At 40.4% G+C, this 1153433-nt stretch overlaps 1 protein-coding gene across 4 annotated transcripts; it reads right to left on the bottom strand.

The window, feature by feature from the left end:
• Nucleotides 1–242698: 242698 nt before the first annotated feature.
• CADM2 (cell adhesion molecule 2) lies at nt 242699–875412 on the bottom strand. Of its 4 annotated transcripts, XM_054165780.1 has the most exons (11): nt 874881–875412; nt 460781–460807; nt 415173–415322; nt 360922–361074; nt 358005–358142; nt 351882–352052; nt 334391–334481; nt 306143–306321; nt 288815–288934; nt 245657–245782; nt 242699–244124 (listed from the first exon to the last, which is right to left on the bottom strand). In XM_054165780.1, exons 1-11 carry the CDS (start codon nt 874939–874941, stop codon nt 244006–244008), a joined length of 1335 nt encoding a protein of 444 aa, XP_054021755.1. In that variant the 5' UTR covers nt 874942–875412; the 3' UTR covers nt 242699–244005. The 4 variants fall into 4 exon arrangements, with proteins under 4 accessions (XP_054021755.1, XP_054021757.1, XP_054021758.1 ...); XM_054165782.1 differs by lacking the exon at nt 288815–288934; XM_054165783.1 differs by lacking the exon at nt 351882–352052.
• Nucleotides 875413–1153433: the final 278021 nt, after the last annotated feature.

The following is a 1153433-nucleotide window of genomic DNA, read 5'->3' as shown; positions in this document are numbered from 1 at the left end:
GTTTTCTGAAAGTCACTGAGCATACATTTGGGGAGGTAGGAATTTGACTCTGGAACACAGCTCCCTAGGAAGATTCTTGCACAATCTGGCATTGTCAGAGAGCAGAAAGAGTTTTTAGGGGAGGTTTCACACAACTGCTGCATTTCCTTAGTAAAAGAGGCATCCACGAATCAACAAAGCTGTGGCATTTACAAGCACCCTACTGCCTTCTGCGGCGCTGCCAATGCCAGCACAGAAGGCAGGGAGGTGAAGTTAATGAGTTAATGCTCACAGAGTTGGGAAGAAAAGGCTTTGTAACAAACACTCGCAGCCTGTAAGGAACCAAGCAGATACCATTTCCAAAATTACCTCACAGTGGGGGTTTGTTCTTTCCTCTTTTTAATTAACCTTTTTATTGCTCAAGTTAAGTTTTAGGAAGGAATTTAGTAGAGCATTGTGGTATTATGTTTATTAGTGAATTATGACCCCATCAACAGCAGGGCATTTGTTGTTGTTATTATTTTCCTTTCTCTTCATGAACACCCAACACAGTTTCTGGAAAATCAGTGAATGCTGGCACTGCACCACGAGTGAAATATGCATAGGAAAATGTGACTAAGACTCAAATCTATTCACCTCTCTTCCATGTAACACTTCCCTATCATTTGCTTTTCTACTTTATGTGGTAATTTTATTTCCATCCACTGATAATTTAGAATTACTTTCCACTTACCTCATTAAACTCATCCTGAATTATGCAACTGGTATCTGAGATAACTTACATACTGGCTTTACAATTTTGTTGACTCTTCTTACAGCATTAACATATTTCAGAGGAAGGAGTGTAAAATATTTGCTTGTAAATTCACTTGGCATCTTCTAGAAAGGGCAAAAAACAATTAAAAAAGTGAGCATACCACGTAAGAATGTTACCAGGAATATTGCCATAGCTGGACACAAGCAGAGAGGACAGGCTGAAAGCAGTGAAATGCAAGAATTATTACCAGAGTTGGAATTTAGTTTTGAAAATGTTCTTCAGTCTCCTGGTATCAGAAAATAGTTACCAAGCAACACAGTAGATATCAGTAACACAGGCAGATCTAGTCAAAGAGAAACATTCCAGCCATTGTTATCATCGTGGGCGCTGTGTTATTGCCGGATTCATAACGTTTGCTATCTGAGCATTTTCATATTCTACTCCTTGAGCAAAAACCTCATTTTCCTGAAGAAGATGCTCTGCTCTTAATGTTGCTTCTTTTAGGCTAAGCTTACAGGGACATGCCACCATCTGCTGCACTTCCACCTGTACTTTGCTGGCCTGGTACAGTAATGGATGCCAACCACTGAAGGGCAAATAAATGGTGAGTACAAGCAGAGTGCGTGTGAGAAGCAGCAAAGGAAAAGCTTCTTCCTAAGAACATTTTTGCAGTGATTGGCATGGGATCTTTTGTGTTTAATTGTTGTTATTGCTCAGGAAAATAGCAAATAAATAGGTTAAATGCTCAGCTATCTCCCTGTTGCCTGGAATCAGTTTACAGTGTAGAGGAAGCAGACAGCAAGACTGGTAAGAGTTTGTCTTGCAAGTTGGCTGCAGTATGGCAGGGAGTCATGCTGCACAGCCAGGGATTACTATTCCCTGGCCATGTTTCTTCGGGTAGATGAACCTAGGATGCTGTTGCAGACCAGGTCAAAGAGTTGGGAAGAATTGTAGTCCTCCAGGTTGGCTGCAAGAAGTTCTCGAGCTCCTGAATGCAGATGGCCAAATTAAAGGTCATGTCTGACTCCCAGAAAACAGACCTGCTCTGTTTAGTCCTAATGGACTTCCATTTCACAATGCACTGAGCTGAAGCTTGCAGGTGACACACAACCACACACTGCAGCAGACAGTGATGATTTTCCCAGCACAACCTAAATATGTAAGGTAAGTCTAGCCCAAGAAGAGGCCCTGAAAGGCCCTTTCAGAAAGAAAATGTAATTCTGACACCGGTGGAACAAGTGTAGGTTTTTCAGTACCTTGTGAAGAGGTAAAAAGGGAGAATGCCTCTTCTGATGAAGGAGCATAATTATCTACAAGTTATTTGGTGTCCTACTCATGTTGTCCTCCTGGATGAAACATACCAAGACCTTGCATCTTTTGGCTGGCTGCTTGGGCCAGGTGGTGAAATGGCCCTGAGATCTGTGATAGAAGGAAAGTAAAGTGGCAAGAATTCAGAGAAAAAGGTATAATCATTTTAAAAAGCAACTAAAAAAAGGGGGGTGGGGGGTGGGAAAGAGACAGGTGTTTGGTGGGTCCCACTTCCAGCAATAATACCCAATAATATCAACCTGTATTTTGAACAAGATGTTCTAAAGTCTCCCTGAGCTACTCTCGGCACTTCACAGGAGCATTGCTTGTGCTGGGCTTTCTGCTCTATGAAACAGCACAAGGAGGACATGTATTCATAGAGATCTGCAGATCCCATTTCTATCTGGCATCCAACTCTGTAAAACAGTCAGTATCTGAAGCAAATTTACAGACACTTGAGCTTGGGCTGAATCAGTTGGTTGTAGCTCTTAGATTCTGTGTACAGATCTGGGGCCAGCTGTCATGAAAGGCTGGGTAAGACAGGAGTGGGGGTCTGCTTTTGTTGTTAGTGGTTTCCTGATTTAAGCAAAACAACTGAGGCAGCCAGGGCTGCCCTACCCACCTCAGCAGTACAGAGAACAATGACAGCAAGCAAGGAAGGGACATCTGCCTTCTGGCTCTACTGTGAGGGCAGAGGAAGCTGGGTAAGCCAACAACTTCTCTGCTCACGTTTAAATTTGACCTGAAGGAGATGCATCCATTCGCACGAGCAGCTTGGAGAACATCTTCTCAAATGGTAGTGATATGCTTAATGCAAATGCTCCTAAGGGCCATGGTTTAGATCCTCAAGGGATGCATGCTGGGGACAATTAAAAGATTCTGATAAACATAATGGCAATCTTTTATCACAGCCATCTCTTTCCATGGGGAGTGGTAAGAATATGCCTCTTACCAGATGATAAGCACTAAGCTGATTATGACCACTTTTAAAGGCAAACCGTGCGACAGAAACCACAGCGCTGATCTTATCTTGTCCAGATGCTACATGCTGTACCTGTCTGAGCTTCTGTTTATGCCATTTTATAGTATATAGAGAAAATTATTTAGTACAGTAATTGTTTACCCAGTTTAATTTGAGAAACTGGTGAGTAGGGGGAGACAGTGGAAGAGGGGTGGGTCAGAATATTTACAGCTCTTCAAACCAGCATGTGAAGCCTGGCACTGGTACCACACCGAACCGGCCACCATTCACATGCAATGCTTATCCAAACAGGGGACACCCACACTGCGTCCCAGTTATGTGCACTTCTCTGTGGCAGGCGACCCCAATTTCTTTGCAAACAATCTTTATAACAGTTCTTTTCATAAAACCTGGGATGGGTGCTGAGAATGAAAGCTGAGGCCAGAGAGCATTGACTTGTTCTTTCAAAAAAGATGTGTGTGTGTTACATGACCGGGGAGAGGGCTGGAGGAGGAAGATGGGACACCGGCACCTGGGCATTTAAAGCCAGTGGCAGGATAAGTGCAAGATTACCAAAATGAGATTTGGAGATAAGACACCTGTTGTATTCATCACCTGAAGGGTCCATGCCCTGCCTCTGTGTCTTCCTCTTATTGCTCCCATGTGCCCTGTGGCTGCTGTAGGCTGGCCCTGATCTTCACAGCCTGGTGTCATTGATGCTGCTGGGGTCTCAGCAATGGTGATGCTGCTCTGGTGGCTGCTGCATGTGAAGATACATATGGTCTCCAGGCTTGGAGGACTTAGCAGCTCTGGTGCAACAGGGATGCTCGAGCTCACCCCAGCAGCCCACAGCCATGTCCTATGGCTATTCTCCTGAATGCTTTGGCTCCTATCTGGCACATGCATACAGATGCATGGTACATAAATGTCTTGGGGTGTGCCTCCAAAAGAGCTCTACAGCCAGGTCCTTACTGTGGATGGAGCTGTAAGCTATCTACTTTCTACTGTACATCTGTGCCCTTGTTAGATGAATGCACTCAGTTTAGTTTCATGAGTGTGTTCAGAGCAATGTGATAAGAGAATATGACTGGGTTTATATAACATTTATTTTAGTGGTGTTGACATACAAATGGTGCAATGCCACAAAGGGAACCAATGAAATTTCTTGATGACAGCTGGAGGAGACACCAGCTTAAGGATCGCTGGGCTGTCACGAGAAGAGAACTGGGTGACTTCAGGGAAAAAAGTAATAGAAGTGGAATTAAATGCTATAGTACAGAGTGTACATGGGCTTGGGGACTAGTATCATTTGTTAAACATTTATTTACACTGGGAGCTTGTTAGCTAGGGATGAGTGATGCTGAGAAGGATTTGTGTGTATTGGCCATGGGCAGCTGAGAGGCACCAGTGCTGTGAAAAGGCAATGGCAATGCAAAAATGCTTCTGACAGGGTATTTTCAGGAGAGAGGAGGGAGAGTTCATGACATTTTGCAAGGTACTGCTGAGATCTCTTCTGCAATACTGCATCCAGTTTTAATCAGCCATATCTAAGAAAGACAAATTGAAATAGGAACTGTTTGCAGTAACAAGCTAGGAGGTGCCTGAAAATGGAGGAAAAAGGTTTGGAAATCATGATGCTGAAGGAAAATGTCAAACTGACTTGGAATTTTCTCATTTGCTACATCAGCATTTGGGGTTCTGTCATTATTTTGGGTTTCTTTCTTTCTTTCTTTTAGTTTTGGGTTGGTTTTTTTGGTATTGCATTAGTACTGGACATTTAAATAGTAGACAAAATGCAATTTGTTTCACAATGGAGAAATTCTCCTCTGTCAGTTTGTGATTGCAAAGGAGCATGTAGCTTTGTGCTAAAATGAGCAATTGAAATTGGACTCCAAAGTTAAAGTTCAGCCATCAGCTGGAAGTTAGTTGCAACACGGCCTGAATATCCAAAATAATTTCCAGTGGTCCATAGATACTTTCATGGGATTTGGAAGTGTGTAGAGAAATGGCTCCCAAGCCAGCAGAATTTAATGCAAAGAAACAAGAGAAAAGCAGAGTTTATGTGTTTTCATAGCAGTTTTAGTTTGTTGTTATACCTACTAGAACATATACTACCCTCATGCAAGCATGGTTGTACTTCATCATCCTTGTTATGCCATCACACACTTTATGGCTAATTTATCCTCTTTTTCACTGCTTTCCACACTGATGCCATCTGCTAGTACTCTGTGACCTGAAGCTGAAACAGGACATCTTGGTCATAAACTGATGACCAGCAGGAGACAAAGTATCACAGCTGTCTCCTCTCTTGCCCTTTACCCTATGTCTCTTTGGAGGCCTGGAGCTGAAGGGTAGCAGCATGCAGGGGCTCAGCAGCACTTGAATCTCTCTCCATGTGCCCTGTGGTCAGTGTAGGACAAGGGCAGCTCATGGTGGTGCCATCCATCCTCTGCCTGATGGCGCTCAGCTTCTGTAGAGCCAGTCTGGAGGCATGTATCAGTGGGCAACTCACAGCTGAGGTTGTGTTATATCCAGGATGCTGGAGGGAGTAGGGCTGCTGCTGTTGGCTGTGTGCTGTTTCCTGTTGTTTTCAATGGATCAGGTGAAGAAGCAAAGTCTCTGAGGATGGTCTCACCTATTCTCTCCTCTGCAAGTTTGTACAGAAAGACTGAATGCTACTTTTTCCACAGATATCCTGTTCCTAATTCTGAAAGCTGATGCAGTTCCTCATTTTTGTGTTTGGGCCACCTTTTTAGAGTAAGAAAGCTAATGGATGTTGAAGTCAAGTACACTGTGATATTTTCTCCAAAGCTTCTTGGTTTCCCCAGCTTTGTGTCTGCCCTCTCACAAGCCTTAAAGATGAATGACGGTTCTTGTAAGATGCATCACAGTTACTTGTTCTTTTCATTTATTGCCAAAATACTTTGTGATTGAAGGAATTCCAGGGAGTTTTGATGGCAAACCTAAATGAATGAACGGTCTGAGGTGTGGTTTTATTGAATAAACAATGGGAGAGGAAGCAGCTTCCTAAAGTCATCTCAAGGCAGGGAGCAGCTGCAGCCCACATAAGGAACCCTGCGTCCTGCTCTCCTCTGCCCTTTTCCTCTGGAGCCCTCACAGCCTCTCACTTCTCATACAACCTGACAAGCATCTGCTGCTTGCCTAAAATTTGGATATACCAGTTGTGTCACAAGTGAGAGTGTGGTCATGTTTAAAGGTATGCTTCTCACTTGTTCAGATGCCTTACTCAAAATCACTGGATGCAGTTGGGGTGTAGGCATTCTGACCGGCTAGCAGCTGACATGTCCTGTAACAGAGGAATGAAATAGTCACACAACCTTCCCATGCCTTCCTACAGGGTGTGAGCCATATCTCAGTCAAAAGCTTGAACTCCACGGGTCAAATACAACAGCACTGCTGTTTGTTTAAGACAGAAGAAAGTAAGTTTGAAGGCATTGGCTAGGTGAAGCAGGGGAGCATCTGCATTGAGCATCTCTGCACAGTCTAAAACCACCTGCTGCAACGTTTCGTAAAATACGGTTGGAGCCTGAAATGCCAAATGCTATACAGATGTTAATCAGCTAAACCCATCAATATCTGTTTTCTGAGCATGGATCAGAGAACAGTATCTTGGATACAGCACAAACCAACAAAGAATATTATTGTCACGCAGAGAAACTATTGGGTCATACTTTAATTCTTCTCAACTCTCCAGGGAGTTTATTTAATCTCTATCACAAAGGAAGGATTCACAGACATATCTGGCTGAGCAGAAGGGATGTTGTAAAGGCATATTTAATAACATGTTGTTAAGATTTTATCATGCTCACATGTGAGCTTGGAAATGTGGAAGGTGCAACTGTTCTTTTGCTACAGCAAAGAAAACGCTTTTTAGAACATAGTTTGTGATCTCCAATACATGATCTTTACTGCAGATAGCATCCTGAAGATAACAGGTTTTACCTATTTCTTGGTCAATTTGAACTCTTATTTTATAGCCTGTGAAAATACCTGCATGTGTTTTTGTACATGTCAGCCGGAGGTGTTTATAATGTGCAGGGTACTCTCTTTTTTGCCCTGCTGCTTCAGGAGCATCAGGGACCTTTCTGTAATAGATGAGCTTGAAATAGTTCTAGTATGAAGTATCCCAATATAAGCCAGCCCCAGATCATCTCCTGATACATACCTTTCCTCCTAAGAGGTGGCAAGAGCCAATTTGGATTTAGAACATTCAGTTTTCTTCTCTGGCTTTGTGAAGTTCAGACATTATCCTAGAGACAAGCTGCAGCATTTTGCCAGATTCAGCCTCAATATGCAAAACTTGGCTATAAGCTTAAAGAAAAATGCAGGTTCTTTTGGGGGAGAGCACCACCTACTCAGAAGCCAGTCAGTTTTTGCTATCAGGTTTTCTAAAGCTCCTGCAAGTAGGCTACCTCTTCCTTTTCCTTATGAATTTGCTCACAGGGTTCAAAAGGGATGCTCCTTTTGTGTACATCTGCACACTGCAGACGGCTTGGAGGTAGGCTTTTTGTTGTTGCTGTTCTGTGTTATCCTGGTCCATAGTTGAAGATTATGCTCACTAAAACTAAGCTAATAAGAAATAAGAAATAGCCTTTGAAAACCTGCTTCTGCAGTGCTGTGTGCTGGCTCATAAACAGTGGTGTCTGATGTTGCCACTTCCTCAAATACCTTTCAGTTCTACCATGATACTAAAAAGAGGTTGTTGAGTTTCTTTTTGAGCTACAAGCTGCTTCAAATTCTTCTGTTACATCAGGCACAGAGTTTTACGGCCTCCTTCACACTGAAAATAGTGATAATTTGGCAGGAACAAAAGAGTACCAGGGTCTCTGCATTTGAACATCAATCATCCAGGTTGCCAGCAATTTCATTCAGCTATGAGCAGTGTGTGAAACTTGATGTTCAAATGTGTTATAGATCTCCAATGTTTTCCCTTCTGATTAAATGCCAATCACATCCTACCAGAGCTGGACAAATCCAGTGTGTCTTTGTTGTACTGCTTATTGCTCTTCCTACATGTCATCAACTTGGTTAAGTCCAAACTGTGCAGTGTTGCATGTTCCTGCTCTACTGATCCACTTATGTCTTGCAGAAAACCAAACAAAAACCAAGACCAAAACAAAACCCCAAACTTCTGATGACAGCCAACCAGACCAACACCCACTGAGGACAGAGGTGCAATGCCTATCATTTTCCTTTTGGATAAGCTAGACACTGTAGGTATATGCTCTTCTCTGAAAGAATGTGATGTGATAGAATTTGATCTTTCCAGCATCTCTCTGCCTGAGAAAAGGCTTGCATGTGAAAAGTTTAATGGGACAGCTGGACAGAGGCCTTGAAGCGCACGACTAACTTTCATGGGCAGTGACTGCAGTTATTTATCTAAATCCTTTGGGCAGCTATGGACAGAAGGAAAAGAGCAGTACATTGGAAAATTGGGTATTGAGTATGTTTCTGACTAAAGTGACATCTAGTGCCATATGAAACAATAAAGCCCACACAGAACTTCACAGAACCACAGAATGTTAGGGTAATGTGGGCTTCTCACTTTACCACTACCCAAACCATCACAGGGGTAGCAAAATTCACACTTGAAAAGGTGACTAGTCAACATTTTTGTTTCAAAAATTCCAAAGGGCAAACTTTACTAGGTATTTGTTGAACTGCTCTGGGTTTGCATGTTTGTTTAAGCTTTCAGTATATCATTAAAGGTAAGAAGAGCAAGCTGCTCTCAGCTTCTCATCCACATCAGTGCAATGCCACCAAAACCATTTCTTTATTGCGCTAGCATCCCCTTCTATGTCACTTCGGATCACAGAATAATTTTGTTTGGAAAAGATCCTTAAAATTCTAACTCTAGCTAACTCTACCAAGCCTGGTGCCAAACCATGTGCTTAGCACCACATTTTTGTGTCTTTTAAACACCTCCAGGTTTGAGGATTCACCTTCTTGGGGAATCTATTCCAGAGTTTAATAAACCTTCCAGTGAAGATCTTTCTTTTAACATCCAATATAAACCTTCCCTGGTGCAACTTGAGGCTATTTCCTCTCATTCTATCCCTTGGTACCAGGCAGAAGAAACCAACACCCACCTTGCTCCAGCCTATTTTCATGTGGTTGGAGAGAGCAAGGAGGTCTTCCCTCAGCCTCAGTTTCTCCAGATTAAACTTACTTCTCAAATCCTTGTACTTAGGGGAAGGAGAAAGCACAGAGAATGCTGCTGACACTTCTGCTGCATAATTCTGCAAATGCTAGCCCCATATTTCCCCAATCACTTTTGCTTTTTAACATATGATTAGCTATAAATTATCACCCCAGCCATGAGCACTCCCTTCATAAACTCGCTGGAAAGCAAATTAACCTTTTCTCTCCTATTAACATGAAGATCAGTTCAGTCGTTTTTCTCTTGGTTACTTCAGCCTGTTTGCACTTCCTCAGCGTTATATTGACTGGCCAGTTAGTTAAACAGAATTAATTTTAAGAACCAATTAAAACCAGACAAACCCACCCAATAATACAGTAAGTGGTACTCTGGAAAGCTTTTCATTACTTCATCTGTCCTTTCTAATTGTAAAACAGATGTCTAATTATTGCCCTGATTCTTCCATCCTGACTTGTGACCAGATCTATAGGTGGTGAACTGCAGTACAGTTTAATAGCAGTCCATATCACCTTCACACTTTTCAACTGGCTATAGACCAAACCCCTTCCTGGGTCTATATTTGAGATCATTTTCCCAATTAATGTTGTTATCAGGATCAAATTTCCCTTTTCATGTCATAAACATTATTTAGAACCTGTTCTCAGCTGGCATGCATAAAACCTTACTCTTTAGAAATGCATGGCTGTTTTATCACCCAAGGAAAAAGTAATCCAAAAGTCAGAAGCCCACCAAGATCAAAGGAACAAAGTCTACATGCAGTGCAAACCAGCTGCAATAGAATCCAGGTGCTGTGTGGGTACAGGCATACAGGGTAATGGTAAAGGTTATACAGGAATTTCTTTTGTTCTCACTTTCCTGCAGTGGCAGAAGATGATAAGCTGTATTGTCTCTACTTTTCAGGCTTTGTTTCTCTGTACAAATAATTCAATCACCATGCTTTATGCTATCATCTCTGTCATCAACAGGCAAAGATGGTTAGTAGAAAGCCCTTTCTTCTTTCTTTGTTCCCACCTTTTTTCTAGACTATATGTCTCTTTGGTTCTCCTGCCTCCACCACGGCCAATGAATTCCTCTCCTTACAATGCATCTATGCAGACATATGATAGCAGCAACATAATTCAAACTAGGGGAAAACACTGGCTGCTGTGGCACTTCAGCAAAATGTCAGATTCCATGGCAGCACAGTTTTGTCCCTGGGCTTTCAAGAGTGTTGTTTTAGGCTCTTTGATGGCTCAAAGGAAATTGAAGACATATGGTTTTAGTACATTTTCAGACACACATACAAGAAAAAAAAAGGAAAAAAAGAAAGCTGATATTGTGTAGAAAAGACTAAAGGTTCCTGCAGTGAGGAATGCTGGGGATAGCTCTGTGAAACACATTCTGCCTTCTTGCAGGCTCATGGACGGGATTCAAATGCAAAATCACAGCTGCAAGCCTAGAACATCCCCACTGATTAGAGTCCTTATGGTGGAGTTGTCCAGACACCACATGGAATTTTTCATGTTCCTAGTGGTGTATAAAGAACTGCTCTGTTTCTCAATGGATCATAGCAAAGCTCACATCAGTTGGCATCTAAGAACAAAACCATACTCCAAATGAGGTCTGATCTGTAGGGGTTTTGGAGGACATGTAGAGAATACAGAGGCAATAGCTGTTTTCTTTTCACCCATGGCCAAAGGAGAAGGGGCTGCTTTTCACAAAACACCCTTGTTTTTGGGCAGTCACCCAACAGCCAAGAGAATGAGAGGTTCCCAGGTCTGTTTTAGTGGTTTATATACTTTGGAATAAGGTGGCATTGGATAAACATCCCTGGGAGTGGCCCGGTACAGCTTGGGTTGATCTCTGCAGCATGTTCGCTTTGTCTCTGTGACCCAGCAGGTATTTAACCATTTCTTGTAAAGGGAAGCATGAGACCTCTCCTATTTCCCTGAGAAGAATCACCACCCTGCAAACTCTGAGAATCCTCATATGCTTCAAAATACTGTGAGAGCTCTCCCAGTTCCCAGGGGAAAATTGCAGCCCACGATGCACACATGGTGCTCGCACTGGCTGCCGGCACAAGCCTCTGCTGCCAGGCACATGCAGCATACGTGTGGAGAGGCAAGTACCCCTGTAGGTCTGGATCAGTTTCCTTGGTGATTGGTAGAAGGAGAGAGAACCTGGATCAAGAATGGAAAGTTAACAAAGAGGCAGGGGAAGGAAAAGGAAAGGCTCTAACAATTGTAAACCTGCATTCTGCCAGATTTCAGGCACAAATGCTGCTTTAAAATGCATTTTTGTTAGAGTTTTTTCCTGAAAAACACCAGTGCATCAATTCAGTGTGTTGAAAGCAAGCATTACCTTGCTGCCAGTGTGTGCATTTGCCATAGAATCACAGAATTGTTGGGGTTGGAAGGAGCCCCAAGGCTCTTCCAGTTCCCACCCCCCTGCCATGGGCAGGGACACCTCACACTACAGCAGGTTGCTCACAGCCATGTCCAGCCTGGTCTCAAAAACCTCCAGGCAGGAGGTTTCCACCACCTCCCTGGGTATCCTCTGCCAGTGTCTCACCACCCTCATGAGGAACAACTTCTTGCTGACATCCAATTTGAATCTACCCATTTCTATTTTTTTCCCATGCCCTCCAGTCCTATCACTCCCTGACACCCTAAACAGTCCCCCCCCAGCTTTCCTGGGAGGCCTCAGGGTCTCCTTGGAGCCTTCTCCAGACTGCACAGCCCCAACTCTCTCAGTCTGTCCTCATAGGAGAGCAGCTCCAGCCCTCTGATCATCCTCGTGGCCCTTCTCTGGACGCCTTCCAGCACCTCCAGATCCTTCCTGTGATAGGGGCTCCAGAACTGGACACAGTATTCCAGGTGGGGTCTCACCAGAGAGGAGCAGAGGGGGAGAATGAAGGGAAATATAATTTTAGTATCTGTAAATATGTTTCTGGCCTCTTTATCTTCTTGTTCTAGCATCTGTCATGTGCCCCAGGGCCAATGCTGCTCTGATAGCCATAGTGAGTAGTACAAGATGAGCATGAGCTTTGAGGTATCTTTGTGTCTCTTCATTTGCTAAATGTGTACTTTGCTTTTCCTAATGCTGTTATGCTGAATTTCCTAGCTCAAGCAGTTAATATAGGTCAAAATGAGTCTTTCAGGGGTGGGCCAGACTCTGCCTACTATTCCTCTTAGCTGCAGGGTTAAGCTGCTATATTTGTGTCCATGTTTAACTTCTGTGGTGTCCTTGGGCGCTTTCCAGCGTTTTCAACCCCCAGCAATAGCTCTGCTAATATCACCTCTCTATGAGCCTCCCTCTTGATGTGCCACTGCTTAATTCCTAACTTGCTTTTTTTTTTCTTCATGCTGATTCAGACCTATACTATTAAGGAATGCCTACACAATGCCTTTGCCCTCATAAATAGAAGGACTTCCTTAAGGCTTTCAAAGTACTTAGCTGCCCTGCATAGTGTGGTAAAGAGGGTGAAATGGAATATATTATGAAATGTCAAACCCAGTCCAAATTGGATGAGCAATTAGTGAAATAATAATAAGGTTGCAGCACTGCTTCGTCAGAAACCTTTAATTTTGACATCAATAGGCATCATACATATCTCAGTGTGAAATAACTCTATAGCTTTGGTTGATCTTATGATAGCCATGCTTGGAAAACAAAACAAAGGCACCTATGGCACTGTCAATGGAACAATTAAAGTTGCAGATGAAAGTATACAGAAGTCAAGATACCATTAGCTAATTAATTTTGTACTTTTATACTGTCTGCTATGGGAGACTGTTGAAATCCAGGTGTGGATGCACAGGCACTGAATAACTGCAAGCTTGTCACCGCTCATATTCATCTCCCTAGGCTGCCTCTGCAGTCAGTGAAGACAATGAAAACTTGCTTTGCCACTGCTAATTGCCCTGTCTCACTAGGCAAGGGTTAGCTTTCGTGAACTTATCCTTTTGCCTCCCTGCATGTTAGTTTGTTGGTTGAAGCTAACACAACTAGTCCTCCCTGTTTCAATTAGTGATATTTGCAAATGGAAACTGGAAAGCCTTGCTCTGCACTGGCATGGGCTTTTGCAGGTAATTTTCCTTTCTTTAAGCAAAACAAAGGGGGCACTGTCCAAGTCTAGTGGCAGTTCAGCTTTATAGGCCTCAGCACAGCATTCATCATTAAAATTAAGCATGTGCTTAATTGGTTTTCTGAATATGGATGGACTTAAGCACATGCTTATATGCCTTGCTCACTTGAGGCCTTAATAGACCATGCAAACTTAAAAGTTGAAGTCATTGAGATAAATTGAGTGTATAATAATAGACTTATCATAACAGTAGCTACTGCTCACTCTGTATGTATACAGCTCCTTGTAGTATTGTCCTTTCTCCCTGTCTCGGATATCTAGACCATGCCTAGATAAAACAGTAGCAGCAGATAAGAACTTTTATTTCTCAATCAGACCAGTTTCACAGTACAGTATGTGAGGTGATCAGCAAAAGCCAACATGGCTTCACAAAAGGCAAATCCTACCTTAGGAATCTGGTGTCCTTCTACAACAGAGTTACAGCTCTGGTAGCTATGTGAAGAGCAGCTGCCATCATCTACCTTGGTTTGTGCAAGGCATTTGAATACTGGCATGGCATGCTTGTCTCTAAGATGGAGAGACACAGACTTGATGGATGAACCACTCAGTGGATAAGGAACTGGCTTCACAGTCTCACTCACAGACTTGTGATTAGAGGCTTGATGTCCAGGTGGAGCTCAGTGGCAAGCGGAGTTCTTCGGCGGTTTGTCCTGTTTAGTATCTTTCAGTAGCATAGACAGTGGCACTGAGTGCCCCCTCAGCAGGCTTGCTGATGACACCAAGCTGTGTGGTGCAGTGGACTCACTTGAGGGAAGGTGTGCCATCCAGAGGGATCTTGACAGGCTCGAGAAGCAGGCCAGTGCAAGCTACACGAGGTTCAACAAGTCAAAGTGCATCTGGGCTGGGCCAGCCCCAGGCACAAATACAGGCTGGGTTCAGAGTGGGTTGGGAGTAGCTCTGAAGAAAATGCCTTGTGGATGTTGATTGATGAGAAGTTCAACATGAGCTGGCAATGCGCCCATGCAGCCCAGAAGGCAAACCGTATCCTAGACTGCATCAAGAAGACTGTGGCCAGGAGGTGAAGAGAGGTGATTCTTCCCCTTTACTCTGCTCTTGTGAGACCCCACCTCAAATATTCTGCCCGCTTCTGGTGTCCCCATCATAAGAAGGACAGAGAACTGTTGGAGTGAGTTCAGAGGAGACCACAAAGATGATCCAAGGACTGGAACACCTCTGCTATGAGGATAAGCTGAGGAAGCTGGAGTTGTTCATCCTGGGGAAGAGATGACTCTGAGGGGACCTTAGAGCTACCTTCCAATACCTGAAGGGAGTCTGCAGGAAAGCATGAGAGGGACTTTTCATAAGGGTCTCTAGCAACAGGACTATGGGGAATGGTTTTAATCTGAGGGAGAATAGGTATAGACTGGATCCTAGGAAGTTCTTCAGTACAAGGGTGGTGAGGCTCTGGAACAGGTTGTCCAGAGTGGTTGTGGATGCTCCCTCCCTGAAGGTGTTTAAGGCCAGATAGAATGAGGCCCTGGGCAATCCAGTCTAGTTGGGAGGCATTGCTGCCCGTGGCTGGGTGGTAGGAGTAGATATCTGAGGTACCTTCCAACCTAAGCCATCCTATGATTATATGATGTCAATTGTATTAATGATAAATTTTGATGTTTTGGGTTGGGTTTGTTGGGTTTTTTTTCACTGTAGCCAAGATCTTGAACTACTTATTAAAGGTATTTTGAAAATATACAGTTCTTTTACACTAGCAGAAAACAGTGTAATAAAATACAGTGGTCAGCAATTGATGTGGATGAAACAAGGAAATTATGCTTGTTATATGCTACCAGAAGTAATAAATGTGTACCAAAATAAAAAGCAAACTGTGAAAAAGAGGAGAGTGTTCTTAATAAGGAAATGTTAATCAAGAATGTGCATTTCACAGTAGGAGTTTGTTTTGCTTTTGTCATTTTGCCAACAGCAGTCTTCAGGCAAGAGGCAAATATTGTACAGCTGTAGCTCGTGGATATAACCTGCTCTACCTGCTGCATTTCTAGGGCACTGCCATGGCACTGGCTGCTAGCACTTCCCGGCTCCCACAGGCTCTTCAACAGAAGTGGCACTGCTTAGGCTCATGGAGATTTTTCCATTAGGAGAGGGGAGAGGGAGATCATCTACATGCTTCTTCACTCTCACTTGAGCTTAGAAAAAAATGCTGTGTGCTATGTTCGCTGAAAGACCTTGGCTTTTCAGAGCCGGCGAGAGCTGCACACAAAATGAATATCTCACTGCCAAAATGGATCGTACTGTTCGGGGTATTTTAGGCTATGTTTGTACAAAACAGCAAGCAAATGTTCTTTGGAGAGCTGTGGTAAGGCTTTATAAGAACATGGCATGGAAGCAAAGAGGTCACATTAGTTTTTGCTTTCATAATATCCAGACTGTAAGGAAACATATTTTAAATAAGAATTGACATGAGAGACCTCCGTGATAGCAGCTTATGGTGAAGGAAATCATTCTTATACAATATATTTCTCAAGGCTCATAAAAGATAGCAATAACAAACAACATTATGCAGCATCTGGGAAATTCTATTTACTTAAAATGTTTTCTGCTTTTATTATTATCCAGACTGGTTCCTTCAGTGAAAGTTCTGATTGCTGTTTGAGCAGTGGGTATGATCTCATTACAGCAGGGTTGTATTAGAGAATCTGATAGTGATAGCACCAACAATGGCACCTTTCTCTTATGAGCTGTCACTTGACTGCAACAAGAACGGTGCAAATTTCCTGACATCGAATTCTGGCAGGTGGCTGGAAACCAATCTAATATCCCCTGTTGCACTGTGGAAAAAAGCATGTTCAATATCCTGGCTTGAGCTGGTTCAAAGCATAGGCTGCTGCACAGGCAGCACTGGATATTGAACACGTTCACGCTTTGCTGGGGACCATTCAGAGGGGCCACCACGTAGGCTCTGATAAGGATGCACATCAACATGAAGCTTTTGACTGTTCACTCTCAAGTAAGTCACAGGCAGCTTTAAGAGCAGTCATCATTTGATTTCTAGCAACCAGTTCCTTATTTCCTCCTCATTACTTTTCTACTGTATGTTCATGTCCAAGGTCAGCTAGCTTTTACCCTTGGAAGCCCCAAGAGGCTAGGTAGTGCTACTTAGCTCTGAGTGGTCACAAATGCTTCAGGTATATGCTCCCAGATTTTGGTGCTGTGGTGAGAGAAGGAAGAGCTCTCTCTCCTTGTCTCTGTGCAGCTCTCCCGTGATTTTTCAACATTATTCCTCAGCTATCCTCCGCTTTTGTAAGGTTTGTCACTGACTTGTGAGGGAAACCAAACAAACCAAACAAAACCAAGAACCAAACAGAGCCAAATCTCTCACACAGTGAAACAGAATAACCATGTGAGCAGGAACATTTCCTCACACAGAAAGTGAGAAACAAAATGTATGGAAGGCTGAAGAGTCAACATCCCTCTTGAGAAGGATGGGTCCCTTTCTCCAGAATGTCTTTCTAACACATCAACCTTCAGTGATTCTGTAGATGAGAGAAAGTGTCCTCTGCTCGCTTTAAAATCTGTTTCTGGCAAGAGCAGTGCAAAGCCCTGGCTGAAGGGAGCCTGCTGCCACCTGCCTTGTTCCTCTTCTGCCTTTTCCTGATTCCACAAGGTGGGCTTTTTGTTACTGAGCTGTTAATAAGTCTTGGAGGACTCATCATGCTGGCCAGTTTGAATCCCTTTTCTGACAGCCTGGCAGGCTGAAATAAATAAAAACAAAATAATTTGAGAATATTACTTTTTCTTTTTTACATTTTTTTTTCTTTCTGATAGAATAAAGGTATTAGAGCAAAGTTGTCAAAGAAAAGCTGATGCCTTCCCTTTGTTTGGGATGTGCATCTTGATGAAATTCTGTGACTAGTTAGCTGCTAAAAACATTTAACGTTATGAATTAATAAACCCATGAATTTTGTATAAGATGCTTTCTGGAAGGTCTTTCACACTGCTGTTGCCATCTTTCTCAGTGGAATAAATCCTGCCTGGGGTTGTTTCAGTCTTTGGAACTGACATCTCAAAGTAGCTCATTTATTCGGGGAGTAAAACAGATCTAATGAACCGTGGGAAACACATGATTTTTCAGAAGTGACCATAATGAGAATGATCCATAGATAATAACAGGCTATTTACCTGTGCCTGAGTTGCTTCACATTTGTTTCCGTCAGAAAACCTCCTAAGCTTGGTTACAGTAACAATGTGCTAAAGCTATAGGTCCACGAGGAATGTTTTTAATTAAAATGAATGTTCACATGGAGCTGTTGCATAGGCACAGAGTTCTTCCCAAAGAGAGCCTGATCAGCTAACCAAACAAATCCTTGGGTCTGAACAGCTTAAGGGATGAAGGATTTCTCACTTCCCCTTCCTACAACCTTTCTGGAAGTTGTATATATTTGTAGTCAGAATAGCCTTAGGATTACTGACTCTCCTCTGCAAAGTGTAAAGCCTGCTTCTATTGACATCTAGGTGATTGGAGTGATACGCTTACCAAACAGAGTCAGGAACTCTCCTGTGCTCATATGTGAGCTGATCAGATTTACATATGATCTGGAGAAAAGAGGTGGGTTACCAGAGGCAGAATCAACAATAGAGCCTTTCCTACATGCCAAATGATTCCTACCCATGATTTATTGAACTTTGGGAGTGAAGAGAAGGTAGAGAAGCATCCAGTCTTCCCTGTATCAAAATTTAAACTGATGCAGAAGAGGACAGCAGTGTCAGGGTTAATGAGTACACATATGTAAGAAATATAGGTGTGTATATGCATACTATATATATATAACAATACACACACACATATATTTATCTATCTATATTTCTAGGTATCCAAGAAAAACACTGGGAAACAAAATCTATTCAGTGGAGGCAGCTAGATATCCCATGTGGGTTTTCCGTGTGACTTAAACACTTGAATCCAGAAACACAACTCATGAAATAATTGCTTAACTTCCTCAGCATCCGAAGGACTGAGAGTACCTGGATTTTCGGCATACAGTTGCATGGCACAGGCTGTCTTGCATGTGACCCTGCTCAAAAAGGACCAGAAAAGCAGTACCTTTCTCCTGATAGCCCCTTCCAAGGGGCAGTCAAGGCTTTTCCATTTGCTCTTGGCACTGTGTTATAACTTCCCTTAATGTCCACAGATTCAGGGATCTGATTAAAGACTATAAGTATCTGAGGGATGGGTGTCAAGATGAAACACAGGAGGTTCCCCCTCAAAATGAGGACAAACTTCTTTATGGTCAGGGTAATAGAGCACTGGAGTAGGCTGCCCAAAGAAGTTGCAGTCTCCTTCTCTGGAGAATCCCAAAACCTGCCTGGATGTTTTCCTGTGTGGCCTGCCCAAGGTGATCCTGCTTTAGCAGGGGGGTTGGACTGATGATCTCGAGGTCCCTTCCAGCCCCTAATACTCTGATTCTGTGACATGCTCACTGGGCTAAAGGACTGTGTTTCATGGGCTGCCCCTCTGTTGTGCCCCCCAAACATATGCCTTTATTAAAAATTAGAGAGAAATAAGTCCATCCTCAGGTTCAGTATCTAAATCTGAGCACTCAGCACTTGGCTGCTAAGATCCTTCAAGAATGCAAGAGCTGTCTTTGTGCAGGCAGCATTTGGTCTTGGGGATCATACAAGTGAGCTTGAACCTGCTTGGTGCTAATATTTTCATGTATCATAAATGCCAAAGTACATAATGCAGCTGCCACAGACGAGCTTGCATTTCAAAGCAGACTGCCGGATCCATATGATGATTCCATGAATTTTAAACATTTTTAAGAGACAATTTGCCCATTTGTGTAAAGGACAAAGGAAGCAGAGAAAAGAGCTGCAGTGCTGATTTCCAGTGAGGCAAGTCATCCGAATAGCCTTTTTTTTCCTCTCCCCACATCCATCCCACAGTTTTGAAAGGCTACGTACTGCACCCTCTGCGAGTGCTGAGTTCTGAGATGTGCAACATCTCCTGTGCAACAACATATCAGTTTCAGGTTGTGATGAGAAAAAATTGCTTTAGAATATCACAGGTTCAGAAGTGCAGCTGAAATTTTAAAGTATTAGTTTCACATGCTGCTTAATAAAATCTGTGAAAAGAGAAGCCGAGAGGAGACTGGGGAGAAGCATCTATATCTAGCCAGACAGTTGGTGTTATATGTACCTATATAATACTGTGTGCATGACAAATATGCTAACAGGGCATTAAGGATGCATGGTTAGGTAATGGAAATTTTGGAGACAGCCTGGTTAAGGTTGCTCACTGTGCTGCTCTGCTCCCTCACATTGTGAACACTACGCCTTTTTGCAACTGCAATATTTCCCACACACTCTTTCTGAGAAAGGCTAAATATTTCTTTCATATAACATCAGGAAACTTGAAATGTTGTTTATTCCTCTAAACACTTGTGGATTTTCATTATCATAGTGGTGCAGACAGTAACACAGATGCTCAAACTGTTTTTTAGCCTTTTGTACCATTCAGATGGCACAAAAGGGCCATAAGCCAGACAAAACCAACCTACCTCTCCGCCCTCCTCACATATTTCCTTCTGCTGCTATGCATAACAAAAGGGGCAAGGTAGCCTCTTCTGCAAACCTTCATATGATTTACCCTTATCTGCCTCTAAGGCCAGGAAAACGACCCTCCAAGCCTAGGAGATTTAAGTCTAATTTTTGCTTTATACTAGTTATGGTCATGTTTCTGCCCTCTCTCCCTGCTTCCAGAAACACATGGTGCCCATAAATCCTCTGTCCGGAAAGACTGCTGAGGCTTCAGAGAGCAACCTTTCCCCACCTGACTTCTGAGATGGTCTTCTTGGCTCAGTGTTGTCAGTCAACAGCCAAGCTTCCCTGCTGCAGTCAGTTCACCTACATAGAGCTATGAGTCAGTCCACCTCCAAACTCCACTGCCTGATAAATAAGCAATCTTTGACTGCCGCTCTCTGGAGGTTTTCTTGCCATGGAACAGGCTTTCCTCATATGATTCCTTTGACTTTTGTGCTGGTGACTTGCATGGCTTATAACCTCTCATTCCTGAAACAGTGCACAGTACTGCCAATCCTGTACCCACTGAAAAGTGGGCCAGTCTATGTAATTAAAACTACAACATCTATTCAGTCCCTTTGGCACTCATGCAAACCCACAGATATCTATGGTCTCACAACAGAGTTGCCCTGGTGCAAACATGGATAACAACTTCTAAAGACAATCTAGCTCCGAGGGACCAAATAATTGCTGGAGCATATTGTGGAGAGAGATTTGTAACAGATTTGTAACAGATTTTAAGATATCAAGAATGTTCATGTTCTATGGTTTTGGGCAGTCTAGAGGGCAAAATCACAGCTGCATGCATACCTCTTCTCTTTCCAGTTAGGGAGGTGTTCAAGGGGAGATTGGACGTGGGCACTTGGTGCCATGGTCTAGTCGTGAGGTCTGTGCAGACAGGTTGGACTTGATGACCCTTGGGGTCTCTTCCAACCTTAGTTATGCTGTGATACTGTGATACTGTGTGTGGACAAACACCCTGTTTTGAACATGGTTAGTAACTTTACTCGCTCCAGATGATTATCAGCACTCACCTGGTAGAGATCTCTGCCCTCATTTCTGAGACTGCAGAACATGGGTGCTCTTCCATTCGTTTTCATGATAAATCTGCAAGGTTATTTTACATCATTTTCATCCTCAGTTTAAGCTAAGATGGAAGTCTTGGCACTGAGGCAGATGAGGAACAGCTACTGATAGCTTTCTAGGAAGTCCTATGTATGTATGTATTTAATCTGCAGAGGGGAAGCAGGAGCAAACGGGGAGTGAGGCACACACTTGCAAAACAAAGACATTTGTATGCTTCTATTGCATCTGCTGGAAGCTTCTGGTTCCCATATTTGATTTCTCAAAGCTGAGGCTTCAGCATTAGCTTGATTCTTATGTGTTCTCTGTAATGATAATGCAGAGGATTCAAAACCGTTTTACTGCAAGGCTTACTAAGAGACTAAGGTAAAAGGGGAAAAGTAGCTACTGTTATAATGAGGTGGAAGGGAAATGTCTCATATTATCTTTCTAGCTTCTATTTATTTGGGAGGATAGCATAAAAGTCTCATCTGGAATGATGGTTTAAAACTTTAAGGAATGCAACTTGATTCTCTAATCACAGAAATATTTAGGCTGGGATAGACCTCTGAGGTCATCTAGTCCAGTCTATGACCTAACACCACCACACTGACTTGACCACGTCACTAAGCGCCATATCCAATCTTTCCTTAAACACCTCCAGGGACAGCAGCTCCACCACCTCTCTGGGCAGTCCATTTCAGTGCCTAATTACCCTTTCCATGAGGAAGTGCTTCCTAACATCCAACCTAAACCTCCCCTGGGGCAGCTTCAAGCCATGCCCTCTCGTCACAAGTTGCCTGGGAGAAGAGCCCAACCTCCACCTTACTACAACTTTCCTTCAGGTAGTTGTAGAGTGTGATAAGGTCCCCTCTGAGTCTCCTCTTTGCCAGGCTAAACACCCCCAGCTCCCTCAGACTCTCTTCATAAGACTTTTCCCCCACTCCCTTCACCAGTCCTGTCACTCTCCTCTGGACCCAATCCAGCACCTCAGTACCTTTCTTGAAACGAGTGGGCCACAGCTGCACACAGTACTCAAGGTGAGGCCTCACCAGTGCTGAGTACAGGGCAGAATTACATCCCTAGTCCTGCTGGCCACACTGTTCCTGATACAGGCCACTGGCCTTCTTGGCCACCTGGGCACACTGCTGGCTCATGTTCAGCTATTCTCAACCAGCACTCCCAGGTCCCTCTCTGCCAAGCTGCTCTCCAGCCACTCATCCCCCAGTCTGTAGCACTGCATGGGGTTATTGTGGCCAAAGTGTAGGACCCTGCACTTGACCTTGTTAAACCTCATAATACTGGCCTCAGCCCATTGACCCAGCTTGCTCAGGTCTCCCTGAAGTGTCTTCCTGTCTTCCAAATTTGCTAAGAGTCTTCGGTAAAGTTGTTGAATAGAACTGGGATAATCTTCTGTTATAAACCTGAGTTTAGCTTAACAGATTTCTATTCTAAAGTCATGCTACCACAAAGAAGAAACCACGGTGTGTTAAACATTTGGTGCAAGATCAACAGGATGCATGAAACAAGAAGCTAAAAGTTTTAACTGGGAAGGTCAGCAACTCTGCAGCAATTTTATTACAAACAACTCAATTATATTGTATAATTGCTGTGATTGCCAGAGACCTCATTGATTACTCACAATGGCACTGCATTAGAATGCTGCTAAGGAGGTGTTTATTTTAATAACTATTCTCTATGTAGATGTTCTAGTTTGCAGAAGCACTAGGTTAAGGATACTTCAGTGAAGTGAATCCTGAATGAATTTAACACGAGGAGGACAGACAGGCTTTCAACTCTGTAGCAGCAGTAAAGAAAACAAGGCATCACTGGAGCATGGGCCTTGTCATGCTGTTCTTTTTGCAAACACAACGTACTGCCTTTCAGTACATTGGCTACTTCTGCTTATATTCTGTTACATTACATAAAGAACTCAGAATTTGAATCAACAAAGGCTAGAGACTTCTGATGCTTATGTTAAGTGAGTTTACCCCATGTGGGAAAATTTTACATGTTTCCTCAACATCTACTGTGATAAATGGAATTGCACTGGAACAAGGAAAACCTTCATCAACTGTTGCAGATTCAGGCCTAAAATTGTGAGTAAAACAATGGAGTTTGCTTTTTGCCAGAGAAAGAAGATTCTTTCTGCCTGTTCCTGTTTCTCATCTCCATTTTGCAGGCAAATCCTGGTTCCCTTTCCTGCCCCCATAATGCCTCTTCAATGAGCACATTTCAATATGTGAGTTATTGCTCGGTGTAGAGAGCTCTCCTGAGAATCCAGGTGCAAGTCCATTTCTGTTCTCAATGTCATTATCTCGTTCAGGATCCAGAGGCATTCATAACATCTACAAACAATCAGGAAACAACTCGACATGCCATTCCAGCAACTGGAATTTAGAAATCTTTTTCAAACACAGAGGTTCTCTGCTCTGTACAAAAGGAGTGTATTTCACACAACTACTGAATTACTTTGACAATTTAGTCCTTAAAAATCTGTACCAATAACTATATTGCAAAGCACAAAGGCGTCAGCACAGCATGATGCCAGTCTTTGATCTCAAGATAATCTTCAAAAATAAAATGCCCTAGAAAGAAGCCATTTCATTTCTTATCTAGCTGAGGGTTTTGTGTTACACTCTGCAGTTAAGAAAGGCCTGGAGAGGATTTTGTCTGCTACATCTCATTGTCATTTCCGTTGAGCCATTACTTACCTTCATCAAACTTAGCAGAGATTCTGCCCAGCATCTTCCTGTATAGGCAGGACTTCACTGTTGGGAAGATTGAGCAGGATGCTGGGTATGAATTCCAACATTTGGATCAACATATCACACACAACGTATGAAACCTTTTCTAGACAGCTTTCAGAGCCCTAGCTTCAGCCACCCTCCCCCAGCCAGGCTTTGCAAGTGTCTTTTGGAGAGAATGTGCACTGTCCTGTGAGTCTCAATTAGTCTGTGCTGGGGTTTGAGGAAATTCAAGGTTTGCTGCTCTACACTCTGTCAACATCAGTGCTGCTTCGTGGACCCTCTGTTTTCTGTATTTGATGCAGTGGTTTGTGAGTGAACCCAAAGGGCAGCTACCAATGGATGGGTCCATGAGTCTCCATCAGTAGTTAACAGTCTCATTCATCACAGATGGCCTTTAAACAGTACAGCAACCCCAGCACTACTACATACTGAATAGAGGTTTATCATCCAGACATAATATTACTTCCCAGCATCAAAGTGAAACCAATTTTCTACACATACATACAAGGAAAATGCTGGGCAGGGCCACAGAGAGGTATTTCTGAAGTCAAATGCATGCACACATAGATACACACCTCTGTGTGAAGATACAGATGTCTAGAGGAAGCAATTGGAGAACCTGCTTCTGCATGTATACTCTCCTGGCTGACCAATAAGGGAGCTGTCACACGTACACCCATCCTTTTAATAGAGAAGGTGTTATGAGGGGGTTGTGCTGATTATCACAATCTGTCGTGCTTTCACATGAACCAAAATTTGCACCAAATATATAATGAAAATATTTTGGTGGCTACTCAGTCACTTTCAACCAAGTTGTCCATCATGCTTTGCAAATGAAAGCTGTAGCAGAGGGGAAATTTCCCCAGAACAGAAGTATCAAACCAAAGTCTGTGGCAGCTCATTTCCTTGTGCAAAGACCAGACTCTGTCGGCTTCCCTTGTACAATATAATATACACAATGCTCTGTTTTAGTAATTTGAACTAAAATTAATAGTTTCAAATTTGTACCTTCTTATTATGCCAGATAAAAGGATTCACTATATTCTTAATTTTTTTATTACTTTTTTTTACTCTGTGAGATTAAGAATCCCATGGGGGAAAAGGAACTCTTCTCTATCTAATCCTGTACACAGATTTGTCTTTGACCTTACTCAAATCCTTCTCTTGTTTACCAGAACACATTGTAATGACAATTTTCAAAGGCATTCTCTGAAAAATAGGGCCAGTTTTCAGTCAGGTCAGAAGAACAGGGTACCATAATAATAGCTACTCATATGAAAAGACTAATTCTTAACAACAACAACAACAACAAGAGGTATGAGGCCAAATAAAGTTACCACCACCAGAAGATCATATACAAACCAGTGCAGAGAAAGCGTCTGAAGAAAATCCACTACTTTGCTTAATCCTACATGTCTTAATTTGGTTCCTAGCCCTTTGAACACATTTCTACACAAATCTAGGCTGGTTATACATCTCTCTCTACCTTCACTTCGGTTGCTGGATCTCCAGATTCTTTAAGAGTAAAATAGGGACCACAAGTGCCTCTGCTTTACCAACAAATACAATGTGTAATTATCAAGGTACAGAAAAAGACTTTCTACCTTTATGGACAGTAGCAGCTTATTTTTCACAGTCTGTAAACATTTCTTCCCTGATGTTGTTCCTCATCTGAATAAGGCAGTTGGTTCCTTGAATGTTTTCCTTAGCCCTTCTGTACCCTGTCCTCTGCTTACGGTCTTTGCAGACAGCATTTAAACAAACACTTTAGCCCAGGAGGTTCATCCCTCATCCCCACCAATACAGTGAAACAGACAGGTGAATGACATGTGTACTGGCTTCCCATCTCGCTCTCAGTGTACCACAGCGAGTGTGCAACATGGGTGAGTGTGTTCCAGGTAGGGCAGAATGGGAAGGAAAATGGCAACATTAAATGTGTCTTGAAAAACAGGAAAGGTGATGTTTGTTGTTCATGAAATATCAGAAAGCTAAATGCAAATTTATCCTTGAAGAAGGGAATGGAAAGGAGAAGGAGAGTGGAAGGCACACAGGAGAGTGAGTTCAAGTTTTCTTTTAAGTTTCAAGTTTGTCTGAAACAGAGACAGAGTTTGACTCTCAGTGCTGCTGACATTGCATAAAGTGAACCCACTGGTGAGGTTTAGATGAAAACTAGGTAAACAGCAACAGATTTCACGCTGTTCTAATGCAGACCCCTGTGAAAGCACAACTGTTCAGAAAAATATGTAATATGCTTTGAGTATGTGGGCTTACAAACCTCAAGAGGCACCACTGCAATGGTTCCAGCCGAATTACTTCCAATTTGACACTGAAGAGGCAACCTACCAAGTAATGACTATGAAAACTGCACAGGGACAATAATTCAGCTTACTGTAGCTGTGTTTTAAGCACAAGGAGATCTGCTCTATATTAGTGGCAACCTTAACACAAAGCTTACCTTGCTATCAGATGAGTGCTCTGTTTTTAAACGCGTATGATACAAGCAAAACACCAATTATAGAATGTGTAGCAGTGTTTGCACAGACATGTTTGATGTACCACATGAGGTACTGCAAGAAAAAGAGGAACATTTGTAGCAGAAGACCATAAACCCCAAAATAATTCTCCCTCCGAGGTCACTGGCAAAGCACCCATGATTTCACTGCACAGAGCAGGTAGTCTCTCTAGATGTCTCCTCCAAGACAAGGATCATTTCTGAAACCCTGTTCCATTACAAACATAAATCTTCCTTTCTACCTATCATTTTCTGATTCAAAGAACCACTTGAGCAGTAGCTGATCAGCACAATCAGCTCAATGCTATATGCAAGTACTATGTCCATCTTCCAGAGGCACAACGGAGTTCAGCAGGATCATTCCAGGCTGGAACATGAATTAAAACCCATCAGTTCTCATCTGACACTAGTTCCTTCTAGTTCCCATGAATTTAAAAGCAAGTATTAAGGAGAACATTCATTTATTGATACTATTCAGTACTATTATGCATAAGATGCATGCTGAATTTCCAGCCCCTTGCTCTGCAGAGACCACGAGCACTTCAGCCAGAACGTCTCATCGCTTCAGTAATGACATCTCCAGGATGACATCCCTGACATCCCCATCTCTGTGGGGCAGATGGGCTCTGAAATCTGAGCAAGTGACTAATTCTGCCTTTCTTGGTGCAAATGCTCATTCCCTAAATAAGCATGAAAAGCTGGTGCAACATGGGGCAATTAGAATTCTTAAATATTCTTAATGAACACCTGGGTTTGGAGCCCCACGGTTTTGAGAAATCCTTTCATTAGTGTGACACAAAGGTGACAAGATGCAGAAACAGCTTTGCATGCTCTGAATAAATACAGTACACGACACAGAGTGCCGAAAGACAGAGCAGAGGCACAGCAAAACCCATAGATACCTTGCTACATAATCAGGTTCCTAATCCAGCCATCAGTCAGGGCTAATAGAAGCTGCGTGTTTTCATTCTGCAGTGCTTCAAAATCTGGGTCAGCCAAAAACCGCCCCCGGCTGCCTGCGGAGCTCCGCTGTGTGCCCGGCAGAGGGAGGCATTGCCAACTCCGACCGCTCCGAGGAGCCACAAGGCAGCAAAACGCTGCCTAAAGCCCACAAAACCCAACTATCAGAGATGTCCATTTTGTTTGTACCACAATCTCCTTGAGTATCGTGAAACTTCAGAAATGCTTAACACCTTCTGAACGTCAAGCCAGATCATAATTAACACGTTTCAGTAGTAAAATATCTGGCATATCCTGAATACAGGTAGGAAATAATTATGGTGCAAGGACAACGTTAAAAAAAAGGTATTTGAAACACTGGCTAGCTATTTGCAGACTGCAGCGTGAGTACAGGAGTCACAGACTGCTGGGGAGCAGTGCAAGATCAGCATCCTCACCTGGCTGGAGCCCGGGGTACCCACAGATATCACCCTCAGCATTAATTAGTTACCAAAAAACCACCCAGAAAGGTGGGGTGTGCTGCTGCATCTCAGAGCTGAAGGCCAAAGAGATGACAAGAAAGGAGATGAGAGCTAGCAGATCACATTAGTGTTTCAAACAGGAGGTGATGTGTGGGGGTTGGGAGTAGCGAGCAGCTCTGCCACCTCTGTTCCCACCATGTATGCCTGCTGGGCTTGGGCCAGATCTCACCTATGCTGTGGGGCCCTAGATCAGGCAGCCAGACCATCCAGTCTGAGGGCAAAAGCATATACCTATGTATGTACAGTAAATATGTGCCATGTGTGACGCCAAACTAGGAAGGAGCCAGAGGCAGCAATGCCTGCCCTCTCCTCGAAGAAATGAGTAGGAAGAGGGGAGAAGATGTAACTGTGGCATTGCCCAGGGAACCCTTTCAGCAATTCCTGTGTCCAAATCCATGTAGCTGTTGTGGGTTTCTGTGAAACAGCCTTTTGACTGAGGAAGTGCACTCCAGCGCATTTAGAAGACTGTGAGAGATTCCTAGACCTCTGAGATATTTATCTGTGTGCAAAGATTCTACCATGTGCCTGGACCTCCCAGACGTTAGGTGTTGGTCGTGGTCCAGGCATACACTGAGATGCTCAGGGTTTCTGTAGTTGTGCTGTGCAGCAGTGCTCAGGGAGGCTGATGTTTCCAGGAGGTGTTTGCTACAGCTGCTGAGAACGAGTGTGGTGTATGATACATCCCTGAAACATTGCCTTTACTGTTTTTGCACAGAACAAGTGTTTGGCACATAGGCACACACTTCTCTCTGGGAAATCCCTTGCAGCTATAGATGTGTGGAGAGGAGAAAGAAAGCAATGTAGCAGATGTAGCAGGGAAAAGAAGGCTTTAAAGTCATTTGCCCCAGAGGAATGACTCAAGTGCAGCTACTGCCTTATGTTTTCACATAAGCTGTACTTAAAGACATAGGTTGGGCATTAGAGTGCAAACAACTCTCCCACAGACACCTGTGTGTCTTTAGCATTGCATGCTTTCTGTTATGAGTCACAGTAGCACCTTGATTTTGTGGAAGGATTGTGAGTAAATTCTCATACAAAATCAGCCAGTGCTGTGCAGACAGCTTCAGCCCCCTGTGATCAATACTTTATGGATAAATTGATGTGTGCAGGCTGAAGAAAATGAAACTAAATGTACCATGTCAGTTTACATAATCTAAGACCCAATAGCCTCCTTTTCTGGACCACCAAGACAAAGACACAAAGAGATTCAGAGGCTGGAGTTTAATTTCTGAATATTTTGACTCTTTTTTTTTAATTAAAAAAAAAATCTGCAAACCTCCTGAAGTGGAGAAGCAATAGCATTTAGAGGCAGGCTGAAACAAACAGCATCAGCTGGGCAAAGTGCTGCATGAACACCTTTTATTTCCCTCCCCCTCCTGTATGACGCTAGCTGCTTGGCATATGAGATAAACCAGTGAAAGGAAATAGTTTGCAGTTCATAGTATCATAGTACCAGTCAGGGTTGGAAGGGACCACAAGGATCATCTAGTTCCAACCCCCCAGCCATGGGCAGGGACACCCCACACTAGATCAGGCTGGCCAGAGCCTCATCCAGCCTGGGCTTAAACACCTCCAGGGATGGGGCCCCAACCACCTCCCTGGACAACCCATTCCAGGGCTTCACCACTCTCATGGGGAAGAACTTCCTCCTCACCTCCAGCCTGAATCTCCCTACCTCCAGCTTCATTCCATTGCCCCTAGTCCTATCACTACCTGAGATCCTGAGCAGTCCCTCCCCAGCCTTCTTGTAGCCCCCTTCAGATACTGGAAGGCCACAATGAGGTCACCTGGGAGCCTTCTCTTCTCCAGACTGAACAGCCCCAAATCCTTCAGTCTGTCCTCACAGGAGAGGACCTCCAGCCCTCTGATCATCCTCATGGCCCTTCTCTGGACACCTTCCAGCACCTCCAGATCCCTCTTGTAATAGGGGCTCCAGAACAGGAGGCAGTACTCCAGGTGGGGTCTCAGCAGAGCTGAGTAGAAGGGAAGAATCACCTCCCTTGACCTGCTGGCCACACTTCTCTTGCTGCAGCCCAGGGTCTGACATATTTATGCAAGAGAGAGATGTGGCAGCTACATGAAATAATAATTAAAAAAATGTATTATTTTTAACAAATATAATGAAAATGATCATATAAACAAGTGTTAAAAAATAAGCAAAGGCAATCTCATGTCTGCCAAGGTGGCAGTCAGGTGCCTGAATACCCTTACAAATCAGGAACACTGTAGTGCTCTAGCTGGCCTACCTCTCATATCTGCCTTTAATTTCAGGGGGGAAAAAAGCCCCAAACCAGCTAAGGATTGTGAGAAAGGAGGGAACAATTGGTTGCCCTTTATGAAGGTACTCCTGTCTGTACTGGAGTATTTACATACATACCTTTCTGTTTGTAGATTTTTACATTTGCTTTTTGCATTCCTGCACTTTTCTGACAAGATTTGCCAGTTTAAATAAAAGGTTAAAAAGGTACTGATGAAGAAAACACTACAAAATCTCCAAGTTTGGACAATTGATGCATATTATTACAATTTAGTACTTAGGGGCAATATTTATGTTCCACTTAATCAGGTAAGGTCTCAAGAGAACAAGCAGTTGCTGACTAGTACCTTTCTAACCCTGGGCATCAATCAGGTTATCTGAAATCCCACCGCTTTTCTGCAAAGTACTGTTAGGAACCACTTCAAGGGATGGACTTTACTGCCTAGGTGACCTTATGATGAAGGCAGTGGACCTGCTTGAAAAGCACAGTCAAAGTCTGTATGGAAGGTCCACCTTTCAACTCAGTTGAACCAAGGGCTGAGGAAGAAGAGTTTTAGTGTTAATGGAGATGTCAAAACTGACAAGGAAAAGTCAAAACAAAGCTATCCACAGCAATCAACATAGTACCAATTATTCAAGACCAGAATCTGTTGCTAAGCACTGGCCAGGAAGAAAATACATGCACTGTCTTCCCTGTTTTCATCTCCCCTGTCAGCTTGCCCCACTAAGTAATTTCTGTATTACTTTGTCTCCTCACTGTAGTCTTCCTTCTTGTGTTTTATATTACAGTGCTTCCCTAGAGCCTTTTCCTCATCCTGGGCTACTAATCTGTGGGATGATAAACCCAGGGGATGAAGCTTTTTCCTGCTGTTGAAGTAATCTACCTTGGTTTTTTGGTTCTTTTTCTGTCTGTTCTCCCATTCTCACTGATCTCCTCTGATACACACAGGGCAGAGTATAGTATAGAAACACAGAAGGAGGGGAGAAGTATAAGTGAAGTTATTGCCCAATGCAGAAGGACCAAGTTACAACATCTCTAGCTGGAAAAAACTATCAGAAGTGAGGTTTTAGAAGGCGAAATGTCTTCCCTGCTGACAGCACTGTGAGGGATAGCTTCAGGGCAGAATTTAAAAAACAAAGGTTGCCTTGACCTCTTGTCAGCCTTGCATGGTGCTCAGCATGATAGAGCAGGGAAAAGAAATTATCCGAGGTCAGAGACAAAGACACACCACATTGCGGTGGACATTCCATAGCCCCCCTGATTTTTCAGTGGCTCTGGATGGTAAAACTGGAGCACTGCTTTCAGCATGACCACAAGAAAGGTTTGAAAACAGGGGGAAGAAAAAACAAACAACCCACCAACAAAATAATTAAGGGGCTGGAGGGATTTATCTGTGAGGAAGATTAAAAGAACTAAATAAATATGTGTAGTTGGGCTAAGCGATAGCTGAGGAGACACACGTTCACCATCCACAAATATTTGACTGGCATGCACACTAGGGAGGGAAAGGAATTACTTAGCATGAAACAAGCAGGTACCTCAGGAAGTAATGGGATGAAATTAAGAAATGGAAAATTGAGGCAGAATTTAAGGCATATCCTCTTGACAATGAACTCTAATAGTCTGTGGAAAACATGCCAGCATATGTGCAACAGGGAACAGTCTTGAATTGATAGGAAAGGAGACTTAAATTACTTGCTGGGTCTTTCCAATCTCAAATATTTATGATTCTATAATTAAGTATTATTAAATTTAATGACATGTGCCTTTTATTTTCAGCAAATCCTGACTGTTGCCTGAGGTCAAAAGTGTGCAATTAATTTCTGTCTAGAGGTCTTATTTTAACTCGTGAATTGTCCTAAAATTAACTAGGTAGGTTTCCTCTTCTTCCTCTTTTTTAACTGATTTTTCTCTTATTTTCACATACCAACAATCTTCCCCTCCTATCTGCCCCTTCTAGTGACTCAGAAATCTCTCTATGCAAGGCAAGCATGCATACTTGAGGCTTCACTGGTCAGTGCCTGGACCTGGTCAGGCTCAGGCTGAATGCCTGCTGCATTCAAGGGAATCCCTGCTCCAAAGCCCAGATGAGCACAGAGGCTCTTCTTCCTCTGAGGCTGAACTGCATGCAACAAAGAAAAAAGCCCACGTTACACAGCATTGACAACACAATGCTGCTTACAGACCTATGAACCCAGACTGTGTTTGTATGAAGAGCTTCACATCACCACTGAACTCTGTACCAGAGCACCATTCATAAATCACAAACCGGTGTTGATGTGGTTCGTTGCCCAAGCTGCCAGGCAGTAGCACACCTGGTGGAGAGCGAGTTTCCCCCATTTCACATGGATAAGCTCTTTCATGATGGCACATTACACCTACTGCTTCTGACACATACTCCTGAAATGGGCACACATCTAGGAAGTGATCAGAGGATTGCAGTCTCATGTGAGCAATCTTTTTGGGGGACCCAAGTGGTTTGTACTGATCTGTCCCAGATAGCATGTGCTGCCTGAGGTAGCAGCGTTGTAGCTTTTGCAGGTGTTCTACCATAGGAGGATGCAATGTGCACAGCCTTCCAAGAAAGTTTATACATCCTAATTCTTTGTGGATTATGACATTTTGTACAGGTAATAGTGCTTCCTCCCTCCCACTGTGGAAGGGCATTTGTGACACAATGTTTTTGTGGTACTTCCTTTTAGTTTCACGTGCACTGCGGCTGCAGAACAGATAACTTACCAACACTTTAGCAACAACCTCTGACATTTGTATTCGCTTCATTCTTGACTACTTGATTAAAGTTCCTTTTTATTATATGTGCTAGGCATCAGCTTCACCCAAGGCAGTAAATGACAGCATAATTTCATCTGGAATTAGGATGTGGTAACAGTAATGCTTACAACCAGGTGGAATAACTCAGCTATCACGGGCTTGGTCATAAAGGATGAATTGCCTCTCTCTCCAGCACTGACATGTAGTCCTCTTTGTTGCCTGCCACAGGAGTGCCTCTGATCCATGATCCTGGTGCACTTGTCTTCTTGCACGTCCGATAGCTGGTGTCTGAGGAGATTACAGAATGTGAGAGGCTGAGTATTTGTTTCTAGTGAGAGTAATCCCTCATCAAAAGATCCCGGGTGCTAGCATTGCAGTATTCTGAACGCTAATTACCAGAAATCTATTTGCCAAATCTTTGCACTTTTAAGATAACTCTGTAGCAATCAAGCTGAAGTAGGATAATTAAACAAAGCACTCTCTCACCTTCCCCCAGTAAACCTGCAACCCTGTCATTTCCCAGCACTGAAATGCTGAGGCACATAAAGAAAGAGCAGTTTGCTGTGTGCATTTTACAGGAGACATGGCTACAGTATGACTTCCTCGCAAGGAGATAGCCTCAAGCAGCCCCATCTACTCACATGGACAGTCTAGCATGGGACTGTGTTCAGCCAGGAGCAGGTGGAAAAGCTGTAGGCAAAGCAAGGTCAGAAGGAATGGAAAAATCAGCTCTCTTTCCCTTCTTAACAGAAGTTTTGTGAATGCAGTGTTGGCAGCAATACTAAACATCCTTACTGATAATTTGGAGGTGCAAGAACTGGATTACCGCTTGTCAGAACTTTTCTCTTTCTCACTTTCTGTCCAAAGGAGTTAGCAGCTCAGCAATAACCTGATACTGACAGCTCTTCATTAAGGTGTGTCAAGGGTTAGGGCTTGTCTAGACAATAAACAAGTGAAAGACCCTTTCTATTAACCCTCTCCTCTCCCAAAGGGCAAGGGAATAAATGAGACTTATGAACTGGAAAAGAAAGCTATAACAACTTTAATGAAACTTATAATAATTGCACTATATATAAATAAATATATAGAAACCAAATACCAACCACTTGCCCTAAAGGCAGTTAGTCACCATCACCACTGATGCTGTGGTCCCAGACCAGTTAAGGAGCTGGGTTCTAGAACTAGATTACAGTGAATCACACAATGATAGGGGTTGGAAGGTCATCTAGTCCAACCCACTTGCTAGAGCAGGATCACCTAAAGCACATTGCTCAGGAACATGTCCAGGAAGGATTTGCATGCCTCCAGAGATGGTGACTCTACAGCCTCCCTAGGCAGCCTGTTCCAGTGCCCTGCTACCCTCAAAGTGAAGAATTTTGCATGGAACCTCCTGTATTCCAGTTTCTGTCCATTGCCTCTTGTCTTGTCTCTGGACACCACTCAGAAGAGTCTGGTTCTATCCTCCTGACATTCACCCTTTAGAATTAGTTCTTCACTGAGCCTCCTCTTCTCCAGTCTAAACTCATGGATTGGGATTTAAGGCAGAATAGACAGTGTTCTCCTGGGACACCAGCCACTGAAGTGGATAACTTGACCCTAGTGATGCCTCAGCTTTATATTGAATATGATGTAGATAGATTTGAATCCCTCATTGGCCAGTTTATGATCACCTGAACTGTCTGCTCCTCCCTGTGGCTGCTGTGTTTCGCTATGCACCCCTGACATGGTACAGCTGATTTTGCAGTGACCTTGGTCTGCATACCTATCCTTGACACTAACTAGAAGTATTGAGCATTATCACTACCACAAGCAGACACTGTGGAAACATGAGGTTGACTTCAGAAAGTGCAGTTACTTAGAAGAGCTGAAAATTAACACCACTGAACAAGATGTGTACAGTTCTAGCTCCAGGCAGGACAAGGCACATCAAGCTTTAGCCATCCCCCTAGTACACAGTCCTCTCTTTGTCCCTGTGGCTTCTGTTGAAAGGGCTTCTGAGACCCCAATGTGTGACAGCTCTGTTTTTAAACCCTTGAGAAGAGAGATTGTGCTTTTACTCCTAGTTGCTAAATCAAACTTCCTTCTGTAGTTTTGGATTTGTTAGGATCCTATAGCTTTCCCATTATGGCTAGAATTTTGGGGTATGTATTAGACTGAACATCATTTTAACCAGTGTTCCCAAACACCTGGTGTTTACAGGTTGAGAGCACCAAAGGAGACTCGTGGCCTCTGGGTACACATTTTTTTCAGGATTTTGTGTAGAGCCCACCTCAGTTTTGTATGTACTTTCACTGTCAAGAGGTAGGGGTGTGGTTTTTTTTTTTCTTTAAGAGACTTTACCGACACAAAATGCCTTCCACTGGACAGTCCACATTTTTGCCTTCTTCATTTTAGGCCATAGCTGCTTCTTGCATGTGCCCAGCCTTTGGGAAACCAAACCAAACCGAACCAATGCAAAACACCCAACCCTCATACCCTTCATATCATTCCACTTACCACTCATAGAAAACACAAAGAGTTTAACACCTTCCTTGTATTTTGTGTAGGTTATTTGCTTGATTGTTTTCATCAGTTAGATGAACTTTTCCATGGTGACTCTTGCTGCTTGTCTCTTCGGTTTATTGATTATTTCCATAGCGCAGACACTGCTCAGAAAAAATACTAATACGAAATGAAAAGTCTTCTTAGACTTCTGGACTGTGAGTCAGGCACTCTGCATAGTAACCATACAGAGCTGGAGGTAATTGATATGTTTTGTTTCACGCAGAGTTTCTGTTGAGTGGGAAACAAACTGCATACTCTTGGAGACGCACGAAATAAAATAGCAGCTTACTCATGCATAGAAAGCAAATAACTTTTGGGTAGAATAAGAATGCTACAGTCCAGAACTGATGTGGTTTTCATGTTGTCCCAAAGAATGATGCCAAATCTTTCCTCACTGCATTGTTTTTAAACTGAAAATGAGATGTAGCTTTGCACCACTGAGATACTCTTGGATTCAGGACATTTCTGTACTCGACAACACCTTGCAGAGCTCCTGCCTTACTTATGTGAAGGTAATTTCACTGTCACAGCTGCGAGATAGCATCTACAGATTGTTCTGCAAAACGTAACTTTCCATTAGGAGCCGAGGTGAGTATTCCCTAGCAATCAGAGCTCTTTGATAAACATTTATTTTTGTCTTCTTCACCTAGACAAGCCTCTGCCACAGTGTTTGGAACACCTTCCAGGCTGGATCTAGCTATATTTCTTGAAGCTACTGGAAATCTATATAGTGACAGTTGCTAGCAGTGATAACACTGGACAGACAAGCAATGCAATTTTTTTTTAAGTTTCCTGTTTACTATATCCCATCTCACAGTGAAGATCTTGTCTTCTTATCAATCCAGCACTGCTAGGAAAGAGCTGATGAAGGACAAGGGCAGACACTGCAATTGCACTGAGTGCTGTGCTTTTGTGCATGTCAGAGTAATTCCTATTCACCGTAACTTTCTGATCTCTGTGACCTAGTGGTGGTGGTGGGCTGAAATTTCAGCTTGCTTCTACATTAATCCCTCTCCTGTGAGAGGCCAAAGAGCTGGCTTTATCATTTCCCTCAGCTTCCCCTCATCAAACAGCTCACCTTGGTAGGGAAAGGTTCTGGACCAGGTATTTGCAACAACTTCAGGTACAGTGCCACTTGGACAACTCAGGGTCAGTGGAAGAGGAAAACTGCTGTTTATTCCAATGAAGCTGTCACCTGAGCTGAATGCAGTGTTTCTGTCACAACCACCCTAACTCTTCCCCTCTTGCAAGAAAGGAGACACAGTTTCACTGAGCCAGCAGTCAGTCTGGGTTTTTTCATGCTTAACTTGTGCACTTGTTAATCTCCAGATTTACCATGACAGCAATGCATTTCTAAAAACAAATCACATATGGTTGTGGGGTTTCAATTCCATCATTTCCATTCTTTCTCTGCTGTTGGGTTTTTTTGCAGAGCATCTAATTTGCATTCCAGGGAGAGTGTACACAGCAGCCGACTAGTTAACAAGAGGCAGCCATCTGAGAAAGACTGGGGAAGGACTTAGGCTTTCTGTTCTAATAATCACAAGTGCCAGCAACAGGACATGAGGAGACACTCAGACACAAATAAATTAATTAGCAAGGACATTATTTATACACTGGGAATTCCTGGTGTATGTGATGTCTGCTCTAATAACCCGTGGAAAAATTGCCTTCCCTTGCTATAACACCTTAGGGAGAGGGCCAGCAGAGAAAGACATCGGCAAGTTCCCATCTAAAGGCAAAAGGATAAGAAGCAGCTGGCAAATCTGCAGGGAAAGACCCTGAATACACATAAAGAGCAGAGTGATCCATATGGACACCTGCCCCTCACAACAGCTCCTCTGTCTCCAGGCTAGATGTGTCACAGTGTGACCCGTGATTAATGTCGATAGGATTGCGGTGCATGGGGATTTGAACACTCCGAGCTTGCTTTTCCTGATTCAGTGAAACACAGGGGAACATGTGGGGTTTAGGGGAAAAGACAGCCTTTCACAAAGGGCAAGAAAAAACAGAAATCTCTTCCTTGCTTATGTGTCTTTTATGAAAAAAATCTAGCTTTCATGTACCATGTGAAAATGAATGAAAAGGAAACTGTGGTAAGGACTGTTCCTCCTTTCCTATCTAGAGTATTTGGACCCAGTTGCTGATTGCTAAGGGGAACAATGCAGTGTTGGCAGGGGAGCCCAAATGCTTATTTCTGGTCCATAGAGACTGAGGCTTTTTTATTAGGCAGTTTATATACTTCATAAAAGGAGAAGAATGAAAGGAGGAAATGAATGAAAGCATTGAAAGGAGGATCCAGGGAACTATAGGCCTGTCAGCCTGACCTTGTACCAGGGAAGATTACGAAGTTCCTCTCGGGTGCGCTCACATGGCAAGTGTGGGATAATGGAGAGAACAGGTCCAGTCAGCATGGGTTCATGAAAGGTAGGTCCTGTTTGACCAACCCCTTTTCCTCCAATGACCAGGTGACCCACCTAGTGGACGAGAGAAAAGCTGTGGACATTGTCTACCTGGACTTTAGTGAAGCCTTTGACACGTTTCCCATGGCATTCTCCTTGAGAAACTTGTGGCCCACAGCATAGCCAGGTATTCTCTTTGCTGGATTAAAAACTGGCTGGATGGCCAGGCCCAAGGAGCTATAATAAACAGAGTTAAGTCCATCTGGCAGCTGGTCACAAGTGGTGTCCCCCAGGGCTCAGAATTTAGGCCACTTCTGTTTAATATAGTTTTTAATGATTTGGATGAGGAGATCGCGGGCACCATCAGCAAGTTTGCAGACAAGAGTAAACTGAGCAGGAGTGTTGACCTGCTTGAGAGTAGGAAGGCACTGCAGAGAGATCTGGACAGGTTAAACAGATTTGTTGAGGTCGACAGAATGAAGTTTAAGAAGACCAAGTGTCAGGTCCTGCACTTTGGCCACAACAGTGGCCAAGCAATACAACAGGCCTGGGGAAGAGTGGCTGCAAAGAAGCCCAGTGGAAAATGACTTGGGGGTGTAGGTGGATGGCTGGCTGAACATGAGCCAACAGTGTGCTCAGATGGCTGAGGCAGCCAGCAGCATCCTGTATCAAAAACTGTATGTTCAGAAGGAGCAGAGAAGTGATTGTGCCTCTGTAATTTGGCCTGGTGAAGTCAGTTTGAGTACTGTGTTCAGTTCTGGGCCCCACAGTACAGGAAAGACACTGAGGTCCTGGAGCATGTCCAGAGTACAGCTATGAGGCTGAAATGGGTTTTGGAGGGCTTGTCATGCGAGCGGTGGCTGAGGGAGCTGGGGTTGTTTAGTCTGGAGAAGAGAAGGCTAATTGCCTTACACATTGCTCTCTACAGCTACCTGAAAGGAGGTTGTAGCGAGGCTGGTGTTGGTCTCTTCTCCCAAGTAACTGTGGATTGGATGAGAGTAAATGAGTTTAAGTTGTGCCAGGGAAGGTTTAGATTTGACATCAGAAAAAACTTTTTTACTGAGAGAGTGGTGAGATGTTGGAACAAGCTGCCCAGGGAGGTGGTGGAGTGGCCATCCCTGGAGGTGTCCAAGAAGTGTGTAGATGTGGTGCTTCAGGATATAGTTCAGTGGTCATGGTAGCTGGGTTATGGTTGGACTTGATGATCTTAAAGATCTTTTCCAGCCTTAGTGATTCTATGATTCTAGAAACTCTTTGATTGCTTTGCTCTAAGTTCATAAATGGTGGATCATAAGACTCTGACCTTTAGCCCTTGCTTAAGAAAAATAAAAGAATAAGATATCCATTAAGCTGTTGGCTTTTATTGAATCCTTGACTATAAACCACGTGTTCCTCCCCTATTGCTGAGTCACTCTGTTTTTCAGTTCACAATAGCACCTGAGCTTTTCTGGGGAGTGAAATTAATCTGCTATTCCATGAAGAAATAAAAATGCTTCTTAATGCAGATTTTTGTTTTCTCTAATTGGCCTGTGAACATGCAGGAATGGGGTAGTTAGCTACATGATATCATTTTCACATCTATTGCTGCAGTCCTGATAGCCCAGGATGGTATGAAGCCATGGCATTTAAGAGAGAGAAGACTAATGACATTGACAGACACAACACTTTAAAGCTTCTAGAATTTAAAAGAGGCAAGAAAGAAAGAATGAAGTCAAAAAAAAGAGAAAAATTCCCCCAATATTGTTAAAAGAAAAACACAACCCTGTAATTTACAGTACATGGTAATTACCTCCCTGTTTGAGATGCTGACTAGCTTCTCCCATTGTAATTGTGCATACTGGATAATGAGCATCCTCGGCACAGAAACAACAGCAGTGGCTGCGCAGCTAGGGGACAGTTGCTTGATCATTCCACAATAAACCATCTCAGTTCTTCTCAACACATGACTCAACTACAGGTGTGCAGAGGAGTAAACCAGAAAGGCCTGAATATTAAGTTAAAAAAAATACAAAAGAGGCAAGCTACTTTGTCAACCAACCCAGCAGAGCATAGCAAGGTCACGCCGTGTAAAGCTGATAGGAACGTCACTTCACGAGCTGATAGGAGCATGAGCATGGATTTGTGTTTGGGAAAAACCCCCTGCAGATGACCCTCAGGATAGAGCCACTGACTCCACACACAGGTAAAAGCACATTGCTGCTTCTTTCTGAAGGAAACCACGAATCCATGTAGAGTTTCATCCCAAACACTGATTTAAACTAGGAACAATGGCTGATGGTTCAGTGAATGAATACTGCAGTTGTGTTCAAACTCCCTTGCAGGTCTATGGGAATCAAACATTCAGTTTCTGTCCTAATATAAATCACTCAATGGAGGACTATATCATGGAAATTCTAGACTAGGCAGGGAATACCTAGAAATTCAGTTAGTATTGTGGGGTTGGGGTTAGGGGTTTTTGGTTGGTTTGGGGTTTTTTTTGGTGTTTGGTTGTTGGTTGTTTTTTTTTAAAGCATTTGCTAAAGTTAGGGTGTTTTTTTATGTCAGTCTTAAATACCTCTCACCAGACTTTGCACTCAAAGCTGTCAAGCATATTCTTTGAAACAACTGCATTTGTTCAGTACGAAGCATGTTTGCTAACGGCTAAGGCATGCAAGTTTACTGTTTCACTGTGCATCTGTGTGACTGAATTCACACACATGTACTTGATGCAAACGTGGTCAATATTGCCAACACAACTTAACCCCCAGTGTTTCACCAGAGCACAAGTTCACTATGATGGAATGATGGAAGCTAAGGAATGCACAGGGGAAGAAAAAAAAAAAAGTCTATAAATTTTTGAGGGAGAAAGTTTGTGTTTAGAGATCTACATGAAGATCTGAATGGATGCTTCAACTCTTTGACAAAGATGACTTTCACTTTGGTCATTGCAGTGCTGTGCTCTGCTTGGAAAAGGAACAAATGCTTGTCTTGATAGGCATTGTGACTTACCTGCTGCAAAGTGGAAGGGATCCCAAACACCATTACTGGTAGTTAAAAACTACTCCTACAGGCAGTTTTCTGAAGGTAAATATGCAGACTGCTCACAGTAACAGTAACTATGCCTGATCTCAGCTGAACCTGAGAAACAACTCCCTGCGTACAGCCAAGAGGAAACAAATGTTCCCCAAGCCAGACCAGCCAAGAAAGGGTATAAAGCAGTTGCACATATGGTAGATCCAAAGGATATTGTTTAAACACAATGCCACCATGCTGTTTCTACACAAATACAATTTATACAGTTGATCAGACTGTCATGAGGTCTCAAATTTAATACACTGGCAATCAGTTTAAATTTGAATTACAGACTAAGATAGGACCTTATGCCTGAATGGATCCTACAGGAAGCCTGGAGAGGAACTTTTCATAAGGATGTCTATCCACAGGACAAGGGGAAATTGTTTTAAGGTGAAGGAGAGTAGGTTTAGCCTGGATCTTAGGAATCAGTTTTTCAGTACAAGAGTGGTAGGACTCTGGAATAGGTTGCCCAGAAAGGTTGTGGATGCCTCCTCCCTGGGGGTGTTCAAGGCCAGGCTGGATGAGGCCTTGAGCAGTTGAGTCTCGTTGTGAGGCATTCCTGCCATGGCAGGGAGGTTGGAGTAGCTGATCTCTAAGGTCCCCTCCAACCTAAGCCATTCTATGATGATAAAGATAGAACTTTAAAAGAAAAACCCAAATATTCCAGAATCCTCACAGAATTAATACTGCATTTTGCCAAGTTCAAATTACAATCATTCCATCCTCAAGTAAGTCCTCAATTAACCTCATCTGATGTTCCAAGTACAATATTTTAAGGGTTGTGAAGCATGCAAATAGAAGCTTCAATTAAAGACTTTCTTCCTACATTGGGCAGCCTGTGAGAAAAATTATATAACCAGCCCAGTGCCTCAGTAAACATCCATGGAAGATAGAGAGGAGACTGACAAAATTGAGGATCAGCATCCTAATTCCTTTCTCAGGTAGAGCCTAGAAGGATTAAGAACTTATTTACACGGGGGAACGGGGGCTCTCTTCACATTCAAAGCTTGGTTTCTGCACATTCAGATGGCCTGCATGCACAGGGCACAGATCTTATCATGAATTATCTGCAGAGATAAAACACATTCTGTGCTTCTTTTGTAACTGTAGTAGATTCAGAGTGCATTAACTGAAAGCGTGCCAACACTCTTTGGCTGCAGGTGAACCGTGGGCTGTCCTGGAGACCTGCCAGAGGCTCTTGCAGGGGACAGCCCTGCGTGCGCACTCCTGCCCCTGCCTCTCTTCATCAGGTGCTGCTGCCTGGTTACACACTGGCGTGCAGCTGGGGCGAGACCCTTGCTGGTGGTAATCGCAACCTGGAGGTCACGCTGGCAAAATACCCTAAACAATGTAACTGAGCTCTGGCTTAAGAGCATTGTCTGCCTCAAGTGGGACAGACATCCTGGAAGGGAAAAGGTGAGGGTTCATGGCGCTGTGTGAGGACACGTGGCAGCAGGGATATCCCCTCAGGTGGCTGATTTGCTGATGGGTCAGAGCTGGGGTTTCAGCTGTTCTGGACTGAAACGAGGGGCCAGCATGAACCTTTTCATACCCCTGCTGTAAATCTTGTCAGCACTTTCCATGGGCAGCTCGTTAGTACCAAGAAAGCAGTCTGGGCTTCTGATTATTTTTCCCCTTGATTTTTATGGCTTTTACTTTTACTTTTGCCTCCATTACATGCAACCAATATTATATCATTTCAGAAACTTCTAGGACCCATTTTTACCACATACCTGCTGGACACTTGTAGCTGTTAGAATTTTTAACCTCTCCTCATGTGCTGAATGGAGTGACTGTGGCAGAGAAAAATCTGCTCAGACTCACTGCTTGTTGTGTAAATTTCAAATTCCCTGCTCCCAATCCAACTATCAAATAGGTGTTTGTTTGTATTTGCTCAAGCCCTGTTTTGTTTCCTGCCTGCTGATAGCCATTTCCCCTAAATGTTCAGAAGCAAAACTACTTTCTCTGTTGAACCTTTGATATACTGGTTAAGAAAACGTCGTGAGCTGCATCTCAGCTGTCCATTCCTAACTGCCACCTATCCTTTCCCTTCTGCCATCTGACACATTTTCCCCTTCCACTCTTCTTTAGCTCCACCCAGCAGGAAAGCTGCTCTTCCCATATCCCTCTCAAAATGGTGATTGCCACCTCCTGCCTTTCGATGCAAAGCAACCCAGAAAGGCCAACATATGCTCCCACCCCCTGAAAGCCTATTGATTTGTACTTACTGTGCATAGTGCAAACTAAGAGTAGTGTTAAGTATTATAGCCTAATTGCCAGAGTGCAGTAGTGCTTTCATTTTAATCAATTAATTTTGAAGTTCCACCTTGCATAGCATGTAATGAAGCACAGTTCATAGTGCTGTAGCATCACAGAGCTCTGCAGCATACTTTACAGAGATTTTCTCCCCCAATTACAAAGGGCAGAATTTCTGTAGCAGAAACACATTTTGGAGGCTTTTTTTCCCAGGACAAAACTCAGTAATGCAGCTGTAAATCAACTCTGCATAAGAAATGCATAGACTTAGTGAGCAGTGAGGCAGGAAGCTGTGAACATTGTTAACCCCTGATGTTCTGGACAGTTGTTTCAGAACACTGATGCTGCGTCTGTGAGAGTTGTACCTGTACTCAAGAGGTGTGACATGAAGTTTATGGTACAGCTAATCCAAGGTGAGAAGCAGCAGGAAAAGAATTTAGGCACAAGCGTTAAAGGTCTTTAAGTTTCTCCCTCTGGTTTCTTGTATCCCTCAGGGGTTCATATGGGGACCAGTGTTGTTCAATATCATCATCAGTGATACAGACAGTGGAATTGAGTGCACTCTCACCAAGTCTGCAGATGATACCAAGATGAGTGGCGTGCCTGACAAGACTGAGGGATGGGGTGCCAACCAGAGGGACCTAGGCAAGCTAGAGGAGTGTGCTAAAGAGAACCTCATGAAGTTCAGTAAGGCAAAGTGCAAGGTCCTGCACCTGGGTCAGGGCAATCCTCATCAGTACAGTCTGGGGGATGATGAGATTGAGAACAGCCCTGCAGAAAAGGACTTCATGGTACTGGTGGATGAGAAGCTGGACATCAGTCAACAGTGTACTCTTGCAGCTCAGAAGGCCAGTCACGTCCTGGTCTGCATCAAAAGAAGTGTGGCATGCAGATCAAGAGGTTATTCTGCTCTGGTGGCACCTTACCTGGAGTATTGTGTCCAGCTCTGCAGTCCTCTCCACAGAAAACACGTGGAGCTGCTGGAGCAGGGGTGAAACACCTTTCCAGCCTTTTGCCCTGGGCAGCTCATGGCTCAAAGGAGCACAGTACCATACATGCACAGAGAAGAGGAGTCCCTGCAGTCCCTGCAGTCAGGAGTACTGGAGGCACACAGTGGAAATAAGAGCATGGTATGTGAGGGATGTAGGGAAGACAGAGGGATATTGCTGTGATGTGGTGTGTGTGTGAGGGGTAACTGTAGGAGGATGTATGAGTTTATCACAAGGGTGGGAGCTGTGAGGTGAAGGGATGTAAGGCACAAATCTGTGGGAAATCTGGCTTAATGTCTACCCATGGCTATGGAACAACATTTTGGGAGCAACGTGTAATTTTGCACAGTTTCTTGAAGCAGTACTTAAATAGTTACATCTTCTTACTTGCCCTTTTCAAAAATAAAGATTTGCTTTATTCATCTGAGATGTTTTTTATGTGGCTTGTAACACTAGCTGCATAAAAGGAAAGTATAGTCTTATGATTTTTTCACAGCTCACTACTTAGTTTAAAATAAAGTAGAATAACAGTGGGAACTTAACCCCACCACATATCATAATGCACAATGAAAGCAGTGTTTCCTCATTGTTCAATACCCCACATGTGAACTCCTTGAGAAATAATCTGCTGAATGTTCTTGAAATGCACAAGCAAATGTTATTAAAAAATAAGTCATTAGCCCCATAACTCTGAACTTTAAACCACCACTGTTTATGCTCCCTGTAGAACTGTGCAGCCTTCTCTGATGAAAGAAGTGTCCAGGGCAAATGGATTTTGGGGAGGGTGTCTCTCTTAGCTGTACAAATTGTAGAATGCAATGATATGAGATGAACAAGTATTGCCCAGCAGCTAGTAGCCTGCTTACATCGCAGTGACATCTGTCTTCAGTTGCCAAAACCTTCTGCCGTCCCCTAGTATCTCAGGGGATAGTTAAATTGCCCTTTCCTGTGATTGTTATTATTTAGAAACAGGCAGGTGACAGTTAGCAGGGTCTCCCAGGATAAAAATTCTGTCATCTCTATTAATGTGTTCAAGGTGGGAGGAGCTATCTGTTTCAGTCAAGAAAATAGGTATGGCTCACAGGCAAGCAGTGCATCTTCTGCCTTTGCTAATCATGATACAGTGATATTGATAAAGTTGCCATAATAATGCACAAGGCCAAAAGCTGCTCCGACTGAGATCTGACCTACAGAGCTGAGGCCAGAAGACAGGATTAAGCCAAACCCATCCTCCCCACCAAAATGGATACACATATATGAAGACCAGCAATGAAACACTAGGCACTTTGAATTCAAAGCAGTTTGAAGAGGTAGCAGACTGCCAAAGCAGACAGATGTAGGAACAGGTACGTGTGAGTTTGGTCCCTGAATTGCAGGTGCAGAGAGGTAAGGCTCACAGCATACAGAAGAAAGGAAAATTCACAATGCCTATCGCCTCCCCCCCCAAAAAAAAAAACCCCACAACACAACAGAGTGGGCAGAGAGGAGGAAGCAAATTCACTGAGACAGATCCAATGCAGTACTGAGTATGCAGCTGCTAAAGGAGTCATGATTTTGTACAAAGCAAACAGGTCATGCAGGCTGGTCTGGAAGAAGCTATTCCTGCTGATATGCAAAGCCAGCTGTCCATTTCAGAGCATCGTTCCCTTGCTTTTCCTTATACCTGTTTGCACAGCGACTCTTGCCCCCTATTCCATGTTTGTCATTGCTTGCTGTTCTCTATCTCCCACTGACTAGAAATAATGATGCATAGAATACATAGATTTGACACACCAAAAAAGGAACTCTTCAACCTGCCAATTGAAATTAGGTTAGGGTCAAGTGGTCAAGGTAAGCTAGAAGCAAATTAGATGAAAGCCAAGTTTTGCCCAAGAGATTGCCTCTACACACTAGAGAAAGAAGAGTGAACTTGCTTCCCCAAAGGAGGAATCCACTCTTGTGTAGGCTGGGTGGGAGGAGGAAGTTCTTCCCCATGAGAGTGGTGAAGCCCTGGAATGGGTTGTCCAGGGAGGTGGTTGAGGCTCCACCTCTGGAGGTGTTTAAGGCCAGGCTGGATGAGGCTCTGGCCAGCCTGATCTAGTGTGGGGTGTCCCTGCCCATGGCAGGGGGGTTGGAACTAGATGGTCCTTGTAGTCCCTTCCAACCCTGACTGATTCTATACTATGAAAATTTCTTTTTTTCAGGAAAATCCTTACCACATCCCACTGGGCACAGATGTAATCAGAGAAGTTTTAATCTTTTCTTGCAAGTCAGTCCCCTCAGCAGTTCCTAGCATTGCCTGCCTTTGAATCCCCTCCCAGCTGCTCTGCAACGTGACACTAAGAGTTTCTTCAGCCTCATACACTCCCAGGCCAGCTTCCTTCTGTACCGGAGGGGCTTAAGGGCATTCAGTAGGGAACATTAAGCATCTTGCAGGCTCAATCAAGATTTTCAGTTTCAGCACTATCAAGGAGATCAGGATTATTGCTCCTTCCTGAGCAGAGGTGTAAAGGTTTTCCATTGGCAGACTGAAAAGCTAAAAAGTAAACAGAATTCCAGAATGGCTCTTTTGCTGTGGTGTTGCACTGTGGATCTACATCTAATCTCTTGCCATTATTAGCCACTCACTCTCTTTTGACACTGCTGTTTCCACATTTTTCCTCCAACTGAATCTGTGTTTTTGATTAATGTTTTCCCAGATGTCTGAACCTGGGGAAAAACAGCACTTTCAGACTCAGTTTGTTAAGTGCTAGGAATCTCTTTGATGATCCATAACTAATGTTACTGTGCTTGTCACAAAGCAGATGTGTGGCATTAGTCCCCCAAGCATTCTGCATTCAATCATGACAAATTCCAGAGCTCTGCTTTCTTTTTTCCTCTCTTTCTTTTCTTTTCTTTTTTTTTTGGGGTGTGTGTGTGCTTTCTTTTTCATTAGTAATTAACCTTCACATTTTATCACATTCTCTTTCACTGGTTTAATGACCACATTTGACACATGAGTTATGTAATTGCTCAAGCCATATTGTAACCCTCTCCTTTTAGTTTCATCCCTTCCTAGAGTAATATATCAGGATGCAGTTTCAGGAATTTAAGAGGTCTTCATTTTAGCTACTTTGTCTCAAACACTTGGTGCATTAACCCTTCTTACTTTTAATGCATCTGAAATATGTTTGCATTCAAAGGATGGAGTGTCTTTCAGCATTAAGAAGAAAAACTACTAAAATGAAAGACTGCAAATATTTTTTACTTAAAGAGGGTGTAGTCTGTTATCTCTAACTCAGCATCCATAATTTGCAATGCCTTTAAAGACCACCTTTGTTTCAGCCCTCTCTCCTGAAAAGGCAGAAATAGTCTCTGGATTGTCTTTCTGATGAACTCCAGCTATTACAAACCCACAGAGATTCCTGATGCCATTGATTCTGACAATGACAGGAATTCATGGAACTATCCAAAAAGAAACAACCTCTTTGTGCGTGCATAAAATCCCCTATTTAGAATCACAAAGTAGCTGAGGCTAGAAGGCATCTCTAGGAATCACGTAGTCCAAGCCCTCGGCTCGAAACAGTGTCACTTGCAGCAGGTTGCTCTGAGCCATGCCCAGCTGGGGTTTGAATATCTCCAATGGTAGAGAAGAGACTTAGCCTCTCTAGGCAACATGTGCCAGTGTTTGATCACTCTCAGAGTAATAGAAAGGTTTTGTTTATTCCCTTCTGTTTCAAAACAGAGCTGAGCCACTTGGACACCCATAAGTCCATGGGACCGGATGGGATCCATCCTAGGGTGCTGAGAGAGCTGGCAGATGAGCTGGCCAAGCCGCTCTCCATCATTTTCCTCCAGTCCTGGCTCACTGGAGAGGTCCCAGATGACTGGAAACTGGCCAATGTGGTCCCCATCCACAAGAAGGGACGGATGGAGGAACCTGGAAACTACAGACCAGTCAGCCTGACCTCAGTGCCAGGGAAAGTGATGGAGCAGATTATCCTGGCGGCAATAACTGCGCACCTGAAGGATGGCCAAGGGCTCAGGTCCAGCCAGCATGGATTTAGGAAGGGCAGGTCCTGCCTCTCCAACCTGATCTCCTTCTATGATCAGGTGACCCGTCTGGTGGATGTGGGGAGGCCTGTGGATGTAGTCTATCTGGACTTCAGCAAGGCCTTTGACACCGTCCCCCACAGTAAACTGCTGGCTAAGCTGTCAGCTCGTGGTTTGGACCACAACACTCTGTGCTGGGTTAGGAACTGGCTGGAGGGCCGAGCCCAGAGAGTGGTGGTGAATGGTGCCACATCCGGCTGGCGGCCAGTCACCAGTGGCGTCCCCCAGGGATCAGTGCTGGGCCCCATCCTCTTTAACATCTTCATTGATGATCTGGATGAGGGGGTTGAGTCAGTCATCAGCAAGTTTGCAGATGACACCAAGTTGGGAACAGATGTTAGTCAGTTAGAGGGTAGAAAGGCTCTGCAGAGGGACCTTGACCGACTGGACAGATGGGCAGAGTCCAATGGGATGGCATTTAATAAGTCTAAGTGCCGGGTGCTGCACTTTGGCCACGGCAACCCCATGCAGAGCTACAGGCTGGGGTCAGAGTGGCTGGAGAGCTGCCAAACGGAGAGGGACCTGGGGGTGCTGATTGACACCCGCCTAAACATGAGCCAGCAGTGTGCCCAGGTGGCCAGGAAGGCCAATGGCATCCTGGCCTGTATTAGGAATAGTGTGGCCAGCAGGAGCAGGGAGGTCATTGTGCCCCTGTACTCTGCATTGGTTAGGCCACACCTTGAGTACTGTGTCCAGTTCTGGGCCCCTCAGTTTAGGAAGGACATCGAGACACTTGAACGTGTCCAGAGAAGGGCAACAAGGCTGGTGAGAGGCCTTGAGCACAAGCCCTATGAGGAGAGGCTGAGGGAGCTGGGATTGTTTAGCCTGGAGAAGAGAAGGATCAGAGGCGACCTCATTGCCCTCTACAACTACCTGAAGGGTGGTTGTAGCCAGGTGGGGGTTGGTCTCTTCTCCCAGGCAACCAGCACCAGAACAAGGGGACACAGTCTCAAGTTGTGTCAGGGGAGGTTTAGACTCGAGGTGAGGAAAAAGTTCTTCACTGAGCGAGTCATTCGTCATTGGAATGGGCTGCCCAGGGAGGTGGTGGAGTCGCCGTCCCTGGAGGTGTTCAAGGGGAGATTGGACGTGGCGCTTGGTGCTATGATCTAGTTGTGAGGTCTGTTGGAACAGGTTGGACTTGATGATCCTTGGGGTCTCTTCCAACCTTAGTTACTGTGATACTGTGATACTGTGATACTGTGAAAAGAGTTCTTTATACTTCAACTTTTGCCCATTTACTACTTTTTAAAGCTGCATCTCACTACACTGACAAAAGAGGTTTCTTGCCAGGGTATTTTCTGCAGGGAAAATGAAGCCTCTACAAATGTGCATCTGTTTTTCTTCAGAAGTCATCACAGTGCAATTGTACCAGCACCAACCTGGATATTTGTGATCATAGGATCAAAGACCCCTGGGATCATCAAGTCCAACCACTGACCCTACTCTATGAAGTTCACCCCTAAACCATACTCCCGAGCACCATATCTAAACGACCTCGGAACACATCCAGGGATGGTCACTCAGCCACCTCACTGGGCAGCTTATTCCAATGTCTGACCACTCTTCCTGTGCAAAGAGTTTTCCTTATGAAACAGAAATAGTATCAGATTCATTGTAATGCATATGACAAACAGGCTGGATATGTCCACAAGTAAAGGAAGCATTTGCCAGTCAATGCTGGAATGAAAGTCGTAGAATAATTGTTGTCACAGAAATAGCAGTATGCATCAGGACAGAAATTCTAGCACTGTTCTTGTCCCTTCTTCTGAAACTGCAGAATTAGCTTGTTTGGGTTTTACTGTTGTATTCCATTTTAAGGTAAGTGAGAGGTGAGCATCTGCACGTGTACAGTTGCATGCTAACCCGGAGAGTGGAACAGCGTTTCCAGACCTTGGATCTTAGTCATAGACTCCCTATTTGGGTAATCCCACAGCCTTGTGCTCTACACTTTGTAGGAAAGGAGCCAAGGAGTACTGGCTGTGTTACCCCATCTGGATGACAGGGCCAGGAGCTTGGCTTTGAAATATGCTACCATATATACCTGTTACTCATCCCAGGCATGGAAAATAGCTGGAAATGGGAAACTGATGTAATGGATGATTTAATTTTGACAAGTAAAGTTGGTACTTTGGCAGGAACCAAACTATCATCTTCATTCTGGAAGTTTGGCAGGTGTGGGATGAAAGTTCTCTTCCAAACTGGAGAGGCAAATCCACAAAGATGCTTGTGCCTAGGTAAAAGATACTACCTTTGGCTGGGAAGACTTCCATTTTCAGTTTCTCAAATCACAGGTAAATTCTCTGACTTGACCAGGTGTAGCTCTGGTTATCATTATTTCTGCCCCAGTTAACACTCTTTATTCCCCTGACATAAAATAAGATTCTTTGAGGAGAGGAGAAGGAGAAGGAAGGAGAGGGAGAAGGAGGAGAAGGAGGAGAAGGAGGAGAAGGAGGAGAAGGAGAAGGAGAAGGAGAAGGAGAAGGAGAAGGAGAAGGAGAAGGAGAAGGAGAAGGAGAAGGAGAAGGAGAAGGAGAAGGAGAAGGAGAAGGAGAAGGAGAAGGAGAAGGAGAAGGAGAAGGAGAAGGAGAAGGAGAAGGAGAAGGAGAAGGAGAAGGAGAAGGAGAAAACAAAGTGCTGCTTCTTGGATTAGAGCTTCTGTAAGCTTCCAGAAGAGAGGGAATTCAGATGTTTAGCTGGCAGCATTTGGTGGCGAGGGAAGAGCCCTGGCTCTGTTCCCTGTTAGGTACAGGGAGCAGTTTCCCTCCATCTGTTAAGAGCTTCTGATTAGATGAGGTAGGTTAAATCTTTTTTCCCTTCTGCTCCCCCTTCCCAACGGTTGTGAAATCACTTATTTATGTACCTGGGAGCAAAGAGAAGAGAAATTAAACCACAAAGCCAGTGCAGTGCTTTCTGTGCGCTTTGCAGGCTGCAGAGGCTGTAAGGAGATGATTAAAGTGATGGAAAATTGATGGAAATGATAAGATAGGTGAAAAGGTACTGAGAGGAGCAAGGAATGCGGCATTTACTTAAGGGAAAATCTTCAGTTTCTCTGTCAGGCTGCCTTGTTTGCAGCCCGTTTAATACTTGCTCTTACAAAGAGCAATGGTAGCTTATTGTAATTTTTCTAAAGATTGTTTTCTGGAAGGGAAAATTCCTATCCACAAGTGTGTGAACTGGTACAAGGGAAGAGTACTTATTGCATACTTCCCATGTGCCAGTGTATCTTATCTCAACTGCCATGCTGAGGCAAAACCAACAGCATCATGTTACAGCTATTTCTTCTAGCTATAGGTATTTCTTAGTTAACTGCTGGAGTGATCAAACCAAGACTGACTGGGATTGGAAACAGAGCCGGAAGAAGGTCGCTGACACCCAGCTCTGGCAGGTTGTGTAGCAGCAAAATACACACACAATTAGAAAAATAATAATTAACAAATAACTTAAAAGAGGCCCAGGGAAAAGCCTTCCAGCAACTCCAAATATATACACACACAGGCCAAACCTGGAGGTGAAGGGGAAAAAAATTATCAGAAGGAGAGGAGGAAACTTCCTCTTCTGGCCTCTTCTGTCTTCACTCTTCACCTTCTGTGACTAATCTCCTTGGATCTTTACCTTTCCCACTGTGATATTGATCCATCTCCTGTCAGGACATTAAATTGCATAACACACCAATACAACAGGCTGATCTATTTGTGTAGCAGCCCCCTGTTAGTTCTTCAATAGTTGGCTGGCCTGACATAAAATAGTAAAAAAAAGACAGCCCCAAGCATCCCACAGATCAGGGCTGCATCATTCCACTGTGTGTTGCCTCACCCCCTCCCTCTGCTTTGTCAGCCCTGCAGTTTGCATTGCTGGGTCTGTCAGCTTTATCCAGGTGCTGTTAGAGGAGTGGGAATGATAGCAACTTCTTTTCTGTAAGAGGGAAAATGAATTTTGTGAGGTGGACTCTACAACACCTACTAAAGCAGCAGCTTTCCCTTTGGGGGCTGGCCAGAAAATTAGGCTGAAATTACACCAGATCCAGTTAAAGGTGGTCACTTTTCCTAAATTCACATTTTTGAGGTTACTACACAAAGTCAAAAGTTCACTTAATCAGAAATCAAAAAGTGGTTGTGGGGGTTTGTTTGTTTGTTTGTTTGTTTGTTTTCTGACTTAATAGGTGTGAAGAGGCACTTCTGCAAAGCCAAACACTGCCTTCATACAATCACAGAATGACAGAATGGTTTGGTCAGGCACAGACTAAAAATCAACTAGCTCCCACTCTCCTGCCATGGACATGGGCCCCTCCCATTAGACCAGGCTGGTCAAAGCTTCATCCAACCTGGCTTTGAACTCTTACAGGAAGGGGACACCCACAACACAGAATCACAGAATGTTGGAGGTTGGAAGTGACCTCCAGTGACCACCATGCCCAACCCCCCCTGCCAAAGCAGGATCAGCAAGGGTAGTCTGCACAGGAATGCATCCAGGTGGGTTTTGAAAGGAGACTCCACAACCTCCCTGGGCAGCCTGTTCCAGTGCTCCATCACCCTCACTGTAAAGAAGTTTCTCCTCACATTGAGGTGAACTCTTCTATGTTCATGTCCCTTGTTCCTTGGCTTATTACTGTACACCACCAAAAAGAGCTTGGCCCCCTCCACTTGACACCCACCCCTCAGAAGTTTATAGACATTGATCAGATCCCCTCTCAGTCTTCCCTTCTCAGGACTCAACAGCCACAGGTCTCTCAGTCTCCCTTTGTAGGGGAGATGCTCAAGTCCCCTAATCATCCTCTTGGCTCTTTGTTAGGCTCTCTCCAGCAGATCCCTGTCTCTCTTGATCTGGGGAGCCCAACACTGGGCACAGCACTCCAGGTGTGGTCACCCTAGGGCAGAGGGGCAGAAGAACCTCCCTAGACCTGCTGGACACATTTTTCTTGATGTATCTCAGGATACCACTGGCCCTCTTGATCACAAGGACAAATTGCTGTCCCATGGAGAACTTGCTGTCCACCAGGACTCTAAGCTATTTCTCTGTGGAGCTGCTCTCTAGCAGGGCAATGCCTGACCTGTACTGGTGCCTGCTGTTATTCCTCCCCATGTGCAGGACCCTGCACTTGTGCTTACTGAACTTCATGAGGTTTGTCTTCACTCAGCTGTCCAGCTGGTCCATATCTCCTTGGGTGGCAGCACAGCCTGACAGGGTATCAGCTGCATCACCCCCTTCCCAGTTTTGTATCATCAGTGAACTTGATCCCCTCACCCAGGTCATTAACAAAGATACTGAACAAAAGTGGACCCAGGACTGATCCCTGGGGAACACCACTGACCACAGACCTCCAAGCTGACACAACTTCTCTGGGCACTTTGCTCCAGTGTCCCCATCTTCATGGTAAAGAATTTCTTCACAGTATCTGATCTAAAACTACCCTCTTTCAGTTTCATTGCTTTGCCTCTCATCCTATCACTACAGTCCCTGCAAAACCATGCCTCTCTACCTTTCCTGTAGACCCCCTTCAAGTGTGGAGTACCACTATGAATTCTCTTAAGGTTTTCATAGCCAAGAAAGCTCCTAGTGAGCATTTTTCAAGCATGCACATTTATAGCCCACACTAGCTGATTTACATCTCTATTAACATATATCCCACAGTGCTTTATTCAATTGATTAGACATCAGTATATTTTCTTTTCCATCACCTCCACATTAACAGCAGTGGTAGGTCACAGCGACCTTAGCAAATATCTTGTCAAAACCTGTTGTGTCAAAACAGCCCAGCCTCAGAACTGCACTATCAAAACATCCCCATCACCCAGTGTCAAAACAGTTTCATCACAGACTCTAAGCACATTTAGATCCCACAAATTAACATATCAAGGCTTTATTGCTTTAATATCCAAGTGAAAAACAAAAAACCTAATGCCTTCCTTGTGAAAAGCAAATCACTCTTAGTCCCATTTCCCATTGCTAATTAGCCAAGTTCCCATCTCCTGGGGTGTCTCAGGAGTGAGAGTTGGTGTGGGGTTTTTGGTGACAGTGCCACTCCAGTGACTGACATTTTTATTTAGTCAGACTTGCAGAAGTGGCTGGAAGAGGCTTCTGGGGACTTAGCCTCAGTGATGGTCAAGTCAGGAAAATTCCTGGCTAGATATAAGACTCTTCAACAAAGTGAGCAGCATAACAGGAAAAGTGTGTGAACAAACCCAATGCACTGCGTTTCAGTGACCTCATTCAGCTTTCGAGCCAAAGCTGCCCTAGTGCTTGCTCTCACTCCAAGCTGCTAAACGAATGGCGAGATGGGAAGCACAATCTACCTCCTTCTCCTTTTTTTGTGTTTTTTTAGATGTGAATGAAGCAAGAGAGATAATCCCCAAAGATGAAATCTAACTGTTTATAAACCCTGGTCTCAGTGGTTCCCCTGGTCTCCTGCCTATTTGCATACAAGGCAGGAACAATACCTAACTCGTGCATAATCACACAGTTTTACACCAGTGCAACTAAATCCATTTGAATCCCATCATTTGAATTGCAATGCCTCTCCACTTCTGCTTTGAGAGTGGGGTGTTTATAGAGGAGATGTTCAGAGACAGAACCACAGAGCAGCATATTTGAATGTGAACCTGCATGACACCCAAATATAAAGGCAGTCAGGTCAGTGCTGAGTGTGTTCTCCTGTAAGGACACAAATCATCTGCAAACACAATAAAGCAGTAAACTAGAGAGGAATGTCAGCACTGCAAGTATTCATGTTCAGGCAAAACTCTCAATTTGAAGCAATGACAACTTAATAGATAAAGTTTTCAAATGTAGAATGCATAAAGATCAATCAGCCTGGTGCATTCTTGCCACATTTTTTTCAGGGTATTAGCTACCAACCAAAGTAATTACATTCACGAGCAGGAAGGTGGTCACAGGCAATCTGCTCTTAACTGACCTTGTGGCAGAGACTTTGTCTCATGACTGTTTGTACTAGGGTAGGACCTGTTGCATTTTTCACTGTTTCCCACGAGTCATTTCTGTGGCAGCACAGAGTGATACCATGAATTCTTATTGATTATATCAAGGCAGAACAAAGCAGCAGCAGCAGCAGCAGCAGTTGTGGACTGACAGAAATAGACCCGACTGGTGTATGACTGTTAGCCCCAGGAAAAGCAAGAGGGGACATGGCCACATACCTTGATCTTGTGTAAATGTTTTCTGTTTAATTTTTCAGGCTTGATTCACTCTGAAAGTCATTCTTTTAAAATTCATGATGTGTTCTTAAAAGACATACAGAGGCTCCCATGTAATCTCTCTGCTTCAAAATTTCATCCCAGTGTAGGAGACATTCTCTCTTCTAAAGAGGAAGAATGCTGCAGAGTTCATGAAATTCTTGTGACTGATGTGAAGAGAGAGCAAAACAATTCTCTTTGCTGGAATCCTGGCCTTTACTTTAGACTTAACTATGCTTTAACAGATTGTTACACTTATTCATGCTTTTCTTCAGTTTTCTGACAATAAAAATACTGATTTTCAGTCTGTGATCTGAGAACTATCTCAGGATTTCCGTGGCCAGGTTCACAGTAGTAAATTCTCTTAATGTTAGTGCAGATTATTTTCATCTTTGAGTCCTGTGTCCAGTTCTGGGCTCCTCAGTTTAGGAAAGCTGTTGAGATGCTGGAAGGTGTCCAGAGAAGGGCAACAAGGCTGGGGAGGGGTCTGGAGCACAGCCCTGGGAGGAGAGGCTGAGGGAGCTGGGGTTGCTTAGCCTGCAGAAGAGGAGGCTCAGGGGAGACCTTCTTGCTCTCTACAACTCCCTGAAGGGAGGTTGTAGCCAGGTGGGGGTTGGTCACTTCTCCCAGGCAAGCAGCACCAGAACAAGAGGACACAGTCTCAAGCTGTGCCAGGGAAGGTTCAGGCTGGATGTTAGGAAGTTCTTCCCAGAAAGAGAGACTGGCCATTGGAAAGTGCTGCCCAGGGAGGTGTGGATTCACCATCACTGGAGGAGTTTAATTAAGAGGAGATTGGATGAGGCACTTCGTGCCATGGTTTAGCTGATTAGATGGTGCTGGGTGACAGGTTGGACTCCATAACCTCAGAGGTTTTTTCCAACCTGGTTAGTTCTTAAAAACCAAAATAGTGCAGTGGTAGGATGAAGAGTCAGAAGAGAGACATATACATATATACATGAGGGGGAAAAAAGAGCTCATTAAATGGAAAGTAAGGCAAATGTATTCCTACATAACTTGTGATCCCACTTGATTTCTGCTATCCAAAGCAACAAGGATGGCTGAGGGACTTGAGCAGTCTTGACATGAAGAACAGGTGGAGTGGCTGCTGCTGCTGCAGGACTGCATCTGTAGAGGGACTGAAGAGAGCTGAAATGTTTGCTGATGGTGAGATGGCAAAAAGCTGCTATTACACTGTAGGATGTCCCTGAGGAGTACTGAGAGAAAGGCTGCCTCAGCTGGACAAAAGCTCAATTATTATAGATTCAAGGAAGGAAGAATATTAGGGACAGTAAAGGAAGGAACCCACTTAAAATTTAGTTGATCATCTAAGTTATCCCACAATTTACAGTAGGAGTGCTAGAATCCCTCTACAGCTGCAGCCCTTGGGCTTAAGCTTTCAAGAGTCTGTGACAGCTCTGAGATTGCTGTATGTCCCAGGCAACAAACACCATGCAACTGCTTATCACTCTTCCCCACCTCCCATCCCAGGGGGATGGGGCAGAGAATTGAAAACAAGTAGAATTCATACATTGAGATAAGAATAGTTTAATAATCAGAATAAAAATAACAATCAATAGTAATAGTAACAATAATAGTGTGGTAGTAGCAGCAATAATAATAATAGGTGTTAGAAGGAAGATAATAAGAGAATGAAATAAAATGTAAGATGGACAAGGGATATATCACACAACTTTGTTACACCTGCTGACCATCGAGTTTCAAAGCAGCATTCAGAATCTACCAGCTAAGTGGCCCCAGTTTATTTGCTGGCAGTGATTGCTATGGAATATTCCTTTGGGGAGTCTGGGTCAGCTGTCCTGGCTGTGTCCCCTCCCAACTGCCTGTTCCCTCCAGTCTTCTCACTGGAAGAGCATGAGGAGCTGAAAAATCGTTGGCTTACTTAGGAACAGCTAAGACATCAGCGTGTAGTATCATGAGATTATTGTCACAATGAACAAGAAACACAGTGTTGCATCAGCTACTAAAAAGAAAATTAACCCTATCCCAGCTGAAAACTCTATCTACATCAGCGTCACAGCAATGTGCCAGAGCAGTCACCCACTTTCTTGGCAGCAAGAAGTCTGTCAAATTGAAGAGAAACTTCCAGACTCTGGTAATTTGTGGCACAAATGCCTTGCACTAGAGTTTACTCCAGGCAGTTGAGGGGCTCTGTACACAGGCACCTATGTGGTGTGTGGCTGTACATCAATGCTGGCATGAAACACTTCAAGATTCACTTTCCAACTAGAGCTCAGGTGCCTCTGTGGGGCCAAATAATCACCATGGCCTAGAAAGATGGAAATGGTTCTCAGAATAAATGAGCTTTTGAAATCCAGTTTAGATATATCATTGCAGATTACAAATGGTCCTTGATTTGACCATTAGCCTGATAACATAACAGGAGCTTAGTGTCATCCTCCTGACCCACCCTTCTGGGTTGTCAAGAAAATAAAGCAGCAGCCCAAAGCTTCCCAATAATAAAATCCTGTATCAAAGACTTCTCTCCCAAGGAAAATAATTCCAGTGGAACACAAAGATGGTCATTACTTCAGATGACTATCCTTATGTCAGCAAAACACAGTCCTCTTCTTTCAAGGTGTGGGAGTCACACTCTACAATATGCTCCTTGCTGTTGCCACTAGTGAAAATCAGTTTGAAGCAGCAGTAACACTGCATTATTTCCACATGGCAATTCTGAGCAGAGGGAACTGTGCTTATACATGCTACTTTTTGCACCTCCAGCTCTTTACAGAGCCAGATTGTCCCAAAACACTGACAACGAACATTTTGGACTGGAGTAAAACCAAACCAAAACAAACCAAACCAAAACAAACCAGAACAGAACAAAACACCCCAACAAAATCCAAACCCAACAAACACCCCAAACCGAACACAGACCCCCACCCAACCTGAAATACAGAAGATGTTTCAATAACATTCATCCATCACAGCTTTTTTAGTCCAGTGTTTCAGCTCCACCTGCTTAAGTATTCAGAGGCTGCACTGACAAGTAAAAAAATCTAATTACCATGTTTAGTTTGCTCTTTTTAGCACGCTCTACAAGGCTTGGCATCATTTGACTGTGAAAAGAAGTTTGGTTTTATTCCTTTTATCAAGTTCTTGAGGACTATTCCTGTTAAATACTATAGCAGAGGTTCCTTTGATCATTTAATTACGTTAACATTTACATTAATGCTCTTCTCCTTTGAAACTTCTTCCTATAGATTTACTTTTATGTATCTAGTGGAGAACTTTCTTTGGTTGGTTCTGTTTGTTTAGTATCAGACACGAGGAAGGTATACAGCAATGCTTTGTACCTCAGGCTTCACTTGTCATTGTGCTGTGTCAAAAACGGTGACAAAACCTGTTCAGTCATAATCCTATAAAGACATGAAAGTGGAATGTGGCACACTGGCACCGGGGCTGGGTGCACAAATAGGCTTTCTGAAAAAGAGATGAAGTCTCAGTTGATGTCTTCTTTCTTTCTTTAAACACTTTTTGTTTACAGAATCATACACTTGTGAAACACAATCCCTTGCACCACAATAAAGCTGGATAACATTTGCGAGGGACAGAAAAGCATCAACCGTTTCTAGCATGTCCTTGCTTTTAAGCTGATCTCAGTACTAATTGCTTCTCAGTTTTACAAAATGAATGTATTGAGAAATACTGACATTTGCACTGCCAGCAGGCAAAAATCCTCACAGGAAAGATCTCTTACTACAAAAAACCAAACCCAACCCAAACCAAAAAGAAAAAAACAAGAGAAAAGAGAAACGATGCAGAGCTCACCTCACTGCAGATTGCCACAGGTCAAACAGCAGTGTAGTAGGGACCTGCAGCGTGCAAAACATAGGTCCTGAAGAAATGCATGGTAAAGAATGCTGTGAAGGGAAGGAAGAGGAATACCCAAACAACCTAAACTTTTAAAGTGAGATGAGAGAGGTGGGAAACAAGAAGTACTGAAATCACTTTGAGGAAAAAAAAAGGAAACAAAACCAAGTTTTGCACGAAAGCATATTGCAGTAAGCATGTGAAGAAGACAAACACAATGTGAAGCTTCCAGTGGAAGTCAAAGCAGTGAGTAATCAGCATCCATAGCCAAAACGTTGCTGTAAAGTTTCACCAAGTATTTGTGATGAGTTTTCATGGCCTTGTGTGTATTTCTTTTTCTTCTCAAGAGCAGGCAGCTGCTGGGTTTTTCTTTTACTTCAAAACTAGTAGGGATGACTGCAGACAAGGCACCTCCTAGGTCATCTCTGCACCGAGTGGCATGGTTTTTAATCGATTGCTGATGTGGATGTTTGTGCTTGGATTACTTGAATGGTCATCCATTTGCCACCAACAATGCAGAATGAATAAAAAGTGCTAAATTCTCAGAAGGACTCGTGTGGGTGTGCATACACTTGTAGCCTGGCTGAAATCTGATTTGGGAGAATTCAGTTTAAAGCAGCCACTTACCATTTAATGTTTACATTCATATGAGCACAGTCCTGCTCTTTCATCCAAACCTTTTCCCTTGTCATGTAGTAAAGCTGACAGGATGACAAAAAAGACTTTAGTGCTAACCAAAAACATGAACCCCCCCCCCACACACACACTCCCCCACCCCCCCAAAGCAAACAGATGTTTCATTGGGGTGAGCCTGGGCTGTTTACAAACACTTTTACCCCATGAGCTATGCAAACTGTCTCAAGGGAGAGCAAGAAATCATGCTCCAGGGAAACCTTCCACTCTCTTTGAGAAATGGAAAATCAAATGTTAAGGAGACCAAGATATAAAAGCAATAGAAAGAATGCTGCCCAGATCTGTCTCTCTTCTCACTTTCCTGTCTCCCAGTTCGGACACACTTGCACACGTGTGCTCCTGCCATTTAGCTGCTGTGACTGCAGCCCTGCCTTTGGCTCCAGTGATTCCACCACCACAGCCAGAGAGTACTCCTCAGCAGCACCAGGGGCTCTCTGAAAAGGTCTTTCCCTTGGAAAGAATACACAAAAGTCAGGAGGCAGACCAGCACGGAAAGCTGCATGACATTCCTCCCCGCTATGGCTGAGAGCCTGATCCTTTGCAGGTGTTTTAAACTGTCCACATAGATGAAGATGATAAACTGGAGCAGAGGTGATGATCATCATACCAGTTGTGTATTGTATCTGCTGGATAGCTGTGAACTCCATGAAATGCAATGCATCCACCTAAAGCTTTGATGGCAAGCGTCCCTCATATTCACCAAGGAGAACAGGGTGGGGAAAACGTGACTGATAAAACTGCAAAGAGAAATTTTCTTCCCAGCACAAAGTTCTGTGGTAGTGACATATATGAAAGGAATTAATCTCTATTTCATCTCATCACTGAAAACTGGTGGGTGACTTTGTGAGCATTTGCTGTACTCTGCTCAATGTTGTCTAGCTGTGCAGGCAGGGAGTACAAAGGCAGATGGTTTTAAGAGAAGGAAAACACAACATTGTGATGTTACCTGTGATCTTGGGCATTGCTTTCAAATGCAAAGGTTGCTGTCAGGAGCTAATGGATCCAAGTGACTGCCCTTAAAGGGGAATGGAGGATATTTTACCTGCTGGTTCTTTATGTCTGTCTGGCTGAGCAATTTCTCAGGCCCCCTTTTTTCTATGCTCCACAGTATTTGAAAATAGAATATAAATACTGTTTTTTCTGAAGTTAACAAAAGTTTTTGCTGTTGACTTCAGTGGGGCCAAGAATGCACAAATACAGGTTACTTTCCTGTTGACTACAATGTTTTCATTGTTGCTTTCAGCATGGCAACTTCAGCCGATGCTCTCACTCCATAAGAATGAATGACGCTGCACTTTGAGGAGTTGTCCTGGTCCTGCCCAGCTGACAGCCGAGCTCCACAAAGCTGCTCACTAAAGTACCCTCTACCCCCATCCCTGGTTACTCCTTTAGGATAGGAAGGAGAATTAGGAGAAAAAGGTAAAGCCCTGAGGAGTTTTCTAAGGTGAACTGTCTGATGGAGGAAGACATGACTGAGAACATGTTTTATGGCTCAAACTATTTTGTCCTTGACTGGTAAACACAGCACATGCAGAAGTTAGGCATGGCGAAAGTAAGGGTGCTAAAACATCACAATGCACCTTACAAAATTGCCTGCTGGCTTGTCTGAGTGGAGGAGAGATCTACTCTCTGTAGCTGAGTGCTTGTTAATTGTCCTCAGTATCTTGATGAATCCCCATGCCAGCCAGTGCGTATCCTTGAGGCATGTGAGCATCTATTCCAGACACAAAGGGACTGGGAGCTCCTGAAAAGGAGCTGGGGGCCATCTCAAATGCTTTTATTTCTGGGATGTAGATTTACTATTCAGTGAACTGTCATCAGGAGCCCACACACCTTACCTGTGTTGAACAATCTTTAAAAGGACACCTGCCTCCTTGTGACAAAAACATTGGAAAGAGACAGGGAAAAGGTTTTCCCAGATTCTGCTAGAAATACAAGTCCTGTGTCAACAAAAATCATGATTCAGGACCCAGCCTTGGCAGATTGAAAATATGCTCTACAGCAGTGGAAAACTAATTACTGCCTGGGAGAAGCAATCCTATCAACATCTGATCAGCTTCTCTCCAAGCTGTTTGTAGCAGTGGAAATGAAGCCTCTGAAAGACACAGGTAGCAGTGCAATGTTTTCACTGCTTCATTTCCCTCAACTTGCCAGAAGGGATCCTAGGATTTTTTTCACATGCATGGGCATCTGTGTCTCCTTAAGAAAGCTTTCAGAAGACACTGATGCAGTTGCATGAGATCCAATGGCTAAGATGCTTAGAGTCAAGCACAAGGTTCTCCTGTAACTCCTGTTCTTCAAAACGGCTAATCTGTGGGCAGGAGTATCTGGTGTGCATTCACTGTTGTATTGTCCTGAATTACACAGCAGCATTCTGTTCTTTTCCACAAGCTGTTGATGTGTGGGTATTTTCATTACATAAACTACTAAGATCATGACAAAACTGGATATCAACTAAAACTGTTCTTTTTTTTTTAACTAGAGGTTTTCCGTTGCTAATTTTTGCCATTTCTTTCCTCTGGTGCGTTAATTTCCCCAAAAGCCAGTTCTTTGAAAGGGTATTTCGTTGAGGTTACTGGTGTGGGTCTCAGAACAAGAGAACACAGTCTCAAGCTGCGCCAGGAGGAATTTAGGCTGGAGGTGAGGAGAAAGTTCTTCACTGAGAGAGTCATTCCTCATTGGGATGTGCTGCCCAGGGAGGTGGTGGAGTCACCGTCCCTGGAGGTGTTCAAGAGGGGATTGGATGTGGCACTTGGTGCCATGGTCTAGTCATGAGGCCTGTGGTGACAGGTTGGACTTGATGATCTTTGAGGTCTCTTCCAACCTTAGTGATACTGTGATACTGTGATACTAGCAGTGCTAGAGTTAGAGTCCTTGCCATAATGTTTTCCAATCTCACAGCTGTCCAACTCTTTGCCAAAAGCAGTTTCAAAAGCATCATCAGTGGTTTTGTTTGTAGAAGATAGCAATCAAACCATAATATATATATATATCTATGAAAACCTTGTGGCCAGCAGGACTAGGGATGTAATTCTGCCTCTGTACTCAGCACTGGTGAGGACTCACCTCAAGTACTGTGTGCAGTTCTGGCCCACTCACTTCAAGTGAGTGCTGGAGAGGGTCCAAAGGAGTGGTGAGACTGGTGAAAGGATTGGAGGGAAAGAGTTGGAGGGAGCTGGGGTTCTTTAGCTCAGCAAAGAGGACACTCAGGGGGGGTCCTTATCTTGCACTACCACTACCAGAAGGGAAGTTGCAGTAAGGTGGGGGACAGGCTTTTCTCCCAGGCAACTTGTGACAAGATGAGAGGGCATGGCCTGAAGGTTGGATGTTAGGAAGCACTTCCTCACAGAAAGGATAATTTGACACTGGAATGGACTGCTCAGGGAGGTGGTGCAGTCGCTGTCTCTGGAGGACTTTAAGGAAAGATTTGGTGTGACACTAAGTGACATGGTCAAGTCAGTGTGGTGGTGTTAAGTCATAGGCTGGACCTGATGATCTCAGAGGTCTATTCCAGTCTCAGTAATTCTGTGGTTCTGTAATGTGATTTATGTGTAGAACACACACCTTTGCAACTCCTTGCAAGTTCATGCACGATAGCTCTGTGTCCTCTTGGACTAAAATGATCTACAATGAAGTAAAGCAGTTTCTAAGATCATCGCACTAAATTTCTACCTGACTTTGAGTCTCAAGCATGTCTGTGTTGTAACTTTGATAACTCATACCCATGGTTTGACTGTCATGTTTTGATAAAATGTTAGTGCTGCAGTGTCATTACTGCTCTGAGGCAAGAAATCACATGTTGAAGGAGAGAGTGAAATAGCACTGTCAGGAGCTTCTGTCTCAGAGTCTGGTTCAAATTTGTATACAAAGCCATTACGATACCCTGCTCTGACTGATATTGTAATGCTTTACAGTACCATTTTATCTACAGATGTTGCCAGAAGACAATATTCTACTACACTGACTGATGCATTTCTCTGGAAATAACCTTCTGATTGTAGTGGGGCTTGATGCGGCAAAAGATATCATTCAGCCTGAATAAAGGTGTCAAAATATGGCTCAGAGTTCTCATCCATATCCTCTAAACCTCAGAGAAGTAATGAGATACCCTGATTAATGGCTAATGCCCGGGATAGCATTCTTATTCTAACCCAGGCTGTCTGAGGGGTAATAATAATATGTGCATAGCATGTCATCAGACTCCAAGTAGAATCACAATAGTAGGAAGTTTTGTAATGTACACCCATCTTCATTCTCTTTTATTCCCCTTGTGGAATAAAAGTCAGTTCCTTAAAATATTGTTTAATATGATTTTAGAGCTCTAACAAAAATCCTTTGGCCAAGGGAGAGCAAACACCAGTTCACTCTCCAGCTTGTTCTCTGTGGCATAAGCTTGTTTGGGATTCCTTTTTCCATTTTAATCCTGTATTATGAAATATATTCTCAATTATCTTTCAAGCCATCAATCATCTTTTCCCAGTTAATGGGAGGTCCTAACAACAGCACAGTCTATAAAGTATTTTGGGACACCTTGAATATAAAAAACCTTCCATCAATCTGGATTCTGTTTTTATGCTGTACTGTATCATTTTCCATACATCTGAGTTTCTAAGCAAAGTCTAACTGACATATGCAGCAGGTATGGGCATAAAGTAAGAATTACAGAATCAAAGACTCATAGAACGGTTTGGGTTGGAAGGAACCTTTAAATGTCATCTATCTGAAACCCCCTACAGTGAGCAGGGACAACCTCCACTAGATGAGGTTGCTCAGAGCCCTGTCCAACCTGATCGTGAATATTTCCAGGGATAAGACTTCTACCACCTCTCTGGGCACCCTGTTCCAGTATTGAAAGGTCACAATAATGTCTCCTCAGAGCCTCCTCCAGGTTGAACAACCCCAATTCTCTCAGCCCTTTTTCAGAGGAATGTATTTCACTGATTTTGTAAAGTACTTTAGACTATGATCTTCCACTCATATCATGTTTCTAAATGTTTGAATAGAAAAGAGAATGAAATGAGATGTCATTTCTGTGTTAGTTTAGCATCTTTCATCATTGTTTACACAGCAAATCTTCCATTCTTGTACCATGACTTGATGCTACACAAACAAACCTGCTGGAAACGATGGCCATGGCCACAGTTCAGCAGTCTGGACTTCTCATCACATTTCTAGTGAATGTGTACAAATAAAAAGTCAGAGTTTGTATTTATAAAGTCAATTTTGTATTTATAAACCCGGATTAGGTCCAAAATTCTCTTATAGGTGGACAGAAACAAGATGACTTGCAATAAAGTGTGAGATTCGTAACAACTCAAACAGCACACATGTTCAGAAGAGGAATGTGCATTTGAGGGGTTGTCTTTGACTCAGAGCTGTGATCTATATAAGACTGGGATATATAACCAGGATATATATCCAGGAAATGTATTCTTCATTTTAGGCACAAAGGAAGTTTTTGAGGAAGATGACTGGGGTTTAGAATGGTAGGACAAGAAGTAGGCATATCATCTCTACCCCATAATTACGTCAAGATAAATTTACCTGAGTACAATTCTTGACCTTCCTTAGCCAGAAGTAGATTAAGTTCATAGCTGTGACCTTCCTGTATCCACTAGAGTGAGGCAGAGAAACATTTCCTTGCTACTATACTGCAAAACAATGCAGGATTCAGAGGGCCAGCCAATAGAGGGAAATTAAGAAAACAATGATTCTAATAATTCATAAGAAAGTTTACTTGGTAGGAGAGCAATATATGAACTTTCTGATAGGGAAGGAAGCAGGTCTCCCGTTTTCTCAATGGAAGCTTGTGTCACTAACATTCAAAAACTGAAGAATGACATCCTCTCCTCTGGCTGCAGCTTTGATGGAAGTGCCCATCACTGCTGTGATTGCAAAAGCAATTTGCCTAGAGAGCAGACTTCTCTAAGCATAGAAAATGGTCTTAAGGCGTGAAATCATTGTCATTAGCTCAGGCATGATGGCTGTGCTATTGGGGACATACATTACTAGAACATGAACAGCTTTGAAGGTAAAAGTTTAAATCCAAGGAGATGTTATAGATTGAAACAGATATTTTGGGGATTTGTGATTTAGACTGCAGCTTGTGAATGTCCTTCTTATATTGTACTTGAGGACATCCAGCCCCGTCCCAAAAGCAAATACATTTTTGTAAGATTGTGAAGAAATGAAGAGAGAGAAAACCCCACAATTATTTAAGCTTTGAAGAAATGCACATGTTGACATCTTTTCTTCTGCCATAACATCAGCACTGGAGTGTAGCTCATGCAAATGCTCTGCCATGTTTTCTTTACACTGCCATCAGCTTTGGGATAGTTGTGCTCAGAAACAAAACCTCATCCTTCTTTGAACCTGCCAGAACTTGCACAGCGATGCACCAAGGGATACATTGATAAGGATTTGCTTTATCTACATGTGCATAGGTGTGCTTTACTATACTTATATGTATGTGTGCAGGTGCATTTACAGACAGGTAAAATCAAACCACAGTAAGCAAATATGTCTATCTGGTAAGTGGATGTGTTTGCAGTAGAGCTGCAAGCCTCCCAGATAAGTAAGTGTCCTCTACAATTACAAATTGCAAGCAGCTCCATAAAGAGTTTAACTCCTGCTAAGAGAACTTTGAAATGAGATGTGAGTGCAATTTGCTGAATGTTTTTGATGCTGACAATAAACAATTGAAATTGCTCTTCAAATGAACATCACAGTAGAAAAGAACAAATGGTCTTAGGTTGTAGATTTCAGCTGCATTTGATATGATCTATAAAGCTTGAGGTATATTGACAACTCAGTACTCTTTAATTGGGTGGGAAAGTAAGTCGAGGCAGTCCCTATTGACTTTTGCTTTGACACATTAGTCACAGAAGGGAATATTTTGGGAATCTAGGGTTAAGCCTGGTGACTACTCTAGCTAGCTGGGATCACTGGTTTGTTAGAATATATTGCACCTTTGGGGTTTGGATTTTTTGCTTGCTCTATTTGTTTGGTTTGTGTCTTGTTTGTTGGGTTTTTTTAATTGACTGATTGGCAAGATGGACTATTTCATACGCTGGAGGTGCAGAATGAGCTTTTGATGTGCAGAATGTCATCATGAAGTTCTGAAGTCTTGTTTTAAAAGTAATCATTTAGCTTTTCCTTGACTCTGTGAGGGATTATGGAAAAATCATTATAAGGTTTCACATCAGCCAGCATGCTATCTGCCCCTTCTCTTTGATTTAGACTTACACTGCCAAACAAATCAAAGCTAACACTTGGGAGCTGTGTTTTGCTGTGATGGATCTCTGGAGAGGAAGAGAGAAAAATGAAGTTTAAAAAAAGAGGATGAGAAACATGAACAACAAAAAAAAGAAGTTTCAGCAAGTGTTGGCTCTGCTGTCAATCAGATGAAGGAGAAGGGACAATTTGATCCATTGCAGGCTCATAGCTGAAGATGAAGAAGCTGAAGCTCTTCCTGGCAGAAACAAACACACACAATTCTGATTGGCACAATTGTTTAGATTGCATTGGTCTTTTATAAACAACAGCCTTCTTCCTGCTCTAGTGATATGCCAGTGCACCAGCACAGCTTCTTGGTCACATGTATAGCATACTTTCCATGACACTGAATTATGTCCTGAAACTGGTAAGATTGAGAAATCAGAAGAAAATAAGGATATTTTCCATTCTTTCCAAGACATTAATATCTCTAAAGATTTGAGCATTGAGCTTTGAGTGCAACTACCACTAATCAGAAGTCTGCAATACTTGATATGCCTTCAGAGAAAAAAGATTCCATGAATCAGATTATTAAACCTGTGATGCTAGGTCATAGAATCATAGAATCAATAAGGTTGGAAAAGACCTCGGAGATCATCAAGTCCAACCTATCACCCAACACCTCCTGACAACTAAACCATGGCTCCAAGTGCCACGTCCAATCCTTTTTTGAATAGCCCCAGGGATGGTGACTCCACCACCTCCCTGGGCAGCACATCCCAATGGCCAATCTCTCTTGCTGGGAAGAATTTCTTCCTCACCCTCAGCCTAAACCTCTCTTGGCACAGCTTGAGACTGTGTCCTCTTGTTCTGGTGCTGGTTGCCTGGGAGAAGAGACCAACCCCCACCTAGCTACAACCTCCCTTCAGGGAGTTGTAGAGAGCAGTAAGGTCTCTGAGCCTCCTTTACTCCAGGCTAAGCAACCCCAGCTCCCTCAGCGTCTCCTCACAGGGCTGTGCTCCAAACCCCTCCCCAGCTTTGTTGCCCTTCTCTGGACACCTTCCAGCAGCTCAACATCTTTCCTAACCTGAGGGGCCCAGAACTGGACACAGGACTCAAGGTATGGCCTAACCAGTGCTGAGCACAGGGCACAATGACCTCCCTGCTCCTGCTGGCCACACTATTCCTGATGCAGGCCAGGATGCCATTGGCCTTCTTGGCCACCTGGGCACACTGCTGGCTCTTGTTCAGCTGCTGTCAACCAGTACCCCCAGGTCCCTTTCTGCCTCCAGCCACTCTGACCCCAGCCTGTAGCTCTGCATGGGGTTGTTTTGGCCAAAGTCACTATGAACAACAGCCAGCACAGGCAATTTGATTGTGTATGTGGAATGAGAGGTGAAAAGCTGCTATCAAGGCAGTCAGAATAAGCACATTGATTTACTGGAGGCTGTTTATGGCAGTGTCTGCAATGTCCATAGCTGGAAATGGCAAATATGCAATACACCTTGCTGCTCTCATAATCACCTGACTTTCCCTGGTGTAAAGTTTTGTATAGTGGTGGGATGAGCATTACTTCAAGTCAAGTTCTTGAAATTAGATGACTTCATTAAACAAAACTGGTTTTACCTGGGACTGTCCATAACATATCTTGTAAAAGCTTCCCCACAAAGTGTTTTAAATTGGAATGAAAGGGCTGAGGGCGATACATGGGACAGATACACACAGAAGTCATTAAAACAGAGTGCAGACCGAAAGCAATGTTTTCTTCAAGATACCTAAACAACCTCTGCAAGGTCAAAAAATCATAATTAAATTTCCATCCAAGCCCAACAAAAAATAAAAGTGATGCTAAAAAAAGATGTATCAAACTTTGCCCTAATAGAGTTGTGATGTTACAGCATGCCCAGAGCCATGCTGGAAGCGTCTCAATTTGATTTTTAACAGGCTGCCTTCTGAAAATCTGGGTTTAAGTGAGAGAAGTTGTTAAACAGTGCAGCAGAGGAAAGTGCTGAATTGATCTATGAACTTTTGTCCATGATTTCCTGGCCTCAGAATATTACTTGACACTGCATATGGGTGTCAAATACTTGCAGACTTAAGTCTATTGCATATAACTTTCCCTCCCAGCTTGCAGCTATGATGGGCTCACACTTGAATACTATCCTAACTCCTCATGTAGCTTAACCAGACCTTTCTGTGTGCAGTCCCTGTATGCAGGACTAACACTGTGACATCTTTGCAAAAGTGCATGCAAATTTGAATGCATTGTTTGCTTCATTTGAGCAGGTACGGCTTCAAAAGCAGAACACATGCTTTGAAAAGCTCTCTGTGTGTCCAGTGATAAGATACAACAATTCTAGCATTTTGCATGTATGTGGGAGAAAGAGCCCTACATGCATTGTTAGGTAAGCTTACAGTGATTACTGCTGGTTTGATGAGATCCCAGATCTGTATTCGGTGCAGTGGTCCCTAGCAACTGCTTAGTGCAGTAAATGCCTTTTTGTTTGAACCAGACCTGAGTGTTGGATTCACCTCCCCTGACCGAAGCAAGATTGAAACTGATTGCACTGGTATGACCTGCTGCACTTTCAGGGTTTGTTCATTATATGTAAGAGTCCTGAAAAATAATATATGCTCAGAGCAATGTGTCTGGAAGTAAAGCTTTAGCTGTGTGTTCCTCAAACTGGGGCTTTCGCTCCTTTAGGTGAGCCCAGGGATTTGTAAGATTACTGTGCATAATCTGCTCGATCCTCTCCCTACAAAACCCAGGAAGTAGTGAAGGAGAAGCCTGCCAATGCTTATGGGACCTGCACAGCTGCATTCTTGTTCCTCTTGCTCCCTCAGGAAGCCTCGCACCAGCTGTAGTCCCTGAGCAGCAGTGGGACCTCCTGCTGTTGCAGATCCTCTGAGAGGTGCATCAAGCGAATTTTCTTGCAGCTGTTGTTATTGCTGCTCTTGTCATTTCAGAGCTGGGTGTCTACTTTTATTTGACCAAACTTCATTTTCTTGGCCAGGGGAAGTGGTTTTCTCCTTGCAGACTTAAAGAGAAATAAAATTTTAAGCTTCACTTAAGAAATACCAACTTGCAACACTTCCTTATCTACTCTTTTTTTTTTTACCTTAAAGAAGTGAAAATTTCAAAAAGAAATGAAGAATTCAGATGAATGTGCTTTTTTTGGCAGAAGGAAAATCGAGACACTTGAAGGTGTCCAGAGAAGGGCAACGAGGCTGGGGAGAGGCCTTGAGCACAGCCCTGTGAGGAGAGGCTGAGGGAGCTGGAATTGTTTAGCCTGGAGAAGAGGAGGCTCAGGGGAGACCTCATTGCCCTCTACAACTACCTGAAAGGTGGTTGTAGCCTGGAAGGGGTTGGTCTCTTCTCCCAGGCAACCAGCACCAGAACAAGAGGACACAGTCTCAAGCTGCACCAGGGGAAGTTTAGGCTGGAGGTGAGGAGAAAGTTCTTCACTGAGAGAGTTGTTTGCCTTTGGAATGTGCTGCCCAGGGAGGTGGTGGAGTCATCATCCCTGGAGGTGTTCAGGAGGGGACTGGACGTGGCACTTGGTGCCATGGTCTAGTCCTGAGGTCTGTGGTGACAGGTTGGACTCAATGATCCTCGAGGCCTCTTCCAACCTTGGTGATACTGAGATACTGTGAAAATGAAAATCCAACATTTTAGATCTAGCCTGTGTTCCTTCCCTCCTCAGAAGGAGGAGTGTGGATCCATTTCCTTCTGACTTTACATAGAATACATAGAATAAACCAGGTTGGAAGAGACCTTCAAGATCATCGCATCCAACCCATCAACCAATCCAACACCACCCAAACAACTAACCCACGGCACCAAGAGGCCGAAAACAGAGAACTCGCCTCCGAGGGGGCACTTTGTAACGGTTTACAAAACTGCAGTAAGGTTGGTAGGAGGCTTCTAGAAACTTGGTTGGGATCTCCAAAGGCAGTTCTTTTTCAATGGCTGGTGTTTTATTTACATTTTTTAAAAGCAGATGGATAAATGCAATCTCAGGAGTTCCCCTCTCTCTGAAACCATGAAGCCTTGAGTTATATGTGGACTTCACCCTTGACTGGTGCCAACTGTATGCTACCCACGTACGTTCTGGGAATGGTGTTTATTTATACACACGTGCAGCCCTATCTCTTAGAGCAGATTTTTGTGGGAATTATAAACCTTTTGAAGATCTAATTTGCATGCAATACAAAACAATGTAAGATAACAATAAGTAGAGATTCGATTCACATAAGAACTTCCTCTAAAACAGCAGTCAGTTGGGAGCGTTTTATTGGCCCAACATCCCCATGTGGCTTCCCCAACAAGAGAAACGATATTTTTCTAAAGAAATCTGCACTGATTTTAATGATATAAGATCACTATAAAGCAGTTCATTTTCAATAGATACTGACATTCCAATATTCCACAACCTATTGATTCCAAATTGTTGTTTGAGTAATTACAAAGAGAAAAGAAAGTGCAACAGAGGCATGCAACACAGTCTGCTCTGTGGAACAAGGTAAATCACAGCTTCCAAAATAATTTTCCCCTCTAATAGAGTCAAAAATGGTTATTGTGCTTTAAGGTTGCTGCACCTTATCTGCTTTATTCTTCCATTCCCTAACTGCCTAAGCAGGTTTTTTCAAACACCTCTCACGCCATCCTATGCTGCATCTATTTTCTCTATGAGAGAAATGGCCTTGATTTACATAACAAAGTAATACACTTCGTGCTGTTGTGATACCAATACTGCAGCACCCTGAGATATCCACTACTGCTTCCATCTCTGCCTTTTTGTCCAGTAAACTGAGATTTCATCAGCACCATCCTAGAGCAGGGCTGAAGCACTGCTAAGAGTATGTTGCATGTCGACAATGGTGTTCATGTGCTAATAAGTTGTCTGTGCTCTTTGCAGCTTGTGCCACATTCCAGTTTCTTGACAAATCTTTCAGTGAAGGAATGTCTTTTAACATCCAATCTAAACTGCCCCTGGTACAACTTAAGGCCATTTCTTTTTGTCTTAACACTTGTTATTAGAGACCGGAGACCAACATGCACCTTGCTACAACCTCCTTTCGGGTAGCTGTAGAGAGCAATAAGGTCTCACTTCAGCCTCCTTTTCTCTGGATGAAGCAGTTGCAGTTCCCTCAGACACTAGGTTTCTGTGATCACAAAATCACAGAGTCACAAAATGGGGGGTGGGGGTGGCAGGGATCTCCAGAGATCATCTAGTCCAAACCCCTTGCTAAAGCAGATTCACCTAGAGCAGGCTGCACAGGAATGTGTGCAGGCAGGTTTTACATTTCCCGAGAGAAGGAGACTCCACAGCCTCTCTGGGCAGCCTGTTCCAGGGCCTTGGCACCCCCACTGGAAAGAAGATTTTCCTTATGTTTATGTGGAACCTCCTGTGTTCTAGTTTGTGTCCATTGCCCCTTGTCCTGTCACTGGGCACCACTGATGGGCCTGGCCCATCCTCTTGACATCCACCCTTTAGATCTTGATAAGCATTGACAAGATCCCCTCTCGGTCTTCTCTTTTCCAGGCTATAGAGCCTCCCACATGCCTCTCAGCCTCTCCTCACAAAATCAAAGTTTCAGTCCCCTCAGCATCCTCATGGCCCTGTATTGGACTCAGTGATGGCAAATATGTCATAGTTTTCCTGATGTACAATGGCTTCCAGCTCCTAGTGTTTGTTGCCCATGCTGTGTTTGTTAATGTCAATGCACCTCAGCTGAGCTAATGGTCCCATCAGCTGTTTGCTGGGAGAAGTCCTAATTCCTACCTGACTGGGTTTTGGTGTGAATTTTACTTCCTAAAATAGCCATCTCTGTCTCCCTACCCAGACCACTCCTTTGCACACTGTTCACCAGCCAGATATTTTTCCCTTTTTTTACTTCTATTTCTTTCTACTGAAATTTCCAGGCTCCAAAACTTCAGTACCTTCTTAGGAACATCAAGTCACTTGACAAGCTAATTGCTTTTCTGCTAGAAGAAGTTATCAAGTGAATATACTATTTTCTATAGTAATTACAGAATGACCCCAGGGCAGAATGTGTACAACAATATATCTCAGTAAGAAGGCATATCCCTACTACTGTAAATGGGTAAAACTCCTCTGATGTCAATGGGGTCATATCTATTTCTATGGGCAGATAATTTGGCTTACATTAGTTGGCCGTTGGTGGATGCTTCCCTTGTCTTTTTAGGAAGTATTCTTGTATGAACTTCACCTGTCATTGCAGGAAGGCAATTACACCTTTCTTACCTCCGAGGTTCTAATGACCAATTCACTCTTAGAAGCAACAGCAGCAAATGCAATTCAAATCATTCTCTCCCTTGCCAACTCATGAATCAGTCTACTCGCTTTAAGCTTGAAAATATTTCAAACTGCCGTTTGATAAAATCCCCAAATGGGAGAGCATTTTGCCTGCCTTCCTCAGTCCATAAGAAATATAGGCTCCTTTTATGGTGCCCATTAAAAAACACAGGTGCAATCACATTAGAGAAAATTCCATTTTCTGTTCCACATATTCAGTTAAGGATTTAATTTCTCTGCATCTGTTGCTACGAGGACAAGAAATGTAATGCTGCAAGTGATGCATCACTTTGTTGCTTGCTCAGACCTGACTGCTTGCACCAGTGTGAAGCGATAGCCATTATGGTCATGTGAGGTCATGAACATAGAAGGATTAAAACCCAAGCCTGCTGCCCTAATGCAGTTCCTGATTTATATGTTGCATAGCGAACCATAACTGTTGCAAATTTGCAGAAAGCTCAGCAGTTCTGTGAGTTCTTACCTTGCCTTCTCCATTTATTTTCCTTCATCCATTGCCCAATTGAAGTAATATTTAGTTGGGTTTTGTCTGGGGATTTTTGGGGGGGGTGATTTATTGTTTTTAGGAAGATTTTAGAGGAAAGGGGTTTAAATGATTAGCCATGAGATCAGGACCATGCACATAGCTGAAGACAAACAGGAGCATGTCTTTATCAAGCAAGGCCTCAGTTCTCTCATACCTGTTACCTAGTTACATGCCTTGTTTAAAGATGTTTGTTTAATAATTTCATTAATAGCTCCATATTTTTTCCCCCTTGTAGTTATTTTGTCTACAGGAAAAATAATGATGTGTTTTATGATGGCTGCCATTAACTTTCTCAGTTGCCCTGAGAGACAATGGGAACTGCAAGCAGAAAGCCAAAGTCAGAGCTGCTAAGATGACTATGGCAAGGGACTTGATTCGTAAGCCCATCTTCACAGTAAAGAACGAAGGCCACAGTGATAAAGGTGATTGCTAGTGGTCAGAAGCAAGACATCATAGAGGAAAACCTGCAGCCTGTTGAAAATAGAGTTAACCCTGAAACTGCAAAAACATTTTCTTGTCTGGACTGCTCCTATTCTTCAAAATCCTAGAGAAAAGCATTGCCTGCCAAAGGAAATTATGACAGAGCTCAAAGTATATGTCATGCTAAATAATCAAATGAACCTCTCTCTCTCTCTATATATATATGTGTGTGTGTGTATGTGTATAATTTATCTCCAGAAAACATTCCTTAACATTCAAACATTTTTTTTTCCTCTGCCTCAAGTCAGGTTAGTTGGTTTTAGCTGCCTCATATGTGATCTGGTTTGAATACATGACTTCATACTTGGTCTTTGTCTTTATTCTTGTTCTTAGACTGGATTTCTGGTTTTAGGCATCTGAGTTACTGTATGAGTTATTGTGGTGTGTGTCTTGTTATTTTAAAGGTTCCTATGTCATTTCAGGTACTCCAATAGATATTTCCTTCAAAGAAAGATGGCATTTACTTGGAAAGAATTAAGACACTGTAAGCTACCTGGAAAATAAGTATTAGTATGCTGTGACTCTGACTGGACCAGTTTATTAGTTTACACTTCAATTTCTGTCAGTAGTTCTGGATAAATTCACAGTGAAAACACTACATTGGTCATCAGAAACAAAAGGCTATTGAGGAACTCAGCTACCAGTAGCAAACACCAGCAGCAAAAATGTCCACGACTTGACAAAACAAAACAAGACGAAACAAGACACAACAAAACAAAACTAAGCAAAGCAAAGCAATACAAAGCAAGGCAAAACAAAACAAAGCAAGGCAAAGCAAAGCAAAGCAAGGCAAAGCAAAGCAAAGCAAGGCAAAGCAAAGCAAAGCAAGGCAAAGCAAAGCAAAGCAAGGCAAAGCAAAGCAGAGCAGAGCAGAGCAGAGCAAACCAAACCAAACCAAACCAACCACCAAGCAAGAAAAACCAATGAAAAGTGAATTGAGAAGAGATCTTTGGGTTACCCAGACAGTCCAACCCATAGAAGATGAAATTCAGATGAGAAAGTGCTGCAGCTTTCCAAGAGAATGACTGGATTCTTCACTTGAGAAGATAAGGACACATGCCTCAAGAGCCCAGCTACCTGTAGCTGTGAAGTTAAAACTTGAGGAGTTATTTGATCATCAAGACCAAGGTTTACAGCAGCAGAACCAAGCTGGGAAATTGCTCACTGGAAATCCCGCTGAGCCATCTTGGAAAGTGAGGCTTCATCACTTGTGTCTCCATAGCAGCAAAGTTTATAACACCTTGATCAAATGAATCTACATAACATGCACAAAAATTCATTGTTCATTATCCCAAGATCACCTTTTAGTCTTCAACCACTTCCCAGTCCTGGCTATTCTGTAATGACAATGTGTTGAAAGACAGAGAGCAGAGTCCTTGGTATTTCAATTTTGATTTGCTAAGTGAATTCAGTATTAATATTTTCCCCCTCAATGGTATAAATATATGAATATTAACACATATCTCATGTTGAAGGAAGGAAAGATTTCAGTCTTGCTAAAATATTCCAAGCTTTCAAGCATGCTAGGTAGCAGTTTTCTCAGATATTTCACCCCATGGAGTGTGTATCTGCAAACACTATCCACATTTCTAAGCAGATTAGTTTTCTCCAGGGTACTGTGGCTTTGCTTCAGGATAGCAATAAGTCCTTTAATATTCATAAACAAAATAAATAAACAAATAAATCTACATTTTTACTTTCTGCTTACATTAAGCTCCTAAAAGATCTTCTACATTCTATTTTATTCAAGACAGCTTTCATTCTCACTCTTTAGCTCAAATATTCAGATCGATACTAAAAGCTCCAGCAGTGCAGCTGGAGCCCTTCATGGTGAGCACTGAGGCACAGCAGTCACTGAGCACTTCAGCCTTCTCCATATCCCTTGTGACCAAGTCTCCCTTCTCCTTTTGGAGAGGCCCCACACCTTCCCTAGCTTCTTTTTGTCCCTGATGTACTAGCTATGTTGCTAGCCAAGTTTAATTCTGTCTGCACTTTTGCTTTTCTAACCTGATCCCTGGCTGCTCACACAACTTCTTTGTGGTCCTCCCATGTGCCCCATTCTTTCTTCTGTTGCTTATAGACTCTTTGTTCCCAAGTAAGCCCAGGGACACCTTGTTCGTTCAGGCTGGCCTCTTGCCACTCTCGCCTGCCTGCTTCCTGTTTGGGATGAACTGCTCCTGAGTTTGGAGGAGATGGTCCTTGAATATTGATCAGCTTTCTTGGGCCCTGAAGATCTTAAACTCATCATTTTGTGGTCACTGACAGGATGGATTCACTGAATCTGTTGGAGTACTAGGAGGAAACTTGGGTTTTTTACTTATTAAAGTGGTTTATTTGAAGTAATTTCAGCAATCCAGAAACAAAAGTTTACAAAAAGGGCCCAAGGATAATAAAATAATGATGCTTCCAAACACCTGTGTATCACTTGCCTTTTAGTCTCCAAGGATGAAGCTTAAGCTGAGGTGAGCACACATTTATAAAGCAGCTCAGATGCACTTTGCTTACATCTTTGTACTCTCCTCACATGGAAATATTTTTAAATGTCACTGGACACATCTAATTTGCTTTTTAGAGGAGAAACTCTGTTGATGGCTTTTCCTTTCTCAATCATGCTAGCTCTATAAATACTCCTTCTGACAAGACAGATTCCTCAGTAAAACTTGGCAAGCCATTGCTGAGGGTCTCTGCACACCACAAAGTCCCCAAAATTTGTATTTTCTTCAACATTTTGTTTTCTCTACCTGACCACAATTTAATCTCATATTTTCACTCTAGTCTTTCCTTCTCTCCTCAGTTCTTTTCCATTCTTTCACCTCATGTTTCAGTGATAAGGCTCCATTTGCTGCACTTCCCTCCCTGCTCTCTTTCTTTAGTGCTCCCTCTTCCCATTTATTCAAAAGCAGGGTAGGTGCTATGTAACCCCACAGGAGTACATTTCTCACCTTCCTTGAGTATTCTATTAGTTGTTTGTACCAATGCCTTATTTCTGCAGTGAGCTTTTGCTGTGTTAAGACTCCCACTGAGTTAATGCATTCACACACTCAAGAGAAGTTACTAGGAAATGTTTTGAAGCATTTACTGGACAAGAACCTGCAACCAGATCTAGCATTTTTGCAGGAACACTCAGCATGTCTTCCACTCACTGCTCAAAGGCCAGGAGAACACCTCACAACAGGGTTTGCTGCACTGAGGTGTTGTGCAGACCTATTTCTAGCCCCCTCTCTTGACTGAGAAAAAGGACAAGATGAACTGGACCACGCTGAAGTGGAAGTGATAATGACTCAAACATGCTCAGGCAACATTTGTAAAGCCTAATTCAGAAAATTAAAGACTTATTTTATTAAAATTATGAAAACCACAGAAAACTGTGGGATTGCCTGGCATTTTGCAGTTCTGGATGCTTCTGGCACACTGTGTTATGCAAAAAAAGAGAGGGCTGTGTTATTCCCTTGAGAGTAATAATATGATCACAACAAGACCATTTCAGATGCACTGAGTATTTTAAACCATTCACTTTAATGTGTGTTTCATCAGCTTTGGGGTGGGAGTGAACAGAAAGCAGCCTCATGTTGTTTTTCATACTGCTCCACATCATTCCCTGGAGATGGTCCAAAAAGGATTGGACGTGGCACTTGAAGCCATGAGGTGCTGGGTGATAGGTTGGGCTTGATGATCTCTGAGGTCTTTTCCAACCTTGTTGAGTGATTCTATGATTATCAAGCAATGATGCCAAGCACAGAACTGCTGCTAGCAGGCTTGAATAGCTTCTGCCAAGTGTGATTAATGCAGATCAAACAGAGTTTATTCAGCAGAAGAGATGGTCAGATAGTGTTTTTCATCTCTTAAGAAAGCTGGCATTTCCAGACTGAGGTCAGGCTGGTGCTAAACTTACAGGGTGAAGGATATTTGACCAAGTAGTTTGCATATTCTTCAGAAGAAAGTGACACCAGTTTTGATTAGATTTGAAACCTGAAGAGAACCTGATTCACCTGGAAAGCCTCTTCCAGTGGTTAACTTTGTTTTTCGAAGGACAAGCGACATGGATACTCTGATCAGGGACTATAATAACTTTTTTTGCATGAGAAGTCTTGTGTTAGACTGTAAGTCATCTGCTACTACACAGCAGCTTGCTACTGACCACAGCAGCATCTTCTGGCTAGGTGTAGGGTGGGGGCATAACAGCCTGGATTCAATTCCTGGATTTGCTTTGTTACCTTGGGCAATCAGGCCCTCTGGTTTTTGCTCTTTCTGTCTGCTTGACAGTATAAGCTTTCCAGAGGCCTAGGCTCAGAGAAGAGCTGAAACACAAAACAACAACTTGCTGTCTTAGGTGAACATCTTTTTAGATAATGAGAAGATTTTTAATGAGGAAACCCAAAGATCTTTACCTTTCTCAAAAATCATTATCTTCAGGTCAGTTTCCTCAGTGCTGGGCGACACAAAAGCTGTGTTAAGAAACTCATTCAGTTTCTAAGATCTATTGCTTGGCCTTGAGCCCTAACACAAACCTTTGCACAAAGATCTTCTTAGAATAACAGTTCTCCACTTCCTCCTCCTCTTTCCTTGACCCAATGCAGCCCTAATAGCAGTCAACATAATAAAAAGTATCAGGCACATAAAGGCAACTTACTAACTGTAGTCAGCTAATCTCCCAGATACTTTATGTTGTCTCAACTATTCTGAGGCAGCAGAAACCTCATTAGTACCAGACAAATCACATCCCCAGGCTCATCCTGGGCTGGTTATTGCCCACCTAAAGCTGTCTTTGTCTCAAACCCCTTTGCTTCCATCTCATTTTGGCAGAACACTGACATAACCTGTTCTGCCAGGGCATGCATTTTTGTCTGCAACAATAGAAGTCCATTTTTTGTACCACTGTGACCCGAGACCTGTTTTCCACCACTGATTCTCACAGAGATATTCTCTTGAAAGTATCTCAGTTCCCAAGGCTCCAAATTATAAAGTTTGTTTGATTTGTCTTTTTACAGAAAGGATACTTCAGAAAAACAATAATAATAGTCTGGAACAAGCATAGTTGCTCTTCTACCTAGGAAAAGTGAACAGAAAGAGGCCTCTTTTCTTGTTTAACTGTTTAGGTACTTTTTGTGGTTGCAGGTGGTATGATTGGCAGCATTTTCCTCAGGATAGCTGTGGCGGTTTTAGGCTGTGCCTTTAAAATTTAGCTACACATTTTGAGCAGAAAAGTAGAAAACTGTAAATAAATCACTATTGGGTGTGAAAGGGAAAAGAAAAGATTATTCCAAACAAATTCATTGGGTAAATATCGAGAATAAGAGGAGCTGCACCATAACAATTCTTCCCTTTTCTCTTCTGATCTTGGCTGGTTTGCTTCACTCAGGAGAGATAATCTGTGTGCTGTGGCTGACCTTGGCTAAGTCTAACCCACTGCTGCTCTCTCCACTCCTCTTTCTCTCTTGGAAGAGGGGGTAGGGGGTAGGGGCAGTGGAACAGCTTCCCTGGTCTCTGACCAGGGGAGTTTTCAAGCTGTTTGTTAATTGCAAATCTCTGTATCATATTGCACGTGCTGTATATAGTTTGTGCATGTTCATTGCCTTCCATCATAGAGTGGAGATTTTGCTTGTAAATACAGCTTCATTTGCTTCCAACTGAGTTGGTCTGGCAAAGTTAATGCTGGGGGGCGGAATTTCAACCCACCACAATAGCTAAGGCTATGACTTAGATTTTTGATCCCTAAGTGAAAACCTTTTAAAGGTGCCCTTTTATTTATTCTTCTGAAGAAATATTTCTTTGCTGTGGATAACTCACTGTCACATTGGTAACACAAGTTTATACATTTCATTCTCTCTGATACCCTGGGCTGGTCTTAGTTACTTTGCTTGGAATCTCACGCTCAGCAGTAGCTTTGGGAAGGAGGCATCATTTTATCCAAGACCAAACAGCAGTTTAAAAAGAAGCTAACAACAAAACCAGCAGCCCAACACATAGCATCTAACACTGGAGCTTATGCCATGGGTCATCTGGCAGATGTTCTGAAGCACATGCCTCTGACTATTGGAGCTCTGGTTTCTGGTCTCTTCACAAATGATCTTGTGTGCCAGATCCCTCTGGACAATAGCAACATGTTCCACTTAGTTTCAGCCTTCACTAACCCAATATATCTCTTAAAGTAATAGTAATTCAGAGTTACAACCGAAAGGATAATATTACTGTACCAAATTTATCCTTGGGGTTGTTTGTGGACAGCTTAGTTCTGTGCTTAGTGCAGGAGAACCCTAGCTCTGAGGTCTCCTTAACATGCTCCTCCATGTCACACTGGAGGACTTAGAGTCCATGTCCTTTACCTGCCACCAGAACACAGCAACTTAAGGTTGCTGACTCGGGCAACACCACAGTTACCCAGCTAGCATGGTTTCATTCCAGTCAGCATGGGTTCATGAAGGGCAGGTCTTGCCTGACAAACCTCAAGTGACCCACTTAGTGGATGAGGGAAAGGCTCTGGATCTCCTGTATCTGGACATTAGTAAATCTTTTGACACTGTCTCCCAAAGCACCCTGCTGGAGAATCTGGCTGAACATGGCTTGGACAGGTGGATGCTTCACTGGGTTCAAAACTGGCTAGATGGCTGGGCCCAAAGAGTGGTGGTGAATGCAGCTAAATCTAGTTGGTAGCTGGTCACTAGTGGTGTTCCCCAGGTCTAAGTACTGGAGTCAGTTCTCTTTGATATCTTTATCAAGGATCTTGATGACAAGATTGAGTGCACCCTTAGTAAGTTTGCAGATGACATGAAATTGGGGGTGAGTGTTTATCTGCTTCAAGGTAGGAAGGCTCTACAGAGACACCTGGAGAGGCTGGATAAATGGGCCTCCTACAGCTGTGTGAGATTTAACAAGGCTAAGTGCCAGATCCTGCACTTGGCTCTCAACAACCCCCTGGAAAGCTACAGGCTTGGGTGACAGTAGTTGGAAAGCTGCCCAGCAGAAGAGGACCTGAACGTGCTGTTTGACAGTCGTGTGAACATCAGCCAGCAGCGTTCCCAGGTGGCCAAGAAGGCCAACAGCATCCTGGCCTGCATCAGGAATAGTGTGGCCAGTAGGGAGGTGACTGTGCTCCTGTGCTTGGCACTGGTGGGGCCACACCTTGAATACTATGTTCAGTTTGGGGGCCCTCACTACTAGAAGGACATTATGTTGCTTTAGCCTGTTGAGAAGGGCGATAATGCTGGTGAAGAGCTGGTCCAGAGAACAGGTCCTCTGAGGAGGCTCTGAGGGAACTGAGATTGCTTTGTCTGGAGAAGAGGAAGCTGGGGAGAGACCTTCATTGCTCTTTACAACTACGTGAAAGGATGCTGTAGAGAGGTGGGGGTCAGTCTCTTCTCCCTAGTATCAAGAGATAGAAGAAGAAGTAGCTGGAAATCGTGCCAGGGAAGATTTAGATGGGATATTAGGAAAAAAAATAATTACTGAAAGGGTGGACAGGCAGTGGAATCCCCCTCTCTGGAGGTGGTCAAAAATCATGTAGATGTGACACTCCAAGACATGGTTTAATGGCCATGGTGGTGCTAGTTTGACAGTTGGACTTGGTGATCTTAGAGGTATTTTCCAGCAAAAAATGTTCTCTGACTCTGTGATGCTCAGTTGCTGTGCAAAGTTCATTGTTCCATATTTACTTCTTCAGATATCTTCCAGGGGCAAGAGCAGTCTGCCTCAGGAGGTCGGAAGAGAATCCTGCCAGCCTGCTGCAATGCAGCAGCTATTTCTGCCTTTCTTGCAAGCTCCTTTTACAGCTTCCAAATGAAATTTATTCCTCTTCAGCTCCCTGCGACACCACTTTGAGAACTGCTGCAGCTCATCTCTCCACTGGCAAATGTCTACTGCTCCACTGTCCCCCTCTATCATAATCACCTGCAGTAAAGCAGCTATAGGATCTCCTGAGTTACATTTCAAGGTACACTTGGAACCAAGCCAGTTCAAGGCTTTCCATCAGTACAGACACAGTAACTCAGAAGATGGCAGGAGGTTTGGGCAATGAGGGGGAGTTTTCACCCCTGTCATCTCCAGAGGTGAAGGCATGTCTGCTCCTCAGTCATCACCCTCACCAAGCCCACCACACCACTACAGGAGCTGCACTGGGAGCTGCTGGAGCCCCACATTTCTCAAAGGAGGCAGCTGAGACCACAACCATTTACCCCTTCCCTGCACACATCCATCCCAGCAACCTTTCTGGTTTGCCTGTGACTGCAACTCAGCCATGGAATGAAGCACTCACTTTCATCACTAAACCTGCCTTTAGCAAGGAATAGCTGCAGCACCTCCTAATGATGAACCTGCACTGAAACACAACGTGAGCATTCACATTCTCCTATATCAGGTTCTCACACCATTAATGCCACCAGTGCTGTGACCTTTTAGCAAGATATCAGGTACCAGCAGCAGGCTCAGAATTGCAAACTTTAATTAAAACCTGTATTTTACAATCAAACTCCATTTAGATGCCTGGATAAGTGAGCTTCACCCTGTAAAAATTCAGAGTGCTTTACTGAGGAAAAATCACTGCAAGCTTCCTATTAACTCCTGCTGCAGATGGGCTTCAAGGACAATTTTATTAAAAGTGAGTAGAGCCTTATATAATAAACCCTTTGCAGTTGTTATGACCACCTGTGCTACCTCCCACTCTGATCCACAACATGACATAGCACAGCTAATTTTCTCACTTCCAAGCAAGGAAATTGAGCTGCTACAATTTTAGACCATGGGGCTCACAGGTACATATTTTAGACTTCATTATTTTCTGTATGGCAAGGCTGGAGCTGGTAGAGTTTGCATCCAAACATCTTCAGCAGCTCTTTCTCTATGCAGAACTGTGTAAAATTTCAAACATTATTAAAGTTTCTGAATGGACATGAAAGCAAGAAACTAAAGGAAACTAAAACTGGGTTCCTAGTTGAAGAGCAGAGCACAGACTGTACAGAAAAGGTCTCAAAGGAGACAATCTTAATGGATTACTGTTAATAAACATTACAGTTTATTAAACAGTTTATAAAACAAACAACAGGATGGCACTCATCTGAACCTGAACACAACCAGTAGAATTATGACTCTTGAGGATTCCTCACCACAGATAAATTGCTTCCTGCTCTCTCCCCAGCCCTAGGTCTAAGTTTTATGAAGACACTAATTACTCCCCACTGTCATTTTTAACCACCAATGACTCAGTGAAAAAGAAAATGAAACAACAAAGGAAGAAAACAACAGGAAATAACATGCAAAACACAACCAAGCATCCATCAGCTTGAGCAGGTCCCCATAGATCAGCCCTTCTGGGCTGTGTCCATCTCTTTTTAATCTTGTGGGGAAAACCCTCACAAACCAAACCAACAACAGAAAACCCCATCCACAAACAAAGCCAAAAGACCCACAAACAATCAAACCACAAAAGCAGCAACAACAAACCCCAAAGAAACAACCAAATAAAAATAAACCCCAAACCACCACAACCACAGAATCATAGAATTGCTAGGGTTGGGAGGGACCTCAAGGATCATCTGGTTCCAACCCCCCTGCCATGGGCAGGGACACATACACTAGATCAGGCTGGCCAAAGCCACATCCAGCCTGGCCTTAAAAACCTCTAGGGATGAGGCTTTCACCACCCTCATGGGGAAGAACTTCTTCCTAACATCCAATCTGAACTTACCCATTCCTAGTTTTGTTCCATTCCCCCAAGTCCTATCACGCCCTGACACCCTAAAAGGTCCCTTCCCAGCTTTCTTGTAGGCTCCCTTAAGATACTGGAAGGCCACAAAAAGGTGCCCTCAGAGCCCTCTCTTCTCCTTCTCAGCAAGCTGATCCATTGCCCCATGGAAAAAGCAGGACAATTTGGCTGGGGGAGAAACTTGGCAAGCTGAAAAATGAAACACAGGGGAGGAGATTATAATTGATGCATACAAGTAGTTATATGCTGTCTCCTCTCCATGTTGAGAACATAGCAAGCTATCTAATGGGAGCCTGGTTTTGGCAAGCCACAGTGTGCACAGTTAGATTTTGTAGGTTTGGGTCACAGGAGACTCCTAATAGAAATGCAGGGATGAAGAGCACCAACTATTTCCAGTATAACACTCTAGAGCAATGCAAAGAGGTCACAACTTGTGAGAACCCACATGGCATTGCATTAGGCACAGGTGAAGTGTCTGGCCACCTTCCTGACCAAACACACACAACCAGCATAGTCACATCTTATTTCTATACCCAACAACTCTCCTCCTCACTGCTCTCTGACAATTAGGATGAATTGTTGCTGCCTTCAACAGAACTTTTGATTTTGATCTAAAATCCTACCTTGGGTAGTGTCAGTGGATTTGTGTCCAAAAAGGTGCAGTAACACTCTGGCAGGAGAGGGGATGGATGCGTGCCTGGTACTTGTTCAGACCCTTTGCAACACCTCAAAGTGTAAGCTTGAGTACCTGAATGTTTTCAGTTCAATCACTTCGATTTTAAAAAGCTCTTTCAATTTAATTCTCAAGATGCAAACCCTAATGTTAAATTAGCGACAATGCCTACTAGTTTAGCCAAATAAAGTGGATACCTATCCAGTAGATTATGCAGCAAATTACCAGCTTTGTGAGGTGGGTCTTGAAGATGAAAGCCTGGAAGCTCTAAAGTTTCATAGCTGACATTCAGAAGAATTAATTGGTTGAGTGAAGACAACAGAGGCACCCGGCAGGGAAGTGAAAAGACTAGTCATGAGCGTTGACATCATTTGTGTCACTGAGCTTCATGACTGTGCCTGGATGCTCTTGTAGAATGTGGGTACAATATAAGAAGAATTTAAGTAAAACAAAGACTAGGGGGGAAAAACCCAGTTTCTTTTAGCAACATGCAGTTAGCTATCTGGCATTTCAATTGTAACCTGATATTTTGGAGATATGATGCCAGTGACTGCTTTTGAGTGAAGTTAGAAAGTGCAGCTGCTAATGAGGTTTAAGGAGACATCATTCAATGAATATGGTGCACACAGAAGGGCAAAGATACAGCTTCAAACACTGAAATGGAAGTATCTCTGCTCTGAAACTGTTTACTGAAGTCCCAACCTTTATTAAGACAGAATTCAACTATAAATTATTTGGAAAGGCCAGAATCTCCACATTAATTTACTGAGACTTTCATCCTTCTGCACAGCAGGGTTTTTTTAATACTGCTTGAAAGATATCAAGTATCTTCTTTTCAACCTATTCACCAGCTCTAAATGGGATTTGACATTAAGAGGTCAGCTTTGCTTTGCCTCATAGATGACTAACAAATTTGCAGAGACATAAGTTCACTGTTTTCATATGGATCACTGCTCAACAGACTGCCAGCTTTTGGTGGCAAACATTTAACTTTCAGCCATTAAGTAGAAGAGGAAATTCAGGTTGCAACAAATTACCCGGCATCTAAACAACGTTAAAGTTACCCATTAGGAGTGTCTTTAGACAGTGGAATAGCACATTGGTTCCAAATTGCAAAGTTCAGTCGGTGGAGTGATAGAGTTCAGATCTGAAACATTTTACCAAGCTATTGAAAGCTTGCACAGTGAAATGTATTTATAGTGAACAAGAGTGCAATGGAAATCCATTTCTACAGTCAGGAGAAGATTGCAGTCTCCCGTGACCTCTCCTCCCTGCCTTCCCCTGCCAAGGCAAACCACCATTCTGAAATGCTGTGCTGGGTTACACCCATCCTGGGGCAAGGGCTGAGAGAGCCCTGCTCGCCCCAGGGGACAAAAGAAACCTGATCCAGGTGAACAGAGAGGGGCTTAGTTCCCCCCTCCCAGGAGGAGGGGTCCCCTGGGTCAGATGTGGTCTACTCCACTCCCCCTCCCTGTACAGCAAGACTGTAAAGAGGAAGATGCTGAGGCCATTTGCTCTCTTTGCCCCTGCCTCACCTGCTCAAAAGGACCCACAGCCGCTGCTGGCCTCTTGGTCTGCCACGTGGTCAGGCCTGATCTCCCTGCTGCACCCATGCTTCCCTGAAGGGCTGAAATCCACACACATCAAGGGAGATACAAGGCCATTCACATTTGGTTTTGTGTATTTTCCTATTCATCCTTATTCCTCACCCCTGAAAACCCTTCCTGTTACTGCTAGACATATATTTTGTTTAAAACATTGATTTCTCCTACTCCCAAATCTACTCCAAATTATGTTTTGGTAGATTTACCTCCTTCCTTTTTTTCCTTCCCCCTTTTCTTTCCCTTTCCCCTTTTCTTTCCCCTTCTTCCTGAACAAAATGTATTTCCACTATAATGATATTCTACTGTGTTATTCCTACCTGCTATTAATGAGTATTTTCTCCTTTTTAATCATGTTACCTGTATGGCTGTTGACATCACCTCCCCTGTTAGGAGTGTTTTCCATCTCAAATAAAACTGGAAACCTACATAGGGAGAGGAACACGAAGGAGGATCATACAAAGAAAGAGTACAGCCAGCGGTGCTGTTTGGGACAGCAGTATAAAGATGAGATCACTTAACACATTAGGCTTTAGAAAAATGCTGCATTGAAAACATTGTTTGAATACTTGGCAAATATTTCCTGGTTGCTTTTTACTACGTGATGAGCGAGGGGTCACAAAATATCCATATGTTTAGTAAAAGAAAAAGGGTTTGGTTTTGGTTTTGCCAGAACTGATGAGGCAATCTCAAATCCACAAGGGAGAACTGACCTCCAACTAAGACAGAGTTAGGAGGAGAATATATATCCCAAAGATCACACAACTTCATTTCTGTGCATGCAGTCATTATTATTTCACTTTAATTTTGAAATTTAAAGAATATTAAGAGAGCTTTATTCAAATTATGCAGTGCAATTAGGCCCAAACCCATCTGCCCTGCATAAAGCATTTCAGATACTCCAAAATATTGACAGCAAAGCCTGAGAGCACAAAACTGTACTGTGGACCCAAATCAATGATTGCTGCTTTCCTTTACAATATACGAAGTATTTCCCCTCCCCCCTCCTTTTTTTCCCCACGCTGTTGAGGCCCCAAGGCATAAAGTCTTTATATATGTTTATGTTATTATAAGTAGAAAAAACCCATCATGCTACCTAAATTGACAGCTGCTCATTTCTTTTTAGATATGCTTCTACATCAATATCCCTCTGCTTATTCATCACGTGACAATGAATGCCAAGGTCAGGTTAGCACTATGATCCAAGAAACAAAGCAAAACAAGCCCCAAACCTGCATGCATTAGGATATCTTCTATTTTTACTTTACTGTATGCAGTACTGGAGAATCTCAGAGTCACACAGGTTGGAAAAGACCTCGGAGATCATCAAGTCCAACCTATTACCCAACACCTCCTGACAACTAAACCATGGCACCAAGTGCCACATCCAATCGTTTTTTGAACACCTCCAGGGCTGGGGACTCCACCACCTCCCTGGGCAGCACATCCCAATGGCCAATTACTCTTGCTGGGAAGAGCTTTCTCCTCACCTCATATTAATTTATTTCCCAACAAATGTGGGCTTTTACTACTCCCACGTTTTAGCAGGTAGCATGAAAACCACAGAGTGTTTGATGTGAACAGTCATCATTCATTCACAACATTACATACTTTTTCATGTGTGTTACCAGCTCTCTTTTGCTTTCCATCCTGTCTAAGTCATGTTACTGAATGAGCTGTTCAGGACAGCACTGAGGTCTTTCTATTTTCAGCACCTACAGGGGCACAAGAATGCTTTAAAAAGTTCCTGACAATATTAGGATATTTAGCAGAGAACAGAGCAACTTGGCAGGATCTGCAGGACTTCTTTCTCCATGGTTTCACACTTGTCAAGGTTAAGTTTTCAATTTCCCAATTTTCAGTATCTTCTTATTCTTGATGTCTTCAAATTACATTTCTGCCTTCACAATCACATCATGTTAGATAATTACACTGTTCTCTGAAGAAAATACTCCATCAAGGCATGGGAAAGTATCCTGTCTCACTGCTTTGAGGTCTTTCTCCATTTCTCCCTGCTCTGCAAAGAGAATTCCCATTTCTTCTTTCATAGAGGGTGGGAGTAATGAAGTCCTGCACTATGTTTTCCCAGGCGGTACCAGTGATGAGGAATGATGCTAACAGAGTGACATTCTTCCTGTAAACCTTAACAATGGCTGCATAAATTAGAGGCACCTGACAGTGTATTGTGCTGGGACTGTATAGCTGAGAGATGCATACTGGATCAGCTTTCATATGGAGTTGTAATTATAAACCCAGTCTACTGGAAAATGTTGCCCTAGAAGTAGAGAAATCACAAAAATAGAAGCAGTTCCTGTATGCATGCAAAAAAATGAGAGGAAAAAAAGCTATCAGTAGTCAACCAGCACTCAGGTTGGGTTAGAAAAATAGCATATTCTCAATATTTCCTTAAGGGACTCTTATTTTTAGCAAAGGCAAGGATGTCTCACCTCAACACCTGACTCATTTAAAAAGTGTCATCAACTAGGTTCAGAAGGAATAAGTGCTAAACTCACCTCTAGTGACATTGGTATTTCCTTCTTAAGCAGAAAGCTTGTTTCAGATAAGGAATCTGGGTTGCTTGGTTGGTTTCCTTTTTACAAACTTTACTTTCCCAGTAGAATTATTTCAATAAAACTCATTGCAAGTAAAAATGTCCACAACCTGCATACATTTCAGCAAAACATCAAGTGACTTCGCTGGCAAAAGCTAAGGCATAAGCAACTTCATAACAATGGTAAACCCCCAGTCTCTCCATTTCCCCACGAAGAATGCTCCCATGCCAGTTTCTTTGTGAGATTTCTTGTTTGAATCAGTTCAGCAAGCTCTGCACAGTGCAGAACTTCACACAGGACATGAGGATGTGTGGCAGCTGCTACAGCTGTCCAGTGGGAAATGCAGATTTTAAGAAACTTTCTCTGTAGCACATGCTTTTCACACAGCTGTAGGATCAACTGAGTAGTAGTACGGCCTGAAGAATGCAATTCACTGCACAGGGCTGTAGAGGTCAAAATTGAGAATGTTACTAACTGCACTACCAAAGAACCCAGTTGTATGAACTGGGTTTATAGCCAATATCTAGTCATCATGTGTCATCTTGATCGGACAGACGACGCTCCAGACGAGCCTGCCATGCTGCTACCGCTGTTTATAACTCTTGGTTTCTTCACAGATGCATCTTAACATGGGGCATTAAAGCTTTTTCACCTGGCTTTAGAGAAACTCATCTACTACTCAGTGGTGCTGTATCATCTGAGTTAAGGCCATATGGTGTTTCCTTAAGGGCTAATAAGTTGCCTTGTCAGGAAGATAATCGTATGTAGAGTGGTGATACACATTCATCATATGAAGTCTCTTAAAATGTACTTGGATATCAATTTAAACCCACTGGGGTAAAACATCTGTGAGAAATTACAATTGCAATTGACTGACTAGCACAGCACACAGTTGTGATGAAACCCTAATGCTGCTTTCTAGTAGAGTCCTGTTTCTTCAGAGGCAGCAGAATGGTGAAAGGAATGTCACAAAGCTGTCAATGTTATAAAAAAAATCAATCCAGAAACATTTTTAATTCTTGCAGCAGGAATGCGATGAAGTTAAACTTAGGCAATGCCAGGGTATGGTGAGAGCATGTAGAAAAGGAGCACTTGGCATGGGTATCTAACATTTCAAGAGCATGTGTTTGTGTCTATGTGTAGAGATAGCACATAATGTTATTTCTACTCGACATGAATCCAGTTGAACATGTCAGGAAAAAACAGGTATGTAGGTTGCATCTCCCTCTTTAAGCCAAGTGCCTATTCTTCACTGCAAAGTAAGCTGCAGTTTAACATCCATTTCACAGAATAATGCATCTCCAAGTTTGAATTTTTACCACCTTGTGAACAAGTGTTTGAATAAATAACTCCTTAAACTGATTAAGTCTCTTGTCTACAGAACCATGAATGCATGTTCTTCATGCCAACTCCTGTCTCTGTATGAACATATTTCCCAACCTTGAAATGTAATAGGGTAAAACCTTTTTTTTAAAGAAACATGTAGGTGAAATTTCCTGCTTCAACCTTGTGATGGGTTATGCCCACCCTGGAAGCAGGGGGGGAGGGTTTGTGAGAGCATTGCCCTCCCTGCAGGGGGTTTTTCCCCCTGGGAAACTGAGCTAGTCTGTTCCACTCCCCGTCCCTGTGCAGCAAGTCTATAAAAAGGAGGACACGGCAGCCATCAGCTCTCTGGGCCCCTGCCTTTGCCTGGAGGAGGAGTGCTGCTGGCTCCCTGCTTCTCTGCCACATGGTCAGGCCTGATTCTCCTCCCTGCTACATCCACGCCTCGTCAAAGAGACTGGTTTTGTTTTCTTATTGTTAACCCCATCCATTCTTGTTCCTTACCCTTGTGAATCCTGCCTGTTACTGTTATATATATATATATATAGTTTAAAGAAAATCCTTTACCTCTCTATTTCCAAGCCAACTCCAAATTATTTCTTGGATTTGCTCCTTTCCTTTCTTGTCCTCTCTATTGGGAAAGAGGAGGGGGCAGTGGGGGAGGAATTCTCAGCCTTGCCCCCATCTGAGCCCTTAAATCCCAGTTAAGGCTCAAACCACCACAAACCATTAACAAAACAGATACTTTTTCATAAAGTCTCCCACATTTGTAAGAGAACTAGCCCAGGTACATCTTTCTGTGGCTGCTGAAGGAGATGCCTAAGGAATGTGAAATTACATGTCTATAGTAGCCTCTCAGGTTGTCCAATCTTGGGCTCCGCAAGCCCAAAGGCTCCAAACATCAGTGTTTTAAGGGAAAAGCAATAAAGGTTCCCTAACATTGACAAGTTGCAGTTTGACTCAGAAGCAGGTCATGGAACTCATTAACATGTACAATTATAAAGGTAATGGATTAGGAGTCCTATGGTAATATAAAAGATTGAAGTATTTAAGTTCATTTTCCTGTATTACAGGGTTGATGGTTATTTGCATAAGGTCTGCATGCCTGTCATAAATGCTCTTCCTCAGCAAAGAACCCAAAGGGAGATACAAAGAGCCTCAGAATTTGTTTCAGCTCTCTAAGTTTAAAGCAGGAATGACCACCCCATGGCTTGCGTACCACAAGGGATGCCATACACTGTCAGCTGTGACACAACTTAAAGAGAAGGACTTGTAAACCAGTGTGACTCTCAGAAAACAAATCTGTAAAGGAACACAAAAGGCCTTGGGATGAGATAAGGACTTCAATGGAAATTATAAGATGTACAATTGCCTTAACTATTTTGGGGAAAAGCACAGAAACTGCAGCAGTATCAGAGGAATCCAGGCATAAAATGACCCCTTCCACCCCCCAAATCTGCAGCTAGCCCAGTGGAAAAAAACAGCACCCCCAAAACTGAAACCAGAAGCTGCAACTGGAAACAGGAAGCCTCTCAAGTTACAGCCTGAACTTCAAGCCCCATGCTACTTTGCTCCAGGCAAGCCAGCACTTTCATTTTAAAACTGGCATGATGTCAGCATGGTATTGAGTATTCCTCAGCAGATCTCATTGGCTAAACCCATGAGAACTGTAATGCTGAAAAGTATTTGAGGTGTTCAATGATAGATCAACCCAAAATACTTCTTAAACAGATGAATGTAATTAATTTTGACTTGCAAGTCATTGGAGTTGTGATTCTACTTCACTAGGCTGATGGTTTTGCTCAGTATGGGCACAGAAGCTTTGCTGTAATTGAAAAAAGTTCCTTTGGTCACTTTCTTCTAGCAGCACTGCCAAAGTGTTGAACAAATGTCCTAAATGTGTGACAGCTGTTGGAACTAAGAGTTTTAATTAGTGTATGCTCAAATGAATCATATAGTTTGACTCGTAAGAGCAGTTGTGTTGTCTTGCTGGAGCATGCAAGAGGAAAGGTTTGTCTTGCTAAGGCAAGTTTTTTGGATACTGTGATGCCATTGCCCTGAAAGTCTGACATCAGTGGTTCATGTTGAAAATTCTGCTCTCTGCTGAATCAGCTAAGTGTGTGCTTATTAAATCACCACAGCACTCATAACTTGTTCAATGAAGGCATGAGACAATATCTTACTGAAGTGCTGACTAAGAGGTGAAGTCTTCCAGAGGTTTGGAAATGAGGAGGCTAAAGTGTTTGTAAGAGACAAGTGAAGATTTATTCATTAGGACTGCAACCGATTCAAAGAGATGAACTTGTGATCTAGCTTTCCTCACAAACTCACATTTCATCTCAACAGCTTTTCTGCAGTCAGATGTCACCACAAACTCTTGTGAAAATCCTATATTCCATTGCTTTGTCTCTACTGCAAAGTTCACAGGTGAAGAAGCCCTGAATAGTTTTTCCTTTCCATGTTGTTATTTGTCTTTGGAAAAAAAACATTCACACCACTGTTTCTTTTGGAACACGTTGCTTACATGTCTTGGGGTTTTTTTGACATGGTTAAAGACAACAAAACCTCTCAAATGAGTGCAACTTTCCTTCTCTAAGATGAGAGATGCCCAGACATTGTAAAATAAACAAGGAAGATAGGGAAAGCATTTTGGAAGGAATTCTAGACTTGTGTCATGGGCTACCTCTCACCACTACACACAAGTGAATCTGACTGATACTGACTTCAACTCTCAAAGATCTAAGCCACTATCCATGCTCTAAATGACTTTGAACAACTCCTACAGAATTCCTCTTCATTAGTATTTAATTTCAGGCCACCATTTAAATTTTGGTTATTCCTGTTCACCAGATCTTGGACTGGGTCACAAAGAAGCCTCAGGGTTTACAAACTGGTTCCTTTTGGATCGAGCCAAACCAAAGGATACACTTTGGGAGATCTCTCACACTTCAGCCGCAGCTGGCTGTTCAGTCTGTGGGATCAGTCTAGAGCCAGCTCAAAAGAAAACAGAGGAATGCCAACAGCAAGTCTGATGGATCCTCAGGACCACCTGCTTTCCCACACCGAGCCTCTCCTCTGTACAGCATATCCTGCTGAGATATAAACAGCTTTGGGAAGACCTGTGATTTTCTGCTCTGCCTAAATATATGTGGAGAGAAATACAACCAGCTCACATTGGTGCCTTGAACACAACCCAGACTGTAACTACAAAAGAGTTAGTACTAGCTAGAATGGCTTGATGTGAGAAACACCAAAACCAAACAACACAACCACCCCACCCTCCCAAAAAAAACCCAAAACAAACCCCAACACCTGAACCAACAAAAAACTATAGCTTTAATTCAGAAATAATTGATGGATAAAATAAAGAGGGCAAAGTAGAAATCAGTGGAGTTAAAGCTGACTATGCCATCTGTGAACCTGGCTCACAGACTCACTCTATGTGGGAAGTAAAATTGCAATACACTAATTACCTGCTTCTTAGGATCCCCATAAATACACTGAATATGGCAACAATATGCTTAGGCACTTGTTTACTCCACAGATACTATCATGATAAACTATTTTTGTCAGCTCTGACCCGTTATGTGAGTGAAATAGCAGGCAACCCTGACAGCCATGTGACATTAAAAATCCAGCCAAGGGATGTGTATTTTCCTCCCAGAAAGAGTAATTTGCCATTGGGATGTGCTGCCCGGGGAGGTGGTGGAGTCACCATCACTGGAGGTGTTCAAGAGGGGGTTGGCCGTGGCACTTGAAGCCATGGTTTAGTTAGTCATGAGGTGCTGGGTGGTAGGTTGGACTTGATGATCTCTGAGGTCTTTTCCAACTGTATTGATTCTATGATTTTAACAATGCAAAACATTTCTGAATGTGACCTATTTCAGATTCTTACTGCTTCCCATAACCTTTTCAGGTGGCCATGTACTCATGGAAGTTTGGGGTCCCAAATTGTTTTTCTGTGCATCTTTTAATTTGCAAACTCTGTAATTTTAAGTGGCATTTTGATCATATTATACACAGAAAAAAGCATGAGTGAGCTATTTGCAAATCAAAATCATTTAAAAGAATCCAAGCTGGGTAGCTGTGGAGGCACAGAATTTCCTGTCTTTGGTTTTAGTGCTGGTGTAGACAAAAGCAGACTGCAGCTCCCACCACACTCTTTGCAATGCCACTGAGAAGTAATTAGCATTGTTTTAGGATTCATTGAATTTTGGACTCCTAAGGTTACATGAGTTGATTGCATTGAAAATTGGAGATCTTTATGACTAGCCCTGTCCAACTGAAGGGTCTCCTCATCTTGTGCATCTAGCTAGCTCTTGCCTGCCTTCCGTAGGTACTTCAAGACAAAATGCTCACTGCCTTTTTCATTGTTGGATTCTAAACCTTTACTGCATCTCTGATGTTTCAAATGCATAGTTTCCATTCCTGGGGCCAGACCATTTTCTGCCAGGATGAAGGGCCAGGGTAAACACATTTCCTATTTCAAAGCTGTTTGCTTTGATGGTTCTAGGCAGAGAGCATCTGAAGCCGGTACACACTCGTGTTTAAGAAAAGGCTGATTCAGATCAGAATTATTCCCACAGCTCTCAGCTTGCCTGACTTCACCACAGACCTCTCTCCACTTAACTCTTGCTGTATCACTGTTTGAGTGTGAGGGGGAAACTGTTGTCTCAAGAGTCTTTTAAGGAAATTGAGAGGAAACGAGCTTTAAACTCCATAGATTGGTGATAACATGAAGAGTGCCTTAAATCTAAAGGCCATTTGAGAAAGATGGCAGTTGAATGTTACCCTGGCAAACTGAACCGCAGCCACAAAATGCCAAGGAACAGATGTTTTGGTTATAAACGTGCAGTGCCTTGTGTGGTGGGTTAGAGTCACAGAATCAGTCAGGGTTGGAAGGGACCACAGGGACCATCTAATTCCAACCCCCCTGCCCTGGGCAGGGACACCCCACACTAGATCAGGCTGGCCAGAGCCTCGTCCAGCCTGGGCTTAAACACCTCCAGGGATGGGCCCTCAACCACCTCCCTGGACAACCCATTCCAGGGCTTCACCACTCTCACCTCCAGCTTCATTCCATTCCCCCTAGTTGTATCACTACCTGAGATCTTAAGAAGTCCCTCCCCAGCCTTCTTGGAGCCCCCTTCAGATACTGGAAGGCCACAATGAGGTCACCTCAGAGCCTTCTCTTCTCCAGACTGAACAGCCCCAACTTTTTCAGTCTGTCCTCATAGGAGAGGTGCTCCAGCCCTCTGCTCATCCCCAAGACCCTTCTCTGGACACCTTCCAGCACCTCCATATCCCTCTTGTAATAGGGGCTCCAGAACTGGACACAGTACTCCAGGTGGGGTCTCAGCAGAGCTGAGTAGAAGGGGAGAATCACCTCCCTTAACCCTCCCTGGGGTTGAAGTTTTCCTCCCCAACACCCCCCCCCCCCCCCATTAACTTTGACAGACCAACTCAGTTAGAAGCAAATGAAGCTGTATTTACAAGCAAAACCTCCACTGTACAATGGAATGCAATGAATGTGTACAAGATATGCAGCATATACAATGATACAGGTATTTACAATTGATAAACAGCACAAGGATCCCCCTGGCCAAGGACCAGGGGAAGCTACTAGCTTCTCCCCTCCTGCCTCCCCTACCCCCCTGTACAAAAGGGACAAGAGAAAGGAGCAGAGAAGTTAGCCTTAGCCAAAACCAGGTGATAAGCAGGTTATCTTTCCCAGGCAAAGCAAAACAGCCAGAGATCAGAAGAGAGGAGGGAAGGATTGCTATGGTACTGCTCCTCTTATTCTAGAGAAAAGTTTTAGAGTAATCTTTCATTTTCCTTTTTACACCCAATTGTGATTTATTTATATTTTTCCACTTTTCTGCTTGAAATCTCTAACTAAACTTTAAAGGCACAGCCTAAAACCACCACACCTTGTCACAAGGTCTCTGATGCTATTGTTGCCATTATTACCTGTACAAGAGTGGTGCCTAGAAAACTCAGATGAGATCAAATCTCTATCACCGCTGGCATTTTACAAGGGCTCTTGTACTCACTCTCACAGAAATAACAATGAATAGAATTAACCAGGTTGGAAAAGACCTTTGAGGTCATCCAGTCCAACCAATGAAACAATGAATACAGGAAAAATGCAAGGAACTGGGAAACTAGTTACTCTGAGTCAAATAAGACACGTCTCTCCTGCCTTGCATTGGTCCAAGGATGGACTCAGGCCTGCTGTATCTCCTATACCACACACAACACAAAGATCACAGAGTCCTCATAGAATGACATGAATTGGAAAAGGTCTTACAGATCATCTTGTACCAACCCCTTTGCCATGGGCAGTGACACATCCCATTAGACCCGGTTGCTCAAAGCCTCAGCCATCCTGGTCTTGAACACTTCCAGGGATGAGGCCTCCACAACTTCTTCTGGCCCTTCAGGCCGCTATAAGGTGTTGCTGGATACTTCTCAGGCTGATCAGACCCAAGTCCCTCAGCCTGTCCCTGTAGGAGAGGTGATGTAGCACTACGATCACCTTTGTGGCACTCCTCCGTCAATCTTGTGTTGGGCACTCCAGAGCTGGATGCAGTACTCCAGGTGGGGTCTTGCCAGAGCAGCAGGGCAGAGTCACACCCTGCTGGCCACACATCTTTTGATGCAGCCCAGGATACAGCTGGCTTTTTGGGCTACCAGCATGCATTGCTGGCTCACGTCAAGCGCCTCATGAACCAACACCCCTGAGTCCTCCTCTGCAGAGCTCCTCTCAATCCACTCATTACCCCAGTCTGTATTTGTGGTGGGATTGCCCTGACTCAGATCAGAGTCTTGCTGCTAATTCATGTATTCATCTCCTACAACATGACTGAACATCATAGCTGTGTAAAGCAATTCGGTAGGAGATTATTGGGTCCCCCAGTTGGTGGCAATGTTGCAGAGTTCACATAAGCCTTACATTGGGTTTTACTAGTACAGCCCTGTGGGCTGAATTCAGGGGAGCATGCTGGAGGGCATCTTCCTACTTAACTGAACATCAGGAGACTCTTATTTGTGTGCTCTGAGGTTGCTCCATGGTACAAACCAACGCTCATCACAAGTAAGTGAGGATGGCTGGGGTATTTCATTCAAAGCACACTGCTGCCCCAGTCTCCAGTGCTAATGTGCACATACACATAAGTGTTCTGCTACCCTAGGAAGAGCCTTGCATGCTCTGTCAGTCAGCCCCATGGTGTTATGGAATGGGGAGAGGAAGATTCAGCCCAACACATCCTATCTGCACTTCAAGAGATGTCATGCTTTGGGTAACTGGACAAGGCTTCCCTCTCATCAAGTTCTCTGGTCTGCAACTTGGATTTGAGTGTCTTCTGGGTCAATCATCTGTTTCTGGGAGCATAAGCAGAATGAATAAACTCAGATGCCCTCTCAGACCAGTGGCTTACTATCCAGAACTCATTTTTTCCTCAGCTAATACATACTCCACAGAAATGAATGCCATAGTTCAATAACTTTACTATTATGAAGGAATAACTTCTCTCCCCTTCCAGTATTTGTGTGTTGTCATAAGTTCATACAGGCAGTTGTTTTAGAGCTAGCAATATGAAATTTTCAGTGGGACCACTCTCTTTATAAGAGTTATACAACAGAAGGAAATTTCATTCTCCAGGTAATTCACGTGTGACTTACAATTTTTGTTTTCCCTTGGTAATTCTTCTCTCATCAGGAAACTATGTTTCAGGGGTATGTAAGCTATCATGCTTTAAATAACAGATTTAGTGTGTGATAGCCAATATCACATTCATTGTTTTACATAAGGCTGGGGAATCTGGAGCTAGGAAAATAAAACAGCACAAACAGTGCCATATACATCTAATCCATAAAAAGAAAGTTTATTAACCACATAAATATCTAAATCTAAGTCCTCTATTAAAAATCTGGGAAATACTGGTTTCTTGAGATCTAAGTGGAATTGTATTGCTCCTAAATATATCAATAGCCAACCATTTAAAATGGATTTAATGTGTATACACACGTGCTTGTATAGCTAAAGTTACTTAATATGCATATACTTAATATTCCATAGATGCAAAACATGCAAAGCTGAGGCCAAAACGACAAACCATTGCTTACATGTTTTGTTTCAGAGCACATTGTTCTAGGCTGTATTCTCTCTTGCTGATTTCAGAAACACATCATCTTTAATTCATATGGACCAAAGCAGCAGGAGATAAATATATTTTACTTCTACTGAAAACTTTCTGACTCGTGCCATTTCTGCCCTAACCTTGACAACACTTAAGAACCATTTCTAAAGATACTTAAAATACTTCATGGGTGCAGAAATATGGCATCTCCTCAGAGATACAAGAAGGCAATCAGGGAAAACAAAGTGAGAATTAGGCTGTTTACCCCACTTTAAGCCAGGCAAGTTCAGCAGGCAGCCAGAAACAGCAACGTGGCCCATACTGGTGTTCAGCAGCACTACAGTGGAATCTGGTTTCTAGAACATAGCAACAGGGAGAGTAATGAAAAGCAAAACACTCTCAGTGAAGTACTTGCCTATAAAGACATTATAACAGTGCATAAAATTGCAAAAATGCAAATTTGCTCTTGAAAAATATGAACGGAACTCTTTGTAATTGGCGATAGCAAACAGGTATTTAAACAAGGGCTAATGGGGTTTTAAAACATGGAGCAATCTAAAATGACTAATAAGGATACCTGGCCTCCTTTGCATCTGGCTGCAGCACAGCTCTCTTTAGATGGAAAAGGCTGAATTTGGTATATGGAAATCAGAGGCATCTATAGAAGCACACATACCTGCATAATGCAGGTGACTGCATTCAGTACTTGCCTCAAGATATTCAGCTTTTCTGAGTGTATCCAGTTCTGCCAATGCATCTTTGCTGCCACTGAGGAGTCCACCTGTGATCAACTCACACAGCAAAATGTAAGGATCCTGTGCCTGGGAATTCTAACACTCTGATGTCTGAAGTCGATTATCTGGTTTAGATAACAAGTTAGTTGACTCATCCCCGTTACTGGAACACCTCTGCCCCTCATTGTCTTCTAGTGAGGGCATCCATCAAGAACCATAATTTTTGCTTCTAGTTTGTAGCCTATGAACCTCAGAGCAGAGTTGCTCAGGAAACTTTGTAAGCTGCCCCAGAAGTCCTCTCCTACCAAAAAGAGAAGGGGTGGAAAAGACCTTTCCTTCTTAAAGGGGAAAGGCAACTTCCAAAAGTATGTAATGAGTACTGAAGTTGTGGATGAAGGTGGAAGAGTGAGCTCCCTTCCTTTTGGATGAAAGGCATGAGTGTCTCAGCCACCCCCAAAACTCTAGCTTCTAAGCCCATGCTGCAGTTCCAAACCTTTAGATTCTTTTCCACCTACTGCCATCCCTTGCTCACGGGGGTGAAAGCATGCAGCCTGTTGGAAGAGACCGGTGGCTAAGTATGTTTTTTCCACCAACTTCAGCTTGCTGAAGGAGTCACCTAAGTAATGAAAGAGACAGAATTACTCTTCTCCAATATGTGCAAATATGTTAAGACAAGCTGTAAAGATATACTCCTCTTTGATCTCCATTCAGGACTAAGATTCTTGACCACCTTGGGGTTTAGGTGTCTAGGTTTGGTGTTTGTCATAAGGTAGAGGCTGTGGCAATGGCTACTCTGTGTATAATGGTTGCATGTTTAGCTGCCAAAGTCCATTACACAAGCTTGCAGATGCTTCTGCCCTCTTAAGTCCTTGCAACATGCAAAGTCAGGCTTCTGGCATGCCCAGAATAGCTTGCACTTTGAGCTGAACTACCCAAATTTTCCTTAGACTAATTTGTTTTCCCTCTGGCAGAATCTGAGAATCTTGGCCATCTGAACAGGAAGGCTGGATGCCCCAAAGTGCCAGGCAAATGCCACTGTAGATTGAGGGTCAACTTAGAGCAACTGTGCTCCAAGTTCAGTGTGTCTTGGATGCACTGGCTGGCAACCAGTTCAAATCTGGCCCACTTTAGGATTGATGGGCTCAGCAGGGGCAGTCTGCAATCATTTGAAAATGTATAGCTGGGAAGAGGGAGAATGTCCTTGAAGATTATTTGAACTCATATTGCCTGTCTCCTGAGGAAGGTATTCCAGCAGTGAGTGACAGGTATTTGGGAGTGATCAGAGGCTCTTACTTTCACTAGAAATGGTTTAGTTTGTACTGAATAATTAACTAGTAAATGGATCAGAAAAAGGGAGGAAGGAAGACAGTTACTTTCATCTTGGTAGTAAGAGAAAAATTGAAAGTGAAGAGTATGTCTGCCGTGACCAGCCCTCTTTTACCTAAGAAACTGACACAGATTTGCCTTGGCCACAATGGTTTTGTCCATGCAGATGGGACTGCAGAGGAAGCCTCTCTGTGGGTTGCAATACAATTGGTTAGAGCTAAATCCTTATCAGAATTAGATCCTGTGAGGTATACTAACAAATACCTCTTGTTTGAGGACTTTTAATGATAAGCTAAGGAATGGGTTCTTTCAGGAATTTGAATATGGAATGCATATGTCATGGTGATCCCAGCCACTACTTGAAAGTAGAGAAGATTTCTAGAGCAAGGACAGAACTGAACTGGAGTGGCTAGAATGTCAAACTGACCTTTACACAGCAGAACTGAATCAGGGATCACCTTTAGGGTTTTTAGGCAAAGAAATAAAACCCCATCGATAAACATGAACAATGCAGTTTATGTAAAACCACACCCCCAAAACATCAAATCCAAAACCAAACCCAAGACCAATACAGAATCTATGTCAAGTGGCAGCTGACCAAGTGGCTGCTGGCTTATTTTATTACATATTAATGGAATGGGATAACTGTCTGCATTCCCTGCAGATATACTTTGAGCATTCAAAGACAGAAGAAATAAAATTCAAGTTAGATGCTTCTTATGACCTTAGTCTCTGATCCACCGAAACAGCTGCTCCAATCCATGTTTAATAGAAGCATATATTATATTGAATGAAAATATTTTCCTGGACTGAGCCATTGGCTTTCTTGGGACATTTGGAGGCTGGACAAAAATTCCAACTCTATTTGATTGCATACTACTTTTAGATCTTTCAGTTGAATTCAGTGTCAGACAAATTATTGTTTAAGGGATACCAATGGGGAAAAGAAAGGAAAGTCAGAGAAACAAGCTAGGCCAGTTGCAGTTGTTTTCTGCAATCATATAGAAGTTGAGAGGCATATAACTGCTCACAACACTAACAAAAACAGAGGCTCATCAAGCACTAAATCCAAGGGTAGGGAAATTAGAACTGGGGTCTGGAGAAAAGGAAGCAAAGAGGAAAAGAAACTGAGGGTCATTGGTGAAATAACTGGTAAGTGAGAGGAGAAGGAAGCCCAGCTTGGGAATTTCACCTTCATGTTTTGTTGCTTTCCCTTCTTTTCTGCTGCTCTTCACTCATGATCTCAATCCAACCCTATGCCAAACACACACTGGCTGCTTTTGTTTCCTGTGGGCCAGGGAAGCAATAGAAAGCAGAGGCTTCAGGGTAATAAAGCAATATATGCCTTCATACCTTGTGCACGTTACTACAAGCAGAGAGTGAGACCCTAGGAGTACTGACCTACACGTACCCCAACACAGGGAGAGAATCCTTTCCATGCTACAGCCTGCCTCCCTAAAGTGGTGCCTATGTTTCCTATGCAGTATGCTGGCTCTGCTCCCAGGCATAAGCTCCAGCTTCTACAAATAGATCCACTGCAATCAGTGTGACTACTCATGTGAGTAATGGCTCACAGCTGGATGCAGTCATGAGCTCCCTACATTTTTAGGTTTGGAATTTTAGGATTTGTTTCCTTTGAGAAATAGTGTAAGAAAATTGCTCACCTGCAGGTCCCCTGCATTTAGGATCACAATGATCAGAGTAAGACAAATTAAAAGGTATCTTTAAAAACAAAGTTATCCCAGAGTTGCTGTAACTTGTAGGTTTGGGTGCTGTTCCATCTAGCTCTTTTGCTAGTATGTACTTCGAGAGCACTGAATGGCTCTGCTGAGCTTTTGAAGCACCCTCAAGTCTACTAAATCTAACTCAGGTGTTCAAAGTTTATCAGTTCATATGACATCTGTGAGATCACACCTGATATCCCACTGCAGGCAGCATATGAATTGGTGTGTGTAGCACCCGTTCCCAATCACAGTGCCCTTGTCAAAAGCGACTGGAAGGAATTGCTGTCATTTTCTTGGAGATTTTTATTTTAGTAAATATAAATAAAAGCAAAAAAAAAAAGAAAGAGGAAGAAAAAGAGATCTCAGTAGAAGACTTTTTAGGGTGGGGAATGATTTTTGTTTGCTTACAGCTATATTAAGAGACCCTTTTAAAACATATCCAGTGTCCAGCCCTTACTTCTGCAAGAGTGATGTCTGATTTCGAGACTTCAAACAGCATGCCCCCGGCTGCTACTTCAGTGCTGCCTTTAGACATTTCAGGTTCTCTTGATAGCTTGACTGTAAACAGCCTGTACTATCCTTGTACTTATGCCACAAAACCTCCTTCCTCAGAAGGACATTGCAAAGAAAATCCTCACTAATCCTTAAAAAAGCAAACATCTTAATCAATTTGAATTAAAATCTAACTGAAAATGTACCAAAAAAGTATCTTTCTATACAGAGTTTCTTCTTAATTTCTTTATACAGACACACTGCTTCATGATTTACTCCTATGTAATCATCTGTCCTCCTTACCTCTGTCTGAGTTGTATAGCTGATCATTGCCTATTATTCCTACTGCTAAGCTTGTTCTTTCCTTTACAATGACTAAAATTCATCATCCCACTTTCTGTGCTCCTCTCCCTGCCTCCAGAACAATTTCATTTTCCTTTCTTGCTGTAGCTGGGGCAAGGTCACACTGATTTTTTCCATGATCTCCCTCTGACCCCTTTCAGTTCATGCACTCTACCCTCTCATACGTATAAAACTCTTCCTCTGACCAGAACTGACCTCCTCTGTCCTTATCTTTCCACACTTGAAGTTCAGTGAAGAGCAAATACCTCCCCAAAGAGATGAGTTAAGACAGACAAAAGTTGCAGAGGACAGTCCCATACTAATTTTCAACACGATTAAGAAATTTTTGCCAGTGTCTCCTGTGTTAGTGACTCCTTAATTCTGCCCAAAATTCTGTTTGTGCCATTAGACTTCCGTTTGTGTCCTTTTGAGCACTGATACCCCCACGGACAACTTTGTAGTGAAATGCTGTTTGCATCAATAAAGCTATATACCCTGCAAAACAAGGACACTTTTTCCCCCCAGTTCAGTATTCAGTATCACTAAGGTTGGAAGAGACCTCAAAGATCATCAAGTCCAACCTGTCACCACAAAAATAGAAAGAACAAATGCTTCAAACATTGTGAAGACCTTAGGAAATGCATATTCTTTAGCATTAACCCACAATACACCTGCATGATACCTGAAATTTCTTCAAGCAGATATTGAATCACAGAATCACCGAGGTTCAGTATTCGGTAATATGCTCTTACCATGTCTAAGAAAATGTACTTTCTGGGAACACACTTTTAAGCTAGTGACTTTTAGGCCCATAAGAAAGACGACTGCTTCAAGTCTTGTGCCTTATGCACAGGAAACAACTCCAAGGAGAGGTGTGTCTATGCTGCTGGAGCCAGAGGCATGCCTCATGTTTTAAATCTGCATTTACAACACAGCAGTCTTACAACATAATAGGTAAGAGCAGGCAAGACAATATCTCTCTTCTTTCCGAGCTTGTCTGTACAATCAGAACTGTACTTTTGCTGAAGTGGTAAGGAAACACAGGCTGCAAAGATCTGACCACTGCCTCAGCTGAACACAGCTGTTGGGAGCATCTCAAAACTACACTGGGAATATTAAAACACATATAAGCACACCTATTGTACTTGTAAACGTCTGTCATTTCTCTCTAGGCTGTTGTTTCTTCTTCACTTTGTTCAAGCACAGCAAATCAATGTGTCAGCTTTCTGTTCGTTCAGTAACAGAGAGAAACCTCTAGAATCCGATTATCCCAATTCCTATACAGTCTGCAGTTATTTAAAACTGAGTAGTCTGGAGATTTAGCTTTGCTGCAGAAATCAAAGTAATCTTATTGTGCCCCAATAAACATGGCACAAGTCACTCAACTACAACAGTCCCTCTGCATTCCGCTCTTAATTGCCTCCAAATGAAGACAAGCACTAGATGCATCTTACTGGGAGAAAATTAATACTTCTGATCCCTGCTGCTAAATAACGTGGCAGAGAACTCCTCTGAACGCGCAGCAGATCCGTCTGCTAATACGAAAACCGTCCCTGGAATGCACTCTTCAATCATTTCTCATTGCAGCAAGTAGTTATAATTTGTTAAACCCATAGACTAGCTTCACAAACAACAAGTGACTGTTACTTCTTTATCAAGAAGGGTCCCTGTGAGCTCCCAGCCTTTCTTAGCTCTTGACAGAAACTTGATTGCAATAATGAAGCATTATAGCTGCAGCACTGTTAAAAACCACCGCTTTTGTTTTTGAACTAAGTTGACAATTGCCTCCCATTTGAATCAATTTTACACAGGCCTCGCAACAATCTTTCACTCTGATTATTTATTACACGTTATTACCCGAGTGCTGAGTGACTCCCATCACTGTGGAGGACTCGGCCTGCTGAGAGCAATATACAGACTGATGGGCAAACAGCCTTCACTCCAAAGCTTTTGCAATCAAGAATTCAGAGCATGCCAGGATTGATGATGAGAGGAACTCCACCACCTGCCCACACAGCGTTCAAGAGGGACAGCGAAGCCAAAGGATGCAGCACAACTGTGCCAGAGACAAGTGCTCCGGCTTTGGTCCAGAAGAGCACAGAGGCCCAAGTGTTTATGTTGAGCACCAATGTAGCCTATTTGTGCCAGCACCTAATGGTTAGGTAAGGCAAGAAAACCTAACAGGTAACTCCACTGAGAGCAGGATCTCCACCTCCACCCATGCATAAAATCAGAATCAAATGCATAAAGGTTTTCACTTGTTGAAATGATTGCAGGAGGGAGACCTAGATCCTTATGCAAATGCATTTCCTCACTTCAAAGAGCCCTGTTTTTGACAGGTTTTATGGAAAAGACATGTTTGTCTTATATTAATGCAGCCTCCACCTCAGTAAATCAGTGTAGTTTAGGAAACATCTTATTAAAAAGAGCTTCTACTTTTGAATATTTGCAATCCTGCCTAACACACTTCAGCTGTATGCAGTTTCTTGTTTTCTTAGCTTATTCTGCATTATCTAACCCACAAAATGCTTCAGAACAAGCATTTTTGTGCAGGTCCTGCCAACAAAAAATCAATGCATAAGTGGTAGAAAAATAATTTTGACTACAGCCTGCATTATCTCCAACACAGGAAATTTAACCATCAGAGCTTGAATTCAATGGAAAAAAAATAATGAAACAACCAACCACCAAACCCAAACAGCATACATATTAAAAATACCAAGTGCAGAAGCTTCAATTAGATCAGGATTCTCCTACTACCTGGGAAAGTGTGTGGAAAATATTTTATTGCACAGGAGAGTCCAGATGATATTGACCAAGCCCCCCCTTGACTTCCTCTAAAACATTTGTTGTATTAAAAACAGCCCTGAGGAGCAGAGATTCATTTCTGAATTCCCTGGGTGTGCAGGCACACAGAGGTCCTAAATCTGCTGACTAAGATAAATTGCAGGTTGGAATGCATTTAACAAATGATAATGCAAAATGCAGGAAAATATACAGAGAAACAGCAGATAGCAGTGGAAAGGAGTACATGACCTGCCTGAGAAGTTCGCACACAGCGCCAAAGAGCAGATATAACTGCAGACGAATTCCCTCAGCCTTCAATCTGTACAGAAATAAACTATTAAAAGAACACATATTTCTCCCTGTGAGTGAATCTTTCAGCTGCTTAGCAAAGATGACTGCAGATCTGCTGTTGCAGTAGGAGAAACAAACTTCTTTTTGAAGTAGAGGAAAGGTTAGGGGAAAGGAATAGGCTGAAATTAATGAGTTAAGCATCCGAGGCAAGAGCCAGCAGGAAATAACGAAAGCAAGAGGCAGGTGTTCATTGGCAGACATACCTTCTGCAGCTACGGCTGCTGCTGCACAGTGCCTTGTGTCACACTGAGGACTCTAGCCTTGGCCACAATTTGAGCTAGAACACAACACTCCGTGGACCAGTGGTCTAACAGTGCAGTCCATCCTGCTTCTGGTTTGTGTGTTTGATTTTTAAATCCCCTCCTGTTTCTTTCTGCACAGAATGACTGAACAAGTGTCTCATCCAGCTGTCACTGAAGGCCTTTGGCAGACCAGGTCCTACCTTTGGCCAGGGCTCAGCAGCCAACTCGAAAGTACAGTTACAATGGCAGCTCATGGAGCAATGCAGGTGAGAGAAAACAGAACTTGCCACCACCTTGCAGTCACCTGCCTTCAGTCTTCTCAAATCCCCAGCTTCCAAAACCTCAAGAAAGCAGTTAAGCACAGACCTTAGAGTTAATATCAGAGAACTCCAAACTGAAAACTGACAGAGAATAGAGAGGATAGGGGAAGGGGAATCTGTCATTGCCAGACAGGCAGTAAGACAGTTGAATAATTACTTTTATAAGTGTATAAGAGTGGTAATTTAAATCTACTGATCCTTCCTCACAGGCCTCTTGGTGTGGTGTTTGTAGAGCACAACCACAGTGTGGTGCACAAGCACTAGAAATAGAAATAATCCCACAGAGATTATTCCAAAATGAGGAAGACTTCCCACAGACAGATTTCACTATCCTTGTGCTACCAGAATTCTGCTTATGATTTAAATCTCTCTTCCATTTGCTAAGAGTCTTAGCATTTTTCTTCTCTAGAAAGCACTTCTGAACTCTGGATTTCTGTAAAGCAGCAGCCAGTGGGGCAATCAGCTATCTCATGCTGTGAATTTTCCTTCACAGAAGAAGGGACTTCAGTGTTTTCTCCCAGGTGAGTTTTCATCACATAGAATTTTCATCTTTGGGATCTTCTAATCCATCTAAGTCTTGGCTGAATAGGAAAATCTCAGAAGTAAGTGGAAGCAGAACTGAGATAACAGGACCAGATGCTCTTGCTTGCCTGGAAAATCAGGCCCAACTCATGACACGTCTGAGATATAATTATTTAGCCAATAGGAATGCATTGATTTCTTCATGAATTTTTCTAACATTAACAAAATATGTAATCTGGATTTGTTTTTTCTTTTTTTTTTTTTACCTTGGGAAGGTCTTACTCCAACAAGAAAATGCAGATGAGGAGTGGCTTCCAGACAGCTCATCAAGAAAGAAAGAAAAAACCCTACCCTCTGAAACTAGCTGAACGCTGTCACTGACTCAGAGGAAAGTGTTCCATTAACCTTCCTCTTTCATCTTGCAGCAGCTCAGGCAGTGCTTTATTGTGCTAAGGGAACTACCATTTTTAGCTAATTAGAGTTCAGTGAGGTCCCCCTTTAGATAAGTGTCAGATGGGAACGTTCACTCCCACCACATGATTCATATTTGCAAGTCTATTCACCAGTCTGCCCCACTGTTAGCTGTGCAGCACGCTGCAAAACCATGCATCATGATTCTTACCTGTGCTGTAAATGACCTACCACACTGCCAAACAGAATCACAAACATTGTCCTGGTACCCACTGCAGGACAACCCTACCCCTGTGACATCTAAGTATGCAGAAATATCGAAGGGCAAGACTGATGCCTTGGTCCTGCCACAGAGCTGTGTTTAGCAGAGCATTTAGTCACTCAGTCATGCTTATCTTCCAGCATTAAATGCTTTGTGCTATAGACCCTTCACATTGTTCTGCTGAGAATGGGCTCAGTAACAGCACTCATGTCTTGGAAGTCAGCATGGTGTCCCACCAGTGACAGTAAGTTTTGCTTTTCAGAGATATGACTTACAGCAATGTCTACCAACTCTTGCCTGTGCAATTCACAGTGGTGATTCTGTACCCCACCTGCAGCCTCCAAACAGGTTTGTCAGGGTGCCTGATAAATCCAGCAGACACAAGCTGAGGTGTGTGCATAGGCAGAAAGGAAACTTCAAAAAGCTGCAATGTCTGTTCTCAGTGCACAGTAAGTTCTTCCAGGGCAGCCACCTGATAAATCCTTTTGGAGGAGGGTTAAAAATACTGTATTTCAAATGATGCCTCAGGTTTAGAAACAAACAGGTCACTCACTGTTATTCAGGACAACTACAAGCACAGTACACCCTCAGATGCAATATACAGAAAAGGAACTGACCTGCTAGAGATGTGATACAACTGAAGATATCTGTGAATGTGTGGTAGCAAGTTGAAGAAAAGCAACTGCACCACTCTGGAAAATTCTGAGCAGCAATACAAAAAGAATTTGCAGTGAGATTGCTTCTGATTTTTAAATGTATTTTGGTTTAATTGGGCTGTACAGCCAAGCAGTTTCCTCCACTACCCACATCTTGTTTATAGATGAGTCATCTTTGTGCTGCAACTGGTCTCAGCTCCTTCCTTCCCTGTCTGTGGCATTCTTGTCAATATCTGCTGCAAGGCCTGACTAGTCCCAACAACTGCTCAGATTGTGAAAAGTCATCTGTAGCCAAGGGAAGATGCTAAAAGCTTCTTCTGTTTTACTTCTCTCCCTTTTCTTCAGGAACATTAACCCAGCATCTACACCGAAGCTGCCGTATGCAAGAGACCAGATCTTTACTGCCTTTAGCAAAATGCTAAATGAACACCAATTATGTATGGGATATGATGCAGCACTTCCTCCAGTCCTGATCATTCCTGACATTCTTTGATCTCTCCTGACAATGTTTTAAATAATTTTGTTATCTTAAAGGGTTATAATTGGCACACATTTTCCTCTCAAAAAGGCTTTAAAAATACCCCCCAAAACATCATTTATGCTCTTTCTACCTTTAAAAAGTTCAACCAAGTTCTCACTTACCAGACAGTTAAGAAATGTTTGTATTTGTTTTCTTTCCATTCATCAGCCAAGCACTAATGCCTTAGGACGCATTTATTACAGCACTCTCCTGTGAGCTGCTCCTTTCGTTTCTTTGATCCTGAGCCAGCAAAGAGCCTTGGTGTATCAGCTCAGTGTCACTGCAAGTTGTGATGGCAGGGCAGGCTGGCATTCTCCTGGTCTTGTGTGCATTTAGTAACTTATCTTCACTGAAAAAAACCAACTCTTGCAAAGCCTGCTGGCAGATGGGTTGGGGGGCTTGTTTCTTTTTCTCCTGGTTGTCTTTTTCCCCTCATATGCTGCTCTGGGATGTAAGTCTGGGACTATTGGTAATGGCTACCAAATTTTTGTCTGGGAAAGGTTCAATCTAGGCCACAACTCAACACCACAAGAGCACAAAGTGAGTTAACTGTCGGTAGACAAGAGATTGTGAACATCACCAGGAGATTTCAAGCCTAGCTTGTGCCAGCAGATGCTAGTCACTAGGGAATCAGCTCCAGGTCAGAAAAGACATAGATGGAAAGGTGTTCTTCATGTACACGAGGCCACTACCCGCACTTTTCTGTACACAGTCAGGACAGAATCATTTCCTGAAGAGCAGGGATAGAATTCATATCCTAAGGAGACTTATTATTATTTTTCACCTTGACTGCATAAGCTGCAAGTTTCCTTCCTTTCCTCCTGTAAAAACCTCTCTCAAGTGGGAACATTTCACTGAGTATCTCTGCTGGTGTGCAATATATTTACATGGCTGGAATCATAGGTCATTTTCAGAGGATGCAAGCAGGGATCTCTTTTCTTGACCTTGATAAGCTGAGGTCCCTTGAGAAGGTTTCTTTTTCTCTGCAGATTTGGCCTTGCTATTGTCTCACTGTGATGTGAAAGGGATCCTGAGATACCTTGCCTGACACATTTCTTATTCTTCAAACAACTTAGAAAAGACCTTAGGAAGTTTCAAATTGACTTTTTCTTTGCACAGATATCCAAAAATCTGTATTTTCTCCAGGAGATGTGGCTGGTAAGAAGGTAACCTCCCTGTTTAATGGAAGTAGGCAAAAGATCTGCATTCTAACACAGGTTGCTTATAAAAAAGTGTCACACAGGCTTGGGGGGGGGATGGCAAAACAACAAAATACTACATAATTGTTAATGGCTGGATAGTAGTGATACAGATTATTATGGTCTAGAATCATACAAATCTATTAATTATCTTACAGATTTTTGGAGATCATGTACTACCCCTGCTTTCATAGGATCATAGAATGTTTTGGGTTGAAAGGGATCTTAAAGATCATTAAATTCCACCCACCTCTGCCATGGACCTTTCACTAGACCAGGTTGATCAAGGCCATATCCAGCCTGGCCATGAACACTTCCACCAAGGGAAGATCCACAGCTTCCTGGACAACCTGGTCCAGCATCCACCATGCTTACAGTAAAGAAATTCTGTTATCTACCCTCTACCAACTTGGAACCATTCCCTCTTGTCCTGCCATTTTTAGATTCCCTGTGTACTAGAGGTTTATCAGAATTTATTCTTACAAGCTAGGACCTGGGAGTGGATTGCCACTGCTCTTTGTGGAGCATGTCTTGACGTATTCTGTTTGGCTTGAGTTAATTACCTCGATCTGGAGGCTTTTCTTTGTTGCTACCATCTGCATTTTCTGATGTTGCTGCTTTATGACAGCTGAAATTCTACCACTGATATTAAGACACAGTAGATAACTAATGGTTCCAATATTCTCTGTTTTATTGCTAGGTCTTAAAAAGAAAAGGAAAGTTATTTTCAAAATCTATTCTTACCTCTTTTAGCCATGAAATGAACTTTTTTTGAGAGCATTTCTAATCTTTTTTGATTGGGAAACCACCACATGCATTCTCTCTACCCTAATTTCCTTCTTTCCTGGGCTTTTTCAGCCTTACCTTTATTTGATCCTGCTAAATTTCAGAGCATTACAAATTCCTAACAGCCTGGAGTACATCCCATGTACCTCTTCTTCCTGTCCTCTGGTGAAGTTATCTTGTTTTGGTGTGTGACATTAGTGTATTTACAGCTACATCCAAGTGAAAATGTGCTCCTCCTCTGGCACATGTACAGTTGTATGTAACTTGCTGTACATTTGCAAAAGCCCTTGTTCACCTCTTCCTTTCTATACATATTCAGGTAAGAGTTGTCCTCATCTTCTTTCTGGTAGGTCTGCCAGAGATCTCTATCGTGCTGCTACATCTCATGCCTTTTTAGGCCCTTGATTATCATCCCTGCAATGCCTCTCTGGCCTGACCTGTTTTCATTTCTGCCTTATAGAAACATCTGCTCAGCCCCTTAAACCATGCAGGGAACAGGGCCTTATTCAGGTGTTAGAAAGGCAGTATCATTAGAGTACTTCAAATTTGCACATGGGTGCATGCAAGCCTGAAGAGATAAACTGACAGTTTTTGCAGAATAGAGGAGGCAATAGGAATTAGTGCTTGGATCATAATGCTTTCATTGCAGGCAGCCATAGATTTCACTACCAAAAGAAAAGCATTTGATATTGGGTGCCAACTGTGAGTTCAAAATGGAAAAGGCAGCAGGCCTTCTCTTGATGAGTTTAAGCATTCAGGGACACATTCTGTGTCCTTTTGTGCTCACTCTGATTAGTCTCTTACTCCCTTTATATTCCTGCTGTAACTGGGAAGGTTGAATGTGAGCTATACAGTAGGGATATGGATAGTAGAATGTGGTCTGCAATAAGCCACAAAAAATACAATACCAAAAAGGAAACAAAATTACTATTAAGACAGAAAAGAATACTGACACTGTATAATCAAATGGCAGGATATAGGTTAAAACCACCTACAAAAACAAAAAACCAAAACCAAGATGAAATGACTATAATTTATTTGTGCCCCACTATTTGACTGCACTTCCTTGGTATATATTGTATTTCTTATGATTTGTAGTAAAAATGGGGTAACTAATCAGGATTCTATCACTAGAGTTGTGAATACCTCTTTCCTGACATCAGTGGCCCAAACAGCTTCCAAAACTCCTCTCTTCCACTCTTTCCAGTGTATTTTAAATGCTAAAAGTTTGGTTTAAGCAATATTGTCTATTTCATGCGCTATGAGATGAAATATGCCTTAGCTGCTATGAAGAGTTCTCCACAGTTATTTAAGATGAAAGGCCGCTTACCAGACCCTTCCCCAAATCTGTTGTGTAAGTCATTAGACCTAAACAGATGGGTGTGACAGGGATGTGAATATTCAGGTTGTGGGGCGAGTTCCAATAACTTTTAAAGCTCACTCCCAAGTTGTAGGAGCAACCCTATTTAAAAGGGTGTGTAAAACTAGGTTACTCTTATGGTGACTAAAGCCATGAAATACTACAGCCTTTTTAAGCCCCACGGGAGCTGAATGCCAGCATGGTATCCCAAAGAAAGGCAAATGTTTAATGGGAAGATTTGGATAATACATAATTTCCAGCGCCTTAGAGCGATATGGAATGCTGGAAAACCTGAAAGGGCTCGCTGCAAAGTCAGCTGCTGCATATCCTTGAGATGTTCATACAAGGACTCTATGATGTACAATGCCAAAGGAAGGGAGATCTGTGGAGTCTGTTGAGACGAGGTACCTCTGTCAGCGCTAATAAGAAGCGAGGTTATCTCACTGCTACGTTTGGGTCAGAAAAATGCTGAAGTTTCTCAAAAGACACATGGCTAAAGAGATAATGAAGTAAGTGAAGAGCTACCACTTTTCCCCATAATCTTTCCCCAGTATGAGAAGATTAATGATATAATGATAAATGGTCTCTTCATCTACAGGAAGTGAGGGATTCTTTTATTACTTTACCCTTCTCTGTTTTTCTTGCTTAGAATTCAGACAGTATTTAGAAGACTTCAAAGCTTTCTTGATCTCAGAGAGGATGTCATTTCTATGGATATGTGCAGTGTCCACGAACTTTAAAGTAACACACTCAGAAATTCTAAGTAAAGAAGGAACAAACAACTTCATCCCAAAACCTACATGGCTACAGGGATGAACTATAATTTGCTCAGGACTGATTCAGTCAGACTTGTTTAACTCAAGTCTACATAAAAAGCGTATACTAGTGGGGCATGTTTTATGTTTCTACACATCCTCATCTGTTTTGTTTCTCCAGGCTATGGAGTTAGCAGCACGGGACAAAGAACAGCAGCAGATTGCCACATTGGTGATTGGATTACCAACAACTGAATAATAAAGAAGGACCCTTCCCCTCACAAACAAAAGGCAGTAGAACACAGACCTCACAGACAATCATACCTGGTACAAAACAGTCCCTATTCTCTTTCATTCTGTGCTGGGTTTAGCTGGGGTAGAGTTAATTTTCTTCACAGTAGCTGGCATGGGGCTGTTTTGGATTTGTGCTGGAAAGAGCACTAATAACTCAAGAATGTTCGTTGCTGCTGAGCAGTGCTTACAGAGCCATGGCCTTTTTGGCTTCCCGCAGCACTCCAGCAGGGAGTAGGGTGTGGGAGCACAAGCAGCTGTGACTGGACACAGTTGGGACAGCTGACTAACTGAGCAAATCAATATTCCACACCACATGTCATGATCAGCATATAAATCTGAAGGGGAAAAGAAAGAAGAGTAGGATGTTAGTGCTGACAACACTTGTCTACCCCAGCAATCATTAAGCACGACCCTGTTTTCCTGGAGATGGCCAAACCTGTGCCTGACAAGGGGAAGCAATGAATGAATTCTCTGTTCCTCTATCTGGTGCTCCTGGCCCTTCTTTTTCAACTCTCCTCTGTCTAGTCAGCCAAAGAATCACCATTATTTTGTTGTATTATTCAGATCCAGTTTTGCTTTTAAGTAGTTTGTAGTTATCTTGGTGGTGTTGTGTGCTGTGACTGTTTAGTCCAGAGTAAAAAGTGACTTTCCTAAAGGGAGATCTTTCTGCAAAATCCTTTCCATTTTTCAGGGAAAGTAGTCACAATCTTGGGGCAAATTTAGAAGAATTGGGATAACTTCCACAGCTAAATTGGAGGGGGTTTTATTTAAAAAAACTATAAGTCATTCATATGGATTGAAAGAGATTTTCCCCCCCACCAGTTGTAACCTCCTACAGCCTGTGGGGTCTGCCCCACGAACAGTGAGAAGGGATCCACTTTTCCTCTTGCAGAATTTTTTCTGGTTTACAATAAACATTGTGTGCTCCTTCCCCCCCCCTTCCTCCTTTTTCTATGCAATTTCACTTTGGCCTCTGATCTCAGATGATGGTTTCTAGGTATCTAATAATTCCTGTAACTTTTTTTTTAACTAAGTCTCCATTTGATCCAGATCTTTCTCTGAGTGCCCCAAGTCCAATACAGCCCTTTAGCCTTGAGTGCCTTGGATTTTTAACAGAGTTGAGGAGAATGGAAATATTGCCTCAAGTGCCTTGCTGCCTCTGCATGGTATTTGGATTCACCACAGCAGTATGACATTTTTAACTCATGACTCATATGTATTAGCTTGTGGTTCAGTACAGCCCCTGACCCTTTTCTGTGTAACAGCCAGCTGCTCCTCATTCTTTATTTATGCAGTTGATTCAGCTTGCCTACGTGAAGCACCATGCACTTCTACCTATTCCATCTCAGCTCATCTTCCCCATGATGTCAAGATCATTTTTCAATTCCACTCTCATCATCCAGTGCATTTAGTTTCCTCCCTCTACACTTACTAACTTTTTGAGAGTTAATGAACAGCAAGTATAGAGCAGCTCCATAGATCCCTGGTAGTACAGGGAAATACCTTAGGTGTAGAAGTTAGTTTTGCATGTGCATTGGCACGGATCTCTGCCTTTCTTTTGTTCTGAGGATGTGAGTAGTGAAAGGGTCAGACTTGCCAAAGTCAAGACACAGAGGATTCAGTACCTCTTCTCTGACATGCTGTAGAGCTGAAGAACCCCCCACCCCAGGGAAAGGGATAAAAACCACACCAAAACTCCTCCACAAAACTATTCTGGAACTATTTGTCTCAACGTCAACTTTTAAGTGTTCAGAATAGGTGAGGGAGCTTTGGCCTAACAGTTTAAGTGTTGATTATCCAATATCACCATACTGGCCCAGCTCCTTCAATTCCTAGATAGGTATCTTGGCATCCCACATAATAACCACGACCTCTGACAGCCTCACAGTCACCTCACTTCCTTCAGCTGGATTCAGGACTTGGATGTTCAGTGCATATTTACTGAGAGATTCTTGGTGGCATTGACTTACATTGTTTAGGAGAACAGAATAAACAAGTTCCCAAATTAGGACTCTTTCTTATCAGCAATATTAAGAAAAGGTGGGGAAAAAACTACCCATATTCCCTAATGATTTATAATAAGCCCCCTCCATTTTAGCTGTAGAAGTTATCCCAAGCCTTCTAAATTTGCCCCAAGTTCATCACTACTTTCCCTGAAAAATGGAAATCTCCCTTCAGGAAATGAAAAAGAAGTCCTTTTAGTCTAGACTAAACAGTCACAGCACACACACAGCTTCACTGAGCAGGGATGCACAGTACATCACAGACCTCTCAAGACAACTTTGTTAAAAATGTGATTTTTAGTGTTTGAGGATAGCTTATTGGTTAAGCAGATGGGGAAGACAGGAATGTGGAGAGCTTTTGAAGCTATGAGATCATAGAAAGTTTATTCTGATGGTCAAATCAAGGGACTTGCAAGCTGCAAAGTCTTTTTTTTAAACCAACAATCTTTTGTGTCTAGTTAAATTTGTACTTCCTCAGTGTGTTACCCTCACATTGCAGCTGAAAAGCTTGTACAACGCCCAAGGTCACACTGCAGCAGGGCAACTGCCTTGGCTTCTAATGAGCTGAAACAAGAGGACCCTTAAGATATTGCAACTAGACCTGAGATGGTCTTCTCTCTGACAGGTTAAGGAAAAGCAAGTGATCCTATCCAAAAGGATGTGTTTTGATGAAGAGGCACTCAGGATTCACTCTGCTGAAATGCATTAAACATGCCAAAACAAGTATTGTTATTTGTGTCTGCAATCATGATTTATACTCAGTACAGAGCACTAGACACAAGGGAAGAAAAGTGAACTTCAGAAGGTATTCAGAAGCCGTTTTGAATCATTCAGCATGTGGTTACTTTAGGGATTGTGGTATTATGATTTACTCTGGGCTGTCACAGGATCTTGCACCTAAAAAGCCTTTGAAGAGGTCAGCTCTGAGGTCCATGTCTTGGCAGAGGCAAAGTGCCCAGAGCAAGGGGCAGGGACATTGCCACTCGCTCCCAAGATGCTTTGGTTTCAGACCTTTCCCTGGATGGCTGCCAGCCACAAACTAGAGCTCTTACCCTAAAAGAAGTTCTTTCTCCCTCAAAAGCTGCAGTGGGGGATGAATTTGTGTCCACTCAGTCCAAGTATTTCCCTTCCTAGCACAAGGGACATGAGGAAGTTCATCCTACATCTGCATAAATGCTCAACAAAACTTGTGGCCCCTTCCAACCTGACATCCTCTGATATCTCCCTTCTAACATCTAATTCAACAGTTTTGATGTCAGATACTTCACCCCGTTTAAAAAGTCAAGCCTGCAAATTTATTCAGCCTAATATCTCATACATCATCATCAACAGCATCAGACATGTACGTAACCTGAGCATATCTCCCCTCCAAAACCCACAGACACCACTCTTGTTACTGCCCAAGGGCATTCCACCTCTATTAAGCTAATAGTGTTTCCTTTAAAAAAAACCCTCTCTAAAATCTGACTTCCAACCACAGCTTCACTAGGCCACACCAACAGTAGAACAAAAATAGTGATAATGATCAAATCCAGCAATGCATAAAAAGTTGTAGAACAGCACTAGTGGTGCTTTTGCTGATTTTATGGGGCACTAATCTAGTTGCCTTGTAAGGAAGCAGATTATGGTCTCATAAAACAGCACAATGGAGCTATGCTATAGTGACTTCAGAAGGCACAGCAGCAGCATTGCAACACCTCCTCTCTTCACAAACTGTATGATGCAGGATGACAAGTATAAATATAAAATCAATCTAAACTTTATTTGATTGTGATTTCCACCTTATCAGAACAGAAAGATTGCAGGAGAGCATGAAGTAGCAAAGACAAATACAAAATCCCAACCTCCAACAAAAGAGAAGTTAACACTTTCAACTGCCTGTCTGTAGGAATACCTCAGCAGATGCCTGGAGCACGGGAGGTATTTACACAATTCATACTAAGTAACAACTTCAAAAGCAAGTCAGAAAGAAAAAGGCAGAATTAGGTAAATTAAAGTACCCCTTCAGAATCTGCCATTTAAATCACATCGGCTTGTTTCATTTCCCTGCATGGAAGAACATTGAAAACAGACCTTTTGAATGTCTGCATCAAACATTTTATGCCAGCCCAGGAAAAAGGTTAAATAAATATTACTTGATTGTATATTTTTTTGTCTGCTTTGTGATATGACAAAGCTAGAGATGTAATTTTACATGTTCATACAAAATAAATGCTCACAGAGTAGGAGTCAGTATCCCAGTTACCAACAGGAGAATGCCTTTTGGCATCAGCCTCCAGTACAGTCTCATGGCATTATCTCTGAGTTTCGTGTGATTTTGAATGTTGAGATCAGATGAGGGCCTACATGTACTTTAGTGGGTGTGTAGCCTGTAGCAGTGTGAAATCCAGGCTTGCAACTGCAGTGCCTCGGTTCTAAACACCACAGCAGTAAAACCTGAACACTCTCTGGTCATCCATGCTAGGACCATGAAAATTGAAGTTACTCCCAAATGTTTTTTAAAGTGCTCATTGGACTTAAAGTTTTATTTCAGAGGCATTAAAAAGCACTTGGAAAGAATTGTAAGAGTTGTTATTGTTGTGCAGTGCTTCGATAGCATGGCAGGTTTTGACAGACTCAGGGTGTGCGGGCTGTAGGTGTGTGAATCTCCTGCAAAAGCAGCCCTACCTGCTTCCATTTAAATGCTCTTCTGAATTTTGGACTCTCCTGCTGCTTCCAAGAAACCCTTTCCCCTAAACATCTCCCATGATTTTATGGCAGGCCCTCAAAGATTTTTTACCAAGTATACCTCTTCATTCCTCCATGCTACTAAACTGTTATTCGTGGCCTAGGATTAAGATCTTTAGGTGTCAGCAGAACACATTACCATAGCCGATGATACTAAACCAAGTGGTGCAGAACAGAGGGACAGGATGCCCTGCAGAGGAACCTACCCTGGCTAGAGAAGTAGGTTCAGGAGAACCTCATGAGGTTCAAAAAAGCAAAGTGCAAGGTCCCATGCCTGGGTCAGGGCAACCCTCTTTATCAATACAGGCTGGAGGATGACGAGATTGAGAGCAGCCCTGCAGAAAAGGACTTGGGGGTACTAGTGGGTAAGAAGCTGGACATGAGACAGCAGTGTGCACCTGCAGCCCAGAAGTCAAACACCACCCTGGACTGCATCAAAAGTGCAGAGAGCAGATTGAGAGAGGCGATTCTGTCACTCTGCTCTGGTGAGCCTTCACCTGCAGTATTGTGTCTAGCTCCACAGTCCTCAATGCAGGAGCAACATGGACCTGCTGGAGCAGGTCTAGAGGAGAGGCACAAAGATCAGAGAGCTGGAGCACCTCTTCTGTGAGGACAGACAGAGCTGGGGTCACCCAGCCTGGAGAAAGACCTGGGGAGACCTTATAGTGGCAGTTCAATATCTAAAGGGGAGTTTACCTCTGTTGCTGCAGGTTAGAAGCAACGTGCTTCTAAAACTGACAGGCTGCAGTTAGGAGGGGTAACCTTCAAGCTATTTTCAGAGTTGTATACTGAGCAGAGCAATGTTGAGCAGTATTGTGCCTGGTAAGACCGGGAAAAACAAGACTTTTTGTTGAAACTTGTCTCACTAACAGCAGCACATGCAGAAGAACTGTTGGAACAGAACAAAATGTACCAGCAATCCAAGGGCTACACGTGAGGCATGTTAAACTGCATGAACCCACTGGAATTAGAGGTGCAAACAAAGATCTGTTACCAACTAGAAACCCATTTAGTCATAAATGGCTAGAGGAGTACCTAAAGATCTTCGATGTTTAGTTGCTGGATTGTCTCTGCCTCTCATCCCTTCTTTTCAGCTTCCTTCTCTTGTATAGGATCAGAAGTTAGGATACATGGCCTGGGTAGCATGACGTTGCTGTGACTTACAACAACCAGGCAGCTGTCTAGCAACAGGACAAACTGACACAGAAGCAAAGTTTTCTTACTTCTATGTAAATTTCATCTGTGACCTGCATGCAGCTGGCAGTGCCTATTTTATTGTGTTCACTGGGTTTTCATTACACCCCTTGTCATTTGCTGAAAGGTATTTTAACTTCATTTAAATCTCCTTGTGCCTCAGAAATGTCAATAAATGTCATTGTTATCATCAATTTTGTTCTGGGTTGACTTTTCTGAGTTTTCTGTCCTTAGATTTGATTAAAATTGGGAAATAAATAGCGAATAACATATTGATTGCAGACTCAGAAAGGTTGCAGATAATTTATTATCTGGTGGGTATGATACTGAGTTATTTTCTGCCAGAATCTTTAGACTAACAAAATTCATTCTGAGGGGAAAGAGGGGTTTATAACTATTCTTTACTGCAAAGTAGTCTTGCAAGACTTTGTTTGGTCATCTGTAGACCATAAATCAAGTTGAGATCAATGGTAGTTACCCTGTACTGTTAGTTTAGTAGACCTTAAAAGAGAGGCTATTCAAGATTATTAAATCTGAAATCAAGGTGCCCTGCTTAGAGAGGGGGGGGAAAAAGGATCAAGGGACATTGTCCATGAACACTAATCTAAACCATAAGTCATTGTGTTGGCAGTAATTTCATTATATCGGTTTATCCAGCCTTACAGAAGAGTGAATATTTGTATGTCCTCAACTGACATTTTCCCATTCTCCCAATACTCAAGGTAATGGAACATTAACTCACCAGCATAAGCTCCTGCACTTTTCATCATATCAGGGCACTCTTAAGAGCCTTCCTGCTTTCAAATCTTTCCATGACTGGAAAAACCCAAGTATAATGATGCTGATGATTTAGAGGAAGCAAAATGAGTCAAATCCAGGTAAGACACCAGTCAAGAGCTTCAGCCTTTCCTGTTTACCTTTCAAAGAGCCCCTGAGCCAAGGCTCATTTAGTCTAGAGAAGCTCAATTACAACTTCAGTTGTAATGACAGTTAAAAGCTTTGTCCCTAACTGCTGTCAAAAGAGTCACTCTCCTTAAGTCAATCCTACTCTTGTCACTAGGCAGTAAGAATCACCTTCTCATGTCAGTTCTGATGGCTGCAGGGCCATAGTATTTGGTAGGAGAGCTGCCTTCCTCTCGTGACAGCTCAGGCCAATTCCCGATCCACAGGTGCAGACTTCAGGTGTTACTGCAGCCCAAATAGTAATCAGAACACTTATGAATATGTCTGATGGGTTGAAGACTCACCAGCAGCTTTTATTCACCTGCAATGTCAATAATGCTGCTGTTTCCTAAGAGTACAGAACAGCTCAGACAAGCAGCTGTTCTACCACCCAATAAGCAAGCACCAAATGCCAGCAAACCCAAGAGGAGCATAATGAGTAACTGAGCTGCCAGAAGAAGATGGATCCCAACAACAAACCCTCTCCCCACCTTGGTCCTGCCCCAGAATCACAGTAACTGCTCACTGTCTCAAATGTCCTTACAGCCTGGATGCCAGTGCCTGCCATTGATGCTAACCCCCAGTAGGGCAGGAGAAATATGACACTTCTAGAAACATCTGAGCAAGTTACCCATTTCCATGGCTCTCTAATCTGCTCATTCTCACTCTGCCAAAGGTAAGGAACAGTCACAATCCACATCCTCAGGAACAGTAAATGACCCCATATAACGTGAAGTGTTGAGTAGGTTAAAACAGGCTTCATGACTATTGTAGCATCAAATTCAAGCAACCTCCAGGTGTGGCCATACCAGGGAAGAGTGGAGGGGAAGAGCTTCCCTCAGCCTACAGGCCACACTATCCTTAATTCACCCCAGAACACTGTGGACCTCTTTAGTTATGAGCCCATTATTGACTGAGGGTGAACAAGTTGTCCACCTGGACAATTCCTCTCTGTAGAGCTGCTTTCCAGCAGGTCAGCCCCTAACCTGTACAGAGGCACAGGGTTATTCCTCCTCAGGTGCAGGTCTCTAGGGATTAATAATTCAATTTAGGAGACAAAAGTGACCAATACTCTAACAGTAATAGACACCTGTAATATCCATGGGCTACAAGGATGATTAGAGGGCTGGAACACCTCTCCTATGAGGACAGAGAGTGGGGGCTATTCAATCTGGAGAAGAAAAAGCTCCAAGGAGACCCTATATGGACTTCCAGTATCTTAAGAGGGGCTACAAGAAAGCTGTGGAGGGACTCTTTAGGGTGTCAGGGAGTGATAGGACTGGGGGGGGAATGGAAAAAATAGAAATAGGTAGATTCAAATTGGATGTTAAGAAGAAGTTGTTCCCCATGAGGGTGGTGAGACACTGGCACAGGTTGCCCAGGAAGGTGGTGAAAGCCTCATGCCTGGAGGTTTTTAAGGTAAGGCTGAATGTGGCTCAGGGCAACCTGATCTAGTGTGAGGTGTCCATGCTCATGGCAGGGAAGTTGGGAAGTTGGAAGTAGATGATGCTGCTAAGTCAGCACTACCAGGTCTGCACTAAACCCTTGTCCCCCAGCACCACATCTTCTTACCTTTGTAATCCCTCCAGGGAAGGGGAAAAAAGGAGAAGCAACAGCAAAACCTGCTGCTCCACCACCACCCTGCTTCATCTTCCCAAAGCAGCTCCTGCTCCCTCTACCCCATCCTCTACCCTGCCTAAACAGCTCCTGCTCCACTGCTACTACTCCTGCACCCATCCCAGAGCCAGGGGGCAAGACCCTCAACTAGATAACATACCACCCAGAAGAGCTCAGCCCCATCAGGGAACCCCAACCAGCACTGTGAAGGATATTGGGGGAGCTATGAAGCATGTCCCTAACAGCCGGGGGGCCACCAGGCCCCCCGGCCTTTTGTCACCACCACCATCACCCAGTGCGCACCATGGGCACTCACCAGAGACGAGAGGAGGATCCTCAGCCCACAATGGGCTCAGCTTGGGGCTGCTGCCCTTCCTGTGCTGGATTAAATAGGGCAGTGGGTGGGGAGGGCCAAGTGGCCACACCTGGGGTGGGAGGAGACTCACCAGAGCCCAGGTGCTCTGGGTTTGAGGGGAAAATGAGGTGGGTGGAGTGAAAAGGGGCAGATATGGTGGGAAAGGAGAGGTGGTGGTGAAAGAAGAGGATTCTAAAAGAACTTTATCTTCCATAAATCTTCCATAATGCACAACTGCAGCTCCTGGTTTGCTTTGCCTCTGTGCAAGAAGAACAAGCCCACCAATGCTTCATCAAACAAAGCCCAGTGGTGGCTAGTACAATGAAATCTTTCCATCAGTATCATTTTGCTTGGTGGGAAAATCTGTGCTCTGCAGATCAAGATAACAAAAAAAACAATAAAGAAAAAAAAGTTCTGCAGGAGTGGATTTTGTTCCTGGACACCAGCAGACAACACCAGGATGACTGAGGGACTGGAGCACTGTGATCCTTGAGGTCCTTTCCAACTCTAACAATTCTATGATTCTGTGTAACAATACATGGCAGCTCTCCCTGGGTGCTGATCAGATTTGGCAGGCACCTCCACTGTCAGGAAGGCACTCCAAGGTGACACTATTAGCCAAACAATGTGTTAATAGATGATTAGCAGCAATACAATACAATCCTCACCTGGAGAAGAGGAGGCTCAGGGAAGAACTTATTGCTCTCTACAACTACCTGAAGGGAGGTTGTAGCCAGGTGGGAGTTGCTCTCTTCTCCCAGGCAATCAGCACCAGAACAAGAGGACACAGTCTCAAGCTGTGCCAGGGGAGGTTTAGGCTGGATGTTAAGAAGAAATTCTTGCTAGAGAGAGTGATTGCCTATTGGAATGTGCTGCCCAGGGAGGTGGTGGACTCACCATCACTGGAGGTGTTTAGGAAGAGACTGGATGGAGTGCTGGGTGCCATGGTTTAGTTGATTAGGTGGTGTTGGATGATGGGTTGGACTCAATGATCTCAAAGGTCTCTTCCTACCTGGTTTATTCTATTCTAATACAATACAAGCCATTCTAGTTATACTAAAAGGCCTGAATAGCTCTAGAGTGTTTAGAACAAAACCAGCACGTGGTAAAACATGACAGGATTAAAATTAACATTAACTTCTGGGCATTTATAGAGAATAAACTTGCTTTCAGCCACAAACGTTGTGTGCAGCTGAAGAAGAAAGTTACCATTTCTTGTAGGGGAGGAGACTTGCAGCAAGCTAGCTGGAAGAGCTGTCTCAGTGGTAACAGAAATAGAAATGAACAGTCTAGAGATGAGATGCCCTCTTGTAAGGTATTGAGCTACATTAGATTTGTTCTGTGTTTTATTAATCCATAATATAAGGGGGTCATGGTGCATTTACTGGCAGCCCAGATGGTTGCATTACTCTTGAGATATTGCCTTTTCTTTTTTTTTACTAATGTAAAAACAGAAACCTGGAGCATGGAGGAAAAATAGCTCAGATTTTGAGGTGAGAACATGGCAAACAGGGCACAGAATCATCCACATGCTTCCATTTCAAACTGAACCAAGGAATTAGCCTGTGAACCTCAGTTCCCAGCCTCACTGTTTATGTATCCAGATCCTGTCTTCCAGCAGCAGGCTGATAATGGCATTGCTGTTACACAGGAAACATTCTCACGTGAGCTGTGGCCCTTTTGGGACAGAGCTTAAAAAAGTAAATGAAATATGAACCTTACCAAAGTTGTTCTCTTTATTTCCCCCAAATTATTCAGACAGTGCCAATGACCCAAACAACAGAAGATGTGTCAGTTGCAATCAACAGGGAGAGAGAAACTCTGGAGTTACTGAGTACAGAAACATGTCTTAGGTGTTGTCTTCTTACATTTCTGACCGAGATACGAAGGGATTCCCAAGAATCTCTGCAAGATTTTAGCAACAAAATTCCGCTGAAACTAAGGGGACTTTTGCTCATGGTTGCTTTTTCACTCTCCTCATTAAGACACTCTTTTCACTGGGTTTGTACCTAGATTACAAGTGTCTGAAACATTCCCCAGGATAAAATTAGATTTAGTAGCTTCCTTCCCTGCCCAAATATTAATACAATCCAGCAGCTCGGGAGGATTAGGTCCAATTGCTCTGGTTTCATGCCCTGACTACTAAGCTGCCCTCAAGCATTCATACATGGAGGAAGAATATGTCAATGTCTATGAGAATGAAGCTTAACTGATACAGGCAGTACATGTGGCTCATACAAATACAGAACATAATCACTAGAATTTAATTTCCATGGGGTTCACACACGTCTTGGACTGCTAAGAATTAGTGCAAGGCATCTAACTGAAAAGATGAGCAAAGAAAAGTCTTAGAATCAGTGCTTTTTACATCAGTATTATTATTCTGTGTTTCCACTGCAGCTTCTCATTCTTTCCATCATTCTGCCTCAGGCAATGACAAACCCTTTCACCATAAAAATACCAATGGGCTGTTTGAAATGGTATGTGGCAAAGGGGGATGCCTATATATAAAAGCTTTTGCAGTTCCCCATGGTACCCACATAACAATGATTCTGTGACACCCTACCTATGCACTGAGCAACAGCTGTATTTTAATCTGTGACATTATACCGCTGCAAAACCAGAGTATGTTTGCTCCCTAGATTCCTGATTTTCTGCTAATGCTGTCAACATGGGGGCAATGTCCGATCAGCTCACCAAACCAAGTGTTGATGGACCCCAGACATGTTTCTGTGCCCCTGCTGCAATGAGAGGGCAAAAGGAAGAAAAGAAACAGAGTCAATTAGCAACTTGAAGGGGATGCCAAGAGACTAAATACTGTCCTGAGTTTCAGTGGATGTGGAATAAGTCACAGTTCCAGCTGATCCATGGATAAGAGATGCGCAGGCTGCAGAGATAAACAGGGAGGAAGAGCCTGCAGAGGGGAGGTGAGCGAATGATGCTGCGGAGAAGCAGAGTAAGGCTGGGTCAGTTCAAAACTTTAGGTATAACCCCTGTTGAGAAGCATCATGCAGTTGGGTTGTTTCACATGTACACTCTCCTGTGGCCCTAGAAGAATGCAATTTACACTCTTGCAGTCACCTCCTGTGTCCAACATCAGGGATGATCAGGGTGCACAGCCTCCCTGTTACTACTGAGTTTTCTTTTGCCCTTTGCCAGTAGAAATACCCAGAGCGTGGAGGGGTAGCACTTGCCATAGAAGCAGAAGTGGAGTCAGCAGGGCACGAGAGCTGTACCATTAATCTATCTGCTTGGCTGAGTAACACAAAGTCATAATTCAGTCCCTCATGACCATCTGAAGCTTGACTTTCAAGTCAGAAAAGAGATCTGCAAAGCCCCTCATGAGGCAGACTCTCTTGTCAGGTCCAGATGTGGCTGTGAGCAGAGCTACTTTCCTTACACATTATATTACAGTTAAACACCTGGTTCTTAACCCTTCCCTGCTTGCCAGACCCCTGTATCTTTTCATTGTTCATTTCACTCAAGTATATTCATTTTTAGGTAATTTGTAGTTCAGGAAACCCTTAAGGCAACTCTTTGAGTTTGCAGATTTGGCTGAAATTAATCCAACTCATTAATCAAGCAGAGAAGAATGCATCATATCCACACTCTCCTAGTGAACGTCACAGAGTGTATAACATCAGGAACTTTTAATTACACGGACACTAAGGCTTATTCAGACCCCTACCATCCTCCTCATTCCAGTGAAATGGCAATAATCAAGCTATTAAGAAAGCTGATGTTTATAAATCAATTAATACATTGATTACTGCACTGCTTAATGTGCTGCCTAGAGCAGCTGTTATTGGCAGTGCATGTCAGTTAATTGCTTCCTTCCTACCCTACTGGCTCAGAGGGAATATCTCTCTTATGTTCGTTGAGCTGATAATGATCCTGGATTGCTGTTTGTGGGTGGTAGGGTGTGATAACCAGTATGCCTCCCTTTCTCACCGAGGTAAAAACTTCCTCCCTAAAATCCTACCATAAGCAGAGGGTGAAACACACTGCTTTACAACATAAGACACTTAATTAAGGATGTTGCACTTCAGATTCCATCACAGCCCTTTCTCCCCTAGAAGCAGTGTCAAGGCCTGCGGAGGGACTCCATAAAGTCATGGCATCAGACTAACAATGGATGCTGTAGGATGTATCTGACATGTCACAAAGGACCCTACACCTTTCAAAACCTGTTAAATGAGTATTCTGTGAAGCAGCAATGAATAATTGCAACCTGCAAACCCCCAATGCAGCAGCAGCACACCACAAATCAGAAATTAGCCTGAGAGGCTTTGTCGTAGAGGCTACCGAGCAAGCCAATGAGAAGGACTTTAGGGACTCCTGTCCATCACTCTCCTGTTTTAGCCCTGATGTTTTTCCTGAGGTTCACTGACTCCACATGTTGGTGTGTAAAGCACAGCCTCACCAATCACAATCAAGCTTGATTGCTAGTAAAAGTTCATAATACACCTCACAGAAGTCTGTCACTGGTATGAGATGCTGCCTTAATTCTGATAAAAATGCAACAGCAGGGAGCAGTTTTAAGGAAAATCATAGCAAGTTTTGCATGCTAATTTTTTTGCACCACCACTCACTTGATTCCTCAGCATTAGTGCAAGGAGTTAGGTTCATTTCCCTTTCATTGTCTCAGCATTGTTTACCTTCCCAACATGTTTCACAGCATTGTCCCAGAGGACCACAAGCTCTGTGCTGACGCTGGATCCCACTCTAAACAGGACTCGCATCCTCACGGTTGCCTTCACACTATTGTCTCAAGAGGAATCTTTTCTTATCTACAAGACCACAAACCCTGTGCTGATAGCCAGTGGATGCTGGGACTTGCTGAGACAAGTCTTTGTGGACCTTGCCATGGACAGGACTCTCAAAAGGTGACTGACACAGCAGTTTCCCAAGGTGTTTTCACACCATTACACAAGCTCTGTGACAATAGCAGCTGATAACCAGGCAAGGCCACAAGTTCTGCTCTCAGGAACGTTGCTGTGAGACCGGAGCTGGCACAGGTAAGCCACCCATGGGACCAGTGCTGACACCAGTCAGATGTGTTCAACTGAAGGGCACAGTGTGACTGTATATGGGACTGGAAAAGGTATAAAACCCAAGAGGCAACAGGGAAAGTTTGAAGCTTCCACACCGATCAAGCAGCAAGGCGTCATCTGGCTCCAACATCTCAGCCTTTGCTGCTGTAAGCTTCCCCACTACCTTCAGGGATCAGCTGGACACATCAGCTGGATCCACAGTGGCAATTATCTTTTACTTTGCTACCCTTTGCTTATTTCTTCCTCCTTTTCTGTATTTCTAACTTTTTCTCCTGCATATGTAAGCAAAATGAATTCCAGTGTTTTTCCCAAGTCAACTACTTGGTTCCTTCTTGGGGAACCATGAAAGAACCATCCCTTCCTCAAAAAAGAGGACTAAGACAATTAGTAAGGGCAGCTGCCAGTGCTTATTAAGCATAGCCTTGAATAAAAATGGAACAGGAGGTGGATTATCCATTCAGGCCACAGCAGAGGATTTTGGAGGGAAAAGGTTAGGATTTGGCTCTATTGAGGGCTTGAACTAGAACACTGTAAAAAGAAGACTTTAGGATTGTCTTTTGTGGTGTTTTGGGGGTTTTGTGGGGGGCTTGGGGGTTTTGTCCATTTGTTTCTATTTTCCTTGTGATCTGTCCATATAAAACGAAACAGCACTGGATAAAAATAAACTTGTTTATTTCCAAGCTCCATCTTGCTTTCATCTTTCCTTCTGCCTTCCATCCCTGAAGTGTGAAGACACCATCTTCAGTTTCATTATTGCTGAAAAAAGGATAAATAAGAAATTTTCCTGCTATGAGAGGTTATTACAGACCAGCAATCAATTTCTAACTCTACTTAGCTACATAATTGTTCTAGCAAAATTATATTACTTTGAGTGTATGACATATCAATTAATGGGTTTTCTATACAATTAGAGTCCAATAAATCAAAGTAATTTCCTGCTCTGTTACATCCAGCCGCTTATGTGAGGGCTTATCTGAGGGCAGGCACTTATCTTCAACCTGCCACAAAAAGTTTTGTACCTTTGTACACACAAGAGATATGTAACCACCACCTCTCCTTTACCACCATATCTGCCCCTTGTCCACCCCACCCACCTCATTTTCTCCCTTTTTCCCCTCAAACCCAGAGCACCTGGACTCTATTGGAGTCTCCTCCAACCCCAGGCGTAGCCACTTTACCATCCCCACCCACTCCCCTATTTAGTCCCCCCCAGGAAAAGCAGCAGCCCTAAGCTGAGCCCATCTGGGCTGAGGATCCTCCTCTCGTCTCTGGTGAGTGCCCATGGTGCACACTGGGTGATGGTGGTGGTGACAACAAAGGCCGGGGGGCCTGGTGGCCCCCTGGTTGTTAGGACCAGGACTGATGACTTCTCCACTCCCATCCACAGGTGCTGGCTGGGGCTTCTGGCTGGGGCTGAGCTCCTCTGTGTGGTATCTTGGCTGGTTGAGGGTCTTGCCCCTGGCTCATGGGTGCAAAACTGGTGGTGGTGGAGCAGGAGCTGTTTAGGCAGGGTGGAGGATGGGGTAGAGGGAGCAGGAGCTGCTTTGGGAAGATGAGGCGCTGTGGGGGGGAGGAGAGGAGGTGCCTTGGGAAGATGAAGAGGCGGGGAGGGGGAGAGGGAGAGGGAAAGGCAGGGGGGTTAAGCTAGATGACTTTTAGAGGCCATTTCCATCTCTGGTGATTCCATGATTCTATGACTTCATGATCTACTGGACACATGGCAGATGGACACCTTCCCAAATGCTGTGACTAGGCACTTCCAGAGAAAGGACTGAACAACCAAGAGCCACCAATGGCAAATCAGAGCTGAACAGGGAACCTGCCCATCAGTCATGTGGAGATAGCCACCAAGTGTATATGAAGCACTATGTTGCCCTGTGCAGAAGTGGAGGAAAAGAAGGCCACGGATGAAGGTCCTCATCAGAAGAGGAGAATGCCACAGAGTAGCAACTGATGCTTAATATCCCCCACAAACAAATGGGAAAACCTAAGAGGAACCCAAACAGCAAATCTAAAACAGATAGTGAAGTAAACCAAGGCAGTCCAGAAAGGCCTCAGGTGTGGAGAAGCTGACTCCAGCAGATAAGGTATTAACCATGAACAACTTCTTTGAGTAAGGCACTGGAAAAGAGAAACACACAGCACAACGTACTCAAACACAAATGGGAGCACTGATGGTGAGTGTGAATGGGATGATCTTTTCAAAGGCACTCTCTAGGAATTTCAAATGAATGGAAAAGGACTCTCAGCAGCTATGGGAGTTGAGTCAGCTTAGTGCTCAATACCTTTGAAAAGCTCTTTCTTTAGCACACAAACCCCTTGCAAAATCAATCGTAGAGACATGTGCCTTCCACTAGATCAGGCTCCTCAAAGACTGATCCAACCTGGCCTTGAATATTTCCAGGGAGAGGGCAGCCACAACTTCTCTGGGCAACATCTTCCTGTGCCTCACCACCCTCACAATAAAGAATTTCTTCCCTACATCTAATCTAAATCTAGCCTTTTTCAGTTTAAAGCCGTTGCCCCTTGTCCCCCTGTTGCACCAAACCCACCTTACCTACTGGAAGGCTGCAATAAAGTGTCTCTGAAGAAGAGTCTACTCTTCAACAGGCTGAGCAACTCCAGCTCAGTCTGTCTTCATAGGAAAAGTATTATGGGCCTCTGAGCACTCTTGTGGCCTTTCTCTGGACTCATTATACTAGGTCTATGTCTTTCTTGTGTTGTGGGATCCCAGAGCTGAACACAGCACTCCAAGTGGGGCTCATGATAGGAGAGTGGAGTGGAAGAATCGCTTCCTTCAACCTGCTGATTGTTTCTTTTGATGCAGGTCATGGTGTGTTTGACCTTGGGCTGCAAAGGAGTGTTGCTGAGTCACACTGAATGATGACATGAAGCTGCGCTACCCAAAGTCTTGGGTTTCAGTTCTTGAAGCAGCACTACCAAGTAATCCTTTTTGTCTCAAGTTATCCTGTGTGAAACACATAGGGCCTGTGCAATCTCAGCACTGGGAAGAGGGGCAATAGTTCAGCACAGAAGGAGCATGCCCTTCCCCAAGCCAAAATGAAAGTACATGGTCTGAGGAATGATGGGTCAGATTGCAGTAAGAGAATGCAGCTTTTAAAGCCCCAACACCCACTCCCTGTTTGGGAAAATGCATGCTCCAGGGTTTTATCTTCCAGCTGCAAAAACCACAAGGATACTTCAATCTAAAAGGAAACTGTTTCAGAGGAATAGACTGCTTTGAGTTTAGTTGCAGTTTTCAAGAGACTTAAACAAACAAACAAGCCCCTTCTCTGAAATAGGCAAGAGCCTTAAACTCTACCAAAACCATCCCTGTGCAGAAACTTGCCTTAGATGTCTTGATCCTCTGATGAGCTCTAGAAAGAGTGCTTTGCTCTTAAGTCCACTATTCAGCAATGAAACACAATCAGCTGGAGTTTGATAACACACACAAACATAAATATTCTGCTCCTCTGTAAACCTTCCAGTAATGCTCTTCAGAGGAAAGAATTTCCCAGTTTTGGAGATGTGGCTGATACTCAGCTGCATTGAGGGAACATTGGAGGATAGATTTGGCATGAGTCACTGTTTCTCTCTGAGCCAAGACATAAAGGGCACATTGATGAAAGGAAAATTAAACAGTACTGGAAAGCCAGTGCTGAAGAAGAGCTAACAGAGGAGAAAAGGTATCTCCCACATATGATATTTAATCACAGAATTTCAGGGGCTGGAAGGGACCTTGAAAGATCATCTAGTTCAACCCTGCTGCCAGAGCGGGATCACCTGCCCCAGATTACACAGGAACACATCCAGGCAAGTTTTGAATTTCTCCGGAGAGGGAGACTCCACAACCCCTCTGGGCAGCCTGCTCCAGGGCTCTGTCACCCTCACAGGGAAAAAGTTGTTCCTCGTATTTGTGTGAAACTTCCTACGCCTTAACTTCCACCCATTGCCCCTTGTGCTGTCACTGGGCACCGCTGAGCAGAGCCTGGCTCCATCCTCCTGGGGGTCACCCTTTACATACTTATGAACATTGCTGAGGTCCCCTCTCAGTCTCCTCTAAGCTAAAGAGCCCCAGCTGCCTCAGTCTCTCCTCACATGGAAGATGTTCCACTCCCTTAATCATCCTCATGGCTCTGAGCTGGACTCTTTCAAGTACCCACTGTCTTTCTTGAACTGAGGGCCCCAGAACTGGGCTCAATATTCCAGACGCGGCCTCACACGGTGCAGAGTAGAGCGGGAAGAGAACCTCTCTCGACCATTCAGGATGAGAAGCCAGAAGAGGACAGGGAAGAAGTAAAAGATAATTCCAGCAAATGAGGAAAGAGATATCAGTGACTAAGATTAAGGACAGACAGTAATTAAAATCCACAAAGGCAGGCCATGCTGTGGCTCGGCGTAGCTGTTAGCAAGCCTGTAATCAGGAGCAATGTAGGGAACAGTAGCCTACATTTTGCCACTCTGGGGTTAAAATCAGCACACAACATAAATAAAAAGGATTATCTGAACAGATTGTGGTCTTAAAAACACTAGTGAATGCTCACAATTTTATGAATAACGGAGTAGCAAGAGATGGGATCTGCAGTAAAAAAGCAGACTAATTTCTATGCTCCGCTGAGAAAGCCTTTTGCTGCTGAGAAGAAAAGAAAGCACCAGACTGAAAACGGACGTGCCGGTTCTATACAAAAGAGATTTTCAGAGCCATGGACCATTACAGTGCCTCCTATGAGGAGAAGCTGAAGTTAGATTTTCTTATGAAGCAGAAAAGGCACAAGTTGCTGGCTGAACTAATAAATTACTTCTGAATAGCTCCAAATCTATCACAACACTCATACCTAACAGCTCCAAATCCATCACAAGTTACTAGTGAAATGTGAAATGGTGAGAGAAGTTTCTTGCTGGAGACCAGAAGGCAGAAAAAAGAACAAGAGGCTGGACTTCCCAACAGCAAGAAACAGGAGGCATGTCCCTATAGATGACTACTCAGAGAAGAGATCATCAAAAACACTTCTTATAAGATAGATCAAGGTTGCCCATTGAAGGGGTTGCAGTTATGCATGGGAAAAAAAGAACCAAACACTGCCCCCCCTCCCCCAAAAAAAAAACCAACCACAAAATGCCCACCCAAAACAAAGCAAAAAATCCCCCAAATGCACAAAACCCCCAACAACAAAAAAGCAACCAACCAAAAACACCCCAAACCAAACCCACTAACAGAACCAAATACACACCAGCACCATAACTAGCGTGTATTACACTATCCAGGAGAAGTTAAAACCACTGCTAGAAATACAGGTTGATCAGGCTTTAATGCTTTAAGCTTATAAAGCACTATGTAAAAGCTGAGAATAGATGCCTGGCTGCTCTCCCTGCGACACTGCCTTCTCCATGAGTGCAGTTAGGCTTAAACATTCACTGTACAATATAAGGTGTTTTTCTTCCACTCTCTCACTTGAGCAGTTAATTATCAAGACATACTCTTTGAGGGACTCACCACAATCCCTTATTAAACATTAATTTAGTGTATTTAAGCCACTAGACACAATTATTGTCCCTGGGGAAAAAAGACCTATGTTGTGTTGGTTTCATTCTTATTACTTTTATTTCTCTAAGTGCTCCTTCTTGTGGAGAAAGATACAAATAGGAATTTTCTCTGTACTTCTGCTTATCCCCTGTTGTAACAAGTGCTCTGAGCATATTGAAAGCTTTGTTTATGCCTCCTGTCCCTGACCAAGTATATTCACCTGGCAGAATGCACATTGTCTTCTGTGTCTCAGAAGTGGAAAAGTTGTGCTCATACAACTTTCTCTCATTTGTTTAACATCATTTCTGTCCTCTAATGAGTGAGTTATTGAAGGCTTAAGGCCAATGACCATCATATATCTATTTTGTGAAGCTGAAAAGAAGCCCTCAAAGGATCCTTGAACACAGCTCCCTTTGACATCTTAATGCAATCTATACTGCTAAGGTTTCTAGCTGATTTCCTATGCAAGAGATGCAAGATTTTGATGCAGTTCCTAGTTTGTTTCCTACAATACATGAATGACAGCATATCTGGAGTGCTATGTCTGCAGAGTGCAAGCCATAAAGTGTTTTTCAAGTAATCATGAAATCTAAAGTGGGTTGCTTACCATGACTGAGTAATGTATTCCAGAGATAGGAATGCTTTTGTATATTTAGCATTGTGATTTTCTCTTTGATCTCAGCTATCACATTCAGCAGTACCTTAACCTTGGAGTTTTATAGCTCCTTTTGAAAGTTTATCGTGCAAAGCTTTCATGAAACATACACATACACTTGGATATACCATACATTCCTATTCCTTCCTTTGGTAATCATCAGCCTTCTCCTCTCCTTCATGGCATTTTCTGTCAGCTCTCACATCTCTTAACTGTGCTTTAGATAGCCCATTTGAAAAACAGTCACTGTCTTGCTAAACCATTATGAATCTTGCAGCTTATTTAAGGTAACTGGTAAACAGGAATGGGAAGACAGCATCCCCAACTGCATCACCGTTCTTTGCTTAGATGTGTGCTACTTCAGGAAGCAAGATACTTGCAAGTGTTTCAAAATGAAATTGGCTCTGACAAAAGCAGAATGTTATTAATGAAGGTAGAGCATGCCAAAGACACTGAAAATCCAGGGCAGCAGAATCCACATTTCAAACTATCTCCCTATTTATTTTTTTTGAATGATAATGATTTGATTGACATACTCCCCAGAGGGGAAGACTTCTGAATACTGATAACATGATCAGCAGCCAAGCAGGCTCTTTCACTACCTGCTTGAGATTGCTGGAACATGTAGGGTATTCCTTTGCTAGTGCTGGCAGTAATGAATATCTAGTTTTAGCACAGCTTCAACCACATGGGGGAATCACATTTTATGCTCTTCAATTTTTAGCTGGTAATCTCATACATAAAAATTTTTTAATACCCTCTTGATTTGTCCCAGAACACCCACTAATATCTTCCTAAGTGCATGTTTTGGAATCCTTGCACTTGAGGGCTTCACGGGCAGGGGGCAAACTACAAGGATTTGCCTTCTAAAGGTTGATCAGAATTGCTGTTACCCCCCACATGTGTCCCTCTCTGCCCATGCAATATTATAGACCTCGAATTGCAGGATCTATCATCAAGCTTAATTTTCTGGGATCCTTCATGACATCAGATCTTGTCTCTGGAATCCAATACCAGAGTTTCTGTCAAAAAATGAATGCCTTTGTCTCCCCATCAGCACTTTGTGTGTGTGTCCAAAGAAAACCTCAAAATATCTATCTGTGTAGCTAAACCTAGATGTTTAGCCTCTAACATTTTCACTGTTGTTACCAATGATCTACCAATCCAAGGATGATGGAGAGTGGCCTAGCAATGACTTCTGCCAGTTCCTAATGCACCAGTGGGTTCACTACACCAGGACCCATGGATTTACGGAGGTCCATCACCTTTGGTAAGTTGTGGGGAACAGGAGAGGGGTCTGAGGACTGGAGGAAATGTCACACCAGGGCAAGGAGGACCCAGGTAACTATAGAATGGTCAGCCTTACCTCCATCCCTGGGAAGGTGATGAAACAATTCATCCTTGGTGCAATCTTAAGGCATATCAAGGATAAGAGGGTCATTAGGAGCAGTCAGCATGGCTTTACCAGGGGAAAGTCATGCTGACCAGCCCAACAGACTTTTATGAGGACATAACTCCATGGATAGAGTGATCCTGCTCTGGCAGGGGGGTTGAACTAGCTGATTTTTGAGGTCCCCTAATGTTCTGTGATTCTGTAATTCTGTGATCCAGGGTTGCTGTCTTTCAGTGATATATGTGCCATTTGAAGACCGGGATGGATCACTGAAGCTGTAGGTGTGTCTTTGTCACAAAGAACTGTAATGATAGTGTGCATGGGCTCCATGGTCTGGCAGCTCTTGCCAAATCACCTTGAACAAAGTCTTGAGGAAGAGCTTATCTATTTCTCCAGATCTGTTTCTGTGTCAACAATAATATGGCACTATTGGCTGATTGTTGTTCTAAATATCCAGATAACTTGTCACACACTGTTGGAACATCTGTTAATAATTTACATTGGGGAAGAGCCAGCAGGAGCTGCTTCTTTTCACAGCACAGTACTTGCTGTGTGGAAGCCTGGGAAAAATAATGCAAACCCTGCTCACGTGGTGCACAGATAGGCCTCCTTCAGGGGCTGAACTGAGAGCATGTGAGGCACCTGAGAGGACAGTTCTATTTCTTTAACTGAAGTTAAGCTGTTAACTATAGTATCAGTGGTAACTGATGGGTTCTGACAATACTTTTCCAAGCCTTACCAAAACACAACATTAGTCAACAGGAGTGAGGTGGTGATCCTTCTGCTATCAGAATGCTCTGGCTTGTTCAACTGACTCTTTTGCAACACAAAATCTTGATCTATTGCTAGCTGCTTTTTGAAATACTTTGTTATCATCAATCAAGAAAGATACTGTGGCCCTCGAGATTCTGAAAGATTCATCAGAAGCTTCTGATTTCTTTCACCTTGGATTTCTACATAGGCTTACAAAAAACCAAATGGTTTCTCCTGGGAATGCAACACTTGGAATGAATTTTATCTGTCATCGTCCAAATGCTTTCTTTCAACCACTAAACGCAGAAGCAAGCACAATAAAGCATTTGTCTTTTATGTTATGAATATCACTCCATCATTCAGGCCTAAGTTCTGGTACCCTACTTGTCCAAACTACTCAAAAGTTAATTCAATTCTGGGTTCCTGCGTGGTCAACCAACCACAAAACCAAACCAGAGCTGTTGCTAATACTTCATCCCATGTACAGTGGTGTATAGTGCATAGTGCTTAACACTGTGCTGCTTTGGTTCTTTGCTTCTCCTCATCATGTATCGCCCTCCAATGCTACCTCAGCATGCTCTTCATCCTAAAGTGTCTTCCCTGATGTGTTCCAAAGTGTGCAGTGCAGATCTCAGCTTTCATGCTAGAAGAAAATACCTTCTTTTATAGGCTTCTTTATTTCAGACAGTTTGAATTAGGCAAGAAACCACAGACATACAAATAACCTTGTTTAAGGTGCAATGGCAGGGCCCAGGGCTGAGACACCCTTAAAGAGCACGGATACAAATCATTCTGCACCATCTTGTTTAGAGCCAGAAAGAGCTGCTGGGACTGAGGACAGTAGTAACTCAAATATAACCAAACACAGCAATAAATTCTGCAATGTGGCCAAGATGATGGTTTCAGTTTACTTCACACCAGCCTCAGACAAGCTGCCTATATTGATTTGCACCATCTTTTTCCTGCACTAGCTGTCTCCAATCTGCCTTCCAGAGCAATTCCTTGTTTTTCTCTTCAGAGGATCATTATCATAGTGCTGTCTTTAGGACTCATGTTGCAATAGTGAGAATTGTGTATTGTCTCATTACTCTTTGTGCTTTGAATGCTTCCATATGCAGTTATTTCTAAACTAAGGTATTTGCATTCTTGAGACTAAAATGATGCCACGGATCTTTGAACTAGGAAGCAACACCTTTTCCAGTGTTTTTGAAGGTTTTGTGTCATCCAGATCAGCTTTAAATACAACCTGTGCACCTATCAAGCAGTAAAAAGGAAAATGTATCAGCCTGGGCTTATTCCAGGAATCATGGTGAAATCCTTCAGCTTGCTTTAATTATATTTTGTTGTTATTTCAAGCTTTTACTGTGGTGATTTTGATACAAAATACATCGAGCACAAACCCCATCAACAGAAATGGTTTAGAAAATATTATGATTGTAAAGAGCATCTTAAACGGATATCTAAAATTGTTCAGTTGGTGATCCTAGGTGTTTCTGGAGGAAAATTTGTTAGGCAATTTTGCAGGTGACCCATAAAAACCTGGGTGTATTATGAAGTGACCTGATCAAATAAAATCATGTTGGCAGTTACGATCACATGCCTTGCTTTGCCTAAGAATGGATATAGAAGTGCCTGGGAGGGATCAAGGAGTTTTGCATTTATTAAAACAATCCAAATTCTTGTAACAGTCTTGTGGGGGAAGCTGCTATTCACAATCATCTGAGTTGTGCACAAGCTGAGAATTACATTGATTTTCTTCATTCACTGTTAATGTTACGATGGCAAATAAAGGTACTCCTGCAGTGGAAACACAGTTGCTGGGGATTTTTAATGTACTGGGAAGAACCACAGAATCATAGACTCAGCCAGGTTGGAAGAGACCTCCAAGGTCATCCAGTCCAACCTATCACCCAGCCCTATCCAGTCAACTAGACCATGGCACCAAGTGCCTCATCCAGGCTTTTCTTGAACACCTCCAGTGATGGTGACTCCACCACCTCCCTGGGCAGCACATTCCAATGGCCAATTTCTCTTTCTGGGAAGAACTTCTTCCTAACAGCCAGCCTAAACTTCCCCTGGTGCAGTTTGAGACTATGTCCTCTTGTTCTGGTGCTGGCTGCCTGGGGGAAGAGACCAGGCCCTGCCTGTGTACAACCTCCCTTCAGGTAGTTGTAGACAGCCATAAGGTCTCCCCTGAGCCTCCTCTTCTCCAGGCTAAGCAACCCCAGCTTCCTCAGCCTCTCCTCACAGGGCTGTGCTCCAGACCCCTCACCAGTTTTGCCGCTCTTCTCTGGACACCTTCCAGTCTCTCAACATCTTTTTTGAATTGAGGGGCCCAGAACTGGACACAGGACTCCAGGTGTGGCCTGAGCAGTGCTGAGCACAGGGCACAATGACCTCCCTGCTCCTGCTGGCCACATTATTCCTGATACAGGCCAGGATGCCACTGGCCCTCCTGGCCACCTGGGCACACTCCTGGCTCATGTTCAGCCTACTATCTACCAGCACCCCCAGGTCCCTTTCTGCCTGGCTGCTCTCCAGCCTCTCTGTCCCCAGCCTATGGTGCTGCATGGGGTGGTTGTGACTAATGTGTAGAACCCTGCACTTAGCCTTGTTAAATCTCATCCCGTTAGCCTCTGTCCACCCATCCAGCCTATCAAGGTTGCTCTGCAGGGCCCTCCTGCCCTCTAACAGATCAATACCTGCCTCCAACTTGGTGTCATCTGCAAATTTACTGATGATGGACTCAATCCCCTCATCCAGATCATCAATAAAAGTATTGAACAGGATGGGACCCAGCACTGATCCCTGGGGGACACCACTGGTGCCTGGCTGCCAGCTGGATGTGGCACCATTCACCACCACTCTCTGGGCTCAGCCTCCAGCCAGTTCCTAACCCATTTCAGAGTGAATCTCTCCACGCCACAGGCTGCCTGCTTTGCCAAGAGTTTTTTGTGGCAGATGGTGCCAAAGGCTTTGATAGCACTTTGGCTACCTGAGCAGCCACAGAAAAAATGGTCAAATTGAAGGCTGGTACCTAACAGGGATGGTCAAAGATGGGCAAAATAAATAGCTCCTTAGCACTGATAGATTATTTGTTTGCAAAAGAGAAAACAAGGCTATGGGGAGAAAATACAATTTTAACAGAAGGTTAGTTGAGTGTGGTGCAGCAAGGAATTTGAATGAAGTGCAAAATTGTATATTGTCTCACTTGGCTTCCACATGCTTTTCTGCCATGCTAATGAGGAAAATGTCTTTAAAAGAGCAACAGAGAAATATGAGTTTGTACCAGAGAATTAGATTTTGGATGCAAGGTCATAAAATTTAGGTCACACAGTCCAGCGCACAGAGCAGCGCTGATAAATTCTGACTGAGGTGGTAATCAGCTAGGATGAAAGGAAAATAAAGAATTAAGGAAAATAATAGTTTTCACATGGCTGTAGTGCACTAAACAGCTTCTGTACTCAGATGCAATACAAATCGTTTAGAAGAAAAGGCAACCTGCAGTGTGAGCATTCAGCCAAATGTTCTGAAATCTTAAAGGCAAAGCTCAGATCCTTTCTGTCTTAACAAATACCACTGGTATGAAACTCAGGAAGAAGAGGATAACAAACTGAGACTTATATATGCTTAAAACAATTGAGCTCAGATCTAAATTAAGCCACCTTCTTACAGACAGTAGAGTTTTCAGAATTTAGAGCCTGCTGTTTACCAAATCAGACTACCAATACCAAGAAAATACATCAGGATTAAAGCCCTGGACAGACTCCTGTGCAATCTATGTCCTGCTAATGTTTTCCTTCCTTGTATGAGTCCTCCACTGTTTCACAGTCTTATCATTTGGGCCCTACAAGCTTAAACATGATTTGAAATAAGAGATGTGATGCAGTGTTGGCCAAAGCTGCTGAAGTTCTTTTCTGCAAACAAGGATTTTACCAAATAGCGCAGCCTTGACCAAAATAAGTACTAGAAGCATGTCCTTTACAGGATGAAATACACACACATTCAAACCATTCTGCTCTTTGGAGGCAACTCTTTTTCACAAATCCTTAAAAAGAATTGTTTCACCTTGAGTACAAATGTGTGTGTGTGAAATGACTTCATTATTTTTCAGAGTCATCTGATGTAAGAGATTGCAGCGTGCTCAGCACCGGCATGCTGGCAGCGCACGCGAAGAGCTGTGCTGGAGTCAGAGGAGTAGCAGGCCTGCTAAATCCTGATTTAACAAGATCTGAAAACTCAAAACTATGATAGGGCTTAGTGAGAAAGGTAACAAACATTCTCAGCTGGACTACAGCAGCTTGCCCATTTTAGGCCTGGGTAATGCATTTTCTCAGTTTTCCTCCTTGTCAAAAGAAGGTGAGCTGGAAGGCTGCACAAACTCTCTTACAACTTCCCTTTCCAAAGGCTCATCCCTTGTTATTTAAGTATTGGAGTTAGGATGGGATTACACACAGTTTCCAGGATCTACTTTGTTTATACAGAATGCTTTATTTCAAAGTCCACACCATTCTGCCTATTTTCCTGTTTTCATCAGTGTCCAAGTGCCCCTCAAGGGTTCAATAATTTTTGTAGTCTTTACCAATCCTTCAAAATTCCCTTGGAAAATCTTCTAAAATAAATAAATAACCAAACCAAACCAAACACAAAACAACTAAAACAAACCCCCCACAAACCCCACACTATTACAAATGCTTCACCCAGCAAAGAAAAAAGATACTAATAAGTTCTATGTACACTGCTTTGCTTATGGTTCAGTGTGACCGTTCCAAGCCCCACATGAGGTTGGTATCCTCTGTGCATGCTCCACTGTCTAGGACATATGTCTGTTTTATGTGCTGTACCAGGTTAATGCACTGTAATGGGTTAACCTGCTTGTTTCCCCTTGACACAGAAGCAAGAGAAAAGTGACATGCAAAAACTCTGGGTTGAGATAAAAAGTTTAACTGAACAACTCAGATAATGATAGTACAATGCAAATTACCTCAGCCTGTTTGCAGGAAAAGCACAGCAGCAAGCAGCAGAAAGCAGGAAGACAGTGAGTCAAAAAGCCCAGCCAGGGATCTACTTTTCCATCCCTCCCCAGCAAGCTGCCACCCCAGCAGAAGAAAGACAACACCCAAAAACCCCCAGAACCCAAGGGCAGTAACTGGAATGGGAAGCCTCTTGTGTCACACTCTGAACTTCAAGCCTCATAGTATTTTGCTCCTGCCAGCATTTTCATTTTGAAGCTGGCATGAGGCAGGATGGCATGAATAGCAGCAGATTAAAACTCAACCCACGACATGTGCCTATATGGCAGCATCATGAAACACATACTGTTCCCCCAGGCATCTGCATATTGCAGCCTCACTTTCTCTCATAAAACTGTAGCTTGAAGCAGGCTTTCTGGTCCTCAGCTCTCATACTCCTAAAGCAGCCAGGCTGGTTTGCAGCAGTGATTTGTTAAACGTGTCACAGATCGAGCTGCACAAAAAATCCACACCAAAAAGAATGAATGTACCACTGTCCCCATGTAAGGACACCACGAAGGGAGTTAAATACAGTGTATTGTCAGGGCATAGCAACAAGAAATCAGAGGCCAAAGAGTTTAAATCTGTGCTGTAACAAGCAGTCAGTACCGGGCAACGACAGCCAGATTGCATCCTTGTCCCGCCTTGCTCATTGCTCAGGGAGGAATTTTGCTGTGACTTACTGCAGAAGGTGCAATTCATCAAACTCTATGTAGGAGTCTGAGGACCCAGCTTGAATAAAAAGTCTTATTTGCATGTTTAATGTATGATAGTTTATATTTTAAGTTATTAATGAGTATGCTGATTTGAAGAAAGAAATTTGTTAAATATTTAATGTTAAACAAGCTTTAGTTAAACAAAGTGGAACAGAAGAAATTTCTGAAGTTGCAACTGCAGCATTTTTAAGCCACGAGTTTATCAATATTCAAATACAAGTAGGGGATGTTTGGGAATCTGAAACCACATTATGATCTTGCATTTCTGTAACACCCTTAATTCAAAAGGATGTCAAAGTATTTAACAAACTTCAGGCAAGGATCATTTCGCCTGTCATTAAAATGTAGATGTGGTTGCAATGAGTTTCAGAAGTGCTTCAGCAGTGCAGAGGATCACTGCACACCAATATAGGAAAGAGAATGAAGGATGCTGCAGCTTCAGAAACTTGTATCAATAGAGGTTTTATCCTCAAGGTTTAGGAACTCACGCTGGCACGTCTGCTACTTTTTATCCTCACCTAATCAAAGACAATACAGCACATAATAAAATGAGCAGATTGAAAGCAGCTAATCAAACAGGCAGAATGCAGTGGTTAGCCTATGACTGCTTTGAAAAATATGATGTAGTGAGCTCAACATACTTGTATTAAAATACAGCTTTTCCTCTCAGCTGCGAGACAGCATGTCAGTAACAGACATATGCTGTGGTTCTGGTCATAGTGTGAAGTCAGTAATAATCTCCAAATCAATGACATTTATCAAGCAATCAGTGATACTTTATCTTGCTGGCTTCCCACCCATTTATTCATCCCACAAATACCCTTGCTTAGATTATGAGTTGGCATGGAACAATGTCACTGGCATACCAGTGCATAAACGTTGCCATTTTGCAATGGCACCTCTGGCCCTGAAGTGCTGGAGCACAGTCCTTGCAGTCAGCTGGACAATCAGAAACTGAAAGGGCAAAGCAAAGGGAGGAATATTCACAACTCACTAACTGCTCAGAAGCAGTTTTGCTGAATTGCACTAGTTTGGTTCAGTTTCTAATTTGTTTTAACCTCTTGCTGTTTGAGGCATTTTTGATCTTTACTGAATAGCATGACATCTTAAAGAATGTATGGATTCCTGCTTAAAACCATGCAAACAAACCAACAGCAGCAGGGAATAAAAGCACCCACTTCTTCAAGCCTTGCCTCAAGGAAGCCTGACAGGAAACTAAGTGTAAGGCAGTCCATATTGCATCCCTGACTTAGTTTAGATTCTAGTCAGCCTATTTTTACCTCATTCAAAAGACATTTATGCAGAGCTCTCCCTACTTCTTGGACTGCAATCTGATCAGCTTATACATTTCATCTAATAATGTTCAAACTGAAAAATGCCAGTGCAGTCTCTTGAGCACAGAGCACACCCTCAAACACACCTCTGAGGGAGCCTGGTCCTCACTGGATCATAAAACCCTGTTACAGTTCTCTTGATATCTTATTCTAGCACACTAAGTCTTTCACTCTGTGGTGCAATCTGTGCCACCTCCCCCAGGGGTACAAAGTCTGTGCCCCTGTCTCAGCCCAGCTACCTAACAGCATTGCCTTTGCAGCACTCCCAGAGGAGCTATCGAGTGAAAATTCAGCCTCTCGTGGCTGGATTTCCCATTCAAGTGCTCTAACCACAGCATTTTGAATTTCCCATTCAAGTGCTCTAACCAAAATCTTTCTGCATAAAAGGGAAGCCCTAGAAGAAATCTGTCCATATGCACACAGATGGTTATCAAACTCCCATCAGTAAAACGCTGACAACAGGGATGCTCCACATGTGGTGGTTTTAGGCTATGCCTTTAAAATTTAGTTACAGATTTCAGGCAGAAAAGTAGATATTTACCCAATGAATTTGTTTAGAATAATCTTTTGTTTTCCTTTTTGCACCCAATAGGGATTCATTTATATTTTTCTACTTTTCTACTCGAAATCTGTAAGTGAATTTTAAAGGCACAGCCTAAAACCACCACACCACACTACTGAGTTTTGTGAAGGTAACTGTAGTGCAGCATCGAAGCTGCTCGGCCACCACAGTAATGGGAGGATCATGTAGAGGTGTCTGAGAGAAATACAGGGCTGTTCTTTCTTCCTGACTGTTCCTAATCCAACTGGAAAAGCTCAGGAAGTATAAAGCATGAGAAAGACAAAGCAAGTGACTAGCTGAGCTAGAAGCAGGTAGCCCCATCCATGCTCTCAGGTTCACAATTTTTAAAGAAGTGGTCATTCTGAGCAGCCAACCAAAAACCTATGAGTCAGTACTGTCTCTTAAGCATGCCCTCATACAAAGCCAGAGTGAAGTGTCCTCCTTCAGCTTACCTTTCAGAGAAGTTAGATAAGGATGAATCAAACTTTTGCTCAGCCTTGCTGGGAAAGGGGAAAAAAAGTGTCTACACTGCCCAAGTGGCAAATTCCTTCCCAGCTGCAAATGTGACAAATATTGTGGCCTTCATGTGGGAAAGGGGTTCCAGGTTTAAGTGTGTAATGCTGTGGGCTGTTTCCACATGGCAAAAGCCAGGTCCTCCCTTATGCTAAACTTTGTCGAGTGTGTGGGTTCAGGCATATGCACATATGCACATTTCCAGGTGGTAGAACAGTGTTTGTTACGAAAATTGAAGAAGCTTCAAAGGAGAGCATTAAATTAAACAGTCCACTTAGAGAGCTGCTGCTGGAGCTTCACTGCAGGGCTTGTTTGTCATGGAAAGAAGGCTTCTAATGGTGATAGATACTGGCTAGGGTGTTTGAATGTAGAGTATTTACATATTTTAATTAGCTGAGTTGCTTTATGAAGACTATTTTCCATCAGTCATCTTCAGTAATACTACACATTGTGTATTAAAATAAAACAAAATATTAAGTAAAGCAATCAGCATTGAGAACATCAACCCATTTCCAATTGCTACAAATATCAACCCATTTCCAATTGCTACCTTGGCAGACTGCTGGCTGTGGTTTTAGAAATCACTATCTAATATAATTGACAGAGGAGGGGAAAAAAGTCATCTTATAGTTGAAAGTGTGTGACATCAGCTTCAAAAAGTGCTTGCTGATTGCTGGAGCTTGATCTCGAAGCAACGTTTCTTCAGCATGTCACTGATACACTACAATTAGTTCCTCATCAAAAAGAAATGCAGCCTCTCAGAATCACATTTTATTATTGAAAGGGTTTAATGTAACATCCTGCACACCTCAGCACTGCCAGGCAGTCGGGATGGAATGCATTGCATTGAGATCTACTCTTTTTATTAAAAGCACATTATACCTTAAGGGAAGTATGTTTTTCTATAGGGATTGCTCCACAATTTAATTACAGCAGGCTATCCTCTCATTTCATGAGATTCATGGGAGCTCAGGCACCACAGTGTGATTTATATCAGCACATCCTGCCCTGCCAGAGCAGAATGGGGAGCTGCACTGCCTTTGGAAAAATAGTATGGTTGGCAAAAATGCTTTGGCCAAGCTGCAGAAATGACAGAGCACTGTTCCTCCACAAGCTAAAATACATCACCCCACTAACAAACTATTACCCACTAGAAACATCTCAGGAACATGTGCTGGCTGGGGGAATATAGCACCTCACTATATCTTTTTTCTCCTGTGCAAGTTAGGCAACACCACTAAATTTCCAAGGTGGCTTTTTCTTTCTTCTTCTTTCCTTTTTTTCTCTCCTTTTTTTGAGAGTGTATTTTACAGAAGTAAGAGCACTAAAGAAACCCTCAGGGGAGCAAACCATCCTTTTGACACCTTTAAAATGTTTCTTGTTTTTAAAAGTCTTTGAACACTTATAAGTAGTTGCATAGCACATAATGCTCTCATTCTAATGCAGGCACACACACAAGGGGGGTTACATATTGGTGAACAACCTGATCCAGTTGAGGAAGTCTCTGACTATTGCAGCTCTCAACTGGAAAGTTTTAAAAGTGATCCCAAAGAAGGGGCATAATTCTTGAGACAAGATCTCGTGGCTTCTATTCCTACAACAATAGCATCACTTCACTATATTTGTCCATGTGGGCTACCTTCTTCTCCCAGACAACAATCAGCACCAGAACAAGAAGACACAGTCTCAACCTGTGCCAGGGGAAGTTTAGGCTGGATGTTAGGAAGAAATTCTTCATAGAGAGACTGGCCGTTGGAATGTGCTGCTCAGGGAGGTGGTGGTGGAGTCACCATCCCTGGAGGTGTTTAGGAAGAGACTGGATGGGGTGCTTGGTGCCGTGGGTTAGTTGATCAGATGGTGTTGGGTGATAGGTTGGACTTGATGATCTCGAAGGTCTCTTAGAACCTGGTCTATTCTATTCCATTCTATTCCATCCTATCCTATCCTATCCTATCCTATCCTATCCTATCCTATCCTATCCTATCCTATCCTATCCTATCCTATCCTATCCTATCCTATCCTATCTTATCCTATTCTACTCTATTCTATTCTATTTCTACCTGATCTGGAATGTGGTCTCCAAACAATTAAACTGACAGAGGTAAAACTGATTAGGAAAACACACACACAAGAAAAAGGACAAAGCTAGTAGCTGAGCAGCAGCTTTGTCATTACAGGCATTGAGCTCCAGGCTCCTCTCTCTGAGGCCTGTGATGTGGATTTCTCTGGGCAAAGACCATGACACGATTTATTATTTAGTTAAACTTGCATTATTAAAAAGTGAGTCTGTCTCTTTTGGAAGATACTTGTGTCTGTCAGTCATTCTCCTGGTTTTGCAAGGCACTGGCATAGTTGGAGAATAAGCTATTAAAAAGTAATAATTTTTGTTGTTGTAGTTATTGAACTGATGCTATCAAAACAAGTCTATGATTTATAGCACATGTCTCTACGCAGGCTTTAGTCCATATATTTTTGTCTCTGCTCCTGATATATGTTTAAATTTGCCTCTCAGTAAGATTCCATTTCTCTTTCCTTGTGTGAATGCAGATGCTTGGGCTACTCTTTCACCCTGTATCAGTTTAAGATAAATGCAGGGTGTGGTATATTGCTCTTTCCTGTTTGGAATGTTCTTGAATCGTTCCCACAATCAGCACACTGCTGACAATGCTACAACCTGGAAAAAACCCGTGCCTGTTCAACAATCTTTGGTGTTTTCTGAAGCTTTATTAGAAGTATTTGAGCCCTCAGGTCAGTTATTCTGCCTTGTTTTCTTTTGCCATTAAGTGTGAAAAGATCACACAGAGCATAAGGCACACACAGCTCTGCATGCTACGAGCACTACAAGCTCTGCAATCAGAAACTGCAATGCTGGCAGTGCAGCATAGTGAACAGAACAAGTCATCCTAGGAAGAGGAAAAGTTTATTAGTCAGAATGTCTGTCATAGTTGCTTGGGGTTTGGGCTGTGTAATATCTTTACATAGTTGTTACATGATGGCTTCTTAAAGCCAGTTCAGGACATGCAATGCGAGGCTCCTGAGCCACCCAAAGAATCTCAAAGCACAATGAATGTATATGCCTCATGTTCTCAGCCTGTAAGCTAGACATTGAAGGTAATTAACCATTTGCAACCAGACATCAGCCTGACTTGAGAGAACAGCAGGACTTTAAAATTTAGTCAGATCAAGAACTTAAAGGCCTGCTTCAGCTCTTGGAGACCTCCACATTGGTCAATGCATACAAACAAGAGCGGCATTCTTGTCTCGCACAAAGACAGTCAGATAAGGCTCTGAGCAGCTCTGAGCACAGGGAAGCAGACTGCCCAAAGAACCACTGATTAACAGCATTTTGCTCTGTGAGAGGCAGCCCCTCCTGGCTCCCAGTTTCTGATGAGTTCCTGTACCTGGAGAGCTGTTGACTTTCCTAATGAAAGCTTGCATGTGCTCCTGTGCAAGGCTGTGGTTCTCATTAAACAGGTAAATACTACCTCTCCCCTTTCCTCTCTACTGAAAGCACTGATGGCTGCCCACATATCTGCTAATCAAGTGGGAAAACAGAAGAAAAGCTCTCACAGAGACAGCAGTCATAAAACTTGTCGTTTCATGCTCAACTCACACACCTTGCATACAGTATTAGAAACACTGCGGTGTCTTGCAAAGGAAAAAGCATAGGTGCCTAAAAGAGTTAAAAGACTTCCTACCTATTGTTAACAACCCAAACAAACAGATGTATGCCATGAGCAGTGACTACTTCAGAAAGTCAAAGGTGAGAGTCAACATTCAGCTTCGTTTTGTGCAGCCATCCTACCGCTGGACATTATGCTGATTGGGGTTAAGGGTGGGCTGGGATCTCGTGAGCGAGTTCCCAAACCATTTCAGTTGTTGCACTGTATTTTGCACTTTAGATCCTTTAAACTAATTAGTGCAATATCAGGTATGTGACTAAGCCTGATATGTGTGCACACAAGCACAGCTACTTGGCAGCGGATTCAGTACAGGCTACATGGAGACAGAATATTCACAGTCAGTGTAGAGAAGCATTTATTTTTAGGTGTACTGGCTCCTCTGATCCAGTCTCTGCCACTTAGAATGAATCAATACTGACATTTCCCTTCATGATGATAAGTGGAATCTAGGAGACTAGTGCAGATCTAGATATATTGTAGACATCTGAAATTAGATTATTTGAAGCCCTAAACTTTCCCAGCTTCCTACATAGTCCGTGGAGGAAGTTATGCATATTAGAAGGATCTCTAAGATAGGCTCCCACACTGCTAAGCACAGGTAAGTATTTCTATAAGAGGAAATAATCTAGGCTGTGGGGGGAGGGGGAAGTGAAAAGAATCTTTTTGGAAGGAAAAGAAAAAGAAGTGTTACAGAAAGAAATACTGTGAAGCTAACAGAGCCCTGTGCCAGGACTCAGGAGGTTCCTCAGGAAATATTTTCAAAGCTTTTCATGCTTTTGCTGTAGTCCCATATCTCTCCCAAATGCTGCTGACTTAATGACAAGCCCAAGATATTAAAGGGAATAGAAATCTCAGCAGCTATTGTTGCATCAACAATTAACCCTCTACAATTAGTAGCTTCAGATTTTCAAGGTCGTTTATCTCAACTAGCAACAACTGATTCATCTCCAAGATTTGGCTGTTAATTCATTTTATGGCATTGGAAAGGCAGTAGTAGTCTGTGAAGCAGGGACCAAAACCTACAACTCTTTCCTGCCATCAAATTCCTGAACAGTAGTTTGTTGAGTGGTGCTTCTGTCACCCCCTTTGGACTCACAATTCTTAAAGATCTCTCCTGAATATTCACCATGGATGGTGTAAAAAGGGCTGATAGCTTGGCCAGGAGTTTGCTGTGGGGGACAGAGTCAAAGGCCTTGCTGAAGTCCAGGCAGACTACATCCACAGCCTGCCCCACATCCACCAGGCAGTCACCTGATCACAGAAGGAGATCAGGTTGGTCAGGCAGTATCTGCCCTTCCTAAACCCATGCTGGCTGGGCCTGATCCCTTGGCCATCCTGTAAGTGCTGTGTGATTGCACTCAAGATGACCTGTTCCATAACCTTGCCTGGCACTGAGGTCAGGCTGACAGGCCTGGAATTCCCTGGCTCATCCAACCTGCCCTTCTTGTGGATGGGCACCATGTTGGCAGCTTCCAGTCCTCTGGGACCTCTCCAGTGAGCCAGGACTGCTGAAAAATGATGGAGAGTGGCTTGGCCAGCACATCTGCCAGCTCTCTTAGCACCCTAGGATGTATCCCATCCAGTCCCATGGACTTGTGGGGATCCAAGTGGCTCAGCAAGTCTCTCACTGCTTCCTCCTGGATTTCAGGGGAACTATACTGCTCCCTGACCCTATCTACAGGTTCTGGAGGCCAGTTATCCTGAAGCCCTCCTGCCTTACTGTTGAAAATGGAGGCAGCTCCATAGCATAGACAAGAATCTGCATGATGTGCTTGTGCAGCAGGGCTCTGAGTCATGAGAGAAGCTTCTTCACCCAGACAGGTGCTTCCACAGTCCCTAACCCAGCACAGACAAAAAGAAGCTTCTCAATGATGTTGAATTAACAGGTGGGAGACTGAGAATGAGAAACCAAAAAACCACTAGCTTTTGGCTTGGTTGCTGAGAATCAGCTCTCTTATCCACCAAATAAAATGAGCCCTGAGAGCTCTTTTGTCTGTGGGAGTGGGTGAGCACACAAAGAGGCTGAGGTGGGTGGGACAGTGAACGCTGCTGTCTTCCCTGCTGTGCTTTCTTCCCCCCCAGTTCATACTTGAAGGAGTGCTCCCATCAATACACATCTACAGAGGTAATCAGGGGAAGCAAGCAAGATTGCTCCTCAGCAAGAACTGTATTTAACAAAGGAATACCCTTCTCTTGCAACACTTTTGCTTCAGGGTTATTTTAATCTGAATCTTAACAGAATACAGGAGCTGTTCTGGTTAGACAGCCTCAATGTACTGGACATGTGACAAAGAACCTGAGAAACATTTACATCTCTGCATTTCAGCTGCTTGTCTAATTTAACATCCATTTTAGGTAGCAGTAGCTATGCCTGAGCTATCAATAGCTGATGGGTTTGGACTAGGTCTAAAACCTACATTCCTTTTCCTAGTCTAAGGTAACCAAGAATTTGTCCCCAGTACCAATCACTCCGCAGCAACAGCTTCAACATGCTGATATCAAGCTATGATTAACTGAAATCAATAAAATACTAATAGAGCCTATTATGTATTCTCATAAAATCCAGTAAATTGTGCAAAGACAATGTGGAGAAAGGGCTGCCTGGATCACATAAGTTAGTCAGCATGCCTACAACACAGTATTTATGTTATCTGACATTGTAGGACTAGCAAAATGAATCCAACACTGCCCCCATGATCTCCATCAAGTGCATGGGTGTGAATGGGACAAACATCAACTCTCCTGTCCCAAATCATTCTGAAGTTTCACTTTACCCAACTTACAACATCTGCTCAGTATTGTATAAGTGTATTTTCTCCCCTTGACATCCATGAGAGTAGACAGAAGCCACACCATCAGCAATCACCCCCCTGCCCCCATATAATCCATTGTTTCCATCAGTTATTTCTCTGCCTTCACTCACCGTACAAGCATGGCTGAGTGCCAGCTGAAGCACAACAATGCCCAAGACCCAAAGAGATTATGTGGCTAAAGCACATTCTGCAGCTGGGATGGTATACAGGAAGGGGCTGCATCATGCTGAGAGTCGCTTCTGCCCCAGAGCAATTCAGTAGAATAAATAAATATCATTTCACTTGTGCTCTGTATGTGCAACACTTTCACAGGGCATGGGGAGCAGGGGGGGTTGAGGAACATTTTCTGTGGGGGTATGGTGTGGTGCCTTCGCAAAAGACACAAGGAGATCAATGGATTCATTTGAAAGACCTGTCTATGTAATTTCTGGAAATGTCCTTTGAAGCAATCTGAGTATGGTCAGCACAAATCCACACTGCTGTTTCCCACAGAGCACCTTCACAACTTCCTGATTTCCATTGCCTTCTCACACTGCTGCCTTCCACAAGGCATCCGTGCTCTGTTCCACACAGCCCGTTTCTACTGCTGTGAAGTTGTAAGCAGGGAATGGTAAGAGTTAACCTATAGAGCATATACATTGCACCATAGCTAATACATGAAAGCAGAGGTATTCTGAGGACAGCAGATACAAACAGGCTGATACATGGCTTTTCTGAATCCAAGGCAACCTTTCTAGTGACTACAGGTGACTGCTGGCGTTTCTTAGCCAGCAGGCAAGAAGGAAGCTATCTGCAGCACAACAATAGCATCAGAAATCAGCATAAGATGCATCTGGTAGCATTCAGGCTGAAGAAAACACCAAACAGCAAAAGATCTTTACAGTATGACATTCATATAAAAGTGAGACTGCTTTCAGAGTTGGTGTTCACTGAATTCAAATAGAATAAGATATTCTTCTGAAGGAAGATGCTATAAAAACTAGGTATTGATGAAGTGTCTCGGCCTAAGAAAAGGAAGCAGCCCAATTTAACTAAAACTGGCCATTCTTTTGAAGAGAAAATCATGCAAATCAAAGAACTTTAAGAACAGTAAGACAAATACTTCTGAAATGTAGAAAAGATCAAAGTTTATCCATGAAGACTGTCAGTATTGGATGAGGCATGAAGTGCTCAAAAAAGATATCTCCCAATATGTTTTGACAAATATTTGAGGAATTGCTCCTGTGTGATTTCTGTCAATACACTGGGCTGAGGGGACAGCTCACTAGCCACATACTGGTAAAGCACAAACACAGGCAATATTTGAACTAATAATAAGTGGAGATTTTCCTGGGGAGACAACTCCTGTTTCTCAGATCTGTTTTGAAGTTCTCTGTTACACACAGAATTTAACACTGCAAAGAATTAGTATGCTGTACAGGAATATAAGGTTCATGTATTACAATAAGAAATTAAATGACTACACTTTCAGCACAATATTAATTAATACATTAATAGTATCCATGACTTGGCCTGGGACATAAAGATACTCAAATGTGCACAGCACAGAAGTATTAATGGTTCGCAATGAGATGCAGCACGTTATTCAAGGGGGGACTGAAACTCTTGGTTAAGTAATGGCAGTCCATCAGTACATATTTTAAGTCAGACAAAAATTCAGGGTAATACCTAGAGATCTAGGTCGCAGGATGCATATTAGACATTGAGGGTCACAGCCCTGAAAACAAGGAGTCAGGTGAAGATGAGAACAGAGGTTGCCTGTTCATGGAATGTGAACAAAATATTGCTGTTAAAAGGTCTAAAGAAGTCCTTGGAGATACAAATAGATGGGTGGTCCCAGTGTGGCTGAGACAGCTAGTCCAATTTATACACCTGGTCTCTGTTCCTAGTTCTTCATGGCAGATGTAGAAATGCCAGAGGTACCAAAAGGGTGATGTGTGGGCCCTGTGATAATCTTTCACATTAATTGGCTAATTTATATTAAAAAGTATTGCATTCTTACAACTTCTATGAAAACAAAAAGCAAGGGAAGTCCTCCTACCAAAGCTCCTGCTGAAAGGCTGCAGTGTGGGTTCAAGTCAGTGTAGGCTTCCTGTAATTCATATCACAGGACCCTTTGCTTCATGAACTGGTGAAACACTGAAAGTCATGGGGTATGCAGGTGGCCAGAGCATACCCTGAACACTAGAGCTCTAGTGAAGCTGAACAAACAATTATTCCTCTGCTAAATTAATTAACTTTTGAAAAATTTCAAATTTCTACTAATTGAAACATTTTCTGCAGAGTTCAGACATGCCTGACATTTGTAAGGCCAGGCTGGATGTGGCTCTGAGCAACCTGAGGTAATGTGAGGTGTCCCTGCCCATGGCAGGGGGCCTGGAACTGGATGATCCTTGAGGTCCCTTCCAGCCTTAACAATTCTATGGTCCCATGATCTATAACAAGACATTACTTAAAGCTTTTACCTTAGCAATTGCCTTTCTTACATTGAACACACACAATGGTTAGCTACGAGGGAGCTGCTCATTAGTGCTTACATCCTGTCAGTGAGCACTGAAGCATTTGTGGTTTCCCTAAAATAAATAATTGGTGACTGTGCTAAAGATATTTGATATAGGCAAAACAACAAAAAAGAAGAACCAATAAGTTAAGTCTTGAGAAGCTCCTAAGCTGATGGATGACCTCACTGGTAGAACACCATCAATTGCCTTACAATGCATCTCATGCAGGTTGGGGCTTACTTATTTGTCAGTGGTGAGAAGGGGCTCTCTCAGGAGGGAGAAGCCCACGGAAAGTCACGGCAGCATTGGCATATCATCGTTCTGACAGTAATTCTCTTTGTCAGAAATGTGCATGCCCTGTTTCCCAGCTGAGAGGAGTGTCTTTGAATTGCTGGTTTTAAGATTAGCAAAACTTGTTCCTCGGCTTTATTTTCCAGACAAATATTTGAGGTGCAAGTAGAAATCAATGCACTGCTAAAAACTGAACTACTTTCTTTAGATCTCCCAGGCTGAAATGCAATGTCTTTTCTTCAGCTGAATTCCAGACACTCCATCTCCTCTCTGCAACTGATAAGGAACATGGTATTCTCTAATGATATTCTAATCAGCAATTTCCATCCACATCGCAGTTAGAGGAGGCTTAGCAGATTATTACTCCATGGTTGCATGTATAATCCCTATGTTAGAAGGAATGGCAACATTTTGGAGATAATCCAAACTCATTCTATGATTTTCTGCCATTTTAAAGGGGAAGGAAGACAGCAGGTAAATAATCTGGTATACAAAAGCAAAGAGAGAAAATGGAAGTCCTCATCAAGAAGCACAACACCACAGCTTAAAAATGAAAAATAAGGAAGAAAAGAGAACAGAAAGTCAAAGCACTTACAAAATACTTTTTAGTCCTTTATCCAATGGAAATTCAGTATATGGAAACAAGTGAATCCCTCCTTGGGATGGCTTTAGGTTCAAAAATAGCAGTATAGTATTTTATATGCAGCTGTAGTCTCTGAATCAATATAGCAGGTGCACTAAATCTAGTAAGAGTTTATGCAGGAAGGGTCAAACCAAGATAAACAGGTATTTTGATCCAGTCCCACGTGAAAGGGGCGCTTCCTAACTCTGATCTGGTGCTGAAAATGTAAAAATGTATTAACAAAAAAGAAGGAAATGTCAGGTGAAATATGAATTCACAAGGTTCTCATCAGCTCATGCTCCAGAAGACACCAGTGGGGATTCTTGGCCTTGACTGCTCCATAGGCCTATCCTTGGCAGCAATCTCTGTGAAGGTTGCATGAGAATGTCACCAAACATTTCGGTTAGTAGGAACATGCAATTTGTCCCTTTTGCCAGGGAAGTCAGGAAGCAGTTTCCTGTGAAGCCTATCAAGAGACTGGGTAGGAGAACAGCCTCAGAACTTGATGTTTGTAGCTCTAGGTCATCCCAACAGCATGTACATTCTGCCAGGCATGTCAGCAAGAGACCTGAGGCCATGCTTCAGCTGAGCACCCCTTCACCAAAGCAGTGCTGTTTGCTAGGCTGCAGTGCCAACGGAGAGTCCCTTCAGACAAATTGCAGTGCTACCTCTGTGAGCTGCCAAGGCACTGAATTCCTGATTATCTACACATGAAATCCAGTGGGTGCCTAATGCCAGTTTGAACTACAGATCAATGCATTACTAGCAACAGGGTAAGCAAGCACCTCGAATGGATATGAACGTGCCATTATAGGCAGGCCCCTGTTTATGAGTGTGCTGTTGATGAGAGTGTGCTGTTGATTAGAGTGTGCTGTTCTACTTGTGCAATCACCTCCCTTGCACAGAAAGTTGGAATTCCAGAGCAAAATCGGTTTTTAACTAGAAATTGACAGCCTGCCTGCTGCTGCCCCTGCATGTGTGTCACCAGTGGTGCTATTCATCTTCCAGATGGAAACACCTTTTCCCTTGTATTTTAATTCATAGTCTGTGGGAGCTTTTGGGTTGCTGTGTTAGCTGGAATAAATGTCAAATAGCCTCATTCTTTAGCATAACACTGCAAGGAGATGTGCCTTTGAAATGGGACTTGTTCTTGCCCCGCACATAAAGTTCCAATGCACATTGCTCCCCTGATCTCTTTCCCAGCTGCATTTCAGCTCTTACCTCTTGAATACCAGAGGAATGGGGTAGAATTGCTCCCTATGAAATATCTGTATCTCCTCTGTTTGTATATTGTTCATAGATGCTTCCATTAATCATGTCTAAGATAACCATGTTCCTAGATCGACCTGCAAAAATGTAGCTCCCGTGCATGCACAAGGCTTTCCTTCAACAATAAAACAATCAAATGAAATAGAATAACCAAATGCTGCATTTGGTGCCACGTTAGCAGTTAACTAATGGGCACTTCACTGACTAACTGCCTTGAGAGTGATTTTGTTTGTCTCTGCTTCCCTCGCTTCCCTCTGTGTTTTACCTCATTTAAATTTTGCCTCTCTTTCTAAGCAGATTAAGTTTAATCCTCTTCTATTATTTTGCCAGTTTGTGCACAAAAAGAGGCCCATAAACTGTTTTGTTCTGGTATCCACAGTTTTCTCCCTCCTTTTCCTTCACTGACAGCTCTGGGCTTCTTCTTAGGCTTAAATAATAGTACTGAAAATAGCGAAACCTGGGAATAATCTCAGGCACACACACTTCAGGGAGCAGAAAATTCATGACCTTGTGACCTTGCCAAAATAAAAGCCTATCTTTTTTAAGGACTTCTCCAATTCTAATTTCCAAGTTTGATACTAATGCTGCTTAGCTTTTCTTGTGAGAGCAGGAAAATGTTGCCTTAGTAGGAATTAGTTCTTAGGGCCAATTAAAGTCACTGCAGCTACTTGTAGCAGCTACTACACACAGAGGCACAAAAAGACCAACAAAACCAAACTGAAAACCAGGGACAAAAATGAAGCATTGTACCACTTGGCTGTTCAACAGCTGAGAGCTATGTAGAGAGTCTTTAGCCTGTTCCATGTTGCTTCGTAAGCATGATAGTCACTGACAATCAAACTTACTGCATGCCAAAACAATAAGAGAAATACATCCAGTTTTCGAGGTGACATTTTCTTCTGTGCTTAACAGGGCAGATCTGTGAATGCTTGCCTTCCCCACAGAGAAGATTGTTACATGCCTGGGGACTCAGTAGTCAGTATGCCTAAATGAGCAATGATGTCATAGTTTACCCACTAAAGTACTCACTTTTCATTGAGTAAATTCCCTTTTTTCACACTTAGAAAGCATCTTTCCTCTATTTTCTTTAGGAAAGAATCCAAACTAAGTAGACCTCAGGACGTGATTGAGGGAGCATTCATATCTGGATTGAAATCATCTGGATTCCAGCCAGCCATTCAGATTATGTAAACCTCATTTGATTCAGAGTCGAAGGAGTCTTGGACTCCTTTTTTCTGGGAGATGGCTGTAGATAACAGAAGGAACAGGATAACCTCCCCCTCACTTCACTTTCGCTTAACCCATCCGCCCAGTCCAAGAGCCTTCCAGAGCCTTTGCTTCCACAGCCTAATCTCAGAACTGGCTACCTTCTGCACTCAGGTTCTAGACTGCTTCTCAGATTTGGACTACCTCTTTCAATCACTAAACAGAATTTCATTTGCACTCATGAGGAATCTGGAGTAATTTCTGCAACTGGCAACACAATGCAGTATTCCAATTTACCACAGCCCCCCAAAGCAGTGGAAGAGTCTGGCCACACTATACTGCACATCTTAGGAAAAAAAGATACTGTGTGGAGTGGTTAGAACTGTTCAACAGGTTTTCAGTCATGAAAAGATGGGAATTTAACCTTTGCAACATATATTGTCTTTTCATCTTTTTTTAATGTACAGTGAGGTGGGTAAGCAATAGATCAACCCCCTGCACTCTGCTGGATTTGTACAGCGCCTGCATAATGTTCAGGCTTCCATACACTGGCTCCTGTGGGGGATCTAAATCAGAAAAGTCTCCATGGGTCTCCATTGCTGAATAATTTCCATATCCTTTTGCATTTAAAGCTCGGTTGTATACAGGTTCAAATAAACAAGTGTGGTGGGTTGAAGTTTCCCTCCCCAGCATTAACTTTGCCAGGGCAACTCAGTTGAAGCAAATGAAGCTGTATTTACAAGCAAAACCTCCACTCTGTGATGGAATGCAATGAATGTGTACAAACTATACAGCATGTGCAATATGATACAGGTATTTACAGTTAGCAAACAGCACAAGGATCCCCCTGGCCAAGGACCAGGGGAAGCTACTAGCTTCTCCATCCCTACCTCCCTTACCCTCCTGTACAAAAGGGACAAGAAAAAGGAGCAGAGAAGTTATCCTTAGCCAAAGCCAGCCAATGAGCAGGTTATCTCTCCTGGGCAAAGCAAAACAGCCAGAGATCAGAAGAGAAGAGAAAAGGGAAGAATTATTATGGTACAGCTCCTCTTATTCTAGATATTTACCCACTGAATTTGTTTAGAATAATCTTTTGTTTTCCTTTTCACATCCAGTAGTGATTTATTTACATTTTTCTGCATTTCTGCTTGAAGTCTGTAACTAAATTTTAAAGGCATAGCCTAAAACCACCACCACAACAAATCAGCTAATTAGAATTCTAGATACTTTTCACTAGCTCTGCTACAAATGGATTAATAAAATAAACAAACAAAACAATACAAAAAAAACAAGAGAGGGAGAAAAACCCCTACCAAACCCCCCCAGAGAGCACAATGCAGACCCCAGCAGACACAAGCACGATGCAGACACCACAGCTATACTCTGTATATCTGATGGCAAAACCAACTGCTTGTTCAGAATTTGTCAGCAGTTTGCTGGGACAGTCGTGGCACCTGGATTTCAAACAACATGAACAGTCTAAACATCCAGAGCTACCCTCTTAAGAAACACTTCCAAAGGAGCAGGAAGAACCCAGAGTATGTAAACAGTGGGGGTTTGAGTATTGTAAGGCATTCTTCAGACTGAGCCATACTCATGAAAACACACAGACACACACAAAAATCAAAGTGACAGACTCAGTACCAACAGACATCAAAATCTCTCCAGCAGGGCCAAGAAGCCAGCAAAAAGCCTGTATGACCAGGAAACGACCGTGTTACCAAAGTACCCTCGAAGAACGTGCACACACATTAAAAGAAACACATTCATTTTTCACACTGTGGAAAGTACTGTCAGCTCCACTGATGTAATCCTTCTGCCTGGGTGACTTTTCAGAAGATCCATATGAAACTGAAATCATTGCAGAAAAAGTCATGACACTAATGGACAAAATGAACAGTAGGACCTCACCAGGACCAGATGGTCTCCACCAAGGAGCTTCAAGGTATCTTAAGGATGAAGCATACAATAAGGGGGTTATAAATTTCTACTGGGTACCTGAAGATTAAAAACAAACAAACAAACAAAAAGCCCAAGCAAAACCATGTGTTGTCACTTAAAATAAAATGAAACCAGGGAAAAAATGCCAAAGGGGCAAGATGGAAGTCTGAAACCTGCACAGAGCCAGTTAGTAAAAGCCTTAGTAAAAGACAGGATGAATAGAAACTTGGACAAACATGATCTACTTGGGAATAAAGCAGCATGTCTCTTCAAAGGGGGTTCTTAGTGTTGGATTTGAACAGAAATCCAGGCACAGATCATATATAACCTATTTAATCTGCCAAAAAGTTTTCAACATATTCTTTCATTAGAGGCTTTTGAAGATCTGGATGGCTATATGCAAGCCAGGAAAAGACCTGGCTGGATAATTGGCTTAACGATGGAATGAAGAAGATCTAATATGGCCAGGTCTCAAGCAGCGAGAGAAAATGATCAGTGGAGTTTCACTGGGACCCCTGCTGTTCTATATGGCCATAAATATAACCTCCCAAAGTGGGTGAGTGGTGAGCTGACAAAGTTTTCTGATAATGCTGTTATTAAAGCAGGGAGACTCAAGAAAAATTACTGGGAAATCACAGGAGACTAAAAGGCTAAGCAACAAAATATCAGATGCTGTTCCATACAGGCAAAAGAGTGGTTAGTCAGATGGAAGAAAAACAATCTTAACCCCACAGTGAAAGTGAAGGCTGCTGAGCTGTGTGTTACAGCTTCAGAGCATGATCTTTCCCTTCTGACTGGCAATTTCATGGAGACGCTTGCTCAGTGCTCAGGAGAAGTTGAAAAAGACAATTCACATGGCAGAAATGGTTTCAAAATGAAGAGAGTATAAAATGAAGAACTTCATTATGCCATTGTTTGAATCCATAGCATCTGGAATGTTGTCCATTCCTTAGTCTCAGAACAGATAGAGTAACATGAAATGTGTGGAGGACAAATCAGAGAACAGAAGGTGTAGGACAGTTTTTGTACAGGGCACACTAAACCTGATCATCTCTGGCACAGAAATAAAGTGACTGAGGGAGGATGTGAGAAAAAAATTACAAGATCTTGACTGGTATGCAAAAAAAGTGGCTAGGGATGCACCATTTCACTTCCCCTTTAGTATCAGAACAGGGGGTATCACATGAAGATCTCAGGAGTCATTCTTCACTCACAAAAAGGAAACAATCCTATATGAAATACTGGGGACTCCTGCAGTGCTGGGGGATGCAGAATCTGGGTTCAAGGGAAAAGAGAACAGAATAGAAATCCACCGATGGCTACTAAACAGGAGACCATACTTGGCATACAGAGTTACTGAACAACAGAATGTTAGGGGTCAGAGGAGACCTTCCCACGGTCCTGCCAGAGCAGGATCTACTAGAGTAAGTCACAGAGGAACACATCCAGACGGGTTTTGAATGTCTCCAGAGGAGACTCCACAACCTCTCTGGGCAACTGTGTTCTCCCTGCCCAAATCTCCAGCCTGTCCAGGTCTTGCTGAACGGCATCACAGCCTTCAGGTATGTCAGCCACTCCTTCCAGTTTGGTGTCATCAGCAACTTGCTGACAGTGCACTCTGTTCCCTCATCCAGGTCATTGATGAATATATTGAACAGTACCTGTCTCAGTACCTGCCCTGTGAGGGACTCCACTAGACACAGGTCTCCAACTAGACTCTGTCCCATTGACCACAACCCTCTGACTTCTTTCCTGTCTGAAAACAGTTCCATGACTGAAACAGCACTGACTGAAAATGGGTGGAGACCAACAAAAGTACTGAAGGGAAGCATCCTACATCCTTACTCTGCTTTTACTGTTTCCTAAACATACATTTATAGACTACAGAGTCAGAACACAGCCTTTGGTCTGAATCACTGTGATTGTTTTTATGTGTATATAACTTTGAGATATAAGGCAAGTGTCTCCTGTATCATAATAATCTTTTCTTCTGTGGAAATATAAAACTATAATGTGTATGTATAGATATAGGTGTGTGTATATATATAGGCATATAGATATACGTATATGTATACATAGAGAGTATAATAACTTATTACAACCAAGGAATGCAAAGTTATTTGCAACTTCCTCTTGCAGTGTTGGGCCTGGGGTCTGTCTGATATCCAGTGCTCAGCCAGAAGGAGCACTGGGCTCATCCCAGCACCAGAACAAGAGGACACAGTCTCAAGCTGTGCCAGGGGAAGTTTAGGCTGGAGGTGAGGAGAAAGTTCTTCACTGAGAGAGTTGTTAGCCATTGGAATGTGCTGCCCAGGGAGGTGGTGGAGTCACCATCCCTGGAGGTGTTCAAGAGGGGACTGGACGTGGCACTTGGTGCCATGGTTTAGTTAGTCAGGAGGTGTTGGGTGACAGGTTGGACTTGATGATCTCTGAGGTCTTTTCCAACCTTATTGATTATATGATTCCATGATTTGCTAACCTGTTTTCTGTCCCCTATAGCCCAGCAACTTTAATGACAGATCTCATTAGTTTTTACTAGCAGCTGACATTTTTGCTGTTAGTTTTGCATGGAGTGTATCAGAGCATTTCCCACTGTTTTTATCATATAGTGCAATGGCCATTTAGTACACTTGCAAAGCAAGAAAATGCTAGAGATCAGAGCTGAACTAGTTTTCCAAAACACTTGGACAAATAAAATATTTATATTGAATAGATTTCACATTGCAGAGTTTGGAATTTGGCAACAGACACTACTACAAATCAGGAGTAATACAGAGCATACAGAATCCAATCAGCAAAGCTAAAGATGGGAAAGAAAGCACCCTGGTAGATGTAATATGGCTCTCAGCTGCACCATTCCGCAAGAAAATAACAAGTCAATGTTTCTAAAACAATCTGAAATGAGTAAAAGCAGAAGCAACCTAGTTGGAAGGTTATATTTCAAAGTGTAATTAATGTCAGAATGTTTCAGAACTACTAAAAGCAAATAAGCCACTAAGTTCAGTACAAAGGGAACTACATATGACAAAGAAGCAGTTTAGAGAAGGAAACATACTTCATTGTTTTTATTATTTAAATCTAATCATCATCAGATTAATTTAGAGGAAATGAAGTGAAGGTAAAATACTACATCTTCATATTGCCAAATAATTGGTGTCAAAGAAATAGTAATTTGCTGGAAACAATCTCTTCTGTGCAATTAAAGAGAAGGAAAACTATTATGCATGCTGACTAGCAGCTTTCACTGTAAAATACAGCTCTCCAAAGATTAGCCATGGTTTAAAAGCATCCCCACTGGATTGTTTTCTGTCTTCTATCTTCATGGAATTAGGGGTGCCTCTGACACAAAGGCCTGAAAGGGCCTAGGTGAGAGTACCCTCAGCAAGAATATTGCACTGTAGTTCATTTATTGCTTTATGGTAAATAGATCTTTTGGACAAAGCTAGTATTTCTTCGTGTTAAATCCTGAGATGCACTTACAAAAAGCATGCTCCTGCACAGCTGCTGGGGGGACGCTCACTTTCAGTCAGAATCCAAATATTTCCACAGTGTTCCCTCACAGCCACGATGCTGAGCACTGCCCAGATGTCATTTCTGTGACTGAGTAAGAAATGCCACCTCCCTTTGGCTGTGATATGCTAAGTGCCACACCACCAAGCTTTTGCAGACATCTGCGCATGCTGAGAAAACACTGGCAACGGCTCACACGGCCAGCCTCACTGCTCCCAAACTAACTCTGCTCCAGCAACTTCAGACACCTTGAAAAACCTTGCAGGGACAATGATGTTACTAGCAGGTTTTTTTCTTAACTGCTACAGGTTGAATACTCCGAAATAGAGATGGGAAAACATTCAGATATGTGTCTGGATTCAGAGAAAAATGTGTCTTGTCTAGAAACATATCTGGTGATAGGAAAAGAGACTGTGTGTCCTCCTTCCTTTCCAGTCATGCAGGAAACATGCCATCTTTGCACCAGCTTTCAGATGTTTTGCTGCAACCAGAAGCTTCTGACAAATGTTAATGTGAAGGGTGAAAATAAGCTTTATATTGTTTTGCCCTTTCCAAATTCAAACTCAACTTGTGCACAGTCAGACCAGTTGCTGTTTTATGCAAACTAGTTCATCCATCCCTAATCAAGATGCTAGCAACCAGCTGTGTTGATCTCCAATTCAGCACACAGCCTTTCTGCACTCTGCAGGAAAAAAAAAAAAGCAAAAGCAAAAGCAAAAGCAAAATCTTGTTTTAGACTGTGCTCTGTCAAGTGCATTTTTCCATTAGGAATTTACAGGTGCAAGCTCTCTGACTTTGGCTTTGCTCCACACAAAATCTAATTGCATATGCCTTGGATGACCATTTAGACCTTTGCCTCTTAACCTCCACACTGCTGAAAATAAGCATTGTGTTCAGCAGAACAGCACAGGAGCAAACTCACCTAATTACCCCTCCACACTTCCTCCTGTAATGATGTCTTCCAAAGCACTGTTCCCTCCTTGGCGCTCAGCCTGCAGTCTTCCCGCTAACTGCTCCTTCATACCTCCCCAGGGTAACAGAAGTACCTTTTGCCAGCCCAAGGGAGGCATTGCACACTTCTTTCCTAATCACCTGCTTGGCTTTCCTCTGTAATAGAGTACTGGTTCCAGCCCCAAGGCTTCAGTCAAGTTATCTAAAGGAAAGGCATTAGCAGCCAGGAAGAAGAGGATTTAACAGGAGTAGGACTACAGAACCAGTTATGTGATCGTGTGAAGGGGTTCAGCTGAATGGGGCTCGGTACCTACAGAATCAAATACAGTTAACAATTGGAAGGGAGCTCCGGAGATCATCGAGTCCAACTCCGCTGCCAAAGCAGCATCACCTAGGGCATGCCACAAAGGAAGGTGGGTTTTGAAAGTCTCCACAGTCCTGGTGATTTGTCATGTGGGAGAGGACCTGAGCAGAGAACAGTGTGCCTCTCATTTGGTCCAGATACCCGTATTTATCTGGTGTTGTGGTGGGCTGAAGTTTCCCCCAGCATTAACTTTAGCCAGACTAACTCAGTATTTACAAGCAAAATCTACGCTCTGCAATGGAATGCAATGAATGTGTACAAAATATACAGCACGCACAATATCATCTAGAAAGCAGTGTTAGGCTTATCTCAAGGGCAGCCAGAAACAGCATGTTATCTCCCAGGTGAAGCAAAACAGCCAAGATCAGAAGAGAAGCAAAAAGGAATGGGAAGGGAAGTGAAATGTGAAGAATTGTTATGATACAGCTTCTCTTATCCCAGACATTTGTCCAATTAATTTGTTTAGAATAAGCTTTTGTTTTCCTTTTTACAGCCAATAATGATTTGTTTATGTTTTTTCTACTTTTCTGCTCAAAATCTGCAGCTAAATTTTAAAGGCATAGCCTAAAACTACCACAAGTGTTAATCAGGACTTGAAAGGACAATGTACAGAGACTCATGACAATGAAAAGCTCCCTCCCTTTCACCCTTGATTTAACCTTAGCTGAGGATGCAATGGACTACCTAGTTACACCTATGAGTAAAACTTCATTATGGATCCTAGGTCCCTTTGGTGGAGGAATAAGGTTTTGCTCTTGCATGCATGCAGTACTTCTACAGGAAAATACATAGTCTTTAAAGAACCACTAAAAGGCTTCTTTTCTGGCTGGTGTTAGCAGGTACAACAGAGTAAGTGGTGACTGTGCCCTCATCACCCCTTCAACTGAAAAAAAACCCAAAACAGAGGAAAAAGTTCATTCCCCAGGCTCCTGCAGGGAGCCATGGCAGAGAATTGTAATTTCTTTAAAATCTGCTTTGCATAGTTTCATTGCTGCAAAACTTCTCAGAACAAGTGTGCTCTTTAGAACAAGTGTGCTCTTTCTCAGCACCGGTTAACAAAACGTGCCTCAAGAGATGGCAACAAACAAGAGGGAAATGGGGACTTGCCATGAGCGTGTGCATGACCTACCTGTCACAGTGTACACCCATAATGCAGGCCAGACTGCCAAGCAGCACTCAGCTCTTTGGCTTTGCCTAAATAAATACATAAATATTTTTAAAGCCAGCAGATAGTCTTGTCCAGGGAATTCACAGATGGAGGAGCTTCTCACAGCATGATGGGCTTTTTATGAAACCTTATGATAGTCATAGAACCATAGAATCAATAGGGCTGGAAGAGACCTCAAAGATCATCAGGTCCAACCTGTCACCCAACACCTCATGACTACTAAACCATGGCACCAAGTGCCACATCCAATCCCCTCCTGAACACCTCCAGGGATGGTGACTCCACCACCTCCCCGGGCAGTACATCCCAATAGCTAACAACTCTCTCTGTGAAGAACTTTCTCCTCACCTCCAGCCTAAGCTTCCCCTGGTGCAGAACAAGGATGTAGTCTATTTGTATAGTGAAGGTGGAAAGAATGAAAAGCCAGGCACTAATAAGAGCTGTCTTGGGACTGCAAAACCTCTGAAAGAAAAAGGCAATTTAAAAAGAAAAATCAGCAGTCTGGCTGTTCCTACAGTTGTGTCTTATTCACCTGACTTTCAGTTAGATGTCACAAGCCCTACGAGGAGAGGCTGAGGGAGCTGGGGTTGCTGGAGAGGAGACTCAGGGGCAACCTTATTGCTCTCTACAACTACCTGAAGGGAGGTTGTAGACAGGTGGAGCTTGGTCTCTTCTCCCAGGCAGCCAGCACCAGAACAAGAGGACACAGTCTCAGCCTGCGCCAGGGGAGGTTTAGGTTGGATGTCAGGAGGAAGTTCTATACAGAGAGAGTGATTGCCCATTGGAATGGGCTGCCTGGGGAGGTGGTGGGGTCACCATCATTGGAGGTGTTCAGAAGGAGACTTGATGGGGTGCTTGGTGCCAGGGTTTAGTTGTTTAGGTGGGTTGGATTGGTTGATGGGTTGGACACGATGATCTTGGAGGTCTCTTCCAACCTGGTCTGGTCTATTCTATTCTATTCTATTCTATTCTATTCTATTCTATTCTACTCTACTCTACTCTACTCTACTCTACTCTACTCTACTCTATTCCATTCTAAGTATCCTCTGTCCTTGAACAAGGAGCACATCACATGCAGAACTGACAGCTTTCATGGAGGTGTCTGAAGTGCATCTTAAAGCTTGGGCTCCTCCAGCAATTGCACTGTGGTAAGAAATCACAGCTTGTAAACCTCAGCCCCAAGTAGCTGAGCATAGTCCATCTGTGACAGTGTTTGTTTTTCCTGCTGTAATTTTTCAGACAATGTCATACTCTATTTAATCACATTGCTGTAGCTTTGGGAATACTTAATTTTAATTGTTATTGTACTGTTCTAAGGTAATTCTCCACCATTATTCAAGTAGTATCCATGCACAGGGTTTTGTTGCAAATACATAGTCAGATACATCTGCTGTGATATTGACTCCTCTCAAATGTAAGGATGCCCCTGATGCATTTCTGGACAGGAGGGCACGGTACAGCCCCCATCCCGCTGAAAGAAAGCATTCTTTTTATTCTTTCAAGCCATAATTCCCTACAATTGCCATTTAATTAATCACTGAGTGCTTATGCTCTGGGGATATTTTTCCTTTACTGAGTAAGCTCTGCTACCAGTCAGTTTAGCACAATGCCAGTAGGTGGGGTAATGGTAAAGCAAATATGTGCTTCAGCTAGCTGGTTTTTTAACAGCCATTTTAAATATTTTTGGCCAAGATTTGCATAAGGCAGTTGGATATATGTTTGGAAACACCTCTACATATAAATACACATCAGTTACACTCACACACTTGAAAACAGATGAGAAGAACACAGGTAACACCTAAGTGATGAGGCACTTTTTTAACCTTGACTGTAAGATAACACACAGCTTTGTTCAGGTTCTGCATGTCAGGTAATGCAAATTTGGCAGTTTGTGAAAATGGAGCTAGAAGCCAGAGAGCCCCAAAAAGAACAGATCAGTGCCTGAAGGGAGTAAGGACTCACTGCAGGTTCCACTTTGGTGCCGAGGTTAGTTGAGATTTGAGAGACAGCTTTGGTTAATAGTGTCATGCCCCTGCCAACCTGCAGCTGTGTAGCGTGGCCAAAGCCTTTAGTGCAGTGGCTAGGAGCAGCACCAGCGAGACCTCTGTCCTGTGTAGGGTGGAGGATGGCTGTCGTGGATGAATGCACTTACATAAAGAAAAAGTTCCCACGAATGCAGCTGCTATTCTTCCTCCTCCATTTGCAGACATTTCTCCTAGGTGCTCATCTGGGCTTCAGATGTACACCACTGGCAACTCCCAAGTATTCAGACAGGCAAAACCTGGGAGTCTTAGCTAATGCATAGCAGCCCAACGTCCCTGTAGCAGCTTAGTGTCCTAAAGCAGTAATTTTAAGCTCAAATTTGAGTTACTCCTGCATGTGCTATCAAAATACAGACATTTCAGAAACTGAAATAAATATGCATGGAGGAAATCACATTTGGAGTGCGGCCTTTGTTCAGGCAACATTCCTGACTTTGGTAAAGTCAGCTGCATGTTTCCTTTCTCTCTGACGCAAGCCCTTTGGTCACTATAAGAAGGAAAATGACCAAAAAAGTATTCCTGTATCTATCAAACCACTGCACTCAGATAAGCAGTTGTGCAGTACACTGCTGTATAGCTATCTCAGACTGATGTCTGAACCCTAATGAAGGGAATACATTCCCTGATATCACTCTGAATTGTGCAAGCAAGATGGCCGAAACTTAGCCCTGATTGTGTGAGGTTATCATTATCATTCTTTGGCTGTGAGAATTCCAAGACAAAACACAAGTGCAGGAGATTCAGCATGCTCCTGGAGATCAGATTAAATTGCAAATACCAACACAAAGGGGAAAGAAAAGAAAAAGAAGAAGACATGATTTCCTGTGTAAAATTAATACAGGTTTAAAGAACTGTAAATACCAGTCTCGATATCTGCACAGCTGAGTGTAGGGAAGGTTATTTCCCCTATCACCATTTGTTCTCCACAGCTATGTGGAGATTAGTAATATTCAAGGAACTCATTCCCCCATAAGTTTGAGAAAATGCTTTCTCACATTAATTTTAGACTGTGACTCTCTCTACACTGCCTTCCTTAGGCATATTCAAATTCTTAATAATGTTACTAGGATTTTGTTTGTCAATTACTTGGGACTTTTCATCCTTTGTGCTTGTAGTGTCCAGTAACCCAAACCAGCTCTACTTCTTCCCTTGTCAATACAAGCGTTGCCGTGGGAGCATCTTTTTCCACCTCCCTATTTTTTCTCTAGGAGGAACAGGAGGCTGAGCAGGATAACAGATATTTCAAACTAACCACCTATTTTCTGTCAGACAAAATACAGTTATATCCCTGAAAACAAATATAACCTCAACTTGTACCAGAGAAAGCAAGTGAGCAAAAAATGGGTATAAAATATACCACAATCATTCAATCAATTGAAGCTGTAAGATTAAGGGAGTCATGAATTATCATGATCTCAAGAGATCACGCTCCTAATATCTGACATGTTTTGACACACATGGAAAGCAAAAATGAGTTTGAAATCTGAAGAAGAAAGGAACATTTTACAGAGCTATTGCCTCATTAGGGTCGTATTCTTGTAGCTGCTGTGCATCTTCAGCTGCCCCTGCAGCCTCACCAGCAAGAGGAGTCACAACTGGGGTGCAGCCCCACCTCCTCCCCCCAGCCTCCAGCACCAGCCCTGTTTGGCAATTAACAAAGCAGAAGATGAGGGCCCAGGAAAGCTGGGCCAGCACAGGCAGGTGTGAGGATGGGGCCACAGGAGAGGTGGATGTGTTGCACATGGTCAGCATGCCCTTCTTTCCACAGGTAACCTCAGTTCACCCTCTTCACTCACCATCACGCTGGCTAGTACATCAGCTGCTCCTTTCTTTTTGCTTTGATGCAGTAAAAATATGATTGTCTGGAGAGAAGAAAAAAAAATACACCCTTCTTCTGAGCTGTTCAGTTTGTTCAGTTCACATCCAAGCCTTTGGAAAAAGGGGGTTCGAGCTGAGCAAGGCTGTACGTCACACACTAGTGCTCATTCTGCTGCCTCACATGTTATACATCCGGTACAAAAGGACCTACTCTCTGCATCTCAGACCTTTCTTTTCCAAAGGAGACAAAAATGCCTCTCTTCTCCAGTCCTTATTTCTATCTTAATTAAGACCAAAATTGTTTCCTGCAGAGGCCTTTATTCCCATCTCAGGAGGATTTAGACTGAACAGGAATTCTTCCAGTTTTCAAAAGGATTGCTTACTCTTACTTGTTACCTGACTGCAGGTCAAGAGTCAAAGAAACAAATAAAATATTCAGACAAAACCATATTCTCTGCTCCAATTTTCTAAGTATTCAATGTACTTGGCCCTTTTTGCTTTTTTTCCTAAGATGGCACAGTTTGGATTTTCACAGGTTGTTTGGGAGAAGGGTGATGATGCTTTATTCCAGTCTACTTTGTGCTCCCAAGGAATCCCACCCATGGAAACAAAGATAATCTGCCCTTGGGGAAAATATATATATATAAAAATCCTGTAGCATTTATGGCAAGGGCTTCCCCAGTGCTGACTACAGAGATGGAACAGGGCAGCTCTGCTGCCTTCCCCAATCTCAAACAGGTCAGCTCTGCTCCCTTCCCCAATCTCAAACAGGTCAGCTCTGCTCCCTTCCCCAATCTCAAACAGGTCAGCTCTGCTCCCTTCCCCAATCTCAAACAGGTCAGCTCTGCTCCCTTCCCCAATCTGAAACAGGTCAGCTCTGCTCCCTTCCCCAGTCTCAAACAGGTCAGCTCTGCTCCCTTCCCCAGTCTCAAACAGGTCAGCTCTGCTCCCTTCCCCAATCTCAAACAGGTCAGCTCTGCTCCCTTCCCCAATCTGAAACAGGTCAGCTCTGCTCCCTTCCCCAATCTGAAACAGGTCAGCTCTGCTCCCTTCCCCAATCTCAAACAGGTCAGCTCTGCTCCCTTCCCCAGTCTCAAACAGGTCAGCTCTGCTCCCTTCCCCAATCTCAAACAGGTCAGCTCTGCTCCCTTCCCCAGTCTCAAACAGGTCAGCTCTGCTCCCTTCCCCAATCTGAAACAGGTCAGCTCTGCTCCCTTCCCCAATCTCAAACAGGTCAGCTCTGCTCCCTTCCCCAATCTCAAACAGGTCAGCTCTGCTCCCTTCCCCAGTCTCAAACAGGTCAGCTCTGCTCCCTTCCCCAGTCTCAAACAGGTCAGCTCTGCTCCCTTCCCCAATCTGAAACAGGTCAGCTCTGCTCCCTTCCCCAATCTGAAACAGGTCAGCTCTGCTCCCTTCCCCAATCTCAAACAGGTCAGCTCTGCTCCCTTCCCCAATCTCAAACAGGTCAGCTCTGCTCCCTTCCCCAGTCTCAAACAGGTCAGCTCTGCTCCCTTCCCCAGTCTCAAACAGGTCAGCTCTGCTCCCTTCCCCAACCTGCCTGCACAGTTTTCAGATTAAGTGCTAGTTTGTTATTCACAGTTATCCACGTATAAGCTTGGGAAGTTTCACATGAGGGTTTAGGGGATAATTCAGTGTATGGATTTGCCCTTTTGATATGTTTATTGACATTTCCAAGTCTAGACAGTCCTTTGCATGAATCTGAGCTGATACTGGCCAGGAAGGTAAGTATGCAATACAGTCTCTTCTGCTGGTGTTACCTGGTAAAATGGCATCCCACTTCAGTGACTGCTATGTGCTGGGCTTGTGTGTCATTGTTTAGAACCTTTTATACATGACTCCCCAGGCTCAGAGGCATGAAAAACAGTCTAGAAAGCAAAAGAGGAAATGGTCTTAGTCAGATTTTCTATGAAGAGCAGATCAAGGGGAAGTCTGGAAGCTCTGGACAGAAAGCGAGGTGAGAAAATGGTGGCAGAGGGGCAGGAATAAAACCACACCACTTCTAAATATATTTGAATATGCTGCATTTGGAATCAAATATTTGGCTGAAATGTTTTTCTTCTCTAAAAGAACTGATAAAAACTAGCAGAGATCTGGATGCAAATCTCAGACACCGGCTAATTCAGGTTGGAATTGACCTTGGGAGGTCATCTACTCAGATCTCCTGCTCAAAGAATGACCAGAGCTGAATCTGCTCCCACCATGCATTTGTGCACAAGCGTGTAATGAGTATTATATCCCAGTCAAATGTCCTGGATTAAGAAAAACTAAAATCAAATGATTTTCACCTCCTGAAATAGCTTGATGTCTGAAAGGTAAAGATTGCATCCAGCAGTAACTAACACAGGTTTTCATTACACTATCACTCCAAGGCACAGCTTTCACATGCTAGCATCAGCCTTGTTCCAGCTTTGCCTTACCTGCGTTAGAGCTGAATCTCAAGTAACTTGCACAAAGGTGAGCTAGAGTGATGCTTCAGTGGTGGGGGGATCAGAGGGAACCTACAGAAAAATATAAAGGAAGCATCTTCAGAGTCTGTGTAGAACTACAAAACATGCCATAGCAAGAAAAAACATCCCCACAGAGTTCTTGTAAATGAGAGTTCTAAAAATGTGTGCTAGGTACCAGAGGATTTGTTCCTTATTAAACCTGTATTGTGTTTACCTGTGTAGTGCAAGATTGAGGAAGACTTAATTGCATCCCGCATCCTTGCCCTCTGACCTTCCTGTTAATTACATTTTGCTACAGTAAGAATTAGGTGCACCATTTTCTCTTATTTCCCTAGGATGGAGACAGTTATTAATTCCTAATAAGTTTGTTTTTTCCATCTGCAGAAGGCTACATTTTCTTTTCATTGCATGCACACTACTCCCAGCAGCTTTTAATTTGCATCTATTGGAGATCACTTCACACAATTGAGGTTTTCAAAGTAAACTTGCTTGGAGTCACCGTGTGGCTGTGCTCTGACGTTTAATCTTCTCCCAGTCTGTAGTCATAACACACACAGAAATGAGCAAGATGAGGAGGAGGGGGGTATATGTATATGTAAAAAGCTATGTAAAGATATATATATGTAAATACATAAACATGATGAATGTGAGTGTGTATGAGGGACATGGCTGCCTGGTAGCTTCACTGAGGTCCATCTTCTGAAGCGTTAAAAGTAAAGGCTATTCTGAAATGCAGCTCCCACTCTCTCTTCTGTGGAGCTGCTACTGCCATGTTGCATGGCCTAGTTTCCATCACAGACAAGGCTCTTCCCTCAACCAGTGAGGATTCTTTAAAAAATCTTTGAGAATGTTCTTTTTATTTCAGATGAGATGTTAATTGAAATGATATTATACTCTTATTCTCACCTCCTAGCTTAATAGTCATCGCATTGCACAAATTATTTTAATACCTTGAAAAATTCATTAAGTGAACAAAAGATCCTGACATAAGTCATAAGATTTTTTTTTCCCCCTTTCATATGTGAAGTTAATAAAAAGAGACTCTCGAATATTAAGGTCTACTTTTAAGCCACCTTTCTTCCCATTTTAAAGAAGGTCCTTTCTGCCTATTTCCAGCAAATTTAGACACTAAGCTCTAACCAAAGATAATCATTAAACCAGAGGATTTAATGTCTGTGAACTTTCCAGCAAAAAATGAGATTTTTCAGAATGAGATTTGTTTTCTTTGTTAAGGGACTGAGCACAGAAGGCAGCAGTTAAGCCTCTTCTCAAATTTCAAGCAGGGTAAAACCTGCCATTTATAAGAGGACCTCTGTCATCAGAAAAGTCTCCACCATGCAGGCAAATAAGACAGAATGGAGAAGTCCCTCCCCAGCCTTCTTGTAGGCCCCCTTCAGATACTGGAAGGCCACAATAAGGTCACCTTGGAGCCTTCTCTTCTCCAGACTGAACAGCCCCAACTCCTTCAGTCTGTCCTCACAGGAGAGGTGCTCCAGCCCTCTGCTCATCCTTGTGGTCCATGTCCCTCTTGTAACAGATCCGTTTATTCTCCCACAAACACGTTTTCTCCAAGAGTTTCCCAGCACTGACAGCCATTTTAACTTATTTTCCCACTCTCTAGCTAGTGGCACTTCTTGCACTGGAGAGCGTTTGTGGCCAGAGATTGCTCATCACACTGCAGTTTCACGCAGCCAGCACAAGGTCAGCTGGTACCTGGGATTATTTTGTCCACCAGGGAACAACTGGAGCATTCAGGCTGTGCTCTGACATGGCATTCCAGTGCAGCCTTGGAGAAGGCTTTGTGAAAACTAGCTATACCAAACTATACCAAGCTCTCTGTGCCAAGAGAAAGACCTCACTGAAGCCTCCCCTGCCCCCAGCCCCCACCAGGCACATGATATTTCTTGTCTCTGGAACTGCATTTTCACTGGATTTTCGCTAGCCCCCTACTGCACAGATACTGTATCCCTGGCAGGACACCACCCAGGTCTAGGGAGGCATCTGGGGTAGGCTAGGCTGTGATTGACACTGTCACCACCTGTCGCCCAGCGCAGCTCACCTTGCTGGGGACTGCAGGACAGGGCTGGTCAGGGAGAGAGGGAACCACACCACCTCACCCTCAGAATGCTACCAACAGTGCGATGTACCTCTCATGGTCACAGGACTGTGAACTATTCAAACCCATGCTCAAAGTAATGTGTGACATTACTGACATTGAGAATTCAGTCCAGGCCAAAACTTGACAGCTGTGCAACAGCAAAAATAAAACCCATTAATAATAATAACATTAATATTAATAATAAACAACAACAGCCCCCCAAAAGACCCCACACCACCAAAAACAAACAACAGAAAAACCCAAACACCAACAAACATCCAAACCCCAAACCCTGCTTGTCTTTATAGTCAAATCTGGGTTTGCACATGGTGTAGATATCCAAATCTGCATAAGCCTCTGTACATGGTCCTTGTTTTCTACATAGCTGAGCTTTTCAGTGATGGCTACATTGGTCAGAAACCAACAATATCCCCACAGATGGCCAGCAGTCCTTATGTCATACTTTCTAATGACTTTTGATGCTATTTCTCTCAAGTTGTATGAGATTCCCCCAGTCTGCTTTACCGGTGTGTGAAACATCCTTTCCAAGAACAAATGCAATGGAAAACTGCTCATCTTTCCCAAGACAATGTGCTCTCAATATGTGTTTAACTTGAAGCCTCATGGAATTGCACATATGTTTAAGTGCTGGTTTATGTGAACTGATCCCCTTGGTAGCTCTCAAAGTCTCACAGGCATGTACTTGTCTCGCTGTGCAAGGCAGAAGTAGTGGGAAGACTAAATAAGCTAAAACCACCTGAGACTTCTTTTCCTTTGTGCATTTAACTGCAACAAAACCCACTCAGCTTAGTTGTAGCCAAATATTTCACAATCAATCACTAGTTGGCTAATTCTGTCATTGCAGTGAAAGTCCTTTGACAGTGCATTTTAGTAAAGGACCATTTGTATTTGAGGCATTTATCCACTCTTGCTGAGCACCCTGCCTTACCATACATGTTTGATCAGACAAAGCCACGTCTAACATGGTGACATCCCAGACGTGCACTACTGGTCAGCCAACACATAATGCACTGCAGGATACTGTAAAAAGGGTAGGAGAAAGATGGTGCAAAAGTGGAAAACGTTGGCAGTGAAAAGTTTTTAGATGTATAGGAAAAAGTGACACAAAATATAGGAACCTTCCCAGGGCTTTCTACAGAGCTGACTGAATAAAATGGGCTGCAAGAGTGACTAATGCTTTTCCTTCCTTGACAACCCTTTTCCAGAAGCTTTCAAAGCACATAGAGTTCTCCATCGAAAGCTCTGATTTGGAAATAAATAAATAAATGCACATCAGAGAACGGCTTTGTAAAACATATGACAAATTTATAGGGATTTTAAATCCTACTTTTTATGTACATTAACTCCAACTTTTGTATGCTTATTTAATTCTCATTTGTTTTCAGGAGCATCTAGAAATCTACAGTGATAGGATTTTGAAGATGAATTCTCTGGTCTTTGTACTACAGCTTCCAGTTGCTGTCTGAGGCAGTGCTCACATGCTGATATGTCACTGAAGAAATCCACCGTTGTTTTCCACTACAATTTCTGTGTGGTTAATCAGAACAGCTACACTCAAACTGGTTTGTTTAATTTGGCCTGAGGTCCACAAGGCTCTCTGAAAGCTAAGATCCAGGAGATTTGCAATAATCTGTGGCATTTCATGATGGAAAATGAGGGTGAATTTATCAGTTTAAATAAGCACAAATAACATAGTAGGCTAACACAAAGTTTGGCATTTTGAACAGAAGCATAGCAACTAGAACACATGTGAGCATACTACTACCATGGTCATCTATGCCCTCCAATCTCTTTGTTTCTGTTCAAGGTTGTGGGTTTTTTATTTCATTCATGGGTGGCATAAACTTTGCAGCTGGAGGTCTCAGCACCAGGTTAAGAATTGCATCATCCATCCGAAATTGTCTCTATGCCTGGCATTTACTGCACACAGTCTTAAATCCAAACAGGGTTGTTAAAGATTAAAAGCGAAACAAATGGTCTTTTAAAGCCAGATAAGCTAAATTATTACAAATTATACATGTCTCAGTTCAAAATCATTAATGGCTCTCAGAGTAAGAGATTAAAAGACAAAAAAAAACTAATTAGAAAGGATTTACTATGGGGAGTTGAATTATTTGTGCTCAGAGCAAGGCAGGACTGGATCTGAAGCACAAGACACAATGCCCTGGCAGCAATGATGATGATCAGGAATGCTAACTAGTACAGCTCTGCCATAAACCAGTAACAACTCTGTGAATGATCACTGCAAATAATTTGGATACAGTATCTTGGATACAATATCTGAAAACTGAGCACCCTCTGCTTTCTCTGAACAAAAGGAATAGTTAATTACAAGATTTCAGATCCTGCTTTTGCTGTAGCTGTAATATGTAAAGCAGTGACTTTCAACAGGGATTTTAAATGGAAACATGTTTATTTATAAACAACCCATACATCACATGTCATTCAGTATTCCCTTCACAAAGGTAGCTGTACTACTGGAGCTGGATGATTTCTTAGCCATCAGCAGGGAAGCTGCAAAATAATTTTAACTGAGCTGAGCACTCAAGGGTGAATGCAGTTTTCAGTTACCCATGTGTAATGCCAGTGATTTGCATTCAAGAAACTGTGGGTAGAATTTGGCCTTAAGGAAGCAGCTTGTGCAAGTGCCATCACCTTTGTTTCATAGGGACTATAACACTCGGCCCGGAGGAGAAACACACCTTTTTCAAGCTAGGTAAGCAAATGGGCACAAACCTGCTCAAGGGACCACTAACAGACATCAGAAACTAACACTCTGTGAAACAAATATACATGTTTATTCTGATTCTAGTTTTGATTGCAATCCTTGGATGGGTTACCCACATTTGTTTTCTCCATTCAAATTCATTTGTAGTTTACCTATTAGATGCTGGGGGTTGGAATCTAAAGAATTTCTTGCTAAGTTCCCTTAGAGACTAAACGCTTCAGTCACCTGCTTCATCCACACGTGGCTGCAGCCATCCTGCTCCATGCTAGTACCATCAGTGTCTCTGCTTCAGCTAAAAACCAAGTGGTGCCAGGACTTGTCAATGTCCTATGTTTTTCAGCTCCCTGGATGAAAGAGGATAAGTTCCATGTGTATATGTATAGCTACACACATAGAAATCCAGAAGAGTATACCTGAATATCTGTTTGAAAGATGTATCTCCTGAGTGGGTCTTGCTGCACCTCACACCGTAGTGTGGTACCTTGTGTGCCCTTTAGCACTCTGGAGCCCTTCCCACTCCCTTCACCTTAGTTTCAGAAAAAGAAAAGAAACTTTTATGTGCACCAGGGGTAGGCACAGGGTAGTGTATAACCTCCACTTGTTGATCTCAACAGAGTTTCTTATTTTAGATGTACCTGTGTTGTGCACTAAGCTGCTAAAGGAACCCACAGAACAAACATTTTGCTTGATTAGAACAGGGATAACAGGGATTTTATATGACCATCATCATCCTACCAGCCTAAAAATTATTTGAATGTCCTTGCCTAAAAAGTCTTTAACTGTGACATTGTGAAATAGGAAAATCTTGGGGAGTAGATAATCACATCCTTAAGATTAACATATTAAAATATCCATGACAAAAATGTACTTACAAATATGTGTTTAATCCTGGTGCAGTGTAAAACAGCTTATGTTTCTGGCAGTGTTTATGCTTTCACCATTAATATTCTGTTTGGTGTTTTCTTGGGTTCATTGGGTCATTTGAAGCCCAACTCATGCTCACTGCATAACACTATGGTAATGAAAGACTTCAAAGCACGTCTGAAGAAGCTCAGAGTACTCTGCCCCTGCCTGTAGTCAAGTGGCAGAATAACTTGCTGGTCAAAGGACAGCTAAGCTGCATTAAGTCTATTGTGTATTTTTATTACTAGTTCTGGCCAGAAGGCACTGTGTGAAGATGACATCCATTGCCTTATATAAGTGAAGGTCTGTTAGGACTGAGTAAGGAAAATATCCCTGTGGGCACACTTCCCCTTGCTAGCGTGCTGTCTAAAATTCCAACTCAAACTCTAGCTGGTATCGCTGTGTTTATCATGTTACCCACAAGTGAAACACTTGCCTAATTATGCTAGCACTTCCTCTTATTTTCTGGTTAAATCACCTGTAAAAAGGAGTTAAAAACCAATTTGCTAATCATTCTCTGTTTTTCCTCTAACACTGCTAAGCTGTCCAAGCATGCGACTTGACTGCCACAGGACTTTGCGCAGCCTTAAGTGCTGCTATGTGGATTTGACGGTTTTCCCAACTCCTACCTGATTTACAGGTAAGGCTTTAGATACTGACACAAGGAATGTGCTGGTAACCCATTCGAAACACAGGGAGGGGCCTAAAAGTTCTGAAGAGATGTTAATATCCAAACCAGCTTGAAAACAGTGAACATCGATCTACAATTATTGTCAAGTTTTTGGGGTTGGGCAAACCTTTGGGCAGCAAAGAAATGGACACTCTGTCTGAATAGAGCTGAGCAGATGGATAGAAAATGTATTGCTAGCTCTAGACTCACTACTGCATTACAAAACAAAACAACAACAACAACAATAATAAACCAATCAGAACCAAACCGCTCAATACTTCAGTCCTTCTACTACCATGACAGGTAAATAACAAAAGGGTATTTTCAAGTCGCTCTAAGAAAGACCCCAAACAGACTCTGTTACTATAGTTTAAATACTTGTGTCAATATCTTCATGAGTGACTGAACGTAGGACAAACAGAAATGAAGTCTGTGTTCAAAAGTAAAACTGACAAAACAAATTTGGCATAATTTTTCAGCCTTAGAGGCTAAGTAGATGAATGCTTTGCTGATAAGTTTCATTGCCAAGCCAAGGGCATATCTTGCTTTCAAACTTAAATTACAAATACAACATGCTTTAATGAATTCAAATGATAACCATTCAGTCCCTGAGAACTGAGGAAACATCACTTTGTCTTGATTCTATTCTAAGGCCATAATACTCCAGTTTAAAGGAGATGTATCATCTGTGAAGAGATCATCTAGTTGCAGTCTAGTTATCATTCAAGAACATGCGTGCCTTTCCATTTTCACTGTTTCATGATTTCTCACACCAGGAAGAACCCTGTCCTTCTGGAATGGCCATCTGCCCTCCACTAACGGTTTATCTTTGTTCTTTCAGAGGAATACCATTTAGTAGGTTTTTCTCACTTGTAGCTACTGCAATCCCATGTGCTTCACTGCAAAGGCTGTGTAAGACAGTTTCAGCTGAAAAGGGGGTCCAGCTTCCTAGGACAGCACTGATCCCTGGGCAGTCAAGTGTGAATCTGGCTAAAGGAGTTACTTCATGTGCAAGGGGGCAAAAGCCAAAAGCATGCACCCACTTTTTCCAAAGCATTGTGAGTTAACCATTTACTGCTCGCTCCTGCCTTGAGAGCCCAGACTGGGGGTATGTCCATCTGGGGAGCAACCTGGGCAGCTGCTACCTATGACTGCACTGTAGGGACATGGTTCACCACAGCAGCTTCATTGCTCAGCAAGGCAGATTATCACGAACAGAGCTCTGTAAGGTTTTAGGTACAGGAGCTGGCTACTTTAAAGCTCCTAGAGGCACCTTCCCCTTGCATCCCACTCACTTGTCATCTGCAGAACAGAGCTTTTCTGAAGTTGACTGTGTATTTCCAGGTGGCTGTTATTTTCTGCTCTGATACTTACATGATAATTAAGCATGAGACAAATCACTTCAAGACCAAAAAAGAAAGCTGTATATCACTTTTAGCCAATACAATAAATACAATTGAAAGGAACTATTGCTGTCTCTCTTAGTTTTCCCTCGTATATATCAGCTGTCACTCCTTGAGCTTTAAAGTGCTTAAATAATAAACCTGCACAGAATTGAATTACTTCAGTAGCAAGTTGATTAGTTCCCACATCCAATAAAATGTCTGTGGTATCTCATATATTTGACATTTAATGTTGTAATTAATAAGTCTTGATCATGTGCCTCTTACAGCCACAGGTCAGTGACAACAGTGACATTCCCTTTCTCAGCAGGAAATTGAGCCTCCAAGACATTTTCCTAACACACTTTCAATTATGATAAATTGTCAGATTTGCTTCAGTCATTTTGAAAACTACTTCAAGTATACATTCCCAGGTAAAAGCAGTACTAAGATAAAAAGCAGATGGTTTTTTTTCCCTTCCCTTTGTTCACATCACATTTTGGGGAGTTTTACAGACTTTTTAGGGTCATTATCGATTCCCAAGTGAAAGGTATGCTTTGAAATGAACTTATCTCAAGTACATATCTTTCTAACTTAATCTAGCATTTCCAGTAGAGGGCAAGACACCAAATTGCTTCAGATCTGTGTGGGTCCACTGATTTCAATGGATACCTGTTCAATTTATTCTACACAGAGATTTGTCCCTTTAATTTCAAATGCCTACAGGGCACTGCTGCAAAGGCATTTATACCCCTCTGTTTTTAATGATGCATGCAGGAGACTTTATTTCTTTTAACCTTAGTTTATTAAATATCAAGATCTTGTTTGCTCTACTTTTTCGCAGTCAGGTTGCCAATACTCAGGGATGATGATGACAACACTGCTGGACATAAGAGTGTGGAAGGGGTAGAGCAATTTTTATTAGTTACTAGAAGAGTATTTGCTAGTAATTATTTACTATTATTACTAGTAAATTGCTATCATTTACCATTATAACTAGCAGAATTCTTATTTATTACTAGTAAATAAAGTACTATTTACTACTACTTTATTTATTTATTTTATTATAGTTATCACCTAAAACATGAGCTGGAGTCTAGAGAAAAAAAGGGGGGGAAAGGTGGGGAGGGGGTCGGGGGGAAGGCAATGGGAAGAAAGCAAAAAAATAGCAACCCAACATTGCCAAAGCTCCTTCTTTGGTCCCTGCAGCCAAGGTCTGCTGGGGTTTTGCTGTTTGTGAGGGTGCTGAGGTCACCTTGTTTACATAAATGCACTAAAATAAATAAATAAATACATAAATAAAAGCTCCATCATATAAAAACTTTTAAACACTGCAGGTAAATCATCTTCTGGATTGAAGACAAATGGCTGACAACGCTCTAGCTATCAGCCTGGCTGCACATACCCAACATTTGTAGTCCATCCCTGCTGCCCAGGTGTGTCATGCTGCCAAACCTGACATTCACACACCATGGCTTGGTCTCCAAGATATTAATTTGAAGAAGTAGCATAGTTTGAATTGTCTTCATTTCTGTCCTAGGTTTTCTTTTAGTCTTCAGGGGGTGACTTTATCAAGGTTTTCTTTCATTACAGCCACAAGAGCTAGAAACTTATTTTGGTGAAAGCTGAAATTTTTACATGGTCCTATGTCTGCAAGAGCTGGCAGGTTAAGAGAAAAAGGGGTATGAAATGCCATGAGACCTTCTGTTACTGCATTAATCAGTAAGAACTTACAAAACAATGTGATGCAACATTAAATAGTCAATCATTCCTGAAAATACTCCAGCAATCTAGGTTTGACAGACCACAGCATTCTGAGAGAGAGATTAGTGCTTCGACCAGAGTCAGAGTGAAAAAAACCAAACCCAAGTAAAGTACTTGGAACTAAAGGTTCTTTCAGTTTATCATGTGCAGGCTGGGAGCGAAAATGCTTTCCTGAGCTCTCAGCCTCTTGCTTTTGACATGGAGTCAATAATCCCCAAGGATATAATGTCTGTTACTTGTTTCAGGCGATGTCTGTAGGTGCTGGAGATACCAAATGCTGCAAAATGGCAGGTGAGGAAATCCAAAGCTTTGTAGCAGAGGCTGAGTTACTGAACTCCAGCACAGTGTTGAGGCACATTTGTACAGCTCCTCTTTCTCATGTCAACACCAAGCAGCAGGTGGGAAGACCTTTCAGTTAGCTGATATCAGTAACCCCAAACAGCACAAGCCGAGGCTGGACACAGCAGCTCAGATGCAACTGCCCTATTGCCCTAGGCACCGTGCCTACATGAAAAAAACTGCTCTGCTCCTGGACGCTAGCTGGGAGGCAGCAATCTCCACCTCCTTTGACTTTGGAGCTAGGTCATGTAGAGACACTTCTGACATTACAGTCTCATGTCTCAGAGGACATGAACATTTAACACAGAAGCACATGTATTGCAATAAGGGTCTATGCATTTTTGAACAGAACTTATTCTAGATCAAGGAGTGTCAGCAAAATTTCTTTATGTGCTTAGTACACAGAAAACAGACACAAGATGTTGCATCTTCTTCTGGTCTCAGACCCTCCTCTATATTTAAAATACTACACAGTGATGTTTCTTTTGACACTGATCTCTAGTGAAAAAGTTCACCAGTTGTGAGATGCTTAAGATGATCTCTCATGTCCTCTAGATTCTACAGTGTATTTACCATTGCTCCAGAGAGATAGTCATTATAGTTTATAAATGAGAAATGTAATTCATTTAGCAATTTATTAGGGGGGAAAAAAGTTGCTAAGCTGCTGAAACCCTTTTAAAGTAATAATATTTGTATTACACATTAGTGAAAAAGGTTTGGGTAATTTGTAGGAGACTGAAAATAAATATCTACTTGGAAGCAACCAGTAAAGAACGTGGTCACCAACATCAAACAATTCCAAAGACATTTAAACAACAAGAAGAATGTTTAGAAGGACAATTGCTAAAATTATTTAAAAGGAAATGAGATCATTTTCATAGACTAGATACAACAGAGGGAGAGAGCATAAAGAGTGGAAAGAAAGGGAGAGGAGGGAAAGAGAACAGTATCAGAGAAAATATTCACTATAATAGCAGGAAAACCATGGAGCAGCAGCATTGAAATCTCCTTTTCCAGTGTGATTCTTAAAGGCAAACAATGTGAATGCGATGCAAAGATCTCCCCACTCCGGTTTGCAGTTAAAGGAATCCCTGGCCTTTGGCTTTATAACGTGCTGCTCAACCACTATTACGTTTTCTGGAACTGTCACAGCGCCTCATGGGGACAGCACTTTCCTGCTTCCAGAGCTCACTTTCCCCCTGCGGACACCGTTGTTGAACTACAGATACAATTATGCACCCCAGAATCCCCTCTAAACTGTTGCACACACCGTCTGAGTTCTAAGACCACGGTGTCTGATGAAAGATGTTTTTAAGTTCAAATCTGAGCCAAAGAAAACAAAGAGCTGGCTTTCAGCTGTGATGAGGTGCTGGTCTCATCAGAGAGGCACAGTGTAACATCCAGCCTCAACACTTCTCAAAATTCAAGCTTGGTTCTTTTCAGAATTTTCCATTCTAAGAAGTGTTTTATTTTCATCTCAATCCAGAGGAAAATGAAACTTGGAAATCACATGTTTTCAAAATCTTTCACACCAGTTACCATCCAACTTTCATGCCCCTACTGCCATTCACTGTGCTTGTTGACACATCCATCATTTTATGTCCCTTCTGCCTACCCCGAATCCCTCCACTCCTCCCTCCCACCTTTGTGCTCTTCTCAGCAGGGCTTCCAGGGGGTTGAGACAGCCACGGTCAGCAACTGTGGCTGCCCCTTAGCTTGAGTTAGGGCTCTAAGTGAAAACAAAAACAAACAAAAAAGAGTTACAAGTCTTGGTCACAGCCTGCCTGCTGGAAGAGAAGGGAAAACTGTTTGCCTCCACCTCAGATTTCAGAGGAGAATGAAAGAAAGAGAGTATGAGGTAACCCAGTAGAAGTAGCTGTGCCACAGGGAGGCAGGAAACAGACATCCTATGGGCTGAACCTCAGCTGTTTGCAACATGAAGAGAAACCAGCACAAAGAAAAGGCAGGAAGGATGAAGGAATTGCTGATCTTTACAAGCCTTATGTAAAATACCATTCATAATGGTGATGACATTCACTTTCTGCACACAGGCACAAAGATCTTTTTCTTCCATGGCACTCTGACAGTTTAGGCAGGAAGAGAGAGGTGGCTAGTGGAAGCAAATTGTCAGCGATCTGTCACCGAATAGGAGATTGCTTTTCCCCTCCTGAATTTTGCCTCCTGAGTTAAGATTAGTCTCTATTTGAAGCCCAGGGTTCTGCTCATCAGCAGCCAGCACCCACAGGGATCAAATTTCTTTATCAGATCTCTCTAAATAACTAGCTGAAGCTCAAATCATTCTGACCTTAGGAAAAGGCATGGTTGTTGCAAAATACCGGAGAAAAAAGCAAACTCTAAAATAAAGCTCCATAAAGAAAAATCATTAAAGTTATTTTTCTACACACAGGCTGCTGCAGTACAAATTAAGCCCAATGCATTCACAGGGGAATTAAGGCAAATAAAATTATTGTAAATAAATTACTAGTCTAAAGCTCCTTTGATTGGCCTATATTTAGCCACATGCATAATAACAGAAATTAATCCCAGAGTAAAAGATTCAGTTACACATGAACTGCTGCAGGGGACCAGGAGTTTCTGAACACAAGGGAGAGTCTCCTTTGTTTTATTTGACTTTGTTTTGATAATAGCTTTGCTGTTTACCCACCTATAATGTCACCTCCTTTACAGAATACTAAGGTGCATGTGGAAAACAGGAATGTCTGCTAATTATTTCCTTCTAAAAGCAAACAAGAGAATGAAATGTCCTGTATAATTGAATTTGTAAAGTGCCAAGAAAGTTTGTTCTCTCTACAGCCAAAGTTAAAGCAAATTATTTTGGTGAGGCTGAAGGGGGAGGTGGGAGGAATCTGAGTTCCCATTTAGTTTCCAAGTGCACAAACATTTTGTCTTTAGGTGTCAAAAGGCAGCCTTTCTGTAGCAGGCTGCAATACATAGATTTAAAAGCAAAGCAAAGCCTTTGTCACAAGGGCTCTGCCTTTGTTCTGTATTTGTTCAATGGCCAGAACACTGAAGCTCTGGCTTCTAACCCAGATATAAATGAACATGGAAGGAAGTGCAAGAATAACATGGGAGAAATCAAATAGGTGGGTAACTTGAAAGAAGAAATGCAATTGTATTTATGCTGTTTAACCCTTGTTTGTCTAGCTCCTTATGCTGCCTTAGGAAGAAAGCTATTTTATTGCAAGTCAGCAGTATCTGCAATAGCCTTCTTTCCAGCACCTCACAGATAGCATTCATGGAACACTGAACATATATTTATATAGCAATCATGGCCTGTAATGTAATAGCTCCATTTTTGCCCCATGGAGTATGGCCCACTTTCACATAGTGGAGCCCTTGAGAGCCCTGAGTTATATAGGTCAGCATATTGAACTTCTCTAAGTATCGACAAGGAACCTTTTCATTTGTTCTCACCAGGTGGTGTGGCAATCTTTGATATCAGTTTATAGTTTCCAGAAACACAAAATGCTTACTGGATCTTCAGGACAAGAACGTGGGCAAAGTGCCAGCCCACCTGCAGGAGAGGTCCCTGCTGGTGGCCAAGAAGCTGCTGCTCAGGAGCCCTAGCTCCTCAGCTTCTACAAACACTCTGCCTCACTAACTGAACCCTGCAGTGCTGAATCAGATCCTTTTAACACAGCAAAACTGGGATACACCTTTCTCCCCAAAGTTGTTGTTCCTGTACTTTTGAACAGAGCAACAACTACCAAAAAACTCCAATTGCTGCCATATTGCCAAGGATGAGGGCTGATTCAGCCACTAGATAAATGGCAGACACTTTATTGACCCCTGTCCCTTGCAAAAGAGGAAGAGGAAGAGGCAGAGAAACTCATAGACTTGGGAAAGGAAATTAAAATGACCTTAATGAAAATAACAACAATATAACAAAACAAATACAGATGATAAAACTCCATCTCCCCTAGATGGTAATTATGTCACAGTCACTACTGATACTGTGGGCAGGCACAGGGAAGTCCCAGAGTGAATCCAGTGGGAGACAAGAACTGGATTCAGGAACACACAGATTAGGATTGAAGGCAGAGGGGTGGACAGAGTCCTCCTTGGACACTGGTCATTGAAGAGGAGAGCTTGACCCTCATGATCCCTCAGCTTTATACTGAAGATAACATATATGGAATGAAATACCTAGCTGGTCAGTCTAGGGTCACCTGCCCTGACCAATCCTTACGGCAGGTGGAACCATTTACTTCGTAGCACTCAATGTGGTACGTACTTAGCAGTGCCCTTGGTCTGCACAGGGACAACTATAAGCAAGAGCCTTTCTGCATACCTGTCTTTGGTAACTACAAACACTGAGTGTTATCAGCTCCAGAAGCAGAGAGTGTCTGCAGAAACATGCTGTCAGTTTCAGAAAATGCAGTGACTTACAACAGACTGATCTGAAAAGTAAAATCACTGCACAGAGAATGGGTTCTGCTCTTGCCCAAACCAGAACTGGATGACTCCAATGGCAGCAATAGCATTCCCTTGAAAATGATCCACCATCCATGGAAACAAGACTTAACAAGCTTGTCTAGCTGGCACTTCTGCAGAAATACTTGCAAGCTACATAACAACTTGTGGCAATTTGGTGCAATTCTTAAGCACACATCTGTGCAACCGACTCACCAACCACAGTATGTTGTAATGAAGGTGGGGGACAGATATTACAAATATGGTAACCTCATTTGCATTCAAGAGGGAGCACAACCTGAAGTACATCTCTGGGGTCCCAGGACACATGGACCTTGTGGAGCCAGTCCAGAGGAGGGACACACAAATGATCAGAGGGCTGGAGCACCTCTCCTGTAAAGGCAGGCTCAGAGAGTTGGGGTGGTTTAGCCTGGAGAAGAGAAGGTTCCAGAAAGACCTTGTGGCACCTGAAGGTGCTATACAAGAAAGCCGGGGAGGGATTATTTTGCAAAGGCATACAGCAAGAGGACAAGGGGCAATGTTCTTAAACTGCAGCAAATATTGTCTATCCAGCCCAGGGCTTGTCCTACATAGTATGATCACTGGATAGACATGTTAAAAAACATTGTATTTATTGGATTAGTGCTTTTCAGTTGGAGATAATCAAAAGAATTAATGGGATAGCTGTGGTCATCTGCAGTTTCTATAGCAGTATCTTAAGCTGTAGTTTCAAATTTTGCTGTGCTTTAGCTGCTCTGCTAAACAGGTAATATGAAAATATAAACAAAACAAACATATTGGTATTGTGGCTTTAAAATGTTATGTCCCTGACTGAGGAAGGTGTGAAAAAAGTAGAAATATCTGTGATTTCACCAGATGACTGGAAATCTGCAGAAAGGAAAGGTTAAAATGTCACAGTGGCATTTTTTTCCTCTGCAGAGGAACCTGGCAGAGGAGTTTTTTACTATTGGTACAATTGCTAATGAGTTCTGGGGAAAAATGACATGAGGTTCCAATGGAGTTATTCTCAAATCATCCATGTGCAAAGAAAGCATCTGTGTTCTGTTTTCACCAGACCACAGTGCTAGCAAGCTATGTGCCAAAGAAAGGAATAGCTGTAGCATCATCATGTTGCATTGAAGACAACAAGGCCATTTCAGAAGACAGCAAGCCTGGTGTTAGTTCATATTGTAATCAAAACAAATCTAGTATGGACAATTTGGATCACCTAAGCAGGCTTGGTACACATAAGAGGAAAATTTGACGGCATCCGGCGGTAATATGATTCTCATGTGTGCCCTGAATGGCAGCATTTATCATTTATCATTCAGAGGTCCTAGGCTGAAATACTGCAATGTCCTGTGATTGCTGAGTGTTTCTGTAGAAGTAGCCAACAACTTAGCTAAATAAAGTGATGATAATCCAGGAGACTTTCAAGCTACAGTTTGTACTGGACTTCAAGCATTTGGGATTGAAATATCAAAGCGCTTGCAGCCGTCGCACTTGTTCAACAGCAGAGACCAACAAATAATTAATGCTGTCACTTGTAACCACAGAAAAGTCCAACCAAGTGTAATATTAATCAAAAAATATATTGAATTTGTTGTAGAAATTGGAAATAGTCTAAAAAGGTCTGAATTGTGAACTAGCATGGCATGCACAATTAGGTAAACACAGGCACTATATCTTTTACTGGGGGGGGGGGAAAAGACATGCAAAATGTAGGTCCTGTGCCTTGATCCCAGATTAAAGCAAGGAGAACAAGCCAATTATTTTGGCCCTGTGGCTAAAGAGGAGTATAATGAAAATAAAATAATCAGTGCAAGAAAAAGCAATAGAACTATGGAAAGAAATGAAAATAGACACATAAGACATGAGAGAAGAAGATGATAAATGAAATAAAGGGCAAGTCAAAAATTTGCATAGAGATCTTTTATCTTAGCACATTTAATTAATCTCTTTGGGTTTTCTGTAGTCACCAGAACATCACTGAACATGAGACAGAAAGACTTCCAATTGGAGCATGGGAACTGTAGGACAGGACTAAATAATCTGAAGGAAACAGCAGAGGAAGCCAACAAAAATTCACCAAAATACAGAGAGCCCTGATAGGAGCTGTGAGATGGAGCTGAAATCTAGATGCAACGGCTGCAGCACAGAGGCCTTAATCCACATTTATTGATGCAGATCTTAAATTCCAAGTGGTGGAAGCTCAGATCATTTGTCTGGCTCTTTGGAAATTTACAGTGCCAGGCTGTGAGCCTCTGATCACTCAGGGAATGGCATTTTTCCCACTGAATCATTAAACCAATGATCTGATGTGGTGTCAGGGAGGGACTGGTTCTGATGAAAAAGCATTATGTTTGGATTAAGGCACCCAGCAATTTCCCCTCAAAAATAGATACATTAGCCCAAACGTTCTGGCTAAGTGCAAGTACCATTGCATTCTGCCCGCCTCATTTTTCACTGTGGTTTTAACTGGAAGCCATATTGCTTGCTGCCCATCCTAAAATGTTGATGGAGTCTGCCTTGCTTTGTTATACAACTGCTGTTTTATGTCCCAGAAGAGATAAAGTGATGCTTCCCCCCCCAGCTGTTTCACTGGGTTACAGAATGTCTGTCTTTGTGCTTGTAAAGCACTTGGATATCCTTAAATGAAAGGCAGGAACACCACAAAATGCCATCACTGTTAGCTATAAGGGCCACTACAGAGCAAAGGAAAATATTCCATTTCCCTGCCCATCTGGGGCTTTGCACACTGCTTAAGCAGTGTTCCCATCCCCTGCCAACTCAGAGAGTAAGAGATCAAATCTGTGCCTCTGGCATAATAGTGCACAGTGCTAATTACAGAACTACCATAAAACATCTGCTGTAATGCATAACTATAATTCTTTGGCATGCACAAGTACAGCACCTAGATGCTCAGAGCACAGCACTGTAAGAAAATACTAGGAACCAGAGGGTAAGCAGCCCTCAAGTGAGTCTCATCCCAGATGAGCAGAGGAAGAAGAGTATGTTCCTTGGCACCAACCGCTCTTACATAGCCTTCACACAAAGGAGTCACAGATGCAGGCTCTGCACCCAGAAAAATGAAGGAACAAAGCCACTGAAGCTGCCATCTATCTGTTCCCAGAGCAAGGTCAACTATCTAAAGGGAAGGAAGGCTGTACTCAAGAGTATGCAGACATGTACTTCCTCTCATGACCCAGGGTGATCCAGAATTCATTGTGCATGAGACACAGAGCCTTGCCCTGCCATGAAAAGCCTCAGAAAGGGTATGCCTGATAATTAGTCATCCCCAAGACACAATCTCACCAAGAATTCCCACGGTCAGGCACAGCTTCCCACTGCTTCCCCACTACCAAGCTGTTTATAAATAGGGTGTCCTCACTCCAAAACAACCCAAAACCAAGCACTGGCATAGACAAGCAGGACATTAAGAATTAACATAAAGCTTGTATTCATACTCATTTGGAAAGGGTTCCTTCTCACTTACAGTTTAAGTCAGCAGTTGCAGGGATCAACAGTATACAAACACCAATCATTATGCTTTACTTTTTGTAGTGCTGGAGGAATGATTCTTTGATATAAACACTGTCCTTCCAACATGGTGCTCTGCATTAAATGACTTGGAATAGCCTGTCTACAAACTCATTCGATATATTAGGTTTCTAAACCGAATAATGAACTCCATCAGGACAGTTTCAAGGAAAGTCATCAAATGATTTCTCCCTTCCAGCTGATATACATGGACTTAAGAGTGACATAGAATGTGCCTGAGCTCTGCAGCAGAGTCACAGGGAGAAATTATCCGCTAGATACTTCATGTTAGTGTGAAGCTTCTTTATTCTGCAGCCCTGATGTGTCAGAAAATATGTCTTTCAGTGCCTGCAGGAGCTGCATCCCTCTTCACCAAAGAGGAAACACTTGCAGCAATCAGTGCTAGAATTTTTACATTTTAAACATTTTAAGCTCCAACAGTGAAGCAAACCTTTAAAAGGGACCAAATCCAGACCTTGCTTTGCAAGAAAGTAAGGGACTAATAAAGCCATTAATTCCACAATAACAATTTATGTGCTAATGTGACCGGCCCTGAAGACAATCAGGCCAACATGAAAAACATGAAAAAGAAAGAGGAAAATTAAAGGAAAAGGAGAAGCAAAAGAAAGAAAGAAAAATGAAAAAGAAAAAGAAAAAGAAAAAGAAAAAGAAAAAGAAAAAGAAAAAGAAAAAGAAAAAGAAAAAGAAAAAGAAAAAGAAAAAGAAAAAGAAAAAGAAAAAGAAAAAGAGAAAGAAAAAAAGAAAAAGAAAAAGAAAAAAAAAAGAAAAAAGAAAAAGGCAAAAAAGAGAGAAAGAGAGAAAGGGAAAAAGAGAAAGAAAGAAAGAGAAAGAAAGAGAAAGAGAAAGAGAAAGAGAAAGAGAGAGAGAAAAGGAAAAAGAAATGAAAAAAGGAAAAAGAAATAAACCAAACCAAAAAAAAGGAAGAAGAAACCCAGACAAGTTAAAAAGCCGCAGAATATCTTTGCAGCAGTTCTGTGAGCAGGCCCTATGGAAATACAAAAGTGCAGTGAGCTGTCTTGTTAATATATTTACAGCAAAGCTGGAAGTCTAGACACTTCACTTATTCATTCACAATGGTACTAGAGGAAACAGATAAGAAAGACTCTCCAGCCTGAAATGGATAACCAGAGATGAAACGCTGCTTTTGATTCAAGGCTAATCAGAGAAATATGAGGCTTTTGTGCCGGGTTGCTTAGATTTGTTTTGTCTGCACAGAAGCACCTTTAGAAATGCCAATATCAAAATAAGCAGCTTTCACAAGGCACAAATTCAACATCGAGAAAGGCTGGCACATATGTTCTAATCTCTGGGCTGGATGTGTCATATTCAACTGAAAAATCTAACTACAAAAATTCTGCCCACAAAATCTGTGGAGCATACCCAACATGCTAACAGATCCTTAACTGTCTTACACCATCAGTTCATCTGGAGGGGGCACACTGAAGGAAGCACAGGAAAACCTCAGCAGTAAGTTGAAACTTTATTTGCAACTTGATGGATAAACTAAAAACTGTAGTTGTTGTAGAATGCTTAGTCTCACTCATGCCTCAGATCCATTCATTTTCACCTCAGAAATGTTGTTTTCTGTCTGTTTGTGTGAGGCAAAATAATATTCTTAAATAGAACTTAATAAATGAATTTGCGTCTTCAGCCTGTTTCCATTGTCCAAATCAAAAGCATCTATCATAGTATCATAGTATCAGTCAGGGTCAGAAGGGACCACAAGGACCATCTAGTTCCAACCCCCCTGCCATGGGCAGGGACACCCCACACTAGATCAGGCTGGCCAGAGCCTCATCCAGCCTGGGCTTAAACACCTCCAGGGATGGGGACTCAACCACCTTCCTGGATAACCCATTCCAGGGCTTCACCACTCTCATGGGGAAGAAGAAATTAGGCATTATTTAAACAAAGAGAAACAGGACATTAATGAAGAGAATTTGGTAGTGAGTGTAGACAGAAAACAGTACATTATAAATGCATTTTTCTGTTTTCCTGGCAGAGTTGCTGGTGCTTCCTGAACCTTTCTTAGATTATTCTGCTGACATGAGATCCTTCCTTTTTGTTCTTTTAATATTAGATTTGGGGAGATTCATCTGACCACAGCGCTCCATTGTCGGAATCAGTCAACAACACAGAATGAAAGAAGTCAAGAGAAAATATGTTTTAAAAGGTGTCACTTCCACACCAGGCAGAGATGGAGAGATTTATTGCTTCTGTCATCACCACTGACCCCACCTGAGTCTATCAAAGACTGGCTGTGATGACATATACATGTGTACATGAGAAAAGCCACAAAAATAACATTGTCTTGGATAAGTAAATGTAGCAAATGCATTTGGAAGTTTTCAGCTGGAACTGTATAGTTGAGTTGGATCTGCTGCTGCTGTTCAAAGGCTGTGCTGATGTCATGCCGACTTCAAATGAAAGTGCTGGCTGGAACAAAGTCTTATGGGGCATGAAGTTCAGATTGTAACACGAGAGGCTTCCTGTTCCAGTTTCTGACTTCAGGTTTCGGGTTTGGGGTGTTGGTCTTTTCTGGTGTGCTGGCTGCAGATGTCTCTGTATTATTCCTTTTTGAAAGCTCTTCTTTTACTGTTAACATGCTTGTAAAAGCTCTTTTTAGTATCTTTGATGACACTGGCCAGATAGAGTTATAGTTGAACTTTAGCCTCTCTGATTCTTTTCCCTACATATCCTTGGAAGATCCTTGTACTCTACCTAAGCTGCCTGGCCCTACTTCTATAGCCAGCAGACTTTCCTTTTTTTCATTAGTTCTTCCCAGTGCTCTCTGCTTAGCCAGGACAGTCTTCTGCTCTGTTGGCTCATCTTTGGATGCATGGAGCAGCTTTCTTCTGTACCTTGAAGATTTTCCTCTTGAGGAATGCCCAGCCTTCCTGGACTCCTTTGCCCTTCAGGACTATGTCCCAGAGGATGCCATCAATTAGTCTCCTAAACTAGTCAAAGGCCACCCTCCAGAAGTGCAAGGATGTAGTTCTATCATCTCCCATCCTAACTTCACTAAGAATTGAAAACTCCATTATCTCTCGGTCACTTAGTCCAAGATGTCCACCAACCTTTACATCTTGTACTAGTCCTTCTCTGTTTATGAACAGCAGGTCTAGTAGTGAGCTTTCTCTTGCTGACTTATTCATTAGCTGAAGTTATCTTCCATGCACTCCAAGAACCTCCAGGACAGCTTCCTGTCTGCTGCACTGTATTTCCAGCAGATACCTGGTAAATTGAAGTTTGCCACAAGAAGAAGGGCTAGTGACTCTGAGACCTTCCCCAGCCACCTAGAAAACACTTTGTCAACCTCATCGTCTTGGTTGGGTGGTAGCAGACCCCCACCATGACATCTGCCTTGTTGCCCTTTCCCCTTATTCCTACCAGCAAGCATTCAACCCTATCATCACTGTCATCATGGTGCTCAAGACAGCCAATGACCTGAACAACAAAAGTTTCCATGTAATGGTAACCAAATATTTTGTTCAGTCCAAAAGCAATTTGTTATGATGGCACTGTCAGTTATTGAAAAGCTTTGGGGGAAAGCTGAAACAGGTGTGAAAGTACAGAAAAGAAAACTACATGCACCCCTTCACATCTGCAGCTACCAGGGTAATAGTCTGACAATTTGGCAAACCTGCTAGTTTCAAGCAGCTCTCAGGCAAGCAGAGTAGCTGCTTTGCTGCTATACTTATATAAGATTCCTCTGAGACAGTGCTGACAACTGCAAAACTTGCATTTGAGGAAGTGGGCCTGAAAATGGTGCACCTCTACACTTAGAAGAGTTTCCTCTCCTAGACATTAACTGAGCAACTCTTCATCTGGCCATTCCAGACAGGGCAAAAGGACCATCAGGATACAGAGACTGCAACTGCTGCTTGACAACCACCGTAGTAGTACTGCACTGAGTATGGCTCTATCAGAAAGTCAACTCAACTTTTTTGATGTAGCTGTACCTCATTGAATCCCATGGCACATGAAGGTTTCTGGAATGCACAGATATGAAAAACCAGCAGGACAGCGAAGGTGCTGACAATGGGACTGGGATGAGATACCGTGAAAATGTGTGAAAGCTGTGAGTGAGATGTGGTAGAACAACACTGGTAAGTGCTGACAGAAGAATATATTTGCTGAAAGGATATGCTTGCAAGAACGATGAGTGACAGGATTGCCAAGAAGAATTGGATGGCTGGGTCACTGACCAAACAAGGAAAGGCTATAAGATTACACATGACTAATGCTGAGACAGGAATGGAATTTAAAGCTGTTCCTCTTGAGCAAACTCGCAAGAAATTAGAGAAGACGGCAGTGGCACACACCTGCCTCAGTTGCAGGCTCACAAAACATCAACCAACAATTTATTACTTGTTTATATAAAGGATTAAGCCAAATAATAACCCAGAGGCACTTGGATTAAAATCAATTTGTGATGAGCTTCTATTCTCAAGAAACTGTAGAAAAGAAGAAAATGATGAAGATTAATCTGGCTGCCTTAAGAATGTAAAAGTATTGCACAGGAAAGGGAAATCAAGAAATATCAGCCTGAAACTGAAATAGCCTACATCCATCTTTGGTATAAAGCCCTATTAGTTCTGCCAGTGTCAGCACACTGGCTGTGGTGCTCCAGCAGCCCTTCCTGCATTGGGCTCTTCTGCTGGAGGCTTGATGGAAGAGAGAAGCAGAGGTTCTAGTTTAGCTGCACAAATTAGGCATATCAGAGACAGAAAGTATATACAGAACTTGTAATTGCTTTGAGACAAAGGAAATGAGAAAAGCTTTGAGCTGGGGACTCTGCCAGTGCTAGAAGTCGTTTGTTTCATTAATCCCTCAGTGATGGAAATGGTGGGAGACTACAGGGGGCGGGGGCAAAGTTGAAACAGCTCAAGGAAAAGTGACGAGAAGTCAGAATTAAGATGAAATGTGACAGGGAAGATTTTCAGAGAAAGGGAAAAACAGGGAAAGAGAAGATGCAGATAGGAACTGACAGCAAGGAACTGTTTGGGATCATGAATGAGCTCAGTGGAAAGCAGTGTAGCACTCGCTGGGCTGGAACCACTGAATTACAGGATTATGCCCCTGGAACTCAGCAGTGCAGTCTCCTCTCCCAGATATCCAGGCAGCTCTACATTTACCACACTGAACAACTTCCTGCCTTTCCTAGCCTATCCTTATGAAAGCATTGAGGTTAATGCTTAACGGGAAATTAGCCAGCTCTTCTCTTCATTTCTCATAAAATTAGCCACAGAATGTTAATAGTATTTTAACCCTCTCCATCTCTCTCCACCAATGCAGGTGCTAGCAGGAACTATTCAAACTGCAGCACTTTTACTTTCAAATACTGTTGTGACCCATGTCCATAAAACACAAAGGAAGAACTTAAAGGCAATGTGATGCTTATGAAACCATTTCTTCACAGGATTTAGTAACATTCTGTGCTAAGTTTATATGAGGGCAAACCTTTCCTAGAACACAGGTTCAGAAAGTTGAAACAATTAATACATTTATTTTATTAAAGCAACAGATACAACAGGTTGGCAGGGATGAATGTACTAACCAAAAGTGGTAGAGCTTGAGTTAATAAATCCCAGGTAACATACAACAAAGTCAGAGACACATATCTTTGCAACAGCTCTGATGTATAGTGGAAATGCTAATGCTAGCAAAAGTTAAGCTGTGTGTTCAGTGTGTGATTCTTATCAAGAAGGCATCCCTGTCTTGAGTGAAGGAAGAGGAGCACAGCTGAACAGCTGTCCTTGTCTCTGCCAAATCCACAGTCTTTCCCCATAGTAAGATGTTCCTTGTAGTTTTTCATATTCCATCCCTGCCCATCTCTGCCTCAAGGTGACATTTAGCATGATCTGGGACGAGTGTTGAGCAACACAGTCATGCACTCTGTTTGGCTCATTAGTATACTGACAAGTAACTTCAACAATTTCCCAGTGAACTAAAAGGTCTTCATTTGGGCATTATAGCCTTCAACATCAGTTTTATTAGTTTAGCCAAACCAAAACCACTTTATCTTCACAAGACTGCCTCCTTCAGCTGCTCAGCAAGCCAGCTTTGCAGATCTCCATCCCCAGAGATAACATAACCACCTCTTAATCGTAAGCATCTCAACCTTTCTCCTAAAGCTGATCGAATTAACCTGCATTCCTGTGCTGTGGTAAGCTGGGCAGTTATTCCTGATGGTGTGAGACAGGATGCTGGAGTCAGCTGGCTACGTCCATTACCACAGAGGTGAGGTCACACATTCAGACATGTAATTTTAGATCAGGCACTCTCACATCATTTTTTTTGGCTTAAGGAATCTAAGATTTATTCAACGTCCTCGTCCTCAGGACTGAGGTTTGTATGATGCCCTGACTCTCCCTTCTCCTTCCACCAAAGGATGACATGGTAGATGATGTTTCAGAACAGGATTCAAAAAGTCATCCTTCCCAAAGCAAAATTCAGCTCTTAGAAAAACATGCCAGATTTGATTTGTCAGACTGCTCTCTGAGACAGCCACAGGGCAGATATTTCCACAGCAGCGTGGCTTATAGCAGATACAGTATTTTGCTCTGATATTGTCTCTTTTCAGTGTGCAGAGTGCTTGAAGTAGTGTTGTACAGGATATGGTAAATTATACCTTTTATTTCACAGCTTTCCAGTGTGAAGAATGCAGCAGAAGCCTCAGTGTCCCCCAAGTCCCTGCAAACATAGGAGATCCAGATCCACTGCTTCTCTGGAGCAGGTGCCAGGCCTGCCAGGGCAAGGCCTCATGATGGAGCTCATGGCCCCAGGGGAGATGCCTGACCCTCTGCCTTTATGTCCCAAGTCATCACTGTCTCTTGTTATGATCATAAGGAGGTTATTAATATTCAATAGGCAGAATTATTAATAAAAATATTAATAAATTCATTAATTAAAAAAAATTCCACAGACAATATTAATAAAACCTATTTACTGGTTTGAAATTGTGTCGAGCAGGTGAGAGCTGCAGGAACAGAGTTTCACTCTCTGTTGGCTTCTGCAGCTTGTTGCTGTAGCACACACAGGAGTGGCTGAGAGCTGCCAAACAGAGAGGGACCTGTGGGTGCTGATTGACAGCCGCCTAAACACGAGCCAGCAGTGTGCCCAGGTGGCCAAGAAGGCCAATGGCATCCTGGCCTGCATTAGGAATAGTGTGGCCAGCAGGAGCAGGGAGGTCATTGTGCCCTGTGCTCAGCACTGGTTAGGGCACACCTTGAGTCCTGTGTCCAGTTCTGGGCCCCTCAGTTTAAGAAGGACATTGAGACACTTGAAGGTGTCCAGAGAAGGGCAACAAGGCTGGGGAGAGGCCTTGAGCACAGCCCTGTGAGGAGAGGCTGAGGGAGCTGGGGTTGCTTAGCCTGGAGAAGAGGAGGCTCAGGGGTGACCTCATTGCTCTCTACAACTACCTGAAGGGAGGTTGTAGCCAGGTGGGGGTTGGTCTCTTCTCTCTAGCACCCAGCACCAGAACAAGAGGACACAGTCTCAAGCTGCACCAGGGGAGGTTTAGACTCAAGGTGAGGAGAAAGTTCTTCACCGAGCGAGTCGTTCGTCATTGGGATGTGCTGCCCAGGGAGGTGGTGGAGTCACCGTCCCTGGAGGTGTTCAAGAGGAGATTGGACATGGCTCTTGGTGCCATGGTCTAGTCATGAGGTCTGTGGTGACAGGTTGGAGTTGATGATCTGTGAGGTCTCTTCCAACCTTAGTGATACTGTGATACAGGGTTTATCTCTGAAGACTTTGTAGCTGAAAGCTTTGTAGCAATGAGGTTGCTGCTGAAGCTTGCAGGGCTTCTTGGCTCTGTAGCTTTGCCTGTTTGGAGAGGTTCTTCAGCTGGCATCTTTGCAGTGGTGCTTGTTGCTTCTTGCAATAAAAAGAAACTGTCCCAGTGACTCTCAGCTCCTCCTGGGGTTTGTCTCTCAGCCTGGCTCCTGGGCTTTACAATGCTTACAGCGAGGGGTCTTGCAGTCTTGTCTGGGTAAACTGAAGCACAGCTCGGATTCCAAGCAAGGCTTGTGACTTCTCCCAGAGCTTGGACAGGGCATGCTCAGACAAGCTTGGGCAACGTGGGCATTTTCCTGAAAAACCAGAGCTGCTGGCTCCTGCCCCATTGTCTGATTCAGAGCATTTTTGAGGCTTCTTGTCCCTTCAGGACATCTCTGTAAAATACTTCCCTTGGCAAAACACTGTCAGTAACACCCTGGGGTTTGTTAGAATTCAGTCTCTGTACAGCCTACCACAGGGATGTGGTTCTTGGCTCCATCAGGATGCTGAAAGGTTCCACCTTGAAGAGGCTGAATCCTCCTGATACAGCTGTCCAGAATGGAATTTCCCAAGGTGAGCTTGTCACAAATCCCACATCACAGATATTTACACTATCTACCTGTTCTAGGCTTTGGCAGCACTTGCATTCCCTTCAGACTTTTAAAAAAATGCTGTTTATTTTTCGTTCTGCTCCAGATTCCAAAACCTCTTTTAAGTAATCACAAAAGCTCTTGAAGACTGAGGCCCTTGATTGTTCTACAGAATTAGTACAGCACAGGTTGCTTTCCTGTGCAGCAGGAGGCACCCTCTTATAAGTGCAAAAGTATCTCATTCTCCTCAGCCAGCCAGTTCCCAGCCAGGAATCTCACAAAGGGAAATAATTTGTGTGTTTATTTGAAATGTGATCACCCATGTTGCATCACATATTCACACCCCTGTGTGGGACCAGCAGAAGACAAACTCTGACACAGGGGAGTTAGAAACAATTCTCCCCCTCCCCAAAAATTCCACACTAGTTATTATATAAAAGTACATCAAAAGCTGAACATTGTACAGGGAGTCAGGTTGAGGACAGTCCTCTTTCTCCTGATTACACACTTGGAATGGAATGGAATGGAATGGAATGGAATGGAATGGAATGGAATGGAATGGAATGGGATAGAATAGAATAGAATAGAATAGAATAGAATAGAATAGAATAGAATAGAATAGAATTAACAGGGTTGGAAAAGACCTTTGAGAGCACTCCATCCAGTCTCTTCTTCCTTGTGCTTTAGGGGCAAGAATGCCTACTCCCATCTCCTGCTTGCTGCAAAGAAAGCAAAAGAGATATAGGAGTGAAGTCATGGCTGTGGGATGAACCAGGTTATTCTTTCTTCCCAGCTGAGCTACAGAGGGGATGCTACATTTAAGAGTTGGGAGGAAACTGCAGGGACAGTCCTTTGTCAGCAGACCTCTGCTCTCCCTGTACCTCCACCACTGAGCACTCATGCATTGAAACCTGCAAGGAGCAAGAGGCAAAACCTCATGGAAAGAAAATACGAAAAAGAGATGGAAGGCAGGGGAAGGACCAAAAGTGGCAAAAGCATCAACACCTTCAAGATAAAGCAAGCAGAATGTACTGTATGAGAATAAGGGGGAAATGTGGATGAGCACAGGGCTCTTGACAAAGGGTGAGATCTGGAAGAAGATCTGGCAATTATTACAGGAAGAAAACACAACATTTGGGAGAGCACGTGTCTTGGTTTGAGCCAAATCACACATACCCTACGCTATTCTGAGGAGCACTTGCTGCAAGGCAGAAGTGGGCGCTGCTGGGACTTGTGAGGCTGTGTAGTTTGTCAAGTTCCTTGCTCCAGGGTGGGGCCTGGGCTTGCTTTTGCCAGTTCTGATTTTTTGCAGGGGACTGGTGCAAGAAGCTGTACAAATCCAGCCTGGTGTTTTCCTTTCATTTCCCCCCTGTCTCTGTTTGATCTAATCTGATATCCCCACAACAGAGTAGTAAATCATTGTGTATCTCGATTAAACTGTACCTCCCTTCTGTTATTATCCATTAGAGGGGTAGAGAGAGAGATGGGGGAGTGGGGATGAAATGGGGGAAGATTATAGTGAAAAATAAACTTGGAAAGTGCACCAGTAAACCTTATTATTTTTTTGACCTGCTGGCTATGTGCAATACATTCTACTTATTATCTAAAAGCCTTTCAGCCAAAATCACTCCACCGATACCAAGTGGCTTCTGTGATAATAGATGTTATCTGTACTGAGGTCCAACAATACTTTAAGAGCAGTTAGCCAGAGATCTCGTGCAATGGATGGGAATTATGTGATTGAATCAGTGACTTGAAAAATGTTGATCTTTACCCTTATTTCCCTACAGGTCAAGTAGCTGCCTGTAGTTACAGAAGAGGATTTTCTCTGTCACTGTGAAAACACAAAACAAAACAAACAACCCCTCCCCAACAAACAAAGTCACTGGGAAGAAACAATTCACTGTGCATTCCTAGATCTGCTTGGGGTTTGAATAAAGAGGTAATGACATATAGTAAATAATTTCTGTTCTTAAGAACAGGTTTTAGTCAGCCTCAACTCTGTCTCAGGTTGTATGGTCACACAAGGAAACTCATCCTCAAGTACCTGGCTTATCAGCATGCTTAAGAATGAAAACCAGGCTGTGTGCTGACTGTCTCCTTTGCTTCCGCTCTCCAGCTGACTGATGAAAACAACTGACAAACAGGAGCTGGAAAAAAGTTCTCCATTTATTGCAATAGGGTAGCAAGTAAATTCTTTCCCCCTCCAAACAAGAAGGATGAGCAGCGATTCAGAAAATTGTCTGGTTCACAGTGATCCCTGAACCTTCTCAGTCCTACAGCATTGCAGCCTACACTAAAAAATGTAACTCTCCTTTGCTGAACATTTATATCCATTCCATTGACACTCTTTTGGACTGAGATGGACAGACATGTTCTGTGATTTCTTGCACCAAGATACTATTTAATATAAACCCCCCCTATGTACCTTTAAAAACAGTGAGCTTGAGGTCATTGCTGAGCTGCTGGAAGTAACTGAAGATGCCATCAAGTGGGCATGTATCTTTGCCTCATGTTGAAAAGCTGAAGCAATTTTGTTGTGCTTATTTGCACAATAAGTGAAAGTAAATGTGAAATGTAATAAGTCTTGTCTCTTCCTTAAAAGGAATCTTAATTCTTTTTTCCTACTTTTCTTTAGGATTAAAGGTTCCTTATTTGTTTGCAATGACATGAGAAATGATAACAGCTCCTGAAGAACTGATATTGCTTGTCATGTCACAGGGCCATCGAGACTTTCCTCTTTTCTGTGACTTTTAATGCAAAGGGAGACATAAAATTGTATTACATCAAATCTTACAGGCTTAGCTTAAAACTCAGATTCCAAATAGTTGACATAATTCTTGATAAGCCTTTAGATGTGCATGATAAGAAAAAGATCTTGCATTCAGCTTATAAATTACCTCAAGGTACAGTCCCATTTAGAGTACATTGACATTTAACCTTCAAGTAATAAAGACATGAAGGCTTATTATTCAAAATCAGCTTGGAGGGCAAACATGGTAGCTGTCATGTTGTGAGGAAAAAGTGGAAAAATCAGTACATTTAGCATGCAGGAACTTCCATTTCTTCCAGTCTTAATGGGTAAAAAAATATATGCTTAAAATTCTATTCATCTTCACATGCTGGGAAAGAGCACTCCAACACCATTAAAGCTGACAGAAAAGACGAAAGACTAGTAGTGTCTCACCTGAAAGACCTACATGCCACAGCAGTCTGGCATTTTCTTTTGGGTAGGAATATGGCAGTGCAAAAGGAATTGTTAGACTACTGAATTTGAAGCCAGGAGGGCTGAATTCATCTAAACAGAAAGGTTTGTTGATAGAGCTGCAATACACAGTGAACATCATACGAAGAAAACCAGAGAAATGTAAAACTACAAGTTACTAACCCAAATGTAGAACGTTGCCAACCCTGGTTTAAAGGCAAGTTGCTCTGGTTTTCCATCTTTTTCACTGTGTGTTGGTCATTCTTTGCTTTTCTAAACACCCATGACTTAGGGCAAGCATGGAAATGAAGGTCAGTGCTCTTTTGTTCAATTCCAGGAATTGTCTCCTCTGATTGCAAGCCTCAGAATTTGCCCAAAGCACTACCACAGTCCTCACAGACTAACTTTTGGTTAATTAATTATCCAAGCTCTCATCTGAACACTATTTGATTCATTCTACTAGCCTAACTGCAACAACTTGCATGCTCTCACTCAATATCTGCTCCTGGATGCTCCTACAGCATATACACCTCCAGCAAGGAAGATGTACTCTGTTGCAATACCTTGAGAGGGGATTTAGGGAGAGAAGGTGAAGAATAAACCTTGCCCACTGCTGCTTTTGTATTCTTGTCTTCCTGGGAGACTACAAAGCAACAGCTATCAGAAAAGCATTCCTCCAACTCATCTAATGCAAGATCTGCACCAGCAATTACAGGCACACAGTGTAAAAGTTTCACCCACAAGCTATGTACAGATCTAAAGAAATTAGCAAAACATGTGAGCTTTGCCTCATAACTGCAAGCATGCCATTCTCCCACAGATATTCCCATGCATGGAAAATTAAAGTAATTCAAAACATCCCATGTTTGTCCAGACACACACAAATCCAGAGATGTGACAGAGAGCAGCAGCTTGCCAGCTTATGAGTGTTGAGGCCTAGACCTCATAACAGTTTTAGATCTATTGGCGTACAACACTCTGTGAGGAAAGATGCCACTTTCCTGCTTCCATTGAAATGGCTGGTTTGGTCCTACTCTCAGCAGTTCTGTCTTCAGAATGACAAGCAAAATCCAGCTAGGTAGCCAAGTTAATGACAGCAAGGATTTCTCCATCAATTTCTAGGAACAGAGGTTGAGCTAAAAGCACAAACCTATTTCTGTTTTCCACAGAGTCATAACATAGGATCTTTAAAAACAATCTGTATGCCACAGTTGTCTGGCCTCAGCCTGAGACCCCCATCCCTGGCACTTTGCTTGAAGTCAGTGAGACAATGTGTGTGTTGAAAGACCAACCAGGTCTCTAACTGCTTAGAAATAAATTAAAACTAATAATATTTTTAAAGGGTTAAGTGACTCTAAAGAGAGTCACCAAATACCAGATTTTGAATTTTAATTATTTGGATTTTAACAGTGTGAATATTAATAATCAGAATGTCCTCTCTGACCTGGGGGGTGGGGGTGGGGGGGCAGGAACCAAAACCAACACTAAACAAAAACCCAAACACATCAAAAGGAGGAGAGGGTCAAACATGTAACAGGATTATTTGAAGCATTTCCTGCAAAACTTGTTATGCAGTCAGGCATGGAATTCCACAAGAGAATAGAATAGAATAGAATAGAATAGAATAGAATGGAATAGAATAGAATAGAATTGAATAGACCAGGTTGGAAGAGACCTTCAAGATCATCATGTCCAACCCATCAACCAATCCAACCCACCTAAACAACTAACCCATGGCACCAAGCGACTGCACCACCTCCCCAGGCAGCCCATTCCAATGGGCAATCACTCTCTCTGTATAGAACTTCTTCCTAACATCCAACTTAAACCTCCCCTGGCGCAGCCTGAGACTGTGTCCTCTTGTTCTGGCTGCCTGGGAGAAGAGACCAACATCCACCTGTCTACAACCTCCCTTCAGGGAGTTGTAGAGAGCAATGAGGTCACCCCTGAGCCTCCTCCTCTCCAGGCTAAGCAACCCCAGCTCCCTCAGTCTCTCCTCATAGGGAAACCACACACTTCAGCCATACTACTAATGGTCTGAACTATGTCTCAACACAAGCATACATACACCAACCAATGACTAACACAAATGTTCAGTGGAAGGCAGTTTGGAAATAGATTATAGCTAAAACAATATATACTGCAGGGAAAGTGACAGCATTGCACCTGGGTGAAAGCCCCAGCAACAGGAGTCCCTTAAAGCATAATTCCACAAAAATAAAATTCACAAAATATGTTTTTAGATACTACATATTCTGTCAAACACTGTAATGAAAAACAAAACCAACCAAACCTGGCTCCAAACAACCAAGACAAGGTGGAAAAACTCCTTGGTAGCTTGACATTCATTCTCTATTAAGGAGACATTTTGAAGGCTCACTGCTCTTCTTATTGTAGTTAAGGTTGGTAGGCCTAGTTTGTACAAAAACGTCTGTGCCATGAAGTGTATTGTTGTCATTTCTAGGTGTAAAAGACATGCAGTTAAGTCATATTACCTGGAAAAACAGGGGGGGAAAAACCCCAACCAGCCAACCAAACAAATGGCACAAAACCAACAAACAAAATCAGGACCCAAAACCAATCCCACCAACCAAAACCACACACAACACCCCTGCCACCTAAAGCAAAACCCCCCCAAACACAAACCAGAAAACCAAAAGATATCCAGACTTACACTGAATGCTTATTTGATTATTTAGTTAGATAAGTATTACATCACAGTTACATTAATTTTTGCCTCTTAAAAATAATGTTGTACTATCTAGATGAGAATTCTGTAAAACAGAATGAAGAAATGGGGAGGAAAACCCAAGAGGGTTCTGCATATCTGTTTACCACGCTGACCCAAGATAACATTACTTGCCTTTGTTCTCCTTTCCTTGTGGAGAGCTGTTGGGAATAGCCCTAGTTTGTGCCCAAATGTCAATGACCCCTAACAGATGTTTTAGTAGCTGAGAAGAGCAAGAGCACATTAAAAAAGCAACTCAGTCATCTTCCCTGCTGGGGATGCTGATGAATGCTGATATAAAACTACTTTAGTCCCACTTCACCTGAGCAGCACAGAACAGTACTGCATGAATTGCTCTCGCTCTTCTATTTCCTGAGCTCCTGAAGCTGTTGCTGCAAATCCTTATGGTTTTGGTTTGGGGGGTTGTTGGTTGGTTAGTTGTTTTTTCCTATAAAGAGCAGAGATGTAATATCCGCAAAAAAAATCAATCAATCGAGTAATCAAAACCAACCAACCAACCCTCCCCCCACAAACAAACAAACCACACCAAAAAAAAGGGGGAGGGGGCAGGGGGAGGAGGGCATTTGGAACAATAAGAAGGAAAATTAAAATATTACTCATTCACACCCATGAAGGTCAGGAGGAGACTTGAGGAGAAAAATCTTGCTGCAGTTGGTGTTTGATCGCTGTGGTGTTTTGTGTGAGTTTCATACACGGCTGAAAAAGTTCCCTGCACAATCAATAACAGACACCAGTAATAGGACAGAATCCATCTGCTCAAATGTTACCAATCTTTGAACAGTTGTTGGCATAAATGCTCTCCATAGGCTTGCTTTTATACTCAGTTTCCAAGGATCCTTCTGCCACTCTCAGATCATTGCTGACTTCCAAACAATATTCAGGTTGCTGTGCTGAGTTCATCTGCCCACAATGTCTGGCTCTGCTGCTAAGATCTGTGACAGGGTTTGTCCTTTTGTGACAACAGGGCCCTCTTTGAAGAGGGAAGAAGTGCTAGGGAGTGGTAGGATTCCTTTGGCAATGTTGGGCAGGCACATCCTAGATGAATTGGCAAAGCCTGAGGAGTCCATAGGTGAAAAGAAAGCATGGGGAAGCTGGGAGCAGGGAGCCATTAAAAAAGAAGGATTGCCTGTGTGCAAGATTGGACTCAGGGCAGGCAAAGCCTGGCTGGCACTGTAACAGCTGAGAGTTGAGCAGAGCAACAAGAAGGGATTCTGCAGGCACGTAGGTAGCCAAATCAAGATGTAGGAAAATCTGAGCTTGCTGCTGAATGGGAAGTTTTCTTCTGTAAGAAAAACATGGAAAAGGTCAGGGTGATTAGAACTGTGGAATCATAGAGTCATTTAGGTTGGAAAAGGCCCTTATGATCCTTGAATTCAATTGTTGATCTAACATGATCAAGCATACCACATAACCATGGCCCTAAGTGCCACATCCATACATCTTTTAAGTACCTTCAGGAATGGTAACTCCACCACTTCCCTGGGCAGCCTGTTCCAGTGCCTCACAACCCCTTCAGTGAAGAAATTATTCCTAACATCCAGTCTAAGCCTCCTCTGCCACAGCTTGATGCTCTTTCCTCCTGACCTGTGACTTGTTACTTGGGAGAGCAGATCAATAGTCACCAGGGTACAACCTCCTTTCAGGTAGTTGTAGAGAGTGATAGACTCTTCTGAGATTACTTTCTCCAGGTTAAACAACCCTGGTTCCTTCCTCTGCTCCTCATGAGATTTGTTCTCTGGACTGCTCAGCAGCTCTGTTGCCCTTCTTGCAGTGAGGGGCCCAGAGTCCCTTCTTTGCTTCGCTCTATGCTGAAGAAGTATGCTCAGGAGATTCAACTTATGGAATACTTGAGTAAGTCAAGTGTACTCCTGCACATGGAACAGGATGAAGCTTATGAAAGCATGTGAGCCAGTATCACCATGAGGCCACTCTACCATTTGCCAAAGGCTTCACTGACTTGCACGGTCTCCAATGACTTGAAAAAGGCAAATGTTACTGTCAGCTTAAAAGAAATAAATCAGAACAGCAGGTCTAGGATCAAGGGAACTATGAGCCACTAAGGCACCCTTAAGTCCCTGGGAAAATTATTTATTTGGCAAGTCCTCATGAAAACCACTTCTGTTCATGTGAAGGACCGGAAGGTGATTGGGAATAGTCAGCAGAGATTTACAAAATTGCACTTGAGTGGTGTGATTACCTGCTGTAACAAAATGACTGCCCCTGTGGACTGGGAGACAACAGAGACTGCAATTCACCTGCAGATTCTAAAGACTTTCACCAGTGTCACACGGCAGGTAAATTACAGCAACTGGGTATGGATGATCTATGGTCTATGAAGTGCCTGGACTTTTAGGGTCAATTAGATTTCAGAAGCCTAATTGCCAGGCATAAGCTGGTTTTCGCTTCTTTGGGGTGTTTTTTTGGTTGCTTGTTTGTTGGGGTTTTGTTTGGTTGGTTGGTTTATTTTATATGTTTGTGGTTTTTTTAATAACTAGCATAACTTTGGGTAAGGTACTGGAGCTGAAAGGGTTAAATATCAAGCTAGAGGACAGGATGGGACTGACCTTGTATTTTGATGATTTGTTGTTGTTGTTTGTGGTCTTCCAGCACTTCCAAATCAAGTCTCTTTGTATGCTCTCTTTTCATGTTAAGATGCAGTTTGTGGATGGCAGCGAAGTGCAGGGAGACAAGGCCAACAGGAAAACTCAGGTTGTTCTAAAAGGAGAAAAAGAAAGCTCTGCACCTGGGCCAGAATAATCCCAGGCAACAGCAGAGGCTGAGGACTGACAGGCTAGAAAGCAGTTTTGCAGCAGAGGTGACTTAGATTATTTACAGTATAGCAAGTGCCTCTTCTCTCTACTATCAATAAAGCAGACCTATTTCATACGCCAGCTTCAACTTTTCAACAGCCAAAAAGTAAGTTGCAGTAATCTGATAAGGTGCCAGAAGGAAAATGAATATCAGAAGGAAAATCTGTCATGACACAAAATAGAAGCAACTAGCCCAATATATTTCCTGTGTTTTCTTCCTCACAAATTCTGAGGCTGGGCATCGGAACCAGTCAGAAAGGAGGACAAAAAACCCCAAACAACCTAAAAATATAGCAATAACAAAAAAAATCTGATGACCCACGACTACCACAGAGATAGAATGAAACATGTGTCAGGTGTCAGACGGTGGACATGCCAGATACTGATTTGAAAAGAGTATCTCATCCTACTTCATTCTGCTGACACCACCCCCTTTGTAACGTCTCATTTCTGTTAGCCAGAGTACACTTGTCTTTTGCTTTTCATCTGGGAATGTTTAATCAACACTGATATTTAAAGAGGCTGACCCGACCAGTTTGCAGCTCACAGGCTTCGCTAGGTTTAAGTAAGTTTTTATACAAGTTCATGCTGATGTTGCACTGAATTTTGCTAGGCAGGTTGAGTTCATGTTCTGTCTGCTTTCCAAAAGGCAGAAGTAGCATCAAAGTGCCCAGCTTGCTGTTCACTTGGTAGTAGGTTAGCATTTTCAAACACAGTGCCTAATCACAAGTGAAAAAGTTGATGGAGTCAGCCAGCATTGTTCCTGTAAAAGAGCAAATTAGACACTGAGTTTTCTCCTCATTTTGGAAAAGACTACAGTATCAGACTTCTTAGAATCCATCTCTGTGAGGTTTTGTAATGGCCATGCTTGTCTTCACCAATTGCACCTTAACATGAAAAGAGAGTATATACAGAGACTTGATTTGGAAGTGCTGGAAGACCACAAACAACACAAAATCATCAAAATGCAAAGCATAGGGTGTCAGTTCTTGCAATTAAAATGCATTTTTAAGGCTTTTCCACTCTAAGTACCTGTGATTTCCAATTATGTACAAGCCCAGTGATTTGAATCTTGGACACTCTCTACATTTGAATGAGTTCATCTGCCCAGACAAACCACAAGGGCTCCAATAAAGCAAGAGAGCCAAAGGAGTTTAGAGTGACTGGGGACTTTGTCTCCTGCTGTGGCAATCAGAACAAGATGAGTCTTTGCCTCATTATCTTTGGAAGCTTGACCATGCCACTCTTAGGAGTAGTTTTTTCAGAATGTTTTATAATGTAATTTGCTGAAGCAGAGACCACACTGCATCAAAGCCTGCTGACACCCCCAGCTGTCCGTGGGCTTAAGGCCAGTGGGGCTGACAGCAGAGATTTGTCCTGCCCTCCATGACAAAGGCTGGCAGGGCAGGGAGTGAAGTTTGACCATGGACATTCCAAGTGCCAGTGGAAGAGAGCAGGAGGTGATGGCTGCCAGCTTCTGTCAGGTGTGACTGGTCATCCCCTTCCCTCTCTCCCTGCTCTGTGGGCAGTGGACATGTGGAATTCCCCTGTGTGGCATGACAGGGTCATGCTGTGGCATAGTGGTGCGGCTCTGGGAGGCAGAGGTGGGAGAAGAGGGGAAGAGGAAGCTGCCTTTACCCACCTGGGCCTGAAACAATTCCCCCAGGATCTTGGGATTCCCATTTCCAGCTCCCTGCTCCAGCAGGTAGACTCCTGTGTCCCTGACACAAGGGCCACCAAAAGACACACCAGAGTCCTCTGCTGCCACTCCTGAGCCTCTGCACTTCAACTTCCCAGCCTTGTAAGGGCAGTGGTCAACAGGATGCAACCAGCTCAAGTGCTGCCTCCTGCGACTTCAGCTGCTGGGGCTCAAGCTACAGCCATCGGAACACAAGCTGATCTTTCCTAGCATATCAGACACAGAATTGGGTACTTCCCCCAAGTACATTCAGCAGATTTCTTGCTCTTATCCTAGTTTCTCATGAGGTGCTTGTATTTAGCTGGCCCAGAATGTGTTTTTTTTTTCTCTTAGGAACAGCATATATCATCTGAAACTTAAATTCAAACACACACACACATCAATCATTCTCAAGCAGATGTAGGTTTTACAAAGCTTTAGTATGATTCCTAAAGTCAGAAGTTATATGCAGATGAAGACAGGCTTTTCTAGCACAAAGCTGTCCATCCAGTTGATGGAAAGCACTACCGGCTCTCCTCAGAAGTTCCATTGCTTTCATATATATTTGGCCAAGTAACATTATTTTAAGCTTCAATTACTCATGTCAATACTTATTCATGTAGTTGAACAGTCCTTTAACAACAGGGAGGTTTGCAGTCCAGGAAACACCTGAATATTTGACACTAAGCATCAACACAAGTGAAAGCATGCAGTCACTGTGTGTTCAGGACAGGAGTTAATAGAAAAGCAGCTAGAAACACTCCCCAAGCACCACACTTATGAGTGAGCACATAAGGCAGTGGAATGCCAATGCCATCGGGCAGCTGCTGCTGCAGAAGCTCCACCTGTGAAACATGCTGCTCAGATCACAGGAGGTCAAACTTTCACTAAGCAACCACATATTTGGTCAGTGCACATCCTAGCCTTCTGAGACTCAACTTCTAAGGCCCAGGTCTGCACAGTCCAGCTCATGTTTACTGTATGACATCTTGGCCACTCTTGCCTCAGGCCTGTTTATCTCTCTCTTCTTTTCTTGCCTAAGGAGTCTGAGTCAATGCTTTCTCAGTAATGGGACTTTGGAGACCTTTGTTTCAAGCAACTAATAAAATTCAAAACAAGTCTTCCTGATTTGTTTCTATTCGACAGTATTCCCAGTTCAACTCCTGCCAAAGCTCCCTTCCCAAGGCAGGCAAAAGTTGCTTCCCAACTATCTTCCCCCGTCTATTAATAAAGCATGACTTCCAGGTCTGTGTTTAGAGGAGGCTTTCTTTTCGCTGACTGCAGGGTAACTCTGTATAGATTTCTAGTCAAGCTCTGTTGCCAGCTTAATTCCTCTTTTTCTCTTTACTTAGGAGGTCAGATTCACAGAGGTTGCAGCGTACCCTACCACATCACAACACACACAGTACACCAGAGCAGTTTTGCTCAAACTGAAGCAATACTAGCACCTCTAAACAGCAAACCCTTCTATTACCAAGTTGTAGAATTAGCAAACAATGTATCAGTGGAGATTGTTTTTTAATTGGTGTTGGTTTGGGGGGGTCTGGCTCTTGTCACCCCCTAGGTATTGCAATTAATGACACCAGAGGTGCTTTATGTTTGGTTGGTTTGTGAGTATTCTCATAGTCCCTGACGATCAGTGCAGGTAATTCTGCCAGGCTCACATTTTCCAGCTTAGGGGGATCAGTTTCATTCTGAAGTGTTGATTGTTCCTTATCTAACTTTCAACATTAGATTAGATACATTTAAAATTATGTTTCTCATACTGTCCAACCATGTCAATTTATATGGTAATTTACAATCTGATAAGCTATGAGTGGCATAAGACTGTATAATAAAGCAATCACAGTAGTTGACACTTTGGAGAAAGTTAAATTGAGTCTTGCTTCAAAAGCCAGAGACAAAAAAATATGTACCACTACCTGCTGGGCACAAAAGTGCTTGGTGAAACATTTAGGGCTAGAGAGTCATTACTTAACTTACGTGCAGTGCCCTCATTTTCTCTGCACGATCGGACAGGTGCATCCATTATGTGTTATTTCAGGAAGAAGAAGAAAGGAAATAAATGGTCAAATACCAGGAGCTGCCTAGAACAAGACTGACTCACTGAGAGTTTCTGTGATGGGCCTTGGATTACAGGCTTCTCCTAATGCAGTTCTCTTACATGCTTTTGCACAGGCATGGGTGGGAGAATAATGAGGTAGGAGTGACCCCCGTCCAGTGGGTGCAGTTTCCCCCAGAAAAATTCAAATTCTCCTCACAGGTGGGGCAAAGGCATAAACAATCTTTTGACTTCAGCTTTTAAGGCAGCTTCTAAATCAAAGTTGTAAACTGAATTATGCATAAAAACTCTGCACAGAAAAGCCCTTTTGCAGCACATATGAAAGGGAACCGAGGAGTGGAATGGGTGCTTTTAGGGAAGAACGAGCCTCTGGCAACTGTTAGGTGGCACCTGATTTTGGAGGGTGGAAAGCTACAGATTGATTTTCTTCTTAAAAGAAGTCACTGCAGTATATATTCTTACATGCTAACTCAGGCTGTAATGTTGCAGTGAGAAGGCTGTAGGACAAAAAAGACTAAAAGTACATTCTTGCTCACTGAATACATGATCTTGGAGCCTCTTAAGGGAGAGCTCTAAATAGGTCTTGTCAGTCCAGTTACACCAGGCCATCACCACACCCAGACACTCCACCCGGGCACCTTCCTCTCCCAGTGAAGCACACACTCCTCTCCTCCCTAACTGAGGGCTTCAAGTAAAACTGGGTTCATGAATCAGCCTGTGGCATAGCCAATGAATGTCATTGACGAGGGCAGACTGATGGCTGGAGAAGACCACAGTCACAAGATCATGCAGAGTTAGCAAGCAGAGCTCCCACAGGAGCCAAGAAATAAGATTCACCCTTGCTTTTAGAAGATAATTTTATGACATTTCCCAAATCAATTTTCTCTCCTACCATCCTGTGCATGGCTGGAACAATTTGGAAAAGGTCCTGGAAAGTGTTGCTGGATTATGGAGGAATTAATGCTCTCTCCATTTGCTTTAAGTGAAACAAAAATTAACCAAGTATTGTAAATCCACCCAGAGATAAAGAAAGAAAGAAAACCACACACACAAACCCAGAACCCAAACACCAAACAACCCCTCCAAAAGCCCCCAAACTACCCAAAAACCAAACACACAAAAAGTGTCTTTTTGATGTCTGAAATAGTTTCAGTACTTCTGTGCTGCTATCCTCAGCTAACCTGAGCTTAGGTACGAATGACTCTTCACAAAAGCAAGCACAAACACAATGTTTTGTTGGAGTAAATACCAGCTCTAACAGCTCAGGTGTGCCAGTGAGAGACTGGTTTGCAAACAATGTTATTCTTGATTGCTCCTGCACTCTGCATTCTCTTAGTCTGAGTTGTTAGCACGACTGTACTTCTGCCCCCCTCAGCAGTCACTTTGCCTTATTCTGCTGTCTTCCTCTGGCCACCTTTTGCTGTGCCCTCAGTATGATCCATCTCCCTCCAGACAGCCCTGCTATCCTATGAAGTTAAGCATTCCCCCTCCAGAAACCATCCAGGGGACACAAGGCATTGCAACCAGTCAAGAGTTAGCTCCTTCCACACCAGCCTCTTCCCAAACCACACCAAATGAACAAATAAAAGCAGTAGCCTCCCTCATAGTCCCAAATAGGCTGTGAGTAACCCAAATATAAAAGACTTCTGGCAGAAACACCAGAATTAAAAAGTAAATGTTACCCAGCAAAGGATAAGCCTCAACTCTTAAATCACTTAGTGCCTTCCCCAAAGTCATAGATCTACCCTGCACCAGGGAAGTCAAACCTAGACTGTTCCAAGGCATGAAGGCAAGGGAAGCACCACAACCAGGACTCAACTACCTATTGTACTCTTTCCTCTTCAGCAATCCTTGTTTCTCATCTGACACATCTCTGCTAGAGAGTGCAGTGCCTTTAATACCAGAGATTCATGCAGGATTTTTTAGTGTCAAACCCACAGGGATGAAGAGTTCTAAGCATTTCTGAGAAATCTTTTTCTATCCCCCTTCTTCCCTTCAAACTCTCTTAACAGAATCAGCTAAGCAAAGCTGCATAAATGCAACATAAATCGTCTGTTTTGCTGTAATTAGGCTTGGAACTCTTTAATGCTGCTGTGCATTCACACTGCTGTAACTCGGCCAAGCAGCAAGCAGTATCTGCTTTAAAAGCAAAAGTCAACAAAAACCCCCACACAAGTTTTTTTGGTGAGGTGATCATAGAATATTTCTGCATAACCAAGAGCAAAACCAGTTGCTACCCTTCTTTTGGCAAAGGATCAGCGAGGCAAGCAGCACACACTAGCACCACGTGTTCAAGACTATTGATAATCATGCAGCTATCTTTGGCCCATTGACTGAGTTTCCGCAAGTGAACAATTAGTTTCTCCTCTATAAATTTTAATAAGCACAGGACAAGCCATCTATGCTGTAGCTGTTAGCTTGCTCCTCATTATTACAGGAACATCCATTTCGCATTTGTTAGCTTTCTCTGTATATCTTCAGAAGAAAATTGTTCTCGGTGTGCAGCAGCTTCCTTGTTTAATGCATTGCTATAAACAGCAGCATGAATTCATTTCTTCTCAGATTTCTCCGCAGGACTTGAGAAGAGAAAGTTTTGTTTGGCAGTTGTCATGCTTCAGGACATTTTTCATAAGCAACTCACTCACCATTCATTAGCTTTATGTGGATCTACTTAAATAAGGAAGTGCTTGCTCCACTTCTCATTGACACAGAGATGCAATCTCATTATAGGTCCAAGGATAAACAACTCTAGATGCATAAACTCATAACCAATTAGCATTACAGGGAGAGCTGTACTTTGAAAACACAATTTGTGCAAGTAGCTGGGGAAAACTTTACAGTGGTTATTAATTAGAGTGGGAAATTAAGACTATTAATCTTACTGACTTTTTTTTCTCCTAATTCACAGCAATTTACTTGGGTATAAGTAACCATGATTTTCTGGACAATTCTTCCAGCCTTGAAAAAGAAGCTTCTTTTCAGAAGAATAGTTATGCATTCTCTCTATACAGCCAGGACAAACCACAAGTAGCAGAGGGAAACAAAGCCCAGCTCAAGCACATGAATCAAAGACAACTGAAGTAATTTTAATTGCACCTGCAGCAAGTCAGTAGAAACCACTTCACTGCCCTTGCATACATGTCCACTCAGCTGGTCCCAGGACAGAGAAAAACTATGAGTAACGAGGCAGAAAGAGGAATTCCCTGATTTTGTCCAGCTGGGGAGGAAATCTGATGCATGAATACACTATACAACACATTTAAACCTTTAACTGCTGTGCTGGAGTAAGGTTCTTGGTATTATGACAGTGATTGCTAGGGTAGGGCCCCCTGTTGCTAGACTTACAAGCTGCACATCACTGGTTTGTTTTATATGTTAAAAGGACTAGTGCAACATTCAACATGCAAAAGGTGAAATTCTTTTTGCCATCAGCATTTAGCAAAAAAAATTTGAGTCTGATTTGTGATTATTTTTTTCCATACAAGACGTACCTCGGTAATGCTTAGCATCTTTCAGAAGCACACAAAACTATCTGTCACAGCCAGCTGTTTCCTTTCTACACCTTCCCAGGAGAGCACTGAATGGAGATTTTATTAGCTGGCTCAAAATAGGCCAGGTGTGGAGAGAATATGGGAGCAGACACTCACTAATTTAGAGAAACAAGCAAACAAAATTTCTGTGATAATGCAGACTTTTAAAGTTAAGTTTTAGCTGTTAGTGTACAGGCAGGAGGGATAGCCCAGAGAAACATGTAGCTGTAGTTCCAGCCACTAAAAAGGGACCAGGAAGCAAGCAGAGGCTCTGGACTCTTCATCCAGACTGGCTATTCCCTGAGGGATAGTTCCAGCTGTTTTGACTATACCTCTCCATACTGTTCCAGCATTTCACCATCCTTGTTATGAAGAACTTCCTTCTAATATCCAACCTAAATATATTCTGCTGCCATTCAAAACCTTTGTCCTATCACTACAAGCCCTTCTAAACAGTCCCTCCTGAGCCTTCGTGTAGGACCCTTTCAGATACTGAATGCCACTGTAAGGTCTCCCCAGAGCCTTCTCTTCTCCAGGCTAAACAGCCATAACTCTCCCAAGCTGTAGGAGAGGTGCTCCAGCTGTCTGATCATGCCATAGAGCATCGTTGTGAAGGACTAGTCCTTCTTCCTCAGAGATGTTGATGTAGCATGCACGCTCATATGCCATCAGGGTGGGTGGTGATTGCTCACCTGCAGATACACTTGGTGCTTTACAGACACGTGTTAAGCCTGAGCTCCATCTCCATGGGTCTGCACTCTGAAAAGCATTTGAAGTTCTGAAATAGAATCCAAATAACCCTAAGGCTATTTAATTTTCCTTTCAAGGTCTTGTGAACTTACACTTAGGCCTCTTCTTAAAAGACCATTTTTGACCCAATGGCCCATGATGGCTTCTTCAAAGCAAGCTACAGCCTATCAGTCATCTTCTGTTTAGTTCACAGATCATTGATACAATGGAGTTTAAGAGCTGCTCAGAAGCTGTTATAGTCTTTCATGTCAATCTGGTTGTCAAGGGTACACAATAAATGTCAAAAATCTTTGAGAATCATTTTAATTGATATTTGCTGACCATACACACAAAGTAAGCCTTTATGCCTGAGTTTTCTCTTCAAGAGGTAAAGCCAAAGTACCTTACAACCTGGGAATTAAAGCTGCCAGAACAAATTGGTCAACACAGTCAACATCAGATATATTCTTAAGCTGCAAGAGCTTAACAGCATGTTTACTCAATAAATCCCTGCTATTCGTTCCACTCCTCTAAAACTAGCTAAACTTCAAGAAGAAGTTAAAACCAGAATATTTCTTATTAAGACTTCACATCTGGTTTACTACAGGCCTGGGGGGCTGTGGAGGATTTTTGTCTCCTGTTTTTTTCCCCCCTGTTTCTTTTTCCCTTCTGTTTTTCATTGTTGGTCTGTGGTTTTGTTGCTGATTGCTCGGTATTTTCTTTTGGTTGGTTGGTTGGGGTTTTTTTTGTTGTTGTTCTTTAGGTTTTTTGGTTTGTTTTATTTTTACAATAAGCACTGAAAATGCCATGCTGGAAATTATATGAATGCATGAAGTAACAAGAACTAAAACAAAAAAGTTGGGTTATATAGAGGACCAGTCTTTATAAGCAGAGAAGAAAAGAATTGTGAGGTCACATATGCCATTCAAAACATTAAATGCATAAACAAATTAAACATTAAATGCATAAACTAGTTAGTAGGAGAAGGGAAAAGCAACCAAACAAACAACAAACTTGAGTCAAATGAAAATAAAAAGTTGTCCTTGAAGATCTGAAATTGCAGCCCACAGAAATCACCTAAACTGTGCAGGTCTTGGTGTTACATAAATATCACACTTCCTGAACTGCCCAAACTCTAATTATGCACACCAGTTGAAGTGGCCTTGTCAAATGTCTGAGTGAGCTCCTCTTCTTCGAAGTAAGCAATCAGAGCCCCATATGCCCGGATGGCTTCTGCCCCTTTTCCCTCTGCAGATAGCGATAATGATACGGGGAATTTTTTCCCTCCATTCTTTGCCCTGTTTTTTCAGGTCCATCTTGTAAATACAGCTTCATTTGCTTCCAACTGGCAAATTTAATGCTGAGGGGGTGAGATTTTCAACCCACCACACTCGTTTAATGTTGCTTCTATTTTCTGCATTGTTGCTGGTAACACATCTGAGGCTCACTGTAAGCCCAAGTAGGTGCAACTGAAGAGACTTACTAGGTAAGACAGCAAGCAAAGAGCTGCTCAGTGTTCAGATACATGATCATTATTAAAATGTAGTTTTGTCTCTATCTTTTTAGTTAATTTATAGACCCACCCTGAGAGAATTTAAATTTAATGAGTAAAAGAAGCAAATATGGCAATAATACAAAATGTGTATAAAATAATACACATAAGTGGATGAGGAAGATTGTGCCACTGTTGTGCAGTCCTGTGCTTAACCTGTTTGAAAAATACCCACCTAAAATTATTTCCAAGATGCCTTATTCCCCTTATTCCTTTCCTTTCAGAAAAGATAAAATAATGCAAAACTGTTATTTAAACTCCAAATGCATTCAGGGCAATAGCTAATTCTGTAACTAATTAAAGGAAACTCGGGGCAGAGAGTAGGATCTAGAAGCTGCTAACCATGACAAATGCATTGTTAGTTTTCTCTGCAACGCTTCTCAAAAGGATTTTCACATATGTCATTAGGCTCATCATTTTTTAAACACTACAGATATTAGCATCAGCATAATACAGCTTCCTTTTTTTCTGTGTATTCCTTCTCTAAACTTGCTATCCTCTTCAAAGCTATGTTCTCACACTTAAAAATCCTTCTCTTGTCAGCAAAGCACCCTCATTCTCTTCCTTCAAATCCCTCCGTAGAACCTGCATTTCACCAAGACTGACAGTAGTGCTTTACGTGTTGTCAGTATCAAGCCCTGTCTTACAGTTTTACTCTTAGCCTGTGTGTCATATTCTTCTAAAATCAGATTCTAAACTGCTGGGGGTTTAAAATGGCCTCTACTTTCCTGTCTTGACTCATTCAAAGGGCCAAGCACTTCTCACGCTGACCAGTTAATTTGTAGGGACTATGGGACTACTTTAAGGCAGCTAGCAAAACAGCTGAGGTTACACCAAGCATGAACTAGGAAAGCACCTAATACTCCTGCTCCATGTTTTCCAGTCCAGTGGACAAGAGTGGCATGAGATTGGTTAGGTGGCATTTGGAAAGGAGATCAAGGTCAGCATTTGTTGCTCATTTTGAGAAAGCTATCTTGAGAGAGTTGAGAATCTGTGTTAACTTGCCTCCATTTTTGTAAGATAGCACTGCAAAAACAAGCCAGTGACTTCCAGTTATGAATATCACACACAGGACAGTGGCCTTAAAATTATGCAACGAATTTTGAAATAAAAATTGTACTAATGAAATCCCCAAAGCAGAGAATGTAATTGTGGCAAGTGAACTGAGACTGTGGAAAGCAAGATGCTGTGTGATGAATGTGGGGCACATGCTACATTCACAGGAGCAGAGTGTGGCAGGGACTACACATTCAAGGCTGAATATAAAATGGATGTCTTTAGACACACATTACAAAAAGCTCCCAATGTTTAATGCAATAATATGTTAAGCTTTTTAATGAATAAAGGAAAACGTTTCTTTGGTGCTAATTATATGGAACTTCTGCCTGTCAAAATATTTAACAAAACTCACCCCAGGTGTCCTGACTATCTGAAACATACATCTTTCTCGACCGCTTTTGAAGTGTCTGTACATACCAGTGAGCTTTCTAATGGACACTTTTTTTCCCCTTTTTTAATATAGAAAGTCTTCATAAACATAAAATGAGCCAATTTTAAACTTTGATGAGATGAAAAAGCATTTCTGAAACTCAGAAAGCATAGGGTTCTAGGGAAGGTACTCAAATCATTTATGCTTGGTGATTTTCTATTTCAAGGATGGAAAAGACATTTTACAGTGCCTTATTGTTTCCATAAGGCAGGGCATCACAGGGGCCTTGATTTGCTTTTGTAGCAAAATAGCCACAGGAGCCATCACAAGCAGCTTTTAATCACACTGCACTGTTCTTATTCATAGAATCATAGAATCAATGAGTTGGAAAAGACCTCAAAGATCATTGAGTCCAACCTGTCACCCAACACCACATGACTAACTAAACCATGGCTTCAAGTGCCATGTCCAATCCCCTATTGAGCACCTCTAGGGCTGGGGACTCCACCATCTCCCTGGGCAGCACATTCCAATGGCCAATTGCTCTTTCTGGGAAGAACTTTCTGCTCACCTCCAGCCTAAAATTCCCCTGGCATAGCTTGAGACTGTGTCCTCTTGGTCTGGTGTTGGGAGAAGAGACCAACCCCCACCTGGCTGCAACTTCCCTTCAGGTAGTTGTAGACAGCAAGAAGGTCTCCCCTTAGCCTCCTCTTCTCCAGGCTAAGCAACCCCAGCTCCCTCAGCCTCTCCTCCCAGGGCTTGTGCTATTATTACAATATGGAGATGTTTGGGGTTGTTGTAACTGGCAGTAGCCACATGGCTCCTAACATATCCTCGTGGAAGAACTGCAGAGCCCTGTGGTGCATGAGTGAGGCTCCTTTTCCTCTGTCCTGATCATAACTGGGTGCCTAGTGCAGGGATTTGCAAGGAAGAGGGATTCAAGCCCTCATGAGTGCTGCTGGGATTTGGGGGTCTCATGCCAGGGGGACCCCAGGCAGAATAGCTATGAACACAGAATGAACCTGAGGTGGCACATGTAAAGTGGGAGCCAATACCTGATTCATGTTTTTTATAAATAGGGATTCAGAGGAGAGTATTGTTTGGCATTGACAGAAAAACAGAAAGCTAAGTAAAAATTAAAACTAAAGGCTACCTTTTCTTTCAAGTAAAAGGAGAAAACCAGAGCTGTCAGATCTTTCAGGATGTTTTCTGCAGAGCATAAGAGCTCTTGGTCCCCAGGAATAAGAAATAAGGCAAAAAGCTGCATGGATGACTCCAGACCTGCTGATAAAATTAAAGGGTAAGAAAGAAATGTGCAGGCAGTGAGAACAGGGGCAAGTATCCTGGGAAGAGTATAGGGATACTGCCCAATTGTGTAGGAGCAGGGTCAGGCAGGGCAAGACAGACCTGGATCTGAACTTGCCAAGGGATGCAAAGAATAACAAGGGCTTCTACAGGTGTGTCAGACAGAAAATGGAGGTCAGAGAAAGCGTGCAGAGCACACTGGCTTCTCAGAAATGTTGTGAGGGCTCCTTCTCTGGAGAGAGTCAAAACCCACCTGGACACAATCCTCTGCAACCTGCTCCAGGTGAACCTGCTCTATGGCAGGGGCTGGAATAGATGACCTCCAGAGGTCTCTTCCAGCCATTCCCTTGCTGTGATTCTGTCTTATTTGTACACTCTGAATGAGTAATCCTGACAAGCTGGTAACAGCAGATGAGGAGAAGACTGAAGTACTCAGCAACTTTGTTTCCCCACAGCCTTCACTGGCAACCTCTCTTCCCCACAGCTCTTGGGTGGATGGACCACAAGACAGGGAACAAGGGAACAAAGTCCCTCCCACTGTAAGAGATCAGGTTCATGACCACCTCGAACCTGAACAAGTAGAATTCTATGTACAAGATGCATACCAGAGTCCTGAGGGAACTGGTTGATGCAGTTGCAAAGCCAATCTTTCCATGGGAAAGACACAAAGACAATGAAGTGGAAAAGAAAAGAAAGGAAAGGAAAAAAAAGACACAGCAGAGGCAACAAAGGGAGAAAAAAGAAAAGGAGACTTAAATGAGACATGTTATTTGGAGAATAGTTGGAATGCTGTGCATAGCAGCTAGGATGGTCACCTCAAAGCAACAAAGCCCACTGGCAAACAAATAGAACACATACACTCTGATTTCCAGCTGTGTTCACCTCATACTCTCCCTCACAGGAAAAGAGATTTAAAGCCTCAGCCCTCAAGAACTGCAAGTTCTGAATCCCAAATCCATCCACTGCCAAGTTCTAACATAGGTTATCTGCCCTGCTGTGGCTGAGCATGCACCAGTAAACCTCAAGTGCACAGAGACTGGGGGATCTTTGAAGCTGGTCCAAAAGACTTGTTATTATTTTCCTTCAGAACCCAACACCTGTAAGTGACACTTTAAGGGATGTCTAAACCATGGATCAATACTGGAAGCCCACCATGCTCTTGGGATTACCTTGCTTTCCTGTACTCCTCTAACCTCTTTAATCATGTACTCCAAGTCAAGCTTCATTTCTACAACATGGAGGCTCCAGTTCCTCATTGGACTAAGAGTTATAAATCTGCAAAGCAATTTTAATAGCTATACTGTAGCACAGCAGAGCGCTAAGGGAAAAAATGCTAATCAAGACACTGCAGTTGAGATGAAAAGTTACTGATCCTACAAGAGAATGTGAGTCAAGAAAGTTATGGTTTAACATTCTCTTTGATCTGTGTATGACTTTGCCATTTAATTTGCTAAAGCTTGAAAAAGGTGAACAAGGAAGAGAAGGTTTTATGAGGGAAATGGTTTCACAGAGATTCTACTTCATTTGAGACTTCTGAGAAAGCAAGAAGTTACATACTATAAATCTGTCTCTCTTTTAGTCTCCCCCCCCAGTTTAACATAAAATAACAAACCAAAACAAAAGTGTATTTCATGTTCATATGCTCCTTGAAGTGCTTGGATCATCATACTACACACACTCAATAAGGGTGAGAATCTTTTGAATACAATTGCTAATTAAAGTCTTACAACTGTAAAATTTACACTTAAATTGAGCTCTGTGTTTCTGACTTTTGAAACACACAGCTAATGGCTGTGAGGTGGACTGATGCATAGCAACAGCAGTGTGGACTCTTTGAGACATACTGTAAACGTTGTACAATAGGCCTGTGTAGTGCTCAACCAGTCCAGAGGATTCTTCAGTGCCACATCAAGAAAAAGAGCAGACAGTATCTTCACAAATAGCCTGCAGGTCAGAAGGACTTGGACGTCTCTCTGTGAAGGCTCTGGTGTGAACCTGTTTTTCAGCTTGCACACAAGCCTGTGCCACACACCTTCAGGACTGATAGAGGGTCTCCTACAGAATGAGATCAAGATCCTTCCTGCTTGTCCAGCATGCCCCTCTCTTGCACACATATCCTGGCAATGAGCATCTTTCTCACTGCTTCGCCACTCTGACCACTGCTCAGAACCACAGACAAGACTGGTTTTCTGCCCTGGAGATTGAGAAGTCACCATGGGCAGAATGTTTGCTCTTTCTCCTGACCAGTTTCCTTCAATCTGGCTCTCTCAAGGCTGGTGGAAAAAAAAGAGGTGTCAAACAAGAACTGGCCACCATACAGCTGTGGGGTAGTCAACTGTGACACCGTCCCAGCATCATATATACCAAGTGCCCCAGCACACTACTAAAGCAGTAACTAACTCTGCAGGTGGGGTGCTGTGCCTTCTTTGCTATATGTTTTTACAGAGGAAATCACTAACCTGATCTTCTCAACTGTTTCTTCAAATACCCTTCCTGTAGCCCAGTGGCAGCACAAATGTTACTCTCACCATCAGGAAGGTGTAATTTGATCCCCAAAGCCCCTTCATCCCTTTTCTTTCTTTAGCCTTCCAGATAAAGAGTGCATCGTGAGGTGTACTGTGCACAGGTTTTTCAGAGGAGCCAGCAAAAGCTAGTCCATGGTCACATTAAAAGTCCTAAGGTACCTCTTGTTAAAAGAGAACGTTTTTCTTTTGTGTGCTTTCTTCAGCCAAGCACTCTCCTCCCAGGGCAACGTACTAAGTACCTGCCAGCTGCCTTCACCTAGCAGAGGAAGCTGAATGCCTTTTTGTAACGAAGGCCACTATATAGATCTAAGCTATTAATTCAAAGACAAATAGGCACTTCTTTGATGGAAAGATGTGAGTGAGTGAGCTAGAAATGGGTTAATAAATGTGAAAATGAATCTTTTAAGGATAATGTGCCAGTGTCAAGTAGCAAAACAGCTGAAGCACAGTTCTGACATCTCCTCAGGATACACAATATTCTCATAAAATCTAGGCAAGGGAGAAATATTTGATGTCTGGCCCTACCATTTATATTTTTAGAAGGCTACACAACAATACTCTTGACACCCCCTGAGGTATCTAATGGTTCAACAGTCCTGTACAGCTAGGTTCTGCCTCTTTTCTAAGGCACACAAATCCATAAACCTTCACTGACCTGTGGTGTCGGCGTGTTCCTGCCTGCAGCCCTTTCTTTCTGCCGCCTTAGAAAGCCTGATGAGACTGCTTATTGAATTTCTTCCTTTCAACATCAAAGATACTAGCCATGCTCTCCAATTATTTAATAGATTCTGCTAGAGTGGAGATCACCGCTTCATTTTCACTGGAGATACCCAGTCATTGTGAAGAGCAATTACACAGAATAACAGCCTAGCAGTTCCCAGACGTTCTTTTATCAAACACACAGTCCAGTGACTACCGAGATGGGCAATGATCTGATATTGATAATAAAAATTCATGCCTTTAGTGTTACTTTTACCAAAATACCAGTGGCTTTGCTCTGCAGACCCCAGCACTCAAAATGCAGGGGATGTTGGGAATGTTTGCTTTAACTCTTTTATTTATTTCATCCTCATTTTTCTTAAGTCTTGCAAGCGTCTCCAACTCATCCTTTGCCAATTGGCAGTGCTGTCTGGAGGAATGACACAGGGAGATGAAAGAAGGTGACTTCTGAAGCCAGTTTTGTCACCTGGCAGCCTCAGACAAGACTTTTTGTCTCAGTCTTCCCATCTAAAAACTTTTGCTGAACTGTGTACAGGGGCTGGAGATCAATTTGTTAATGGCTTTGCATCACCGCTGTGCACAGCCCTTTGAACGTATAATATGGCCTAAAAATACCAACCCTTTTTGCCCTTATTCACAGTTTACTTTCTAGATCTACAGATTAAAGTATTCTTTTTTAGCAAAATTTTTCCTGAAATAAAAACTTACTTACTGAGCCTTCTCTCTCAGTGGCTTTGAGGTGGCAGGTGCTCTACTTGAAGTAAAAACTTTTCCTAACCTTTTCTTTTACAACTGTGATAAAACTAGAAGCAAAATTAGAAGAGGCTCACAGGGCTCTCCTGGCCTTGAAGCATAAACTGTGAAGAGCAAAACAAGATATTCACCTTATCCACATTGGTTTTGAATCCAAACAGCTGACAAAGACCGAAGTGATGAAGATAGTCACAGTCTTGAGCAGGTTTTATATAACCATCAACAGAAGGCAGCAGTATGTGTACAAGTTTCCTGCTCTAGAAAGATGTTTTGTCCCACAGGCAGTTTTCTGGCATTTAAATAATCCCTAATTCAGTTAGACAACACAGTCCTCCACCTTTTCTAGCCTATTCTTCCTCATCTGTAGCCTACACTAGGTGCATGTTTCCCTTGACATGTTCTCTGTCTTAAAAATCAGATCCAGGCAGACCCTGGCCATTTGTCTACTGTGTAGGTAGGACATGAGCAAGGTTCCTCCTGGAACAGAAATTGCAGTCATTGCAGACCCTGCCATAGCATGCACACAGGCGAATCCCAGGGCTGCTACAAGGTTGATGTGCTTGTGCATGGAACAAATGCACATAGGGCATTTCAAATGCCCAGAGCATGTACTGTTCATTCCCTGGATCTGGGAACTGCTGCCCATCTCTCTTCAGGATTCCCCAGGCAGCAGTCTTCAGGAGACAAGCCGACTGGAAGGCACTAAGCACACTCGAGTACAAGTTAGCAGCATATAAAGAGCAAGAGTTCTCCTGAGAAGAGCTTGTGAGTGAGTCGGTGTGTTTATTTTGACACATTAGTTCAGATCTTGCACTCAAGCCAGAGCCCTACACAGTCTGCATGCTGAGTTCTCTTTCCAGCTGTAGGATTAAGCAGGTCAAGCTTTTCATGAAGCCAGATAACCTGGCCATAGTGTGGGTGTCCTTTCTCACACTATTCTGCCTCTAATGGCAGCAAGTCTACAGGAGGAATTGAAGAACATGATATGTCTCTATAATCTTCCTATAAGATTCAATCCCACAGGCCAAGGATGCTACAAGCATGACTACCAGATACTGTCCTATGGGGGGACACCACACAGGGCCATGGTTAAGGTCCCTGGGAGTTCAGGGACTCCACAGTGTTACCAGATCAAGCTCTGTCACCCCTAGTTTCAGCAAAGTGCGTGCCCTGGTTTACCCGTTACTATCAGCTGCTCCAGCTCCCCTTTTTAATTGGAATTCATATCCCACAAAAGCTAGAGCCTGCAGCTAGCAGATACAGCAAATTATTCAGCATTAACCAGAATAATCTGTGCTGGTTTTCATGGTGTCTGTTTCCCACTCCTCCTCAGTCACGCACAAGCTCTCTCTGTGGGCACAGCAGCGCCACAGCAGCTGTGAGGGTAGCTGGGGGTGGGAAGGAATTTTGCTTGTCCACATGGTCTCTGCTTCATATTCTAACTCCACACCCATTTTTTTCCCCACACCAGTCAGTTGTGAGGCTTTGTTAATACACCACCTGAAATCTGTTTTCATCCCGCATTCAAAACATGGCTGTAAATGGTTTATTGTTGTCATGCTTTTTCTATTACTTTACCTTCAGGAGCACTGCCTTTCTCCTCTTCATTTTGCCTGGCAATACACACTGCTGCTTTTCCCTGCAAGGTAAAAGACGTAGAGACTGCTGGTTGTCAGAGCTTGCAAGTAGCCATTTAAAAGCAGATACTTTTTGTCAGCATTTTTATTTGTGAAGCTTCCATGACAGATTTGGAAATTGAAGCCCTTGATTTATCTCTGGGCTGAAAACTAGACAGAGGCAAGGACACTGTGAGCCTTAGGAATGAAATTACAAACATGTCATTACCTCCTTTAATCTGCTCTTGTTTCTGTGAAATTGCTCCAGACAACCCCCAAAATCCATGCTCTTTTACAACAAAAAAATCATCTTTGCAAGCTATTTCCACCCGTATTGTTTGGGGCCAGTCACTGTTCACTTGTGTAAAAACAAAGGCTAGTAAGTATGCTGCTTTTTAACAGGGACCTAAGCCAGCAGAGCCAACCAACAGAAACAACACTTACACCTTAACTTACACCCCCACTCCCACTCTGTCTGTGTGTCTGTCTGTGTGTGTGTGTGTGTCTGTGTGTGTGTCTCTGTGTGTCTGTGTGTCTGTGTGTGTCTGTCTGTGTCTCTGTGTGTGTGTCTCTGTGTGTCTGTCTGTGTCTGTCTGTGTCTGTGTGTCTGTGTCTGTGTGTGTGTGTGTGTGTGTGTGTCTGTGTGTCTGTGTGAGGTGAGGTGTGTGTGGTGAGGTGTTGGAACAAGCTGCCCATGGGGGTGGTGGAGTTGCCATCCCTGGAGGTGTTTAAGAAGCATGTAGATGTAGTGCTTCAGGATATAGTCCAGTGGTCATGGTAGTTTGGTTAGATTTGATGATCTTAAAAGCCTTTTCCAACCTTAACCCTTCTACAAGTTCTAGTCCCCTACTCAGCTGCAAAGTCTTCTATTTTTTTCCCATACCCTCTCCATCAACTCCCTGTCCTTTAGCTGGGGAGCCCAGAACTGGGCACAGTATTCCAGATGTGGCCTCCTCAGGACAGAGTAGAAGAGGAGGAGAACCTCTCTCAACCTGCTAGCCACATCCCTCCTAATACACACCAGGATGGCATTGGCCTTCTTGGTCACAAGGGCACCTTGCTGGCTCATGGTCATTCTGTTGCCCACCCCTGTTGTCTCTTTCCCCCTAGCTGCCTCTAACAGATCAGCCCCCAACCTGTTCTGCTGCATGGGGTTATTCTTCCACAGATGCAGGACTTTGCACTTGTCCTTACTGAATTTCATTAGATTTTTCCTTGCCCAGCTCTTTAGTCTGTCTAGGTCATGCTGGATGGCAGCACAGCCTTCTGGCATGTCAGCCAATCATCCCAGCTGTATTTCATCACCAAACTTGTGGAGGGTACACCCTGTCCCTTCATCCAGACCATCAGTGAATATATTGAATAGGGCTGGACCCAGTACCCACCACTGGAGAACCAGTGACATCTCTTTTTGTCTGAAAAATCAGATAGAAAGTAGCACCAACAGTGCCTTCCCATCTTACCTAAGCCTAAATGGATAAAGCAGTCATCTTCTGTGCAAGAGATCTCATTGTGCTTCATACCTGGGAGAAGGCCACTGCACTTAGCATAATGCAAGTTCAATTCTTTCAGCACCCATGCAGCTGCTGAACCACACACAGCCAAACCAAAAGCAGTGCTGTGGAGAAGCGTTTTGCCCCTCCTCAGTCAGGTGATTTGTCTGCAGAACAAGGGATTAGGTCTCTAGGTGTTCAACTCAAGAATGATTCCCATCATCATTGAACCAGTAAGGTTGTAAACTTATTCTTCCAGGAGCTGGCAGTGGTGACAAACAACCCCTGGAGCAATCGTGGGTGTCTCTGCAGCCAGACCACTTTCCAGGAGAACACTCATGCCACAATTGTTGACACAGGGATCATACAGCCCCATTGGCTTTCCAGTTTGACCTGATTTCTGGTAAAGGCTCAGGTAAAGTTCCAAGTTTCTACTAGTGAGCCCAAATGAATAGCTAATGTACCATAGGCTCAGCTGATTTGGCAAAGTTCCAGAGAAGAGTGCAAGTTCAGACTTATCCTTTGTGTGAGCATCTCCTACTGTCTAACACTCCATGTCAATATTACATGCATCTGTTTTCCATGGGCTAAGGCTGAGGATCTGTGTCATAGACACCCATATCAACCCACAGAGCTTTAATGCAGAGCTCTGGACTCTGCTCTGACAGGTAGGCACCGAAGGTCAGATATCAAAACACATTACTTTAATCTCTAAAACCCCTTACCAGTCCACCTCTTTGTGTTCAGATTCTTCTCTGTGACATGAAACCACTGCCCACCCTTTATCATCGGCCTCTTGTGAAAATAAGAGCAGTAATCTCCAAAATAATGCAGAGCCTGTGCTGAATGGAGGTTATTTGTACTCATCACCATGCTGCTCAGCCTTCAGATGTGCTATCACAAAGGGCTAGAAATGGGGCAAAAGCCCATTAGTCAAGAAGTCTGAGAGTAAAAAGAAGCTGAAATCAAAACAGAAATACCCAAATCACAAAGATCCAGTAATGATGTAAAAGCAAAAAAGACACAGAATGTCAGGCTCTTCATGTTGCAGAAAGCACTTGAAGAGGAGAGGGTTGTGGGCAGAGGTAAGAAATAAACAACTATTTCTCCTCCCCTTTCCCACTACTTCCACAGCTGCTCTCCTGTAATTGCAAGAGTCAGTGAAAAGGTCAACAGCTGAGGCCAGCTGCCAGGCACCAGGCAAAGGCATAGGTAAAGGCAAAGATTGTCAAAGATGCCAGTCAGCTATCACGGCAAGTGATGAGCAAAGCCTTAATGGAGGGAAGGGAGGACCGAGTGCTCACAGAGAAGAGAAATAATGTCCAAAGTGTAAATTCCTTCTCTTTAAAATGTAACACTGCTATCAGCAGATCAAGCTGCTTTTAGGACTTCAAATCTGTGATGGAATCATCGCTGGGGGGGGGCAGGATTTTGTTGGTCATCAAGGAGTAACAAAAGCCACATTGTCATTAGCCAATGAAGGCATCTTAATCATAGAATCATTCAGGTTGGAAAAGACCTAATGATATTCTCTACTGTTAGCTACTTAGGCTGGAAGTTGCCTCCCCAGATAAGATCTTCCTTTGTGATCAATACATCAATTTGCTTCATAATTTGACCATACCAGTGCAGAATTCTAGCTGTAAATCACTGTTTTAATCTTTCATTTATGTCATAAGTACTCTTCACTGCACAACATGCACAGTGGCATTTTACTCTATGCATATCATGTCACCATTTTTATGATAACACTTGGGAACAGGTATCTTTGAACCACATTCTTACAGAGTCTTCATTTTGGAGGAGATTTTATTTATTTATTTATTTTAGATAAACACATCAGTCTGTAATTTCAGTGCTTGGTGCTAGAAGTAAATCTTCATCCACTTAAAAACATGGGTCATGAGTGCAGTGAGATGAGAACCAAGCCCACAGCATGGAAAGATTACTTAATCTGAGGATTCTTTTGGTGGTTGTTGTTGTTTGTTTGTTTACCTAGAATTTGTGATTGACAGATTATCTTATTACTCTCCCTTCTTTTCTTGACTTTAAGAGTGTCTAACGAAATTAATCATAGCCTGAAGGAGACAGTTTGAAAGGCGTTCAGAATGATGTACGCCGGTGCCAGTTTTGCAAGTCACTTGGACTGGTTTCCTACCGGCAAATGCATCACTGTTATACACCTCTGGAAACCTGGCGCTGACAATCTTCTGAATGAACCATACAAGTTGGAGCAATAGTTTTAAAGTCTGAAAATCTGAGAGAGTTGCTGCAAGGCTTCTAACTCGGTCAAAGCTCCAGTAAAGATGTGTTGTTATATTCCTGAGTCTTCCAGTAATACTCACTGTTTAGTCCCTATCAGAGATACAGATGGGCTGCCCAGGGAGGTGGTGGGGTCAGTGTCCCTGGAGGTGTTTAAGAAAAGACTGGATGAGGCACTCAGTGCCATGGACTAGTGGATTAGTTAGGGTTGGGCAGTTGGTTGGACTTGATGATCTTGGAGGTCTCTTCCAACCAAGGAACAGCTACAGTGGAAAAGCAGAGAAATTGTTCTGTGCAGGAGCTTATACTGTGTGCAACCAGGTTGTACACTAGTACCAGTCAATGTCTTAAAATCATTGTTATTGTCAGTAATTAATCCACACATTAATTTCTCTTTCTTGGCTGGACAGAGAGGGCTGCATTATGCTGTGCTCAGAGCATCCAACCTTTTATAAAAGCAGCAAGAGTTACAGGAAAGTCTCCAGTACTTTTCACCACTTCAATATCTGACACTACTGTCAGTTCCCTGTAAGTTATTGATTTCTATCTGAAACAAATACCAAGAACAATATCTATGCTATTAAAACTCCTGTGCTAAAGAAAAACCTTAATTATAACCTCCTGTTCTCCTGAGTCAAGATATTGACATATCTGACTGTCACACAGCCCATCTGTTTCCACAGTTGTTTTGCTGAAGATGCAGTAGACGTTTCAGCAGGAGACAAGTTGTCCTGTAGAGGACATGCTTCTTCCAGTGTCAAGATTCAGAGATGCTTGATTATTTCCAGACTGGCTACTGCAGTTGCAGGTCTGTCAGACATCTGAATTGGGATTATTAGCAAATTCAGTAGATCCTTCTGAATCGGTTTCTTCCTGTGTTTGTCACAGACATTTGCTTTCCTGGTACCACCTAGAACAAGTGCAAAGCTAATGGGACTTATAGTGGGTGTTACACTACCATAAGAAGCAAAGGCTACTCTGGCTTTTAGATGACAAGCTTTAAAATACTTTTTAAAAGTACCTTAAGCATGACCTCCATTTCATAGATAGAAAACATGGAATGGATATCAGACTTGCTCGGAAGCCCCACAAAACAGTAAACCCTAGGTATCCTGATACTGACTTTACTCTTATCAGTTCAATGGGAAGAAAATACTCCCTAAAGGAACTTCTCCCCACCCAACATATGGCAACAAAAAGTATTTGCACAGAGAGAGGACATTTTCAAAGGTGCCTAGGGATTTGAATAACTATATTTAGCAATATCAGTATATAGCTCTAAAACAGGTTTTGAGATCAGGTCAGATATAGATCTGATTAATTGGTTACATGGGCAGTGGTATTGAGTGCACCCTCAGCAGGTTTGCTGATGCCACCAAGCTGTGTGGTGCAGCAGACATGCTGGAGGGAAGGATCCATCCAGAGGGACTCTGAAAGGCAAGAGAGGTGAGCCTATGCCAACCTCATGAAGTTTAACAAGAGCAAATGCAAGGTCCTACATCTGGGTCAGGGCATTCCCAAGCACTGATATAGGCTGGGCAGGGCCTGGCTTGAGAGCAGCCCTTAAGAAAAGGATTTGGGAGTGCTGGTGGATGAGAAGCTCAACATGGGCCACAAGTGAGCACTTGCAGCCCAGAAAGCCAGTCACATCCTGGGCTACATCAAGAGAAGTGTGGCCAGCAGGTTAGGAGAGGGGATTCATCCCCTCTACACTGCTCCCATGAGAACCCACCTGGAGTGTCCAGATATAGATGTGCTGGAGCATGTTCTGAGATGGGCCACGAGGATGATCAGAGGTCTGGAGCACTTCTATGAGGACAGACAGAGAGTTGGGGTTGTCCAGTTTGGAGAAGAGAAGGCTCTGAAGAGACCTTATTGTGGCCTTCCAGTATCTGAAGGGGGCTTTTTAGGGTGTCAGGTAGTGATAGGACTGGGGGGAATGGATCCAAGCTAGAGGAGGGTAGATTTAGATTGGATGTTAGAAAGAAGTCCTTCACCATGAGGGTGGTGAGACACTGGCACAGGTTCCCCAGGGAGGTGGTGGAAGCCTCATCCCTGGAGGTTTTTAAGGCCATGCTGTACAAGGCTCTGGGCAACACTGGTCTAGTGGAGGGTGCCCCTGCCCATGGCAGGGCTGTTGGACCTGGATGATTGTTGGGGTCCCTTCCAGCCCTAACAACTCTGTGATTGTGTGATAGATTTATATTCTCTAGTCTTACAGCTCTGAGATTTTTCATTAACAAGAGGCAGAGGCACATTAGTAAGTAAGGTAATCCTTGGCCTCATTCATCACAGCTCAAGACCCCTCAGAGATGCTGTTTTGCAATATGCATTTAGTCTATGTGAACAGACTTTCAAACTCTTCACAGTAGAAAGCAACAAGAAATGCAGGTGCTTCCAGCTTGTGTTTAAAACAGAAACAACAGCAGCAACAAAAACCAAAGCAAAACTTGGCATGCCATTTAAGCCACTCTTTCTTATCAGTTTTCTTGGATTTTCAATATCAGGTCTTTCTGCAAGAATGTTGCCTGTTACAAATATATTAGGAAAGAGTAGGGAATATCAAGAAGCTAAGAATGACCACAAGAAGGGGTTTTCTTTAGTGGCAAAAATACTTTTATTGGTATTATTTATCAGTTTATGAGAAAGGGAAAATCTCCTGGTGTGACATGATTTGTTGAAGGAACCTTTTGCAGCAGTATTACAGAGGGACTTTGCTTTCCGTTTAAAGCCTGGTTCTCCAGTGCAGAAATGCTGCCATGATGCTGTACCAGCCAGATCAAGCTGTTAGATCAGCCCCATTGTAAAAGATTTAGTTGGTTCTTGGTGCCAGCTCTGCTCCAGCAAAGGAGTTAGTTTTTCATAGCAACCCGAGCATTAGAGTGGCTGTTTGGCCAGCAAGGAGCGAGGGGCTGTGGGTTAGTCACACTCTACCAGGCTCTGTGCTCTTTAGAAACTAGTCATTTGCATTTACTGGAACTTAGCAGAGCTGCTGCAAGATGCTGTGTCCTGTGAATTTTATGAGGACATTTAATTTCCAGACCTTTCCCTGCAGGCCCACAATTCATTCACATAACCTCTTCTTAGGAATGGTTTTCCTCTGCCATACCTGCCAAACCTTCTTGTAGCCCATCACAAGAAAAAGTGCCTGCTTTCCCATGACTTCCAGCAAATATATAGGCCTTCAGAGAAAAACAACAAGCCAAGCAAATACCCACTCTGTTGTTTTCAGGTTCAGGGCTTTTTTCAGCTGTAATTGCACATTTTCCAACTTGAAATGGACAATTCACAGCCCATATATGACTGTGCCAGCGCTCATCCTTCCCATTACCTTCTTGCTCCCAACTTCTGTACATTAGCTTAGGAACAAGTGCTGGTTTGGGTTTTTTCTGAGACTGGATAAGGTGTGGAGCAAACTTAGCAGGACTGCAACACTTCATGCTCTGTTTTGGTGGGGTTTTGTTTGGTTGGTTTATTAGGTTTGGATATCTCTGATACTGCCTAAAAAGAACTTTGGCATAAAAGACAATTCAAGGGGTGAGGGGAAGAAAAAAGAATGAAAAGACTGAATGAAAGCTTTCTTAATTCTTTGCCCCAGGATGACACCACACCCAGCCCTTTGCAAAGGGGTTTCTATTATACACAGATGAATCAGGAGTAAACTCACATAAGTCTAAGGAGTTAGGAGTCGGACTGACCTAGCTTTAGTATAACTCAGTCTTATTTATGTGTCTCTGATTCATCTTGATTCATACATATGCAGTGTCTGCCAAATCACTCTTGGTTATTAGAAAAACTGAATCAAACCATAAATTAGCTCAGTCGTTAGGGATATAGGGCAGCAAGGGCTTTCCTTTATCTCTGGGTATAATGATCCCAGTTTCCACAGAATGCTTCATTTCCATTTGCAAGAGAACTTCAGGACTAGTACAAAGACATCTGTGGCTCATGAAACTCTGACAATTGTCTTCACTCCTTTCTTTTAGTTAATTGTAACAAATTTCATTGCCCTGTCATAAGGGAGATTATTTCTGGGAAGAAAATTCCTGCCTGAGGTATATAAGAAGGTGAGAGATTTCCAAGGTTTGTCTCTTGAGCGTGCTAATACTGCACCAAGATTGAGCCTCCGAGTAAGGGGGGGTGTAGAGCTCCTTTTAGCTACAAAGGCCTGAGAATGCCTCTGCCATTGTCAGAGAGTAACGGCCTGGTTTTCTGGCAAGCGCCTGAGTAAGTGGGGGGCCGCTGGGGACAAAGGCTGTGGCTGCACTTGCCGTTTTCTTGTGATAGCTGAAGCAGAGCATTGGCCTGAAGCAATTGCGGCCAAGTTCCTTGTGCCTCCTGTGGGGTTAGGGCAGGGAGTTATGCAGATGTAAATACTGTATCAAATATGCTAGTTCCAATTGAAGCTCATAGTATAATTTTACCCCCCCAAAACCAGGGAATGCATTAGACAGTGCCATTATTTCCCATTAGCTGCAGGAAGGGTCTCTTGCGACCTCGAGCAATTGCCTTCTGCTTTGTTTTCTACTACGTTATTTATGCCAAAGGTGCTGCCTGTGGACGACCTGCTCTCTCTCTTAGGCTCCTGAGTTCAGTGTGTGTTTTCAGCAGTGCCCTTTGATCAGTTCAAAAGCTGACTGTGAGTGACAGTGGAAGTCCTTTCTGTCGGGAGCATGATGTGATGTCTCCTCAGTTCCAGCTCTGGGGACTTTAAGGCATATCAGCAGTGCCAAGCATCACTCTGTCAGTCTGCCATCATCTTCTCTCAAAGGCCTTTCTTTTCCTCTCTCTGCCTTTGGTTTGAAATTCCTTTCATTCTCTCCTTGAGTCCTGAATAGCTGCAGCCTTGTTGTGGTCTTACCTGGGTGTTTAGCTATGTTACCTTTCTTTAACTGTGAACCTCATGTTCACGTTTTAATTGTGAGACTCAGAGTGCTGGGCAAGGCATTGCAGCATTTCCTCCTGCCAATATTTTCATTGTACTTCTTGCTCTTCTCTATCTCACTTAGTCTGTATAATTCCCTCCCTCCTATTCCCAGATTCTTATAGGAGCAGTCACTTGCTAGCTTTGTGCATTAAAGGGCCTTGTTGAAGCGCACACAGTTGACCTTAGCCCATCGGTCCAGTCTATCTAGGTCCCTCTGCAGAGTCTCCCTACACTCATGGAGATCAACACTCCCACCTAATTTTTTGTCACCTGCAAACTCACCGAGGGTGCATTTGACCCCCTCATCCCAGTCATTGATAAAGAAATTTAGCAGGACCGGTCCCAGTACTGAACCTTGGGGAACACCACTTGTGACTGGCCACCAGGTGGGTTTAACTCCATTGACCATTATTCCCTGGGCCTGGCCAGCCAGCCAGTGCTTTACCCAGCAGCATGTGTGCCCATCTAAGCCATAAGCAAGCAGTTTTCTTATGAGAATGCCATGAGAAACTGTGTCAAAGGTCTCATAGAAGTCCAGGTAAACAACATCCACAGCTTTTCCCTCATTCACTAGGCAGAGCATCTTGTTGTAGAAGGAGATTTATTTGACAAGGAGGTTTGTCAGACAGGACCTGCCCTTCATAAACCCATGCTGGTTAAGCCTGCTGACCTGGTTGTCCCTGTACATGGTGAGTAATGGCACTCGACGACCTTCTCCATGACCTTTCCTGGCACCGAGGTCAGACTGACAGACCTGTAATTCCCTGGATCCTTTCTTTGGCCTGCCTTATAGATGGGAGTCACATTTGCTACCCTCCAGTCCACTGGAACCTCCCCAGCCAGCCAGGAGTCCTGGTAAATGGTAGAAAGCTGCTTGGTGAGTACATCTGCCAGCTCCTTCAGTACCATTGGGTGCAGCCCATCCAGCCCCAAAGACTTGTGTGTGCAGGTCCCTGACCATCTCCTGTTGCATTGCAGAGGAGAATTGTTAAGATTGGAAAAGACCTCAAAGGTCACCAAGTCCAACCTGTCACCCAAGACCTCTTGACTACTCATTCTGCCCTCCCTCCCTGTCTTCCAGCTCAGAGGGCTGGGTGACTAAGGAACAACTAGTTGTATTGCTAAAACTGAGGCAAAGGTGGCATTAAGTGCCTCATCCTTTGTCACTACAGCACCCCCTGCATCCAGTACTAGATGAAGAGTCTCCCTAATCCTCCTTTTGTCATTAATGTGTTTATAGAAACATTTTCTGTTGTCTTTAACAGCAGTAACTAGGTTGAGTTCCAACTGGGCTTTGGCCCTCCTAATCTTCTTACTGCATAACCTCACCACGTCTTTGCTGTCATGAGGGTCTACCTCTTCTTCCAAAGACCAGCCAAAGGTCCAGCCAAAGCTCTCCATTCAGCCAGGCTGGGCTTATTCCCCAACAACTTGTCTTTTGGCACACGGGCACAGCCTGCTCCTGGGCTGTTAAGATTTCCTTCTTGAAGTATGTCCAGCCTTCCTGGACTCCTTTACCCTTAAGAACTACCTCCCAAGGGACAAGCAGTAACAAGCAAGTTCAGCCTGCTCCCTACAGCCTATTCTGGCTTTGTATAGTTTTTTTGAATTCATTCTTTGATTTTATTTTAAAGAGCAGATTTAAGTGTAGTTGAAAGGCTCCCTAGAGCTCATAAACGCAGACCACCATCAAGAATTTTATTCCTCCATCACACTGAAGGTTTTACAGGGAGAACTGTCTAAAATGGGAGCTTTGAATCTCACAGAAGGAAGAAGGGACTGTTAGAAGCTGTATTGGTTTCTTCTCTAAGTACAAAGTGCTTTCATAATCTAAAGTGTTTACATGAATGTAGGGGAAATATGAAAACAGATAAATACATTTTAACATACTAAATAAATAAACTGTGATGCTTCATTGCACACACATTCCTCCACAGGGAGTGGATGAGGAAATGTATATCACAGCTCTTAAGTCATGTTGCTTACTGATGTTCTGGGGGATAATCTCATACTATGTTAGTGAGTGCAATATAATGATGTGCTTTAACTGGACCACATCATGGTATATGCACTTTTGTCTCTGAAAACATTAGATGCTCCACAGAGACTGAAAATGCACCAGAAAAAAAATGACAGAATTATATGAAGTATATTCTTTGACCTGACTCAGAGCTGCCTAACGCTCTGATGCAGAACTAAAATCCCTTGCAAAAAGTATTTTTTTCCATTTCAAGAACATTTACTTTCCTTCCAACTTCCACCTGTTAAGGTCCAAGGTCTGCTTGTCTCTTCTTTCTTTCTTTGTATCTTATAAATTCCCACCTAAGTGTCATCAACTCCAAGCCCTTGAAATGGGCAGAACTGTGTGTTTGCCAGGTGTTGGCAAAGCAGAGAAAGCTTCTCATTGTACAGTAGCTCTGTGATTCTGCTGGTTGGACCACTTTCTTTTTGCACCCCTTTTAGCTGAAACTCTAGGAGTAAAGACTAAAGAGCAATAGGCTCCCCATTGGTCTTACACCTAGAGATGGACAAATTTGTGTTCCCAGCTCCTGGCACACGTGCAGCTTTGCATCCTCTCTCTGCTCCCTCCCTCTTCGATCCAGCCAGCTGGCACAACTTGAAGGATGTACGCCCCCACAATACACCAAGCAGGGGTGGTTACTATCCTTACCAGTTGACATTAGTGGTAATTTCCTGTAAGCTGCCACAGAATAAAGAAGAGGCCTCTTTCTAAGTCTTTCCGGCTTACTTAAAAACTGCCTCTGTCTTCTTTTCAGCTTGGGGAATCAATAAGGCCCTAGCCTCTTAGCCTGGAGCAGCAGAGAAGCTGTTGCTGTGAACTCAGCAGGAGCGAGAGCTAGGGTAAGTAAGGAGCCCAGAGCTAATCAAAAGTGCCCTCCCATGGCTCAGGATGTTGCCAAGTGCTTCAAGCAGAGCCAGAAGGCAATGTACTATGACTCTTTTGTCAAGCAAGGAATCGTCTTCATTATCCCTGCTTTATTATCTCTGAATTTCACTAATTGCACTTACCTTTACCTTACTCTTGCCAGCAGAGCTTGGCCACGTGTTGGTCTATAACACTACTTTAGAAAAGGTGTGTTTATCTTCCTATTGGCACCTGGTGTCTGTTTAAAAGGGTAAGTAGGCTGTCTTTCACATGGGCCTCTAATGCTGTAACAGTCTGGTACAGACACTCTGTATTCAACAAAAGTATTCTCAGCATTCAATGAAATCTCGAGCAGCCCTTGCAGTTTAAAAGCAATGAGTTTGCTTTGTCTTACAGTATTCCTGTAGCAAAATCCCCAACCTTAAACCAAACCAGTCCAAACCACATTAAACCAAGAACATGGACAGAAAGGACCTACTCTTTTGTTAAAAGAGCAAGTCAGGAGAAGGGCAGGTATTTCATTGGCTGCTGATCAAAGGCATCCCTTATCAAAAATAAAACTAAAGAGGCATCTTGTGAGGGTACCAAGTTAGAGTGATCACTGTAAGAACCTGCTCTCAGACAGGGAAAGACACAGAGCAAAGTGCAGGGAAAATTCTCTCTGATAAAGGAAAATGGGACAGTACTCAGAATTACAGCCTGAATGCAGAAGACTAAATCCAGTTGTGGATTGTGCCATTTGTGCTGGGCTATGTCATTTCCCTTGGGTACACTGTAGATTTCCAGCACACTTCACCCTAAACCACGGACATACGACTTTGAAGAAATCTGCATAGTTGCTGCATTTAAGAAGTATGTTATTACACATTAAAAAACCAAATTGCTTAAGGGGATGTGCTTTGCATTATTGAAAAGAAGTAATAAAACCCCCAAATCTGCTGAATCCAAGGGGGCTGTACGTTTGTCAAACGTGTGCTTAGTTTAGGTCATAGTAATGCTCTGTCATCAGAGATGTGCAGCACCACTGGGATATCCTCTCCACTGTGGTACTAAACTCTATTAGTGTCTCTCTCTACATCTGAGACTTGTTTCTTTTCCATGAACATGAACCCTCTCAGAATTTCTACTTTCCTGCAACACTTGTCTTTCTTCCTTTGAGACCAGTGGCCTTCTTGGCCTTTATAACATCCACTCCCACATGGCAAATGGTATAGAAAACCTTGCCTGGATTCTCTAGCTCCTTCAGGAGGACTAAGCCATCATTTAAATCCCACAGGCTTAAATGCTTTTTCAGCACTTGACCTCTTCATAGGGATTAATTTCTCCTACAGTTAGGACAGCATCCAAAGTCATTACTTTGTCAGTCAGAAGAAACTGTAAAGCAATACACAGTAAGTAGTATATAAACATCAAATAAAATAATAGAATTTCATAATCATCTGCAAAATACCAGTCCCTCACAGATTGCTTTCTGGGATAACTGTTTAAAATCTCAGAGTTAATATCTAGGTAAGTACATGATGATAACAATTTTACTGGGGACAGCAAAATCTGCTCAGTGAACAGTCTGTATGTGCAGCCACTGCTCTAAACCAGTTCCACCGCCAAACTGGCGAGCACCAGGGAATATATTAAATGAATAGACAATTCAGAAATGTCCAACAGATAACTAAAATCAAAATTTTATTTTTTTTTCAATAATATTCATCAGACAATTTTCTGACAAGACTTTTCTGAAAGATGAAGTGCAAATGGGAACCCTGTAAGAATGTTTAGAAGAATCGTACATGACATTTTTTAAGCGCCACTAAGTACACATTGAATACTTTGTAAGTATATAGGCATAGCAACATGCAAGTGTCATGTACCTAACATTACAATATGCATTTTGTCTGGGTAACGTTATTAATGAGGAAATTAAATGAAGTAAACATGTCTCATCATCAGTGCAATATGTTTAATTCCCATGGATTTTGTTCACAGGTTAGTGGTTGTATTTCTAAGCCATCCAACTCTATCCTTCTCAAGGCCATAAACAGTGTAAAAGCAAAGTTCACGACTTCCTAGGAGAAGACACTTAAACTTACTGCGAATAGATGAAGTTGTTATAGTTGTTTCACCAATTATCCCTTAATATTTATTCTAGGAAACTTCCTGCTGAACTGAAGGGGTTTCACTGTTGCAGTCTAATGGTAAAGGATGCACACAGATTGCTTTGCAATTATATTGGGAGAGTTAAATGGCAACCCAAACATGCCTTAAGGACTTGACCTCGTTCTTTTGAAATCAATAGGCATACTGTACCCAGCTTTTATGGAAGCAGGACAGATATTAATCCAGTAATCCACAGATTCACTCTTGGCTCACTAGTTATGCAGAAGCAGATGATTGCAGGTCATATTTGCACATTTCTATGGAAGCCATACACAGGGATATGCAAATCTGCTTCCACTTAAAAAAGGACAACATGTGGAACTGCATATTTACTAACATTAATCAATATGCATAGAAAGGAGAGAAAGAGGACGTGATAAAGAATTCATCTTGATAACATCAACAGCTGATGATTATCATTACCATTTTCTTTACAAGTTATTACTTTAGAACTCCTCCTTTTGAACCTATTTTGGAAAGGCTTCTCTGTTTTCATTACAGAGTGAGACTAAGGAAATGCTTGTGTTTGGAATTAAAGAGCATCAGTGATTTTCAGCACTATGCATAAGGGCAGGGTAAGGCTGTCTGTAGTTTGTGCTGAAATGTGAGATCAGAGCTCACACACTGCTGGCTTGACCCTGAACACAGGGGAAGTGCTGAAGTGTTGACCCCAGCAGGTCTGACTTTGCACGTGAAATCTTAGGCAAAAATAAAGAAGAAATTAAAATCTTTGAAGTTTTCTTTAATGGTGACATAGAGGATAGAAGCAATAGAGACCCTTTTTTTCCCCCCTACCTCCTTTCCAATTAGACCACTGCTTTTAGCCCACTAGATAAAAAAGTGACTTAAGACACAAAACATGGAGGACAGATCTACAGTAAACACAAAAGTTATAAAGACTTTTTCTCTTTTTTTGTCATCTACTGAGAGGCTCTGGAAGGCCCTGTGACTAGAGAGTCATCACATTTGCTCCACAACAGCTTCTGTCTGGTTGTGAGTACATTAAACATTGCTGAAGAACATGAACATGGCTTGGCAACGAGATGATTCCTGTATGTCGGAAGAATTCTCTTAAGAGATGTTGAGAACACACAAAGGTTGAAGCATCCTGAGGATGTGGAGCAATACAGAAGTGTGCTGTTAAACCATGTTTGTACCCTTATTTCCTCCTGAGTTAAAACAAGTGCAGAGTCTGGGTTAGATTCATCGATAGCAAGAAGGAACTGTGCTAGCTTCTGCTAACGCGAAGTAGACAACTCCCAATTGCTTTAGAGGTACTATGTTGACTCTGAAAAAAACATGTAACAAGTTCTACTCTTCACAAGAGTTTCTACTCTGCTCAGTTGACATCAGAGGCTGCTTATCCACTTAATTGTCTCTTATTGTTTCCAATATTCTTTCCCTGTCCCCTACGCATTGAGTGTTTTTAATGTAAACATGCCCTGGCAATATTATGTTTAAATAAGTATGAGACACGTTAGAATATCTCAACAGTGTTTGTATTGCATATTTAATTCAAAAGCTTGCATGTGCTTTTAAAAGTTTCTCTTCACACCTGCATGCCTCAATGGAAAGAATTGCGTTGCAGTTGGATTGCACATCACCATCTAGTGCTGACTAAATATTGGTGTGTTATAGCAGTTTATTCTTAAGCTGTTTGGGAGGAATCCCCAGCCAGTGTAAATTGGCCCACATTTAAGGCAACAGAGTGAAGCTGATTTATACCAGCTGAGGCTGTGTCTGTATGCCCTGTTAAAAGCTCAAACTACCCCAAAACTACTAAAGAACAGGGCAAGAATTACGAACAAAGGTAATAATTAATTTTTTCTATTTTTGACAGGAAAAAACAGCAACAAAACAGCAACAAAACCGAACAAATAAAACCCCAGTGACCTCATTTCAAGACTACACCAAAGATTCAGTAGTATTTAAAATGTATACAAATATCTCATAGCTAGTATTCAGACTAAGAGGTAGATGTCATATTCTACGAGTAGTTACAGTGTGGAAGGATGCTAATGGCAGTTGCTAAATCCATCTATTTGCCTTCCACACAAGACACGAAGCAGAATGATAGCAATGACAACCACAAAAAGGCTTAAAATGCTCTTTTCTTGTTTTGCTACTCTGTGGTATCTGTCTTTCAGCGCATTCCTTCTGGAAGGGTACGGTGAGATGTGATGAGAAGTGAAAAGATCAGTAATACAAAACTTCACGTTCACAAAATGCTGGAGTTCTCATTAAAGGCATCCTCTGTACTTTGATGGAAGCGTTTTGTACTTACAATTTAAGATTACCTGGTGTTTACGAGCAAGTAGTGGAAATTCCAGGTGAGGTGATTCAGCAAAACAGGGGTCAGAAGAATGCAGCTGTCTCTCGCTCTCTTTCTCTGTTGCTCATGCTAAAAATACCAGGGCATATGGCAGCATATTTCAGCATCTTAACATACTAGGCTCCCTTGAGGACACAAAAAAAGAGGAAACTTGTGCTGTTGAGCCAGAAATAGATTACAGAACAGTGTTGCCAGACACAGAGCGCTGGCAGCAAAGCCATTACCACAGTCAGTGTCTTACTTTGCCCTAAAGGTGTTTCAGTGATATTTAACGGGCCTCAAAGAAATGGGAAGCAAAGCTAGTGAGAATGAGGAGTGGTATAAGCATTTTTATCAATCAGTTGCCATTGCAAGTAGAGGAATTACACATATTGCATTAGGATATCCACTGCTTGTATAGGTACCTTCCAGTTTTCTCTTGTGACTGTTAGAGGTCATCCCCCGACTTGAAATAATCAAAATGCATATTATAATTACAAGGTTTTCCAATATCCATACACAGCAAGTACAAGATACTTACATGTAAGTACACTGTATTTACCTATATTTTTGCATAGTTTTTAGTGTGTACTTTGTGCCACTTAACAAAAAGCATTACTCCTTACTCTTGTTGCCGTTGTTTGCTTTTCTCTATTAGACAGCTTATTCAATTAAAGTTGAAGCAGGTGGAGTTTTGGTACGCTCATTACAGATTACCAGTTCCTAGGAGTGCAGAGGTTAGACACTTGGAGGAGGCTGGGTAAGCGGTGGGGGAAGCTGTAGCGCGAACATGGAGTTTTTAAATCACCTCCTTAATTAAGAAATGCATTATCAGATTTATGGTGCCAATTCACTAAACTTACCTTTAATTTTAATCAAATTGCAAAGGTAAGAGCTCTTCTTTTTCTTTTTCTTTTTGGTAACACTTTACAGTAAGTGGCACTAAATTACACTATAACTGCTATGTTACAGGGAATTACATGTAACCACACTGTAACGCTTGAAATAGCTACTGTACATGTGCGTACATGGTAACTTCAGTGCTGTTACAATCATGAATTACATAATTACAGATGAGTCTCTCCTTTCTTTTCACTGAAATAGTTACATATATATATATAATATACTGCAATGAAAATACACAGGATGTTAACTTTCATGTCTTATTTAGAAGAGTTGCTTTTCTTCACGTATTCCTTTAGAGAGGGAGTCTGGAGTGCAAGACAAACCATCCTTAAGCCATGTGGAAGTATTTTAAGTGTTCTAGCTTAAATTATGAGCCTCGAGTTAAACACAAGATTCCTCAAACTGTCTCTTGGTTGGTCAGACGACAGTAAAAGAGTGGGAGGATGCACCCCTTGTCTTCTGATGCACTGCTTTCAAATCATGAGAATGGGCTTGAAGCATTTAAAGAAAAAGACAAATCTACATCGAAAAGTTTTAAAACAATCAGCAATAGACACTGTAAACAGCACACTGGCAGAAACTAGCTACGTGGTCTTGAGAAGACTACTCTGCAAGTGCATGTGGGAAAGGATGTCACACACATTTTAGCAAGGGTTGTTCCCATTCAGATCCTCCACTTTACACGTTCGCTGGATACCTCACGCCGTAATCAAAGCCTTATTTCAGAATGAGGTCTTGGACAAAGGGAACAGACAGCTGGCTTTTAGCCTGCTGAATGTCCTTGGTGTTGAGCCATGGTTCTGCTTACAAAAAAAAAAAAAAAAGAGGGGTTTCTCTTCATACCAATTACAATAATTTAAACCTGTGAGGTCCAGGCAGGCCTGCAAAGTGCAATCCAGGTAGAATGCTTGATTTTTCACACCTGCTTTGCAGGTGCAAGGGACATAACCAGGTGCAAGATAATGGAAGATCAAATGCATTAAAAATTAGGACACACGAGAAGTTGTAATTGAAAGCCAATGAAATAACCTATTTTAACAGTACAATCTATAACTCTTTTTGCCAAGTTTAACTGTTGTTTCTATGCCACTGGAGAAAATGGCTTGAAATGGTTACCCAAGAGCAATCTTGCTTTTGAAGGTCCCACTTGACCTTAGTTGTTCAAGTAACAACCCTATTGTTCAAGCAAGCTGGACTCAGGAAGAATGGAGAAAAGGTGTCAGTACTGTGCTGGTGGGGAATTCCACTTGAGCAAATAAGGCCCTCATCCAGGGAAGCACTTACTTTGGAGTTTGTGAATAGTGCCTTACAGTCCAATGGAACTTCTGATGCTGAGCATGCGCTTAGATGCTTAGTTGAGCTGAAATAAAATCTTGTCCTATGTGGTGCTGTACTGTAGCTAACATAACTCACTGTTGTGACAAAAAATCCACATTTTTTTTTTGGTATTTAACTGAAAGACTTCCTTTGCCAGCCTTTTATATGTGTATGTTTTGAAAGACATGAATATCTTGTAAACCTATACTAGTTTTCAATGTGTCTAGTAGCACCTACCTGGTTCTCTCAAACTACCATATTATATTAACATATTATTGCATTTTTCCACAGATGGGTATGGAGTGAACTGTAAAAACAAGCATGCAATCACATCAATGCAGACTTATTTCTTTAAAATGTCATACTGTATATGATTTATTATGTTAACACTCAACCACATCATATTATTTATGTCTGTATATTTTGAGAAAAAGTGCTGCTTTGATTGACGTCACCCTTCTGTCTCAGAAATTAACAAGAGAAATGCTTCAACAAAAACAATCAAAAGATTAGAATATTGTCCTTAAAAGGTCTGTACTCCTCTGATAAATCATCTGACGCGGCACCTTTGTCGTCCATCTCGCCATACCACATGACGTCACGTTCCGAACTCTCCCTTCCCCGCACAAAAATAAACTCCCAGGAGAAAGTCCTTTACAGCAGACCATCATGCTTTTAGGCTTCACCAGCACAGGAACCAGAGAAATACTCTTTCGTCAAAGGTGCAAAACCTGGGAGCAAGACAAGCTCCAGCTAGACTATCTTGAGTCCTCCAGTGTAGAATCATTTCCAAGAGCTGTTACAGCAACCTTTTTATTTCAGTGGAAGAGGAAATAAGCCGATGGGCTTACAGTGTTTTGTTGTCATCTTTAAGAGCATGTGATTTTTCAGCTGTCAATTACACAAAATAAAAACTTCAGAAATAATCCAGAGACTTTCACTGTGGAGCTAAAAGCATGGCAGGAATTCTCTATCATTCACGGTGACATAAGTTTGTACCTCACAAAATGCATAGACAGGAATTTAATATAAAGAATTAGTCCATTTACTGTATACACAAAACATATATCTTTTGTTGTAACACCTCTAGTTTTTCTTTGCTTTTTTTTTCTTCCTTTTTTTTTTTTCTCTTTTTTTTTCCTTTTTTTTTTTTTCATTTGTTGTTGTTGTTGTTGTTGTTTTTGGCAAACCAACATAGAGAAGCAGCTCTGGAACTGCCAAATTAAAAATCAAGGATTTCAGCAACTCAATAGTAATTTTTAAGGATAGTACTCAAATGTGGTTGTAATTTAAAACCTGAGGCTGTGCACTGGTTGTTAGCTTAAAACTACCTTCCCATATAACATTGTGCTTCCGTTTTATAACAAAGAAAAAAATAACAAGGACTAGAAAAGTCTGCTGCTGAACAGTGCTAGGACATACAGACAAAAAGCACTAAGACGTGTTACCTACTCAGAATATTGGTTTGAGTCATATATAAAGGGATATCATGGACATTAGAAAATGCTGACTTGTACTGACTTAGCTACTGCCAAAAAAGTTAAATATGTATCAAATAATGTTTAATTGAATTTATTATATGCACTATATACAGATACTAAAATGTCTCGCAGCTGTGCCCCATGTACACTTCAAATCTGAGTAGGCAGGTGAGTTCATGTGAAGCAAATAAATTATAAACCCAGGAGTTACTCTGAAAGTTCTCTAATCTTTGCGGTCCCCGAAAGCAGGAAGAGGGCAGGACGGATTTGTTTCAAACAAAGCGCTACTGTCTAACCTTGCGGAACCTGTAGAGCTTGCATCAGCATGGGTTTACCACTGAAACATGGCACTCTTGGCAAGGTACCATGGAAAACGTAACAAAACAAAGCAAAACAAAAACAAAAATCAGTGGACTGATATTATTTTCCCACCAAATCCAAGCATACAAGAAACTATATCCAGCAGATTTCAGTTTGCTTTCTAGGGCATTTTTTTTTTCTCAAAAACAAGATATTTTTGAATTACAGATAGACATTTATAAAACTTTCTTTGTAAACCTCTAATCTTAGACTTAACATTTTATGTAAGTAAATTAGATCCTTACCTAATACTATTTGTTATGAATATTGTTCTATGACACACAAGTAGAGACATGGGAAAAGAAAACTGAGAAAGAAGAAAGCCGCGTCACATTTAAAAATGTAGAAAACTTGGATTAAGAGGATGATGAACATTATTAAGGCTGTATATTCAAGCACTGTATGTTAAGAGAGCAGTGGGTATGACTTTTAGGCAATAAGAAATGTCCTGCTTTACGCATGATACGGTAATTATAGGATGATGATGTCACCAGCTGATTGTTGGCATAAACTGGCTACTTATAGCAGGTATGCGAGTTAATAAAGACAGCAGATGGCAGAAATGAATTCTGAGAAATGATAGCCAGTTTTCTCCAGCAGTCAGCCTGATAAGTAAAACTCCACGATTCTAGCTCTGCATCTAAATGAAATACTCTTTTTTCTCCTCTGCATTGACTTGACTGCCTTCTGCATTGATAATGGCTGTGTCGGCATCAGGTGCATCTTCAGCGCCTTTTGCTTCATTTGTTAAATATGTTCCTAGAGGAATCAGCACAGGGGAAAAAAGAAAAGAAAAGAAAAGAAAAAAATTAGGGTTTTCCAAGCTTTGCACTACTTTACAGAAATTTCATTTCTAGTAATGCTCAAACTGCTTAATGGATGGACAAATATTTTCACACAATCACGGCATACATCACACAGGTATATGCGGCGTTCTGATTTGTCTACGAACTCTTTACGGTACTGGTAGTGATGATGCACATACACAAACTCCAATACATCCACAATAAATGGAGGAAATACATTCATAAACCCCACTTGATCTAATTGCAGTAATTTGCCACACAGTTTGCAATTAAAGAGTAACTGATAAGATCTTGGTTATTTCCTGGAATAAATACCCATAAAAACAAATCAACTTTGAAGATAGAGGCAATCATAAATGGTTTTTTCTTTTGAAGGCCACAGATTGGTTTTGCATTTCTGTTTTTCTCTCGATTGGATGTACAATTTTACTATAGTCACTTCCAAGAGTTAGAAAACTGAGGCAGTGTAGTTAACTGAACTCCCTTGCATTATGAGAAGAATAGGAATTAAAAGAGTTGTGTATAAGAGCCAGCTTTCCCTTTCTGAAAAGCATTCTTTGCCTTGGTGTAAGATGCAGAACTGTTCATTTGGGAAAGTAAAACAAAAAAGACAAACTTTCACTGGCTCATTAAAAAAATCTTGGTTTTCCCCACACAGTCCAACAAATTAAAAATATGTTTTTATCAGCTCATGTCTGCTAGCCATATGTTTATCTTAATTGAAATGAAACTTAATGAGTCCAGACTAAGACTAATCCTCTCTTCATGTTGTTTTTTTTTCCCTCTGGAGGGGGTGGGAATAAACTGAATTTAAACAACAGGTCTGAATTCAGAGATGAAATCACAAGAGATGATTTTTAGATTGACTATGTCTAAAAAGGATCATAAAGAAGCTTTATCAGTGTCACTCTGCCCCTGTAATCTTAAATGCTGGGGGATGGGGACTGAAAACGAAGGCAGTGGAATTCTTAAGGTGAAATCTCTCCAGTAAAACTTGTAAGAGTGAGCCCCTTATTTCAGTGGGATCATTGGTAAAAGAGTCACTGAACCGAAATCTCACCACCTGCTTCTGATATTATCTTTTAATTATATACTTACAGTATTAGCACAATTTATTAAATGAAAAATCTTCTCCGCTCTTTCTATATCTCTATTCTGCTGAATTGATACCTGTTAAAACTATGAGCTCATAGAATCAAGTCTCTAGAGCTAGTGGCCAAGACCAAGAGGCAATCTTACCTCTTAGTCCCTCTAAATCAGTGATTTATGAGGTGACCTGAAGCATGTAACTAGATGTCCATTGCCTCATCCAGTCCATCAGAAACTGGGTAAAACTCACAGGGACTTCACTTGCAACTGGACTGTGAATCGAGCTTTCTTGTCCAAATCATTTAGCAGATGGCTAAGGGGGAAGGGAATAGCAGTCCCAGGTGAAATCATGCCTTGCTTCTAAAAGCCACTGAACATTCACTAAATCTGTCCTACCTTTATGTCTTGCCAGGTATCGACCAAGAAGAATTATAGAACATAGTGTTACAAAGACAACTACAGCCACTATTCCTCCTATAAGAGCATGGTCAGGTCCAGTCTGTCCAGCAAAACCATTTGGATCTAGAGAGAGAAAGAAAAAGCAAAAGTAGTCCTACACAGGCAAAAATGAAACCAAACCAAACCAACCCCAGGAAAATTCACAATACCAAGTTTTACACCAATCATCCTGAAAATAGGGCATTTCCCTCTTTAATATTCAGCATGGTTATTCCCACTTTTACTACCAGTATCTTATCAAGAACACAGTGCTGCTTGTATTCCCAGATTGTTAAAGCCCTGAGGACATCACAGTTATGAAAAATATTACTTTATTCTTCTTTGGCAGAGGTTATTAAATGGGAAAGGTTTCTGGTTTCGTCCTCGTTATTTTACAGCTGAAAACCTGGCCATACCTATTTATAGAAGGAAAAACAAGGAACTGAGTATTTGGGATCAGATAGCATCAGCAGAATAGTGTCTGCATAATACATAATTTATAGAACCGATTCTCAGTGGGGAACCTTTATATATTCTCTTCCTCTCCTTCCTATCCTATTGCACCAGAAATAAAAAGGCAGATAAAGTGCAGTCGTGCTAAGTTCCTCTGCACAAGACTGAGTCTGCATGAATTTGCTCAGATAAAGCTATCAGGCAACCTGAAAAACCATCATTCAGTCTCAAGCCTGGGTTTGTGAATTTACAATGAACACTCGATTAACACCCAACGTGAGCACGCTGTAATACACATAACAATGCACTAACAGCTGCAGCGTGCTGGCAACACTGCCAGGCTTGAGCTTTCTGTGCAGGTCATTTGCCTGTTCTGTTGCCTTCACAGGAGTTGCAAAGAGGTAATCATGGGGAATCGCACTCCTGTGGGGTGAGTAATTCTTTGGAGGTTTTGAACAATAAATGAGAAACTTGTGACTGTTAGCTCACCTGAAATATGCAAAAAAGGGTAAAAATTCAATCTAAGGATCATGGTATGAGTTCTGTTTTAATGACAAATGTCTCAGCTATGAAGCAACAGGAATGCTTTGAAAATACTGCCAGTATGTACCGTCTGTGGCAACCAGTCTGCTCTCCCTGTTTCAAGAGCAGTTCCTTGGTGGAACTTTTTATACTCCACAAATAGCTTGCAAACTACTTCTTTGTTTTGCACAAGGAAAAAGTAGGAAAACCATTTGCACAGAAAAGAGGTTAAGCCTGTAAAGATGATAGTCCGAGCTCTTAGGATTCCAGAGAAGTGTGATTCCATGATGCTATAACATCCTGCTGACCAGGATCATTGTGAGATGTATCGAGATAGCTACATGAACACGGGTGTACCTAAACATGAAGTTATACAGATGAAACAAAAGAATCACGTTTTCCTTTCCTCTTGTAAAGTGTTGTGAAACAACACTTCCAGGTTTGCTGGAACAGGGAGTGGTGTGACCACTTAACAGTCGCTGAGCCCATCAGACATGGCTTTGTTACTTAATGATGACTTCCTGAGCTCCCGCGTCTTTGCTTTCTGGCTGATAAGAGGAATTTAGGCAAGCTGTCCACAGCACTTCTGTGGACGTGACAGCAACCGGTAAGTACTGGCCTCCTCCTTTCGTGGTGCCTGTAGCAGTGTTGCTATAAGCCTCCTCCCTGCAGCAAAGACATAGCGCTCACTTGCACGCATCAACGTCCCCAAGTGCTGTGTGTGACCTGCTCTTCCCCAACAGCAGCCCAGCAGAAGCATGAACACGTTTTCCCACTGAAAGCTAACAGTGGCCAGTATAGTAAAAGCAAAATGAAAGAATGAAAGGAAATATTGTATGGGCTGATATTGTACCTGCTGCACAGTATAATCCAGAGCAAGGTCAGTGGAACACTTTATCTGAAGGCATTTTTTGAAGTGTATTGCAGTGTACAACCTTAGCTCAATACCCAGATTTACAAAGTTATCTCCTCTGTGAGCTTTAATAATTATAGATAAAAATGCACACAATGCACTGAGATGAATATGCTTCTGTGTTTTCAGCTTTATATATATAGTTACTTGCTCCTCTTCTGCCATACCTGATGTGGTTACACAAAGTGACCTAAAGCCAACATAAATATAAGGTTCCCACCTGTTCATGAGATTCTACTGCTGCTATAGCTTGAAATGTTTAACTTTAAATTTAATTAGGTATTCACTGCAATGAAAAGGGAGTGTTGTATTTCTGCTCTAATCCCTTAACCTTGCTATCAAGGCCATTTTATATTCATAAGTATTGCTAGATAGGTTTGACCACGAAAAAGTTTGTAGGTGACCTATTACCATTACAATACCAGTGAACAGTTGTCAAAATAAAAGGAAAGGAGGGTGAGGAAGCAAGAGATGGAAGGGAAGGAAAGAAAGAAAGATCCTGAGAAGTGGCTAATGTTTTCTTGGAGGGGGGGAGGCATTCTTTCACCTCAAAATGAAAATCTGTAAAACATAAACAATATTCAGAATAGGAAGTGCACCTCACAGAAATATCCTCCTCATAGAAAAATAATGTCAGCATGAAATATAAATATGCTCTGCATTATGCATAGAGTAAGGCACTATACTTTTGCCTTTCATGAGATGACCTAAGCCCCATGAGAGAATTACGGACCTGGGGCTATCTCTCATGATATAAATAATTACTGTGCCAAAATGTGCCTGAACAGTATCTGAAAGATAGAAATACAGAGGTTTGAAAGCTATGCCACTTTGTATTTTAGATAGCTATGCAGGGAACATGTGTAATTACTCAAGTGTCCTGGGCATTGGTATCAGCACCTCCCACCAAAGCTCCTGAAAGTATTCGGCACGTATTTGGGTGCCAACCACTCCACAGCTGGCTTTGCAAAATGGAGAGCAGCATTATGTTTAGACTCTCGTTATCAGCTTCGTAGGCTTCACCAGGTGAATCCTCCTCTGCACCACACAAAACTCCAGAAAATGAACTCTTAAGTACGCAGCTGTGCAATAAATACTTAAAGCCATATGCCTCCACCACAACAACTACTCTGCTCTTGTTTTCAGTATAGACCTTCTGTTTACTGCAGGAGCACAGGCAGCTATGGTAGTCATGGCCTGGAAGAGTGAAATCAGAATCTTGTAATCAGATATTCTTCAAAGATCAGATCTTTTTCTTCTTAATTCACCCTTTGATGTGACTAAGGAAATGTTCCACCAAGATAACCACACAAAGCTCTTCTGTTCCTAAATTTAGGAAGCCTCTTCAAGATACTGATTGTGGATACTGTGAAGTTGCATTCATTTTCAGTTTCTGGCATTCACACACTGCTGTTTGTTCACAAGCCTACAGAAATCACACACTTACAATTGCCAAGAGGATGAAATAGATCATCATTTAAGATTTCTAACACGCTGGACAAATCTTACACCTATTAAATATGTAGAGATGTAGTTCTTATGACCTGATGACAAAGTTTCAGTGCAGGACATTGTTGTATGCATTCACACATTACTTCAGCAGAAACATTTTGGAAGGGCTTTTCATGCTTTTGCATGGAGTAGATGTTAATTATTAATCTAATTTCATTTTCTTCCCGCATAAGTTTCCTCCTTATTTCTGTGGAGTTGACTGCACGGAGCAGACTGCAGATCAGAGAACACAGATGAAGGGCCAGATAACCCTTTCCTCAGCAGAGGGAGAGCAAGCACTTTTGTGAATGCTGAAGTAGCATATTTTGAGGGATATATGATCAACTAACCCCATTTATTGTAGATATTTATTAACATGGGGATTTTTTGCCTCAGATGCTGAGGACTTAAAAAATTGCCCAGGTTTGAAGCATCCAACAAATGAATTTGGTTTGGCCATTTCTTCTAAAAGAAAAAAAAAAATGAACTAAAGGTCCTAATTTGCTGTGGACCTTAAACAGAACTCACAAAATGAAGACACAGTAAACAGCTGGCTTATTCCTGAATTACAGTTCCTTAAGAGCTGGAACAGAAAAGTGATGTCCCATGTTTCAGAGAAGTACTGAAGCCACCAGCCTGCAGTTACTTTTACTGATTTCATGAATAATCAGTTGCTGAGGCAGAGCAGAGCCACTCCAGCAAGGCATCCTGGGTCATAGCTCCATTTATGTGGCAGGAAAAGCTCTCCAAGTGACTCCTGTTTCTTTTGCCATATTCAGGGACTTGTTATCACCACCAGTACAACCTGCCAATACGTCAACACTTCTGAAAAAGCAATTATTTGAAGGACATGGCTCAAAATCAGCCCAGTAAAGCAATGTGTCTTTTAGCCTGCGGAAGCCAGAGATTAAATACATTTTTCTGCCATATTTGAAGGGCTGTTCAGTTGTCGCAGATGGGATCAGGGGAAAAATGCATTGGGGGAGCCAGTGAATGTTTCTGGAGAAAATCTAGCAAGGAACCTCAAATCACGAGACATCTAAACCTGCACTACTTTTAAATGCCTTAGATAGAGAGGAGCAAACTGCAAAAAGTATAGGAAGCAAGTAGGTCTGGGGTTTGTCAGGTCCACCAGTGAATGTAAGTGAAGTTAGATACATCACCCATTAACATTTCTCTGCATTTCAGTTCCATTTCCTAAGGAGGGAGAGCTTGTGTGCCCACACTTTTTCACTCTGTCCAAGAGTCAAAAAGCCATGGACCCACTGCAATGAGTTTTAAGAGACAGTAAAGATACCAAGATTGTTGTTTTTTCTATAACTGAACCTGACAGGACAGGTTGCTTCAAGGGCTCAGATCACAATAGGGATTACAGAACCTATAGGAAGGATGCCTTCTGAAAAAGCCTGAACAGAAACAAAAGCTTCAGCCAAAGTCTGTACCCAAGAATCAATGTTTCATTTGAGCATTCTCTCTGCTGTGGTTATGTTGGTGTCCAATATGGCACAGGTCATGCTGGAAGATTTTCACATGGTTAGGTGGCATTTTTAATTTCTGAGCCACTCCCACCTCATCTTTTTTCCCCTCCCCCTAGCAGTCTTTGTACTTGTTTTCCTTCCTGTCTGATAACTGGTCAGCTCACACTGCAGGATTTGTACCATCCAGTTACAAAGGCAGCCAGCCATGAGGCACAACCTCATTGGACATTTATTCCTACAGCTTATGGAATAAAATGCATTTAGACTAATATAATTTGCCAGGTTTAGCTCTAGGGTCTATATAATTGTTAACTGTCCCCAAAATGTAAACTTTGTACAGAAAATAAAACATAAACCAACCAAACCAAACCAACCAACCAAAAATCCAAACAACAAATAAATACAAGCAAATGGAAAACCAATCCAAACCAACCAAAAAAAAACCCAAACCACCCCAACCCAACCAACCAACCAACCAACCAAAAACCCCAGCAAAAAGCAAAACTCAAATGAAAGCAAACCCAAACAACCAGCTTTCAACAAAATAACAAAGAAAGCCAAACCTCAGTGATTTGTCTAACATCAATAGGGACAAAAAAGACTGAAATAGGACTTTACTCCCAGGATGGATAGGAGGTGGGACTGAAGTGACAGTTTTAGGTTGCATGTTAGGAAGGAGTTCTACACAGAAAGAGTGATTGCCCATTGGAATGGGCTGCCTGGGGAGGTGGTGGGGTCACCATCATTGGAGGTGTTCAGGAGGAGACTTGATAGGGTGCTTGGTGCCGTGGATTAGTTGTTTAGGTGGTGTTGGATTGGTTGATGGGTTGGACATGATGATCTTGAAGGTCTCTTCCAACCTGGTTTATTCTACGTATTCTATGTATTCTGCGTTCACAAGGTGTTTGCTTCACAAAAACCAGCAGTAGAGCTGTCTGTGACAAATGCTGGTAAGTAGGATTTATCCATTACAGAATCTTAATTTGGGCACCCTAGAGTCCAGTTTCCCTTGCCTGGCCTGAAGTGATGAAACAGGTACTGTTAATCCCATTTAGTGCTAACCTCTAAAATATGTGTACAGGGAACTTGTGCAAGTATTTTTTAGGAGGAAAGGAAAGTTTCTGCACTTGCATTTAAATTGCAAAGGCTGGCTGCCCAAAGGGGCTGCTTGAGAAACTGGTTGAAAATGTGTTTTGTTATTAACCAAGTCTGAATTTAGAACACCTGGCAAGCTTCTTTTTTCCTTCAGTGCCAGAAACAAAGAACAAAGCAGCACTAATATGCAGCACATATAAACTGTTATTTTAATAGTGACATCATCAACCACAGAGAAGATGGGCAGGAAAAAAGTTTACTTGCAAAACTTCAAGCAAGTTGAGAGCCTTTTCTTCCCATCTTGCTGCACTAGCACACTGGGTCCTGTTTGCTGCCGTGGGTTTTTTCCTTCTCAGTACTGAGTTATATAAACATTCCTATCAAGAAGAGCCCGCAGCCCAGAAGGAGAAAAGTGCCACACTAATGTTTCAGCAGCTGAACCTTTCGATGGGTTCACATTGTTCCTGTGATTCTAGCATTTCTCTTGAGTGGAAAGCAAAACCCAAATACTTTCTGACGCATGTTTGCGAGCAGGCAGCCCCTGTCCCAGGTAAGTAGAGGCATCACTCATAGCTCTTTGCCTTTTTGTTGGTTGGTTTGGGTATTTTTATTCATATTTTTATTTTGCAATGCTGCATGCCTACCATGTTAAGATTAATAGTTTAACAATATTCTTCAGGGTCCTTAGAGCCTTGCTCCAGATTTTGTGTCTTGTGTCATTGGCACAGTTGCTGGGTTTTATTCTACTTTTTTTTTTTCCTTAGTGCTGCCTTAAAAGCTCCAGTTTCCAGAAGGAATCAGTTCCTCTAATTAGAGCAAATAAAGACTTTTCTTACTGACAACATCGTATTTTTGTCTCTCAATAAACTCATTAATTGCTTCAATCTTTGTCTTGGGCAAAAAAACCCCAACCAAACAAAAAGCAAACAAGCAAAAAACCCAAAACAAAACTACACAAATCCACAAATTTTCGCCTTCATTCTGTTTTCTGTCAAGGATAATTAGGTCAGTTGAGGGCCTGAAGAAATACTTTCAGCCTGTCCAGCTGAAAGTGGGTTACTTGTGGCTGCTGAAAAAGGAGTTTGTAGGGACAGAGGCAGCTGGCACAGATCACTGTAGAATTTCACTGCTAACTTCTTCTCACCAAATGAGTTGACTGTAGGGTGCAGCAACAAGAAGGTGAGGTCTGGACTCTGTTTCCAGCACTTTAATTTTTGTCTTTTGTGAAGTGTCCTTCTAATGACTTCTGAAGGACAGAACTGTTGGAGCAAGTCCAGAGGAGCACCAAAAGGATGACTGGAGGGCTGGAGCACCTCTGTTGTGAGGATAGGCTGACAGAGCCAGAGATGTTCAGCCTGGGGAGGAGAAGACTCCTATCACTGCCTTCCAACACCTGAAGGAAGCCTACAGGAAAGCTGGAGAAGGACTTTTCCTAAGGGTGTCTGGAGACAGGACTAGAGGGAATGGTTTTAAGCTGAGGGAAGAGTAGGTTTAGACTAGTTCTTAGGAAGAAGTTCTTCAGTATGAGGGTGATAAGACTCTGGAATAGACTGTCCAGAGTAGTTGTGGATATCCCCTTCTTGGAGGTTTTCAAGGCCAGACTGGAGCCTTGGGCAACCAAGTCTAGTTGAGAGGTGTCCCTGCCCATGGCAGGGGGAGTTGGAGTAGATGATCTCTGAGGTCCCTTCCAACCTAAGCTATTCTATGATTCTATGATTTTCCATCAATAAATCTAGGAGGATCCCTGCTCCTGGTTTTCCTAAGAGGACAGGATAGAGTAGGTGTCTGTGTGTCTACACACTGCTCCTTTTCCTGTCTTTAGAAGTTAATCATCTGTAGAAGTAAAAATAATGTTCTGTAAGCAGCACAGAAAGTGGAGATGCCAATGTACTCTCCTGCTCCATTCCTTGTAGTACTTTATGGCTTTTGGACACTTCCTACTGACTTCAGCTTGCTAGACAGAATACACACATGAACCTGTGGAAAGGGAGCATGCAATGCGTGCTCAGCAGTTTCCAAGTGCAGGCATCTACTGCTGAATGCTGTCTCAGGGGCTGTGGGCAAGCAATCAGATGGTCTCTGGCAGTCTTATCTTTCACATACCTCGAAAAAGCAACATGAACTGTGCTAAGATTGCTAAGAGAACTCATTTAAGAAAGTTGTTCTGCTAACTTTAAGGAATTCCCAAGCCTACTAGAAAGCAGCCTAAGTGTTTCCATAGTGGTTTTCAACACTTTGTTTTGATACTGTTATACAAACTCCCTCACAAATTGCTTCTCAGAAATAATCATTACCACAACATAACTCATAAGAAATACTACCTCAAATGAGCAGTGCAAGAAAGGCATGCTTTCAGTTGAGAAGCTGAATGTTGAGAAAGAAGTGGAGAGGTGCATTGAAGTACAGAGATAGAGACAAAGCTCATTCCAATGGCAGGAGCTAAGCAGGAGAAGGCTTTCTCACTGATAAAGCAAGAGTCACAGGCAAAGTTAGTACAGAACATGTATGGCTGTGAAAGGATCAGAGAGGCATGAACAGATTCACAGCTCCACAAAGCACAGTGTACTAAATATGTTCATGAGAGTTTTAAAATCAGGAAGGGCAGCTTTAATTTAATTGAAGAACAGCTCTAATTAAAACTTACTCTGCGGTGGAAGAAAACCTATTGTTCAAATGAATGTTTTATGGTTGTCATGCTAATTTTCTCTTACCAAATCAGATTAGAATAATTAGAAGCCTATAATGACATTTTTAAAAAAGCCCTGTAAACCAGCCACTTGCAGCCAGGATTTGACACCTTCCTCATGCTGAACAGCAATTGAATCTGTCGTGGGACTCCTCCGAATGGGTAATTGCAAAAGAACTTCCTGTATGGCAGTTAATAGCATATCTTATCTGGCAGTGTACCTCTAGAAGATTAGCTGGGCATACTTGCAGCTAGACTAACTGATCCAAAAGATGCTGGTGACTGACCCAGCTCCTTTCAGAAACAGAGCTGTGAGAAGCATTGGCAGAGACAGTCTGTTGTGATGCACAGAGCAGCAGAAAAGTCACTGGTAGGAAGATGAGCAGCTCTGTTAAGACGTGAGGCACATTTTACAGCTCTCTTATTTGGAGCATAAAATCTCGTTTGCTAAAGATCTCAAGTCTTTGGGAGCATGGCAGTATCCAGTAGTGAAGTTTCCATACAAGCAATAAAAATACCTCCATTTGAATTTTTGCCTGTGCTTTAACTGAATGCTATCCATTCCCCATGCCAACTCTGTACCAACAGAAACAACATTTTCCCTGTTTAACAATGACAGCTGAGAACTGTATAATATTGTGATTGCTATGCCCAAGACAATTCCCACTGTTACATCATCCACCAGTCCTGCTCTGCTCACAAGCCGCAGGTCCAGAAGGACAGCCTCCGTGCTTGGTTCTGCCACCAGCAGTGTCACTCCACACACCCTAGGAACCTCTGTTACTGCTCCTTCTATGCTGTGCTGTATATCCAGCAGACAGCAAGTAAATTGAAGTCCCCCACAAAGACAAGGGCCAGCAATTGTCAGACTTCTGCTGGATGCCAAAAGAATATTTCATCGGTCTTTTCATCCTCGTTGGGTGGTGTATAAAATTGTCTTAAGATGTGTCAATTACCACCCAGCAATTAGTAAGAGACTGCTTGTTCTTAATGACACTGGTTGGTAATGGATTTGCTAACAATAAGGTTGATCTATGCTTTCCTAAAGGCTTTTTATATTCGTTTAAAAAGGGATGCTACGGAGTTTTTGGTTTATGGGCAGCACGCATTCATTTCCAGCAGCACTCATGATGTGTATTGTCAGCACTGCTGGCTGCCATACATCTGCCTTCTGCCAGGGGTCCACATCCACACCAGTTTGCAACTGACAGATTCATTTCCTACCTTCTCTTGAGACAGCAATGAGGACTGAAAAAATCAGAGGTCCAGTGTAATTACTATGTATATTTCAGATTAAATAAATGTGATAAAAGCTTCCATCTGGCTTTTGATCAAACGTGCAGCGGCAGGCTGATTTTCAGTGGCATATTACAATATGTCTCTTGTAACAGTCCCTAATGCCATCAGGTAAATTACTTACATTTGGGATTACTTGACTGCAGCAAACAGAAATATTACTTGATGTTTAAGTGGTGCCTATGGGGAGGATGGGAGACGCAGACTAATCTTGAAGTTGTTAAGCAAGGCATTAAGAAACAACGCAGCCATGTTTATCTTACTAAATGCCAATTGTACTCACACTATTTGAAGGTGGCAAACCCTGTTTAATAGTAGCCTGAGCCTCTTTCTGATGCTGGAAAGCTGTATAAAGCCAAATGCTGGGGAAATCAGTGTAAGGGGTGTGCTGGAACAGTCCTTGAGGAGAACTTTAAAACTCAGAAAAGTCTGGCAAAAATATGTCAGAAGTTTCAAATTATGTTCCATTTGCTGAAAAACTGCAAGCCTTTCTCTGAAGGGAAATCTGGAGATTCAGAGTCTTGCATTACAGAAAAATATGAAACACCTACCCCCTCTCCCCCCACCCCCCACAAAAATAATCCCCCCAAATAAACCCACAGAAAACCAAGAAAAAATTCAAGAGAAAATCAGAAAATGATGCTTCCATCCCTCCATTTACTTTGTAACTTTTCTCAGAGTGGTCATTGCAATATGTGGAGAGTCAAAATCTTTACTGAAGGTCTTCTGAAACTCTTATGATACGAAAGAAAGGCTAGAGAGCAAGGTCTGTAGGATATTCAGAGAGTCTGGTCTTTCTTATGATTCATGGCTGCTGGACGTTTACAACTCACAGATTAACTACAACATTAATTCAGAATTGAAAATGTGTGTGCTTGTTAACCACCACCACAACAACAAAGAGACAAATCTCCTCTCCTAGACAAACTATGGATATTTCTGGTGTATCATATCACATTTCTACTGCTGTTGAACGTGCCTTCTGCCCAGAGGATGCACCAAGACGCTCTGACCCTTCGAATTCCTGTTAATCCCCAGTGGAAAGCCCTTGTTGCTCTACAGCTCTGAAGTGGGCAGCATCTTTATATTGCAGGGGATAACAGTTTTCCTTATAGACGTTGGTCTGGAACAAGTTGTTGGAAGCATTCACCAGCCTAGAAAACATCTCATGGTATTTTTTGCTCTGGAAATATTCTGCTTATCTCCTATTTAATCACTCCAACATCAACTTCCCCTATTCAGTTCTTATTCTGTTTTAACAGCATGAGATTTTCCATATCATACCTTCACTCTAAATTGTCTCATTAGTCTACAGCACTTGGCATTCACTCTTACTTAACTGAAGTGTTTAATTAATGACATTTCCTCTTAAAAGACTCTAAAACCTTAGTCCTCTCTTTAGGAAAACAAGAACACAAAATGTGAAAGCAAAACCAATGTTCCAAATAAATATGGAATTAATATGACTCTTACTAATGTCACTGCTGAGCAACTTGTATCTCTTTCCTTCTTCCCTTCCTTCCTAATAAGTCTGTGCTCTTTATGCTATAGCTTTGTAAGGGACATGATGTTTCTCTCTGAAGTGTTCTCTGTGGTTAAACCACTCCAAAAAGTGGTTCTGACCATTCTGTTTGATGGAGAAGTTTTTGTCAGCAATATTTTAGTTATCACTATCTCACTAACATTTATAACACCACCACTCTCAATGTGAAGCGAGTCAATATGACACAGCTGAAACCAAGAGATCCCTTCTGAAAAGTTCAGTATATGAAGCCACATGTGGATATTTCAAGCTTTCTGATGTTACAGTCCTGCATTCAGTAAAACAAGTAAGCATGCAAAAAATGGGACTTAAACCAAGATTAAGTGTTTCTATTGAGTTGGAACTGGAGTGTTAGATCCAAGCTTCAATTTATGGGACACTGGCTACCAAAGGAGACAGAAAAGGAATTAGGATTCCTTTGGCTGTGAGAAGCAGTATTTTTATGCTTTCCTGCCCTCTGGAAAGCTTTAGCAAGCTGCTCCTGCTCCAGCAGAAGAGAGATTCATGAAATCAAGAGCCCACTGTGACACCTTCTCTCTGACACCAGCATGTCTCTGTCTTGTGCCAGAAACAGCAGCAAGCCCACGGTGCTGGGCAGCGCATAATCAGACAGTCCCCCTTGCTGGTAGCAACCTCTCATCAAAGCACTGCTCTTGTCACTTGGACCAAGGAGGCAGCATGTGGCCTGTGCCTGCAAAATCTAATTCAGCACTTAAGGTGGAAAGGTTTTTTTCCACACCTTGCAGTCCAGTAAAATCACAAAAATGCATATTTGCTCTGCCTAAGCAATGGCTTAGTCTGCTCACAGCAATGCATAAGGCCGAGAGGTTGGCAAGCCGTCCCTCCAGAGCACCATGCTCAAGACATGCCCTGAGAGGAAGGTTAGATTACATCCCCTGGAAAAAAGGTTAGTTATCCTAGGGATAAGCATGCAAAATCAGGTTTAAATCCTTGCTATACCACAAATAGCTGGGTTTGCACTTTGGTGAGGTGTTTATCTGTCCTTTCGTTCTCTCAGATTACATTTGGACTCATTAACAACGAATGATCATGACTGATGGAATGACTAATAGAACAGTGAATCATTAAGAGATACCATGATAGTATGGGTAAGGCTAGTGCTTCACCTGTCCTTGCAAACAATACTTTGTGGAATAGAAGTTAAAAACACTTGACATGGACTTTTCTGGGTTCCATTTTTACTAAGCTTTTGTCGGGCATATTTTGTGTTCTTTGGATAAAAGGAACCAGAACATCTATTATAATGTCTACATACTGGAGAAAGTAACAGCTGTATGCCTTCGTTTCCAAGAGGTGAGTCTGCACAAGACAGCCTTACATGGCTACATTGCTACTGAAAGTCATTCACACCAGGTAATTGATGAAGACAGAAACAAACTGAAATGTGGAAAGAAGGCAGAAAGTCTACTTCCAGAATATGGACACAGAGAAGTATTGAGGATGTTGTCAAACGTTGGCAAACACCAACTTTTTCATTCATAAATAACCTTGACTTTCACAGGAAGAATTGTTCCACTTGAATAATAGAATCATTGAAAACCTGTGGCAGCTGATGCAAGAAGGTAGCAAAGAATTAATGTTTAAAAATGGATCAGCTATGGTCTCCTGGTCTCAGTTTTCTTTTTCATCCCAGTGCCATCTACTTTCTCATAAATGCTAATGATTTATGCATTATAATTAAACTTATACATTTATTATTAAAACTTAGTAAGTTACACTAACTTCCCACAATCTCAGTGGAGCATTTTAAGGTTAGTTCATTATTTATCTGTGTGTTAAACAAATGCAGTAATACAGTTTGGAACTTTAAAATTGCTTGGAGCAAGCTGGATCTAGCTGTCAAGGCTTCAGTGAACAATATTGCAAGGTAAACCTATCGCTTTCTTCACAACCGAACAACAGCAATCACAACAGTCATAATAAAAGACTCATAAAATGTTACTGTATTAAAATAATGCATACACAGGTGCAGTGCTTTCTCTTAATAACTTTAGTTCAAGCACATGAACATGTTAGATATTTCATGGGACATTTGTGCCTTTTATTGCTGCCATGGGGTAAAAGTGGTTAAATCTTTATGGTGCATTACAATAAGTTACTGCAAAAGTTACCATGGCTCTGCAAGTATAAGCCACAATACAATGTATTTCATATATGTTAGGCATCACAAGCCTGGCAAAGGATACACAGAAATACAAGACAGCAGCAAATTCTTGCCCTGCAGGAGTCAGCTAGTTAGTGGCTGCCTGCACCCATAGACACTAATTATCAGTAAGGCAGTTGGGTGTTGGAGCAGGCAACATATGAGAAGATGCTGAAGGAATTACATTTTTTTTTTCAGTCTTGAGAGAATTAAGTGAGAAAACAGTACTGCCATCTTCAGCTGTTGTATGGGAAGGAGAAGAGATGATCCAGCCAGACCCTTGTTAGAGATGCACAGAGATGAGAGGCAAGGGGCACAAGCTGAAACCATGGAGATTCAAACTAGATATTAATAAAACTCATCAACACAAGTATGGCCAAACACTGGGACAAGATGCCCAGAGATGCTGGGGATTTGTCCCTGGATGTGTGTAAAACTCTCCCAAATGAGGCCCAGTGCAACCCCATGTATGGTGACCCTGCTGTAAGATACACTTGGGTTAGAAATCCCTCACAAGTTATGGTTTTGTGCGGTCCCACACAATGGATCACAAACCACCAAAATGAAGCATAAATGGAAAAAATAGATAAAGAGGCTTTCCAGATTTTGGCATCTTAGAATGAACAGATTTAATGATAATAACCATAATCCAGCAGATGGATGCTAAGATCCTACTGTCGCTTCAGGATGTTCTGTCTGTGTTGTCTTACATTGTTGCCATCACTGTTATATCCATACCATTAAGAATTCAACAGTCCCGCCAATTAATTTTCTCCTACCTTCTAGTAATGACCACACTTGAATCAGGGAGCAGGAGTTCACCTAAAACCTTGGAAATGATACTGCATAAAAGCAGCTGTATGTTGGCAGAGGAAAGGTCTAAAGGACCATGTCTTCCTCTAATACTTTATTTTTCCTTGGAAATAAATTGCTTTCTTTATCTCAAACCCAGTCACAACAGCCACTCTGGAAACAAAATATCCATACTAGATTATTGCAGATAGTATTTTACAAAGCATTATACATAATAATAATGTCAAAGCTCAGCAAATTGTTCCAATGGACTTCCCATCAAATTATGTTTACAGTTACTGAGAGGTTAGATTTGAAAAGCAATGAGCTGAAATTTCAGCATTCTGTAACAACTGCAGGCTTGCCAGGCTGAGGCTTTCAGGTTTATGGGCAGCTTGACAAAACTAGTGTAATTCTGTTTTTCTCAGGTACAGCTAGGTTTATTTATAGCAAGGTCAACTCATTTGAAATCTCTTGTATCTCTTTACTCACTAGAGAAATTGTCATGCAAGTAAAACTCTGGATGGTGTTTTTCTCCATAATAGCAGGAGGTAAGAACCAGCGAGCGCAGAAATTGTTTCTCTGCCTGTCAGACTTCGTACTCAATGCACAAAACATTTCATAGATAAAAATATACTGCAGCTTATCTCCATGTAATAACAGTAAGCATGCATCTTTCAAAGTACACTGGAGGTCCCAAACTCAGCAGGAGCTCTGATGGGACCACCAGATGGAAGTCCTCATCTGACAACTATATATATGGCCTGAATCTCCACAAAACCAGGGAGACAAAATTCTGATCTGAAATCTCCTCCCCCCCTCAAACTCCATGGGATAACATTCTGGGGTGCATTCATCATCTCTCTTTTCATCCTTCCCCCTCCAGTCCCTTCCCCTTTGTTAACGTGACTGCAAGGAGAGGAAAATGTCTCAGAAATTCTGCTAATGATATAGTATCCCAAATATATTTAGGAGCACACTTCCACACCTTTTTCTGGTTCTCCTGTCTTCCACCTCTAGCACCATCCCTCTCTGTTCCTTCTTCATTAAAGATGCTCATGCAGCTTCAGCAAAACTGTTACTTGAAATGACTTCCTCACTGCCACAAGCACCTGCACAAATCCTGTTATTGTCTTGCTGCGCTCTTGCCACTTCCTGATGTTGCTTCAGAAGTTACAAAGTCTTCCTTGCTGCAAAAGCAGGTTCCATGAGACCTTTTCTGTTCAGTGTTGCTGTGTACTCGGGATGAGGACCAAATGCATGGTTAAATATCTTTTTAATACATTTCAGGCCAAATTTCAGCAACAAAGTCATGAAGTCCATTAAGCATAACTTAAGCCACTTAAAGGACAGTGAGACAAATGCATCTCTGATGATCCTTGAGTAACTAATATGCTGTGCATGCCTAGAGGCATTACTGTTTTGGCTGAACTGATCATCTGTGTACCTGCCTGCCCCATAAAGTCGTTCTAAATTCACAAGGTAGGTGTCTCTAGCCTGAAGTTGCTTGAGGGCCCAAATTATTTGTTTTACCTCATGAATGTAAAATCCACACTTGAAAACACTGAATTCACACCAAATTGTGCCAGCCATGACCATTTTATTCAAGATGCGACACGAGGAGGAGCAGAATCATTCCGTCTCACTGAGGCTGTGGGCATTAATGGGGAATATTAAAGGAAATACAATTCTGATAATGACTGAAGAAGGGCAAAACTCCCTGAAAATGATAACATCACCACAACAAAATTAAATGCCATAGACGTGATCACCTTCACACAGTGAACCAGAAATCACAGGATCACAGACTGTTAGGGGTTGGAAGGGACCTCAACAGATCACCTAGTCCAAACCCCCTGCCAGAGCAGGATCGCTTAGAGTAGATCACACAGGAACACATACAGGTGGGTTTTGAATATGCCCAGAGAAGGAGACTCCACAATCTCCCATGGCAGCCTGTTCCAGTTGAATGAAGTCTCAGAGGCAAATAGTCAGTTAGCTGAGAGGAAGAGTTTTGTGATTTTCATTCAAGACAACACCACTTTTGAATGGAAGTGGCTTGGAGCACAGGTAGAGTGAAAACATGAGTTATTGTACCCCCCTCTACTCTGCCTTAGTGAGACCACACCTGGAATACTGCATCCTGTTTTGGGCTCCCCAGTTCAAGAGGGGCAGGGATCTGCTGGGAGGAGTCCAATGGAGAGCTGCAAGAATGATTATAGTAGCTAAACCTCTCTCCTATGAAGAAAGACTGAGAAAACTGGGGCTGTTTAGTCTTGAGAAGAGATAGCTGTAAATATCTGAGGGTGCAGCATGACCTATGCTTTGCTTTGGCAGGGGGGGTTGGACTCAATGATCTATGGAGGTCCCTTCCAAGCCCTAACATTCTGTGATTCTGCAAAACATCTTGAAATGCCTAATTCAGCACTGACCTCCTATTCTATAGCTGACTGGATAACCTCATGCACTGAGTACCGGATTGCCTCCTCTTTGGCCTCATTCTCTGATGACTAGGTGTCCCTAGACAGGCAAATTCCTCCTGGGCAAATAACTCAGAAGAGGCACGAAGTGCCACATCTTGTGTCTCATCTCCCTTTCATGCATGAGCAAGTGTGTGCTGACTAGCAATGGTGTGATTCGACCTTGAGCAGGATCAAAGTCTTCCAGCATTTCTAATGTGATATAAACTACTTTCTGCTGGCTAGTTCTTCCATGACACTTCATCTATGAATGAATTGGAGTGCTGTATTGGAATGCATCCTATATACAGGAGATGGTGTCACTAACATGTTTTGCTGCTTTCTGTAATGAGCAGTTTGATTCCTGATTGCATGTTCAATAGAATGCAGACACTCATTTCAAACCTGTTTCTCTACCTCTACATCCTGCACCTCTTCAGAGATGCAGGCTGCTGACACAGCAGCTGATTACACCATAATGTATTTTAAGCATTTAGTTGATAGGGTACATTACTCATTTACATTTATGACTATTTGGTTTAAACAATTCCATTTCGGCATCTTCTGACAGGAATTTACAGTTCATTGGCTCATTTTCTATACTGTGAACATTTTTGTGAGAACTGAGAGGGTTCTTGGAAAGTTGTCTTCTAAGCACTGCTTTTTCATTTATAGACTATTTTCTAGCTGTTCAAAGAAAATGTGTAGAACCTAAGAAGCTCAATTGAATACATATCACACTGTCTAGTGTTGCTGAAATTTGTCCTTTCAAAGATCTGCTTTTTGAGTTGCATTTGCCTGTCTGGTGATAATCAAACAAATTACTGCAAGCCTTTTTTTTTTTTGCCAGAAAAGATGACTGTCATGTCACAGAACAGATGAAGGGAAAAGAAATTGACTTGCCCTTTGCTGAAATATGCTGGAAACTAAACTTGGCCAAATAAAACAAATGCTTCAATTGTCTGTTAAGCCTACGAAGAACTACAACAGTCAACTCTAAATGAATCCTGTCTTGACTGACTCCCTCATTAGAGGCTTAACCATGAGCAGTTTAGCATGCTTGCTTTGCTTCAGTATCTAAGGATGCAGTCCTTCTCTCATATGACTCAATGCACATTCCAGGCATATAAATATTTTAAACTAATTAAAACTACTACTGAGGGTTGCTGGCCGACAGAGACGTTTCTCAGCCAATGCAGACTAGTTTGGGGACTTGCTGTGGGCGTAGGACGGTTGACAATGTGTTTCTTCTTAACACAACTCATTCTGAAAAGCACTGGACAGATATTTATCTCATGTACATGTTTATGTTGTTGGTTCTGCCTGTATCTAAACACAGCATTGTCAGAAGGCTTCTGAACCAAATTTATAATCTTGAATGGAGCTCTGCCATATTGTCTCAGAGGAGAGAACAGACTCATAGAAGTATCTGAGCCCGACAGGGAAGAAGAGCCCTTGTGCTGCTACATCCCCAGAGGCCAAGCAGGACTTCAGGCTTATTTGTCATTTCAAATTGCATATTTTGGCATAGTGCTTTTTATGGACTGGTGATTTTTATTTGTTTCTTTTAAGCTTTGTAGTTGGCTATTTCAGAAATCCCTGCTGAAAATGCTGACGTGGGAAGGCAAAGAGTTTTAAAAATAAATGTGTTTGTGCCAGTGACTCACACACAAAGAAACAAACACTACAGGAAGTGCTGGAGAAAGTCTCTCTCTTTAACTCCTAGTTCTCAGAATCCAACTTTTCCCACATTTACACATGCCAGCAGCATTACTTGAGGAGTGAAATACCACACAGCCTAAAAACTTCAGAGTATTGTCCTGAAGAAGCAACAATGTGTATGGCATCCGTGGCGTATCAAAAGAACCACTTCAGGGGGTTGCTTAAAGAGAACCAACTGAATGAGCTCCAATGCAACACTTTGAAATGTCTCATATGTGCCTTTTGGGGAAACATAAGAAATGATGGCTGTGATTGCTTTTCATAGCTGACACCACCATTTTGGTTCCAGATCTTGCTTTTTGAGGTACAACCTGTGTGAAACAAGCAGCTGGGCTTCAAAACCAAAACATTCTTCCAAAGAGCTACAAGAAAGGCCTACGACATAAAAGGACTGATAATTATAACAGCACACACACATAATGAGCTCTGAGTGTAATTGATGGTGAGCTGAACTCTTCTTTCAAATGAAAAGATCAAACTTCCCTTTAGATATGCTAGGGAGACTTCTTCCAATGTTAACACTTTAATAGTGTTTTTGCACCTAAATTGTACAGGAACCTTTTATTCTGAAACCTGGGTGACTCATTTCACTAGGTTATGCCTCATGAAACATTTTAAACCAGCTTGAAAATCTGTTGTAACAACAGAGATCTCACTCTAGTTGTAGAAATGTCTAAAAAGGAAAGCCATGCTTTTCTTTGCAGCATTATGTGCTCTTTGATACAAGAATCTCAAATATTTCCAGAGATTTTGAAGAGACTGGAAAGACTGGGGGAGGCAGAAAGCAATCTGACGTATGAACACATTACAGTTGTCCATTGATGTTCCTAAACAACGCTGAATCATAAGAGATGCAGCCGTGATGCCTGATTTGTGGTACTTGCTCCATGACAGAATGCTCTACAATTCAGCAGAGTTACTGTGCCTGTGGGTAAAACTAACCAAGACCAAGAAGCACTGCATGCATGTATTCTCTGTTATGTGACAGGGGTGGGGAATGAAAAAGCATGCTTTTAGAGATTTCTTAACAGAAGAAGGAATTCCAATGAGCACCGCCCTTCTCTTAGTTATTGCTGCTGTTAGTAGTAGCAGGCATAGGGATATCAGTTGTTTGGGGTTTTTTACATACACAGTTCTCTCTGACATTCAGGGAAATGAGAATTAGTGTTCTAAACTGGCCTTCTGCTTGCTTCCTCCAGATGTTATCTGTTTACAAACTGTTCAAAAGAGAGTGCACAGCATTCTTTAAATAATGGTAAGGAATAATGTACATCTTTCCCTGGGCTCCACTGCTGATCATTTCTATCCTGATGGCACTGAAAACCAGAAGCATACCGACACAAAAATAAATTACCTGCTTCTATGTCTCTGTATCTTTCATTTTCTGTGTGAACACCACTAAAGGAAAGACTGAGCTTTAGTAAATGCTTCTGTTTCCTTGGTGTGCAAAATGAAGCTCGCTGGTGCACAGAACTGCCGGGTCCCTTCCACGTACTTAAACACCTGCTTCCTCCGAGCAGGGCACCAGTTCTGAACTTTGCCCTGTTCATCAGTCACATCAGCAATGGCACAACCAAGCTCATAGGTTCTGCTTCATAGTTTGAGTGCATTGCTATGTATTTAATGCCACCAAAAAGCAGATGCCGATACATGAAATTACATCCTCTCTTTGAAGAGTGAGGATGGGAATAGCTACAATGGTGAATCACAGCCCCTCTCAAGTCAGCAGGAAAATTCAAGTAGCAGAGCCAGATTTCAAGTGAGAATAGTAGCTAATGCTTTATTCACTGTTGTATAAGGAAAAACCAGATGGGCAAACAATACATATTTTACGATGTTTCTCTCCGCTTTTCCCCTTTCTTTCCCCAATTAGTTGGTTGCTTTTCTGCTGCTAAATTCCTTTTGTTTGCAAAGAATCTCATTTTCTATTCACTGAAGCAAAACTGAAGGAAAAAAGTGAGAAAATGATGGGGCAACTAGGCAGGTAAAATCCTTGCAAATCCTACTCTAAAGTGCTTAATATTCTGAATCCCTCCTTCAGGGAGATGAAAACCCTGTTGGCATACTCTGAGTTGCAGTGATGTCTGAGCAGGAAGAGTTTACTGCAGTTTTGGAAGCTTGATTTGCTAAAAAAAGGAAAAAAAAGGCTTCCTTTATGCTGGGTTTTCCACAGGCCTCATTGATAAGCAGAAATATAAACAAACAGAAATTAGAAGTGGTCACAAACTGCTGAAGGTCTCCATTTAATTAGTATTCAAACTACTAGAGAACCATCTAGCTCATTTTGATTCATTATGAAACATTACTGGAGAAAAAAGAAAAATAACATAATTTCTAATAATTAAGACTGCCATTATGTATATTTGTATAAGCATCAGATTCTTTTCAGGCTGCTGGGACCAAGCCAGGATTCCAATATTTGCCCGAAGCAGGCAAGAGACTCTGCTGAAATGAAACTTAACATTGCTATTGCAAACGAAATCTGTATTTGGAGTATAGGCTCAGTTTGATTTCCTGAACATGTGTACAGGGGCAGTCTTCTCTGCATCCTCCAGTGAAACAGATGAGCTGGTATATATTCAGTATATATTCTCTAACATAGTTCAAGCCTCTTATATATGACTACAGTTGTAGCACTGTAGTAAACTGTGCTTTCTCTTGGTTTTATTCCCTTTAGCAACAGAGGATATAATTAGGACATACTTACTAGATGTGCCTCTCTTCCTTCTTCACCCACTCATCCTAACTCCCTGCAACAATCCAAACTTGAACATTCCCTCATGTATTTAACGTAACATGCACAATATTTCATACATGGAGTAACAAGGTTAGACTCATGGAGTTACTGTTATCAGCCTTCACTGACGTGTAAGTAGCAAGTAGCCTGTTGAGGGTCTGTAAACCATGGTCATTTGGATGAAAATGATGTAGCTTCTGTAAAACACTCACTGCTTTTCCATTTAAACTTTCCATCACTTCTGCAATCCATTTGTGTGAGTCTCATCATTGTCCTGCCCCGGTGGGAGGCAAGGGAGGGTCTGCCTTCAAACTGGGACAACAGTTCATTAACTTTTACCTGTTGATGCCTCTTGAGGATGCTCCCAGTGATCCTTCCCTCATTCACAAATGGGTGAATGTTGACAAACAACAATAAAATCCAGACACTTCTCAATTTTCAGAGCTAAAAGTCACTTTTTCTGATTTATGACTCTGTGGAGTAACTGGGTTTCTCTTGCCGAGGTAGGAAGTGGGGTGGACTGACCAGGATATGCATTCTGTTAGGAGCTAGATCTTCACACCCAGCATTTCAGGAAAAGTGGAAATAGAAAAAGTCACAGAATATCAGCATATTTACATGGTTTGTACATCAGGAAGGTTTTAACAGCAAATTAGTCCAGTAGAAGGCTTAGTTTAATTAAACTGGACTAAGGTAAGGAATTATTAGAGTTGCATCATCTTGTGATTTTTGTGCTCTTTTTTATCTGTGGCTATAAAATCTGAAGTTGTGTTGTTCCTCTACATACCATATGCCAGCTACTTCTACCATTACTGTAACATATGGCCTTTTGGTTTCCCCTACTACTTTGCTTAATTGTAGAACCATTAAGGCTATTACAACTTCAAGCCATGGGTACAATATTTCTTTACACACACAGTACCTGAGACTCGTAGGCTTCTGTGTGTGTGAATCACAGTTACTTCTATAGGCATTCTTACTCCTGAACTTGCACAGAGGCTGGCCATGGAGAAACATTATGCTTTCCCTTACAGCAGTGGGAGTCACATCTGCTGACCATTATCTGTGTTATGCTATCTTTTCTTTTTTTCCTGCTAAATGTTACGAGTAGTATGAGTAGATGCCTTTTTTGTCTATAATTTATACTTGCATTACCAGGAAGGAGGAAAACCCATAAATTGGGTTTTATGATTTTATCATTTCAGTGAAAGTGTGGGATTTGGCAATAAAGAGTCTAAATCTGCAATTCATTTGGTTAAGATGTGTTACATCAACATTATTTATGGCAAATATGGGGAATTAAACTGGGCTTTGAAGCATCTCTGTCTCCTTCATGATCATTAGATTTTTATTTGGCTTTATGTACGTATAAAACCTGATATTTAGGGGAAAAACTTGAAAAATCTATAACAGTGAAAAAAAAAACAAACCACTTTATTCAAAAGCATCATTTAGGAAAGCACGAAATACTTTACTGTTATGAGTATATGCATAACAACTTGCCCATTTACTTTTATGTTTTCAGCGTAGAGGCCTAATTAAGATATTTCATGGAACCTTTAAAAATGATACTTGGTAACAAAAATTCCCTCTATTTTCTGGCTGTCACAAGCCTCCAGGTTTGGCCTTGTGTTTTAAATTCTACACTGATAGAAAAATGTCACTTTGTAAAAATAATCTTTCAAAACATTATATACCTCTTGCTCAATCTACCTTTACTAGTTTACAGTAACATTATATACCTCTTGCTCAATCTACCTTTATTAGTTTACAGAAACATTATGTACCACTTGATCAATCTACCTTTACTAGTTTACAGAAACATTATATACCTCTTGCTCAATCTACCTTTACTAGTTTACAGTAACATTATGTACCACTTGATCAATCTACCTTTACTAGTTTACAGTAACATTATGTACCACTTGATCAATCTACCTTTACTAGTTTACAGAAACATTATGTACCACTTGATCAATCTACCTTTACTAGTTTACAGAAACATTATGTACCACTTGATCAATCTACCTTTACTAGTTTACAGTAACATTATGTACCTCTTGCTCAATCTACCTTTACTAGTTTACAGTAACATTATGTACCACTTGATCAATCTACCTTTACTAGTTTACAGAAACATTATGTACCACTTGATCAATCTACCTTTACTAGTTTACAGTAAGACACACTCCTACCCAAACCGTAGCTACTGTTTTCTCTGAACAGACAATAGGAGAGCATGAGTTCCAAACCAATAGGTGCTTAAACCACAGGAACGTTTTCCAGGTACACATAGAGCTACATTGGGCAGGACAACAGAAATGTCTGCACGATGCATAAAGTAGTTCAGCAGGCTTGGTTTCTCCATGCCAAATGTGACAGGAAGCCTCTTCAAAAATAAGTGTGTCAACACAAATTTCTGATTGGCCAGTTCCTGCGAAATCCAGGGGAAGAGGAGTTGTTGAAAAGGCTGATGTGTGATCACTTCATGTGATTTCTTAAGATTTGTATCAAATTATTTTTACTGAAATTTCCTGTGGCAAGTAAATTCTGGTAGGGAGCAGCACGCCTACACTGCTTGCACCTCAATGAGTTTTTAATGTAGATGATGTTGTTACAAGAATTGGTTTAACCTGGATGAAGGGAGAGGAATATTATGATTATGATGTAGTCATCTTGTGATTTAAACCCTACGAGAAGAGGCTGAGGGAGCTGGGGTTGCTTAGCCTGGAGAAGAGAAGGCTCAGGGGAGACCTTCTTGCTGTCTACAACTACATGACGGGAGGTTGTAGCCAGGAGGGGGTTGGTCTCTTCTCCCAGGCAACCAGCACCAGAACAAGAGGACACAGTCTCAAGCTGTGCCAGGGGAAGTTTAGGCTGAAGGTGAGGAGAAATTTCTTCACAGAGAGATTTGTTAGCCATTGGGATGTGCTGCCCAGGGAAGTGCTGGAGTCACCATCCCTGGAGGCGCTCAAGAGGGGATTGGATGTGGCACTTGGTGCCATGGTTTAGTAGTCATGGGGTGTTGAGTGACAGGCTGGACTTGATGATCTTTGAGGTCTCTTCCAACCTTACAGGTTTCTATGATTCTATGATTTTTCTATTTTTGTCTGAGGTTGTTAAATTAGTACAATCAGTTACTTTTCTTGACATTGCAACAAAAATAGCCTTGTACCTTACCTTAGTCAAGAACCTACCAGTTACAAAGATGCATTTTGATTTATTTTACAGTTTAAAATAACAATTGAAGATATGGTTCGAGCTTGATATGGTTCTATTCATTTAAATGATGATCAGCAGGGGATTTGCATTGTTTTTCCTGTGCAGAAAAATCTTAGACCACTGGAATGGATGTACTAGACTGGAAAATGCCACCTAGTCCAATTTCCTTTACAGCCAGATGAAAAATAGACTATAAAAGTTCCCCTTGTTCACTCACTCATTTTCTGGCTCCAGAGTCTAGAAACTTTCTGCATTGGTGACTGTATTCACATCACTCACTTTTTCATGTTATTTCTAATTTAATTTAACTGCTACCACCTCTCTTTTCAGCTATCTCTTTTCCAAGCTGAAAAGTGCTAGTCTGTTTAATCTCTCTTAGCACAGACACCATTTTCAAACAGCAGCCATCCTTCTCACATTTTTTTCCCTCATTTCTATTATATCTCTTTGATGCTGGATAACCAGAACTTCACACAGTATTTCTGATTCAGAGGTGCAGTATTAAGCACGCAAGGCACACCATAAGGTGCATTATTTAAGGCACACCATTTAAGGTGCAGCATAGATTTATACAATGAAATGGCAATGGTTTCTATTTGGGCTTCTACTCATCTCCTGCCGGTGCCACAATTTTATCTGCCTTTCTGTATCACCACTGAACACCTACTTGTTTTCAAAGAACTGTCTGCCATGTTCCAGCATCCCTTTGCACAGTATTATCAGCAGCTCATTCAGTCTGCACATTCACTCTTCAAGTGTGTGCAGCTGAACTATTATTTTTCTCCCTGGCACCAATACATCAATGTTTCAGCCACGCTACAAAATGCTTAAGTGAGTTAAATGCCACATGCCTGTAACTGCCATGGCCTCTCCCTGCACAGTGTAATCCAGCTCTTCTCCCTCTCCATGGCATCTGTCCTTTCTCTCCCCAGCTAAGAGCAAGAGCAATGTCAATGAGACAGCAGGGCCCCATGACTTGTTTCTTGGTAGTGAAGCAGTTAATATCATTTCAGATGGCAAATGGAAGACTAGTGTAGCATTCACGGTCTCGAAATATCTACAGTTATTTTACAGGAGGTTTGTGAAAATGGCACTGCTGGGCAGGAGGGGTAGAGGAGGATGATCCACTCAGTGTGTGAAAAAAACAATGCATGCTCTCAGGTAGACTTCTAGAAATGTTCTTGCACTGAAAATTATGAATGGTCCATGATTGGATCATTAAAATGATTTCACAGGTCATGTGAGTGGCAAGCTAATCACATGCTTTGGAGGGTCTGTGAAATGGGGATGGGGACTGCTCAGCACGTGAGCACCTGGGTTTAAGTTATTTAAACCATCATAAAAGTCCAGTTGCACTCCTGCTGTCCAGTAGCAGTCATTTCCAGCATTAGCAACTGCAGTAATAGAGATGTTCAGATATGTATTTTGAAAACAAGTGAAAAATGCAAGGCCCATTATTTTTCCTTTCTTTGAAGCAGGTTGTGTGGACACTTCAGACAGAAATTGGGTCTTATCTTAATATTCACACCTTATCAAAGTTGTGAAGTGTTCTATAAAATGAGCAAAGTGAGTAAATGCTTGATAAGTGCCTAACAATCTAAATGCTTTAGCCTTATCACGAAAATTATTTATCTATAATAGAACAGACTGAGTGCCAAGGAAAAGGAAAGTACCAAAGCCCTCATTTTTGCTCTCCTTGTCTCAGTATGTGACAAATACATGAAAAAAAAGCAGCAAATTAATGGAATATTTGGGCATGAATGTTTGGGCATGATTATGTCACAGTGCCTGTTACACAACTTGCCAAACAAACGCTCTAAAACGAAACTGAAATGGTGGGAAATTATCCCTAATGTTAAATGCAGTCCTGATCTCCCAAGGACACACGTGAATGTCACTCAAACAGATGCTGCTTCCCTGATTCCCAGGGGATTTCCATGCCACACAAAGTATGGAGGCAAACTTTTGCAGGACTGGGCTAGTAGCTGCAGTCTGATTAATGGCATTTGTCTAGAAAACAAGAACTGGCAGATCATAGGAAGGTAAGTATCAAACAGCTAATGGTTTTGCAACCTACTGTGTGATTATGTAGTCCCAAACTAATTCAATTAACATGCAATTATAAAGTGTGTTTAATGTCATGTAAAACTGATGAAAACTTCTCAGGATGGCAGTACAGGTCTGACAGAAAAACAGCACCACCTGTAAAGTTCAGACTGAATAACAAACTGCTAGAGTGCAAGTCCCATTCTCTCTAACACTTTTTCCCTACTATGTATGTAAGTAGTGCTTCCAATGCAGCACAGCTCTGCTGCTGATACATCATTTTTGTTTTGATTGCTGAAAGAATAGCTGTGGAATGCAGTCAGGATTGGTTCATATTCCTGTAACTGTAAGTGGTCATCATGCATTTTGTGGAACCTATTGCTGTGGGTTTTTTCCAGTGCTATCTATTTTATTTTATGGTTTTATCTGTATTTATTTTCACTGAGATACAGGCAATGCAAAGACAGTAATTTGTACTTATTAAATATCAGACAAAATGGAGATCTTAAAATATGTTGATGGAAAGAATAAATTGTAATGACAAAGGTCAATTACTTAAAAACTACATAAAGAACAGTTTATTGTTTTGTTGGGGGGGTTTGGTAGAAAAAAATAGCATCCTTTCTCCTGATGATCATCTTGGAAAATTCACACACATTTACTTCATTCACTGATACAAAATATTCAATAGATATTTTGGATGAAGATCTGAGGTTAGAGCAAGGTTTTAGTCAGTGTTCAGGACTACTAAAGCTGATATGTTGAAGTCAAAACTGACCAAGACTAACTCTGAGAACATTTGACTGCCTTTTTCATTTGTTCTGCTTCCAGAAGACTTCTCTTTAAGCATACTCTTAATACTGCAAGATTGCTAAAATAACTCTCTTCTCCAACTGCTCTGTTTCAAATTTGTCCTTGGAGCACAGATTATCATCCCTCAACCCTTAAAAGAGAGTTAAAATAGTTTTAAAAAGCACTAAATAGTCAAATAATGAAAGAATTCACCAACAGATGGAGAAACCTATGGCTGTAATACTTCCCAAAGCCTCTGTGGCTTTTCACAAATTATACTGTATTCTTTCATCAGTTGAATACTTTGATTGCAGTTTGTTTGGAAAGAAAGATGACCCAGATTTTGATATGTAATGTTAAAAGTAAAACTTAGCTCATTTCAGGAACCTATGCCAGCTGGAGGTTTGTGACTTCTAGTGCAACATCAGGAATCTGCTGTGGCTACCATAAATCTTAACAATAAATAGTACAGATTAAAATAGGAGAGGACAGAATAGCCAAGTTGGAAGGGACCTACGATGATCATTTAGTCCAACTGCCTGACAAATAAGGTATGCTATCAAGGACAATGTCCAAAACCCTCCCTAACAGGGTTGGGGCATCACCCACCTTTCTGTCTAGGTAGCCTGTTCTAGTGTAGGACCACTCTCTCAGTAAAGAAGTGTTTCCTTATGTCCAGTTTGAACCTTCCTTGGTGTAGCTTTCAACCATTCCCACATGTCCTGTCACTGGATGCCAAGGAGAAGAGATCAGCATCTCTCTCCCCACTCCTCAGCAAGCTGTGGAGAGCAATGAGGTCACCCTCAGCCTCCTTTCCCTCAGGCTAAACAAGCCCAGAATCTTCAGCCAGTCCTCAATATGATGAACTAATGTTGACTCTAAGACTCTGAATGAATGTATTTAAGTATGGGCATATCCAAAATAGATTGTAAAGTATTCCTTTTTTAAATCAGAGTCAGTATTAAGAGTGGTATAAATAAAAAAATGTGTGATAATAATAAAAACTATGGTAGGGAATAAAAGAATGGAATAGACAACCAGAGAGGACTTGGAAAGGTTGATGTGCACAGAGGATTTCCATGAATACGAAGCTTCTCTTTTCCTTTCATTTCTCTGGCTCTGTTTTCTTACTGCCTTCCTCAAACACGTTTGGTCAGTGACAGGCCCATTCAATTTTAGACACCTGTGATTTTAAACTGTCATTAAAACTTACTCCAGGTTCTCCAAAGAAGTTTGCAAAAGCCAAGGAATTAGCCTCACCATTCTATAGCCATCAAGTGGAAAAAGAGAGAAGGGTTTAAGAGGTGCAGTCCTGCAAACCCATAACAGATGCAGCTCAAGGGAATATTAGAAGACATGTTGTAATATGATCTCTGTTTAAAGCATGTGCTAGCTATTGAGCATGTTTAATTTTCATTTACATTAAGATAGAAATCATAGAATCATAGAAATTTTATGGCTGTAAAAAGACTTCTAAGATATTGAGTCCAACTGTCAACATAACAACACCATGGACATTAAACCATGTCATGAAGTGCCACATCTATGCATCTTCTGAACACTTCCAGGGATGGTGACTTCCTGGCCAACCTATTCCATTGCCTGACTACCCATTCAGGAAAGAAATTTTTCCAAACATCCAATCTAAACCTTCCCTGGTACAATTTCAGGCCATTTCCTCTCATTCTACCACTTCAGAGTATCACAGTATATTAGAGGTTGGAAGGGACCTCAAGAGATCATTGGGTCCATCCCCCAGCCAAAGCAGGAAAGAGTTGATACTAGAGAGAAGAGACTACCACCCTCTTCACTACAAGTTCCTTTCAGGTAGCTGTAGAGAGCAGTAAGTTCTTCCCTCAGCCTCATCTTCTCCACACTAACCAGTATCAGTTCCCTCAGCAGCTTCTCATAAGACTCGTTCTTTGTACCCTACACCAGCTTTGTTGCCTTTCTCTGGACATGCTCCAGCACCTAAATGTCCTTGCTGTAGCGAGGGCTACAGACCCAAACACAGTATTCAAAGTGTGACCTCATCAGTGTTGGGTACAGGGCCGTGATGACTTCCCTGCTCCTGCTGGCCACAATATTCCTGAGGCAGGCCAGGATAGAATAGAATTAGAATAGAATTAACCAGGTTGGAAAAGACCTTTGAGATCATTGAGTCCAGCCCATCACCCAACACCATCTAAGCAACTAAACCATGGCAACAAGTAGATGATCCTTGTGGTCCCTTCCAACCCTGACTGATCCTATGATTCTATATACTATGATACTATAAGTGCTTCATCCAGTTTCTTCTTAAACACTTCCAGTGATGGTGACTCCACCACCTCCCTGGGCAGCACATTCCAGTGGCCAATCTCTCTTGCTGGGAAGAACTTCCTCCTAACATCCAGCCTAAACCTCCCCTGGCACAGCTTGAGACTGTGTCCCCTTGTTCTGGTGCCATTGGCCTTCTTGGCCACCTAGGCACACTGCTGGCTCATGTTCAGATGGACATCAACCAGCACCACCAGCTCCTTTTGTGCTGGGCAACTTTCCAGCCGCTCTGCCCCGTGCCTGCAGTGTTGCATGATTTAGGCTTGAATGCAGAAATGCTCAAATGCTGTGACACATCCACCAGAGAGTCTGAGATTTTTTTTTCCTAACATAGTTTAATATGTTATGATTTTAGAAGTTGTCCAGACAGAAGCTGGGACAGTGTAAACAGGGTTAGCAGAGTGCAACATATGGCAACTCAGATCTATTTTTGAGAATGAAAAAAAAGAGTTTAAAAAAATGAAATCCTGCAGTATTTGAGCAGCACTAACAGCCCCAGGATATGCTCATTGTGTCCTGCCTTCAGAAGAGATTAACAGTTCATCACTTCATATAAAACAGACACATTAGAGAATGCATTTCAGACTGATCCCTGTGTTGGTCATTATTAGTTCTGTTACTATCTACAAGCACATGCAAGTATTGCCTATACAGACAGACAAAAAGGTTTTCTGCTCTTGGATACTCCTGATGCTCTTCATTTCTGCATAACACTCCAAATATACCAAGAGCAAGATATGGTGCTGAAGGAAACCACAAACCAGTGTGAATTTTTCTTGACTACAAATCATTCCTGGACTTGGTTGAGAAGGATTTAGAAATATGTAAAAATCCTCTTCTTCACTTTATAATAAATATAAAGAAGTACATTCTGCATGGGAAACAGAAACTAAAATCCCTGAGTGTCACAATAGCAACTGGCAGTAAATTTCTCCACAGAAATTGTTCAATGAGAGTTAGTGAATACTACTTAAAAGCACCAGGAAGTAAAAGGCAAAAAAAGGACATTTCAATCACAAAACCAATTACCACATGTACCTACAGTCACTGCTATAACACAGGGACTTATGATAACAATGACAACAAAAAAGTCCCATAGGGACTGGGAATCTACAAAACCACTCACAAATTACTTGGCATATGGTCTTGTGGTGGAGGAGAGCCAATGTGATTGTAATAAAAGACTAATTTCTTCTTGGTATTACTAAATCCAGAAACATTGGGAACAGATGCTTCAGAGATGAACTGGAGGGAAAGGGCTCTTGAATTAAGCAGTCTTTAAAACCTTAAATAACCCAGTGTGAGTTTTGTAAAACACACAATATGTCTAGCAAAAACCCCCAACACATGACATATGCACACCCCTGCACAATAGCAACCCAGCATACACACTAACAATACTGCGTTGTAGGGGACAAACAAGCTCAGGAATGGTGCCAGTAATGGTGACATGCAATCTCAAAGTGAGCCCAAGAATGCTATTCAGCTCAGGAACAGAGAGAACTCCTGCAATGGAGACAGTAACTGAGTCAAACTCAAACCTACACATTAGACTAGAATAGAATTAACCAGGTTGGAAAAGACCTTTGAGATCATCGAGTCCAACCTATCACCCAACACCATCTAATCAACTAAACCATGGCACCAATTAAAAAGGTTCCTCTTTGGCCTTCACTGATAAACTGCACACAGAAAAACAAACAAACAAACAAAACCACACACAAAACCCAAAGAAAAAAATTCCATTGTTATTACTTTACATATTAACCTCCTCTCATGCTTCCATTCTCTAACAAAGTCATAAAAGCAAGTTTCTGTCAAGTATGTCCACAGAGCTGGTCCAAAGTCAATGCCAAAAGGGCACTTTGAATTCATTAAAATGAAAGCTGCCTCTTCTCTGCAGGGAGCTGAATGAAGGTCATGACCTGGTGTCTTAATATTAGAGACTTGTTAGCCACTAGAGAAGATGTATATAAAATAAATAGAATTACTTCCTTAAATTGTCTTTCCCCCCCCGCCCCCCCTTTTTTTTTGACTACACATAACCTATTCCCATAAAGATTTCTACTCTGGCATTGTTGCCCAGGATCCTTGTCTCTTATCCTTTATGTTGGAAAAGGAAATTGTATATTAACGTAAATTGCTGCTCCTGATACTTTTCTTCCTTGGCTGATGGCTTTCTATTACAGGCTTGTAAGAATTCAGGCTGGAAAGTAACCCAAGCATCTTGATTGAAAGGATTTGATACATTCCTTTTAAATTCATGCTATCTAAATCGCAGCAGGATGACTTGTAATCAAAGCTTTTCAAAAAGAACATAAATTTGGGGGAAAGGGAAAGGCCATTCAGCCCACTGCAAGTCATCTTGGTTAACACAGCTCCTCCAGCACAGTGTCTCCCTACTTTAATGACCTCAGTGCCTCCAATTCCAAACTTGGCTCAGTCGGCTATTGAGGCATGGTTTTCTCTCTGAGGGAGAAGTACTTCCTTGTGTAGATTCAGAATTTCATTTTTTCCCTTGCTTCCATTTGTGCTTTCCCATTCAGTCTTTTATACTCAGCCAAACAGTGAGTCAAGTGTTATTGAACAGGGCTTTCCACACTGTATTTCTCAGAATAGATGAGTTTGTAATTCTCATTCTCTCAATTCTTATGACCAAAAAAAGAAAGAACCCAGCTGTGATTAGGTACAGCATTTGCAACACTGAGCACAACAAACCAGGCTTCTCGCCCTCTTCTTTCTTCTAAGGTGTGTTTTAAGCTAATCTTTCAAAACACTAGTTCAAATGTTTCACCCTTTTTCATTTCAGCTTTGAGGGCTCTGCTGTTTTTTTGCTGCCAATGTGACAGCCCAACTGCAGCAAACTATTGGTCTTTAAGGATTTTTGGTTTAGAGTCTTAAAATAACACAACTACAGCAATGCTCTCTTTGCATTTGTAGTCCCTCTCCCTCTCAGATGTAATAGGGGAACACATTTTAGCACTACTGTCAGAAGCATGGTGCATTCAAGACATGAACACCCACCACAGCAAGCCCTGCACCTTCAGCATCTTGGCACAGTGTACTGAGATTTGCAAGGCACATGCTCATCATTCTTCTCTAGAAACACAGCTATGCCATGCTGTTACTCAGCTCATTTATCACTGTGCTCTGAGAATAACCCACATAAAGTATGACATCTCCTACAGGGGCTCCAGATGGGTTTGAGAGAAAACCTGGGCAAAGTACTAAGCTGTAGTGATGCTTCTGTTGGCTTCTGAAAGAGCTACTCCTACGAAACGTGCACAGCAGCCAGCCTCTCCAAGCACCACATCCAGTTTTCTCCATGGCATATTCTGGTAAGTCAACAGACACTGCAAATCACTAATGCAGCAAAAAAGAGGGGTTGATAGGCAGTTGATTTCAACACTGAAAAATGCTAAAATACTACCTTAAGAACACCCTTTTTGTATTCAGCATCTGAATAACCTCACACGTGAAAATTAATGGAGTTTAAATCATCCCCAAAATCGCTCTTTGTAGACTTTGCTTTTATTTTATTGTTCTGGGGGAATGCTGCAGCTTCAAGTTTTAGCAAGGTCATCTTTCATCCCAAAATCTCAACATAATTAGCATCAATTCTGTATTTCATGAAGCTGACACTGGAAGTTATTAACTGTGTTTCAAGTGGAGTGCCAGAGAAACCAAGAGAGCAATCTTTTCAGCTTCAAAGGCATAGCTGATGACTATAGTTCACTGGTTAGTGAGAAGGACATGCATTTTGTATTAGCAGTAAATTTTAAACTATAAGCATTTTTGTCTCTTTTCCCTTCCTTTCCTCATCTTTATACCTTGCTGGCACTGTTTCAGTCTTTTTTTTTTCACATGCCATGTGGCACTGAAACAGTTGCTTTAGTTGTTCTTGCTGTTAACTGAAGAAGTTGTTGTTACGCTTCTGCTCTTGACAGTGAACCACATCACCAGCATCCTGACAGCACAGAACTTGCTAAAATCTGCCTTAAGCAGAACATTAGGGGGGGGGAATAATCTTTTTTTGGGTTTTTTTTGGTCAGTACTATCTTTAAATAACACAAATGTCTCTGTAAGTAAAATAAAACTATGTTAGCCTTCTTATTTGATATCAACACATCAGTAACGGAATCTGCTCAACAGGAAGTGTTACCTAAACTTTCTCCTTGTTGTGAGAATGCATTCTATCTCCCTTAAAACTCACCATTGAAGATATGCTTGACAACTCCCTTAAACAAACCAAACCAACCACAAGTCTTAATAAGATCCTAAAGAGCATGGAGTCGATTCTTTCAGATGGGTTCCAACAATAAATTTTGAGGTATATCTGCAATTTACAATAAATACTCACTTTGAAGAAAACACACATGGAATGAAAAGAGTTTTACTGGAGAAAGGTCTGACACAAAGCAGTGTATGGTTTTCAAACTTGGAGAAATTGAACTGAGAAGCAAGGCTCAAGCTTGCAACAATGAGAATAGATAAAGGTCAAGAGAAACCCCAAGAGAAATAGTGGATTCTTCATTTCCTTAGGGCCTAAATTAAGTGTACACATCTTCTGATGGATGCTGTTTAATAAAATGAAGGTTTCTATTCCTCACTATGGGTCTATGAAAGTGGAATCTACACAAGAATTCAGGCTAACGTCCCCAGTGTGTCTCTCTCTGGACTTAGCAGATCACAGACTTTATCTACAAATAACATACCTAACTACAAACAGTTCCACTGAAAATTAATGAGCTTATGTATATGTAAAGTCATCACACAGAAGAAAGGGTATTACAGCCTGTTCTTCTGCAAGGGAAATTCTTCACATAATTACAGGTCATTCTCAAGCTTACGGGGCACTGCAGGCAACACTGATAATACACTAAAAATAGTCTGTGACTCTTAGGACTGGAAAATCCAGATTCATCTAAACCTCAAAACTACCTGTCAGCTACATGAGATAAACTCATTGAACCAATTTGCAAGCTTGCCTGCTTGCAGAGCTGTAAGGACTTGAGCCCCAAAGGCCCTTGGAATCAGTGCCAGTCTGGCTTTTAAAGTAACAGCTGTGATTTATTTTTCATCATTAAGCATGACTGGAGCATGAAGGTAGCACAAACAATACAGGCTTCAAGTCTTGTTTACATCTGAAAGTTGAAATTGATTACACATTAATAAAATGTAGGAAGTGTTATGACTAAGCTCAGCACTCAACTAGAGGTGAGATGAAAATGGTCAGTATGGTTAGATAGATTCTTCAGTACACATTGATTTGTATGTTCTGGTTTCCATACAGGTGGTGATACTGATGACTTCAGTCCTTCCCACGTACTGTTGTTGAAAGGTTTATGTTTCCTTGCCTATTACATGTGGAGGTTCAGAAGGAAAGAGTGCTAAGACCTTACAGTCTGTGGCACCTGAGGCAAAGTGTCAGGATGAATTCAGATCAAAGGACTTTCCTTGCAGGCACTGAGCATGCTTCCAGCAGAAGGGACTCTTAATTTGGAAACTCTCTCACACTGCTAGCTTACAATGGAGACTGTTAGACTGCATAATTCATAAGCAGTTGGAAAAAAAAGCCCAGTGTGATCAGAGCTGAGGTTAGGAATGTTTGAATTCCTGACACACTGCTGAAGCCTCTCTGGAGCTCAGCTATATAATGGAATCTTTATCAGACCATCAACCAATTGTGATACTTATCTGTTCAGCACTGCATTTTGGGTTAAGTGATAATCCATCAAGGCTGGAAATCACTGTGTACTTTTTCAGTTGCATACTTCATTACTGCAAGCTGACAGCTGGATGGATTTGTTAGCACTAGAAATATTTGTTACAGACATAAAAAGAAGGCTCCTAATATATGGTATTATGATATTTCCTTTCTTTCCATGTATTCAGCATGCCTGTGTTGTAATCTGTCTCTCATTTTTGATGCTCATCCACATGGCAAACTGCTCAGAGTATGAAATCTATATTTGCTCCAGAATGCAACAGCTGATTTCATGAACAATATGACCAAATAGCACATAATAATGACGACAGTCTGCGCCTTACATCACAATACCTGCAAAGCACAGGGAATTGCAGTTTTCTACATCACATATTTCTTTGCTTTAGCCTGTATCAAAGTTAAAACTTGCAAAGTTTAAGGACATTCGACAGCAATTGAGGTGAGTGGCACAGTGTGGGAAATGTTGCAAGAATTTTTGTTTCTGGCCAGCCTGCTTTAGTGTTGCCCGTGCTGTCTTGAGAATTATTCTAGGATTGATATTACAACTATAAAGCACCTTTTAAAAGTAATTGAAAGTTAGGAGCTCCACAGAGGAGCTCTTGTTGCTGATGTTGGTCTGCTCACCGTAAAAACATCCAGTTATTTCAGTTTTGTTTAGTATGTAGTGATAATGCAGCTTTACATTTAGGTTCAGACTGCATGAAAAAGTACTTCCTTTCATAAGTGCAATCTGATGCTACTTACTGCCCCATTCTGTTTCCTCTGACTTACAGGAAGATCTCTTCTGTGGATGCAACAATAGTAAAGTTTCCTAGACTTTATTAAAATACATATATATATAGTTTTCATACTATGCTTGCACAGCCTTTTGCTTGGATCCAGCACGTCTATGATCACCACACATGTGAGTGAATATTCTCTGTCATGACCCTGATTCTTTGTGGATATACCTAGAAATCTGCAGGAATCTAGCCGGTAAAGAAGAAAGTTCTTGAGATTAGGATTTGAGGTTTGTTAGCTTTTTGTTTGTTTGTTTGTGTTTGTTCCTTTTGTTGTCTGTTTTCCTGTTGGCTACTACAGGGATGCCTTATACTATGAGAATAAAGTATAAGAGGAACATCTGATTATTTTTTTTAATCAAATCTATCCACATGATCAACTGCATTAATGTTCTTGAAAGTCACTTTCATGAGACTATAAGAAGGCTTCTCCTGGCTGTGTATCTATCAGACCTGAAAAACAAAGAGTTCTTTGAGTTAGAACAGATGCCACAGTCTCCTCTGTTGATCTTAATTTTGTGAGCTTTGAGAATTTGAAGCATTAATTGCACCACCAAGCCTGACTAGTGGGATGAAACCCTAATTAAATGTTGCTTAGGGAATGGAATAAATCCAGTGTTTTCCCTCAAAAGAGCACTGTGGACCACTAAGCCTCTTGAAAATATAGTTGTAGTACTTTAGAAACTCCAAGTGTTGTCGAACACATTAAGAGCCAGAGAAACCACAGACGTACAGGGACTGGGTAGGTACACATCTGAAGAATAACTTTTTGAAGACAAAGACCTAATCATCAACAGTAAAGAGCTTTAGTTCTATTTTCCATCTATTCTAATCCTATTTTTTTTCTCTTCCAGAAGCTCTAACAGAAGTCAAGCAAGTGACACCAAATGGGCTGTGTATACTGAATGAGTCAGAGGACACACTGAGGAATCAATACAGAAACAGACATAACGAAGAGAGTTCACCTTCCTCACTTATCTTAGGCAAAACTGTTCTGGATTCCACAGTGCATGGCACAGTTCTTGGGAATCCCTGAAGTACCACAAGAGAATAAAGAAGCACAAGACTGCCTAATAATTTATTTAACAAAAAACCCCCAAACCTCTGTGTTCTAATTGCCTCATATTTGCATGACCTTTGTGTTGGCATGTCATCACAACAGGTATATCTTGACATAAAAAAGGAAACTGTTATCAAACAACAACTTGCAAAATTCAGCAGGCAGCATTGCATGTCTGCATCTCCTCTGCACTTGGTAGCTAGCAGCAGACCTTGGGAATCTGGGCACTGTTTCTCTTCTTGGTCTCCTCTATTTAGCCCCTGTAAGTGACAAGGTATTGAAGGGTGCTTTCTATTCCTTACCTCATTTGAGTAAACCCAGACACAAATTAGATTTCAGGCTACTACTACAGCTATAAAGTAGTATATAAAACAAACAGCTTTTAGGATGTCATCATAAACCCCCTGCTTTTAACACTAGACAACGCCACTTTCTTTATTATCAGAGTTGAATGCAAGTATACACAACTATATTTAAGCTGTAAGTCTCCCCTTCCCTCCCCTGTCCCTCACATATTCTGTACCTTTTCCTTGCTTTGCTGATTCTTTCTCCATCAATATCTCAAAGTGTCAAGCTATACTAATCAGATTATTTGCAAGGAAAAGGAACTCTAGTACTTAAAATTGCCTGGATACAAAGACCCTGAGGTCTACAAGTACCACCCAAGTAGTTCCTGCCTGTCAACTGTCTATAAGTAAACAGTTCAGCCTTTTTATTTATTATTATTCCTTCATATAGGCTTCAAGGCAAAAATTGGAGACAAAAAAACTAATGCAGGGGTTTTTGTTTGTTTTAGATAGGATGGTTGATATTTCTGTCATTAAATAGAAATATTCTCAAATTAAAATCATGACAGTTTTCAAACCCTTCCTTAGTTCCCTATAAATTCTTCTTCTAAACTTAGCTCCACAGATGTCCTTTCTTTTATACCAGAGCCAAACCCAATAAAATCAAATTGGATGATAATAAACCAGGGACTTTATTCCTATATAAATGTGTCTATCCACTGTGTTTGTGGTCACCCCGACTATTCAATAAACACTTGAACTTCACAGCGCAGTTGCCTGGGAGCAGCATCATGTCTTCACTAAATGCAGTGACTTTTGGAGATGCTTTTAGGCGTTGCTAAATAAAGCCTTGAACATTCTGGCACAGTCATTATACAAGTGAGTCAGCTGAGACTGAATCACCCTGATATGTGCGCTGAACAGAACGGATCTGTCTTTCCAGTTTGGGACGTTCTTGCAATGCTAATTCTGTACCTGTTCGAGGGTGGTGGTGAGATGTCAGTCCTCAATAATAACAGGCCAAATCTCTTTGAATTTTTCTTCTTGACAGAAAGAAAGGGGGGGGGGGGGGGGGGGGGGGGGAAATCTGTGTGTGTGTGACAAACAAAATGCCAGCCCGTGGGCACGTTCATGTACGTTTGTGTGCACAAGCTTTTCTTCTCCGTGAACGCAGAAACACAGAGCTATTCTGCCTTGAGGTGGCTTCTTCCAGACTCAATCACACTCCCTCTCTACCTGCACGACTGAAGGACTGGCACAGAACCATCTGAATTAACTTTATGCTAGGAAAGAATCTTTCTACTGGGGACAAATTCCCAATCCTGTCTTGTCTCTTCTCTTATGAAATGGAACACTAGCATGGGTCTGTGAACAACTTTCACAAAGAACGCTATGTAAGTCTCACAGAAAGGAGAGTACTCATGGAGCATACACCCATTCTTTCTGTAGTCCTCTAGAATTGTTTCTTCACATATAATTTATTCTCATTTTATCATACACTCCTCATTATACCTATTAAGCTTTAAGATAGCATTGACAAATAAACAAAGGGCAATACTCTTCACAGCCATCAAATTGTGTTTAGATTCTTTGAGTTAGTAGGTAATGTACCGGTAAAAGAATAATTAATTCCTGAAGGACTGTGCACAAAAGCAAGCATACATTTGTCTGAGGAAGTGAAAAGTTTGACTAAACAGGATGTTTATGAATTATCACACTATCATCCAACTGGATCAGTAGCTTTTTTTCATGTTGTTTACTAAATGTCATGCAAATGAAGACCAATATGGGTCTCACAGTTCCAGAATTAAGAGATGATGGGTTTGAAACATTTTTTCCCCCATTAATTCAGGCTTTTGGCAATGACAAAGTAGACTCATCATAATGTAAAATGCCTCAGATTTACAGAGTCTCTGGGCTCTTTATACCCTGTATCACATTCCTGTAAAGACATCTGTGCCTGGATGTGGAATAGCGTGCTCTCAAGGTAGACTACATAAAAGTCATGCAAAATAGAGGAATGTCTTGTACAGTTTCCCTGAGGTGAGTCACAAGCATCAGGTCATCATTTTAGAACAGAATTGCTGAGATGAGTCCAGCAAGACCATTATTTCAGCTATTGGAAATCCAGTTCAAAGCTACTATTAATTATTATGTACTACCTTATGATCTGGGACAATCTTCTGTTTCTTTAAGGCATGATCAAACTAGATGAAATAAAGTAAGATACAGAGAAATCTGCTTCCAGCCTACCTTGAGGCCAAAACACAGTGAAAAATTGTTTTGAATGTTGAAAATACATGAAGGGCTTCACAATTTTATGTCTGTATATGCTGCTTTATGTCAATAGTCTTACTGGAACTAAAAGCAGAAGTGTCAAAGGAAAATATGTTTATATGGTACATTTTGCTCAGCCAGCATCAGATACTATTAAAAATCTTATCCTCTGCAAAGTGTCTCTTGCACTGTTCGTACTTCTGATGTGTAGGTGGTATGAAAATCTAGATAAGGCTCAGCTTAGTATTTCAGGATGGCAAATCTGTCTTCACAACAGCTCCTGTAAGTTTGTGAACATTATTTGTTTATGGTTGAAGAAAGGAGAGGAAGGCACCTAAGGAAAGTATATTCCTTCTGCCACAGGAATCAAGTGCTTTTAAAGAAAGCAAGGATGAAGAAGGGTGCAGCACTTTGATAGCTACACTGCGTCACTGACTCCCATGAATTTAGAAGGTTTCCCCACTAAATGCCTTTGCCACTAATTCAGTGGATTAGTTCTCCCCGTTCAACTTGGAGAATAACTTCAGAATCATCATGAATGTACTTTTTTTCCCCCCTAGAGCAAACCAACCAAACTGGTGTCTTTGGCTTTCTTGCAGGGCCTATCTTTAACTTCCTATTCATGGTCTTTGATATGTCTCTATTTCTGGTCATTCAGTGTGACACCCCTATTAGCAGCAGCACTCCAGCTGCCACACACTGCTGGCTGAAACACCAGTTACTTCATAATTTTTCTAACCACTCATGAACAGCATCATTGCATTCTTTACTTCTGTCTTTATTCTAAGGTACTTCTAAATCCTTTTGCTTGGTTAAATTTCTCACACCTTGCTAGTTGCAATTACTTTTGTTTCTGGTTGTGTCAGATTTTATGCCTGATTTCCTTTTCCTTCCAGACTGATACATTCTATGATGTATGCTTACAGTAATCTCTTGCTTTCTCATTTTTGTGGGTGTTGATTTCTTAAATTGTTAGTTAGACAACTTCATTAGTCTATTGCTTGTGTCCTATTCTCCCTTTGCATTGAGACAGATTGTCATTTTCCTTTCCACACAAGCATTTTAAGAAGCAGCCTTCCCACAGTCCTTTGTCTCACATTATCTGCCCAAGAGACCGTACCTATCAGTTCCTTCAGTTCCAGTGGTCTCATCTTCTAAGTCATTTTGTTACATTAACTGCTTTTGCTGGGAAGAGTGAGTGCTCATGTTCCAGAGATTTATCATCTTCAGCCACATCTCCTTCCTTTACTTCCTCTTAAAACATTATACCTTTGTGCGGTAGTTTCAGGCTATGCCTTTAAAATTTTTCACAGATCTTGAGCAGAAAAGTAGTAAAATGTAAATAAATCACTGTTGGGTGTAAAAAGGAGAATAAATCTAATTCTAAACAATTCAGTTGGAGAGTTATCTACCGTATGATTGGTTGCACCAAAACAATTTCTTCTTCACTCTGGAGAGTTACTAACTTACTTCAGCTTGACCTTGGCTGCATTGTTTTGGTTAAGTCTAACAGCAACTTTCTCTGCTCCTTTCTGTCTTTTGTACAGGGGAGTCTGGGTAGGCAGGAAAGGAGACTCTAGTAGCTTCCCCAGGTCCTTGACCAGGGGGGTTCTAGTGCTGTTTGTTGATTGTAAATATCTGTAAATATTGCAAATCCTGTATATTTTGCACATAGTCATTGCATTCCACTGTGGAGTGAAGTTTTGCTTGTAAACACAGCTTTCATCTGCTTCCAACTGAGCTGGTCTGGCAAAGTTACTGTGGGGGGGGGAAATATCAACCCACCACACTTTGTTATTGTAGCATCAAATACCATGCACATGCTAGAGCTTAGAGGAGGGCTCTGCTTTTCCAGTTCTTTCTCTTGATGCCAGGTACATGAAAGGTGGAAATGAACATGTCATAGTAAAGGACAAGGAGGTCCTAAACGAAACTTAGAAGGTAGACACTGCCTTAACAACATCAGCACGATAAATATATAACCACAACGTATTTAGTCATAACAAGGAGAAGAAAACTGCTCATCGAGGACAGTAAGCACCAGCATGGCACATCAAGCTCTGGTCTGTTTTCCACAATCTGTATTCATTTTTCAATAAGGGGAAAGGGTTGCTGCAACACTGGTTTGCACCAAAACAATACTTTTGTTCGTGCTACAAGTAGTATAAAAGCTTAAGAATGTAATTTCAGGTTTGATGTCAGTTTATTAGATGAAGGCCACAATATTAAAATCCCAGTGCCCTATAGAGGAAGAAGATGTGTGATCTGACACCATCACAAATCTTCTATACAATGGGCTTGCACTTAGCTCAGCTTATGCCTGCCAGTTGGGCAGGTTACTACAACTGACTTGTCACAATGCTTCCAGAAAGAAAAAGATTTCATAACTCTGTTTTAATTTTCCTGGGATAATTATAGATCAGCATGTGACTACTTTCAGTGTGGCAAGTGATTATTATCTCCCCTCTCCTTGCACAATGACAGCCTTCAACAGACCACACAGGAACCTCCTGCCACTTCACTCACTTTGAGAGATTACCAGCTGCCCAGGTGATGATAATCTACAAAACCTGACACACACATCTTGGCTATTGAACAGTTATCTGATCAGCCACCCAACACAACAGTACAACTAAGCTTTATATTTTGCTTATAATAAAGCAAAGCATTACGAGAAACTTTGTAAATGCTGTACCAGGCAAAACCCAAGCAGGATGGGGGTGGAGAGAGGAAAGAGACACTTCAGATCATTTGTTCTAGCAAAATAAAGACACCCTTAAGTTAGGAATACCTTAAGCTGCAGAAGGCTAACAAGCAGGATGAAATGTGATGCTACTTTGTTATCAAGCAGCATTGCATCAGCAGCAATTCCAGTGCTGAGACACCTATCTTGTCTTAAATATTAGCACCCAAAATAACCAGTCGTGAAAGGTCACGTTTATTTAAAAATAGCTTGCTTGCATTCTCCATTAAAGTTAATTTACCAGCCTTAAAAAATGAAATGCAAATGTATACAAATAATTTAAGCATCCTGTCAAAGTTCACATACGCACTACTAGAGCAATGGAAATATTCAAGGGCATATGAAATCTTTCTTCACCATGTCCCATCCTGGGGATTATTCTATTAAAAATCAATACTGAACTTCAGCATTTGAATCCTCTCTTCAGAACTTTCTATCCTTCTTAAAAACCAAACCTGTAACTTCCTGATTATAATGTGGTTTTCAGGCCATAACAAAGAAGCATACTGTACCTCTGGTGCTGATGGCTGTTGCCGATGTGGTTGTGCTGGTTGTTAAGGCTACAGTGGTTGGGACTGTTGCAGTGGTAAGGGAGGGGATGACAGTAGTGGGAAGCAAAGTGTTGAAAACATCTGGTGAGTGGAAAAAAAAATATAAAATAAAATCATATCATGCAAACAAAGGAGAACCATAATAGTGGTTTAATTTGTCAATACAAGTATGTAAAAAATGACTAAATTAAAACATGATTAACACAAATTATTACTGGTACAACAGAGTACCTTTAAATTCTTGACATCGTATCACTCTCAATTTTTATAGTCAATACTCAAGCACACAGAATTTAAAACACTGTTAAAATGACCAAGTAACCACAGATCTGGAGAGTGACTGTTTAAGTGACAAGAATCCATTTCTTCACTGAGCCATTTTAAATGCCTCATATAGTAGAAATCATATACAGATGAAACATGCTGTGTCAGAGTGGGAGATGAGAAAAACAACACCATCATGCTAAAATAAACACACACATGTTAACGAGAAATGGCTTGTATGTTAAAACACCCACTTTGAGACAGACTCAATGGAAGGAGAAAGGGGAGAAAATGCTACTAACTATAAGAGCTCCTTTTCCCGGATTGCTTTTCTTCTTGCCACACATTTGTTTAAGACACAGTTGTCTGCTAAGATCCAGAGCAGAGTACATTTCAAAATCTTTACCCTAATGAGCAGTCATAGTTATTTTTAAGCCATCCTTAACACTTGAAATTTATGGTTAATACACACATCAGCATTTCTCTAAACCAGTTTAGGATCCAAAATCAGAAATTCTAACAACATTGCTATTAAAAATGCTGCATATACAAGTGAGAAAAATTGCACCCTGCAAAACTCTTCAGCTTTTGATCAGGTAAATGGAGGTATGCTAGGCTTAAGTGTGGCGCTGTTTCGCTGCAGCGGAATCAACAACGCCTCCTGCAAAACGCTCTACTGCAGAAAAGGACACAACCAGATGCACAGCTAGAAAACACTTTGATTGCACTGCCAAAAGCAATGAAAGCCAGTATCATTTTGCTCATAAGGTGATAGTAGGTTTTAAAGAACAAACAAAAGTCCTGAAGAAAACTAGACAAAAGCACTTCCATGAAGACATAAAAAGCATCTGACATTTTTCAGATTATTTATACTGCAGGTTTAAAAGGAAAGGCCTAGCCTCTCAGCAGTGGATGGTAAATAGCCCATTCCACCCTGATTTCCATGACAATATTTCTGAAAGGTGCTAGTCGATGCAAAAAAAAGAGTGAAAAATCTGCCCCATGATCTGCCTTCCCTTGCCGAGGAAAGAAATGCAATTGGTCTCCGCGTACCAGGAATTCTGACTGAAATCCATGAAAGGTGAAGTAGCTCAGAGCTTAATGGTATTGGGGCAAAGGCATTTCAGACAGGGGGTCCTTAAGTTCAGCCCTGCATAATTACTCTCTTAAGACTCCAAATGAGCATGCTCATCTTACTTTCATACTGGATGACAGAATATTTTGCCACTTTAAATGTCTCCTCATCAGTTACCATCCGAGTCCTCTGCAGTTTTCTGTATTCCTCCGGTTTCAATAACGAGCAGCAGAGTTCTCTCTGGTTTCTGCATTTGTGGGCGTGTTCAAAGCCACAGAAAATAACATGAGATTCCTCTGCCCTCTGTTACACAGTCATAGTTAATCTGCTTCTCAGAGCAAAAGATCCATAAACCAGAAAAATTAAAACTTATTTTAAGAACTAAACAAACAGCCCCGAGTGTAGCCACATTAATCACCAGGGAAAATGGCAACATGACCTGAGTGGGACTGATCAAACAGAGCCAAGTACAACAAACATTAGAAGCAAACTAACATGTTAAAAAGATATGCCACATGTACTGATCTATGCAATTGTTTCTCATACAGGGAAACTCCTTCCCTGATAGGTATCTGCTAAAATCAAACAGAAAACCCTCACCTGCTTCAAAAGGCGAGCAAAGCCTTGTTTATTAGCTTTGTTAAAGCTCTACAAATCAGCCTTGCACATAAACCCTAATTAGTGTGATTTACAGTTCCATTAATTATCTCTTTGAAATATGCCATTTACTTAAGACTATGCAATGGCAAGGTAACTGCAACTGGCACATACAGTTAGAGTTTTAGTAGAGTGCTTTCCATTCTGCAGCCACACTGCCTGTTTTACCACCCAGGCTCTCGAATCGCTGGTGAATTTAGAAGTTCTCTCTTCTCTGGTGTGACATTTTTCCAGTAAGTGGCACACTTCCAATAAGATTTCTTAGTTTAAAAGAAATGCTCCTTAGGCTCGTTAACAAGAACTAAGAGATATCTTTTTGTTTTAGATACAGATGTAACAGATTCAACACTTCTGATCAAATCAATAATAATGAAAGCTTCTGCTGAAATTGGCTTCCTGACCTGATTCACAAACTCTGACGCCAAACATCAAAATGGCAGCCTGTCAGAAGCTGCAAAGGAAAACAGATAGTCTCAAAAGAAAGTCAAATACAAGTAGCAGCATTGGCTTTGTTTCTTTCCTAGCAAAGCGAGGTGAAATTCACTGTGCAAATGACTGCACTTGGTCTGCTTTGCCCACAGCTTTGCAATTGCTTGCTCTGAAAGACTACAGGACAAGATAGCAACCAGGAACCAGCAGTCTAAGGAGTACTGTACTGCCCAAGCAAGGAACTCTAAGTCTGCTCTGGACCCTAGAAATAGCTGGCTCAAACTTGCTTAGGTCTGAGGCTCCACCCAGTAGAAGAGCTTCTTTAATGATACCATAGCATCAGTGATAATGATAAGGGAATGGAATGGAATCAGTGATAATGATACTGTGGGCATTGAGTGCATCCTGAGACAGGTTGCTGACAACACCAAACTGTGTGGTGCAGTAGACTCACTTGAGGGAAGGAATGCCATCCAGAAGGGTCTTGACAGGCTTGAGAAATGGGCCAGTGACAACTGTATGAGGTTCAACAAGTCAAAGTGCAAGGTCCTGCATCCGGGTCAGGCCAATCTCAGGCACAAATACAGGCTGGGTGGGTTGAGAGTAGCTCTAGATAGAGACTTGGGTGTATTGATTGACGAGAAGCTCAAAATGAGCTGGCAGTGCATTCATGCCACCCAGAAAAAACATCATACCCTGGGCTGCATCAAGAGGAGTGCGGCCAGCAGGTGAAAAGAGGTGCTTCATCCCGTTCACTCTGCTCTTGCGAGACCCCACCTCAAATACTGCACACAGTTCTGGTGTCCCCATCATAACAAGGACACAGAGCTGTTGGAGCGAGTCCAGTGGAGGGACACAAAGATAATGCAAGGGCTGGAACACCTCTGCTATGAGGATATGCTGAGGGAGCTGGGATTGTTCAGCCTAGAGAAGAGAAGACTCCGTGAGGATCTTATTGCTGCCTTCCTATACCTGAAGGGATTCTACAGGAAGGTTGGAGAGGAACTTTTCATAAGCGTGTCTAGACAAGAAGGAATGGTTTTAAGCTGAGGAAGAGTAGGTTCAGACTGGATCTTAGGAAGAAACTTTTCAGCACGAGGGTGGTGGGATTCTGGAATAGGCTGTCCAGGGAAGTTGTGGAAGCCTTCTCCCTGGATGGTGTTTAAGGTCAGGTTGACTGAGACCTTGAGCAGCTGAGTCTAGTTGAAAGGCATCCCTGCCCATGTGAGGGAGGCTGGACTAGATTTCTAAGGCACCTTGCAATCTAGGCAACAGGAATGTATGTGTAAGGTAACAGAATAGCTCACAGCTCCCCAGATAACAGGATTTGGAACTCTTTAACCATTTCCTTCCTTAACCCCTGTTTTGGACAGCCCAAAACCAGACCTAGATTAGCATTCTGAAAAGTACTTGAGCCCCACAGTCAAAAAACTTATGTGTATGGGGTCCTGCCCTCCTATTGAGTCTGACAGAAAAGCTCCTGACCAAGATGTATGGATTCTTGCAAAATCTTTATTTGCCTTGAAACAGTTTTTGCATAAGAGAATGGAAAATATGCCCTTGGGGGGGAGGGGAGGGAGGGGGGAAGTAATGTGCAGTCTCCCTTTTATCATGTATTGTAGGTGTAGGAGGTAAGAGCCTTTTGTCATTCCCACAATCAGACTGACTATGAGTATTAACTGATACTCAACAGTGAAGGCTTCTGTTTAAGGCATATGAAGAGGGTGTGCTCTTTCATTTGCATGCCAGAAAAAGGAATTACAATTTGACCTGTTCCTGGTCCTGTAGGACTCTTTGATTACTGTTTTCTCTGAAGGGCACACCTGCCTCGTACTACTGGTGAGGCACACATTACACTAGCCAGAGCTCCTTGTTGGCAGCTGCTCAGAAACATGCTATAAAAGGACTAGATTGGTTCTCTGGAGCTGTCTGTTACGAAGGATCTTAACAGACCAGATGTATAGATTTCTGCCCAAACAACCCACGTTGGAGTGAGACTTAATTCTGTGTCCTGGCCTTGCAATTTCTGAATCTAGTGGTACAAATTTTCCATCTAAAGCCAGCTTTTGTTTGTTTATAACTCTCATATCCTCAAATATCAGGGTTCATTATGACCAAGAGACCTTGTGGAGTGGAAATTTTTAACTCAGGTATCCATACCCAAATCAATGCACCAGATCACCATTTCAATAATACTGAGGGATCACTCCTCAGCCTCCTGTGAAGCAGAAAATAGTTGTATTTTGCAGATGGGGAACCAAAGATGATAGAAAAGCCATGCTCAGAGATCTAGAAGTCAGGCAATAATTATCACCATTAATTTTGAAACCTCACTCACTCCTGGAATGGATGTTTCTTGGCAGACAGATACTCAAAATTTCAGTTGGTATTTGTTTAATCACCTTGCTACCTCTGTAATGCAAACAGTTCACAGGGAATTAATTGGTTTCATTAAAATTGCTGGAAAGAGAAAAAGAGACTTCATGACAAGGAGAATTACTGACTCTAGTCCCACCTCCTCTTCATGTGTGTTCCCACAGGTTATACAAGCAAGACGTGAATTGGATTTTCAGTGAAAGGATAGTATCCAATCCTTCTCTAGTAGCACATCAGGGGTTTGAGCTGAGCTGCAAATGTTCAGCCAAGAACTCTCTTTACAGTGAGGTCCTATGTAATGTCATAGCTCAGCGGATGCAGGGGAAAGTATAGGGAAGGTTATAGATAGCCATTCTTTATGGTCACTGCTGTCTGTCAGCATGTCATCAAGATACATGAGCACTGGTAAGGCAAAGGCAAAGACCAGATAATCTGATTATGAGTGGACAGTGGAAAAAGCAGGAACATGCAACTCTTGGCTTGGTCTGAAAGCTGCTCTTCAGCAAAGACACAGATCTAGTCTGTTTATGAGTGGCAGAATAGCACTGCACAAGTTTGGCTCAAAACACTGTCAAGCCCTGGCTGGTTTTCCTCCCCTTCTTTCTTAAATGGATGTCCCATTCTTCTTACTAAGCCAAAGGCATTCATCCATCTAAGTGCAGGGAGCCTGGACAATTTGCTCTCACTGCTGATTTGGCCCAAAGCATTTTTACTTTCCATTTCCGAAGAACTGAGAAATGGCTCTGTTTGGTTTAGCAGGCCGATGTGAAAGATAGATCTGGCCTATTGAAAATACTTGACTTGTTTGGTAAAAACACAACAGATATTCTGAAATGACCGAGCCACAACTCAGACAGTAGCTGCAGTCGATAAAAATGTAAAGGCTTTTGTTTTAAGCTTGACAAAAGCTGACAGAAAAATTAAAGGACCGAGTGATAATGATGGATGGCTCTTGCTGTATTTTGACTGTGAATGAAAGAAATTGTAAGTGGTAAACTGAACTGAGTGATGACCTACCTGGGAAACAATCTCACTGCTCTGCAAAATTTAATCAGCCTGTGGTATGTAGTATTAAATAATTTAGCAAGGTTTTAAATTCAAAGGGAGCTGCATTTAGCCTTGCTCAGAGCAAAGGAAATGGAACAAAAGGATCATTCAGCTTGAATATCATGTGCCAATAGCTCCTTAGCACTTAGAATGATCCTGAAGCCTCATGGACATGAGGTCAAGGGGTGCTTTGCGCTAATTGATTCAGATTTGTAAAACTCTGAAATGGTAATTATGTGCTTGACATTTTTGCCAGCAAATCAGATTACCTGAAAAAACACACCTATCCAAACACTTTTGACAAAAGCTTCGTGGAGATCTAGATCCCTAGTTAAAAACATTAGAGACCTCTGGTGATGAGATCAGAATGCAAGATATACAATACAGCTGGGCTAAAAGAGCTAGGCGGCCCAGAAAGACAAGAACAGCTCACAGTCCCACACTGCTGAGGTGTTTCACGGGCCTGTAGATCATATGAAATGCTAGAAGATGTGGGACAGCTCAGTAAAAGTTTGGTTAAACATATTTTAGTTTATTGTATATTCAGGTCAAAAGAAAAAAATGGTAAGAGATAGCTGATTTGCTATTCTTAAGTGAAGAACTGGGAAGAACAATAGTTCTCTCTTCCTACAGGAAGTTTAAGAGTTTAGTATCAGCTTTTGGTTTTGTTTGTTTCTATTTTGAAAACAATATTTTTCAGTAGCAAATGAAGAAGGTCAAAGTATTTCAAAATTACAGGGGGAAAAAAAGACAATATCCCCTGTTTTCAAAGAACCAAGCAAAAAATAGGTATCTGCACACCTGTGGCCCAAATTCTCTCTCTAGAGAGTGAAGAATATACCTTCAAAGAGCAAAGTGCATTTCAATAGTGTACTTAAGACTGGCAGTTTGGTGTCATCCCAAACCACTTAACAGTTCATCCCTTACAATGAGGAGCTGAGGTTACATCATGACATGCCCTACAACACATGCTTTGACCAACTTTGCTTATGACAAAATAAAAATGTTGATAAGTATGAAAAAACCAAAGGTGCAGTAGGAAGTGATTGCTGGTTATACCACCTCACTTGACCCTGAAATAGGAGGAAAAAAAAAGTTACATGCTCTAATTGTCTTGAAACAATTCCTCTACTGAATACCACTTATTTTGTGTGCTAGAGCAAGACTCAAAAGGACTATAGCTGTGGAAGGCTGATTTTCCACCAGTAAAGCCAGACTGGGTTTGAGACAGTAGTGTAAGCTGTCAGAAAACAAGGAGCTGTGGCTCTTAGGCAGGAGGCAAAAGAACTGCTTTAATAGAGTAAGAAGGACAAGTTCTCAGGGATAAGTGACCAGCTCTGTCACTTCCCTCCCTATGCCCTAGTGCAGCTGCCCAGGCTCAGGCCATCTTTCATGCAGTGCAGCAGAGCCCTTGTCAAGCAGCCCACCTCTACCACCTTCCATGTGCACTCTAACAAGCAGAGCACACTGAACGGAGGCAACCTCCTGCCTTCCACTTTAACTACTGTCCTTGCACAGAACAGAATTTGGCATTTAGTGGGCACTGGGTCTGTGTGTTTTACAGTGCTCAAGAAGATATGCTAAACTTAAGAGAGTAGCAGTAAACACACACACAGAGAAGTCATTTTTCACAGGAAAGAATCTAACAAGAACATTCAGTTATTGCACTAAAGGCTGATAACTTTCAAAATGTAGGGTTTGACTTCCAAATCCCTCAGTGCTTCCTTCAGGGATCAGTTTGCTCCCCACACCACTCCACTGAATTTGTGATCAGCAAAAGCACTCTGGCTGCAGCTCCCTTGAAACAGAAAGGGAAGTTTGCAATGAATGCAGGAACACGCTCCCATTTCACTGTCCATCAGACTCACTGTTTGTCACCAGTCTAGCCATTTAAAAAGTTCACCACTCTTCCTCTCAGTGAAGGTGAAAGGTGGCACAACGTAGTATCTCACAATGCATTCACTCCCTGCTGTTCAGTTTTGGTGGGGCAGGTTACGTGAATTGCTGTGCTTGCATCGCAATAAACAGAATTGCTAATTGTGCTGATCTCTGTATTACTAAGGCTGGCACTTTAATTTCTCTGAGAAATTCAGACCACATGGCTGAAATTACTTAAACAACTCAAAACTCACTGCAAGCATTTCAAGGTTAACAAGAAGAAATAGCAGAGGATGTGACTTATTGCAAATTACATTATTTCAAACTGTAATCAAAGGGGTTGAAGACTGATCTGAAATGCTGTGTGGATGCCAGTGAAGGAAAAATGAAGGAAATGCATGTCAGTAGAAAGCAGACTGAACAAAAAAGGAAATAAATAAAACCTTTAATTCTTCTCTCTTCAGGCCTTCCACAAAAGGGAAGTAGCCCTGACTGAAATGTGTTTCAACTACTCTTCTCACAAATGACACATCACATTAGCGCCATAACACGAATGCACTCAGTCCTTGCAGATATATGGAGGCCTGTGCACAGATAGCTGCTCAGCAAGATTGTTCAAAAGGAGTTCCAGCTTTCTTAGTGCTAGTGAGGAAACCACAACCTCGTGAAAGAAAAAAGTCAGTGAGTTGTCAGAGACCTTCATATGGCATTGGCCATTCAAACCAACTTTGTCAGCTTTGGTAGACCCATACTCACGCTTGCTAGCAATGGTAACTTGTGAATGGCTTTGAGATTTACCCTTGTTGTCTTCCTGGTTAATTTTTGCTGCCTCTTCCCCTTTCCATGGCAGTCATACAGAGAGATCAATGCAATGAGCTTTCTTAAACACTGTTAAAACCATTCCAAATCAAAGAGAAAATAATTCACAGCAAGGTATAGCAAGACAGAGGAAGATATGACCTAGTAATTTAAAAAGAAGTACAATTTAATTACAAAGCAAACAGAATTTTGCTCTTTTGGGGCAAGCTGTTCTTTTGGGTCAAGAATTCAAGCAGTAAGACCCAGAGAAAAATCACATTGCTTGGGATTCCAGCTTAAAAACTCCCCTTTGGGAGGAGGGGCTAAAGATGCTTGGAGTCTTATCACAAATTTAGACTGACCCTATGCTTCCAAAAAAGATGTTGGGAAGAATTTTAAATGCTGTTCAATGAAAATTGAGATTTCTGTCAGTTTGAGCTGGTTATTGGTTGGAACTGAAAATAAGGTGGGTGGAAACTTATTTGAAGCAAGTAAAATACTAATAGAATACTGGAACAAATCTGTTCTATTCTATTCTATTCTATTCTATTCTATTCTAATTTGTTGAATATATTTCCTTTATACAATATAGAAATGCAGGCTATGAAAAGCTCCAGAAAAAAGTTCAGAAGTCATTATTCATTAAAATCAAAACCAGAGAAAAAAACCAGAATAACCAGAACTAATAATTATTATAATCAAATAATGGATGTAAGAATATTAATGGTTTAAGATGAGCAAATTTCTATGTGTCTATTTCTCTGAGCCTCTACACTCATCTCCACAGGTGATCAGAGAGACCTTAGTCACAGAAACTCTGTCAGAAAGATGCCTAATTTTTACAGAAGCTTTCTCTGCCTCCCACAGACGCAGGGTGCTGTTTGCAATCTTCTCAAAGCACTTACATCTATCTCTGTTTGCACAGAACCAATGATTTGTGCTACCTTCTCAAGGTTTCTAGTCTCAGATGGTAGCAATACATGGCACTGATGCATCCCCAGGCTGGCCTCCACCAGTGGATGTTTTAAGCAGTATCACTCTATATCCTGTAATTTGCCTTTCCTGAATTGTCACAGAACTGAACAGCCTATTCTCAAGGAAAAGGCAAGTTACAGAAGCACCATGTGGGACACAAACAGCTACAATACACATAGCACCTAATGGTGCAGGAAAGTCACTTCAATAATTTCTTAATGGTTTGAATTTTGTGAATAATAAATGAGCTAGATCAGAAGAGCAGATCATTAGCAACTGATAAGCTACAACCTTGTCATCAGTCTCAGGGGAAATTATTCTGCTAACAGTTATACCTTGTTCATGAAGACTGCATGTGCTATTCACAGGCACAGTAATTTTACATACTGACCCCTCAAACAAAAAAACCATGATTGAAGTAAAGTTCAAGAAGGTTAGCAAGATAAGAAATAGCAAAGCTTGGAGGCCAGGAAAACTAAAAAGCAAGCTGCACTGCTACAATAAATTAGTGATAATTAACTCACAGTACAAAAAAGTCACAGCAATGTATGCAGTGTATCTAGTTCAAGAAGTACTTTCTTGTAGGTACTCTACCTATATGCAAGCATCCAAATATGAACTTTATTCAGTTATTGATTATGGGGAAAGAACATCATCAATTCAAAACTAAAATGCAGTCTTTATCATAAATCACATCAGGATTCCCAACCAAGCACTATCATATCCCTGGAGGTGTTCAAGAGGGGATTGGACGTGGCACTTGAAGCCGTGGTTTAGTTAGTCATGAGTGGGTCATGGGTGACAGGTTGGACTTGATGATCTCTGAGGCCTGTTCCAACCTCATTGATTCTCTGATTCTGTGGTTCTGATGCATATGAGCCAATTATATATGTACATAGAAAATTAAATATTTTCAGGTGTTATGTGTTACTAAAGACCTTAGCCAAAATTCTGTATGTGTATAATGCTACCTCTAACAGAGGTGTATAGCGAGTCACTTTCTCAGGCCTGCCACAGTGAGGCGCCATTCCCCCACACCCCAGCTCTTGCAAGGAAGCCATCTAGCAGTTGTGGCTTTCAAAAGACATGAAGGTGAAAAACAAAATCCACAAACAAACCCCATCTCTCCTCCTGGAGAGGCCACTGACCTTTGCTGCTTTGTTTAGGTTTCTTTGGTTTTGGTTTGCTTGTTTCTTGGTTTGTTTGTGTTGTGGTTTATTGTTGCTGTTGTTGGTGGTTTTATTTGTCTGCTTTGTATGTGTGTGTCCGTGTGTCTGTCTGTATCTGCGGCTATAGAATGTACACATCTATGAAAAGTAATTATATGGCAACTAGGAATATTAATAAAAATATTAATAACTTTTTATTAACGTGAAAATATGCCAAAAATGTATGAGGTTCAGTGTAGGGCTGGACCTGCCTGGGTTTGTGCTGGGCCCATTTGGCCCTACCAAGACATATGCATATGCATAGTGGTGAAGGGGATAAGAAGAACAAAAAAGTAAAGAGCAGTTTTTTGTTTATATATTTTCCAACAGAAAGCTTAGGCTCCTCAGCCTGTGAGTCATCTTCTGGATTTTTTAATGTTATTTGTACTTTTCTGAAGATGGGAACAGGAAAGACATTTCAACTCTGTTTTATGGAACCAAAACTGAGGCTTTGCTTTGCTTTTTTTTTTTTTAACTTAGACAGATATAAAAAATTAAATCTCAAAAGAAAACTGCATAGGCATTGACATGGACAGATTTTCAAATGAAGTCCCTAACAGCCTTCTGAGCCTCACAGTTTTGGTACACCTTGATTGCTACAAGGGCAGGGCTTTTTTCTTCACCGAAAGCCCCCTCTGTTGTAGCTGTGCATGTTAGCATTGCTCCACATCCCCACGGGTCTGCTCGGTTCTTTCTGCAAAGCCCAAGCTTTGTTCAGTCTAAGGGTAGGATTTTCCCATAGGAAAAGAAAGTCTTTTTTCTCAGACGCATCTGTAATTTCATTTCAACTCAGGAACCAGAAAGGAGGAAACTTTAGAAACTGTCCAGCTACCTCGGTGTCTAGGGTTTTAACACAAGAGAGGGCAGCCAGATCACCGAGGAGCATGCTGCTCCATGTGGGGGCTGCTCCTTTCTTTCCCACCTCCCTCTTGTCCCTTCAGTGAATAGTTTTTATATGGTTTTTATATATGTTTATGAGGATAAGGTGTCCAAAACCAGTGCCTAATAATTATCAGAGGCATGTAGTGAAAGTGTTTGCAAATCAAGAGATCTATTACCTATCTGATAAGCTCATTAATCAAAGAAGACAAACAAACAGATCTCACCTCCTCTGTTTTATTTCAATTTACCAAAGTAAAACCTGAGTAGAATAGTAGAGTGAGAGATGTGAACCAGTGAGTTACAAATACAAAGGAAGGAGAGGATCACAACAGAAATGAAACATGATAAAAAATGTAGTAATGACCAAATGAACAGGCCAAGATAAAGGAATCTAAATTACTCCTAGATAGAAGCAGAGGAGTCTGTTTCATTTCAGAGGTGGTTTGGGTTCCATACATTTTCTACTAATTTCAGAAGAAACCTGTACAGAACTAAAAATGCAATCCTGGGAATTATGGGTGGCCACGGAACAGGAACCTCCATAAGTACATTTGGATGCAGGAAACAAGGGGTTTGGTGCAAATTTGGCATAGAGCTGTTGGAGACATGGAGAATAGTCAATTACAGAGATTTACTGCTAGAGCAAACAAGAAGAAAAGGGTGAAAAAGAAAGCATGACAGAAGGAGAGAGGATACAAGGGCCAGGAATCCAGGAAATGCAGACTCTAAGATCATAATTCGTGAGAAATTGGGAGCGGGATGGGAATACTCAAAGACTCTACTGAAGTGAAGCAGCAAGAAAACAAAAGTGTTTTTAACTGATTTTAACTGCAGATTTACAGCAAAAGCACTAGAAGGGGCCAAAGAGATTGAAAAAAAGAAGAGATCAAACAGCAGGCTTAAACAAACAAGAGAATGGTTTTCCCTCAAAGCAAATAACTCACCTCAAAAACTTGTTGCCGCAGGTGATTGTGAAACCTGCGATGATAACTGTTTTGAAATGAGCCTGGACAAGCGAGTGGAAGATAAATACAGTCCAAAGGAAAGGTGCAGGGGGACCTTTGGTCTTAGACATTGTAGAATATGTTCTGTTTGAACTATTAACGAGGATGTAACTTGGCTTCCAGTTGCCTTTTATTTGGGGGGAAAGAAAAAGAAATAGCATGCCCAAGAGGGGAAAGGAAAAAAAGGCAACAACATCACTGAGAGGCTGAAGTCAAAGGAACATGCTACACCACTCTGTGTTCTCCAGATACTGAGTTCCCAGCTCAGCTGCTTTCTGCTGTGTGTAACTGCGGCAGTAAGAATTGCCTTGACCATCCACAGCTGCTGATTCATGTTAATGTCCATATTGCTTTGATAGCTAATTAGTATATGACTCTGATAGCTGCATATAGCTCTCATAGCTCTCAGTATTTCAATTACTTGAATGTGTGCCTTTAGCCTGGCAAATCAGGACGTTTCACCAAGGTACTGCATCATAAATAGGGCTGCAAATCATCAACTGTTCCTGTTTCCATGCAGATTGCCCAATGACCTGGATGTCTGTCACACACTCAGGGTAATGCTCAGCTAAGTCTTCACCTGACATCCAGATGTTATGAACTGCTGCTCCTTACAGAAGAGCTGTGACTTCATGTTGATCATGAGCAACCACCTCCTTCCTCAACTCCAGCTAAAGCAGTGCAGTTATTACCTGAGCTTTGCAAGTGGAAGCTGTGCCAGTTTTTCACTTGAGAGCTGCGTGTTTGGCAGTTTATTAGTGACTATCATTTGGACAAAGGTAAATAAAAATTCTTAATAAAGTGGAAGAGACTGAAAATTGCCTGGGGCCCATTACCAAAACAAGGACATTATATATCTAGCCAGAATGTGCACTTCTAAAGCACTAAGCTCACCAATTAGTATACAGAAATGACAACAATTGGAGGCATTAAAGCCTGTGCCTTTGTAATTGCATGAGACAAATATTTGAGCAAACTATGTTTTGCCTTTGTACTGCTGCCTACATAAACCCTCTGTGCCCATCTTCCTGCTTCATGAAGTGTTTCCTTGATGGTACTTCTGGTGGCTTGGCCCTGGGTGGGGGCCAACAAAGCTGCTCTATCACTCCTCTTCTGAGATGGATAGGGGAGAGGAAATATATAACAAGAGGGTCAAAATAGAGGCAGTTTAATAGGGCAAAAATGAAAGCTAACTGCATTGGCACCAGCTAGCACCATGCTGTGCCATGGTCTTTGGGGGGAAGGGGGTGCTCGGAGAGACAGAAACTCAGATGGGGGGGAGCAAGGTGACCCAACGTGACTTGGCCTGTGTCACAAGGGTGCCTGAGAGGGAGTTGTGGCTGGGGGCATTCCTGGAGAAGCTGTGGGAGATTCAAACCCGGTGAAAACAGAAGAGACTCTCGGACTGTGAGCTGCAGGCAGCAGACTTTTTGCTCATTGGAACCCAGGGAGTGGGGCACGAGAGGGCAGGGGCATGGTCGGACAGCTGGCAGCACCTGGCCATTGGTACAGGCAGGCTAACAGGCACAGGAGGAGAAAATTGTGACTGACTGTACCCCAGGGGCTCCTTTTGAGTCAGCTCAGTATGTGGCATGAGCAGGGGAAGGTGACGTTACTGTAGGGGTCTGCTACAGGCCACCTGACTAGCAGAACCAAGCAGATGAGACCCTCCACAGGCAAATAGAATTGGCTTCATGTTCACAGGCCCTGGTACTTGTGGGGGATTTCAACCACCCTGACATCTGCTGAGGGACAACACAGCCAGGTACCAGCATTCCAGGATGTTCCTGGAATGCACAGATGACAACTTCCTCCTCCAGATGGTAGAGGAACCAATGAGAAAAGCCTGTGCTGGACCTTGTTCTCACCAGTAGGGAAGGGCTGGTCACCAATGTGAAGCTCAGGGATAACCTTGGATGCAGTGACCATGAAGCAAGAGAATTTAATATCCAATAGGGCAACTAGAGGATGTATCCCAAGCTTGCAACCCTGGATTTTAGGCACGCAGACTGTGATCACTTCAGGGATCTGCTGGCCAAAGTACCATGGGACAAAGCCCTAGAGGGAATGGGGGCCCAGGACAGCTGATCAGTGTTCAAGGATCACCTTCTCTGTGCCCAGGAGCAAAGTATACCCACAAAGGGGAAAGCAGGAAAGAATGCTAGGAGACCTGCCTGGATGAGCAAGGAGCTCCTGGACACACTGGCACACAAAAAGAAAGTGTACAAGGAGTGGAAGGACAGCTGGAACTGGAGGGATATGAGGAAGCTGTGTGAGCAGCAAGAGACCTGGTTAGAAAAGCTAAAGCTCAGTTAGAATTACATCTAGCCAGGGAGATCAAGGGGAACAGTAAAAACTTCTATGGGTATCTTAATGGTTAAAAGAAGCCTAGGGAAGGTGAGGGTCCCCTGAGAAAGGAAAGAGAGCTGGTGACAAGTGACATGGAGAAGGCTGAGGTTCTCAATGACTTCTTTACCTCAGTCTTCACTGGCAAGGGCTCCAGCCACACTCCCAGAATAACAGAAGATAAGGGCAAGGACTGGAAGAAGGAACTGCCCATGGTGAGTGAAGAACAGGTTCATGACCCTCTGATGAACCTGAGAGTCTTCAAGTCCACAGGACCTGATGGGATACACCCATGGGTGCTGAGGGAACTGGTGGAGGAGGTTGCTAAACTGCTCTCTTATATTCCAAAAGTCGTGGCAGTCCAGGGAGGCCCCCACTGACTGGTAAAGGGGAAACCCAATCCCATTTGTCTCTAGTGAGCTAAAGAAGGGGTAAGACACCACTGAAATGGATCTATTCAACTGATTGTGCTACCCTTGATAAAACAATAGTGCCCTTCTCTTCTATACTTAAAAACTCCGAAATGCAGTAAATTTTTAGTGCTAAACATCACCACACAGTCTGTCACTGCTATCATTGTTTCAGAAACCTCGAAAGCACCTGACATTTACCTTCTCTAGTTCTAACACTGGAATTACAGAACAGCAGTTTGAAAAACTCTGTTACCCATAACAGAAAAGGTCAGCAATGTGCAAGCTCAACCTGATAACATGCCTAATGTGCTGCCAAACATAGCAGAGTGCCTTCCTGATAATGAATGATTTTACAGACTGCCATAAAGTTGTTGCAAGATAATCAGATCAACAGGGGAGATGCCACTATGTGAAACACGCATAGGAGATCGTGAGGCATTGTTTGATAGAGGTGCATTGCAAAGTCACCAGCAAGAGGGAAGTCTGCCACCCCAAAAGGCCACGTTTGCAGAAAGAAACACACAAATAAATTGCTCAAACCCCACAGATGTTTCAATATTTGGCTAGTGCAGAAGCTGCTGCCTCATTGAAAGCAGTGCACTTTGTGCCTGCAGCCAACAACCAGCACAGAAGCACTGCTGGGATGCAAAAGACTTATTTCTCCCCCCCCTCTTTTTGTAGTTATCAATGTAAGTAGAGGTTAGAGGGTTTAGTTCTTCTGCTTGTCTGTAACACAGAAATACTCACGCAGCAGTACAGGCTCTGTGTTCCTCATGCAAAGACCTCCTCTTTATTCTGCCACTAATCCTACACAAACTAACAGTGAACTTTAAGAAAAATGAAAAATAAACTCTGGGGTTCTTTTGGTAAATGACATTTCATCAACAGTGCCAAAAAATAGATCATTACTGAAAGTTAAAAGCAGCACTTATTAGAAGTCTTCTGCCAAATACCTAAAGGCAGGTTAAACCTGCATCAAAAATTGGTTTTGAGACCTTACAAGCACCAAATAAACACATTTATTATATCTGAATTCATCAAGAGCAAATAAAATCTGTCTAGTTTGCATGTCTATTTACATAAGAGAATTTCTATTAGGTTGTTGCATTATTTTGTTACAATTATAGGAAGTCATAGGGGTTTTTTAAACTGGAGCAAAAAGGAATTACACTGCAGCATTTGCCTTTACATTCACTGAGGTTAGAATTCAAATCACAGAACACAGTCTCCCAGGAATTAGCATATAGATATCTGTGGTCAGAAAACATTCTGTTTCCAAACTGCTAGATCCATATTACCAGGCTGTATTGAAGGGAAATGGTAACTTGGCATTACAGTTCCTGCTGTACTTCAGTGATATCAATCTATTCCATGACCAGTGTAAAAGGCAGCTGTTTCTCTCATGTGACATATTGGTGCCTCGTTGAGGAAAACCAACTGTAATTTGACATGAAACTCCTTGTTTTACTAGAAAAAGATTTTATTAGAAGTATCATGACTTTAGGGCATGTCATGCTTTTGAGGATTGACTGATGATAAGCCAGATGATGATCAGCTAATTTGTATGAGATGCATTTTCTCAGCAGCAGGCTACAACTTGTGTTGAAGAAAGTACCTGAACACCATGTGCCCGAGGTAAGGACTTATAAAGCAGCATCAGCATGCTGCAAAACAGTTTTACAGATTCTTCCTTTGCAAATAGTTCACACCATAGGTGACCATGTTTTGCTTAAACTGTGTGCAGAGAGGCATGCCAATAAAAGGAAGCAAGCACATTCCCCACAGCTGGGTGATAGCATCAATAGCAGTGCAATTCCATTTTCTGGGCTTTTTCTTCTTGCTCTTCTTTTGGTAATGATCATAAGCCACTGATTGCATCTTGTTGAAATGCTACATATGCAGAACATGCATGGCAAAGATAAGAAGCACACACTCACCATGTACTATCAGGACATACTCTGTGCTGTTCCGGCCGATAGGATTTTTGGCTTCACACCGGTATGTGCCATTGTCTGTTTTGTTTAGGAAACTGATGCTTAGGACCCTGCCGTTGACAACCATTCTCTCTGGATCTGGCAGCTCTCCACCATCCTTTGTCCACAATACTGGTTCTGGCCTGTTGGATCCAAAGCAATGCCTTTAATCAGATACATGAAGCACATACAACACACGCATCAGAAATGGTAACATCAGAAACTGAGGAACAGCAACCTCCCTGGAAGAATATTCAACGATCACCTGAATTGCAGCATATACTGAACTGTCATTGTTTCCACCTTACAATCCCAGATGGGAAAACTAAAGGAAGTGAAAGAACAAGCAGGGAAAAGGAGACAAACCAAATAGGAATTGGACTGGCAGTGTGACAGACCAAGATCTTTCCTACATTCAGAAACCCCAACCAAACACTTGTTGCGAGGTGTCAGGGCTCACACAGTTTGGTAAGAAGATTGGCAAGCTAAGTGAAAACAGATTTCTAGTTGTGTGATAAGCAATATGGTCGTGAGTGGCTGACATGCATCAGAAACTATGCAAGCAAGCTGAGATAGATGTAGCTGAACTGCAACTGGATTCTAAAACTATGTAGGCCATTCACAAGTGCACTTTATGCACTGAATGTCTTCTCCTGAACTAGGCAAAACTGCCTCAAAGTAGCACATCTTAAAAATCTCCATTTGTTTCTATTGCTGAACTCTGTCGCAGCCCATCCCTTCTCCCACCCTTTCTGCAGCCCTCCCTAAAATGATTGCTCGCTACATATATCACAAGCACTGTAAGATTTGACTGAAAATCCTGGATTTCCTTCTTCTGTGAAGGAAATCCTCATTCCTCTTTGCCTCATGAACACGTATCAAACAGGACAAAGGCAAAGCTCTGACAGCAATAACTGCCCCTAGGCAAGTTAGGGGCACCACAGAGAAGGGAACCAGCTGTCTGGCTGATTCACATATACCTTCCCTCAGGCAAGTGACACCTAACTCTTTCTTAAATAGTCTCAAAGAAGCTTCACAGTCCATGAGATTTGCCTAACAGCAACAGGATGTATTTATTACTGGTGTGAAGTCTTTACTTAAACATAACAAGATCTACTTTCAAATTTACATGGGGGAAATCACCAAAAAGACAGGTGTGTGACTGAGAATGGAAAAGTGGCTCATTCAATCCTATCTCACAGGCACAGCACCTCAGGTCTTCAGACTCTAGTCACTAGAGTAAGATACACACAACCTGGGGAGTCTCTGCTGCGTTGTTTGTACCTGGTAGCTTTGCACACTGCAGCCCAAACAAGAATCCCTTCCTTTTGGGGACACTGTTTAAATAATTCCAGTCAGAGCAGTTCTAGATTTGCACATTTATTTGCTAGCACAATGTTACGTTATATTTTTCTTCTGAACTATGTAGTTGTAAGAGAAAGTAACGATACAAACCACAAAACACTGTTATGAAATCAGCAGATCCCAAATTAGCCCTTAGTCTTACTCAAGGAAATACTTACTTTTGATAATTTAAGTCATCATAATAAGCATTAATAAAAATGAAACCTCAGTACCTAAGGAGAGACATTTTTCCAACACGTGGCCTCACGCACATAGTCCTTCTGGTTGTAGTGACACGATTTTCACTTAGGCAAGACACATAAACAAGTGATTTTTCCTGACATGCATTTACTGCTGTATAATTTACATTCTTTTTTAAGGTGAGAAGATGAGACATTATGTTTCTTTTGGAAGACAACAGAGATTTGTACACATATTAAGTAATACTTGGATGACACCTTGTAAAATTGTTGTTGAAATGATTACCTAGACAAGAGAGTCTCTGAAGTTATGATTCTTTTAAGAAAATCATATACTCAGGGAATCAAGATCCAGATAATTTTAAACCAAGGATTGACATCTCTCAGTGTAACAGGCCTTCTTTATATATTACCCTAAGTATGTCTTAATACTCTTCCTGAGAGCATTTTCAGGCCCTGGGACTGGTATCTAAACACACATGGCACAATACACACACTTCCTTTCTGCTGAATGCTAGCAGGGAATCTAGATGGCCATGCTGGTGCAGAAACATTGCCCTAAGAGTTCACAATATTAAGGTGTGATTTGCCTTGATATGCTAAGGTGAATTTGCAAAATCCTTCTGCATTTACCAGTTTACCTTGGATCTGTAATCCTGGGGTGGAAACTCTGAAACACTGCTGCTGCAACGTGCGCCATTACCTTCATAAATGACATGCTAAAGCAACTTCTGTGCAGTGGTAATTTATGGAACTTCTGTTCTAAATTGAAATTAAATGGCATACCCTAGGGGAAACCCATGGGATAACAAATAAGTATGAAATGGAGCCTTAGATATAAATTATTCAAGAAGCTTTGTCACATTTGTCACATGTAATAGACCATCTCGGGTCTTATACAGAGCTCTTGGCTGTGGCTGCAAAATTATGGTGGCAGAAAAATCACAGCTTGAAAGAGGCAGATCTACATACTCTGGGTGTTGGGGAAGCTGCTAATTAACAGTTAAGCCACCCTGTGCTAGCTTAGTGGCTGCAGCAGAGCAATTCCTGGGCACTCAGCCCATAGCCACCACATCATGTTGGCCGGGCACAGCTCTCACTCCATCTCACAACTCTCAGGGAGATAGGTGCTGAAAGCAGCAATTCTGTCATAGCTACCAAATTAAACTTTGCCTGCACTAATGGGAGGCTTTGAGACACTCTGCTCTGAACAACTCATTAGTTAGGCAGATGTGAGCTAAGAACATGAGACATGCTCATGTACCCAGGCCAGCATGCTGCTCGTGGTCAGTGACAAGGGGAGCAGCTGTTTAAGGAAAACATGAGTGTGGCCACTTTCTGTCATCTGTTCCTGCTGTATTCTCTCAGAATTTACAATCATTCTATAAGGGATGTCGGAGGGCACATCTCTTGTTCTCATTTGTAGCTACTTAGCATCTAGACCTGTTGCCTATGAATGCCTCTAATACCTTTTTGAATCGGCTCGCACTCTCTGTCCACCCAGCCTCCTGTGGCAATGAATACTGGAAGTTCTCTATACACTGTGCTAAAATGTATTTGCTTTTATCTGCAACACTTCTGCATATGATAACCTTGTTAAAAGTGATGATAGCCTTCTACTTAGTAGGCCTCTCCACCTCTTTCTGTTTTGTTTGAATATGATACTTTCTGAGATTATTGGCAGGGAAAAAATATTCAGGAGGAAAAAAAAGTGTTTGAAGGAACAATAAATTTAGACCATATTGGCTATTCCTCAAAAATTGCTTTAGCACCCTTACTGTTCAAAGCACAAATGCAGCTGAGATACAGATGCTTCCTGTCTGTGACATGCAGCACAGAGAAGTATGAATGTCCCTTATATTATCCTGTTGGAACACATTCATGGGTGCAGACCCAGACAGAGGTTCTTTCTCTTACCCAACATTTTGAAAAGGTTCTGGCTCATGTTTGGCATATCCAGGTGAGACACATGGCAAATATGATATGTACACTCCTAACAGTGCACATTTGTCTCCATTTAATAAATCTACAGCCTTGCAGAATTTCAGCTTTTCTTCACATACTACAGAGTGACCTTATTGCTATCTATTACTGTGTAGACTAGAACAAAGAGGGCATCTCTCTGTGCCTTGCATTTGTGCTTACTTCAAGTTGAATCATACTTATCAGATTATTCTTCAAACAGCCTCAGACAATCCTGCAAATGCCTTTCTTGGAGCAAAATTGCTGTAAGATCAGAATGAGCACTGTGGCCCTAGTGCAACTGCATCATTGCACATTTCATGGCACAAACAAGCTCTCTGACCTACTCCGTCCTAATAGGAGCATACAACCTACTGGTTTCAATACAGTCACTCAAAGAACAGGTCTATCCTCTCTTTTTTCCCCCCTAACCTGGACCATAGATGCTTTTCTATATCCCTGGTTTAATCCTTCCCATGTTGTCATGGGTTGTGTTGAGCCTGCCACTGTTTGTACCACGCTCACATCATGCCAGCTTCAAAATGAAAGTGCTGGCTAGAGCAAAGTATTGTGGGGCTTGATGTTCAGAGTGTAGCATGAGAGGCTTCCTGCTCCAGTTTGTGGTGGGTTGAAACTTCCCCCCCCAACATTAAATTTGCCAGACCAGCTCAGTGGGAAGCAAATGAAAGCTGTGTTTAGAAGCAGAACTGCAATCTGCAATGGAATGCAATGGGTATGTACAAAATGTACAGGAGTTACAATATTTGCAGCTTCAGTAACTAGGTTGCAAAAGGGAAATGGTTTTTGGTATAAAGAAATAAAATCAAATACAATGTTTTTAAAAACACAGATTTGATGCAAAAAGAACACTTGGGTACAGACTTCTCCTTTCAACAAATGTTTATGTAATAAGAAAGTTAGCAATAAATATTAAGTCCACACAGGTATATTTTTGATAATCTAGGCTTTTAAAGTTATGCCATAGGATTTTAAAACACTTTTGTTATTTTTCCATGTCCTTCTCATCCTGAACCAGACTAGGATGTTTCAGTGCTTTCCTACAATCCTTCTTTCTAATGATATCTTTATATCCAACCATTATATTTATCTCAACTTAGTCTTCAGGAACAGTGTGGCCAGCAGGTGCAGGGAGGTCATTCTGCCCTGTGCTCAGCACTGGTTAGGCCACACCTTAAGTCCTGTGTCCAGTTCTGGGCTCCCCAGGTTAGGAAAGAGGTTGAGATGCTGGAAGAGTGCCGAGAAAAAGGCAACAAAGCTGGAGAGGGGTCTGAAGCACAGCCCTGTGAGGAGAGGCTGAGGGAGCTGGGGTTGCTTAGCCTGGGGAAGAGGCTCAGGGGAGATCTTATGGCTGTGTACAACTCCCTTAAGGGAGGCTGCAGCCAGGTGGGGGTTGGTCTCCTCTCCCAGGCAACCAACACCAGAACAAGAGGACACAGTCTCAAGCTGTGCCAGGGGAGGGTTAGGCTGGAGGTGAGGAGAAAGTTCTCCCCAGAGAGAGTTGTTAGCCATTGGAATGTGCTGCCCAGAGAGGTGGTGGAGTCACCATCCCTAGAGGTGTTTAAGAGGAGACTTGATGAGGCACTTGGTGCCATGGTTTAGTTGATTAGATAGTGTGGGATGATAGGTTGGACTTGATGATCTCAAAGGTCTTTTCCAACCTGGTTAATTCTATTCTATTCTATTCTATTCTATTCTATTCTATTCTATTCTATTCTATTCTATTCTATTCTATTCCATTCCATTCCATTCCATTCCATTCCATTCCATTCCATTCCATTCCATTCTCTATCTAAAAATCCATATCCACAGTCACTAGCCTTTCACAAAAGGCTTGGAGAGATGAATTTTATATTATGAGATAAGAACTCAGCTGTTTTGTAGTTCTGCAAAACTTGAGTAACCTTCATAGGGTGTCTTTCTCCCCAGAAGGATTAGCCAAGACTATCCTAAGTAACTTTTCATGAAGCTCATCTCAGCAGACATAGCATAGCCTAAAAATATTTATGATGTTCTATACTAATGTTTTCTAAATGGTTAAGACTTAAATTATCTATATATGTTAAGTATATTATATCCAGATTTCCACTTTTCATACTCAAACTGTGACAGGAATTCACAGCTATAAAGACAACAGGAAGAAGAAAGGCTGAGGACTGTTGTGGTGCATTATGCACTTGAAAAAATGAATTAAGTGTTGAAGAGGTGAATATCACAAATGTTGTTGTATTCATCATTTACAGGAGAAAAACAAAGAAATAAAAAAAGCTGAAAAGGGAAGAAAACAAACCAAGCAAAATAAAAATAACAATTCTTTGAGTCCTGGATAGGGATTAAGTCTTCCTTTTGTCCATCACAATTGCACTTGGGTGACAGGCCTCCCTGCCTCTACCTTGCTTTGGATAAATCAGGCACTCCCCTCATTTTCAGACTGGCTTACTGGATTACATCTGAAAACCACGATGATATAATAGACCACATTTGCAGCTGAAAGTCCTTATCCCTCCAGCAGTCTGTGACAGCAACTGATTAAAGTGACTCAAGAAGAGTCTTTTCAAAGCAAAGGTATTTATTCTTTTAACCAAAGATACAAAGTCTAAATTGCTAAGGGGTAAAAGAGTAATCTTTCCTATTCATATTTCCCCTATCTACACTCTAATCTTACCTCACAATCAAATTTAAGGTTCCTTTCAGGTCAGTTAATATCCACCTTTGCCTATAACAACTTGACTGTACTCTTTCCTCCATAATTCTCTTTCCTTCTGTATCTCCCTTTCATCAGGCTAATAACCTTTATATTCTGATGCCTTTAGACTCCAGGATGCTCTTTCACCTAAGGCTTGCAGCCCTTGACACAGCTGTGTAATGTTGGTCTCCTCTGTCCAGATAGCTTTTGTCTAGTTGATCACCAACCCGTTGTAATGTTGACTTCATTGAAAGTATTTACCCACATTTCTTTAACTTTACTTTTTGTGCATTCCTTATGCTCCCCTTCCCCCCCTTAAAGATTTCCTTTATGTTTGGCATTTTCAAGAAGGCAAGGCAGTAGCAAATGAATAACCTGAAAACTGCCTCATCCATATATATATATGTATGCATATATGAACTTTCTTACCTAATTCCAGCATTATTCACAAGCTTTCTAAAGAAGTCTAGAAGAAGCCTGCTGTGAATGACATTTTTGAGATTGGCTTTCTTGTAGTCAAGAGGCAGATCAGCATCAGAACTTATGTGAAATCTGAAGACACATTATCAGTGAATTGCATCAGAAATATCCCTTGTATTTTACTATTGCAAGGGAGGCTAGAGAAGGACAGAAAAAGATTGTTTCAGAAAAGGAACCCAATCTGTGAGGGAGAGGCCACAGAGGTGTAGTCTAGAAATTCATTTATATCAACTTGAAATCCATTGCACACGAAGGTGGATGTGGAGCAGTACCCTGAGGTTGCTCACAAAGTACCATCCTCCCTAAGGAAAGTTTAATATAAGATGAAAAAGAGGACACCTAACTGATGTGCTCACTGCTGTGGGTGATCCACTTTCTTCCCATGATCCACATTAGAAGTGTAAAAAGTAGTTCAGAGCGTGATAATTCATTATCAATAGTCACTGTGTGTGTGGTGCAGCAGCAACGTTTGGTCAGGATCAGTTTGGTTGTGCCAGCCCTGCCAAGCCTTCAGCTTTACAGAAAATGCAAAGTCAGAGAACCCACAGATGTGAAGTAGAACTGATGAGACAAGGTCAGGAAAATATGTGTTGTGATATTGTGCAACATGCCAGAATTGAGGTCAAGTCAGCAGATTGTCTTAACAGAGGAATACAGAGGAACCCAGTACCCAGTACCAGACCATGCAAACAGCCAATTCAGAACACATGCAAAAAACAAACCTTGATCAGTTGGTTGCTAACACCATTTATAACCCCAAGGACCTTTTACTACTCAGAGTCAGAAAAGCACTTACCTAAAAATGCATCTTCTTATAAACTGTTCTTGTTATAAACATTCCTAAGAAAATACTATAATCATACAATCATAGAATGTCTTGGCTGGAAAAGACCTCTAAGATCATCCACCCTAAGACCACCAGGGCCATTAAAACATGCAACACAAGAACTGCAGTGTCCACACATTTCCTGAACGCCTCCAGAGATGCCGACCTCACCGCTTCCCTGGGCAGCATATTCCATTCTCTAACCATTCAGGTTACACATTTGATTTTGGAAGGGAGTTTGAAAGATCATCTGGTCCAACCCCCCCTGCCAGGGCAGGGGCACCTATACGAGGTCATGCAGGAATGTATCCATGCTGGTCATAAATATCTCCAGAGAGGGAGGCTCCAGAACCTCCCTGGGAGCCTGTTCAGTGTTCTGTCACCCTCACAGTGAAACATTTTTTTCTCATGTTTACATGGAACTTCCTCTGCCCCAACTTCCATGCACTGCCCCTTGTTCTGTCGCTGAGCACCACCGATGGTAATTTATTTTACCTTCAGTCTTTGGAGTCAGGGATCTTGGCTAAAGTTCCCCCTTCAAACAATAACAGTGTCTCATTTCATCTTTTTTTGCTCTCTCTGAATCTGACCAACTTCCCAGACAACAGGTTGGGCATTTCTCCTCCTTCATGCTTTCTGAAGTCTTTCAGATGTTTCTGTGCTGGGCATGCTCTTTTTCATGTGTAGTTTTAAGTCAAAACACCTTAAATTAAGAGAGAACACTACAATCTCTACAGCTTAGGAGCAACTTTCATAAAAAGTGCTCTTTACAATCTCCTGTCTCTAGAAAACAATGGTATGTACACCTACACTGCTCACTTTGTGTTGCCAGTTTATAAATAATTTATATTGCCTTTAAAATTTATCTGGGGGAAAAAAAACAGAACACTTTGTCCTCCACAGAAGCATAACCTCCCTTTCAAAATATTCCTGAGGCTAAAAAGGCAGAAGGAAAGGTGTAAGGCAGCACAGCACCAGGAAGGGAAAGGGGGGGGAAAAGTGCATGAAAGAAATCCTGTGTCATCAATCCTGCCTTGCTTTCTGGGGAACAGAAGCCTTGCAGCAGTGAGTGCCACCAGCAGCTCACACTAGCTCAAGGACAATAGCAGGTAATACTTTGCAGGGAAGATCTTCAGGTCAGCCTGGGACTGACCGCAGATTAGATAAGGTGTCTTCCAATTTCTCTAAAGTAGCCTAGATGCTGCTTTGGTATCAGAAGTCTGGTACTGAAATCCTGATATGGACAGATTGCACAACAATGAGCTGTTCAAGTGGATGCACAATGTGTTATCTGCCGTGCAGTCGTTTAACAGCTCTCAGAGGCGGTGGATAAGATATCCCTAATGACACAGCGATAATTAAGGGCCAGTAACAGCCTTGCTCTTAGGAGATTGTGCAAGCAAGGGAAGAGGGAGAGATGCTCCCCATATTGCTCATCTGCCTTACAGCTGCAGGCAGGGGGGGAAGGCAGACCCGGTGAATCTGCCGTGTTTTCTGCAGAGCTGAAAGTCAGCACGGCCCAAGCTTCAGACTGATGGTCAGGTAAACTCGGAGAGGGGAAGAAGTCCATCCAGGGCAACAGCGTCATTATTCCAGACAGAGGAATAGGTAAAAGATAAAGCAGAGAAAGAGTTGCTACCCTAAAAGCTCCTTTTAAATTCCAGACCTGGAATTACTTTGCATCAGTACTGGAGTGCCCTTTCTCTGTTCTGCCTGGGACCACTGCCATATATTGATGTGCAAACAGGAAAGACAAATCCCTTTCCTCTCAGACTCATAAGCTAAGATGTACACCTTCAGATAAGAGCAGGAGGGAAAGAGAGGAGAAACTATATACAGATAAGTGAGTATAAAGAATAATTATCACACCTTGCTTAAATATTTGATTTCTGTTCCAAGGGGCTTTTTCTTTTCTGTGTACAACTGAGGCCATACACAGCATGCAAGAGTTTCACTCACATGAGAAATCATTAAACACAGAATTCTTAATGGCCTAGTCTCACTACAATTCCAGTCCTATAGGTCTCTAATTATGTAGTCTGCATTCAAACTGTTAAATCTTTGGGCTTCTTATACTGCTGTTTACACCTTGCTGATTCCTTCTTAACCTTTAAGAGCTACTGAGAAATTAGTAGATTATTCTTTTTCATCAGCTGTAAGTAAAGCACGACCATAATAAAAAAGGATGACAGAAACTGCAGCGGATTAGATGGACAATGCCTGAAAAAATAATGTATTTCAAAGACATGCAAATGTCAGCAGTAGGAAGATAATACGGTGTTCAAGTGGATACATCAGAATACCTGCTGAAAATTACTGGGATTAAGCAGGAACTATGCTCCTAATGTTAATGAAGTACTGCTGGGAATAAGAAAGCAGCAAAGCAGAACGATAGGATCTGCACACCTTAGTTACTATGCATTTCATAGCACAGAGGAAAATAACATCTTCTCCACTGGCACACCTTCAGATCCGTTTATAACACTGTGCTGCTTCATACAAGTTTACAAGCCCACTGCATCCCCAGCCAAGCAACAAGAGCTGGGGAAAATAATGATTTACCAGGAATAACAGAAGAATAGCACCACCACTTATTTGAAATGGTTTGTATTCTCATATTAAGGGATTTTAAAAAGCACATTTGCTGAAATTAACTTTTCTTACATAGGCTGTGATGAAGTGCCACAGAGAGATAACGGTGGAGACTGTGTGAAAGACAAAACAGGAGGTTGCTGTCACACTGCATTGTCAATTCCCTTTGCTCTTTTTCCTTAACCAACGCTCTATCTGTTGATGATATCCCCACTGCCAGCTCAGGCCCAAAGGGTGTATCAAGGTATCAATAAGCAAAGATTATTATGAGACTTTTTTTTTCTTTGATAAGTCAGGATTTTTGACTGCTTAGATATTTCCGGCTGAGACACTGGTGGCATTCACATGCCTGTCTTGCAGTGTTCCAGGGAGAGCTGTGTCCCAACAGTCATAACACTCTGTCTCTGTTATTACAATAAACTGAGAAATCCCATCTAAGAAACACCAGCTGCATTTTTTGAGCAAAGGTCAAATGCTTGCTGGCACAAGAATGAAAGAGGAAAATCAAGAGAGACTGATTCACTTCCACTTTTCCCATTAAGTAAACAGTTGAAGTCTCATTCAGTTACTTGCTTGTCCAAATATTACTTGCTTAAAATAATTTGCTTCTGATGTAAGGCACAGTCAAGGAAAAGCTTCGTTAAATTGCAATTCCTTCACTCACTTGAAGTGAATCATAGATTCAACAAGATTGGACAAGACCTCAGAGATTATCAAGTCCAACCTATCACCCAACACCATCTAATCAACTAAACCATGGCTTCAAGTGCCATGTCCAATCCTTTTGTGAACACCTCCAGGGATGGTGACTCTACCAACTCCCTGGGCAGCACATCCCAATGGCCAATTACTCTTTCTGGGAAGAACTTTCTCCTCATTTCCAGCCTAAACCTCCCCTGGCACAGCTTGAGACTGTGTCCTCTTGTTCTGGTGCTGGGTGCCTGGGAGAAGAGACCAACCCCCACCTGGCTACAACCTCCTTTCAGGGAGTTGTAGACAGCAATAAGGTCTCTGCTGAGCCTCTCCTCTCCAGGCTAAGCAACCCCAGCTCCCTCAGCCTCTCCTCACAGGGCTGTGCTCCAGACCCCTCCCCAGCCTCGTTGCCCTTCTCTGGACACCTTCAAGTGTCTCAATGTCCTTCTTAAACTGAGGGGCCCAGAACTGGACACAGGACTCAAGGTGTGGCCTAACCAGTGCTGAGTACAGAATGACTTCTGTGCTTCTGCTGGACACACTACTGACAAAAGTACTAATGCTGCAACTTACATGACAAGCAAGGACTATGTAAAGTCTCCAGTACCAACCCTCTTTACCCAAGGTCTACACTCCCTGATTTTCAAGGCATGTAAGAAATTCTTGAAGCTTGTGAGATGCAGCAGAATATCTTTTTTTCAACAGATATCTTTAAAAAGGAGCCATAACAACAATATTTCTAAGATCTTTAGTTGAATCATGAGTTCTTCTCAACAAGTAATCAATTATTTGTTGATATTTATCACAGTTATAGCAAGACCAAATGAGTGGAAGTATGTCATAACGCTGGTGTACCTGAGTTACCTTTTTTCCATCTGTGTCAAAGAAAGCTGAAACACACTGTATTAGGTGATAGCAAACACCAAAACAATTCATGCTTTCAAGATAATATAATGAAATCTTAATTGCAATACACTGGGAACTTAAAATGATTGGTATTTCAGAGTTATGTCCTATCCCATGGTCTATAGCAATTTGTTTGTTCATTTGTTTTGTTGTTTTTTACTACAAAACATAATTTATAAACCAGCAATAGAATAAAGGGAAAAAAGAGAAAAACATTTGCTTACAGGAGCTTGCTTTTCATCTCCCAAATGTATCATTATTTCCAGACAGAGGGGAGTGCTTTAGTTCACACAAACTTCTGTCACACAGAAAATTATTCATTAGTACCTTCATGGTAATCATTTTAGCACTGCAAAGGAGATATTCTCAAGCTCTCAACAGGATCCAGCTTCATTAGCATGTAGTCCTAGCACACAACAGCCTATGGCCAATGTTTAACAACTGAGAAACAGCTGTGCTGGATCAGACCAAAAGTTCAGTCAGTTCAGTGCTTTGTCTCCAACACTGGGGGTAAGCAAATGTTAGGAAATGGGCCAAGCAAAGGTCTTGCCTCCCCAAGCACTCCTCTGCCCTAAAACTACCTCAGGAACTTATGGCGCTAAGTACATTTTAAAAATCTTCTGTAAAGCTTAAGGATTTTTCTTTCTGTAAACTGAAGCAGTTCTCCCGTGAACGGCCAGAGACTTTCAGGGTGTGCCACATCCGCTGACAACAAGCTCCCAGAATATACCAGTCATTGTATGAAAAATCACCTCTTTGCTCTGCGACAGAACTGGTTTTCACCTGCTTAATTCACCCTTAAGTGTTTCTATTTGAAGAGAGAATGACCCAACAGACCCTAACAAAGATCTCTTTGCCATTTACAGTTTCAGAAAGATCTGTAATATTTCCCCTCTATATCAAGTAGGCCACCACAAGGAATTGCCTTTCAAGGAACTCAAACAGGTTTGTAAGATCGGATTTTCCTTCTGGAAAAGCAACTCTTCCCAGAAAGTTTGGGTTGACTCAGATGTCTGCTAATCCTAGTCTCTTTCATAGCTTTTATTATTTGTGAAGCCCAGATGTCAGTTCTACAGCCTTGCACGGTCTGGAATCTCTCCCAAAACTCTGCTGTCCCAGGTTAGCAAGGTGGTTTTAAGCATGAAGTTGACCGTCACTGTTCATAATCAATCTCATCCTTGAATTCCCTTCAAGTGCTGGGGTGAAACCACCTGGGGCTGCTGGTTTGTTGCTGCTAATATTGCCTGTTTGTTCCACAACCTGCTCCTGTGCTCCACTTAGGAAAACCTTGTCGGTGAGCACCTCAGAAAAAAAAGAGAATCAGTCTGTGACCCACCCGTTTGCTTCCACAGTAAACATGGATGTAGCAAATCCATCTGGCTTCCCTTACACCTTGATCCTCAGTTGATCCTAGAAATGTGCTGGCACATTTTCTGATACATGTCAAGAAACATCAACTGTTACTTTGGATTCCTTCTGCTCGTTGTTCCTCAAACTTCTCTTTCCTCTTGGAAAACAACTTCAGCTTTTCAAATTATGGTGTCTCCATTTTTATCCCTTTGCTCTCTGTTCTGTTTAGCCTCACTTCTCAAGTGTTTCTGCCAGGTGCTATACCTTGACCTTGTGGTTCTCAATGCTCTTTGGGTTTTTGTATTATTTTTGTAGCATAGTCCTCGGGCTGCCTGGGAAGATTTAATTCTCTTAGCTGCCTTTTTTAGCTTCTCTTTAACAAGATTCTTAGGTTTTTTTTTAATGTAGCTCCCCTTTTTGATGTTGATTACCATATAATTGTCTAGACTTTGGGTTTTGCCTCTGGGTGGAAACTGCAGGTAAATACATTTTAACGAAGGAGCTGAACAGAGCCAGTGCCAAGAGCTCCCTCAGACTGTCACTCCTCAGGACAAACTGACTCCACTCTGAACATGCTAGAAATTACATGTATGAGGTATGAAGATAGGCTAGTGATACTTAAGAACAATACAAAATCAAAATGTCCCCCAAATCACAACTGAATAGAAATAATCATTAGAAGCACCGATCTGTCTCCAACTTGTCTCTCTCCTACCAGCCTGGGAGGTGCCATACTGCCCCACACCCTGCCGGCTCACCCAGCTGAATCTCCTGCTCCTACCATGGGGGTGTCATGGGCCACTCCACTAGCACGTCTTAATCCTTCTTAAAATACTTATATTTTCATCAAGCAAGTGATGAATATGTGCTTCTGGGCAATAGTGAAACAAGGCAATGTCACCAACAAAACAGGTATGCATCTATGGAAACCTGGCAATGTTTGAAGTGGACCCATACCACCAAGTTCATTACAGAAATCTTTGTGTGCATGTGTGCCTGTGCAGCAGTTCTCAGCAAGGGTCTAGCTGCACATCCCCAAGCTCTCTGAGAGGCTGCACCAGCTGCTGATGCCCAGGTGCTGGTTGTCTTTGTTTCTTACCATCCAACACTATTTCAACTGTCAGTAAATTAATTTTCCCCAAGCTGAGTCTGTGCTGCCGGTGACTGGTGAGCCACCTTCCTGCCCTTACTGTGATACTGTTGAGGAGGGTGAGAGAGAAGGACACCAGGTGGGCATCTGGGTACCAGCCATGGTCAACCTGCCACAGATGGGTATATGCCAGCTCTCATTCTGCTGAAGGAAGAGGATGCACAGGAAAAAGTTACAGGGTTCTTTAGTAAGTAGTAGTAATTTTTAATGTTTTCCAGTGTATAAACACTACTCTTGTTTGCATTATTTTGATAATGAATAACCTTCCTCTGTACAAGACTGTTCCCTCAAGCCTTTTCTGCATAATGCACAAAAATAGGTGTGCATGCAGCTCAGCATATGCATCTGTGATGAAATTTTCTATTCAGAGCCCAACCGACCTAAACCCAGTAGACTAATCACTGTCTCCCAGTTAGAGCATTCCCTGACTGGGTTGCCCATCATGAAGAGCCCCAGCATAGCTGCTCTGCCCCTCAGCTGCTCATAGCAGGTTCTTAAATGTGGGCCAAACTAGACAACCACCTATAGCAGTTTCTTGGCTGTTCTCTGTGTGGTTCTTCATCCTTGTAGGCCACCACTTCTGCTGCCATATGCAAGACCACAAGTCACTTGATTCAGTCTTTCCTCAGGTCTTATGAGTTTTGGAAATGGTGTCCAGTTGTATTTCCAATACTGAAATTTGACTTTGGAAATCTCATTTGAACTAGCCAGAGAAATCAATATTGCAATAGAAAGACAAAAACTGTCTGAACCAAGCAATGAATAATTTGCAATTTATGCTAAAGCTACAAGCACACTGACAAAAGAATCCCAAAGCATACAGAGTCCCTTATAGCACACCCAAAGGCCTCCCAACACTTCCCTTCTCCCCACCTGAGGGTGTACCCAAAACCCCCAGAGCTCACTCTTCCCCCCACCACTAGGCTGCTCTCAGGCTGGCCAGGTCTGAGACTGCCCCTGCCCTTTCTCCCCCTGGCATTAGACCTAGTCAGACCCAAGAGGCCTTGAGATACTCCCCCAGCATTACCTGATAGGCAGCATCTCCTACAGAAGCAGAGAGGGAAGAAAGAGGAAGAGAAAGACTTTGCAGATGGATTTATAGGGAGAAGGATATTATGGGTATGAAATGCACAGCTTCCTGTGTCCACCTACTGGGTTGGACACTCTGGACACCAGAGGTGTAGCTTACGTGTCAGAAACAGGAGGCACCCAGCCTAAACTGCCACACAGAAACACAATCCCACTTACCTTATCATCTGCCTTTGTTCTGAAGCTATGCTTACACACCAAAAAGGTAGAGCTAAGCTTACATTTTCACACTTTATATAGATTTTTGGGGGATATTTTTCCAACCTTAGCCTGCCAGTCCTGAGCAGGTGGCTTGACAGACTGGGCTAATGCCACAAAGCTCTATGTGTGGAAAGACAGACACTTCCAGCTATAAGAACGCCATATAGGACAAAATATGCCACCCATTAGGCACATGTCAGAATAGTATTCTCTCAGAGCAATGCAGAACAACTGTTTCAAGGTATTTTGCTCAGCAATAACTCTAGGGACAGGAAAGCAAAGAGCTTCTTCCAATAGCAATGGAAAAGAAGACTGAAAAATACATGCAGGCAACACTGGGAAGATCAATGGGTTTGTGAGCAGGTCTCGCTCAGCGATGGAGGAAAATCTCTTTGCTGTGCAGTGGAACAACTACATCACCTTCCAAAACAATGACCTTGGATTATCCTGTAGCAAATAGAACCTGCTAACAATAGGGACTGTGAGTCTCAGTTTTGTGAGGCAGGGAGAATTGCTAATATAGCTGTGGAAAACTATGAAGGCAGGCATGGGTGTCTCTGGTGCAGGCAGTATGAGTACCGGTGCAGCAGGAACAGCGCAGGGCCTGCCTTCAGCGCTCGCTTCAAAATGACTGTGCGCTGAGTCTCACATATAAAAAGAGCCATTCTGAAAGGCTGCTGACAGACCAGACTCTATTGTTATCCCCCCATACACACTCCATTCATGCCCTCTTTTGAAATATTCCCACTGACTCAGAATTTGTAACTCTGGGGAAGGATGATTAGGCAGACAGCTACATCTGAGTTTGTCAATTAAGCCTTTTCTTCTGGTGTTCATTTTCTGTACCTCATTTGCACACTAATCATACACGAGTCTGAACTTTGCAGGCCAGTGGCTATACTTCCATAGCAATTCAGTGAGTTTTTTAGCAAGGGTACACTCTGAGCTGGAGGTCAGCACACCGAGAAGTTGAGATCATAGTAAATGTACACAACTGATGTTTAATAGACTAAGTCACAGAAACTTACTCCTTCCTGTTTGGAGTGCTTTAACAATAGGAAAAAAAGAAAGTACACAAGTGTTAATTTGAGAAAATGTATATCAAACCTACTCCCAGAAAGCTAGGGAGGAATGAGAAATAGAAGGAGTTTCTGTATGGAAAATAACGAACTGAGAAAGGTAAAGTAACTGAGGAAAGGAACAATGCAAACTATTCCCAGTAGGGAAAGAAGAGGCAAAATCGGTGTCCAACCTCATGGAGAGAGGTTATGTAATCAGAACAGGAGATGTGAGTTTCTGAATGCAAAGAAGAAAGTAAAACAAAGAAACACAACGTCTCCTAATTTGATTTTAATGTGCCCTTCCTACACTGTTCTTTAAATCCACAGTTCTTTTCCTTTAGAAGGATGGTGTTAATCCTGCTCCCTTACAGCATGTCCATGTTCTCAGGGAACTCTCAGGGCACGTGTAAACATGGGGTTAAAAGGTACAGATGTGCAATGAGCTGGTGTTTTCCGTGACACAGAGAGAATACCATGACCATGATTTGCTCTGCAGGAGTTATACTAACTCATCTTCTTGTGTTCTGCTGCTAATGATTGATTAAAGACTCGTGGAGGTAATCCCATATCCATATAAATGGAACTTCCAAACCAATACTCAACTAGAGTTACCCATGCTGTATTTCAATCTTATATACTACATTTTTTGGACCATTTTCATTCCAGAATGTGTTCCCACCTGAGAGGAAGGAAAATAATTCTTTTCAAAGGCATACACATGCTAAATGGACTTAATGAGCTGGAAATGCTGGGTTCTGAGCTGGTTTTTTGTTGCTGGGTTTTTGTTTATTTTTCCTGCTGTATTTTCTGCACCACTTTGTGTGTAAACACTGCAGAAAAGGGACACGTAGAAAAGAGGAAAAGCAATTATTGAATTGAGGATATTAGGCAATGAGATCATCTTACAGAACAATAAAGAGGAAGTTCTTAAGCATGGCAGGAGGCTTTATTATAAAGTGCAGTTTCCAGACAGGCACTAATGCTCCCACCTGCTTCTATTTGTGTCACGCTTTTTCTAACACCAATATCCCTACTCCAAAATACTGGGGGAAGGAAGCACAGAGGGTCCCAGTTGTGAACAGAAGATACAGCCTCCCAGACAGTTTAACACAAACTGAAATGCAATCTATTAAATATAAACACCATGTCACAGCAAAAATGTTACCTGCTTCTTAATATGTTATCTACTATACATCATAGCATGATCCCACAGTGGAGCTGTTCCACCAATGAAATACTGGTGCAGAAGGTTACAAGGTGAATGTTTACACAGTTCTTTGAAACAAGTGGCTGTACTGTGAGGGGTCTGGAGCACAGCCCTATGAGGAGAGGCTGAGGGAGCTGGGGTTGCTTAGCCTGGAGAAAAGGAGGCTCAGGGGTGACCTTATTGCTCTCTACAGCTACCTGAAGGGAGGTTGTAGACAGGCAGATGTTGGTCTCTTCTCCCAGGCAGCCAGCACCAGAACAAGAGGACACAGTCTCAGTCTGTGCCGGGGAGGTTTAGGCTGGATGTTAGGAAGAAGTTCTATACAGAGAGAGTGATTGCCCATTGGAATGGGCTGCCCAGGGAGGTGGTGGAGTCACCATCATTGATGGTGTTCAGGAGGAGACTTGATGGGGTGCTTGGTGCCACGGGTTAGTTGTTTAGGTGGTGTTGGATTGGTTGATGGGTTGGACGCGATGATCTTGAAGGTCTCTTCCAACCTGGTTTATTCTATGTGTTCTATGTATTCTATTTTTTGCAAAGACATACTGCCCATCTGGAAAGGTTCACTAGGCAGTTTTTTTTCTGCAATTCATCATAGTCTTCATGAGATTTTAGAACATTTTACTGAAAAAATGAGCACTCATCCAGCAGAGCTCCTAACAGATGCCTACTAGATTATGGCAGCAGATAGCATTAACTCCTTCAGCATAAAGATAATTTAGAAACTGTTCTAGTATCCAAAGAAAGTGACTACAGCAACAACAGCAAAGTTCTGGCACATGTTGCCAAGGTTTTCTTCAGCAGAGATTTGGGCTGACATCAGTGACTATTAACTGGAATTATTTAAACAATAAACTGGGAATAGAATTTGGATATTGAAAAGGTTCCCAATTATTGCCAGTTATGTATTTTCCAACCTCCAAAACATCTGTCACGTGTTACAGTCTGTGCTGCACATGAAATATTTTCTCTTTACCCTCCTGACTGAAAGCTCAAAACCTAGTGCTTAATACTGACAAAGCTTTCATATATGTACTGCTGCCTACAGGGGTGAGGAATCTAGCTGCTTAACTTACAAGTATGGTTGGTGACACATTTCTGTGCGGCTGACAATAACTGTGGTGAGGAGATTGAGTGATTAGCATCAGCCAACATGGATTACATCCCATCATTTATATATGTCCCATCAGATCAAGTTAATAGTAGGCTGGTTTTGAGTTAACAACCATTACTCAGATAGAATCAGTTCCTCTTGGAGAACTGGAAATTCACATTACTCCCAATGAGACATAACCCAGTGAAATCCTAATTGATCCTTGTGGTCCCTTCCAACCCTGACTGATTCTATGACGATTCTGTGATGATTCTATGATGATTCTAATTAGGATAAAGATACAAAGATTTAAAACATAAAACAAAATCATTGTTAAAAAAAAAGAAAGAAGTAGCAACATTTCAAGAAACCAGTACAAGGCAGAAGACAGACAGGACAGAGACACCTGCTGTACTGAATTGCTGAACAACCACATCTGAAGACAGACAACGTGGGATGAACAGAAAGTGAGACAAACGACAGGAATAGAAGCGACCAAGCTGTTTGGAGAGCTGCTCCCCAGTGACAAGGAACACAGGGCTGAGAAATGTGAAGGAGAGATCTAATCTTTGTCTAAGTCTACACCCACAGATACAATACTTTGACCTATATGTGTGAGCGTTTATTAAAGAATACATTTACAGAATCTTACCCAAAGTTGTGTGTGACTTGCCCCTGTAAACTGAACTGTAAATCCAGAATGCTCAGAAAACCTAAATCAGATGAAAAATCAGAGGGCCAGCGCTGCTTCTGGGATCAAGGTGAAGGACGCCAGGGAGACTCCCAGTTTGCTAATGCAAAGCAGTTACAACAACATCCAAAGCCACCCACCTTTTAGTTAAGATACAAATTGTCCAGGTCTAAACATAAAGCAGCAGAACCCCAGATTCTAACTTTCCTCCTTTCCTTTCAGCTAGGAGCTCCTTTCCAGAGAAACCTAGAAATAGACTCTTACAATTCAGGACTTCTTATGAACAAATATGCATGAAGCTTAAAGGAGAAACACTTTGATACCACATTCATATTTTGCTAGAATAAGGTTTCATCCTAGAGATGGACAAATTGATCCAATTTTTCAAATCATTAATATTTATTGATAGTGCCTGAGAATCCAGCCTGGGCTATGGATCATTCTGCAGGGCTAAGCACAGAAACAGGCATGCTTTTCCAGATTCATTATGACAATTCATAAAGGCAAAGTTGATACTGGCATTCCTTTCCAGGCTGCTAGTTATTCATGGCACAATCCAGAGAGTATTCTGCAGTGAATAAATGCAGCAAATGAGATGATTCCTTACATGAATTTCCATCCCACCTGCTAGAGAAGCTGGGAAGTGTGTCATGTCTAAGTAGGAAAGAAACAATTGTGCATGGACAAAAAGCTGGCCACCAGACTAATGACTCATAATTTAAACCTGCTATTATGACGTAGTTTCAATGCAATATTGACAAAGTACTTACACCAAAATGTTAACAGCTGAATGTCAAGTGGCTTTCTGCAATTTTCTCCACTAGTTTCTGATTTCAGACTCTTGAGCACGGATTTACAGATGTATGAAGGACTCACTGCAATGATTCAAACCAGTGATGTGATGCTGTCAGGTCACATGCTCTTGGAAAACTGGGACTGTGCTCAATGTTAGACATGAAACATACATGATCTGTTTAACAATTTTGATCTTATAATTGTTGTTCTGCCTCCCAGCTGTAAGTCTGAGGCAAGTGAATATCCTAATTGTCCACAGGTGTGATAAGAAACCCCCACATTTAAATATTTGCCAAGCTCTCAGATATTGGGAGGGTGAAACACCTATGAAGAAATGATTGTAATTCTTTGTTCTGAGGGCATGCATCAAATAAGATCTGTGTTGCACCAATCATTCATAGCCACCATTCATAATCACTATTCCATTGAAGAAGTCAGGAATCCTCTCGAAAGGCTGTATCCAGTCCATAATGCCACAGTTCTACAGAAGCAAAGCATTATGAAGTTTCCCATCACATAATGAAAATCAGTAAATCCAAATGACTTCCTTCCAGCATTTATCAAAATACTCCCCTTCGGTTCAGAGGTCTTTCCACATGGAATTACTTCAAACTAAGTTAACTATTCAGAGGAAGGCAGAGATATTCTGCTGTTTCCTTTGTAATACATTTTATCCTCCAGCTTGTGGGAAAATAAAATGACATAAATGTTTGTATAATTGTCTGACTACCAAATATGTGAAAATTCTGCAGAAGTCACAGGATCTGTAGATGGAGAAGAGAGCATGTGTTGTCTCCCTTGACTTCAGCAAGTCTTCGGTCGCTGTCTTCAGTGGTGCTTTTTGTATCTAGGCTGGCATGTTAAGAGAGACCTTCCTGGTATTGTCCAAGCCTACTAGTCATTTCATCCACCATTTGTCCTTGGCCATCTTTCAAGGCCAGGGCTAAAGATGAGTGAGCAGCTCTGGCTATCTCCCTTGTTCCCACGATGACCTGGATTCATTCTCATCCTTTGCAAGATGAACTGCTTTCCTCGTATGTTTCTTTTCCCATGCAGGGGTGACTGATACTGGCACAGATTGGTTCTCTGATGCAGCTGCCATGCCTGCTGTTGGGGTCTGAGTAGCCACGGTTCCTGCCAGTCTATTTGCAGGTCCAGAGACCTTCTCTTGCCCTTGAGCACACCAAACAGTGATGAGAAGGGTTGGGCCAAGCTCCAACACATCACAGTGATTTCTGCCACCCAGGGCCTTTGGGCTGACAACAGCTGTTTGCCAAATATTTTACCAGTTTGTCAGGATTTGGCACTTGTTCAGGGGTGAATTTCCAAGAAATCAGAGGTGACCACTGTCCTAGGCACTTGCCCATATCCTCCCACACACCCTGCCATTCATAGTCCAGCCTTGGGACATATCTCCAGGTGATATTCTTGGGAAAGACCTGTATGGCTCTGGACAAAACCTGGCCCGTCAATTGGGTGAGATTACATCTGGGGCTGCTTAGTCTTGAGAAGACTGAGAGGGGATCTCACAAATGTGTATAAATGCCTGAGGGATGGGTGTCAAGTGGAGAGGGCCATTCTCTTTTTGGTGGTGCACAATAATAAAAGAAGAGACAATGGGGACAAGCTTGAACATAGAAGGTTTCACCTCAACATGAGGAGAAACTTCTTTACAGTGAGGGTGACAGAGCACTGGAACAGGCTACACAGAGAGGTTGTGGAGTCTCCTTCTCTGGAGACATTCAAAACCCATCTGGATGCATTCCCATGCAGACTACCCTAAGTGATCCTGCTCTGCCAGTGGGGTTGGATCCAATGATCTCTGGATGTCCCTTCCAACCTCTAATGTACTGTGATACCATGATGCTGAGATACACCAAGTGGCTAGTGGAATAACCATACCATAACATGCCAGCCACATGATAGCACTAATCCGTGCCCCTGATGCGATAAGTGCCACCAGAAAAAGCACATCAAATACAAGTGTGTAATGTTTTATGTAACATAACCAGAGCTAGCCCCCAGTACATCAGACCCAGACAGCCCCATAAAGCAAATGCATCAATATGTTGAACATACTATGGGGAAAAAAACCCTGAACACAAAAGTATTTTAACAACCCTTAAGTGAATCTTTGTCTGACTTCTTGTTATCTCAACCCTTGTCATGCCCCACACTGGGCACCAAAATAGACTGTCCTAATTTAAGACAGCCTGCTCTCACAAGCAAGTCCCCACACACCGAGACAGGAGGGACAATAACAGAAAAAACCCCCAGCCCAGGGGTTTAATGAGAAGTTATGATGTAAAATTACCTCAGCCTGCGTTGCAGAAAAGTACAGCAAAAGCAGAAGCAGAAACCAGCAAGAGAAGACTCCCCCACCCCGTGACCAACGGGCAGCCCAGCAGAAAATATCCACACCCCAAACTGGAAACTGGAAGCAGCATTGGAAACAGGAAGCCTCTCATAGTACAATCTGAACTTCAAGCCCCATGAGACTTTGTTCCAGCCAGAACTTTAATGCTGGCATGACACCAGCATGGTATTGAATAGTCACCGGCAGACTCAACTGAACAAACTACATGATTGAACCCTAGTTAGCTCTTGTCACTAAGCTTTCTCTTTTCACTTGGATCCCTGTCAGATCCTTCTCAAATGAAACAGCCACTTGCTAGCATCACTGGCACAACAGTGTTGTATATTTCTCTTTTATCTTTAGGATTCATTCCCATTAGCTTTTGCAAAATGTTTGCCTCACTCAAGGGAGTCTTCTTTAAAGAGATACTAGGGAAAAAAGAGATCTTTCCATGGCACATACATCATTTACAATATCTTTACAGAGCAAGCTTGATTATTTGGTGTGCCATTGTTAATTTTTTTCCTGATTAGAATATTTTACTTTATATTACGAAGTACATATGATATTAGTTTGTTAATGATCATGCTTGTCTCTAGAATTTTTTTTCATGACCTTACAAATGATGTTATTCTCATCAAGGACACAATATGAGCATTCTCCTGGGAAAAAAACCCCAAACTTTCTTATTTATTTGAAACAAGGCCAAATATTCACTTCTTGTTAGTTGAGCAGCTATACTATGATTCCCCTGAGCCTCACAGGATGGAAAGACATTTCTCTAAAGCACACAGGAGACAGCCAACTCTCTCTGTGTTTCCTGTGCCCCAGTTATTCTGTTGCATTTTGACATTCTTCCTGCTGAAATGACACCGACTTAAAAAGAGCTCTCATCTTTCATGCATGTTTTGGTGAGAGTGCTGACTAAGAATATGAAATGAGGAACCTTTCTTCCATTATGGGGTAGTTTTGGAGTTCACTTTTGGGTCAGTTTTGAGGCACTAGATTAAGACACAACAGCATGTGGAAGCTACAGCTTGCAGTAGTAAAACAATGGCTTTTGAAATCTTTTGTAAACACAGACAACTGTAAATGATTATTTAGTTTCCTTACTTTTGAGAGCTGCCTTTTGTTTATTTTAACAGTATCCAAAATGCTGTCAGCCAATGTGACTTCGGAAGAGTCTAGGCATTGCTTAAATATATATCTCTGATTTCTGAAGCTTAATTGCATTTCCTTCTTTGGAAAATAAGTGAAGACTGGGGAAAACTACAGCATGATGAAAAAGATTTAAAAGACACACAGATATGTAAAGAGCAATTCCAACACTATGAGAATCATTCCACCATGTTTCTGTGATGGTAACTAAATCAAAGCTATTGTGCTGCACAGTGGCTTCCAGCTCCTGTTTGTTGCTCATGCTGTGAGCATTGGTGTAGATGCACTTGAGCTAGGCTATGGATTTCACCCTCAGCTCTGGTATGTCATCCCCAGGCTATCCTTTAGTGACCCTGGTTTTATCCTCTCCCCCCTTCAAACTTAGCTTAAAGCCCTCTCAATGAGTCTTGCCAGCTCATGGATGAAAATCCCTTTTCCTGTTTGAAACAGCCAGTGTCCATCTATTGCCAGCAGTCCTGGTGCTGTGTAAACCATGACCAAAGAAACCAAAACCCCACTGATGGCACCAGACTCTGAGGCACATGTGAATCAGGTATGCTTTCCTGTTCCTTTCAGTATTCTCTGCCACTTAAGGGATCACCTACATTTCCATCTTCCTCTCCACCTCCACTTCTAGTCCACAGCTTCTCGTCAAACCCTTACCCCACTTTCAGGATTCCTGTTCCAACACCGGTGTCCTGCACCAAGACCACAAAGGCAAGGTGACATGAGCCCATTCATAGCAGCTACAAACCTCAGAGTCTAGAATAATTCCAGCCCATCTGACACATTATGACAAGCAACACATTCAAGTGTCCAAGGTAATTTTTCTCTTGTCCTAAGTTAACACCATATGATTTGGTCAAGTGAAATCTTACACCTTAAACTATGAAACCTTTATCAAGGCCTTAGTTCTCCAGTTCTAACACATAGTAAACAGTTGTTCCTCATCCCTCTGTTAATATTTCTGGAGGATGCTGCTTCAGCAGGAGATGCAGAGGGCAGCTGATTTCCAAGCAGTGTTGGTCGAAGCAAGGCTTCCCTCCCACTCACTGCTACAGGGCAGCAGGTTAGGCAGGGCTTTTGCTCAGGGCTGTTTTGCAGATCTGAAACACAATATCTGGGTATCTGTGATGCATATGGTCTGAAGAAGGGAATCCTTGCAAGGAGGTGATTGGTGATGAGATGTAAGATGGTAAAAGTACCTTCTAGCTTTAGCCTCATTCTGCTTATCCCTTTTGGGAAAGTCATTGTGCATCAGCTATCAGCATCATGAATATCACCACAGCCACAGCCTGGTTTCATTTTATCTCCATCTTCATCTCAAGTGTCATTTTGAAGCCTGTGAATGCTGCTCCAGGATACAAGAGAAATGTACCTATAAGTGTTCATTTACTGGTCTGATTCACTGCTGCCTACAGGAAACAGGAGAGGCTGTTGTAACTCTGCTATAAAGTTGACAGTGTATAGAAATTAATGCATGGTGTGCAAATGGCTACGAAGGATCGTGGCTGGCTCCAAGCTCTCCATGAAGCCTGCAGTTCATCACTTGTGACACTGACATATTTGGGCTCTGTGGACTCTCCAGTTTTTCTTTCTCTACAAGCCAGAAGGTAATCATAATGTAGGTTGGGAGCATGACATTAGAGTTTCTTATTCTAAGGAATTGCAAACTGCTCCCAGGAGGATGCCTATTTATTACTGGCTGTGCACAGTGAAAGAGTGACCTAATGAAGCAATATCAAGCAGCCCATGTTAGCAGGTCTAGTGGCATGACAATTAGAGGTGCATTTATTGGCAAAATATTTATGCCCTGAAGGCTACCACATACAGGTGTCCTGCCTTGATAATTCTCCGGTGTGGAGGCTTTATTTGGCTGCCCTTTCTAAACTGCATGTAAGGTTTGCATTTGAATCCATCAAGGATGCAGCCAAGTTCTAGTTTTTAAAATAAATAAATAAGTCAATCAGGAAATATTTCAACTGAAGATCCTTTTAAATCATTATGTTTTAACTATGTCATGCTAAGATAAAGCAACACTAGTAAAGGTAACAAACAGAAAGTATTATGCATGCCAAGGTAAAGCACACCACTTTTATAGTTTTCTACTTCCTTCAGAAATGACTAAGAATTTTAGGGGTCTAGAGAAAAATCGAATATGTGAGTGGATTAATGGTCTCTCCTCTTTTTAAACAGAGTCTAACATCTTTGGTACGTGGGGAAAAACCCCTTTTTTGCCCATTTTCAATGAAGATTGTGAAAATGTGGTTATAAGCTGTAAACAGAGACAATTGCATCTGACCAAAGTTGAACATAGATATAAAATTTTATATACATGTTTTTATATATATACATGGTGTTGGTATTTGAAAATATAAAGGTAGCTATCTGACTAAATTAACTGTCTAAACTCCATGTAGTTAGTCAGAAATAGGAGATGTGTGATCACGCTTGGCTCTTTCTTGTACATTGTCTAATGTAGAGCAGACCAGTCATGCCCTAACAGTGCCTAAACCCCTCCACTGAGCTCAAATAGAAGCCCAAGTGATCAGCTCAGATTAAACACCTGCCCAGTAGGCATTTACAAGTCAGTCAGGAACTGAAAAGCACCATGCCTCTTTTTTAACACTCAAGTGGCAGTGGAATCACTGGAAGACCAGAAACCCTATTTGGTATTATACACCCATTCCTCCTCCCTCCTCACATACCAATTAGATGTGTTAAATTATCTAGCTGTCTGTCTCACAAAACTAAAAAGAGCATAAAGAAGAAATAACCTCTAAACTCTCTTATTATTCAAAGATTCCAAATGTGAAGGGTCAAACTGGCTTTGTCAAAAAAGCAACAGGTTATTAAAGATATAAAAATACAGAACTACTGCTTTACTTCTCCTCCTTATCCCTACAGTGAAAATCAAGCATCTAGGTTTGGAACACCTAACGTCTGCATGCCAAACAGAGCACTTAGCTTGTAGCTGTTGCAAAGAAAACACTGAGTCAAGGACAACCCTAAGTAACACTTAGCCAGCAGTGCACTTGGGGCAACCAGGGCTGACCACTTTCCTGAAATTAAGTACTTGGGCATGTTCTGCTGAATTTGACAACAACGGGGAAACAGGCATGTACCTCCTGATCCCTTAGGGCAATGCTCAAAGGCTACGACATAAACTGACAATTCCTACAGAGGCATGTATCTCAGAAACATCTATTGCTTAGAAGTGCACAGGCACACAGAAGACCAACTGCATTGAGCACCATGGAAGACCAATCAGACAGACTCCCAGCGTTCTGGTCTCAAGCACGATGTAGACACCGAGTTGCTCATCCCACTCAGGATTCGGATGGAGGAGAGTTACTCCTGAATGAATGAGGCACGTAACATGGAAAAGAAAAGTGCATGTGGAGTTTAAATGATCTCAGACTGAACTCAGAGGAGCTTTAAAAATAGAAATTTTCAACTTAAATGATTGGCTTGACCTAAATCTGACTTCAGGTGCCTAGATTAAGCAATTCCATACAGTCATGAAAGTAGACCAGGGAGAAATTCAGCCCCGCAGTGATATTAGGTGAGCAATTTTCACCTTTTCTAGAGCCAAAATATTGGTTTTTAACTATCATTTTCAAGACCATTACAAAGCTGTGTATCATCACCACATGTAACACTACAGATTAATCTTTTGAGCAGAAGCCTGACTCATATCTTTGTATTCTTTCTGTGTCTTTATGGGTAAATACATGACATCTCATCTGAGAAATACTGTTTTAAAGAGTGAAGCCTATTTAAACAGCAGCTTCTGTGAAAGAGTTAATCTTTGCAGTGGCTTTATAAAATACTGATGATAGAGATGTTAATTTCCAAGTAAAACAATTTATATTCTTACAGCAGGCTACATCTTTCCAGACTCTGGTAGAAGCAGGCAGCCAACTTGCACATACCATTAAACTTCAAACTCCCTGCAAATGACAGCCAAACTGTCTCCAAAGTTCAATATATTTTCTCTGAGGCTAGCTGATGCAGGAAGATTTCCACAAGACATTTTCTCTTCTATCATCAGTGCAGCGATGTAAGCAGTGACTGATTAAGCCTGCACTCTTTTCAGGTTGATATACATGACTGGAAAAAATAAATAAACATTTCACAGCTGGAATTCCTCCTGAAAGCGAAAATAGATGACTAAGTGAAAGACCAATCCTTTATCGACACTTAATGAAGACAAGCTTCGAGGGGTTTTCTATACCAGGGATTACTTTACACCCCAGGACAAGACAAAGCCAGCAGATTTCTGCAGCTGAAGATTGCAATCACAGCAGAATAAGGAAAATAACAAACACGTATTACTTGGTAAATCACTTACATTGGTTTTCCTTTGGATTCACAAGTCAAAACTATAGATTGTCCTTCTTCAGGCCATGAATTGGAAGAAATGATTTTAACTAAAGGTGTATCTACGAAGAAAAGAAATAGACATCTTGTTGGTATACACAGAAAAGATTTATTATCTAAGAAGATATTCCTCTGTATTTACAAAAGAGGACACCACAGATTTAATTTGCACTTGAAGATGCTTTTATATGAGCCTTGTGCAATTTTCATTGTCTTCGGGAAGGCAATAAAAATGTCCAATAGATGTAAACCAGTAACTTCCTATACCCCAAGGAAACACAGACAAGAAAGCACGCATATACTCAGAGGAAATGGCTTTTCTCTTCCTATATTCAATGCAAATACTCCTACACAGTTATTCCAAAGTCTGATATCTAACAACACAATAAAATACTGAGGATGGATAACACATACTCTGTACAATTGAATCTATTTATAGGTTTGTATGATGGAATGCTACTATTTGAGGAATTAATGCAATAATATACATTTGAGTGAGAACATTTCTATTGCAGAAACTTGAAACTTATAATAAGAAAGCTACAATGGGCTTTCAGATAAAACACTTCGTTACAGGCATTTTACAGGGTGCTATTTCTGAAATGGAATAATGCTGCCTGCAAACCAGAACATTTCTTTGCCTTTTAACCTAAATTGACAAATAGAATGTTTTAAATATCTGGGGGGGAAACACCACCACCACAAAAACCCCAACTGTATGAAAGTCTGTAATCTACACCAAAAATAAACCACAACCCCAAAACAATGTTCTACACATTGGAATTAACTTTACACTTTTAACTGCAACAAGATACACAATGTAACTATGGTGAATTCATGCAGAATAAAATGTTTGCAGTAGATCCTTTACAACAAAACCCCAGAAATGCCAGCTGGCTTGCAAGGACCATCAAGAAAGAAGCAAAACTTCTTTTTCCCTCCTCCTTAGGAAAGGTAAAAAGGGATCCTAGGCACAGCCAGGGAAATGTTCAAACCTCATGTGCAAATGCATCCTCCTGTTTGCTCTGCAGTTTCCTAACCCAGAACACATGTCTTCATCAATGGCACAAAAAAATAATCTAACCTGCAAATCTGGGATAGCTAAGTTGTGTCTCATCCAATTTGCAATCCCTGCTTTCATTAGCAGGGAGGTAGCAGCGACACCACAGATACCCTATTAGCAAGAGCATGACAAAATGACCCTACAAAATCAAATGGGAAAAAATCATCTGCTGCAACAACCTATTTCCTTACTGAGATGCTGACAGCCCTGTTGAACACCAAATGGCATATGAACAATTAAAAATGTCAGAAGCGGTTTTCTAGCTTGGTTTGTTATTTTGGGCATATCATAATGTATCAGCATGGCACAAGACAAGGAAAGGGGAAGGCTTCAGGTAGACTTGTCATAATTCCACTGAAAGCATTGTCAGCACCATTTAGCTTTCAGTACAGCAGCACTAACCCTACACCAGCAGCAAGTCTGTTCTGTGAGTTCATACTTTTAAGGACCCTGCAAACCATTCCGCAGGTGACTAATCCTTTGGAGGTCGTGCTGCTATTTGCTTCATTTTTAGCACATGCTTAAGGCACTGACCTCAAGTGCCTCAATAAATCAGGACATCAAGTACTTCTGTGATTTCAGTGGTGCTACTGAAGATGAATAAATTACTCTCTTGACTATACATTGAACCAGAGGAACAAATTAGTATCAGAGAGGAATACATGAAGAATTTAACCAAGGGAGGGAGATGACTAATGCAATGAGATCAAGGGGTTTCCAGAGAAGTATGAAAAAGAGCTAAACTTTGATAGAAGTAATCATGATAGCCACAGGTGAAGAAAGAAATTGAAGACCCATCTAAGTGGCACTACTGGCTGAAGTATTTAAGAAATGATCAGCACTTTACACATTACTGGAAATGACCCACATAAAACAGAAGAGGGGACTTTAAAACAGGTTTTCATTTGCATGGATCAATGCAGTGCTGTTTCCCCCAACTTGAAGTTTCAGTTCCTACTTTAATTAATGCCCCAAACAGCCCTCTGTTGCCCATGCACTTTTAAATAGTAACATACTAACGTAGCATAAGAAAGGTCTTATGTTTCACTCTCTAATGAACTTGGAGGTAGTGTAGGAAATATATTCCCCTGTGGCTTTGTCCACTAATTGACTTGTATAAGAATAACTTGGTTTGGGGTTTTTTTGAAAACAGAAAACACAGGGATTAACTTAATATCTAGTTTTAAGGGCAGCTTACAACTGACAGCTTTTGTATTGTATTACCTGTCCTTTTTCAAAGCCCAGTTGATACTCCATTTTGGATGCTTCACTCTCAGTGTTAGTGTTTCAAATACATTTTCATTATGTGCTTGATCTCTCTCCAGAATTAAAAGGGGGAGACAGAGAGAGTGATTGCCCACTGGAATGGGCTGCCTGAGGAGGTGGTGGGGTTGCCTTCACTGGGGGTGTTCAGGGCGAGGCTTGACAGGATGCTTGGTTGTATGGTTTAGTTGATTGGGTAGTGTTGGATGATAGGTTGGACATGATGATCTTGAAGGTCTCTTCCAACCTGGTTAATTCTATTCTATTCTAAATGATGACTTTTAAGGGGGAAACTTTTAAGATCTCCACTTTCACATCCACATCAATTTTTAAAATGGAGACAATTCTTTAGAATAACTTCATCAAAGCTAACCTAAATATGTTTTAAAGAAGAAGACAGAACTCTGCTGAGTGACATTTTTCCAGAACACAAAATGCTGTCTTCTGTGAGATAATACCATGAGCTTTAACCTGTCACATATAGAAGCATTAATCACAACAACTGGAACATCACCCAGTCTCCCACATCAGCAAACATCATCACAAAAAGAAAACAAAGTCTAAAACCCAAAAATACGCCAAGAACAGTAATAGAGTAAGAGAGGTTTTCTGGATGGCCATCAGCCTGTTATAAGTGATGTAGGTATGTCCAAAATATCTCCACTTTTACAACCAAAACAAAAGGAGTAGGATGAAGGGTTTTAGCACAGGTCAGACCTTCTGTTTCTCCTCCTCTAATTTACATCAGTTAAACTTCAATAATTTGCACATTTTTTAGGATGTGTTCCACTCATTTCATGACAGTAAACTACTGCAGGTCAGTATCTCCAGCAGAATTCTTGTGACTACTCAAACTCCTGACAAAACCTACACATACACCTCTATCCTGAGTTCTAAAGACACTGTGGAGAAGACAAACATTCCATAAAGGCTAAGCAAAGTGAAAATTAGATTGGAAAAAACCCCAAACAAACACCACCACAGTGGCTTATGTGAGTGTAGGTAATCCAGCAAGCCTGCACGGTAAGACACATGGGGTTTAATACCCAGTGACATTTATTTACATGCCTCTCCAACAGTATGAGAGCTGTTTGGCTTTGCAGCCTTTAGCTTGAGTAATGAGGTACTTATGAGCTGCAATCAATTGCTAGCACCTATCTGAACCAGGAGTTAATCATATATTTAGACTCATAGGAAGACATCTGTCGCCCATGTGCCAAAAATCTGCCTTTTTGCAGGAAATACTAGCTTAGCAGCAGTTCACAGATAGAAAATATGGCCGGGGGGGGTTTATGATGCATCTTTCCCTGTTTCAGCAGACCAAAGGCAAAAGATCCACTGAGTGGTCCTTTTTCATCCAGCTGTCTAGAATTTGAGTCCATCTCATCACACAAGACCAGGAATGCCATTTCAAAGCTTTGGGAGGATTTAACTATTTTTGATAAGTCAACATGACCTTTATTCATCAACATACAAAATAGGGGAGAAATGAAACATTTCCATACATGACTTTTGTGGTACAGCTTAGCAACTAATGGCAATGTTAATACCCCGTGGAAGTGCTTCGCTGATTGATTTAATTTCTTTGAAGGTATTTCAGAAGAAGGGTGGTTGTAAGCATTTAAAAAAGATTCAAAATCACTGAATGTCAGCACAGTGCCGGGAGCAGACATTAGCTATCGCGCTGATATCAGCCTACCTTTAAGAAGACCTTTGCCCAACTTGTGTTGGAGACACATCCAAGTTAGGGCTCTTATGTTTGCACAGTATAATTCCACATGGAATGCAGTGCCTCTTCAAGCCTTTGGGGTTTCTAAAAGTGTTTATTGCATGAAGCCTGTAACACCTCAGACTAAAATGGTCTAAAACCAGTCGGGGACTCTGCAAAGTTTCAGTGACAGTCTCCTGCAGCGTTATCCAAGCATGGTTTCACATGCTGTACAGTGCTTCTGCAAGTTGTTTGGATCTTCTCTTTGTACCTGACTGCCATGTTTTTGTCATGATAGGAACAGCCCAATAAGAAACACAACCTTCTTTTTTCCTTCCTCTGTGTAAGTATGAATCAGTGCATAAAGTATCATTAGTTACACCTTGTAGTTTTGGGGATCTTGGTTCTCATAATCTCACAGAAACGTGTGGTAGTGTCAAGTGGAAATAACATTTCTCTTGGCTTCCACTGCTGTCCCTTCATCAGAGAATGTATTTTTTCTGGACTTTAGAATATTAATAGAGCTGCCACAGAAAACATGTTCCATTTGGTGACAATAGCAATGTATATAAGGTGTATAGAGAAAGACTGATCTCTTGAATTGGTTTGGTTTATGAGTCTTTAGGGTTCAGAAAGTAAAGTCCACTGTTGAGGCTCTTTCCTCTCTGCATCACACATAAATGTCAGAAGTGTGATAGATGCTGTCTCAATCTTTCTCAAAATAAGAATTCTGTGTGCTTTTTTTTTCACAATATCCCACTCAGTCTTCCAAGTTCAAACTGGTACCAAAAGAGCTAGACTTAGTGCAAATGGTAGCAAGGGAGGCACAGCTGTTCAACTGCTTGTCTGTTGCAAATCAAATTTACAACTCTATATAATAATATTACAACAAACATTCCTAACTCTTCAAAACAACGCTCTCCCATTTGATTACTTTCCCTGCAACCAAACTGTTAGGTGTCTATTTCAAAACCAGGGTAAACACAATCATGTCCCTAATCATGTTCCAAATAACTGAAAGCAGCTTATTAACATCATTTGACCCTAGGCCTCCACTGGAACACTTTGATTCTGATGCATGTTTTCTTTGAAGGTGATTCTTTCTCTGTAGTTGATGTTATGAACATATCTCCATCTGCAGGAAGAAGCTGAGTTTGTTGTAATGAAGTCTGTGATCCTCATTGGTCTTACTGTTTGAGTGCAAATTATGTTAACAGTAATAGGAAAGACATCAATACAGAGAGGTTTTGCTTGCTGGGTCTGTTAAAGGAAGCGAGTGATCATAATACATCAGGACGTGATACAAGTGTTATTCAAATCCCTCCTAAAAATTGCCTTGTTACTGCCTTCTTATTTACATTTTTAAGAGGATCATTAGATGGTTTTAATTACCTCTTTTGATTAGAAGTTTTTTTTCATACATGACTATTTTAAAAGCCTTAAAAGTACTGCTAGTAAGAAAAGGCTCTGTTTGACAATGTAATTCTCTATTGGATGCAGTTTATGTGGATTTTGCAATTGGATCCCTTCAGGAAGAGAGCTAAGCTTCTATGAGGGAACAGTTCTTCCCACTGGGAATGAGCTTCTCATGAATGTCAGGTTTTGTCTTCATGGACCCTAAGCAACACAAGGAACACATCTTGTTAACTACTCACCAGTCATCAGAAACACTCAAGCTCACAAATCAGAAGCCCCAGGCCCTACCTGTGGTATTGCATCCATGTCATGGCTGCCAGATCGTTTGGCAGAAGCACTGGATTGAGGTTTCTCTCCTTCTCTAGAGGACATTTTGTTGGGCTTTCTAGGAATATTGTGAGGATTCTCATCTTCTCAGCAAGCATGTTGTGCCTTGTTGCAATACATCAAGCTCTGCTTTGGCTGATTGGTGAGGCCCGCTGCACTAGCCTGTTGCCATACCTGATGTGTTATTTCTAGCAAGGGTTGCAAGAACAACAGATCATAATATTACTGTCCTTCTCAGATGAATACATAGGTTTCTCTCACTGACAATTATTGTTCCAAACTGTCTGCATAGCCAGCAGCTGCCACTAATTTTCCTTTGTCACCAAAATGGTTAGAAGTGTGTTATCTCCCCACCCTCCTGCTGTTGCCAACTGTGCCCAGCCTACTCTGTGGAGCAGCATGTCCTGCCTGGATCTAGAATACATAGGTTTACTGTGCCTTTTAACATTAACTGATTTACCTTGTTGTCAAACTTCTTGCACACTAAACACCCCTTTCTCTTTTATACCTGAGTCCAAATCAGTGTGACTGATTCATGACCATACACTTTCCTTCTCACAGGTTTAGCAAAACTTATGGGGTACCAACAGCATGTCTTTAATTCATAGGGGTTTTTTATGACCACAAACCTTCTGAATATTGAAATGCTTCCATAAATTCCTCTGATATTTTATTGTGGTTGTGAACAACAGCGGGTCTGCTGCTATCATTTTACAAAATGCTATAAAAATCTAACAGTCTGATAATAAAAGATCATTGCTACCTGGTATTCAGTGATTGCAGGTGATAAGATTTCTAAAGTATTTCCAGAGAGACTCATTCATTTATTTTCTCCCTAGTTTTGTCTGCTTTGTTGTGGGCTTTTTTTCCCAAAAATTGTGTTTGTGAAATCTGTTTATGTCACAGCCTTCTGCATTTTTCATCATGCCTTTTCTCCCTTATTTCCTTGGAATCTTTCCATCATTTCCAGATGCAAAGATAAAATAGGCTGATATCTCTGAAAATGACTTTCCAGATTATTGTCTCTGAAGTAAGCACAGGACAGTTGAAGGTATCTTTTCCCCCCCCCCTTTCTTTCACAAAGAAAGCCTGCACTGGTAAATCTTGAACATGTCCAGAGAAGGGCAATGAGTCTGGGGAGAGGCCTCGAGCACAAGCCCCGTGTGGAGAGGCTGAGGGAGCTGGAGGAATTCTTCAGCCTGGAGAAGAGGAGGCTCACAGGAGACCTTATTTCTGTCTACAGCTACCTGAAGGGAGGTTGTAGATAGGAGGGGATTGGTCTCTTCTCCCAGGCAGCCAGCACCAGAATGAGAGGACACAGTCTCAAGCTGCACCAGGGGAAGTTTAGGCTGGAGGTGAGGAGAAAGTTCGTCACAGAGAGAGTTGTTAGGCATTGGAATGTGCTGCCCAGGGAGGTGGTGGAGTCCCCGTCCCTGGAGGCATTCAAGAGGGGATTGGACGTGGCACTTGGTGCCATGGTCTAGTAGCCACAAAGTCTTGGGTGACAGGTTGGACTTGCTGATCTCAAAGGTCTTTTCCAACCTTGTTGATTCTATGATTCTATGAAATTACCCTGGGAGATGCAGTAAGTTTGATGCTCTGCTTCAGAATATAACAAGTGACTCACTGCTCGAATTTAAACAGCTGAGAAAAAACCTCAGCATTATGCAACTGACAGATTATCTTATTACTGGCAATTGTGGTGGAGACAAGCTAGATCAAATGGTTGTGTCATGGCAATGATATTTCATTTCAAAAAATGCATTCACCAGTTTTATAACTGTAAGCTATATATACACACACACACACATACACAGATACCTAGCTTTGATAAAAATCAATAGTCAGTACCATATCCTCGTGGATATTCCTGCATCTTCTTTTTATGCTCCTTTGAAAACTACTTTGCAGTCAAGCAGGTACAGAGAGAGCATATGGTCTCTTTGTTATCTGAGACTCTTTGATGACTATTTTGTCACCCTTTATCTCATCTCTTTTAATTTAGTTTACAATGGTGTTTGTTGAAGACAAAAGTATTAACGGGCTGGACCAAACGAGTGCAGAAACACTCAGCTGAATGCAAAACTTCCAATGGGGGGAAAAAAAAGAGATTGATCAGTGAAATACTCCCTCCTGACACTCATAATTCATGAGTGTCTGAATTCAAGTGCTAACCTTGCAGGAAGCACTTTAGGTTACTAATTTTGTGAATGCTGATTATCTGGTGCTTTGGGTAAAAATATTCATAGTAGCTGTTTCAACATCTCACCTGTCAATCACACCACACCACTTCTCCACAACTGCTAAATGTGAAAAATCATTACATGTGATGGCATGTAATGTGTGGCTTGGAGTTGTGGGAACGTGGGCTACACTACCAAAGCTCTGCAGTTCCACTATGCTCCCTCTGATTTTTTTTTAAGCCTGATCCTACTTTTGTCATGTACTGTGTTAACTGATCACTCTTACCTACTTTGTGTTTAGTATTAAGATTGGCAGGAATCTCAAGCTGCACCAGGGGAGGTTTAGGCTGGATGTTAGGAAGAAGTTCTTCCCAGAAAGAGAGATTGGTCATTGGAATGTGCTGCCCAGGGAGGTGGTGGAGTCCCCATCACTGGAAGTGCTTAAAAAGAGACTGGATGTGGTTTAGCTGATCAGATGGTGTTGGATGATAGGTTTGACTTGATGGCTCAAAGGTCTTTTCCAAGCTGGTTAATTCTGTGTTGTGATATTCTGTAATCTGAAATGTGAGTGTGGTGTTGGATATATAGGCAGACCCCACTGATTTAAGTGATAGACCGTGTGGCACTGTCACCACAGTTCTGAATGTGTGCCACATCATGAAGGTAGCACCAGATAATGCTATTCCCCTTTACATGCTTTTGCAGAATGGGTCACTGGTTTCATAGTTATCCATTAAGTCCCACATACACAGGAATCACAGAATCACAGAATACTAGGGACTGGAAGGCACCTCCAGAGACTGTCAAGTCCAATTCCCCCACCAAAGCAGGATCACATAGAGGACAGGCAACAGAGCAATGCATGTAGGTGGGTTTTGAATATCTCCAGAGAAGGAGACTCTACAGCCTTTCTGGGCAGCCCATTCCAGGGCTCCATCAACCTCACTGTAAAGAATTGCCTCCTTCTGTTGAGGTGGAACCTCTTGTGTCTCAGCTTATACCCACTGCTCCTTGTCCTATCGCTGGGCACCACCAAAAGGAGACCATCACCTTTATCTGGATGCCCACCCCCCAGACATTTATAGACATCGATAAGATCTCCTCTCAGCCTTCCCTTCTCATGACAATATAGACACAGGTGTCTCAGTCTTTCTTCATAGGAGAGATGTTCAAGTCCCACAGTCATACTTCTAGCTCTCTGTTGAACTGAAGAGCCCAAAACTGGACACAGTATTCCAGGTGTGGTCTCACTAGGCTAGAGTAGAGACAATCTCCCTTGATGTGCTGGACACATTTGTTTTTACCCCAGGATGCCATTGGCCCTCTTGGCCACAGGGACACATTGCTGTCCCAGGGATAATTTGCTGTCCACTAGGACTCCAAGGTCTTTCTCCATGAATCTTCTTTCCAACAGGACAACCCCTATTCTGTGCTGATGCCTGGTGTTATTCCTCCCCAGATGCAGCAGTCTGCACTTACCCTTATTGAACCTCGTGAGGTTCACCTTTGGCAGCTCTCCAGCCTGTCCAGATCTCACTGGATGGCAGCACAGCACTCCAGTGTATCAGCAAATCATCCCAGTTTTATATCATCAGTGAACTGATGAGGGAACACGCAATGACTCCAGGTCATTGATGACGATACTGAATAAATGCCTCTGAGTCAGTGCATGACCTTTCCATGTAGCTTTATATTCTGCATCCTCGCTTTCTTTTGCTTAAGGACATCAGTTTTCTATTATATCTGACCTGAATTGCATTGAGCATAGCTACACAAGAGCTCTGGATACTCAGCATACCCTTCAAGCCTTTCTCTGACATTCATGTCAGATATTGGACACTACAGAACTTTAACCTCTGTATAAATAAGTTGCAGTAGTGGATGCATATGTGACTTGTTTCCTCCAAATATATACCATGCTGTCATGAAGTGCAAGCTTGAATTCCTTGGAGGCCCTACTAGCAATCTCTATATATGTTTTCCTTCAAAGTGTCTCACGTGCTTGCTGGTGTTCCATTGTGGTGATAAACAGCTTCCCAAACTGTTCTTCAGGGAAGACCTGGAACAGCTCTGTCCCCCTGTCATTAGACTGACTAGCTGAAGGTGACCACAATTGTAACATGGAGTGTGAGCTATTCAGATTCTGCAATTTTCAGTCTTCTAAGATGATCTCATTTGAAATAACACCAAGTCCAGGCTAAGAAAAAAGATTTAAAAGGTATTTCAAGCATACTTGAATGGAGCTTAATGGATCTCAGTCATGTACCTGAAACAATTCTTGCTCCACTTAGGACCTGATGTGGAACTTGCCAGACACTAGACTGTTAATTATCCACACAGTCTTTACAGTCCTCTTAGTGCAACCCAACATAAAGCAGTTATAACAAGTATGTTTTAAAAGTCTCTTCTATGTTTACTGTAAATGTAATCTTCCCCTACATCTCTAACATAGGGAATTGAATACATTCATAATAATATATACATGCAATATGTATATATGCAATATAGTCATGCAATATATATATGTGCAATATATACATGCAGGCATTTAACAAATAGAATGCAGAGAAGTTATTTTTTAGATTCCTTTTATAGCAACTGATTTTACTTAGACTAGGAGCTGCAAAAATCAGTCAGTCCTGGGGATATGGCTGCTGGGCTGTCTGTACCAGATCACTCTTTCCAGAAGGTACCCCCTTATGGTTTATCATTACAGGAAAACACCTTTTTTACACCATCACATTAGTTTTCTGTTGGTTTTTTTTTGGTTTGTTGTTGGTTTGTTGTTGTTGTTTTTGTTCAGGTAGATGAACTAACTTGTTCTCTTTCTTACATCCACCTAAAAATATCCTCCAGTGGCTTGAGTGACTCACTGTGGGGATTTCAACTCATGACAATGGCACATTGTCAGTTGTGACCAAATGAACTACGTGATCTGAAAAGCCCACAGTGAGCTCGGTAAGGTCCTGCTCCCAGCCTCCTCGCCAGAAAGAAATGTGTTGTTAGCCCACCGGCGCTCATTAGTTTGGAAACATCACCACACCAGCCACAGCTAGCAGCTCCAAAGCACTGTGCAGCCTAAACATGCTTAGAACAGGCCAAGAGGTAACCTGGCTGTGTTCTATTTCCCAGCACAGCCATGCGCTCTGTCTTTCCAGTTCTTTCACCACAGGTGGTCTCTTTCCTAGGCCTAAAGGCTTACTCCTCTGAAATGAAATTATATTTACTTTACATTTATTTCCCAAGCATTAGTATTATTAAACATTCTTTTCCAAATTTCCTCTGAAACCTCCTTGAGCCCTCTGTTAAACACACAACAAGGAAATGCATTAACCTGCCCACACCGTATCTGAAAGTTTCTATGAGGAGCAGACGACTCAGAGGATTTTCCTGCAAAACATTTGAGAGAGAAATAAATTATATGTGATTATATTTCACTAAATAAATCCTATTTGAGCATAAGCCTCCAGATGGGAAATGTCAGGATTGTACATTAACCCTTTGAACTAGCTATCCCCTTTGAAAGATTAAAGTTTGGCATTAAATGGACCTACAAGTTTTTGAATTATTTTGCATTTAAATCATGGATTTCTTATTTTCATCCATCATTAACCTAATTGATCTCATTTAAACATGCAAATTGTGGCGCTGAACTTTCATGTTCCCGAGCATTCTTTACTGTTTACAGTAACAATCTTTTTCCTTTCATTTATTTCAAGCATCCACTATTATGAAAAGCTTAAAGAAGATGATTTTCCTTACACAATGTTTACACCAATTTTGAGCTAAATAATTAAATAGAATAACTTCTTATTTGCTTTTCTTTCAATACCAAAAGTTGTACACATACTGAAGCTGTATTGTTTAATTTGCATTCTGGATCACTTTTACCTACTTTGTGTTTAGTATTAAGACTGGCAGGAATCTCAAGCTGTGCCAGGGGAGGTTCAGGCTGGATGTTAGGAAGAAATTCTTCCCAGAAAGAGAGATTGGCCATTGGGATGTGCTGCCCAGGGAGGTGGTGGAGTCACCATCCCTGGAAGTGTCTAAAAGGAGACTGGATGAGGCACCTGGTGCCATGGTTTAGTTGATTAGATGGTGTTGGGTGATGGGTTGGACTTGCTGATCTCAAAGGTCTTTTCCAACCTGGTTAATTCTGCATTCTGTATTCTTTGATACCATGACTCTGCCTTACACCAGCAGAGATTCTGAACCCATACTGAGAGAAATGTTCATTTGTTAATACATCAGAAATCACAGTAGTACACTGCTGTTAGACACACACACACACGTTCTACATGGCTGCACAAGTGCATTGCTGATTTGCTTATCTGTACTCTGTTGCATTTGAGGCATTTTGTTTACTTAATTCAAAATCAATAAGTTTATTTCCCAGCCAATAATTCCAACATTCTCCTGGAATAGCTGCCTAATTTTAAAGTCAGATTCAGACATTGATTGCTAAAGAATCTCCCCACAAATGAAGAAAGATCCTGTTGCTGGAACAGCCTGCAGCAGCAAGTTAGCTGATGCCTATAGACTCGTCAGCCCGACAATTCACTGCACATCTGTGTCTGCCAATAGAGAATTTGCTCAAAATTGCCTCTCTGGACACTTCTTTACATAACACATATTTAGCTTATTAGTGCTGTCATTTGGGAGTGTGGTCAGCTTTTGAGCTAAATCTCACTGAGTCTGTTAGCATGGATCACATCACAGCTGCCATTTTAGAATCACGATGATTAGGTTTGAAGTTCAAATGATTTGATTTCACTTTTAAGCTTCAAAAGCAGCCTCTAGGGCAGACTTACACAATTAATTTTTACTGAGGTCTGCTGGGTAATCTACTGTAGTCAGAGAATCTGCACTGAGGTAAGGTAATTACCACTGGGTAGTTTTATGGCACTCTGTTCACTGGGAAGCAACATGTTGGCTGGGTTCTGCTCAGATAATACCTGGAAGAAATTGAAGATGCTGCTTCTGGGAAACAACATGTCTGAGACATTGAGGAGGGATGAGCAGAAGCCCCTCATTTCCTAGATGTGGACCAGAAGTTGTATTTGCTCTGAAAATATCTTTTTAGGAGTATGCATGAGAACTTAACAGTGTACCATCTCATAAATATCACACTGAGAAGCTTTAAAAATTGCAGTACTGCACCTGTGATTCTTTAACACAGGAACAAGGAACCCATTCTTAGTTTACTTTGAACCCAGAAGTAAACAATGAAGCAAAATATCCCTTTGAGATTTGTATTTATCACTTACAAGAAGCACATCCTAATAATCAGTGGCAGCTAGGCTGACAAGCAAACTTCAGAGTAAAGCCACAGGGGATACAAGTCTATTTTAGGTTTACTGTTGACAGCAAGGGTCAGAGAGAAAATAAACTCAGCAAGCAGTGTCATGATACCACAAACCTCTGCTGGACAAGCTGAAACTAAATTACAGCCAAACCTTTCAGCAAAGCAGAAAGATGGGCAATTGGGCTGCCCTGAAGTGCACAGAGCATGACATACAAATGAACAGGATTAAGCACATAACAGAAATTAGTGAACAAAATCAAGCTTAGCAGACTGGAGGAGCTAATTATCCCACAGTCTGGGTTGGGGTACAGTGTGCTTAGCCCAAGAACAACCCTGTAATTTTTAGATTTGAAGTCTGCAAAATTAACCTGGAAAGACCTGTGGAAACAAGGACTGATGATCACCTTTTTCAAGATAGCCTTCTTGTGGGGAAGACACAAATAATACAGGTAAAGATCTAATATCAATTGCCTAACACTTCAAAAGAAAAGAGCAGCAAGAAGGGCTCAGACATTGTTTCTACTACATATACATATAGAGACAATCCTGGACTCATAGAATTGTTTTGGTTGGAAAGATCATTGAGTCCCACCTTTGACCTAACACCACCATAGCCATTAAAACAAGTCCCAAAGTTCCACGTCTACACATTTCTTGAACACCTCCAGGGACAGCAACTCCACCACCTCCCTGGGTAACCTATTGCAATGCCTGACCACTCTTTCCATAAAGAAATGTTCCCTATTAGCCAATATCTCTCCAATAAACCATTTTTATCTTAAAAGTTTAGTCCTCATCTTCTTTTCATGTGTTGTAATACTACTGGGGAAAGCTGATTTGCTTGCTCCACAACACTAATAAAACTAAGACTTGTGTCTGTGGAAGCAGAGGGAATGAAGCCTGCTCCGTTTTGGTATCACTGCTGATGGCATTCCTGGCTTTCATTTTAAGTTTACTTCCTATTAAAACTGATGATAAAAGCAGCTGTGTGGATTCATAAGCACCTCTATCTACATCTCTCCATGGGCTCATTATGAATCTCTATTTCATACAGTCTCATCATCTAGGACAGATTTAATTTGATTCTGTCATTCACTGGGCACAAATAAAACCCTCTCATTCCAACTATTGCACTGCTTTCCTTTTGCCCTACCTATTATCCACCAGGTGCAAACACAATCCCCTAATTCCTGCTCTTCTCTTGCTTTCATTTTCTTTGCTTGCTTTGTTTTGATGAAGCCACAAATATTTCGTCCACTGTCAGGGGCTGGGTGCTTGAAATAGAAGATGTTTTACTTTCAAGCATAGTTATACAGGACAGAAATGGCTATTTGTTATTGTCCCTTTCCCCCCCTAACCTGCAGTGATACGCAGACAATCTGTAAGAGGTATCCATGCACCACAGATAAAATCCTTTATGTTTTAGGAAGGTGTTTAAATACCAAGACCAGTTCTAGAGGGTGATGCTTGCTCATTTTGTAGCTGTTCTCTGCCATATTCATGCTCATCTGTTCTGTCTGACCATTTTGAGGAGCATGCTTAACATTCTCCCATAGCTCTCCGTTGATCTGAGATACCCCTGGAACATTCAGAACAAGTGCCCTACAGGATGTCAGATTAACAAATTCTCCTGACTCTTGTCACGGGGTCCCATAATTCACTGGGTTTGGCAGCACTATTTTTGAACTGCTGTCAGGTGGCATTGAGGATATATTGGGTTAGCTCACATCAGGTCCTGTGATCGTGCTCCTTTCACACAAACAGGATGTCTCTTACTTGTTTGAAGTCTTATGGATTGATGGAAAGAAAGCAGCACCTTACAGTGACTGAAGCAGTACCCACAATGATTGTGAACAATACCAGGAGAATAAAATCAAGGGGCCCAGTTCTAGTGCAATGTGCTCCCTTCAAAGCCCTTGGGCTTGCTTCAGTAAATCATCTTTCTCCTCTTTTTGCTTCAAGGCTCTCTGCTGAACCACATCATAAGTTGCTGGAATGTCCTTCTCTTTTAATAAAATTTCCTTTAGAAACTTGCCCTGTGCTAGACTTCTGAGTACATTGACCACAGAGACAAAGGTGGTAAGGAAAAGGGCAATAGAAACCTGTTCTTAGTCTCCTTGTCCCCTATAATAAACCACTGCTTTCTCCATGGGTTTAAGTGGCATTTTCACTCTCTTTTCTAAACTTGAGCTTCTTTTGGTGCACTTCTCACTTTCCACATGTAATGGCTCTACATTAAAGACAGAGAGCGTTAAATTGATTTGTGGAAAATTAATGGAGCAAGCAGGAATGATAGAGCATTGTGGCTTTTGATAAATTGGCAGTCTGAAGGGGTCAATAACATAAAGCACATTAGTAACTGTAAACACTCAGTGCACTTTGTTCTTAAAGAACTTCAGTGAGCCCACAGAAGAGAGAGAACGGACTTGTTCATGAAGAAACAAACACAGGGGAAGATGCACCCCACTGCTATTTAGCAAGGCTGTATCTTGTTCCTTAGGCTGCAAATCAGAAGGAGAAATAATTATTCCAGAAGCTTTATACATGACAGGCCACAGAAAGACTTATATGAGTTACAGTCTTACGATGCCCAAACGAACCAGAATCCTGCCTTTACCTTGAATCCTATTATACTGCATCCTGTGTGACTCAGTTTAAACCTCTTACAACTGTCCTCTTTCTGTATCTCCGATTTCATTCAGTTTGGTTCCCCTCTGTTAGTGCCAGCATCTTAAGCAGAGCACTGAAGGCAGAGCAAGCAATTTGGAAGTGAAGGCATGGGCCAGCTTAGCGGCTGATGGTTGTGGGATTTAGAACTCAAGGAAATACAGATGTTAGGGATTCGTGTCTCTAGTACAGATGCCATTTGAACGTGTTGATGAGACAGGTGTTTAATAGCCGCTCGGTGAAGAAACGCTTTGATCTCCCTCAGCAAATTGATGAGTAGAATGTTTCAGAAAACAGTTATTTTCAGTGCATACTACTTGTGAATGCTAATCCACCTCCTCCTCATTTTCAGGCTTTTGTTTCAGATGTCATTTTATAGAAATGCTGTCAGCTTCTATGCATGGAGTGCTCTTGCCATTACTGTGTTTTACATGTGCTACGAGCCTTAGCTGCTTAGAGAAAGATTCTCAGCTAGGAGCCAGTTATATATGCCAGCAGGCCTTGACGTGGTATTTCGGAGACTAGCTGCAGTTACTGGAAGCTTGTCTGCTTTACAGACCAGCTTGTCCCCCTTACATCAGGCTGATTACACCTACTCCAGAAACAGAGTAATGAAAGGTCTCTCCCCTTCACCTGGTCTGACAACATTTTGAAGATGCCTTTTTGGGCTAGATCAAAAGTACAGGTGTTCTGCAGAAGTCCAGAGAGCTGTACGCTGAAGAGCAGTGGGGCTAGCACAAGTGACCAGCAAAATGTCACACGATGGTGAAAAAGCGTTCTCCTGAGCATCTCTCAGTTTACAAGTGGAAAAGAACTGGCTCAGAGGGCAACATGACTTCAGAACAGGGCACACAGCTACATAGGCAGGTGCACTCAACTTTGATTGTGGAAAACATCAAGTTTCAGAAATCTTGTTTTTAAAAAGCGAGCCAATATATAGAGATACAAACCCCCCTGAAGTTTGCATTGCTTAAAGTAGCCTCCTGCATAGACAAGGCCTATATATAAATTCTAAAGGGCTTTTCCTCTTGGATGTGTGTTATGGACAGCATTACAGCAGTTTCATTAGCAGGATTCAAAGTTATTGAGGAAATATGCTGGAAACTGCTTTTTCAAAGCTTTGTCTCACGTTTCTAGGAAACTTTCAAGGAGAACTGTGAAGCACTATGACCTTGATGTTTAAGAACTCTTCCACGCTGCTACAACGACAAACAAAAAAGACAACTGCTTTTCCTCGCTAACATTTCTCACAGTGAGCTAGGAACTCAGTTCTGTAGTGTCTTCACTAGTAGAGCTCTTGTTAAGCTTTTAATTAGTCCTGTAAAAACAAACAAGCAAACAAAAAACAGCAAAAGAAAACCCCAATAAAATTCCCCCAACCAACTAACCAAATACAAACTACACAAGCTGGCTGAAAGAGAGACGTTGCCCAGCCACAAAATACCAGAGCTTGTTATAATTGTCACACAACAGAAACTCCGAAACAACCCCCAAATATAAAAGCAAGCATATAGAATATGTGTTACTTACAGTGGATTTCTAGAACCTGCATTGCTATCTGAGGTGTAGAGTTTAGGGACTCATGATCTACTCTGCAACTTACAACTGCACCATCATCATTGCGATCTGCTAGGAAATCCAGCGTGCTGCTGACTGTGAATGTTTTACGATTTTCATCTTCTTCTTTCAAATATTTAACATCTGGAAGAAAGAATAAACAGTTTTCTCTCCAACAGTTTTTAGGATCAGTATTCCAGCATTAGACACCTAAAAGAGCTATCACGCTTGTTGAAAAGCCCCACAGCTTTCCTATGGGTATTGATCTCTTTAAAACAAACCTAACTGGCCTGCAGCTTTTTCTCAGTTTACTCCTGTTGCCACAACACTAGGTATATACTGAAAACAAATATGGTTACATGATGCTGCACTCAAACACAAATTCCTTTCATCATTCTCTCTTACATGTTTAGGTTGAAATTTTATACGAGCTTTCTCTGCAGTTCATTCGCAACAATGCATTCTCCTCCTACCCTCCCTTCCCTTACAAATTCACAGTGTCACTAAACATCACATTTTCTAAGTCCATGCTTAGCAACTTTCACAGAAATCCAATACAGGGATATTATTGAAGCCATATGAATGAAATGTTTCATGCATGTAGTCACATTTGTCCCGGGCTTTATTCATGGTTTATTCCGCTGTTTTGCTACAGTTATACTAACTTATGAATTAAGCTCAACCACAGTATAGTTGTCAATGGTGTTCAACAACTTGAGAGGGAGCATCCCATAGTATTTACTGGCATCTATAGACAAGTCTCAAGAATACTGGAAATAAAATTACTTCAAAGAGACCTTCCATTCACTGCTTCATATCATGTTCAATTGACCTACTGCCTTTGTGCAAATTCAGTTTAAAATAGGTTTGAGAGTTTTCAGCCCAGATACTGTGAAGCAGGGGGGCGCCGTCCCTGGAGGTGTTAAAGACCAGGCTGGATGAGGCTCTGGCCAGCCTGATCTAGTGTGGGGTGTCCCTGCCCATGGCAGGGGGGTTGGAACTAGGTGATCCTTGTGGTCCCTTCCAACCCTGACCGATACTATGATACTACTACGATACTACAGCTATGCTTAAGAAGCGTTCAATTCAGCTCAAGGTTAAGGCTAAAGTTCAGAAAGTTTTGTTGTAGGACTTACGTATGAGATGGGAACTGAAGATCCATAATCCTGACCATTTGCTTGAAAAGTTTGAATGCATAAACTGCAGCATGAGATTGCCTTACTCTAGAATGGCTTTCTTTGGGTCCCAACTACTTATAATACTTATTGATTTTAATTTATTTCAGTACAATAGGAAGCTTGTTATAAGGATTTGTTATAATGAAAGCTTTAGAAGGTATTTATAGAGACATAAACATATGCATTAAATTACACTGAGATTGCATACGTTCTCTGTGTCCTAAAAAAAAGTGAGGGGCTCCAGTTTTACAAATGATAGTAAATCCCCTTAGAGAAGAAGATGACCTAAATACAATTTCCATGAAATATCAATTTTAGAAAGCAAATCCTAAATGGCTTAAGCTATATCTTGTTAGATTTAAAATATCTCTGAAATCAGAAGGTGCTCCTTTTCATTGTCTCCAGATAGAAGATTAAACCAGGTAGTTATACACTTTCCATTTTCCCCTAGGAAATAATCATTTCTTGCCTACAGGCTCTTTTCTGCCCCTTGGTTGCTAAGCTTTAAGACATTTTAATTTCTGCCATGGCAATTATTGATATTTAGGGATCAGTAGGCGAGAGAAATATTGACCAGGGCTAAAGCAAAGTTATTATAATCAAACAGCAAACGTCTTCACTAATATTTAAAGCAAACACATGAGATTTTGTTCCCAGAGCTAGGTTTCCAAACTTAATAATAAGTGTTTATACAGATAGCCTTCTGCTTGTAAATAATGTATGCATCCTGCTGCTTACTGACTTCAGGTGGAGGACAGACAGCTCCTGAACACATCAACAACTTGCATTTCAGTGAGAGATTGTGGGTGCTTAATCCTTTAGAAAAGCAAAAGCAGTTAATTTCCTAAACGGTTTTAAAGCCTTTCTCGAGACATCTATTGTTTAGCAGAGTTCAACTCTTAATTACCTCTGTAGAAAGGAGGGTGATGCTATTCTCTAAACCCTTGACATCCTCATCAACAGAAATACTTAGCTTGTCCACATTATCAGCTGTATCTTCTCAGACATTTCTTCACAGCAAAGGGAAGGCATGATTGCAGTGTATGCTAACTGACTGTAAGCCCACCTGGATGTAAGAGCAATGGAGATCAGCTACCAGGTATGTTACTCTCTGCTAGCCTTCAGAATATTCACCTAGGGATTTTAGAGAATTCTAAAATTTGCCTACTGCCACTGCCATGATTTCATTTATTTTCTTGCTACTCCTCTGTCTCTCCTAAATACACCCTTGAAAGAAGGTGGAAAACCCAAAGAGGCATTACAGAGGCACTTTCTCTGGAAAGCACTATAATGAAACAGATTAGGGCATGACTAGATAGCAAGTAGCTTTATAGAGGAGGAAGTTGTGGTCTTGAAGACAGATTGAACATGAGGGAACAGTGTGCCCTTAGAGCACTGAAAGCTGAAAAATTACTTCTCTGCATTAATAGTAGCACACCCAGTAAGTGAAGAGCAGTTATTCTGCTATTTAGCACTTGCATGGCTGTGTCTAGAGTACCATGCACAGTTTTGGGCTTTCTGGTACATGAAAGATACCAACAAATTTCAGTAGGTTCTGCCAGAAGCTGTAAGGACGGTCAGCAGCAAGAACATACAATGTAGCAGGACAGCTTGTACCAGTACCTAACAAAGCTGGGTTTGCTCAGCCTGAGGAAGACTAAAACCAGATCAGACTGCTGCCTTCGAATACCTGTTGCACAGTGATAGAGAAGAAAAAGGCAGACTCCTCTCAGAGGCATACAGCAAAAGCTGAGGGGTAATGAACATAAGCTATATCAAGGCAATTTGAATTATGTGTAATATATAGGTAATATATAATATATACATTTTCATGTCATAATGAAAATTCTCCACCATTAAGAGCCTTCAAATACTGAAACATTGAGCCCAAGGAGGCAATGGAATCTCTGTCCTTGGAGATATTTCACAACTGAACTGGAGAAGAACTTTAGGATTCTGATCTAAGCTTTTAAGAGAGACTGGGTCATTATGAAGTCTAAGGGTCAACTATGGCCCCATGTCCATGGCTCTGTCTGATAGGTGCACATGGGGATATGCTTTTATTAACTAATACTAGTTTCTGTCTCATAAGTGTAGATGTTTCATGGTGAAAAAGTCATAAAAATATTGTTTCTTGTCAGCTATTTATAAAAGCACATACTGGTAACAACTATATAGGAACATTCATCTTACTAATAGATTTGCTGGGGATTACATGGCATCTATTTTTGTTGACATTTAAAATCAAGTTCTGACATGAAATGGCCTTGTAATCTAAAAAAAGACAGAATCCTTTTTGTTTGATAGGTTTTTCAAGACAAAATGTTCAGTGCCTCTCTGAATTCTTGGTGCATACTGAAAGTACATTAACTAAGTCCAAACTTTATAATCTGTTGCAGCAAAGTCAAGGGTTGTGACTTAGTTTTAATGCAAATTTTACTAGGGGAAAACAAAAGAAAATGCAATTAAAAATACTCCTGAAACTGAAAAACTTTACTTAATATTGTTGAAATATGTGTAACAAATTTTGTTGAAGACATACATATATCTATAAATAGATAGATATAGATAATGTTTTTTACACAGAGTACATATTTGTTTCCTCCAATATTTTTGCTTTCAGTCATCCTCCAGAATGCTAAACTGCAGATTGCTTTATTAATTTTGTTAATATGTGAGAGACAGAAGACTAAAAGGAGAAGGATGGTACTCAGTGCTTCACACTCTGCATCTCCCATTACTAGCACTTCATCAAACAGCATTCCTTTACCAGATCATTATTCCTTTTTGGAGCAACAGCAGTGGAGCTACAATTTTAGAATAGCTTTTCCCCCTTTGGTGAAACTCTGAACTCCATGCTTCATTAATATTCTTTTTCACCATGTATGATACACTATAACGCAATTGGATTTACTGGTGCTAGACAGACGAACTCCTAACCTTTAATGTCAGATGCATTAGCATATAATTTCATATCTATTTTCTCAGATTTATCATTTCACCTTTTATAGTGCACAAAGCTAATGTAACTTCTGCTGATGCCACTGCAAACTGGTTAGGTTATTTTATTTCTAACCTTTGTGAAATGGCAATGTGCTCTTCAGAAGACCTAGAAAACTAAACTGAAATGAATGTGCTCAATACTTCCCTCTCATTTCTGTTTGTGTGTTTGTGTTTGGTTTGAGTTGGATTTTTGTTCCTTTTTACACATCTGCTTTCTTCCTTCCCTGCCCTTTTTCCCTAAACATCCCTTTTGGAACTGTTAAGAAGATCAAATTAGTTGAAGAGTCAAATCACCAAACTGCTTGCTTTGCTTCAATTATGTGTCAGCTTAAAGGAAGGCAAAGCTATTATAGCATATTTTAAATGATAATTTAAACCAGAACAACTTCTCAGATGTGTTGCCTTGCTATTAGTCCCACCACAGCAGTGGTTCTCCTAAAGGGCTGACACTCGTTAGAGTAATTTTCAATCTTTACATATTCATCCTGTCATAGGTTCGGGATGGCAGAATCGATGCATCTGCGGTTCTCTGTTTCCTCATTATCTGTCTGTACTACAAGCACTCAAACAACTTTCAGATACTTCCAACATAAAATTCCTCTACCCTTCAACATGATTATGATCTTCATTCAAAATCTAAAAGCTGCTTCTAGAATGGACTGGGTTACTTGGACAACTGACTGCAGTCTCCTTTATTTGCCCATTTTATATGACAGCTCTGGTTGTGTACATTGAACTATGGTAGATAGTAATAAAGGAAGATTAATGGATTCTTCAATTAATGCTGTAACTCTGCTTGAGGCAGATTATTGAACTAATAAATTCACAGTGTCAGACAAATATAAGACAAAGCAGACAAAAGTTGAGGGTTTTCTTAATAATTTTTTGAATCATTTAGTCTTACAGCAGAATGCACAGAGGTGACATGAACACATACAAATACCTGAGCAATTTTTATACATCTGCTCTATGACAAGCTCTTTAAGTGGCCGTGGTAGATGTGACTAAGCCTTCTGTCATAGAATCACTATTACAGAACCATAGAATGTCAGGCTGGAAGGGACCTTAAGAATAAGGCACTATCTCCACCCATCCACCAAAAAGGATTTGAAACTATCCCTGCATTTATGAGAATATGGACTAGAAAAGTAAGTTTTAAATAAAGAACATAGCAAAGTGAAAAAGAAGAGAAAAAACAAATATATAACTTTTAGATGAAACTCTTCCCTATATCACTACATCCTCAAAGGCAAATCCTTGCTTTCAGCTTTGTGTAGAGACACTCACAGTTGTTGCAGTTACAGAACAATTTGTCCAATGCCCCCAAGCCCCTGTGAAGTTCTCTCTGCTTCTCACTGCAGACTCTCATGATCCTTGCCTCGGCTGCGCATTCCCAGTTTCCCTGCTGACATTCCCTCAATTGCTACATCCTGACTCTTCCTCATCAGATCAGAGTCCCTACAGGAAGAGCAATCTCCTGACTCCTCCAGACAGTTCTGCCTCTTCTGGCCACTTCACTTAGAGGTCTGTAACATAAAAGTGGCAACTGACCAAATCAGAGATATATCATCTTGGAGAGGCAAGAAGAAATGGAAATGTAAAATATCTGGCATGAGTGGCATGTCTGCAACAAAAATAATCTGCAAAACATTTCTCTATGAAGCATCACAGCTGAGTTTATTATGCTGAATAGAGGTCAGGGCAATTCAAAATATCAGCTTTTACCATCTGAAGGGAGAAAAATAACTGGCTATATGACCACACCAGTAAGTTACAAACAGCTCCTTATCTACCTGCTATCACCGATTCATTTAACAATTGCATGTCAGAAACTTTACAAAGATGAATTAAACATATATAAATAATGGGTAAGTCTGACAATTGGACCACATTACATCAAAGTCCTTTAAAATACCTTTAACTTCCTTGTCATTCTTGAACCATCTGATATCAGCTGCTGGTTTACTACCAGATGTCTTGCAAGTGAGCTGCATCCTCTCTCCTTCCATAACTGGTGAGGTAAATCCAGTAATTTGTGGCTTCTCAGGAACACCTAAGAAGCAAATAAGAAAAACGTCTCTTGTAGTGCCAGCTGCTGCCATGAATATATGGCCAACTTAAAGTTCACTTCTTCATGAGCTCTGAATTCTCAAAGCAGAATAATTAGTTCCCTGCCTTGTCAGCAAATCCTCTTTCCTATTGCAAACACACTGCCAATCTGAACTGTATTTGATTCTAAAGAACTGAAGAAACCAGAAATTACATGCTGTTCTAAGGGAAGCAGATTGCATTTCTAGAACAATCTTATACAACAATATATTCTGCGTGCAGGTCTTCTCTGACTTGTTATCATAAGGTTTAAACAGGTCTGCAGAGCAAACAGGATGCCAAAGTGTATTTGAAGTACAGCTGTGAGAAAAGAATGTAACTGGGAGCAAGAAGCTGAACTGATTGAACTTCAGAACAGATGTTTAAGCATGGATTATGAAGAATGTAATATAAAATCCATGGAAAAGGGAAGATGAACATCATTACAGGGGTTCCCTTGTCTTCAGAGGGTTCCCTTGTCTTCAGAGTATTCACCATCCAAAAAAAAAAAAAAAATCAATAGCTATATTCAGAATTTCACTGGCTACAAAGAATTTTTCCAGCTGAATCCAAGTTCTTTGGAGGAAGTCATATGACCATTACATACTATAGACATAATATTACATTTCAAATAGTCTCAAATTCTTCACAGAAAGAGTGATTGGCCATTGGAATGTGCTGCCCAGGGAGGTGGTGGAGTCGCCAGCACTGGAGGTGTTTAGGAAGAGACTGGATGGGGTGCTTGGTGCCATGGTTTAGTTGATTAGATGGTGTTGGGTGATAGGTTGGACACAATGATCACAAAGGTATCTTCCAACCTGGTTAATTCTATTCTATTCTATTCTATTCTATTCTATTCTATTCTATTCTATTCTATTCTATTCTATTCTATTCTATTCTATTCTATTCTATTCATTTTTCAATGAACTGTGGAAGACTGAAAAAAAAAGAGAGAGAATTGGTGGGAAACTGATCACTACATATATAAATCCATCTGGCTTCTGAAAACAGAAGACTAACTTGTTTTAAAGTGATGTTGATGACTGCAGTTTTAAAATCTCTGCAAATGTTGTTGTTATAACTTGAATCTGCAGTGCTTTGGCATATTGATATTTGTGGCTAGATAAAGGGATCAGTCACAGTAATTGATCCCATGTCCTGTATTTCACAGTTGGGTTTGTTTACATCTCTTTCCCAAAATGACAGATTATGTACCTAAACCCCAAACAGCAGCGTCTAGCGCAGAGTACATTTCTGTAATAAATCTACCTCTCTCTTTCAGGACAGAAAATGGTGTCTGCTATAATACCTTGACACTTAAATCTTCTAATCCATAACACAGCAGTCAATAAAGAGATTATTAGTACATAAAAGGATAGTTTATCTGATTAAAAGATGTAATACATTTCAACAGAAAATACACTCTTCGCAGATACAAAGAGTTCCAGGAGTTCAAAATGTTACTTTGAGATAGAAAATTACAAATACTAAATGAAATAAGACAGGCATCTGTCTTTGTATCTGCCTTGGAGCTTTCTATCTTGGAATCTACGCAGCTAGGGTTGGGAAAATATCATTAGATCATCCCCAGAAATGAAGGTAAAACTGTGACAGGTCAAGTTACTTTGCTTAATAAATATGGGCTAGGGGTTTTTTGCCATTTTGTTGCTGTTGTATTTGTAACCTCTTACTGCATCTTTCTGCCATTTAAAAGGTTGAAGTGGTCTACTTATCTACTGTTGAGATCATGAGGTGACTCTCTACAGAAAAGAAGATTAACTGCAGGTAGTTGTTATTCCAGAATCTTCTTCTTTGAGGCAGTATTTCCATGTCCTTAATGACAAACTTGTGAGCATTTCTCTATGAGAGTCTCACAGGGACTGAAATGGAGACATATTTCTTATCCTATGCACAAACTTAATTCCCTGTCTGGATTAATGTGAGCATTACTGGTGCAGAGGACATCTTACATTAGTTCTATTAAATTCTGCTGTCTGCTGGTATATGTATAAAAATAAAACAAAAAGGAAAAAAGAATCAAGTTCAGGGACAGTAAAAGGAGAGAATAATGAAAATCAGTCTCTAAAAATCATACAGCCTCTTAGGTAGGCAGGTGTGTTTGCATGAATTATAGCAATTCTGGCTGATTGGGCTGCTGACATTCATAGAATCATATAAAGCTTTGAGCAGAAACTTTATTTCAGGGCATCTCTCAAAATCTATTGCTGCTCTATGTCGATCTGTAACCTTTGGGGGAAACAGCAGAGGATAAAGCATAAAGGAAGCGACAAACTCAGTGAAAATAAGCACTTTGTAGACAAAAAATCTCCGAATGAGACATGAAAATGCACAGCTAAGGACAAATGATAAAGCTCTAAAGCCTGTTTTGATTTCATGCGTTTTGATTTTCTCCCCTTTTCTCCATGCCACACATTGCCAGGAGATGAACGCATGTATCTTCTTTGCCCTTCTGGTATCTGGGATGTAGAGATGATGTCCATTCTAGGGAGCACTCATACCGTGCTGTTTGTGTGCTCCCCAAGCCATTATCATGCCGCAGTGCAAATAATAAGGGGCATGTCATTTTTCAGCACAGCAATATGAAACAATAAACTTCAGGGAAACAAGATCAGACATTTACATGTATCTTCTGCCAAGCTGTAGAAAAGTTCATTCTTACCATAATTTGCCAAAGCCTGAGAAGGTTAACATTTGTTTCTTTACTCTCAGCTATTTATACTCACCGAGAACAGTAAGAAAAGCCTTGGAAGTTTTGACAGGCATAGTAAATAAAGAGCAGGTGTACTGCCCTTCATCCGACAGAGACACATCACTGACACTGATACTCAGTTCATGCCATGAAGCTCGCACCAGCTCAATTCTGTTGTCCCTCAGAGCTGAAAAACAAAAGTTTGTGTTATAAGATAGGAAACAACACATTAACAAAGCATAGTAGGTTATACAGGGTATAGGAGCAGCCTGGCGAAATCACACCCTAGAATCCAGGGATGTGGGCACTTTCGTCTTCATCCATAGCAGCTTCTTGTCTTTGTAGAATACAGTAGAAGAGCTCAGCAAGTTTCCAAACAGTGTACTGAGTGACTTGCAGTGTTTACAAACCTAGAAATGAAGGCACTTGAGTTACCTTTGATCTTCCTTTGAGAAAAACAACATTGACCTTGATTTCTGCCCCTAACAGCTTTGTTCAATGCTAAAAAATAATATAAATGTGAGTAACTGTTGAGAATCTTGCTGCATCTCCTAGCAAAACACAGCTTTTGCTGCGAAGCCTACCATTGCATAGCTTGCCTACAGATTCTGCTCACATCCACTACTGCTCACATCAAACTGGAATACCAGGTTTCTTGCATGCTGCACAGGTGTTTTTTTCTTATGAAGATAGTGAAAGTGATGCACCCACATTCACATACAACACTCTTACAGATTTGAGGAAGTTGATGATATTGGCTTTACTGTTTCAGTTATGACTTAAAAATCTGATCTTCTGTCAAAAAATCCTTTGTGACAAAATGCTGTCTGCATGAAACCACTCAGGGAAAGGGGGCAGGTAGGTTTAATTAAATTAAAAATGTCACTTCAGCTAACATTAAAACAACAACAAAAAAGCCTGTATTTAGATTAACCCACATTTGCTATTGAAAAACATTCCCAAACACTCGAGTTTCCTGCAGTTAAATTGTTTTGGGAATCTACCAATATCAATCAAGTCTTTCCCCATCATAGAAATACTGGTATCATAAGTAAGTAAACAAGGTAATTCTAAGTGAACAATAAAGATTAAAATCTTTGACCTGACAGTATTTGAATCTTCAGGGAGTCTACTTTTATAGCAAGACTCTGACAGTAAAGTGGGACTGTTATAATTATTGGGAGATGGTTTGACACTGAGCAAAAACTTTGATTTGTGAGAAGAAGCAAGATCACAGAATCACAGAATGTTAGGGGCTGGAAGGGACCTTGAAAGATCATCTAGTCCAACCCTCCTGCCAGAGCAGGATCACCTATACCAGATCACACAGGAATGCATCCAGATGAGTCTTGAGTATTGCCAGAGAGGGAGACTCCACACCACCCCCCGGGCAGCCTGTTCCATTGTTCCATCACCCTCACAGTGAAAAAGTTCTTCCTTGTGTTCACATGGAACTTCCTGTGCTTCAGCTTCCACCCATTGCCCCTTGTCCTGTCACTGGGCATCACTGAAAAGAGCCTGGCTCCATCCTCTTGGCACTCATTCTTTACATGTTTATAAACATTCATGAGGTCACCCCTCAGTCTCCTCCTCTCCAAGCTAACTAGCCCCAGCTCTCCGTCACTCCTCGTAAGGAAGATTTTCCACTCCTTTAATCGTTTTTGTGGCTCTGCACTGCACTTGTTCTAGTAGCTCCCTGTCCCTCTTGAACTGAGGGCCCCAGAACTGGACACAATGTTCCAAATGAGGCCTCACCACTGTAGAAGGGAGGAGAACCTCTCTCTACCTACTAACCACACCCTTCTGATACACCCCAGAATGGCGCTGACCTTCTTGGCCACAAGAGCACACTGCTGGCTCATGGTCAACCTTCCATCCACTAGGACCCCCAGGTCAGTTTTGCCTTCATTGCTCTCCAACAGGTCAGTCCCCAGACTATACTTCTCCATGGGGTTGTTCTTTCCCAGGTACAAGACTCTACACTTGTGCTTGCTGAATTTCATTCCATTTCTTTCATTCTAAAGTTCCCAAAGTCTGTTACCATTTGTTTCTCCTAAGTGTATATCTTCCAATGATAAACCCAAAGCTTTGTTACTGAATCTAGATGTTTCTGTCCCGTTTTGCAGGGCTCTCCAAATGTTGTCAATACAGGAAGACTTACATCAAAATAAGCAACTACAACAAAGATTAAGCAAAAATGTCACTTGAATTTGTTTTCTAAGGCTACCATTCAGGTTTCTTTACAGAGCTCTCAGGCTGTATTTACTGGTTATTTAAAGCTGGCCAGCAAAATCTTGACTTATTCTCTGCAGGGTCTGACAACTCAAAGGTGGCAGCTTAGGTAAACCTAACACAAGCATTCCACTAACTGCTCCACTGTACACCGAAGTGACTGGGGTTGTGTGTAATGGCTATATACCAGAGCTAACCCAGATGTCTTCTGGCCAGCCGCAGCAAGAAATAACTAATTATGCAGAATATAACATTAAATGCATATAATGATGGAAAACAGATGTAACATTAAAGCAAACAAGGAAGGAAGAAAAAGCCACAAAATGAGGAGCAACATGTATACCAATATGGTGACATTAGAGCCATGAAAAACAGGCCCAAGAAAACAAAAAGTACATAGAAGCCAACTGCTACCAGCCCAGAATAACAGGCAAAGCTGGTGACCGTGGCTTTTTGAGTTAAAAGTCCTCATAATAGTGAGGGTGCTGCTATCTTTGAGGAAGTAGGTGAAGAGTTTTCTCAGCTTTTTAATTACAGTAAGATGCAAACTGAACAGACATAAAAATGGTAGCTCGCTGCACATCACTGACCTTAAACATAATTAAAAAACATTCAGAATTACTCAGTGCTTCCAAATGTCTTCATTATCACCACACCTCTCTATATATGTGGGGGGCAGCATAGGAAACACACACCAAAAATCCCCAGCACCCTGAAACCCACCAAACCCCCTTGGCATTCCATGATGTGAATGCATACTCCATCATTTGAAAATGGTGATTTTTGTCTCCTTGTAAAGTGAAGTTGCTTTTGAAATAATGCAGTATATTACATTACATCATGTTTTATTTTGCTATCATTATCATTTCCTCCGGTCCCATGATAAAGATTTATGTAGCTGTTGAACTATTTTATTATAGATGGACTGTAGTGAATTCCACTAGAGCACAAATGGTCTAAAGATGATGCCAACAGCACTCCATTGCGATCCCGCTGGTAGAAAAAAGCCACAACTGAACTATAAACCACCTGCACCAGCTACACTCTTACAGTTCCCTTCCCTCATCTCGTCCCCTCCACATCTTTTTAAACCTTTGTACAACACAGAAACCTCACTTCAGGCAGTTTTCTGGAAAGCTGGAAAAACAACCACCGATGAAGAGCTGAGATCAGGTGTTCCATGTTTCATCCTGAAGTTTGCATACTCATTTTTTTGCATGACACAGATATGCTAGGAAAAGTAAATAAGCAGAATATACATTTGACTTCTGGGAAATGCTTCTATGCTGAAACAGTAACAGAGAATACCACCACTGATGTCTCCTTCCTGGACACTTACGTTGCAAACAGGGATAGAAAGCACAAGCTGAAAAGATAAACATAATTGTGTAGTAAATTCCACCACGGCCTAAGTCCATATTTCAGCTTTCTGTAATTTCCAGGCACGTGTGATGCAGTTACTTTGCAAGTCATGAAATAGTTATGCATAAAATATTTGTTCCCAGGCAGACACATTTTACTTACTTTATCTGACATTCCATTTTCCTGTAAAAAAACATTTCCTTTCAGAATGTTTTCTGACACCACAACAAGCAACCTTGGATAATTTGCACAGCATAGGTTCTGATAAGTAAAAATTGCAGCTGCATTGATCAGCAGTGGTTGAAATAAACTGGTCTCCTCGCTAACAACTGCAAAAAATAATGCAATGATCATACACAGTCACGTAGTGAAGCCTTGCAATAGGAGCTATAGCACAGAGAAGAAAGAACACCAGAAATTTACACTGACATGGAAAAAAATGACAAAAATATCCCCATTTCACCGCAGGCAGAAAAGGCAGTTTGCCCTGGGCATGCAGTAGCCAGAGACTAGCATCTCTAGTCCCTTTCCCTAAAATGACTTATTAGTATTTTGAGTCATGTATTTGAATAATGGGGCTGAAGCAAACAACAAGGCTCCCAAATCCTCCAGAGTAATTTGCAGCTGGTTTGAGTGCACTAACTTGACATGTGATGCTATCCTGGGATCACTCAACTAAATTTTCTTCCTCATGGTAGAGCTGTTCCCTCTGCCATGGGAATAATGCAACCATCGGTCGGAACCAGAAAGATTTCTGATACTGTGTCGGTTGGGCTGAACTCCCAGAAATATAATAGTCATGAAACTGGAACCATCACTCAGATTTTCAGATCCTGGCCTGCTGAATGCAGCATCATCATCAAATCTGAAATACAGTTCCAGAGATTTATATTATATTTCTGGATATGCTTGGCTATATTTCAGAGGGGCTATTGCTCTGTTCATAATAACCCCAATATACCAGGATGTCTGCAGGGATGATATACAGCACCTGCTTACAGTTGTGCACCACAATCTGTCAGGCCACAGACCACCACCAGCAGGAAAAGGAAAAAAAAATATATAAAGAAAAAGAGAAAACAGAAAACTATTACAACAACAATAATAATCATTATTATTACTACTACTATTATTATTATTACTATTAGGATTACTGTCTTCTAAACCACAATTCTTCCCCAAATATTTCCATTTCTTTTAAAAATACCATGCATTCATTAGTTTGTTGCCCATTTCCAACTGGTATGTAGGTATTCTACTGATGTCATAGAATCATAGAATCAACAAGGTTGGAAAAAACCTCAAAGATCATCAAGTCCAACCTGTCTCCCAACACCTCATGACTACTAGACCATGGCACCAAGTGCCACATCCAATCCCCTCTTGAACACCTCCAGGGATGGTGACTCCACTACCTCCCTGGGCAGCACATTCCAACGGCTATCAACTCTCTCTGTGAAGAACTTTCTCCTCACCTCGAGCCTAAACCTCCCCTGGCACAGCTTGAGACTGTGTCCTCTTGTCTAATCTGTCTAGCAGGTACTTGCAAACTACCTGAACTCCTAATGCTTTAAAACTTCTCAATTACTTGTGTATAGAAAGAAAACAATCTTTTTCCTTCTTTATTCCCTGCTGGTCATGCACTTTCATGACTTTCATGCCAGCTAGGATCCAAGGATAGGGTGACATCATGAATATTTAGTAACCACATATCTTCTATTTCTACTTCTCTATTTGCTGAGGCCACTTTTACCTCTCACTGGAAATGAGCCCATGAAAATCTCATTTTTGCTCTTCTTAACTAGCTGGTCTTAATTCTAACGGAGTCCAAATCTGTCAGAAAGATAGAAACTCCATCTATCAAAAAGATAGATGACATCTTAATCAATCTAGAGTCAAGACAGACTTCACCACTGAGATAGAAATACTAAAATAGAGTCTACTTTCACAGCTAATGCTAATGTAGAAGGGAAAACATCTGGTAACACATTAGAAGTTGGTATGCAACCTATTAGATTGGCTGAAGTACTTACTATTGGAGTCCTTTCATGGTAACATCATTTTGAAGTAAAATCAGCAGAAATAACAAAAACTAAAGGTCACAATAACATGGACAGATCTTTGGCTAAGTGGCTGTGGAACAGCATTCTGGCCAATTGGCAGATGTCTGATGATGCTTTTCCCCATTAGGGAAGTGATTAGTAACACAGATGAGTTCAAAGCCATATTCCAGCGTACATCTTTCACACTTTTGTGTCATTCAGATGCTGTGGGTACTTCACTGAATTCTCCAACTCATTCATGTACTTAGTGAATAAATTCAAGGCATCACTGAGTTTCATAGAAGGTGCTAAGTGAGGTTTTTGAAAGGCAAGAACAAAATAACAAATCCTTGGAGATTAGTTTGGCTTTCATTCCAGCACATTTCTATTTCTCTTTGAACTGTTCTAAAGTACTTGGCAGTGAAAAGGAAGAAACAGCAGGGTCAATAGGGATCTACTTCTTCTACCTCTAATCATGTGGTCATCTTGTGCTTTATGCTCTGGCTTGCAATCTAGCAGTAAAAGACTAGGTTGTTTTCAGTTGAGAAATACTGCTGAAATAATTGAGTAGCTTAATTAGAGAAAAATGTTCAATGGCAAACTGCTTTGTCCTGTTTATAGTTTTGCAATGTATTGCATGTTGGATAATTAATGTAACAAGTACTCCCTTCATTAGAAGAGGTGCTGACAGTCTCACTAACAGTACAGTATCAGTGTCCATACAACATTACTTATTATTTATGAGGGCAAGCTGTATTTAAAGAACACCCTTAGAGGTCTATGAAGAAAAGCTGGAGAGCAAGGTAATTGTTTTCAGCAAAATGACCATTCTCCATTTCCTGCAGTCTGGATAAAATTAAAGCAGTTTAAGGTGACTCACAACAACTAACTGTCTTGGATACATCTGCTAAGCAAGGTTTCTCCAACTGCTGTCAACTGGCAGAAGAAGGCCATGATGATTATTTGCCTTTCATGACCAGAATAAATACCATAAAGCTTTCCTGCATGCAGATTTTCTGCACGGAGCATTTTCCTCTCACAACCATTTTCTGTGTTCTCCTCAGTTTCTCTCGATTACAGCTGACTCAAGTAACATGGCAATGCGCAACAAGAGAAGACTTCTAGGACACTTCAAGTTCTTGTTTCTGGCACTGAAGAGGCACTGCACTTCCATTCTGCTTGTCGTTTGAGAAACTTGAAGACATTATTATCTAAAAAGCTCTGACGGCTTGTCATGGTAGGGCGAAACGGCCCTAGCACGACCCCAGACAGACCCTCATGTGTCTAGACAGAGTCCCCCTCTCTCCCCTCCTTCCTGCAGAAAGTCAGGGTAACAAGGGAAAAGGAGCAAAGGGGACAGCACCATGGTACACAACCCTGTATCTGGGGTAAGGGCATGTGTACTGACTACTGCTTCTGCCTTTTATGGCCACAGCTTGGCAGAACCCCTTCTCATTGGGTAACTATGTGCTGGATTCAGTTGCCCTATTGGCCCAATCAAATTTTGGGCAAGATTTTTATACAGGCTGATTTCTAGTCGCCTTGTCTTGTTTAAGCCTTGCCTTGCTTGAACATGCTTGGACCTGTTTGGCTTGAAGTTGCCTTGACTTGCATCGCCTCAAGTGCTCAGCCCAGAGCCTGGGATAAAGCCACTACCCTACACACTGCAAGCTACAAGAGAAGCCACGAGCTTAGGAGTCAGAGCCAAACCTGCTTCCTCTTGCAACCAGGATTTTGCAGTTTCCCCAGGACAAAGCAAATGCCCATCTTGAGAAGTGTCATAACCAGCCCGCTGTCCACCAAAGCCAGACCAGCCATCAAAGACTGCATGGCATTCCTGCTGGCAACCAGCCATGCCTGGCACATGTGAGTGCCCCAAAGCCTCAACAGCTATACACAGCAGCAGCACTCTCCACTTGGGTGGAACCAGGTGTGAGTAATTAATTCATTGCCTCCTTGGCTTAACAGTTCTTGTCGAGTCTCCCCCCCGGTGCAGCCAAGCGCTGTTTCGCCCCTGGGGATTGACTCTCTTTCTGATACTCCTACCAGTTTGCCTAAGAGTGTTACAAGTGTTATAGTTGCCTGAATACTGCACATTCCCGCTGTAAATATGTATTCTAACCCTACATCGAGCCTATTTAATATGTTTTGGCAAACTTTCCTATTAATAACAGCTTATTAATATTTTTATGAATGTTTGCCACCTAGTTAATAAATGAAGGAACTCTATTCCTTAACAGGGCTGCCTCACTTTCACATAAGAAATTTCAGTCTCAAATCCTTCCCAAACATACAGTCTTTAAACCATGAAGGTGCTTTGTTGTTTTATGGTGCTGGACTAATGATTAACTGTACTTCAAAAAGAAAAAAAAGGGGGAAAAAAAGAGGGGAAAAGGCACATTAGTCTGGATGAAACATTGCCTTACAGGGGCTGCTCATCTGGGTCCTTCTACAACGGGGAATGGCAAGATTTCCTACGGCACTAATGCGAGTGGACACGTGCCACAGCACGGGAGCCTAGAAGATCTTTACAAATCACACTCCTCAAATATGCAGCTGAGAAAATGAAAATTCCCAAATTACCTGGCAACGTTAGAGACAGACAGGACAAAACCAAATTAGATTCAACAGATAAAAGCAATTGTGAATCTCATATACCGAGCTGGAGAGCGGAATTTTGAAAGCAGTAATACAGGAAAGAAGCCCTGAGGATTACAGGGGAAATTATTTAACTATGTGTTCAAGTGCAGCACCACTCTAAGAATATGAATCTTGTTCTGCATTGTACTGAACCTGGCAATTATGGTGAGAGGAAAAAAGTAATTCTATAATGTTCCAAAACTGAGCACACCATACTGTGCCATCCATTGCAAATTACAAACAGAAACAGGCTCTCAGCTGGGAAGGTAATGTCTGGAGGTCTGCAAATGGAACACTACTGCATAAGTATGAAACTGAAAAAAATACAATGGAGAGCTGCAGTAAGAGTCCACACCTACCTAATAAAATATTAATAGAGCATAGAAAAATAATTTTCTTTGATAATTTTGAGGCTAATACTGAAAACACAAACCTGTATGCTTCCAGCTAAATTGGAGGTCATTGTAAGTGAGAAATATCAGATAATGACATTATTGAAGCAGAAGGGATGAAAAATACAAATCCTCTTGCAAACCAAACCAAAGGTACACAGATTTGCTAGTTTGTTCTTCTGTGAAGACTAGACCAGGCAATTTCTCCTCGTGCTGCTGATGTTGATAGTAATCACTATGCTAACAGTGCTTAAAGGATTGCTAACCAAGGCAGAGTTCAGCTTGTTCAGGTATTAAAAATTGTCTAGCCAAACAGCACAAAGCTCTTCCAAGACAGTCTACATATTTTGAAGACCATCCATTACACTGTACTCACTCTTTCTCTTCAAGGGATTGCCCTTTACAGTTATTGCTCGTGAACCTCCTGCACTGTCTTTAGTCAGCATTGGATGCAAGGAAACCTAAAGCATAAGGAACGCAGAACACCCTGGTGAAATGATGCACTCTTGACACTGCCAGGAATCCAGCTTCTCTTCTAACCTGCTACAGCTGACCATGTCTGGAGAAAGTTGCAGAAGTGCATTATACCTGCATTTCTCTCACCAAGGAAACGGCGGTGTTTCCATTCTGCTCATTCATTGCCCAGATTTAACATTCCCATCACAGTGAAAAATACTTCTGGTGGCATGACTGAGTAATCCTCAAGGTAGAGTTGTGTTTATGGTACTGCTTCACCTATAGATTGCAGTACTGTTGAAATGCTATCACAGCAGAATTTGAAGAGATTTTCTTGCTGATTACTGATCTAAGAGAAGTTTTTCTATAAGGTCTCTGCTATAAGACGCTCGTGTCCTTTTTGCACTTCTTGATCATTCATGCAGGTACATAAATTGACATCATTCGTCTGGTAGAAGATGGCTGCACATGCAGTAGGACATTAATTTGTACATTAAGAAGTCAAACTCCCTAAACTCCTGCTGCAGTCAGTGGAGCAAGCTTCCTCCTGAGGCCAAATAAGAACAGGTCATTACCTTGAAAATATTACAGAACCCGAACACAACAGCAAAGACATCAGCAGCAATTGATGAATGCAACTGCAATCAATCTAGGAATTGATTCTGGTACCAAGATAGAGTCAAATACTAATGTATATGTCAATGCTGAAGACGTTAGTGGTGCTAGTGATGACTTGCAGATCTCAGTACTGAGGGAATTGAAATATGGAGCAAAGAATCAAGAGAGATCCGAGATGAGTCGAGTGCAATTCCAGAGAGGATTCTCAGAAAGCTCTTTAGTGGTTTTAACATCTTTTATGATAGAGCCCTTTAAGTTTTATGATGTCTCTCATTTAGCCTACCAGAAGATAATCCTCTTCTGAACCACAACTACACAGATGCTTCCTCTTTTGTGGGATTTGTCTTAATGAAGGGAATTGCTAGAGAGATACAGTGATGGAAACAGATAATTAAGGGATTGAAGCATCTCTCAGTCAAGGAAAGGTTGAGAGACTTGGGGTTACTTAGCATGAAGAAAAAGAAAATCATGAACTCAATCCAAATTTGAACAAAAAAAATGGGGGCAGAAGTATCTAGGCATCTAATTTTCTGAGGAATCTACTCTAACTGAACACAGAGTAAGAAAGTTGGACTAGGTCATGTCCAGATGACCTTTCTGATGTGAAACATCCCGTGAGCTTGTGATTCTAGATGCTTTCAGGGCAAAGAATCTGTGTTTTTAAAAATGTAGGGATGCAACCAAGCCTGAAAGACCACCAAAGCACCATTTGCTGGATATTCACAAAGAATATATTTATGAAGGATATTAATATTTTGGGTTTTCTAGATGATTTTCTCCCTCATGGATGCTTTGGATTCAAGGGGGAGGGGGAAAGAAAGAAGGGAGCAATAGGACAAAAAAATAGCTTTTCTAAGGTACATCTATTTCATGCAAATACAGTTCTTGTGCAGCTATATGGCAAGAGCATGGTGATTTTATAATTGCAGCAATACAGTATTTGGAGTCCAGAGTGGTGGTCAGACATATTCACCAAGCACCATGAGATATGATTTGGAAAAAGAAATCAAATATTTGATGTGCAATGGCATACTGAGTGCTGATAGCTGCACCAAATGAGAGCTCTGCTGGGATTGCAGAGTGAATGCATTTGTTATCAAACAGTAGGTACTACCAGTAACAGAAGTGAGGAATCATGCTACCTTTGGTAGCATTTATCACCAATACCTGACATTCCTGGGGCCATTCACACACAGCAGATCTACTTGAGTATCACAAAAGAAATTTGTCCGTGCTTAATATATATGTAAAGATAAAAAATAATTGGATGCATTCTGCCTTTTTGAGTTAAACATTTATTATGGGTCTTTTCTTTTTTAAGAGTTGGGGGGAAATATTCCTCTGATTGTTTCTTTCTGCAGTTCAAATAGTAGCAGTAGGCAAGAGATTGAAGAGACTCATTTGGAAAGCAAATACATAAAGTAACTACCATTTCCAACTGCACAGATAGGGAATTGTGTCTTTCATACCTGCAACAGACTATTGAAATTATTGGTTGTCATACTGCACTTAGCTGGTACAGCCTGAAGACTCACTAGGAAAGCACTACAAGTAAGAAACCACCATAACTACCCTCTCTGCAGTTTATTATTTTCGAAGGATAGATTTGTATGTTGTGATTTTCACATGAAAGCAAGCACTGAACATTTAAAAATTACAAGGAGTTGTTCCAATGTTGACTGCTTTTTGTGAACATTTTAAATAGACTGTAAATTACATATTTGGGATATAGCCAAAGAAGAATTTCTCAATGTACTGTGTGCTAGAGAACTCTATATAATGTAACAACAGAACCTTCCAGTACTGCTTCACAAGCTGGGTAAGACATTGCTCAAGCAATGCAGGTATCCAGCCTCCAGGGTAGTGAATGTTGTTGTACTCTTTGGCATCACTGAGAAAGTGCCAGTCAAAGGACCTTAACTGCTCATTTGGATGACAACACGTTCACAACATCACCCATAATGGAAAGTCCTGCAGTAACAACTTCCAAAACCAGATCTGTGAATGGTTTTGGTATCTAAGTTAGAATGTCCCATTTTTAATTATCCAGTGCCCTTGACTATTCCTTATCTTACTTCAGTTCAGAGCTGATGCAGTTAACTCCCTTTTACCTAGCTTCAACTACTTTTGCCACATCTCCAGGCACAGAATTTAAGACCTCTATTTAAAAAGCTATTCAGAAAAATGAGCCTGTTGTCTATAAACCTGAATCTCCTTTGCCATCTTACTCAGTCCTGGTAGACTCAACAGCCCAGGAAAACGTTCACTTCCTCAAGTACACAATAATGTCTTAGCACTGCCACTATCTGATTTCTTCTGTTTTCCATTTTGCTGGCAAACTCTGCAAAGTTTGATACTTTTCTCTTGCCCTTCTTTACTCAGGGTGTTTCCAAAGTGTTCAACCAAAACTTTCTAAATTAAATGTTGCATTTCTTTTCTTTCCCTTATAACAGCCTTCAGTATACTCAATGTATGCTCATCTTCCAATAGATATTATTTGTCCTGCCTCAGTGGTTAGAACAGAAAGAGAGGCTATGGAGAGAGGGAAGCCTGACAGACATTCACAGTGAGCACATGCAGATGAGTTCTCACACGGTCCAGTATCACGTTCTAGCTGGTTGTGATCTGTTCTCAGCTGCTTTTGCTACTTGTTGGATACCACAAGCTTGCAGCTGTGGAAACTGGCAACTTAGGTCCTCAGGGTACTGAAAAGCTCAATATATTACCTCTGTACCTAGGATTAATTTTGTCATTGAGAAAAGGTGTTGCTGATGGCTAAAAATGTAAGATGTTTCCTCTTCAGACCATCAATCCCAGGATTCAGCTTGAGCCAAACAAGTCTATTTAAGACAAACATGTCTATTTAAGAGTTCTGTAATGCAATTATTGAAGATGCAGTTCTGAAGTACTTGAAAAGGATGAGACACTGAATATGCTTTTGTGCCATCTATGTTCAATAGGCAAGAATCATACTGGACTGTGTTTTGCTCCCTGATTCAGGGCCATTGGGTGATGAATAGTGCATGAACCCTATTAGCATATAGCAACAAGGTTCCAGAAATGCAGAGAGCAGAGAATCTCAGAAGTCTGCTCAGAAGTCCTTTCTTATAGCACTGTGGAATCCCTAGCATTGCAGGGTCTCTGAGTGTCCTTAACAAAGTCATGGAAGCCCTTAACAGAAGCAGCAGGCAACAGAAGTCCTGAGCACCCCTAAACCAAAGCCTTTAACAGAGAAAGTGGCTAGCTGACAGGAGCAGAAGTCCCTAGCAGCCCCAAACCCCACAAACTGCCTTATAGCTTGGAGTGGTTGGTTTGTATACTCTTTGTTATCAATCACTTAACCAATAAACCCCAACCACATATGCAAGCTAAATCTTTTCCCAATAAGAGGTGTCAGCATGTCAAGGAGGTGGCTTCTGGAGTATGTTCCAATCAAAGGGTGCCAACGTGAGGCTGTCATTCTTGGCACGTGTGGAATGTTACTGTTTTGCTTTTTGCAGTGTGCAATTAGTCAGCTAAGGAATCACGCACTCTGCACAGGTCCAGCAGCTGTCCTCAGAGGAGTGGCTGCAAGAGGACTGGTTTATTTCCAATAGGTCTGTTCTGAGAGCAGGAAAAAAAGTAATCAAGTCAGACAGCACTTATTAACCCTCAATTATAAATGCTAATTCAAGCCCACAACAATAATTTTATAGCAAAATGTTTAGAACTAATACTTTCTCCCAATTTGACAATACTGCCAGATTTCACTTTATAACCAGATGTAGAGGAGTAATGAAAGCTAAATGGATTAACACTAATTCAGCTGTAGGAGATCACAGGGGAGTCCCTACAGGGACCTGGACAGGCTGGAGAGGTGGGCCCAGGTGAACCTCAGGAGGTTCAACAAGAGCAAGTGCAGGGTTCTACACCTAGGCCAGAAAAATCATTGCTTTCAATAAAGACCAGGAGATGAGGCAACAGAAAGCAGCCTTGCAGAAAAGGACTTGGGGGTACTGATGGACAAGAAGCTGGACATGAGCAGGCAGTGTGAGTTTGCTGCCCAGAAGGCTGATCACATCCTGGACTTCAGCAAAAGATGTGCTGCTAACAGATCCAGTGAGGTGATTCTGCCACTCTGCTATGCTCTGGTGAGACCTCACCTGGAGTACCACGTCCATGTCTGGAGCCCTCAGTACAGGAAGGACATGGACCTGATGGAGTGGGTCCAGAGGAGGGCCACAATAAGGGGTGGTTGGAGCACCTCTGCTATGCAGACAGGCTGAGGGAGCTGGGGTTGTTCAGCCTGGAGAAGAGAAAGCTCTGGGGAGACCTAATAGCAGCCTTCCTGTACCTGAAGGGAGCCTACAAGAAAGATGGAGTGGACTGTTTCCAAAGGCAGTGATAGGATGAGGGGCAGTGGTTTCAAACTAGAGAAGAGTACATTTAGAATGGATGTTAGGAACAAGTTCTTTACTATGAGGGTAGTGCAACACTGGAATAGGTTGCCTAAGGAGGTGGCTGGGGCCCCATCCCTGGACATATTCAACATGAGGCTCAACAGGGCTCCAGACAACCTGATCTAGTTGAGGATGTCCCTGCTTACTGCAGAGGGGGTTGGATTAGAAGAGATGTGCCCCCTGTAGTCTGGAAGTCCCTACCAACCCAGACCATTCTGTGATTCTGTGTAAAATCTAGATCATGAGCTTTATATCAATTAACTAGCAGTGTCTGAAACCACAGTGATCTCCAGGGGACAAAACCAAACCAAAATCCTCATATGCAACTCTGTCTTCCTAATTCTACTAACAGACAGAGAAAAATTAAGTGGATTAAAGCTATAAAGGGGAAAAAAAACCACACCATTTTGTTTCCCCAATAGCACTTTAGAGGATAAAGGTCCTTGGAGACTCCTTAAATTCAAAGAAAAAAGGAAGGTTAGGAAAAGACTGTGGAAATGCTTAGGGATTTGGCCTTGGTGTTTCTATATCTAGATCCAAGGCAGCCATCTGCAGATGAGCCATTACAGACAGTGAGAGACAAAGTAGGAAGGGAATGATGATTACATCACTTTGCAATGTGAATGGCAGGAGCCAAAATGATGTTCTGAATTATTCTATGAATGTAGCTGCTGATCATCCATTTTAAAATTAAAGATACATTGTTCCCTGTGAAAATGAAATCAGAAACTCAACTCTGATCTCCCCCATTATGGAACAAATCAGATAATGCAAATCAAGTGTCCTCTTGTAAGGTGATCTCTACTAGAATAAATATGCCAGCCGAGACAAACATGTCAAAAGTACCCAGGAAACTCACTGGCACTCTGCACTGTTATTTGGTCTTTGATATTTCTGTCAATTTATGAAAGAACAGTGCCTAGCTCTAGTTGGGAGTGAACTTAAAACATGAAACCAGCAAACTTTACAAACATGAATCCCTGTGCCTAAGGAAAGCCTTTGGGCACTGCTGAGACCCTTCAATTATGCAATGACAGGGACCTAGCTGAGTGGCTGGTCTTAGGTCTCTAAGGATGTACAAGTACCTAGAGGAAACTGCCTGAATCCTCCTGGGACACTTAACTGTATGGGGGTGCAGGGGTATATCCTGTGTCTGCAACAGGGCTATTAACAAACAAGATGATCCTCCACTTACTCCCCAGGAGCTCACCCACTGGAAACCTTCAGAATTACTTGCTGGCTCTCCTTTTGCACAAGAGGTGCAGGCACACTGTTCTCCAAAATCTGCCTATGCACTGTCACCTCTAAACCTCTGGTTAGTGAGCCCTGACTACAGGGAGCACATCCCAGAATTTCCACTTCACTTGACCGTCTGCATGCCATCACCACTGGACTTTTGGTCATCTGACATTAAATGTCTCCTTTGATACTGTCCTACTTTTTATGAATACATACTACATACATTGAAATATAATTACACATTAATTGAAGCAAAGCCTTGAACATTGTTTTCCCATATTTCCTACTTGCTAGCTCATCCTTTTTCTGCTCCCTACTGTGAATATTTGCAGTTTCAGCAAGTCAAGGCTTGAGCAAAGCCCACTAAGAAACAGATGATTAAGACATTGCCTAAGGTAAGTAGACCAAAAGTTTTATTAGTAGTTTGTATTAGAAACCTACTGCAGTTAAAAATCCAACTTGCCCCTTCCTTACCCATCCCACTAACAGGAACTGCTCTACGTACTTGGCTACTGGATAGACCAAACAGTCTCTTCTCTGCTCTTCTATCTGTGTGTTTGTTTCAGCATGAGGGTGATCTGACCTGGTTGAAATGCCATCTTTTAAAGAGAGGTAGAGAATCCCAAGAAGCAGTAAGTATGTCCTTCGGGCTGAAATTGCTAGTTCAGTCTCTATCCTCCCTCATTAGGATTTCCTGTGTTTAGCTTGCATATCTTCTGTTTCAGCTTGTTGCCTTTGGAGGACCTCACTCTTAATTAGTCTTGCTCTTTTCAGACATTTCTCAGGGAGCTTGAACATGTAATTTGAGGCAGACACTTCCTATAGGCACATGTGCCTTTCTGTGGAGACAATCCATTGTTTCCCCAGTGAAGAAAACTTGTAGTTTTCATTAAATGATCCCAGAAACACAGAACTGCCTAGACTGAAAAAGTCCTTTAAGATTATTGTGTTCAGTCATTAACCCAAAACTAACAAGTCCTTGATTAAACCATAACCTTAAGCACTGCATCCGCACAACTCTTCAATAACTCCAGGGATGGGGACTGCCCTGGGCAAGCTGTTCCAATGCTTGGTAAGCCTTTCAGTCCAACCTAAACATCCATTGGTGCAACTTGAGGCCATTTCCTCTCATTGTGTCATTTGTTACATGGTTAAACAGACCAACAGCCACCTCTCCACCATCTCCTTTCAGGTATTTGTAGAGAATACAATTCCTTCAGCCACTCCTCACAAGACACATGCTTTAGGCCCTTCACCAGTTTTGTTGCCCTTGTTTGGACACATTCCATAAACTAAATATCCTTCTTGTAGTGATGGGCCCAAAATTGTACACAGTATTCAAGGTGTGGCCTCACACACCCTTACAGGGGTAAAATCACTCTCCTGGTCCCACTAGCCACACTTTTCCTAATGCAGGCCAGGATGCTGCTGGCTTTCACTGTTGGCTCATGTTCAGCCAGCTATCAACCAACACCCCCAGGTCCCTCTCTGCTGAACAGCTTTCCAGGCACTTTTCTGCAGGTCTGCAGCACTGCACAGGGTTGGGAGTTGTTGTGGCCAAAGTTCAGAACCCAGCATTTGGCCTTATTGAAACTCATACAACTGGTCTTGACCCATCAGTGAAGTCTGTGTAGATCCCTCTGCAGAGCCTCCCTACCCTCGAGCAGATCCACATTTCCACCCAGCTTGGTGTTATCTGCAGACTTACTAAGGGCGAACTTGATCCCTCATCCACATGACTGATAAAGATGCTAAACAGGACTGGCCCCAAAACTGAGCCTTGGGGAACACCAGTTGTGATCATGTGTTACAAATGACCATAAAACAAGCACTGACTCTTCCACCACACCTGCTTGACTGTTTTTAGCCAAAGAAAAAGTAAGATTTATTTCAATTTAATCATATAATACATGATATAATTAAAGTTATGCACTGGGCACTAGTTATCAATGCACAGTACCAAAATCTATACAGATTACACAAGAGAGCTATACACCCTCAAAGTTCTCATTACTTGTCACGCTGTTTGATTGCATGAGGTATGAAAAGTTCTGCACAACCCAGAACTGTCTGAGTGAGGAAGATGCTTATTTGTCTAATTTCTGTTTTGGTGAATAGGAGAAAAAGTGACATTTTCATAGCTGAGGCCACAGACATCTCTCATCTGAAAATTTGACTCTGGCAACATGAACCACATACAGCCCATGCAGGGTATGTGCATCAGCTTAGAGGGAGAAATGAGGAAAACAACGGTTAAGACAAACTGCAGACTAAAGTAAACCTGACAGCCTTGAGTGATGACATAATACCCTCTAACTCTGTGATGGTGACACAAAAATGCCAAAGGACACAAAGCTGTCAGTCTTGTTGTTTATCTTCTGTCTAAGACTAATAAAAGGAGGTAGGTGATTGACAGAATGGACATGGGCACAGTCCTAGGCATACAGTTTACACTCTGTTTGAAAAACTTATTGATGGTGTTAGGGGTGGCTTACTGCTTATTGCCTCCTGCATTACTTTGGTACCTTTCACAAACTTTTGATAGAACTTTTTTGAAGCTACCGTTGGGTTTTTGTTTGTTTGTTTTAATGTTTAGCAGTTACAATCACTGACATGTCAATGTCCTAGTAACTTACTAACAGTATCAGCTTCTGGGCAAGCGTCCAACTTAGTTGAAAACAAAACTAAGCTTTATATAACCCTTAGGTACTACCATGGTGAGCAATGGATCTATTATCAAACATTTCTGGGGTTTAGTGCCTCAGAAAGAAAAGCCTAAATGCCTTGTGTTACATCAGCTCCTAACTACTGAAAATGGAAAACTGTACAAGCCTCTCTGGAGCACAACACTGAAGCAGCACTGTTTAATTTTAGCACATACATCATGTAAGGCAGGTAGAACCACAAAGAGGACAGTTTACATTGACAAGGTTTGCTGAAAACAAGTGACTTACTCGGTTGTTTCCCCAATTAATTTGTAAGGAACAGCTGGCAGAAAATGCTCTCAGTGAACCAAGTCTCTTTCAGAGTTGTTTAGAATAACTCAGTTGGGACACCTCTGTTATTAAGAACACAGGAGCTGATAGGATTTTTCACATCTTCCACTAAATAGATGTGTGTGTGTGTGCATGTGAGAATGCAGAGCCAGTAACCCTCAAATTAGTCTTCCTTATTACTCAAGAACCTCATCCAATTACATAGAATAGAATACATAGAATAAACCAGGTTGGAAGAGACCTTCAAGATCATCGCGTCCAACCCATCAACCAATCCAACTCCGCCCAAGCAACTAACCCACAGCACCAAGTACCCCGTCAAGTCTTCTCCTAAAAACCTCCAGTGATGGTGACTCCACCACCTCCCCAGGCAGCCCATTCCAATGTGCAATCACTCTTTCTGTATAGAACTTTTTTCTAACATCCAGCCTGTATCTCCCCTGGCGCAGCCTGAGACTGTGTCCTCTTGTTGAAGAACCACACTATCCTGCAGGTCAGTCCTTCCACTGCAGAGGCTGCACAGGCCTGCACTAGCAAGGTTCATCTTTAAGACCCAGGAGATCTTTTCCTTTCTAAAAGCAAACGCATAGGATAATGTATTTCCTCTCATCCAGAAACTAACACTGAGAGGCACAACACTGAGGAGTCAGAATAGTAAACAACTCTACAGACATCAAGGTCAGTGAAACAGGAGGCAGAGAAGGTGCTCCAGGCACCAGAGCAGATTCCCCTGCAGACCATGGAGAAGACCATGGTGAGGCTATTCCTCTGAAGCTCTGCAGCTCATGAAGGGTAGCGGTGGGGCAGATAGCCACCTGCAGCCCATGGAGGACCACAGCACAGAGGGTGAATGTGCCCAAAGGAAGATGTGACCCCGTGAGAAGCCTGCACTCAAGCAGACTCCTGGCAGGGCATGTGGACCTGAAGAGAGAGGAGCCCACGCTGAAGCAGGCTTGCTGACAGGCTTGTGACCCCGTGGGGCACCCACACTGCGCCCTGTGGAAAGGACCTACAATGAACTGGTTAACAAAGAACTGTATCCTGTGTGAAGGACTCATGTTGGAGGATTTTGTGAAGGACTGTCTCCCATGGGAGCAATCCTACATTGATTTGATTAGTAATGACTTAAGCTAATTTCCTCAACATTAGTTTGTTTTGCCTGTGGTGGTAACTGCTGAGCCATCTCCCTGTTCTTGACTTGACCAATGAGCCCTTGGCTACAATTTCTTTCCACTGTGAAACTGAGTAGGAAGAGTGATAGAGCAGCTTTGGTGGGCACCTGGCATCCAGCCAGGGTCAACCTCCCACACATCCTGTATTTTAAATCAAATCAATTAGCAAGACCAGACCTCAAATAGTAATAATAAAAAATAATAATTATTAGTACTAATTATCATCAATATACTATGTATATCTTATATGCAGTATAATAACCATAACAAAATAAGCAAAACCATACCATTGCATTAATCTAAACCAGCTGTATCTTCCTTTCTCACAGGTCAACATACAGATAGAAGACCAAGTCTATGTCAGCGTATTTTAAGGATTAGCAGGTCTGTACTTTTTCTAACAAACAAAATGGTGATAGTTTCCACAGCTAAGAGTTCCTTGAGGAAAATCTAGACACCCTTATTCCTTTTTTCAGTGGTCTGTGCCCATATATGGGTATATACTGCAAATGGCAAAGATTTGCATGGTTGTTGAACATGAGCAACCAGGCTGCACACAGTGGTGTGCAGTGCTATAGCAGCAACATCTGGGGTACACAGTCACAGAACATGAGTTTATTTCTTTGTTTGGGCACACTTGGCAGCTGAAATCCCCAATATGATGACAAGATGGTGACTCTCAAGGCACATCACCTCAGAAGAAGTTCAATACTGTAGACTTTCTTTGCTCTCTGCCCAAACCATGTACTATCTCATGAACCCCTACACAGATACAAGCAGGTCACCCACAGCAAATGTGGAATGTCACTGAACACAGTTGACAGCTGTTGGATGAAGCTGGATTAAAATGGAAGTTAAACTAAGCTGTACTGAGAAGATGAAACAGGATATAATAAACAATGAAAACATACAAATGTACTTCTTGTTAGTCACTGCTTGAATTAATGACCTTTCAAATAGGCTATAAGCAAAGCACCACAAAGCATGCATTATAACAAGGAATAGCAGTACAGTCACCACAAGAGGTAATTCTGCAGTGGACAATGTGGTACCACAACAGGAATATCAGACCTAGTATGTAACTAATGGTATAGTGCAGAGGTATCTGAAATCAGTCCAGCTGCATTAGCTGGGCTCAGCAGCAGTAATGTAAGCACAGTGATGAGGCTACAACACTCCAGAGACCTATGCTGATATTTTTGCACTGTACTTAGTTTGGCTGTGTGTCTCAGTTGCTGCCTCTGCCTAAGATAAAGATATTTTTCGAGACTTCTTGCTAGGTTTTTGTTTCCCTAACACACAAACAGTGACACTGATTGTGGGACATTTCCAAGTTTTTCCTATCTGCTGAGTTGAACCTGATTTTACTGGCACACTGATTGCTGGGGGGACATAAAAGGGGGGGAAGGTAGGGGAGGGAGAGGCGGGGGGGGAGGAAATAGAGAATTGTTTTATTCTTGTAATTAATAAGGTATAAACTTCACATTAAGGAAACCTATTATCCTTCAGATACTATACTATGCCATTACAAAGTAGGTAATAGTAATTCGTCCAGCAGGGCTAGCAAGAGTGCATCAGAATTCACAGTAATGACTTACAAGACCATTGATTGCCTAAATATTTGATCAGTCTGTATCATTCTTCTATTGCAATATTTATTCTACATTTAAGTAGTTTTCCTATGCTCATTATCTTTGGAAATCATCTTGGGAGCTGTAGTTCTTCAAATAAATGTTTATAATATAGAAATGTAAGTGTCTCTCGACTCTATAGGCAGAAAAATAAACCAGAAGCTGTTTTTTGTGTTCCATTGCAAGGTGGGTTTTGCCAATCAGACTACCAGAATCATTGCAGCATGAAAGATTGTTTGGCACAGAGAATATACATCACAGATAAACTTAATTACTCCTCAAAAGGGGAAGACAACCGTTCTGTGAAAGAGAAGACAGGTCTCATATTGCCCTGATATGAGCAGACAGAGCTGATTACTGCTATTCCATATCTCAGACACGGTAGTCTTTTGCAGAACTTCTGTAAGCTACCTACTGCAACAGGTCCAGAATTAAGGGTGTGTTCACAGATGTCTTTTTACTTTGCACTAGTTGATCTGGTAGAAGAACACTTTTTTTTCTGTTGAGACAGCATCTGTCACTATGATCCACACTGAGAACCATCTCAATCATCAGGAAGACCCGCTGTAATCAATTACAAGGCAATTTGTGCCTTTGGTCCACAGTTTGACTCAGACAGACACGGTTACTAGCTTCCTGCTCCAAACAGGGGAACGTGGTATTTCAGCCACAATATTCTCAAGGACTCATAGAACTTGTTGGTCATATCAGTAACATGGCATGTAGATTTGTGCATGATTTCCCCCTTTCTTATCCAAGGCAGCCTAGCTCACAGAGAAGCAGAGATGGGCCATGTAGCCATTTACTCAGAAATGACTGGGGAGCCTTCGCTTAACTGCCCAGACTGGGTTCTCCTTGAGAGAACAACTGCTATGGCTGCATCATTTTTACTGAGTACAGGATAAGGGAACTGTATTAATGAGTTGCAATTAGGTTACCTGGTGGACAAAGAGAATTTGCAAGATCTGTGTAGTTTGTATTTTAGATACCTGCATGATACAACCTTGCAGGCCCACTGAGGAAGACAGTGTGTGCTTAGGAGAGAAAACTGAGAGTAAAATATGAGCTTATTTTCTAAACACTGATTTATGGTAGACATGCAGTCTCTGAGATGGGTATATAAATGCATAAAAAACTCTCAGGTACCTGTAGGTGTACTTAAACCAACCTGTTTTCTGGAAGGTAGGATAATGACTACCATAGCTCACGTGAAGTATTGGCAACATTAATTTTGCCAAAACTGTTCTTCAGAGCGCCTCTCAGAGGCATAGTAAACTATATTACTTTCATTGAATAGGAAGTTACTGACATAAAATCCTTCATCAATAATCCTACTGTAGCCCTATTCTATTACAATTCAATTTATGCTCCTCAAAAGCTTTCAAGCCACTTTCTCCTTGAATAATGGTGATGCTGCTTTCAGTTTGCTTTCCGTGCCTCGTGCATCATTTCAGATTTGATAAATCAAGCATTAAAAATTTAATGATTACTTCTCTTGTTTCAAGATTCCTTTACACATACTATTTTACTGTCATGTTTTCATCCTCCTCTCTTTACATCACGGTATTTAATAAATGCACTTTATTTTACAGAGTGTTACTAGTCTGGTGTTTATGCTGTCTCTTTATTACATGCTAACTCTCTTACTTATTTTGTTTTGCCTTTATCTTTCTTCATGTTCTTGTATTGTTATCGTGCACAAAGTACACAGTGGAAATGAAGCTACCATGCATTCTAAGGAGGCTGTCTGAATTTAGAGGGGGAAGGAATCAGCCCTAATCTGGGTTCAGTTCCTCTTGTTTTTTGTTTTCCTTTAGTAACAAGGTAATTACTCAGTTGTGCAGCTTCCAGTATCTAATTATATTGAGTATTATTTCATTAGCCTTTTCTTTTAACTGATCATTACAAGGTTTGTAAACTTATCTGTACTGTTGTACCCAAGGCCATGATGTCCATGGCTTGCATACTCTCCTAAATAAATTACAAGTTGCTATTTGAACACACTGGAGTGACAGGCACATGAAGAGATAAGATAACATGAAGGCAGCTAAGTAGAACATTACTCCATATGTTTTCTGAGACACTTGCATTAAATATTAAACATGTTTGAAGAATGCATAGTCTGTCATACCTTAGGTCCCTTTGTCTCTTCTCATGCTTTCCACATGTGTTTTTTCCCCTTTGTTTCAATACTTAAACTGAAAATAGAAGTTAATAGAAGTACTTTCTAACCACTAACCAGCTGGAATTTGAAGTGCATGATTTCAGGTGTTACTCAAATTTCTTCTTGTATCATATAGGAAGGTTATGGAGCAATGGATTCAGAGCCATGCTGCCTGCATGAGATGTTGTCATGGGTTGAGTTGAATGTGCTGATGATGTGTATACAAAACCACACTGCTGTTATGCCAGCTTCAAAAATTAAAGTATTGGCTGGAGCAGTGTCCTGGGGCTTGAAGGTCAGCCTGCAACATGAGGGGCTTCCTGTTTCCAGCTGCTGATTCTGGTTTCAGGGTTGGGGGCATTGGCTTTTTCTCCATGTTTGGGTCAGGACAACTGTCTTATCTGGCTTCTGTTGCTATTTTTGCTTTTATTAAAGTAATTGTATGGCATATGATCTCATTAAACTTATCTCAACCCAGAATGGTTTTTTTTCATTACTTTCCCTCCTGTCTAGTGCGTAGGGCAGGGGGCTTGCTTGTGAGGGCAGGGGGCTTGCTTGTGAGAGCGGGCTGTGTTAACCCAGGACAGATGTGAACGCAGAGATGGGCCCGGTAGGGGAAGGGGACCCAGCTCCTGCTCCCTGGTAAGAATGTGAAACTAGTAGGCCTGTGCTAGTGCTGAGTTTCTTGGTTTAGGAGCTTAAGATACTATTACTTTAAAAGCTTCCTTCCTAAAACCACTTTGTTTTCAGATTTTGCAAAAGCCACCAATTGCATATTTGGCAGCTGGAAGAGGAGAGTATTGTTCTGTGGCAGGTGTTTTAAGGAACCTTTTCTTGCCCCTGTTATGCTCCTTCCTGTTTTTCCCCTCCCCTTCCTTTGCCCTTCAATTCAATTTGTGTTCGAGCTGTCCAATTTGTACACTCACAGCATCTGTGTACATTGACCTGACCTCGTGTAGACCTGTGAAGAAGATAGAGTGGCAAATAATTCAGTCATGCCTGGTTTTGATTTCTTATGTATATATATAAGAAGCAGGGCTTTTGTTCTGCTTTTTTAATGGGATCATCTTAGAGGTACAGTTCTAGAATCCAAATTTAATCTAGCAAATAATGAAACAAATATTGATTAATCAGTTTACAGGAGCATTTGCTTTTATATTTTGACTACATGTTCTCAACTGCTACCTGCTTTTTCTGATAATTGTTTTGGTAATGTAACAAGACGTAACAAAACCACAGTTCCATTACAGTGCAAAATAACTCTGGGAGTTTAAGTCCCAGTTCTCTCCTTAAGTGTTTTTTTTTTCCCCTAAGTCTTTTTTAAGTTACCCCCTCAAATATTAGGAAAATTGACAGGTTTCCTATTTCTGGCAATACTTATTCTAGTAATCTAATTAGTTCCTCTTGTTCTGTGATAGTTATGCAATTATATTATGCCGTGAAAACAGTATGTTCTGTCAAATCATTTTGTTCATGAAGTTTTAGTACATTAGAAACAAGACAAAAAGTATTCTCTGGAACAAAGCCACAAATAACTCCCAGCATTATTTTTTTTTAATATATTTATACAACTCTTATTAAAAAAATGAGACCTTCAATTTACTGGAACATATTTACTGCATGAAAACAAAACCTTGCATCATAACACACTGCCTTTGAAGTGCTCCGCACCAATCATATCAGATTGTTCTCGTTGACTCAATCAGGCACAATTTAATCAGAAATAAATTAGACTTCCTCTATTAGAGTAAAAATAAACACTTGATTCATATTCATTCCCTTAAAATATCTGCTTGTATCCACAGTCATGAAAGGATTAAGAAGCAAAGCAGACCCTCTGGCAAAGCGATGAATTTTCAGCTGATCCTTTGGTGTGCTTTCCGAAGTCCACAAGACACAAGGCATGAGGTGCGAGAATGGATGTTCCTTTGGCTGATGGCACTAAGAGTGTACCAAATGACCAGCTGATAACATTTCTTCCACTGTAACTCTCTCTGCATCTGTATGTCAGTGCTTTGTTTTAGCCAAGCACAGCAAAAATGTGGACCATTGTCTTGGACGAACTACATCTTTAGCATAAGTAAGAATGCAAGCTTTCCTTTAAATAATAAATAATGAATCTGAGTTTCCTAACTGAATAGTCTCTGTACAAAAATGGCAGATGATGCCTTGTGGGTAACTTTCCAAATTAAACTGAAGAAAGTACTAGGAAACTACATGCAAAAAAAGGGATACTCTCAAACCAGAAAGGCAGTAACCTGCAGTGAAGAGAGAGACTCATTATCTTTTATCTGCGTATTAAAAGTTTACATTTGTGTGGGCAAAGACTACATTCTCACCAAGCTTGTATGGTAATATATTTTTGCCTTTGACTGGCCTGAGCTTATGTCACAGTTTGCCTAGCATCACCAAAGACATTAATTCTAGATACTACAGGTATTCTTTGTGCCTAAGGCTCTTAAAGTAGGACATCAGCAGAGTGATGCTATAACCCACGAGAGAAAGATGGGGTTGAGAGTCAAGCCTTGGTCATTCTCACAGATGAAACAAATAGTTGCCTCAGGTGATACAGAACATGGCCACAATAACCTGCATCAGACTCTGGAATGGGCTACTACAAGCATTTACCACACAAATGCAGGAATGAAGGGCAGCCTCAGATGTGATTAAAGAAAACACAGGAATTGTGGAACACAGAATAAACTGCTGTCCTCTAACATCCTTTTGTGAAGAAACAGCCTTGATTCATGCTATGTCAGCAAAAGTTGTCAAATGAATGACACACTTGGGCATCGAGCATTCATGCTTTACCTTGCCAAATGAAAGAAGATGAAAAGGTTCATCTTGATACATTCAACACTTTCCCTAATGGTTTATATAATGCTAAGTATGATGTAGCAAGCAGATGGGAGAACTCAAATAGAGGTGACGTTTGATGCATACGTTTGCCTCTCCTCATTCTCTTGTATGATGTGCTCAATAATGTCTGAAAAGAAAGAATGAATACTTTTTGTTTCCTCTAAATGTAGTTTCTATGCCAGAAATCCCCCTTTCTAAATGAACAGTTTATTTGCTGGGGAAGACCAGAATGTCTGGGATGAAGAGGGTTACAGTTTCATAGCTGCCCTTTAGTAAGCAATTTGTTTGGTCCTTATCTCCAAACCTGTTCCTAAGTGGGGGTCAAGGCCCAGGGATGCATAACACACCAATGATGTGCAATCTTTGGATGACTTGCTGCCATTTTCTCCCACAAGCTGTATAACCACACTGTTTTACTGCACTGAGAATTATGAATTATGGCCATATGGCTTTTAAGTATTTATAAATACCTTGGTTGTTATTTTTGCTATTAACAACTGTGACAAAGAAATACTGTGAGTATATTCACCCATCATTTTCTCCTTAGTGTTTATGACAAATGAAATAACTACTGCAGCTTGGCTTTAAAATAAATAAAAGGCATGTGTGGGGTTTTTTTAATACTGCTTTGTTTCACAGATTAGGGCAGCTGACTAGCTAAGCTATATATCAATTATGATTTCAGATGGCTACCATTTAATGGGTTATTTCTCTGTGGCAATGAGAAGGCAATTTTACACAATACTTTCTATCTCAGGTGCTCCCTCATACAGAGCCCCATTCTCATTCAACATACCTATCAATCAATATATCTTTATTTCCCAGTGGAATATGAGTAGTGTTGGTAGTGGCATTTTACATGCATGGCATTCAGTAAATCCTTAATACCTTGCTTAGTTTAACTACTGCTGTGAAGTGCCTTAGCTGTTCTTTGGAACAGGCCTAAAGGTGTCTCTCCTGTCTTTGTAGCTCCAGGCAGGCAGAACTGAGGTAACTGCTGTACCATCTGAGGAGTACCTGGATAATTTCACAGCAACTGCACCTGCTCATTGAATGAAGGAGGCTAGAAGCCTTTTGTTCTTGAATATTACAGTTCAAAGAGACTGAGGAGGAAGTACATAAAGGCATGCCTATTAATTATTATTGTGCAATGTTGAATGTTTCAGATCTTCTTACTGATGCCAGCTATTCTAAAATTGTGCTTCAAATATTTGAGACACAGATTTTAGTAGCTTAAAGAGGCACTGGTATCATGCTTATTTGGAATCCATTTGAGTTGGTTTATTTACAAAATCCTAATCTAGACTAGCAGAGCACATGCTATGCTGCCTCATACCCCAAGGGAAGAATATGCTGCCAAAACTGCACATACCTGTCCAGGGATCTCCTTGGCTCTTTGCTAATCTTCAGATACAGTTTTGAGCCACACAATTCCAAGCTGCCTGGGGTGCAGACAGCTGATACATGCAAGTTTGGGATAAACAGAAATGCTTGAGCTGGAAACTGCTCAGTGCAGAACAGACAAAAATGAAAGGAAAATGCTTTCCCTACCTGCCTTCTATTTCTGCAGGTGCTCTTACAGTTGACTGAAACTGCTGACTTTCAACAACATGCTTCAGTAGACCTTGTTTGCAAAGTCTGCGGTGCCACATGAGCTGGTGTCACAAATGGGTGACTCGGGGACTGATATTGGGCCCAGTGATATTCAGTGTCTTCAAAAGTGATCTGCATGATGAGATCAAATGCACCCTGGTGAAGTTTGCTGATGATACCAAACTGAGTGGGGAACTGGAGACTTCAGATGGGAGAGCCACCACTACAGGAAGATCTGGATAGGCTGGAAGAGAGGGCTAACAAGAACCTAATGGAATTCAACACAGACCAGTGTCAGTTCTTGCAGCTCATTATTTCACAAGAACAACCAGCCTTTGCAATAATCTCACAGGGGGAGTAGTTGATTCCCAAACATTAGACACTTTTAAGATCCAGCTGGACAGGGTGCTGGGCTGTCACGCCTAGACCACGCTTTTGTCAAGAAAGGCTGGACAGTATGATCCTTCAGGTCCTTTCCAACCTGGTACTCTATGATTTTGGCAGCTATAGGTTGTTTGTAACTTTTCACTTTCCTGTTTATCAGCACTTTGGAGACTTTTAAAAAAGTAGACAAAACGGTTGTGATGATTGCAGAGCTGTGTTTGAAAAGGAGCAAGGGGTGGCTCTTTTTGCACTTGAAACACTGGAGTGTTTGACTATTTGTTAATGAGGCAGAACACCTGAATCTAGGTATAGTCCAACTGGATTGATTTATTGTTTTTTTTACCTGTAACTCTAACTTTGGATCCTCAAACATTAGAAGCACATTTCATTTCCGCAGGAAGGATGAATTTGTACAGGTGCAGCGTGTTAAAAGAAGAGGAGCAAATACAAAATGTGTCTTTGAAATCTGTATTTAGAAGCAAAAATTTCCATTGAGACAATGGCTGCCACTTCTGGGCTGGACGCGATGATCTTGAAGGTCTCTTCCAACCTGGTTTATTCTATGTATTCTATGCATTCTTAAAGTCATACTGAGTAGTGCAGGTTTTAGCAACACATAAATAAAGACGTTTAAAGTCCTTACAAAAACTAAAGTCATTGTTCCTGAGCTCTTCAAGGGATGCTAATTTCAACTGAGGTACCTTAGAGCCAATGGAAAGAACGAAGCCTTGGAAGAGTCTGTGGAATATTCTTCATTTTTACTCTCAGGAAGCAGATGTTTTAACAGCTATTTAATGGTAGAGGGTAAGGTGCGAGTCAGTCTTCCTAGGCACATCAAGCAAACATTTACTCATATGGATGATATCTTGTTACCATCATAAGAACACGAAAATGGGCACATCATTTTGACATATTAAAGTTTTAGAAAACACCTTATCCAAGAGGACAACTGAGCCAAAAATCCCTTCAGCGCCCCAGGGCGATAGTCGTATGTGGTTATAGCGCAGATTTGCCTGCTTTTAGTGCATGTTAATCTTGGAAGTGACAACGGCCACCAGATTTATGACAGAATAACTTCATCAAAATGGAGCAAATTGTAAAGCTGAGCAATACTATGAACAGAAATTCAAATCTGAGTAGCAAAATTCTCAAATACCTGCTGTGATTTATCTTACTTTCTTGTATCTGCTTTAGTAACAAATAAGAAGGAAGTGCATATCATAGGAAAATGAAGTCATGCATATCCGTATGAAGCTTTTTTCCACTTAAAATATTAATGACTCAAAAATACTGCTCAGCTTCTCTGAATTATTGGAATATTACAACAGTGATTCATTTGCTAGACAAGAAAAGCCTTATTATCTCTAAACTGTTGGTACAAAATGTGAATGAATTCAGAAGGAAAGTGCATAAACTTTAGTACAGTCTGTCCTTACTTGAGCTGATAACAGAGAAAACTCAGAATTCAAGACCTGTAATTGAAAATGGACTGGGATTTTATAAGCTAAATTCTCAGGACTAGGTTATACTTATGTAATCTTTGGTGCATATGAGGAGGCACTTTATGGTGAGGATGACAGAGCACATGAACAGGCTGCCCAGAAAGGTTGTGGAGTCTCCTTCTCAGGAGACTTTCGAAACCCACTTGGATGTGTTCCTGTGAGACCTACCCCAGGTGATCCTGCTTTGGCAGAGGGGGTGGATTAGACAGTTTATGGAAGTGCCTTCCAACCCCTAACATGCTATGAATCTGTAAAGTCACATTCTGTGAATGTCACCGTAACTATTTTGAGTACCCACAGGGTCACTTAGAGCTCTTCCTTTTGTACAAACATAAACTCTTAATTTTGTAAAATGCATGAAAAAGCTTGATGTTATTGAAGTTAATGAAATGGATACACTGTGCAATGAATGAATGAAGAGTATAGATTTAAAAATAACACCATTTACAGGTAATATCTAACATGGCCTGTATGGTTCACATGACAGCTGCTGTTGTAAGTCACAGCAATGAAACATGGGGCAATAAGGGGCATTGCATTCAGATAACTGGTCTCCATGGCAGGAGAGGAAAAGGTTGCAATGAAATAGTTTGTGAGCTCTGGGGAAAATTTGCCCTGGGCCCTGCAGTGTGGTGTAAAACTTAAGCAATACTCTGACTTGTCAATTCCAATCAACTTCCAAATTTCAGGCAGTTCATCATCTACCAGGTGAAAGAACAAACTGTTATGTGATATCCTTCTATTATTAAGAAGATTTGGTAGAATGAGAAATGACAGCAAGAAGATCAGTAGAGAAAACAGATTCTGAACACTGCTAGCATGCAGTAGTGTCCACTGCAAGTACAACAATAATGTAGATATTTGCAATGTAGCCCCAGGGACGAATCTACATGAAATTTTCATTATCACACATTTAAAGGCAAAAAAATGTTACTGTCAATCAGCTCAAGAATATTGTAAAGCTGAGTTAAAAAGACAGGTAAGCCTCTCTAAACCACTCAGGAAAGGAACACTTCCCATGATTACCACTTCTAGAGACAGAAACCCTTGTTACTTGCAGCTTTCACGGGTGAAGTTTAACACAGTCTACTTACAGCAGCAGCTGGGAGGACATTTATCCTTTTAACAGTTTCTGATTTAATTATCACTGTTATCAGTAATGGTATTTTTCATTGTGGCAGCACATAAAATAACACACAATGAAACAAATGTAGAAACAGAACAGGACCCACAGATAAGAATGAAATGAGTAGGTTTAGTAGAAGTTCAATAAGCTTTTGTTGTTGTTGTAGTAGAAAATGTTGAGGATTAATTAATGAATGCTGCATTCTAGAACCTCCAGCCATCCCATGACACTCTTCAAGCCAAGACCAAGACCATAATCCTCTTGAAAGACTTGATTCATTTGAATATGTGGCAGGAGAAATTCCTCTAGGCCACACTGACACTTAGGAGGAGGAGCAAATACTGAAACTGTTGGAGAAGAGAACTTTTAGCAGAAGCCTTCTCGCCTTTGGTACTTTTTCAATGAGACTTGGCAAGTTTTTCAGTGACAGAATCTGCTATTGTCATCCACCCTGATGCAGCAAACTTAACTCAGAACGAAACCTGCCCCTTCCTGTTTCTGGCTGCTGTGTGGATAGAAATCTAATTTCTTTTCTCTTATTCAAAGTCCTATTAAAATCTGCAAAATTTCTCATGAGATGAAAAATGAGATGAACCTAAGAAGGGAACAAACAACCTATGTCTGAGCTTACTGAAGTGTCAGTCATATCCTATGGACTGACTTCCTAGAATTCCATGAATGAATCCTACAAAGAGCAGCTGAAAATATCAGGTATTTACGTTGGCCCAGGACCTGATATATTGGAAGACACTGAGGTTCAATCAGTTCCTGACTATGCTACATTAAAACATATCAAATATCCACGAAACCCCACGGAGAATGAGGATTTACCTGTTTACTACACAGTCTGTATCCCTGAGCACAGAGCTTACAGCTACCATAGTTTAGAGGAAGGACACCACTGGAATTTTAGTGTTTTTTTAAAACAGGGAGCTGAAGTGAAGCATTGATGCTTGGTGAAAGTTTAAGAACTACAAGTAAACACAGATTTCATCCCTGGAAATCTAAGCAGGCCTGAGGCTGGCAATTGCTGCTACCACAGTTTTGGCTGAACGAGCTATCATTTGACCCTAAAGTACCTGTCCGGCCAAAGCATATCAAAGAATGGCTGACAACAGCTATTTCAGCAGTGTTTGCAGAGACAGGAACACATCAAGAATCAATAGTGAGAGTAATAAAAAAGGCCAAACTTTCCATTACAAATAAAACACAAGAAAACCTTTCTGATCCTGTTTGTACAAGAAATGTGTGTAATGGCAAAGCTTAGAAGTGGAATCCATGTGTTATGACTGGTCAGAATGAAAACATATGCCACGACAACCCACAGAAAGAGCCTTCAGGAAAATAAGCACAGAGTTGTTTGTGCAAATACTTTTGCCACTGTATTTACAGTTTCCTTGGGTGTTTCTTATCTGGGAAAAAATCTAGAGAACCAACTACTCAGAAGCTCTTTCAAAATCACATTAGAAATTATATAGTAAGCATAACTCACTCTCCACCTGGAACTCCACCTGGGCTCACTGTAAAGCTTCATACAAAAGCCTTTAAACTTAATGTTGGCCAGAATCATCTCTAGAAGCTGCAAGAAGCTAATTGAATTGTATGGTAATATAGGACTTCCATAATAGTGTTGAGTTAGATGTTGAGTCTTAGGAAGTTTTGTTCAGAATAAGGCAGTGATCTGAAACACTGGTAATAATTTTGTATGTCATGTTGCTTAGGGAAAGACTATCATGGAAACTCATAAATAGAGAAGGGAAAAAAAAACACTTGTAAAGTCTCATATGAGGAATAAAAAATGTATCTTTTCTCATTCTAGCTGCAGAAACTGAAAGGACCTTGGTAGGGAAGCAAACCAGTGTTATTAAATTTGCTACAGGTTATCCAATATACTGTACACTTTCAACTTGAATAATGCAAAGCGGCCTCAAAGCCCACTGCTAGGAAAATAACATTTACTACTTGCTTTGGATGTTATACAACTGTCTTAAAGCACATAATTTAGAGGCACTGTACACTAACAAAGAGGAAAACACTCTGCCCTCAAAGGTGTAATCATTATGTAAGACAAAGAAGAGACAGGAGAAGTGAAAACTGAGATGCTTCAGGGCATAGGCAGTGTAGAGAAGCTGAGAAAATTTGACAACCATGTTTCCAAAAATGTTGATTTGCCAGAATGGAAACCTCACCTGCAGACTGTCTCCCTAAACATCCGAGGTGGTAAAGGTTCCTGAAAGTCTGTCTAACTTCCACCAACATGCTGAAAACATAAAAGCTTATGAAAAACTCTGATAATTTATTCTCTCTGGACCACAATTTCATGAGGGACAAATACAAGAGCACTTGTTACTGAAACCAGACAATTCACTTATACTTACAGAAGCGATAAAGCCCTCACAAGCATTTACCTGATGGGCAGTGATCTTATCTGAGAAATCTGAAGTGTATGTGAAGTCTCTTAGACTGACGATGGCAAGGAATATTGAGTCATTGAGGCAGGGTTAGTTATTCACTTTTTTCAATGCTTTGAACAAGGGGAATGTTACAGAAATATGGCTAAATACTGTTATTGCCTCCACTAAAACAAACAACACAGTAAGAGTTGAGACATGAGCATCTCTTGTAAGGATCTTGTTCCTTTATGAAAGAGAAAGAGTGGTTACTCATAAGACTTAAACCTTGCTTTGGGTACTGTTAGGACTCTAGCTGAGGTAGCTCAGGACATGACCAGAAACAGAAATCTAACTATCTTGTGAGCTTTTCAGTAAAACTGGTGTGCCCCTATCCAATTCTAGACTTCCAATGTCTATTCAATGCTGTTTTATGATCTGCCTTAATTATTTCTCTAACATTTAATTAGCTTAGATGTCTCTCCTCGCTCTGCACCCAGGTATTTTTGAAAATGAGACTCCATCTCGCTTACTAAAATTACATGGAATGCCTGTGAGTGAAAGACAAATGAAAAACACGTTTCACAAATCCTAACTCAGTGTCTTCAGCATAAAATTATCTTTCTATAATCACCACTTTCTCCTTAGACAGTTTCTACTCACAGGGTATCTTACTGAGAAATCATTCTGCTACTCAAACCTAAAGTATCTTTTCCTGTCCTGTGGTGTTTAGGTGTTCTTCTGGTATCCTGTGAAGCCATTTCTGTGCCTCTTGCATTCCTCAGTTCTTTTCCCAGGTATGGCTTCTGTCTCCTTTAACTTTTTGAACTATTCACCTTCTTTTACAGAGAGAGGCAGCATGTTGAAGTCCTCTTGATGTTTTCTGAGGGCCTTTCTGACACTCATTACTCAAAATCTTGAATCTTACAGGAAACTTCAGTGAAACCATGCAAAAGTGAAGAGATTAAGAAGGAGTACAGAGACTTCGAGATGATGCCACAAGTAAGATTTAAAAAGATCCCTTTCACCACAAACAGGCTAAATAGAGTTTGGAAAGAACCAAACTTTACCTATGAAGTAGTGAGTCAGGAAAGCTCTCAGAGAATGGCAAGGGTCTAATTCCAAGTCTGTGCTTTTGAAACTACATTATCTAGGACTAGATTAATAGAGTTGGGGTTTGTGCTCTCATAAAGTCTCCGATCACTCCCCACAAAACTTAGCCTTCCAAACCCACCTGATTTTACTTACAAACTAATGGAGTGGGCCTATCACTTGCACAAGCTAGATGAGCAGTTCACTTGCAAGTTACTCTACCGATGTCATTCTGATGACATTGCTTTTATTCTGAGCTGCTTAGACGAAACACTTCAGCTAAAGTTTGTGGCATGTCTTTGTTTAGATCACAACTGAAGAATTCTGCTACTATGCATTGGAAAAATGAAGTGTAACTTGTACCACTATGCAAAACCCATTGGTGATCTTCCTGTCATTCACCACATTGCACTAGTGTACCCTGCTGAGACAGAGACACTCTCACAATTTTGGAGAGAGACAGGTTCAATGATCAGAGGTTCTGTAATCGCCTTTAATCATCAGAATCAGTTACTCAGAGACTGAGGAAGAAGCTGTGGGGGAGCATCTTTAAAAAGAGGAAGCAAAATAGAGTAAGCAAAGCACAAAACTAATTAAACTTGATGCAACAAAAAACTAAAGCATTTTTGGTGCAATTTATCAGGAGAAAAAGCTGTGAAATTAACAGCAATCAAAAACTAATTAAAGTTGATGCAATAGAAACAGCCAAAGAATGCCTGATAACATTTATTGAACCAAAGAAACATGGCTGTCAAGTTAAAAGAAATCAACCAAAGTCTGTTTTTGAATAGCAACGTAAAGATAATTATTCTCTGGGTGACACTTACAGAATAAGATTCAAGTCATTACCTCAAAAAACAAAAGGACTGACATGCTGTGTTAAACTGCCTGTGGAAAAAAAAAGCATCTTAATACAGAAACTTTATAAGTAATTCCTAGGTCTTGCATATGAACAAATATGACTCATCAATCACGAACAATGCACTGCTGTTGTTATATCTGTAACTCCTATAAACTAATATTTGACATTTAAGAGAGCACCTTGTCTAACAGGGTGCTTACAAGCCAGAGACTCCTGGTGTTTTCATCCTGACTTTGAAATTCATTGCCTCAGTGCCTTGGGCAAGTAATGAACATCTAGGATCCCATTTGTTTTAGGATTAGGATGCAAACTCAGTTCCTGGTGTCAAGCACCATTTAAAGTATGGCCAACTGCCAGGAATTCTTTTCTTACTGGGGCAGTTTTAGGCTGTGCCTGGAAATTTTTCCACAGAACTTGAACAGAAAGGGATAGAATGCAAATAAATCACCATTGGATGTAAAAGGGGAAATAATGATGAATTCTAAATAATCCCATTGGACACATATCTAACAGAGTTAGTTTGTATAACCTTTCTCTCCTTCTGACTCCTTTGCTATAGCAGATACTAGCTCTGGCTTCTGTTGGCTTTGCTGACCTTGGCTGCACTGCTTTGTTGTGGCTAAGTACTAACAGCAACTCTCAGCTCTTTCTCTTGTCCCATGTACAGGGGCAGGGAAGGGAGCAGGGAGGTGGGAAGCCATTAGTAGCCCCTGCTATTGTCCAGGGGGGTTCTTGTGCTGCTTATACATTGTGTATTTATGTAAATATTGCCTATTCTGTACATACTCATTACATTCCATATTTTAGATTGTAGTTGTGCTTGTAAATGCAGCTTCATTTGCTTTCCAACTGAGCTGGTCTGCCAATTTTATTTTGGGTGGTAATTTCAACCCACCACACACAGAGAAAATGTTGGTTGTTGTGAAGAGTAAAGGGATCAATCTGCAGTGAGATCTATTTGCCTATGTAGTTGTACATCCTCTATATCAGGGTCTCAGACTTATAAAAGTAACTCAGACTAAACCAGATGTTCACAATGACAATGAGCATAGCAGTACCTATTGTTGAAGACTCTAAAGCACATGAAAAGCTCAATGTTTAACTAAAAATCCATCTCGTAACTCCTGTAGGAAGATCACTGCCAGAGTTGGAGTGAAGTGAATCTCATCCAAAATACTCAACCTCCAGCCCCTTTTTTCTGCAAGCACAGTTTAAATCCACTTTGAGGAATTCTTCCCAGTCTACATTGAGCATTGTTCCATCCCAGTAAACCACCTTCACAAGGCTTCCATTCACGCACAAATAAAAGTTTACCTTATAACAGGTGATGCCATGGTCAAACGTGGCACAGATCCCAAACAATCAGGATATTTATTTCTGCAGTTTTAATCTCACAAAGACAACCTCCTTACCAGAGAAGGAAATTCTCCCATCATTCTTTCTGATCCTTTTATGTTCTGATTCCTGTTCTAATAAAATACCCCACCTGACTCTGGTGCACAGGAAGTCAAAAAATGACTGTTGAAGCCCATTATTCAGTTCCAAAGAGCTGCAATCTGGTGTTACTGACACGCCTAAGAAAGATTTCCATGTCACATTGCTCTATTTTTTCATACTGGCATTGTGTTTAAGCATAAAATATTAAGTTAGTCTGGTTAACAGTGTTGATTTTCTCCTTTAGTGCATTTTCACCCCCAAGGGATTTTTAGCAGGGGGACAGATCCTCATTACTCACTCTTTCAACTCTACTCCTTTTATACAACATGCTCCCCCTTACCTTGTCAGAATGCCCATTTTATTTGCAGAGACTCTTTACATATTTAATGAACCATTTGATCAGAAATAACATTTCTGACTTTTTTTTTTCATCTTAACTGCACCTTCTTTACAGTCAGTTAAGATTTCAATCTCCTTTTTACCTTGGGAATAAGCTCTGACTTACACTGAGCACTTGCTTGTATTCCTGTTGAAAGAGCATTTTCATGTTTCTGTGCTAGAGACTCCTGCAGCCTAGTGTGGAACTTCAGCCTACACCTAGAATTGTGGGGATAAATTAGCTCTTTACATAAGCAAGCTAATGCTGCTGAAGTGGAAAGACATGTATATGCTGGGCTCTGTCATGATTTGGCCTATTGGAAACAAAACACATCAATCAGGCAGCTGTTGATATGTATTTATCCTTAGAATCAAGACTGGAATATGTATGTATCCTTAGGATCAAGACTGGAATTCAACCTAATTTTATTTCTTGAACACACAGAGAGGTTTCATACTGCTAACTAGTTTTTAGTTAGTTGCTCAGGAAAGACCTACTGACAGCTGAACTCCTGAGAAGTTATACTCCTCCTGCTTATACCACAGTAATTAATTTGCCCCTTTTACAAAAATGTTCAGTTTGCTTCTCCATCCTTCCCTGCCAGCTAAGAAACAGATGGGACTTAGCCTCCTTGTCTGGAGCTCTGCACGAGTTGAACAGCTGCCTCATGCTCCTGTATCAGCTGCCTGGTCAGTGTCTGCCTCTTTGAGCGGGGAAGAACAAAATTGTACCTGCCCGTCTTGCAGCAGTAGGATAAATTTAGTTGACACACTTTTTTTCTACTCCTAATACCCACAAATTTACACATATTTGATACTCACCGTTTCTTTCAAATAGTTTGGAAATGGACAACAAAGTCAAACCTTAATGAGGTGGTACTTTGAAGAAAAGAGAGTTAGCTGATGATGCAAGCACACGTGCTGCTGTTCACTGGAAACCATGGCTGGAAATTTTCCTTCCAACATTCCTGACTAAATATGCACTTTCACAAAATTCCAGAACAAGTCAGAAAAAATCACACTGATAATACACATCTTGCAGGAATATGACTTGAAAATACCTGCTCATTTTAAACCACCTCAGAAGGGAAAACCTTTGCAGATTTCTCAGCTCACGCTGTTGCCAGTACCACATAAATTACACCAATTCAATTTCTATTACCCTCTATTCCAGGACTATTAAATCTTTACTAATAGATCTCCTTCATGTCATGCCTGTATAGTGAGATGCAAGGCCCTTTTTATCATAAGTCAAAGGGTGGTAATGGGGGGACATACTGTTCTCAGGCAAGGAGAGTAATTTCCATGTTTCAAAATAAGCAATTATTCCTTATTGCCTCTATTACATCTTGAAGGACTATTCTGATCCACTGTGCCTTGATCAGCTTGACATAAAAACAAATCTGTTTATTATTTAAACTTAAAAGAAGAAAAAGGAACTCACAACAAAATGAGATGGCCTGAATATAGGCTTAGGCTGGATGTTTAGGCTGCATGTTAGGAAGAAGTTCTATACAGAGAGAGTGATTGCCCATTGGAATGGGCTGCCCGGAGAGGTGGTGGAGTCACCATCATTGGAGGTGTTCAGGAGGAGACTTGATGGGGTGCTTGGTGCCATGGGTTAGTTGATTAGGTGGGTAGGATTGGTTGATAGGTTGGACACAATGATCTTGAAGGTCTCTTCCAACCTGGTCTGTTCTGTTCTATTCTATTCTTTAAAATTGTTACAAAGCCCTAAAATGAGTAAGGGCATTTTCACTTCACTGCCCTTGGCTCTTTTCCTTTGTTACTCTCTCCCCATGTCTAAGAACATAAACAGAGATGTAGGCTGTTTGACTGTATTAGGAGAATGGGGAAGATCCTGTCACAGTCTGAAGGAGTTAATCTATATTAATAGGGAAGCGAGTTTTTTCAGTAAAATTGGTTTATTACTGAGCAACGTGAAAACTGTCCTCGCCAGAAGCTGTAATACACTGCTGGGCTGTATACAGACACCTTAACCTACTTCCTTACAAATTGACAACATCATTGCCAGCACATTTTGTTAAACACAGATGAACTGCACCTCTTAAATTCTTCAGCAGAAAGGCTGACACTTTTTGGACAGTAAATCCTCTCATTTCTGAAAAAGAAATGATATACACTTTAGGACACATCGATCTGCAGGATGAGTCCAAGCTCATCCAGGCTTAAAAATCTGGGAAATAGCACAAGCTGACCTGAGCTGCATTAGCTTTTCTGAATTCCTCTCTAGGCTCTCAAAAGAAGTGTTTCAAACATAACGTGATAGGAAAGTGTTTATGACTGCCATCGGGAGCCTCGGCATTGTGTCTCGATGTGACACTGCATCATCTTGTGGTGATGAACTCTGGCTAGAGTAGCAGCGATAGAACAGAAAGAAATATGTTTGGAATGAGCTCTCCTTACATCACCTTAACTGGAATACAGACAGGCAGAGGATAATGTGAGTAATGAAGCAAGGATATAGTTTGCAAGACTGGGTAAAATACATCTTTCTGCTCAGTAACCACCTCGGTAGCTCCAACATTCAAACCATGCTGGGTTTTGGAACTCCACCATTCCTGAAGTGAGCTGTGTTACACAAACTGCAACGGCTTTTACATCAGACTTTTAACTTCCTCTGGACTTAGGAATAGAAGACTTGGATAAAAGAGCAGGACATCAAAACAAAGATACACCTTGGTTTCTTCACTCTCCTGTTTCAGAGCACAGATGTGACCAAGATCCTAATTTTTAATGAGCAAGGAAAGAACGTGTAAACTCTACCTTTTTTTTTTCTTCTTTTATCCCTCCTGGTGCTGCTTTCTCTCTGTTTCCACTAGGAAATTCACCAGGAAATGACCCAAGAGGAATCTGAAATGATCCAACTCCACTATTGTCAGACCTTTTCACAACACAAAGTAATGCTGTTTAGCAACACAGTACCTCGTAATGCTAGCTTCCCACTGTCTGCAGACAGGCTTGCATAGATGACACCTAGCTCTCAACAGATCTGTGACAGAAGGGAGCCAAGCTTGCAGCTCTCAAGCCCCAGCAGCTTCATCTGCCTCTCTGTGGGAACCGAATGTTGCTCTGACAGTAAGATAATGCTTGTGAGGGAGAGACGGTCTTAGACACAGGTCGTTCTGCAGGCGTTTTGCTCTGTGGTGGTAAGGTTGCTGCCTTGCTCCTGTTTCCCAAGGGACCAAAACTCAGAGTTTTAGGTCAACTGTCACACATGAATCTGATCCGTGTCATGGACCTTTCCACCGCTCCAACATACCTATACAACTGTCACAAGTGTGTGAAGCAAGGTTATAAAACCAAACCTTATGTTAAATTTAGTTTTCAATTTGAAGCAAGTGAATAGAAACTTTAAACAAATAAAGAATAAAAATAAAGAAAGGCTGCCTCATTGTAATCTCTGCAGATAGGCTGCTGATAGGCTGCAGGTAGGCTGCAGGTAGGCTGCTATGTCCTAACCGAGCCTAGCAAAAACCACTCTTGACAAACAAAAACTTTCCAATGAAAAATGCATTAATTAACTGATGCACTAGTGCCTCATTTAAAAGAAGAGTTCAAGGATGTGATAAGATGGAAGCTGAGCATCTGCACTTTAGAAGAAGTTTTTCATTTGATATATATTAACCTGAACTGAAATAAACATTTTATTCTTTTTTTTATTTTTTTTTTTTTTTTTTAAATAAAGCCTTTTGTTTGCCAGGCAATTTCTCCAGCTCCAGTAAAGTTCGGTATTCGAAGATTCAATCCTTCAAAATAGCAAACCTAGTTTGCACTCCAGTTAAACTGCGAAGTAGGATAGCTTTAAATGAAATTAAGTTTTCCTTATTAATGCTCAAGAGCTTCATTAAAGAATCCTGCAGCTCATGAATGCACAGCTGTGCTTGAACGGCAAGACGTCTCGATGACTGAAGGTGAGGGTGCATTAGCCCGCTGTTTTTGTTCCCAAACCTTTCCTGTTCCTCATTTTAAGGTGCTCCCTTCTCAGTATTTTACAGATGTTAAACCAAAGTGAAAGCTCCGAAGCGTCATTCACCTCAAGCCTTGATACTGTGTTGTCATAACACAGTTTGTATTACGACCGGTGAGCGACGAGCTTACTTGCAAAGTGCGCAGGGGCGATGCTTGGCAGCTACAAGAAACCAGAACCCATGCGGTTTCTCAAGTGCCTGGCTAAGCAGCCGTGAACAGAGGCTAATAGGAGCCCTCTAACAACAACACCGCAGACTGCGCTCAGCCTCCTGACTGAAAGAACAGCAGGTTGCGTGGTTTCAAGGCTCCTACTTGCCTCCGCTCTATGGTGATCCTTCCAGTTCAGTGCAAGAGCAATTTCAGTATGAAATAAAAATAATGTTTAAATAATTGGCCAGGCAGGATCCAGGTGCTGTGCATCATGAGAGAAACTGGTAAGCAATTAAAAAAAATGTGAATGAGGGCAAACTGAAGCCTTCAACAGGCCTGAAAAAATACCCATTCACAATCCTGGCTTCTCTGCATAGGGAGAAAGCTCTGTACTAGTGAGTCAGTTGCTAAGAAAGCTCTGACTAATGCAGAAGCAAGTCGGACTTTTTAAGCTGACATTTTTTACTTTTCCAGTGGATCAGAACTGTCAGGCAAGTTCCCCAGGCAGGCCGGTTGTGGAGTAAGTGCTTTGACAGAATTAGCAATGGTAGTTTAAGAAACGGCCTTGGACTCCATTTCCAGCAGTAGCAATTACTACTCCCATAACGGAATCAGAACAAAGGAACAGAATCAGAAGGAAAACAGCTGCAAATTTTCCTGTATGGGCAAAGAGCAAATTCCCTTCTGCTACTGCTTTCAAAGTGCCTTTAACTAGCATCTGGCAGCGTGGCAGACAGACAACTGGAGACAGAAGCATTGAAAGAGTTGCTAGTAGACTTGCCAAGACCTTAGCTGTCAGAGTCCTTACATGGTCTTCATGCCTCTTCTGGTTCTCACACAACATGGGACTATGATAATCACTTATTCGACATGACTCAAAAATTATCAGATATGTCTTTTGTACAGCTGTGTTATTCTTTACATCAGCAGAAGATACTCTGCATCTGTAGAATACCAAAATAGAGATTAAATCAAATTTTGCTAGGTATTTGGAGAAAAAAAAGTCTTTGAAGATAGTGTTTGGCATGGGTTAATCACCTCTTTCATTAAAGAAAGGAATACATACTGAGAACATCTTTCTGCCATCTGATTAAGCAATGAGCCAATACAACTGTAAATCTTCCAGAAATTCCCCATGGTTCAGCTCAACAGAGGCAATTCTTCACTTCTCAGACCCTATCCCTCATTTCCAGATAATCATTGCGTTAATTGGTATACAAAAGCTTTCTATCGTGCTGCTAAAAGAAATGGAATGCAACTGTTCTGCGATCCTTCTTAGCAACCTTTGGCAATTAAGGGACTGAATTATTCATGCATTTTTTTAATAGAATCACAATTTTTAAGTTTGCTTACGACTCAATTGCTCAAACAGCCAGCAAAACCAAAACTGTTTGATTCTAGTATAAACAACCAATCTGTTCATTTGCTGCGGCTTTAGCGCCTGATAAAACGAGCGCTGTCTGCAACTAAGTTAAAAAGGATTTAAGGGTACAATTCTGTCCCCACAATCATATGCTATAAATTGGCATGCAGTGCAATTGTTTATTCTTTTAAATAAGGCAGATTTAAGTTGTCAGCACTCAGTATTGTAAGTACTAGGTCCGTGTAATACCCATAACTACATATAGCTTCACACAAGTTCCATTACTTTTGGCATGCTCATTCAACACGGTTCAATTCAGGCAGGGTTTTTTTCTCTGTATTAGTAAGCAGCACAACCATGATATTAAAATAGAAATGATGGGATTTGAAGAGACACATGATAATTTCATTCAAGATGGGGGGGGGGGGGGGAAATGACACCTGCTCTATGTTTAGGCTGCAAAATAGACTAAGAAAAAAATCTGAAGAACTTGAGAAGGGAAAGCATGTCTTGTATGCAGAAACATGAACACACTTCTGGTGAGACTGTACCTTGCAATGCACATCTCATAAATCAAACTTTTGTTCACCAGTGTAAGCTGAACTACAACCAGAAAGTCTGTATGAGACAAATGATCTAGTGAAATGCCATTGCAATTTTCCCCTCTAAATGGTATTTTAGAAACTAGAGAAATTCTGGGGTTTATTTCATTAAACATGCATTTGAGCTGCCAGTGCAGTTAGAATCATAGAATTGTTAGAGTTGGAAGGGATGTCAAGGATCATCCAGTTCCAACCCCCTGCTATGGGCAGGGACACCTCGCACTAGATCAGGTTGCCCAGAGCCACATCCAGCCTGGTCTTAAAAACCTCCAGGGATGAGGCTTCCACCACCTCCCTGGGCAACCTGTGCCAGTGTCTCTCCACCCTCATGGGGAAGAACTTCTTCCTGACATCCAATCTGAATCTACCCATTTCTAATTTCTTTCCATTCTCCCTAGCCCTGTCACTACAGTTGCATGCTGTTATTCTCTTAGGCTGCCACTGGACAATAAAGCTACAAATAGAAACAAAATACTAATAGGTCATGACAGGTTACCTGCAAAATGCTGATCAGATGGATCAGTGGGCCTTTGCTTCAAAAGCTAAGCTGAAGTTCAAAGAAGTGCTGCAGTTGCTCCAGCAGTTTGTCCATATCTCGTCAAAGTGGAAGGCATTTGGGACTCACCCCAGTCTTAACACAGCTGCCACATACAAACAGTGATATTCTTCCTCCTCAAACACCATGATGGAAATTCCCATCTGTCTTTTTCTCTCAAAAACTACTTCTGTTGCAGCCCACACACTTCAACTTGCATCTTGGTGCTATTCTAAATATCAGAAGCTTTATTTTTATTCCCTGTCTTGCAATTATTTTTATAGAATCAATAAGGTTGGAAGAGATCATCAAGCCCAACCTGTCACCCAACACCTCATGACTACTAAATCATGGCACCAAGTGCTGCGGCCAATCCCCTCTTGAACACCTCCAAAACTTATTAATAATTGTCAGTTAATGTAAAGATTAAAATAATTGTCTGTCAGTTGCTGTAGATTAATTATCATAGGTGTGGTTTTTCTAACATCTGTTAGCATGCCTTCAACTCTCTGTGTCCTGCTGGTTTGGATTTTGTGGTGGTTTTTTTGCTGTTGTTGTTTTCTTCTCCATTCACACAATTGCCTTTTCGCTTTTGTTTTCCCTCAAGCTCCTTTCACCCAGCGTACATACCTCTGAAAGTAATCTCATTCAGGCTGATTCAGTTCTCGTTTCTGTTCAATTTAAAGTTATTTTCTTTGGCTCACAGCAGAACATTGCACAGTCTCTCACTGAGTTATTGAGGATTTTCACCCCATATCAGCAGCTCATCAGCAATTACTTTTCTGCACACAGATCCTTAAAGATCCAGGACATGATGATTTGTTACACTTTCTGGGCTGAAACAATCATGAAGGAAGACTCCTTAAACAAGTTGCTACCAGAAAGGGAGTGGAAAGATGAGCACTTCTAATAATGGTAGATAATTCACTTCTACCTCCAAACCTGAAAACAGCCCTATTTTTATGTCCAGGCTCTACAAAACTGCACATTTACTGCCTGTATTTAAATCTCTGGATATATTAAAATCCTCAGCTTGCCTGACCTTAATACTGTGATCCTCCTATAAAGTAACCATCTAGCTTCTAGTTTGGCTTTATGGCATCTGATGTTTTGGCAAAATTTGTGTTTCACTTGTTTCCAAGGCCTAAGTAAATTTAAAGAGGCTATTATATTATTTTTCGTGTGATACAGTAGGATTTAGATTCACATGAGAATGTGTGACCATAATATATGAAAGGTAATAAAAATTTCCATTAGATTTATTATGCCTGTTACACATTTGTTTCTGCCTATATATTAAATACATTTTTAATAGTTTGTTTGGCCTAGTATTTTGTTTTGTCTTTTTCTACAAGCAGCTCTTGATCCAAAACAAAACAAGGATTTCTTATGTCATTCCTCTATACCACGTGGTGCCAGTCAAGAAAGATTAATATTTATTTAAAGATGAATAGTTTAAAAAGCAAAATGGTATTCTGCTTGTCTTATAGCCTTTAAACTGTAAGAAATTCAGCCTTTTACCATTAAGTCTTCCTGTGGTAGACAGAGTGGCTTAAAAGGAGCCTTTAGTAGTATCTTCTTCATTTTTAGGTTAGAGAAACACTACCTGTGACAAAAGGCCCAAGCTGCCTTCAGCCTTGCTAAGTGACAGAACACTCAGTGAAGGAATGCGTGCTGCAAAGACATTCACGCTCACTGTGTGCCAGTTACCTCTAACTCAGACAGAATTTATCTCCCCTGGCCAATAAACTCCTCAGACCTGTGGGAATTTGCCATTTTGGGTCACAGCTTTGAGACTTCTCCAACATACCTCACTAAACAACCTTCTCAAAGAAGCTGTAGCTTCAGAAAGCGGAGGGTGAGATACACAGACACCACCATACTATCAAACCAGCTTCTGGGGCAGCTTTGGAATCCAGTTGTCTCAGCTCTGGTTAGTCCAGACTATGAATTGTGTGTCACGCTGACAGAAGAGGCTTTTCCTATTCCCTTACTGCTCTCCTGCCATAGCAGTCACTGTCCTTCAGTCATACCCTCTGGAGTTGTTTTCCACCCGGTTGGGTAATTCTCTGAAAATATGTTGTTAAATCACTCTTCTGGACTATATTTCTCCTTGACCTGCTGTGGTTTTATTCCTCTAGCATTTACTGAGTGATAGCTAATCTCCGTGTTAAACCTTCTAAAAGCAGCTGGAAAGGCAGTAACTGTACCACCTGCTGTGAGTCTAGGGCTGCTGTGATTATATTGCATTCAATTTCAGTTTCTGTTTCAAACTCAGCTTTCGATTGATTGTTTCCAGTACCACTAGCCGGTGTGCTGCATGACCTTAGGTTTAAAAAGTCTTGTAATACAGCCATGTTTATAATAAAGCATACTAAAAAGGGTTTGGGGTTTGGTTATTTTTTTCAGCTGGCCTAATTTGCTTGGAGAAACTTTGTGGAAGCTCGACAGATCTGGCAGCAACACCTCAGCTAGCTGAAGTGCTAGCTCGCGGCGTTGTGCCGTACAGATACTGTGCTGTTTTCAGGGGTTGCTGCTTTCAGTTTTGTCATTCAGATGCAAAGTCACGATACTGCTACATTCAGTGCATCACACCTTTTGTGTCCTGGGAGTATGGGAATGTTCCATGATTGTCTTTCCCTTGCAAATATGAATATCTTTTATGCTTTTATCCTAAAGCATTTTCAATTTCTTTGTTGTCTGATACACCATTTCTATATATTTTTCACTTCAACTTTTTTCACTTCTGCTTTTTTCCTTTCAGAAGCATAACTTCCACCAGCCCTGAAAATATCTTTCTGTTCTGTTTTCCTGGATCCAAAAAATCACTTATGTAACAAAACATTCAGGTTCATCTGCTAATTCTCTTATCCCTGTGACTCTACTGTACAGGGTACACTATGACACAACAATCAGCTCTCTTGCCTATTACCTAGTTTCTTGGGAAAAATAACCCTTTACTTTCCCTAAGGAACACTATTCACCATGTTCCTGATTAAAATGAAAATGTCTTTTTCTGCCTACCTTTGTGTTCCCTATGACCTACAATCTTGAGCTCTATTGCTCCTGGACCCACTGCCTACAATGGTGAGTATATTCTCCCACTTGCCCTTCTCTGCACTCAAATTGTTCCTTGCTATCATTTGCTCAAAGAGTTGTCTGAAAGAAAACAATGGGTTCAGAATTTAATGTAATAGGTCCATTTTCTTTAGAAACCCCAAGTTTTGCTCATGCACACAAACAGCTATTGTAGAGAGACCAGGTATATGAAATTTCCCTTTCCACCTTCTTTTGAGCCTCCCTTCCAGCCCCTACCCCAAATAATTCTGACTCCTTAGAAGACTTGGTTTTTACATTTAAAAGAAAGAAAGAAACAAACAAAGCTACCAGCCTGAGTATCATGAAACTTCATAACAGAGTAATCTTAGCAGTGTCATCACAATACTGCTTCACTTCATCAGATTACAAGGTATCAGCTTCATTCTCCATTTAGCTCGAGTGCTGGCAAACGTAATTTCTGCATGTACTCACATTTCAGCAGAATATAGTGCAAACTCCTACACTTTCTAACCATCTTTACAATATGCTCATTTGCTCCTTTAATGCTGCTAAGAAATGAAAAATAAATGCTGTAAGTGGGAGTAGTTCTACTAATTTATTGCAATGAAATAATACTCTAATGCATTGTAATACATTTTTAAAATGCAATTTTCATATTCATACAGACAATAACTGTCAAGATATTTTAACAGACTCCTGCTCTCTTTTATCACACCCTCTTTTTTTGAAGATGCATGAACACAAGCATTCTGGCTTTCATGTTGAAACCTTGGTTTCTAACAATCAAGTGAGACACTTCTTGATCTCAAAAGCTCTAAACCAACACTTTGTCCTCCAAGCATTAAGGAAGTGCTATCCAAACTCATTTAAGCTCATTTCCTACCCATGACTCAGAGGATTGGGATGGAATTATGGGTTTTTTTATAGCAGCCTGCATGGTGCTGTGTTGTGGATTCATGATTATAACAGTGTGGATGACGGTGCATTGGCTATTGCTAAGCAATGCTTGCAGTGTCAAGGCCTTAACCCTGATTCTCACTCGGCATGTCCAGAGATTGGGCTGGGAGTGGCCAAGAGGCTGGGCAGGGACACCTTTGAGTCAGCTGAACCCAAGTGATCAAAGGCATATTCCATACAATATGGTTCTGCGCTCAGCAACCAAATCTAGTTGTTTTCTTTAGGCAGTGATTGCTCAGAGACTGGCTGGGCATTGGTCTGCTGGTAGAGTCTCTCCCCCATCCCACTACAGGGGAGTGAATGAGCAAAAGAACCCATTAGCAAGAAAATTGCAGTTGAAAAACTTAACCCAGTTTAGCTATGCAGCATAACTGTGACATTAGCAGATCTGATCAACATAAAAAATGAAACTTAAACTACAGATTTGGAAGAGCTATGCCAAAAGATCTTCATAGGAAGCTCTCTGGGAAAACTAGATCCTACAGTTTTTTATTTACATTCTAGAAACCTCTCATGTGCTACCAGGCATTTACAAATTATTGCTACTCAGCTCAGGGAGGAGTAAAAAAATGAATCTGTCCCTCTGTGTAGCTCCCTTCCAACTTTTCCAGCGGTAAAGTCATACTTCAATATTTTTCTGTCTATTTTTTTGCATTTTCCCCATTTTCATGGTTCCTCACAGTTTTACTACATTGTATTGTCCCATCGAAAGGCCTGTTGAATTCTAAGGAATAGTGAATCTCTATAAGTGCACTCTAGGATGGAGTTAACTTGCTCATCATCTACTGTTTGATACCATCTCCATTCAATTATGCAATAAGAAACAGTGCATGTGAATGTGGAGGGATCAGTCCCTTCATCATCGCTACTCCATTTCACGTGATGTAAGCGCTAACGCTCTCGGTGCTCCCAACAATGCAGCCTCTCTGCCTGCCTCTCTTTCCTACTTACCTTTCCATCCCCAAAAGAAACACTGTTTTCTGAGTTTCATTTCTTACAAGCCTATTCCTTCTGTCTGAGGGCTGTTTGTCTTAAATTAAACTGCTTATAGAATCAGGAAGGGACCTCGTAATCCCCTCCAATCAGAAATAGTCACAAATGATAGTCAAGACTCACAAATGTCTCTGCTTGTTTGTGTAGATTAGGATCTCTGAGGTTGAATCACCACAGAATGGTGGAAGATGGGTTTAGACTTACATTCAGTGTCTGGAGTCTGGCTTGCACAAAACAAGTCAGAGGGTAAATAGAGCTAAATAGCATAGAAAGTAGCTGTATGTCTACAACATTAGGGAGACAGTATTTTCATGCCCCAAAGTGCCAGCCTTTTGCATGATTCTATCACTGTTTAGACAGTGTTACAGTAAGAATCCAAGTTCTCTGTACCAATGGAACCTAAACTGACATGCACGACACTGCAATTAATATACCTTGTGCACTGTGAGATTCAGAGTCTCCCTCTCAATATTTTTACATCTATAAAGAAAAAAGGTTAGGAGTTGTTTTCATAGAGCTGATAGTACAGCAAGGTATGTCAAAAGAGGCAACAATTTGCTTAGAGACTTGTCCTGTCTCTAAACTTACAGGCAAGTTCTAATGTTATAGTGGCACCTCCAAGAGGAAGCAAAGGCAGAAACTTATGGGCAGCTGCTATACACAAAGATGTTTCCCCAAGCTCACCCGAGGCATTGTGCCTACCAGGGGAGCTCTCAGGAGCTTTGCAAGTACAGTGCCCTCTCGTAACCTTTGCTGAGTACACCAGTATCTCTGAAAGCTTTCAAGATGATAGGAAGTTACATAAATGCCAAGTATTCTTACATGCAAAAAATCAAAGGTCATCTAAAGAAACATTCTGTTGCTAAGGGATGAATAATCCTGAGGTTAGGATATACTTGCAATGTTTTTAGTAAGACGCAAAAGTGCTTCCACTTGATGAAAGCACAAGGGACATGTACTCATCTATGACTAACATCAGCCATGTCTTGTCAAAACCTGGCATGTCAGTTGGTGGCAAACTTATCGTGATCAACATCAACACAGCACTTGTTTTATTGTCAACAGACCTGAAAACTCCCCCGTTAAGGTGAAGAGCAGGTATTTTACACTTGCACTTGTCTGACTGGGCAGAAGTACCAAGCATATAGGTCTATGTATCTATATCTAGATATATAGATGGATAGATATAGATATATATGTATCAGGTCCATTTCGCTGCCTTTTTATAGTCCAGTTTCACATTTTTATATTGATGGGATTAAACACCTTTTGCATCAACAGCCATTGTTCAGTTCAGTTATACACATCTCCTTCATATCTCAATATCCTGTGCCATATGTGTCTATGTTCCCTACCCAAAGGTAATTTAAGAGAGCTGCTATAGCAAGGTGCTTTTCAATCTTTTCTTTATCAAACATCTCTGTGTTTCCGTGCTGCACCCTTTTTGTTATTCATCTGAATTCCTGTTTATGTCTTTCTGTGCTTATTGCCCACTCAAAATACTTAAGAAGTACCACCAGTGAAGATAATCCAAAATAACCCATATTCATTTAAAATCCTATCTGCCAGTTCTACATTATTGCACACTGTGCTTCTCCCAAAGGCAGCTGTAGCAGTATAGGTACTTGGGTGTATAAAGTGATATGGAGGTTTCTATGGCAATTATTCTTTTTAATTGAAAACTGTGTCGTGAAAAAAAGCTTGTTCCCTGTGCAGCATGAAATCTGCATTTGTTCCCAAACAATCTGAACTTGCTCAGGGTGAGATGCAAATCCATGTTTCCCAGATAGACACAATCTTTACAGTGTTGTCTGGGGGTGGTGAGAAACCAAGGGGGTGGTCTTGGTAAATTTGCTTAACCTGTTAAAATTTAAGACCATTTACATAGAATACATAGAATAGAATACATAGAATAAACCAGGTTGGAAGAGACCTTCAAGATCATCGCGTCCAACCCATCAACCAATCCAACACCGCCCAAGCAACTAACCCACGGCACCAAGCACCCTGTCAGCATTTCTGCAACTAGACAATTTGGTTTTTACTGCCAGGTGAAAAAAATAATAATAAATGCTTCAAATGAAAGGGGGGGAGGAGTTAAAACCAAAAAGGTTACCTAATGTCCTGGAAGCTACCAGCTACAGGAATCATGAAAGAGAAAAAAGAAAGAACCAGAAAGGATAATAGAGAGACACCATGCTGAAGGAGACAGGCCACTCAATGAAACCAAATCCACAAGATCAAACACTTGCATTTCCACATATTTTAGCTACTGTGTGTTAAGGAAATAATGAAGATAAAGTCAGTTCCAGCTTTAATATATTTTAAAGTGTCAAAGTAAGAGTCTGAGGGAAGCAACTGTCTTGCCTTGCTTTACTAATAAAATAAAGCTATAACTTATTTTCCCATAGGAAAACACCATTTTTTCCCTCCCCTGCTCCCATCACCACAATGAGTCCAATCCATTTCAGGCCTACCTTTACAAAAAACCCCTTCAGCTATTGCACATGACAAAGACCTGGAAACGACCTCCGAGCCGTGGTTTCAAACTCAATAAATTTATAGCATTGCCCTTTCTGAAACAAAATTCTACTCATTTTCTATCTATATCATCATAACACTGGATAGGCTAGGTGCCAAGAATGTCTCAAGTTAAAAATACTCCTCAACTTCTTAAGAAATATTCAATATATACTAAATTGGTGGGAGAGTGGGGGAGGAGGTGTTCTCTACCAGCCACAATAACCTCCTAACTGAGCAAAATCTCTGTTTCAAAACATATGGCCATCGGTATGCGAGAAGAACCAGAAGAATAACTTCAACAATGTATTTGGTTCCTTGCAATTCCATACATATGACTCCTAAAATCAATGTCAATGATTGCATCACAATTCAGGAGAAAGCAAAATGACATGAACATGCTTCTCACAGCATCTGCATCAATTCTGAATGAAGTGGTGATTAATAATGAACCCCTGGTTGAATGGCACAGGCCTGGGAAGCAGAGTCCTTCCATATGACCAAATGACTCTTTTTTTCCTGGCCTACAGAAAGTTCTATTTGGTCAGAAAATATTTCTGCAAGACAGGGAAACAAATCTGTTAGAGGAAGAAGTGTGAATATGAAAGGGAACCCACCAAGGACTACCTAGAGGCGGAGGGCTTTTCACTGCCTCAACAGTTTGTTCTATTTTTGGCACCTGCTCTGCCATATGCTGACAGGCATGCAAATTTGATTTGGTTCTTAACATGGTAGCATCCAGTTACTCAGCTCTGAAGGACACAAAGGCCATAGCTGGTGCTCCTCTTCTAAGTTCCCCCACAGAACTTAACCCTACCCTGCTGTGTACGCTGCACCTACACAACAGTTTTGATGAATTTTCAGGGCTTGAGAGATACAACTGTTGAACAGCAGTTTTCATGGAGCTGAAGGGAGATGCAAGATCTGAAGGCTGGTTTTGGCTAACACTATGAAAAAGCTTTGAAAGTACTCTGGCTGAGACACTGCTTTCGATAAATTAAATGTAATGAGTGGAGCAAGGGGGAAACTACTTTTTATAGCCAATCCGTATGCCCGGCTGTAAAGGAATTTCCTCCTTGGTTATATGAACACACACATGTACACACAGGAAAAAATGCCACTCAGAGCTGCAACTGCTTTTTCACAAACAGCAGTGTGTTTTCCACTGCTCACTCCTCTTGGCATATGCAAGCCTGGCAACATTGTGCAGAATGCAAAGCACTGACGACGCAAGAAAGACTGAGGGAAGTGAAGGACCAGAAGTTTCTCTAGACAAGATCAAGACATTTCCTGTCACATAGATGCACAGTAATCCCTCTGCAAATGAACCAGCAAGTGTTCCTCAAAGTCTTGGGATAAGCTAGAAGTTCAAAAAAAAGAGCAAAGTCCTTTAAATTCACACACTTCAGCTCCTCACACTTCCTGTGGGGAATATAAATTGCTTCTAAGTACTTGCTATGCTGCATGCCATTCAGATTTGGTCGCTTCAATTCATTATATTAAAAAGTAATACAAATTTCAATTATTCGTTGGAAAAGTACAGATTTAGCTAAAGTACACAGAAAACTCAGTTCATACCAAAATGGTTACAAATTCAGCTATTTGCAGTCCTCCCACATCCTTCTCAGCATCCTTTAAAATGTCACTTATTTTATCACAGCAATAGGTGTTGTGAGGATTGATGTGCTCTATCAACAGGCAGGGGCTCTCTGCCTTTAATTTTGGAGACATTATTTACCTATCCCAAATCACTAACAATAGAACTAAAATGAAGGAGTCCGTGTGGGTAAAGGCTACAGGACTAGACTCACAGCTGAAAAGTTTGCACCTTATAAACCTCTCATCTTCAATCTTACATTCAAAAGGTACTTATGATCTCAAAGAAATTGCAAATCAAATGATTACACACGACAGGAAATTAGATAAAAGAGAAAGGAACCACTTCAACACCATCAAGAGATTCTGTTCGGCTATTATACTAATGGCAAAAAACACATTTTGATTGCAGTTTCTGCAGGTATAAAATGGCAGGGTTTAGACTCCACTTTTATAGCAGTGCACAGACCCACAAAGCATTTTCAGTCCCACAAGGTGTTTTAGAGTCTTGTAATCACTCGGCAAAGCATTTGGACAACACTTCTTTAATTTTAAGCAGAGGAATAACTCCACTCCTCAAAATATATTCTAGAGCATGCGGCACCTTTCAGCATAAATTCAAGCAGCAGAATTAAGCGTAAAGTACTGCTAAACTTCTGCACCACTGAAATCAATACCAAACCTTTCACATTTTTGAAGCCAAGTGGTGAATTTATTTCTCCTGACTTTAATTTTAAATTCTTTATGGAATCTAATGAAATCTTTACACTGACATCCTAATATGCAAAATGTTACACTTTGTCATTCCAGATTAAGATAAGAGCCTCAGAAATATGTCCTGCTGCAGCGACACCACCCTTCACTTTTTATGGAGTTGACATTTTCCTGCCCTTTTAAACCTCTACATGAAGGAAATTAAAACTAAAATATCATCATTTCAACGTTTGAGTTTTTAAATATATATATTTTTAAGTGCAGGGTATAACTGGGAAAGTCAGGGCACCAAACCTGAGCATTTTCATTATCCATTAACAGCATCGCCCAGAGGGACTGCACATTGCACTGCAACCAAACTGCCAACACTGGGATTGTATAAACACACAGAGATATAAATATATATTAAATGTGTGTGTATATATGTACATATCTATACACACACACACATACAGGCCAATAAAAGCAAGCTGCAAGGCTTATGGACTACTGCTTCCATTGCCAGCCTCTAACCACCCACAAAAGCTCTTCTGAGACACTTTGCAACAACATTTTCCAAATTATACTCCAAATATATTTTTTCCTTTGCTAATAAACAAAATTTTATATGCAAGAAAGTGTTTCAGTGAACTTCCCACATAACAAACCAAACCAAACCAAAATACAAACCCCCAACCCCCCCCAAACCAACCCTCCCCCCCCAACCAGATTCTATACTAATTATTTCTGAAAGCATATATTCTATTTTTCTCTTAATGAAACCAATGCAGAACGATGCGCTCATCAAATGATTTACCTTTCTTGTCATCGAAGTACAGTGTCTGTTGAGCTGGATTTGACCACTGGAGGGAGGTGTTATCATTTTGATCGACCCTGCAGGTCAAATTTGCTGTTCCTCCTTCAACGACCGTGACGTTCTGTGTAAGTGGGAACTGCCCTTGGCTGCCTAAGGAGGGAGGGGAGGGATGGAAAAGGGAAGAGAGTAAGATTGAAAAAAAAAGGAAAGAAGTAAGCATGTAAGTTGTAGAAATTACTTTATTGCAGCAGCTTCACATAGATGACAGAGCCTGAATTCAGCATGATCTATTCTGACCAAAGTAAGGTAGTGCAATGAATTTTAAATATATGCATATATATTTCATAATATAGTCCCTGTATCCAGAAACAGCTAGAATGATTAAGAAATAAGGATTCCCCCACCACCACCCCTGTAAGTCATACTAATTAATCAACTCAGACATACCCACACATCAAGGATATGCCCCTGCATGAGGGCTGCTCATGAGCTACATGCACACACAGGTCTCAGTACTACAATATTGTTAACTGGCTATTGAAAATATCACTGAAAGCATAACAAAGCCACATCATCTTTTCAAAACGGGGGGATGGGGCAACCTTCACTCCCTCTTTCATTTTGTGCTTTTTAAAGTATTCTCAGGATGATGCTTTTCCTGCCAGGATTGGAAAGTTGGTAGAGGGCAAATGCAGTGTGAATGTAATATTCAATGCACCCTATTATGAAAGAATACAACCTAAACTCATGTGAAAATGGAAGTGATGATGTAGTAGGTCTCTTTCACATATGTGATTCTATTGCAGAGCATTATGAATCACATTAAATGCTTTCTGAAGAGTCACTGGGAAGACTTCCAAATACCTCTACACAATATGGGAGCAATAGTACCTAGGTTCTTGAATCACAAGCATTTTCAATGGCCTAGACTAAAGTGTTTATCTATTGTGAGAATAACACACTCCTTGCCAAACAGCACAACACAGAATTCCAGCAAGCCAGCACGGTAAAAGCATGGAAGTAATTTGTAACATGAGTGAGAAAAGTTGTTCAATTATAAGCAAAATACATAATTATCTGGGAGATACACTGAAGAATTCAAGAATAGGATGTGAAAGAATGACAATTCAATAGTTGAAATCAAATATATGCTTCATCTCTTCTTTTTATACAGTTTCTTTTAATACAAGAGCCACTCAAGGGGAAGTAATGCTGCTACCATAAATAGTTTGTCATGACATTCAAGTGGGATTTGTCAGAAGTGAAAAATCCCTTTACAGTCCTACAGGGATGAACAAGCTCATAGACATGAGATAAGTACATCAAGGAAGTTAGATATACAATGTCCACTAATTATACCAATACTGAATCACAAATCCAGCATAAAACATTCACAGAACAATCCTATTCTAGTGGTTCTCATTGAAGTTCTTCCCAGCTATGAGTGAGTCATGACTTCTATACAGAAAGTATGATAACATGGAGTATTACAGGGTCACAGGATCACAAGAGGTTAGGGGTTGAAAGAGACCACCAAAGATCATCAAGTCCAAACCCCCTGCCAGAGCAGGACCATAGAATCCAGCACAGGTCACACAGGAACACATCCAGATAGGTTGAAACTCTCCAGAGGAGACTCCACAACCTCTCTGATGAGCCACTTCCAGTGCTCTGTGACCCTCACAGTGAAGAAATTGCCCCTCATGTTGAGGTGGAACCTCCTGTGTGGTAGTTTATATCCATTACCCCTTGTTCTATCACAGGGTGAAACAGAAAAGAGCCTGTCCCCTCCTTCTTGACACCCACCCCTCAGATATTTATAATCATTTATCAAATCCTCTCTCAGTCTTCTCTTCTCCAGACCCACAGCCCCAGGTTTCTCAGCCTCTCCTCATAGAGCACATGCTCCAGTCCCTTAATCATCCTTGTAGCTCTCTGTTGGACTCTGTCCAGCAGACCCCTGCCCCTCTTGAACTGGGGAGCCCAAAACTGGATGCAGTACTCCAGGGGAGGTCTCACCAGGGCAGAGGAGAACCTCCCTCAATCTGCTGGACACGCTCCTCTTAATGCACCTCAGGATCCCACCAGCCTTCTTGGCCACAAAGGCACATTGCTGTCCCATGGATAACTTGTTATCCACCAGGATTCCTAGGTTCTTCTCCACATGGCAGCTTTCCAGCAGACCTCCCAGTCTGTGCTGGTGCAGTTTGTTATTCCTTCCCAGATGCAGGACTCTGCACTTACCCTTGTTGAACCTCATTAGGTTCCTCTCTGCCCAGCTCTCCACTCTGTCCAAGTCTCATTGGATGGTTGCACAGCCTTCAGCTGTATCAGCCACGCCTCCAGTTTGGTATCGTCAGCAAACTTGCTGGGCAGACTCTCTGTCCCCTCATCAATGTCATTGATGAAGATGCTGAACAGGACCGGACCCAGAAGTGATCCCTGGGGGACTCCACTAGTTACAGCTCTCCAGCTGGACCTGGCACCATTGATCACCACTCTTTGGACTCCATTGTGTAACCAGGTCCTAATCCATCTCGCTGTCTGCTCTAACCCACTCTTCCTGAGCTTACTCACAAGGATGGTATGGGAGAGAGAACTAGATAGAACATATCTAGTTGTCCTGGTTTCACTGAGAACAGAACCAATCCTCTGTTCACTGATTTTACTTTTCAGCTTAGTCTTCTCTAACTAAGTGCACTTTCTGAAGGCATATTTTTGCAGTGTCTGCTCCTAGAAGCAATAAGGCTCTTTGTTTAGTAGCAAGGATTGGTGTGCAGACCAAGGTCACTGAAAAATCTCATGCACCATGTTGGGAGTGCACAAAGAGACTGAACCTGTGGGGAGGGGCAGACAGGACAGATGACCACAGACAGACCATCAAGATACTCCATTCCATGTAGTTTGTGTTCGGTGCAATGCTGAGGGATGACAAGGGTCAAGCTCTCTTCTTCAGTGGCCAGGTTCTGTGGATGACTCTGTCTGTTCCTGATCCATTAGTTTCTGAATCCAACTCCTGAATCTGGTTCCTGTCTGTCACTGAGTAGTCTGGGACTCCACAAATGCCTGCCCACAGTAGCAGTGGTGATGGTAAAGTAATTGGCATCAGGAGCTGGGGGTAGATCCTGGGTTTGCATATTTAATTGTATTGCTTATTATTTTAATCAAAACTGTCTTAGTTTTCTTTTTCCAGTCTGTCTGTAAGTGCTTCTCCCTTCCCCCTTTCTCTTCCATTTTGGGAAGGAAGATGGGTCAACAGGGAGCATCTATCACTGATTTGGTGGCTGGCTCAGCCTTCACCCTTGACACTAATACACAGCTTTTCAGATGACTAGACTAAGGGATTAACAAATAAAAGATTAACTACTGAACTTCTACTTGATCTGTTGATACTGCTGATCATTTCCCTGTGTAAAATAATTCTGATGGTCTTAGGCCTGGTATGTAAGCATCAGCATCACTGAAACTGTTAGCATTTGGTTAGTCTAATACTCTCCACTGTCTTGGCTTCAAATAAATAACCAAAAGATTTCCATGCAAAGACAAATCTGAATAAATGGTATAATTTCTGTATAAATATCAATGTCCTGCAGATGCCTAAAGACAAAAATTTACTATGTGCAGATATTTATTACAAAAATATTTACTAGCAACAGGACAACAGATGAATCAAAAATGAGGGCTATTGAAAACACCATGGCTAATTTAAATGCTGCAAACAATGAATGACAAAACTCTGGTGACATCCTCTGCCCTGACACTTCATTAATCAAACCCTGCTTCTTGAAAGCCACACGGTGAGAAATGCTTGATGACTGAAAAATCATAAACAAGGATGGAAAAATAAAGCAAAGAGCAAAGATTTGTCATTTCCTTCCATTTCTCCCCTTTCAATTCCAATGTGTCAGGGAAGCTCGAGACGCTGAGCAAATTGGTTATCGCTTAAATGAGAGCTCCAAAAACCCAGCAAAATGCACCCAGCCTGTCATTACTTCCACTACATTACAGGCATCTTACCAAAGAAATAACCTTCCAAGTATGAGTTGTGAATCAAAGGCTATGCAGGCTGCATTTTTTTGTGCATACAAGAAGCAGTAAACAGAAGGGTGCTGTGTCAAAGAACTGGGTTCATGCCACTGAAGATTAGCTCTGGTTCCTGCAGGGACTAGCAGTGTTTTGTGGGACAGGCCTCCTTCCTGCTAAGTAGACAAGGAGCATGTGCCCAGAAAGCATGCCAGCAAAGCTGCCAGCCCCTGCAAATGGCCGGTGGGATGAAGAGCCCAGTGATGTAAACAAGGTGTTCCCAGGCCACTGGCTCTTGTTATAGCTTCTTCCCTGCACTGAAGAGCTCTCTATTATCAAATTTCTCTTCTTTGTGTAGGCACTTAGAAACTCTGATCATATCACCCATTAACCTTCTCTTTGATGGTCTAAGTAAATTGAATTCCTATGACTGTGTATTTTCAATCCTTTAATTACTCTGTGCCTCTTCTCTGCGCCCTGTTCACCCTAGAAACTCCACTGCAGAGGTTACCTAAGGAAAAGATACAGTATGCCACTTCTCTACCAGCACAGCCTGGGCCGCAGGGGCAGGCAGGGACCCGAGTTTGACTGGCAGTCTGTCATGATGCTAGTGCTTTTTCTCAGACACTGCTCCAAAGACAATATCTCCTTCCAGTTCTTCCCCTGTAGCTCTTAGATGTACATCCTTATGTTCCATTGCACTGAAATATCTCTTTCTCTGAGCCCAGTGACCTGTGCTCTTCATTATTTCATGTACCCACAGCCTTTGTGGCACCTGCAAACACCGCTGGCAACAAATGTGTTTCCAAGGATGTTTCTGAAAATCAGCTCTGAAGAACATCTAACTAGTACAGGACTGGCTGCTTTCCCCTGTGCAAACACATGCACAGATACATGACTCTTTAATGGTGAGCTCTTATCTATCATCACAATTTCACCTTATTTTTTCAGACAGTTGTACTCTGCTTAATGCTTGCCAGGGTAGTTTTGAATAAGTTTGGGTTGTTACTCAGGATGTCATGCTCTTTAGAGCCAGAGGCCTTACAGCAAGCAAAAATATTTTGCAGATTGCAGTTATGGTTTTTCCAACCACAACTGTAATTTAGGACACCATGAAAACATCAAAGGCTTCATTTATTCATTTATAAATATATTCATAAAAATTGTTAAAAATGAAGTAGTTCCTAATGAAGCTTTGTTTCCCAGGTGAGTGTGATAAAAGTGTCTGTTAAGGCAGACAATTTAGCCACAATCTAATATCCTTATTTCCTTTAATGGTGGTGCTGGTAGGCAGACTTAATCCCTTGAAACCAAGGAAAAGCTCAGGTTTCTAAATCTGGGAAATTGCAAACACTTGAAAAACATTCCTAAACCTACTGATGACTTCTCACATGAACTCAGACAATCCATTTCACCTATGCTTTGCTAACAAAGCTGTGAAAAGGAAATAATGCTGCTTAGTCAGCTTATAAATTACAAAGAATGCTTATAAACATACATACATACATACATATCTATCTATCTGTGTGTGTTTTCACTTTTGCTCCCTGCTGCTGATATGGGACAGATAAATGTATGTATCAGGAGTAGGGGCTTGAGACAGTGATGTTTTCATTTGAGTTTGTGGATGAAAATGTTTGTTACTTTATTATTTGATTGCTGCCAGTCTTAGTTTCACAGACTGCCTTCCAAGTGAGCCCCACCCCGAACAAAAGGGAGAGTAACATATAAGAGAAGAAAAGGCTCAGGGGAGACCTTCTTGCTCTCTACAACTACCTGAAGGGAGGTTGTAGCCAGGTAGGGGTTGGTCTCTTCTCCCAGGCAACCAGCACCAGAACAGGAGGACACAGTCTCAAGCTGTGCCAGGGGAGGTTTAGGCTGGTAGTGAGGAGAAAGCTCTTCCCAGCAAGAGTAATTGGCCCTTGGGATGTGCTGCCCAGGGAGGTGGTGGAGTCACCATCCCTGGAGGTGTTCAGAAAAGGATTGAATGTGGCACTTGAAGGCATGGTCAGGAGGCGTTCGGTGACAGGTTGGACTTGATGATCACTGAGGTCTTTTCCAACCTTATTGATTCTATGATTCTATGATTCTATGATATGAAGCCTCTGGATTGAGATAAGGAGTTCAATAAGACTCTCTACAACAGTACCTTAGCAAAAGCAGAAGCAGCAGCAGAAGTCAGCAATAAAATGGTTCCCCCCACCTCAAGCCCACAGGCAGTCCAGTGGGAAATACCATCACCCCAAACCCAGAAACCAGACACAATAACTGGAACAGGAAGCCTCTCATGATACCTTCTGAACTTCAAGCCCTCATGGTGGCTGCAGCCAGCACTTTCATTTTAAAGCTGTCATGATGCAACCATGATACTGAATATTCATCAGCAGATTCAGCTTAGCCCATGACACTACACCCCAATCCAGCTTCACAAGAAATAGTTGTCAATGATGCTGTATGCCAGCAGGTAGGTCAATCAAGCACATACCACATCCACTACAGTATATTCAGTTATGTTCTGCTCCATGAGCAAATCTTCAGGCAAGTTAAATGATGTTATTGTCTGCCTGGAGAATACTAATGCAGTGGTTTGACACACAGACACACTATATATATATGCATGTATATTCCTCATTATCAAAATCATGAACTTATGATTGCTGCTTTTCTGGCTGTGTGGCATTACATCCCTGGAAAGGGGAGACTGGTCACCCTCTGGATTTTCTGGTCCTTGAGCAGGTGGCTGTGTTTTTGCCTGTTATGGGATTCAGACATATATTCCCTTCCCTTTTCCTTCTGTTCTCTACATATACTGGTGTAATCTGATAGCTCTGTAGCAGGGGAATAAACTATTCTGTGTAAATCAACTGAAAACTCTTCCTCTGCCTTTTTCCCTCTCCCTTTCTTATCTCCTGGTAAGGAAAGAGGAAATGGGGGATAGTTTAGCTCCTGTGTTAAACCATTAAAACTAGTAAATAAACAATGAAAAGAGAAACAAAAAAAGTACTGATGGCACACACTGCAGTTGCCTCGTATCTAGGAGGAAGCAAGAAGTCTCATTGGAAAACAATACAAGGTGATAAGAAGATGGTATAATAAAAAGAAGGTAGCATCTAGATATGGCTGGCACTAGGGTGTACCTCAGTCCCTCTGCTCACTTGAGGGAGCTTTCTTAGCAAAATAATTTCAGCTATTTTGACTAGATGGAGCTATAGTTAAGGACATTCTATCACAAGTTATTTTCATGATGCTGTGTTGAGGACCAGTTCTGCTTTCCACTAGAACTGACAGGGTTGTATCTTAGGAGCCACAAGCTGGGTTTAGTCAAGAAAGGCGGTGGTTTGTTTTTGTTTGGTTGGTTGTTTGTTTAACCCCGAAATCATGGCTCAAATGCACTTACAGACTCTAAACCTGGTTTTTATCTCAGTGTGTGACAAGACTTTGCAGAATAATTATCATTCCTTGGTCCATTTTGAAAACATTCATTTCATGAATAAACATCTCATGTTTATTTATGTTTGGGTATTTTGCTTTTTGCTATTAAAATGAAATCTCTGGAATAATTCCCGTATTTCCATATGATGCTTATGTTATACATTCTGATCAGGCTACATGTAAAGGTGACTTGGTGGGTGTAAGCCCTGAAAAAAAACCATAATCCTCTCTTTACCTTTTTTTTTTCCTGCAGAGATCTGTTTTTGCAGGAAACAGAATTTCACAGTGTCAGTGCAACAAGCTTTGCCTACTCATGTCAAAATCCATAAAAGAAATAGGTGTGGAAAGCAAGGACTGTCCCCAGGAGGGACTGAACAAGATGTGACAGCAGTGAGTTAACAGTCTTTTGGTACTTTTGCTGAACCTTCTCCTGCCAGCCTGCCCAGCAACCCTGTGAGGTAAATGAAGTTTATCATCATATATGAGGGAAAGAATAGAGCATGCAGTTCTACTCATTCTTTCCAGCCTTGCATAGATCCACAAAGCTATGGCCTTTTGTTTGAGCCCTTTATAGTATGATGTCAGCCAACACCAGAAAATAAATCTTGAGTGATCTTTTTTCCCCCAAATTAATCAGATGTTTTAATATTGATGTAAATAAGGCTAGGTTCCAAAAGAAAAAACAAACCAAACCAAACCACACAAACAAACAAATCCCAATAAAAAGCCAACAGCAAGAACAAAACCTGAAACAAACCAAACCAGACAAACCTCCCCTCCACCATCACAACAGAACAACCCACACGGGGTAGATATTTGGGTGACAAGAAAAGCAGCTTACTAATTCTAATAGCAGCTTGTATCTGTAGGGAGAGAACGTTCATTTTGGCCTGCTTTCTTAGCAAAGGAACAAAGACATTCCAAACAAAAGCCAGTATAATGGAACATCTACGTATTCTGAATCAGTTTCCTGTCTTTCACTCTTAATTTCTATATGAAATAAGGCAAACATCTCTCCAAGGAGACAAAATGTGATTATCTAATGTCTTCATCTAATCTAAAGAAAAGAAAAAGTGATACTGCTCCAAGATCATGTACCCTGGTGCTCATGGATGACTTCAGTGACCCTGCACATGGCCAGGCAGACTCAGACCAGAAAGTTCCTGCAGTGCATAGTGGAAAACTTTCAGATGCAGGTGGTTGAAGAACCAGTGAGGAGAGCTGTGATGCTGGACCATGTATTAACAAAGGTCTGGTTAAGGACTTTAGTAGGAGGCAGCCTTGGCTGCAGTGACCATGAAATGATAGAATTTGGTATTGTTAGGGACAGAAGCAGGGCAAATAGCAAAACTTATACCCTGAACTTGAAGAGGGCTAACTTTGTCCTATTCAAAGAAATACTTATAAGTGTCCTGTGGGGCTAGGGCTCTAGAAGGTAAGAGAGCTGGTTAATATTCAACCACCACCTCCTCCAAGCTCAAGGAAAGTGTATACCCCTGGGAAAAAAAAGAAATCTAGTGGAGGAGGCAGGAGACCATATGGATAAGCAAGGAGCTGCTGGAAAAATAATCAAATGGAAGAAGGAAGTCTGCAATAAGTATAAAAAGTATTTGGGCAGTGGGAGGACTATAGAAATAGCATCAAAGCATGTCAAGATGCAACAAGGAAGGGCAAGGCTCTCTTGGAACTAAACCTGGCTAGGGAAGTGAAAGCTAATAAGAAGGGCTTCTCTACATACATCAATAGTAAAAGGAAAACTAGGGAAAGAATGGGTCCATTGTTAACTGAGGTGAGAGACATGGTGACAGATGATGCAGCTATGGCAGGATTACTAAAGGCCTCCTTTGCCTCAGCCTTTGCTGCTAACACCTGTCAATTGGTCTTTCCTAACTTGCTGGCTTAAATGATAATAATTTAGTCTCCTATCTGGACAGCACACACTTTTCAGATTTGAACTCCAGAGCAAACATCCTGTACAATGTTTGCTTACTGAAGAAATATTGTTTTAAAAAAGGAACAAAACACAGAAGGAAAAGAAAAGTGTGCTCTGGTAACTATTACATGCTCCAGTAACAAAAGCACTTGCAGAGAAAATGTGAGTTAATAAGAACACTGCAGAAACTTATTATAGAATGACAGAGTTTTGGGAAACTGAGAAGAAATAACTCAGAAAATAACTGTTACCCCCAAACTGTGCGTTCAAGGTCACTGGGCTTTTAACATGCTTAAGTAATGACTAAAATAATCCAAAGGACAAGAGCATGCTGGTACAGCCACCGATTTCTGACTCTAGAACTTATGTTAGAGAGCAGTAATAGAGAAGTAGGAAGCCTTTGTTCCTTCCTTCAGTCCCTGTGTTTCAGACATATGTTTCTTACAATGGTAGCTAACTCCAAACTGAGTCCATCTCTATTACAGTGAAACAGAGTGCAGGAAAAAAAATTGAGAAAATTATGAATTGAAGTACAATTATTCCATAAAGAGGGAAAGGTGTGAGAGACAATGCAGTAAAAAGTAAGTGCAAACAGTGCCACTTCCTAGAAACCTTACCAGAATGACTATTTTTGACTCTTTTCAGACTACCGCCAGGGTATTATTTGCTTGTGAATGAAGAAGAGTATCCAGAGATGGTACTTATTCTGAAAGGGGCAAAAGGCATTCCTCTCCACAATTCTAAATTCCTGATGGAAGTTTCAAATCCAGAAATAATTAGAGTGAGCTTCATCTTCCCACAACTGTGATAAGAGACTGCTGAATTTGCCCATTCTCATAGCTGCAAATAAGCTTTAGAGCTTTGCATCACTTTTTGCTTTTAAAGTGCTGTGCAAAATTCTTTGTGCTTCCACAAACGTCAAAAGCCCTTTTTTTTTCCTCTGAAAAGAAGGAAGGTGCTCAATTTGAACATGAAGAATAAAGAATTGGGCACTTTCATTTATTTGAGCCTCATTGTCCCCACATTTCCATTCCTAATCTGTAAAATGAGAAGAACGGCATTTCCCTGCCCCACAACAGTGCTCCAAGGAGAAAATGCACAAAAGAATTACACAGCAGCCAGATAATAGGATCATGTAAGAAATGTATAAAGCTGTGGTGGAGACAACTCTACATGCACAGAAACCCCTCTGAGATCTACATCTTGTTACAAAGTTAGAATATACCACGTGCTTTCTTCTCATCAAACTAGCTTGTACTTCTTGCAGGTGTCACAACCAAAGAAAGTAAGGCAGATGTCCTCTCACAGAAGTCAGTCCAGAGCCTCCATTGGCTCATGTCAGTAACAGGCAGCACCAACTTCACATTAGTTACCTACTTGGCCCTTTGCCCTACTAAAAGTACTTTGTGTTACAATTTATTATTTCCCTGTTCAATCTTCTCCTTCTCCACCTGTGTTCTAGCTTGTACCTGTGCTTCCTTGTCCTATCACTGAGCATCACTGAGACGAGCCTGGCACCTTCATCTTGACTCCCCTCTCAGCCTAAAGGCTAAATAGTGCCAGTTCTCTCAGTCTTTCTTCATAGGAGAGATGTTCAAGTCCCTCAGTCATCCTCAGCTCCCCGTTGGACTCTCTGCAGCAGATCTCTCTCTCTCTTCAACTGGGGAGCCCCAAACTGGACACAGTATTCCAGGTGTAGAGCAGAGGAGGAGAACCTCCCTAGATCTGATGGGCACACTTAATGCACCACAAGATTGTTTAGAGCTATCATTATTTTCCTTTTTACACCCAGTAGTGATTTATTTCCATTTTTACTACTTTCTGCTCAAGATCTGTGGAAAATATTAGCCTAAAACTACCACACCTATAGTGTACATTTAATAGTGAAGTGTGCTGCTATACGTGCAATCTGACTTACGTTGTGAGTTCTATGTATGTCACCTCAAACAACTAGCATGCAATGCCATGATAAAATGGAATTTAAAATGCACTGCCAGTGTAATTTGAATACAAAATATTAACACAAACAATCCATTAGTAAGTACTTCAAATGGTTCTAAAACTGATTGCAATGAAATGCAATCTAAAGCACACAATTTTCATACATTTTCCATCCTGACTCAATGTGTCGTCATTGCAGGCCACAGATGTTTGGCACCATGATGCCATGACCCAGCAATTTACCCTCTTAAAGTCCATTGCAATTCAACAAGTCCAAAAAAGCCCCAACCAATCGTCACCAATACAATAAATCTAATACTAGTAATAAAAATAAATAAAACAATATAATAATAAAACCAAACAAAACCCCAAACCAACAAACAAAAACCCAACAACAAAGCAACAAACAAACAAGTAGCCAACCAAGCAAGCAAACAAAATACCCCAAACAAACCAAAAAACCTGCACGGGTTTTGATGTGCTCTGTCCTGGCACAGCATGGCTCTGCTTGGGAGATATGGTCATGGAGCCTGGAGGAATGGTTTGTGTGAAAGAGCTTGCTTTCCAGTTCTCTACCCTCAAAATACCTAGAAATGCTTAGAAGCATCCAGAGTTACAGGTTTATCTGAACACAATGCAAGTTGTGCCTACTCATTAAAGTGCACAATTAAGAGAAGTTCTTTTTACTTTAACAAAAGTGAAACCAAGAGTTACTTAAAATGAGATCAACATGGGTCTGTAGATATATATTTTAATGACCTTTAAGAGTCCCTCCCAACTCAAGGCATTCTGGGATTCTGTGCAAATGGCTTGGTGAACACTTCTGCCAGCTCCCTCAGTACCCTTGGTTGTATGTCATCTGGTCCCACGGGTTTGTGTATGTCTTAAGTTGGGTCAGCAGTTTGATGACCATCTCCTCTTGGATTATTGAGGCTTCATTCTGCTCCCCATCCCTACCTTCCAGCTCAGGTGACTGGGTACTGCTGGTACCACTACTAAAATCTGAGGCAGTGAAGATGTTGAGTACCTTAGTGTTTTCCTCAGCCTTGACTCATATGTTCCCCCCTGCATCCAAAAACAGGACAGAGATTCTCCCCAGGCCTCCTTTTGTTGCTACTGTATTTCTAGAAAGATTTCCTATTCTTTTGAATAGTTGAAGCCAAACTAATTTCAAGATGGGCTTTGGCCCTTCTAATTTTCTCCCTGCATAGCCTCACCACAACTTTGCAGTCCACCTGAGTGGCATGCCCCTTCTTCCAACAACCATAAGCTCTCCTTTTCTCCCCAAGCTGCAACCAAGCCTCTCTATTCAGCCAGGCTGGCCTTCTTGCCTGTTGACTCATCTTTCAGCCCATGGGGACAGCCTGTTCCAAAATTTCCTTCTTGAAGAACATCCAGCCTTCCTAGACTCCTTGGCTCTTCAGGACTGCCTCCCAGGGGACTCTGTTCACCATTCTCCTGCTGGAAGACAAGGTGGCAGTCCTGCTGATCCCCGACTTCACTTCTGCAGTATCTGAGAGCTATCAATTTGGGAACACTCTGCCCTGAGATAATGCTAGGTACAAGGCAGTACTGTCTTAAAGTGGGGAAATATCCTGCCTGCAGATCTGGTTTTGGTCTGAACAAGCACTCAATAACTTGAACAACACAAAGGTACATCCCAGCCAGGGGACACTCTCTGAAGAAAGCAGTTCAGATTATCACAGAGCAAAAGCCTGGACAATTAATGAAAGTTTTTCCACTTGTGATCACCTCTCTATTTACAGTTTTCTCTACTGGTGGTTTCATCACCACGGCAATATTTGCCTTCTCTGTTTGTCTCTCTCTCTAGTACAGAAGAGACCTTTGAACCTCCTCTTGGATAAAGCTAATGAATGTTCCAGGATGAAACAAGTTTGAAAATCAACATCTGATTCCCCCTCCACCCCTTTTCTGTTTATACAATAAAATAACATCAGGAGTTTGGTCTGGAAGAGGACCACTGTACCTGGTTCTAGCAGTCCTTTCAAGCCTAAATGGCACCAAAGTATAAACAACAAAATCAGGCACCAGAAGCCAGGCTTACACTGAAGGGACCAAAGGCAGTTTGCACCAAACAAGAATATATATTCTCCTCTGTCCTCTACTTTTGCACTTTCCAACTTCCTCTTTTTCTCTGTCCTCACAGAGACCATCCAGTTCCCTTTAGCAACCATCCTCACAATACTTGCATTCCAGAAAGACAAAGGAGACTTCTGGTGCAAACTTCTAGGTAAAGAGAGTGTCTTCTCAGGTGACTTCTTGTCACCAAATTTCATTAGGAAGCCTAGGCAACTTGCTCCTATTAGCTGATATTAGAAGATTAGGATTGAACGTGCCTGTTCTCTGGTGAGTGCTACATGCTGATCAGTTGTAGATGTGGCCCTAATTTTCTGCAATTTTGCTATCACTTTATATAAAACTACACAAGATTTTGGTGATCTTTGAAATAAAATCACTTGCTCTGCTGACTTACTTTTTTCCTCCCACCAGTCTATGAAATATCTATTGATATGGCAGTGCTGATCTGCAGCAGTTCTCCCTGCTGACTTAGGCCAGCAAGCTGCTCATGAATCTAGCAGATGTTTCAGTTGTCTAGGCCAATGGAAACCTTATGGACCCTTTTTTCTTCGTCTCCTCCCAGGAGCAAATGTTAGTACAGCAGATATCTGGATGTGTGCCATGTAGCAACAGAGACAGAGAAAAGCTGCTGTGCCTTCACCAGGCATGGTGCTGTTTACTGATGGCCTGTCTAAGAGGGTTATTTACAAATACCACACTTCATATTTAGCCATAGGTTAAGTTTGTTGTTTCTTTCCTTAATATGTCTTTAGACTTTCCCTGTTGTGCTACTGAACCTCAGATCAATATACATTCACATGCTAGACTTCTTTTTTCCCAGGCCAATACAAGTTTGTAAGTGCCTAAATGCAAGCTGTATTTAGCATTGTGTCCTTAATAGTTACACAGATTGTGCCAAGGAAACTGTTGAAGGGATTTAGGTACCCAAAAAGAAGAAATTATTTGTTTAAAATGTAATTTAAAATAGATTAATTAAAAGGAAATAATATGACTGAGTTTTCCATCTGCCCTCAAAAATAGCTGTATAGAAAATCTTATTACTTGACCCCGCTTTCACAGCAGATGGAAGGAACAGTCTCTTACTCTAAACCTCTAAGTTTTTATTCTAGACTTTTTATTCTAGGATTTTATATACATGCATTTGTTAATCTGCTTTCATGAGGCAGTTAAATTCCCAGTCCTCAGAAAGCACAAAAAGGGGCAGAGCAGAGGTACCTGTGTGAGGCCACTGGCAGAACAAGGAATGTGGGACTGACTTCCAAATTTCTGCAAGAGGCAGTAAATCATTACCATTGGCTTCCATGTCACCTGAGCCGAAATCTTTGTCTCTTTTTAACCAGAGAACCCTATTGCATTTAGGCCAATAGACCAACAGAATAACTTCATTCATCAAGTGTTTTCAATAAGAAAAGTTACAGACTTCTGAGGAACTAATTCCAATTCCTTGCCACCAGGAATGTCAATGCAACAACACAAATTCCCTCTCTCCCTTAAAATCACACCTTGGTATGGCCTCTTGCACAAAGGATCCCTCAGGATATGGAAGTAGATTCACTGTTCAGTTTGGTATTTTGCCAACAAACACTCATATTGTTACACCTAATCTCTGCCTAATAGCAATAAAAAATAAATGCCTAAAAATAAAGAAAGATATATTTATTAATAAGAAGGTAAATCCAAGAAGCTACAACAGCCGTATAATTCACAGTATCACAGAATCACCAAGGTTGGAAGAGATCTCAAGGATCATCGAGTCCAACCTGACACCACAAACCCCATGACTAGACCATGGCACCAAGAGCCATGTCCAATCTCCTCTTGAAGACCTCCAGGGATGGGGACTCCACCACCTCCCTGGGCAGCACATTCCAATGACTAATGACTCTCTCAATGAAGAACTTTCTCCTCACCTCGAGCCTAAACTTCCCCTGGTGCAGCTTGAGACTGTGTCCTGTTGTTCTGGTGCTGGTTGCCTGGGAGAAGAGACCAACCCCCACCTGGCCACAACCACCTTTCAGGTAGTTGTAGAGGGCAATGAGGTCTCCCCTGAGCCTCCTCTTCTCCAGGCTAAGCAACCCCAGCTCCCTCAGCCTCTCCTCACAGGGCTGTGCTTCAGACCCCTCCCCAGCCTTGTTGCCCTTCTCTGGACACCTTCAAGTCTCTCAATGTCCTTCTTAAACTGAGGGGCCCAGAACTGGACACAGGACTCAAGGTGTGGCCTAACCAGTGCTGAGCACAGGGGCACAATGACCTCCCTGCTCCTGCTGGCCACACTGCTCCTGATGCAGGCCAGGATGCCATTGGCCTTCCTGGCCACCTGGGCACACTGCTGGCTCGTGTTTAGGTGGCTGTCAATCAGCACCCACAGGTCCCTCTCTGTTTGGCAGCTCTCAGCCACTCTGACCCCAGCCTGTAGCTTTGCCTGGGGTTGTTGTGGCCAAAGTGCAGCACCTGACACTTGGGCTTGTTGAATGCCATCCCGTTGGACTCTGCCCATCTGTCCGGCTGGTCGAGGTCCCTCTGCAGAGCCCTTCTGCCCTATAACTGACCAACATCTGCTCCTAAATTGCTCTAGCACAGAAAAATCCTAGTGACCTTTATAACAAGTGCTCTCCACAATGACAGGTTTTTATGTTAGGTTTTGGTTGGGATTTTTTGGTTTGTTTTTGCTTTTGGTTTTTGGTTTTTTTTGAGGTTTTTAAATCCACTGAAATGTAAGAAATCAGCAAGTATATTGATATGTGCATTAAAGTAATTTTCTAGATCAGTGAATCCATGTCAGTAATGGTTGACTAGGTTTCCTACTTGGTTGTAGGAGTATTTCAGTGGAAGCCTTTTATTTTATAATTTACTGAATTATTCTAAAGGTTATTTGGTACATTAAAAAAAACAATAAAATGTTGACTTGACTGAATTTCTTCTAGAAAAGAGAGAACCACATGCACATAACTGAGAAAAGGTTTTCTTGTACGAGACTTGCAGGATAGCCAAAAATTCCATCACTGGTTACATTAGCATTACCTTGCTTCTTGCATGTCAGATAATAAATTGATGCAAATATGGTTTATTTTTCAGGATTAAATGACAACATTATTTCCCCTGTACACTGCACTGGTTAGGCTGAACCTCGAGTACTGTGTCCAGTTCTGGGCCCCTCAGTTTAGGAAGGAGGTTGACTTGCTGGAGCGAGTCCAGAGAAGAGCAACAAGGTTGGTGAGGGGTTTGGAACATAAGCCCTACCAGGAGAGGCTGAGGGAGCTGGGGTTGCTTAGCCTGGAGAAGAGGAGACTCAGGGGTGACCTTATTGCTCTCTATAACTACCTGAAGGGAGGTTGGTAGTGAGGCAGAGGTTGGTCTCTTCTCCCAGGCAACCACTACCAGAACAAGAAGACACAGTCTCAGGCTGTGCCAGGGGAGGTTTAGGCTGGAGGTTAGGAGGAAGTTTTACACAGAGAGAGTGATTGCCCATTGGAACGGGCTGCCCGAGGAGGTGGTGAGGTTGCCTTCGCTGGGGGTGTTCAGGGCAAGGCTTGACAGGATGCTTGGTTGCATGGTTTAGTTGATTCTATTCTATTCTCATGACCAAAAGGCCTTTTAAAGCCCAGCAAGGGCTCTGGAGTGATGATACACTAGGAAAGAAAGTGTAGCACAGCTGAAGGTTTGCTTGCTGAATGACAAGCATCATTGAGACAAGCTTTAATCTGGGCATCAGTAGCTCATATGACATACCCACACATCATTATCACCTGAATTAGTGCCATACTCATAAGCCCATACAAAATGAAACTCCAGGTTTACTAAGGTGTATCTCAATGAGTCAGGAAGGAAAAAAAATCAACTCATCAAGTGAGGATAAGCAGCCCCTTTGTGGTTCATGGTGTAAAAGGCAGTAATATTCGTGAAAGGAACATATGGGGCAACCACAGGTGTGCCATTTCCTTAATCACCCTAAAGGATGAAACATTTGAAAAACTAACAGAAATGTTGTTATGCAATTAGGAAATCAAAAGAAAAGAAGAGTTTCTCAATTGCATTCATTACTGCAGAGCTGTCAGGTTAGCAGCCTGGCAATTTGTGAGCGGCACAATCATATGAAACATTGATGTGATTCTTCTTGCAGTTCTTTCTGCTGAGTATTTGTTAATTACATCGGTATTGAGTGTTGATGGGTTTCAGTCACAAGAAGAAAGGGCAAGCAGAGCAAGGGTGAATGAAAGTGCCTTGATATATACTGCAAATTTACTTTTGAGAATGCAGGGGCTGGCCTACACACTAGGAGAAGGAAAATCTCCCACTTCTCACGTGGCAGAGGAATATAGCTGCTAAAGGTTGAGAGCAGGCCTGCCTCTCCCTCCCCCACAGAGAAAGAAATCACAGCTAAACTCAGTCAGAGAAGCAAAGCTATATTTATAAGCATATATAAGATGCAGGTTATATATAACACAATACATACAGAGATATACAACATAAATACAGGAATATACAGCAAAGGAAAATAACACAACAAAATTCTCTCCTCCGGACAGAGAGGAGGGTTCCCCCCATCCTGTACCTCCCTCTCCCCCCCTACCTCCCTTTTTTTCCCAAAAAGGGGTTAGAGAGAGAAAGAAAGGGAGTTATTAAGGAAAAGAGATGTTATTAAGCTTCAAAAGCACATGCAGGATTAGTTTTGCTTATCTCAAGGTCATCTCTGGCTAGTTTGCTGGGAAGCAGACAGGCTGGAAAGGCAGAACAGGCTGGAACTCCGAAAAATTCCAACTGAACTGAAACTTAAAGTTGCATTCTGCCCATCTACCAATGAAATTCATTTAGAATATCATGTTTTCATTTTGATACCAAAACATTCAGCCAGAGTGTTCCAACGCTGTCTCTTTCTTGAGGCTGTGCCTTTAAACGGTCACAAACTGCTTCAGCATCTTCGCAATCCAGAATTAAACCAGAAACAAACAAACAGACAAGGCAAAAATCAAACCAAACCCACCTCAAAAAACCAACACCCCAACCCACACACCAAAACCCAAACCTGGCAGTTACCACAGTCAGCCTACCCAGGAAAAGATACTTCCCCATCAGGGAAATAAGAATGCCAAATACCACATTTGCCTTCCTGGGGAGGGGATGAGTTGACACAATGACCTCTTGTGCTTATTGAGAGGAGTGGACTTTTTTCCTGGCCAGCAGAGTGTTTCTCAGAGGAAGAAATGGATTCATGTGTTGCAAGGTGTAGCAATGTAAGTTAATCATGAGATTTAGAACTTTTGATTTTTAACATGAGTGTTTTTAAAATGCATTCCATAAAACTGACTCTCAGATTTAGGTCTTCAGAGTGAACACAAGCATTTTAGAGTGATTGCCCATTGGAATGGGCTGCCCAAGGAGGCGGTGGAGTCACCATCACTGGAGGTGTTCAGGAGGAGCCTTGATAGGGTGCTAGGTTGCATGATTTAGTTGATTAGGTGGTGTTGGATGGTAGGTTGGACACGATCTTGAAGGTCTCTTCCAACCTGGTTTATTCTATTCTAGCAGCTTTCAATCATAATATATTTTATATCTGAAGAAGGTAAGCTTTTTTTTATTCCTAGCTAGTCTTTGGGGTGCTGTTGTTTTGTTTTCTCTTTAAATCTAAACAGCAAAAAAAAAATGCAGTGTGAGTATTTGAGTCAGTTGCTTGCTTACATTTGACTACTGTGTTGGGGTTTTCTAATCTGTTTGCAAAGAGCACCTCTTTCAGGCAAGGATTCTGATTGACAGATCAACAAATGCCAAGAAAGAACATAAGAGAACTGATCGCCCTCACCAAGTGCCTTTGAGTATCAAGATTTGTACATTCTTAAGAGCATGCACTTGTTTAGGTACACTGACAAAGCAAACAAGCAGGTGCTCAGAGAACCATGTGTTTTACTAACAGCATTAGTGCAAGTTTTATACTCACACACATCCATGTTTGCTGCACAGGCTTCTTTGACTGCATCCGTTATAGAGTAACTGGTTTTGTTCTCATACAGTTAGCTAAGAATATAAAGAGCTGAAAATGGTTCCATTTGGGAAGGGATGGTGATGATGTAATGGGAATCTTCTGTGATGAAGTCATACAAGAGCGAACAAAGATATCGCTCTCTGAGCAAAGAGCACGTGAAACAACAGCAAAGGTGATACTGCCCATGATTCAAATATTTTCTCAGTCAGCACTGTGCCTCCATGCATGTCACATTATTTTTTACTGTTATTATTTTCAGTCTGTCATCCAGTGCCCAGTGCTTTCTCTTCAGAACAGACTGTAGGAAGTAACTAACTGCTGCAGTACCAAGTCCTACAAGAGCTCAATGACACTGTTTCTTCATTTCTGACCTAGAGCAAGCACACCTACATCTATACTATAGGCTAATTTGCAGGGAACCCATCAGTATTAGCCTTTTGGAGCTTCCTTTGAAGAATCAAAAACATCAAATATGAGCTAAATGATTCACGTAAGCTAAATTCTATCACCAGCATGTATCTCACATCTGTCCTTTGAGTCAGGTAGCTGTGGGGTAGAGATTACTGAGATTAGTGACTTTCCTATGGCCTTGCACCTCTTGATATTGCAGGTGCTGTTTTACTCACTTTTGGATGGTGCTCCTTCTGCTCAGTACTGAGAATCAAGTCACAGGATGTTAGAAGTTGGAAGAGACCTCCAGAGTGAGATCATAAAGTCCAACCCCCCTGCCAGAGCAGGAGCATAGAATCTAGTGCAAGTTGCACAGGAAAGCATCCAGATGGGTCTCCAGAGAAGGAGACTCCCCAAGATCTCTGGGGAGCCTGTTCCAGTGTTCTGTGATCCTCACAGTAAAGAAGTCCCTCCTCATGTTGAGATGGAGTCTCCTGTGCTGTAGTTCATATCCATAACACACACTATTCTGTCCCAAGTTATCAATCTCCAAGCTGTGCAGGAAGCATGGATAAAACGTTTGAAATAAAAAGAGAGCTTGGGCTCCACAAGGAAATTCATGACTGAAAACCTCAGCTGTCACTTTCAAGAGATGCTAGAATACAAACCTCAACCCTTCCACATGTGTACAAATTCTCAGCTGCAGAAAGGTTGGAAACAAATTCACAGCAGTAAATATTTCTTCTTATATCACAATGCATGTTTCATTTTGACCTCACTGAGAGGAGCTGCTAAAAAGGAAGTAACTGAAGTAATTGTCCTTCTTGACATATTTGCCTTTATTTGTTAAAGAGGCACAGCAGAATTCCAACAAGTTGGTCATTTACTAAGGCAGTTACTATTTTTCTAGCTCAGAAGCCAAACTTGATTTTTGAGGTACTATGAATGCTTGTAAAGGAAACCTGTTTAAATGTAAGACTCAAAGTGTTGAGGTTCGTTGCTGAAATAATCACCTTTAAATTAACATACTTCTGGGGGAAAAAATTACATCAGCAGAAACAGGAATATTTATTTCCCTATATTTCAGCATGTTTGGAAGCAAAGCTATTAACAAATGCCTGTCACAGAATCAGGGAGTGGGAGGGGTTGGAAAGGGCCTCTGAAGATCACCTAGCCCTACACTCCTAGAGGATCCTTCCTGCCCTTTTTCTGACTCATAGTTTATTGTCAGGCTGCCAAATTTGGAATGGATTATGGAATTTTCTATCCAGAATGCCATAGTCTATTGGTAAGACAGCTTGTCTTTAAGTTATGAATTTACTTCAGTGTTTCCACTACCTACACTTCAGATATGCTGAGCAGTAGTATTGCAAGAGCCAAACCCTTTCCACAGATCTGATGGGATTTTAAGTGGTTCTTATGCCAATAATTTTTATTCACTCTTGAATTTCTGTTAATCATTTAATTTCTTATGTCAACATGCAGAAGACCTTCTTTTCAAAATAAAGTAGCTTCAAATCCAAAATCCATCAGTTCACCATAGCTACCATATGATGTTCTGATTTCTATGTATAGTAAAAAAAATAAATATATATAGTAAAAAAATGCCCTTAAAGATGCTGACTTGGTCTAGTGGAATGTGTCCCTGCCCATGGCAAGAGGGTTGGAGCCACATCACAGTCATAGAATCATAGATTCACCAGAGTGGGAAGTGGCTTCTAATGATCATCTAGTTGAAACCCCACTGCATCCCTCCCCATCACCCCCCTTATCTTCCCAAAGCAGCTCCTGTTCCACCCCCTCACCCCTCCTCCCTTCATCTTCCCAAAGCAGCCCCTGCTCCTTCTACACCATCCTCCACCTTGCCTAAGCAAAGATCTCAAAGGTCTCCTCCAACCTGGTTTATTCTATTCTATTCTAAACAACTCCTGCTCCACCACCACCATTTTTGCACCCATTGCAGAGGCAGGGGCAAGAGCCTCACCAGCCAAGATACCACAGAGAGAAGCTCAGCCCCACCCATCACCAGTGGATGATATTGGAGTAGCAATCAATTATGTCCCTAACAGCCGGGGGGCCACCAGGCCCCCCGGCCTTTTGTCACCACCACCATCACCCAGTGTGCACCATGGGCACTCACCAGAGACGAGAGGAGGATCCTCAGCCCACAATGGGCTCAGCTTGGGGCCGCTGCCCTTCCTGTGCTGGATTAAATAGGGCAGTGGGTGGGGAGGGCCAAGTGGCCACACCTGGGGTGGGAGGAGACTCCAACAGAGCCCAGGTGCTCTGGGGTTTGAAGGGAAAAAGGGGGAAAATGGAGTGGGTGAGGGGGAAAATGGGGTGGGTGGGGTGGAAAAGGGGCAGACTGTGAAGCCAGCATTGTTGAGAAAGAATGGAAATTAAAATAATACTCAAACATGAATTATTGACTTTTAGTGGTCACTAGATGCTGAATATGGCTACTCTCAGGGTGTTCCACTACTCTTGGATACTAGATAATTTATTGACAAACTCAAACATGATTTTGATAGGCCAACATTAAGTTCAATAAGCAAAAACACCCCACCCACCCAACCCCACCCCCCTCCACTAAGGCAATTGTATAGCTTATCATCTCAGCAAACTCTTTATCTCAACCCAGAAGGTTCTGGGGGGGGGACTTGGGGGGGGGAGGGGGACTTGCTTCTGAGAGCAGGCTGTGTGAAGCCAGGACACTGCTACACTGAAGATGAGCCAATGGGTTTTGCTAGCACTGTTGAGCTCTTCTACAGCTAAACAGGAACAGTCCATATCACAGTATCACTAAGGTTGGAAGAGACCCCAAGGATCATCGAGTCCAATCTGTCTCCACAGACCTCATGGCTAGACCATGGCACTTGGTGCCACATCCAATCCCCTCTTGAACACCTCCAGAGATGGTGACTCCACCACCTCCCTGGGCATGCCACAATGAGCCCTGTGGCCTCTCCTGTGTGAGTATGGAGACAATATGAGTATGATGTTCTACAGGCACAAATGCATGAGTTACAAAGAAAAGGAGAGAAGACAGAGTTCTTCCAGAAGGAGAGCTGCACTGGTCTGCAGACCAGAGCTGCGGTGGTCTGGTCCTAGTGCATGTGCATCAGACCCAAATTTGAGCAGGGGACGGTCTCAAGAACGGACTGTATTGGAGGCTGAAGTAAGCATAGCTGGGAATAAGGGGGAAAAGCAGCCCTATTCTTTACATCCACCTCCATAGGGCTGCTCTGTTACCCAGTAATAGACACTGAAGTCTGGAATCACTCTCATTTCTGCAGGTTCTTTCTGGAATTCAGCTTTGGTAAAACCCCCTCTCAGGGAGGAATATATAATAGCATGCCGTGGCTGTGCTAAATATTGATACAATTTTCTGTCTTCATATGGAGAGCAGCACAGCCTGGAACAGGGCAGAACAGACTATTTTTTATCACATCTTTTTAGCATCATGCATTGTATAAAAAGCTTGAGAGAGTTCCTTGGACACTACAGAATCACAGTCTATTACATGCACTTATAAACCTTGCTTACAGCATTCTTTGGGCTGTGCATTCTTCAGCTCTCCCAGAATAAGACACAGTCATGAAAATGGATTTATCAACACAGTAATGCTGAAATGAAGCAAAAGTCAGGACAAATGTAGCCTGCCATAAAATAATCCACTTATGAAATATTCAGGGGAAGGAAAGAGGATTTGATCTTCTCAATTAACTTGATCTATAATTAAATCATGTCTAATTTAGACATTCTTCCACTTGCAAGTTATACTTTCTGCCATCAGTGTAGTTGCCTTTAAGTCTTTTGTCAAGCATCCTTCTCATGCACCACAGACTTGGATCAGTAAGTCTACTGTACTTTCTTTGGCAGCAGACTATAGAAGATCTCTGCTGCTTTGCTCTGGTTGTGTGTTTCCCTTACCAGCTCGTGCCTACTTTGTTGTGTGCTGCTGCACTGCTTCAGCTCTCAGTCTGGACAGACCTTCAACTGATCTATGAAATTACTTGGTTTCAACAATCTCAGGCTGGCTGGCAAACAGCTGAATCAGTGCAACCAAGGTCGTGAGGACTGGGAAGACTCTGGTATTAACACATAAGAGAGAAAACTGGTCTCAAATTGCACTCCTGCATTTTGCTGTGTACAAGAGGAACTTCAATGCAAACAGATGTGTGCAGCAAACATGTGCTGAGCAATGATGTGGCATGATGATAAGGCTACTCAAAAACCAGCCAGAGAGCTCTCTCTCTTTAAATTGCACTAAACTTGCTCCCTGAAACAACTTACACTAACATTTCACAAGGAAAGTTTACTGCTTTCAAAGACAACTGGTTGGCTTTCACTTAAACATAATTCTGCCCTGTGCTTTGAGCAGGACAAAACAAGGCAGTTGTTCCAGTCTCCAAACAAGTTGTTGTTACATTGTCTGTTCCACCAAAACACTGCTTCTGGGCAATTATTTTGAAAGGATAAATGTGCTCTAGTTAGTGAATCTCATTACCCAGGCAGGGAAATCTTCCTTGCTATGAGTATATACAGGTCTGCAATGGCCTGTGTAAAAAAACAAAAGGTTTGAATGGCTTTGCTATGGGGTGGCAGGGGAAGAGATAAATAGAACAAAAGCAGATCCTGGTTCTGGAGCTCATATACATACTCATATACAGCTGTTCAAAACCTGAGCAGCTCCATCAAAATACCTTTCTTTTTTTTTCCTTTGATTCATGTAATCTTTAGAGCGGGCTGAACAGCTCCATCCATACTGTCAAGGAAAAAAATGATGTTTAAAATAAGTGCCCCTGCTCCAAGAGAGGATGAAAATAATAAATAAATACATAAATAAGTTCAAATATATATCTATTATTTGGGATTTGAATAAATATTTTATTTTTTTTTATCTCTGCTTCACTCCAGCTCTTTGGTTCCCAAAGTCACACCTAAGCCATTAAGCTGTTGCTGCAAAAGCAGGAAAAGCATAAAAGCTCTGTGCTGGGCTGTGTTTGAGAACTGGTACAGGGGTACAGCAAATTCAGTTGCTATTGACTGCTCTAACCACTGCTGTTACAGACACTGCTCCTTCAGGCTTTGTATACAGTACAACAACATCCCTAGGAAGAAAGAAAGGGGAAAAAAACCCAACAAAACCCCACAACTAAATCAACAATCTCTCTTGCTGCCCCCCGCCCCCAGCAACACCACATTTGTTGGTACACTGTGAGCTTTGTTCCAAGAGACCAGAACAAAATGTAGAGCAAAGCCAGTGCTTGCAGAAAGCCATCTGACTCTGTGCAAAGTACCTGCTCTGTTCACCTGCAGCTACTGCAAGGCTTCTGGAACATGCTTTATATCCTGCCTGTAAATGGGTCCTGCACATGCATACTGTGCATGAATGGTAGGTTTGTCTGGGCCTCTTCCTGGGTCAGAAGTGAGATGTGTGCCATGGTCTAGTCATGAGGTCTGTGGTGACAGGTTGGACTTGATCTTTGAAGTCTCTTCCAACCTTGGCGATACTGTGTAGCCTGACCTTCAAGAGACACTGAACTGCATTATCTTTTGGTTAACTAGAGGTGTGCAGGGTAGAGTATTTCCTTGTTGCCTAAAACACACTAGGAAAAAGTGTCCACTGTGAGTAAATGCCAATACACTTATCACTGCAAAAGATAGGTTAAATCAAATTTGTGTTCCCAAATCACAGAAAACATAGACATCTAATGAAAGCTACCACAACATCTTAAGAGCTATGGTAAAACAGTTACAACGAGAATCTAAGTCTCTTCCTCTCTTCTCACTACTCCAAGCAACATTCACTAGTTCTGTTATCTAGGAAATGTAGCCAGGAAAGCAAACTTTCTCTTTCTTCTACCTCATATTGGCATATGACTCAACAGTCCCAAACACACTACCAAATGGAGGTAATAGGTAGAATGATAACTTTTCTAGCACTCATACAGCGTAGTTGTGCTGTTATGAGATAGAAAAGCAGTGCCTGTTGTCTAAGTAAGCACACTGCTAAGAAGGCAGGAAAACCTTTGCTGGTGTCTGATAATCCACAGATTAATTACTGCAGAAGAGAAGTCAAAGAAATGGGGAGAGAAAAAAAAAAGAAAGTAGTTTAATGCCATTCTCTATCTTGCATTTATGGTATATATGTAGGCTTCAGATATTATTATTATCAATAATACTACTAGTAGTAGTAATAATAATAAACACAGGAGCCCACATTGTGTAGCTCCCCCAGCGTTTAGGAAAAGTGCAGCAGCAGCAATGAAGGACAGGCTGCGATGGACATTAGATGGTGCCTTGCAGACAGCACTACAGAAAGCGGATCTGGTGCAGCAAGAGTCAGAAGGCTGGTACAATGGGCAGGGAAAAAAAGGAACAACTGAGCTGGACTGGAGACAGAAAGATTATTTAAATAACTGCTTTGGGCAGAGGACCTGCAGGTGACTGAAACACCAGGGAACCTCAGTGAAAAAGGGATTATGTCAAGATGTCTAAACAGCAATGAGCAATTCTTAACTCATCTAAATCGAAGTGTATCAAAGACACCTAGTTTCCAATTCACTGAAAAGCTGAAAACCAGCAGTCAGCTCTAGAATTTCATGGTGAAGTAGCTTGGGTGTGAATAAGGCTTTTAGAAACAAAGAATGATAATAGGTTGAAGTACAGTAATGACTGAAAATGAGGGAAAGAAAGGAAACAGTATAGAGAAAAATGGATCAACTGGGAGAAAGGTGAAAGAACAAATTCCACCAGAGCATGCTGATGGGTTGGCACTGAAATATTTCACCAAAATGCACCAATTCTGGGGGCATTCTGTTTAGAAAAAGGGACATTACACTCTGATACATCAGAGAGGAACAGTGTGCATTTTCATTTAGAAATGCATTTCAGATTATTACTTTGTTCTACAGTGCTGTGGTTTACATTTGATAATGTTTAAATACATAAATTGTGTACAGAATGCTGAAAAGAATTTGTTTTCTCAAACAAACATTTGAATCTGACTTTTTAATCTTTGGGGGTGCTGGTTGATGGCAAGCTGAACATGAGGCTGCAGTGTGCCCAGGCAGCCAGGAGGGCCAATGGCATCCTGGCCTGCATCAGGAACACTGTGGCCAGCAGGAGCAGGGAGGTCGTTCTGCCCCTGTACACTGCACTGGTTAGGCTGCACCTTGAGTCCTGTGTCCAGTTCTGGGCCCCTCAGTTTAGGAAGGAGGTTGACTTGCTGGAGCGTATCCAGAGAAGGGCAATGAATTTGGTGAGGGGCTTGGAACACAGCCCTGTGAGGAGAGGCTGAGGGAGCTGGGGTTGCTTAGCCTGGAGAGGAGGAGACTGAAGGCTGACATTATTGCTGTCTACAACTGCCTGAAGGGAGGTTGTAGACAGGCGGATGTTGGTGTCTTCTCCCAGGCAACCAGTACCAGAACAAGAGAACATAGTCTCAGGCTGCGCCAGGGGAGGTTTATGCTGGAGGTTAGGAGGAAGTTTTACACAGAGAGAGTGATTGCCCATTGGAATGGGCTGCCCGAGGAGGTGGTGGAGTCACCATCACTGGAGGTGTTCAGGAGGAGACTTGACAGGGTGCTTGGTTGCATGGTTTAGTTGATCAGGTGGTGTTGGATGATAGGTTGGACACGATGATCTTGAAGGTCTCTTCCAACCTGGTTTACTGTATTCTATTTTACTGATTTTGAAAGATGGGATCTATTTTTGTCTAATACAGAACTTTGCCACTAAACTAACTCAGCACATTTTAATGAGTTCCAGCCTGTTCATTTAAATCCATACAAGGTCTCTAACTGCATCACAGCATTAAAAGAGGGAGTCACAGAACCCAAAGTCTATCTACATTTTCCTCCTACAGGTCACAAGAAATAATAATAAATTCTGTACATAGAATTATAAAAGAGGTTTCTAAACCAATTCCTGTGCTACTTCAAGTTGGGTATGGGGGGAATTGGCTAATAAAAAGTCTTACACACAAATTCCATTACAAGAAGGCTCATTTCCCCCAAAGTGGGTCAGAACCAATTTCAACCTTGTTAACAGGATGTGAAAATGAAGACTGTTGAAACAAGCAATGCAGGAAAGAGATTCTAAAGTCTTTGTTTTGTGCTCAACCTCTAAGTTTAACAAACAAATTTTAAAGGATCAAAGCCAGCCTATTATGAAGCATAAAACTATGACTGCTGAAACCCATAAATTATGTATGGATCAGGCATGTTTACTAGTGCCGCCAGTAATGCAGAACATCTCTGAATGAGCACTGACTGCTGAATGCCACATGCTCTTTTATGATGAATTATGCAGAAAGCTCCAACATCACAGCTATGCTAAGGTGCTGGAGTTCATGTACACAAGTGTTTGTGAGTTACTCAGTAAGCAGGGGACAAAAATATCCATTTTTCCTTTTGCTCAGGTCCCACATTTTGTGAAAAGTAATTGGCACTAACACAGAAATGGATATGCTGAAAAATGGCACAGAAAATTACTCTTGTCTCCACCTCCCTTCCCTTCTTTATTTTATTTTATTTTATTTTATTTTATTTTTATTTTATTTTATTTTGTTTTGTTTTGTTTTATTTGATTTGATTTTGTTTGATTTGATTTGATTTGATTTGATTCTCTTCCTCTCCTTGCAGTGTCTCCCTTCTTCAAGTGACGCAGCTGCACACAACTTGGAGGCACTGGTTGGAGTGATGCACCGAATGCCACGAGATGGCAGTTGAGAAGCTGCCAACCAGCAAGTATTTCAGCTGCAGTATTTCCTCCATCATGAACAGTTAATTTTCAAAAAAATGCTTTGCTTCTTCCACAACAAGGATGGTTTCAAAACAGGTTCATTTATATTTGAGAGTCAGAATTTAAAGTACTAGTGAAGTGTGAGGAATTTCTGTATGGCCCAATGAGGCGCAGTGAATCACTGCTTCCCCGCTCTGAGACGGTGGCATCCACAAGCCATCTGTTAGGCTTCTATCAGCATACCTCGATTGCTCTAGTGCATAGCTATGCCCTAGCTGTACTTTTTCTGATTTGAGACCTAAGTCAGTATTTCTTTCCAGTAGCTCCCCTGAACTGCATGTGTTGGTATGGGTGCAGGAATTTTTAGCACACAGAATCAACGCCCCAGCAGAAGGGCAAGTGCAGGCTTTCCCATCCCAGTCTGGAGCACACAAGAAGACAGCAGTCTGCAGTGGAAGAAGCGTGTGAAGGGCAAAGAAGTGGTGATTTGGCTTGTTCCAGAAGACTGGTAACAAAAGATTAGCCTGAAACCCCTACCCATACAGTCATTACAGAATCATAGAATGCACTGTGCTGTTATGTACCTGCTTGCTTACCTGAGAAATATGTGGATAGGCCACACAGGGATATGAGCAGTTTACTAAAACAGAACGATAAAAATCTGTAGGCAAGTCATCAGAATCCACTAAAAATATAGGCAAATATATTTCCCATGCATCTTGTCTTAATATAGCACAGGAGGAAAATATAAAGTGCTGTTAATGCAATTTCCCCCAAAATACTTAAAGCGGTCCTGATTCCAAATAGAATCTCAAAGCATTTTTAGTCCTTGTGCTTTTTGCAGAATTCAAACTATTTATTTGTACATTTACAGAAGTTACAATAGAGAATTTTCTTCCTCTGTCTTTTTGCACTAAAGATAGTGGTTTAGTGCACTGCATTTCTTCAAATTTCTCATGTACAGCAAGTGGTTCAATTTTTAGTTCTTCAGGGAAAAATATCCATTTTTGGGCTAAAACTTCATCTGTTTCATTTCAGCAGAGAGGATTCATTTTTTACTCTTTAAGGAAGTTATAAACCTCATCTTGAAGTCTTTGAAGATAAAACATTTTTTCCCTATGCTCATAACTTCAGCAATGTCCTAGAGATTTAACAGGAAACTAGGTCATTAGAGTCCCCAGTACTTACTTTGACACAGCTAAATGACATCTCTTCTGGAATCCAAATGCCATTTTTGCCCTTTAGTCTTAGAAAAATAGATGTAAACCTCCGCTAGAAAACAGTGATTACCTTTTGATAGAAACAGGAAATGAAGTAAGTTTGAGGTGCTGTTTCTCTACAGCATCTGATCTGGTCAATTTTCTAGACTTCCAGAGCTGCCTAAGCCTCTCTCAGTATTCTGATCAAGAAAGAATCTAGAGGTACATAAGGCACCTTCTTTGCCTCCATTTTCAACAGTAAGGCAGGAGGGCTTCAGGACAACTGGCCTCCAGAACCAGTGGATGGAGTCAGGGAGCAGTATATTTTCCCTGTAGTCCAGGAGGAAGCACTTAGAGACTTGCTGAGCCACCTGGATCCCCACAGGTCCATGGGACTGGATGGGATCCATCCTAGGGTGCTGAAAGAGCTGGCAGATGAGCTGCCAAGCCACTCTCCATCATTTTCCACCAGTTCAAGTGCCAGGTTCTGCTCTTTGGCCACAACAACCCCATGCAGTGCTACAGGCTGGGGTCAGAGTGGCTGGAGAGCAGCCAGGCAGAAAGGGACCTGGGGGTACTCGTCAATAGCAGCTGAACATGAGCCAGCAGTGTGCCCAGGTGGCCAAGAAGGCCAGTAGCATCCTGGCCTGTATCAGAAATAGTGCAGCAAGCAGGAGCAGGGAGGTCATTGTGCCCCTGTACTCAGCACTGGTTAGGCCACACATTCAGTACTGTGTCCAGTTCTGGGCTCCTCAGTTTAGGGAAGATGTTGCGTTGCCCAGAGAAGGGCAAGAAAGCTGGGGAGGGGTTTGGAGCACAGCCCTGTGAGGAGAGGCTGAGGGAGCTGGGGTTGCTTAGTCTGGAGAAGAGGAGGCTCAGGGGAGACCTTCTTGCTCTCTACAACTACCTGAAGGGAGGTTGCAGCCAGGTTGGGTTGGTCTCTTCTTCCAGGCAACCAGCACCAGAACAAGAGGACACAATCTCAGCTGTGCCAGAGGAAGTTTAGGCTGGAGGTGAGGAGAAAGTTCTCCCCAGAAGGAGTAATTGGCCATTGGAATGTGCTGCCCAGGGAGGTGCTGGAGTCACCATCCCTGATTGGATGTGGCACTTGGTGCCATGGTTTAGTTGTCAAGTGATGTTAGGTGATAGGTTGGACTTGATGATCTCTGAGGTCTTTTCCAACCTGGTTGATGCTGTGATTTTGTGAAGGTAGCATCTGTGAAGGCCAGCTCATAGAGTTCAGGATCAGAAAAATTTTGCTTCACTTCACACTGATTTAGAGCAAAAGTAAAACTAGCATTTTAGTGCACTTTCATGCTACTTCACATTGTAATGCATTCCGCAGCAACACAAAGCATAATGAATACATTACCATACTGTACATAAGTGAATAGCAATGGGTGAAACACAAAGCTCAGTGGGTTTTAAGATTAAATGGCTTATTCCAATCATATGTGACACTAGCTGAGAGAGCCTTGTCTGTCCTTTCATTGGCATCCTCCTGATGCCAGCCCAGATCTTTCACTCCAGCACAGCATTCCTCTTCTAAGAATCTACACCTCTCACAAACACATTTTAAAGCATGGCTTTAAATTTTACAGCCTGACTGGCATTTTGTGTTTTTCCATTATGCTCCCCCAGGATACACAATTCTTGTCTAATAGAAGCTCACATCACACACTGAAGGAAACAAAGCACGGAGAAACAGGGAAACAATGTGCTGTAAGACAATTAGTCATGAACAGCCCAGCAAGTAGCATTACAGAGACCTCCGTAGCTGCTAGGCCTTAATACTTGAATGACAAAAGCCACAGAAGAACACTGAAAATAATAAAAAACACACCACAAAACAACCTTCCACCCTGGGTCTGGTGGGAGGTCAGGACATTCCTCCCAGGAAAAAGTCTGAAATTCAAACCAGTGTAGAATCTGAAAGATGTGAGCAGTAGAAATATGGTTTGGTTTCACTGATTTGGAAAATCTATGCTAGCATTTAATTACAAATCCTCTACCATTTATTTCAGACGTCTCTTGAGTTCCTACCTTCCATAGCTCTTTATTCAGGCCCCAAGTATATCAAACTCTGTTTTGCCTTGCTTTCTGGGACTGCTTTCAGCTTCCAAGCCCAGTGTACAGAAACAAAACAATGGCACACAGTGGTCGACCACAATTGAGGGAAGGGGCTTGGACAACCTCCACTTTACTTCCAGCAGCACTCAACAGAGTGCTTACAAGAAAGAGAACAAGATCCACACAGTCACATGCACTTGTCTTCTGTATAACTAGGATACTGCTCATGAAAATGCAGAGACATCTTTAAAATGCCTCTTGTAAATTCTCTCAGTGCTGATCTATGTTCCAGGGCTGAACTACTGACCTTCTAGAAATGTATACCTTCACCTCAACCCAAAAGGCTAAAGAAATTAAGCCAGCAGCCTCTCAAAGAAATATGCTTTGACATTAGCCCAGCAGATGCAAAGATCATACTGGGAATTGTAATGCCCCATGTCAAGAGTGCTAGTGTTGAAGTGTTCAAGGGCTCTGCTTTGCTAAAAACAAAACCTCTTCCCGGCTTTGACTGCAGCAAGCCCAGCTCTTATCTCACCTTTCAAGGAGACTGTGAAATAAGATTCAAGAAGAAAATACGTCAAAGCAGCATGAAGCTCTTTGGTCAAGGAGATGTGGGGCTTCAGTACTCCCTTGGCCAAGCAGTTCAAGGGTTTCAGCTGGCTCAGCTTGTGAGCAGCCTCCCTTTGTCACATCTGTGGAGTTTCAAACAGTGGAATTTTAATGGAGTGGAGAGGCTTTGGGAAATCTGTGTGTTTAGACCTTTCATTTTTAACTGCAGACTTTACATAGATTCTTAGTAGAAGCATTCTTCCTCATAACCTGGCTGCATCTATCTTCATACATCAAAAAAGTCATCAGTGGTTGGGTTTAATCACTTGTAGTTCACCTGTTTGTTTCCACCCCCCAACACACACACCCCCCTTGTCAGCTATTCTTTCCGAATGCAGAAACAAAAGAGATAAAAGAGACTCAAGTAGACAAAAGATCTCAGCAGAGAATAACCATTTAAAAATGCCTAAGGATCCCCCATTCTTTAAGGTTTAGGACAAATTTGATTCTTCTCAACATAGCAAGGAGATTACAAGAAAAAAGAAGTGATAGATAAATTACAGCACGATTCTACACGTCTCATGGAAAACAGGGAGATAAAGAATCTGTTTTGCTATGAAGAAAGAGGAGAAATTAGAAAAGAAACATCACACTAGAGAAATTCTAAGACATTAAAAGAAAATCAGATAAATGGTTAGCTATTAAATTGGAAAAGAAGCCTCCAACTGTGACAGAAAATAGTGGGACAGAAATGGAAAGGACTCGAAAGATATTTCCATAAATTCCTTTTTCACAGGAGAGACCAATGAAGAAAAGAAAGTAATAAAGAAGAGTGCAGTTTAGAGGCCTGGTTGGAGTGCTTCATTCAAGTGAAGACTTCTCAGGAAAAGCATGTTGCATTTGTTTGACAGCTAGGCTGTAATGCTGCCTACTAGATGACATGGATTGCAATCGTCACCAGCAGTACCAATTTTGACAAGAAACTGTAATATGACATCATTTCACGAGGCTCAAGCGTTTGTTGCAATAAACAGATGCCACAACCTTGGGCTAAAAAGAGGACATGTTTGGGGGTCACTGGAGGGAGGAAAAGACTGATGAATTCTGCTCCTGGTGTCAGATAGGGTACTGATATACATCCAAATGTATGAGATCATTTTCTTTACTGAGCTAAGAAAAAAACCCAACAACATGTAAAAACCAAGCAAAAAATCCCACCTTAAAATAACTTTACAATAAACTCTCTCATTGCATGGCAATTTGTGAAGCACATCTTCTGACCATGACACTTCTTTGTACCAAATACCAAGCAAATTCAGCTAATCTTGTGTGAATTTTGGTGCCAATTCAAAGGCACTCAAGCTACTTTCTGAGCCTCTATCAGTAATCCAACATCGAGTCACCATGCTAATCATTATGAAGCATTTCAAAACCATTCTGTTGTTTTATCCAAATTGTCCTGGCTTCATTTCAAACAGAAACAATCAATCTCCCTCATGCTTCCAAGCCCTGCACCTTTTTCTTTCATGCAGATACATTCCCCAGCATTTTCCAAACCGCTGGAAGCAATGTGCAAGAAAACCTACGACCCAAAGGCACTGAGAGATTCACCAGTACAAAAGTTGCCTCAGAATAAAGGAAGCTATTTATTTCTTAGAGATGTGACACAATAACCAACATATTTCTGATATTTACATTGTCTTTACTCCAAACTTTAAATACAAAGGTGGGCTCACTTCAGGAGAATTATGGCTTAACACATGAGCCAATGTTTACAAAATCAAGTTTCACATTTATACCATCCTAAAACTTTCTTTAAATTAAATTCTCTGCACAGTGGAGACAACTGCAGCACATTACAGGAAATAGTGCAGCAGAGGTCTGAAGCTGAGAACTGGAAAGTATAGATACCCCTGACATAAATGCTGACAACCTCATATTAAATGCAGTCTATTGTAGTGTAATAATACTTATAGCAGAGATAAACAAGTCTTCTGGCGTGTTACACTTTCCACTTATTGATAATGAAGTATTTGAAAGGTTTTTCAGTTTCCCTCCTGACAGTGTTAAACACTGAGGAAAAAGATACATCTCTCCTAGGTTTGCCATACATGTATAAAGATGCTATGGTCAACATTCTGCACTACAAAAATTACTTTTCAAACTTTTCACTCCCTCCCGTGAACCCTCAAGTCTCCCAAAAGCCCAAATCCTAAATCCTGTCAGTTCCCTAACAATTTTTTTATAGCACTGCTACCTTCATCTCCATCAACCTACTCCAATCAGCCAACTGAAACCTTAAACTGCAGTTAATCCAATCTATCATGTCTGACGCTGACCCTATCTACTTTCTACATCTGCCCTATTCCTGAACCCCTGTCATGCAAACAGCACCAGGCTCTGTAGTCCAGATCTTCCTTAGAATCCATAGCCTTCTCACAGAAAACCTCCTGGCTTATGTAGCTTCCTGTAAAGACTCAGAGCAAAGGCCTTTCCTGGGACTTTGTTGCCTGTGCAGAATACTAAGCATGATCTGCTGGCTGGATATGCCCAGCATCAGGACCCTAAGGCTGAAGAAATGCTATGTTGATGTATTGAAGGCAGGATTCGAAAAGCTCTTCCTAGAAGGTATTCTCCCATCGCTACCACAGGTCACTTCCTTCCTACTGTAACCCTTAATACTGTGCTTCTTGTTTCAGTTAGGTGTCTTTTCTTCTTGTAGTGTTGGATAAAAGGAGAAAAGACACAAGGATGCACAGATCACTGAGTTTCATCCCGGGTGCTAGGCAGTCACCGACAGCTGAAAGTGCTGTTTGAACGCTCACTCATCCACACAAACATGGCCTTACCATTGTTAACACATTAACATGACTAATATATCAAATGATTTGGAGACCTTACAGGCAGTGAAGACTTGCAACAGCGTGATCCTTTTTTGGACAGATTCATCATCTGCTTAACTCGTTTCACCCGAGAGATTAAAGCCTCTTCACCAGGAAAGGAAAGTGCCAGCAATTCATAAATGAATACCCTTGCTAAGAAACAATTCAGAATGCTCCCCTGTCATTTTTTGGTCAATAAAATAGTTTGTAAAATCTGGGGAATTATATCAAAAGCACAGGAACTCCATACTCTTGCTTCTAACAGGCTGGTATTCTTGCTCTGCTACAGAATGAACCAGTGGCAGGTTATGAAAGCGACAGATTGCCTTCTTGGGTGGGTTTTTTATTACATTTACTCTTTGAGCACTTCTATATTTACATACTGTTGGTAGAAGGCATGGACAGAAAGCTGCAGGAACTGCAGAGAGGTGCCTTCTGTTACAAGTGGAAGAGAAGTAAGAATGAATAGCAGTCATGGTTAGAATACCACAGGAGTATGACTAATTCATGAAAGGGAGAAGTAAATGTGAAGTTGGCTGGGCCCTAATAGCCACTGGATGGAAACAAACCAAACCAAACCAAACCAAACCAACACACAGGTGTCAGAAAATAGTTTTGTTTGGGCCAAATTAATTTTGAATAAAATGGTAAATGGGGCTTTACTGGGAATTATTCTGCTTCCTTAGAACTAGATTGGATTGTGTAGTAGGCTGACTTTTCTGACAATTCTAAAGCAACCCATCTGAACACCTCTTTTGCTGCAATGAGGTGACTCTCAGAAAGCACATGGTGCTAACAATGGCAAGACCTCTCACCAACAGGATGCTCAGGAGACCCCCTGAAATCAAGAGTGGTGATGGTAAGAATGTTCCTAAAGAAAGGCTCTTTAGTGACAGTTTCACTCTGTAGGTATTGTACTCAACACACACAAACCAAAACCAAACCCAAACCAAACAAGGAAAAGAATAAGCACCAATGAATCTAGGCAAAACCTGCATTTAAGATCTCTCATGATGTGATAAAAAAAAAGGCAAGGTTATTCAAATCATTGTCAGCAGGCTACACAAATGACTGCTTGTGTTTTGAAGGCTGTTTGGATCAAATGAAAATGATAACCTAATGTAGGAGAAGAACTAATAGAAGATTAAAAACCACCTGCCTCCTGTGTCCTGGGACAAAGGAGAATGGGACAGACAAAGCCAAACAAACAAAACCAACCAGCCAACCAAAACACCCAACCAAACAAAACCCACCAGCAAACAAACAAAACAAAGCAAAACAAAACCAAGCAGGAGGGAAGGACTAGGAAAACATGCTGCATTGGTTGGCAGGCAAGGGGGATACAACTGTACAGTACAATTCCATGCAGACAAAGAGAATAGGAGGAGTGGAATCTATCTGTAAGTACATGGAAGTACAATGTTGGCAGAGTGCATATGGAGTGTGTTTCCCTGACATTGGAATTGGCTTCCCAGCTGCTGTCCCAAAACCAGAACTGTGTCCTCTCAGCAGTCCTGAGAGGCCCATTTTTTTATACTGAGCTTCTGGAGAGAGAAAAAAAGTCAAAGATCAGAGAAATTTTCTTATGTCTGCTCTGGCAAAGCATTTATTTTACTAGATTGCCTCCTGGGGAACATTTATTGTTGCAGTGGGATAGGCAGTCCATTATGACAATCATGACAAAGATTAAATTCTGTAAGAGCAGGCCAACTATGGGAGGAAAGCTTCTTCATCCTGTTTATTTCTGTACACAACACTAGCTGAAAAGAATGTCGAATCATTAGCTCATTATTTTTATACACTTGTAAACTCCTAACATGCAAACGGACATCAGTGCAAGGACTCAGATTCTCCTTTCATTTCTGAGCTGCTACTTGGGAAGCATTAGCTGGCACACTTCACATTTTCAGAAATCAGGGGAAGATAAACACAATAGGTACTCTTCCCCAAACCAAACCAAACCAAACTCCTCTGAAGGAAACAAAACAGAACAAAAGGGACTAGAAATGACAGTCTCATCTTTAATCTACTAAGTATGGCATGAAAAGCAAAAATCTCTACCTCGAGAAACGCATGGTTATGTACAATACACCCTGTAAGTACACCTCCTGGTGCAGCACACACAGCATTTACCATTAGTGCATATAGCACTGACAATGGTTATTAGAAAATCATGTGAATGGAAAAGCCACAGCTCCCAAACGAATGAGGCAGCTTGCAGTGATCCCTGCAAGTTAACAAATGCAACGTGAGACTGCGGGACATTAGCTGGATGTGTTGTGTCATGCAGATGTTCTGACATAAATCATGGGTCTATAGCCTTATCTTTGCTTATATAAGACAGGACAGTTAGGAAAGGCAGCGTTTGGCAAACTGACAATGAGTTCTGATAGCAGCTGAGAGACCCATGGGGACCTGCAAAGTCTGTGCTGAACCTCTACTGCTGACTGCTGCGAAGGCCACTGCATTTGTAACTCTCATGAGTGTCTCCTCTCCACCACCTTCCATCCAATGTTTCCCTCCTGACAGATTCAGTTAACATTATTTGGAACTTGTTAATTCTCTTGCTCGTATCCCTTTGAAGACTGTTTGTCAAGTTACAGCCTTTCAAAGATTTTAGTCATAATATACAGAAGGTTGCAGGTTGGAATCATGACTTCCAGTTTGTTATTAGCTCTTCAGAGAGCCCCTGAGAAGAACACTGGTATAACAAATGAAAGAGCCAACTTGTACATTGTTGGGTTTGTGGGGTTTCTTCTTTATTGCTAAATATTTTATCAGTTTTAGAAATCTTGTCATTGTAAGTGTTTATAATGATATAAAAGAAGAGAAAATAATCAATGCAGTTGTTTAGGTTATAGACATCATTGGAGGTGTTCAGGAGCAGACTTGATGTGGTACTTGGTGCCATGGGTTAGTTGTTTAGGTGGGTTGGATTGGTTGATGGGTTGGACGTGATGATCTTGAAGGTCTCTTCTAACCTGGTTTATTCTATTCTATCCTATCCTATTCTATTCTATTCTATTCTATTCTATTCTATTCTATTCTATTCAGATTTCATAGATTCAGGCTCCTGAAAAGAAAATCCTGAAATTCTCTGTCTGCTGGAGTACTGCTCCTGACGCACTATCAGCTTCAGCAATCTGGGACAAACAGGAACACACTTGTTCATCTCTTTAGCTTTTGGAGAGCCAGCAATGCTTTCCAAAACATCAATGGCAAAGGTTGCTGCTGAAATTTGCACTTATTGGCAAGAGGCCAAATGGAGTTCTGTTTCTTTTACTTAGAAAGAACTTCTAGAGATCCTCTATAGAACAGTGGTAGCACACATGGAAACCTCTTAGCTTCCTTTCTTCTGTTCCCATGCCTGAACCAAGAAACCAAGCTAGTATTAATATAAAGCACAAAATGTCAGCAGAGAGAATGAAGCCTCAGCTATTCAAACACCATGTGTTTCACTGCTGTCCACTGAAGTGCAACAGAGCCTCTGAAGATCTGATCTCACAGAAATTTAAGAAGCAAACTCTGAGAACTGAGCTAATGTGAAGAATCACTGCAAGTGCTGGTTTTTAAAAGAGCACGGAAGAAAAAACACCTTTCATTTGTAAAGCACTCTCCCCACTTCATTTGGTTATGAAACACACAGGAAAAAAAGCCAAGCCTGAATGGAAAGCTTATGTTTTAGAAAGCATTTATAGCTATAGACAGAGAGCTACCATCAGTGATCATGGGTTTGCTGTAACTTGTACATCAGCTGTAGCTTTTCTCTAGTTTTTAGGTATCATTGTCAGGATTCTCAGAGAAGTAAGGAGGGGGTGGGTTAGCAGAACTGCCACCTTGGACTTCTGTAGGGCAGACTTTGGCCTGTTCAGGAAACTGATTGTCAGTGTCCTTTGGGAGGCTGTCCTGAAGAATAAAGGTGTTGAGGAAGGCTGGACACTCTTCAAGAAGCAAATCTTAAAAGCTCAGGAGGAGGCCATCCTCATTCAGCTGCTTAGCAGAAAAGGACCTGGGGGTATTAATGACACCCATCTGAACATAAGTTAGCAGTGTGGCTGCATGGCCAATGGTATTCTGGTCTGCATCAGGAATAGTATGGCCAGCAGAGCTAGAGAGGGGATTGTCCCACTGGTGAGGCTACACCTTGAGTACTGTATTCAGTTTTGGGTGACACAGTAAAAGAGAGACATTGAGGTGCTGGAGCAAGTCTGGAGAAGGGCAAAGAACCTGGTGAAGAGTCTTGAGAATAAGTCTTCTGAAGAGCAGCTGAAGGAGCTGGGGTTGTTTAGTCTAAAGGAGACTGAGGAGAGACCTTATTGCTCTCTATAACTGCTTGAAAGGAGGCTGTAGAGAAGTGGGCGTTGGTCTCTTCTCCCTAGTAACAAGTAATAGGAGAAGAGGAAATGGCATCAAGTTGTGCCAGGGGAGGGTTATGTTACACATTAGCAAAAAATTAGATACCAAAAGGGTCCTCAAGATTGGAACAGGCTGTCCATTAAAGTGGTTGAATCCCCATCACTAGATGCATTTTAAAGTCACCTAGATATGACACTCCAGGATATGGTGCAGTAATGACCCTGGTAGAGTTAGATAATGGTTGGAGTCAGTTATCTTACTCAGCCATGATGATTCTGTGGCATTACAGGTTTATATAGCTGCTATTTTCAACACTGCTAACATAGTCCCTCAATCTAGGAAATGCTGATTCATGTTTTCACAGTCTCCTTAGCATGCAGCAGAACTTGGGACCTTGAATGAGAGGAGGATTCTGGCTGGAACTATAATGATAACGGGGTACTTGGTGCTGTGGGTTAGTTGCTTGGGCGGAGTTGGATTGGTTGATGGGTTGGACGCGATGATCTTGAAGGTCTCTTCCAACCTGGTTTATTCTATGTATTCTATGTATTCTATGATGAGCATTTGGACCACATACACACAGCACTGTGTGAATATCTCAACTGTCTTGATGTTAGAAAGATCTTAGAGATGCTAGGGCCAAGTATTTCCAAATATAATTACAAAGGGTAAAGAGCAGTCAACAACTTTGTTAAGAAAGATTACCATCCTGATTCCAGCTTTCTCCCACTGAGGATCATCTGGAGTTTGCAAGGAGAAAAAGACACAGCAACAAATTTCCTTAATCTTCAAAAAGATCCCTGTGAACTCAGGCAACTGTGCTGTCTTCCACATGCCTTTTGACAAATGGCATGTACATTATACTGAAGTAGATCTATGTGGTTTTTGAGTGTCTAATGTGATTATAATGGTTTATGCTATCTGATGGAAAACTGACACTCTGAAATAACCCGTTCTCTTGAGCTACTGTGAACCTCTGCAGTTAGGAGGATTTTATACACATTTTTATATTTAAAGACTAACCATTACATTGAAAATCCCTTTTTTTCCCCAACAAAATAGAACAAGAACTGAAGAAACACAGTAGCAATTGCCTACCTACATTAATTTCTCAAATACACCTGTTAAAATGTCAACAGCAAAGGGAGGAACCATACCTCTGATGTATGCCTTCACAGTACTCCTGCACTCTTAATATGGTCATTTTGGGTTTGTTTTTTCTTTTTCTTATACTCTCTTCACAAACATCAACTTTTGTTCTTCATCTTTACTTTCCTCCCCATCAGAACTGCTCAATATGAAACAATCTCTGACCTTAAGTGCCATGAGAAATCACAGAGGGAAACCATGGCAGACCTAGGAATGAAATCTAGACCTTTCAGACTCTCAGCATTGGCCACTGAATATGATTTAAACATCAGGGAAGAGCACCAGACCTCTGAGGTTATGTACTGGCAACGGTGACTAAACTACAGGGGAAGGAATACTGAAGAAAGTAAAGGATTAGTTTCAGGGCTTCATTATCATTGTTGGTTCCCCTAACAAAGTACAATCACTTGTAAATATCAAAGGTGCTTTTGCTATCTTAAAGTAACATCACAATTCTACCTTTATAAGGTGAAACTGTCTTTTAAATTAAACTATCGGGAGAGCACTTTACAAAGAAGAGCTCACTTAGCTCACTAGCATTAGAATAGCTGAAAAGAAATGAGTCAGGCTTCAGGTCATGCTATGCTAGCAAGTTTTTTTAATGGCCTTGTATTAAAGGTGAAATCTGTCAGGTTTTCATTTCTGTGTCTCAGTGGTAAAAGCTTGTAGCCATAAATACATGCTCTTTCAAACTACTGTGAGTTATGGAGTTTCCCTAGGCTCTGTGGTGGATTCACTCTTTCAACACATGCACGCTTCCACTAGTTTTTAGTTTCTGTCACTATGTTGTGGCAGTGTGTCAGCTTTATGCAGATGATACCCTTTTTTAATCCTTCAATACAGAAAGCTCTGGGACAGCAGAGCCAATATCTGAATGATGTTAATAACTTAATAGCTCAATACTTTGTGACCATAATACAAATAAGATAAATAGCAGTATTTCAGTCCCCTTTGGGTACAGTTCTTTCATCCTGTTCCTAGCATGGATAGCTGCTGTGTTACTTGCTTGATTTCAGGATAATTTTACCCTGAATTAGAAATATGTTGGGATATTGTAGAGAGTAATCTCTTCCACCTAACTTCTGGGCCATCTGTGTGTTTGAATACACAAAAAGTGGCAGGGTCTATGAGCCAGCAGTGTCCTGGCCTGTATCAAGAATAGTGTGACGAGTGGGAGTAGGGAGGTAGTCATGCCCCTGTGCTCAGCACTGGTAAATCTATACCTTGAACACGGGGTTCAGTTTTGGGCCCCTTCACTGCAGGAGGGACATTAAGTTACTGGTGCAGGTCCAGAGAGGAGTGGCACAGCTGGTGAAGCATCTGAAAAGTAGGTCTTCTGACAAGCAGCTGAGACAGAAGGGGTTGTTTGGAGAGGAGGAGGCTGAGAGAAGACCTGATTGCTCTCTGCAAGGAGGTTGTAGGGTTGTGTGTGTGTGTGTGTGTGTCTCTTCTTCCTAGTGGCAGGTGATGGAACAAAAGGAAAATGGCCTGAAATTGTGCCAGGGCAGGTTTAGATTGGATATTAAGGGGGGGAGGGAAGAGAAATAACTGGAAGAGTGGCCAGGCATTGGACTTAAACCTTAAATTAAGCTGATACCAATTTCATTGACATAATGAGAACAAACAACGTAAATCAAGTGAATAAAGTCCAGAGTAATCTTGGCCTCCTGGACAAGATGCATTTAGACAGTGTAGCAAGTGCTATGATGATATTGGAGACTGAGCTGTGTGCAACAACAAGCACTGTTAAAGCCAAATTTAATCTTATGTTTCTGAAGGAAAATTAACCTCTTCTTTTAATAGCAAAGTTAAAAAAAACATACATCTGCATTTTCAGATGAGATGATGGCAGGAAAAAAAACAAAAGTTCTTTTCCATGGAGCACAAAAATAAGTGCAACTTCTTTAAGACACAGATACAATACAAATCAAGGAAAAGATGCGTCTCAAAAGTCTCATGGATATTCAGTGGGCCACAGAAAATAGTGCAGCTAATGTCAAACATGTGAGGTAAGTGAAAGAGGGCTAAAGGGATTTACAGTACTTAAAAGCATAGTATAAAGTTAGAGAAGAGTTTGAAGGTGTTATCCATCAAGAGGCCAATCCCTTGAACCCACTGATGTACAGCTTCTACAACAGCTTTGGAGAGAAATTTAGCATTGTGTGTAGAAGACTGGGATAAGATAATGAATAACAGACCATACACAGCTAAAATGAGGGTAAAGAGTGCCATGGAAAGAGCTACAAATCTACTACATTTTCATATAGACTGGGCAGAATGAATCCTGCAGTGCTGAGGCAGTTGCATCTTGCCCTCTGCAAAATGTCTCTTTGTGGGATTTGGGATTCTTTCTGGCAATTTTACCATTTCTAATATGCATGTCTCAGAAATCAATAAGACATCCTTCTGGAGGACTTGCATTATCTTTCTGCAGCAGCAGCAGGCCCTTATAATCTTCTTTTTTCTTTTTCTTCTTTTTTCTTTTTCTTCTTTTTTCTTTTTCTTCTTTTTTTTTTTCTTTTTATAGGCAGTTGTCATACTCCTCCACACCATTTCCAAAACCAGAAATGCTATCAGAAATGGCAATTTAAATTTGGAAGGGTTATAAAGTCAAGTGTCTAACTGCATGAGAACAGTGGGGCACCTGACAAGAGTGTTTCAGAGAAGTGCAAATATGGGAGCTGAACTCCCTTAACTAATTACATTCAAATGAAGACACTTGGCTTCTCTCTTTCACCTGCTGACTGAAAATTTACCCATCTCTGATAAGAGCACTGAGCCTGGAAACCTTTGTTCCTTCCAGAAGGAACAATATTGTCACCTACTAACGTGCTCTGGAACCCTCAAATCTCAGGGCAGGCGTCGACTTCACCTTGCTGAGATTGGCAGGAGAAATTCCAGACTTTCATAAAGGAAAGATGAAGGGCCAGGAGCACAGAGACAAGAGTGCTGCATTTCAGTGGGATAAATGCCCAAAGGAAAACTCCTCTGGCAGCAAAGCATTCTCTCAGTTGTGAATTGTTGCTTCCAGTGTCAGACAATGGTTTGCCAATGAAATGTTATACCTTAAAAGGAGAAACAGATCCTTCTTTGCTGCTTAGACAGAGAAATGTGGAAAGAAGGAAGACATCAGATCCTTTATGTATTCCACCACAGGAGATTACATGATGGATCCTATACTTTTGTTGAAGACAAAACTATTGCAGGGCTGAATTCCTTGTGGATGTTAGGCACCTTCGTGACAGGGCTGTTCAGCACCAGAAGAAAAGCTGGTGGCTTCTTGAAAGCACTGTGCAACCGAGGACTCCAAAGACAATGCATAGTGTCAAATTCAGTTTACCACACATAGCTTCAGCTGTTTATTCACTATGCATGTGCACTTCTGATACAAGGGCGAGTTAATTTTCACAGAGGAGTGGGGCCCATGAGTAATTCTGACTCATTGCGTAATTCGAGCGCCTGCAGGGCAGTTTCTGTTTGAATTGCAATGTATGCATACGTGAAATAATCCCTGAATACTGATGAGATTATGCCAATCTGCACTGGAAGTTTGCTTCTGTGTATGTGCTTTGGGTTTTCATGTTGATTATGAACATCTTCAACTCTTAACCACTGTTACATGGCATCACAACCAAGTACATTAAAGTGCAGAAAAGAGTAAAGCAAACTTCACTTCATAGCATACATAGACATATGTTAATTTGACTTTCTCCACTCCCCTCGCTCATGCCATCCAGTGCATGCACAGTTTGAGGGGAAAAGGATATGTACAAAAAGCCATGCAAGAGCTAAAAACACCCCTGAGCTGTATTTCAAGTACTCAATGAATTACTTGAATACATAAATGTTATCAGTCAGCTGTGGGCATTTTTATTACTACTATTGTTGTGCATCTTCAAGCTGGACAATGTATGCAACTGAAACGAACACAAATAGTGACTGTGAGAGTTCCTAACATCCAAACTACATGTTACCAAGCATAAAGAGTTGCCTTAAAATCTGGTGTTTAGTTGTCAAACCACTCAACTTTATCTACCAGAGAAGTTACCCAAATTTAGTAAAATAGGCAATTTTATGCAAAGATGTGTTTTATATGAGACTATTTGCTTGTGCACACACAAATGTATGTGTATATACACATACATTTGGGTACATGTATATGTCCAGGCAAGTAAAAATACAGCTTTCAGGCTGTATTTGCTACATCACTGCTTCAATGGAATTCAGGAAACGGTTTAAGGTCCAAGTGACCTTACATGATTAGTTCTGAAAGGTTTACTTCTTTGTCACACTGATTTGTGACAATCACCTTGCTGCTCCGAAGTCATAAATCTCTGTAGAGATTAGAGTACGCTTCAGAAACAGTGATCATTCTATACTAGTGTGAAAAGCTAGAGAATTCTTAGGAGACACTTATGTTCATTGTTCCCTGTTCAGAAATTTATGACTCTGTCTAGAGATAAAAATATAAATTACATTTACATATTTATGAGCTTTTTTTTTTTTATGTAATACCCTCATTTTGATTAAAATGCCATCGCTGTCCCTGTATTGCTCTCATGCACCTCAGAAATCTAACCCAAATGCACTGGAGTTTATTTGTTATTTATTTCCCCCCCCCTAAAAACTTACTAAATTAAAACAAGTAACAAAGTACAGTATGAGTAGTGATGACTGACCAACAATTAAAATGGTCTGCACACAGGGGCAATTACATAATTGTGGAAACAGACTCTATTGTACCATAAGATTTAAAAATATCTTTATTGGTTTTGAGAAGCAGAAGGAAACTTGTGTGAAAATGTCTAAATTGCAGAACATGCAATGCAAGTTGAAGCGTGCAGGCAGGAACTCACCTCTACCTTTGTTCTTTGTAGCAGCCACTGGAAGCAAGGAAAAGATTGCACAAGAAGAAGAGAACAAAGATAGATTAGACAGAAGTTTGAGCAAGTAGGAATACAGAGAAACTTTATCACTATCGATTCAAAGTTAACGAACACCATTTCTAGGATTATTTGACCTATTTATTTGAAACACTGCAGTACTACAAGATAGATCAGATCTACGATTCTGTCAAAAGACTTATGTTGAGAATTGAGAAAATCTATCACAAATCTATCACAAATCTATCACACTCCAAAAGCATGGCAAGGAGAGAAGGTAAATCACAGACCGTTAATCACAAGTAGGTGAGAAGATATGCACAGCACAATTGGCTCTGCCAAAAGCCCATCTGAACTACCTAAATTCATGTCATCCCATTGCTCCTATTTCTTGACCTGCCATTCTCCTGTGACACTGATGCAAACAAGCACCAGTTAAACTGCAGGGACTCCAGTTATTTATCATCTATGTCACATGATCATTGCTTTTCTTTGAAGCCTTTATCTTCAGACTGCTGCTGCATCCTAATGGAGCATGCAAAGCAAAAGGAGAAGGCAATAATTTACCAGAGAGTGGACACTTTTCAGACTCAAAGGGGCAGACAAGGGACAGACTCTACAGCTTTCCTTGACTCTCCTGAAGAAACAGGTTCATGATATTGGTTCTAAAGGCACAACTGGGTCAGAAAAACAACCCCTGCTCTACCACCACCATCAACATCATTTTTTGTTTCCTGAGGCTCATGAATAATGAGAAGTCAGAGAGAATACTACCCTCAACTCTTTAAACTCTCAAGTGCACTCTGCAAAGGCATTAATTCAAGAGCATCTTCATGAAAAAAGGTACCCTAGAAAGAAAAGAGTAAAATTCCCTCCCGATGGCCCTTCTTACAAGGCAGAACTATGTTAGCAATTCAAAGGCACCTACACTAGTGACCAAAACAGAGTTAGAGAAAAGAGAAAGATCAAATCCCTTTTTGTTTGGTTGCCTTTTCTTCCTGCTTCCTTTTGGGTTTGTTTTTCATGACTGATGTGGTGTGTCACCAACAAGTTTTTACTGCTATGAGTAGAGAGAGTGTGGATGTCAAGCCACCATATATGAAGAAATCATTGGAAAACCCCCAACTTTTAAATCTACAAATGCATCCCAAAAATGCCAATTCTCTGGCTATTTTCTTTCCCTTTTGTGACATTTTTGTATCTCTCCTCTCCTTCCAGATGTACTATTCTGCATTGTCATCATTCTCCTGGCAGTGAAAGCACCATTAAAAAAGCAATCCCCTGACGTCTGATATCAGCATTACTGCACAGAACAGCTCTGCTTTGGGGAGGTGCAGCAAATGCAGATGCTCCCGCAGAACTCTATCCATGAGGCTGCCTAACAAGACATTCACCTGCAAAACAGCCACTAAATCTTAAATGTGTTAAACATCGCTCGTGTAGTAAACAAAGTTAATGGTGCTATTCTAATTTTATAGTATGTGAACAGTTTCTCCTTCATGCAAATATAAGCTGTTAATGAATGCAGGGAGTTCATCAACCTGTTCATTTTGTTATGCTTCCCCTTCTTTTCCAGTCCTGAGAATTACATCCATATGAACACACCAGCACTTTGAGGCAGAATTATCATTTAAACTTAACAAAGGTCTGGAGGAAACACGTCCCCATCTAGTAATTGAAAAGCCCCAGGAGACTTTATGCTCACATGAGACTATGCTCACATGATGAAAGATGCATGTGTGTGTGCATATATAAATACTGGAATGTATATATTTATGTATAATGTGTATGAAAAAAAATCTGTTGTTTAATTATTCAGAATAAATATATATATACATATGTGAATATGTAAATTAGATAATCTATGCATAGGGACACGTATCTACATGTATATTAAGCTATGTCTATAGTTGCACATATATATGTATATCAAAAGAATCCAACCATTCTATGATTAGACAGCTTTATTTTGAAGCATGAGCACTAGATAATTATTACCTATCATATATCAGTAAATAGAGAAAAGATATAAATGAGGTTGTACATTATAATTGGAAGTAGGACAGGTTACTAAGCTTGTTAGACCAATTATAACTCTCTGAAAACCCACTAATAGAGGACTAGATGACAGTAACCTTCTTAAAAATGTCATGTTCATACTTGTAAGTTTCTCCACTGACAGCATGGTCCAATTACAAGTCAATTCGTAAAGTTCAAGCTGCACAACAGCCAAATTAGATGAAAATGGTATTTCAAAACATGAGCCTGCCTACTGAAGGAAACTAGCTGGATCTGTTTCCATCAACAAACTCTCTTTTTTATATCTAGCATATGGGACAGTTCCCTTTATTTCTTATCATTGAGGTCTGTGCTTTTTCCAAGGTGGAAATGTTTTTCTGGCTTTACTCTCCTTGTCACCCTGTGTAAAGGGAAGACAATTTTCAACCTATATCCAACATGTTCAAGATTTTTTCTCCACCTCTTAATATTATTACTACATGGAAAGACATAGGGGGAGACAAACACAGACAAATGTTTCAGATGAGCATCCTGAAGACTGAAATTTAGCAGAGTGAGGCTCTTGCCTCGGTTAGACCACCAAATATGGGATAATTCAGATTTTCATGCCACTGAAGTCAGTGCTAAAAGACCTGTGGGTTTCAAGAAACACCGCTACAGTCAAAGAATCTACACTCATTTTATGTCTTCAGCAAGTCAGGTATTTCTCTGCATTTCACATAAGACATTGTCTTTTTCCCCATCTAGACTTCCTTGTTTGCTGACTAAAGCTCTTCAAGGCAGTGAGTCTCAAAGTAGTGTACTTGTAGGACACTGGTTTGAAACTTCTGTAGTACAACTAAAATGGATTAGGACTGGCCAGCAATAATTGATGGGCATAATGTAACCTGCAAACTGGAATTTACTGCATTTGTCTGGCACTGACCTTGTTTTGGTTAGGCTAACACCCCAGTCAGGAAATGGCAAAATAAGGGAGGCAGTGACTCCTGGTATGTTCCCATGTTCAGGGATTTCTTTAACAATCAGAACGCTTTCCCAAGGGCATTTTTCTTTAGTTACTCTGCCCCTATCTTTCTGAGGAAGATTTTAAAGATCAGAAAAGAAAGACAGACCAAGAGGGAAGACAGACCATACTCTCAAAAGCCATGTGGAAAGGAACCATAGGGCTTCTAGATTTCTAGGTAAGATTAAGGGAGGAAAAAATATCTTTCCAATTAGTTCTATCAAAATTCAACAATGTTTTATTTTCTAAAGGCTCTTCTGGTCACCTCACGTGCAAAACAAAAGAGTTGGCTACCTGGGAAACATCCAGGGCGAAAGGGATCACAGCACAGGAAGACCTCAAGGTCAGAGGTCTCAGGATAGTTCTCTTTGAGGAATCAGGAAAGGGGAGGAAAACTGTGCCCAGTCCTGAATTCTGGCAGTTAATTTTCACAGAACTAAGGCTTTTAGGGCATTTTTACATCAGAAAAGCATTTCTGTTGAGCTATGCAGCTGAAACAATGCCTTTAAAAATCATTGCCTGAATGTAAAAAGATGGATTCAAATATCACAAACCTTAATATACCCTTGCTCTCAAATATCAATAATGTATTGTGCTTTATTTTTCTGTGATACATCTTTCTGACTTCTTGCTTTTTGTATGCCAACAATTGTTAAATTACATTCTTTGACAAATGGTGGCTACATGTTGTTCAATATTTTCTCCACACTCAGCTGTCTCTATGCTGTTCAGTTTTGTAGACATTTTTAGACAGATTTGATATAGCATTTATTTTATTTTTCTCTTATGTGTGATTTATTATTCAATTTGGGCTTTTGTTTTTGGAAAAAAAAAATACATCCCTCCAATTACTTCAATAGCTCAATAAAAATCAGAAAGGGAAAAAGTATTTCCCCCAGATGTTCAGCTTACCTACCCTTCTATGTCAGAAAATGAAGAGAAAAGAAAAAACTAAAGGTTTGATGTCAATGTTTGGTCTCATTTCACCTATTACATGTATTAAGACTACAGGCAGAGGAAAACCCAGGACAATATCCAAATATAATGACTGAACAGTTCAAGAAAAGAAACAAGATAAAAGCCACAGCCACATTGATTTTCTCCTGAATACAATACCCTACAGCTCCAGCAAATCTGGAGGTCCTCTCATCTTCAGTAAGAAATCAACATCAACATTCTGTAGGATGGACACATCTATTAGCCTGTATTTTCACTCCTCTTAAAACCTCTCATGATCATGGAACTCCAAAAGGATCAGAGAAGATGTATATGTTAAAAACAACCCACCACCACACCAAGCTCAAAACAACTTCTCTTCCCAACACCCCCAACAGAAAAAGCAGCTTGATGAGAGGCACTGCATATTTTCCCTCTGGATAAACCGAAGCATTATTGCTGGTCATTTAGGTCACACAAATGCCAACTCTGATTTTCTGGCTGGGAAAGCTTCTCCGTATGACAGAAGGCTTAGCAGAACCATTTTCTCCAGAGAATAATGCAAATAAGAGATCCATCCAAAACAAAGCCATCAGTATGTGCCCTGATACAGCATGTTTCAAAGCCTCCTTTGAAACACCAGCATTTTCCAAAAGCTGCTGATGGAGAAAGAAACCACCACCTGAAATTCTTGGTGAGATTTTTAACCTCCTCCATTCAGGAAGACATTGCTACCTAGCCTTGAAGCTTGACCAGCAGCTGACAGAGAAACACAGAAGCTTGGGAGTTGGTTTAGATTAGGATATATGTTTTTAAAAATCACATACATCCTTCTGGCTAATTTGTTTAATTCTGACTTTAGGACCTCCTATTTGCTTGCCTTTAGTGGTAAGCCATCCCATTGTACAGTGAAAATTCTTTTTCTGTTAAGTTCTGCTCACTATTCTCACAGAGATTTCTATGCTATCATTTGCTGCTATAATCAGAGTGCATATATGCCTAGATACCTGCTCATCTGTTTCTGTAAGCAGTAAAGATCTCTGCAGTCATTCATCTGTAATTATATGGGATTCAAACCTGTGATCCTCTATTATTTGTTCTATATTGGTATCATTCTATCCACAACAGAACTTCCTAAGATGACATCAGGTAATTTCCACCAGAAACAATATATTCAGTTTACTAAACTCATTTACTGATCTTTTGAAAAATAAGAACGTTTTTGGTTCAGAGAATTTAATTTCCCTCGGGGTTTAAGAAAAAATACAATAAGATTGATATGCAAAAAAAAAACCCAACCACAAAACCATGCAATTTTTGCAATGACAATAAAAAAATGATTTTTTTTTCATCACAACTCTAATATTAGATTTTTTTTTACAATATAATGCATATTGTATATATGAAATATACCAGGTATTATGCACCTACACTGTGATTTGTAGCATTTTTCCTCTTAGAATATAACATATATTCTTGAAGATAAAATTGAAAAGGGGAAAAAAAATGCCAATTGGAGAGGTTTATGAAGAGGTCAACCATTGCAACCTCTGGGTTTGAAGCAGTATGAATTATGTTTGGATAGCTCCTAACAGTATTAAAACCTTTGATGACAGTGACTCCAAAAGCTCTCCAGGTAATCTGTTTTAATGTCCTCTCAATAGCAAATAGTTTCCCTGAGATCAAACCTAACCAGCATATGTAGGAGACTAGCCAAATTACTTAGCTCTTCTCATACCTTCTGCAAGCATAAATAACAAAAGACCACATACTTCTTCAAATGGAACCCTTGAAGACTTTGCATTGCTCTTCAATGCCTAAGCAATCACATTCTTACATTCTATTAATGTATGTTTTCCAACTTCCTCTTTATTGTCTTTTTTGGTTTTCCTCTTCCTTTTCCCTTGGATTAAAAAAATAAATGAATAAAATATGTACACTGATCTAAAATCAGGCATGATAGAATAGAATAGAATAGAATAGAATAGAATAGAATAGAATAGAATAGAATAGAATAGAATAGAATAGACCAGGTTGGAAGATACCTTTGAGATCATCGTGTCCAACCCATCATCCAACACCATCTAATCAACTAAACCATGGCACCAAGCACCCCATCCAGTCTCCTCCTAAACACCTCCAGTGATGGCAACTCCACCACCTCCCTGGGCAGCACATTCCAATGGGCAATCCCTCTCTCTATCAAGAATTTCTTGCTAACATCCAGTCTAAACCTCCCCTGGCACAGCTTGAGACTGTGTGATGTTCAGCTGAAGTGACAGAAGTTCAAAATGAAATAACACCTTTGCCTGAGTGCCTTGGCTAGGCACTCCAAAATAGGCCCTGACTCTAACAGAATGGCATTACATAGTATTCAAGATTAAAATGATCCCTTATTCCTCCTCTCCACATTGTTGTACTCATACCTACTGACCATTTTGTTTTCACAGATTTATTTTATCTTTTCTGAGTATATATAGGACTTCACCTTTGTCCTTAGAAGATAATGCAGCTTTAAAGCTACTTCCCCATTTATTAAGCTCATCTTGAATACCAACATACCCTTCCAAATCCATGAATAAATACCAATTGTTAATCTACAAAGTACAAACCTATCTCAAAGCTACATAGTGTACCACATTACTTTTGTATGTCTGGTGCTCTGTTGAAGAATATAACAGCTCTTGACAGCAGCAGCAGATATTCAAATCCAGGATGAACAAGGTCACACAGGACATCAGTTGTGTTTAGTGTGTCAGCCCATAATTAACAAAACAAACAAACAAACCCAAAACCAAACAACCAACCAGGAAAAAAACAACACACAAACAAAACCCCAAAACAAAACAAAAAAAACCAACCCAAACCAAAAACATAAACAGCCTGTTGTTAAACAAAAGAGAGCTAATCCATCTTACCCAATGTCCTTCCTCTACACACACTATAAAATCTGTAGGCCAGCCAGACATAACCTACCTCAGCTAATGCACAGACCCAGGTGACAGAACACTACTATATTCCACAGCATCTAGAGTATTTTTGAGCTGACCATATATGTTGGACAATAGTAATGACAAACAAAAACCCCTGCTGCTGTATTTTTACTGTGCTCTTGGAGAAAATGCAGTATTTGTTATTCAATAAATTCTATTAAAATCTATTTTCCTTTGGAAAAACCAAACCAAACCAAACCAAACCAAACCAAACCAAACCAAACCAAACCAAACCAATGTTGTGAGGGAGCACAGCCTCCAGTGTTTTGATTTTTCCCCCCACCCTATCGCTCTAGAGTTCAATGCCAAGTAAAGACAGAATATTTTCCGCTGCTCAGAATTGTTCCTTTCCAATCAAATAGAATGTAGATTTGTAAAATAGTAATTACTGAAGCCAGACAATGAGAAGCATTTCCTATGCTGGAATGGGAAAGCTAAAATGACTGTAAGAATCTTTTGAACTTCCTAATATGCTCCTAAACGCCTTAAATAGTTTAAAACTGTGACTACATTATCACATGCAACGACTTTTATTATGTGATACTAATCACAAAATATTGAAGAACATGCAGCTCCATTTTCTTTCTGAAATGTAGACTATAAATATAGCTATTTTGTTCTCAATATTCATTGCAACTGGCATGATGGAGATCAGCAGAAGCATCTTATAATCTAAACATCACCAGAGTCAAGGATTCCAGCTGTAGCTGATTCACATTAGCAGCTAGAAACAGACAATGCAGCACATAGTTGCACAGTCAAAATAGGAGATGAGTATAATCATGCCCTAAAGGCTCCTCTTAAAGGCATCCAGATAACATGACTAGCCTGTGCCAAAACAGCAACTTTATGCATGTTATAATACAGCTGGATGTGTAACTTCTACAAGCAATACGAGCTGCAAGCAAGGAATTCCACCATAAGCTGGCTTTCCATAAAACATTGCACACATTTATTTCACTTGCAAATAAATTAATGCAGCTGGTGAACAAGAGTGACTGCAACTCTTGGATTCCATTTTATCAAGCTTACAGAATGTTTTAAGCAATATGTATTAAAATAAATTTGAAGTAACAAAACTAAGACCTTCCCAAGGTGGCAATTGTGGTTATGCTCGGCAGAGACACAAGTATTCAGTTCTCACATCTATTTGACAGATATCTAAGAACTTAACCCAAGTATTTGAAAAGCTTTGATATTCATTCAGCATCTCAGCCAAACTATCAAAATTGTTCATCACCCAAGATGGAAATGCACACATAATCACCCAGCTCCCATCTTTATGACAGCTCTCTAGAAACAGTAGGAAGTAAAAGATTCTACTTGGATACACTTAGGAAACTACTCAGGCACAGACTGGCTGTCATCAAGTAAATGTGCTTGGGCATGAGCAGCTGGAAGCAGCGAGCTTATGTTTCTTCTCATATCTACAGACTAATGAATGCAAAGCATCCCAAGCTAAGCCTTGTCCAATTTTCCCAACCCAAGAGCAACCTGTGGCATTCATCTCCCATGCTAGGTTTTGTTCATGTTTTCTTTCATGTATATGCTATCCTACACGATGAAAACTGGACATTTTCTGAGTCTACTACACTTATACATATATAATCTATATATAATGTAGATATATTACTCACAGTCCAAAGCACTGATAACCCAAACAGCTTTAAGAGTTTTTTGCATTTGAGGATAAACCCTCACACAACCAGCATGAAATAAATTAAAAGAAAATAAAATATATAATCAGGAGCAAACAACTATATAATAATAATTATTTATAAATATATATATAAATAATATATATAATAATTGTTTCCATGCTATCATTATTATGGTCTCTGCCTGTGCTCCTTCCTTCAACACTGCCTCAAGGTTGCCACAGTACTCACCTTAAAAAACCACTAAACTAGCCTGCAAAGCAGATAAACAAAGCAAATTACTATTGGATATTTCCAACTCCTTCCTTGACACCTGTAGCAGTATGCATTTTCTAGATGACATTATTACACAATTACACTAAGCTAAACAAGCAGACAAGCTCCCTCTACAGCAGAATGGTGTTTATATATGATGTTTAGCTTCAATCATCGCTGGAAATAGAGGAAACATTTTGAAATGTCACCCATTTGTAGCAAAAACATTGTACACTGAAGGATTCTGAGCAAAAGAACACAAAAAAGCAGGGTGGCATTGCTGTTGTTGTTTTGGTGTCAGAGCAGAGCCAAGAGATTTGTAGTTCCATGAATGAGAGGCAGAGCAAACTCCAGCTGTGAAAATGTGTTCTGTGAGATTCAGTGAGGTCCCTAGCAGCTAACGGAGTAGCTCACCAAATTATACTGACATGCCCTTGCCTTACCTACCTCTTGGAGCATGCTGAAGCAGACAGTGACAACAAAGAAATCCCCATTCTTATCCTAGGAAACCAGAGAAACCTTTCAGTGCCATTCCTTCGAAGTTCATACATGCACCTCTTTCATATTCAGTATAACCCTGGCAGTTCAGAAGAAGTTTGCACATGCAGTCAGTACCACCATAAACAGAAGCTGGCAACATGACCACTCCTCCTTAAAAACTTCATAAGCCTTCTCCTCAGAGATTTATGAATAATGGTAACTAAATAATTCATGGCACTGCAGATGCCAGTCCAAATAGCCTCTTCCTTTTTAAGGTTTCAGTTTGTAGATGTGTGATCAAAAGCCTTCATCAGTCATGATAGTGGCATTTGTACTCAGTCCAAACAAATTGTATTTGCATCTGAATGTTTTTCATTGAAATGAGAGACAGAACATGCAAGCCAAGTTCCAATTAAAAGGCATTTTATGCTATTTAAATTCAGTCAAATTAAAGGCTGAATGCAACCTAAAAGGTCTATTCTCACAACAGTAATTTGACACATCACAAATAAGACACATTTTGTGTGTGTGTTAGAGTATATCAGCACTTGTCTGAAAATTTGATGCGGCCTCTTAACAGTGCTGCATTTGAGGAATAATAAAGTCCTACACAGACAGTAATCAAGTAAAGAGGAACTTAACACATTGTCACTTACTCATACACAGTTACATGAAATCAAGCAGGTAAAAGTAATTGCTTTGTGAAGGCTACATTGACCTGGAAGAACTTGCTACTACCTTTTTAAGCAAAGAGATGTCTCTCACAATAAAGCCTCACCCCATTTGATTAATTCTGCTTATTAGGAAGGTGAAGATCATTCGTTGCCACATGCATTGCTCAGTTTTACTACTGCATTTAAAAGCACCACAAGCAAACCTCAAACAATAACAAAGGGAAGAAACCCATCCATAAAGATCTCAATTATTAAACCTGGAAGAGGTCGCAGGAGTTTCACCTCGGCATGAGAAAGAGCAGCAGGCTCAAATGAAAACCTCTCCTTCGTGACAAGGGGAAATAAATACAGCTCACACAAATGGAGGCCAACAGCAATTGTTTAAAAGCCTGTAACATCTTTTTCTTATGATTCTCAGGGAGGATAAACCAAGAGAATTCTTTACATTTTCTTGAGGACTGACTACAAATTCCTGATTTTTTTTCCTTTAATTTTTTAAGGATATTTTGGCGATGAGATGAGCTGGGTTGCTTAGCCTGGAGAAGAGGAGACTGAGGGGTGACCTTATTACTCTCTACAACTACCTGAAGGGAGGTTGTAGACAGATGGATGTTGGTCTCTTCTCCCAGGCGGCCAGTACCAGAACAAGAGGACACAGTCTCAGGCTGCGCCAGGGGAGGTTCAGGCTGGATGTTAGGAAAAAGTTCTATACAGAAAGAGTGATTGCCCATTGGAATGGGCTGCCTGGGGAGGTGGTGGAGTCACCATCACTGGAGGTTTTCAGGAGAAGGCTTGATGGGGTGCTTGGTGCTGTGGGTTAGATGTTTGGGTGGTGTTGGATTGGTTGATGGGTTGGACGCGATGATCTTGAAGGTCTCTTCCAACCTGGTTTATTCTATGTATTCTATGTATTCTATGATCTATCGTGTAGGAGCCTGGACTGAAGCATGCCGTGGGGCAGGGTTTTGTATTTGAAGTCCATCTGGGTTGTTTTTTTGGGGTTGTTTCTAGTTTTGTGCTTTGGGGTTTGTTTTGGTTTTTTTTTTGCTTATTTGTTTGGTGGTTGTTTTCTTTTTTTTTTTTTTTTTTTTAGGTTTTGTTAGTTTTTGTTGGTTTGTTTTTGTTTTGGAGGGTTGGGGATTTTGGTTTGTTTTTGTTTTGGAGGGTTGGGGATTTTGGTTTGTTTTTGTTTTGGAGGGTTGGGGATTTGGGGTTTGTGTATGTTTTGTTGTTACTTTTTTAATTTTTTTAATTAAAAAAAAATAAAAGCATTTTACTTGGAAAGAGGCTCAGGGGAGACCTTATTGCCATCTACAAGTACCTGAATGGAGGTTGTGGGCAGGTGGGGGTTGATCTCTTCTCTCAGGCAACCAGCACCAGAACAAGAGGACACAGTCTCAAGCTGTGCCAGGGGAGGTTTAAGCTGGATGTTAGGAAGAAATTCTTCCCAGAAAGAGAGATTGGCTATTAGAATGTGCTGCCCAGGGAGGTGGTGGAGTCCCCATCACTGGAGGTGTTTAGGAAGAGACTGGATGAGGCACTTGGTGCCATGGTTTAGCTGATTAGATGGTGTTGGGTGATAGGTTGGACTCATCTCAAAGGTCTTTTCCAACCTGGTTAATTCTAATTAATTCTAATTCTAATTCCATGAGTTAGTTATCCAGAATATATTATGTTGAGGTATTAAAGTCCTTAAATTTAATGTAGCAATTAGTATATGCACCACACAAGACACACTGTGACTACCCCAATGCTGTTCACATTGATTCACTCGTACACAATGAAGACAGGTATTCATATACACAAACAAAAGTCTACCAAAAAAGTGGAGGAATGTACTCTAGAAAGCAAGGTTGCTCCACTGCATGAAGGCACAGACTTCTCAGGAAAATAATAGGGGATGGCTTGTGGCAGACAGGCACAACACAGCACCAAGACTGTGAATGCTAATGAGTAAAGCCAAGGAATATCACTGGAGCATCATATATTGGAAGATGACACTGATGAGGGCAGATGTAGAAAAATTATTATCAACTTCAGACCCCTAGAGCAGCACGAATGAAATCACATCCTTGTGTTCTGGGAAATAAAAGAGGCAACTTGGATAGAAATAAAGACAGCCCTTAATTATCTAAAAGTAAATTGGGAGCAGCCCATGATAATTCAGAAGTGGCATTATTATAGTACACAATGCAGAGCTAATTCAGAAATCAGTTCATTCCAAAACATCAACAGCTGGGTTTAATGATAGACACAATGAATCAGAAATGAAGAAAAGCTTGAGACAGAAGATTATTGAGCAACTCAAATCATATTATTAGATTTACAACTAAATGATGGCAAAGAACCTGCATATTAGAAATATTTAAATAAAGAAAAACAATCATTTGGATTGAAGAGCAGCAAGAATGATAAAAATAGAATAAAAAATGCCTTCCACATCATTGTTTTGCCTGTTTGAGTTTTGGAGATGTTTGGTTTGGCCTTTACCATAGTAAAAGATAACTTTCTTATTCCTTCATTGCTTTAAAAATAAAATAAACACTGTATTGACACAACACCAAGATACCACTGGAATGAAAACATGATTTAGTGGTAAAAAAAAGTAATTACATACTGTTACACCCTGATCAATTTTTTTTTCATATTAAGATCTTCTGCACATTTTCCCTTTGTTTTTATAACTCCCATGCTATATGATGCTTAAATTCCATTACATTTGGTACAGCATGGGACCAGCACAACAAACCTACCAGATGACTAAAGCCTGGGGAAGCAAAACTGGTGGCTGACTGAAGATTTGGTTAGAATGATTGTGCACTGTATTAACAGAACTATGAAGGTGACATTTGTGGAAGGCATGACCAAATTTTCCATACCAGGAAATTTTCTGTGCCAGGTGAGGAGAAAGTTCTTCACTGAGCGAGTCGTTCGTCATTGGAATGTGCTGCCCAGGGAGGTGGCGGAGTCGCCATCCCTGGAGGTGTTCAAGAGGGGATTGGACGTGGCACTTGGTGCCATGGTCTAGTCATGAGGTCTGTGGTGACAGGTTGGACTTGATGATCTTTGAGGTCACTTCCAACCTTAGTGATACTGTGATATTGTGATACCAAAATAAATATGCAATGCAAACACTGTAGTGCCGTATCTTATTCTACACACAACAAAAATGAACACTTTACATTCAGGGAGGACATTGGTTGGTTGGTTGGTTGGTTGGTTGGTTGGTTGGTTGGTTGGTTGGTTTGTGTTTTTTTCAAGGGAGGAGAACAAGGCTGTGTTGTCTCATATATTTTCATATATTCAGTACTTATTTCCATTAAAAATGAAGGCAGCTCTAGGATGAAAGGAATACTATTGAAAAGATGGTGATTCGTGGTACAGTTTCTGAAACTTCCAGACCATCACTTTGTTTTATTCCATCGTTTTTCTCTGTCCTGCTTTCACTTACAATGGAAGTATGCATGCAGAAAGAGACTACCCTGGCATTTCCTTTGGTTAATGTCATTTTGGTAAGTTACAATTCATAACACATACAAGAAGAAAAACTGAACAGCTTCAACAGACAGCAGCTTGTCTACTAAGCAACACCAGTCACCAAGTACTGCATGTTAAATGTTATTTAAAACTATAGTCTCAAACTGGATTCTTTATAAAGAAACAAGAAAAAGAATGAAGACAGAAAAAAAAAGCCACTCAAGTTCAGTGCTGGTATCAGATCTGTGTGAAGCTACCAACCAGAAAGTAACCCAAGCAGAAACATTTGGGCTCTGAACTAATGTATGGAAACCCAGGAGTGCTAAAAGTGTTGTTGATTCATTATTTTTGTGTTCTGCATTTCAGTATGTGGGAGCTGGGAGTGGAAGCACCATTTGCACAGAGGCAATACTGCATAGCCTTCAATATTTCATTATATCACAAACAGTTTTGAAGATGTTTTCACTAGGAGCTCTTCCTCCACCTAGGTTCAGCTACGTAATATATAACCAAGTATGTCTCACTAGCAGTCCAACAGAACGTTTCTTGTGAGGCAATGACTGAATCCCCCTGCAATGATACATATGGTGATATACATATATTTATTGAAAGTTAACATATTTATTCAACAGAGTTGCTCCTTCTATGATTCACTTTGTTTCTTTTAATGTCAGAAGTGGTTTTATTCCTTTTATTTTGTCTTCCAGGTAAAAGTCCTGTCATTGCCTTTCAATCAGAACTGTAACATAACACTCTAAAGAGAGGGAGAGGAAAGAAAAGGTCTTGACTTGTGCAGCAGGAACAGTATTTAGTTTGTTTATTTAGTTTATTTAAAGAAACAATTCAGAATGGCTGAAGGATGGAAAAAATAAATCTAACACCCACTGCATATGACAGGGACATTTCTATTGACTTTTATAGGCTATGAATCAAACAATAATTATACCATTAGATTACAGGAAAAAATACAAACAATGATTTAGGAAAAATAAATGGGGGAGAAAAAAAGGAAATAGGTCTAGAATGATCTGCATAATCTGATACCAACCTGAGCTACATCAAATTGCATTTTTTCAGCATCCTTTAATACAGCAATTTGCAGTAGTTACATGTTTATATATACTGTATGAATAATCAGATGGATTATTGTTGCACAACATAAATCATTGATAAAATTAATTAACCATGAAATTTTATCAGAGAGAATATTCATAGGAAGCAAAACCAATTTCTTCAAAGACTTGCTGCCCAGAAAAAGTGATGACTCATACAATAAAATCCAGGATTCAATAGGCCACCAATTCTGTCATTGCAAACAGCTACATCATGAAACTAATCCAAGAAGGGAAAAAGTAATATAAGGTACCTCATGAAGCACAGCAAGCAGCCATGAGACAGTCTGGCTCTTGCCAGGTGTTGTACATGGTTGATCTGTTGCTCACAGCAGTATGTTGAGAATCAGTTCAACCAAAATGGGGCTTCCAGGCAGGTGATCACTGCCTGGTATTGCCACAGGTTTATTCCCCCAAATGCCACAAGCCATTTCACACTTTCACCCTAGAATTCAGTGACAATGTAGTGAGAAGTAGCATGTAGCTTTATCAGTGAATTGTGCTTCTAAAAGCTGCAGAGTTTACTCAAGTACAGAAAACTGTTTGTAGTTTCAGATTTTTGAGAGGAGTAAGCCATCTGCCATAGAGAATACAAGGTCTTCTCTACATACTTAATTATATGTAAGACAGGGGTAGGTCCCTTTCAATCTTAAAGAGTGCACAGTCATCAAAAGCCCATGAAAAACTATTAACAGCAATCCCAGGTCGTTTGAAAACGTGAAGTTCAGAACACTGGGGGAGACATGAAGGATGTAAATCTACAATAGTAACAATGAGAATGAAATACCACTAGATTATAACCTTGACATGATACACTGTTGTAACACTAATCCTTCTTAAACTAGAGCTGCACAAATTGTAGAAAGATGTACAGATTTATTTAGACCCTAGTCACATAAATCCAGAGTAAATGTTCCTGTCCTCTGTCCATCTCTCAAACATTCCTCCCCCAGCAGGGCCCCCTCCACTGCCCCTTTCTATGCCAAGATCTGTACATTTTCAGCTATGTGGAGTCAGATGAAGGAACTGATGCAGCTGAAACGGATGCTTTGCATGGCTGTGTTTTGTATTCAGTTGTGTAGTAGAATTAGTTCTCTTTGTGGATCTACTTACAACCTGCTCTTCTTCACGGTGTGTAGCTAGAACTGTTTCATACATCGCTCTCATAAAAAGACATACTGCCTTCTCATCACATCTTTCATCTGAAAATATGGTAAAGCATGCATTCCAGTTAACATCAGGAAGACCTTATTCCTGTCAGATGTAATCTACAGTGTCTCTCATGAAACAGAAATCCATGCTAACACACACAAAAGTATCATATGACTTGAAACTTTCATCACCTGCAAACATGAGATATTTAAGACAATGAATTTGCTAAATTGGACTGAAGTTAGCTTTAAAATTGTACCTTTAGAAGAGCAGACCTTAGCCAGATCATAAATACACTATTAGTAACAGAGCTTATTAAGATAGATCATAAGATTTATAGTATTTCTAGGCTTATTACAAACTAAATTTGGGACTGCAGTTGTGAAAAAAGAAGGTGAGGGGCTGGGGTGCATGGGCATATGGGAGAAGGAAGTCTACTTCAAATATGTGCAAGCAGCCAATTAATTTATCAGCTGGGAAAAAGTATAATAAAATAATGAAAGGCATAGTGCAAACTATCCCATTTCTTTTTGAACTTTATTCCCTGAGTGTGAAACATCTGACTCCATGAAATGATACTAAACTTTCAGCTCTAAAGAGAAGCTGTATTTTCAAGGCAGTGTTTAATTAATTTCTGGGGTTAACTGCTGTGAAAGTTCATGGAGACAAATATTAAAGCTGGTTTTAAAAGGGCTGGATAATCTTCTGATGATAAACAACACTAGCAGCTTTGTAAGCAAAGACAACGATGTAAGAGTAATTAAATCTCATGCTTCAGGACAGAAATGGACCCCCTCTGCCCCAGGTACAGCATGAACTATTAATAATAACATTTTCTTTATCCCATAAATGTAAACTCCTAAGTGCACTGTGTTATCTGGCACAGCTCTTAACCTCGTTGACACTGCCAAGGACACTGTATGAGACTAGAGAAATCCCTGGGTTTACTCAGTCTGTCGGTGTGAAAATAAATGGAATCACAAAGCAAATGGAGTCATAGAAGTATAGAATGCATCAGCTTGGAAAGGACCCTCAAAAGTCATCTTGGCCAACCTCACTGCAGTGAGCAGAGACATCTTTAACTAGATCAGGCTGCTCAAGGCTTCATCAAGTTTGACTTTGAATGTTTCCATGAATGGGACCTCTACCAGCTCTCTGGACAACCTGTTCTAGTACTTCACTGTTCTCATTATAAAGAACTTCCTCCTAATGTCTAATCTAAATCTACCCTTCTGTAGTTTAAAACCATTGCCCCTTGTCCTGTTGCTACATGCCTTGTAAACAGTCCCTCCCCAGCTTTCCAGTAGGTCCCTTTCAGATATTGAAATGCCACTATAAGGTCTCCTTGGAGCCTTCTCTTCTTCAGGCTGAGCAACCCCATTATGAACATTATGGGGAAAAGCTGCTGGAAAATATGGAAAATGTACATGGTAAATTTAGCAAATAATTGATGAGAAGAACTGCAATTAAGACAATGGAGTTGTGCACAGTGTAATAGGTATGCATTATTTCCTGGTGTAATACTTCTATGCCTTTGTCTGTGCACAAGCATTTCAATAAAATAAAACTGTAGAAAACATCAAAAGCCATAGATCCAGCAAAATCAACAAAAAAGGAGGAAAAGTGGAAGAAAGCACACATACATGGCATGGCATAAAAAACACCCTGCATGAAGTTTGACAGGCTTGCATTATCCAGTGTGGTGGCTTTAGGCTGTGCCTTGAACATTAGCTACAGATTTTGAGCAGCAAAGGAGAAAAATATAAATAAATCACTTCTCTTCTCTCCTCTTCCTCTCCTCTTCCTCTCCTCTTCCTCTCCTCTTCCTCTCCTCTTCCTCTCCTCTTCCTCTCCTCTTCCTCTCCTCTTCCTCTCCTCTTCCTCTCCTCTTCCTCTCCTCTCCTCTCCTCTCTCCTCTCTTCTCTCAGCTGTTTTGCTTCACTTGGGAGAGATAACCTGCTTGTTGGCTGGCCTTGGCTAAGTCTAACCCACTGCTGCTCTCTCCACTCCTCTTTGTCTCATGGAAGACGAGGGTTAGGAGCAGTGGAATGGCTTCCCTGGTCTCTGATCTGGGGACATTTTGTGTTGTTTGCTAATTGTAAATACCTGTATCATATTGCACATGCTGTACAGTTTGTACACATCCATTGCCTTCCATCATAGAGTGGAGATTCTGCTTGTAAATACAGCTTCATTTGCTTCTGAGTTGGTCTGGCAAAGTTAATGCTGGGGGGAAACTTCAACCCACCACATCCAGCTATTTAGCAGAAACCATTCAGGCCTAGACAGCACATTTCAGAATACTTCACAGTAAGTCCATTACAAAAACAAAAGCTAAGCTTGTTAGTGTGCCATTAGTTATAAACAACTGAAGGAGACCTTCACAAAGTTTATCAAGGAAATTACTAAGGCCTTCCAATATGCTATCCCCAAACCAGCAAACACCACTACTAAAGCAAATGGTGGGTAAAATACCATTAAGCCAATAAAGCAGGTAAAGCACAGGGACATGTCACATTTCTCAATTAACAGTTTTAAGAGTTTGCAGTACAGTAGCTCAGAGGACTGCAAAGAACTACAACCAAGATCAGCTGCCCTGCACCTGAAATCCAGATGGCCACTTGCTCAATTCTTTCCATGTCACCACTGGTAAGGAATTAAAAATGAAAATCCCTGACCACTGAGGTGTCACTGGAATGCCTCACTAAGCCTGCTGAGGATGAACACACTGCTTCTGGTACTTCTTCCTTCTCAATTGCTGCAGAGAGAGCAGGAGAGACAGTCGCACTGCCCACTGCCCCTGCTCATTTTCAGAGCCAGGGCACATGCTGCTGCTGCTGGGACTGGCAGACAGGAAACATCACTCCCGTTTTGCAAAAGGGTAGAAAGGGGGACCCTGGGAACTGCCCACCTGTCAGCCTCACCTCCTGCCTGGGAAGACTGTGGAACAGGTCCTCCTAGACACCATGCTGAGGCACGTGAGGGATAGGAGGGTGATTCACATGGCCAGCATGGCTTTACTAGGGGCAGGCCCTGCCTGACTAACCGTGTGGCTTTCTATGACAAAGTGACAATGTCAGTAGATAAGGGACAACCTATGGATGTGATCTATCTGCAAGGCCTGGGACATGGTCCCCCCCAACATCCTGCTCACCAAGTTGGAGAGCTATGGATTTGATGGGTGGACTGTTCAGTGGATAAGGAATTGGCTGGACAGTGGTGCTCAATGTCTTGAAGTTCAGATGGAGAGCAGTGACAAGTGCTGTCCCTCAGGGGTCTGTATGGGCTCTGAACTGTTTAATGTTTTTATCAGTGACATACACAGTGGGGTGGAGTGCACCATCTGTAAGTTTGCAGAAAACACCAAGCTGAGTGGTGCTGTTGATACACCAGAGGGACAGGATGTCATCCAGAGGGACCTGGACAGGCTGGAGAGCTGGGTGCAGGCAAACCTCATGAAGTTTAATAAGGACAAGTGTAGAGTCCTGCACATGGGGAGGAATAACAATAGGCATCAGTACAGATTACCAGGACATGTTGGAAAGCAGCTCCATGGAGAAAGACCTTGAAATCCTGGTGGACAGCAAGTTCTCCATGGAACAACAATGTGCCCTTGTGGCCAAGAGAGCCAATGGTATTCTTGGGTGTATCAACAAGTGTGTCCAGCAGGTCTAGGGAAGTTCTACCTCTCTACTCTGCCCTGGTGAGACCACACCTGGAATACTGCATCCAGTTTTGGGTTCCCCAGGTGAAGAAAGACAGAGAACTGCTGGAGAGAATCCAATGAAAAGACACGAGGATGATTAGGGCACTTGAGCATCTCCCCTATGAAGAGAGACTGAGAGGCCTGGGGCTGTTCAGTCTTGAGAAGACTGAGAGGGGATCTCATCAATGTGTATGAATATCTGAGGGATGGGTATCAAGTGGAGGTGGCCAAGCTTTTTTCGATGGCACACAGTAATAAGAAAAGGAACAATGGGTTCAAGCTTGAACATGAGGAGAAACTTCTTTACAGTGAGGGTGATGGAGCACTGCAACAGGCTGCACAGGGAGGCTATGGAGTCTCCTTCTCTAGAGACTTTCAAAACCCACATGGATGCATTCCTGCACAGACTACCCTAAGTGATCCTGCTTTGGCAGGGGGTTGGACCAAATGATCTCTTGAGGTCCCTTCCAACCTCTAATATGCTGTGATACTTTGATATATTCAGAGTTCACAGAATAAAAATAGATTCAGCAGTTTCTTCCTGTGACAACTAGTTAAAATAGATTAATAGTCATCCTGTTTATCTGGGTTTAAGAGAGATGCAGAATTACTAACAGGGGCATGATTGTAGAAGACAGTTTTCAGCAGATACCTGGATTTAGAGCTCTGTTCACTCCATTTGCCTGACTGCAATTCATAATCTCAGTGTATTCTGTTATACCAGATGACTATTCAATTTCATTTCAGGAATTCTAACTGATTTATTTATTTGGTTGGTTGGTTGGGTTTTTTAATGCAGTAGAAAAATATGCAGCTATGCTAACAAGCCAGTTTGCATTTTGGTAATGAAAGAGCTTTCTAGAAAGAAAACTTAGCTAGCAAAGCTCTAGAGCAGAGGCCTGAAACAGTTATAAACCATGATGTAGTAAATAACAAAGTAAACACCAAAGAAGTTTACCTGCTTCCACTGCTTTGGTGGTGAAAAATATCATACTTTCACCACAGAAAGTACTCCACACTGTCTCAGATACGCTGGAGATCAGCCTTCTCAGCAGACCAAAGCTAAGAGCAAAAGTCCAGAGCACAGCACCATTCCACACTGCCTTTCATTAGCCATTTTATAGGGTGTTGCTATGCTCACCACGAAATGCTTCCATTGTATATTATGCAGGCTATTATTTATCTCAGTGTTGCTGTCAATATAGTTACTTAACTTCATCAATGTACCTGATTTCCAGTGCAACTTACAAGGTGTGTGGTATCAAACATGTCATGGATTTGTTCTGTTTTGCTCTAGTTCTGTCTGAAAACACATCCTTTCACCATGGCATGGATGAATGTTCTCTCTCTAACAAATGACATTCTCCTGCTTGACCTTCAGGGCTGCAAACCGTATACTGTATCACGCCACACGTTACATTACAGGTGCTAACACTGCCTTTGTCTTTCCACCTGATTGCAACTAAAAATAATAATAATAATAATAAAAAAAAAGAGCAAGTGCACAAGATCAATATTTTGCACTTGAAGTTATTAAATTTCTACTAAAGATCCTATTAATCAAACCCATCCATACACACAGTTTCCCCAGTTTTAATCTCTGAAGAGATGTGCAGCAGTGTATGAGTAACTCAGAAAATCAAAGACAAATATCCCTGCAAACGGTTATGGGTGGCAGTTTAACACTGCTATTGACTAAGCACCTCGAGTGTATTGGAACTTGACAGGAAAGACTCCTGAGCCTAGAAATAAATGGAAGGTGAATCTGCTTAGAGTTCACAGCCTGAAGAACTGCACTGTTGAGAGTAAGGATCATCTGTTACTTGTACCACAGGGAGGAAGCTCTGCCCTCTGTGTGACAAAGCAGCTGGCAGACCAACACCAAGCACACTCTGATGTACCTTCATGGTTCTGCTTCGTGCTTTTCCTGCTTCTTACACATCTCCATGTAGTGCAGCTCTGGCTGTTGGAATTTGGATGGTCACTTCCATGAGCAGATCAGTGGATGGTACATGTTACTATGGTTACAGACCTTACTGCATCAAGCATTGTACATACACTGGAGCACACATTCCTTGTCCTGAGAACTGTAAGCTTCTGGGCAAGGGAACCAAGGCAGCAACAGAGTCATGTGTTATATGGTTTCACAAGAGCGGAGCTGAATGCATGCCTAGGATAATGAAGAATGCATTTCTGGGAGCAGGAGGAGTGCATAACAGCAAAGAAATGCTAGAAATCAAAGCATGAGAAGAATAAAGGTAGAGGGAAGAACAAAAGGATGGATAAAACAAGTGGGATAAATTAGAATGAGGCTACTCTGGAAAAGGATTAGAAGGAAAAACAGACTCAATAGTATTGAGAGTTAACAGTGACAAAAGAAATGAGAGAAAAAATCCTCCCTGGAATCATTGACTCAGGTTAGAGTGAACAATATCTGGAAGTCCCTTCATACTGAAATAGCTTTCCCCCTACCTATGATTATGAAAAATGTAAGACTGACTGAGGAAAGACTTAAAGCCTCCTCTGTATTCTTCTTGGGAGGACAAAGGTGGGGAGGGAAAACAGAGATCACAATAATATGAAGTGAATCTCCACACAGTTCTCACTTAGCTTCCTGACCATGTCTTCAACTCTTACCAGAGCAAGTGAGGGCAATGTCAAAGCATGGAAACATCAATCATCTGTTCAAACATGACCTCTCTGTGTGTTACTGTTGTGGTTTGGACATATCACAGAAATTAACTTACAGAGCAAGGGTCAAGATATCCCTGAAACTTCTGAGCAATTGTGTGAAACTAATGGGTGCAAGCATTAAGTGAAGCTTTTGTTCCACATCTTCAAAACCAGTTTTCACCTGACCAGTGTACTGCTGTCCAGAAACAACCAGAGCTATCTTGCATTTGGTTAGTGAGGCTGCTACTGCAACATTAGCAAAAGGAACAGGCAGCACTTCAGCTTGGACACAATCTGCCATTGCCTTACTGAAATGGTCAGCCATCTCTTCATGCACTATTCATTTTTTCTAGTTGTTTTTTTCTTTTCCCTCCCCCAAAAGACTAATGTTGAGTAGAAATTGGGGAAAACTCAGGAATTAAGTATATATTCTACCTTTGTGGTTGTTCTGTCTTGTATGAACAATAATTCTACAGAAGCTTCCTATGGAAGTGATTTAAACAGTAGTAGATCAGCCCGGTTTGCCACTGGAGGCACAACTCCATCAGCGTGTCCCAGATGCATTCATCAGCAAGAAAAGAGAAGTGGGAAAATTGTCTCATTTAGCAACATTACTTTAAGAAAAGTAGAAGTGTTTTGTTTCAGTGAGCTCCATAGAAATGTTGTCATTTTTCCCTAAATGTACAGCTTGGTTTTATATCTCCACATAATGAACATTAGTTATTAAAACAAACAAACAAAACCTGACAAGAACCCCCACAGTTATATGACTTTGTGTTCCAAATACAATTTGTCAGTTGCTAGAAGTTACTGATTTGGGAAGAATGAGAATGGTTTTCACCCCATGCAAACTTCATTTTCTAAGGTGATCTTTACTCATTTTAGAGAAAAATTGTTTCAGAAGAGTTTACAAGCAAGGGGAGGAGGAAAGGGGATTGTTCCAGTTAAGCTGAAATTCAGGGGATTTTTCTCAGATCCACTTTCACATTTGTTTTGGTGAACTAAAGATATTTTCATCGCTTGCAATCATTAAGGAACATTCACATACTGACTGGAAACTATGTGAACAGACTATTATGGAATAGTATGGGGTCTGGTAAGGAGGCAGAGGGTGCAAGTAGCACCTTCTTGAAAGGTCTACAAAGAGGCACTCTTGGACTAGATAGAAGTCACCAGTCCCAGGATAAAGAACTATTAAATTAGGCATGGCTCCATGACCCCATCCCACCTGGATGCATTCCTGTGTGACCTACTCTAGGTGATCCTGCTCTGGCAGGGGGGTTGGAGTAGATGATCTTGTGAGGTCCCTTCCAGCCCCTAACATTCTGTGATTCAGTCATTTTGTTTGCCATACTTTTATTTATTGCTTAGCTAGCCTAGAGGTTAAAAATCAATACATGCATGACTAGACCTTAAGACTTTTTCTAAGGAGCAAACAATGCAATAGAAAAAAATCAAACCCAAAACACACCCCAAACCAAACCCAATAAAAACCCACACATACACACACAAAACCAACAAAAAAACCAAAACAAAACCCCACAACAACAAAACCAAGAACCCCCCAAGAACAAGAAACACTGAACAAACAAAAAGCCAACCCACTCGACTCATTCTAGAAGTATTGCTGCACTTTATATGTTTTTTTTTTTTTCAGTTTTAACTTTCTTTCTACCAAAAAAAAACCAAACAGTGAGCCAACAAAGCCCAGGATTAACAGTTCTCCTTTTCCTTCAGCTGTTTTGTAAGGGGGTTGTCAGTCTGCTATTGTGTACTCACTTCTCTTTAGACTCCTGCCTGCATTATTTAATTTCTCTGCAGTCCTGTTGATAACAAATCTGTTGTCAGTCTGTCTGTATATGTCCATCAGATATGCACAGGGAATAAACAGGAGACAAAGGGCTATTCCTTTACTCCTGCCTGAGAAAAATCAGGTTGGCTAGAAGCTAATAGCAGCCTTCCAGTACCTGCAGAGGGCCTACGAGAAGGATGGAGAGAGACTGTTTACAAAGGCCTGTGGTGATAGGACAAAGGGCAATAGCTTCAAACTAGAAAAGAACAGATTTAGATTGGATATTAGGAACAGTTTCTTTACTGTGGGGGTGGTGGAACACTGGAACAGGCTGCCCAGGGAGGTGGTTGGGGCCACATCCCTGGAGATACACATGGTGAGGCTCAACAGGACTCTGGGCAGCCTGATCAGGTTGAGAATGCCCCTGCTGCCTGCAGAGGGGTTAGACTAGACAGCCTTTGGATGACCCTTCCAAGCCAGACCATTCTATGATTCTACAATCCTGACTGTATAAGCTGAAGGAGGCTGTACCTGCTGTAGCAGTGGCAAGTTGAAGAATGTTCTTTATTTATTGATATTATCTGTAGCACAGAGGGGAAGGCAGAGCAGTACAGATCTCTCTATCTGTACACTACTGCACTTTGAAAAATATTGGTAGATATTTATATCTTAATCATCCACAAGGGGGGGGAGATAAAATAAATTAATAGAAAAAAAGAATCTATGAAATGAAAAACATTAAAACCACCCCCTTGAATATTTTGCATTTGGTTAAAAAACATCCTCTTCAACGACTGCCTTGCAATGCATAGAAGATAGAGACATCTGAAATCTCTTCCTTATAATGGAGAGCAGATGATCATACTTAGTGAAATCCACTCAACCTCCAGAGACTAAAACTCCAATGTATTAATTAAATATCACTAGAATTTTACAGGTGGAAATGTCTCTCACCTCACCTGCAGCATTCAGCTGGCAAGATTAAACCAAATACTCACAAAAACTTGCATACAGTGACATTCAGCTTTGTCTGTTTCTACTAATTTATTTCCCAGATTAATCAGCATTGGCAATGTACTTCTGACACTTGTATGATCACAACATACTGTAATAACTGCCCAGGATTAATATTTCATCATGTGTACTTGCTATTAATGCAATTATTTATGAATGATACTATTTCATGGACAAACAACTCTAAATGATTCTCACATGCCATGAAACTTACTTTTAATATCATGAAGAGTTACATTCAATATCTGTACTTAGTCAACTACTGTGATACTGTGATACTGTAACTACTCTTACAATACTCAATGCAAGCTGCAGAAGAAGACATGCTGAATGCTAACTGCATTGTAAATAATTTGATGGCTACAACAAAAAATAGTCAAAAAAAAAGACTATTCAAAGCTTGTTTTAGTCTGAAGAAAATAGTACAATTGTTTGTATTCACACACAATCCTATTGACAAATATCTATGAAACAATTGACAGGTACAAGTGGCATAAATTGAGGGCCACTCACGAAGGCACTAAGAGGTTATCAACTCAGAAAAAGAAACCCATCACAGGACTCTGTGGGTCTGGAATTTCAAGTAATTCTTGCTTCATTTAAATGGTATGATGTAGAGTACATTTTCCCCACTCTTAAGGGAGCAAGCAAGGATATAGTTCTTTTTCACTAAAAAGGGGACAATTTATTACCTTTGGAATAACTGTAGTCAGCAATATTTATGAAATTATCTTTCAGGCTGGGGAGAATACCAAGAGCTTTTCATAAAAGGAAAAAAAATAATTAATTGAGTAGCTATCATGACAATAATTACCACATTCCATCATTTCATTAGATACAGCTTTCTGAAAAGAGCACAGAGTTCTACTTCCAGCAGAAAAATGTTAAAGTGGTTTATAAAAGAGGCTTATTATAGGAAGCACTGTGATGAAAGAAATAAATACCCCTGGAGCACAAGAACCATCAACCTTAAAACCATAGCAGGAATATCAGCGAAGCACAATGGCAGTCAAAAAAGTTGTAGCCCCCAGCCAGATGGACACAGAGAGAAGGAGCTCTCAAAGATAACAGCATGGAAGCGTTCCAGAGTGGAAGCAAATGCGTGCCCCTTTCTTGTGTGACGATCAGGGGAGCTACAGAAACAATATCTTAAAGATTGCTGACACCTGCTCAGCCCATGCACTGAGCCAAGAGAGAAGGAGCAAGAGCTGTCACGCAAAATCTGACCCCTTAGCAAAACAATGTCTGGACTGTACTGAGAAAACACTGGTGGAAGTTGCTAACCACCACTGGAGCTGAGCCCAGAAAGGAGAAGATGCTGAAAGCAGCCTGTGCCAGAGGTATCAGACTCAACAGCTAACATAGGATAAGCAGTCAGCAGCAGTACCCTTAAGCAGGAAAGCTATTTACTGCTGTCATCTACAAGGCATGGGACACAACTGTCCCACTGTGCCACAAAGGCAAACCAAAGACCAAAAGACTGGCTGAAAAAAAGGACCCACAGACAACTTGAGAGTTGTAAGGATTCACCAAACACTTCAGATACCATCTAAACCTCTCTCTTTATTTATGTGTTTGGACAAAGGAGGACACGAGATACAAAAATAACAAACCTCGGGGCCGAAACCTGAGCAGAGGCAATCCATGAAAAGACATCAAAATATTAAAGGTTTATCCTCCACAGAAAACAACAAATTGATCAAGGGATATTTTCTCTGCTGAAACTGTCATAACCTATCACACCAAGCAGATGATCTGAACATTCAAATTTAGATATAAAGCTGTAAACAGTTTAGTTTAGACCCTTTGCTATAGGCTTTTCAAAAACAAGCCTGGATTTGCTGTTTTCCTCTCTTGCAGTGGTTTCTGTCCTACTGATATTAAATTTCAGAGCTGTCTGTTGTGCAGCATGGCTAGAAAGTTGGCTCAAAAAGACACATCAGATTTTGGAGCTCTCACGTTAAGTCTTGCCAGATGTGTGCAGAGCAGAATGTCACAGACAGCACAATGGGACACGAGTGAGTAACTGAGTACTAAGTTGACAACTATCAGTCTAGCTCTGCTCCACTCTGCTGAAATATGCACTGTCTCGCTTGGCATTTACACCACTCTGGAGTTTGTGGGTGCCCAAAGATGAGTCCACCATGAAATTAGTGGAGGGGAGAGGAGGAGGAATTCTTTCACCCAGATTTAAGCAGCTGTCTGGATTCTTATGTCATGTTAATGGAGCAAAAGATTTTTGTTGTAAAGTTAGTTTCATGACTTTAGTTGTTTGTTCCACACTGATTTTCAGTGTGTTAAATAGGGAAAAAAAAATAGTTGTTATGCATCTGTGGAAAAAGGAAATTGAGAATGTGGACAGGAAATTTTATGTGCCTTATGAAAGGCAGGATATTAATCCATATAATCATTACATTTATTTAAACAATTGGCCATAATGCAAAGCAAATGTATTAGCCACCTAACAAGTAAGATGGAGGACACCACCAAACAACCCAAGATACATTTAGTTCCTACATAGGATTGCAGGATCAACTGTTCTCAATGGAAACCAACCAACCAAACAAAAGGACAGGTTTTCCAGGCACTGATACCATGAACCATGAAGTCTTCCAAGTAATGTTTTTGAGAAAGGAAAAAAAAATACTAGAATAAAATGCCAGCACAAGCAGAGTTAACCTCTGAGATTCCCTGAATCCCGGCTGAGAAAATTCAGACTCTTAACCTGCACTGGCACTGTCATCTATGTAGATACCTGGAAAATGAATCACATTTCAAGAAGCAGAATCCTTCTCCACCCAAGACTTAAGCTGATGTCTCTATACCGCAGTAGTTCATGATAGAAGAGGGTTTTGCTAATACCTGTAAGAATTCTGAATCTGAACACATCAGGGGGACTTGTTAGAGCCTCCACAGAAAAGTGTGCTTTTTCTCTCCAGCATCAAAATCAACAGGAATCAGATTTCCCCAAGTAAGCCTGACACTCTTGTTCGGGCATCCAAGGCAAATGTTCAAAAAAACTAATACAGAGATTGAGGATACCCTCAGGAAAAAATACATTGATGAGTGACAGGAAGCTGACTGCTGAAAACATACTGCTCTCCTTCTCTCATCTATATACAAACACTTCAGAAGCTAGAAGGAAGCTGTAAAACTTAGTATGGGTACTAATGTCCTGTTTTCTTCTGAAAACTAACTTCTGATAGCAAGTGTAAAATTCAAAGTAGTGTATTTTTTTCCTGCTTGCTCTATGGTTGCCAGCATATTAGGTCTTGGCCAGATGTCTCTCAGAAGCATTATGTTTATAAGAAAAATCTTCAAAATTCATACTCAGAACTAACCAAGGACTTTTACAGTAAACATTCTTTGTTATCTGAACATCTCTGTAGCCAGTATCAACTCTCATTAACTGAAAAAGGAATATTTAGTTCTAACACTTTCAGAGTAAAATACATTGCAGTGAAGCCCCAGAGGCATGAATCATAGCTTTTCTCTTTGTTGCTTTTTTTTTTCCTACTCAGAGTTGGAGAATTTTTTTCTTTGCAGTAGATCCTCTTTGCCTATTGACAGAGGAAAATGTAATTGTGGGCAAAGGCACTGGGCAAATATTCAAGCTCCCTCTTCAGTGCAATGGAACACCAAATCACTGCAGCTGCAATGGTGGTTCAGGCCTCCATTCCCTAACAACAGAGCAGCACTGCCATGCTCAGCCTTGGAACCACGGGCGTTCAGCAGTGGTGTGTGTGAGATTTTTCTACCTGTATTGAGGAAATGACACTGGAAAAAGCACTGAGATTAATGTCATGAGATATTTTAATCACACTGCACTTACTAAAAAAAAAAAGGGGGTTTTCACTGTTGGAAGGAAAAAAAATGACATTTCCAGCTCCAGTAGGAAAGAATTGGACATGATCAGAAAATTAGACTTGCCCCAAGACAGCATTAGATTATGTAGTCATTTTCATGCTCACAGATAAAACTTAATTTGCAAACAGAAGAAGGAATTGAAAAAGCCTCAATATAGAAGCAGGAATCCTGGTGAACTGACAATATGATAATGATGATCCTGAACTGCAAAAGGATTTGGAAAGCAAAATACTGTTTGGGAGAGGGCAAGGTTCTTAGCAGAGACAGTGTCCCAGAGACAGGTTTCAACCATTTGATAGAAACGATTGAAAACTCTCGGACATTTGCTGTTAATATACTAAGCCAAAAAATTACTTTGTCACCAGCAAATCTGTGCAGCAGTTTTGATGCAAAATCTTCTGCTGTCAAAACCTCAGGTGAAAACCCCAGATGCAGTTATCTCCTGTATGAAGGCACTGTCAATGCTAAGAGCAGTATCTTCAGAAGAACTGGGATTACACAATGCCATTTGTATTGGAGTGGAGGGAAATACTTCTCATAGTGACATTTGATACTTGTTGCTTTTTCTGACGAGCATTTTGGACACATTAGCAGAATCACAGAATCACCAAGGTTGGAAGAGATCTCCAAGATCATAGGGTCCAACCTGTCACCACAGACCTCATGACTAAACCATGGCACCAAGTGCCATGTCCAATCCCCTCTTGAACACCTCCAGGGACAGTGACTCCACCACCTCCCTGGGCAGCACATCCAATGGAGAACGACTCGCTCAGTGAAGAACTTTCTCCTCACCTTGAGCCTAAACTTCCCCTGGTGCAGCTTGAGACTGTGTTCTCTAATGGCACAAGCCATTCAGCTAAATGTACATCAAAATCAGTCACTGTCACAGTTCAAAGTAGTTTTTGCTGAGGTAAGAACTACAGGCATCTCATAGCTATTCATGATTTCAGTTTTGTCTTCTAAAAATCTCACTTTTTGATATCTGAGGGATTCTGGGTGACAGCACTGAAACATTCACATTTATGAGGAAGTCTTAAACGTGGTAAGTTGCTTCTTTTCTGTAATCTTTCTCTTTTGAATGTGATAATTTGTAGACACCCAGCATGCCACATCTCTGTGTGTTGACCTAATGTAAAGACTAGCAGCTATTAAGCAGTTATTAGACATTAAGAACTTTCAGAATAATGGGTGGTAAATTCACAGCTGGACCTTCAGGGAACACTTTGTAAAACAAGTTGTAGAGGCAATTATCATTTGAGGGTTTTTTATCTGATGAAGTAAATTCAAAAGTGAATAAAAAAAAAACCAACATCTGAAAAAGATCTTCTTTGGTTTTTAAGTTTCATCAAATGTTACTCAATACTACATACTCACACATGAATTGGCAAAGATTTGTGAAACTGAATTTAAAAGGCCATCTCAAACACCACAACAGGAAAACAGAAATGTCTTAGCCATAGTCACTCAGAGACATCTTTTTCTTACACAAGCAGTTAGTTTCTTTATGGCAGTTAGAAGACTTGTATATAAAATAAGCTGCTAATAAAAATAACGATGGAAATCAGTATTAAGCTCAGAACAATCCTCTTGGTTCCTTCATTTCTTTGGAAAACCAAAACCAAGCAAATAACAACAAAACCCACAGAGATAAAAAATAAAGGAAATCCCACACAACCAAAGCAGCTTTGTGACTACATTCCAAACATATTTCAGAAAATACATAGAATACATAGAATACATAGAATACATAGAATAAACCAGGTTGGAAGAGACCTTCAAGATCATCGCGTCCAACCCATCACCAATCCAACACCGCCCAAGCAACTAACCCAGAGCACCAAGCACCCTGTCAAGTCTTCTCCTAAAAACCTCCAGTGATGGCGACTCCACCACCTCCCCAGGCAGCCCATTCCAATGTGCAATCACTCTTTCTGTATAGAACTTTTTTCTAACATCCAGCCTGAACCTCCCCTGGCGCAGCCTGAGACTGTGTCCTCTTGTTCTGGTACTGCTTGCCTGGGAGAAGAGACCAACATCTGTCTGTCTACAACCTCCCTTCAGATAGTTGTAGAGAGCAATAAGGTCACCCCTGAGTCTCCTCTTCTCCAGGCTAAGCAACCCCAGCTCCCTCAGCCTCTCCTCGTAGGGCTTATGTTCCAAACCCCTCACCAACTTTGTTGCTCTTCTCTGGACTCGTTCCAGCAAGTCAACATCCTTCCTAAACTGAGGGGCCCAGAACTGGACACAGTACTCGAGGTGCGGCCTAACCAGTGCAGTGTACAGGGGCAGAATGACCTCCCTGCTCCTGCTGGCCACACTGTTCCTGATGCAGGCCAGGATGCCATTGGCCCTCTTAGCTGCCTGGGCACACTGCAGGCTCATGTTCAGTCTACCGTCGACCAGCACCCCCAGGTCCCTCTCAGCCTGACTGCTCTCCAGCCACTCTGACCCCAGCCTGTAGCTCTGCATGGGGTTGCTGTGGCCAATGTGCAGAACCCGGCACTTGGATGTGTTAAATCTCATGCACTGCTAAAAATATTGAAAAGGCAGGAAGCTCCTCATTGCACAGCAAATGGAAAGCTCCTCATTGCACAGCAAATGGAATGACTTGCTTGACAGGACCTTCAGTCCTTACACATTTGTCTTGTTTGAAGAATGCAGATGGCCATGAAGGAGCTCTAATTTCTGTCTCTCTCAAACAAGCTATTTTGTATCTGCAGTCTTCATTAAAAACCAAGCAAACAAACCCCAAACCCTTGCAAAACTACTCTCTCTCTCTCTCCTTTGGTTCTCTTTTCTCAAACTTCTTTTTGTCCCTTCATACTGTTGAGAAAATCATTTCAAAGCATCCTGAATTGCAGTGACTTGGCCAGCTCCTACCCTTTCCCATTTGAATTCCAGACGTGCACCTTTGCTTCAGGTTTTTGAAACCCAGCTAATCTAATGTATGTTTGGTTGTGGGGCTTTTAGGTTTGGTTTGGTTGGTTTTTTGTTTGGTTGGTTTTGCTTGTTTGGGGTTTTTTGTTGTTGTTGGGGGTTTTGTTGTTGTTGATTATTATTACTGTGCCCTCCCTTGTTTTCTAATGGCTTAATTGCTTTCTGTGCTACAATTTTTCTTTCAGTGACCTTCTGTACAGTCCCTTTACCCTAGCTCTCTGCAGGATTCCTTAATACCATTGTAGTTAACAAAGGTCTTGTGTCATAACTGTATAATCCCATTCATAAACTGAAAACCCCCATATAATCATATAACATCTCTAAGCTCCTGTCTCACCAATCTGTCCCTTCATTCAAGCTCTCTTCTACCTTGCCCAAATGAAAATCTATTTAGTCTCTTCCTCTGGACTTCTCTTATGGATGTCATCCATGCACCTCAGATAAATTGTGGCTCAACTGAAGCTCTTCATTCTGCATTCTCTCTTTCACCCCTCTCATCCTCTCTGCTTTTAAAAATATCTTTCATTACTATCTGTAGCAATAACCATCTGAGCCTTACCCTTCTGAACTTGACCTACATCACTGTACTAAGTTGGCTTACAGCTGTCTGTCGCAGACACCTCTAAAATATAGCTCTTCTCATCAGAACCCTCATCCTGACAGCATTCAGCACTCTGACAGCATGGCAGTGTTCCTTGTTTGGGTCTAGGTAAGTGTGGGTTTGCACTGCTCAAATCCATTCTAAGTGTTCCTAGCACCAAAGAAAAGGTTTATCTGCACAGAGGAGCACTCTGCAGTACCCCATTAGCAATGCCTGCTGTGGTTTGAGTCCTCTGAATCATCTCAGGGAAACAGAACACTGTTGCACAACTTACAACCTTTTCCATCCCTTTCAATCTGAACCCCAGTATAATTATGCAACTCTACTGTACTCCATCAGCACTTTTTAAAAGCCATTTGCATCATTTTCTTTATAGCATAAACATAAGCTTTCATCATATCCACAGCCCTCTTGGCACATCCCATTCTCTAAATCTGTGGTAAGATATCAATTTCTGCTTCTCAACCCAGGCCAGAAGCCTCCAAAGCCCATTTAGAGAAGACAGTTCTACAAGGTGGCAAACCCAAGGCGTTAAGTCTTCTTGAAACAGCCCCTTTGTGAAACAATAAAGGCTGCAGAGGCTGTTATAAGACTGAAATTCCAGCCCACCATGCCAGCCAGTATCATGGCACCATTTTACTGCATTCCCTTTCTGTGCACTGGTTTAAGGCAGCCTGCTCTCACAAGCAAAGCACCCACACACAGTCAGGAGGGAAAACAACCCAGGGTTGAGACAAGGACTTTAGCGAGGTGATCTGCAATTACTTTAGCCTGTTTCACAGAAAAGCACAGTAAAAGCAGAAGCAGCAGCAGAAGGAGGGTAGAACAATCCCACTGCCCCTCAAGCCTGCAGCCAGCCCAGTGGAAAAGACCAGCACCCCAAAACTGGAAACCAGAATTGGCAAACAGAAAAAGGAAGCCTCTCATCTTCCAGTCTGAGCTTCAAACAGTTAATATGTAGGCTCATACAAGAACCTTCTGTTCTGAACAATAAAAAGTGCTTCATAGTATCTTTCATATTCTGGCCTCTTGACTATTTAGACATTCAGCATCCATAAACAAGATCAGCTATGAGATTCCAAAATTAATAGACACCTGAGAAACAGCCTCCCCCTTCCTCCCCCCCCAAAAAAAAAGATTAAATAAGAAAGTTGATGGCATGCTTCTACTTGGCTTAAAGCAAAGCAGGTAAGTTGTGCAAGAACACAAATGTCTCTTAAGGACTCAGATTATGCAATCATTGATAAAAGCAACCTTCTGTATTCTCAGAGACTTTTCTGCTTCATGAAGTACTGCTCATTAAGATACAAGCCTATGTCTAACACTAATGACAGGCATTATTTCACACGTGGTAGCTGAAACCAAACAGAAATAACACAGAAGCTTGAAACAGAAAATGACAATTCATTTCATAATCCACTGTTAAAATAATCCATCATCAACACTTTTCCATTGGCAATGCCACCCTTTTATGTGTCTAACTATATGGAGAGGCATGAAAATATGTCTATCTTTAGCCAAACTAGTTCAAGTCATATAAACCAGCGAACATGCAAAGTCCTTGCAGCATGCTTACCCTTTCAGCTTGTCCTAACTCTGCAGCACAGTGTTGGTTTTCTACGCCAAAGAGGGCATGGCTTTGCTTTCCAAGGGTACCCTCACTGATTCTTTTCACTTTCCCACAGATGTGCTGCTAGAATTTATAACTAGCACTTCAAGCCTTCCCCACCTCGTCCGCGCCGGTTTGACTTCTTTATGATGGCAGATAATTGTTTTGGCCTTAGGCAAAGAATGTGCTTTGTGCTTAGGAAGATGGCTGCACAGCATCTTTATAAAGAAGCCAAATGAGGAAAAATGAGATAGTTGCAGAATATTACATTTCTTTATCTTATCAATGATTGAAGAAAGACTTTTTTATCTAGCATGGTAAGAATACTAATTAGAGGTCAAAATATTACAGTAGGCTCTTGGTATTAATGATGATGAAAGTTATGATGAGAAAGAGTTCAAAATAAACATTCTTCAACAAATAAGATAGCAAGACCATGACTAAACTAACAGAGGAGCTACAGAAAACAAGCACTACTATTCATAGATTCATAGTTTGGTTTGGAATGGACCTTAAAGATCACCTAGTTCTAATACAACCTGCCATGGTCAGGGACAGCTTCCACTGGACCAGATTCCTCAAGGCTTCTCCCAATCTGGTCTTGAATGCTTCCAGGGAGGGAGCACTCACAATCTCCCTAGGCAACCTGTTCCAGTGTCTCACCACCATTACTGCAAAGAATTTCTTTCTAGTACCCAGTCTAAACCTACCCTCCTCAAGCTTCAATCCATTCCCTCTCATCCTGTCACAGAAAGCCCTTGTAAAAAGTCCCTTTCTGGCTTTCTTGGAGGCTCCTTCAGGTACTGAAAGGCTGCTATAAGGCCTCTCCAAAGCCTTCTCTTCTCCAGGCTGAAGATCCCCAACTCTTGTAGCCTGTCCCCATAGGAGGACATGATCCATCCCTCTGATCATCTTCATGGCCCTCCTCTGGACCTGCTCCAGCAGTTCAATGTCCTTCTTATGCTAGGGGCATCAGAACTGGATGCAGTACTCCAGGTAGGGTCTTACAAGAGCAGATCAGAGGCGGAAAAATCACCTCTCTCATCCTGCTGGTCACCCTTCTTTTGATGCTGCCCAGGATGGCATCCCTTCTTTTGGACTCTAAGAGCACATTGCTGGCTCATGCTGAGTTTTTGATCAACTGACACCCCCAAGTTCTTCTCCTCAAGACTGCTCTTGAGCCACTCCTTTCCCAGCCTATAATTGTGCTTGGGATTGCCCTGACTTTGTAGGACCTTGCACTTGGTGTGGAACTTTGTGAGGATGGCTTAGACCCACCTCTCAAGCCTGTCCAAGTCCCTCTGGATGGCATCCCTTCCCTTCAGAGTGTCAAGACCACACAGCTTAGGGTCTTCCTCAAACTTGCTGAGGGTGCACTCAATACCACTGTCCATATTGATGACAAATGAAAATGGAGGTGGTTTTTTTGAATGCTGAGCAGCAGAGGTGAGGACTTCTGTATGTGACCCAGAAGCATCAGCTTCTTCATTGTGATTCCTGCTTTGCTTTTCAATATGCTAACAGTTATCAGATGAACTGGTGGGTTTTTTCTGTGTTGAATTCAGAATGAGGAACAGAAAATGGTGATTGCAAAGCTAACATATACAGACAGATACAGACATGTACAAACAGGTACAAATAGAGAGTCCCCAAAGGACTTTAAAGCATTGGAAAAGAAACAGAGGCAAAGATACTCATTTTCATCACTGGAACCAGTTCTGGAATTACAGCTAGAAGTCTTTTCCCTGTTTTCTGTAAAAGTCTACTCCTCTCCTCCCATGGACTGCAAATATTCCAGGCATACTTGGGGGAAATCTCTCCATTGATACTAATGTTTTCATTATGTAGTGGAAGCACCAAAACCCACACTTTACAGTGTTATCCTAGAACACATATAGCCTTTAAGTGTCCTCTGTCTTGCTGGTTTTGCTGTTCCTTTTTCACTCCATTGGCTCAATACACAGAGCTGTTACAATTACTAAAGACAAAAACTCAGCTTGAATTCACTGGCACCACTACCACAGGTTTTCAAATTCATTTCCCAGTTTGTTAAAAGTACCTATAAATAATAATGCTCATGAAAACATTAGTGGAAATTGATAGTATTGTCAAATGTTAAGTAGATTTCTGAAGTCTCTCCTAAGTTCTTAAAAGCCTGCCCTACCTGCTGGCATGTTTTCTGTTTTAAAAGCAGTATTTTTTTAACCTAAAAGATGGAGGCTTTGTTTTACAGATAATAGAACCCAAACTGGCTATTGTTAGCATGAGCTCTTCTTCTAATACCCTTTCTCAACCTCTTTATGTAGAGGCTGACTTGGAAACACCACACTGACAGCATCTGAAGAAGAAAACATGAAGTATCATTTGGAGACGTCTGCTGGCAGGTGACTGGCTGAGCTGTTTCCCACTAGTGTTGAACAATATGGCAGCAAGAAAATGAAAGCTCCCAAATGTAGCTTTGCTGACATCTCATACTTTATATTCAGCTTGGAAATTGTATTTTTTCCAAGGAAGCCTGGTTAACAAGTTTCAGACTGATATTTAAACAAATATCCCTGGTTTAGATCTTGAGAAAGAGACAAAGATGTTCAGGATTCACACAGTTCAAAACTTGGGTATCTTCTCAATTGCACACACCAGAACCAGAATATGCCTAGTGTGTTTCCAGTTAAGAAGAGGTTCCATGGTTTTAATTCATTCCTGAATGACTACATGGTAGCTCTAGTATTACATAAAGGTATGCATTGAAGTCCAAGTGGCTGACATATAAACCTCCAGAGAAAGTACTAACCTGAGGCTGGCAAGCATCTTCTCTTCTGCTTTGGCTGAATGACCTTTTACTTGACCTACAAGCATGAGTAACACTGAAGAATGCCAATGAGCAGTGCAAGTAGCTAAGTCTCCATTACACAAGTTCCCTGGGCAGTGGCTGGTATAGAAGGTAATGCTAAAAACACAATTTAGGCTTTGCTTTCTGGATACCTTGCATTTGTTCGTCCTAAAAATGGACAGGTTTTATCCTCTGCCTGATTTTCCCCTCCCCTCAGGCCTTCTCTTTTGAAGTCAGGCTTTTCTCAAACTGCTGCACAGAGAAACAAAATATTGACATGGCTGCCTGATTGCTGTGGAATTACTCCACAGAGGAGAATTCTGAATTAACATGCAACATCATTTCAGCTTTAACATTTTGTGGTTCAGTCAGTAGACCTTGCAGTTTATTGCGTCTGTGAACTGCATTTCCTTCTGCCAGAAAATAACCTTCTATTTAAGGCACTTGAGGTTGGGAAAAAAATTATCCTCAAACAGATTTCATTAATTCAGGCAAGAGAAAGTTAATATCCCATGACACAACTGATTTGTTTGTAGGGGTGTTAAATGCATCATTTCCCTAATAAACTAAACCACTAGAGGAATGTGTAGAAGTTGGTGTTCCTTCCCTCAACTCATAAAACAGCAGCAGTGTCTGCCAGGTGAACTCTGAGAAAAAGTACTGCATGGATCACACACACTGATAAGCCTTTCTAAGAGAGGCAAATGGATTTATACACTTCTCTGTGTAAATTCTTTTGAGTGGCCTCTTTTCCAAGATCCAGAAGCATCCCAAATACACATTCACTCATTTACTCTCAGATAACAGTGCTCTTATTGTGCTCTCAAAAGAAAAAGTCTACTCCACCAGTGCATTACAAGTATTAAGCATCCAGACTTTTTTTGTCAGACATACAAAAAAGCCCTCACAAGCGAGAAACCTCCCAGACTGCATCCTTCCACGCTGCTTTCCAAAACCACTGTCCTTCTAATCTGCTCATGATGAGAAGATCACAGTTCTTCATACAGCTGAATAAATATAAGATGAAAGCTAAATATTTCTGACATGTCAAGATATGTTTGCAACATATCCTTAAGCAAGGCAATTGCCTAGCAGATCACCATACATTCTAACATTGCCACTCTGAAAAATCTCTGCATACCTCAGCAGGGGAAGGATCATGCTTTCTGTTTTCTTCTGTCTTTTCTAGGGAAATAGGGATGTAAAAACAATCAGTCCTTCTAGAGGCTTCTGCAGTCTCTTCCCCCCCCCCCCCCCCCACTGAGTAAAGAAGCAAACAAGACCCCAAGATTATACTAAATAGCTGATACACAAATCTAGTTGCCAAGTATGTTTTGCTGAAAATGCCTGCGTAAAGCAAACTCTTGTGTCCCTACATGCTCTTACTTCCCCTCTCAGAGGCATTGAGAATTGGTCTCAAAGGCATCTGGAGGTCTCTGGAGACATCGTTTGCATCAAATACTTTTGTACTGTGTAAGATTGGAATTGGAAATGTTTAGGCTTCAGAAACTGGAATGGGCATATTACCCCAAAGTCAAGGGACTTGCATCCACAAGATTATTAAATTCTCTGTGTCCAGACTCCCGGATGAATGTGCAGGAGAGCAATCTGCAAACTTTCAGGGAGATAGACTGGAATAGCTTCCCAGTGCAATAGTAGAAAGCCAGATGCATAAAAGCCCAAGGAAAACCATCCTCACTTATTCCAGCTTACCTAGTGCTTCACAGATTCTTCACAGAGAATTTTTGTGTTGCTTGTGAGACACTCATGGTCAACAATTTACACCCACCAAGATCACCAGATGTATCACTGGCAGTCATATCAGAGGTTTAGCTGCAAACAAGGGAGGCTGTCCTCAAGTGTGTCAAAATGTTCTTCAGTGGGCCAATCTCACCCCAATGCTAAGACCTTCCACAGGCTGTGCTGATATTCTGTCCAGATGCACAGGAATTCTGTGACTGCTCAGATGTCAGCTAGCACCTTTCACTGTGCGTGGGCAGAAGGGCATCCCAAGCCTGCACCATGCTGGAAAGAGCTTTGCATCATATTTGGACTTCAAACATAATGCCTAAGGCATTGTACTTCCACTGCTGAGATAGTTTGGTCAGGGAAGTACCAGCAACCTGGCTGCTCTGTGAATTCTCTTTAGTCATTTGAAGCACATACCACTTCTGAGAACTCAAGACCATCAGCACAATGACACCTCATGTCCTGCAGGATGACAAGGATTACAATAAACAGTCTCTTGTGAAATAAAGAAGACATGAATAAAGAAGACATGACAGGGCAATATTTGCAGCAACAGCCTAACAGGCAGTTCACTTTGCCTGTGGTGCAGCCAGGACAACCACAGTCACAACATTACTTGATGATTCTCTCTGATGAAGACATGTATGTTAAGGTCACATATGGAAGGGCAAGCATCACAGTAGAGGGAAGAATTAGAGCTTCCCTACAACATGCAGGGAAGCTAAATAAAGGCTCATTTAGCTATCAGACATAGGAGTGTGTGTGTTTTGGAGAATACAGCCATATGAGCTGCTGTTCCAGTCCTCAAACTCAGCAGATGGTGAATTTCATACAAATGTATAAATGTCATCCTATTCAAGAGAAACAGAACTTTTCACTTGTCATCTTGAAAGGAATGCAACTGAACCAAGTGAGTTTGGTATAGGGACCGGACAGACACTTGCATGCACATGTTCAACAAGCATTTTGGTTCGGAAACATGTATTTACACACGCTTTAGAAACAACAGCTGCGATTGTGCATCGAGTCTTACTTTAGCTGCATTTGTTCTCTTTTCATGTAGATAACCATGAAAAGAATACATGTATTGACAGCATGGAAAACTAATATATATTTTGAAAGGGGCAAATTATTTAACCTGAGTTGTAACATAATTCTTCCTGAACAGTGTTTGACCGAATTGCATGATCCCCAGGGCAACAACTCAACTTTTAACACTGCTGTGTCACCAAAGCTATAAATGTGTTTCTGATGGTGTCAGGTTTAACATTATCACCGCAGTTTCTGCCCTAATCCTCACAAGTTTAAAGGATTTGTAGTCTCTTAATATTTAATCTTCTCTAATTACAGTTATTTTAATGCACTATGTCTGTTTTGACAATAGAGTAGGGTTCTTATTCTTCAGAAAAGACACAATAAACCCCCAATGTTCTTTAAAGCACAAATCAAAACTGCTACAGAAAGTAAATATTAATTACAAGACTTGGCAGATCAAACAGAAGAGGACAATCAAAACTTGCAAAACAAATAGTTTAGCTCCATGATTAGTTCAATAACCACTATTTATGTGACAGAATACTACAGTACTACAATATTGTGTAAAAATAATGGCAATTAAATAGGAAGAAACACATCAGCCCAACAAGCTTAATTGAAAGTGACAAGATGGAAAAATCTAATTAACTCTTCAAACTAGTTTTGCCTTTGTCAATTACATCAATTGTACTAGTGGAGTACAGGTTATGATCTTAACTAAGATTTGAATTGCAATAACATGTCTGAAATCACTGAGAGAAAAACAACTTCTGAATGCTTCTTAATTACAGCAACACACAGCATGAAGCAGCATCACATCTGTTGAGACACCACGATTCTAAGGTTCAAATACTTTAAATTTTACCTACCTACTGAAATGGTATAAATACTGGAAAACTGGGATGTCAGTAATATTTAGCATTTTAATCCAATACTTATAAATAAGAGTTTGGCATTCCTAGAACCTTGCTTGTTTGTCCAAGAGTAATCCTATTTCGCAATGAATTCCTAATGAAGCACAAGGACAGCCAGGGAAAAGAAAGAAAGGATTTGCAGCAATAGCTGCCTGACTGGGTCAGCAATAACAGATCAGATCTTTTTTTTACATGTAGAACTTCATGCTGCCCACAGCTACAGCTGCAGTCCAATGTTGAGGAAAAGCTCCTCAGTAGAGCAGAAGTCAGAAGGAAGATGAGAAGACTTGAGAGAACAGCAGTTTAATATGGAAAGTAGAAGCTGCATGTGCACAAAAAGCAGAATTCACTGCTCTCCATCAGCAGGCAGCTGTCCCCCCACCTTCCAGGCAAGCGTGGTGCCAGCACATGCAATGGGAAAGCAAGCACCATAACCACAAATACCACCCTCTTCTTCCTCCTTTTCCTGAGATCTTACAGTGGAGCATCACATAGTATGGGATATCTCTTTCATCAGTCGAGGTCAGCTGCCCAGTCTGACCCCTCCCAACCACTTGCTCACAGCCAGCCTACCAGCCTCTGTGTGGGTGGAAAAGAGAAGGCTTGACAGCTCTGCAAGCACTTCTCAGCAGCAGCCAAAATGCTGGTCTGCTCACGCAGGTTTAGCCACAAACACAAAGCACAGCACTGGAAGGGCTGCTATGGAAAAAAAGTGAATTCTGTCCTAGACAGATTCAGCACAAACTCAATGGCAAATGCAGTCATGGCTCAGAAACACAACCTATATGCAACAATAATCCCCCAAATCAGCTCCAAAGACTGTGACTTTTTGTGATATAAACAGACCACAGTAAGCTGCTAAGCTACCTGTGAGACAAAAATACTCTTTCAGGCCTTTATCACGTCCTGTAAACCTGCTGCCTGCAAAAATCCTTTCTCCTTTTTTTGTTTTTTTTTTTCCATTTTCACACATCTGATATTTAAAAACCATAAAGCTCTAGCCCCACTATCAAGTGCAAGCATTCAAACAATGTACAAACCACAGGCAGTTTGCAATGTAAGCGAATGAAGACAGAAAAATCAACCCAAAACACTGCAAACATCAAACATTTCAGTTACACATTCCAGTTGACTGTCCAAATGACGTTGGGGTTTTTGACAAATACATTTTCATCCACTGCTGCCTGTCCCACTGTGACACTTGCAGGCTAAAACCAATCTCCATAGCCCTTAAGTGAAAACTTCATTCTCTGTAACTAAAATCAGCCATGTCATCAATACAACAGATACATTGTCTTTACATAGGAAAAAAAAACCCAAACAGATATTTTTGTCCTGCATATTCCTGTAAAAACCTCCCCTTAAAATAATAAAGTCTAATTTTATCTCTTCTAAATATATTAATGCTGTCAGCTTCAAGTTCTAGTTATCAGGCATCTGAACTGGATGGGAGATCAGAGATCAACTCAAGCCCTCCCATATCTTAGAACACATTGTGTAATCCCAGTCATAGAGCTAGCAGCCATCATCTTAGCTTGTCAAGGATTCTAGTAAGTGTTCTTCCTGTTGAGATCTACCTCCTACAGTAGCACACTTTTGTTGGAGGTAAACACAATTGTAGTTTTGAATAGGACACAGTCTCAGCTGCGCCAAGGGAGGTTTATGCTGGAGGTTAGGAGGAAGTTTTACACAGAGAGAGTGATTGCCCATTGGAATGGGCTGCCCGGGGAGGTGGTGGAGTCACCACCACTGGAGGTGTTCAGGAGGAGACTTGATGGGGTGCTTGGTTGCATGGTTTAGTTGGTTGGGTGCTGTTGGGTGATAGGTTGGACACGATGATCTGGGAGGATAAACAAGGTGGTAAATAAAACTTATTTAAAAGGTACAACAGTTCATTTGCACAGTCTGTACAAGTTGGAGAGCCCAAGAGTGATGCTGAAGGCTGCTGATGGGACAAGAACATTTTATGAATTAAATATTTAATCTGAGAGCGAAAGAGATCAGCTCCCATACCACAATCTTGCAACCTGAAACAGAAATACTCACTATATTATATTGCTATATGAACAACCCATGCCTTAAAAACTAAAGGGGAACAAATACATTGAAAAGAGCATCCTTTTTTCCTTCTTATAAGTTTGCTGGTATATTCTCTGCAATGTAGTCCATGTGAAGGATCCATTTGGCTTTCAGATGCATAAAAACAATGATGATTCAATTGTCTTTAATTAGTGTTTCATACTTAGCATTTAAAAGCAGAACTAGGCTCTGAAATATCAGCATTTCTGCAATACTTTATGCTGTAGCATTGCCAGGCTTATCTCCCTAGTCTGCTGTTTAATTAAACTCTACTTTTTGTTTTTAAGATACTGGCACAGCAGTTTAAAAAAAAAAATAATAAAAGAAATCAGGATCTCATACTCTGCTCTGAATTTGGTCCAAAACTCTTGCTTGCCTAATAAAGCTGCCTCAAAAAAGTCCAGCTTTTAAGGTACTTCAATGGGATTAAAGCTGGCCTGCTAATTCTGCCATTAAATTAATTCAGAGCAGCTCTCCCTTGCAGTTACTTCTGTAACAAATAAGACTCAGCCATACAGGATGCAGTAGAGGTGCCTGGGTCACAATGTCAATGCAGACAGCATCAGAGACACCCAATCTCAAGGCAGACTACCAAACTCTGTAGGGGAAAAATCTATTCATTTTTGGCCCCATACAGGTAAAAATCTCACATTTTGCATTCAATTTATGTAGCTAGAGGGACATCTATTAGAGCATTTTGGACTCCAGCACTACATAATTTTTCCCTAGGAACTCAGAGTTCAGTGAGAAGAAAGAACAAAATAAATGATACATGTTCAGTATTACAGAAAGTAAGCCAAGGCAAAGATCCCACAGCCAGTAGGTGCCAGAGATGGAAACCAAACTCCAGCACAGTCAAGATGGCTTTCCCCTTTCTATCTTGCCTGTACTCTTACAGCAGGTGCATCAGTTAGATAACTTCATTTTGCTTCACAATCACATGCACAACCATCAGATTTTAACAATTCTTTAACATCACTGAAGGGTCCTGGCAATGAAAAGTCAGGTTGTCTGGGTCAAGCACCCCAAAGATGTCTCACAACAGCTACTCACAAACCATTTGTTTTAAAGAAGTGTATCTAGCATCTCCTTCACAGAAGTAACTGTGCTAAGGTACTGAAGTAGCTAGGCACCATAAGCAATTATTCTTTTCCCTTGTTCCCCCCAACACAAAACAGTAGGCTATCTGTAGATAAGCTACATTTCCCCTCCCCCATCATTTAAACTGCATAAACTGTAATTTTAGTAAATCAAGGAAAGAGCTAATCAAGTTTTGATTTGCTAATTACTTCTCAATTTGATTAGAGCTGGCAGCTAATCATGTCTGGAAAAGTAAAGTCAGTCTTTTACTCACATTTGCAAATCAGGCCATCAGTGTAAAGTAACTGGGATCCTGTGCTTTATCTCTCTCCAGATGTGTATGTATATAATCTATCAGTGCTTTTAACAGCAATCCTAATTTTTATTGTTGTGGCAGCACTCTGAATTAAAGCTGCAGAATTCCTTGTGGCCCTTAAAGTGAGTCATTCATAGGGGCTGTGGCATTACTAACATTAAAGCTGGAGGGGTATATATGGTACATCAAAGAAACACAATGCTATGTAGAAATACAGTTCTTGTAGGAGCTTACCTTACTAAGCCTACCTAGACTGGGCCACTGCTGCATCTCACTGTCTTCCTCAATATGAAAGGTGAGAAACAAGGTCACTGATGGGCAAGTACAAGGTTCCCTCCAGTCAGTGTGGGAGGCCAATATATGCCCCACCTGAGCAATGTCCAGCCTCTTCCTGGACACTGTATACCCTAGTCTTACATGTCCACAGCACTGTCCTAGCCACACACCTTCCTTATCACCAAGCTATTGCCCATGATATAGTCTTTGCCCCCTTACTTGTATTTTGTTAGGGTTACATTTGATGCTTGAGCACTGCAGCCACCAGACTGATGTTATTCAAGTCATCCACCATCCCCATGGGTTATCACTTCATATCCTCACATCCCCCAGCTACACATTATATTCAGTTCCTTGTGTTAGCCTGTGTTGGGTTTGGCTGAGATGGAGTTAGTTCTCCCCATAGTATCTTTCATAGTGCTGTGTTTTGTAGTGGTAGCTGGAAGGGTGTTGATAACCCACCGGTGTTTTGGCTGTGCTCCTACAGCATCAAGGCTGTGCTTTGCCAGCATTCCCCCACTACAACAGGAGGCTGAGCAGTGGGGAAGATATTGGGAGGGAGCATGGCCAGGCCAGCTGACCCAAACTGACCAGTGGAGTATTCCATACTGTATGATACCAGCTTACACATGAAGGCTCAGAGGAAGAAGGAAATGTGGGGGCATTTGTTAATGGTGTTTGTCCTCTGGAGCAACTGCTACATGTATTGAAGCCCTGCCTCCTGGGGACTGGACACACATCATATGCTGGTAGGAAGTAGAAAATAATATTTTTCTTTGCTCTTGCTTCCTTGTATGGAATTTGCTTTCACCTTTGTCTTATTAAACTGTTTCTATCTTGACCTATGAGCCTCTTGTTGTGTTTTCCCTCTCCCCTGTCCATCTAACAAGGGGAGTGATAGAGCAGCTTTGGTGGGCACCTGGCCCCCAGCTACAGCCAAACTACCACATAGCCAGAGTCCCACATAGCCAGACTCCCACCAATTCCAACCTTATTCTGATGTTTAGGGAGAGCACAGGCAGTGAAGCAGCAGCAGGAAGGAGTAAACAGCATAAAGCAACTCTGAGGCTTGGTTCAAAACACTTGGGAGGCATCACAGAGAAGGGATGGGTGGGTTTAGTGAAATGAAATTCTGAGCACAGCTTGCTTCCTTCTTTCCTGGTTTCACATCTCAAGATGTCCACACTGAAGCATAACCAGAGCTTTGGGGGAATTGGGAAAGGGCAAAGTGAGACAAGATGACTCTGCTTCAACTCAAGCTAAGAGGGAAGAGGATATGCCAGCAGCCACTTATACCTAATTTACTAAAAAAGGCTCCCATCTATCTATTCTGCATGCTGGAACATTCCAAGAGGAAGTGTTTTGATAGAGGAGAGTCAATACTAAAGACTGTGTTTAACATCACCAATTTTTTGGTGTGACAGTTTTCAAATGTTCAGCATTGTCATTGCTTTAGAGCCTCTCATTGCACAAATGACTGATTAGTCATAACTGACACCCCTGTCAAAAGCTTCATAAATTCATCATCAGTATATCCATCCTGGAAAACAAATAAAATGCAGATGTAGAACTGGAGCTTCTAAAGTATATCATTTATTGTATTTCAATAACAATAACAATGTAAGAGGTAAGGAACTCTCTGTTCTTTTTACCAGTTGCTATGAAGTCATAGCAAGCACATCTCAATTTGCCTCTTCTTCACTTTCCCCCTGTAAAATAGTTATGCATAATATTCTTAATTACCCTGAAATAGATTTTGGGACAAAAAAAAAGCCCAACAACTTAATCAAGGTAACTATGAGATGCACACTTTGTGACATTTGACATATCCCATACAACACTCCAAAGCAAAACACTAGCTCTGTCTCTGCTGAACAGTGCAATCACCCTTCAACCTAGTTTGAAATGCAAATAAAATTAATTAGATGGAGAACATTTTCCCTCTGGTATAATGTTCTAGGTGTTTTTCTCCTTCATAATCTAGTATCCTTAGGCCTCCTTTCGTGGCTAATGTATATGTAGAAGGAGTTCCTGTTTTCTTTAACAGATGAAACCAAATTAATTTCCATCTGGGCTTTGGCCCTTCTAATTTTCTCCTTGCATAGCCTCAAAACATCTCTGTAGCTCTCCTGAGTGGCATGCCCCTTCTTCAAAAGGCCAGACTCTTCTCCTTAAGCTGCAACCAAACCTCTCTCTTCATCCACGCCAGCCTTCTTCACCTCTTACTAGTTCATTGGCAAAGGGGACAGCCTGTTTCTGCACCTTTAAGACTTCCTTCTTGAACAGTGTTCAACCTTCCTGGACTCCTTGGCCCACCAGGGCCACCTCCCAAGGACTCTGTGAACCAGTCTCCAAAAGAGACTAAAGTCTCCCCACCAGAAGTACAATGTGGTAGCTCTGATGAAGCTCCTCTTTATGCCTCCAACAAATACTTCTATCATTTTGTGATTACTGTTCACAAGACAGCTCCCAACCATTATATCAACCACCAGTCTTTGTTCACAGATGTGCTGCATCCAACCTAATTCCCAGGTCTTAATCAACTATCAATAAAATGTGCTATTTAATATATAAGTTATTCTTAAAGAATACTTAAAAGTATAAAAAGTACTAAAAGTCCTAAAAATATGAATAGTTAAAGTATTTACTGAAGTATATGCTTAAAGGATAACATAATCTTTACAAGGGTAAAACTTCAGCATGAAATTCATTATACATGGAAAGGCTCACAGAATTTTCAAAGCCTTTGAGACATACAGTGGAGATGTTATCTATTTAGCCATCTATTTTTCAAACATCAAGAAAACAAAACTAAAGATTCTTTCCAGAGGAAACTATAATGCTACCACTCTTGCCCATGAAAGAGGAGAACAACTCTGCAATTCAGCTTGAGTAGGAAGTGATCGCGTGCCAAACACTCGCTGCAAGTTTCTTTAAACATCAATGGTTCAAAGCAGTCCAAGGGTTTGATCACTGTAATTTATTCCTTCTTTGCAAAAATGGTGTTATGAAAACTAAAGACTTACAACCACACAAAGGAAAAAGAGAGAAGAAGGAAAAGAAGAAGAAAAAAGAACCTTGTGTGACAAACCAGCAATAGATAGGGTTTAAGCTTTTTTGTTGCAGAGAGGCAGTGTACAGCAGAAAGCTGCAGGTTAAATTTCTTAGGGAAACAAATCTTCATGGCAATTTCCATTTATTTGTTGGGGAAACCAGTTCTGTCTCTGTCTTTGTTCTAGCCATTGCTCCAATAATTGTCCCTGCCAGTTCACATAAGAAATCACTGGTGTGATTCATAGCTATAATCTAATAAAAAAAGTGATAACATAAATGGGCTATGGAAGCAATCTGTTGACAAGCTTACTTTGCGAAGAACAAAGAAATTATGCTAAGGTAAGATATGAACTTCAAACCCTTCACCATGAATCATACATCAGGTTTCAGTGGAAAATTAGAAGTAATGAAGCTTACTATCATTCCCTTACCTTCAAATGAGTACTCCATTCATTAGCAATCCAACTGCAGTGAAGGAAAGTTTGCCAGGGATTTAATTTTTATGGACGTGTGATAAGAAAAGTCATGGTGGAATGGCAGTTAATCTTCCTCAACTTGTTTTTTTTTTATTGGCTACATTTTGGGTGGCTGTTTCTGGTGTTGGAGAGTTTGCCAACATTAAAAAAAAAATAAAATTAAAACAAATTAGAACAATGAAATACTTCACTGGCTGCCAGACTTCTCCACGTTACCATCAAGCACTTGCAGATCCTCCGAGTCACTTTTTTCAATTATGCAAATTAAAACCTTGCTTCCCAAGAAAACTTTGTCAAATCCACATCTAGCTGGCAACCAATTAAGTGCTCACAGCCTTAATCCAAAATATGGAAGACTTCTCAATGAAGTTATGTATAGGAAATATATAGCCAAGGGAAATACAAGAGATTAATGCAAAGCATTTACACTCATTCCAGAATACTTCAGCTTGGGCACTTACAGGAGCAGCCACGACAAGGAGTGACAAAATCTTAAGAAAATATAAGGAACTTGTTTATCCAGTAACAATCAAATTTTTACCATCAAGCTATCAGAGCAACATTTGGACAGAGGTAAATTGACACTCTTGGTTTTGCTAGGTTGGGATTAAGTTTTATTTTGCTTTGTTTTTTTCTTCTACAGATGAGCTAACGAGAAATCACAGGTTTAGCCAGAAATGAGAAAAGCTTAAATCTTTTTACTTCCTCTGAAGCAGTTTCAGTAAGTCTTCATCCTGCTCTCCTTTACTAGCTATATACATACGGCAGAAGATGATTCTGTGATGTAGAAAGCAAATTAAGGATCTCCTCCTAAAATATGGCTTTATGTCCTTTGCAAATTCATTTTTCACCAGACCTGTTAACAAAGTCATCCAGTTCACAGTAGCTGTGTAAATTGCTTGCTTACATTCACGGTAATCTTTCAGGTATCTAGCAATGTGCCTCCTGCCAAAACAAACTGATCATATAATTAGCAACTGATCAAAATTTTACCCAAAAACCTACAAATTGACAAAAATATCCTATCTTTGTCTCCCATTTAACAAACACATACACCATCCATAGAATCATAGTACAGTAAAACAATGATCCTAATTACGCGTGGCAAGATATTCTGAGTTGAAATCTGCTGTATGCACAATATGCAAGCAGTCCTTGAGACATACACCCGGAGAGTCCTGTGGCTGGTGACATTGAGCTAGAAGTTGTAACAATTTCTACTTCATTGATTTCCATCTACAAGAATGCAAATGTTTTAAGAGACAACGGATAGGTCACCCAAGCTTAGCATACTTTGACAGCTAGGACACTCTCCTAAGAGACAGCAGATTCAGAATTTTGAGCAGCTTTAGGAGAGTGAAATTCCACATTTTGTTTTAAATTGTGCTGTTCATCAACTCTCAGGAAAAAATTCCACATTTTGTTTTAAATTGTGCTGTTCATCAACTCTCATGAAAATTTTCCCAGGCAGAACACTCTGAAGATGTTGTATGCTCTTTATTTTCACACAAATCTCTGGCAATTGTAAACACAGGCTTTTTGCAGAAGCCTGATCTCTGTGCCTTGTTTTACCATGTCCTACTCCTTTCTCTTAGGTTTCCACATCCATAGTTTGAATAATAGAAAACTTCTAGGGAGTCTAGTTTGTGGTGACAAGTTGCTCCACAAGACAAAAATAATACTTATTTGAGCAGAAAATTGTTCTTCAACTGCAGAAAGAGCTATAAGGAAAATTGTTTTCCAAACACAGCCATACATACTGATCGCCTCATATATGGAAAGCATTACTGAATTGTCTAGGGGCTAATCTTGGCTATCTCAGTAACTGGTGCCATTTTCTCTCCCAAGCACATATTTACTTTCTTTTTCATTAACTCACTTCCAGAATGATTACTGCTTTAAAGCAATGTGGAGATAACTTTGCTCTATTCTGTCAGGTGAGTTGGGACAAAGTTCTGACAAATTCAGTGACTATCTTTTGTTTCTTTATAATAGGCTAAAATTTTCCATGTATGCAAACTCTCACTAAAACAAACCAACCAACCAACCCCACAAACATATTTTAGCTTGTATTAGCCTTCTCACTAAATAGACAATCACTGTTATTTTGAGTATGTACAACCCCCTGCTCCCCATTTTCTTTCTCAAGTCTATCAACCCACAGAAATGGAACACTGAGCTCCAGCTCTGGATTAACAGAAATACAATATCAGAAATGCTATGTTAGAAACCTTTGCTTTCTGCATTATCAACTAACACTGCAAACAAATAACTCTCTGCGTTGTCCTTCACTTATTCTCATTTTTTTTTCTTCTCTTAAGCTGAAGTACCCAAAGGTCATAACAACTCTCAGCAACTGCTTTTGTAAAAGTCTTCATGCTGTATTAATAAAACCTTTTTAGAACAGCAGCATCATTGGCTGCCTCCACAAAGACATGCTGGCTGTCATTTTGAATGGGTTCCCTGTCCCTTTTGGTCTCCCCCAAGTCTGTCAACCCTCAGAAACAAATCATAGTTAAAGAAGACACATATGAGTAGAAACAATACCTTGCTGTTTTCTTGCATGCCAGAATTGATGGGAACCAGTGAAAATGAAAATTTGAGACAAAAGTGTACCTATTGTGGGTCAAGAAGCTGCAACGAAAAAGGAAAGGTGTACACAGGCAGTTGGTGGAAGCAATGAGCTGCCTGGACGAAAAGCTAGGCCAGTATTTCTTGTGGTCACCTTTTGTGGTACTTTTTGTTGCCATTTCTTGTTAGCTTGCACTAAGGAATAGAGAGACTTGGACAACTAAGCATATCAATGTGTATACAATGCTTGCAAACTACGCGCTGCACATCTGGCAGCAAGTTGTGTGGCAAGACAGAATCACTGGGATGGCTAAATGAAGATTTTTCAGACAGGTCTACAATCAGCCAAGAACACAACTAACATGGCAAAATAATAGTGGAGATTTCTGGATATATGACACATGCACAAAGATGAAGTCAAAACAATGACTGTGTATTATATTGTAAAAACTGATATCTATGTGTTCCACAGAAACAGATTATTTAATGATACACGTTTTTTTTCCTTAGTTAAGCATCTATTTCCTTCATACTATTGTATTATAATTTGACTAAATAACGTAAAGTGTATCCCAGGAGGAGGCTGAAAATTAATCTTGATGATTCCACGTTGTGTTCCAGCACTTAGGACAGAATTATTCACATAAAGGGCTTACAAATAGATCATAAATGGAGAAAAGCAAAACAAACAAACAAACAAGCAAAAAACCAACTCAAAGAAAACAAAATAAACAAACAAAACTAGATGATGCAAAGAAGAATCTTGCTTTAACATTGAGCATAAGTAAAAAAAAACAAACCCCAAAACTCACAATCCCACAGCAGTCTATGCTTTCAACAGAAAGAAACTTAAGAGCCTTCATAAAATTTACCCCAAATACCACAACTCAGTATTTCAGTGCTGACAAGAAAGCCCCACGTTTTTTCTCTTTACCTTTGGGACCAGAAACTGAACACAAAACTGCAGTCCTCAATTAATGATTTAAAAAATTAATTCTTTTCACCAGATGATGACCTAAATACAACATTTAAAAATCTAATGACAACAACATGGACTTCCAGTGCTAACATTGCTAAAGCACATAGACATCCTATATTTTATTCCCCCTTCTCTAAAATGAGATACTACCATTAATTTCTTCTCACTTTTGTATTTTTCTTGATTAAGAAGAGCAAACATAGGGAGCATCAGGTGAGCATCTGTCACTCAGATGCATGCACTGACTGCCATTCTAGGAACACAGCACATGATGAGACCTCAGTAAAACTAGTCTTGCTTATCACAAGTCTTATGAAGGACAGGTGAAATGTAGTTCATCATTCAGCAGCCCAAGGAAAAAGTTGCTTTTCTTCTACCAAGCGGCTCAGAGTGCACTATGTGTCTAAGGAGAAACTGATGCTTTACATGGTTCCTCATAGCTTCACATATAGCCCTTGTGTTAATAGATTTTAGATAAATTAACAGAAAGAGCTGTGATAGCTTTGAGGCTTTATGAGAAAATTATACCATTGTAAGATTATGCTCATCTCCAAATAGCCAAGCCATAATGAAAGTGCTATGAAATGGCTATGAAAGAAGCATCAGGACCGCAATTAAAGCTGGATGCATGGCTTCTACTGAAAAACAAGAAGCAGAATGAGCTGCAAACTATGTTAATCAAAGTTAAGTTTCTCCTGTATCTGCAAGATGTAGAGTGAGTCACAAATCTAGAAGATTTTTTTGAAGGACAAAACCAAACATCTTATAGGAATGAGGAAATCACAAAGGACTTAAGAGATAAAGGTTTGCAATCTATGGTTATAAGCATTATATTTTATTCATAGACAACACATGCTTATATTGGTGGTTATAGAAAGTACAATACACTGCATTAGAAATTGTATATTATTTACTATCAGTGTTTTAATTTTTTATTAATTATAAATAAAATACTTATTCAGTGCCTTAAATTATTCAAGCAGTATATTATTGATGAAGCAGTGCCCTACAAGTATCTATAATTATTATTTAATAAAATGATCACTTAATAATTATATAAGAATGTAAAGACGTAATTTAAAACCATTCTAATTATTTTTATACATATTTATGTATTTTATGAAAAGTTATATGTTAAAACATATTATTTGATAATATATGCTTAATAGTCACTTGTTTAACAAAAGATTTACTAGATATATAGGCAGCAAAATCTTTTTTCCCTCACCTCACTTGCCCTTCAGCAAAAAGAAGAAAGTCACAGCATCCTAATAAAGGGTTTCCCACTCACAGTAAAGCTACATTATTTGTGAGGTTGTTCATTTGTTGAAACCATGAAGAAGAAAGGAGGTGCTAAGAAAACCTGGAATATACTGTCAGGAGAGGTTAGGTTGTTTGTGCCAAAAAAGTGTCTAGACAAATACAAAACAGTTGAAAAATAGTACTGGTTGGCTCATTATAACAACTGAAGTGATTTGAAAAGCTCCTTGTTGGGTCTCCAGAATGTTTAAAGACTATTGGGATGTTTCTTGTACCATATACAGCAGCAGCGTCTGCTGCTTCACAAGCACAAAAAGAAAGAAAGCTAGGACAGAGCAAGAGTTGGGGAAATTAAAGGTAGTTACCCTTCATGGGTGACATAGTTATTTATTTCACTGAAATTCATTTAATTTGATTGCAAATTATGTTGTTGAGTTCAATACATTGACTACTCTGTATTGGAGGGGTACTTGGGAAGATCTAGTAAGGCAGTTGCCAAAGAGCTAGCTTTAAATTTAGTGAAGTACAGACATGAAACACAGCCACGTTTGCAGGCAAATCATTGCCGAGAGAATGTTTTTGCGAGACCCTTTGTTGAGTTTTTGACTCTTTGGTTTCGTTATAGAAAGCCAAGGTTAATTTAATCCAAATAAATATATTGAAATCCTGTCTTAAAAGGGCTGCTTGAAAGGACATTCACAGAGAAAGAAAAACAAATATAATCAGCTTTAAATTTTCCTTGCTCGGCCACAAAACTGTGCCATAAATTACGCATGACAGCTGAACACCCTAAAAAATCTCGCTGGGTGACAGCTGAGTTACATATTAGCCAAATATGATAGAATTAGGTGTCACTTTATATTACACTCAATAAAACTGATGAATAGATTACATGAAAACAGATTTTTTTAAAAAAGAATAAACACCCCAACAACCCCACCAACAAACTAAAACCCAAACCACACACACAACACAACCCTCCCCCCTCCAAAGCTCGGTGAAATGTGAATTTAAACTGACTAAATAAAAGCAATGTAATGCTGAGGATGTCAAGTCTGTTCATTATAAGCCATATGAGGAGAGGCTGAGGGAGTTGGGATTGTTTAGTCTGGAGAAAAGGAGGCTCAGGGGAGACCTTATTGCTCTCTACAACTCCCTGAAGGGAGGTTGTAGGCAGGAAGGGGTTGGTCTCTTCTCCCAGGCAACCAGCAACAGAACAAGAGGACACAGTCTCAAGCTGCACCAGGGGAGGTTTAGGCTGGAGGTGAGGAGAAAGTTCTTCCCAGCAGGAATAATTGGCCATTGGGATGTGCTGCCCAGGGAGGTGGTGGAGTCACCATCCCTGGAGGTGTTCAAAAAAGAATTGGACATGGCACTTGGAGCCATGGTTTAGATGTCAGGAGGTGGTAGGTATTAGGTAATAGGTTGGACTTGATGATCTCTGAGGTCTTTTCCAACCTGGTTGATCCTATGATTCTATGATTTTTTAACACTGTTGTTTCTAAATATTGCAAACTATTTAGAAGTGCACAGTGAAATTTAAAAAGGAATGTGATTTACAGAGGATGTATGCATGGTGGTTGCATAAGAACACACTCTGCAGAGTTAAAAATAGAAATATTGCCTGACTATAGTGCCCCCCTAAAGAGAAAATGCCTACAAGGAAACACAGCTTAATAATAAATGTGGATTTTGAGGCAGTCAAAGAGCTTCTTAGTTACCTGGGGCAAAGAAAATCCTCAGTGAACAGGGGGACATTAGAAGGAGTACCTAAAGTTTATAAAACACATGTGCTGTAACAGAAAAGAAACAAAAAACACACACAAAACAAAACAAAGCAAGAAATCAACCCACAACAACCAAGGAAAAAGTGAAAAAAAACAGGTTTCAGAACAAAGGAAGTTTTGGGGAACTCGTTATAGACACGTAGGATAAAACCTGTGGAATTTGGAGTTGAAGTCCATAGACTGATTTAGCCTTTGTATTTTATAGAAGAAATACAAAATCTTTTGCTAAAACGTGAGGCAGCACACCGAGCATTCTGATGACACTGCAGTGAAAGGAACAGGCATCGTTGTGTTCTGGTTTGTACTTTTTTCCTAGTCATTGCATATTTCTTTTCTTGTCAACAATTACTGATATGTAGAGCAATCTTTAGAGCTTACCTCACCCTCCCCAAACATTTGGAAACTTCTGGTAGTAATTATCTAGGCATAACACAATGAGTCAATGAGAGTTCTGAAAGTCATAAGCTTCTCAAGTTCATCCTGTGTGGTTGTGCCCTAGGAAGACTTGAGCTGGTGCTAACGTAAAACGTTTTAGTGGTGCAATTCTATAGCAGTAACAATAAAACTACTAAGTGTGAAATACCTGATCCTTAGGAGCAATATCCTACTGGCTTCAGTAACAGTTGTTTTTTTCAGTGCAGTTCCTATGTTCTAAAAAGTTGTAGGCACTATAACATCAGAGGCAGAGTAGTCTTTCCAGAGAATGTAATAGAATTGATTGGTCAAAGCTGTGATGCCAAACTTCACCTGGAACTCAGATGCTCTCTACAACCAATGCAGAAGATAAGGCTGATATGTTCCAGCCATGAAATACCATACAATCATCATGCTACTCAAGAACTTCCTGTGCCTCAATAAGAAAGGCTGGACAACACGTGTTACCACATACTGCTTTTTAAAAGCTTAATACAGTACTCTTCCTGTTTATAACATGGGCAAAAGAAGTCAAATGTGAAATACTGGTTTAGTCACTAAGAAAGCAAGAAACACCCAGTGACCTCAACCATTCCTTCAGGGGTTACACACATCAGACTAGCTTCTGGCACCAGTATCATCAAAAGCATTACTGTGGTCATCTCATCTTTATCCATCAATGGATGTGTTCCTAGGAGAATTTCATACTGAACCATGATTATTATTTTTAGATTTGGGGCTGAGAAATCTTGAAATGACTCTTAAATACCTCTCCAATCATATTTGCTCAAAATACAGAGAGCCAAGTAGATTGCACTTAAATAAACCCTTTCCCAAATTAAGCATCTCTATTCCTTAATGTGGTATCTCCAATGATACAGCTGGAGATGTCAGCTTCAGCAGCACTCATTAGTATGTGCATGCTAGGTAAATAGTCAAATATGAGAAGATCTAACAGAGAGTCAAATGAGTTTGAACCATCTTTATTGCTTACATACAGATGGCTAATTTCAACTGTCTAGATGCTGAACATCATTTGTGTTTGCTGAGGTGGGAATAAGCTATCAGGCAACCACAGATACGGCTACCAGAAGCCATTCTCAAATTCTACATAGTCATGGTCTTCTCCTTCCTTACACTTACTGGCAACTTAGCCCTAAAACAACTTAGGAATTTTAGTCAGAGGATAACTACATTCCAGAGAAAAAAGGATAAAGGAGAGACAACATCAGGAGTCTGCAGGTCTCCAAGGCTTTGGGTAGTATTCAGCACAGAAGAGCTCTCCCCTGAGCATCTTTCTCCTGTGACAGTCCATGGTGCAGGCTACAGCACACAACACCTAGAGAATCTCATGGAGAAGGATTCTAGGTTTTTCCCTTTCTGCATGTGAACAACACTTGGTGTGTAGCAACTGTGCATCTGCATTACAATTCCTAGCAACATCTCTTTGACACATATGGGCCAGTATACTGCTAGTAAAATTTCAGCCACTGGTGGTGGTGGGGGGAAGGTTAAATTTATTAGCAGTAAAGATTTTATGAAGAGGTACAAAGGTAGAAGAAACCTCCTATTCTGCTTTGAGGTCATAAATTGTGTAAACTGAAGCCTGCCTAACTGTAACTGTACATGATTATTTACTACTTTGAACTTTAAAGGACAAAAAGGCAACATCTCATTTTGATTCCAAAAGGTTTTCTGGTGTTCTTTTGTTTGTTTCTTTTTGGTGTTGTTTTGTTTGTTTCTTTTTGTTGTTTTTGTGTTTGTTTTATAAATTATTGTTCAAATCAGTATGCATTTGTTTTAAAGGGAGTGAGAAAAGCTCCTTCAAAACAAAGTGTCCCAGCAAGGGTAATAAACATATGTGGCAAGTTAAAGGGGTCCAAGTTCTCAAAACACATCTGTTTAAACATAGCCTGCAAAGTGTATGCTCAGGCACAGCTAACCTACGGTGCTGAACACTGTGTAACAGATGGCTTGGGGTATGTTTTGTGAAGGTAGTGGTGCCATAGAGCAAATGAATTTTACCTCCTTCAATATGTCCATCATTCATAGCCTGAAATGCTAGATGCTGGGGTGTTATTTCTTCAGAAATTATTCTCTCTGAGTCAGCATTTGCTGTTTCCCACAACCACTGTAACAGAGAATGTATTCTTGTCACAAGGAGTGGGGCCTCCATTGTTTGATAAAGTATTCTCTTCTGACAAGAGAATGACAGAATATTTTGAAGCTACTATCATCAAGATGAATAGAACAAAATAACTAACATAGTTAATATTGGTGAAAGTTATTTTACAACTCACAGGTCAGAAAAAATAGGTGTGGATGCATGTTCATGCTACACATGCAGTAAATTAATCTGGCAGTCACAATCTGGAATTAAGCATGCTGAATGAGAAATAGCATTTATTCACACAGGGAACCTTAAATTCAACAGTCTGACACTTGCACCAGTCAAGGCAGGATTACTGAAGTGATCTGGGTTCTCAAAGAAGAGGAACAAGGATAAAATGAACTTGGAATATGCTTTATTCATGGCTTGCCAACTGTCTACTACCATATGCAGGAAGAAATGTACAAAACTCTAATTTTGACAGCTTTTGGTCAACACAGAGCAAACATTTGCTCTTTCTATGTGAGGCATATGTTATCCACTGAAGAACACACAACACTATCGAAACAGCAACGCAAAATATAGTCAGAAACCTTCTGAAGTTCACATAGGGCAAAGTGAACCACTAAAGGCAGTTTATTCTTTTGTGTCTCAGCAAACACTTGCTTTCTAGAATGATCATAGTTTCCCAATATACAAAAGGTTGTGAGAGGAGCTGGTCAGTTCTTCTCCCTGTCCTCTGTTGGATGGACTCAGTTTGCAGGGAAAGATTCGCACTGACCATCAGGAAGGCACAGGAAGGAAAATCCTTCTATAAAAGAACTAAAGCAATGGAAGAATTTCAACTCACTGTAGAATCTCTCTTACTGAATGCTCTTGAAAACAAATATACAAGTTCTGTGGCTGTGCAGGGGGGTTAGAAAAGTAAACACTGAAGTCCCATCTAACCCTTTATTTTTTGTGGTTCAGGAAGAGTTTCAATGTTTGGAAAAAGCCTCAAGTAGTATTGAGAGATTTGACAGATTCATGCCTAAATGCCAGTAATCTTTGTTGCAAGGAAAATGAACGTTAATTAGCCTTCTAACTATACATATCAGGATTAAAATATGCAGTAAACTAACTTTGTTATTACAGTGGAAAATGCAGCTGGAGAATACATTAAACATGACTTTTGTTTTTGTATTTACATATTTTGCACGTTCATTTTTTCCCAAACTGAATTATCCATGTTGCAACCACACCAAGATTCCTTTTGTGTTTCCATTGCTCCACAGTGCTTGCTTCTTTTGTTATTGTTTGCAGCATATGAAAAAGGTGAGGCAAGTGTTTCACATGAGGCTTACCCCCCGTCAGCCAGAAGCTGTTCTCTGGTCAGCATCTGGTTTTATATACGCACGAGGTAAAGCATTACTGCTGGAAGAGCTTTCCAAAGAGATTCATAAGTAATTTGAAGAAGCTACTCAGCTGGTGATTTTAATGAATAGGTAAAATAATGAGAAAGAATAATTAGACACAGAATATGATTTCACTGGAAGTATTTTCTGATCTTCTTAAGCATATAAAATATGCAGTTTTTGAGGTTAAGTAACAAACTAGTGTCCAGCATGAACTAAGAAGTAATTTACTGCTTCTTTGATCTATAGAGAATACATTGTAATGCTCTTAAATCCACACAGGGGTGGAGGAACGTCAACCCCCAAATTTCTCTCACAGAGATGATGTTTCTCTGCAGAGGATGTTCCTAGAATGCAAAGAATGTTAACCAATAAATTGATAGAATGAAATTTATCAGAAATCTAATTAAAACAACTCATATGTGTGAAATTAAAATGAAGCACTAGACAATCTGGCCAAGCTCTTTTTCAACAAATTAAACAGGAAACCCCCAAAACTAACTAGCATTCATTATTATTTCCTCTACTTCTTTTGTAAGAATGGCATGAGGAGATTTTTGGTTTGAGCTGGGTCTCTAGTGGACAAGTCAAACATGGGTCAGCAGCATGCCCTTGCAGCAAACACAGCCAGCCAAAGCCTGAGCTGTATTAGCAAGAGTGCAGCCTGCTGATCAGGAGAAGTGAGCCTGCCCTCTTTCTTCACCCACTACGAGGCAACATCTGCATGCTGCTTCAGGCTCCCCAGAATAAGGCATACTGGAGTGGATTTGTTTGGTCAAGAGGCTGGAGAACAAAACAAGCAAGGAGGCACTCAGAGGACTGGGCCTATTCAGCCTGGGAAAGTAATGATTAGAGGATACAGAGAAGATGGAACAAGATTTTTCTCAGGGGAGTACAGTGAAAGGCCAAGAAGCAATGGAAAAGTTGAAATGTGTGAAATTACAGTTGCTTATTAGGAAAAAAAAAATATGGTTTTTGTTTATTTGTTTAAATCATGATTGTGGTTCAATACTGGAAGAGGTTACCCAGAGAGACTGTGGGATCTCTGCCCTTGGAGGTGTTTGAGACGACTGAAAATGATCCTGAGCAGCCTGATTTAATCAGGCAGTCGGAGCAGGCACTTGAACTAGATGACCTCTGGAAGTTCCTTCCAACTTAAATTGTGATTCTACTATTCTACAAAGGAAACATCCACATGCAATTTTTCAGAGTGCTCTTATTTACTAAGAATTTTACAGAGGTTTTCTTTGGACAGCAAAATGCCTTGTCTTCCTAAAGGTCTGCCTATTTCATGAAAGATCCACTAGACAAGAGATACAACACATTCCATGGTAAGACAGGTGATGATCTTCTAGTTGGTATATTTGTACTGACCTGTGAGCCATCTGCTTTCAAACAGAATACAAATACTCTTCCCCCAACAAACTCATCCCCACCCCCAACACACACACACACACTACAGGCAGCTATTTCAATTCTCTTGACACTGCTGGTCTCATGGAATTCTGGACACTGAATATCTTGAAGGCCTTTAACCTTTTGACAAATCCTTTTTGAAGCTATTAGCTCACAAATTCTCAGTGACACTGAAAAGACAGGCAGTGCACATAGCCTCCCAGGAAATCACTTGTGGAATCACTGCTGACTAATACACAAGGGAAGCACCTCTACCTACTTCTTTTACTGTCTGACATTTGGTATTGGCTTTCATTTAGCATCTCAGAAGTAGCCTTTGCGGTTTCCGTACAAGAAAAAGTAAAATGTCCAAGAATAAGACATTTCCTTCCACTTTCTTTTGCTTCACTCAAAGGCCAGAGAGAAATCCTTAGACAGCAAGATTTGTCTTTCAAGATCAAGCTAGGTCAGGAACTATGAAGACAGCATTGCCAAGATTGCTTTAAAAACAAACATCCTTTCAAACCAGATCATGTTAAATCACAAACTTTAAGCAAATCATTTTTCCATAGTGCAGGCAGTGAACATCTCTGGCATTAACAAAGGAGCAAATGTAATTGAATCAGCCTTCTTCAGATCAAAATGTATCGCCATAGGGGAAATTCTGTGTTCTTCTCCTAGCACATTCATGCTATTTTCATAATTCTAGTTACATTTCTGTATTTACCATGCATACAAGGTACTGTTACATGACAGTCACTGGCTGGCTGGAAGTTTATTTCTGCAGCATTTGGAAACTGCATGCACTAGGGTCTTTTTTCAGGAAGTGAATCTTCCCCAGGAAAGAGGAATGCTTTACAAGAGAAACACGAAGTAGCCTTTTGGGGTTTAATGGTTGTCTTGCATTCCTACTGCTTCCCGTACTGTTGGACTCTCAATTTGAAGAAAACAATTTATTTGGTAAAATTTACATGAAAAGCCTGCATTTTGCATGATCCTCACTTAAATTCGAGACTGCCTTTTCAAGACTAAGAACTGTTCACTGGCCTGGAGATTAAATCTTTTCAGACTTTTACACCAGTCATAAAACCGTTTTACTTTGCTATCCCTGGAAGAGGCAAAGAGACATAGGTAATTCATCTGGCAGCTGGCCTCCCTGCTGGCAGCATGCTGTGGAGCCATTTTATCATCAGGCTAAATTAATATACTTAAATTTCATATTACAAATAACGTTGTCACTTCAGAAATAACCATTGTCTAATACTATTTCATTTGATAGAAACCTTACTACAACTAAAACTAACAACAAATACTACAACTCAAACAAATACAAAAAGGCACCAAGAATACATGCAGCATGTCTGGGGGGAAATACAATGCAATACAATTCAATGCAATATAATACAATACAATACAATGCAATATAATACAATACAGGCATAGACTGTTAAGGAGGCTAAATTTTTCTGATGATATTTAAAGCACATGTGATGGTTCTAAAATGGATCATTTCAGCCTATCACTTGTTTTTATACCCTACATTTATTTGTGCCTGCAAGTTTGTCTGTGTTTCCTAGCCCCACTGCCACCTCTAGCAGTCTGCAGCTGCGATTGCTTTGCAGATACACACAGAGCTAGTGTAAAAAGGCAAGTAAACAAATGAATCTTACTAAAACACTGACACGTTTTCTCAATATTCATCAGCTGAATGTCTTAAACATGAACAGCTGAGAAACAGGAGAAACTGGACTAGATCATCCTTGGAGCCTACAAACAAATGCAGTTTGTTTGTTTGGTGTTTATCCCTTACAAGTTCCTCTTCCTTTTTCTTTTTTTCCCTTTTAATACCGAAATAGAGAGGCAAACCAAGCTGGTAATTAACATTTGCTGACTTTGTGACACACTAGCAATTTGCCATAACTTACTACTTGTCCAATAACTGTTTTTACCCGTAACAATTCTGTTGGAGGCCTTTAAGCGAGTCAGGGATCCAACAATGAACACATTCTGAATTGTGTTTATTGTGTTTAGTTACACTCAGCATTACTAGAGCAGGGAAAAGAACCAACAAAACCAAAACCCAAACCAAAGGAGGATTAAACCATAAACCTCCCAACTCTTTTCTGGGCTTCCAATGCATTTGATACACTTGAAGAGATGACTGACACTTGCAGTTCTATCAATATCTGCTGGCTAAGTTGGGTGTTTTTTTTTAAACTTCACTCTAAAAAGAAAGAATAATAAATGTGAAAGTTATGTGGAGGTGAAGTGATTTGTGAGCAGCAGGAAGCAATACTTAGTGGAGGATGAAAAGGCAATGGTGTGTCAAAATGAAAAACTTTCAGATGTTCCACAGTTTTGTTTTGATGTAAGCCAGCATATTAATATTGATTATTGTCAGTGTCCCACCTCCAGTGTGTGCTATTTGAATAACTCAGCAGCTTCATTTCCTTGACCTTGTTGAAAAAACACAATGATGTCGTGGGTTCTTGCTAAGCTGGTACTTCCAGAGCAAGCTCAACATTTGTATACAAGGCCTTGTTTCTCTTCTCTTGCCAGACTGCTTTTTAGTAACTAATATCATTTAAATAGTGGCTGCATGCTTTTCAGATTTTCCAAGGGCCTAGACAAATGTTCAGGGTCTTCTAAAATATTATTAAAAACTTCTCAGAATGATTTTGCTCTTGAAATACGTTCTGCTATTTGCCCACTACAAGAGAATCTTTTCACCTTTTCAGTTTAATTTGAACAACACAAAACTTGTGTAGGGGCTATCGCGTAGCACAGGCTGCAAAGAAAGCTAACTCTACCTCTGTGTGTGGATATTGGCTCTTTAGCACCATTCTCATTCTACTGCCCTCTCAAATGCCCTGTCAGGAAAATCAGCGATGTCACAGCAGGGTTGCCTGGTGAAGGCATTCAAGGTAGAGAAGATTCAAAGTGATACTACCCTGCTGAGTGCCTCCGTCATGCATCACAAAATACAACTCATCTACTGGAACAATTGTCTAAATTATGCTTGTTTTGTAGTTAATGGAATGGCACAAATCACCATTCAGTATTAAGCACTTTCACATTCAGTGAGATTTTGCTAAATGCTTGTTTCCAGTTCTAATTGCTGGCAAATTCTGTTTATAGCTTTGTTGCTGTTGTTGGGGTGGGGTTTTTGTTTTCTTGGGTTTTTGTTTGGTTGGCTTTTGATGTCAGTGTTGGTCTTAACAAGAGCTACTGTAAATATTCTTTACACCCTTCTTTATGTTATCATTATTGTATTTGCAAGCAGAACTCCACACATTCTAAATGCATGTAACACAGGGAAGAATGCTAATACACTTTTGATTTCAGATTATAGAAGTTGTTGGTTTGTTGTACCAGCCAATCTCTCCTGCCCTTGAGTGTGTGCAGGTAGACAGAAAAATAAGTAAAAGGCTTTTCTTGCAGTCATCCTGTGGAAGAGCCAGAGCACATTTCAGCAAATTATCACAAGCAAGTGATATTAAATAGCATTTCAAAAAGCAAGCAACCAAGCAAACAACAGATCATTTGTTTTAAATTATCAATTACAAAAGGGAGCTAACAGCAAATACCTGCTCATACAGGGTACCTGTGTCCCAGGCAATACACTTTTTACAACATTAGGACATATGTTCTCTAAAAGCAACCATCACATCAGAACTTGCATTAAAAACAGAATCCTTCAAAATTCTGAAGAGAAACAATCTCTGACTTTGCAATTTATCTCTTCCTAAGCAATTTTGGTAATCTTTGCAAACCATGCTGTTAAAATGTACATTTACCTAACCTGAGAGCAGCACAGAGTGTCTCCTGTACCTGTGCTGTATTGCAGGAGGCTATCAAAGGCCTGCAGTCATGGCCTGCACATATGTTACATCTATGCTCTTCTTTATTAAAGCACTCCTGTTACAGAACTCGTTTTCCCGTTTCTGAAATCAACCTTAAGAAGCTGATGGATAAGACTCTGAAAGAAACTCTGGACCCAGAGGATTCTGCGGTATTTTTATCTTGTTAGTCTGAAAATAAATAAATAAATCTCAGCTATTGTTTTTTATTTTGGGAAAAGGCAATGGATGCCTCACCAAAACAGCCCCAGTCACTAACAAAACATCACCACATGTATTAAACAGCCACTTTTATGCTTTAGATAATGAAGCTATTATCAGATCCACCCATAAGTCATCGTATCTTCTAAAAGTCCAGGGCAAAGCTGGTGGCAAGCCTCACCCCCCTTGAGATGTAATTTATTTCCCTGTGACTCAATGAGTTTCATTCTCCTATCTATTTTTCAAGACTCTACAGCCACAACTCCCCACCCTTCTATAATTTTCATGCTGAAACTTAAGGACTAGAAACAAGAAGTGTGAGGCAGAGATAAGATAAAAAAGGGGTTCCATGGCTGCAGAAAGGAAAGGGGACCCCTCTTGGCTGTAGTACTCAGAACAAGTACTTTCCTCTTGTACCTCTGGTTAACTGCATGCTGTTATATCTTATTTTTTTGCTGTTCTGCTATGAAGATCATCCTTCATACATCCAGTTTCATGAAAGTGCTGTACTCCCATACATACCAACACAGTGCTTCCCCTCAAACTTGAGTCTCAGTGAAAGTCAGAACAGTCTACAGGCCCTGACCATCCAATACAGTATGATCCATCTCTCTGATGATAACATTGGGATGAACTGTCTCAAGATAAACCAAAAGTAATGGTCAGTTAGAAGCACCTCAGCATTAAGCTACTGATAAGTTGCTGCTAACAGGACGCCTCATGTATGAAGTTTTACATATAGTGCTAAATTATCTTACAATAAGGATAGTAATTTCCTGAAAGATAAACGGAGTATTAGCCAGAACAGAGTCAAAATACCATAATCTGAAGTTATTTTTCCAAAGGCATTATCGATCATGTGGACAGGGTATCTTCCTCCTCCTCTCTTTCTCATTTTCTCCCTTATGAGCTGTCCAATGTCTATGAGACAGTTTCCAATATACTGAGCAAGTTGGATATCAAAGGTTAGGGCTGGGCTGACCACTAGTACTAGAAGTACTGATGCTCTCTATTAATACCTCTCCTTTCCCCAAGAGGAGAAGAAAGAGAATAAGGGAGGGGGGAAATCCCAAACCAACCAACCAAAAAACCCAACAACCAATCAAACAAAACCAAAACCAACCAACCAACCTAAAGCTGTCTGTAATAAAGAATGTAAATAATGTAATATATACAGATATCTACATAACCAATAATGAACCCAAGCCAACCATGGCAATCATGTCACTGTCCCTACTGACAGTACAGATGAGGCACTGGAGAAGTCCCAGACTGGACTCAGCAGGGGATTGGAACTAGATGTAGGAGCTTGATTCAGGAATAGGATTCAGGAATGCGCAGATTGGGACTGAATGCAGAACAGACAAAGTCCTCACTGGATACCAGCCACTGAAGAAGCCACTTAATCCCTGTGGTCCCTCAGCTTTATACTGTATATAAAACATATTGAAAGGAATACCTTGTTGGTCAGTTTAGAGCCATCTACCCTATCCCCCTCCCTGCAGGTGCAACACTCTACTTTATGACACCCTAACATGGTATGCAAGATTTAGCAGTGATCTCGGTGTCTGTAAGAGCAGGAATAATCAAGAGCCTTCCTGACACCATTCCTTGGGAGTAACTAGAGACATTGAAGGGTAACACTTCTAGAATTAGACACTGTCAGCAAAAATATGCTATTAACTTCAGAAAGTGAAGTTACTTAGAGGAGACTGAGCTGAAAAGCAAAAATCACAGACTAGAAATAGTTCAGTTCTAATTCAACCCAGGACATTTGGCTTAGAAAAACCGAGGTGATGTTCTTGTTTAATAATACATTGTTGGCAGTCAGGCTTTTGCAACTCATCTGCTTATATTGACACTGTGATGGTGCTCCTGAAAAAGGTGCATACTTTTAAGCACCAGTACAGCCAATTAGCCAAATGGTTTCTCAATAACTTGTTATCTTCAGCCTTTTCAAGAGGAACACATGCTCACATGAATCAGCATAGAAACCAACTCTTTCAATATGAAACAGGAGATTTTATATCAAACAAATTCATTTTCCAGAACACTCAAGTTTCACCCCTGCTAATTACTGGCAGCTGTTTTTATACCTACAGAGCTAATGTATCAGATAAAGACACTCATACCTTGCATGCAAGTGAAGGCTTTATAATAGTGGTTACACTGACCTCTGAAATGAATGCTGCTTCTAAGAAGCCATCTCTGCACTTCCATTTCACCTCTTATCCAAACTTTATCAGAGAGGAGCTGAAAGTGAGTTTATTTAGGACATGTGAATTAATTTACCACTCATGCTTTCTACTGATATTTTCATCCAAATTTATATTGCAGAATCACAGAATCAACCAGGTTGGAAGATACCTCAAGATGACCAAGTCCAACCTATCACCCAACCCTATCTAATCAACTAGACCATGGCACTAAGTGCCTCATATAGTCTTTTCTTAAACACCTCCAGGGATGTGGACCCCACCACCTCCCTGGGCAGCCCACTCCAACAGGCAATCACTCTTTCTGTGAGAACTTTTTTTCTAAGCTCAAGCCTAAATTTCTCCAGGCACAGCTTGAGACTATGTCCTCTTCTGTTGCTGGCTGCCTGGGAAAAGAGACCAACCCCCACCTGGCTACAACCTCCCTTCAGGTAGTTGTAGAGAGCAAGAAGGTCTCCCCTGAGCCTCCTCTTCTCCGGGCTAAGCAACCTCAGCTCCCTCAGCCTCTCCTCATAGGGTTTGTGCTCCAGACCCCTCACCAGCTTTGTTGCCCTTCTCTGGACACGTTAGAGCAACCTTCAGTATGGATAAGCAGGACTCATTAGTTTTTGTAAAACCTCTTTGTTTAGCTTTGTCATGAGAGAGTTCTCAAAAAAAAAAGCAAAACCCCTCAGAGTTGAGCCTAATTAGAGATTAGAGAAAGGGAGAACAAACTAAGTTAATAGTAAAGCATTCCCGGTGAAGAAAAAGCTATTACTAACGTCCCTGAATTTGCATTTAACATTGCAAATATACTACCAAATAGAATTTAGTTTCCCCTAGTAAATCACCTCTCCAGCCTCTCCCTTTTTGGTCTATGTGTGTCCTCTTAACACATTACAAAGACATGGAACTGTTACATTAATTTGACTCCTCACTTCCACAGTGTGATGAGAGGAAAAGTAGCAGCAAATAATATACTATTGCTCTCTGATAGCTACTCTGGAATATTTGAGTTCTTGGAAGTTGGTCCTTGTAAACATCTGCAGTGCCAATGTTAGATAGCTAGCAGCCTTCCCCTTGAAGGCTGAGAGACCAACTGCCATGATCTTATCTTGATCAAGATACTTCCAGATTGAGGGTGAGCCAGATCTCTGGCAGTTTCTGCACAGCACATTATCTGGGCTAAAACCCTTTCCCTTGCCAGCAGACACTGTGCTACACTCCTTGCAGCTGCCTTATCTGTTCCAGATTATAAGAAGCCTTTTCATGAGTTAGGCAGGGTAGCAATTTGGAGCTTTCTCAAAAGCTTGAACTTGCAGACCCATTAAATAAGGCTTAATGTTTATAAATGGCATGTCTGAGTAACTCAAAGCCCCTGGAAGAAGTTTTCCTGTCCTTTTGTTAGAGAGACAGTGGCTTTTTGGTGCTAGGCTAAAAAGAAGTGATCAGTTTACTTCATAGTCTGGATTGGTGTGAAGGGTTTATAGCAGAGGACAAAAGCCTCAGGTTTATGCTTTTCTTTTAAACAAAACCCCCAAATATACATATTTTTTTTCCCACTGTGGATGAGTTATTACCTCAAATATACTCCAAAAAAGTAGAGCACAACACTTCATTTTAAAAGTATCACCAAATTCAATCTGAAGACCATTGACCTTGGCTATCTACATTTGGAAAAGAGTTTTTACTTGTATGTTACAGACAATGAAAAAGTAAAGCAGGGCCAGGGCCAAGCCTAGGCCTGTGTTTCCATGAGAAAATTATTGTAGCTTCTGGCACGTTCCCTTGGACAAAAAGTTAAACTGTCCTTTCCTGAGCTCAAATCAACTTTTTAGTATACAAGTAGTTAGACCTGTGGGGTGGTATGAATCCATCAGTCGTCACCACAACATCCTCAAAGTGTGGTGTTGAGGTAACAAAGTCTCTCTCTCCTGCTTTCAACATCGTGGGACTTGAAGCCCTTTGGACAGGAGATGGATGAAAATATACCTCTACACTGCTCTTACAAACTCATGAGCCACTACATCAAGTTCAAGCAACTTACCACAATTTTGCACAAATAATTCACTACCATTCTGGTTCTCTGGCTTAAAGTATCTAAATAAATAGAATAGAATAAAATAGAATTAACCAGGTTGGAAAAGACCTCTGAGATCATCGAGTCCAACCCATCACCCAACACCATCTAATCAACTAAACCATGGCGCCAAGGGCCCCATCAATCTGAAACTATTCTATTATGGTTATTATAGCACATCTTTATGAACAGATAACAAATGTATATGCAAGTAAATCTACTGGCTGTTTCACTGAAGCCAGAAAATTAAGTTTAAATATAGCTGAAAAATGCAAAATGATCTCTAGCAGATTTACTGCAGCAACTACAAGAAACTTCATAAACACGCTCTAACTGCTTGCTGGTTTGGAAGAAGAACTGAGAGAGGAAAATAGGTGGCTAAGTTCATTAACACATTCAACAATTTTGCTGCTGTTTCAAATAGTTTGACTTAAATGTTTTGAACTGCTGCTGAATTCGGTTATACTTGATTCAGGCTGATACCTATTAGGTCATAGAACAGGCAGAACAAAGTCCATAGTAATGTGATATTCTTGTTACCCATTTATCTATCTCTGTATAAAGTTACTGAGATATTTCTATATGCTGCATTCTTCCTCAGAATGAGTGTCTCAATGATGCAGGGCAATAAGCTGTCCTACCCTAGATTAATTTAAGTAACTGAAGTGCTTACAGCAGCCTCTTGTAAGTGGCACAGACTTCAGCACTGGATGAATTCCCTCCAGTTCTTGCCAATGTAAGCCAGCCCAGACTGGATGTTTTCTGATCAAGCTACATGAATACTTGTTTCCAAACAGCTCAGGGCTGTGTGATGCTGCAGCTACCATACCTGAATATCTTAAGAGCATCCTTTAATTTGTTGCCCATTCACATTTCTGAGCTCAGTTATCAGCAAAGCTACTTTCCAGTATTAGATGGCTAACCAACTAAACTGTAGCTAAACCTCCAATCTCCAAATCTTCAAAACCCAGTGAAAACCCTTGCTTGTTTGGTATATGTCTCATGGGTCAACTAACAAAGTTTCAAAATGGATTGAGATTGACATCTGCAGACTCACGTACTCAGTAAGGCTTATTTGTGTTGCGCCACCTGAACAGATAAGCAATCTTTCCCTGCTGCAAAAAGGGGGCTGAAAGGTAGGAAGTGGTTCAGAAGCATTTCTACTGTTGTATCAATACTTTTTCATATTAAAAAAATAGTAATCAGTACCATTTTTAAAGAGCCTGACAAATAAATGCATGACAGGAGTCAGGGTGTTACCTCTCAGAAACTGGTGAGTTATCCATCACCTTCAGTTTCTCTTAATATACAGTAAGGTGGACTGGGAAATTCTTGCCAATACTGAGACTATACCAGGCAGTTAAATTCAGTTTCCTGAGCTCTGGAGCTTTAACTTACTAAAGCTGTTGCTGTGTGTGTTCTTTTTTGGGTTGTTTGCTTGGGTTTTTATACTGAAGCTTCTTAAAGCTTTGGCATGTTTTAACAGGTTTTGAAACGACTTGAGTAATATAACGAAGAGCCAAAGAGCAAAAATTAGCTAAGAGTGCTCCCACAAACACTCAGAAAGGGAATGATCTCATTTTATTATTTTTTTTAATTTCAAACATGGACTTTTTGATCCCAGTATGACTCAGAACTCAGCTCTTGGAAGCCTGCCTCATTCACCATACATGCGAATGAACTGTAATTCCATCCCTGGGCTGTACACCTATCTTCCTGGCATTTTTAGCAGCACTTTATAAATATAAAATCTATTCCCTATGCCCTCATCCATTCGAAATTACCATTTTAAGGCTGATTAAATAAGGATTAGTGCCAATGTTCCACTTATTAGTCTGTGTCTTCAGCTGGAACTGATAATGTAGTATTTGTCAATAATTAGCTCACAGCCTTAAACTCCACAAAAAAAAAAACCAACAACAAAACCAAGTAAACAACAACAACAAAACCCCAAAAAACCCCAAACACCTCTGCAAGACAGTCCACCTATCAAAAGATTTTGTAGCAAGCTCCCATGTAGAAGAAAACCATCTATTATAGGATGATGCAGGCTTAAAGTGGCATGTATCACAGCTGTTTGATTACTACTGGGAAGATGACTTGTACCCTCCTTACAGCCCTGTATCAGAATCCAGCAGTGATGGATTGAAGTTCCCTTGCTTTAGCATGATGATGGATTACCTTAGCTGTAGGTGTAAGAGAGGTAAATCTGGTCCAAAATTAACATCATGACTAAAAGATGCTGGCCTAAATTGTGATTTCCAGAAGATCTAAGTAACTAGCAAAACATTTTAAAGACCTTTCAAAAGTCCAAACAATGCAATTATAATCTGAGAATTCCCTGTAGAGGCAAAGACCCTTTTGCACAAGCACATGAAAGACATGGAACAGGCAGCAGGGTCACAAATTCAAGGAGTTTGTCCACAAGGTCTGAACTTCAACATGCTCTACTGTCCAGAAACACCACTTGGATCAATTCATGTGGGCAGCAAATTCCAAATAACAAAACACCATTACTATGAAAGGAGATTTCAGTCAGGCCTGTTGGTCTGCCCAGAGAAAACCAACCAAACCAACCAAAAATATCAAACCAAAGTTGGCCAATCAGTGTTACTGCAGACTGGAAGAGAAATAAACAAGGAAACACCTAATGATTGCAATCTTGCACTCAAATGTCCTTTTTTGCCAAGTATCTTGGTGAGTACCAGCATTTCACATATAAATATCAGCACTCCAGTATGTTCCTTAAACTCAACGTTGCAGGCAGGGGTTTGGAAGCATTTTGATCTTGTCTTTACACTTAAGGGTTCTTCATGCAATAGACCTGTGGATGTTGTAGCAATAAATAACATTTTCAGTGGACTGTATTTATGTAGCACTTGCAAGTCACTCAATGCAACTAGTTAATGCCAAACCTTCTCTAAATTGTACTGCATCATATTTTGTGTTGTAACTTGTCATAACATTTCATAGTGATTATCAAGATAATTACGTTTTGAGATCGGGTTCAAAAAGCTGGGAAAAGAGCAACATAAATGTAAAGGGGTTTAAATAACCAGATTTTATTAACATCCCCAGCTGGACTCAGTGAAACAAATTTACCTTTCTGTTGTGAGTCTATGTGAGTCTAAATTGAAAACCTTTACTAGTAATTGCTTTAATGTTTCTGTTTGAGTTTGACCACCACTCCTTGGGCCTGTGCTTTATCCAGTTTGTGCTCACCTAAGCCATCCCCACTGACTCATTTTGCGGCACACAGGGGCAGTGTGCACTTGTTCCTGGACTCCTACATTCTTCAGGGCAGCTTCCCAAGGGACTTTGTCAATCAGTCTCCCAGACAGACCAAAGTTTGTCCTCCAGAAATCCAAGGTGGCAGTTTTACTAACCCTTCTCCTTGTCTCCCCAAGGACAGAAAATTCAATCATGATTGCTGTGCCCCAGACAGCCTCCAGCCTTTACTTCCCCCACAAGTTCTTCCCTGTTCACAAGAAGCAGGTCCAGTAGAGCACCTTCTCTGGTTGGTTCCCTCTGGTAGTGTCAGGAGGTCATTTTCACACACTTCAGGAACCTCCAGGACTATTCTCTCCTTGCTGTATTGTATTTCCAGCAGGTATCTGGGAAGTTGAAATCTCCCACAAAAACAGCAGTAGCAGTTGTGAAACATCTCCCAACTGCATATAAAAAAGTGTCACCTCTCTCTTCATCCTGGTTGGGTGGTCTATAACAGATTCCCACCACGATATCACTCTTGCTGGCCTTACAACTGATTCTTTACCCAAAAGGACTCAACCCTATCATCACCTTCATTAATTGGCATGGTTTCATATGTCTCCCTAACATAGAGGGTAACTCCACCACCTATTTTCCTTGCCTATCCCTTCTGAAAAGTTGGTATCCATTGACTGCAGCACTCCAGCTGTGGGAGCTGTCCCTCCAGGTTTCTGTGGTGACTGCTATATCATAGTTTTCTTGTTGCACAATGGCCTCCAGCTCATTCTGTTTATTGCCCATGTTGTATGCATTGGTGTATAAATATTTCAGGGAGGGAGCCCAGTACATAGTTTTCAACCTTGAGGGGTGGCAGACCTTCTGGTTATCTAAGATGCCAACACACTGCCCCATAACTGTTGGACTACTTCACCCAGGGTTCTCACTGCCAAAGTCAGTTAGATCCCTGTCCCCACTCAAAACTACTTTAAAGCCTTGTCAATGAGCCCTGCTAACTCATGTGCATGGCTTAACAATGAAGATAGATAATTTCTGAGGAGGCCTGAATTCCACTGCAACAGTACCACAGTAAGGCCAATGGCAGACACTGCAGCAGGGTGCACACCTCACTCTGCACACCTCCCTTTGTGATTTGGAGAGACACCCTTCCCACCCCTCCCACCCCCTCCTACCAAAGGGTATTAAAAGGACAACAACCTCCAGGGTTCATGTTTCGCATCTACCGCAGCAGACCCTGCTGGGATGTACACCCATCACTGAAGGACTGGGACTGTGTGGATGAAAATGTCACTGGATCCAAAGAATGATCATATCTTTCTTTTTCTCTGACTTAAATCTTTCTCTCTCTCTTTTTCCCTTCCTTTTTCTTCCCATTTTCCCTCTGTTCTGGTCCATTATCAAGAGTTTTCATTGGCTGTAATAAACATAATTCGTCAGCTGTTGGTTTACTCCAGGGGAACCTCTGAATCTTAGCACAACCTCCCCAGCTGCCATGGTTAGCTCAGGATACCAGGTCATGACAATTAGTTAGCATATAAGGAATAGTACTAAAGAGTGGCTTGCTTTCTTCACAGAACCTTAAGTATTACAGCATATAAAGTAGGCAGTACTTGACCACCTTCATATTCTATTTGTTTGGTTCACCATCAAGCTGCACGAGAGGGACAAAGCCCATAATATGACTGAATTGCACACATTTAGTTCAGAAAAGCAGTTTCATTGCAGGACTTTTACAGGAAGGCACAATGAAATAAAGCTTTCCTCTGTATCTCTGCAATGCCACCTAGCCTTACCACACAGGCTGCACAATCATGGCATTTCTCAGGTTCTCACAAACACATCAGTTGGATGCTGTACTTTGCTGGCTTAAATACATAATGAAACCTTTTCTGGACTAGACCAAAAATGGATGCTACAACCTGCATGAAACAGGGATGCTCTGTTTCTAAGAGGAGAAATGCACTCACTAATTGCTGTTTCTGTGAAATTCCTGTCTTCTCTTCCTTTTAATCTCAAATTCAGAAGAGCTACTGAATCAAAAGGGTAGTCAGCCATATCCAGTATGCTGCTGAACCCTTCTGCATTTTCAAAAGTCTGAACAGAAGGGTTAATACTTAAAAATTATTTACTATCTTGCATATTTCTACAGTAGGTTATGATAGCCCTGGGCTACTGAAGTCTCATGAATGCATCTGAGTATGGAAACTTGCTCTGGAAAAGCTTTAACATAGTTAAGCAATCTGTGCTGTCCCCTTAAGCAAGAGGCAGAAACACATAAAACACAGAAGACAAAAATTCTACAATAAATTCTGATACATTTAACAAATCTTTGTGATACAGGAAGAAGAGTAATGAGGAGAGTAGTACTGAAACACAACATAATTGTGTCCAAGGAAGCATTTTCCCATCTATCAGGATCTTTAAATGCACACATAACATGACCTCAGCATTCATAACTAGTGTCATTTTTAAACAGCAAACCTAACGAAGCTTGCTTGTCTATGCATTATAGTCTATAACTTGGAACTGCCAGACAGGAGATTTTTTGGGGTTTGTTTTAATCTCAGATCAGACAAATTCTACTGCTCTTCTTCATCTCTAATGCTACAGGTAACAGCTTCACAAAAGAAACCAAACCAAAACAAACAGAACACAAACAAAACCACAAATCAAATATCAGCAAGTCACTTTCAAATTATTTCTTCCTCTCTTTAACTGAAGTGTTGAAAGTCTTCTGCCAAAACTAACTCAATTTTGGTATCAGGTCCAACACTGGAAGCCTAGCCTGCCACTGTGTACGTCTTAGATTGTACAGTCCTTCCACAGGATAGTACTGTGGAAGCTTGATTACTGCAGCCATTTGGTGGACAAGGCAAAGACAGAGCAACTCATTCGGCACAGGAGCAAGGTCCAGGCAAACCTCTCTTTCTATGTTCCCTTTTCCTTCCCTCCCTTTCATTTCCTTTCCTTAGCTTTCCTTGGGCAAGACACACTGGACTTGTTATATGGTGCAGAGATGTTTATAGTAGAATACCAGGTAGCTCACACCCATCCCCCCTCCTCTCTTCCAGTCAGGAATCAGCTAATTTAAGTTACAATAAAAGCAAGGAGGATATGATTGTGAAAAATATCATAAAACACCTAACACCATAACTTTTCCTGTATGTGTCCTTAGTTACAATTCTGATATGAGGCAGAAGAGCCACACCTGACAGATAGGCAGGGGGTTCATCAAACAGGCAACACACCTGACAGATAGGCAGGGGGTTCATCAAACAGGCAACACACAGCAATATTCAGATTTATTTTTTCCCCTACCAACAGTACAGATAATCAATAAAGTATTTAAGGCCATTTTCCTAGGGAAAAGCAAACGAACAAACCAGACAAAAACACCCACCCAACCAAAACAACCAATACAAAACAAACAAACAAAACCCACCAAAGAACAACTGAAGATTGTAAGGGCTCATCTTCCAGCAGTAATTGTCTTGTACTACACGGAAAACAGTGACTATGCCAACATACGCTTACTGCTGAAATCAAGAGGTTCTGGGCCTGCTGTGTGGGGCATCCCATATGCATTTTCCAGCAACAAAACACTTCCTTATCACTGATAATTCTAAAACAGGAAAAGCCAACAAAAGCTCTTGCTGAAATGGCAAGAAGCTATAAATGTTAAACACTATGGTTTGATTTTTCTACTTGCACAGCCAGGGGAAGTTAGTCATTAAAGCATGGTGAACATGTGAGTGCAGAGTGTACCTCAGAAAGCATGTGACACATGAGAGGTTCAAATCTTGCTTTAATCTCTTAAGGATGTTTTAGAAAAGCATTCAAAAAGGCTTTCCTTGCACATGAATGCTTACATTTCCATTGAAAAGAAGTAACAAACCAACCAAACAAACAAACCAAGCCAAGCAAAACCAAACAAAAGCAAAAAACACCCCACCTTGGCACCTTATCTACCTTCTCTGTGCCTTCCTCACTTTTATTCAACTGTTTCATTTCCATATCTTCTTATCCTCAGAAACTAAACTACATGCCTTTAGAATCCATCAATGTTTCATGCTTCAATAACCTCTGCAGTAATTTTCCCCATACATTTATTACTGTATGTGTAAAAATGTTTCACTAGAGCTGTCTTTTATCAACCTTTCCTAATCTGTTTTGATCCCCTCCACCCTTTTCTTCCTGCAAGAATAAAGAGTTCATTTAACACTAGCAATTCCCTCTCTAAATATCTAAGTTTCACTAAAATCACCATAAAATATATTCTTCTTTGTCAGTCAAAATAAGCCTCTTAATCTTTCTTTATAAATTAAATCTTTGAAGCCTGGTATTATTTTTTCTTTCTCCTCTTTGACCACTGAAGAGAAATTATCTAAGAATCAGTGCTAAAACTTCAGCCTGGGATTTGGTCTAAACATTGCATTCAGTAAGTTCAGAATTCTATCTTCTGAATGTGGGTAAATCTCAAGAGCTTCCTCCTCCCCATTCTTCCCCCCCAGTCACAGAGCTATGTTCTTTATATTGATTTTGCACTGTAGCAGGCAGCAGAGAGAAAAATCATTGCCATTTTCTTCAAAACTGCTGCAGCCCATTACCTCTCAGTTAACTGTTTCATAGGAAGGAAAAATTTTACACAGCATATTCAGTACAACTGTCCCTGTGACACTCTGCCCACTCTGTTCTTTTGGGGTATGGGCACCTCCATGTTCAACAGCCCTTACAGCCTTATTTTATCTTCAGGGAATTTTCTGGTTTCTGTATTCAGAGTGTCTTCCAAATACTGTAAATGTTACTCTTCAAAGTCATAATGCAGTTTTGTTAATCTAGAAGCAGTTTTTCCCCTGGAGTTTCAATTTGATGACACTGTATTAGAAGTTCTAGCTGAGAAAGAGTTAACAGCAGCAGGGATACTGTGTTTATACACATGCTAGTACAACAAGTCTTTGATCGTGATCAAGCCCATGGGCACATACATTACATAAGTATTCAATTGCATCCACAAAAAGCATACAAAGAGATGGTGCTAGGCAAAAATATCCAAGAGGAAGAAATGACAGACCCAAAGCAGCATGCAAAATGCAGTTCTTGCATGTTAAGATGCAATTGCTAATTAAAAATATTACCTTTCACCACAGGGGCTCCTCTGTGTTACAGTGGATGAGCTCACCGTGAATTTATTGCCATCCTTGAGTTCACTGCCTAGTCCTATGTTTTATGACATATGTCAGTATCTCACCAATATCTAGCATATAACATAGTTATTTAGTTTGTGAACACCTCTCCTCTGTTCCACTGGTGTATGTAAGGACTTCACAAACACTACCAATTCATTTTCAAAATCCCTTTGTGGAATTAAATATGATTTTTGAATCTGTGTTACAGTTGTGTTCGAAGTCTCAGTGTCTGGCAGACAGGTGGAGCAGCTGCAAGGAAATTCACCTTAGTCCAACATTCTGAAGTCTGGACCTATTCAGAATGGAAAGCTTCCTTTGTGAGCCACAGCCATCAAAACAAGAAATCATCCATGTCAGTGGATGATAAGACGCCTACATGATTAACTGCTTGTATATGTTGATTATCTCATTTTGCCTTCATTCATTTTCTATCTCATTATTTAATTGCAATGCCATGGATGATTCAGTCTTGTTTTAAATCAAATACCAGAAAACAAAATCATTTCAAACACAGAGCATTCAATAATAAGCCCTACTGCAGAGCTCTCTTGAAGTTACACTCTGGGTAGTGAAAACAATCCCTGTCTCAGCCACAACAGAGAGCAGAACATTCATAGAAACTCAAAGCACTCTCTTGTCAAGAACTGCAAAATAATTGTAAGCCTTGTTGGTTCACTTGAAGACATACACATGGAGATAGTATACCACCCCTTCAGCAAAACTACCTGAAGGGAGGTTGTAGCCAGGTGGGGGTTGGTCTCTTCTCCCAGGCAACCAGCACCAGAACAAGAGGACACAGCCTCAAGCTGTGCCAGGGGAGGTTTAGGCTGGAGGTTAGGAAGAAATTCTTCCCAGCAAGAGAGATTGGCCATTGGAATGTGCTGCCCAGGGAGGTAGTGGTGGTCACCATCACTGGAGATGGTTAAGAAGAGCCTGGATGAGGCACTTGGTGCCATGGTTCAGTTAATTAGATGGTGTTGAGTGATAGGTTGGACTCGATGATCTTGAATGCCTTTTCCAACCTGGTTGATTCTATTCTAAAAAGAACAAAACACCCCAAGCCCAGACACATTCTATCAATCTCCACCACACTGTGGTATTGTTATCAACAACACTTCACTTTGCTTCAATCATCGTTCCATTTGCAATGGAATGTTGCTACATTGACAATACACAATACCAACCCACTACTGCCTGTACTTCATTTTGCTTGCTGACTTTTTCCTACAATATTTTTATTAATAATAGCTAAAAAAGGGTCTAATACAAGAAACTTGTGCTACATTATGTTAAATAAACAGCTTTTATTTTCACTTGTGCTTTTATCTCACATATATGGGTACATTGCAACAAATCAGTTGCTGTTGGAAACTAGCCACCAATTCTTCATTAAATGGAGATAAATTCCATGAAGGGGATTAGATAACTGGATTTTGGGCTTGTGTAGCACTTTACTATCCACTAACAGTGTTATGGATTCACAGATGTTTAAAACAAATGAAAATAAACCAAATAGCATTACTTTTTAATGCACAATGAACTTACTGAAAGATATTCTTGTCTTCCATTAATGCTCCTGGGGTTTACATAGAATCTGAGGAATTTCACTTGTGTGTCTAAAAGTGTTTTTGCTCTCAGTTACCTTGCAGAAAAGCTGGAAGACCGTGACTGTCACAACTGAGCAGGCAGGAGTGGATGTGAATCTGCTTCTCAAACCACCATTCTTTTGTATATAAAACTATTAGTGATTGTTCTTCCCTGAAGCAGTAACTCTTTGGAAAGAGCTAGCTGCTGGCAATGGATGGTGGCATTTCAGGTCATCCCTGCTAAAGCCATCAGAATTCACAGGTTAGGACCTTTAGTGATGCTATCAACAGCTGTGCTGAGCCATGCTAACTTGCTGTGATCAAAGGCAGAAGCATCAGGCTCTAGCGCCACTCTGCTAGACTTGGAGAGTCTGGTGTCTATGTCTGGTTCAGATTACGACCTCCAACACAACTACAGACAGGTAACCTTACTTCATTCTGTCTTTGATTTCTTCTCTATTCCCCAGTCTGTCTATTTTAGATGGGTTAAGATTTTGAGCATTTATTGTTCTGGAAAGCATTGTATGGAAATGTTCTCTAAGTAGAAGGGATCATAGGTAAACTGAGCAAACCCAGCAGCGTTTGCACGGTGGCAAGTTGCAGGGTGAACCATGAGGAGGGAGGCCATGAGTTGCTCTCTGCTCATTGTAAGCAGCTGGGACAATCAGATGGAACAAACACACCAACATGGCCAGAACTGCTGCCCACAGCACCCCAGCACTTGTGTGTGTGAGTGACAGCAGCCACCACAGTGGCCAGAGACATGTGGGAAGGGGTTCTTAGGGGGCAAAACTCAGTAGACATTCTGAAAGGCACTCAGGGAGACCCAGGGAGCAGAAGAATGGCAGTTGTAAGAGACCTTTGGGGACATCTAAGGGAATCCTGGGGTAGACAGGAGAGAATAAAAGAGACTCCAGAAAAGAAAAAGCAAGGGGAGATGCCCAGAGGATTCTTGAAGCCCCACACTTAGGCTGAGCACACTACAGCGTTAGGCTGACACCCAGCTTCTCAGACAGACAGACCACCATTTCTGCCACAAGACACAGGAATCTTCTAACCTGTAAAAATGAGCAGATGCAATTAAAGGCTTCTGGCATCCACCTCCATTTAATTTCCACACGATCAATGTGGCCTTTTCCTTCTCATTACAAAATGGAAAGGTGTAGCATTCCCCCGTTATCCTCATTTACTCTTTGTTGGAATACATCTCTACCTTTATGGTAAATCCAGCTTGTATCTACTGAAATGGCCTTCACTCTGACACAGTGATGAGTCAATCCTGATGTCTTATGGGCTTCGACTGTATTTCAGATACAAACATCTGGCAAGCTGCAGTTTTCTCCTGACAGAGACCCTGCTGGCACTGTCATGCAGCTAACATGGGCGTATTCCCTCTACAATTCAAGTTGTCTCTGGAGATCAGAGAGCTTGTGTGCTTGGCTGTTTAGTATTATCACCCAGCTGACTTTTTGCAGGTTGTTTCAGACTGCAGAACCAAAATGTGAGCACAATGCCTACCTGAAGCATGCTCAGGCTGAAGATTGCCTGCATGCTGCATCCATTCTGAGATACAAGGTTTACAAGAATTTTATGTGAGAGAACTGTGTTTGAAGACCTCATTGGAAGAAATCTGATGCTTCCTAAATACTTATGGGTAACACATGTGGTGAAGGCACCACGTGCCCAGAATTATGCCCCAAATACTGTTTGGCCACACTCCCCCTTCCACCCTTCTTTCTAGAGTGGGTACTCACCCCCTAGCTGAGGGAAACAAAGTCCCAGGCACCAGCCAGGCAAGTAAACAACCCCAGCTTGCCTTCTAAGGGGGTAAACAGCAATATGCACCCATCCCATGGGATGCTCATGCTCCTGCCAAGTAAGGGCATAATTCCAGCTTCACGCTTTCTATAGGCTAAAGCTGGTTGTTGACAAGATTGCCTGTTGGCCAAATCCAGCCTCAAGAAACTTGTAAGTATTACCCCAAGTTGTAAACAAGTTACTCTCTCTTTGCTGCCAAGCTCTCTCTTTGCCTGAGTTTGTAAGCTCATTGCTTTTTGTGCTTAAGCCTTTGCTATTAAGCTCCTTGCTACTTGCTATCGAGCTCCACTCACAAGCGTACTAGCGACCTCTGCAGTCTGGAGTCAGCAACCTGGGAAGGGCTGCCGAGCCCCAGCTTACCCCGAAGTCTGTAAAGGAAAGTCTGTTGCTGAAAGTCCCAGCGTCGCTGGATCACAAGAAAGCCTGTGTGTCTTACAGAGGGCTAGACCCCCGAGGGTAAGCCTTGAGCCTTGACCCAGCCAGGGAAGAGGCTAGCCTGAATTTTGATAGTCCCAACATATGCCACAGCAGCAAATAGAATAGAATAGAATAGAATAGAATAGAATAGAATAGAATAGAATAGAATAGAATAGAATTAACCAGGTTGGAAAAGATTATCAAGTCCAACCTATCACCCAACATGACCTAATCAACTAAATCATGGCACCAAGCACCCCATCTAGTGGCTTCCTAAACACCTCCAGTGATGGTGACTCCACCACATCCCTGGGCAGCACATTCCAACAGCCAATCACTCGTGAGCCATAGCTGTGTGTGCCAGCTCATTAAAGCAGGAACAGTGCCCACCCACATCCTGCCTGACCCGCTGTCACCAGACAAGACATACACAGACACACTAAAAACCCAACCCAACCCAACCCAAACAAAACAGCAAACAAAACCAATACAAATCCACAACAAAAATTTCCAAAATAAAGAAGCCAAAAATACTGCACACAATCCTCACAGCAAAATATTTTTCTTATTTTAAGTTAAGAGGGAAAGAAAGAAGAAAGAGTGAAGGGAAAGCTAAGACTCAAATGGAAAATGGCAGAAACAATGAGTCTGTAAATTCAAATGATTAAAACTTAGAAATGGAAGAGGAAGGATAAACCTTAAATTTTAACTGACAGGAGGAGTGGTTCCCTAATTCCATCAGGATTGTGAAAGTCAAGCCCCCAGAACATCTGAAATAGGTCCAAGCAACAGCAACCACTAAGGCCATTTTCTGGCAGCTGAAACAGCAGCAGATGGGGAAAGGGCAATGTCTTTCAAAACTCAGGATAACCCTTTCAAGTCTACAAGAGATCACAGCTGATGGGGGCAAAGTCAGGCCTACATCCTTTGTTCTGAGCTTCCTGGGCTAACTGCTCACTAAAAGCATGAAAAAGATCAGTGCAATACCCATAGAGCTGTTAATTTACCTAGATGAGCTGAGAAAATGCCCCAGCTAGCAAATTCTTTCAGACATTTTCCCAGAACATACCTGATGCATAAATTAGTGCTCAGATATTTAACTGTTTCCAAGAAGCAATTCAGTATTAGAACACAGTATCTGAGTAGAACTGCATTTCATGTGTAGCTCTCTCTGGGTGGGTCCTACGCAAGTATGTTCGTTCAGACGAACAGCGCTTCCTTAACAACAACTCTCCCTCATAATGCTTTGGTTCACATCTTGCAGCAGTCTTGAAAAGCACAAGAAAAGATTCCTTTAAGTTGAAACTAAACTAGATGTACTCCAAGAATGCTTCTAGTGCTCTCTAACCTCTGCCAGGTGCTCCAGTCCATAAGACTAAAGCTAAAGCACAACCATGCTTTCCAAAAGGCACACGGCATGGGTGTTGTGTCCTCAGCACCAGCTGCTCCTGTCTACAGCTCCCTTTCTCTAATATCACGCTACTTGCTAACACAGAGATCACCTTTGATTTCACTGCAATAATGTGAATATATTTTTAGGTTGGTCTTTCCTCTATGGTGCTAGAGAAAACCTTTCTGATTCCCACCTCCTCACTTCAAGCATGTGCCCTGCATATTAGAGCTATGAGAGGACACACTACTGGAAAAACAGAGACATCAGCTTTGTGGTCACCAAAGGAAGGACCACTTTTCCAAACAAACTGGGACACTATCCAAAGGAACTTGCTAATAAAGCTAATTCACCTTGGGTTATATGAAACAGATTTTTCATTTCCATTCAGGCACTTTTCTCGTAATGCACTCAGCACAATTTAATTGCTAAGTAGGACATCAGACAAGCTACAAAAGGCTTGTACTAACTAATTTGCATCAAAACATGAACAAAAATCCCAAATTATTTAAATCCATCTGGGTGAAGGTTTAGGAAATTGCAGAATATCTTAAATCCTGGCAGCTCCTGCAGATTTAGCTTACTACAGGAAGAGCTGTAACAACCAGCCAGAAGGATGCAGCAAGATAATAACCATACAGTGTACACATCATTTGGCCACTGTATGTGAGAGTGAAGGTGGCAAACATTTAAAAGACTTTACAGGAAGTTCTAGCTGTAAGAGTACATCTTCCTCCCTGTTCTCAGTTGTCTGGCACACTCTCCATCCAGATTGCCTGGGAATGTAAGAATGACCAGGGGGTGGAAAATACAAATGCCTATAGATCAACTCTCAATTCCAAAGAACCTTTTGGATAAGGAAAACACAAACTAGTTGAAGTAGAAACAACTCAATAACATGTCAAAAAGTAGTTTATATTCAGTCTGCAGTAAAGACCATCTTGCTAAGCATTTTTTATCTTCCTTGTACTTCATATTTCTATTACACTATTAGACATTCTGGTAGATAAATAGCCATGGGTGTACGCAGAATCATCTTATTTGCCTCAGAGTCCCCCCAGCTGTATCTGTTACTTTACTAAAGCACATTTACATTTCAATTTACTAGCATGTAGTGGTATACCTGACAATCAACTCTCAGGTAAGCAGCTTGTGAAGACAAAGATACTCCCTTCAATGAACTGTGTTTTGAGGCATTTTGTGTGTCAAGGGTTTCAGAGAATGAAGAAAGTAGGCACACAGCTGCTTAATCTTTTTTTTCCACTAACTCCTGTTCAAACAAAATCAGTATTTCAGTATGTCTGCATTTCAGAAAGAAGAGTTAACATTTGTTTTCAACAGCCTATTGCAGCATTTTGCCTTCCCTTCCCTCCCCTCCCCTCCCCCTTCCCCTCCTCCTTCCTCTTCTCCTTCCTCTTCTCCTACCCCTTCTCCTTCCCCTTCTCCTTCCCCTTCTCCTTCCTCTTCTCCTTCCCCTCTTTCTATTTATTCTGAAGAACTGTATGGTAAAAGAAGTATCTTCCCTAAACTCCTTTGAATATACTTTTCTTTTTTTCAAAGGAAGAAGTTGCAAGAATAACAGGACTTTAACAAGTTACCCAGAAGGTATTGTATGCTTCTGAAGGCTCTCAAAGGACACTTTTCCAAGCTCCTGAAACATACCTGGCACTATACAAACAGAGAAAAACCCCAGCTGTTCTGTATATAAAGTGCTATTTTTCATATTTTCCTTAAAATATAGCTGTTATGGCCCTGTTATTTCAATTTCTGAAATGCAGAGAGTGTGTGGAGGACAGAAAGCTTTCACTAGAAGTCCTTAATTTGTAGTGGATGTTCTTCTGTCAAGGACAGAAATAACAATATCACAGTATCACCAAGGTTGGAAGAGACCTCAAAGATCGAGTCCAACCTGTCACCACTGACCTCATGACTAGACCATGGCACCAAGTGCCACATCCAATCCCCTCTTGAACAGCTCCAGGGATGGTGACTCCACCACCATTTGTGTTTGGCAATTATGTCAACTACATTAAATGTCATAGCTTAAGACACACCCAAAACACCACAGCATACTCTCAGATTGTCACTACAGAACCCATCCCCCACGGTCTTAAACTGTCATCAATCACTTGGGTCATTTTCTGAAGCCTTAGGGGAAAAAAGAACCCCACACCAAAACCAACAAACCAACCCAAACCCAAACCAAATCCCAGGTTTTTCCATCTGCTGCAACCACGTTTTATAATCAACGCCAAGCTGGTAACCCTGCCCTCAGTCTCTTTGTTTACAGACAGCACCATAATAGTAGACTGAGGCTGGAGAAAAGCAGAAGTTGAACAGGAATGATGAAAAGGGACTCAAGTTAGAAAATCCTGTAGACCAATAATGAAGAAAACTACTTCATGGGTGACACGGACTGAAATCTGTTCTCTCCCAGACTTCGAGCCTGAGTTTGGCACAAGAATTTTCACATTGCAGGAAAATACAATGAATTACAGGACTCTCTTGTGAGTCTTTGTATTTCACCAGAGAAAAAAATAATTCTTGAGACCAATAAGCATGACCCTGCTGGGAAATGGGCACATAATCTCTAGCTGCACCTACATGACCTCTCCATTTTATCATCTGAAACTGGAAAGCTGGAGCTGGGCCACGTCTCATTTTTCCTTCCCCTCTTCCAAGAGTGCAAATCAGAGCCAGCTTGAGCGCAAGAACAGCATTGGTCTGTGCTGCTCAGGAGGGAGTTTTTTTGAAGTAAACTAATTGTTGGTGCAAGGACATCAAGAAACAAGCAGCAGAAGGCCCTAACCCCTCTTTGAAGTAGGGTGTGTCAGGTATAGATCCTGGAACTGGTGTGCACTGTGGGGGCTGCCTGGGGGTAGCCATTGCTTCAGTGCACAGAAAACTCACTCACGCAGCCTACCATCACTAGTGTGATAATCAGATTTTGGCATCAATGTGTAATAGAATCAGCTATAATAATCCATCCTGAAAACACAGAGGTGTTAAAAACATACAAATGAAAACTGCCTGATATGTTTCAGTCACAGTGCTGCCTTTGGCTTGTCCTTCAACATCCTGTTCACTCCAATAACATCTGTGGATTTTTCCTCCAAAACAACATTTCAAATATCTGGTGAATGCAAACCCATCCACATGGTACATATATGGTAAAAACACTAAAAGTGTAAGCATGCATGTTACAAAATGTTTCTGGTGAGTTGTGACTATAAGAGAAATACAGAAAAGACTGTACTGGAAAGCAAACAAACAAAACCCCAAAGCCATATCCTACAATCTGCTATTGCAGTCGAGGAAACAAAACAAACTAACCCCCAAAAACACATTCTTAAGATGTGCAACATGGAAGAGTGACAGTGGCAAAAATCTGTACCAAGGTTATCAGTCAGTTTAGAGCAGCATTAAGTAAAGGAAAGGCAGACATGAGAATTTAACTAGAGCTCATCCCCAAGTTTTCTGTCTTTTGTAGCATGGGCAGGTTATTCTTGGAGTGTTAATTCTCTAGCGAGGGAAAAAGACCAGGGCAACACTAAGGCTTCCACTTACTCCAGCCATGAAGGATGTGAACCTTAAGAGCTCCTGACCAGATCACAGCTGGTGATCTTTAAATATGAAGCTCATGCTTTTTAAGAACAGATAGCAGAAGAGTTCCCTAAGGAGGAAACAGAATGGATTTGTTAGTGTTATTTGGCTGCTTTGGGTGGGGTTCTTTGTGCTTTTACATCTCAGTAACTACATTCTTACTGCATAGAAAAAACAATGGTAGGAGAATTCTGTTCTCCAGCAAAGCATTTTTTCAGTAGCTTTGCAGAGCTATTGATTATACACAAACATAAGCATTTGGGTAGAGTTGGTGGATTTATTATTTATCCTAATTTCTTTCAGCATAAAGAGGCTAATTTTGTTCAAATAGGGCTTCATTGTCATTCACGTAAGAAGCTAAGCTGATTTACCAAACTCTGCTTAATCAAAAAATTATTCAGAAGGGCAAAAGAATATGTAGTATATTGGGTCTACTCCTGCATCAGCAGCAACTGCACCTCCAACAAGGTCAGAAAACAGAAGCCACATGCTAAACACTTCACTGAGAGTACACCGATTATTACAGATGTGTTCCGTATTAACACAGCGTCTGACAGCACTTTGTTTTCTTCACTAGTGACATTGTCAGAAACAGAAAGACATGGTAATAATCAAAAAAACCCAACAGAATCATTGGAGAGAATTCATGACAGAAGTTGAAATGATGCTTTATAAAAAACAAACATAAAAAATCAGCACTTTTTTGGCCCTGCTTCCTCATTTTGTTGTCTTGGAGAATTCTGCCTATAGAGATTTCTTCCACACATGATGTTTGGTCTCTTACTGGAGCTAGCAGGCATGTGATGCCTTCAGCAGGTAAAACATCCAGAGGATGTAAAATTTTGAATCCTTCTTCCCCAGTACCCCAGCATGAGAGGTTTGTTGATCCTTCCTTGGCAAACATCATGTTTGGCATTTTATCACTGGTCGATACAATAGAAAGCTCTCACAGGCCCAGCAAGTCTTCTGCAATACTTGTGGCCATTTTGCTACTGTGTCTGGGCACCTTGTGCAGGCTCAGAATATTATGGATAAGATGGAATAAATTTTAGTAAATCATGCATTGTTGGTCTTCTCTGTCACTTTGAACAGTGGCAGATCAGAATACAGCTCAGAACTTCTTTCTTCTATGGCATACGGAGCTTTAACTACTAAAGATTTGTCTATTACAATAGCCAGGTTGCCTGCTCCTCACGTTATATGCTGTGTTTCTTTACTTCACTGAAGTAAAATCTACAGATTTGTGTTCTAAACCAGTTGAGAATAGCCTTGGGATATTGGCAGCTCAAGCCATTAGAATTTATTACCACATCATCACAGGATAATAAAAGAGGGGAAAAAAGCAAAATCAACTTTGCTGAGCCACACATGCACAAAAACCATGGTGCAGTAATGAGCTGTAAGTAACTCACCTCACTTTCCCTGAGGCTAATTTTCTACTGTGGGGAAATACTCATCCCTCTGTTTAGAATTTATTGAAAGATTAGGGCCAAAACACCCCCCAGCCAAGCCGAGGATGCTAGTGCCATCCAACTCCTACACATCACACAGTTAGCAATAATTTCTTTGGCCTTTGCAAACCAATCTGGCTAGAAAATGAAGAAAAATGGTTTGAATGAAAAATGAAGAAAATTAGGTTCTGGCAAATGTTTTATACTCCTGAGACGTAGTTTATTTTGATAAAATTAAATTTTAAAGACCACCTCTTTCCAAAAATGAATTGATTCCTATGGAGGCAACAGACCTAGAGGAATGTCCTTGAAAGGACAAGACATACGGATAGGGGTAAAGACACCATCTGTACACTACATGAGACATTGTAAACATCTTCCAGTTTAATTATATATTTTACTGCAGATACTAAAAATGAAGACACTATGGAGAATATTGAGCCTACTGAAACAGAAGAGCAATTCTATTTTATCCAATCATATATTTCCACATGTTTTGTTTTGCTTTCCACAGGAATGCTCGTACATACCATACTCTCAGGAAAAAACAACAACAACCAAAACCAAACCCCACCCAAACAATTAAAAAAAATACAATTAACTAGCCCATGACACTGGTACCAGAAATTATATATCCTATCTGCTTAAACTCTGACTACATTAATTTCATTGATCCTCTGCACTGGACTTCCACTTCTGCCTTTCCATGGTGCTTGGACAGCAGGCACAGCAACACAGATGTAAGGTACCATGAGAGAGAATTACAAGAGAGTATATTGCTGGTAAGAAAGCTAGTTATAAGTGATCCGTTTTCCCTGTTCCATATATTCCACATATTCGGTGACTCAAAGCCTAGGAGGACTGCACATATCCTTAAACTTTCAATAATCCATTATCTAGCTCACAGGAAGACTACTACAAACCTTTTTATTTCCTACTCTCTGACCCAATGACCCTTGAATTTGGAGAAGGCATTTAAATGACTCCAATTACTACCTGTAACATCTGTTAAGGCCTGAATCCTGGCTGTTTCACTTCACCAACTATCAGGACATTATGACAAAGAACTAAACAACAACAACAAAAAAGAACAACTAAAAAGACATGCAAAGATATGTGTTTAAGAAAAGCAAAAACCAACCAGACCCTCCAAACATTGTCAGCAATAACATAAAAAGTCCATTGTCAGGAGAGCATTCCATACTAAGAATCCCAAGTGGAAAAAGCTACATCCTATAGTGAAAACTATTGCAACACTGCAAAGAGTCACTTGGTAAAGACAAGGGGTAATGGGTACAAGTTGCTACTGGGGAGATTCTGACTGGATGCCAGGGAAAAAAAACAATAATCACCATTCAAACTATGAAACATTGGAATACACTCCCAAAAGAGGTGGTGGATTCCCCCACATTAGGCAGTTTCAAGGTCCAGCTTGACATGGTGCTTAGAAGTACACAAGTCTTGAAGCTCCTTCCAACCCAGTAAATAAATAAATAAGAATGGCTAAAAACAGCCTGGTGGAAAAGGACCTGGGAGTGCTGATGAAGAGCTCAGTGAGCAGGATCCAGCAGTGTACCCAGGTGGCCTGCATCAAAAACAGTGTGTTCAGCAGGAGCAGGGAAGTAATTGCACACTGGTACTTGGCCATGGTGAGGCCACAGCTCAAGTACTGTGTTTATTCTGGATGTCACAAACATAGCAATTACACTGAGGTCCTGGAGGGTATCCAGAGAAGAGCAACAAGGCTCATGAGGGATTTAGAGGGCATGTTGTATGACAAGCCCCAGAGGGAACCAGGGGTGTTTAGTCTGGAGAAGAGAAGGATAAGGGGAGATCTTATTGCTCTCTGCAACTACCTGAAAGAGGATGTAGGGAGGCCAGTGTTGGTCTCTTCTCCCAAGTAACTAGCAATAGTTCAGGAGGCAATGGACTTAAGTTGTGCCAGGGGAGGTTTAGATGGAATGTTAGGAAAAAACAATTCTTTACTGAAAGAGTGGTGAGGCACTGGAACAAGCTGCCTGGGGAGGTGGTGTAGTTATCATCCCTGGAGATGTTCAAGAAGTGTGTAGATGTAGTGCTTTGGGATATAGTTTAGTGATCGTGGCAGTTGGGCTATGGGTGGACTCAATGATCTTAAGATCTTTTGCAGCCTTAATGGTTCTATGAAAACCACAACCCTAGAGAACAGCTGAGTACACAAATTTGCTGCCTGTGATTTAACCAGTCCAAGGGCTGAAGGGTGAGAGACATTAAACCGCAGGGACATTTACAACCCAGGCTTTCTGTTATCTGACCTAGACCACTGCTGATTACTTTAATGTATCATTAAAGAGGACACAGTCTCAGGCTGCGCCAGGGGAGGTTTAGGTTGCATGTTAGGAAGAAGTTCTATACAGAGAGAGTGATTGCCCATTGGAATGGGCTGCCTGGGGAGGTGGTGGAGTCACCATCATTGGAGGTGTTCAGGAGGAGACTTGATGGGGTGCTTGGTGCCATGTTGTTTAGGTGGGTTGGATTGGTTGATGGGTTGGACACAATGATCGTGAAGGTCTCTTCCAACCTGGTTATTCTATGTATTTTATGTATTACTTTTAACAATAGGATAAAATGTTGCAATATTGGATGGTGAAGTAAAAGAAATAATTGTGAGACAGATTATAAACTTCTCTCCACAGACTTGTTGCATTACCTTTGTATTGCTTTACAGCCCTGAAATGTAATACAAATTTATTTCACAAGTCATCTGTGGTGCAGAACATTAATAGAGGCAAAGAATAAATACTTTGAAATAAATTATATATGTGTGTGTGTGTGTGTGTGTGTCTATGTACTGCAATTTTGTTTCCCCCCTGCCCACCAAGATTCACATGATTCATTCAGTCAGCAGTATATACAACTACACAAGGATATGAAAGCTAATAGCATCAACCAAACAGCCTGTGCATATTTCTTGAACAGAGATGAAGTGCATTCATGAATAAAAACCTTGCTTCATTGGACTAAGTGTGTTCTTAGAAACTAGGTCAGAATCTATCCACACTGACACACGGCGGCATTATTTTAAGGCTGGAAATGTCAATGCCTATCTTGATTTGCACAGGCAAACTTCTGTGCACAAATAGGTATCAAGGGCACTCTATTAACTCAGGCACTTTATAATAATTAAGGACGTTTGAATCAAGCAAAGAAAAAGAACCCCCAGACATGCTCATACAGAAGTGTAACTCCAGTTTAGGATGCTTGTGTATCCGTACAAAGCCAAATCCATATTTCCCGGGCTTAAGTGCATTCCAGCACTTTAAAACAGTAGTTCCACCAAGAATAAATTATATCCATTAGCTGACATTATTGAATATACTTTAAATATAACATGATTGCTGTAATTGGTTTTTTTTTCCTCACCATTTTGATGAAAGCCAGTTTAGTACTGAATTCTCTGTGCCAGAACATCCTGGGTTTAAGAGTGCACACTGATAGCTTAAAAAAACCCCAACAAGTCCTCATTAAGTGCTTTTATCCAAGATTTTAATGCACCATGAGGGCCTAGGGAAGGCTGATTCATGTTCAATGTGTTCTCAGTTGTGTTTTGGCCATATTTACAATTCATATTCATATTCAATACCAAGTATGTTCTGTGGAGCTGCACAGATCTGCCCAACCATTACAGCAAAGCCTTAGCATACAACAAATACTTTTTATTTTATTTATTATTTATTTATATATTTTAAGAAGTGATTCTGCTCTGTCCCTGCCAGAAGGGCAGAGAAGGACAACAAAGCCAGGGAGGGGTTTGGAGCACAAGCCCTGTGAGGAGAGGCTGAGGGAGCTGGGGTTGCTTAGCCTGGAAAAGAGGAGGCTTATTGCTCTCTACAATTGCCTGAAGGGAGGTTGTAGCCAGGTGGGGGTTGGTCTCTTCTCCCAGGCAACCAGCACCGGAATAAGAGGACACAGTCTCAAGCTGCTCCAGGGCAGGTTTAGGCTGGATGTTAGGAAGAAGTTCTTCCCAGAAAGAGAAATTGGCCATTGGAATGTGCTGCCCAGGGAGGTGGTGGAGTCACCATCTCTGGAAGTGTTTAAAGTAAGACTGGATGGGGTGCTTGGTGCCATGGTTTAGTTGATTAAATAGTGTTGGATCATAGGTTGGACTCGATGATCTCAAAGGTCTCTTCCAACCTGGCTTATTCTATTCTATTCTATGCTATGCTATGCTATGCTATGCTATGCTATTCCATTCTCTCCTATCCTAGGTGGGAAAGTAATATTAAATAAAACACAATTAAAACAAAAACCCCTCCTGGCAATAGACAAAAGCAGTATATATTGCATTTGTAAAACAAAGCTATCATTATATATTTTGCATTGATTTTATTACAAAGGAAAGTTCTGTCATCAGAATATGCCATGTGTCCTTCAAAGTCCTCCAAGAGCTGAGCAGAATATAGAAACACCACACATAATGTATCATGGTGATCCTAAACCCTCACAATTCATATAGGATAATATTGGACAAGTAAGACATTATACATAATGTCACAGCTTGATTTTTCCTCTTGATCTAAGCCCCACCACCACCACTTTGAAGTCTCAAAAGTTCTCTTTGGCTACAAACAACATTGCCTGTTTCACAGGCTAAAAACTACCTTTCATTTACAGGCTTGGGTGGGGACCTACTGGAGAACACAGTGGGTAATGTAATCCTAAATTCAGTGTCAGAACTAACAGCCTCAGTTTAAACCAAATAAATATTGTGGTTTGTTTTTTTTAAAGCAGCCCTCAGCACATACACACAGAAAACCAGAAAAAAACCCTTTAAAACACACAGGAGCCTTGCAACTTAGAATTGCAGAGGTCTACTGTCTTCCACGTAAAGATTTTATTTGGTAACTTGACTTGTCAATCTATCAGAGACTTATTTTACACTGTGCTTCTCCTAAATTAGAGTTGAAGAAATGTATTCCACTCTCATAACACTTAACACTGTGAGCAAAGCCAGATGAAAGGAAAATGAATTTCTCCAGGAGCCAGTTGTCAGGCAGCTGCATGGCCTATAGCTCAAATGATAGCTGTCAATTTAGGCTTCTATGTTGCTGGACATCAGACTAGTTTCTGTAAATTGACCTAACCCACTGTAACTCACTTCTCAGCTCCTATCAGCCATGTCTGGAGCTGCATTAGTATGCAGCTGGGCACTGGAGAGTAGCAAATAGTTTCAGAGTGTCAGGCAATAAAAATATTAACTGAACTTATATGAAGAACTGATCAAGCTATCAGTCATATTTCAATGAGGGCAGGCCTTGGGGTTTCATAAAAAACCCAAACAAACAAAAAGCCAATTCTGAAAAGTTTGTAAAAACAAGTCTTAGTGTTTAGCACCAACCTTTAGAGATGCTGCCTAATAAAAAAGAAATGCTAAGTTCTGCTTTAACATGGCTACTAATTCTGTAGCATGACAAGCAAGTTAAATGTTTGTGAGCTGTTTTGTGTTTATTTTTCTATGGGGTTTTTTGTGGGGGTTTTTGGGTTTGTTTTTGTTTGTTTGGGGTTTGGGAGGGGAGAGTTTGCTTTCTGTTCTTCATTCACCATGCAAGCCAACTGAGGTCTGATCTATTCCAATACTCTTCTGTCTACTGTGACAATTCCAACACATAATCATTCTTTGCATGGCTTCCCCCACTTCTCTGTTCTTCTTTATACAGTTGAACATTACAGAAGCTGAAAAATACATTTTGGGAAACAAAAGTAATTGACTTATCTATTCACTCAATATCTTGCTGAGAAAAATGGCCTAAAAGAATTCCTTACCAGATTACCTTCTGTAAGCAAACACAGTTCTGATCAAGTCTATATCCTTATTGTGCTAACAGATGTACAGGTGTCTACCTGAGAGGACTGTAATCAGTTGCAACAGCATTATAAAGCAACTAGTCATGAACAAGCATAGGAAATGAGGAAGTAATGACAAGTAAATGAGCAAGTACAAGGAAAAACAAGAACTATGTATGCTTGCACAGATGATTCAAGGTAATTTTTCTACAGTTACTTATGATTAGAAGATACTGGCAACTAATATGCATCACCAATGCCCTCATGAAAATAGCAGTTATCATCTGAAGTTTCACTTAAGACTGCAAAAACACAAGCAGTGAGGTGATGAAAAGAGAAAAGGAAGGCTGTACAGAAGTTGTGATGATGTGCTCACATATGAAATTATACTGGGGGGGAGGACTCAGTTAAAAATTTAGATGCTGTTCAGAAAAGCAAAGAAAGAGCTTCTGGGAACCAGAAAATGGATAGCCAGATGTAGGTTCAAGCAGGTGCTTGAGCGTCAAGCCCAAAATTGCACTTTTTTTCCAGGCTGTGGAGAAAGCTCAGTTTAACAAAGTTCAGCTGCACTGCCAAACTGCCCTGCTCACTATGACCTTCTCTCCTTTTATGCTTAGTATTGGATCTCCCTTAAGAGTTCTGTGGATAGCATAAGCCAGTGGGTGGCAGATATCTTGATTCTGAATTATGCATGAGGCTACCATATAGGGGACATCATGGCTATATCTGTCACTAGACATGAGTGGGAAAAAAATGTATCAACAACATACTAACCCCATCATTAAATATTATGTTTAACAATGAAGATCAGCAAAAACATTCTTAGCACCTCCAGCAGTGACTTCACCCAGAAGCAGCACATCTCAAAGAGCTCCTAGATCTCTGTCTTTGCAAAAAAGGGAGCACACAGATGAACAAAGAAAGAAAGAATCTCCTGCCCCCCCAAAAAAAACAACCACGAACCAAACAAATAAACCCCCAAATAACATCAATAACCCAAACACCACCAAAAAAAAAAAGAGAGATTCCAGTTACCCAAATCAATTGCTCTTAAAGACCTGCCCCACTTTAGCATGAGAGAAGAGACCCAGCAAGCCCCTAGATCTGTAATGGGGAACAGAACTATCACAGATTTATGCACGTGATTCCCACTTGGCTCCAACTCCACACTGAAACTTGTGAGACTGGTGACCAAGCATATTCAAGTATGCACTGTAAGATGAATACACAGCCCCAGTTTTGGAAAGGTTCTTTCCTTCAGTTACAGATATCATAGTATGATAGTATCAGTCAGGGTTGGAAGGGACCACAAGGATCATCTACTTCCAACCCCCCTGCAGTTTGCATTAACATTGCATAATTCCACAAACACAAGGCAGTAAGTTATTTGTCAAGGTTGATGCAAACATTCCAACAGTTACAGAATTTCATCATGTTTATGCTTTACATTATGACAGGCTTTGCATGAAGTCCAAAAGTTTAAGAATCACTTTGCAAAAGCCTGCAGCAAATCCTACCCTCCCTCACTTTCTCCACACTGACATAATCCCTGGCAGCCATGCCTACCTGTGCACACTGTGAATGGCAACCAGCAATGAAATAATAACTAAAAAAGGTTATTCTCTAGGAAATTAAGCCTTTTATTTAATGGATTTGTATTTTCATTTCCACCTGATCATTCACTCACATCATCTGTAGAAGGGGATGAATTAGACTCTGCATCCATTTCTAAATACACACCAATTTATATTTTCAACTAAACTCTTAATTCAGTATCTGTTGCATAAATAATATGTGTGGGGTGTCCCTGCCCATGGCAGGGGGGTTGGATCTAGATGACCCTTGTGGCCCCTTCCAACCCTGACTGATTCTATGATACTATGAAATAATACTCTGCACATGCAGCTGACAAATTAACTATTCTATTAAATTTATTCCTAATGACAGTGAAATCCTTGTCCAATACAGTCAAAACAGTAACAAAATCTAGTTCACACTTCTAATTCTCCTGTGTTTAATACAGCACAAACACCAATACTGTGTACCTATAATAAACATAACTAACTTGAATTATCTTAAAAACACAGAGGTGAATAATTATTATTTAACAAGTTCATTGATTACTGAGTATCATTGATAGATAGATTCAGGTAATTACCAAAAGGAGGTGGCCCATGTCAAAATAGAAAATAAAAGAGGTGCCTGCTTTCAAGTGCTGCAGCATAAAACTTCGGCAGCACAAATTGTTTCAACCCACATGCATTGATGTGTTCTGCCTTACTTAAGAAAAGAATGTCTCTACCCAACACTCAGCTTTGACAATGATTTCTAAAATGAAATGGAAACCCAATTCCTTGTTCTTGCACCAGGTGCTAAAGACTGAAACCCCACTATTACAGTTTTTCAGTCTCTATGAAAACACACTAAAAGTCTAAAAGAGAGATTCCCTCTTGTACCTCAGGGAGTGCTGGCCTACGGTTTGGTTTTGTTGTTGTTTGCTTGTTTTCCTTGTCTCTAAATGGAAGGCATGCTGTTTCTTTTCAAACAAATAGCAGATAATTTCAAGTAGGTTATTTGCAATAATATAGATCTCGTGTATACAGTTATGAGTGAGACTCGCATTTGGACACAGAGAGGTAGGACAGGAAGGGAGCTCGACAGCCACATTTCATAAAGCTGAAATTACAGACAATACCACAAGGATGGCTTCTATGGAGAGGGAATAAGGGCTAAGAAATACAGAATGAAACAAGAAAGAGAGCGTAAATATGGTGTAAGAAATAAAGAAAGGAGAATCTGAAGGCCTACATGTTCATGTTCTTGATGGACAGATACCTAGGTCCCTTTCAGAATAGCTGGGTGCATCTCAATTTTTCCTCCCTGTGAACAAGGAACTGTCAGTCTCCAACAAGTAGCAAGCAGGAATAGTGTGACAGATTGCAAGACTACATACATTCCAGTAGCTTTCACATAGTCTGAGGTGCAAGGATTACTCAGAACAAAGGGCACATTTTTGTGTTGAGAAACCCATGATAGGCTTCATTTCCCCTCTAGTTTTTTAATGCATCTAGTTTTTTTGCCATCTACAATACTCCATCACAACTAGCTGCAACAGATTCACTTTGAATAAACTGAAGTACTTCTTTTAGTTTTCTTTTTTTTTTGGTTTTACCAATTTCCTGCATTACCAACAAATCAACATTCAGACCCTGTATATAATGCTGTAAAATATTACTACTCTTCCTTTAGGCTCATCAGTTTAATAGTCCTTTGTTTTCACAGTCCTCGATGTTAAACTCTCCCCTTTGCCATCTGTAATTTCCAGCCTGTTCCACAGAGAAGCTATTTCTCCAAGTATTTTTCCCATTCAGCAACTTCTTTACCCATAAGCACATAATCAATCTAAACCTAGAATACCAAATATTAAACCTTCAGAACATACAGATTAATTGCAATAAATCTGCCTAAAATGACAACTGGCTCAGCCCTTGGACCAACATTTACAAAGCAGCTGTGAAAAGAAGATAATGAACCCCTCCTAAGGGAGCATACACCTTTTTATATTGATCATATACAAAGCACTGAGGCCACAGTCCTCACAGGTGTTTTAAATTACATCACACCTCTCCAAGACCTTTTAATTCTTCCCACCATACTGTACTGGAATGCATCACAAGAGGGCTCTAGCCCAGCTGACTGTTACCATAAGGCAACTGAAATCACTGTGAAGGTCACATCAAACATCAAAGAAGTACATCACAGAAGTACAACTACCATGACTTAGCTGGTAATCTATTAATTTAAGGTAAACCAAAACCAACCCTACCTTCAGAATCTTTAAATCATAGCAGACAAATTCCTGGGTTGCCTTCCTATCTAATGGTTTTTGGAATAGGATGGGGAAAAATCCTCATATAGCCCATAATTCCAAATGTAGAAAACCACCAAGTCTTGCAAACAAAAAGAAGGAAAACAATCAAATTAAATTATGTGATTTCATTATGAAATCATATACACAGTAATATTGATTGGATTCAAGTCACTAAGCTGCTATGAAGCTCTATAACCAATAAAGTTGTGGCTGCTGCTAGTAACAGATCACAGCTTTGTACTAACTCTGCAAGGCCTCAAGACAGGGACGTGTCAGCTTTTGTTTAGTCTTGGTTAAGCCTTGACTAGAACATTATTTTACCACAGAAAGGTGTAATAGCAACTAAGTATTAAGTAACTTCTGCCTGACCTGATTTGGCTTAGGTTTGCACAACAGTCTCATGTAAATCTCAGCTCTTCAAGAATTTTGCAGGGGTTTTTGTTTGTTTGTTTTTAACTAATGGAAAAGAGTAGAAAGTTGTTTTTTCTGTATATAACAAGCTATTGATTAATCTACCATAAAAATGCAGCATAAAGGAGTGCAGGCATAAAGTTATAGTAGATGCCTTCAAAGTACAGAGGGAAGACCCCGGACTGTACCAAAATCTTCAGCAGGCAATTGCTGGCCACTAAAAGATACAACTCTGGGAGCTGGATCCTAAGAGAAAAAAACTAGCACCCAACATTTGTAAAGCATACCATCTAGGTTGTAATGTAAACCAGTGAAGAGCAAGGTGTACAGCATGTCAGAATACAATATTAAGTAACCCTCAAAGGAAGTCTAGAGGTGGGAGGAAATATTGTTACATACTCCCAGTAAAGGACTGAGGATGCTGATGAGTCACTGCAGCCCACTCTTACTTCTTTTCCTGCTTGAGCACAGCTGAAGCTGTCAAGACCTCAGAATGAAACTCCAAGTGCTCCAATGTCAGAGCAAAAAGGGAACTCCATGCAACAGTTTGAAATGTATTATTATAGAGACATTCTCTGTAGTATTATTGTTCTTCCTTGTGTGACGCAGAACTCAAATAATAATAGCTGCTGCATCGAACTGTTAAGATTTCAGTTAGACCAACAATACAATTCCCTGCTTTGCACATAAGCTGTGGTTTTGGGGGCCACATAAACTGCAAAGACTGCATTGTAAATCAGATACAGTAAATTGGTAGATATAATCTTGATTTAGATACAACTGTTAGCAACTGTAATAGTATCTTACATACTTCCAAAACCAGGTTAAATCTATTTCATTTGTCCTCTCAATCTTTTTAGCAGTTCTAAGTGCCTTACATGTGTATTTAAGCAAAGGAGAACAGGAGGTGTTTTGACCCCCTCAATCACTGAATGGTTAATTACTCTGTGCATAGCTCTCTTAGAGCACTAGTCTCTTCGGCATGCATTAGTCATGAAGCTGAGCCATAGGCTAAATCAGTTTCATTTTAGCTAAGCATCTCGGGTTGAACCGAGTATCTGTAAGGTCAGAACACTCAATGCTTCAGACTCAGTGAAAAACAATGAAATGAAAAACATTTTGTTGCACATGTGGAATATATTCAAGTGTCAGGACAGCTGACAGCTACCAGGAATTCATACTATGAGCAAGGGAGGAAATATTTTTATCTTTATAGAATCATACAGATGTTCTGGCAAATATTGCCCACATTAAACAATCATTTAAGGAATTCAAAATTAGACACAAAAGTTGCTGGGTTTTTTGTTTGATTGGTTTTGGTTGGTTGGTTTGTTAATTCTTTTATCTTTGTTGATAAGGATTCCGCTGCTGTTATTCTGAACCCAAGTGTCATCTTGAATAAGTGGAGTTAAATAGATTTATGAGGACAATGCAAAATGTAAACTTACTTCTGCTCATTGGATACCCACTGCAGGGATAAACTGAAGCCATCTGTTTGATAGTTTTCTTGTGATCGTGACACCAGAATACAGAATTAACCAGGTTGGCAAAGACCTTTGAGATCATCGAGTCCAACCTATCACCCAACACCACCTAATCAACTAAACCATGGCACCAAGCACCCCATCCAGTCTCTTCTTAAACACTTCCAGTGATGGTGACTCCACCACCTCCCTGGGCAGCACATTCTAATGGCCAATCTCTCTTTCTGGGAAGAATTTCTTCCTAACATCCAACTTAAACCTCCCCTGGCACAGCTTGAGACTGTGTCCTCTTATTCTGCTGCTGGTTGCCTAGGAGAAGAGATCAGCCCCAACCTGGCTACAACCTCCCTTCAGGTAGTTGTAGAGAGCAAGAAGGTCTCCACTGAGCCTCCTCTTCTCCAGGCTCAGCAACCCCAGCTCCCTCAGCCTCTCCTCACAAGGCTGTGCTCCAAACCCCTCCCCAGCTTTGTTGCCTTTCTCTGGACACCTTCCAGCATCTCAACATCTTTCCTAAACTGAGGAGCCCAGAACTGGACACAGGACTCAAGGTGTGGTCTAACCAGTGCTGAGTACAGCTATGACCACATACAAACTTTATTGTTTCCTGTGTACAAAACCACTAAATTATCAGACACCTTGCAGCAACAATTTCTGGTTAATGGAAGATAGGTGAGCAGGCACAGAAATTCTCTGTTAGAAGTGGGCATGTCTGAGATCAGCAGAGGAGTAACCTGAGCTCTGTTATATAGTCTACACTATACCTGGCACATGCAATGAAAAGGCCTTTCATTTTTCATCAGTGTCTTTAATCTTCACAAGTACAATTACAGCATTATTAGTAATGATAAATACAAATTATACTCTGTTCTGTAAGACAACAATAAACTGTTTTTTATGTTTCTACTGAAAGTAGTTGAAATGAATCAATGCTCATAAATATCCAAAGGGCAAGTGTCAGGAGGACAGAGCCAGACACCTTTCAGCAGTGTCCAGCGACGGAACAAGAGGCAATGGACATAAACTGAAACACAGGAGGTCCCACATAAACATAAGGGAAAAAACCTCCACTTTGAGGGTGACAGAGAACTGCAACAGGCTGTGGAGTCTCCATCTCTGGAGGCATTCAAAACCTGCCTGGATGTATTTCCTGGGTGATTTACTGTAGACGATTCTGCTCTAGCAATGGAGTTAGACTAGATAAACTTTAGAGGTCACTTCCAACCCTTACCACTCAGTGATTATGGAATGAATGACTGGAGGAAAAAGAAATGTATCCCAGATTAAATATTAGGATTGTACAACAACTTGTAAAACTACATGCACAGGAACTGAATGTTCTTCAGCTTAGCAGCATCTCATAAAACTGCAGTGGAGACGAAAAATGTTATTTTTCCTTTGTTACCACAGTATCTCAGGGCTATAGAAGAGCAGCTATAATTAAGTTATACTGCTTTCTTTCCTTTATACAGTATCCTTTGGATACAGAACATTATTTCAATGACACCTGTCATATAATTTCCTAGTACACAAACAATGGCTTGATGAAGAATTCAGTGTGACTTGCAAATGTGTGCTAAAGACAAATAACAAATTGCAATCTATTTGCTAGCTTAACCTGAATAGTTCACCTCACATTTTCGTGGCTAATTACTGCTTTCTGTACCGCTGTGTAATTGAAACAGCAAAGAAAGGAAACATCCAGAGTGTCTGAAGTCTCCACGTCGGAAACTGGAAGTCTTTCATACTCAGGACAGAGAAGCCTGTTGCTTAACAGTGTGTTCTTTGGAAACAGCATGAGTTCACTACTGCAGACCCTGCCAGCAAGTGAGAAACTTCGGAATCCGAAACTCAGAAGTGTCATGCCTTCTTTCAGAATTATTTAAATGGAGATTTGCCACAGTTTACAGTTTATAAACTAAATCCCAAGAAGTCCTACCTAATCCTCAGCTTTTTTTCTTCTATAGCTAGCAAAACAAGTTTCGGTCGTGGTAATATGGTTACAATCTATTTGTATATATTGTTTACCACAACAAATAGCATTTATAACAATGCACAGAGCAAGAAAAATACATTTTGCAGTAGTTTTATAAGTTTATTCTTCCTGAGACAGGAAGTCATTTACTCTGCCTTGCAGAACATTTAATCCTTTTTACCATTCAGATCCAACAGGATGTAAGGACGTACAGCATCTCATGGGGAAGGACCTGAGACCATTCCAAGAAAAGCCCTGTCTTAACCAGCTTTACAGCTCCAGCAGGGCTCCACTTCTGTAATGATTTTTATAACTGATAATGGTTCATTTTCACATACTCATTTCTAAGAATTGGCAAAGAAAACCGAGAAGAGTATGAAATACTTGGTTTTGTAGGGAGGACATGATTTCTTCACATCCACTACTTTGAACTGTCTGAGTTCTATATACCTTTTTTTTGCACTGGACTACTTATTCCTTCTTTCTCTACACATTACATGCCTTGCTAATATTTTAGGAGGTGAGCATGTTGACACAGGAAATACTGCTTTCAAAAAACACCACCACCACCCAACAGAAGAAAAACCCAATCCCAGTCTATTGGTCAGCTGTATTTCATATGATCCGCCTATGTACGCCTCCTGTTTCAGCCCTTTGGAACAGGCATTAGTTAACTCTCACAGCTGTGTGCAGATTCCGCATGATATTCTCTTTGAATTTGGCACTTAGTTTTGTATTGCTTCCTAAACCATAGCACTGCCTGAATTTCATTTGGTCTTTATTTTCATTCTGGTAAGAAACACATGTTTAGTAGGCACTGGCTTTCTCACAAGCAGGGAAGAGGAGGACACTCAAATTAGTTTTATCTCCCTTGTTGAACTGAACGTCAGAAAAAAAACCCCAAACACAAAAACCCTAGGCTGCAATATGGAGAAAAATCAAAGCAAAAATCCTAGTGTAACCTCAGCAAATCAGCAGGTGATTAATTGCTTAAAAAGAATTAGAAGGTGACAGACATCAGACTTTCCCACTAGACTTTCCCAGCATGGCACAGAATGTTGAAGAACACCTTGATCGAATCTCTTGTGCTGTGAAGGCCAGCATTAAAAGGGAGAGCGTTAAGTCTCAGCAGATACAACAATCCCTGCTCTTTCAAAATGCAGTTTCTTGTAGTGTATGTATGCTGTTGCATCTCCAGTTGGTAGAGATTATCACATCGCAGCCTGACTAGCCTGAGGTCTCAACCTTTCCTTTATTTACGACAGAAAAGGTCATTTGAAAGGGGAACATGAGGAAGGAGGGCAGAAGGAGAGATCTGTCTGCCCATGCAGCAGGCTTGTGTCTGTTGTTTGTCTTAGAAACTCACGTTGCGCTTGCACCCGTGTAGAAAAGGCTAAGAGCAGATATGGAGAAATGACACACTGCCACTCATCAACTGCTAAACAGTTCATCTGAAAGGGACTCACTACAGGCTGTTCACATTACACTGCACTTAAATTCTTTCAGATTTTGAAGCAGAAATTTGCTTCTTTTGACCAAAATCTGTTTGGGTACGAAGGCTTCATTCCCCCCTCCCTGCTTTATTTGCTCATCAAGTTAAAATTACTGTTTTTTACACAGAAAGCCAAAAAGCCAAAGCATAAAATCTATTTACATAATACTTTACATAACAAGCCTCTTTGCAGAAATGAGAATATTAAAATTTCAAAAGTACAGTCACAGCAAGTGGTAGCCAAGAAAGGAAGATAAATCAAATCCTATTTCTTGCCATGCTGTGAAAAAGACGTCTGGCTTTTAATCATCATGATGTGCCATATGTAAAGTCCATCAAAGGAGAGGTTTGGTAAATGTTATATTTCATAACCACAGGGAAGGAAGCTATTTATAAACATCAATTAAATTATATAATATAGTCCAAAGTCATTAATAATGAAACTATTAATCTAGGTAGACATTACCCTCGTATGGAATAGGTTTGGAAACACACTTTTTCAAATGCATATTTAACTAGGAAAGCCTTACTTTTTTTTCCAACTCAAGGTCATTCAAACCTGTCACATAGTTTCTGTCATATGAAGTAAATTGTACCATAAAAAATAAAATGCACAAAAGAAAACAACAAGTGACAAAATGCACCAAACCCCCCAAAACCAAACCAAACCAAACCAAAAAAAGACACTTTCTCAAAAAATCTTGGGAATGCTTGTGTCAGCACCTGGGTGCTATACAGGGTCAGAAAACTATTTATGTACCTAGGAAGCTTAAATGCTAATTCATATTGTGTTTTGCCAGGCTCAGGAAACATTTGGAGATGCAAATGTCTTCAGCAGGGGATAGTATTGAGGCCTAACACCATATGAAACCTACTTTCAAGCCTCCAGTGAAGTTAAAGACCAATCACAAACATAGTGTTGCTATTCTAGAATTGTGCATCTCTCACAACCGAAGGCAGCAAGCTACTTTGAAAGCATTAACAATCCTTATACTTCAGAAAATTCCTAGGAAGGCTGAAATCATCTATGTCATACTAAGCAAAGCTTTGCACAGAACAGTTAATCTGTTCAGTCTCTAAGGACACTGGTAAACTGAGACTAGATCTTCAAAAATACTCCTCTTTTACAGAAAAGAAGCTAAATTCAAGAGGTTTCAAACAGACATTTCACAGTAAAGTGTGAGGGATGGCTAATGACCTCTGGCAGAAGCCTTCTTGTAGTACCAGGACTGACAGGTTGCCCACTGGATGCCTTAGGGAGCACATAACTGTAGAGGAATGGAAGCAATACTTAATTTTTTTAGGTAATGAAGGCATGAAGGAATTTATTTCTTCTTAGGAGACATCAGGTTCAGGAACAAAATTTCTAAAAGCAGGCAGCAAAGCATACCCTTAGAAAACCCAACCAACATATCCCCCAAATCCATCAACTTTCAAGGTAGTCTGTATTTAATTTGTAGTTAGCTTCTAATAAATAAATGAATAAATAAAAAATCTAGTCCTGCCTCACCAGAAAATGTATAGAACTCTGTGTTTCCATGGCACAAGAACAAACATTTTCATCTACATATTTAAAGCCAAAAGGCTTACTCCAATGAGTTTTGTGCGTAGATTGAATGGCAGATGTCATGTCAGAAGGTTTAAATAAGGTCAGAAACTGGTCAAATTCATGTAGTTATTCTTCAGCATATAATGAATCATTCATGTATCAAATGCAAGAATCTGTAAATGCAAAATGAACTCCAAATAACAGAGGACACCATGATCTTCATCTCTTACATTGTGTAACGTACCTGTGTAGTACGTATGTAAAGACACCCATCACACAGACAGACTTTAAGAACCCTGAAACTTTAGCTGATCTGTACAGCAGTTTGGATTAAGGAAGTGGCAATTCTTAACCCTCTCTATGGATCACAGCATGTAAGCTACCACTCTGCAATATTCTGTTAGGGGACCTGCAGAGCTATTTATAGATCAGCTGCAAAAGCAGACTCTGATATGTCCTTCTGGAAAAGAGAAATTTACTTGCAACACTCAAATTACATTTCAAGGTTAAGCTCTAGGTTTGATCCTGTAAAAGGAATTAGGCAGATCCTTATTCAAATATGAAGTACCATGGAGATCAAGTCAAACCTGTTGGAGGGGACAGGATCTTACTCCTTGGCCTCTTTGCAGAAGTACAGCCTTACTGAAATTCAAGGCAATAGTGACATTCTATATGGAGCTCCAGATAGGAAAGAAAGAAGCTGCAAATGAACAGATCTATCAGGACTGATTAGAACAAAGACTAAAATGCAGCCTAGGCTGCATCAAAAATACCACAAGAAAATAGCATTTACATATGAAACAGTAGGAGCTTCAAGGCTACAGAGCAATTCCTATTTAATGATGGAACATTACAGTGAAACCCAAGAAGCTGATTTGGCTAATCAATAATTGAAAATCTATTTGCCTGCGATCGATTTCCAGTGTGACAGGATTCAGATAAAGCAATCTGTAACTGGTGATCTTGCCTACCAAAGAAAGGACAGTCTTTTATTTATGAACTGAAGAGAGCTGGAACTTATTAAAGATGCCACATAAAGCTGCAGAATCAAACTGCTAACATATGGTATGCATTCACATAAACACAGACATTTTAGCCAGCTGGCTTTGCACAGGGGATTCAAGAATTCACAGTATTTTAGTTCACACAGGTGAATAACAAAAAGTCGAAATTCTATCCTCAGAAAAAAAAAAAAAAGTTGAGTAAAGAGCTAACAAATACTACAGAAAGATCTAAATGTATTTATTTATCTATTTGTTTATTTATTTTAAAGGCAAGGTTTAGGCAGAGGAATAGTAAGCAGTGCCTACAACCACAGGCTACCTGCAGAAACCCAGGACTTGCTTCATCTTGTATGTAGATCTACCCTATTTTCTTCATTTCCTCTGGTAGCAACTGCACACACTGCTCCTTGTGCATATGGCCCATGCTAACAGGCTGCTTAAAAGCCTCTGTTGCAAGCCTGAGCATATGAAAATTCATAGATTCATAGAACATCTTTGTCACTGACATGGACAACAGGAACAAGTGCACCCTTGGCAAGTTTGTAGATGACACTGAGCTGTGTGGTAGAGTTGACATGCTGGAGGGAATGGATGCTATACAGAGGCAGCTTAGCAAGCTTGAGAGATGAGCCAGTGTCAGCCTCATGAAGTTCAACAAAGCCAATGGCAAGGTCCTGCATCTGGGTTGAGACAATACCAAGCACAAATACAGTCTGGGCGGAGAATGGACATAGAGCAGTGCTGAGGAGAAGGGCTTGGGAGTACTGGTGGATAAGAAGCCCAGCATGAGCTAGCAACATGCACTTGAAGCCCAGAAAGCCAACTAAATTCTGGGCTGCATAAAAAGCACGGGCAGCAGGTTGGAGGTGATTCAGCCCCTCTGCTCCACTCTTGTGAGATCCTGCCTGAAATATCCTGTCTAGCCATGGGGCCCCAAACACAACAAGGACATTGAGCTGTTGGAGTGGGTACAGAGGAGGGCCATGAAGATGATTAAAGGGCTGGAGCACCTCACCCATGAAGATGGGCTGAGGGAGTTGGGGTTGTTCAGCTGGGAGAAGAGAAGGCTGCAGGGAGATCTAAAGGCAGCCTTCCAGTATTTGAAAGCCTACAGGATAGCTGGAGTAGGACAGGCAGTAATGGCTTCAAACTGGAAGATAGATTTAGATTAGACATTAGGAATGGAAGACAGATTTAGATTAGACATTAGGAATAAGTCCTTCACTGTGATGGTGGTGAGGCAGTGCAACAGGTTGTCCAGAGAAGCTGTGAAGGCTCCAACCCAGGACGTGTTCAAGGTCAGGTTGGATAGGGTACTTTATGGGGGCATGTGTAACCATAAATATCTATAAGCACAGGCATGTGTCTGAGGTCATTCAACAGTTAATATCTAAAAATGGTAACTGCACTAGCAGAGAGGAATTTGCCTACCCATTTGAGCCAGTCAGTCAGTCAATGCCTGAGGTTTTACAGACAGTATCTGCTTGCAGAGGAAGATAAGGATTGAATCTTTTTTCTTCTTTTTGAGACAGAAATGATTGCTATTTACCAGAAGCATATGAAAAACTCTTTTCTGAATGCAACAGGAATCTTAGATTTGGCTTTGAGAAAGCATGAACCCATCAGGAAATATTAATTTGAAGAATTCTTTTAACCTGCTCACAGTAGTGTTACAAGTGTTCAAGTCAATACTTTGCCAAGCTTCTTTACTAGCTATTTTGTACTTCTTTTGTAGTATTTATATGCCTCTGTCAACATCTGCCTCTACATTTCCATACAATCTCATTATTACCTAGCAGTTGCATTTTCTGCAATGCCTATTATTTCAGCTCTCTTTTCTACAGTGAAGATCAACTTCATGTCAGATTTCTTTTCAGTGAGGCGTGACTGGTTCTATCTTCAAGGATGTATGAGGAATAGTTATTCTTTGCCTCTGACTTGACTACTTCCTATAAGTACTCACAGCTTTTCATCCTGCTTGCTCTCAGAGTTCTTGAAGACTTCACATTTCCCTTTCACTTTTAAGCTTCACTATTTCACACACTTGCTTCTGAAAGCAAACCTGGTTACTATTATGATTTCAATTTCTGCAAGAGATATGCAGCAACTAAAGTGTGTCTTTATTACTCCTAAGGAAAATTACATTTGGGGAAACAAATGAGTGTAAATACTAAGGACAGTGGGAGAAAAATAGTTGCATGTCAGCACAGCAGGGATAGAAGCTACAACTCTATTAAACTCTTAATAGAGGTATTTAAATTAAAACACCCCTTTGAGTGAAATTCTGCACTAATGTATGCTACCTTAGGCTTCCCTTGCCTCCTTTCACTCATCCTCCAATGAACTTTGGGAAACATTTTAACCTCCTGCAGTGCAGTCAGCAATCCATTCCATGACTGATTGATCCATATAAGGGTTGAAGGAGACCCTGTGGGTCAGAAGGATGCAGCAAAGAGAATGATGAGGTACTGAATTTGTGCTTTATAGTTTACAAAACAGAAAAAGCTGGGCAATAGGCTCAGCTACTGTCACCTCTTCTTGGGAAGATTCTCAAACCAAAATACTGTTAAAAGCTCTTTTCCATTAATTAAATGGGAGCTGAGGGGATATATTTATATATATATCACAGTATCACTAAGGTTGGAAGAGACCCCAAGGATCATCAAGTCCAACCTGTAAACATATATATAAGCTGTCAAGGTCCAAACAGCTCAACCTCCAACGCTTCTTCAACAGAAAGGTCTCACTGAGAAAATGCAGTAAACATCCTTATTAAGCAAAGTCATGTTTCCTTCTTCCTCTTCTTCCCCACAGCAGCAAGACAAGCATACAGCTGGTGCTCAGAAGTACCACCTAACCTGGATACTCAAGTAGTTCAGACAATGAAAAACAATGAGCCCTCAAGAACAAATGCCATTCATTTCCATTACAGGACTTTTCACTACAGGAGGCACTTTGTTTTACTGAGCAGATACGCTAAATCTGCTAATACAAAGTCACACTGTTCTTCCAGAGAACAAAGTTCCTGCTTGAGCTACATGCACCTGTGTTTCTTTGATTGCTCCCTTTCAGTCTGCTTTTATCATTAACACCTGGTGCCAGCCTTAACACAGAAATAAAAGACTTAATGGATAAGAGCTGAATGTTGGGGGGAAAAAATGTTTTTAAAAAAGTAAAGTATTCATTTGGGCAAAAAGGCAAAAAGGAGACATTGACTTTGCATGCACATTTCAGAGCAGGACAGAATATCCAGCTTCTTATACGTTTCCACTTTTCCAGGTTGGAACTGTACGTGCGCCTCTGCGTGTGCCTATGGACACTGCATCAGCAAAGAAAGAAACTGGAAGTAAAGCCAGCAAGGAATAAAGGTTATTTTCTCTGTAAAACACTGAAGTTCTACTGTCAGGTTAGGACTTGCAATGCATTACATGATCTGTACATGAGTAATTGATTTCTTCAGCACTTCAGAAATAAAAAGGGGTTCCTTAGGTCACACATGGAAAGCGACATCTATGAAAACCAAGTCCGGAAACCACAATGACAAGACAGCTGACCTCTGCTAAAGCCAAACAAATGAATTTACCAAAAAGCCCACATTGTCTGACACCCCTTAAATTGTTCACTATTTTAAACAAGGGAAAAAATTACTCCAGTGGAACCTCTGATTGAAGCAAAGCTTGCTTCTACAAGTGCAGGATGTTTCTATGACTGTATTCAGGAATCATTCTCATTTCTATTCTTTTCAAGAAAACAATCTATTAAGGGAGTTTAATAAACTTCATTTTTCACCAGGCTTTATCTTTAGATTGAGTTGAACCTGCTGCTGCTATTCATACCATGCTGCAGGCATGCCAGCTTCCAAAAATGAAGTACAGGCTGGAGGAAAGCATTACGGGACTTGAAGTTCAGATTGTCACACAGAAGGCTTCCTGTTCTGGTTGCAGCAGGCGTTTGGGTGTTGTCTCTTTTCCACAGGGATGGCAGCAAGACAGTTGGAGTGGGGTAGCTGCTGGTTTTCTTTTATGCTACCTCTTTTCCTGTATTTCAATGCACTTCTGCAAATAGGCTAAGCTAAGGCAATCATGCATTGTATTAATAATTAGATTATTAGCTAAGGCATTTGTGCATTCATGTTATCTCATGTATTCAGTAAACTCCTATCTCTTCATCTCAACCCCAAGTTTTTGTGTGTTACTTTTCCCTCACTTCTGTGTTGAGTGAGCAGGCAGGGTAGCCCTTGCATCAACCTATTGCAGAGGGGAAGAAAAAGAAAAGGCAAATGCTTTAGCTGGTGCCAGATACTCAATGGCATGTCTAAGGAGCTAGGATTTCTCTCTGCAAGCATGAATTACCTAAATCCATTACAGTTTCTCATCTTAATATAAACTTATCTAGTAATTGTCTAGTAGATTTTTACTATTTTAGTAAGACAAATTACAGATAAGAATCTCAACTATGAAACACTACCAGATGCAGAGATGGTTGCAGTGAGCACTGAAGCTGTATAGATCCAGAGCTTGTAACCATTGCTTCTCACTGTTTATTTCATAAAATACAATGAAGGAGCATCAGGAGAATCCTGCATGTACTTCATTTTCAGGGCAATATATTAAGAAGTTGTTTTTTTGTCTACTGACCTGTGACCTGATGTTTATAATACCCAACTCAATTTTCAATGAAAACACCAGCAATACTGAGTGTATCACAATAAGACAAGCAATGCATCCGTTTTTTATGCAGATCACTTGAAAACAAGTTGCTTCCTAAGAATGGTTTGGCCATTTCTGATGTCATCACACTCACTTTGTAGTTTCACTTAAGCTGTGCCAACTAACAAAAATGGGAAATGGTATGATTGTTGAGGACAGAAATGCAAGGTGCGGTGTGATGGGTAACGAGTAGGCTGGGTGGGAGATTTCCAAGTAGACTTCCCTGCATCTAAGTGTATGAAATGACCACCACTGGATCAACTACAGACAGGAGATGCTGCGTAAAAAGCCTGCACTAGTAATTCTAGCAGTTAACAAAGCGTGTTCTTCTGCAGCATTCTGCATTTCAAATGAAGTAACAGAATGAAATATCCTTCCAAATTCAGCATGCACAAAAAGACAATCTGTATTTCTTTGCCTTCTCCAACTGTGGTCATTTTCCACTGCTGATTCTTCTTATAGTCAAGTCTGAAAGTCATGGCACCTTGCCAAAGTGAGCATTACATCTAAATCCATTTAGATGGATATTCTATCTGAAAAGAGCACCTGAGGTATTTTCATGCACTTTCTTTACACAAATTACTGCTATTTGGATTCTGTATGTGCTTATGCAAACATGCTTAGAAGTGAGAGAGCTAAAAGATGTGGGGAAAAACAAAGACTTCACACATGGGGACAAATGTGGATCTAATACATCACTCAGGAGGAAAGAAATAATTTGGTTTACAGCATGGAGATTTTTACTTACCTAGAAAATATTTTAGTTTTTAAATAGTGTTAAAAACCCCCAAAACCTAACCCCCCAAGTTAGTGTAGATAACGATAAAGAGAAGGATTTCTGGTTACAGGCCGATACAGTAACCCTCTGCCAGCTTGTTCAGAATATCACAGAACATGCAATTGTGTTTACTGCGAGGAGCCTTCAGCCTCTGACAGTTTGCATCATTACCAAAAGCTTTACTTCTGCCTGGTACTACTGCATTGAATCACAGCAAACCAAAAAGGGCACAAGATAGAGATTTTAGAAGAAGTATCCATATGAATGAGTTGTACTTTTTAGCTTACAGGGTTGGTTTTAAGGGAACATTCACAGAGTTAAACAAATGTGTAGTGTTAATATGATCATGTCTTTCCAAATGATCTTTAACCAACAAAAAAATGTCCAGGCACACATTTAACATGGGTTTGCAACCACCAGCACATGCAATCATATTACACATTATACTTGAGCAGCCTGAGATCCAGGCCCTCATTACTACTGTCATCTGTGCAGGACCATATTAACAATGACCTGCTGTTTAACATAGCAAAAGCACTAGAAAACCCTACAGAACTGTCCTTTTCTACACTGAATGTTATCAAACTAAGTACAGGGGGGAACAAAAAGGGGAAAAAAAGAAGGGAAAAATATCTTTTAAGACTGAGTGACAGCAATGGAGTTTTTGGGTAGTCAAATAAAAGTGATGAAAAGTTGAAGGACTTGGCTAAGGAAATATTAGTTGACTGTGTTCTAAGAGAACTTGCTTTTTGGTTTGGAAACCTGTGATCTGGAAAGCAACGTATTTGCATTTATTTTTAATGCATTGACACAATCTTAACTCTGAAAGTTTTGTGTTAAATAATCTGGTTTAAAATGAATTGTCATTTGATTGTACAAAAGCAGTTTTGATTTAGCTTCCTAGCTTTATTTCTACTAAAATTATATGACTGGTGAATTAGTATAGCTTTCTTTAATTATTATCACACCAATAAAGCACTTTTGCTGGCTTTTCTACTGAACAACTTGATTCCTGTAGAAAAAAAGCTTTGCTTCAGCTTATTATTGTTATGAGCTAAAATACAAGATAATAATGTGTCAAGGAGAATAGAATAGAATAGAATAGAATAGAATAGAATAGAATAGAATAGAATAGAATAGAATAGAATAGAATAGAATAAGCAGGTTGGAAGAGACCTTTGAGATCATGGAGTCCAACCTATCATCCAGCACTATCTAATCAACTAAACCATGGCACCAAGGACCTCATCCAGTCTCTTCTTAAACCCCTCCAGGGATGGCGACTCCACCACCTCCCTGGGCAGCACATTCCAATGTCCAATCTCTCTTGCTGGGAAGAATTTCTTCCTGACATCCAGCCTAAACCTCCCCGGCACAGCTGGAGACTGTGTTCTCTTGTTCTGGTGCTGGTTGCCTGGGAGAAGAGACCAACCCTCACCTGGCTACAACCTCCCTTCAGGTAGTTGCAGACTGCAATAAGGTCTGCCCTGAGCCTCCTCTTCTCCAGGCTACTGGAGCTACAATGGATTCTACAATGCAGCATGGCATTGCTTTTGGAGGAAGTCTGAGGGAGGATTTTGAGTTACTTTGCAGCAGTCCAAGGTGTTTTGCAAATTGTTTCAGATGGCCTACTGTCACAGCATAAGAGTTTTGTTCACTTCCATATTCTAATAATATTATTTATATCAGCACTGCAGAAGAGCTTATATTACATAAGGGAAGGAGTAATTAAGTAAATAATAGTTACAATATACATTTTTGAAGGATAACCTGGTGAGAGGTTTGGAGCACCAAGCCCTATGAGGAGGGGCTGAGGGAGCTGGGGTTGCTTAGCCTGGAGAAGAGGAGGCTCAGGGGTGACCTTATTGCTGTCTACAACTACCTGAAGGGAGGTTGTAGCCAGGAGGGGGCTGGTCTTTTCTCCCAGGCAACCAGCACCAGAACAAGAGGACACAGTCTCAAGCTGTGCCAGGGGAGGTTTAGGCTCAAGGGGAGGAGAAGGAATGAGGCACTTGGTGGCATGGTTTAGTTGATTAGATGGTGTTGGGTGATAGGTTGGACACAATGATCTCAAAGGTCTCTTCCAACCTGGTTAAATCTATTCTATTCTATTCTATTCTATTCTATTCTATTCTATTCTATTCTATTCTATTCTATTCTATTCTATTCTATTCTATTCTATTCTAATTGTTCATGACACAGGCTCTTTTTAATTGCTCATCTTATGTTTTGAATTTAGAGACAAATATAAGGAATATGCACACAAATAATCATACAAGAATGCTAAATTTTGAAACAACTGACTTTCCACAACCTTTATGATTCCACATGCATATTTAATGCAAGTGCCTACTTTAACAACCTAATTTTAAATTAGTGCTTATGTTAGGCATTAAGTAGTTGGGGGGGGGGGAGGGATGTGTGAAATCAGCAGGCTTTTAAGATGATAAATCTACTTATAGTCCTAAATTTCATTTAATCCCTGCACTGGAAAGAAAGCTCATTGAAGGCATTTTATTTTACTGCTGAAGTCAAGTCTTCTTTTCAATTATTTTTTTCCCCTAGATTAGAGATGAAGAGGCAAAAGGAGGGACTACCCATTATGCCTAGCCATTTTTATCACAAAGAGACCATGCCTCCATTAACAATAGGTACAGAGAGAAAAATCCAGTTTGTCCTGATGTAACCTGGTATATGCAAAAAGGCTGCTTAAAACGTTGCTGTTGTACATGAAAGTGATATGAAAAACCAAGAACCGCTGGAATTCACAGAGTAATTTACAGCACACACTACTGCCAACAACTTAAAACTGATGGGAAACTGCTTTGGAAATTATGGCTAATGGATTGTAATAGCCTTTGTCACAAATTATCCCCAGTAGTTGTGGTTAAGCATTATGTATCTTTATATAACACCACACTGCATTAATATGCTGATGATTAGCTATTTCATCAACTGCTCAGAAAGTTCTGTTAATCTAACAGAAACAAAGAAATACATCTCTTAAGGACTTCAATGACCTCTTTCATGGAGGTGTGGTGGTTTCTTCACAGTATTATTAATCTTTTCCATTATTAAACCGCTTTTATCTCAACCCACCATTTTTTTCACTTTCACCTTTTAGATTCTCTCCCTCCATTGCTCCTCAGTTTAAGAAGGACATCGAGACACTTGAAGGTGTCCAGAGAAGGGCAACAAGGCTGGGGAGAGGCCTTGAGCACAGCCCTATGAGGAGAGGCTGAGGGAGCTGGGATTGTTTAGCCTGGAGAAGAGGAGGCTCAGGGGTGACCTCATTGCTCTCTACAGCTACCTGAAACGTGGTTGTAGCCAGGTGGGGGTTGGTCTCTTCTCCCAGGCAAGCAGCACCAGAACAAGAGGACACAGTCCCAAACTGTGCCAGGGGAAGTTTAGACTCAAGGTGAGGAGAAAGTTCTTCACTGAGAGAGTAATTCATCATTGGAATGTGCTGCCCAGGGAGGTGGTGGAGTCACCGTCCCTGGGGGTGTTCAAGAAGGGATTGGATGTGGCACTTGGTGCCATGGTCTAGTCATGAGGTCTGTGGTGACAGGTTGGACTCGGTGATCTTTGAGGTCTCTTCCAACCTTAGTGATACTGTGATACATTGATACTGTGCTCTGTTGGGGAGTGAGCGAGCAGCCTGTGTGGTGCTTTATTGCTGGCTGGGGTTAAACCATTGTAGGAATCCTGTCTACAAATCCTGGATGCAAATCACCTTGTGGCCATATCATGAACTGAGATGTACCCCAACAGAGGATGAAGATTGCCCACCAGACTGCAGCTGCCCTGGAAATAATGGGCAGATGCCACTGCTAATGATACTCTCTGGAACATACATAAAACAAGATCATCTCCACCCACCAGATACCCCAGGAAGGCAGGATGGTGAGAGGACAATGGATTCACCCCCTGGCCCCTGATGTGTATTATGCGTGTGGGCAGGTAAAGGGAGGAGGAGGCAGCGAAGCCCCCCCCCACTTCCTCCTGACCACTGCACAAAAACAAGAAATATACAGGAATATTTCCTGGGGGACAACATCTGGACACACACCTAAGGACTAAAAAACTGTATAAAAAGAATTGAGCAATACTGGCAGGGCAGAAGAAAGAAGATAACACCACACACTGGAAACATCACAGGATCTTTTCCAATCTGGTCTATTCTATTCTATTCTATTCTATTCTATTCTATTCTATTCTATTCTATTCTATTCTATTCTATTCTATTCTCTGTTCTATTCCATTCAATTCCATTCCATTCTAAAAGAACTTGGACTCTGAAATCTCTCTCTCTTCACCTCTGACTGATGGTAATATAATCCCTTTCCTGCTCTCTCCCTCTTCTCCCTATTTGTATTTTTTCCCTCCCTCTCTCTCCCTTCTTCTGTTCCATCCACTTAATTCTGCTAACAAATAGCCTTGCTATTGATATTTTGGCCTCATTTGTGTCTCTAATTTCATAACACAGGAATATTCAAAAGAACTGAGGCTCTTTCCCTCTCTGGACCGAGACAATTGTGACAACATGTATTATAGACCACTATCTAGCCCAAGAAGCAGGACATTATTACTTAAAATGCATAGTACTTGACAGAGAAGCAGAGTCAATGTTTGCCAAAGAAATGTCCAGGTGAAGCCTGGACTGCACTCCTTCACAGTAAAAGCAATACCACGATTTTTATACTTCTCAGCATAACCCTAAGAAAGATAAAATGTCCAAATCAGCTATCACAAACATACTGACTTGAGACTTCAGGGTGCTGGTTTTTATAGCATTCAGCAGATGCTGTCATTAGGTGAGACTCTCTTGATTGCTGTAGCTTGTAACAGAAATTAAGATTTGCATTCAAGTAATACCATGCCACTCCTTGAAAGAAGGTAATGGTACATAGAAGTTGACTTACTGTACTAAGAAATATGGAATGCCTGCTGTGTAAACATAGTTAAGAGCATTGTACAATGTCTGATTTTAATACGCCTGGCAGAAAAAAAGAACATATTTTACCAAAAACCTTTCCTTTGACCACAGAAATATTTGATGATATCACCATTTTGTTTATTTTCAATACTTTCAATACTTTATTTTCAATCACACACTTCTATAAAGGAGGCAACACTGATTGCCCTAAAATGATCTTTGTTTATAAGATTTCCCAGCATGCTATACAGGCAAAGTCAGTTCAGTTTCAGGTTTCATTGCTGGACATTTTTCTCATCACAACACTTCATAAGGTGTAACAAACTTTGGGAATAGTCTTCCAGTTCTGGTGAGATGCATGCCCATGCAATTTCCTTAATGCACCAGGACCAAAAAAGGGTGGCTGCCAGGGGCAGGGTGAGATGGAAGGGGAGGGGGGGTGTGTGTAAAAGAAGATTAAGAAAGAAAAAGGACAAATTGTCCTACAGTCCAAAGAATTCCATATGTCAGTTTCTATAATAAATCAGAAGCTGCTCCAACTCCCATGCTTATTAAACCTAATTATGCTCTGCATAATTTGCAGCTATCAATCTGACCAGGTATACACAATGCATGGTTTCAAAACCTTCACTGCAACTTTGCTCCCGTTCGTCTGCGACAGGCAACGCGCTCCAAGAGTAAAACAAATAGCGCGTTACATTTGAAGTAAAAGCATCTGCTGGAAGTGCATCACAGAACAGCAGATGTTGCTGTATCAAATAACTATCAATCTTACACCAATCTGATGGCAATAACAAGGCATCCAAAATGCAGCTGGACAAGGAAAGACACACCTATCCCAATGCTATTCATGAAAGAACTCTGGGTGGTTTCTACTTTAAATAATCTTGGACTCTCTAGACATCTCGCCAAACTCTACCTTTAATAAGCCATTTAGATTCATCACAGTGTTCTGTCTAGCAGTGAAGGATTTATGCTGTTTACTTGCCTTTGTGTAGCTTCAGGATTTTATGTATCCCCACATCCAACAGTCCAGATAATGACAACAACAAAAAAAAATCTCAGTTGCTGGGACATGAATGCAACATTATCAAAGACACACCAGCACTACCATTCCTGTATGTTAAAGATGGAATAATTAATGAAAACAAGACTTCTATAAAGATTCTGATTGTTTTCAAGTTGACACAATACTGTTATCAAGGACTTCATAACTACACATTCGTGAGGGGAAACACAGCTATCAATTTGCATTGCATTTCCCCAGCAAACCTTAGAAATCTGTAGGTGACAGACATTCTGATACTGAGTCTTGGCTGAAACTACTGCTAACTGCCTAACCACGAGGAATCCATCCTATTTTACTTCAGTAATCACGTTGGTAAATGAGGTTCAGTTGTCAATGTGAAACACAAGACTCTTACAGGAGTCATATCCATAAATCTTAACTACCACCCAGGATGGAAAAGGAAAACAGTTTTGTTGTAAAATAAAAATCTATATTCAATATTAACTTATAATCAAATAAAAATAACCAAACCAAACCAAAAAAATCCCAGCTGAATAAAGGTAATAAGCTTGAGCATGGGAGGAGATTTAGACTGGGTATTAAAAAGAGATTCTTTTCAGTGAGGGTGGTGAGAAACTAGAACAGCTTGCCCAGGGAGGTCGTGGATGCCCCCTCCCGAGAGCTGAATGTGGCCTTGAGCAATCTGGTCTAGTGGAAAGTGTCCTCCTATGGTGGGGGGATAGAACTAGATGATCTTCAAGGTCCTTTCCAACCCAAACCATTCTATGAATCTATGTTTTAGCACATAAACCACAAATGAACAGAAGAAAGGATCTGAAAATGTCCTTTTTTCTTTTCCCCTAGACAGAGCAGATTGACACTTGTGGTAATTGTGAATCTTTTGCATGTTTCAGCACATTTGCCCACGCAGCACTGCAACCTGTGCCAATCCCACCTGTCAAAAGATATTGGCCTACATACATTATCCCCAAGGAGAAGCAGGTACGAGGCGCCCTTCTGGCATACTGGAATTTCAGAATCTTTTAAAGTAAACTCCAATGCTTTGAGCTGCCTGTGCAACTTTGTTTCTTTGTTTTTTAATCACTACATGAAGTGACTATATTGGTGCCTTAATAATACCTTGCAAACATTGAAAATCCATCCAACATGGTGACAACACAAAGATTCTTCACCCAAGAGAAGCAGATCGTAGCCTAATGAGACTGTAGCACAGGACGTAATCCCTTCCATTAGATATTTCAAGGTTCGCTAAAGCTGGCTAATTTTCCTTGGGCAAACAAATCTATTACCAGTTCAGACATTTTTCACATGCAAGAGAATCTGATGCTCACATACATACACAATTATAGTCCCATCACAGGCTTCAGACACCTGAAATCTGCCACCTTGCTGTAGTCTGATTGTAGCGAGAAAACTGACATTCTCTTACCTAGAACACACACAAAACAAAGAAAAAAAAGGAGTTTTAGATTAATTCAGAACATTGTTCAAATCACACATTTTGCAAATTGAAGATGAAAAAATCTACATCCAACCAACAATCATCAGGTAGACTATTTAGCTGTCAAATGGTCTATGTCATTAATCTAATCCAAGAGACGTGACAGCATCTTCTACCACAACCTTGTCATTTCTTCTTGCTTAACTATAAACTGCATCTTTTCAGCCAGGTATGGTCGAAGGCCAAATCTTGCAATAGAAATTCAAGATCCATGTTTGTAAATGTTGCCATGATTCAAGTTCCTATCTTTCAAGCTTTGTCCTGTGTAAGACCACTTGTACAGAGCATACACCTTTCTTTCTTGAAAAATACGAACGCCAAGGTAGCTTTTATACAACCCACTCTACAGTGATTTTATTTTTCCTAATGATGCCACCACTACAATTTATCTTCCTTCATTTCTACTGTTGTCTGTTGAGATACTTCAACACTTTTCATTTACATTGTCATTACTTCTCCACTTAAATTAACTTCACTGATGTTATAAAATCCTGTCCACCTGTGACTGCCTTGCCGCTGGTAAATGTTTCAGTTCTTTTCACCTCTCTCCTGCATTTTGTAGCATCTCTTCCCACTTAAAGGTATCCAGGACTTCTTAACAAGCTACCATTTATCACATTGTTGACCAGCTGCTTAGTCTGAAGGCTTTTAATACTTCCTTGTCCAACAGTGTATGACAGAATTGTCCTTAACTACCCTGAAAATTTATTACTACCTTTTATTCAAACATTCACTGTCATGGTTTAAGACCACATTGACAGTGTGGCTATTAAATGGACTCAGATATGGAGACACTTTAAACACAGATATGTGCAGTTTTATAAATGACATGGCATCCATGTCCCACAGGAGGTATAGCACAGTTTGACAGACAAGGCAAGTGGGTCAGCCTTGAGACTCTGGCTATGTTTGCTGTGCACAGTCCAGGAACAGGATCACTGACTGCCCTGGATACCTTCTTCAGTTTCTCTCTTCTTCAAACTTTTGGGTTTCAATACCCTCATGGGTCTCTAAGAGCATCTTCCAGAGCATCTGCTTGGTATGTCTCCTCACTCCCACAGAGGGGAAAAGTCCCCCTCAGCCTGGGAGAAGGAAGATCAGAGATCCCCAAAGCCTTGATACCTGGTCATGAGCAATTTCATAATTTTGTGGTCATACTCCTCTTGCTCCTGTTTCCACACTTTTCACAGTATCACAGTATAACTAAGGTTGGAAGAGACCCCAAGGATCATCAAGTCCAACCTGTCTCCACAGACCTCACGACTAGACCATGGCCCAAGTGCCATGTCCAATCTCCTCTTGAACACCTCCAGGGACGGTGACTCCACCACCTTCCTGGGCAGCACATTCCAATGATGAATGACTCTCTCAGTGAAGAACTTTCTCCTCACCTCAAGTACTGTACTGTTTGTCTAAGAAATAAGACAGGAGCTGCAGAATACTCTTTCTGTTGGATCCATAGAATACATAGAATAAACCAGGTTGGAAGAGACCTTCAAGATCATCGTGTCCAACCCATCAACCAATCCAACACCACCTAAACAACTAACCCATGGCACCAAGCACCCTATCAAGTCTCCTCCTGAACACCTTCAATGATGGCGACTCCACAACCTCCCCAGGCAGCCCATTCCAATGGGCAATCACTCTCTCTGTATAGAACATCTTCCTCACATCCAACCTAAACCTCCCCTTCTACCTTTCATTTTCTACTCTTCCTATCAAACTGTAGAACCCAAAATGCATTTGTATATTATTATTTCATTAATGATTATCACTGCTGTGGCACTGTCTGCTTTGTACTGTGTGAGAGAAAATTCAAAGTGCTGTTTGAAAGAGAAACAGATTCTAAGAGTGTATATAGAGATATATTACTTATACCTGAAATATCAAAGCAACAACAAATTTTAGTAACCAGGACACGTTTTCTAGAAAGAAAAAGCAAACAAACAAACAAGACTGACCAAACACACAAAAACCCACAACGACGCAAAACCCAACGATAACAAAACAAACAAACCAACCCAACACACAGACTAGAGTATTATACTCTGTACTTTCAGCTGAGCAGCAGGTATTGGTGAATAACAAGGACTTCAGCTGTAATCATTAGTAGGGAAAGTTCTTTGTTATGAAATAGCAGAATGGCACCGGTGTACCTCTGTCTGACACAGTCACAAGGTGCAAAGAAAACTAGGCTGAGGAAAGATTCTGTGCAACGTAGATGGACGGAACAGGAAATAGGAGGAGGAAATAGCAGCACCACAGATTTCTATAAAGGTGTAGAGTTAATTTCCATACAATTTAAATTGACCAGAGCTTTACAACTAAGATGTAAACTGGATGTAAAAGGTCTTATGATCTACCATCCAGAAATACGCTGAGTTCAATAAATACCCAACCAGAGAGCAATCAATAGCAGTGCTTATGGTATGGTACTGTATGAATTAGCAGTCTTGAATAAATGGATAAGCTGTTCTTAAAGCCCTTTTGGGAAAATCCATTATAAAATAATCCTTAGTAATAAAACAGAATATCATTTTCTGTTGTGATTGCTACTGATGAGCCAAACTACAATAAATCACAAGCTACTCTTCATGCCTTCCCTTCAGACAGGTGCCTGTCATGGTAGGGCTAAATGAGCCCCAGCACAAGCCCAGACAGACCCTGATGTGTCTAGACACGGTCCCACTCTCCCTTCCTTCCTGCAGAAAGTCAGGGTAACACAGGAAAAGGAACAAAGGGGACAGGACCATGCATGTCTGATACATAACCCTGTATCTGGGGCAAGGGCACGTGCACTGGCCACTGCTTCTGCCTGCCCAGGCCCATGCTTCTGCCTTTTATGGCCACAGCCTGGCAGAAGCCCTTCTCATTGGGTAACTATGTGCTGCCTTCAGTTGCCCTATTGGCCCAATAGAACCTAGAGCAAGATTTATATACAGGCTGATTTCTAGCAGCCTTGCCTTGCTTAAGCCTTGCCTGGCTTGGAGCTGCTTGGACCTATCTGGCTTGAAGTTGCCTCAAGTTGCATCGCCTGAAGTGCCTGGTCCAGAGCCTGGGATAAAGCAGTTCCTGTCAGGTTTCCCTGCCATGCTGTCGAGCACCATTTCACTCCCAGGGAGTTCTGATATTCCCTCCCAGTTTGCATAAAATTATTAAAATACTGCACATTGCCACTGTAAATACATATTCCAACTGTACATCAAACCTATTGTATATATTTTGGTAGTTTTTCTTATTACTAAATGATTATTGATACTTCTATTAATATTTGCCATCTCATTTATAGAGGAACTATATTCCTTAACAGTGCCTTAAGATTTTTAAACTGGTGATGGTATATAGTGAAGGTTAGCAACCTCCTTCTTTATTCCTTACTGTAGATTAATACTTTGAGCTCAAATGCAGATGACAAAAAAAAAACAAACCACCAAACAAATCTTTATCTTCACCACTGTTATGCAGACTGCATAGGTACCAGACTTGCTCACACTTTTCCAGTTGATCAGGCCTGCTTGTATCATATGAGCCCTCCTTGAGTATGACTTTGGGTTGACTTTGAAATTTATGAGCTGAGAAGCAGCTAAATAAGCAGAACAAAACAAGCAAATGACAGCTAAGGAAATATTATACCCAAGTCTATCCATCCAATTAATTTACAGTTTTACCCACTCTTCTCTTTAACTGCTTCATCAAAATCTCAACAGAAGTACCATATGACTACATCTACGCTATGCACTGCAACAAAGCTGAAACAGGGACATGGTAGATAATTCTGCACAACAAAGCACAGTAAAAACATTAAACTAATAAGAGTTTGAGTAGGATTTTGTTTTCAGTGCTCTTTACTGGCAATTTAAAATTGTGTTATTTCATAAAGAATTAAGTTCAGACTCGTAAGGAGGCAACAAAATGTTTGAGATCTGGAAGAAGGAGCAAATGTATAAATTAGAAATGCCTTCAAGAGAAAACAGGTATGTGAGACACAGAGGATATTGAGCATTCTTTTTTTCTCATTATATCTGATAGACTTCTTCAATCCAAATATCATGTGAACTCAATTAAGATATGCAGTCAGTGCTAACCAGGATAAAGTGCTGTTTCTGTCAGGTCCAGCAGCTTTGTCTTCAATTTCTTCCAGAGGCCCCCACTTGCCTTCTCAGCCTTTCAATTCAGGTTTCCACTTCAAATGTTGCTTGAGATACACATTGATGCAATGAGAACAGCAGCCAGAGATTGATACAGAGACTACAGAATCCTTTCATTTTCAGAGAGACTTTTTTTAGTTACCATGACTATGGAAATTATTGGTAGAGAAGATACCTACTGTTTCTGTGCATTTCCAACACAAGAATGTTCCCAAAGCTAGTTACAGTATGAGCAAAAGCAGGAAGATGAAATGTATTGGGTAGATATAAAGAACATTACCACGTTGTGCCTTTAGGAGTATGTTTATAAAGAAGAGTGCCAATCAATCTTGCTTCCCACCAAGGCAAATATAGTTTGCTCTTTTTTTTTCTTTCTCAGAAAGAGTACAATATCTACACAGGCTGCACTGCAAACATACATAGGGCAGGAGGAACATACAGCCCTACTGCAGCTGTATTACCACTGGCAGGGTGAATCTGCTCTACATAGCCAGCTTGCATCTTCCTACAATGGAGACAAAAAAACCCAAAGAACAAAAAAGTGGTTTCCATCTTCTTTATGCATCTGCTTTAGTAACCATGTTCTGCTTAAGTCCTTACAGTGTTCCTGACTGTTGTGGAGAGACTCTTCCACCATTTAAGCTAGATTAATAAAACAGAGAGATTGTAAGGTTTTTAAATGTATGGCTGCAGTATGCTAGCTGTGTTGCTGCCTCCATCGCAGCTTCACTGACTGCTAAGCTAATGCACTGCACATTGAACACAAAAACTGAAGAGACTGAGCTAAGAATTTCCAGCAAATCCACCTAGGTGCTAACTTTTTCACAGACATTATATTTGCCTGGATGTATACTCATGAGGACAATAAAACTCGTCTTTTGATGCAAACACAGGCCACCTCCTGCTCTCTGAGCCCCAGAAACACCAGAACAATTCAAATAAAACAGTGAGGAAAATTGTGGTTATATTGGCAATGTTACTAGCAAAATAGCTGACTCCATATTCCATTAACTGCATTTATTTTAATGTGATTGAGGTGATTAAAGTATGCTGAGCGCTTCATGAACATAGTATTACAAAGCAGAAGCAATAACAAAATCTTATTTTCCACAATTGAAAGCTAAGCACTGACAGAACTAATTCTTCTTTAGAAAATGATTTTCTGACAAGATGCAAACGCTTGGATGCAAATGTACTTATCTGTCCTCTAAAGCCAAGATAAACAACAGCATAAGCTTTTTTGCACGTGTGGGTGATTTTCAAATCATGCCTTGAAATAAACTAATAATTGCATATAACAAGAAACATGGGGGGGGGCGGGGGGGGGAAATGTTCCTAGCTCCCAGTATTGACTGGAAAACCTTTGCCAATGACTGCGTCAGAAGAATAGTACAAACACATTTTAAAGAATCCCTCCCCAAAAGTTTTGATGCATGCACCACAAAACCAGTTTGTACTTACAGTCTGACTTCAGCTTAATTTCTGTTACTTAGAGCAGTACATCATCAGCATAGTTTTCAACTTACTAAGCCACATTCAACCAGTACAAGTTAGGGGTTGCCCTGCTGGAGAGCAGCTCCATGGAGAAAGACCTTGGAGTCTCTATCCAGATTCCACTCCTGTTACAGAGATTTGGTGTCTTGATAGACAGACATGTAGCCTTGCCTTTCAAAGCCCAGAAAGGTCAGATGCAGACTACCAATTGAAATTTGGGGTAACAACCTACTTTCTGTGTTTACAGATATCAGTGATCAAAAATTGATTTGTTAACTCTAAATTCTCAAGTGGGCAGATCAGAGAATTACAGATGATGACAGCTCTGCTAACACTGGTGGTTAGATAGTCATGCATTAGAATACATACATAGAATAAACCAGGTTGGAAGAGACCTTCAAGATCATCGCATCCAACCCATCAACCAACCCAACACCACCCAAACAACTAACCCATGGCACCAAGCAACCCATCAAGTCTCCTCCTGAACACCTCCAATGATGGTGACTCCACCACCTCTCCAGGCAGCCCATTCCAATGGGCAATCACTCTCTCTGTATAGAACTTGGTCCTATGCCATGAGATTCTTTTGAAATAATGTAGAAATTAAAAGTGATAATTACTGTGCCTCACATTTAGTATTGTATGAAAGTGAAACAAGTTGGTTTGATAAATGCTAGCTAAAGTCTGAATATTATTCTGCATTCCACACTGTACCCTAAGTGTATTGTAATTGCAAACACTTGAAAAAAGTAAGAGGCAATACATGTGTGCTAGATATAGGTGTGAACTGAGATGTTACATCAAGACAAAACCAAGCAAAAACCCAAAACCAAACCAAAACCCCTAGCAAACCAAAACCCCATAGAGAAGCTGTGGTGGGGTGCCCTTAGCAGGCTGCCACATGCTCATCTGACTCTCCCACTCTCTTTCCTCAACTGAACATGTAGGAGACAGTAAAATGAGAATGCTCACTTTTTGTTGCCATGAGCAAAATAGGCTTGACTTTAGGAAAGTAGATTTGGATGGTAAGAAACAAATACAAACCCAGGAACACATACGCTCCCCTGTTACCAATTCCTCTGTCTCCCTGCACAGCTGAGTGGTGGAGCAAGGGTGCGGATGGCAGCAGCTCCCTCTGCTCTTCCTCTTCCTACTGCTACTACTTTCCCCCAGATCCAGCGTGGTGTCCTCCAGAGCTGGAATGCAGATACCTACTCCACCACAAACTCTTCAGGGGCTGTAAATTAATTCCTGCTCTGGCACCTAGATCAATTTCCCTCCTCTAGAGATTCCGACTTTTCTCCTTGGCACCTGTGTGCCATTTTGCCCCTCGTCACACGGGCTTTCCCCTGTGTGCTGCCATCCTGGCTCTGGGGCTCAGCCATGCCCTTTGCTAGGCTGGCTGGAACCAGCTGTAGACTCTCCTCACAGAAGCTGCCCTGCTTCCCTCTTGCTAGCATCTGGGCACTTGCAGCCAATAAATAGCCACAAATTGGCATTCTAACCAGGACTGTGGAGGCTGCAAAATTCACTCGGAAAGCTGGCAGCAAAGTCAGGAGTGATTTGTTAATAGGCAGATGTGGCCCTTCTCAATTTCCCTGTCAGCATCTGTGCTCAAGGTAAGTACTCTGAGTTACTTCTGTGGCTGCTCCCACAGCATGGAAAAAGTCTAAATCTTTCTATTTATACAGCATTTTGCTTTAAGTAGACCTCTTCATTTTAACTGAGTAGATTATAAAAGTATGGGGATATGAAATTCCTAATAATACTAAACAGATAAAGGAAGAAGTCATACTACAGGGGACATGAGACATGTTGCATTATTGACATACACCATAATTGATTAGTTTTCCCAGCTTCTCTTTCTAGAAATTCTGATGTATTTCACTTAGGATTACTACTTAGTTTTAATTTCCTTTCAACTTTTGCCTCTGGATAAGCTCAGCTATTCCCAAGAAGAAACACTGATCAAGTACATTTGTCATGCGAACAACTGTAATAAGGTAATTCATCATAGTCTGTCAGAGTCTTATTCCAGGAAGACTGCTGCATTTTTATCCTTACTTAAAAATCTGCTGTCACTCCAGCTGAAAATTTTGGTAGACACTTTGGACATGTTTAAAAGCCCTTCCAAACTGATAGTGGCAGATAATTAAGTTATCAGCTCTAAAAGTCCTTCTTCTTCTTTTTCTTCTTCTTCTTCTTTTTTTCCCCCTCCACTCTCTGCAACGTTTATGACACAATGAACCTCTCTGGCTGGTTTAATCTGACCTCTTCAGAAGGTGTGATCCCTCCTTCCTTCCCTTTCCTAATAGTAGCCAGTGATCTGTGTAATTCACTACAAATGAAGCTCTTCTGGAGTGTCTAACTGAGCAATTTTGCTTTCTTTTCAAGGTCTGAACTCAGCCACGTCCTGCAATCCATTCTTCAGCACTGCAGTGACAAATAGTTACTTGAAGGCACTGCAAACTAGATTTTCAATTTTCAAACAGAAGAATAAACCCCCAGTGGCTCAGGGCTGTGTGTGGGTGAAGGTGGGAGTTGTTACTTAGGCTGCAGCAATACTTAACATGTTTGCATATTCTGCAGCCAAAGTTGAACTGTTGGGGGTGTTTTTGTGCAAGCTTGGCACTTCATATTCATGTTGGGTGAAAAATTTCATGTGCTCTTCTTATATTTTCTTTTCCTGAATTCTGTGGATGTAAATGTTATATTTCAAAAAAACAAAATCTGCTTTCTGTTCACAATAAAATAGGGCACAGAGTTTCAGCACTGGCGAGCAATTTCTCAGACAGAAATGCACTGAAAACAATACCGGTAAAGAGGCCGGTTCTATTTTCATCTTCCAGACCAGCACAAACAACAGTAAGGAGAAAATGATCTCAGTCTTGCAGCTGTATGGCCTCAAACACAAACACAAACAGGGCATAGTTTTAATCCTTGCACCTTGTCCATCAGCACCTTTTATCTGTGGCTTTTCAATACAGCATTGCAAGCATAATGACAAAGTGATCTTAAAAAGCTAGAATCGATTTTCACTTCAGTCGCAGCTGTCAAAAAAGGAGGGAGAAAAGTTAGATCTGATAAGCAAAATTAAAAGTAACATCAGTTAAACCTAGCGGTAGGTACATGCACTAGATTGCTATTAATGCTATGTAGTCTGTGTGTAATTGCTTTATTAACAGCATTTCATTTATGAAAGGCAAAGCAGAATGCCACAAGACTTATCCTGAAGCAAGGTTTCATCGAGTGTGAAAGATGGGATTCAGGTTCAGAAGATAAATGACCACTCTTCCCAATACTGTGGAAAAGGGAAGGAGCCCTGATAGCTCTAGGTGAAGGATTTCTATTAATAGGTCTTTTGTAGGTCTTAAAGAAAAATGGTATATATTTCACTTAGGAAGTCTAGGAATGAAAGAAGCTTAGTAGTTAATATTGCAGTTGGCAAAGCACTCCAGCTATTAAACATTGTTTGTATTTATCTCACATGGAAGAGATAAAATGAATGTGTAAATGTGAAGAGATAAATGTGAAGAGATAAAAAATCATGTGTATGGAATGAAGACCATTTGCTTACCATTTCACTTGGAGTTGGTGTTTCTAAAATTTGGTCACTGAGAAGATTTGAGTAAAGGGAGATTTGGGGTTAGTGTAAACATTACTTTCAAAACTGGTATCAAAATGTTGCTATCATGCTTAGTCCTTTCTCCTCATTTTTTTGCTTAGATGCCACATAGGGTCATTTCTAATTAAGACTAAAAACTTACAGAAACAAGGTTTCTAGTGAAGACTCTAAAGCAATTTCACATTGAAGAATGAAGCTCATCTTGCTGCTCTTGATTCCAAATCAATATAAACACACCATCCAGCGCTCAGAGTTTGAGGGACAAACTTTTACCTCAAAGTGTCAGCAGGACTTAAAACTTTTGGCCATATATTTTGCCATGTTTAGTTTCCTCTCCTGGAGCACTGCTAAGAGGTGTGAAGAACTACCAGGCCTGTAGGTTAGAATTTGCCTGGTCAAGGAGAATCCAGCTGAGACAGGTCTGCACCATCAGCCAGTTCTCTCCTCGATTATCTTTGTCCATGCAACAAGTGTAAAAAGAAGAAGAGGGAGCTGCTTATGTCTGACGTATACATTGTGTAAATTACTTATGAACAGTACTTTGGCTAACTCTCATGCTAAGTGTTCCCCCTCCACTGCCCACGTTCTCCTACCACAACCTCCACAGCTAGATCACTGCTTGCCAGTTTGTGATTCCAGGCTGGAAGTAAACAGATCTTCCAAACAAGCAGATGTTCCAAAAACCTGGGCTGTAAATCACAACACCTCTGGTTTCAGCTCTTTCCCATGTCATGACCAAACACAATGGCATGCTTTGCTCCCTGGGGCCACACTCTACATGAGGAAAAAGTTCAGAGGTGCAAATAAAAGCATCACCTGTCTGCGTGTAAATGGCCTTAACCCAGCATATCCATCTAAGAATGGCATAGCCTCTCATTTTCAGTTCAGAGGCTTTTATTTAGTTGGTTTTTAAGAAGTCACAGCTACCCTGAGCCACAGGCAGCACTAAGAAATAAAATCAGCAGTACTGGGGAAAGATTTCAAGAGAGTCAATAAAGAGCTGAGTGTTCATATTCCACTTTGAAACAATTTCTTAGTCCAATTTCTTCATATCCTGAATAGAAAATCTGCTGTCTGCTATGTTGTAACTACTTAGTGTTAGGAAAAACCTTGTTACTTGCATGGCTCTTATGAACATTTGTGAAGACTCTAATGAAGGCAAAACTGCTGCAGTACATGCAACAAGTCAGAATTGTGAAGAATCCCAATTTGTTTGCAAATAACGTTATTTTTTGTTGCAGAAGCTGTATCAATGTTTCAGCGTTGCCAAGAATAGTTCTTATTGCCAAAGAGACCTGGGGACCATGACAACAAACTTGAGGATGCTGGATTTTAAAGCAGAGGCATTGCTATCTCAAAACAATCATTCTATTCAGGGAGTTATAAAGACAGCCTAAACAATGTGAGGCCATAAAATGTTTGACCTCTTTCCCACAAACTGATAAATCAGGGTACCAAAGAAGCACAACACTATCAAACTGATGAAACTATGAGGCTGATGAGAAGGATTCTGCACAGGACTGGAAAGCTGCATACAAAACTGGGGGGGTGGCCAACACCCTGCTAGGCTGTGCTGCCATCCAAGGAGATCTGGACAGGCAGGGAGAGACTGAGATCCCTGGGGCTGTTTAGTCCTGAGAAGAGAAGACTGAGAGGCGATCTGATCAATGTGTATAAATATCTGAGGGGCGGGTGTCAAGTGGAGGGGGCCAATCTCTTTTTGGTGGTGTGCAATAATAAGACAAGGAACAAAGGATACAAACTTGAACATAGAAGAGTTCACCTCAACATGAGGAGAAACTTCCTTACAGTGAGGGTGATGGAGCACTGGAACAGGCTGCCCAGAGCGGTTGTGAAGTCTGGAGGCTTTCAAAACCCACCTGGGTGCATTCCTGTGTGGACTGCTCTAGGTGATCTTCCCTTTGGCAGGGGGGACTGGACTTGATCTCTGGGGGTCCCTTTCCAACCTCTAGCATTCTGTGATTCTGTGAAGCATTTATTTTAAGATTTCCAGGAGGAACTTTTGATACCAGACAGAATTCTTACTTAGCGTTCTGCCATGTGTAGCCATCATTAGTTTTAATTATTTCTGATGTTTTGTCTGTCATACTGGATCCCTGGGAGAAAAGCTATGTCTCCTCATGTGAAAAGAACCAGGATCATACTATGATGCCAGAAATAAGTAAACTGCATGATTGTACTAACTATAAACCTCATGAAGCATCCCGTTAAACCATTTGCAACTACCAGTGTGGCTACAGAGAACTCATCATCAGCTATAAAAGCCAACTAGCAGCATCTTAATTCTGGCACTTCATTAGTTGACTGTACATGCTTGTTCCAGATTTTATACCAGCAGTTGACAACTCTTGGATAACAATGGGTATGTCAGCAACAGACAATTAATGAGGGCTACTTACCTGAGAAGCTGAGCCCAGTCATTTCTTAACTGTTTATTTTCAAGTGGTTGAGAAAGCAGTTTGTTAAAGTTCTCTTTAACCTTTCCCTGAAGGTCATGTTTGTACTGTAATAAGACTTACTCAGCTTTTTGGGAAGAATATACCAATCAGTTCAAATCAAAAGCTTTGGAAAGTACAAATTGCATTCTCTCCCTTCCTGGCTGCTGGGAGAAGCACTGTCTGAGAGCCTCCAGAAAAATTAAGCAAAAAATTCTAACTGTCTATATTTTCTTATCTTAATAGAATTTTAAAACAGCAATGAATGCTTCAGAAATACTACTAAGGAGAAAAGCTAATTGGCAGAAGATTATAAATTATATTTCCATATTCAGATAAATAAGAACAAGATAATTTATTATTATATTCAGCACTGTAACTAAGTGGTTAGAGGCTGAAGACTGAAAAAAAAATCCCAACCCAAAACCCCAAACTTTTCCTCTAAGAAATATTGGTTTATGAAATATTAACATATCAATATATACATTCAAGTAGTCTATTTGTCCCTCCCCCCCCATTCCAACACATAATGCACTTATGAAGCAATGTTGTGAATATACCCATCTGCCTATATATAAGAAGTGGTATAAAATAAGCAAATATCTAACTCAGAGTTGTCCTTTATAAACTAAATTCTCTGCTTCCTTTGGCAGGTATGTACTGCATTCAAAAGTGTGGAGTCACATATCTAAGTGTAACTCCTTGAGCAGTTCTACTGACTTCAGCAAATCGAGTTGATTGTACCAGTCTTAACTGATGAGTCTGATTACTTCATGCTTGTTCCAGAGATGACTAAAGATGGACAGGAAACAAAATGCTGTAGTAAGTATAATTGTATTTCTAGATGACAAAAACCTCAGAGATCAGAGGGTGCTGGGTTCATTCTCCAGGGTTTTTACCATTCATACATTTCTTACGTGGTCATCCTGTGGATCTTTGTGTCAAAAGGATACATTAAGGAAACCAAATTGTTACATTTCTCCCGAGCCCACCATTTATGTCATGTATTATAAAGGGGCAATTATGCTGCCCCTTAGTTGTTGCCAGACTTTGTATTACAATTGAGTATTATTTGACACATACTTTCATAAGTGTTTGTTAAAATGAATTAAAATAAGAGAGACTACAATGCAGGCAGTGGCTTCAGTGGTGACTTCACTGCAGTTCTCTTATTGGTACCTAGCACTGTAGTATATACATCTTTGAGATAAAATTTATTTCAGCTGCCAAAGAGAATTTGTGACCAAATTTAGATGACCAATTCACGTGATACAGACCAACATCAAACAGAGCTCCAAGATAGTTTATCTTTCCCCCTCTATTCACTTCACCCAAATTGTCAGCAGACACTTGGTTTAAATATTTAGAAGTAGAATAATCACTTAACCAATACTAGAAGAACCTTACAGCAATCTGCTGAGTTCACAACTATGGAAATAAAAATAAATAATAAGCCAGAGGAATTATTGTGCAAATTCTCAGACAGAGGACCAGCAGAGTACTTCAGAATAATTTTACTACCAGACTAGAAATGCTCAGAAGCCTGTGGTCTGTATAAATACTTCTGACCATGAAAAACCTCCCAACATATATTTTGCTTATCATGCTTCATCAGCAGAGCCAAACTCATTTAAAAGGTATGGACACACAAGCACAGCAATCTGAAGTTCATAGTAAAATGCATCTGTTTTCCTACCAGTAGTCTTGAGGAACAACTAAAAAGCCACATATATAAAAGTAAAAGATCTGCAAACAGGAAGTAAACATGCCATTGAGAATGTCTTGGGATTCAGTACCATATCTTGTAATTGTTACAGTTCAAAATTCCCCTGTCAAGAATTTTACAAGAATTAAATCCAAAATCCTACTTCCTTTACACTGGCAGGAACCCATCTTCTGGGGTAGCAAGCACAGTTCTTTGTCGCTCTCACTTTGCACTCACTAGGCTCTTAAAACTCACTTTGGAAGAAGCAGCAGCAGCTATTACACGACTAAAAACACTGCTCTTGAATAAGCTGTTTATGTCATGGGGTATTTATTACAACTTCTCTTATCATGTATATGTGTCCAAAACAACAAATATGTTTATAATCTGCAGGTGTTGAACTTAGCATTCATCATAACAGAAGCTAATGCTGAGCTTTATGCTGGCTTTAAATACTTTCTTTAACAAACAAACAAACAAAACCCCCAAAAACCCTTTGCTTAATTTTTCTTCTTAAAGTTTCAAACACTTGAAATGTCTGTTTTACTTATTAAGCTGCCCTTGGTGTGACTTTTAAAACACATAATATGCATATATAAAAAGAAAAACTAACTAAACATCTTAAGGTTTCATTTATCAGTGTATACCTAGAAGGCAAGAAGAGCATTAGGTCTTTCCATCTTTGATAGTTACTATTAAGAGATGCACTCTTCAGAAGAAAGCAAGAATAAAAAGCAGTGTATGCCCTTACTCTTACAAAGCATTGCTTTCAGATGTGTCATGGCAGTCAACAGGAACAGAAAGAAATCTGCAGCATAGCTGATTTCATATGAATGAGCATGCTGAGTGATTCAATGAGAAAAGAAGAGAGATCAAGTATCTCCCTTCTCTAGATTTTTCTTATAGAATAGACTTTCAGAAGTAGTATTTGCATAGAATTATATTTCAAGATCAGAAGGATCTTTATTTTTCTGATTGCAATATGAGATATAGAAATTACCAGAAATTACCCACTCGTCCATTAATATCCTGCACTCCAGAAGGTGTCTTGTCCAATGGTAAATAGTTATTTTATGATTTGTGCTCCCAACATAGAAAGTGAAAGAATGATAAATGGAAGAGTAACTGGGAGAGAAAACAAATATTCTCACTACAGAGTATTTTACTGAGAATGGGTTAATGGTCAGTGGGAAAGGTGTGTCATTACCTGCTCTTCCTATCAACTCTTGGGATGTAATGTAGCTGTTTTGTAGACACAACACCAAGTTGCTTATGTAACAGTTAATGAAAAAGGGACTGTCCCTGTGTTCTGATCACAGAGTCACATAATGTTAGGGGTTGGAAGGGACCTCCAGAGATCAAGTCCAACCCCCTTGCCAAAGCAGGATTATCTAGGGCAAGCCACATCTAGGTGGGTTTTGAAACTCTCCAGAGAAGAAGACTCCACAACCTCTCTGGGCAGCCTGTTCCAGTGCTCAGTCACCGTCACCATAAAGAAGTGTCTCCTTGTGTTGAGGTGGAACTTGCTGTGTTCCAGCTTGTACCCATTGTTCCTTATCCTAGATGTCTGATTCATCCTTCAAAATGCACTGAATACCACAAAGGCTCTTACTTGGCTACCACACTGAGAAGTGCTGTCCTTTCAGAACATGGAGAATAAGATCACCATCTGTTTCTTTGTGAATACTTTATCTGAAAAGATTGTTATAGAAGCAAAATAAGTTCTGAGAATAAACCAGGAAAAATGTAATTTGAAGTTGTCACAATAAAAATAAACAGAAGATGAAGATGAATGATAGTGGGTGGTCTCACAGCCTGTCTGAAAGCATATGGCTTGATCCAAGACCCACTGAAGTTAGGAGAAGGTTTCTGGATTTCTAAAGAGACTCCAGTTACAGACAAGGACCTATAAAAGTCTTTTAGACTGCAGAAACACAGAAATCTTGTTACCACTGCTTATGGTATTTTTTGGTTTGGAAGTTGTTATTTAAATATTGTGACATTTCCAAATACATTGTGTGTTACCATAAACTCCAATTTGCAGCAAAACAAACTGCTCCAAGCTGTGCTGCATGTGGTGAATGGAAGCTGAAGGTGTCTGAGGAGCAAATGGATGCCAGCTTGTTAGCTGAGGTAAGAGACTGAGGCAAAGAACACTGTGAACTTGCATAATGAGGAGCTGGGTTTCAGGGCAGGCTGGGAGATTCAGGAGGCAGATGAGAAAAGGGAGCAGAAGCAAAGGTAATTTGAGTTTAGAAAGGGTCTGGATATATTAAGGTGAAACAAGAGCTTATGGTAAGATCCTGGGTTTATGGAGGCACTGAAGGAGGATAAACAGATCTGTGCAGTAATTAGGTAGTAGCCAGGCATCTTAGAAAGATGTGGAACTGGTTTGGACAGCAGGCAATAGAGACTTAAGGATAACCACAAGTACCAGTCTGCCAGACAAGAACATTTTCAGAGTCGTTTCAAGAGGAGGCAAAAAAAACCCCACCCCAAACCAACAGACTAATTACAATACTAACAGCTATTTTACTATTTTTAGCCTGATTTCTGAAACACTGGAGTAATGTTTCCCCAATTAACACTCCAAGAAGAGCTGCTGTTTCTATTTCTTCTTGCCCCTATAACACCACTTATTACATATCAGTATGGGCACTCCTGTGGCTGTAAGCTGAGTATCAGGGAACTGCTTAACTACTTCAGCCAAAAAGCAATATTTGCATTCAGCTCACAATCTTCTCATGCAAATGCCCACTTTAATTCAAGGCAAGTTGTTTTGCAGGGGTTTAAGTGCCTGAGGAAGCAACCACTTTATGTATAGCACACACAGACAGTGAACAAGTGAGTGTGCAGTGACTTGAAGAGCCAAAGAACTGAGGGAGTCAAGGCTCCTCTGCTATACGAAACAAAAAACACATAACAACAACAAAACCCAACAAACCAAACCAAAGCAACACACAAACAAAACAACAACAACAATCTTAGCATAGCCTGGACCCTCTTCAGAACTGAAACATACGTGACCACAGATGTATTTCTACACAATATAATGCACAATCCAAGCTTGCTGAAAACCGTGTATTAACTATTGTGTGGTTACTATTGAGTATCTACTATGGTGTGCTAACTATTAATCGTGAGATTCCTTGTCTTGCTTTTGGTGTAAGGACCAGGTTGGACTCAATCACCTTGGAGGTCTCTTCCAACCTTGGTGATACTGTGATACTGTGACCTACAATCACTCTAGAGGAAGCTCTCCAGTTTTCTATTCTGCACCTGTCTGTGTGTAATTCTGGGACCAAAACTTCAACACAGCAAGAGGCACCAGGTGTAGTAGGGAAAATTACATTTCCCCTTGTAAAATATTGCCCTTCTAAACACATTTCAGTCATAAATTGTTGGTTCATGTAGAGTTACAATCTTCTATTCATGTGTTTTTTCAAAGAAAGATTTCATTGATGGTGACATATTAGAGGCACTCTAAAGCAGCCTTAAGAAGAAGGGAGAAAAAACTAATTTTGCTTCCAAAATAAACTAGGCTTCAGTTCACATGTATGTATTTTCTCCCAGTTTAAACTAAAAATACACTTAATGTCCCTGTTGATGACTTCTTGAAGATAAATGAATATTATCTTCATGACGTGGTCATTACCCACTCAGTCAGCAGTGCCCCAAACCCTCTTGAACTTTAGCTGCACATAGTGTCAACTATAACACAAGTTCACATAATGAAAGTGCCCTCTTGTTCTACAAGAGCTGATAGTGTTCAAAAGATATATATATATATAGAAACACTTCACTGTCCTTGCCACTTGTCACTGTCACTGAAAAACATCAATACTCCTGTGAATTACGTCATGGTGTTCGCATTTATAACTGACACAAAACTGAGGTAGAAAAATAAATACAGGGACTAAACTAAAATCTGAAATCCTTATGTTGTCAGCTGTCTATCAACAGACTGACTCTTGCAGTTTGTTTGTTAAAATGCAGCCTGATTGGTATCTCATATTCTTTTTCCCCAGCCCCAACCAGAACAAACATCAAACCATTTAAAATTGTGAGGTCTCTAATTACAGTGACTATCTTCAGCTACTTAAATTTTCAAGTGCTGACCAAAGCACTTTTAACATTATAAAGGGCTAGTCTGCATTATTGAATTAGTAGCATGACACAGTCCTCAGAATGAAGAATGTAGAAGAATTAGTAGCTACCTAATTAAAGCACGGAAGGAAGATGAAGAGAGAGGTCCCAGAATAGCAAGTCTATACAGTGCTGCGGGAAATGATTTGTCCTGTTCTGGAAGCAGTCTAGCTGCATTAACATGCTGCTGGGCTATGCCAATAAACCTTTTGAGGCCAGACTGCCCTGAGTGTAACTGGATAATAAGTGGCTCAGCTTGGGTTTGGAATCGACAAGCCTTAAATCTTGCATTTCTGAACACTCTGTTCCAGAGCTGAAACAAGCAGCTTAATTCTGTTTCTGCCTGACATTAGTTCTAGTAAGGCTTTTCTGTGATCAAATCTGGTTGTGCTGCTATGCCTACATCCCAGACAGAATCCATTTATTGCTAAGCTTCTTCATTGTAAAAAGAGATCAGATGCAGTCTCTGAGTTCAGGTTTTCTAGAAAAGCTTTTAGGAAGAAATTATCTTGGGAAAGGATTTCACAAAGAATTGAGTTTTCATTTCCTCACTGGATCAGAGTGGGGGGAAATGAAAAAAAAAGGCAATAGCTTTTTGGACTCTGTATTTACTTACAAACTCTAGCTACCTGACCACCATAAATCAGAGCTCCAAGTGTGCAGTTTACTTTTTCTAAGCTTCAGCTGAAAGAAGAGACAGTCATGTTCTGAATCTCTTACCTCAGTTGTATTGAATGCAGCCCTAATATACAGATATGGTCAAATCATATCACATCTGTAAGTGGTTCCTTGGTATCACTCATTACTCTTGAGTGGAATATGTGGTCAAAATTGATGAGAACATTCACTCTCCTGTTTGTAGAGATCCTGGCTTCCTTTCTCAGTCAGGAGGCCCTCCTATCACCTGTACATGCATCTTCATTCTCCCTTTCCTAACATTTCAGTGTACAGCTACTGTTGAATAACCTGGCCATCAGGTTGCCAAAATGTCCTTTGTCAAAATGCTAGGTGATCCTTCAGCTGGTCACTGGCCCCTTTGTCAAAGTGGTTGTCTTACTTAGTCAGCTTCTTTAGTATGTCCACTCTACCGCCGGAGTGGGCCTATTTGGACAATCCCATTAGCAAAAGGTTAACCCCTCAATAGCAGGTAAGAAACACTGCATTCATATCCAGGCAGGCACAAAATAACTAGGTAAACCAAGCCAGAGTGTTTCATAAAAGTGATGTAAGAAATATCTACTTGTTTTGAGGGTTTGGTTACACATAAGGATAAAAATGACAAAAATTCTGGTACTGTTATTTTGTTAAAAGAAACCCAGAAGGCTTTGTGTGCCTTAGAACAAAAGAAGGCATAAGACTCCTACATAAGCTCTTGGGATACTATAAAAAGGAGAGTTTTCAATTTCTGATCCTGAAAACTCTCAGTGAGAATGCCCCACTTGTTCAGCCTATACATTTTCAAGGTTATTTGGAAAGTGAAGAACAAAAGAAATGCTTCTCATGAGAAAAAATCTCTGATAGAAACAAGGAAGGAATTCTTCCTTTTCAGCCTCCTCCAGACATTATTAGCCACACAGCTTCAAAAGTTAAATAGGCTAAGGCATTACACAGACCTTATTTTCAAATACATTTTAAATTAGGTTTGATTAAAGTCCAGCATGCAATATTTCAGGGTACAGCCATAACTTCTTTTGCAGTTTTGAAAGATGTTGCTAGATATGAGCTATGGAACCAATTAGAGCACTAGTTCAGTCTAGAGAAAAAAATGAGACTCCACAAATAGACTACTTGTATCCCATAACAGAAAGAGCAGGCATATGCACAAACCCAAACTAGAATATCAACACAAAAATTAAGCTAGATTTCCAAGGAAATACATTGTGCAGAGGATTTTACACTGAACCTTTCAATTACTCTACAGAGACACAACACTAGTATCTGCATTACAAATGGGACACTGCACAAAGTGCAACTGAACTCCCTAGAACCAGTACAAAAATTAAACTAAATCTCTCTCTCAGTTTTTTCCCCCTCTTCAGGGACTCAAGCTGTTCAAATAATTTACCTATACAGACTTACCACTTAAATGCAAACCCTTTGAATGAAAAAGGGATAGCAGAAAATAGGGGCAACAAGACTGAATCCAGATACGGGTTTGATGTTTCTGAAACTATAACAACGTGATGGTACTGCATTGAACACAAGGAACAGAAATAAAGATGGTGATCCAAGACTATTCAGGCTGATTCTTGTCTGAACATCTATTCTTAGTTCAGGTACCAGTTAGAGCACTTCCCTCAGTTATGAAATATTATGCTGTACCTTTTACTTTCATCAGTGGTAGTGTTCCAGCACTACAAAGACAGAAGCATCATTGATGTTCTAATCTCCATTTATGCATGTATTTATTTATTGATTTTAAGCATTTTTAATCCTTTCCAGCTTCTTTTTGTGGTACAATGCCCTTCCAGCTCACAAAGAAGGCTAACGACATTAGTAGAAGGCTCATGAGGGCACTTGTAATGAAACCTTTGCACAAGAATTCCAGTGGGTTTGAAATAAATCAGTATTTTTTCAGGAGACAAAATCAAACTAGCTTCATCCCTCCCCTTGAAAAAAAAATACACACACACCTTTTTATTGTGTCTTTCTGAAACTTGACAAAGCAAAACCTCTTGCTTGTCTTTGTGCTGATCAGTGAGAATGAAAAAGACTTGCACCAAGTTGGAAACAAGTCAAAATGCCCTTTCTGACTTGTTAATGAAATCCTTCTGATGTACAAAAGGCATTTATTCACCACCTTAACAGGCACGCTGCAAGTAGATTTTATCTGGCTAGAGACTCGTTGATTTGAATGAGAAACTAATCTCTTTTGTGGGATTCACAGAAAGGATTTGAATTTAAAAATAAATAAAAGGTATTGTTTACCTGCACAGAGCTAATAATACCTTTGGAAATGCCATCTATGGATATTGACTACTGAATCATGAAGCATTTGTCTGGCACATTTGAAAGAGTTCATGCTATAAAAATAAAATGAGTCTATGCTCTAGACTACCACATTGCAAAACAAAGTTAAAATTAGATTCCAATTGCACTCAGAAAAATTAACCAAAAAATGAAGGGAATCTTCTTGGAGAACGCATTTGAGAATGAACAGAAAAATCTCCTGCTTGAAGCTTTGCAAATTGCATTTGAAGAGAGTGACCTGACATAAGGTTGGCAATGGATGCAACTGGAGCTTTAATTGAATAAGCTCGGACATCTGTCTCGACTGTCAATCCTCCTAACAGCAAGATTGATAGATACAAGCTAATCGCCAATTAGAGGGAGTTCTTTCAGACACAGGCTGTGAGTCAACAAATTGGATGAACTTAGATGGAGGCAGATGAAGTGAGTGTGCAGAAGAGTGACATTACTGTCTGTCTGTTTCCAGTCAGAGACCACGAGTTCCTCTTAGAATGAATCCATAGAGCAAAGCACCACCAGCACAATAAGAAAGGAGAGCAAAGAAATATTTGCTAGTCGACTGCATGACCAAACATTACCACACCTTAAGATAGGTTTAAACAAACATTTAGTACGTTTTTACTTGCACAGTCATTAGTAGCTCTTTCCTTTTGGAGTAAAAAATAATACTTTGTCATTACATAATGCAACTGCATCAGCTGTCTGCCTTTCTACCTCCCTCAAATAGAAACACATTATCTGGCCCTTGTATCTATTGCACATCCTTCTCAACAGACTACTATTTATAATAAAAATCATTAGGATTCCTTTTGCTCCTAGTAAGTTTAAACTTCAGTAACTTCTGGACTGTCTTTGCTAGCTGCTGGTTAAAGATTATGTTCTGATTTCCTCTATCATTTTTCCACCATTCCTGGGTTTGGATATATAGCCTTTACAAATAGCTTCCTTTTTCTTCCTAGTTTAGCAACTGATTTTTCTTTTGCACCATCCCAGACCTTTGAAAGTCTTGTCTCTCCCTTTCTCTCCTTCAGATTGCAGAATTACCTCATTGGGAACAAATAATGTGCTGTCTATAGCTTGTAGGTATTCATATTCTATGTATTCTATGTATTCTATGTATATTTCTTTCCTGTTTGAACACTGCATCCCTTGGTATTCCCACATGATGCCATCATGGCATGTCATAAAACATTTCAAAAGAAGTAGAATTATTTCTGGGAAACAAGAGCAGCACAGTGAATCTTCTCCTCTCTCAGTATCAAACATCTCTTCTTCTCAAGGCATGTGGTAGCTTATTTAAATACCACTTTCTAAAGTACATCTGCACAACTATGTAATTTGGTTTGGATTTATGTGCTTATGGAGCAAAATTGTTAACAAATGTGGTGGCTCTTGGGAGCAAACATTTGTTTCGGCTCTTGTTTACCTCTCTATTCTAGCCCTCACTTTGATGTGAAACTGCTGGTGGTAGCAATAGTTAAGGTTCTAATAACATTTGCCAGGTTTCAGAAATGGTAACTCAATGAACAAAAACTGCAGTATGCCACAGATAGAGCTACTCCCTCATAGCTCATTCTTACTTTGTCCAACAAACCACAAATGGTTTCTGGTGTGATTTACTAGTCTGTAGTAGGCACTAACTGGTACACCATATTAAACTATTCCCAAAAAGCTTTCAAGAAAATCTACTTCTTGATTGCCTATGACTTAGAAGCATACAGTGGCATTAACCCCACCAAAAATACAAAGACAGGCTTTCTGGATGGCTCATGAGGATGATATTCCACTTTGACCAAGAGCTTTGTCTCTTCCAGTACCAACTGTTGCTTAGGTATTTCTACAGCCTCGTTTTGCTGCTCATTGTAGCTCACAAACATATCCTAGTTCATCATGCAGTGGTTAATAGGAAAACAGTACTTTGGGGGGTGGAGGAAAAAGTGAAGGAACTTAGGTTTGTATCTCTATATCTCAGTGGTCAGGGAAGTTTTCACCCATATAAAAATCCTGCAAGTGGAAGTTGACTATGTTGCTGTTTGCCAGTAATGGAAATGACCAAGGTATCTGAAGTCACAAGGGTAAATCATTTCTATAACAATAATGATCAAGCCATTAAATGCACATGAATATTTAATTTCTGATGTACTTTGTTCCAGTCTTAATTGCCAAAACCACTTTGCTAGGAATATGCAAATAAATTATCTATTCTCTTCATTTATGTAACATCTTCACCTCCAGATTTAGGACAGAGTGTTAAATCCACAAGGAAGCTATTTTAGTGTCTTGTTCTGCCAGTTCATTTTACCATCCTGTAAGAACCAGGGCTAAGCACAGCTGTAGCACAATTCCTTCTCTTTCCACATCCTTTCTTTTTTACCCTAATTTTTACATCTTTCTCATCATCTACTGAAAATAATTCTTCCCCAATTGCTTGGCTTTCTCACCGATGCTTTTTAGTTGATACAGAAAAATCTCTGCTGTCCAACTTTAAGCTTTCAAAACACACTTATGTTCAAAGTGCAGGAATAACTCAGGGTTAAAATCTCAAGTGTGGAGTGTAATTTGCTTTAAACATAAAATTCTTTTAATGGCCCTATTGAAAGTGCCCCTAAGTGTTCTCCAGAAGCTGTTAAGCCATTCAGTGGATCCTGCAGTGTTAGAAACTCCATGTACTCTGGCCCAATGACTGACTACTCCATGTGGATCTTTTATCTAGAAGAGCTATATAGCTATGAAACCCAGCAGTGACTGGCACATCACATTAAAAAAAAAATAAAATAAAATATTTTTCTCCTTTTTTTGCAGAAAATGGCCATTTTTCTGGTGGGTTTAATTTGCAAGGACACATAAGAAAGAAAGATCAATAACGATACTACTTAAATAACTGAAAGACTGAAACCAAGTTTAAAAAGCTGGACAATTAACAACTATTGGAAACAAACTGTTAAAAGCAAACTCAAAGCTGTGTACTGCAGCCACTAGCACAGAAAGAAGCAGAGGATTAAGTGACAGGTATGGTATACTCACCCCCAGAGGCATGTGAAATGCACACCTAATAGCCGGGCCTTCAGGCAAAAAGTCTTAATTCACTGAGCTACACATTCATTTTCCACTGTTAGATGCCAGGGGCCACATATCCAAAGACTGTTTCCAGACACCTTTTTATAACTTGGCAATGCAGCTGACTGCTATAATTAAATATTTTAATAGCATAAATGAAGTTATTTTTCTATCATTTGTCAGTCATAAGGAGAATTTCAACTTTGTCAAAGCACATTATTTAAGATATGCTAATTATTTTAGAGTTTCATATAGCATGTTCAAAAATAAGATTAAACTTTATACCAAAATACTGCTGCAGATCAGAACAACATAGCTGAATCCTCTGCATGCAAGATTTATTGTCACAATGAGATTTGATTCTGTTGGAAGGAATGAAGTTTAGAGAGTTTAATGAGTCACACACACACAAAGACTGTGTTAAGCTGGTTTAGAACTGTGATCAGTTTTGGAATAATAGTATAGTGTGTGTCTTGAAAAGCAAATAAGAAGTTCAGCCTCTTCCAATCTCAGTCCCACCCCCACACAGCCACCAAACCAACAGCATGTGGGAGATGCTTCAAATGGAACCATGTCGGAGGAAAAAGCGGAACAAAATAAAACAACCCCAAAACCAGCCCCATAACAGTTTTGAGTTTCTATGAGTGTGAATGTGGTGCCTAAGCAAATCATCTTGTACATTAATTCAATGACATGGGGAACACTTTTCAGGACTGCTGAACCTTTCAGTTTCCTTTATGCTAGTATATATTACCATTACTGCTACAAGGATAAACTACCACTACCTTTTTCTTTTCAATCTAGGACACAAAGTGAAATTAAAGCAACAAAGAAACATACAATGACATGAATTATTCTCTCATTTGTTTCTCTAAAGCGAAGCAGGCATGGAAAAGTGTGCTCCCAGATTACCCAAGTAATGCATCATTTCAGTGGAAATACTTCTGTGCATTATCATAAAGTGTATGCACAATTAGCCTACCCTATGTGCCTCGAACTGCCTGAAGCAGATCACATACATGCAATCAAGCTTTCAGAATGTATGGTACAGATTGCCCTCTTTTTGAAAGAGAAACTACCAGCTCAAAATATAACCAAGAGGAATCAATTCTTGGCCAAGCCATTACATTCACATTTGATGTTTTCAATTTGTCAATTAATTTATGCCTCCATGCACATACTCCATTTTTTCAGGTGCTTAACATTCCTGGTGAAGAGGTTAAAAAAAAAGAGGAAAGGTAGACCTGTCATAAGTTATTAGGTAGCTTCAGAGAAAAAGCCAAAGCAATTCCTGTGAGCTCTGGCTTCAACACTATTTTTTTTCTTTTTCTCTTGTTAAAAAGTGTCTGAAGTTTTTCCAAAACACACGTTGTGTTAAGCAAATGCCATTGCCACCAGAAATCAACAGCCTCTGGAGGCTGCAATTTGTTACCTTAGAATCACTACTATTCCCAAGCCTAAATATGAATGTTTCCTTCAAAGCCCTTGGGACCTGTGTATCATCATGTATTTTACAAGTAGTATTTTTAAACAAAAGATTGCTTGCTGTGTGGAAAGTAGGTGATGAGAAGTGCTTCCTATGAAACACAACTTACCTACTGGAACTATGATAACGCAAAGAAAGAATAATCCGATGTGACCATTTGAGGCTGTGCCTTTAAGAGAGAGACAGTGTTGGGAACACTCTGGCTGAATGTTTTGGTACCAGAATGAAAACACTGAGATATTCTAAACGAATTTCATTGGCAGATGGGCAGAATGCAACTTTAAGTTTTAGGGCAGTTGGAATTTTTGGGAGTTTCAGCCTGTTCTGCCGTGCCAGCCTGTTCTGCTTCTCTGCCTGCCTGATTCTCAGCAAACTAAGCGGAGCTGACCTTGAGACAAGCAAAACTAATTCATGCATGTGCTTTTGAAGCTTATTAACATCTCTTTTCCTTAATAACTGCCTTTCTTTCTCTAACCCCTTTTTGGGAAAAAAGGGAGTTAGGGGGGGGAGAGGGGGTTTTAGGGAGGGAAACCCTCCTCGAGGAGGGAATTTTGTTGTGTTATTTTTCTTTGCTGTATATTTCTGTATATATTTTGTAAATGCTGTATAAATTGTGTTATATATAACCTGCATTCCATATATGCTTGTAAATATAGCTTGCTTCTCCGACTGAGTTAGCTGTGGTCTCTTTCTCTGTGGGGGAGGGAGATCTAGGCCCTCTCTCAACCTACCATATCCGATTATCTAAAAGACTTTGAAATGAAAGAATGGTAAGCTTGCCAGTTTCCTCCACTGGAATCATGGACAGTTGTATTTAGGAAGAAAAACAAAACCTAACCAACCAACCAAACAAACAAACAAGAAAAGAAAGAAAGGAGAGAGGAAAAGGAGAGAGGAAAAGGAGAGAGGAGGAAAAAAGAAGGATTGGAAAAAATTGCCATGTGTCCTTTTCCCCTATGTTTTTTTTTCTAGCAGATAGGAAATGACAATTAAAAAACTGGAAAAGTTAGTTACTTTAAACTGGCAATGGCATGCTGATGACCAAACTAATATCAGCATCACACTATGTTGGATCTTGTAAAGGGCTATTATAGGTGAACCTCTTTTCCATTTTAGCTACAGCTTAAGGACTTGAATGATACTCCAAACACCTACTTATTATGCAGATAGGTGTCTCTGTTGCTCAGTGAGAAGGAAAAAAGTGAAAAGGTTCCTATGATCTGGATGCTGCTTGTTGATGCCATTATTCAAAAGCAGATGATGCAAAGTAAACATAAACATTCACTGGAGCAGAACTGGGAATTGGGATTCGCAGCAGGTCACTACAGCAAATGCTCTCTGTTCTCCTTGTCACCATACAGTTCCTTGGTAGTCAGCAGGTATCCCAAAGGAGCATGGGCACATCAGCCCTTCCTGGCTGCCAGGGTGGTTTGTTGGCTTAGGACAATGTTTTGGGGGCAGGAATGGTGATGTGCTGCTCATTTCTCCATGGATGGGGCTTGTTTGCCATCAGGATTTGCTGGAAAGCCCCTGAATGTAGGGAAGTGTGTCCATAAAGGAGTGGGAGGAAGGATGGTTTTAGGGCAGCTAGATCTGACAGAAATTTTAGCAAGTTGATTGTGGAATGCTGGAGAGGGATCTCCTGGTGACAGAAGATTTTGAGAGGATACCTCTCTGTCGATGTTGAGGGCTTGGAGGCTCAGTTCTGCTAAGTAGAGCCTTGATATTTCACTTAGACCTGGTGCAAGCATTGGTGAAGGGGTTTGTGAGGATCCCCTTTGGCAGCTTTCCTTCCCCACATGTCATTTAGCCACATCCTCACCTGTACAGAGCCATTGCAACAAGATCAAACATTGGAACAGGCTGCCCAGGGCAGTAGTGGAGTAGCTATCCCTTGAGGTGCTCAACAAGTGTGTAGACATGGTACTTTGGGAAATGGTTTAGTGGCCATGATGGTGTTAGGTTGACATTTGGACTTGATGATCTTGGAGATCTTTTCCAACCTTAATGATTCTATGTTCCCATATAAAATTTGCTGCAGAGTGGTCTGTATACAGGATCAGAGAATAGAAAAGCCAAACCCCAGCTTCAATGCAACTACCTAGCCTGCAGCTAGAGGTTAGGCTCCACATTTGAAGCTACACCCTGCCTGCAAATACTCTTATTGTGAAACACCTAATGTAAAAATGTTCAACCACCCTCTGAAGTGAGGAGCAGGATTTGAAAGAAAGGAGGCAGAACAGGAACAGAACTTCAGTTTGACCTTGACAAGTATACATAGGAGAACATGAGCTGTTTTGTAGCAGCGCCTCAGCTTTTCCCTCTCATCTCAGATTCACAGATTGCACTGGGTTGGAAGGGACCCTCAAAGGTTATTCTGTCCAACCCTTTTGCAGTGAACAGGGACACCCCCAACTAAATTAGGCTGGCCAGGGCCACATTGAGTTTGATCCTGTGGGCCTCAACCACATCCCTGGGCAACCTGTCGAACTGTGCCCAAGCTCCACTCAGAAAAGCTTACTAACGCTCTTCCTGCATTGCAAGAGGAGTCCACTCCCTCTGCTTGAGCATGCCACCAAGATCTCTGAGCCAAACAGTAGCCTTTGACAATGAACTGTCAGGCTTCAAGTTGACAATTAAGCCAAGAAAGAAGAAAAACATCAGAAACTTCTCTATCATCCTTTTTCTGCCCTATTCCTATTGCTCAGTATGTTGCTTGCCTTGAATTTTGACTCTGTATTAGTCCAACTTCCATTTAATGTGCAGGAAAATTACAACATCTTTATGTGGTAAAGTGCTGATATGTTTAGTCCTTGAATTCTCTAATCCTAGACATGAACTTTAGCCTTGAGATCTACTATTTTCTGATTTGAGACACACCAGCACAGAATAGAGGTAAAAAGTGAGACCAGTGTTCAAAATAATCTCATGCCAGCCTGAGGCCCTTATGATCACCCATTCCAGTGATTTCCCTGTACTTTATTCAGTGTCTCAAAGATCAAATACCCTCTGCAGCAGGAATACTAAAGCGAAAAGTGAGGTTTGTGGCTACATAAAAAGGAAAAACTATTTCTCAAAGACTAAGATTTTTCACATCCTAAATGTGTCTTAATAACTCATACCATATTCTTAAGAACACACAAAGAATAGGTATGAGTAGAGTGTCAATCTTGCACACACAACATTTACAACTCCTTGCAAAGGCATCAATTTGAGAACACTATGCAGGTTTTTTCCAGTTATGACTAAATAATGCAGCTCACATGTGATATGTTCCCTGCAATAAAGAGCCACTGCAGTAAGAAAGAAGCTACAATATAAATTGCCTAAGTTCCTGTTATTTTTAAACTATATCCCCCCTGCAGTTCATAGCATTATAGCAGAAGAAAGCAGGGAAAAATAAAAAGGAAGAAGAAAAAAAGGAAGAAACAAACCATGGAAGGAAAGAAGGAAAGGAAGGAAGGGAAGGAAGAGAAAGAAGGGAAGGAAAGATGGAAGGAAGGGAAGGAAGGGAAGGAAGAGAAAGAAGGGAAGGAAAGATGGAAGGAAGGGAAGGAAGGGAGGGGAGGGAGGGAGGGAGGGAGTAAGGGAGGGAGGGACGGAGGAAGGAAGGAAGGAAGGAAGGAAGGAAGGAATGAAGGAAGGAAGGAAGGAAGGAAGTAAGGGAGGGAGGGAGGGAGGGAGGGAGGGAGGAGACCCAAACAGCCAAAGTCTCTCCAACTCAACAGCCAAAGTCTCTCCTGCTCAACAGCCAGGTGAAGTTTGCAGGCAAAATAAAGACTGCATTAATTATTGCAACTGTAAAGACTCTTCCAATCTCTGCAGCTATCTGCACACTAAGAAGAACTCTCCAAATGGTTTCCACTAGTAACTTAATATGGGCAAAAATTCCTTCATAAAGGAAAAAAAGAAGGAAAAGAAGCAACTGTAGATTACTTCTACAGCTACACTGATGGAAGAAGACAGCCTCCAATCAAGAGCACCAATCCTGTGTATGCTGTGAGTAAAAATGTTGTGGCATATTACCCAGATTCACTGAAATAAAGCTACAGTCCAATATTCACAATGTCTTCCATTTCTCATAGATTCTTGTGAGGAGGGGCAGAGAGAAAAAGAAAAAACTAACGAAGTTTGAGCCAAGTGATTCTGGCCATTCCATTCATTAAAGAAAAGCCTGCTGCAACTCTGGAGGATAATGCATACCTGTTCAGTATATTCTGTTACATGTCCGACTCAAAATCTTACACAGAGATTAATTGTTGTGGTTGGTTAGTTGCTTTTTTCCCCACAAAGGGTCCACTTTGCTTTGTAAAACAGACATTTCTCACAACTACAAGAATATGGATATACAAACATCAAGCAAAACCAGATAGCAGATGTTTTGAAAACCGGTGTCTTCCTCCTTTTCTCCACAAATACTTACAGCAAGAACATCAGCCTCCCCCTCAGCAGATCAACTCCTTCATCTTCTGCCTCCACACATTAAAGTTAGGAAGTCTTTGCTTCTCATAGAGCTACCAAGCACATTCCAGCCAGCAGGAAGGATGAAGCTAATCAACTTTGCTCTCTGTTTTTAACTCATTGTGTATGCAGGCACCACACACAATAATGCAGCATGTAAGGAAGGCTTAATTTTGCCTCTTTCTTGAAGGCAGCAGGCACAACAGTTTCCAGATTGAAGGGCCAGTATTTCAGCACACTACAACCACTAAATATAACTCCTCTCTAAATGCTGCTTCTCTGTATGCGCACACTTCCAGGTGCTACAGTCAATGATTGAGGGGGGGAATGCAAAAAAAATACTGCTAGCCAATTGCCAGAACCTGAAGCACGTTTCCAGAAGAAAGAAAAGGAAAACAACCAAACAAAACCCCAGAAACCACTAAACAAAACAACACAAACCCCTCAAAACCAAACAAAAACCCAACAGCGGGTTGCAGTTCATCAGGAACAGCAGCACTATGAAGAACAAATCCGGATCTGTTTTAAAGTTCTGAACACATTTGGATTGAGTGTCAGATCATTTCTCTTGAATTCCAAAGCCTTCCTCCCCACGAAGCTGTTGAGCATGTCTTTAATTCCTACAGGCAATCTCGGCATAACTCCTGCTTGTGAGGTGACAGGAAGGGACAACAGCTAGCTACTCGCCAAGCAATTTTCCTTAAGCGCAGCATTCTTATGCTAAAGGCTAACAATTTTCTGCATCAGCTGTGCCAAGGTTAGTTTTCCTGCCTTTCTGAATCCTACATCCATTTGCTTCCCACAGTAGATGGAGGAATTTCCAAAGCAGAAAGCTATTTTTGAGCAGCTTCCAGAGCCTCTCTTTGTAACACCTTCTTAACTGTGATTTCCTAATCACTATGCAGAAGATTTCACTGCCTAATTAAAGGACTGGTGCAGTGATGAAGATAAAGAATACAGAGCAGTGCTGCAAGCTAATCTACAAGCAAAACACAGGAGCTACTTGTCAAGAGTAAGGGCATATTTTATCGACAGCTGTGTCCAATAAGGATGAGTTATGTAGTGAAGTTTAATATTAATGCATTTCAGTCATTCCCATTACTTGCTTGTTATACATACCCAGGGCATTCCCAGTTCTCTCACTCTCCTTTCTTATTGTAATGCAATTAACATTTTAACCCCTCTGAAAACCCTCAGTTTTACATCATTGCAGACTTTTGCAGACAGTGCTCCACAGAGATGAAGGTCTCAGCAGTTATGATTTTGGACTATAAAATTCAGGTTGGGTGCATAAGTTTTGATGATGTGTGACTCCACAGATGAAATTCACTCTGCACCTTTGAGACTTGTGTTTCCTTTATGTATTTCCCCTGTATGTTTCTGTCAAGGTATACACAGCTATTTGTACCACTGTTGCACAAAAGCATACAAATACTGAACCGGTTACAGGTCGCTGATATTGCACACCAAAGACATTACTTGGTGTTATGCAAAACAACTATGTTCAAAGCATATGAAGTTATTAATTTAAACATTAGCATGACATTCCTTTGTACAAACACAGTTAGGCTCTCTCTCTGATCAGGTCATGTGTTTCTACCATCGGATCCTGTCTGTTTACAGCCAGAGGCAAAATGGCCCTGTTCCATCCACACAGCATCTGACATGGGAGCTCATGGCTGTCCAGAGAGGAGGAAGAACATAGCAACCACAGAAAATAAGCTTGCAGCTGAAACCAGCAGAATCTATCCTACCTATACACTGCAATAACAAAATGTTAACTCAAACTCCTCCTCATGGTTACTATTTGTTCTTTCCTTATTTGGGGTCAATTAATTTGAGACATATGGGACATAAACACGGGGAGTGCTGTTATCAGCACAAAAACACACCCTAGGCGTGTCAAACCAAAGGCTCAGGGGATGCTTGTAAATTGGTGGACTTACATTATCATGCCTGAGTTTGCCCAATACAACTTAAGAATAACAGTAATATGTCTTGCAGTCACAGAGGTGTTTTAAAGCTGAATTCATCAGTGGTTTATAAATCATTAGGGCTTAGATAGAGAAATGGACATACATTTTGTAGTACAATTCTCTTGCAACAGGAAAGCTCAGGTCTGCTTCCATGCAAGCCTCGAGGTGCTCCTGACTCTCCTCTCCTTCCTTTTGACACTTTGAAGTTTTCCAGTGGGAATAGAGCAGGGTGCCAGGACCCCAGGCACATCCCACCTCCTGGAGCTTTGTCTAGCTAGACCTGGGGCCAGCTCAAACCACAGATTTTGACCTCAAAGAAAGTCACTGTATAGAAAGTAAGAAGAAACTTCAGATGGGGCTCTCCCCCCATCCTTTGGGAGCTGCTTTTATGCTGAGCCTCACACCTTGGATCCCTGCCTGAACTGTACCTATGTTGTGCCACAACCCTCATGGTGCCTGGCTGTGAGTCCTGCTGAGATGGCTGCCAGCCTGGCTGTACCTAGCCCTTCACAAGCTGCAAGTAACTCCTACCCCAGTCCAGGTTTGGCAGTGGCCTCTGGTGGCACCTGGCAGGAGGTGTTGGATGGATCCCAACCTTGATATCACCTGGTTGGTAGTTACAAGATCATCCCTAAAGGACTGTACATGTGGATAAGAAAACTCACCCAAAGAAGGTGAGAAGCAAACCTTGGTGTCCCTTAGTCTGAGTATCTAAGTTGGAGCCAGTTAATAACAGAACATCAAGAGGATAGTGTTTCTACCATCCCAACAGGAGAGAAGGCAGAATTTTCCTCCCATCCTGGAGAAATAAAGACAGACTTTAGCTAATAACCCTTGGATGTGTTAACTGTCACCATGCCAGGAGCAGTAGAAGGCACCTGGGTTCAGACTTGACAAGCAAACAAGTCCACCTGTGCAGTGGTGGACTGCCTGCCAACTGCTGTGGGCACCAGAGCTATATCCAAAGATAGCAGAGCAAATGAGACTTGTGCTGACATGTCTTGAGCACTGCAAGTATAAATGTCATCTAAATGGAGCCAAGCATTCCCTGTTCTGTATAAAAGCCTGTAGCAGCAGTACCCTGAGGCGCCTGAACCCTGAAAAGGGAATTTAACATCAGGTTGTGCAAGCTAAGCCGAGAGCCAGACAGCTACAATTCAGGCATTACAATGTTAAATAGCAAAATACCTGTGTCCCTTTGTGGATCTTGTCATAAGATATAACAGCTGAAATACCTGGGAAAGGCACACGAGGAAAGGACTAATTCTGCATGCGGCCTGAGGACTGGACTGTGCACTGTAAATACTGCATGCAGTCAGGAGCTGATGGGAACAGTGAAGCTGAAAGGAAATTCTGAAGAGCAGCTCATTCAGTACTCAGCAGAAGTTTCAGGTTGTGCAGCAATACTGGCTCATGAACAGGTAATTAAAGACTTAGAGCACCTGCCTGAAGAGGACGAATCAGTGTTGCATAGGCAATCTTCATCACAGTGTTTCCTAGGCTGCGAGTGCTTGCCTTGCAACCTTGAAGTAGCCTTGGCATATGTTAATTTTCCTTCCTTTTAATGTCATATTATATAAACAATCCCTCTATTAAGATTGACTTCAGATACTTGTATTAAAAAAGAGGAATTATCCTCTTTGTTTTATTTGAAGGATACATTATATCACCTTCCTTGTTCAAAGGACATACTCTAATTAAAGGTTGAATTTTCTCAGGATTTCAGCTAAATCTGTCACTTAGCTTATGAATTAAAAATAATTAAAGGCAGAGTCTCGTAAGGATTGCAGCTCCGCGCCTGCTCCTTTCTGTCTGATTCCTTTCACCAACAAATCGCTAGCTTTCCATTCTTCACTCACTCTGCATAATTTGGACTTTGAAAAAGAAAAAATAATGTACATGGGAAAATTCTGTTGTAGTTAATTTTCCCCTCCTACTATAGGCAGGATTTTGTCTTTCTTAGAGATAACAGTTATTCCATTTCTCTCCACAGCTGAGGAAGGCAACTGCTTGTTTATGAGCTGTTTTGTCAGGGCCTAGCTGGTCCCTACCAGAAGATGAAGTCCTCTCCATTTCTACTAATAGCTCAGATGACACAAAAAGCCTTTGGGGAAGATAGCTGCCGTTTCATCAACCCTTAGCATGGTGCATACAGTATCAGTGAGCAGGACTGGAGCCAGGCTGCTCTGGAAGATGGCTGCCATTTCATAAAGAAATACCGCTGCAGAGCTCAGGTATTGAACATCTCTTTCATTTCACAACAGAAATACAACGTGGAACCTCTGAGTTTTGCTATGTATGAATGCAATGTCTGCCCTAGGTATTTCCTCACCCTGTGGATGAAATTCCTTGTTTCTGCATGCATTTCACAGAAATTTCTGCACATTTAACCCAGATAATCTGCTCTCCCAAATACCTGCTAGCAGCAGGGTAGCAAATGACCTTAGTTCACTAGGGTGGATTTTCTGATGCACGTCATGAGCCCCAGCTCCTCCTGGCTGCTACTATTTCCTTTCAAACCTCAAATATTCCAGGTATTTTATGGTTGATTCTTTCATCAAACAATAGTAAAAATGACATGAAATTGTGACAAGAGTTTAAAAAACAAAATCATGTTTCCTCCAGTCTTAAACAAACAAACAAACAAACAACTTTCCATAATAATGACCTTAAAAAGACAGGGGGAAAAAAAAAATGAAATTATTAGCAATATTGAGCTAACAAAATGCATTTATCCTTAGGAAGAATTTCAGCTAAGCTTACAATAAAATAATAAAAAGAGGAGCAGAGTGGCCACACCTTGATCACAGCACCTCCTAACCTGTGCATGCTGTGTCAATTCTGATGATTTATCAGTGTCTGTACGGTAGGAATTCTGCCGTGTGCTGTTCTGCAAAAGCAGAGTTAATATCAGGAGTATATGTGGAAGTAGAACATAAATGAAGTCTCTGCTTCTTAAGAGAGACTAATCTCAAAATTGCTTATTTATTGAAAAAAATATTTGAAAATTGATACTCCTGGTTTCCTCAGATGGCAGCAAAAGTTCAATACGGAAGATAATTCTGTTTTAAAGATTAAACCATACACCTGTCACCATACAAAGCATGCCATTAGAAAAAAAATATGGAATTCTGGGATGCTTTAAAAAAACCACATCAACATTCAGATATGGGAATTATTGTTCAGTCAAGTAGTGCCTTAGTTTGGAAATGCAGTTGATAAAGTCATCCTCTATCTCAGTTCTTATCTTTCTCATAAGATCAGCTAATGCTGGTTTATTGCAGCTACTTTCCTTCTGCTAAAACAAAGGAATGCAGTGGAAGCAAAAAAGAAGCCTAAACCCTGCTTATATATGACTTGATAGAAATAAACATATATATGTGTGGTGGGTTGTTTTTTTTAACTTATCCATCTCCTGGATATGAGGAGGAAGTTCTTCACCATGAGAGTGGTGAGGCCCTGGAATGGGTTGTGCAGGGAGGTGGTAGGGGCGCCATCCCTGGAGGTGTTGAAGACCAGGCTGGACGAGGCTCTGGCCAGGCTGATCTAGTGTGGGGTGTCCCTGCCCATGGCAGAGGGGGTGGAACTAGATGATCCTTGTGGTCCCTTCCAACCCTGACTGATACTATGATACTATGATAGTATGATACTATTAAGAATTTCCATATTATTTGCATATGCTTGCACATTTCCCCTCCTTTTCCCAATATAATTACTTCCCATTTCCCTAGAACTGCCATTCAGAAACAAGAACAAAAGTTCCTGATGCAAATCTATGACAGTTCAAAGCTCATTCCTTTTTTGTCCTAACTGTATTCAAGAAATCAGAAGAAACATAATTATGTTGGAGACCTCTAGCCTTGCGTCCAGTTTGACTGAAATCAGCCAACAATTTCAACTGCTTTCAGGGGAAGAGAGTCATACAAAGTCATGAAGACTGAATAATTGTACAACTCTTCCTTTAAAAGACAAATCAAAGCAAAAGATCTCACTAAAACCTATAAGCCAGCCAAGCAAACACAACCAGTGCTACCCTAACGAATCAAATGGAAATTGTCTTGTCACTGAGCTATGTTTTAGAAGTGTGAATTTAGAAATTCTCCTTACTTCAGGAGACAGATTCATTTAAATTCAGTCAATTTTAATGAGCACTATGAAAAGACGATGAACAAGATTAATTTCCATAAACCAGTTTGAACTTCCAACTTTTCCTCCTGATGTTCTTTTGCTGTTTCACATACGTAATGGTATTCTAATGTACGCTCTTAAAACAAACAAACCAACCCAAACAAAAACCCCACCATACAACTGAAACATAGCAACCCCCAGACCAGCAGTCTGGTTGCTTTTAAAAGCAGACTACCTGAAAACTCATTTTCAAAGAATTATTTAATATATTTTTTTTTGGTATTTCTAATTTGAAGTTCATTATTTCAGAGTTAAAATAATTTGGATGAAACTTCTCCCATGATTAACCTTTGTTTAAATCATAGTGCTCATAAATGACAGAAACATCCCCAAATCTGCAAAGATAAATCTTGTCTTTGAAATTACTGAAAGCCTTCATTAAGCCTTAATGCATGCTGTCAGTTTCAAACTAAATAATAGATGAGATTTTAACATAATCAGAAGAAAACTGCTGGTAACTGCCTTGGTTACTGTCACAGTTAAAATGACATGGTAATTTTAAAAGTAGCACCTTCTCTAAGTCAGTTGGAGACTGACAAGCACCCACCATCTAGAAAGCTTTTCTTCACATACTAAGGAGTATGAATTCAGTGGCACAAAGTACCAAATATTGCTTCTGCTGGTCCACTGCAGGAGTAAAACTCGGGTGGCTGGGTTCATGAAACAAACCTGAAAAAGCCACAGGAACCCCTTCCTCTTGGAACAACATTATGTTGCTACAGGAATAATTTGAAAGTGTTTTCTTATTTCTTATTTTGTTATTCATGGCTGCAGGGGAAAAAAATCTGTCATTTTTTCATTACATGTGCATTTGAGGATTAGATTATATATACTGTGCTCAAAACTGAGCAGACAACTAAACAGTTGGGACCTCAGATCACCCTCCATATCATCCGCTATCTGAAAGGTCATACGTAATTTATAAGGGAAACAAAAGAATCCTGCTAATATCTAGCCACTGTGAAGTCCCCAGTGCATCTGCTGCTTTCATGTGTGCTTGCTTCCCTCTCTCCATACCCACATGCAAATCAAGGGGAAAAAACAACCCGTGGCACCTTCTGGACTGATGTATTCTGCTGGTCATCATCATAACAACCCAGTCTCTTTAGATTCCTCTGAACTGGACTGGCTGAGCACTGCCACCCACAGCCCGACATGTGAACCACATGAACCACAGCATGTGAGGTTGGAAGGAACCCCAAGGATCATCACCTTAAAACTTCATGTTTGCATCCTTTACCACAATGGTGACTTGTATGTCTCCTCCACGGAGATTTCACCATCATCATGACTGAGCTGACCAGCTGATACCCCCATGTGTCATAGAATCATAGAATAGATTCATAGAACAGTTGATGTTCCAAGAGACTTTTGAGATCATGTCCAACCACTTGCCTAGTGCAATTCCACCACTACTGCTAAGCCACTACCCCTAAACCATGTGCCTAGCACCATATTCATACGTCTTTAAATACCTACAGGAATGGTGACTTCACCACTTCCCTGGACAGACTGTTCTGAGGCTTGATAACCCTTTCTGTGAAGAATTTTTCCTAACATCCAACCTGAACCTCTGCTGGCACAACCTGAGGCCATATCCTCTTGCCACTTGCTGCATGTGAGAAGAGTGAGACCTCCACCTTGCTCCAACCTCCTTTGAGGTAGTTGTAGAGGGTGTTGAGGTCTCTCCTCAGCCTCCTCTTCTGAAGACTAACCAACCCCTGTTCCATCATAAGACTTGTGTTTGAAGCCCTTCATCAGCTTGGTTGCTACTTCTCTGGACACATTACAGCATCAAATGTCCCTTGTTGTAGTGAGAGGCCCAAAACCAAACGCAGTACTTGAGGTGCAGCCTCACCAGTGCCACGTAGAGGGGGACAATCACATCCCTAGACCTGCCAGCCACACTATTTCTGATATAAGCCAGGATGCCATCTTGGCCATAAATGTGTGCCATAAATCTTGACCACAAATCTCTCTGCTCTTTCCTCATTTCCTCTTCTCCAACACCTATTTCAAATCCTGCTGGCATTGCCTAGGGTAAGAAATCAATGGCTGGCAGCTTCTAATGAGAGCTAAACTAGATCTCTGCTGGCACAAAGTTGTTCTGAATTTGCCTTATGCAACACCTAAGAGCTTTTGATCCAAAGTAGCACTGAAAAAGGCTTCCTACGTGAGACCTAAGTGATGGTGAAATGAAACCATAATGGCAGAGGAACTGCCACCAATAAAAGTTTTGTTTAGAAAGTGTTATACTTCTTTTCTAGAAGGTCACCAGGCAATGGTTTCAAGATCTGTTTTAAGACAGTTATGTTTTGTGCCTATCAGCTGCCACCTTTACAGACACAGTTCACTCTTTTAATGACAAAAGAGATTAAAATGGGATGCAGTAGCTTCAAGTACTTCAGAAGCAGCTCAGAGCTCTAGCTGCTGGATTACACCACAAAACCAGTGAAAACATTTGGACACTCAAGGAAGGCAACAGCACTATGGATAATAAAATGCCATGACTTATAGTGCTCTTTCAGGGTTAGGAGTTATTTTCTGGCTTTCTAAAACACAAAAGAAACTTACAACTGAAAACACTTGCAAAGATTTCAACCTCTCTGGCTTGAGTCAAGCCTCTCTGAAGTATGTGTATGGAACCTGACCAGACCTTAAATCTGGAAATTCTTTCAGATTATGCAAATGCACCAGACATGAAGCTATATAAAAGTACTTTAAATAAAAGCAAACTCCACCATCTATTTATGAACTGAAATTTATTACTCCATCCTCCTAAGGATTTAGGGGTGATGACAAAATGTAGAGCAGACCCATTTCTCTTTTCAGGTTCCAAGGAAAATAAACAGGACTGACTGGATGAACAGGATAAAGAGAGCAGTGGGAAGAAGGTGTGGATATTCTCTTGTATCTAACTACTATGTGAGCTCAAGAGGCTAAGCTCACCACTAACAGCCAAGGTTCCTCCATGATCAGAGGGCCATGTCAATCCCTTATAGTCAGGTAAGAAAATAATAACTGGACATTCATCGTTGACTCAACTGATCAGACAGACAGAAGACAGAGTGCAGGTGTGGGTGTGTACCCCTGGGAACCTGTGTCTGTATGCATGTGTGTGCAAAGGCCTGTAAGTAGGAAAGCTTTGCATACATTATTTGTAATATTTTCCCCTCAATTTTTATTTGCAAAGGGGAAATGGAGGCTATCCTGCTGCTCTTTGGGCCTCCTTGCATTGAAGTCTTGATCACTGCTGTTGCTTCTTTTCACATTTATCCATGTGGCACATTCGTGCTGCATATATCCAGCATGAATGTTTCATGAGTTCTGGGGAAGGAAGTGTAATGTGAGACACGAGTCACATTTCAAGTGACACACGACTGATGTGTTTGGAGATCTTGGGTATATCATGTACTTGCAACACTCATTTACCACCAGAATGCTGCTCTTTCCCCCTGTTGCACTCACTGAAGTCAAAGAAAGAAAACAAATGTGCATTTTGAACATATCTGATCTCTAACTGAAAAAATGAATTAATGCACTGTCATGTTTATTTTCTACTGTCTTTCCCAAAGACAGAGCACAAAGACAAAAGCAACAAAAAACTTCCTCTGCATTTATTTCAAAATGTAAAAGTTTATTTAAAGACAAACCAACCAACCAACCAAACTTTTCATGCATCACATGTTGAAGAGGTTTGGACTAATACATTTTGTTCAAATACCACATTTTAAAATTAGGGCTTCCAAGACAGAAGTAACTTAATCTAAAGATTTTCTCTGTTGTGTTACTCTGCTTTCTCCAAATGATAAAAAAGTTCAAATTCATAAGCAGTGACTCATCTGCTAGTCAGTAAAGCTGAAACAGGAACCTGTCTGAGTATTTCTGGCCATCTTATTTCTGCTGTAAGAATATCTGATAGGTTGGACTCAATAATCTCAAAGGTCTTTTCCAACATGGTTAATTCTACTCTACTCTACTCCTATTCTATTCTATTCTATTCTATTCTATTCTATTCTATTCTATTCTATTCTATTCTATTCTATTCTATTCTATTCTGTTCTTTTCCAGCAACAGCTTAATCCCAAGCAAACATATTTCTAAATCAATGGGTTTAACTCAAAAACTCCCTCAACAGAGTTTCTCAAGCCCACCAGTTTCCCATTCAGTGTCACAATTGTGGACGTTTCAGCTTCTGTACCTTTGTTTTCAGCCCATGTTTCAAGGGTACACTTCGCAGGCTAGAAAACACTACTGTCTTTCCCTCTTTCTTTTATAGATGTTGCATTGAGAAGGTAATAGACAGCATATAGCCTTCTCATAGTTCAATATATTTATTTCATTTTAAGTGTAGTAACCTTTTGAAATGAAAGAATTCTGCCACAAAGGGTAAGGCTTCACAGTCAGAGAAAAGATTCAAACAAGGTAATAATATATGTATATCTCGAGTCATATTATGCACAGATGCAGCATGCAGAGAAGAAAGTTTCTTAATCCTTCAAAAGCAGACTTAGTAAAGTAATAACAAGCATTGATAAAATCAAATTTCAGAAAAAAATTACATGCTATAACTACCTGTCAGCATTTGCAGAAAAAAGGAAAGAAGATATCTATTGGGATCGGTAAACACTACCCTTAAACCAGCTAACTGTAATGTAAATGAGGCCACAGGTGTTAGTTACCTAAATGCCTTCCTATGCAGCAGCTGCTTGTTTATCTGTTTTGGTGGACAGTTCTTCACACCAAGGAGCCTGTCACAATTATCACCTTTGTTGGCAGTCTTGATGTAAACCAAGAACTGAATGGCCATAGATTGCTCCCCCTGATGTGTAGCATGTTGATGAGGTTTGCTCATGCTGTACTTACATGTTCAGTGGTTCAGTAGCTGATTTTAATTCCCACACTACTATCCAGCACACCCCTATGTTCCCTTGAAAATATATATTCTTATCTAATCTTGTTTGCCTCAATTAATCACTGTGTCTTTAGATAGCATCCCAGTCCTTGAAACTGAAAATGGGAGGTCAGCATCCATAAATCACAACTCTTACCTCAGAAGTCAGATTTGTTTAGAAGAGGCAACGTGGAATGGCCAGCACAGTTAAATAAGAGATGGGAAGATATTCTTCAAGAAAAGGCAACAATGAATCATCCATAAACAAGAGTGTCATGACCATAAAAACTGCATAGTGTTTTCCCAAACAGAGATGCTGCAACAGAGTGCAAAGTCACAGATAAGGGAGGAAGGAGAAAGAATTTTAAATGCTGAAACCTCCCCCTTGTCTTCATTCAGAATGGAGCAGAAAGATTATATGGGCTCAATTTAGAGACACAGCTCTGTGTTCTTCTGCATTACTGTTAAGATAACTTTATAAACTACACTTTCACATTCCTAAGTGGCAGCATTTCCTATACACAGTAATGAAATACTGCATTAACACACACATATATATTGCAAGGATGAGGTATCTGTAGGGGTGAAAGAGCAATGGAAAAGGCTGCCCAGAGAGGTTGTGAAGTCTCCTTCTCTAGAGGCTTTCAAGAGCCATCTAGATGTGTTCCTGTGTGACCTGCCCTAGGTGATCCTGCTTTGCTAGAGGGGTTGGATTTGACGATCTCTGAAGGTCTTCCAGCCCCTATCACTCTATGATTCTGTTATATTATGCACACATCTATACTGTCAGAGGCTAAGATAGTTTACTTACAGAATATCACGTTCCTTAAAATTAGGTTGAATGGAAATTTGTTTTGCTTAACTTAGCAGGAGTGGCTTTGTTTAGTATAAATGAGTGGAGCACTGTGGTCTTAGGCTGCAAACATTGACTAAAACCTTAAGTTGAACTTTTGCTCAGTCATAACGAGAAGGCACCAAAACTAATAAAATCAAGGTGGAATCAACCTTATCAAAGGATAGCAGAAAAGTAACAAAAATGACAGCAGAAGATGAATGGAGACCCTTGTAGGGGAGAAGTAGAGCCACTCAATAAGAATAAGTAACCACCAGAACCAGACTGGGATAGTGGTTACATGTTGTGTGAATAGATGCACGGATCAGATCGTCAGGCCTTTGAAAGGCACAGGTAAGCAATCCAGGGGGAACCCCTCTAAAAACACACAGCTTGAGGTTTGGTGGGGTTTTTGGCTGTACCATCTGAATAGATTTTTTGGAAGTGATTCAATGCCTGAGACTCTGCTACAAGAAATCCAAGGTGAAGAAATTTCCTTAATACAAAGTAACATACTACAAAGTAACATACAAAGAATTATATTATTTCATGGTCTTGACCAATTTTGGTACCTGGAAATTCATCTTCACCTTTCACATCATTCTACTTACACTGACATCTTAAACAGAAATCCTACTTATATGTAAACATAAGAATGTTGGGTTGTTGTATTCTGCTTCAGAGGTGATGCCCATCCATCATCTTAATGCATTTCTAATGTTCCTATCACCAGAACATCTCCAATATTCTACAGCAATTTGAATGAGATGCAAGAAAATGCATTCTTCTGTGGGATTTCTCAAGCTTCTCTTGAAGAAGCAAAGAACAATTCTCAGAATATAAAAAATCAAATTAAAACAAATAAATAAAAGAGAGTAGGAATCACATGCACCTATTTACTTGCATTCAAGGCCAGCATTATTGATCTCAACCCCTCACATCTGGTAAGCAGTAGCTGTAAAAAAGTGGAATCCCTCTCAGCTTTCATGCTTTGCGGATAAAGACAAAAGCATCTCTACACACTCAAAAACAATGTGGTGAAGACAAGTTAGCTGTCACATCTGAATGCTTGAAATATGTGAAGTGCAATAAAAGTGGCTAGTATTACTCTGGTGAGAGTCTTGATCTTCCATACAGGCAGCTCTGGGGTATACTTTCTCATTAATGGTACATTTTAATTTACTATGATGGTTTTGGCTGTTGCTCTGTGAGTTATTTTATGCTGCTTAAAGGTTTCCCATGATAAGAATACTTCAACATCTTTATGATCTTTTGATTTTCTCTGCTTTAATGTGATCAGTTACCACTTGTAGTTACTGATCACCAGAGATGGTCACAATTCTAAGCAAGTGTCCTCAATGAAACTGAATTGCAAGAAAAAAATCCCATACATTAACTAGGAGAAAAAGAGACTATTATTTCCATTTCCTAATCTCAGATGTCCAACCAACATCAACCAAAGAGTCAGATGAAAAAAACAGGCCATTTTCAAATACAAGCAAATTGAGACCTTGGGAAAACAAAGAAGTCTGTGAATCAGAAAAGAAGTATTAATCACATGGAAAATTACTAGAAGGATTCATTTCCTTATTGAGTGTGTGGGATCCCAAATGAGTGTCAGTAGCACTCTGGAAAACACTTTTAAAGGCCAAAGAAATACTTTTTCAGAACAACACAAACAGACCAGAGGGCATGACTCCTGCCTGGCAGCACCTAGGCTTTCCTTTATGCTCACTGAATCCTGATAATCTTCCTGCTTTTTGCCTGGTACAGTAAGTCCTTTTCCTCTCTTGTTCTTATCCATTCAGTAGGCATCTTCTGCCCCTTTGTTTTCCCTTTTCTTTTTTAAGCTACTTTTAACACTTGTCTTCAATCATAATCTGAGAATAAAAAGTGAACTCTTCCTTGCTTATTTAATGGAATTTTTCTATATCCTTCCTGCCTACCAATAGTTGAGAGCATTTTAATGAGGCCTTAACTTTCTTGACTGGATCTACAGAGCTACTGTAACCAGAGAGAAAGATTGTGCAGATTTACCACTTGCAAGTGGGGAACACTTTCCGCCTCCTCATTTCTCTGTTTTCTGCACCAGGCTGCGCAGGGCTGTGACAACCGACCCAAGGTACTCCGGCTGTCAAAACTAAATACAATGGTGAGCCACTCCTCACAGTTTTCCTCTCTGGTCTGTTTAGGCCAGATCTCCCCACAGCCTCACCGGGCCAATCAGGAGCTTTCACAAAAGGATTTCCTCTTCTCCTTCATGTTTTCCACTTTCTCCCCAGATTCTTAACCAAACAGATCTGTGGTGTGATTTTTTTCTTTGCAATCAAACTTTAAAAGAAAACCCTGCAGAGTGGCCCTGTGGCAATCCATTCATGAGAAAGAAAAAAAAAGAAGGAGAAGTCCAGATGAAACAGAAGAAAACTTTCTATAGTGTGCAACAATTCATAGCTAGAAAGAAGCTGGAATCTCTTTCCCTAATCCTTCACCCCCAACTTCTTCCAACATTCAAGTCTTAAGTGCATGAAGTTACTTTGCTTCCACGCATCTTTAGTAAATCTGGACTGCTGCCATGTAATTACTAGAGGTTAAAATAGCAACTAGCAGTAGAGATGCCAAACTAAACCTTGTTTGAGAAATCTCTGCATTCCTTCTGTCATGCACAATCAAGTTTATCAGTCATTAACTTTGTAACCTAACACACTTAACACACCTGTGGGCATTAAAATGGAACCAAAGGAGTTTGTTTTGACCTTTAAATGACTGGAAAAAGGGTACTTGAGAGACATTTTCTTTATTGTATGATTGTGCTGCAAAGAAATTTGTGCTACTGCTCTGTCAATTTAGTGAAGTGGACCTCCCAGAAGGGCATTCACTGTCAAGACCCCTTGACTCTGAAACTGAATGACCCTTTAGCTTCCCAGCCTGGATTTATTGACTCTCCTGTAATGATGCTGGGATGCCTTCTCTACTAGAAAACTGAACGAGGCCTTTACAAATTAAAACAGAGGTTGATATTTTGAATGGCTTAATGAAGACTGCTGCTTTGCGATTCTTAAAGGCATTTAAATGAATCCCCATAATACCTAAATAAAGTACAGTGACATTTGTTGGTTTCTCAGACTTCATACACAGAAAATGTCTTTATTCATTTAGAATAAAATTGTTTAAGGTGAAGAAAGCTTCTCTCGCTCTTTTTTCTTCCCTTATTTCCCCTGTTTGCAACATGTTATGATAAAGAAACAAATTCAAAGCTACAGGTTTTAAAGGAACTGAAGTAAGTCCTGTTGCAGGTTTGGATTTTGGGTCTAAGATGAGATGAAACAGCAGCAAAAACTCCTGGGGGTGAGGTAGTCTACCAAGTGGTGCGTGAACTAGCAAACTATTTTTCTAGATGGTGAGCCATGTATTGGGAACTGTCCCCAAGGTTCCTAAAAACTAAATGCTAAAAGAAATTTGCTCAAAGAGCCAGTTGCATGTGGCTTATTACTTGTGAGTAAATCCTGCATCTCCCCAGCACTGAGATACAGGCAGGAGCTAAAGATGCCAGCAAAAAGCAGTAACTCAGGCCAGATGAACACAGAATTGCCTATCCATCTAGCCAAGCTACTGTCAGCTATGCTAAATCCATTTCTCTAAAAAGTTAGTGCCACATTCCTCCTTCCTGCTTCCTGAAACAAGCAGCCCTTAATCTGTCAACCAATAGGACAACATCTCTAATTTGGGATGAGACAGGATTATGATTCTTACAGGCTACTTTCAAGTTAACTACCTGAAAACACAAAATATAACTTGGGTGAAGGATTTCACATCATGATCTGGAAGGTGTTTTCCAACCTAAATGATTGTGAATCTAAGTGCAGGTTTCTGGTGCAGGTTTCAATTTTCTGTTTACCAGCTGGAAACTCCTGTCTGGAATGCAGAACAATGACACATTCTCAAAGACCATGACAAAGATGCAACTGCTTACTATTTGTCATCAACATCCAATCTATATTTTGTCAACTTACAAAATATTACATTGAAAAGTAATTAAAATAATAAAGAACCCCAAACAAATTCTATCTCTAGAAGTTTTGTATCCTTACATCTATTTCTTGCTTAAGCAATACTTTTGTACCTCTCAGATTCCCCTCTAAAATTAAACATGTTATATAATTCTCTATACAACCAAAAATGCCAGCAACTTCATTGCTAGCTACTGTCACAATTTCATATCTGCTTTAAGAAATCAACCAAAAACATCTAAAAGAGAAGTTGATCACTTTGGTTGTATCTAAAGCTATTCATATCCCTTAAGCTGACCTAATAAAATGTGCATGGAAATGTCTATGTCTTAAATTACTGGATACACTTCGAAGCTCTTTCAACAGAGCAATAACCAATACAAGTTTGCTGTCAGAAAGGTCTAGCATGAAAAATAAGAAGCTCCTATTGATTATTCTGAAAATGGCTGGGAAATGATAACCATTTCCTTAAAAACAGAGAAATCAGAAGATCTTTCTTCCTTTTGAAGTATTTTCATTATGCAAGAGCACCTACTAAGAGACATTCTATTCTTCCTTACATTCCTTTTGTTTCGTTTTGGCTGGATCACAGGTAAAGCATGGTTAAAAAACCGCATTACCTGTTTTATCCACTGCCACTGAAACTTGCATTGTTTACAGCTTGTTTATACTGTTCAGATACATTCATGGCTTGGCTGAAACTCAGTTCTTGCCTATGGTACTTATATATTGCTATTAGGAAAAGAATTCTTACAAGTTATTCAGCCATTTAGGATATATTTTACATCATCATTCTACAGTGTTTCCTCAGTGGTCCCATTTCTGCCACCAAGAAAGCCAGACCAGTGAAATTCACAAGGAACAACTAAATCCTGAACAAAAAGAAGCTCTGAAGTAATTTTGAAACTACAGCTTGAAGAAGGTCTCTACTTAATACTGTTTTATCTGCAACTCAACCAAAAACTTCAATTAATTTTTTTGTATTGGATCAAACTGAGTTTTAAAGGTTCCATTTTTTTCCTTCTCATCCCAGCCTGCCTTTCCAAAGTAAAGGCTTAGCTTTCCTAATATGTTCCAGGTGATATGAAATTAAATGTGAAAAATTAAAGTAAAGTCAGAGAGGGTCTATATTTACAAAACTAGAGAAAGATGATTTATAGTATCTCCAGGGCTGGAGAAATTAAAGTGAAGAAATTAAAACTGGAGACAGTTCTTGCACTTGCAGTTAGAATACCATCTGCAAATACCACCTCTTAGTATTCTTTTCTTCTCACCCTCAAAGAAGTAATATTACTTTTTGCTCATCTTAACATGCATCTCACACCTCTCCTTCCCTCTCAGAACAAGAAATCTCTGGGCTTACTACTTGGTCTGCAACGTATTCCTCATTCTAAAGGTAGACACTGTGAGAACAACTCAGTGAAAAAGTTGTGTGGTTGCATTTACAAAGGTCAAAGTTTGTGAAATAAAGTGTGTATTATATAAGATACATGTTTAGTAACAAACTATCTCTTGTTTCCCCTAAAATGAGAAGAAGTAAGACAACCACAGCTCCCAGACCTTCAAGCTAGTCTGAACTGTTTTAACAACAGTTTTCAGCAATCTTTGGGCTCCTTTATATTAAAGTTGCCTGTAAACGTTCCCAACAATACATCTATGCCGAACATAAAAGATGTCTACAAGTGGCATTGAGCGTTGATTCATCCCTGATCATCTACTTTGCTTGTTACTTTGATCCTGGACTCTTTTGGAGTGAACAAACCAGCTCTTCCCAAAATAAAACCTCTGTCCATCTTTGGAGATAATTTGCTCCTAGGTCTGTTCTAAAGACACAGTATAGATGGCAACACACACAAATGCCTCCCAGCACACAAGACAGTCTTTCAATACTATCTTGGCATGTTTTGCTTCCTCAGACATACCCCAGTCACGTCACAGAGCAGCACATACTTTCATGTGCATATAACAAGTTGCAAAAGAGCCCCAGTATTTTATGCACTTTGAACTTAAGACAAAAAGCTATGCCTGTGAACTCAAGACACCATAAGGGATGGAAAAGACCCAGAGAAAAGTGACTTGTAAACGTGGCCTTGGCCTATGTGCCCCAGAGGGAACTATTATGAGCCATTATTATAAACATAGGCCTGTTTGTGCCATTAGCCCTAGGGCCTAGGATTGCTCCTTGACTGTTTTACGGTTTTTATGTTGCAGTGCAGACATTCTTTGGAGAGTTATCCAAAGTAGAAACCAGATGAATCAAAGTACTCAAACTAAACCACACTGTTGAGGGCTTACCCCAAGATTCAGGCTAAAACTGTTTGCCAGCTCTGTTGACTCTCCCACGGAGTATCCTTAGCTCTTGACATTAGGCAATTATCTTCTAAAATTACTTGACTGGTGTGAGCCTTCTGTTTTTCCTACTCCATTTATATACTGCCCTTCTCATCAGGACAAATCAGGGTTAGATTACACACTACCAGTAAAGTCAAGGAAGATTAAAACTTCTCCCAGATTTCAAAGATTAAAGACGAAGATGTTGTCTAGCCGTGAGAACACTGCATTAGCATCAAGCTGAGGCTAGCTGTCTTTCTAGATTCGTTGTGTTAAAGTACTGAGTTTTATACTGGGTAGTCATCATTTTAGAACTGGCTATAGCAGTTCTACAGCAATATAGAAGTGTTCTCTGTTTTCCATTTTCAGATGGTCATCTTGACTTCCACTGAGAGGTAAGGGATATGTCTGAAAGTTTCTGCATTTTGAAACTAAATTTATTCCCAGCCAGCAATGTACAAATTGCTCTGATTATTTTTAGTTAAGTAAAAGTGCATTTTTGTGTCATCAGCTTTATGACTGACTATTGGTCTTCACAAGGGGTATCTCAATCCAATATTGGAAATCCATTGATAGAATGTGCCCATAAATTCATCACTGACATATTACCACAACATTATCTTTCAGTCTGAACATAAGTAAAGGATAAACTTCAATACATTTAATTTCAAACAGTTCTTCTTGAGACTGTGGCAACAGTAGAGTGACACAAAAATTTTAGAAGGAAAAAGGTGTGGAAAATGAAATAAAGCTGTCCTTTAAGACTGCAAGCTCACAGTATTTTGAAGAATTCAGCAGTCATCAATATCAGTGGAATTTAGTGGAGTAGATACAAAGCAAAAGACAAAATCAATACCTAGGTGTTTCCACTTCATTTCTTTGTAGTTATCAAACCTTTGAAGTTGTTAAATAATGACTTATAAACTAAGAATAGATGTCTGATTTGGCATTTCCTTAATGCCATGCCAAGAATTCAGCTGCTGACATGCAGAAAAATAGAATAAAATAAAATAAATCATGACATGGAAAAGAAACTCAATCTCAGAATTGTATCACGTGAAATCTTTGTATTCTCTACACAAGAAAACAAACCAACCAATGAAACAAAAACAACAACAGAAAACCCTCTTAATTGTGAAGCCTATGGTGAGAAAGCAAAGTTTTCCCCTCATATAAACATCTTTGAGACAAAGACACTTCAGCATGCATGGACAGAGTATAAGAGGATCACTTTGTAGGCTTAACTGGCTGTATGATAAAAGATAATTTCTCAGGATTCTCAAAGTGCTTCTTTGAAGCACTTCTTGTTCAGTTTTGAGAGTATAAAGTAGCTCTTTAGTCAGTTAATTACACAGCCATCTTTTACACATTTCATACAGATCCACAGTACCTCCATGAGAACCTAGAGCATTCAAAACTATGGAGTCAAAACACCACCCTCATCACACTATGTGCCTGCTCCCTTTTGACTGAAGTTGGTACAAGCTGTGTCCACAGACTGGGATGTGGCATAGGTGAAAGACTAAAAAGTTTTACTTCATAAGGAGGCTACTGCCTCCTGAGAGAGCGGCTCTGTGCTACAGAGCTGGGCCAAGTCAACCCAACAGTGTTAAGACTGTTGGGAGACTTAAGTAAAATGGGAAGTCAGGGCAGAAAAAACAAGAACGTAAATTAATGCCACTTTGCTAAATCTCATTTCTATGACTCTCATTCATGATTCTTGGTTGATTAACTTGCAGCAGCTGAAGAGGTTACTGTTACCCTCCTACTCCCCAGTTTGACACTTAAAACAAACCATCAGTTTGCAGGACTTAATTTCTTCAGTTGCTGCAGGTAAATTCTGCAGGGACTGTGAATCAGCTCTCTCTGGTGCCACAGCTCGTCATCTCGTACATTAAAATAAACTGAAATGCCCTTTGGTTTATGTTAATGTGTACATCTGTGGCTCCTCACTCCCAAGGAAGGAGCTTTTCAGCAGAGACAAGGAGGATGAGCACCAGCCAGATCTGCTGCTACTGCCCAGCAGGAATTGGTAGAGCATATGACTCAGAGCTCTTACTCTGACTCAGAAGTACCTTGTCTGGTTGGGTTAATATACTTTGTAAAAGTAGATGAGCGCTTGCACTTGAAATTCACATCCTAACTGATTCTGTATTCATCCCATGATGCAGAGATCCATGGGTAAGTAGCATGAGTAATTTCAAATGTACAGCAGAGTAAAAACTTAATATTTAAACCATGTAAATACTATTGTTTCTATTGTTTTGTTTTGTTTTCAATACCCTTTTATATAGGCAAGATTATCAGAGTAAAGGAACTGAAAGGATGAGTATGATTCAATATCGAACCATTCTGCAGAGTGGAACAAGGCTAAAACCAGTCCCCTTATTCTCTCAAAAAGATGAGGAGGCAGAGTAAAGCAAAGCAGCCAAACCTTCTTTCCAGTTTTCTGTGTGCATTTAATATCTCTGGTAGAATCCTGTAACAGTGGCAGCCATTTCATTCCTTCACATATTTCTGGAATACTGAGGAAAGATTAGGCAGATTTATCTCCTTTCAAGGTCACTCCTTTATTGATCTGAAGATAAAGCAAAAGCTCAGATTATTTGCATATTTAAGGAAATTAATTTATTTTAATTTAGACAACACAGGAAGCACTTAGAAGGGCATTGGGAAACAATCTCTTGATAATGGAATTGATGAGTGTACCCTGTGGTTTGGTCTATCAGAGTAAGATCTCCATGACCAGTGAGGCTGGGATAGGACTTCTTTACAAGCACTCTGCAAAGAGTTTGTCAGAAATGGTCCCAAGGGTTTTGTCACGATCATGCCTATGCTTCCTGCAACCTGCTTGGATTGGGATTTCTGAAAACTTATTCCAGGGTTCTGGCAGAGGTACTGAAAACAGAATTGGCATCGTTGACTTTTAATGTGGGGCCGAGTTAATATTTTGGATCCTTGTATTTCATGAGGACTATTCATTTTACCATGACAACATGTAATTAAAACAAACACCTGTAGACTTTGCTGCATTCAAGGGTTGGGTTTTCCCCTGATAATAAAGTCTCATTTTCCTTTTAGGAAATTTTGTAGCAGTACAAAACGATGGGAAGAATACTCCAGAGAATATTCTGTCCTCGAGTAACATGTATGGATGAGACGACTTGCTGAGCAGTACCTTGTTAGTAGCTTTCAGGTTTGAAACAAAAGTAGGGGGGGGTTTAGTTTGCATGTTGCTTGCCTTAAGAAGGTACTGTATAATCAAAACAAGATCTGCCCCAGGAGAGACTCTTTAGTTACAAAGGAAGGTGGGCAGGCATTACCCCAGACATTTGATTCAGAGGCTACAAGAAGAAGAAGAACAAAGGAACAATTCAATTCTGCTTATTCTTGCTCCAACTGTAGAAAGTGCCACAAGGAATAGCAGGCAGATTAAAACCCACTGCTGCTGAAGCATCTACTTAAGCAACAGACAGTGATAGTTGATACAGAAGATGACAGTTACTTGCAAGTTATATCTTCGTGCCACCCATTGTTAGATGACAGAGAACTAATGGAAAGAGTCCAGCAAAAGGTCATAAGGATGACTAGGGGACAAGGAGAGGCTGAGGGACCCGTGCAGCTGCTGGAAAAGTCTGAGAGGGGATCTTATAAAAGCACAGAAATTTCTAGAGAGTGGAGGTCACGAGAATGGGGCTGGGCTCTTCTCAGTGGTGGCCACTGATAGGACGAGGAGCAACAGGAACAACCTTGAACACAGAAGGTTTCACCTGAACTTAAGGAGAAACTTCTTTACTTTGAGGGTGATGGAGCACTAGAACAGGCTGCCCAGAGAGGTTGTGGAGTCTCCTTCTCTGGAAACTTTCAAACCCACCTGGACGTGTTCCTGTGCAATCTAAGCATACCTGTGTTAGCAGCAGGGTTGGACTGCAGAGGAATCCAGAGATGACCTCCAGAGGTCTCTTCTGACCCCTACAATTCTACAATTCTATGACTTTAAGCTCTACAAATATCCCAGTTTCTCAGTTGGTAAAAGCAGTTCTTTATTGTGCTTAACAGTAAACAAAATCTGATTTTTGGTGCTAAGAAAGCTTTGATCATTGAAGCACTTTTGCAATTTCATGACTGTAGCTTCCAGAAAACACTCCAAGACAAATGATAATGTACATGCAATGATCCCCTGCTTCACTGGCAACAACAGCCAGTTCAGAGTCACAAATGGATAATTATATTTCCATACTTTCATATTTCATGCTTTATCATCAGGACCTTGTTTGCCAGCACCAGCTTTTGGTGCCAGTAAACAGACTATATCAAGAGTATGTGACGATTCCTTTGACCATTTAACTAATTCAGTTCCTTTAATGCCAATTAGAGTCCTGAATGAAGCTAGCTCTCAAGGGAGTACATGCTCAGGCAGTAAAGGATATAATTACATCAAAACTGTTATACACAAGACTTGAAAAATTCCACATTTTGGAAATGTATGGCAAGAAGTTCCAGCAGAGCAGCTGCTGTCTTGCAGAAAGGAAGCAGCATTACGAATCCCTCATTAAGCTGTCGAGCACAAAAGTAAGAGAAGGGTTTTGAGTTCTAAATAGATGTACAAAATGCTTGTTCATTCAAGTTATTAACTCATATAAACCGAAATCGAACCATTGTAAGCGATGAGATCTCTTGCTTTCATCATTGGCCAGCAGCCAGTTAATTACAGTGAATTCATTATGTATTCAATTATTTTTGCTGAATTTATAAACAACTGGCGTTTGGTGCAAATAGCAAAGTTTTGCAGAAGCATCTATGGTTATCTTTATCTCATACCATTTGCTACGTCAGTAACAGCAAAACATAGTTTGGCTATATTACACGCAAAAGGGCAACAAAGGCAGCTCTGCCATAACGTCAGTCACAAGCCTTCATCTGTGACAAAACTATGTTTTAACTTATACTTTGTAAGCTATTATTTTGTCATGCCACAAATGAAATTATTTATATGACATTTTAAAAGAGAGGCACCTATAGGTAATTTACTATTGTACATAAAAATTGCTGGAACAGATCAGAGATTGATTATTTCAGACAACTGCACCTGGGTGTGACTGAGGATAATAAACTGGAAACATTCTCCCATAACTCTCCCTTTAAAAAGTCTTATATATCCCTCAAAGGGACAAAATCTACAGATATGAAGGTTGCTGAGAATCCCAGTGGACTCTAAAGGATAAAATAAGTTAAATTCCAAGAGAATCAGCTAAAGTACAGACAGAGTTTTATCTGCTTTGCAGGTCAGTTCTTGAGAGTGTATGGAAACATTGAACCAAAACAGGGTTACAGGACACAATTCAGTCCCACAAACAAGTCTGTAATGCAATTCCAGAATGTTAAAACATTGCATTTGTTACTATAAGTATCTCAGGAAATGGTAGCATTTGAGTGTTGTAGAACTTCCAGTGACAGCAGCCACTGTTCATCTGCTCTTTTCTCAACAGCTTTTCATGGTGTATAAATTTTGCCATCACTGGTATGTTTCTTCCTCTTCTAACTTCCTCAGCTATGATTCTTTGCTAGCCCCAGTGCATTCCTTGCTCTCCTCCTGCCTTGCAATCGCTCTTGCATCATGCTGTTGAGTAATCCCTCCATCTACCCCACCTGCTTGCTCACCATGCTGTTGATGCTGTCCCTCATTCCCTTCCTTCTCCAGCTATAAACTTCCCTTGGCTGTGACAAATTTGACTGCTACCTTCAGACAAATCATTCCTAAATGCACCTCACCAATCTACACAATCTCCAGCTGTCAAGCAGAAAATGTGCATTTGATGATGGCTTGAAGTGTAACATTATTCCACCTATGAAGTAAAACAGGGAATGCTAACAGCCTTTCTGTTTCATTCTAATGTTCTGTCTGTATTCAAAAGTCTCATTAAGCAGTACTGTGCTTTTCCTTCCTGAAGGATGCCTGTGCAATGCTTTTTCCTAAGAGTGTAGCAAAGATAAAAAGACATGAATCACCTTTATTTGAGATTGTCTGCAGGAAGTTCTTTGTACACTGTAAGTTTAGAAAATAATTTGTAATTCATTTCAGCAGATCTGTATTCCATGACAAAAAAAAAGCAAGATCAAAAATGTAGTTATTTTTCTACATTATTTTGTGTTTGGTTGTTTGGGATGGTTTTGTTTGGTTTGGTTTGGTTGTTGTTGTTGTTTTGCTTTGTTTGTTGGTGTTGTTGATCACCTCCATATGGAGACACGTGCTTCACTTAGGGCAACAATTCTGTTGATGTATGAAGACATCTCTAAATGCTAAGAGAGTGGTCAATATGATGACAAGTTTGAAGAGTGACACAGAAGTAGTTTCATAAGATAAGATGAGTAAGTAGCTGACAGGAGACAGTTTCAGTGCCAAAGAAGGTCATGGAGCAAATCATCCTGAGTGCTGTTACAGCACATGCAAGACAACTTAAGTGATCAGGCCCCATCAGCCTGGGTACATGAAGGACGGGTCCTGCCTGACAGACCTGATCTCCTTCTATGACAAGGTGAACCATATAGTGGATGAGGAAAAGGCTGTGGATATTGCTCACGTGGACTTCAGTAAAGTGTCTGATGCTATCTGCCACATCATCCTCCTGGAGAAACTGGCTGCTCATGGCTTGGATGGGTGGACACTTTGCTGGGTAAAAAACTTGCTGGGTTGCTGGGCTCTAAGAGTGGTGGTGAATGGACTTAAGACCAGCTGACTGCCAGTCACAAGTGGTGTCCCCCAAGGCTCAGTACTGAGGCCAGTCAGTATCTTTTACTATCTTTAACAATGAAATGGATGAAGGTATTGAGTGCACCCTCAGTAAGTTTGCAGATGACACTAAGCTGGGTGGGAGCACTGATCTACTTTGAGAGTAGGAAGGCTCTGCAAAGAGATCTGGACAGGCTGGATTGATGGGCTGAGTCCAGCTGTATGAGATTCAACAAAGCCAAGTCATGCACTTGCATCACAACAAACCCCATGCAATGCTGCAGGCTTGGGGGAGAGTGGCTGAAAACATGTCCATCAGAAAAGGACCTGCAGTGTTGGTTGACAGCTGTCCAAACATGAGGCAGCAGTATGTTCAGATAGCCAAGATGGCCATTGGCATCCTGGCCTGTATCAGGAAGTGTGGCCAGCAGTAGTGGGGAAGTGATTGTCCCCCTGTACTCAGCACTGGCGAGGTCATACCTTGAGTACTGTGTTCAGTTTTGAAGCCCTCGCTGCAGGAAAGACATTGAGGTACTGGAGTTGGTCCAAAGATAGGCAACAAAGCTGGTGAAAAAACTTCTTTACTGAAAGAGTTACTGAACACTGGAACAGGCTCCCCACAGGTGGTTGAATCACCGTCCCTGGACCCACACATGGAGTGCCAAGGGACACAGATTAGCAGCACACTTGGTAGAGTGAGATAATGGTTGTCCTCAATGATTCTAAATACCTTTTCCAACAGAAACAATTCTGTGATTCTATGATTCTCTCCTATGAAAACTTATGGAAAGCAAGAATGCCTAGCCACAAGAAGGAATTATTGCTTGTAATGGATATATAGCTGAGAAATTGCTTAATTTGCTCATCTTATCTGCATCCGTGCCTCACGAATGGAAACTTGCATCATACAGTCAGTTTATCAGAGAAAACACGAACAATCTCTTGTATCTTAACATCTTTAAATAAAGTAATCTGGAAATAATTTACTTCCATAATGAGTAAAATATGTTTGTTGAAATCATGTAAATGTTAATGTGCAGGATTTTTTATGAGACTGTTTTGAATGAACCTGTTTAATATACATAGGCATCAGCCTGAATAGCATAATAGCTATAATTTGCACCTGTATTACTTAAAGGTGCAGTAAAACAGAGGTGACAAAAATGGAGACTAAATGTGCAACTTTCTTCTCAATTTGATCTCATATTAAAATAAATAAACTTTTTCTGTGTCCTCAGTTTAAAAGGCAAAACACAGTGGTCTTTAAAGCATTACTGAATTTCCCTGATGGTCCAGAGGTTCAGATGCCTCCTGAGCACGCAAAGGACTGTGCAGGCAATCCAAACCCACCACACCCTTCCCATGGAGTAATACTTTGAGCTAAGGTTCACAGCACATCAGAAATACACAGCCTAATGTAAAATAGAAAGAGAGGATGCTGGAGGATTAGAAAGACAGAAATGTGAAAGAAAGATGTGAAAGAAATAATGAGAACAAAGCTGGAGGGGAAGGACTAAAGAAAGTTGAGTAGTGAAAAAACAGCTTATGTATCCAGAAGAGCATCATGACTACATTAGAACGAATGGAACTTTGCCAAGACCATCACAAAATTAGTAATGTTATCTTCCTCTCAATAGTGGTAGCCACCACCAGTAACAGGTGACAAGACCTGGAAGCCTTCCCAGAATTTAATTTTCTCAGGAAAGCACTCAGCAGATAATTCTATTAAAGTCAAAAATGTTGGATAAGAAAAATATAATCCCAAATTTAAATTGCATGTCTGCATGGACTGAAAAAGGGAATTTTTCTTATCTTTTTTTTTTTTTTTTTAATATATAGGGCAACCCAGAGAAAGAAAAAGGGATTAAGCATCTGAGGAGAGTCATTAGGGGGCTCAAGAGAAATGGAGAGAAACCTAGGAAATTTGAGTCCAGCATTCTCTTTTGAACTTTTTAGTGCTTTTCCTATTTAGAGGTAATTGTTTAAGCATGCACAGGGAGGGCAACATCTACCTAAAATATGCAGCTTATTACTAGAAACGTGTCAAATGGCTTAATGAATAAATGCAATATAATAGGAAACTCCTTAATAGGTGAAACTAGGAGAAAATAAATTATATTTGCTGGTTACAACAAACCTCAGAGCTTAATTGCAAGATGTAACACTCCAGGAGGACTCTTCTGAATTTATCTTGCTACTTGGTTCTAATTTTAACAGGTGGATATCATTTAAATGGAATTTAGTGGTAACAAATTAGAATTCCTCTATCTATTTATCTTTATATATTTGTGCCTGTAAGGCGCTTGGGGACTCTGTGGTAAGTAACACTGAATGTGAAGGCAAAGTATAAGTACCGAATAAAGCAAGTCACGCTTTCATTAGCAGCATTAAGGTCTGCTATGAGGTAGTGCAACGGACCTTACCATGAGGTGACACGGGCTGCCTGCAATGCTGTATTTATATGAAAGCAGTTAGAGTTTATACTTTCTGATAAAACAGAAGTTGGAAGATGAAGGTCCTTAGTTACTTCTGAGTTCAAGGCATTTTATCAAAGAACTGTCAAATACTTGTACCAGGGGAAAAGTGGGAGAAGGAATTAATTTTTCTATATTAAGGAAAAGAAACATCTCTCCTAACCACTGCTAAGATACTCAAACAACCCAAAAGATTTTAATTGCATGATTCTTTTTGCTTGTTTATTTGCTTTGTTTTTAAAACAGCTCCACAATAAACCCCCCAAAGCCAAAAAGAAGACATAAGTGACATAAATGACAACACGAAGTGCAGACGCAGAGCAGAAGCTAGCGGGGTGGTTTTGTTTGGTTAGTTGTTGATTGGTTGTTGTTCTTTTCCCCTCCAAGAGATCCAAGAGAGATCTATCTCTTCTCATTTCCCACAACATTTGACTCATGTTCAGTTGAATGCCCTTTCATTCACTCCCAAGATTTTTTAAGTAATTCATTGCACAATGCTAATATATAAAAATAGTGCTATAAACAAACACCTTGAAAAAAATAGTTTAAAAGAGAGAAAAATCCTACTGAGGATCTGTAGTTCTTCTTTTGTCCTGCCATGGGAAGTATACCAGAACTTAGCATTTTGAAGTATTTTCAAGAAATTCCAAGGTAAGAAACAATAAATATCTAACTCATTGGTTTTGAATTTTACATGTCCTCCTATCTAAATGTATCTAAATATTTAATGAATAATAATGAATTTACCTTAAAACCATACTGTGAGGTAACTCTATGTAATGGCTTACAGACACAAGTACTTTTGCTTTAACTGAAAGAACTAGACCCTCACTGATATTCTTGAAGTACAAAATGACTTCATCGAGGAAGGGAGATCAGTAGGCAGAGAGAGGAGTCAGAGAAACCACGTTCCACTCTCATGTGGCAAAAGAAGAGATAATTTAAAAAAATAAAATAAAAAATAATTAAAAAAAAAAAAAGTATAAACAATAAAATAATTCCAAAAAAGGTAATAGAACTGTGTAAGATGTGCAGTATCACACATGCACTCAGGTCTCATACCAGACATCCAGGAAGGTTTCTTTTGCTTCTATAAGAACACAGAAGTTTACCAGATTAAAGGCAGATAGCTGCTGCTACTTAACTGAGAGGCACACTTCCTAACTTGCAAATTGTTATCTAACTTTCAACCATTAGATGAAAAAGCAAGAAAATATGTAAATATTTGCAGATACTACAATGTGCAGTTACAATAGAATAATAATAAAAAAGAAATACTATATAAAGGGCTTGAAGAAGTGAAAACCAGTATGACTATCATGATATATTTAGGTTAAATAGATACAGAGTGGCATATAGTAGTTGTCCAAAAAGAAAAGCCAATGAAAACAATCAAATGTGCTTCCTGGGGAGGTGGTGGAGTTGCCATCATTGGAGGTGTTTAGGAGGACACTAGATGGATGGGGTGCTTGGTGCCATGGTTTAGTTGATTAGATGGTGTTGGATGATAGGTTGGAGGTCTCTTCCAACCTGGTCTGGTCTGGTCTATTCTATTCCATTCCATTCCATTCCATTCCATTCCATTCCATTCCATTCCATTCCATTCCAACCAAAAAACAACCAAGAAATGGAGGAAAGGGGGAATTATCCTTTTCCATATCAATACAAGCCAGAATTTGTTTTCACTTTCCTTTGTGTTGTAACTACAACATCAGAGATGTGCTGTGTATTGCAAGTTGGTTTTAATTTTCTATAGCAATGTATTGATAAATAAATGAGTCAGCAAAACACTCCATGGTTTCTCTTTTTTTTCCTAAAGACTGATCAGTGCCAACAAGGAATGAAAGAGAAGGTAGCAAATTACAACGTTATTTTCTAAAGAATGCATAAATAATTTTACATAGACCTATAGAGAGCAGATGGAACGTGAAAAAGGTTTCCTTGAACAAATTTTGATGAAACTATCTATTCAGTTCAAGTTCTGGTCAATTACCAATCTGGGAAAGCTAATGAGGAAAAAACAGATTCATTAATTACTAGGTGAGGGTGACAGAGCACTGGAGCAGGCTGCCCAGAGAGGTTGTGGAGTCTCCTTCTCTAGAGGTGTTCAAAACCCACCTGGATGCGTTCCTGTGTGACCTACTCTAGGTGATCCTGTTCTGGCAGAGGGGTTGGACTAGATGATCTTTTGAGGTCTCTTCCAACCCCTAACATTTGGTGATTCTGCGATTTCATCATTCCTGGATATCTAAACCCATTCCTTAAAATTTAGATCTATTTCACATACAAAGCCAACAGCTGAAAGATTCCCAAATGTGCTTTGAGAAATATCTTCCTACCTTAATAAAACCCAAGAACTCTGAGGATTAAATTATAGCTTTTTTTCATTTGGGTTTATCTTTGTGGGGGTGAGAGAGTGGAGGAAATCACTTAAGAGTGAAATGATAAATCACTGTTAACCAATATAAGTTGGTTTCAAAGTTGACTTCTGCTGGGCAGAGAAAAGTTTTCAATTTAATTCTTTCTAATTGCTTGCCTTAGTTAATACTGTTTCCTGACCCTTTACCATCAAAAATTGGAAAAAACAAGTCATGTTGCTGCCAGTGTGTAAAACAAACTGTGCACAGCAGAATACCAATTCAGCCTGCAAAGCTGGTGCCTTTCCCATTTGTTGCATTTTGCTTTCTCTGGTGAAGTACATCATTAATGAAGACTGCAGAAAAGCACAGTGATTTGTTTGTTGTGTTAACCTCTTCAGCTCACTACTATACACAGCGAGACAGTCTGCACAGCTACTGGAATGCTGGTCTCAAAATGACCTAATTTCTTTCAAGTCTGCTGACTTTAACAAAACAATGCTATGCATGAAAGCAATAAAGGTCATAATTTTGTCCTAATAATTGAAGCTATTCTCACTACAGTTTCCTGGAAGCTCAATTTAAAGAAAATATATTCACTGTAAGCTTCCCACAGCTGGAATTTCTGTTTAGCATTGTAACAATCTGAAGCCTAGGGTTAGGCTTCAAAGATTGATTCATTTGCTTTGTCATAGACACAGTTTCAAATTCACTTCATCCACTTAAATTCAGTTTTCCATAATGGTTAGAAATGATCTGTATTAATTACCCAGGTGAAACTTACACATATTGCCTCAGTTTTGAAGGAGCTGATAAAGCCTCCCCCTGTTTAACACACAGCATTGTGCTTGCTTTTCAATTTCCCCAATAAATCCATTCTCCAAATTCCTTAAGTAGCAGAATAAGTTTGAATTGCCTTTGAAAAGCAGAAGCTCACTTAGTGCTGTAATTCCTCAAGATTTCTGAAATAATCAAGAGCACCCTTGGGAGTGTTCTCAACAGTATTTATCTTTTAAATAGGTTAAAAAGTCATTCTGGTTGATTTATTCTTGACCTGAATTCTTTCAGGCTCCTCCACAAAGCACTGTGTACTTCTGGAGAACTCCAAAGCCTGATCTGGGAAGCGATCTGCATCTAATGCATCAGCTACTCCTACACTGAGCCCTCCTCTGTCACAGCCAGCAGAGACCTAGAACATGGTTTCCTTTCTGTCATTCTCACAGCCTTTCTGCAGGCTGAGGATAGAGATGGACTTTGCTAGACTTACAGTCTGAGATGGCCTTTTGCTGAAAACTGATTTTATTTCAGCAACAAGTGGAGTTTCTTGTATCAGTCCCAGGGGATCAGGGATATCCAAGGTAAAGACAGAAAGGTTGGTGGCATGACAGGGAGTCATCAACTCTAAAAATCAGATAATAGCACTTTTATCAGGCTAACAACTACCTCAGTCTAGTGGAAAAACCTGTAATCAACAGGGGCTTTATGAGACACATCTTTCCACACTTTGCCAGACAGGTAGAACAAATGGCAGAGAAGCTTCTGCCCCTTACACCCCAAAAATATTTATCCTTTTGATACTTTACTTTAGCTACAAACACAACCTACTTTGTAAACAACAGTAAAGCCCTGGGAAGCTCTTTTGAGCATAATTCATATCAAATTATCTCTGTGGTGTTCTCCAAATTTTTCAGACCACAGTTATATAACTTTGGGGACCTGAGGTGCTTACCCAAACTGAAGCTGGAAAAAAATTTGTTCAGTTTTGGACTACAGATCTTTGTCCCAGATGCTTCTATGGCTCAAGTGACAGAGGGAGTATTGGTATGTGTGTTATTGATGATAAGAATACATTATTTTTGCATTATGTAAGAATCAAAGGAACAGTTTATGAAAAGAAGCTAAAAATGCCAAGAAATGACCCTATGGAACAATCTGAAAACTGGTGATTCTGTGAAGAGAGCTCTCAAGCAGAAAGGTTTGCATAAGTTGATTATTTCTCTAGAGAGAAGAACAAGGGCTTTTTAGCACTACAACATTAAAGTTGCAGGCATTTTGAAGAAATATTAAGAGTGATTTTTTTCTCTACTCTGTGGACTGCACAGTCCATATAATAAAAGTAAAAAGTGGGGAGCACCTTTTCCTAAATAAATAGTCTTTTGTTCATAGACTGTTTGCATTAGTTGGAACAAAGTTGCCAAGCAGGGATAGAGTCTTCATTTCTGAAATATTAATCACCCAGGGATGGATAGGCTCTGTCATTCCCCAGAGTTTGCATTCTTTGCTGTGTCTCAGTGGATTCCTGGGATTGATGCTCAGACCACTCTTCTAGACTTGAACTTTCTAAACACATATTTGAAGGTGTCAGAAACAATAATTTATTCTCTCCATTTTCCCATTCTGCATGAGGAATCTATTATGTTTTCTACTCAAATGTTTTCCATTTCAATAAGCAGAACTGAAAATTCATTAGTTTTATTCTAAAATAATCTGGAAAAGATTCTGGGGGGTATATATATATATATATATATAAATAAAACCAAAGCACAGTAGCATATAATATCTGCAAGAGACACTTTAGAATTGAAGCTCCTGCAACTGGGCACAAAGCAGCATGAAGGCTTTTATACAAGAAAATAGAGAGTGAAATGTTTTCTTGGAATCCCCCTGCCCAGGCAGGAAGGAGAAAAGGAGTAAAACACACGGGAGCATCAATGGCTACACATGAACCAATCTGAAAACCTTCTAGTGAAACATTATGTTTGAAATTAAAATAGAAAATAAAAATGCCTATTGGAGGCATGGTAAATGGTGCAAAGCAGTAATTAAAGAATAAAAAATATAGCTTTCTGTTATAATTACTCTCTATAGTTATCTGGTTAATTAAGTTCCCTTCTCCGAGTGCACATGATGAATGAAGAATCATCAGAGGATATCAGGGCAAAGAGTGAACCCAAAATGATGCACGTCCACAGTGCCTCACATGGCGGCGTGCATTTGCATGCAGATACACAAATGCATACATTTCTGGACACCCAAGAAAGTAGAGAAAGCATTTAGAATAACATTTTAAACCAAATTAGAGTAGATTCATAATTCATGTACTCAGTAGTGGTACTTCAAACGAGACTCAAGCCTTATTTCTCTCTTCTGGAAAGAATAAAATACTAGGGGAGGACACAGTATGTTCTTATTTAACATGAAAACTTCAAATTATTACAAGAAGAAAAATTAGGTTTCCAATGAATACCATTTCATCAATATTTTAATACAATATAAAGGGAAAAGTTGATGAGTATTTTAATTTTACATGAGAAATAAATGACAGTTGTAAGAAGAAGAACAATGCCTAAGAAGAAAATGCTTCAGGGGGGAAAAAGCCCAAACTTTCATACCTGTTATGCTTTGTGGAACTGAAAAACCGATTTAGAGTAGTAATATATTACCTGTAAAGGGGAGGGTGGGGATACTGCATTACAAAGCTTTGAAACAAGAATATCTGATTAATAGTAGAACTTCTCTTACAGCAGACAGAAAGTACTTGATATTTAAAATATGATAGCCTTCAAAATACTTGTCCCAATTCAATTACAGGTCATGGAACAGCTATGATTCATGTACCTCCCTTTGCAATAGCCCAATTTTCAGGCGCTCTGACAGTCAGCTCTCAACTTTGTTGCTTATTGCTCTTGCTCCACTACAGCTGCTTCAGATGATGTGTCACTTCTCACATAAATCCATACTTCTCATATGTCTTAACTGCCAAACACATTTAAAATGCTTCTAGGACATCAAAAGCACTAGGTAATGGAGAAATGTTACTCAGCAGATGTCACACTTGCAAATAAACCCCAATATTTTGGTTTACACACTGTTGATTAATGAATCAACAGCATTATTTAGGCAACAGGAAAATTGCCTGCAGAACTCAAGTTTGTAAAGTGGCTTCTGACTCTTTGAAAAGCTGTATCTTCACAGAGATATTCTTGAACTGCTCTCTGATAGCAGAAGAGCACATCTTAAGACTGATCTGACTCTCGTGAATAAATAAAGTCATCCCCAATGCAGAGAGCAATACTGCCTGCTCGTTCCGTTTTGGCACACCGTTTGACAAGCCGCCCTATCCTGATAGTACTGTTTTCCATTTTGTGCTTTCCTGTATCCAAACAGCTCAGTCTGCAGCCCTCTTTCCTGAGGAGTGAAAAGACATATAAAATTAAAAGAACTGTAGGACTACTTTACAGTGAATGCCAGAATGACATACTGAAAGCAGTACTCATGAGAAATATGCAAGGCATACTTAATATTCTGGGAATTAAACAGCAGATAACGATACAAAGGCTCCCTTCTCACATGATGATTTGCAGCATCAAACAGTTTGTAATTACAATAATAAATCCATAAAAATTGATGATGATGATGATGATGGTGATGAAGAAAAAAAGGAGGCAGGACACAGCTGTTGAATTATTCAGAGCACGGTTCTGCTGGCCAAACATAGTGATCCTGTGCTGTATGAGAGACTGGAGTGTATTTTGCTGCTGTTCACCTGTTAATCCAGTCTCAGGCCTCCCACCAGTTCTGTGTCACGTCTGTCAACCCTGTGCAGATCTCTTGGCTGTATGAAGGTGTCTTACATGGCACTGGATATCTAACTTTAAGCAACTGAATTAAATAGATGTTGCCAACAAGAAACTCTCTAACCATACTCTCCCCCCACCCCACTTCTGGGGGACTACCTACACATTTACCAGCTGCTGCCCTTAAAACCAGACTATTTTGTACTTAAACCTACTATGGCTTTTTCTTTTTCTTCTACAACTGTAAAAGTTAGTTTGTTCTTTGATTTTGACCCATGACAATATTTTTAACTGCCAATATATTTTGCAGTTGTTTAGAGTCTTTTTCTAACACCCTTCCAATTAGGAATAATTTGTTGTCAAAATAGGCTTTCTTTTTGACCTAATTCTTTATGCACTATTTCCTGTTTTCTAGATTGGAGGTTAGATGAGGACTTTTCAACCAACTGTCTAACAACAGACAACACTAGCTTGATAATATTCATCTCAGCTTAAATTTAATCCAGTAGCACACACACAAATGACACTGAAAAGCTAATAAATTCTTTGAAGTGCCAGATTTTATCCAAATCAAGAGAGGAGTAAAAGGGAATTGCTCACCTCTTCAGCAAGGATTTATTTATCCCTTGACTTGGTGAAAATATAGACAGAGACAAGAGCAAGATCTTGAACTGATATATATCCTTACAGCTCCACCAAATTCAAAATGATAAAGGTTTCATACCATCTGATGATTAGCCCTCAAAAAATCAAAACTTAACAGATTTTTATCCCTGAAAAAAAGTCCAAACTTAGCACCTTTGAAATCTGCTCTCTCAGAGTTCCTACTCAGAAGACCGATGGCCTGATCATAGTACCACACTAAGCACTGGTTCAAACCAAAACTTCTTTCTTGAAGAAAACTGATTTGTCCCACAGTGCTGGAACTGTTACACTGAAACTAATCAGTTAATTGGGAAACTTATTTTGCTTTGCCATTCCTCTGCTTTCTGGAACTTTACAACTGGTTGAGAAACCATGTAACTTCTGCAGTACAATGCCATTCTAAACGTTTTTTAATCTGTGCAAGGCTGCACAGACTGAATTGCCAAACAAAGCGTTGCTTCTGTTGGGATGACATAACTAACACCACATAAAACACTCCTCTTTTCAGAGGGAAATTTTCAGGGAGTTTGAGGCTTAACAGCTGTATCATAAATTCCCACTGAAGATAGAAGTTGTGCTGCTATGGCACATAGACCTATTCATATTCATTACACTGTTTCCAATGGAAAATATCCTGAAGCCACAAAATGACTCTAACCATTTTTAGTGTGACTGTTGGATAAAATTATCATAGGATGTGTTCAGAAAATAGGTACAAGGCTTTTTTTTTATTTTTATTCTTTCCTCTGTCCTTGTTAGTTTTTATTTCAGATATCTTTATTGTCCTTGAGTATTTTCTTTTATGGTAGCTTTCTCTTTCCCAGTGCAATTCACAAATTCTTGGAGAAGCAGACTTTCAGCTGAATGACCTCAATTGAGAGGTGGCTGTAGGCAGAGGCAAAGTCTGCTGAAGAAATCCAAAGACAAACTAATAAGCACAGAAAGGGAAGGATTTCCTCAAGCACAACCTTTTTTCCCCCTTTCACACCTGATCATAAGTTGCTGCTGGTCTAGTTGACTTCTGTTGTGAATGAAGAGATCAATAAGTTAAGTGATTAGATCGTTCAAGAGAGCTGTTAGTTGATTTCCCTACTGAAAGTAAACAGAAGTTAGTAAATTGATGGTCCATAGAGGATGTAGCACTTCATTTCTGTGGGCTGAAGCAGGAAAGCAAGCAGCCTATGTGTCTTTAAGAGATGCATTTGCCAAGGATTGAGGAAATACTTAACCCAGATATAAAAGCAACTATGCTGCACTATTGGGGAAAAAATTCCACTGCTGTGCTCCTGTATCTTCTTTCCAGACATTAGGTCAGGGGATGACAAAACAGGCTGGTACAATATCAATATCAGTTAAAGCTTCTGAATGTCAGAGCATCCAGTTATTCACTTAAGGGCAGAAAAACCTCATGACAGCAATTCATTTGAACTCCTAGTAGGAAATATATAAGGCTTTCTAGCTGATAATGTTTACTATTTTCTGTGAATTTAAGAGAAAATTACAATCTGCTGACAGATGGAAAGAATACCATCTGGGTAATAAAATGTGTATTAATAAGGTAACAAAGCAAAAAGTTAAACCCAAATATAATTACAAAGAGACCCCAAAAGTACCCTGAAATTCAGGTAATATTTGATGTTTTAAATAAATAGCTGTCATGCTATGACTGTATACTTAATAGTTATTACAATTTTATGACAGGCAAATGTTTGCCAGGATGCATGACCTTTTGAAAAAGAGACTGCTCTGAAAGTCTTTAACTTAACAAATGGAAGAGCTCAAACTAAATCACTTTTAACCTACTTTCAAGATTTATTAGAAAGGAAAATGGGGAAAAAGACAAAAAAAAAAAAGGAAAAAAATAGCTATCCAATCAAAAAAGTTCTATTGCATAAAGATTGTTTTGACAGCTATACTACACTTGCATTAAAGAAAATGTTCTTAACCCAGAGTTTAGCTGCTTAAGTGGTATTTCATGACTATCACTGATTCATCTTGATTATGACAGAAGTGATCAGAAATAAGTGATCTGCATTTAGTGCTTTATTCTTCAGAGGTGGCATGCACCTTTAAAGATTGGTTAAAATGTATTTCAGAATGGATTGGTTTTTTCTCTCAAATTAAGAACATTTAACCCAAGATGAAAAAAAAATCACAATTTGTAGTGATGCCCTTCAAAAATTCTACTATCCTAGTGATTAAATAGACAAAAAACCCTCTGCACATTTCAAGAACAAGGATTCCCAATCATCCTTAGATGACCCACATTTAATGCAGCAAGAACAACATAGCTCACATATTGTTTACAAGTAAGTTCAAAGAGAAATGGCTAACAATATCCATTTCTATTTTGACTTCTTGAGAAAATATTCTCTTCAGATAAGATGGGACAGAAAAATAATTTCAGGATAATATGCTGGCTTCTGTTTCAAGTTTTTGCATTAAAAAAGTCAGAATGTGTGTGGGGTTGCCTCCTTTGGCATTGTTTGGGAGGATTTTTTGAGGCTAGACATCTAATACTGAAAAAAGAAGCAAGGTACATATTGATTTTGAGGACACAAGACTGCTTTAATTTCATCCCAAGTATCCTATGTGAAACTACAGTATTAATAATAAATGCTTTCTGAAGGCTATAGATGTTATCCACACAGTGGAAGCCGACCTGACTCTGCAGGAGGGGAAAAAAAGCCATGCACAAATCCCATGCTTGTACAAAGGCACAGAGTCAAGAGGGAGCAAATGCTCTGAAGAGAGGGAACAAGGTAATGTTAGGATTAGAAAATGAAATAAGCATTGCAAATGCATTTTACTTTTCATAAAGGCATAAAGGTCAGATGCTGTAGGAGCAAGAGTGTTACACAGTTCAAAGAAACCAGCGTCCAAAGAACTTGGTATTACTCAGAAATGATTTCTTTCTTATTTGTTTTTCTTATTTCAAAGACTCTGTTTAAAATAAGATCCACTTAGTTACCAACTTCATCAGCTGCAATGTTTACGTTGGTGTGAAAATGAAATGGTCTTTTCTCCCTCAGCAATAGGTTTAAATTATTTTTATTTGATTATTTAGAACCTTCTGGCTCAATCTCAGAGAGTACCTACATACAAAAGAAAAGAGTTGGAAAAAACAAAAGAGTCTCTGAATTTCTTAGGAGGTACAACAAAATCATAATTACTCTTGAGGAACTGTGCATTCTCCAGTGCTTCCTCTTCAAGCCAGTAATATGCTAGCAGTAGTGAGAAATAGGAGAAAGACACAGAATAAGGAAGGTATGATTAAAAGTGTTAAGCCACTCTTCAGTATCAAGCAAGTCTAGTAAGAAGAAGGGCACTACACTAAACATGTGGAGCCACTTACACCCATAGCCTTTAAAAAAACACATAATATTAAAATACTAGTCTTTATCTGGAATTGTAACGACACTGAAATGATGCCTCCGAACGTGGCTTCATGTTACACGATGCGTTTTCCAGCATGGATACAATTTGTAGGGTGAGCTCTTTTCTTTGCCCTAGACAATCATCCATCTGAAACAGATTCACAACTCAGTTGACTCCTGGTGAAACGCGGTTTCTTCACAAAGATCACATCTCCAGGGACTGAGATAGATTGTTTCACACATGATATGGTGACAAAGAGATTTAGAGTTCTTGATCAAAGCTACTAGTACCAGCAGAGATGGTGGGTGGCCTTCCTTCAGAGATGGTGTGTATAAAGATGGTGTGTATATTAAGACAGATTTGGTCCTAATAATGACCTCTGGTGAGGTGTAAAGTGGCTATTTGTTCTGACACTGTTTCACTGCCGCAGTCTGGATTTTCATCTCAATTATTTAACAAAAATATGATAGCCATTTTCTATCAGAGACTCCAGCATCTTGTTGGTAAAACCCCACCTACTTCTGTGACCAAATAAGCATACAACATGGATTACAACCTTGCACAGAGCATAAACGTGGAGGCCAAATCCAAAGCTCTGGGGGGTTTTGTAGTTTTTTTTCCCCCCTCTCAAAAATGCACAAGGAAAGTACTGGAGGTCAAATTACGAGCCACCAGTTTATTTCATAAAGAGGAAATATATACCAGTGAGTTTGAGGGCTACAAGATTAGCTCAGAATTATTGCTGTGTCAAAGTCTGACAGAATTATCAAAGAACTATTAAAAAACATTTAAAAAGGAGTGAGAGTCCTTTGGATAATGCAGGCAGAAATCCAACAAATCATCTATACTTTTCCTTTAAATATATATATATATTTTTAAACATAGCATCATTCTTTCTGCTCTTCATCCATAGTGGTGAAAGCAGTAATTCTTTCTCTTCAATCATTCCTCACCAGTTTTGGACCAACATTTAATAATTCATTTATACTTCAGAGACATATTGAGACTGCTAATTAGGGATGGATTTTACACCTAACTTGATGTGTGGCTGTGCCAGAGAGATGTATACAGAGCTATAATATGCACACCCTTTCAACTGTCATATGGTCTAGCAACTTCTGCTGAAATAGAATTGCACTAAATAAATACAGAATAAAAGTTTTAAAAGCCTGTTTTGTCTTTTCCACAAGCTTTCAGATTAATTTATTTGAGACTGTTTAGAAAGCAATGGAAGCCAAATGGACAAAGTTAAAAGCATGCAAAGTTTCTTTTTTCAAAAAGGATATGTTTTAAACATGACATTTCCAGGTAACAAGCAGAATTAAACCCTGGTTAAGTCAGATACACTCAATTAAGGTACAATTCTGTAGTAAAAATCCCTAAAAATATTGATGATGCTGATATTGATTTATTTTTAACAAGAGATAAGAACAGGTTATTTTTCTTTGGACTAGCATAGTTCCCCCCTGCAATTTTACTCCCAAGTAGGAATCATAACATTGCGCTGAACAGCTGAATCACTTTCAGAGTGCACTTTTCAATTGTTCACAGTCTTCCTATACCCAAATTCTTTGGGGACTGAATGCTTCAAATACATTTTGTTCTCACGCCTGCCTGCTTAGAAAGAACCACCACCTTCTCTCTTTTAATTAGCATCATACTCTCATAGTCTTGAGAGACTATCAAGTCACCTTCTTCTATTCAATATCCAGGCACCATTTCAAGAGAAAGAAGCATTTCCAGATGCCTTAACTGAAAAAAACAAAAAAGATGATCAGAACCAATATGACTGTCCTGCCTTTTAATGCACTTCAGCTTTTCTGGGTTTATATCATAATTATAATGTATTTTGAATGAGCACAGATTTAAAATAATCTTTCCCCTTATCTTTAATTTGTTTTCTGCATTGATAGGTATAATCAATAATTCATCAATTTGTGAATTCGTAAGTATGCCACTTGTATTATTTTCAAAGCTTTGTTTTCCTGACACAATGAAATTAATTCCTATCACAACTGCATCTGAATGTTTTCCTGCTCTCAGTTTCAAAGCAGCACCTGCATAATGTAAAGGTGCCTTCAAATGATCTGTTAAGAGCAGACTTCTGAGAAAGACAAGAAGATACCACCAATTATAAGGAGAATACTAACTCTATTTCCTTTAAAATGACATGTCAGAACATTTTTGGTCAGTGAAGTGGAATTTCTGACCAGAAGCATGACAAATATTTTGCAGAAATAATCAAATTCTATAAATGAAACCTTATCTTCTTTCACTTCTTCCCGGTGCAGCACAGCAAGAATGATCAGCACAAAATGTCCTCATCTAGACCATCGTAAAAGCAAAGAAAGCAAAATCCCTACAGAGTGCAATTGTTGCACAGAATTACACAGAAAAAAAACACCCCAAACCAAACCTAACCAACACACAAACAAAAAACAAACAAACAAAACCCAAACACCAGCTCCCCAAAAAAACCTAAAAACACAAACCCAAGTCCACAAATGTATTGTCTGCAAGAGGCTCAGGCATGGTGCGTGCCAAGGCCAAAAGAGTGGCAGAAATGCTGCAAGGGAGGCATGCAGAGAGCCTGGCTGCAGCTCAGGCTCAAACTACAGCAACCGAGAGGATACAAACTTGCAGGATTAAAAGTTTGTCATGCCACAACTTCCACTCAAGACCACTATGAAGGGTGAAAGCACCCTTGAAACACAGAGATACCTGAAGATGCCAGACAGGAAAAGGAGTCAAAGCTGTTGTACGAGGGGAGGGTGGCATGCTGCACACAGCCAGCAGCCAGATGATAATCCTGTCTTGCTCTCACAATTCCTTCTTGTAACAGAACAAGCCTTCATCCCCAACTGCTAGAGGGCAAAGTAAATTGTGGTGGCAATGATGCTAATTATCATATTTTCTCTTGATATAAAAGCATACATTTTCTTTTGTCTCCTGAATGGGGTATATGCTATAGTCACAAGGAATCGCAGCGAGAGCAACAAACTCCAGACAGGAAAGAATTACGTGCAATCTTGTAGGATCTAGCTTTATACATTGACACAATCTTTGATTTGAAACTTTATTTGAACTTCCCAGTCCTGCAAAAGGTCACAGGGATGGAGAATCTAAAGAGAAAATTAAAACAAAATCAAATTAAACCCCAGCAATGTTTGTTATGATCACCCTAAGTGAATGTGCATTCACAGCAGTGCAGACACACAAGGTACTCATAAGTTACAATTCTTTCAAATTAAAAACTGGTACAGTTTATGATTCATTTCTTCTGTTTAGCTTCACAGCCTCCTTCACTAATGAACAAAGTTCAGTGTTTCAGTTTCACATCTTCTACAAAAGTGAAATGAACAGAATATTAAGGTATGCAGTTAGTTCTGCCAGTGAAACCTTCCCATAAACTCAGTCCCCAGAGACTAACAGAGACCTCTGCTTGCAGAATGCCCTGTTATCAACACTGCTTTAATGACACAAGGATGCTGTTAACCTCTGCTCTTAGTCACTGACAACCTCCACTCCACAAGGGCAACCTCCACTCCTTAGTGGACATGGAGAGGAATATGTTAACTAAAGATGAGGAAAAGGCAGAGGCACTTAAAACCTTCTTTGCCTCCATTTTTAATAGCAAGATAGGTTGTTTCCAGTCACTCACAAAGCAGTGGAAATTCTCATGTGCCTCGTCCTGCTGAAGCAGCGCTTCTCCCAGGAGCAATAAAAGATGATACCACTCTTAAATACAAGGATGATTTTAACACAAATAACAGTTGTCAGCTTGGAGTTAATCACTTTTTTGTTTTGTTTTGGGTGGTTTGGGGTTTTTTTGGTTGTTTTTTTGGGGTATTTTTTGCTGAGATCCCCTTTGTATAAAAGCAATGTACAAAAATGTTAAACTAGAAAACTAGTTTTTCAAACAAACTCAAACCTATTTTCTTTACACTTCATCTGAGAGAGGCCAATTCATGTCAAAGTTGGGCATGCTTCACATAGCTTTTTGTTTTTGAAAGCCTTTTTTAATGCTGAATACGGCAGAGTGGATCATCTTCATTACTGAACAAACAAGCGAGCAATCCACTGTTGCTGACAATGCCAGAAACTGCTCCATGAAAACATTAAATTAGAGCAGGCAGGAGCTACTCCTTTTTCTACACATTGTGTAGGTAAAGTCTGGAAGTCATTACCATAGACAGCTCTGGGTGATAAAACAGCATAGATTCCTTATGAGTATGAGCTGAAATTCATGGCAGAACAGTTTCACCGATACTATGGAGCAGAGAAGTATTCCAGCTCAGGAAGATCCTAAACTCCTGGCATCTCAAGAATCTGAGTATATACAATCATGCAAATCTGACAAGATTTTCCCCAGGTTCTTTGCTCTTCTCCTAATTATCTTTTACATTTGGCTAGTGGTTTTACCTGGAGAAGGAGACTTAGGATAACGCACATCTGGAGGGTGAAAGGGAATGATTAGCATCCTTTTTTATTGGTAATATAGAACACCCGCATGAACTTATTTTCACTTAGGAGCATCTAAAAGTCTTTTTTCCCTCCTGAACAGAAGCATTCCAAATGAGAGTCTCTCTTCAACTGTTACAGCCAAACCCAGAATAATTATATCATTTTCTTTTGCTTTTAATTATTTCAGTTAGCCTTTAGATATGCTTTCCAGTGACTACACATAAATAGGTACTATGGATGCATAAATATTATTTGGGAACAACCAATTTAAAATTGGATACAATATGGCCAACTAACTGATCACCATAAAAGCTAGGCTAGTGCTTAGGTTTAAATAAATGAATTGGTCTTGGAGAATCAAAGCTCTTGGCTTCAGACAATGTAAATCATGATCCTTTATCAGGACAGAAAAAAAACCATGCAACAGTCTGTCTTTGTTTCAGCCTCCTCACACTCCATGGTAAAAATCCAAATTAAAATGGTAACTGATGTCTTGTGCTTCAAATATTAAATCACAACCAAGCAAGGGTTGGCAAACAATAAAATATGGGCAACCCCCAAAAAAATTGGCATGAGCAACTGGAAGAAAAAATTTCCCGTGTCTAATGTGATCATAATAAACTCTTCCCCTGCCATTCTACAATAAACAACATTTTCATTAATGTATTTGCATGATAGCATTAAACAGCTTTTTTTCTTTTGATCTCTCTTCATTTAATGTCTTTCTGTTTACCATTTTGCTTCCACCAGGATTTCAGCTTATCGTCTTTACAATATTTCTTTCCTTTCATGCAGCACTGTTCAGTGCATGCCAATGCTTTCTACCATGGCAGTGACCAATGCCCAAGAAGTTTAAAGACCCAATAAAGCTCTAACAATTTAAAATAAGATACATTGGAAAACATTTCCAAGTGGCTTAAGTTCTTTTTTGTGTCAAGAAATGTGGAACTGATTCCAAGATGTCATCGCATTAAGTAGATGTAAATCAACACAACCGAATTTGCTATGTTTTCTGTACAATCTTATCAAAAATGACAGAAGAGTACAGCAAAATTATTCCTCTGTTTATGAAAACAAAACCAGTATAAAAAAAAAACAAAAACCAAAACAACATTGATAAAACAAAACTCATGTGTCTTCCAGAACTGAACCCTGCATTCTTCACTTCCATATTAAAGAGAAACATGTCCAACGTGAGATTTCTGTAAGATGCCTAAGTTTTGGGGGCTGTTTTCATAGGCATAAATTTAATAAAGAAATTCCAACTGAAAAAAAGAATAGTAATAATAAAATCTGCCATGAGGACTGTCAGGCAGAGCAGCAGCTTGCTCAGAGTTTGTGCAACCTCCAGCCTGAGAGATGTTCAAGACTCAACTGAAGAAAGCCCTGAACAGACCCATCTGGCCCTGTAGCTGACCATTCTTAAGCAGGAGGTTAAAGTGGAGACTCCTTGAGGTCCTATCCAACTGATATTGTTCTGTAATCTGACAGAATAATCAAGACTTGCACAAAGCACCAATACAAAGCACCAACACAAGGTGATGGTGCCAGCTTTTGAAGAACTGTGCATTACTGAAGATTTGTTTCAAATTATAAATTGATGTGTCAGCTTTGGCTCTCTATCTATTCTAGCCACTCCCAAAATAGTCTCATGCCTAAAAGGAGTTATACTAAATATAGAAGAGAGTATTTCAGTCATTTTGAAGTTTTCACCTTACACCCAGTTCTGCAGGCTTTTATCTTCCAGTGGTTCACTTGGTTTTGAAAAGTTTTTACTTGTGACAAAGTCAAATAAATAACTATAGGAAAAATGAGTATAGCTACAGTTGCTTAATTTAATCACCGCTAGCACAAAGCTTTCTTTCAACTGTAACTTAATTAAAAAGTAGTTGTTACTGAAGTAAATATTTTACAAACAAAAATCAGCATCTACAAATGTTCTCTGTGGCTGATATCTACCCTTCAGACAGCAGGAAAAAAAAACCCTGCCGTAGAGAGCAGGTGAAATCTTTAACCAGAGTCAGACTGTTGTTACTTGTCACTTTTATACAGATGCTGTTCTTTTGACAAAAAATATTTACATTGAAGAGGATAAGGTTCAAATGAGACAGAGGTAAACAAACAAACAAAACACACACACAAAAACCTCCCAGTGAAGAATTCTTTCTAATTGTTGTTCTGTGCCTAAATGAGAATGGTCAAAATACTTAACAGAAAAGTGAACTTCAGCACTGTTCCAAGAGCATCCAGGGGAGGACAAGCAGGAAAATGTAAGATATTGTTTCAGCATGGAAAAGCATATCATAGAATACATAGAATACATAGAATACATAGAATAAACCAGGTTGGAAGAGACCTTCAAGATCATCGCGTCCAACCCATCAACCAATCCAACACCGCCCAAGCAACTAACCCACGGCACCAAGCACCCCATCAAGTCTTCTCCTAAAAACCTCCAGTGATGGCGACTCCACCACCTCCCCAGGCAGCCCATTCCAATGTGCACTCACTCTTTCTGTATAGAACTTTTTTCTAACATCCTTGTCCTTCTAAAGAGAATCCATCCTACAATAAATGGCAACATCACAACAATTGTTTTGCTCATTCACATATGTAATGTGGGGGTTTTTTATTGGTATATGATTTTTCAGTCACATTTGTGTTTTAAGAATATGAAAAAAAACATATGTGAAGAATGATGAGTCTCTTCCTTTTTCCTCCTCAATTCCATAAAAACTTGCTTTAGTTATCTCCCATGAAAACAGGAGTATGAAATGATAAAATCAACTAAGAAATGTTTAAGTTTCTGAACCACTAGTCCCACCAATAGTTTGTAGAATGCCTGTCCTTGACTCTCTGCTACTAGCAACATTTTGCCTTTTATGTAGGAGATAATTGATATCAACACTGGCTTCTTGGGATGGAATATTTTTCCCATCTATTCCACAATGGGTTGGTGACCAAGTCAAGTGACAGAGGAAAATGGCTACAAGCTCTTCCAGGTTAGATGGTTGCAGGTTTCCATAGAGGCTTCCTCAATAAAGCTAATGAAGAGCAGGATGTAATCTATAATATCTCATACAGTGGAAAATACACTAAAAGTGCTATGTATCTTTATTCAAAGTAAAGACTGTAAGGTCTGAGGCATGGCCTTAGATCTAGCTGAAAAAGTAATTACAGTTGTGATCACGAAACAGAGATAAATGAATAAGAACAGAAAGATTACATTCATCCTAGAATTTACTGCCAAAGATGAAGAAATATTTTCAAACAAAGCCACTTTACCTACATCTTGGTGTTGAGTTTGTTTGTGGGTTTTTTGTTGTTGTTGTTGTATCAGAAACAGGGAAGGCCAATATGTAAGTAAAACAAAAATCACCTAAGAGCACTTCTTTCACTTCCAAGAGTATTTCCGACACTAGTTGTTTCTCTTTGAAAGATTATTTATAATTCTAATTGTATTAAAAAAATGGCTAAATAACTGCATTACCAAGAAGCTAATGGATCAGCTCCCTCCCTTCTCCTTGTTTCCTTAAGAAATGGTTATTTTTGTTTGCTTGTTTTTAATGCTAATCTCTACAAACAAGCCATTAACAAATGCAGCCTGCTGAAATATTAATTTACCTTAAATAATTTTACACCACACTTTTCTGCTGTTTCCTGTTACTGGCACTAAGCATGCAATAATAATCAATTTCTGGTGGTGACTGATTAAAATTTCATCTAACTCAGTGTTTTCCTTGTACACTTCAATTCAGGCATAACTAATACAGTATTAGTACTGACCTTAATGAATTCCCCTCACCATTGAGTTACCTAGACTAATTGTTATCTAAGAATCTCACCGCTACCACATAAAGTCCAATAAGGTAGAGCGAAGGTAACATAATCAAAAAAGCTTATATAATTGAAGAGCTTAAATCCCCATTATAACAATGGAATATAAAAGATTTAAGAGTTCTAAATGCAAACTAAATTATGAACTTTTTTTCCATAAAACCTTCAGTCATATGAATGAGCTAAGCTTAGAAGTCCTGTTCTGTGCTTCATGGGTAGCAATTTAGGTGGTTTCTTATGCTGCAGTGGCAAAAGAAACAAAGATCGTTGTGGATGAGAAATACAACACACACTATGGAAATGGTCTATTAAATAATTGCCCTTATTAATCCAGTTCATCGGTACTGAAAGAAGCCAAAGGTTCCAAACAGGGAAAGGATTTTTGAGGCTTGAGAGAAATGCTTACTTTGATTTGCCTGTGCTCTGGATAGCAGAGTACCTGAAATCTTTGAGAAGTAAATGTAGTGTGACAAATGGGTTCAAACCTTTTATCTTCTGCTTAATGAAAAAAGATTTTTGGGACACTGAAACAAGACCATGCTAATTTTTCTTGTGGATGGGTATTTTATCAGTTCTCAGTATTGTCCTGAAAAAAACAACTTCCCTCTCCTGTTGGAGCGCCTCAGGCTGCCCATACTTACAAAAGACAGCCTAGGACTTGCGTGAGGTTTTTAATTCCACACCGAAATATCTTGTTATACCCAAATGGTTATTGTTTGTTAAAAACATGCAACAGCCATTATATTCTCATAACCTCATCCTGTTTGCAAAGCCTATTAGGGAAAACAGACACATGACTTTGTCATCAGGGGAATCTTTGCCATGGAGTCAGTAAACATATATTACTTATGCAGCAAATTCATTAGGATTGTTTATTCTCAGTCACTTCAAACATTTTCTAAACTTGGAAACTACCATTTTTCATTTGCTAGTCATCAAAGCTCAAGAAATAATGTATCAGACTTTTAATTCTTAGTCATTAGGAATCCTCAGTCCTCTCTATATTGACAAAGCACAAAACAACCTCAGTCAAAACTGTCCTTTTTATGCAACAAAATGGCCTCAAAAGAAATTTCTGCTGTAGGTATGAGATCCATGCCAGCACGTGTCTGTGAGGGGGAGTACCCAACAAAAGGAGAAGTGCATCTCCCTGAGACTTCCCATTCACCCTCTGTCCAGAAGAAAATTCAGAGTAAAAATCTTAACTGCAGAACAGCATCCAATTTTCTTAACCTATTCATGCTTGGTTTATTAGGCTGCATAAAACAACACCAGAAAGAGACTGAAAGAAATGCAGAAGGTAGCTTGGCCAAAAGAAAAAGCAATATCAAGTAAAAATAATCCAAATGCAAACAAACTGGAACTATTTCTAGGCAAACCTGACTGAGTCAAACTTAATTGTAAATGGCTCACAGTAAAAGTTTTTATTAGCAACATTTGGATGCTTTGCATATGAAACTAAGACAATGTTATATTAATGACAAGATAATAAAAGTAGGCTTTCCTTTGATGTTCTGCACCACACAGATTGAAACAAAGGCTCCCATCTGCAAATACCTTAAGACTCTCTTCCCAATGTAGTCAATCAGTACAGATAAGACTGGTATGACTTCAAACGGAATGGCCATCTGATGATAACCTTTCAGATAACATTCAAAGCTTCAAATACAAAGTTTCTATTCTTTCTGATTTCATTTGTAGTGATAGATTGCATACTGTTACCATAACTGCACTCTTTATGTTTTACTCGTATTTCAACAGATTTTACATACTGTATCAACATATTTAAGACAGTAAGTGTAATTCTCCTCTTCTTTGTTCAAGCTTCATATGTGCTGGTGAGCCTACACCTTGAATACCATGCTTGCTTTTGGGGCCCTCACTACAAGAAAGACATTGAAGTTGCTGAAATGTGTCCAGAGATAGGCAATGAAGCCGGTGAAGGGCCTGAAGAGAAAGTCTTACAAGGAGCAGCTGAGGGAACTGGGGTTGTTTAGACAGAAGAGGAGACTGAGGGGAGACCTCACTCTCTACAGCCACCTGAAAGAAGTTTGTAGTGAGGTAGGTGTTGGTCTCTTCTCCCTAGTATCAAGTAACAGAACAAGAGGAAATGTTCTCCAATTGTGCCAGGGGAGGTTCAGACTGGAATTCAGAATTCTTTTGTATTTTTTTACTGAAAGACTGCTCAGGCACTGGAATAGGCTGCCCAGGGAGGCGGTGGAGTCACATTCCCTGGATGTGTTCAAGAAACACGTAGACATGGCACTTCAGGACATAGTTTAATGCCCATGGTGGTGTTGGATTGATGACTGGACTTGATGATCTTGAAGGTCTTTTCCAGCTAAAACAATTCCATTAGAGTCTTGTATACAGTGACAGGTTTCCTGAACTCTCTTCCTCAAAGAGAAAAGGTCCGTGTGATGGCACAACTCAGATATTCTGAGTAACTCAGTGAAGAAAGTTTCATCTACCCACTGAGTGCAAAAAGAGGGCAAGAAGTGTCACTGATGGAGGAAATCAGCCACTGGAAATATACTCTTGTACCTTCTTAGAGCCAGTTTTACAAATAATGTAAATCTTGAAAGAATGTCTAGATTTAAAAATGTTAGACAGCACAGGGAGCAAAATAAAGAACAGTTTTTCTCCCAAAACATAATAATTATGTTGTCTAAGTAAAGATTAGATTATGATTCACAGATGTCAAGTGTCTGCAGCTGGTATCTGATGTAAGAAAACACCACAGTAATGGAAGACAACTCAGCCTTATTTCTAGTGTATGAAAATCATCATACAACAAGCAGTTAAGATGTTAACTTCTAACCCTTTAAAACTGAAGCAGCACTCTTGCATTCATAAGAACAAACAAACAAAAGAAAAACATCTGCAGTAATATGTAAGCAAGCATGTGTGTGTGTGTGTGTTATTTTATCCCATATCTCCCTTTTACAATATTATTCCACTATATTTTGCCTAATTAACCTGATCTGCTATGAGAAGAGCTAACATTCAGCCTTTCAAGTTTGCCCTTCAACCAAATTCAGATGAAAAAATATCAGAGCTCGCTCAGTGGAACAAATCCAACTGGAAAGGCATACAACATTAAAGCATGTTAGAAATAAATCCTAAACTTTTCCATTTTAAGAAACAAATTAAAGTCTTCCCCCCACCCCCCACCCCTTAGAAATAGTTTAATAATGTAAGAAACATTAAAATTTATCTTCATTGTTATGTAGGTGCACTTCAGACACCAGGGAATCCTCCATCCTCATGCATCTGCTCTATTTTTTCCCCTTGACCATTAAAGCAGCTACAGCTAGCAGGCAATTATTCTATGCATTATCTATTTTGTTGAACAATACATCTGTAAGCAGTTTAAAATAATTAGGAAAAAGACACAGAATATATTCTGCTGTATTATAATCATCAGCCTACAAATACTTGCAAATCAGCAATCATTCAAAACAGTTTAGTTCAACTGAAAATAAGAGATAAATGTTATTATTATAAATGTCCTTTGTACAGAGGGGATCTCTCACCTGGGCACTTGTTCTCTGAGCTGATATAAAAGGTCCCATATACTTTGTAGCCATTGCTGCTTAAGTTGTAGTGTCATAGGCTTATTCCCTCTGATAGCACTAAGTTCAGAAAGGTTTTGTGGCAATGGCTCTTAGCTTTTGATAAGGAGCTCAACTCAGAACATTGCCTATAGTTCATTTCAGCCATATCACCTTTTCTCTTTTGACATTCACTATAGTGAAAATACCCTGAAAAGTGTCTTAATTTTCCCACTATATAAAAAAAGGATCATAGGATCATAGTATCAGTCAGGGTTGGAAGGGACCACAAGGATCATCTAGTTCCAGCCCCCCTGCCATGGGCAGGGAAACCCCACACTAGATCAGGCTGGCCAGAGCCTCATCCAGCCTGGGCTTAAACACCTCCAGGGATGGGGCCTCAACCACCTCCCTGGACAACCCATTCCAGACATCCTTTGGACACTGGTCATGAAAGACTACTTCTTTTGAAGTTTGTTCTCAAAATAAGCAATTTTTAAACAGATAAAAGATTAAGAGGTGTACATGAACATATCCATAAATGTTTTGTTACTCCCAGTGTTATTTTATCATTATAAGCTTTCCTTGAAGTATGAGATTCTAGGAAATGTAGATGGCCAACTTTACATTGACATGGGGTTTCAGAAACATAATACAAGGCAGACAAAATGTCAACATTTTCCACAAGTAGAATTGTGGGGTGAGCCTTTGGCATGACAACAATTCCAGGTATGCTTACTTAAACAGTTAGACAAGGTGAATGTCGAGACATGCTGTATGGAGATGGACGTGGAGGAGGTGCACAGCCATACACAAACACGTACATACAAAAGGAGCTCTGGATATGGAGCTTCATACAGCACACAATTTTACAAGTCATTTTCTCTGTTTTCAGAAGCAACAAGTCATTTAAATCCTTTAATTCTAAATGATGGATGCATTCTCTAAACTCAAAACTTCCTAAAGAGACCTTAAAATTAACTGTAATTGCAGCTAAAAACATCAAGTGGGAAACCAGCTATAAAATACCAAATTACACTTCTCTTGTACAAATTCTGAAAATGTTATTTTAATCATAAAGTAAACAGAGTGCTGATAGCTGTTTTCCCAAGTATATCCATTCATAGCCTGTCCAGTTCTAAAGTAACATGGTTTTAATTAATCTCAGTCAACAAGATTAGTTTACCTGTGCACTTGTCTATGTGAAATGAATATAAATATTACAATATCAACTATGCATTTAAATCACAAAGCTCATCAACTTCTGTTGGCAAGGTGAAAGATAAAAGCCACGGAAGGTCCTTCCCAGACTCTGTCACTAATGATAAACAGCATTAACTGCTTCTGCAGACAATAATGCTGCTATCTTGGGAACACAGGCAGCCACCATGAGAACTTTACAGCTTCACTAATCATACTCTTGTTTGTCACAGAACACCAAATAAAATCTCAACAAGAAAAAGCAATAAATATTAACAGCTATGAACAAAGGAAGGTCACATTAATATGTAGATCTTTAAATACAAGATGCTTTCTTCATTAACTAAGTAAGTTGTTCATTATTATAGAGTGTCAAGGGGGCGTAAGGGAGAAAATACATTAAAAAACAACCCTGATTGATAGCTTTAATATATTATCTACTCAACACTTAATATCCAAAGAATAAGGATTTTTGCTTGTTCTACTTTTAGCCCAAGGTTGTAAGTTGTTTATATCATCTAGTTTATAACCCACGAATGTTGTTCAGTTTTTGCTTTACCCAGAACCTTTGGTCCTGGGCAGAGATTGGCTTTGGTTTGCATTAACCTCTTCTTCTCTCCCTTTATTTATTTATTTTCATTCTTTATTTTTTATTTCTAATTAGAAAGAGTCTTGAGGGCATAGTTAATACATTCCTGTTCCTTCTTGATCACAAAGCCATAATGATGGTTTCCATTTTTTCACCCAAAACTAGGTGGAATTATCCCTACCATGCACTGCTCAGTATTCCTTAACAACAGCAAAACTGGGCAGGCTTGAGCTGCCACCAGTGCCCCAGTGTCTATGCAGCTGTATAGTTAGGCCCTGCAATGCATCTACACCAAGAATGCATTTATTACAACAAATGCTTGATGAAGAATTAGCAGGAACAAAAGGAAGCACAACCAAAGCCCACTCTCTCTTATGTAAGACTAGATACATACCTAACCCAAATCTATTGTTTACACTCAATTAGTTCACAGGCTTTATACTTACTTTTTTTTCACTTTAGTTCCCCTAATCCCTTGCTTATATTTTGGCAAGATGCTCCCACCTTGCCTTTACTTGACAGCAATCAGTAAGTCACTCTCTGTATCAAACCCTGGACTACAACTCTTTGCATGTTATGAAGTCTCTTGGAAGTAGAAAAACAATGTAAGATTAACACAGCCAGACACTCCACCATTATTACTGTAGAAAACTTGCACAGGCTGCTTCCAAAAGCAGTTATTATAGAAGTGAGGCCATATATGTAAAGCTTTTGGAGAGTGTAAGAAGAAAGTGAAATAGTCACCTCAGAAAAAGTATCACAGTATCACCAAGGTTGGAAGAGACCTCAAAGATCATCGAGTCCAACCTGTCACCACAGACCTCATGACTAGACCATGGCACCAAGTGCCACGTCCAATCCCCTCTGTATCTCAGCCCTCATTACACAGGAATCTTCCCCTCCCTTCTGCTGCAGTACCAACCTAGGCCCAAATATTCCTTCACAATAGCTGAAGCATCTCTCAATAGTACCACATTTATGTGACCTTTCCTGTACACAGGCACTGAAGATAAAATGAGATTATCAGAAGCTAGTGGCCTGTGAAGGCCACCGCAGTCCTTTTGTCATGGCTCAATAATACTCTGTTAGGTATATAACCCCAAACCCAAGTGCATATAGGAAACCTGAACATCAACAGTAGTCAAGATATGTGGTTAAAATGAAAAATGGTATTTTAATAATCACTTTAATATCACATTAAACAGTCAGAATCCTTAAGATGCAAATACATTTAGAGATATATTCAAATTGATCTCCAGTTGGGTGATTCATATGCATTATTTCACCCAGAATAAATTAAATAAATTCTATTTTTATATATTGTGTTGCAAACAAGTGACCTTTTAATACATAAAGGCTTAATTTGTTTGCACTTTGGAATTCTTTGTTGCCGACGCGCTGTTGGCAAGCTGGGAACGCGAGGCAGCCTTGACGCCGGTGTCAAAACCGAGCGTGCCCTGTCTCACCGGCATCACGGGTGGCTAGTGAACGGGAAGTCTTCAGCAGTGTTAAGAGAACAGGTGGCAGGACTTCATTATCAAGGGACCAGGCTCATCTGCGATATAAGCTGAAAATATATTTACTGCAGGAGTTTCACATTTATTGTACCTATCCTTGCTCTGCTCCCTTTCAGACTTCAAAGTCCTATTGGGAGCTTTAAAAACAAATACATTAAACATTTGCTTCGTGGAAACTGCTTTTACTAACTGAAAAATTGATTTAGTGTATATATATGAGTAGGAGTACATTCCATTATACTCCTATAGTATAGTGGAAAGGAATGCAGGAATGAATACCATTCATTCACTAGGCTTATTTAGATCTCTAGTCAAGATGTTTAAAACTCTTATGCAAAAAAAAATAGAGTCAGACTATTAAAATCTCAGTCTAATCAGCATCAAAAGGGGAGTTTAGCCTGATTTTAATAAAAACACGGTGCCAATAGTTTTTGTGTGCTGTGACAAAAAAGACACAAGAAGTATACACAACAGCCAGCAACATTTCTTTCCCATAAGGAAACAGAAACAACTAGATCAAATTATAAAGCCAAGTAGTGTTATAAATACAAGGTGCTTAAGGACCAGCATATGATCAGGAGACATAAATATTAAGCATTATCAAATGGTTTTGGCATCCTGCAGAACTTGCCACTCAAGGATTCCTTGTAGTGTTGGGTGATAGGTTGCACTCAATGATCTCAAAGGTCTCTTCCAACCTGGTTACTTCTATTCTATTCTAGATGCCCCCTCGTGCTGGAGGTGGTATCTTTCCATCCAATTACTCTGAATTATTATTTTTTTCCCTGCTCTAACCCAGTTGTTGCTTTTTTAGCTTACAACTTTTTGGCATCTACAGTATCCTTCAGCAAAGGGTTCCACAGCCCAGCAGTGTGTTGATTTAAAGACAGGTTTCTCAATTCCCTTGCTATAGCTCAACACTCAGGAGAGATATCTCAGGAAAGCAGAGGGACATTCTTGAGGAGGAGCCTAAGTTAGATATGAATATTTCCCCCTTTTTAACTGGTTATAGAGCCTAATGGGCTCGTATTTCTATAACACATGTATACTTTCTATACATGGACTTCCTGGGCTGGGTGCATTCTACTTAAATATATCACATCCCTCTAAAGTGATGAATATTAATGAGGAAAGGTTCATTAAAAGGTAGTAAAGCCAGTCAGCATTCACCTAGGCACAAGATTCTTTCCCAAGATCATTCAAAGCCAAATTCAAATCAAACAGCAGGATCCCATAACAGTATTTCAGACAAGATCCTTTCAAACAAGATTGCTGTTTAACTGTCAAGCAAAAGACTTTTAAAACTCATTCATCAGAAGATAAACAAACATGAGACCTTATCACACAATTGCTGCAGATGTAACAATCAAACCAAACCAAAACCCACAAACAAACAACAATCACACCTTTGACAAAAGGGGAGATAAAAGTAGACAACCGAAGCAATGAGAGAACTAGATTAACGTCACTATCTTGAGACCTTGTTTCAATTCAGGGTCATTCAGCAGATATCTACTTCACAGCAAAATCCTGAGCTACAGAAGAATCACAAAAACGCTGCCATACTAAAACATATAGTCATGTTTTAGTCATGGAAAGCCCAACCTTCTTATTCTGCTAGGACAGAAGAGTTCCAGTGAAGCAACAATTTACTTGCACTAGTTTGATGAGCAGGTCTCACTGCTGTAGGCTAAAGGAGTAGAGGAAATGGTTTTGCATGTGAAAGCTTCCTAAAATCAAAACTTTGCTTGTTTTGGGCAAATTCAGATACTTTTGGTAATAACTTATAGGCTTAGAGAGCACTTGTCTCTGACAAAACTATTCAGAAGCTGTAATATTTGGTCATACTGACGGGGTCAACTGGACAAAAATAATATGCCTGTACTTGAAAGTGAGAGGCAGACCCTTAGCAATGCTGGGCCTTTCTTGGTTCTTTCCTTAGTCAGTGAATAGAGACTGGTTCCTCTAGGGTGTGAGGTAGAGAAGTTTAGAACTTAACTCCAATTATTTCTCAAGAAGAACCTGCTTCTATCCCTTGAGGAAGTTCAGAAATTAGGAAAATTCAAAACTCCAGAAAATAAGTTTGGGAAACTGAAGCCCAGGAATGCTGCCTTTTAATGAGGAGTAAATTTCTCAAGAACAGAGTCTGACATACACTTCTTGGCACTCTGTTGCATTAAAAAATAGGGTTGTTAGAAAGTAATCCAGATGGAATATTCTAATACAAAGAAGTTGTACATATCCAATGAAACAACTGAGCTGCTTCTAAGACCAGCCTGCACTGCTTATTGATTTAAATTCCGAGGTTTGAACTTGGCAGAGGAGTTCACAGTGCATACTCTTACTGATATGGTCATCAGTGGTTTCAGACAATTTCCTGCAAGAAATTCTGAGAAGTCCCACAAAAAATACTATGGCTCCACACGGAAGACTTTTCTGAGTTTTTGGAGAGTGATGCATCCTACAATATCTCTGCACAGATCCACTGGGAATGATGATAGATATGGGCACTTATTCTACCACCCTACCAAGGGACCATATTCTTCTCAGTCATTCTGTGATCTCAGGATGAAGGAAATCATTTATATCCATTTCAAAGCTGTGTCTAAGATATTGTGTGTGGAAATGACTGGTGTGACAAATAGCAGTTAATTTTAACTAATACCAAACCTCTTTTTATTGGTCTTGCAGAGAGATATATCAGCTGTTGTACTACTGACTGCGAAGAGGATCCTGGAAAAAAATATAAAGAAAAGCATCCAACTTGATAATAGCTTTTAGGGCTGTATTTTAGGATTTTTGTTCTTCTTCTGATCCCCTCACAAGGAGATCAAGAGTACTCTATGCCATATTTGTGCCCTATAATAATTCCTTCAATATTCTCAACTGTTTTTTTTAGAAAACATGTAAGTGATCACCTGAGAGCAGATGCTGCAACTACCTTTGAAATGCTGTCATACCCTTGTGCTTAAATTGCCAACAATCTGGTTCAGTGACTAGCTCATAAAGGTGCTACAATGATGTCAAAAGCCATCAGAAGGATTCAGCAAGAATATAATGCAGCTAGGTGATGGGAAAAAAACGCCAGAGCAGGAGGAAGAACAAACAAAGACATAGTCAGAGGCAATTTTCCTGTGGTCAGCAGTTCCACTGACACTATGCTTGAAGCTGTGAAAATTTCCTGTGGGAACAAAGCAAGAACCTTCAACAACTGCCTGCAAGGTACCTTTGAAATCTGCTGCAAACAGACAATAGCAAAGACACGGGAAGAAGGAATTCAGTTCTTCAAAGCATTACCTAGGTGCTTAATTTCAGATATAGTTCCAGTGGAGTAAACTACCTTTCTCTTGTGCTAAAAGTTTATTACCTGTAAACATGGTGCAGGTTAAAGATCAGAACCTGAATCTTTATATTTCATTAGAATTATGTATCTGTATTTTCATCTATGTTTGCTCAAGAGGAACCAGTCAGTCCTGGACAAGTGATGCAGTAACTTAGGAATTCACTAATCTAGAGGATAAAAACTGTACTTGCATGTAAGGCCATATAACAGGAAAACAATACTGTTCTAGAACAGTGCTGCCACTCCCTTGTCACAAGCAGCTGAAACGGAGCAGCTTCTTTTCCACAAAACACATCTGAAAAAGAAATGCTGCACATTTGCTTAAAAACTGCATTCAGAGATCAGTCTTGATTAGAAAAAAACAATAACAAATTCACTCCTAGAGTGCAGGATGAATATGGAAGCAACAAAACACAGCAGATTTGGTTTACCTAGCTGAGAGGTATTTCTTTTCCCAACTTTTATTAGTGTAATTTCTATAATATACATGTTCAATATTCTCATATACTAAAACTGAATATTGTGTGGAAAGATAATAGAATGCAGGCCCCTTCCTATAAACAAGGTGTCACTAACTCTGTTTTATCTCAAGTAGATTCCATGAATAAAGTAGATATTAACAGCAAATTGTAGAGTGTTTTAATTGCACACATTTAACATGCATGTGTTACACATCTATACAGCAGCCCCTCACTTTCTCCTCCTTCATTTTAAAAGCAGTATACAAATACAGGACTATTTCTTCCAAGTGAAAGGATCACTTGGAGGTCCCAGATATTTTTCCCCTCCAGTACTATCATAAGTGATAAATTACAACAAATTGCAAGCCTAACAAAAGAACACTTTAAACTGTATTGTCATATTTATTATAAAATTCCTGGTTCGTTGCATTTTGGCATTTTATACAACTGGTTCTGACAGTGATTAACATGGTTTGGGCTTTGCTGTTTCACCCAAGAGAAATAAAACACCAAAATCTCTGCAGGTGTGTAATGGGCCAGGGATTCACAATCTGTTCTGCAAAGTCAGACTTGAAAGACTTCAAAAGCAAAAATCCTGAAGTTGGCATTGCCACTGTAATCATTTAAAGCCCTTTGCATATTTCCATGAATTCTAGTTGCAATGTTTTAATCAGCACAGTTATTCAACATTCTCCTGTAACAATTTAACCAATTGCACGACGTGACAAACTCTCCACCGGCTTCACGAAAAAAGGTAACGCAACAAGGAGCAGATCGGAGACCAAACAACAAAGCAATCTAAATTATTAATTGCTTATTTGAACTTGAAGGGGGGCTTCACTTCTTTGAAGGACACTCTACAACTTATCTGGGTGGTTAGAATTATGCAGTAATTACAAAACAGCAATCAGAACATTGCATCTGCAGGAAAGGAACCTGAGGACAACACCCTTAATTGCTCCTGTGATTACCTGTCTAAAAGTAACACAGAGCATGCTGAAGAAGAATTAAAAGTTTAGGCTATAATTTCAAATCCTTTACAACTGAAAAAAAAAATAATTAAAGGTAAATCCCAAATTATTAAACAAATCTAAAAAAAATAATACAAAACCTCTGACTTGTATATTACAGAAATTTCAGGGACATATTTTGTCATTAAATCTCTCTGTTAAGAAATGGGGAAGACAATGACTTGCAATATTTCTTTGTGCTTTGTTTTAGATTTTCTTTTCAAGTGCATTTCCTTGCATTCAATATACTTGCTTTTACAAGCACAGAATCATAGATTGGCTTAGGTTGGAAGGGACCTTAGAGATCATCTATTCCAACCTCCCTGTGATGGGCAGGGATGCTTCTCCGCTAGACTCAGCTGCCCAAGGCCTCATCCAACCTGGCCTTGAACCCTCTCGGGGAGGAGGCAGCCTCCACTTCCCCAGGCAACCTATTCTGGAGTCTCACTACCCTTGTGATGAAGAACTTCTTCCTAAGATCCAGTCTAAACCTACTCTCCCTCAGCTTAAAACCATTCCCCCTTGTCCTATTGCTACACACCCTTCTGTGGTGTCCCTCTCCAGCCTTCCTGTGGGATCCCTTTAGGAACTGGAAGGCTTCTATAAGGTCCTTTAATATTTTTTTTGCTCTCTCTCCCCAGGTGGTATCTCTCTTGGCATTCAGTCTGAAATTTTAACATATTTGTTCTTCAAAAACATAGGCTCTTGAATGTAAGACTAAAGTGGAACTGCAAACAACAAATAAAAATGATTTCCTCTCCATTTAGAAATTTCCTCTCATTTAGAAATGATAAACCTTCTTTCAATAATCACATATAATAAACCTGATGGTCACAGCTTCAAAATGTTCATCAGAACAAAATGAGTGATTCCAATACAACGTAAACCAACAGCAGCTGTTTATACCATTTTGCTGAAGACTCAGTCAAAACTATTGATCTAAACCAAAAATGAACCCATCCCCTTTATCTTTATAAAATAATATTATCACAAAGTTAATAATATCATCAGAAAGATGATCAAATGACTGGGAAGAGCAAAGCCTTGAGTATAGAAGGCTTAGAGAAGACCTTATCAACATGTTCCAGTGTTTAAAGGGCGGCTACAAGGTGAAGACTCCTTTTTTAAAAGGAATCACATGGCAGAGGGGAAGGGTAGAAGGTACAGGACACTCCTGGGGAGATTCTGATTGGACACTACAGGAAAATTGTTCACAGTGAGAACAATCAGCCGCTAGAATCATCTCCCCAGGGAAGTGCTGGAGCTGCCAACACTGAGCAATTTTATGATTCATCTGGACAGGGTACTGGGCCATCTTGTCTAGACAGTGCTTTTCCCAAGAAAGTTTGGACCTGGTGATCCATGATGTCCCTTCTAACCTGGTATTCTATGATTAGTAGAAAGAATAAGCTAAATGAATCTACCATAAGAAGAAGGTCACTGTACTTAGAAGCAGAGTAAAATCATAGTAGAATAGGAAGAAAGGTAAAAGTCATGTTCTAGAGCATGTTTAATAAGGAAAATCCACCTAACAGGATGACAAAGGAATCATTTTTCAGTCTTTTGCAATGATAAAGATTGCATACAGATGCCTCACAATGGGGATTTAAGCAACTTGATATGGGAACTTCAAAGTCCTGATACAAAATCTATCCATCCATCATAATACAGTAGTAAAAATAATACACATATCACTTTTGAAAAGCAGACTTTCAGCATACCACTATGTACTTCATTCTTTCTGATCACTAACAATCCATAACTCTTAGGAATGTTCTGGTAGTCATTAGTGGCTTCAGCAAACAACCAGGGGTGTACCACACAGCTTCCCCTGGGACTGCATTTGAAAGCCTAGAGGCACAATACACCAAATCAGCATGTGAAAAGTTGTTGTGTGCCATCAAAAGTGAGAAAAATAGTAACGGGTGCTGTCTGCCTTCAATATGTTCTGTATCTACATAAAATCTAGTTGGAGAAGTAATCAATAGATGGGCAAAGGAAAAGTGATTAATTGAAATCTGGAAAGCTGAAATGAACAACTAGAATTCATTAGAATATCCAACTGCTACAGATTCAAAGATCTGAGAATGCAGAACATAACAAAAAGGATGCTAATTTCCCCCATTATCATTGTCACCTGAGCATGTGTGCTAAAATATTAATTTCCTCCTCTGTTACACAGAAAAGCATGAGAGATGTAGGTGCTCAAAAAGGTATAAACATTGCCCATTCATGGAACATTTGGGTTTGGTGGTTTTGTGTTGGTTTTCAATCATCAGGCATCCAACCCAAGATGACAGTGTTAGGTTTCCTTCTACTCCTCGTATTCCACAACCAGAAACTGAGAGGCGACCCTCGCAGGCTGTGTGTAATTTTGTTTCAGATTTGTACTCTCCTGCTTCTAAGTCTGTAATGTTATCAGTTTCTCTCTGACTTGTAATAAGCATAGCACAGAATAAGGATGTGAAATTTGCACATTAATTCAAATGTTGTAATAAAGTATCAGCATGTCTCCTTGATATGAAAGTTCAGTGATATTGTTCCTATGATTATTAATTCCTTTGGCATAAACTCAGAAGTACTTATACTGTATATTAATTAATAAATTATGCACCTAGCAGTTAGTTGAAGTCACTCTTTCCAATTTCCCTTAATAATGTGGCTCTCACCTTAAACCAAAGCATTTTGGGGGAAAGAAAAAAATCAAATCCTGAAGGGGGGCTGGAGGGGGGGGGGGAATAAAAGAAAAGCTAAGCTATCCCCATCTAACTTGAAAAATGTTAAGCAATACTGTTAGCCTGAAGACATTTTTGACCCTACCTGGCAGCGGTTGTCTTAAATAATTGTTTTGTTTTATCTCAAAGACTTTCTCTGCAACGCTTTATTTTCAGAGAAAATAAGAAGCTGGGGAGAACAAAGAATTCTCTTTGTGAGCTGATTGTTTGGCATCTGTTAAATAATATATCTATGACGCTGGGTAATGCAGAATTAACACTGCAGATCCAAGCGACCGTAAACTATCCAAAGGCTACAAACACTCTGGGTTGATAATGAGTTATGTCCCTGAAAGTTTTGTTTTGATAGATATACATGGAATTTTCCATTGATACAGGTCTATGGGGAAGGAAAAACAAGACTAGAATGTGCAGCTTCAGTAATCATTTTGATGCTTAACTCTTACAAATATTTCTCACGTCAAATTTGGGAATGCAAAATAAATGCAGCTTTCCACTATGGTATCTATTGCACTTCATTTGGAGATGCAACTGGCAAAAATTTTGCTTGCTACAAGTAGCTCAATTATTTTGTAGCAAATAGAAATGTTAATCGTCAGTATGAATGCCAGCCAGCAGGTTGGCTTCACTGGATCAAAGGTTATAATTTCCTTCCTACGCAAAGCCAATTCAAGGCTTCTCTCTAGGCACCTCCTCCCCAAAACCAAAAAAATCCAAACACACATCCCTCCTCCCAAATAAACCCAACCACAAAACCCCAGAAAACTATTAATTGCTGGGGGAGAGGGGAGGGAGAGTGAGTGTAGTTGCAAACTAAAGTGGTTCAAGTACGGAGTTTGATTTTGAGGACAGCTATTGAAAAGGGACTTTGAAGTCTCTGTACTGTCTGCACACTGTGCTAATTCTACAAAATGGCCAGTCCAAACTAAACCCAACCTATTTCATTTTAGAAACAAAATTTACCTGGAAACTGTACACAGAATACAACATTTTGGATGAATTCTCTCACAGATACTGTTACTGGTAAAACGAGATATATTATTCTATATCCTTCTGTGAGAGTTATCTCTTGTAGGTGACATGCTACTGACTTTGGGACCCCACATGAAAAAGCTTTCACAACATTTTGAAACCATTCGTTTGCAGAGGATGATGATAATGACTACTGATGAGACACTTACTTTTCTTCATACTTTGCTCCTATGGTAGTTCTGATTTTTATTTTTAACATAGCCAGACCACAGGACAGATACTGAAAACTCTGAAGTGGGTAGCTGGTTAATTACTCTGATTATGTAAGAACAGAGAAACCTGCTAGCTGCAACAAGAGAGTGTACAATGTGAAGCTTTTCCATACAGGAGCCCAAGCAAGCAACTATTTGCCTAATAACTGCAGTGCCTCACACCTTCTCTGCAGTGCTCTGTGAATGCAGCCCACATGCACCATGAGTATAGGCGAGAAACCCAGGGGTTAGCTGAATTGTGAATGTTCAGAGGAAAACCAGCTGTGGTGGCTCTCACACATCCACATTTAGATTCTGTCCCTGACACTGTGTCAGCACAGCAGGTTTAATGAGAGCACGCAGTGAACTCAGAAGAGCTATCCTATATATCTCATTGGCAGGAGCTGACCTCAGGCTGCTGCAGCCACACCGAAACAATCTTTAATCTGACTCAACAAGCATTCAGGATTTTCTCAGTGATGTTTCTTAGCAAACAGACATTCTAATGTACCTTGACTTGTAGGATATGAAAGAGGAAAAGAATGAAAAGACAAGAAAAACCCCAGATAGCAGAGAAGACAGAGGGGGAAAAAAATAAAACTTCCACATGTTTAAGAGTTTGCAATTTCAAATTGCTCTGCTTTTATTTTGTATGCAGACTTAAAGGACAGGAAGAGAGGAGCTAGAGCATGCTATTGCTAAACTAGCTAAAACCAAAAGAAAATGCCCAAACAATTCCTTTATTCAACAAAAGAGCACCAACACTATTTTAGAAAGAGACATAAATGTTCAAGATTAATCTTGAGGAGATTATAGGGCAGCCTCAAGAGTGAGGCATCACTTTGAAATTCTTCTCAGTACTTCTGCAATGGTCTCAAAGAAAGGAAAAGTTGGGATGAAATCTTCTTAGGATTTGTATTTCTTCTTCAGTCTTAATCCTTCAGAAGCTTAAAGAGGTTTCTCTATAACCCTTGCCCTGTATACATTCTTCTAATACCTTTTATTTTTTTTTTATCTCAGCCACATCCTTGTTAGCCTGGCTGCACTGGACACAGAGAATGAGAATTCATACAAAACATGGTGTGTCATAAAGGAAAACAAAAAAAAACCCAAAACCAAAAATCAGCCTCTGAGGATCCAGTGAATTTGTCTATTTGTGTGCATAGAGGTGTTACAGAGTAACACTCCTTTATATATATATATATATATATATAAGTGTATATGTATAAGTGGTTAAGAGCTATGTACATTTGCTTAGTCAAAAAATGTTAAAATTTTGGATTTAAACACAATTGATGAAAATAAATAATCTGGTTGCAATGGAAGAGAGAAATTACTGATTAGCATTGTGCTTCTTCACAATGCTCTTTCTCTTCTAGATGAGACAAGTGAAGACTTGAGAAAGAGAAAGGAATTTCATCCTTAATCCCACAAGTCACAAAGCCATTTATCCTTAGGAGTGAAAAGCACCTGAATATGTCTGTGCTTTGGGTTTGAGGGGTTTTGTTTTGCTTTCACTTAGTAAATGAGCAGTATCCTGGAAACCAATAGGAGAAAATGAATGATAAAAACCCACTGGATTTAATTATTGATTTAATTAGTGGTAACATTTCTTGCAATTTCATGTAACATCTCTCACACAGCCTAGATTTAAAAGTATCTTCTGCCATCACAAGATGCCCTAAAGGCCTACACATTTGCAGGAGGAAACTGATAGGAAGTGCTGGTGTAAGAGAATACCTTGACACAGCCTCCAGAATCGCAGAACACACAAAGGCATCACAGCAGTTTACATTTGCCTCAAAAATCTCCCACTCGGTGATTATCATTGAACCAAATTAAAAATTCAAATGTTTAACTGTTATCCTCCAGAACACCTCCACAGCATAATATTAATAAGCTAGAAGAGTATATTTAATCCTTAAAATGCATTCATTATGATTTTAAAATTCAGCATTTTATGCGCTGTGCATAGTGGAAAGAACACAGCACTGAGGAGCCACTGGGCTTGAAATCAGGCAGTTCTGGGGAGTACTTTAGTACTCCTAAAGTGAATTCTAAGTAGCTTTAAATGACATCTTGCAGACATGATTATATATAAAGTTGAACCATTTCATATAAGTCAATTTAAAGAAAGGAGCCTACATTGTCCTTGGATATTTATTTTATACATTAGAAAGCAAACTAAGCCTCCTTTTCATCCCACAACTTTAATTCAAAACTAAGAATAAACCCTAGCCCTCTGCAAGAAATTAACTCCTAAATACATTTTTAGCATTATTAACATTATTACCAATAGAAAACAACTCTGCCTTTCAAAGAGGGATTCCAGGAACACGAGAGACAGCACTGTCAATGTGCATTTGAGTCCACATTTAAAAGGAAACATTAAGGTTACACAACCATAATAGCAGTTTTCTTGGTTCCTTCTGGTTGGTTGTGGGTTGGGTTTGTTTGTTTGGGGTTTTCTGTTGGTTTGGTTTGTTTTTTATGTTGGGGTTTGTTTTTTTCTTTCAAGGAAGAAAAATCGGTTACTGCCTCAGGTTTTGAATACTTGTACACCTGCCAACATAATTTCAGATGTTCTTCTGAGTGACAAAATAGTTAAAGCACAAAACTTCCATCTTAGCATTTGATGGGTGGATGACTTCCTGTGTTAAGAGCTGGCTGGATGCTCGCACAGTTAAACACAGTTGGTGGCCAGTCACCAGTGGTGTTCCACTGGGCTCAGCATTGGGGCCAGTTCTCTAACATCTTTATCAATGATTTGGACAAAGGAATTTTAAGTGCAACCTCAGTAAGTTTGCAGATGACACTAAACTGGGTGGGAGTGTTGATCTGCTTGAGGGTAGGAAGGCTCTGCAAAGAGATCTGGACAGGCTGCATTGATGGGCTGAGGTCAACTGTACGGTGTTTAACAAGGCCAAGTGCTGGGTCCTGGACTTATAGAATCATAGAATCATAGAATCAATAAGGTTGGAAAAGACCTCAAAGATCATCAAGTCCAACCTGTCGTCCAGGACCTCATGACTACGAAACTGTGGCACCAAGTGCCATGCACAGTCCCCTGTTGAACTCCTCCAGGGATGGTGACTCGACCACTTCCCTGGGCAGCACATTCCAACAGCTAACAACTCTCTCTGTGAAGAACTTCCTCCTCACCTCAAGCCTAAACTTCCCCTGGTGCAGTTACTTGGGTCAAAACAACCCCATTCAGTGCTACAGCCTTGGGGCAGAGTGGCTAAAAGGACCTGGGGGTGTTGGTTGATAGTCAGCATTCTGTTCAGCTGTCCAAGAAGGCCAAGAGCATCCTGGCCTGTATCAGGAATGGTGTGACCAGGAGTTGGGAAGTGATGATGCCCTTGTACTCAGCACTGTTAAGGGAAGCTTGTGCTGGAGCAGTCCTTTACTAGGACTACATCCCATGGAAGGGTCCCACACTGGATGGAGAAGTTCTTGGAGGACTGTCTCCTGTGGGAGGGACACCTCATTGCAGCAGCAGAAGACTGTGAGATTCCCCTCATTTAGGAAATAGAAGTAGAAACAACATAGGATGGGCTGACTGACCACAAGCCCTATTCCCTGTCTCCCTGCACTGCTAGCAGGAAGAAGGTAGCAAAGCTGAGCCTGGAAAGAAGGAAGGAATGAGGGGAAGGTGGACTTAAGATCTTGTATTTATCAATGTCTTACTTCAATTGGTAAAATGGTTTTGTATCATTAAATTGATTTTGTTTCTTGAAGTCAAGTCTGTCTTTTGCTCATGCCCATCACTGGTGAGCGAGCCTTCCCTGTCTGTGGTCTCAACCCTCATGCCTTTTGTTGTTTTGTTGGGGGTGTGTTGGTTTGGGTGTTGTTGGGTTTGTTTGGGGTTTTTTGGGGGGAAGGGGGTGGGTTTTTAGTTTGGTTTGGTTGGTTTGTTGTTGCTGTTGCTTTGGGGGAGTTTTTTGTTGTGTGGGTTTTGTTTGTTGGCTGGTTGTTTTTTATATCCTTCTCACCCCCCTGGAGGAGGGCAGGAGTGAGCATGCAGCTTCATGGTTGCTTTGCTGCTGGCTGGGAAGGCTTAAACTCCACTGGCATATAACCATTTTTCCTTCTGCATTTTTCCTTTTGCATTTCCTTCTCCTTCTGCATTTACTACCTGAATAACTAAGAAGAAAGATATCATGGGTTCAGACAGCCTTTTGTCAGGAGAAGAATTTTGTTCTTTATTACAGTGTACAGGTTTTGTAATGGCTTTATATATGGCAGGACAGACTCAGAACAATCTGTTTCTTTTCTTGTTTTACGCTCTTGCCCTTTTACAAAAGCAAACATCCAAGAACTGAATCAAACACATCTGTTCTTTTGAGCAAAAAGTTTCTCACTCCTGCCTTCAATCCCACTATGGCTGCACTACTGATTCCTTTTTAACTCTGTGCATTACCAACATCCTTAAAGTTTAAGGAAACTACACATTTCACACATGCAGAGGAGCAAAGCCAGCTCAGGAATGCAAATCAAGCATTTCACGCCCAAAGCTATTACACAGAAATTACTATCTGGGGTTGCATCATCAGCATTACTGCTGTAGCATGAAGGAGAAAAACCAAACAAATACTAATGGAAGAGATGGAAGGACAGCAGCGAACGCATAAGGATGTGTTAAATCGGTGTTGCAGATTTTCCATTGCCTCCCTGTTTGAGGGAGTTATGCAAATGGACCACAGTATTGACATGCAGGTGTTTCAGCTTGCAGGTACTCTCAAATTACCTGTGAGATTTCTGAGGTTTGTCATACATGAGTGAGTCAGGTAATTAAACTATTTGTTGCAATTAGATAGCACGGATGCTGTAGAATCTGCTTCTCTCCTTTTAACTTCACAATAGAAATCTGAAATTCAATAATCTGACCTCTTTGTCCAATAGACTGCAAAAAGAAAAAGTGCTTTTTATTTTTATCTTAAAAAGCTCAAGTAGAAGTCTCAACAAGCTGGAGTAAGATAGATACATGTAGAGTGTAAAACTCCTTTTTTTTTTTCCTTTCAGATTATCATGGAATCATAGAATCAACCAGGTTGGAAAAGACCTCAGAGATCATCAAGTCCAACCTGTTACCTAATACCTAACACCTCCTGACAACTAAACCATGGCTCCAAGTGCCACATCCAATCCTTGTTTGAACGCTTCCAGGGACTGGAACTCCACCACCTCCCTGGACAGCACATTCCAGGGGCAAATTACTCTTTTTGGGAGGAGTTTTCTCCTCACCTCCAGCCTAAACTTCCCCTGGCACAGCTTGAGACTGTGTCCTCTTGTTCTGGTGCTGGTTGCCTGGGAGAAGAGACCAACCCCCACCTGGCTACAACCACCTTTCAGGTAGTTGTAGAGAGCAATAAGGTCTCTCCTGAGCCTCCTCTTCACCAGGCTAAACAACCCCAGCTCCCTCAGCCACTCCTCATAGGGCTGTGCTCCAGACCCCTCCCCAGCTTTGTTGCCCTTAACATTAATGATTTCTTAAAAATACAGATTTAATGGATTTATAGCTTTAATACATCCATTAGATATTGAAGAGTTCCATGCCAGTACAGTTTCCCTTTTTACTTCAGATTTGGTTATTATGTATTCCCCAAAACCTACCACAGAGAAGACACAGATCTTGTGGGGAAAAAAAACAACATGGAAAGAAGTGATTTCAGTGAACACTTATGATTTGCCCCCTTTTTTTTCATTAAGGCTGACACTTTTGACACCATACTGTATTACAAGCTATTACCCTAAAGCAATGAGTGGGTAGATTAGATTTCTGCTGAAACACAAGAGTGAAAAATCACAAGCCTGCATTACCAAGTTCTTCTCAGAGGGTTGCATCATCTTTGTCATACAACGAAGTATAATAATTTCGACCTTGCGGCTTCTATTACTGTAAACTGAAAGCCATATCCAACACACCTTGATAATGAAGATATCCTGTAGAAAGCAACTCTAAGTTAATGTTCACAAAACATAGGGGAGGGGAAGAAAAAAACATTTCTAAGATAGTCTATACTGCTTTTGTTTATTATTCGACTTTTTTTCCTTCCCTATCTTCTCACTGTTTTCTGCTCCAGAAGTAGCTCTTAAGCAGAGCTGAGCCCCCTTCCCTGCCCAGGCAGCTCAGTCAGAGAAGACAGCACCCCCTGGGCAACTTAACCATCTCTACTGCAGGCAGAGCCCCTCATTTGCAGCATCACTGCTTCTGTTCAGGCCCTTCAAAAACTTTCCTTTCAAAATCCCACATGAATTAAGTCAGCTTGTTGCCTTCGTGCTCAGAAGGGTTTTTCAAATGACTCATCCTCTGCAGAGACTACAGCAACTAAACTTTTGTTGCATTTCATATTTATCATATTAAGGTAAAGAAAATATGCTGAAATGTTGATACACTGTATAATGCATCCTACACAATACACTAGGGTAACACAAAGATAACGTTTTCTAACTGCAAAGAGAGAGCAAACATACCAGAAATGTTTAAAAAAAGATCTAATTTTTGAGGTATATATTGGTGCATTTTTTCATCATGTGTGATTTTAAAGAGGGAAAATGAATCAGTTGATGGATGGATAGCACTTTCAGCAAGTTGATAGATGGCAATGATACAGCCACTGAACCATGTCTCTACCGTCTCATAATGATTTTCATTATAAAAGCAGGCTTGCTTTAACTTCATGAGCAGCAAGATTGTTACTCTGTCTGGCAGAGTGAAAAAGGACTGCTCCATTTTTTAAGCTCCAAGTTATAATCAGCATACTTTAATTCAGTATATCGTTTTTCTTTAAAATTTGTAACATCACAAAGCAAACCTCCTTCTCGCTGCAGAACACAATTAATCTGTTCCTTTCAAGCTACAGCTACAGAAATTCTGTGCTACCCTTGATTTCGAATTGTGAAGGAGAGTCAGTCAGCCCAACAATGGCCAACGCTCTGGTCAGCGGAGTCAGCATGAGGATGCTGCAATGCTGGGTAGGATGAGGCTGACAAAAATTGCACAGTACAAGGCAGTGCATCTTTATTTCCAAGCAGGGTAACCTTTAATTAATCTGCAATTTATGAAACCTTCCATGCTCACAGGAGTACTCCCAGGGAGGCTTTGCTGGCTGGTAGCTGGGGAGCTGAAACAAGTCCCCCTTGGTGCACTGTGCCTATGGCATGACACTGCAGACTCTCTACAGGATAGAGGGGAAAAAAAGACCTAAACCAAAATATCAAATAGTACTGGGCTAAAAATTAAATAACAAAATGAAAAGAAACTTCAGAGTAAGGAGTTTGAACAGAAGTTGCAACACACTGGAGGAGAGCAGGCACACAGGACTAAAATCAGGCATTTTGCAAGAAAACTCCCCTTCTACAGTCTGAGGTAGCAGCTGCTATTTGATTTTAACTAAAGAGCCTACTTTTCTTGCCACAGTATTTAGCTATAACCTTTGCCTGAGCAAGTTATAAGGTACTCATAAAATTGGTGTTGCCACTTTACACAACATTGAAAAGGAATGGGAAAGATTTTTAACACTAAATAGCATTTTCCTTATTTCTTTCAATGAATTTTAACTACAGCTAGTCAAACACAAACATTTTGCTTTCCTTGGAGAAGGAAAATACTCTCCTACACATGGAAGAATCACCATTATGCCAGTGGTCTACCAAATTGCCCATGACAGTAACTAAAGCCTCTCACATTGCAGCCTTTTCTGTTCCCAATTTGTAGAAATTGCCTTTGCATATCTATCAGCACCTCAAGACTAATTCTCATTCTAAATTCATCTTCTCACTTTTCTCCAATGCTTGCAAAATTCTTGTTATGGTGCTCTGCATTATCATCTATAACTGCCCTGCTGACTCATTCTTGCATTCCTCTCTCACCTGACTGAAGCACTTCTCAGTATCTTTCCCTGCAATCAGCTTATAGCAGGTAGAGAATGCTGCTGCTCCTTTCCTTAAAACAACAGATTGAGTTCTGAAGTATTCTTACTTGGATTCTCTTCGCTAGTCTCATACTCGTTACTTATTTAGCTTTTCATATATTTCCACTGTTATCAATACACAAATGTCTCCCTCTGGATATATGCCATCTGGAGCAGCCTTTTTGCATTGCTTTGCCTCATCAGCTCCAGCTTCTATTAAAATCTCCTTAAAACCAGAATTTTAAAGTATAAATGTATTTAATATGAGCATTACACTGTAATTAAAGCAATAAAGTCTCTTCGCTTCCTGTCCAAAAATTACTCACTATTAATTTCAAAACCATGGCCAACTTCACGGTGTTATGCCTAATATTTCTGAGTCAGTAAAATCCATCAACAATAAAGCCTAAAGACAAAACCCAATTTATAAACACTAAGTCTCACACAGTCTGTGTGCATATATCCACGTGTCTCTATATATGTGTGAGGCAGAGAGAAAAATATTCGCCTGTCTCTTAGGAGAAAGGGAAACAACCAAACCAACCAGCCCCATTCCTTTTAAATGTTCCATTTCTCTTAAACCTGTGAGAAATGTTGTACTAATAAATGCTGATACCCTGGGTTTTTTGCAGCAGGCAATCTCCTGGTTCCAAGCGAGTGACTGGAGCAATGTTTTATCTCTGAAAGGGAGACAGAAGGCATCACTTGGACCATGGGAGTCAGTGCTGACATTTAAAACATCTTGACAATGACCTACAGAAGGGAGTCTAATCAAAGGAGCACTGAGACATTTGGAACGATCCAAGGGGTGACATAAAAAGGACAGGATATGAAATATTTTACGTATTGCTAATGAACTACAGCCTGTAAGAATCGGGGTTTACCACATATCTTTTAGCTTCAATCTGAGCTGAATTTATACTGTGCAGAGTGAATTATTTAGATAAGATTATAGAAAAGGATCATTTTCCCTGTCATCTGCATACTTCTCAATCAAAATGTTTGCTACTACATTTCAGTCCAAGCTTCATCTGTTTTTCCTGAATACTAAGTGTATTCCTATCTAGCCATGTGCAAAACACTCTGCTCTCATACATACCTAAATAAGTACACTGAAAGGAGTGTACAGATATTTGCCTGCTTTGCTGGAGCAGAAAGAGAGATGATGTTTTTGTCACAAATGTTTTTGTCACTGTTGTGTAGCATCCTCGGTGATATCTGAGAGATGCTGCGTCTTTACACAGTGTTCTGCCACTTCAGCTGTTGAGATTTCCAAGGAGGAAGAGTTTTGAAGAGCGATGACTAACAGAACAGTCATCCATAATTTTAGTCATGCTATACATTAACTACAATTACCTTTTAATACATGCAGCATTTTGTTTATAAATTAATGGCAGGGATAATGTCTAATGAGGTTTGTCTGACTAAGGCTTTCATTTTGAAAACAACAAACAAAACATTGGTGAGGTACTCAGGTTATATCCAAAATCACTTCACAATAAGGTAATATTAATAAATTAAAGTAATTTTTAAAAGTGGAGAAAGAAACCACCTGATATGTCAAAAAAGATGAGAATTAAGTAGTTAGTGGAGACCAGTTATTGCTATGAGACTTCAGGAACCATCTTTCAATATGCTCAACAAAACAGAGAGAAAGGACTAGGGTGGCTCACTGTCACAGGATATCATCACATTGCCCATTACACTTGATTATCAGCGTGAAAGTTTATTCAGTAACAAGGCTCTGGTTTTGTCTTCTCCAGAACTAGGATCGGTCAAGGCTCTCAAATCACAGGAAAAGCCCTTAAAACATATAGAAAACTTTACATAGTAGCCTCACAAATCTCACTCCTACATACACACATGTCTCTGCTATTCTATGTGTGGTACCTTTTGATTTCAGACATTTCTGTAGTTCAACCAAATTAAAGCTATTTGTCTATCTTTCTGGAATAGGAATTCAAGAAAACATTACAGAAGGAAGTCAGATGCCACAGATTGCTTTGGTATGGCATGCTCTTGGATCTACTGGGTATTTAATTTGTGTCACTCAACTCTGCACAGTAAACAGTACAGTAGGATGGAAAAGACATATATGTTTACAGATTGGTCTAAACACAAAGCACATCTCATCCTCACTGGAAATGAAATATATTGATACTGTACTGCATTATAAGGCACAACAATATGCCTAAAGAGACAGATCATTCTACTAGTTTCATTTTCATTTTTTTAATTCACCCCTTTAAATCAAAGGTGAAATGTTGATACAGCCTACAGGCTCTATGCCTTGTTAAGAGAAATCCAGGTATTCTGTATGCCACGCAAGCAGTCCACTATTATACAGCCCATGAAATACAGAGTAATGTTCCTGAAACAGGTTTATGACAAAAACTATCCACTTAACAGAATAAGTAGAATTTTTATTTGATCTGTGTGTGTTCCTGATCAAGCATGCAGAACAACACCTACATCTAACAAGACATTGCAGTGTAACTTGGTATTGTAACAGCCCAAGTACAAACAAACTTTCTCTTAAAAATATAACATTGGACAAAGAACTAAGTAGTCAGTAACCATTCTAACACTACTGTCAGGAAGTAGACAAACAACAAACCTAAACTACAAATCCTAACTGTCCAAAGCATACAAAAGCAAGTTACTCCATATCTTTATTTAGAAGCTACAGATTTTGTTAACATTAATTACCTTTTCTACAAGCTTTAATTCAGGGATAGTCTCTATTAAATTAGATTGCTTTCCCTTGGGGTCTTTATGGAAAATATGCAGTACAGAAAGAAGAGCAGATTCTAAATGGAGGTGACAGAGGCAATGAATAGTTGTAATGAGGTTTGCATCAAGAAGAAAAATACTGAGGCTTCCATGCAAAACAAACAGGAAAAAAATGGCACAAATCACAAGTCTATCTGCTCCAAACAGTGCCAGCCTTTGGCCACGCTGAACAGCACATGAATGCTCAAGAACTTGACAACTAAAAAGTTTCACTGACAAGAGGACACAACAATTTTTAAAGAGTCTCTTCTTGAGACTTCTTGTCTTCTTTTTTGCTGTCTTGAGGCATCTCTGTAATTCCTTCACCTTTGCAGGAACACAAGCTTCCAAGCACTTCTCAGGGGAGATGTTCAGCAACCAACTGCTGAACCACTATGAGTAAACCTGTAAAGCAATACAAACTTTGAGGTGTGGGGGGGGAAGTAAGCAAGCCCTGGCCACAGGTGAAACTTTATAAACCACCAAATTATGGACCAGTCTATTTCAAGATCTTCATGTGTTTAAGCACTAATATTTACAGAAGTTACCCAAATATTAATGACTGACAATATTTTCTTACAGTATGTCCAAGTTTCAGGCAGTAAAAGGAGTACTAGCAAATGTATTGAAAATATTTATAGCATGTGAGCTTTCAAGCATGTTAATGTGTCTGTTGTTGTTGTTTGAACTGCTTTTCTTCAGTAACAAGCTAGTAAACCCCAACTTTTGGTATATTTCAAGTCTGGTCTTGACTGTAACATTTTCAGTAGATCTACGCAAAGCCCATGAAAAAGAAATGCTCTGATCAATGACTTATGATGAAAGATTTTAGGTATTTATGTTCCTTCACCTGTGAATTACATTCAATGTTTAAAATCACTTTCTTGACCTTAATTGTTGCCCATTTTTAACTATTAAATCTTTCTGATATTTTCATTACCGCCTGTCTAACATTATCCCACCTAGCTAGCTTTTTAATGCAGGACTGTCTACAGTCTTTGTGCCTTGGGGAAGGATTTTTCATTTCATATTGTTTGTTCAGACTTTAATGAGATTCTTAAAAGAGCAATCCCTTGGATTGTAATAGAATCTCACTATAGATAAGTGGCTAGAGGAAAGTGTTTTGACACAAGTCGTTTTGCAGAAAGAGAAATTTATGTTCACAAAAGTAGACTAGAACATAAAAAATGGGAGAAAGAGAAAAGAGAACGAAGCAGCAACAGGCATTATATTCAAGATGCAACATGAGAAGATATTAAAACCATCTGAGGGAAAAAAAAAACACCAAAACCGTACTATTAGGATATGAGTTGTATTTTAAAATACAATTGATTTTTCCTCCCTTCCTTTCCAAGCACTCTATTCAAAAACACGATTAACTACAGCTAGAAGTTAAAGGACACACACACAAAAAGGGAAAAGGATTTGAAATGGGAACTTAAAACTGGAGTTTAAAAACAAACAACAAATGCAACCAAACATTAAAAAACACCACTCAAATCTTGACTTTCTTCTTTTGCCTTCTTCTCTGAAATGGATTATTTCTTAAAGAAGAATCTCATGGCTATGTCCAGAAGCAGAAATCGTAAAGAGCAACTCAAATCATCAAAGTAAGATAATGGCTCAGTCCCTTCACTGTACTTTTTAGGCATGCTTTTGAAAATTTAGGTGTCTTTTGAGGAAACAGACATATAGAAGCTACTGGAAGAGTTAAGATAATGTGTATATTAATTTACAACATACATCTCACATATTTTAATTGTATGTATTCTCTGGGATAAAATATTTAATCTTACAAAAAAGATTACCACAAAGATTTCACAAGAATGAGCAGGCCACAAGTGGATTCAGCAAGGCGACACGAACTGTCGCTGTAACTGTGAACTGCTGTATCAACTCCATGTTCAGTCTCTCATGGAATCCCTCAAAAGCACAGAAAGAACAGAAAAAGATGAGCACACCACTCTCACAGCTGACGTCGCCTGTGGCAAAAGGAAAACTGTGTCCAGAAGACTGGTGAGAAAGAGTGTTCTTTGTACTTGTTAACTTGTAAGTTCCAGCCAATTTTCATGGTGTTTTAGAAAGGATGTAATAGTTAAAAGATAACTACAAGCATTTTTAGCCTTTTCCAACACATGCTATATGTTTTATATGCTTATAACAATATATCTAATTATATTATGATGACTTAGGAGGATTTCACATCATCAAAGGAATATTAGACATCCAGTTTCATCACTTATTCATTACTGAAGAAAGTGATATAATATTCTTATTTGCTCACTCTCCCTTGGTTTCAATACCTGACAGTTTACCAGATTACCAAAATGAAAAACTAGATTATTCATTTAACTAAGATAAATTTCTAAATCATAGATTTACTGAAGTAAATACATTACTAAAATGTATCAGAAAAAAATATGTGACTATTTTAATCCTCATCCATTACAGATTTAGCAAATCCCACAGGAGCACCCTTCACTGATTTGCAAGTAGTTTGGATCACACAGCTCAGCTGACAGGTCATGACAATGTCTAGCTCAGACAGGAATTTTAGACAGCTTTCAAAATGCCTCAAACAGGACTAAGCAACACACAGCACTCACAACTAGAGACAGGCCCGTAGAAATTATTAACTAATTGGTTAAGTAGCCTCCTAGTCAGCACAGGTTTGCTCTCAGTTCAACCTCACTGCACTTTTAGTCAGCTAGCAAGCTGCAAACTGGGAGAAAGGGGAAGGAGATCAGTTAGTTGTAAATCAATTCTTTGCAAACACATTCAGCTCTGACGTATCCACATACAGTTTGTCTGGGTTGTAGATAAAGTGCACCACAGCTGCTGAGGTATTAGACCTGGCGGTGTGCAGAGGCATCCTTGTTCATGCAGGATGCTTTAGCAGAACCGCATACAGATTTCTGAGCCGGGTCAGCAGTGCAGCTGCTTATGGCAATGCTTCAGCTGACTCCAGGGAGTTACGGGCTCCTATTAGCCTCCACTTAATCCCAGGCAAAACCTGGCCCTCTAAGGTGATGCACCTGGGTTAATAAATCCCTTCTGGATCCAAAACACTAAGGAAGAGAGGATTGAGCCAGAAGGAGCCAGCCTGTGCTCCTGTCAATTTGGAAAGGAGCCAGCACTAACAAGCTGGGTCCATATGACGACTTTCATGCTGGGCTGTGCTGCACATCCCAACGGTATGGGTATACTCAAGGTTGTTTCCATTATCCACTGTTTTCCTGCTGACTGCCTGGCATGGCACCATATTAACCTGGCCCTAAACCAGCAATCTGGGGGTGGGAGGTAGGAAATGGAAAGGCCTTCTGCACATGTATCTTGGCTGTTCCTAGCATTAAGAATCACAGAATCACGCAGAACTATTGAGGCTGGAATAGGCCTCTGAGATCATCAAGTCCAGCTAATGACCTAACACTACCACATCGACTAGATCACATCACTGAGTGCCACATCCAGTCTTCCCTTAAACACCCCCAGGGACGGCGACACCACCACCCCCCTGGGCAGTCCAGTGACAAATTAGCAATATCAACCTAGACACTGATGAAGAAAATAAAAACATTTATGTGCAAAAGATGAAACTTTGCTATTAAGGGTACACAGTACAGTTCTGCAGAAGGCAAGGCAAGTAAATGAGGAATGACTGAGCAGACATTGCAGCCACCAGCTCTCTGTTAGCCTTGCATTTCTCCTGGGATTATTATCCTGGAGATTTCAAGTGGGGTCATAAATATAGCAGCATATAGCTTTCCACTGGCACATTTTTTTCTACAAAAGTGCAGGATGATTTTTTTTTTCCCTTAAATAAACAAAAAAGGCAACAGAAACTTAGCAATATGCTTGTAAGTGATATTTTTCCTGGGAAGAAAAACACCTGACTTTTCTGATTGCTGGATGATAGATGTCAGCATCAGTCAATATAAGTAGGTCATTTTTCATACAATTTATACTGCATACCTAGAATGCTGGCATGTCTGCAAAGCAGAAATTAAAAGCATGTTGCTTACTCCAAAATTTTCTCACCAACACCATTATAGGCATCTCCACTCAGTCTTCAACAAGCAATTTCCATCCACGTGACAAAGCTCACCCTAGAAGTCAAGAAACTTCCCTTGGTGTTCACATACAAACTCTCCTATCTGCCCCTTTTGAGTAAAGTAAAAATCCCAGAAGTCATAGAGCCAGAGGAGACAACTGCAGTCTGCACGGACAACCCCACAGAACACACAGCACAACTAGAACAGAAGAGAGAAATTATGCATAGGGAATGTCTTTAGCCTGCAAAGTTGAATGACTTTCCTTATACTGTAACTCTTTTCTGCTACCTTTCCAGTTTCTTAAGGGTATTGGTTGATTTTTTAAAATGTATTTTATTTTTAGAGCACATACTAAAATTAGGTACATGTTGACAGTGACTGTTAGCAAATTTAACCAGAAAATCAGGTTTACCTTTGCAATTTTCATCTACCATCCTTCACTTTCCACATCACAGAATCACAGCTGTGTCAGAGGATCACATTGAGCTATCTAGCAGAAAGCTAACAATTTGCCACATCCAATCATAGAAAAATAGAATCATAGATTCAATAATGTTGGAAAAGACCTCAAAGATCATCAGCTCCAACCTGTCACCCAAGACCTCATGACTACTAAACCATGGCTCCAAGTGCCACATCCAATCCCCTCTTGAACACCTCCAGGTACAGTGACTCAACCACCTCCCTAGGCAGCACATCCCAATGGCTAACAACTCTCTCTGTGAAGATGAAACTCTTGATTGAACTCTAATGTTATAAGTAGCCCAGAAAGGAAGGCAAGACTGCTCAGACATTAGAAAAGTTTCTTTCATTTGCTGTTACCTACACCTTTTGTTGACAAGCCTCGTGACAACGCAAGATCTGGCCTTTTGTTGTTAGTGACTGTTGCATTAAAATGCTGAGATCAAAACTTCAGATCTCTGTTCAGGTCTTCTGCATCTCTTCACAGTATCACAGCATAACTAAGGTTGGAAGAGACCTCGAGGATCATCGAGTCCAACCTGTATCTCTTCTCCTACCTCATCTCATTTAGTTGCTCTTTATTAGCCTCACACCAAACAGCAATCAGATCCACATCACCTCTCCTTACTCAGCTGTTGAGAAAGCGTTTATAGAGCTGAAGCCAAATTGCAAGGCCATATATGACACCTCTGGTTTTACCTAGAGCTGTGGAGCATCTGCCTACCTCATGCTCCTGCAGGTCATTTATGATGTGCATCCTCCAAATATGAGCACTTGTAGATGATTGCATCTTACCAGGGACGTCTTCCTAGTGCTTGAGTATCAGAATTGTGCCCTGAGAGGAATGCAGTCTGCCTTATTCAAAATCACTTCCTCCTTAGAAGCTAACCAAACTTTACATCATCCTGGAGTCTAAGCAACAGGAAAAAAATCTATTAAGGGAAATCACTGATGACAAACCAAATGGGCCACGTGACCTATCAGTGATCCAGTTTTCAGTTTGAGTACGTGTTAATAGAGTTGAAAGATTAGGTTGCCTCAATAGACCAATCCAAGACTTTAGTCTTTGTGGCCAATGAAATAACTTTGGAAACAAGGTTTCCAGCTTCCATAGTTTTTTCTTGCAGTTCTAATTTTTATTTGGCTGGTTTTGATGTTAGAGCTGTCCCTATATTAGAATCCCACTACACTATAGGAAACAACCTACTGGTATGAAAAGCAGTGATTATGGAGTGAAAAAAAACTACACTTATCCTTGATAAAAAGAAAAAGATGAAAAAAAAAAACAACACCAAAACCCAACTTCATTTTCTGATTTGATAAAACTATATAGACACACACACAATACTGTCCACAACACATAAAACAATGCTATTGTATAATTATGATGAAAAGAACTGACTGAGACTCTCTTTCAATTAAGGGATATTATATGTTGGAGACTAGTGACAATGTAAATCCCTGCAGGGAAGGATTTGTAAGGCATTCCCATTACATACCATTGTGTACTACTGTTCTCACAGAGAGGGATTTCATAGAGTTGACATAAAACTACATTTACCTTTGGCTGCCACCAGGATAAGTGTTACTTCAACATAAGTAACAGTTTATTTGTTTGTTTAGTTTGTCAGAAGGCATATAACTTACACTGCGAAATATAGCAATTTTGCTTCACCATTACATACAACTGAAAGTCACTCCTGTTTTAAGGAAAATTAAATAGAAAACATAAAACACATTGTAAGAAAGTACATGGAAAGGATTTGTTAACAGTAGTCTTGCATTCCTTATCATAACCATTGATTGTACTTTGTTCAAATGACCTCAGGTTTGAGGAGTAGATGACAAACATTTGTAAGATATCAGTGCACTTACATGAAACCACACTTTCTTTTTGCATCAGATAAAGAAAGTCTGCATAAATGGGATCTCAGCTGTTGCCTGTTGAATTCAAACCACTAAGCTCTGAAGGACAAGTTTGATATATATGAACCATAGTAACAAAGCATTTAGATACACACCTTACTTAGAAGTAGGCCTTACTGATACTTGCAGAAAGAGCCACTGCAAGAATAGAACAGAACAGAACAGAACAGAATAGAATAGAATAGAATAGAATAGAATAGAATAGAATAGAATAGAATAGTTGAATTAACCAGGTTGGAAAAGACCTCTGAGATCATCGAGTCCAACCTATCATCCAACATTATCTAATCAATTAAACCATGGCAACAAGTGCCTCATCCAGTCTCTTCCTAAACACCTCCAGTGATGGTGACTCCACCACCTCCCCTGGCAGCCCATTCCAATGGCCAATCTCTCTTTCTGTGAAGAACTTCTTCCAATGCTACAATTGACTGCAATACACAGAAACCAACACTTCACCCCCAGAGATTTTCATTTCAGTCATTCATTTTATTCATGCTGTTTGCAGTTTTGCACTAGAGAGCAAAGTGTTAATATCCACAGGAATGAGAGCCTAAGACAAACAAAAAAGTAGGATTGGCTGCCAAAGCTTTGAGACTATGGAATTTAATTGTGTTTTTCTTTTCTATTGGTGTCTTTAGCCTGTCCTCCTGAAGTTTTTACAGCATATACTTCCTGTAATATGGAAATGTTTTAGGTCTTGCTAATCTGTGTTTATCTGGACCATTTAATTCTCACCATCTAACTAGGTAATACTAGGTAATAATAACTAGGTAATACTAGGCGATACAGTTGGAGATTATTTCTCTGGCAAACCTGCCTTCCTTCAGTCCTGGTAAATATTGCATACTTCACAACAAATAGGAAGTCTAGAAAGTGACACCATCTCAAGCTTTTTGGACATTATATAGATTGTTTAGTTTATATGATATCACCATTTCTATGATGTCATCATATTTAGCTCTTCCCTCAAGCTTTTGAGGTACTTCAGGCAAAACTAGCCTGAAAAACTTCAGTGAAAACACTGTGAAGTTTTCTTCTTCCTCAAGTTCTTCTTTCATTACAGAAATGGTATCAAGAAAACCAATGCTCTCTTGAATCTAAAACACTAAAGAAACCTCCCTCTGAAAATGTGAAGCAATACATTCTAATTAATCAAAAGTCCTAGTTATGAATATTTCCCCCTAAACAAAGGAACTGTAAGAGAATCCACTATATAGGCTGCTATTATTATTAACTATTATTACAAACTCCACATGAAAGGTACCCAGAGACAAGGATAAGATAGGCAACAGTGTAGTATCTTTAAAGTTATCTTGAATTTACAACATCCTACTGCGTTTCAGAAAAATAAGTGAAACACCGACCATCAATGCCATTTTTGCTTATAAACAGATGTGCATCTCATTATTACCTGCTGATTTCACAAACCTTTAATATAGATAATAACAGAACTTTGGATACTACAGGTAGCAAACACTAGGTAATGATTTCTTTCAGTCTCCTTGGGAACATCGAAAAAGAAGTTGTTTCTGATCGTATAAATTGTCTCTCTAGAAGAATGCTTTGGGTCTCACCGTGATCACCAGAAGTGGTAAAGCAGGGGAAGGCTACAAAGCAGTCAGCTTTCACACTGCTTCTCAGAGACCAAGAGTCAAGACTGAAAGACTGCTAATGAAAAATATCAGGAGAGGGAGGTAGGCTTGTATCTGAGAGCTGTAAGACACCATCTTCATCTTGGCATGAGTATTTATGAAGGAAGACTCATAAAAGCTACTGCCAAGTATCACAGACAGGCACACAGATGGCATGTTGAAGACTACCTTTTCTGCAATAGCAGAGAAGGGTGAGGAGGAAAGGGAAGAAGTGACAGCTAGCTCCCTAAGTGGAGCAAAACCATTTCCTTTGCAGTTACCTGGTAGAAGCACAGAAGAATGATTTTTTTTTTCACTTAAGGAAATTTATGAAGCAATACTGAGAAATTTGAGATGACCTTGCCAACATAACCAACCTTCTAGTCACTGTTAAACACCAAAAGGAGAATTCTGATATATGCAGGGAGGAAATGGGATGGTGAAGAAATATGAGAGACATCCTTTATGGGAATGGAATTTTCAAGGCTGCATTTGGGATTTCAAAGTCTTCAAGGAGAGGTAGAGACACTAATCTTGTTACTTAAGAAACTATGCTATTCCTTCCTGCAGGGAGCCATACATATTAATGCAGTTCCCAAGGCTGTCACTGGATGAGATTCCTCCTCAATACTCATCTTCTTGCAACAAGAAAGGTTCCTTATCCTTCTCTAACACATTGTGAGGCACTTAGGTTTTACAGCGTTCTCTATGGTGGATCACGTGCAGTTCATCGATGATACCAAGAGATCCTCAGTGCCTGCAGATACACGAGATAGATGATCATTAACACCACCCAACTTGGGGAAATTAGATAAAAAAGGATTTAAGCAACAGCCCTAGCCCAGCTGGGCACAATGTTCCTTTGGATTCTGGCCATAATATCTACAACACTAAGGACAAGAGCAAGTCAGTGGCAGAACAAATAACGCATGGACTTATGCTGATGGGAAAGTCCTAAAACCGAGAGTGCAAAAAAAGGGGTGAAAAGTAAGGGGGTCATTTAGGAGCAAAGAGTGAGGGCACCAGATCTGAATAGTTGTCTCACAGGTTTGCAGCCTCTCTTGTTATCCTGAGTGCTCATGCCACATTGTTTGTGGTGCCAATTGGCCTTCTGATGTGACCTAAGTGTGTCCAGCCTTCTCTGAAGCTGTCAGCAGTGGAAATCTGCACAAATGGCTGAAGCTTGGGTAAGAGCTGTCATAACTTGCAAAGAATGGGATTATTGTTTTTCTTTTTAATTCCTAGATTGAGCCAGGTTGGATTCCCTGTGTCATGACTAACCACAACACTTTCTCAGGCTAACCCAGACCTTGGTGTGCAGCTTGGCACAGCTACTCACTTCTAGCTGGTGAGCTAGCACAAATGCCACTTAGAAACAAGTAACTTGGTAAAGAACTGTGGCAGTGCACGGGATGCAGGCTGTTGCTTGTCTGAAACATGTTGATTTGGTGATGCCCAAGCACAGACTCTGGGGTCAAGGTAAGCGGTACAGCAAGCTCTGTCACCTGAGGTTGTTTTCTGTTGTGTACTTCAGAAACAAGAAAAAATGAAGAAAAAATAAATAAAGTGCCCATATTAAATGACCATGATGTTTAGATACCAGGTATATTCATATTTAAAGTGCTGGGCTTAAAAGCCTTCCTGAAATTCTTAATTATAAACATTAAATGTGAAGTATAAAATCACTGTCATGTCTTCATTTCCTACTTTTTCATTACTGACATGGTCTCAGGTTACTTGAGCTAATGCAGTGGCATCACAGTAACAGAGCCAGTAAACATCAGTAAAGCCTTAAGAGGAATTAGCACCAGTATGTAATAACAATTTATTCCTCCTTACATAGACTGTTCTGCATAGTAAACTTGGTTTATAGAAATTAATAATTTGCAAGGCTGTGAATATCTGATCTGCTCTGCTGAATGGATTTGTCAATGTATAGCAGAAATACTTTCCAATTAAATTGTGATTTCCCTAATTTAATTTCTGTCCATCAATAAAAGCCATCTTGCTTCTGCAAAGGGATTTTCCTGATGCTTCTATTTTCATGGTAGGAAAGGATACTGGAATTTCAGTGAGATGAAGCACTGTGTATCATAAAACCATGAATGAGTGAATTAGTGTGTGATTATTCAGCCCCTTTAGTAAGACTTGGGACAAAAAGTATCTCAAAGAGCAATTACATTGACTACATAGCTTTGCTAGAGTGAAGGTGTGAAAAGCACCAAATCACAACTTTCTCCCTTGGAAATGTTTCCAAATAAGCCAACCAATGTGCTTCCTTTTGTATATACTGACAATGACCTTAGTTCATAAGTAGCTTTTACTTTTGCTGGACCTAATGTTGAAGTTGGTCTTTGCATGGTAGTGTTATTGGTGCTTTGGACCACATGACCTGGAGAGGACCCTTCCACCCTCTATTGCTCTGGGATTAACAGTGAAAAGTAGTGCTCTAGCTTGCTGCTTTTAGGGAGAGTATTGGGGTAAAAGACAATTAAAAGCCACAGTGTACATCTGCAACAGCTGGGCCTTCCAGTGGGGTTGTAGATAAAATTGTTTACGCTTCACAATGTTGTATTTTGTTCTTACTATAGAAAAGCTTTTCAGACAATATGTGTTGAGCCTTATGCTTTGAGAAACAGACAGCTCAGCTCATAAAGGATTCCTTGCAGCTTTAAGAGTTGAGTTGTAGTAATATGGGGATGGTGTTTGGTCACCCTAGAGTCACTACAAGCACACCGTCCCGGCCAAGATGTTACCGGGTGAAGATGTTTATTACATTACACAGCTCGGCTGTGTACTCTTTGAGAAAGCATAGGTGCCACATCTTCATTGGTTATTTTCTACTGGCATGCATGTAATTAAGGCATACAGCAGGTTAAAATAACAAAACAATATTTCAACATAACCAACCAAATTCTGCCAAGTCTTTCTCCTCAGTTACAAGATGCTTACATTCTTTTCTAAGTCAAAGATTAAACATGGCCTTCTCTAACTCAAGCAAGGGCAAATCTTACCCTACATTTCCTTCTTTTCTTTCTCAGTTACTGGTAAGGTGTGCATTCCTAACTCAAGGGCAAAACATAGCTGTTCAAAGCTATCCAAACCCAACCCTTCTCCTACATTGAGACAGTCCTCTCATCTCGTGCTTGTGTGAAGCAGAAGTTTTTCTCTGGTGAGATCAAATGGTCAGACGCAGCCATATTGGTCATTTCTGCATGAATCCCACCACTCTGAAGGGGCACCTTGAGTCCAGGCAGTTTGTCTAAATCTAGATGTGTTTATTTTGTTGCAAAACAACACTGTGCACTCTGAACACTTGCACAGTGAGAGGTTTTGTTGCAGCTCTATGCACACAATTTGGAAAGGATTTCTTTTGAAAAAATTGAGGTCAAATTTGCAGTCTTCATTTATACCTTGGAGACCTTTCTCTTACCAGCTTCCCAAGAGAAAGCAATCAAAACCAAAATGCAACAGATCCCATATACCTGTGTAAGTGCAGGTGTGAATGTCTTTCCTTGACTATCTTCTCCAGAAGTTCTGTTATGGTATTGTAAGTAATGAAGCAAGTTTCATTTTGCTAGCCTCTAGGCATTTAATTCAAATTTAAGGGAATTAGAAACCTCTCTGATAGAACTGCAGATACTCTGGCAAAACAATGGCACTCAATATAATTCCCATAGCAAGTTAGCTAGTCAGAGACATTTTCCTTTCCACTGTTGTTGATAAGCACACTGGTATCCCCTGGCAGAACACTTCTCAACTGCATGTCCCCTGCACCCCTGCAGTACACCAATAGTGTTGCCAAATACAGGTCATCTGGGGGCATGCTGGAAGCAAATGAAAATCTTCATGTGCTCAGTGAGAATACACCATCACCTGTCCTCTTCCTGCTTTGAAGGACTCTGGTTGTCAGCAGCTGTGACAGCATTGGTGCTAGGAGTTAACAAATCCTCAAGCAGGTTACTCTCATGCTGCTTAAGGTAATGTATCATAACTAACATCTTAGACATCTCCACCCAAGCCCAGTAGGACGGTGCCACTCCTGAAACTTCAAGTTTTTGTCAGTCAGGCAATCCACCTAGCCAGCAGAGATTGTTTCTTTGCTTCACTCTAAACATCTGGCTTTGGTTCAGACACCAAAGTAACGAGAAAGAAGGTCTACTTTTGCCAGAGTCCTGACATGCTCATAGGTTGCAGTGGCTGAGAACAACCTTCCCTGAGACCCCCAATATCTCCTGCTAAGGGCTCAGGGGCTGTCTCAGATCAGTGTGGGGACTTCAGTTCCTGCCTGAGGGATGTTGTAGGTGTGCCCATCCCTGCTTCTGTCTCCTGGGGCTGGGACCCGCACTACAGAGAGCTGGATGGAGCCCTTGGACCTCTGTCAGGGTCTGGCACTCCATTCCACTCCCTGCACTCACCATGAATCAGGCAAATTGAAGACTGCCACTTGCCTGAAATGTCAGGAGGTGTTCAGCTTCCAACACTGAAGGAAACACAACACAAAGGTTACAAGTGGAAAGAGGATTTTATTTTTGTTTTCCCAAACCTGTTTCAGAGCTGATGCTCACTAACACAAAGCCTATTGCGTAGCCAGGGGGAAGCTGATGTGCTCTCAGTTTAGTTGGGAAAAACATCCTTTGCAGTCTGGCAAAGGAAAGCCAGAGAAGGTAGCAGCAGGAACAGAGGCCAAGAACTCCCTGCTTCCTGAAGAGTAGGAGCTTGAAGAGTAAAAATTGGTATCCAGTACATGCAAAAGAAGAGGAAGTGTATGATACCATGGGGTATTTTCTGAAGACACTCAACAACAACAAGCAGCAAACTTCTGTCTTCCAAAATTTGAGAGCCCAAGAGAGCCTGGGCTCAAATGGTGCCTTGGAGGTGCAAGAGCAGCAGCAGAGCTGCAAGACAAGCTCTTGTACCTCTGGTAATATATTTCTGGAAGTCAAGCTCAGCTGCCCTGTGCAGCACTTCTCCAGGACAGCATGTGATCAGCTCCACACAGGTACAAGCCAGCATGTTGTTCCACAAAGTGAGACCACCCGGTGTCCACAGATCACATTTGCAGGAGATGGAAGCCTAGAGCTTCTTCAACAGCCAGCTGTTGGCCAGACACTTAAAAGAAGTCAAAGATAGATTGTAGCAATGACAGGCTAACCAATTTTAGAACTTTTGTGCCATTCCATGCTCAAGCACGGATACCAAAGGAAAAAGTTAATCCCTACCTGGATTCAAAGTTCTTCCCAAGTAAGTCAGTAAAGTAGGACAAAGGTTCCTGCTCATGGGCAGGAAAGAAGCAAACTGAATACAGAATTAACCAGGTTGGAAAAGACCTTCTCTGGACACCTTCCAGCAACTCAACATCTTTCCTAAACTGAGGGGCCCAGAACTGGACACAAGACTCAAGGTGTGGCCTAACCAGTGCTGAGTACAGGGGCTATACATCCCAAGAGCAGTAACCTTGCCACTCACTAGCCTGCAGATGCCTTGTTCAGCAGAAGTAGCTCAAAATAATTTTTTTCAATGTTACAAACCCCAGTGGATTGTCCCCCAGGAGAACAGAGATTGCAGGTGTCTTATTATTAAGCACAGTGATAAAACAAGTGAAACATATGAAAATTAATGGTGAATTTTCATGTAGTCCAGAAAGACCATGAACTAGCTACACTTTGCATTGCAAGTCTTGATGAGATTATTCCTTGATAACATGGAGCTTGACACCAACTGCTTATGGCAGTCTGTGCCCATAATCTCTATCTGCCTAAGTATCCAGAAAATACTATTTCTGCTCTTTATTAATAAAGATAATAAAAATACTTTCCCCACAGCAAGCCCAGTGAGAATTCACAAGCTGAAAGCATTTCAAGTGCTGTCAGCCAGGAGCACATGGTCTATGAGGAGCATCCAAGTAAGTTGGGGTTGTTAGTCTGGAGAAGAGGAGGCTGAGGGGGGCCCTCATTGCTCTCGACAACTACCAGAAGGGAGATTGGAGCTAGGAGGGGGCCAACCTCTTCTCCTTGGTGGCAAATGACAGGACTAGAGGAAATGGTTTCAAGCTGTGCCAGGGGAGGTTCAGGCTGGATTCTAGGAAATATTTCTCACAGAAGGGGTTATTAAACATTGGAATGGTCTGCCCAGGGCAGTGGTGGAGTTGTTATCCCTGGAGATGTTTAAGCAGTGTCTGGACCTGGTGATTAGAGGCGTAGGTTAGGATTGACCCTAAACTGTGTCGAAGATTTGACTGGATGATCTGTGAGATCTCTTCCAACCAGATGTTTTCTGTGATTCTGTGACTCCTGACATGAACAGCCCCAAAAATAGTCTAAGAGCTTGCAAAAGAGACAGAAATAGCAGGTTTAGTGCACACTGTGAAGGGGAAGCTTCAGATGCACCTCAGAGGACAGTGTAGACCTAGTCACTGCTTTCTGTTGCGAGAAATGTTATCAATATGATAATTCACAATACACAAAAGGATACATCAGACAAGGATGAGTGCATAACACTGAAATCACCAGTTAAATTCACTATTGCTTGGTCATGTATTTTCATTTTGCCAGTCCAAAGACATTTGAATACAACCCAAACACAGAAAGTCAACAAAGTATTTTAATATTTTGAGTGTAATGCCTGGACAGCAGGCTGCCCTGGCAATTTGAGTGTTGACATTCGGGTGAGAGAGGTAACATAAGAATATCTGCAGACTGTGAGGACAGAGCTGGCACACAAAATAGGCTGAGTGAAACAGCGAAATTGACCCATCCAGGGAACAGAGACTCTTCTGCACATCAGCCTGTAATAAAGTAGCTGAGAAAGCTCAGAGTTAGTTTATGCTCTGTCCGTGCAGGGAATTAGCACAATGACCTTCTACCTGGCATCATCAATGCAAAACCAGAGTGTCACCAAGGTCAGTGACTATACATATACACAGCAGCTGTGCTGTCACTCTTTATATTTGTTTCCTGGCCTAGGAAAATTTAAACTGTGCAGTAATATAAGAGAGCTGCAGAACTGGAGGGCGTTAAAATTGCCTCTTTGGGGTTTTTTTAAGCCGAAAATATTTTTTTGCATTTGGAGTGTACAACAACAAAACTGCTGACTTATTCCACATATTTAAAAAATATTTACAAAATATGTTTCTAACAAAAATAAAGAATAATAACTAGAACTGCAGCAGCAACAACTGCTTTCCTGCCTCTCACATTTGCCTTAAAAAATGACGATGAGACCCAACACTGAAAAGCAATAAATATAATATTTGATGTTGCTGATCAAGAGCAATCAGATAATGTGCTATTATATCAGATACAATCAATATAACAGGAAAATTATAGAGAGATGTTATTGCTCCTTACTGGGTACTTCTATTGATATTTTAAATGTATGATTAGAATAATGACTCATTTGCCTTTCATCATAGAAGCCTAAAGCTTCACTCCTTGGGTTTAGACTTCCAGAAGCAAAAGCTATAACTTTTGTTTCTGACAGGCATTCCAGGAAGAACGATTCCCCCCACACACACACTTTACAGGGATTTGAAATCACTCCACAATACCACCCTTTAAAAGGAGTTCAAATTAAAAACAAGGAAACAAGCAAACAAACAAAAATAAATGCAGATTTCAACACTGTTAAGAAAAGCACAACATTTAAAGCCCTAAGCCAAAACATGTTTCTATACTGTCTGTGCTGGAAGGGCTTGAACAATGTGCATTTTCGCATCACTTTTCATGCCTGGGACTTTTTTCAGGTAGATATTTATGCATGTTTATAATCTCATTAAAGGCTTACTCACTGATGAGCTCACTGTATTTCAGGATGTGCTTTGTTTCTCCTGCCATGGTTCCTTTAGAGTTGTACTTTATAGATGAAATATAAAAGTTACAGCATAAGTAGTCTAATAGGATGCTCCATCTGTGACACTGACAGTATAAGGTGCTTCAGAAGACATAATAAAGCCTCAAGGGGAAATTTCCTTCTAACTTCAGGCAGTTAGCAGATGTCATTCTTTCTCTTCAAAACAAATCAAAGCCAAATTATCTAATTTTTGAAACCTATCTGATGTATTCTTGGCTGTTTCATTTTCTCTTCAAAACCATTCTCTTTGAATATTTCTGCAAACTTAATCAAGTTTAAATTCATTAGTTAGAACTGCTGGATTGAATGGATTCATTAATCCCAAACCACAAGCCCCAAAAGAATCCATAAGGTCAAGGTTTAAGGACAGCAGTAGAGGAAAGAATCCACATTTCTCTGCTCTTTCTGGGAGGGAGAGGTCTTGGCCTCTCCATGGAGCATAAATTGTTACCATAAATAAAAGGGGGGAAAACACTGTAGAAACTGTGTAATTTATTGGAGGGCCAATATGTAAGTAGCAATTAGCAGATAGCTACCACTTTAGTATTGCTAAAAATAAAAATCACAAACTGAAATGCAGACAAAAGCTCTAAAAGGTACTCTAGTTCTTTCATCAGACAATTCAGGCACCATCTCCAAAATCTCTATTTAAAGAAACTCAGCATCTTCTGCACTCTTTCACTCCTTAAATATAAGTAGCTGAAATTCAAACATATTTTTTTTTCGTACCACTAGACCAGAGAGAAACATCAAAATGTTTTGAAGTTAATCAAATTCTTTACCAACTTTGATATTAAATGCTCCAAACTTTACTATCGAGTATCATTCACTGGATGTACTGAGGAGCTTTCACCAAAAATATCCATGGCTCACAAACCATGGAAGCATATTCCTTGTCCAAGTTACTACCACAAATATTTACAGAATTATAGAATGGGCTGGAAGGGACCTCTGAAGGTCATCTAGTCCAACCCCCTCTGCAGTAAGCAGGGGCATCCTCAACTGGACCAGGCTGCCCAGAGTCCTCCTGATCCTCACTTCGAATATCCCCAGGGATGCGGCCCCAACCACCTCCTTGGGCAACCTGTCCCAGTATTCCTCTACTCTCATTGTAAGGAACATGTTTCTAATATTCAATCTAAATCTGCTCTTCTCTAGTTTGAAGCCATTCCCCTCATTCTATCACTACAAGCAGTCTCTCTCCATACTTCTTGCAGGCTCCCTTCAGGTACTGGAAGGCTGCCATCAGGTCTCCCCAGAGCCTCCTCTTTTCAAGGCTGTACAACCCCAGCTCCCTCAGCCTGTCCTTGTAGCAGAGATGCTCCAACCCCCTGATCTTTTATATTGACTCTGAATTTGGCTTCCAATAGCAGTTCCAGTCTCACAATATTTTTCTGAGGTTTTAGGAGTGCTCTATCTTATAGAATTACCAGTACTACAAAAAAAGGTGTGAGTTAAGGGACTTCAGGAAGAATTATCAATCACACAAAGATTAAATGAGCCCTAGTGATAGGAAACACACAGTATATGAAAGAGTCATAGTGAAGTGAGCCAGGGCACATAAAACATCTGCCCATGAAAGCTGTGATCTCTCCCAAGCATTGCCTGGGAGCCTGTTCAAGGAATCTGAGCAAAGACAAGCAAGGGAAGTTATTCATTCTCATTTGACCTACTTCAACTTCTAATTAGCATTTGGTAATTGGCTGGAAAATGTCCAACTTCTTGCCCAGTAGATGCTCTTCAGGTACGCTGAATGCTTTTGGTTAACACCTGGGAATATGGCAATCTGTACTAAGTGATTTAGGAATACAAATCTCACTGTAATTAAGTGGAATCCAAGTACCTAGCAGCTAGGGAATTTTGATAATCCCAAATGTTACACCATATTGAAATGGATGATATGAGAAAGCTGCCAGTGTAACTCCAGTGAACAGCAAGTAAATGAAGGCAAAAAGATCTTTCTATTCCTTTCCAATTTTCAGCATTAACAGATCACCAAATCTGAATGGTTTAGCAAAAGCTTTGTAGGGGGTGGGGAAGAAAATAAACTAAGAGAAAACAATTGCCTTTAAAATCGATTGTAAGGTAAGTACTTTTAAGGACATATTTTCATTTTGAATAGAAGAGGCAACAGCAGGAATATTCTGGGAAAAAAACCCAACAAAACAAGGTTAAAGGATAGGGAAAATCTAGATAATTACTACAAAACACAACTTAGTCAAGCTACATTTCTGCTTTTCTGTAAGGCACAATGTTGAAGTAACAACAATTTACCAGCGTGGTAAATGAAATCCATCTGTCTGCTCTGCAAATCTCAATCTGAGCAAGTATCCCAAGGCACACCATCAAGTTTGAAAAAGCCCTAGCTGAATAAATCTGACCCTTAAGAATCCGTTCAGCTGAGAAACAACAATACACAATCTGTGCAGAAACCATTATAGTTAGACAGGGTTTTTTCTGATGGTGGATTATTTATTGTGTTTATCCTCTTTTTTTTCTTTGTAACTAAAATTGTCCCAATGCTTAGTCAAGATGAACATCCTAAGACACCACAGAAAACTTTGCAACAGCGTGAGCAGCCTCAACAAGAAACTAATGACTAACAGCACTGTGTATGCTGTCTCCCATTAACTGAATTGATGTAGGCAGCATTAACTGGTAAACAAGTAATTACATTTTTACACCAAGAAGAAGTCTAAACACTGTAAAAGTCAAATAACAAGTAGACTGCAATTTCCATAGCACCAGCCAGGAAGTTTACACTTCAGTGTAGCTTGACTTGATAATGGAAGGCTAACTGCATTCTTCCAGTTGCATTAAATAATGGAAAGGAAAGAAAGGCTTTTCTGGAGATAGAGAAATGTTTTACTACTGAATCTTGCCCACTCCAAAGTTCTTATTGAGAGTGAGGATTTGAGGTCAATCCCCTAGTTTCAGAAAGTTAATCAAGTGATTAAACTTTGACTACAAATTTCAGGGATAAAGTTCTTCCAATTGAGCTTAAGCTCAGCACGTGTGACAGAATTAAAATTTACTAAATCCTCCCTTCCCTGAAAGTCTTAGGTTTGAAACAAAACTGATGAGGTGTTGTTACTATACCAACCTTACACCATATATAATTAACACAATGACAGGTTAATTGCATTCAATTGCCTCTCCTGTTCGCAGTGGCTGTTGTATATTTGAGAAAACAAAAGTTAATTTACAACCTGTTCCTGTAACTGCAAATGTAAACACTCAGCTCAGTTCTGTTGTGCTTTATAGAGATTAATACATGTGTATTGATCTACCCACATGCATCCACTTGAAACCAAGGCCACTAATTAGGTCCTAAATATGCCAGGAAATTTGAGTTTCAGTTACGGGTTCTGCCACAAATGTGTGATGCACTTTAAAACCTGAGAGAGCACAAGTAGCACTGAGTTCCACTTCACAGCAGCTAAGCAAAATTGGGGGGTGGGGAGGGAGGAAGAAAACTTTTATTTTTAAACTTCAGTAAATTCTTCTACAAAACCTTTCCTACATATCCCTTTTACATATATTTTCCCCTCAAAAAGTATTCCAGCATAGCTATAGGACTTATTTATAAGTCCTTATTAGTCCTTCATAAGGACTTATTTATTTCCAGGCAACCACCACCAGAACAAGAGGACACAGTCTCAAGCTGCACCAGGGGAGGTTTAGGCTGGGTGTTAGGGAGAAGTTCTTCCCAGAAAGAGAGATTGGCCATTGGAATGTGCTGCCCAGGGAAGTGGTGGAGTCACCATCACTGGAGGTGTTTAGGAAGAGACTGGATGGGGTGCTTGGTGCCATGGTTTAGTTGATTAGATGATGTTGGGTGATAGGTTGGATTCAATGATCTCAAAGGTCTTTTCCAACCTGGTTAATCCTATTCTATTCTATTCTATTCTATTCTATTCTATTCTATTCTATTCTATTCTAATCTTGCTACAAAGAAATAAAGCTATAATGTTAGGTCTTCATACCATAACCCATGTCCACTAGTGTAATTGAGGCTGAAAGCAGAGAGAGGGAGAGGAGGTTCTGTTTGCAGCTCAAGTCAAGCTGCAAATGTTACAGATTGTAGAAAAAATTTCAAGTTAGACAAATGTCAAAGAATGCCCAAAATCCTTGTGCTTTTGCAAAGAGAACACAAAAGGACAAACCAGAAAACCCCAAATCTATCCCTCCAATGTTTAAATGTCCCTTGGTTACCAATAAAAACCTTGTAGAGCTTCTTGAAAATACAGTTCGGTTGCAACTATTGCAGCCATGTTTGCACAAGCTGAAAGAAAAGCATTGAGCAGAACCAATCTCTTGATATCCTCTAACACAAAGAGGTAGACCATCTTTTAGAGGTGTGCAGGTAGCTCTAGAAGTTGGATGAGCTATTACTCTGCAGTGCTCTTACTTGCTGTGTGGTCGTAATCCACATAGCTGCTGAAGCATCTGTGAATTGCAGGCATTATCTGTGTGTCTCACTGCCAGCTGTAGTTCAACTCTCATGTGAATTCTGTGACAAGAGTCAGGCCACCATGTGATGCCATCTTTAAGCACTGCTGAGAGTGGTCTTGCTGCCAGTAAGGCTACTTAGTTTAGGTTGCACACCGATGATTTAGTCTGAGGCTATTATGTCTGAAGCTAGATCTCCAACTCCAAAGCTGTTCTGTAGCTCACAAGATTCTATGTTCAGCTGCACCACTGCTCAGTCCCTGAGCCTCTTGGAATATTTCTTGTTTGTGGTATCTGCCTATTAATATTTCATAGGTAAGCAGCTCAAAAACCAAATTGATTTAGGCCTCTAAGACCAGTGATGCCCTTATTTCTCATAACACACAGGATTCTGTTCCATGTGTTCTTTATATTCACTGTGTAATAGAAAGCAATATATATGTAACGCAACACATAATACCTAGTAGCATAAAGAAATACACTTGCCTGGACAAAAAGAAAAATGGGGGAAAAAATACAAATAACAAAAAATACCCAAACAGATGATCCTCTCACCACTGAAAGGAATAAACCCCAATAATTCATTTTCCACCCTTTTCCTCACTGTTCTAGATAGTCGTCCTACAAAATAATACATCCCTAACTTCTTCTGAAGCTTCCAACTTTTCTTAGGACCCTTCAGTCTTAGAAGGAAAACTTGTGCTTCTCACCTTGCATTTCTCTCTCAGTTTCCTACAGTTTTCTGAGACTGACAGGAAACTTTCCTACATTCGTTTGCCCTCCCCTCCCCCCTTCTCCCCCCTTCATTCTCTACTCCAATAAACACCAGCGCAGAGGTGTGGGAGATCAGACTGGATGTTTAACGGTGGCATGTCCCTTACCTTTAACAGCTGTACAGTCTGAGCAGTCTGTTCTCCCTCATTCCTACACCCACAATTAATCATTCCTTACCCCTCTTAGTTATGTTTTGAGGCCACAAAATGAGGAAATGGATCTTGGATAGAATTTATCCTGGAAAAAAAAAAGTGTGCAGCATAAAAGAATGAACTGGTAAATTCAACAGCTGCTTAGTTTGATGATGCAGCAGAGGGAAAGGCCTACATAAGTGTTGTTTCAAAGTACTCTTGATAAAATACCAGTGAAGCTGCTGTAACTAGGAGATATGGATTGCAAATCATTATCAGAGTACTGTATCTCCATGCTGCTTTATGCATGTGTATCTTCTAACAGATCATTATTTTTGTCAAGTGAGAATGAAGAAGAAAGCTAAAGGATTTAAATAAACACAAGTCTCCCAAATGGACAAACACCAAATGATAGCAAAGGCTTTGACAGTGGGAGCACAGGATGATAACAAGGCTCCCAGTGCTATGAACACAAATCAGAAATGGTTAATCACTAGTCAGCAAGGCACTGCAACCTTCTGATCTGGGGGAAGGGGAAAAAGAAAGTTTTACCAGTGAATAAAGCTCCAGTTAACAGACTGTGTTAGAAAAACAGTAAGCATGAACCAAAGCAGCCCTTGACTGTGGAGGAAGAAACACCCCAGGACCAACATCATATTCTTTCTACCAAAAAGAAGAAAGAAGTCGTCAACATCAACCTCAATTTCTGGTCAAGAACTTGGTGCTGGTGAGTCACCATAACATCATCCTGCTGTTAAGATAAGAGTACTAGTACCAGTCTTAGCCCCTGAGGGGCTTTAAGAAAGGTAAGGGTAACGGCAGAGAAAGGGGTATGCATAAAAAGTTTGTTTGCTCAGTCCCACCTGTATCATTACTAGGAACGAGCTGTTATAGTTGCAGAATTTGATCTATAAGTATTCATATAATTGTAGCAAGGCTAACAGTTGTTTGAGAGGACTTAAAACCTACAAGATTAACAAATTCTTGGGTTTGCATACAGTTAAACCAAATGCTTGATATGCAACCTGCTCTCAAGGGCTGACTTAAACTAAAATGCAAAGTTGTGTCTTGAGATTAGATAAACTTGCCCTGATGCCTAATTCTCATCTTTATCCTTTTGATTCTGCAGCTTAATGAATAGGAAGAAAAAGGCTGCTGGATGTTCTCCAGAACATTTCCCTGCCATGTTCAGTAATGATAAAATGAATAGTACTGTCTTTAAAGTCATTCTTAAACAACTATATTCAAAGAGAAAGAATATGCCATACATCTCTAAACTACTGGTTCACACTGTGTTCAAAAAAGTTCAAAGCTTCTGTTTTGGCTTTCACCATATTATCGATCTAAAGAAGTATAAAAAGGTGCATATTAAATGAAAGTGTAAACAGTTGTAAACAGTGCAATACAGCTCTAAACCTAAATATTCCTGCAGTTTTACCTGGCTTCAAAATGATATGAAAAAATGGTTAGCAGTGTTGCTAGGGAATTTGTTGATATTTTATACAGCATGTCAAATATCAGTGCTGCATTGTTTTCCCTGTCTCCTCACCTAAAATCCTGCCTAAGACACTGTTAATGCTTTAGGGTTTTTACATCACTTTACCACATAAAGAGAATAGAAAGAGAGATTACATATAAACATATACCAGGCTATTTTTTATTCTTACACATCCCATGGTCCTAAAGCAAAGCTGGGCATGAAAACTTTGCAAGCCATCACTTCTTCCTTCTGTTTTTTGGGTTTTATTTTTTCCTCCCAGGAATTAATTCAGAGATAAAAGCTGATGCAAAGAGACAGCAAGCATTCCTGCTGCTCATTACCATAGTCTCAAACTGCACTTGCATAACCAAGCTAACAAAATTACAAGACTAAAAGATTGGTTATGCATCACATAAAAGAACTGGGGAAATTACATAATGACAGCGTTGACCTACTGAGGTGACTGCAAGATAAGATTTAAACGCTTCACATTTTGAAAATGTTTATTTGACAACTCTCTTAAGGATTCCCCACACTAGGAGCACAATCTGTGGAATGCATGCAGAACTGAATAGGGTTATTTTTAGTTTCCTACAACACAAGGGGAACTTCAGCTGCACTATGTGCAAGCTATGAACAATGAATGTAACATTACATTCTTGGTGGCCAAGAAGGCCAATGCCACCCTGGCCTGCATCAGAAACATTGTGGCCAGCAGGAGCAGGGAAGTCATTCTGCCCTGTGCTCAGAACTGGTTAGGCTACACCTTGAGTCCTGTGTCCAGTTCTGGGCCCCTCAGTTTAAGAAGGACATTGAGACACTTGAATGTGTCCAGAGAAGGGCCATGAGGCTGGGGAGGGGTCTGGAGCATTGCTCCATGAGGACAGGCTGAGGGAGCTGGGATTGTTTAGCCTGGAGAAGGGGAGGTTCAAGGGAGTTCTTATTGCTGTCTACAACTACCTGAAGGGAGGTTGTAGCCAGAAGGGTGTTGGTCTCTTCTCCTAGGCACCCAGCACCAGAACAAGAGGACACAGTCTCAAGCTGTGCCAGGGGAGGTTTAGGCTCAAGGGGAGGAGAAGGAATGTGCTGCCCAGGGAGGTGGTGGAGTCACCATCCCTGGAGGTGTTCAAGAGGGGATTGGATGTGGCACTTGAAGCCATGGTTTAGTTAATCATGAGGTGTTGGGACACAGGTTGGACTTGATGATCTCTGAGGTCTTTTCCAACCTCATTGATTCTATGATTCTCTGATTTGTTTAGCATTTCTATAAAACACACTCAAAAGAATGATATTCGGAAAACAACTGTGTTAGTAAGAGTGAACATTAGGAAATCACTGAAATGAAAATGTGGTGCCTATTCAAAATGATATCCTAATTTGAAAAAAGAAAGCAAGAAACCAAGCAACCTAACACAAATAATGGCTGATAGATCCTTTGAATATCTGTAACCATATTTGAGGGGTTATCAATCATTAGCTTTCCTGATTTCCTGTTTCAAATCCGGTCCTATCATAAATTTATATCCATCCTTTTTGCTGAATTGCTTCTGGCAATCATTATTCCTTCCTGAGGAACATAAATGTTTTATATTTAAGTGCTGAAGAAAGAGATTTGGCTTAAGAGCATTCTCAAAACCATGAGTAGAGACAGCAATTTAGCTTTAAATGAAAGTCTGTGGAGGTTTCACAGATGATGGGGTGCTGGGGGGGAACAACACTGTGAAGCAGTACACATTTGGGGTCTACCTGCTGGAAAGCAGCTCTACAGACAAGGACCTTGGAGTCCTGGTGGACAGTAAGTTATCCATGGGACAACAATGTGCCCTTGTGGCCAAGAAGTCCAATGGTATCCTGGGGTGCATCAAGAAGAGTGTGGCCAGCAGGTCAAGGGAAGTTCCTCTGCCCCTCTGTTCTGCTTTGGTGGGAAATACCTGGGGTATTGTGTCCAGTTCTGAGCTCCCCAGTTCAAGAGGGACAGGGATATAGTGGACAGTGTCCAACTGAGGGTTATGAGGATGATTAAGGGACTGGAACACCTCACCTTTGAGGAAAGACTGAGAGACCTAGGGCTGTTTAGCCTGGAGAAGAGAAGATTGAGAGGGCAGCTTATTAATATTTACAAATACCTGAAAGGTGACTGTCAAGAGGAAGGGGTGATTTACTTTTCACACAATTGTCAGGGTTGGAAAGCACCTCAAGGACCACCTAGTTCCAACATCCCTGCCATGGGCAGGGACACCTCACACTAGATCAGATGGCCCAGAGCCACATCCACCCTGGCCTTAAAAACATCTCAGAATGGGACTTCCACCTTCTCTTTGGGCAACCTGTTCCAGTGTCTCACCACCCTCACAGGGAAGAACTTCTTCCTAACATCAGATCTAAATCCACCTTCTTCTTGTTTGGAGCCATTCTCCCTAGTCCTATCACTTCCCAACACTCTAAAAAGTCCCTCCCCAGTTTTCTTGTAGCCCCCTTCAGATACTGGAAGGCCACAAAAAGGTCTCCTCAGAGCCTTCTCTTCAAACTGAACACCAACTCTCTCAGTCTCTCTTCATAGGAGAGGTGCTCCAGCCCTCTGCTCATCCTCGTGGCCCTTCTCTGGACACATTCCAGCATGTCCAGATCTTTCTTGTAATAGGGGCTCCAGAACTGGAGGCAGTACTCCAGGGGGGGTCTCATGAGAGTGGAGTAGAGGGGGAGAATCACCCCCCTTGACCTGCTGGCTATGCTTCTCTTGATGCAGCCCAGGATGTGACTGGCATTCTAGTCTGCAAGTGCTCACTGCTGGCTCATGTTGAGCTTCTCATTCACCGGCATCCCCAAGTCCTTTTTTTCAGGGGTGCTCCCAAGCCAGTCCCTGCCCAGCCTATATCACTACCTGGGATTGCCCCAACCCAGATGCAGGACTCTGCACTTGGTCTTGTTGAACCTCATGAGGTTGGCATGGGCCCACCTCTCCAGCCCTGAAAGTTCCCTCTGGACCTTCCCTCCAGCATGTCTGCTGCACCACACAGCTTGGTATTGACATCAAACTTGCTGAGGGTGCACTCAATGCCACTGTCCATGTCACCAACAAAGATGCTGAGCAAGACTGGTCCCAGTACTGATCTCTTGAGGGATTCCACTTATCACTGACCTCCACAATGGATACAAACTGGAACACAGGAAGTTCCACCACAAGATGAGGAAAGAGTTCTTTACTGTAAGGGTGATGGAACACTGGAACAGGCTGCCCAGAGAGATTGTGGAGTCTCCTTCTCTAGACACTTTCAAGACCCATCTGGATGTGTTTGTGTGTGACCTGCCCTAGATGATCCTGCTTTGGCAGGGTGGTTGGACACAACCATCTCTCAAGGTCTCTCCCAACCTCTACCATTCTATGGTTCTGTGGTTCCAGTATCCTAACCTTCTGCATTGTGCTATTGTGTCACTATATTATGTGGACTCCAAAGAGCAGTAGAAGTGCCGTAAGTGCAGGAAGGTTAGTCAATCCTCAGGTTGTCGCCAGCTTGGCAACCATCCTCCTTTTCTTCTTTTTTTTTTTTTTCACTTGCCACAGAAAAGCTGCCAGACTTTAATGAATGTAATAAACATCAAAATAAAATAAATATACAGTGATAGCAGTTTCAGAGAACATAATAAATTGAGGTTACACCTAAAAAAGGTAAGCTATTTTGTATTCATTTTGTGGTATTATTGGACAAGCATATAGAAATCAATACTTTCCTTCTCTTCCTTTAAGTGATGAAGTCCTGCATTATTATTATTATTTTTTTTTTTTGGTATTACTACATTTTAAAAGCAAAGGTTCTGTGCAGATTAAACCTTCTGACATCCTTGCCATTATAAAAATACTAAAGTTGCTATTTGTTACAATTTTATGGACAAGTTCAGGAGGCTGAAAGTTGACTCAACGAAAAGCTTCAATCTGAGATGAGAAAAGGCTTCAATAAAATATCACTGATAACACAAGACAATGAAATAATACACACATTTACCAAAACCAAATGAAATACTATATGTAGAAGGTGTAATAACTTAGCCAAATAGTGCACAGAGTTAAATTAGGGCATAAGAGTTGTAGACACTTACCCTCAGTTAGACTGTTATCCTCAGTTTTGAGAAAGAACACCCACAGCAGTTTATATATATTAGTATGAAAAGCTTGTACTAGGAACTAAACATTTTAACTACAGAAGAACTTAATGAATGAACATACCTAGAATGCTAGCAAAAAATTACACACTACACCCAAAGTGCATTACATGAAAACTTGATGAAACAAGATAGAGTGAGGCTACATGAGGCAAACAACGCAGAGAAGATCAGAATGTTTCCAGCCAGCAGCACATTGAGTAGCTACCCAACCACCACAGAAACAGGGAAATATTTCTCAGGTGATTTCAGTAGACATCCCATTCTGTCTAAGCAATATTCCATGCATAGACACTGAAGGACGGGATCCAGCCAACCATTCTAAGCAATATTCCATACACAGACACTGAGGGACTGGATCCAGCTAACCATTCTAAGCAATATTCCATACACAGACACTGAGGGACTGGATCCAGCTAACCATTCTAAGCAATATTCCATACACAGACACTGAGGGACTGGATCCAGCTAACCATCCTAAGCAATATTCCACACATAGACACTGAAGGACGGGATCCAGCCAACCATTCTAAGCAATATTCCATACATAGACACTGAAGGACTGGATCCAGCTAACCATTCTAAGCAATATTCCATACACAGACACTGAGGGACTGGATCCAGCTAACCATTCTAAGCAATATTCCACACATAGACACTGAAGGACTGGATCCAGCCAACTATTCTAAGCAATATTCCATACAAAGACACTGCAGGACTGGATCCAGGTAGCCATTCTAAGCAATATTCCACACATAGACACTGAAGGACTGGATCCAGCTAACCATGTCTGGAGCAGGAGAGGAAGAAAAGGAGGGGGAAAAAAGGCAAAAGAAAAGCAAGAGAAACTAATAATAATAATAATAAAACAAATTTAGAAAAGGGAAGGATTGATCTAGATTTTGTGAGAAAAACCGAAAGAGCTAAATCAGATGCTGTTGCTAGGTGGTCCAAGATTGTACAAAATGTAAATGCCAGCGACCTGCAAACAGCATCCCACAGCTCTGCAGGGCATAAGAATTCTCTGGAGCACAAGTCTCTCCAGCACATGCACACAACTGGCATGTAAGCCCTTCTTGAATGGATGATGGCCACACAAACATGCTGCCCATGGTCACAGGTGGATGGGTAGAAGGGGGTTTCAAGGGTCTTGCCCTTCGTACAGTTGAGGCATAATTTCCCTCAAAAATTGTGAAACTATTAGTATTTATGACCAAAATGTAGATGCACAGAACAGAGACTGATATTGGAAAATGAGAAAAGTGAAGTACAAGGCAGATGGCCACAGAAGAAGCCAAGAATGCAAAAATTATGTGTTCAAAGGAGAAATGATGAATGATTCTTCAACACCCAAGGCATGCTAAAGAGGGCAATAGTCTCAGAATTATTCCAAGAATATGAAATAAATATTGGTACATTGTTCATTTACTTTTTGGCCATGCATATTCCACTGTGAGAGTTTGCTGGAGCTGTGAGCCATAGGAAATAAACAAAAGAATGTGAAAGAGAAACAATACTAAATAAAGAATGAACTTTCCTTTCTCATGCCTTTAGGTCACAAAAAAGGAAACACAAGTGGAAGTCCAGATTATATTTTTTTTGTAAAGAAGTCAGCAAAATGCAAGGGTGGAATATATTGTGATGATTATTAAATGTTAATGGAGAGGAAGTAGAGAAAAAATATGTATTGTTCTCTGTGTCCTAAGACTTCAGCACTTCTAGAGCTGAACATGTTATTTAAAGCTGTAACCATGCATATATGGCATGAGACAAGATGAATGACCTAAGCCACGATACGAGACTTTTGCTACATGAAATTATGCCTGTCCTTAGAGGCTGCAAAGTTTAACCAGTTTATAAGTGCTTCGTACTTATGATCCTGACAGCAGGTTGCCTTAGGCCTCATTTCCACTTAATTCAGAAAAACAACATTCCTTATTCATGCACTGTCTGATCAAAGGCATACATTTAGCACAACACACATTAAAATAAAAGCACATTTTGATTATATTTCCATAGCTAAATGAGAAACTGAAGACAATTCATGCAAAATGTATTAGGTTCAGGTCATATTGTGTTTGCAATCTGTTCACAAAGTTCCCTGGCCAAATTTATAGCATTCAAAACAGAAATGAAAAAAAAACTTATGGTATGATATGGATACATACTGGCAGAAATGCAGGAATAACAATCACTGAGTAGAAAGATGTAGGAGGTGAGGCTCCTTACTCTTCTTGAGTGGTTCATGCTTGCATTATTTACATTATCTGCATGCAGATTAAAAGCACTTTGGGCATAAAGGTTTCCAGGCATTCACATAATTGTGTTAGTGTTGATGGATCTTTGAGCAGGCACAAGAATGTGCAGGGAAAGCAAAATGCCAATTACTTTGCCTTGAGTATTATGGGCAGATTGCTTGTATTGAGACAAGTTTGTGAGTACCATCAGTCAAGTGTACTGCCTGACAAGTACATAACAAAGTTCTACTTTAACCACCAGAGTAGAATAAGGTCAAGTCAATCACATTATATTTCTAGGACGTTGAAAATACCCAATACACCTCATGCAGCCACTGACAAAACAAATATGTTACAGTTCCATATATTAGTATATTTCAAATGATGATATTCTCTTGAACTTTGGTGTGACAGCCTACCTGCCCTTTGGTGTCTCTCAAGAGTTTTGCAGTCAAGGTGCCCCAGTTCCCAGCAGTGTTCATGGTATAGGTAAGGCAGAACACAAAACACTTCACAGCTTAACACCAAACCAAATTCTGGATGGGCTTTTATACATTTTGCTGTGCTGAAACTAGTGAAATGCAGTTTGATTTAGTCAAAGACACAACTATGGAAGATTCTAAGGCCCTGTGATCTGGTGGTGTTTCTGGACTAGAATTAATGTAATGGAACTCAAGACAAGCACCATCCCAGAGTCTACTGTTCTGGCACTAGCTCTATTTTATTCGTATTTCAAGTTTTTTATGCTTGATAAACTGAGTGTTACCAGGAACACTTCATTGGTTTTACTCCCAGCTGCTGCAGAGGAGACAGGCAAACCTGCATTCAATACAGTATCGAATGAGTTTTGTTTGCTTGAGTTCTTACTTCTGCTAAATAGCTATTTGTCTGCAAAGGCAGGAAAATGGCAGGAGTTGTTCACATTTCAGTTTCACATGAATACAATTAAAAAAAATAAAATAATCTTCCAGCCCTCTTGATGACAAAAAGTGGAATTCTCAATTTTAGCATGTTTGCAACTTCCTGCTTAGCAAATAAATGTCTGCTAACAGTCCGCTGTCCACTCAAGAACAAACATCATTGCCTTAAGTACAGGTGTAAAATCTCAACTTAAAGCTGTAATTTTCCAGTAGCTGCTTTGCTTTGGGAGTTTCTCTTATTTAATCATTGTCAAAGAAATCCTAGCACAACTTACAACTTCATTTCTAGTATATTTCAAGTGAGAAATCTGAATGAGAAACAGCTTGAAGATAAATTATTATTTGGTTCTTAGGTCAGGCTTTACAGGTGTTTTCTAAACAGTTTTATCTTCAGATCCCTGAGAGCAGGAGCTAGAACAATGTGTCTTCTTCAGTCTAAAGAATGAATCCCTATATCCAGATCTATTTCATCCTTGAAGTAGCTTGCACAGTCCTTTATTTTTTGACAGCCTTTCACTGGTTCTGAGAGTCTCTCTTTTTTCTCATATTCAGTATACATTACAGTATCAGCTCTGTTAGTTCAGAATATCGGTTTTGCTCTTGCACATTATTAACTATCACTTGCTTCCACTTTGTCCTAAGACCTATAAGACAACAAAAATCCTAATATTGATGAAGTTGGATTCCCCCCCCACTGTGAAAGAGAAGATTCTTTAAACCTCAGTGCAAGGTTGTAAGGAGAAAAAGAGGTGGCTTCAGGAGAAACTGCAAGGGAGTTTTTGAAATAATATTTGTCTAGAACAGTAGTCTCCAAATCAGCATTTCTGGCCTTGCCTCTGGACAAGCTATTTGTTTTTGTCAGGCTTCAGTCCTTTTAACAAAGGCTCTGCATTGTGAACTGCTGTTTCAGCTTCCCTTGCGCAGAGTACATGTGGCTCAGCAGTCACAAAAAGCCAAGGAGCCCAGACAGGCTGGGCTGCAGTCAGTGCTGGAGTGCCCAGCATGAAGTACTGCAGCACCAGTACTATGAGCAACAAGTGGCTTGTGCAAGATCCTCTTACTTTCTATTTTTGCCCATTATATGTCATACATCTTACTGGATAGTTGCTTCCTCCGGCTGCATGAACCCAAGGGTGTGTTCTTCCAGGTATTTAGTCTTGACTCAAGTTCTGACTACTTCTTTTTTCTTTTTTCTTTTTTCTTTTCCTATTGATTCCTCATGTTAATTAAAAATGAAATTAACTTTCTGATTTGCTTTTTCAGTGAGGCAAAAGGAATTCATCACCTCCGCCACAAACTGATACAGTACAGCAAGAAAAAATGTGTATATGTATATTTAGAGAACTTACAACACACTTTATGTCACTACTCGACATATGAATAATTCAGATTCAATTACTCAGTGACAGAGCCACCACACAACCTCCAAAACTTTAATTTGTTCTTTCTTAGTGCAAGGGACGACAGCCTACTGTATTCAGCATCCAAAATAGTGTAGTAGATAGAGACAGGAATAGCAGATTTTAGGGCAAACAGGAGGACAAGCAAAGGAGGTTGTTTTCTTCTGTGGGTCTTGGTTCCTGGCACTGAAGTTGAGTAAAGTCTAAGCATGGATGAACATTCTGATTTTGCCTGCAGAGTAGCAGCTTGATTAGGCCCTCAACTACAAAAAAAACCCCAAAATTCTTAAGATGAGACACTTCCTAAAAATGCACAGATAATATTGCAAACAAGTATATCTTTCCTAAGAGAGATGAAGCTGAAGGGAGACCTGCTACTGTCATGAAAACTCAACTGAAAAAAAACAAAACCAACCCCACAAAAAACCAGCCAACCAAAAAACAAACCAAAACCCCAAGAAATCCCATAACCCACAAACACACAAACCAACTTAGATCTAAGCACCTACATCTCAGTCTTTGCCAGAGGACAGAAAGTCCTCTTCCCGTTGGAAGAAGAAACACAAGTCGATAAACCAGTCACTAGAAAATAGGTAGCCAGTCTGGGGCAGAGTTGTGACATTCATTAAGTACTTCATGAATGGGTTCAAAGTCTTATCACTTTTATTAAATTTGATTTTTACATACAGAATGAAAACATGAAAGCTTAAAACATTTAAACATTAAAAAATAAGGAGATAAGAACAAAGGTCAGCATCCCTTTGAAGTGCAAAAAGGAACTTGGGTTATTGTCCTATTTAATTTTTAAGTAAGTCTGGAGAAGAGAAGACTCCGAGGTGACCTTATTGTGGCCTTCCAGTATCTGAAGGGGGCCTACCAGAAGGCTGGGGAGGGACTTCTCAGGATATCAGGTAGTGATAGGACTAGGGGGAATGGAATGAAGCTGGAGGTGGGGAGATTCAGGCTGGATGTGAGGAGGAAGTTCTTCCCCATGAGAGTGGTGAAGCCCTGGAATGGGTTGTCCAGGGAGGTGGTTGGGGCATCATCCCTGGAGGTGTTTAAGCCCAGGCTGGATGAGGCTCTGGCCAGCCTGATCTAGTGTGGGGTGTCCCTGCCCATGGCAGGGGGGTTGGAACTAGATGATCCTTGTGGTCCCTTCCAACCCTGACTGATACTATGATACTAGAAGTCTTAGCATAGATACAGAAGAAAAGATAAATGGTGACAAATTTACACTGAAGTAATGATAAGGCTATCAATCTATATCAAACTTCAGGAAGATTTGGTGATTCTTTGTTACCACACAATGATGGGTTTAAGCAAGTAAGGTTGGTTTACCCCAGGGCAATCATTTATCTGTTGGAAACACTTGCATGTTGAACTGTGCAGTATTTTGGTTTTTAACCAAACAAACATACATAACCTTTGCTTAATTCTGGTAAAGCTGCGATTCTAACTGCCTTTCTCTCGGAAAGGAAAAGGTCACTATAATCCCAACAACAGAAAACCCAAGGAAGCTAATGATTCTGCTCCTCACAGAAGAAACAGGCGCTGAATGCTTAGACTGGGAAAGGTACATGCAGGTACATGGGTTGATGATTAAATTCCACAAAACAGCATTTAAAGGTAGATGAGGGAGCTGAAGTTGCTTAGCCCAGAGAAGAGGAGACTCAGGGGTGACCTTATTGCTCTCTACTACCTTAAGGGAGGTTGTAGACAGGCGGATGTTGGTCTCTTCTCCCAGGCAGCCAGCACCAGAACAAGAGGACACAGTCTCAAGCTGTGCCAGGGAAGGTTTAGGCTGGATGTTAGGAAGAAGTTCTATACAGAGAGAGTGATTGCCCATTGGAATGGGCTGCCTGGGGAGGTGGTGGAGTCACCATCATTGGAGGTGTTCAGGAGGAGACTTGATGGGGTGATTGGTGCCATGGGTTAGTTGATTAAGTGGGTTGGATTAGTTGATAGGTTGGACACGATGATCTTGAAGGTCTCTTCCAACCTGATCTATTCTATTCTATTCTATTCTATTCTATTCTATTCTATTCTATTCTTATATCCTGGTGATTATTCATCATTTTTCACTCTTCCAGTCACGAGTTCTTCAGTAAAAACTCTGTATTTGTGTATTAGGAAATTCTCTTTCACATTTAAATTCAGTTCTTTCCAAACTTTATTAGCTTTGAAACTAGTGTCAAAGCTTTGAATCAAACATTCAGTAATTTGATCTGAAAAAGCATTTGTTAAAGAGTGAAACCTCTGTTAAAAGGAAAGGAGCAATTTTAACTTTTAGGAAAGGAACAGATGACATATGTATTTTGTGTGAATATCCTAAAGTATGGCATTAAAATGACTCAAATGATACTGAATATTTTAAAGCTAGAAATATCTAGTCATAAGTGTCATGGAACATTATTTGGGGTTTGCTTTTAACATGTTGGTAGTGAACTGCTCCCAAACATCCTGAAAGCAACTGCTCTAAGAAAACAGGATTTAGTGATTGATTCTACACGGTACTGGAATAAACAGAAATCACCTGAAAAAGAAGACGTTACTTCTTAAATAAATACTTTAAAAACTGGAAAAGTTAGAAGTGGAAAAACAAACACACACACCCCAAACCCAAACACCAACCAAAAAATGCAAATAAAAGCAATGCTTGCACTACTGCCAAGATTATTCAAACTTACTCAGGTTTGTTTTCTAAGAGGTGATTTTGGTAGTTGTGATAAATTCAGCTGCAATGAGATGTATGCAAACTAGAATCAAATGAACTGGATTATCTGCAAATTGCAATACATCTTATTTGCTATTCCCTTGCATGCAAAAGCAAAGATAAGGTTTTAAAAGGTATGGGCAGTATTACAATTTATTACTGCAGCACAATCATGACCTGCTGTATAAAGCAATTATGCAACTGCAAAAAAATTAATGCCTGTGTAATTTTGCTTTCTAGTTTGGGTTCATTTGTAACTATACTCCAGAAACTTAGTTTCACCAACCCCAAATTCTCAAGTCCATATGCTGGAGATAACTTTCAAAGGCTTTGGTCAGGTTTACAATGATGCCTGGAGAGGGCTGCAGACAGGCTGACACAGCTATTCAGAAGTGTGAACCGATTCTGTTTGTCAAAACAGGTGCTAATGAAAAAGCAAAACTGTAACAATTTAAAAGTTAGTGTTAATTGTTTCACTGCTGAAAATCACAGGAGAAAAAGGTCACTAGTCAATCTATTGTTATTAAATGCAGCAGCAAGCAGTGACACTGTGGATGGAGAAGACAGTAACATACTTCTCTCAGAGGCTGCTGGAGGTGGGAATGAGCAATGAATAATTTCTCATCACGGATGTAGAGTAGTAGGTGTCTTACTCCAGGATGGAGGTGAGAGGAACAGATATAAATTTATGGAACTGCCTTATAGCTGTGGCATAATAGGAACAAAGGAATCAATGAAACAGTCTTGGAGGGGGCAAAAATATCTCTTAATGGTTATTTACCAATGTTTATAAAATGATGTTTGCAATGACTGCCCAAACAGGGTACGAACAAAGCAGCGACATACTGGGCTTATGTCAGTTCTTCTGCATGTCACTATTGCGAGCCTAGGAATATTTCACACATCTTGTTTCCCCTTTGCTTTTCTCCTGCTGTTTGCTCACCTCTGGGAGCAGCCATCTCTGACAAAACATATTTCTGTCCACCTGAACCTGAAGGAAAGGTAGGCCAGGTCCGGTTTCCCTTGTCGCCCCAACAGAGCAGCATCCAGGATGTGGCAAACAGAAACTACAGCCTGGAGATTATCAAAGAAAATTTCCAATCCTCTCCTCATAAATCAGTGTCTGAACCACCTGTGTATAACATAAGCCTGGCCTGTAGAAGTTAAGATTCTTTCTGAAATGCAACCTTATATATTTTTTTTTCAGTGTGTTAATTAATACACTTCAAGTTCTCAACTACTCCATAATAAAATTCACCACCAGTTGTTATTAGCATTCAAATGCCACACTCACTTAAACCAGGTGCTATTTTCTTCTTTACAACACAATGAGCACAGCATTACATAATTTCACAAAAGTTGTTTTAGATATTTAAAACTCAGTCCCCTTCAAACAATGTGTGGTAAACTGCTGATTGCAGTCAATTAAACAATACAACATAAAGTGGTTTTATGCTGCCATAAGAAATTGCTAGCAAAAGATATAAAGAAACCTAACCTATGCAGACACATTCATTTCTGTTTCAGTAACAGCATACTTTGCACACAGTGGATAAGCCATAGAGATTCCCTAAAACCCAAAGCATTCTGGCACCTCTGTAACTGCAGTATGAGTTATTACATTACTATACAGCAGAATACTCTGTTGTCAATTTCAGCCCTTTTTGGAGGCTGATTTTAGGTCATGGCAAGTAAGCAAACAAACATTTCCAGGTATATAAACCACACAAAAATCCAAGCCACAAATGCAACTTTCCTGCCTCTTTGCAGGACAGATAGAAAGCAGATAGTGGGGTTTCTAGCAATAATTACGGAAATCTGTATTCCCTTCTAGAGATTTGGCCTTGTACAATATTTTCCTTTATCTGCCATTACCTGCAATACCATCCTGGTTTTACCACAAGGTCTCCAGATAATTAACCACTACTTTTTGACTTACTTTGTGAATTAAATGCAAAATTAGATTGTTTAATGTGTCTGGTGTGACTCTGTACAACATCACTACTGGGAATTTTCTGAAAAGCACCCAGCAGTGTTTCTTGTTAGCTTGAGCCTTCAATAGCAAAGTGAAAGCTTTAAAAAACAAAAGGCTTCAGAAAATGTTACCATTCTAAATGGAAACAGAGGAGAACAGTCTAATCAACCAAGTTCAGTACATAACCGATAGAGCAATGAAGACCGAGCATAATGAATCAAGTGTCTCTCTTAGTTGATTCTGCCAAGTGCCCTTTCATTAATAACAGGCCATACTTCCACACTTTGTCAATAGGTATGTTCAATAGACAGCCTTTGAAAAAGAGTAATCACTGCTTCTAACAAGGAGATCGCTCTAGGAACTGTGTTGCTCAAACATTCCAGGAAAACACTTCACCACTGAAACCAGAATAATGCCACTTTCAATTCACTGCCTATCTCCTGTTTGCTACCATTAAGCTGCACTGAGACCTCAGAACTCCATGGTCATAATCATCTATAAGAATGGCTGATCCTCATGCAAACCACAGCATGCAGAAGTGAGAGAAGAATGACGAGCAGGACTAAACTGTGCCTTGCTCTCAGCCCAACTTGCAGTCAGGACATACACTTAAATCGGTCAAGAAATTGTCTCTGGGTGCCAGCGGAGCTGTCTGGAACTCAATAGAGTGAATGTATTTACTGCTTTTCTCACTGAGCTTTTGAAAGGATTAGATAGGTAATATTTTAAAACCTTTAGAAGATTAAAAACAAAGAAAAGATAAAAGGAAGACAATAAGGGGAAAGAAAACTGCAGAAGATTTTGCAGAACGACCTTGCAAGTTTTAGTTGTTTCCAAACCTCACTTAATTAACTCAATTTGTTTACATTTCCTGGCATGACAAAGACATACTTCAGTTTTCAGAAATTAAGATGAATACTGTATGTGTCCCCTCTAACACTGCAAATCTATACTGCTACACAAATAAAACCTATTGTGTTTTATGGCAGTCTGGAACTTACAACGTTACCTTAAGCATCAACAGAAGGAAAAAAAATCTATTGAACCAAGGTTTTTAAAAAGCACTCAAAATGTAGATGTCAATGTGCTCAGAAAATCGGTGGGAAAATGCTATGCAAATAAAACAACTGAACCTTTGTTATTGATAGAGAGCACTCAGATCCCAGCTTTCAGTAGCATACTAAACAGATTACTGGAACCGAAACCAACAGAAGTCACAACTGTTGTCAGCTTCATTTCCAGAATTTTACAGAAGATGGAGATGTCTATTACTTTGCAAAGAGGGGTGGCTTATAAATGAGTTACCACAAATTATTTGTCCACAGCCTGTTCTTCCCTAGGTTCTCTTAGGTTTTTACTTCTCAAACAGGTGGCATTAACATTGCCATGGGTTAGTTGTTTAGGTGGGTTGGATTGGTTGATGGGTTGGATGCGATGATCTTGAAGGTCTCTTCCAACCTGGTTCGGTTCTGTTCTGTTCTATTCTATCCTATTCTATTCTATTCTAAGATATAGCTGCTCCAGTTGAAAACAAAGCAGAATTTTATTTAAAGAAAAAATAAGTTTGCAAATGGAAAAAAAAGAAAGCAGCTTTAATTATTCATGCTCTTATATAATCATTCAGCCTCTAAAACATCTTTTCCAAAGTCTAAATAGAATTTTTAGACGGGGAAAGAAAGGTACTTCTTCATACAAGCACATTTCAAGTGGGGGGAGGTATTGTTTTAAACACAATTTGAAGGACTTGTGGTTTTGCACACTGCATACTGAGATTTCCAAAAGCAGCTCGTTTGATTTTGAAGAGATACAAATAAAGAGTTGAGACAACCAAACTATTTCATTAGGAATTCAGTAGTAGAGCATTGCACACAATCAGCAGTACGCAGCTCTTATGCTGATATACAAAGGGTTTCACTTAGGAAAACACTGAATTTTTGAGATCTGAATACGTTTCTTTGCTGCTGTGTGTGCCCTGAATTAGTTTCACGCCTTAGAGTACTCAATAATATTGTATTTTCTGTTATTTGCTCATTATTTCATTCATTATTTAATCTTCTACAAGATATTTGCCATTGGTACTCCAGGAATAATAGTTTAGTAGCGTTCTCCTATTCAGTATTCGCTCAAACAGCGATACTGAATAGCTGCAGGATTCAAGTGACATGGACATTACAACATCATTTTAGATTCACAGACATTAGGAAGAAAGAATAAGATCCCTAAACTACTAATCTATCATTTTATGGCTGTTCCCCACTGCAGCATTTACCAGGTGCCTGCTCTAATGAACTTAACATTTTCCAATTCAGCTGCTGAGAGCCTAACCTACAGCCTCAGCAGCTCGCAGGCTGCACCAGTTGCTAATGTCCTCCTGTGTCACCCTCTTACATGGCTAACACACGTTTGGTTTGCTCTTGATTATCACTCCTACTTTCAGCTTTTTTTTTCCACTTAATAGCTTCCAAGTTTCTTTAAGTGTGTTATCCATCTTCCAAATTCTCCTCACAAGATCTAATTTGGCTGCATGTTCTTGAAGCTGTGGTACTTCTGCCAGTATTTCTAATCTCTCTGTAGGCCTTCTATAATTTTGTTTTTAACTTTCAAGTATTCCTATCCCCTCACAATTTAGTAGCACGCACTGATTTTATTAGCGTGTCATTAACGCTCTCTCCCAGATCATTAATGAAGATGTTAAAAATTACTGGTTCTAGCAGTGATCCCTGTGGTACCCTCAAGGCATTCTTTGTTTGTAATCTTTCAGCCAGTTTTTAATCCACATGACAGTGTTCCCATCCAAGCCAATGTGAATTAATTTTGCAAGTAAGACTCAGCAAAGCAACAGACAGCCTTTTATCAAAAATCCGAATTTACTACACTGAGTGCTTCCCCTCCCCCACCCCCACCAAATTTTGTAGGGTTTTTTAAAATCAATTAAAATAGTGAGCCTTATTTGCCATATTCTTTGGCACCTATATGCTAGGTACTTCTTATACTACAAATAAATTCCTAAACTTCCCTGTCTTTATATTAAAATATGATACAAAATCACTCTAAACGTTGATGGCTGCAAATAGATGGTATCCAGTAGTTCCAAACTCTTTTATCTTCATTTAGAAAAGATTCTAAGCACAGCTACAAGCATCAGGTCGAAAAATTCCATTTCTAAATGGAACAAGGAGGTTGTTTAGGCTGAAGAAGAAAAGGCTAAGGGGAGATCTTATTGCTCTCTACAACTACCTGAAAGGAGGTTATAGTGAGGCCAGTGTAGGTCTTTTCTCTCAAGTAACGAGTGACAGCCCAAGCAGACACTTGTGCTAGACGAGGTTTAGATTGAATATTAGGAAAAAATTATTTACTGAGAGAGGGGTGAGGCATCAGAACAGGCTGCCCAGGGAGCTGGTGGAGTTGCCATCCCTGGAGGTTTTCAGGAAGCATGTAGATTTGGTGCTTTAGGATGCAGTTTGGTGCTGATGGTACTTGGGTTATGGCTAGTCTTGATGATCTTAAAGGTCTCTTCTAACCTTCGTGATTCTATGATTCTATAAAAATGGGTTATATAGTTTTAATAATATTCACCTCAATAAACTGACGTACAAATGTAATCTCAACTCCTGTAAGAATCTCCCCACAATAATTATGATGGAATGACAATGTCACACAGAATCACAGAACATATCCTGCTTGAAAAGAACTCAAAGATCTTTCAGTCAAACTTTTGATCCAGTACGAAACCACATCCATAAGTGCCAGATCCATATGATGCTTGAACTCCTCCAGGGATGGTGACTCCACCACTGCCCTGGGTAGACCATTCCAATGTTTGATAACCCTTTCAGTGAAGAAGTATTTCCTAATATCTAACCTAAACCTGCCCAGGCTCAGCTTATAACCATTTCCTCTAGTCCTGTCACTTGCCATTAAGGAGAAGCTGCTGGCCCCATCCTTGCTTCAGCCTCCCCTCAGGCAGTTTGGAGAGCAATAAGGTCTCCCTTCAGCTTCCTCTTCTCCAGACTGAACAATCCCAGCTCCCTTCCTCAGACACTCCTTGTAGGTCATGTGCTCCAGACCCTTCACAAGCCTCACTGTCCTTCTCTGGACATGCTTCAGCATGTCAATATCCTTCCTATAGCGAGGGGCCCAGAACTGAACACAATACTCAAGTTGTGGCCTCATCAGTGCCGAGTACAGGGGAGAAGGTCACCTCCCTGTTGATGTCTGCAAAATATTCTTCCTGCTTCATATTAACAGCAACATGTCCTCCTCCTAGGGGAGGAAGCAGCCAGTGGGTCTTTCACTGCTGTATAGTGCTGTGGAAGTTAGGTATGAGTAGACACAATAAGGAAGTATTTAGTTCTTTGTTATTGGAGTCAACAACACACGGTGGAGAAATAACTAAACAGTTCTTCATCCATTTTTTCTTTGTTCAATCTCTACTAAGGTTCTTTTCAAGTAGTAGTTGTTCATGACTCTTGTTCTTGTAAATTTCCTGTTCTCAGAAGATTTTATTCTTTCTTCCCTGCTTCTTCTGCTCCCTCTTGCTCCTATAGAGCTTTCTGGTAGCCTCCTATGAGCCTTCATTGCTGGACAGTGCTAAGTGCTATTCAAGCTTCATGATCTTGTCAAAATAGAGTCAGTTTAAATGGATAAATAAAGTAAGGAAAGAATAGCTAAAACCAGCAGCAGGGGTCTAGCAGCACAATGCCAATGGAATGGAAACCCTTCTGCTCTTGTTCTTTACAGATCTGCTAGGCCTGGTGGCTGTGTGACACCTGAAAGAAGAAACTTGTGTAGATAGAGAAGTGCAAAGAGCTGGATCCTGGAGATTCTTCCTCTCTGTGACTACAACCACAGGCATTTTTCTCACTCACTGAAATGGAGGAAAGCAGCCACCCATTTTTATCCTCCAGCACTTAATTCTGATGAAACAGAAACTCACATGCAGGCTTGTCCTTCCCTCTAATGAAATGAAAAGGGTCAAAATCCTCGCTTTCAAAAGTTCCTTTCACTTTTTCTTTTCAGGTAATTCTATATCAAAAGGATGTTCTTGTACATTATCAGGACGAAGTATTTTATGCTAGAATGTATTATCTGTTGCTGACACTCCGTAAACATTTTTCCATAGGTCTCAAATTCAAATCTCAGGGATTTTTGTTGAGCAATTTATGTAGGTACAAGTTCCTTAAAGTGTCCTTTGGGGACATCTGTCTTCCCAATTTCATCATTTCAAGTGAATATAATGCTGGTGTCCCTAGGTAAAAGTCATGATGCAATTCTATCAGACAGTTGCTATACTTTGCACAGTGTGGGTGTGAGAGCTAATTTTGTCCTTAGATTCAGAGGCTTCATTAGCAGTCTTAACACATTCACTGCAGCTTTCTAAATCCTTTTAGGCTTTAACACTTAAGCTACTGCAAACAAAAATGCTATAAGTTCATATACAGAAAATGCTATTTCTCTAACCCAAATGAAACAGATCTTTTAGATAAGGTTAAATGCCACATTCAGCAGCATCATTCTAGTGAAATGAAATTGATGAGAAATTAATTTTTGCTAATAAAGGCTGCAAAACACTGTTGGACAAGTTATCCTGATGTAAAATATGTGAAACTCTGAACTGAGATGCATAAAGAGAGAGTGGCAATTAGGTGCCAATTACATGCAGGCATATGAACGTCAGTGTAACACATAATGCCATTTTGCCGTTATGAGCTATTATTATCCTGAGAATTTCACCATGTGACAATACATTGTGCACAATATTCAGCAATTAAAATGTGGAAAAAAGTACTTTTGCTTCCCTAAAAGGCTGGTATTTTTCCCAGCTTTAAAATGTTTCATACAAACAAAATCCAACCAAACAAAAAAAACCCAAAACAAACCACAGAATCTTGAAATGCTCAGTAACATTTTGCTAATGTATGTCATTTACAGGGTACAAGAAAAAGTTAGTCCTTCATGTGGGCCATGCAAAGCTTCCACACAAAAAATGTACTCATCAACTGATGCCTGTTGCATAGGAAAACACGTCTATTTGTCATATATTTTTCTTAAAAGCTGTCCATAGCAACAAACTGTGATGCAGATAACCAATCTCCTATGTGCTGTTGTTTGCAAGCTGTGAGAGTGAAAATTCTCCATCCAGAATCCAACTACACTTCAAATGAATGTGAAAAGTTATGGCTACGCTTACAGCTTCTGCAAAACAGGGAAGCTTTATGATGATCTTGATATTACTTGCCCATTCATTTCTATTCCTTTTCATGCTCACTAAGCCTAAGTTGAAGTCTCCTTCTTTTTGATTTTGACTTTCTGATTGAAACAATGTAAGAAATTTTGAATTATGGATGAATTTCATTCCAGGTAGAACTGCTCCACAACGTTATTTCAAACTTTGCTTTGCCTGTAACTTTCGTTTCATTAGCAGTGAGGGATGGCTGGAATAAGAGTAATTTCCTTCAGAATCCGGAGGCTCTTGTTCACAGTGTGTCACGTCCAGCCATACACATAATGTGCCAATATATTCAGAAAGGACAAAGTTGTCCCTTGTACAAACTACATACAGTTGGGGGAGGAATTAGATTACATGAAACAACAAAAACAAGGCAGAAAGACTTTGCTAAATAAACAGAAGTATGTTGTCACAGAAAGGAGAAAAGAGACAAGGGAAACTGAGATTCATTTTTCATGACCTTAAGAACTAAGCCTGTCTGGAGTGAAACTTGCAGAGGAGAAAGGAAAATGATTAATTTTCCTGTAGTCTTAAGAATTTCCCTACATTTTCATTATCTGTTTCCTCTAAGTTGAATGAAGATGCATGCTGACCTACACCCTACAAAACTAGAATGAAACTACCTACTCCCTGCAAACCAGGCACCTGGAGGGACTGTTTTATATGTGTCCTAACCGTTCTTGAGATGTAACCGTAGGTCACGTGCAGGGCTTTTATTTCACTGATGACAGATTTCAGACCAGGAAACTGGTTCTCATGTTCTCTCCATCAGCTAAAATGGTGAAATTTTGTCTTCATCCTCATCTCAGAATTTCTTTTGTCTTGTTTTTCTTCCTCCTCCCCAGAAAACTGACAGAGAGGTAGGCTACAGCCTGACTGAATTTGCTTTGGGTAAAGGTTATTAATTCCATAGAACATGAACTTCTTTGAGAAACTAACCTTTACTTAGATTAATAATGTGTATAGCACAAAACATATTGCTTGAATGGATCTGACAAACCTTCTCCACATTTACTGAAATATACAGCCAAAATGACACTAAGTTGGATTAAAAATAATGTATTAAACGTATTGAAAATAATGGATTCTGTGGTTCTGTTTTCAACGCTTGCTGGGATTTTGATCTCCTAAAATACAGTATCAATTCATGATCAAAGATTTTATTCAGAGGAATTTCTCTTTCTGGGATGGATGACTGTCATCCAGCTAGGGTAAACGTGACCATGAATGTAGCAATGTTTTTTGTGACTATTTGTGACTAAGTATGGGGAAGAAGAATTTAAGAAAAGTTGGTAATTCTCACACTAACATCACAGACAATGTGAACAGCAGATACACTGCCACTGCAGCAAAAAAAAAGCTGCCTGGAAGAAATGCAGTTCTGTGCTTTCTATTACTGAATGACAATTCCTTGTTTTGATTTGTTGTTCTTGTTGGGCATTCTTTTTATGTTTTGAGAAACATTTCTAATGTTGCTTCTCATGATGTTCTACAAAGCTTTTAAACCTCTTCCTGTCCCATTTGGTCTCTGAGAAAGGGAAGGTTAAGATAACAGAAGAAAAGCAAACTATGACTAGTCTGTTTCAAGACTTGCACTCGGACACTTTCTGGGCAAAAGAATCATCCCAATGGTGTGAGCTATACCATGGTTAGGTCACTTATTTTAGCAGGAACTTAGTAAAACATGAAAAGTGAATGGCCAAGTGACAGATTCTGGGTTTTAACAGAGTGAAGAATGGTGGCCTATCAGTAGGTGCAGTACAGTGCTGGTTAAATGAATGCAGTCCAGCTCACAGAGAGAGACCAGGGGAATGGTAAATTCACAGTACAGGCTTAAGCTTTGTTATATGATAGCAAGAGAATTTGGTTACTGAAACAACATTTATCTGCAGTCTCAGTGTGTCTGAAACAGAAACACTGTCTAAGTGGATTCAGAGGTATTTTACCTCCACAAAAGACAGGTTTAGCCAGACATAGTGGATCAGGAAGTGAGAGAACAGCAATGCAGAAGTCCACAGATGTTGATAAGAACTTGATGATATAAACAAGTTCAAGAAACAGTCTCTCACCTCTGTCATTTGGAAACTGCAGGTGTAACTCAGCAATAGTGTTGCAATCTTAATGTGCAAATACATGAAAAAAAATTCAGGGCTTCCAGTGATTTATCAAATCCCAGGATGACATGGAGAAAAGGCACTGGTAGAGCTGGAAACAGAATTGGGGGGAAAAAGCCCAAACACCACCAAAAATACCCACAAAAAAACCCAACACAACTACGAAAGGCTAAAGTTATGATGAGGCAGACAAGAAAGAACTTTTGTGGAGGATCAATCTTTTGGGAGAAAATCAGAGGACTAAGTAGCATGGGGAGATAATTGTTGCTTAAGAGACACAGATTCACACATTTTATGCAGCTGCAGACCAAGCTAAGGGCTGTTTAAGAGAAGAAGAAATTAAGAAAATAATCACAAAATAATCTTCTAAAGAAAACTCATTACTGAAGTGGTCTCTGTGTGAGACTGGTTCACATTTCTTATCTTGAGTTTAGTAATATTGCTTCTGTTTACCAGGGAGTTTGATGGGCAAAGGCTGCTGTCCCTTAAGGACTGCAGAGTAAATGCACATTTAATTCCACAAAACTCACACTGACTTGGCATCGGTAAAGGTGGATCCATGCGGTCATCTGATGGCTTTGGCATGGACTTCATCCACCTGCCAGCTGGTGTGAGACTTCCCAGTCTTCTTGATGTGAACATCCATTGCAAACAGCTTCAATCAAGTTGGACAATTTTCTATCCTCTTCTGGCAGAACATAAAGCTGCTCTCAGAAGTGTTGATTCTTGGCCAAAGGTTTAGCAGTATTGAGGGCAAAACCAGTTTTGCTTTCTGTTAATTGTTGTGAAGCTTTCTTTACTTTAAAACTTTTCTAGTCTGAAGGCAATGAGAATTGCTGCATTCTCATTGAACTCTCCAGATCAAAAGTGCAAAATGCTCTGGAATGAGAAGTGCTATGCAATCATAAAAGATGACAGGATGAACTTCCACATCTGTCAATCACTACATATGAAGAGAGATGTTTTATTGGGCCATCTTGCAAATGATTCCTGTAACTCCCTCAGTGTTCACAGTAACCAGTATCAGTCAACATGTATGGTAATTAAACAGAACAACTAATAAACAATTATGTTCTAGTGATGTAAGTATGTCAGAAGAACAAGAGAAGAGTAAGAATTGTCTTACAAAGGAATCGTGATATTCAGGATAAGCAAACCAAAGTGACAGAAAATTAAAATAATGAAGGTTCAACCAATATGTTTAAGATTTTAAAAGAGATAATTATACACTGACTGTAAAGAAAAATGACAGGAAAACTAACATCTATGAGTGAGAGCCAGATAGGAGACTGCCAGAGCTCAACATCAAGTGATGTAGCATTGAACAGATCAGAAATGCTAGCATTAAATCAAAAGTGTGGCCTGATCAGCAGAGCAATACACAACTAGCATCTGGGTTGGCTTTGCTTGCAGCAGCTCAGGTTGGGAAAGTGAATTCCTAGATCTTCCATGTCTTCCTTTTAAAATGAGAGGAGCTGGTCTGGCAAATCTAATGTTGGGGGGGAATTTTCAACCCACCACATCGACAAAAGAATGAAAATAAATAAACTCCAAGTAATATCAAGAGGGTTTGCCATACTTAGCTGCCTGAAAATCCGCAGGCTTTTATTGTAATTAAAAATTTGAGAAGAAAAGACAATTCAATTGGATTAGTACATCTATATAGAATATATGAAGAAAAATAGCATTAAAAAAGTAAATTAAAGACAATAAGAAACAAAAAAAGTAAATTTATCCTCCAAAAACTAAAGAGCTTCCTTTGGCAAAATGATTTCGAGATGCCAGTCACATTCATTGCAAACTCAAGCTATCATCTGACATCTGGTTATTGTTATATGCCCTTTCTTTAACCATTTTGACTTCTCAGCGCAACAGTGACCCTTTCATATTCTCGGAGTGATGTTAATTGGTATTTGAATGGGAATTCACTCTTCATATGCTTATAAAAAACAAACCAAACAAGAAATCTATTTAAAAAATCCACCAACTTGCCTCGATTGTACAACTTTTATTTCTTCACAGCACCAAATATCCAGACAAAACGAAATCATGTTTGTGACAGTGACCAACTAACAATAACTTGAAAGACACACAGTAACTTGAAAGACACACAAATGTCCCAGCAAAGCTGGTAGCACAGTATATGGTTGAAATAATATCAACTAGCAAACAGTTCTTGTGAGAAATGAAAATAACACTTGCCATACTCTCTCAGGCATGAAGACAGTCTGGTATGCAAACACAGCCTATAACTGTTAATCACACTGGTGCCTTTTCCCCCTCCTGTGCTTCAGTTTTCAGGCTTTGCAAAGCTGTGCAATCCCCCTCCAGCACAGAATTTGAGTTATTAAAATAAAAATAAAGTATCTGTAAAACCTCTCCAATTTTCTAACTGTAAGTGGACGTGCAAGCAGTTGTTTTAAAAAGCACTACTAGGAATCCAATGACATAGTTGCGCTCCAGAGGCAAGGACCCAGAACCTACTCAAACTTGAAAGTCAGTCTAAGAAACAGAAGAACTGCTAGACACACAAGATCAAGGCAGGAGCATTAAGTGCATAAATAACGACTCTAAAAAATATTATGTTTAAATAACTGACTTCAAAACTGCTGAAACAGCTACTGCACAAAGTATGAGAAACAAGTATCAGTATAATTTTACTGCAGTGACTTTGTGATGCTAGTGTCTTTTTATACTCCTCAGGAACCCACTAAAGACACATTGATTGAAGTACCAGCATTAGCTACAAAGGAGATTCTTTTCAACCTGATCTACTCTGGGAGTGTAAGTAAATGGAATGCAGATGAATTGTCTCTTCAGCAGAGAAGAAAAATGAATTGGAGCACCTCTCCTCTGGTGTTCTGTGACACACTTTTTCACACAAGGTTTGTCCTAGTTATACTTTTTCTTTTTATATCCTAAAGAGACAATTAAAGTCAATCACATGGCTCTCCATTGCCATAAACAGAGAAATGAATCTGCCACAGCTTGAATTACTGTTACAATATACTTAGAGTAAATTATCTGCTCAGGGATGACAGAAATCCTGCCAATTACACAAAATTATTTTGGCCTCTTAAGTGTCATCAGATTATTATTGGAAACACTGACGTCCTGGATTTCAGTATTTGAGATTTAGAAAGTGTAAGCTCACATTCTGCATCTAGAACACCTTGGTACACAGCTTCTTAACAAACCTAAGTCATTTTGAAAAGCCAAGACCATTCTGCAAACTGCATGAACTTGCCATAAACTATTTAAATTCTAACCATTAGCATTTTCATCATCCACAGTGTACCACTAAACAAACCATTACCACTGTAAGGCTGGGTTTTGCTTCTGGGTAGCAGATCTTTCTCACAATATGTTTTTGGGTTGGTTTGGGCTTGTTTGGGTTTGGGTTTGGTGTTGTTTTACAAATTCTGAAGATCCTCTCCAAAAGGATTAGCATTAAACCATTTTGCAATGGTAGTATTTCTGACCAAAGAACTCTTATCATAGGGTAACCGGCATTGGTGAGATAACCTTGGCGGTGCTGCAACATCTGTAATCTTCCAGCATAATCAATTAACTACTGCTAATGTGTTTTGTCACAGAATATTGTAATGCAATGAGGACTTGATAGTGTTTTTTCCCTCTTTCTGTGAAAGAAATTATCTACTTTTACTGTTACACAGATGTATTCAAACATGGGTCACTGACTCACAAGGGAATTACTCAATAATAAAAGCTAATAGCAGACATTTATATAGCCCTGCACCTCACACATAACGACCTCCAGGTTCATTGTAAGTATTACTTCTCAAAAAGAAATTCCAGTGAGCATCATAGCTTTCAAGAGTTTTATTGTAAAAAGGTACATGAAGAAAATAATGCATTCAAATCTTCCAGAAGGGGTAGCCTAGCATATTACAGCAGTTATACTAATCACTCTGAGTAAATAAAAGATAAAAAAGAAAAACAAAATGCCCCAAGTGAAACATCATCAAATAGATAGAAATTTTGTTTCAAGTTTCACAAATTATTAGCCGGGAGAAAGGACCTGCATGCACGTACATGCACAAAGCTATGAACTGCTTCATGTTTTCAAGCTTCTCCCCAGTCACGTGCACAATCAAAGCAATGAAGCAACAAACAACAAGCAACTAAACAAAGAACAGAACAGTGAAAGAAGAGACGCCAAAACTTTGGGCTGTCCTGACAAATCTAGCAGAGAAGGGAAGTTGAAATGCTAGACATCTCAAGAAGGCTGCAGCTACTACTGTGCAAATAGTTTATGCATTAAACGATGTTACTCCATAGAATTTGGAAAAAATCTGGAAGTGAAAGCAATTGAGCTTTTACGTGGACTAGATGAAGGATTCCTGCAAGTGGAAGATATTTGCTTTACTTTTAATGACAGGAGTGCCTATGAGCTAAAATTCCCCAAGAATTTTGGCAACTGTCTGATCACTGAGAAGTTTGAATCACAGACTAATTAAGTTGGACAGGACCTTCAGAAGTCATCTGGTCCAAACCTTTGCCCACAGCAGGGGTGACTGCAGTCATACTGGGTAGTTAGAGGGCTGCAATTTGAAAGAAATTGAAGTGCAATGTTCATTCCTATGAATAGCCATTTCTAGCCACTACAATATCAAGCACTGGCATTAAACACAGAAAATAAAAGAACAAATATTTCAACATAAGCTTACATTTGAGAATAGTCAATGTCAAAGTCTTCAGAGCAATAGAATAGAATAATATGGAATGGATATGGAATGGAATGGAATGGAATGGAATAGAATAGAATACAATACAATACAATACAATTCAATACAATACCATACAATAAACCAGGTTGGAAAACCCCATCAAGATCATCAAGTCCAATCTATCACCTTGAAACCAATCAACACAGACATACTAGTAAACACATCACAATAAACTTTACTGAAAGAAGGGGATAAATAAAAAATATTTATGACTATAAAGTGTAAACTACAATTTAAGGCAAACTCAGCTTAATTTCTCTCCAGAACCTCATATTTCTTTGCAGCAGTATTTAGGATTCAGTGGTACATTACTTTAAAAAAAATCTACTGAAAATTTGTATTTCTTCTGACAGAAGCTATCAAAACCCACTAGATGTGTGATCAATAATCAATACACAGATTAAATTAATTGGTTCACTTTTTATCTCTGTATCAAACCACAATAAAATTAGGCATAAAAAAGCATCAGTGTCAGGATAAAGACTGAAGAAATTCTAACAATGTATTTCTATTCCTACTTCAAGGACTACAGGTTGGACTCGATGATCCTCGAGGTCTCTTCCAACCTTAGTTATACTGTGATTATACTGAGTAATGGCTAAATTCATTGTGAATAAAGTTGTCTCAGGTATGTAAACTCAAGCAATTTCATGTGTGTAAGCTTTAAATCCCAGATATTTGGACAGAGCCTCTTGCTAACAGTAACAGCTGAAGATTTTGTCTTTCTAAACCCCAAAGCAACACTAAAATGAAATCAAAAGGGAAAGATACATGCACAACCTCAGTATCTCCTTTTCCCTCTGTCTGTCCAGGAAAGCAGAAAACACTGCATGAGTAGTACTAGTTATTTCAATTATTAACTTCAACAAAAAAGAGCAAACATTTTTTAGACTGCTGAGTGTTGTCAATGGTTAAAAGACAGTAGCATCTGAAAATAATAATGACTAATGAATGATGGATCTGCAGGATATTTGATGCTTAACTGGCTTTCAATGTATCTTATGTCACTGAAGATGATGTAGGGTGTCACATATAAAAAGCTCCAGTCCACTTCACAAATTCCATAAAGTATAGTTCTAGGATCATCTTCATACATTCTGAAGACATATTTTACTTGAAGCTAAAAGAATTACTTACTTTTATAGGCTGAAGTTACTTACACAGTAGAAAACAGTACATACACACACACATATATACACTCAGATCCATGTCTGTGCACATGCAGAAAATTTTGTAAACAGCACAAACAGGAAATGATTCAATTTTGAGACAATTTTCTTCTTTCTTCAGACACTGTGTATAAAAACCTAATAAAAGCCTGCAGCTTAGATCCATTTTCTTGCTGTAAATCAATTTGGAGTTTTTCAAATATAATAGAGAGAGACAAGGGATTGTCAGAAAGTTTTCAAGTGAGGTTTCATTCTAAGTAAAAGTGAAACATATAGATGTATTGAATTAGAAGGAAAACTTGGTCCAAAAGTCAATGAATTCCATACATTTGCTGTCTATGCTGAGTATGCTGCCTAACAGCACAGCCATGCTGCCTCTCCTCAAGTCAAACATAACTGCAGAAACTAGGTAAGAAAGGACAAGTATTATGTCCCATCTCTCCAAGCCTGTATCAGTTAGACCTCTGTAAACAAACTACTTGAGTGAAATAAAAATTTGAAGCAGTCAATTCCTAAAACACAGCATGGGTGAAATTCAAAAGATACCTGAAAACACTACTGGGCTGTTCAGTCAGTCTAGATCTGGTCTAGTAGCAACTGAACAAGGGGTGCCTTCCTTCTAACTCCCTCCAGAGACCATGAAGCACTGGGTGACTGGAACTGGAGGATAGATTACTTCAATCAACCTGGGAGAATTTGTTTATTTCCAGCTATAATTTTCATGGCTTAATTGCCACCATAATATGAGAGGCAGATTTAACAAGAAATGCTTCTAATTGCTTGACTGAACACTGTTTAGGGAAATAAATCAAACCAAGTTAAAAACTTGTTAGTCTTAATCTTAGATCCTACTTATTCCACAATAATTATTTTTTTCCCTTTTTCCCTATATGAAAAACCAAACCACGATGGTAAAAAAGGCACTCCATTCTCATGGTGGAGACAGAGACCAGGTGACACCCAACATTTACTTAACTAAGTCAAAAAGCCAAAACCCACTATTTCTTTTACTTTGTCAGAGAAGGTGGAATTGACTTTGTTTAAAGACTTGTAATCCAGTGAAGTAACAACAAGGCTTACTCTTGAACTCTCAAAACATACCAAATTTCAATATTATCTAAATTTAGTTTCTTGACTATAAATACCACAAAAGCCTCTTTCTTGGCCTGCCACAAGCATTTGCTTGTGTAGTTGAGCAAATGGGTGCCACTGTGGAGTTTGCAGGCTCCTGTTACTTTCCTCCTCATTCTCTGCTCTAATCAAGGTCTGGATTCTTATTCTTTGTTATTATATTCTTTGGTGTTATGGCATTTATTTCCAGTTTCTTAAAACTACTTCTTCCCCTGTAATTCATAACAAAATCAATGCCCTGAGTAGAAAGGATGCCACAATACGGAGTTAAGTACAACATCAAACATTTGCACTGGACGTATCAGTGAATTCTTAATCTATTCTAGGAGCTTTTGCACATATGCAAGGACCCTGCTACTACATCAACTCATTTATCCCTCTGTTTGAATTATTTTACTCTCCTAGCACAAGGGGAAAACACACACACACAAAATCGGAGAGAATTTGATGCTTTTCCAAAAGCCCTCCCTAAAATCACAAACAAGGTGTGTGGGAGGAGAAATATTTCTCCCACTTTCCTCTGAATTATCTACTAATACATTACAAACTGAACAGCTTCTGAAGCTCACATTTTTCTCATGCATACTTACAGATTTGTATATTACTGTCTAAGAGAAGATGAAGATCTGTAGTGTCTTGTGCTCCTGACATCTTTCACTGAAGAATCTTCAAGTCCATCACAGAAAGATTCGCAGTCGTATCCTAAACTAGCAGTACAACAAACACTGCAGATGTAAATACCACATGAAATGCCTCAATGATGTAGTTTGAAATCACCACATGGGATTTTAGCTGCATGGTTTGTAGCATTTCATGGCAGTCACGTCTATAAAAACACAGGATGCTATGCTGAACCATAGTAATCAAGTTTATGCAACAGATTAATAAACAACCAGCATACATTTAGATGCTATGGACTTTTTCTGGCTCCATCCACAAGGGAACAAAATTGATACTGATAAAGGATTTCTCCATTCATCTATAAATGATATAATAAAAAGTAGCATTGAATTCAAATACAACTCCTTCAAGGAACACAAGAAGAATCGAATGCATCTGTCATGCAAGCAGCAAAACAGGTTTCACTTGGGTTTCCTCCAACACAAGTGAAATACATAACAATATAAACCATGCAGCAAATCAGCCAGTACCACACAGAGAAAAAGAAGAAAAAAGAATTGGGAAAATCTGATCAAACAATCAAAAATGGACTCCTAAACCAGACATTATCACAACAAAAAACAAATGAAATATTCAAAAAATTGTATCTTAAGTATTAGAGTGAAGAGTTTGAACAACAGTAAAACAAGACTAAAAAATCAAGCAGATAACATTTAGGCAAAGACAAATGCCCTCTGTTAATATGCTTAAAGGTAATGATTTATGCAGCACACACTGAAACGAATTCTATTGTTTTTCTTTTAGTTATCTATAATGTGTTTATAATATGCCACTTCATAATCAGAAGAGAGCTGCTTCTTTAGAGAATGAAATTTTGGCTGATACAATTCAATTAGAAGTGGATTGCACTACATTTGATTTAGCTTTAACATTACTTTGTATATCACTAATGTGTAGTCAATGAATCTCACCACAAAGTCAGTCACGCAGCAGCCTTGCTCTGATCATATGTGAAAAGCTTTGTAATCAGATATGGACAGGAGCTTGGTCATTTAAATTGTAGAAGTCAAAGAATAATCACACCATTATTTTCTTTGATGGCACTCTACTGACGTGCCTTAAGCTGTCTCGTTGGGTGAGCTAAGCAGCCTTGAAACAGACAGTCCTGAGTCTGCCATTTTAACTGAAACTTTTTATCCAAGTCTTACTTATTCCCTTCTAAAGATGTTATTGAATGAACCTTGAGAATCACACAATCCACTTGTGAGCATCTCTCTAGCTCTCCAAACCTCTTTGTTATCCCCCAAATGAAGTTTTTCATTGTCACTTACGTTATACACAGGGACTGCACCAGACTTGGACCTCAAACATCTTTCCATGCTTCTCTATGCATTTCCCAAATGTTTCATTTTCTTTACCTATTTTACCTTAAGAACATTGTACTGTGTTTCTAGAAATACCTCTGTCCCTATTCATCAACTCACTTTTCATTTCCCACTCGCCCCCTAGGGTCAGTCTCAGATCTCTTTAGAACAGTATTCTCTCTTGTCATTATTATCCCTATCATGTACCTCTTCTGTTTTGCTTATAAGCTGTTTGTGACCAGATGGAGCATAGTCTCCTATGAATTCATATAGCTTTCACAAATACAGCGTTAGTGTACTTTTTAAAGGCATTTATTGGTTCTATGTAAATGTGCATTAATGAAAATAAGATGATGGTCTGCACTGGAGTACAGGATGAAGTATAACATTGATGTGAATCACTTAGGTTAGACGCATCAATAATTTCGCATCATTGACAGCCTATAACTATTTATACTTCTTCAGCGAATCCTGTAACACAGAAGAATATTTCAATGCATTATGTTTGCGTCCTAAACAGCAATAAGTAACAACAATTACTTTCCTTGAATTAGCAGGGGGTTTAAGGAAGCATGTAGACTGTACTAAAATCAATTTTGCATCAAGTTCTTGTGCCAGAGGAAAAAACCCCTCATTATTAGAGTATTTCACGAAAGGCATACAAATACAATATCCTCTTCTGTGTCCTAAATAAATAAATAAAAGGAAGTGAAAGTAAGGAAGATAAAGACAAGAAAAGGTCTGGGAGAAGAAATGAGAAAGAAATATATACATTACTGCTTCCAAATTAACACTTAGTTGCACACAGATTTATCAAAGGGATCTGAAGGAATTAAACACCAAAATCTCTGCACTTCTATAGGGAGAAAAATGCACCAAACACATCTAGTGGCAGCAGAAATGGTGAGCTAGCAGTAACTCAGGAAGAAAATACAAACTACAAAAGAGAATCATAATGACAGATATAAGTTAACTGTACAGTGGTGCTTTGGGGTGCTTGTTGGGTGTGTTTAATTTTTTTTCCTTTCCTAGAAGTATGTTCTGATAACTAGGAGCTGGCACAAGTTTTGATTTAAAGAGTGCTTACAGCTGGCTAATTAAATATTTGCAGCACTCAGTACTAAGAAAGGAAAATACAAGTGAATAATGAATGAATATATCTATCTATTTTGTTGATGCTACTAAAATGTTTATACACATTCTGTTCGGTGAAATCCCGTGAGTAACGGAAAGGCACATTGAGTAGATGGTGTTGGGTCACAGGCTGGACTCGATGATCTCAAAGCTCTTTTCCAACCTGGTTCATTCTGTATTCTGTATAAATTCATGGTTAGAATTCAACCATCATGTGTGAACAGCGAGGGATGTTACCGTTAGGATCAGACCTAAGCCAAAAGAAAGGTTTCCTCATGTTCAGGTGGAACCTCCTGGGTTCTGGTTTGTGCCCATTGACCCTTGTCCTACTGCTAGGTACCACTGAAAAGAGTTTGTCCTCATCTTCTTGTCCCCTGCCTTTTAGATCCTGATGAGCACTGAGAAGATCCTCTCTCAGTCTGCTCTTCTGCAGACTAAACAGCCCCAGGTCTCAGCCTTTCCTTGTCAGAGGGATGCTTCATTACCAGTGGTGGACTAGGAGACCACTTAGGATCCAGCAGCTTGTTTGTGGGCTGCCTTCTCTATTCCAGCAGAATTGAAGCATTCTGCATCCAGAGCATGTGGAAAACAGGACGTCTGCTTTCAGTCAGAGTGATCCCCAGCTTTGGTTTAATCTGGAATGGAGGAAATTACTTTGACCTCTTTCCACTGTCTTTCTCTCCACTGAAGTGGAGGATTTGATAGTCAAATGACACAATAGACACCTCACAAGTCTCTTCCAGCTATCCTTGTCAGAATGCTAAGGTAGCTATATTTAAATACCAGTTTGAAGTTGGTAGACTTCTGCTGTGGCTTTTTTAATGATCACAGAGGAAGATAATAGGAATGAGGGAAAACCAAACTATTCTTCAATACAAACAGAACCAATCTTCTTTTAGAACTAAAAATTGAAGTAAGAGCCTCTGCACAGTAAGAGTCTACAAATAATACCCTGAAAACCATTTTGTAGCCACAAAATACACAGGTTCATGGTAGATCGTACAAGCTCATTTGATAATCGATTCCTAGGTAAAAAGAAAAGGAAATTATTGCACAACTGCGTAGACCATAAGGTGCAATTAAGCATTTATTGGCATTTAATTGTTATTAATCATGCTATTTTCTGTCATAAATCACCAATTAGACACAATATGCTGTGCTTAACAGGTTTACATAAAACTGGTGTGTGTTTGCATAGATGTGTGTATACACACACACACACATTCACAAAAATAGAGTCTTCTCATTCACACAGAGTCACAGAAGTCAGATTGGAAGGGATCCCAAGGATCGTCTGGTCCAACCTTTCTAGGCAATGTGAGATGTCCTGGAAGCCTGTCAAGCTGAATCTCCAAAGCGCACCCTTCCTAAGATCCACTCTAACCCTGCTCTCCCTTGGCTTCAAACCACTTGCCCTTGTCCTGTCTCCAGACACCCTCATGAAAAGTTCCTCTGCAGCCTTCCCTTCAGGGTTTGGAAAGCAGCTTAAGTTGGATATGAAAACATTCCTACACTTACAAATATTCTGAGACCATAATCTGCAGATGATTACGTGAGATGAGGGCAGCAGGTGGTGGCCAAGGAATCCACTGCTTCCCCTGGGAGATTTTTCTGATGTCTAACTGTTCTCCTTATGAAAAATTTTCTTCTGGAGTCCAATCAAAAGCTCCCCAGCAGTCACCTGTACCCATAACCCCTTGTCTTTTTCATGTCATTCTTTGTAAAAAGGGAGTCTCCATCCTCCTGCAGACGCCCATTATGTATTGGTAAATGTTAATCAGGTCTTCCTTAAGCCTTCTCTTCCCAAGGCTGAACAAACTCAGTTCTCTCAGCCTTTCCTCATATGGCACACTTCTAGTCCTCTGATAAGTCTCTTGGCTCTTCTTTGAACACTTTGTAGCTATCCACATCTATTTTTATTTTTTTTTATAGTGGAGAACAAAACTGAACACAGGACTCCAGCTGTGGTCTGATAAGCACTGAATTGAGTGGGACAATAACTCTTTATCTCTGCTGGTGATGCCTTTGTTAATGCAATCCAGCATCCTGTTGGCTTTCTTTGTTGCTGCAGCACACTGTTCAGTCATGCTGAGCTGCTTGTCCATCAACACCCCCAGGGTACCTTTCCACAGGGCTGCCCTCCAGCCAGGTGAATCCATCTGAGCTGCAGCTCTGGGTTATGTATTCCTGGGTGTGAGATTGTACATTTGTTGAACTTCATGGTCTTCCTGGAGGGTGTTTCATCCTTCCAGAGTTTCAACCTCCCCACTCCAAAATGAGTCATAATTATTAATTAAAATAGATATTAAACACTTTTGTTTTTTAAATAGTTCCATAATTAGATGGTTCTCTTTCCCCAATCCTTTCACTGTTTACTTTTGAAAGAGTAAAGACAGTCCTGCTGAAGACTATGAAACTGACATCCCTGGGAACCAAAACCCTTTCTTGATCCTGAGGGCAGCTACAGCTCAGGAAACTGCAAAAGTTTCCTCAGACAATGACTCCAAAATGTCTCAGCCTTGTCCTGGAATGCTGGATTGTCCTTGACCTCTTGCAGAGATTGCTGAAACCAGTGCCAATTACTGTCAGTTTTGTTGGTTTATTCTGCAGTGTAGACACCTGTAGACCATGAAATGGAACAAGATTGCAATTGCTTTCACACAGGTCACCATGCGGCCATCAGCTGGCAACAACTGTCATTCATTACCTACAGAAAATATGATCAGATTGACAGCACAGAGATGAAAGTCACTGCTTTCCCTCCCCATGAATGTGAAGTATCTGTTTCTCCCCATGAAAGGAGTCAGTCCTTCCCTTCTTCAGATGTTTATACCGTCACCCAAATCTGTTTAAAAAGGCCCTAACATGCATGTCTATACTATATTAAACAAGTGGAAACACAGAGCAATTTGTCTACAATAATGAATGTTCTCAACCCACTTGTTCTTCAATAGGGAATGAAAAGACTATATACATGTGCAGTGCAAGAGCAAATGGGGGGAAGAGAAGGGAGTGATTTTTGTAGTGTTCTGGCAGCTTAATCAAGATGCTGGCAGGAAAAAGCTGTAAGTCAGATGTTCCTCACAACTGCACCCAGCTCAATTGCATCTTTGCTGATACCAGGTCCAGAAACACACGTCACATAGAGCAAAAATCTTTTAGGAGATCAGTCCTTATGCAAACTGATAAAGAATAGTTAATGTATTATGAAGAGAGTATTCTGCTAGTTTAAATTCCAAATAGCAAGTATGTGGACCATGTTAATAAGGTGTTCCCTCACAAAGCAAGCTTCAATGCAAACCAAACACAGTATCACGGAGCACTTGTACAAGTCACAAGTAGCACAAGACCTGACAACATTCTGCACTGAATATCAGAGATTTGAACTTCACTAATTTCTTCTTACCATCTTCTCATCATATGTCAGAAAATTATTATACCTTCTGTTTCGTAATAGCTGACATGCAGATAGCTGTCTCCAATCCCTAAACTCACATGAACAGCTTTCTTTTGATTTACTACCCCTGGAGAGTCCCACCGATAAGGCCAGAAACAGATCTTTTCACCCTGCGGAAAATGTTTCCAAAGCAGTCTCCCTTTCTTCCTTAGCAAGACTTAAACATTTAGCCTAATAAAAGAAGTCCAGGTGAAGAAAATGGTCTAATTACAAAAAATCCCCAAACAACAACAAAACCAACAAAAACCAACCAAAAACCCTCTCATAGTTACACATCACAATAATCCAAATAATTAGAAAGCAAACAAAACAACTGAGATGCTGGTTAGTGGAGATCATCTTCTAAGGCCACAAGTACTTTTTTTTTGGTCAGTCTTGCCTTGCAAACAAAGTTCACAAATCTCAAAGAACAAAATGATTGTCAGGAGGACCTTTCCTCCAGCCAAGGAGGAGCATGCACAGAGAAACACTGCTGGTATTAAGGTGATAACTCTCTTAACAATATTTTTCAGTAATAGATTTCTGTAACTGCTAAAAGTCATTTGATAATGTCTTAAAAAAGAACAACCAAAACCAAAGCCAAAGCCAAAACCGAACCAACCAACCAAACCAAACCAAACCATCAACCTACTTCAATCAAAAATGAAGTCAGTACTCCACTCCTGCAGGCAAAACCAAGCCAAATGGAGAATTTGATAAGTTTGTATTCCCTTACCTGGTTTTCAGTTTCATGGGGTTTGTTTGTTTGTTTTTAAGCAATGCAAGGGCTGTTTCATTTGTTTCTCATTTCTGGTTTGCTTTAAGGCTGTGACACTTGCTCTAGTTGCTACAAATGACAGCACACTGTATTCGGCCCATCACAACACATCGTGTCTGCCAATAAAAGCCATTAAAATGTTGCAAAAGCTAATTTTGTTACAGGAACAATGTTATTCTAACTTCTCTCCCCTCTCCTCCAATCAAGTAGTTAAGTAATTTACGAAAAATCAAGAAGGGAGAAGTCTTTTTGAGAAGGTGGCTCAGTATTTGTTATTAAGAGCTGTTGACATTTAAATATTTGAAAGTCATGAATTTTTATGGTTTTGCATAACCTTTGTCATTTGTCGTCTTCACAATATGAAACTCATTTCATTATGTGGATGCCTTATCTGAATAATGTTACAGGGCTGCAGTTCCGTGAGTGCCCTTGAAAGTAAGATGAACTTGTTATTTAACAAATTTAGTGGCACAATATCCCCAAATGGATTAAGGTACTGTTTGCGTTTCTCTTTTGTCCAGTTGCTTTAAAAGAGCTTTTAATTCTAACCTTCCCCAGATTTATCAAGTGGTTATTATTAACCAAAGAAAACATGGAGTAAGAATGGAGAAGTAAACATCTGTTTGTCCTGCGGTTAGCAACTACAGTAATTATTAAATGGCTATTGAAAATGGCAAGTAACTTCAGTTATTGCTTGCACACTGAAAAAGTCCAATAAGTTGATTCTTTTCTATTTCAAGTTGATCAGCATTAGATCAAGTATCTCAACCAATAGTATTTTTCTGTTGTGCTTCATTCTTCTACTAATTGGCAATGTTGATGGGAACTTTATGAAGCATTTCAGGGAAGCTATTCAACAAAAACATTGGAAAAATTATCTACCTCATATTCCTCATTACATTTTGGTTGTTTGAATGAAAAGTTAAAACCCTTTCCACAAGTTATGCTGATATAAAGATGAACCTTACATAGCTCCTGAAGAGTAGCATTTACTGCAGAAGGGACTTTGAAAAAAGGGGGGGGGGGGAGGGGGGAAAGAAGCTAGCAGATATCTCTGGCTAATGTACTGCTGCTACCATTACTATTTTGCCACTTGTCTAAAATTCATACCATATTAAGAAATATTTTGTCTTATAGCCCAGACTCATTACAATGCTCAAAAGACTTCTGCTTCCCCTCTTGTTTCACACTTCAACTAATTTCTTCTCAAGTAGATGTTAGATACGGTAGCTAATTACATTTAAGATACTAATTTCTTTAATATTACATACATCCACAAACATACATCCAAACAAGCAAGCATGCAACAAAATACTGATCAAGGAAATGAGACAGCAAATTAACTTTTATAACTGACTGAAAAGATCTGAAATTTTAAAACAAACATGTAAGGTCATTTGCAAATTCTATTCTCACAGAAGAAATGTCATAGGAAGTTGTTTGCACTCATTGTGTGAATTACCACTTAGCCACTCTGATATGAAGCATGGATTCATAGATTCATAGAGTACCAGCCAGGAACGGACCTCAAGGATCATCTAGTCCAACCTTTCAGGGTAAGAATATAGTTTAAAGGAGATGGCCCAGCACCCTGTCAAGCTGGGCCTTGAAACTATCTAATGTAGGGCAATGCACCACCTCCCTTAGGTGTTTATTCCAGTGTTTAACAGTCTGAACAGTGAAAAAGAATATTCTGGCCATCCTGGAAAAAAGTAATCTCACATCCACTCTGAATCTCCTCAGTAGCAGCTTGTACCTACTATCCCTTCTTCATGATGTGACTCCTTTGTAAAAAGGGAGTCTCCTTCTTCATGATAGATGTCCCTTATGTACTTGTAAATGGTTATGAGGTCTCCCCTAAGCCTTCTCTTCTCGAGGCTGAACAAACTCAGCTTTCAGCATTCCTTCATAGGTATTACCTCACTCAAAACTCCACTCTAGCATTCAGTATCATCTTAACTATCACTGTAGTAATTCTATTTTCTTTGCACCACTGAAAAATACAGAAAGAATATTGGGAAACAGATATCTTATGTAAAAAAAAACCAAAACATATTATAATAAAATCAGTTCTGTAAAATTGAGACATTTCAATTAAAAATTCCTTTTTTATTTGTTACAGGCTATATCATAAATACTGCTTCTTTGCTTCAGCCTGAGTCTTACCACAAACATTTTAATTTTCAATTAAAATGGAGAGAAGGAACCCTGGAAGTCAAAACATAAAAACAAGAAAACAAAGGTTGCCAAGCTGAAGAATGAATATAGAGAGTTCTACAGAAAAGATCAGTATATGAGTGAGACAGAGCCCAGTTTCCAGCCAGCATGGATTTAGGAAGGGCAGGTCCTGCCTCACCAACCTGATCTCCTTCTATGCCCAGGTGACTGCCTGGGGGATGTGGGGCAGGCTGTGGATGGAGTCTACCTGGACTTCAGCAAGGCATTTGACACTGTCCCCCACAGCAAACTCCTGGCCAAGCTGTCAGCCCCTGGCTTGGACAGCAGCTCTCTGAGCTGGGTTAGGAACTGGCTGGAGGCTGAGCCCAGAGAGTGGTGGTGAATGGTGCCACATCCAGCTGGCAGCCAGGCACTAGTGGTGTCTGGTGTGCTGGGCCCCATCCTGTTCAATACCTTTATTGATGATCTGGATGAGGGGATTGAGTCCATCATCAGTGAGTTTGCAGATGGCACCAAGCTGGGGGCAGGAGTTATCTGTACAGGGTAGGAGAGCTCTGCAGAGGGTCCTTGCCAGGCTGGACAGATGGGCAGAGTCCAAGGGCATGAGACTGAACACATCTAAGTGCCAGGCTCTACACATTGGCCACAACAATCCCAACCTCTGAGCTTGCACAGCACTACCTGAACTACCTGAAGGGAGGTTGTAGCCAGGAGGGGTTGGTCTCTTCTCCCAGGCACCCAGCACCAGAACAAGAGGACACAGTCTCAAGCTGTGCCAGGAGAGGTGTAGGTTGGATGTTAGGGAGAAGTTCTTCACAGAAAGAGAGATTGGCCATTGGAATGGGGAGGCGGTGAAGTCACCATCACTGGAGGCAGCTGAAATGTTTCCACTCAAAATAAATAGTCCAGAATAAACCAAGATTTCTGAATTACTTCAACAGCTCTTTCACCCTCTGAATAACACCACTGATAAAAAAGTTTCCCATGTGTAGATTTTTTTCTTTTACAGTTTACAACATTCTCAGTTTCAATCCAGTTTGGGGATTTAACTGTCTCTCTCTCCCTTCCTACCTGCCATTTCTTGTATGTCATTTGCTTTCAATTTTTGTGACTCCAAGTCTCTCTCTTCCTACATTCTTGTACAAAGCCTCACAAGTCTTCTGGACAACTCTAAACTACAAATAATGCATGCTAAAGCATCATGAAAATTAAACATAGAATTCCCAGAAGGCAACCATACTGACACTGCTTTAAAATTTCAGTACATTAAAACTTCAGAGGGCTGCATAATAAAATTCCTAAATGATTAATTTAATGCACTAATTGTTGCAATGAGGACTGCAGAGGAAAGGTACTGACAGAATACATAAGCATCTTCTGAGTGATATAGCCAGCTGTGAAGAAAATGTAAGTGAATCCAAAGAAAGAAGAATATGAATTAGTACAAGAGAAATGCAAATGCAGTATATTGCCTTTTTTCCTTGCAATAAATTCAGATGAGAAATATGGAACTGTATGTTTTGTGTAGGACCATTTATTCCACTACACACTAAATGCTACTGCCTGAAGTTTATTCCTTTCTGTATCACCACTCTAGTTATCACCTACAGTTCTTGTCCACGTTAAATATGTTAAAGATTTCTCTACCCCAATGGAGAAGCTTCATCTAATTACATTACTCAATGCAGATCCACATTTTTTTTTCAACTTTTCTCTTTATTTTGTGCAAGTTCTGATCTAAGCCTAAAGCACAAAGGCAATCAATGCTGAAGAATGAGTAGAAATGGTTTCTTTATTCCACTCTTCGCTGAATAGAAAGTTTCCATTATCTCCCTCAACATCTTCACTCTATCAATTTGACAGGGGCACACGTTTCTGCAGTCTGCAGCCTTCACTCTGGAACTGTACACAGCTTTTCTATCTTTCTCTAATATAAAAGAAAAATGATAAATGATAAAGTCTAGTGAAAGCTTCTTGTCTTCCATCACCAAGTATTGTCTCACTTTTCTTTTAATTGCTTCTTTAGTAAAGTACAGAACAGAAATAGACAAAATAACCAGAGTCAGTCAAAGCATACATCAGCTTTTGTATTTTATGTACTTGGACAAGCAGAAAGAGAAATCATTACAGCACAAGAAATGCTAATCTAGTTAAAACAGCATGAAAGCCACCTATTACAAAAGGTATACTATAACATCCCAGTGGTTTTGGACTGATCCTTGTACCCATAAAATACTTTTATTTAAAAGAGAATCATTATTTATGGTGCATCACTCAAAGATAATTGGAACAAAACAACAATAGAAGAAAGTTTATTCAACTGAACAGCATTTTATCAAGCCTAAGACAACACACTGATGCATGTAAAAGCAAACACCAAACATCCAGGAACGCACTACATTGACAACAGTATTTAAAGAGAAATAAATAAATAAAAATAATCATTAAAAACCACCAAAAAACCCAAACCAAACCACAAAAAAAAACCCCAAACCACACACAAACACCAAAAAACCCATCACCAAATCAAACAAACCAAACCACCCAACCCCCCCACCACGACCCTAGCGCACTGTGCTGTTCATCCTTCCTAGGATGATTTCTGATTTACAGTGCAAGGCTCCTCTATCTGTAAGAATCCAATATGCCAACAATGATCTATTTTGCTTTTGTTTCCTCCTTATTGTATCTTTACATTTCTGGCTTTCAGGCTTTAATGGAGACAAAGTTTACCATAGAGTGGTGATGGGCTGTGGCAGTGTCTGTTTACATGTCCCTTTAATCCTTTTGAACTCACTGCCTTTTACACGTTTGCTCATTATGAGTCTCCTGTGGACTTACCTTTCCAAAACTGAAGTTTTCACAAACTAAAAACTGATACTGCTTTACTCTTTATTGCTTTTTTTTTTTCATTCATAATAGCTCACAAATTTGAATCACAGATCTTGATATTAAGAAGTCTTATGCATAAGTTCTGTGGAGAGCATGGGGTGTGTTTCTAACTCCCCTTCAAGTCTCACTTGGGCAGCAGAAAAGTAAGGATGAAGGTAAGGGCTTGAACGAACACTGTACCTATAAACACATGGTAGCTCTAGTGGGACATGGTACTACAGAAAAGACACTGCAACAACAGCCACAGGCAGGCAATGACAGAGTATGGTATCCATCTCCAGCCTCTTGCTATTCCTCTCAGTTCTGCAAATGAGAAGCTGCTACAGCAATTACTTCAAGTTGGACTGTGGGAAAAAAAAAGAGCAAGGAGTAGAAGACAAGATGCTGACAGACAGTGGTAATTTAGGCTCAGGATTAGCAGCACAGTTATCTCAAAACTGCAGTGGCAATCAAAATTATTAGGTGATAATAACACATACTTCTAGAATTATGATACCACAATGTTATTGCTGTGTTGCCCAGTCCTTCTTAAATGATCAATAAAACAGACCTCTTAATACGAAATTATCCCCCTAAATGTGAACTAAATTTATATAATCTTCCATTACCTCATTTTAAAAGCTAAAACAATGTGGCACAAGCCTCTCTCTCCTGCTTTGTTTGATCAGGCTATTCTGTTAGTTTCCAGACAGACAATAGATCTTAGAAACTCAATTTTTCTAGTATTCTGCAGGCTTCTTATACAGAGATAACTGAAAGCTTGCCTTGCCATGTTGAAGAGCACATAAATGTTATTTTCACAGAGCAGATTGCTTTGAAACTTTGATTATATAAATTGAAATACATAATCTACTAATCAGCAAACAGACTCTGCAAAGCAGCTGCTGTCCCTCATAGCTTTGGTGAGCTACCCTGCCTACATTGAATACAGCCATAGATAACGGGAAGTAAAGCTACTCCTGGACAAAGTATCTCCCAAAAACACTGTCCTGTGACCTTATTTGATCTACACTGAATACTCAGTTTACCTACTCACTGCCTAATACTCTAAGTATTCAACTCGTATTGGTTAATTAAAGCACTCACATGATTACTGGACTGAAAGACACACACAGAGTATCTAATTTAAAGTATTTGTCATAATTTGATAAAGAAACAGAAGACATTGAAGTTCATTTTTGCTACCACTGTTTTCACTAAAAGTCATATCAAATACAGGCCTTATTTGGTAGAGACACTTCTTCAAAAGCTAATAGGACCCCAGATTATTTTGATTAAAACGTATATCTAACTGAGCTTCAAAATACAGGTTGGATTCAGAATATAAACAAACAAACAAAAATTGTTCATATAACAAAACATGGTGAAGTTTTACAATGCAACTTTTTTCTCCACAGGAAATTACTTCACAGGGTCAGAGCTCTCAGAGTTGGCTAGTTTGGTTCAATTATTCCATTTTGTTTTCATCTTTGGGCTGTATATCTGGAACACCATCATCAAATAGCAGGTTATGATGAAAAGTTGTTTCAGTGCCCCAGTGCACAGATCACATGCTCTTATTGAGCTCCTTGCCCTTTTGTACCTCCTCTTCCTCCCTCCCATCTTCAAATAAGTACAGGTTGATCTTTTCCCTGATCTTTCTGTAAAAAGCAATCTATAATATTGACCTCCAAGAAGCTGCTAGCAATTAGATTTCCCAAGGGGCTACCAGAGTGAAGCCAATGTCAGATGATTCAGGAATTGTAAATATTCCAGGGACTTTTCTGAATAAAACTTCTTTACCTGACACATGTGCTAAGCAAGAGAGTCAGTCAGTAGTACAAGTCTCAAAGTTACCTTTCCCTACAGCTCAGACTGCTGCTCTGTGTTGCAAGATGTCAAAGAGTCCTTAATTCCTTCAAGCACTGCCTCTGTCAAGATTTCTACTGATCATAAAAGCTTTATATATCACAAATACAAATCACCTCCTTTAGGTGGCTGGAAGTTTTTGTCTTCTGTATTGATGAAATTGGGGAAAAAGAACCTATAGAGTCCTGTGCAGAGATCATATTTATTATTCCTAAAAAAAACACATTATTATTTAGAAAAAATGCCCTCAGTGATTTCATCAAGTTATACTGGAAATGCTTGCTTACACTCTTTAAACCTCTTATTTATGATAAATTATTTGTAATACAGTACATCTTAGGAACTGAAAACTACCATGCAGTAGCCACCAGAGGTTAAGCACTTCTTGAGAAGTTTCTGAATTGAGAACTAATTTCCCTACTTGCCCAAGCTCTGCTATTCATTATTAAATCACTGCAGAAGAACAATACTGGTTTGCGTTGGGTTTCCACCTTGAGAGCAGAAGCACTAGCTTTGGGTCCAGGCCCATTTTCAGATTAATCCTTTAGTTGTATCTCTGATATTTTACAAAGCATTCTTCCCAAAAGATTTTATCTCCCAAATACTATAATAAAGCCTATTCAGGAAGCAGTCAGTAGACTTCAGGCTATCCTAACCTCCTCTTTCTTTTGATGGACTGAACTAGAGGCTGCCGAGGTATAAAGATCTCGATACTAAAAGACTCTCCAGGTATTTAGAATGTATAAATCGGAGAGACCTCCTGGCTTTGAAGTAACTTTCTTTGAGATGATTAGGGAAAAACTGGTGAAGCATGTTTTCAGCCATCAGCATGGAAGTCCTTTCCTGGGCATGGCAAATAATGAATGCAGCAGATTTCAGAATATTAAAGCACCAATTTATTCAAACATAAATGTATTCCTGAAGTCAGTCAGAAGCCTCTGCCATATATTTGTGTGCAAAATTTTAATCACAGATGGATGTGTCAAACAGCAGGTTGGTTTGTGCCTGCATGTTTGAAGAAGAGGTCTACAATCAATTGCAGCACTCGCTGCTTGCTAAGCAACCTCCTTGGGTGTAGTTATGTGGAAGTGATTTATGGAAGGAAGCCACTCAGTAATTGCATTCTTGGCTTCTTAGGAAAACGAAAATTCATACAATGGACAGCAACTCCTTAATGCAATGGAGTGGAAGGACAACTTCTGAAATTTGTCATATTTAAGTTACAAATCTTTACAATACAGCATTTGCAACATCTTCCAACTTCTCTTTTTCCTTAATAAACCAAACCAAAACACAAAAACCAGCAAACACCACAAAACAAGAATAAATTAGCTGCTAATATAAGTTTAGCACATGAAATTACAAGTGAAAAAGACTAAAAAAACATCCTTCAAAACAAGATGTTTTACATAAAAAAGGAAGGTGGGGGAGAAGGAAGGGGAGAAGAATGGAGGAGGAAGCCAAAGCCCCCACACTGGAAGATCTTTCTATCAAAGATGGACAGACTAAAATTCACAATTACCTGAACTACAAATATCAATTTCCCTCATATTTCTGAGTAAAAAGGTACTAGAAAGTTTTCTGAGGTTTTCCAGTTAGAGCTGCTAGTTATACACCCAGGACAGAACACAGGAGCATGTAAAAAATAGAGGAAAAATCCACACAAAATTTAAGAATCAATCATGTCTTGATTACACACAAAAAAAGTAATAAAGTCTTAATATTGCAAAAACATCCCAATATAAAAACCAAACCAAACAACCGGGGAAAAACAAACCAAAACAACACAACAGCAACAAAACCCCCAACCCCGCCCCACCCCCCAATAACAAAAACAAAACAACAAACCCAAACCAAAAAAAAAACACAAACAAACCAACCAAGACAAACAAAAAACCCACTGCAAAAGCCTCTTGGTATTACCACCCAGTGGATGATGCTTTAAGGAACATTTACTGAATGTCTAATCCAAGTCAGATTACTGTACCATAAAACACTAATCTGCTTAAAGCATTCACTATAGTATGGAAAGCACCAGCCTCCTTTGCCTTTATTTAAGGCATAAATCTTAATCTGAAATGAAGGCAAGAGAAAGGCATCATTCCTCTATTGGATGTCACATGAGATGAATGCACAGAATGATTTTGTGTTGTCAGAGCTGGTGGAGAACATCACTTCAGAGCCAAAGATCTGGCACAGCTAACGTTAGCCTGAACTACTCGGTTCGGTATTACTCAAAATTCTTTGTAATGACCAGAAGAGAACCCAATAGACTGAATCATTCTATTGCAATCATTGAGCAGAGGATGATAAAACAGAGATGGCAACAAAACCAGCATAGTAGCAGAAATCCATGATCCAATTGTGCAAAAACCTTGTCCTACGAAGCCAATGAAGAGATGAAACAGTAGGCTGTTCTGAACACTGTGCATCTGGCATTTCATACTAGATATATGTATTGAAAATTACTCCACACTGGCATTGATGAAAACAGAACTAAAATTAGAAAGAAATATGACCCTTCTTGCTATTCAGTCAGCTTTTGGGATTTGAGTAATAATTGTTTTGTCTTTGGCAAAACAATTGGCCAGATCAAACAAACCATGGAGAAGGACACAGAGGTTTTCAAAACACTTGAAGTTTCTACTGATTCCTGCTGCTTTCTGAAACTGATCTAGAGTTTTATGCCAGCATTCTCAGACTTTCCTACCTTTTCCTCCCCTCCTCCTCCCCACCCCCTCCCACCTGATTCCTTAACTATATTACTGAAAAGGATTGTGATTCAGCTAGTGAAGACTTCCTATTGCAGCACTGTTGTGAGTCAATGAGCAAAACGTCTGGTGAAATTCACCACTAAGGGCATGGAAAATTCAGTTCTGGCACGGTTAGCTGGAACGATTGAAAACTTACTGCACCAGATGCTCATTACTGAATCTGTTTAGTCATTTCATCACAAAGATATTTGGATTTGCTAGGAGCCACACTGTGATTTGAAGAACAACATTTTGATAAACCCATTAATTCAGCTACAAAGGTGCTAATCAACAGTAAGGTGGCAACGATTTTAAACAGCTACTTTTACTGCAAGAGAAATAATTAGTCTGTACCTTAAAATGGATTGATCTTGGCATGCATGTGCCTTGCCTTTTAGTTAGTAGTAAAATCCATATGCTAAGCTTCCGCTCCTCTATGACAACATCTGCAAACAGGCCACTGTATAAGTCAAAGGTGCATTTTTCCTTGTTTGAGCTTCAAGGATTTTGGAAGCAGTAGTAACAAAATTTTTGAGCTGATTTTGACTTTTTTGGGTCTGAAACATTTTGAAGAAAGGGTTTCCCTGTATCAAAGAACAAGCAAACCCAGAAAATTACCAGCTCTACATTCAAAAAGTCATGAGAAACTTCTCAAATTGACTTGCCAAATATTCTAATATTTTTGTTGTTGCAGCTTAAATATCTTTCCTTTCAAAATAAATAAATAAATAACAAGAATGGCTGTCAGCACTCCTCCAAGGAAGTTAAGATCACTTTTAACTTAATTATTCAGCATTAACACTTCAGCGCTACTGAGTCCGTGAAAGAAGTGAAGTATTATACAGATTTATTCTGCACTGTCACTTCTGCCCTCAAAGAATGAGAGAATTGCTTGCTGTAGGATCAAAGTCTCAATTACTTTTTCCTACTGTCCAGTGAAGCTACAAAGCAGTCAAGAAAGTCAAGCTAATTCGTACTGAAGAGGAGAATGGAAAATTAAAATTTGCAGTGAGAAGAAGGAGGAATAAATGGTAGAGAGAGAAGTGTTGCATGCCTAAAAGATGATGATGTGGAAAGAAGCAAACCAGAAAGCTAGAAAAGAGTATCTCAGAATTTATAGAGAGAAAAGACAGGAAAAAAAGACAATATGTTCAGTGGAATGTAATTTTCTCATTAAGAGTTCCAACTGATAGATTCTAGGGCCTGGATTAAGAAGCTACAGCATGTGACAAGAAAGTAAAATTGCATTATTTACGTTCCTAACACTGCACCAAGTGCAGTCATTTGGAGGACAAAAATGGAGAGAAGATCAATGAAATAGTTCTCAACTAGCACAATTTACCAGCCAAGGAAGAGTAACACTAACTCACTTCAAAAAGTACCCCCTCCAACCGTTAGGTCTAACAAGTATACAAACTATGGTTGTACAAAATAAAGCAAACTCACACAGCTCCCTGAATGCATCTCCTTGGTGATACTGTGATACTGTGATCTCCCATAAAGCCCTCAGAAGTTCCTTACGGCCAATGCAGTCCAGTAAATGCATCCAACTGTATGCCACTGCTTTTGTTCAATGAGATTAAGTTCAAAACAATTTGCCTGATGTATTGCTGATCAGAGGGTAACATTTTATTAATAAATCATACCCACTGTCGGCGAAAGGGCATTGTTTTTCATTCTGTTTAATGGACTATATTGCAGAGACCACAGCCAGAGCTGAAACCTCTCATTATTTCCCTAAAACAGCAGTGAGCAAAATGATCCTGTTTATGTAACTTCATTTTTAGAGGGAAAAAAATACACAACACACACACAATAAACTACACACAAGCCCCCTCCACCCCCCCTGCAAAAAAAAAAACCCCAAGCAAACCCACAAACAACAAAACAATCACAAAATTAAACAAAACAAACTAACAAAACCCAAACCACAAAACCACTGGCAAAATCGTTTGGCAAAATAAAAGGGGAAAAAGTCAAAAGCCAAGCAAACCCCTTTCAGAGAACAACTGCCAACCTTAACCAAGTCTGTTACCTGTAAATAAAACTGTAGGTATCTTGTTTTTCCTAACATTGTACAGAGATTTTAATTGTCCGTGGAAGCGACATAAACAGTAACTTACATAACATGAATAGGTGCTTGATGTGACAATAAATTAAAGCTAAATGACTACTGTTTTACAGACATGCTTACTAGACAGACTTACTAGACAGGCTAGACAACTAGGTACTTGACACATTATCTAACTGCTTGTTAGAAGACATTATATATAAGAAATCAAGGACCTGGATGACACTAACCTAACAAAATTAAGATGCTTGTCTACTTCTAGCTCAAGACTGCAAGTCTGCAGTAATTAACTCCAGTGTAGGCAACTGCAAGTGTTTTGAAAAGTCAAAAATACTTTTATAGTTAAAAATACTTAGGAGCTGTTCTAATATTACAAAGCTAAGAGTTATGCAATCCTGGACATACTGTATGTATAATACAGTAGGACAGGAAGGTGAAAGTTTCATATAGAATATTACTAGAGTTGTTGAAACATGAGAGTGGAAATCAATCACTAATATTCTATGGGGGAAAAACCAAAACCAACCAAACAAAAAACCATTCTGAGAACAAAAGCTACCTCTTAGCAAAGCCTAAGGTTTTCCATCACTCTTAACAACACTTTGAAAAATGTACCAGTTTGGAAAATATTGGTCTGATCAAAAGTAGATTTGGCCAATCTCTGACCAAAGGACAGCAAACACTACAAGGTTGTGTTAATGTCTGTGTTTTGCTTATGATCCCTCATCTTGCATTTAGAAGAAACATGTTTTGGCTCCTCTTCTGCTTGACACAGCAGCAGCACTTGAACCTCAGGTCTCCATAAACACACAAGTGCCTGCTGCTACTGACTATTCTCTGGAAAGCCTCTTTGTTTCCTGTTGAAGCACTTGGCACTTCCTAAAACAATATTTGTCTCAAAGTTTCCACATGCTGTGAAAATAAGGACACTACTAAATTATTTATCTGATCCATCTTTCTGTGCAGCCTCATACAATTTGAATTATTTATATTAAAAAAAAAACTGGACAGAAAAAACCCAGAATATAGGCTTCTCTCATTCCTGCTCTGGCAAAACAGATTAATTTGTGCTTCTTTTAAAGAAACAAACAAACAAACACACACCCCCCAACAAACAACTAAATAACCCATATCTATTAAGTAAGGTATGAAAGCCAGTTGAGAAAGATGAAAATGAACTCCCTAGATGAAAGCTAGAGCAGAGCAGAATAGAAAGAGCCTGGAGTGAGGAAAGCAGGGAGAAACAACAGCTCAGAAGTCACCATCGCTGAATGGGCACCTAACTAGCACAATTCCAGTTTTGCTTTGTAATTTTCTTCACTGAAAAATAACCCCAAACATATGACAATCGTGGAAAGGAGCATCAAAGTAGCCAAAGAGTCTGCCCAAACCGGCAACTTCATAAATTAGATGCTTTGATTCTATCTCACTTCCTGCGTAGTACTAACTCGGCTAGAGTTTACCTGGAGGAATAACAAGCAAGTTTAATGTAAGATATTCAGTGCCCCCTGAAATGCTCAGCTGCCTTTCTTGAGCTAACCCAGAAGGTTGCCTTTTGTATTCTGTAAGGTGCCTACTTTCTGAAGTCAAAAATACCCAACTTTGTTAACTTCTTTTATTGCTTTAATATCAAATTGAGCTTCTATATTAACACACTGTTTTACCTCCCAGTGAATACCATCTCAGTGATCTTATGTTCCCTCCTTGCCATCTCCTTATCATCATCTTGCTCCTGCACAGCACTGTACCTTGCAAGCCGAATGAAGGCTAATATATTTTATTTATAATGGAACTCACATAGCATATTTTCTGTGCTTTAAGTAACAAAACAAAAACATAACAAAATGTTCAATTAAATTGCAGATCATAGACAAAGTACATCGTGCCCCTAGCAACAGCTTCCATTCACTGCACAGAAATATGCTGCAGACATGGCAAACCTTTGTGAAGTTTCTTTTTGTCATTACTGTCTGTATGCTGTCTGCTTAATGCAGACTGTCATTACATGGTAGCTTTGATATGGAAAAATATTGAGTGTTGTATACCTATGTGCAAAGCTGCTAGCAACAAACAAACTCTTTCAGCAGAGCTATCATGAACCCCATGCTGTATAATTTCCTCTTTAAACTTGAACTCTGCATGTTCTTTGTTCCTCCCTGGCCCACCTGACCAACGAGCTGCAGCTCATCCCATATTGCTGGCCAGAATCAATCTTCCAGGGTAGTGGAGTGCAAAGATGACTCTAGAGCATTTCAGCTTGAATTCACAGTTCACCAGGTATGTGAAGCTGCCTCAATCCCTGTTTCATGAGGCAGCTCCCACTTGGCTTTATGCTTCTCCCTTCAACTTTTCTCTGCACTTCTGCCCTCAGCCCTGCCCCATCCAGCTGCAGTGTCCCTTGCTGCTCCTAAACCAGCTGCTGTTGCTCTTCCAGCCTCACTTGCTCCTATTCCTAATGCTGCCATTATGGATCTCCCAGCCTTACAGGCTTGAGTCCTATCTGTCTGTTGGTGCACATGCATTTTCAGTCACTATTGACTCCAGGTCTTCATCTTGAATAAATGATTCTTTCTAATTTTTTGTTCACAATGATCTGCTATACTAAGCCATTGTACTCTGTTTTCCATTCCTCCCTCGGCTGCCCTATATGTAACAGCTGATAACATGCACAGGAAAGCCTGAATAGAATCATTTTCACATATACACAAGCAGGTAGCTTGCCTTATTTAAATGCAGCCTCTGTGGCACTTAACATGCCAGTGCAAAGGCTGACTTGTCACCTCTCAGTGCAACCCTATAAAACCACCTGAAATTTGAGGTGCATTAACCTATGCTGTGAATTACCATTGATACTAGATTCTACCTAGTGTATACAGAAAATCTATGAAGGTAATGAAAAAGGATTCAAAGGAGGTAACCACACTTCATACACAAACCAGGAACTGATAGCAAAAAAAAAATCAGATTTGAAGTACACTACAAAGACCTTCTCCTGAGTATCTAGATACCACCAAATAGTAACAGCTTTTGTTTAGGGATACTAAAAGTTCTGTAACTGGTGCCAAGGACTGTTCCCTACAAAGTATAGATAAGCTTCAATTTGGTCTTTGATTCACAAGATTTGCAGATACTGTTGAATAAATCATTGGATTTACAGTTGCTGAGATCTCAATAATGCTCCCTAAGTAGCACTTCCATATACAGGAAACTTACATCCGAAGAGTCTAAAGTCTTATTTTATTGTCCCACTTCTAAGTACAATGAACTCAATCTAAAGGATTTCTTTGCCTAAGGAATAAAAGTGTAAAAAAATAGCCTTTGTTTTAAATTAAATACACATTTGTCTAGAATGAAGAAACACAGAAAACCCCCAAAACCTTAAAAGAACACCAAAAACCGTTGCCAGTAGGAAAAGAGGAAGTTACAGATCACCAGAGCACTACACATTTCTTCAGTTTATTCTACTTTCAACCAGAATAAACCAAAGCACAATCCTAGAGCTCAAAAGCCTGCTGAAGTCAAATTCAACTGCAAACTGAGACCAATAATGAAGTATTAAAGTTATCTGCACATTGGAGAAAATAATCATCAAATTATATTTTAGATACTCCGTTTTTCACTGGACACATTCATGACTGCTTGCTTGTTGAGAGCCTTCACAATGTGTGTAGTTTGGCTGTACCTTCATTTTGTAGCTGCAGGACAGCGTGAATGCAATGCTTCTGTTTTCTGAGAGGGGCAATTTTGTGTCACCTGGGTTTTAAATAAAGATTTGGGAGGAGGGCCCTGTTTTCAGCAGCTCTTTTTAGATTCAGGCAGTCTACAGTTCAATTAACACTATAAGACAACCTCAAAGGGCTGGGGGAGAAGTAACCTACTGCATGGAAGGATGGATATGTTCTGATTCGTTCCTAAAGCACTGAAGATCGAATCAGTTTTAACTCTGAACTAATGAAGAGTTCATATCAAGTTTTTCATGACCAAAGAGAAATAACAACCTGGCTACCTGTGGGATTTTGTTTGGGTTTGGGTTTGTATGGGGAGGTTTTTTTTGGTTGGTTGGTTGTATTTTGCTGTTTGGTTTTTCTAATGTTTTGGGTTTTTTAGGCTAAAATATCCCCAATATTTACAAACCAAGCATTTTCCATTCCTGGGGCAGGTTAGTAGTACAAGACACAAAGAATAATTTTCACATGTAAACAAACTCACTGTGATTGATTGAGATGCCAGAAGATGTCATTCCTCTAGAAACTTTTTTAAGGCAGCTATAATTATAGAATATAACTCATCTTATGTACAGAATTCTGCATTTCGAAAAACACTATATTCCCTTGAGACATTTAGTAGTTACTTAACTCAGTAGCAATGAAAAGAGTAAAATGACATTGATACTTTCAAACAGATTTGTTCCTGAGAATATTTATTAACACATCTAAGCTAATATTTCACTTCCTATTGCTCTGCTTTTGAGCTCCATTACATTCAATTCAGATTATTTCTTCAGAACATATGAAGAATAAAATCTATTCTGCATTCAAGAGAAGAAAGTTACCAGTATTTTGGGACTGTTATTATGCTGTAAGAGTCTTCTCCAACAGCTAATTTAGGCTGCCATAAAAGAACCATATTTTTTGAAACACTGTTTTTATGCTAGAAACTACTGATAAAGAACCTATTTTGTGTCCCATGTTAATTTTCTTTTTACTGGACTACCTTTTTCAGATCTTTGTTTCTAGATAGGCTCCAATCTAGTATTATGTGCATAACCTCAATACTTCCTCTTATGAACCTGCTTTACGCTTATCTATGTAAGAAAATGTATGCTAATGTGAATAGCTCCAAATGACAGAAGTATTGAGAGAACAGACAATAAACTATAAGTTCAGTTACCACATTTGGTGGATTTGCATACCCAAATATTTGGACATAAATATGAAACACCTCTGAAGTCTGCAAGCAACATTCACATTCACATTTGAATTCAGTTTGGTTCAATTTGTAGGCTATACGCTGTAGCTAGTATCTGAGGAATCACTGAATGAAAATAGTACAACACTGAATCATTTCACCTGGGGTGAATCACTGACCCTCAAAAGCAAGATTTACATTCACTCCCATGAGGCTTATCACTTTGTTCACAGGATCACAGGATGTTAGGGGTAGGAAGGGACCTCTGAAGGTCTTCAAGTCCAACCCCCCTGCCAGAGCAGGTCCATAGAATCTAGTGCAGGATGCACAGGAATGCATTCAGATGCAACCTAGTGCAGGTTGCACAGGAATGCATTCAGATGGAGACTCGACAGTCTCTTTGGGAAGTCTGTTTCAGTGCCCGTGACCCTTACAGTAAAGAAGTTCTTCATGTTGAGGTGGAACTTCCTGCACTGTAGTTTACATCCACTGCCCCTTGACCTATTGCAGGGCACAAGTGAGAAGATCCTTAGTCTTTTCCTCTCCAGACTAAAAAGTCCCAGGGCTTTCAGCCTTTCCTTATAAGGATCACAGGATTTTAGGGGTTGGAAGGGACCTCTCTAATTGTTTCCCTACACTAGCTAGCAACATCCTTAAACATCTGATACTATTCAGCCTTCTTTCAGTGAACTGTTTCACATTTGGGAACAAACCCAACCCAAACAGCACACCACGTCAAAATTCTCATTTTCTAGATAGAAGCATGCTATTTTCACACTGTACAAATATCACTGTATAGTGTCATTGAAGAAACCCATTCTTTCTAGTTTTACCATATGAAGCAGAAAAGAATTACTGGTAGAGCACACGTCAGGCCTCCAAGAGAATCTAAGAGAACAATGTCTACAGGCATATTTTAAACACTTCCTTCCATCTAAAAATATTTAAAGCAACAGGCATTTGACACTGGCAGCATCCATGTTCACACCACCCTCTCACACTCAGAGAAAAAAGCCCCCAAACAACATAACATAAAATCACTAAGTTAACACAACACACTTTAAACTTTAATGTCACAAACTATTTCAACTAACATTTAAATGAATGTTAATTTGTGGGAAGTAACAGCTGAGATTTTTACAAGTTTAAAGTGTTTTAATGTATTTATCTCCAGCAGTGTTTATATTCATTTAATTCCCCACTGATATGAAAGATGTTTCCAATGGAAGCAATTGTGGCCACTGGAGACACCGCACAATGAGTTCCATTAGGCCAGGGATTACAACAAAAGCCTTTGCTTCTAGTTTCTCCAATCACACACATATAAAAAGGAAATTCAGTGTAAGTCAACCATTCTTTTTATAAGTCTTTCAGAAAAACAAACAAATATTATGGGTTTGTTTGGGGTTTTCTTGTGTGCCTGTTTCAGTTATAACAAACACATCAAAGATGGAAATTAGAGCTAAGGAACATTATGCCACAAATAAAACCCCAAAACCCACTGCCTGACAACTTCTGCAGAGCCAGCATAACCTCACAGCATAATGTTGGCCATTAACAAAATTCAAAGTACGGCATGTGTGTTCCTCAATGCAGTATCTAAAAGCACAGCACAGTTTTCTAAATCTATGAAAATACTTTCTGAGTTAATTTCATACAACTGTGAATTTTAGTTTACTTTCACACACAATTTTTCCTCTCTAAATCAAAACATGTTAACATCTAGAAACACTCCAAAATTTGCAACTCTGCCCTAAATATAGAATTTAAACAAAGAGATGGAACAGTCTCTCTCTGAAACCATCCAAGCATTGCCATTAAAAAATACTTTTATTCAGTTGTATGTTTTTGTACTGTATTAATACAGTATCCAATTAAAATGCTGCAGAAGTTACTACCAATTATTCAATTTTGCTTATGTGTTCATGTAAAAAAAAATAAGAAAAGTTCATGTAGTATTTTTCTTACTTACCCACAGCATACTATAGAAAAGCATTAAGCATACTTGACAACCAGGAATTCTGTTAACCTTCAGTTACTCACCTAGGAAAACAGAAGAAAATGCATAAACAGTCTTTGTATGAGAGGAAGATGACAGCAGCAATTTGCAGTGCACAGAACAAGCTCCTAAATCTATGAAAGTTTTGATAAAGATATTTACTTTATCTCTAAATCTAAGCTAAAAGGAGGGAGATGAAAATATTCCATATAGCATGGCGGATCACAAAAGAACAGTTAGGCAGAGTTGCATTTCTCTAGAATCCAGAGGGTTTGCTCATGCATAGTGCTGACACAGTACTGTTCTGCTGCCACAAGGGGAGCCTCAACATCTTCTAAAAGCAAATGGATGAAGAGTCTGCGTTCAGAACACACTGCCTACAGCAAAATTATAACAGAATGCACTTACAAAACTAATTCACTTCTGTGGCTACAATAATCACTTTCAAGCTATCCCGTGAAGCCTGCTGGGAGAGCCAAAGTTTTGCCTCTTAAAGTTAGACATTTTTTCCTGCATTGGAGTATTTATACATTTTTATTTTACTCTCTCTTTAACAGGATAGTGAACATACTGTGCTTTAGGTAATGCCAAATAAGTACCAAAGATAGTACGTTCTTCTAGAGGCTTAAGGAATTTAGCATTTGTTATTGATCAGTGTGAACAGAAAACACTGATGAATATCAGGAAAAGGTTTCTTTATGGATGTACATGCATAAGTCACACTTATTTTAGAAGAGACCAACCAAAAACCAAAAGCAAACAACAAAACTCAGATCTCAAAAGTTTCAAGTCAATAGGAAATTTATCTAACACAATGACAGCAAATGAAATAGCACCTTTACCAAGGGAACTGTAATATATCAAACAAAAATAGTGCTAGCTTTAGGAATGGCTATGGCTTTCCACATTTGGGAGATTTTGCCAATGAGTTGCACTTTGTAGCACAAAAGTTGCTAGAAACTGAGCATTCAAGAAAAAGCTTAACAAGGTGCTAGGTCTCTACACAAGTAAAGAAAGTTTATAAGCAATGTGACTTTTCTGTAGTAGCTTTAAAAAGGTTAAAATGCCCAAATAAATAAGTTTGACATATGATTCACTTCATTTCTTAATGCTGGTATAGAAAGTAATTGGAATTACTCAGGCTCTTGAATGCTACTAATAGTTCTCATCTTCTGTTAAGGCTGTCCCGTATTTTCTACTGCCCAAGTAACGTGTACAGTCATAACCACAAGCAACCTAAAGCAGAGCTTTTCACAACACAGCTCAGAAAACCCTAAAGCATCCCAGCTGTTGCCTCAAGGGTGATAATAACAACACATTGATACATATTTCAGTACCTGGACAGCCAATGATTTATTTCACAAATCTCACTTTAGTGCCCTGAGGTCCAGATGCAGTCTGCTTAACTGACAGTGTGGTGCAAAGCCACCTGGACTAAGTAGGATAAATTTTGCACAATCCACAAGACCTGCAGTTGCTTCTGGTGGCTTGCAGATGACTATTAAAAACACTTCTGTTGAATCTCTGCCACTGCTCACTGTACAAATACAAAAACCTCAGTTGCCTTACAGAGGTCCTTCAGCAAAAGCTTTAAAGTACTACAGGACCTAGGAGGTTAGACAGGCTTACTATGGATAACTGAGTACATTTTCTATTGCAGCATCTCTGAGATGTCATGGTAGGCTCCTGGATGCACCCAAGGTGTGGATGAAGTTTTTATTTTGTTTTTCTGGAGTGCAACTCCATATTTGAACAGGCTCTACGCTACTTTTCTAAGAGAGTTCATAACAGTGTTGTAACAATCTAAAGTGTATATAATATTTTGTTAGCAGAATTTTCATTGTTTCTGCATGACAATAGCCAGTTTTTACTCTAACACAGTTCAGGCTAATATGTCTCATGTTCTAGGATCTGAATACATGACTGCAAGTCTAGAATGAAATAATGTGCTCCCTGTCTCACCATTGAAGAAAAAACTACAAGCCATCTATTTCATTTTTATAATGTAATATTATATGTAAGGAGCTCTTAAAATGTGGTCAGCACCAGTAGAAGTGTGATCTCCAACAGCCAACATTCCAAAGTAGTGATAATTTGAAACAAAGCTAGCAAATACAAAGCTTACTGAACTTTGGAAAACACAAAACTCATGGCATCAGCATAAAACACTCTCCAGTGAGATAAAGCTCTTTCCTAAGCAAGCTATTGATAATCAATACCCATAGAATTTAAAATTGTATTCAGCATTATCCTGTGGTCTAATGAAACACATCAAATTCCTACTGTGAAGCCAAACCATGAAATGCATCCCTCTACATCCGGTTTCCAGAAAAGAAAACAACAAACCAGCAAAGAATAGGTTTGTGAGGTTTTAATATATGCTGTATTGGGTTTGTTGCTACAGCACTACTAACTGGAGCTGCTGCTGGTTTAAATACCAATCATTCTTTTTAAACCAGCTACTATACAGAAATGTACTTTACAGACACACAAAACAGCAACATCTTTGAGCAAGTGCTTCAAATTATATCAGCATTGCAGTAAAGGGGAAAAAAACCAACCAAAACTCCAAACTTCAAAGCAACTGCATTTTCCAATGTTATGCTTTTGTGATTTTCCAGTGTCAGACTATTAATGTGACAGCAAATTGTAGTCATTAGTCAAAACCAGTCAGTAAAATGGTTTACATGCTCAAAGTGACCTTGAAAATGTCTTGTAAAATATTGATAGTCAAAACAATTGCTGTTTCATGATTGCTCCTGACTAAATTAAATCATACTTCAATTGAAAACCAGAACTAAATCTCACGGGGAAAAAAAAATTCACACCTGGGTGTCACTTTCAAATGTACATGGGACTGTACAGGAAACCTGAACACAAATAAGTGTAGCCAATTAGAAATATATCTGAAGTTTAAAGACTATCAAACAAACTGGTATACTGGCACAGTAATTGCACTGCTATACTGTAGGGTAACTCTACATAGTTATCTCCTGAGAAATAAAGAATTTGCCACACAGATTTTAATTGGAGTATTGTATAAAGGCCTTGTAATTCCAAAGGGCTCTGATTAGAAATGGAAGTCCCACAGCATTGGGTAAACTCCAGTTTTCTTAACCTAAGCTTTTATATTGATTGTGTATCTTATTGTGATGATTTTGGGGTTGTGCTTTATTATTATTGTCATTATTATCATTATTATCATCATGCAGGTGGGGGTGAGGGGATGGAGAAGCAATGTGGGAAAAGGTGCATTTGTCAACAAGAAAGTTTGGGGGGTTTTGTATTATCACACAGAAGTATGTTACTGCTATTTTTGTGAGGTGCAATTCATGACTTCTCTGATAACTATCCCAAAGTGACACGCACAGAAACAGTTAGGGTTAACTCACAGATTATTATTATGATGCACAGGGTTGCCCTGTTTCAGAGCAGCAAACAGACAGCTCTACAGCAATGCAGTACTGCAGAATCATGGAATACCATGTTGGAAGTGATCTCAAGAATCATGTGCTCCAACTTCTTGGCAACAGCACAATCTAGTTAAGACGGCCCAATATCCTGCCCAGTTAAACCTCAGAAGCATCCAATGTCAGGGAATCCTCCCTTTATCTCTCTGGAGGGATTGTTCCAGGGGCTGATTTTTCTCACTGCGAAAAACTTTCCTCGTGTCCAATCAGAATCTCCCCAAGAGCAACTTGGACCCATTACCCCCCAGCTTTGCCATGTGACTCCTCAGAAAAAAGCAGTGTCTACCTTTCCCTGTAACCACCCTTCCAACACTGCAAAATGGTCTCCCTTAAATCTTCTTTTTTCAGACCTGAACAAAACAAATTCTCTCAGCCTTTCTTCACAGGGCAGGCTACTCTGTCCTTTGATCATCATTGTGGCTGTCCTCAGAACTCACTCCAGCAGTGTTTTGTACAGTGGAGACCATAACTGAACACAGTATTCCAGGTGTGTCCTGACAAGCACTGAGTGGGAAAATAACTTCTTTATCTCTCATGGTGATGCCTTTGCTGATGTAGCCTAGCTTATATTGAGCTTGTTGTTCATCAGGAGACACAGGTCCCTTTCCACAAAGCTGCTGGGTAGTTCTCAGCCTGCACTGTACTCCTGGATTATGTTTTCCCAGGTGCAAGAACGACATCAGCTATGCAGCAAAACCAACAAAACAAACATGGCACAACGAGGCACGGAGCTCTTCCTCTCTACTGGAACTCAGGTCAAAAGCAGAGAGTTGTTCTGAGGTTCTTTTTGTTTGTTTGGAGTTTTTTTGTCTGTTTGTGGGTTTGTGTGTGTGGGGGTTTTGAGGGATTCATTTTTGGTTTGGGGTTGGTTTTCTTTGACACATAACAGCCTGTGAAAAACATTACATAATGCAAACTGGCAGTTGTTGAAGTGAAGGCACTGGGTTACTTCTTGTCAACACCTCTTCAGCACAAAAGACAGAAAAATTACTTACTCAGATGAGGCAATTTATGTCAAAGTTTAAAGAGAAAATACTCTCTGTTGTGAGCTTCAATTGTAGAAAACCTAGAAATAAGCTTGAAGTGTATCTCTGCAGTCAGAATTCAGATGTCTATGTATGAAAAATCATGTGACAACTGCATTTTAATAGCAGAGGCTTCCAGTCAGTTAAGCATTTAAGAAATCACTGAAATAACTGAAGTGAGTTCTCTTTTCAAGACTACAAAAAATTGTTAAGAGGCTTCTTTCTCTTCTAATTATCGTTCTGCAGACTCTTCAAACTTCCAGTGCAATTAACCTTAATGAGAGTTTTCATGACTTAAAGTTACATTTTGGCTATCCTAGACAACACATAGCCTTTCCAAAAGGCTGAGTAGTGATAGTCTTCACATAACTTTTCACATGCTGATGCTCTTCCCAAGTGAATGACATAAATTAGCTATTGATTGCATTGCCTTGTCTGCCAAACATTAAACATGGGATTTTTTTTTGTGAGTAAGCAACAGGTATTTTCCATTACAGATGTATTAACTCCTTTGCCACTCAATAAAGCTAGTAAAACACTAGTAAAGATGGAAGAACTGCCAGGTTTCATGTGGTATTCAAAATCCATGAAATATAGTACCAGCAGGAATGATGGATCTCTGCTTCAAGAAACAGTAAACCTCCTCAAGCAGGATGGAGGAATGTACATTTCGGTGGCAAGAGCCAGAAACTGCCATGACAAGGGCCAAGGCCATGACAAATTAACTTCATTTTGGTGACCCTCTGAGGAAACAAGCAGCTAATGACAGAGGGAAAACAGAACAATAAATGCAAATTCATTGTTTAGCCAATGTGTTCACTGGACAATTCAGGTGCTACAAAGTGGTAGAACAAATCAACAGAGCTGTGACACAGAATCTGTAACAACTTGGAATCAACTGAAAGTCGAGAGCTTAGCGCTTGAGCTGCAGGCCACTGGTTTTCTAAACATTAAAAACAAAAAACCAGCCCAACCAACTCTCCAATTACTTAAAATCAATCAGAATTAGGAATACAATTTCATGAATAATTATCTCCTTATATTTTGCATAATTTTGTTCAGAGATACAAGGCCATTTCTGTACTATGATTCTCTTCCAAACAGTGTGCTGCTTTCATCTGTGTACGAGATGGATGACAGAACACAAGAAAGTAACTGCAATTATCAAAAGATCAAGTGTGTGGTGAAATTAAAGTATGGGATCAAAGCTTTCCTATTTTTGTCAAATACATTTGGAAACATCCTGTATGGTTTCAGAGTACAGAAGACTACGAAACAGTTCATGTGTGTTCAGACCACAGAGGTGCTCTTGAAAATGGACTAGATCTTTTACTTGATTGCTTACATTAGTGTTCTAAGATCTTCATATCACTGAGAGATTTTCTCAGTCTAGTGACAATCACAGTGGCATCAGCATCACTTCAAAATGCATAGCTTTATCAGCTTGCTTTTTAAAGTTGACAGCATTTAAATTCACAAAGATTAAAAGGGAGCCCAGTTTTTCTTCCTAAATTTAGTATTTATCACAGAATGTCAGAGGCTGGAAGGGACCTCAAGAGATCATCAAGTCCAATCCCCCTGCCAAGCAGGATAACCTAGGGTAGTCCACACAGGAATACATCCCAGTGGGTTTTGAAACTCTCCAGAGAAAAGAGACTCCATAACCTCCCTGGGCAGCCTGTTCCAATGCTCCACCACCTTCACTGTAAAGAAGTTTCTCCTCATGCTGAGGTGAAACCTTCTATGTTCAAGTTTGTATCCACTGTTCCTTATTACTGTGCACCACCAAAAAGAGATTGCCCCCCTCCACTTGACACCCCCCCCGCCTCAGATATTTATACACATTGATGAGATCTCCTCTCAGCCTTATCAAGACTAAACAGCCCCAGGTCTCTCAGTCTGTCTTCATAGGGGAGATGCTTATGTTCCCTAATCATCCTCATAGCTCTCCATTAGACTCTCTCCAGCAGATCCTGTCTCTCTTGGGAAGCCCAAAACTGAACACAGTATTCCAAGTGTGGTCTCACCAGAGCAGAGTAGAGTGGGAGAAGGACCTCCCTAAACCTGCTGGACACACTTTTCTTAATGCACCCCAGGATACCACTGGCCTTCTTGGTCACAAGGGCACATTGCTGTCCCATGGAGAATTTGCTCTTCACCAGGACTCCAAGGTCTTTCCCCACGGAGCTGCCTTCCAGCAGGGCAACGCCTAACCTGTACTGGTGCTTGCTATTATTGCTTCCTAGATGCAGGGCTCTGCTCTTGTCCTTATTGAACTTCATGGCATTTGCCTTCACCCAGCTGTCCAGCCTGTGCAGATCTCGTTGGATGGCAGCACAGCCTGATGGGGTGTCAGCCACCTCCCCCCCAACCCAATTTTGTACCATCAGCAAACTTGCTGAGGATACACTCAATCCCCTCAGCTAGGCTGTTGATGAAGGCATTGAACAAAACTGGACCCAGTACTGATCTCTGGGGAACACCACTGGCCATTTATCATACAAAAGTTCAAATCAATACATGAAAATAAAACACACTACAATTTTTGAGTATTGTTTAAATATCATGTTAATGGGTTTATTTTTTGACACATCTGCAACACACCCCTTCAGCAAATCCTGTGACAAGCAGAGGCCTGACATGCATGGCAACTAAGTATGCTTATCTGAGCATTGTCTGGCCATTACTAAAAATCCCAACCACTAAATGTGAATGGTATATTATACCTTTACTGTCAATCAAAAATGAAACTAGCAGCTTAAAATAATGAGATTTTGAGATATGATATCACACTGTGGTAATTAATTGATCCTTTTTACTTAAAAGCTAGGTTTTTTGAAGTTTGTATTTGTCAGAGATGCTATATTTATTTATTTTGATATAAACCTACACAAGACCTCTGTATCTTTTCAGTGCCAAGAGCCTAAAAGAACAACTTAGGTGGTATGACAGTCTTCCAGATACCATTGCCTTCCTTCATGCCTGCTGGACTCACATTGACCCCAGTAATGCTTGACACACCCTGCTGTATGGTAGACCTGAATTGTGCTGCATGTGGTGAGGAGCAGATTCCGTTACAACCACCACTGTTCCAGCAGCAGTCTTTTCCAGCTCAAGGATGGCCTGGACACTGGATGTGCAGAGAAACACTTCATTTTCTGTCAGAATTCTGAGGCTTCTGCTGGCTTAGCTGTTGAATTTACTCCAGGGGTACAGGACGGCTCTTGAATTTACTCCACAGATGCAGGCCAACAAGGGAACAACATTTAAGAGATTTAAAATACTTTTATACATACTTAGTTTCTGAGTCTTTTGATTTCCACAGCACTTTAAGCTACAGTGAGATGAGTGAGATCAGTGACAGGCAATAAGGGGAAACAAGATAATATTTAAAACTCGGGTTTACAAGCCCAAAGGGAGATTTCTTCATTCAGTGTAACCTACAAAAAGATATCCACAGCATATACAGCAGGTACCTAATAAACACCTACAAAATGTTCAAACCAGCAGCCTCTTAAAATCTTTCCTATTGTGTCTGAATTGTGGCTTTAGAATCTATCTTATGTAAGGAACAGAGAGAAGAGGAATTTGCTTCTCATCCCACTAAAACAGCTTCCTTCAGTGCAAAGATATCCACTGATGTCTCGGAATGTTATTTTTAAGTAGCGCTTGACGTGCTTGTTGTTACAACTGCTCCCAGCACCTGGTGAAATTTGCAGCTGAGAAGGCCTAACAATTTAAAAATAACTGAATCGTGGCTTATTTGTAATTTCAAATAATATAATCACCTGTATTTAGTACTGCACATATTTAGACAAGCTGCCTGTCTCTGTTCCTAACCACCTATTTCCCTCTGTCACCTTAAACTTGACATTTTTCAATTCCAAACACTGAGATTTTTTTTTTTCCCTTGGATGACTTCTCATTAAAATTAGATTAAAAATATTAATTATTTATAGATACCTTTTTAGTCTTTGTCTAGCAAAATTTTCACTAACATCATACTGATAGCATTTGCTTCATATGTGAACATTTCAGCTATGTGTAAAGTTTTGCAAATACTTGACTAAATAGTTCACCTAAGTTAAAAAAAAAGGCAAAAAAAACCAAAACCCCCAAACAAAACAAAATAAACAAAAAAAACAAAGAAAGGAATTAAAAAACCCCAAAGCAGAAACCCTCCTGCCTTTCTCTTGAATTAATTTTCTGCTGTATGTACATTTTTCCCAGATGCCTAGCAAAAAAGGCAGTTCTGACTTCATGCCTTTCACTTTACCTTCCATTCCTTGTTCTACAACTTAAACCACTGCTACACTGTAGCTGCACCAGGGGAAGTTTAGGCTCGAGGAGAGGAGAAAGTTCTTCACTGAGAGAGGAGTTAGCCTTTGGAATGTGCTGCCCAGGGAGGTGGTGGAGTCACCGTCCCTGGAGGTGTTCAAGAGGGGATTGGATGTGGCACTTGGTGCCATGGTCTAGTCATGAAGTCTGTGGTGACAGGTTGGACTCGATGATCCTCGAGGTCTCTTCCAACCTTGGTGATACTGTGATACTATTGTCCAATTAGATGAGAAGCTCAGTATCAGCCACCTTATTGTGGCTTTCCAGCATCTGAAAGGGGCCTACAAGAAAGCTGGGGAGTTTTTGGGGTGTCAGGTAATGATAGGACTAGGGAGAATGGATCCAAGCTAGAGAAAGGTAGATTTAGATCACACGTTAGGAAGAAGTTCTTCCCCATGAGGGTGGTGAGACACTGGCATAGTTTGCCCAGGGAGGTGGTGGAAGCCTCACCCCTGAAAGTTTATAAGGCCAGGCTGGATGTGGCTCTGGGCAACCTGATCTAGTGGGAAATGTCCCTGCCCATATCAGTGGGGTGGAAATTAGATGGTCCTTGAGGTCCCTCCCAACCCAGACAATTCTGTGATTCTGTGAAATCTGACATACCCCCTACAACAATCCCTTTTCCTCCCCTACCCCACCCATCCACTCTGTGTTCAAGTTTGGTTCCAAATCACTGACAACAAGAGGAGTTCAATTTAAGGCCTTTAACGGGTGAAAAGTAACTCCAAATCAAACTCAGTTTCAAGAGTCATGGGATATCTTTGACACACAGGCTGCATTACTTAAGATCTTAGATGAAAGCCAGTGACAAATATGAAACTGCCACTCTTTCCTGCTGCTTTCCCTGCTGCCTTCCTTCATTGCCTATTTTTCCTTCTGGTGACTTTGTTTGGGCAGGAGGTGGTGTTGTGAGATTGGGGCTGGTAGATTTGAGGCTACAGTTTTTTACATCAATCATTTTAATTATTTTTTTTTTTAACTGATTTTTTTTAACCTTTCTATTCAGCAGCACACGCAGAGGATAGGAGCAGGTGAAGAAGTCAAAGCTTTATTCTCAGGACAGCTCTGACAAATGTTGTTCAGAAACTATACCACGGGATCTGGTTGGAAAGGCTTCTTTACTAAATCTGATCCGAGAAGGCTTACAGAAGTTTGTATATTAGAGATAAAATAGGACTGGACATAAACTTCAAGTTACTGCCATGCCAAAGCAAAACAGAGCTGAAGTCAGTTTTACAGACTTACTTTTGGAATAGTAATTAAAAACCAAGCAAAACAACAACAACAAACCCCCAACACCCCCGCCCCCAACTCACTCATGAAAGGTGTCCAAAAGAAGAACAAAAGAGTAAGCAGATTTTCTCAGCCAAGGGTCCTGGGGCATTTTCACACAGAACTAAGGCGACTGCTGAAATATCCATGTGAAAAGGCTACTTGGCAGGATGGCTGCCTCACTAAACAGCAAAACACAGTCAACAAGGTACAATATGGATTTAAAGCAATTCCTCTGGACATACTAGTCAGGCTTGAAACACATTCAGTCAGTATCTGAACTTACAACAGCCAAGCTACACAACCCTGTAAACATAAGAGCAGCACAACCGATGCCAGATTCTGAAGGTGCTGTTGGGTACACAGATCTTTAATTTATGCACCCATTAACTCACATCCTGCCTAGTGAACTACCTCAGTAGGTTGCCAAGTGAAGTAAATGTTTATTCTTCAGACTGGCAGGTACAATGGATATTCATTAAAGACAAAAAAATTATCTAAGCTATTTCAAGAGTTCTAGACAGGCAGGCAAATTCTATTCAAGTGGGTTTAGGGTTTGAAATTTTGTGTTGGTTTTTGTTGGTTTTGGGGGGTGGTTGGTTGCTTTTGGTTGTTTTTGTTAGGTTCAGGGTGGCGTGGTATTTTGTGGGTTTGATTTTCTTTGGGTTTGTTTTGTGTTTGGGGTTTTTTGTGTTTTTTTGGTTAGTTGATTGGTTGGTTGGTTGGTTTTGTTTGGTCGTTCTTTTCTGCTTTTTTTTTTTTGGAGGGCTTTTTTTCAAGGGAGGAATGTTTGGGTTTTTTCAGGTGGAAACTATAATGGGACTAAAAGTTGATCAGAACCTTGAGGGGAAAGTGTTTAGACATTCTCCTTTACTGAATTACTCCAAAAGATCAACATTCAGAGAAGACAGATTTTATTAGTATATAAACTAGGATGCTTAAACTTTCACACAGAGAATATGCCACCAACTGGAGTAACAGAACCTATCCCAGGGCACTCCTGTCCCTCAGAAGCTTTACATTCCCACGTTGCAAAGGTCTGTGTTTTCATTTTGTTCATATGAGCAGTCTGCAAGCATTTTCAAGCCAGCTGCTACTCTTACCCCTTTTTGCCTTTCCATCTGCTTATCCACCTCCCTGCATTTAGGAGGCACCTCTTATCCTCATGGTTCATTGGTCTTTGGAGGAAGAAAGCAATTCTTCCAGGCACTTTCACCTCATTTCTCTTTTCTTAAAACAATACAACATTGCAAACTGAGAAACAATGAAATGAATGTTCCAAGTTATATGGCCAACTCAGGCTGGAAATTTGGTCCAACCTGAAACATGAATGGGACTCCCCACATCATATCACCAGAAGACCTTCTTCTGTGGGGAAAAAAAAACCAAACAGAATGGAAATCTCAATCTAGGTCTTTGGGATGAGCTTTTGAAAAACTGAAATGTCAAATATAATTCAGCAGGTCTCTCATTCCTCAGTATCAATGGCAAGCTTCTAAATATCCTTGATTTATAAACATATTTTATGAATGCCTAGCCAACAAGGAGAAAATTGATGTTTCCCTTTTTCCACCTTAGTCTAAGTAACAGCTACAGACAAGAATAAGTAAAGCATGTCTGAGAGATTACACTAAGGAACTAGCAAAGCAGAAACCTGGAGTCATCAAAAAAAAAAGCACTCTGGATCTAGCAGAAAGCAACAAACTGCCTGCAGCTGGCCAGCACATCATCTCCGTGTGTTCTGACAAGAAGCAAAGAGGCAACAGAGAAAGCCTCGAGATTCACAGCCCCTGGAGATGCGAAGTTCAGGGGAATGGCTCCAGCATGTGTATTCTATTAGTTTTGGCATGCATTGTCTTACATGTATTTTTTGTTTAAATCATTATACTTTGATGTGACTGATTGTTCAAGTAGCAACATCTTTACCAAGACAGAAGAAAAACTTCAGCACCACAGCTAAACCAGGTCATCAAAGCTACTGAAACAGAGATTAGCCCAGGATTCCATCCACGTGAACCAGTGCTTAGACAGGTAAGACCTCAACAATGAAGACTCACAAAACCACGGCTTACACAAACCAGAGAACCAGTGGCAAAGTGTATTTCATGCCTGTGGCAGTTACAGGACACTGTTCAGAATACAGCTGGGGTACCAATCAAGACAAAAATAATAAAAAATCCTCCAATTTGAATACAGAAATATCAATAGCAAGTCATGAATGGTGCATCCAAGCCGTGTGCTGAGGAACGCTCTAAAGTAGTATGAAGAGACATCACACACAGATCTGCATCCTTCAATATCATTTCCATCACACATGAATATTTTATGTAAAGTACACTTTATTTTAGCACAATGTTTTCCAACAGCATACCTGGTCATGCCCACAGCTCTCCAGTTTGTGATCTCCTATGACATGATCGTTGCTTTTGTGTTGTCAGAAGTCAGGATGTTACTTTTTACATTAAAGGAAAGCCATTCAGTTAATTCTGAATGCGGAGTTTATAATGGTTACCCTATGTTCCCCCTAAAACAATTTTCAATATTGCCCTCCACCCCCCAAAAAAACGTGTGTCATGATACATATGTCCCTGACACAATGCACACACACACAGACACACGAGGTAAAGAAAGAACTGGATTAGCAAGTGCCCAGAGTTCCAGGAAAACTAGGATTACTGCCAACTTCCAACAGTCCCAAGCTTAAGCATGAAGTACACCAAAAATGTAATCAGTGCCATTCCCTATCTCATTTCCTTCCACTACTTAAGAATTCTTGGAAGTGCATGCCATAAGGGAAGGGCCTTCAGCCTTTCAGTGATCTGAATCACTGAACACCAACCAATTAACTGAAGTGGACCAACAGCAGTTCACTGCCTTTTAATGGTCAAGCTATTTTATGTTAAGTACAAAACCATGGATTTTAAAAAGCAAATTTAATTCCCAGTTTAAAAAAAAAAAAAAAAAGGTGGTTTAATATTTCTCTAAGATATTAAGAAACTCTGGAACTACTACAGCTAGCAATCAAACATCTTGTTTTCTTTTGGTCTGATGAAATCTACCCTGAACAAAGACAATGTGTTACAGAAAGTAACTGCAGGAATTAAGGCATATATGTATCCTGGACTTTTCACTTAACAGAATTAGAGGCAGATGAAGGAGAACCAACCAAACACACACACACACACACACACAATACTGAAGCAAAGATACTCAGAAAGTTGCTTTCCCATATATTTGGTGAATTCTGCATTTCTGCTGTTGTCTTCCCAAATATTGTTCTTTAAATCAGATTTATACTGGAAGAGGTCTGTCCTACACCTTCAAAGGGTTTTATGTGTTTAGAGTCACATGTCTAGTGGTCTGAACTGAGATGTTCTCCTCCGCTATATACAGAAAGATAGGAATTGTTGGAAACCCATGCACTAAACCCAAAGTATTCTCTACAGCTTCAAGCTTAAAAGTCATTTTCCTCACTCAAAGAGGTGAGCAGAGCTTTTGTTTTCTTCAAAAGATTCCAGATCTCTAGTCTTGTCTACAGCTCCACAGATTACTGAAACTACTCTTATTTCCTGTGTTAAAAGACAGTGTGTGGGAATTGTGACAGACCTCAATTAATGTTGCACACACCTTCTAGGTAACTGTGCTTTTTATATGAAGCACTTAAAACTTAAATTCTATGAATATCATCATTGTATTTTTTTTTATGCCATTTTGGAGGCAGTCATTTAATATCTTTCCACTTTGGTAACTACAACATGTGAGAACAAGCTCCAGTAAACACATTTGTTTGCTTTTAAATGAGAAGCTTAACTACATTAACATAATGATTTGACAAGGTTAATTCAAAGGATTCTTATGCCTAAAACTCAACTGAATTCATACTCCTTCAAACTCTTCAGAGGAAAAAAAAATGATTAAAGTATAATTTCAAAATCCCTAGAGTTCTGCAGCAAGTCATTTCATCTACCAAGTATGTATGTTTCAGATAGAGAAAACCATGCTACTGACACTGTAAACTTTAGATTCTTGAAACAGACTTTTAAGCCACAAGAATATGTCAGCATTACTGACAGCATAGAAGTACAAAATGTAATAAGCAACGTTAACAGGCAAATTAACAGCTGAAAGTTTCCAAATGGAATCTGACAATAGATTTCACTTCAAATCGTGAGGTGCTGTTAACTGCCTCCTTAGGACATTTAAGGTAAAAAGCTGAACTGGAGTTTTGTAACTTTTCTGGGTTTCCCTATTACATTACAGAAAGATGGATGTCATGAAACAAGGACAGCATCATTTTCTTTTTCAACCCTGAAATGAGTCAGAAAATGGATCATAAAAAAAAGAGGTGTTTAAGAGGAGGCTGGATGAGGCACTTTGATCATTAGATAGGGTTGGGTGATCGGTTGGACTTGATGATTTTGGAGGTCTCTTCCAACCTGTTTGATTCTGTGTGATTCTGGGAAGAGTGATTTACCCTACAAGCTAATTGCTTAAAATGTATATCTGTGAAAGATCTGAAATACTTTTGAAGAGTGGCTTTTACTTGTGTGGGGGCTTTGGAGGGTTTGGTATTTGCATTTTTTTTCACTTTCTTCTTCCCTAATCATGCTGGTGGGAAAGAATTCCACTTCCTTTTATAATGAACTACAGATTTGGTTGATGGGGGTTAGTTGCTTTTGTTAATTTACTAGTAAAATAATTACTATTCTTGCACAGGAATGAAAAGAACACTTTACCTAGACCTTATCTAAAGAAGCTTAAGCAATTTAATCACCATATAAAGCAATCATTCAGTAATACAAAAGTCCCTTCATAAACAAATGCAAACTCTTCTCTCAACATGTAAAAAGGTCTTAACTGTCTTGTGCAGTTTTGAATTCAAATAGTGTTTGAATTTTTTTTATCTAACAGAAGAATTCTGAGAACTTCAGGTAATTGACATTTCAAAGCAAAACACTGTAATTTAGGATAGGATAGAATAGCATAGAATTAACAAGGCTGGAAAAACCCTTGGAGATCATCAAGTCCAACCTATCACCCAACACCATCTAATCAACTAAACCATGGCACCAAGTGCCTCATCCAGGCTCTTCTTAAACACCTCCAGTGATGGTGACTCCACCACCTCCCTGGGCAGCCTAATAATTCAAATCCTTGAAAGAATTCAGTAGGCTTTTCTTACCTTTTTCACAGATACCCAAATTTATGTTCATCTGATAGAGTAATGAGAAAACTGTCTCAGGGAAAAGACTCAAAGCTGAAAGCTTCTAGTAAATGATACATTTGTACCAAGAGCCATTGTTGCAATACTCGCAATTCCAAGATTATTTGTGCCAATACTATTTGCAAATTATGATGATTGATTTAGTAGTCAAGCATCTTCCAGCATGATTAATGACTCAAGTTTTATGGGATCATTTCCCTTTTTATTATTTTTTCTGTGTATTTTAAAAACAGTGGATTGATAGAATTCCAAACACTTCTCATGACTTGTCTGTGGGTTTTGCTTCTTTGTTTGCTTGCTTTGTTGCTTTATTTTGCTGGGTTTGCTGCATTTCTCTTTTGTGGCTGTTGTTTTCTTCTGTTTGGTTGGTTGGGTTGTGGTTTTTTGCAGATTTTTGGTTGGGGAGGGCAGTAAATGCAGTTAATATTATATGAATGGTCTTATTTAGTCTAGGCAGATTAAGCAATATGATCTTTAATTATTAGCTTGTTTCCTGCCAAACAAAATATACTCTGTTCCACTGGCATTTGTATATACCCATTAATCTTGCACATAACCCCAAAGTAGTTTCAAAATATCCTAACTGAAAATTAAATATCAATTTCCTGTCTAGCATTTTGTATCTTATGTTCTTGAAAATGACAGAGTGATCTGTAAAGGCACACTTCAGGGAGTTTGCCACTTGTGAACACCTGGGAATTCGGTAGTGCTTCTTTCATAATCGCACTGTGACACGATGCTTGACTGGACACCACACTTTCACCAACACCCTACAGGCTGCAGAAATGTTTTACAATGGTCCATGAGACAGACATGGCTCTTTGTGTGCAACACTCATCTGAGGCAGTGATTCTGTCATGGGAAACATGCGTTCATGGTTCAACAGATAAGTTTGTTGATTAAGCAGACCTGGCAGATTTTAACCTCCAATATTTAAATCCTCTGTTAATGTCAACAATGCTATTATATACATACTTTGCTAAACATTTCAATTTGAAATAAATATTTTTTTTTGTTTGGGATAGCTTTTGTGAATTGTAGCACATAAAAAATTTATGCAACAGATTTGAAACCCTGTATCCCAACTACAAGTTTTTATAATTTGGCTGAATTGATTTTATGTATCTTTTTTAATACTGCAATGCATAAAAAATTTTAATTACTAGCAAACAAAAAAGATTAACTTTTCTTCAGGATTGCATAAACATTATGAATATCTACAAAGTCTTATCAGTGATACGCAGTGATATGTGAGAATTTGCATGCATACCAAAAATTGAATGCACTCTAAAATTCCTTTGGGCTTTTAAATTCTTTTCCTTAATTTCTAATTTTCAACCTAAAAGTCAGGAAGGAACAACAGAAAAATACTCATCTGTAGTCTACCACATCACATCTGTGATACAAGCAATAGGATTTTTATACTGGGAAAAAACAAAATAAAACTAATAATTATAATAGAGATTTATTTGTATTATGAGAATATCAGCTCTACCACAAGAACTGAGAATGGAACCTGAAGACCACTAAAACTGGGAAGAGCATCTACCACTTTGAAGACCTTGGCAATCACTTGAATATTCACATAATTTATTTTCTTCCTTCCTACATTCTAAAAAGAACTGAGCTGTAAGGGTTCTTTTACTCTTGCGAATCCTACTACCTTTGCTGAAGTTTCCTTCTATGACACTGCAAACTCATTGTTCACTATTTGCAGTGAAAATGCTCTAGTATTTTACATATAGTTTGGCTCTCTTACAGCTGCAAGATTATGAAAGTCATACTTCCATTTCAACTTTCTTGCCATTATTACAGTAGTGCAAGACAACAGCACAGATGCTGTGACTTTTTTTTCTTTAAAATAAAAAATAACTAAATAAGAGAATACAATCCCAAATTTATTTTGAATAGTGTTCCATCTGAAGAGCCTAGAATGTTACTGCATTGTATTAACATCTCCCTTATCACTTAATAGGGAAGATGTTATTCAGATTTCCATACTCATATTTTTAGGGTTCATGAATACATTCATTTGGGCATAAACTTGAACATAAGAAGTTCCACCTACACATGAGAAGGAAATTCTTTACTTTGAGGGTGGCAGAGCACTGCAGAAGGCTGCCCAGAGAAGTGGTGGAGTCTCCACTGCTGGAGACTCAAGGCCCGCCTAGACAAGTTCCCATGCGATCAGCTTTAGGTGATCCTGCTCTGGCAGGGTGCTTGGACTCAATCTTCAGAGGTTCCAAACCCTACTATTCTGTGATGAATGAAATAATACTATAAAGAACATGCACATTTTTAAAGACTAAAAGGAAAGCTATTTTTCAATATTTAAGAAAAAGCTTCTCAAGATCTCCAGAAGCTCTCAAAAACTTATCTAATTACAAAATGAGTGATTGTAGATATAGATATCCATCTAGATATAAATAGTTCTGTTAACACTCAAGGTTTCCATCAAGGAATGAAGCTTATTTCTGTGGTTCATCTGTGTTCTGTACCAGCACAGAAAAGCAATGTCGTGCCCACACTGCAGGGCTCTCTATTTTTCATAGCCCTTGAGGCAGGTAACTCGGTGTGCTCAGATGCTTACCTTTCAGATGAGAAAATATTCTGAAGAGCTGATTTTGTGAATAGAAAGATGCACAGACAATTATGAAAAAGTAAGATGCACAGAGCAGTTAATCTTACTTTGCTTACTATAAAAATCTTCAGATGAGTATCAATAAACACCTAAATGGATACAGAAACCAGTCGGCTCTCTTCTGCGGGCAAACATTTTCTACGGCAATGATTTCCTATGATTGTTTACAAAATGAATTTCACAATTGTTCTTTCTATTGCAGCATGTGAAAGAAGCAGAAAACCTACTGGAGATCTATTGTAGCACAAGAAAAACAACTGCTTTTAAGGCTTATTAAGTAATACTTTCAGACCTGACAATCCTGCTTAGAAGGTTAACTGGATAATGGTGCTTATGTTAATCGCCGTCAAATATTTTTGACTTTAAAAGTCTTTAAAAACCCCCAGAACTTGCTCATGATGCTGCCTGTCTTTGCAACCAGTAGTAAGGACTATTCAAATGAGGTATTTTTATTGACAAAATTTGCATATTGATAGACATCTTATTTTTAAGGAAACATCATGAACTTCAATTTAAGGATCTACATGTTTCTGGTTTTGCAATTCTAATGCATTGATCCCTTTCTTGCCCTGGCACAGTTCTAGTCTGCCATCACATCACATTTTCTAAAATCATTTCCTTTTTTTTCTTCCAAATTAAAAAAAAAAACAAACCCACACCCAGCCGTTTATTCTAAGATAGTGTTCTATTCCCCCTGAAAATAATTATCTACAAGACACAAACTAGAGCTTGTCTGTGTAAACTCCAAGTACTTGTAAACATTAACCCTACCATTTAAACCAAGTGTTCTGTTATTTCCAGTTAATTCAAGTTGTGATAAAAAACTGTACACTAACTCAGCATCAAAAAAGCCCCAAAGATTTCATGTCTGGCAGCAACTATTTATTCTTGGTCAGCTTTCCAAAAGAGATGTATCATGCTGTCAAATATAGAACTTTGTTCTGAAATACATTGGGCTACCTTGCAGCTATCTTCATATTGTGTCTTAGTAAAAATATGGGGGAAAAAATATTACTACACTAACAAATTAATGATAAAAAGTGAGTACTACTAAAGAAATTATTTCATATGACAATGAAGCATGTGTTCCACCTGAAGGGAGGTTGTAGCAAGGTGGGGGTTGGTCTCTTCTCCCCAGCAACCAGCAGCAGAATAAAAGGACACAGTCTCAAGTTGTGCCAGGGGAAGTTTAGGTTGGATGTTAGGGACAAGTTCTTCACAGAAAGAGAGATTGGCCATTGGAATGTGCTGCCCAGGGAGGTGATGGAGTCACCATCACTGGAGGTGTTTAGGAAGATACTTTATGGGGTGCTTGGTGCCATGGTTTAGTTGATTATATAGTGTTGGATGATGGGTTGGACTTGATCTCAAAGGTCTCTTCCAACCTGGTTAATTCTATTCTATTCTATTCTGATACAGAGTTGAGTATTTCTGTTTGGTTTTTAAAGGAAAAAACCACCACCACCAAAGCAATCTAGCTATAGAGCTTCATTTAATGACTTTTTTTTTTTCATTCAAGGTAAGACCGATATATCCCCAATAGGAAAAAAAAAGGGTCTACAGAGTGTGTGGTAGGGAAGAGACTGAAGACTTTCAGGCACTCTTCTTTCTGTTTCAGAAAGCACTTCATGCTATTATTCAACCTTGTATTGCAAATAAATCTATTTTCTAATTCATTTATTACTAGAGATCATGGGAATTTCATTTACATTTCATTTCTTTATTTACATGGAGCTCTAAACATAGACTCCTTGAATAGAAGAAGGTAGGATAACGTTTCAGTACAGAATTCTTTTTCTCCTTTCCTCTTCTCAACATAATACCCCTTTTCAGAGTACCTGGAGGCTCTTCAGACTCTTCAGCATTTGTATTTATTTTCAGTTAAAGTGTACATCAAGAAGGCTTTTTGAATTATCTGAAAGTAAGGGAAATAATTCACTTGGATATGAAACAAAAACCCCAAAAAGTTCAGTTCAAGCTGGATGAAAAGAGAAAGCTTCAGAGCAAATTGAACAGCTGTGCAACTGTAGTATTGGGAGAAGCTTGAAGATTGAGCTTTTGACTTGGGAATTTAACAACTTTTCTTTGGCTTTCTTGGTTTTCCTACACTGATAATTCGAGCACCACAATTCTACAAAAACTGCAAAGAGAGAATAATGGACAGGTTTGGCTCCTTGGTAGCTTCTCATTTCTTCCAGTCTGGTCCAACTATGGGTGAAAAGCACATGTAGAGAAACAATTATACTCTTAAGCAGTTCATTTTCTTCTACAAGGAATGTAAGACTAACAGAAAACCAATTCCCACACACTCAGTTATGCCTCCACTGATGGCTAAAGACAACAAGAAATTTGAAATATAGGTTTGTTTTGTAACCAGGGGCTCTGTATTGTCTTCACTTTCCAACAACCTGCAGTTTGGTATTAATGCCATTCAGCCTGCAGAAAAGGCTCTGGGGAGCCTTGTTCTCCCAGGCAACCAGCACCACAACAAGAGGACACAGTCTCAAGCTGTGCCAGGGGAAGTTTATGCTGGAGGTGAGGAGAAAGTTCTTCCCAGAAAGAGTGATTGGCCATTGGAATGTGCTGCCCAGGGAGGTGGTGGAGTCCCCATCCCTGGAGGTGTTCAAAAAAGGTTTGGACGTGGCACTTGGAGCCATGGTTTAGTAGTCATGAGGTGTTGGGTGATAGGTTGGGCTTGATGATCTCCCAGGTCTTTACAAATTTTATTGATTCTATGTTTCTAGCAGCCTTCCAGTATCCGAAAGGGGCCTACAAGGAAGCCAAGTAGGGACTTTTTACAAGGACAAGAGGGAATGGATTGAAGCTTGAGGAGGGTAGATTTAGACTAGATATTAAAAGAAAGTATTTACAGTAAGGGTGGTAAGACACTTGAACAGGTTGCCTAGGATGTCACCTCTCTAGAGGAGGTCAAGAACAGGCTGGATGAGGCCTTGGGCAATCATGTCTAATGGAGGCTGTCCCAGCCAAAGCCAGGCAGATTAGAACTAGATGATCTTTAAGGTCCCTTCCAACCCAAACCATTCTATGATGTGCCTGTTAATTTGTGTAATCACTTTCTGAGTTCATGTTTAGGCAACTGCAGTATCCTGAATCCACACAAGTCACAGTAACTACTGGATTTGTGAATAGGCAGTTCCTTTTCATTTAAGGCATTTCCTGAGATTTTCATTTTATTACAGCCAAATCACTGTTTTGTGAATATGCTTGTTGCTCTTTCCACATTCTTCACAGTTGTGTGCTACCATATGACACCTTTCTCAGCTCTCTCTCTTTCAGGTCATAGTGCACTACTACCTCAAATGGAAAATAGTCCAAAATTGTAATCTTCATTATCATGTTGTGTAACTTCCTTGGTTTTAACTTACAGCTTTTCAAGATTGGGTGACTCATGAATTTCAAACCACATACTCTTCCTGTCTCTCTTGCTCTTGATAGCTTTTCCCTTCTGAAATTCAATAACAGCATCTAAACACTAGGTTTACTTTCTCAGGTAACTACCCATATCATCAGCTTTTCCCCTCAGGAATAGTGACAGTGGCTAGTTTAGAGGCTGTCATTCCTATGCTGTTGGATTTTCAAGCTTATTTTTAACATCATTATTAATTTGCTTTTTAAATTCAAATCTCATCAATGCTGTGAGTAGATACCACATTTGGTTATCTGGATAGAAGATCATTGGCATAACTGACAGCCTCTCACAGCCTAAAAATAATTCCTGCCCAAGACCTGTTTGGTAGTTAAGCAAATCAGTTCCTAGGAAGCACCCTTTCATATCACAGGATGTGGTGGTTTGACTGTGGCTGGACAAGTCCCTGCTGAAGCTGCTCTATCACTCCCTCTCCTCAACTGGACAGGAGAAGAAACATCTGGTGCTAGACTCATGAGTTGAGCTAACTGCACGGCGATCACTCAACAAAAGTGGGAAAAGCAGACTCTGTGTGGAGAAATTCATTTAAATCATAACCGAACAAACCAGAGTAGGGCAGCGAGAAAATGAATCCAAATCTCCAAACCACCTTTCTGCCCCCTAACCTCTCACTTCTCCCTTGGCTTAACCCAATTTTTCTACCTTCTTCCTGCAAGCAGCTCAGAGGGATGGGGAATGGGGATGCAGTCAGTTCATCATCATATTGTTTCTCCTACTCCTTTCTCCTCACAGAGAGGACTCTGCACACTCTTCTCCTGCTTGAGTGTGGGGTCCCTCCCACATGGGAGTGTAGCATCCTTCCCATAGGATACAGTTCTAGTGAACTTTTCCAGTTCATGTGTCCCTACTACAGGGTGTAGCTGTAGGAACAGACTGTTCCAGTGTTGGTACCCATGGAGTCACACATCTTGCCAGCAAATCTGCTCCAGCATGGGCTCCTCTCTCCTCTCACTCCTGCCTCATGGCTGTTACTGTGCAATGTTTTTTCCTCCTTTTAAAATATGTTCTCATAGAGCTGCTACCACTGTTGCTGATAGGCTTGGAATTGACCAGCAAGTCTTTCAGGAAAGCCTCCCTATTATAAAATCTCTCACCTGGCACAAGTTGAGGTCATTTCCTCTCCTAATGTTTCTCAAATGTGCAGGCTGTACTTGAATTTCTCTTACCTCTATGCAGTATCTTTGCATTTATTGAAGCTCTGCTTATGTGCAACTGCACTTTATATAATCAGCTGGAGAATCAGCAACTGGATGCTCCAAATTTAGTCTTAAGGGCTCCACAGCTCAGATGCACATGTGCATCATTTCTGCATTAGTAACAAAATATTGTAGGATTCCCCTAATCTGATAATTTTGTAGCTTTCAGAGTAGTTTAACTTCATGTTACAACTAAAAATGATGAATTATCAAACAATGTTTTCATTTTTGTATCACATTCTTTTTTTTTATGATCCAGCCTTAAGAGCTTACTGTGCATAACCAAGGTCTCAACACCAGCAGTATTTACTTTATCTTAGAATAAAATAGTTTTTCCCCTTAGGTTTTAAGACTGTGGCATTCAGAGAGAAATTTTCCAGTTAAAAAGATCAGATCAGTTCTGCCTGTAATTCACCACTTTCCCTTGAAGATTGCAGCTTTGAAATGAGATGCCCCTGGATTGACATAATAGGAGAGACAGAAAATCCCCTTCCAGGACCAAGGACTGAGTCCCATTTAGAGATCAGTGGAATCTGCAGGTTACCTCCCACCCACATAGACTGCCTAAATTCCACCCTTCTGGGTAACACAGTCAAACACATCTTGGTCTTTTATTTTAGTTAACTATTACAAATATATTAAGTAGAGAAATGGAAAGAATCTTCCTTTTATGCATAGCTCTATTTTGCACTAAACCAGGCCTGAAATCCAGCTTAAATAAACTGTTTTATATTTATGAGCTGTACTCACAAGTAAGGGTCCCTGTGGTAAATCTGAAGAAAGAAAATTACAAATACTTTTGAATGCCTTTTATAAAACCAAATCCTATGAAATTAAAATCTCACAACAAGGAAAATTTAATCTGAAGCACATAAAGAATATATTAATTATGAAGCAGCAAGGAAAAGTCATTCAAAATCTATTCAAGGAAGATTAAATTAGGAAAAAAACTCCAACCACAACACAAACACCCCTCCCTCCCAACAATCAAAAAGAGGAAAGTCAATAGTCACATTAGTGTTTTAATGATACCCTTCCAGAATAATTTAATGGGGGAAAAAAACAACAAACAAAACAGAACAAACAAACAAAAAACTTCAAAGTGCCTGACACAGAACAAAGAACCATATTTGACTTTAACTAAATAACAATCCATGTATAGAATAGAATAGAATAGAATTAACCAGGTTGGGAAAGACCTTCGAGGTCATCGAGTCCAACCTATCATCCAACACCATCTAATCAACTAAACCGTGGCACCAAGTGCCTCATCCAGGCTCTTCTTAAACACCTCCAGTGATGGTGACTCTACCACCTCCCTGGGCAGCACATTCCAATGGCCAATCTCTCTTTCTTTGAAGAACTTCTTCGGTGACATCCAGCCTAAACCTCCCCTGGCGCAGCTTGAGACTGTGTCCTCTTCTTCTGGTGCTGGTTGCCTGGGAGAAGAGACCAATGCACATGTGCAGAGAAGCTGAAGGCTGAACAAATATGGCTCCATTTCTGCAGTGACATCTATGCTGGTAAATGCCTGCCAGAACTCTGCTCCACAATGGCTTATGGCTCTCACAGAATGCTGGAGACTAGATTTCACATTATCAGTCCCTCTTGCTCCCATCACCTGAGCACAGAAGATGACTGATCTAAGAGGTTTTTAACTAGGTATGGCCACAACTATTTCTATATCTGGTGACACATTTAATCCGCAATAGTAAGAGATTAACCTGCTTTCTACAGATCAGACTTGACCACGCTTTTAGATGGAGCTTAAGGGTTATTTGAACTAACTACCCAGCACAATTTCAGCACTGTGACTGCTGCTCTGGAAATACGGGACGCGTCACACAATTCCTTTACTAGCTAGGCAAACTGTCTCTGATTCTGACATGTAGATACATTTGGTGTTGCACATTTGATTGTGAGACAGGTGAGTTCTTATAAAAGCACAGGAATGAGGACTTTGTGTTTGTATTTTATTGATGTTTATAATGTTTATATGTTTTTCTTTATTACTTAAACGTGAAAATATGGGATATGGGAAGTTCATCACCTCAAGACAGGAAGAGCACTAATACACCACACATGCATCCAGAATTCAAGTACCTTGCTCACACCTGAGGTGGTTTTTTCTTTTAAAAAAACCCAGCCAAAACCCAACACAAAGAACCCCAAAACACACCAAAAAAAAAAAACCAAAAACCCACAGCCTCCAAATGCCCAAAACCAAACAAAAGCAAAGCACCAACACCAAAAAAAGCCAACAACAACCACCACATTTTACATCAAAATAAGTGACCACACAGTCTCAGTTTCCTGAACCTTCAGTTAAATCAAGGAGCACACTTCAGATATGCTTTTCAAAAGAACAGTAGAGCAAACTCAGTTACGAAAGCTACAACACTAAAAACTATTAAAGAGGCTGACTGTCTAAAGACACAGTGTACAGCAGTGCATTGTTATGTTTGCATTATATTTGATGTACTGCATTTAGCAACAAGTGCACTTAACTACTGCTCCTCTATGGTTTGATTTGACTGTATTCCTACTGTGCACGTGAAAAGGCTTTTAAAGATACCAAAAGGAAATGAAGTCAAGCAAGACGCGCTGTGTTCTATGAACAAAACCACTCCACTGTTTCTCAAACAAAGCCTGTTTGTGTCAGGAATCCTTTTATATTCATTGAAATATTGTTAATAAATTCAAACCACACACGTACAACTGGTTCAATTCAGTCATTGTCTTGAACACCACACACAGAATAATACAGATGAGTTTAACTTAAATAAGGTACCACATGGAAAAGGCAATCGATACATAGCCTACTGCTAATCCGTCTCAGCAAGAATTCTTGCTATCCATTACTGTAACTCCCCTGTTCCACTTTGATAGAGGGACTAACAACAGGTCAGCACTAATCCACCCAAAATTACTACTAATTTTGTAATCCTCTGCGACCTGACAGTCAAGGGAACACAAAAAGGGGCTGCTGTCCTCATCATACCCACAAAAGGTGTGACTTCAGTAAAACTAGATAAATGGTATTTGAATGTAAAATATCACGGCCCTGTAAGACTCAAATTTGAAGATACAAAGAGCAGTTCTTCCCATCAGTCAGTTTTCTGTACTGGTATTGCAGTTTAAATACAGTTCACAGGGTTCCAAAGTTATAACAAGGATGAGTGGAGGGGGGGCAGTAATTTCACCTTGCAACACATGAACTTTACATTGCCTGTGGCAATATCCAAAAGATCTGGTGTCACCCACTCCTACTAAGCAGAATAGTTATGAGAGGGGTTTGGAATTTCTCCAGATGAATAAGCAGCAGTTTTCACTTTCAATTGTTAGTATTTTTATAGTCCTAGTAGGCTCCATGGTATGGGAGAAGACTGTTCTTATCAAAAACTGTAAGACTATTTTTGTAATGAAAAAAACAACCCTCTAGAATAAAACTTTAGCACCAGTTCTCCCATAAACCCGAGAAGAAATCCTATCATTCTGTGCTATTTAGTTCTACCAATAAGCTTCAAACCACCTATAGACTCTGTTAAAATTGCAGAGCATCTCCTACACAATAAAATCCTAAAACTTATCCTTTTTAAAAAGTGTCACTTTCTGACATATGATGAAGATGCAATTTTGTAATCACTGACATCTGCTTTCCATTTATGACAAGATTTGAAAGGATAAATCTCATGCTTTATGAAGTAGACAGTGCTTAAAATGGTATTATATAAAACTACTTTATAAATGAAGACTTATGGTGAAGTTCTGTAGCAAATGGTTTTCTATGTTTGTTATATGTCCTAAAATGATAATTAAGTAGATTGTATTGGGATACAATCGACATTACTGATCCACACATCATAAAGCAGACAGTCATTTTACTGCTTATATGCCAATATCAGACAGACTTGTAGAGCAACTTACTTTTGGTTGCTTTGGGTTTTTATTCTTACGTTGTGGGAGTTCTTTCCAATCACAAATCCATACACAAAAATTATTAAGGCTCATAGAACATCACAGCTGCATTGAAGATTATTCAGCTAAGAAAACGAAGCAGCAAGCAAAAAAATTGTAATTAACCACCAACAAAAAATATCTGAAACTCTTTCATCAAGGTTTACATTTAGTGTCTTTCAGGTAATAAATGACAGCAATCACCCTTTGACAGATTGGAAGTGCATGAAGTCAAAGAGAAAATATCCTCATTTGCACCATATGAAATCAGAGCGGCTTTACTAGATTAAAGCAAATAATCCTAACACATCTGGGCTAGCCAGAACGTCAATTGTTTCCATTGAATTCATAAACAGTAAAACAGAACTAACTATAAAAAAAAGACTCAATGAAAACTTCACATACACAAACAGTTATTAGAAAATGAAAATCAAAGATGAGTGCTGTCTTGCGCTTTGGTAGTGCTTTCAGACAGAGATGCCCAAAAGGTAGTTTATACATGCAAAATGTCCAGTGGCTTGAAATACAGAGCATGTATCCACTTATGTCCGTGGTAATGTGGCCATGTTTATCAAAACCAAAAATTCCTGACTGTCACAGCTACAATATTAGAGAAAAACACAGATTTATGGGGCAGCACAAAAATGCAATGATAAGGCCTTTTTTGTTGTGGTGGTAGCTAGTGGTAGTTCACCATCATCTGAGATAATTTTTGAAGTTCCCAGATCATGTTTTGAAAGCATGAAGAAAACAAGGGTAGACCTAAATACTTGCCTGCAAAAAAAACATTAATATTTGAGATTCTTATTGTCCTTTCCCCATGTGAAAAAAAAACCCCAAACATAAAATTTTGCTTCATATCATAGCTGTCCGTTCATTACTTAGCACATATCCTTGAACACTGCTATGAAGTTCATGTTATTTCAATAAATTTGTGACTGTTATACTTGCATTAATATACAGCTGTTGTAGTTACACTCAGAGCAAGTTGAATAGACTGTTTTAAGGTCTCCATGGCATTCACGTGCACACTGTGCCTCCGTTGCTGCCACATATCTATAAGAACTAGGACTGTCTGAATAGGCCCAACGCCTTTATAACATCCCTGCTGCACAAAGTCTTTGTAACTTCCACAGAGCTATTCCACAGGAAGTATCTCCCAAGTGTATTGCACAAAAGATCAAGCTGAGCAATCACACTGAACCAATTCAGCCTTCTCTAGATTTTAATCCTGTATTTCCACCCAACAGGCTAACAGCTTCTTCCCATATGAATTCTTCCAACATAACACACCTTCACTCCCCTTAACATCCGCATCCCCACATCCTCCTTTTTCTTTCACCACCCATAATAACACCTTGAGCTGCAACAACAGCTACCTGACACAGTTGAAAACTGCATATGTGCTGATGGTTGAATCATGTATGTCATTAGTTAACAGGCCAAACACAGCAGTTAACTGCAACCTCTGCTTGTGGTAGCAATGATAGGAGTTTCTCCTTTCCTTCAAATATAAGCCAGATCACAAGGTGGCCAAAAAAACAAGCAAGGCAATGAGGGGGAGTGAATCATAAATGGCTGAACTGTGTAAACTTCACTTTCAGAGTCATGGCTACATTATGCTAGAGAGAAAAAAGATCCAACAAATTCAAAACAAATCTAAAAAGAGTCTTTAAAAGTTACACAACCTTTCTTCTGGAAAGCTAAGCTTTCTGTCATTTTCACCTCAAAGAGGCCTGAATATTACCAATAAAACAACAAACAAACCCCACCAACAAACTCACAACTGAAAATGTCTTCATTGTGGACAGCCAGAGTGTTCTTTATGCATTCAGTATCTTCTGCCTGTTTATTGAATTGGTCTTTATAGCTTGAATGTAAATTCTTAATAAAAAGATTCAGAATCATCTATAAATATACATTATGCTAGAGCCATAAGGGGAAAAAGCAAACACTAAACAAAACAAAAAACAACCACCGAAACCTCCAACCCAACAAAAACAAAACACCCACAATAAACCAAAAGCCAACTCAACCCCCCACAAAATAACAGCAGAAAACAACCAAAAAACCCCCACAATCACAAACAACAACAACAACTAATAATAACAACAACAAACAGCAACAAAAAAGCCCCCACAAACCAAAACCAAAATTAAACAAGCAAACAAACAGGTCAACAAATCCAAACCACCTCCAAACAACAACTAAGCCAAGTCAGAAAATTCCACCTCCTCTGTATTTTGGGAGAACCTAATTAAAAAGTAGATGCTACTAAAAGGAAAGGGGGGGGAAAAAGGTGGAAAAGAATTTTAAAAAGAAAAAAACAAGAAAGAAAGATTAAAAAAACAAACAAAAAAGCAGCCTATCATCCCATGAAAACTTCCATTTCAGAAAGCTAGGACTCAATTCCCAGCACAAACTCACATATAATTCAATACAAGATCAGCTTCTCAAATGTAGTTTACAGCATTATGCCTAAGTGGTAGTTGAATTGATTTCCAATTCAAGTGAGAAATTAAGTTAACCTCAACCTCCCAGCAGACAAGTACATTCTAGTAGAGTATGAGAAACATCTACAGGTTTCTGTGGTTAACACAAAACCCAGTTGCTAATGTAACAGAAAGAACACTGTAAAAGTCCAGTCTTCCTCCCAAACAGCCTCCAAAGATCACATTTTCCAGCATGACAGATAGTCCCTTTCCCACCAGATGAAGATCCAGCTAAAATATATTTGCACTCTCAGACTGCTGTGCTATAGTTCAGAAAAACTGGCAACAATGTGGTTGCCTCTGACTTCTCACAGTAAAAACTATTTCCAGCCTTGATGGATACTTCAGCAGAATCACAGAACACTATTTCAGGTCTCATACAGCAAATCATCATTAGCACCTTCAACAAGGCCACAGATGTGTTGCACCCTAACTACAATTTCATTTCCTGTCTTGATCTTTCTTCAGGAATCAGAAAAAAAAAAATATTAAAAGGATGAAAGTGAAAACACACAAAATATTCACCAACGTGTAGGAAACACTAATGGTCATAACACATAGATCACTGTATCACAGTATCACTAAGGTTGGAAGAGACCTCGAGGATCATCGAGTCCAACCTGTCTCCACAGACCTCATGACTAGACCATGGCACCAAGTGCCACGTCCAGTCCCCTCTTGAACACCCCCAGGGATGGTGACTCCACCATCTCCCTGGGCAGCACATTGAAACAATATAAATGAAAACTAATAAATGAAGATCAGTTGCTTTCACAATAAAATGTGGAAAATATACTTTTGATACAAGCTATTCAAGAGAGTAAAAAATTTATAGTGCATACTTCTTCCTCTTACATCCACTCACCACTTAGAGCAAGAGAGCAGTGACAGTTTACTTAAGAATTGTGAAGATCACACTGAAAAATGGTAAGTATTCCTATGCAAAATTACATACACAGAATAAATGCCCTTCAGTTTCATAATGGCTACACAGGCTATGAAAACCTTTGGAAAGCCAGGCTATTCAAAATATTAAGGTTCAGAAAATCTAAAGTATTTGTGTGGTCTCCAGTATGTTATTACTATTCCTGTTATTTACCTAAGGGTTTTACTTCTCTTGAGGAAATAAAAGTCAGACTGTGGCTGATCCACGTAACATTTCCCGTGCTGGAACGTTAAAGCTCTGCTCAGAAATGAGGTTTCCATATTAGAAAAAACATCAGCTGGGAAGAGGACTTGCAAATTATCAGCAAAATATCTCTGCAGAATTAGCTGAATGGTTCATAAATACTTGCTTTCCTAAAATTAATTTCTGAACACAAAGGACTAAATTAGTTGAAAAGACTGAGATTAATCCACCACACTCTTCACTGAATCTGCAACCATGGGGCCATACTTTAAAAGATTAAGTAGTTGCTGACTGCTAAAAAGCTTCTTAATTTGCCTGATACGATCTAAATAAACTGAAGTATGAACATTGCCTCTTCTCATCAATCGAACAACTGATCAAAAAGGTTTCTTATTATTAGATAGCAAGTAAGTTTTCAGAGACTGTCCGTGAATGAACAGAGCTATCCAAATGAATGCTACACTGAGTGCAAGTGTTCTAAAGTAGTGTTCTAGGAAGGATTTAACAGCAACCCACTGAACAGCATGCATTCGGGTTCAGCATGAGAAAACTGGTTAATTGTTGAGAAAACAGAGCAAATCACCACTTCTTGTAATATATACATTCAAATCTATGCTTTCTTCCTGATACCTACTAAAGTCAAAGACAGTTTCTTGAAAGAGAGCAACCGCAGTGTAATGTTGTCTGCAGTGCTTTTTTGTGACATAAAAAACACATCCCTGTTCAAGACAGTAGATTTGATCTAAATGGAGAGCTCTGAGATCACCAGAAATATTGCATTGCTGTATTTTTGATAAGTGCTTGGAGCTTCAGTTTTTAGGCCACTACATTACTTTTTTTATTATTACTGAAAATGTGTGGACGTGAGGGAAGAACAGGGAGACTGAACTTCAGCAAAAATACAGCTGCATGGGATTAAGTGCCTGCATACCTTCTGCCCTCACCCCAGTCAAACAGTAGAAACCATACAAACCCAGTTACACTCTGAGAAACAGCATGACAATTAAATAACATTGAAAACAAATAATGCCACAACCAAACACCCTCACCCTCCAGACAAAACACATCCCCACCTCCCCCCACCCACCCCAAAAACCCCCAACTACCCACAAAAAACCAACCAAACACAAAAAACCTTGATATGGAATTGAATCACGTTAAAGACCTCTTGTTATTTTGTGACATATTTGCATGTCAGAGATAAACTGAAGTTCCCTGTGTTTTGACACTTACTAAAGCGAATAACTACTTCATATGTGTATGATAATTACCCAGCACAACTGACCTGTACTCACAAATTCAGGGAAGAAGCCTTCACCTTAACCTCTTTTCCTCCTGTTTGGGTAAGACTAAGCAGCACACTGATAGGCCAGTATTTATTTTTGAATATTCTCTGAAGCCATTGTTTGTTTATACAAGACCTTGAGCACAGATACCAGAAAAACAGCACTTTGTGGGCACTGTGATTTTCACACATCTGTATTTAACTCATGCTATCTGAGATCATCACACATATTACCGATGAGCAGTCACCTTATCCTTAAATTACAAGTTATAATGACAGACAGCTGATAAGTTAAAGCTCAAGTACAGAAACATTAATGAAACCTCAAGGGAACAGAGAAATAAACACAGCATTCCTTGTTACCTGATACATATTCTCATGCTAATCTTGGCTGGCAATATTAAGAGAAAGGTGTGCACAAGAAAACATCTATTCTAAAATTCTAAAAATTATTTTTTTTTACCTTTTATGAAAAGTTTTTAATCATTTTTCTTCCAAGCTGCCTGAAGTTATCTTTTACTACCAGCAGGTTTACTTTTAAATAAGAGGCAGGGCTTCTTTGGTATCCCCTGGATTATGTAATAATCTAGAGCAAGTGAACAGAAATTTCTTCTCCTGTTTGCAAACAGACCTATTTCTGCAAGTGTATAACCAACACTAGGTAATTTTTGTGCATTTTCTGGGACTATACAAATTGGAAACAGCTGGTTTAGTGCTGGTGTTGACAGAAACTCTGCAAAGCAGGCACACAAGCACAGAACTTGTCCCGTGCAATTTCCCCCCTCGGCTTTGCAGGATATCTCCTTACATTAATCCCTTAAAAGCTGCTTAGGGGAAGGGGGGGGGGTGGGGGGGTGGAATAAAAACTCCCTCACCTCGAGTTGTTTTAGACAAATATAAATGCAAACTCTAGCTCTGTGGGCTTTTACACAAGCAGCCTGATTGCTGTCCATTGACTCTCTTGCTGTGATAAGGATATTCCAGTAAATCAGGTCCTTAAAACCGTGGAGCTGATTTAAGTGGTGAGCCATGCAAGAACCGCTGTGTCTATTGAAATTGGTAATATGCTGCTCAGCAGCAACACAGAAATGTACCAGAACAGGATGCCACCTCAGCCTACTGCTTCTGCAACTACTTTTATGTTAACCTTGTCTGATAATAGTTTCAACAACCTCATTTTAATCTCTGTGTGATACAGCCTGCAGGACTTTAAAAGGATAAAAAGAATTGCATGTATTTTCCCATCAAAAACGTATTGTTATCAAAATTGGGGTTGTTCAGAACAGTTAGAAAATGTTTTCTATCTTGCTAAGCTTCAAGACACGTCACTAAGAATTTTCCATTTTGCTAAAACTTTACTTTTCCATTTTTTTTTCCCCTATTTGACTTTTGCTGTATTTCAATCTCTAACATTTTGGGTTTTGAAAATCAAAGAGGAACGATTCAACATCAGTTAGGCAAAAAGCCCTCAATAGCTCCAAGAATGAAATTATCAGGGTGTTATTTCCACGGTAAACAGAGCTCTTCTCCTGAACTGAAGTGAAACTTCAATAGCAGACTTTCATATGGAACAGTAATTGCTTTCCAACTCATTGTGCCAGAAACAAACCAGGAGAAACAGTAAATTCCTTTTGTGCTCTCCTAAATCTGCCTCCCAGCCATTCTTTCCTGTCACCTGCATGCCATCTTTGACTACACTCTCTACAGTTTCTGAACCTCTCAGGAGCATCCACATTTCTATTTTATCTTTTATTAGTCTGTGGCAACCTTCTTCTTCGATTGCTGCACCTACATACTCCATTATTAGCTTTTCTTGTCTTCGATTGCTGCACCTACATACTCCATTATCAGCTTTTGTTTTCCCATTTTTCATTATGTACATGAGACAAGCATTTTGCTGTCTTACAGTCATGTGAATGGATTTTGGCTATACCTGAAAGATTTCATGCTAAAAGGATCCAAAAGAGTGAAACATCAACTGTTACAACCCAAAACAATAGAAACCACCACATAATAGCCTATATTAAAGCTATGGTATGGATATTGTCACTGATGCTTACTAAACGTGTCATAGGAGAGGCTGAGGGAGCTGGGGTTGCTTAGCCTGGAGAAGAGGAGGCTCAGGGGTGACCTCATTGCCCTCTACAACTCCCTGAAGGGAGGTTGTAGCCAGGAAGGGGTTGGTCTCTTCTCCCAGGCAACCAGCACCAGAACAAGGGGACACAGTCTCAAGCTGCGCCAGGGGACTTTTAGACTCAAAGTGAGGAGAAAGTTCTTCACTGAGCGAGTCGTTCGTCATTGGAATGTGCTGCCCAGGGAGGTAGTGGAGTCACCATCCCTGGAGGTGTTCAAGAGGGGATTGGATGTGGCACTTAGTGCCATGGTCTAGTCATGAGGTCTGTGGTGACAGGTTGGACTCGATGATCCTCGAGGTCTCTTCCAAAATTAGTTATACTGTGATACTGTGATTTTAGTTACAGGTCTAATTCGCTGACAGACTCAAGCAGCTGTCCTGCTTGTAGTCCAGAAGGAAGGGGGGAGAAAGAAGAAAAAAACCTATTAATTTACACTAAAGTGTGCTAAACAAATGTCCACACAAAACCAGCAACAAAAACATCTAAACAATATATACTGAGGATTTTTCTCAGCTCCTGGAATAAACTGTGGTTCAGTTGTTACAGCTCCATAGAACAGCGACTCTATTCAAGGTGTGTGAAGCAGTGAATGTGGGCTCAAGGAGTAAACAAATTCCTTTTCATGGAAATGGTAACAGTGTTCCACGTGTTGATAAGCAGTGTGGTTGCTGAAGGATAACAAAGATCCTCACTGCCATTGTGCAGCATAGCCACACTTTACAAAAGTTGCATGGTGAAGGTGTAAAGTGTTTTTTTTTTCACCAATTCTACCTGAAATGACCTTAGGCAAGCTTCAGTCAATCCAGGTGAATGATATATGTCAGGGAAGGAAACCCTGATTTCTAATAAAGGTTGTTAATGACAATCAGTGGAAGATCTTGGACTTGATGATCTTTGAGGTCTCTTCCAACCTTGGTGATTCTGTGACTCTGTGATCTAGGACAACTACACACAACCCTTACATGCAGAGTTCACTGAATTTTCAAGTAGGCTACAGTGCAACACCAGGCAAAGAGTTGAGTCTCCCCAAAACCATATGAACACTAGAACTTCTTTGTAATAATTATTTTGAGGCTGCTTGTGTGACTCTGAGGAGTCCAGAACTGGAGCACATGCTGAAGATCATAGAATCAGAGAATCACCCAAATTGGAAGGAACCTCTAAAGGCCATCTAGTACAACACCCCTGCAGTGAGCAGGGACATCCTCAACTAGATCAGGCAACACTGAGCCCACAACAGACCTCATTTCAGAAGCCAGAGCATTCACCTTTAAGACTTAACCTTACATATGATCATCTGTGCACTTTTCTTCAGTCACATTTACAGCCCTTAATTCACTTTATTTATATTTACATTTAACATAAAACACTTTTGCAATTAGAAGTCCAAAAAGGCCCACTAGATCTGTCACTCTGAACTCCTGCAGTCCACAGGGCATCACTTCATACAGAGAATGTTTATCAAGGCCAAAATGACAGAACACACAAAGGGTTCTAGTACTTGGCAAACTATGCCTTCATCACAGCCAGATTACAGAAGGGAGCAAGGCACCATCACAGAGCTACCCCCTCAGTCTTGGAAACTGGTGACCACATGGCAGCCCATCCATCTTTTCTCTTCCTCATTCTAGTTCCAGCTCTTTTCCTTCCCAAGTCAAATACACTTTTAACTTGCCACCAGTGTTGTTTTTGCTGATGCTTTTCAATCTGTTGCCAGCCACTTTCATTTTCCTGCCTGTGCAATAGACAGAAAACTTGGTACTTAACCAGCCTATCACCGACACTTCACCGGGAGAGAAAGCTGATGCACCTTCTTTCCACCTGTGCATACAAGCTGTTCTTAATCCAGCTGAAATAAGAATTTACCAACACTATCTGCTATCTGGTCTACCTCAGCACATATTATCTCTTTTCACTTGTTCTTTCCTTAAGGCACTGGCTAAGTGTCTTTCACTTTTGGTATGAAGGAACATTTTTCCACTTTTCTTAGCTGATATCTAGCATTAAACTGGCATTTGTACACCTTAAATTTAAAACCAACAAAAAACCCCAACAATAATAAAAGGACATCTAGTGACTAGAAGAGGAGCTTGTTGTTAGCAGATACTTAACCTGACACTTTGGGCATGTACCTTAATCTCCCCCTTGTCTCAAAATCCCCACTTGGAAAATGAAGAACAGTGGGGAATGTTTTGACTAGTGTTTATAAACAATTTCCGACTCTCAGCAGGCTTGAATGAAAATGAAACCTGGCATTACAGGAAGAAATGTGGACAAATGAAAAGCATCCAAAATTAAAACATCTGATATGACAGTGTAGTATTGCTTTGTCTGATCTTGAATTTTCTGAGCTGAAATAACCACATCAACAGAGACAAAGAGAAACGGCTGCAACACAACATTCTTTGTGCATGTATTTGTGCTATTTACTTCATAGTCTGTTTATGGGGGGAAGGAGGAGATCTATTTGCAACACTGCTTTCACACAGAAAGAGAAAAAAAGATAATCAGAACCTAGCACCTCAGCCTCCATTGCCTAAAATCCAAAAGCTCTTTCACTACAAACTCTTCCAAAGCAGGAATGGAAAAGCATTTGTTTTGAAAAGGTTTGTTTGGGTTATTAAAGAGAATCTTCACAACGACTGGAGCTGAAGGCAAGCTTAAGGTTGTCATTTAAGAAGTGAACACTTTATGCTAGCTCAATGAAAGACTGCATAGGTAGGTAGGTAGGTAGGTAGGTAAATGACCTTGCCATCCATACAACAGAGACATGTTTACAGATATTACATTTTTATTTTAAACTTATTTGATAAACCTTCAGCAACAGTAAAGACAACTTGTTTTCTGTCCCAGAACTCTGCCCCACCTGTAAGAAATCATGGGATGGGGTGAAGAAAGAATGAAATCAAGAGGCATGCTACTTTCCATCCATCTATGAACATTTCACACCTTGAGCTAAAACACAAACTTCTTCCTATTTTATTATCAACTTATGGTCTAGTAACCTAATGTCATGAATTTCATAGAAATATTCCATTTAATGTGTGCTATGCTTTTCATGTTTTCCAGTTCATTAGAATTAGGCTATCTTTTCAACTTCTTACTCAGAGAAAGGAAAATCTTTCAATCACTTTCGTGCACAGCACAGAAAAGATACAGTAAATGCACAGAACCAGCACCTGACAGCCATTCTGCTGAGGTACTGCTACAGACTTAGGTTTCCTTCTCCTATTTTTACTTTGGGATCTAAACCAATGAAAAGAGAGGAACAATTTGCTGGTATGCTGTCTTGCAAATGAACTAATTGATGTACACAAATCCTTCCCAAGAACATAAAATAACGGAATTAAGCAAATTTCCAATGCATTACAAGGTCTGCATATATTCAAACCTCTTCACATGTTCATTCACACATTTGCTATAGTGTTTCTGCGGTCTTTTAATATTCAGAGTTTGAGAAGCTGTAAAAGACTAAGTCTTTACAAGCAAGAATTTGTCACACATTGATAATGCTTGAAAATTAAAAGCACTATACTGATATCTGCTAAAGCAATAATTTTCAGTAATTATGAATTTTAGTCAATACCTATAACACCAAATTTAAAGAATTCACTAAATGATTCCAATATTGAAACAAAACCTCAGATAGAACATGTACTATGTGCAGAGAGCTGACACATTCTGAGGGTATTTGTTCACTTTTAAACAGTACCAAAGGCTGGGATGGGTTGGGAAGAAGGACAGGGGAACGAACAGAAAATGACTCAAAAACTGCCCAGCTCACTCCTCCACTTTTCATCAGCATAATAAGAGACATGAAGTATTATTTCTGGCTTTTATTGTCATTTCTAGTAGCTGTGTCTCAGTGGCCACAAGAGACAATCCAGAGCTAACAGGCTGCACATGCATAATTGGAAAAATGCAACTGTAAGATTATAGTTTATATTACACTAAATAAAAACCCCAAACCAAAACCAACCAACCAAACAAAAAGAAGGAATGTTGATGCCTCATGGTAGATGAAAGTGTCAGTTAAATGTATTTCTATTTTTCAGGGGGATCCTGAAGATGGGCTTGAAGTTCCAATGCCTGAGTCAATGAGTGGCAGTGTTTCAGTTGGAAGTCTGAGTATTGCTTTACAAGATGATGACAGAAATGAAGTAATCGAGTTGTCAGCTTCCTCCACTGATGAATCTGTGTTGCAGTGCACCAGTTTGAAGGAGGATGCAGGTGAAACCACAGCGTTACTTGGTAAGTGATACTTGGTTTATCACTTGATAATCCTTAATGCCATTCACTGCATTGGAAGAAGCCATTCACTAACTGCTGTCAGTAGTGTTAGTGTTGCAGTATGGACAAGACTGAGCGGTATCACTTACTACCCATGTTCAAAAAATACAAGCAGGTAGGTAGCAAATTGTACAGAGCTGGATAAAACTTGTTTTGAGGAGGGGGGGGGAGATGTAAGCAGTACCTTAGGACTACTGACCTGGAGAATCATGAGAAGCTTAGGTACATACTAATACAAACACAAAAAACCCCAGAAAAAAAAATCAACACCACTCCCCCACCCAAACCCAACCAAACAAAAAAAGCCCCCAACCAAACAAACCCCACCCCAAACACAAACACACACACACACTTAGAGAAAAACATATCAAAAGTAAAAATAAACCAAAACACCAAAAAAGTCCAAGGGTCAAACTATTCTAAATGTAGATTTCCATAGACTTGCTTTCTTTAGAATGAATTTTACAGACCATACTCCAAAACTGTTAGGGTTGTTTTGCCACTCACTGAATCAAAGTTCTGCACATAACATTTACATAGCCTTTCAGTACTCAAAGCAGTCTGAGGGAACTGCAGAAAGCAAAGTTACCTTTACAGATCTGGCCTTCAAAAAAAAAAGGAAAAACCAAAGAAGAAATCCATTAGGGCTTTTTAGGAAATAAAATAGGTTTCTCTGAGTGTTTTCAGTGTTGTAATACACCAATTTATGAGATAAGAGATCCTCCAGATCTTATTAGAGTAGAAAATTTTCTGTGGTGTAAGTGACCCTTCTGATAGTCATGCTGAGCAGGGGGTATATCTTAGCAGCTACTATTGCATGTTTCATGCACACACAAAAAAGAAACACAAAAAGTCTTCACCACTCACTGAGCTAAGAGCATTCTTATATATTTTCACATTTATGGGCATTTTAGAATGCTAAGTACTTTCTGAATGAAGCAATTTACATCCATTTATTCATGTAGAGATTATGGTCAGCTATTACCAATAGGAGTAACTGATGATGTCGTCTTCCAATTAGTTTTTTATTGTGAATTCTCCTAGCATTATAAAACCCAATAGCCACAAAAATTTCTAAGCTGGAGACCAAGAATTTCCATTTACCAGCCTTAATCTCCATTTAAAGCTGTTCTTCACTACAGTTTTGTGCACCTTCCTCCTCAGCTACCCAGAATTGTTCTTTTTTAGACATAATTAGATCATCTTAAATCATATTCTCCTGGTTCAGTGCTGCATGCATTGCACATCAATGAGAATTCTCTCTCTACCAGCCCTCCCCACTCTGCTTTTTTTTTTAAAGTATTAGCCTTTAGGCACTCTGTAGGTCTCATAGCACTCTTTATGATTTTCTTTCACCATAGTATGCTTCCATGAGCAATACAGTATTACTTTGTTTTCAGAGTGCACTAACAGAATGTGATGCTTCTCAGGTAAATACAAATATGTGTGCAAGCACTGCTGCATAATAAACTCCCTAGAATATTTTCAACAATTACTTTTATTATCTATACTTCATTTTCCCTAAATCTCTTCAATGACAGATTAAAATGAGAGTACAGGATACATGAAGACACTGGAAAGTGTAGGTAACCATGCAAAAGGATGCAGTGTTCTGGGTCATTCCACTTCCACTCGTTAGGACTACCTGTTGGCAAAATTACCTTTGCACTAATTCCCTTCTCAGGAGGAACAGCTCATTACAGGAACAAGAACACACTTCTAAGTGTGCTTTAGCCCAAAGCCCAAAACCCCATTAACACACACACACAAAACCCATCCTCATCAACAAACCCAACCCCCTAAACCAAAACCACAATCACACCAAAACAGTAAACACAAAACCAAAAAGGAAACAAAATACCCAACACCTTATAAAACAGAATACAATTTCCTAGGCTGTATTCTTCTGGGTAATTCTAGCTTATACATAACGGACAATGAAAGTCTATCTACAAATTGGGAAGCTGAAATGCTGCTGATAGTTCCAAAACCCAGCAGAATGCAAAGCAGGAAAGCATGCTTCGTATTCAGCTTGGTTGTAGAAGTTACTTAACTATAATGTTTGTCATTCAACTACACAGTCTGAAGATTGTATTACAGAAAAGAGTAATTAAAAGTTACCACATACAGAGACACAGGACTACAGAAGAATGAAAACTCTTCCTTCATGAAAAAGAGGGTCATAGCTGCAAGAATCCAAAAGCAGTTGTTGTTTGCTTACATCAAGAAAACAAAAATTGTTTCACCTGGGCATGAAATTAATATCTTCAAATGTGATGCCGTTTTAAGGAAACCTTAAGTTTGTTCTAATGGCTTTTGGCTTTAATAACAACATTTTTTTTTTATTAAAAAGAAAAAAAAATGTTAAGACACTTGTAAAAGCAGTTTGCTAGAAGTTCTGCCTTGTCTGGATAGGCTAATTTGTAAAAGCAGTTTGCTAGAAGTTCTGCCTTGTCTGGATAGGCTAATTTGTAAAAGCAGTTTGCTAGAAGTTCTGCCTTGTCTAGATAGGCTAATGTAACTAAAGAGTATCAGCCTGAGGTCAGAATGGCACGCTCTACCATGGGCTTTTGGGTTTCTGCAGAAGACACTGCTCTGCAGACAGCAGTGAATGTTTGTGGGAGGTTGATTACCGAGGAAGCTAAATACACTTGACTCATTTAAACCTTCAGATGAGGCATGGTGGTAGATAGACGTGATTTAACAGAGCTTGAGGAGAGCAGCTTTACCCTATGAAGTCGTGAGGCTGTGGATCCTGTTCCCGGCCATTTCTAGCATGCTAATTTTTAGGTATTTCTCTAAGACAAAAAGCAGATAGGCATTTAAGTTTTATGCTTGGCTTGCTCCCAGTGCTTTAGGGCAATCTCATCATAAACCACATTAAGCTTAGTGCTTCTTTTTTGGTTGTATTTTTTTTCCTCTCCAAGCATTTTGTTTTACTTCCATTTTAAAAGACATTTCTTTCAGAAGAGCTGCCTGCTTAAACAGCATCTGTTTTGAAGCACAACAGCAACTGACAACCCTACCAAAATATGTCATACATGGCTGGTGCTTGCTTCACATTTTTTTGCCCAAAGCATAACAAACCTTGTAGCTGTTCTTAAAGAACACATGGCGTTGTTTCCAATGCCAATATGGATGTAAGACTCAAGTCTCTGAACAAGAGATAGAAGCATACATAAGGTAATATGATAGGAGTTGTTTTGGAGATAAAAACAATCATTTAGGAGGGAGACCATGTAGACTCAAAACCCTTATTTGTGAGAAACCAGAAATTTAGGATGGGGTGCAGAAGCTATTGGAGTAAAGCAAGTAAGATGCCTGGGCAATAAGCCTTCATTATGAATATTCTGTATCACACAGACCATGGGAAAAATATGAGTAGTACTTGCAAAACTACCAAAATGCCTAATTCTGAACTTCAGATTTTCTTTCCCAAGGGTGTATTTGCATGTGCATTCTGCATCTGGTTATCATGCAGTCCCATCCAGGTTTATGTTAGACAATTCTGGTCTGGAAATCATGACAGAAAGACCATGCCTCAGCTAATCACCTGCCTTTCCCGAACAGTAAACACAGCCCAGTGTTATGCTGATCTGACCTGCACAGCTTCTCCACAGGACTTAGGCTCCATGTGAAAGGTTTGTAGTTTACAAGTAGTGGTCTAGATCCATTCACATTAATCTAAAAACAAGTCTGTACACAACAAAACTAAGCAGTCTGAAAAAAAAAACCACTAGAATGGAAGTTTCATGAAGGCAGCACTATTTGTTCTAGTCCTCTCTGTTAAAGCATGAGAGACAGGTCAGAAGAAAAAATACAGCAGCTGACTTCGCAAAAAGGTCACAAGTTTGCAGATGAATATGCTTTGTTATCTAATAATGCACACTTAGAATCAGAGAATCAACAAGGTTGGCTTAAAGTGCTGCAGAGAGAGTTGCTGCCTATGCAGAATCCTTGAGATTCAAGATGAACCTGGAAGAAACACCAACAGTGCCAGCCTCAGTACACACAGGAATCTAACAAAGGTCTCACCACATTAATTAGAAAAATAAAAGGTGAAAAGGGAATCTGCAAAAATTAACTACTACTGAATTTGTATATGCTAGAGACCTCTCAAGGAAATCAAACAGAAGAAAGCAAATAAAAGAAATGCAGCTACAGCATGCAAGTCACCATGTTCCAAAGACCCTGCCAAAACACATTAATATCTCACTGAAAACTCCAAATTCTAACTAGTCATATTAACATAGTCATTAGATGCTGTCAATGGGTAATTAAATATATTTGCAGTTGTGCAGGCTGTGGGCATTCATCCAGGTAACCAAGTGTTCACAGAGGGAAGCAGCAGCTTTATTACAGAAATATCTTTCAATGAAATTGTTTAATGTGGCCAACTAGAGCAGTGATTCTTTTTTACTGCTTTGTACTTTGCCACAAATCTTTGGCCATGCCCTGCAGAAATAAAAAGGTTTTTGAGTAGGCATTTTTTTATTACTAAAAAACCCAAGCCATTGAAATCATACTCAAGAGTGCAGCTTGTATCTCCTGTGCTAACAGAATGAGGGTGCCATTCCTAGAAGTGAACAAGTTTATCATACAGAAAAAGCATAGTCACCACATCATCTACAAATTCTTTGCTTAGAACTACAGTATTTCAGCTATGCAAAAAATCTGAAGCCTTAGTGATCCATTTCAGGACACTATACTGTCAGAGCCCACAATTCTTGAAGGAAATGACAACATCTCTTCGCCACACACACTACAGTGCAGGGTCTCATACGAAGCCACAGTTAGAAGGCAACTAAAATTTGATTAACAAAATAATGGACTTTCCATTTAGCTGCATCAAGTGAAGCACACTTATGAAGTCTGCAGTTTCAATTCTTCACATTGACAGCTTTCCAAACAGAATTTACAGAATACTGAGCTGAGTTTACAATCATTGGTCCCCCCATGAAAGGAACTGTAAAGGAGGAGGAACAATACTATCAGCTTTCAGTCAAATCAGTTCCACTCAAGTAATGAATCCAAAAAGTAGGAAATCACTAAGGTGTATGTGGGCACTACTGCTAATATAAAACATCAGGCAGATTAAAGGACAAGAACCTGCAAGAACAACACAAAAGTACTTAAAGGTTATAAGGCCAAAATAAACCTATTGCATCTTGGCATACCAGCCATATAAAAGCTAACCCATAAATATATATAGGCTGTGTAACAGAGAAAGTTACTTTAGACATTGTGAACAGTTGCTGATCCAGAAGTTAGGAAGAAAGGAAAGGTACCAACCCTCATTGTATACTGTAACAAGGTGATAAATAGTCCTATTTCATGTGCCCTCTTACCTCACCTGTTCACCTACCATAAGGTCTTCTGGACTTTGGCTATATGGTAATCATAGAATCAATAAGGTTGGAAGAGACCTCAAAGATCATCAAGTCCAACCTGTCACCCAAGACCTCATGACTACTAAACCATGGCTTCAAGTGCCACATCCAATCCCCTCCTGAACACCTCCAGTAATGTGTATCTTCCTGTTCACTAGAAGTATTTTGTGGCTGACTAACAGTAACTGGTTTTATCGTAGCAATCAGAAGATAATGTTGCTACAATGCTACAATCAGCATTTTACCATAACCTAGAGCTCAATGGCTTGTGTAATTGCTCTACATTCTCACTGAAATATACATTTGAGGTGCATCAGTACTTCTGCTTCACAGCAGACCTGGGCAAACAGAAATTAGTTTGAAGCTCTTAACTTCATACAATAAACACAAAACATTTTACACAGGGGGAAAGATTCTTTATCACACCAAGCTCTACATAAATGTTTATGCAGTTAAAGGCACCTACAAGGGAAAGAACAATACCAAGGAACTTGCAATGCAGTTCAACCAAACTACACTTTCTTTCACAGAAAAAGAGATTGGCCATAGGAATGTGCTGCCCAGGGAGGTGGTGGAGTCACCATCACTGGAGGTGTTTAGGAAGAGACTGGATGAGGCACTTGATGCCATGGTCTAGTTGATTAGATAGTGTTGGATGATAGGTTGGACTCTATGATCTCAAAGGTCTTTTCCAACCTGGTTAAATCTATTCTATATAGGAAGTTTTACTACTACAAAACCAAGCCTTGCCAGAATCACTTCTCAAAACTTTTCTTTGACTGCACAATGGCCCAATTTGTATTTTTATTATGTCAAATAAAAACAAGAACAGACTTTTCAACACATGACAAGAACTACCAAGTACTGATAGGCTGTAAAGTGGTCTCAATAACTTTAGCAAGGGAATTTTAAAAATGAATATTCTTTGGCTGTTACACTACTTTTATCCTCAAAATAATACCTTACATGTAATATTGCTTTGTCCTCTGTAAGTGGAGGAAAAAGAGACTTCTGGGGAAACAAAACAAAACAACAGAAAGCAAAAACCAGGACTGTAAGAGGCCTAAGACAAAGTAATTAGGTTCATGCTAACAAAATAAATTTGTTGTGCAGCCACCTCTAAACAGTGGAATAGCTTACAAACAGAAGACACTGCTAACATAAAGAGTATTGCACTTGCAGTTTGTAGTGCACTCTAGATAAATGAACATGATCAAAATTACCAATATGTTCTATACTTCTACCATAAATAAGGCTTTGCCTATAGCACTCTTGGATGTGTCCACTTCCCATTTTCAAGTGAAAGTGCAGAAGTCAATTTACAATTGTTATCTCCTACCAGTGATAGTCTACCCTTTGCTGTTCAAGTTTCAAGTCTGTTTATGTCTTCTGTTGCACAAAACCCTGTAATTAAGGATTTTTAGATTCCAGGTTGAAGAAAAAAAATTAGCATAAACTACATTAACACACTCTGAGCAGTTCAGAGTGAAAAACCACTTCATTAGTGACATTATGCTTGTCATTTTTACCCACCTGCAACAACTTATTAGAATCTGATATTACTGCAGATGTGGTAGAGGAAAATACCCAAGCCAGAGGCTTTTTAAGGCATTTCAGCATGCTTTGAGCAGCCTCTTTTTATTTTATTTTCTTTTGAAAAAGTAATTCATAATTCATGGTTCCTAACATTGTCATTCTCAACCGCTTAGTTAGACAAAACCAGCGTTAATTAAAATAGAACATTTCAGTTGGAAAAGACATACAGCGGTCAGCTAGTCCAACTGCTTGGCCACTTCCGGGGTGACAAAAAGCAAAAGCATATTATTGAGGACATTGTTCAAATATTTCTTAAAGATGGACAAGCTTGGAACATCAACCACCTCTCCATGAGGCCTGTTCCAGTGTTTGATCAATTGATTTCCAATTAAGGCTGTTACATTCACGTTTCAGGCCTGGGATAACTAAGCTCCATTGCCCACAGAGAAAATGGTTAACCTAATGCTTATCTAGATAATTATGTCTACAGATAAATAGAAGGATATAAATTAAATAACCATTATTAAAATAATAACAATGATGATAAATACTTGAAATGAAGTATTTGGGATTTAATTTAGCAATTAAAATAAGAACCCCAGAAACCTACATTTATGTGTTACATGCACATAATGTGGACACTTGTATTCTTTTTCCTTGCAAAATCGTGCAATGATTTCCATTAGCTTCACTTCCTTGGCACCATGGAATGTTGTATTTGAAACTATTCTATTTTTATTCAAATCACTGCACTTAAGCCTCATCTCCACTGACCTGGCTTCCCCGAGTCAGACATTGAAATTCATGTGCTATCAACAAGAAGCCCTCTGAACTTCATAATTTGAGGTCAGAATGATCAGCTCTAAGTCTAGAGTAGCACAAGGAAGTTTTTGTTTGGTAATATGCAGGGGTGAAATGCAGAGCTTAGAGATTTAAAGTGTAAATGCAAAAAGTAAGAGAAGCTGAGAAATTCAGTTAAATTTCCTGTTGGCTGTTTCACACCAGGGGAAACCAAAGAAAGGCATAAGATGTGCAAATATAACTGCAAATCAGAATATTTTTTTAGTCTGGATATAACTGTTCTTTTACAGATTCACAGACTGCATAGTGTTGGAAGGACCCTTGAAGACCATTTTGTTCAGCCCCGCTGCAGTGAGCAGGGACACCTCCAACTAGATCAGGCTACTAGCTCTTCTAAACAGTCCTTCCTGCAGGTCTCCTTGGTACTGATGGTGTTGAAGCACATTCTGTGTGCTTCAACAAAACAAAGTCCACAGAAGTGTGTTTGCTCCTGCCCTCCTAGACAAAGACCAGACCAACATCATCCTGGGTCCCATTGTGTCAGAGGATGCAACTGGGACATGGCCTGAAGAAATACACCAGGATGAAGAGTAACTGAGGCACTGTAGCCTAGAGCACCCCACCCTCGGGTTTAACCACGGATACCAAATACTTTCAATATAATCAATTTTGGATTACTTTTGACCAACTTCGTTCTCCCCTGGGAAATTGACTGTAGCAGTTATAAACATTGCCATGCAATTTATACTTCAGAGGAACCTGACTTTAAAGAAATAAAATAAATATTTAGGAAACAATAGCAAACATTTGTACACACGAGAAACCGCAACTCGAGGTTGCAAACCCAGGCTTTTTAAATGATAAAGACTCAGAACAAAGATACTTTTTTCAATGGCATGACCTTCAGTCAGGCCTTATTTTTCCTTTCATAGTTAGCTTGTGTTGGAAAAAAATATGTATGCCACATGAGTTGTCATTTCCACTTTAAACTATGCATTTGAAACTCCAGTCTGAAGGTTTGTAAAGGGTTTACCTTAATAATTAAACATATGTAAATACTTAGAATACAAAATAAAATTAAACAAACCCACCCCAAACAGAACAATGCAAATCCAACCAACCCCCCCACATGTTTCCTACATTCAATTCTATTACTGCTTAGTTCCTGCGTTATTCTCTGGTAGCGGAGTTTGAAGTTCAGCTGAAGCTTTGTTACCCACAATTAGGGCATTCTTGTAACTGCTTACCTTTTAATGTATTCTCTGGCATTTAATGAGATGCACAATTAGGGCACTTGCTCCATGGTGTGAACTCATGCTGAAGTCATTCCTTCAGTAGGGACACTGAGTAAGCACACCCTCCCTTCACTCTTTGAGACTACTACCTGCTTATCCAATTAAGTTCTATTTGAAACAAAACCCAAACATGTATTAGTGTCCAATTTATAAACAGGAAAACAGCATATAAGGGGAAGGGGAGGAGAGGTTTGGATCAAGTAAGCTTTTTACACCTATTGGCAGATAAAGGCAGCAATTAACAAAGGAAAAAGCTAAGTAACCTTTCCAAAACCAAACCTTATGAAATCCAAGGATGCACTTCATTGCCTGGTGAGTAGGTAGAATATGATATTCTTAAGAAAGAGAAATTCAGTTTTATCTTTGAGGTGTCTATTGTCCAGGAATGCATGTACAGAAAAATATACTATGTAATGATAAGTACTTTTAGCATCAGAACTGAAGTCTTTCTATGTCTTACTACAGTGAAAAAATGTTTCCTACACACAATCTTTCTCAGCTTTGCTTCACCAAAAGTTTGATGGTTTAAGGGCAGCAGCATTCAAAACAAGAACTATTTTTTAATGCCACCCTGTGGTTGATTGCTCTGGAAAAGTCACAACCACATGGCTGCTGTGGCTTACCTGTAGATATGACCAAAAGAAACTGCAGTGCAGCAAGCTTTATCTAACACAAAAAGACACTGTTGAGAATTATTGATTTCTAGTTCAAAACTGGACAATATTTTTCTTAACCTATATTGGCTCACTTTATTCACTAGAAAACCTCAAACACTTCCACTTCCCTGCAAGAAAGACATGTGTTTTAGAAACCTGTTCATCTCCAGTGGTGCTTGATTCACCCTCAAATACTTTCCTATATTTAACTTTCCTCAGATGTTTTCAATCAATTAAAAAAAAAGTCATTATATTACTTCAAGCTATTTTATTTCTTTTGTCCCCTCCAATATCTACACTTATCACATCCACAGAAATCCTTTGCTCTGCCCTAAATGACCTCCTTTCAGAGCACCCCTAAACATTTAGTAATAAATTTACTTGTTCTTCATATTCTTTAACTGTCTTTCAACTACGCAGACTCTTCCTCACCATTGCCATTGGATAACACAACTCTCACCAGCAAAATCTAAGGTTCCAAGCTAGCAAGGGCCCTTTCTTTCCTTTACAAGCCTAATTTTTGATTCACTCCTGACATCACCCTTTCAATATGTTGTTAGAGTTTCATTCCAATACCTTGTCCTAATGGTAGAAGTCTTTTTATTTTATCTACTCAGCATTTTAAAACCCTGGCTTTATCATTAGATTCCTCCTGCCTTCCTGTAGACAAAGGATGAAAAAAACTAAGCTCCCCCTCTCTTATGGCCCTGCATTGCTTTAATATTGGAGGTCTTCAATTTCTGCAGCTGCTTTAGTGACTTTGAGTGTGATTTGCCAATGATACTCAAGAAGACTCATCTTGCAGCTGAGCTTGGCATACTTTCTTTTGTACAGGAAAACTAAAATTAATTCCCAACTATCATAAGCAACACATACCAATGACTAGAAATTCTGCATTGAGGTATTTTGTTTGGTGAGTCAAATGAACTCCACAAGAATGGAAACAGACACACACAAAAAAACTAGAAACCAAACAAACCCAGTAAAAGCACCCAGCAAAGTCTCTTCCTTATAAGCTACACTATGAATCATCTGAACATTAAATAGGGGACAACTACCTAACTTTTTTTTTTTTTTGTTCAAATATTGATATATAGCTGGGGGGGGGGGAGGGGGAAGTAGGTCAGATTCAAGAGGATGTCAGTGGTCTGTGTGCTAAGTTCTAAATAGAAAAATCACAGAACCACAAAAAACATCTAGTTGGAAGAGACCTCTAAGATCACCCACTCCAACTTTCACCCCAGTACTGAAGGGTCAACACTAAACCATGTCCCTAAACTCCAGGTCCACACACTGCTGAAACACCTCCAGGGATGGTGACTCCACTACTGCCCTGGGCAGACCATTCCAGGGGTTGACAACTCTGTGAAGAAGTATTTCCTGAACCTCCCCTCACACAGCTTGAAACCACTTCCTCTAGTCCTGTCACTTGCCCCCTCCATGTTCCAGCCTCCCTTCACAAAATGATGCCCTACAGGACATTTTCAGTAATTCATGGACATATTTGAACAATTTTAAGAGAGAAAAATACTCTGCTTTTCTGTTATTTTACTGCTGTTTGCACACTGATATTAGATTCTTTCAGGACCAGGGAAAACTAGATGAGTACTTGCTGAGCACCTGGCTGGCAAGTACTTGCAAGGTCTTTATGTTTGAAACAGGACTGGGAAAGCATCAAACTAGTGAAGGTTTATCATCTTTTCTTTTCAAATATACATTTAAGTAAATTATAATGAAATACTGAAGCAGCATCAGTATCAATACCTTGAAAAGCAATCTTAAACTTGTTGAAGACACACCACGATGTGGGTCGGACCTGGTACCTTTAAATATCCCTTCCCAACCAAACCATTCTATGATTTCATAACCTGATGACAGAATTAGTATCAAACAGAAAAGGGGATAGAAATTCTCCTGTCTCTATAATCAGCTAACCAATGAATAAGATATTTTAAAACTTGAGTCTATGTGAAAAGGTTAGGCTGGAAACATTGACACTCTTGAGGAGAGAACTGCAGGACTCTGAGGAAAAGCTAAGACACCATACCACCACATATCTAGCATTTTTTCAGTCCATTTAAAAGCCCAGGATTTTCATTAAAAACAAACCAAGCACACACCCAGGTCACGCAGCTACAAAGACTCCTGCAAGGTATAATACCAAAAATGAGAGGAACATCCTTCCCACAAAGAAATAACACCAAAATAATGGAAAACAGCATCACTGAAGACAAGCAGTAAAGAAAGGCCAATGTGTTTTAATGGGCTTAAAGGAGAGAAAATGAAAAGGAGATTTAAAAGGGGGGGGGGGGGGGGGGGGGGGGGGGGGGGGGGGAAAGGGGGAAAAAAACCGAGTAGCAATCATTTGGCCTTAAATTTCTTCTCTTTTGTATTCTCTATAATTACTAAAACAGCTAAATGATGGCTAACACAGTGCTTTGTCCTTGCAACAAAAACAGTTCCAGGAAGGGTTATCTAAATGTCACAGTCAAAATAAATGCAAGTCTACAATTTAATCAGGAAGCCATTGCCAGCAACATTCATCAGCAAGAAAGAATTTAGCCATAGATAATTCTGGTGTTTCACAGTGAGAGGCTGAGTTTTCCAAACCTCAAATTCTCAGCCCATTCCTTTTTATTTTTTTTCTCCTTCCTGAGAAAGATTTTTAAAAATCATCTGTAATATTTTGGGTTTATGAAGCCTTAATGAAAGACACTTAAAAGTATTCATTTCTTAGTAGCAGATGACCTCTTATTTCTCATTTTCCTGATCCTTTTTTTTCCCGAAAACATCATTAGAAATTAATGGTGCTAATAAAAAGTATCAATGTAATAAATCAATGCAGACTGATGCGCCAGAGCTTGTACCAGCGTGACACACTGCTATAGGTTGTCTTACTTAGGTGTTTAAGCCCAGGCTGGACGAGGCTCTGGCCAGCCTGCTCTAATGTGGGGTGTCCCTGCCCATGGCAGGGGGGTTGGAACTAGATGATCCTTGTGGTCCCTTCCAACCCTGAAATAGCCAGAGTTTTTAATGTTGTTCTCAGCTGCCCTTTCACAACACAACTCAGCTGGACTTCCTACTGGAGCAAATGCTATTTCCAGGTCTATGGTGCAACTCATGCACCTCCTAGTGAGCAAGCTCAGGAAATGGAAATGTGGGGTGGAAGAGCAGACAGTGAGGTGGATTAGGAACTGGTTACAAGATAGAGTTCAAAGAGTGGTGATCAATGGTGCCAAGTCCAGCTGGAGAGCTGTAACTAGTGGAGTGCCCCAGGGATCACTGGTGGGACTAGTGCTGTGCAACATCTCCATCAATGCCATTGATGAGTGGACAGAGTGCTCAGCAAGTTTGCTGATGATACCAAACTGGGAGGCTTGGCTGATACAGCTGAAGGTTGTGCAACTATCCAACAAGATGTGGACAGACTGAGAGCTGGGCAGAGAGGAACCAAATGAGGTTCAACAAGGACAAGGGCAGAGTCCTGCATCTGGGAAGGAATAATAAACTGCACCAGTACAAGTTGGGACGTGATCTGCTGGAGAGTAGCCCTGTGGAGAGTGACCTGGGAGCCCTGGTGGATAACAAGTTCTCCATGGGACAGCAATGTGCCCTTGTGGCCAAGAAGGCCAATGGCATCCTGGGGTGCATTAAGAGGAGCATGTCTAGCAGATCAAGGGAGATTCTCCTCCCCCTCTACTCTGCCCTGGTGAGACCTCATCTCAAGTACTGCATTCAGTTTTGGGCTCCCCAGTTTAAGAGGGACAGGGATCTGCTGGAGAGGGTTCAGCAGAGGGCAGTGAGGATGATTAGGGGACTGGAGCACTGTGCTATGAGGAGAGGCTGAAGAACCAGGAGCTTTTTAGTCTGGAGAAGAGAAGACTTAAAGGGGATTTAATAAATGTTTATAAATATCTGAGGGCTGGAGGTCAGGAGGCAGGGGACAGGCTCTGCTCACTTGCTCCCTATGATAGGACAAGGAGCAATGGATCTAAACTGCAGCACAGAAGCTTCCACCTCAACACAAGGGGGGACTTCTTTACTGTGAGGGTCACAGAGCACTGGAACAGGCTGCCCAGAGAGATTGCGGAGCCTCCTTCTCTGGAGATTCAAGGCCCATCTAGATGCATTCCTCTGTGACCTGAACTAGATTGCATGGTCCTGCTCTGCCAGGAAGGTTGGACTTGCTAATCTCTTTGGGTCCCTTCCAAACCCTAACATCCTGCGATCCTGGAAAGTAGTAAGCTGTACATATCAATACAAGAATCAATACCAGCCCTGCTTGGATTCCCTCCATACTTTCTCAGACAGAAATGATGATTATAGGATACCTTGTTCCAAGCACTGTTTAGATATTGTTCCATACCTGCTTGTTTTATGGCTTTTACAAGTATTTTATTTGTACCAATAATTTTGAAGAATAAAAGGTATTTTAGAATAGAATTAACCAGATTAGAAGAGACCTTTGAGGTTGAGTCTAACCCATCACCCAACACCATCTGATCAACTAAACCATGGCACCAAGTGCCCCATCCAATCTCTTCCTAAACCCCTCCAGTGATGGCGACTCCACCACCTCCCAGGGCAGCCCAGTCCAATGGCCAATCTCTCTACGAAAAGCTTCTTCCTAACATCCAGGAACGTACATGTACATTTTGATGTTTTACATGCTCACATCTCCCTCCACCACTATTTAGCTTCCTGGTGTCTCATACATTGAAATAAAAAAAATTACAACCAGCTCTAAACACTACCATCCCACTTCCAATCCATGGACTAAGTTGATCAGAACTAAGAGCCTTCAGTAGCCTGTTTCCTTGTCAGTGTGAGACTTAGGTACTGCTTATTATTACTGATATTAACCATGATGTTTGAACTTTCTGAACCTTCTGTTACCATTCAATACTAAAAGGACTCTTCTGTCTCCTTGTAATTTTATAGTTAAGGCTGGTGTCTGGACAGGGAAAGAGATTCAGTTCTTTCAAATATTCTCCTGTTATGAAATTAGAGGCACAAACAAGGCCAAAATATCAACAGCAAGGCTATTTATTAACAGAATAAAATGGATTGAACAGAAGGAGGGAGAGAAGTGGAGGGGATTTACATTACCACACCCCACACCCCCCAAGACAGTTTGGGTCTATTGAGAAAGGGTCCTGCCACTTTGGCATAGAGGAGATGTCATCCTTGTTGGCTGTGTGCCCTCCCTTGGAGGAGGGGAGGGAGAGATCCCCAAGTCCAAGTCCTTCTCTGAGCAGCCTCTTCAGCTCCATGAGTTGCAGCAAGCAGAACTTAGGTCACAGAGAGAGGCTTCCTCCTGGTCTGCTGCTTCCAGGCTCCATGGTGAGGTCTTTTCTCCAGTGTCTGTCCTTTTCTCCCCTTCTACCTTCTTCTCCAGTTTTCTTCTGCAGAGCAGCCATTGCTCAGGGCTTTTATGCAGCTATTTAGGCATGTCCAGGTGGTGATTCCAATGTTCTTTTGCACCATCCTCCCTTTCTGGGGTAGAGATGATCTTGTCTATGCACAGTGCAGAGAGTCCTTATCCAGTGGTATCTGCCTAATACACATCAGCTGATGTCTTGGCAAGGAGCAAAGGTGATTTTATCTTTGTTGAGTCACAAAGAGAAACAAGATTTAGTCTCTTACAGCTGGTTGATCACATCACTCAATTACCCTATTAACACTCAAAGGTGCCTCCAACTATACATCAGCTATAGTTCTCAAAGAGGCATCAGGTTTCTCTGATATCTATTTGAAGGTACTTAAGCTTTAAGGATATGAAAGACTTTTGAATTTTAGAGCAAGTAACTCAATGTGTGTGTGAGGGGGGGAAAAAGCCACAAATATAAACCAAAAAGTGAGAGTTTTTATACTGAGAACCCAAATTCAGTTTGCTTTCTGTAGTTTTGCACAGGACTGTATCCAGATTTGCATGTGATTAGTACTGTTACTGAATAAAACAAGATATGAATCATCTCTGTTTTGAATACAAGCATTTTCAAATGTATCTGTGTACACAAAGATAGCTTCATTTGTAAAAAGATTATTCTCTCAACAATTATCTCTATAATGCCTGCTTTGTTTTTGACATCTTACTATATTGACACACATACCCTACCAAAAAAACTACATAAAAACATGGCCTATTTTCTGGTATAGAAAAAAAAACAACAAACAAAACTTTAAGTGATGTTAACCTTCTTTGACCAAGGCACTCTTTTTGGCAGCAGCAATACTGGATGATTTCCCCCCACCACCACCAGGTAATATTATACAGAGTATGCTCATCTGACAGAAAACTGTCGTGTTAACAAGTGCTCCTTTGAGATAAAAAAAAATTATTTGGCCAGCTCTGTAATGGGTAAAATATTCCTCAAATCTAGCAGATCTTTGTTAACATGGTATGAGGTAGGACACATTAGACTAAACCTTTCAAGTTTTTTTGTTTAACAGCCATTCTCAAGTTGGAAAGGAAAAAAACAGCTGAGTACATATTAATTTTCGCTGAAAGTTATCTGATAATAAATGACCCATTAGTTTGCTCATAATTCTGTCAGTTATTACAGTCTTTAGGCTCTGAATGACTGTAAATTACTATAATTGGTTTGCAGGACAAGAGATAAATTTGACTTGCTCAATTGCAGATTCACTAAAATCATTTTGAGCATTAAAATCATTTTAGAACAAAACAGCCATGGAAAAAAAAAATTTAACAAAACAAAAAGAATGGTAATAGAAGAAATGTAAATGGTTTGGGTTTTAAATGCAGACTTGTTACTGAAAATTACCAGTCCACTTTGATTCTGGGAAGAATCATGTGCAAGATAATTCATACAACATTTGGACTAAACTTCAATCTTTGCACTGATATTTAAAAGGAAAAGGTGGCCGAGAGAAAAATAGACCTCAGATGGTTCTACACATGCTGCACAAATATGAAGGTCTGCTGAACATTTAACCTTCCCCTGAAATACTTCTAGACACTAAAATATTAGCACACTAGAGGAAACAGAATGCTGAAGTTTGCATGGAAACTTTTCAAAGTTGTTTCTGTCTTGTTAGGCTGCAACACATAGCCAAGATTCTAACAGTTCAGAAGTCTTCCAGACCTTTAAATTGGAATTGATTTGTTTTTATTGTTTGTTGGTCCTAGCACAAAGTATGAAATTGAAGGCAATATGACAATGACTGTGGTGCAGAGATTAAGAAGTGTTTCAGAAATCTTTTTCTTTGAATTTAATCTTGCCACTTCAACAAATCCCAACGAGTAACTACACCGATCTTTCAAAGTGAAAAATGTGATAACGTCTTCGCTGCCTTGACCTCCCTTCTGTTTATTTGCTATACAGAGGGGAAAAGCAGTGTAGTCTCAATGTTTATCTTGCTTTTAGGATCAGAAAGCACTTCAGTTCCAATTTTGCTGCTCTAATTGCTCTTAAGAGGACACAAATCAAACTGCTATTGTGCATTAAAGTATGGTAGGCCTTTTCTTAGGTGGCATACCAGTATTCCTGGACTTGACAGGTTATTAGATCTTTTTTCCTGTGCAGTGCTCTCAACAATGCATCCTGGTCTCAGAAACCTTTGGCAAAGGCAGGGAAAGGTACCAAGTAGCAAGCACAGCCTTTCACAGATGTATGGCAAATGTGTTAAAACTAAGATTCAGGCCAAAGAGTTCCCATATTTCCATGGATACTTAGACTGTTATTGTGATCAGTTCTAAACCTAAAGAACCAGCCTCTTCATCACATTAGGATTTGGTTCACAGTGAGTAAGGTTTAGGTTAGAATCCACAGTAATACCCTGAATGGGAAATCTGTGAAGGAAAGGAACTGCAAACTTCTTTTTTTTTTTTTGAGCTGAAGCTAAAAGGCCTGGGTGAGCCTTAAATTTCTTTTTCCCACAGCAGAGCCTATGAAAGACATGTTAAATGAGAGCATGTTCTTCCAGCAGTCGAGCACGCCCAAGGTAACAAGAATAAGCTACCAAGTTATTTCTGCAGAAGAAATAACTGCATAAACTATCAACACTTCAGCCTGAAAGAGACATGATGGGTTGAAGGATGGGTTGCATGATTTTGACATGAGTTTAACGCCAAGAATTAATAGTAAACCTGCTTTCTCTCCATAAAGAGGTAGGGCACATCAAATCACTACTCCTTTAAATGAGTCCTTCAACAGCTATAAAATGCATAGCATTTTTTTCTCTAGGAGAGGTCTGCAAAAAACTGACAAGAAAAAAAAATCAGAGCCTACATGTATCACCAAGGAAAGAGACACACAGCCCTTTATCTCCCCAGGAATTACATCAGAGACTATTGCGTTAATGAGGATGCAGATGTTTGAGAACTCCAGGTGGAAGCGCTTGTGCAGGCCCAGGACTGCTGATGTGCTGTGCCATCAACTTCACAAGCACCACAGGTGATCTGGACATACTTTGTCTAGAGCCTTTAGTTACCTGCATTTAGCAGGAATAACTGTGCTTTAAAAAGCTAAATTATAAGAAATCATTCTTATACAGACTCATTTTTTTCAAAGGCACAGAAATTCTGAGGGCAGCCATATTTGCAGTTGAATATGTATTCAACAAAGTCTGGGAACACATTACTGCTTGGGGGGGAAGAAAGAGGAAATACGGCAATCCTAGGCAAAACGACAGCTCCTTCTCTAGAATCCACTCCCTTTAGCAAAAGGCAACAATCCTTCCCTTTAATACCTTTATTTTCCCATTTAACAACCAGATTAATATTGACTATTGATATTTGTTGGTCAGTACACAACAGTATTAGCACTTTGAAATAAAGCAAATGAATCAGAAGGCATCTCAACAAAGACAAAAAAAAAGTGAAAAGTTAGTTTTGATTTTCACACTCCAGAACAGCAGGTTATAAATGCTCTACAGCTAATTGGAAGAAAACTGAAGAGGAACTGGTTAACTGAGCTAAAGGTCATGCTCAAAAATTCTAATCACTCTTAACTGAGCAATTAGAGCTAGTGTAAATGTTTAAGAAGCCACACTTCTACAGTGCTTTTGTCATTAATCTGCTGTTGCCTACCTGGAAATAAAATCTTTCAGGGAAAGAGATCTTTCAGAAGCTGAATGCCAAAAAACACCCCATAATTTAATGAGAAGGGGGAAAGAATGAAAGAAAAATATCAAGAATGTGGGGTTGATGGTTTTCAGAATGATTGTGTTAAGGCTTTGTTACTTTCATTAACGAAAATTCAACTGATTTGTTTAGAATTTTACCTTAAAAGAATAATTTCAGTGAAAATTTGCAAGTAAAAAAAAAAATCCCCACTTGTTCTCCCACAATGAAAGCAAAACCAAAAACATTTATTACTTTTGCTCTTAATTATGTCAAAAATTAAAACTAAAATAACATAAGATGTACAACATCCTGCTAGAGTTCCTTTCACAATAATGGTATCTAACCAAGTCTAATTACCCACATTGTTGCTTGCTTTTTCCTTTTTAAGCTCAAATTTACAGCAAAAAAAGCTCTTCAAAAGGCTTACGCTTCTATTTGTTACACATGACATCAAAAACACAACAGTATCATATCATAAAAAAGATTCACCAGCACTTCTGTGTTCTCCTCATTCCTAAGTATCTGTTCATATGCATTATATATTGAAAAATAGTTTTATCTTTCTCTGACTCGAGTACTTAGGTCTGTCTCTACCTTCAATGTCCTATCTCAGCACTCTAGAAACATCATTTTTACCACAAAATTCCATTAGGTAAAGGTGTATCTTGTTATATCTCTCTTTAAAGATGGGGAATATTAATATCACTGTTACAATATGTTTTTCAGTGGCCCATTAAGGTTTCTGCAGCTTCACAACCACCAACTGTCTCATTAAACATCCACTCCAAAGAATTTATTGTTTTCTATGTTCACAGCAAAGGTATTTTGGGACTTTTATTATTGTTATTAGTTGGGCTGGTTGTTTAAATTATGGATATTCAACATGTTTGCTGCTCTGCTTGGGTGCAAATGTGCCGGCTTTTCCAACCATGATTGATTAGGAAAAACATTGCCCGACAATACTTTTGTGAAGGTGAGTTCAGAAAGATCTAACACCATGATACTTTTCCACACACTGATTATAAAAAGGTCAAAATAGAAATCACACTGACTGGTTTAAATACAACATCCCAAAATTTCCACTGATTTTGCATCCCTTCTTACACTGGCACGTCAGTCAGGTCATCACGAGATTCAATTTGGCCAACGTCAGATGTTGATTTTGTCCTCATTTTGCATGGGCATTACTTCACATCAGGGCAACAAGTGTCCTATAGCTACAAATAAAGTCCTAGCATGACTGGTTGCAGGTTAAGGGTACCTGGTTCCAGACAAAGCGAAGAAGTGGTTCTAGCCTTCACTTTTGGTTTCTAAACCACACAACTACTACAAAATGCCAAAGGGATTTTAAGGCATCTACTTCCAGGACATAAGTAAAGCTGCTTATATCATGCAAATGCTGATATTTCAAACCAACTTTGCTACCACTGACAAGACTAGTGGTTCTCTCATCCCTCTTGCTTTCATGCCATTCTCTTTTAGTCCTGCTTATTTCACATCAAATACTCCACAACCATGAAAAAGCCTCTATTACTAAAATAGCCTCTATCACTAAATGACCCAGGGCATAAAGCCTTAGCCAGATGGTTATAAATTTCTTGTTTCTATTTCCTTCCACTGGATTGATATGGAAAACAAGCTGAAGGAGCGTGAAATAGACCAGCCTAGAACAACACAGGGTGCAGTACTCTTCTGAGACTTCCTTCAATTTGATGGGAGGGAGGAAAAAACCCCCAAACAAAACCCCAAACCAACAAAACTAGTAATATGGTTCCCGTTTTGAAGTCTCTTAAGTCCTCTGAAATAGGATATTGATTCTTCAGTGCCGCACAAATTTAAGACTGATCCTGCCAGAACACAACACTGCCCATAGCTGTGAGTTCTAAGAATTTTCTTTCCTTCAGATTTCCAGCAAGCTAACTTCAGTCATTCATCCTTCTTGTGCTGGTTTCTGAAAATCTATTCCAAGACATCTACAATGCAAGCAACTGGATATTTATGTCACTGGTTAATGAACGCTGCTTTGGGGACATAAGTGAGAAGCTGTTCTAAACAACTTCAAAACTAGAAACCCTGAGAACAGTTCCATATCCTAGAATGGCTTACTTTGGCAGATTGTAATTTTTCTTCTCCTTCATTTATCTGTTCCATCCACTACACGACTTTCAATTTACAGGAGAAACCCTGGAGATAAGTTTTTTTAGGCTGGATGTTAGGAAGAAGTTCTTCATAGAAAAAGCCATTGGCCATTGGAATGTGCTGCCCAGGAAGGTGGTGGAGTCACCATCACTGGAGGTGTTTAGGAAGAGACTGGATGGGGCGCTTGGTGCCATGGTTTAGTTGATTAGATGGTGTTGGATGATATGTTGGATTCGATCTCAAAGGTCTTTTCCAATCTAGTTAAATCTACTCTTTTCTAATATTATTCCTAAAACCAACTCACCCATGGATAAACATTTTTAGCTCTCATTCATTCTCCAAGTACCATCCATCCTTTGCATTAGGTTAAGAATCCAGAGAGAGATGCTGCACGAACATGTAACTAACGATAGCTATAAGGCATACTCACAGGAAGAAAGAGGGGCCAATTAAAAGTGAAAAAGTAGCAGACTGGCATTCTTGATACAAGATTACAACTAAGAACAGCTGTGAGAACCAGCAGAGAGAAATGGAACACACATTTGCTGTTAGTGCATTTCAGGGCCACCTGCCAACATCTAACAGTCCCAGGAATTACAGACTCCCTTCCAGATTCTTCAAGCACTTCAAGACCTCTTTTGCCTTTCCTAACAAAGCTTATCACCCTCAATTAATTTTCTTTGATTCAGTCCACAGTGGTTTGCTCCCTTATATATCACATTCCCTATTTTCCACTTCAGGTGGGAATAACAGGTCCATTTTTCATCCATATCCAACCAACTCATTGTGCTAAGCTACGCCTACTAGCACCTAATGTGATTTCAAATATTAAAGTGCATGTTACACAGCCATGCTTCAGTCCAATTGCTTCCTCTTGAACATACAGTTCAAACATGGCAGAAAAGGAAAGTAGTAATTCTTTTTCTGAACTTTACTGGAAAGTTTAATGGCACAATAGAGCTAGAATTAGAATCTAAGTCTGCAGACCATATGTAAGCACCCTTATTGATGTGCATGATTATAGGAAGACTTCAGCTACATTTAGTAGCTGTTGCTTTTTCCAGTATAAGACACCTCATTTACCTGTGTTGGTAAGGGTCATACTAAATTAACAAGTCTCTGTTGTTTTTCCTCCCTATTCAGGTTGCCATTGGGTGATGAATGAAAGCATGAACCTCACTGCTGTACAGCAAAGAGATTCCAGAAATGCTGAGGGCAGAGAATCTCAGAAGTTCTCCCCAGAACTCCTTCATTGCTGAGTTGTAGCATTACAGGGTCTTAGAGTCCAACTTACAGCAGTAGTCCTGGAAGCCCTTAACAGAAGAAAAGTTACTAGCAGAAGTAGAAGTCCTGAGCATATCCCTAGCAGCATCTTTTCACTGAAGCCCAGACCAGAAGTAGCAGTGAACTAAGAGAAGCAGAAGTCCCTAGCAGCCCTAACCCCACAATCCACCTTATAGCTCAGAGTGGCTGTTTTTATACTCTTTGTTATTAATCACTAACCAGTAAAACCCATCCATGTATATAAGCCAAGATCTTTTCCCAGTAAGAGGTGCCAGCATGTCCAGGAGGTGGCTTTTGCAGCACATTCCAATCCAAAGGTACCAACGTGAGGATGTTCTTAGCACACATGGAATGCTACTGTTCTGCTCTACACAGAGTGCTATAAGGAACTCATGCACTCTGCATGCATCCAACAGCTGTCCTCAGAACAGTGGTTGCAACAGTATCTACTGAAAGAAAGAAGAGAAAAGGGAAGAGAAAGGGAAGGAAAAAGAACAAGAAAAGAGAGATAAAAGGAAGAAAAAAAACCAAACAAAAAACCCTGCCTGGAGAGTGCATACAGAGAAAGGACCAGAACTTCAGACAGAGTTCTCAGTGTAATTTCACAGAAGCTGAATGAAGATGTAATGACAAGACTGTTTTTTTGCAGGAGTCACTGAGAAAGGATGGTACTTATCTGCAATTGATAGTAGTACTGTGAAGCAGGTTGTTTATATTTAATGGACACTTGCTCACACATCTGAGGTACAGCGAGGGAGAAGGTTTACAAGTGCTAACAATCAGGGTATGTAAGCTAGCTTAGTATAGAGGAACAAGAAAAACTGACATTGACCAGGACAGCCCAGGATAGAGAAGCCCTGGGGATTTTCCAAGCCAAAAGCAGGTATGTCCAATCTGACACCATGGGCAGAGACCCATTCTGCAGTGGGCAAAGTATTACCATGACCATTCTGAGCCACGCTTATTTTTCAGTTCTAATTGTGTTTCCAGGTTACATAAAAACATGGAAAGAAAAGAATCAGAAAACATCCTTTGTTAAAGGTTCCCACTAGTATCTCAGTATGATAGAAAGAGAACTTAAAGACACCTCAGAAACAAGTTGGCCTGTGCTAATTTTTCAGGCACCTGTTACAGTATATTTCTAATTCAGTGCTGACTAACTGGTATTGTGATCACACAGATTCAGGGGAAAAAAGAGAAAGTAGTAGAAGAGGATGCCTCAGATCTTTTAAAGACAAAAATTACTTTTATTAATTAACACCTCCCTAAAACACCAACTTAACTTAAATCTTACCTTGAGATTTGAGAACGCAGAAACCAGAAGTAAGACTGCAATGGTTCATTTCACTCCAAAAATCGTAGAGTATACTTCTCATGTTTTAACTGTTAACCTGCTTCAAGTACTGTACCTTGAAACAAGTTTCCTTTGGTTCTTAGGCAGCTGAAACAGTCTCTAAATGAGTTTTCCACAGTGAAGTCTCTGCAATCTTGCCAATGTTCCACTTATTTTCTGTGGGTATAACACTACACCAAATTTTTCAATAGATATTTTCTAATAATCTCTAATTGATTCAAAGAAGTTTCCCCTTTTTTTTTCTGCTTAGAATTTCTTGGTCTAATTCAGTATCTCTTAGCAAGAAATACAGTTATTTTTTGAAGGGTTCCCCCCACCCCAGTATTAACAGTTGTGATTTTTTAACATCTTATGACAGATTGCTTCTTACTTCAATGTGAAAAAAAGGAAGAGTATTACCAGGTTTTGAGTGCACAAACCACCCAGAGGAGCTCAACAGCCATGAGCAATACTGGTTAGTCAGCAAGTCTAGCCCTAACAACCGGGGGGCCACCAGGCCCCCCGGCCTTTGTAGTCACCACCACCAACACCCAGTGTGCACCATGGGCACTCACCGGTGATGAGAGGAGGATCCTCAGCCCAGATGGGCTCAGCTTAGGGCTCCTGCCCTTCCTGGTGCCGATTAAATAGGGGAGTGAGTGGGGAGGGCCAAGTGGCCACGCCTGGGGTGGGAGGAGATTCCAACAGAGCCCAGGTGTTCTGGGTTTGAGGGGAAAAAGGGGGAAAATGAGGTGGGTAGAAAAGGGGCAGACTGTGAAAGCAGTGTTGCTGAGAAAGAATGGATATTAACATTCAGGTAGGTGTTACTGACTCGCAGTGAGTGCTTGATGCTTAATAGGGCTACTTTCAGGATGTTCCACTAGGCTATTAGATAATTTATTGACACACCCAAACATGATTTTGACAGGCCAGTATTAAGTTCAATAAACAAAAATCCACACACACATTCTGCTAAGGTAAGTGTATAATGTTAGCCTCTCAGCAAACTCTTTATCTCAGCCCAGAAGGTTTTTTTGGGGATTGTTTTCCCACCCATCTGGGGGGGTGTGGGGGGCTTGCTTCTGAGAGCAGACTAGGTGAAGCCAGGACACTGCTGGGCTGAAGAGAAGCCAATGGGTTTAGCTGGCAGAGTTGAACTTTCCAGCAGCTAAACAGGAGCAGTCCCTGCCACAATGAACCCTGTGGTCTCTCCTGTGTGAGTATGGAGACCATGTGAGTATGAGATGGAAACCTTTGTTCTACAGGCACAAGTGCAGCAGTTATAAAGAACAGTAAATAGAAGAGAGAGTTGCTCCAGCAGGAGAGCTGCACTGCTTTACCGTGTGTGGTTCTCTGGTCCTAGTACATGGACAGCAGACCCAAACTTGAGTAGGGGAAGACCTGGGCGAGGCACTTAGTGCCATGGTTTAGTTGATTAGATGGTGATGGGTGACAGGTTGGACTTGATCTCAAAGGTTTTTTCCAGCTTTGATTCTGACCTCTTTCCCATCTTTTTCAACTGAGACAACCCCAACTTACACTACTGCTCCTATCTTGTTCAATCCTTCTCTTTCACATCACTTTATTCCTGTTTCCAAATATTTCTGAAAAATTACAGAATTAATTTGTACCTTTTGTATTTTTCCATTGTTCCCCCCCCACTTCCTAACACTTACACTCAGTCCAGCACTAGTACTGAAAATACATGTTTGTATTTTTAAGGCATTGATGAAGGCATGTAACTGTAGTCTATGTAAAGACACATAATTGTTAGTATTTGTGAAGAATGGCCATGCTACAAAACTGAGTTATGAAAATTCAATTTGTCCAGATACTGTCGACAAAAACCCACCAAAAACCCAAACCCACACACAACACAATCAACCACACACAGCACAACCAATCACACACAACACAGTCACACAAACAAACAACCACCACACAACAAAAATGCCCCAATAAAAAAAGAAAAGCTGGAAAGAAACCAATGTTCCTCTTCCTTTTTATAAGAACAGGAAGAAAAAGCACTAGCAAGGGGTCTTATTTTTGAGAAGTTCCTCCTCCATGTCTTGATGAGCTGACAGGAATTCACCTGGGTCGCAGCACACAGCAAGCCTTTGAATTGTCTGCTGCTGTATTGGTATGTGATTCTTCTGCATATGGAGGCACAGCAAGACTCAGAAAGGCCTGGATGAGGCACTTGAGTGCCATGGTCTAGTTGATTGGATAGGGCTGGGTAATAGGCTGGACTGGATGATCTTGGAGATCTCTTCCAACCTGGTTGATTCTATGACTCTTTCTCAAATCATTTGTGCAGTGTTCAGGAGTCTGTAATTTAATCAGGTTTTAATCATATATCATCCAGATTTCCAGTATGTATATTAATATTGTCTCCTGTCAAGACAGATGACTGCTTAAAGTTCTGGAACAGATGTGGTAACTGGGAAAACTTGTTTGAGGTTCAAATTTTTCTGCTAATGACTTGATTTGCTTTATTCTCTCTCCTTTTATTCCAGCAAAGTGTATTACCTACTGTAACATAAACTACCTGAAAGCACACACATCTTGAAGCTATATGGCAAATGCAGCTGCAAGCATCTCAGAAGCCCAGCTGTCTCAAGAATGCTGTGCAAAACCCATACACAGCTAAAGCTGAAGAAGTCAGTCAGCAAACATCCATCTCCAGAGTAATAAAGAAACCAAGAACTTTACAACACACTACACCAAGCTGTCAGAATAAAAATTTAGGGCATGTATATAACCTTCCCTTGATTTCTGTGTCCTTGAAGGCAGATTTCTCACTTCCAATTTTCAGTTTGGGTAGTTTCCATCTGAGCTGAAGTGTCTGAAGCCTTCTCATGTGTCTGCTCGCCAAGCTCAGAAAGAGCTCCCACTTCAGGAGACTCTCATCTTCTGTGGTAGGCATAAGATGGTACCATCAATAATCTGCATTGCTATCAAGGGATAATTAGCTTAAATCTGAATCATTCTGGATAGCAGTTGCAAGCTGAGGGCACAAATTCCCCACATTTTTAATCCGTTGTACCAAAATCCATTCCCAAAAGAGGTAAATATACATCCTTCATACAGATTCCAAAGAGATGCTCTTTGGGTGAGTTAAAGAGAAGCCAGAAATACTTTGAACCCTCTTGTATCAGTGCCTCTGTACAACTTACAGAGCGATGTTCCTCCATCATATGGCACAACAGGAGCAGTGTAAGAGTTTATAAGAACAAAATGGCTTTAACACAAGTGCTCACAAATCTGTTCCAGAGAGTGGAAATTTCCTTGTGGTTACATTTGCTGGTATGTTTCCTGAGTGAGCTAAACTGAAACACCCAGCTTCTAACTGACTTGAGAGCATCCAAACACAGACATGTTTCTGTAAAGTAACATCTGCTTAAAGATCACACATTGAAATTCAGCTAAACTGGGGCTTTGAGTGAAGAATAACTGAACCTCACCAGCTACTCAGTTTGGCTCTCAAATTTCTTTTATCTCCTTCAATCCCTTGTCTTCCATCAAATATGGGTGTTTGTTGCACTCAGCTTCAGCTCTCAAGTGTCTGCTATATGCAACAGCACAAGCTATCATTTGCTATGTTCATAAATTTGCAATAGATGCTAGAATCACTCAGTCCCCTCTGCCTCAGGCCACAAATGCTGCATACAAATTCCAAGATAAATCTGATTAAAAGAGCTGCAGGCTGAAGCTGGCCATTCATTCACCACACCACAAGCAAACCCAGCCCTGTTTCTCTTGCCCATGTGGGCTATTCGTTACATGGCGACGGCTAGAGACTTGATTTTATTTTAAGTCTTTGCTGAATGAAGTAAAAAAATAAATCACAAATTAGCATGGCTAGCAATAAATTCTTGGCCCTGCATGCACCTGCTTGGTTTCCCTTTGCCCACAACAAGAGGGAGCCCGACTGAGGTAGGAAAATCAATCCTTTGCAATTTCAACATGGGCATTCTGAAAGCTTCACTTAGGATTCATGCACCAGGAGAAAACAGTGCAGGTAAGTATGCCAGCTTCACCAAGGTGAGAGTTAAGGATATCTGCTGTTCATTGCAAAGCTTGAAAGGAGACAGCCATGGAAAAGCCCTCCTCCCAGCCTTCCTCTGAAGGGTGAAGTTAGAACAGTATGCAGCAAAAGAAAACTCCAACCTTCAGAGATAAGTGTACGTTCTGTCACAGTGTCAGCTCCTGACATGAAGTTTAGTCAGAGGCAGCATTTTACAGATTCATGAGCATTATCAGGCTGTCAGTCATGCATTCTCTAAACTAGAATGCTGTAATCAGGTAATTGTGGGGTGGGGTTTTTTTCTTTAAGTCTATTTTAGGATTCAAACAACTATTAAAAAAAAAAAAAATCATAGAATTGTTTCAGTTGGAAAAGACCTCAAAGATCATCAAGTCCAAGCTTTGACCTAAGCCCACCATTAAACCATGTCCCAAAGTGCCATGTCCATGGTTCTTGAACGCTGGCAGGGATGGTGACTCTGCCAGTTCCCTGGGCAGCCTACTCCAATGCTTGCTCACTCTTTCAATAAAGAAATGTTTACTAATAATCCTCCCCTGGCACAACTTAAGGCCATTTCCTCTCAACCTATCACCTGATACTAGGGAGAGGAGACTGACCCTCATCTCACTACAGCCTCCTTTCAGGTACTTGCAGAGAGAATGAGGTCTTCCCTCAGCCTCCTCTTCTACAGGCTAAAGCCCAGTTCCCTCAGCCACTGTTCATAAGACTTGTTCTCTAGACCCTTTTTGTTGCTCTTCTCTGGACACACTCCAGCAACTCATTGTCTTTCCTGTAGTGAGGGGCCCAAAGCTGAATACAATAGTTGAGAAGCAGCCTCACCGGTGCCAAGTGCAGGGGCATGATTGCTTCCCTAGTCCTGCTGGCCACACCATTCCTGATACAGGCCAGGATGTTGGTGGCCTTGTAGGAATTTTCCCAGCCACTCTCACCCAAGCCTACTGTAGCATTATGTGGGGTTGTTGGGTTGTTGTGACCCAAGTGCAGGACCTGGCATTTGACTTTCTAAACTTCATGCAACTCACCAATGTGAGGCTCAGGGATAACCTTGGCTGCAGTGACTATGAAGCAATAGAATTTAAGATCCTCAGGGCAACTAGAGGATGTATCCCAAGCTTGCAACCCTGGACCTTAGCCATGCAGACTTTGATCACTTCAGGGATCTGCTGGCCAAAGTACCATGGGACAAAGCCCTAGAGGGAAGAGTGGCCCAGGACAGCTGATCAGTGTTCAAGGATTACCTTCTCCTTGCCCAGGAGCAAAGTATATTCACAAAGAGGAAAGCAGGAAAGAATGCTAGGAGACCTGCCTGGATGAGCAATTTGCTCCTGGACACACTGGCACACAAAAAGAAAGTGTACAAGGAGTGGAAGGACAGCTGGAACTGGAGGCATATAAGGATGCTGCCTCAGCAGCAAGAGCCCTGGATAGAAAAGCTAAAGCTCAGTTAGAGTTAAATCTAGCCAGGGAGATCAAAGCAAAGAGTAAAAACATCTATAGGTATATTAATGGTAAAAAGAAGCCCAGGGAAGGTGTGGGCCCCCTCAGAAAGGAAAGAGGAGAACTGGTGACAAGTGACATGGAGAAGGCTAAGGTTCTTAATGCCTTCTTTACCTCAGTCTTCACTGGCAAGGGCTCCAGTCACACTCCCAGAATAATGGAAGATAATGGCAGGGAGTGGAAGAAGAAACTGCCCATGGTGAGTGAAGATCAGGTTTGTGACCATCTGAAGAACCTGAAAGCATTCAAGTCCATGGGACCAGATGGGATTCCCTTTCCCCCAAGGTATTAGTCATTCCAAAACCACAGTTCACATTAAATTGTAAAATATCAACTTGTATTACTTCTAGTTAAGCAGCTTTTAGACTTAGCAAAAAAGAAATGTTTACTTCTCAACTACCTGTGAAACTGATGTAACCGCTAGCTTATATTATCTTTACCAGCAAAGTTGTATAAATTAACTGACAAAAAGAGAAACATGTCAAGTATCTTGAAAGATATTAAGTTCCATCATTTCAAATGCTCTAGTAAAATTCATTTTTAAACACCTTGAAAATCATAAAAAAATTGTAACACATTTAACACTCCCTAATGACTTAGTAAATCTTAGAAAGTCAGTGTGCATGTCAGTTCTCCAGAACTATTCACAAACAAGAGAGACCTTTCACACCAAGGAGCTTGTTTCAAATCCCCAAACTGACAATCTGCCAGAATTGAAAACAGCAGGACAAATAATAATTGGGTATCTGTTTGCATATTAATGACCAATATTCAGCCTAAAAAAACTGAAACCGTGTTATTTCAATCCCAATGGTAGATAAAGATATACTGCGTTTAAAGCTTGACAATTTCAGCAGCTGCAGAGCGGGGCAAACACTGCAGAGACTACAGAGCATGCCAAAACAGTGTTCTGACTGGCACTACTGAAGATTACTTCAGAAGCTCATAAAACATTCCTAGATAATGACATATATTTCCCCTCTGCAAATTCAAACTGCTGGTTCTCACCGATACACAGCTTTGCCGGTGCCAGGTTAAAGAACTCCTACACGTAACCACAGGGAACTCTGCTTTCACCATGCCAGACAAAACAAGTCAACAAATAAAACCAACCGCATCCACACTTGTGTTAGCCTTCCACAGATGCATCCTTTAAGATCTGCATTCCTTCAGACAGTGTCTGGCATCTGCAAAACAAGTCAACACTTCAATAGCAAGAGTATTCTATGGAGTATACAGTGTAGTTTTCTCCTCACAGGGCCTTCCAGCACTAAAACCAACCAAGTATTAATTCAAACAGAATCTAAACTTGATCTGTAAGCAGCTACTTTTTCACTAACATTAGAGGTACTAACAATATTGGATGTAGGGATATAGCATGGCAGTCCTTTGGGTATGAATTGGGAGAAAAAGTGCCTGGTTTATGGCAAGGTTCACTATTTTCACAGTTGAGAGGTAGGACTACCAAGAAATCTCCCTGCTCATTCTAAAGCAAAACCTAAAGTATATTAACACCAGGAAATTACCTACCGCCTGCTACATCTCTCTGACCGTGAGTAATCATGGCAGTAAAACAAAATAACACACTGAAGTTACAGGCCTTCCTGTGCTATCCCAATCAACTAACCTCCTTAACTTTCTTTCTCTAGCACTGAGGCCATAAAGGCTATTACCTAAAGCTGAAAAACTGGCACTTTGACTTCCCAGCATTTTGGATAGTATGAGTGGTTTCAGAGGAACTGGTGGATGGATATTAGTAACTGCATTTTAGCAGGGCTTCTGTGTAACCTCAACCAATTCCTCTTTCATGGTGTTTGGTTATTTGACTTTTTTTTTCCCCTCTCCCCCCTGCCCCCCTAAATATTCATGTCCAAACGATTTCCTTTCAGTTTGTAGAAACTCATTCTCATTAGGTTGCAATAGGTGCTTGTCCCCACTTAGAGGGAGTAATGTTAAGCTAGAAATAGCTATTTCACCTTTTCAGTGGTACTGAATTATACCTTGCTGCTATCATAAAAATATCTTGTCCTGTGACTATTTTAGTTTGATGACACAAAGAAGTTCATCCCCACCTCTCTCCCATTCTTCATAAAGCAGAGTGGGTATTATCTGCAGTGTTATCCAGCACACCAGAAAAGCCTGTATTTCCCTGGACATGGTACAAATTAATCTGTCAATAAGGGAACATGTTGAGGGTTCAGAAGCTAAGTCTACCTTCTCTGGAATTCCTTCTATGTATGCAAGACCAAGACATGCATCAAATTATTTAGCTACAACCAATATAATTTGTACAATGATATTAATGGCTGAAAAAGTACAGAAATGCAGGCTCAAGCTCTAGAAGATGAAGGTACTCAGGATAAGATAATTGCATTCAGTTGTGTTTTTCACACTTTAATATCAATAACAGCTAGAAAGCAAGTATTTGAAAATATTTTCAGTGAAATAAAAGAATCTGGTTATGGTAAAGCAGACTCAGCCTATCCTCCTGTCCTTTGCAGCTACTCCCTCCCTCACTACCTGGGAGTCTATTAGGAAACTGTGCTCATTAAAAGAGTAACAAAAAACCCCACAAGAACTGATGCAGACAAGTACTAACGTCCATCGATTCCTTTCACGTGCTTATTAGCATTCCAGAAAGGGCATAGGGATCCTCAGCATGAGCTGGTTTGTCTTTATAATCCTGTAAAAGAAGGCAGTCACCATTTCAATTCTTTCCAAATACTCAGTTTCCAACCCAATATAATAAATATCTTCAGAAATCTTCCGGCTCTGTGTGAAAATTCTTCTCAGCAGTGTACAGTCAAGAGAACAAAGAGAACAATTAGGCGTGGAAAGATTGTGTTTGTTTGTTTGCTTCTCAAGGCAGTATTTTGTTTTTCCCTTTTATGCACATTTTTTTTTCCTCCTTGCAAATGAAGCCAAGAAGCTAAAAGCTAAAGAATCAGAAGGCTCCATTTTATTTTATAATTTTATTTAGGCCTTCTTACTAACATCTGCTTAGGAAAAAAAAACATTCCTTGACATCATTGACGTTTTCAAAAGGAAAATAGTAACATTTATTTGGTCTGTGACATGAGCAGAGGCAAGGCTTTTGTACTATCAATTGAAGTTTTGGAGACCCAGAAAGATGAGCTTAAAATTAAGAACATTTGGCTTAAAATCCTTGGAAGTTTCAATAAGTGTGGAGAAAGAGAAGAGCAAAGGTACTGCAACAGCCCAGCTGTGGGATGAGAATCAGATTAAGGCCCTTGACAAATAAAACGTAGCTTTCAACATAGTAAGCCATGATGGTAGTGTAGTTCCTAAAAGCTAATGTCTGTTTTCAGACAAACTATCTCTGGGAAAGGGAAGAAGCCAATTAAAAAAGAGGCAAATTCACATTTATGGCAAAAATGCATTTGTAACCTAGAGGAAGTTTTCTGTTCTTGAAAAGCTTTTTCCGTTCCAACAGGCAGACTGATAAAAGACAAAAAAGGCTCTTAATGTGATATTTACATGATGGTGCAGGTGATGCTCTTTAGTAACTGGATTTAGATGACTAACTCATTTCATGTAGGCCATCGGACAGATGGTCACAACTTTCAATCATGTCCAACCTCATGACAGTTCAGACTCATGACCAAGAGGTAAAAAGCTTTGTGTGCCATTAATAATCTTCGTGCCATCTGTTCTCTATAAATGGAGACACTCCAGGACAATTCCCAACATATTTTTTATGATAATATTTATTTCAAATCTTTCCAGAAGCTTAGCACCAAGTTTTCCTCATTTGGCAAACATTAGTTTCCTTTATTTCAATTAGATAAGAAACCACACAAGTAATTCCTGTTTCAGAAACTTCAGCTGGCAGAGCACTCTACACCTCAGTTGTACACCTCGGTTAACAAGTACGTATTCTTGCAGAGCTTCTTCAGACTATGTTTTCACAAAGCACATCAAAAGTGTGTAACTTACAGATATGAACAGAAAGGAGTTGCATAGTGAGAAGCAAAGGCAAAAAACTGGAACACCTTCTCCCCCACTGCACACCTTTGCTCCTTCATTCCTGACTCCTCTATCTCCTAACCCCTGAGCAGCTTGGGCAGCAATCTACAGTCAGTCTCCAGCTTCTCTCTGCTGCTCCTTCCTCCTCACACTTTTGCCCTTCTCCAATGTGGGCCCTTCCCATGGGCTGCAGCCCTTGGGGATAAAGTTTCTCCAGTTTGGGCTCTCCATGGATGGAGTCACCATCACTGGAAGTGTTTAACAAGAGCCTGGATGAGGCACTTGGTGCCACAGTTTAGTTGATTAGATGGCGTTGGGTGATAGGTTGGACTTGATGATCTTGAAGGTCTTTTCCAGCCTGGTTAATTCTCTATTCTTTATTCATGTACCTCTCTACAGGCTGGCAGGGAATACCTGCCCCACTGTGGTCACCCTAGGAGCTGCAGGGGAATCCCTGCTTTGACACCTTGGTGTCTGTAGGGCTCTTTCCCCCTTACCACCTGTGCACCATTTTGCCTTCTTACACCCCCTGGTACCACAATCATGTCTGCAGGGCTCAGCCATTCTCTGCTGCGGGTCTGCTGGAACCAGCTCTGTCCAGCACAGGGCAGCCATGGCCTTTCCTCACAGAGGCCACCCTGCAGCCCTCTGCCAGCCCCATGGCACTCAGATTCAGTGTAACAGTTAAGACTCAGATGTCTGATGTCACAAACTCAATCTAGACTTCTTTTTTTTTATATTCTTTCCCTGTAAGATTTAAAACTCAACAAGAACTAAGTTATCCTCAAAGTCTATGCTAGTTGCTTCCACTTTCCTTCTTTTTATTTATTCCCAGGCTCCCATAGTAATTAGCAACTAGCAGCTTGTTCCAGGATGAGGAAAAAACTTGTGCCAATGCCACCTCTAAATCAGAAGCACAATGGAAGAAATAAGGCATACAAAACATTGCCTTATTTACAGGCAAGCACAGCAGTCTGCCTCCACTCTTTCCCAGTGACAGGGACATGGTGCACAGTAACAGGCACCCAACCTCTTCTGCTAATGACTCAAGGACGTAAGCAGGCAAAGGGATTGCAGGATGGCTCTAACATGCATAGGATCATTGGAACTAAATACTCTATTAAGAGAGGTTTTAACTCCACAGAGCCTTTTCCCTTTCCTGCTGGCAGTTATCTGAAGTCCTGATAAAGCAAGCTGATAGATCCAAGTGCCACACTCCATAGATCATGGCAGCAACAGTAGAGGTAAAGCTTTTAGGAACATACAGCAGAGTATCAGACCTAGGTCTGGGTAAGCTTTGAAATGAGGCAAGGTTCTCATCCCATGGTGACCTTTTCCTCTTTTCATTGACTGCCATTCTCTGGAAGGTTATTCTGTGACACACCAAGATTGCTATGAAATAACAACCAACTTGAAGAACTAGCAGAAGTAAAAAAATCAACCCCCAAAACCATTCCTCCAGCACAAAAAGAGTGAAACACTCCCCACTGGAGGGCATCTGAGAGAAGGGACAGAGGTATTCCTCAATCTATATCAAAGAAAGCAAATCACTTCACACAATGGCTTTCTATCAACAAGTTACATATCTCTGAATACATGACTAAAATATGCATTGTCCTCAAGATGATCAGTAGTACTCAAGTGAAAATGTAAGAAAACCCTGAAACAAGATCTTAAACTCCAAAGAACAGGCTTGATCCCCACCTAACCTTGCCAATTAGAAGACCTTTCAAGCAGCAGCTATGGAAACAGTAAGCCTTCTTATTATCTTCCTGTATGTTACAGTTTCAAGAATTCCCATCTGGAGTTCCAAGATAATGATCCTATTTTCTAATAAGTGGTGTGCACTGCATAATCTCACAGAAGATACAACTCTGGTTCAGAGTCTGTGACAATGCAGCCTGATACAACAGTTGCATTTTACACAGACAAACCATCTGTGGAGGCAGGGGGGATTTATGCCTCCTTGCCCCTCCTGCTCCCTTTCAATTTTGGTCTTTAAAGACTTTCTGCCATTATCATAGTCACAGCATCCTCACTGGTGCAAGCATAGGAAACAACAGGGAGAAGCTGAAACAAGGCAAGTTCATTCTGGGTCTAAGGAGAATCTTTCTCCTCCTGAGGGCAGCCAGGCAGGCAGCAATATGGATTGTCTAGAAAGCCTGTGTAATCTCAGTCCTTGGAGGCTCTCAAGACCCTACTGAATCAAGACCTGAGCAATGTGGTATTAACTTGCAGCTCATTCTTCTTTGAAATCAGTAGGACAGATCAGAACACTCCCAAGGTTCCTTCTAGCTGGAGCTATCTTATCTTGATCACTGTGGGAATTTTGGAAACAGCATGTATAAAATTTTTCTCAACTGACAGGTAGCAGAGTCCAAAGGCATGAGATTGAACAGATCTACACACTGGCCACAACACCCCAGGCAGTGCTACAGGCTGGGGTCAGAGTGGCTGAGGGCAGCCAGGAAGAAAGGGACCTGGGTGTACTGGTTGGTAGTAAGCTGAACATGAGCCAGCAGTGTGACCAGCTGGCCAAGAAGGCCAATGGCATCCTGGCCTGCATCAGGAACAGTGTGGCCAGCAGGAGCAGGGAGGTCATTCTGCCCCTGTACACTGCACTGGTTAGGCCACACCTTGAGTCCTGTGTCCAGTTCTGTGCTCCTCATTTTAGGAAGGATGTTGAGATACTGGAAGGTGTCGAGAAGGGCAACAAGGCTGGGGAGGGATCAGGAGCACAGCCCTGTGAGGAGAGGCTGAAGGAGCTGGGGTTGCTTAGCCTGGAGAAGAGGAGGCTCAGGGGAGACCTTCTTGCTCTCTACAACTCCCTGAAGGGAGGTTGTAGCCAGGTGGGGGTTGGTCTCTTCTCCCAGGCAGCCAGCACCAGAACAAGAGGACACAGTCTCAAGCTGTGCCAGGGGAGGTTTAGGCTGGATGTTAGGAAGAAATTCTTCACAGAAAGAGAGATTGGCCATTGGAATGTGCTGCCCAGGGAGGTGGTGGAGTCACCATCACTGGAGGTGTTTAGGAAGAGACTGCATGGGGCATTTGGTGCCATGGTTCAGTTGGTTAGATGGTGTTGGATGATAGGTTGGACTCGATGATCTCAAAGGTCTTTTCCAACCTGGTCTATTCTACTCTATTCTACTCTGTTCTACTCTATTCTATTCTATTCCTTTCCATTCCGTTCCATTCCATTCCATTCTATTCCTTTCTATTCCTTTCTATGCTATTCTATTCTATGCTATTCTGTTCTATCCAATCCATTAACCTGCAGTCAAGTCTCCTGCAATACTTGTGAAGCAGGACATTTTACTTATGAGCAAATTGGGTCATTTTATATGTACCTGGCCAACTGAGGGAGACAGCGTTGTTTCCAAGTTAGTTTCACTGAAGTGGTGAAAAATGACAGCATTGCTTCAAAATGGATCATGAACAAGAATTATTTATTTCTCTCTTTTTTTTTTTTTTGTATGTTCTAAACACAGATTGTTTAAAACAAAATAAAAAGCAAGTATTTGCCAATAAATAGAAGCAGGCCAACTTACACTTCTCCCAAACCTTCAAATCAATTGAAGTATTTTTCATAATTAAATAGATTACAGTAAAAACATCTGCTTCAGCTGGATGTTTTCCCAAGTATTTACAATTCAAATCTGGCTGCATTGTTAAAAAAAAAAAAAGAGAAAAAATTCAAAGCCCAAGAAAACAAAAGCCAATCAAACACAAACAAGCACCACAGCCCAACCAAAACCAAAGCACCAAAACCACCCCACAGGCAGGAGTCAGACTAAAACCAACTAGCAATCAGAGAACAACATGCCCGACTCTTTACTTCTGCCACAGCAAATTCAAAAGCAGTTTCCCTCTCAGAAGTGACTGGTGTTTGAAATGACATCTTTATACAGTGTTTGAAAACAAAACCAAAAAAAGAGTCCAGCTTGAAGCCTATAGCCAGCAGGGTTCCCCAGGGATCAGTACTGGGTCCAGGTTTGTTCAGTAGCTTCAGCAACAACCTGGATGCGGGGATTGAGTGCACCCTCAGCAAGTCTGATGATGATGTGAAACTGGGAGATGTGGCTGACACTCTGGAAGGCTGTGCTGCCATCCAGTGAGGTCTGGAGAGGCTGGAGAGCTGGGTGAAGATGAACCTCAGGAAGTTCAATAAGGACAGGTGTATTTTTTGATAACAATAGGGTATATTTTCTAGCACAAAGAAACTCCAACAACCGACTTTGGTAGACAATATTTTGCACTATTTCCTGTTGTACTTGAACTCAGTATACATCCATGGATAACATTTGGTCTCTCAATGAACATGAGAAAATCAGAAACAGACTGATTTTTATACAAACATAACTTACAGCAAATAAAGAAATTAGTCCATTTCTCATCAAATGCTCAAAGAATGCAATCATCATGCTTGGACAGTCTAATAGAGCCAAAACAAGTATCCTGAAATTATATATAAATAAAAAAGACTACTGAAACAAATGGCAATGAGAGAGTTTTAAGACCTCCAGAGAAATATTCCAGCCAAAAGGAAGCACTATGGGAATATGGGAACTAAGGAAAGATGTGCTAAGGCACATGGAGGACAGAGAGGTGATTTGAGACACCTAGCCTGGCTTAACTAAAGGCAAACCCTGCCTGACCATTCTAGTGGCTTTCTACAATGGAGTGACCTCAGTGGGCAAGAGAAGGGGAATGGACATCATCTATCTGAACTTCTCCAAGGCCTCTGACACAGTCCCCCACACCATCCCTCTATCTAAGCTCCAAAGACGTGGATTAGAATTGGCTGGATGATCACATTCAGAATTTAGAGGTCAGTGGTGTTCATATGAAGATGGGTAACAAGTGGTGTTCAATATCTTTATTGCTGATACAGTCAGTGTGACTGAGTGCATCTTCAGCAAGTTGGCAGATGTGACACCAAGCGGAGAGGTTAATATGCCAGAGGGGCAGGATTTCACACAGAGGTACCTGGGCAAGCTGGAGAAGTAGGATCAGGTACACCTCATGAGATTCAACATGGCCAAGTACAAGGTCCTGCACCTGGGTCAGGACAATCCTCATTATCAATATAAGCTGGGGGATGATGTGCTAAGGAGCTCCCCTGACACTGGAAAAGGTTGCCAGTGAAGCTGATGGGAAGCACCATCCCTGAAGGTATTCAAGGTGAGGTTTAACAGGGCTCTCAGCAATGTGATCTAGTTGGTGATGCCCCTCTTTATTGGCGATGTTGGACTAGATGATGTCCAGAAGACCCTCCCAACCCAGCACATTCTACAATTCTAACTGTATAGGTAACCAGACAGTTAAACTCACAAGAGTTACCATCTTCAAATGACAGTTATGAAACCATGGCTAATAAATACTACATTATTTAATATAAAACAGTTTTTCTTCAAGGAAAAGGCTCACAGATTCTAAACTTGAGTATAAAAAAACCCCACCCTTGAACCTGGCATCACATTCAAATATGCAGGTCCAGGAGCAAGAGGAGACTTATGTAAGTCATAACAACATAGCTACAGTATTAGTGCATTTGAAGGCCTGGGACAAATATGATCTCATTACAGAAACGAAGCAGTCTGTGTTACTGTACACCTCCATGCATTTTCTGCAGTGCACATTTACTGAAATCCCCACCATTAAGAAAGGAAAGTTTACAAAACTTAGAGAAGCACAAGGAAACAAGGTATTAAATAATACATACATCACCACAGAAACAACAAATGCAGGCTCACTGAGGACTGACCATGCAGATCTTACTCATTAGCTGAAATAATGACTGGCATCCCTTTAAACCTTTAGAGTTCACAGAGCAAAACGATTTGCCCAAATACTATTTTCAGAATTACATAATTAAAATTCACCAAAATGTAACTTTCCTTGAAAGAGGATTTCTCTGCAGCTGCATGGAGAAAGAAGCTAGGCAATAGTGGCAAAGGATGATGCACTGCTTTGCCTCTCGGTGCATAGCAGAAGTCACTCTCTCATTTTTCTGCTGACATCTTCTGAATTTTCCATGGGCCTTCCATCAGAATGTCGGAGTTGCTATTGGTGAATGGCTGGCTGTACCACTAGGTTAACTTCAGCTCCTGCTGGCAACAGAATCTTTTACAATTTGTACAGATTAACTTTGGAGCAGGGGAGATGGCAACGCACAGAGAAGCTCTGCTGACTGCATGGGGAAGAAAAACAACTGAAGAAAAGTATGCCTGCTATTCTGAGTAATCCATTTTAAGTAATCCAGCTAAAGCTGGACAAAGACATAGTGAGAAAGGGATGTGAATTGTAATAGGCAATTAAGCACTCAAAAGCAGAACTGTTTTTGTGATAGTTTTTACAAGTAGAAACAGGCCCTCCTTAAAGCGGCAGTGAGTTTTAATGCTGTTGTGTATTTGCTTTAAAACCCTTACTTTCTGTATCTTTGTTTATTCTCAGTTCTAGTCTCAGTTTTATTTCTCTCTTGCAGGCACAATACTGTTTTACAGGACAGGATTTGTAAAACAGCAGATTGTTATAATGAATTCTGATGGCAGTCTTGTGACATTCTTCCAAACTTGGCTCTTTTCAGAAACACCAACAATGATCTAAACACAAACCTCAACTTCTCAATGCATTTACCTAACAAACAAACAAAAAACCCCAAACAAACAAAAAAAAACCCCACACCTACCGCTCTGGGGTTATACTAACTGAGAGTGATTTATACCTTAAAGAACAACATAAGGAGCTTGCTCACTCTACAAGAAAAGATTAAGTTATTTTTAGCTTGCAATCCCACAGACTCCAACCTAGATACTCACTTTTCTGCCCATGGTAAAAAAGTTCTCATAGAGAAACTACTTTCCTCCTGCTGTCTGTGGAACCTCACTCTACAGTGAGCTTCTACAAGCACAGCTCGACAGGCATGCCAGTGTTACTAACATTCAACTGGTAAGAGGCATAAACCACAATTTATACAGACACAGCTGTTAGCAGAGAAAGCAGTACCAGAGAAGGAATTCTTAGTACCAAGATGAAATAGCAGATTCTGGAGTACTGGGTCCAGTTCTGGAGCCCCTGTTACAGGAGGTGCTGGAAGGTGTCCAGAGAAGGGCCATGAGGATGATCAGAGGACTGGAGCACCTCTCCTAGGAGGACAGACTGAAAGAGTTGGGGCTGTTCAGTCTGGAGAAGAGAAGGCTCTGAGGTGACCTTATTGTGGCCTTCCAGTATCTGAAGGGGGCTCCAAGAAGGCTGGGGAGGGACTTCTCAGGATCTCAGGTAGTGATAGGACTAGGGGGAATGGAATGAAGCTGGAGGTGGGGAGATTCAGGCTGGAGGTGAGGAGGAAGTTCTTCACCGTGAGAGTGGTGAAGCCCTGGAATGGGTTGTCCAGGGAGGTGGTTGAGGCCCCGTCCCTGGAGGTGTTTAAGCCCAGGCTGGATGAGGCTCTGGCCAGCCTGATCTAGTGTGGGGTGTCCCTGCCCATGGCAGGGGGGTTGGAACTAGATGATCCTTGTGGTCCCTCCCAACCCTGACTGATACTATGATACTATGATACTATGATTCTTCCCGAAATGAAGTAGACCTAGGTAAGCCTCACAGAATTCAGGAAAACAAATTTAAAATAGTCAAGCCTATAAAGGATTTTTTTATAGACAAGATGTGAACAAATTGTTTGCACTGACAGTGTGAGCTCTGCCCACTGAACACACAATGTTGAGCCCAAATCTGTTAATTCTTGCAGAAAGATGGGATGCATCAGGCTAAATGTGCATTGCTTACAGCTGATTTGCAGACCAGAGAACACCTGCCTCATGTGCGCCCATTATACATTGTGAAACTGTATTACACAACACACTAGCATGTGTAGAGCAGAATAACTCAGTTTATGTAGTGTATTAACTAAAAATACTAGTGCTGCATTTTAAGCCACTGAAACCTTTGCCAGTGCCTATAAAGGGGGAAACAGTGGTCCCCTGATGTCAGTAATGGACACTGCTGAACCTGTTACTCTCACTACTCAGCTAACAGGACTCCATATATCACACAATCCCATTTCTCATTTTCCTGCATCAAGTGAGCATGTCTCACAGATGCCTAGAACTTCTTCTGCAACTACCAATCTCTTCAGAGGTGTCATGCAAAACTTGAAAAAAAAAAATCACCCCAAATGACCAGCTGAACTACTAACCACAGCATGCTATCCAAGGAAAAATAGATATATCTAGGCTCCATTTCAGTACATCAGTAGAAACTCTAACTAAGAACAGGTCAGCAGGCTTGAGAGTTAAACTCTGACATACTACATAAAACCCATCATGGCTTTTATAGAGGGGACTGACACTCACAAAGCTACTGCAGCTTTCTCAAGGTGTCAGGTCATGGGGACTACTGTGAAATGCAAAAGTCTTCCAACGATGCTCTTCCCAAAGGTGCTTAAGGAAGTAAATCCACCGCAAGGCAGCCTGAGGAAGTCAATGGCCAACCCTTGGGTCAGTAGCATTTGTTGTAAACATGGTGTAAACATGTTGTAAACAAAGAGGTCACTGATGGAAATCTGGAAGGATTGGCACTGAAATTTGAGATGTTCAATTAAGTGCTTTAGATATAGATGGTCCATTATTAAGCTACTGCAAAGAGATGAAAAAGAAAGTAAACTAATTAGCTGATAATAGTTAGCTATTGAAGATGATAAAGATGACTGAAAAAGACCAAACACCTAATTAAAGAGGAACATCACCTGTAACAGAGGAAGTAACTCCATCACAACTTATTGGATGCTGAGATCATATTCTTGGAAAGTTCCACCAAAGATCTTCACCTTGCTCTTCTTTTCTTTTGGCATATTCCCCACCCCGTTTCCGCTGGAGCAGCACGGATCCCCAGGTGACTAACCATTTGGCTCAGTTAGAAACAGGCATGCTGCTTTAAGAAAAGATTTTTAAAGGAAAAACCAAAGTCTCACATTGTGTGAAGCAGACACCTCATTGCACCAAGACTGATTTTGCACCACATACAGATCTTCAAATTATTTGCATCATTTGGTTATTTATCCAAATCATTTAGACTCAGTTCAGACTGCCTATACTACCAGAAAGGTCACATTACAATAATGGAGACAGCTGTTCTAGCTAGTATATTAACAAAACTGCTTCTGCTCTATTATTTGTGAAAATGATTGCTTCTGTGTTGCTTGAGCTGTCTGTGACAAAAACCCCTCATCTGATCTCTGCACAGGAAGCACATCATCAACTTGCATTTTTAAAGCAGATTTTTTTTCCTCCCATGGTCACTAAGCAGCATCTATTTCACTGTATCATACCTTAAGCCAGACAGAATAGATTAAAGCTACTCAGCTAGGGAGTAGACTACTTTAATGTTCATATTTATCCAATATATAAATGTTAGGCTGCACCTTGAGTCCTGTGTCCAGTTCTGGGGCCCTCAGTTTAAGAAAGATGTTGAGTTGCTGGAAAGTGTCCAGAGAAGGGCAACAAAGCTGGGGAGGGGTCTGGAGCACAGCCCTGTGAGGAGAGGCTGAGGGAGCTGGGGTTGCTTAGCCTGGAGAAGAGGAGGCTCAGGGGAGACCTTATTGCTCTCTAGAACTCCCTGAATGGACATTGTAGCCAGGTGGGAGTTGGTCTCTTCTCCCAGGCATCCAGCACCAGAACAAGAGGACACAGTCTCAAGCTGTGCCAGGGGAGGTTTAAGCTGGATGTTAGGAAGAAGTTCTTCATAGATAGAGTTATTGGCCATTGGAATGGGCTGCCCAGGGAGGTGGTGGAGTCACAATCACTGGAGGTGTTTAGGAAGAGACTGGAGGGGGTGCTTGGTGCCATGGTTTAGTTGCTTAGATGGTGTTGGATGATAGGTTGGACTTGATGATCTCAAAGGTCTCTTCCAACCTGGTTAATTCTATTCTATTCTATTCTGATTAGCAACAGAAAATGGATACTTAAGGCAATACTGACCATAATTTTCAGTTTAAAAACATAAATTAAAACTGATAAAGTTTTATGGTGGTTGGGATTTGTCCCTCCAACAGAATATACTCCTTGCTGCGCAACACTTCGCAGCTGGCCTGTTAATTTCCATTTTAAATTGCCTTTATATCTACAAACTGGAAACAATAGCAGTTGTTCCATGGTTTGTTAAATGAACTGCAAGTCCATATGCTTGCTCCCTGCACTGGGCAAAACAGCAGGGACCATAACACAGAGTCATTGTGGTAGAATGTGTGGATAAGTATGAATTATATTGGGAAAGTCAAAATGGATTTTTTTGAGGTGCCTGGATACATGCTGTAGCTCTGCAAGGACCAACAAGCACAGGGACTCTACAAACATTTCCAAAGGCTTTCAAACAAAGTCAAAATTATTCACCATGGTTTTGGGTTTGGGGTTTTTTCTGTTTGGGTTTGGAGGTTTTTTGGTTTGTTTGTTGGGGTTTTGGTGGTTGTTTTTTTTCTCACTTGTTTGGTTTTGTTTGGGGTTCGTTTTTGTTTGGTTTTGTTTCTTTTGTATGGGGTTTGTTGGTTTGTTTGAAAAATGAAAGCAGAAGACCACCTGGGATGACAAGAAAGGCAGGAGCCACAGACTGCAAACCCTTGCAGTTAATTTCAAAACATGTAAAAAAGGTCAGTGAGGAGCAGCCAGCATGGCTTTACCAAAAGCGAATCCAACCTCCCCCCGTGACAAAAGGACAGGCTGGGCAGGTAAGGGGAGCGCAGCGAATGCACAACACAGTGACTTTTTGAAAGCTTTTGACTATCTCACACAGCATTCTGCTTTCAAAGCTGAGGAAGCCTTCTAACTGACAAGTGAAAACACCAAATTAAGTGACTCACAAGAGATTCCTCTGGCACTATGAATAAAGCAGAGGGGCATGGAAAGTATTCTGTACTGTTTGAACAATGCATTTATTACGTTAGATACAATATTAAAGCAATTTGAACTTTAAATATGTACTATAAAGTAGCACTGTGGCTCAATGGCAAAAAGCATACATACAGCAGAAAGAAAAGCAAATATCTAGATATTAACTTGAGTATTAAAAGACACCTCCAGAACAGCAATCTAATTCAGGGAATAGATTACTAGTCATTATCTCCTTTGCTCCTGTCTAAAATCCTTCTTTTCACTTATTAGCAGGAACTTTTTAGGAAAGCTACATGAAATGAAAGTAGTTCAGTGAACTCCAGCTTGGTGGTGGGTTTTGTTTGCTAGTTTGAAACATTTCCTAGTTCTCTGGAGTTAAGCAAGAACAAGGTTGGTCGGTTCCGTCTGACAATTTACAGGAGCCGAGGAAGCATCAGCAAGAATTGTAGCTAATGAGCCAACCACATCAAATAGTAAGCAATCTGATTACCAATCTTTAATAAAGGTTAAAACCAATATATCAGCAGGGCATGTTTATCAAAACAAAGTGTTTTGACAGACCTCAATCGGTTTTCTTTTGAGAATTTGTCTCTTGGGCATTTTCCATTTTCATCTGGAATGGAAAAAATTACAAACACTTTCCCATAGGAAACGCCGGCTTTGGCTAGGTCTCTGATCAGATCCATGAGCAATGAAGAAAGAAGCAACACAAAAACAAACACAAAACACTGTAGCTGATGTCTTCCAACTCCTACTTCACCATTGTCAAAAGGAAGTTAGACAGGAATGTACTAGCATTCCCAGAAGAGAAATTATCTGTACCGCTTGCCCAACAGTCCGTCTGAAGCTCCACTTCAAGCTCTTTCATTGATCGCAGTTGTCTAGACAAACTGGTGTACTGGTGTCTGATAGCCAATTCCCTCATGTCATCCTCCTTGTTTCACTTTGTTTTCATGTAAGTTAATTGTTTACACACAGTACTGGCCTTTTCTGGTATTAAGCATAGTTCCTACTTTCACAGCTAAATAGAGTTATTCTAAGCTGTGCCAAAAAGCCACAGTACACTATTCAGTCAAATTAGAACAAACAGGAAAATTTGTCATCACATAAAATGCAGCACTAATTCATTTTTCATGACTGGGAAAATGTAATTATACAGCATTTCCAATATAAAAGACTTTGCTGCGTGAACTTAAACATTTTGCAACTTCCAACTAATTAAAAATATATTTCAGAAGCGAATGGTTTGAGAATGTTGTGTAAATCAAGGGTGTGAGAAGAGTAACAGACTACTCAATCACCTTTATTTTCCATCAACCAAAATGGGATGCAAAGTACTGCTTCCGAGGTTTCCAAATGTACCAAGGTCAAATGGAATGACATAAAATGAATGACAGAATAAATGTCATTCTAAATAAATTCCTGAATAAATTACTGAAAGTCACCTCTATGAACACATAACAAGGATAGAATTAAGATTCACCCAAATTGTCTCATCTGAAACATATAACACAAAATCACAAAGGTTTGGGTCAGAAGGGACCTCCAAAGGTTATCTAGTCCAACACCCCTGCAGTGTAGTGGGACATCCTCCACTAAATCAGGCTGCCCAGAGCCCAATCAAGCCTGATCTTGAGTATCTTGATGGGGTCTCTTCCCTGGGCAACTTGTTCCAGTGTTCCACCATGCTCATGGTAAAGAACTTGTTCCTAACAACCAATCTAAATCTGCTCTTCTCTAGTTTGAAGCCATTGCCCCTTGTCCTATCACTACAGGCCTTTGTAAACAGACCCTCTCCAGCCTTCCTGTAGGCCCCCTTCAGGTACTCAAAGGCCACTATAAGGTATCCCAACAGCCTTCTCTTCTCCAGGCTGGACAGCCTCAGGTTCCCCAGCCTGGCCTTATAGAAGTGTTCCATACCTTTCATCATTTTTGTGGCCCTCCTCTAGACCTGCTCCATCAGGTCCATGTCCTTATGTTGAGGGCACCAGGGACAGATGCAGTACTCCAGGTGAGGTCTTACCAGAGTGCAATTACTCTTCACTGAAAATATAAGAAATAAAACAACAGAGAAAATATCCTTGGAATCAGCTTTCTGAGTTTAGTTTAGAGGCCAGCTGACTGCTTTGTCTATCTAAATGCCTTGGCTAGAGTGGGAGTTTTGTAATAACTGATCTGGAAGTCTCAATATGGTAAGAAGAGGAAGAATTAATTCCCCCAAATGGGAATGTCTTCTTCTCAAATGTCTTCTTATTCTATTCTATTCTATTCTATTCTATTCTATGCTATGCTATGCTATGCTATGCTATGCTATGCTATGCTATGCTACTCTACTCTATTCCTTCCAGCTTGGTTTCCTTCTCCTATACCCTTTTCTCTTAGAAAACTCCTCAGTTCTTTCAGCTTCTAAAATACAGATCATTAGCAGAAGTGAATGGCCTTTAATGTGACTAAATAAGAAACCTTTACACTCAAAGAAATAAAGCTTTGGATTTGCCCTTTTAAAACAGGCATTAGGAACACAGATCACATGGATACTAATATAGAAAACCTCAGTTCTTCTTTGTAAGAACAGGAAATACATTTATGATCTATTCTAGCTCATGGAGCCTCTGTACCTACAGCTTGTGTTACTTGCAGAGAGCATTGCAAACAGTGTAATATAAATTATATTCTGTGTTGGAGAGACTACAAGGAGTGGCTGAGGGAGCTGGGGTTGCTTAGCCTGGAGAAGAGGAGACTGAGGGGTGACCTTATTACTCTCTACAACTACCTGAAGGGAGGTTGTAGACAGATGGATGTTGGTCTCTTCTCCCAGGCGGCCAGTACCAGAACAAGAGGACACAGTCTCAGGCTGTGCCAGGGGAGGTTCAGGCTGGATGTTAGGAAAAAGTTCTATACAGAAAGAGTGATTGCCCATTGGAATGGGCTGCCTGGGGAGGTGGTGGAGTCGCCATCACTGGAGGTTTTCAGGAGAAGACTTGATGGGGTGCTTGGTGCCGTGGGTTAGTTGTTTGGGTGGTGTTGGATTGGTTGATGGGTTGGACGCGATGATCTTGAAGGTCTCTTCCAACCTGGTTTATTCTATGTATTCTATGACTGATTACCATCTCTTTTTGCACAGCTTTAAGGCACTGCCTTTTCAATATTGTTTCTTAAATAGAGATGTTATTTTCTAATGAAATTCTGGAAAATGCTAAATACTATCAAAATGTCTTAGAGGTGATTAACATTTTATGAAATCAGAAATTTCAAGGCACACTACCTGGGGAGGTTGTTTTCCACTGCCTGCAAGTTCAACAAGGATTGCTATCATGTTAGCAATTATATGAAGACTTGGGTGAACAGGGAGGAAACAGCCTTTCCATGCCCAGGTTTCCATGTCTCTTTTCTCTGTGATAGGAAGCCTGAACGCATTTTGGAGCACTGGCTTGAGGGAGAAATCTGAGAGTGCCTCTGCCAAGAGTCCATGAGAGCTCTCACCTGGAGCCTGGTCTATGGAGGCTTCCAGCTGCCGGCTGAAGGACTGGTAGCTTTCCAGAGTGCAGATAATAATTAAGAAACTGCCAAACTCTTCAGTATATCACCTTCATCTCATCTGCTGCACATCTGATATCTATACTTATTCAATTAGTTTTGGAGAATTTTATTTTAAATGTGGGGAAAATCATTTAACCCAAACTGGAAAAACAAAACCATAATAATAATAATACTAAAAACTTTCAAAACCAAATATTTACATGTTTTTACACATTTCCTGTGAAGCAGAAATAAAGCTGTTAACCTGAAACCCAAGGCTTCTGATGAGACACAGTTACACATAGTTTAGTATCAGGAATTCTTTCCATGGCAGAAAAGTCCAGAGATCTTTGCCTTTTTTCCCCGTCTCTCAAGCTGAAGACAGGAAGCTTCATTCACTCCTTCTCTGCCTGTATTCCCTGTACTAATAGCTTTTTGGACCAGGACATGGAAGACATTCTGGCCTGGGTGCAAACATGGACAGCATGTTATGCATAAAACCTGTCTGCATCCTAAATGTCTCTCTGCCATGCTCTATCCAAGAGATTAATGAGACAGATTTCCTCTCTGTCTGTTGCTCTGCATGTTTGTGTTCCATGCTGAAATCATAAAGAGCTTCAGGGCAGAATTAATAAAAATTGATTAAAAAACACTAGATCTCTATTTTTTTCTTCATTTGTTCCCAGAAAATATGTTGATGCATCACATTAAATCTAATTAGTCAAAGGAAATTTTTAGGATGTTTTAAATATCCTAATTACTACTATTTTTTCTTTTAATAGCTTGCATTCTAAAGCCAAGATGGATATCAATCTATTTTTTCCTCTAGGAATTCTTGTCATAACTACACATTTTCTTGATACTCTTAGCACTGAAAACACAAGAGTAAGGGACTGGTAAAGAGTCTTCCATTGGAAAGACTCAGAAAAATTAACTTTGCTCATTATGTGGCATAAGCATTCAATCCACCAACCCAAAAGGTGAAGAAATGAATAGATACTACACACAAAGAGAAAAATCCAGAATCTTGGGAAAGGCAGGAGAGAGGAAGAAGAAAAGCTACAATGGTGTTTCTAAATTCACAGAGCACAGAACTGCAGAGTTCAAGCTGAAGTGAGGACTTATCCTTTCGAGAGCAGATTTGTGAGATCAGATTTAAATCTGCTTTGCTGTTTTCCCCAAGGACTTCCAACGCCTAGCAGCAGCCAGAAGGTGCTGTTGTGATTCTTTGTATGTCTCCTGACCACAGGGATTCCACAGGGATTCTCAGCAACTCCAGCACTCAGGTCTTCTGACTTTACAGCCCCTAAGGCAGGTATGCTGTAGGGATAGGTACTTGCAGACACTGTTCTTCTAACCAGATACGTTTTTCCCAAAGCAAAATTTTGGATTTTGTTTAGCAGAGTATCACAGGCATTCTTTGCATGTCCAGAAACAGCCTTGTCAACTCTGTCATTTCCAAACAGGTCCTTCACAGCCTGAGAGGGAAATCATTATATCAAGCTATAGTCTTGAAGCTGATGCATGTGCTTGTGAGCACTTCAGCTACCGAGTGTTGTGCATGGGTTTGACTAACTCTATTTACTTCTCTGTTTAAATCTGTAATGTCATAAGAGACTTTCAGTTCTTCTCATAAGAATACATACAATACATCTTTTTTTCATAAACATGTCAGCATTACTTCCATATTTAAAATATCTATACAAGTTTACATGGAAAAACATCTGCCCTTTAATTCCCCAGCCCCTGCACACTTTAAAATAATTCCAGCTGCACAGCACTCCAATCCTATTTTCTCTAAGCTTGATGTTAATCTTATGCCCAGGATGATGTTTGTTTTCTGTCTCAGGCTCCCAAAATGTAAACAGATTTCTTCCAAAAATGCTCTTCTTTAAAAAGGAACCAGCCAGAACAAAAGGAATGCTAAATAAATCACAATTTCTAGTTCACCTTAATAATAGACATGTCCAACTATTACAGGCATTAAGAAAACCCTACAACAAAACCCAACAGATCTATTTAGCTATCCAACGTACAAAACCTATTTGTTACATCAGACACATGAAAAAATAATAGCATTCTTTCCATTTAGTTTCCAAAATGAACAGCCTTGAAGGCAAAACCACACACTTGTCAGGATGATCTCCCCAATATGAATGCCTCTTTTGCACAACACAACTCTGTATGCGATGAGGATTATAAAATAGTTTTTCAGGGTCAAGAGGCATTTCAGGGCAAAAAGCTAAATTTACCTCATCTGAATACATGATAAAGAACAGAAATCCAGGAACACAGCAAGAATATCTGCATTGCATCTGCTTTCCACAGACTTGACTAATCTGAACTCCATTTTATAAGTGTATATTCCCCATTAATTGAAGAAATAGATGACTGATTAGCCAGATCTATGCTTGGATTTGCATGGCAGACAAGGGGAAAAAAGGGAGGAAAAGGGGAGGACGGGGGAAAGGGGGGAAACGGGAAGAAAAGGGGGGAAAGAAAAAAAAAAAAAGAAAAAGAGAAAATAGAAGAAAAAAGAAAAAAGGGAAAAAATGGAAAACAGAAAACAGAAAAGAGGAGAAAAAAAGAAAAATAAAAAGAAAAAAAGAAAAAAAGAAAAAATAATAAAAATAATAAAGAATAAAAAAGAAAAAATAATTAAAAAGAAAAAATAATTAAAAAAAAAATAAAAACAGGAAAGAAAAAGCTGGTCAAATTGCAGAAGTAATAAGTATGAAGTAAGAGAAACTACCAGGGAATTAAGTTGCTAGGATACTTATCACTATGTGAAAACAGATATAGCAATTAATGTAAAACTATACTTTCAGGATGTAAGAACTAAACCATTTATTAGTCTGAGCTAAGTAATTAAATGGAATATTGAAAACAGAAGTAAATGAAAGAAACATAGTCAATTTGGCATCAAAAGCTTGCAAGGTCAGTTGATACACAGATGTATCAGTTTGACAGTAAGTAAGTAGCTTAAAGCCTACATTTTCACTTACAACATCAACATGATTTCCTGTTGGAAATTGGTAGTTTGAAAAAGTTGTCAGTGTTACTGAGAAGCACAGGCTAGTAAAAGGCAAGTGCTCAAACCACAGAAAAATTTCAGTGCCAAAAGCTGTGTGGCATGCTCGTGCAACATTACAGCAGGACTCCTCCAGTGAAACCGCATGGATAATAGCTAAGGACTACACCAGACGAATTCTGTAACAGGAAGAAGTAAATTTGCTTCCTTCTTCTCCAGAGGTTTAATCCCCTTTAATTTTCTAAACTAAAGTCAGCTGAGATCTCTCTATCAGTACTCAGATCTCCATCTCATTAGAGTATATAAAAGTACCCAAACTCTCCTTCCTTAACAGTACCAAACTAATGTTTATTCAGCAGTGAATTTGGATACAGCTATATGAGGTACAGAATGATTAGAACACTCAGCAAATTACCATGTTATTAATACAGTTATTACTATTCTACATAAATACTTTTTACTTCCAACATATTTCACAATCTTATTCAAGTCTGTCCTTAGACATGGGTTCTGTTTTGTCTGGTAAAAACCAAAAGCAGTATTTTCAAAATGAGGAAGGCCTCAAGAGCAAGGTTTCTTTGTTTCACTTTATTCTTCCACTTCCATTTTTCTTCACTTAGATCATAGCCTGCACACTGGTGCAACCTCGCTTAAGGGCTTGATGATATCCAGGAGTCCTGGGTAGTCAGAGGCAAGTGTGGCATGGGGACCTCAGCTACCTGCAGTGATGCCCCCACCCAAAATGGATAAGGCTGAGGACCCTGAAGAGAGATGTCACATCATAAATGTTATAAAAGCTATGTCACACACATGTCACAAACAAACAAACAAAAAAAAACCAGTGCCCCAGGGAAGTCCTCAAAAGAAAAGGTTTTTATCTGCTGGGTTTGTGCATTTGAGAACCTTTTGAGAAATAGTTTCAGATAAATGCAAGTGTCAAAGCAGGAACTCCGTTTGATAAGGGGATGTCTGCAGAAGGATTAGACAATAGCCATATGTTCACTGGAAACATCCCATTGCTCTAAGCAAATGTTAGGACAACTCAGACAATACTTTCTATGTGCACATGTCTAAAGGGAGAATAAAGAAACATGCAGATAACGTTGTGTCTTTCAAAATGTACTCCAACTGCACCTTTGAACTCAAACTATAACATGATTCAAATGAGAGGAAAACAGAAAAACTTTATGACTAGTATTTTTTGAAGTCATTCAGATGCTTCAAGTCAATACCTGCATTAAAGAAATACCCTGGCCACACCAGTGAATTGACACCTATGATTACAGTCTACAAGCACAGAAAATGAAGTAGTCTACTTAAGAGACACCAAAGCAGATTGAGCATTGAAATTAATTAGCCGCAGCTCCTAAAAGCCACAGACAGACTTGCTGTCCCCCATCACACCACGCAGCAGACATATGTTGTATATAGTCATGAAAAAACCCTTTCCTTTTTCTACTGATGAAGAAGCTGATGAAGAACAAATACCAAATACAGGTATATGCATGGGCAAACAACTGATAAAAATCTCAGTCTTACCTTGCAATTTTAATCATTACAACAGAGTGGTTATAACCTACCTTGGCTATTGAATTACTATTTTCTTAACTTACATGTTCCCTATGCATAATTTTATTAGTAGAGATTAACAACAGTCTTGTGTTTCTATCACTTCTAGCTGTACTTACTAATATGTAAACACAATATTCTCCTTGTATATTCATATTAAGTTATACAAAGGTGGAGCATCTTCTCACATAAAACTACTCTCGTAGCAATTTTACAGTGCAAAACCCCACAGTTCTCAAAAAAGAAGCCATCTGAGTTTTCAAACCAAGGAAACATTCTTCATCAAATTCAACACCAACATTAAAATCTAACTATTTTATAAATGAAACTGCTCAGGCCTTGCAGTAGAGTGCAATAATACACTGCCACACAGAGCTGAGAGCAGATGCAGCCCAGGGAGCACTGGCACTTGCACTGTCAAAGACACCTGTCTGCAAGACCCAGCAGGGGGAAAGAAGAGGCAGACTGGGGTGTGGAGTTCCAATGAGCTGCAGCTAAATTTCAGCAAGATAATCCATGCAAATTCATTGTATCAGCGAGCAACAGCAAAACCCTTTTAACTTTACAAAAGTTATGGGCCTGTTGAATTCTGATACCCTGAAATTGAATAAAATATTGTCATCAATTTTTAGATAGAGTCTTCAAGATAGTAATTATCTGCAAGTACACATGCAAATGGCTGATTTAGAGATTGTGACAACAGAACTTGGGAAGTTATTTTTCGCTGTTTAAGGTCCAGTACTTTGAAAGAATGAGCTCTCAGTGGAATCTGATACCCCTTCTTTTCCTCAGTCAAAAGCAGCTCAAATTCCCTACTCCCCAATACTCATTGCATTACAAAAGCATCTGCAGTGCTGCAAGAGTCTGCTCCTTGAACACAACGTTCTCTCTCTCCATTAGCAGGTTCTGCTTCAAACTACCATTGAACCAGACGGGCTGCTCTTATAGGCCAGCTTGCCAGCTTGTTCATGACCAACAGATGGGTCATAAACTTTGAGGCAGCTAAAAGAAGATATGAAAGTGGCAAAGTAGTTCTAATAAGCCAGGAGGAAGCTACATTCACAATAGAATGCAGTGAGCTGCCCTCTTTATGCTCCCAAATACACAGCTGATGGATGAGTGAAAAAAAAAGGAAAGGAAAGAAAAAGTTTGCTTTGAATTACTTGACTTACTTTGCCATGTAGAAAAGTATGCCCATGTCTTCTACTGTTTTAATTGTCACTTTCACCTGAAAGATCCAGAATACCCAAAAAGGAAGAGGGAGAGGGAAGTGTTAGCTTGGGGTGTTGGTTTTTTGTAAAGTAATTTCAGACAAACTATAAGGATGGATAACAAAATAACATTCTTAACTCATGCAAAAGTCAGAAATGAAGCTGAGGAAAAAGCTAGACAGAAGTTCTTCCTGATCCTTCCTGGATTACTATCAGAAAATCAGAGTTTCCTGCAGAGTGTATAACAATGTAAGCTCTCCAAATCTGATGTATTTATACAATTATTTTAGTATCTTTTATATACATACATTTAGAAAAAATGATGCTGTTTAATACATTCAATTATTTCAAAGTAACAGAGTAGCTATATTTGAAACAGGTTTGGCTGAATTTTTAATTACACATATTTAGCACACTGCTTTGACTAATTAAGGTCTTTGTAATGGTTCCCCAAGCTAAGCATCATATTATCAAAACAGAGTGTTAATATATGCAAAAAAAAAACCCCAGTAAAAAAACCCAGTCTAAATTCAACTCTACTTCTGGTTCACGCTTATCTTTTTGTGTGGTACAGTCAAAGCAACACAATTTGAGACAATGAAAAACTGTATATGGCCTTTATAAAACTGGGTTTGCATTTGTAGGTATGAACTATTTTAAAAGTTAACAGATGTATGAAACAAATTATTTGACATTATCAAGTCTCCAAATTTGGGCAGGTGTAAAATCATTCTACGTAGCACAAGAGACAACTTAGGATGCCTTCAAATTGGAGCAAAATGATCTTGACTAGCTGCAAAGACATAGGCAGGTCAATAGCACTCCAACTAGGTCCTGAACTCCAGACTCAAGGATTAAACTTTCATCAGTGCCAGAGTCATCTGCTGATGCTGTTATATCACTATAAGGGACAAAGGATACATTGTTTTGTTTGTATATGTTCTTGCATGAGCCATTTTAAGACTGATGATAATAATAGTATAACAATACAAAAAGTAGGGTAAGTTGTCCTAAGCACATTGTCTGAATGGCTTGTTCCATCTTCTCTAAAGGGGTCCACAACCATTGCCTTCTCCTTCTGTCTTTACTCCACAACTCTTGTCTCCTCACCACACATTGCAGCCTCTCTTGCCTCTTGCTATGACCAAGTCTTGCTACCATATCCTCTTCCTCACAGCTTCTGTTTTCCTATCCTGCAAACACCATAGTTTTTCCTCATCACTCCCTCTGCTACAGTTCCTTCACTCACCTTCACCACTCCCTGAAGGTGGTTTGTCACCTCCTCCCTACCTCCTCCTGCAGCTCTCTCCATATGAGCAAGCGCAGCATCAAACATGCGCAGAGATGGAAGTACCTGCGCCTCTGGAGCTGCTCTTTCCCAAAGCCGCCAGGCACACACCGTGAGGCACGTGGCCAAATGCAAAAGGTGAGCAACACTGCACGCTCTACCTACCACCCTTAAAAAAGCCTGATAGAAGACACAGTAGCTGAAGATGCTGACTAACACTGCCTTCCAACTGATCTGTAATTGCAAGTATTTGGAGCTTTCAGTTGCAGAACAAATGCATCCTGGCAAAGTCAGAAACTGCAAAAAACTTGGTCAGTTTCCCAAGCAAAGTTGTTTAGAAACAATGCAGGAGGTTAGTGATCTCTCTGGCAACTGATACTGTTAAAACAAACAATGATTCAGTCTTTTAATTTGTCATCCTCGGTCTAATAATTTAAGTAAGCTAAATAACCTTTTTAATGCGTGTCTGGATTTTGTAAGATATTAAGAGATGTCCTTTGTGGTAAACACAGCAAGTAACCACAATTCTGAACTTTTTGTTGTTAGCACTTTCTAGTCCTTTCCAACATCACAGTGTATCTTTGAAAATGTTCTGGTGGAAATGGATCAGTCACCTGATAATATTGTCTTTTCTTCCTTCAGTAACTATGATGGAAAGGATGTTCTGAGCCATTGCCTTGGTGCTTACCGAAGGAACATCACTTTAAACTGACTTGTAGACAAACATGAATCCGAGTACTACATAATGATTACACAAGGCAGCCATTCTGCTGTCTAACTTGCCTAAGCACACTGTGGTTTCTGATTAAACTCTTCAGATTTGCTCTAACATACTCTGCAAAGGAAGCACTTCAGAAATCTGAGTAAGCAAACGAGAATCTGAAGATTGTTTCTGAATACCTATTAGAATACATGTTCAATAACAAACTATTCTAGGAGAATTTACGTATGTATGCACACGGGAGCACACTTCATGCCCCTATACTCACACTGTTCATCTGTACAATGAATCAGAAGAAATGTGAGTACCTAGATATGATTCCATCCACCATGTGCTTTTTAGAAGTTTCTTGTAATGAACAATGAATTTTACAGCTGTAAACTTTTGGGGGGAACAAGTCAAAAAACTTCAGCCTCAATTAAGTTACATGAAACTAACAGAAGTAAAAAGATGATGAGGTGTATTTTCTTGCGTACCACACCACAAACAAGTCTAATTCAATACAGCAGATATTCCTAACCTATTTGTTTAAGCTTATACATGCACACACATGCATATGCACACACATTAATGCAATTTCTATCATAATAAGCTCTTATACATTGAGAATTTACAGTTGGTTATATAAATAACTACAGGTGGTCACGAATCTCTTTCAAAACTGCATGCACCAACAGTGAATGACACCTTGATAAATTCATGTGATGTCAATAAACTGTTCCCAGGTGAAAAACAGCTTTAGTTTAGTAAAAGTATTAACATTATACTAAGCAGTAATTTCTTTATATTTGTATCCATTAGGTGGTGTTGGATGATAGGTTGGACACGATGATCTTGAAGGTCCCTTCCAACCTGATCTATTCTATTCTATTCTATTCTATTCTATTCTATTCTATTCCAAAACCACAAAAAAATTCCTGCAAGCCTGAAAAAATGCTGCATTTTATGTTAGCCAGTTAAATAGTAAAAATGCAATCTGTCTTCCCTTCTGATTTCCACCCACCAAAGAATTTAGGAAGGAGATCTTTCTTCTTAACTTCAGTCTTTCCTGGCAATATGATGGTTTTGATCTGTAGGCAGACACTACTGGAAGTTAATGCATTTCTAGAGTTTTCAACATTCCTGATATACATTCAAGAAGATGCAGTACCAGTGCTAGGAATAAAGAAATCTGATTGAGGCGCAATTTGTGACTCTTTGCCACAATGCATCAACTAGAAGTTACATTAACTTACACAATTTTTAAGCACCTGAAGCAGAGTGTGGAATGTAACCTTGGAATGACAACTAGAAAGCATTTAAGATTAAACTAGAAGATGAACAAAACCAAGCCTGAAATTAGAATAGAATAGAATAGAATAGAATAGAATAGAATAGAATAGAATAGAATAGAATAGAATAGAATAGAATAGAATAGAATAAACCAGGTTGGAAGAGACCTTCAAGATCATCATGTCCAACCTATCATCCAACACCACCTAATCTGCTAAACCATGCAACCAAGCATCCTGTCAAGTCTCCTCCTGAACACTCCCATCAATGGCGACCCCACCACCTCCTTGGGCAGCCCATTCCAATGGGCTGTGTAAAACTTCCTCCTAACCGCCAGCCTAAACCTCCCCTGGCACAGCCTGAGACTGTGTCCTCTTGTTCTGGTACTGGTTGCCTGGGAGAAGAGACCAACCCCTGCCTCACTACAACCCCCCTTCAGGTAGTTGTAGACAGCAATGAGGTCACCCCTGAGTCTCCTCCTCTCCAGGCTAAGCAACCCCAGCTCCCTCAGCCTCTCCTCATAGGGCTGTGTTCCAAGCCCCTCACCAACTTTGTTGCCCTTCTCTGGACACACTCCAGCAAGTCAACCTCCTTCCTAAACTGAGGAGCCCAGAACTGGACATAGAAGGACAAAAAGAAGAACTAAAGCATCTGCACCGAGCTCACTACAATGTGGAAGATACTTGGGTTCTGCATTTACCCATGAGCTTCTCTGGAAAGAGCAGCTTAAAATGAAGAAACCCAAAAACCTACTGGAGAAGCTTCTGACTTTATTGAATAGATAGCTACATCAATAGACTACTCAGACCAGTTGAAAATGAGAATAACAGAAAATATAACCATAAAAACAAGACAAGAATATATTAATGTTTACAAGAAGGATATAAAGAACTATCACCAAGTCTTTACAAATAATAAATATAACGAAAGATTGAAGAAGGCAAAAGGGTTTTTTTATATTTAAAAAGTAATGTAAGTTTCATATTCTGCATCAGAAGCTGCAGGATCCTGACCTGCTGGACATACTAAGGAAAATAAATTAAAAATGCTATCTTCTATTATTGCAAATACAATGTAACAATCAAATATTCCCAGATTGGCCAAAGACAGCAAATATTACACAGAGGATGAGGAAAATAAGTTCTACTGGCTTCTGTTTATTTCTGGAGAACCTCAGATTGATCTTTGGACAAACTTAATTTAGCAGCCTCACAGACAGCCCTTACCACTTAGGTGAGAAGGAGCTAATGAAATTTACTGATGAGAAACCCAGGAAGAAGTCTCAGTAGAGGGAGAAAGCACCATTTAACATCTGGAAAAAACTTCACGACTTAAAGCACTGGAGCAATAAAACTGTCTGAAATTAAAAATTGTAGCTATTAATTTCTTTTGCATGCTACACAGAGTTTCCTGTTTTAAGATGACAGCTTAAGACTTGGAAGCAAGGCAAAAAAAAATAATAAAAGTTAAACCTCACGAGTGTGAGCTCCAAATGTGTGGCAGTGCCTGCAAATTGCAAATGCAGCAATGCAGCAGCAGTGGACATTAAAAATAAGGAAGGATTAGTAACAAAAAGTCCTAATCTTATTTATAAATGAATTCTGAGTTCATAGAAGGGACTATATTATGGGCAGCTTAGGCTAAGAGATTAGTGCCGATATATATTCTGAAAACTATTAGTACAGGCTCTGCTCATAAAGGGATATTCATTCTGTGGCTTGAGGCTAGTCAACCACACAGCATTTGGAATAGAAGTATGCAACACTTGTCACTATGTAAGAGCCGGATTGAGGAAGTTGTTCAAGTTCAAGTTGTTCTGAAATTAGACACAGGAAGCACCAGCCACAGAAACAAGTAAATCATGATTATTAAAGAGGTCCCACATAGGAAGAAAGAAAAAAATAAGAAGTAAGATGACATCAATCTGCACAATATTTGTGATAATAATCAACTCCTAACTGCACATTTTCTGGTCTAAAGAACATTTGATTACAGAAACTCTCTGGAGAAAGAGCATGGGCAAAACATGTAACACCTTCATTCTAATGAAGAACTTACAAAATATGGTCCACTTTGGTTATGACTAAAGTGTGTATTGAGGCCCAACCAGGCACATACAGCAGGGATCTTCACTTTTCTTTTCCATCTGAAATTACTCCTTATTTTCCTACACCTTACAGCAGGCAGTCCCCTCAGCTCCATGCCTCCAATCACACACTCTCTTTATCTCACTTCTGCCCTATTATTGTACATCACTTCTCTCCCTCTCCTTTCCACCATTCAGAACTCTGCATTTTGCTATTTCTTAATACACTGTGTATTTCACCTTATCATGTAAATGTAACTACCATAGAATGACAGTAAGCTAAGCATCAGGCAGTGCTCATCAGGGTTAGGCCTTTGTCTATGACCTGACCAAGAATCAACAGAAAAAGTGCTCACAGTAGCAAATACAAATGCTGTGAGACTTGATGGGGTGCTTGGTGCCATGGTTTAGTTGTTTAGGTGGGTTGGACGCGATGATCTTGAAGGTCTCTTCCAACGTGGTCTATTCTGTTCCAATATTACCGTTGTACAGCAGTCTGCTTGTGCTTTTTCCAGGCTCAAACTTTATTTTCAAAGTCTGTAAAGCTGTGCCTACCTCTACCCAGATAATTCTCCAGAGATTTGGAATTTATGACGCCAATTGTGTTGGCATAAAGAAACTGTTACTCATTCAAACTGAAGCTATGAAACATTTACCACCTCTACTAGTCCTTTTTTTTCCTCACCTCTTTTTTATTTCATTTTTGACTAACTGTCCTTCCCAATTTTTCAATTATTTGGCAGTCTTTGTCATCATGAGCAGGACAGATCTGCTTAGTCAGTTTAGTTGTATCTTCTTGTCTGTCTGCTACCTCAGTATTTCTCCCAAATATCTCCCCAGCTGACAGAGAAATACTCATCAGAAACATGAACATGCTTTGTGTAGTTGAGCACTGTTAAGAAAAGTGCAAAAACTGGCAATAAATAGTTCTTCCACCATATTCTGCAGTTTAAAGTGCCATGCACTATGCACTACCTCAAAATGTAACTTTCCTCACTAAGGATAAAAGGTAATGCAGTATAGACTTCAGTAATGGGATCAACAGAATAAAAGCAAAACACTCTCTCATAGAACCCACACACAATCCACAACCACTTCTTATACCTAATATTATCCAGGAAGATGGGATATAGGTTTTTTGCAGCTATGTTAAGATCAATGCCATTATAGGAGATGTTTTGGAGAGATGGTCTCTGAGAGAAACTGTAACGGATATATAAAGCCATCCTTCAAAAAAGTAAAAGCCATTAGGCATTTGGCCACAAAGGAAAACTAGGTCTTAAGAGACAAGGTACTGTCCAGGAAAACTGCAGTGCCATTGCCAGATACTGGAAGTATTAATGTACAACTGCAAAGTTAGACTAGTTGACCCAATGTTACACGAGTCTGACTCTACTAGTAAGGGCTTTGTAACATGGCATTGCTGGACCTTGGATGAAAGCCACACTGTTAATTCCCACTGGATGTAAAACTCCATGGCCAAATTTTCAGCTTTTATGAAAATAAAAAATATCAACAAGATTTTTTTTCCACCCCTAAGTAAAGATCTTTCAAATGCCTCCAGGATTCCATTATGAATTTAAGCCAATGCCAGCTCTTAAACACAAAAACATGGATTTCAGGTAACTGATCCAATATATACAACTACCTGAAGGGAGGTTGTAGCCAGGAGGGGGTTGGTCTCCTCTCCTAGGCAAGCAGCACCAGAACAGGAGGACACAGTCTCAAGCTGTGCCAGGGGAGGTTTAGGTTGGATGTTAGGAAGAAGCTCTTCACAGAAAGAGAGATTGGCCATTGGAATGTGCTGCTCAGGGAGGTGGTGGACTCACTGTCCCTGGAGGTGTTCAAAAAGGGATTGGATGTGGCCATGGTTTAGTAGTCATGAGGTGTTGAGTGACAGGTTGGACTTGATGATCTCTGAGGTCTTTTCCAACCTTATTGATTCTACAATATGTTGCTGCTTGCTGTTCAAACAAAGAAGCTGAAGCTATGAAAACTTTCATCTGCTTTCATCTGTTTATATTTTTAGCAAAACACTAGGGAAGCAAATCAAAATTTGAAGTATCTTCTTGATGGACTTATTGTGTGGTTAGAAGAGTGGTTAGAGAGGGAGATGGGAATAATGCAAGGGGGTTTGTTTGTATGAGACCAAGCAAAACTGGGTTTATGAACTTTTTCCTCATTGCAGCAAATTCTTAAATTCTTACAAACTTTTTTTCATGCAACAGTTTGAAAATTTTGAGAACAATGACATAGACATTATCTAGAGAACATGGTATCATAGGATGAAATGTGATCCTAAGTTCAAGCTTCTAAAAAAGAAATAAAAATAGTAACATGAAAGAAGTTCAGAGGCTTGCTAGAGAATGAAGAGCAGCATCACTGTCATGAAGCCCCCAGCCAGGAGCTTTGGTATTCTGTACAAAACTGGTTTTATACTCTTTTTTATTATTATTATTCATATAGAATCATGGAATGCACGGAGTTGAAAGGGGCCTTCAAATCTAGTTTAACATCCCTGCAATGAGCAGGGACATCTTTAACTAGATCAGACTGCTCAGGGCCCATTGAGTTTGGCCTTGAATGTCTCCAGCAATGGGTCTCAAGCACGCCTCGGGGCAGCACGTTTCACTATTTTGCTACCTTCATTGTGAAGAGAAGCTCCTAATATTCAACCTAAATCTATCCTGTTCTAGTTGAAAACAATTGCCCCTTGTCCTTCTAAGCAGTCTCTCCCCAGCTTTCCTGTAGGTCCCCTTCAGGTATTGAAATGTAACTATACAATCTCCCTGCAGCTTTTCTCTTCTCCAGGATGAACAATCTCAACTCTCCCAGGCCATCTTCATAGGAGAGGTGTTCCAGCCCTCAGCTCATCTTCATATCCCTCCTCTGGACCTGCTCTAGGAGCTCCATGTCCTCCTGTGTTGAGCACTGCAGAGCAGGACACAGGACTCCAGGTGAGGTCTCACCAGAGCAGAGTAGTAGTGGAATCACCTCTCTCGCTTTGCTGGCCACATTAGCATTTGTGTTTGTTAACATTTCAAACTATCTTTTTTTAGGCTTAATAAATCTCAAATGCTTGCAAAACAAGTGAAAAGCTTACAAGTACCTTATTTCCATTTTTGCATCTTATATTGGAATCTAAGACATTCACAACTTTTAACATATGAACTTCTGCAGCTACAATCAATAAAGAATTTAACAGAAATTAATTAAATAGCCTCATTTAAATAATGACAAGCAGAAATCCACCCACCCATTCCACAGAAATTATTTATGTCTCTTGAGTGAAGAGCATGTATCTCATTAAAGTAGGGGAAAAGACTGGAATGTAGTACCACCTTTAATGTCCAGCATTAACCAGATGACCCTTAATTTATTAACTTTGAATTAACTTAGATAATAGAACCACCCAACTCTTCTCAACCTTCTGCACGTGAATTTCTACTTACCACAAAGGGTAATGCACTTCTGTAAGCTGCTCTACATCTCACTCAAAACTGAATTTTAGCATGTATCTTTAGCATTCTGCTATAGCACTTTATATGACAAATATCATAAATAGAAACCAAGAGTACTGTTTAGATCTGGTTCAGTACAGTGATAGCATGATTTGATATTAAAAAGTATCACTGAAAGGGACACTTCTGGTGCTAACAAGAAGTTAAATGGTTGCGTTTGTAACCACAAGAGAAGAAAGAGTGCATTGAAGATGAATTGCAAAGGCCTGATCAGCTCAGCCCCAGGATGGCTCTAGTTCATAGATTCATAGAATGGTTTGGTTTGGAACTGACCTTAAAGATCATCTAGTCCAAATCCCCCTGCCATAGGCAGGGACACCCTCCAGGGTGTACAAATTCCCAGACTTGTTTGGAGAGCTCTACTTTCAGCCTCGTAACCTAGATATGCTATAAGCTGATGAACTTTAACCACTTGGAAGATTTACTTAATATAGATTAAGACAGGCTCAGCACAAGAGGTTGTGCAGAATAAAGACTCTGCTTTACTTCATACTTTGTCACATTATATTTTGTGATGAGCAAGCTCAAAACTGAAAACATTAACAGATGATCCAGCAGTAAGACAAAACATTTAAAGGACTGATACTCATCATGTAGCAAACATTTCAGGTGGCTGAAAGCTTTCTAATTCTATCACTTCCCTTAATATATTTTAGTAGTCACACAATCTCAGCAGCCCTCCTTTTCGAGGGGTGGGAGAAAAGGCCTTTATCTGCTGGCACCACCCAAAAATTTCAAAGCATGAACAAATACAAACTGAAAAATAGCCACTTTGGGATGAAGCTGCGCACAAGTAAGCAGATAAATTGTCATGTGATATGTATGAGGTTCAATACTGCAATTACTTAGGACATACAGTTTATGCAGTCAGAAAACTGAAACAATGGCAACACCCTTGTATGACTGAGTAACTTTTCACACTCTACAGCATCTTTGAATTTTCAGAAACATGTATACAGCACACACATGGACTGTATCTACAATTCAAACTGCAATTGCAATACACAGGTAGCAACCAAGAACATTGATGCCATACTTAGGTGCTTCATAACAAAAATGAAGAGAGCAGCAAATCATACCATCCCCCACAGAGTAAAAGAGACAGCCATCTTTGATTCAGTTTAGATAACTGGTTGAATGGCAGAAGAGTTGGACTTCATTATTTTATTTATGGTATAATTGTTGCAAACACCACACAGGTAAAATTCTTCAATGGTAGAGGGTGGCCAGCAAAAATAACTCCAACAACTTGCTTCCTGGATACTGGGAATATTTACATACAGTCAACTAAATAACTGAATTACATTTGTCAAATAACATGCCACAATTGCCCTATCTTCTCAATCATTTATTTACAGTTTTGACATAGACAGATGAACATAAGCAGAATTCTGTGTCCATCTTACAAATTCCATTTAATTCCACTATGTTTGCAATATTATTCACAGAAAGAGGTTTTCAAGAGGAATTAATCATGACAAACACTATGGAACAACTCTGGGGAAAAAAAAGTATGTATCAATCATAAGCCTGTATAGTTGTACAGCTCAGTTGAATTAGAATTGATGAACCAGTTAAAGTTATACCCAAAGGTTTAATTTTAATGAGGTCCCATTATTAGGGAAAAGAAGAGAAAACTATTCAGTTTATTCTAAATATTAAATATTGACTTTAAATTATATATTTGGAAGAAAGATTTCAGGGTGGGTTTTTTTTCCCTTTGAGTGTGAACAGCAAGTTTAAATTCTCTATACACATCTCTCTAGTATTATTATGCACTCAAGTACATATTGCCTAAAGCTGTGGTGAAGAATCAAACCAAAGTCATACTCTTTACTAAAGTTATAGTAAAGAGTTCTGCTTTAAAAATATTTGGGAGCAAACAGTATTGTAACTGTGGCAAGTGAAAAACAAAGTGAAAGTCTTTGCAGATACCAGGAAGAAGTGTCAAAGACCTTAAAGCGGTGCAGCCACAGTGAAAGCAGAGATATTGTTATGAAAAACAAAGTGATTCTCTATTGTACCTTCTTCACAAGAAAAGTTATTCTTGGTTGTCCTTTTTACTACAGTAGCCATTAATGTTTAGTGTTATCTGCATTATCCTTACTCAGATTCACACAAGCCCTTTCAAATAATACTAATAAAATCCCACAAAGCATTACTTTGCCTTATGTCTAAGACAAAAAAAAAGGATGGATTGAATTTTCATGTGAGTGGCTTCCTCAAATTTTGCCCTGAGACAGACTGTAATTAAATGTTTGTTCAGACTTCCCCTTCTTCAACTGATTTAATACATTGATAATAAAAAGTCTTATGTCAGCACACTGACCCTAGAAACCTAGACAATGCAGGGAGAAGCGATGAAGGAGCAAATTTAAAAGGGGATAAAAGCTGAAAAGGGAATACAAATCATAGCAGACCTTGGAAATCAAAGAATGCTGAAGAAAACAAATTTCTCACAAACAAAAATGCAAAATATTTCATGGTTTCTTTACATTGTGGTATCTCCTTGGATTGGAATAGTAACCTTATATATGGTGTTATCTTGCAATTAATATATAAATTATTCATTGCAATGTAATCTGTAGGGAAAAAAACCTACAGCACTCATTTCAAACACAAAAAGCTACCAGATCTAGTTCAGGTCTCTCCCTGTACTGATGATACCTGGAGGGGGGGGACACAACACAGAAAAACAACATAGCATTATTTTAATGTTCTCAGAAAGGAAATCTGAGTTGTACTGATGCACTTGAAATTGTTGTGTTTCCCAGAAAATGCACAGAACAGATGACATAAATTCAGCTTCATTTCTGATTTGCTCCATTTTAAAATAATAAACCTCTCTCCTCAGATCATAAGATCAACAAAAATGCATTTTCTAAAAGCTATTTCTGAATATTCTAGAAATCACAAGACATTTTCAGTGCAACTGGCTTAAACAGCACCTGCAACTTGGAAAAACCTCACAGTCAAACAGCTGTAGCTTTGGCAGTCACCATCACTGGAGGTGTTTAAGAAGAGACTGGATGGGGCACTTGGTGCCATGGTTTAGTTGATTAGATGGTGTTGGGTGGTAGGTTGGACTTGATGATCTCAAAGGTCTTTCCCAACCTGGTTAATTGTATTCTATTCTATTCTAATTCTATTCTATTCTGTTCTTCTAACACCTTAGTCCCTCACATGTTCATGCTTAGTTATTTAGAAAGGAGTGCACAGGTTCTTCATTTCTTCATTGACAGCCCAAACCCATCTAGAAAACAGTATGCAAACTGTCAATTTTAGTTGTTTTTAATCAGATTAATTGAAAAGAAGTAACTACTTGAATTCTCTCTCTCTCTTTCCAGCCAAATGCTCTTAGGAGGACACCTGCATGCAAAAGGACTTGATTCAGGGCTGTAGCACTTCCCTGAGAAAGAGGAAAAGGCTGCAAAAATGCAGTACCTGAAATATTCATGACCATGTGCTAATCCACCAGCCAAGCCAGAGGTTGTGGGAGCAAGCTGGAGCTTCTTAAGGTAGCTAGTGAAATGGTTTTCAGTTCGTAACACACATTCAGAAATCTTCTGCACACTTGTACCTAATCACAGTTAGCAGTGTGCACTCTATTAACACACACCTTTTAAAAGTAAATAGTCTGCAAACTCATGCAAATTGAACCACTACCTCTGACACACAATTCTGGAATAAGAAAATGCAATGCACCAAATTGAATAGGTTAATCCATTATTGTTAATAGCTATTAATGGTGCACACCAAAAATGTTGTGCTAAATATGTTAACACACTACTCAAATGTGGCTTCTGCTTCAGTGCAAAGAATACTTGATTGTCAGGAATTAAAAGGGATTGTTCTTGTTGTTGTTAATTCGAGTTGGTTTAGGGTTTCTTTCCAGTTTTGAAAATAAAGCCTCTTCTGGAAATGTTGTTGTGACATAGAGATCTTAAACAAACAAACCCCCCACCAAAACAAAACCCACAACCAAACACCAAGGAGAATAATTACTTTTATTATTATTGATATTATTTATATATTTTACAAAAATTCCTAATCTGAGTCAAGTAAAAGCACTTTATGCTTCCTCATGAACCAGCAAAAGGTGCAAAACAAACTTTCTGCTTCAGATTCCACTCTACATCGCAGCACTTCAGAAGGAATAAAGGAAAGAAACTGGGAAAAAGAAGTATTTTTTTGGACACTCATTTGTGAGTGTTAACAGCTACAGCCTATTTTTTGAATGAGTAATTACCTACTTAGAGCAGACACATTTATAGCTTTGACCTAGCTAGAGCTCATTTTCATCACTTTTTCAGTTTTCTCTTATTTCTTTGTCTTCCATCTGTTCTTTCAGCATTCCTGTTCAAGCAGTGGGCAATGAGAGGCATTCTCTACCAAAGTGCTACATTCTGAATTTGGATTCTAATTAGACATTTATTATTCTGCTGCATCATTGAACACATACGTAACAAATCTATCTGGAGCTCATGCAGTTTATTACAATTTAACATCACAGTTTCCTATTACAGCATTGATGGCATTGAGAAGACAATGATTCAAACCTTTTATTTTTTGCAAATGGAAGAATATTTAACAAATTGGTTTTCTTGATTAATTGTGGTTTATACACTGCAACTACACAGTTACGAATTTAATCCGGCTATTATTGATGACCTCACTGTGCTGTTAACAAGTCAGCTCCAAAATGTTTAAGAAATGCACAACAGAAAAGGATTCAAAGGTTCACACATCTAATCATGCTGAGCTGATCTAACCAAATAACTTTGAATATAGAGCAATGTAAAGGGTCAAAAAGATTATTAGAATTCACTCTAAAGTCATTCATACTCAGGATAAAAGAACGTGTATCACCATGCTGTATAAAACTAAGCCTTTTGTTGGATGCAAACATTTTTACACAAAATAAAAAGAATTGTACTGGGCAGTTATTAGCTCTCAAAGTAACATTCTCAATGACAACAGAGGAACTCCCTCAAACGTTTGAGACAGCTAAATTCATTCCTGAAAAGTAGTAGCCTGGCGCTCAGTCCATACTTAAGAATTCAGCTAAACTACAAAGATGAAAGAACAGCACCACCTAGTTCTCTATTTAAAAGTGTTCAAATATTATCACCCATTGATTTATTTCTGTAATCTATATTCACATATGTGTGTGTATTCTACAATGAAATCTGTCAGGTTTCCAAAGGAAACATTAGTATCAAGTTTGTCAGGAGTTATTAAACCATCTGATGTAGATGCTTTACAAGTGTACTCTGGAAAAATAAAATACAAATAAAGCTTTCCTATGCAAAAATGTGAGGGACTTGTAATAACAAAATACTGTTCTGAAGCACAATAAACACTGAATGAATTGCTCATCCATCCCTAATATTACTTGGGGGAACATTTCTCTAATTTAAGCAAAACAGTGTGTTTCTATTGATTCCCCGGTACAGCAGTCTGACATTTTACAGTAACTATGTGTGTTCCAGATGCAAAAAAATATATTCATTACACAGGCATCACAAAAGCCTCAGGAACACATTTTAAAAACTGATTATAGCTCATGCAGCTTGCTTCATATTTCCTACTTTGCAAACCACAGAAACAGGGTAGGCATTGTTAGACTGAAAATTTTCACATCAAGAACCTCCCTGCTGAAGAATGTTCAAACACCCATCTCTTATTCAGGAGGTTCAGCATGACAAAACAGCACCTAAAGAGGCTACCAACTGCTGCCATGTGGACATCTTCACCAAGTTTCACTACCATAGCTGCCTGTGTCTCAATTTGATAATCATGTGCAGGGCAGCTTATTTTTCTAGTCATACTAGATTTTCTACGATCCCACTCAGATAAACAAGACATAACAGCAGTGGATCTTTCTTTCTGAAGACATCCTCCATTTTCAGATTGCTATTCATCAGTCAATTCAGGTTCCATATACTAACACACACTGCAGTAGGTATTTTCTGTAAGGCTCTTCATTGAAATAAAGCACAAGTGACACTATGACTGCTTTGGAAAGTGATGCCTTGCACACCATGCTGGCATGTCTTGTAACATCATAGACAAAATGGGACTCAACCACACCTACAAAGAATTTTAGCTGCATGTGAACAAAATGTTTGAACCAAATAAGTGATTTACCTGACTTAAACCAAGGAAAATTAAATACAGCTACTTTGAAATGATCTCATGTAGCACATTTGTATCAGTCTGCTGACATTCGTCTAAATGCCTTTTTTTAATGTGTTTTATTTAAGTGGAGAGTCATAGCAGGAGAAAGATGAAAAGGTGTGCTCATATCCTGCAAGCCTGAAGTCATGGCATGTTTTGTTCCAGCCTAATCTTCAGATATAGAAATACAGAATCGTAGAATGGCTTGAGTTGGAAGGAATGTTAAAGAACATGTAGTTCCAACCCCCCCTGCCACAGGCAGCAACACCTCCCACTAGACCAGGTTGCTCAAGGCCTCATCCAGCATACATACCTTGCTCTTTCACAGCAAAGGCACTTGTGGTAACTCTGAAGGGGATGTTTTACTCCTAGAGAAAGTAGTAGTGCCATTCCTTGTCCCCATCTGTCTACCTACCTATGTATCACCTCATGGAGCCTGCTTAGGAGTTGACAAGGCATGGCTCAGTTGCCACTGAGTTGACAGGTTAATGCAAACAAGTTACACAGGATCCATAACCGAAGCCTTTAGCCTTGGGGTCCCTTCATGCATTCTCCACCTCAAGTTTGCAGCAGCAAACAGAAGAAACAAAGTTTGGTTTTATTGTCAGGTATCAGGCCTGCAGGGAAATTACCCTATATTTTTAACCAACTAGTCACCTATTTTGACATTTCATTCTGAAGAAAATTTCTTTGTGAAAGAAGTTCAGATGATAAGGGGGGGAAGCCTGTGACATTAACAAATCATTAAACAGCTTTTTTTTCCCCCCTCAGTTCTGTTTTGCTGCTGGGATTTACATTGTATTTCAGTTTGCAGTAGGCATAATCTAATGAACAATCAATGCATCTGAACTTCAAATCCTGCAGTACAGATTTCACAGTAAATGAATATTCCCTATAGGACATGTTCAACTGCCTTCTTTATCCAGATTTCCTATTATTCCATTTTGCATCAGATGAAGAAAAAAGATGTAATTTTATAGAACATAAGTATCACTTGCTTTCCTAAAACCAAAGCAAATCTGCAAAACCTGATACAATTATTATTCCCAACATCCAAAGACAGTTTAGGAAATTCTGCAATCATGTTATTTTAAATAACACCTTCCCCCACCCAAGTATTAATTGCACAAATATGTAAAAGGCTAGTCACTTAATCTTATATTACAAGATACATTAAAGGACAGCAAAAAAAAGGCACATATATTTATACCAATTATGTTCCTTCCCCACCAGCCCCAAAATTCACCATTCAGAACACAAAGCAAGGATTTCTAATTTGAAAACCAAGGATGACTTAGAAAGGAGAAAACATTTTAATTTTAGTCTGATCCAGTTCTAAAGCTCAACTTACATTGTGGGGAAAATTTTGAATTTATGTGAGCTCTGGACCATTCTTCAAGGAGTAAATGAAACTTACTCACCCTAATAGTATGTATTTTGCATTTTACATATCAAAAAGAAGCATTAACCAGTACAGTTACTGAGGAGAGTTATGTGGAATACTTGACCAAAAAGTGTTCCAAGTAAGATAAGGAGAACGTTCTGATAAAGCCGGGCAAATAGTCACAGTGTTAGCCCATACTCAACTTACACACTACTGAATAGAATAGAATAGAATAGAATAGAATAGAATAGAATAGAATAGAATAGAATAGAATAGACCAGAATAGACCAGGTTAGAAGAGACCTTCAAGATCATCATGTCCAATCCATCAACCAATCCAACCCACCTAAACAACTAACCCCTGGCACCAAGCACCCCATCAAGTCTCCTCCTGAACACCTCCAATGATGCTGACTCCACAACCTCCTCAGGCAGCCCATTCCAATGGGCAATCACTCCCTCTGTATAGAACTTCTTCCTAACATCCAACCTAAACCTCTCCTGGCACAGCCTGAGACTGTGTCCTCTTGTTCTGGTGCTGGCTGCCTGGGAGAAGAGACCAACATCAGCCTGGCTACAACCTCCCTTCAGGTAGTTGTAGAGAGCAATAATACTTGATACACATTGTCTTGATTATGTTTGTTTATGCATGCAACAGTCATGACATATCCTAAGACTGTAGCATGTTAGATTCAGGATTCCAGTCTCCAGAGAAAAATCATTGCTAACTTTCTTTTATACCAAAAGATAAGACATGCTCTCTTTGAGCATGTAACATCCTAGTAATTATCAGACTTGATATTTAGGTTCTGCAAAGCTTCTCCTTGTTAGATGTTGCTAATTTTACTACAACTTATTTTAATTTAAAATTGAAAGGATTCCCATTCAACTGCACGAATACAATGCTTTTGTTAAGCAGAATGATCATTATGCAAGATTTATAGTTTCCTCCATATTAGTCCAAACCTCACCTATTTGTCATAGTATTACAAGGCCACACTGTACAGGCCTGGACACAATAACACTGTTAGAAATCAAGAAGTGAAGTGGAAAAGTTAAAAAATTGTAAAGCTAGGAGGAAACTGCAATGCCATGCTTACTGAATGAACCAGATATTTCACTTATCACTTAAACTCATGAAAAATTGCAACAGGAGTTAAGGTTTCCTCCAAATATGCAGAAAAGAAGCTTTTTTCCCTCATTTTCACTACCATTAATTTAGATGTTAACAAAGGAATTAGTGTAAAGGCAATACTACAATATATTCCAGCCATATAATACCATTCTATAACCTGCCAAAGATTGGAGATACAGTTACGCCTTGATTATGGATCAGTTTGGTGAGTAATACTGCTTGTCACTATAGTTTTTCTTCAACTTTGCAAACAGCTGCAGTTTGACTTTTATATGTATATATATATGTGTGTATATATATATACACACACCCCCCTATATACACATTTGAAGATACAAACAATTTGTTCCAGTTAATGACCTGAAGCATGAGCAAGTGTTTTTGGATATAAAACAAAGTTTTATTTTCTTTGTATGAAGTGTGTAAACCAATGGAGACTTCTTCACTGTTGTTCAATTTACATCCATCATTGTATCACAATGAAGCACCAATTAGCATGAAGATTTAAGCTTCATATGTGAAAAATACATTAACACTCAAAGAAGAAAAAAATGTAAAGGCCTTGGAAAAGGAAAAATACAAAATGACCTTGACACTGGTATATATTCTGTGCCATTTGATTTCTCCTGCTTCAACTCATATGTCTTTTCACTTCATTAGGGACTAACCAGAACAGCCTTTCTGCCTTATAGCGTAGCAGGAATAAAACCAGGTCAAGTTACACTGTTAATCCAGCAGATGTAGGTCAGTTAGGGATAAATAACAGAACAAATGGAAAACACCAAAGTGCCTACTACAACAACTGCTGCTGTGAAGCAATTTGGCCTTATTCTCCTCAGAGCTGTCAGTCAGTTGCAGCTGTAGAGTTTCCAATGCTCAGTCTTGAAAAGCCAAAGTTTTAAGACTTAAACTGTCAGTACAGCTTTGCTGGCCTACTCAGCTTGTGCCACAAGAAGTGACAAAACGCAGTGCATTGTATATTGATGATATCCAGCCAGGCAAAAGTGTATTTTCATATGCGGTCGTACATGTTTGCACGTAACAGCACGCTCGGGATACTTCAACTAAGATTTGGCAATTTAATTACCATTATTACAGTCATTTGATTAATACTGTGGTACATAAGAAATTTAAAATAGAAGAGCTGGAATAACAGAAACTGGAATAATTTCTCCTATAACATAAGTAAAGTCTCCTTTGCACTATCCTTCGCATCCACAAAGAGAAAGACAGATGGTCAGCAAACTGTTTACAGAAAGATGATGATAGAGGGGCTATCAAAACTATGCAGCCAACCACTGTACTGTGTATATGATGATACCTGCTGTTTTACAAATAAGCTAAACTGTTCCAACTCCATTCACAGAACAAAGAATAAGCTGGAGAGGAGTTCAGGAATGTATCTCTCTGTTAACAAAACTTACAACAGATAAACATTAAGCTCTGAAAGAGCTTCAGGGATTCTAATTGAGAAACACAGACTATACAATAATTATTTTTCTGAAATGGAAGAGCAGCTGCCCATGGACCACTAATATTCTTTAAGAGCTATCTAAGAAAAACAGAGAATCATAAAATAAGTATTACGAAACAAAATCTGTAGGAATGTCAAACTATATTAAAAGTGATTTGCTGCTACTTAAAATGGGAAAGCTATAAAAGTATTCACACTCTCTAAGTACCCTTTGGTTAAACCAGAAAGCAAATAGAACTCAATTTACAGTTAGTAAGAAATTATCTTTCTCCCAAAATCCCAAACTTGTCATACAGCAAAAATGCTCCTGAAGAAGGCTTACATAGAACTGAAGACCTCTGTTTTACAAATAAAAGGATAGGAAATAATTCAAGCATGATTTTATTTTTCACATTTACAGACGCCAGGGAAAGAAGACAATTACAGGTAGGTTAATATTGTTAAGAGACAGAGAGTCTTCCAGTCCCTGTACAACAAAAATAACTACCTACATTCTTCACTAACTCCCTTTTGCCTGTTCCAAGTTATCCATGTTATGAAGTCCCACACACAAAACATCAGTATGAAGAGAGCACGGGAAGATGCAATACACAACCTCCACTGTTGGCACTCTGTTTTGTCACTGAAATAAATGTTCTCTGTTTCATTTTCTCCCCTGTCCTGTGCATTGCTTGACATTTAAAGCACCTGTCCTGAGCTCATTGTGCATTAACATCGGAAAAAATTGTAAATGTTTGGAGTTTCTCTTCAATTTTCACTTGCAAAATGGAGAAGCATCCTGAAATGGGGGGCAGGGGGAGGAAAAAAGAAAAATCAGCACAACCCACACCAAAAAACCCACAAAAACCCCAAAAGGCACCACATTCAGAACCCTGGCAAAGGTATCAACATTCATTCTTGGAAAGACTCTATTATTTTCAAAACATTTTCATTAGGTAGAGAAAGAGAAGGTGTTCCAGGGCAGATTCCTGAGAGAAATCATTTTACAAGTTGCTCCTTGCCACTGGAATTTGATATTTGCCTTTCTTCCTTCTAAACACACATCAAGAAGTCCTTTGGAAAAAGGGATATGCTCATTAAGATCATACTTAATACTCATACAGTCCCAGAGGAGACATGTACTAAAGTATGTCTAATAGTTTTACCATTCTGCACTTGTTTTGAAATGTGTATTTTACCAAAGCATGTCAGTGATATCCTCCCTAGAGAAGACTCTCCATTGTTTGGAGTGTCTGATGGAATTAATCTGCTGTTAGATTAGAGAGTTAAAATAAAATTGAAGTATTCCTTCTTTCTCTTGGAGGAGTCATTAAGAGGACAGTGACAGCACTTTCTATTCCTAGTTTTCAAATGTTAGATGAAGAGAGAATTATCGTCATAATACAGTCAACCACACTCTGGTGATATTGCTGTCCTCTTGGCAAATTCCTGATGTCCACCACCATTTGTGAAAAATAAATAAATCATTCAAAATCCAATCTTGACATTACATAGCAATATTAAAAGATTAAATCTTTGGTGAAAAGAGTAAGGGTAATCACATTCAACACATTTTGTCAACAGTAGGATCAGGACAAAGTGATGGGAAAGGCAATTATGAGAACTAGGGCTTCTGTAATAATAAGCTATGGCTTAAACACATTTGAAGTACATTACAATGGAATTGCAACCAACAAGCAAATAAAGTTCGAATTAGAGGAAGGTTCACTGGTTTGCATTTCTGCAATAAATTAGTCAATTTTTAAAAGAATCTTTAAAACAGAACAAAGAAGCAGACATGAAAAATGGTCACTTCAACAGAGGTGCTCTCCTTGATCAATGTGTCCATGAAGTTACTTCTTCAATGAGATACTTCAAAACTGTTTATTGTTGATTCAGTGACAGAAATTTGATGAAAGTTTTGAGTGTAAGGGTGATAAACATCAGACTGAATGATCCTTCTTCATGTATTCCTCAGAGAAACTGTGTCATCATCATCAATGGGAATTCTGCACTGCTTGCTTACTTGTAAAATTGAATATGGACAGCTGTAAGATGCCAATCAATAAAAATATATGAACAAATCAAGCAAAATGATTTAAAAAAATATGAACTAGCCAGATAACTCAACAGCTAATAAGCCTACCAAGACCTGAAGGGGGGTTGTAGCCAGGTGGGGGCTGGTCCCTTCTACCAGGCAACCAGCACCACAGCAAGAGGACAGAGTCTCAATCTGCACCAGGGGAAGTTTAGGCTTGAGGTGAGGAGAAAGTTCTTCACTGAGAGTCTTGTTAGCCATTGGAATGAGCTGCCCAGGGAGGTAGTGGAGTCACCATCCCTGGAGGTGTTCAAGAGGGGATTGGACGTGGCACGGTGCCATGGTCTAGTCATGAGGTCTGTGGTGACAGGTTGGACTCGATGATCTTTGAGGTCTCTTCCAACCTTGGTGATTCTGTGACACAAGTCATTTGAAGAGCGCCATCCTCACAAAGCTTACAGAATTACTAGATGCCTTTGATTTTCTGTAGACTGTATTAGGATAACAATAATTAGGTGCCAAGACAATCTCTATGGATACAGCATGGGGTTTCCAAAATTTTGCTATAGAAATCCTACTGAAAACTCACAAGAGAATCTAGATATCCAAGATATTGAGAAATGCCTGATGACTTTGTGTTAAATCAGCTTAGATTTTCTGAGGAGTGGTCATCTACATATCAGTTGGTTGGAATTTTGGTTATTTTTTTTAACTTCTGCTTGCAATATACCTGGTCTTGGGGAAGTCTCATCCATGAACAGTTATCTGTCTTCACTAATTTGCTACATCAGTGATCACAGTTTCAAACAAATTAAAGTGGCCCTACATTGTTTTCGTTAGTAGATAGGCTGCAAGCATGTGAAGTGTCTGAACAAACCACGTTGAGAAGATTTGCCTAGTGTTGCTAGAGAACCAAAAGTAGATGATTTGCTACCACATACAGCACTATCCAGGTCTTCTCAGAAGCAGAGCACATTAAGCCATTAGATGCCATTTGCATTATCACACAGCAGGGGGCTACAGCAGCTACAATTCCTGGATAATCTTAACCCATATCTGTATACTATGAACCCAACAAAATTACTTTCAGTGTTACAGTTTCTCACATGGTAACTCTGTACAATAAAGAATTTACTTTCCTGGTTGCATGAAAAGGGCTTTGATGAGGTACTTGAGTTATTTTAAATACAAGCTGTCCTCCAGCTGTTAAATTTTGTCAAAGGCTAAATAGGTGAAGTAGAAAAAAATAATCAGAATGAAACAAGAAGATTGACTGTAAAGATATGCAATAGTTTAACCCCTTGGGATATCATTTAGGTACTCCAGAATCATTACAGTGCACAAACTAAGAACAACAGCAGCCAGAGATCCTACTATTTTCACAGCAAATGCTGGAGAGGGCAGAGCAGACTAATACTATACCCGAACTCAGCTGACAAACTGTTTTTCAGCTCAACATGTTATTACTCCCTTTTCCACCTCCAACGCTCCCTTTTCACAGCATGCAGTTGACACTGGACTCTTTTACTTCTTGTTTGCCTCCTTTCCAAAGAGACTGCTTGCTGTTAATGCTATTCCATGCACAAGCTGAGAAGCATTATTCTATGTCCTCTTCCCTCAGCTGATGCTTCATCAATACTCAGGACAGATTCCTTAAGCAAGTCTCCCCACAGATCATGCCAGAAAGGCATGCTCCCGTACAGGACATACGTCAGCTTGACTCTTTGTCATCTTGTCTTTAAACTTAATTAGCTTCAGTACTGCTTCAAACCCTCAGAAGAGAAATCTTATTCACATACAGAGATAACAAAAAAACCCGAGTATCCCATGGCCCACAAACACATAACTAGAGAAATACAACAAATCCATTGAGCCACTTCAAAACAGTTTGGGGAAGCAAAGCAAGCCAACAGAAAAGTCTACTTTTAAATGCAGTTATAAAGATGCCAACAAGAAATGTGTCTAATAAGGTAACTGTCTGCCAGCTGAACCAAAACAAGGGGCAGGAACTGAGGCAAAACGTTTATGAAGTAGCACTACAAGGCAGACCAAAAGAATCTGATATTGGTAAACACAGTCAGTAATTGCAACAGTTTCTCCTAAAAAATATTTACTGATCTTCCCTATTCTCCTTAACCTTAAGAGAAAATACTAGAAGTTATTTGCACTGACTCCTGTCGTCTGGGGTTATTTATATGCATCACCACCACCCTCTTTTTTTTTTTTTCCTCCTGGTAGCAGTGCCCAGCAAAAATGCCTTCTGAAACAGGGCTCTGCTGAAGTGGGGTATATACAGTGCCTCAGTATTTTTGATTGAAGTTTGAATCAGGAGCGGAAGAAACAATTGTGTTGGAAACTAAAAAGAAGGGTAAGTTTTATACACACAGAAGGCAAGCTGGGTAACATGTTAAGCATCGCTTTTCCCCATCTGCAAGGACAGGCCCAATCTGGTTATTTTCAGAGAGTCAGATTTGTATTACACCCCTTTCCTTGCAACATGTTTTTTACCTGATCCAGTTCACAGAGTTTCATTTTGCCTGGCACACTCCCTGAGCTGCTGTGAAAGACATCACTGTTTTTAATCACTGGTTTACTCTCAAAGCTGTGATGTGCTGAATGCAGCTGATTGCATCCTAGGAAGGATCAAATCCTCCTCCTCCAGCAGCAGCCCCGATTTTATTGGTGACAGAAAGTCAGTCCAGACGCTTCTCCCCCCCTCCCTCTCTCCCCCCCCCCCGCCGCCTTCCTCTGCAGGGCAATGAATTGACAATTCACAGGGAAATGTAAAAGGCAGAGAGGAGCCAACCCCCAGGTGCAGCCCGCCACACATGCCCCAATAAATAATCTTGTATAGCACCAACACAGCAGCTCCTTGTGCAGTGACGTACAGGGCAACTCATAAACATTGGTAAAGAATACAAATAATCTGCCCGATGAAACTGTCCTTTGCAGCTGCCAAATGCACTCCCCCCAGCCCTCCCTTCAATCCTCGCCTTCACGACTGGTAACTTCCTCGGGAGGTGGAGCAGGGGCACTCGGAGGTTTCTGGCCGATTCGGGGCAGGGGGGCGGGCATGAAGCTTCGTGTTTCGGGGACCCGGGTGGCTGTCTCTGCTCCTGCTACGGGCTGCCAGCCGCAACTCCCTCCGGAGATCTCCCTACACATGACGCAGCCGAGGGAAAGGCGAAATACATTAAACTTGACGCGAAAAGGCATGACGGAGGCGAGAGGAAAAAATAAAATCTTGCAAGGTCACTTAGTTTTAATCGTCGCTTCCGATTCTCCCTGCCAAAGTGAGATAGCCCGCACGCCAGCCAAAGGAAGGGGAGAGGGTCGCCTCACCGACCCCCGCAGCCGCCCTCAGGAGCGGCCGCCCGCAAGTAAGTGGCTGCGCGGTGGCTCCCTGACCCCGTTTACACCCGCCGGGCCGCGCGGCCGGCGCTCCCGTTGCCGCGACCTTCGCACCTGCTCGTCACCTCATCCCCACCCCGCGCCGGGGATGGGGGAGAGGGGGCTTCGCCGCCATCCCGCCGCCGATGAGGGGGCAAACTCGGCGACAGCACAGCGGCGCGGGCTTGGCTGCCGACTTGCCCCCCCCCCGTTAAAGCGAGAGAGGTTGGGGGGGGGAAGATCACCCGCAGGCAGACGCGGCAGTCACCGGCACCCGAGCAGCACGGCGCCCGTTCCCCTCCGCGGCGGCCGCTACGCTTGACTCGGACGGATAACGTTAATTAGGGGGAGCGGCGGCGGTGGTGCGGAGGGAAGAGAAGGCGGCAGTGGGGAGGAGGGGGAGAGGAATACATCTAGTCTGGAAACTAGCTGCAAGATGAACCAGCTGGGGCAGGATGAAGGGATCCGCTTCTGAAGCCCCGGCTCAGCCGATTACCCTACGTATGAATCTCATACCTCACATACAGACACACATTCCGCCGGCGGCGCGAGCGAGGAACGGATACCTCTCCATCTCGCCCCACACCTCCTCCTCCCCCGTCTCCCCGCCCGGGAGGCACGGCTGGAGCCCGCACGTTTCCCCGGGATGCTGTTGCAGTGCACACGCTGCTGCTGCGGCTGCACTCGCACTTTCGGGGGCACGCTTGCGGCGGGCGAGCGGGGAGGTGACAGAGAGTTGAAGAGGTGGCTGTAGGGGTTGGCGAGCGACTGGAGGCGACGGGGATAGGGGAAGAAGCACGGAGGGCGAACGAGGGCGGGAAGCTGACTGGGGAAGGGGCAGGAAGGGTTAACAACCGTGGCGCTTTAGCGCTGGATAGCGCTACCCGAGCGGGCGGCGGGGGGCGCCTGGGGAGGAGAGGGCGGCGGGGAAGGGGGGGGAAGCCGCTAGAGGGTCGAGGGAGGCGACGGGGGGATGGGCGGGGGCGGGCAGGGGGGGCTGGGATGCCCCGGGCCGTGGCGGTGCCCCCTGGGGTCCCTCCCTTTCCGCGCGTGGGGCAAGGGTGGGGAGAAGGCGGTACCTTGGACGAGGATCCCGCAGAGGCTGTAGAAGCGCAGGAGCGCGCCGGGCTTCAGCCGCATCCTGGGGGCTCCCCTCGGGCTGGGTGGGCGCCAGGCACGCAGATCCGCAGCCTCCCGCCGCTTCGCTCTCCGGGCGCTTCCTTCCCCCCGCAGGAGCCGCCGCCGCCGCCGCCTCCGCCGCAGTGTCTCCCTCGCTGTATCCAGTGGGGTGAGGAGGAGGAGGAGGACCAGGGTCGCGGGGGTGGATTGGGGAGGGAGGGAAGGAGGAGGAGGAGGGGGGAGCGGCTCTCTCCGCTAGCTCCGGCGCTTGCTGGGCAGGTTCAGGTTCCCCCCCGCGGAGCGGTGCCAGGTGCCCCTGCTGGCTCCTCTTGCCCCTGCCAACGTATCCCTCTGCCTGTCCACTCGCCTCGCCTGTCCCGTCCCGTCCCGCTGGCGGGCGGGGAGGCTGCTCCGCTCCCAGCCGCTTCCCAGCTCGAGACACAAGGGCAATCTCCGCTTGCGAGGCTCCCCTGGCCTTGCCCCGCCCCCTTCTGCCGGGATCCCCGCCTCCCGCCCCGCCCCCAACGACACACCCCGGCCCTCCCTGCTCCCTGGGCACGCCTCTGCCACCGCCTTGGCCACGCCTCCGAGGCTCGACACACCCCTCGGCCGCCGCACCGCCCCCTCAGGTGGGTGTGTAACAAGCATCGGCCGACCTCCAATAGAAAGTCCCGAGATCGGACAGAGTGCCAATGAGGCGGTGGCAGAGGAGGTGCGCGGTGCCAGGTTACAAAACAAACGGGCGTTTCTCAGTCTTCAGCCGCGAGAGAGGTGCCAGACCCTACTGCTCAGCCGGTGAGTGGCAGCCGACTCGGGCCAATCGGGAGGAGAGCCGGCTCCGTGGCGTCTCTCCAACCAATGAACGGCAGGGGAGGAAGCGGAGACAGGCGCGAGGCGCTGTCCAGACCCGGTCCTGAAGTGGCTGCTGGCGGCGCACGCGGCGAGGCGCGGGGCTTGCCGGCACCGGCAGCAGGAGCCTGAGGAGAGCAGACAGCGCCTCGGGGCAGTGCGCAGCGGGCGGCGGGGCGGGGGTGGTGTTCCCAGCTGCCACACCCGGCGGGAAGCGCAGCCACGGGGAAGCCGTTCACGCCGCTTCCGAAAGAGAAGCGGCAGGTGTCCCTCGCTGCGCGGCCTGGCCTTCAGCCCCCGGGAGCCGGCTGCGCCGCCAGCGTTAGCGAGCGTTAGCGAGTCCCGGTGCCGGAGCGGCGCTGGGCGGCATCCTCAGGCGGTGAAGCGGGGCGCCTCGCGGATAGCAGTCTTCGGCGGCGGGGCGAGAGGCACGGGAGCCTGGGCCGGCGGCGCGGTAGGCGTTAGCTGCCGGGGCGCTCCCATCCTGGCGGCGTAGGGGAGAGCGGGACGAGGAGCCCTCCGGCAGGCAGGGCCGGGCGGCGGGGGCGAGGGTCTGGAACCGCAGCGCGAATCCAGCCGGCTGCCCCGCAGGCGTGACCAACTTCCAGGTGACCGAGAAGGGAGTGACTGGGCCACTAGACAGGGCTGTAGCCCCTCTCAGACCGCTACCGAGCAGCTTCTCCTCATCGCCGGCTGGAAAGAAACGGAAGTACTCGCACAATACGGCCGCTGCTGTGCAAAGGACCCAGCCGGCTTGCTTCGGTCCGTGTAAGGCAGACGTAAAGCCCCTTCTCCTCCCTCTGCTTTTACTCCCGTCTCCCTGAAAGCAGCAGATGAAGGAAGATTGGCTGAGCCTCCGGTATCCTCAGAATTAAACATGTATGGATACGTTCACAGCAGTAGCAGTAAGACCAGCTCCTCCCGTGAGGTACCCAGAGAATAAAAAAAAAAAGAAAACGACTCTTTACAGTGTTGTCTGTGCTCTGGGGGGCGTGGAGAAAGTTTGTTATTTCAAGGCTTCCTTTGGAAGGGCGTGTAGCAGTCATCTAGTAATCCTAAATTGCTTACGGTCTCAAAGATAAGACACTGAAGGTACGAGATCCAGAACTGCAGGCTACTTCTTCAGGTTTGCATGTTTGGTGTTTAGCACAGTATCATTTACCCTTTGCCAAAACCTCTCGTTGAAATCAAAATAACTTATTTTTAAGGTGCTGGATCTGTCTGCAAATGTCTACGAGGGGGAATTTTACTGCCCTATCTTGAAGAAAGCAGGATTCCCCTGCACTCAAATGTTTATAAGATCAGGTAGTTTCTCCACTTCTGGTTCCACCCTTTTTTTTCTGATGAGGTTTGTTCTCCAACATGAAGCAGTTCATTTCTCACAGTGCTCCTCTGAATTTCTACATTGATGTCCCATTCTTCAACACCAAAGAGCTTTAGTGAGATAAGTGATGAAATAGACTTACCTATAGGAGAGAGCAGTTCTTTAAAAGCTTATTTCTCTAAAGAGTGCAATGTTTCTGATCATTGAGGAAGTACTAGCAGTCATCAACTTCACCTTAAAGAGCTTGCACTGCAGTGGGATCTGGAAATTTCTGTATATGTAGTCATATCTTGTATTTGGTTCATTTGCAAGTGATGATTATGCTTAGCAACAGCTGAAACTGCATCAGGATGTGCATTGAGCTCCCTCTCTCCAAAAGATGTCCACACACAGTACAGAATCAATCTACAGAAGTACATTTTGAATTTACTGTTTGCATGATTTTGTGTCAAATGAATATTGTGTGCATCTCCATGCCTTAAGCAGTTTACTTGAAGACTATCAAAAATGTTGTGCTAGAATGTTCTCTAGAACAGGGAAGCATTTAGAGTCTGTCTCTGGTGGATGAGTAGATACTGGTTTTACTCAGGCTGCTGAAAAGAGTAGAAAAGAGGTTTTACCACAATTGTTAGGGTTTGGTACATGTAAGCAAGTAATTAATGGTGAATGATTTTCAAAATGTTCCAGGTGTCTCACAATAAGGAACAAGCCATCATTTTTAAGGCAGCATTCAAAATGTCAACAAATGCTCAAAACTTGCATCTGTTTAGTTGGTTGGGGGGGTGTGAAATTAGAAAACCAATTCTGAATTACTGAAAATAATTCAAATTCTTCACTAAAGCCAGACTGTAATCCATCCTGAAGTGCTGTTGCAGTGAAGGTGGCAACTGGCATCTCTTCAACATTTGACAAAACATACTTACAATTGTAGTCTTACTCCATTCAGTGTTACAGGAAGGATATATTCCCAACTTAGTGACTAGAAACTGTGAAAAGGCCCCCTGGCAGGTGTAAGAAGGAAGCACCTGTTTGTAGATCATGGAGGGTTCCAAGCACATGCCATTTTGCCACATCAGCACGTTTGGGAAACCTGTTCTGCATCTTTAAAAACACCAGCTGACTTTTTCCTCCCAGAACCCAGTACCGTGGATATTACATCGCACCCCATGTCAGAAGCATAACCAGAAATGACATTTCTCACCATTTGCTTCTGGCTCCAGTGGTTCTAAAATGAGCTAGCAACATGTTGATAGGAAACTGGTTCACAGGGAGGGTTAACATGACTCCTCTTCATCACACAGCAGATATCTTTACTAAGCATTAGAAAATGAAACCTGAGGTTCCAGCTCCACCAATGACCCATTGCAGCAGAGAGGAGTATCAAGAGGTCTTTGTGCTGTATATGCTGAAGCAACTTTTCTGTCCATTTCTCAAAAAGAGAAGTCCCAGTCAGAAGCCCCTGGTTATTTTGATAACTATATATATATGACAAAATAATCATTGCAATCATCAGAACTGAGAGATATGATATTGTAGTTCTGATTAATGCAGCTATGTTAATTTGACATAAATATAAGATCACGTGACATTCAGTGGCACCTCACATCTAAACCTAACACAAATGAGACAGAACTTTGTAACTGGCCTGTGGAGCTGGGGCTCATACACAGAATCCCCAGAAGCCTCATTACTTCCAGACCAAAAGGGCAACAGCAGCTGTTCAGGAAATACATTTCAGAACACAGTGAAAATTTATACCCTAAATTTCATCAGGAGGTAAGTCTGAAAACTAGATGCAGAAGGTAAGCATTTTATCAGAACAAGAAAAGAAGTTCTTCTGCATTATCCTGATCGCCATCAAAGTGATATAAATACTCCTAATGCTAGACAAAGCAAAAGGATCTAATCTTTAAGCATGACTCAGCACTTTCCCTCTCACTGAGTTGGTAAATAGCACGTTGTCCGGCCTCCACCACACTTTCATCACAGGTCTTATATTGTGTTCTCCTACTTCTGGTATTGTTTCTTGTTTCTGTTCACTCAAAACCCAACAAACCATTCCTCTAGCAGAGCAGCCAGTGCCCTTAATGTTTTCCTCTCAATTATTCCCTGTTCATCCTTTTCTAGAAGGCACAGATTTCACAGGTTTCAGTGAACAGCTGATGAAACTGTACAGCCCCAACAGACAGCTCAGAGTGCTAATCACTTCATGTCCTGGGCCACTACATGCTTTGTTACTTTGCTTACACCTTTTCTTTTTTGATTTCCCTCCTGATCAACAAGACTTTGGACTTCTCTCTGAAAAGAGAGAAAGTAGCATCTGTATTATACTGGATGTTATACTGGATGTTTACCTCTACAGTTTGCCTTGAAAGACAAGCAAAATCTGAAGTGAGAACCGTGTTTTTAATGATGCTTCTTGATAGTATCAGTGGTCAGCTGCTAGGAAAAGGAAATGATACCCAAGGAAAGTTTATTTATTTGACAAAACATTATGGTCCCATTGAATTCAGCAAACAGTGGAGGATGTAGAGAGTGTTTAAGAAGAGTGAAACTTCCAGTATTACAGGCTGTGAAAGATCTCTAAAAACATTTGTTCTTTATTATGTCCTATAATATATGTATATTTTTAAGTACATTTTGTAGAATCTAGAAGGTAGTGAAGAAATAGTCAAAATATGATTGCAGAGTTCCAACTCAAAAAAAAAGCCCCACAGAAAAAAAAAGGTATGGAGAAGGCAAGCTGGTAGTGACAGAAGTTAGAGACAGATTCTATCCTGACTTGCAATACTGCTAACACTCACAACCACATTTAAAATAGTAATTTGGAAAGTGAGACTTATTTACATGGCTCAACACAAAAATGTTGTGACAAAACCCCCGTGCAGCTGCCATGTAGCCTTTAAGAACCACCTGCTTGGACAGCAGCCGACTCTTGCAGTAGCAAGTCCTTAATTTCTTTTATTTGCCCACTCCTACCTGAAAGTGGCAGCATGTCTTCCCTGAGGTGGAGGGTCCCCCCACTGAAACCAGTATTCACCATCACAGAAAGTGCATTTCCCTGCTCAGTGCACCATTATGGGCCTATATGGACATCAGAGAACTGAAATGTGTGTATTTCTGGTTTATGTAACCCCGTTACCACACTCCAGCAGCCAGAACAGAAGAGTTCGTTTTCTGTTCGGTTTGGGTGAGAAACGCTTTGTGGTGGAGGAGGGTTGCTGATGTTTTAAATTGCGTGGGTTTGGTTTGAGCTGATTCCTAACAAAAAAAAATCAGGTAGCATTTACTTACCAGATGCTAGCAAAAATGCATTGGTTTGAACAAATACTGTAACTACTAATTTAGCTAAATCTATCCAACTGTGAAAATGTATTGGCGTGAATAAAAATATATAGACATGAAGCGCATTGCATTTTTTTTTGTTTGAAAAATTTGGCTTCAGCAAAGAGCAATTGAAGTTTGAAAATATGCTCCCCAGAAGAAATGTGTTCATTTCCATAAAACATATTGGTGTGTAAATATACAGTATGTATCAGTTCCAGAGCCATATTACAAATTCAGTGAAATTGTGTTCTGTGTTAGTAGGATGAATCAAGTAAAAAGGATTGCATGCTGCAATTACTACATATAAAATATGTGTGGGATGAAATTCCATTTATAAAGCAATTATAAATGTAAGATGTTTCCCTGGCTTTTGTGGGAGAAAAAAATAAATCTATAGAGCACACTGTCAAGGCAATGCCAATGCAAGGTAAACCAAGGTCATGCAAAACTGGTATCACTCACATTGAAAAGTACCTAATGTACACTTTGAGTTCATGAGAGTAATTGCAAAAGAGAGTTACCAATGGTGAGTGGAAGCAGAATTATCTTAGTATCTGACCTCTCATTCATACAGTTTGTGGAATGAAGGGACACAAAAAATGGTCTTGGAAAGACAGAATCATAAAATGCTAGGGATTGGAAGGGACCTCTGGAGATCATCTAGTTCAACCCCACTGCTAATGCAGGTGCACATAGACCAGGTTGCACAGGAATGTGTCCAGGCAGGTTTTGAAAGTCCCTGGAGAAGGAGACTCCACAACCTCTCTGTGCAACCCGTTCCAGTGCTCCAGCACCCTCAGAGTGAGGAAGCTTCTCCTTAAGTGAAACCTTCTGTGTTCTAGTTTGTACCCATTGCTCCTTGTCTTATCACTGGGCACCACTGAGAAGAGCCCAGCCCCATCCTAATGACCTCCACCTTTTAGATATTTATATGCAAATATTTGCCCAGAATGCATGATTCTCCACACTTTCTAGTTAGATCCTTCTTCTCCTAAGTGTTTCAAACTTTGCACCATTCTATTATGTCCTGTGTCTTCTATCAGCAGCAAAGCAGCAACTTCTTGAAGAAATTTTAAAGTTATTTACCCCAAAGCACAAGATTATAGACCTTAACACCTCTTACACTTTTATTATGCTATAAGAGCATATCATGTACATTAGTTTACCATAATGGAATTAATTATGCTTGGATGAACATGGTTATTTAGAATACATCCTAGTTAACATCTTTGAAATACATATTTCTCCACTTACCTACTGTTGTTATTTCTGATGCTTTGTAATTTTTAATTGGTTTGTGGTTTATTACTTATGCACAGATTACGTGATGAGTTGAAACAAGCCTCTCTTTCACCCAGCAGAGATGACAAAGAAACATTCAGACCCTCAGTAAACAGGAAGTTGTTCATTCTGTGGACCATAATGTCATCCATTTTACTCACTTAAGAGCATCTTTGATTACCAACACCAGTATACTTACAATGATTTTCTCTAACATCCTCATTAACTTTTTCAGACTAAGGTATTCACATTAGTTCATCCTCAACTGAAAATGTTTTCCAACACTGAAAGTGTTTTATCTCAAAGATCTGAACAAATACATTGTTGTACACATGCTAAAGACTCCCAAAATCTTTGTTCTAGCACACTAATGCTTTAAAATTGGCTCAGAATGGATCAGAAAAAGAGTGCATCTTTTACTATCTCTGTGAAAATCAACCCAAAGCCCAGGGAAAATAAAAATGCACACAACTGACTTAATAGATCATAGCCTTCAAAATTTCTACACATAACATCCCTGCTCAGCATTCTCCTAAGAGTCAGGATGATTTTAGCCATGCAATACAGCCATCCAGTCAGTCTGTATTGCAATTTTGCCAAATAGCATAAAGTTAGATGCCACAATTAGGAGCAAAAAGAGTAGACTGCTTAGCTTGTGTCTGAACAGTTCTGATGCCATGATTGTCCTTACTGAAGGCCTACTTGATAGTGTCATGGCACGCTCACCAAAATTCTCTTTAACAAGAAGCCAGGGGATAGGAGACTTTATGTACTCCAGTTTTCCCTGATAATCAGCCAGGATGCTGAGGACATTAATAAACCCTAATGGTCCTGAACAGCTTCATTTGGCATTTCTACCCACACCTATGGACCCAGAAGCTCTGTTCAAGATGAAGCATGTTAGAAATGTGCAGAACTGTAGCTTAGTCCTACTCCTTCATGGACATAAAATACTTTGATCCAGATTCCAATCACCAGCTTAGCCTGCTTCACCTTATGAACCTGCCTAGTAATCACTGATCCTAATCTTGATATAGAGTTGACTTCACAGCATGATCTCTGATATGCTGCATTACCATGACATTGCCTTATGAATCAAAAGGATATCACCTGGCCCAAAATAAAAGGAGAAAAAAAAAAAGATTCACACAAAAGTTTCTGGGAGTCTAACTCCAGAAAGAGCACAGGAGTGATGGAAGGTCAGGGTAAAAATAGGACTAGATGTCAAACAGATGATAAAGACTGGACTAACACTGAGGTGGAAACATGGAAGAAGGTAAATTGTTGGTAAGGAAAAACAAAGTAATGGAAACATATTGTTGAGCTCCCAGGAGGAAAGGAGTGTGTAAACATCCAGGCAAGAAGAAGCTTGGGACCAGTAGAAGATGATTTGGAAAACAAGAAGCATAAGATTAATCTGAAAATGGAGCAGCTCTTCAAAGAAGAGTTGAGAATTCTTGTAGACAGAAACAAAGAACTACAGAATAAGGAACATGGAATAACATCAGAAAAGAAGTACCAAAGGGAAACAAAACCAGAAATGAAAGTCTGGCAATAAAAAAAATGAAGTGAACAGAAGCAAACAAGTAAGCAAGCAAGTAAACAACAGCAAACCAACCCCATAAGCATGGAAAAAGAAAACCAAGATTTGAATAGTACAACTGATGCAGATGAGACAAGAAGCCAGAAAACAGGAAGGGGAATAATAACAGTAGCTACTGGTGGGTGGGACAGGACTAGGAGAGTAATAAAACTTAAGTTTTGTTTTAAAACAAAAAGAAGAAATGTCCGTACGCAAATTGCTTTATAGGGCCTGAAACTCACTGCATCTCACTTTCATAATGTGTCTACTTTTAGTAAATATCTGAAATTCATCATAAACTATATGTGAAGTTACTCTCTCCTCTGGTGATTTCAGATGAAAAGGTACAAGTTGGATTTAAAGACTCCAAGCCTTCTGGTGACCTGTTTGAATATCAATTTGTGGCATTTCCCCCCCCCCCCCCCCCATTCAGTTTCAGAAGTTTACAGCAATACATGCATGTACTGTATGTAAGGACCTCACAGTCAGGAGAAGTTCATAATGAAAGAAATTAACTTATAAAATGTTTATGTTGCTTTTGTATTTTTATATGGCAAACTACATTTACACAATAGCTTTTCTGTCTGTTTTCTTCCCCTTCTCATCCCTCTGTAGTCCAGTTCCACCCATCCTCTGCATAACACAGAGCCTTGCTCTCTTTCAGCCCAAGGAGTAGCTCTCTGCATGATTCACGGTTTGGGAGAAAAGGAAGACCTCTAATTTATTAGCTGAAAAAAAAATTGGGAAATTTATAATCAATATGGCAGAGGTCTGAAAGAAGAGCAAAAGACAGGCTAAGTGTAATTGAATGATGCCTTTGAGAACTGAATTACGTTTTGCTATGGCACACAGTTCCTCTGTGATGCTAGGTAACTCACTTAAACCAAATGTTTTTACAGTGGTAATAAATTGATATTAAAGTTCCTTTTCTGTTTCCAGCTTCATCCCAAAGAGTCATGCCTGCAGAAGTGTAAAGTACTGCAGATGTTCTAAAGCCAGTGTGAACTGAACTGGGAACACGCAGAGCTGTGTAATGAAAACTGGCCACTTGGAATTAGTGGCTACCTTTGGCATTAATCTTAATTAAAAACTTCATTATAATGTATCTGCAGAACGAGGACAAATTAAGGTTGCACAGGCAAATCTGAATCCTGGCGTTCCTTAAGTCTATGATTTTTCAATTGCAGTGGTGTTAGCATGCCTTTGTGTATCTATTTGGTCATTTACTTTTCAGTTATTTTCTTTCATTCTTCCTTTGTTATCTTATTAGCTTTGATTTAGTTACTCCTTTGAAATAGTTCCTAACATTTTAAAATCTGTTATATCTCAGGAGTGTAATCATCAGAAAGGAAGTCAGTGGAAGTGTCAGTTTTTTCCCCTGAAGAGTTTGAATCTCTTGAGTTAAGCCAATACATCACAAAAGAACACAGACATTGTGATTACTAAGATAAATAAAGACTTGCACTGCTACTTGTTGACGACTTCAGTCATCTTTGATAAAAAAAAGAACAAAGTAGTGGAAGTATATTTAGAAAAAAATAAAACTGAAGGAATTCTGCAAAATGCAGCAACTTGTCAGCTTCTGTTGAAAGTATTTCTTGTTTCAGGATAGGTGAGAGATGCTTATTACTGGGATCACTATATTAGTTTGCAGGTAAAACTTCTAATTGTTTTTAAGCAGGACATTGTAATTTGTGATCACTGAAATGTATGTGATATAAAATACAAGCATTTATAAGTTTGATACATTTATTTATATGAAGTCTAACAGAGGTGAAATGGACCTAGACCTAGGGCATAACCAGCCCTGCTAATGTATTTTTTAATGAACAAGCACAGAAGTGAGCATGGCTTATTTTTCAATGCTCTTCTACATAATGATGCAGTGAAGCACTTCATTATATCACTTGCCATTGTGATATAGGACAGTCAAGTCAAAGAGCTTGCTTCCAGGTAGAACCGAGAAGTAAAAATGAAAGAAAATATATATAGCAGTATCTGCAGCCATTAGGAGATGCATTATTTGTTTTCCCATAGAAAGATTGTAATGCAGGAGATTTAATGGGCTAGCATCCATAATTCAAATTTCCATTGCGGTGAGATACAACAGTTATAAGGGAAAATATTTGTGATGAAGAAATGCAAGAAACTATGAAAAGATTTTCAAGGTGCTTGTATGTGTTAAAGCACATCTAAGTTCTCTGATAATCACAAAATTGGTTTGTGGCAAGTGCATTTGGTTGCCATTAATAATTCAGCTTTTAGGTGATGGTACTAACAGCACTTCAAAACAGGGACATAGAAAGCAAGATTTGTCTTCTTATTGGTCTTATTTCCTGAGGTTTTTATTAATACCAGGACTGTATTGTAGCCTTTAATCAGTACATTTTTTTAGTGATAGATAAGAGTAAAATGAGTTAGGCTGAAAATCAACCCTTGCTAGAGGCTGTGTATAGAAACACTGTTAAGCAGGGACAAATACAAAATGCCATATTTAAAAATTGTTGGGTTTTTTTTCTGAGTTTCAGTTGTCTGAAATGTTTCACCTGCAACAGAGAATTTTCTTCTCTTCCTGAAATAATTGGATCAACTATGTCTCAGTTTTGAAGACAAGAATTATTCTTATAGTACCAAACTGTGGAAAATCACTAAATGAAACTATTCTGCATGTGTAGCCTTAGTTTTTGCTCTGAAAGTATAAAGAATGAAATTAACAAATTACACCTGAGCAGCAGGCTATCCGCAGGAGGCTGGTTTCTTCCCTGCAGCAGAAATCAATTTGATTTTCTTCTGTATTTATAGCCTTTGCATTTCACAGAGGGCAAAACAGGTTAACTAAATAATTACAATATTTCACTTTAACAGTATACAATAACTATTTATTATATAAAAAGGTAAGTTGAAGAGAAAAAAAATGAAGAAATCTTATTTATGTTCAGTTGGTGCATTCTGTTCGGGCATCTGCTGCACGAGGAAGATGGAAGGTAAGAACAGATATTTTCCAATATTTATGCTCCAAAATATGTCTTGACATATGAAAAAGCTTCAGCACATCAAAACTAATTATCACTGTAACATTCTGAAATACATGCCTATCTTTCTTTCCAAAAGATCTTAATTTCTCCAGATATTTGTAGCAGATTAAACTCGCAGGACAGAGATTCTCTTTGTTCTTCGTATACGTTTCACACATGACATTTCCAAAAGCAATGACGGATTGTAAATGGGCTCCAAGTTTGCTCACTGCTTCAATAGAATCTGGGAAGATGTGATTCATCCTTTCTATGTCTCCTATAAAAAAAAGCACAGTTTGAGACTGTTAACCTTGTGTTGTATAAGAGAGAATTTGAAGTTTGCAGTGGTTGGACTTTGTGGTGTTATTGGCTCATCATTTATATAAAGGATTATACACTTTTATTATGACTTGTTTAGATGTAGTTGAGTGTACTTGAATAGTGCTGAAAAAAAACTTACAGCTTCTTGATTGTTCAAGTACTTGGTTTCTGTCTTTGCATCCTGAAGTAGATTTCTGGTGTTGTTGAATCAAATTCAAGAATGATCTTCTCTTAGAAATGAGCCTAATCCCTTGCTGTGCTGTGATTTGTGCATATACATTTGCAGAAGGAAGTGGATGGGGTGTTACTTGTAGAAAATATTAATACTTTCATTTCATTTCTAAAAATTCATATGCAACTAGTGTGGAAGCCAAAGCAGTCACTCAGATGACTATTTACTGAGCATTGGAGATCTTTCAGTGTATGGAAATTATAGCAGCTGGCAGTTTGAACAATGAACCATTTCTCCATACCCAAGAAGAAGTCAATGACTATAGCCTCTGTCTTTCATTTCCTTTACAGCTGACCAACATAGTACAGTAGTAGATCAAGATGGCCTGAAAATCACTGCAAGTGAAAGCACTAGAACAATCTGGAACAACTCCTGGATGCTTCACTGGGTTAAGAACTGGCTGGTTGGCTGGGTGCAAAGCATAATGGTGAACAGAGTGAAACCCAGTTGGCATCCAGTCACCGGTGGTGCTCCCCTGGGCTCAGTATTGGGGCCAGTTCTCTTTAATATCTTTACCAATGAACAGGTGTTACGAGAAGCGGCTGAAGAAACTGGGATTGTTCAGTCTGAAGAGTAGGCTGCATGGAGACCTCATTTAACTTGAAAAGAGGCTGTAGTGAGGTGAGGGGTCAGTCTCTTGTCCCTAGCATCAGGTGATAGGATGAGACAAAATGGCCTGAAATTGTGCCAGGGGGACTCTAGATTGGATATTAGTGAAAAATTCTTTACTGAAAGAGTGGTCAGGCATTGGAATAGGTTGTCCAAGGAGCTGGTGGAGTTACCATCCCTGGAGGCTTTCAAGAAACATGTAAACATGGCACTTTGGGAGATGGCTTAATACCCATGGTGGTCTTGGTGGTTAGACTCGGTGATCTCAGAGGTGTTTTCCACCTGAAACAATTCTATGATTCTAACTGTGAAGCAGCTCTATTTCCCTGTAGCTGTTAGGTCTGGTTTTCATTCCAATCTTTAAAACAGCACTTAGCTACTTCTCCAGGTTCAGACTGTGTGGAAACGTTCAGGCATAGGTACATTTGTGTGTTTCATTTTTTTATCCTACATGCTGTCACACAGAATCTTCAGATCATCTACTCTTCCTGTGTTTTGTACAGCACCATGGAGAGATCTTGGAAGTGTACAAGCTAGATGTCTTTTATATGAAACTAAGTCATAATATAAGATAGACAATATAGTTTACTCATTTCACCAGATCATAGGCATTTAATACACCAAACCAGACTACAGCTGACTTAAGGAAACCTTCCCCACCCATATGCTTATAATATTTTCAGAACAAACATTTTGGTTATGCAGAGCCATTGATTTTCATTATGGCTAATTACTCAGAGGCATAGACATATCCTTATCTACGTGGATTTCTTCAAACAAAATGTAATTGTACCCATTTCATTGTTGAAGGCATGATGTGATTTTGGTGTGTTTTCAGAAATACAGGAAGGAACAGGCTAAAACCCAAAACCAAACCCAAAACCGTTTGATTTGCAAAGGTTTTTGTGGGCTTAGCATGAAATTGTCTTCCTTCACTGACAGCTTTTCCTTTGGGTCACTTGCAGTAAATGAAATTGCTTTCCAAAACCTGTGTTTTCTAGAGTGTTGAATTTTTTTTGCAGACTGTGGGACTCTGTAAATGAGTTTACATCTTCCTTATTTTTAACACCGGAAAATCAAGAGCTATCAAATCCCGGATTTTCCAAGTAGCAGTTCAAGCTAATTTCATCCTCAGCAGGAACACAAGCATTTTGCTGTTCCCACAGTGAAAGGACCCTAAGTTTTCCCCCTTTTGTCACGGTGCTGCTTGGGTTATCACTACCTGTAAAGACATGTGTTGCACAGCAAAGTTCTGACTAAATTCTTCTTGGGCCCCTGTCTGAGGCTGATTAAATTTCTGCCAACTGGCAAGTAGCATTAAGATTAGTATGCAAGAACACAAAGAAATAAACCAACAAAAATAACTGTAAAAAGTATAATTTAGGGGAAACAAATGACAGATGTGTGTACCTAGTAGTTTAATAGGGGATTAATTTAATGACAACACATCAGGATTAAAAATTGATAAGAAAAAATGCATGCTCCTTGATGCTGTCTTTCTCCTTAATATTTTCCTGCGGGGTTGAACGTTTTGGGATGGAAGCATTTGTACCGTGGGACTGAGTGGTTATTTCTGGATTTAATTGCTTCACAATTGCATCCATAGGTGCGTGAGGCATCTATAAATGTTAATCATTTCAACACTGCAATACATTGTTTTGACTATTGTATTTACAGACTAAATACTTCTCTCCTCTGTTTTAAGAAGTTCCCTTTCTCGGTGTTTGTTACGAGAGAGTGTTGTTAGAGCATGTCCTGAATATGTCAGTTGTATAATACAACTGACATTTAGCATCTCTCCCTCTTGGAAAAGGTTTAGCAATGTATGGGCAGTGATGTACAGGTGCATATATGCACTTTCCACATTGAAATTCATGCTTAAACAATCAGGAATTTCTCAGAGCTCCTCTTCTGGTGTGACTGTGTCCCTGCTCGAGCTGTTTGGTTTTCCAGCTTTTCTCCCACGGGGTGATAGTTTGTAGTATTTAATTACCCTTTTTTTCCCCCCCTATGATGCTGCTCTTTTCTCATTTGTTGAGAATTTCTGTGCTTTCTATTTGATGAGCTTAGCATGTGGAGAGAATGCTGTGTTCAAATAGCAGAAGCTGCTGTTGATTTTCATACAGATACCATTTCCCCAAAATTAGGATCATGAACTGTGACAAATGATGCGTTTTTACAACAACTATGCAGTATGTCCAACTTCAGGAGTCACGTGAGTGTGAAGCAGGCTCCTCAAATAGTGAGCATTGCCTACAAACTGCCAGGATCCTGCTGTAGCACATGTCAGAATGAGGAATACTGAAAGAAAAACCATGTTTGGCTACCACACTAGTTGAGATGTGAAATTCAGTGAAATTTTCCAGAATGCAGCTTTGCAACCTAGAATATAAACAAACAGACAAGGAACAGTTTCTATTTAGGCTGACCAAAAAAAGATGTCGTATGACAGTCTAGAGCTGTGTATGTTTTATGCTTTAGGGAAAAATTGTATCTGTTGGTCTCAAATTAGGGGGAATAATTTCAGTCTGGCTGTAGTAATGAACATAGCAGGAAGAACAGTCATTAACAGTCACAGAACTAATTGTTATTAGGAATGACTCATATCCATACAAATTAAAAAGAAGAGGGAAAGCAGAATGGTACTTAAAATTTTCAATTAACATACCAGACTCCAGCATGAAGGTTATATAGTCAAGAATATTGCTGTGTAGCACTGTTAATGCCTTGGTATCTGTAGGGAAATCTTATGGAAGGTCAGAAATTAATGAAAATCCAATATTCCTATACCATTTAGGTCCCTGAAGATAACTAGCTCAAAATATTTCAGTGTTTATGTTCTTGCTTCTTAGGGATTTTCCTGTGTGAGACCTAAATTCTCTTACATGTTTGAATGGAAAATACTATTGATATGCCACAGCCCAATGGCTTCCTTCACAAGTTCTTAGTTCCAGTGAAAGGGACACGGATTCTACAAATTATCCAAGAACAGTTTTGTTTAATAATACTGCAGAGGGATTTCTTCTGTCTTTTATGTGATGCATCCGTTTATACAGCACAGAATCTGCTATACATTTTCACTCATTGAATCAAATTCTGTACTTGCTCGATGCTGAGTAACATGTCACTGTAGAGAGCAAAACAAAGCTTGCCCTATTCCCTTTCTCTTTGTGGTCTTGGTCATCTTGTCTAACACTTCTCTGCATCGAAATACATAATCCATTACTGCTAGCTTTTCCAACAACTTCTGTCTATTGCTGTATTTTTTCATGTTGATTTGTCCTTCTTCATTCTGTGTTTTGTTATCAACATGTTTTAGCAATTCTTCTCTCATTCCCATATCAACTGAACAAAATAGTCTGCAATGATCTTGTGGCACTCCTTTAGCAACCTCTTTCCAACTCCACTTGTTTTCCCAGTATATATTCATTTATCTGCTGTATACCATACAATGTCTTGAAGCTAACAAAATCAAATGGCATATTGGAAAAAAATGTACTCAAACTGAAACTTTGCTGAACTCTTTTAGTTTTCCTTTCCATATCCACGTGTACTACAGCCATTAATTTCCATCTGCAAATGAGCTGCTCTTTCAATATAGCTGATTTTTTTGTTTGTTTTTCTATCTCTTTGTTTTTATTTGATGCTTATTAATCTTACAATTAAATTTAATATAATAACAGTAAAAGCAGACTCATAATTGATCTCATTCTAATGAATCAAAGCCTTGGAGAAATGCTGAGGATGCTTTACTGATGTCTTTGTGAAAGTCTGTTGTCCTGGTGTCCTTTTCATATCTCCTCACCATGATGCAAGAACTGGATAGTACAGCTTTCAAAGGTATTAAATGGGTAAAAAATGTAGCATATGTTCAAATGTAAATGGTCCCATTAACTCCTGTGGCCTTTACATGAATTGTTCCACTGAGGTGGAGCTACACCCCTTCACCGTTTCATATGAATGGATCTTCTGGTCCATGTGGGATAATATGATGGATTAGGAGCTATGCAAGTTTAATCTTCAGCTGGAACTTGGTGAAATATCTGCCTCATTATTCAGACTCTGAACAAAAGAAAACAAAATACAGGAGATCTGAATTTGCAGTTCTGTGTGCAGGAACTGTTGCTTTGTATTTTTTTATCAAATTGAGTAGAGTCTTGCTAAATGTTCACAGAAAAAGACCGTGCTACAGGTGTGTGAGGTGTGTGCTAGCTGTGGTCTGTTTTAATTAAATGGTAATTAAATTAATCTTGAGCTCTTTACAGCCAGCAACCCAGGATGTAGACAGCCATAGTTTGAATAGAGGCTCTAGCTAGCAACTATTTGCCATCAGTGTTTGGACTGGTTGAGTAGAAAATGTGACATAATATTTGTGGTGTCTCTTGGTCAACTAACACTTGTCATTAAAAAAAATAAATCACTGCAACCATAAGACTATAGTCCTAACTCCTTCAAACAAAGTTCTGTCAAGTGCTATAAGATAGAAAAAAATAGATGAATTAATGAATTCTAATGGTTTTTTTCCTACTTCCCCAGCTACTAATACCAAATAACCAAGAGAAATGGAGGGAAAAAAATGATTTGCATTTAAAGCCATATCAAATCACAAAGATAAGATTACTTCATCATTAATTCACCTTTCTTAGATTTGTGGATATAAATTGAAATGGGAAGATTAAATGCTTTCACTTTTTGCAGATTAAATTTTGCACAAGGGTTAGAGCTGCTGTGTCATTTCTTACTACTTTCATATGGGTTGCCTCAAACAGTGTTTTTCACTCTGTAGGGGGAAAAAAGGCAAAAAAAAAGCCAGTGATGAAAAGTGGGTGTATAGGTTTACCCATTTTAAGAAATTTGAATTAATTTTGGGTTTTGCAGAATTAAAGATTATTTGTAGTGCTGAATTCCAAATTAGAGCAATTTATGCCCAACCTTTCTCAGTTTTATTACATGACAGGAGATCAGTTGAAGTGGGAAAGCAAGTAATTTCAGCATCCAGATGTCTGGACAGGAAGAAAACAAACCAGTCTAGCATTAGTTTGTTTGTTTTCAAGACTACATCTGATGACCACCCAGAAACTTGGCTTATTACAAAATACAGTTACTGACCCATTACATTTTAGAGTAGAACATCAATATGTTCTATACCATGTGCTGCTTTCTGCCTGATCTTGTTATAGAAAGCCCCAATGAGAGGTTATTTTCCTTTTTGCTAACACTTCTGCTTTTAGCCTGTTCAGGAGAGATGGAAACTGTGTTAGGAGTGTTCTAAGATGGCAGTGAAGCTTCTTAGCAGCATCTAAGAGAATGATACTTAGTAGCTTTAAGACTCACCCTCTAGGCAGTGATACTGAAAAAAATCCTGAGATAGCTTGAGAATCAAGTAGGCAATAGGGTTCCAATACATAGGAGATTTAGAAGTTCTCTATCATGGAGGTATGGTATTACTTACAGCAGAATATTGTATTAACATTTAGCAAATAATGGTGAAATCCTTTCAGAAGTATCTCAAGTATTTACATGTAAGAACTGTCAATTTGATTTATTAGATTATTTCATCATTAAGCATTATGCATGCACTTAATTTATGACTCTAGATGTAGAAAACATAGCTGGGTTTCAGCAACTGCTTAACTGCAGAGTTATGAAAGACCTAATAAAATGGTAATAAATAAAAAATACAGGAATTAAACCACTAAGCTTGGATAAAAGCAGCTGATGGAAGACTTCTCATGTAAAAACCTAGAAATATGGGAAGTATCCAATTAAGTTATTCCAGAGTTCCATCTGTCCCAGTCTCCTGGTTTCAATAATGGCCAGTGGTGAGCATCCAGTGAAGGAAGGCAAGCCTGACAATGTGATGTTCTTTCTCAAGGTATGTTCCTCTGTTTCCTAGGAATGAGCAGTTCAGGAATTTACTGAAATGGAAGTTGATTCAAAGCCAAGTGTTAACCTCCTCTCAATGGAGTTTTTGCTGCAACTATCTCTGCTCTGTGTCTGTCATCCACATTTTTGAATGTGTGGTATAAGTTACACTGTTTTTACTGAGCCTATTCCTTCTTGTTTTAAGTCTACTACCCCATCATTTCACTGGGTTAGCAACACTTTACTCACTTCACCTCTTCATGGTTTCTTTACACCTTGACAAATGTTCCTTATCTCCTCCAAGCTAAAAGGTCCCATTCTGCTCAATCTCTATTTGGTGAGAGTGTACTGTGCCAACAATCTTTGCATGATTTACTCTTATCTTTTCAAGTTCTTGTGCAGGTGTTTTTGAGAAGTGGTGGCCAGACAGTATTCAAACAGTGGCATGCTGTGACTTTATTTTGTCCTCACTTCCTTTCTTGATATTTTCTGCTTTGTTGCTGTTGAACACTGATTTCACAGTATCACAGTACATCAGAGGTTGGAAGTGACCTCAAGAGATCATTGGGTCCATCCCCCCTGCCAAAGCAGGATCACTTAGGGTAGCCTGCACAGGAATGCATCCATGTGGGTTTTGAAAGGCTCCAGAGAAGGAGACTCCACAACCTCCCTGTGCAGCCTGTTTCAGTGCTCCGTCACCTTCACTGTAAAGAAGTTTCTCCTCATGTTGAGGTGAAATCTTCTATGTTCAAGCTTGAACCCATTGTTCCTTGCCTTATTACTGTGCATCACCAAAAAAAGCTTGGCCCCCTCCACTTGATACCCATCCCTCAGATATTTATACACATTGATGCGATCCCCTCTCAGCCTTTTCTCAAGACTAAACAGCTCCAGGGATCTCAGTCTCTCTTCACAGGGGAGATGCTCATGTCCCCTAATCATCCTCATGGCTCTCCATTGGATTCTCTCCAGCAGTTCTCTTTCTTGAACTGGGGGCCCCAAAACTGGATGCAGTATTCCAGATGTGGGGTCACCAGGGAAGAGTGGAGAGGTAGAAGAACTTCCCTAGACCTGATAGACACACTTTCCTTGATGCACCCCAGGATACCATTGTCTCTCTTGGCCACAGGGGCACATTGCTGTTCCGTGGAGAACTTGCTGTCCTTCAGCACTCCTGCTGTCCAGCAGGACAGCCTCTAACCCATAGTGGTGCATCTTGTTATTCCTCCCCAGATGCAGGACCCTGCACTTGGTTTATCAGTGTTTCAATAGAAAACCAGGCAGTGACTGGGAAATGCTTCAATGGAAGTTGCCTATCTCTGTGTGTTTGTGTACATGTTAGAGGAAAGGGGAGGAAGGGGCAGTGTGTGTATATAGCATGTAGGAGGTGGTTTGTTTCTGTCACATATACTGTCGTCTGCATTTACTGATCCTGATTTCCATTCCTCATTTTGGTGTAACAGTTGTATACAGGCAGATGTTAGGTTATGGTTGGACCTGATGATCTTAAGGCCTTTTCTAATCAGGCAACTCTATGATTTTTGTAATGTCTATAAGCTAGAAAAATGTATTTCAGGCAATTGCATAGAATTATTTCATGTTTTAAAGCTCTTATTTGTATAGCAAAATTTATTCAGAACATGGTTTAGTGGTCATGGTAGTGTTGGGTTGATGGTTTGACTTCATGATCTTAGAGGTCTTTTCCAACCTGAATGATTTTATGATTTTTCTATGTCATTTTGTCTGAGATTCTTCTGTGACTGTTAGGAATCTGTTCTAGCCTTCTCTCTTTTTGATTAGTCTTGCATCATCGAAGGCTTTGTCACATCAGCATTCACTCACCCACCTTTATTATCTTCTTATCAGAGATGTTTTGTATATAATTTTAAAATTGGAAAATAAAGATATTCTTACTTTTGCTATCATGACAGGTGTAAAGGAGCGTATTTTGTGCATGCTGCACAGGGAGCTAAGCATGCAATTTCCATTTATAATGAACCATGCAGAAAATTTACCCTTGAGAAGTACATGCATAGGCATCATGAACATTAAAGTTGTCCAGCATTCCTGAACACCTTTCTTATCCAGAAACTGTATGGTACATAAGAATTTAATTTCACACTGAAAGAGTTGGAATTCATATGATTCAGCTTACATAAAGAAACGTCATACATAAAGAAATGTCATACAAAGGCAGGAGTCTTCTCTGCCCTACCTGCCACAGAGTTTCGTGTCCAGACCTTTTCACTTCCCTCCCTTACCTGTGCATCTTGTTCAGGCCTAGTGTTTACTTTAAGATTTACTTTAAGGTATGTATTTTCCAGGCAAGTGTTAAGCTCATTATTGTTGCTGTCAGGTGTGGTAGTATATTAGGGAGCCTATAAAACTTGTGTCTGTTGCTATAGAAGTGGTGGTGGTGTAGAGAAGTGGTGGCAAGTTCCAGCAAATTCTGAAGATTACTGCTCTTAGGAATTTGCTAGAACTTGTCACCACTTCTGTACCTAGGTATGAGGACAAGGATGTTTGTTTCCTTTTTTCCTTATCTAACAATCTATCCCTGTGCATAGTTAGGCAATGTGGTGCTTTGGCCCTGGCTGTGGGCACGATGCCTACCAAAGCCAGTCAAGCCAGCAATTCAATGGGGCAAAAGCAAAAGCAAAGGCTACTTGTGGAAACAAGAGCAAACAGACGTATTTTCTGCTTCCCATTAGCAGATGATGTGCAGGCACTCCTTGGAAAGCAGGGCTTCAATGCACCTAGTGGCTGCTCAAAAGACAAACACCATTAACGAATGCTCCCACACTTCTTCCGCCTAGCCTTTATGTGTGAGCTGATGTCCTATGTTATGGAATACCTGTTGGGTCAGTTTGGACCAGTTGGCCCAGCTGTGTCCCCTCCCAAGACCTTCCTTGTCTCTCAGCCTACTTATTTTTTTGGTGGAGGGAAGGGGAGCATTGGAAAAGCACAGCCTTGGTGCTGTGCAAGCACTGCTCAGCAGTAGCCAAAACACTGGTGTATTATGGAAGTAACTCCATGGCAGCCCAACTCAATACAGGCTACAATCCTGTAAATAAATACACAGGTATGTACTTTCTACTGTAAGAAGTGTTACTAATAGGATGCACAGCATTGGAATTGAGACTACATGTTAAAATTTGAAGGATTAGGGTCTTTGGTTTTTAGTAAACTGGCAAAGTCTGTGAAAAAAATCTTAAGACCTTGATGAAAACTGCTGGTTTTCATTGATGACTCATATTTGTAGGTGTAGGTGCATTCAAACAGAAAGAAAATACATCCAGCCTTTTTTTTCTTCAAGTGAAAGCATCTCTAAACAACTCAATGATCTAATCCCAAAAAACAGTACATACTATTGTTCAAAATATCTACAGGGCCTGTCTGTAGTGTTTGAAGAGGCAGACGGAACAGTCTGGAAGTAGTTTATGAAGGTATGTTCTTATTCCATATTAGCTTTATTCTCTTCTCCTAGGCAAAAGGAAGATGAAAGTAAGTACGCAAGCAGTGTTGCTTGACAAGGGATTAGGAGCATTCAAACTCTAGACAGGATGAGGAGTTTGAAAATTTGAGTTTGCTTTGGAAGAGTTTCTAAAACATCAGCTGGGGAGTTTCTCCTGTATGTCTATGGTGTGTGCAAACAATAATTGGTACTGTATGCATTTTTGTAGGAGCATCTGCCTGTGATGTCTTCTAGTCTTGTTTTAAGGTGTAGAACAGGTCACTTAAATGTGTAATTGAGGTACAAAATAAAATGGGTGGTGTGAATGCTTTGGGAACTTTGACTCACCAAGTAGTTTATAAGCTATGGCTTTTTCCACTGTGATTCTCCATAAAGTATGGTTTTGGCTAGTAGAAAGACCAGCTAGGAAATATCTTTGTCTTTCCCTTAAAGAAAATATATTTTCTCCTTCTTTCACAAGCACCAGTTTAGTCCTAGAAGACCAAAAAACCCCACAATTTTAGTGAGATGCCTATGATAGATGTAGAATGTAACAAAAATACATTCCCCTCTCTGCAGCAGTATCTATCTGATCTAGTTGAGGATGTCTCTGCTTACTGCAGAGGGGGTTGGACTAGATGACCTTTAGAGGTTCCTTCCAACTCAAACCATGATGTGATTCTATGCTGCTGCTGTGAAAACAAATAACCTTTCCTATGAACCTGTATTAAGGACTGGACTTTTATTGGTTTGGGTTTTTTTGTGGACTTGCACTAAAATTCAGTTGTGGTAGTCATGAAAACTGAGGCTTTTGAAAAAGCTTACTATTAGTGTTAAGATAGCTTGCTTTAATTGTAACATACAAAATGTGGGGGTTTATACCTTACAGCATGTCCTGGTAACATAACATGTTATATCCTACTTACACACTGGATTCGCTATCAGACTTCATAGTTTGAGTAGTTGATATCTAGAAAGAGAATGATGTTGCAGCTTTTTGATGGAATCTTTCACTCAACTAGTAGAATTAAAGCAGAAACATGAGTATTTAAGAGTGGGTGGTTTGGGGGTTTTTGTGTCTGTAATTTGTTTGGTGCAAAGCCCCCAGCTGTTAAACTTTCTTAAGTGAGAAAGATACAAAATTTCCTTATGTGTCCTTGATTTTTAGGGTTGTCACTCAATTTGGTCTTAAAGCTACCACTTCACACATGCTTTATTCACTAGCTTTTAGACATTTACTTTAGAATAGAAAGAAGAAAAAATTAGTGACCATATACCATTTCTGAGCACACTCTTCTCTTACAATGTTATTTGTTTCTCTCCAGCTTGGGTTGGTTTTGTTGAGCTAGCTTGATTGAGTTAGTAGGGGGGCATGCAGTAGATTGAAGACAGGATCAGCCTTTCTGGGAAAGAAGTCCTCTATGACATCAAAGGATTCAGACTTGACTTTAAACAGCACTTCTTTTCTGGTTAACGATTTTCTTCTTACAATGAGACTAAGCATAGAAGTTTCTAACTTCTAAGCTAGCCATCACTGGAGAATCAAGCAGTGACAGCAAACTCCAGGTAGCATCATTCTCAGTTGCTTTGAGACTTAAAGAAAAGCGACAAAATAACACTGTTTCTCTGATAGCAGAGTGGTCTGAATAATGTGCCTTCTATTTCAGTAAGTTACAGAATAGTACACATGTTCCAGTGAGTCTCAGTGAACAGAAGGGAGAACTTAAAAAAGACAGGCAAATAACATTTAGCAGTTTAACTGCCTATAATCTTACCCCAGTTTTAACAGATGGCTTTCATAGTCTTACTGTGCATCACTAAAAAGCTGGCATATAGCCTCAGTGTTGTTAAATTGCAATATTGTATTAAATACATGCTGTATTCAGTATGTGGGAGTGTGTACACAAACATATTACCTGCCTGGAAGATACATCATATGAAAAGTCACCATTGACAATTCTTGTGGTAACACTGGTAAGATGCTAGCAAGATGCCTTCACACAACTGCTTTTGATTTCTTAAGCATGCACCAGCCTTCATGCCCCTGGCCATTACTGCCCAAGACATGTTTCAGAGAAAGAGTAAGAGGTGAATTCATGAAGAAACCTGTATTTCTGCTACATATTTTTGTATTTGTGCCTCCTGTTAAGATATGTAATTTATTACATAAATGCTGAAATAAGGGCCCAATGTTAGCAGCAAGTGTTTTGTGTCCCCTCAGTGGCGGAGGGCAGATAGTCCTGTGCAACAGCTAGGGAATAGCAGGGACAGCTGTACACGTGTTCGTGTAAACACACCAGTTACAGATGTTTAAAGCTTCCCAGATGCAGAAGCTTTAACTTCTGTTATGGTTTCAAAAAAAGGCATTTAGAGGTAGTAGGCAAAAGTCTGTCAAAAGCCAACAGCTACCTACCTGTCCTATAAGCAGAATGTAAGAGTATCTCATGCTATAACACTATATTTAGGACTGAGCAAATGTGACTAAGCAACATTGTCAGGGACACAGACTATAGAAAAATGTGATGGATATGGGGTTTAGAGGACACCCTGCATAATATGATGATGATGATGATGATGGTTATTATTATTATCTTCATCATCTTCATCATCTTCATCATCATCATTATTATTGCAAAATTTTTTCCTACTTTTTAATCAGAGGTATATGAATTTGACTTAGACAACACAATTAGCTACACAGGGTTATTAGCCTATTTGTGTAAGGGGAAACTTAGGAAATGCATAGGGGACTTCCAGCCCCCCTCTGCTGGATTTAAAAGAGGCCATAAAACTTTAAAACTATAGCAAAAAATAAACCTGAAGGGGTCTCTTTTGAAAAACTGTGGTGGAAATGTCCCCCATACTTTTTATGTCTAGGTGTTTCTTTCCTCCATCCTTACAGTAAGCGAGTTCTGACAACCTCTCCTGCTAAGCTGGCAGCTCTGTTGAGAGGCAGTCACAGAATGTTGCCTGTTCTGTAAACAGTTTTCAGGGGAACAAAAGCCACCCTGACATTAAACAGAGAAATTGCGACTCTGCTTTATTTCAAAGGTCTAACTGAGGTTGTCTTGGGAAGACAGTAATCATTTTCCATTGTTTCCTTCAAAACTGAAGCTAGATTTACAGCATCATATACTTCTTCAAAAAATGGAAACTGAACTGAAGAGATAAACAATGTCATGGTCAGAGAAAACTAAAGTCAAAGAGGGGTTCAAAGAGGGATTCAAAGAGACTGTAGAAACACCGAGAGAAAGACTGGAGGAGGTTGCAAGTACTGTTGCTGCTCTCATTGCCTTCATACTTTTCCTTCCATACTGTTTTCAGAATTTCCTGCTCAGTTTGTGAGGCACAGCAAATGCTGCCCACTTCCCTAAGTGCCATCTGAATTTCAACCCAGTGAATTTAAACTGAAGTAGCATCCAAAAAGTGGAAACCCAATACAACGGCCAAACCAATGCAAACCCAAACTGAGGCTTGATTTATGCAGAGAATTCACTGCATGAAACCCAGCAAAAGATTAAGAATAAAATCATTAGTTAGGCTGACTTGAAGAATTTGGCAACTGGCTCTCCAGAGACCTCATTTGTATGAAGTCTGCCTTGTGAAATTACACCTAAGCAGGGAGAAAAGTAATTTGTAAGACTGGACAATTTTCAGATTACTGGGACACTTGACTCAAAAATATCATCTTTGTGAGACAATTTGTAAATCTAGTGAAAGTGCCATAAAAAAACAGAACAACAACAACAAAGCCAGAAGATCCAACATCACTTTTGGTTTTCTTTTTTGACATACAGAAATGCTAAGAACACATCATAACTCATGATATTGCATTTTGATCATGGAAGGAAGGTGGTGTCACTGTGTAAGGAGGGCTGGCAAGGATTCATAGCAGAAAAGTAGGTAGGAATAGACAGGAATAATGTATTCATCTATGGTTTAAAACAATGTTTGATTTTATTTTTCATATTTCATTTGTCCCAAATGTGAATTCTCACCTTTTGCCCACTCAAATAGGAGGGATAAAATAAGCAGTATAGCTCCAAAGAGAGAATGAAGAAAAGAAAGCATTCATAGTTCCAAGCTGACTCAAAACCAGCAAGATTAAATCAGACAAATCAAGCATTGTGGTAACTGTTTCACACTGTTATGCTTCTTTACACCTGTAATTAATTGAATGTCAATTCTTATTTTCAGTGGGATACCCAAGTAATTTGGATTCAAAATAAAAGATGCTTGCAGTAAAGTACTTCGGTGTATACTGTTTGATATTGCTGAGAAGTTGCTGCTAACAGAAGGAATAACTTATTGCTGGACTCAGAAAGTTAATTCCTCAGAAAGGAAATGCTTGCCTCCCTCCCTCCCTTCTTTCCTTCCTTCCTTCCTTCTGAATTCCTTCCTTGCTTCCTTCCTTCTGAATTCATTCCTTCCGAATTCCTTCCTTCCTTCCTTCCATTACTGAAAAGTAATAAATTAATCTTAACTAATGCCCAGGACTTTAGCTACCATGGAGGCTGAAATCCCAAAACACACTGCCAACCTGACCGCAGCAGAACTGTCACAATGGGAGGCCTTTGCTCAGAGGTTTGAAATGACAAACACACATTCAGGTGAACAAATATACCTGTGGTGACATTTATGAGCAGAATCTACTCAGCAAGTAAAATACCCAACTAAGCTAATACTACATCTGCCAGAACTGAAATAGTTTTAAGCCTATGTATCTTTGATTTCAGTAGGCTTAACTCTTGATGGATTTACCATTCTCTAACACATTGTTTGAAGTGATTGTAATTTTAGGTGTTACATGAACTAGTTCTTTTTATGGTGCATGTGTACCAGTTCCAGATGCTTTAGGCATGCTATCCAGCCTACTGGCAATAATCACATTCATTCATCCAACACAAACTTTGACTTTCAAAATAATACACAGATTAGATAATCCTTCACTCAGCTGCATAGTCAATAGGTGAAGAACCTACTATATAGACAAGAATAAAACATTAACTATGATTTGTAGTAAACTTAGTCCACTTTCTCTTCACACTGTTGAAAAATAGGAGTGCTTCTGCAAACACTTCTGTTTCTCCTAATGTTGTGTTTCTTTTGGATTGAGACTGTGTGTTCGCTCTGGGTAACAGGTGTTCTCTTGTTTTGATGTCCTCCTTCTCTGCACAAGGATTTTCCTTGGGAAAATTCATAATACTCATGATATTCCAGAAAGTGGGTGTTTTTTCTGTGTGGATACATCCCCCTATCTAGAATTTTCTCACAAATGAGATTCCTCTGTCTCTGCTAATTTTACAAATGAAAAGAAAATAAAGGAGAGAACAAAATCGGCCTGGTAGCTTCTCTTCAACTGCAATTCACTGTGCAGTACTACGGCGTGCCAAGAGCAGCGATCACCAGTATCAAGACATGATGCCCAGGTGTAGGTTTGTGTCATTAAAAGAAACTCAAATTTTGAGTAAATGACTGGAATACTGAAATTGAGAAGCACTCAAAGATGAAGGGCTATAATTTGTACACAAACTGTTATACAATTTAACAGAGTAAAGTAGCAGATTAATGTTTGACTAACAATGAAATCAGCTTTATTTTCTGTTCTCACAGACAAGAAATAAACTATTAAAAACTCAAACAGCAACTGGAAATGTGAGTTATTTGTGAAAAACATATTGAAGGAATCATAAATACTGAGTTAGAAGGCAAAAGGTCATAGGCAGTGGTGCAATTTACAAACTCTGTTCAGAAGTACAGGGGAGAAACCCATCAGTAGCAGAGACAAATACCTAAGTATATAAAAGAAATACCTTTTAAAACCATTAATTATTAAAAGACAATAGTACAACCTCTGAATTACTCCTGGGGGTTACCACAGTAATATAGAATTCAAAATTACTTCAAGAGATTAATTTAGTCTGCTCAGTGATAAAAAACATTAAATATGTCTAACCTTTTATGTGGTGTTGGTTGTTTTTTTCCCAAGCTATGATTTTGTTCTAATATTTCAACACTTCTTGTTAGAAAATGATCTCCCAATGTCCAAAGGGAGTCTTTGCTGCAAATGAAGATTGCATCCTGTTGATCTTCCCCAGTTTCCTGGAAAATGGTTGATTCTAAACCTGGGTGTAGTGCCACTCCTTTATCTGAGTGTGAGTCCTCTTCAAAACTCCTCTTTTCTGGACTGAACCTTATTCACCATCATGAAACCTACCCTCGCTGAAGGATTTGCTTAATGCTGCAAGCATGTGCTGATCTCCATAGCCTCTGAAATGATTTGAAACCTGCTGTGCAACAACTAGTCTTTCTCTTCATAGTTACTAACGCTGCGATATGCACTGGAAGTTATTGTTTCATGTAATGGGATTTCACGTGCTGGAAATCCTTTAAGGCAGACATGTTTATTTGTTCTCTTAAATCTAGGAAGATTAGGAGTCAAATTGAAAACACAGTAGAGACGAAAACTCTGAAAAGTAGTTCTGTAACATCTGAATTGGAATTTCACAAACCTCCTGACTTTTACAATATTAAGACTCCTTGAGCTTCACAAACCAGGATTGTAAGAGTCTTTTATGCAGGATCATCGAGTCCAACCTGTCTTCACAGACCTCATGACTAGACCATGGCATCAAGTGCCACATCCAATCTCCTCTTGAACACCTCCAGGGACGGTGACTCCACCACCTCCCTGGGCAGCCCATTCCAATGACGAACGACTCGCTCGGTGAAGAACTTTCTCCTCTCCTCACCTTGAGTCTAAACCTCCCCTGGTGCAGCATGAGACTGTGTCCCCTTGTTCTGGTGCTGGGTGCCTGGGAGAAGAGACCAACCCCTTCCTGTCAACAACCACCTTTCAGGTAGTTGTAGAGGGCAATGAGGTCACCCCTGAGCCTCCTCTTCTCCAGGCTAAGCAACCCCAGCTCCCTCAGCCCCTCCTCACAGGGCTGTGCTCAAGGCCTCTCCCCAGCCTTGTTGCCCTTCTCTGGACACGTTCCAGCAACTCAACATCTTTCCTAAACTGGGGAGCCCAGAACTGGACACAGTACTCAAGGTGTGGCCTAACCAGTGCAGAGTCCAGGGGCACAATGACCTCCCTGCTCCTGCTGGCCACACTATTCCTAATGCAGGCCAGGATGCCATTGGCCCTCTTGGCCACCTGGGCACACTGCTGCCTCATGTTTAGGTGGCTGTCAATCAGCACTCCCAGGTCCCTCTCTGTTTGGGAGCTCTCCAGCCACCCTGACCCCAGCCTGTAGCTCTGCCCAAAGTACACTAGGGATTTTGAAATCAATGCTATAGGAGTGTGTAGCCAAAAGCATTAATTTTGCATCCTGCATTTACTTTTTATACAAAATTCAGGATAACAGTATCAAAAAGTAAGGATGATATATACATGAAGAGAGAATGAGGTTTGCCAAACCACAGGATGCACAAACTGCTTAAGTTCTGCCCATTTTGCATTAATTGAATGTTGATACTGTGGTAAATGTCAGGGCTCAGAGTGAAACTCGTGTCGCCAGGCACTTCGCCTTCTTCCGAAATGTCTGACAAATTGCGAATATACAGGGAAAGGTATCGATTACTTTTCCTTTGATCTTGCTTCATGTCTGCTACCACATTCATAAAATGATTTTGAAGTGTGTGATTCACACTTGCTTTTTTTATGAGTGCAGAGTCAGCAGTATCTTGCAAATACAACTTTTTTTCAGGTGGTACTATGAATTTTTTGTTATTTCGCTGACTCGTGAATTTCTGCTTTGGTGTTCTGTGGATTGTGCTCTCCAGCCTGCTCGTGTCTTTCCAGCAACTTGTATGCTTTCTTCTGGAAAAGTGAAAAACCTAAGAATCACTTTCATTTACAAACCAGATGCAAGGGGCATTTACAAGGATCAGCAGCTGCCAAATGGCAGGCTGCAGGTTGGCAGGCTGCTTCTCCGAACGGACTTCATTTCCCCATGCACCACTTGATCAGCCTGTACAGGGAATATAGTGGCTGGAATGGGATTTCACCCAGAGTTTAGTGGTGACTGTACTACTCCTACAATAGTACATTATTAAGATTGTAGTAAAATTGTGTTATTTCCCTGTATTTTTATTTATTATAGCTGTCACTGAGATGTTTGATTTGGACTCATTCCTGTGCAGCCTACCCTAGGTGATCCTGCTTTTGGCAGGGGGCTTGGACTCAATGATCTCTGGAGGTCCTTTCCAACCTCTAACATTTTGTGATGCTGTGATTCAGCTTTCTGCTCTTCTCCTGGCTTATTCTTCATGCAGAAAGTACAAAGCAATTTTGTTCAGAAGGAAGTGGTGCAATCTAAGATGTCTGCTGTTTATTCCATAGTGAGCCATAAGGTGTTTTGTGCCTTCATCACATCTGCAAGTTTATTTGCTGGAGCACCCTAATGATCATGTGCTTTCCCCAAATTACAGTTTTGGTCAACTTCTGTACCTTTTTGATACTCAGTGTTTTCCTTGCAGTGATGCTGTTTGCATTATGCATTTCTCTGCTGCATCCTGTGGCTGCTCTGCAAGCACAGCTGGCCTCACCTGACTCCTGGCCTAGCAGGTCAGAGTTCTTGCCAAGCTCCATCTGTATCACCTCAAAGGAAAGCTGTTGAATTGTGCACCTGCACCTACTTTGAATATCTGAGGTAATTTTGCTGCTCTGGCAAATGCAATGGTATAAACAGATTAATTTTTCCCTGGTTTTTTGGGGTGGGTTTTTTGTTTTGTTTTCTTTTGTGTTGGTTTATTTGTTTGGTTGGGTTTTTTTGGGGTGTCTGTTGTTGTTTTGGGGGTCTTGATTTGTTTTGCTTTGTTTCATTTGTAGAAGTAAGTCTGGAAATTGACCACTCTTTGCCTTTCTTGAGGAATGAGTCATACTCATACAACTGTGCTGTATCCTCAAGAATACTGTTGACATCTCCTTGAGTGATGTAGTTTGAATTTCAGATTTTACCTGCACTAAGCTTTAGTTGATGAAAGCATTGCCCCTCTCCTGCTCTTACACAGCCATTGGTATGACTCTGTGCAATCTCAGCCCTGCCTGGCTTTCTGGCAATGCCTCTGCCACGTCCTGTTGACTCTGCAGCTCTCTGTAGAAGGCATGTTGTTTCTGCAATGTTTGCTTATGTACCGACTTATTTTCAGGTAAGAACTTGTTTTCTTTCAAATTCATACAGATCCATTGATTAATCACTTGTTAATTATCATTAATTGTTCTCATGCACAAATATTTAGTATTTTTATTAAAATATAGAGCAGCTTTATCCATAAGCTTTGTGTTAACTCTTGTAAATTGTTTGTTCTTTTTCTTTAATAGTCATAATTGGAAATCATTCAGCTATATCTTTTCTATTATTTCTGTATCAATTTCTTTTTGAGCTGCAGCATTGATACTTTTAAAGTGAAGCTGCTTTCTTTATATTTGCTTGTATTCTATGCTTGTGGGGGCTTTTTGTGCATGTGTGGGTTTATATTGTTTGTGTGGGGGTGGGCTTATTTGTTTGGGCTTTGTTCTCTTCTCCTCTGTGCTACTTAACACCTTGTGTCTGGGTTGGCTACCCACAGCTCTACCATAGCTATAGCCCAGTTTGATGAGGGACTCCCCTTTTTGACTGCATGTTGAGAAGTAGACATTTGACCTTGGGCACAACACAGGCACAATTTAGGCTATGATCTTCTTTCACAAGCAATAAAGCTTCCTACAATTTGCTACACTAGGAAGTACTTTTGACATTGAGAATTTATCAATGTTAATTTTCTGATCCTTTACAAATTCATATTCATAGTTAATTATATGTCAATATAGAGCTATTCCTTTCACTCTTTGCCCCTATTGTTTCCTTTTCATATCTCTTACCTGCAGTAGTGTATGTCTGAATCTTTTGACAATATTATAACATTTGGCCTCAGGGATTCAAAATCTTCTATTTAATATGGTAGACTGGATACTGTTGTACACCTTCTTGGAACCGTTGAAGCTCTTGGCAGATAGCTAGGTCTGGTGAGGATACACTGACATTTCTGCTTTAGGGAGAACATTTATTCTTCCAACACTTTGTCAAACTCTCTAGCTACCATGCTATAGATAGAACAATTTAATTTCTTCCTATGTCTTTTTTTGTTGTTGTTTGTTTCTTGCTACTCCTTGAAGCTTGCTCTGCCCTTGATGGAACTTCTGTAGCACCTTGTTTCTCATCCTGTAGCTTTTTCTTTTTGCCCTTTATGCGGCTATCAGAACCAGCTGCAAGATCCTGGCTTTGATCCTTTCCTTAGTGAGACTGTAGGAGAAGTCAGTGCACAGGATTTGCAGTGAATCCCTCTCTCTACTATTTTTTCCTGTCTGGTACACTTACTTGATTTATGTACAATGCTGTTTTTTCCCTACTCCTGTTGTCATCATCTGCCTTAATAACACAGGTCTGGCTATGGATGCTGTTATTAGCCTCACATGCTTACAGAGTTTGGAGCTGTTATCATCTCTGTGGAAGAAAGGGAACTGAATGAGTCAAACATGGATTTCAGAGGAAGAAGTCTATGAGTCACAGTACTTTATTCTTCTGCCTTTAACGTCTTAGCCCCTAACACACAGAGTGTAAACTCACAAAATTTCTGTGCTGCCTTTCCTATTGACTTCTGTGATATGAAACTATTGCTTGAATCTTTCAGTTATATCCAAAATCAAACTTTAAATCTTTATCCATGCTCATTACATTGCCTAAAGATAATAGCCCTACAGAATGTATCCATCCTGCAGTGGCTGCCTTCTCATTTTGACTAGTAAATGCCTTTAGAGTGAGCTTTCTCAGATGGATGACACATAAGTGTGAAACTATATCTTCATTATTACTTTTTACCTATATATATAATGCTATATTATGTATAATAAGGATTATATATATAATACATATTGGGGGAAAAAAGCAAATGCTCTTTCTGAGAATTAAAAATAGGAATATGGCATTTAAGCATAATTCCTGTCACATAAGTAGTTTTACTCTTATGATTCTGCATCAGTAAGGTCCTGTATGAAAGTAATGTAATTGACAATGTCTATGAAAGAATATATTGCCAGGAATTTCTTCACCACTTTTGGAATGTTCTTAGATTCAATTCTAATGAAAATTTGTTGCAATTGTCAATTTTAAGCCAGGCAGTCAGAAGAAAGTCAATGAAAGAAAGCAAAAAAAGCCCCAAACCTTATGGAAGACCTTTAAAAGAATACAATGCACCTATGAATGATGCTAGCATAACTGTGCGGGTTGATAGGCAGACAGTCCACCGGGATACTGGAACAGGACAAGCAGCTGGGAGGGCACATGTGGTCACAGCCACATCCCAGAGAGACTGGAGGAACTTGGGTGTGGGGTCTCAAACCCAGAGGGGGAAAATGGAGAATCACTGTTTAAAGGGAACAGCTCTGGAGAGCATGCTAGAGAAAAGAGCTATGGTGCACATGTTACTGAGACTGTATGTCTTGCATTCCAGTAGCAGGAGCAGCTGTTCTGCCAGGAAGTTTGGGGATTTTTTAGTTTTTTCCTTTTTTCCCCCCATTCCCTTGATTAGACTGCTTATTTATGTAATACAAAGGCAATTATGATCCATTCAATTATAACCAATTTACAAATGACCTAAAATCACTACTCATAATGCATTCTATTTTTATTACTAGAAAGATTTTTACTAATGACCAAATTTCTTCTAGCCCTAGGTCCAGACTCCTCTCTGTTCCTGTGGTTTGTGTAACCTTGTGTTCAGCAGCATTATTAACTTTTGGCACTCTCTCCATCTTTTACATGCACTTCTTAAACCTTGCCTTTAAGATTTTTGATTCTCTGTGTGTACACTGCAAAAAGAATTTCTGAGCATAGCATAATATTTGACACGTGAACTTCCACCACAAGGTTTGCCTTGTAACAACATGGGCAGGTGTGCTTCAGGTGAGAACCCTGGTTTTCTTAGAGGTAGAATTGTCAAATCAGGGGTAATTCAGCTTGGAAGGGGCCTCAGGAAGTCTCAAGTTCAACCCCTTGAGCTACAAGGTCAGACCAGGTTGTCTGTCTAGCCATGCCTCAAACCCCCAAGAACAGAAACTGCACAACCTCTCTGGGCAGCTTGCTCCTCTGCCTGACTAACCCCCTGAGGTAAATCTCATCCTCCCTTATTCCAGCTTATACTTTGTCTTTTGGGCATCCACTGTGCACCATTGACAGGACAAGGGGCAATGGACACAAGCTGGAGCACAGGAGGTTCCATGTAAACGTAAGGAAAAAATCTTTGCTTTGAAGGTGACAGAGCGCTGGAACAGGCTGCCCAGAGAGGTTGTAGAGTCTCAGCCTACAGAGGTGTGCAAAACTTGCCTGGACACATTCCTGTGTGATTTAATGTAAGTGATCCAGCTCTAGAAGGGAGTTTGGACCAGATGTTCTTTACAGGTCCCTTCCAACCCCTACCATTCAGTGATTCTGTGATTTCACCAGCAAAGCACAATTTTTCAGGGTGCTTATGTTTATTGGTTTGTTTTTAAGGCTCCTGAATTTGTTAATATGAAGTTCCATGGTGTCTTATTTCCCTCTCAATGCTTTCATTCTGCAGTGGAAGCAAGACTCTGCTTTTCTTAAGGAACAATATACACTCCTTCATTTAATTTATCTATGTACACTTTCTAGCATCAGAAACTGACTATTTTAATAAGACAACTGTGTAACAGAGCCTGTGAGTAAACATAATTCTCAGTCCAATGTCATTGCCTTTTCCTGAAATCAGCTTTGCCAATATAACTAATGACTTGGCAAAACAAGGGAATTCCATGAGCCTGCACTTCATTATTATGTATTGAACAGATGTAAAAAGTTCATGGTGACTTAGCTTGCTATGGTTTATTTCTAAGTAGTTTTGTTGGGGTTTTTTTTAAACTGTGTAGTGGAACCTGAGAAACAACAGATTGTTCCTGGCCCTGATGAATACCCACGGGAATGATGATGGCAAAAAGAAATCTGTTGCCACCTGTGTGCATGACACCACTTCAGGCTGTTCTTTATTCTTCTTCTGCTTTGATGTTATGGTTGACTTGACATATAGGGAAGAGCTTGCTAAAATACCAGGGTGTGATAGCATAAGCACACTATCTAAAGAACACTGGGAACTCCTACAGAAATCACGATGGCTCAGTGTGTTTTCCCACAAACAAATATCATTCCATACCCCCTCTAGTGTAGGCTACTGTCACAATCTGGCCCTTACACTTTTAATTTTGAAGAACTTACTTTCTCTCCCTCCTACAATTTATGCCTTGCATGCATGTATTCTGTGCGCTGCTGGACTTGGATTTAGACTCTGTGGGAGATCATCTGCCACCACAGGCTATTGTACATTTTGTAAGACACAGTGGAACTGATAAAAAGGGAAAAGGGCATCTAGGTGAATAGCCAGAAGCAGCCCTCAGGTTTCATGAGCCTCCTGAAAATAAGACAGGGATAAGAATATGCTTTCATCCCTTGATGCTAGTGTATCATAATGTGACTACTTTAAACTCCTAAGGTTCTGTATCACCAACATCAGTAACTTTTTTTTTAAAGCTACCTCTTAGCTATGTGACTATTGTGGGAAGTCTGTTAAAAAGCACCATCTTTGCCAAATCCACAATTAAATTCCTCCTTATCCAAACAATGAGCTATTAGGACATAAATGGCTTTCATGTCGTATAAGAGATCCTGCAGTAGGTGACTATCTAAATCACAGAACCATAGAATCACAGAATCAATAAGGTTGGAATAGACCTCAAAGATCATCAAGTCCAACCTGTCACCCAAGACCTCATGACTACTAAACCATGGCTTCAAGTGCCATGTCCAATCCCTTTTTGAACACCTCCATGGATGGTGACTCCACCACCTTCCTGGGCAGACCATTCCAATGGCTAACAATATAACTTTCCCCCAGGGGCCTACCCCTCTTTGCCTTGAGAGGATCCTTAGATCAACTTGTAAATGTGTATTTGTTCCTAAATAGATTTCTTTTAAGGCAGGAAAGCTAGAAGAACTCTATCCCCAAAAGAATATACAACGAAGAGAAGTTTGTTTCAAACTTGGCTCTGGAATGGAGTAGGTAAAACAAACTGCAATTCAAGCCCCACACATTAAATAGACACAGCAGGGAGACAGTGTCACTTCGAGAGTGTTTCAAATGTGGATTCCTCAGGACAATCTCTATGTGATACTTTTAATACCATGTCAGATATAAACATTTGTAAACATTGGCTTAGCACATTGACAGATTGTTTGCTTTTGTCCATTTACTACTAAGTAATATTTAACTCAGATAACTTCCATTCCATTTTTGCTAATTGCTATGTAGATAGGAAACACTTGCTTAGGTAAGCAATGCTTTTTGATTTGAATGAAAATAGCTTGCTTGGCTAAATGGCCTCATGGTTAGATCAATTGTTTCTCCATTTTCTGTGCCTTTTATTCTGTCTGCAAATCATCAAATGTACATTTGTCCATTCATAGGTCACTAGAGAAAGGAAAAAAAAAGCGCCATTCTTCAAGCACCCTGGGCCAGGTGTTCTCATAGACCATTCCCTGATTCACTGGGATTTCCAAATTCATGAACATTCCGTATCAAGTGCTCAAGGAAGGTTCTCATCTTTACTGAAAACTTTGTAACTCTCAAATAAAGGCTTCAGTGGTGTCTGAATTGCTTTCTTGTACTTAGTATGTGCCCTTAGAATTTAGAATCTTTTCTGTTTTTCTTTCTCTGTCTGTCAGGACTGTTTGAGGTGATCAGACCTCGCTAGGGCTGCTCACTGAGCAGTTACTGTTAGAGAGTGCTACTATTCAATAGATTATTGCTGTTATTGATTGTTCATATATCTTTGATTGCCATTGTGTTATTGCTGACAGTAAAAGCCTCGGGAATATACATGTTATTAGTCGTGTTAGTGATGACTGGTGTACTTGCTGCTGGTGATTTGTGTGGCATTTGTGGTCATCTGTAAAAAAGTAGAGACATTTAGAGGATTATTCTTCTATGTCCTTGGAATCTTACGAGCTCATGGTGGTGATCTCTATGCACCTGGTACCCCTTTAGGCTGTGACAATTGTGTCTGATTGCTAATTTTGTATTCAGATTCAAATTCAGACAGATTGATCTCTTTAATGAACACCTTTTGCAAAAAAATATAAATAAATCTTACAAACCTATTGCCTTTATTTTTTCCATTAACAGTTTCCTTTTGGTGACTTTCAAAGCATCTAAAAGCAACTGCAGTGAGATTGCAAATAACATTATGTTCCTTAAATATATGAAGGGCATTCCTAGATGTAATTGTGTAGTGCTGGGAATGAAAGCAAGCAGTGAAGCATCTAAGCAGCATTCAGATTTGTCAGAATTTGTGTTGCAAGGCCCTTGGAAGATCACATGCTCTCTTCCATTACACTTGACCTCTGTCACTTTTCATCATAGTATTTTCACATCTAATGATTTCTTTGACCTATGAGAGTAAACTGGTGGTAACTGAAAACCTTATTTCGTGACTCTATCTATCCTTTCTCTGAATTGTTCTAATCTTAACTTTGATGGGAAGAGCAATGAAAAATGCCTGCAAGTCTCCATCAATACCCATGTTAATGCTTATTTTTCATCCTGGAACTGTAAGTCTTAAGACTTACTGTGTGATTCACTTAATTCACTTAGCTTTGATCTGCTTCACTTTCTGTCTTTTTTTTTTCTTTCTTTCTTTTGTCTTTTCTTTTTTTTTCCCCCTCTGACTGCTGAGGACAAATCTTCAGCTCTGACCTTGCTGGACTAATTTTCACATTTTTATTTTCATCAAGTAACTAGGGAGCTATAGGTTGTGATCACTATGACTCGTTGATTGATGTAGAGAGGGTATATTACTAGAAACTTCTGAGCCAGGTTTTCAACTACAATTGAGCAGAAAGATGTCTTCCCAGCATAGATATCTTCGGTGGTAAGCTAAGACCTTTCACAAAGCAAGTTTTCTGGAACAGTAATGTCAGACTTCAGCAGGGCCGAAGAGAGAGCTTGGTGCCTAGGTCTCAATGCTCTTATGTGTCTTAGAAAATGGTTCCCTTTGTTAAGGCCTTTATGGGTAAAAAAAGAGACTAGAAATTCAATCAGAAAAGTTCTCAAGATGTATGTTTTAGAATCTCCTCTACAAAAAAATCCTGCTGTGTCGGAAAAAAATAGTTAATGTTCCAAGCGCTCTTACCCTGCTGTCATTTCCTTCCTTGAGAGTGTTATTATACTTCCACTTTTTTATCACTGTATCTTCTCTGATTTGGATTTACAAGGTTGAAATGGAAAGCATTTACAAGCATGATCTCATATCAGCTGGAAAGTCTAAAGACAAGGTTTGATTGTATCACACTGAGATTGCCTAGCAAATAAAGAGGATGACTAAGGAGGAAGCACTTTCCTGTGTCTGTCATTCTTTTATTTTGAAACACTCTTTATCTTTTAACATTAGTGAAATAAGTGAAAAGCAGCACCTCACGCCTAAGAAACCAGATTTTAATTTAAAAGCTAGAAGCATCAGAAATTTTATCTCATTCCTGATATGTTTTTGAAAACCCAAAGTCAAGCTTCTGCAGATGATCTTGGTTTATTGTCACAGAAGGGATATAATTACAACAATAGAAATAGTCACATTTCTCTATATGTTTGAATATATGTCCATATATATTATATATATATATTTCTCTCTATATTTATTTTTTTTTCCTGAAAATAGATGATACAGTTTGTGAAGGTGGGTATTTCTCTCTATAATACTATAGCTAAATGTTCTGTTGAAAGTCACTGGACTAATAGGTGGGGAAGGCATAATCTATTTAATTAGCATACAAAACTCAAGTAATGACATTTTGGTCTGCTGGGGTTTTTTTTATACAGTGTTCTAACAGTCTCAGCTCTGCTCTGGGGGTAACCATCTGTATCTCAAGAATATAGTTTATCTACCTATAACCATGAAGTTTTAATCAACTTGCACCTCAGTAGTGAAGACAAAGTACTAAATGACTGTAAAGATAAACTGTTCCTATAGTCTTAGGCTCCACCAATAAGCAATCATATTGCTGACAGATTTTGCCTTTTATAATGTCTTTTGGGAAGACAAAGATTTCACATGGGCCACAAAACTGGCATGAGAAGACTGTCCTGGTCAAAGCTGTGATTTAATTTTGGGTTAGTTTATGTGAAATGCCATTTCAGTAAGAATCAGATGGATCTGTTGTTAAAAAATATATTCCCACATAGAAGGATGGGTTGACCACCAGAGGCTATTATAGATGGTCAGCTAGTTTGGATGCATGTGCACATTGCATGTGTGCATCAGTGTACATTTTCTTCTTATGGACATAAGCTTTAAGGTTTTGTGGTGTTTTGTTCTGTTTTGTTTTATTTCTTTCACAATCTCACTAAACAAATGATTTTAAATGCATAGTAGTTTTTCCACTTCCATGGATATTGATTCTATCTTTATTTAATCCACATGGCTTTTACAAATAAATCTCAGCTTCTAAATTGAGAAAGGAGTGGTTTGACATTTCTTGTTTATAGGCAGGGAGAAATAAATTATCTGTGATATTCTTGTAATATTGTCTGTAAGCTCTGGAGATACTCATGCTAATTTCATATTTTTTTATACTCCAGGATAATCTGTTCTGTGGTTTTGAGCATTGCTGACATACAATGTTCAGAGGGTTTTTCCTTAGTGAAGCCTGTTGTTTAGTCTTGCTATTGCCAAGGCTTGTTATCATTTATCCTGCTCATTCAGCTGTAAGGTTCAATCACTGTCCATCAAGTTTCCTTAATGCCTCATGTCTTTACTTGCCTGAAACTCTGATAGTTTCCTATTTTTATTTAGTAGCATAATCTGGTTTTAGCTTAGGAAGATACTAGCTGATCCTGTGTGCATGAACATTTACAGCTTACACTGTGTTATGGTGTAATGTTTAGCACGTAGGAGACTGAAAAACAAATGAAGTGCAAGGGTAAAGCAAAAAGGGAAAACTGTGGAACAGAACATATAAGGGAATAAATATTTCAAGATAAGATTTCTAATACTTTTTCTTTTGTCTATGAGGCCTTCTACAGACAGCTGGAAGTAGTCTTAGTGCTTATGGGTGACTCAATTGCCCTGATATTTGTTGGCAAAGCCATACAGCTAGGCATATGCAGTCCTGAAGGCTCTTTTAGTGTATTGATGATAACTTCCTAACACAAGTGGTGGAAGACCCATAGAAGAGAGGTGTGCTGCTAGACTTTGTATTAATTAACAGAAAAGGTCTGTTCAAGCATGTGAAGATTCTGGAAGCAAGAGAGAAAGCCTGGAAGAGTGAGTACTCTCCATGGGTCAGTGAGGACCGCGTTAGAGATCAGTTGGGTAAACTGAACACCCATGAATTCATGGGCCCTGATGGGATGCCCTTATGAGTACTGAAGGAGCTGTGTGGTATTTCTGAAAGAACTGTGAAAAATATAGTGACCTCGATCCAGATGGTCTGACCACAGTGAACTGAAACACAAACTGACAGACCAGTCTGTGAGGAGATGACCATGGCCGCAGGGTCGGCCAAGTGCCCATGAACTGAGGAGCCGGCGGCTAACTATTAAGGAGTTTGTGCATGGTGTATTCCACTTTCCCACAACCTACCCTGCTGAAGCCCGCTGTTTCATCCTTATTTTAACAGGTGGCTTTCTTCCCAATTGTCTTTCCCATCTGCTTCAAGGATACAGCAATTTGTTACTTTTTACTCCCATCCTTTCTCATACAATTCAGGGTACAACACCTATCATCACACTCCGGGCTCCCATATGGACATGAAGGCCAGCTAAACATCCTGTTAGCTAATCCCTGGGTTCCCACAGAACTGGCTGACATTGTTGCTCTACCACTCTCCATTATTTTTGAAAGATCATGGAGAACAGGAGAGGTGTATAAGGACTGGAGGAGGAAAGCCAGTGTCACTCCAGTCTTCAAAAGGGGACAGAAAAAAGAACCAGGAAACTACAGACCAGACAGCCTCTCCTCCTCTCTTTCTATGAAGAACTTCCTAGAATCCAGCCTAAACCTCCTCTGGTGCAGCTTTTCTTTATCCTTCATTGTCTTTGCAGGTGCCATGATTTGGACTAAGTACTGTCCAGAAGCATTAAAGGAGCATAAGGCTGCACTGTGAAAAGGAATCGGTAGAAAAGTGCCATTGAGGTCAATATTCCTGTACATCCCATGTGCTTCAATCTTGTTACTGATTTTTCTTGAGTGATTTCATTACCTGACAGAAGAGAGAAACCCCAGCTTTTATTATCCTAGAGAACTGTAATTTTCCTACCTGTTAAACTGAATGAATAGTTGTGCCACATTCACATGATTTCAGTGAGTTTTTAATTTATTAGGAAATCCCACTTGTGCTGTCTCCTGGGATAAGACAGGGAGAGGCCATTTAACAGCAAAATGCCTAAAAGAATCTGTACCAGCAAAAAGAGGGGGAGTTGTAAGCGAAAGAGAAAGTCTAATCACTCTATGGCTGTTTATAGCTCCAAATGTTAAAGTAGCCAATAAATGTACAGTGCCCTGATAAAGAGTTCTTAAACCCAGACCAGACAAACAAATCCCTTCTCCCCAAATAAACTGAGCAGTACCTGCCCCAAATAATTAGTATATAAACAAGCTGTTTTTAATGCTAACATCAATTAATTTGCTGGAAAACACACAGCTCTTTGAAAAGACTGCTGGATTTCCAGCATTTTCCTTCTTTCTTATGATTTTTCCTATGATTTTTATGTCGGTAGGTAATAAATGCCCCAGCCTGGTTTAGAAAGCAGTTGCTTCCTTCCCTGAAATCTCTCAGAAGCATGATAGCACATATCAATTCCACATCACACCACTGGAAAAAAAAATGACAGCCAACATCCTTCCCACAAGAGACAAATTTTAAATAGAATTGGAGCTTACTCTGAAACTGCTTGGAAGAACAAAACTAGCAGTGAAGTGAGCATGAATGTGCACTGGTTTCACCTTGAGGCAGCACCCCTGGGAGGCATAAACAGTGAAATGTAGATGACCAAAAAACCCCTCGGTATTAGAGCTAGTGTGGCACTGAAGAGGCATTTTTGTATGAGATGTTTTAAAGACTTTCTCTAATAACACATGAAGAAATACATGAAGTCTAAAAACACCATGTTAAGAGTTTCAATTTAATAATGCTGGTTTTAAAAAAAAACAACTAAAACCAACTTCATATTTATTTCTGGTTTATTATGCCATTTCTCTGTTGTTGATATTATGATACACGTTCTATATTGTCCTCAGTAAGCAGGCAATGGGTTTTCTTAGAAAGCACTTGCAATAATTGACTTGTCATCATCCATTTAGTGACTTCAGCATGCAAGAAGCAATACTATGTATGCCTCCTCATGTCTCACACTTTTTGGAACATTAAGATGGACAGAGCAACTGCTCACACAAAATGACTTCTCTTAAAATGATCACTGTCCTCACTGAATCAAAATTCATGATTCTCTTCTGTGGCTGCTCATCTGTTTACTTTTCCTTTAAAGTCAAAGCCAGTTGCTGATGAACTACATACTGGATTGAAAGACTGAAGTACCATTTGTTCTGTAAAGTACTTAGAATCATAGAAGGGTCTGGGCTGGAAGGGACATCCTTGACTAGACCAGGTTGCCCGGGGCCTCATTGAGCCTCACCTTGAATATCTCCAGGGAAGGGGCCTCAACCACCTCCCTGGGCCTAGAAGGACATAGATGAAAGACCACAAGCAAGATGCCCATTCACCCATGCATTTGCTATTTCCCCATTCTGCCCTTCTCATGATACGCTCCAAGAGTTCTGTCCTGCTTTGTAAGTTCAGTACTTCTATCTGAAGGACATCATGAGATGCTTTTAACACATTGTGCAAATGAGAGGCCAGCTCCTCAGTTGTAGTCCATGACAACTATTATTGCAGATTGATTGTTAACTTTTTCCTAGCAGGCAGTTTTACCTCACAGTAGGATCTTCTCCCCCCTTCACGTCCTTAGAGTTAAAAATAGAGTGTAGTTTGCAGTTTTTGTTGTATTTTCTCTTAGCATGTAACCAATATTTGGATAAGAACCACATTTCACTTCCCCACTCACTTGTTAAAAAAGGATCCATTTTTGCTACCAAATGTTTCTGAAGAGTACTTTAATCATTTATATCATCCTCTGCAGTATTCCTGTATTTCAACAACTTTTAATCAAATCTTTTGGAGCTATCAAGAAAACAATGCTACCTACCCACCCACTGATCTTTGTTCTACTCTACTCATTTATTGGAAAATAAAAGCTAACCTACTTGTGCTGACAGGTTTTGCTGGTTATTTGTTTAACAGAGCCTCGGGCTGTTCAACCATTTACTATTCTAGCTGAAGGCAGCTTCTGGCATTTTTATCTGGCAGGCAATAATAACCATTACCTTGTTCTGTGCTACATGTTGTCTAGGACAAGTGCACTACCTTTTTATGTGTTAATATGGAAACCCTCAAATGTTATTAGGCTTTTTTTGATGATAAGAAAATAAACATAAATAAACCAGCAGGCTGACTATCACACTTCATACCTTTTGGAAGTCTTTTGAAATATCACTCACATTGCTATGAGATAGGTATGAACTAGAAAATATTCCTGGAAGGTGTTTCAAGTCAAATCTTGAAACTCATACTGCTAGAGATGTTTCTGTCAGCTAGAAGCACAAAACCTGCAATCATTAGGCTTTAGTCCCTAACCAATAATGAAAGCAACTGGATTTCAGAAGCTGGCAAGAATGTATTAAATACAGATAAGAAATAAATATGTATTAAATGTTATGTACCTATAAACAAGTTTTTATTTCTCCCTTAATATGGTATGGATCTTTGTGTGAAGTGATGTTTGTTTTGAAGAAAATGTCCCTGAGACACTTTAATATGCTGCATGCTTCCAGAGGAAAATTCTAGTGACAAAAAGGATAACTTCACTTACAGCAACCTAGTGAATGCTGCAGCTAGGCTGCTTATACTATTGGAATGGCACATTTATCTGTACCTTTGAGTACCTTTTCACTCCACTATAATCTGTGGTGTTAGACACATGCCATTTTCAGATGTTTGGGACTATACATTCCCTGTTTTAGAAGAATGCAATGTAATACAGAAGATTGCAATGCTCATTGTGCAGCCATGGCACATCCAATCTGTACTACTCTCTCTAGATGCATCGAGCCTGTGAAACAGCAGGAAGCATACCATGTCTCCAGCTATTCTGAAAATACCAGCTCTGTCTATGGAATATATTAGCAGCCTGAAAAGGCCCTCCTGGGCAGTTAATATTTATTTTATTAATGGGTAAACTATTTTCTTGGCTATTTTATTGCTATTTTCATAGATTACACTGTCCACAAATCCAGCACTAAAGAGAGAGAAGGATACAAGGAAGTCTCAATCAAAGCCTGATGCCGCAATCAAAAGAGCCAACCACACACTCTGAAGGAGCAGTAAATTTTGCTCTGCAACACCACCCCCTGCTATTGCAAACATTCACTAGTGTTTGGAATAGTATCTGTAACTCAGGTTGGACTCTTTGTACTGAAACAAAGAAACTTCTCAGCAAAACAGACAGGATGATCATCTTGTAGCCATGTTGGGATCCGGTTGGATATGTAATATATATTTACTCAACTGAGTAGACGACGTTTTGCATCCCACAGTGAGAGCATGAAACTAAAGCAATTTTACTGAAATGCAAGGCTGAATTTGGCTTAAATCCTGTAGATACATAATTTCAGCATACTAACAAACCTTCATTTAGCCTAAGCCTGAATCACAAATGCTATTATAATGTACTTACTCAGTATGCTAATGTCATTTGTTTAGTAAGACAGCTTTAGCGGCACATTTTGGAGTTTCTCCATGGTCCCTTGTTTACTCTGCCTCAGACACTGTTTTCACCTCACATTTGGGACAAATCTGATCCATAATCTACAGAATGGTGAAAGTTGTTTTGGTGAGAAACTGCCAAGAAATCCTAACTGACATTGTGAGTGATTTACCGAGAGTGTCTTTGGTGTCTTAGGTGTACCCCTAAATTAATCTCTATGAAAGTAGTCTTGCTTGACACAGATGTATGAATGGAGTTTGAAGCATTTGCTCTTTTCCAGAGATGTTCATGCATTCGAAATAATGCAGTTTAAGGAAGGAGCTTCGTGTTTTCTGCTCTCTTTTGGATCCAAGCTCCATGGAAGTTGTCAGCTGCAAGGCTTCCAAATCCTAACTTTATTTGGAGCTACTTGCACAGCTCTTTCAAATTCCCCTGGAAATCCTTGCCATGATGGACATTTTCCATGCAGAAGCCTTTCCCATGGTCCCTTCAGGATCCAAATTTAAAATCTAAAAAATACTTTTCTTTTTTCCCCCCCTTTTCACAAGAAACAAAATACACTTGAAAAGTCCTACAACCTTTTTTATTTCATTGGGATGTACCAAAGAGGAAACTATTTTGAAATATCCCTTTGGAAAAAAGATCAATGAAAAGAGCTCTAAGCTTGCTTTCTCCCAGGGAAAAATTAGATTTTTGATGAGAAGACATTTTTACTGTGAGAAATTAATTCTGAAAGAAATGAGGAGAGCTTCCATAATATTGCAGCCTTTTACCATAAACCAGAGTCTAACATGACCCAGCTACTAATGTAAATTAATGAAGTAATTATTGTCTTCTCTCTAAGATTGTTCTTTCTTTCTCTGAATTCCAAGTGCATGCTATACAGAGAAAAAAATGCAACTATGCATCATGAAATTGCTCCCATTTCTGTACAGGCAAACCATAAGCCATCGACTAGGCAAAAAGGTTGGCTTTTGAATCTTAAGCATAGAAACTATGCTCTTACCTAGTGTCTGGAAATTGCAGTAGAGATCAGGGTTGTTGGAGCCAAACCTTGGGTTTGTATAATTAACTTAGTAATGCTGCCTGTTCTGGTAGTGTAGTGTTTAAACTAATTATGGGAGTAATACCATTTGTATGTAATCTAATAATTCATTATCATCAAAGTGAATTTCCAGTTATTACTAATTGTAAGAGCCATTAGGTTTTTTTTCCTCAGGAGTTTTCTACTGCATGAATCCACTCATTAGCTACACAAATGATTTTTTAGATGTTTTCAACATAGTCAGACTTTCAGGATGACCGGAAACAGTGCAGTAAAACATCTCTCATCTGCTGATATTTACCCAGTATCCCAGTTCCTGTGGCCATGGATGGCTATAGCACCACCTGCAACAAAATAGAGTGGCTTCCTGTACCTGCGGGTTTGTATCTAATCATATGTGCTACCTGCAAATCCTGCTCTGTGTCCTTAGGCTCAGATATGATGACAAAACTTTGATCTTAGATAACCTTTCTGCCAGAAACATCCTCTGTGGATTTTTCATAGTGTATTTTTTACTGAAGAATTATGTTTTGAAATATAATTGAAGATCTGCAGGAATCATCTTCGTCCTGTTGGGAAAGATGCAGAGTGCTTTTTTCATTACTTCCTAGATCTTTCTCATATTCTATTACACCACCTTCTGTTAGTATTATTTTTAGGAGGATTTTTCTTTGTGATCCTCTGTGACTTGTACGTGGGGCATAAGATGTCAGTTTCCTTAATTACTGTGGTCAGTTTACTTTACATTAGGAAGAATCTGTCTTCACATTTAATTTTCTAATTAAAACACCAAACTCAGACCTGCTGTGGGTAAGCCTTGTATGTTAATTTCACTGGAAACATTAAGCCTGGTGATACCCCAGAGTGTGCGTCAGAGAGAAGCATAGCACAAAGAAAATCCAAACCTGTTTGTATTGCTGCTGTTAATAAAACAGCTTAGTTTCAAAGACAGAAATGTTGTGATCTATTTAGTGAGAAATTAGTGGTTACAGAAGCCTGAATTATTACTGTGTGCATCATTTTTATGACAGAACATATGCATCTCTGATCAACATCTTCTTAGTTGGATACTTTCGGTAAAGGCAGCTGAAAATAATTCTTAGGGTAAGTGATAGATCTGTTTCCGATCAGACATCTTAAGCACCACATTCTTCCTCTCTAGTGGCCAAAATCCACCACAAGTAGTAATCCCTTCTTTATAAGAAGAGATATCAAATCCCCTCCAACTGTTCTCTGTTGAGAAAAAGCTGCAGGCAGCCTTCTGCATCCTATAGATGGTACAAGTACCTGGATTATTCCGTACCTGGCTTAGATTGTTCTCTCCTCTGTTTCATTTCTTCTCACAGACAAAATATCTCCCAATGGTTTGTGAATATTTTCTAACATCTAATTAGAACAGAGCTCATCAAACATTTTCTCTCTTTCTTCAGTATAATGTCATTACTGCCTATGGATCATGGCTTCAGCACAGGAGCTCTGGATTCTCAAATGACTTCTATCTCTCTTGCTCAAAGACATGCACACATAGCATGTCCCCAAGATATTTTAGAAGCATTTTAGAGTAAAAGAAGCTTTTCATATCCTTATGACCTCATTCATTTTTAACAAAAATAGAGGAAAATTCAACTGCTGTTTAATGTCAGGCAGGCAAACACCACTGACACTATGCAGCCTGGGAAGAATCAACATTGCTTTTCAAGGGACCTGTGGTGTGACTTGTAACTCCAGTGATCAGGAATCAGAGCAGAAACTCTTGGCACAAATATTTAATATTAAGGTTAAGTTTGTGACCAGGCCCTTTATTCACCAGTGATAAGAAAGAGAAAGATGGTACATCACAAATACACATAGATTTGATGCATGCAAAGCAGACATCGGTGAAACATTGGAGATAAGTATCCTCCGTGCTGTATTTTATGTTAGAGAATAAAAGCCAACTAACAACACTCCAAAGAATTAAGGTATAATTATTTGTGTGTGTGTGTGTTCTAGCAATAGAATAGAATAGAATAGAATAGAATAGAATAGAATAGAATAGAATAGACCAGACCAGGTTGGAAGACACCTTGTATTAAAATATAGTCTTCTTTAATCACTGCATCAGTTCCTAAGACTGTGTGGCAGTTCAGGATTTCTAGCCTCAAAAGGAAGCACATTTGTTTTGATGCAAGCAAAATAAATTACTCACAAGTCAGAATAAAAGAAAAAATTCTTAGCTGTTTTTCGTTGTTGTTTTGGTTTTGTTGGTTTTGTGGTGTTTTCCCCCCCCCCCCAGTTCCTTCTCTTACTTGGCTTAAAAGTTCAATAATATGAAAAAACCACTCGTTGATGTGTTACTGTTTTCTAAGTAGCTACCAGATATAAATGCCCTGTCTTTTCTCTTACCAAAGAATCATTACAGCTGCAGCAACTCAAGGGCTCAGGAAATGTAAGTTTTCCTTACTTCTGCCATGCACAGAAGAAATGTGATTCATATGCTGACTTTCTTGTGGTTATTCTGATAATGTAAAAGCTCACTGAGTTACTTCATGTATTTCAAGACCCTTTTCATTTCTCAGAGAAAGGTAAAGAAAGGCAGGTTCGATAATTCAGGCCCGAGATAGATACCTGCTAGGTGCTGAGCACTTGCTGGAAAATTAGAGAAATGAACAGGGAGATGGCACTGAAATAGATAATGGTTTACAGCTGTGGGGGAGCCAGCCCTAATGTATGAAAAAGTAAATAAGAATAAAGCAATAATTTAATAGAGATTGACTATTACAGCAGGGTGCTTACAAGATCGGAACATTCCTAATAAACTGAGTTGTTCTGGTCATCAGTGGTCTCTAGCAGAGACTTCAATCTTCAGTTCCTTTTCTACTCCTGATGGGCGAAGAGCGCCCTTTTGCAGCTGATTTCACCTGTCTGTTCAATCGCCTGCTCCCCCTTGGGAGTCAGAATTATCTAATTTCTCAGTTAAATCCAATGGCAGAAGAATTGTGTGAGACACACTGAACATTCAGTGCCTCAGCAGAGTGTTTTTTCCCTCATTGATTTTGTAGACAGTTTTCCTTCCAATGTCCCTTTTCTCTTTGAGAGGCTTACTGAGTTTTGGTGTGGGGTTTTTTTGGTTGGTTGGTTGGGTTTTTTCCCAAAATAGCATCTCAGCTAGTGCTAATTAAACTTCAGCAGATCAACCAGTAAACAACTACTTTGGAGAGAAAGCAGTTTACATTTTACTTGTGGTCTTTTGGGGTTTTGTTTTGGGGTTTTGGTGGCGGTTTTGTTTGTATGTTTGTTTTGTTTTATTGTGTTTTGTTGGAGGCTTTGTTTGTTTAGAATAGAATAGAATTTGTTTGTTTGTTTGTTTTGCATTGACATTTAATATCACACAGCAAGCCAAGAAGACAGCAAACCTTTGTTTTTTTGAGGAATGGAATGTGGATGGGTATCTTCTCAGCTAAAAAGCATCTGGGGGCTCTGGTGGACATCCAAATGAATAATGAGACAGCAGTGTGTCCAGGTGGCCAAGAAAGACAACAGCATCTTGGCCTGTGTCAAAAACTCTGTGGCCAGCAGAGTAGGGAGTGATTGTCTTCCTGTAGTCAGCACTTGGTGAGGCTGCTTCTTTGAGTACTGTGTTCAGTTTTGGGCACCACAGTACAAGAGAGACATTGAGGTGCTAGAGCAAGTCCAGAGAAGGGCACTGAAGCTTGTGAGGGGTCTGGAGAACAGGTCTAATGAGAAGTGGCTGAGGGAGCTGGGGTTTAGTCTGGAAAAGAGCTTACAGTTCTCTACAATACTTGACAGAAGATTGTAGTGAGGTGGGTTTTGGTCTCTTCTCTCAAGTAAGTAGCAATAATACAGGAGGAAATGGCCTCAGGTTGTGCCAGGAGGGGTTTAGATTGGATATTAGGGGAAAAAAGAAATCTCTTCTCAATGAGTGGTCAGGCATTGGAACAAGCTGCCCAGGGAAGTGGTGAAGTCACTATCCCTGGAGGTTTACAAAAACCCAACACCTGTAGACATGGCACTTCAGGACAGGGTTTAGTGGTCATAGTAGTGTTGGGTTGATGGTTGGACTTGATGACCTTAGAGGTCTTTTCCAACCTTAACTCTGTGATTCTATGAATTTTGCATGCTACAGTTGGAATGGACAGCAGTGTAAATTCTAAGTTACATTTTAACAAGAATAGGAAAAAGTTAGAGTAAGTGGTCAGAGGGCTGGACTGAACAGGTTGCCCGGAGAATCTGTGGATCATTGGAATTGTTCAAGGCCAGGTTAGAAAGGGGAAGTGAGAAGCAAAACAGTACTTTGCCATAAAACACCTACAACATATTCATGACACTTCTAGGACAATGACTCCTGATGCTAAGTTTTCCACACTTGGAGAATTTTGTATATTTTCAGACCAGGAGAATGTAAGAAAAGGTCCTTGCAAAAAGCACAAAGGGCATGAAAATAGCAGTTGCTTCATTATTTTAACAGGGGAGACTCATGTAGTGGTCTTTTTTACATGGAAACTCTCCCAGTTTTTAATCAGCTTTTCCCAGAAAAGCTTTTTTAACACCCACTGAGATAAACTGAAAAATTAGTATTGATCTGAACAAGAATGAGATCAGAAGCATACTGGGGAAAATGACACATATATTTATATAGTAGTTAATGCAGGAAAGCAATTAGCCCCTTGCTTGAAAATCTAGCATGAATTCAGCAACTCTTCCTCACCAACAATTAGCCAGGTAACTTTTTTTCTTGTTGTTGAGTTCTATTCTGTCTTACATTTTGAAGAGATTTCTTGGTTAGTCTGTATGTATCACACCAGCTCTCATGCTTTCTCTAGAGCTGAAACTGCCTTCCACGACACCAATAAAGAGAAAAATGGCAAGTTTCATGTGATTATTTATACAAATTATTGACTATTATGTAGGAGACAAGAAAAATGATTTGATGTCAATGATGATATGGGGCAACTTCAGCGGAAAGAGAAGCGGAGTGCTTTGCAGGAATGAAGTCTTAGCTGGACTCTATTACCAGCAAGCTGACTTACAAGAAGATTTGACATCCAGTCTAATCAGATTAACTGAGAGCAAAGATTAGTCATGAAATACTAACACTGACAAATTGCAAATATGTGCTGATGAAAGCCAAACACACTCGTTCTTTGCTGATCTTTTTGCTCAATATGGTAAGTGACAATGAAGATCAAGAGCGGAGACAAACCCACAAATAACAGATTGTGGAAGTATGAAAAGTTATTGTACCTTTCAGCATCAACTCATTGTCAACACATTCATCTCCTGAGGTGTGTGAGATCTTGAGATATCTATTTTCACCTTAGATAAGCTGCCAAATGTATGTGAAATGAACAGTGCAGCCATGTCCATCTGAATGGCAAGGCACCCAGTTTAGAAGGCATATCTTTGAAACAAACACTGAAGTGCAAGAACTCCTTTGAGTGATTTACTATAGCCTTTTTTTTCCCTTTTGTTTTTTTTTCAGGTTTTCACCTGGTTATGAACTAGAATTAAATCTGCTCAATGGATTGGGTAGGTGCTCTGTATACTGGTGAAAATGAACTTGTAGCAAATACCTAGAAAGATCATGTTTAAATTAGTAGGTCACATTGCATGTGACATAGACAAAGCATGAGCTCTGCTGTGCATCTTTCAGCAAACCACTACCAGAGGTTTACAGGAAACACGAGCAGTTTGTGACCCTGAGGGCAAGTGATGACACAGCTTGCATCCCTATACCTCTTTTCCTTCCTGAATAGGATTGTCTTATCAATACTACATATCAAGAACCTGAATATACCCCTAGGACTTCGCTGACTTTGTTGAAGGTCAGTGTTGGTATGCAGCTGTACAATTGGAGTATCGTGTGAAAGAGCTGTGTCCCCCCTTCCCTTGACAGCTGCACTGAAGTTCAGGCCTCCAACCTTGGTTGCTGCCTGAGCTATGCTGCCCCTCTGCCTGTGCTGAGCCATGCACCCAGCAGACCCATCCTCATCCTCTGTCCCTGCCCCAGTTGGTGACTTCCCATCTGAAACCTTCTTCATCACCAGGGTCTTGCCTGACAACCACTGAGCTGTTGACTGATCCTGAGTATTGCCACCAGACCCACTCTGCTCGTCTTCCTTGGATGTCACCAGATTGCACCCTCACTGTACTTGCCTTGGTGCTGTTACAAGCCGCCTGGCTTGCCTTCTGCTATGGAGCTGCTGATATGGCACACGCAGTGAAGCTACAGCCTTTTCTTACACATTACATTGCATATTACACATAAATATCTAACTAGAATTTATTTTCTGTAATGTCTTCTACAAAGAATGCCATCAAGTAATTTTCTTAGCAATATGCTATCAAAATATATCCCAGATTTCAGTACAGATTTTATGTTTTTCCTGTTTGAAAGTAATCTGAAAGCACCCTCGTTCCACATGCAGAAGTGCCTTCCAGCTGATATCTAGCTGTTGTTTCAAGATGTACAAAAGGGAGATAGAGAGGTTTTACATATGAACTTGAAACTTCTCTGTCTTCAATGAGGAGTTTCTGTCACAAGGAGATAAACACTTCTTTCCAAGGTCTATGTGGTATCCAGAAGAACTCAGTTTACTCCCAGGGTTTCCTAATATTTCTTTATCAGGAATGTTTCTTCTGCCTAGAAAGGTTTGTTCAGTCCATTACACTATTTAATATTTTAGTAACTACATGTTGCTAAATGTCATTATTGATGACATATGTGGATGGCACAAGGACTGCTAAACTAAGCTGCAGAAAAAGAACAAATGCTTTATTGTCAGCACAGTGGCTGCAAATAACCAACATGCTTTTTCTTATGACCAAGTATAAAAACATATCTTTCAAAATAAAAAATGCAGGCATACTTTAAGGATGGAAATGCTGCAAAAGAGCTGGATGAATAATCAGTTGTTTCAAGTTCCCAGTCCGACACTGCTATTTAGATGTATTCTGAAAGAGAGACTAAGGTGCATTAAATTCATCTTGACTTCTTTATACCTTTTTTTTCCTTATTTTTTTCCCTATTTTTCATGCTGAAGTAAGTGATACAGAACTACTCTGTTAATTTCTCATTGATTCCCGTTTTATGAAAGAGTCAGGACTCTGGAGAAATTCCAACAACTAACACAATAATTTTTAAAAAAATTGTGAAATGGATCTTATAATGGAAAAAAAAAATCAAAGAATCAAATTCATGCATTTTATGAAGCAGAAATTATATCTATATCTATAGCTATAGCTATAGCTATATCATCTATATCTTCATCTATATCTATATCATATATATCTATCTATATCTATATCTATATCTATATCTATATCTATATCTATATCTATATCTTCATCTATATCTATATCTTCATCTTTATCTATATCTATATCTATATCATCTATATCTATCTATATCTATCTGTATCTATATCTGTCTATTATTTAACATGTTATTAAAGTGCAGTACATTTCAGCTTCATAGGACACTGGGGTTATACAAGTAGGCATATAGTGATTAAAAACTGGCATCAGCTGGTAAATTGTTTAAGTCCTAGTCTTAGTTACTAGAATTAGTCTCCATTTTGCATCATAAATGTTTTATATACCATCCTAAAACTGAAGGCAAGACGTTTCATACACAAGGCATTTCTGAGACATAGACTATTCAGAATTTCAGAAAGTGATTTATTTACATAGAACACATAGAATAAACCAGGTTGGAAGAGACCTTCAAGATCATCGTATCCAACCCATCAACCAATCCAACACCACCTAAACAACTAACCCATGGCACCAAGCACCCCATGAAGTCACCTCCAATGATGGTGACTCCACCACCTCCCCAGGCAGCCCATTCCAATGGGCAATCACTCTCTCTGTATAGAACTTCTTCCTAACATCCAACCTAAACCTCCCCTGGTGCAGCCTGAGACTGTGTCCTCTTGTTCTGGTACTGGCTGCCTTTTATCATAAGTGGTTTGGGGCCAAAAAACCCCCCACCAAACCCAACCTTTTAGGAGTTGTCCAAAGATGCATCACATTTATCAGGAGATTGGAGGTGAAGAGCCACAGAATAGAGATCTTTTCAGATCTTTGAAAAAGACACAAAATTAAGCATCTCTTACAGGTTTTTCAGATACTGAATGCAATGTGGGAATTCTTAGTCCAACAAAACGAGACTGACCTCAGCCTACAATAACTTTTTCCCGTGCACAGCAAACACTCCTCTTCCCCTAACAAGAATCTGATACTGTGAATATTTGTAAATGCAGCCATATCAGCTTTTTGCCCAAATAGTCAAGATAAAATGAATACCATGTTCCTAGCTTGTCGGGGAGGTCAAATGCTCAACATCACAAACAACATTGTATCTCCTGTCCAGATTAACACAGCTACCCGTAGGAACACTGACTTCCTTTAACTCCAGAGTGACAGAATTGCAGCCACCGGGAAAACAACTTGAGAAAACCTTAACTAACTTAACTTTCTGTACTCTCTGCTAAAAGTACTACTTACATGTTATGCAATATAACTTTTGACTTACAGAAACAGTGGTTTAAAGGTATTGAATTGATAGCAGCAAAGTTTAAGTAGGAAATCTTATTTTCCCAAATATAAGGAAATGTGCTGGGATACTGATTTGTGACCACGTAAGACGAGAGTGCAAAGGTAACATTTATTGTATAAAACAACAGTGCTTAAACAGGTCATGCTTAAATTGCTATGTAGAAACTGTCATGTAAAAGCTGTGGAAGCTGGTAAAAGTGCAGGAGCCCACTGATGCTAACTGCTCCTGAGTTGCTCTCTGCATGCCAGGAAGATCAAGCTGACATCATGCTGGATTGCTAGTTAAAAAAAGAATAATCTTGAAGAGTGATTGGAACAGTCTGTTTCAAAAGCAGCAACATTACCACAGAACTAGACTGACTTGATATCATTATTTATTCTATTTGAACAGAATAAGTGATAGTATCTGTTCATTATTTTGCCAGACTTGCTGTATCTGGGCTTTTATCTCTTATGGGACGATTATGATGGCTAATTTTAATAGATAATAAATCGTGTACGGCTTCGCCACAGCAGTGGATTTGATAATCAAAATACATGTTGATATTTCAGCAGCACTTGTAAGTACCATGCTTTTGAAATTTTTGAGATTAGAAATAAAATGTTTCACTGCTTCTTGACATGTCAAAATTTGCTGTTTTCTTTAGGGTTCCCTTGAGTTCCTGTGAGGTAAAGAGAGATGCTCTGGGGCTCTCCTTGAGAGGCAGCCCAGGAAGGACAGACCCAGGAGCAGATGGACATCATCAGGAGAGCACAGGGCAGGTAAGAGTTCCTGCCCCCAAGCTGGGCTGGGCCAGGCCAAGCCAGGAATGGTGACTGGGGTCAGCCATAGCCAAGCCATCCTCAGGCACTGCCTGGATAAGTGCCAACGAGCATCACATTCACAGGTATTTTTATTTCATTCCTACCAAAACGTGTGCTGCTTTAGCAAATAAACAGTGTTTAACACTGTGGTAGTTACTGCTGTGGTGACCATCATTGTGTGGCTTTGGGAAGATAATGCCCTCCAGACTTTCATGCATTTTGCATTTAGCTTCCGTCTCTCAGAGAAAATGACAGAGGGAAAGGCTGTGCCTGGCCACACCAGCACCTCCTCACCTGCTGCCTGAGCTTATGTCGAGGGAGACCGGCTGAGGCTGGGATTCCCACTCCCCCAACAGAAGAAAATGCACTCGCTAATTGTTCAGCTTTGCTCGCAGGGAGCCTGGCAGGGGAGGAGCTGCCTGCTCTTTAATCACTGAAATATGTAAGCAGTGAGGCCGAGTGAAGGTCTTAGGCCTGGATGAAAATGTACCTCATCCTTTTGGGAAACTGATGCATGCATAAGCAGGCAGGTGTCTGAAGCACCGTCAGTGACTTGCCAGGGAAGCAGGGGAAAGTGCAAGGAGGTGCCTATTAAACAAGCTCTGAAGTAAACTCATAGATTTATATTCTGCTTGCTTTGTTCCTATCATTTTGTCCATCAGCATGCGAATTACATCAATTCAGGCTCCCGAGGCCTCATTCTCATTTATAAGAAGGGCACTTCACATCACTCTGGTAATATAAAGAGGCATTAAAAAGGGGAGTAATTTATATTTACATTATTTTTATGGCTCTGTTCCTATTAGAATGGTGTAAAGTGGCATTAAGAGAAACCATTATCAGGCTCCTTAGTGTCTTTACTTACAAACTCCCAGGGATTACAATTCAGAGCGTAAATGACTGAGGCAGCATAAGCGAGCACATCTAAAAAAGGCATCTGTGCCATAAGGTACGTATTAGAGAGGCCAGGGGAAAGTACTAGTTTAAATTTGCTAAACACATAAACACCTGAAATGTAAGATCTGCTGGAGTAATGGCATGAAATTATCTGGAAGCTGTTAACCTCTTTCATAAGCCCAATATGGAAAATATGTTACTAATACTGGAAGGCTATTCACCAGCAAATAAACTTGAGATAAATATATTTCCTACTGGAAGTATATTCGTCATAACACCACAGGAGTCTCACAAAAGTTGTCTAGGATTTATAACAGGTACAAAATTGTTGAACTTGGGGACTGAACACTCTTCCTGCTGACCTGGGATGAACAGAGGGAATAATGTTGGCAATGCCTATCATCCTCTTATGTGAATGCTCCTATAAATCCAGTACATTCATGAATGTTCTATGTATTTAAATTAGTAACACACTGATAAGCTGGTCTAACTGGGCACTTTTCTTCTCTTACAAGTAGGAAGAGAACAGCGTTTCAGCATTGAGAATTAGTTTCCAGATCTTAACCATTACTAAAACCTGTGGACTCCTCAGTTATTTCCATATTGTTGGCAGAAGCTGTCTCACAGAAAATAAAGAATACAGAATTAACCAGGTTGGAAAAGACCTTTGAGGTCATCAAGTCCAACCTATCACCCAACGCCATCTACTATCAACTGAACCATGGCAGTAAGTGACCAGAAGTTCTTATGAACACCTACCTCTAACTTGTAGTGTTTGGTACTAAACCAGAACCACCAAACAAAGTAAAAAATATTGACTGAGTTCTGCAGCTTGTTCATCTCTTCCCATTCAGTAACTCTGTTATTTCTCTCATTAGTATCATACTTATTAGGACCATTTCCTTGTTGCTTGTAGATGCCTTTCTCTAATCTAAGTCAGTTTTCAATTTACTGTGTCTTTATGCGTGTCTCCTCCAGCTTCAGTGTCACCTATGTGATTAAAAATTACCCCAAACACATGAGAAAAAAGTGTCTGGTTGAATAAAAATCCTCAAACCAATACCCACAAACCCCACCTTCTTATATCCTAAAACTGACTGGTCTTTGATAGAGCTACATGAACAGTAACTGCGCACTAATAAATCTTTTTGTTCATAAAAAGCCAAACCTCATCTTCTGTCTAGATTGGTCCATGGATCATACCTATAATTCATTAACAATAATTCAGCCATGTAAAAGACCAACTCACCAACCTGCAACAATTCAAACTTACCAGAGTCTGAGACAAGCAGAGTATCTATACAAGAAAATGTTGAAACCAAATCATACAATTAATTGCTCGCTCATATTTCTTAGCTATCAGCAATACACCTATGCACCTATTCAACAGCAACTGAGCATGTTTTGACATTTTTTGGAGTGTTTCTAATGATGTGTGTAGAGTTTTCAGTCATATGGAAGATAATACATTTCTGCATTCAAATCTCTTTCACTAACTGCTCCTATAATAAAAGAAAACTGCTGAGGGGATATTACAAAAAAAGAAAAGCCAGCCTCTGCTGTTGCTGGAGCTGTGAAAACCTTTGCTCCTCATGGCTGCCTTCCAGGAGGAATAGCCTGAGTGAGTTCTGTGGCTTAGGTGTTTTGCAACATGGATTATGTTCTGGACACTGTCTGTGGGACTGTTGTTAGTGGCCCACCTGCAGAAGCCTAACAAAACTATTCTTTCCTCAGAAAGAAGATAATGATGCTGTGGTGCTAAATGTAATTAGCATGTGGACTTTCTTAAGTTCTCTAATGTTGCTGAAAGGAACAAACTTCTTCGAGATTTGGGCAGCAAGCTAATCCTCCAGCCCTTGAACCTGCCAGGATTATAAGCAACAAGTAGACACACAGGCTACATGGCTGTACTGCAAGGGGCAGCAACATCATGATGAATTCTTCCATTTTGAACTGTAGCAAGAGCTGTTGTCAAATGTGCATCACTTTAGAATAGAATAGAATAGAATAGAATAGAATAGAATAGAATAGAATAGAATAGAATAGAACAGAACATAATAGAATAGAACAGAACAGAACAGAACAGGTTGGAAGAGACCTTCAAGATCATCATGTCCAACCTATCATCCAACACCACCCAACCAACTAAACCACGCAACCAAGCACCCTGTCAAGTCTCCTCCTGAACACCTCCAGTGATGGCAACTCCACCACCTCCTCAGGCAGCCCATTCCAATGGGCAGTCACTCTCTCTGTGTAAAACTTCCTCCTAACCTCCAGCCTAAACCTCCCCTGGTGCAGCCTGAGACTTGTACTTACTGGAATTTCTTGATGTAATAACACAGTTATAGTGAAAACTATTCCAGCTAAGCTGAACAATTAATTAATTTGCTTTACTTTTTTTGCTTTCAATCACTATTCTCCAAGGAATTCTTGGACTATTCCACTGTTCTCAGATTAAACATTTAGGACAATAAAGAGCTGTAAAGTTTATGTCCCTCTTGGGAACAAGTAGCCAGAGATGGTTGTGTCCATCAAACCTCTGTTCACATCAATAGAACAGTCAAGTGATCTTAAAATACCAAAAATTCCATTAGCTTTGTTCATAGCAGTGTTTCTTGCAGCTTTACAGTCCAAGGATAACAGCAAGTGATCACTTAAACATCCATCATTCATAGTGGGTCCTACAGTGTGTAATCTCAACTTCAGCACAAAGATCTTTCCTTTGAGACTCACAAATTCGTAACATAATTAATAGACTAGACTAGAATTAACCAGGTTGGAAAAGAATTTTGAGATCATCAAGTCCAACCTATCAGCCAACACCATCTAATCAACTAAACCATGGCGCCAAGCGCCCCATCCAGTCTCCTCTTAAACACCTCCAGTGACGGTGACTCCACCACCTCCCTGGGCAGCACATTCCAATGGCCAATCTCTCCTTCTGTGAAGAACTTCTTCCTAACATCCAGCCTAAGATGTCTGCTATTGTCTGCTATTATTGGTTTAAGCTGATAAACATGTCATTGGTTGGTTTCAGTTTCAGGCCTGATATTCATGTCAAATTTATATCCTCAGACTGACTGCTATAGACAAAGCTTCTGAAATTAAGTCTGGCTAAAGCAGGGCCTGCCACACATCAGTTTGTGAAAATTCATTACAGGAGTAAAATGTGACTATGTTTTTAGGAGCTATAAATTAGAAGAGTTTGTATGTTTTATCTAGATATGGAAGTATTTTCTGGAAAATACTTTTCAAAACACTTTTTATTTTCTTAGCAACATAATTCTATTTTTACCTGGCATTTTATAATGTATCACATACACTTACCTACCTACATGTGGATCTACACACCTGAATTAGCTCAGAAAAACTGCTAAGAGACTGAACTTGATTGCTCAGCAGTTGTGATGGCGTATTTTACCTGTGTTTGTTCACCTGCAACTAGAAGCCATATTGGTTCAGTACATTTCTTTCACAGTAGGATTTTCCCATAGTATTTTTATTATAAGAATGAAATTTTGCATACATTTTTACCAGAATAACAGTTCACTGTTACCCAAAGAAGAAGATGTCATTCTTCTCCCAGGCAGCCAGCACCAGAACAAGAGGACACAGTCTCAAACTGCACCAGGGAAAGTTTAGGCTTGAGGTGAGGAGAAAGTTCTTCCCAGAAAGAAGAATTGGCCATTGGAATGTGCTGCCCAGGGAGGTGGTGGAGTCACTGTCCCTGGAGGAGTTCAGGAGGGGATTGGACGTGGCACTTGGTGCCATGGTTTAGTAGTCATGAGGTGTTGGGTGACAGGTTGGACTTGATGATCTTTGAGGTCTTTTCCAACCTTGTTGATTCCATGATTCTGTGATTCTCGTGCTAGCTTTATATGCTTGGCCATTTGTGAGTTGAACAGACTGGGGGAGCAGCCTAGCACACTTCAGAGACAGCGTAAGGTAAACATGTGAAAGTATGTGTCTAGAGACGGGAAAGAATATCAACTTTTAAGCACAGTATTTTACTGCATTGTGTACCAAGGCTCTGATCCTAGACTTTGATGCAAGTAGCAGAAAAGCAGACTGTGAGCTTGGTTGCTAATCTGAATCGTGAAATAAAAACACTAGAGGCTGAAGCTTTTGTTCCTTTTAAATTATTTTTTTTCACAATTATTTTTAATTGAATTAAGAATGAAATACTTTTTATATCATGGTGTTATTTAATATTCTTCAACCTATTTATAAAGCCTGAGGTCAAATATAACCCCGGTTTTCAATACTAAAATGTAAAGCTACTAGTTAAAAGGGAACAGAAAATACTCCATAAATTACTGAAATTTAGTTTTCCCTTCCTCTTTCTCTGCAAATCTGAAGACAAAATTGCAAATACTTTGTCTCTTTACACCTTCCAATTCAAATGAGTTCATTAATTGATGTTAAAATACATGTCCATTGAGTAATTGCAGTTTACAGTTGCACTAGGCACTGGGCAGTTGTATGCCATACCTTTTGTTTATGTGGTGGGGGTTGTTTTAAAGCTGTTTGTGTGGGGTTTTTCTTGCTTGCAGACCAGAACATGCCACATGTAAGTTAAAAAAAGGCTTCCAGCATCAGATTTTTATAAAATCATTTCTCTCAAGCATAGTTCTTTAGCTTTGCAATAGAAAGCCCAAATTGGGCAGAAGAATAGTCAATAGGTCCAAGAGACTTTCGCTGTCTCTAAGAAGATTCCTCTCAATTTGCCTGGGGCATAAACCTCTGGAAATTATTATTTACATATGCTTGGTAGTGTATCATAGGTATCATAGTATCAGTCAGGGTTGGAAGGGACCACAAGGATCACCTAGTTCCAACCCCCCTGCCATGGGCAGGGACACCCCACACTAGATCAGGCTGGCCAGAGCCTCATCCAGCCTGGGCTTAAACACCTCCAGGGATGGTGCCCCAACCACCTCCCTGGACAACCCATTCCAGGGCTTCACCACTCTCATGGGGAAGAACTTCCTCCTCACATCCAGCCTCAATCTCCTCACCTCCAGCTTCATTCTATTCCCCCTAGTCCTATCACTACCTGATATCCTGATAGTGCATGGTCAGGAGCCTGATAAGATCTTTTTGAGCTCTGTATCGCTACTGAAGCCCCTCCAGAAGAAAGGCTTTGGTACATGCCAGAAGCAGAGAAAATGCTATCAATCTCTACCAGGCTTCCTGTATATTCTGTGTGCAGCTACATGTTCCAAAAGCCCACACTGTTCCTCCAGGCATTATCCAAATATCCTCCAGGTTATGCAAATAGGCTGTGCTCATCTCATACATGCAATTCAGAAATTACACAGATACAGCCTGCTGCTGCCTTATTCTGCTGACAATCGAAGTGAAAACTAGATGAACTTATCCACCAGAAGCGAGATAAAAAGGCAAGATTCTAGGACAGCAGGACTTCTCCAAACGATTCCAACGCCTTTCAGCATAAAAATGCTGAATCCCTGCCCCTGTCTGTGTTGAGCAGAACTCCTGAATGAGGCACTTATAGCATTATTTATTTACAAAGTAAGGCAAATTAAGGCTGTTTCACCATACTTATTTCTAGTGTTTTTCAGACCATCTGTCTTAGCCTCTTCTGTTTTATTCTTTAAATAATTTTTAACATTGGATTTCCTCAGCTGCAGGGTTTGTGAAGGTGGTGAGGTAACATACATCCATTTCTAATGATCATGCAAATTTCAGCCTGGCAGTGCTAATTATCTAGAATATGTTCAAAATAGTGAAGAATAACAGACCTCCTTTGCAGGAATTCAAACACCTGGTTCACTTTGCTCTCCAGTCTATGATTTGCCCTTCTGTCCTGTGTAAATTTATTCTCCCTGCTGTAACATTTAAATTAGCTTCAATGTCTTATTTGTGGGGATGCATCCTCATGTGGTGAAAAGAAACCTCATTCAGTGGGTTGCTGAGAGCTACTTCAGTTTTCACCAGAATGAATCTGGTTGAAAACGCTATTTTTCCCATTCTCTCACTTAACTCACATTCCTCATATGAAACCGAGTGTGGTTTGTATGCTGGCTGCTCAGTGAAGCCAAATCAGTATCTTGAAATTTGGAGTTAATTCATTTACACTGTGATCCTCATTTAAATTCTTGTAATGTATGAAAGCGTTGATGGTGGCAGCAGTGCTGCACACAGGTTATCTTGTCATTTCCTGGGACTGGATGGTATCTATTGTGGGGTGCTCCAAACCCCCTTCCCCCTGCTCCGTCTGTGGAGGTTTGAATGGGGGAAGACAAAGGCACCAAAGTGCCTTCCCCTCCCCCTGGGGACTGGAGCGGGGACAGGTGAAAAGGATGCCTTTTCTTCCTGCTGCGAGCTGAAGTCCCTCACATGTATTCACCCACGCTGGGACTGGGAACCGTGACTGGCTGGGTTCTTCGCACCCAGTATATATTAGCACTGGACGCATTGTCTAGGGAAATCTTAAATAGAGTGACCAGAAAGCGGTCTTGGACTCGCTCAGGACTCGGTGGTGGGACTCACTAAGATTCATGGTGACATTGGCCAGTAGCACCTGAACCTGGCAACTCCTGCTCCCTGTCCTGTGCTGGAGCGACCCTGCCTGCTGTAAACTATGGCTGTTGGCTGGAAACACAGCAGCACTGCAGCTTCTCTTGCACTGCTCAGACAGCACTGCTCCACAAGATTTGCCTCATGGAAGTCGCGTCTAAGGACACTTTAACTTTGGTGGGTCCCTCTTCCTTTGGATTTATGCTGCCTGACCCACAAACTGGATGATAAAGGTTGCAGTTCCGGAGGCTGCCACCAAGAAGAGATCTAGGGACCGCCTCCAAATTCCTACTCCATCCTCCTGAGTAAAATCCAACTCATTGGCTTTCCCTGGGGTCCTGGCTTGCCTCTGATTTTGTAAGTGGGGTAAAGCTATTTTGTAGCTTAGCCTTTTCCATTTTCTGAATTCTCTAAATTGTACTAAAATTGCCCATAAGCATCCCGGTGGAATTAGTGACCGAATAGAGGCTGTAAATCAAACGCAACCGGTTTTGTACATAATTTGGGGGCAGGGTTTTCAGGAAAATAAAGATAACTATATTTTACAATTCCCACCTCATTAATTTAATCCAAATGAGAACATGTAATGGTGCAGCATGGTTTGGGCTTCTCTATAGTCAAATTCTTTCATTAAAAAGGCTGCATAATTACTGGAATTGATGTGGCTTGGGCACAGGAAATTTGTAAAAATCCAGAGCAGATTAGGGCAAAATTAGCTGAAAATGCTGAGGATTTGCTCTGCGATTCCACAGCTGAATACTATGCTGTGGTCCTGGGTTCAGTGGTAGTCCAGGCAGAGGATGAATTTGCAATTTATGAGGACAAAATTCGGCCTTTGGAAAAGGAATTAAAGGATGAAAAGGCATGAAACCAGAATCTGTGGGAAACAGTGGTTATGCAGATTGGAGGATTTGCAGATACCTTAAAGGCACAGGCAGAACTGAGAACCATGCTGGGGCTAGCCCAGCCAGACAACTGGCCAGTGACTCCCCACTCAGCACAGGAACCTGGTGACTCGAAACTGTGGGAACTGGGGCAGACTTTTTTGTTAGATAATGCTGCGGAAGTGGACCCTAGTGAATTGCATGGAAGAGACTCTGTTGCTGTTACTGAGGACCCTGTGGTGTCTGCCCCTACGCCGCAAACATCTGGAAATAAGTCATGCAAAGAGTCCAAGCACAAACCAGAGAGGGACTCTCCTGTGGTGAGCTGTGAGGAGGGTTTCTTCCATAGAATAGAATAGAATAGAATAGAATTAACCAGGTTGGAAGAGACCTTTGAGATCATTGAGTAAAACCTGTCATCCAACACTATCTAATCAACTAAACCATGGCACCAAGCACCCCATCCAGTCTCTTCCTAATCACCTCCAGGGATGGTGACTCCACCACCTCCCTGGGCAGCACATTCCAGTGGCCAGTCTCTCTTTCTATGAAGAATTTCTTCCTAACATCCAGCCTAAACCTCCCCTGGCACAGCTTGAGACTGTGTCCTTTTGTTCTGAGTTGTGGTGAGGAGGACATTATTGGGCAGAAAAGTGTGCATCCAGTGGCCACAATTCCATGGAGATACACCAGTGTGCAGCTCAGTGAGTTACCTGCACATTTGCAGGGACGTGCCTCAGCAAATATGAAGGCACCTGAAAAGGCAATAGAGAGGAATCACAAATCAAAAGATGCTTGGGAACAAGTCATGACATGGACTAAGCTTTTGCTGGATTTGCCTGCACACAGCCACAAGTTTGGCTTTTGCAATCATGGAGGCAAATGCTCTGGCGAGAGAAGCCATAGTGGTTCTGGTAAAAGTAAAGCCGAGGCAGCACCGCAGGACAAGTGAGCTGTTCATGCCATAAAGCTGTCCCTTCCTACAACAAGTGCCCCCAGCAGCCCAGATATCTAGAGGTGCTGATGTTCCGGACAAAAGAGGGAGCAGGGCAAGTGGAGAAACTGTCCACATGGATTCCACAGGTCTTATTCACCCCAAGAGGGCTGGTAGAAGCAGGTGCTAGCTATGGGGGTGCCTGAAGTGGCCTTAGAGACAATGCCTGACTGGCCTCTGGCCAGTGCCACCAGTGCAGCTACAGGGGCTCAGACAGTTGAGACCCTTGAACATTGGTTTAACATCCTGCCAATGCCTGAGAGCATCCAGAGCTATAATGGATCACACTTCATTGCGACTTCAGTCCATGACTGGGCATGCAGTGAAGGCATTAAATGGGTGTTCCATACTCAATATTACTCCCCAGCAAATGGCATTGTAGGGAGAACCAATGGCCTGATCAAGAGGCATGGTATCAAATACGCCACTGTGAGGACAAAAAGCTCAGCCAGAAGGTGAAAAGATGAGCCTTTGAAAGACTGGCAGTAATTAAGATGAATAGAATAATGTACTCGGAGCAACCGAATGTCAAAAAGCAAAGTCACACTTGATTCATGTTCTCTTTCAAATATGCCTGACTATTAAGTAATGGTTTTAACCAAAGACATGGCAAGCACCATGTTCTTTCTCTGACAGGGCCTGCAAAAGGAAGCCTGCATTGCAGATTATTTGGATGCTTACTCCAGGGATTTATGGATTGGGTACTGTACCTGGAAGGCATCAATACTCCCTACATATCCTTTAGAGTACATCTGGGATTTCAGCATTATTTCCAAAATGTGCTTTTTCAATATTTGATTATTTATTGTTCAAGTTACCTAAAAAACAAAGATTCTGATCTGCTCTTGAGATTTCTGCATCTTCAAACTTTATCTGTTAGAGTTAGAAACTACATTCAGCTTAGGACACGGACCCGGTTTTACTCCTACCCACCCTACATCCCTCCCAATCAACAGTCAGGATGTCAATAGATGTCTTCTAATATTTATTCAAATAATAAACTGATTCATAGCTTTTATTAACTAGTCAAAAATTAGTATGGCAACGTCTGTGTTTTAGTGGAAATACCAAATTTGGTTCTCTCTTGCTCAACTCTTACACAGCCTACTTAAAGATATTAGAAGTGCTGGTAAGAAAAGAAGCAAATGCCTTGGGAAAAACAAACAAGTCCTGTTTACTTGTATTGGGTTCATTCTCCTCACAGCATCCTTCCAGTACGGTGTTTTGCAGTACTGTAACTGATACACAGCAGTGCTTTTGCTGCTGCTGAACAGGCATCCAGGCTGTGTTTTTCCAACATATCCCTGCCCTGAAAGTATGCTGCGGAGTGGGCAAGATCTTGGGAGGGGACCCAGCTGAGCCAGCTGACCCAAACTGGCCAAAGGGTTATTCCATGCCATACGATGTCAGCTCAGATATAATAACTAAGTAAAAGAAGGAAGTGTGGGGATATTCATCCATGGTGTTTGTCCTCCAGAGGAACCATCATGTGTTGAAAGCCCTGCTTCCTGAAACTGACCACTGTCTGTGATGGGAAGCTGAGATTAACATCTCTCTTTGCTTTCCCTTTTGCACAGCCTATTGCCTTGCTTAGCATTATTATTAAATTGCTTCTACCTTATAGAGCTGGCTTTTGTTATATTTTCCCCTCTTCCCTGTCCATTTCAAGCCAGGGCCTTGAAAAAGAAGAAAACACATTTGTTTTCTATTTTTCTATATAGGCATTCTTGTACCTGTTACATATTTAAGAACTCCACAAGGTTTACAATGAGCACGCAGTAAATGACTGGTTCTTTTTGTTGCTGTTTGAATCAAAGCCCACTTAAGGCAGAAAATACCATTATCACACTGTACAACAACACACCTTGCAACTATGATAAATATTAGCTTTCAATTGCTACAATTTGTGACTCAGTAATTTTCAATGGCTTCACTAGTTTTCCATGCAGAAGCAATCTATGCACTGCTCCCAAAACAATACTTTTCTTTGGGAACACGGAAGACAGCACCATGGTTCTTGAAAAGGTTTTAACCATTGAGACAGAACACATCAGGCCCAATGTATTTATGAATCAATTTACACCTGAGATGAATTTGATTCTCTTTCTTGAGACTCCATAAGTAACATCTTTCTTTGGACTTCAGAAGGAAAGATAAAATGTGTATCTAAATACAATTGATGCTCAGATAAAAGAACATTGTTGAGAATGTGGGATTTCTTAATAATGTGGGATCAGGAAAAAAGCTGCAACTTGCTGTGCCTCCTATTGGCCTAGCCTAATTTAAAAAGTTAATAGGGCACCCTATGGATTTCAGGACTGATTTCAAAGCAAGTAAAGCCACAGCTGAATTTGAAGGCAGATATAATCAAAATAAACCTCACGTATGTAAAAGATTAGTCTTGCTGCAAGATGTAGTCTCCAAAAAGGGTCCAAACTCACATTCTTCTCTTCCAGGCACTGATCTAATTACCAGTCTATAGACTGGTTTTTGTGTGCATGGGAGAGAGGGAAAGGCATTTTCTAGTTTCACCTCCTAAGTTGATCTGGTTAGCACAAACCCAGGATTTACCAAAGTCCACATAATGTGGAAAATGCCATTATCATGCTTCATAATGCGCCTTAGTACTATTTAATCCTCTTCTTTGAGACTTGACAAGTAAAGCTAGTGATGGACACACTGTTTCCTGCACTGGGAGTATTCAAAACCAATGTTGCCCCATCTCAAAAAGCCCTGAGGGCAATTTTAGCTGTCCTCAGAAACGAAACTTTCTATTTCTATATATGAAAATAGAACCAAAATAATTTGAAGGGAATTTTTTTTCCTTTTCAAATAAATCTCTTGGGTTAATTAAAAACTTTCCCTAATGACTGTTTAGATTTGAATAGAAACTTAGAATTTTCAAATCATAGAATCACAGTATCAGTCAGGGTTGGAAGGGACCACAAGGATCACCTAGTTCCAACCCCCCTGCCATGGGCAGGGACACCCCACACTAGATCAGGCTGGCCAGAGCCTCATCCAGCCTGGGCTTAAACACCTCCAGGGATGGGGACCCAACCACCTCCCTGGACAACCCATTCCAGGGCTTCACCACTCTCATGGGGAAGAACTTCCTCCTCACCTCCAGCCTGAATCTCCCCACCTCCAGCTTCATTCCATTCCCCCTGGTCCTATCACTACCTGAGATCCTGAGCAGTCCCTCCCCAGCCTTCTTGTAGCCCCCTTCAGATACTGGAAGGCCACAATTAGGTCACCTCGGAGCCTTCTCTCCTCTGGACTGAACAGCCCCAACTCCTTCAGTCTGTCCTCACAGGAGAGGTGCCCTCTGAGCATCCTTGTGGCCCTTCTCTGGACACCTTCCAGCATGTCCATATCTCTCTTGTAATAGGGGCTCCAGAACTGGACACAGTACTCCAGATGGGGTAGAGTAGAGGGGGAGAATCACCTCCCTTGACCTGCTGGCCAAACCTAAGTTTTACTTAAAGAACCACTTCAACTACTGTTGAAGCACTAAAAGAAAATGAAGACAACCAAGAAAGTGTAACCTGACACAAAATAATGGAAAGGTAACTTGTGGGGGTCTGTAAACCAAATAAATAATGGCTAAATTATAATTGATGTTAGCCAGAATGGTTTGATATATTTTCCATCAAGATTAAAGGTAAAAGAAAATGTATTGATCCATTCTATCTGATTTTCCCCAGATGACTTGATATTAGATGACATTAAGGTTCAGAAGTTTGCATATATTTATATAAAGAATTGATTAGGTGGATTAAAGACTTGACAGATCTTATGATCTAAGAGGATGGGAGGGTCTGTCTTGGGAATGCCAATAATTCACTGATGGCTACGTGGTCAAAATAAGGTGTGGCCCATATCATTAGCCAAGAATAAGTGCTAACACTTTAAGCAGGATGGATTGTACTTAAATTATTGTATTTGAGGAGAGAAAAATGTGGGATTGTGCAAGATGAGGAAGTAATGGAGATTGAAAGTCTCAATAAGAACAATAAGAACTTTAATTTGTTGTTGGCCTTTTATTTTCCTTTTTCTTTTTTTTTTTAAGTTTTTTTAACCAACTTGGATTTGTTTGGGTTTGGTTTTTTTATTTGAGAGGATCCCAGGCTCAAGTATGATTTACTCTTTTAAGTGAATTTTAGGGTTATTCACAATTTTAAGTGAATCTTTTAAGATTATTCTCACATGTTGTCTTTGTGTGTAAAAATACAGGAAGAAAAATAATGAACTGAAGGCCACCTAGTATAAACTTCAGTAATATTCAAAGACACTGCAGGATTTGGGTTTTGCTGCTACTATTTCTCATGCACAGATTTGCAAAACTGCCATTTTTGAGTTTCAGAATTCGACAAACTTTGGACTGATCCTCAAGGAAATGGAAATATTCATCCCTCTGGCTCACATTATCAGATCTTTGTTCCAGTGCATGACATCTGAGGATTTCCCGAGTTTGAGGGGCTTTATGAGGGGGCACGCAGGAGAAGGATGAGGGAGGTTATTATTTTGTCAATGTCTGAACACATAACCCTTCATACAGATCTCAGCAGGCTTGAAGTAATGAAACCTTCTGCCTTTGAGTCAAAAATGTGAGGTAGCTTCAGTATGAAGTGTGGCTGTAATTACCTTCTCAGAATGTGTAAATAAAGGACAGTCAGTGAAACTTGATCTCCTGCAATTCCCTAGATGGTTATGCTTATATCAGCGTGACTGCATTTAACAGACGCTCATAACAGACACAAGAGGCAGAGATCCTATGATATTTTGCCCAAAAAATTATGACCAAAAAGAGTCTCTTACATTATCAAATCTAAGTCCCTGGATAATAATTTGGCCAGCTATAACATGCAAATTACTTCAGACACTTTAAACCCCCACAATTAAATTCCTATATTTGCAAGAAACAGCACACATCACAAATAAACAAATACCTCTTCGCTGCAAGATTTGGGTAGTGGTGGTCCATGCTTTATCTGCAGAGTTACAAAGTGTTCACACTGGGGTTTCCAGCTCATAAATCCTTAGTTTTATGCAAATGTGATGACAGCCACTCTTGCCAAAGCTTGCAGTGATTGTCCATTTTGAGAAACTGGTTATGACAAACGCTGGTTTGTTTTGAGACACCAGGTTTCCCTTCCTTCATTGTCTATTCTACTAATTGCAGGAATGGTAGGTTTCAGCAGAAAAATAAATCTTTAATAATTCAATGTTGATTAATTAAAGCCTGTTGTTTGGGTTTTTTTTGGGTTGGTGGTTTTGGTTTTTTTGGTGTTATTTTGGCATCCATACTCTTATTTAGCGAGACCTTGTGCCTGAGCGGCCCTATGATTTCAAGGTGTTACTCCCAGAATAAAGTGCTAATCAATAAGATAAAGGAGATCAGACATAAATAATTAATTGTGCTAAGTAGGGAAAATAACTGTATGATGCCCTTGGTACTTTTTTGTCTTTAAACAATGGTATAAAGATGTGGAAGAACATGCAAGACATACCAATCTGATACAAAAGTGAGCTTTTCTTGAGCTTTTCTGGACATAATCTCCTGAAATCTGGGGTACTTAACTTATTCAAGATGCTGGCCTTCATCTCATACAGCTCACAATCTTTGCAGAATTTCTTAAACAGGCCATCTTGTGCATGCAGGATCTTTCAGCATTAGGACTTTGCACCTCTACTTGGCAAAGCAGAAATAACTGTACTTGTACAGACTCAGCTGGTGTCAACAAGCTCCGTGGTTAATTGGAAATTAGGGATTAATTTGACTGGGGCTTAAAAGTGCCATTACATAAAAGTAATTTCTGTATTCATGACCCTCAAATTTTTGTGCCCATATAATTACATTCCTTGGGTTACTTTGTTATACTCCTTCTTTCTCTGCCTTTACTCTTTGTTCTGGCTGGCTTTTTTCATCATAATGCTCTTCAAACATCCCTCTGTAATGAGCCTGTACATCTTACTGCAATCAATCTTCCATTAGTCACTCACCAGACTGAGGATCCCTGATGCCATAGGCTGACAAATAAATCCCTTATTCCTTTGAGTGTAAAACACTTCAAGGAAACAAACCAATAATGTTAAGAACACTAATTCCTACTGATTTCTAAGACCTTTAATTCCCATTAATTTGTTTAGTACAAATGATTACTTCACCGTGTATCTTAAAAGGACTCTTGTATCAGGTAGTATTGACTAGAGTAGTTGGCTGCCTAACTAAATGGTTTACAGAAAGTGTTCTTTAACATGATTGTTATTAAGGAGCAAATTTAGATTAGGATTTGTGTGTGTGATCAGTATCTCGTGTGTATGATATATGTTTTGGAAGGTCTATGAGGTTTCCCAAATAGATTGACTTGTTAAGATATCCCTCTTGACTTTCACCATGGAGCAGCATTAGGATAATTTACCCACTTTTAGCAAGGATAATTTGTAGGTGCTATACCTCAAAAAATCCCTAGATATAGACTAAATCCTGTCCCATCTAGCCATGTTACTGTTCCTCTTTATGGTAGGAAGAGGAAGGAGGAGATAGATGACTTTTCTGTGGGAAAATAAATATAGCTGGGAAAAGGTCCCATTGAATTGAAGAAACCAAGGAAAGAAAAGCAGCTGTTACAACACTGGTGAGTGTTTACATTCTGAAAAGAAAAGCTGTGACAGACATTTAATATGTACCCTTGCTGGGGACCAGGAGTTGATCACACAGTTCTGTGAATTATTATGTAAATATTCTTTCAATGAAGAGAAGATGCAAAACACACACAAGTGCTAATGTGGGTTTCCTTCAAAAACAGGCGTGTTCTTTTCAAACAGTATTTCAACAGCAGTTAGCTATCACATCTATAAGTACCTAAGATTGATAGGGATAATATTAAAGTTGTAATACGTATTGAATTATTGAAGACCTACTTTAATGACAGAGGAGCAACCTCAGTGTTAGCTACATTCACATATAACGCTACAATACCTTGCTGCAAAAGTTCTGGTGTGCTCTCTCTCAGCCCTATTCAAATGCTCATTAGAGCTGTGACATTGTGTATTTTACTTTCTAATGGGCTTGTGAGAAAAACATAATAGTACAACTCTAAAGCAGGATCTTCTCTGCCATCTTACCTTCCTCTCTGCTGAATTATATCTCCTCCCCAGCCCTAGATGGCAGGGTGTTTAGGCAGCAGCCAGCCTGGCACAGGTGGGAGCTTGGTCTTGCCATACAGTGTTCACCAAAAAGGGAAGAACCATTGAAATCTTCATATTAGAGTCCTTAACGAAGTATTTTTTTTAGCAGAAAAAGAAGGAGACTGGTAAATTCATGTCCACTTGTGTGGGCCTGTGCCAAAACCAGCTAACACTGTTATAAAGCTGACAAATTCCCCCTTCTTTAACCACGGTTGACATTCTTTAAACTCATAGAATAGAATAGAATAGAATAGAATAGAATAGAATAGAATAGAATAGAATAGAATAGAATAGAATAGAATAGAATAGAATTAACCAGGTTGGAAAAGACCCTTGAGATCATCAAGTCCAACCTCTCACCCAACACCATCTAATCAACTAAACTATTAGCTGCGAATGAGAGACAATGCAGTTCTGCTGAGATACTGAATATGCACATATAAAAGCATACAAGAAATTTGAATCTAAAACAGAGAAAATGAAAGTAGATTCTCCAATACTGGAAGGAAATGCAATTGTCTGGTTAATTCATTTAGTATCAGTTTTGTCTTGATACTGTTCTAATCATTCTGATTGTGTATTCTCTCCAAAACTCCATGAATAGTTTTTGTAGCTACACTACTGGATCGGTTGCTATCAGTTTATAGCTCTATGAAAACATTCTGCTAAGCCAAGTGTGCTCATAAGTCTGCACCATTTCCTTCCCTCAATAACCTTGGCCAATTGTAAATTCAAATGGCGGCACAAAATGACTTCTTGATTCAAAATACATGTTCAAAATGCAGTTTTTCTGCTGAGAATTTGAAACAAAATTCTGAGGTAAAAATTTTTGCTTTGATATGACTTTGATTAGGATTTCTAGCATTTCCTTGTGGAAATTGTAGTGCAGACACTGGCTGCACTGAAGTAAATTCCCACTTTCCAACAAGGAAGAACAAAACATTTGTGTCTTTAACTGCCTTCCCAGATCAAGCAATGATACAAGGAAAAAACAGAGAGATAGCTCTAGCAATTGAGGCTCAAGGTTTTTCTTTCACCAAAGCATGAAGCTGGGATTCATAAAGAAGCAGAAAACATTGCACAAAGGAATAGCCTCATGTTTTCGTTGGTGATATAAGCTAAGTAATAAGAATGGGCAATTGACTCATATGAGGTACTGACAGTGGAAGCAAAAAGCACTGATCAGCAAGGAACTGAAGTAACTGATTATAATAATAACCAAGAGCACAAGCTTATGTTTTTAAATGGTGTTGCAACTGCTCTTTGGACACAAAAATAAGGCTCCCTTTGAAGCCATCTTAGAAGTGCTGCAGTTTCATGCCTTTTATGCTTCAAAACTTGCATCATTATGGGAACATCACACTAATAATCAAAGGGATTTTTTTTTACTTCCTCTCCTCCCTCATGATCAAGGATCCATATACACATCTATGTTAAGGTGCTAAAGAACAGTTGAAAAGTTTTTGATATTTATCATATCCTGACTCAGACCAGTAGATAAATTTTTCATCTGTCACTTTGCTATCATAGAATTGTTAGGGTTGGAAAGGACCTCAAGGATCATCCAGTGCCAACCCCCATGCCATGGGCAGGGACACCTCACACTAGATCAGGTTGCCCAGAGCCACATCCAGCCTGGCCTATCGTAAGTCTGTACTAAGGTGACAATGAGATGTTAGAAAGTCATTCAGCTTTCACATTCAACAATTTAAAGCTGTAGGTGACTAGAGTAAATCATGGAGATCTCTTTCAAAATACTCATAGCAATCTGTTCTTAAAATCAAACCCAAACTCTTAATTTATCAGAGACGCTCATGGACACCCAAAGTTTTGCCTGTGTCACCAAATTTAGACATGCATTTTCATAACCTTGATCCTCCAAAAATATTCTTTCTCACTTTGCAGAGCTCATTTATCTGTCTAAAATATGAGAAAAAGGAGGGGGGGCAGGAGTTGTGTCACAGTTTAAGTCCAGTAGTTAATTGACATTGCATCCTTGTGTTATTATATCTTTTTCCTCCTTTTTATAACAGTGACAAGACTTGTCAAGAAATTGAATTTTGCATTGCTCACTTTTGCCCAGTTATGGCAGAACTTACTGTATGTAACTTTCTTACTGTAAATACATTTACTGTTATTGTTGTTATTTTACTTTTTGCAAGTGACCTCTAAATGGCATACCTCACTGGGGGCTTTTGTCATTATTTTCAGAAGTCTCTGTGATCTATAAACTTGGAGGAGCTTATTCCATGGCTTTGAAAATGCCTCTCTCGTGTATCATTTGTTTACTGAATATACCAGGTGAGGAAGCTACCAGATCCTAGTAGTGTTTCTATATTTGAGGACTGTGGTCCCTCAGTATTGCTATTCTTTCCAAGATGTGGTTAAAAGTTGTCCAAAATTGAGGTGTGTAGTGCATCAACTGTGCGGTAACCACAACACTAATTTGTTCACAACAGGAACCACAGGTAATTAAATAAGATAAGCAGTTCTTAAATGAACAGCTACATAGCTAACAAGTGGGTGTAAATGAGTCAGGTATTCAGTCATTCTTTCTGGGCTCTCTTCATCCCACTGTGGGTTGCATTTGCACGCTGCATGAATCCGCAGCTTCTGGAAAGAGGGGAGTGGGATCGTTGATTGAGGAGCAAAAGAAGGAGCTCTTTTTCTTGTGAGTCATATTCCCTAACAACAAAAGGCATCAGAGTCAAGAATGTTATCATACTACAACTTGGAGCTTATGTGAAATCAGTGACAACTGCTGGACAGGGTAACTGATAACACTGTTCCTTGTGAACTCTGTTAATAATTTAATGGTTGGATTTTCTGCAAAATTTTTATAATGCCTACTCCATTCCACTGGGAGATCATTAAAATGGGCATTTTGCATTGATGAAGACTAAAATGGAGTTCTAAAGAACTTGTCCTCTGGCAGAGCAGAAATGGACAAGATCTAACCCCATCAAATTAATGAGGACTGAAAGTCAAGGCTATTTATGACCAGGAGGTGTCAGACTAGGAGATAAAAGTCTGTACTTCCTAAGTGCTACTGAATTATTTCTATTTAGTGTCATGAAGATACCAGATTTTAGCTTGAATCCCAGAGAAAAAAAGGACCCTGAGCTGTTCTCGAGTCCTCTGACAACATATTACAAGGAGCTGAGCTGATGAAGTTCACTTGTGCAGTTGCACGTAATGTAACTCCTCTGTAGATTAGAGGGGGTTTTACATTTTAAGTTTGTTAAGCTTCACTAACACCAAAGTTCAGCTTAAAATATGCTATAACTTGGCAGAAGTACAGTGAGCTGGAATTTAAAAGGGCCTTTAGTAACACATGACAAGACAGTAATGAAAGATGGGTTGTTAAATCAGAGTCATGAGGGTTTCTAATTTTCTTAGGTGTTTAACTTCCCCTGCATCCCCCCTCCAGTTTTATGAGGTCTTCTTTTAGTCACCTCTAGTTCTTCAGAGATGTTAGAAGTCACTGTAGTGTGGGGTTTGTGTGATTATATGAAACTGCTTGTGCCAGAGTCCTTATTCCATTCCTTTACCAGGACACTGGACTGTAAGCAGGTCCCTTTCTGACAGGCAAGCCATTCTCCATTTCTTGAAACCATAATCTTTCCTTCCTGCCTTCTTTATTTATCCTCACACTCCTTCTGTTCCACCGTGTTTCTGTCTTTCCCATGTTTCATTTTTTTATTGAGTGTCTTGTTATAAAGCACAAGCAGGCAGTGGTTCGTGGTCTAATGTGAAGAAGAATCTTACTGAACCTTTTCATCCCAGCCTTCAACCCCTACCCCTTGATCTGTCATACCCAACCTTCTTTTACTGTCACAACTGACAGTTTTGTTGAATCTCTGAGAACAAATAGTTCCTCTTCACGTGCCTTGCATTTCAATTAATAAGGCTGTTCTACAGTTACTTTAGGTTATGACTAATGAACTGCAAACAACCCCCCCCCAAACAGCCTGTAGAAGATCAGAAATCAGCCAGATTTTCTACGGGTGAAACCGTAATTTCACAACATGCTGGTGCTGATGACTGTGAAACTTTGGGACCACCATATTTGTAGACAACCTTTACGTAGCTTATACTGCTTGTGAAGCCTACCACTACTGCAAATGCAGGGAAATGCACCCTCCAGTGAGGATATCCACTGCATATTTTATTTCTTTGAGATGTACTATGCAGTGAAACTGTTGCATGCTAGAGGAAAAGATAACTAAGATGAAGTGAATAAACATTGGTTCTATTATACTGCCCTAGAACTATAACAAAAATCAAAGAGGCTTTTGTTTTTTAAAAAGAGGTTTCCATTGGACTGTTGAAATATTTGAAGATCAAATGTATCCACTTGTCTACTTTTTTTCATGCAAGATTAATTGAAGAACCTACAAAGCATATTCTGAGCATCTTCAGGTGTTTCCTAGACTTCTCCACTGTAAAGATATCAAAAAGAAATGAATTCCTGTATTGCAGTCTTATGAGACACATACTTTCACTAAACAGCAATTAAAAATGTGTGTATTATCTGTTAAGTTCAGAGTCATTCTTTCCTTTCAGTGAATTGTGAAAAGCCTGGGCATTGTGAAAATAAATACTGCATTTCTAGAAATAAAGAAGCAGAGCTTGAGCCTGTATCAATCCTTCGCCAGGTGGTAGAGCAGCTTGTTGCAGCAGTTAAAAGTCACAGCCATATGGCTCTGATCCACTGCAACTGCTACAATGCAAAGAAAAGTTTGGAAAACAGAGGGAAAAAAAAGATGAATGAACGAGTGAAGAAGCAGTCAGCTGCTTTGACAAATGTAACAAGGGCTGCTCTGAAAAATGAAATAGCCTCAATCTGTAGAGTTTGATAACCATCTACTTTAAAAAGAATAAACAAACAGGAACTTCCAGCTCCAGAAAGACATCTAGGCAGATGGACCCTTATGTTTGTGTGACTCCTCATCATAACTGATGGACATATAAGCATAGAAGTTCACACGGCCTGATACTCCTGTCTATCATAGGGAATAACCCAGCATGGAACATGTGGAGGCTTGGTTGGATTCTGTCTTTGGCAGAGGTGAAGAACAGGATAACCGAACCAGCCGATCCACTTCTACATGCGAGCTGGATTCAAGGGAAGTAAAAAGCACAATGCTGATTACACCAAACAAAGACCTACCCCGTGTGTTTGAATTTCACCTATGAATACAGTTGAATATTAGTATTTTTCCCCTTCCCACCCCTCCTAAAGCTTTTACAGTTAATAATCTAACAGAAAAGTATTTCTGTGCCATTATAGCAGTTTTCTGAAAGTCTTGGCAAATAGCTCAAGAGTATTCTAATTCTTTGATTTACACAATGAAGGGTACACTCTTCTTGACAGAGATGGAAAGTAAGGCTAAAATATTATTGTTGTTGTTGTTATTATTGTTATTAATAATAATTATTATTAATAATAATAGTAATAATAATACATCAAAAATTGCTAATACTTCCTGACAGGGTGGTAAATGTGTGCCTGCTTTCAGAGGAACACAACTACTTCCCCTAGACCTCCAGGGAAGACTGAAAAGCTTTTGTAATCAGTAAGTAAAGTGTTCCTAGCATAAAGAAGTAGGATGCCTATCCTTTAAGTGTTAAACTGGCCAGATCAGAGTGCAGTGGACTCACACACACCTCTCCTCCCACCCACTGTGTTTGCTTGTCGGTCCTGACCCTGACTTTATTTCTTCTGTACTGCTGCTCACTGTAGCAAACTCTACCCAGCCTCCCTCAGTCTTCATGAACATAGTCATTGCTGGGTCCCAGCTGCTGGTGTTGACCTAGAAGATATAAATCACTCTACATGTTCTTAATTTTTATGACCTTGTCCATGGTTCATTTAAGCCTGCAGTATCCTTTATAATGCCTTTGCTGAAATCCTGAATTATATAGTCCTGGATACAGATATTTTTGCCTGGTGAATGTAAAGTTTTCTTCTAAACTTACACACCTGGAAATATACTTGAGGACTACGTAGCACTGACTGGGAACGAGCTTATGGCTAGGTTTGAAGCAACTTGCAAATCTTCTATGTGAAAATATTTAGCACTGTTTTATATACAAGTTTAAAGGAAAAGGGATTTTACATTTTATAGAAATACATTTTGTGTAGACCTAGCAACATCACCAGGCATTCAATGTTCCTAGCTAACAGAAGTACTGATCTGCACTGGATTTTATTGTAGCCCCATAGTCATATCCAATTGGTAATTTTAAATCCAAGAAATTCAGCAACTCTTGGAGAATTTGTCCTCTTCAAAGAAAAACAAAGCAAACCACAAGTAAAACTCAAGATGTAGCGTATAAAACAAAACTGTTAACATGTGGACAGATCAGCATTCCACACCCCACCCCCCTCCTTTTTTTTTCCCCTGCTGTGATTCACAAGTTGCAGATTTTCAAAAGTTTTAATCCAGAATTTTAAATATAAGCAATAAAACAAACTCCAAAAGAAAGCAAAGCTGCACAAACTGCTCCTTTTGCTATGTTGTCATCTTGGTAGCATTACATCATTAATGCCCTTTTCATTTGACAATTGTAGCTCTTAAATTTGTGTTCTGTGTTTTGGTTCAAAGCTTGCACGGCACTAAGTAGGCTAAGATCCCAGACATTTTAATTAGAGAAAGTTTGATTTTAATCTCTTCTATCTGAGTGTAAAAATGCTGATTCAATGACTTTCTGACTGTTGGTTTTCTATTTGCATAATGTGATGGCAAGGGGAAAAAAAAAAGGACTTTTCACTCTATCACCAAAATCCCCTAATCAAGTTGTTCAACAATGGCATCAGGTAGCTATTGGGCCAGCAGGAGAACATTTAGATTTTTGGTTATAAAGGTGTTGACAAGGAAATGTGATAATATGCTGATGACACAATCACTGCACTGAGTTGACTGAAAATCTCACATACAGAAGTAGTTTTGTTCAAATAAGCGCTTAATTACATTTAAAAGGCCTGGTCTTTTGAGAAAGGATAGACAAAGGAAACCCTTGGGTGAAACAAGTTCTTTAGGGCCTTAAAGTTGGGGATGGTGAAGCAAGTTCTTTAGGGCCTTAAAGTTGGGGACGGTGAAGCATGTTCCTTAGGGTCTTAAAGTGAGTGAATATCTAAGCCTCTGATATTGCTTACCTAGGAACTGTTAGTGGATCAAAAAAATTGAGCTGAATACTCCAGGTGCTAACACATTAGCTTAGACTAGACTAGACTAGACTAGACTAGAATAGAATTAACCAGGTTGGAAAAGACCTGTGAGATGATTCAACCTATCACCCAACACCATCTAATCAACTAAACCATGGCACCAAGTGCCTCATCCAGTCTCCTCTTGAACACCTCCAGGGATGGTGACTCCACCACCTCCCTGGGCAACACATTCCAATGGCCAATCTCTCTCGCTGGGAAGAACTTCCTAACATCCAGTGTAAACCTCTCCTGGTGCAGCTTGAGACTGTGTCCTCTTGTTCTGGTGGTGGTTGCCTGGGAGAAGAGACAAATTAAACAAGGTGCCCCAAGCAAGTAAAATACTTTCTTTTTTAAACATTTCATTTCTGAAATGTACTTTCTACCAATTTTGAGCTGCTTGTATGTCCAGCAGTAGTGTTTGCTACTAAGACCACCAAAAACTTTCCCAGTTTCATCTATAGGAGCTGAGCTGCTGATTCTCCATACAAAGATTAAATGAGGAAGAAGGCCTTGAAACAGCCTTTGTGTACTTAGTAACATTTATCTTGACATTGTGGTTATTGTGCAATTCTTAATCCTTTTTCTGCAGTGCAACCATTCAAGAGTCAAAAGAAAGGGAAATGGGATGTGTTGTTCTGTTGCTATTGCCAGAGAAATACCATTCTCTTCAACTGATATACAGATGACAGTTGCTGGGATAAATTATCTATGCCTAATATTTTAATATCAAACCCAGGATAAACTGATGTAGTGTGAAGGGCACAACAATGACGTTAGTGTGCTATCTAAATTGTAATTTGAGAGTAATTTTACCCACTTAATGTTTTGTTAAAAAGGTTGCACGGAATATGAGAGCAGGAATATTTTCTTCTTTCTAAGATTTATAAAAGCCTTTCCTTTTTTCCTGAGGTCAGCAGCCTGACTAAATAAATGTACTTTTATAAAGCAAGGTGGCAGCAAGAATCTTCTGACAGAAAAAAATGGTCTGCTATGCTCATTTTTCATGAATGCAGCGAGCAGATGAGATGCTGGCCACGAGCATATTCTGCCTCAGTTCCTTCCTTCTGTATCCTGCACTCACCTCCACCCCACAGTACTTACTGTCTGAGTTGGTATCAAAATTATCAAATGTTGTGAACCTCATTAATGTTTTGTACTGGAACATTTTAGCTCTGGTGCTGAAGAAAACCTCACGGTTAATATAGCTTTCAATAACTCTTTCATCACGTGTAAGATTTAAATGGTGTTTGCCTGAGGATGTATTTCTAGAGGGTATATTGGATCATCCTTTATGTCCATCTGATATTTTTCAGTGCATATTCTTTTTAAAATAAAGTAATTTTTATCTCTTTTGGTCTTGCCAGAAAGTGAGGTCTCTGATAGAGTCCTTCACTTCAGCAAGAATGTAGATTTTCCTTTAATTGTGCATATCAGCCAATCCTTGATGCAGCTGCCTTTTTAAACACCAGTGCCTAAGCAAATATCACCTAGGAAACATCCTGAGAATTAAGACCTCTCCACCTCTGGCTGCTAGAAGGGAACTAAACAATCCTGAAAGTTTGCAAAATACAAATCAATAGGAAAGCTGTCAGTCACTGGCAACTTGTTTACAGGCAGGAAAAAAAAGTCTTGCAAAGTGTCTTTAATCTTCAGTTGCTTTATACAGGGAATTTTTGGCTTTGATCTAATTTAAGAAACTAATTCAGCTTTAATCAAAATTTCTTCTTGTTAGTGTCTTCAAGGAAGGTGCAAATCTTTATGCACATCAATCATTTCCTGAAAATCTGGGGTTTCTAATGATATTTTAAATTCTTCACTTCTTTCCCCCTACATTTTTAAGTGTTTCACATGAAGCTAACAGCACATAATCCACTTTGTCTGTTCTGTAACTGACCCTTTCAAATTCAGAATGGTTGGAAAGGGTCTCTGGAGATCATCAAGTCCAACACCCCCCCCACCAAAGCAGGTTCACCTAGGGCAGGCCACACAGGAACCTGTCCAGGTGGGTTTGTCACACTAAACTAGACAGTAAGACTAATCTTGCTTGAAGATGCTTCTGGTTCTCCAGCAGTGTGGGCAAGCAAAAGTTACATATGACTCAGGACAGCAGCAACACTCTTACCTAAAATGAATGAATCTAAGATCCCATCTTGAGGGACTTAGAGGACTAATAGCTCTCAAATGATTCTGAAAATCTGACTTTAATTTGTAAAACCTTGTCTAGACTAGGACTACTGTTGTAAGTACTATTAGTTATAAGTTACTGTTGTTCAGTTTGTTGGCTAATTGTGATGATGGCAGCAGTGTGTCTGGAATATTTTCCTGCATATTTCCTTAAAGTTTGGGGTTTGGTCCCCTTCTTATTTGTGTGCAACTGTTTGCATGACCAGCAATACATGGCATTTCTAGTCATTCAGATGTATCACCAGTTTTGCACAAACTCCTAAGAAAGCTAGAAGGGGATGAGCAATTAAATCCCTCCTGTCTAAGTATGTTTGTGTGTATGTGTAGAACAGAAGTAATTTGTCTTTGAAAATAAGGCAAATAGAATAGTTATTTTGAGAGAAATTTGGCACTTGGATCCTATTTTAACGGAAAAGAAACCCTGATTAGAGGATGAAAAATGTTCAGAATATCTGGAAATAGTACAGAAGCAGAAATGAAAATATTACATGATTAGAAATGCTAATATTACCAGAATTATTTTGATGCAGCACAATTAACTAAGATAGCTACTATTAGTAATACTGAAAATGTGTATCTCAAGGAAACAAAAATGATGTTACTATTGTGATAACAATATGCCATATGTTCAAATTTCTGAATGGAGATCTGGATTCCTACAGAATTTATCAGCTTTGGTTCAGCTTGGATAAGGAGGAAAGGAAGACAGAAAGAAAGGAAGACAGAAAGACAAAAGAATGGAGGAATTTCTGGACAGAAGTCTGTGTATCTTAACACATGCACACAGAATTAGATACCACTGTAAAAGCACTTTTTTGCTGCACTTTAAAAAATATTGTATTTGGAATATATATATTTACTCTTATATCAGAATATATATATACACACACTACAATATGTGACATTAGCAATCTAGAAATGCCTGTGAGAAAGGAAATTGGATGGGAGGAGAAGAAGTGAGGAGGAGCTTACTGAAAAGTAAAATTACTCCACTTTGTATCTCCTAAACTATGTCACAAGACAACTTTTTGTCTAGGAAGGGCCGGTGGGCATGCAGTGAGCTAGCTATGACACCTCCATATCTACCATATGTTCATACAGGTTATAGATACTATTATTGATGTTCCCAGGCAACCCTTAGTGGATAGTGCTCATAATCTAACAAGGTTGACCTGACAGAACAGAGCTATATGCTGTCCCACTAATACTGCCTCAAAATGCACAGCTCAAGGCAGGGAGCCATCTAATGCATGCCACTCCTGCCAGCTTTGTGCCAGTAGGGAAAATATCAAACTGGTAGTACAAAAGGTCTGGCACAAGGCAGGGGATTCCTCTCTAGGGGACTGCAGAGCTGCAGAGTCCATTCATTACTACCTGTAACTTCAGCAAAACAACTTTTCCACAACTCTTGTAAAAATGACTGACTACACTATTTTGTTTATCCTGCTTAAGGACTACATGTACTGAGACCTGCAACGGTGGGCAGCAAGCTAATGTCACACACAACCAATTCATTCCAAAGTGAATTTTAAATGTGTGAGTAGAATGTCTCTCAATGCACTTTCTTTTCTTTATTTATTTTGTAGTCAAAGAGAAGTTGCCAGGGAACACACTCTGCCAGAACAGTACACGAATCCACTCTGACTTCTTTTGGGGGCAAACACAAAACCTCCCTCTAAAAGTTCTTGCTGCTGCAAGCACTGTCACTCGCTCAAACCAGCAGATTTCAAACCAGCTTTCTGCCTTTTCTCCTCCCAATAAACTAAATTTTAAAAATCCAACCAACCAAAAACCTCTCCTGGCACAGTTTGAGACTGTGTCCTCTTGTTCTGGTGCTGGCTGTCTGGGAGAAGAGACCAACCCCCACCTGGGTACAACCTCCCTTCAGGTAGTTGTAGCCAGCAATAAACCTGTGCCTTTAAAATTTAGTTACAGATTTTGAGCAGAAAAGTAGAAAATTATAAATTAATCACTATTGGGTGTGAAAAAGAAAACAAAAGATTATTCTAAACAAATTGATTGGATAAATATCTAGAATAAGAGGAGCTGTACAACAATTCTCTCTCTTCTCTTCTTATCTCAGCTGTTTTGCTTCACCCAGGAGAGATAATCTGCATACTTTGGCTGGCCTAACTGACTGCTTCTCTCTCTGCTCCTTTCTCTCTTGGAACACAGGGATGGGGATGGGGGCAGTGGAACGGCTTCCTTGATCTCTGACCAGGGTGGGGTTGTGTTGTTTGCTAATTGTAGACATATATCACATCTGTTTTCTTGGAATTTGATAAAGAATTCAGATTAATCATTTTGACACAAGGAACCCAGTAATCCATGACAAGTGCTACCCAACTAACTTTGGCTTCCACACCACAGCATGTACCCAAGGCCAAAGACAAAGAGCAGAGCTCCATGCAGTGGTCTCTGATGGTTTTCAGTGGATATTGAATAAGGTAAGTTCAGGTCATACCCATTAGTTTAAAATACACCATATAATCTCACTGATGCCAAAATCAGTTTTCACTGGTTTATTTAAATACTCCTTAATATTCAAATTAGCATCTGCATGGTCTGAAGTCTCTTTGTGCAAGCATGCAGCTGAAAACTGCAGCGTTCCTGAATTCTTACATTTCACTGAAAATAGCTGTATGAAGCCGCTGGCTGTGCGACGTCTTTGGCACCAGGAAAGGTCACTCAGAATCTTTTTTTTGTAGTTAATGGGATGCACCATTGTGATTATACTGAAATCTGAATGCCTCCAGAAAGTTTGACGACTAAACAATTGCGTGTGAGATAACAGAGAAAAATAATTTCCTTTGGAGAATGACCTTTCAGAAATGACTAGTCTACATCTTTTCAGTGATGCCAACATGTCAGCTCCACATTGTGTACAAACCTCCTGTCTCTGCCATATGCAAATATTCTCGCTAAAATGGTAAACTAATGCTACACATTGTAATAGTTATCTTTTTTCAGAAAGGCTCATCAGATAAAAGCTTTTAAGGGTCTTTGAATACAGAACAGTGTATGTGCTGTCAGCTTAGCCAGTTGATTTTGTTTACAAAATGTCATCATTTCCTTTTTTTCTGAAAAGGACAGATGATAGCACCTTCTGAAGAAGGGAGCCACAGGCCAACTCTCAACTTACACTATCAGCAGTCACTTCTATTGTGTTATTCATAGTAGCTTCAATAATAAAAGGAAGTTGTTATATGGGAAAAGAAAAATCGTACGAGTATGTCAAGCTAAATAGGATAATCTAATACTAGATCTATGATAATCTTCTCATAAAGATTGTCCTGTATTTGTCAGTGCAATTCCTGCACAAATCCTCAAATTCAATTATAGTCAAAATAGAAGTCAGAAAATAAACCTGGGGATATGCAACATTAAAGCCTTTCCTTTAGATCAATCAGCAGTGGTCACTAAAGCTTACAGTTAGCAAGCAAAACTATGGAAGACAAATACTTAAAGTATCAATAAATCCTCTTAACAACTAGTCATGACAATCTTCCTTTTAATTGTATAAACAATTTTTGCAACATACTAAATAAATGTTACCTCCATGTGGTAGGTTGAAATTTCCCCCTCCCCCCATATTAAATCTGCCACACTAGCTCAGTTGGAAGCAAATGAAAGCTGTATGTACCAGCAAAACTACACTCTACAATGGAATGCAATGGATGCGTACAAAATATACAGCATTTACAAGAGTCACAGGTATTTACAATCACTAGACAGCACAAGGACCCCCCTGGCCAAAGACCAGGGAAAGCTAATAGCTTCTCCCTCCCTGCCCTACCTTACCCCCCTGTACATGAAAGGGACAAGAGACAGAGCAGAGATGTTTATACCAGTCACAACAAAAGCAATGCAGCCGAGGTCAGTAAAGCCAGTTAGTATCTCCCAGCCCAAAGAAGTGAGAAGAGAGAGAAATTGTTTACATCACTAGCTTAAGTCAGTTATCTTGCCAACAGCAATGTTGAGAACTGTCATTATTTTCCTTTTTACACCCAATAGTGATTTATTTACACTTACTACTTTCTGTGAAAAACTTTTAAAGGCATAGCCTAAAACTACCACACTTCCATTATCGCATCTAGGAATAAACTGCATTGATTCTTGTTCAGAAAGGCCTTTATCTGCCTGTTGAGCAAACCAGTTAAAACCTCCATGCTTCCACTGGACCTTTTACGTGGGATTGATGTCACTGGAATGTATGACAAAATCGATGATAGCGAAATTACACGGCCAGATCCAATGCACTTAGGCCGTATTCTGGTGATCTTTGCATCTTTCTAGTTTTCATTTTCTCTTTCACTGTAGAGGTACTCTTTCTTTGCCCATCATAGACTCATGGACATAAATCTCCACTGTTTTGGACATGTATGCCAAAATGACATCTAGATAATGCAGCCACAAAGGAAGAAAGATGCATTTTGAGTCATTGAAACAAAAGCACTAAAGGTTCTATGTACTAAAATTACTTCATGAATTAAAACAACATAAATGCACACAGGGCACTAAAATAACACTGTCCTGCAAACAATGCTTTGCATGTATTCCTTACTGCAGGAAACAAGGCATTAAGACATTGAATTGCTGGAGTCTGTCCAGAGAAGGGAAATGAAACTGGTGAAGGGCCTGGAGAAAAGGTCTCATGAGGAGCAGCTGAGGGAACCAGGACTGAGCTTGACTGAACATGCTTTCTGGAACCATAAGATTTTATGGTTATACAGACTAAGATTTTTATACTGAGAAGCCCATTTATTTTAGCCACATTTTAATCAATTACTAGGTGTCAGGTGACCTGTAAGACTACTTTTCTTTTGTGGTTTTAATTATGACATATAATAATTGAGAACTTTTTAAATTGATGCACTATGTTAATCTAGAATAGTCTCACTCCAACAATATGTATTTAGCCTTTGAAATATTTTCTAAGATTCTGAAATAGAAGCCAATGTATTTTATATCATACTTCACATCCCTATTACGTTACTTTGGAGTTACATTCTGATCTGAGAATCCAGCTGTCTGCTTTCTTGTTTGAGAATAAAGCCCCTGTTTATTTGGGTTCCTTTTGTATACCATCTCCTTTTGGCACCTGTTCCTTCTAGCAGCAGCAGCAGTTCTTCTTTTCCTTTGTTAGGAAAATGGAAGCATGAGTCATATTTTAGGAACCCCTGCATTATTTGATGCATTTAATTGCATTATACGTGTGTCGACCCATTCCTGTTTCATTTCAATGACTTTCAAGCTCCTTATCCAAGACCAAAAGAATAGTTGTCATAATATTTGACTTCTTGTGATTCCAGTCACAAAATCTACAGGGACAAAGGTACATCTTAATAATATATTATAATTGGTCCCTTTGCACAATTAATAAGTCAAGTCTCATCAATCAGTGACTTTCTGGTTGTGTAACAAGCGCTCCAGATAACTATGCAGAGAAAAAACACTGAGAGAAAAACTCTAAAGCTGAGTTAGAAGAATGGATTATGATTGAGATTTTTTGTTTGTGATTTTCAAGGGGAGTTCCCATTCACAGATCTGTGTGTGACCTCAGGGAACTGATAATGTGAGCCATCAGCTGCTGTAAAGAGGCAAACAACTATTCGGGCTGATCGGAAGCAAAAGAGTAGTTTTGGAAGCCTGGACTACCCAGTTGTTTTGCATATTAAGTAGTCAGTGAAAGTAACAGTCATCAACATCTTGGAAAATCCAGCACTGTTGCAGATCCAGGATGACTTCTTCCAAGCTAAGCGTGCAGCTACAGCTTCAGTGTTTCCTCGTACAATAGATCCTGAGGAAGGCCACTGCGTTGGGGCATAACACACAGCCATCTGGGTGTACTTGACATGGTCTAGGTTTAAGTTAAATTGCAGGTGTAATGGTTTAGCACAAGGGCTAAACTCCCTGCTCCCCCAACACAAAACTGAGGGGAAAAAGGAATACCCAAAACTCAGGATTAAGATAAAGAGATAAGAATTTAATAGAACATTTGATATCATAAAATGCACAATGTGTAATTATCTTAGCTAATAATCTAATTAATCTAATAATACGATGCATGATTACCTTAGCTTAGCCTATTTGCAGAAGCACAGTGAAATACAGGGTGGGGGGAAACAAAGAGCACAAAACAGAAAACCAAACCCAGCAGCTATGCAATTCCCACTCGTTCTGCCACCGTGCCTGCAGAAGAACGACAACACTCAAGAACCTAGAACCCAGAAGCAGCAACTGAAACAGGAAGCCTCCCATGTTGCAATCTGAACTTCAAGCCCCATAACACTTTGCTCCAGTTAGCACTTTCATTTTTGCATGACTGCAGCATAGTATGAATAACAGCAACAGGTTCAACTCAATCCATGACAGCAGGAATGTGAAGAAGAGATAGGTATCTTTATTCTTCCCCCTGCCACCTGCAATGTAGTACTAGAAAAGCAGAGGTGCTCCTCAAACAGGCAAAGAGAGTGGGGAGACTATTGGTGCTGCCTTGCCAAAGGAACAGCAAGGACTCGTTCAAGAGAAGTCTCCTTCCTTTAATTTTCACTACTCAGGATGGAGAAATGGTTTATCCACACCAAACACAGGCATGATTCTTCCCTTCTAGCTTACTTCCAGAATAACACATTCCAGAAACAGCTAAGACCCTCTCATTGCTTGTCTGTTGCTGAAATGCTGGCTGTCAGATGCAGAAATTGACCTTTCTTAGGCACCCCACGAGAAAAGTGCCATGAAGGTAATAACTAAGTCAAGGGAGGTTTGGAAAGCCTGTATGAATTAGGCAAGCAGAATCTGCCACAATGATTAGAAAAATGGTAGCAATGCATCTGCCTCATCTATTTCTGCCCCTCACCTTTCATCTGGAGATGGCATACTTTTGAAAGGTGTCACTGCTGAAGGTTTCCCAGTTCTGAACAGGTTTTGCTTTATGTCATTCAGCAGGCAGTCTGGAACTGGATTATAGCATTTCTAAGGGTTAAATAATTGAGGATAGCTTTTGGGGAGGAGGGAACACAAATGAAACCAAAAGCCTTACGTGAAACCCAACAAATCACATATGCAAATTTTCTGTTTCGTTTTCTGTCTTCTGTGCTGCCAAGGGCATTTAGCAGGAAGGCATTGGAGAGTTCATATCCTGCACTTTTGTTCTGGAATTCATGATCTTGGAGCATTCTAGTAATTACCACAGCAACTTTTTTTTTTTGTTATGTCAGATTGGTAAATGAATGAGACATCACTTTCAGTAAACTGAACTTAGGGAAATAAAGAAGCAGGTCTTCTAAATGCTAGTAGATAGAATTTAGTTTAGAAATAGATGATAAATGCTTCTCTTAGAAGAACATACTGCTTTGTGTGTCCTTTACTGGTTTGCTGTTGGGTTATGGAAGAAAGATAAGAACAACACTGTCAAATAGAATGTAATTGCTGAACACACATCACACTTTGGTTTAGATTTGCAATATCTTTATTTAGAATGTTTTGTGAGGGTTGTTGGTGGGGCTATTTTTGTGGGGGGGTGGGTGTTTGCTTTTTGCTCTTTTCATGTCTGAAATGCTTGTGCAACAGCTGAATGTGAAATCTGTCTTGGAGTCAACAATAATAAGTGACAAAACATTTCCTACTTGGTGGCATAGAATAAACCTTGTCATGCAAGTAGAGAGGACAAGACAGACAAACAACGTGATTGTATCTTACATCACAGAAAGAGGCAGAACTTGAATCTCTTGAGTCCCAGACTAATACATTAGAAATCTGCCATCTGAATATTTAATATTTAGTTGTGAAGATTTAGAGCAACTTGTGGGCTAAACATCTGGAACAATTCATACTTTCAACTTACTGACACAGCAAAGCAATTGCATATCAGCTAGAAACTCTTACCTGGCTTTTAAGGGACAGAAATGGTAAAGTGATGTTAAATCCATAATATACTCTATATCATTAAGCAGGACTGATCATGCAGTGAAGAAGGATGCAGATTTTTTTCAGTGCATGAGGGAGTCAATTTGATCACACAAATAGGTAAGCTACATACTCACAAGGGCTAATAATATATTTGCTAAAATATTTATGGAGTTAAATTATTCCATGAATTGTACTGTAGTTCACTAAGATTGTGCCTTTTTAATATGGACAAACTATGCCACAGGTGTGAACACTTTTGTACTTCAAATGCATTTCTTGACCATTGTGATGTATGTAAGCACTTTTTAGTTTAGGGAATGTTCAGTGAAAAAGGAAAAACTTCTTACATCTTAAGGTGATAGGTGAACAAAGTGAAAACTTCTATAGAAATATATCACAAACTTTCACTTGAGTGTAATAAATATCTTAACTCAGGTGGCTGTAAAATGCTGTTTGCAGTAACTTTGGAAAGAAGTAGTTCAGTGCAAAATAGCTTCAGACTTGGAAAACTAAAATGGTATCTTTTCTGGTACGGTTTTCATTGAAATAAGTGTTTATCACTTTAAATCAAAATGACTTCATTTCTTACAAATCATATAGTGGATGTAAAACCATTCCTCTAACATGTGATCATCCCACACATACTTCAGTTTGTCATTTTTGTCTTTCTTTTTGCAGGTGTTGTTAAAAAAATGCAAAAGCCTCCACTTGCCAAGATGCATGTGTACTTAGCTATTTACAGCTTTAAAGGAGAAAATAAGCCTTCTTAGAATTCTGAAAATGTTGAATTTGTTTTTCCCAGCTGGAGAGTGGGGTTTGCTTCACTTTTCACAAATATGTCTATGTCAGAATGTTCTTCAGCTTTATGCCAGAAAACTCTGCTGCGTATTATGGAGTTCAATGGAAGGAAAAGGACTAACTTTTCTTCTGGAAACTGCTACATTCACCTGATTGAAATGGACATGGTGATTTCTGAATATGATCGCTCCCGTGGAGCAAAAAGCTTGATTAAGCAGTGATCTCGAGAGTTCTCTCTACCTGCTTTTTGTGTATCCCCAACAGCAGCACATGAAAGGTCACATTCCCTCTGAAATATTTCTGCACTACAGTCCTGGGGATGCTATTTGGATTCACACGAGTTCAAGACCATCACGCGTAAAGAAAATGCGAATCTGATATATAATTTGAGTATTTGGGCTGTTGTTTTTCGTTTTAGAATGTTGTGTGTGTCTGTGTCCCAGTCAAAAATGCAATTTGGAAAATTCCTTTAATGAGGAGAGCAAAAACCTACATACTAATGGCTACTTTTGCCATCACCGCTTGCTGGCCTTCTTTATCCTACTCTATGCCTGTAAATATTCCTATTACTTTATTTTGCATTTTAAAGAAAGCTTACTTTGCAGCAGCCCTGTGATCTGCAGGACAGGCTTTGCTCTTGAGGTGTGCACGATCTGACATAATCTAAAGAGCTATACCCTTTTCTGGGCTGATAGGAGATAAATAAATATGAGAGGCTGTGATTTAATCTCTTCAGGTAAAGCCATTTTAGTATAATCTTCTATCCTTGCTTGTTGCAGCTTTCCTAGACTGTAAGAACATTTGAAAATTCTGAAGCTAAACTCCTGTGATATATATATCTTTTAAGAACTTTTAAATAATGATAAATGAATTTAGTGGGTTTGTTTTTCCCATAACAATAGAATTTTAGTAACACTTTTACTGCACTATTAATAAACACAGTATTTCAGTAACATTTTATGAGACTGCTCTCTTTTTCACTTACAAAAAACCCCATCTAGACAATACATAGAATATACATTCAATACATAGAATCTTATACTGCTGGCAATTTAGGAGTTACAGTCATATCTGTACATAATTACATGCACAGATAGCAACTCCTTTCATCATTTTAGTTTTCCTTCTGCTAGCTGTAAGGGACTGGAAACATACGTGGCTCAACATCGTTGGGAGAATCATTTGGGACAATCGGTTGGCATAGGGGAGCTTGGAACTTGGCCTTCAGGGGTCAAGTAAGGGAGTTTGAATTCGGGAGCGCTCCTCGTGGGAGTTTAGGACCCGGGAGACTCCGTGGATGCAAAGGCGAGCGAGAACCCTGGAGACAGGGGCAGGTTTCGAGCCCGGGAGATTGCGTTAGGCTCCACTGACGAATCAGGGCAGGTGGCGGCTCCTTGGCAACAGGGTGCGAAAGGAGCCACTGAATGGCGGGAGGAGGAGAACTGCTTAGCAGTCTGCTTAGGACTGCTTGGGTAGTCTGCTAGGGGCAGGGCACTGCTGGCCCTCGGGAGTAGCCGCCGCTAGGAGAAACCCGTGCTGCCCTGCCGGGCTACCTGCGTGCACTGCCCGAGGAGAGAGACAGGGCGCTGCTGTCCCGCTCCCCGCCCCCTGGTCACGTCATCACCGCTCGACCACTGCGGTGTTTACACCGGCACCGGCACCGGCACCGGCTCGGGTTAGGGTCTGTGTGCGTTTGAGATTTAATTCTGTTCCCGAGAGTGTAAAGTTAGTCACATTAAAGGTCCAGTTGGGCATCACTCAGGAGTTCAGCTCAGCCGCCCGCAGTGCACACTGGCACGCAAGGGAGTCGTGCTAAGTCACCCGCTGCTGGACAGCGACGCTAGCACATTTCTGCCTTTAATTCCTCCTGTGCCGCCATCCCCACTGGCTCCCTGTAACTGTAAGACCCGTGACAACAGAAGTTGCACGTTATGATAGTACAGAACACACCTAAGATGAGGTCTAATGTCTGCAAAAGGGAGGAGACTTTTGCCACTGGAGGCCTGCAGATGGAACAAGAAGCACACTTTTGGTCCCACTCACAACAGTTGACTTTTGGTGGTTTTGAGCCCATAGCCATGCCATGCTCTGTCAGCAGTGCCATACTGCTTCTTGTCAACAGCAGTCTTCAGCTATTCCTGAAATTTTGATGATGGAACCTAACATCTAATGGTCTATGATCAGCCAGTAAATTGATCTATCCTACACGTATTTATTTGGCAAAACAAAAATTAAGCTATTTAAGTCTTTTTCAACATTGTTAAATCCAAAGCACTAAGCTGTCAAATTGATTATTACTTGATAGCTCTTCAGATGAAATGATGTGAGACTATGAGTCAGTTCCACAGCTGACCACTGCCAAATGGGGAGGCTTCCTCTTACGGGGCTGCAGAAACAGCTCCTGCTTCACCTCCCTCTTTCACATGGTGTGGTTTTGCCCATTTTTGTCTCTACTCAAAATAATCACTAAAAAGATTGATTGCACTAACTCGGCAGAAAACCAACTGAAATTGTCTCATAGTGAGACCTGAAGTATGTTACATCTAAAGCAAGGTAAACAGAGACAGCATGCAGTAGGGAGCAGTGACAAGGTGTTAGATTGGCTCAAGCTGTCTTGTGTAATTTTGTTTTTTGAGAGTGAAGTGGCACAGCTTTTGTAGCTTGGGTACAAAAAGTAGTGGCAGCTCTGGTTGCTGGTTTGGGGTTTAGTTGGGTTTTTTTGGTTGTTGTTTGAGATTTGGGCTGAGTTTAGTTTTTTGTTTGGCTTTTTGTTGTTGGTTGTTGTTTGGGTTTTTTTCCTGCATGTTAGTGCAAGTAATTCTCATCCATTCAGAGTCTGAAACTATTCAGGGGTCCTAGAATTTGGTTTAAAAGAGCTACTAATGTGTCATTGAATTTTTAAAATAAGATTTTACATCTCTTATTGTCACTTAACCTAAGTTAGCCAAAGCTTTGAGAAACATATGTCTAGTTCTGTCTCCACTCCCTTCTGAAATGAATTATTGAAGATAAAAAAGTTACTAATTGTTAATGTTTTTTGTCCTTTCAATTTTTAAATAATCAGACTACTGGACCTTTCTGATTAAGGAATACTGATCTGTTAGGTAAGACAAAGCTGGAGAAACTTCCCATTCTTCATTCTTCATCGTTTCCTTCTTTTACCCTAAAATATATTTTAAAGACCCTTGACATTTACTATAGATGATTTTTCATGCCTTTTTTTTTTTTTTAATGAAATAAATAAAAAAGTAACTGGAAAAATCATGCAGTGTTTTAGTGATGAATATGGCAACCATTTTATTACAAGGAATGTACAGATCTAAACACAGACTAAATATTGCCCTGGATAAACTTGTAGTATAAGCCTACGTACATTAGACTAGACTGGACTAGTCTAGAATTAACCAAGTTGGAAAAGAACTTTGAGATCATCGCGTCTAACCTACCACCCAATACTATCTAATCAACTAAACCATGGCACTAAGTGTCCCATCCAGTCTCTTCCTGAACACTTCCAGTGATGGTGAATCCACCACCTCCCTGGGCAGCACATTCCAATGGCCAATCTCTCTTTCTGGGAAGAACTTCTTCCTAACCTCCAGCCTAAACCTCCCCTGGTGCAGCCTGAGACTGTGTCCTCTTGTTCTGGCTCTGGTTGCCTGGGAGAAGAGACCAACCTCCACCTGAGTATTTGAGCTAAGTGTTTAAGCTTTAAGGTTTTTCATTTTTGTGTAATACACTATAATGAAATGTGGCATTACATTGATGGAAACAAGTATATTATCTATTGAAGTTACAGATCAAATTCTTCTTTTAAATTGTTTTGAGACTAGCAAATGTGTATTTGCTGCCTTTGAATAAAGTTCCTAAATCTGATAGTCAAATTCAACCCTAATGCAAGCTGAATGTCCTCTAGTATACACTGCAATGAATTCAACCATTTCAGCTCAATTTTGAAGACTGTCCTTGGGAACTCTTGTAGTATCCAGGCTACAGTAACAACATTTGTTGACATTTCTATTAAATCCTACAGGCTAGATGTGCCTTGCTTCTCTGTGATTCTGGAGGAAATCTATTGAAGTCAATGGAGATACATGACTTTAAATAGTTGTACAAGGACAAATGCATCCTGTGAGTTAGAGTAGACAAGGATGAATCCACTGTCCTCATTTAAATTGCAGCTTAAGCCGGTGCCATCCCCTGAAGTTTCCAGCGGTGGAAGAATGGTGCACTAACTCACCATCATCTTGTCAAGTACATTTCTGTGGCTTTTATTAGTTCTGCAATTTAGGTTCGGTATAAAAAGGGCCAATATCTTGATTTATCAGTTTTATGACAATAATGTTCTTTCTGTGCTGGAGAAGGATGAAAAATACTTTCCTGGGAGTCCAGCTGCTGCATGAGGTAGATATTATATTGGGATTTCATGGGAAATTCTTTTGAACATTAGATCTTACCCCTTTGTAAGAAATAAATCCAAAATCCTTGCAAGTTTCTTCATTTCAATTTGCCCCATGTCATTTAGATATGATAGATGATGAGTGAGATGCCCCATTTCCATTACTGCATTAGGCTTGAAAAAGCACAGAGAGAGGGAGGGTTTTTTTGGGATATATAATCTCAGACACATAACAATATTTGTACAACTCAGTGACTCCATGAAGGCACCCCTCTTGAGGGGTACCAATCCTGTACTATACAAATGGAAAGGATAGAAGAGAGAAAGGAAAATGCAGTAATTATCTATTGCTTTGGAGACTCTAACACTGATCAGTTTGATCCTCTGTGCCAGTGTACATAGTAGTGGGCTGCTGTTCAAAGGCTGGGGACCTAGATCTGTCAGGGCAATGCAGTGCCCTTACTCCCCAAACAGCCAAATCCTGCAGGCCAAAGTGAGCTTAGCTAGACTGGGCCACAGGCAGTGATGGGACTGGACACAGTCTGGTCATTCCCAGACACTGCTGCAGGCCTTGAGCCCAGCCAGGAAAGCAGCCACCAGGCTGGAACAGCATCAGGTAAAGAATCAGAGACAGTCCAGTGCTTGGATGTCAAGCACTGCAGATCCTAGGGCAAGCTAGTCTGTGGGTCAGGAGCAGAGTCTGAATCAATGAGGAGATGGTGAGGTGCGTCATATCAGCAACACAGCTGCAGTGCATTGCAGCTGGGACCAATCTTCATCCCTCAGCTTAAAAGCAGCCCTCAGGGAAGAGGTATAGATACTGCTGAGGTTCAGTAGATTCTCTTCTCTGAATGCAGCTGTACTCTTTCCCAATTAGTCATGAGCCCAGGTGGCCAAAGCTTTAGGAAGGGGAGGATATGATAAGGGCTTTAGATAGCGTATCTAAATATAATACCTGCATGGAAAAGATAACAGGCAAGTAGCTGGACTGGATTGCTCTACTGTTTTGATTAACAGCAGCTAGAGTTGTAGTCTCTTGTACTTGAAGGATTGTAAAGAAACTCAGACTACTGGAGATTCTCTCTAGATGAAAACTGCTTTGGACCCTTCATCTGAGAGTAAGATAAATCTGTGATAACAGAACTAAAAGCTCTTGCAAAACATGTATTATTATTCATAGAAACGTTCAAGTGCTTGCTTGTGGGTTTTTTTGTTTGGTGGTTTTTTTCCCCCTTTCATTTTTCCTCTATTCCTCTATTTAAAAGTAAGACATTTAGAAAGAGTCAACATATTTACTTTATTTGCTGTCATTTTCCGGATGAGATGACTTACTGTTTCTCTTTCTTAATTCCTATTTATCCATGCACTGCATGATACTTGAAATGAGGCTGATGTTTCTGTTGGTAGTTCCTTCAGAACTGGCTGCAAGTTTCAAGTCTGAGCTTTTCAAAATGACCACAGTAGCTTCAACAATGTATTTTTTCCTTGCAAATGAGATCAATTTCACAGTATTAATCTATGAATAACCGTCCAGGGAGATCTTCTTTGGCACTAGCTGAGGGGTACAAAATACTCTTCCCCCTCGCAGCATTTCAGAGTGTTTTATGAGCTCTAACTGACACTATCATGTTAAAATCTGAATTTCTTCCAAATGTGAAGTTGACAGTGTGAGCTGCTAATTTACAGTGCTTGAGCTGTGCCAAGTGATAGTGACGTTTGCCTAAATTACTCTCCCTTAACTAGTTTAACATTACTCTCTGGAAACCAGTCAGCCTTAGGTGTAATGTTCTGATGACCTTACTTTGGTTGTTTGATGTCTTAAACATTTACCAAGCAACTAACTTAAGCTTTATTCTTCCATTTTATATTTAATGAAAAAAACAAATCTCTTCCAGTTACTGATTTGACACTACAGAAGTGTTTTGTGATTGGATTCCAGTACAGCTTTCAGGATGTATATTATGAAATTGAGTATCTGCTCTGATAAGACCTAGCCTGGAGTACTATGTCCAGCTCGAGAACCCTCAACACAGGAGGGATATGGACCTGATGGAGCAGCTCCAGAGGAGGACCATGGAAATGATCAGGGGACTTGAACACCTCTGCTATGAAGGCAGGCTGAGGGAGCTGCAGTTGTTCAGCCTGGAGGAGAACAGCCTCCAGGGAGACCTAATAGCATCCTTCCAGTGCCTGAAGAAGGCTGCACGGGGACTGTTTGCAAAGCCCTGTCGTGATAGGATGAGGGACAATGGTTTTAAATTAGAGAACAGTAGATTCAGATTGGATGTTAGGAACAAGTTCTTCACCATGAGGGTGGTGGAACACTGGAGCAGGTTGCCCAGGGAGACAGTTTAGGCCCCATCCTTGGAGATATTCAAGGTCAGGCTCCACAAGGCTCTGAGCAACCTGATCTCGTGGAGGATGTAGATGAGCTTTGGAGGTCCTTTTCAATCCAAACCATTCTGTGATTTTACATTAACTGTTCTATGTATTTTTTTATCTGTTGTGTTTTGTTGGGGTTTTTTGTTTGGCTGGTTGCTTTTTTTTGTCACCATGTTCAACCTACTCTAGTCTAATGTGTCTACCATACTACATGGCAAACAGCTTTTTACTAAAAAATATCTCCTTTTAAATGCTGAGTACATAGACTCTATCATACTATGTTAGCAATTATTTGCATATGAAGGGCTGTACCAGTACAGATGCAAAGGTACTGTCCTTGTCCACTCAAGGCACTGACAAAGCATGTTCTTGAGAACTTGCACTGGACATGGGTACTGTACTTTGTAAAGTACTAGTTTTGCATGTCATCATCTACATTTACCTTAGCAGCATGGAAAATTGTTCATGATGCACAGCTCTTCTATTACTGATGCTTTGAAAGAGGTACACTGAGACAAGCCTCTCTCTGAACATGCAGATCAGCTGGGGAGGTGATGATTACCTCAAGAACTGAGGAATGTCTCCCCAAAGATAAGCACATCCTGGATGGCTTGCCTACTGCCCAGGGGTGGGCTTGGTGAACAGGGGGAGGGAAAAAGGGGCAGAGGCCACTCTGGTGCTGACCCCTGCAGTCACACTGAAGACCCTCCACCCACCCCAGAAACCCACTTACACAGTTGTGAGCCAGATGGAATTGTGATAAATGAACAGTATAAAAAGTCCTGAGTTGTGCCAGCTCAGTGAGGGGCAAAACTTTGCAGACCACGCTACATGCTGGAACTCGGCAGGATCCTTGGCCATCTCCCTACTCCTGGCCACAGACAGCAAGGCGCTGTGGGGTGGTAATACCTCTCCTGCTCTCTCTTTCTCCATTTTCCCTCCCTCTCTCACTCCCCTTGCTTCTTTTCCCTGTTTCATTTACTCTGTTCTTTAATGAATAGCCTCATTTTGATATTTGGCCTCACTTGTGCCTTAGTTTCACACATGGGAATGTTTTACAGGAACCACCTAGCTTCTGGACTGAGACACGCATGAAGTCTATCTAACCACCTGCACAGGTGTTCATATCACAGAACTGTCTTACTTGTGAACAGAGATTCCTGTCTTTTAATATTGAATGAAGACCTCAGATTATTAAAAAACCTAACAAGCAGCAACATCAGCAATAACAAAAACCAAAGCTCCAAACCAACCAACCAGAGAGGGGAAAAAAAAAGACAGAAAAAAACATGTACAAACCAAAAATAACAAAAAAACCCCAAACCAAATAACCAAACAAAAACCCAAAAGTCCACTGACAAACATGTCCACATCTCTGGGATTTACTCTTTGATGATACAGACAATCAGGTAATTTATTAAGACTTCTTTATGAGTTATCAAATGCTAAAGCCTAGATTTTAATGCATGGTGACGTACAAGTGTGGTAGGTACTTGAAGACCTCACCTGTGCATTGATGTCAAGTAAGAATGAGCAGATGAACATGTCCTGCAGGCCAAGAACTGTTCCCCTTTGTCATGTGGGCCACCCCCTTCCCCTGCCAATAGCTTGAAAATGTGGTAAGCAAACACACATTACCTATTGGCACAGTCAAACTGCCTGTACTATTTTGTGTGCTTGGTCATCATCATGACCAAATGAAGGGTCAGAGCAAGTTTGAGGACATCAATAGTAAAAGAAATGTCATTGGTAGCATGTATTTTTGCTCAGATACAAGAGCTAAGTAAAAGAAGGAAGTGTGAGGATATTCACCGATGGGGTCTGTGCTTCAGTGCAACCGTCACACATAGAGCCCTGCTTACCGAGACCGAGCACCGTCTGGTGATGGAAAGCAGAGACTAACATCTCTCTTCGCTTTTGCTTTCTGTGCACAGCTTTTGCTTGTGTTTATTATTATTGCTTCTATCTTATTACTGACTTTTGCTATATTTTCCCCTCTCCCCTGTCCATCTAAGAAGAGGAGTGATAGAGCAACTTCGGTGGGCATTTGACCCCCAGCCAAACCACCATTATAGTTTAAGCTTCCAAGGAATGGTTCTTATTATCTGGTGTTTAAGATGCAGTAGAGAAGTGAAAGGATGATGACTATTTTTTTTCTATAAAGAATGTCCTTTTTTCTCCTTTGGCAATTTGGATTATCACTAGCTGTAATAAATAAAGTGATTTCCAAATGGAGTGTGTCTATGCACTACGTTTTGATGGAGTGTGGGCATTATCTTTTATGATACTCAGTTTTGACTTCAACTGCACATTATCATAATTTGAGACAGGCACGTGTAGCTTGGTTGTAACTAAATGAAAATCCAAAGCCTCCTACTAAGCAAATTTTGCCTCTAACATTTAAATCTCTCTCCTTCGAAATGCTGCCCTCAAGACCTTGTACATTTAGGCATTTATGCAGTGGCAGAAGCAATTCATTTTTTATTTTTAATAAATGGCCCTTAAGGCACTTTGTGGAGTTATAGCAGAATTAGCAGTTTGGTCACATTTAAAGTGTTGCCTGTGAGCAGCAGCAACACAACCTTGTTATTTCATTATGAAATCGTATCTAAGCTTCACGTATGTCTTGTTAGGCTGCAGTACAAAACCCATGATAATCTCATGGGGCTGATCTTTGTTAATGTACTCTAACCCCTCTCTGAAGTACTCACTTCATGTAGCCCCAGTAAAATACACAAGGAAGTTCTCTGGACTGGTGGAAACAAAAATCTGTGATACCTGTAGATGTTTTCATGTGAAAAATTCTCCAGGATAAGTACTTGTACCTTCATTAATTTTTGGATGATTTCAGAGCTCCATCAGAGGTTAGTGTGATAGAAGCTGAACTGTGTTTTTCCTTGTCAAGGTCAAGCTATCAAGTGGCCTACATTGCCTTTCACATAGTAATTGAAAAATCTTATTTGACAATATTATGAAATTGATCAAAATAGTCTCCTCCCCCCCTCCCCCCCTTTCTGGGCCTGATTTGGTTATAAACAAAGGCAGGCTTTCATCACTTGAGGTGCACAATAGGTATAAACAAACCTGGGTGCTTCAAGTTTTGCTTTTCCCACTGTGATCTGAAATGTGCATGGCTTAAACTTGGGTCTAGAGCATTGTGTGTCAAATATTTCCTTTGGTGTGCTATGTATTTTGGAGTTTGCAATGTTTTGAAAGCATTAAAAGGACAGAGGATCCTGTTTGGGTGTCTGCCTGCTCTGTTGTTTGCACTGAATGAGGAATTTTGCTCTAAGTAAACTAGAAAGGAAGCTGTCCAAAGACAATTTTCCTTTTCGTGTAGTGTGTGTGGATGATATGTCGGACACAGTGATCTTGAAGGTCTCTTCCAACCTGGTCTATTCTATTCTATTCTATTCTATTCTATTCTATTCTATTCTATTCTATTCTATTCCAAATGGTTTGCCTCCTAGAATAATTTATCCGTCATTTCCAGAAGCCCCAACAATATAGAATCTTGCTTTCTTAATAATAGAATCAGAGAATGATTTGAGTTGAAGGGACCTCTGAAGACAGTCTAGCCCTATGCTCTGCTTATGGGCAGGAGTATCTTTCACTAGATCAGGTTTATAAAAGCTGCATATGAAAGATGACCTTGAACACACCCAGTGATGGGGAATCCACAGCTGCTCTGGGTAACCTGTTCAGTGTCTCACAGTATACTTTTTTTCCTTCTTTATATTCAATCTAAACCTATCCTCCTTCAGTTTAAAACTGTTGGCCCTTTATCTCATAGTACATTTTAGGGTGGAAAAATAAGAGAAGGGGAAGGGTAATCAACTTAAACCTGTATAAAAATCCTGTACTGAAGATGGCTTGAGCTGTTAGATTTGCAGGCTTATATAGAAAGGGAACTTGCAAAATCACTAAAAAATACTTACAATGTCACTTCATTGTTGTTCATAGGGAGTGCAGATTAAAAGGAAATTGTCAACTGATTTCTTGTCAAGTGATGTACAAAGAAAAATGCTTATGTTATGCAGTATTTTAAAGGAATACTCCTGAAAGTTCCAACAGCACTAGCCTGTAGCAGGTGAGGCTGCTGCAATGTAATTAAGTCTAGCATCCTTGGGAACAAACTGTATGTGCATTGAAAACAACCTAGCAATACAACACTAGAGGTTCAAGAAGAAAAGTAAGAAAATATATCTAACCTTAACAGGTTATGTCTGACCTGATATATCTAACCTATATCAGATCAGTAATAAATAGGCTTCAAAGTGAAAGGTTTGGGGAGGTTAAGCTGATCATATTTTTCAGAAGGTATACAGATTTGATCAAAATGGGAGAAAGAATAAATACAGTGTGGTTAAATGGCAAGGTTCAAAACATACCTTCAATATCATTACATAAATAAGTTACAGCAAAGTGTTGGACAAAAGTGAGAGAGAGAGCCCATGAGTCTTGCAGATTTTCCAGTGCAATGCATGATGCTGGGGTGATCCTACTGAACCAGTCCTTTCTGAACCAGTCCATTTGGTTTTGATGATTTAGCAGCAATTCAGTGTTCTCATTGGAGCTTGCTTTCATCTCAGCTTGGCCTCATCAACAGAGGTGCTGGAGTCATGTAACATTCCTGTACCAGTAACATCTTCAAAACAATCTGTTCTGTAAAGTCATTTTAGATGAGCCTAGTGGTGGTGAATGGTGCCACATCCAGCTGGCGGCCAGGCACTAGTGGTGTCCCCCAGGGATCAGTGCTGGACCCCATCCTGTTCAGTATCTTTATTGATGATCTGGATGAGGGGATTGAGTCCATCATCAGTAAATTTGCAGATGACACCAAGCTGGGGGGCAGGAGTTGATCAGTTAGAGGATAGGAGAGCTCTGCAGAGGGACCTTGACAGGCTGGACAGATGGGCAGAGTCCAAGGGCATCTAAGTGCTGGGTTGTACACATTGACCACAACAACCCCATGCAGCACTACAGGCTGGCGTCAGAGTGGCTGCAGAGCAGCCAGGCAGAAAGGGACCTGGGGGTACCGGGTGACAGCAGCTGAACATGAGCCAGCAGTGTGCCCAGGTGGCCAAGAAGGCCGATAGCATCCTGGCCTGGATCAGGAACAGTGTGGCCAGCAGGAGCAGGGAGGTCATTCTGCCCCTGTGCACTGCACTGGTTAGGCCACACCTTGAGTCCTGTGTCCAGTTCTGGGCTCCCCAGTTTAGGAAAGATGTTGAGTTGCTGGAAGGTGTCCAGAGAGGCGGAACAAAGCTGGGGAGGGGTCTGGAGCACAGCCCTGTGCGGAGAGGCTGAGGGAGCTGGGGTTGCTTAGCCTGGAGAAGAGGAGGCTCAGGGGAGATCTTATTGCTATCTACAACTCCCTGAAGGGAGGTTGTAGCCAGGTGGGGGTTGGTCTCTTCTCCCAGGCACCCAGCACCAGAACAAGAGGACACAGTCTCAAGCTGCACCAGGGGAAGTTTAGGCTGGATGTTAGGAAGAAGTTCTTCCCAGAGAGAGAGATTGGCCATTGGAATGTGCTGCCCAGGGAGTGAATCTGTTAATTACTTTCAAGACGGTCAAGGGTTCCCATTGAGTAGAGCCTATGATTTTGGTTCCTCTTTTAAAAAAAGTTTGGGAGAGGGTAGAGTTTGCATACTTTGTCTCAAGCACAGGAATGCTATTTTGATCTGAAGTACAAACAGCTGTGTATGCGTGTACTTACACACATTAACAAATAGGCAGCAGCTTCTTGAAGAAGATGACATAAAAGTACTTGTCTTTAAAGTGTAATAAATGTGGCTTGAATTTGTGCTTCAGATATAGATATACTTTTCTAAATATATCTGTATAATGATACATTTGTCTTAATATATTTGATTTTTTTACAGTAGTTTCAGAGTTAATTCATGAGTGAATTCAGTGAAGATTGTCAAAGAGCAAGAAGTAAATTAATGGTAATGATTAAAAATTATGAATGAAAAGCAGAAGACAGACAATGTGCATGTAAATCAAACCTTCTGTTTGTCCAAAGGCTAACAGTTGTTATATTTTCCATGTCAGATTTTCTACAGATAATTATATGACATGTAAAAAGGAAAGAAAGGACTTCAGAGAAGCAAAATTTATAGCTGATACTAAATTACTGAGGCTAGTCAAGTATAATGAATCCTGAAAACACTCTGAAGTAAATAATAAGGTTAAATGAATAGGCAGTAGGATGGATAATGTGATTTGTTCCTAACAGATGTAAGGAAATGCTAACTGGAAAGAGCGATTGGAGTTGTTCATACCTGTGGCATTAAAAAGCAATTGTAAGCACTAAGGAAATAAATCCTGCTGGCATTTAAGTTTAAACAACTGAATAAAACCAAAATTGCACAAACAAATTCTTTTCTTATCAAGTGTCTGTAGCTTGCAATATGTGGTCTAAGCCACAGTGAGAGATATGGCAGTATGCAGAAGGATGTGCCCGAGTGAAGCAGTGCCAGAGGAAGCCCCGGGAGGCCCTGCCCTCTACCCTGGACCATCCCTGTCCCACAGCCATCAGTGAGCCAGGCCAAGGATAGTGACTGCTGGTGTTGGCACAGATCAGCCATCAGCAGGTGCTCCTTGAGGCCCTGGGCGCAGCTGTGGGGAAGACCCTGGCACAGGCTGGTATTGGGGTTGTGCCTGGCTCATCAGAGCCCGAGGTTGGGCTTGGCCCAGTGTCTGGGGCAGTTCCTGGGACACAAGGCTCTCCCCCTGCCCTTTGACATGTGGTTTTCCCTCGCTGCCTGCTGGGCACTGAGACAAGGTTGAACCAGGCATTCCCCAGCCACTGAACTCCACCCTGGGACAGCATGGGGTGACTGGCCCAGAGATCTGTCCTGATCAGAGAGATTTCCATGCAGTAAGGAGTTTGATTAACCAAGAAGGAAAATCTTCCTCGTTGGTTTTAATTGGTCACCTTCTTTCTGCTGTAGAAATCACTTCTTTCATCCTACAGTTGATTATAAAGTGCTTTGGAGCTAAAATGAAACTATGAGCTGTTCAAATGCTGTGTAAACACTCCTTGGAAATGTGAAGAGGAGTTTTTGTCCAGAGAAGCTCAGGAGCATCCCTCACCTTCATATTCAAATCTCAATTCTTCAATTGCCTAATTTAAATCAAACTTTTGCTATTGATTTTCAAGGACCAAAAACATTCTTTTTTAACAGGAGATGAAAAGTTGACAGTCTCTGCTTTAAATGAGAGAGACTTTTCTACAACCCAATTATGTAAATCTCTAGTATGTCCGTATTTCAGTGATAACTTCCATTAACTTAAATCTTGGGACAGAGCTTCAACTATTTTGAATTAGCATATAAAAATTGAAAGCATTGCATTGGTGCTGATTTACTGGGAATCTAACTAGAATTTGGTGCCTTAATCATTGAGTTCAGAGCTGGCTTTCAAGATAAATTAATTTACTTAAACTTCACTTTTTAAGAGTCAGTGAAATTGTCTTGCAGTGTATTTACAGCTTTGACAGGAAACATTTGTTCACATCTTTGCATGGGGAGACATGTGAATTGGTGACATCAGAACCACAAGAAAATTGAATAAGAAAGCAAAATTTTAGGTGCTTCAAATTGAGTTGAAATTTGTGATCCAATGTAGAAAAAAAATGTTAGAAAATCAGATAATTAAGAGTCTGGTGGTTATGTGAATTTTCTTGGGGAACATCAAACAGATTTCAGTTTCTGGAAAGAGAAGCCATGCCACTGATGTGAAACCATGCCCTCCATTCTTATGGATGTATGCAGGTTGCTCTCTTCCTCTCTCCCTGCTGTTCAAGCTGTTGTTCTTTCATGCAAATATCACCACATCACTTTGATCACAAGAATAAGCTTCATTTTTAAATGGCCAGGGATTCAGTTGTGTTGCTGTGTGCTCAGTAGTCCAGCTGGAAACAAGGAAAACTCTGCAAACCAATTTGCACGGTTTAAAGATAGGGAAGGGAAAAAAAGTATGTCAAATAGGATCAGAAAATAAATTTTTACTGTCTTAATACTTTTCTAAACAATGCTAAAAGAATAGGATTTGAGCAAATGAATCTTTCAGGGGAAAGCACTGTACCCACAAAGAAATGTTAAGCTGAGGAAGGCCAATTCATAAAGCTACTTTTTAGTTTCTTGAACCTGTGCTAAGAAGTAGCTTAAATCAATGGGAGTTTTAAATTATTTTTTTTAAGAACTATTAATCTTCCTCAACAATGCTTTACAATTTATTTCAGAGAAGCAGGTGATTGCTTTGTTTGTAACTAACGTTCTCTCTTTGTGGCTTCCTTGATCTAGCAGATACTAGCTCTGGCCTTCTGCTTGGCTTTGCTGACCTTGGCTGTGTTCTTTGTGTGGCTGAGTATTAACAAACAATTCTCTGCTCTTTCTCTTCTCTGTCATGTATGGGGCAGGGGTAGGGAGCAGGGAAGGGGAAGCCATTGCTGGCTCCCCTGGTTTGTCCAGGGGGGTTCTTGTGCTGTTTAATACCTATCAATATATGTGAATATTGTCTATTTTGTACATACTCATTGCATTTCATTGTAGATTGTAGTTTGCATGTAAATACAGCTTCATTTGCTTCCAACTGAGCTAGTCTGGCAATTTAATGCTGGGGGGTGGAATTTTCAACCCACCACACTGTTGTGGTTTAGCCTCAGGTGATAGCTGATCCCCACGCAGCCGCTCACACAACCAGCATTCCCTCTCCCGTATAGAATCAAAAGGAAGATCAGGAGAAACAGGCAAAAATCCCATGGACTGAGATAAGCAGAGTTTAGTAGAACAAGACAGAGGTAGAAGAAACAAAAAGGAACAATAATACTGATGAAATACTATATAAAAGTGAGTGCTACAAACTGCCATACTGACTGTGATGGCCTGGCCCAGCCTGAACTGTCCATCTTATCCTGCTTCGTTGCAGCTAGTGCTTACTCCAAACACCTGTGCTTGCCCTGGCCACCCCTCCCCTTATGTAATGGGCATGGTATTGCATGCTATACTGCCTGGTTCAACTGGCTGTCTTGGCTGTGGCCCCTCCCTGTCCTAGCTGAACCCAGGACATGGAATGAGACATATTTTTAGTCTGGATGTTTTGTATGCTTCTCCTCATCTGGTAACCTGCTGTATCATTGTATTATTAGGTTTTTATTAGTCCAGTTCCATTTATAGCTTGACTAATGTAAAAAACAGAGTAGTCCAAGGGTTACTTTTGTTTCTAAATGTTTTCATATATAGTTTATCAAATCCAGATAAAAGTGTTAAATCAGGACATGAAGCTTTTCTCCAACAATTTGTAAGAGGAAGACAAAAAAAATCCCTCTCCTGCAAGTCATCTTGTACCAAATCCAGAGATAACTTACACTTTTTCCTTACCTGATAGTCTACTGCATCATAGGAATTGTCTGCTTATATATAAAGGAGTTAATAAAACATGTAAGCTGAAATGTGCTAACAGTAATTTGTTTCCAGTAAGAATGCTTGGCTAAGGTGTTGCTATTAGAGTTTTACCACTCAGCAAAGAGCAAAACAAACAAACATTCATGCACATGTTTGAAGGAAAAAACCCACCCCACAAGCCAGTATAATTTCTGCACTGTGCATAGAAAGAATGATATGCAACCATTTGTTCTTCATCTTGCAATTCCAAACTCTCTTTGGTGTTTTAATAAGCTTCGCTAGATCAAAATTTGCATTTGGAGACCCCATGGATAGTCACCTCAGTATATACTCTCTAACCAAGCCTATGGAAGAACAAATGTCAGGGTTAACCTTTAAAGACCAGGCTCAAACCTTTTCCCATTCTTACTACTGAACACATAGTCATGATTGTTTCCTTGCTTCTGTTGACAGCATTTTTAAGGTTTCCAAAGTTTGGCATTTGGTCTTAAGTGCTGAGTAATGTGCAATAACCTGGTTTATGCTCTGCCCATCGTTGTTTGGTTTTGATATAATTTATCATTTTTTCCTTAAAAGGATTCCCCCACCCCCCTTATAGTTTTTCTTGCCCACAGAAAACATTCCACAGTAGGTGTAAATGCACATTAGATAGATATTGCTGTTTGTCTTGGAGTTTCTTGTTGGTTTGTTTGGGTTTTTTTTTTTAGTCAAATAAATTAGCTTAGCCCTCTTACTGTTTTAACAGCTTCTCATCCAGCCTGAAGATAATTAAGCCAAAGATAAATATTTAAAGTTGTTTTCTTCATGCTAAATTTTGCTTGCTGTATTTCTAGCTGACAACTGAAGCCTGATAAATGAGAGCAAATGTAATCCTAATGACTTTGTGAAATTTGGAGTGATTAATTTATTCAGTTTTGTTGTTAAAGTTTTCCAGTCACAAGTGAGAGCATATTTTAGATAGAGTTAAAACATGTTGCTGTAACAGTGTTACAGTGGCTGGGGAAAGAAATTTGCTAAGAACAATGAATGCCACAGATAGAAAGCAAGTGCTTTGGCTAGCAACAAAACACTAACCTAGCAGTGAGTTTGTTTAGCACCATTCCAGATGGCTAGAGTTTTCCACAAGTGCTCATCTTTTGCAATCAGTATTATTCTCTAATGTCTCAAATTTATGTCTCAAATTATTCCTGTCCATATGCAGATCTAAACCTTGGTCCTACTTGCTTCTTGCAACAGAAGTATTTCTAATTGTATGCATCTAGACAGAAATAAAAATGTGATGGAAATAAAATTGCAATAGTGATGATCAAATTGGTGATGAATTGTCAGATGGAGCTTGATTCTCCAGTGTTCTGTGCAGTCGTTTTGGAAAGTGGCTAATTTGTTAGTATGGCAGTTTTGAGGTTTTCCCTCTTCTCACTGGATACTCTTCATGAATGTTTTGTAGACAAGGGATTCTGTTTCAGTGCTTCTAAAATGAAATGAAGAAGCTATTGAAGCGATCACAGCGTTTTGTGCGGCACGATGTAACTCAATTACGGCAGCAAGTGAATTTGAACAAGTGTGATACCACAGGTATATTAAAACTTTTAGGTACTGGATTTCAGGAGGCTTTTTAATTATTATTCCAATTAATAGTGTTAAAAGTTAGAGAAATCCACCTAAGCGAGGTTGATGTTCAGTGAAAACTGCCCTTTATTTTTAATGACTGTTTTCCATTGCAGTATATCCTTTTAACAAACAAAGTGCATGATGTTTGTTTGAACTGTATTGATATATTCATTAAATTCTTTGTTGTGACAGTTTCCCCTCATTATTTTGTGACATGTGACACTGTTGCATGTTTTGTGTAATTTCATAATTTGCATGGGGTTTTTTGGCCTTATAGCAGTAACTTTTTCAGTATTCAATGGCAAAAATGCCCCCTGGGAGCACCCTGATTAATATGGGAGAACAAAGTGTCAAGGAAAGCATGTGCTAGGAGCACTGCATTCGCTGATTTGCGCTATACAAATGTGTACCAACTTGAATGTATCTGCACATCACATAGGGAACTGCTGTAATGCTGTGGGGAAGACATGAAGCCCAGTGGGAAGTGAAGAAGTATGTTAAGACTTTCAATAGGAAAATTCTAGGAGATGAAAGCAGCAATATGCTAAAAGTAAATTAGCCAAAATTTAATTCATTTTTAATAGCACCACTTACCTTTTTTTCTCAACTAAGCATACAAGGTGGAGCAGAGAGGCACAAAGTGTTTCTTATACCCTCAGAAGGATGAATTTAATGGCAAGAATGAGGGGTTTAGATCTGCTCTATTTTTAGATATTTTTCTCTTTGTGCCAATTTTTTTCATTTTGATCAGCCAAATTCAGACATCTGTCCCTCAGTATGTCTAGCCTGGGAATTGCTCTGAATTGCATTGTCTGTTTATATTGAGTTCAGCCACACTTTGATTTTTGTCCTCTTTTTTTTTCATAGTATCATTCTTCCTACTTCTTAGGATACCAAAGCCAGTTTAAGTCAACCTCTGTCAGTGAGATCCAATTACACAAAATCAGAAAAAGTCAGTTGTTTTCTAGTCTAGACCATGAAGTTAGAGTCCTGCTGCCTCTGTATCCTTATGACATTACCCTTTGCCATGAGGATTCTTATGAATATATAGCAGTGAAATTATGCACAGTGCCAGGGAGTCAGAAAACTGTTTCCTGAGCTTTGATGATAGCTTGGAATAACACCCCCATTCCTCCCAAATGTAATTTGGCTATCCAAAAGCTCATCCACATTTTAAGACAGAAGAAATGTTTTTAGTAGCTTTTCTGTGAGTGGGATAATGAGGATAGACATAAAAAATAGTAGGGGGGGGGAAGGCATGGATATTATGAGGAAAAGAATAATAGCTAAGACATTTTAGGCCCCACAAACTAGGAATGTAGAATCATAGACTCAATAAGGTTGGAAGATACCTCAAAGATCATCAAGTCCAACCTATCACCCAAGACCTCATGACTACTAAACCATGGCACCAACTGCCACTTCCCATCCCCTCTTGAGGATCTCCAGGGATGGTGACTCCACCATCTCCCTGGGCAGCACATTCCAATGGCCAATTACTCTTTCTGTGAAGTACTTTCTCCTCACTTCAAGCCTGAACTTCCCCTGGCACAGCTTGAGACTGTGTCCTCTTGTTCTGGTGCTGGTTGCCTGGGAGAAGAGACCAACCCCCTCATGGCTACAACCTCCCTTCAGGTAGTTGTAGAGAGCAAGAAGGTCTCCCCTGAGCCTCCTCTTCTCCAGGCTAAGAAACCCGAGCTCCCTCAGCCTCTCCTCATAGGGCTGTGCTCAAGGCCTCTCCCCATCCTCATTGCATTTCTCTGGACATGTTCAAGAGTCTCAATGTTGTTCTTAAATTGTTGGTGCAGTCATTTAGTACTGACAAAGTATTCAGTGGAGAAATTAGAACATTTAAAAATTGTTGTTTTGCCTTTTTTTTTTGCCCTCCCACAGGGAAAATAAGTACTTTGGGGATAGAGGATTCTTCCCACAAGCTGACAGCAGGCACCTGTGTATGAAAAAACCAGCTTTGGTGACATTCTTGATGGGAATAAGCCAGTCATGAATGTTGATTCAAAGTCAAGAGAACACAACTTGCTAAAGAGGGAATATAAATAATTTTTGATGTAACTTTGCTTTAATCCTTTTAAGGTCTGCATTTTATTATGAAAAGAGACAACTGCCATTGGTCTTTAGGGTCCAAACCAGAAGCTGGGTCATGGTATACAGTTACTTTGATCCATATAGTCTTAATTAAAAGGAACATACAATTTTATTACTAGTATTTATTTCTTCTCAGGACATGCTTCCTTTATAAACATGTGCAGTAGCTCCCAGAACAATATTTGATGCAATCTATTATAAGTGAACTCACAAAGAGGTGGCATACAAAAGTCAGGGAAGATCTATATCTATCTATAGCTAGATCTTCTACTATTAGTAGCAGTTACCATGGAAAATTATTTTTGGATTCATTACTTGAGTTTAAAAGGTGAATTAAATATACAGTAGGATTTCTGACCATTTTTAGACAGTTAATCAGAAGAATCCTTCAGCTGGGTGTATATGTTAGTGAAAATTCTTTCAACATGTTTTTGGAGAACTCTCAATGCCAGCTGTGTTTCTGGTCAAATTATGCAGTTTAGCATCATTGATGCATTTCATCTTCCCTCTTTCTTTTCACCTCCTAAAATGGGAAGGTCTACAGTGCGTGTCTTTGCTAGATGGATTGACACCAGAAATCCTGAGCTTCAGTAAGTGAGGAAACTGTGTCATGATTCTAATTTATACCCTCATTGCACAGATATCAACATATTTTCTTCCTTTCTGAATGTCTCCTTTAAAAGTTTTTTTCCCCTGAGAAAACTCTGGACACTTTAACCTTTACAGTGCCATTTTTACTATGGATAGCTATCTACTCATTTACTGTTTTGTTGCTCTAGTTGCAGAGCTTTATTTTAATTACAAAGTTCCAGAAAGAAGGCTGTAATTTTGTTCACTGTGTCCCATCACCTATTTACATTCCTATGCAGGCAAGTAATGTGTCTTATGTCACTTGTTCAGTGACTGACCCCTCTTGGGTTGAGTAAATTTGTAGAAATGATCTGTTTGATGAACCTAAAAAATACAATGAGCAAAATCAAAATGTGTTTTCAGGACACATGGAATATAGAATAACCTCTTGGACTCCATCCATAAAGATCATCTAAGTTCTGACGTGTATCATATTTTATGGAAATACAGATTCTGACCCACTCCAAGTAACTCTCTTGAAGCCATTGGGATACGGTGCCAAAAATAGAAGTGTTTGTAGCAGCTGTTGAATTGAGTGAATTGGAGTGCCTGTTGGGAGAAGCATGCAACAGTTAGAGAGACAAAAATCAGAACAGCTGAGACAAACAACTAGAATGGTTTAAGAGTCCTGGGGTGTATGAAGAGGCAAAATTGCTGGATATATTACAAAAGACAGATTATGAGACACCAGTGAATAGAAATCTATCCTGTTAAAATTATTAGAACCAATTGCGGAGCAAAGTGCTGTTTAACATGCACCAGCTGCTACTGCTTCCCCTTTTGCATGGCATGACACATCCTGGGACCATTTCCTCAGCCATATATTCTTGTCAATATCTCCATTCCACTGAACTACTCTGGGATATATCTTTTCATAATCTTTTTAAGAACCTCTCCTTTGATTTCTTTGGTTACATCTTTTGCTCTAGCTCCTTGATTTCCCCCATTCTTCACAGGGGTCATCATTTACCCTTATCAACTAGACTGGGTGGTTTAAGATGTACAGCTCATGTGAAGGAGTGAGTTAGGCCTTAAAGCCTAAGCATATTTATTTTATATTTTAGTCAGTAACAACTTAGAGGCCTTGCACATAGTAAAATTTGTGTGGTAAATTCAGCATTAGAAAACCAGATGGCAAAGAAGAAACTGAAAATAAAACAGATGGGCAATGAATGATATGCAAATTAAATATGGTTTGAAGGATCTTGGGGTCTAATTGTAATTTTAAAGAGTAGGATACCTACTAAGTTAATTCTGTAATTTTCAGACTATACCTCATTTAATTAACGTGTTCATTTCAACCCCACTCTGCCTTTCCAACTAGGATTTTCTTAGTTGGTAGTTTGACTTTTAACTGAAACAGCATTACGATATTGCTAAGCAATATAGTTCCTGGATTTATAAACAGTATGGCAAATATTAATAAAAAGATCAATAACCTTTTATTAATACAAAAGAGTGCCAAAACATATCAAATAGGTTCAATGTACAATTAGAATACATATTTACAATGGGAGTGTGCAGTATTCAGGCAACTATAACACTTTTAACAACCTCATGCAAAGCGGTACAAATATCAGAGAGAGATTCAATCCCCGTGGGTGAAATGGTATCAACCACATGGAGGGGGGAGACTTGACAAGTACCATTAAGCCAAAGAGGCAATGAATTAACTACTCCCAGCTGGTTCCACCCAAGTGCTGCTACTGTGTATTGGAGGCTTTGGGGTGCTCCCAGGTGCAGGACAGTCTCAAGCTGCACCAGGGGAGGTTTAGGCTGGATGTTAGGAAGAAGCTCTTCATAGTAAGAGAGATTGGCCATTGGAATGTGCTGCCCAGGGAGGTGGAGTCACCATCACTGGAGGCATTTAGGAGGAGACTTGATGGGGTGCTTGGTGCCATGGTTCAGTTGATTAGATAGTATTGGATAATGGGTTGGACATGATCTCGAAGGTCTCTTCCAACCTGTTTTATTCTATTCTAAATCATAAGGAACTGTAATTGTTGTTAAAAAAAAAGCAGCACCTTTACTTTTCAAAAACTTCTATCACAATAATGAATATGCACAACTATAGACTAGGCTAATTTTTACTAGAAAGGTGATACAACTGAAGAGAAACTAAAAGTAGTAATGTCTGTATTCAGTCTCAGTTTAGGTACAGACCTAGCCCAACCTGGCTCCAAGTCTTGAGAAGAGTCAGTTCCTTTCAGTTCATCTCATTTTATTAAAATGGAGTGGAAATATATTTTTGCATAATGAGAAATTACATTGCAGAACTCTTAACCCAGAACGTGCTGTATGTCAAAGTGCAGCATAAAGATGGTGAAATGAAATAACTGGCAAAAAAAAAGTTAAACACACCTTAACAGAATTCAAACACATGATGAAGACTCTTTTAGCTCAGAGCCCCTTCCCTACTCTTCCTGCCCCCCTACCACTTCAGGTTGTTTAGGTGAGAAGCATCCCATCTAGGAAATACCACTCTTGCTTTTATTCTGTATCCAAATCATCTTTATTAGTCAAGCATTGTTATCAGTTGGTTCCAGAAACCCTACTCTAGACTAAGTGGACCTTTAATCTTACTAAGTTCAACCACAGATGTACTTTCTTGGTAGCTCTATCCAGATGTCTTGAATTGGAAGATGGAAAAGATTCACATAATACCCCATTAGGAAAAGGTACTTCACACTCACATTCTCCAACTATTTTATCAAAGGCAGCATTATCTCCTTAATTCGTCTCTACAGATGCAAAATATAATTTTCTACTTCCAGTTTCAAAATAATGGTCAGATTGGCTCAGGAAACTAAAAGGAATTCCTATTGCTTTCCATCTTCTGAGTTGTCCAACTGAAAGCTCATAATTAAAACACATTTCCAGTACTACTTATGTCTTCATTAGCAGAGCTAAGATCATGAATGACTTTGTACAGTCATGATGTGTGATGGTGTACTTCTGTGTGCTTCCCCAGCTTATTCCAGCAGTGAATGACGAACCTCTGTATTTCACTTCTAAGCTTTATCTCACTTTTAGGCTTCTAAGTGAATTTTCATAGTTTTGCATCAGTGTTTAGACTAGAACAAACAATTAAGACTTTGTAAAATATGAGGAAAGCCTACAGTACAACCCTGGAACACTGGCAGTTTGGTGACTATAGTGCCTAGGGATAACCAAATTGTCTGCAAAGCTTGCTAGGAAGAATTAGCCTTAGCTAGAGAGGACGAGCCTGCCAGTGAGGATAGTAAGCCTGACTAGTTTGTTATTTAAAAGAACACACAAAAAATGTTGAAATATTTATGTAAAAGAAAGTTAAAATAATAGTTGGCTGTAATGATTCATATGATTTGAGATTTGTATAATGAAAGCCAGTAAAACATATTAAAAAACAATAGTGCTTTGGAGCATTTCCCAGATGCATCTGCTTGTTATATTTATTCAAGCTGGGGGAGAACATGCTGGTTAACCTTTACCAGGTACAGTGGGCACATAACATTTCCTCTGATGTATCTGTGGCAGAGCCTCCCACAATGTGTGTGTATGTGTATACATAGACAATGAATTGCTGCTTGCTAAGCAGCCTAGTAACAAACAGAAAAGTTGGGTTTGTGTCATTTTAAGAAAATGAATTCAATAATTTTTAAAAAATACTGTATTTTTTTTTATTTCTAAGAAAATGATATGCAGGAGTGTAGATGCTTCCTAGTCTGGTGGGAGAGAGGTGCCACAAGGTGGTGCCTTCACAAGTCTGTAGTGTATGTGCCAGCGCAGAGAGAAGTAGAGAGAGACTGAAGGACATCTGAGGCAGGTGACAGGGTGGCAATTGCTTCTTTACTAGAATAGCTCTCTGGAAAAGCAGTGAGCACTGCCTCTGACAGCTACAGTCCTTGTTTCAAAATCCAGTGAAAGTCAAATCTTGATTTTCTATCTGGAGTGCTACTGTGAAAGTAGTACTTCCTCTGACCCATACAGAAGGTGTGCCTGGCAGCCGATGTTTATATATTGTTTGTCGCTATTTTTCAGGTCTTGATGGTCATAAATGTTCACAGCTGGGGTATATCAGTCTCACTTTGTATTTTAAGCCATCAGCCATTTGGTGTTGGTTCACCCTCATTTACTCTGAGGGAATTTTAGAATGACCCTCCTGCTGCCCAGGCTTGTCTCAGGAGGCCAGGCCATGACGCCTGCTCCCTGTCATACTTCCTCTGCCCCACAACACAATCAGTACCCACTGCCTCCTTTCCTCCTTGCTTTATTTTCTCAGTCAGGTGTAAGGAAAGCTGAGCATTTGGAACCATTACAAGAAAGTAATTGTGACAAAGGTCCTGACCTGGCCACATGCCAAACTGCACTAGACCCATAGCAGACAATCATTAATAAGTTAGTCTTTAGGGAGATTTGATGTTTGCATTGATGTAGCTAGGATGTGCCCCAACCACCAGTCTGGCTACTTCCTGTGAAGAAGAGGTGTGATCCTACCAAAGGCAAAGTTCTCGAGTCCTCCAATTTTTCCAGTGTCCAGGTCTCTTCCTGCTTCAGACATCCCCTTTGGGATAGTAAGACATTTTTTAACTCCCTTATTTAGTCAACCAGATGACCTAGAATAATGACTGCTGGTTACAGTGGGATCGTGATTTTGTAGCATGGTACATGCTAGGGAGTGATAAGAATGGCTGTGATCAAATTGTAGTGCTGCTTTTAGAGGACTCTTCCAAAGTGTAGGATCCATTTCTTGTAATGGTCTTTTACATGTTGTCTGCATGGAAAAGGACCATAGTATCTTGGTAAGGATTCTGTTCTGGAGTTAGAAGCTCGCTCTGAATGATAGCCCAAGAGAAAACCAGCATGCATGCAGTAGAGATATCAGACAAGTGAGACCAAAGACTAAAATTAGTCATTAGCCAGATGACAATGTAGGCATGTCAATAATCAGAAAAGTTTAAAATAAACTAATATTTTGTATATTCTAGCAACAGCACTCATTTTTATTTCAGTTGTGTGCCTTCTCATATAACAATATTAGAGATAATTATGGTAATTATAACAAAGTATAATAATACTTGACCATTTTTTGGAGTGGATTTTAAAGCACTTTTTGACATTGACTAATTAAGTCTAACAATATGCTGTGAGGTGGGTAGCAGGTGTGTGTTCATCTCTCTGGATCATGTCACCCACCATAGCAATACAGCTGCTTCTACTTAAGTCTCATTGACTTCTAAATTGTCATTATGCTTTTCAGTAGATATTTTCCCTTCATTCTCTGCATAGTGTGTAGAAAAGTGAAAGCCCTTTCTTACATGACCTCTGTTTTTGATGATACTGGAAATTTACCTTCTTGTTTAGACCTGTAATGGCTACATCCAGCATGGTAAGAATGAGAGGCTGTGCAGCCATGTGAACCCAGACCTGCTATGTCATGTAAGAAGGGAAGAGAGGCATGAATAACCCCTGGACTACTCAAGAAAATCACTTCTCAGATGACTCATCTGGGCAATGTTTAGTCAGATGATCAAGTAATTGCAGACTGGCTCCCAAGGGAAAGAAAAAACACACCATTGAATCCAGGTTCTGCTGCTACTCATGCACAAACATGGAAAAAACAAGCAGCAGAAAAGAATGTTTTCCTTTTCTGTCTCTTCTCTTTTTCACCTGCCCCCTTAAGCATGCATGCACTCATGATGCACTCATTTTCAGAGACTATCGATACTGAGGTGAACTAATAGGGATGCAACATGTTGCTCCTAATAATCATAGCATAATCTGGACTTTTTGCCACAAAATAAAAGGTTTTGAGAAGGATATGAAACAACAGATGCTTGATTAAATTTTTAAAGGGTAGAGTGGAGGATGTAGAGTAAATTTTCTGAACAGTGTACAGGAGACTCAACACAAATCCCATTATTAGTTTATGAGCTATGTGGGTGTTAAGTAATAACAAGATTCCTACACAGACATTTCTAATATACTGCTATATAAATTTACACCCATGCATTCAATGAGTTTAGACACTGAAAACTGGAATCAGTCTTTTGGTTCTTATGCACTATCAAAATTAATGTTATTCTTCATTTTCTTAGGCAGCACAGTTTGAGAATAGCACCACATAAAAGGCCTGGTTCTAACTTAAGCCCTCAGGAAATTAATGATGATGGATAATACATTGTGAACTTTGAAAGTGGTCAACATTGCACACATATTACACCAGATAAGCCAAGTGTCTTTGCCCAGGACAGCTCTTACATATCTTTCAAGTCAGAAGCTATTGATGTTGCATAGCTTGTAAATTCTGTCGTGAACAAGGTGAATTTGAACATGTCAAATTTCCTCTGATCTGAGTGTTTATGTGGTCAAATGAGAGATTTTTCTTCCTCATAAGCACTGTAGATTGTAGGAAAAGCAAAACAAATCCTCCCATGGAGCCAGTCAAAAGAACAAAGGTGCTAGCAGAACATCTGTGTGCTTTTGGATCACCATAGCTCCAGATGTTACAGAGGACTAGGCAGAGAGCTGGTGTCTAAAACTGAAAAAGCTGGAGAGGTGGGCCCAGGTGAACCTCATGACGTTCAGCAAGAGCAAGTGCAAGTTTTGAACCTGGGCTGGAACAATCCTCACTATCAATACAGACTGGGGGACAAGGTGTTAGAATGCAGCCCTGGGAAAAAGGATTTGGGGGTGCTGATGGACGAGAAGCTGGACATGAGCAGAGTGTGTGCGCTGGCAACCCAGAAGGGCAGTCACATCCGGGGCTGCAGTAAAAGATGCATTGCCAGCAGACCCACAGAGGTGATTCTACCACTTGCCGCTGCTCTGGTGAGACCTCACCTGGAGTACTGTGGACAGGTCTGGAGCCCTCAACACAGGAAGGACATGGACCTGATTGAGAGGGTCCAGAGGAGGGCCACAAAAATGATCAGGGGCTTAGAACACCTCTGCTATGAGAACAGGCTGAGGGAGCTGGAATTGTTTAGCCTGGAGAAGGAGGCTTCTGGGAGACCTAATAGCAGCCTTGCAGTACCTGAAAGGGAGTCTACAGGAAGGATGGGGAGAGACTGTTCACAAGGGCCTGCAGTAACAGGACAAGGGGCAATGGCTTACACACTAGAGGGACAGATTTAGATTGGATATCAGGAGGAAGTTCTTCACTGTGAGGGTGGTGGAACACTGGAATAGGTTGCCCAGGGAGATGGTTGAGGTCCCTTCCCTGGAGATATTCAAGCTGAGGTTCGACCAGGCCCTGGGCAGCCTGGTCTAGTTGAGGATGTCCCTGCTGACTGCAGGGAGGTGGTCAGACTAGATGACCTTTGGAGGTCCCTTCTGGCCTGTACCATTCTATGATTCTATTGTATGCTAACTAACACAAAGATGTAAGAGAAGATGAAACAAGTGAAATACTGATAATACTAGCCAGAGACAATTGTATTTTAATGATTTGTGATGAATTGAATCACAGCATGTCTTTCACCCAAACCCTAAAAAGCTTCAGAGTAGCAATGAATCAACATCTTGACAATTGTTTAGAAATGCCATTTGCAAGTGTCCATACTGGATTGATGAGATACTGCAAACAGAAACAATATTAAGTTTAAAATAAGATAAATTCCTGAAGTTGTATATGTCTTCTTGCTGTATGTACTACACACTTAAGGAAAGGTGTCTTAAAGTATGACAATGAAGTTGAAAGCCTAGTTAAGTAATCTTCTGATATTTATTGGAAGAAAGTGACACATGCTTTTCTGCTGACTGCAAAGTGAGCTATTGTATCTACAGTTGCATAGCTATAACAATATCTATTACTTCATAAGATGTTCACAATAAACAGCTTCTGCAAAAGGATTGCTTAATGGAGTAATTTGATTGTCCACTCCCAGGACCTGTGACCACAGAGAACTAGTATTTTAATGGGGAAAAAAAAAATAGTATAAGCAGATTTGTAATTTTGTTCTGGGAATTAGGATAGTTTCTAGCTTCAATCTTAATTAGCTTTGCTGAAATTCACTTTGGGTTTTGGCAGAGCAGAAAGGTTAAGAGAGAAGTGCCATGTTGGCTTCAATTCGAACTCAAAATATATAATTTAACTGAAAAAACCCCAACTGAACCCAAACCTGCTTATCTGTTTGTTCACATTCAGATAACTAACTTGGTAGCATAGGACCTTTCTGACAGCAACAGCAAGAATTATCTGATTTGTGGGGTTATTTTGCTCCAGAAGTTCTTCATCTTCATTAGATGGTTGGAGAGGATTGTGAGGCTTCTCTCCAGGAATGCCCTATTGCTGATGCAATGTGACATATCTAAGATTTTCCCTTGTATGTAACACCCTTCCCTGTACAAAAAATTGCCCGGGCACCGATATGTGAAAGCATCCCCATTCCAAACAACCCTTAAGGAACTTGCTTAATGTTCTGCATAGGAGTAGTTTCAGGCATATGCTCATGAGTTCTCAGAATTCAGGCTTGGTACCTAGCTTAATACCTGAAAGAATAAAACTCTATGTGCCATTAACTTTCCTACCCTGTCCCCATAAAAAGAGATCTAACTGATCAATTTAAGTTGTGATGACTGGCAAAAGATATAGTATTAGAAATGAATCCAATGGCAAGTTTAATGTAAGAAACTCAAGGTAAATTATACTGGGTTTTAGCAGAGTTATGATACATGCTGTCAGAGGAGATCTTAACAGTCATAATTTCAATGGAGGAGTGAACTACACTTTTTTAGTTAGCTGTTATATTCCCTTTATTAAGAGCAATTTCCAGTTCTTTAGAAAGTGTTACAGTGCTAAACAGAAAAGAGAAATACAGATGTAGAAAGCAGGTGTGGTCACAAGAACAACAGGTATTTTACAATGCATAAATTCTATTTCTTTTCTTTGTTCTGATACCTATACATGTATGAAATCACATTTTAATCTGCCTGCCTAATGGAAACCCTCTCCCTCTCTCAATCCCATTTTCTGCTTATATTTTTGCCTTCTTGCAGTGGATGTTGGTAGTCTTACTAATTGCCACTGGTGACAACTGTGGCTAGAAACAGAAAAGAGGAATATCTATTCCTTTATGAGTTATGAATACATAGAATAAGCCAAAAGAACTACAAAAAGAACTACAAAAAAAACTACAAAAGAAAAACAAAACCCCCAAATCAAATCAAACAACAAATAATATCACATGAGAAATTCAAGTACCACCTCCATGTTCTTTGTTTTCATGGCTGTTGTTTCTTTGCAACTAGACATTATCTGGCAGTTACCCAAATAAATTATTTGAATAGTAACTTAAGTGGATTGCACTGCTTTCTGGGTGTTAATGACAGTATTGCCTGACACAGCATTATTTAGTCCTTTTGCTCTTTGTTTTCAATTCATAGAAATGAAGCATATATAGATATAGGAGATGATTTAATGTGACATTCTCCATTATGGAGCCATCTGTTTTTATGTAATTACCCCAATATTAGGTTAAGTAAGTTGTACACAGCAAAGCCATGTTTTCCAGAAGGGCTTTTAGACTTGATTGGAAATCTTCCTGACAGCAAAAATCCATAGTTTTGTGTAGTAGTTTGCTCTGATGCATAACTGCATCATCAATTGTACGTGCCTAAATCCGTATTTAAATAAGCCTAAATCCATCCCACCACAGCTTCTTGACGTGATTTTACCAGAGCAAAAAAATCTTATTGTTATCTATAATTTTTCTCAGGAAGTATTTATGGCCCATCACCAGCCTTCCTATATTGTCATTGCATAAATGTATGAGACAGCTTTTTAATATATGTAAGGAGTTCCTCTATTTTTGTTTTCCCCCCCACTTGTCATTAGTGTGACATGCATCCATGGTTTTCAGTGCCCCTTTTTGGGAGCTGGGCAGGCACAACAGGATATAATCTTTCATTGCAAACTTCACCCCCATTATTTACCTAGATAAAATGGCTGGATTAATTCTACTCACCATTCCAAAGCTTATGCATTAACAGTTTGTATATTGTTTTTCTTAACTTTTTTGAATGAAACATTTTTGTTGTAATTTTTTAAGTTGTAAAATTGGACTGAACTACTTTGCTCTTTTAAAATTTAACTCATTTGCAAAGTCTGCAGCATGTAGCATCCCACACTAAATATGGTCTCCTTTATTTCTCTTGTTTTTTTAAGCTATGAAAAAAAAATAATGCATGTTCTCAACTCAGTTCATCGTACAAATACAGACTACAGAATTAACCAGGTTGGAAAGGCCTTTGAGACCAAGTCCAACCCATCACACAGTGCCATCTAATCAAATAAACCATGGCACCAAGCACCTCAACCAGTCTCTCCATAAACACCTCCAGTGATGGTGACTCCACCATCCCCCTGTACAGCCCACTCCAATGGTCACTCAATCTTTCTGTGAAGCATGTCATCCTAACATCCAGCCTAAACCTCCCCTGGCACAGCTTGAGATGGTGTCCTATTGTTCTGGTGCTGGTTGACAGGGAGAAGAGACCAAGCCCCCATTCCTTTTTTTCTTCTTTTCTTGCAGCTCCTGCTCCACCACCACCACTCCTGCACCCATCCCAGAGCCAAGGGTTAGACCCTCAACCAACCAAGACACCACACAGAGGAGCTCAGCCTCAGGAAGGAGCCCCAGCCAGCACCCATGGGTGATATTGGAGTAGTCAGCAACCCTATTCCTAACAGCCGGGGGGCCACCAGGCCCCCCGGCCTTTTGTCACCACCACCATCACCCAGTGTGCACCAGAGGCACTCACCAGAGATGAGAGGAGGATCCTCAGCCCAGATGGGCTCAGCTTAGGGCTGCTGCCCTTCCTGGGGGCGATTAAATAGGGGAGTGGGTGGGGAGAGCCAAGTGGCCACACTTGGGGTGGGAGGAGACTCCAACAGAGCCCAGGTGCCCTGGGTTGGAGGGGAAAAAGGGGGAAAATGAGGTGGGTGGAGTGGAAAAGGGGTAGACTGAAACCAGTGTTGGTGAGAAAGAATGGGCATGAAAATAATAGTCAAATATGAATTATTGACCTGCTGTAGTTGAAGATGTCCCTGCTCACTGCAGCGGGGTTGGACTGGATGACCTGTAAAGGTCTCTTCCAATCCAAACCATTCTATGATTTTATGATCTTTCCCTAGAACAGGTTGTTCTGTCCAATTTGACCCTAAGTATTTCCAGGGATGGGGCAGCTCCCACCTCCTTGGGCAACCTGGGCCAGTGTTTTGGTACTCTCACTGTAAAAATTTCTCCTTAAATCCAGTGTAAATCTTCCTTTAGTTTAAAACCATCACAGCTTGTCCTGTTGATACAGGCCTTGCTAAAAAGTGTGTCCCCATCTTTCCTATAGGTCTGGGGGAAGAGACCAACCCCCACCTGGCTACAACCTCCCTTCAGGTAGTTGTAGACAGCAAGAAGGTCTCCCCTGAGCCTCCTCTTCTCCAGGCTAAGCAACCCCAGCTCCCTCAGCCTCTCCTCACAGGGCTGTGCTCCAAACCCCTCCCCAGCTTTGTTGCCCTTCTCTGGACACGTTCCAGCAACTCAACATCTTTCCTAAACTGAGGGGTCCAGGACTGGACACAGGACTCAAGGTGTGGCCTAACCAGTGCTGAGTACAGCAGGGGGACAGAATAACTTCCCTGCTCCTGCTGGCCACGCTGTTCCTGATGCAGGCCAGGATGCCAGTCCAAAATAATAGCTGCTAGGTACCATCTACCCACCCTAGAATGCTATAATCTGTAAGATTATAGAAATTTAGAATGTTCTTTCATGCATTTCTCAAATGGACATGATGGAAAATAATTTCTCCTAACAGTTATTATAAAAACATAACTGAGGATTAAGTCCACTTCTTTTCTTTTTCTTTCCAGTTTAATTCTATTCTCAGATGTGGCTATGTCTCTAGAGTATACTATGGAAGTGCATTGTGGATTTCTATGGTTGTACTAAAACTTGATCTAGTCACTGCTGCTGCTTCCATTCACTTCATGTAATGAACAGAGTAATTGCATGTAAGAGAAAGTATACCAGTATATTCAAGAAGAATCATGGCATCTGGTCTGGAATCAACCACAGATGGGTGTGTATGAACCTTGAGTGTCTTTTGTGCAATACTGAAGTAGAAAAGTGTGTCATCTACATCTTTCCCAGACTTGTATTTCAACCTTGTTATGACAGATAACAGCTCAAGTACTAGAGAGGCAAGTCTCTTTTGAGATACATCCTTTATTATCTGCTACATGGAACATGAAAATCAACAAACTTGGTACTAGTGTTTGAAAATATACTAAAAATAGCATGATGTTGCATGGGGACTTTCTAAAAGCAAGAACTAAATGTGTCCTTGAAATACATTTGTTAGACACAAGAGTTCTGTTTTGCAAACCTCTCTATCATGTTTGATTTAAATGAGGTTGGGCTGACTGCATGGAATTGGTGGTTATGATTGTGCAAATGGGTACATCACAGTAAGAACAGCTCCACTTCTGTAAAATGGTGACAGAAAAAGGCTAATACAGGATTTGCTAATAATTCTCACATATTGCTAACAAGCATCTCTTAGAGTCTGAACTTTGTGCTTGTATGCAGCAGTTTTCTCTATGTATGTCTAATTAGAGTTAACAATTTATGTGTGTAATTCCTGACATTTCCATGCTTTTGGTTACTAAATGCACAGGTTCCTCTTAATCACCTTATCTGTCATCCTGATGATGATGCTATACTCTGTGGCCCACTGCATGTGTATAGAATGACAAAAATAGCAGAAAAGGAGCCTGTGAAGTAAACACAATATGGTATTATGGTATTTCATTACAAACCCATCCATTTTTAATCTGTTTTTGATGTCAAATTACAGTCAGAGCCAACAATTTATAGAGGTTTTCTGGTTTGCAACTTCCACGTTTCATCTAATTTGCAAATTGCAGGTAGTCAAAATTGTGGATTTCTTTAAATATATTTGCAATTCAGATTGTTGCACTGGATAATATCTGTAGATGGTCTTTTTGTTTTCCTTTCTTTAAACAGTGTTGTTCAGTTATGTTGCCTGCACAATGCTTTGTTTGGAATGGAATATGGCAGTGAGACACAGACTTTGGATGAAAACTAGAAAGCGTCATTCTTCAATGCTTTCTGCACTATTTCCTTTTACATTTCTATTGTAGTGTGAGTATTTGTGGATACAGAATATTTGTCCTACCTTAGTGTACAAAGATATACAAATAAAGGAAATAAATTTAACAAGGACATAACAGAGAATGTTCAAAGAAATTTGCCTGTTCTTTATCTCTGATTTGGACGAGTGGAATGAGTGCACCTTCAGTAAGTTTGCAGACAGCACTGGAGTGGGTGGGTGTGTCTGTCTGCTGGAGGACAAGGAGGGTCTGCAGAGAAATCAAGACAGACTGGATAGATGGGCTGATGCTAGCAGTACTGAGATTCAACAAGGTCAACATCAAATGCTGCACTTGGGCCACAACCACCCAGTGTGACATTGCAGGCTTGAGGAAGCGTGGCTGGAAAGCTGCCTGGTGGAGAAGCACCTGGAGGTGTTGATTGATAGCCAGCTGAACATGAGCCAGCAATGTGCTAAGGTGGCCAAGAAAGCCAATGGCATCCTGGCTAGCCTCAGGATTAGTGTAGCCAACAGGTCTAGGGATGTGACCATCCCCCTCTGCTTGGCACTGGTGTGGCCATACTGTGTTCAGTTCGGGGCTCCTCACTGCAAGAATTACATTGAATTGCTGGAGCATGCCCGAAGAAGAGCAGCTAAGCTGGTGAAGGGCCTTGAACACGAGTCTTGTGGGAAATGGCTGAGGGAACTGGGATTGCCTTCAGAAGAGGGGTCCAAGGGGAAGCCTCATCACCCCCTACAACTACCTCAAAGGAGGTTGAAACAAGGTGGGAGTCAGTCTCTTTTCACATGTGTCAAGTGAAGAGAGGAGACAGGCTCGGGTTGTACCAGGGGGGATTCAGGTTGGATATTAGGGAAAATTTCTTCACAGAGTGGCTTATAAAGCACTAGAACATGCAGCCCAGGGAAGTGGTGAAGTCACCATCCCTGGAGGTATGTAAAAGATGCAAGTTCTACGATTAAACTATTTAGAAAAACATATTAGAGTCTCCAAAGCTCAACAGTATCTCCTAACTCAATTTTGGTATCAAAGGAATATGAACCTAAAGTCCTTTGGATGTGAATGTTACACAAATTGCATGAGTTGGACTGCATGAGCAGTCAGTTGTCAGCTCAATGAATAAAGAAAAATCCAGAGGAACCCAAATGATAATTTCACCAGGAAGTATCAGCAATTTAAAAAACCATATAAATTTTTCTGAGCCTCTAGTAGTTTAACACAAAATTCTAGCTATTCCTTTCTATCATTTACATTTTCAACTCTTTTTCCAGACTTTTATTTCATTTCTCTCATACAGAATATAACTGCAGGAGGAAATAGGAGGCAAATGAGTCTGCAATCAAAGGCAACAAATGAGGTTGCAATGTTAAAGAGATGTTTTGTGCAATAGTGGGTAATTTTGGTAAGGAATTCTTTTGTCTTTCTCTTCTTGGGTAACATATCAAACCAATGGACTTGTCTAGTCCAGTGCCTGCAGTCTAAACAATCCTTACACAGCTGTTATCCATAATTGCAGCAAGGCAGTACTGAAACAGTAGTCAATATCAAGAGTCAGCTGATAGCAGAAAGACCTGCGTTGCAGTAAATACTTCAGAACTGCCTGCATCAAAACAAACAAACAAACAAATCCCCACTCTTTATTTTAAAAGAATTTATCATCTGAGTGAAAAAAATAATTTAACTTTGGCACATTTGAAAGAGCTCCACATGTTTGAGTGCATGATATTTTCTGTTCACATACATTCATGAATTTAAATCTCCACTCCCTTGCATCCCGTATAGGGGCTTATTCCATTTCATGGTGATTGTAACAGTACAAGTATGCTTAAATTTGGTAGCATTTGATACCTGTTTTGCATAAAATAAAATATTTTTCCAGATGGTGTTGAGAGAAAATCAATCTGAAAGGCAAAATAATTCATTATTCGAAATAAATTATAGTGCTGTTTGATGCCAGAGCTAAGCTAGTGGCAAGCAGCTGACAGAAGGAGTGATCCTGTTCTTCACTCCTCACCTCTGGTCAAGCAATTGTTCCCCTCCCTGTGCTCCATCAGCATCAGGCCCAAGAGCCTACTGTCAAGATAGTAAACCAGGAGAAAATGATTCATGACTTCTTTGCAAAATATCTTTCTGTGGATTTTTGGATAACACATTTTCTTTCAGTGGCAGCTGGCTGATAAATTGGATAGCAAACTGTGTCCTTGATCTGGATCACTAATTGTCTATCTGACCATATCAAAGCGAATAAGGTGTTTGAAACAGGGGAATCACCTAAACAAAACTATAAAATCAAGCAAAATGCTTTCTCTTATGTAAACATAAATGCAAACTGTAAAGCTCTTGGTCAATACTATGCAAATTCCTTCTTTAAACTCAGATGTGGTACCACTGCTACCAAGCTCATATGGCCAATTCTTGCCCATGCTTTTAAAAACTTTGTATCAGAATTAAACACTTCACTTGGATATAAAGGACATGGCTATATAATAAATATTTCCACTGAATTGCCAGGCTTGGCCCTTCAGCAACTTCAAGCTATTTATCCCTAAACAAGGCATAAAATTACGGTAACATGAAATTAGTTGAAGGTATCTGGAACAATTTTATAGGAATGAATCAATATTCCTATCTAATATTGAAGAGGCATCCTAACATACTACAGTACTGTGATGATATCATCAGCAAAGTTGGTTGATAAATTTAAAGGTATTTGTATGAAAAATTCTCTGGCAAAATTCTTCAAAGAAAGGTTGTCATGGATATCTAGGCTCTTATTCTTCAAAGCCTGTTCTAAATGTTATATATTGTTCATGTCACTGATATCAATAGGTATTAAATTATGTAGGTTTGAGATTGGGCCAGTGTATGTGTAAGAGCTAAGAAATTACTGTAGAATAGAATGGAATGGAATGGAATGGAATGGAATGGAATGGAACAGACCAGGTTGGAAGAGACCTTTGAGATCATCATGTCCAACCCAGTCTCAAACTGTGCCAGGGAAAGTTTAGGTTTGAGGTGAGGAGCAACAACCCTATGGTAAGCTATGGAACTGGGAGATGTGTGTTTGGAAAGCTGCAACTTGGAGAGAGACATTGTGGTACTGGTTGATAGTCTACTGAACGTGAGTCAGCAGTATGCCATGGTGGCCAAGAAAGTCAGTGGCATCCTGGCTTGTATTAGAAACACTGTGGCCAGCAGGAACATGGAGAATCATGCCCTTGTATTCAGCGCCAGTGAGGTCACACCTGGAGTATTGTGTTCAATTCTGGGACCCTCACTATAGGAAAGATATTGAGGTGCCAGAGCATGTCCAGAGAAGGGCAATGAGGCTGACGAAGGGCCTGGAGCACATGAACTGTGAGGAGCATTTGAAGGATCAGGGGTTGTTCAGTATTAAGAAGAGGAGGCTGAGGGGAGACCTTATCACTCTCTCAAACTACCTGAAGGGAGGTTGGAGTGAGGAAAGGGCCAGCCTCTTGTCCTTGGTGACAAGCAACAGGAAATGGTTACAAGCTGTTCCAGGGCAGGTTTAGGGTAGATATTAGGAAATATTTCTTCACTGAAAGGGTTAACAAACATTGGAATGGGCTGCCCAGGGCAGTGGTGGAGTTCCCATCCCCAAGAGTGACCAAGCTGTATGTGGACCTGGTGCTTAGGCACATGGTTTAGTATAGACCCTTCAGTTCTGGGTCAAAGGTTGGACTGGATTATCTTCAGGGTCTCTTCCAACCAGATATATTCTGTGATTCTGTTAATGCAAGTCAAACATTAATTTTCTTACACACTTTGCAGGGGAGTTCTTTAGGTGATTATATGGCAGAATATCAGACATGTTTGTACATTTTGCTGGGGAAAGTCTGATATTTCCTGTATAATTGTTTTGGTTATGTATACTCTGCAGGATAGTGAGTAAACTCTGACCTTTGCAGAAACTGAAGATGAAGATAATGTGGAAATTGGAACACATAGGAAAAAAAGATTAGCATAAAACTCTTCCCTATATGCTGTCGAAAGCAGTTGCCAACCCTGTAGCCGTACTACCTCCTGCAAGTTACATGAAATTCACTGAACTTGTTTGAAGGAGTCCTTTTTGAAATCAGAACAATATATTGCAGTATTCATGTTTTGTGCTGCAGAATAAAAGAACACTGAATAATAAGTTGCAAAGAGGTAATGGATATTTTGTCAAATCCAGTACGGGGAAGTTTCTTTGAAAGGATTTGCTCTGCCATTGCAAACGTGCCTGGTCCTAAAGAAGCAGAAGGGCAAAATTTTTGCAGTAGTGCCCTTTAGTCACACAAAGGATAGCACTCAGTGTTTTATTCACATTAGATTGATGTCCCCTGTCTTAGGGAACAATCTAACTGAAGACAAGCAAAACAGCTGCAATTACTTCCAACAAAAGTAAAAATGAGAGCAAGAGGGAACACAAGGAATAAATGCCGGCTTCTTCGCTTAACTACACGGTTCCTTATCAACACAGATGTATCATCTTTAAGGGCAATAATATGTTGGGTCAAGTATCTGCTTTGTAAATAAATTAAATGTAATGAATATTATTATCCAAAATGATGTATCTTGTCTTCCTGTGCCTTAGACAATTTAGTGCTAATTATTCATGGGCAAAAGAACATCGATGGTTGGAGTATTCTCTTGAGTTTATAATGAACAACACAGAAATTGTATAGGTGGGCTAGTGAGCAAGTCCCCTATAACCAAATCAAGTATTTAGACCAGTTAATTAAAAGAAGTCATTAAATGTGCATACTTGGCAAGAAGCAATTATTGACTAAAAAAATCACCTTAAAATACAATTAATTTCAACTATTTGTTTACTGAGATTAACTGATGTCTTTTTTTTGCCAGCAGAATGTAAAGCTCTGTAATTTGACACTATTTTAAGACACAATTATTGACTTAGATTTTTAATCATAACAGCATTTCAAATTGGGTGGTCTATAATAGATTCCCACCACAGCATCACTCTTGCTGGCCTTACTCCTGATTCTTACCCATAAGGACTCAACCCTATCATCACCTTCATTAATTTGCATTGGTTCATATTTTCCCTAGCTCTATGCTAGGGTCACTCCACCACCTCTTCTTCCTTGCCTAACCCTTCTGAAAAGTTGGCACCCATCAATTGCAGCACTCCAGTTGTGGGAGTCATCCCACCAGGTTTCTGTAATGTCTGCTATATTGAAGGTTCCCTGGAGCACAATGGCCTCCAGCTCCTCCTGTTTATTGCCCATGCTGCATGCAATGGTGTATAAACATTTCAGGGAGGGAGTTGGTACATAGTTTTCAACCTTAGGGTGGGGTAGACCTTCTGGTTAACTAAGATGGCAACACACTGCTCCACAGGTGTTGGACTACTACACCCAGAGTCCTTGATGGCAAGGCCAGCTGGATCCCCATCCCCCTTGCCAATGAGCCATGAGTCCAGCCAGCTCATGTGCAAGGATTCTTGCACGTATGCCTTATGGGACAGATGAATTCCATCTGTCACCAGCAGACCTGGTGCCAAGAAACCCTGCTGGTCCTCACTGTCTGCCCCAGTAAAGCCCTGGAGAGTACTTACGGGGGCCTATAGGAAAGATGGGGACACACTTTTTAGCAAGGCCTGTATCAACAGGACAAGCTGTGATGGTTTTAAACTAAAGGAAGATTTACACTGGATTTAAGGAGAAATTTTTACAATGAGAGTACCAAAACACTGGCCCAGGTTGCCCAAGGAGGTGGGAGCTGCCCCATCCCTGGAAATACTTAGGGTCAAATTGGACAGAACAACCTGTTCTAGGGAAAGATCATAGAATCATAGAATGGTTTGGATTGGAAGAGACCTTTACAGGTCATCCAGTCCAACCCCCCTGCAGTGAGCAGGGACATCTTCAACTACAGCAGGTCAATAATTCATATTTGACTATTATTTTCATGCCCATTCTTTCTCACCAACACTGGTTTCACAGTCTGCCCCTTTTCCACTCCACCCACCTCATTTTCCCCCTTTTTCTCCTCAAACCCAGGGCACCTGGGCTCTGTTGGAGTCTCCTCCCACCCCAAGTGTGGCCACTTGGCTCTCCCCACCCACTCCCCTATTTAATCGCCCCCAGGAAGGGCAGAAGCCCTAAGCTGAGCCCATCTGGGCTGAGGATCCTCCTCTCATTGCTGGTGAGTGCCCCTGGTGCACACTGGGTGATGGTGGTGGTGACAAAAGGCCGGGGGGCCTGGTGGCCCCCCGGTTGTTAGGAATAGGGTTGCTGACTACTCCAATATCACCCATGGGTGCTGGCTGGGGCTCCTTCCTGAGGCTGAGCTCCTCTGTGTGGTGTCTTGGCTGGTTGAGGGTCTAGCCCTTGGCTCTGGGACGGGTGCAGGAATGGTGGTGGTGGTGGAGCAGGAGCTGTAAAAACAAAACAAACAAAAAACCAATGCCAAAATCAGGACAGTGAAAGCCTTAACCTAGTGAAGTTGTTATCTGAGAGCACCTCAACAACCTTTTGCCCCTCCTCAGTGGCAGTGATAATGTTGTGAGCTGTTCTACTATCCAAAACATGTTTTCTTGTTTGTAATATGGTGTAAACAATCAGTGCTCCTGAACAGTGATCAAATATGAGCAGCTGTAATGCTTTCAATGGCTCAGTACTTCTGTGATATGGTATTACAAGCATACTTAGCTTGTGAATAGGCAAACCATTAGCATTTCCTTTCCTTTGGGGGATGCAACTGTAAAAACCATCTTTAATATTTACACTTTGATTTATTACCTTGTTAAGCACAGTTACTGAGGCAACTCCTTAATTTCTGTTAGAATCCAAGAAAAGACTTCTAAACTTTAAAAGTTTACCTTACCTGAAAGCTGTCTTTTAAAACTTGATTTGTAAAAGAAGTTAGAAACTTTACATAGGCTTTCAGGAAGCCTTTCATTTCTTTTCTGTTCATTTTTTTCTTCTCCCCTCACCCTTAACAATTTTTAGATCATTGTCTTCTGTTCTTTGTGCTTTGGCACTGAACTGCTTACATGTTTCAAAATATCTAATTAACTCCGTAATTAAGATAAACACTTCATACTCAAATGGCTTCATTATACTCAGAACCAATTGTAGTGTGGCTACCATCCTAAATATCTGACTATAAAATATTTTAATGTTTGCATAGTGCTAATACTAAGATCTTATTACTAGTTATCCAGGTTGACACACAAAATGTCTCCAAGTGTACATCTTGAGATGTTTATGCTAGCTCTGAATGTTCAGAATTTTTTCACCATTAAGAGAAAACATGAATTTGCAGCATCAAAATATCTTTCAAATACAGAAGATTATTTTAGGGTTAAATAGAAGGATATTCTGCCTTCAACATAAGATACTCTCAACATAAGATATTCTCTGTAATGTAATTGTTCTTATTTTGAGACATATGGTGAAACCCCCTGATTTTGCAATAGAATCATTTTGGTTGGAAAAGGCCTCTATGATCAAGTCCAGCTGTTATCTAACTACCAAATCTGGGGCTAAACCATGCCCATTAGCACCACACCAGTGCCTTTAAATAATGTCTATCCCTCTTGGTAAACGTATGTGGTGTGTTGAGGTTTCCCCCCCCAGCATTAACTTTGCCAGACCAACTCAGAAGCAAAGGGAGCTGTATTTACAAGCACAATCTACACTCTACAATGGAATGCAATGAATATGTACAAAATACACAGGATTTGCTATATTATAGATATGTACAATTAGCAAGCAACACAAAATGCCCCCTGGTCAGAGGCCAGGGAAGCTGTTCCACTGCCCCCACCCCCCTGGTCAAGAGAGAAGAGGAGTGGAGAGGGGAGGGGGGGAAAAAAGCAGTGGGTTAGACTTAGCCAAGGCCAGCCAACAAGCAGATTATCTCTCCCAAGTGAAGCAAACAGCCAAGATCAGAAGAGAGAATTGTTATGGTACAGTTCCTCTAATTCTAGATATTTATCTAATGAATTTGTTTAGAATGATCTCTTGTTTTCCTTTCCACACCCAATAGTGACTTGGTTCTATTTTTCTACTTTTCTGCTCTAAAGCTGTAACTACATTTTAAAGGCATAACCTTAAACCACCACAATATATTGCCCAAATACTGTTTTTCTCTGAAGTATCTCTAGTAAAACTTGACTGAATTTTCAGGAATACTCTTACTTGACATAGAATTACTGAATAAATAAAGGGGGGGAAGGGGAAATTATAGTTTTGCATAAGATAATCTCTGTTTTCCCCTTGCTTTTGCTAAAAGGCTTTTAGTGTTTATACTATTAATTATTTCAACTTAAAATTGCTTTTCAAATATTAATAACTGATGTGATCAGTCACTTATGTGTGTATTTCAAAGCATGACATGCAAAACACTATATAATGTTACAGAGAAATTGAGGCTAGCAAATGTCTTTCCTTTGTGAACACATTTACATAGAAGCAAATACAGTTTAGTACCCAAGGGGAATTTATTTCCATTTATAATGATGGAAACCTCCCAGGTTGAAAGAAAGTATCCCCCAAAAGCTACTAGAACTGGCTTAATGCTTGCAGCTAATGAAATAATCCTTCTAGAAGATAAGAGTGTATTCTTTTCCTCAGTAGCCATCTTAGATACAGGATTGATTGCAATCACTTAAAACTTGATAAAAATATGAATAAATTTGTAATAATTTGATGTTTAAATTCTGAATAAGGCCTATTCATGACAGTTGTTAAATCAATTTATGGGTAAACTTTAGAGGTAAGAGAAAATATTTTAGGTGATCAAAATCATTGATCATAAATCTAAGGATATTAAGTTTACAATCAATTTAAATTTTTTCACCAGCTCAGTCAATCTGCACCAGGGGAAGTTTAGGCTGGAGGTGAGGAGAAAGCTCTTCACTGAGAGAGTTGTTAGCCATTGGAATGTGCTGCCCAGGGAGGTGGTGGAGTCACCGTCCCTGCAGGTGTTCAAGACGGGATTGGACATGGCACTTGCTGCCATGGTTTAATCCTGAGGTCTGTGGTGACAGCTTGGACTTGATGATCTGTGAGGTCTCTTCCAACCTTAGTGATTCTGTGATATGTATGTGATGTGTATTGGTAATGCATCTGCTATACTAGATTATGCTGCTAAAGAGGTTATAGTCTTTATATTTATCCTATCCTGTAAGCTTTCAGAATTTTTTTTATACCCTAGGAATCGAATTTCTCTTTAATTAGGCAAAAGTTAAATATGTGCTGTGTAATTTCTCCAATTAACACCAAAATATGCCATTGTAGTTATAAGCAATACTGCTTACACTTCAATGGTGGCTGCTTCTATGTAGTGTGCTAGGCATAAAATCTTTGAAGCCAAGCTAAAAGGGGATATGAGAGTACATGACTCCTCTTTCTTCATTTGGAGATGCCAGTTCACTGGACAGCAGGGCAGATCTCATGTAAGGAGGAGGACCTTTACAGCACCAGCACTGTTTCAACTGAGATGTGCATTTCCATTCTATCCACACATAATGAGCACATAACATATGGCTATTTTTTTTTTTACAGCTTATGTCCCAGGACAGTTCAAATGCAATAAAAGCAGAGTAGGCATTTAACAAAGCAATTTTGAACATAATATACAGAATTACCCTTTTGGATGATAGAAGGTGTAAATGTTAATGTCTCTGAATTAAAACAATGCATATGAATGACAGGATATGGAAAGGAAAAATCTCATGGCATTCCAGTGTAAAGACAACTCCAATTTCTGAATGTATTAGTCTGCAAGTAGATGATATGCATTGTGTAAGATCTAACATTGGCAGGAAACTATATTCCAGTGTAAATGCATTTCAGTTAAGACTTTTCTAAGAGGTATACCAAGCTGAATCTGCTAAGTTAGCATTGTAAGACAAAGTTAAACTGCCAAAAATATATACTTTTCCCTGTTAATGTATGCATTTTGTATCCATCTCCTCCTACAGTCATTAAAGTGGTTTTAATTACCATATTAAAAGAAAGAAGAAATTTCTGTCTCTATATAAAGAGCAGAGAAGCATATACCTATTACATGCAATGTATAATGTAATCTGCTTAATGATGGAGCTCTGAGAGGCGGTGAGTAGGCTGAGGACCATCAGGGAATCTTGGAGTCACACCCTACCCTCCCTGAAAGAAACCCAACAGCCAAATGGAATTTGTGATAGAGAACTCCCTGTCCTCTCTTTGCGTGGCTGAATGTGGTGACTTAGAGGATAGCAGGCAATGGCAAGCTTCTCCCTGGCACAGCAGCACTGCAGGCCAGTCTTCCCAGTAACTACCCCACCTTCCTACCTGCTATTGCAAAGCAGCTATAATGCTCTGCAAGGGGAGGTGAATGATAAGGATGATGGTTCACCCAGCTTGGAGGCATTGCCAAGGTTTAGTCAATGTCCATCAAAATGTCTTCAGTAAAGAATAAGATGGGTCATTGTCATAGTGACTCATTTCTGAAGGGAGTGGAAGCCCTGATACCAAAGGAAGTAAGTCTGTTGCCTCATGGGGACCTGTGTTAGTGATGTGAGGAGAAAGCTTCCTCTGCTAGTATGGACCTCGGATTACTATCCACTGCTGATCTTTCAGGGAACCAGCAATGAAGTATTAATGAGAAGTCCAAGGGTGGTAAAGAGAGATTGCAGGGCCTTGGAACAACTGGTTAAGAGATCAGGAGCACAAGTAATGCTCTCGTCTATCCCTGAAGTAGTGGGAAGTGATGAGGGAATAAACAAGAGCCAGCAGATCAATGTCTATCTCTGAGCCTGGTGTTACCAACAGGACTTTGAGTTCTTTAATCATGTATTGATTTGTAGGATGCCAGGCCTGCTGGCAACAGAGTTGTCTCAAACAGGGAAAAGGATCCTAGCCCAGGAGCTAGCAGGGCTCATTGAAAGATCTTTAAACTGCGTTTGATGGGGGTAGGACATAAAACCAGGCTTGCTAGAAATAAGCCTCCAGGCAGCACAGCAATGTTTGAAGGATGGTGTGCTAGTGAGGTCTTTCAGTCTGGCGTGTCAGTAGAGGTGTGGAATGGAGACCTATGCAGCAGCAAATACCCAAGGCTTATTGATGGGTTAGTAACCATGGGAACACCCGAGAACAGTCAGGTAGAAATTAGAATTTCTCCCTGCAAAAATGGGATAGAACCATTAGAGCAACTGATGTACACTTACAGCAATGCACATAGCGTGGGACACAAAGCCATTGTGCATCAGGAAAACTATGATGTAGTGGCCATTATGGAAACATGGTGGGATGTCTCACCCGACTGGAGTGCTGCAGTCAGTGGTTAGAAACTCTTCAGTAAGAAGAAGTGGTAGGGTGCCTTTTGTGTTAGGAAGTGATTTGATGGTATTGAGGTTAATGATGGTGATGAGAAGGTTCAGTATCTATGGGTAAGAATCAATAAGAGCAAGCTAGTGTGGTGGGACTCTGTTGTAGAGTTCCCAGTCAGGATGGAACAGGTAAAATATTCTTTAGGCATCTGAGAGAAGTATGATCACTGGCCCTTGTTCTGGTGGAGGTCTTCAAATTCACTCATGTCTGATGGAAATATAACACAGTAGAGAAGGATCAGTCCCACAGGCTCCTAGAGTGTGTGGAAGATAACTTCTTAACACAGCTGGTGACTGAACCAACAAGGGACTGTGCCTTGATGGACTGCTGTTGGTGAAACAGAGAAGGTGATGCAATGATTGGGGGATGTCTTGGACACAGTGATTATGAAATTAGAGTTCTCAGTTGCTGGAGAAGCAAAGAGGGGAGGCAGCAGGACTTCCACCTGAGACATCCAGTGGGAAAGCTGTGGTCTATTCTGGAGACTAGTCAACAAGGTTCCTGGATTCAGTGATCTCAAAGGTCTTTACCAAATGAAACTATTCTATGATTGTATAACACATAATTAATGGGAACATAGTGTATAATGTGTAGTATGTGATTAATGTCTAATATATATGCCAATAATATTAACAACAGCAATAACAGTAGTACATCTGTATAATGGCTGAATATTTTGGAGAAATTTCTCCATGTGAGATCTAGGCAGTAAATCTACTATAAAAATTTTGAACACACAGGTGATGATGGAGGATTTTATTGTTGCTTTTATTGATTTTTATTGTGGTACAGTACAAATGTGTCAGCAATAAAACCTAATGTGAGGATACCAAAATATATGAAGTGATATTTCACTTCATGCATAATGAAGAAGGTTATTGAACTAATGTGTTAAAAATGCATGATTTACAGAGAAATAATGACTTGTTCTTTCCTACTTATTTGGCCCCTGTGGCTGAAGCTTAAGGAAAAAACCCCAAGCATTTTGAATATCATTATTCAGGTCAACTTTAGCAAAAGGCATTCACACTCTTGTGTGAAATACCGTTTGTGAATAGACAGTTGTGGGATTTTATTTCCTACACTTGAAATATTCCAAGTCAAATGCTCAGTGTTTCTCTGACTGTGTATTTTGATTTAAAACCATGATTACATTGCAGTCTGTAATACCTGTCCTTCAAAAAACCCATCTAGTCTGTACACAATGCCCACCCTCATGAAAAAGTTTCACTTTTCTCTTGCATCACATTTAACTTATGTAGTAACATTTCCTGCAAATAAGACATACAGAAATTAAGGTTTTCTGGGAATACTACCTGGTTCAGCTGCAATCTTGTTTTGCCAACTGAGAGGTTCAAACTCCCTATACTCAATAGAAGCAAAATGGGCAAAAGGATCATGCAGGTGATCTGGGAGCTGCTAAACCACCTTCCAGCTGACCAACGAGGAAACAGAACAATGTACAGCTTAGGGAATGACTTCATCTTCTTCAATGGAAGTGGCTATATATATGAATGTCTAGGGCAGGAATGTGCAGGAGCAGATGGGTGTTTTATTGTTTAGAAAACTCTGCAATGAATTGGCCATTGTCAAGGAAATAGTTTTTTACCTTTTTAAAATTTATTTAATTCTTGACTCTAGAATAAGATTTCTAAAGTTTCATGCTGTATCCTGGAGCCTAATGATGAATTCTTAGGGTAGCCCTCACAATAAACCCCAAAGTTTAACTATGACCTGCTCCCTGCTCCAGCATCTATTTTATTTAGTCAAATCATAAACCCTCCATTTCTATTGCTTTATGTGGATTGTTAAGCTCTGAGGAAAAGCTGAGTATCTGATATATGAGTCACTTTCTTTTCTTGGAAGGGTTATATTTTAAAAGACAAGATGAAAAGAAGTCATGAGTTAGGAGGAAGATCTTTTTGTTCCAATTTCCAAAGCCACACAAGCAGTCTGTGGTTTCTGTTTACAGGGCACGTATAAGCTGGGTGAAGAAGAGACTGTAAATAATTTTGTGTTATATCATTTAAACTGGAATCTCTGGAGTTTCAGAAAGACCTAGAGATAACATTTCTCTATCAGGAAATGTTACTGCATGATAACAGCCATGATACAAAGGTGGCACTGCACAGCTAGGCTACCATGAAACAGGAAGCAAAGGGGATCAAATGAAGACAAGTAAAACATAAGTCTCCTTTATATGCTGCTTGATTTCTTCTCGACCTCCCAGATCATGCAGCCATACCTTCCTGTGCACTCCCAGAGAAGATTACAGTCCCCGCTGACTTGCTTCTGCCGTCCTCAACCTCTTCGGTGTTGTCCTGGAGGTGTCAGCACAGAGCAGTGCTTTCGACAAACATTCCCTATGCAGCTTGACGGTTCTTTTTGCCTTCCAAGCAAGCCGTCACTTACCTTCTGTCACACAGCCATTAGCTGCATTCATTTGTATGCTTACTTTCTTCGTTTAACTTACCAGTGCACTTTTCTGCCCTGGATTGATATACTTGGAAGTCAAAGGTAAGTGTTCTAGGGTTTAACTTGTAAAGTGGCACAAGCTCCTACTGGTTTTTGGGGGGGTTTTCCCCATGAGAGATGAAGATACTATCTCAGATATATCTGAGCCTAGGGAATCAAATGCCCAGCTGGAGCAGACTGCTGTCTCACACTCGGGCATCATGAGAATGAACAATATTGCATTTCCTGCATGAGATTCCCCCGAGGGATTGAATCCTGTAGGTGTACTCAGAGCATGCAAAACATACCATGACAGAGGCACAGCGCTCACAAACCAGCGTGGCAGCTGTCATGTTTGTTGAGAAACATGGCTAGAAAGGTATGTGCTATTTGTTTCCAACACTTCTCTGTCATCCTTAGTACCAGTAGGATGCCTGGATGTTTTTCCATAAGGTTGCCCACTTAAAATCTCTTACTGTAGACTGTGCTAATCAGCAGATTACTGACAAGCCTTGCTTTCAAAGCCCTTGCTTGTAGATACCTCACTTTGGAGAAAATGTAAAGACTTAAGCAATAAAATGACAGAGGAAAGGAAAGGGGGGGGGGGGGGGGGGGAGGCAGAGAGAAAATCCTTCAGTCTTTACTGCTCTGCCCCCCCACCCCGAGTCCCTGACTTTGGAGATAACAGAAAAAGCCTGTAGGAAGGAATGCTTTCCCTTGGTTGAACCAGCATTGTGCTGTTGTGGCCAAGAAGGCCAATGGGATTCTGGGATGTATGAAGAAATGTGTGTCCAACAGATTGAGGGAGGCTCTCTTCCCTCTCTCCTGCCCTGGTGAGGCCTCATCTGGAGTGTTCAGTTCCAGGTCTCCCAATTCTAGAGAGACAGCAGAGGGTACAGCAAAGGGCTACAAAAATGATTAGGCTATTTGAACATCTCTCTTCTGAAGAAAGGCTGAGGGACATGGGTCTGTTAAGCCTGGAGAAGAGGGAGGATCTTGGCAATGCCTATACTTAAAGGGTGGGTGTCAGAAAGATGGGACAACTCTTTTTTTCAGTGGTTCCCGGGGACAAACATGAACATGGGAGGTTCCATCTAAACATGAGGAGAAACTTCTTTACACTGAAGGTGGTGAAGTGCTGGAATGGGCTGCCCATAGAGGTGGTAGACACTCCATTTCTGGAGTCACTCGAAGCCTGCCTGGATGCTGTCCTGTACAACCTGCTCTGGAGAGGAGCTTGAACTAGGTGATCTCCAGAGGTCTCTTCCAACCCCTATAATTCTGTGACTGTGATTCTCTAAGGAGCACCAGGATGAAGATAAGGAGATAAGGGCTGCTCTTGGATTAGGGACACGTTTTGGTGGCAATTGCTGGGTTAAATATTGTGGATGAGGAAAGCAAGAAAACACCTCTGATCTGCACTACAGACCCAAAAGCATGGTTTTTTTCCCAGTTCCTGTGTGATTTTAAAATTGTAATTATAAGGATTTTAAACATTTTGGTGTGGGGTTTTTGTTGTTTTGTTTAGATTTTGGTTTTGTTTTTTTAATAGGGTGTAGAAAGGTGCCAGTAAAAAACACTATACTGTGAAACAATAGTTATATTTAATTCTCACAGTGCACAGCTCTAGTGAATCTCTTAATAGATGAAAAACCTAATTTGCTTCTATACATCAAATGTACTGAAAAAAATGAGAATTGTGATTTTTAACTTAAGCAAAAAGCACAAAAATAACTACTGCTTCAAGTCACTCTTAGAAGGATTCTGCATGAAGACTTGTTCACTTTTATTTAGAATGTTTGGTTTGGGTTTAATTTTCATAGAAAAATACCATTTAATGTACATCTTCTTTTGTGGAAAAATATTGGTACTGATGAAATGGGAGTTCTGAGGGTTTCCTTGCACTCAAGGTGGAATTTCTGCTTAGAATGAGTGAGAAGATAAAGATGTATTGCCAGACAGAGTAAGTGTTTGGGAAACTGACTTAGTCCTGAACTCTTTTCAGGTGGACATCATAGAGCCCAGGCTAAGAGATCTTCTAGAATGGAATCGGAGAATATTAGAGGCTGAAAGGGACCTCCAAAGATCATCAATTCCAACCTCCTTGCTGAAGCAGGATCACATAGGGTAGTCTGCACAGGAATGCATCCAGGTGGGTTTTGAAAGTCTCCAGAGAAGGAGACTCCACTCCTCTGTGCAGCCTGTTCCACTGCTTCATCACTGTAAAGAAGTTTCTCCTCATGTTGAGATGAAATCTTCTATGTTTTAGCTTGAACCTGTTGTTCCTTTTCTTATAATTTTGCACCACCAAAAAGATCAGTCTCTCTTCATAGGGGAGATGCTCAAGTGCCCTAATCATCATCATGGTTCTCCAGTGGATTCTCTCCAGCATGTCCCTGTCTCTCTTAAACTCTCTCTTAAACTGGGGGGGTCCAAAACTGAATGCAGTATTCCAGATGTGGGGTCACCAGGGAAGAGTAGAGAGGTAGAAGAACTTCCCTAGACCTGCTGGACACACTTTTCTTGATGCACCCCAGGATACCATTGGCTCTCTTGGCCACAAGGGCACATTGTTGTTCCATGGAGAACTTGCTGTCCAAGGCCAAGGTAGGCAGATATCTATACACACACACATACAGATGTTTCTTCAGTGCTAGTATTTTTATGTAGGTTAAGCATGGCTCCCAGTGAGTCAGGACTGAAGAAAGGTTATTGATCTTACCAATAAACACTTTATACTTCTTGGCAATTTTGGTGTGCAATAGACCTCTCAGTCTCATCAAAAATTGTTAACAGATGTTAGAAATGTAAAGATTTCTGTTATAGGGGTAAAAAAACCCCAATGAAAGAGAAGTCCTGAGTAAGTTAATAGAATGAGAGAGCTCTTGCCCTTCTGCCTCTTTGCCTCTAATGTTTTTCTTTGTCTCTTTATATACACATTTATTTAAGATCTAATATTTTTTCCCTGATATTAAAATTCTAGAGAGGCTTGCTATACTTCAATTAGGAAATGATAACTAGAGAATTAACTTTATTTAGCTCAGTGTATGTGGCTATGTGCAAACTCATGCATAAACCTAAACCAAACTCAGGATAAAAAGGCTAATCCTTTTTTTAGAGCATGAGGGGAAAATAGCAGCCAATAAAAAATGAAGACTTCGTGATCCTAATTGCTGAAAGTGTGACTTATTTTTCCATGCCACCTAAGAAGGCAGAAACTTGAGGAGTGGGTAGATCTGTGAGTAACAAAAGATAACTTTACAGTACATCAGCTCTGAGAATTTAATGTACTTGTATTAAAGCATGAGTGTGTGGAGGCGTGTGCAGTGACAGGCAGAGGGCTGTGTCTGTTATACAAGTGGAATGAAGCCAAGCACAGAAGCTAGGATTTATTTTATGGTGGTGGTGTTTTTGCCATTGACTTCAAACTGTCAGTTTACATGTGCTCTTAGAAAAATTAATTTTCAATTCAGCTAACAACTACTGCTTGCACGATAGAAGTATGTGTAAATGATCTCAGTGTTTAGCAATCATATTCTTGTTGATGGTGTAAAGAGTACTCTTTCTCTGTTCACCTGCCTTCTGTGGTAAGAATCATGTTCCTGCCTTGTCATTTTGATTGTGTTAGTTGCAGGAACCTTCACATCTTTCCATTACCTCCCGCTATTTAACATGTCAGATACTGTGTTTTGATTCTACCTTCAAGATTCTTTAAGATTCTTTCTTGTCTCCCTATAAACTTCTCAGTTCTGAGAAAATAACTTTTGTCCTCCAGAAGCTAAATGATAAAAGTGTTCATGGCTTTGCTGCCAAGCCTCCAAACAAATACCTTCATGGTATTTCTGAAGATGTCCCTCCAGCACAGCAGAATGTCTTCCTAAACGTCAGCTGTTGCAGCACTGTTCTGAGGGCAGTTGCTGGATACATGCTGCAGGGTGCATGATTCCTGAGGTGACCAATTCTTCAGCACTGTGCATAGAGCAAATCAACAGCATTCCATGTGTCAAGAGCAACACCCTCACACTGGCACCCTTGGATGGGGACATGCTGCAAAAGCCACCTCCTTGGCAGCTGGCACCTCTTATTGGGAAAAGATTTTTAGCTTATATATATGGCTGGATTTTACTGGTTAAGGGACTGATAAGAGTATAAAAAACCAGCCACTCTGAGGAACAGTCACTTTTGGTTAGGGATCTTCAGTTAGGGTTGCTAGTGACTTCTGCTTCTGTTAGTATAGCCACTTCTGGCAAGGGCTTCAGTGTAGGGATGCTGTGAGGGATATGCTTGGGACTTCTGTTAGCTGCTTCATCTGTTAAGGGCTTCTGGGACTACTTCTGCAAGTGGGACTCTGACTCTAAGGCTGGGGATTCTACAATGCATCAATAAAGGACTTCAGAGAAGACTTCTGGGATTCCCTGGTCTAATTTCTGGAATCTCATTGCTATACAGCAGTGGGTTAGTGCCTTCATTATCACCCAGTGGCAGCCTGAATCGGGGGAAGAGCAACAATCGGCAAAATTCACAGAAGTCTCCTTTACCATGCTGTATACAAAAAGCTTAACATGTTTGCTAAGACAGTTAGGGGTAGCCATTTAAATGTGTGATTTACTCAACTTCTTTTACTGATGAAAGAATTTACTGGAGGCCTGTGCTGTGCTTAGCTTTGGTTTTGATCAGACATCTGCCTTTTCTGGTCTCTTTCACTGAGGCTTTGACACATTGCTTTTCTTTAACAGTTTAGGCTATGTGAGAAGACCATCTTCTCTTTTTTTGTTGACTCTTTGAAAGAATGGTTAAACCAGGCAATCAAACATGAGCTTGTTATACTCCTCTTTGTAACATGCAAAAGTCTGGTTTTGTCTGTTTGAAAAATATTCAAGGTCAAATGTTGCAAGAGAAATGTCCAAGACATTTGAAAAGATTTGAAAGGGACACAATTCATTAAGTTTCTCAAAGGAAACATTACAAAGGAAAGAATAAGCCTATCTGACTTCTAAGTGGAAGGAGAAGTAGGCCAACTGGAATTAGGTGCAATAGGAGCATAGTAAAAATGACAAAAAACTTAGACAAATGTTGTTAAATAAATCAAAACCCAGGACAAAACCAGCAGCTGTTCTGAGAAGGATGATTTGGAATACAAGCTACAGATGCTGTAAGGAGGGGAAAGCAATAGTGCCTACAACTGTAATGCCTACAGCAGCAGCTATTTCTCATTTCCTTTCCTCTTCACCCCACTAGCAGCAGCAGTAATATCTTTCAGGAACTTACCATCATACAATGAAGAAATTATTTTACTTACAGTATTCTGTATGTGGGATTCCAGTGGCAACTGACAAATAATCTCAGAGTGAATGATATTGATAGTTTCTTTCCTTGTGGTAAAAAACAGTCATCAGTTTATTTGGAAGTCTTTCAACCAAAACTTTGGTTGAGGTTGTAGCTCTATTTCTACAAGTACAGTACAGGCAGACCAAGAAATCAAAAGTAGAAGGGAAATTAACTCAGTAGAGCAGGTGTATTAGGAGCATTATTAAAAGGGGAAAACAGTGAGTGGTATGTCCCCTTTGGGATGTAGCTATAAACTCTCCCCAAAGTCTTCTCTCTTGACTGAACAGTCTCAATTCTTTCAGCCTGTCTTTAAAAGAGGTGCTACAGCCCTCTGACCATCTTTGTGGCCCTCCTCCAGCAGGTCCATGTCTTATGCTGGGAGCTCCAGAGCTGGACACAGTAGTCAAGGAGAGGTCTCACCAGAGCAGAGTGGCAGAATTGCCTCTCTCAACCTGCTGGCTGTGCTTTGGTGCATTCCAGGATGCAATTTACTTATTATATTTACTGAATATATTAATTGGTCTTTTAAGAAAATTTACATGACCCTGTGAACCATGATGCAGGCTCAAATTTTGACCAAAAGAGTGATAAAATCTCCCCTGTGAATGTCTTAAATTATAACAGCATGTTTACTTCTGGTTTCCCCCAAACCAACAGTTTTAATACATAAAATACCTGATATATGTGTTATACAAATATGTAATACAAGATACCATATATTAGATACTTTAATGCATGCAAAATATAGAATTGTATACAAATATGCTCAAAAATTTCATATACACAATCCTTGTCTCAGATGCAAAGCTTGTAAATAAATTAGTTATCAGAGGCTTTGATTAAAATAAGGGGAATAAATAACAAGGCAAGGATAGGGAGGGAGCTGAGATATGATATCCTTTATTTTAGGATTAGGAGGTCCCCTTGGTCTTTGAGGTTATTTTTTTTCACACCTGTGTGCAATTCATTCAGGTTAATCCAGAGCTTCAATTTGTAACAAACTCAGAGATGCTAACTTGCAGCTGTTCTTTTGGATATGCAGGCCTTTGAAATGTGAAGAACTTGAATGATTCTTGATTTTAAACTGGTAGGTGTTCAGAACAGTTATCTAATCATTAATTTGGATGACTCTGCCTTACTAGTACATAATAAATCATATGATGAAAAAGAAGATGATCTTCTCCTTCTGAGCAGAGGGAGTGCAGCTTTATCTGTAATACTATCTGCGTGATTGTATCAAGGTTTCTGGAAAGAATTAGCAATTAGATTCTATTTTTTTCTGTTCAACTAATAAACAACACTTTCAGTTTTTCTGAATTTCAAATTTTATGTTAATTTTTCTTAAACTGATCTATTTTTGTTGCTAAATAATTATCTCACTTTTGGAAGTTTTGTCACTGCATACTTCTGAAAGGCTGATTCTCAGGAAAGAGCTTATAAGGGGTTTTCCTCCTCCTTTTCACATTTCTGGGTGGTGAAAGCAGTTTTCTACTCATAAAGAATAAATGTGCCAAAAATCTTGTCAATTTTTCTGACAGATGTGTGTTTTTGCCCATTGAGGGGTTTTTATTTATCCATCCATTTTTTGATTCCTTCCATAGCGATCAAGCTGATCCATCATTTACCACCAGTCCTGGCTCACTGGTGACTGGAAGCTGGCCAGCATGATGCCCATCCACAGGGCTGGATGGAGGAACCTGGAAACTCCAGGCCTGTCAGACCTCAATGCCAGGCAAGATTATGGAGCAGATCGTCTTGAGTGCAATCACACAGCACCTGCAGGATGGCCAAGGAATCAGACATAGCCAACATGGATTTAGGAGGGACAGGTCCTGCCTGACCAACCTGATCTCTTATGACCAGGTAACCTGCCTGGTGGGTGTGGGGCAGGCTGTGGATGTAGTCTACCTGGACTTTGACAGTGTCCCTTGTAACAAACTCCTGGCTGAGCTGTCAGCCCAGGGCTGGGACAGCAGCACTCTGAGCTGGGTTAGCTGGAGGGCTGAGACTGGTGGTGAATGGTGCCACTTCCACTTGGCAGCCTCTCTTGTTACAATCTGAACTTCAAGTCCCATGATGCTTTGCTCCAGGCAGCATTTTCACTTTGAAGCTGCCATGATGCCAGCTAAATACACATCAGCAGATTCAGCTGTCTAGACCCATGGCAATATTGATAACTGTGAAAAAACTCTGAAAATACTTCAAAAATGCTCTTGATTGCAAGCATCCCTTGGACTGATGGCACATCTGTTGGGGACTTGCTCCTGATGACTGTAGAACATACATTTCAAGAGTTTTATTTCAAACCAATACTAATCAGGATCGTAGACTGAACGCCTATTAACATTTGGAGCATACTTGGCATACTCCTGGAGCACATCTTCATGTTTGTTTTTGTCTGAAAGGAATTGAGTTTGTTCACTTCTAGACCTCTTCCCAGACACAGTATGTGGGTGATAAGCATTTTACCAGAGCAAGTATTTCTGATACATGAGTGGATGGACTCAGTCCAATACACAGTCTTCCTTTCTATTGCTTCACACTGCAATAGTATGCATATAGGATCTCTCTCCAGTATGGAGATGCTTTAACTTCCCACTGACTTTACGGGGAAATGAGCAAGACAGTGAATTATTTAGCACAAGGGAGAGGTCTTGATTTCTTTTCTGAAAAACTGCCACACTGTTTTTAATCTTCTAAAACTCCACCGCCCAAAGTTGACACTAACATAAGCAAATTCAGTCCAGATGGTTGAGTTTGGTGAAACTAATGACAGATGAACTGATGTAATCCTGGAATGTTGAGCTGTCTCTGCAGACATGCCAGTGTCTCTGCTGGCTAAAATAGCAGGGGAATGTGGTATTAAACCTGCTGTTTCTGCAGAGAAGATTGAAAATATATTCCACTAATGAACTAAACTTGGAGTCGAGTGTAAGTGTTGGCTCTCCCAGTACTTGCTGTGTAATTCCATTTTGTGACCTTTGGCATGTTTACCTGATGCATGTAGAGAGTCCTTGGGTGCTGCTTGTGTTGTAGCCACAGCTAGAAGTGTTAGTATTTGTAAGAAGTGAAGTGCCATGGCATGAGTGTTTTGCACTGTGATAGCTCAGTGATATCTTTACCACCTTTCATTTCAAGCTCCTGTTCATGATGTGTGTCTTCATGGCACTTGTCTGCTTTGTGGAAAATGCTTGTTTTTTTAAGACAAGTGATCTTTCAGCAGTGTGCATGTGCAGTGTCCATACAATGTGTTGTATGTTGTCCATGCAATGTCCACACTGAGGTTGTTTCAGATATGATTAATTGAAAAATAGCAACCACTGAGACCTCTCAGAAATCATAAGCTTATCATTCACAATGAAATAGCCTTAGTTCTAGGCAAAATTGACGTACTTTTTTTCCAGCAGCACAAAGGACATAGGAACAGGACTGGAAATGTCAGCATTGTGAAAAATAGCTGAATGGATATTGGAAATAAAGGTGATTCTTCAGGCCACCTTGTTTTAGTGGGTTCTTTGGATCAGGAATCAATACACGTACCACAGGTGCCATCAGGCATGGCTTTGTTTCATTTGAAAAAGGCAGACTAGGCTATATAAAATCATAGCAAGGCACAACCCAAAAGTAAGGCACAAGCAGAGAGTAAAGCTCAAACTAACTCACCCTAGCCATGCAATGAGGAACACGGCAGCACCAGAGATAGCTAAGTGGTGGAGCTGTCTGTCTCCCAGCCAGGCGGATGTCTGTGCAAGACCAAGTCTTGTCGGTAGGACTGGAGAAGTGGCACTCACCCTGCTATTGACAGTATCTGACTTAAAAGGGGGTCAGCATCCTGTGATGTAAGGCCAAGATGTCCCAGGAGGCTGGGCGTTGGGGTGAAAGCCCCTCTACAGTACACAATTGTGTTACATAACCTACATCCCCTATTGCTTGTGTGTGCGCCCCACTCAGTGGTTGTGGCACCCCCTGCCCAGCAGCAGCCTTTCTCCTCTGCATCTTTCTTCAGGTCCATTTGTCCTCTACAAGGCATTTGGAGGGCATTTGAGGTGTTTAGAGAGTATTTGCAGTTGTGAACTAATCAACATGTTCCTAGCAAAGAACTTGCAGGTGCTTGTCTTTCATTGCTTCACCTTCTCTTATCGGGCGACTGGGTGCTTCTGATCAAACACAAAATAACCCATTCCTGTCATACACCTGGCCTGAGGTACAGTAGTGAGTTAAAGGGGACAGTGCTGCCATAATTGAGAATTTATAGTTCAGTAAATAAAATGGATCTCATCCTGCAGACCAACATCCTTCACAAATACTACATGCATAAAACATGTAGGGGAGAGGTTCTAAAAAAAAGAGAAAAAATATAGTGACTTAGAATGCTGTGCCTCCTGGTGGTGTGAATGGTTTCATACTGCAGTGCAATTCAAAATGCACTAACCAGGAGGTGAGAGATTTAGCATTTCCACTGAAATAGCCAGAGGCTGTATCTATATGGGAACAAGGACTTAAAAGGAAAGGTGTTTGCTAATTAAGCCTGTGTCCATTTTGAAACACTGATTAGTACAACTAATCTGCCCCTATGCTTTGAGGCTATGGGGAATTGGCTTTTCTTTTTATGGTGAAAGGTCTAACAATAGAAAAATAAACATACCAAAGGCCTTTCAGAATACATATTTTTTGGGACGTGAAAATGTTTTAATGAACAACAAAGTGTGTTGTGTTTGAAGAATATACATCTATTCATCATTTATATGAATATATAAATGCAGATATATTTGCACATTTGCATTTCTCTAGTCTCTTCTGTGTGGGGATTTCAGTGCTTCACTGTAGTTTGACAACAAAGCATGAACGTGAGCAGAAGCCTTATTTTTAATGGGTATACATGAGCAATGCCTGGGGATATCTTGCTGTAAATCATGACACACTCCCACCCCCTCAAAGGAAGACAACCGGTTCAGTTCTATGTCAGCCATAACACAATTAGCCTAAATTCTGCCTAGCATTTGATGTAACTTGTCACATGAGCAACAGCAGTTGAGATACTTTACATACAAACTATCAGGGAAGAAAGCAGGAGAATTCCTGTGTCATCAGCAAGCTGCTTTCTTCATCTCCTAAAACGTGATTGACCAAAACCTATTGCTTGTAATAAATAAAATGCACCTTGAGGTAAGGAACCTCAACCAAAGACTGCTCATATCTTTGGTATTCAACATTATTCTAGCTCCTTTAAGGAAATCTTACTCGTCTTCAGTATTATAGGTCAGCTTTTAAATGCAAGATACCATTTTCAGTAAGCCCTGTCAATACCGCTCCAGAAGGAATGAAGTTAGGCCCTTTTGAATCCAGCTTTAAAATGCAAAACCAGAACCCTTTGTAAATTCTTCTTCTCTTAACTGTACATTTACTCTCCAGAAGCATGGTAGACAAAAATCAATGCAAATGTATTGTGATTTTGTCTGTATTGTCAGGAAAGGATAATGGACGCACAAAGGCCACCCCTGACACTCAAGTTTTACATCCAAGTTTATAGCTGTTTTTTTTAACTGTAACTCTGAAATGAACCTCTGGCTTTGAATTCTGAACACAAGTCATTTACATGTTGCATTGCAACGATCAAAATACTTCTTCATTCATGAAATTCACCATTTATACAAGTAGGCTTTAAATCTAGTTTGTGTAGCTTTGAGACAACATATGATTATTTACTATGGAAGATATTTGTCTTGTAATGAAAGTTTTTAGAAGCTACTGTCATTTTCACAGATTTGTAAGAAGAAAGCAAAGCAAACCTACTTTAATTTAGAGACTGGATGGGGTGCTCGGTGCCATGGTTTAGTTGATTAGATAGTGCTGATTGATTGGACTAGATGATCTCAAAGGTCTCTTCTAACCCGGTTAATTCTATTCTGTTCTAGTGTTACTGCACATCTTGGACATGCCCAGAATGTTACAGAACAGTGATGACAATTTGCTACATCTACCTACTTTCCAATTTCAAACAGTTGCATGTGTTAGTAATGTTAGAATGTTTGCTTCCCTTAATCAGGGACTTAACACCATGACACTCATAGGTTGGTAGCTATAGGCTGTCCTTGGTAGCCCAACTATTCTAATTAATATACTGCAGCAAAATTTTGACTTCAGATTGTTAGTCTTCTATTTTACACTCATGAGTCCATAAGGAACTTGAAAAATATTGGTTTTGAAAAGCTAAGGATTGTCACAGGCTCCCTGTAATTTCTTATTCAACTTGTAATGAAACTGGAACTGAGAAGGTGGGTGTCTTCCCTGAGGTCCGGCAGTGCTGATCTCTTAATCAGCAACATATACCTAGAAACAACAGAGCAGTGGAAGAGGTGAGACATTTGGAGTACAGAGTGAACAGTGGAAATAAGTAGGTCCTTTAAAAATGGTTGAAAAACACACCACACACAGTGCAAGAACTGCAACTTCTCAGACTTTACTTGCTCTTGTCTTCATTGCCTTGAGGCTCAAACTGAAGAAGTGCTAATGCTCACAGTGAAAGAGATGACCTATGCTCATATAATTTATCTGTTTTGTTTATTAGTTAGTACAAGTTTGTTCAATGTATTAACACCATGGACAAACTCAGAGGAATTAGTGACCTGTGGCCCATTTTCCCTTACAGCTCGAGTGACAGCTTCTTTATGTCAGCTATTGCAACTGTTTTAATGGAAGACTAATACATGGGTTTTAAATGTGACTAATCTAATGACTTCAAGGAAGCTGACAATTTTTATGGCTTAAGAATCTGAACTGGTAGGAGGAAATATTGAGCTGTTGGCTAACTCTTAAATCAGTCCAGGGGATGTGGAAAGGCACATGATGGGTTCTGCATAGAATCAATGGATTGCTGGAACTGATTTACAGCCTTTAAACATTGCAGCTTCTCTGGGTTTTACTTTCATTTTCTTTTGTCTTTTCTTCCCTTTATTTTTTCATGTGTTTAATGAGCATCATTCAGAAATACAGTGTGAAAAATGGAGGTTTTCTCCTTCTTAATTTCTTTTTTCACATGAAAGTAAGCATTGTGATTTCCCTCCCGCCCCTTCTAAGTGAACCTACCAAAGTGTTTGGAAAATGTGTGAAGTTTTGTAAAACTCTGAAAGAATTTAAGTGCAGAGAATAACATGTATTCAACAGAGAAGAGGCTCTAATGCTAAAAGCTGCCTAATGCTCTCTAGTTTTATCTGTGATATTTCAGTTTTAAACACACCTGCAGATTCAGCATAAACAAACCGATGTTTGCAAAGAGTGAAACAATGTGAAGGCTTAAGTTTACATTAATTGCTCTTAAGAAAGGAAAACGGGGAGGGGGTTATTTAATTCATTGTATCCCCCTAGATCATAGTTTGTTGACTTAGAGGGACAAAAATTTCAGATCACAGATTTTTTAACCAAATAGTTTAAGACAAGAGTTTCAAGACCATTATTTGGTAGCAATGTCAAATGAATTCATAAATGTGGCAATTTTGCTTTCACAGTTTCTGTATTTGTTGAAATACTGAAACACATATCGTAGATTAAATTTTAAAAGCACCTTTGGAAACATTTTATATTGCAGAGAGGCTCAATAATAATCTTTTCATTTTCTTTGTTACATTGCCTTCAAATTTTAAGAATTAGTTTGAGTGGATACTGGCATAGCAAAACTTGTATGGATCACAAGAGAGAGCATTTTCTCTGCTTAAAAATACAGGCTACTAGACCTAGTTGATACATGGTGCAGTAATAAAGAAAGTAAAAATATATATGTATAGTTACAGGAATAGCTTACAGCTTAGTGATTACTGTGTTTACTTTGGTTACTTTGTTTATGTACTCATGAATCAAGGCAAACATACTTTATTTTGGGTTCATCCTTAATGCACTGCCAGGCTGTAAAGTAATTCTCTCACACGAGAATTTTTCCCTACTGGCATTTAGCATTTGAGAAACTTGGGGTTTTTTTCTTGGTCTATGTTGAATTTGTTAAACTTATGGAAGAATTTGGTGTAAGTGACTAAATCTTGTCTCTCTTGATGTGAATCAACAAAGATAAAATCACCTTTGCCCCTCGCCCAGCCGACAGCTGCCCAGGGAGGTGATGGTCAGAAGACCCTGTGGAATGTCCAAGGAAAAGATCAGATTGCTATGAACGACCTGCCTGATGTGGCTGCTCTGTCTACTGATATTACTCCTGGCAGTGGCATATGCATTAATGTGACTGGAGTGTGGGCCAGGGAATCTGCAATTAACTGAAGAAGACACTGAGCCTTAGCAGCTCAGAGAGAGAGAAACAGAGAGAGAGAAAAAGACATTGCCATGCAGCCTGGAAGCAGCAGACCAGGAACCCTCCCTCTGTGCTCTAAGTTTTGCCTGCTGTAAAAAGAAAAGATGAACTCATGGAGAAGAGAAAGGATTTGTTTACTGGAAGACACCACATGTTGGAGGCTGCTCAGAGAAGGACTTGGACTTAAACTTTGGGATCACTCCCTCCCCTCCTCCAGGAAGGACAGGACAAACCAACAAGGCTGAGAAGCCAAAGGGGTAGCACGCTTCCTCAGACCTCCTCCTTCCAAATCATCCTTTCTTGCTCTCTCTCCCTTTCTCTATTCCCCTACTCCCCACTCTCTCTCTCTCCCTTCTTCCATCCACTTTATTCTGTTAATAAATAACCTCACTTTTGATATTTGACCTCTTTTGTGCCTTTAATTTTACAACAGGGGAATGGTTAAAAAAGAACTGAGTCTACCTCTCTCTCTTTCTAGACTGAGACACTTGGCTAAAATGTTCATTCATCCTTTTTGTCTTAAATGATAGTATTTAACTAAGAAATTAAGTATGTTCTTTGGGCAGGGATATCACTTGTTTAGAGCTAGTATCCTTGTTAGTGCCTGACACCATGAAACATAGGAAGAGTTATAACTGGTAATGAAAACATCAGGTGCATGATATGAGCCATTCACGTCATATTTCACAAAATCCAGTTACAAACATTGCCATTTATAATTAATTTTTTCTTTGTTAAGTGAAAGACTTAGACTAGTCTGCCTTAAAAATGAGTTTATACTATCAGAGAGATTGTTTCTTTTTACTCCCTTTTCAACAAGGAGTAGAGTCTGAAATGTGTGGAGAAGACCAGTGAACAAACTCTCACATCATGTGAGAAATTATTTCCTTGTTAAAGCTTCCACCCAGGGATTCAACGTGCTGAAGTTGTGCATTTTAGCTTATGACATTTAATGGATTTATCCCAAATTTTATGAGTATGAAGAAAGTCCCTTGTTACAGATGCTTTAGTATAGCAAATTAATGCACATCAAAATGTCACAGAGGTTTGCTTGCACCAGTTCTGGACAAGATTTTGGGTTGCCAGTTGCTTTTCCCATGTCTGTGTCAAACTCATTCCTAGTATTCTTGGACAGATAACTTGTCAAATAATACTGAGCTTGGGTTTGTTTCTGAGTTCATTATTCAACTGCACATTTTCTGGTTTTTATATATATATATACCACAGATGTTGCCTTAATTTTTAATATTTTTTTGTTCTCTCAGCTCACCTGAGTCTTTCCATGCAGTTTCTTTTGAAGCAGAACTATTTATATATTTATAAATTGGAGGGGGGGGGGGGGGAAATCATCACTATTTATGCATGATATTCATGCCCCTCTTTTCCAGATTTGGAGATTATATTCATTGGTAAGGGGATGACATATGTTCTGTAAATGAAATTCAATCTGTCAGCTATGTCCCAATACTAATTTTCATGAACTTTCATATGTTACTAAACTCTGTAAGTCCTTTACTTATTGAAAACTTTGTTAATATTGAATGCCCTTTTTTCCAATTACCAGAGCTAAACTTTGACCTGGCATGTTTAATAGAGATTGCTTGAGGATTAGTGGTTTCCTGACAGCAGCTGGTACTTGTTCTCCTGATTGCTACTTTTGACATGCATTTGAGTCCCCTCATTAGGTTGCCTATATCAGTTTATAGGCAGAATGGAATGGAATAGAATGGAATAGAATGGAATTAACCAGATTGGGAAAGACCTTCGAGATCATTGTGTCCAACCTGTCATCCAACACCATCTAATCAGCTAAACCATGGCACCAAGCACCCCATCCAGTCTCTTCCTGAACACCTCCAGTGATGGTGACTCCCCCACCTTCCTGGGCAGCACATTTCAATGACCAATCTCTCTTTCTATGAAGAACTTCTTCCTGCCATCCAGCCTAAACCCCCCCAGCACAGCCATAGGTGCTCTACATGGCTATTCAAAAGAGCATTGTCTTCAGTTCAACTTCTATGAGAGATATATTTTATTATTGCAGATCAGACTCATTCCAAGTGAAACAAAATGGTAAGAATCAATACTAGCACTATTAAAAGGTAATCAAATTATCATTCCCTAACCGTTACCAGACAGCTTGTGTGAGACATCATATTCTATGCATACTTAGAATAGAGAATTCGATTGGTAATTTAAAATTGCCATCAATCTTCTCTACTAGTTGTTGGATACTGTCATCATTTTTAAGAACCCTTGCAGTGTGTAGGTGTGGATTTTCTTCTGAAGTGATTTATTCCAAGTACTTAATTGGGTCATATTTGTCAAATGACTGAGCTTGCAGTATGCTCATTGTACTGTGGCACCATGGCACCAAGAGCCCCATCCAGACTCTTCTTAAACACCTCCAGGGATGGTGTCTCCACTACCTCTCTGGGCAGCACATTCCAATGGTCAATCTCTCTTTCTATGAAAAACTTCTTCCTAACATCCAGCCTAAACCTCCCCTGTGCAGCTTGAGACTGTAAATCCCACCTTCCCAGCCAGCAAGACAAAGTACAGCAGTATGAAGGCTGCTGTGAGGAAAATTAACTCCATTTCAGCCAGACCCAGTGCAATATCTGCCCCTTATTCTGTATCATTTGTGTTGTGCTCAGGTCCCATATACTTTAATGCACAAGTGTGTGTGTGTATCTATATATACACACACCACATAGTGTGAGATGTCCCTGCCCATGGCAGGGGGGTTGGAAGTAGATGATCCTTGAAATCCCTTCCAACCCTGACTGATTCTATGATTCTATGTAGTTTAAGCTGTGAAGTGTTGCTGAGCATTAAATACAACACAACACTGAAATGAATATATTCTCGTTAACTGTTGTCCCCTGTCCTTTAACAGGCAGAGGAGTTGGAATGGCAAGCTTTCAGCTGTGGGTGGGGCTGCAGGGCTAGCTTTTGTGGAAAGCCGCTAGGAACTTCACCCACGATCCAGTGCTTCAAGATGGACATGCTGATGGCCAAGGCTGAGCACATGGGTGATGGCAGTACTGCCTCTGTGAATAAAATATTTAAGAAGGGTGGAAAAGTTACTGAGCAAGAGTAATTGCAGCCGGAGAGGGGAGTGAGAATACGCGAGAGCAACAAGTCTGCAGACCTCAAAGTCAATGAAGAGGAGGGGGAAGAAGGTGCTTCATGGACCATAGCGGAGATTCCCCTGCAGCTTGTGGTGAAGATGACAGTAAGGCAGTCTGTCCATCTGTAACCTGTGGAGGCTAATGGCATAGTAGATATTCACCTGCAAAGTGTGTAAGACTCCATGCTGGAGCAGGTGGACACCTTAAGGAGGCTGTGGCACTGTGGGAAATGAGCAGGCTCCTGACAGGACATGTGGACTTGTGAAGAGGAGCCCTCACTGAAGCAGGTTTGATGGAAGGATTTGTGACCCTGTGGGGGATCCACACTGGAGCTGTCCGTTCCTGAAGGACTATACCCTGTGGAAGGGACACACTCTGGAAGTTTGTGAAGAGAGAACCTGTGGGCAGGACTTGAGTTGGAGAAGTTAATGGAGGATTGAGTCCTGTGGGAGGAACACCATGCTAAAGTGGGGGAAGAGTGTGAGGAGTCCTCATCAGGAGGAAGGAGTGGCAGAGGCATTGTTTGGGATGGTGGGAGAAGACAGAGAAAATGGTGAGTAAAGCTGAGCCTGGGAAGAAGGGAGGGATGAGAGGGGAAGATGTTTTATGGTTGCGTTTTGTTTCTCATTATGCTACTCTGATTTGCTTGGTAATAAGTCAAACTCATTTTCCCAAGCCAAATCTGTTTTGCCTGTGATGGTGATTGCTGAGTGATCTCCCTCTCCTTACCTTGGCTTGTGAGCCTTTAGTTATTTGTTCTGTTCCCTGTCCAGTTGAGGAAGGGAGTGACAACACGGCTTTAGTAGGCACCCGGCGTCCAGCCAGGACTGCTCCACCAGATGTACCTTTTCTTTTCCTTCCCTTATTTTGTTATCCTGCAGATACATATTTTTTTTCAGATATCAGATAAAGGTCAAATAGTCTAACAGTGCTCCAGGAGATGCTGAAGGTAACAAAGACTCAAGAGTATTCATAGAACAGTAGGATTTGTAAGGGACCCCCGGAGATCTGGTCTGACGTGTGCTTTGGAAGCAGGGTATTAAAATGTCATGATTTAAATAATGGATAGTTATACATTATAAACAGAGGCAAAGTTGGTATTTGTGTTCATGTTGTACAGGTCAAATGAGCCTCCCTTCTTTTCCTGATAACTGCACTTCTAAGTTTTCTCTAATTTTTATAGACATCATGATGAAACTAGAAATCTCAAACACATCAGAGGTACTTTTAAAGTGTCTGCATCTCCTAAGAACTCAGACTCCATTCTGAACATCCTGGAGCATGGGTTAGAAGACACAAATTATGCACCAATTAGAAACAAATATGGAAGAATTTTCTTGTATTTCAGTGGAATTTAATAAACACCTGCCTGTAGGCTTTGCTGAAGCAAGGATGGGGTTTTTAGGTTCTTTTTATTATCTCTCAAGAAAAATATAGCCCAAGCCTATAACACTGACCCTCTCTCACCCTTCACCTTGATTAATTATCTTAGTGTTGAAATATTGTCCTCCTTTAATTAAGGAGTTTGTATTTGAGGGGAAAATATGCAACAGAAGAAGAAAACTGATACTATAAAAATATTGTCAAGAAATAAGGAGGAAAGGCCAAGCTATTTCTTTCTTTTCATAACTTTTGGGTTTTTTTCCTTCATCCAGGCTTCTGTATTCTCTTCATCCGCTTTTCCTGCTTCTTGTTTACTTCTTGCAGATAAAACCTCATTAGCTTCAGTTCAACAAAATGAGTATATCCTATTAACACATGTCTTCTCTATTGACCAATTGTGTAGTATTCCACTTTGCTATTATCTCTTCCTTTTCCACTGACCCCTGTAATCAAAGCTCGCTCTGGATGTTTTTGGTGTCAGTTTAGATTCTGTTCTGTCACCATTTTTTCTCATTGACCAGTAGGATACCTCACTTTTTCTCCAGAGGAATCAGCCACTACAACATTGCAGTCACAGGTTTTTTCCAAATGGTTGAAATAAATTATCTAGACAGCAGTAGAAATTATCTAGACAGCATTTCATTTCATATGAGAAGGGTATAAATACTTCTCTGGCATACCTCAACAGCTGCAGACTGGTTCCCTGTTTTCTTAGTGCTTCTGAATTAATGGATTCTCTAATAAACATTCTCACTCAGGTAAGTATTGTGTGTTTTGCAGGTAGATGACAGCCTTGAGTTAACAATGGAAGTGATCTATTTCTGGTAAATCAGTATTCAGCAAACGTCTTTTTACTTCAGGCCTTTAGTCTCCAGTTTTACTTCCTACCCATACAGAACCTTTTGTCTCTCATAGCACAAGTCCAGCTGCCAGTTTTTCATTATTACAGGAATCCTCTCTCCTTGGAAAAGAGTGGTTTTGCTTCATTCTCTGTTCATGACTATGACCTTCTCTAAGACTTTTTCATCTATTTCATGCCCTTACCACAGATATGGATGAAAATCTAGTCGGTTTCTATTAGCAGGATGAATGGAATTGTTCTTCAGTTGTACCCAAGCACTTCTACATTAGATCAAATTGTTTCATGGTTAGCCAGAATGTCTATCAATTTCTTTTCCCTCCCTCTATCACAAGAATTACTGATAAGTCAAATACTGACAGGAGCTCTACTGAAACTGCTGTGGGTTTTTCTTCCCCCTAAAGCTATAGCTTGTTGATACTTACATTAATCAATAGCACAGTGGGGGGTTTATTGTATTTTTTAATGCAAAATTGTGGGATTTTATTTAAAAACGTCAGCATGGATTTAGATGAGAATTCATGAGAGGAACTATCAGTAGTTTGATAGCTTGGCTTAAAAAATGGTCTGCACGGTTTGGGCTATTTTTTATTCTAGCTTTAATAAAAAGGGAAATCTTCTGAAGACAGCTCCTAATGAAAATGCAATGTGAACACGAAGTCTACGTTATCAATACTCTCTGTTCATAGCATTGTTTGGATAATTGTTTACAAGAGGTAGAGCATTAACAAGGCTGGGAATCTGAGTCAGGAAAATGTGTCAGCTCCAATCTTACAGCAAGACGACTGTAAAATTGAATGTTGCATACAGGAAGCTCATTTTTTAATGGATGTTTTATTCATACAATTTCCAAGTTCAGGGTATGGCTATGATAGCAGATTTTTTAGAAGGGAACTTTGCTCACTTGGAGTGCATGGCAAGAGATGGGGAATGGCTTCAGTAGGTTAGGATTTTAAGAGATTTCGTGCGGACAGCCCAACAAACAAAAATCTGCCAGGGTGGCTGCTGTAATTTGCCTTCCCACTGACACAGGTTGAATTGAATCTATTCATTACCGTGCTGGCATCACGCCAGCTTCAAAATGAAAGTGTTAGCTGGAGCAAAGTGTCATGGCGCTTGAAGTTCAGACTGTAACACCAGAGGCTTCCTGTCTCTGGTTGCTGCTTTTGGTTTCCTGGTTTGGGGTTCTGGTCTGGGTTGGTTGTGGGTTGGGGGATGTGGGATGATTCCATCACTGGCTTCTGCTGCTGCTGCTTGTTTTGCTGTGCTTCTCTGCTAAATAAGCTAAAGTAATTATACATTGTGTCATCTCATTAAGCTCTTTATCTCAACCCAGAGGGTTTTTGTGGTGTCACTTTCCCTCCTGTTTTTGTGTGAAGGGGAGTTGTGGGAGTAGACTGTGTTAACCCAGGATGGTCTATTTCTGGTATTTCAATGTGCTAATGGCATCTTAATGAGCCAAGCAGGCAGGAGATTGTCATGGTAGGGCCAAACCAGCCCCAGCACAAAACCAGACAGATCCTGATGTGTCTAGACATATTCCCCCTCTCTCCCCTCCTTCCTGCAGAAACTCAGGGCAATGTGGGAAAAGGAGCAAAGGGGACAGGACCATGCATGTCTGGTACACAACCCTGTATCTGGGGTAAGGGCACATGCACTGGCCAGAGCTCCTGCCTGCCCAGGCCCATGCTTCTGCCTTTTATGGCCACAGCCTGGCAGAACTCCTTCTCCTTGGGTAACTATGTGCTGCCTTCAGTTGCCCTATTGGACCAATTGAATCTTGGGCAAGATTTATATACAGCCTGATTCCTAGTTACCTTGTCTTGCTTAAGCCTTGCCTTGCTTAAGACTTGTCTTGCTTGAACCTGCTTGGATCTGTCTGTAATAGCAACTTAAAACCAAAACAACAAAAAATCCCCCCAAACAAACCAACAACAAAACCAAAACACCCAAACAAAACAAAACAGTAGAAGAAATATATATTTGTCTGAGGAAGGAAAACTGAGAAACAGAGTTACATATGTGAAATCATGGTTGCTGCAGCATGAGGTAATGAAATATGTACCTGCATGTTGAGTGTGCAGACCTCCCCAGACTTCTGATAACATTCTATTTTCTTTCTACTCCTTATAAGTAATTGGGTGATGCAAATGACATGATGAAGTGCACTGCTATCACTTAGCATGACAGCATGACTGGGTCTATTTCAAATGAATGTTGTGGTGCTTTGCAGAATGGTGTAAGGATCTGCATGAATTTAAGTCCTGGATATGTGACCGGTATTTAGGTAAGAGATTTGACTTTCAAGATAAAAGAAATAAAATCCTCAAAAATTAGCAGTATTTTTGTTACTGTCCTTGTAGGATTTGCCTTTCATGGCATATGTGAAAACATCCCTTAGGCTAATCACATAGAAGTGCTTAAAGAAAAAGCATACTTGGAATAAAATAACACAATCATGATCTTTTTCACAGTATGCCTTTTTGGGAAGGACAGAGATAAGGAGAAGGACAATTGTCCCAGAGAGGAAATAAGATCACAATTATGTAAAACACTGTTATGCTTCTTTTATTTTTGTTTGTTTGCCTTTTATTATCTTAATCTACCACAGTCCAGCATAGTGTTTTTGAATGATACCAAAGGACACATTGTCACACACTTCCTATTTTCTGTTTAACTGAACATATATTTGAAGGCAAATAATAAGATATGGTTTTGAGTCAGCTAAAAGATTTGTTCACAGAAGTGCTATCTCTTCACATTTATTCCAGGTCAAATGAATTTCCCCTAAAAATTTGTTAATGGTAATCTTTACGAACAAACAAACAAACAAACACACAAACCCCAGCAAAAAGCCCACAGCCCCCTGTGATGAATAGGTTATTAATTAATGAATTATGAAAACTATTTTTATTAACATTAAAAATATTAATAACTGATTAATCACTACTATATATACAGATTCTAGTGCACAATTGTGAAATTATCCCATGACTGGTCTCAGATGTGCAATTTGAACCCAAAGTTGCAATTCCGATGCTTGTCCACCAGATGGCGACTCGACAAGACGCTGTAGCTCAACTATCTACAGGGAAGTTACAATGTATGCCACAGGCTTAAGCCAGGAACCTAACGCAAGAAGCTGGTCGTGGGAGGCTTTGAACTGATTATTAGTGGGTGCTGCACGCGTGAAAGATACACTGTGTCTTGTCTGTGGCGAGGCTGGTTACTAGGCTACGCTCGCTGGCTGCTTGCCTGCCCAGCTTGCTCTTGGGATGGCTCCTGGGCTGGTCCGTTCTGGGCGGGGGGACTTCTAGTGCTGAGGCTGTTGCCACTGGTGGGCCCACAGGGGAGTCTTTCCTCTGGGCGCTGATGGTGGCTGTCCTTCTCCCTCCCGCAGTGGCAGGGAGGGGGCAAGATGTAGCCTGTCTGTTTGGCAGGTTCCCTTAGAGGGCTCGAGCAGTCCCTTGGCATCTCAGTCCCTACTGGAGCTGCTGCTTGGGAGCGGGTGGGGAGATGCAGCCCAGTGGCAGGTGGTCCCACAGGACGACTGCAGCTGCCTGGTAATTTAATTCCTTGCCTCTTCTCTCTCCCTTTTTGCTCTATTTTCTTTTTCTCTCTCTCCTTCTGGTCCATCCACTTTATTCTGTTAATAAATAGCCTCACTGTTGATATTTTGGCCTCGTTTGTGCCTCTAATTTCATAACACAGGAATGTTCAAAAGAACTGAGTCTCTTTCCCCCTCTGGATCGAGCCATGTATCTGTCATACCAGTGAATCTGTTCCAATTAAAAGATGACTAAAGCTTCTTATTCTATATTTGTTGTGTATGAGATGTTTTCTGGTCACATTAAAATGTCTTCACTGACGTGGATGAAGAAATGGCCAACTGATAACAGGACTCAGGCACAAGGTTTGTAGTTATAATAAAACAAAACCAAACCCTGTGGAGGCTGTGCCAATTTAATGTTAATGCTTACTTGGAAGAAAAGTGGTTTATTGATTGGAAATTTGTTGTAGCATTATTATTGCAGGTTCACTTTTGTTGCTTTCTTGAAACATGATTTTGAGCACCCTAGTTAATTTCATCCCATAGAGTGCTCTTAAATTAATTTGCAGAAATGAGAAAAAAAAACCCACACCAAAAAGCAAAGCACAAAAATACTCCACCATTAAAACAAGTTAGAAGATGTTGTTTTATTTCTGTGGTGGTTCTGCTATGCACAAAATGTTCTAAGTACTATACAAGCAGTAAGACTTGGAAACTGAAACTAAACTGCATATAGTCTCAAGAAATGAGCTGGTGCAGTTCTCCAAGTGTCTACATATCAGCAGTCTGTGATTGTATTTCCAGGGATTTCAAAACTGTGCCTGCAAAGTAACTTAATATCCTGACTGACGTGCCCACTTTTGACTCAGTAATAAAAACAGGGAAAATGAGAACATATTACCTACATTTTTGATGCATGTCCTAAATTTGAAGTTGATCTAGGATGGGATTCTCTGCAAATTTTCTTTGTAAAAATGCCTTATTTTATCCTAATGATGAATAAGAATAATCAAAATATTTTTGGCCCAGTTTATATTACATTGCAACATTATAACTGCACAGAAATGTGTTGTGCACATCATGTGTACACAGAGTGTATGCCATTTATGTGTAAAAGTGTTTATTTTTATAGGCAATTTGTTATTTTGCCATCACAGATTGCAAGTCTCATTAATTCCCTATTTATTCCCTTAATTTCATCCAATTGCATTGTTCTCCATTCAGGCTAATTCATTAGAATAATTGCTTTTTGAGTTGAAGAGTCAAATGCAATCTTTGTTCACCACAGCATAGCTAACTGTCCTTACTGTTAGCAGCCCTTTTGGAAACCACAGTGTTTGAGCAATTGCTGGTAGTACTGCAAAAAAAGCACACATGTAAACTAAACCTCACTGTGCTCTTATTGAATTTGTTACCCCTTATCCACATGATAGTCAGACTCCACTTTATTATGATGATCATCTCTTCAAAGTAATTTGCAAAGTGGTAATTTAAAAGCGCAGTTGTACTGTTGCAGCACCCGAGGCCTCGTAGCTCCACACCTAGCACTAAAACTGCTGCTGATTTTTCAAACTCCTGTTTGTGTCTTTATTAGAAAGAGTTCCATTTTGTCTCGCTTCAATAGCCAGAAGCTGAACCTTGTTTCACTTAGTACAATAACCATTTGTGGTTGCTCTCTGTGCATGCTATTGAAAAATTTCATTGAAAAAGAACCCAACTATTCAGGAATGTTTTATTTCAGGAATATTTTGGTACATAGTAAGTAATCCTTTACATCTTAAAATAACAAAACAAAGCAAAACAAAAAACAAACCAAAACAAAACAACCAAAAAATTGCATTAGAAACATAGCAGGTGATGATCTCCTTATACTCAGCACTGACGAGGCCACACCTTGAGTATTGCGTTCCATTCTGGGCCCCTCACTACAAAAAGGACATTGAAGTGCTGGAGTGTCTCCAGAGATGGCTAATGAGGCTTGTGAAGGGCCTGGAGCACAGGGTCTATGAGGAACATCTGGTTCAATCTGGAAAAGAGGAGGCTGAGGGGAGATCTCATTGCTCTCCACAGCTACTTGAAGGGAGGTTGGATTGAGGAGGGGGCCAGCCTCTTGTCCTTGGTGTCAAGTGACAGGACTAGAGGACAGGACTAGAGGAGATGGTGACATGCTGCACCAAGGGAGGTTCAGGCTGAGTATTAGGAAATATTTCTTCAGAGAAGGGGTTATCAAACATGGGAATGGTCTGCCCAGGGCAGTGGTGGAGTCACCATCCCTGCAGGTGTTTAAGCAGTGTGTGGATCTGAAGCTTAGGGACATGGTTTAATGTTGACCCTTCAGTTCTGGGTTGGAGTTTGGACTGGATGATCTTTGAGTTCTCTTCCAACAGGGTGTATTCTTTGATTCTGTATAGAAGATGAAAGTGACTATACAAATATATATACGCTTTTGTAGAAAAGAAGAAAAGAATGTTATGTAAGGGACTTCAGCTATCCAACTTCTCAGTGAAAGGGAACTAAGTGTGACTGAATTCCCTCAGCATCTTGGAAAATCTTAATCATGACAGATTATGTGAAGGTGATCCCTGAATGAACAAAAGCATTAAAGGAGCTAAAATCATAGAATCATAGAATCAATAAGGTTGGAAAAGGCCTCAAAGATTAAATCCAACCTATTACCAAACATCTCATTACTAAGTACACCACGGCTTCAAGTGCCACATTCAATGCTTTTTTGAACACCTCTAGGCACAGTGACTCCACCACCTCCCTGGGCAGCACACTCCAATGGCCAATCACTCTTTCGGTGAAGAACTTTCTCCTCACCTCCAGCCTAAACCTCCCCTGGTGGGGAGAGCAATAAGGTCTCCCCTGAGCCTCCTCTCCTCCAGGCTAAGCAACCCCAGGTCCCTCAGCCTCTCCTCATAGGGCTTGTGCTCCAAACCCCTCACCAGCTTTGTTGCTGGACACCTTCAAGTGTCTCAATGTCCTTCTTGAATTGAGGGGTAGATGGGTCAATATTTTTCACTGCAAGTGAATACTGTGGTGTGAATCAAATTACTCACTGAAAATTTCTCCTGCATTTTACTTCTGTGAAATTATGTAGCTCTAACAGATTGAAATTTGAAGTGCTAAACAGACTTAGTTTTGAAAATGCAATCTGACATTACAGCACTGCTTGGAGGATCTTTGATGCATCTGATAGTTTACATCTTAATTTTGTGATTCCTTATGAACTTCAGCAGAAGAATTTCAAAAGCATTGACTATAAACAGTTTTGAGAGTTTTCTTTGGCAGTTTTAATAGTTTAAGTCTTCATTAAACTACACCTAAATACTTTCTGTGTGTTAGCTTCCTGTTGTTCAATAGTTGCTGTTTGCCATGGGTTAGTTGTTTAGATGGGTTGGATTGGTTGATGGGTTGGACGTGATGGTCTTGAAGGTCTCTTCCAACCTGGTCTACTCTATTCTATTCTATTCTATTCTATTCTATTCTATTCTATTCTATTCTATTCTATTCTATTCTATTCTATTCTATTCTATTCTATTCTATTCTAATTATTGCTAAACTAAACCAAAATAAATTATCTGAAAGAAACCATGTCCATTTGAGGCTGATTAATAGAAAATAAACTTGTTTTAATTAACTTCAGTTTTCTTATGTTTTGGGTTTTGGTTGTGGTTTTTGTTTTGTTTTCTTTTGTTTTTTAACCTCAGCATTGTCTCACCCTATTTGTTTACTGCACTAAGATGTATGAGTGACACTGTTGAAATAGAACTGCCAGTAATTGAAGGCCTGTGCATACACAACTCAAATTCACATTCTAAGTTTTATTGAAACTGCTTCCATAGCCATAACCAACAAAAGAAATAAAGTTTATATATGCTTTTAATAAAGTGCCTTTACTGCATAGGTGAAATACAATATACTGCCAGACTACACGTAGACTATAACTCAAGAAATAAGGAATAAACATCACACTAGCAAAACAACATAAAAGAACCCATTTTTTTTTTGGTGTAGTGATATATAGAAACAGCAAGTAATATTCATGTGTTAATGGAGGAAGATCATGGCTGTTTATTGTGCTTACAGTCACAAGGAAGGATGACTCTAGCTGCTTTATATAATTGAGTCTAGCAATTTTTCACTGCAATGCAAAGATGTGGAAAAGCAACAAAGCTAATGCTTTAACTTCTAAAACCAACTTAACTTAAAAAATGGATGTAGCTGTTTCATGAATATAAAAATCCTCTACATTTTGGTTTGGTTTTTTTTTTCTGTTTACATAGGTCATAAATGTTGAACAATCAAAAGTCACTGAAAAGGCAGCCTCCATCTACTGGGTTGTTAGAGTACTGTTTAATACTACTGGTTTTAAATACAAAGACTCAGCAGAAAGTCTGACTTATGTCAAAGTGGTAAAAGTCATTAGTTAGCTAAAATATTGGTTAGACTAAATGGTTTTATTGTATTTGGGGTTTGGGTTATTTTGTGGGGTTTGTTTTGTTTTGTTTTGTTTTGTTTTTCTAGCTAGTCATACATGTGACCAGTCCCAGTTCTTCAACCACCTCAAATTCATCTGATGAGAGAAAGACTGCTTTCAGCTTTCATTCTACTTGCCTAAATATTGCTCAGAGAAATGGAGTAAGAGTTTTGCAACCTGAAATAGTGAGGTGGAGAACATGTTTTAAAATCAGAGTATGCTTGGAAACCTCGAATGAGAGTTAGTAATGTTTTAACAGTGGTTCAGCAAGGGTGTATATATCAAATTTAAACTGCCCAACTTACTCTAGTTTCAGATCAGACCATGAAAGCAGAACTTGATTACCTTTATGAGATATTAAGTGGTTATGTCTTATTATTGTGGCATAATGTTTTTGATAAATCCAATTATTTAATTCTGAGCATCACAGAATCACCAAGGTTGGAAGAGACCTCAAAGATCATCAAGTCCAACCTGTCACCTCAGACCTCATGACTAAACCATGGCACCAAGTGGCACATCAAATCCCCTCTTGAACCCCTCCAGGGATGGTGACTCCACCACCTCCCTGGGCAGCCCATTCCAATGGCTAACAACTCTCTCTGTGAAGAACTTTCTCCTTACCTTGAGCATAAACCTCCCCTGGTGCAACTTGAGACTGTGTCCTCTTGTTCTGGTGCTGGTTGCTTGAGAGAAGAGACCAGCTCCCTTCTGGCTACAACCTCCCTTCAGGTAGTTGTAGAGAGCAATGAGGTCTCCCCTGAGCCTTCTCTTTTCCAGGCTAAACAATCCCAGCTCCCTCAGCCTCTCCTCATAGGGCTTGGCCTCCAAATCCCTCTCCAGCCTCACTGCCCTTCTCTGGGCACGTTCAAGTGTCTCAATGTCCTTCTTAAACTGACTGGCTGTCCCTAGAAACCTAGACACATATCTGGGAAAAAGTGAAGGATTCTTAGTCAGAAAATCCTGATGGGAGCACAAGAAGAGCTAGGATCTTTCACAGTCTAATTACAGATCACATGGGAATTAGTTTGTAGACAATCCCAATGACAGGAGAAGTCTGTCTCAATAATTGCCTTCCATTTAAGCCCATAACAAATAAGCTGTTCAAAATTCAGCAGGTGTTTTTTATTTCAGATTAATGCCATGCCACTGTTTAAACCAAACCCAAACAATCCCAAAATAAGAATGATACTCCCCCAAATCCTATAAAGCAAAACCAGGTTTGCTATTGTAAGGAAACATCTCCTCTTGCGAGCATATACTTTTGGTATTGACATAACATCACTTCATAGTGCAGGTCAAATAAACAAAGAAAGTTACTTAATGCCATTGAAAGTATCTCGCTTCAAGAGTTACAAAACTGAAGCATATTTCCACTCCTGGATGCCACAGATGATTCTGTTTTAATTACTTTTCATGAAGTCTTTCAACCAATTCTTCAACCTTTAACAGTTACCTGCTTTGAGAGCCGTGTAGTAGCAACCTGAGAGGAAGAACAAATCTGTAAGGAGAATTATGTTCAAAGAATTTTGGAATGTACAGGAAAAGAAGACATACTAATGCAAATGGCAGTTCCCAGATGTAGATATCTTATTACAAAGTAATGTGAAACTGGAACCGGAGCATCTGAGTTAGAATTCTCTCAGAAGAAAACTGTATTTTCCCCGTGATGGAAATGTAAATTGAACAAAAATTTGAATAAGGAATCAAATTATATCCATTAATTTAAATGATTCTTGGAAACTTTTCCTGGTATATTGGTGCCCAAGAAGAATGAAATATCCTGAGTTACATGCATAGCGAAGATGAGGCACTCTGAATTTCCCATTGATTTCTGCCAACTGTAATCAGTTTAAGATTTTATTCAAGCACTTTAGATTACATGCTGGTGTAAAATAGCCAAGGAAGGCTATATACTATGGCTGAGAGAGGTGGCCAATTTTGTGTTGTGATGGACTGCTCAGAGATTTGAGAGTATTGGAAATTAACATCTTGGTTAAGTAAGCTTCACAAGTATTTAAAGTATTTAAAGTATAAGCCTTTCAGGGAGAGGATAACAGCAGAAAATAAAATCAAGAGAGAGCTATGTGTAGCAAGCTGTCCATGGAGTTGTATTTTATCCCAACCCTTTTACAAACATAGTAGCTACAACAATACATGAACCAAAAAAATTAAATCAAGGAGGATTCTAACCTCTCTAAGCAACTGAATTCATTTTTTTAATTGCCTTTTAAAAAATACTGACATGGACTATGAAGAAATGACGGAAAACATTATTTGAACATTTAGTGAAACATTAATATGGGAATAATTGCAAAACCTGATTTTATCTCTGACGAATCAACAGTTCCAAGCACCCATGTGAATGCATATGTGTGCATTCATGAATGTGAATGCATGTGTGTGCATTGGTGAATGTGAATGCATGTGTGCATTCGTGAATGGCAATGCATAGGTGTGCATTGGTGAATGTGAATGCATGTGTGCATTCATGAATGGCAATGCATATGTGTGCATTGGTGAATGTGAATGCATGTGTGCATTCATGAATGGCAATGCATATGTGTGCATTGGTGAATGTGAATGCATGTGTGCATTCGTGAATGGCAATGCATATGTGTGCATTGGTGAATGTGAATGCATGTGTGCATTCGTGAATGGCAATGCATATGTGTGCATTGGTGAATGTGAATGCATGTGTGCATTCGTGAATGGCAATGCATATGTGTGCATTGGTGAATGTGAATGCATGTGTGCATTCGTGAATGGCAATGCATAGGTGTGCATTCATAAATGTAGAGTATTGTCTATGTGTTTCAAAATTTATACTCACAGGGTGCTCTGAGAATGCACAACCAAGAGGAAACTTCACAGTGATCATCTAGAATATCTTATTTTGCATCAGAGATAAGACATAAATACTACTAACTAGCTAACAAGAATCTAAAACTGATAACCCCCCACTTGTCAAACATGTTGTGTGTCAGATCAGTTTGGTAACTGCTGTACTGATTTCTAAAGGATGCAATTTGTAGGTCAATGCCATAACATTTTTAGTGCAGAGTAATTTTGTGCTTTGTAAATCCACATTTGAAAGTATAACCCCTTTGGGTTGCACATTTGCTTAATCAAAAATAAATGTAAACCAGTATTGAGTATTGCTTAGACTTCTGGTTGGATACCACTGTGATTGATGTTATCTCAGACTTTATGTATATGCACAGAGGAAGAAACGAGATATGAGTTACATGCGCAAATAAACCCAGAATATGTGGTGCTGAGGATAAATTTAATACTCTAGACACCCTTTATCAATGTTTTTACTCAAAAAATGTCAACATACATCTTTTAAGTAGCTCTGATGATAACATTTTAAGTTTGCAGAACATGTTTTTGAGAATGTCAGGAGGATGGCACCAGTCCTTTTTTCAGTGGTGCCCGGTGTCGGGACAAGAGTTAATGGACACAAATTTGAACACAGAAAATTCTGTCTGAAGATGAGGAACAGAAATTCATTGAGGGTAGTGGAGCACTGGAACAGGCTGCCCAGAGAGGTGATGGAGTCTCTTCCTCTAGAGTCTGGAAGACTGCCTGGATGCTGTCCTGTGCAACCTGCTCTGGGTGAACCTGCTTTGGTGGGGAGGTCGGACTTGGTGATCTCCAGAGGTCCCTTCCAAACCCTATCACTCTGTGATTCCCTGACTACTCTTCTGTGCAAGTCACATCCTGGGGCAAAGTAGATCGTGGCTGAGCTGCAACCACTCCATCATTCTTATAATTCCCAACTGTTAAAATCCTCTGCAACCCTTAGGCAATCTTTTAAGGAGCTAATCCCTTGTCAGGCTCATGTTTTAACAGCTTGGGGTTTTGTAATTCTCTATCCCCATGTGTCATGGTAGGCTGATTGTTTACTAAACATTTTAAAATCTGAGGCAGAGCAAAGCGAACCAGACCTCCAGTTTGTGTAACTGCACACCATTTTCTAACTGCTTGTGGCAGGTGAGGCTGATGCCTAGGAAAAATTTTCACAGATTGAGTAGAAAGTGATGGAATGTAAAGAAATTACCGATGGATGTAAAAGGGAGAATAATGATAAGGTCCAAATAATCCCTTTGGTCTGATTACTGACATAAAGTTAGCTGGATAAACTAAATCATTCTCTTTTCAGCTCCTCTGCTCTAGCAGATACTAGCTTGGTGCTCTTGCTTGGCTGTTGTTGACTTTGACTGCATTCATCTTGTGGCTAAGTACCAACAAGAGACTCTCTGCTTTTTCCCTCTTTCCTTTTCTGTCATCTAGGGGGGAAAGGGGGGAAAGCTGTTGTTAGCTCCCTGGTTTTGTCCAGGGGGGGTTCTTGTGCTATTGATAACTACATGTAAATATTGTATATTTTGTACATATTAACTGAATTTCATATTTCTAGATTGTAGTGTGCCTGTAAATATAGCTTCATTTGCTTCCCAACTGAGCTGCTCTGGCTATTTTATTTTGGGGGCATTCTTTCCAAATTAGCTGGGGGGTAATTTTCAACCCACCAGAATGCTGGACAAATATGGGGGAGAAAAATAAAGCTGAGATTGCTAAGTACTGAGGGACCACCTCACATTAGGAATCCTTTTAGGTATTGAAGGTTGTAACAGTATCATGGAAAAATATCACTCAGTTTTTGGCCTTTTATTGTGGAAGAATCCACTTGTGGCCACAGCTGGGGGGAAAAAATCAGGGCAGGATCATCTGACTTCTTTGACCATTCCTCACACTTTTCCTGTAGTTATACATACTTTCCCACATGATTGAATGGAGAAATATAGCTTGTTGTGTTTGATAACATTTATAAGAAAGTTCAGGTCAGTAACTATATCTCAGGTCAGTAACTATATCTCTATACACTGGATTTTAATTGCTTTAAGGTCTTCAGAATTTTGAAGATTCTGACTGTTAGGGCTAACAATGCTCTGAAAAAAAAATGGCATTGATGCTAAATTAAAAGATGCAGTTCTTGAAATACTCACAGTGTATAAACTCTTTAGTAGACTTAGATTTTCAGGCAGTCTGAACCGCATTGGGGAAACAAACAAACAAAAGATGCTGCAAACTGGGGTAAAGAGAAAATGATCTTCTGGATGAATATCTTTAAAAGTGTTTGAATTATCTGTGATGGTGATAGCAGACAATATTGATGTGAGAAACATTGAGAATGCACTTGATTGTAAAGCTGTTGAAAATCTTCATAAGCTTTAGAAAGACGGTCAGAGGCAGGGAAAGAGGCGCTGCCCATCTTGAAGTAAACCCTATTTAAGTGGCTGAAGACAGAGTCATTCATTCAAGACACTCTGGAAAATTACTGTGGTGAACTTTCGAATCTGGTGCTGGATATTTATGTTTTCAGAAATGACTTCACACAAGAGAGTGCTACTAGGAACCTCTCTTGTAAAGGATGGCTTTGAGATTTGGAGACTGTGAAGTTTGTGTGACTCCAAGCAAGACTTTATGGTTTCCAAACACCATCTGAGCAATCTGAAAAAGGAAATGAAACTCTCTGAGACGATATATACAGCTCTGTGCAAGGGGGCATTTATACATAAAATAAGGAAAAAATCCATTAAGTTTTATATAAATATATATATATAAAATCTCTTCTAAATGACCCTCTGTTTAGTTCTTGGGTTTGCCCTTACAATGAAGAGAAGGAGTTTTAAAGCATGCTGTGCAACTGCAGCAAAATGTGTAATGTGCTACAATATGTACACTTTCCCTAAAAAGCCCCTGATCTACAATTCCCATCGTTCATTGTATCCTGTGCTCCTCTGTTAGACCATCAAATCACATCTGAGAAGTGCTGAGCATCGTTGAACCCCTGAAATTTTTTTCTGAGTGGCTCAGTACAAGGATTCTCAGCACAGGTGTTTGTGTAATTATGATACATTAGGAAAACTCCTTGTTCAATGGCCTTCAAGCTACCTAGAGAGTAAATTCCAGAATAAGCAGAATGTTTAACAGAGATGAATACATATGAGCAAGATTGCAGCAATCACCTTCTACAGGGTGTATGGACATCTTACTTTCACAGGTCAAGGCACCACTCACTTGAAAGTGGTTCTTGCATGCAAAGTAATAGACACTATGGCATCTTTCTCCACCTCCTTCATTAGCAGGCAAGTCAGAAAAGAGCACTCAAGACAGACTAAGTAGTTGAGCAATCGCTGCACAAAGAGGCAGCGGAAAATGCTACAGTTGCTCCAGCAGCAAGGATTGGCTTTGAGACTGTGATCAGGACCATTACATCTCTGCAAAGGATGAGGGAAGAGGACTCTGAAAAACACTTGAGTTAAACTATCCTCATAACAGCAGAAAGCTGGCTATTTTTTATATTAAAATGAAGGTGAATTGTGATTTTATAGATTTCTGTATATGGAAGCAGAGGCTGGCCCCAAAGAGGACACTTAACAGCAGCCCCCTCCCCTCAATAAATACAAATGATGAATTAAAGAATGAATATGCCCATACAATTTCCACTCCATGTCATTTCTCCTTAGAAGTCACTAGAACTGGATAGAACTAGATCAATAACTAGATGAAACTGTCTCCACACTATTAAGAAGACATTTTAAATAATTTAATCATAAGCAAATGTCAGAGTATTTTTGCAATCAAAACTAGAGACTACAACCTCTGTACCTTAAGCATTTTTAAGGACATTAGAGAAAATCTCAAATCATAGCATGCTTCCAAAGTAAGGGTAATATGCATTTTTAGCCCCATTTCACAGATGGAGAAACAGAAGTGCAATAACAAGAAATAAGCCTCCCAAGAACATAAAACCACTTTGACTGAAACTTTCATCTAGCCAAGCCCTCTGCTTCTGACATGTGAGATGGGACAGAGTGGCACCTCTCCAGGTACCTACCCTGCATGTGAGTTAGAGGCTGTAATGATAGCACTGTAAGAGCAGCCCATAAAGGTCTCTTTTCCATGTCACAGGCTAATCTTCCTTCAAACCCATTCCAGCTCCAAAGAATTGCATGGCAGTGAACTCTACAACACAAACTCGGAAAGATTTGGTTGTGCTGAAAAAGTATGTGCTTTTGCTTTGAGCCTTGCATCTGCTAAGGTCATGGTGCTTAATTTTGTTATGGAAAAAAAAAATGAGGGGAAAAAACCTTAGAAATTCCCTCCCCCCCCAAACCAAACCCATAGTAATCCTTCTTTGTTTTCTACTAACAAATTCAATTATCTAAGAGTTCACTTTAACTACCCAGTGTGTCAGGGGCTGTTTAGCTTTGGGAAAAACCCCACATACCTTTGTTTTATTTTTGTCCTGCATTTTTAGCAGTCTTCCAGTTGCAGAGACTAGAATGAATTGATGATTCAGGATGTGACTGCGACGTGACTATACGTGATGCCACGATCCTTGACTCCTTTACTCTCTTTTCCTCAGTTGTGGTTTTTATGTTTGTTTGTTTGGGGTTTGTTGTTGTTTAGTTGGTTGGGTTTTGGTTGTTTGGTTTGGTTTGGGTTTTATTAAAATCATTCTAGTTAGCCATTGACTGTCCCTCAATATTAGGCTAGTAATGGCTTACCAGGATTACAGACAAGGACAAATATCTCTTGCTAATTATAGCAGCTTGTTTAGTGACCATTATTGTGTATTTCTATTTCTTTATCCCCTATGCATGTTTCTCAACAATAATGTTAATTTGCTCCTTGTCTTTTAATGGATTGTTACACTGAAATCTGCTGCAACTCTTAGCAATTAGTTTTCATCATTATTTTGAAGACTTTTGTATCATCAGAACACTTAGTCACCTCATTATTCACTTCCTTTTCTAGATCATTTATGCTGAGCAGTAGATACTCCAGTGGAGCTCCCTGAGGGACTCCACTGTTAAACCTCTATTTTGTTGAAGCTGATCACTTAATCCTACTATTTAAGCCATCTATTAATTCATGAGAAGACCTCCCATCTAGTCCCATGGCAGCTGAATTTCCCATGAGGCGAGATTTTATCCTAGGCCATTTAGTTTTAATTTTTTTACAGCTATTATAGAAAAGCAATTTACTGCCTGATAGCACAACTGTATATATCATAATCCTCACACACAAATAAAATGCCCACAACAACTGCTTCCTAAAGAAAAAGCCCCCCACCCCCCCAACTACCAACACCAGAAACACATTTATCACGCAATCTTGTAAGACTTAGCATTTTAAAGTATTTGGCAAAATGGAGTTAACTAAGTTACCCACACCATGCAGAGTCATCTTTGCTTTATTCCTTGCCTACTTCTGGTACAGAAATGGGACAATTTCCTGCAAATTACTGATTCAATAAAACGAAACAGGAAGCTACCAATCTGCACTGTTAATAATAGTTTGCTTCTGTTGAGTCAGGCTCGGTTTTGAAAACCCAATTTGCTCTTCTTAAAAGCTAGGCTGTAATAAAATAATTGATGCAATGTTGTAATATCATTTAGTCCCACCTGAGAGAGAAAATATTAAAACATTCTTGACTGACAACATTGCCATTTATCTTCCTAGCAGGAGTCAGGTGAGAACAATAAAGCGAGAAAAGCTTTCTGTGCTCTATCTGTATCAGCCTCACAAATGGCGTGAATAACCACAAGAACATGCTAACATTCCCTCACATGTTTGGGTTTGAACACCTGTAGTGGAGCTTCAATACACTGAAAGGATCTGAAAGGTTCTCTGAGCCTGTCTCTTTGTAGACCAGAGAGAAAAAACTCAAAAGCTTAGACATCCCAGGTGCCATCAATTCAATCACCAGAATTAGATAGCTGTTATGTAAATTATGCAAATGTGTGACTCAGCCTCTTCATTCCTATTTGAGAAATGAAATATTTAATGATGTTGACATTTTAAATTATCATCAGGCCTCTGAATTAACTCCTAAGTGGGATCAATGTTATTACAGAATCTCTGTAGGCTCTGATGGACATCTCTGCATCATGTCAGACTTCATTGCAGCCACATGTGTTGGTTGTATTTGAAAAGCTGAGAAGGTGGACAGTAGGGAAAGAGCTTTTACCAAGCACCAAATGTACGAATTAATAGCTGGTGTGAGACTGATCTGCTCTTTGACAGTGGTCACAATATGACCAAATGGTGATGAATGCTTTTCACATATCTTCTCCAGTATCCCAAAATTACTTATGGCCTAAGTTTCAAATATCACTGAAGTACACTATTGTGATAGAAATGTTATAAGAACAGAAATATCATGGCTGGGAACTTTTTGATTTAAAGGCATTTATCTCTTCCACATTGGTAAACCCTATTGTCCCTTAGGTTTACTTAGAACACAGAAAATTTGAGTCCAAAGATAGGCCATTCCTAACATCTATTTTCAGCCCTGTCGTTGACATGCCCCACAGAAACTTTCTGACAGTTAAATTTCAGCAGAAGAGGGATAATGGTGCTTAATTCACAAAGCCAGTGGTGTTGCTGTTGTTTGGCCTGTTTGGTAAGTAGATGTAATCATCTGTTGCACAGCACTTCCTAAGAGGAATCTGCTTGTCTAAATAGAGATCTTAAATACCGAGCATTACTTAATTCATCTTTACATAGTTCTTTGAAGCTATGGAATACTATATAAATGCTAAACATTGCCTACTCTTAACCATGACTTGCAGTCACTGGAGGTTTTCAGGAGAAGACTTGGTGCTGTGGGTTGGTTGTTTGGGTGGTGTTGGATTGGTTGATGGGTTGGACGCGATGATCTTGAGGGTCTCTTCCAACCTGGTTTATTCTATGTATTCTATGTATTCTACGTAGGTAATGCATGCCACAGTGCACATTATCATTGTAGACCAAGACCTTCTGTAAAACTCATAACATTATTCATTTCCCTATTAATATTATTTCTGTCCTCTTCTCTCACTTTCCACAAAGCCAAACTACTGGATACCTCCTCATGTCAAAGCTTTTCAGCCATTTTAGTCTGAGATTTACCACATAGAACTTCTCCTTACTTGAAAGTAACAAAACATCACTGAATGGCATAAGAAAGCTGTCTGCCTATTAAAAAAATTCTCAGTGTCTCCTTGACACAAAGTTCCTCTGATCCCTCTCTTCAGTACCAGGGTGTGTGGCTCCCTGTGATGATTAGGGGCACAGCGTTTGGCAGGGAGATCCTGTGGAATACATGAAGTTGCAATTAATCTGGGACAGTGCCATGTGTCTGAATATTTTAGGGAGAATTAACAGGGTGCTACCAGACTCTTGGGCCTAGGGAGGCTAATCTTGACTTTTATGTGTTGGTAGCTTTGGTTAGTTACCACCTCTCTTTGTTCTTCAATTCCTGAACGACAACAACAAAAAGAAATTACAACCTTTGATATGTGTAATGTATGTATAATATATGTCTATAGTTTTCTATCTTATTTTATTCAAACAGCATATGTTTGCAGGAAAATGTGCAGCCAAAGAAGGTAACTGGAATATTTCAATTGTAGTACCTTAGTAGTGATAACAGATTTCACAAATTCTCCAGGAAATAAATAAACCTAAAAAAACCCCAACCTTACAGTGAGCATGTAGAATTTACAGAAAGGTCATTTACAGTCCTGTTGTGGATTAGATTCGGAGGGCAGCAGAGCTCCACTCAGCTGCTCTCACCACTGCCCCCTCAGGAGAATGGGAGTAAAAGGAAAAACAAAACTCCATGGATTGAGGTAAAGAAAATTTAACAGCACAGTACAAAGAGGTACTGTGGCATGCCTGTCCCCACTGTCCTGGTGGAAAAAGTAAAGGAGAGTGATAGAGAGTGCCCAGAAGTGGAAGAAGAGAGCGAAACAAAATCAGGAATCATCTCCATGTCACAGCCTGAACTCAAAGCTCTACTCCCTCCTATTTACCTTGGCAAGTTCCTCCTTAATATAGTGGACATGTCTTCAGTACTGGTTTGGCTGGCTCTCCTGGCTGTGTTCCCACACACAACACCTTGTGGGTTAGTTGTTTGGGCGGTGTTGGATTGGTTGATGGGTTGGACGCGATGATCTTGAAGGTCTCTTCCAACCTGGTTTATTCTATGTATTCTGTGTATTCTTGTGAAAACATAACCCTATCCTAGCTGAAACTTGGACAAGTCCATTAAAATATTAGACAATAAAACCATCATAATTTTATCCTATTTTTAAAAATCAAGTAACCTACTAAGCTTGGGTCTCACTAATCTCCAGACTGTGGGACTATACCTAAACAGACCACTCTTATGTTTCTGAGCCTTGAGGTCCAGCTCCACACCCTAATTACTCCCTGAGTCCTTCTTGAAGTGAGATCTGGGAACACACCAACCCTTTCTTCTCCTTCCTGTTCCTACTGTAGATGGAAGTTTGGGCACAAAGTCTGTAAGGGACTTGAGGGCATAGTTTCAAAAGAAGCTGTCTGGGGCTTAGAGAGTCACACACATCTCACTAGGCATAGGTTTGGTCTTTGGTAATATTTTCTTTAAGACTGTGTGTCAGTGACACAAGAGTCCAAGTCAGCCCTTAGTAACCTTGAAGCAAGGTTTATCTGGAAATGCCCTGCCACACAGCCCAGAAAAGTCAGGGTGGGGAGTGGGGTTGAAAAATTGTCTGCAACATTTCCAAGGGCGGTAGAATGTAAGAATGCTTTTCTTTCTCCAAGGAACAGTGGTGCACTCAAGTGTAGTTCCCTTTGTTGCAACTCAAGCAATCACACTTTTGTCTGGGGATACCTGGCAATTCACAGCAAATCTACTGCTAATTGTGACAGGAATTTGCTGCTCAGTGTTTTTCCCAGAGGTATGAAATCATCCTCTAGCAAGGCTACTTGTGTGCATCTAAGAAACTGAGTCGTCTTCTACAAATATTTCTCTCCTTTGGGATCATCTTTTGACGTGTGGCAGACCTAGATTTCTTAGTTCATCATTTTCTTCCTCTGAGAAAAACAATATCAGGTTAAAGTTTTACTTTATATAAGCCTAAAGTACCAGTTCCTGGCATCCTGGATGTGCAATGTGTTTCTATCACATTCTTTCAGCAATACACTGAAGTGTGGTTTTATCTAGTGGAAACAGGTGGTTTGACCAGGGATGATACACTGTGAAGGGTATCCTGAACATTTTGATTGATCCCCACCTTGGTGGGGCAGATTAAAGGCTTTATAGATGGCAATCATTCTTCACATTAGCTGTCTGCTAAGGAAGGAATGAAATCTGGTCTGGAAACTTGGAAGGCCTTATCTGCTGCTGTAACTCAGCTTTCTTCTCTCACTACAAAGCTAAGACGTCTCCACCGAAATTCTCTACAGCCAGGCAGAAGAGGAAGGACCTTCACAGGCAATTCCCAAGGCAGTTGTTATCACATGCTTCCTGTGACTCCACTGTTTCATCAGTAGAATATAGTTTAACAACAAAGAACTCTTGAATGACACCTTTGAAAGTAACTATTTGTGACTATCGTGGTTGTTGATGGTGCTTGATAAACACTGATTGATGCTGAAGGAAAGGATCCACATGCTATAATATGTTGCCCTTAATTAAATGCAGAAAATAGTTATTTTTACATTGGAAGTTTCACTATTTGCAAAATTTATTGAAATAATATTAATGAAAAATAAATGGGGGAAAAAAAATCAGTAATTAGAATCATAGAATCACAGAATCAGTCAGGGTTGGAAAGGACCACAAGGATCATCTAGTTCCAACCCTGCTGCCATGGGCAGGGACACCCCACACTAGATCAGGCTGGCCAGAGCCTCATCCAGCCTGGGCTTAAACACCTCCAGGGACAGGGCCCCAACCACCTCCCTGGACAACCCATTCCAGGGCTTCACCACTCTCATGGAGAAGAACTTCCTCCTCACGTCCAGCCTGAATCTCCCCACCTCCAGCTTCATTCCATTCCCCCTAGTCCTATCACTACCTGAGACCCTAATAGAATCATACAATCAGTCAGGGTTGGATTAGCATGTAGGATCCAGTTTTTCTTCATTGCAAGCTAGATAAGCTACCCAGTTGTTCTTTCTTGAAATTAATGAGGTTTTTAGGCAACTGAGATTCTCAGCCTGGTGTTTTGTGGGTAGGTTTTTTTGCCCTACTTAACTCTATTTTTATACATTATTCAAAATAATCTACACCCACATTTACCAAATCTGCTGCTACTTTATACAAATCTTAACTAGTGATTCCAGTGAAGCCTAATGGTAATGTCAATGGTATCAATATCATAAAGCCCCTAATCTGTTGATTTCTCCTCTGTGTAAGTCACGTTAACTTTTTATGGTGTCAGGTTGCAAACACCTTCTCCATCTGCCCTGTTTTCCTAATATCAGTGATTGTAAATGCTTATACTTGCAGGTTCCAGTTTCGAGCTGAGATGTTAACACAGCTTTTGTGTTATCTTTTTGGTTATTTCTTTTTCTTGCATTTCTGTTTTGCAGCTGAAATTCACTGCTAAAAAATCGTTCTGTTCATAAGGAACAGCACAGGGTTGATATATCTGCACTCTTACAACATTCAGAGATTACAAAATACTGTCCCTGTGATTACTGACTCCTTGAATAACCACATTCAAGTCCAAAGTATTGAACGGAAATATGAATCATATATCTGACTGCAGCATTTCAGTGAGTCAGTGAAGGCTGACTGGTTTATGCCCTAAAATTCATGGATTCAATAGCAGTCTTTCATTTAAATGAGTGTTAAGCCAGATCTACTGTAGTTGCACAAACACTGACATATCAAAAGCATTCTCTAACACTAGACTGAGTAGCCTGCTTAAGATGACGAATTATTGTATGTTCTGTAACTAAATCTGCAAGAAATGACTGGGCTCTGTGGCATGTTTAAACAAAATCAAAGGTAACTTGAAGTCAAATGGACAGAAACTATCTGAATATGTTAAAAGCAAAATAGAAGATCCCAGTATGATTTTTAATCACTGAAGCAGAAATTAGGGGTTTTAGAAAGAGATTTTTAATGCTGTATCTGCAGCTCAAGAAGATAAACCTTACTGAAAGACAGATACTTTAATGAAAGATTCATGTGTATTTTATTAATGCATTTAATTTGCTGCATTAAAGAATAGCACGGGGTGGGGAATGCAGGGAAGAAATCTTTCCAAAGGCTTCCCTGACTACACTCCTTGATTTATCTGACAGCCTTAACTGCTTTGGAACACTTTTTTCCAAGCAGTTCCTTATTCCTTAGTAATACCTTGGTGCTTGATTGCATTTCTGTCTTGGGATCTATACTACTTTCTGTGCTCTAAATGCCTGCTTTGTTCATGTTGCTTACTCTTCTAGAATTTTTCTGGGTCAGCAAGCCTAGAAGAAACGATAAAACTTTGTCTTTGGGGGAAGCTCTGAGTTCTTTAAGCTGACCCTACAAGGAGAACATCAGAGACAGACCAAGGGAGGAAAGAAGATATTGTGGATCTCACTTGCTTTGATGGTATGACATAAAAAAAGAAAGTAGAAGCTGAAACAAGCACAAAACACTTGCAAAATGCTTTGAAAAATCCCAAACTTGGTTTCTTGGAACATTACCTAGGTCATCTTTTGTATGTCTTTACATCTTTCTAAATCTTTCCAGTGGTTCTGCTCTTGCTGCTAATCTTGAAGAATGAGGTAGTTGCTGTTCCTTTGTGATGTGTACCATTGTCCCATAGGAGGTCAGGTGGATTTTAAGACTTGATGCTCTTTATTGCATTTTAAAGTCCATTAAAAATACTGGAAATAAAATAAAATCTTGGGATTTCAGCCAGGTTTTTGAGTCTTCTAAAAAGGCAGTTTTAAAGCCAGCATCAAAGCCAGCAGATCAGCTGGAAGAGCAATGTTTCATTATTTTGTAGCAATTCCCATCAAAATGATGTCTCTGTGAGGTGGGAAAGCTGGGATGAATGCACTCAGGATGAAAGTGAAGACAATATAAAAGCAGGGACTAAAGAATAATCTTTCAGGCAGAGAAACCTGTTTGCCTAACAGAGTTGCCATCCTTAGCCAATTCCATTGAGAAGCAGCAGGCCCACCTTTCTCTCCTCAGCCAGCAGTGCGACTCCAGTTCAGTTTACAAAGGTAGAAATGAAGGCGAACCGTGGCTGGATCATTAAAGAAATGAACTCAGCAGGACAGAAGAGAAACAATGAAGCCAGCTTTTTCGCAGGAGTGGATTCCAGCATATGAAGGCTGAATACTAACCTCAGATCTCAACACGACAAATGGATACCAGGGCTAGAACAAGCTTGCTGCAAAAGCAAAGCACTTAGTAGCAAAAGTGAAGGATCAAGGGAAAAGATTTCAGTATCAAATGCAGGCTGGAGCATAGGCATCCAGAGCTGACATGATTTCTCTACCAATTTTGCTTGACTGACTAGGAAAAGAAGCATTTGCAAGCTCTTCTGAGAGAGTAAAGGAGCTCATAAAACCCTACAGCCAGAACTGCCAGCCTGATCGAGGAATATGTAAGGAATATATAAATATTGTAATTGTTAATGGGGAAAAAAAAGCCACAGCTCAGGGTTTACACCCATGGCAGGAGAAGTGGGGGAACTTTGCAAATTTGACTCCAACCTCTTTCACAAATTTCTTGTATGACCTCAATTAATCTTCCTTGTTAATGGGGACAGACAATAACTTACTGTAGTGAAGTAAATATGTTCCTCAAGTATTATAAACTGCTCAGGAAAATATGACAGTGAAAATAGTGATCGGTACTACAGCATAAGGGGCGTTCATATCCAGACTCTGAAGATTGAATATCATGGTTTTCTTCCTAAAAGAGGAGTGTGTTTCTTGACCTCAGAATTCAAAAGCCTCCCTTCAGCATATATAGCATTATGCACATAAATCTTTAGGGAATGAGCATCCAATAATGGATATTAAAAAGTCCTCCAATATTATCTTGAGTCATCTGTCTGTATTTCTTTTTCTCTTAAAGCTGTGAAATGCAGATAAACTTAGGGCTGTGTGCATTTTACACCCTCTGAATATGTTTCAAATTCAACAATTCAAATTTGCTTTTTATACTACCATAGGGAAAACAATTTCCCTCCACACACACACAAAAAATACATTAATCTATTTCACAGAAAAAGCACAGCAGATAGCATAGCATAGCATAGTATAGAATAGAATAGAATAGCATAGAATTAACCAGGTTGGAAAAAAACCTTTGAGTTCATTGAGTCCAACCTATCACCCAACACCATCTAATCAACTAAACCATGGCACCAAGCACCCCATCAAGTCTCTTCCTCAGCACCTCCAGTGATGGTGACTCCACCACCCCCCTGGGCAGCACATTCCAGTGGCCAATCTCCCTTTCTGTGAAGAACTTCTTCCTAATCTCCAGCCTAAGCCTCCCTTCAGGTGATTGTAGACAGCAATAAGGTCTCCTCTGAGCCTAAAAAGCAGAAGCTGCAACAGAAGCCAGACATAAAATGACCCCTGCAGCCCCCAAGCCCTCAACCAGCCCAGCAGAAAAGACTAATACCCTAAAATCCAAAACTTGAAGCAGCAACCAGAGCAGGAAGCCTCTCATGTTACAATCTGAACTTCAAGCCCTATGATACTTTGCTCCAGCAAGCACTTATATTTTGAAGCTGGCATGATGGCAGCATGGTATTGAATTCTTGTCAGTAGATTTAGCTGAATCCATGACAGCCTCCACAGTGAGAAACACCATGCTCTGAAGATTTTATTTTGTGGTTCTGCAGAAAGTAGTGCTGGTTCATATGGTTTACTCTGTCTACTTTTAGCTCCTGAAGAGTTGCTTTGGTTTGTTTTTTTTTTGATGCCAAGATGTTTGTCTGGTGCAGGATAGATAACTGTTATTGCAATTACTCTTGATCAAAGTTCTTGATGATATTTTGACCATTTTTACTAACTGTGGTTATTTTTTTTTCTCCTACAAAATCTTACCTGAGTGGCCATTTCATGCCAGAGATGCTTCATGAGAACTCCTCACTAAAATCAGTGAAGAAGTATGCCTAAAAATCAATTGTAACATATGATGCAAGCTGTTTTATCATAGAATCATAGAACCAATAAGGTTGGAAAATACCTCAGAGATCTAGTCCAACCTGTCACCCAAAACCTCATGACTACTAAACCATGGCTTCAAGTGCCAAATCCAATCCCTTTTTGAGCACCTCCAGGGATGGTGACTCCACCACCTCCCTGGGCAGCACATTCCAATGGCCAATCTCTCTTGCTGGGAAGAACTTTCTCCTCACCTCCAGCCTAAACTTCATCGGGAGCAGCTTGGGACTGTGTCCTCTTGTTCTGGTGCTAGAATATTCCATGTCAGGGTATTTTTTTTTAATACAATAGAATAAACCAGTGCAGGGTGTTAGTTTCACAGAAACAAAATATTTATGGTGTATCAATGACTATTTCATGGAGTTTGCCAGATTAAAGGGAAAAGAAAAATCTTTGAAAATACATGAAACCAAATATGCAGAACTGAATATTATACTGAATGTAAGAGCATACTTTTTCCAGTCAAAGTAGTTACATCTTCACATTAAAACATCTACAAGCATGAAACTGTGAAAGATTGAGCCACACAATGTTTTGTTTTGCTGCTGCTTAAGGGCATGCACAAAGGAGGTTTGGTCATATAGATGAGGCCTAACATTTTGAATCTGAGTCTTGAGCAGCACAGATGTGACAATGTTTTGTGTTCTTCTGGCTAAAAAGGTTTTTGCCTACCACCACTATGTGTCATTGATAGAACTGTGTCCAGAAGATATCTTTGCAATTGTGTGAACATCTGTCCCAAAAGAAAGTGAGAGGCAATGAAAATGAAATGCTTACTTTCTTTACCTCTAGCCTTTACTTAGGCTAAAAGTAGATTGAGGTGTCCAATACTGATGTTTTTACATGTGTCCGCCTATAAAGTGTAGGAAGAACACTTCTGATAATTCTATTCTTAATCCCAGGAGTATGTTTTCTTTTCTTTTCATTCTGCATGAATGATAACTTAATGAAACAATTTCTATGTTTAATCTTATTTACAATCATAACACAGAAAATTAAATCCCACCTAAAAAAAAAAATTAAAAACATTATTTCCTTGCTTTGCATTTATATTTCCAAGAGGCAGTTACTGAAAGTGATTTAAAGGACTTTTGTAAGTTCAAGAGGATTTATTAAAGTGTAGGTGTTGAAGTTAACTCGTTAGCTTCTATTTCACTAGCAAATGAATGTGTTGTGATTAACCTGTTTAAAAGCAATAAATAGAGAGAGAGCCAGTGCCAAGTTAATAACTAATGTCCCTATTATCCTTGCCTGCAGGAGAACCTGTGGGAGAAAGAAAAAGTCCTGGGCATTTTGTAATGTTCACCTTGCCAAGCTTTGTTCCCCCCAGCCTCAGGTATTCAAAAATCTGTCATGCAAAAATGATGCAGATCTCTAGTTTGTGTAGCATGCACAGCCACAGTGTTTGGCAGAGCCTGGGGAACTTCCAGCAAAACACACTGTAATTGGAAAATGCCATTTCACTGAACCTACAAAGCCTTTATTCCAGGTTTCTCCAGCTGAGCAAATAGTCTGTGCTCTTAACAACGAATCTGAGAGGGAGATCAGGCTTACTGAAAACTCTGTTGGGAAGGTTTGTAAAAAAGATATAAATATTTGATTATTTTTTTCTGTTGATGGGAAATGCTACATTTCATCTCACTCTGGACATTGGCAGAGGCATCATCTGTCACCTGCCTTTCACTTTTACTTTCTTTCATGCCTAGCACCAGTGCATTTTCATTTCTCCTGTGTACCCCACACAGCAGGGCAATGATAGAAGCTAGAAGTTGCATTTGTTGAAACAAACATGGACAACAAATAAACTGGAGGGATACATAATTAATGCAGGGCTGAACAGAGTGGAGGAGAAGACATATTCTGGTTTGCTATTCTTTCATATGTGTCACTTGTATGTCCACCTTAGTTTTTCTTGTACCCTAAAAGCTGAGGCTGTATAATACAATAAAGACATCAAGTCAATGCGTGTCCTGAATCAGACTCCAAGTATCAGAAATATTACTGCCATGAAGCAAACTGAAAAACAAACTTCAGGAGCTAAACTAAACTTCCTTCTTTAAGGGGTGTCACTGAAGAGAACCTTACATAAAGTGTCTTTCCTAATACCCAATGATGCTGTCAATAAGATGCTGTTATAAATCTTAACATGAAAAGTGTACAAATTTGCTTTCTTTACTGGCAGAACTGTCCAGACATTAAATCTGGGTCAAATTATATGAGAGTTATATTCTCAGTTGAAAATGCTAGGGTAGGAAAAAATAATAATAATAATAATTAAAAAACAGCTCCAAAGTGCTCTCACTTAAAAATAATTTCTTTCTACTGACTTTCAGGCCTGTAGGGCAACATCAAAACATTCACATTTCCCACTGCAGGAAGCGGGGAAAACTGTTACCTACACTCGCATGAGGATATTGTCTGTTAATCCACAATAAATGATACTTAAAAATATCAAGTCATCACAGATGAACCAGAAATATGTATTTAACCTCTTCAGTGTCCTTGCAAAATGCATGGAAGCATTTGAAATCTGTTATAATGGAAAAAAACTCAAAACTCTTTGGTTATTTGAGTTGCTTCCATTTTGAGATTAATCACTCAAATTATATCAAGCTTTGCAGACAAGAACTGCGACACCTAACATCAGAAAATAAGTTAAGAAATACATGAAAATGTGCAACAACATCCCATTATTTTTTTTTCTGTTTCCTTTCAGCTGGTATCTTCCTTAGTCCAATGTAATAAATACTGATAGTTAACAGTGCAAGATCAAATGCCTGGGGAAGACTGTGTGAACAAAACACTCCTGTATTCTTAAACCTGGGAATTATTTAATCAACCTCAAAAACAATTTGACAACTCCTGGACTTTCTCAGCCAGAGCTGTTTTAAGTACCCTGACTGCATTTTCCCTGCTTTTGTTTGAGCATCCTTTGAAGGTTTATAGGCCCTCAGAATCCAAAGCAGTACATGGCAAGGAATATCTTCACATATGCAGAACTTGTTGTCTAGTTTGATTTTTGCTGGTTCATGCAAGGACAGGTAGCCTTTTGAATCAGGTCCTAGCCATGCTTGAAACAGACAGCACTGCATTTCTTTTTCATTACATTTTGATGCTACCTTTTTTTTTCAGTTTTGAGTGTAGACTATATAATTTTCTTTCTTGAAAGTGTCATATAAATGAGTATTATGTTGTCATGCTTTTAGCTTTAAAGACCAATTTGTATCACCTTCATCTTAGAAAGTGGCCAAAAGACTTTCAATACAAGTTGTATGTGATTTATTTCTGTCTCTATCTGATCTTAACAGATTACAAATATAAATCCTCTGCTTAGAATATATTGTCGTAAAGAAGAGTTGAGATTGCACTGCCGACGCATTTTCTATTCACAAGTATAAATCAAACCAGCTGCTCAGCACTAGGAATTTCAGAAACTGACACAATGTCATCCTCAAGGAAATGCATTTCTACTGCAGGTTCTCTAACACATACAAACATTGTGGCTCAACGCTCTTATGTAAACACGGGCATCTCCCACTCTAGTAGGTTCCCTATGGTATCTAAGAAACTGAAAGGGGCTGGCAAGTATCCACCCTGGATTTATGGAGAACCTTCAGGAGAGAAAGCCTGAGGCTAGGTGGTGTGGTATAAATCACCCTAGTAATGTTAAATGCTTAAGTTCAGGTAAGTAGGGATAATCAGAAACCACCAGTGGATCACATTAAAACACATTTTTCATTGGTAGTCCTCTAAGCAATCACACTGGGACATCCTGTCCTAGGAGGCTGTGAAGACAGACAGTATCAAGCCCAAAAAATGATTAGAAAATTAAATACTATGCCCATAAATGGTTACTATATGTAAAAAAAGGAGGCACGTACCCTTGGACATCCATGGAAACTGGCCAGGCTCCCTGACAGTTCTTCATACTCATTTGTTTTCCCCCTTTTAAGGGAGGGAGTGTTGGGTTAGGTGGACCACCCATCTGGTGAAATAATGAATTATGATCTTAGATCCAAAACTGAATCCTACTCTATAGTGTAAGAAAGGACGAGAGAACTTGTTTTGTAACCAGAAGATTATTTTAACATTCTTTTACCTTTAGCAACTTTCATCCACAACTTAATTAAGAACTGGATTTCCCCTTTCTCATGCCAAAGCTGCTTTGTCCATGGGCTTTCTGACTGTTCACAGCCTCAGGCTGCGCCAGGGGAGGTTTAGGTTGGACGTTAGGAAGAAGTTCTATACAGAGAGAGTGATTGCCCATTGGAATGGGCTGCCTGGGGAGGTGGTGGAGTCACCATCATTGGAGGTGTTCAGGAGGAGACTTGATGGGGTGCTTGGTGCCATGGGTTAGTTGTTTAGGTGGGTTGGATTGGTTGATAGGTTGGATGTGATGATCATGAAGGTATCTTCCAACCTGGTTTATTATTATTATTATTATTATTATTATTATTATTATTATTATTATTATTATTATTATTATTATTATTATTATTATTTAAACCTTCTTTTAAAAAGAAGAAATAATTCCCTCCTTTTAATAAAGCTTCTCCCTGTACAGTCAACTCACATATTATGTGGACAAATCATTGTCATTTAACTGAAAAATACCTTTATTAAAACCATATTCATTCAGTGCTGTTCAATGATTAAGTTAGCCAAATGCTTCCAATTAATTTTCCCCTTAATTTGAAATAAACTTCTATAAATAAGGAGCTATGCACTCACATAGAGAAAATATTTTCTATTTTCACCCAATGTGAAGGAGAAAGGCAAAAATGATGTTAACTTCAGCACAGTTACACAAGCTTGTGCTGGCCAAGCCATAGCTCTTAAAATAAGAGAATTTCTGAGAATCACTAGTCAGTGGCATAATTGACTTGTGGTGGCTGCAAAAGGCCATGGACACAGCTAATGGTTTTTGGCAGTTCCAAAGGTATTAATCACGATCAATGTGCAATATTAAATAAGGCTCCTTCAAAATGAATATAAATTAAGACTGTAATTCCATCTCAGCCTTCTGGTGACATGAGGAAACCACTCAAGTTTCACTCTCCTGGTTTATGATGTCCCTGGAAGCCTTTGATGGAATTATAGCCTTCTTAAGTGCAGTTGGGGTACATTATTCCTTAAATTATTGCAACTACAAGTAATTATTCCCTCTAGAAATTAGAACTTGCTGTACTTTCATCAGCCATGTAATCCTGAATTGGGTTGAGGGAGGGTATCTGCTTTCTAATTTCTGTCACTGCTATACATGCACATCTTGGTAGAGCTGTTAACATCTGATATGAGCCACCCTCACAAGTTCAGGGGTTTCTTTCTTAGTTTTGTTTTAAGGAACACTGTTCATAATGCTACAATTGAATCATCACTGATGTTTATATAGCATTTTATAGGGGATTGCAAATAAGTTTCAATTATTTTTTGTTTTTTATTTGTAAGATCATTCAATCGCCAATGAAATAGAATTCCAAAGGACAGATGAAGATGGGTTGTAGAGATAGCCTTTTAGGGAGGCATAACATAATGATGAATTGAAATACTTCAATAAAGACACATGAAATCATACCCTCAGTTAAAAAATATAGCTAAAAAAAAATCTTCTATCCTTATATCAGGCTTTCTCTGGGACTTCAGGAGAGCAAGACAAGGACTTTCTGGTTTCCATTCTGTAGAGCTGGTAAAACTGGTGGTCCTGAGGAAGAGCAAGAGTACCAGCCAGAGTGACTGTCTTTCTCACAGTATTACCTGAAGACCATGACCCACAACAGCAATTCTCTTATGGGAACTGGAAATGCTAGAGGGGCTCCATCTGGTCTGGAAGACATAAACTGATTTAACCTGGTTCCAGCTGTCTTAAGGGGATGGATTAATCCTTCAGCCAGTACTGTCCATAGCAAATCCTATTTCGTTTGTAATATCAGAATAAATGTTTGTATTTCTATCAGTAACAGGTGTATGTAGTGGAAGTTCAATATTTTGATTAGGGGCAGATTCCACTGGCCATGCAGATGTGTACAAGTTCTGCAGCATTTCTTAGTTAAAAGGAATGAAATAGTCTGGAAAAAGATATGTGCAGTATTTGTAAGGCATGCCTCTAAGATCAGAATTTTTCTTCTCTAATGACAGTTTAAAACATCACAGCCTTACCCTTTCAGTTAGCTGTGTGTATTAGCTTCTTCACACAGTTTTCACAATGCCTAGGCTTTTAAATACTGCTAAGTATTATTCAGTGTCACATACCGGAAAGAAAACATGTTGAAGGAAAATCCCCAATTGTAGCACATATATCAGCAAGCCTGAAGGAGTTCAGGAGTTCAGGTTGGCTTCTTTTTTTTGGTTTTATTTTGCTTGGTTGGGGTTTTTGCTTTGTTTTGGTTTGCTTTTTTCTTTATATGCTACTTAGAGGATAGTGTCAGGTAGAAAGACATTTCTGCACCTGGTTCTTACACAAACATTCACATTGTGAAAAATACCTAGTTAGAACTAAGAAACAGTTTGGCTTGTCATCACATTGCATAATTCATGCAAAATTCTGTGGGCTTCTGGCAAAGATGGAGTATTTCTTCTTTTAGGTGGGTCTTAGAGAAAGAAGAATCCTTGGTTAGTCAGAGAAGTTATATAAGGCATTTATTTTCATCTCCAACAATGGATTTGAAAATATGGCCTTGTACTCCAGAAAAGCATTGAGTGACACACTTAAATGTTAAGATGCCACATGACTCACATTTGGTAGGGGTTGTATTTTTATGAGTCTAATGATCCTCTTAACTTGCTTGTGAATTCTTTTGCCTTGAAAAGATAGATGCAGATCTTTCAGAAAACAGTGTTAAACTTTCTCATGATTTTGGTGATGTATTTAACATTTCCAAAATTAGAATAGAATAGAATAGAATAGAATAGAATAGAATAGAATAGAATAGAATAGAATAGAATAGAATAGAATAGAATAGAATAAACCAGGCTGGAAGAGACCTTCAAGATCATCATGTCCAACCTATCATCCAACACGACCTAATCAACTAAACCATGCAACCAAGCACCCTATCAAGTCTCCTCCTGAACACCTCCAGTGATGGTGACTCCACCACCTCCTCAGGCAGCCCATTCCAATGGGCAATCACTCTCTCTGTGTAAAACTTCCTCATAATCTCTAGCCTAAACCTCCTTTGGCGCAGCCTGAGACTGTGTCCTCTTGTTCTGGTACTGGTTGCCTGGAGATGGGCACGGAAGTCTCAGAAGGATTACAGTGACCATTATAATTTTTATCCAAGATGAGAAATGTACTGCTTTAGCTTAGCCAAACTAATCATTATTTAAAATTAAAGTGATTACAAATAATGCATTTTGTGCAAGTCTGGATACTTTTTCAATTGAAATAAAGTTTACTTCTTGCAATTAGAGGAAAAGTCTAACCTGACACGGCATAAAACCCAAAAGAAATGTTTATAGACTCACAAAAGCAATGAGCTCTTCTTATGCCAAATTATAATTTATCTTGTAAACATTTTAAGGAGCTGTCGTTTGGGGCTGTGGATTTCTGACGAGTCAGGATTTTCTTTATTCACATTGAGAGCCTTCTTGTAGCTAAATGGTGTCATGAAATGTTATAAAGACCATACACAAATGGGTTGCTTTTTAAAATCCCTGACTAGCTTGCAGATGTTTACAAACTAGGGACAGTTGGCTCAATAAAGCTGTCATGGCAAATATTAGAGCCATAATGAAATGGATATAAGGCAGAAATTAGCACATTGCTGTGGGGATGCAGGACTTTACCTTCTTCTATTAAGATAAGACAAATACAAGGAACAGAATTTTTCTAATATGTACAAATCAAAAATATTTTGCACTTGGACAGCCAAGAGGTACAAAGGTAATGTTATAGCCGTAGCAATGTGCACAACCCTGAGAAGGTAATGCTTCATATTAAATTCCATGTGCCAGTTACAAACATCATCAACAACAGAGAAAGCAGACATGTTTTCGTGGTTGCATTGAAAAAAATCATCCAATTACTCACTGCTTAGTGCTGTCAATGCACATACATTTGCCTTGCAAGAGCTATGCATTTGCCTTGCAAGACCTATGCATTTGCCTTGCAAGACCTATGCATTTGCCTTGCAAGATCTATGCATTTGCCTTGCAAGACCTATACATTTGCCTTGCAAGACCTATGCATTTGCCTTGCAAGATCTATGCATTTGCCTTGCAAGACCTATACATTTTGGATTGAAAGCTGGCTACAAAATCACAGGTAAAGATAATGGATTACAGGAAGCAACTAAAAGGAACTTTTCTATTTACATTAGCCTTTAAAAGGAAGAAAAAAAAGGCAAACAATGTGTTAAAGAATTAAACATACAAATATCATCAGATGTTCAAATTAAAACATCTCAGAAGTGATACTCATGGGAGTGACCTGTTAATAGCTGCCATGGATAATATTTTGAGGTTTATTAGGGTTGTATGGCACTTAGAGCCATGGTTTAGTAGTCATGAGGTCTTGGATCTCTGAGGTCTGTTCCAACCTTATTGATTCTATGATTCTATGATTCTGTTTCTTGAAGCTCTCCATGCCTGAGTTTAGCCCTTCTCAGATTCTATTAAACTGACAGAGTTGGATGAAAACTTATCTATGCCTTAAAAAAAACTCCAAACAAACAAAACCAAGGAAACAAACAAACAAATTAATTGGAACTTCACTTTTCTAGCTAAGGAAAATCATTGGAGTTTTGGGGGAAAAAAAAGAACAGCTAAGGTTGCCATGACATGGATATTACCAGAGGTACCAAGTTTCTTTGTCCAAGATCTTTTATCTGTGACTTAGCACAAGAATTGCGACTTTGTTTCCTGGTCTCAAATAGGAGACCACAATATGATGCTGTTTGTTTTTCAAGTTCTTTCTTTTACTCACCCCAGGCCCTTTGATAAAAATCTCATTGAAGAAGCCTACAATAAGTAAGACTTCAGCATGGAAGGGTTTTTGGTAAAATCCTCTATGGGAGAAATATTTACTTTGATTCTTGGGGAACTCTAGGAAGACATCCATTTATTTTTTCATGAGGTTATTGTTAAGCAACTTCTTTAGGGAATGGATTTAAAGAATGGATGGGTTCCAGTAACAGCAATCCTACACAGCTGCCTTGCCAATTTCCCCTCTTATCTACATGGTCAGCTTTCCCTAAAACCTAACTCTTAATTCTGAAAGAAAGATAACCTCTATCACACAGCAATCTGCTTCTGCTAGGCACTGACCTGAAAGCAGTGCTGATGATGTTCGTCCTGCCCATGTTTTTGTAGGCTCTGTTTCTTTTGTGGAATTAAGAATAAACATATTTGTTAGATTTTAAGTACTGAGAATTGCACATTTTGGCAATGCAGAGGAAGATTTCTCTTGATTTTACATTCTTGGAGTATTGAGTGAGGAGGTGTTCAAGAGGGGCTTGGACGTGGCACTTGGTGCCATGGTTTAGTAGTCATGAGGTGTTGGATGACAGGTTGGGCTTGATGATCCTTGAGGTCTTTTCCAACCTTTTTGATTCTATGATTCTCTATGATTAAAGGGTTTCTAAGGAGTTGCAGCTTTCCAGGAGTACTTACTGTAGGATTCAGAATTTTACAGGGACAAATTGTTGCTATTTGATTTCCAAGTGCCCCTTTAATCACTGAAGTTTCATCACAACCCAGTATTCTCCAACTGAATTCACTTTGTAAAGTAAACACAAAGAGAAGAAGAAAACACCCAAACAAGCCAACACTGGTTCAACACCACCTTTTGCTGGCTCGGGTGGGTAATACATTGCAAATGTTATCCTATTGCTTGGTGCCAAAGTGTAACTAAAAAAATGTGAAAGTATCATCTTTAAATATTGCTGCATGGATGTGTAGGGCATAAGCTTAACATCTTGCATATTAAAAAGGAAATTCAAAGCATTTGGTGAATTTCAGGCACAGTCATAAAACTCTGCATTTATTTCCTTTTCTAGTTTAGCATATGGTTCCATTACAGCCACTGCTGCTTTTCACCACATTAGAATAAAATCTTTAAAAAAGAGAGGATTTGCGGATTTAGAGTTCAAATTGTCTCTTGGCCTGGTTGCTTTAAAACCGAGGAATGAAAATGTACCTTTCTTGATTGATAGAGGGGCTACATATTTGGTATTTAACAAATGCAAGGAGAGGATTAGTAAAACTGAAGTTGTTGGTGCTACTTGGAAAGCTCAAAGCAAATTCTCTCTGGAATCCCTCAAGCTACGACTGGGCACGCAGTGAGTAACACATCAGTTTTCATACGCGCCAGAGTGCCCCATAGATTTGTTGGGGTGAGATATGCTCAGTAAACTAGATGAAAAAATATCATTTAAAGAAGAGAAAGTATCAATTGAAATACCTGCAGTAAAATTGGCCGTGGCTAGAGTTTTTATGCTACAGGAGAGAACACAGAGTGGCATGCCTCCAGAGATGGAGGCAGAAGCAAGCCCTCAAGTATGGGCAAGTCAGATCCTAGGAAAATCAAGCAAAGTCCATCCAGTAAGAGACTGAGGCCTGGAGCCAAGCTGGTAATACTCAAGCAATATCCTATTTCCAGGCCAGCTAAGGAAGGATTGCAAGAATTGATAGATACATTTCTTAAATATATGTGAATCTCATTGCAATACCCAAATATTTCCTGTTCAAAAACCTAGTGGAAGTTATAGAATGGTGCTATAAAGGGCTATAAATGGTGCTATTTAAGGGCTATAAATAAGGTAAGAGAGTAGCAAACCCTTACACCCTTTTGACAGTCAAAAGTGATTCTTAGCATTAGCATCCTGTCTCCTGCATACCTGTTAGCCCAGAAAGCCAACCAACATTTGCCTTTGAATGGGAGAAGTGTAACACGGGACAAAAGACCCAGCTCACTTGGACATCCTTGGTGTTTTTAGTAACCAGCTGGCAAAGGAGTTAGAAGACAAGATTGGAGAATACCCAAGGAATTTTACTCCAATACTATTTTTTATTTTTATTTATACTATTATACTATTTATTTATTTATATTTATATATTTATATTTATATTTATATTTATTTATTTATTATTTATTATTTATTTATTATTTATTTATTATTTATTTATTTACTTATTTATTATTTATTTATTTATATTTATTTATTATTTATATATTTATATTTATATATTTATATTTATTATACTATTTATTTATTTATACTATTTTTATTTATTCTATGTATTCTATGTATTCTATGTATTATTGTAACCAATACGTGGATGATATCCTTACTGCAACAGAAGAAAGGAGCCAGTGCTCACAAACTGTGAGTCTCTTGAACTTTCTGGGTGAGTCAGGATATAGGATATCCAGAGATAAAGCACAAATACTCCAAACTAATGTGATATACTTAAGGTTTGAATGATCACAGGGAGAAAGAAGACTGCAACAGGACTGGAGAGAGGCCATTTGTCAGACTCCTGAGTCCGTCTCTCCTAAAGAACTCTGGGGCTTTTGGGGGATGATTAGGTGGTGTAGACTACAGATCTCAAACTATGGTCTCAGCACAAAACTCCTATACATGCACTTAGGGGAGCATTTAAAGAACTGAAGATCGCCTTGATGAAGACCCCAGCTTTAGGCTTACCTGATCTAAAGAAGGGTTTGGATTCTTCAAATGCCATGATAAAACAAACATTTATTTAGTTATTTACATGTAATCATGGGATAAAATGGTGGGGGACAGTTTTGTGGTTTTCTCTGGGGTTTTTTGTTTGTTTGTTTTTGTTTAGTTTGGGTTTTGTTTGGTTTTGGTTTTGTTTTTTAAAGTACAATGAAAGGTAATGGGTTAGAAGAGTACTTTTTCTAGTGGTCTGTTTATCCCCACAGTTGCAGTTTTCACGTGCTGAATTTTCACTGAGCTCCTTCTTCCCTTATTAAGCCAAAATTTTTGCGTTAGAAAAGGAAAAAAAAATCCATATGGACATCACACTCAGTACATTTTAGGAAGAGGTTTAAGGTGTAGTGTGATTTTATGAGATTAAACTATGTAAAAGAGTGATTTTCTCTAATGAGAATTATTAGAATAGCTCCAGAAAAGCAGAGGTTTTGCATGCCATTTCATCACTTTACTTGTTTCGTGTTTTGAAGATTTAAAGCTGTATTTTATGATTCCTATCAGCAATATGTCTTAATGGAGCCTCTGTTTTACTTCTATAATAGGGAGATTATAAAGTTATAATTAGTGTAATCCTGCCACTATTACATAAAATGACACAACTGCCATTTACTTCACTGACAACAATATTAAGTATGCTGTTGCAATTAACCTTCTCCATCTCTCTCTCAGATTTCTTCCTTTCAAATAGCCATGGAACACTTTACAGCTGGGAGCAGAGATTAAGGACAGATTAAACAAAATAAAGGAAGCAGGCAAATCTGGTACCAGCTAACACAGCAGCTCTAACATAGGATGTTCAGGAGGGAAAGTCTGAAAATAGATGAAAATAACTGAACATGAAGGGGCAATATGCTCTTTTTTTCCAGTCTCTTGGGAACTGCAGTGATTAATTGTGCACAAGGATACTTTGTGTGTCTTTCCACAGTCAGCAAATCCTCTTTGTGAAAAATGTAATGGATATGGAGTGGCACTGATGAATAATTACTTAAAAACATAATAAAAAGAGGGGAGAGATCATTATTGATCATTACAGCAATGTTATTGACCCTGGCTGCTGAAGTTGACATGCTATTCAGAAGCCTCTACTCTGAAGAAGGTAAACAAGAAGTTTATACTTGTTTCTCTGTAGATATTTACAGAAAAATAGCTTGTAATCAAAGTGATGAATTTTGACTTCAGTTTTAACCTCCAGGTGCTAATCCAGGGGATTATGTTTCTTGCAATTCACCAAATTCACTGCCTCCCATGGAAAAAAATATTACCTGCAAGAAGTACATAATGACTGTAAACACCCTGATTTGCTCTTCATTTCACTCACAGGAATAAATTGTCTCAGATGTGCCTTCTTTTTCTTTATTTGAATCGCTGGTAATTTGATCCACACCTTTACATGCCCAAAGCACTTTAGTATCCACAGGATATTGGAAAAGTATATGTGTAAATTCATGCACATATTCCTTTTTGACAATACCCCATTTAAATGAATAATACACTGAACACTGGCCAAAGCAGTGGCCTCTTAAACTCAGTAACTAGGGGAACCATGAGGTCAGATCACACACTGACAAGAAAATCAAGCATGGCTTTTGCCTGAGGACGAGAATACTCATCTGCAAGGGAAGAGTCTCAATGCCAGAGACTATTTATATGTCTTGTACAATTATTATTGAATATAGAACAGGAACATTCATCAGTGCAGGAACTGGAACCTCTCTTTCCCTCATGTTAGGCATGTGTTCAAACCATTAGACTTCAAGGCCATATCCAATACTCAGCACAGGCAATGAACATCTCACTATATCACACAAAGTGTAAGAACTTCAGCACAGGGAAAAAGGAGTTCAAATTTCAAAGTAAAATCCTTTAAATTCACACAGTTTCTGGTTGGGGATTGTGTAGGCTGGTTTTGTTTGTTTGGGGGTTTTTGTTTGGTTGGTTGTTGTTTGCTTTGTTTGGTTGTTTGTTTTGCTTGTGTTTGCTTGTGTTGTTGCTCTGGCCACATATGTTGATGCTCATTATTTGCTCATGATGTGCTGAAGTTACATGTCACTTGAATATTTTCTTTAGCTATCAGCATCATTATTTTAAAATATAATCACCCATGTATGTCAGTAAATGATATAAATATAGGACTATATTTTATATATAAGTGCAGTGTATAGTTTTGGCAACATGGCTACATTATATCTATGAACTCATTCAAAAATAGTTCATTTCCTCAGCAGCTGCATTAGAATAGAATAGAATAGAATAGAATAGAATAGAATAGAATAGAATAGAATAGAATAGAATAGAATAGAATAGAATAGACCAGACCAGGTTGGAAGAGACTTTCAAGATCATCGTGTCCAACCCATCACCCAACATCACCTAATCAACTAAACCATGGCACCGCGCACCCTATCAAGTCTCCTCCTAAACACCTCCAGTGATGGTGACTCCACCACCTCCCCAGACAGCACATCCAATGGGCAATCACTCCCTCTGTGAAGAATTTCTTCCTAACATCCAGTCTGAACCTCCCCTGGTGCAGCTTGAGACTGTGTCCTCTTGTTCTGAATGAAAGTACAGGTACAAATATACCTGCTTATGGGTCAGTGCAGTTGTGCATTGACTGAATCAACATTATTCTTGTCTTTATTCAGAAGGTTATATGCACAAAAATTATCTGTGACTTTCTTCAGATCATCACTCTTGTGCATAAACCTTGGCTGAGCTATTCCTCTGAAGTGTTTTTATTTCTGTATTTCAGGATGTGAACTTCAGGTTACTTCATGTATTTTATTCCAGATTTTGGAGGACCTCATGAGTATTTCAGTTTCAATATATTTACAAGAAACCATAACCATACAATAGAATCCTTCTGTTTTAGTAACCATGTATTTATGGAAATAGAAACAAGATTTCTCTCATGACTTTGTCTCTCGCTTTTAAACAGTTTGGGAATCCTTATTTGTTATTGCTTCTTCTGACAGCAAAATGTTGAAAGAGCTTTGAAATGTTTTAACTGTGCTTATGAAAAAATTGCCACCAAAACGACATTCATGACAATAGCCAAGAATGATTTCATTCATGTATGCTTGTAACAATGGCTTTATTTAAAGTAGAAAAAACATAATTAATGAATGGTATTTTTAGTTTCCCATCCACACTCATAAACCTTCATATTAATGATGCTTCTGAGTCACAGCTTGACAGGAGTTCCATAGGGATGAAACATTTTGGGTGCAATAATGACTGGAGAAAGCTCTAGCCATGATTCCTTTTTTAGTTTGAAAGCAGTCTAGCTAACAACATTGGGAACTGTGCATGTACATCCCCTTTTGCTTCTAGCTGAAATACAATAAAAAGTTTCTCTTTCATTATATCTAACCTAGTGAATACCAAGGAGTACTGAAAACTTGGTGAGTGTCTTTCATTAAATTAATCTCCTTTCTGTTTTATAACCTAAAGGTTTGCTTTTCAGATCTAGCGCCTAATATCATTTATTCCAAAACTGATGAGTGCTGCCAATTACCCATTCTTCCACTTGAATAGTAATTGAGTTCTTCTTGAGGACTCTTATGCACTATTTGAACAAGCCTGATGGAGCTCTACAACACTTCTCAAGCATGGTAACAAAGTACTGGGCATGTAAGACTGCTCCACAGGTACAAAGAGAGTTAGGGACTACATTTTATCTAAGTGCCACGGACAGCTGCAGGATAAAGATTGGATTCTTACAACTATCTCACACCAGTGGCTGATTGTCATGTAGCTTACTGTGCACCAAAAGAGAATCAGGACCTTTGGGCTTGAGACAGAAACTCTTCTAAGATTTAACAGGTGAAATCAAATCCCTCCAACCAAACCCCATAGAAAGATGAGACAAAGAACGTGATGTGGTTCTACTCCTATTGTCCTATGTAAAGTATTTTAACAGCCTCAGATTTTCTTCTTGCCTCTCAACATTTACAGCGAAAGCTTCAGGGTTAAACTGTGTAGCAGAAACCAGCTGTGCCCACAGCCTTAGAAAGCATTATTAACACAGCTAATAACAAAGGTGTTAAGGGTTATTAATATGCAAAAACTGGCCATGACTTTGGTTTTGGCTCTAAAATCATAGTGCTAAATCTGTTTGTTTGTGGTTTGGTTTGTTTTGTTCTTTTTCCACACCAGACATGATGTCCAACATAGTATTTGCTGTCAGTTAGTCTTAAATAGAAATTGTCAGTTTTCTTCCACAGTGTGATCAATGACCTTTCACTTCCTGAAGAGGGCTGACATGACAACATGCCTTCCATAATTCCTCAAAATATATACCTTTATGCTGCTACAGACAGATCGAGGTTCTCCTCTCAGAGATGTGAGGCTGTTGGCAGTGTAACCTGCTCATTATTTTTGTTTCCAATTGTTCTTTAAATAAAAAACCCAAACCAAACAAACCCCAATACATTAAAAAATTTGCCTATACATATAACCATCCAATTATTTGATAGTTGGCTGTAAATGTATTTCTTACAACAAATATATATGATCAGGATGCATAGTAACATTAAATAGTAATTCATAATAGAATTGAAACTTACGTGGAGAATAATCTTTGCTCATGTATTTCACATGGGCCATAGTTTACTTGCCACAGATTAGGACAAATTTTTTGGTGATATAAACCAGTGTAGGGCCAAATTCTCTAACATAGTTACAGCTCCTATCTGGGTACAAAACCCACCATGATTTAAAAAGAGTTAGGCAGTTACACTGGGGGGGAGAGGGATTAAGCTGCCAAAGTGGGTGCCATGCATGTACAGCTTTCAAGAGGATCCATACAGATCTTGTTTCTTTGTGAAGACTATCTTCATGCTTCTCAGCTGCTTAAGCTAACTGACTTTGTTGACCAAGTAAAAAATCCTTGAGAAGCATGGAAAAATCAGTTCCCTATGTAGACAAGTAAGCTTCCCCATGCACCATTTCTTGAAGTAGTGCCCAAAAACACCTTCTGTGCTCTTAGTGCCACTGTCCTCCTCCGTTCCTTGACAGATTAATCTACATCCAGATGTTACTGAGCCCAATGATTTATTCCCTCTTTCCCCTGACCTGTTGGAAAGGAGAATTCTGGGGATCTGTCCTGTGGCCACTGTAGGACTGTGCATGTGGCATTGGTCAGCATTGAACCCAAAGGGTCTTAAAATGGTAAGTTTTGCCATCCTTCCTGGTCAGGGGAGGGAGTATGTCTCAGCAGCTGCCCACGCAGCTTATGCTGAAAACTAGTGCTGGTGTTGATGTGATCGGCTTCCAGGGGTGGTTCGTCAGCCAAGCAAAAGGGCAAACTTTAAAGCTAAGTGCAGAGAAACAAATGCAGTGTTCTTTGCACAAAGCTTTCTGCTGCAATTTTTTAATCTATCAGTGTTCCACAAAGTTTAGCAGAGGAAAAATGTGTCTTCTGCAACATGAAATAGGAGGATAAAAAGGAAAACTTCCTAAAGGCTCCCTTTCACTTTGAAATGGTACTTAGAGTTTCTGTCTTGCTTCTTGTTAAAACCTGTAGACTCTTAGCAGGAGTCTTTCTGGGGAGAGCTCTTTGGCAGTGACATACTATTAATTTATTCTGCTACACCAATTTTCCTTATCTCTTCTCAAGTTTTCTTGTTTCTTTCACCCACACACCCAAAATTCAGCTGAGAACAGCCTTCAAAATATAGATAAGTTTTATCAACATGGTGAAAAAAAAGTTGCTAGTAATCTTATCCTGTTCTAGATATCTCTATCTATACTATATGTTTATTAGTCCTTATCAATACATGTGGCTCTTTTTTGTGTAGTCGTGTATTTTTCACTCCCAGTTGTTCACATTCAGATGGTCACTTCCACAGTCAGGTATTCAGCCCACCTGTTCCTCTTAGGTGTGAAGGTTTGTGTGTCTCTGGTTATGGTTTTTAGTCAGGAGAGTGTGTTTTTTTCACAGGGATAATTCAAATAAATGATTTAAAACAAATATTTGTGTAATACTGGAGATATCTTTCCTATTCTCCTGGTCACCAGTGATTCGTCATTTATATCCTGCCATTTGTCAAATACTTCAGAGATTTTTTGCCAAGGTGTTTTATGACACAGCAGGAAAACTAAAGAAATGGAATTTGAAGGAACACTTCCATTTCCAATGTATCATTGTACTGGTTTTGACTTGGGTAGAGACCAGTTTCATCACAGTAGGTGGTAGAGTCCTATGTTCCATATTTTTGCTGAAGACAGTGTTGATAACACAGGTATGTTTCAGTGACTGCTGAGCAGCTCTTGCACAGTGTCAGGGACTTTTCTCCTCCTCACTTTGCCCCAGCTAGCAAGTGGGCTAGGGGTGCGCAAGAAATTATGAGGGAACACAGCTGGAACAACTGACCCCAAATGACCAAAGGAATATTCCATACCATGTGCAATCATAAAATAATTTCTGCTAGAAAAGACCTTCAAGACCATCAAGTCAAGCTATTATCTAACTCTACCAAGTTTGGTGCTAAATCATCTCCCTTAGCACCACATTTCTGAGTCTTTTGAACACCTCCAGAGATGGTGATTCAACCACCTCCCCTGGGAGCCAGTTCCAGTGTTTGATAACCCTTTCAGTGAAAAATTTTCTTCTAATATCCAATCTAAATCTACCTTGGTGCAACTTGAGACTATTTCCTCTAGTCCTATCACTTGTTACTAGAGAGAAGAAACCAGTACCCACCTCACTACAACTTTCTTTCAAGTTGCTGTAGAAAGCAGTAAGATCTGTTCTCAGCCCTCTTTACTCCTCATAAGACTTGTTCTTCATTGACCTTCTCTGGGCTTGCTCCAGCACCCTGATATCTTTCTCGTAGCAAGGCCCCCAAAACTGAACTCAGCACTTAAGGTGTGGCCTCACCAGCGCTGAGTATAAGGGGGCAAACACTTCCCTGTTCCTACTTATCACCTTATTCCCTACACAGGCTGCTTTTGGTGACTGATTCAATTGTGTCATGCTTAGCATATAAAGCTGGGAGAATTGGAAAGGAAAGGAGGGGCATTTGTAGTGATGGAGTTTGTCTTCCGAAGTCATTGTTATTCTGATTCTCTGCTTTCCTGTGAGTGGCTAAATATCTGCCTGACAGTGGGAAGTGGTGAATAAATTCCTTGGTTTGCTTCGCTTGCATGTGCAGCTTTTGCTTTACCTATTAAACTGTCTTTATCTCAGCCCATGAGTTTTCTCACCTTTACCCTTCCAATTCTCCTCCTCATGCCACTGGAGGGAAGGTGAGTGAGCGGCTGGGTGAGCCCAAAGCTTTAACTGGAGAATCCTCTTTACAGCCTATTTCTTACTTATGTGAGGATTTTTTTTTATTATGTTATTTTGCCATCTGCAGTCTTTGAAGCCATTCATATTTTTGCCAAGTTTTGCTAGAACCAGAAAACTTTGCAGGTTTCCAAATGAGGTTCTGCACTTAGAGGATGAACAGGAGGTGCACAGGACCACGCTGGGGAGACTGTCACGTGTGAGAGATGAGCTATGCTCTCCTTTCTGCTGTGTAAACATCGCTCATTCAATAAGACACCTCAGCAGGATTTGTTTTGTTTGTTTGGATTTGAGAGGAATGGGGAGGTAGGGGAAACCTTCCCTGCATTTTCTCAGCCATCACTTTTTCTTAAAAAGCTTTATCCTTATTAAAACTAAAGCTTCTTTATTCTTCCACAGCTCTGTGGAGCTTTCTTAACACAAGAGTCAGTCCTATTTTCCATTCATTATTGTTCCTGTACTATCTGCTATTGATTTTTCTCTTAAACTTTTTTTTGTACTACTCAAATGCAAAGTATTTTTTCCACTTCAGGAGAGCAATTCAACCAAACATTTTATTGGAGGATAACTCCAAGCTAGCATCAGGTTGTTGGTTGTTTTATTTCACTGAACTTGTCCCTAGCATAATTTTTAAATTCCATGTTATTTCTTCTGCAGTCTTCTTACTGTGCTATTTCAGTGCTTGCTTTGCTTCCTTTCAGGAAAACCTATTTGGCTAATCAAAATTTCTTTCTATTCATATATATTATCCTTAGAGAGACCTAGAGTCAGGTTTTTGTCATAAATGAGTGCCAAACTTAAACTAAACTGCTAAATTGCATGATTAAAAATCAGCTAGGTATTTATGAATCAAACCTGCAGGTTTATGATTTCTGTTTCAGAAGGTGCCTTTGGTCATTCCATTTTTTACAATCTTCTACCTGTCTGTGCCTGTAGGTATCAAACTTGGTTGCCTCTACTTTCCCCGGTGCTCATTTATATTCCTATGTTAAATTAGAAGTATTTCTAAAGGATTTGCTTGCATGCATTTGAAAAATAGCTTTGCTTTATTAGCATGTTAGCTGGTATTACCATGATTCTGGAGCCTGAGATGGACCAGTGATGAATACTCTTTGTTCAATTACTTCCAGAAGTGAGTATTTGCACAATAAAATTACTCTGTACCTAACATACTTCAATCGTACTACATCCCAATGATTCCCCCCCCACCCCATTTTGAAAGATGGAGGTTTGGAAGTATATGTGACCTACCAATATCTGGGTTTGTTCAACAGCAACATGATGATTCATCTAGTTCTGGCATGATAATGGAGTGAAATTTCACATTTTTAAAAGTATATATTGTTGCACTCCTAGTAGAAATAATCTCCATGAATTTGGATACCTATTTACTAGGTATTTCACTTCATAAGTATTCAAATTCTTTTTGTAACTGTTGAAATACAACAGAATATTCATAAATATGTATGACACTCATATAATCCAGAATAGAATAGAATAGAATAGAATAGAATAGAATAGAATAGAATAGAATAGAATAGAATTAACCAGGTTGGAAAAGACCTCCGAGATCATCAAGTCCAACCTATCGCCCAACACCATCTAATCAACTAAACCATGGCACCAAGTACCTCATCCAGTCTTCTCCTGGAGACTCCACCACCTCCCTGGGAAGCCCATGCCAATGGCCAATCTCTCTTTCTGTGAAGAGCTTCTTCCTAACATCCAGCTTAAACCTCCCCTGGCACAGCTTGAGACTGTGTCCTCTTGTTCTGGTGCTGGGTGCCTGGGAGAAGAGACCAATCCCCACCTGGCTATGACCTCCCTTCAGGTAGTTGTAGAGAGCAATAAGGTCTCCTCTGAGCTTCCTCTTCTCCAGGCAAAGCAACCCCAGCTCTCTCAGCCTCTGCTCACAGGGCTGTGCTCCAAACCCCTCCCCAGCTTTGTTGCCCTTCTCTGGAATATATACATGCTTGCCTGTGTGTGTATCACCTGAAAAACCTCCCTCTTCAGTGATGAATAATCGATCACTTGAGGTAAACTGGTGAAATACATTTTGCAGTGGTGGAGATTCAGCACTACTTTCATACAGATTTCAGAAGGACCTGGGAGTCCTGGTGGATAGCTGAGCATAAAGTAGAACACAGGAGGTTCCATCTGAGCAGGATAGAAAAACTTCTTTTCTTTAAGAGTAACAGAGCACCGGAACAGGCTGAGCAGAGAGTTTGTGGAATCCCCCTCTCTGGAGATAGTCTAAACCAGCCTGGACATCTTCCTGTGAAAACTGATCTAGGTGAACCTGCACTGGCAGGGAGTTTGGACTAGATGACCTCCAGAAGTCCATTCTAACCCTTACTATTCTGGGATTCAGGGAGGCAATCTTACATAATTTTCCAAGAGTCAGTAGAAGCAATTAATCCACTGATAATGTCAGTAGTAAGGGTCTTTTAAGATGGTTCCCAGACCTCCAGAGGAATAAATGTCAGTACTTAATACCCCTTCATTCTACACTAGTAAATTTCCTGTAACAAATAATGGATGATAGAGCTATTCTCTGGATCAAATTCAGACCAGCAAACTAATGCAAATCTATCATTAAGTATATGCCTACCAGTTTTCAAGACTGGGGCATTGTAAGCATTTCATTCTGGTAGATAAGTCTGAATAATTTCAGTTGCAAGATTGTTGTCCTCCAAGCCTGAGAATGATTCCCTAAAATGTTTTCTTTCCACACTAATAAGGGTTCAGTAATTTTCTAGTTAAATGGGCATAAAAATCCCGAAGTAAAACCCATTTGTTTTGTGAATTCTTATGAGCTCTGCAGTGAAAATGACACTATTTCACATTTTAAATTATTACCCAGTGACACAGAACCCAGAGCTTTACTGTGACCTTCCCATAGCTCAGAAAGAGCAAACCCTTTCATACAGAGTTGTGCATTGTACAAATCTCCTTTTCTATAGAGATTATACATTGGTTGCACACAGGTTAACAATAGAAATTAATTGCATAGAATAGAATACTTTCTAAACCAGAAAGGAACAAAGGAATCTTTCTTTATATGCCTTAAATGCCAAATGCATTATTTTAATGGTATCTTCAGAACCCTTCCATCCATTTGGTTTAATATTCTGGCAGTTTGTGGGCCAATAGCCATCTCTAAGTAACTGTGTTAAAAAAAGTAATCTTGATAGTGTACTGGAATTGGTCAATATTTGTTTCTCTCTTTAAATAAGTATACAGTAGTGATTCTCTTTTTTTTCTTCTTCAACTCAGTTAAGATTTCTCAATGAAGACTTTAAGGTCCAGTTTTCACAATGATAAGTAAATGATTGAGTCAGTGCTACATACTGTCAAACATGCTGTGGCAAGAAACAACCTCAAAGGCAGTCTGTGAGCAGACTGCTTTGTTGGGTTTAGAATAGAATAGAATAGAATAGAATAGACCAGGTTGAAAGAGACCTTCAAGTTCATCCCTTCTGACCCATCATCCCACACCATCTAATCAACTAAACCATGGCACCAAGCACCCTGTGAAGTCTCCTGAACACCTCCAATGATGGTGACTCCACCACCTCCCCAGGCAGCCCATTCCAATGGGCAATCACTCTCTCTGTGTAGAACTTCTTCCTAACATCCAGTCTGAACCTCCCCTGGTGCAGCTTGAGACTGTAACCTCTAAAGATTTAGATGTTTAGATATGAACAGGAATTTCACTATTAGGATGAAAAAGCAGCCTATCACCAGTCTGCTGCTGTGTTCCTTGCTTTATCTTTTCTAGTCTGTATCTAAAAAAAAAATTACTAGCAAAGAGTCTTTGTTTCAGGAATCAGATATTGAACCATTTTCAGTCTTGCTTTTGAGATCCCAAAGCTACAAACACCAGAGAAGACAGAGAAAAGGAGAAGCACTTCCTCCGCCAGTATCTCATTTCTCAGCTGGTGGCTTGTTTACAGAAGCATTGTTTTCATCTGTGGAGGTGGGTTATGAAAAGGTAAGATTAAGTGATCTGTTTCCCAAAATATTGGCCATGACTGTTTGTAAACACTTGGTTATGCATTCTTCCCCAAATTACTGGATTTTTAGTGTGTCCTTCCATTGCTCCAGACCCAGAGCAGATTTATGATTAGTGGTTAAAAGAGCTTTCAAGCAGACAGGATTTACAATATGCCCTTTAAGCAGACTACTCAGCCATTCAATATCAAGAGGCTGAAGCACTGATGTTGCTACTTTCTTTCTACACCAGATCTCTTAGAGCTTTTGTACCACCTCCTGTAGTAGATTTAAAAACAATAGCTTCAGCTGAAACAAAATTAGTAATAAAATGAAACAAAAAAGCACCAAAATTGAATCAAAATGGGACAGAAATTTTTTATTCCACTGTAGGTTATATGTATTTTGAACCTGTCTAATATACTTCAAGAGGAACTCATAGAAGCTCATTACCTCCTTTGATACCATAAAATATGCATCTCAGATATACTTAGATACTGAAGAATGAGAATTGCCATGTGCCTTGAATGGGCTGCAGAAACCTATCCAAATGATTATTCAAATACAGCCAGTACAAAAATGTTCTCATTTGTTAGAAAGACAGGACTGAGACACCTGCTTATCATAGAATCACACAGAATATATCTGGTTGGAACAGATCTCAAAGCCTAAAACTGCCACACTGGTTTTGACAGAATTAGTGTTCCTCTGGTGGGAGATAACATGGGGTTTGAAGATGTAAATATATGAGGATATCTGACTATTGGAAAACCAGATATCAAGTTACAGCTTTGACTTCCCCGTTCACAGGTAGGCTATAAAGCCAGGAATAACATGTCCCTTGTGTTAAACCTCCAGTTATACTCTAACACAATGCCTGAAAAAAGCTAACATAAATCTGCTCAGAAGCAGGGAGTCAAGATCTCTGTGCAGTCCAGATGTGAGATGAAGAGCTGTCTGCAGTGAACAGGATCAAAGAAGGACTAAGAGAAGGGTCAAGGACTGCTTCCTCTTCACAAGCTCTGAAGATCTGTTCTCAAGGTCCTTAAATATTTTTAATTCTTTGGCAGAAGTAGGTCATGACCAGCTCCTGACATTCCCCCTTACACTTCTTCTAGTGGCTTTGGAGAATCCTTGCAGAAGACTCCAAAAATAGCAGGCTGGTATATTCTGAAAAAGCTGAGTCTCTTCTGTCCTTTTCAGTGAGGCTTCGCTGTACAGGCAGCACTGGCAATTCCATTTCATCAGCTAAGTATTGCTTACAGATCACTTCCTGGCTTTCTCATACCTCTTCTTGACCTTTAGGATCTATCCCCATTGCTACATATAAAAGAAGTCATGCAACTGGCAAGGATCTGAAGAAATATTAGCCAAAATTGGGGTGTCATGACAGGTAGTTCTTCCAATAACAGGTTTGCAACACGACCACTGTGAGGCATGCCCTGCAAAAGAGCATAAAATGCTATGCATCAAGAAAATGCCATTGGGAAAGATCTGCAGCTGTGAGCAGTAATTGGTAAAGTGCTATCATCAAACTCCACATGGTCACATATGCAGAGGGAGACTCATAGCGCATCAAGTGTAAAATGAAAGCTGTGATACAGGCAGACGTGGTGCCAAAGGAATATTGGTCAATATGCTGAAGCTCCTGGCCAAAGGTAGGTCTGTTCATCAGTCTCCAGGATGTTTGCAACTTGGAAAATAAAAGAAGAAAACTGGAGAAAAAAAAGAACATCAGTTGTTTTAGATAATGAGAAAAGCTGATACAGATAAATATTCCCCACAAATGAAGTGCAGATGCTGGAAAGATGGATCATTATCAATGAGTAATACCACGGTGTCAGTGCTCTCACAAGCATGAAAATGATATACATCATCACTAATCCCTATGGATTTATTATGTCACATGGACAGTCTACATTCCTCCATCTACATCAGGCAAAGGCTGTGGACACTAACCAATAAATTGATGTCCTTCAGTCACAGTGAATGGATGAATGGAGAACACAGATCAGTAACATCACAGACTGTAATGGTGGATTACCAAGCTAAGACACATGAAATATGTGCTAGTATAAAATATTAAACTGATTATGAAGAGTGGTTCTGCACAGCCAACACCAGATGCTTTGATTCTGGCTACTAATCTGTTTGAAACACAAGACTGTGTCACATATAAGTGTAGTCCTGCACACTGGCAAAGTGCCCAGAGATAGAGAACCTGCAGTAGGATCCTGAATTTCTCTCTCTCCCTTTTCCAGATTTAAATAGTAGTAACAGATATTTATTTCCCTCTTAAGTCATTCTCTCACATGCTGAATGAAACTAAGGCTATATCCCTAAAGGGAAATAGTAATTGGGGATTTGGGGAAGAAGAAAAAACATCATAGACACCAAAGAGTCTTTTGGCCTGTCAGGCATCATTCTGCCTCCCAGCAGAGAAAGGGAGTTAAGATTTGTAAGACATATGGAGATCCCAAAGTGGGTGCAGGCAGAGGCCATTTTTGCTTCATAGTTCCTTGATGAGTCAAGGAATGTAAACTGAGTGTCTTGAAAAGTCTCCCTTTGGTGGTACTGGGTATAGTTTTCTAGTCTGCATATTCCCTTGGAGAGAGGACTAACCACTTGTATTTATACATACATCAGCACAATGTCACTTCTGGCATTGAGCGATATGTTGATCCTGGACCTGCTGGGATCACACAGCTGCAGGTAGCTGATTTGCAAAGTTGCCCTCATGAGGTACACATTACAGCTTTTCTTGAAAACTGTTCTCTGAGTCTCTAACAGTGGATACTACAACATGTCCCAGGGTGGGGAGGTGGGAGTCATCACCATATCATAGCTGTGACTTTGCCTGCCAACCGGTCATACAACCATGCTATCACTCGTAAAGCCCTAAGTAGATTACCATGTAAGCTGGAAAAACACAGGCTTGAGCTCTGCATGCTCTCACCACAGAGGCAAATCCAAGAACTTAAGGAAGCTTTATAGTAGTTGTGTTTAATGCCATGCCTTTGTGTCCTCAGAAAGCATCCTGAACCCATCTTATGTTTGGAAGAGAAAAGAAAAACCAACCACCCCTGAAAGTGCTGCACATGATGACCAGCTTGCCCTGGAAAGTTAGGGAAGCTGCAGGCTAGTTTTAAATTCACCAGCTGGCTACTTAGATATTTGCTAGTCATATGCAGCCTGTCCATTGATCCTGAAGCCTCCTCTGGCTTTATCCTTGCTCTTTCCCTTTCAGGAAGTGGGTAGAAGAAAAGGTGGCACAGGAGTTGCTTGACCCCTCCATTCTCTGGTCATAGGGAAAATTGGCTGTGACCACACACACAGCACCATCTTTGGCTTTTTGTAAGCACATCAGATGATATGTTGAGCCCAGATCTACCAGTCTCAACACAGAGAGCAGAAATACAACTGATAGACCAGTTGTGAGGAGGTGACCACTGGCCCCGAGCTGTGGGGCCGGTGTCTATTTATTGAGGCGTACATGAATGTTACAGCTCCATTTTCCCACAGCCTGCCTTGCTAAGCCCACTGATTTATCTTTAACAGGTGCCTTTCCCCTCCATTGCCTTCCCATCAATTTCAAAGATGCAAAACTGTTACTTTTCATTCCCATCCTTTTCTCACAGGGTTTGGAGCTACACCACCTCTTATCACCTCCAGGGCCTCACAGAAATGAAGGCTTTCTAAACATTCCATTCCCACAAGACAAAAGCAAGAGAATCCAGTTACTTGAGAGCAGATATACTTTAGTTCATCACAGTTACTCCTTGATGATCCAATGCACTGCATGTTCAAGGCTGATTGGCCATTGGAATGTGCTGCCCAGGGAGGTGGTGGAGTCATCATCACTGGAGGTGTTTAGGAAGAGCCTGGATGAGGCACTTGGTGCCATGGTTTAGTTGATTAGATGGTGTTGGGTGATAGGTTGGACTTGATGATCTCAGAGGTCTTTTGCAACCTGGTTAATTCTATTCTATTCTATTCTATTCTATTCTATTCTATTCTATTCTATTCTATTCTATTCTATTCTATTCTATTCTATTCCATTCCATTCCATTCCATTCCATTCCATTCCATTCCATTCCATTCCATTCCACCAATAAAAATTTGTGAAAATGGAGGGAAAAAAAAGTGAAATGTCTATTGTTTTGTAGGCAAAACTATAACACAATTCCAAAAGATCCACCACTGCTAAGAAGTAAAGCAAAGTTTTAACTTTGTAGACTCAAAGTGAAATCAACAGTCAGTATAATGCCACATCATACTCCAAAAAAAGCTTGGGCTTTGTTTCCGTCTAGCTTCTAAAGAAATGTAAAAGTATGATGCTGATATTTGCATCCACCATCCTTCTTTCTTTCCTGTCCACTTTTCTCTTGAACACTTTTCTCATTTTCAGATCTTAGTTTCCCTGCCTCCTAGAACATATATAAAAAGAATTAAGAAAGAAACCTATGTTTCTGTCTGTCAGATGAGTTGGTGCATCTGAGTTCTTTATGGAATGCCTTGGGTTCACCCTTTTGCATGTGAAGAGAACAGGGATCAGACATCTTGTTGTGATGATTTACTTGAAAAGCAGATGGGCTTTGCATTTGGGTGAATGTCAACCTTTCGGTCTCAGCTTGGTACTTCTTTACACTTGCATGGCAGGCAACCAAAGGAAGAAGAAGAATTGGAGAGATTTGACCTGAAAAGTAGCTGAACCTAAAAATGAGAACATTTTCATTCTGACTTAGAACTCTTTTTTTTCCCCCACTAGCTCCCTGCAATTCAATTTAAAAAACCCAACCAAACAAAAGCACCCAAAAAGATAAAGAGGACTCCAGAGTTTGTTTGCAGTAAAGTCACTGTCTGATTAGAAGCTCTGACTAAGCAGTTGTAAGAGTACAGAATGTTTCTCTTGATTAATGAAAGGAAATGTTCACAGTTCAACAATTCTACACTTGTTTTTCTGTGATCTGAAAAAATACAAGATCATAGAAGGGCTTTTTGTTTCATATGAAGAAATTGCCTCTTAGCTTACATATGCAAATTTATTTGTATTTAACCACCATTCATCCCCATTTACTGTGCTGTGTGCATGGTCTCAGAGTCAGGCTCCTCTTGGTGATATCGAATGACAGGACGAGGGGCAGTGGGTGGAAGTTGAGGCACAGGAAGTTCCATGTAAACACAAGGGAAAAACTTTTCACTGTGAGGCTGACAGAACACTGGAACAGGTTGTGGAGTCTCCATCTCTGGAGATACTCAGACCTGCCTGGATGAGTTCCTGTGTGGTCTGGTATGGGTGATCTTGCTCTGGCAGAGGGGTTGGACTAGATGATATTTCGAGGTCCCTTCCAGCCCCTAACATTCTGTGATTCTGTGATATGACTTTCTTTACTGTCAGATTCTAGCTGGTTTAAGGGGCAGCTATTTGAGGGACCTTTGGAGGTCCCTTCCAACCCAGACCATTCTATGATTCTATTTGCTTTCTTAAGTCTTGCTAATATTACTGTATGATAACTGGAACCATTTCTCCTTTTATTCTCCAGTGCTAGTACCAGCAAAACTGCCCTCATGCCCTCATTCTTTTTATTCTCTTTTACACACTCTTCTTTTTTATTTTTCTCTGAATGCTGTTTCTTTCCCTCAGACATAACAAATAAAATGTGTCATGTCTTTAAAAACACTTTATTTTGCACAACTTGTCCAGTGATCTGAACTCTCCAATACTTGCTAGTCTTTTCAGGTCTAGGATGTATTTTCTACTTGTAACACTGGAGAAGGGGAGAGACTGCAGTGTTTGTGAGAAGAGCAAGAAATTTGTCTGTGTCTGAGTTGGCAAGGGCAAGGCTGCAAGCCATCTGAGTTGTTTTGGAAGATCAGATTCTTGACTTGCTACTTGTGCCTTGTGATAACGCAGGCAGAAATCAATGATCACATCCAGCTTTTCTCTCAGGGTCCCATCCTAGCCAGGGTGGGATCCAGGGTGGAATCATTCTGTGGGTTAATCAGCACAAGAAGGCCATTACTCATCCTGGGACTGGGGAGTTTCGAAAGAGGCATGAGATTGCAGAGAGTTAAATACTGCACTTCATTCATTCACTATGAATGAAGGTGGATCTTCCTTTGGGAAATGGGAGTCTATTCCTGCCTATGACATGGAATGTTGTTTTATGCTAGCAAATCGCTCCAAACTGACTTTTCTTTCTTGCTTACAAAGTTCTTCATTTCTCTGGTGTTCTTCTGTACAGAAGTGTTTACAAATCAGAGCTAAAATAATAGTCAATAAAGCAATACTCTAAACATGAAAATTGTTACCTAATGCTAGGAATGCTGAAAAATCTGTTTCCAGCCACAACTCAAACTTGACATGCAAAATCAATTGATACTTTTAACATTAAACTCCCTGTGATTGAGTAACCCCTTTTAAAGATGTCTATAATGCCAAATACATTCCCATCATTTTAAGGGGTGAAAGGCTGGGAAAATAAATTGGAAGCCATTATAGAGTAGAAATGTGTGAATTATGTTTCTGTTTTTAGAACAGTGTTTGAAGAGTGTGCCACTAATAACACATGGAACTGTACATTAAAAAAAATCATAAATAAATAGAGAGATACATGAAATGTAAAAGCTTTTCCTAAACTACCTCCACCCAAGCTGTGCATGGAATGAGAAGGTAGAGGACTTGTTAGATTTTATTACATACTGTTAAAGAGAGTATCATGAGGACTAAATTCAGATTGCACAGATGTGATTTTCAGCTAATTGAGGTTGTAAGCTGGTGATGATTTTAACATCCTTTCATGGCTATGTACATACACATTCATACCTGTGCACGGGCTCAGCTATTGGCAAATACCTGTGCAGGATTCTGAGACGCTGATACACGACTCAGGAATAGCTTGAGAATATTGGGCTTTGGCTTTTGCTCTGCTTTGAGAGGCTTGTTTTCTATTAGTTTTTTGGCCTTAATCACATAGCTGGAAGTAGAATTTTATTTGCCATCAACATGCAATTTACATCAATTCTGTAACATTGTTGTCAAATGACCTTGTTAATGTGGCAAATCACATGTAAAAGGAGGTATTTAAATAAGATCTAAATGTTTAAATGGCTTGAAATCTTAGGATTAATAACATTCAAAATGTTGACTGTGCTATTTGAGTCTTATAACCTTTCTCAAATGGATCCTTAGTTAATTATCTCTAAACCCAGCTTTTTAAAACATTATGCTGTGTCTAGAGATTGATATTTAACTTTTTTTTTTCCCTATTAATCACATTTAGTGTTAAGATTTAGAAAGGTAGTCCTCTAAAATTCAGCTGACATTTAAACAATTATGTTGAGACTTTGCATTGATGTATTTTGGTTGCTTAACCCTTCTTGTCAGCAGTTTTGTGTTTTATGCAGACCTTGCTGTTGTGACACTGGCATTTATAGCAGAGTGCATTTATTTTAATAGAACAATTCTTGTCCTTGTAGGTTTAGCGGTTATGATTATTATCCTAAAACAAAGCACTCTGAATCTGTAATCGATTTATAGGACACAATTTCACAAGCAGACACATGTGTCTGCCTTGTGAAAACTGATGTTGATGTGTATTAAACTGCAGACTTTTTATTATGAAACCATTATATGTGCTTCTCAACTTAAAAAGTGTGTGTGTGGGGAACCCCAACCAACCCACCAACAAAAAAACCCTGTAAGTCAAAACCTTATTTTTCAGTGGATAAAGCTTGACAGTACAGGCTTAGGGCTGACTACAGAAACTGGATGATTTACTCCATGATTCTGACTATTGAAGGCTCCAGAAAGAAACCTTCTTGATATGGATTAAGGAAGCTGGGGGCATTTAAGCTAAAGCAATGTATCTGTCATGCTGTTTCTTATTGCTTCTTTCAAGACTAAAGAGTTCTTATTCTGGTGCCATTCTAACTCAGCTCTTCTTAGAGTAATATATATATATATTTTTTGGTGGGTTGAAGATGATGTCAATTAAGCTCACTGAATATATGTTACACAGATATTGTTCTCTATATTCAAGCTAATATTTAATTGTAAGGCTGGAGTGCCATGTGCTGTCAATGTGTCACTTCCATTTGAACAGCAATGCACGTCCCTTCTTCATTTCTGTGCAGCAGTAGAAAGGTTTGATGGCTGTGTCACACACTGGAAGTAATCTAGCATAAAATAAAGCAGAAAAAGTAAAATGTAAGTTGTCAATAAATTGGCAATGGACAGAGGGAGAAGGAATTGCTCCTTTGGTTCAAGTGCTGATTTCAGTTCATTAACTTTTTTGTTTGTTTGTTTTTTAAGAGATCAGAAACTGCAAAATACTGACGCACAAATAAAACCATTCTAAGATAATTAACATTTATATGCCGCTGAAGTCTGGAAAATGATAACCAGTAATATGTAGACATATTAATTATCTTTTTAGTATTACTTGCTTTTTCAAGCATTGTCCTCTGAAATGTTTGATGATGGCATCTGAAGGCCATTTAGGAGCAATTGGTATTACTATTCAAAGTCAATACACAGCCTCATGCAGTACGAATTGCTACCTTCTTTCTTTTTGCCAGAAAGCAACTTTTCACTATCTATGGCACTATACTTTTTATCACATCTGAAATCAATATCTACTGCATAAAAGAGAGCCTGAACAATGGGGCATGGTTTTGTGTTCCTTTCTCAGAAGCTTTGCCCTGAATGGTGCTCCTAGGTCATCTGTGTCTCCCATAAATATTTTTGGAGATCCCAGCTGTATCCTTTCGTGGGAAGGAGGGCAGAGCAGCCTTTTCAGCAGACCACATGTCTTTTTCACTAGTAGGAAAGGCTAAATGCAACGGCATCCTCATTCTGTGAATACATAAATTGATGTCATGTTCAGTAGGCCCCAAGGGAAAGCCTACAACATATCAAAGGGAAGGTTTAGCATAACTTTGTGGTATTTGTATAAAAAGGGCCTGGCTGCACAGTTGCAGGTTGGGCCTCTTACTGCTGTTGCTGCTGTGGTAGTCTTTGCCCCCATCTTCTTCTAGCTCCTAGCAGTCACTTATCTTCTATCCCAAACAGAAGAGCATCCTTTACATTGCCATTTCTTTTCCCTCCCTATGCCCAGAACCACCCTTGTCCTCTCCCCTGGGTCTGGTGGGCTCCATATCACCAAGAATTCAGTGCTGGGGAGGAAGACAAGTGGGTTGCTCTATGAACTTCATGGGTGGGAGCCGACCTCCCCATTGAGGGTATGTGAGCAAGTGTGTGTGTGTATGTGCAGGCTACAGCCTCCAACAAGGATGAGAGGAGGGATCCTAAAATCTCTATCTAGTTCCTGCAGGCACCATTCCTAGGCCACCTGTTTTTCATGGAAATATTTAGAAAAAGTGAAATAATCTTGTCCTAAATCAATGTAATAATGCCTGGTGTTTCTGTGGTTGGCCATCTGATGTTGGAGAGCATTCAGACTTCTGAGGCAATGCTAAGTTGCACTCGGGGCACCACAGAAGACTATAGCCTCTTGATTATGTTGCTCACATAACTCAGTGGTTTATATATACTGTGAGATACACAGACACATACATATGTCTACACTCTTGGTATATACCTTTGAAAACAGTAAATTCTTACATTTATGCAACAGCTAGGCAAACAGGGAAGGATGCAGGGAGATGAAATATAGAAGAGGTGCCAGGATTACTCATCCTCCTTCCACTCCCTGATGGTTATATTTCCCTTTAAGAGTAGACATCAATAGGAAATGTAATGATTTCCCCCCCCAGGTTTCTATTTTCACATACACAGGTAAAAGACACTGGCAAGTATATATTTTTTTCAGTTTTAGTGCTCACAGAATGCTTCAAATTGGCTATCTTTGAGCCACAATCTGTAGCCAGTTGTCTCAACACTCTTGGGTGCATCTTGTCAGGGCCTATGGACTTGTGAATGTTCAGTTTGTGTAACTGATTTTTAACCAAGTCTTCACTGACCAGTGGAGAATCTTTCCTCCTCCAGGCTTTCTCTCCTTCATCCTGGGACTGGTCTTAGGAGTTAAGACTAAGTCAAAGAAGGTATTTGGCAACTATGCCTTCTCTGTATCTTCAGTTACTAGGGCTGCCACCTCATTCAGCAATGGGCCCACAGTTTCCATATCTTTCCTTTTATAACTAATATATTTGAAGATTGTTTACTACTCTCCCTAACCTTATTTTCCTCCATAAGCTTAGAGATGACATACAGAATCAGCTCTTCCATTACCTCTGCAGTGATGAAGGTGAGGCTGGCTGGCCCATAGCTTCCTGGCTTCTCCTTCTTGCTGTTTTCTGAAGATTGGATTGATATTGGCTGTCCTCCAATCCTCAAACACCTTACCTGTTCTACATGATCTTTTAAAGATGCTGGAGAGTGACTTAGCAGTAACCTTAGCCAGCTCCTTCAGCACTCCTGGGTGTATCCCACTGAGGCTCACAGATTTCATATCCAGCTTGCCTAAATCATCTCTAACTTAATCTTTTTAGACCAAGAGAGAGTCTTCCTTTCTCAAGACTTTCTCTCCTACCTCCCATTCCTTAGTGTTGGGTTTAACAGTAAAGATTGAAGCAAAGAAGGCATTCAGTAACTTCTCCTTCTCTATATCCTCTGTTAGAAGGGTACCCACCTCATTCAGTAGTGGCCCCCTGTTTTCCCTGGTCTTCCTTTTGCTACTCATGTACTTGAAGGAGCTCTTTTTATTGTCTTTGATATCCCTTGTCAGATTTAATTCCAAGAAGGCCATAGTCTTCCTTGTTATATCTCTTTGTTTTCTGACAACATTCCTATATCATTCTCAAGTGTCTAGCCCCCTTTTTAAGTAATGTGAACTTCTTTCTTCCATTTGAGTTTTCCCAGAAGCTCCTTGCTCCTTCATGCTTGTATTTTGCTTCCTTTAGTTGATTTCTTACTTAGAGGGATGCACCAATTTTGAGCTTGGAGGAAGCTGTGCTTCAATATTAACCAGTTCTCTTGAGCTAATCTATCTTCTAGAGTCCTAACCCATGGGAGTCCTCCAAGTAGGTTTTTGAAGATGTCAGTTAGCTCTCATGAATACCAGGGCTCTAATCCTGTTTATTGCTCTGCTTCTTCTACGTGAACTGTACCACATCAAGCTTTACCTCCCCATCCAGTCCTTCTTTGTTTGCTAGTACAATGTCCAGTACCACATCTCTTCTCACTGGCTCCTCTACCACATGTACCAAAAAATTATCACCAGTGCTCTGTAGGAATGTCCTGGCCTATGTATATACTTCACTGTGTAGACTTTCCAACAAATATCAGGGTGGTTTAAGTCCCCTGTGAGAATGAGGGTCTGTGATTGTGAGGCTGCTTTCAGCTCTCCATAGAAGACTTTGTTGACTTTTCCAGGCTGAACAACCCCAACTCCTTTAGCTTGTGTTCATGGGAGAGGTCCTCCAGCCCCCTGACCATTTTTGTGGTCCTCTGGACTTGCTCCATCAGCTCCATGTCCTTCCTGTATCAAGGGCTCCAGACCTGGATGCAGTACCCCAGGTGAGGTCTCAGCAGAGCAAAGTGGCAGAATCACCTCTCTGGGTCTGCAGGCAACACATCTTTTGATGCAGCCCAGGATGTGATTCGCCTTCTGGGCTGCAAGCACACACTGTCTGCTCATGTCCAGCTTCTCGTCCATCAGCACCCCCAAATCCTTTCCCACAGGGCTGCTTTCTATCGCTTCATCCCCCAATCTGTATTGACAGTGAGGATTGTTCAGGCCCAGGTGCAGAACACTGCGCTTGCTCTTGTTGAACTCCCTGGGATTGTTTTATGCCACCTGTGGGTGCTCTTGCCCATACCCATATCCTGTCAGCCTCAACACAGAGAACTGTGGGCTCCCACTGGGTGTCTCCACCCTCCCTCAGGTGTCCCTGTCTCTGGGAACTGCCCTGCCCACCTCATTCTGGCACTCAGTCCAAGAACTGTCCATTTCCACCACCGTGCTCCCTGCCCACTGAGATCTGCTCCCATTTATCTTGCATATTTCAATCTCCTGCAGTTCCTCCTCACAATAAAAACAAAAAGAAAAAGTGCTGTTGGTGAGATTTCCTGTATCTGCCTTCCCAAACCACAGTCATTCTTCATTTGATGCTCTCTTTCTGTATCATTCTCAGGTGTATGAGGTACATTCTCTGTTTGTGCATGTTAAAATGTAAGGGGGGGTTACTGCAGCTACCCAAACAATTCCACCTCTGTTTGGTTATGGTCAGTGATTGCTATTTTAATGGACATTGTAGGGGAAAAAAAATCTTCTCTTTCCACCTGAATTGAGTGAATATTTAGTGAGGAAAAGAAGTGCTATCAAAAATTCATTTTGAAAAGGAAAATTTAACTTGGAATTCTTTTGTGAGCTTTCAAATTACCTTTGGTGAGAATGGCTGCCGCTTTTAGTCTCATTTCCTACATCCTGTTGTGCCATACACACCAAATTTACAGATGGTGACCCACCTGCAGAGTCAGCATTAAGAACTGCCGGTGGAAAATGCTGTACAATCACATGGGGAAAACCCATTACAGCTAGCAAGGACTTGCAGTCAAAGACATGACAAGCCTGCAAGTGTGACAAACTATATGAGGGAAAGTGTGGACAGCCATAGTAAAAATGTGGTGTTACAAGCTCAGTTTGATAGCTTTGAATCATTTGAATGTATAGAGTTTACTTGTGTCTCTGACCTTGTTGTGATTAATGCTCAGGTCTAGAACTACAAATGATATGCCTCCTCTGCTCCATAGGAGGCTTCTTCAGCTTCAGCTTTGGAGGGCATGTGCTAACCAATGCATAACTTTAAAGTGGGTGTTGCTTGATCTAGTGCCTTAGACATACTTTTGGCATTGAGGTCTATCTGCTATTCAGTGAGCAAAGGAAAAGAGGCAGGGAGCCAAATGTTATGTATTAAAGACCTTGTCTCACTTTGGATGACAACTCTGGGATGCAGTGTTTGGCATATTTCTTGCATCAGTAAAAAGATAATAGAAAATGGTGTCATCTTCCAATAGCTCATGCTGCAACCTCACTTTAGGGAGGACAAAAAAGTGCTGAGCAGGCCAAGGTGTTAACAGCTTTGCTTGGTTGGGTGGTTTTTTTGTTTTGGTTTGGTTTGGTTTTGTTGTTGGTTGGTTGTTTGGTCAGTTGTTGTTTGGGGTTTTTTTGGTGGGTGTTTTTTTTGTTGTTGTTGGTTGGTTTTGTGTTTGTTTTTTTTGGTCAAGTGGTTTGTTTCAAAATGCAAAGGGAAACTGTGAAAGCTAACAATTATGCTCATTGTTTAACAAGTACCTGAATCAGTTTCCAAGTCCTTGGAGATGGTGTGTGTCTGTATAAGTGCATAATTTGAATACAGATTTATTTTTCCTTCTAGATGTAAATTGAATTTGTTCAAATGTATTCTTTCCTCTATAATTTAGGTTCTGGATGACATAAAATTTGCAATAATGAGTCCTCATGACTAGGAGACATGGAGTAAGGAAATATATATTCATGAAGTATCCTGGCTTAGTTGATTAGATGTTGTTGGGTGATAGGTTGGACTTGATGATCTCGAAGGTCTTTTCCAACCTGGTTAATTCTATCCTATCCTATCCTATCCTATCCTATCCTATCCTATCCTATCCTATCCTATCCTATCCTATTCTATTCTACTGAGTTCACCTTACATCACAGTACCCTAGGTCTTCAGTCAACGTGTAATCTACACTGAACACATGACATTTCTAGCTAAACATACGACAAAACTTGACCATCTCCAATGAAACCCAACACTCCATTATGCTAGACCAATGGCCCCAATCAGTAGATATCTCTCCCAAAGCTAGAAACAGTGACTCAACCCTTTTTAGAGGTGGTTTTCTCCTGGAGGCAGAATGAATTACATCATTGGAAAGTGAGTTGCAAATCTGGTTTTTATATCCTGAAAACCCAAATAAGAAAACACAACTGTTCTGGTTTATGTCCTGTCTATAAGAATGTTTCAAAGGCAGTTCAAATGGTGGGAAATGTTAGAGAAGAGAATAGACTCACCTCAGCTGCAGCCTGGTGGGTATTTTACATCTAGATACTCGGCACTGCTGCAATCTCTTGCAAACAGATGGATTTAGGTTTTGAAAACTACCTTACTACTTCATTTTCATTCCTAAACACATTTTATTTAGTCATTAAGGGGCAGGTTAATCATTGATTTATCCAGATTGCTGCAGAGACAAGATGGGGTTGCTATCCAAAGCTTTAGGTGGTACTATAGGATTCTGTTATACTGTAAATAGTAGTATAGTAATGTTGATATCCTGTAAATCTAAGGAAATACTCTCTAGTCATGGCAGACAGAACTGAATGACAGCTCCTTCTCTTTTATCTCAAGTTACTTGTGCTACTCCAAATATGGTCCCAAAAGATATTTGAAGCTGCAGTTACGCCATAGCTGGTTAAATTAAAAAAACCAAGCCAAACCCAAACCAAACCAGACAAAAACCCCCAATCAAACAGACCAAAACCAAAACCAAAAGCCAGCCAAACAAAAATACTGCAAAACAAAACAACTACAAATCAATTACAAACCCAGCAGTTCTGTGATTCGTTTTTATAGCTTTTTCCCCCCCCAAATAATACGTTCTAGCTGTCCAAGATTTTGTTTTGCCTAATATCTGAGGCTTCATTAAAAAAATGTGCTTTATCTTTCACATCCATGCTTAAGCTTCTGTGAAAGCTTACACATTTCTAAAATTAAATTCTACTTAAAATGAAGCATAATAGCTGCCCATGAACATTTATCAACTATTAGCTTTTATATTCCAAATGCAGTCATTTTAATCAGTAATTTCTTGCTGCCCTCTTCCTTTTCTTTAATTCTTCATAATTTAACCACATTGTGGCAGGCTGACCTTGACTGACTGCCAGATGCCCATGCAGCTGCTCTCTCACTGCTCCTCCTCAGAAGAACATGGGGGAGAAAATGGGCTGAAAAAGTTTGTGGCTTGAATTAAACTCAGGGAGATCATCTGCTAGTTATAAGTAAAACTGCTCTGACTTGGGGAAAATAAATGTAGTTTACTGATAGTTAATGTAGATCTGCATGGCAAGAAACAAAGACAACAAAACCCCATAAAATAATTTCCCCTCAAACCTTTTTCTCAGGTTCAACTTCACTCTTGTCTTCTCAATTCCTCTACCTGCTCCTTTACACTAAGATGATTGGGGAATGGGGAGGCTGTGGCCAGTCCCTAAGGGCTACCCTCTGCTGCTTCTTTCTCCTCTTGTTTCCCCTGTTCCAGTGTGGGCTATTGATGGGGCAGAGGTCTTTCAGAGAGCACCCTCCTCCTTCACTATGGGGCCCTCAGCATGCCGCAGTGTGGATATCTGCTCCACTCAGCAGCATGTCCTTCCCCTCCTTCTCACTGTGATTCTTAAAGGGTTGTTTCTCAAACTTTTTAAACTTCCCCCCCAACCACTCCTCAGACACCAGAAAACAGTTTGCCAGAGGTGCCACCAGCTTGGCTGGTCTGCTCAGCTGTGTCTGCAGTGGGTCTGTTGCAGAACCAGCTGTGTTCAGCAGAGGACAGCCCCTGGCCTTTTCTCACAAGAAGCCACCCTTGCAGTTCTCCTGACAATAAAACCTTGCTACTAGCATTCAACACACACATACCTGATTCCAAGCAAAGCCCTTTACAGTGGTGATTTTCACATACATCATATGGAATGAAACATCTTTTTCTCCTTTCAAACTTTGAGAACTCTATGACAAAGTCTAACTATGCCTCCCCTTTGCTAACTGCCCATATACTACCTGTCCCATTGCAGCTATGAAGTTGTTTTAAAGCTGGGCTGATGTGTCAGACCTCTCAATTTTGTTAATATGTTATGCCAAACAGTTTTTCTCTTTGTTTCAGGAATGAGAGAATGAGTAGGGTATCTGTCACCAGCTGCTGACACCTTTCTCTGCCACTCTCTTCTGTGAAAATTGGTGTTGGCAGTCCACATCTCATCTGAAGATAGCCAGAGGTGTAGTTAAATGAATTTGGCAACTACTTTTTGTACAAATGCAGAGGAGGTGTAAGCTTGGCATGAGGTGGTAGCTCCTGTAGAGGGTAAATCTGTGATGACAACAACATCTGTGGGAAAATGGTAGGAGCACGTAGTGAAGGGAAGATGCTTCTGTTGAGTAAAGCGAGTGGAAAGTGGTAGGCTGACTTTCTGCACATCTAAAGGACCCTAAATCTAGAGGCAGCTCCTGTTATTCTAGAGACTGGAGCACCCTGGAACTCACCCACAATTAAGATTCACAGATTCATAGAATTCTGGGTTGGAAGGGGCCTCAAGGATCATCTAGCCCAACCTTTCCACATAAGAATATAGTTTGAATGAGGTGGCCCAGCACCCTGTCAAGCTGGGCCTTGAAACTGTTTAATACAGGGCAATCCATCACCTCCCTTGGGAGTTTATTTCAATATCTAATAGTTCAAATAGTGATTAGTTATTTTTTCTGGCATCCAGTCTGAATCTCTCCAGTAGCAACTTGTACCCATTACCCCTTGTCTTTACTCTCTGTAACAAGGGAGTCTCTCTTCTCATGATAGCCACCGCTTAGGTACTTAGACATGGTTATGAGGTCTTCCCTGTGCCTTCTCTTCTCAAGGCTCATTTCTCATGCCCCAAATCCTAACAGTCTGGGATGTTATGTGAGATCCATTCTTAACTAATCTATAATGTAATTTAAAACTCTTTTTTTGTTTGTTTTGTTAGGTACTACTGACATTTATTCAGCTTTTCACTGTTGTATACCAGTATAGATTTCCATCCCTCACCCTCCTTTTCACAAACTGACGGCAGGTTGATAAGATATTCTGACCATTTTTGCCTACTTATAAATATTATTTTGCACCCTTTCCCCTTATTTTAGAATTGATAAGATTTTATTTCGATTTCATACTTTTGGGAAAGTATTAAATTAGAAATAAATGGAGGGAAAAAAAAAATCTCTGTATAATTGCTCAATCTCATTAGAATTGCAAAATACACAATAAGTGCAAGTTATTTTAAACCCTTACTAGCTAGGAGAATATAAAATGTGAACTTAGTATCTGAAATTAAATAGAGAAATATATATAATCCAGCAAAATGCTGGTTTGTGTGTTTTATGTGACACAGATTTCCATCAGGTAAACCAAATTGCCCTTTGCCCTCTCAGTGCTTATAATACACATGATGCCACACTATGGTTATGTTATCTCAGTTTGCTTTGCTTGCCACTTCCCACAGTAATAATATAATGCAGTACTGGCATTAAAATAAAATTCCTTATAGCAAAAGCTGAATACTGAAGTTCATCATGCCTGAACTGTATTGAAATCAGTGGAAATACCAAGGGATAAATTTAGCTCGGGTGATATGTAGCAGAAACATTAATTATCAGGAAAGCAAAAGCAAACATGTCTTTATCACTGGTTTTGTTCTAAGAGTTTTACAAATGAACACAGCATCCCTCTTGAAGTGAGTATTCCAAAATACCAGATTTATATCTTTGACAGATGAGTCAACAATGGAAATGAATTGCAGATTAATTATGTTTCAGTGCTGTCCTGCCATAGTCTTTTAACCTTACTCAGACATGCTTGGACTCGGAGTAGCTGTTCTTTGTAATAGAACTTCATCAGAAAAGGAAATCATTAAATACTTGGAGCGAGGTACTCATATTTGGGTGATCATGTGTGACTCATTTGCATTCTGTAGTGACATGGTTATGCTGCTCAGTGCTAATCTTAGGTTTTATTTTGTGTGTGGCTATGGAAAAAAAAACAAAGAACCAACAGCCCAACGGTCTGCCATCTAGTCTTTGAATGTTTCCATTACTATTAGGAGCAATTAATCATTTAATGTCTTTGTACGTCACTAAAAATGTGTATTTGACAAGTCTTCTTCTAAATACAGTGCCACTCTATAAAGCCTGAAATCCATCCAGCACTTCACCTGCTGCTGACTTTATAGTTAAACCACTCGGAGTCAGTGCTTTTTGCATGTGTATTTCTCTAAAGCTCTGCAGGTCAATATACTTCTCAACACACAGATTTTAGCCTTCAAAATACACAAGTCTGCATTGCTTGACACAGCTTTTCACACTGATATATCCTTTAGAATACATAGAATAAACCAGGTTGGAAGAGACCTTCAAGATCATGGCATCCAACCCATCAACCAATCCAACCCACCTAAACAACTACCCCATGGCACCAAGCACCCCATCAAGTCTCCTCCTGAACACCTCCAATGATGGTGACTCCACCACCTCCCCAGGCAGCCCATTCCAATGGGCAATCACTCTCTCTGTATAGAATTTCTTCCTAACATCCAACCTAAACCTCCCCTGGTGCAGCCTGAGACTGTGTCCTCTTGTTCTGGTACTGGGTGCCTGGGAGAAGAGACCAACCTCTGCCTGGCTACAACCTCCCTTCAGGTAGTTGCAGAGAGCAATAAGGTCACCCCTGAGTCTCCTCTTCTCCAGGCTAAGCAACCACAGCTCCCTCAGCCTCTCCTCACAGGGCTGTGTTCCAAACCCCTCACCAACTTTGTTGCTCTTCTCTGGACTCGTTCCAGCAAGTCAACCTCCTTCCTAAACTGAGGGGCCCAGAACTGGACACAGTACTTGAGGTGCAGCCTAACCAGTACAGTGTACAGGGGCAGAATGACCTCCCTGCTCCTGCTGGCCACACTGTTCCTGATGCAGGCCAGGAAACCATTGGTCCTCTTGGGCTTAAATTTCTTAAATCCATTCTCTGATAGGGAATATTCTTTCACCTTTAGTGGAAACTAAGCAATCTTATTTCTTTGTATTAAGCTAAATGTGCTTCAAATGATTTCATTCATTTAAATTTTCCCCAAGGAGATTTTTTAGGTTGAAAATAAAACATTTCCCAATGAGATACAGATTTTGTCAGATTTTATTTTCAGAAATTTTTACATCATGGAGACCAAAATATTTCATTTAACCTTTTTCAGACTGGAACATCTTGATTTTTATTCCTTTTTTTTTTTTTTCTTCAAGAACAATTTGTTGTTAATTATTTTTTTATAATAGAGTAATTCTTCAGTGCTCCAGCAACTGTTGAGAAGCCTGAACCACTATAAAAACTGAGTGTTTATATGTTTTCTGAAAAGTGTAATGTCAGAATTAAGCAATGTGTTAATCTTAGTGCTTTGTTTTTTTACTTACCTGGGTTTCTTTGCTTTTGTTCTGAGCAGGGAATAAATATCCCAAGTACAACATTGTCAAAAAGGTAATTGGACTCCCAGCTAGTGTGTGTTGAAAATTCAGCTTTATGAAGATCACTGCTTTACAAGAACTGCTGAACTGAGGATTCCTCCTGCAAGGCTGTACATGGTAGCTACAAAGGGCAAGCATATTCATCTGTGTAGAAAGCACTTGGACATGTCACAGTATCACAGTGTCACCAAGGTTGGAAGAGACCTCAAAGGTCATCGAGTCCAACCTGTCACCACAGACCTCATGACTAGACCATGGCACCAAGTGCCACATCCAGTCCCCTCTTGAACTCCTCCAGGGGTGGTGACTCCACCACCTCCCTGGGCAGCACATTCCAATGGCTAGCAACTCTCTTAGTAAAGAACTTTCTACTCACCTGGAGCCTAAACTTCCCCTGGCACAGCTTGAGACTGTGTCCTCTTGTCACCTCATGGTTCAATGGGACAGTGTGAAACTGGGAGTTGATGGGAGCAAGCAGGTATTACTGATCATGAAAAATACCATCCCAAACATTTTGAATAATATTTTTATAAGAAGTCCCACACTCAGAAACCTGCCAGTGAGCAACATCCCTAGTCCTTACATGTTTTGTCTGGAGCTGGCCACATCCTTGCTAAATGCTGGGGACAAGTTAGTAGCATTTTTGAGAGACAAAAGCAGCTAAGATGCTCATTCCTGCCATCATGAAGTTTTTACAGTCATTGTAATTATATCCCACCTTTTTATGCACATTTCTCATGCTCATTGACATCATCATCTTTTTTTTCCCCCCCAATGTGCTCCACAAGCATTTACACTCTCAGTTTATTCTTCTGAAGGATCCAGCTTCTCCTTTTTCAGCTTTAATTTCAATATAAGTGAAGAGGACAACATCTAGCAGGATCAAGACATGCTAAAATGCATCTTTGTGTGCAGATAACAAATATATCTGGTGGGGTGAATCTGTGTGGTCCTTCTATTGGACGGTGGGATCGAACCTTGTGGGATTTCTTTAGCTCCGAGGTGAGAGATTGAATAATAGCAATTCAATCTTTCGGAATATTTTGGCTGCTGCATTATTTTAGGCATAGAAGTTCCTTTTTCCTTTTCAGCAGGAAAAGTGCATAATAGCTAATTAGGCCCTTAGGGATCAATTTTCAAAACAGTGTGCAGGAAGTCTGAGCACAAACCTGATTTGTTAATGGGTTTGGTGAACATACCTCCTGTGATTCTACAAAATGTGGAACAACAACACAGCAGCCTTATTGGGAAGCACACTGAAACACAGAGAACGTGTTGTCTTCAGTGCACTATATATAGATGACATGCATTAAGACCACAGAGCGTTTCTGTGGTCATGTTTTACTTCCTCAAACCTGTAAACATAATGAAATACTAAAATACTGTGAAACATTATTCAGCATTTGACTGTAAAGACTGTGGAAAGTATTCAGAGTGAAACTGCAGTGAGCACATCCCAAAAAAATCACAAATTTTGATCTAATTCTCCTTTTAAACTGGCAGTAGAGGCTTCCTTATCATTCCATGGGGAAATGCAATACATGCATGGTGTTTTTAAAGAATGTTAAGTGGAATAATAACTTTAAAAAAAGGAAAATAAGAGGAAAACAAGGGAGATTCTTGAAATATAGGAATACTGAAGCATGCTAACAGAAGTGATTATTGCTTATAGCAATACTGAAGGTCACAAAAGGATTTAGAGGCAGGGGAATGCACCTTGAGACAGGCAAAGCTGATACACGGGACATACAGCTGTAAATGAAATGTATATCATACTTGTTTGGGTATGCTGCAGCCCTGGCCAGCTCTGCTCTGAGAAGCAGAGATGCCTCATTTCTGACCAAGGGTTAGAGGGCTCTCCAGAGGGACCTTGACAGGCTGGACGGATGGGCAGAGTCCAACAGGATGGCATTTAACAAGTCCAAGTGCTGGGTGCTGCACCTTGGTCACAACAACCCCATGCAGGTCAGAGTGGCTGGAGAGCAGCCAGGCAGAAAGGGACCTGGGGGTAATGGTTGACAGTAGGCTGAACATGAGCCAGCAGTGTGCCAAGGTGGCCAAGAAGGCCAATGGCATCCTGGCCTCCATCAGAAATGGTGTGGCCAGCAGGAGCAGGGAAGTCATTGTGCCCTGTACTCAGCCCTGGCTAGGCCAGACCTTGAGGATTGTGTCCAGTTCTGGACCTTTCAATTTAAGGACATTGAGACACTTGAATGTGTCCAGAGAAGGGCAACAAGGCTGGTGCAGCACAGCCCTGTGAGGAGAGGCTGAGGGAGCTGGGGTTGCTTAGCCTGGAGAAGAGGAGGCTCAGGGGAGAACTTATTGCTGTCTGCAACTACCTGAAGGGAGGTTGTAGCCAGGTGGGGGTTGGTCTCTTCTCCCAGGCAACCAGCACCAGAAAAAGAAGACACAATCTGAAGCTGCATCAGGGGAAGTTTAGGCTCAAGGTGAGGAGAAATTTCTTCCCAGAAAGAGTAATTGGCTGTTGGAATGTGCTGCCCAGGGAGGTAGTGGAGTTACCATCCCTGGAGGTGTTCAAGAGGGGATTGGACATGGCTCTTGAAGCCATGGTTTAGTTAGTTATGTGGTGTTGGGTGATAGGTTTGACTCTCTGAGGTCTTTTCCAACCTTATTGATTCTATGATTCCAAATACACATGCATATATATCATCCATCTTTTTTTCTCAAAAGTGTACAAATCAAGGAGGTGAAAAAAGGAATGTAAAAGTTGCATTTAAAATACTTGCATAGTCTGGAGCAAATACAGTCCAGGCACGGCGAAGTTCTTACAGTCTAAACAAAACAAGAGAAAAGATGCAATATTCTGTTTCTATTTTACTCAGAGAAATCAAGCAACCAATTTAAATTGTGCTTGGACTTCAGTAGGTCAGTGAAGGTTGCAGTTTGTTTCAGTGGAATCAAGATTTTGCCCTAAATGACTTTCCCATTAATGCAAAAGAAAATAGTAACTGAGAAAATAAATGTAAGTTTGCTAACCCCAAGTTGGTGCCTTACCAGTGTAAGTTCTTTAGTCAGTTATAGAGGGCTATTTGCTGATTACAAGACAATCTAAAGAAAGCTGCTCCTATGTTTTTTCTAGTTCCAAACCCATCATTGTCAACTTCACAAATCATGAATGGTCACACAATTTCAATCCAGTCTTGTTAATATAAGCCTTTGCTTTCAAACACTTGCAGCTTCCACAAATGACAACATTTCCATCCTGAGTGGAAAAAGATTTGTTGTCTTAAATATTTAATTGCTGAAGTGGCATCTGTTTTCTAGAAATATTAGATTTTGCAGAGAAGAGAAAATATGTGAGCATAGAAAATCACTATAAGTGGGTGATGTTATGTCTTGGTGTTCCTGGACAATAGCCTGAAGTGACAAGTTTCATTACACTAGAGTGTAGAATAGAATAGAATAAACCAGGTTGGAAGAGACTTTCAAGATCATCGTGTCCAACCCATCATCCAACACCACCTAAACAACTTAACCATGGCACCAAGCACCCCATCAAGTCTCCTCCTGAACACCTCCAATGAGGGTGACTCCACCACCTCCCTGGGCTGCACATTCCAATGGGCAATCACTCTCTCTGTTTAGACCTTCTTCCTCACCTCCAGCCTAAACCTTCCCTGGCACAGCCTGAGACTGTGTCCTCTTGTTCTGGTGCTGGCTGCCTGGGAGAAGAGACCAAGATCCACCTGTCTACAACCTCCCTTCAGGTAGTTGTAGAGAGCAAGGTCACCCCTGAGTCTCCTCTTCTCCAGGCTATAAGCAACCCCAGCTCCCTCAGCCTCTCCTCACAGGGCTGTGTTCCAAACCCCTCACCAACTTCTCTGGACTCGCTCCAGCAAGTCAGGTTTGACCAAAGTGTGAGTTTTTTTCCTTCAGTGTGCATTTAATGGAACAGTAGAATATTCTCAGAATATTTATGTTGTGGCACATTATTGGAAAGCTGAGAATGTGTATTTGTTGCAGTTATATAGTTTTATTAGTGACTATTGAAATTCTGACTTTCAGAATGCCAATTCTAATTGGATTCTTACATGTATTTACATTTGGTATAACAGAGAAAGTGCTAACAAAAAGGATGATTAACACTAACTAAAAACTATGTGACTAAGTGCTTAATTTAAAACCTTCTACTTTCAAATACAAATTTGTGCCTCACAAATCCCCTGCATTTCCAGCAAAGGTTAGCTAGGATGTCAATCATTATATTGGTACCATAAAATCAGGAAATAGAGCTTTACTCCAATTTAAGGGAGATTCTAATAGTTTATGGGATATTCTATTAGTTTAAGGGAGATTCTATTAGTTTAAAGGAGATTCTATTAAAAAGAATGATTACTTGAGCTCTAAAATTGCCTGGTATCTGAATAAATATATTTATTTTTTGCTCTATGCTTTTGTACATTGGTAATGTCTATATATAATCTTATCATTAACCCTTTATTAGTTCTTTTCTGCTTTATCTCCTTAACTGCAAGCACTGAAAGACAATCCCCTCTCCTAGGTGCACAGACTGCACTTGTTGAACTATCTAGGCTTATGGAAACAGTTTTTATTTCCATAGACAGCTATTCAATATGTCTTTCAGGCAAACATTTGTATTTCAAGATGGGCATGATATTTTTCCTCCCTTAACTACCAGGTTTGTAACTGTATTATGTTTAATCACTAGAAGCTACTCTCCTTCAATAATAAGAGTTCTTACAAGGCCACTGCTGCAGAAAAGGTACTGCCTTTTTTTTGGGGGGGTGGGGGTGTGTGTCTGTGTGAAGACTTGCACCATAAAGAACAAACACTGCAAGAAGGATAGTCCTTCCCTCCCTCCCTTTGCTTCTGTAGCAAAGTTTCTACTCTTTCATACATTTCATCATACCTTACAAATGCATACACAAATTCAATAGAAACAAAAAGATTTCAATGTCTGAAGCAATTTGCTAACAGATGACTAATCTGGGTTTAGTTTAAAAAATTGCAAACCTGAGATTATTTCTCCTGCTTCAGCCATTCTTTAAGCAGATTGTGTGTTTTCTCTTACTGTTCCCAGTGCCCAATGGCATGACCCCCAACATTTCATATTCCTCATTACTAATAATCATCCTATGGCATTGATGTAATGTTTTAGCACAAGGATTAAACCACCTGCTCCCTTGACACAAAAGTGAGGGGAAGAGTGACATGCAAAGCTCAGAGCTGAGGTAAAGACATCAGAGTTTAATGTAACGTGAGATATCATAAGCACAATGCATAATTACCTTAGCTAATAATCTAATTAATCTAATAATACAACACACAATTACCTTATCTTAGCCTATTTGCAGAAGAAGTGCAGTAAAATACATGGGGGGCAGGGAGGGACCCAAACCCAGCACAACACAGAAAACCAAACCCAGCAAAACTGATCTTTTCCTCCCACCTTGGCCACCTACCAGAGTTGACCTGGATTTTAGACTGTGCTTGCTAAGAATCAATTGATTAGCATTATGTAGTAAAAAGAGACTTTAAAAGGCATTTTCTAACCTCCAAGAATTTCTCACATGACCTCTATATTCTAAAGGGTTCATAATTTCCTAAAGTGATAATCAAGCTTCCTGTACTCCTTTGAAGCACTTTTTATAGTGGTTCTTGAATTTGTGCTTTGTCTCATAAACATAAGTGTATTAGGAAATGCTGATAGGTGCACTCAGATACTTGCCAGGAGGCACCAGTGTGTAGATGCTGTGACTGTGTATGATAAGAGCAGCTGCAGCAACAGGCTTACTGGGCTGTTGTTCCCACTGAAATCTCAGCATCTTTCAAAGGAATAATGATAATAAAATAAGCATTAGGGCATAACAAATACTAGTTGTGATCAGAATGCTTGGCAGACTGAACAGCTGAAAGTCATGTTCAAATTTATCCTCCTAATTCAGATTGGTTTAATATAGGAACGTTGTAACTGTGGCCTAATATTTATTTATTACTAATGTTTGGGACAAATGGGACCCCGGAGCATTAATTTGCAATGTATTGTACTCACTGTAGCACCTTGGTGCTGATGTATATTGATTATGTTGCCCTTCTAGAAAGACATCTTTGATCAATTAATCACCTAGCTAAGATATTACTCCATAAATTACAATCATATTTGAATGAAACCCACTAATTATCATAGATGAATATTGCATTTTTGTCTAGTCACCTCGGATATCCAATTTCTAGAAAGAGTGTTAATGCATTTCTCCCATCACAGAGTTCCATGATAAATACAAAGAGCAATAAAGTCAAGAAAATATTATGAATTTTAAAAAGTGCAAATTAGATGAAAAATTGTCCCATGTCAACTCATCAGATTTATCGAATGGCTGGCTGTGGATCCTGAATCTCAATCTTCATTCTTTAATAAGACTTGCCAGCAATAAAGCTGTTATTTAGCTGATAAACTGAAGAGTGTGTTAGGAAATAAAGCTTGATGCTTTATACCTTTTAAAGTATATGTGACGTGAGATAATGTGAGGATTTGACTGCAAAAGCAGTTGAATCCTTCAGACATTTTTTGTCTGTTTACAACTACTGTTTTTTTTTGTCTCAGTATATCTGTTACAGTCTGTATCTGTCAAAGATACAGGTAAGATGCAAATCCAGTAAAGTAAGTTGAACATGGTTGGTTGAGACTGAAATGCTGGGTGGATGTGGAATTCTATTTCATTATTAATAAATGGCATATACCAAGGATCCTGCGATGCATCAAAAGAAGCATGACCAGCAGAACAAGGGGAAGTGATTCTCACCCTCTGCTCACATGAGACCCCACCTGGAATATCACATCCAGTTCTGGTGTCCCCAGCATAAGAAGGGCATCAAAGTGCTGGAGCAAGTGCAGAGCAGGCCTGTGAAGATGATCAGAGGACTGGAGCACCTCCCCTCTGGGGACAGGCTGTGAGTTGGGGCTGTTAATCCTGGAGAAAATATGATTACAGGGAAACGTTATAGAGGCCTTCCAGTAACTGAGCAGGGCCTGTGAGAAAGATGGAAAGGAACTTTTTACAAGGGCTTGATGTGATGGGACAAGAGGCAATGGATTGGAGTTTGAGAAGGGTAGATTTAGACTGGATGTTAGGAAGACGTTCTTTATAGTGAGGGTGGTGAGACAAGTTGCATCCTCCCTGGAGGATCATGGATACCCCCTCCTTTGAGATGTTCAAGGTCCCTTTGAACCCAAAGCCAGTCCAGGAACCTATGAAAAGGAAGAGTGGAGAAGAGATGAAGGAAATTACTGTCTGACCCTTTAGAGAAATAAACTTCTAAAAATAATTCCTTCTTCAATTATTATTTTTTTTAGTATCAGCTACATTTTTCACATGACAAACTGCCAAAACTTACAACCTGAATAGAGCTATGTCAGGTAGACCACCTGCATCATTGCCTTGACAAATGTTACACTTTCTCTCTTAAGAAATCAGAAGGATGTTTTCAATTATCTGCACCACTTTGGTAGCATTTTTCCTTTTATGAAATGTATCTGTAAAGTCTTGTGTATGTGCCATTATGCACATGGGAAGTTAGATTTTAACTGGCATTCTCAACACTGGCTAAAGACTTAGGGTCCCAAAGAATTTCTGTGAATAAGTAATGAATGCAAGCAAAAAAAAATGTGGCTATTAGAGTTTGGTTTGAGTTGATCCCACTCTTTCATACAGCAGCTTTTATCAGAATATCCCAAGGCACAGAGCCCTGGTAGGAAAAGACTTGAAGAAAGTGGTCTTCACACAAGACACCCTTTCATTCCTCATTTACTTGATTCAGAGCTGGAAAGTCTGCTCCTCAGATTACTTTTGCCTCCTGGAGGCATCTTCAAGGGAAACACAGCCAACACTCAGAGATGCTACCAGAGGAAGCAGTTCCCTCTTCTGAAGTTTAATCTTTAAGTGAAGGTGAGAGGGATGTGGGGCTGCAGGACTTGTGCCAAATGTGTGACTGAATCAAAACTTAGGTTATTCTGGTCTATGTTTAAAGCAGGTGTTGGTTTACAAGGACTGGTTAATTTTCCCAGACCTAATCTCCAAGAAGGTAAACTGCTCTAGATGCAGCAAAGCAGCTGCCACATCGGTTGCCAGAGAGATGGGAGGCTGTGCAGACATCCTGATTTTTAGATTGCTCTGGCTCCACCTGGAACAGTGAAATGACAAAAATGGCATGAAATCCTGATGTCTTCACCTGAAATGATGCAGGTAATTGACTTGGACTGCGTTGCTGGAAGCTTGTCAGTGCATTCTGCAACAAAATTAATAATGCAGCCAGGAATCTGCATCTTGACAAAACTGCACACCTTCAACATGCAATGAATTGAAGCATATCCAAGAAAGCTTTCGAGCAGGGTGTATGTAAGAAAGGCATTCTATGGACAAGCAAGCCATACAACATTCTTGAGCCATGCATTGAGGTGTGTGTATATGTACACATATTCAAAGATTAAATAATGCCCATATTAATGTAAGTTTCAACCTACTGGAAAGGATCCTAGGGAGTTTGTCTCTGAACTTAAGCTCTTGGGATAGGAGAAAGAATATGCAACATGTGCCTAAGAAGGTTCTCACCCCAGAGGTAGATCCTCCATCACCGCAGCAATACAGATGCAGAGTGGGTACTTCACAACATGGTTTGAAACTTACAGTTGACTGCAGATGATAAAAAAGGGAGGAAACAAAAAAACCCCAAACATGTGGAGCTTTAATATTGCAAAACCTGACATGATTTTTATTTGCAAGAATTAATTTCTAACATAGGAAAGTCAAAGAGAAACTAATTAATTTTGAAAAAGTCATTAAAAACAAATATTTGCTCTACTACAAGATAAAATGTCTATGAAATTAGCCTCAGATCTCATAACTGCCTTTGTAGGAATTACTCCTTGGATTAATAATAGTAGCTGAAAATTTCCTTCCTTTGTTGTAGGGAAAAGTAAAGTATAACTATTAGAATATTGCAGTTGCTGCTGTAAGGGGCTAAGAACTTGGAGCACACAGATGAATCTCTCTTTTCTCACATTCAGAGCAGGAAGGCATTATCAAAGGTCTTCAGACTATGTAGGGTATAGAAGACAAAGATGGTTTGAAGCTATGTCATGCAAATAAACCACCAAATGAGAGTATGTTTGAGAAATATCCTACACAGTGTTCTGGAGGTCTTGAGAAGATGCTAGCACTTCCAGCAGCTCCACATATGAAAAGATCAAACCCAGGAAACCTGTCACAACTTGTTCCTACACAGTAGTGACTCCAATACAGCAGAGAGCTACCTGAGCAACCTTTAAACTGTGTACACTGGGTAGAGGTAACACTTTAGACCAAGCAGCATGAAGTTTAACATGAAGTACTTTGCTGTGATTTTCAAGGCAGAGCTACATATTGCCACTCCATGAAGAAGAGTATATCAAATAATCATAGCAAACCTAGTTCATTACACTGGAAACAATCAATGATATATTTAAAAGAAAAACAACACTAACAACAAAACCCCACCAGAAATAAGGACTTTTCTATCACTCACTAAAGGATGTTCTGAAAGAAAAAGGTTGAATTCCAGACACAATTAACAGCTCCATTGCTTTTAGTGATTAAATCAGATCAGAATCCAGGCATCTTTTTCAGACATATGGTCAACAGAAAAACAGACACAAAGTTATCCACAGTAGTGATTACAAGTGGGATGTTTGTTACTGAGGAAAAAAAACATATCTGGGAAAGCTACAAACTGGCAAACTACTTTTTTTAAGTGCCTGTACTTGAAAAATTGTTCCTAAAACCTTATTATTTTGCAATATTTTTACTGGGGTTCACTATGCAGGAAAAATTCTCTCTAGAGGAATTCCGTATGAATTTGCAATCCACATCAGCATGTCTTTTCCTTTTCAATCTAGTTAGCGATGCATTCATCAAGGATTTAGGTGCTGAGGTTTTTTTAGCAACCCAGATAACTGCTTTCAGATATACACAGAATAATGCATGTGGGAGGAAGGGTATGGGAAAAAAAGCCTGAGCCACCAGCTTTCAAGCACAAAATTCCACTTAAGTAGTTATGAAAATCTTGTGGTTTGAAAAAAATACAGTAAAAGAGAAATAAATCACATACTGCATTTACATTGGAAATGCAGCTTATAATACCAGTTCACCCTTTGCTTTTCCCATAAAAGAGAAGTGTAGATGTGATTAAGTACATGTATGATATCAGCATTAGTATAAGAGTAAGTTAAGTGGTTCTGGATCAGGAAATGAGATTATAATGAACTCAGTATGATTTCACTGAGGTTTAAGAATTTAAACCTGATAATTATTCATAAGAAGAATAGGTACTGTGCTAGTATTCTGTTTCCCTAGAGGTGAAAGAGCCTTGACAGGGCTTTTTTGCTCATTAAAAAGCTGACATGACCTTGTTCTATAGGATGTGCTGGCCTCACAAGAAAATATGCAGCCACATGACACACACATTTCTCTCTTGCTGAGGGATGAACAAGTCTAATTTAGTATAAACCTATACCATTAAATCCCTCCACCGCTCTGTTGGACTGGAAGTTTGCTGAAGTGTTTTTTAAAACAGGTCTGAATCAGAACTATTTGGCACAGGACCTTAAAATCCAAGCTACTTGTAACCAAAGGCATTTGCCAAAATACTATGTCAGTTTGGACAAGGAAATAGATACGGGATAATCACACACATCGGGCCAGATCTGAATACACTGCAATTGTACCAAGTCCCTTTATTATTGAACAGGTTCTAAATTATTTGATGAAGCTGTTGGAAATTGGATTCCATCTAGGCTTGACAGCTGAACGCATTTCTAATTATTTAATTCAATTTTATTCCTCTTTCCAATGAAATAAGACCTAAACTGACCTTAAAAATGTGGTATTAAAATATTGAATGGATTTGCATACAGACCTGTGGATAGCTATTACTGTATCTAAAATTAATTAATTTGGAGTGGTGACATGTAAGATGTATGCTGCAGTTTAAAAATAATTATCTGGACACTTTATTTTAATTCATCTCTATGCACAAATTTCTCTCAACTTTAAAATATGTGTTAAAAGTCAATTTTAGTGTATAAAAAAATCAAGTAATTTTCTTGCCAATTTATATTTCTGTGCTCCCATAGATGACCTTTCCATAGCTCCAAGCAATTTCCTGAGAGGATGCTGTTTGAAATGCACAATGTGAAAAATGCTTTCTAGATGATCATCCACTCCAAGCAGATGAACAGGCAAACAAGGAGAAGAAAATAATCCAAGCATTTTGACCAAAATTTGGGAAATATTTGAAGACAAAGTATAATTAGGAGGGTCTGACCTTCTGCAGATTGTGAATGCTTTTGAAGTGTGCAACTTTTATGAAGTCTTGTACAGTCAGCTCTAGTCACAGTTTTCCAGCACTATTAATCATCTGCCAAATACCCAAGGGTGCGATCGAGAGGGTAGTTTTGGCAGCTGAGTTATGGGCTTGCAGGGTTTTGCAGTGGCTGTTCTTTGTGCCCTTTTGTCTGTCCCCAGACTACCTGCCCTTGCTATGTCCCTAGCATGGGATTCCCAAGGAAATGTACAAAGCTGGCAACAGGGGAAATGGATGCTGGGGTTAGGTACTGTCAAATCTGCCTCTGCTTCTACTAGATATCTTCAAGTACAGACGCAGGGTGAATTTTGTCTCTAGGGCTTTGGACTGAAAGTCTGAACTGAACAGAGAGATTTTGATTCCACAAATACATTGTACATAGAATATTGCATGGGAAAACTGTGTATTTACAGTTCATACCATTATATAACCAAGCCTTTGAGAGAGAGCTATAATCTTCCTGAACATTAATACTTATGGCTGATATTTAAGATATCATGGGATTTGAAGGTGGCAGACAATTCCAAAAGCTGTGGGGAGGCAAAACACATATTTTGTTAAAGCTGTTTTAAGGACTGTTATTTTATTTTTGCCTTTTTGTTTTCCTCCCCATTTACTTGCCTCTTCTGTACTACGATTATTTAGCACTGCTGGGGAAAACTGACTTGCAAATATTAACTCCAGACTTTCTCACTTCCTTCTCTTCCTCATTTGTCTTCTGTTTTCATTGGTTTTCCCCATTTCTGATGTAATTATAAAGACATTAGCAATGATTGTGAAAATGTGCTCTTCTGACCATCATTCCTGATGCCTACTTTATTGCAGCATTCCTGTTTAAGATTGCATATTTTCAAAAATATGTTTTCCTTCTAGGATGTTCCTATTTCAGTGGCACAGTTCCATTTTCATGCATCTGTATTTGCTTACTTTATTTTACTGTGGAAGCAGAGATTTGAGAGTTGATGATGGGACATCCATTTGTTAGCATTATCACAGTATCACAGTATCACAGTATTGCTAAGGTTGGAAGAGACCTCGAGGATCATCAAGTCCAACCTGTCTCCACAGACCTCATGACTAGACCATGGCACCAAGTGCCACATCCAATCTCCCCTTGAACACCTCCAGGGATGGTGACTCCACCACCTCCCTGGGCAGCACATTCCAATGATGAATGACTCGCTTGGTGAAGAACTTTCTCCTCACCTCGAGCCTAAACTTTCCCTGGTGCAGCTTGAGACTGTGTCCCCTTGTTCTGGTGCTGGTTGCCTGGGAGAAGAGACCAACCCCTTCCTGGCTACAACCACCCTTCAGGTAGTTGTAGAGGGCAATGAGGTCACGCCTGAGCCTCCTCTTCTCCAGGCTAGAACTAAACTCTCACAATCATAAGTAACCCCTCTTTAATTCATTATAACTGCTTCTGAGTAGAACTAGTCAGACTTCTGTTCTATAGAATGTACCAGTATCTCAACGTTTGTTCTGGTACATCACTAACAAAAAAGCGAATTCATGATATCTCTGTCAGAAAGAAAACTCTGAAGAGCTTAAGAAAATTTCAGTTTTCCTATTTTATGTATAGGATATTCATGTTCTCCAAATCACTTTGAGGTACTCCGGATTATGAGGTCTCCTGAACCTAGGAAAGTCTGCTGATCAGAGAAACTGTAAGGGTTGAAGTCTGGCATTCCAGATATGAGCTATACTCAGCTCTTTCACTGTTTTGAATCTGTTCCAAATGGTTTCTGAAAGTGAAAAAAACCCCAGAAAACCAAAACCCAAACCAAACAAAAAAATCCCCAACCAGCCAACCAACCCCAAAAATAACAGAAGATAGTTTAAGTTTGTCATTACTGCTGAACGTAACCTCTGTCATGCTATTGTTCTTTGAACTTTAGTTTGTAATCCCTTGGTGTTGCTGAGCATGCTGTGTTCTAAGGGCAGCAAAAAAACCCCAACCAACTACATGGACTACATTTAGCCAGGTGTCTTTCAAGGGAGACATAGGTCTGTATACATGCATACATTTCAAATTGTGTTTTGAAAATTGTTAACAAATTCCATACATTTCTGGCACCAACTAGAGTGTGTGTGTATATATATATATCTATATTTAACTTTCTTAACAAAATTTTAGGCTTTATATATGTATTTCTAGGCAAGATTTCATAGTACATAGGCTAGACTGCTATTTTAATCCATTGCTGTGTTTCTGTGAGTACTCTGTTGTTGAACATCAAACAAGTCTGAATAAGACAAAGTAAATTAGAACACAATGGTTTAGAATTTAGTCTCTAGTTTTAGTTTTATTTTTATTTAATAAAACTTATCCTTTTGATGTGTTTCCAAACTAGACCTTGGAGGCCTCTAATAGAAGAAAAATAATGTTCTCCTCATTAATATTCATTAAGCATCAGTTATTAAAAGAGCTAGCTTGCTAATGATACCTGCCAATTGGCTGTTCTGGTATAAAATCTTGCATTTATGAAATCTGAGTGCAGCAGAATAAAATTTATGTGGACAGTGCATTCCTGCAGTATCCTTACATTGGTTTCTGGAGGAATAGTACCAGTTATGGTAGTCTTATGTTCCACTTTCCTCAGCAAGAAATGACAAAGCTGCATCCTGAAAGATGCTCAACTCCCTACTGGTTTCATTAGATATTGAGAGGTCTCTGTTGCTTGCAAGATGAAATATATGTACTCCATCTTCAAACCATGAGGTTCATATCTTCCAGTATTCTGAGGGAAAATAGTTAAAAAAAAATAAAGTAAAAAGTAAAGTAAAGTAAAAAGTAAAGGAAAGTAGAAAGTAAAGTAAAGCAAAGCAAGGCAAAGTAAAGAACCAAAAACATACCTAGTGAATCACAAAGGGAATTTGCAAGACACTCCTTGGCATCAATAAGGAGCAAAATGGATTATCAAGGAGTTTCTGAGTTCTGATTAGTGAAGAATGTGAAGATACTGAAGAAGGAGAAGTAACATGATGAACAGTATTTTCCTCCATGAATTAGTGCTGTTGCAATGCAACTCAACTGTATTAGCACAAAAGTTCTGCAGTTCTCCTGTCATGGAGCTGTCAGTCCAGTTTCACACTCTACCCTTCAGTCTCAATGCTTCTGCATCTTTTGTGTGCCTGTTCAAACCTCCAGGCTTCTATCTCATGTTTCATACTTGGCTTGAGCCCTTGAATAAGGAAAGAGATGTTCTAGAGATCTGCCCATGTTTAAAGCTGTCTTTCCATATAAAATTGTGCAGCTCATGCCTTTACTGCCTGAAGAGCACTATAGACTTGATTCAGCTCCCAGTCAGCAAAGTCCTTCCCACAACTTTAGCAAGAGTTAAGCATCTACAGATGATGAAATATAAGAAGTATAATACTGTAGCCAATCTAAGTTGTCTTCCTCATGCACAAACTGGCCACATATAAATGGTGTCCTTTGCAGCAGTGAGATGTGCAACGTGATGCACCCAGGAACTTGGCTTTGGGAGCATAGCAAGAAGGGCATCAGGAACAATTTGTTAAGAGTACTTGCCATTCATAGGGTTCTTTGGCTGTGAAGTGGCAATTTAAGTAATCTTGAAATTTGCACATAAATACAGTTGTCTGTAAGATGTTAGCATTTGAAGTGTGGAAAAGAAGTATCATTTCTAAAAGTACAGAAATGTAGGGATAAAAATAAAATGAAATAAAATCAAATCAAATCTCTTTCCAAAACTGTTTTTAGTACAATGACTCTATTGCAGGGTTTTTTCAACCATAGCAAGTTATCAATTTAATCATCATATATGGTTATACCAACTTCTTATATAACAGTGGCTGTGATTGCTAAGCTATTAAAATGGTGGATTTTATAGGTGGTGTAGCTAACTGCTTTTAAATGAGATGTAATCATGTTGTTAAGTAGGGCTTTGTTTTTACATCTGTCACTATGGAAGTCTTGAAGATAGATTGTCAGGTGACCGACAGCAGCGGTAAAGCATCTCGCCAAGGAGAAATTTATCTTTCAGTGAGTGGCCACTTCAGAAGTGTGCTGAGGAGGGGCTAGTTTTGAGGCTGACTTTTCCTCTATGCTCTTTAAGTTAGATAAAATTCGAAGTCAACTGTCCAAGGGTTGTGGTAATACAGAGAGGATGACCACACAGAAAGACTTCTAAGCACTCTGTGATAGATATGCAGTACTTTGTGTCGCTCACTTTCTCCAGTGAATGAAGCCCAGAGCGTATCTAGCTACACATCACTTTACATGTATACCTGTTATCATATATAATTTTATACAGAAGTTATATGTACACTTATGTGCATTTACACATAAATTAGGTGTGTGTGGGGGTTTGCACAGACAAAGAAACTGCATGTGAGCATACATAGAATCCGTGGGTTTTTTCCATGCATGCTGAATTTTTGATTGTTATACTGTGCTTCTTAATGTGGAACTTTTTCTGTAGTAAAAGGTTAATTAGTTGGGAAATGAAATGCACAAAACTATCATGAATAAGATGCTATTGTCTTCCTTTTTCTGCCTGTCTCCCTGCCATTTTTTCTAGAACACAGACTTGGAAAGGGCAAAGGTGCCTCTGTAATTGGTCATTCCTTTATGAACTGCACTGTCTCGATTCATAGACACAGTGAGAACTAAATGGATTTCATTTCCCTATAGAGTATTACAAGCTTCAGAGGGCCTTCAGTTTATTTATATAATTATTTTCAAGAGTAGTGCAATTGGTTTCTAACTTTTCTTCAAGTTGCTTGCTAGGAATGTGTAGGTGTAAATCATAGGCTGTTCTGGCTGCTTCTCAGTAGGTTTCACCGACAGGCTACTTTCTCACTCCACAAATTTCATCCACCCCAGCAATTGATCAGAGCGAAGCAGGTAATCTGTGTTAGCACATTGAGCTTGATACTGTGTCAGTGTCACTGCATTCCTAGAAAACATAATATCTAGCTCTTTTCTTTATGTGTTCTGTAAAAAGTGAAGTTTCATCACCCCAGCCATTTTTTTGCCCACCTGGAACAAATCTGTGTTAAATGCAATGAAAATGATGACATTATGAACTTGCTTATAATCACAAAGCATGTATGAAGCAGAAACAAAAGTTGGCTTATAACTGATAGAGCTAATACCTGATCAAATTTATGTCAACAACTACATCTTTGAACATGCAGACAAATAGAAACAAAAATGTAGGAAACAAACAGACTTGCCCACACAGAGGCACCTCATGTTCAGTTTTCAGTCTTACCTTCACCTTCACTTCTTATCCAACTCTTTTCAGTTCTTTCCAAAGTATTGCACTCTGTCATCAGCATTCCCTAGCTCTATCAGGGTGTTGAACAAGAAGAAACTGAATTTTAGTTAAACATTAGACCATGTGGCTGGTCTTAACACTCATGCATGCCTGTTCTTAACACTCTGAAATCCTGCTCTCCAAGCGCTGTTACCATTCAGCAGAGGGAAAGAATTAGGATTATATTTCACCACAATTCATCTTGAATTTGGAATATTGAATGCTCATAATTAAAACTTCCAAAAAAACCCTGAAAACGAGGTACAGAGTTTGTAGTACTCTTGGAGTGAAATAGTGAATTTACATAATTCACAGCAATTTTGTGAAATCCTAACTTGCTTCTACACAGTTTAAGAACAGAATTTGAAACAAGTTTTTATACAACTTTTTTTTGATGCCTCAGATTGGGTTTTTTTGTTGTTTCTTCCAGTATATATGGCAGCTAAATACTGATTGTAGCAAGATCAGTTTTAGTTCAACATATTTATATTGTGTGCTTTTGTATATGTTCAAAGTTAGTGGGAGATGGGCAGAAGTGCTAAGTACAAGCCAGAATCTGACAAAGCAAAATTTCAGTCACATAGCTTTGGAAACAGGGATTTCTACTCTGTGTGCTTACTAAGCCTATATCTAAGCAAAGAAATGACATTGCAATGAAATAGTCAACCCAGTGGCATGCACATATCTATTATGGGGTACATTATCTTGGACTAGACAAGGCTCATGACCCTCCTGGTACTTTAGGATACATTCTTAAGATACCATAATCAGTAATTCTAAAAAGACCATGTTAAAAACCCACACCATGAAGGAAATATAACCTTTGAATTTGACATTATTTCTTTTCACTTTTCAAGAGAAGACCTTTCTACCTGGAATAGAATGAATTTGCCCAAACTCATTCCAACCCTCTACTGTGTAATTCTGATATGTATGTGTACAGGAAAGCAGGAAAAGCTCTTTGGCTTGTTATCAAATGAAACAAGGTTAATTAGTGACTAGAATAATGTCAGCATTTATTTCACTCCATTATACCTTACAACCTGTTCTTTCTGCTTCCTGACAACTAAACCATGGCTCCAAGTGCCACATCCAATCTTTTTTCTGAACACCTCCAGGGATGGTGACTCCACCACCTCCCTGGGCAGCACATTCCAGTGGCCAATTACTCTTTCTGGGAAGAACTTTCTCCTTACCTTGAGCATAAACCTCCCCTGGTGCAGCTTGAGACTGTGTCCTCTTGTTCTGGTTCTGGTTGCTAGAGAGAAGAGACCAACCCCCACCTGGCTACAAGCTCCCTTCAGGTAGTTGTAGATGGCAATAAGGTATCCCCTGAGCCTTCTCTTCTCCAGGCTAAGCAACCCCAGCTCCCTCAGCCTCTCCTCACAGGGCTGTGCTCCAGACCCCTCCCTAAGCCTCCTTGCCCTTCTCTGGATATGTTCAAGTGTCTCAATGTCCTTCTTAAATTGAGGAGCCTGGAACTTGACACAGGACTCAAGGTGTGCCCTAACCACTGCTAAGCACAGGGCACAATGACTTCCCTGCTCCTGCTGGCCACACTATTCCTGATCCAGGCCAGGGTGCCATTTGTCTTCTTGGCCACCTGGGCACACTGTTGGCTCTTGTTCAGCTGGCTGTCAACCACTACCCCCAGGTCCCTTTCTGCCTGGCTGGAGTGTAGCCAGCCACTCTGACCCCAGCCTGTAGCTCTGCATGGGGTTGTTGTGGCCAAAGTGCAGCACCCAGCACCTGGACTTGTTAAATGCCATCCTGTTGGTCTCTGCCCATCTGTCCAGCCTGTCAAGGTCCCTCTGGAGAGCCCTTCTGCCCTCCAACAGATCAGCTCCTGCCCCAAACTTGGTGTTGTCTACAAACTTACTAATGGTGAACTCAATCCCCTTGTCCAGATCATCAATAAAGATACTGTAAATAATTGGGCTCAGCACTGATCCCTGGGGGACACCACTAGTGCCTGCTGGCTGCCAGCCGGATGTGGCACCATTCAACATCACTGTCTGGGCTCAGCCTCCAGCCAGTTCCTAACCCAGCAAAGATTTGGTTTAAAAGAAGAAATAAGGCCCTGAATCTCATGTTAAAACTACCAGTGCTGATAGGATGTTCTTTTTCTTTCCCACAGGGATAGGACATTACAGAACTTTCTGTGTTTACTTTTCTATAGGAAAAGAGAAGCAAATATATATACAGTATTTGAGTACCTCTAGTTTTCTATATATGCACATTTGGGGTCCTAAAAGTAGAATGTATTTGAGATTAAAAATAAGTCCCTGTTTTGTTTTTGGGTTTGGTTTTGGGGTTTTTTAATTACTTAATTTGTCAGTATTTCAGAATGTAAAGCAAGCCATGGCATAATATTCAGTGTCTGCAATGTGAGTACACTTGTGCAGTATGGCTAGTGCTAAATGCCACAGCATGTCCTTTTTTTATGGAATCATACAATAATTTAGGTTGAAAGGGATCTTAAGGTCATGTAGTCCAACCTCACATGTTACAGAAGTCCATCTTCTTGTTTTGTTTTGTGGGTTTTTTTCTCAGAATGACTTTCAGATTAAGACTTGAGTTTATTATTGCTAGTTGAAGCTATCCAGCAGTTGCCTTCCATCCACAGAAGAACAGATTTTCCACCAAAATGTAAAAAAAGGAGTGCTTTACCTCAGTTCTAAATCTGTTCTATTCTATAATCTGTTAACAAAGAAATCAATCTAAATGAAGATGTATGTGTGGAAGCCTCATTTAGATTTTTTCCCAAATAAAAGGGATTTACTGGAGCTTTCTGAGGCAGTTAATGTACTTAGATTGGGGTTTGCAGCTAAGCTTTTCTGTTCTTTCCAGCTGATATCCTTTCTCTGGTATAGTCTTAATAAATTTCAAGAATTCAGGCAAGTGGCTTTCCTTGTAAAGAAAATAAGTTTTCTTTGTAAACTGGGAGCAGCAGTGGTTCTGGCCACACTTTGCTCACAGCCTGATCCACTAAGGACCATTACCAGAACAGACCCCAAAATGGAATCCAAAGCAGACCGGCACTCTCAAACCCAATTAGAAAACCTTCCACACAGAAACTGCGAGTATGCAATAGTTAATTCACTTATTTCTTCTCTGCAGACAGTCATGAAGTGTAACTAGTGAGGAGATGCCTACCTGTAACTGCAAAGTTGAGGCGTAGTGTTAACATATTGTTCAGTGGTCATTATGCCTGACATTTAAGCAGTGTGTTTGCTCCTCATCAGTGAAAGGAGAGATCACTTGCAGCCCTGGCACTGTCAGCTCTTCTCGTTGCTGTGGATGACAACTGCAAATTACTAATATTTTTTTTCCCCTTTTTTTTCCTTCCCCATTTTGTCTCCTGCACAATTCTGTCTTCCAAATAGTCTGTTCCTCAGTCAAGCAAAAAATAAACCTAAAGCTCTCTTTGCAACTTGGGGTCTCATATAAACCCTCACAAAGAGAAGAAACGCTCTGGGAGCATTCACGTTCATGTTTTTGATGCTGCAGCATATGAGACAATAATTAGCAGCCCTCTGAACCAAATCTTCATTCACTCTGAGTCAGAGCTTCATTCCAGTAGGTGTTTTAAGCAACCAGTCTAGGCTTCAGTTTCTGTCCAGGAACATATACGCTAAAAGGTGAATTAATTGAGTTAAAAACTACTGTCAATAATTGGAAAATGCTCAAAAGAACTTTAGGTAAGACTTGGAAAATTTATCTTGTACTGAAAGACTTCAGTAGTTCTTGCTCAGTGCAGAGAAGATTAAAGGTTGTAGACGATAAATATGCATCATGTAATAAGGCATTGACCAGTTGAGGCTAAATAAAACGACAGACAGAGTAGAAAAAGTAAGATGCATGACTGAAAAGTGAAGTTTGAAAAGAATCAAACTGGTGATAATGTTCAGTTGTACAACATTACTGAGGAAATAACTGTCTGTTGCTTTACAATTAAGATTGTATATGGGTTTAAAGGACACTCTCTGTCATCTGCAATTCATTTACCTTTGTATCTCCCAGTTACTTGGAGAGGAGAACATTTCTTTGTCTGTGGGAACTGTTGAAAAAGATCTGTGGCCTGCTTTGGACAGAACAGTTACCAGTAATTTTAAAATCTTTGTGGTACCAAATGTCTTGAAGCAGCAGAATAAATATTAAAAGGTTTTAGAAAGTGCATAGCTCACACCCATTTTGCCTGGAAAACCTTTTCATTTGTCCTATGACAATGTCAAAACAATGTCTGTTCAAAACCCATAGGTTTAAAATGGTAGATCACAGACTCATAGAATAATTGAGATTGGAAAAGACCTCTAAATTCATCAAGCCCAACTGTCAGCCCAGCACTACCACGGCCATTAAACCACGTCCTGAAGTGCCACAGCTGCACATTTGTTTAACATCTCCAGGGATGGTGATTCCACCACTTCCCTGGCAGATTGCTCCAATGCTCGACCACTCTGTCAGTAAACAAATCTTTACTAGCATCCAAACTAAACCTCCCTTGGCACAGCTTGAGGTCACCTCCTTTTATCCTATCACTAGTTTCTTGAGGGAAGAGGTCAACACTCACCTATGTCCACCAACTGCAACCTCCTTTCAGTTAGTTGTAGAGAGCAGTAAGTTCTCTCCTCAGCTTTCTCAAGACTAAATACCAGCTCCTCCAGCTGTTCCTCATAAGACTTGTTCTCCAGACCCCTCACCAGCCTTATTGCCCTTCTCTGGACCTGATCCAGCACCTCAAGGGATGGACTACTAGCAATGCATTACCTTCATTCCTTGGAAAGCTCTCATCATAAAACCTGCCAAAAAATCCAACAACAAGATTTATTTTTTTCCAATTTGCAGGGGATTTATAATTTGAATCCTTGGAAGTATGAAGTATTACCTGTGATTATCTCTTGAGAAATACTAAGATACTGAAAACAGACAATACAGATACAGATGTGCAGTTTGATAGTGGGATCTTACACCATCCTTTTAATATATAGGTGAAAAATAATTCATTTAAATATATATATATAATCTTACTCATCATGAGTAACCAATGGAAGATTGAAAGGCCTTTCACAAAGTAAGATGCTTCTCTGTCTGATTAAAAATGATTGATAAACCTAGCTGATACTTTGATTTTCCTTCTGAGAGAGTCAAGAGATGTATTCAGTTTCGAGACGGTGTTTAGGTCAGATTCACTGCTCTGATTCCTACAGGAGTTATTCACTGACTGCAGTATCTCTCAGCTTGATTACAGGATGTAGGACCTAGCCTTCTTTACTCTTTCTTTAAACAGAATGTCTTGAGGAAAGGCTATGTTTGTGTTTCTAAAAGCTGAAACATATATTGAAATGGATCTCTCAGTCTAAATAACTTTGTTTGAAATGCTATTTCTCAAACTATAGGTTTGTTTCTTACTTACTAATATTTATGTTCTCCAAGTACCTCAAAGCTTTTAGTTTTGCTTCTATGGTACATACCAGATGATTTTCTCAAGCTAAGAATTGCCAGCCTGAACTCACTAATGGCCACAAAGCAGCAGGCTCACTCAGATCTCTCACATTAAGGGGAACCCACTAGTTTTGCCACCTTGCAGTGACTTACATTTTTCATCCAAATATTGGATGGAATATTTGAATGAGAAAAGATTAGATGACTTTTTTCTTTTTCCCCTTCTACACTCTAATGCTTTCTACTGCTCATATTGCAACATGCAGGTAGTAATATAAGCAAACCTTTCCCTAGTGATTTTCATGGTAAAAGAAAAAGTCACAAGACACCAAACTTTATAGAACAATAAAAATAGATCACCTACTGACAGGTTTTCCTCGCATTTCCACCATAACTTTTAAATGTTAGGCTAACAAAGCAATAAAGTTTTTCATATTTCTCTGCCTGCAAGTTTTGTCAGAATAGGAAAAGAGAAATGCATGCAACCTGCCTCTTCCCCAGTGGGTCTTTATGTGAGCTATAGAACTGATCTAACTACAGTGTCCAGGTGGGACAGTGCCTCCTTACTACTCTTCCAATGAAACCTACTGATTCTGGACATCTCAGAGTCACCACACTTAAACTTGCACAGTGAATGCAAGTGTACTTCTGTCTGTGACATAAATGTAAGACAGAAGTGCACCAGCCCTATTAGGTGTAACTTTGACAGAGCTTTCACTCATTTAAACCATGGCAAAATTAAAAAGGAGGAGGAAGACCTGCCATAAAGAAAGAGAAAATAATTGCAGCACTGTTCACTAAGGAATGATAGATCAGCTTTTCCCACCACTAATTTTCCTTTCTGTGTCTACTAACAGCCTCTGAATCCTACTAATTGTACCCCTTCATTCCTTTTCTAGAGCACATTGTCACGTTGGCTTCTCTGGCTGTCTTTTTCTCTCTTCTCAGTGTATTCTTCACTGACAAATGATGAGATGCTGAAGTATGAAGAAATGCACGCTGCATTACGTGAAATCTTCAGGTTACTCAAATTAGCTGGTTGAGTGTGGAAACTTTTTCTTCTCCGTGTTGTTCCATTTTGAGGAACAAAAGGGCTTGTACAGATCTGGTCAGACACAGTATTTCTGCACAATGGCTAAGATTTTTATCTCCATTAACTTGCTACAAAAGGCAGCATTGACTTTTTCCCTTATCTCATTCTGTTATTTACAAACCTCTTTTAAGGTAAGAAAAATGGATTATAGTGATCACATTTCCACACACTCCCCCCAGACCCCTCACACCTCCCGGTTTTTAAAGCACAGTTCTCATTTCAGATTTAAGTTTACCAGACACTAAGTACTTTGATTGTTTGGATCCTCAGGTATGGACTTTCTGGCTTGTATGAGCTACAGTTCTGTCTTTGCATAAAACTCTCACTTCTCAAGGTCCACATGTTTATTTTCTGCAGTACATTAATTTGTCCTCTACAGGTTGAATATCGGCTAATGAGCAAAACCTGGGAGTAGCATTTGCTTTGATGTTTGCAGCAGACCACTGACAGAAATAGTTCCCATTGTCTTTCTGACACTGTGAAAAAAAGTGAAAATATGCATAGAAAAAGGAAAGCTATTTTCCTTCCACCTCTACCTTTTGGGAATTTTGTGCATATCCTGTGTCTAATGCTTTTTGGCATTTATATCTGACCTGTTCTTCATAATATCAGCATGTGAAATGATCAATGCCTTTTGTTTGCTTCCAACACAGTTTGTATGGCTGTCTTTCAACATATAACCAAATCCAAATAATAGGAGAGAGAAACCATTCATCAATGAATTTCTCAGCTCTGCATTTTGAGATATCTTTTTACTGTAAAGAAGAGCTAGGACTCTGCTTCAAGTTTATCACACATACTTGCACAATTTGATCCATATACTGGGAACACTATAAATATTCTCTGTATAATTATTTTGGTGTCTCAAATAAGAATTTGTGTAGGATTCAGGAAGCCTAGCATATAGCTCACTTTCCCTTTGTATGTACACAAACACTTATGTTTATGCTGATGATCAGAGGGCTGGAGCACCTCTCCTGTGAGGACAGACTGAAAGAGTTGGGGCTGTTCAGTCTGGAGAAAAGAAGGCTCTGAGATGACCTAATTGTGGCCTTCCAGTATCTGAAGGGGGCCTACAAGAAGGCTGGGGAGGGACTGCTCAGGATCTCAGGTAGTGATAGGACTAGGGGGAATGGAATGAAGCTGGAGGTGGGGAGATTCAGGCTGGATGTGAGGAGGAAGTTCTTCACCGTGAGAGTGGTGAAGCCCTGGAATGGGTTGTCCAGGGAGGTGGTTGGGGCGCCGTCCCTGGAGGTATTTAAGAGCAGGCTGGATGAGGCTCTGGCCAGCCTGATCTAGTGTGGGGTGTCCCTGCCCATGGCAGGGGGGTTGGAACTAGGTGATTCTTGTGGTTCCTTCCAACCCTGACTGATTCTGTGATTCTGTGATTCTATGTTGATTTTCTGTCCAAAAATTTTTCCAGGTTCTCTGTAGTGACTTGCCTATCATTTATTTGTCATCAATATAATGTTTCAGGAAATGATTTCCAATTTCTGAGCCAGAGCTGTATTGTAATTTGGAGTCAGACTGTAGCACAAAGAAAGGATTTCTTTTATCAAAATGAACCACAATGCCATAACAACACAGTTGCAAACTTATTTTATGGTTTCTCATACTACTAGGAGAAAATCTACTTTGATGATATTCAACTGGTTTATTAATATCCTGAAAGCTGAACCTCAGAATTTTGTGCATGCAAGGATGATAGATTGGAAATGGATGAAAATATCTTTTTATTTTACATACTTCCAGTACCCTAGACACTTCCAGTTCCAGCTGGCTCCAAGCAACCCACAGGAGGGCACAGCTGAGCCCCACAGCCAGGATGGAAATGTCTCAGGGAAAGCCTGTGTAAAGAAGGGCAAAGTACTGCCTATCAGAAGCATGGTCAAAATGTAATTAATAGCCCTTTGTGCACCTAGGTGAGAGAAGGAGGAAGGGGAGGAGGTGTTGCAGACATCCAAGCATGGATTCTCCCACAGCTCCAGGTGACTCCATGCCAGAACATTTATTTCCTGCAGCCACTGGAAAGGACCGTGATACAGCCCATGGAGGACCCCACAACAAAGCAGATGGATATGTCCTGGAGGAAGCTGCAACCTGTGGAGGACTCCATGGAGAAGGAGGATCCTGTCAAGAAAGGAGCCTGCACAGGAGCAGTCTTTCTGGCAGGTGCTGTGGCCAGACCGTTCTTGAGCAGGCTGTTCCTGATTGGGACTGCATGGTATGGAGAGGACTTACACTGAAACAGATCATAAAGAACTGCAGTTTGTAGGAAGGATCCACACTGGATCAATTTGTGAAGGACCTTACCCTGTGGGAGGGACCCTAAGCTAAAGCATGAGGAGGAAGGAGCATCAAAGTCAATGCTATAAATTGACCACAATTCTCATTCTGCATTTCCTTGCTCCACTTAGGGAGGGGAGGAAGAGGAAGAAGAGCTAGGAATGAAGGACTTAAGATGAGCTTGGGAAGTATGAGGGGGTAGGGGTAAGGTGTTGTCATTTTGTCTCTGTTCCTCATGTTTCTAATGATCAATAAATTAAATTCATTTACTCCTAATTGAATCTGGTTTGCCCATGGTGATAAATGACTAACAATTTCCATATTTTCATCTTGACTACAAGCTTTTCCATATTTTCTCCTTGTGCTCTGTTAAGGAGTGGCTGGGTGGGTACCTGCCAGCCAGCCAAGATCAGCTCACCACACCTTCAAAAACAATTAGAAGTTGCTGTCACTCAGAAACTGCTCCCTCCTGAGGTCACAAACCCAACATTGTTGTCATAGATGTTGTATTGATATACAGTACACTTTCCTTTCACTTTCCTAAAACACGGCAATATTGCACAAAGACAATGCAAGAATTCTCTATGCACTGTCCAGCTAAGTGCATGAAAGCTCAGTATTTTCACTGGACTTTGAGCAGCATTCACAATATTTATGTGAACTTTGGGCCTGAATTCTCTATCACAGACCAAAATTACCTTTTTCTTTTAACTTCAGCCTCTGTTACTTTATTTGCTACAAATTGCAGTTATAGCTGAATGATCATTCTAAAGTTACCAGCAACAGATGTGAGCTGGTCTTCTAAGCACACTTCTGAAAGTCATTACAGAGGTATGACTCCTAGGAAAAAATTCTCACTGTATGCAGACCACTGATTTCCTTAAAAATACAAAGAAATATTCCCTGTGCCTCAAGTGATCTGCAAATGAAAGCTTGAGAAGTACATACTAAGGGAAATGGACATGAGGTAGATAAACCTTTCTTTTCTAGATCATTGATAGGAATATGAGAATATAAAATGGTGAGTAATGGTTCATTATGAGATGAATATCATACATAATTAAGTAATTCCAATTCAGATTATGCACCTGGGCCCCATCACGATTTGGTTAGAAGATCTGTTCTGAAGTAGGAAAGAAACAAAAGATGTAAGGGAGTTAGGCGCTAGGCAGCGGGATTTTAGGAGCTTTTAGCTTCCGTCTGTCGTGACAATTAGTAAGAGTGAGCCATCTAGCAGCCCATAAAAAAACCTCAGCTCCTCCACTTCCACTAAATTTCACAGAGACAGTACTTCTATCTCCAACCTGAAATCTAGTCTCACCTTTTCTTTTTGATTATCTTCTGCGTACCAAAGTCTCTTAGCCATCAGCTATTCTTTATCAGCACCCACCCTGCTTGCTCGGAAGTGTAGTAATAAACATTGCCACCACTCTTGGACACCTACTGCTTTATTAAATACTCAGATCTCTGTATCCTAAAGGCCTTATTAAATTTTCACATTCAAGGACTTTTTTTCTAGCTTAACATGTTGTCTCTTATAACATCCCTGCATAAGCCTGCCTGCCTGCAACTGTAATTTCTTCTGCTTATTTAACAACACAATTGCTGAGTGTTTCTGAGCAATTTAAGGGCAGATGCTCCCTATTAGGCCAACAGTCTTAATGGAGAAGCAACTCATCAGCTTCTGGTACAGTATTTTCACAGGCAGCTTTACACACAAAATGTCTTGGACTGCAGCTGTCTGGAACTGGTTAACAGGAAAGTGCTACAAAGCAAAGGCCATAGATTGAGTGTCATCTCTCTGTGCTTTGTGGTTTTCCTGGGTTTAAAGCAGAATGACTTCTGTTACTAGAGGCTTTCAATGCTGTCTTCTTGATGTGTTTATAAGCTTTCTAACAGAATATACTCCAAAGGTAATGCTGTTGTTTTGAAAGGATTGTTGTTTTCCATTTGAAAGCTTCTTGTTTGAGACACTGCATCTAGGAGATGAGATAACTGTCCTAACCTTTGGAATGTGAATTCAGGCTCATGGCTCCCATCACGTAGGTGCCTGTGTTAAGCACGAGGCCATATCCTCACTTGAGGGAAAGAAGGGCTATTGCTCTTTTTATATTTTCTGTCTGTCTCTTGTCTGCTTCCAGTGTCTTAAAGCACCTGTAAGGTTTGGCTCTTCAGGTAGGCAACTGTGGAAAGCATGTCCATTGATAATAGCAGAGTAACAGGCTCTATTGGATTAGATTTTAAAGGTATTGTTTTTAACCAAAACAATTCTTGTGATTTTTGGACTACATTTGGTTTTGGCTGCCCAGGGAGGTAGTGGAGTCACCATCGCTGTAGGTGTTTAGAGAGAGGCTGGATGAGGCACTCAGTGCCATGGTTTAATTGATTAGCTGGTGATAGGCTGGTGATAGGCTGCATGACTCACACTCATTTAAGATAATTTTTTGTGGCATAAAATATACCATGTAGAAACATCCAAGTTGGACTCCTGTGAGATAGTTTAGGACATTGGAAAGAGTGCCTTACACAACAACAAGGATAACCACACAGCAGGTCCACATTCACAGCTGGACAATTCTGTCCATAAATTCAATCTTTTAAATCTTGCCCTACTGCAGAACTCTCAGAGGATTTTTCACTAATAGTGCTGACTTGCCAGCAAACTTCTTGCATCTCAGCATGGTCTGGCCTGAGTCAATTGCTAGTTTCTCATCTGGAGAACTGAAAACCTGTTGTGCATTCAGGCAGGAAGCTTTCTGGACTCTTGAGAAAGACAGATAGTAAAAAATTCTTGCACAAGTTACAGAATGTTAGGGTTTGGAATGGACCTCCAAAGAGCACCCACTCCAATCCCCCTGCCAAAGCAGGATCACCTAGGACAGGCTACACGTGAACACATCCAGGTGGGTTTTGAAAATCTACACAAAAGGAGACTCCACAACCTCTCTGGGCAGCCTGTTCCAGTGCTTTGTCACCCTCACTGTTAAGAAGTGTCTCCTTGAGTTGAGGTGGCATCTCCTGTGTTCCTTGTCCTATTACTGGGCACCACCAAAAAGGGACTGACACCTTCATCTTGACACCCACCCCTCAGATATTTGTAGGGGATAAATAAAGCACCTCTCAGCTTGGAACAGATCTTAAAAGAGATCATGTTTCACTTTCAGCCTTAAGGCAGAATCAGGTCTTTTTATGTAATTCCTGACGCATGTTTATCTAGTTTGTTCTAAATACACTAATAGGAATTCTTCTGCCTCCTCCAGCAATATATTCAGTACGTAGCCATTTGTAGCACCTCAAAACCCCTTGTTGCTATTAGATCCACTGCTGTTTCCCTTATCTTCACTTTATATGAAGAAGTGTTCATTCTCTTCTATTTAGTCCCTTAATGTGTAAAAGGTAGAACATTTCTTATCATATCTTCCTTCTGTCTTTGCTAGACCAATTAATATCATTTCCAAATAATATAATATCCTTTTTAACCTTGATCATGCTTGTTACTCATCTTAAAATTCCCTTTCACTGTGATACCAGGACACTGAGGAATTTCTTCATGCATGTTGCCTACTACTGTACTTTATATTTTTGTTTATAGTAGCTGAAAAAGGTGTTCTCAGGTTAGGTTGAGCTACCACATCTCTGAAAGATGTGGATGATGTTGGGGAGAATGGGTTCCTGTATAACAATATGGGTAGCATAGGTACTTTACTCAAATTAATAGTAGTTCAGTGTGGCATGGGTAGTTTCAACAGATGAAAAGTTAAACTGTGCATTACCAACACCAATTAGTTAATTACATTCAATAAAGCCTGCGGTACCACAGGCTTAAAAATTGGGCCGCTTCACAAATTGCTATCTTGAGTGTGCTCCTCCTGCACTTTTTATTGGTCTTTTATGTTGGCCATTCAAAAGATAAAGGGAGAAATCCAAAATGGGGCAGAGAGGAGCAAAAGCTCTGCATAGTAATTCAGTTGCATAAGAGAGAAACTGTGTTGGAAAAGGATATTCTGCTTCATTTTTTCCTTTTTACCCCTTCTAGTGGAATGACAGAAATAATGACTTGCTGTTTGGCTTTTATGAGTCATGGCCTTGGTAGCATAAGTGCCATAATTATTTCATTGCTACTGTCACAGCATTGTAAATATTAAATGCAAAAAACAATGTTTCAATAGCTTTGAGGTTTTGACACTTACTGAGAAAAGTCAGGGAGTTCATAGTTAATATTTCCTCTCTTTAAGTTAATTTCTTCAGTGTTTTCAGTACACTTCTGCTTTGTAATCCACATACTCTCATTATTAGTAGAATAAGCTTCTGGAAATCCATCTCTGTAGTGCTGATTTCACTCTGCTATCAATCACACTACAGGTTCATCTAACAGAAAGGATTCTCTCATTAACTTCCACTGCACACCACCTATATAATCAGACTTCTAAAAACCAGTAGTCTTCAGATGTGCTCATCTAATAAGATAAGATGTGTACACACCTGAGCTTCAGCAGCAATGGCAGAAGAGATGAGATTATTCTTGAGCCCCTATCATTTACTTCCTGGAAAGGTGCTTGTCCGTAGCTGTATTAATATAAATCTACTAGAAAACACAGTGATGAGAAGTGGAGACAAGAGAACTTTGCAGCTTTATTGGAATTCTTCCTATCAATGTTTATAAAAAAATAAATGAAGTGTTTTCTGCATCATCTTAGAAGAGTTTGGATGAGTAGCACTGCTGTTTGGGGACTGGCTGATGTTCTGTGCTTAGTTAAAGGACCATGTTTCTCGCCTATTCTGAAAAAAACCCAACACTTATCCATGCCACTTTCACCCCCAGTCTCAGTGGCATCTGTGTGGCTTTGCACAGTATCTGTTTTCTTTAAATGTGATAAATTCCATTCAGAAATATTCATTATGATGCCTCCAGCCAGGTGCGGAGACACCTGTGGAGACATCTGTGGTAGCCCAAGAAGTAGTATATTAGGAACCAGAATTCTGTGTCTGTTTGACTGTTTTTATGCTGAAGCACAGGAGCTGCTCCTTGATTTGCTTTTATGCTGAAGAGCTAGAAATTAGATTCATCTTGGAGTCTAAGCAAATGCATTAAAGAAAGAATTATAATTGTTATCTTTGGGCAAGGAAAATGAGCTAAGGAAGAGCTACTACTTTTCTTATGTGTATATTTGTATTTAATCAAAGGTTAATTCTGAAGGATTATGCTGGGTTTGTGTGTTTATTTTGAATATGATTAGAACAAACGTTTAGTTCATTATTAAACTGTTCTACACAGAGTTTTCCAAAGTGCACTACATACTTGACCTACTAAATATTTGTAAACAAAGTGCTGCATCTGACTGAGGTAAAATTGCTAAAATTAACTATTGCATAAGGTCCAAAATGTTTTCATCTAGAATATCTTGACATTTGCAGCTAGTCTTAGTCCTAAAGCACATTTTTCTGTTCAAAACTAACCAGATGATGATTATTATTTTTTTTCAGTTCAGTAGAGTTGAACTAAGTTCTTCTGTGCATGTTCCATCTTCCCTTTGTAGTGCCCACATTTGCTTACTTTTGCTATTACTTCTGGTCTTCAAAATCTTGATAGCACCTACCCAGACATGCCCTTTAATACCAGTCTTCACAGTATGCACAAGGCGGCAATTTGATTGAGGAATCTAGCTGACAAAATGACAGTGACCTACTTTCAGATAACCTACTTAATATTGCAGAGCATCTTTCAAAACATTAGGTTGATTAAAAAGGAGATGAGTAGTTGCCCGTGACTTTTATGAACAAACCCCTCAAAATATTTACTAATGATTTCAAGTGACCTAAGGCATTCTCACATCTTGGAACAAACCCACTTTTATTCCTTTCTGGTGGGGGGAAGTTCTGTTTTCTGTGCCAGAGATTTTATTCCTTGTACATTCCCTGTGTTTCTTAGTTACAGCATATGAGAACTTCTTTTACTATGTGGCCTTAGTTGCCTAACAAAATAATAAAAATCATTAGTACATGGGCAGGGGAAATGGAGGGAAACAGCAAGCCAAACACATCAAACACAGGCTATTAACTGGCTTAAAGCAGAGGGCTGGTAAGAACACCAAAGGAAACTGAAACAACCTCTCTATTCCAAATACATGAAACTTCTGTTTACAGCTAAACTTAGGAGGGCTGCTCATGAAAAAGCCAAGTATAAATCCATAAATCATGCTGTAGATTCATGAGGTAGCACATTCTGAAGATTAATCTTCACAAACTTAGACTGATTAATCAGAGAATCTCTTGTAGTTCTTTCAGGATAACTGTGCAGAACAACAGAAGGCTTAATAACTAAGTATGAAACAGAGGACAAATTTATAAACTACTTCAGCTTACTGTGTTTAAGAATCCCTAATCTGAGGTGAGTTTTCCATATACCTTGAAACAGAGGGGAGTAACATATTGTTTGTGATGAATTTGAATTTGCATGATTGTAGTTTCCTGACAAGAAATCAAAGAAGCAGTTAGAAATACTGCCTGATATGTATTTAACTGAAAAGCAAACAACCAACTAAACCAAACCAAAACCACCAACAAGACCACCACCACAAAAACGAAACCAACAAGTCTAACCAAATCTGCTGAAGTGTATCAGAGCTGGCTATGACACTGTGGCAATTAATGAATTCCACATTTGCCTTTCATTGCATTTAGTGTGGCAGTAGCAGCTAGTGGAGGACAACTGCTTGTGGGTGTGAGATAATCATCACAAGCATGAGCCTGAAGTTTAGGGCTCTATGAGCTGCCAGAGTTTCATCTCCTTGATGATGGTTATATAAGAACTTCCTGAACATGCAGGTGTGGAATGAGCTGTTAATATGATGAGGTTTTTGAAAGCAGGCCTGTAGGAATCTGTAACACTTTAGTGGCTGAAATGCCCTGGCTAAATTTCCCCAGAATACTGCTTCCTCCCCGCTTTGCCCACTGCCTCCCCCCCCAGCCCCTCCCCATTTCACTAACAGCTGCTTCTTCAAAGTAGTTTTCCATGACTGCCATTGTGGGAAGTTCAGGTTTGTTGATTTACTTTTTTTTTCTGTAATACCTGAGGACTTGCCCAAAGTGCTGAAGTCATGTCGTGAAGTTTGGAGGGGAAACAACAGAGTAATCATGAGAGAGTCCAGAGATGAAGGGTTCTTACTCCATTTGACTCTCAACAGATTATTAATGCAAGATACATCTTTGTCTACTAACCTGCATTTTCAGTTTAGCTTCTCTAAAAATTTAATCTTGTTTCTGCCTTTACTATATTTAGTCTGTTGGGTTTTTGTTCTTTGAGAAAGCAATCCATCTAAGTCCTTTTACAGTTTACTTCCATTTTCTTCCTTTGTATATAGACCACAAATACAACGCATGTAAACCATGCTTCTTGAAAGCTTCTGCTGTTTTATTAACCCATGAAGATTATAATCCCTCTACTTCAAAATGCCCTCCATTGCCAGAATGGCTATGCTACTGCTTTACAAAGACTTGCAAATTTTTCCTGTCCATGCATTTTATAGAACTCATACCTAGTTTGGTATTCACTTTCTACTAACACTAAATAAGACACTACAAAGGTATCACAGTATCACAGTATCACCAAGGTTGGAAGAGACCTCGAGGATCTTTGAGTCCAACCTCTCTCCATAGACCTCATGACTAGACCATGGCACCAAGTGCCACATCCAATCCCCTCTTGAACACCTCCAGGGACGGTGACTCCACCACCTCCCTGGGCAGCACATTCCAATGACAAACGACTTGCTCGGTGAAGAACTTTCTCCTCACCTTGAGTCTAAACCTCCCCTGGCACAGCTTGAGACTGTGTCCCCTTGTTCTGGTGCTGGTTGCCTGGGAGAAGAGACCAACCCCTTCCTGTCTACAACCACCTTTCAGGTAGTTGTAGAGGGCAATGAGGTCACCCCTGATCCTTCTCTTCTCCAGGCTAAACAATCCCAGCTCCCTCAGCCTCTCCTCATAGGGCTTGTGCTCAAGGCCTCTCCCCAGCACTGTTGCCCTTCTCTGGACATGTAGGTAGAATCACAGAGTTGTTTCAGTTGGGAAAGACCTGTAAAGTCATCAAGTCCAACCACTGGCCTGACACCACCGTGACCATTAATTCATGTCCCAGAGTTCATTTCCTCTCATTCCATCACTTGATACTAGGGAGAAAAGACTGACCCCCACCTCACTGAAACCTCCTTTTAGACAGAGAGCAATGAGGTCTCCCCCAACTAATTAACCCCAGTTCCCTCAGCCACTCTTCACGTTAGATGCAATGGGATTTTGCAAGGAATAAAGATCATTTTGATAAAGTGCTCACAGTTCTGAGGCTTACACAGTTGTAACTCCTAGTTACATGCATTTATATTTATAAACAATATCCCTTGCTTTGTGGCATCAGATACTCTGGCGTCTAGGAATTTCACTGGAATAAAGATCCTATGTCTAAAACATAGTTTAACAGAATTTTATTTATCGAAGTTGTCAGTCAACAGAAAGAGTCCCAGGAGAATGTGTCGCAGGAAAATTTTATTCAAGTTCTCTGGAGCTGAATGGTAGAATAATTTTATATAATATCCTCATAGTTGCTTTGCAGAATTCCTGCTTTAATTTTAGTATTCTAAAATAAGTTTTAACACCCCATCTGAATAAAAATACTTCCTATTGACTCTTCCTTATCTTTATCTGCTCTGATGAGCCTTGGTCTTTAGCTCCTTTCCAAGAGAAAGAAAACACAGCATTTTGCTGCTAGGGTTTTTTTATCTCAGTTGCCCTAAAGCAGATATTTTTCTGCCCTGTATTCTTTTTTATCTCATTCAAGCTTACTGCAGGTAGCAAAGGGGAAATTAAGAGATATTTAAGTCACTCACCAGGAGCCTAGAGAGGCATGAACTCAATAACATACACTTAGAAAGTTGGAATTTTGTTATGCTGGAGATGAAAACAGTTTACAAAATTAGGGCAAATAGGTCACAGAACATTTCCAATTTCTACAGTGATATCCTTTGAGTAATTCTGCAGGCAAATTTACTTTACAGCAAATAGAACTATAGCTTTATAGAACTAGTTTCATTTTTTTCATTCACAAGCTGGATTTTTTTGTTTAGTTTGTTTAGTTTTATTTGCAGCCTCTAAAAATTGAATCCATGTAACTGAAATGTTAAAACACAAGACACTTGAATGAGAATCTGTGGACCTCAGTGGACCACCCAGAAGAAATGCCAAATCTGTATTCAGCTTTGGGAACTTGGTCACTTCAGGTCACTGTATGCTGCTTCTGCCTCCCTCTTTCTTTCTTGATGCCATAAACTGGGCATGCCGTGGGCTCCCTGGCTGCACTGAGTGTGTTTGGAGCAGTTTCCTTCTCTCCTCTCAGTGGTGGTATTTTCTGTGACTAAGATAGAGGCATACTTGTGTCATGCAGCAGGTAGAGCACTTGAAAGAGGAGCTGGCACAGCTCACACCTCTTCAAGTTCACTTTCAACGCAATGGAGCCAGGACCCACAGCGGGATGAGGGCCATTAAGCAAGGCCCTTACCAACTCAGTCAGAGTTAATCCAAGTGTCATTTTCTGCAGTAAAAGGTCAATTTTAGGTGAATTGGATGCCTCTCTGTGTGCCTGAAGTAAAACGTGGTGCGTCTCCAGTAAATTGTGCATAGCTTTTGGCTGTGGTATTTGACTCCTGGTGGTTTTGCTCTGTTTCTTGGTTTGGGGAAATTTCTCACCGAGTTGTATGTTCTGCCTTTTACTCAGCAGCAGTTTATTTCTGTCCCTTAAGCTCTTTGTTGCGGAAGACTTGTTGCAATTCTTCTTGCAAGGAAGGGAAACAAAAGAGCCTCTTGATGATCTCGAAGGTCTTTTCCATCCTGGTTAATTCTATTCTAATGTGTCCAGAGAAAAATATGTGAGATGTTGTGTATTGGTGTCTGTTCTAACCGTGTTCTTCTGCTTTTAAAGCACGATAAAACTCAAAACTGAAGAGTGTACTTGTAAGTTGAAGATGATTAACCTTCACATTTAAAACCAAAAAAATAAGCTCCTTGGTAGGAGATCAAGAAAATAAGCAGAGAAACAAGAATTTTCTGATCAAAGCACATGGGACAATTTTGATTCCTTTCAAGCAAAGGCAGATGGAAAAGACGTAGGCAGAACATACAGAACTAAAATAAGGCTCTGATCACTCACCCTTTCAATATTAAAAAATTGTAGGTACTCATCTAAAGAGTTTAGATTGGACATAAAACACTAAAAAATCTCCACTCATTGACTAACAAGAAGATAGCTTTGACATTTAGATTCATTTGAAAATTACAGCCCAGGATTTATCTTGTGTGTGTTTGAAACGCTAGCAGATCAAATGTGGTAAAGAAATTGGGAAACTGGGGAAAGCATTTCTGTATTTTAACAACTGTGCATCTGACAGTAAAGTGCACAGAATGAAATATAAATGAGTAGTCACTTTCTGACACTTAGAAAATCAGATTTGGTGTAATCACTGCTAATATTAGCAAAATGTCCTTTAATACGTTAGTATTCAGATAATAACTTTCACCTTTTATATTAAATACAGTAAGAAATCATCCCCTTGTCCATCGCTCTTTTTAATCTTCTCTTCCTCTCTTCCCTACCAAAGCATCTTTATTAATAGTGCTATGGAAGTTTAGCCAGCGGGATTTCTTAGATCTTTTAATAACCTTCTGAATTCAAGCTTTCCTTCTTTCCTTTTATGATCCACCAACTCTAAAAACTTTAAGGTCAATCTAACTTTACTCAACCCCCTCCTTTTTATCTTTGGCCACCATAAATGAATGACTATTTCATAAGGGGAAAAAGGTGTTTCTTCCTTATCTGCTTACGCTGTGCCTAAAATCTATAGCACTATCAGCAGCATCAAAGGGAGATACAATTGCTGACTAGTGGACTTGCACCTCTCCTCAGAAATTTGCTGGAAAACAAAATTCTTTTAGTTGTCAAAAATCTAACACTGGCTCCAATGTGATGTTTCTCTAGAAATAGATCTAAAGGGAAAAGAATGGAAAAATAATATAGGATAGGATAGGATAGGATAATATAGGATAGGATAGGATAGGATAGGATAGGATAGGATAGGATAGGATAGGATAGGATAGGATAGGATAGGATAGAATTAACCAGGTTGGAAAAGACCTTTGAGATCATCGAGTCCAACCTATCATCCAACACTATCTAATCAACTAAACCATGGCACCAAGCACCCCATCCAGTCTCTTCCTAAACACCTCCAGTGATGGTGATTCCACCACCTCCCTGGGAAGTGGACATCAACAAAACAGATGGAAATAAATGTATTTTCAAATAGGAAGCATACCTTACATTCAGAAACATGTAAACAAACATTCAAATATAAATGTTGTATTGAATTTGCTTTAATGACCAGAAATAAGTTATACATATTGGATCTTAATGATTCCCTTTTAATGACTACTGCATAGTTAATAAAAACCTTTGAATGGGATTTGGTCTACTCCACTACAGGTTATCTGCCTCACACCTTTCCTGATAGAATAACCCATACTGCCTTGCCCCTCTAATCAGCATCTCCAAGGTATTTGGGTGAGTTATTTTGGGCGAGGTATTTTGGGCAGGTATTTTGAGCTGGTTCCTTCTGATCTTGTGCTTTTCAGGTAAGGTTAGCAGGTCTGAGAAGAAAGTGCAGGTGCTGATCTGTTTACCAATCTTTCCTCTAATGCAAATAGATAAAGATCTTGAATCCTTCTTTTGTTTCTGGTGATGACAGCATCTGTAGCAGTACATCCTGGATGTGAATTCTTGCTGTGTGTTGCCTGTGCTGATCTCAGAAGGTAGTGCTAGAACAGTGCTTCCTCTGTTGTGTGCACAGATGGCTCCACAAGTCTTTAAGTTTGCTGGATCTATTGCTAGAAGAGCTTCAAACTTTGGAAGAGAAAGAAACACATGTACTCTTATACTGTAATGTCACACTTTGGGTCCTAGAGATATGTCTGACCTTTTCCTTGTTCTAAAGGCAGCATGTTTTCACATGGAGATGTGATTGCCCTTTCTGGTCTTTTTGTTTTTCAGTCAGACTTTTGCATATGGTAAGGGATTGATGTGTAAAGTTTAGCTTTAGGGGGCCAGTCACATCACTTGGGGAGGTCAAAATTATTTGTCTGTGGTTATATTAAAATGCCAGGGATGTAAGAGATGAGACTGCAGCTGAACCAAGTATAGCATTTATCAAGCTATTCCTGCATTTTTACTGACTTTGGGGGTCTGGAAAGAAGTGGCCATTAAGAATCTATTCAGGAGCAGTGGGATAATAATCCTCTGCACAGATTGCATTTTAATTCACATCATGTTGTGGTAAATATACTGTAGGTCTTCATAAAAGTAGATCAGCAACGTTGTTTTTCTGACTCCATACAGCATGTATCACTCTCTTCAGTCTTACTTGTTATTGAGAAACAGGATTTGGGCTCCCCTTTCAGTGCTTGTAGTCATCCAAACAGATGAACTGGTTTCTTTAAATCCACAGATTTAAAACAGTATTTTTAAAATAATATTATTTCATATATTGTTCTTGCTCTTAAAAATGTCTGACACTGATACTGATTTTTAACTTTTTACTTTTAGCATCTTGTATAGGTAAATCATCCCCAAACTGCCATAAGTCCATAGGAATATGTGCATACTCTTATACATTCTATTACCTCACTAAAGATACAGGTTTTCCTTGGAATACTGGAATCAACTAGAACTTTTCCACCCGTGATTTCACTGGTATGTCTGTGACAAAACAGCTGCGGAGAAGGGTTTCTAAAAAATGCCTTAAGGTGTGCAGAAATATTTGACAGGATTTCTTTGTGCTATTTTATTGTTTGCTTTTTCTCTTTGTTGCTTATTTCTTTTTTGTTGTTTTGTTTATTTAATTACTGTTTATCTTATACACCTTATTTGCTGTACATGGTTTAACAAGGATGAGGAAATAATAAATAAGATTTGAGTTCAAACTATCAAGAGTTAATAGAATGGAATGGAATAGAATGGAATAGAATAGAATAGAATAGGTTGGAAAAGACCTTTGAGATCATCAACTCCAACCTATCACCCAACACCATCTAATCAACTAAACTGTGGCACCAAGTGCCCCATCCAGTCTCTTCCCAAACACCTCCAGTGATGGTGACTCCACCACTTCCCTGGGCAGCCTGTTCCAATGGCCAATCACTCCTTCTATGAAGAACTTATTCCTAAAGGTTGAGGTGTTGCAACTGTTAGCAACCATAGGATAAACTTGGAGAATGCCAAGCAGCCTTCCTTTCAGTTGTAAGAAGTTTATACTATGGGTGGGTACACATGCTTCATCCCCATCTCTGCATTCACCTCACTTCATTAGCACAACACAAAGGCAAGTATAGATTTAAGTGTGGCTTAAAGAAGGGAGAAAATTAAAGATAATGTTAGAAAATGAAATATATTTAGAGGCTTGGGAAAAGGGGAAGAAAAATGATCAAGTTTACTTGGATTTTGCTGTGCTGGTGCCTGAGTGGTGTGCCAGGCACTCTGCTGGAGGTAGGAGGAGTGACTGCAGGGAGATAGGGTTGGCATAGTGGTTTGGTGGCACAAGTTGACCCTGGGCCAAGGGAGAAAGCTGTTTGCTTTCATGTTTAATGGCTTATGCTGGTTTTTTTTGCCTCAGTATCAGTCTGTGATTAGAAGCATGTGTTAACTGGGAGTAAATAACAACAATTCCCCAAGCTGAGATAGTTTTGCTCATTATATATGTTTAAAAATCAAATAAAATAAGGAGGTTGTATTTTTTGCACTTTCTCCCTGATTCATTTATGTATGCACTTAACACAATCAGAAACTTGGGCAGGGTAGGGATTTTTTTTGTCTTTCAGTTTGACTCTTTCCCAAATCCTATCACTTAAGAAACAAAAATGCCTTATAGTTACAGCAGATGGCAGAAGAGTGGATGTTAAATTGATCCACTGCAATTGATAGATCTTTCTTTTTTATCTGTTATTTATTGTCACTGAAAATTTTTGTGAGTGAGGACTGATGAAGGAACTTTTCTTTCCATGGGCAGATAAAGTCGTCTTCTTCATGAGCTATGCTCAGATTTTAAGTTACAGAGAGAAAAAAATGCAGTTTATTGAAAATGTTTCCTTTTTGAACTATTTAAACCAGGCCTGATTCTTCACAAATATTGGTATCAAAGTCTTTGTGGACATCTTCAAAAGCTTTTAGTAAAGGGAAAAAATGATTGGGGAGGGGTGGTGCAAGCTGCATTATAGTACTATAAATCATGAATTGTGCTTAGGTTAGTGCAGTGGTTTGGACCTGGCTGGGGACCAACTGCCCACCAGAGCTTCTCTATCACTCTCCTTCATAGGTGGACAGGGGAGAGGGGGGAATATAACAAAAGTCTGGTGATGAGGTAGAAGCAATTTAATTATGTGAAGCTCAAGCAAAGGCCACACCCAGAAGCAATAGCAGAGATGTTACTCTCTACTTTCCATCAGCAAAGGGTGGGTGGCCGCTCCCAGGAATCAGGGCTGTAACACGTGTAGCAGCTTCTCTGGAGGACAAATATCCCCACATTTCCTTCTTTCACTTAGTTCTTAATCTGAGCTGACATCATATGGCATGAAATACCCCTTTGGCCAGTTTGTGTCAGCTGGCTCAGCTGCATCCCCTCTCAATATCTTGCCTACCCCTCAGCATACTCTTGGGGTGGGGAAATCTTGGAAAAGCACAGCCTAGATGCTTGTTCATCAGCAGCCAAAATACTGGTGTATTACCAACACCCATCTACAGCCCTGCAAAACACACCACTAGAAAGATGCTCTGAGGAGAATAAACTCCAGCTCATCCAAACAGTTAGCTATTTTGAGTTAAAAGAAGACTTCTTATAGCTTGAGCCTGGCAGAAAATTAGGCATAATTTAGTCTAATTCCAGCACCAGTTTTTGCTTGCTTGCCTTCCTTGGACATGCTCAACCTTCACCCACCAGCAATATCCATCACATCTTCTTTAAACTTGGGAATAAAGGTTGAAGAAGTGCAATAAGTCATTGGGCAATGCTGAGCTGCTTTCAGTTTACAGGGTTAGTGGTGTGGCATGACCTGACCTGTCATGGACTAGAGAACCCAACTGAAGTCCTAGAATATGGCCTCAAAAGTGACTTTAGGGAAGCTATTTATAGGGATGGAAATCCCATGGTTGCTATGCCCCAATGCTGTTTACTCTGATATGCTATTTTTCCTGAAATAGTCTCTATTACTGTGTTGCACTTCACTACCATGAGAAATAGACTACAGAAATGATATTTCCTCATGTATATTACTAAGAAAAAAGGTGGAGTAAATGAAACAGTAACTTTGGGCCTTTCCTATGCAACAAATCTGGTACAACTCCTGATCCAGTTTAGTTCATAGGGTCTTAGTTTATCTGCCTATCTGAATGGATTCCAGCTGTACAAAGTGCTTACCTCAATGACATTTTTATAAGTGAATAGGGGTCTTGGAAAGCTTAGCCTTGCTACTTAAGTGAGTTTTAGTCTAGTCATGTAACAAAGCATTTCTATATTGCCTGCCTGCCCTTGTGGTTTTGTCTTCTAAAATGAATGAGTGGGGACTATACTAAAAGCAGGAAATGTTTGTATGATGCATTTACAGTCATAGGTACTGTCTTTAGAAAAGCAAGACAACAATTCAGACTTCTTAGGCTGGTAGTAGAAAGCTCAAAGGTTATCATAACATTAAAACATCAGTGATGGTTTCTGAGCAGTCAGTCTTTAGTATGGTGGGTGATCCTAATAATTTACCATGAGGAGCAGCAGCATTAGTTCCATCTATTATGTGCTACTCATCAGAATCTGAGCTCATCTATTATATGTTACTGAGATTCCTACAAGGGTTTGGTTTCTTTCCTCTCTTCATCACCTGGCTTTGTTTATAATTACCATATTTTAAAGAGCATTGCCAAAATACATTTCACATACTGTATTCTAATGCAATATTTATATGAGCTCAGGGGCCAAGTAAACCATTAGAGAGAGCTTAAATGTGTGCTTGGGTGAAGAAAGAGATAAATGACATAAACTAATTTTTGTCACAGCCTAAGTGCAAGCCACACCACCAACAAAGTAAATATGCATGATATAGGCAATATGATCTGCTACCATTGATCAGCTGCACTTCTTTAAATGGAAGGTAAAGATATAGATAAATATTTATGGTAGTTATAGATAATTTAGATATTGCAGAGAAGTTACAGTATGAACAACTAGCTTTGACATGAATTCACTTTGCAGTATCACAAGATGCTATGAAAAAGCTCATTATACTTCCTGATTCTTTGCACCATGAGGAAAAAAAATGCCAGCAAATACAGCTCCATAAAAGTGGAATAACATAATTATGCTCTGACACAAGTTGTGCTCTCAGACCCCCCTGCTCTGATTTTGTTCATAAGACAGTGTCAACAAGACTTTAAAAGAAGATGAGATGATAATTTGGGGAACTATTATGATGTATTGGTTTGGGGAGGTGGGGGTGTGAGCATTAGGGCTACATTATCTGCATCTTGATTTCCTTGGTCACAACTGGGGCTCTAAGCCTGGTCAATAATCAAACTGCAATATGTAACATTTGCCTTATTATCACAAGTTGCACACTACTGCTTTAAGCAGACCTCTAGGATCAGTGAGGTCCCAGCTTCATTTTTATGTGAGGAACAAGGATGCTCTGCAAAATGTACCAGAAAGGAACTACTGAAATTGTAAGCATCCTTCATACCAGGAACCCCAAGAGCAAAAGTAAAGTTTTGCCACCACTTTCCAGGATCTGGGAGGAATTTTTGAAGTGAGAGAATGTGGCTACTTTAGTGGATGAGGGAAAGGCTGTGCATGTTGTTTACCTGGACATTAGTTAAGCATTTGACAGTGTCTCCCACATCATCCCCCTGAACAAACTGGTTGCTCCTTGATTGGAAGGGTAGACACTTTGCTGGGCAAAAACCTGGCTGCCTGACTGGGCTCAAGGTTGTGGATAGTGTGAATGAAGTCAAATCCACTTGGCAGCACTTGGTTATAAGTGATGTTTCCCAGGGCTCAGTACTGGGACCGGTTCTCTTTAAGATCTTTATTAATGATCTGGATAAGAGTATTGACTGCACCCTCAAAAAGTTTGCAGATGACACTAACTTTGGAGAGAGTGGTGATCTTCTTGAGGGTAGGAAGGCTCAAAAGAGGGAACTGGACTGGCTGAAACAATGGGTCAGTTGTATGAGATTCAACAAGGCCAAGCACCAGGTCCTGCACTTGGGTCACAAAAAACCCCATGCAACATTAAAGGCTTAAGGAACAGTGACTGGAAAGCTGCCCAGCAGAAAAGGACCTGTGGATGTTGATCAGCAGCTGGCTGAATATGAGCTGGCAGTGTGCTCAGGTGGCCAAGAAGGCCATCAAGGTCTTGGCTTGTTTCAGAAATAGCATGACAAGCAGGAAAATGATTGTCTCCTTGTACTCAGCACTTGTGAGACTGCATATTGAAGATTGTGTTCAATTTTGGGGCTTTCACTACAAGACATTGAGGTGCTGAAGTAGGGTCGAAGAAGGGCAACAAAGCTGGTGAAGGGTCTGGAGTATAAGCCTTATGAGGAGCATCTGAGTGAACTGGCATTTCTTGGTCTGGAGACAAGAAGGCTGAAGGAAGACCTTGCTCTCTACAGCTATTTGAAAGACAGTTGTAGTGAGGTGAGTGTTGGTCTCTTCTTCCTAGTCAAAAGTGATAGAATGAGAAGGGCCTCAAGTCACACCAGAGGAGGTTTAAACCACTCTAGTCTGGCACAGGAGGTTAATGCTTTTTTCTTTATTTTTTTAAAATCAATGGAACTGAGTGCTGCTGGTGAGAGAACTGACATGGTCTAGGATGAAGTGCACGCTTCTTTGCTGAAGTTTTGAGGCAGTTGTAGTGCACATGCCACTACCCACACCCAGACAAAGTGAAAATGCTTTAGCAGCAATTGCAGCATGTTTTTCAGTTTGAAAAGGGGCTTGCAGAAGGTGAGCTTGAAAGCTTTCCTCTTGCCAACCAAACTACAAGTCTTTCACAGCTCTTTTGATCGAAAGAATCTTTTATGTTTGAAGTAGAAAGGAAATGGATCACTTCAAAGCCACTGGATTAACTGCTTTTAGGCATCCACTCCCCCACCCCCCTGCCCAACATTTATTGATTTGTTGGTATTTGTTTACCTTTTCAATTTTCATGTGGCAAAAGGTAGTTCTATTACCTACCCTTCTATCTATGAGTTCTTTGTATAGATAGAAACCATTTACAATATCATGTCTTCATTTTTTGTCCTTTTTTTAACACTAGCAAATAAAGTAGAACACTCTTTGGTTGCAGGAGGGCACGTAAAGCTGATGTGTTGATTTGGAGTCTGGCGTTTGTTTGCTAACTGGATTTTAGGAATGGAGACATGGTGCTTTGCTATATATTGATAGGTCTGTTATGGTAGAATATACTTCTGTGTTGAGAGGTGGAGTTGGCAGAGCTGTCAAAGTGTTTTGTGATTTGAGAGGAGAATAATCTGGTTAGCTCTTATGAATAGTTTTTAATGCCTTGCAGGAGAAAGGGAAGATCAATACATCAGTACTTATATTTTGCATCTGTTTAAAACAAAAAGAGCACTTTGTGGTAGGATCTTAATTGTTATGTGCTGTTAAAGGCATTTCATAGTAATCTCCTGTACCACAGATAAAGCTTGCAATGGTTGCTGCAACATAAGTAGTATGAGCATGTGAAAATAGCCTTCCTTGTATTGGGCAAGGCTGGTGTTAGGTAGGATGGGTTTGTGTGTCCTTTCAGCTTCTTCTCTGCTTGCTATTCACTGTTTGATGCAGTAGTTTCCCCTCATCTACTCTAACAACTCTGAAATTGTAAGGAACCAAGAGAAAGCTCCTCAAAATTTGAAATGCATATGAATTGAATCAAGTCCACACTAAAAGACAGGGCTACCCATATGAATAAAATCTTTATGCATTTGTGACTCCCTGAGGGTTTGGGTTGTCTCAAACAGCACCGCTGAATGCTCTGTGCCGCTCTAGGGGTGCCACCCTGCCCCGTGCCTGCAGGGCAGGGTGGGAGGGAAAACGGGGGCTTCTGGGGAAGCAGGAGGGAGCCAGGGGCTGGAGGAAGCTGCCACTCTGCTCCCACAGCACTGCCTGTTGTGCACGGCCCCGTGCTTCTCCATTGCCTCCACTTCCCGGCAGGCAGCCTGCACTGCCAGCCTGCACCACCAGCCTGTGCTGCCAGCCTTGTGTCTCTGTTCCCACCATTGCCTACATCCCAGAGAAAGGCCATGTGGCACAGCCTGGCTTCACACTGCCTCGGCCTGGAGAAGACCACATGGCATGACCCCGCTCCCCTGCCACTATGCAACTGCTCCTGCAACAATGCCGCAGTTTTCAAGCCAGGGATACACATTTTCCCCACTGCTTTTCCTTCCCATGTTTCCTCTGCTCTGGTCTAATCTAATAAACCCAGTTCAGCCATTTGGTGTAGTTTTGCATTTATTTGCTCCAAGAGAATTATTTGAACCTTGGAAAAACCACCCCCACCCCCTGCTGGCCAGAGTTAGTACGGGATAACCAGGTCGTGACAGCGTTAGGCAAGTCTTGAGAGGTCTGTTTTCTGGCCTGATTAAATGAATTGCTCTCTGTGTCTTTCAGGCCACCACGACTTTCTTTAAACAACATATCCTTTTTGCCTGAAAGACAGCTAGATGCTCAGATGAGCTCTTAAATAACAAAAGAAGGACTTACATTTCTCCTTGTATTCTGTTTGGACAATAATCTGCCATTTAGCCTCTTAAAGCATTCCTGACACTGGTGAAACTGCACATTTTCCCAGTTCTACTGGATGAATATTCTCACTTGTCCAGTGCTCTTCTTTGGGTTACAGTACTCTTATTATCTTGTGACTCATCCCTCTTCCTCCCTCTTCCCTATTCAGGATAGGAGCTAATGTTCATCAATCAGAAAAAAAGAGAGCTTGCATTTTCAACATAGAATTCATCTCTCTGAAGTAAGAGCAAAGAACAAAAATATGCCATTTGCAACAGCTGAAAATATAAAGGGGAACAACAAATTATGAAACTTCTTCACAATGCAGTGTCTCAATGTAATAGCATTTGAATTGCTACCAATAAGCAATAAGGAAAACCCCACATCTCTCTAGTAAAGCTTAGTCCATGTTATCCTGTTGCTATTTATTGGTAGTCTTTACACTAAAGTATTTTTTAGTTAGGAAATATGCTAGATTTTAAACTCAAAAAAGATGCTGGGCAGAAAGAGGCAAAATGTATTACTGTGCTTGTTTTTATACATTATTGGCAAGTCATCTGTAAGAGTATCTTAGGTATGTTGAAATCATTGTGACATTAGTACGTCACAAGATGTTGGTACAAAATCTCTATTAGTCACCTTCAGTTGTAATTTTTGTTGCCATTAAGTAGCTAATGAACTTTGCTGTGAGTTTCTTGTAAGGAAGAGGAAGGAGGGTTTTCTCCTCTGATCATTCATATTGGATCAGTCAGTGAACACAGATCAACAAGGGAGAAAAAGGATGGATTTTGACTAATGTGATTGCTGAAGTAACAAGTGGGGGGTGGAGAGGCTACATTTATTTGGTTCTGCAGCTCTTCCCATCAGAGTTGTATTCTAATATGCATGTAACTGAATTTAACATTACCTTTAAGATATATATGATTCAGTTCAAGTGAAAAATGTTATCAAAATTACCTGACCTTGATCCTAATATTTAAACTTCAAAATTTCTTTAGTTTTTTTTTTGTTTTGCATATCTACCACTGCTCAACAGAATCCATTGGAATTTTATTCTACAGCCACTCTCTAGTTCATGTAATACACACTCCAATGAAAGTATGGTATGAATGTCAATATTTAACTGTATTTGCATGGGTGCATCTGTCTCTAACAACAATAACCATAAAAGCTAACTCTTTCTAGATTGCGTGAATTTGCAGTTAGGTAATGAAAACTGCATCAGATAAAAAATACTATCAAACACCAAAACCAACCAAGCACCCAGGAGAAAGCATAACACCAAATCAGTTAACTTTGTACAGATGTTGTAAGTTTTGGCTTTTTTTTAGAATAGAATGGCATAGCAGAGCATAGCATAGCATGGAATGGAATGGAATGGAATGGAATGGAATGGAATGGAATTAACCAGGTTGGAAAAGACCTTCAAGATCATCAATTCCAACCTATCACCCAACCCCATCTCATCAACTAAACCTTGGCACCAACTGCCTCATCTAGTCTCCACCTAAATACCTCCAGTGATGGTGACTCCACCACCTCCCTGGGCAGCACATTCCAATGGCCAGTCTCTCTTTCTGGGAAGAACCTCTTCCTAGCATCCAGCCTAAACCTCCCCTGGTGCAGCCTGAGACTGTGTCCTCTTGTTCTGTTGCTGGTTGCCTGGGAGAAGAGACCAATCCCCACCTGGCTACAACCAGTTGTGGAGAGCAATAATGTCTCCCCTGAGCCTCCTCTTCTGCAGGCTAAGCAACCCCAGCTCCCTCAGCCTCTCCTCACAGGGCTGTGCTCCAAACCCCTCCCCAGCTTTGTTGCCCTTCTCTGGACATGTTCCAGCAACCCAACATCATTCTTGTTGGTGTAGTATGTTTCACTTCAGAGCTCTGAAAAATCATGTTTTGTTTTGTTGGGTTTTGATGGGGTTTGTGTGTGTGTCTGTGTCTGTGTATGTGTTGGGGTTTTCTTGTTTGTTTATTTCCTCCTTTACTTTTTTTTCATTTAGCACCTGGTGGATACCAGAGCTTTACTGTTTGGATAAAATAACCAAAACCAGTCAAGCACTGGTTTCAGATACATATAATGGCATCCCTGTGTTGAGCACACTGGGTGCATTTTCAGAATGAGTTGAACTTAAAATGTCCAGCTATTGTGTTGCAATCCAGTTATGCTATTGACCACTTTCACATATGCCCAGCTGAACTCTTCAATAAAAGCTCCTTTCCATTGCATTGTGGCTCAGCCTAAGCATCACATAAATAACTAAATAAATGGAGGGAGGAGGAAGTAATCCTGGCTTCAGTTTGGGTCATAAATATATGAGAAACTCATTTATACATGTAAATCTGATTCTGGGTGTAAGAATATTGTTCAGGTGTCTTTAATGGGAAATGTTCATATGGAAAAGATATTGTTGGCTCTAAGAATTACCTATTTCAGAGATAAATTCATTCTACAGTACAGCAGTACCTGGCTGAAAGAAATTACTTTAATCCATCTTTGTTGTGGCATTTTTGGTAGGTCTCTGGCTTCAAAATATATTCTTATAAACTAATTCATAAACTGAAACAGGAGGAGGAGAAAAAATTATGGCAGCAAAACTGATGGTGGAAGCTGGGAAGGCCTGACTGGAATTCATGTAACAAACTTGGAATTTTTGTATCTGATCCTTCATGGTTAGCTCTTAGGTGCTTTATTTTGAACTGAAGAATGGCTAATCTCCCCTGAGCAGTTTTCCCACTGTTCAGTCAACAGACAACTGAAAACTGATAGCTGAGAAGATCTAGGTAGATCAGGCAATCATCCTTAAAACGCTTCAGAGCTTTCTTCTTCTTTGGCCTGCTCTTGGGAAGTTTCCTTTAGCTAAACTCTGGAGCATCTGACAGATGCTATGCATTCTCATCACACACACATTCTGTGAAGGTTGACTACTATCATGGGCACACACGTGGGAGGAGAGCTGGAGAGACATATGCATCATATTTAGATCTTTACATGTGCAAATCTAATTATAATCAGAGAGGCACGGTACATTTTAAACTACTTTTTTCCCTTTGAGATTGTATTCCCCTCAGATACATCTGTTGGAAGGAAATGTCTGTGGGCAGTGACATATTTTGGAATAGAGAGTAAGAGAATAAGGCATGGAGCAAAGATTCTGACTGCAATATTATAGCAGCTTACTAAATGTGGGTCTGCTTCATGGTGCTTTGCAGACTGTTTCTCAGGAGACAACTAAACAGAATTTTAAGCCTGAGACTAACATGAGGGACATGTTTTTGTTATGTCAAAAATTGTCCAAATGTAACTCAGCACTACAAAAGTTGGTGAGAATAAAGTGGAAGAGAATGGTAGATAATGTTGATTTCAAAAATAATGATGAACAGAAGGTGTTTATTTTATTGACAGTAGCAAGATGCTATCTGACGTTGCTCTGTCCTTATGATCCCCCTCCCCTGTGTTTTGTTGATTTCTTTTTTCCCCCTCTGCATTTGCTCTCTGCAGCCTACTTCCCATTTGCTCAGACTCATTTTTGTCTATTGCTAGTGTCAAAATATATGTTTGGTTTTTTCTTTCCCTGTTTCTTCCCCTCCCATCATTTATATGCCTGAATTATCTCAGTTCACTGTGTCCACTTTGGATTTTTCCCTTATTTCTTGACATGATGGCTTGCTTTAGAATTCAGGATGACATTCACCTTTGTTAGGACATTACCTCATGTGACTAAAATATTTTTGTGAGCTTTCTGTCATGACCTATGGAACTGCTAATTTGGCTCCTTAATCTACTAAATAATGACTTAAAATGCAACAGAACAAATACCACCACCCCAAAAAAACCCAAACCAACAACACAACACCAAAACAAAGTAACAAACAAAACCCCAAGAAAACCCTAACTACCAACACCAAAAAACTAAATCCTAAAACCAACTGACTGCTTAAGTCCTACTTGATATTAGGTAAACCTAGTCAGATTAAAATTTGGTGGCTTTCTGTTTTCACTCCTGATATTATCTTGAATTCTCCCATTTTACCCAAGTTTCTTACACAGAGTCACAGAATAACAGAATATATCTGGTTGGAAGAGATCTCAAAGATCATCCAGTCCAACCTTTGATCCAACACTGAAGGGTCAACACTAAACCATGCCCCTAAGTGCCAGGTCTGCAGACCACTTGAACACCCCCAGGGTTGGTGACTCCACCACTGCCATGTGCAGACTATTCCAATGTTTGATAACTTTTTCAGTAAAGAGTTATTTCCTAATATCTAACCTAAACCTCCCCTGATGCAGCTTGCAACCATTGCCTTCAGTCATGTTGCTTGTCATCAAGGAGTAGAGGCTGTCCCCCTTCTTGCTCCAACCTCCCTTCAGGTAGTTGTAGAGAGTGATAAAGTATCATCCAGACTGAACAACCTAAGGTCTCTCAGATTCTCCACATAGGTCAGGTACTCCAGGCCCTTCACAAGCCTTATTGCCCTTCTCTGGACGCGCTACAGCACCTCAATATTCTTCCTATAGGAGCCCAGAACTGAACACAGTATTGGAGGGGTGGCCTCACCAGTGCTGAGTACAAGGGGATGATCACCTCCTTGCTGCTCCTGGCCACAGTGCTTCCAATAAAAGCCAAGATACCGTTGGGTTTCTTGGTCACCTGAGTTCACTGCTGACTGATGTTCAGTAGCCTATCAACAATACCCCAGGTCTGTTTCCAAGTTGTGGCTTTCCACCCACACGTCCCCAAGTCTGTAACTTGTCGTATTTTGTAAAAGCCACATCTTTTAAGCAATCTCTCTTGTAATCTTTTAAAGCTTTTCAGGTTTGCATGACTCTATCCCCTATAGGACTAACCTCATCCCTTTTTCACAGTTCAGATACAGCAATGCTTTTTCAAAGTTGCTATGTTTGCATTTCTAGAGCACCTGAAGTCATGAAAATGCCTGTCTTCTTTCTCAGTTCTTCCTTTCTTTTTTTTTCTTTCTCCATTTTAAAAAGAAAGGACAGAGAAGAAATGACCTTGTAACGTAACAAGTGGCTAGTAGTCCTGAACCAGCACTCTGTACTTTGCCTGGCTTGGCTTTGCTGCATGCTTTTACACTATTTGCTCTGAATCTCATACACAAAAAAGTAGCAGCTGTCTTCTGCTCTGCTTTGCTCACAGTGAATAGGCTCCCTTGATAGGCTTCAGTACACCATGTACTATTGAACTAGTTCAGGCCTACTGTTCTTCAGAAGACTATGTACAAAGTCTGCAGCGTCTCTACACTGCTAGGATGATAGCATTTGAGCATAGGAAATCTTTCAGCACAGCTGAATGTATTCCTGTCTATGTAGGAAATTTCCAGAATCATGAAATATTAATAAATTTAGATTTCTATTGCAGAACAGTGTAAAATAGAATTGGAATTTGATGAGATATGTTCTGAATAGAATAGAATAGAATGAACCAAGTTGAAAAAGACCTTCGAGAGCATCGAGTCTAACCTATCACCCAACACCATCTAATCAACTAAACCATGGCACCAAGCACCCCATCCAGTCTCTTCATAAACACCTCCAGTGATGGTGACTCCACCCGCCCCAAGCAGCACATTCCAATGGCCAATCTCTCTTTCTGTGATGAACTTCTTCCTAACATCCAGCCTAAACCTCCCCTGGTGCAGCTTGAGACTGTGTCCTCTTGTTCTGGTGCTGGTTGCCTGGGAGAAGAGACCAACCCCTACCTGGCTACAACCTCCCTTCAGGGAGTTACAGGGTAGCATATTGCTTGAAACTCATCCACTGAAGCTGGTAATGTGATTAATCAATTAAGTTAAAGATGAAGGAAACACCTTTCTTCTGTGCCACCTACTACTGCCATGCTGGAGAAAGTGTTGGTCTTCATCTTTCCCAATGAGAGGGTTCTCTCACTTTGTTGTGGTCAGTAGGCGGAATTTGTTTTCATGAAGCAAGGGACAAAAGGTTGTATACAGTCTAGTTACAGAGAGAAAAGGCCCTTCTATCAATATTTATTCCTTTCTGATTATTGAGTGCTAATAGTAACATTTTCAGATGTAGTATGAAAGGCAAGTGTTGTAGCTCTTATTACCATTTAGTGGAGCAAATGAAGTGGATTTCAAAGATGATGTTCAGCATACCTTATACAGTACAAGGAAATGCAGAAGAAACTCAAAGGGCTCAAAAGAAACACATCACAGATGTTGTGCCCTCCCCAGAAGCCAAACTTCGATCTGAATAACCCGGATGGAACAAATAACAAGTGTATCCATATGGAAAATGAAAACAAACTTTAACAATGACCTGTTTTTTACCAAGTCTCCACTGATCCAGCAGTGAATATCTAGTCACCAGCTGTTAATAGGAGCTGGCTTCACATGCCTGTGGCACTTGCCAATTTCAAGAGCTTTCAACCTGAGATTAATAAAGTCTGACCCGTACCATGGCATGAACGGGGAGTGCATGCCTTCTCCTTTGCCTGTAAACTTCTTCAGCTGTTATATTGCTTTAGCTAAATGGAATGGCAGTGCACATTGTCAGCAAGCAGCTGGACTTACACAATGGTTTTATATTTTGGAGGGGGTTTGTTTCATTTTAGGCTTGGATCATGCAATGTTGAGCCCTTTTTAACCTCATTATTCAGATCTGAACAAGATTTCTGGCCATTATCTGCACTAGTGTCTGATAATGCAGTCTAGTAGTGTTGCATAAAGAAGGATGGCTACAAATTGAGGAGATATGGACAAACCTCATCAGTTTTATCACAAGATCAATTGTAAGGCTAATATATTTGGTTTTGACATGTTAGAATAATGTATCATTAACATAAAGTAACAGCGTGTTTCTGAGGTTCCACTTGCAATCCTCCATAATTGCTTCAGCATTGTGGGTAGCATCTGCTGCTGCTACTTTGAACCTAATGTCTTTTGTTACTTAAACAAGATACCTCTGTTGGGAACACAGCGGCACCTTGAGCTTCCTTTTTACATCAGACTGGATGTGAGGAAGTACTTTACCATGAGAGTGGTGAAACCCTGGAATGGGTTGTTCAGGGAGGTGGTTGAGGTCCCGTCCCTGGAGGTGTTTAAGACCAGGCTGGACGAGGCTCTGGCCAGCCTGATCTAGTGTGAGGTGCCCCTGCCCATGGCAGGGGGGTTGGAAGTAGATGATCCTTGTGGTCCCTTCCAACCCTGTCTGATTCTATGATTCTATGATCACGGTGCTGACTTGCAGAAAGAAGAACACCCAGCCATGTTTTTTGTCATCCCTAGATGGACTCTCTGGTCACAGCCTTATGCTACTGCAAAACCCCACCTGTTTTTTGCCAATGATGTATTTTACTCACTACCACGACTTTTCTCTGAGTTCCTTGGTTAGCATTTCCTGTAGTTTTGGGTGCACATACCTGGCTTTAGGCTTATTTTATTTTCCTCCTCTGCCAAGACCCCTTGCCTTGTGGCTCTCTGAAAACTGCTGAAATGCTTGCCTGCATTAGATAACTATTAAAGGCAGGACAATGATTAGTCTAAAAGAGCCAGCATTTTTTCCCCTGCTATGGGCATCATCTGAAGATCAGCTGTGGTACTGTATGCAAGCAAATTTGGGAATTGTACTAATAAACTCTCTTGCCATTCTAGCATATAGGATTCCATAGTATGTGCATCAGGATTGTCACAATAGTAGAAACCAATTTCGATCTCAATTTGAAACACATTCCCTGTGTAGAGTCAGGATGGAGATGTATGGGGTTTTAATAGATACTTTGCAATTCACATTTGAATCTTCCATCTCATAACATCATACTGTGTTAAACAGTCATGAGTATAATGTTTGTTCCTGTGAGAACTTTTAAATCATCCTCAGTGTGCTCTAAAGTAATATTTCCTTTCAAAATCCCCTTTTTGAAATGTTAAATTATTAGCTGGAACACAATGTAAGTATCCCCTGAATGAAGCTGGTAGCCTTTTGGAAACGAGCTGGCCCTCTGTGGGATTGATAGCTATTAATTCTAACGCTAAGGCTTTGAATCTTGAGACTAATACTGAATTTAATATTACCCTAAATTTCTAAAGACCAACGTTGCTTTTACCTCTGTGTGTGAAGGAGGAAGGGGAGGAAAAGAGGGAATTGTTAGTCAGTTTAAAATGCTAATCCTGATCTGCTGGTTTTAGAGTTATTGACTGCTTTTGCTTTCTAACTACATCAGAAAGAGCAAATTCTTTTCTTTTTGCATACTTTGTACTGTATATTATCTTCTTCCTTTGTGATGCTGTAAGCAGCCGTGCTACATACCACGAGCTAATAAATTTCAGGCTGCAAGAGTGCTGTTGCCTGAGAATCTGAAACTGTGCCATTGCCTGACTGGATAATAAGTCACAAGTTGCAAAACACATGTTTATCCCAGTTGGAATCTGGCAGCACAATTGTCAAAAAGACAGAGACCATTATGAGCAAATGTATTGAAGTCTCTATCTGCATATTCACACATTGCAAGTTTTATCTTTTTAAAAATAAACATTGGTTAGGAAGAGGGAAAGTTCTGAACAGCTGAAATGGGCTAATCCTATTTCACATTTGTTATGCATAAATTGAAAAGCTCAGCATTATTCAAAAGCCTTGCTCAGTTAAATCTTCATGCAATTAAAATTCTTATTGGTCCCTAATTAAATTAGGGAAATTACAGGCAAAGTGTGTTGAGGCTGATCTGTATTTAGGGACCTCTTGAAGAAGGTCCCTCATCAGTATAGTATCTTATATATTGCTGCCTTAAATCTACCCCTGTGATGCTTCCATCTCAGTTGATCTTTTTCATGGTTTTAATTTTGTTTCCTTAGGGTGAATCCTGTATCCATGCTTTCCAGAGGAGGAATGATTAATTGTTGGGCTCAGAAGCAAAAGTAAACCTATCCTTTTTGTGGCACTGTTAGGGTCTTACTGTATGACTATCAATGCTTCTTGGCTGTTGAGTGGAAAGGTTGTGTTTTCTAAGGTAAACAACCCCCCATAAAACACAAATAAGCAATTCAAGAGAAATCCTGATGAGACAAAGATGATTAAATAGAAATTGGCTGCTACAACTAATAGTGGAATGACAGTGGTGTTTTCAGAAAGTGATTTTCTCCTAAGTAATTCTCTTCTAAGTTCTCAATCTGCATACACTGACACCTTTTAAGGACATACTTTCACCAAAAGGATGTTAAACATTTATTGTTGCCTTTAGGCCAATCTGTAGAATAATAATTTGGAGATCTTCTAAACAATTCTAAACGATTCTAATTCACACTTTCGCCGTGTGCTAGATTTAATAGCAGTTCTTGATGATTTTCTGTGTAGATGTCTACATAGATTTATTCCTTCTTTCATAAGAAAACCATTAGCAAGGAGTTATATTACAGAATAGGAAATTATATGAACAAAATAGTTATAACTTAAAATATAAGGGGATTTAGTTTAAATGCTAATGAGATTCATAAGCAGTTTTGATTGTTGCCACTGGGTGCACGTTAGAAATGGGAAAACAGACTCCAGGAAGATCATTTCATTCCTACACCCAAGCTGCTCTTTTTACATACCTGCTGCCATAGTATAATAGGCGTATGCC

This window comes from Dryobates pubescens, chromosome 12 (assembly GCF_014839835.1).
Source record: "Dryobates pubescens isolate bDryPub1 chromosome 12, bDryPub1.pri, whole genome shotgun sequence".
Lineage (NCBI taxonomy): Eukaryota > Metazoa > Chordata > Aves > Piciformes > Picidae > Dryobates > Dryobates pubescens.
Note: the sequence above shows the minus strand (reverse complement) of the source record. Positions and strands in the feature narration are given on the sequence as shown.

Excerpts from the sequence above, each read along its gene's own strand:
- CADM2 (XM_054165780.1), bottom strand. The coding sequence starts at position 874,941 with ATGCGGCTGAAGCCCGGCGCGCTCCTGCGCTTCTACAGCCTCTGCGGG. Across the intron at positions 415,323-460,780 it reads TACAAAGAACAAAGGTAGAG|GCAGCCAAGGGCAGTTCCCA; the intron begins GTGAGTTCCTGC and ends CTCCCTCCTTAG. Across the intron at positions 244,125-245,656 it reads ATACCTGGCAAGACATAAAG|GAACATATTTAACAAATGAA; the intron begins GTAGGACAGATT and ends TGATTCCTCTAG.